Source organism: Schistocerca gregaria, chromosome 1, assembly GCF_023897955.1.
Source record: "Schistocerca gregaria isolate iqSchGreg1 chromosome 1, iqSchGreg1.2, whole genome shotgun sequence".
Taxonomy (NCBI): domain Eukaryota; kingdom Metazoa; phylum Arthropoda; class Insecta; order Orthoptera; family Acrididae; genus Schistocerca; species Schistocerca gregaria.
The window spans coordinates 366,372,537-367,525,969 of NC_064920.1; the positions used below are offsets into that span (position 1 = coordinate 366,372,537).

The 1,153,433-nt window shown below is 43.1% G+C and overlaps 2 protein-coding genes across 2 annotated transcripts; both read left to right on the top strand.

Moving 5' to 3' along the window:
• Positions 1 to 108,412: 108,412 nt before the first annotated feature.
• Positions 108,413 to 590,784, top strand: LOC126346894 (uncharacterized). Its single transcript, XM_050002226.1, has 3 exons — positions 108,413 to 109,889; positions 210,590 to 210,655; positions 590,450 to 590,784. Exons 1-3 carry the CDS (start codon positions 108,672 to 108,674, stop codon positions 590,468 to 590,470), a joined length of 1,305 nt encoding a protein of 434 aa, XP_049858183.1. The 5' UTR covers positions 108,413 to 108,671; the 3' UTR covers positions 590,471 to 590,784.
• On the top strand, positions 510,643 to 545,629 carry LOC126346910 (uncharacterized). The gene is made up of 2 exons (XM_050002227.1): positions 510,643 to 511,147; positions 538,712 to 545,629. Coding segments are annotated over exons 1-2 (549 nt in total). The 5' UTR covers positions 510,643 to 511,146; the 3' UTR covers positions 539,260 to 545,629.
• Positions 590,785 to 1,153,433: the final 562,649 nt, after the last annotated feature.

Sequence of the window (1,153,433 nt, forward strand, 5' to 3'; positions counted from 1 at the left end):
TTTAATTAGGTATGTTGAAAATATGTCTACAGCACATTTTGTACAGCTTATTTTTCAAGAATGGTATTTCAGAAACAAACTTCGTTACACAGGGATGTGTATGGCATGAAAACTTCTTTGAAAAAATTTTCCGTTTTTCAAAATTAATTAATGGTGGTGGTCTTTTACAAAATGTCACGTTATTAGAAAAGTGGACTTAACGGTTTCCAAGAAAATTAGCTACATATTAACTTTTATATAAACCATTTTTATATATCACAGTTTCGAAGATGTTCCCTCCAAACATAAATAACCAAATTACCTTTTGGGGTGTGTATTACTCTTTAAAAGTGACATTCTGTACAAACTAAAAAATATATATTGCATTATTTTTGCCACTTGTAAACACACGCCAAGTTTCCATAACATCGTTTATTGACTCTTCAGAATTCCTCTTGTTAGCTGGGAATGCGAGTATTGGCTACTAATTCACAGAAACGTTTGAATAAAATTAAAACCGCTGTTTAACAAAACCTATTAACTAAATAACGATCAGCTGGAAAATTCATAGTGCACAGATGAATACTTGCTGTAGGCGCTGAACAATAGATGTGTCCACACCACTATCGTATCTTTATGTAAGTCGTTATCATACAGAATACAAAATACAAAGCGCAGTCTATAGCCCATAAATATTCTTATTTTTTGTTGTTGTTATTATTGTAGTAAACTCTATTCTAGGAGAACTGATATTTTCCCAGATGTTCCTCAGTACCGCAAATGAGCTCTACGACATAGATATGATGACAATTTCTGCTAACACTGAGCAAAATGGTGACATTTACTTACATATTCTCCACAGATCGCAGCTGAACGTTTCACAGCATGAATATTTGTATGACTTTTCCAGCAGATATCCCGTTGTAAAATCAGCTTATGAAGGGGCATTTGTAGTTCCCAGCTACAGAAAAAGGAAAAAATTGAACGATTTGTCGCAAATACTCATGGCGTGTAATTGAGAATAGTTAAGTGACAGAAACGTTTTTGTTCTAACCCTGTAGTTCTAGACATTTCTCTGCAGCGTGAGTATATAGCATCGTAAGTTTTATCCTAGCCGCATAATTTATTATATTGTCAATGTGTAACTGATCTTGCATCATATTTCGAAGTTCATGCTTAGCTGTCGTCCTGTCTGTATTTTTCCTGTAACGTAAAGGGGCCGTGTGCGTATGCTGACTATATGAAAGATAGATACTACATTTTTGCGGAGGATTGAAAGTGGATGTGAGCTATGTTCTCTACGCCTGTTCAGCGTCATTTTACAGCTAGCTCTCCGACAACAAACGGTGTGGTATGTTCCTCTGTGTCGTAAAATTATTATTGGAAGTTAAACTACTTGCTATTGTTCAGAAATTACACCACCAGCCATTTCCTTGAGATAGGTACAGCTTCTTCTTTATGGTGCCATTGTACGAACTCGTAAAGTGGTCTCGGATAAAGAAACCAGTCTGACAAGCCGTCGCGCCTAACCTCACACCTCTTGTATCTCCGGGGCTGCTAAAGATACTACACCGACTGTTACAGCAGATGGCCAGATGCTTCTGAGCGTGACTTTGGCTCGGAGAACGGAAACACCCAAATGGATTCAGTTTCGGAACAGAATGGAGTTTAATTAGTAACTGAAGAGGCAGCTGAATAAAATTTCAATAGTAGGTAGAATGTTAGATTGAAAGTGAGAAGATATATCTCCCATGTTACACAACACGTACGTACGACTACATAATACTGGGAAAGAATGGAGAAACACATATATCAGCAGAATCAGGTAGTTTAACAAATCCGAGTCATTCATAATTTGAAGTTTCTTTAATTCGCAAGAAGCGTCAGACAGGATGGATGAGAATCAAAATTTCTTTTATTGCTTCGCACTTACGGCTGGGAGAGGGGTCTTCGCCAGTATTCTGAACATAAAAGCAACAGTCTCAAATTGTGAGGTGGCACTTTTTTCAGACCTTTCTCCTTACATTTTATCCTATTTGCATACGGAATTTGCTTACAAGACTCCCTTGCGTAACTTTTCGATTCAGTTCTGTTTGTCGACTTAACACATGTATTGCGTGTTGTTCGCATAAGTGGCTAGGTCGTAGCATGTAGCGAATACCAGAATGGGAAACCGCTCGTGGAAGGGGCTGTGAGAACCCTGCCCTGTTAGTAAACTTCGGTTGGAGTCCTTAGCTGCCCACTTGCCGTTTGTTGCTCTCTCTCTCTCTCTCTCTCTCTCTCTCTCTCTCTCTCTCTCTCTGTGTGTGTGTGTGTGTGTGTGTGTGTGTGTGTGTGTGTGTGTGTGTGTGTGTGTGTGTGTGTGTGTGTGTGTGAAAGGGGGGGGGGGCGGGCGCGCACTCGCGGTCTGTCAACGTGTTTCCTCAAGTAAAATATATGGCCACTCCTGTCCCTTTAGTTTTCCAAAATTTTGCCCTTTCCGTGGGAACACCGTGCAAAGCCCAACAAAGTTTCCAGAATTTCCGAGAAACAAGCCCGGATGTGCGAATGGAGCGACATTCGTATCACGTTTCCTTATACACGTATCTCATTGGCAGATATGTCTTTCACTTCATTGTGGGAGCTGGAAACGGACTTCCCGATTGCTAGTTGAAAGAGCGCTTAGGCCCTTTTTAGAATTCACTAGAAAAGATACTGTGGGGTGCCTTTCCGAGGGCTGAAGGAAGGATACAAAAAACTGAGACATTCGTGGTCATATTGGGATTCGGATGGATATTCTGATTCGCACTTCTTCTTTGTGAGACTACCCTCGGCTCCACGATTGTTCGTGTGTTTCTTGATTTGTGCAGTCTGCCAAATCTTCGAAGTTTCTCTTTCAGCTTAGGCGACGAGTAATCAAGAGTATGATGAGATCCGTAATTCGCAATCTCGTCACATTCGCTCAGTCCAGTAACAGTTAAGTGGTCAACCACCTCAATGACAGTCACGGTAAGATCGCATTTGCAGCGCGTGCATCCGACGGCGGGAATAGCAATGTATTGAGGAAAGAGTAGTTCATTCCTGTTTTCTAGTTTTTTAGTCCTCATAAACCCGCTTCACGCGCTGATGCGCAAGTTTTTCTGCATCTCATTCATGCTACAAAAGGACATTTCTCTAGTAACCCCTCAAATTAGTTTCGCTATCGAGTTAACTCATTGGAACTTACCCCTAGTGATATTTCTTTCTGATTCTTCTCATATTCATTGATCTGTTGTGCGCTCTATTCGAATTTACACCTCATTTGTGTAATTTGAAGGTTTTGCAATCGCGGTTGAAAGCATAATTCGTGTTCCTTATGTGTCTGGGCATCATCTCAACCGTAATTGTCCAGCATCATGCTGGAGGCGACCCTAACAGCCATTCACTTTCTTATCGTTCTATTTAGTTATGCAAATTTATTCTCAAATTGTTTTATAACATCGTTACTTGTGTCACGAGTAAATTTTACTCACTGTTTGAGTAAATAATACCTTACCAGATAAAACTCTCCCATTCAGCAACCAATTAAGTAAATTATTCAACTGAAACTCCCATGTCCTCTAACCATAATCAGTAGGCGAGACCCTCGACGATTTCAGGAACTTCTCAAATAAGGTTTTGCGATGTACGCGGCAGTTGATTTTTCAAATACCCCATTAGCATCATGGGGGTAATCTATCATTTTACATGATCTGAGGTGATTGATTCTGCAGCAGTCCAGTCTGCATACCCACGGAGCACTTCATTAACAAGGGGTCGTAAAGTTACATCATCGTATTTGCTGTCCTCTCTCTCATAGGCACGTCATTAGGTATTATATTTGCGTTGGGCATACAGTCGTTACACACAAGTTCCTTTATATGATTGAACTGTTGGATATCCTTCCTTTACAAGAAATCTAACTAAATTTCATGATGAAATTCGTAAGATTTCTATGCCATTAAGTTCGCAGGTAAGTAGACGCGTTGTGATACACTCATTCTGCGCCGCCTCCCTCTAAGCAAGACCTTTAGATTTAGTTTTGGGTATCAAGAGACCTCCGTTGTACTTTTCGACCAAGAAAAAGCGTTCGGCAGTATAAAATGGTGCAAAATGTGCGAAATTTTGAGAAACGTAGGAGTAAGCTACATGGAGAGATGGACGATGCAGAATATGTACAAGAACGAAAAGAGGCAATAAGAATTATAGACAAAGAACGAGATGCTCGGATTAAGAAGTGTGTAAGACAAGAGTACAATGTTTTGTTCGTAGTGTTCAATCTATATATCGATTATGGAAATAAGAGGGAGGGTCAGGAGTGGGAGTGAAAGTCAGTATTAATCGAAGAAAGCAGAAAACAATGAGGAGTAGAGAGATAACATTAGCGGTAAACTTAAAATCAAAGTTGGAAAAAAGTGAACGAATTCTGCTACCTTGGGAGAAAAATAACATGGGACAGACGAAGCAAAGACGACATGATAGGCTAAATAGCATCGGCAAAGAGGGCATTCAGGATTAAGAGAAGTCCACTAACACCACACGTAGGCCTAAATTTGAGGAAGGAAGTTCTGAGAGTGTACATTTGGAGTATTATCATAGACGGTGGGAGAAGAGTAAAAGAAGAAAATGGAAGCTTTTGAGTTGTTGTGACACGGATGGATGTTCAAAATAAGGTAGACTGATAAAATAGGGCACCAGGAGCTTCCCAGCAGGATCGGCGAAGAAAGGAACGAACATACGGAAAACACTGACAAGAAGGGAGTGGGATGATGGAATGTGTTTTACATCAAGAAATAACCTCGATGGTACTAGGAGTTGTAGAGGGTAAAAACTGTGGGGAGAGATACAGATTGGAATACATACAACAAATAATTTAGGTTATAGGTTGCAAGTGCCACTCTGAGACAAGGAATTGACACAGGAGAATAATTCGATGTGGGCCGCACCAAACCATTCAGACCACTGATGATGCAAATAAAAGTTAATAGAAATGCCAGCAATATATTCTAATTTAAAATTATTCAGTGAATGCCATGGCATAAAATATCTCCATATCTCCTATCACATGAGAACTGTTATAATCTGTGTTTAGGGAATAATTTACTCACTTCTATGTTCTGCATTACCACCACAAGAGTTCAGAAAAATTCTTCTTAGCGAAAATTACGTGAATATTCTTACTGATATGACAACCTTGAAGCTGATAAAGGAACAAGTGTGATGGTTGTTTCAGAGCTACTGTTCGATGTCAATCCTATTACCTCCACCTTTTTCCTGGTCCCAGGACGAAGATACGAGAGCTATCAGATTGGTAGAAGGGCTTTTCATTGTACGCCTGATAATTTTTTTGTGCATTTTACTCACTGCTCCAAGGGATAAAGCGATTTGTTTGAGATCTGGTTCATTATAGAGTCGCAGTTATTCTCAGCCAATTACTAGTCGAGCTGGCAGTGGGTCAAAAGGTAATTCCCAAATGGAAATATTGGGATGGGACTTCCAGTTCCAGAATTTGTTTACCAGGAGCAGCATCGGGGAACGTCGCTCAGAACCGTAGGGTGGAAACTATTTCCAATTTCATTCCATGATAACACACGAAAGCCTGGTGTATGTACATCTGTATTTGTTCGTGTGGTTACACGGTGAAGTCGACCATTTGTTCGACATGTACAGTGTGTGTATATACGGAGTGGTGCACTCAAGACAGCCCACCTGAGTAACACAGTCAGTCCCAGTGTTAGAAGAAAATTTTCCAGCAATAGCTGCTTGGCCTTCAGGGGAATTCATTATTTCGTAGATGGAAGGGTAGAGGAAATATGGTCACCTTTGTTAATTGAATTGGCGTGTTATGATATTTACCTTTTAATAATAGGTTTGTAAAGGCGTGCAGCGCATTAGGTTCTGTTAGGCTCCGATTTGTAGGAGCGTCCGGTACTCATGGAGTATCAGCGACAAGAAGCAGGTGCACTACGTGGCTGCTTTAATGTGCGGGTTACATCGAACGTAAAAAAAAAGAAAAGTTCCACTCATTGCAGGATCGGTGTGTTTATCTGTTGCGTGGAGACCATTAGTACTGATTTGCTATCGTAGCGTGTAAACAATGTCGTCATAAAGTTAGAATTTCCTCTGGATATTCTACGCAAAAGCTGAGAAAGTTGATACTGCTCTTATTTATGGCAAATATCGCCAAAATACGAGTATGACACCAGCAGAACGGTTGTATGCTGAGAGGTATACTGACCGTGCTACACGTTTGCGATTTTTCTTTGCAGATATATTAGTCATTTGAGGAAACAGGTAACGTCGATGATTAAAAGTTAAACGGCTCAAAATAACGATCTATGAGCGACGTGCAGTTTCCATCACAGCAGCTGTAACACACAACCCACACGATAGTACAAGACAGTTCAAACGCAGGGGTGGGAGCAGTAAACAAAGTGTTGTGCGAATACTAAATTCCAAGAAATTTCACCCATTTCACATATCACTTCATCAGAAGCTCCATGGCGATGACTTTGACGAACGGTAACATTCTCCGAATGGGCACTACGGAAACAGCAAAAGATGAAATTTTGGTGAATAAGATGCTGTTTAGAAATGAAGCATTATTTACAAACTATGGGCACGTTAGTATTCGCAATGTGCACTACGAGTCTTTTGAAACCAGACGGTGTCTGAGAGTAGTGGACAAACATAGACGTTTGGTCAATCAACGTGTGGTGCAGTGTTTTAAGTAATCGATTGACTGGTCCCTGGTTTATTGAAGGGAACGTAAATAGTGCGAGGTATTCTGATTTCTAAACAAACTTGCTGCCTCTATTGCTAGAAGACATCGCACTGAACGTGCAAAACATGTGATACCAACACGATGGATGTCATGCACATACTGCCATATTGCACAGAGAATTACGGAGATAATCAGCAACAGCTTTAAAGATGGCTGGACTGGTTGGTCCGGTAAAAAAGAAAAAAAAAAAAAAACTGCGCGTTCGCCAGACCCAACGCCACTGGGCTTTTACTAGAAGGGTAAATTGAAACAACTGCTTCACAGTGAAGTTCTAACCACTTGCGACGACCTGAAAGATCGTATTACACGAGAGTGTTCTGCTGTCAGCTCGGATGAAATCCGACGTGTAATATTGTCCACATCCAATCGTTCTACAGCGAATATGACTAATAATGGTCGCCATTTTGAACATAGGCTGTAACAACGTTACCTGGTGTCATTCCATTTCTTGAAGTACATTTCATACTAGTCTCATTATATGCCTCCGCAGATGCATTTGTGAAAGGTCAACGCCATGATCTGATGTAAGATACTTAATGTAAAACATCATGCACTGAACACGTTTTCAAACATATTATTAAAAGGTAAATAACATAACATGCCAATCCGTTTAGAATCACAAAGTTGAGTATCATGTCTCCTCTGTCCTTTCAACAACAGAAAAAATGAACACGACTCCATGGCCCCCTTCATGCAAAACAGCTTTTGTTTGAAAGATTTCTTCTATCACTAAGAGTGGCTGAATTATTCCGATGACCTGTCTTAGGTGTCTCACGTTGTATATATTTCAAATCCAAAACATTGCATGTTCGATATAAAAGATCAATAGAAATAATTTAATACTACCTGTGCAACTTGTTTAAATATTTTTCAGGTTGTTTTTATATTAAATAAATGAAGTGTTGATTTTCACTGTTAGTTTGTTTGCTGCAGTTTTGAATGACATACGAACTTAGTTATGTACTTCGTCACATCAGTGAAGAAACAAGTTAAAATGTAAGATCTGGCGACAAAAACGATTTTCACAGTTTTGAGGCTAATCAGATCACGGACATGCTACGCTTCCATTACCGCCGATACTCTGTGGGGGGAAGCTTTCTGCCCGAGTTTCGTGAATACGTTTAACTACATTTGCAGCGGTGTTTCGACGGACTTATCTTTCAACAGTTTCCCACTCTCAAAGTTACACTCGCTCACGATCTGGAGTATAACGGAATCTAATATCCGAAGCTATTCTAGAACTCTTGAAGAGCATTCGGAAAGTGAAGCCACGAGACCTCTCACAGCGTTAAGGATTTCCCCCGCACACATTTAGTGTTAAGTTGCCTGTAGTCGAAAGGAACGGGCTGTTCCGTAGTCGGGCAAGTACTTCACAAACTGTGGCAATTGCTTCGATGAAACTTCCCTCTCTGTTCATCCAGAGGAACCCGCTTCGTTCGATTGTCACCTCGTGCCACTTTTTACGCATACACAAGCGTCAGACTTAAGGAAAGTAAGAGAAAATATTGAATTAAACATTTTGTATTTCACGACATTTGATGGAATACATCTTCCACATTAACGTATGTTTTTGTGTGGGGTACGCCTTTAGCAAAGGCGGAGCCTAACCAAAAACATAGGTTGATGTTAAAGCAAACACAGACAAAGAGCTCCAACATCAAGATGAATACATCTTCCACAACTATAACACGATCGTAGATACTACATCTCGTGTACTGATGAAATTAATTTTTTAAGTCATACACAGATATGGCGTTTACTTCCTCCAAAGATTTTTATTTTACTTCTTCCTTGTATCTAAAACTTTTGTATTAAGTTTACGAACAAGGAAAAGTTACAGGAGGCCAGATTAGGTGAGTAGGGTGGATGCGAAACCAGCAATCCGTATGCATGCGACAGCATGCTTACCTAATAAGTTCCAAAACGCCGCGCATATAAACGGGAGTTTCGGTTCTCATACCTCGGTTTCTGTAGGCGATAAAAAGGAAGTAGCAGTTGTTTTGGATAGCCTGCGGGTTAGGAACCATTTGTAATTATGAATATTAGAGACTTCTTCCAGTTTAGGTAAATGGAGCAAATCGGTTGGTTCTTTTTGCATGTGATATGGACTAGGGTGTGCGTGGTGGGACTTACGGAGGCACTGTCAGTTCATTGGTGGTTCCCTGGAAAACACACAAGTAGGGTGCTTTTACTTCATTTTCGCCGTCTCCAGCGGACCAAAACCTAGCCAAGGATTCCAAGACGGATGTGCACAACAAATGGGTTAGATTTTTATGATAAATTCCTGGTCGTAAAATCATATCTACGCAGTTACCTAGAAGAGCCATCTTCCCGTTTTCAAAAATAGTAATTAGCTATCGAGAAACACCCAAAAACTTGTTTTTTGGATACCAAAACCCAGTCGCGGATCCCAAGAAGGCTATTTACAGCAAATGACTGCAATCTTTGTTGATGTATTCCTAAACCCCAGATCTCGAACAAACTTGAAAATTTTCTTGACATCTTTATCGTTTCTGAGATGGGTTAGCCTGCTTCTACATGTTAAATACACACGTAAAATCGGATGTGAGGTAGAAACGTAATTTATAAAGTTACGTAGCACTGTAAAGTGACGCGGTTGTCGTCTTTTGATTCCCATGATGTAGTAAAAAAGTTTTTCCACCTTAAATCGGGTCCGAGGTGTGAAATTAGTTTCGCTTTATTTGTTTCACATAAATATGCAAATTTTACTGGCAAGTCCATTTCATTCCGTATGAGTTACATGCCCTGCTGCAGCAGGGAAAAAAGGAACCAGCGGAAAAATTATCTTACCAGAGAATTAAAAACGGGAATATGTTATTGTTTATTTAAAAGACTGACTGAAAAATGGGGTGCTCGCTGCCTTATTCTATGTTCCTCAGCATTTTTAAATGTTTTTCCAAAAACATTGACAGGCTAAAATATACAGTAGACGCTCCAGGAAATAACGAAGTGTAAGTTACAGCTCTTTGAAATTAGACTATAACCGACAACCATATATTAGAACAAATCTGAATATATCTGCGATCTCCAGAAACTAAAGCACGTCCAAAACCACAAGTGTCTCATCATCTTTAAAACTTAAAAAAATAATAATTCACAGTGAATAAACATGGACACAATGAACCTCTGAATTAACAACTATTAACTGCTTCATGCGATTTCAACGAACGGTATCTCAGATGAGAGCATTGCATATAGCTATCATCCCTGAAAACTACGTATCTCTGTTTTATTGACTTACGACGCTTTTACATCTTCATTGTGAAAATATTTTCAGAACATCTTATTCTCCATATTTACATATCAGATGCATCCAACGTGAATACTTGATATTTTGTTATACTTGTTTTATTTAATGCATGGATTACTAGTTTGGCAGTAACTTTATTCAAACGTTGATTGCAAGTGGTATTAAGAAACTGTGCTAATGTAAAAGTGGTAAATCGCTTGTGATAGTGGATACCATCTTCATAAAAGAATGCTAAAGGAAATTTCTGACAAGCAGGCCTAAATAAGTGTTTGAGCTATATTTAAGAGTGCGTTGTCGTTTAATGTGAGCGCTCTTGTGCAAGAATGCTGTCTTCATTATTCATGAACGAGCTATTAATTTTATTTATTGTACATGGTCTGAATGTAACCGAATGGATGTAACATTTATTTTACTTAAATATTGTTATATTAGTTCGATGTGGGGAAAGTGATCAAGTGAGCCAGATCATGCCTGTAGACCTAGAGAACGATGTGGGGGATGCGAGCGAGGAAAAATTTGCTTAAAGGTTTAACATTCTGTGAAGTTTCTTGCAAGCCATTAAGTGGTCTTATTCTTACATACTGGGAGAACAAAGTCCGGGTATTTGCGCGCCTTCGTTCCCTGCGCCAAGAAACAAAGTTTGTGACTTGATCTTGTAGTACTGTGTTCAACTTCTGTTGTTGTTGTCTTCAGTCCTGAGACTGATTTGATGCAGCTCTCCATGCTACCCTATCCTGTACAAGCTTCATCTCCCAGTACCTACTGCAACCTACATCCTTCTGAATCTGCTTAGTGTATTCATCTCTTGGTCTCCCTCTACAATTTTTACCCTTCACGCTGCCCGCCAGTACTAAATTAGAGATTCCTTGATGCCTCAGAACATGTCGTACCAACCAGTCCCTTCTTCTGGTCAAGTTGTGCCATAAACTCCTCTTCTCCCCAATTCTATTCAATATCTCCTCATTAGTTATGTGATCTACCCATCTAATCTTCAGCATTCTTCTGTAGCACCACATTTCGAAAGCTTCTATCCTTTTCTTGTCCAAACTATTTATCGTCCATGTTTCGCTTCCATACATGGCTACACTCCATACAAATACTTTCAGAAACGTCTTCCTGACACTTAAATCTATACTCGATGTTAACAAATTTATCTTCTTCAGAAACGCTTTCCTAGCCAATGCCAGTCTACATTTTATATCCTCTGTACTTCAACCATCATCAGTTACTTTGCTCCACAAATAGCAAAACTCCTTTACTACTTAAAGCGTCTTATTTCCTAATCTAATTCCCTCAGCATCACCCGATTTAATTCGACTACATTCCATTATCCTCGTTTTGCTTTTGTTAATGTTCATCTTATATCCTCCTCTCAAGACACTGTCCATTCCGTTCAACTGCTCTTCCAAGTCCTTTGCTGTCTCTGACAGAATTACAATGTCATCGGTGACCCTCCAAGTTTTTATTTCTTCTCCCTGGGTTTTAATACCCACTCCGAATTTTTCTTTTGTTTCCTTTACTGCTTGTTCTATATACAGATTGAATAACATCGGGGACAGGCTACAGCCCTGTCTCACTCCCTTCCCAACCGCTGCTTTCCTTTCGTGCCCCCTCGACTCTTATAACTGCCATCTGGTTTACCCCTGCCATCTTCAGAATTTGAAAGAGAGTATTCCAGTCAACATTGTCGAAAGCTTTCTCTAAGTCTAGAAATACTAGAAACGTAGGTTTGTCTTTCCTTAATCTTTCTTCTAAGATAAGTCGTAGGGTGAGTATTGCCTCAGGTGTTCGAACATTTCTACGGAATCCAAACTGATCTTCGCCGAGGTCGGCTTCTACCAGTTTTTCCATTCACCTGTAAAGAGTTCGCGTTAGTATTTTGCAGCTGTGACTTTTTATTAAACTGATAGTTCAGTAATTGTCACATCTGTCAACACCTGCTTTCTTTGGGATTGGAATTACTATATTCTTCTTGAAGTCTGAGGGTATTTTGCCTGTTTCATACATCTTGCTCACCAGATGGTAGAGTTTTGTCAGAACTGGCTCTCCCAAGGCCGTCAGTAGTTGTAATGGAATGTTGTCTACTCCCGGGGCCTTGTTTCGACTCAGGTCTTTCAGTGCTCTGTCAAACTCTTCAAGCAGTATTGTATCTCCCATTTCATCTTCATCTACATCCTCTTCCATTTCCATAATATTGTCCTCAAGTACATCGCCCTTGTATAGACCCTCTATATACTCCTTCCACCTTTCTGCTTTCCCTTCTTTGCTTAGAACTGGGTTTCCATCTGAGCTCTTGATATTCATACAAGTGGCTCTCTTTTCTCCAAAGGTCTCTTTAATTTTCCTGTAGCCAGTATCTATCTTAACCCCAGTGAGATAAGTCTCTACATCCTTACATTTGTCCTCTAGCCATGCCTGCTTAGCCATTTTGCACTTCCTGTTGATCTCATTTTTGACACGTTTGTATTCCTTTTTGCCTGGTTCATTTATTGCGTTTTTACATTTTCCCCTTTCATCCATTAAATTCAATATTTCTTCTCCTACCCAAGGATTTCTACTAGCGCTTGTCTTTTTACCTACTTGATCCTCTGCCGCCTTCACTACTTCATCCTTCAGAGCTACCCATTCTTCTTCTACTGTATTTCTTTCCCCCATTCCTGCCAATTGTTCCCTTATGCTCTCTCTGAAACGCTGTACAACCTTTGGTTTAGTCAGTTTATCCAGGTCCCATCTCCTTAAATTCCCACCTTTTTGGAGTTTCTTCAGTTTTAATCTACAGTTCATAATTAACAATAGATAGTCCACATCTGATCTTGGAAATGTCTTACAATTTAAAATCTGGTTCCTAAAACTGTCTTACCATTATATAATCTATCTGAAACCTGTCAGTATCTCCAGGCTTCTTCCATGAATACAACTTTGTTTTATGATTCTTGAACCAAGTGGTAGCTATGATTAAGTTGTGCTCTGTGCAAAATTCTACCAGGCGGCTTCCTCTTTCATTTCTTCCCCCCCAATTCCATATTCTTCTACTATGTTTCCTTCTCTCCCTTTTCCTACTGTCGAATTCCAGTCACCCATGACTATTAAATTTTTGTCTCCCTTCACTACCTGAATAATTTCTTTTATCTCATCATACATTTCTTCAATTTCTTCGTTACCTGCAGAGCTAGTTAGCATATAAACCTGTACTACTGTAGTAGGCATGGGCTTCGTATCTATCTTGGCCACAATATTGCGTTCACTATGCTTTTTGTAGTAGCTTACCCGCATTCCTATTTTCTTATTCATTATTAAACCTACTCCTGCATTATCCCTATTTGATTTTGTATTCATAACCCTGTATTCACTTGACCAAAAGTCTTGTTCCTCCTGCCACCGAACTTCACTAATTCCCACTATATCTAACTTTAACCTATCCATTTCCCGTTTTAAATTTTCTAACCTGCCTGCCCGATTAAGGAATTTGACATTCCACACTCCGATCCGCAGAACGCTAGTTTTCTTTCTCCTGATAGCGACGTCCTCCTGAGTAGTCCCCGCCCGGAGATCCGAATGGGGGACTATTTTACCTCCGGAATATTTTACCCAAGAGGACGCCATCATCATCATCATTTAACCATACAGTAAAGCTGCATGTCCTCGGGAAAAATTACGGCTGTAGTTTCCCCTTGGTTTCAGCCGTTCGCAGTACCAGTAAAGCAAGGCCGTTTTGGTTAGTGTTACAAGGCCAGATCAGTCAATCATCCAGACTGTTGCCCCTGCAACTACTGAAGAGGCTGCTGCCCCTCTTTCGGAACCACACGTTTGTCTGACCTCTCAACAGATACCCCTCCGTTGTGGTTGCACCTACGGTACTTCTAACTTAAGAAAATAACTTTTAATGTGTAGATTATGACAGCATTTTAAATTTTTAAATTCGGTCGATATACATGTGAAATATTGAAAGTCAAATTTTTGTTACTCGAACAGTCCATGGGTGCACCACCGGTCCATAGTGTCGAACGAGCACAATATTTCGGCGATCAGACATGTCGCCATCGTCAGGTGCGCTGATGAACTGAGCTTCTGAGGGCGGGCCCTCCCCCTGCGAGGCGTTCTCTCCGCGGTCAGCGCCCGCGTGTCGATGTCGGTGAGACGCTGGCGTCGGCGTCTCTGGTGGCGTCGGTGTATCTGCGTCGTCCGCCTTGGTCGCCCGTTCGTTTTTTTCTGCTGAGCGTCTTTTTAATTAGACTCAGTGCTGGTTCCCATGCCATGCTTAGGTTGTACCCGCAATTTCGATTGATGAGTCCGTCCCTGGTACGAATTTCGATAGCCTCTCTGACGACGCTGTCGCAGTATTTAGATGTCTGTGCCGAGACCCTCGTATGTTGGTAGACTATTTCGTGGTTTTCGGACAAACAGTGCTCTGCCACCGCCAACTTGTTGAGGTACACAAGTCGAGTGTGACTCTGATGTTCTCGGCAAACGATCTTCGATGGTGCGCACTGTCTGTCCAATAATCTTCCCACACTGACACGGAATCTCGTATATGCCGGTCTTTCGCATACTGAGCTCGTCTTTGCCAATAATGCTCTTGTTTTATTGGGTGGGCAAAAGACAGTTCCTACTCGGTGTTGCCTCAATATTCGTCCTATTTTCCCCGATAGTGCGCCAGTATACTGCATATCGGCAGTGGCCATCTCTTCCTCCGTGGCTTCTTCCGTCTCCACACACTGTACTGTAGAGGTGGGGCGGAGAACGTGTCTGATCTGCCATTCCGAGTATCCGTTTTTCCGGAATACAGTTCTGAGGTGTTCCAGTTCATGGGGCAGACTTTCTGCGTCAGAGATGGTGCGCGCCCTGTACAAAAGTGTTTGTAGCAACCCATTTCTCTGCGAGGGGTGGTGGCAGCTATCCGCATGCAAATACAAGTCGGCGTGCGTTTTTTTTTCCTCTATACCTCGTAGCTCAGGGTGCCATCCGTTCTTATTTTGACCATGACGTCCAGGAATGGTAATCTTCCTTCTGCGTCGGTCTCCATAGTGAATTTTACTTTCGGATGTATGGGGTTCAGGTGTGTAAGGAAGTTTAGAAGCTTGTCCCTTCTATGGGGCCAGATAACGAACGAGTCATCCACATAATTGAGAAAACAAGCACGTTTCCAAATGTATGAGGCTAAAGCTTCCTGCTCGAAGTAATCCATATAGAAATTCGCGACCACAGGCGAGAGTGGGCTCCCAATTGCGACTCCTCCTGTTTGTTCATAGTATTCTCAATTAAAGAGAAAATACGTGGAGCAGCGCGAGATTAGCCGAGCGGTCTGAGGCGCTGCAGTCATGGACTGTGCGGCTGGTCCCGGCGGAGGTTCGAGTCCTCCCTCGGGCATGGGTGTGTGTGTTTGTCCTTAGGATAATTGAGGTTAAGTAGTGTGTAAGCTTAGGGACTGATGACCTTAGCAGTTAAGTCCCATAAGATTTCACAAACAGTTGAACAGTTGAAAATACGTGGAGGTCAGAACGTGCCTAAAAAGGTCGATCGTCTTCTCGTCAAATTTTTGTGCAATATGCTCAACTGACTCTCGAAGAGACACCCTGGTGAATAATGAAACGACGTCAAAACCCACCGGGATATCGGAGTCTTTCAGCTTGAAGTTGTGGAGACGTTTTACGAAATCCACAGAATTACGAACGTGATGAGGGCATTTACCCACATAAATTCTTAGTAATTCTGCCAGGTACTCGGCCAACAAACAAGTAGGTGCCGTAATGTTACTGACAATTGGGCGTAACGGCACCCCTTCTTTGTGGACTTAAGGGAGTCCATAAAGTCTTGGCGGTACAGGTCCTCTTGGTGACACCCTCTGGTAAATCCGCGTCCTTGAGAAGAGCCCTAGTGCTGTTATCAACTTTCTTTGTAGGGTCAGCGTTCATCTTTCTGTAAGATTCGTCATTTAGCAGGCTCTGCATCTTCTCAATGTATTCCTTATGGGAAAGAACAACCGTAGCATTGCCTTTGTCAGCCGGTAGAACAATAATTTCAGGGCTCTGTCCCAGATCTCAAATGGCTGCCCTCTCCCTGCTGATAGTATTCGACTTCATCGGTTTAGTTCTTGTCAGAGCACGGGGGTAATCCAGGTAACACCATCAATCCAGAATGTAATTTTCACTCTGCAGCGGAATGTGCGCTGATACGAAACTTCCTGGCAGATTAAAACTGTGTGCCGGACTGAGACCCGATCTCGGGACCTTTGCCTTCCGCGGGCAAGTGATCTACCATCTGAGCTACCCAAGTACGATTCACGACCTGTACTCACAGCTTTAATTCCGCCGGTACCTCGTCTCATACCTTCCAAACTTTTGGATGGTAGGAGACGAGGTCCCGAGTTAAAGCCTCAGTCCGTCGCACAGTTCTAATTTGCCTGGAACTTCCCCCCCTCCCCCCCCCCCCCCCCCAGGGGCTAAGCATTCATTTGCTGAGTACGGGCTTGGCGACTCGGGGGTCCTGAGCTGGGGACTGGTCAGCGCCGCCAGTCTCCTGTCACCGTAACCCGCGGACATGCTTCAGCGACCACCGCATGGCGCGGCGGTGGAATGCTGCGTGCTGCAGGGAATGGTAATCTTGGCTTGACCGCCTGGATTGCGAGGAAGGTAAACCTCTATAAAAAAAACCCTCAATCTTACGGTGTGCTGCGCGCCTATAAGGTGCATGGCTGTTAGGGTGGAACAGTCGCAAGCGGGCAACCTGTCTGAGCGGACCTTCAGTTCCCTAGCTGCTCGTGGGACCACAATGGACCCTTCGACCTCTACATTCCCCCTACCAGTGGATTGGGTGGGCCACTGGTAGGAAAACACACCCCATCGAAAAAGCGACTTCGTGCTGCGAGTCCTCCAGCGCCTGGTGTTACTAGAGATTTATCAGACTGTCGTAACAGAGCACATGCTGATAACCAGAATGTGTTTTTGATTGTCAAACGGAAGGAAGGTAGCTTTGAGAGAGTTTCTCCCTTTTACATCCACAAGGGTCTTGAGGGGAATTGCAGGAACACTGAGATCTGTGAAGCGACTACGCCGTAGGACTCTGTTAGTTGAAACTTCTAGTTCCCGTCAAGTCACTTCTCTTCGGAAAGCAACCTGTCTCGGAGAGTATTCTGTCGAGACCGAGCTCCACTCCACTTTCAACTACAGTAAGGGTGTTGTGACATGTTGGGACTTGGTGGATATCTCCAAGGACAAGTTGAAATCTGAGTGGGCTGACGAAGGTATTGTCGACGTGCAGCATATTATGAAACGAGTCGATGGGGACATAGTCAAATCCGACTCGTTCATTCTCACGTTCAATTGCCCGAGACTCCCAGAGCATGTTAAAGCGGGTTTCTTACGTTTGCCAGTATGACCATATTTCCCCAACCCAATGCGATATTTTAAATGTCAGCGCTTTGGGCATACTATGTTGGGATGCAATGGGGTAGCCACTTGTGGTAAATGTGGTCAGCCTCCCCATGAAGGAGCCGATTGTTCATCGCCTGTGAAGTGCGTGAATTGCTCTGGGAGTCACCCTGTCTGTAGCCGGGTCTGCCCCATCTATTTCGAGGAACGGAAGATACAAGAGATCAAAACATAAGCGCATCCCCTATGGTGAGCCCAAGAAGCTCTCTAAGGCCATGCAGCCTCCTGTGTTTACAACATCTTTCGCTTCTGCTCTGCAGAAACGGGTACAGTTGGCCACTGTTGCTACACAAACGGAGGTTGCTAGTGTCAGCACTAATACCTGCGTTTGCCAGTGCACTTGTGCTGCTGCGGTTGTTTTGCAACCTGTAGCTCTCCCCACAACGTCGGACAAGGCCGTAGTTGCTGACATTGGGATCCTTCCTGCCCCTCCCCATATGGCTCCTTCTGCCAAGGCTAGTAAAGCTCCAACTGTTGACAAGGTTCTGCATTCTAAGCCCCCCAAGACGAAGACGCCGAAGGTGAAGGTTTTGCCACCTGAGGAGACTAGTCAGAGTCAATCCAATGACGATGCCATCGTACTCTCTGGCATCTCCTTTGGGTCGCCATCGGAGCTGATGGACATTGATGTCGACTGGAGGCGATATTCTTGCCCCAGGAATAAATCTCAGGCCAGTACGGGCTCTCCTCCAAAGCACAGAGGCAGGGTGAAAATTCAGCCACCCTGATCACTGGCTCCCATATTAGAGTGGAACCTGAATGGGTTCAGGGCGCATGTGGCCGAATTACAACTCCTTGTACGAGAGCGTCCCTTGTGAGTATGTCTCCAAGATACACATTTTCGGGCCACTGATGCCCCTTCTTTACGGGGCTATACCGTGTATCGAAAAGATGATCTGATGGGGGAAAGGGCAATGGGTGGTGTTGCGGTTTTTGTCCGTGACATGCACCACTCATCTGAGCTCCCTCTCGTCACGGACTTGCAAGCAGTTGCAGTTGACCTTCTTGTGGGGCGGAAGCTCACAATCTGTTCCGTTCACTTACCACCTCAGGATGCAATAGACTCTGAGGCTTTCACAGACCCTATTAGCCAACTCCCCCGCCCATTTCTCCTTCCGGGGGACTTCATTGCTCATAATGTCTTATGGGGCTTTACAACTACTTGCCCCAGGGGTCGAATTCTTGAAAGCCTCATGGCATCCGAAGAACTGTGCATCCTCAACTTTGGTGCTCCCACTCATTTCTGTACTGCTTCTGGGTCAGCTATTGACCTTTCCTTTTGCTCTCCAGCACTCGCGGCTTCTGCTCTGTGGGAGGTTGCCGCTGACCTCCATTCTAGTGACCACTTCCCCCTTTGGATTCGCCTCCTGGATGAGAGTGTAGCATTACCAATGCCGCCCAGGTGGCACCTCTGCAGAGCTGACTGGACACTTTTCAGCCATTTAGCTGTTTTGGAACACCGTGCCAGCATCCGCGAATGGGTCGACCATGTTACAGCCGTGATCTCCCATGCTGCTGAATTGTCGATCCCACGGTCCTCAAGTCATCCCAAGAGGCGTCGTGTCCCTTGGTGGACCACTGAGTGCCGTTTAGCCATCCGAGCCCGCCGGGCAGCTCTGCGCCGCTTCAAGTGCCGTCCCTCAGCTGACAATCTTGCGGCCTTTCGGGTGGCAAGGGCCAAGGCGCTGCGAGTCTTTAAAGAGAGCAAACGAAAGTCATGGCAATCGTTCTTGAACTCTAACTCCCACTCCACTAGTTCCACGAAAGTATGGGAAGCCATCATGAGGATTTCCGGGAAACGCAGCCAACTACCTGTCACGGCATTGCTGCATCAGGGTTGTCTACTCACGGCGCCGAGAGACATTGCCCAGACACTGGCCATGCATTTTACGGAATCTACTGCCACTCTTAACTGTGATCCAGATTTCTGCCGCTACCGCACTGCCATCGAGAGGGATCACTTGGACTTCCGGTCTCCAAATTCTGAACCCTACAACTGCCCCTTCACACTGTGGGAACTGGATTCGGCGCTGTCTGTGGCTCATGATACTGCGCCAGGTGATGATCAAATCCTGTACAGCATGGTGCAGCACTTGTTGCTGCCATCCGAGGAAGTTCTCCTGAATTGTTTTAATATGATATGGTCATCCGGCACATTCCCTGACTCGTGGAGGGAGGCGATTTTGATTCCCCTCCTCAAACCGGGGAAGGAACGAATGCATCCCAGTAGTTATCGGAGTATTGCTTTGACGAGCTGTGTCGGGAAGACGTTGGAACGCATGGTCAACCGTCGCCTGGTTTGGCTGCTCGAGACCAGGCAGCTCCTCAGCCACTCTGTGTGGCTTTCGGAGATGTCGTTCAACTATAGACAACTTGACCCTGCTTGAGGCGGCCATCCAGCAGGCCTTCCTACGTAACCAGCATTGTCTAGGTGTATTCTTTGGCATTAATAAGGCGTACGACACTACTTGGCGCCGCCTTATCCTTAATCAGTGGGGCTTTTGTGTCCATCTCCCCATCTTCATTCGGTCCTTTCTTTCCCGCCGCCTATTTCGATATCTGGTTGGTAATGTGCTATCTGATTTGTACGTGCAAGAGGATGGTGTTCCTCAGGGAAGCGTTTTGTCACGCTCTTTGGCATCGCCATTAACAGTATCACGTCCACTATCCGGAGTCCGGCCCAGTGCTCCTTGTTTGTGGACGATTTTGCTATTTTCTGTTCTTCCTCCAGTCTTGTCACTGCTAGTCGGCAGCTACAGCTTACGATAAAGCGATTAGAGACCTGGACTGCGAAGACGGGTTTTACCTTTTCTGCAGACAAATGTGTGTGTGTTTATTTTAATCGTTCTCGACGTGTTTTTTTCTCCCCTGAAATGCGTCTGAGGGACACCATTCTTCCTTTCAGAGACACTGTGAGGTTCCTGGGCCTCACTTTTGATTCCAAGTTGTCGTGGTTGCCGCACCTTAAAGATCTCAAGGTGCGGGCCCTGAAGGCGCTGAATATTTTGAAGTGTCTGAGACATCGGTCCTGGGGAGCAGATCGGATGTTTCTGCTGCAGGTTTATAGGGCTTTCGTCCGGTCGCGTCTTGACTATGGATGCACCGCGTATGGGTCAGCGAGGCCTTCGTATCAGAAGATTCTTGACGCAGTACGCCATGAGGGTATCAGGCTGGCCACTGGTGCCTTCCGTATCAGTCCCATCCCCAGCCTGTGTGCTGAGGCAGGGGAACCGCCGCTCGCCATCCGGCAGAAACTCCTCATGGTGCGACGGGTGTGTCAATTCCTTGCCTGTCCTACCTCCCCTGCGTATCCTACTGTTGCCCGACCGCCTATGGAACGGCTCTTTTCCAGTCGTCCCAGGGCAACGAGACCATTTGGGATTCGTGCCAAGCATTTTCTCGAGTCCCTTGGTGTGGAGCGTTTTGCATCCCAACTCCAGGGTTTTACCCGCCTGCCTCCCTGGTTGCTCCAGAGGCCCAGCGTCATTTTAGACCTGTCAGAGTACCGGAGGAGCTGCACTCCTGCGTTTGTTTTTACCTCCTTATTCTACGATATTTGAAACCAGCATCCCGACCGTGTACCAGTATTTACGGATGGCTCTAAACAGGGGGACTCTGTTGGTTGTGCTGTTGTTTTCCCTGATCGAGTCGTGAAGTTACGGCTTCCTGCGGCGTTGACCATATTTGATGCCGAATTGTTTGCGATCTTGCGGGCATTGGAGTAGATGAGAATTATTCCCAGTCTTAAGTTTCTCATCTGTTCTGACTCCCTGAGTGCCCTTCAGACCATGCAACACCTGTACCCAGCGGATACGGTCGTTCAGAACATCCATGATGCCCTACTCCACCTGCAACGGCAGGGGAAGGAGTTTTCCTTCTGCTGGGTGCCGGGGCACGTGGGTATTAGGGGAAACGAACTGGCGGATGTGGCTGCCAAAGATGCATGTTCCCTCCCTCAAGTTGTTGAATGGGCCGTCCCCCTCCATGCTGTTACCTCCCTTTTGCGTTTTCGTGTTATGCGTCAATGGGAAGAGGAGTGGCTGGCAGTCGGTGAAAGTAAGCTGTCTGGTCAAGGCCACCACGCGGCCAAGGCGTACGTCCTACCAGTCATGCAGGCGGGATGAGATTCTCCTGACTCGCCTCCGCATGGGGCACAGTCCCTTAACGCATGGTTTTTTACTCCCTGCGGGAGGACCCCCCTCCCCCCCCCCCCCCCCCCCCCCCAACTGCAGTGCTTGTGGCGTCCAGATTACTGTCCGCCACATTTTACTTGACTGTCCTTTATTCTCTTACCAGAGGGCGGTGGTTTCCTTGCCACCGGATTTGCCCTCTATTTTGCAAGACGACGCAACGACTGTGGTTAAGGTCTTATGGTTTTGTGTCCTGCCCAATTTGTTACCTCGGATTTTAGGGAGAGGATTTTAATGTGCTGCTGAGTGACTGGCTCACCCAGGTTTTAGGTAAGAGGTCCGCCAGTCACGATTACCTACTTGTTTCACATCGATTTCTGTTCTCTTTTCCTTGTTTCCTTTTTTAGTGCGTTTCTTCTCCTCTTGTTTTGCCTCTGTATGTGAGGATTTGGAACTGCGTCAGGTCTGTGTCTTTTAGCCGTTCTCCTTGTTCGGTGTCCGCCTTCGTCCTTCCACCGCATTTGTTCCTGTTTCTATGCGTTTGGGCGCTGATGACCACGCTGTTTAGCGCCCGAAAACCTCAAACCACACACACACACACACACACACACACACACACACACACTGGAACTTCCACCATCAATCCAGTTCCAGGTCCCGGAATAAAAATGATTGGCTAGTTGTAGATGTAGTTTAAGTAGTTCCTGGGAGTTGTACTCAAGGCTGCGGCTGGTGAAGTGCACCTTGCTCCTGGAAGGCATAGGCAACCTGTAACCAGAATTGGATTCGGGGACAGGGGTTTAGCAGTGACGAGAGATTCAAAAACAAAGAAAAGATGTCAGCTCCTTATTACAGAAAAATTGTAAAAGATCGGAACGTATTGCGCAAGTGACTGGATAAAGAAAGGTTCAAAACTCTGATACAACTGCGATTTTGTTTGTAGCAACATGGCGACTACACCACAAGACAAGTCGTATTGTGCATTGGAATTCTCGCGAAGTTAATCCATAGTTAAAGTAAAACGTGCATTCCGTCGCCGATACAGCAAGAAGCCGCCTGTGCACAAGCATACTTATGACAGGCACACAGAATTCTTGGAAGTTGGGTCCTTGTGAAAAGTGAAGAGTTCTGGTCGGGCAAGGGCGTATGATGAAAATGTCAAGCTTATCCCAGCGGTGTCCACACGGAGTTCTTGGAAGCCCATAAGGCGGGCAGGCCAGGAACTTAGCCGAACAACGGTGTGGCGTGTTCTGAAACGACACCTGCACACGAAGCTCTACAATTTGCTGTTACTGCTGCAATTGCGACCCGGCGACCATAACAGACGGTAACTATGCATTTCCATTCTCTAGAATATGGCTGAGGACATTTCGTGAACGACTTGTGTTTTAGACGGAACGACGTTTCATCGTGCATGTAAAGTAACCGCCATAATGTACGAATTTGGGGATCACAAAGTGTTGGCGTCGACGCCGAACACGAAAGAGACTTACTGGATATGAATGTGTTTTGTGCATTTTCTTTTCACAAACTTTATGAACTTTTCTCTTTTGCGGAAGAAATTGTGACACGAATGTCATACCTGGACATACTGCAAAATTGGTTGTTTCCTCAACTTCGACGAAGATTCCAATGATTCCATTTCTATACATCACGACGTCCCGAGTCATTTCCTCCATGAGGTGCGGCATCCCGCAATGTTGGATCGGAAGACGTGGACAATACGATCATTTTCATTGCTTTTGGTCTCCCAGGTCACCAGACATCACACTTCGCCATTTTTTTTCTGTGGGGAGAGTGATGGCGTCACTAATCGAATTCGGTCACCAACTACAACTACCACTAACACTTCATGGCGAGTGCTGATAAGAGACAAGAGTGTCTTCCCGTTTTTAAGAAAGGCCGTAAGACAGATCCACACAATTACAGACCTATATCGTTGCGTCATTCTGCTGTAGAATTACGGAACATTTTTTATGCTCAAGAATTATGACTTTTTGGAAAATGAATATTTCTACTCTAAAAATCAATACTGATTCTGCAAACAGAGATCCTGCGAAACTCAGTTGGTTCTGTTCCTCCATGAGATCCACAGCGCAGTGAACAAAGGCGCTCAGGTTGATGCCGTGTTCCTTGCTTTCAGTATGGCATTTTACACCGTCCCGCATTGTCGTTTAACGAAAAAAGGAGCTTACGGAGTTTTGGAGCAAACCTGCGATTGGATTGAAGACTTTCTTGCAGACAGAACTCAACACGTCTCTCTTAACGGAAGTAAATTGACAGAGGTAAAGGTAATATCCGGAGTACCACAGGGAAGTGTGATAGGACCGTTACTGTTCACAATACATAAATGACCTAGTAGAAAGCGTTGGATGCTATTTTAGGCTATCTGCAGATGATGCAGTTGTCTATATTAAAGTAACATCGCCAGGAGATAGTAAGAATTTGCAGAACGACTTGCAGAGAATTGGTGATAGGATAAGGCTCTGGCAGTTGACCCTGAACGTAAATACATGTAACATATTGCGCATACATAGGAAAAGAAATCCACTACTGTACAGCTTCACTATTGATGACAGACAGCTGGAGAAAGCGTCTGCCGTAAAATATCTACGCGTAACTATCCAGAGCGATCTTAAGTGGAATGACCATATAAAACAGTGGGAAAAGCATACACCAGACTCGGATTCATCGGAAGAATCTTAAGGAAATATAACTCATCCACGAAAGAAGTGGCTTATAAGGAGTTTGTTCACCCGATTCTTGAGTATTTTTCATCAGTCTGGGATCCCTACCAGGTGGGACTGATAGAGGAGATCCATAGAACAGCGGCGCCTTTCGTCACAGGATCATTTGTCTGGCGAGACCGCGTTACGGAGATGCTAAACAAACTCCGCTGGCAGAGGCGTTGTGCGTCACGGAGAGGGTTACTATTGAAATTTCGGGATAGCACTTTTCAGGAGTAGTCGGACAACATATTACTTCCCTCCACATAGATATCGCATATTGACCACGAGAAGAAAATTCGAAAATACAGCGGCTTACCGACAAATCATTCTTCCCATGCACTATTCGCGAGTGGAACAGGATTGGAGTGATCAGATACTGGGCATCATTGCGGAGTATGATGTAGGCGTTGATCGTGAGGAGTGCCCCAGGGAAGTGTGATAGAATCGCTCTTATTCTTTCTGTACATAAATGATCTGACTGAAGGGGTGAGCATCAATCTACGGCTGTTCGCTGATGACGCTGCTGTGTACGGGAAGGTATCGTCGCTGGATGGCTGTAGGAGGGTACAAGATGACATACACAAAATTGCTAACCGGCGTGGTGTGTGGCAGCTTGCTCTAAATGCAGAAAAATTCGAGTTAATGCAGATGAGTGGGCAGAATAATCCAGTAATGTTCGAATACAGCATTAGTTGTGTGCTGCTTCACACAATGAGATCGATTAAATATCTAATTGTAACATTGCAAAGCTATATGAAATTCAACAAGCACGTAAGAATGGCAAGGGAAGGCGAATGGTCGACTACAGATTATTGTGAGACTCGGAGGAAAGTGTAGTTCACCTATAAAGAGACTGGGTATAAAACACTTCGGCGCCCCCTTGTTGAGTACTGCTAAAGTTTTTCAGATCCCCATCATGTCAGATTAAATGGAGACATTGTAGAAATTCAGAGGTGTGCTGCTAGATTTGTTAGGCACAGGTTCCATCAGCACACGAGCATTACGGATATGTTCCGTGAACTCAGTTGGGAATCCTTGGAGGGAATGAAACGTTCATTTTGCGAAGCGCTATTAAGATCTAGGGAACCAGCATTTGCAGAACGATTCAACTGCCGCCAAAGCACATTTAGCGTAAGGATCAAGAATATAAGAGAAATGAGGGCTTTTACGAAGGCGTGTAAACATTGTGTAGGTTACTTGCTACAGCTGTTTAATATTATAAGAAAAACATTTTTATAGCCACCAGCTGTACACTTTCAACTTCATTCTTTACCGTTTTCGATTTTTACAACCATCGTCTTTAGAAGAAAAGGAGAACATAAGTTGCATAAAAGCAGTATATTACTCATACAAAATTCATTATCATACCAAATACAACGATGCCTCGCAATGGTATGAGAAATACACATACCTTAGCCAATGTCAAAAATCACACACACAGGTTGCGTAAAGACTATTGACGTTAACCAGTTGGCCAAATTTAAATCATAGCAAGTTTTGAATTATTTAAAATCCTGGAAATTTAGATCACGTTTACGAAGAAATGCTGCTTGGAAATTCCAATACATAATGTCAGTTACTATAATTATTCCTCTCCTAAACGTACTGCACCTACAGTAACACGGAAACACAAAAATAATTAATATTTTACAACTATAGCGGAGGATAGCAATGAACACAAACGTAAAACACTCGACTTCTCGTTACGCAGCCAATAAAGTCACCTCAGTGGAGTACAAGAGCCCAAACGTACGTCGTTATGAAGCGGTATAAAGCACATATATGACTGAACCGCATCGTTCTACGTAAATGCCAGTACAGAGTTTCTTTTAGCTCCCGTTAACTTAGTGTTATACGCATTCCTTTTCCAGATAATTTGCTCGTAAGTCATAACGATACATACCGGGAAACATTCACTGTGTTTAGTAGTGACGATAAAGTTTTCGTAGAATAACTACCTTTTTATGAGACTATTAAGCTACCGTTTGCGTGCGATATGCAAGGTGTGTGGAATTCTCCACAATGTCTTCCGTAGAATAGTCCTCTGTGTTTACGTTGAGAGCTACAAAGGTCTGCTGCCTGTCTATATTGATTTAATCTCATTCCGTAGGAAATTTTTCGACCATATCTTCACTTAGATTTGGGCTCATTGCGAGTCCATTTCCTTGATGGCAGCCACAGTCTCTTTCGTGATATCGTTAGTGGCCTAAGTAGTATACAAGAAATGCCAATGTCGAACCTTTTAATATCCCTCTTTCAGATGTAGGTGAGATCTTACGTGTATGTTCACTTTCGATAACATCACCATTTTCTGATACTGTTCAATAATCTTTAATCATTGTTTACATGTAAATTCGAAAGAACAGTGCATAAACTATTTTAGCAATAATGCTCTAAATCTAATTCACTTCCGGAGCATCAGTACGACCAAGTTTCATCGATTTTTGTTCAGCTAATTCATTAAACGAATCAATCGTAGCTCGCCTGGGCACGACATAATATCCAGCTTATTTGAAATTTTACGAAAAAGCTCCATTCTTCAGTGGGCAGACCTGCGGCGCTGATGGTAAATTACCCAAGGGATAATCACCTTAATGCTTAGCTTCTATGTTCCAGTCTGTGCAGCTAACGGATATTACCTCGCCGTTGTTCATTTAGCCGCCGCTCTAATTTCGATCAGCTCATATCCGGGGATGGTTGCTCTGTAAGTCCTCTGGAGTGAACATGTTCATTACTTACTTTCCCCAACAGCAATCTCGTCTACTTTGCCTTAAGCATAAGCTTGCAACGAAAACGACGGTCTTAACCTGTTTCCATCACAACTCAACGTTCCGGCTTTACTTCCTTTTACTACTAAAGTTTTCACTGTACAACATTGATCCTTCAAGCGAAATGTAGCAGTGTTCATACAAGAAGAGAATGCCGTGCTTATTCAGTAAATCTACCTCTAAAACAACAAAAATTTTGACATAATCTAGCTTAATTGCACGGATAAAGAACAGCCAACCAGCTGCAAAAAAAAATAGTTTCAAATAACCTTGAAAACTGTTTTGACGGATCTAAACCAGTTTTCTTCAGAAAGACAGACGAACTGTACATAAGAAATTCACTGAGCAAGAGCTGTCTCCACATGACATGTGTTGCCAATGGTCTGTATGTCAACATGCAAAAATTAAGACCCATAGAATCAAGGACTTGTCACATTTGCAAAACAATCACTTAGAATAACAGACTATGTTAGTTGCTACATGCCAACTCTCATGCTACCCTGACCAGCTTGTGTAGCAGAAGCAGTATTTCGTAAGTCCTTCATGATAGAACTGATATGCAGAGCACTTTCAGGAAACTTTAACATACTCAAACAAAAAAGGAAAAAACGTGGGCGCTTTGTTGTCCCATCTCTCAGTATAAAACAAGGAAACAGTGGTTGTTTGTAATTTTAATGTGGAGTTATTGAAAAGCTCTGCCAGTGAACAATTATTGCAATCAATAACACTTTTGTCCAATTCAGTCAATATGAACTTTGCATCTAGAATATGCAAACGCTATGACATTGCTATTGATGTATCTGTAGACAAATCTAGGGGGGGAAAAGGTCGTATCATAAAAGCAATAGTAAATCGGCTATCTGATCATGATATGCAGCATTTTGTTTAAATGTTGAATTTGTCAGGATAAAAAAATCTATTAATTAAGAGTACAGGATGGCAATAAATTATTCAGAAATAGAATTTTAGGAGATTACTCAAAGACATTAACAGGTAGATGTTCAATATTTCTGACTGAAATCGAAAATACAAAGCATTCATTAATAAAGTTACTGCCTCTTCTGAAAAATTTTTTCCTATAAAGGGGGAACATGTACAGAAAAGCTAAAATATGCTGAAGTGCAGCTCCATTGCAAGAATGGGGATGAAGGGATACCGCAAACTATCGCCTACTTTCACTTTTTCTGGCTTTTTCGAAATGTTTATAATTCATTAGATAACACATTAGAGGCTACTGGCATTTTCTGTGACCTGTCAAAAGCGTTTGACTATGTTAATCACAGCATTCTCTTTAGTAAATTTGAACATTGTGGTGTCTCCGAACTAACAGTAAAGAAATGTCATTGCGAAATACCTGTGCAGTAAACAGTCAGTTTTTATCTGATTGGGAATTAATTACATGTGGTATTCCTCAGCGTCCCATCTTGGGTCCATCGCTTTTTCTTATGTACATTAATGACCTCTTGTCCATTACATTGGCAGATACTACGTTCGTTTTGTTTGCAGATGATACAAATATTGTAATAAGTATTAAGTCGTTTCTCAAAATAATGCCACCTTTTCCTCTATCCCTCTTATGCTCCTTGAGCACCGACTCCGTTCCCGAGTGAATATTCTACCGCGCACGTAATAAATTTCGCATTCTGTAACTTATTGACCTCCTATAGGAATTTTCCCTCTACCATAAAATAAGTTATTGTTTCTGTTAACACATTTTCTATGGATTTTTCCTCCTATTACATCTGTCGTTGACATCACATGACTTCTAATTATGATAACCATGACACCCCACATGGCCCGAAGAGGAGGAGGAGATTAGTGCTTAACGTCTCGTCGACAACATGGTTTTTAGGGACAGAGAATAAGCTCGATTAGGGAAGGATGAGGAAGAAAACAGATCGTGTCTTTTCAGAGGAACCATCCCGCCATTTTGTAGAATAGATCTGGGGAAATCATGGAAAACTTAAACTAGGATGGCCGGACGGGGGTTTGAACCGTCGTCCTTCCGAATGCGAGCCCAGTGTACTAACTGCTGCGCCACCTCGATCGGCCATGTCACGAAGAAATCATCTGTGAAACTGCTTTCTTCGTTGCGGTTTCGTATCAAAACCGCCGCCCTAAGTTTTCAGTATTGCCTCGAAATGGCAGGATTAACATAATTCCCTTGAATGGAATGACATGCTGTTTCTTTCCCGCTTCTACAAGCATTGTCAAGGTATGTAGTCGTGACTGCCGTTTCTTAACAACGCTGTGTTCAGCCACATCAGTTTACATGGAGGTACCTGCAATTTGCCTTAATTTCTGGAACTGGTTCAGCAATGCGGGAGTGAAGGTTTTCCAACTGAGTGATCCTTCGAGCTCCAGCATCGTAAACTATTCATGCGTACCAGACTCTACTGCATCCCTTGGGCAACTTCAACGTTGCCAAAATCGCCTCCCTCTCATCTCCCCTCGCCTCGCCTCCCTCTCATCTCCCCTCGCCTCGCCTCCCTCTCATCTCCCCTCGCCTCGCCTCCCTCTCATCTCCCCTCGCCTCGCCTCCCTCTCATCTCCCCTCGCCTCGCCTCCCTCTCATCTCCCCTCGCCTCGCCTCCCTCTCATCTCCCCTCGCCTCGCCTCCCTCTCATCTCCCCTCGCCTCGCCTCCCTCTCATCTCCCCTCGCCTCGCCTCCCTCTCCCTCTCCCCTCGCCTCGCCTCCCTCTCCCTCTCCCCTCGCCTCGCCTCCCTCTCCCTCTCCCCTCGCCTCGCCTCCCTCTCCCTCTCCCCTCGCCTCGCCTCCCTCTCCCTCTCCCCTCGCCTCGCCTCCCTCTCCCTCTCCCCTCGCCTCGCCTCGCTTCCCACCTTACCTTTCGAATTGCTAGCGCATCGAATCCTTCCGATTTTTTTTTCCGGAAGGCGTTCGGCAGAGGTAGTGGTAATCCTACAAGTTCTCCGGTTTGTCAGGTTGCTTGGACTGAGCAAGATCGATCAGACCTGAATCGTTAAGTTTACTATTACCTCTCAGAACTTAAGCAATATGGGGAGACATCAACCTTCCTTCATCTTATGAACATAAACCTGAAGGTCACTGAACTGCACTGTTATGGAACTTAGGTGCAATTATGACCTACAAATATAATTTATTGGTTTTGAGAGATTACGTAGTTCATGACCATATTATCATACGAACCTATACACACTGTTTGACGTAATACAGAGATATCTTCGCATTACTAAATCTTTACCAAATGGAAGTCATCGTACAACACTAAGATCATGTCGCAGTATCATTTTAGAAGAAATTAGTTTATTTTCCCTGCTTCTTTTATTTCTACTCTAGATAATCTAAGTGGTGTTTATTGCATTCTATAATAGTGTTATTGTAATCTTTTTAATACATTTTGGTTAGAGAACACCGCCTCTGTTTTTGCAAATTACGCTGCAGGAGATGCTGCAACCAACCACAAATTTTAGTTAGAAATGACTTTATTGTGCCCTTATTAGTTTCGGGTCGGGCAGCTAGTGTCGTTGACTTCTTTCCAAGTTTACATTTTTCCACATGGAAAGCCTCCTTTATATACTTTAACTAGCCGATAATAGCACACTTCGCTGGTGCTTTAGTTTCCTGTCAGCATTTTTGTAAATGTAATAATGGACAAAAATACTGCAGTGAAAGAGTTTCTCTTTTAGTTTTTTATTCGGAAAAAAATCTTACATTTAATCTTCCCATTAAGTTACATTCTTATATACTATATTTGCTGTTTCGTTGTGTGGCGCACACACACACACACACACACACACACACACATATATATATATATATATATATATATATATATATATATATATATATATATATATATATATACTGCTTGCCGACGTGTGAAAATGCAACGTGAAGCTCATTCAGTGAGAAACAGATCACCTGCGAATTAATGAGCAACAGTGAAATGTTCGGTCCTGAGCCTTGTTGAATGTCATACTACGAGCTAATTTCATAAGAAATTGTAATCTTTTAAAAGAAAGTGGCATATGATTTGAGGTCAAGGGGATTCTTGGTACGAACAGAGATTTTTCCTTTTTGTTTGCCAGTTAAAATTACTACTTCCGTAATGTTTGACAAACAGTCCTGCGCCATTACATAATTTTTGTGAGTTAATATTTCGTAATAGCCTTATCGGCGATCCAGCTTTCAGTTTTAATGCATGCAGAGATGTACCGGAGGGATTGAATGAGTTTAGAAATTCGGTTGGAAAGTTGACACTTCATTCTTGATCCGCTTTTGTATTTATATATTTTTACTGCGCCTGGAATCAATTAGTGTATTTGCTGATTTATTTGTCGCACTTCATTCCATGGTGTTAAAATTGTTCGCTCACACAACCAGCCTTTATTTAGGTAGTTCATGTCTATCGATGGATACACTTAATCAAAAAGTTCTTCCTCGGCTTCTAAAACACTGCATAATTGTTACGTTAAAATGAGGTTACGGATCAAGAGGGTAAGTACCATTTCCAATTTTCAATAAATGTTCGGCAGATGTGTGAGCTTTTGGATTTCCTGTCATCATTGTATGCATGTTTTCTTTCAAATATAACTTTTCAACCTTATCCCAGACTATTAATCTGTTTAAACTAGCGTTTATTTCATCTTCTGGGGTTTATTTTGCAGTTATCGATAATGTTTGCTGAAAGTCTCCTGATAATAGCAATAACATTTCCTCTCGTCAATTTGTTCTTTTTCAGAAGACCTTGTAATGTTGTAATGAGTGCTTTAAGACTTTCTAAGGGCCATTGTAAGCTCGACTCATAAAACTATTTTTCATCGCGTTACATTTAATGACAATTTCAAAACTGAGTGTGTCGTTTTACCACCCTCTATTAATGTCTGTCCGACAGAATACAGGGTCTCGAAAAGTTGCTTTTACGTTTGGGCATTTTGCTCCAATATATGTTCACACTCTTTATTATTACACACAGATGTTAATTATTCCTATTTTAAATGTTGAATAGGAACTGAATCACAGTTTCTGCAAGCACTTTCTTTTTCCTGCGATTATTATCAATAATATTGAGACGTGCTAGGCAGAGATTATACAATGCAGTTTGTGTTGGCAGCGTCAAGTCTCAGTTACGTTAGTATTACAGCTCTTGCCAACCACAACCACCCACTTCCACCCACAGCGAACAAAACACCATATTACTTCAGGCTACTCCCATGCATACACGCCATTAGTCTGCAATGAATAGTTTTGGAACACTTTTCATGAATAAACGAATGCAAAAGTTACAGAGAAGTCAACTATACATCTGACGACGGGCTCAGGCCCGACACTAGTAATGGTACAATAAAATAATTTTAAAATTCTTGTAGGATGTTGCAGAAGTTCCTAATTTGTAATGTAATGTAATTTGTTATAAGATATACTTAGAAAAATCAATTTTAATCATTAGAGTACCAGTTCTCTAACGTGATGCTGACTACATGATACCTACATGACGAGGTCACTGTACTGTATTCATTATCCCTCACGACGCTGGCACTTGTTGTTCGCGTTCTCTGCTTCATCCTTGACGTTGCTTGTTTTCCTTTCTTTGATTGTGGTGTCCAAACGAGAGTGTTGCGTCGGTTATCTCGTGTGTGCACTGTGTTACAGTCGTAGCTCTGTGTAACGGTGCATATCTGGACCTGAATTTCCCTAATCCTTACCTTCTGAATCACTGTTAATGATCGTAGTGCACCTAAAAACTGATGGCCATTGACGAGCGATATAACACATCATCGAACCATTCGGACTTGGGCTCTCGTAAGTGGCTCACGAAAATTGCGTGCATTGTTCATGCACTTCCGTACCCATATCACTTAATGGCCCTTGTATATTCAAATTTTCGCCGACGTTTGTGCCTAACAACGAAAACGTCGCGTGGTACGTCTGTTGAAATCCTCATATGTCGATTCTTGTAAACAGTAGACTCCAAACTGCTCAGCCTCCTCTTGTCCAAGTAAGTTTTGACTCATTGCTTCATCTTCGTCAACGCCTTTTATTCTAATTTAAGTTCAAATGGCTCTGAGCACTATGGGACTTAACTTCTGCGGTCATCAGTCCCCTAGAACTTAGAACTACTTAAACCTAACTAACCTAAGGACATCACACACATCCATGCCAAGGTATGATTCGAACCTGCGACCGTATCGGTCGCGCGGTTCCAGACTGTAGCGCCTGGAACCGCTCGGCCACTCCGGCCGGCATAGCCTCTCTCACATTGTTATTTGGTGCATGGTCCATTTGTACATGCCCCAAGTTCCTCTCCACAAGTCTATCTCTAGTGCCTGCAACTTGTTTCTCTGACTTTCTCAGAAACTGAAGCAAATATTACCTGCCTAATCCTCATTATTATTCTAAGGAACTGAGTTCAGGTATCACACGGTCCTCCTGCCCGGACTTACTTTATTATTGTCATCTTCGTTTTTCCTCTTGATGAGGTCATAACAACCAGATACTTAAGATTTAGTTCCCTTGTCTTACTGGCACCAACCTTCAAATCTCTATGGTACTGTTGCCAACCTTCAGATACTTGATTTTTTTTCATGCTTGCGATACTCTTTAACTTCCGAAGCTTTTGTAACAAGGAACTCTGGTGACACTGAATTTCCTGCCTTGATCGCGCTCTCACAGCCAGTATAGAAATGTTTAACTGCTTTGATGAAAATAGTTGGCACTCCTACTATTCTTCATAAAATGTCTAAAGATTGTGTTGTGTTACCGTACCATAGGCCTTCCGAAAATCCACAAAGACTAAATGGATTTCTACCCTCTGGCAAGTCTCTATTGCATTAGGCTCCATAATGTGAATACATCATCAATACATGAGCGCCCTGGTCTACAACAGTTCTATTTTTCAGATGATACGGCTTCCATTTATAATCTTTCTTTTACGATTCTCCTCTATAGCCCCATTAGTGATGGCATTGCACTTAGTTGCCAATAATTTCCACAATCCTCCTGTCCTTCTTCTTACAGGTTGAAGTAATAAATATTAAGATTTCTTCCATTTCTTTTGTACCTAATCAACTTCCAAACACACAAGACCAATATATCATACACAACCACAGTAGCTATCTTCATTAATTCTTTTTTGTTCCAACCAGATCCGGCGATTTTCCATTTTTCATAGCCTTTACAGCTTTACAAATTTCTTGCGAGGCTGTATAAATTCCTTTCCCTTCTCCGCGATAAGAGCTTGGTAATACGTCACCCACTCCTCCGAGCTTGTTAGAGTAATCCTACAACTGTCTTGGTTTTCAACTCTCATCGTCTTCCATGCTCTGTTTGCTCTAATACCACTTCCGTTTCCTGATATATCTTCTCCGACTTCCTGCCAAAACTATTTTTTAGCTTTAGTAATGGCCCTTTGTGTTTCTTTCCTTGTAGCTCCGTATGTTTTGCAGTCTAGATTCAAGCAGAGCGCTCAGCCACTTACTATAGGGCTCCTTTTCCGTCTTCATCAATTTATCTGTTTCCTGGTTGCCTCATGTACCATTGCTTTAACACACTTAGAGATTGTCTGCAATATCATCCTCGATGCGTGTTGCCTTGGCTGATGGCCTAAGTTGATAGACACACCCGCTAAGAAGGCTTCAAAGTTATTTCTCAGTACCCGCAGGAGCGTGCCTGTCATCGAGAAGAACCCAGTAGAACTTCTTCCCGGGCGATAGAATGTGTCCACGGGCGGTAGAACTTCTAGGCAACCGTTAGAGATTCTTCACCAGTGGACACTTACTTCTATTTCGACTTCGCGTATCAAGCTAAGTACACATCACACCATGTCCCTCTCAGATGCCAAAAACTGACCGGAGTGCCCACGAAAGACTGTCAACGCTAGCAACTGGAGTCACATTTTCACTGTCGATTTTGAGCCTGACACTAGAAGGCGTGTCGCCTGCTGTGGACCAGTAAACAAAAGCCTCCGTCATAACTACACATGTAGCAATGACAGACGCCACTGGTGCCGGGGCTCTGGTTAATCCATATGAACCTGCATCTGTTCATAGTCATTGTCATCTGGCTGGACATTGACGACTCTGACGCCGCCACTCCAACATCCAGTAATGTGTTAAAACAGGAACAACTGTGGGTGCCGCCCTTACAAAACGATCCTCTGGGAATCAAAATATTGCTTATCAATCCATGACCCTACACCACTGAGCTGTCATTGGCCCCCAAGAACGCACCAGTTACGGAGAGCGCCTAGATGATGCTGTCACACACATCAGTGCCTCTGCCGTGACTCACCTATGTGACGTGCAGCACAAGACTTCGACATGTAGGCACCACCGGGTGGTGACGGAGGATTTAAAAAAAAACACTGACCAGCCCCCAATGTCGCTGGTCGCATCTCACTCTTCAGTGGGATGTCAGGTGACACAATAGCCACCACAAGACGAGGGAGATGCACAGCAAAAGATCAATTCGGAATGACAAGAGGCCTACCATACCACGAGAATCTCCTTCAGCGCCGCTGGCGATACAGTAACGTCCAGGTGCCTCATCATCGCTACCAATATTATCCAGATGACGCAAACTCCATTACTTTGCCACCTCAAAGGGGAGCAACGTTGCGGCGTAACTAGTTCACCACTTCAATCACGAAGGAAACTCCTACAAGCCGCATCTCATCCAGGGAACGTACTTAGTTGACGCCTACGCTGTAAGCAGTCTCGAGAGCTGCCACCAACTTAACGCGCTCCACGTTACAGACCTTGAGATAGAGGGAGGCTGGTAAGACTGCAAGAGGAATCAAGTATTACTAAGGTGCGCATCTCATATCAGCATCTGCTTTGAATCTGATTAGCTGTTTCTGTCTGCAACCATGCTACGTTAGTATTACACATTTCGATTCCAACAGTGCTCTGTTCTTAACTGCAATATCGTGCTAGTGTGCTTCATTACCCATTCCGGCAAACTCTATGTTTGTATAATCGCAGTGAACTACAATAATGGGCCCAGTCAACTCTCAAAAGGATCTCAGCGTAGGGGTACGAAATGGTACGCCAACATAGTATCAGTCGTTGGTAAAGCTGGTGGTAGACTTCGGTTCATTGATAGGATATTGGTAAAATGCAATAAGTCCACACAACACATCCTGTAGCCCTTTCAAGAATATAGCTCAAGAGTGTGCGTCGCATACCCATTGGAACAAACAGGGTGTACTAAATTATATACAAAGAACTCTCACAGGTATGCTTGAGCCCTGCGAGAGCGTCTTTGAATCGATGAAAAAACAGAACTGGCAGACGCTTGAAGATAGATCATAGTTATCCCACGAAACCCGGATGACAGAGTTCAAAGAACAAGTATCAAACTACAAAAGCCTACAAGTATTGTTCAAGTAGAAACTGAGAAGGCAAGATTAATTATTTGGCACCCTGAGGAAGTTAAGCAGTCGTTTTGCGTTCCATACGCGAACGCAACTTGGAAAAGTCTTAATACATCGTGTAATCGCATTTACGTGAACACCAACTATGTTCCACGTGCAATAACCACTCGCAAATGTCAGGCGGCAGAACTGGTATTGGTGGGTATATAAAGCGTGTCGGGGGACGCGGAAAAAAAAAGCCCACCAAAAGGCGAATGTTTTATTTACAATATATTTTATTATTGAAGGCGTAGCCGCAAGGCTTGTACTTCTACCTTTTAGACTGGGCAACCCAAGATGCCCAAACAACTCCTGCAGCGGGCGGGAAAAGCGCAGACGTTGGCATAATGCGGTGACCGAGGGATTTATCTGATGTCCAAATTGACATAATTATTGGCTTTCTGGCCTAGGGGGAAGCACTTTCGAAACAGCTACATTTGTAAACTGTTGGCGTGTAGCCATGGACATAATATATCCTGTATGACAAAATAGCGCAATCCAAAATCGGCCCCGAAGCAACTGTGTTGTACCACGGCCTTAGATGGAGTGTGAACGTCGTCTGCGGAGATGCGTACGGGCGAATAGTAACTCTTAAGCAACTGACAGTCCAGATGAACCAAGGGTTTATCAACAGTGTCTCCTCAACGACCGTTCAGCGAACGTGACTGTGGACTTAAGCAACGGACGCCTGATCAAGGCATACAGGGTGAGTGCCGTTCATAGGCTCTGGAAGCTGCGCAAATATCACAGCTGGACGTCCACAGGCGGAATTTTGAGATAAGTCATGTCAGACAAATGGCAGTTCGCGTGCACGGCGCGAAACGTTCGAAACCAAACACGCTGCAACGACTATGGTCTGGACAAGGTTTACGTGGCACACTCTGGGTAATCTCGTCATTATGGAAGGCAAAATGAATCAACAAGAGTACGCATATATCCTTAGGACCACATCCACCTCTCTATGCAATCTGTTTGTCCTCGGCACGATGACATCTACCAGCAGGTGAGTGCAACTCGACACGCACGTCGCAGTATACAGGGTGTTACAAAAATGTATTGTTAAACATTCGGCAAACATTCCTCACACACAAATAAAGAAAAGATGTTATGTGGACATGTGTCCGGAAACGCTTAATTTCCATGTTAGAGCTCATTTTAGTTTCGTCAGTATGTACTGTAGTTACTCGATTCACCGTCAGTCGGCCGAATTGAAGGAAGGTAAAGTTGACTTCGGTGCTTGTGTTGACAAGCGACTCATTGCTCTACAGTACTAGCATCAAGCACATCAGTACGTAGCATCAACAGGTTAGTGTTCATCACGAACGTGGTTTTGCAGTCAGTGCAATGTTTACAAATGCGGAGTTGGCAGATGCCCATTTGATGTATGGATTAGCACGGGGCAATAGCCGTGGCGCGGTACGTTTGTATCGAGACAGATTTCCAGAACGAAGGTGTCGCGACAGGAAGACGTTCGAAGCAATTGATCGGCGTCTTAGGGGGCACGGAACATTCCAGCCTATGACTCGCGACTGGGGAAGACCTAGAACGACGAGGACACCTGCAATGGACGAGGCAATTCTTCGTGCAGTTGACGATAAGCCTAATGTCAGCGTCAGAGAAGTTGCTGCTGTACAAGGTAACGTTGATCACGTCACTGTATGGAGAGTGCTACGGGAGAACCAGTTGATTCCGTAGTGCAGGCACTATCAGGAGCTGATTGGCCTCCACGGGTACACTTCTGCGAATGGTTCATCCAACAATGCGTCATTTCAGTCCAACGTTCTCTTTACGGTTGAGGCTTCATTCCAACGTGATCAAATCGTAAATTTTCACAGTCAACATGTGTGGGATGACGAGAACCCACACGCAGTTGTGCAATTACGTCAGCAACACAGATTTTCTGTGAAAGTTTGGGCAGAAATTGTTGGTGATGTCTTGATTGGACCCCATGTTCTTCCACCTACGCTCAGTGGAGCACGTTATCATGATTTCATACCTGTGCTGCTAGAACATGTGCCTTTACAAGTACGACACAACGTGTGGTTCATGCACGATGAAGCTCCTGCACATTTCAGTCGAAGTGTTCGTACGCTTCTCAACTACAGATTCGGTGACCGATGGATTGGTAGAGGCGGACCAATTCCATGGCCTCCACGCTCTCCTGACCTCAACCCTCTTGACTTTCATTTATGGGGGCATTTGAAAGCACTTGTCTACGCAACCCCGGTACCAAATGTAGAGACGGCTGTGGTATAATACGCCACTCTCCAGGGCTGCATCAGCGCATCAGGGATTCCATGCGACGGAGGGTGGATGCATGTATCCTCGCTAACGGAGGGCATTTTGAACATTTCCTGTAACAAAGTGTTTGAAGTCACGCTGGTACGTTCTGTTGCTGTGTGTTTCCATTCCATGATCAATGTGATTTGAAGAGAAGTAATAAAATGAGCTCCAACATCGAAAGTAAGCATTTCCAGACACATGTCCACGTAACATATTTTCTTTCTTTGTGTGTGAGAGGAATGTTTCCTGAAAGTTTGGCCGTACCTTTTTGTAACACCCTGTATGTGCGTGGTGGTTCGAAGGACGCCAGAATGAGGTGACCGTACTCCCCTGGCCACCAATCCCCGCGAATTTACACCCAATCGAGAATTTGTGGGACCACCTCGATCGTGCTGATCGTGGCTTGGTCCCCGACCAAGAAAGATAGTACAGCTGAGCAAGGCACTGGAGTAGGCATGATTCCACTTGCCTGCCGGTGCCTTCCAGAACCTCTGTTGCACGTCTCGCAGCGTTCCGCGCAACAAAAGGTTGTTATTCAGGCTTTCGACAGGTGGTCAGATTAATGTGACTGGACATTGTATTTGTTCCAGTATGAAGTACCTTTTCCCATGCACTTAGCAGAAGGTTGCAGAGTATGTAGGCTTTGCGATTGTCAGGCAACATTCAGTCGTTTCTGTTTTTACTGCCATGTTCATATTTCTCTAGGCAATTCTAACTTATTTCTGTGTATCGGGTTTTGCCCTAATAAATTCAGGCTCATAACAGTACAAACATAGCATTTCTCGTGGCATTATGAAGTCCAGATCGCGATTGTCCAGCACCTCAGCTTTTCATTCTCTTCATTTGTACGTCTTTGTAATAAATAATACTGAAGTCTGATTTAAACTGCTAATACGCCATTGCTTTTTTCCCTGATGACATTAGATGAAATTAGTGCTCATTACGAATTTTGCTGTGTCATTCTCTATTTACGGCGTCGTCGAAACCAGTACGAGCAGCATGAGTAACGCACCACTCTTCCATACTGGCATCGCTTTATTACCTTCAAGTTGCCGCTCACTAGTTTTCTTCAGGCTAAACACAGTCGTTTCCAGTCCGCAGACACAGGAAAACTTTTGATGCTGCCGAAAATCGAACCTCTGATCTTCACGTGTCATTCGGGCACGGCTAGAGGTCACCTAGGGATAGAATAGTATCATTAAGATGAAGTCTTACTTAAAATGATTAATTTACAGTGTTCGTTTCAGACAATCAGTTTCATTCTCAGACATCCGTACATTTTTATTTTAGGTCTTTTATATTGTGTTTCCATCCAACGTGGTCTTGAGATTGCGAGACATACATACTCAAATAGTTACAACCAGGAATTAAGGTAGTTTTAGAAAGTAAATAGTCTGTCGCTGTAATCTGACTTGCTGTCGGGCACCATCAGGTTAAAAAACTTCCACGGCGGGTGGAAATAACTGGTATTTCATATCTAGTTGTCAACACAACAGGACCAAAGAAATTGTACAACCGAAAAATAAATTGGCTGGTTTAAACTCTTACCGCCCTTTCCATTACGGCCGGCCGGTGTGGCCGAGCGGTTCTAGGGCTTCAGTCTGGAACCGCGCGACCACTACGGTCGCAGGTTAGAATTCTGCCTCGGGCATGAATGTGTGTGATGTCCTTTGGTTAGTTAGGTTTAAGTAGTTCTAACTTCTAGGGGACTGACCTCAGTTGTTAAGTCCCATGGTGGTCAGAGCCAACCTTTCCATTACGTCATACCGCGCGGGACTAGCCGAGCGGTCTAATTCGCTGCAGACGGACTGTGCGGCTGGTCCCGGCGGAGGTTCGAGTCCTCCCTCGGGCATGGAGGTGTGCGTTTGTCCTTAGAATAATGTAGGTTAAGTAGTGTGTAGGAGTAGGAACTGATGACCTTAGCAGTTAATTCCCATAAGATAACACACACACACACACACACACACACACACACACACACACACACACACACATTACGTCACTTTCAGACCAAGTAGCAAGACAGAGTATAATTTTGAACTTCCGGAAACTCTTCAGTCCATATCGATCATTTTCTCTACTGCAAAGATGTGTGTAGCTTGTGTAATGCTAGGCATAATTCATTTTTCCTGAGTACATATCTAGTTTGCAAACTCGTTTCCTTCCTCAACAGTATATTACGAGAGGAACTATATTCAGTGTTGCATGGTGGCTCTGACTGACGACACTGCTGTCATATTCGTTACAGCTTCCAGTGGCTACTGTACATTATTTAAGGAAGGGAAATACGAAAATAGACATAAAGGGTTACCAAATGCAGGAAAGTATCAACGGTGTGTGTGTGTGTGTGTGTGTGTGTGTGTGTGTGTGTGTGTGTCGTCAGCATACGTTGTCCTACAGAGGTCATTTCGAAATTGATGTTCCGCATGGATTAAACTAAATCTTGGCTCAGAAACGAGCACTATTTTATTTCCGAAACACTTTCGAAACAACTTGCGGCAGGACGGCGCCTGTTTGGCTCGCCTCCTCGTTCGACGTTTCACAACAGCATCTCTGTGCGACAGCAGTGGTTGCAAAAGGCACTTGTGACCCACGCAGAATCGGTCGATACCACGCTGCTTGTTAGACGTGTCCTGTCACATTATGCACTGCGAACGTTTTGCGTCCGGATTGTCACACCATGTTCTCGCATAATCCAACATGTGATAGCCAAGCGTATCTAGAGGCGGTTTGCCTCATTTGTTCGACAATCGAGATGTACATTTACTAACAACGTAGATGTCGGGCATAGAATGGAGACAATGAAAGCTTGAGTACATTACAAAAAGGTTGCAGCATTTATAAACAGGGACGCCAGTTTAACTTAACATGAAATTCCAGATTGTTGTGCAACTTGCTTCGATTGATGAGCAGTCACGCTCTCAATATATGAAAATTTTTATTTTAAATAAGTGGTCTGGCGAAGAGTAATACAATAAAAAGCATTATATATTTTGAGTTGTTGATGCTCGGTTAGGTTCATGAGAGAGGATCTTCTGAGAGCTGTTGTGACGGCGGCGAGCTGTAGGTCGTACACAGCAATGGACATTTTCCGGACAAAAGGGCTTCTTCCCCGCGAGAGAGAGAAGGCGATGCAGCTTGAGAAAACCGTCTAACCGTCTTCTGAAGAAGGCACTATAAAATTAACAACTGCGAGTCATAAATCGAACATATGATGGCAAGCAGCTATTAAGTAGCTATTGATATGCCAAAAATGTACATCATTGTAGTTTAGCAGAGCTTACAGTGAGTTTCCTATAGTACGCGGTTCTGCATTAAACCATGTAATTACGTGACTCTTTTATTACAGAAGGACAGTATATAATTTTGACATTAGCATTACGAAGGTAAAACATTGCTTCACGAAACTAACATTTAAAAAAAAATTAGAATAAATGGCAAGATTTTCGGCATTTTGCGGAAATCTAATCTACCGGTATCTTCAGGTACAAACAGAGGCGTGCTCGCGTCATTTAGTAATTATCGTCTATTCGGAAAAAAACATTCTTTTTACTCTCTCGGTTGGAATAAACGCCCTTACAAAGGATATTGCCCAATGACACGTGGACCCTATTCTTGGAATGTATTTTTCTTCCGGTTAGCAACGGCGTTCTTCATGGAAGTATTTCGTGGAGGGAGGACTGGTGACCTCGTAGTTTGGTCTTGAATTACTATGCGTCCGCACTATCAACAATTTCTTCTGGGAAGAGACAGTACAGAGGTGTGCCGATTGTAGACGCTATTGTCGATGCAACACGCACCACACTACTAGCTCTTCTCTGACAGAGAAATGATAAGGATTGGATTGTGATAAACGTTCGATTTTGGACGAGCGTATGAAAAGTATTTCAGTTCTGGGTGTTCTTGGGACGGAGTTTTTGAGTGAATTGTTCAGCAATTTGTTTTCCTTCCGTCCTCAACCAGCCATGTGTACCGGCCACTGACATTCTCCATAGTCATAATGTAGCACAAGGGAGCATATTCATTTCTACCAGCAATGCTATATCAACAGTGCATGTGTAGACGTGTGTCGTCAGTGTCACTTCTGCACTAGTTTTCCTGTCGTGTGAACTTTCACGAACCGTTGCTTTGGCCTGGTATGATCTTTCTTTTAATGCTAGGCTCATTCTCTGTAGTGTGCTCTCTGTAAGTATTTGTAGGTACGCTGTACTCCTCTTAAGTAGTTGTTTAATGCACACGATACAGAACAAGGTGATGAAAACGTACTGACACAAAGAAGTCAAGCTGTATTGCAGTGCTACAGCTGTTAATAAACCAATGCGTTCGCAGAATTCGAGGGACAGGAATTACCAATCATCTTCTATGGCGTCGTTTCAGCGTTCTATACGTATATGGGAGGACAAGGGGAGTGTTAAGAGACGTAGGCTACAAGCATGAAGATATGTGCAGATAGGGGCATATGTGAGGGGGTTAAGTGGCAAAGAGCGCGATTGTTACCAAATTTCACTGTATGACGTCTTTCACATTATTACTGTTACCACACTCGTCTCTCGTGTTCACTGCACGTACTCTGCGGGCGACCTGTTGTCGTAGGTTCCAAAGCAAAATAGACAAAAATAGACGTCTTTTCTATTTGACAGAGTGAGGAGGTGTGTTAAACGCTGGGCGAATATCTAGAAGAAATGATGTTCAGCTATCCGTCGCAAATTGCCTTACCTTTCACATGGTTGACTAAATCGCTGACAAATGCCGCGTCGGTTCCAAGGCAGCGTTCTTTACTACTCTATTCCCTGAGTACCAGTATCGAGCGAACTAGGAAAGGAAAAGTAGCAGTGTAGGTCATGACCTACACTAGCATGTCGTTCTGTACGATGCAATTACTACCCGTGCCAAGTCAGAACGTGGTACTTGTTTCTGGAGCTGGTATCGGGTAAGTTACATTGGCCGAAATATATAGAGGCCTGCTGAAGGCAGTGGGGATGGGGCGAGGGTAGGATGAAATGGAATGCGAACATTAATTTTCTTGAGTAGCCGAGGCAAGTTTTACGTCCCCTGAAGCGCAGGTCGCTTCTTTTTTGTGAAAGTTTTGCTTTTGGATCGATGAATGCGCAAGGCGACGTCTCTCCTCGTCCCCTTGGTTGTAACCTGTACTGAACTTCCAGCCACGGCATCTAAAAAGGCGCAGACGGCCCACGGTGTCTTAGTTTTACAAACTGATGGAAAAACAATGGAATACCAGCCCACTGACGGATTTCGATAATAGCAGAAAACTGATAAGGATATTTTAAAACGAAAAATAAACTTACCTTGTCCATTCTGGACTGCGTTAAACGGGGGAGTAAATAGAGATTGATTAGGATAGAAACAGCAACCACTTGCCATTTGTGTATTTATTCTCTGTCAAACTAGCTTTCAAGCAAGAATAGGCTCTCCGCCAAATTGTAGCATTTACAGGAGCATCATATCACGAACCATATGCATAAGCGTCAAAGTTAAAGCGTTGACGTATGTATATGGAGTCTACTGAAATAAACTACATACCTAAACGACAAACACAAATGAAACCAACCTCCAGAACAGTATAATTGATTCCTAGAAAAATAAGCATGTCATATGGGCAGCAGAAATTCAGGAGAATGAACATCAGGAAGGTCATGATCCATGCGGTTGGTTGTGAAATAAATGATGATGAAAACATAATCTGAACTGTAAATGAATATCATACCTACTCTTTTTAGACCTACTTCAACGATAACGACAGTTGCATAAAACCATAAAACAATGAGAGTCTATTACATAATAGCAAAATTACCTTTGTTTTGGAATAAAAAAGATCAACTCCTTTGTCATTAGTAGGCATCCGAACATTAAGAGTGCAACACTAGGATAACAAAATTTTGCTTATTGTGCGTGAAAAGTAGATTAGGAAGAATACATGATTATCTCAAGTGACAACTGCAAAAAAAATCTGTGTAGTACTTTAAGTAATTTATTGCCCCAACAGATACAGTCAAAAACAAGGCAGACTACAATTAAAATCGTACTGGAACTTCATATTATACATAAAATCCATGTTCTATCCTTGAAAATACAGATTTACATTTATGCTCTGACCGTAGTGTTCTACACCAACTGTCAGCGTACACAAAACGATAAATAACAGTGCATTTAGTAAGAAACAGAAAAATGTCCTTCATATTAACTGAGCTGCCCCGAGTAGCAGAAACATGTGAACACGCATTTTTAAAGAAATATAAATTTTAGCATATCATATAAAGGGCTAGTTGAAGTTAGTTAATTTTGTACACTCTCCGATCGTCATAACCAGCAACGAATTCTTCATTAAATGTATGCGGAAACTTTCTGTTACGCAATGTTCAACCCGAAGTCCATGATTCCTTTCACGTGTCGTATGATCCGCAGTATTTTCAAGTGCATCTGTACTACTCAGACCTCAAGTTTTTCTTATCACTGTTTGATTATTTGAAAACCTTTTATTTCTGGTTTTGTTAATTTTTCTGTTTTATCAGTAATCGTTATCTGTAATTGTTATAATGATACTTTGTGTGTGTTTCATGAACAATATTCTTTTCTGATTATTTGCAAATCATGCAGTCCCTTGTCTAATTTTTGTGTACATTGTCCTCCGAAGTTTAAACATTTAACAGTAGGAACATGAAATTATAAACAGTAACAGTAATACAAAATTACTCTTGCATTTATTAATAGGCTCTAATTCTTTTCTCGAGAGCAACACCTTTGGTCACGATTTTCATACGGTTCTCTTATAATATTCTACTTACGGAGTAAATATTTCAAAATAATGAAAGTCATAACTTGATGTTTTCTCGGGGATATTTTTGATCAGTTTTAACTGAAAACTGTAGTTGAAAGGGTGATGAACTGAAATGATCGAAGATTCGACACAGATATGAGTAAATAAGACAAATTGTTGGTGAGATAGGATGCCGAAGTAATAGTGAAGTAGACAGCTTCCAACAAAGCTGGTGATGAAGTTTCTCCAGCCATGGAGCTTTCGCGTGTTTTCGATCGGATCCCCAGAGAAGCTACACTAGAACAGGTACGAGTGAATTGCAAATAGACTGACTTCGCCATTTCGTGGTAATAATGATTACTCGAATCTCATACAGTGTCTTTGGTGTGCTTTTCTCTGTGACTTACAAAGTAACATACTGAGAAAAAAGAAATTTATTTAGATAGGTAAACGTAAGAAAAGTTATCCTTTCTGCCGAGCTATGGACATAGTTTATTTAAATATGGTCAGAAGAGGTACAGCAAGTAATTAAAATTTTTGAAATGGAGCATTTTTTCCCTATCGGCTGCCTAATGCATTGTACAAATCAGTTTAAAAAAACGTTCTATCATTTTTAGGTAGGAAACTACAAAAGTTCAAAATTTTAGTGGTAGATGCAACATGATATACCTAATTGGCTGGATTCAGATACATGCTGTCGTGGCGGAATGTTCATTTAAGATATATATTCATTTACTGAATGCATAACGTAACGCGCATTCTAAATGAACTGCGGTCAAGATGCAAAGGTGCTGGCGTCACGGAGTGACAAGCTCTCTAGATGTGATGTTTGATGTCATGTTCGATTAGATTGTAGACCGTATTTTACAATGCTGTATTCAAGGCAATTCGGAATGCACGAAGAAAGATGAATCGTTTCACTACGGATTCTGACGTGGAATAAACGTGTAGACACGTCCAATGAGTACGTTGACATGTTTCTGATGCTCGGCGAGTGCAGACACTAAACCATGGCCTACGACGTGAGATGTCATCGTCTGCAGGACTGTGTGTCCAGCAAAATGTCACTCATTTGACCACCTCACTTAAATGAACATTCCGCCACCAGATCATTCCTGTGAAAATAGCCAGATATGTACAGCATCTTGGATCGATTCCTAAAACTTATAACGTTTCTTGCTTCATAACTAAAATTGGTAAATTTTTGAGTTGATATGTAAGTCGTTGGTTCAAATGTATCTGTTACGGTATAGAAGAAATCACGTGTCACTGGAAAAAATAGCTCGTTTCTGTAACTCTCGGAAAGTAACTAAATAAATAGAAACGCCCAACTGATCCCCCAGGACAGGACAGTTAGTATAAATTATGGAAAGGGGCCGAAATAAGGGCAGTCAGTTACACTCGAATATAAAACTTTATTATTTGATCAAACATAACAAGATGCCAAAAAATAAATTCTTAAAAAAGACACAGCTTTAATCCTTGAGACTTAATTATCGTCTGAAAGCCACTTTAATTTAAAAACCGCTGAAGGCCAATAACTTAAAACGCAAGCATAATCAGAAATTGAACAGGCAAGCCTTATCTTAAAACAGTTCTCTAGTTAGGCTGAAGTAAAGAAGTTAAATTCAAAACGGCCAAATGCCTAACACTTCAAACTCCATAACATTATTTTTAAAATACCAAAGGCCTTACGTGAAATAGTTCTTTAGTTTAGGCTGAAGGCCTTAAAAGCACAACAACTCAATTCAAAATCGTTCGAAGGCCCAAGACTTAAAAAATTCAACAACATTAAAATTTTGAAAATGCCAAAGGGGTTACTTGAAACAGTACCTTATACTAGGCTGAAGGCCTTAAGAGCGAAACAACTCTAATTAAAAAATCAGCTAGAAGCCATACAAGTACAAACAACAAGAACAAATTTTTAAAAAAATAGAGCAGTACAGCCAAGGGCGCTAAGATGTTCGAGGGTCGGCCTGGAATTCAAACTTTGACACTCGCTTAAGTGAGACAGGCATTCGGCACAACCACTTTCAATCCGCTGGGAACCCAACCGACAGCCAGTCAACAGACGAATGATCAAGATCAGGTCCGCACCACAGTTGCACCAAAACTCAAACGATGATAACAGGGGAGACTGGAACAACAACCAGTACGGATAACAGACAACATACAAGCCGTCAACTAGCAAATACAACTCGTCCACTCAGACGACCGACCAAACGGCCAACCTAGGTCGTTACCACTCAAACGTGTGTGTCGGAAATCGTAGGGCGAGTGATGGATATCCTGGCCTTCCTCGCTACTCCACGCCAACCGACCAATTCAGAGCCAGTACGCCGACAACCTTTAAATACTTGTCAGTCAAACCACATAAAACTACACACAGTTTCACGAACACGTGCATGAAGAACGCGACCAATGCTAAAGCAGTGACTGTGCAATCACGAGGACGAACCACGAGTTGAGACACACACCGGCGAGCAAATACACGTCGTCCGGTAAGACGACCAACCAAGACCGTTCCCAATCAAGCCATGTGTGCCGGAAATGGTCGGGCGAGTCATGGCTATCCGAACCTCATTGCCGCTCCAACCCGACCGAACTTACCGACTGCAAGGTCCGAACCCCATTGCTGGCGCTTTCCAACTCGTTTCATTGCCCAGTCCGAACTGAACTGCTGGCGCGTTCCAACTCATTGGGCGATACACGACGACCAGGAAGTATCAGCAGTCCAGCAAAGATAATACGGCAGGGCCTATATCGATAAGCGCTGCTGCTGCCGCTCACGGGCAGCCAAGGCAGCAACTCAGTGACACCAGTAATTGAAAATTAAAATAACGAGGTGGCAGTACGCTAAAAACAAGGTGTTACGTAAGAGATGGCACGAACACGAGCCACGCACGGCTCATAGACTACGTTCATAACTCTACAGAAAACGTGACGTTTATTTCGTTTACCTATCTAAATAAATGTTTCTGTCATTTGTTACTTTCGTAAATTATGCAGAAAAACACTATATGAAAAATCCAATGCTACTTAGGCTTCTACTTCACTTCAGATAGTTACTGTGGCTTCGGAAAACGCTGAAGACCACATTATCATGACCTTATTAACAATCGAGATCCAGATTGATATGTTCTACCGTTCGCACAAGATACATGCAGCTTGACTTTGGTCCTCTGCTCTTTCAAATATTTCCTTTGTAGGCGATCTCCTTTTTAGCACATGCAAAAACAATTGCAATGTAATTATATTCTCAGATAAAACATTTCCGCTATAAGAATCTACATGAACTTCAACGCAGCTGCTTCTGTGTGTGGCGCTGACTGTCTCATTCGTTTTCTCATCATCACCTGCGGTATCAGCAGGAAAGGAGCGCTATAATCGGAAGCTGTGCTTCACTAGCCAGTTAACCGGATCCGATAACAGCTAAACTGGCTGCCCTCCATTTGCGCCGGCTAGGCTCCGGTTGCTCTGCGACTCCCACTGTACTACCGTAGAATACGGAAGGTACACTACACTACATCGAGCTTCGTGTTACTCGACGATTAACCTGATTACCTAATCAGATGTACTTGGCAAATGGCTATAAAGGAGAATTACATCGAACTCCAACCTTAGGGCTGATTCTAAAAATAGCCATGAATCGTGTAAATAAATTTATTCCTTGGATTATTTCTGTTACGTATATAGAATAGTAACATATTAGCATGCTTCTCCACCGTGCAGTATTTTGTATTTGTATAGAAACATTACGTCAGTTGCCGAGCATGTCTGTTTTCCATTTTGTTCGAAGTTAGTTTCGCTTCTCTTCGTTGTAGTGTTTTCTTTTTTGCTATATATTGCGTGCACTTTCTGTTTCACTAAATTAAATGTTAGAGACTTCCACGTTAGCCACTGTCAGAAGTCTGCTTGTAGGATGACTTAATGGACCATACCCAGAGATGGGTCGTGGTCCAGTTGTAGAGCACGTGCCAGGAAACAAAAGGTCGCGCGATCGAATCCTAGTCTGTATTTAATCTAACCTCGACATCCGTATGACGTGAGGAGTCGCCAGAAACGACACGTGATTCGCATTCCACGTTAAACTGTAGATTCCGTAGTGACACGCAACTATAATAATAATAATAATAATAATAATAATAATAATAATAAGCCTTCGGTATGTTCTGCCAGTCGTAAAAGGCGACGAAAAGAACAAACAACTAATAGGGCTACCCCCCCCTTTTAGTGTGATTAGTTGGTTCAGGACAGAACTAATGAAGCCTCGGTCATGGTCGGGGACGACGCTTGGACCCTATGACCGTCCACAATGGTAACGACACTGCTGATCACACAGAAAATGATTTAAATCCAAACAGAGGTGTTTTGCAGGATATGCTTCCTGCAACCACTCTAGAAGGAAAACAGACCGAGGATGAGGTGGGCAGATGAAGTTAACTGACACCTCGTGATCTGTTATTACCAAGCAACAAACTTAGGAACCAACACAAAAAGACAAATCACATTTAATAAAACAATGACGATACCAATACTGTTGTATGGAAGCGAAAGATGGGTGAATAAAATGAAGAGTGACAGCAAAATAGAAGCACAAGGATGAAGTTCATGAGAATAGTGAAGAAACTTCATTAAAATTGAAAACGTTTTTAATGAAATGCTAGTATACCCATGTCCTTACCAATGCAAATAATATTTTACTGATCGTGCATATACAGTGCAGTAGGATGAGTACATACCAAAATTTATTGCCGAATTGTGGGCATACAGAGTGCAATATTAAGTACACAAAGATGCCACCTTCCGGAGCAATAATGGCTTCAAACAGGCTGGCCATCAAAGCGAACTGAAATTCGATGACACGTAGGGATGTCATTCCATGTTACTTCAACTCTGTGGCAGAGTTCGTCAGCCATAGTGTCTAGCGAGTGATATTGTGCCAGACTCCTGGCATCCGACAGTTCCGTGTTTACAATGAGTGACACACCTTAAGAACACCCTGACCAAGGCAACAGTTGAACACTCTCTGTATCGAAGGAGGTCAGGTTAGCACGGAAAACACGCGGTCTTGCGTTATCTTGTTGAAAGGTGAATTCACGGAGGCCTCTAAATTTAATGGCTGCTGTCGAAACTACCTGTTCCACAAGACAGCAGCATCTTGGTGTATACCTAATGGCACCCCACCCAACGACGCCACCTAACGATTAACAATGTCTAACGCATGTCTTAGTCTCCACACACGGATAAGTTTCTCGTGTACACAGATCCAGGACACACCCGAAGAGATAAAGCGATGTCATTTCTTTGTCCAGTGTAATGGTTGTGCTTACCACTACCGTCTGACCCCTCTCTGCTGCAGCGACAGTGGCCGTGTTGACAGTCACTGATGCTCCAGACACCATCACACTGTGTGTAAGGGTATATAACTTGCTGCAGACAAGTCCATTTCCTGACTCACGGTACGTAACGTGTCTGTGCGATCCTGCACGATCCTATGGTGCCACTTAAGTCCTGCATGATATGGAGAATGGCTCATCTGAATCCGACATTTCCATTTTAGCATGACAGTCGAGGGAACCCTAACAACGCGAGAAGCGATATGGCGAAGCGATTAACAATAGTCTCGACAGGCAACGAGCCTGCCGCTGTCGAAATACGATACGTGCTAGTAGACTTCTCTCCTCCGTACGCGGGTTTTAATAACATGATCTCACAAACAACTCACATTCAAATGCATTTTCTGATAGAGAAACTCTCTGCGTAATCTCTGCTTATGTACGAAATGTAGGTGGCGTTACTCCTACCTACTGCGTGTAGTTGCGCTAAAATGCTCATCACGTCATATCCAAGCATGTGGTACATATCATGCAGTATTCATTGTGGTGCAATTGTAAAGTCCAGCAGTCGGCAGTCTGTTAATGAGGAAACATCTGAATATAGATACAGACAGAAATATCATCTGAGTAAAATTATAGACGGAAGATGATATAAGAAAATCATTAATCACAACTCACAAAGAAGTTTTTTCGGCCGACTAGCAAAAAAATGTTGCTGTGACTGTGCATACCTGGACCACAATCGCAAGTATGACCTATCTACATTTGCTACACAGACACATGATAGAAGACTAGCGACTGAAGGGCGGAGAAACAAAAAGCCTAGAAGTACGAACAATTCACCCGTCGGTCCCCTATTTCACAAAATCTCATAGAAACTCACTGCCTAGGCACCGCGTCTTTTTAACAACCATACTCAAATTTAATCTTTGATATAAACATCATCACAGGCTGCACGTCGTAGAGATACCTTTCTGCTCTTCTGGAGAGGAAGGCAAGATAAGCTTTTCTCTTGCTGCCCTAGGGTACGTGGAAGTACTACAATCCTTTCATAAGAACTTGTGGACTTTGGTACTCGGTTTCAACCTGATTGACGGCTTTGGTAGCAACAGGGATGATAGACTTACTTGTGCGGTGTAAAGATTCATTACTGCCGCAGGTATCCTCCTCTAAGGCCAATATATTATTGGCGGAAGGGTTCCACAAGAGGCGAACTCACAACGATAATACGCTATTGGTCTGTAAATATGTATGTTACATCAAAAGCTGTGTGCCTGCCAATAAATACTTAAAGACTGATTTTCTATCAATACCTGCGATGGATACAAAATTCGTGAAGACGGAACAGACAGATTCCTACTCCCGGCACCGATGGATACTACTTCCTTCTTTAATGACATAACGTTAAACTAATTTGCTTGCATGAAATGATAATTAAATCGACATCCTAACTGCAAACAGGCGTTGATATACATCACTGGGGACATGTTGGAAAATGTGTTCCCCGACCGTTTCTCGAACCCGGGATCTCCTGCTTACGTAGCAGACGCTCTATCCATTTGAGCCACCGAGGGCACAGAGGATGGTGCGCCTGCAGAGACTTTTCCCTTGCACGATCCCCGTGAGACGCACATTCCTAACATGTCCACACCACTACATTCGTAGTGCGCCTAATAGATGTTTGCCCTGCCTTCATATATAATTTGCATGCATCTTTCCTGCCTTCCTTCCTAAATTTAGTTGCTCAGTTCCAGCTATATCTCGGCAGAAGAGAGGCGTTCTACCACTTCACAAGTCAGAACCAACCCATAAATACTAATCCCTGAAGACGCATGTGAGTACGTAGAATTCATCTTTAATCGCTGCGTTAAACTTCCTGCTTTTCACGTGGACTACTTCCGACGAACCACGTCGTTAAAAATGTCCGTATAAATGAAAAATTGTGCGACCTCTCCAACATTCCTGTTAATTTGTTGGCAATGTTATCCTCATGTATTTGTTGGTGGCATGTCCGCATTTAATAATTTGTAAAACTGGAAACTGCATAATATTCCGCTAACGTAATAAGAGCGTAAAATTCTGTAGAGATGCAGCAAATTCCGCTAGAACCGTAACACGATACGTTACAGCGGCTTCCTTTCCTTGTTACAACCTAGATAAAGAACAAGTTAGGAAGTCGTAAACTGTTCCAGTAGCTGTTTCTGTGCGTACAAAGTTTAATGCGGCCTTCGCACTAGTAACGAAACAGTGTTAAAACTTACTTATTACTTCCTTGATTACTCCGTTTCGTTTCTGATTTCCTTTGCTACTTCGTTTTCACCGATTGTCCCATTCCGTGGCAGGTGCTCGATATTTCATTGTAGATCCCATGTCGGTATTCCGTAATCGGCTGCTGAAACGAAATAAAGGCTCTGTTGGCAGTATTATTGAGCTCGTTTGAGGAGAGGGAGGTTTCTGCAAAGTAACAACAGTACGTGAAGTGAAGTATGTAGAGTCTTTCATATCGTGACGTACAATTTTCACGCGTCCCTAAACGCACATAACAAGTTCGTTCGCGCAGCTGGTGTCGAATAATTGTGGTTTTTGGTTTCCCAGGACAGTGGAAAAGTTAGGGAGAGAAGTGGTACTCTTGTTAAAACACCAGAGGAACAATATTAATATCTTCATCCGGCCACCTACATTTAGGTTTCACATGGTTTTCCTAAACCACTTCAACAGGCGTTGACTGCGTCTAAAAAGACTCTAACTTCTCTCCCTCCCTTGCAGAAACATAAGGGAACTGGATGACTTTTTACTACTGAACTTCAACTGGAAAGTTGCGGAGAATGGTTGGAGAATACACTGCTTGAATATCCATAACAAGACCATCAGAGATTGTTTGTTACATGTTTGATAGATCATCTTTTACCGAAATCATGAACGAGTCAGTTCACAGGATGTGTATACATGATTAGTGCTAACATTCATGAATATATTTTTCAGTCCTACATTTGAAGTCTGGCTTTTCTTCGCAGCCTACCAGTTTTTAAACAAAAGTTCGTCCATGGAATATGAGGGGTTTTCCCGGAGAAATGATTTTAGGTTACATTTAGAACGTGCTTTGCTACCTGTTAGACATTTTATGTTATTGGGGAAATGATCAAAAATATTTCTTGCTGCATATTGAAGTTCTTTATGACAAACTGACTGTTTTAATAATGGATAATGAAAGTCATTTATTTGTCGCTAGATGTAGAGATGTAAATCACTAATCTTCTTAAATTTTGTTGGATAATTTCTGACGAAATTCACTTACCATATACATGTAGAGCGAAGTTACAGTTAAGATGATTAATTCCTTAAAGAGGTAACTTCTTAACGACCGCGGATGAATACCGCACACTGTTCTTACTGTTTGCTTTTGCTTAAATAATGCTTTCCTTCCAAGTGATCAGGTAGCCCAGAAAATTCTTCGTGAAAATATCAAAAATATGTGAGGATGTTGACACGTTTGTTTCCAATTACACAAAGAGCAAAAGTAGCTGAATTGTCTGTGCAGCTCAGTAGTATTATTATCCCATTTAAAGTTTTCGTCATACATACACCCAAAAATCTGGAGCATTCTAGCCCGTTTAGTGACATCTCAGTCGTTGGTGTTACTGTACTGAAGTAAAGGAGGCACAGATAGAAAGGCACAAAGGTGGAGCGCACACTACATCGGGCAACCTTACCTGCACAATCCGTACTTGTGGAGAACTTCCGAAAGTGGTGGCAGATCAGACTCAACAATGGGTAACTGTGTTAATTTGATGAAAAGTTGTTACCGCCACGCCTTTCTACCTCTTCCCCTTCCCCCCAACTCACATTTCTAAATCAACACATAGAAAGTGCGTTAGCGATGCACACGACAAGCAAATGAACATCAAAAAACTGTGCTAAAAGCAAATCAGTAAAATTAATATAAAAACAATCTGCCATAGGTTTTCAAAAAGTAAAATTCGAAGTACGCAAAATGCAACAACGAAAACGACGAATGATGAAAGTGTAACAAACAACAACTTCCGCTGGCGACGAGGGAAAAATGCCGGCTTCAAAACATCTAGTAAAGTGTAATAAAGGCAGTAAGTAAATTGTACACAATGTTCAAAAGCAAAAAACTGTTTGTGATGCATAAGTATCAAAACGTGCTTACTAAACAACAGAAAAACGCGTCTCGTGTAACAAACTCATAAATTCCAGTAGGATTAAGACAGAAAAAAACTAATAGATTGTATAAACTTCATAATACATCTAAAATGTGGGCGGGATCTGGAGGCTCTTACCGCCTGAAAAGTCGCTCAGTTCTCATGGTCCGGCACTAAGCTTCTACGGTTAGTACCCTTCTCTTGTTTTTCTAAAGCTCAGTCGGTAAGACGCTTGCCCACACACGGCTAGCTGATTTCGTGTCGCGGTGCGATTAGCAGTTTTAATGTTCCAAAAATTTCGTAGCCGCGTATATGCCACTGGAGTTTGGAAGATTCTTTCCGAGAACAACTCAGAGTCGCAGAATAGCCTATATACTTTTTCCTAGGGGCCAGCAACAGCAACTGTAGTGTACGCTCATGCTGTTGGAGAGAGACACTGTCTGATTGTCAAGTGGTTCTGATGACTCAGTTGACGGGAGATGGCGATGAAAGGGGAAACGCTTTCTTAGAGTTGCGGTTCGTCGCTCATTTAAAACTTGTTGAAAAGTCTGAAACGTCCTCTTTGAAAAATTATACAAGACTGAGCTTAAAATGACACACAATATTTTTTAGCGCAACGCAATCTGACTTCCAAAAATCCCTACAAAACAATGGCCCTGACAAACATTAACCTATACGTTTCACAAATCACTTACCTCACAAAAATCTTGGTTACTCGAACTACTGCAATAGAGCGAGCGCCACTACTGCCAGCTAAATAAAAGATTCAAACTATGGAAGGCACTAGCTACTGATAGGGATAGTTAGTAAATGAAAGATTTTAATAGAGAACAAACAATGTATTTACCTTAATATCATCAAAAGTCATAATATATATAGCAGTTCATGACATCCAGGCTTACAAATTTCAAAACTCCATTTCTCTCGCCATATCCACCACTGCTGGCGGCTCACCTCCAACTGCGCAACGCTACGCGCTGTTAACATGCAGCTGCTCAACACTACAATGGCAGACAACAATGCAAACTAGCCACAGACTGCACACAGCACAGCCAGCTATTTTTCATACAGAGCGCTACGTGGCGTTATCAATATAAAAACCTAAACAGCCTACTTACAAGTCCTACTTGACAGTGGCTTCGAGAATATACATTACCTGTTTAAAAGTGTCCAGACACTCCTATGTGATGCGGAGTCGACCACTAGGTTCACGAGAGGCGGACCGCCAGTGTAGTAGGAGATGGGCAGTATTGTGTTTTCAGTCTGGAAACGCGCTACCGCTACGGTCGCAGGTTCGAATCCTGCCTCGGGCATGGATGACTGTGATGTTCTTAGGTTAGTTAGGTTTAAGTATTTCTAAGTCTAGGGGACTGATGACCTCAGATGTTAAGTCCCATAGTGCGCAGAGTCATTTGGACCAGTATTTTGTTATGAGCTAAGACACAGGTGCAGCAGAATGCGTCGGTCAAGAGACGCTCACTCTCCGTACGTAGACCAGTCATTAGATGTCACCCGAGTAACAAATCATCAGGCACATTTCAGCATTTCTAAACGATCCGAAGTCGATGGTGATGATGCGGTGTCATGTGGAAACGCGAAGGAAAAACTCCAACTAAACAAAGACAGGACAGACCTCATGTACTGACAGACAGGGTCCTCGAGCATTGCAGAGTGTGGTTGTACGAAATGGCGTGAAATCAGCGGAAGAAATCACTCGTAAGTTCCAAAGTACCACCAGCAGTGCACCTGGCACAATGAAAGCGCGTAGAGTGTTGAAAAAAATGGGGTGCAATGGTCGAGAAGCTGCTCGGAAGGCACACAGTTCTGTGGTCAGTGCCGAGCGACGTTTGAGGTGTTGTAAAGAGCGACACCACTGAAAAATGAATGACTGGAAAAAGTGTGATTTGGAGTGATGACTCATGATGTCTACTGAAACAATTCTATGGAAGTGTCAGACTAGTCCAATGTCTTGAGAACGTTACCTGCCACCATGTCTGTCGCGATGCAAGTTGGCAACTGTTACATTCCGAGAATCCAAATGTTTCGTCCTCGTTGCTAATGGTAAACGGCTGGTAGGTAGCTTAAATGGACCTGTCGCCGAAAGTAGTCCGGACAGGCAAGCAAAAGATCAACTGACACAACTGCTACACACTGTTGACAACGTGAGGCAGTTGTGGTTAGCTATAAGCAGATTCCCAAGACGGGCGAGCGTCTGTGTACACTGACTGTTTGCTGGTACAGCTAGCTATCAACAGTTAGCGTAACATTCAGCATTATAGCTCATTACAGAAATTACTGCAAACATTTTGAAGAAGATTACCCAGAAATCTAAACACCTGCATTATGAGAAGAAGATAAATACGTACAGAAATAAAATAAAAACAATATGGGATATAGTTAAGTCAGATACAGGTAGGACCAGAAGTGTGGAGGAACAAATAGCCCAAAAATAAATGAAACTCTGGTAACAAACGCATGTTAGGTTGCAAACCATTTAAACAAGTATTTTGTCTCTGTTGCTGATAGTATGGGGTTCTCAGGTTCAGTAAATAATACAATGTAATATCTGAGACCAGTGCTCACAAGCAATTGCAGTAAAATGGAATTGATACTTACTTCACCCAAAGAAATAGAATCCATCATAAAGTCCTTCAAATCAAAGCTGTCTAGTGGTTATGATAAAATATCAACAAAGTTAATAAGAGTGTTCACGTGAGCTTAGTAATATCTTAAGTTATTTGTGTAATCAATCACTTCTCACAGGAACATTCCCAGACTGGCTTAAATATGCTGAAGTTATACCTCTCCACAAGAAAGGGGACAAAGAAACGCCGTCAAATTACCGACCGATCTCACTTTTGCCAGTTTTTCAAAAATCTTTGAAAAGGTTATGTTAAAGTGTGTACTTAAACACCTTAGTGAAAAAAAACATACTGTCAGTCACAGTTTGGGTCTCTCAAGGGTTCTGATATTGAGAAAGCTATTTACACTTACAGCGAAAATGACCTTAATTCATTGGACAATAAAAAATTAGAGGCAACTGTCATATTCTGTGACCTGTCAGAAACGTTTGTCTGTGTGAATCACAGCATTCTTTTAAGTAAATTAAAAATTATGGCGTCACTGGTGGTGCTGCAAAGTGGTTTCGGTCATATCTTACTAACAGAAAACAAAGGGTGTCATTACGTAACACTTCAGCAGGAGGCAATCACACATCATCTGACTGGGACGAAATTACATTTGGTGTTCCCCCAAGGTTCCATACTAGGTCCACTACTGTTTCTTGTGTATATTAATGACCTGTCATCTGTTAAGTTACCAGATGCCAACTTTGTCTTATTTGCAGATGACACAAACATTGCAATAAGTAGTAAATCAAATATAAATTTAGAAACGGCAGGTAATAATTTTTACTGATATTACTGAGTGGTTCATAGCCAATTCACTGTCATTAAACTTTGAAAAGACCCACTATATGCAGTTCAGAACTTCCAAGAGATTTCCGTCTGGTGTGTGTATAAAATATGATGACATGGAAATAGAAGTTGAGAGTGTAAAATTCTTGGGATTACAACTTGATATTAAATTCAGTTCGGAGCAACATACTAACGAACTGCTAAAGCGACTAAACAAGCCTGTGTTTGCAATGCGAATGATGTCAGACATAAAGACATAAATATAAAAAAAACTGGCATATTGTGGTTATTTTCACTCCCTTATGTCATATGGTATCGTATTTTGGGGTAACTCCACAAATAGAGAAAACATTTTTAGAGTGCAGAAGCGTATAATAAGAGTAATCAGTAGTGTCAGTCCAAGAATATCTTGTCGAAACCTATTCAAAGAAGTGGGCATATTAAGCACAGCTTCTCAGTATATTTATTCCTCAATGAAATTTGTTGTAAATAATACATGTTTCTCCAGCTAACTGCTTAGTACACAGTATCAATATTAGGAATAAGAACAATATACATAAAGATTTAAGATCACTTTCTCTTGCCCAGAAAGGAGTCCAGTATTAAGCAACGCATATTTTCAATAAGTTACCAGCAACCATTAAGAGTTTAGCTTCCGACAAGGTACAATTTAAACATAATTCAACAGAAATTTTGGTGGTCAACTCCTACTATTCCATCCATGAGTTTATCAACAAGTGAAGTAGACAATTTTAATGAAAATTTACTATACTTTAATTTTTGACAATACTTGGTTGTAACAGCCAAGTAACTACCTAATGTGTGAGTGATGGATGTATGGAAAGCAGATGTAAGTCTTAAGTCTGTAAATAGTAGACGTTTAATTTTAAATCTTGTACATAATTTGACTGTTCTTCACTGAGGATCGCTGAAATGAATAATTTATTTTAATTTTTGACAATACTTGGTTATAATAGCCAAGAAACTAGCAAATGTCTGAATGACGGCTTTAATGAAAGCAGATGTAAGTATTAAACCTGTAAATATTAGAAGTTTAAATTTAATTCATGTACATAATTTTACTGTTTATTGACTGAGGATCTTTAAAATTAACTAAACTCAAGTTTTTCTAATTACATTTTTGTACTGTGTTTATCTGACACGCTCCACACCCAGGAGGATTCCCTCTTATGGGTATATGGAATGAATAATAATAAAAAAAACTTCCGACAAGCAACTGATCTCGAACAATAAGACTAGTGCCCAGGTGCTCGCTGCTTGTAACACCGTCCTGGCGTAGTTCATTGGTAGACGGGATGCAGATTCTTCATTGATCACGTCATCATGCAGGTGGCGATGTTCATAGCGCCGTTCGCAGCCACCCCGCTGGAATCTTCATTGAGGCGCTGTTTCTGCAATATCGAGAAGCTACGATACTTCAGTGTAACGGTGAAGTATGGTGGAGGTGGTTTTGATATAAGACTGTTCATCGTGGTTAGGTTCTGGTCCGTTTATTGCACTAAATAAAACTCTAAGTGCTGAAGGATGTGAAAGCATTTTACAGCGTTGTTCACTTCGTTCGGTAGAGAAATTGTTAGAGACAGTGATTGTATCAGCATAACACTACATGCTATCATAAAGCAACGTACTTGAGTTAATCCTCTGCGGGCAATGACATTCCTGAAATGGAGTGGCTTGCCTAGAGTTAGCACCTGAAACGAATGGAGCATATATGGGATGAATTAGGATTTCGACTTCCAACCACATTCCAGCGTCCAACATCACAACGTTCACTGATTTCGGCTGCTGAGGAAGAACAGGCTGCCATTCCTTCACAACCATTGAGAGAACTAATTTTAATTGCCCCAGCAGAGCTCCAGCCATAAAAAAAGACGAAGGGTGGGCATACGCATTATTAATGTCCACTAATAAGTGTACATATACTTTGGAGCAGATAGTGTATTTCACGACGCGACATCGTAGCCAAACGGGCGAAAGAAGAGGTCTCAGGCTGCGTAATACCTGTCGAATTCAGCTGCACGGAAGGCACACGCTTCTGTCATCACAATAACTCTCTTTACACGACTCTCTCGTAATAACAACCACCCTTGCTGCAGATAGCAGTTCTGTTTTCGTACACGCAGCGAAAGGAGTTGCCACTTATTATTGTTTCATCTAATCAGTGGTTGCCATATCATGTGTTATTGCACGATGACCATCCAGAAAGCAACTTCCCTTTTCATGTAGTTTGGCTCCAAGCACAGGTTCTATCACCAGCTTCGACGAAACTGTGGTCTGTTTATTGTTGTTAGGATGTTGACGCAATATGATATGAGGACTACGAAGTCACCTTTAACGGAGTAAGAGAGAGAAAGTCTCCTAGGATGTTTTACGTAGGTGATTTTGGAACGGAGAGGGGAAGCTGTGATTTACAGGAAGTAAATGAGAGTGCCAACACTTAAGAATTTAATTTAAAAACATTTTCTTTCTCCCAGTAGTTCAATCTCACTCGGAGAGAAATTTTACAGTGGCTGTATACCACTCTACAGCTCTGTATATTAGGCCTTTCTAGCCACTCCCAGTTACTGAGTTACACCTTCCGCTTTCAGAGATGAGTGCTCTGATTGCGATTCGTGTCAATTACTCAGTCAAACACTTCAACTGCAATTGGCACTAAGTGCGAGACAGCCCTTGTTCCGTTTTATATTCTGCCACACTGAAAATTCCAACTGTTATTCGTTACAGGTCACACAATCAGATACCTTATTCACCTATGAGAGTAGTGCAAATCAGAGCTTGCTCCTCTTCATATTCCGACAAACGAAAATACCAAATAGCATTCTTTACTACTAGAGACAAAATCTGTGGTGCTCAGACGCGCTTACTCCAGGCCGATGGAATTACATAATTTAAATTTTGATATAGTCGCGCGTTGTGAAACAAGCACCACTCTCGTTTCTCTATCGTATGTAGGAACAGTAGGCTTAGAAGTTAAGTACAACTTCTTCAAACAGCTGTTCTATTCATCTGTTGAAGCAGGCATCTTTCATCCATGCTAAGTGCTCTCCAAGGGCCATTTGGTTGCGCGTTGGAGCTCTCTAGGGTTACCTCCACATGTGTGTCGTTCATCATGTCAGGGAGATGTATACAGACCACCGCGCTGGTCTTAAGAGTAATCGCGCGGCGCGAGATTTTACGAGATAGTGTGATTTAAAGCTTGACGTCTTTATCGTGCATCTCAAGCGGATCGTTATTGGGGAGACCTGTGCCAGAAATATTCATCTGGAAGATTGCTGTGTTTGTGGAATTTGCGTGGGGAATAGTCTCCAGAGCTACCAGGGTGTTTGCGCCGTGCCTACGTCTGGTGGGCTGCCTCCCAAGTTACGGCATGCTTCGTAATGAATCACCTGGGCTCACACTGCTACCTCGTGGGAGATACTGAAGGGTGTGCGATAATGCGGGTGGTGGGGGTGGAGGTTGGAAAGGAAGCGGTGGAAGCTGCTGAAGGAACAGGCTTCTGGAAGATTTTGATGTGCTGTAATGTTACACCAACCCTAAAGGCAATAAATAAAGCTTGTCCCTTGCACAAGTAATGTTGGCTTTTCCGTGTGCTTGCAGGAAGAGTTTTTGTCCGGCACTTTTTATTGTGGTAAGTTAACTGTTTACCTTGCTTCATTCCGCCATTAATCAACACAAAGAATCGTATTCAGTTGAGAAGGACACATAAAAGTAGTTTATTGATGGATTTGGCAGAGAGAACATAATTGAGACTGTTAAAAGCAAAGGAATGCAAGCGACAAAAACACGATTCTAAGAAACGTAAAGTTTCTGTCTGCGTTCATTTGTTATGCTATCTACAGTAACCATCATTTGCAGTGGTTATTAATGAAGTTCATTAAATTCAGAATGTTGCTCTCAGTAATGCTTTTTGCCAATAATCTAGGTGGCATATACCACCCCTCTGCCTTCAAGCATGTTACTTAAATCCCTTCGACTTTCGTGAAGCCGGCCGCGGTGGTCTCGCGGTTCTAGGCGCGCAGTCCGGAACCGTGCGACTGCTACGGTCGCAGCTTCGAATCCTGCCTCGGGTATGGATGTGTGTGATGTCCTTAGGTTAGTAGTATTTTTGTATATTATTTATAAATTCTTGAAACTTTTTGTACGAAATTGTTATCAATAAGGCCTCCCACCCTCCCATCCGAGGAGTTAGTTGTTCTGTCCAACAAGAGGGGTGTGAATGAGGGAAATTCTGCGGTCTGGAAATTTTATCTGAAAACAAAAACCAAACTTCTTAAACTATAGGTTTTGCGCGCGGAGTCTTTGTTTCAAATTCCACCATTTTATTTTTTCAAATTTCAAACATGTATTTTCGTCGCATGTGTTGGGTTAGGTTTTTTGTAATAACTAATGAACAAATTAAAATAAATTCGCGGATTACTCCTTGTGGAATGCTTGGTGAATATTCAGCCAATTTCAGAAAGTTGTGTTTATTAGTGAGTCCGCAATCCATTCCATCACCTTCTAAATACACTATAGGTGAAGCTGTACTTCATGATGTACATCCAAAACTAAATAATTGTGTTCTTGGTTTGACCCCTGAATTGTCACAAAAGGCAATGACGGTCGCTACAGACAGAAGTTGTTGCACATTTATCAGCAAATCAGCACTACTAGCATTTTCACTGCTTGTTTGTTCAGCATCCAAGTTCTTAATTTATTCGCATTTTTCTATTCTTCTATCCTGATGTTTTGAATGCAAAAGGAGCCTCTAATCCGCCAAATTCCAGTGCATCAAATCACTTGATCATAGCAAAGCGACCAAAGACATGTATGTGAACAGCATCTGTCTGCATCCAAAGAGAGAACACATCCCATTAAGTAGCTCTTCAGATAGTTGCTAGGAAGCAGTTCAAATCATCCGATACACCTATCCCGTTGCCACCAAATAGCTTGGACCTTCCACTGCAGTATGTTGCACTCACCTCCAAATGTTGGGTTTTGTCACATTCACTGTTTCACAACCTGAGTGCTGTGGGCTAGGGTTAGATGCCAGGCCGGGTCGGAGATTTTGCGTTGACTTCGTCATTTTAGCATCGACGCACAAGCCGCCCAGTGTGGCGTCAGCTGAAGATTTGCAATTCGGCGGCCGAATTTCATCAGTTGTGGGCTCACGGGCAATGATGCCATACGATCATATCATTTCATTTCCAACCGCTTCAGTTTACATTGACAGAGAGAATGTAACTGACATTAGGCTGTAAAAACCCTGTCCATTGTATTAAACATACCACCTGTTTGTGGGCAGAGTGCCTCAAAATCAAATGGAATAATAGTTAGAGCGCATGTACGCTCGTGCACACTGTGCATAATTCATATAGAGAACACATTGATTCGTATCCCGCCTGGGAGGCGACGCGTGGGTAAGGAACAGGAATGGGAAAAGGTACTAATCTCTCGATCCTGCAAATACGGTTTAAGCACCTTTACTAAAGGATAAACGTATGCAAACATATTACATAACTTGCAAGGCGGTGCGAAGTGTCCTGGCTGTCTGTACCTAATGAAATGGGCAGAATCTGTAGCGGAACTCGTAGAGCTGCACAACACCAGCTAGAGGGCGCTGCCGCCGGTGTTTCATCGTAGTGCCAACTTTTGAAACTATGTGGCATCGTTACTATCGATACCACACACTTCTCTTTCACAGCGAGTCACTCAAAGCAATAATTCACCAAGCACCAAACCGGAGCTGAGAGGAAGAAAATGCCGAGACGAGCTCACATCGTGTGAACAAGCTGCTCGCATGTTCACGCGTAACTGCACGCGAAGCGGCCACACAATGACGCAAGCAGCGGACGCATCTTGTGTACTGCGTACCGGGGTGCCGGGAAACCTGGCATCCGTGCATAGGATGGCCTTTTTTCGCATACAGATTTTCGTAGGCGCTTTCCTCATACATTTTAGCAATGTGACTGTTGGCATACTAAACATGCCAGTGATGTCGCACGTACGGGGGCAAAAATGAGGGACAGTTTAGTGATGTGACTAGGTGTTTTGGCAATTTACAATTATTATGTTTAGTTGGCAGTTTTAAGTCTGACACTCTAAAAATAAGACAATTTTAATTACTTACTTCACATGGATGTATTTGTTATAAGGCACACATTCATTCTTCCAGTTGACCATATCCTTCTAATCAACAAATTCACGTGTTTTTAAAGAGAAGAGGGCAGCACAAGCTCTGTGCTGAAGACGATTTCTTTGTCACCTGCGTATCTTGTTCCGTGCTGTTAGTTTTGCGGCCGATGTTATCTCTTACTATTAATATATAGGGTAGGAGAGTACTGGTCCAAATTAATCCAAGAGAGGCGAATAAAGTAAGTTAGGAACATAAATATATGGATTAGGCTATGTTGGAAATGCGATCAGTCGCATTGTACTACATTTTTAAAACTTGTGTGCTTTCATTAGCTCTCTTTAGTGACTACAGGCTCATTCGCAGATGGTGGATCCACAGGCGATTCATATTTTGTACCAGTGCTGCTTATTGCCAGAATCGTGGAGCTGCTGAAAATAGTTGTTTCGTAGATCCTTCTGAATTAACCACTATTAAAGAACAGGTTAGCCCAAAATCAAGGAAAGGTTTGTGCACGATGTTTGCTTGTGAGCTGAGCTGATGTATCCAACGAATTTGTCTTGAGTAGCAGCTAAACTGCAGCTGCATAAAATCTGAGCCGGCCGCAGTGGCCGAGCGGTTCTAGGCGCTACAGTCTGGAATCGCGCGACCGCTACGGTCGCAGGTTCGAATCCTGCCTAGGGCATGGATGTGTGCGATGTCCTTAGGTTAGTTGGGTTTAAGTAGTTCTAAGTTCTAAAGGACTGATTACCTCAGAAGTTAAGTCCCATAGTGCTTAGAGCCATTTGAACCATAACATCTGAAATAATTATTCTGAATGTAATCGGTGATTAGAGGTCAGGTACATCAACAGCACTTCGCTTTGTAATTGCATCTGTATACGTACAGCAACATCATTTTCATTTTTGTTGAGAATTGTTTTTGAACATCTAATTACTACCGCTGATCTGGTTAGTATAAACGCTTTCTGTTGTTGTTCACATAAAGATTTGACGCAACTGATTCAACAAATTGTTATGAAACACGTCTTAGGCCTGCTACAACCTCGATTCCTTGATGATTACCCTGTTGACCCATCTATGGTGGCCGTGAAATAATAAACCCTCGATCAACCCTTCTTCGTCTCCAGAATAGAAAGCAATTAGCAACTGAGGAGCTTGTTGGGGTTAAGTCGGAGATGGTTTGAGGTAGGTGCTGTGTCACACTCCAGGCGGTTGTCGGGCAGTTACTGTATTCTTCAAATACTCTACCGCTATTGTGGCAGGGTTTTCTGTGCATTCGCGTCCCATAGAGGAAAAGAAATTAAAAACTAGAGTAAAAGCTTAAGAAAATAATCGAAGCGTGATATTAATGAACTGCCAGATTTAGTGACAACATATTCATGTATTTTTATGTTACAATTCTATTGAAAAATCCCCTCCATGGAATTTTACTAGTTTTGTATATGCAGAATAGCAGAAGGGGAGAAAAAGATAAAATTTATAGGTAATTTTGGGACGTGCAAGGTGTAAAATGTAGTGCACAGAGGAGTCAGTACTGGAAGCAACAAAGTCTATAACCCGGCAAGGAATCAAACAAAATATGCATAGGTGCCAGATACGGGTATATGATTTCTTGCTGCTTCACCTTTGTTCAGAAGTCATAGTGCGTAACTAGTGGTGGCACGCCAGTACCTTGGCAATACATCAATACGTGTTTCCATTGGTTAGAGATCTGAGAATATCTCTGGCAGGGCAATAGTTGAAGACACTTGGTATCAAAATAGCGCAATATGCAGTCTTGCGTTATCTTGCTGGAAGCTTACATCATGAAGTCCTCCAAGATACATCACAGCTACAGTATTATCCTTAACTTGGGAGGAACGTAACGTTTGGTGTCTAAATTGCCGTCTATGGGAACCATAGGTGGTCATGTTGTGTACCTAAGTGTCTGGCATATACTGACGCCAGACAATAGGCCCATATAACGATGCTAATGCAATCCGGTATAATTCGTTCTCCTTTGAGCTTCCACACACAGGTTCGTCTATCATGATACCACACACAGAACCGGAACTCTCTGAAAATGTGTCCATGACTGTCGCTGGTCTCAACACTGTCGGCATTTCTCTCTCTGCTGTCACGTCAGGGCAATCCGCAGTAAAAGTCCTCGGGCTGTCAGTCTGCGGCGCTTTATACATTATCGCACGGTCCGAATGTACACTGAGGTAACAGAAGTCATTGTATACCTTACAATATCGAGAAGGACCTATTTTTGTCCACGTAGTGCAGCAACTCGACGTGGCAGTCACTCAACAAGTCGTTGGAAGTCCCCTGCAGAAATACTGGTCCATGCTGCCTCTGTAGCCGTCCATCGTTGCGAAAGTGTTGTCGGTGCAACATGTTGTGCACGAACTGGCCCCTCGATTATGTCCCACAGACACTCGATGGGATTCAAGTCGTGCGATCTGAGTGGCCAGATCAATCGCTCGAATTGTCCAGAATGCTCTTCAGACCAATCGCGAACAACTGTGGCCTCGTGACATTGCGCAGTGTCATCCATAAAAATTTCATCGTTGCTTGGGAACATGAAGTCCATGAATGGGTGCAAATAGTCTCTGAGTAGGAAAACGTAAACATCTGCAGGCAGTGATAGGTTCAGTTGAACCAGAGAACCCAGTCCATACCACGTAAACACAACCGATAATATTATGGACTACCACAAGCCTGCATAGCGCCTTGTCAATAACTTGGGTCCATGGGTTCGTGGGATGTGAGCGCCACACTCGAACCTTGCTATCAGTCCTTACCAACTCAGATCGTGACTCATCTGACAAGACCACGGTTTTCCAGTCGTCCAGTGTCCAACCGACATGACCAAGAGCCCAGGAGAGGCACTGATTGCGATGTCGTGCTATTAGCAAATGCAGTCACGTCGATCGTTCGCTGCCATAGTCCTTAACGCCAAATTTCGCCGCATTCTGCTAGCGGGTACGTTAGTTGTACGTCCCACATGGATTTCTGCGGTTACTTTACGCATTGGTGCTTGTACTACTAGCACTGACAACGCCACGTAAATGCTGCTGCTCTCGGTCGTTAAGTGAAGACCGTCGGCCGTTGCGTTGTCTGCAGTGAGGGGTAACGCCTGGAATGTGGTATCTTCGGCACACTCTTGACACTGTGGATCTCGGAATGTTGAATTCCACATCGATTGCCGAAATGAAATGTCCTATGCGTGTAGCTCCAACTACCATTCCGCATTCAAAGTCTGTTAACTCCCGTCGTGCGACCATAACAATGTCCGAAACTTTTCCACGTGGATCACCTCAGTAAAAATGACAGCTCCGCCAATTCACTGCCCTTCTATACCATGTGTATGCGACTCTACAGCCATCTGTGTATGTGCATATCGCCATCCCTTGACTTATGTCACCTCAGTGTATGTGTATGTCGTATAGGGTTGATAGAAGAGATAGAGAAGATACAACGGAGAGCAGCGCGCTTCTTTACAGGATCATTTAGTAATCGCGAAAACGTTACGGAGATGATAGATAAACTGCAGTGGAAAACTGCAGGGGAGGCCCTCAGCAGCTCGGTAAGGTCTTTTGTTGAAGTTTCGAGAACATACCTTCACTGAGGAATCAAGCAGTATATTGCTCCCTCCTACACATATCTTGCGAGGAGACCATGAGGACAATATCAGAGAGATTAGAGAACAGAGGCATACCGACAATCTTTCTTTCCACGAACAATAGGAGAATGGAATAGGAGGAGAACCGGTAGAGGTACTGAAAGTACCCTCCGCCACACACCGTCAGGTGGCTTGCGGAGTATGGATGTAGATGCAGATTTGGGCAGCCATATCGTGATATTCCATGGGTCCCGTGGTTACTCTTAAAGTTCGCATTACTGCCAAGGATTATGAAGTCATTTTAACCGATCAGGTGCATCCCATAGTACAACATTTGTTATCTAATGGTGGTGCTGTGTTCCAAGAAAAGAGCTCCTGTTCACAGATCTCGTATCGGGAGCGAATGACGTCTCGACGGTTAATGACAACAAAACGCGAAAGTCACCGAAGAAAGGTGTCAGATCGGAGTAGCATTCAATCTGATAAATTTTAATTTCGAATAAGGGCACTTCAAGCTTTATCTGACCCAGCCTCGTCTATAATCGCATGACAACAGATAAAATGTACTATACTACATACATTATATTACAGTTACTATATGAGGGTGATCTTTCATTTTACAACTGCAACAAAAGAAAATGCCGACTTTGCACATAAATCTGGAGCGTTATAAAATGCTGCAGTGCGGTGTCCGCATTTCCCTAAGTGAATAAAGTTATGTCGGCATTCTGCCAACCAAATGCGTTGAAGGGCAGTCCTGTTTTGCGGGCTGAAAGACAGAATGCAGAAGCTGCGTATTAGAAAATCGCATTACGCCATATTTAGACATACGGAATGGTAATCCAAAGTCTTTGTGTGGAGTATTTTCGTAAAATCAGCTTTTATTCATAGTGTGATTCTGTTTAGCTGTCGTGAATGTGTGTTAAATGTTTCGTTCATCTTTTCCCTTTCCATTCACGAATTTTTCTTCTATCACATCTTTCTATAACAGAGCATAAAATCTTAATAACGCAGTGGATATCATGCTATTGACCTATAGTAACCGTATTATGTCTAATGCGGACTGATACTAACGAGCCGAGAACCTGACAACCTCTGCTTACATCAAATTCGCTCGTGGTAAGCTACGGTATCAAACTATTTTGAACATTTGGTAATTTACTCAAATAGTCAATTATGATAAAAACAATTGTTGAAGTATTTTGTCAGCCTGTTTTTATTGTGATGTCTGTCCATGATTTCGTTTTATTTTTTAGTAAAAAAATGTGTGTATTATGCAGCTCAGACTGAATCACATCTACACTCGATTCTACAATCTGTAGAAATTGGTTAGTGTAACCACCACTCCATTTGATGGCAAATGTTCATGGTATTAAAAATGACTAGTATTACTCATATCACTGAACTTAATGCGTTGTGGAGACAGTATTGTCAAGATTGCAGGATAAACCGTGCTTCAGCATCAAGTATTCCATCAAAATGAATAGTTCCGGAGGAAAATCAGTTACTATAATGTAACATTCGGGCTGTGTGCTGAACTTCAGCTGATTTAGTCTTGGTCTGCCGAAACGGAAAGGAAAGATAAAATTTAACGTCCTGGCGACGGCCAAGTCATCAGATTCATAACACAAGCTCGTGGTAGATATGGATGAAGCAGCGAATGAAGCATGGACTATTTTTAAGGAACCCTCCAGGTATTCATGTCAAGTAATGTCAGAATAAGTTACTCGCCTCCATAGTGTTCTCGAATGTGTGTTCTCGAATGTGTGTTCTCGAATGTGTGTTCTCGAATGTGTGTTCTCGAATGTGTGTTCTCGAATGTGTGTTCTCGAATGTGTGTTCTCGAATGTGTGTTCTCGAATGTGTGTTCTCGAATGTGTGTTCTCGAATGTGTGTTCTCGAATGTGTGTTCTCGAATGTGTGTTCTCGAATGTGTGTTCTCGAATGTGTGTTCTCGAATGTGTGTTCTCGAATGTGTGTTCTCGAATGTGTGTTCTCGAATGTGTGTTCTCGAATGTGTGTTCTCGAATGTGTGTTCTCGAATGTGTGTTCTCGAATGTGTGTTCTCGAATGTGTGTTCTCGAATGTGTGTTCTCGAATGTGTGTTCTCGAATGTGTGTTCTCGAATGTGTGTTCTCGAATGTGTGTTCTCGAATGTGTGTTCTCGAATGTGTGTTCTCGAATGTGTGTTCTCGAATGTGTGTTCTCGAATGTGTGTTCTCGAATGTGTGTTCTCGAATGTGTGTTCTCGAATGTGTGTTCTCGAATGTGTGTTCTCGAATGTGTGTTCTCGAATGTGTGTTCTCGAATGTGTGTTCTCGAATGTGTGTTCTCGAATGTGTGTTCTCGAATGTGTGTTCTCGAATGTGTGTTCTCGAATGTGTGTTCTCGAATGTGTGTTCTCGAATGTGTGTTCTCGAATGTGTGTTCTCGAATGTGTGTTCTCGAATGTGTGTTCTCGAATGTGTGTTCTCGAATGTGTGTTTTCATCATTAGGCACCCCTCTTCTTAGCAGCAGATCAGGTATGTTTGCACATAAGATAACCACCGGGAAGCAGTATGCTCCGAAGAATAGCTTACCACTTAGTTTCTAATTGCTTTACGGGGTGTGAACGTACATGGGAACCACTGTAAGGTAGATTGCATGCCACTTCCTTATAGTTAAAAGTGCAAGCGCCTTTGTTGCGTTGTAGACAGCAATTCAGTATTATTCCATTAGTCTTATTATTACTTTCCAAGCAAGAGTTACGGATACGTAATTGGGCTGACGAAAATAATAGTCAGTCATCTAATTTGGTAAAAGTGCATCCGTATTCTTGTGGATTCATGCTGCACAAGCACCTTACTCGCCTGACCTGGCTCTGTAGGACTTTTTCTTATTCCGCTGCATGAAAAAGAGGCATGAAAGGACACCGTTTTGACAACATTGAAAAAAATCAACAACAAGAAGAGGGAGGAGCTGTCAGCTATTTCTAAAGATGACTACAAAAAACGTTTCGAACAGTCGAACCACCGGTGGGACAAATGTATCTTCAACGATAACAGAATTTTTTAATACTTCCCACTAAATTACATATCCATGTAGTTGCTGGTGGAAGGTGACGGGTCTGGATTTTAGAGTCCTAAATGTGCCGATTGCGTCTAACCCAACGATTGTGGAGACCAAGGAAGAATGAAATTTGGTGCTGTGGTTTCAGAGGTACTTCCAGTTAACGGTGTAGCCTATTAAAAACAGCGTTACAGAAGCGCCATTATGCTCTACCTTTTGGAAGAAATACTCTAGATCGTACATTTCCTGTTTTATTCCCACGTAAACACCTTCCGCATTAGGAAACAGCATCGATGTAGTTTCAGTCGACTGTATTGCGTGTTTCCACTGGTGGGTGGTCCAGTATATGTACCCCATGTACTGATACAGCGTCTTCACATTCTCCTGTATGGTAGGGCCACTCTAGCTAGCATTAATCCTACCTATACGAAAGCGGTTACAAAAAACAAAAAACAAAACAAACAAAAGAAACCCACGGATAACAGCTGTGAGCAATGGACGCAGCTTGTGTACTACGCTTTCTGCCGCTAGCCGTGTAATGCGTAACTATTTGCCAGCTCAATGTCGCCTGTGTTGTCGATCTGGCTTGTTCTGTTCATACGCAGTGATTCTTTTTGCCAGCGCTGTTTTTTTTCGTTCCTTATTATGGCAAGTTTAAGTGAACAACGTGCAGCCGTGAATTTTTTTTCTCGGTAAGCTATTTTCAACACAATTTCAGCAGCATTTTTACAAAGACGACGCTATGGGAAAAACTCAAGTGAACGAGTGTTTTGCTTGATTTATGAATGGCGGCATGTCAATTGATGACAAACCTCGTTCTTCAGGTCCACCAATTGCCCGAATCGACGGAGATATTAAAAATTGGAAAATTCTTCTCACAGACCGTCGACAGACAATAGAGCAACTGTAAGACGTTAGTGGGTTAGCTTGGAGCTCGGTTCAGCGAATTTTAACGGAAGATTTGGGAATAAAAGGGTTGCTGCAAAGTTTGAACAACGGTTTTTGACTGACAATTAAAAGATGATAGAGATTTTCTGTCAAATGTCATTGCTCATCATCCGTCATGGTGCTGTGGCTATGACCCAGAAACAAGGCAACAGTCAAGCCAGTGGAAGACGTCATCGTCACCCCGTCCAAAAAAGAAAGTAAAGTCAAATCAGGTAGCAAAACAATGCTGATTTGCTTTTTTGATGCGTTATACCGTAGGCACGAACAGGCGAATTTTAGCTCTACGTCTGGCTGGACGTGAATAGAACGGGAGAAGGCGTCGTCGTCAGCCTAACGTCAACGCAACGTTGCTTAGCCCAGTACCGAACGGTGAAAGTGCGGTTCTGTGATACCATCTGTGAATAAAAAACTGTATAGTAACACAAGGAACCAGCTAACAATGATAAAGTTGATTAACGACAAACGCAAAATTCGTAATCAATGCTCTTCACGAAGTTGGAATTGTAAACTGCTGTGAACTGTAATCATAAAAAAGTGTCATCCAAGCATTTAAAATCATCAACATCTTTGCGCTACAGGAAAGACATACATTCAGAATGTCAAGGAAGCCAAACAATTTTTAGAAGGTAATACATAGCCTTTTTACGCTATCTGTTGTGGTTTTTTTCTTTCTAAGTACCAGATAAAGTCAGAAATAATCATGTTTCTAGAAACTTGACTTGTTCATTGTTAAAACAAGATTATTTAATGAACATTTTTTCATTTGTTTATGGATTTTTATATGCAAAATGCAGGATTTTTCTCGGACCGGGTATTGTCAAACTTAGCTAAACTTTCGCTTTCAGATATCTGGCCTATGAAGCGCAGGAACAGCACTCCTGGAAAGAAATATTGAAGTCGTCATGAGAGATTTGCAATGTCACAAGAAGTAAGGAAACAACAATGTGAAGACTACGAAAACACAGAAGCACGAAATTCACTACTATAATAATTTAACTCCCGATGTCAACAGACGACGCTACCGTCTTCCCACCAGTTTCAAACTCTAAATGTTTCCCCAGGAAATCGTGACGTTCACGTCTGCTCCCGTTCCGTAACTTGAAGTGTAAATCAACCACAAACATAAGCCAACGCCGTATCAGTAACAGTTCGTAACAGTTCTTTATGTTCTTGTGGTAACCATATATGTTTATTTAGCAACAGTGCTACCTGCTACTTCGATCCAGAACGTATGTACCCATAATGTTGTACTGCCTCCCTTCTGGCTCGTATTGGAATGGTTCTTTGGAAACTTACATGGTTGAGCTCAAACTTACCCACCAGAGTTCCTATTCCATCTCTAATCACCTTGACGTCGACGGGACACTGTATTATAATCTTCTTCTCTTTCTTTGTGTGTAGACGATAGTCTGCGACGAAACGGAGGTTATTCCTAAATGAAAAAAATATATTTTGCTGTTTTGGGGCAGTGTGTTAAGAGTATTTACCTAATGGTATTAAACGTTTGATTGTTCAGTTTCCATAAACTCTTTTATTGGGGACTAGCTTCGGTTATTTCTCATCAGTGTCCAGTCTGCTATCTCGTTGCTGTCGTGACTTACGTCTAGCAGTTAATTATTGACACAGCTAATGACTTGTACAATATTTAAGTACAGTAAGCCTTCCATGAGAATCTAAATAACTGAATTCATCTAATACGATTGAACTGCTACTATTTAGATTCATAAGGAACTGGAATACAAAACAAAATATTCTGCGTTTTGCTTAATAAAAGGCCATAGCAATAAGAGTTATCGTAAATTCCTCGCTATGTTAGCAAAAGCCTGGTGGATGAGGACTTTACAATAGCAGTAATTAAAAATTATGGTATAGCATTGTACCAGCCGACGAGTTCTCTAAACGCTTTGCGTAGCTGTGAATAAAAGTAAAAAAGTCTTTTCCTGGATGCGGTTTCATTTTAAGAAACATTGTCTCGAAACATTGTCTCGAAATTTGGTAGAAAATCCGAAGAAATTCTGGTCGTATGTAAAGTACACAAGCGGGAAGACGCAGTCAATACCTTCGCTGCGCAGTGCCGATGGTACTGTTATCGACGACTGTGCCGCTAAAGCGGAGTTATTGAACGCAGTTTTCCGAAATTCCTTCACCAGGGAAGACGAATGGAATATTCCAGAATTTGAAACACGAACATCTGCTAGCATGAGTTTCTTAGAAGTAGATACCTTAGGGGTTGCGAAGCAACTCAAATCGCATGATACGGGCAAGTCTCCAGGTCCAGATTGTATACCGATTAGGTTCCTTTCAGATTACGCTGATACTATAGCTCCCTACTTAGCACTCATATACAACCGCTCGCTCACCGATAGATCTGTACCTACAGATTGGAAAATTGCGCAGGTCGCACCAATGTTCAAGAAGGGTAGTAGGAGTAATCCATTTAACTACAGACCTATATCATTGACGTCGGTTTGCAGTAGGGTTTTGGAGCATATACTGTATTCAAACATTATGAATCACCTCGAAGGGAACGATCTATTGACACGTAATCAGCATGGCTTCAGAAAACATCGCTCTTGTGCAACGCAGCTAGCTCTTTATTCGCACGAAGTAATGGCCGCTATCGACAGGGGATCTCAAGTTGATTCCGTATTTCTAGATTTCCGGAAAGCTTTTGACACCGTTCCTCACAAGCGACTTCTAATCAAGCTGCGGAGCTATGGGGTATCGTCTCAGTTGTGCGACTGGATTCGTGATTTCCTGTCAGGAAGGTCGCAGTTCGTAGTAATAGACGGAAAATCATCGAGTAAAACTGAAGTGATATCAGGTGTTCGCCAGGGAAGCGTCCTGGGACCTCTACTGTTCCTGATCTATATAAATGACCTGGGTGACAATCTGAGCAGTTCTCTTAGGTTGTTCGCAGATGATGCTGTAATTTACCGTCTAGTAAGGTCATCCGAAGACCAGTATCAGCTGCAAATCGATTTAGAAAAGATTGCTGTATGGTGTGTCAGGTGGCAGTTGACGCTAAATAACGAAAAGTGTGAGATGATCCACATGAGTTCCAAAAGAAATCCGTTGGAATTCGATTACTCGATAAATAGTACAATTCTCAAGGCTGTCAATTCAACTAAGTACCTGGGTGTTAAAATTACGAACAACTTCAGTTGGAAGGACCACATAGATAATATTGTCGGGAAGGTGAGCCAAAGGTTACGTTTCATTGGCAGAACACTTAGAAGATGCAACAAGTCCACTAAAGAGACAGCTTACACTACACTCGTTCGTCCTCTGTTAGAATATTGCTGCGCGGTGTGGGATTGGCGGAGGACATCGAGAGGGTGCAAAGAAGGGCAGCTCGTTTTGTATTATCGCGTTATAGGGGAGAGAGTGTGGCAGATATGATACACGAGTTGGGATGGAAGTCATTACAGCATAGACGATTTTCGTCGCGGCGAGACCTGTTTACGAAATTTCAGTCACCAACTTTCTCTTCCGAATGCGAAAATATTTTGTTGAGCCCAACCTACATAGGTAGGAATGATCATCAAAATAAAATAAGAGAAATCAGAGCTCGAACAGAAAGGTTTAGGTGTTCGTTTTTCCCGCTCGCTGTTCGGGAGTGGAATAGTAGAGAGATAGTATGATTGTGGTTCGATGAACCCTCTGCCAAGCACTTAAATGTGAATTGCAGAGTAGTCATGTAGATGTAGAAGAATTTATAACAGGAGTTAAACTCGGTTGCGGCAAAAGTAGCAGACGGAGTTGCGAGAATATAATATTACTGACGCCAGTTGCAGGATGCTGCTTCTCGGTGCGTGTGAGATTATTCGAATTCCTGCCTTTACGATACAATTTATCATCCAGTGTGTAATATCTCTAAAAGTAGATTTTCCGTGACAAATATAAATACGCAATGTGGTAGGACGCTTTAAAACATGCTATTAAACAGTTTGTATCATATCCGGTGTCAGACATCGCTGTGAACACTGGAGATAAAGCGGAAAATTAACATTACAGTCCTGAGCAAGATCATAGTAACCGTGGATGATGCGCAGGTTAGTAGGGTGTTCGGAAATTGCCGTTACAGACGTCTAGGACTTTCAACGGAGAGTGAATACAAATACTTTGATTAGGAATCCATGTGTGGAAACGTATCGTTTCCGTTCTACAACGCTTTCAGTTCATATGTTTAACTCATCTATTTTTGGTTAAGGAACTGAATTAAGCGTGACGCAGTACAATTACTAGGTAACAAATCGAAAGGAGACATGACGAAGCATCCATTTATCACTTAAGCAAATTTATTTATATTAACGCTTCAACATCATGTGTTTACATTATTGAAGAACAAAAAGGACCCAGCATACTATACCTACAAACAGTACTGATGTATTACAACAGCAGCTCGATATCGCGACCGAAACATGTTGTGGTACACAATCTCTATCCCAATCGGTTGTAACGTAACAAATTATTAAGACTTGTCGCCTTGCATTGAAAAGGTAGCTTGACGTGAAATTGAGAGGCGAGGAAGTGTTGATTCTCACGCTCGCATAACTGACGCTGGCTACCGGGACGGACGAGCGGTGTACTTGACAAATGCTGCGTGCAATATGTTACACACACTCTCTATGAATCTGAAGAGGTACTACTAAATATTAATCGATCTTTTTCATACTTAGTATACCAAATTACATAGATAACAGAACCACACTGCTAAATTTCTAATCAACAACTTCAATACTTTTGGAGACATAATTTTTTGCCTAGTCACATTATAACCATCCTGATATTGTGGAACAGTGTTAGGGATTGTAATGTATTCATCTACAGTATCAACTGAAACCACAGCTAAAAGGAAAGGTTCATAAAATCTAATTTTCTGGATTTTTCTTTAGTTTCATTGCCACAGATTTCCGTCGTAATTAAAAGTACTTTGGATAATTAATATTTCGTCGTATTTTGGTTGCTTGAGTGTTTTGGAGAGACAGAGTGTGAATGGAGGACATAGGTAAAGTGATAATGTGATATTTTATTAAAACTGTGTAAATTTAAGCGTGAGAAAGTTGTTGTATAATGGGGGAATTAGTGACGTATGTCCAAGTGAGCTTGATTCTGTAAAAGGCAGCAGAAGGAGCATTGGATAATAGATTTATTAGTAATTTATTTTGTGGCAAGGTATCGTATTTTGTTTTCATTAAATTGTATTTAGTTTCGGAATTACGAAATTTCTAATCTAGATTACTTGGGGTAATCTGGTTGGCTGATAGTAGATGGTTGGTTGATATTGGATTAGGGAAGAATGGGGTAGGAAGTTGGCCGTGCCCTTTCAAAGGAATCATACCGCCATTTGCCTGAAGCGATTTAAGGAAATCACGAAAAACCTAAATCAGGATGGGAGGGTTTGAACCACCGTCCTCCCGAATAAGAATCCAGTGTGCTAATTATTGCACCATCTTGCTCGATCAGAATTTAGAAATACCGCTAGTACAGAAATACTTCAGATGCTCTGGCTGGCTGCTTAACATATTAACCATTAGGAATTTAGTTTCCTTCGAGTTTGAGTAGGACTTGGTGCCTCAGATCTGTGAGTCAATACAGTCACTCGGGAGCCGTCTTTTGGTAAACACCTATGTTAAATCGCGCTGATCAAATTTGTACCAAAATGAAGAAATCTGCGCGCTTGATCGGTTCTCGTGTAGTTGATGTAAAGCGACTACAGTGTTAAGTATTTTGAGGAAGTCAGAGGTATGTGAGAGAGTTATTTTAGGAGATTTCGCATGTGAACATTTCAAGTCGTACATAAACTCCGTGTGGTGTGTTTCGTGCAAATTACGAGACATTATGGGAAACACGTCTGTAGAAGAAGATTGCTGAACGACTGAATGCGTTAAATCGCAAATAGTCGTGGGTCAGTGACTATTTAGAACGTTCAAAATATCGAGTCGGACTAAATATCTGCTGGCTGCTTTTGGGTGTAAACTTTTTACAGAACAGGGACAGTAACATTCCTTAGTGTCGGCACAGAAAATACAGACTCCATAGCCGTTTTCTTTGTTTTAAATAGAATAAACAAATTAAAAGGGCATTTGACATTCTTTCAAACGAGTAATGCAAGAACCCTCAACACTTGATAGTTAAACTAATGTTCAGCAACTACCCACGGACTGGAGTTAGGTGGGACTGGAGTTAGGTGGGCTTTGCGTAGTAGCTACTTAGTCGCCTTTTTGTCAACGCTGCTTTTGTCGACTAAACCAGTATCTACCATCGCAGAGTGAAGGGGCAGACAGCCTGAAGCCTATCCAGGTAGGTGGACAGAGTGTTTAATGGATAGTGAATGCGCATCCCGCCCTGCCTCGCGGTGTCCCTTCAATTTCTAGCACAGCAGCTAGAACTCGTACCAGCTCTACAGGAGTCTCACTAAATTAAACTTCGCATGCGACCCACGAGTATCCATAGGAGTTAAATCTGGCGATGGCGGCGGCCACGAAGTTGCACCACCTCGACCCATCCATCTTTCTCCATATCATCTGTTGAGATGTTTCCGAACTGCACGTGAATAGGAAGGCGGTGTAGTATCATGTTGAAACTACATTTCCTGGCGGACATAGAATGGCAAAGCTTTCAAGAACGGATCCAGTACGTCTTGTAGGAAGATAAAGTGCGCAGAACCAATTAGCTTGATTGGAAGGCACATCAGAATTGAAACCGTCGCGGAACGGAAACGGTACGTTTCTGGACAGGGGTTTCCATTCAAAATGTGACTCCTCGGTAGAAGTTCTAGAAGTTCGTGATGGCAATTTCCGAGCACCCTGTGTATGGTACGAACATACTGAACCTGTATTGGGCGGATGACTAGGGTCAGTGTTGGTGTTACGTAGTTTTTGCCGTGTCATTTGGCATGCCCGTAAAGAAGAGCTAGGAAACAGATTGAAATAAGTTCTAGCACATACTCTACTACTCCCAAACATCACAAAGTGGTTAGTACTGGTTCGATGGAAGCATCACTGTAAACGATTTTACAGAACTGCGCTTCATAGTATACAACTCAGACGCATTTAATTTAACCTAGGGTTTTGAGGCACAGTAAAGTGACTTAGAAATTATGCTTAATAACGTCTCCTCTCCTAACAGAGCAAGTACTGGTGTAACAATTTGTCACCTCAGGGATTCGAACCGAATACCATCTCAGTACTATTAAGCATAGTTGTCTCTTCTAGTGACGCGGGAATGGACTGTTTCATACAGTCATATTTTTGTAGCAGATCAGAGGTTTAGGTAATAGAGGTTACTTTAATTAGGTTCGATTAACAACACTCTTTGAGTCAACATGTCCTACAATGTACAGTAAGATACAAAATTTGTTTCTTTGCGTTTCTGTCTCAGTTGCAACTGACAGTTGGGTTTAATGGACTATTTAGGAACATTTCAATTCATTATCGAACCATTACCTTAGCGTTTCTGAAATGGTTAATGAAGTAACATTCGTGCATTTTGAACTACTCACAACCGTTCAGTTTCGAATATTGTGTACAGCGGGCACTTTTCGAAATTGAACAGTTGTGAATAGCTCAAACATACAAACGTTATTTCATTAATCATTTCAGAACCCTTCAGGTAATGGTTCGATAATGAATTGAAACGTTCGAAAACATTATCGTTAGACGAAATTACCAGTTGCAAATGAGGAAGAAAAGTAAAAAAAATAATTTTTGACACTTGCTGATGATTGTGCCATCTAAATGTTGGAATTGCACGGATATAATGATCTCTGAAAGGGGGTATTGCCTGACGTGTGCCCATTTTGGTAGACAAGGAACTTTTCCCGTCTTTTTTCAAATTGAAAATTATTGTCGTAATTATTTGCCCTCGCAGCGTCATATTATGGGTTACAGTGTCAGAGATTAATAACTGTAGTTCGTTCGTTGTCATAGATTTAGTTCTGTAAACAATAGGTCTCGAAATTCTTTCTTTTTTTTGTTAGGTATTGTACAAAGCACTGCTAAAATTCTTAGCTAGAAATCATAGCACTTGGCCCGTTTTATGTGACTACAGTGTCGCTTGCCCATTGATGAGTGACAAGTATTCACAATCTTGCTATGATTGCCCGTCGTGATTCTGTGTGTATTGTCGAGCTTTTAAGATACCTGACGTTTGACTTCCCTTAATAAATTCAAATGCACAATTCGGTAGGAATCTTCAGGCTAGAATGATAACATCAGAATGAAGCTGCGACATAACAATTGCGGACGTAGAACTGTTATTTTCAAGGAAAACGACTAGGAACGTACCGCAAAAGAAAAGTGAGGGTATCTACGAAGATTTTTAACAAAACTAAATGAAAAATCTTTTTGTAGGTGCTAATAACCGGTTACAACTTGAACTACTTCGTCACCATAGATACTTCACTAGCAATGGAAAACAGTTAGGCGTCTATAGACGGCAGCTTAATTTAGTCCACATTGAGTACCACCGTCTACTTATGTTGTGAAGCGAATCAAATAATGCGATATTTCATCCTTGTGCTTCGGCGTTTTACTTCGGTATGACGGTTATGTCAAAACACTCGTCGACCGTAATAATCACAAACCAGCAGTATTGCTTCTACTGACGACAAAACGCTTTTCTATTTTTCTAGTACACTTTAAACTTACTCGGTCCGCTATATTGACTGTATGGTAAGTTCATAATTCGTCTACGTCGCATGGTAAAAAGAAGTAAAGCTATCTTCAACTCGAAGGTATATGTGAAGACGGTAATGTTTCATTAGGTATGGCCGCGTTGGAGGTTATATGCCGTTGCCTCCTTCCGACTTTTGAACTGATTAATTCAGGCACTTACGCGGAGAACTACAGTTTAACATGGGCTCCAAACCAAGGCTGGAACGCTGTTCCTCTCACATCATCAGACAGCGAAAGAAGTGATAAGTAACAGATAAACGTCCTAGTTGTTTCGAACTCGATATCTTTTTGTGGTAGTCTGACACACAACCTCTGATACTCCGACTCACCTTAGGTCACATGACAGTGCCAAAAGTCCTCCGGATAATACTGTACCTTTTCCAATCGCGATTTTGAAATTCCCTTCCGTGGACTTTTTCTTTCTCTGGTCAACAAACACGGTAGACATAACTCACTCGACTTCAGTATCTGCAGAACTACATATAGGACACTATACTCTTATAACCTTTCAAATGCGGTACCTGCCATTTTAGCAGTCTCACGAGTTCCTGAACATCTATCACAACGCCACGATTTTCATCGATCATTTCTAGAAAAGTGGCGATAGCTCCGATTATAGGTTAATTCCTCCCTTGTTCAATCTTAAGCAAGAGAATATTGTTTCTTTCTTAATTTCTTTATAGTTTTTTTATCACGACGTTACTTGTCCAAGCCATCTTTTGATAGCTGTCGTCAAATCACGTTGATGTGGGAAAAGCATATTTGTTGTATCAACTCTACAATTCCATGTTCATTGTCTGCTGGTTTCGATTGTTACAACATCTTAAAGGAAGAAAACATTGTACATCAATGGATCAACGATACATTCCATCATATAAAGAATGAACGTAAAATTGTACAGGTGAGGCACAAATATTTTTCCAAATTATTTAATAGCTGTAGACAGTAACTGACGGACGACTCTAAGTCGCGATTGTTGCGTCCGTTTGAACCATTGGAAAAAGGAAAAAAAAAAAACAAAACACAAAAATAAGTCTTTCATAGAAGTCCAGCAGTCTTAACTTTAGTTTTCATGCTATTTCACTAAATGGCAGTAGTTACTGTTTCTGGCGTACATCTTATTTACCGAAACAGCGCAGATGGTAAGTCTATCACAAGCCTAGAACCCTTCGGCTTTAAACTGTAAAAGAGCAGGCGTATGTTTTTAGTGCACTGTTTCTGGTGCAAAGACGAGGACTATATCAATAAATAGTTGCATCGCTGTACGACTGACTGAGACAGAAGAAGGAAATTACCGTGAGTTTATGTTACCATTATGATTTGTGTGTCTAAAAGTAAATGTCGTGACTGATCCATTAATTCACCATCACCCAGCCCAAACAGCTAAGTATAGAAGTTTGAAATTTGGAGAGGGTGGTGATCTTGTATTGCAGGCATTGTTTAAAAAAGGATTTTCGAAAGTCCACCACGAAGGGGAGGAATGAGGGATGAAAACTTTTTGAAAATACGTCGCTGTTACGGCAATTTTAAAGCTAGAACTACGGGATTTGGTATTTGGTTTCTCGGTTGGAAATAGAAAAATAAGTGTTCCAACAATTTCGGAAATTCAATCCCTAAGAGATTAAAGTAGTAGGTGAAAATTACTTCCAAAAACTCTAATTATTGAAGAACTTCTGAGGTATTTTTAAATCTAAAATTGAAACTTGGTGTTAGACTTCTCGATTAGAAATACAAAATATGTTTGGCAGTGTTTTTGGAAACTGAACCCCTAAGACGGTGAAATAGTGTATGAAAAGATGTACGGAAGTGTTTCATTATGAAAGTAGACTGACATTTTGGTCAGAAGTGCTTCAGAAAAGACCTAGCACCTATCTCTCACTTAGCGTGAAAAATTTAGAAGGCGTTGCAGTTGTGAACTCAATCAAAGAAAGCTATTTAACTATTAGTACGACCAATCGGCTCTATCAGAATTTTATGGAAAAAGAAGCGGATTTTTAACACATTAATTTTTTATTAGGTCTAACAGTCGTTCATAAAATAATTTTGCTGTGCTCACTAAGCAAACTAATCTTTACTGATGACAAAATATATACCACGTTTAAATGCAGTTCCACGTACTGAAATATCCGTTGAGATTTGAGAATTCAGCATCGGGTGTAACACTGGTGCTAATTACTATAGAATCACTTATCCAGTTCGTCTTTTTTTTAAACTTGCTATATTAAATTAATCCCCCTGGAATGCTTTAATTATGCAAAGACTGGCATACAAGTGTAGATTTACGCCTGAACAATGAGCGTAACATCATACAAATTCTATTACAGAAAAACAAAAAAAGTGGGCAAACCATACGTCTACGCTAACGATGCAGCGGCCGCTAAGCTAGTTTCAAGATGAAGTGGTTAAACGCTCCCAGTCTTCGAGTGACCGTCTCAAACGTATATTCTGACAGCGACACATTTGACCTTTGAGAACGTCTTTCTCAAACTTAGACATTTTTCTGTCTACAAGCCAACTAAATAAATACATGGCGGATTACTCACAAAAAATGTTGGACGTCACATGCTAACAGTAGTAATGCTAGATTTGGCTTACAAGCTATGTAGAACGATAAGACTTGATATTACAATTGTAGGAACAATTTTCGTGCGGAAATTGATGTGGTGAATGTGTGTACCAGATTCTGCATTAGCTATAGTGAACTGCCGATAGGAACGGTGAGTTCAGGCATTATACCTCGTGTGGCTACTTCGAGACCTATTGGTACGAAGAAATTCCCACCATTTTCAACTTTGACTTGTGACAGGACAGTTCAAATACAAAAATATACTTATGATTTTACGCTGGTTATTGACTTCTAAAATGATATCGGTTACACTATCTGCATTTCCGTATTACTTAATCTGGTCCCAAACAAAACTAACAAACTGAACTGTGAAATCAGTGGGAACTTTTTCGAGCTCCCTCGCACAGAGATTATCAACATTAAATTGCGTTTCTGAACTCGTAACACGATCTGTAAATGATCTACTACAATTATGAAAGATTACAGGAATGCTATATTTCCAAAAAAAAGTAATAACGCAGCACGACAACGTATAATTTGAAGCAGCGAAAACAAAAAATAATTAGAAAACCACTAATTTTAAAAATTACAGAGTCTGTGTAAAAAAATAGACAGAGGATAATGTTCAGCTCATATTAATAAGCGAAATGAAACAGCGTGCAACTGGAAATATCGGAATTTCGCTTCAGGCGTATTTTCACAGTATCATTTTATGACCTTTGATTTAAATAATTAATTCTGTACAGTTCATGAATTCGCAAATTAATACGTAATTTTTTACCAACAAGAGAAATAATAATCCACATTTAACGTTACATATTAGCACGAGTTACGCAATATGCCAGCATTCTGCTTTCAAGTATCATGCATCCACCGAGCCATGTGGAGTAGTCTGGAAACGAGTGAGCTGGCACTCTGGAACAGAGGAATTCAAATTTTGTGAGTTAGTTCATCAATGTCTGTGATGTCTGAACTTACGTACGCGATGCAGGTTCTTGTTAACATCTAAAACACGTTGCCACATACTTGCCATTTGGACTTGGTTATGCGAAGTAGTATTCTGGAAAGCCTTGAAGTAGGTCAGACAGGCGACAGATTCAACAGAGATTGATGTGCCTCAGTCCCGCGTGGAGAGTGTATCACGATACAGGTAAAAACCATCCCAGGATGGTATCCGCAACAGGATCGATGTTAAGGTTACCTAATGGACTACGTTCAGTCATCAACGCAAACAGAGCTTACCACTGCCTGGAATTAGAGTTTATCGAAAATTTATGCATCCTACTGTCAGGGAATTCGGTATGTGTACCGCATGTTGCAACTTAACGGATGCTGAGGAAAAACAGAGGAGCTCTCGTTTTAAACGCGCGCCCCTGTCAGCCGAAGGAGCGGAGGGTGTAACCATGGCTCCTAGACGACACGTAAACGGCAAGGCTCCAGAGAGACTGGACACGAAGCGGTTACGTCACATTCGCATGTACGGAACAAAAGTGTCATGGCGAAATTGCTGTGTGAACTAACATACAGGGTAATTACAATTAAATTTCAAACCGCTGTAGAAATGACACCACTGGTCAGAATGACGTCAAATTGCAACGGAATATTATCGGAGAAGGGGGAAAACTTATGGCAGAAGAAAAATAGTTACAAAATATAGCAATAGATGGCGCTGTCAGAATCATAATTTCATAGTGGTCGACTACAAATGACAAATGAATCCTTCAACAATGCCTGAGGTGTACGTTTAACGTTAAACGAACTGTACTACTCAGTGTGCATGTGTGTACAGGTGTGATACTATTAGTTACGTAAGCCGATCCACCACGGCAATGTCATATCACATCGGATGGGAAATATCGGTTTTTAATTGTCCTGAGGCCAATAACCGCATAAGGAGCATCAATCAAAATCAAATTGGATTATTAATTTCCATGTGACTGGAGGAAAACATGTTCAATATACTGTCCGCCGTTCTGCAGCAAGTCGAAATCGAGAAACAGCATTTTCCACAACTGATGCAATTGTTTCGCGGTAACGTTCAGAAAGTGCTGCACAATGTGTGTCTTCAATGCAGCAAAGTACGCAATCGGAACAGTGAACACAACGTCTTTCAGATATCCCGACAGCCAAAAGTAACACGAATTAAGATCAGGGGATAGGGACGGCCAGGTTGTAGGGAAATGGCGGCTGATAATTCTAGCATTTCCGAAATGGCGCTTCAGTAGCCGCATAACTGGATTTACAATGTGCGGAGACGCGCCATCTTGCATAACAACGATCCCCTACACACATCCAGGCTGTTGAAGAGCTGGAATGACGGGGTTGCGCAAAAGAAACTCATAGCGCTTCCCAGTGACGGTACAGGTAACAGGACCGGTAGCACCCGTCTCTTCCAAAAAATATGACCCTCTTAATTGATGCCGTAAACCCGCAACACACACTGTGTGACCTTTTCAGGTCGAAGTGGTACTGGTTGATTGCGTGTGGATTTTCCGTTGCCTATATCCGACAATTCTGTATGTTGATATATCGTGTCAGATTGAAGTGGGCTTCGTCTGTCCGCAAAATATTCCACGACCAGTCATTGTCCATTTCCATGCGAGCAAGAAATTCTAGAGCAAAGGTTGATTTTGCTGGAAGGTCAACAGGAAGCAACTCGTGCACATTGGTAATTTTGAATGGATAGCTAAGAAATATGTTTCGTAAGATTTTATGCACAGTGCTCACGGGTATGTCCAATGTTCGGGCAGTTCTCCGTGCTCTACACGTTTGCACACCACACCCCTCTTCTCGTGCACTGCTGTGGCCACTGCTTCCACTGAAGTCGATTCAATTTGTTCCCTCCGTCTACCAGGTTGCACACAAAAAGAACCCGTCTTTTAGAATTTCAGAGCCATTTTCTCCAGACACACGGCAATCATCGGACTAACGCCTTGTTTAAACCCTTCAGTGTTCGGAACTTCTGCAGAGCGACGTGCGCGCAGTCATCATTCTTGTAATACAGCTTTACAAGAAGAGCGCGATCCTGCATTGAGACAGTCATGGAGAACGTCGCATGTGCGAAAGGAGGAAAAAGCCGTGTATCCGGTTTGTTTATACAAACTACAATGGGTCGTGCTGATGACAAGTGTTTTCATTTACGTATTGTGACACATACAGCGCCATCAATTTTCACACAATTTTTTTCTTCTGCCATACGCTTTTCCCCTTTTCCGATAATATTCCGGAGCAATTTGACTCTATCCTGGCCAGTGGTGTTACTTCTACAGTATTTTGAAAGTTTAACTTCAGTTATAATCACTCTGCATTTCTACTTAAAAATCTTGGATATTTTGTATCACACGATTCACTAATGCTATGTAAAACCCAAAGCTGCCAAACTGGGCGCGGAGATGAGACACATAAGTCCATTGCCACTTACAATGTTTTATATGCCAAAAACTATGCAAGTTACAGCAATATTAACTGTCATATACGATAATTTTCGTAACAAACTAATTGTATGTGAACTTGATGTTCTAGGAACACAAACGATGTGGCAAGTGGAAGATAAACTAGCTTATAATATAATCTGTGAGGCCCATACTTCACTACACTAAGTAGTATCAGCGTTGCAATCAATTAACAATTTTGCACTTAAAGAAATGGAGCAAGAATACGCAATTCTCTGCAGTAAGATATGTACCAAATTCAGAACAATGTGGTCACATTTATTACCTCTATTCCTGTCTGTCACTTTAAGTATTCGGTGTTTTTGGGAGTGATACTGAATACATTTAAATCGGCCTTTAATGAAGGCTGTTGCCCTGTGAGTAGGTGCACGGGTTGAAGATTCTGAGGGCGTTAGGTGAAAGTGGAAGGTGGAAGGAGTATATAGAGGGTGTGTACATGGAAGATGTACTCGATGGCAATACTACGGAAATAGAAGAGGACGTAGAGCAGCTGAGGAGGGAGATGGGATACTACGTAAAGAATTTGACAAAGCACTGAAAGACCTAAATCGAAACAAGACCCCGGGAGTAGATAACAATCCGCTAGAGCTGCTGATAGCTTTGGGAGGCCCAGCCATGGCAAAACTCTTCCATCTGGTGAACAAGATGTAACAGGCGAAACACCTTCAGATTTCAAGAAGAAATAATAATCCCAATTCCAAGGAAAGCAGGTCCTGACAGGTGTGAAAATTACCGAACTATCAGTTTAACAAGTCACGGCTGCAAAATACTGACACAAGTCTTTTACAGAATAATGGGAAAACTGGGGAGTTCAGTTTGGGTTACGGAGAAATGCTGGAACACGCGGGGAGATACTGACCCTAGGACTTCCATAGAAGATAGGTTAAGGAACGGGGAAACCTACGTTTATAGCATTTGTATATAAAACTTTTGTCAATGCTGGCTGGAATACTCTCCTTCAAATTCTAAAGATTTGAGGGGTAAAATACAGGAAGAGAGAGGCCATTTACAGTTGTACACAAACCAGGTGGCAGTTATGAGTCGAGGGGCACGAAAGGGAAACAGTGTTTGAGAAGGGAATGTGAGAGTGGTGTAGCCTATCCCCAATGTTATTCAATCTGTGTATTGAGCAAGCAGTAAAGGAAACAAAAGAAAAATTGGAGTAGGAATCAAAGTCCAGGGAGAAGAAATAAAAACTTCGAGGTTTTCTGATGACATTGCAATTTTGTCAGAGAGCAAAGAACTTGAAAGAGCAGTTGAACGGAATGGACAGTATCTTGAAAGGAGGATGCAAGATCAACATAAAATGAGAATAATGGAATTTAGTCTTAAAAAATCAGGTGATGCTGAAGGAGTTGGATTAGGAAATGAGTTTTGCTATTTGGGCAGCAAAATAACGTACGGTGATCGAAGTAGAGAGCGTATGGCAAGGAAAGTTTCTAAAGAAGAGAAATTGATCAACATCGAGTATGGACTTAAATGTCAGGAAGCATTTTTTGGAAATAGGTATATGGAGTGTAGCTATGTATGGAAGTGAAACATAGACGATAAACAGTTTATCAAAGAAAAGCTCTTTCGAAATGTGGTGCTGCAGAAGAATGCTGGAGATTGGTTGAGTAGATCACGTAACTAATGGCGAGGTACTGGATAGAATTGGAGAGAAAAGGACTTGGTGGCACAACCCGTCTAAAAGAAGGGACCGGTTCGTAGGACACGTTCTGAGGCTTCAAGGGATCACCAATTTAGTACTAGGGGGAAAGGGGCGGGGGTGTAAAAATCGCAGAGGGAGACCAATAGATGAATATAGTAAGCAGATTGAGAGGGATGTAGGTTGCAGTAGTTTTTCAGAGATGAAGAGGATTGCACAGGGTAAAGTAGAATTTAGAGCTGCATCAAATCAGACTTTGGGCTAAAAACAACAACATCCTTCCTATTAAAAAGAGTCGGAAATAAAAGGCTGTGGTTGACTAGAAGCCTTCTACCACGAAAGTCTGTTCATTTATCAATTTTCTGATAGTCTTTCGAACTGATCATAAGCATTGTTGAAGTAGTAGATGTATATGAATTTACCTTCAGTGGTACTATGTGGGATCTTAATTTACGTTTCGGTGGTATCAGCAAGGTGGTGGTCTATTTCTCTTTGACGTGCATCAAAAGTGGAATTATTGTTACCAGTTAGTCTGGTGTGCGGTTCAAACCATATGCTGAACACCTACCCTGTTTCTCCAACACAACACATAAACAAAGTTTCGCAGATGAGTTTTTAAATTCATGATTTCATGAACGGTTTGTTTTATGACGACCTGAATGCTCGAGGCATTTCTTGACTGGTAACTAATTAGAGTTTCTATATTTCTAAACACACGTGCGATCTTTTCGGAAATGGCTCGGACGAAGGGTAGAGGGCAACCCTAGATTTTTTTTCTCCTTACTTTCCCTTCCCACTGTCATCTTCCCAACTGTTTCACTTCCATTGAGATATTGGCTGGTATACCTGTTGTAACAACTTCAGGTTGAAATCATCATACATGTTAACTTCCGTAAAACCGCCAATTCATCTCTAATATCCTCGTTATCTGCCGATAACTTTAGTAATAGATGGATTATAGTATGGAAATATGTTTCTTTTAGCACATTCAGCTGAAACAATTGGTTACGTACTAACAAATCAAGTGAGGTTCCTTTCAGATGGATACCGAACCTATGTTGAGATTCTCGGTTTATTATCTTGATGTCAAGAAATCTATTACATTTACTACTTTTTATTTCTTTAATAAAATAATTGTTTTACGTGGATTTTATACGACAGTGATAAGTGAAGAAGAGAAGTAAAATCTAAAGAGTATAGTGGTAATGGTCGTTAAACTGATTACTTTCGGAAAAATTGTACCTGTTTAATCTTGCTTAATTCAGTATGGGCGTCGAGCTAAAAATGTTCAGTGGCAAATATTGTTCACTAACAAACCCATTATTTGCACTCATTTTGCTCCGTAGATCATCCGCCGAATGACACTCCGTAAGTCAGCACGCTTGAAGAAGCTCTCACGAGAGTTTCAAGAACTAGCGACCCTATAAATATTTTGACTAACGCAATAATTAAAAAATAGATCTCTTCAACAATACATCAAATTTTCTTCTTCTGGGACCCACAGTTTCCTAACGAAACCTACTCAGCCGTTTCTGCTAATACTAACGCTATGCTAAAAGATAATGCAGATGATCATTCTACAAAGAGAAAGCGTCCCCAAAGACATCAATATTTTGTATTATGAACTCACAAAGGCGTAATTTTGTCACATCCTATAAACGTGAGAAACTACTTAGGTTCATCGTAAACCTAGCACTGGCATCGAGACGAGTGGCACCGTGCAGAGCCACAGTCTCATTATTATTCACCTCTACCGGTAGTACAATTTTAGAAAATATGTAAAACATTATTAGGAGTTAAAATATCAAAAGCTATGGAGATTGAATTGATCTGCATGTAACAAGCATTTCGAAAACGTCGGCCGTGTGAAACACACATTGTGCTCTTCACACACGACATCTCCAAGTGACCTGTGTCGCGGTAAATAAAGGATTTGTGCTTGTATACGTCCAAACCGAATTTGATTCTGACCAACAGATACGACTACTAAACAAAGTACGTTCGGAGGGGGTATGTCACTATGTTTGTGATCTGATTGAGCAGTTGTTACAAGGTAGGTGAAAAGTTTCCTTGCATGAATATTTCTTTACAGAAACAAAAGTAATCTGTTGTACTCCAGGGAAGTATACAACGACCATTAGTTTTTATAATCACGACTCACGTGATCATATTAGGAGCAGTTTGTCTTTCCAAGATAGTGTGTTGTTTTTATACTACAAAATTGTTGTGAGATTGTCAAGTCTTGGCAGAATATCACACTGACTCAAAGACATCTCGATGATGCGAGTTCGAAGTTGTGGATTTCACACCACCAAACACATCTCTACTGTTCGAAAATGTTACGCAGCAATGTGTTGCTTAGACACACATTTTTACTTGTTGTGAAAACGTGTGACACAACCACGCTTCCGAATTCTGCCTGTTCCATTGCCTAACACACAGGGAACGACGAATACAAAGGCACGGGTACGGAAGCAGAGACTGGGCCAAGACGAGGGATCAGTGAGTGTAAAGTGCGGAAACGAACCGCCACGCATAATGGGGTCGGCAGAGCCATTTGCCTATGCGCCGTAGTAGATCCGCGGTAATTGATGCATAATTTAGCAGGAGTAAGGGCTTAGGCGTTCGCGCTCTCCACTCTCGTCATGCCGCGAAAGTGTGGATTTTTGGATGTGAGTATACACCCTCTCATATTCGCCCTGGGGACTAGCGAAAAGAGGAAGGAAACCGTTTTCAGCGACATTCTTCGCTGCCGCGCGAGTAAATCTCCCAGAGAAAAACTTACATGTTGGTTATTGTTAATGATATTAGAGATGAGTTTACATGTGCCTACAACAAGCTAAATTCATGATGTCAGTAAAATAAGGGACAGTACGACAAATATACGAAGAACGCTGCAACAAAGGCTCTCTACCGACGTGACTTCTTTCAAAGTATAGCTAATGGGTGAACTTTAAAAATACTTGATTGGCCATCGCTAATTGATGATAGTCGAAAGGTCTGAGTATGTCTAACTTCTCTGTAATGTAACTGAGACCTTAAAGATCGGAATCACAGCATTAAATTTTATTATTGTAGGTGTTGTGATACACAAATAAATTTGCTAACATTGTTGAGAATTTTACATTAAATAGAACCTCGCAAACGGGCATTATTGTTTTTTGCACGCAGCCATGTGTTCTTAACTTTCTTAATTGTTACAACAACTAAAGCATGTGGTAAACTGTTAACATTGCTTGGTAACTAAAACACGTTTCATACCATTGGCAAGATGGTAATCTTTGATTTTAACTCGTCGGAGTAGTGCTGACACGCAAACCTCCTGCTGTCGGACACTAAGAAATGTATCAAACGTTGTATGTCGATCGAGTATCAACCAGAACTCCGATTTAGTTCGTACTACGTGCTGTTGTCGAGCAGAACGGGAGTAAACGTTAATTAAAAATAACAGAACTACCAGAAACATGAAAAGTTATCGTTTATGGCTTCCGTGAGTGAATTGGTACAGCGTTAGATCTGCGTTCACAGGGTATCGAGTTCAAACACCGTTAACGAAATTTTAACTGTTTTATACGTTAAACTTATCTGGGAGAACATTTTCCTGACACGCGAAAATACGTTTCGGAGTTCGTAGAAATTTTACTTTAGCAGTGTGCTTTCGCTTCGTTAGTTGAAACTAGCAAAAGTTGAAACGTCCCCTTTGAAAAATTATTACACGACTGTGCTTAAACTGACACACAATATTTTTAGCGCAAAGCAATCTGACTTCCAAAAATCCCTACGAAAGAATGGCCCTGACTAACATTAACCTATACGTTTACAAATCACTTACCTCACAAAAATCTTCGTTACTCGAGCTACTGCAATACAGCGAGCGCCACTACTGCCAGCTAAATAAAAGATCCAAACTACGGAAGGCACTAACTATTGATAGGTATAGTTAGCAAATGAAAGATTTTAATAGAGAACCAACAATGTATTTACCTTAGTAGTCATAATATATACATCACTTCATGATACCAATTCTTACAAATTTCAAAACTCCGCCATCTCTCTACCCACGTCCACCACTGCTGGCGGCTCACCTCCAACTGCGCAACGCTACGCGCCGCTAACAGCCAACTGCCCAACACTACAATGGCGAGTATTAAAACAATACCAAACCAGCCACAGACTGCACACGGCACAGCCAGTGATTTTTATACAGAGCGCTACGTGGCGGCGGCGTTACCAATAAAAAAAACCTAAACAGCCTACTTACAGAGTATAGAGTATATTTTTATAGATAGGTATGGTGTTCTGTCGGACATGTGTGTGAGAACACACACAACTCCTGATGTCGCATAGCAACTGTGGTATACTTACAACAACGGAAATAACTGAGGATGAAAGAAAGCGTGCAACATGACTACTGGACATGACTGTCAACTCCAAACAGGCCTTTTAAGTGTCACAACTACGGTGCGTTTTAAAAACTCACAGTAACGCTATTCCTTTACTCCGATAGTTCTGCTGTTACTTTTAATTAACGTTAAGCCCGTTCTGCTGGACGGCAGCGCATAGTAGGAACCAAATCGGAGTTTTGGTTGATTGTCTATCGACATAAAACTTTCGATACGTATCTTAGTGTCGAACATCCGGATGTTTTGGCGTCAGAAGCGCAGCAGAATGGGTAGTAATTAAGTCGTTCGGACACAGAGTTCGCTCTAATAGAGATGATTGCCAAATACGGCCTTGCTCTTCATTGTGAAGGTCTTCGAAGCACATAACATGTATATTTGTTGAGATGAGACATTAATGCCGATAAACGAAACGGGCTGTGATTAATAAATATTTCTAAATTGCGGTGACTCGTTACTGAGTGTTGCATTACCTAGTTCTAAATGTTAATAGTACGCATTTCACTTCTGTACTTCTAGTGTCTTTACATTCTAAGGGACGAAAGTTTTTAGTTTCACATAATACGAGATGAATTTTCTGTCAGTTTTGGACGTGAATTTAATGTGATGTGTGTCGAATGGAACTTGGTGTTTGAAAGAACCTTAAGTTCATTAAATAGAGAGCCCATAGTGAATTGCCAGTTCGAAACGTCCAAAGAACGTGTGACATTCATATATAACTCTGTGAGCTTCGTGTTTGACGGACACTGTCTGCAACGGTTGATTTCGTAGAAATCTAACTACATTTACATTCTAGACGATGAAGTTAGTTTTTTTGTTGACGTCTTTGATTATGTACAACCAATGAAGTGTCCGATTCTTTCTACATCACAAATCCATGCCTTTTTACCTTTTTATGCAGAGGTTCTTTCGTTGTTGCTGCTGTTCTGGAGAAAACTTACCTGGACACTTTCACTACACTGTGTGTGAAACAGAAATGGTCGAAAAAACGTGTTACGTAACAATTATTGTTGTAACACTTGCATTTACGACTCTATTCGTTATTTATAAATTGACGCCGCTATCACTTCTTCATTGAAGTTGTGCACAAAACAAAGAATCGCTAATTCTCCTTTCTATTCCTCCTGTTACATAACGAAGCGACAGTGTGCAATGATAAGACGCAAGCATCGCATTCCGCAGTACGGTGGTTTAAATTCCCATTTGGCCACCGAAATTGAGGTTTCCCGTAATTTTTCTCATATATCTCTTAAGGCCATTAAATACCAGGATATATTCCACAGAAAAGTCATAGCCGATTTCCTTTCCCATCCTTCCTTCTTTGAACTTGTAGAGCATCTCTAATGACCTCATGGTTGATGGCATAGAAACCCTACCTCCTTTTCTTCCTTCCTGCTCAAACGTCTCACTATATTACTTTCATAGATTCACAAAGATTGCCGTAATATTAGTTGTACCACGCACAGAGCGTATCAGGCTGCTCAATTTCGTCTCTGACGACTTAACCGTAAGGTGTCGGTGAATGTAATTCAGTGCGGTCTTGCACTCCTAAGTGGTAAATCTCAGTATTACCGTTACAGTGAGTAGTGGTGTCATTTCCGGCTTAGGTAATGTGGTGAAATGTCTTATTACACGATATTCTCCTATTCTGTATACCACCATTTTTAAATTCAACTTGTGTTGAATTTTGTTTCACAACTTGCATGTTTACAACACTGATGAAACTGGATTGTACTGGAAGGGCATACCCACTCGAACTTCAGCCTTTCGAGCTAAAGTGCATTCTAATTTTGTGTTACCCCTGGTTTTAACTCATCCGAGCTACATAGTGTATCGCACCAGAACTATATAGCATGGGCTCGCACAAAATTCTGTGGAGCTATCTCACCTCTGGGAGAATGGATTCAGCTTGACAGCTCCGCGGGAGAATCCCGGTGGAGCTGAGAAGATACGGAAAGAAGCCTGCAGCAGGATGAAGCTTTATGTGGGTCGCAGAGGTGCGCCCGAACAACTGATCTGGTGGCTCACTTCCCGTAAAGACAAGTACCTGGTTCTGAGACGTGATACGGAAGTCAGCTCTCGCTTGTTACGTTCAGTAACAAAGCGTATACTTCGCATAGTGGAATAAGTCTGACCTTACTTACCAGCAGTCTAAGTAGTGAGGTTGGTTGTAGAATAAAAAGCATCTGAAATACTTTGTCTCTGTCGTTTTCCTCACGCTTTATTCCACAGTACCCGTCACCGAAGGAAACAAGTCATGCTGCCGCTGAGGCTAGCTGCTATTGGAATGAAATACTTTATTCGTCACTGTTGTCCAGTTTCAACCACAGTGATAACGAACATGGTTGTAAAGTCAAATGTATACAACAAAAAATAAAGGATCAAGGTTATTAAAAGCAGGTACTTAAATGGAGACATGCTAATAGTTCGTCTTACTTGCAGTCAAAAATAGATTAGAAAATGCTGAGGCATGTCCAGATGCAATTTCAATCCTCTATATAACACTTCGCAGCTCAGTACGAAAGCGAGAAAACGACAGTTCGTAATCTTTGTGAACTGACAACAAACCGCACTGCCCAACGCTGCAAAAGTCTTCTCGGCTCACAAAAATACTTTTTCCTATATGCGTGTAGAACGAAATGAGGTGTCTTTACGTTGTCCTTAAGCGCGGGAATCGACCAAAACATTGCTTGTGTGTGAGAGGTCCACCAAAGCATCACCTTACATCGTTAAGCCTAAAAGAGATGTCGTGCTACAAGACATACGATACGCAGGGTTTTTCAAAAAGAATATACGTATTTCGAATGCGTATATTAAACTTTAAAACATACGAACATACGGAAAGAAGTCGGAGGGTGTCAAATCCGGTGACCGTGGAGCCCAGCGGACATGCGCTAAGTCGCCAGCTCCTCGGCGACCAATCGAACAGTGTGGTAGGCTTTCATTCAGATTTCACGCACTTGGCGAGTCCAGTGAGGTGGTGCCCCGTCTTGTTGAAAAAGTAAATTGTCTTCGTGCAGCCTCGGATACACCCCTTTTTTAAATATAAATTATAGAGTGCAGCAATCAGTCGTTCTTTTTTAGATTTTATAACGCAAATCCAAATTTCGGATAGAGATTAGCCATTAGCAATGCACGATTTTCTATACTCTATGCATGTAAATCCCCGCTGTTGGGACGTCAGTCAAATTTATTTGAATACTACTATATGAGTGCGTCCACTTTCCGAATGGAAAGTAACCTGAACCATTTTCGTAACATAGCGGGATACTGTCGTGTTTCCATCATCCATTTTCTTCAGGAACACGAGGGCGGCCACGACTCTTTCCTTCGCGTACACATATCTAGAACCTGTCGATACCATCTGCAAATGTTCCACCCATTCGGAGAATTAACTTGGTACCTCAACCTGAAACGTTTCTGCACTGTAAAAAAAACGGTTCAAATGGCTCTGAGCACTATGGGACTTAACATCTACGGTCATCAGTCCCCTAGAACTTAGAACTACTTAAACCTAACCTACCTAAGGACATCACACAACACCCAGTCATCACGAGGCAGAGAAAATCCCTGACCCCGCCAGGAATTGAAACCGGGATCCCGGGCGCGGGAAGCGAGAACGCTACCGCACGACCACGAGCTGCGGACTGTCTGCACTGTAATCACGGAATTGCACTTAGCAAACTCGAGAACAAACAATGATTCCTGCTGCAGAGTAGTCATTTTAAACATATGACGGTTACCAAGCCAATCCGAAGACAACTGACATCTAGCGGCTATTAATATAAACTAGACAATGTATTCGTTTCTCCAATAGCCGAGCCGAGGCGCAGCGATCGATAGTACGGACAAAATAATACTTTGTAATACATATATTCGTTTTGAAACACCCTGTATATCCAGCGAATATGGACAAGCTTCACAATATTGTAAAAGATTAGAAGTGGTTTTTAAACTAATAAAATTGGCATACGTTGTAATACAAAATTATAAAGAAACAAATATTTTAATACATGCATATGTTCATAAACATGATAAATTATTGCAACATACATTCGTCTTCAGTTGTAAAATATTACTGTAACTAACTATTAGGCCGCCTCTGATCGTATACTGGATCCGGTACGTACATGAACACTCGCATTCATCATTAAGATCAGTTCAGTAAAATTAGCCCAGTTGACAAGTTTCACATACAACAAAAGTATATAACATCATAGCTCAGGACCCACTATAAGTTACAAGATTTCTGTACGCATAAAATATTCTCAGCCTTCTTGTTGTTTCAAATGTGAATGAAACTTCCAGCTTATGTTTGGTCGGCGTATGTCATCATTATATCATACTTCCCGAGATTGTCAACGCTTCCGTTCGTTCGGCCACCAGTCCCAGTTCAACGCATGTCTCTGTATATTCTTAGCGTCGAAAGTTCATCCCCACTTGCCACAAAGACCATAGCCGCTATCTTGGTGGAAGTTGTCTCGCACATGCTAATTTCTGTTGCTTCTTTCATAACAAAAAATGGTTCAAATGGCTCTGAGCACTATGGGACTTAACATCTATGGTCATCAGTCCCCTAGAACTTAGAACTACTTAAACCTAACTAACCTAAGGACAACACACAACACCCAGCCATCACGAGGCAGAGAAAATCCCCGACCCCGCCGGGAAACGAACCGGGAACCCGGGCGCGGGAAGCGAGAACGCTACCGCACGACCACGAGATGCGGGCTTCTTTAATAACAGAATTCAGGAATGTAGAAAAGTGGGACAAGTTCTTAGTTTCATCAAACATTATTATTTGTTTGTTCGTTTTACTGTCCCCCGCAAGTACTGATTCCTCGAGTTTTAGGTTTTTTTAATGTTCAGAGGTCGGTAACGGTACGGTTGGACTGACAGACTTCATCGCAATCACAAGGATTCTAGAAAATCCAGGAACGCCGAGTCCTATGTTCACAATATGAATGACAGCGTTGATGCCTATATGTTGCATGGTGTTGTGATGATTATGCTGAGACCGAGACTGTCTTTAACCCCTCGCAGCATACCCTTCATCTAAAAACATGAAGATGATGGTGAGCCAGGTTAAGGACAGTCTCTGTCCCAATCATAACTATACCAGGCAACATATAGGCATCAACGCTGTCATTCATATTGTGAACGTAGGACTCAAACGCATTCGTTTTCTTCTAGTGTTATGGGACTCAACATCTAAGGTCATCAGTCCCCTAGAACTTAGAACTGCTTAAACCTAACTTAACCAAAGGACTTCACACATCCATGCCCGAGGCAGGATTCGAACTTGCGACCGTAGCAGCAGCAAGGTCCCGGACTGAAGCGCCCAGAACCGCTCGGCCACCAAGACTGGCCGTATGCTACAAATAACTGCCTTCGCGAAGAATACGGACACGAGCACTTTCGTCAGTCAGTGACCTGTCGCTTGTCAGTTGCTCTTGGCTTGTTTAGTGTAAAATGAATCCATGGTAAATAACGTGGACGACCAGCCTACATTTTTATGTTTCTTGACGTCTTTTGAAGCTTCTCCGTTTCGTATAAGAAATCACCGTTCGAGTAAGCGATGTGTTTCAGCTCCGCTTCTCATCCTTTTGGCTCCACCGTAAACACAACTGACTACAAAGCCTTGAAAAACAGACAAAGCGCTGTAGGCGTAGCAGTTCCTGTAGCTCTGTGAGAAATGACGAGCTCTATGACCACGGCCCATAAAGAAAATCGATTACTCTTTTGTCGTTGTAGCTGATCTCAAATTGCCTAAGATAAAAACTTTTATTGCATTTGAATACAGCGAGGTAGTGCAGTGATAAGACACTGGATCTGTAACTGGGAGGAATACGGTTCAAATGGAAGCCAGGACATCGAAATTTAACTTTTCCTTGATTTCCATAAATCGTTAAAGCTGAACACTGGGAAGGTTCCTCTCATTAGTCACGGACAGCTTTCTCCCCTTTCATTCCTCAGTGCGATCCTGGGCTCCGTCTTTAATGACCTCGTCGTCTACGGGACGTTAAACACTGATCATACTACCTTCCGTTTCGTATCAAAGCCTTCCTCAAATTTACAAATGCAGAGTAGTTTCCTTATTTTTCCTATTATAAACCAAAGTGCTGAAGTTGCTTTTCGAGTGCGTCTTCTCCTACTAAAAGCAAACTAGTCCTCTTCAAATTTCGTTTCCATTCTTCCGTAAAGAACTCAAGGTAACTTCAAAAATGAGTGTGAAATCTTACGGGTCTTAACTGTTACGGTCATCAGTCCCTAAGCTTACACACTACGTAACCTAAATTATCCTAAGGACAAACACACACACACCCATGCCCGAGGGAGGACTCGAACCTCCGCCGGGACCAGCCGCACAGAAGTTAACTTCTTTAATGTCTGTGGTACTAGACTGTTAGTGCGTGTGTAACTCCTTTAAACGGATGACCTGGAATACCGTGCCATCATTTTTATTTCAAGAGTATTCATAAAAGGTGGTTAATTTTGGTAAACAGTGTGCTGCTTCATTTTAGATAGTTAAGAAATGAACCGGATGAAATGCAATGTGAGACCTCACTTGAAGGTGATACGTTTGAACGCCGTCGCGAAACTAGAACTACAGGTGAAAACACTGAGGAAGGGTGCGATACGCACGATCGGCGATTGGAGGTGTATGAAATAAATCTCCATGTTCTCACAGTGCTCTGACTGATCTATTACCTTTCTGGATCAATATCAAAATCCCATCTGGAGTTCTTGCGGCTGCACAAGCGAAAGCTAACGACTCAGTAGTTGACCGTAATAACCAAGTCAGAAGGAAATTTCTGTAAATTTTACACGAATGAATATGTATGTGTCACGTGTTGAACAAAGGTAGATGCGAAATCTAATTTCTGAAGAATATTTGGACTGCTTCAGAAAAAAAATTGAACAGTTTTTTTTCCGTCGATCTGTTACTGTAGATGAGACGTTGATGATCCACAATTGTACGCCGGATTTTATACAGCAGTTGGAGCGCCGAATAGAAGCCTGGGCCTAGAGCAGATTTTCCAATTCCGTAGGATTTGCGCCGTTTCACTCGGGAACTCCGACTGGACTCCGGTTGGATGCTGGAATATGTAGATGGAGCTGACTGCCGTCTTTTTTTGTTCAGTATTTTGGAGACTTTTGATACAAATACCTACAGAAATCATCATATTTGTGTGTATTTCGGAGGAATTACAAATGCATAGTTGAAGAAACACGTTTAAAATCTACAACTACCGCCAGAAGCCTTAGGTGTCTTGTGGACGGTGTTTTTGATAATATCACTGTTTCATTTTTGAATGGTGCGTGGGTAGAACGATTATCGATAATCTTCCGTATGAGCTCTAATTTCGACGAAGTTTTCGTCGTGGTGACTTGGCGAGATGTATGTGGAAGGAAGTAATATGTTGCCCGACTCCCTTCCCGCGCTCTCAATATTTCAACACTTGACACTCAATGACACACAATGCCTTTCTTGTAACGTCTGACACTTCAGTTTGTTGAGCATTTCCGTAATGCGGTTAGTAAATGATCTCGGCACGATGTAAGGTAGCAGATTTTGCACCTTACATGATGCTAAATCAGTACTAAAACACCGAATAATAATTGATAATTGGCCCACTGGAAGGAGAGAATGGACACAGAAAAGGAAGTTGCGTGTGTCATGTCAAACTAACGGGATAGCCGCGGCCGGACCCCTTTGTCGGCTGGCACTTCAGACCACTAAACACGTTCGGAGAGGCTGGGCCATCACAACAAGAAGCGAGAAGGGCCTATATGTGAAAGAGAGAAAGTGGAAAATTTGCGGAAGAGAGCGTAGAGATACGTGTTAAAAGTTTGGTGGCAACAGTAACCGCGGGAAAATCCTGTGTCGTGGTTGAGTACAAACGCTCACGGATACATGGAAGTCTGTGTCGTGATTGGCTACCAACGCGCACGGATCCACGCGGCCAAGAACGGCCAGGTTTGCAAAATCTCTGAAGGACGACTCTGGGGTCAGCTGTGGAGGAGAGCAGTAGCGGTGTCTGGCTGCCCTGCTTGGAGAGCGTGGAGAAGTTACCGGCATTGAGTCCAGTGGTTACTCTCAAAGACTGAATAGTTTAGAGCATTCGACTCCACACACGTAGCATTATCTGTTCCCCTGAGGAGAGAAACAGATTTGTATAACTTGTGATGTTCATATGCAATCTGAAGTGTACCTTTGCTGCCGCGCACTTGAGTCGACCAACTACTCTTTGCATATGTGCAAGTAGCTTGAGTATTGACCAGTGACGGACTCCGTAATTGAACACTTACGTACAGGAGTTTACGGGCGCAAACCACGTCCAAGTTGGAGATTAAAGCCAAGCTCGCTGACAGGAAAGACGGCATCACGACGTTGGCTGGGCCCACCGTCGTAATCATCACGCAGAATTACTGTGATATTAGCAATCATCATCCAAAGTGTTGTTGTTGTTGTCATCAGTCCTGAGACTGGTTTGATGCAGCTCTCCATGCTACTCTATCCTGTGCAAGCTGCTTCATCTCCCAGTACCTACTGCAACCTACATCCTTCTGAATCTGCTTAGTGTACTCATCTCTCGGTCTCCCTCTACGATTTTTACCCTCCATGCTGCCCTCCAATGCTAAATTTGTGATCCCTTGATGCCTCAAAACATGTCCTACCAACCGATCCCTTCTTCTAGTCAAGTTGTGCCACAAACTTCTCTTCTCCCCAATCCTATTCAATACCTCTTCATTAGTTACGTGATCTATCCACCTTATCTTCAGTATTCTTCTGTAGCACCACATTTCGAAAGCTTCTATTCTCTTCTTGTCCAAACTAGTTATCGTCCATGTTTCACTTCCATACATGGCTACACTCCAAACAAATACTTTCAGAAACGAAAATAATTAAGCACCGATCAAGGTTTGAACTCAGTACCTTTCGTTTAGCAGCCATACTCTTTAACCATTACGCTAATGCAGCTGTAATTCTAAATGAGTTCGTATTCCGCTAGCTCTTTGACTGGCGCTCTCTGAGTCTGTGTCCGTTCAGGCAGAACTGCAATAGTCACTTGCGGGTTCAGTGACGACTTAAGTACTTAGGAAAAGAGAATACATTGTGCCAATGATAGGGTAGTTAGGTTAGCGATTGTATTGTATTGTCATGTTATGCTAGAAATATTGCTCATCCTGTTCTGAATAAATCTTAATTTGGTATCATATGCTAATCACCGCATTATTGAATTCGTAGCTAGCAATCACCATATTTTTGTTTAATAATTAGAGTGTAATGATAATTTCGATGCAAATGATACTGGGGGCATAACCGCGTGTTTAAACAGAGCCAACTTAAGTCAGATAGCAACTCAAGGTCGACTAAGACTACCAATAGATATTTTTCAATATATCGATAATTTTACAATAAACCCCCCGTACGTTGCAACGAAACGTGCCGCTGTTAGTTGCGTCTTCTCTTGTGTTACACTAATCCTAATTCGTAAGGATCCCCAACTGATGGGCAGTAGTAAAAAGTCGGTCGAACAAGTGTTTTATAAGCCACTTCTGTAACGTTCTTTAATGCTTGTCAGCTTGGCATCTCATTTTCCCCTCAGCTGGTTACGTGATCATTCCACTTAAAGTTGCTAAGGATGGCTATTTCTCGATGTTAGAGTAGTTAATGTTTCCAGTGATCTTTCATCAACAGCGTAATCTAACACTAATGGACCTACTCATCTATTTACGCGCAGTACGTTAAATTCATTTACGTTCAGGGACAACTGCCATTCTCTGCACCAATTTTCGGTCCACTGTAGACCTTTTTGCATTTTGCCGCAGTCCTCTAGCGTTTCAGCCTTCCTACAGGCATCATCTTCTACAAATAGCCTGACGGAGCTTCCGACATTCTGGATTAGATTGTTCATACATACTACAAACAGTAATATCTCTATAGCTCTCCGTTGGAATACTTCAGAAATAATGCTTACTTTCAGTTTTGTCTCCGCATTGAATTTATCTCGTATTGCTATCTTTTGAATGTATGGAATTGTACGGCCTAAATTCATAATACTGAAACAGGTTTCGTGTCCAGAATTGAAAGAAATGATAAAGGTCGATTGGGGATCTTAGTATTCTAAGTCCGGCACTTACCCACTAAGCCACTTAGCCACATTTATTTAAACAGAAATATGTTTTGTGATTATGAATCGAATGGTAAAACCGGAGAAAATTCTGTTCTGTGTGGCACATAAATTGTGCCACAACACACAACGTGAAAGTCTGTTCATTTTTGTGAAATGAGTGCGACGAGTTTTATATTTATTTATTGATAGTTGTTCAGAGGGCAGTACACGATATCTTCGCGTCTGGTGATCGTCTATGTTCTAGTCGTATGACCACGAGCTCAGTCAGCTCCGGATGGTTTGTGTGCTCCTCAAGTTTCTACAGTAGTATCAGAGATACGGATGGGGAAATTACGAGGAACTCGCCAGTTCTGCGAATTCGATAACCAACTCTAAATAGACCTTGCATCAAAGAAGACGTAGATAATTTTGTCTCCAGAAGCTGTATGGTCAATGTTCTACGCCATAGAAAAGGGATTCTTATTATTGACTGTTCTTTTCCTTTCCCTCGTTCGTATGAAGTACAAACTGTTTTCACAGGTATCTTTCGCCACTCGTTACCTAATGCAACCTGTTTCTCCTTTAACGATGTTGGAGGAATATGTGTGCGACCAGCTATTGCCCTGAAACGAACAACCCACGATTATTATTTTCAAAAAAATGGCTCTGAGCACTATGGGACTTAACATCTATGGTGAAAGACTGCGGTGTGACAGAGTTGAAGGTCATCCTTACATTGATCTAAACAGATGCAGTAAGATGCGTCAGGCAGATGTCATCTTAAAAGACTGTATTTTTCTTACAGAAGATCGCCTGCATCTGGGGACGCATCTCATCAGCTGAAAGCCCATGATATCTAGGCTGTAACTGCTGTTTAGAGAAGAATATTGGAACTGACCAGATACCATGATACTCCCACACACTCACTTTCATTTGACTGACAGAAGTTAATAAAATGACGCGAATGCTTCTCCGACCATCTGATGTACATATTCCGATGTAGTTTTAAGGAACAAGGTCAAGGATTACTCCTTCTTAATAAAACTCCATTCCCACCAACGTTGTGATCATCGGCGTCATTTGACATATCGGCAGTGAGATTTATTTTTGCTACAACCGCTTTCAGTGAATCGTCATCCTCATAAGTTAAAATAATCTTGATTAGAACTATCCGTTGAAGTACTATTAGAACGACTCCGGTTCATTGTGGTCACAGTGGACGGTGGTGCTCTGCATACGCCAACAGTCGTAAAACGCGTACTGCAGTATCAGTACTCTAAGTCATGAAGTAGTCGAGCAACTGCGAATTATGTTCTGCTTGATTCGATGGGGGGCTCAAGAGCTCTGTGTTGCTAAGCAACAGAAACGAAGCGTTTTTATGTTCATTTTAATGTGAAGTTGAAGGAATGGATGTGACACAATGATGTCTGTTTCCATTTTCTATGAATTCTCAAGCATTTTAACTCTTACGTTAACTGTGAAAAGATGAAAAGTTAATGATGGTTGTAGAAATAGGCAATCTTGAGGTGAGAAAATAAGTAATCGAACTGACTTTTGCTCACACTAAAAAGGCTGACTATACACCTACGTACACTTAAAATGTTCACAGACAGGCTCTATAGATTCTTATTGGATTTCGAAAATGGTTATTATTGTTCGCCTCCAACTGCAGCATTTTTTTCACTTATTACAATGCTAGTCTTATTTTATTACGTCTTTGCTCCCTGGTTGACGCATCCTGTCTTCCCTGTCAGTGGTCAACCCATTACCTACTTCGTCTCATTTTCCACCAACTTGACATGCTAAGTTTTTGTGTTGTAGATATGCTACTTTCGCCTGTATTTATAGGTCTTTAATTTGCAATCGTTTTCGATGTTGCGTTATTGCATCTTTAAGACCTCGAACACAGTAAACATTTACTCCGCCATGACTGTACAAAATACTACTCCAAACTGTGTGTGTAATTACTTTTACAACTGATCATACTTTAATGCCTTTAAACTACAACTTTCCCAGTTTTCATATGTAGATGTGACTAGCGAACAAAAACAATGACTATGGGTAGTGTTTATACTACAATAATCGAATATTTGTTATTATTGTACTAAAATCAGGCACCTGTGACATCGATGTATTAATACGTAAGAGCAGTGAAGTTTTGCAAATTGATTATATTACATAGGATTACTCAGTAGTGTGAAGGACCTTACAAGGGGCACTGTAGGCGTCTTCTGGTCAGTGACATAAAACAGTACAGACAGTGGGGTGCGTAACACGTCACCTACATTAAGTGGTACCTAAAAGTCTTATAAAACGGAAATGTAACACACTGCTAAGCTACTTACAGTGCTCAAGCGTATCAAAAAATGTTAGTATAGGGTAGTCATTATTTGTATTTTAATCAATTACGCATAGCTTTCTACGATGTTCCACACACTTTGCGTAATCAAGCTAACATGTGAACTAACTGGAATGGGTAATTCTGAACGTAATTATGAGACAAAACGCGAAATATGTTTTGGGGACGAAAAACTGACCAGTTCAGAGTAGTGGGGAGCAGCAACATTGGGAAAAATGGAATTAAATATTTTCATATAAAAATTTGATCAGGAAGTTGGAAAGAATTATTTTTAGCAAACGCAGCTAGGAAAACGAGAAAGAAATTGGGGGGACTCATTTTGAAACTTGTCACTGCTGAAGAATGTCAAATACGTAGCGGATAAATACAGATTCAAAAACACTATTCAAAAGACAATACTGTACAAAAGCTTCATTACGGGTAGAACGATTTGCTAAGTACTTGTTAGGCTATTCGGCTGATTGGACAAAATGTGGTAAAAACACAGTATGGAGCACGTGAGAACTGGTTGACGATTTTGGATGTATAGATAGTCAAGTAGGACAGAGAAGGAATTCGAATCTCTTTCAAGACAACGAAAAAGAGTTAAATTTAAGAGAAAACTTGAGTTCATGGATTTATGAAAATGGAGAAGCGTGGAAAGCATTGAAAACTTCATAAGATAATATCTATTGTGTCCTTTAGGTTTTTTCTATGCAGTTGTACCTTTAGATATTAGACCTTCTCCATCAAGGTTTCTGTTGCTGTTTAAGGACCTTCACCGTGATGTCAGCACGCCGGAAACATGTATCGCTGAATTTGTTTCATTTGTTTCTTTCTGTGCGTGTATGATACCACAATGAAGCAGCTTTGGCAGTGTGATGTCACAGCACAAAATAAATGAAGTAAATTCATGAATTGGCATCCCTGTCGTGTTCATATCGCAACGAAGGTTCATGTATTGCAATAGAAGCCTTTTTGATGCTGTAACCTGTGAAATGTGCACTGACATAGTAAAAACACTATAGAATATACGAAAGTCATTTTATTGTTAAGTTTTCCATTTATTTTATCCTTACGGTTTGCCAAGACTAGTCATTATGGCTGTCATTAAAAAACAGGTGCAACACGTTTTATTTTTTGTAGAGGTCAAGGTAGTTTCATATTGAGCAGGTGTTCAGTTAGAAAAGCATGATGAAGAGAACTGTTCGTGGCCCACTTTGAAGAAATTTTCAAAGCATTCGTCTGTAGTTTGTGGTGAAATAAATAAAAAAAATTAAATTTATTGATTTTTTGAAAAGAGAAAAAAATTATGGAACTTTAACGTTAGAATTTTTGAAAGGCTTTTTTACGGACTGTTATTGACCGGCATGAATGCAAACAAATTCAGTGCTGCGTGAAATTTGCCTGTAATATAATTTACAATTCCGATTAATTGCATTTTTTAATTGTACGTCATTGTGGATTTAATCAGTGTTCTCACCTTAGACGTAGAATTAGTCCTTCTGTCACAATATTAATTCATTAGTCGCCATCAATGTTCTTCTCTTTGTTGACCGTGTGTATCTTCTACCTCGGCATCGGTTTACTTCACGAAAACTGTGGAAACCAAGGAATACAATGCTACGTCGCTTTAAATAATTTTCGTAAAACAGATACTTCTCACTATTCTTTTATTCACAAGACAATAAGACTTCCTCTGCTCGTCGCAGAAACCATAAATACTAACAAGATGGCTGCCTTTCCGACACACAAAAAATTACCTCCATCCCCTACAAGATAACAATCGAAAGTGTATCTTAACTGCTTCTTGGAGTATGAAACAAAAGATAATCCAATATGAACATTACAGAGATTATGTTCTACATCCCTCTCAATTTAATCTTTGGCGCAGCCTTTAAGGTATTATATGTCTCTGCGTCGGAATGTGTCATTACTAGTTTTAGCGAAAGTAGAAGAAAATTAACATTACCATAAAGAGGCTCAAAACTCCCTTCTGCCGAATAACTAGAACAGTTAAGTGACGTATTATTAACTCGAGCATGGCTGTTTGTTGATCTCGGGCCGTTGCAGGCTCTGCTTTAAGACCTGCGTGAGATGGCGCAAGCAGAGTGACTCGGGCACAAGCTTCACGGCTGCCGGAGAGGGTCATCCGCGGCACTTTTCTCCGTTTATTTGTGGCGCGCGGCGGCCAGTACGTAGGCGTTCTAAATAACTCGGTAGGCGGCATCTGGCAGATGGGACAGATAATGAAAGCCACTCCGCGTGCCGATATGTAAAGCAGGGCGGGTCTGATCCTTATGATGTAACCAGTGCTGGCCTAGTGCTTTTCATCCTCCCGCTTTCACCCCATCATTTCGGCCCTGAATTAAGAGGAACGTTTGTCCCAATGAGGCTAATTTTAAAAGCGCCAGAACCAAGTGGGAGCCTAATCTCGAAGTGTGTCTCCTCTTTGCTCATCTGGCCGCGTCTTGGCAGCGTCGTCGCCCGAGGGAGGGGAAGACCGAACGAAGTGGGGAGGCCCTATAGGCACCGTGCCAGAGCCGGCGTTTAGCGGTCAGGAGCTGGCGGGAAAGCCCCTAGATTCAGCTCGTTTACTCTCTCTGTTTTCATAATGAGCGCGTTTGTCACGAAAACGCGAGTCACATTCGACGGTGTCGGGTTTTGGGGCGTCGTTTGCCGTGGTGATGAAGGACGGCGTTTTAACGGTCGTTGCTGCTCCGTCAGACGGTCCAGAGGGTCAGAAGGTGGTGGCCGGACCACGGCGCCCGATCTCGAGGAATACTGACGGTGAAGAAAGAGTCGCGCTTTCGGCGCCGAAGAGAGCACAAGGCGCGACACTCGAAACGTTGTTTATCGCCGGGGAGCCGGTATGGGACAGAAGTCTTGTGTGCCAGCCAAGTCGGTGGAGCCAGGCAGCCGGTGGCGGCGGCGGCGGCGGCGGCGGCGGCGGCAGTAGCGGCGGTGGGGCTGCTATAATTGAAATGTTTGTGTAGAGCGGCGCAGTGGAGGATCGACCGACCGACAGGACGCGTTGCACGTTGGCTTCGTCGCGGGGTAACGGCGGTAGCGCCTCTGGCGCACCCGGGGGCGCTAGGGGCAGGTTCCGAGTGACGGCTGTTCCGGAGGAACCGGGAGACGCCACTGTGCAGTCACCGGCTGGGAAGGCGGTTGCTGCCGGCTTCGCCCTGCTCAAGGGGGCTTCAGCCGTCATCCGTCCGGCACCTGCCGCCGATCTGACGGAATACGGAGCTCTCGGTAGTGCCGTCATGTCGGCCACCGCCGCTGCCACCGCTGTAAGCGTCGCTACGGCATCGAAGTTCTCAGAGCAGGTTACCGGCGAGGTTTCGACGAAAAGTGATTATCGGGGAGCCTGTGGCCCAGGTTGTACCCCGAACCGCGCTGGGTCCAGCGAATATTTTGAGGCCTGTCTGTGCGACGATAAGGTGCATCAGAAACGACATTATTTGACTGTGGAGGTGCTAGGAATGTCGACTGCAGTTGCTGGACGTATTCGTGGAAGCATTCTCGATACAGCGTCTGTTCAGGGTGGTGATCATGTACAGACAGGCACAAGCAGAAACATGGAAACGGCTTCACCACCTCTTTCTGGAATACATCTCAAGACAGTCGCCAACGAGATCGGCAGTAGTGAATATTTCGGTGACGCTAGAGGACAGGTTGCTAGTGGAAACACAGCAAGTGATATCGCGCTTCTGGGAAACACAGAACCTGCTCAAGTAAGCTGCGGGGCTGCGACGCCGGACGTGCCCTCGACAGCGCCAAATTGCTCCGATATCGTCCCTCTTCCGACGGCTACGTATTTCGACAGTGACGAAAACTTCAACACGATAAACAGCGACATTTCTTCTTTAGCGAGTGACATCTGGATTATGGAGGACGAATTGTGGAGTGGTCACGCATCAGGGGAAGACTCTCCGGCTCCGACGAAGGATTGTAGCGCTACGGACTACCGCGCGGAGAGCGAGGGCGCCGACAGCGAGGCTCCCGCAGAGAGGAGCCATCCCCGGTGGAGTGCGTCCGACGCGGGTTCGAGCGCGGTGAAGGACGGCAAGAGCCGCGGCTGGCAGAGACAGGCGAAAGACGCGGAGCCAGATCGATGCCGCGAGGACGGCGGCCCCGCCCGCAAGGTGTCGAGCGGGCACAGGGGCCGGCGCAGTGCCACCCCGGAGCTGGCGTTCGACCCCTGCAGCCTGCCCTCGGTGTCCGAGCTGGAGGAGGAGTGCGCCGCGCGGCCGCCGCTGCCCACCATCAGCGAAGACAGCGCGCCGCCGACTGGCGGCCAGCCGCGCCGCTCGGGCTGCCGCGACGATGCCGACAGCCTGGCGTCCGAGCCCGAGTGCTCGCCGAGCGCCAGCCGCAGCCACACACCTGTTCGCAGGAACCACAGCGACCCGCGCCGCGCGCTCAGCCGCGTCCTGCCGTTCTTCTCGGCCAGCCTCACCAGCAACGACGACGACTCGGAGGTACACGCCTCATTAAATCACCTCCCACAGTCGCGAGTTGCCGCTTACATAAGTCCTGTTCACTGCATCAGCTTTCTCCCCCCCTCCACTCCCCCTCTATCTCCTTCCGATCTGCCGGCCGGAGTGGCCGAGCGGTTGTAGGCGCTACAGTTTGGAACCGCGCGACCGCTGCTGTCGCAGGCTCGAATCTTGCCTCGGGCATGGATGTATGTGATGTCATTAGGTTAGTTAGGTTTCAGTAGTTCTAAGTTCTAGGGGACTGATGACCTCAGAAGTTAAGTCCTATAGTGCTCAGAGCCATTTGAACCATCTGAACCTTCCGCTCTCTCCTCAAGCCGTCCATCTCCTTTCTATGTAATACCTCTAAGTTTAGTAATAATTACATGGCATGTCCCATTTATTTAGACATCTCCTAATAAATTTTCGTTCAGAAGCAAAGTAAAGAAAAAAAAAACATTTCGAGCAAGTGATCGGTACTGAGCGGCAGGACATCAATCACATTGGTTGCATTTGAATAGAATTTGCCATAAAATGACCATCTGGAGAACGATCATATAGTGTACATAATACCGGGTGATCAAAAAGTCAGTATAAATTTGAAAACTTAATAAACCACGGAATAATGTAGATAGAGGGGTACAAATTGACACACATGCTTGGAATGACATGGGGTTTTATTAGAAGAAAAAAAAACCATATTGCCAGACGCGTAGAAAGATCTCTTGCGAGCGTCTTTTGGTGACGATCGTGTGCTCAGTCACCACTTTCGTCATGCTTGGACTCCCAGGTCCCCAGCCCTCACTCCGTGCGATTGTTGGCTTTGGGGTTACCTGAAGTCGCAAGTGCATCTTGATCGACCGACATCTCCAGGGATGCTGAAAGACAACATTCGACGCCAATGCCTCACCATAACTCCGGACATGCTTTACAGTGGTGTTCACAACATTATTCCTCGACTACACCTATTGTTGAGGAATGATGGTGGGCATATTGAGCATTTCCTGTAAAGAACATCATCTTTGCTTTGTCTTACTTTGTTATGCTAATTATTGCTATTCTGAGCAGATGAAGCGCCATCTGTCGGATATTTTTTGAACTTTTGTATTTTTTTGGTTGTAATAAAACCCCATGTCATTCTAAGCATGTGTTTCAATTTGTACCCCTCTATCTTTATTATTCCGTGATTTATTCAGTTTTCAAATTTTTACTGACTTCTTGATCACCCGCTATTATGCTTAACAATAACATTATCTTGGAAGTGTTCCATTTTCATGTGTTTGCGTAGAAAAACAGTAATATCAGAAATTGAGTCCGCCTTGATGCGAAACACCTTGTTATTCGTTTATTTCTTTATTATCCCAAACTAGTTCCCGCGACGAATATCACCATCATCTAAAACATGCAGAAAATGGCATGGTTCTACACAGTAAAACATTATTACATTTTTACAATTCGCTTTTGCAGTACAGCTTTCTATTGATGCTTTAATACTGCCTTATTTATTGTATGTTACAGCATGTTTGAGCAATTATTGGTGCAGTTTGCAACATATTTCCTCTGCTCTTTTTTTTTTCTGTAGCCGTCTTCTTTACTTACCTAACATCATGTCATCTCCAACCATGTGAGCGGCTGTTAGTAAACAAATGCTAAAAGATGAATTTCGTATGTCAGCAGCATATACTTGGGGTAGTGGTAGTTAACTGTTTCATCGCAAATTTTTGGAACAGAATTACCGATTTCGTCTATATGATAACCATAGTCAGAACCGACGACAGATATACAACAAAAAACATTACTTTGGTAAGAGATTAAAAGCAGAGAACAAAATGTGATGTGGACACGATGTACCCCTCATTCTGCTGCATAGCATGAAGTCAAACCGTGTAAAAATAGGATTCTAAATTGTCATGTATGTTTCAGCCTTGGCGGGTTCAAACTCTAGGGATTGAAGGATGAGAGGATACGGAACAAAAAATGTCTAATGACCTACGTCTGGGAATATATGGTATCCATGCTAGAGACCGTTTATTTAATCATACATTGTTACAGACACAGCGGTCTAATACGCGCTGTACCATGGAGCCCCAGCCACAGTTAAAGTATGCATGGTTTCTTACTAGACGGTGACACTGTTCCTCTCACGTCATGCCCTAGTGCTCTCTGCTGCCATAGTCATTGGTAATGTTGTGTCCCATTCACTTCTCCTGCTGACTCACTTTGTAGTGTATGTGATACAGCGTTGTACACAGTGGTTCCGTATTCGAATCAAGAGCTTTTTGACCTCGGTTTGCAATTATTTGCTGAATATATTTCAATCTCTGTCTTCCTCTTCAGTGTTTGCCCACTACAGCACCCTCTAGTACCATGCAAGTCATTCGCTCATGTCTTAACAAATATCCTATCATCCTTTTCCTTGTAAGTGTGTTTCACATACTCCTTTCCTCTCCGATTCTGCGCATAACTTCTTCATTCCGTTCCTTACCAGTCCACCTAATTTTCAACATTCATCAGTAGTACCACATCTACGCAGTCTTTCTCGCAGCCCATGTTTCACTGCCATACAGTGCTGTGCTCAAAACGTATATTCTCAGAAATTCCCTTCTCAAATTAAGTCGTGTTTGATACTAGTAGACTTCTCTTGGCCATCAATGCCCTTTGCCACTCTGCTTTTGATTTCTTTCTTGCTCCGTCCGTCATAGCTTATTTTGCTGCCTATGTAGCAGAATTCCTTTATTTCATGTACTTCCTGACCATCCCTCCTGATGTTAAGTTTCTCGCTGTTTTCATTTCTGCTGATTCTCATTACTTCCGCCTTTCTTCGGTTCACTCTCAATCCATATTCAGTACTCATTAGACTGCTCATTCCATTCAGCAAATAATGTAATTCTTCTTCACTTTCACTCAGGATAGCAATAACATCAGCGAATCGTATCATTGATACCCTTTCATCTTGAATTCTAATTCCATTCCTGAACCTTTATTTGTATCACCGTTTCTTCGATGTAAAGATTAAACAATTGGGGAGAAAGACTACATCCCTGTTTACACCCTTTTTAATCCGAGCACTTCGTTCTTGGTCGTTCACTCTTACTATTCCCTCTTGGCTCTCGTATTATTGTGAGTTAGCTGTCTCCCCCTATAGTTTACCCCTGTTTTTCTCCAGATTTGCAACATCTTGCATCATTTTACATTGTCGAACGGTTTATCCAGGTCGGTAAATAGTATGAACATGTCTTGATTTTTCTTCAGTTTGGTTTTCATTATCAACTGCAACATCAGAACTTCCTCTCTGATACCTTTCCTAAAGCCAAACTGATCGTTATCTAATATGTTCCCAATTTTCTTTTCCATTCTCCAGTGTATCATTTTTGTCAGTAACTTGGATGCATTAGCTGTTAAGGTATTTGTGCGATAATTCTCGCACTTGTCTCTTCGGAACTGTGTGGCAGATATTTTGCCAAAAATCAGATGGTATGTCACAAGACTCGTACATTCTGCACACCAAAGTGAATAGTCATTTTGTTGCCACTTCCTCCAATGATTTTAGTAATATCTACCCCTTCTGCCTTACTTGATCTTGAGTCCTGCAAAGCTCTCTTAAATTCTGATTCTAATACTGGATAACTTATCTCTTCTAAATCGACTCCTGTACCTTCTTGTATCACATCAGACAAGTTTTCCCCCTCATATAGGCCTTCACCGCACTTATTCCTTCTGTCCGCTCTCTCCTTTGCATTTAACAGTGGAATTCCCGTTGCACTCTTAATGGTACCGCCCCTGAATTCAATTTCACCGATGGTTCTTTTGACTTTCTTATCTACTGAGTCAGTCTTTCCGTCAATCCTTTCTTTTTCGACTTCTTCCCATGTTTCATGCAGCCACTTCGTCTTAGTCCCCCTGCACTCTCTTTATTTCCATCCTCGGCGACTTGTATTTCTGTATTTCTCAATTTCACTGAACATTTTTGTACTTCCTTCTTTCATCTATCAACTGAAGTTTTTCTTCCATTATCGATGGTTTCTTCGCAGTTACCTTCTTTGCACCGATGTTTTTCTATCCAACTTCCCTGATTGGCCTTTTTAGAGTTTTCCATTCCTCTTCAACGTTACTGCTTACTGATCTGTTCCTTATTGTTGTATCTATAGCTTTAGAGAACTTCAAGCATACTTGTGTATCCCACTTCATTGCGTATTGATTTTTCCTGACTAATGTCTTAAACTACAGCCTGCTCTTCATCACTATTACATTGTAGTCTGAATCGACGTCTGCTCCTGGTTACGCCTTACAATCCAGTACCTGATTTCGGAATCTTTGTCTGACCATGATGTAAACTAACTGAAATCTTCCCATATCACCTTGTTTTTTTTCCAAGTGCATTTCCTCCTTTTGTCATTTTTGAACAGAATATTTCTCTATCACTAGATGAAATTTATTACAGAACTCAATTAGTCTCTCTCCTATCTCATTCCTTGTCCCAAGCCCATATTCTCCTGTAACTTTTCCTTCTGCTTCTTCCCCTACAACTGCATTGCAGTCCTCCATGACATTTCTGTTTTCACCTCCCTTTACACGCTGCATTACCCTTTCAATATCCTCAAATACTTTCTTTCTGTCTTCACCTTCAGCTTGCGACGTCAGCATTTGTACCTGAACTGTTCACAGTAACACATTCTCTGCCCTACCTCCCTATACTTTACGAATGCTACTCCCGTTCTGCCATTTTCTGCTGCTGTTGCTATTACCCTATACTCATCTGACCAGAAATCTTGTCTTCTTTCCATTTCACTTCATTGACGTAGATTGAGCTTTTGCATTTCCCTTTCCAGATTTTCTAGTTTCCCTACCACGTTCAAGCTTCTGACACTCCATGTTGCGACTCTTCGAACGTTATCCTTTCGTTGGTTATTGGATCTTTCTCTCACGGTCACCTCCCCCTTGACAGTCCCCTCCCGGACATGCGACTGGGTTACTATTACGGAATCTCCTGGCAAAGGAGAGATCATCATGACACTTTCTCAATTACTGGCCACATGTGATGTGGATGAACGTTGTGTGTCGTTAATGCAATGGTTTGCATTGATTTCTGCGTCCTCATGCCGTTGATCATTCCTGATTCTTCCGCCTTTCTCACCCCAAGAACAAGGGAGTGCCCTGAACCTTTGTCGGCTCCTCTACCCTCTTTTTACTTTTTTTGCGTTTTGTTCGTTGCTGTTTGTCGTATTTGGTCGTTACGGACGTCACATGACATCCGTTGAAGTTCATTGTTGGTCCTTTCAATCAGTTTCTTTTTTAATTACAGAGACCAGCCAGCTCTCTCACCGAAGACGCTGAGCTACCGTGCCGGCTAGCCTTAACGCTTACAGCGTGTGCAGGGCTTACTAGCGACAGATGTTCCACATGGGAAGCAGTTTTGCTACTGCTTTCTTCAACAGGCAACCAGGGATCCGGGATTTGATCCAATTCACAGATGAGGCCATCTTTACGCGGGGTGGTAACGTCAACTTTCAAAACAGTCATCTATGGAACTGTATGCAAAACGCCCGTGGTTTGGTGACAGCGAATCATTAGCATTGGTATAGCTGGAATGTGTGGGCCGGGATAATAATTGACCGTATTTTGGGACCAGTCTTCCCCTCCACGTCGCCTAACAGGCCGGAACTATCGGAGTTTCTTGAGAGTGACGTTGCCTCCCCTGCTGGAAGAAGTGTCGGTGACTCGTAGGGTTACATGGTTGCTGCGTTTTGGTGTTTCAGTCCACTTCGCCATGGACGCATCTCAGTCGTATAACAGTTTCCACAACAAAAGTCTGTCTCGAAACCTGGCAGAAAATCTAATGAGATTCTGGTCATATGTGAAGTATGTTAGCGGCAAGAAACAATCAATGCCTTCTTTGCACGATAGCAATCGATATACTATCAAAGACAGTGCTGTCAGAGCAGAGTTACTAAACTCAGCCTTCCGAAATGCCTTCACAAAAGACGACGGAGTAAATATTCCAGAATTCGAATCGAGAACAGCTGCCAACATGACTAACGTAGAAATAAATATCATAGGAGTAGTAAAGCAACTTAAATCACTTAATAATATTCTGATGAATTAGATCCATATTTAACAATCATATACAACCGTTTACTCGTCAAAAGATGCGTACCCAAAGACTGGAAAATTGCACAGGTCACACCAATATTCAAGAAAGGTAATAGGAGTAATCCACTAAATTACAGGCCCATATCGGTAACATCAATATGCAGCAGGATCTGGAACATACATTGTGTTATAACATTATGAATTACCTCGAAGAAAACTGTCTGTCACACAGTCAACATGTGTTTGGAAAACATCCTCCCTGTGAAACACAACTAGCTCTTAATTCACATGAAGTGTTGAGTTCTATTGACAAGGGATTTCAGATCGATTCCATATTTCTGGATTTCCGGAAGGCTTTTGACACTGTACCACACAAGCGGCTCTTTGTGAAATTGCGTGCTTGTGGAATATCGTCTCAGTTATGTAAATGGATTTGTGATTTCCTGTCAGAGGGGTTACAGTTCGTAGTAACTGACGAAAGTCGTTGAGTAAAACAGAAGTGATTTCTAGCGTTCCCCAAGGTAGTGTTATAGGCCCTTCGCTGTTCCTTATCGTATATAAACGATTTGGGAGACAATCTGAGCAGCCGTCTTCGGCTGTTTGCAGATGGCGCTGTCGTTTATCGACTAATAAAATCATCAGAAGGTCAAACTGCAAAACGATTTGGAAAAGATATCTGAGTGGTGCGAAAAGTGACAGTTGACCCTAAATAACGAAAAGAGTGAGTTCATCCACATGAGTGCTAAAAGGAACAAGTTAAACTTCGGTTACATGATAAATCAGTCAAAGTAAAAGCCGTAAATTCAACTAAATACCTAGGTATTACAATTACGAACAACTTAAATTGGAAGGAACACATAGAAAATGTTCTGGGGAAGGCTAACCATAGACTGCGTTTTATTGGCAGGACACTTAGAAAATATAACAGATCTATTAAGGAGACTGCCTACACTACGCTTGTCCGTCCTGTTTTAGAATACTGCTGCGCGGTGTGGAATCCTTACCAGATAGGACTGACGGAGTACATCGAAAAAGTTCAAATAAAGACAGCATGTTTTGTATTATCGCGAAATATGGAGAGTGCCACAGAAATGCTAGAAGATTTGGGCTGGACATCATTAAATGAAAGGCGTTTTTCGTTGCGATGGAATCTTCTCACGAAATTCCAATCACCAACTTTCTCCTCCGAATGCGAAAATATTTTGTTGATACCGATCTACACAGGGAGGAACGATCACCACGACAAAATAAGAGAAATCATAACTCGTACGGGAAGATATAGGTGTTCATTCTTACCGCGCGCTATTCGAGATCGGAATAATAGAGAATTGTGAAGGTGGTTCGATGAACCCTCTGCCACACACTTAAATCTGATTCGCAGAGTATCCATGTAGATAGATAGATAGATAGATAGAGCGAGCCGACCGACAAGTCGCCGCTCATCAAACGCAAAAAATTCTAGTCGTCAATAACGCCGCTCACCTTCAGACGAGAAGCTGTGGTGTTACCACTGACCATATGGCTCTGAAATTCGAAAATGACGTTCACTTGTGAGACGGGAAATATGGCTGGAAGTCAGTAACTACGGCGGGCTCCCCACATTGCAGTCGTCGACTGTTTGTCACCTAACACCGTACAGATTTGCAGTGTCTAGTGGGCACAGCTGCCGATGTATCTGTCTACCCGTCTTCTCGACTGTGTAGCTGTAGCAGTGATGACTGTCGCCTCTAGGCTGCCATTGGTTCCACAATTAAGACATATGTTCGTGTGACACTCACGCTGAACTTAGCTCTCCATCGTGAGTTTGTGTGGCAATTCATTGTGGCAGACGTAGTATACTATATACTTGGAGCAGACTCCTTATCATTTTACGGCCTTCTGTCAGACATTCTCCACCGCCTCCTTCATACAACCACTAACTTAGCTAACCGTGCACGTGTGCGCTCTGCGCACAACACAGCCGTATTCTTGATCATAAGTGATTCTCCATACTAATAAGTCCTTAAACAGTTCCCGGAGATCACTATTTAAGTTACCTATGCCAGCAGCTATACAGCTGCCAACACTTAATTATTTTCTAACAACGCCATGAAAATCGATGACGTTGGTTACCACTCGAAAAACTGAAGATGACGAAACGAGAGTTTACTTTTGAGCTCGCCCAATGGATCTGTCGTTCATCTAACAGCGGCGGGATCGATTCTCCCCATGTAGTTCCAGACAAGACCAACGGCTGGCTCCCCATGTGGTGATTACCGGCAACTTGACACCAGAACAATACCCGGTACGTATACTGTTCTGCACTTTGAAGATTTCTCATCTAGTTTCCACAATAAACACGCTGTCTCCACAAATGACTTGTATGAGCTTGGTACAAAATAATCGTTCTCCTGGCAAACATACCTAAGACCACCGTCAGTGTTCCACCCGACCTGTTGTGAGATCAGAAGAATGCTTCTTGAATTATGCAGCGCTGCCCAGACTTCCAATGTTTTATGGCTGGAACGATATTGCAGTGTCTATGTTATTCCGAATTACGATCCACCGCATGACGGAGGGAACAGGCACTGCGGCGACTGCAGCGATAACCGAGAAATCATGGCTAGAGTCCCGGTCCGGAACATTTTCATTGTCGTTATTCCATTAAACAAATGATGGTCGTCCATATTCGCAACTGCGAATTCATTTCCAGTATTTTATGGACGAAGTCATGCGTGATCTCAGCTTCTGCTTTGTGTTGATGATGTTTTGATAATGTCCAGGTCCGATGCGAAACATCTACGACTTTGCTCGCGTCCATTCACATGGTTTACTCATCAACCCATCAAAGTGCGTGTCTGGAGTAGAAAAAATTAATTCCTAGCCCATATCAGTAACGCCGTTGCAGGAGAGAGCGAAAATCATAATTTCCCACACCCTTTGATAGTTCGTGACTTGTGAAGATTTCCCAGTCTTCGTAATTTTTATCGCCTCTTCATGTACAACCACATGCTGCTGGCTGCCCCACTAAATGACTTCTTACGATGTTCTGCAGAACCGAGTCAAAAATTTCACAGGACGAGTGAAGCAGACACTGCATTTAACAACGGGAAGGACTTGTGTCGCTGAGTCTGCACTTACAGCACACCCTGTTCCACAAATCTCTTTCACTTCAAAGGCTGATGCATCTGTAAGTGTAATAGGCACTGCACTTCAGCAACAAATAGACCAATACTGGCAGCTTTTTTTAGTTGGAAACCTTTAAATCCATCTTAGTCGTCGAATATGGGGTGTCTAGGAAATCTACTTTCTCTGATCGGTAGACAGCATTCAAACAAATCGTATTAATGAGTTTTATTACAAAATGAGCAATTAAAATACTTAAATTTGTGTTACACAGATGTGTTGCAAGCAAAGGGAGACGGACAAAATAAGAGTTCTCCTCAGTATAACAATTTCCAATTCCGTGTTTCATAGACATTGCAAGTAAGTTGATGCTTCTATTCAAGTTGCAAGTTTTGAAGCTGCTGTGCAACTTAACCGCGACCTGACAGGCGCGGCGCTTATATCCTCTTCACAAAGGGACCACTGCTGTCGCGTTGTCTTCCTGGAGATGGGTCTGTCAGCTTGCAATTGGCTGACGTCTTAACACAGCCCTCTCTGCTCTATGGTCCCTGACGGGCGTGCCGGCGCTTGATTTTAGCCCGTAACAGGAACTATCTCCAGTGCAGCAGTGCCGGTCTTTATGCGACAGTGAGCTATGTATGCAACATAAGCTTTCATAAGGAAATTCCGTCATACGCTTGAAGGTTGGCAGTTTACAATTGTCACGGATAACAAGCCGCTAATCTACGCACTTCGACAGAGACCAGACAAAGCTTAAGCTCATAAGTTGTAACACTTAGACTATAAAGCGCAATTCACGATACAGGTCGTCTACATCGGTGGGGATCTGAATACACCTGCAGACTGCCTTGTGGGGTGGCGACAGGAACGGCTAATCCGTGAATAACCATACCGAACCTGCGTTGATGCGAGACAGACACACAAGAAAAAGAAGCTGTCACTAAAACCATAAGCCATATTAAGTGCCATTTGTCTTCGTTAAATCGTTCTGGTGTGTCTTCACAGTAAAAATTACACGTTAAAACGTGCAGTAGCTACCCACATCAACGTAGAGCAAGATAATCGGCGCTGTTCGTCTACATTTTCCGCAATTCTGCTACACGCGCCTGCTACAAACAAACAAGATCGATCAGGTCGCCGGAGATCGTTCTTCTGATGCGTTTAATTTGACTTGTGGGCATCGTTGGACCTGTCTCCACCAGAAAGGTGTTTCATCAATACATGTAATAATTCAGTGGTTAGTATTCCTTGTATTTGTTCGTAGCAGTTTACATTGAGACAGCAGCTCGGGCTCTAGCGGTTATCGTTGCTAACCTTCGATCATGGAGCCCCGATTTTCATTCTACACAAACGATAATGCCATTCTTAACAGTTTAGAGGTGTATACGTTAACTGTGGGCGTAAGTGTCGCACTAGCTTCCCGGAAAGTAATGATTTACTGAAATAGATCAATGCTGACACAAGAACAGATACATTATATAACAAAGGAGTTACAACTATATACTGGAAGAACGACAGAGGTTCATAATCTAAATGAAGAATACATTTTTCCAAAAAAAAGTAACGCATGATAGTGCAATGAACATAACTCCCATTAAAGAAGATGTTGTTGTTGTTGTTGTTGTTGTTGTTGTTGTTGTTGTTGTGGTGGTCTCCAGTCCTGAGACTGGTTTGATGCAGCTCTCCATGCTACTCTATCCTGTGCAAGCTTCATCATCTCCCAGTACCTACTGCAACCTACATCCTTCTGAATCTGCTTAGTGTATTCATCTCTTGGTCTCCCTCTATGATTTTTACCCTCCACGCTGCCCTCCAGTACCAAATTGGTGATCCCTTGATGCCTCAGAACATGTCCTACCAACCGATCCCTTCTTCTGGTCACGTTGTGCCATAAACTCCTCTACTCCCCAATTCTAGTCAATACCTCCTCATTAGTTATGTGATCTACCCATTTAATCTTCAGCATTCTTCTGTAGCACCACATTTCGAAAGCTTCTATTCTCTTCTTGTCCAAACTATTTATCGTCCATGTTTCACTTCCATACATGGCTACACTGCATACAAATACTTTCAGAAAAGACTTCCGGAAAGTTAAATCTATGCTCGATGTTAATAAATTTCTCTTCTTCAGAAACGCTTTCCTTGCCATTGCCAGTCTACATTTTATATCCTCTCTACTTCGACCATCATTAGTTATTTTGCTCCCCAAATAACAAAACTCCTTTATTACTTTAAGTGTCTCATTTCCTAATCTAATTCGTTCAGCATCACCCGACTTAATTCGACTACATTCCATTATCCTCGTTTTGCTTTTGTTGATGTTCATCTTATATCCTCGTTTCAAGACACTGTCCATTCCATTCAACTGCTCTTCCAAGTCCTTAGCTGTCTCTGACAGAATTACAATGTCATCGGCGAACCTCAAAGTTTTTATTTCTTCTCCATGGAGTTTAATACCTACTCCGAATTTTTCTTTTGTTTCCTTTACTGCTTTCTCAATATACAGATTGAATAATATCGGGGAGGGGCTACAACCCCGTCTCACTCCCTTCCCAACCGCTGCTTCCCTTCCATGTCCCTCGACTCTTACAACTGCCATTTGGTTTCTGTACAAATTGTAAATAGCCTTTCGCCCCCTGTATTTTACCCCTGCCACCTTAAGAATTTGAAAGAGAGTATTCCAGTCAACATTGTCAAAAGCCTTCTCTAAGTCTACACATGCTAGAAACGTAGGTTTTCCCTTCCTTAATCTAGCTTCTAAGATAAGTCGTAAGGTCAGTATTGTCTCACGTGTTCCTGTATTTCTGCGGAATCCAAACTGATCTTCCCCGAGGTCGGCTTCTACTAATTTTTCCATTCGTCTGTAAAGAATTCGTGTTAGTATTTTGCAGCTGTGGTTTAATAAACTGATATTTCGGTAATTTTCACATCTGTCAACACCTGTTTTCTTTGGGATTGGAATTACTATATTCTTCTTGAAGTCTGAGGGTATTTTGCCTGTTTCATACATCTTGCTCACCAGATGGTAGAGTTTTGTCAGGACTAGCTCTCCCAAGGCCGTCAGTAGTTCTAATGGAATGTTGTCTACTCCGGGGGCCTTGTTTCGACTCAGGTCTTTCAGTGCTCTGTCAAACTCTTCACGCAGTATCGTATCTCCCATTTCATCTTCATCTGCATCCTCTTCCATTTAGCCGGTTTTTAATCAATCAACACTTGAATGGACGGCAAGAGTTCATGCTTCCAATAGATCACCAGTTATTTGAGAAAGAGAGCTCTGAGCGAAGATGAAATTCAGTAGTTCAGTAGGTTGTGTATTTGTGCGATTATAACAAATTTTACGCGTAAGTGAATTTCAACATCGGCACCCACTAAGTATTTTTCAGTAGTTTAACGCACTAAGGAAAACAACAGGCAAAAGTTATCAGTGAAATTCTCGCCTAATGAGCGTTGCAGCTCTGTGTTAGAATTTTAATTTTTAACACACCATAAAATAAGAGCACTTTTGGAGGTGGGTGTCATTTGATTGAAAAGAAATTCGTAATAAGACCTCTCTGTACGTATCTTGGAGGTACCAGAATCAATTTTAGGAAAAGTGAGCTGCAGAAACACAGGTTGTAGTATATAAATCTTGGAAAAAATGTCAAAACGCTCGTTGTAGAGTCACTGTTACAAAAATCTAAACTGTAATTCAGCGTGGAAGGGAAGGAACGCTTGGATAATCATCACAAAAGAATGCGGTTGATAATATGGTAAACGAATGGTTTTCAAATAAACCATAGTACGTTTATTTTCAAGAGAAAAAGTAGTGCTATCACAAAATCACAGGTTAACATATTCTATTTGATTTACAATAGCACCTCCGAGAAACTGTGTTATACGAGTAGTGGTTTTCTCGCAAAAAAAGTTGCAACTCTCAGCGAGAAGTTATCCATAACTCCGGCCTACAGACTTCGTTAAGTCAAGCACACCTCTTCCTTGATGGCAGCTTTGAACTACATTAAATTCTGGCATTTGTTAATATGGGTAATGTCATTCAAACACCGTCACAAGAAAGTCACAACTGGACAAACATTGTGATATTTCTGGACGCAGCACATCACCGAAGTAAGAAATGAAGCATCCAGGAGAAGTGTGCCTACCAACTGCTCAAAATAGTTCAAATGGCTCTGAGCACTATGGGACTCAACTTCTGAGGTCATCAGTCCCCTAGACTTAGAACCACTTAAACCTAACCAACCTAAGGACATCACACATATCCATGCCCGAGGCAGGGTTCGAACCTGCAAGCGTAGCAGCAGCGCGGTTACGGACTGAAGCGCCTAGAACCGTTCGGCCACAGCCTAATAATTGCCATTGGCGCATTTGTAGCTGGTGAATTTGAAAATAAACACTCCTCGTGTTTATTCGCCGTCTCCGCCATACTGGCAGAAATAAAGTGTTTAACGTGTGTATGTAAGTCGGAAAATCAGTCACTGTACCGCATTCCTCCTAAAAAATCAAACCCGTCAACACCACAGAGCCACACGTGAGAAGTCTTCAATGAACTGCGCAAAACTATATACGTGTTCAGGACCAATAGTCCTGTTTCTTAACAGATCTGTTTAAGAGAAAATGCGCCTCATTAATCATAAACACAGTTGCCTTGAGTCAACGTCAAAACTCATTTCGATACCCAATAGTGAAGTCTTATCGCTCTTACAAGTATCAACGTTTAATTTGCTGAACTACTAACATTTTATACAAGTGGAATTTTATATCCGAACATAAATTTTTTTCTGACGAACTCACGGCTAATCTGTTAAATGTGCATGTTGACGTACGGACCGTATAAGACTCCTGATAATTCACTCCCATACTTGGTATGTTTCCAGGTCTCCTCGTTCTTTTGGCAGACACAGGCAGCATCTTCTTTAGAATGTCACCTGTTCTTCTGAAAACTGTACCCCATCGCAGGATGGTACTGTGACCTCGAGATGTGTGATTAAAATGCCTACGAAATAGCTGCCGTTTTGCAACGACAGATGGCATGTAGGACAAAGGTGTCGTTTGCGACCACACAGTGCCCTCTTGAATACTGTTCCCTTGCTACAAAGACGGCGGGCAGACCAAAGGTGAATTATGTATGCTCTGACTCCCTCCCACCACTGACATCTATGTACCTCCGAATAGAAAATCGTCCTTTTCCCGTAGGTCACCCTGTTTTTGTATAACTGTATTCCTTAGCAGCGTGTTTGTCGAAGCATGATTTTGTGCCCCTACAGAAGTCAAAGTACCATATCTAAGTATTTCAAAACTTCATGTAGTTACAGACAATGACATCTCCCATGAGGCTACACAGGAACTGAATTTATTATTTATGGTACCTGTGCCCCGTTTTGTTGCCTTGGCCATCGCTGAAACCTAAATACTCTCCTGAATCAAAAATACAAATGGTGAATGCACTGAATCGCGATGCATAAGTACCAGACGAAACAATAAGTGGCGATCAGAAAGTTTCTATTTGAGGATGTTGCTGCATCTTACATGCAACTCGGCGCGACTTCTATGAGGGCACATAAAGGCTCACATGAAGGGAAGGGGTTAGGGCGGCCTCCTAGCGGAAACGTTTTGAACGTCCTTTATAATGAAAGAATTCGAGTAGAATTGATCATGTCCCAAAAGTTATGAACAATCTAATAGATCCTAATGAAATAAGAGTATTTTTACGACAATTAGTGGAATGATTGTTAGTATACGTAATTTGCAGTGGCATGAAAATTTCTTGATGCTGTATACGTAGATCTTAAACTGAATGCAGTTTACGAATGAGAGCGGTGTGAAGTTCACGGAGAACTGCAATAAATATTTCACAAAAAACTGAGTACAGAGCTATTAGGTGCTTCGGTTGTATCCGATCATTACTATAGGTTTACAGTGATTTTCTCAAAAATCGTAGTTTAACAGAAAATGTTTTATCGTCAGACTGGCCTCTCAAACGTTGTACGTATTAGTTTGTGAGTGAAATTAATACAATAATATTAATAAGAAGTCGAAAACAATATAGTTATTCGTTGGCTAGCTACTTTCCGTAAAATATCATAATGAAAAGTAATAATAAAAAGTTTAGCGTAAAAAGTTAGTTTCATGCGTATTGTCGTGCTTTTTTTCCCTTTAAACGTAGGGCACTCATTCTCCTTACGTTATAGAGCCCAAATTACACAACACTCAGTTTTTTGGTGATACGGAACCAAACTGTTGACAGGAAAGGAGGAGGGGTTACACAAAGAAAAAGACAAACTTGAGAAATGAGTGTCGTTCTAATCTGAACCGTCATTGTACCAATACACGGACTATCGTCACATCGTTGATAATCTCACTCCGAACGATCTTGTCAGTTCTTCGGAAGAACTATTCAGCGATCCACAGACTCACAGAATGACGTAGCTGAAATTCCAGTTAACTGCATCAGTTCTGCTCCTCAGTACTGCCCTGAAATATGCGCAGCATTTACTAAGCTGGAAACCACAGAGCACTCGTTAACCAAATGAAATAAAATATTTAAGGGTTCAATATTCTCACGGTCACTAGTAATTCCATCTCTGCCCACTGCACGGCGCTCTGAATAACTGCCTTTCACTTTGGTCTAGCAGTCTGATGCAAATTGTGTAAGACATGTCTATAGACACACTTTATTTTCTACTTGTCTACAACCAGAATCATAGTTCTGTGATGTAAACTAAATTTCTGTCGAATTACAAGAAAAACGATGAGGTACATAAAAAATAAGAATAGTTATTGTGCAGAATCAGACATAAAACATAAGCAGGCGTTTCGAACAACCTCTAAAGATTCACTACGTCGTGACGACATTGCATTATTTAATTTCAAAGCATTAGGGTGACTATTTGTCAGAATGGGATTTATCCCAGTTGATGTTGGCCAAAGACGCCTGTTACTAAAGCTCGTCATATTTAGGACCTGAACAAAATCTGTTTGCAGTTTTGGCATATATAGATACGGTTGGTGACCGTGGCTGTTATATAAAATGTTGATTGTGCACAGCGACCAACCAACAAATTGGTTTTAGGTTACTTTATTCGGAAAGTACCAACAAAATCTGTTGGTTCAGTGGATGTACAACACTACACAGATGAATTATAACGTCCACAATTCTTCTTCTGTTCATTCGTTTCCTGTGCACACTATAAATTATATGAACTAAATCTACCATTAAAACTACATTTACAGAAACCACAAGTGGAAATTTATTACTAACCTATCATGCTGTTCTAAACAGTGTATGTATGAACAATGAGGTTCATGTGATGGTGACTGATTTCTACTAAGGGAAACTTCAATTGACGAAAAGCTGTACACAGCGAGAACAGGGTATAACTGGACCGTATCATCAAAGTCTATGTATTCCCTAGAAACTTACTGGCTCTGTTACAGCTTCTTCCTTACTAAATCAGCTTCTTCATCTCCTCCTGTTTTGGTGCTGCTGTATCAGACATTACACCAAGTCTCAATGCGGTACTGACGGACGCTGTTTTCCGACCTTGGTGGTTTGCCCTGTTGTGCTCGTATTATCTGTCTCCGTAAGAGGAACTTTTCGCTGCACTTAGATTTATAAACCACCAATAAATGCCTTACGTTATCTCTCAGATAGCTCCGTATCGCAATAAAGTGTCATACTTGTTTTGATTTGCTTTATTGCTGCTGTTTTCCCCGGCACTGTTATACAGCGATGCGGTTAAAGATAACGTTGAGTATATCTTTACTTTCGGATTGACGTCTTTGATGATTCAATGTTTTAAGTTTAATTCATAACATTTGAGGAGGAACCCAATGAAGACATAAATACGGAACCGAATGAGACAGTGCAGTCGTTAAGACACAGACAACATTTTCGGGAGTATGTGATCTGCTGTATCCCGTCACTCTGATCCACGTTTATCGTGGTTTTCCTGAATAACCTTAAGGAAATACCGTGGTGATCCCTTCATCAGGGCTACGGCTGACTACATGTCATACATTCATAGAAGCAGGTTTACGTTTTATGTATGTATGTATGTATGTATGTATGTATGTATGCGTGCAGGTATGTATGTTTCGAACTAATGATTTTCGGACTAATTAATAAATAAATTCAGACCATCATCTTGATTTTCACCTCTATTGATACCTTCGTCGAAGGGACTTCAACTCGTCATCTTCCACTTTATTACATCTCCTTGATAAGAGGCCTGCAGCATTACTCACCAAGCCACTGCACAGTTTATGGTGTAGCATACTTCGTACCAATTTCAGCCCTCTTCTACTCCAGTATCGAGCTAGGGAAAATGTGTATACGACTCTGCAAATGTCTTAATCTGTTTTATCTTACCATTGTGACCCCTACTTGAGATTTAAGAATGTCGCAGATTCATCATGAAATACAGGTTCTCCAAATCTACCCAACAGGGTTCAGGACACCTACTTCAAACGATTGTTATGTACGTTCCCCTCCAATATTTATTACACTTTCATAAATGCTATACAGTCTTGCTATGATGCTAGCAGCGCATCTCTGAATTCGTTCCATGCCTGTTGTCATAAATGCCTGATAACAGCACCAAACGCTGGTGCAGTATTCCAGGAATGGTCACACTGGCGCCTTCTAGACTACTTCCTTTTTAACTACATTATCTGATCAAAAGTATGCGGACATCTGTTAGTGGACATTAATAAGACGGATGTTCCTCCTACGCCTGTATGATAGCTTGATCTCTGGTGTGGACGCTTGGAATAAAGCATCTGAATGTCCGTGGAGGAATGGCAGTCCGTTCTTCTTCAACAAAAGAAACCAGGGAAAGTACTGACGTTGGACGCTGGGATATGGAGCGTAGTCGACTTACTAAATCATCCCAAAACTCTTCCATTGATTGCAGTTTGGGACGCTTGGCAGGCCAATTCAGTCCATAAATGTTACTGTCTACAAGCTGTTGCCTCACACAAGCTGTTTCTGACAGGGTGCACTGCCATGCTGATACATTCCACCGTCATCACCGAATTGTTTATCTTCTGTACGCAGTACACAAGTCTGTAAAATTTATTTGTATCATTCCGCATTTAGCGTTCCATAAGCGCAATTAAGCGACCACACCCTAACCATGAAAAATATCTAAATACCGTGCTACACCTCCTCTATATCCCACTGTTGGCAACATACATGATGGCAGCTAACGTTCTCCACGCATTCGCCAAAGACAAACGCTCCCATCGCATTGCCATAGGTTGTAGCGTTTTTCATCACTCCAAACCAATTTCCCAGTCACCCAAAGTCCATTGTTCTCTCTCTTTACACCACCTCAAGTGTCGTTTAACACTGACTAGAGAAATGTGTGTCCTATGAGGATCGACCATTGTACTAGGCGTGTTTTTTTAAATAAGTACCATTTTGAAATTAAAAGAAGACGTGCTAAGATATCTCCATTTTATTTTTACATGAAAGCCTGTACCTTAATCTACGCACTGACGCCATTACAGTCTGATTCTTCCTTGTTTACGTTGTGTACCGAGTGTTAAAGATGCCTCCGATAATCGTGAGTCTCACCGACTGTGAAGTAAGGGTTGTTATAAGATTCCTTAGTATTAAAGGCCTAAAAGCGATCGATGTTCATCGTGGGATCTGTGCTGTTTACGGAGAAAACCTTATGAGTGATGGAATGGTAAGAAAGTGGGTGAGAGCATTTAAACATGGCCGCACAAATTTGCATGATGAACAACGGGGGGGGGGGGGGGCGGGGGGGGGGCGTCCTTCAGTCGTTAATAAAAGTTTGGTGCTGGAAGTGGACAATAAGCTGAGAGAAAACAGACGCTTTATGATTTCCTCTTTGCGGGGTGACTTTCCTAATGTTTCCCGTAGTGTTTTGTATGGCATTGTGACTGAGCACTTGAATTACCGAAAATTGTGCGCACGTTGGTTACAGAAAATGTTGACGGATGTGCACAAAACCAGACGTTTAGACAGTGCATTGACTTTCCTTGAGCTGTGCCACAACGACACTGATGATTTATTAAGCCAAATTGTTACTGGAGATGAAACATCGGTGGCCTACGTCACACCAAAATCAAAGCAACAGTCCATGGAAGTTAAGCAAGGGCATCGTTTTGCTGCAAGACAATGCCCGTCCGCTTGTGACGAATCAGACCAAAGATCTCATCACATCTTTTCGATGGGAAACTCTGGATCACCTTGCGTACAGCCCCGATCTTGCGCTCAGTGACTACTATCTGTTCCTGCACTTGAAGAAACAACTGGGCGGTCAGCGTCTTCAAGACGATGACGAACAGTGGTGATGCAGTGGTTGACAAGTCAGGCGGCAGACTTCTATGAGGAGGGTATTCAGAAACTAGTACAACGTTGTGACAAGTGCCTCAGTATTGACGGAAATTATGTAGAAAAGTAGATTAAGTTACAGGCTTTCATGTAAAAATAAAATTACTGAGATATCTTAGCACGTCTTTTTTTTTTAATTTTCAAAACGGTACTTACTTGAAAAACACGCCTCCTATCTCGTTCTTCTAACTCCATAGGACAATCACGGTGCTAGCAGGACTGCTGGTGGCACACTGGAACTCACGAGTGATTCCTTCCATTAATTTGATGCGATTTTTGACAACCACTCTCCACGATTCTCCATGGTCCCTTCCTGCATCACATGGGATAGGTCTGGTCTTCTTTTTTTTGTGGTTGTTCCTTCGCGTTTCCACTTCACAATTACATCATCACCAGGGTATCGATCTGGGCACAGCTTCAGGAAGGGTTGAAATGTGCCTGATGGATTTGTTACTCTGGTGGCATCCAGTGCCTAGTCCATATTCGAAGTCACTGCGCTCTTCTGAAAGATATTTTCTGTTGTTACTGCTTTTCCACTGATAACAGCGTACGTCGCGCCAACAGGTCCGCTTCTCGTGACATTTGTCGTAAATTCCGTCCGTATGTTCCTCACGTGAAGGTGTACAATGTTATTTCCTAGAATACCTTCAGTAACCCTGAGGTCTTCCATACGCCTTCCCTAATACTGATTGTTCGTAATAGTTCCATTTCATATCGCTTCGCGTTGCAATACTTCCACTATGAGATGTGCTCACGATGCTCTAAGGCTGGCGGGTGGTCGCAACAGTAAGAATTTCGCTCGCTGCTGCTGCGACTAAAGGAGGCAATGTATCGGGGATCCAAAACGGTATGTTCATCAGCTCTTAGGGAAATGACTTACGTGTTTGTGGAATGACGAAGATTACTGACTGCCCGCTGACTGCTCACAGCATCGCCGGACTAACAGTGAATGGTTGCTGTGGAAACTGAAGTACATATAGCTTTGACATGTGAAGTGAATGTCTGCAAAAACAGCATGTGAGATTCAACTGAAATACTTCAGAGAAAGAACACTCCCTCCAAATAAATCGGGATCCAGTGAACGGTTCGATGTTGGCTATGCAGTAAGAGCCAATTTGTGAGACAAGCTGAACCCCCTCTGGCCTGGATGCGTGCAGTGATTCGTTAAGAGTGCGTGTCAAAGAGCGCTTGTATCCTCTCCTGAGTCAAAGTAGCAAGTGAAACTTCTACGTTTTTACTTAAACTGCTGAAATAACTGAATCTTACTGAATGCTGCTGAGTGCAGCTAAACCTACTGAGAGAAACTGCTGCTACTGTCTCGTTACTTATTTATATCATTTCAGCACTGACCTACAAAATTTTCCCTGACAAATACAACTCACACTTATTCTATTGCTTTATTTCCCACAATATCCAAGCGCAACGCAGTCTGACTGCAAATAATTAACACAAAAGAATGGCTCTGAATCAGAAGAAATCATAACAATAACCCATACATTTCAAAAGTCACTTACCTCACAGAAAATCTTCATGACACGAACTACAGCAAATACAGCAAGCAGCAACCACAGCCAGCTAAATAAAAAGATTCGAACTACTGTAGGCTCTAATTACTAGTAGGCATGTGGTTAGCAAAGGAAAGGTGTTGTTGCAGAGCAATCAATGTATTTAGCAGATTATTCCTTAATCAAGTGACATTCAGTTCCAAAAATTACATAATCGTCAATAATTCCATTTCCAAAACATTATCAAATACGTCAATCATCATTTTAGAATCCATTTCCAACCAACTCTAAATCTCCATGGACACACGTCCAAACCGCCCGCTCGCACTAACACTGCCAACCTCCAACACTACCTATTAACTTCCAGCTACAGAGTCTCTTAGCGAGGGCGCAGAGCGCTGTCAATGATATTAATGCAGTCTATAGCGATAGCGCTGCCAACATAGAAACATTAAACAAGCTACTTACAACTACTCTTGCTCATCCTCGACGTGCTGGATATTGGCAATGGGACGGAGTTGGCGTTCGAGCTGGTCTCACACGTGTTTTGTCGAGTACAGTTCTGGGTAATCCTAGTGGCCACAAGGGTAACTTACACCCAGACATTCAGATATCAGACACTCAGACCAATACCAAACGTTGTATCTACATCTGCATATATACTCCGCTAGCCACCAAGCGTTGTGTGGCGGAGGGGACAATTCGCGCGAAAGTCAAATCTCCACCCTGTTACACTCGCGGATCGCGCGAGGGAGAAACGACTGTCTGAACGCATCAGTACGACCTCTTATTTCCCTTATCTTTGAATGGTGATCATTGCGCGATTTGGAAGTTGGTGGTAATAATACATGCTCTACACCCTCGGCGAAGATCGGATTTCGGAATTAAGTGAGAAGCTCCTTCCGCTTAGCGCACCGTCTATCTGCAAGTGTGTCCCACTTCAAACTTCCCATGAGATTTGTAACGCCCTCGCGATGGCTAAATGTGCAAGTCACGAATCTTGCCGCTCTTCTTTGGACTTTCTCAACTTTTGAGTCAGACCCAACTGGTAAGGGTCCCATAAAGACGAACAATAGTCTTCTACCAATAAACCGCAACCTAAAGTTGGCGTTTCCCGTTACTTGTGTATGTATACCGATAGAGTATCAACCAACATTACGATTTAGCTCGTACTATGCGCTATCATCCAGCAGAACTGGCGTAAATGTTACTGAACAGTAACACAAGATAGAAGCACAAGAAATGCTTAACTGTAATTAACTAATATGCATAGTTCCCGTGGGGAAGTTGGCAGAACAGTAGATCGTCGTACCAAAGGTTGTGTGTTCATATCACAATGATAATTTCTTTTTGTACTATATTCGTTCTAATGCTCCGACTGTTTATGTTTAACCAGTGAAACTACAAATGCACCAGCTACTTCATCACGAGACGTGTCTGTTCTGCCGCACATATCCGACAGAACACCACACCTGCCTGTAGAAATGTACTCTACACAGATTTTCTACTTTCAACTAACGAAGCGAAAGCAGCTGCCAAAAGAACACCGCTGCAAACTCCGAGAAGTCCTTTTACGTGTTAGAAAACTGTTCTCCCATATAACAGTTTCAGGCATAAATTGTTAAAACAAATTATCACTGAGGTCTGAACGCGGAACTGTTGGCACGACTACTTGACGCTCTGTCAGTTCACCCATGCGAGATCTACAGAACTATCACATTACTCCTTTCGTGGGCTGCCTACTTTTGGTGTTACTTTTAATTGCCGTTTACGCATGTTCTACTAGAAGACAGCACATAGCACGAACTACATCGGTGTTTTGGTTCATACTCCATTTACATACAACGACTTGAGTGTCTGACATCTGGACGTTTGCCTGCATCACGCCGACAGTTCATAGAGAAACGTGCCACGTGTGGACAAGCGCTGGCCTGTTCAAGAAAGGCACATGCATACTATCGCATGAGAGGTAACACATAACGACACAGGAAGCCTATGACATTCTGGCCAAGAGAAGTCTACTAGTATCAAACATAGACCTTATTTTGAGGAAGAAATTCCTGAGAATGTGCGTTTGGAGCACAGAATTGTATGGTTATGAAACATGAACTGTGGAAAAATTGGAACAGAAGAGAACCGAAGCATTTGAGATGTGATGCTACAGAAGAATATTGAAAATTAGGTAGATTGATACGGTAAGGAACGCGGAGATTCTGTGCAGAATCTGGAAGGAAAGGAATACGAGGGAAACACTGACCAGGAGAAGGGACAAGATGATACATCTGGTAAGACATCAGGGAATGACTTCCTTGGTACTAGATACAGCTGTGGAGGGCAAAAACTTTAAGGAAGAGAGAGACTGGAATACACTCAGAAAATAACAGACGACGTAAGTTACAAGTGCTACTCTGAGGTGAAGCTATTGGCACAAGAGAGGAATTCGTGGCAGGCCGCGTCAAACCTGTCAGAAGACTGATGACTGCAAAGAAAGTAACATTTACTGAAACAAAGGGGCAAAGATGTGGTGGTGGTGGTTGTATTTCTATTAATGGCTTTTCCTTATAATTATAATGGTTCTGTTGTTTGTTATTGTACCAGTAGTTTATGGTGTTACGACAGTAATAATAGCGGCAGGTATAATGATAGCTGTAAATTAGTAAAGATAATTTTAGGTAACGAAAACCAAAGTCTAACAGCGTAAAGGAAAACCGGATTGAGAGTGGACATGGATGCCATGGGGAAACGTAGGTAGCTATCTAAGTGTTAGTGATACTGGTAGCAAGAAAATGAAGACAAGGAAAACTGGTATTATAGTCAATGTAAACTTAATTTATCTTCAGAATAGACAAAAGCACAAGAAAACAAGTAGATTAACGTGGAAATTTACGCACATGTTATTCTGTATGTAACGGTCCATCTTTATAATAAACAATTGGACTATGATAAATAAATAAAGTCCGTTATTTGTTCTCGAATGATAGGCGGAGATATAAAAAGGCTACAGTATAGAAGAATACTGAAGATTAGATGAGTGGATCACATAACTAATGAGGAGGTACGGAATACTATTAGGGAGGAGTATGTGGCACAACTTCACTAGAAGAAGGGAACGGTTGGTAGGACATGTTCTGATGCATCAAGGAATCACCAATTTAGTATTGGAGGGCAGCGTGGAGGGTACAAATCGTAGAGGGAGACCAAGAGACGAATACACTAAGCAGATTCAGAGGGATGTAGGCTGCGGTGGGTACTGGGAGATGAAGAAGCTTGCACAGGATAGAGTAGCATGGAGAGCTGCATCAAACCAGTCTCAGGACTGAAGATAACAACAACACAGTGTGCTTGGTGCACAATACGGTGATCCTATCTTGTCGTGCTCAGTAGTAGTCCACCAAAACCTTGACAACGGATATGCCAGTGTTTACGTTCTCATGCAGCCAGACATCGAGCCATCGTCGGACCCGAATGCCGCGCAAATCTGGATATTGCATGATATCATCAGCTGGCAAACTGGTAACCCACAATTGGACCCCTCTGAAACGCTGTCATGTGCGATAAAGCTGTCTCACATGAGTCTCAGGATCTCCATGTCCTTCACCGTGACTACTCTACATCGCAAGCCGTTCACACTAATTCTACACTGAGGCGATAATAGTTATGGGCATAGCTACTAGTATCCTGTCGGATCTCCTTTTGCCCGGTGTAGTGAAGCAGCTAGACGTGCTATGATCTATGGAACCCCCCTGCAGAAATATTGAGCCATGTCGCCTCTATAGCACTCCATAATTTTGGAAATGTTGCGGGTGTAGAGTTTTATGTACGAACTGACATCTCGATTATGTCCTATAAATGTCCAGTGGGATTCATGTCGGGCGATCTGGATGGCAAAAACATTCACTCAAATTGTCGACAAAGCTCAACTCAGTCCCAAACAACTGTTGCTCGGTAACTTGGCGTATTGTTATCCACAGAAATTCCATTGGTATTTGGGAACATGAAGTCCATGAATGGCTGAAAATGGTCTCCAAGTAGCCGAACATAACCATTTCGAGTCAGTGATCGGTTCAGTTGGACCAAAGGACCCAGTCCATTCCATGTAAACACTGTCCACACAATGACGGGGCCATCACTGGTTTGTACAGTGCATTGTTGACAATTTTGGTCCATGGCTTTGTAGGGCCTGCACCAGACTCGCGTCCTGCCATGAGATCTTATCAACTGAAATCGGGAATCATTCGACCAGGTCACGGGTTTTTAGTAGTCTAAGGTCAAGACGATATGGTTACGAGCCCAGGAGATGGTCTGCAGGTGAAGTCGTGCTGTTAGCAAAGGCACTCGGTCGTCTACAGACACAGCCCATTAACACCGTATGTTGTCTCTCGGATACGTTTATGGTACGTCCGACATTGATTTCTGCGGTTATTTGACGCTGTGTTGCTTGTCTGTTAGCACTGACAACGCTACGCACACACCGCTGCTGTCAGTTGTCAAGTAAATGCCGTTGGCCACTGCGTTGTCCGTGATGAGAGGTAAATCCTTGAATGTGGTATTCTCGGCACACTATTGAAACTGTTGATTACGGGATGTTGAATTCCCTAAGGATTTCCGAAATGGAATATCCCTTGCGTATCGCTCCAGTTACCATTCCGCTTTCAGTATCGGTTATTTCCCTTCGTGCGGCCATAATCACGTTGTAAAGCTTTATACGTGAATTACCTGAGTACGAATGTTACCTCCACCAGTGCACTGCCTTTTTATAAGTTGTGTACATGATATTACTGCCATCTATATTTGTACGTATCACTATCCCATGACTTGTCACCTCAGTGTAAACTAGCGGGCATGGTAACAACACTAATGCACTCCGGTGACCGTTCTACCTGACGCATAGACTTGGGACACCAATCATTTACCCACCCGCCGATGGTGTGTACGTTGTGAGAACCTGCAAGCATCTGTGATTTTACCTTGATGTTCTGAACAGTACAGTTCCTGAATCGCATCGTCCCCACTACCTAATACAGATCAGTTAATTTGCGCGACTGAATTTAAAGAACGCAGTAAGTTTTGTGGACCCCGAGCACTGTGTCCTCAGTGGGTATCAATTAACTTTCTATTAATTCTGCCTTTGGGTATGAGTTTCGTTAACTACGAAACGAAAATCAAGGAGTATAAGATACTCGCGATTTATTCCGTAATTCGCATGCTCAATACTGAAAGAGTTAAACATTTATTATGAAGAGTTCTGAATCAGGTAGTACATATGTGGTCAATTTAATGACTATGAGTAACGGTCGGCAAAGGTTCTGAGGTGGATGGGACTAATATTTTGATTACGCAGACTTACCGTCACTGTTGTCCTATCTCGAACAACAAGGCGAGAGGATGACAAGAAGTGAAGACAAATGTATCCACCGGTTGAGTGTCTGAACCCAACTCCTTTCGACCTGGCGACTGTATCTCGTGCATCTAAAAGTTTTTTGATCAATCATTAATTTTACTGCCAACAGTAGGCAATAGTACATTTTTGTAATTTTTTCCATTCTCGCTCCAGCAGCTCTTTGAAACTATTCCCTCAGTCAACTGTGTTATCACCCCTCTCAAGCGAAGAAATAGGTCTCAGGATCTACGTCACATACCGTCTAGTAATCCAAAATTGTGCTTTTTCCTTTGCCGCGTTTTTGGCACCGTGCGAAAACAAAAACGAAAAAGACGTGCTACTTCCTTGGAGTTATCGTGGTAATGATAATGAATCAAATTCAACTGTGTCTTGGATACCCATTCTAAAGATGTTATCTGCGTTCAGAGCCTATGCTTTTAGCCCGGAGATACCGACAGCACATACCTAACGTCCCTGACGCCAGTGGGAAAGTTTTACTTCTTAACCTATGGGTGCGTGGTATAGTCTCCACGGTCACAGGCTCGAATCCTGCCTCGGGCATGGATGTGTGTGATGTCCTTAGGTTAGTTAAGTATAAGTAGTTCTAAGTTCTAGGGGACTGATGACCACAGATGTTAAGTCCCATAGTGCTCAGAGCCATTTTTATATTCGGCAAGGTAGACCCGGGGTACTGAGAGACGGACTGGAGGAGGGTTGTGTTTTAACATTACAGCTGCATTCTTATGTATTGTCCCGTGGCAATGGTGGTCCGTTGCCCTGCAGCTGCCTGGCGGCTACATGGCCGAATGTGACCCTGATCATATAACCCGGTTCTCCAGCTCTTCCCTGGTTGTTAGTTCATTGTCGGGCTTGAAAGGACACCACTTCGTCAGGCCCAACGGATGACATCTGGTGTGGCCAACGGTCACACTCCAGTGCACGATCTCCCCTGACAGGTTCCTGTCCACCTCTATACAGCTTTATTAGAATCTGCAAGACATCATCAGAATGTAAAAGCGGAATGACTTAGTACTGCCATTGTAATCTGTTATATTCTTCGTTTAAATTCTTATTACAACTATGGAGTTTAATTTTTGAGAACATGTTAATTCGACCCACCTATACGGATGTGAGTAGCTGGAATGGTTGGCAACCCCCTCATGTCCAAAGTTATACAGGCATCCGACCATGTTTTCTGGGCGCTTCCCCTTTGGTGTCAGATAGTGTAGGTCTCGGCGCATATCAATTGATACAGATCTGTCAAATGTATTCTTGTGACGAAATACTCTGACTGCATCTTAAAAGGCTATGATTCACGTTTGCCTTATTTTCCTACAGGTGCTCCTTCACAAACTTCGTGTGATCGCTAGCGACATAATACACTTACGAGCCAAAACATTATGGCCACCTGCTTAATGGGTTGTTTATTCATCTTTGGAACCAAATGTATCACTGAATCTGCTACCAGGGATCCGACAGTTTCTTGGTAGGTTTGTGGAGGTATGTGGCATTAGACGTCTACGCAAATGTCACGTAATTCGCGTAAATAACGGGCCGCTGATTTGTGTAAGCGATGATTGTGCTAGATAGCTACCCAGATGGGTTCCATAGCGTCTACATAAGACGAATTTGGCCGCCGAGCCATAAAATTAAGTTCATTATAATGCTCCTCAAACCACTGTACCGCGAGTGTGGCTCCGAGACACGGACAATTAAACTGCTGAAAGATGACATCGCTGTCGAAGACATCAAGCATACAGGGGTGCAGGTGTTTGACAGCTGTCTCCGTGTCTCCGTTTAATACAAGCGGAAGAGGATATCTTCCATTGCCTAATACTGCTCCCACCAGCCTGCGTCCATGGTGTGCTGCATGTTTCGAGCCGCCGTTCACCTCGATGACACAGTTTGTGGTGACTGTCGACTTAATGTGGCAAACATGTGACTCACCCGAAGAGCCGACTCGTTTCCATTGATCGATGGTCGAATCCCGCAATCGCTGATGACGATCTGTGTGGTTAACATGTGAACAGGTAGGGGTAGTCTGCTCCGGAGCTCCATGTGAGAGAATGTACTACGTACTGCGCTCTGGGTTACTGCTCTTTCTGCTACGATCTTAGTTCAGCTGGTGTTCCCACATTTTTCTAAACTTGCGTACACACAGTGTTTTCTTTTTGCTTGCAAATTTTAATAACCTTTGTAGAAACGTCCCCGAAAATAAAGCCGCAAGAAGACGACGCTAAGAGAAAGAAAATGACCGTAGAAATGAAACGTAAAATCACTGAAAAACACGACCGTGCTGTGAGCGTTGCTGATTTAGCACACACATTCAATCTGTCTGCATCAACTACTTGCACTATCCCCAAGAACAAGGACAAGATTAAGGAGATATATGCTTCATAGGTAATGACAACAGTATCTAAACACGTGTTTCTTATTCTGGATTATGTCGAAAGGTTGCTCCTTACATTACAAATTAAAAACAATTGCAAGGCGACACTATTAACGAGAACATCATTTGTGACAAGACGAGAATGATTTTCATCGCCAGGATCATCAGCGGCCGAAGAAGTATTTAAGGGAAGCCGTGGGCGTTTTGATAATTTTAAGACAAGGAACGACATCCATAGCGTTGTGAGGCCCAGCAAAGAAACCAGCTCCGACATAAAGGTAGCAGAAAACTTGGTCACCAAATTCAATCTGCTCGTAGATTCTGAAGGTAATTGTGACAAGACGGGTCTGTTCTGGAAAATGATGCCGAAGAAAAATGCCAATCGGAGGAAAATGCCAATGAAAGACCGTCTCACACTAATTTTCAAATCGCCGCTTGCACTACCACAGAATAGCAAACCGTTCCTTGTTTGCCATTCAGAAACTCCATGAGTCTTCAAGAAATGTAAAGTCCAGAAGAGCAGGTTATATGTGATGAGGAGGTCCAACAACAGGGAATGGGTGACACGTTATCGTTTTGTGATGGGTGAAGTGTTCAGTCCTTTGGTGAAAATATATTTGTTTGAGGTGAATCTACTACTCCATGTTTTGCTTGTTATGAACAACGCTCCTGCCCATTCTTCAGGCCTACAATATCACCACCTTGAAGACTTTAAATTCATCAAGATCCAATTTCTGCCTCCCAGTACCACTCCGTTACTGCAACCTATGAACCAGCAGACTAACATTCGGAAGCTCTGCAGTAAAGCATTCTCCAAGCATTGCTTTGAATCGACTGAAGCTACCAATCTCACTCTGAGTTTAGAAAATATCACTTCAACATCGTTACTTGCATCAAGATGCTCGAAAAGGCATGGAAAGGGTTTACCAAGAGGACTCTCACTTCTGCTTGGAAGAAGCTTTCGCCGGAGTGGGTTGTCGAATGTGACTCTGGAGCATGTAGTAGACGAGATTGGTACTAGAAGTGGACAACAAAGATATCGATGAGCTTGTCGAAGATCACAGCTAAGAAATGACTACCACACAGCTTACGGAGTTGCAGTCCATTTCGCAGTAGGAAGTTGTGGAGAGGAGTTGAGAGGAGGAGGCGACTGAGGCGGTAACAACATAGCAGCAATCTTCTGTCGCAATAAGAGAAATGTTGAAAGCGTGGGAATCGCATAGGTCGAACATTGAAAATAATCACCCCAATAAAACAGTGCGCGGTACGAAATTTATTAGACGATAATGCTGAGTCGCATTTTCACCAGGTGTTAAAGCGTCGGCAAAAACAAATAACTATACATAGCTTCCTAGTAAAAAGGAATTAGGTACCTATCGTGAATACTAAAGTACACGAAACTGTTACGTATAATTTTCTTTGAATAAACGACTTGAATAAGATAAAACATTTAGTACTTCACCTGCATGGAATGTATTGTCGTATCTTAAGTTAATTTATATGGGATAAATTGTTTCGCTTAACGAGTGTTCCGCATTACAAGTATGGTTCTGGAACGAATTAAGCTCGCCATGCGAAATTCCACCGTATTTTAAAAGATGCAGAAACAATCGAGTAAAGCAGCTGTAGCTGACCCAGTGGTTTGATACTGAAAGATATAGAATTTTTTAGTCAACGTTTCATCCCTGTATGAGAGAGACGTGTACATTGTTACAGCGTCGCTACACATAACATGACGCGAGAAACTTAAGAGGCAGTGCGCCGAAAGGATCATCCTGCCAGTGGAAATGCCATGATTTGATCATTTTCAAACACGTCCAATTGGATGTAGGGAATAAGTCCGTGTCTCTGCGGCAATGGTCGTGTTAACTTGATACCTTTGTAGCACATGGAGCATAATGTTCCCAAGAATCCCCTTTTTAAAGCGAAGACGTGGGTAGTGTTGTGGCAGCATAAAACAACTATCAGTACATCTAGTAGCCCCCTGGGGGCATATGCTTTTGACGCATCAAAATCGACATCGTCTCGCCGGTTGATCTAATTTCGTTTTCTCACGTATGTGTAGTACTCAAATCCTTTCTGTTATAGACAGTTTTATGCTTGTTTTAAAAAGTTATCGATTTTATATTGGAAGATAGGCTGAAAAAAGTGTCTACAGTTTCACATTGTCAGAAGAGTGGGAACCTGTAATTGGTTAATGTGGTGGTACAAAGTGAAAGAGATGTTTCTTCCGGTATATGTCATCTGAACCGCACGTAATTTAATAGAAAATGACAATCTTAGGGAACAGTCATTCTGCCTTTGTCTGTAGCCGCAAAATATTCATTGCTTAACCGAACTGGACACTTGGATAACAGAAAAGTAATAAAGAAATTAATTGATAGAATATTTTCAATTATCTACGAAGCAAATAATGAATTTCCTGTGTTACCAAAAGCGCCGTAGCACTTCCCTCTCAGGATACATGAGGAGTGGAACGAATTACGACAAGCTTCCGCAGGGGTGGCACTACCCAGGGATGCAGGGCTGGACTGGGCTGCGGCCGATCTCGTGGCTCATGGGGGCGTGGACGGCGGCGGGGGCGGTCAAGAATGAGCGCACGAATTGTCATTAAAGTAATAGTCTATTATAGTACTGAATTTGTGGCAGTACATGAGTTCTAAAAAAAGTACTTTATGTAAATTCAAAACATAATGAATACCCTTATAAATTATTGAACACTAGTGATAGATTAGCTAGTTAATCAAACTTAAAATCTGGTGGGTGTACCAGTGTAGTACTCCCACCTTGGGTACAGGTAGGCTTGGGTCGACTCCATGCCTCACTCTGCAGGCGAAGGCAGCTGTCCATGAACGTGGTATACTTAACTTTTCACTGATTGTAAGCTCATTATCTAATTTTCACGCGAAACTGTCTCATTCTTCAGGTGGAAAATACTAGTGGGAGAATCTTCTTATTCACACTAAACAGTAAACTGTATTTGTTGTCTGTTACAACGCTGGCATGGAACTGGCTGGTGGAAAACAAAATCAGAGTAGAGTAGTGTATACAAATATAAACTATTCTTTTTGCGTATAAGTCGTATCACGTCAGAGTGAACACTCGAGCTTTGTAAAATGTCGACATTGTTCTGCTGGGAACGGTGAGCGGCCTCTCGATCCTCGGATCCACGAGACTACAAGAAAAACATAGCGTCAGAAGCTTCTAGAGCAGAGGTGGGAGGCCTAAAAGATTGTCAGTCTTATATAGTATCTCATTAAATTTACGCTTTTGTTATTGCCCTCTGCAACGATGGCAGTTTGTACAGCACATATTTAGTGAATGCCTGCATCTATCTGTTTCTCTGTCTTTCTCAGGCAGAATACCTGTATTCTCAGAAGCTGACAAGTGTGCTTGAAGCTGTCTTGCTTGAGCACAGCACATGCGTTTGTCGTTTGTTAATTGTTATCGCGTTAGCGTCTTAAATCGCGTAGGTATCCCCCTGGCTCACATGATATGATCAGTTTCAAAATCTGCCGTCTCATCCAGTCCATTATGGCACTATTTACAAAGACTGCCAATACCTCACGTGAAATCAGGAATAGAAATATAAACTTACTATAGCGCCGTGCAGCATCAATACGCGGTGCCAAGCCAGAACCATTGTTTGCTTTTATCTGACCGACACTGCCACGGATTGCTGTTTCTGCATTTCTGAACTTGGTGCCAACACGTTGTAAGCATCGGCCACCCATAGTAGTACTAAAAGTAGTGGTAGCAGTAGCAGCAGCAGCCGAAAATATATTTGGAAATATATTACTAACTCACTGTATATGCGGTATCTGTCGTAGAGCAGTAACTCTGACATGATCAGAATGAACACAGAAAATTTTATACATTTAAGCTGGGTGAAAAAGTGCATGGTCAGAGTGAGAATTCTGACATATACCACCCGTTACATGTGAATAGTAATCTTGGGTAGCTGTAATTATATTCAGTGTTCTTCGTATAAAATCGCAGTATTTCTTGAAACCGAAATATTATTTTGTAGGTACAGATCTGTTTTATTTTCTTCCTGACGTTTTTCGCTCTATGTCGGTACACATATTTAGCAGCACTGTGTAATATTGTAATACGATAATTGGTGAATGAACAGAAAACGAAATAGAGTTTATGTAAGATTTACAGATTTACCGAGGTACATAGTTAAGTAATTATCCCGCGCTAAACTGATGTTTAAAATATGGTAGTACTTTACGAGCACATGATAGGTCCGCGAGTTTCCAACTTAATCATTGCTTAAGGCGAGGATTTTTGAGACAGTAACCAGATAGCAGCTGCTTACTGTTGTTGTACTACTGCAGTTTCAATTTTTGCGTGATGACCTCATTATAAAAGTCTTTGTATCTTGACATAATGAGATATAGATGATATTTCATGTCAACTTTGGTGCCTCTTGAAATGGTGTAAAACGAAATGGAAGTTGATGATCTGATACTTCAGAGCTCGAAAAAGAAATCCTAGCGTAGCGTTCCAAACGTCAGCCGCCATTAGTAGTGTAGTGAGAAGCGAGTCAAGGACAGGGGAAGCCATGAGGCTAGATTTCATTAAAATGCCTGTGTGTGTCTGGCGCGCCAAGCCTGTTGAGCCGTAACGCACCTGCTGAAGGTCGCACTCGCGTGTTTGGCACTGGTCGTTCTCGCCGAGTCAAGACTGCGGTCGCGAATCCTCTGCCTGCCAGAAGAATCATTGGCAGCTGCTTATCCTAACACCACCATCTCTCCCACGCTTCTCAGTACCTCTACCTGTCTCGTCCCTGCTTCAACCTCTAATTCCTCCTCTCCCACCCCTCTCCCTTACTCTACCTCTACACCTTCCATTCCTCTCTCAACTTTTACCTTCACCTTTTATCTGTCTGTCTCTCCCTCTCCCTCTCCCTCTCCCTCTCCCTCTCCCTCTCCCTCTCCCTCTCCCTCTCCCTCTCCCTCTCCCTCTCCCTCTCCCTCTCCCTCTCCCTCTCCCTCTCCCTCTCCCTCTCCCTCTCCCTCTCCCTCTCCCTCTCCCTCTCCCTCTCCCTCTCCCTCTCCCTCTCCCTCTCCCTCTCCCTCTCCCTCTCCCTCTCCCTCTCCCTCTCCCTCTCCCTCTCCCTCTCCCTCTCCCTCTCCCTCTCCCTCTCCCTCTCCCTCTCCCTCTCCCTCTCCCTCTCCCTCTCCCTCTCCCTCTCCCTCTCCCTCTCCCTCTCCCTCTCCCTCTCCCTCTCCCTCTCCCTCTCCCTCTCCCTCTCCCTCTCCCTCTCCCTCTCCCTCTCCCTCTCCCTCTCCCTCTCCCTCTGCCTCTGCCTCTGCCTCTGCCTCTGCCTCTGCCTCTGCCTCTGCCTCTGCCTCTGCCTCTGCCTCTGCCTCTGCCTCTGCCTCTGCCTCTGCCTCTGCCTCTGCCTCTGCCTCTGCCTCTGCCTCTGCCTCTGCCTCTGCCTCTGCCTCTGCCTCTGCCTCTGCCTCTGCCTCTGCCTCTGCCTCTGCCTCTGCCTCTGCCTCTGCCTCTGCCTCTGCCTCTGCCTCTGCCTCTGCCTCTGCCTCTGCCTCTGCCTCTGCCTCTGCCTCTGCCTCTGCCTCTGCCTCTGCCTCTGCCTCTGCCTCTGCCTCTCCCTTCACCTTTGCCTCTGCCTCTGCCTCTGCCTCTCCCTTCACCTTTGCCTCTGCCTCTGCCTCTGCCTCTCCCTTCACCTTTGCCTCTGCCTCTGCCTCTCCCTTCACCTTTGCCTCTGCCTCTGCCTCTCCCTTCACCTTTGCCTCTGCCTCTGCCTCTCCCTTCACCTTTGCCTCTGCCTCTGCCTCTCCCTTCACCTTTGCCTCTGCCTCTGCCTCTCCCTTCACCTCTGCCTCTGCCTCTGCCTCTCCCTTCACCTCTGCCTCTGCCTCTGCCTCTCCCTTCACCTTTGCCTCTGCCTCTGCCTCTCCCTTCACCTTTGCCTCTCCCTCTGCCTCTGCCTCTCCCTCTCCCTTCACCTTTGCCTCTCCCTCTGCCTCTGCCTCTCCCTCTCCCTTCACCTTTGCCTCTCCCTCTGCCTCTGCCTCTCCCTCTCCCTTCACCTTTGCCTCTCCCTCTGCCTCTGCCTCTCCCTCTCCCTTCACCTTTGCCTCTCCCTCTGCCTCTGCCTCTCCCTCTCCCTTCACCTTTGCCTCTCCCTCTGCCTCTGCCTCTCCCTCTCCCTTCACCTTTGCCTCTCCCTCTGCCTCTGCCTCTCCCTCTCCCTTCACCTTTGCCTCTCCCTCTGCCTCTGCCTCTCCCTCTCCCTTCACCTTTGCCTCTCCCTCTGCCTCTGCCTCTCCCTCTCCCTTCACCTTTCCCTTCACCTTTGCCTCTCCCTTCACCTTTGCCTCTCCCTCTGCCTCTCCCTTCACCTTTGCCTCTCCCTCTGCCTCTCCCTTCACCTTTGCCTCTCCCTCTGCCTCTCCCTTCACCTTTGCCTCTCCCTCTGCCTCTCCCTTCACCTTTGCCTCTCCCTCTGCCTCTCCCTTCACCTTTGCCTCTTCCATCGCTCTCACCTACTGTACCCCTCTTAGTGCTCTCTCAAGTTCTACCTTTACCTCTCCCATCCCTCCCTCCAACTCTCTCTTCTGTCTCATCTTTTACCTCTACATCTTCCGACACTCTCTCCTACTCTACAATATCTCTCCTACTACTCTACCTCTACCTCTTGCCCCGTCACCTCTCTTATTCTACCTGTACCTCTCTCATTATTCTTTTCTACTCTCTTTGCTCTCCTAGTCTTTGACCTGCTCGTGGGGCACAAAGGAACTTAAAAACTTTATACATAGTAGTCAGCGCTGCAAGGTGTTTCTGCGATTACTACAGAAAGATAAAACATTTACACCCTGTGGATTTACATATTTTTGTTGCTGGTACTGCCTTATGTGGGTAAAATTATTTTGAAACTAAATAAACTGGACAAAAACATTTTGAATCACCTGCATTTCTGTGAACATGGGTTGGGTTAGAATAAAGGGAACAGAAAAATATTTTCTTAAAAGATTAAACAGCTTTACTGTGAAATAAAAATATAACAATCAAATTAAATGCAGTCTGTTCAGAAAAAGACATTTGACCATCTGTGAAATCATAATTTACTGCTCAATAAAATTCAATTCCATGTTTCTTTGGCCATCGCATTGTTATGTCCTTCGATCATCCGTGGCATGCTGTCAACAATGTGGTCGATACTTCGCTGCTGAAGTTCTCCACCTGCTACATTTTGGCACATCTGAGGCCATTCAGTGTACGAAGGTAGTTCGTGCACTGTGCACTGTAGGTTTCAACTGGCTCAAGCAGCCAAATAATCCTCATAACTAATGAGAAGCATCCTAATCCGTATTTCAGACTAGCACGAACCATGAGTGAGCCATCTGCCTATGGAACCCCTGTGCTACAAACCTGAGGCTCCATTTGTACATGATGATCTGCTCCCTCGTTTACGACAATCCTCTGAGATTAGCGAAGTCCTGCATTCATCGGCTAAGAAAACTGTCTTCCCTTTCCCATTTTTTCAGGCACTGGGGTGCTTCTGGATTTTTCTTGTTCAAAGTGAACACATGGAGGCCACATGGGTTGTGTGGAGAAGGGGTGGGAAGACAAAGCGTTCTCAGTTGCTTTTAAAAAATGGCAGTCCGCAGTTCTACTACGTTCTCCGCAGAGTACCTGCGATCCGTAATCCGTTGGCAGCGTTCGTCAGCCGGAGCTGTCGATCACGGAGACGACTACGAAACAAATGTTGAATTATTTGTATTTTTAATAGTGGTTAATATTTGAAAAACTTGGTCGTGGCATTCGCAAATTCGGCGGTCAGTTTTCCGAGCAGACAACCCCCTTTGACGTAGAGTGACAGCTGCTTCTCCTGCTACCTCCACCTCTACCTCGACCACCCTTCTCATAACCACTGCCCGACGTACATGCACCTTCACGCACTGTATAAGCTTGAAACCGCCCTTTAAAGCATGTTGACAGACCGAGTAGAGAGACGGAGCGCTTTAAAGAAAGTCATCGAGAATACTGGTTCACGTTGAGCTCTGTACACAGGTGCTGTACGTTTCCGTTTGCTATGGTCGAAAGAATATTTGGAAAGAGATGTCCAATTGTAAAAAAAAAAAAAAAAAAAAAAAAAAAAAAAAAAAAAAAAAAAAAAACACATCGTATGCAAATTATGACAGCAGTGCTAAATCTTCTTGTATAGAGGTCTCTCATCTCCTTGTTTACGAGTTACCACAAGGCCAAGCTCTCCAGAATTCTATGTCTGACAAATAATGACGGCTGCAACGAGGCGTTCTATTGGATAAATTGATCTCTAGTAAAGACAGCGGCCACAGGGAATAAGCAGCTCCGTCCGTGGTTCAGAATCGATTACAGAATGCCAGGGATCTATCTTTCTTCCATCGTTATCGATCTGCCAGCAGTCTCCTAATCTTTACTTAATTACTACGTCAGATATTTTCAGTAATCTGCTTTGAGTATTCATGGGTAATTAAATGTCAATGACCTAGTTTTAGAGATAATCCCACTCAACTTTCTCAGATTTTTGCAATATCTGTGTACAGATTTATTAAGCGATCAAAGAAAGATACACTAGTTTCATGGTCAGTTGAAGCCTCTTAGGTGAACGGTGGAAAAATGCCAAAGCGAAATTACAAAAGTTTTAGCTGATTTTAAAATGTGTTTCAATGAAACTGTGGTAGGTCAGCATAACGTGAGAATATAGTTAAACGCTATATGCACTGTGCACAGTCGGCAAGTTAAATCATTTTTGATCACATGGCACTCAATTTTGTCAAATAATTGTGTCATGACATGATTTCTCCTAACTTTAAGTAAATTGATCTCTTCAGTTGGTTTACGGGTTTTTTTCAATAGTATTTTTTTCGAATTTATTTGTGAAATATTCATGTTTTATCACAATTATTTAAAGTTTGAGATACGTTGGTGAAAATGCTGTTAAAAATTATCTCGCGAGCGCCTTATCCATACTTTCATTAGTAAACGTGTGAAAGAATATTATTTTCTCTACAAAATTCTAAAATTTCCACGATTTTTTTTCTCTGACGGTCTACAATGTGCCGTAACGTTTCCCATGATTGTCACTATTTGGAGCATCATATTTCAACAAGATGTTGAAACACAGTAGTAAATGCCAGCACAAATTTAGTATATCTTGAATAGAAAATTAAACATGAGGTTTATTCCATAGTTTTTCATCTTTGAACCGCCCTACACAAGAAAAAGCAACTGACTGTAAAAAATGTAATCAAATAATTTCCTGGCTAGTTTTCAGTTTGTTGCATTCACTTTTTGCTGTCCACAGCAAGTAGAGAAAATGTCTAAAATTGTATTTTTTGTACTTTGTTTGCTTCAAGTTGTCATTTTCTGCCTCAGAACTCCCACAAAAGACTGCAAAACGGTGGAGACTACCACTCCATGCAGACCCAAGTTAACTACACTCCTCGAAATTGACACCGTGAATTCATTGTCCCAGGAAGGGGAAACTTTATTTACACATTCCTGGGATCAGATACATCACATGATCACACCGACAGAACCACAGGCACATAGACACAGGCAACAGAGCATGCACAATGTCGGCACTAGTACAGTGTATATCCACCTTTCGCAGCAATGCAGGCTGCTATTCTCCCATGGAGACGATCGTAGAGATGCCGGATGTAGTCCTGTGGAACGGCTTTCCATGCCATTTCCACCTGGCGCCTCAGTTGGACCAGCGTTCGTGCTGGACGTGCAGACCGCGTGAGACGACGCTTCATCCAGTCCCAAACATGCTCAATGAGGGACAGATCCGGAGATCTTGCTGGCCAGGGTAGTTGACTTACACCTTCTAGAGCACGTTGGGTGGCACGGGATACATGCGGACGTGCATTGTCCTGTTGGAACAGCAAGTTCCCTTGCCGGTCTAGGAATGGTAGAACGATGGGTTCGATGACGGTTTGGATGTACCGCGCACTATTCAGTGTCCCCTCGACGATCACCAGAGGTGTACGGCCAGTCTAGGAGATTGCTCCCCACACCATGATGCCAGGTGTTGGCCCTGTGTGCCTCGGTCGTATGCAGTCCTGATTGTGGCGCTCACCTGCACGTCGCTAAACACGCATACGACCATCATTGGCACCAAGGCAGAAGCGACTCTCATCGCTGAAGACGACACGACACGTCTCCATTCGTCCCTCCATTCACGCCTGTCGCGACACCACTGGAGGCGGGCTGCACGATGTTGGGGCGTGAGCGGAAGACGGCCTAACGGTGTGCGGGACCGTAGCCCAGCTTCATGGAGACGGTTGCGAATGGTCCTCGCCGATACCCCAGGAGCAACAGTGTCCCTAATTTGCTGGGAAGTGGCGGTGCGGTCCCCTACGGCACTGCGTAGGATCCTATGGTCTTGGCGTGCATCCGTGCGTCGCTGCGGTCCGGTCCCAGGTCGACGGGCACGTGCACCTTCCGCCGACCACTGGCGACAACATCGATGTACTGTGGAGACCTCACGCCCACGTGTTGAGCAATTCAGCGGTACGTCCACCCGGCCTCCCGCATGCCCACTATACGCCCTCGCTCAAAGTCCGTCAACTGCACATACGGTTCACGTCCACGCTGTCGCGGCATGCTACCAATGTTAAAGACTGCGATGGAGCTCCGTATGCCACGGCAAACTGGCTGACACTGACGGCGGCGGTGCTCAAATGCTGCGCAGCTAGCGCCATTCGACGGCCAACCCCGCGGTTCCTGGTGTGTCCGCTGTGCCTTGCGTGTGATCATTGCTTGTACAGCCCTCTCGCATTGTCCGGAGCAAGTATGGTGGGTCTGACACACCGGTGTCAATGTGTTCTTTTTTCCATTTCCAGGAGTGTATTCCTGGATGTCGTAGCAGATAACATACCTAGGGTATAGGCACCTTTTCTCACCTCTTCGTGTCTTGCTTTACCTGTGCATGTAATTCTTAACTCTTCAGCTGCACTTAGTTTCTTCTCCGTGTTTACTTCTCCTACATTTCCTTATTATTATCTCACACTTGAAGAGCTAGTCGGCACTTCTGATTGAAAGCGTCCAGAAATTCTTATGTAATACAGAATTGTCGAGTAGACGTCATGAGAGGTGAACCCGCCAATACAGAAGTAGGCGGGGAGTATTACGTTGTCAGTAGAAAAGTAATTACATCAGAGTAGGTAGCTCACGAGAGAGTTCAAGACATCGAAAGCTTATAGTAGTAATTGAATGTCGGATAACAAATCGATCAGGAACGTTTAGACCCTTCTAAACCTTCTCAAGTCTTCTCTTGACGACGAAATTATGAAATGGAAAAGCAAGAAACAACCGCACATAAACAAAGACCAAGCAGACCACCTATACTGTTGCGGAGTGTGCTTGGAAAAAAAAGAAAAAAAAAGAAAAAGGCATAAAACCAGCGTAGAGAATCGCCCGCGGCTTCCAAACCGCTACCAACGGTCCAGATAGCATAATGAATACGCAGAGGTACTTAAAAAAGAATGAGGCCAACAGCTCATTATAAGCCACACATTTCTGTAGTCATCGATAAGCGACGCTTGAGGTGGTGTACAGAGCGACACCACTGGACAGCCGATGAGTGGTAAAAGAATGATTTGAAGTCATGAATGAAGGTATGCCTGTGACAATGCTGTGGAAGTGTTCATAGTTGTCGGATGTGTGGATAACATCACGCGCCATCTCGTGTAGCACCAACAATGAAGTACGGAGGTGGCAGTGTTACGGTATGGCGGTGTTTTTCGTGGTTCTGGGTTTTGAGACCAACTCAAACAAGTTTCTAGCTACTGCACCGTGGGTATATCAAAGAGTCTCACATACTTGGTTGACGTCAGATTGATCAGTTCTCTGTCAGACCCTGAGATACTTATCGTTCTCGACTTCAATATATTTTTAAATGTAATTATTTTAGCATCCAGTTGTTGAGATCATAAATAAGAGCGTGAATGTAGCTGTTGGGGGATCTTCGAAACGTGTTATTTCGATTGATCGATCATAAAACGACATTGTAGGAACAGGAAATACGGCAAAAGCTATGTGCACATGTCTGGACACAACTAACGCTTCATAAAAATGTCTTTGTTGATTTGTTAGTCAATATATGACAACGAAATGCAGTTGCAACCGACAAAACTGCATGGAGCGTAGAAATAGGCAACCTTACGTCTAACGTAGTGAAATTTATCATGTTGGCCAGTAGCTCATTTCCATTTTGTCTTACTGCCTCTTTCTTTAGCCATTGTAATAAAACTGGTCACGTTCAGCTGCTTTCAATATCACACATGAATACAGCTCATATCAATAGATCCACCAGAAAACTCACTATAATATGCTCACCCCATGAAACAAGTTTAGTTTCCTAAATGCTTATCATCAGCTCCTCCGACTGTTGATTTCTCGAAGACCTAATATCTGTTCCCAGGATCGGTGAACCGTAGGTATATTAACGCCAGAAATAAGAGAGCAAGAAGTCTCATTTAACCAACTCAGTTCATAACCAAAACAGACTGGTAAGCTTGACCTTTTCCATGTCAAGATTACAGCCCACACAGCTACAATACAAAATATCTGAACACACAAAAACAGAAAAAGCCAACTATTATTAATCTCCAGTAATTCACAGGTCCGTGGTATAATTAACATCAAAGTGTAAGGCTTACGTATTGTAGAGGGTACTACTTTTGATAGTGGTCGCTGATTGCTACAATTCACAGCGTGAGTCATCAATCCACGTCACTTGTTTCCAGTCAGCCACTTTCCTGTGATGCCACTCTTTACACCAACAGAAGTGCCGCTTAGCACTGACAAGAAAAGGTCCCCAGCGATAGGATGGACTTTTTGAAACCATCTACATGGTGATGTAGGTAAAGTTCACAGGCATTACAACCTGAAACCATTCACCCTGGTGGGCCATCGTTTCGGAGTAACAGACCAAAAAATTTCGGAATTTTGTGTGATGCTCCACTGCTTAAAAAAATTAAATCGATGTTAATACATGGCGATCATTAAAAATCACATGCACAGAGATTCGTACTGGAAAATGAACGATGGGAATTAAAAATGAGATTAATTGAAATCGTTAATATGGTGATTAAAATGACGTAGTTCAAATGGTTCAGATGGCTCTGAGCACTATGGGACTCAACTGCTGTGGTCATCAGTCCCCTAGAAATTTCCCCTAGAACTTAGAACTACTTAAACCTAACTAACCTAAGGACATCACACACATCCATGCCCGAGGCAGGATACGAACCTGCGACTGTAGCAGTCGCACGGTTACGGACTGCGTGCCTAGAACCGCGAGACCACCGCGGCCGGCTAAAATGACATGACAAAGGAACAGAAATAACGAGATACCTTTAAGGCAGCTAACGGAATACAAATGATCATGAAAGTGAGATTCGACCCCACGACCTTACGATTTTAAAGCTGTAGAGCAGCGATTCCCAAACTTTTTAGCTATGTTGACGACCTACTTCGTGAAGAAGCTTAGAAGCCCATAACTAAAATATACAACTAAAACATACAAACATATATATATATATAGTATGTGTGTGTCAGTTACATATGTGGCATTTGGGTAGCACACGCTCAGTGTCATCATGTGCACAGGTGTCAGTAGGCCTAATTGGTAATACATTATTAGTAAAACTCAAAATCGAGTGATCAGTTTTAAAAAGAACTCTGTAAGATTTATGGCATTGTTTGTCCCCAACGAGAGAATGAACATCAGTATTACAACTCTTCACTTTTGGCCTGAAAGCACTATCTACATTAAGTCTACTCCTGTACTTTCTTTTTTTTTAAAAAAGAAAAAAAAATTGTTTGAAAGGTTTCCGTCACATAGGTAGGTTGTCGAAAAGCTCATCAAGTGTCTCAGTGGAAATTTGGCAGTGCTGAATACTTACGGAGGATGGGGTCAATGGTGGTGTTCTAAAAACGATTTTAGAGTCAGGTCACAGGATAGTTCAGTAAACTAGTCTTCTTCACTTGATGACATTTACATTTTCAAAGTAATATTCTTCAAAGGGATTTGTTATCCATTGGATTTAACCTCAGTTTTCGGGGAGTAGTACCTTACAGAAACATGAAAAGCTTTTGATACCGGTCTAGATGTCTCATTTATATGAATGAAGCATAAAATGTATAATCGCAGCATAAGACCAGTAACTAAAATAAATGATTTTCTGCTTGAAAAATAAAATATATTAGATAAAAGCACTGTTTAAAAGATGTAAGTGTTCACAGACTACTTAAAAATATTTATATAAAGCTTAGTAAAATATATAATTTTATACTACCTGAGGGCGGGGGCCAAAGATTCGAGGCGATCTCTTACCGTTGCAGCCGCTGTTTTATTAGTTTTGACTGCATTTATTTAAGACTAGGAATACGTTGAAGAAATCTTGTTCCATTTTTTGAGCCCATCGTTGAAATTTCATTATCATTGCTTCTACTTTTCATTGGTCAAAAAACTTACGAGCGTTCTTACCCTGTTAAGTTAAGAAAGTTGGGGAACCGAAAATATTCGGCTAGATGCGAACCGTGTCAACCAGTTTTCATGTCACACAGTCTTCATAGAAACTTGTAAGTCTTCTATCTTAATCTCCAACCATGAGAGAAATCCCACGTTAGTGGCAAAGTTCTAGAAATCTTGAGAATACCTTACCTCTCGTAGACACCGAACTTCGCAGTGAAGTAGGAGCTGCATGTGTTCTCTGCCCATTTTATAATGCACTTCACTAAGCAGTCTCGAGTTTATTGGCATTGCTTTAATAAAACTGACGAATTTTACTGCAGCATCAAGAATTTTTTTGACACATTCGTCCACACGTTTAACTGTAGGAGCCTCCCTAAGTCTGCTCGAATGTGTTCACTGAACGAAGGGAGACACTTACCAATTTCACGACTAGGCCAGCATGAATACCAGATATTGCATGTGCACCATCAGTTCTCAGTCTTGCCTAGTCTGACCACTACAGATCATTTTCTTTAACAAATTTGTCAACAGGTTGCAAAATCTGTTCGCCACTGATTTTTTGTGAGCAAATTCCGGAAAATCAACAGTTGTTCTTGAATATTGCGGTTCAACTGAAAACTACCAAAAGCTAATAAATTAGCCTGACGAGCAACGTCTGTACTCTCATCGAGCTGCAGCGAAAGTATTCACTTTGTGTAAAAGCAGAAATGACAGCTTCTTTGGCGTCTTCAGACATTTCATCAGTTCATAGTTGTATTTCATAGTGGTGTTTCATTGACTTTGTGTAAATTTTTAATCAGACAAAGCAATACGTATTATTTTTACTGCTGTGTAATAAGTTCTGCTACGATATGATCAAAATTCCTTCTTTCCACTTAAGAAATACATATCGTAGAAAACTCTGGTACTTAGTTTCTTCTGGTTTGAAACGTTTTCCGTGATAGATTTAGTCACAGAAAAATTTATTTCTTGATTTGAAATAAATTTAGAGACTTCCCTACATATTCAGGATGTTTAGCTGAGAGAAGTTTTTGAAGTTTAATAGTTTCATAGTTTCATACCGTTGTAGAGGGTTTAGAAACAAATCTCACACCTAGGCAAAAGCTCTTTCTCGGCACAAGACTACACAAATCAGAGTTTTTTAAAAAAATTGGATTGTATTTACGAAAATACGTTAGCCTTATTAACTATTTTGGTACTACGAGGACTCGACATTCCAACTACTTACAGGATCTAATGTGGAAGTTCCTTCATCACTCGGCTGCTTCGTCGTCGAACACCCCGCCTAAAACTAAGCACCCTTATTGACGTGAAGTAACAGTAACTAACAGCAGACAAATTCCCATGATAGAATGCAGAATCACTGTCTAAAGGTAGATTTACACACTTAAGTGACGCAATAGAGCCGTGACTGACACGTGATTTCACCGACGTGTTGTAGGAAAGAAAATGACAATGTTTGCACTCATCCGTGACGTGACCGTGACCGTCAGAGTGCAAACAGTACTCTCGCCGTCGCTGTTCCAACGAGTGACTCATTTTCTTCGGATTCATATTAACAGATATCTTCATTAGAAGTTCCCTTATATTCTCACAAAAGCTCTGAGTCATTATAAGACGGATTTTGACACACTGGGAAACTATAACGTTAGATCCCAGCTGCAGGATAAGTGCCACTCAGTTGTCAGAGATTTTTTTCTCCCTACATTGCTAATGATTTATCCGTCAGAGGTTGGCATTTTTAAGGAAATCAACAGAGAAAACAATATTTACAAATCACCACACGTTCTGTAATTGCAGTCATCCACACACTTGCCAGCCGCTTTTTGCGAGCGGCTCCAGACGCTTCAGTCCGGAACCGCGCTGCAGCTCCGGTCGCAGGTTCGAATCCTGCCTCGGGCATGGATGTGTGTGATGTCCTTAGGTTAGTCAGGTTTAAGTAGTTCCAAGTCTAGGGGACTGATGACCTCAGATGTCAAGTTCCACATTGCTTAGAGCCATTTGAACCACACACTTTCCTTTACGTCCCTGCATTTCCAAATAGGATTAAAACCGCGTGTGCACACAGAATACGTCAGCGTTAATGCTTCCTTTGTTGCAGTTCTGTATAAAGCTGTCGAAGAGAGTGAGCGACACACACAGGTATCTGATGTCACCTATGACAGTGCACATGTAATATACGTACTAAGTTTTCAGTACACTGTGCAATTTTACCTGTGCAAATTACAGGCGAGATTCAGTAACAGTCCTCTCTCTCTCTCTCTCCCTCCCTCCCCTGTGCGTGTGCGTGTGTCAAGTACACGAAGTCTGCCTGGTCTTGGTTTAGTTGTAGTTATTCCTTCGCCTTTCGACTTCACAATCATATCACCAACAATCGACTTGGGCAGCCTTAAGGGAGTTGAAATCTCTCTGAAGAATTTCTTGCTCAGGTGACATCCAACTAGTTAACTAGTTAAAAAGGGGTGGGGGAGGGTTCAGGTATTTGTTACACTGTTGTGGCAACGCTGTCCCACATGGGAATAGGAACTACAGATGGAAGTGTCCGCGGAGATAAGCAAGATAGAAAATAACAGTGAACTGTACTGAATTCTAGCAACGCTATAACTGGCTTGTCATAATGTCATACTCCCGCCATGTTGCCCCTATACGGGAAGAAAAATGTGATGAAGGCAGCCTGACGTTAGAGTGGGTCGTGAGACGATGGGTTGAGAGGTGGGTCGCTGCGCCTCCCACGGGGACGTGCTCAGTATCGATCCCAGCTGCCGGCTCCTGGCGCTCGGCTCACCTTTGAGCCGGCCGTTCTCCAGCGCTGGAGTCTATTTCGGTCGCTTTCCCCGGCGTCTTGGTGCGCCTATTTCTGCCATCCGGCGATGGCGTGCGCTCCGGCTGTCCTCTCGGGCTGCTTGCCGCTGCCGCGGGCGCTTGTGCAAGACGCCGCGCCGACGCCTACCGGGCGTTCATTGTCCGCGCCCACTCATCGGAACGCCGCCGTCATTTGCTCGCGCCTCATTTCGCGACGACCTCCGCGCCTCCGTGTTAGTTACATTGCGTGATGCATTGAGTGGAACAGGATGGAGATGGAGCACCACTGGAAGTCCCCTACGGCTGAACGACGACGAATTTGCAGAGAACCTTGCGCAGTCAGCATCAGTAAACCTCACTTCCGATGGTGATACCGATACTACACTACTAGCCACTAAAATTGCTACACCAATAAGAATTGCAGATGATAAACGGCTATTCATTGGACAAATATGTTATACTGGAACTAACATGTGATTCCATTTTCACGCAATTTGGATGCATAGATCCTGAGAAATCAGTACCCAGAACAACCACCTCTCGCCGTAATAACGTCCTCGATACGCGTGGGCATTGAGTCAAACAGAGCTTGGATGGCGTGTACAGGTACATTTGCCCAAGCAGCTTCAACACGATACCACAGTCCATCAAGAGTAGTGACTGGCGTATTGTGACGAGCCAGTTGCTCGGCCATCATTGACCAGACGTTCTCAATAGGTGAGAGATATGGAGAATGTGCTGGCCAAGGCAGCAGTGTAACATCTTCTGTATCCAGAAATGCCCGTATAGGACCTGCAACATGCGGTCGTGCATTATCCTGCTGAAATGTAGTGTTTCGCAGGGATCGAATGAAGGGTAGAACCACGGTTCGTAACGCATCTGAAATGTAACGTCCAGTGTTTAAAGTGCCATCAATGCGAACAAGAGGTGACCGAGACGTGTAACCAATGGCACCCCATACCATCACGTCGGATGATACCCCAGTATAGCGATGACAACTACACGCTTCCAATGTGCATTCACCGCGATGTCGCCAAACACGGATGCGACCATCATGATGCTGTAAACAGAACCTGGATTCATCCAAAAAAATAACGTTTTGCCATTCGTGCACCCACGTTCGTCGTTGAGTACACCATCGCAGGCGCTCCTGTCTGTGATGCAGCGTCAAGGGTAACTGCAGCCAAGGTCTCCGAGCTGATAGTCCATGCTGCTGCAAACGTTGTCGAACTGTTCGTACAGGTGGTTGTTGTCTTGCAAACGTCCCCATCTGTTGACGCAGGGATCGAGACATGGTTGCACGATCCGTTACAGCCATGCGGATAAGACGCCTGTCATCTCGACTGCTAGTGGCCGTTGGGATCCAGCACGGCGTTCCGTATTACCCTCCTGAACCCACCGATTCCATATTCTGCTAACAGTCATTGGATCTCGACCAACGCGAGCAGCAATGTCGCTATACGATAATCCGCAATGGCGACAGGCTACAATCCGACTTTGATAAAAGTCTGAAACGTGATGGTACGCATTTCTCCTCCATACACGAGGCATCACAACATCGTCTCACCAGGCAACGCTGGTCAACTGCTGTTTGTGTATGGGAAATCGGTTTGAAACTTTCCCCATGTCGGCACGTTGTAGGTGTCGCCACCGGCGCCAACCTTGTGTGAATGCTCTGAAAAGCCAATTGTTTGCATATCACAGCATCTTCTTCCTGTCGCTTAAATTTCGCGTCTGTAGCACGTCATCTTCGTGGTGTAGCAATTTTAATGGCCAGTAGTGTACATACATTGCTTCGTGCTATGTCCATTTGACTTCAAAAATGTCATGGTTTCATGTGGGTGGTAATCTTCATGTGACTCCTAAGGTGGTGGCGCCCACTTCACACCACGTGTCACTGCAGGTCTTAAGAGTGCCACCAGCCGTCTCCGTTGGGGAGCGAATAGAGGTTTCAGACGACCTTACTACTTTCTGACTTCGCGTTTAAATGCATGCAAGCTCTCAACAGCACACGGCAAATTTCAGTCATAAAGAGGATACCTTTTCATTGACACACTGATTTTCCGTGGACCCTGCACGGCGCCGAGCATTCGTGAAGTGTGGCGGACAAGGCGATTAGTTCGTTGCTAGAGCCGTACTCCACGTGAGCAGCGCACGTGCAACGGTTGCTACCCCCAACGGCAGTGGACAGCGCTACACATCGTTCCTCTAGGCTACAGTCTTTCCTCTAGGCTACAGTCTTTCCTCTAGGCTACAGTCTTTCCTCTAGGCTACAGTCTTTCCTCTAGGCTACAGTCTTTCCTCTAGGCTACAGTCTTTCCTCTAGGCTACAGTCTTTCCTCTAGGCTACAGTCTTTCCTCTAGGCTACAGTCTTTCCTCTAGGCTACAGTCTTTCCTCTAGGCTACAGTCTTTCCTCTAGGCTACAGTCTTTCCTCTAGGCTACAGTCTTTCCTCTAGGCTACAGTCTTTCCTCTAGGCTACAGTCTTTCCTCTAGGCTACAGTCTTTCCTCTAGGCTACAGTCTTTCCTCTAGGCTACAGTCTTTCCTCTAGGCTACAGTCTTTCCTCTAGGCTACAGTCTTTCCTCTAGGCTACAGTCTTTCCTCTAGGCTACAGTCTTTCCTCTAGGCTACAGTCTTTCCTCTAGGCTACAGTCTTTCCTCTAGGCTACAGTCTTTCCTCTAGGCTACAGTCTTTCCTCTAGGCTACAGTCTTTCCTCTAGGCTACAGCCTTTCCTCTAGGCTACAGCCTTTCCTCTAGGCTACAGCCTTTCCTCTAGGCTACAGCCTTTCCTCTAGGCTACAGCCTTTCCTCTAGGCTACAGCCTTTCCTCTAGGCTACAGCCTTTCCTCTAGGCTACAGCCTTTCCTCTAGGCTACAGCCTTTCCTCTAGGCTACAGCCTTTCCTCTAGGCTACAGCCTTTCCTCTAGGCTACAGCCTTTCCTCTAGGCTACAGCCTTTCCTCTAGGCTACAGCCTTTCCTCTAGGCTACAGCCTTTCCTCTAGGCTACAGCCTTTCCTCTTAGGCTACAGCCTTTCCTCTTAGGCTACAGCCTTTCCTCTTAGGCTACAGCCTTTCCTCTTAGGCTACAGCCTTTCCTCTTAGGCTACAGCCTTTCCTCTTAGGCTACAGCCTTTCCTCTTAGGCTACAGCCTTTCCTCTTAGGCTACAGCCTTTCCTCTTAGGCTACAGCCTTTCCTCTTAGGCTACAGCCTTTCCTCTTAGGCTACAGCCTTTCCTCTTAGGCTACAGCCTTTCCTCTTAGGCTACAGCCTTTCCTCTTAGGCTACAGCCTTTCCTCTTAGGCTACAGCCTTTCCTCTTAGGCTACAGCCTTTCCTCTTAGGCTACAGCCTTTCCTCTTAGGCTACAGCCTTTCCTCTTAGGCTACAGCCTTTCCTCTTAGGCTACAGCCTTTCCTCTTAGGCTACAGCCTTTCCTCTTAGGCTACAGCCTTTCCTCTTAGGCTACAGCCTTTCCTCTTAGGCTACAGCCTTTCCTCTCTTGCATTCTGCAATGTGGTATGGTAGTTCTCGCGGTGGTGGTAATACAAGACTACAATGAATCGGTTTACATTTAAGGAACTTGGAGAGATGCATCGCTGTCGTGGTGCTGCTAATTCCACTGCCCTTGCAGCGAAATGTATTTACACAGAAAGTTTCCTAGAGCGTGCCTTACTTTCTCTCGTATCGTTTGCTCCTGTGAGTCGTCGAATGTTAGAAACAGGGACGCTGTGGTTAAGTAAACACTGAAGGCAAAAAAAAAAAATGTATTGAGGGAAGGTAACGCAGTGGTCAGACATGCTGCGCTCTGAAATCGGACTTCATTAACTAAAGAAAACGTGGACCATTTGTTGGTAGTGATGCAATTCGAAAGCTCATACTCATTGTTTTGTGACAGTATGGTACTGGACTTCGCAAGAAACCAGCGGAGGCCGCGAGACTGGTAAAAAAATAATAAACGTTACCGCAGTGTAAACACGCAATTCAAAAAGCACTGCCTGCTAGACGCAAGACTCGAACCTCGAGGTCAACACACTGAAGTCGCGTACGTGGGCTCGGAGCCACACCAATTGTGAATACTTGATTTGAGTTGCAATGATCAGATACAGCAGACCTAAAGGATCAACCGCTGCATCTGCGGCAAGGTAAGTCATCTGGTGACGTCAGATGTTCAACATTCGCTATGCCCTTTTGGGATATTTCCCGACGTTTGTGATCTTGGCTGTCTTACATTAAGAACACCGGCCGGCTAGAAACTACACTAATGATACAAATAATGAGTCACATATATATTACATGAATGCACGGAATCGGCAGCTGTGATACGTATTATGTTAATTGAAGGTGGAGGGAGGGAGAGAGGGGAGAAAGGAAAGAAAAGCATCTACGTCATCCCATTTCACTCCACCCAATTCCTGTGGGAGGTTGATGGTTCCTACCCCATAGTGCTTCTTTCCAGGTAGTGACACGTGTGTCAGATTTCGTTGAAATTGGTCCCGTGGTATAGGGGATGTGGAACGTACATAGACACTGTTGTACAGGCCGGTTACAAATAAACTTTTTCTTCTTGACAGAGGTCCCAATAAGGAAACGAGTGATCGTAGGACAATGAAACTTCGTGGTTACGTTTGTAAGAACATGCCGAAGAGAAATAACGAATAAACAATTGAATTTAATTTTCACGTGAAAAGATAACATTTGTTAATTGCGTACCATATTTACGCTCCAGGCTTCAACGTTGCTCAGAGTGATGACCATCTGCATTCATGACAGCCTGGAATCGCACTAGAGATTGTTCTTCTGCTGCCCGAAACATGATGGATGATGGCTACCTCCCTCACTATGTTCATCTTCAACCTCCGATGTGTGTCACTGTCCCGTTGACAAACCCTGTCATTACGATAATCCGACAGCAAAAATTCACAAGTGCTCACCTCTGGCGAGATCCATAGCAACGCAGTTTGGAATGATCAGCCAATGATACGGTTTTCTCCAGACTTGATACGGTGTAACGGGATGACCTCATGAGCAATGCTCTATGCTCACGAAGATCAGTAGCCCTATCGCCGTTACTTATATAAAACAGATTTATGAGTGACGCCCTGCTAATCTTGCCCAGACCCATGTTGACAGTCTGCAACTGTAATGCACAGTAATTCTTGTTTTTCAACAGTACGTCGACTTACTAGTACCGGCGCCTAACGGCAAGTCATGGCACTAAACTGCAAATACTGTAGCGCACAGCCTGAACATCATTGGGTATCCAAACGGCAAATTGCTTTCACACTGCTCTGGCTGAAATAGCGAAAGCTTAATTATAACCATCCTGTATATACACACACCGACAAATTAGAAACAAGATACTGGTCTCGTCGTAACTAATTTCGTTATTATTATTGTGTTCGGCGTCAGATGATTACTCACCTGGTTGTTATGGTCGGGTATGTCGCTGATGATTTGAACTTGAGAAGTTCCTGCAACATTTAAACTCTATGCATCCTGTCATTAAACTCACAACGAGACCTCAGATAGCAGGCCAGAAGCTACCTTTGCTCAGTCCGTTACTTAAGAGAACAGCTGAAAGACCTCTAACCTAAAGGATATAGAGAGAATTCGGGCACATTCGCGTCCATCTGCACTTCTCGAGCCATCACCACCCGCCACAAAGAAATTCCATTCTAAAGACTCCAGTTCAATGAGCTCGAACACACTAATACAACGATAGTCCCTTCGAAGAAGTACACTTGCGGATAGTTTTCGGAAGAAATGAGCACTGAGATCAACGAATTGAGCGGGCGTTGTTGTCAAAAACAACGCCAGAGGAAGAGTTCGGGCCTAAGAAGGAAAAAAAGCGGAGAATAGGTATGTGACATTTGCCCTCCTCATCAATCAAAGCTGGAAATAGAACGTGAATTTAACGAAATAAGTTTGGGATTCGTAAAAAGAATAAAAAAATATTTATGAAGATAGTAACTGTTCTCGAAAGAACAGATACCATTGATGACATTGCAGCTTCCCTAGAATAAATGGTAATTAATTGAAACCCTCAGCTGCCGACAGGTGTTGCTATACCTCAATGGGGACAGCTGAAAATGTGTGCGCTGACCGGTACTCGAATCCGGGATCTCCTGCTTACATGGCAGACGCTCTGTCCATCTGAGCCACCGAGGACACAGAGGAATAGCGCGACTGCAGGGCTTATCCCTTGCACGCTTCCCGTGAGACCCAAATTCCCAACTGTCCACAATCTACATAAGTAATGTACCTAATAAATATTTGCCCATCGAGGTATAACACCACCACCTATCGCCAGTTGGGGGTTTCCATTAATTATAGTTCATTCTGAAGAAGCTGCACGGTCATCAATGATGTGTTCTTTCGAGAACAGTTACATATCTTCGTATATGTAGTTAAAGGCTACCCAGCCATTGACCTTCGTCAGTGCGAATGCGCACAGGTTGCCCACACTCTTACGGGAATCATCACCTTAGTGTGCGCGAGTTGTGAGTGGATGGGCAAATATCTATTATGTACATTATGTGTGTAGATTGTGGACAGTTGGCAATGTGGGTCTCACGGGAAGCGTGCAAGGGATAAGTCCCTGCAGTCACGCTATTCATCTGTGTCCTCGGTGGCTCAAATTGATTAGCTACCCTCTATAATAAAAAAGTGAGTGAACGGATCAACGAGCAACTTGAACGGGTGTCATCGGACGTCCGCTGCGAACAAATTCAACGAACAAGATAGAACATATTGAGATTAAAAAATGGATAGAGCGTCAGCCGTGTAAGCAGGAGATCTAGGGTTCGAGTCCCGGCTTAGGTACACATTTTCAGCTGTCCCCATCGAGGTATATCAACACCACCTGTCGGCAGCTGAGGGTTTGTATTAATTACCATTTCAATAAATAACAAGTGATGATCAAACATGTTGGCGGGCCCAGGGAGTAGAACTCAGCTAAAATATCTACACTAGACCAACGATATATCATAGTTGGTTGGAGTCGAAGCAGTGAGTATGGATAGTAGCACTTCCCGTAGCTTCTGAAGATGATGATTAGGTCGGCCAACGATATAACATGGAGTAAAGTGAAATAAACAGTTGGGCTGAACGAATCGCAAATACACCATTAACATGAATAATTTCACTGTTTCGTCCATGTTCCTGTATTCTCCGAATACCACATAACACCGGTGTACTTCTGCTTCCTAACTTAAACTGCTTCCGTATTTAATAATTTCTCCCAAAAATTCACTTTTTGTCATTTCTTTTTCCATTACGTTTCTCCCAAAATCATATTTTACTGGCTAAATAAATATTGATAACGTCTTGAGTTAAAGAAACTTAACAATCAGTTTGTTTTTACATTTTGTCAGCCTTTCTACACAGATATCTAAAGAAAGTCAGTTGCTTCTTCCGAATTGTTTTAGTTATATTTTCTATGTTATTGAACATGCCAACGTTACTACCACCTACATCTACATAACTACTCTGCAATTCACACTTAAACTATTTGACCAAAAGTGTTCGGACACACCTACGTAATGCACTAGTTGTCACGAACTCTACAGGAGGAGACAATGAGTATTGTTCTGTCAGTAGTCCAGCAGACCAAAATGACAGTGTATAGGATTTTAAAAACGTGAGGTACAATAATCAAGCAGCTTCTCCTAATCACACATTTTTGTAGCCAGTGCTAAGCTAAGCTCGAGATGGTGTAAAGACCGACGCCACTGGACTGTGGATGACAGAAAACAAGTGGTTTAGAGTAATCAATCACATTACACTCCGTGACAGCCGGGCAGGATGATTTGGGTTCGGCGCATGCCTGGAGAACGTTTTGCCATGGAGTGTAGCGCCAGCAGTGAAGTACGGAGGAGATAATGTAATGGATTCGTTGCTGGGGTATGGTTCCTTTATTGTGGTAAGAAAACTTCAAGTGCAGAAAGATGCACGCTCTTTTAAAACATTGTGTACCGCGTGCAGTAGAGGAGCAGTTATCAGACGATGAACGTTTACATCGGCATGACAGTACATTGTGTCATACAGCAGCATCTCTGAGGCAATGTCGTGTGAACAGTAATATTCCTGATTTGCAGTAGTCTGCTCAAAGTATCGACCCGTACACGATGCAGCACTGTTACGGAGGTGAGTTAAAACCTAGACTTCGCTCCAGATCCCAGCGTCCAACGTAACTACGTTCTCTGGTTTCGGCTCTTGAGGAAGAATTCCTCCGCAGACTCTGATACACCTCATTACAGATGTTTCCAGCAGACTTCAAGTCGTCATAAAGGCGAAAGGTGGACACACCCCTTATTAATATAAACTAATAGAGGTCTGGATACTTCTGAGCAGATAGTATAAGTGTTTACAAGTGAGTTCACAGCACGTATAGATTATTCCTTATCCGTTGTACTCTGGAGTACCAGGCAGGAAAACGAACACCAATTTTTGTTCCTGCGAGTTCTGATTTCTTCTGATTTATTCCGATGGTCATTTCACCCTATAAGATCAGAGTCAACATAATATTTTTGCATTCGGGGAGACAATTGGTGATAGAAATTTAGTGAAAAGATCTCGCTGAAACCAAAACCGTCTTCATTTTAATGATTGTCACCCCATCTCCTTTATCGTGTCTGTGACACTCTCTCCCCTGTTCTGTGGTAGTTTAAAACGCGGAGCACTTCTTTGAACTACTTCGATGTCTTCCGTCAGTCGAATCTGGAAAGGATCCTGTACCGCGCAGCAGTACATCAGACTAGCATGGAAAAGCGTGGTGTAGGCAGTATCCTAAGTAGATTCGGCGCGTCTTCCAAGTGTTCTGACAAGAAAAGCAGTCTTTGGTTCGGTTACCACAGATAATTTTCTGTGAAATGCTTCCAATTCAATTTGTTTGTAACCGTAATTCTTAGGAATTAAGTTGAATTTACAACCTTAAAATTCGTGTGATTTACCGTGTAACCGAAATTTAATAGGGTTTTTTCTAGCACTCATGTGGAAGACCGCACACTTTTTATTGGTTAGTGCCAATTGTCACTTTTCGTACCATGCAGATATCTTGCTTAAATAGTTTTATAATTCGTATTGATCTGACAAATTAATTAAACAGTAAACGGCAGCATTATCTGCAAACAGCACAGTGGTACTTCTCAGATTGTCTTGTGAATTATGCAATATATCAGGAAAAGCAGAGCGCCTGTAACAACACCCTGGGAGACGTCGCATATCACGTCAGTTTAACTGGATGACTTGGCATCAGTGACTACGAACTGTGAGCTTTCCGACAGGAAATTAGAAATCCAGTGGCACAAATAAGTCTGACTAGAAGCCTAATTTCTAAACATCCAGTACTGTTAATAGATTTAGCATGTCGCTTAACGTTTTTATTTCTGAAAATCCCAGTCTGTGCAGCTTCTAATTCAGTGTTAGATATTCATTCACATATGGCCATTCTGAATTCAGACCTTCATAATTACGCGTATTCTCGTCCAATCTTCTGTAGCCTTCAATCTACGACATATTTTTCTTAGCTACTGCATGTAATAATTTCACCCATATCCCTCCATGTCTTTATTTTCCTTATGTCACCTTTATTTGTTATATAAACGTTTGGAGAATGGTTTATATTTATCCTTAGTTCGATTTTTCCTGCAGATATCGTTGAAATTTTTGTCGAAATTTGCCTCAGAAAATAAATTTGCATCGCTGTAAAGGTTGATACAGGAAGTCAAAACATCTGAACATCGTACATACGCGAATACTTTCGTGTGTTTGCCCAAGCATGAATGCTGATATTCTATGATTTTAACTTTGTTACGGATCGTTACTATTACTATCAAAGACGAAGTTGTTGAGAATGCTAGACAGATGACAACTATACTCTACACCTGTACTAATTTTAAACGATTTGATATATCACAGTAAATTTTACTTTTCAAATTGTCTGTGAAAGACTACCACGTATTACGTTCGCCAATTTAGATTTAACTACGAATTCTATTACAACGTGCGCTGATGTTGTCTATGTACCGAGTGGAAGATATTACTAAAGTTTGTAAATGTTAGTACTGTGTGTTCGGCGTTCAGTGGCCTATGACTTCAGCTAACACTACACGAACCAAATTTGGTGTGAAATTAGTCTCTGTACTTAAACTAAACTTCATTTCCGTCAAAAAGAATCAGCTCATTTGTCACGGACAAGCGTTTGCTGCTCACTGATTGACAGACACATGCTGGCTGCTTGTGACAGAGAGTAATAGAACCAGCATGTGAGACGTGTACTGTGTCACGCTAAGTGTCAGGGAGATTAATGGCAGTCCCGAAGGAGGACCAAAGTGGGCACCGGCGCGTGGGTCCTCATTGAGTGAGAGGCGCGAGGCAGGTTCGTTGGAGCGACGAGCTTTAACTTAAACTGCTGGGCTGCCTCCTCCTAAAGAGAGCAACGCGTAATTTTACTTTTCTCAGGTTGTTTATAAGAAGACAGCAATTTTATCTATTTTTGTACTATAGATGCTTTCCGAATACTCGTATATAAATTTTAGAGTCCGGCAATCATTTGCAATCACAAAGCCCTCACGTTCATACTCGTTTCAGTGCATCATGAAACTTGGCACAGCGCGCTGCCAAAAAGTCGAACTTTTTGTGATCTAACTACCGGTATTTTGTCTTCGCATTTAATCGAGTCCCAATTAGTAAATATCCATATTCGCTACTTGCATGTCCAGGCTCAAAGTGCAACGCCTTTGTTGTCTCATGTGATTCTGAGGTTTGATTAGCAAATAAAAACTTCCCTAAATATCTGTTTAATCTTTGAATGATTTCATGATGCCTTCAGCTGCCATTCTCTTTATTTAGTTGTTACAAAGATTTCACAAATATAAAATCTAGCACAATACTCTAATGAAACAGTGGTGAAAACGATGAGAATGGAGTAAAACTGCTTTATGGTTGCGTGATATTTCGTATTACAGCCATATTTATTGATGAGTGTATCGATAATTATATATTCTCTGATTCCGCAATCGTTTGTCGTAGAACTGATAAACACATGCCTATGAAAATTAAATGTAATTGGGAACAATGACATATATAGGTTAATTAACAAATTTCTGCAAGCCGATTGTAATCGTTCTAGTGTAAGAACGTCGAAAATATCGACCTTACATATGAGAGTCCCGCAACAACTGCTCGAAAGTAAAGTGCTCCTAAAACAGCGAAAATCCTTTATTTTATGACAATTACATGTAATAATTGGATCAAGGACGTACATGACATAATATACCACTAAAGAATCGTTTTAAATTAAGTTATTGTGTGCTTCTTATATCTAGACAAGACGTGCTCCTATACTAAAAGCACAATTGAGTCTGATGTATCCATTCCCTCCGTTATACACAACATGAAAACGGCCTAAGGCCGAAATTGTACAATGTCTGAATGTCAGCTGAAGGCATTACGAAATCATTCAAAAAATTGATTGCAGCTGCAGACCCTGTTGCAATGAAAATTTTGTTCATTCATCATTTGCAACACCAACAAGGACTTCCGTCTGAATCGCTCCAATGTGACAATCAGTCCCGCCAACATATCATTACTCAAAACAAAAAAAAGTGCCAAACACACTTGATGCCTAGTGATCCACCACCTGTCATTCTCATTACTCAACTTATACTACACAGATACTCAGTTTTCTTCAGCTGAAGCAGCTGCCACGTGTTCCATAATTGTTACGGCTTTCCACAAGGTAAACTTCGAAAGTACAAAATGACTTCTAATTACAATTCTTTTATATAATTTCAAATTACGCTGAACGTCAATGTTGAGTAAGATTCGGTATGCCAAAATAAATACAGAAGTCGTTTCCAAATTGCCGGTTCTGCTCGCAAGCAAATCATACTTACCATGCGTCGATTGCACGGGACTGGCATAAGGATAGGAAAACAAAAATCATTCCGACAATGCCAAAATAAAAATTGAAAACAATGTTATGGATTGTAACAGATGATTACATTTGATCATGAGAACATATACCTGGAACCGGATTTTGTGAAGGCAAACATTTTGAAAATTTTCCAAGTTTTAATTACTTGCGATCATTTAATTTGGTCTTTTAAATGAACGTTGTTACCTGAAATGGCGTATTTTGACCTCGTACCTAGACTAAGGTACGTTAAGTTAGTTGCTTCAAAATCGTTTGTAAAGCAATTACAAAAAAATAAAATTGGTAGTGCTTTCAAAATCAAGGTTAGTGGGATTGTTTTTCTGCAAGTGACATATTGTTGAGAGTCTGCGGTCATTATCACTATTGTCAATATAATTGTCTTGAGTACTTTTTATAATTTTATTTTTTTAAGTATTTACACAACGCGCCACAGCCACAGACATTATTAGAATCTATCAGATACATAGAACGAATGATAAGTAACATATCTACCAAAAATACAATGATACATTGTACAGAACAAAAAGAAGACATACCGCATTTAAAATCTCTTTGCACTGTATCTCGTAAACTCACATGCACATTAAGCAATCAAAAGTAACTGTACACCTGGCTGAAAATGGCTTTAAAGTTCGTGGCGCCCCCATCGGTTATGCTGGAATTCCATATGGTGTTTGTTCACCCTTAGGCTTGATGACAGCTTCCACTCACGCAGGCATGCGTTCAATCAGGTGCGGGAAGGTTTGTCGAGGAATGGCGGCCCATTCTTAACGGAGTGCTGCACTGGGGAGAGGTATCGATGACGGTCGGTGAGGCCTGGAACGAAGTCGGCATTCCAATACATCCCAAAGGTGCTCTATAAGATTCAGGTCAGGACTACTACAGGTCAGTACATTACAGGGATGTTATTGTCGTGTAACTACTCCGTAACAGGCCGTCCATTATGAATAGGAGCTCGATCGTGTTCAAAGATGCAATCGCCATCCCCAAATTACTCTTCGACAATGGGAAGCAAGAAGGTGCTTAAAACATCAATTTAGGCCTGTACTGTGGTAGTGCCACGCAAAACATGGGGCGCAAGCCTCCTCCATGAAAAACACGGCCACACCATAACACTACCGCCTCCGAATTTTCTGTTGGCACTACACACTGCGACAGATGACGTTCACCGGGCATTCGCAGTACCCATATCCTGCCATCGGATCGCCACATTGTGTACCGTGATTTGTCGCTCCACACAACGTTTTACCACTGTTCAGTCGACCAATGTTAATGCTCCCTACACCAAGCGAGGCGGCATTGGGAGTTTACTGTCGTGATGTGTGGCTTATGAGCAGCCGCTCGACCATGAAATCCAAGTTTTCTCCCCTCCCGCCTAACTGTCATAGTACTTGCAGTGGATCCTGATTCAGTTTCGAATTCCTGTGTGACGGTCTGGATATATGCGTGCCTATTACACGTTACGATCCCCTTCAACTATCGGCGGTCTCCGTCAATCAACAGGCGAGGTCGGCATGTACGCTTTTGTGCTGTACGTGTCCCTTCACGTTTCCACTTCACTATCAAGTCGGGAACAGTAGACCTAGGGATATTTAGGAGTGTGGAAATCTCGTATACAGACGTGTGACACAAGTGACATCAATCACCTGACCACGTTCGAAGCCTGTGAGTTCCGCAGAGCGCCCCGTTCTGCCATCTCACGATGTCTAATGACTACTGAGGTTACTGATATGGAGTACCTCGCAGTAGGTGGCAGCACAATGCACCTAATTTTTTGGGGGTGTCCGGATACTTTTGATCACATAGTGTATACTTGTACCAAGAACAGTGATGTTTAGTGAAGCAGCCTATCTTAAATAACAATCTGTAGCCGTTAAGAGGCGTTAACTATAACTCAACTTGTCAACTAAAATTCTAATTAATGTCTTAAAACTAAACATACTGTCATTTAAAACTGTGATCTATAAAAAGAATTGAAACTTTCACTATAAAATTCAAAGTAACATCTACAAATTGAACATAAACATTACATAAAAAAATAGTGGCCTATAAAAATGCAATGGGCAGTTATGTTACGGTGATTAGTGGGATTAGTACATGGAAGCTACTCGCCACGAAATCTATTATGCTCATGTGAGTAAAATACGATTCTGACTTCCAACAAATATCAATGTCTTAAGCCAAACGCAAAAATTTGAATCACTCGTCGAGAGATAAGAGCGTGAATAAAAGCAATATGACTAGTATGAAAAGTGACCCATATTTTCAAGCAAATTAATGTTGCAGCTGAAAATGTGTACTGCATTACATGAAAAACACTCTATTATACGTAAATTAAAGTTACTAGGAACAGAGTCTGCCATCCGAAGCTTTCGATTAGATGTAGACCGACTGCAAGCAATAGATGAGGAACTGACAAAGGAGAATTTAACACTACATCAAAATTTTCACATAGAAAAAATTCCGAGGGCGACAAGGAAACATCGTGGGATACAGCATCTAACCGCATGTTTGTTTGCGTTTAGTCATATTTGCTTGAAAGGATAGTCGTCTACCAGCCTGTGCCTCAAATGCCCCCCATTGGCAAATAATATTCGTCCTGGTTACTATATACCAGCAGTTCAGCGATGTCACTTTTCTCTGTAAAGGTTTTCCCACTTTTGGTAGGTACTCTCAAGGGTAAGGCCTCAAACTCGACCAGCCGATTCGGTTCATCTTTCGCGGGTCGCTTGCGAAAAACGTAAATGAAAGATTCTAAGATACCTTGGCACAACAATCCCCCGTTTTTCAGAAAACTAATCCTGTAGTTCATCACGTGCAAAAGATTCAAAACGGATGCAATTGAGACATACACTATGATGAGTAACGTTGTGGTTTGGTTACTGATACCTTTCTTACATATGGACAGATGATAAGCGCCAAGACTCAAACAGCTCCTTGCCAAGCCTTAACTCGCTTGCGTACCTGGCTACAGAGGCGCGACATTTTGTTTGCACCAATACATAACGTATCAAATAGGTAACAAAGTAACAGCGAGAATACACTGGCAAGTACTCGCAAGATAGTCGTGAGCAATTCAGCACGGTGTTGCATGAATTACGTGATAAGCATCGGGACACAAATGTCGTTGTGTGGCCGTGCACTCTATTAGGTCACAGAGACAGCTGGCTTCGTAACCAAACCCTTCGATGAGCCTTGCAGAAAATTATATTTTCATTACAGCCTCTAATTTTTTGTTTACATTGCTTTGTCGTGAAACTGTTACTGACTTGTGCAGACTGGCCAAATTCAGCGGCAAAGAAATTGACACTCAAGTAGTTCTTCCAGTTGTTCATTACGGAAGAATCAAAATACGCTGTTAATACGGAAGCGGAAACGTAATAAGCTGATATTTCACTTCTTATTTGCTCTTCAGAAAGGCCTAAAATTTAAACACACGTGTAGGGCCAGAGACTGTAAGCTGGGTGTAGAATTAGCAGAGAGTGATTAAAGGCTTATTTTCAGCCTCCAACTAAATACCATTGTAGGATTAATTTTCTCTTTGTGCTTGTACGTACGGAAAGCTCATCTCCTAAGATATTTAAGTGTGCTTTGTATTACGGTGGTGTGTCAGCCATAATTCCATTAAACTAATCTCTCTGCGTAATGGCGTTTTCCTCATTCATGATTTACAGCAACATAATCTTTCTCAATAATCTAAAGCAAAGATTGGTAAACACTGAACCGTACTTGAGATTAGACGCAATGAGGGAACATACTTCAATTTTTTACATCATGTTCCAGGTTCATTCATATGGCATTCAGGTTAAATGGCAATTGGAGATACCTGATACGACTCGAGTCTATTAGCGGAGCCGCCTTTTACATTGCGTCAGATTAATATAACTGTAATTAGTTGCATCGCGGCTGGGAAACTAAAACAATACAGACAACATCGCTTTCATGTAGCCTTTATTCAATATTTGCCTTCAGTGCCACTTCATACCGGCGTTCGTACAGTCCATGTGGTCAGTGCAGAACTTACTACATTTAGCTCTTCCGGAGCTGCCGGCCGCGGTGGTCTCGCGGTTCTAGGCGCGCAGTCCGAAACCGCGAGACTGTTACGGTCGCAGGTTCGAATCCTGCCTCGTGCATGGATGTGTGTGATGTCCTTAGGTTAGTTAGGTTTAAGTAGTTCTAAGTTCTAGGGGACTGATGACCTCAGCTGTTAAGTCCCATAATACTCAGAGCCATTAGAACCATCTTCCGGAGCTGTGTTGTTTAGTCAGCCGCGTGTCTATAGCTACTTAGTTGTAGATGGGACGGGTTATAATGGTGCCTACACTGAGTAATGTGATGAAGAGAACGGAGGACTGAAAACACTAAGATCATATGCTGCAATATCATCTTACTGTAGAGTACTGTAGTATACTGTAACGTCCTGTACCGATAGGTCAGAATTTGCGTTCGTTTTCATAGAGTTTCAAGCAAACTTAGGCGCGGTGTTCATACTGTTCGTAAAAACAAAATCAGCTAGGATTCAAATTATTTTACGTGTTGCACAACACGTTTATTATAAAGTGATAAGGATAAATTGTATAAAATGCTTTGTTGGGAGAGGGCAAACTTAGTGAGAAGTTTCATCACAATTTTTCAGGCTACGTTTGGGGCTGGCTTCGATGCAGCAAGGTGACACGAGCGTTCTATAATTAAATGTATGATCCGACATCCCACGTGTGCATAAAACTTTATCGTCACGGGCGAACAGTTAATCCGCCATGGTGCCTGCGTTGCACAAGTTTCTTTACTTAGCCCGTGCTTCAGTTCTCATGATGGGTAGCTTGCCAAGCCGTTTCCCACTTCCATTTCATACTTTGCCTGAGCTTTGTGGTACTTTTGTGTACTGTAATTAGTAACTAATGAAACTTCGTATTACGTGATCTTGTTGCACTTACATGAAGATTCCCCATCTCCGTTTGTCGTATTAGTAATCAGTTGACGTGTTTTTTTTTCGTATTTGGTCATGAAATTTTCACTGATATTCCACATTACACATCGGCTTTTTTGTTGTTTCGGGTTTTCTTCTTTACACCGATTCATAAGCACACATCGACTGTTGCAGAAGGGCGAAATGACTTCATGTAATGACTTACGATTGAACTGACACTGAGTATAAATCAACAAGCTTTCAATTTATATAGCTTGTTATTTTTATATTAATTGCTTGCATAAATACAAATGAAAATAATTCGATCGTTATAGAACTTCAATAGCTGGATATAAATATATTTTTATTAAAACGAGGTCACACTGGCAGTTTTTACAATATTGTTTTCACTTAACATACCGTTTGGGTTTCTGCATAACAGAACTTGCTGAAAAAGAGCATATAGAGGAATTGCTGAATGAAAGTGTTTGAAACAGACCTTACTTCATGCAATCTGTTTCACGATTTGTTCTTCATTGGAAAGTGGAAAGTACAAACTTCATATAACATGTGCTACCGACACCTAACGGCAGGATAATGTCCCTCACTGATCCACAATGACTAAAAAAAAAAGGAATACATTTGAAAAGCTGAACCTTTATTCGTTATTTAACAAGTGATAATTTACTTTCAGAAATTCCAGCACAAACAAAATAACTTCATCTCAATCCAAGAAATAGTGACTATATTATTTGCTGTAGCAGAACTGCATCTTAACTTTATAAACAAAAAATAAATTATAAAATTGAAAGTAACCGTGGCTGTGCACACGTATAATTAGCTTTGTTACGATGAGTGATGGTGAGGAAACTACTGTACGTGCAATAACATCAGCTGCCATCACGTGTCTGCCTGCTCGGATAAGCATAGCTCGTGATGTGTGCCCCGCTCTCACCCCTCCCAAGCTGACCCAATTCATGATGCATCGGCAATGGCAGCATCGCTGCCCAGCACTGAGTTGTGGTCCGCCCCGATAGCTGAGTGGTCAGCGTGACGGATTGCTGTCCTACGGGTCAAGGTTCGATTCCAGGCTGGGTCGGGGATTTTCTCCGCTCAGGGACTGGGTGTTGTGCTGTCATCATCATCATTTCATCCCCATCCGGCGCGCAAGTCGCCCAGTGTGGCGTCGAATGTAATAAGATCTGCACGAAGGCAGCCGGACCTGCCCCGCTAGGGGCCTCCCGGTCAATGACGTTAAACGCTCATTTCCATTACTGCGTTGAGAGAGGCTTGGTCAGGAGTGTGCATCTGTACATTGTACTATTCAAATAGCTATACATCATGCTACAAATAATGTGGAAGTGTGGATTGAACACACTGAAGGTAATGTAAGCATTGTATTCCTTACTTCGAATGGTACCACACAGCACATGTCTACCAATGGAACCATTTTCACAGATATGATAAAAATAAAAAGTCAGAGTAAATATTTTCTAATTCACGTAATATTCTTCAAATCAATAATCATCGCATATTACACAATCTCAAAAGTAATCTGTGTTCTTCCTCAGTGTTGAAGCTACCTCCATACCAAATTCCAACGTAATAGGCGCAGTGAGCTAGCCGTGAAAAAGTATCATACAGTTACTTTCATCTTTGTAGTATTGATTTAGATAAAACTTTCAATTATATCTTTTTTCTGTAATCAGATATTGATTACATAAAGCTTGTACAATACTCAAAGCTATACTCAAGTTACCTGCGAAAACTCGTGACAAGTGGTCTGCTGGTTTTGGAGATTATCACAAACAGAGATATACAAGAGTTTTACAGATAGATTATTAGTGTAGATTATATTTCTCATACAGTGAGTGCTAAGCAACAAGTCACGAGAAGTTAATTTAGAACTCGAAATGCAACCTGTATTTTTCGAGTGGGCTTGTTTGTGTGTGGACTTTCGGAGAAAGTAAATTCAAATTAGCGCTTGCAGTTTAGTTTAGGTTATTTCAAGATCATGAATCCAGCGTGCGACCTCTACGATGACCTCAGGCGATACTAGCATCTAGACCGTCAGGAGAAACGTAGACACAATCGCCAAAAACCTTAGAATTAGGGCATTAGTCAAGACATTTTGAAAAATTATGGACTGAGCACTGTTCCTCAGTAAGCTAGGGATACAGCTGTGAAGTATTCATGCATTAAGGGAGAGGAGGTCGTTCCACTCACCTATCACGTCCGCTGGATGGGTGACTTGCGACGGGGCTTTCTAGGGGATCAAGAAGTTCTTAACATATTTCTGCTGCAACAAGGAAGTATGGTCATTGGATGATGATTAAGAAATGGTGAACGACGTGCACAATATTTATACTTGGTGTAATGAGTGTCAACGGTCTTTTAAGTGTGGACAAATGCAAGGCTACGCCTGTAACAAAGAAAGAAACCTATTTTACTAGCTCGGTAGCTAACATACTAAGTACGTCAGATCTTGAAAGTGTTAAATGTTGGTACTAAGAAGCGATATGAAGTAGGTCAAACACTTAGTATTAGGACCCCTTTGAGCCGGAGGTCGATAGTTCAGTCATCGATCACGTTCATTTGAAAGGAATCTGTTAACAATTACGACAGGAAAAACATCGGCTGTTAATGAATCACCATGTGAATTAGGAGGGCGACAGAAAATGCGTGTATTACACTTCATAAAATCGACAGTTTCGACGTTCAAGAATAGTTAAAAACAAACCATAAAATTGCACCATGAACACTGAACGGAAAATGGCGTGCCACAGTGATCATAAAGGTTCGCACATTCAAGATCTAAGACGAAGTCCTTGGTAGCTACAAACTGTGCTGGACGTTCAGCTAGGTATCCACTTTTACGGAACGCATGTAGAATGATACTGATGTAACGTAGTGAGAGAACTGATGGAATGTGATGGCATGCAACCGAATCCGAAACAGTCTGTAGCGGAGCTTATCGTGAAACTGGCTATCCTTTAAAGCTTAGTTGCAGATAGTGCGATAATACTTTTTGTAAACATGGAAAAACAAACATCCAAATGATGAATTTGACCAGTGGTTAGCCGAGCGGTCTAAGGTGCTGCAGTCATGGACTGTGCGGCTGATCCCGGCGGAGGTTAGTCCTCCCTCGGGCATGGGTGTGTGTGTTTGTCCTTAGGATAATTTAGGTTAAGTAGTGTGTAACCTCAGGGACTGAGACCTTAGCAGTTACGTTCCATAAGATTTCACACACTTTTGAACATCTTTTTGACCAGTGGCTCGTGGTGGTATAAAACGAAATGTCACGCACTTTTAAGGAGTAGTAGTTTGCTCTAAAGGAGTACAATTTTTATACGGATACCAGGAACCAAGCAAAATGGTTCAAATGGCTCTGAGCACTATGGGACTTAACATCTATGGTCATCAGTCCCCTAGAACTTAGAACTACTTAAACCTAACTAACCTAAGGACATCACACAACACCCAGCCATAACGAGGCAGAGAAAATCCCTGATTCCGCCGGGAATCGAACCCGGGAGAACCAAGCGAAAGCAAGTTACTTTGACTAGCTATTGTCCAATGGTTTTAGTTCTCTTACGCCCATTCTTCCGCTGTTGCTTGCTGTGGCGTAAGTATTCCCTTCAGTTCTTGAACGATCAAGCTCAAAAGAAAGAATCGTATGGCGAAGATCACCTCCAGCTTCTCGCAGCACAGTCAATAACTTGTCAGCCAATTTACCGTCCAGGTTAAGTAAGTGTAATTGTATACTATCGCGTTGAAGCACTGATGTTAGTCGATCTTGGCACAGTTCTCTTGATACCTATAATTTCTAGGATTCCTTTCATATGAATTTTCACTTCAAATCCAGATTGGTTGGAGTTGAGAACAAATTCCTTACTGATCTATGGGATTAGTTTGCTTTTCATCCACAACTTTCGGAACGATTATGCAGTTTGCCGTGCATTAAGTTGACGCGTTGTTTGAAATTCCGTTAGTTTACGTCGCGCAATTCTGTAGCACTGTTTGATGTTATGCAACCATCCACTGCTTCCCTTGAAATCATTGTAATCTATATCGCTTGCGATGTGATGCACAAAAGGTAGTAGGTCATTGTCTTGCGCATGCTGTAAATAGTACAGAGAATACTTCAAACGATCAAACGCCAGTTTTCGTATTAAGTACAGCTTGTCCTCCCTTGAATATCTGTAGTAGTAGTTCTTATACATTATACGGCCATTTTGCTACGGACTTATTCGAAGTGTGTTCATACACTCCTGGAAATTGAAATAAGAGCACCGTGAATTCATTGTCCCAGGAAGGGGAAACTTAATTGACACATTCCTGGGGTCAGATACATCACATGATCACACTGACAGAACCACAGGCACATAGACACAGGTAACAGAGCATGCACAATGTCGGCACTAGTACAGTGTATATCCACCTTTCGCAACAATGCAGGCTGCTATTCTCCCATGGAGACGATCGTAGAGATGCTGGATGTAGTCCTGTGGAACGGCTTGCCATGCCATTTCCACCTGGCGCCTCAGTTGGACCAGCGTTCGTGCTGGACGTGCAGACCGCGTGAGACGACGCTTCATCCTGTCCCAAACATGCTCAATGGGGGACAGATCCGGAGATCTTGCTGGCCATGGTAGTTGACTTACACCTTCTAGAGCACGTTGGGTGGCACGGGATACATGCGGACGTGCATTGTCCTGTTGGAACAGCATGTTCCCTTGCCGGTCTAGGAATGATAGAACGATGGGTTCGATGACGGTTTGGATGTACCGTGCACTATTCAGTGTCCCCTCGACGATCACCAGAGGTGTACGGCCAGTGTAGGAGATCGCTCCCCACACCATGATGCCGGGTGTTGTCCCTGTGTGCCTCGGTCGTATGCAGTCCTGATTGTGGTGCTCACCTGCACGGCGCCAAACACGCATACGACCATCATTGGCACCAAGGCAGAAGCGACTCTCATCGCTGAAGACGACACGTCTCCATTCGTCCCTCCATTCACGCCTGTCGCGAAACCACTGGAGGCGGGCTGCACGGTGTTGGGGCGTGAGCGGAAGACGGCCTAACGGTGTGCGGGACCGTAGCCCAGCTTCATGGAGACGGTTGCGAATGGTCCTCGCCGATACCCCCAGGAGCAACAGTGTCCCTAATTTGCTGGGAAGTGGCGGTGCGGTCCCCTACGGCACTGCGTAGGATCCTACGGTCTTGGCGTGCATCCGTGCGTCGCTGCGGTCCGGTCCCAGGTCGACGGGCACGTGCACCTTCCGCCGACCACTGGCGACAACATCGATGTACTGTGGAGACTTCATGCCCCACGTGTTGAGCAATTCGGCGTTACGTCCACCCTGCCTCCCGCATGCCCACTATACGCCCTCGCTCGAAGTCCGTCAACTGCACATACGGTTCACGTCCACGCTGTCGCGGCATGCTACCAGTGTTAAAGACTGCGATGGAGCTCCGTACGCCACGGCAAACTGGCTGACACTGACGGCGGCGGTGCACAAATGCTGCGCAGCTAGCGCCATTCGACGGCCAACACCGCGGTTCCTGGTGTGTCCGCAGTGCCGTGCGTGTGATCATTGCTTGTACAGCCCTCTCGCAGTGTCCGGAGCAAGTATGGTGGGTCTGACACACCGGTGTCAATGTGTTCTTTTTTCCATTTCCAGGGGTGTAGTTGTTTATTACTATGCTACGGATGACATTCCGTGTATGTAAAATATGTACAGTACCCACGCCTTGGACAACCATTGTCCGTCACTAGTTTTCACTCGAAAACGCATTTATGGCTGCTTGCCCTACGAGAATGATAAACTGCATGGCTCGACACCTATTTTAATATCACCTTCAACTGTTAAGCACGTAATGTCATTGTACTCATGTTTATCATCTTCACAGTCTATGTACTGTATTAACTTCTGTATTCACAACATAAATACTTACGCAACAGATAAAGCTATCTATGACAACGGTGTATCATGACAATCAGACCAGGCGGTGGGCGGGGGCGGGGGCCGGGGGGGGTGGGGGGGTGGGGGTGGGGGAGAGAGTATACGACACCACACATTCCATTAACACATCTTGTTGTAGATGCATGCAATGTTTGCTTTGTTTACCGTTGCCACTGCTCTGCTTTGTACCAACACCACTAGCACTGTAGCAAGCTACTCTTGGATTAAGCAGTTCAACCACGCACTGTAGTCTCATGCTGTGTTCACCATTGGGTACCTCCAGAACTGCCATCTGTTGCCACTAGCAGCCAATATTGTGATTGCATGGTAGACAGTATGTGGGCGCCCAATGCCGTAACCATCATAGGCCTTTTGCAGCATCAAAGTAAAGAGATTCCTTATCAGATTAATTTATGCATTTAACCTATAAAGATGAGGACGATTACATTTAAACCATCTGCGTATTTGGCATTACATTAATTATGATAAGCGTGTTATGAGTTACGTCCTATTATTATATTATAGAAAAAGGAGAAAAACGCAGTTTACATTCGCTCGTGAGGAGTATAACAATAGTGATATGCTGCTGGGAATTCGATTTAAACTGTGAGGGATTGCTAAGAGCAATGGACAAGAGAGTAGTAGTGAAAGAGGGAGATAAAGGGGCACGTGATGAAATGCAGTTAGGAAGTTAAGGGTGACTAATTGAGAAATGGGAAGAGAAAGATGACATAAAACGGGAGAAGTTTCTCTGTTGAGGGAAAACGTCGTGAGGGTGGCTAGAGAATGTGGTTCAGCTTTTTCTTAAAAGCGTCCAGCCGTCTCATTCTGAACAGACAGCAAGGTACGTTGTTCCAAAGGAAGATGGCAGTAGTTAGTGAATGGTGTTGTTTTATGGATGAACGCAGCAGTAGTATTACATAAGTGAGGCTTCGTGTTTTATTAATGACGAAGTAACAGGTACGTCACATGATCTAGCGCAAGGTACTGGGGGTGCTTGTACACCGAGGAGCCGATGAAATAATCATATCTTGTGGGCGTCGGGTAACTTCTTTGGTGTTTGGTACATAAAGCGGTCCGTTTTCTTGCCCTTAATCCTGTATCTTCATCTGGTTGGCATGTTAATCTGGATTTGGTAATGTTAGCTGTATGCGGGGGCGGGATGTCCTTCCTATCTACACTCCTGGAAATGGAAAAAAGAACACATTGACACCGGTGTGTCAGACCCACCATACTTGCACCGGAGACTGCGAGAGGGCTGTACAAGCAATGATCACACGCACGGCACAGCGGACACACCAGGAACCGCGGTGTTGGCCGTCGAATGGTGCTAGCTGCGCAGCATTTGTGCACCGCCGCCGTCAGTGTCAGCCAGTTTGCCGTGGCATACGGAGCTCCATCGCAGTCTTTAACACTGGTAGCACACCGCGACAGCGTGGACGTGAACCGTATGTGCAGTTGACGGACTTTGAGCAAGGGCGTATAGTGGGCATGCGGGAGGCCGGGTGGACGCACCGCCGAATTGCTCAACACGTGGGGCGTGAGGTCTCCACAGTACATCGATGTTGTCGCCAGTGGTCGGCGGAAGGTGCACGTGCCCGTCGACCTGGGACCGAACCGCAGCGACGCACGGATGTACGCCAAGACCGTAGGATCCTACGCAGTGCTGTAGGGGACCGCACAGCCACTTCCCAGCAAATTAGGGACACTGTTGCTCCTGGGGTATCGGCGAGGACCATTCGCAACCGTCTCCATGAATCTGGGCTACAGTCCCGCACACCGTTAGGCCGTCTTCCGCTCACGCCCCAACATCGTGCAGCCCGCCTCCAGTGGTGTCGCGACAGGCGTGAATGGAGGGACGAATGGAGACGTGTCGTCTTCAGCGATGAGAGTCGCTTCTGCCTTGGTGCCAATGATGGTCGTATGCGTGTTTGGCGCCGTGCAGGTGAGCGCCACAATCAGGACTGCATACGACCGAGGCACACAGGGCCAACACCTGGCATCATGGTGTGGGGAGCGATCTCCTACACTGGCCGTACACCTCTGGTGATCGTCGAGGGGACACTGAATAGTGCACGGTACATCCAAACCGTCATCGAACCCATCGTTCTACCATTCCTAGACCGGCAAGGGAACTTGCTGTTCCAACAGGACAATGCACGTCCGCATGTATCCCGTGCCACCCAACGTGCTCTAGAAGGTGTAAGTCAACTACCCTGGCCAGCAAGATCTCCGGATCTGTCCCCATTGAGCATGTTTGGCACTGGATGAACCGTCGCCTCACGCGGTCTGCACGTCCAGCACGAACGCTGGTCCAACTGAGGCGCCAGGTGGAAATGGCATGGCAAGCCGTTCCACAGGACTACATCCAGCATCTCTACGATCGTCTCCATGGGAGAATAGCAGCCTGCATTGTTGCGAAAGGTGGATATACACTGTACTAGTGCCGACATTGTGCATGCTCTGTTACCTGTGTCTATGTGCCTGTGGTTCTGTCAGTGTGATCATGTGATGTATCTGACCCCAGGAATGTGTCAATAAAGTTTCCCCTTCCTGGGACAATGAATTCACGGTGTTCTTATTTCAATTTCCAGGAGTGTACATCTACACCTACGCCGATACTCTGCAATCTGCCTTTCGGCACGTGGCTAAGTATATCCCGTACCACTACTAGTCATTTTCTTTCCCCTTCCACTCGCAAGTAGAACTAGGGAAAAACCACTGTCCTTATGAGCCTTAACTTCTTGTACCTTACTTTCGTGGTCCTTATGCGCAAAGTATGATGGAGGCAACAGAATCTTTCTGCAGTCAGCTTCAAATGCCGGTTCTCTAAATTTTCACAATAGTGTTCCTCGAAAAGAATGTCGCCTTCCCTCCAGGGATTCGCATCTGAGTTCCTGAAGAATCTTCGTAACACTTGAGTAACTGCCAGAAACAAATCCAGCAGCCCGGCTCTGATTTGATTCGATTTCTTCCTTTAATCCGACCTGGTGCGGATCGCATACGCTCCAGCAGTACTCAAGAAAAGGTGGCACTAGCGCCCGATATACGGTCTCCTTTACATATGAACCACACTTTCCTAGCATTTTCCCAATAAACTGAAATCGACCGTTCGCCTTCGCTACCTAAGTACTCATCTGTTCGTTTAATTCTTTATCGCTTTACAAAATTACACCCAAGTATTTAATCTGCGTGACTGTCAAGCAACACGCTATAAAATTTGTATTAAAATATTATGGATTTGTTTTTCCTACTCATCTGCATTAACGTACATTATTCTACATTTAGAGTAAGCCGTCATTTATCGTCCCAACTAGAAATTTGGTCAAAATCGTTTTGTATCCTCCACAGTCACTCAACGACGACAGGTGAGGGTAAGATCTAAATGCTGTGAGCGGAGCATTCGTGCGGATGGAGGACTAGCGAAGATGCATACGATTCGTCTGTAGAAAATAGTACAGTCAGATAGACATTTAGCATGACCTAAGCAGAACAGAAGGTTATTCATTTTGGAAAGTTAATAAAAGAAGCATCAGGACCATATGAGTAAAACCATGGAATCTATACCGCATAGGAGTGCACCAATGTTGGTTGTCCAAGGCATCATCAGCTTGTAGTACGGCACAGTTTGGAGAATTGATATCTTTTACCTGAGCAATTACACTGACGCAAATTGTACCCTGTCATGGTTTGGATCATGGTGAGAAGAAATGCAGAAGCAGCAATTTTTATGCGTACAGCATTAACGTGGATTAAGAGCTAATTTTCGCTTAATATGTAACAACCTGAAGGTTCCAAAATTGAGTTGACGGGTGTAGATGTGTAGCGCATTTAGTATAATAGAGGTTTATTGCGCGTGTTTACTACTGCCTTAATCAATACGTTCACTAGTAAGAGCCGCTAAAAAGCGGTCATAGCAATGTCTAATATTTAAGATTGCTTGATATTTTTCGTGAATGGCAACTCAGCAAAACTTATACAACTTCTGACATTAAACCGGACCTGAAGCTGGAGACACTATTATTTTCACCGGAAAGAGTACTCGGAAGTAAGAGATAACATAACACATTACAGAAGCTACTCCTAATTGCGGTTGAAGGAAAAAGCTGAAGGAAAAAGAATTACATTAGAAACGTTTTATTATAATGTTACAGAACTACGCCTGTTCCTTTGAAGGTCCTTTACCTCATATGTCTACGTAACGCCACAGACAGACTGCTGGAACGGAAGTCAGCCCTACCGATCGTATTCCCCAGTTCAAAACGGGGCGCAGCGACTTCGTGTGATACCTACTAGCTATTTCTCTGCAGATGACGATGATCGTGACGACAGTGACGACAGAGTGGCTTCAGGGGTGTCGAAGGTATTTAATAATCCGACATATTCAAATTCGCCTATTCCTAATTGTTTAATTTAAGAGAAAGGGAAGGAAGGCTGTCGTATTTTACATATCGTCTTCGATCGTTAAAGACTGAACGCAAGCTTGAAGAGGACAGTAAGAGGAGAGGATCTGGTCGTGTCATCTTCAAAGGAACCTCAGTAGACCACAGAAATGCTAGATCTGTATGGGCAGAGGACGACTTGATTTGCTCTTTCCAAATTGAAGTCAAGGGTCTTGATTACTGCAGTATCTCGCTCGCTCTGAAACAGTATATGTTACTAATTTACAATCATATCAGCTACTGATGCAGTCGTTGATCGGTATCTGTGATCAAGTGATACAGATCTGTGTTCGGCTGAGACGCGAAATGCTACGTTCGACTCACTAATAATAACAGGAAGAGCAGATGTGAAGGAGCAATATAGTTAGAAAACCTTTCGGTAAAAAAACTTCCTTCGATGCAATCTGTAGTAAGTGACTTAAAACGAGCTCTAGAACCCGGCTAGTCCGATAATAACGTTATGAAGATGTCGTGGACGTTGGACTAACAGGAGAGAAAACGCGCAGCAGGATAATAGGACAACGAGATACGTATTTTCTCAGACTTTCTTTAACGCAGAAGTATTCGATAAGAACGGGGAAAATTCAGTATCGACATCAAAATGACCCACCCCAAGGACGGCGGCAGTATGTTGTGACTATGTTTGGATTTCATTTTTCTGGACCTAGTGAAGTTCAGAGCTCTAAATTTGCGATGAAATTTTACTGTAGAGATTAACGTAACTACGTAACAAACCAGAACATGACCCTTTCACGGGCCATTGCCTTCCACCTGAACTGTCCACATTACGGTTCTCTTCAAACCTGCCATTTCTTATTTTGTCCTTCACGGCTTTTTTACAACAGGCTCACAACGATCACGGTTTTATTGCATATTAGAAGTAAAGAGTCGGCAGCAGGTTGGTAAGTGCAACGAGTTTTGCCTTAGAGACACGTCACGCTAGTTTCGATCTCCTGACACCATTGGTATGTCGTAGTGTTGTCTCTACAAAACGCCGGTAGTTGACGAATGACGTTGACGAGTAACCGTAGAATAACCGATCACAAGACAGGGACTAGGCTCAAGTGCACATTTCCTCTTGACAGTGACAGAGATGCGCCAGATAGGACCGGGATCCCATTACATTGATAATCTCTCAAGTACAATTACGTTCGTGTAAAGTTTATCAGACGACTATTTTTGATTTGTAATAAATCTTGTATTGGAGGCTGGCTGAAAGGATACTATCCTAAACGCGCAATAAAAGGAAAAAAAAAGAAACTGAATTTACGACATGCTCTTCCATCATAAAAGGTGGCAAAGCAGCTTGCGTAAGGCCAGAAACCATGCAGAAATCCGTGTGGCGGGTAGCCTACACTATCTGCGCCTATCCGTAGACGTACTGAGGGGGATGGCAGGGTCGGCCTTGCCACATTGGGCTGCGTTGGAGCAGCCTGGGGGTGCAACGTGAACGTCTAACGGTATGGGTCATTTATGTGCTTTGGCTGTTATTGAGGAGCAAAATGACTCAATTTCTGGTGAAAATTACGGCTGTACGGTCGTAGTACACGAAACACTTTCACTCCTGACATTACGTCTGGAGCTGTGTTGGACATCTTTAGACGTGCTCCTGGTTCCGCTTAGTTTTGCTGACTGGACGCCGGAGAGCGACACACATACTGTGAAATGGGGTGCGATAGAAGTTTATGCGTGATTGGCAGAGTGAGTGCTTGTCAAAGATAAAACTAAAGAACTATCTGCGGTCAAAGATAAAATTCATGTATTGCTTCTGCATAGCTACTGTCCTTTCATCTATAAGAATCATACATTCTTCTTTTGTGTTTTCTGTTAAACTGTGCACCTATAGACAATAGTCCGTTATTGTATACAAAATTGCTGTCCCGGAAAACTTTGCTTCGTGGTTTATTATCGGAAGATCATATTTTTCTGCAGCTCACTGTCCGCAGCTCGTGGTCGTGCGGTAGCGTTCTCACTTCCCACGCCCGGGTTCCCGGGTTCGATTCCCGGCAGGGTCAGGGATTTTCTCTGCCTCGTGATGACTGGGTGTTTTGTGATGTCCTTAGGTTAGTTAGGTTTAAGTAGTTCTAAGTTCTAGGGGACTGATGACCATAGATGTTAAGTCCCATAGTGCTCAGAGCCATTTGAGCCATTTACAGCTCACTTTTCCACTTTCCTTAGACAACGAAGACTATTGTGTTCTTTCAGACGTGTATTCAGACCTCGCTCCTTAGTTGCAATGTAGACTTTCTCACAGACACATCGTGTATTATGTGCGCCACACGTCGACAGAGAATGGCGTTATTTTTTACAGATCTGAGGACTTCACGTATTTCATTTGTTGATATAAAAACCGATATGATGTTAAATTTAAATAAACTCTTAGCAATGCGATCAGCCACTTTTTAATAAAAGGTAGAGAAACTCCGTTCTTTCATCGTTGTTCTTCATTTTTGTCTTCCGACCTATTTTTGCTTGATCAGTATATTCGATTTATGAATAGCCATTTTTCTGTAAAGCTTGCTTCAGGTGCGTTAAAGCGCTGTGAAGACGTTCTTATATGCAAACCCTTCTAGCTCTGACCAAAAGCCTTTCAATGAGACCTCACTTTTGCTGTGGATGATGACTGAAGCTGTTACGTAAGCATCTGTCCGTATGTGTGACTTCTTATGTTGATTAGCGCCTGGCTTGAGATTTGTAGTTGCGCGTGTTGTTCAGTTCTATTAAGTATGCAAGAGTACTTCGAGTAGACAACTGTTGTGTTCTCTAACATTACATTGGACTGTCTCATAACCAAAATACGCGAGAAGGATATCCCGTCGTCGTTGTCTATTTGCATAGTAAGCTGCGTTTTTGAATTTAAGGTATTTAGAAAACAAAAGAATCCTTATAAAGACTCAGCGGAACTAGCGGCACCTCTGAAGAACCAACACGCAGCTCTGGGTGGAACGGCAGGAATGAAAAAGTTTAATGAAACAACCATGCAACCAGGAAGGTTCGGCAGCGACTAAAACTCTTCATTGCATGTGCTCAAAACGACGTAAAATCCCATGATTTAGGCCAAGTCTGGCACTAGGTACGTACACATACGCTCCCATTTTCCTCAAACTGGCAATTTAAATTTTGAGACTACCTTGTATTGCAACAACACTTCAGATTCCACATCACACTATGACAATATACTGAACCGAAAATATTGAGAATGCAGCACAGAAAACTGCAACGGAACTATCGCACGTGTGTAAAACGTCCTAACATGTACGCATTAAATGCAACCTAGCAGCGAATTTGCTAGAAATACTTCGCGCGACATCGAACCAGCCACGAGAGAGGAGTTTTTGTTACTTCATCTATATTTTGGTCGGTGACGACTATTTACAGGAAGGAAGTAGTAGCTAAATGAATGAGTATTGTTTAATTAAACATTGTGCACATTTGAAAAGAACAAAATAGCGCGAAACACTTTGAGTGAATTGCAGCTTTATGAGCGAATAAATAAAATGGAAGTTACATATCTTAGACGCAGCTGAACAAAGGAGATTTCCAGTGCATTTCTGGTTGTCCGAGGGCGAACATTATTCCCAGTTGCAAACAAAACCGAATGAGTTTTCGTGTATATTACTCCTGTTAGGTGCACTGATATCAGTGAAACCTGCGGTGTAACTGACAGATTGGGAACACGCAATTCTTAAATTCTTCACAGTAAATTCCTACAGCAACTTGTCTAGATACTAAGTACAAATGGTATTTGCTGGAGGACTGTGACAAAGAAGAAACGATTGTCGTGGCACAATGGTAAAAGACTGAAATTGTACCCCGGAGGACGGCGTTTTAAATGTCTATTTGACCATGGTTCACCGTGATTTCCCTAAATAACCTAAAAGCAGAGGATGGAATTACTCCTTTCTGAAATCAATAGCTCATTTTCTTCTCCATCCTTTCCCAAATCGATCATGTACTGTCTCTCTCTATCACCTCATTTTCGAAGGCACACTAAATCTAGTCTTGTTCCTTGTGACGGACAATTCGAGGATCAACAATGTCCTAGAAATATTTCTTGTTCTTTGGCGAATTGAATATTCCATCGTTTTTCGGGAGTGTATCCGCAGTAGTATTAAATCCTGTTTCGACATTTAGACTAGAAACCTTTCAGCCATTCTCTAGATGAGTTGATTCCAAGGTCTCCACAAATTAGGTAGGGCGTAGTGCTGCTGACATGGATTTACCTAGAGGAGGGCCAGTTCTAAAATTCCCTGATGCAGTGACAGCTCTATTGATTATACTCAATACGTTGCAGTCAACGTTGCATCTTACATCTAGTGCTCCTCTAGAACATTACAACTGTTACTTGTATGCTGCGCTGCTCAACTATATAGACTGCCAGTTGCGGTCGAAGCGGTAACGTCCAATAACTGTAAGATGAGTATATACCAGTTTTCAGACTCATCCAACACACTTCCTGGACAGCTTAATAAAGGAAGTGATTAAGAGTTTCATGAGCAAGAACGGAAACTTTAGTTCAAGTAGCGCGTGGAATACAGAGCTCAGTTTTACTACATATCTTTGAAGGTGATATCAGTCCAATGTAGATAATGCATCGGGACACGATTTTCACAGCAGTAAAAGGGCGTAGCTTGTCCACTTCACACTTGGTTGGACTCCAGATGGCGCCTGCGCAAGAACACACATCTATATGTCGAGGAGATAAATGGGTAACGTCCACTCCAATGGAACTAAGGAAATCTGGAAATCAGTACCTTCGCGGAAAGAATCCTGGGAGTGTAGTGTACTGTCGGACGTGGTATCAGTGCTCAACCGCCAGCTACAAGTATCGACGCCATTCTCTCACCTTCGTCCGATTGCTTTTAAAATCATCTCTTTCGTTTGTTGATGGTGATGTTTGCCTGGTCGCTAAACATAGTTTCGGAAACTCAGTTATAAGTACACCATATGTCACTGTAATATTTTTGTTTTGCTGTTGTTGCAGTCGTCGTTTTTAAATAACCAGAATGAAAAACTCATCAGCTGGTTCTATCACTGTGAGTGGAAATTATGTAATGTGAAACTGACATCCGACTTCCAAAAATACATGTTTTCTCAGAGATATTGATACATATGCTGTGGTTCTGGAGTCCTCTGTACATAATTTGAATAGTTCTGCAAAACTTCGCAAAGAAAACAGTAGTACCCCAATTTTAATCTTGTAAAAAAACTACTTGTCTTTGAAAAAAAAAATGACGATCCTGAATAACTCCCTGACAGTTCCAAAAAAAAAACCTTAATTATATTTTTGAATGCTTGGTCTTTCGCAAGACATTACAATTCGGTAAACTGGGAGGAACACTGTCTTCGGAAGGCGTATTTCTCACTTCGTAGTTTTGTCACAGGGCAGCAGGCATTCTGTTATCGACCGATATGGCAATAACCTATTGTATTCTCGTGCTACGAAGTTTTCTTTCTTGGTGATCAATGCAGTCGTGGACGGTGCGGTTCAGAAATATCAGCTGCACTGCAGCGATGGCTGCACAAGAGCACCGACTGAACCAGCATAAACGTACTACTCAAACAAGCCCGAGTTGTACTGCAGTGTATTTCCCTTACACCCTTCTTAGTTAACGTGATATTTTTGTTTAATTATTCAATAATAGAATTACATGATATTCTTCTGTTTCATAAACATTCTGGAGCTATTGTGTGCTCATGATCGTCTTCCAAATTAGAAAATATGTTTTTGTTGTCTCCAGCAAATATTTTAAAATGTCACTGCGATTTATTACTACAGTATCTCCAAAGCACTTAAAATTTTTAGAGCTCTTCGCATTGAAACTTAAATGTATGTTACCTAGACTATTAAAAACGCTGCAAATCTACTTCTGCCACAGTCTTAATAAAAAGGCTAACTTAAATTACACAACGAGAAAAATCTAGCTCATGGTTAATCAGTTGGGGGTCGGAACCGTCCTACTACCAGAGGACAAAGTTTCTTGAGCTCGATTAAAATTTGAACTTACCATTTTCGGTAGAACTCTTTGGGTGCTATCCAGAACTGTGATCAGAACTCTAGTACGATTTTGTTTGTTTTATGCAGTTAAAATGTGTCCCTCGTTACAACAACACAGATAAATCATCGTCTTGCTGAAGTTTGTCGGATGTTGCTCCGAAAGGCGTTACCATTTGCCAAATCTGTGGTCACTTAAAGTATGTTCTGTAACTTATAAATTATCCGCGTTCTAAAATTTAAAGAAGAGGAAAGGAGCTCGATTGAATACTGAATCTATAGTTATGTCGCTGTTGCGTGTTCAGGGTTGCAAGGCGCAGTCAGTAGCATATTTTGTTTCCTAGAAAAACATAAATATTGATAGGTTCTGTTTCCTTCCCATTTCTTTCGCGGTTAATGTCATCACTAGGTTGTTGCTCAGTCGCATTTAAATGACAGTAATTGTACAAAGTTTTTAAATTAGTTACAGATCACGAAGAAATCTGTCCATAAGAACTTTCATGTAAGCGAAAATTACTGAATGTAGTTTGGACAAATCTTCCGCTGTGCATAACTTTTCCTAAGTCATTAAAGTGTGCAAGAATATGTTTGTTACATAAGTGTTATTCATGTATTATCTAAAATAATACTTTCATGCGTTATCATTGGCACTTCATCCTCAAGCAACTAATTTAGCTATTTAATTCGTATGGTAATTTCTGCATTACGCCACGTATCACTAACATGAATATGTTATTCACATACTCTTTACCAGTAGCGCTTCCATATTTTAATAATTCAAAATACATTACTGAAATATAGCATCATGACTCATTGGCCAACCTTTGGAACTCAATACAGCAACGATTTTGCATGGCACAGATTCTACATGTTCTTGGTAAGTTTCCAGAGGTATGCGGCAGCGGATGTATGCCAGAGGTCACGCAATTCCCGTAATTATGAGTCGGTGCTTTGTGGACGCGGAGATGGCTTGGGATAGCGTCCCAGATGTATTGCATCTGGTGGAGATCAGGCGAATTTGACGACCAAGACATAATCTTGAGTTCATTATCGTGCTTCTCAAACCACCGTAGCACGATCCTGACCTTGTTACACTGTCAGATGTACTGCTGGAAGATGCATCCGTCCATGCTTGATGTCTTCCCCGACGGTGAGGGCACGTGGTTGACAATAATTTTAACGTAGTCAACCCATACCATGGTGCGTTTAGTTACTGGGTTGGTGCAGAAGTTCGAATGAAAACAACAGAGTCACATAATAGAGAGTTTAGTCATCGACAATATATTCTTCTTCACTACTATCTGCAACGCTGGAGCAAGTTTTCGATTAACGACTGTAGAAATTAAGTGCTTTTGAAGCGAAGAACTCATCGAGCCCTGGTCGTAGAGCATTTTGATCCGGAAAGGAAGTTCCATGAAGGTTGTTCGGTAGAGAGCGGAAAAGATGACAATCTGAGGGCACAAGATCTACATCTACATCTACATGACTACTCTGCAATTCACATTTAAGTGCTTGGCAGAGGGTTCATCGAACCACAATCATACTATCTCTCTACTATTCCACTCCCGAACAGCGAGCGGGAAAAACGAACACCTAAAGCTTTCTGTTCGAGCTCTGATTTCTCTTATTTTATTTTGACGATCATTCATACCTATGTAGGTTGGGCTCAACAAAATATTTTCGCATTCGGAAGAGAAAGTTGGTGACTGAAATTTCGTAAAAAGGTCTCGCCGCGACGAAAAACGTCTATGCTGTAATGACTTCCATCCCAACTCGTGTATCATATCTGCCACACTCTGTCCCCTATAATGCGATAATACAAAACGAGCTGCCCTTTTTTGCACCCTTTCGATGTCCTCCGTCAATCCCACCTGGTAAGGATCCCACACCGCGCAGCAATATTCTAACAGAGGACGAACGAGTGTAGTGTAAGCTGTCTCTTTAGTGGACTTGTTGCATCTTCTAAGTGTCCTGCCAATGAAACGCAACCTTTGGCTCGCCTTCCCGACAGTGTTACCTATGTGGTCCTTCCAACTGAAGTTGTTCGTAATTTTAACACCCAGGTACTTAGTTGAATTGACAGCCTTGAGAATTGTACTATTTATCGAGTAATCGAATTCCAACGGATTTCTTTTGGAACTCATGTGGATCATCTCACACTTTTCGTTATTTAGCGTCAACTGCCACCTGACACACCCTACAGCAATCTTTTCTAAATCGCTTTGCAGCTGATACTGGTCTTCGGATGACCTTACTAGACGGTAAATTACAGCATCATCTGCGAACAGTCTAAGAGAACTGCTCAGATTGTCACCCAGGTCATTTATATATATCAGGAACAGTAGAGGTCCCAGGACGCTTCCCTGGGGAACACCTGATATCACTTCAGTTTTACTCGATGATTTGCCGCCTATTACTACTTCCTGACAGGAAATCACGAATCCAGTCGCAGAACGGAGACGATACCCCATAGGCCCGCAGATTGATTAGAATTCGCTTGTGAGGAACGGTGTCAAAAGCTTTCCGGAAATCTAGAAATACGGAATCAACTTGAGATCCCCTGTCGATAGCGGCCATTACTTCGTGCGAATAAAGAGCTAGCTGCGTTGCACAAGAGCGATGTTTTCTGAAGCCATGCTGATTACGTGACAATAGATCGTTCCCTTCGAGGTGATTCATAATGTTTGAATACAGTATATGCTCCAAAACCCTACTGCAAACCGACGTCAATGATGTAGGTCTGTAGTTAAATGGATTACTCCTACTACCCTTCTTGAACACTGGTGCGACCTGCGCAATTTTCCAATCTGTAGGTACAGATCTATCGGTGAGCGAGCGGTTGTATATGAGTGCTAAGTAGGGAGCTATAGTATCAGCGTAATCTGAAAGGAACCTAATCGGTATACAATCTGGACCTGAAGACTTTCCCGTATCAAGCGATTTGAGTTGCTTCGCAACCCCTAAGGTATCTACTTCTAAGAAACTCATGCTAGCAGATGTTCGTGTTTCAAATTCTGGAATATTCCATTCGTCTTCCCTGGTGAATCAGGCGAATATGGTGAGTGCGGCATGACTTCCCAAGGCATTTATTTTTTCCAGTATAGTAGAATGCAGGCGGGCGTTATCGTGGAGTAGCAACACTTCACGCAGTCTTCCTGGTCGTTGTTCTTGGATTCGGTCTGCAAGATGTCTCACTACTTCACAATGTCAGCGGTGATGGTGTCACTTTGGGGAATCAATTCGTTATACATCAAACGGTTGCTTTTCTACCAGATGCATAACACTGTCGTTTGTGGACGCGCCTAGGATTTCGTACAGGCAGTTGCTGCTTCGTTTGGGCCCAACCATTCTTTTCTTTCCCTTATGTTAGTATAAAGACACCATATCTTGTGACCGATGACCATACAGGATAGGACTGCATGCTTTTGTCGTTCTCGAGCCAACTGATGATGCAGAAACAAAGATACAAATATGGCCACCAGCTGATTTCGGCTTAGAGCATGCGGTACACATACACAAGAATTTTGAAACTTCCCCGTTGTATGTAAATGTCGCACAATGGCGGGATGACCACAGCTCGTCACATTTTCCAGTTCTCGAGTACAGTGACGTGGATCATTGTGGATTAATGCGTTCAGCCGATCTTCATCAGACCCCAAAGGTGTTCGTGAATGTGGAGATTAACATCCTTAAAACGATAGACTCATGTTCTAGCCGTGCTCTGCCCAGCGCCATTATCTCCATACACGGCACAGATGTTTCTGGCTGCCTCCGCTGCTGTCACACTTGCGTTAAACTCAAACACAAGAATATGGAGGTAATATGCCGGTTCCTTCCTGGGAACGCCTTTTTCTAGCGTTCACAGCTTCTCACTATCTCCGAATGACAAAATGACAATATGTAAACTCCTATAAAAACAGTGAACTACAAATTAAAAATGATATTCGATAAATAAACCCGTAACAACCGGAATACCAACATGTAAAACGAAAACGCTATTCACTTAAGCACCAAGCATAGGCCACGTGAAAGCCCAGATGAATGTCGTTCAGAGCATTACACTGCCCCACAGGTCTGTCTCCGTGGCGCGGTGCACTTTTCGAGGAGCTTGCGTGGACGACGGCGTATCCGACAACAGGATTTACCCAATGAGACAATGCGCTTCCACTTATCCATTGTTTGGGATGCACCCTGTGTCTCTTCAGGATAATTCCCTATTATTCTCCGCTCCGCTTATATTCCTTCCTTACCGCATCACATGGCTGCAACACCAACTGACGGCATCCTATCTCGCGTTGGGCAGTGGCGATAATGGCAGTTTGTGGTAAGTCCTATGGGACCAAACTGCTGAGATCATCGGTCCCTAGGCTTACACACTACTTAATGTAACTTAAACTAACTTACGATAAGGGCAACACACGCACCCATGCCCAAGGGAAGTCTCGAAGCTCCGACAGGGGGAGCCACGCGAACCGTGGCAAAGCACCCGAGACCGCACGGCTACACCGCGCGGCGGCGACAATGTTTCGCCTCAATAATGGATACGATAATTTAACTTAAGTCTTTCGTTTGCTTGCTTCACATAAATTTCATAAGCTACAAAATTAGGCCCTTATATAAATGTAGATCACTTACCTTACCGAGGTTGCCATACGAACCTAATAAGGGTTATTGTTTACTCTGTATCCTCTCAAATTATTTTTGCCTCGTGCTACATTTTTGTGAACTCTCCGGTTCCACTGATCTTCCTTGACTCTATCCTGCCGCCACAGGTTTGATCTACATTAATGTCTCCTTCGCCAAAGCTCTCCTATCCCTCTTGTTACCATCCCTTCCTTCCCTTCTCAGCACATGTCCCAGCCATTCAGTTTTACTGCTCCTTATTACTGCCGTCACATCAAGCTCATCCTACAGTCCAGAAGCTACTGCGTTCTCTCTTCCTCTGAAATATACTTACAAGGGGGCTAAATTTTTCTTTAGACTTCGTTTTCGGCTGTAATAATTTACTCTGAATATCTTTGCTCGGTATCCATGTCGTTAAGAACAGTCGCTCAGTTGGCTTGTAAATTCGAAGTTCCAATTTTTTCTATATAGTTTCATGGTGAATAATTGATTCATTACAAACACCCATCTCTCTGCAGACTTCTTGCGGTTCACCGTCTCCTCCCCCCTTACTATTCTAATTAACAATAAACTCCGTCCAAACGTCCTTGCGGGTCCATCGGTACCGAGCGACCGCCATGTCATCTTCTGCCAGTGGCGTCCTTGGATGCAGTATGGAAGGGCGTAGGGTCAGCACAGCACTTTCCCGGCTGTTGTTAGTACTTGTGATACGGAGCCGCTGCAACTCCGTCAAGTGGCTCCTCAACTGATGTTACGAGGCTGAGTGCACCCCTTTGCAGTCCCACGAAGCAACAATCCTCGACAGTGCCGGAAATCGAACTCGGGTTCACCGCACGGCAGTCAGCCGCTCTGACCACTCTGATATTGAGGCGGACCAAATTATCTGTGCTTCCTAGATATCTGAATGACACATTCGTTTTAAACATAATGGTTTGTATCTCCAACACTTTATCAGTTTCTTCTTTATCTTCTCTTGCTACTACCAAGCAGTCAGTTTTCTCTTCGTTGAGCTTCAGACCCACTCTTTATGTCCCCATATCAACATTCTAGGTGTCCTTTTCAGTTGGTCTTCATCCTCTTATAAGAGGAGAACAAGATCAAATAGCTTACAAGAGCAAATGCAAAGACTTAACAGTTTAACCTCACAGCTGTGCCTTTTCTAGTACCTTCTTTAATACCAGGTAAGAGAGGCTGAGGAAGATTAAGAGTCCTTTCATTATACCTGTCTCCACCGTAAAGAATTAATTCCCTGCGTTCAACCCACACTTTGCACTCAGCTTCCTCAGTGCATATTCCAGTTGGTCTATACACTTTCAAAGGCATTCCTGATTCTCCCAGTATTTTCTGTATGCTTTCCCTGTTCACACACATTCCGTATCAGCTGTTAGAGTGCAAATGTTTGGTCGGCCCTTGACAGAATTTTCTGAAATCCACTCTTGTGCTGTTGATGTTTTTCCTCCACATATTTTGTTAGTTCTATTGTCATTTCATTTGCTGCGGGAACTTTGTTCTTATTCATTTGGCGTATACGTAGCCTGTAACAGTATCCACCAATTCTAGTCGTACCCTCGTAGGATCCACTGTCCTCTGTAACTTTCTTTTTCTTCTTTTTGTGCGTGGACACTGAAAACGCCTTAAAATACTGCTTCCGTATTTTTCATTCTTCTAGTCACCAACTGATATTAACTGTTTTCTATCATATCAATTGTTGGTCTGTGACCAGTGTTGAATAAACTTCTACATCTACATGATTACTCTGCAATTCACATTTAAGTGCTTGGTAGAGGGTTCATCGAACCACAATCATACTATCTCTCTACCATTCCACTCCCGAAGAGCGCGCGGGAAGAACGAACACTTAAACCTTTCTGTTCGAGAAGTGATTTCTCTTATTTTATTTTGATGATCATTCCTACCTATGTAGGCTGGGCTCAACACAATATTTTCGCATTTGGAATAGAAAGTTGGTGACTGAATAGATCTCACCGCGACGAAAAACGTCTTTGCTTTAATAAATTCCATCCCAACTCGCGTATAATATCTGCCACACTCTCTCCCCCCTATTACGTGATAATACAAAACGAGCTGCCCTTTTTTGCACCCTTTCGATGTCCTCCGTCAATCCCACCTGGTAAGGAGGCCACACCGCGAAGCAATATTCTAACCGAGGACGAACGAGTGTAGTGTAAGCTGTCTCTTTAGTGGACTTGTTTCATCTTCTAAGTGTCCTGCCAATGAATCGCAACCTTTGGCTCGCCTTCCCCACAATATTATCTATGTGGTCTTTCCAACTGAAGTTGTTCGTAATTTTTACACCCAGGTACTTAGTTGAGTTGTATATCTATAGAATTCTCGAATATTCATCTCACTTTTGTCTTCCTAACACTTTCCTAGTTTCTTGTTGATTAAATGTCTCTCCTCCTGTTACATGCGTGATTTGCCTTGCTGCTTTGAAGTGTTCTTATTGCCCTGGGGTATTGGCTGTTTGACATCGTAAGTCTGTAATCCTTCTTCTTTATCGCTTATTTGAATTAGTCATTGAATCGTACTTTATTTTGTCTTTCCGTATTTTTAAGTTGGCCATGGATTCGTATTTCCTTTATCTCACTCCTTTTTCTACTAGTTCTTCCAGAATTTGGGCTCATTATTGTGAATTCAGCTGATTTTGGCGTTTCACTGTCTCATTTACCAGTAGATCAACATATGTTTTACCTGTGACCTTGTCAACCCTCGCAATCTTTTCTCTCGATGTTGTTTGCTGTAGTTTACTTGGAACAAAATTTTGATCACTTACCACTTCTCCTCTTTGTAGTGATTTTCCATCCTTGCTTAAAATTACGTATCATGAGTCTGCCAATAAATGGTCGATCTGCTGGGCATACTTCCTTCTTAGAGATTTTCGTGTTCCTAAATGAATATTTTTGTATTGGAACATTTTTCTAGTGATCTTAAACATTGCTGTAGACTCAGAGTCTTACCCATCGTCATGAGACTCTCCGTTAAAAACGATGATCTCTTGCTGACCTCTTGGCATGTCCTTATAGGTCTCCGTGCCGGCATCTCCTATTATCATCTTCATGTCATATCGTGCAATATACCTGTCTAACTATTATTTCGACATACAACTTAGTTAAGAGTAAGGTAGGGGGCCCAAATTTTGTCACTTCAGTGCGTTAAGACCTGCTTAAGTCCTGAAAGCTTACGGAAAAAGCTACAAATTGTTATGTATCTGCAAATTTGTGCTCCACCTGAAGGTCAGTAACAATTTGTTGTAACATTCTAAAGCCAGTATTTGACATAAAAGATAACATTCAAAAACAGTAATACAAAAAAGTGTTAGCAATTACCCCCTCGAACAAAACTCCTCTGCACTGTAATTGTTTTATATGCATTTTGTCTTTCCAACATTGCCAGACAGTTTCACTATTATGACTCAGTTGAATGTCATGAATGAAAAATCTTCCAAGTCTTTTTCAGCCTTGCAAAAATGTGTACCATACGAATTTGTATGTACGTCTTCGTAGATGAACAGCGTGTTTCGTGACAAAAAATTAAGCATTTCGTGCAATGAATCCATTTCTCTCCCGCTTGCGTTGTCATCAAAAATTAGTAATTTCTGTAAACAGTAAATCAAATCAGTGTTCAATAACAGTTTCAAGTTTCGTCGCCGGGACGAAAGTAGGAATGGCACGGGAGACGAAATTACGAACATCCTCTGATTTATTATATTGACCGCTACAGAGACGTTGGTCAAACCCTTCACTATAACGATTACACACCAGAAAATACAACACACGACTGAAATACAAGCCAATAGCTGAACGCAACTCAATGCTCACATTAGGAATTGCAAGCTGTTAATATGACTGCTACACTTACCCACCCCAGTATAAAAAACTGAATTCCTTTCTACACGCTAGCTACGCGTGCTCCACACAACGAACTGTCTCAACAATACAGTGGACAGAGGTCAATCATGTACATGCAGTTAGACTTTTGTTACCACCTGTGAAAACCGAAAGTTTCTAGGGAGGATGAAATTAGGAGCGTGGGCGATATTAGAGTCCCTTACCTTATTGAAGAACTCAGTCTTTTGCGAATTGTTGTCTGCTACAATCCTCGTTTCCCCATCTTGAACTGTTATATTAGAGAAGTCCGTGTATGTTCACATAACCCCCAGTAAAATTAAGTCCTGGTTTCCCAATGGTTTCGAGAGAAGCTACTGGCGTGCGTAGAAAATAACCTGCGTCTTACGAAACGCATAATACACGGACGTGTATAGAGTCGGAAAATAGTCGTGCCATGTGCAATGCTAGATCGGTCAAATCTATCAGATTGCCGCCCCAGGCACTAGCTAGTGCGCTATGAAGATTTACGGCCGCATAAATTGAACGGCAGGGGCCCCAATTGGCAGTTTGCGGTTCAGCGAACCAGGCCTCACGTGACGTCCGTCGGGGCATTTGCCCCCTTCCAAGTACTCATGTTCGCACTTACCTCATTCGCAACAACGTTTTGCACAGCTTACAGACCTTGTCACATAATCTCATAGTAGATCCTACACTATAATGCAAGCAAGGAGAAAAAGCAGTTTTGAAGGCAAGAAAAGTGAGCAGTTGGAGATAAGACACATTTATGTCACCCTGAGACTGACGATGAGGTGACTTCGCTGCTAATATTAGTTTGAAAATGGATGCTCAGCATTCGAAAGTGGTCGATAAACGAATTTCCATACGAACATTCGACTGAATGCTGCACTCATAGTTAGGGAATATTCTGTCGGTATTGGAGGAACGCAGACATTTTAAAAACTAATGCACGGTGTTAGTGATCCAAAAATTATTTATTTCGTATTTTGTAGTCAACCGAACTTCAGCTTTATAGGACATCGTCAGACGGCTTAAGATTAAACAGACACCCCATAACATCAGCGAGAGCTTCTAGCTGTATTCGGACGGTTATTTACAAAGATACCTAACATTCAGAGACTAAACATCTTATTTTGAACCTATGTGAATTGAAGAATTCAAATTTTGTGTTTCTTGTATAGCAGCATTATCCTTAACCATTACATATCTTTGGAAATAGGTGTCCGTACAGATAGAAGCTCTCGCTTATGACGAGTGGACTGTCTATTCAGTTTTAAGTTGTCTGGCAATGACCTAGCCAGTTCACAACAAAACATTAAACAAACTTAGTATGGAACATTAATATTCTGCATTAAAATTTTTAACAGTGCGTAAGGGATCAACGATCGCGATAGCATTTGTGATACAACACGAGAGCTTGTCGGATTAATGCATGTGAGGAACGTATTCGTGAAGGGCTATAATTGCTATAGCACTCAATTACTCTACAAACTTTAGTGGTTCCAGCTTGCAAAACAATACACAATCGTCAGGCCCGTTTATCACTTTTTTGTATAGTTCAGAATGGCTGTCGATTGTGGGGAATTCCTCGTCAAACGGTTCAAATGGCTCTGAGCACTATGGGACTTAACATCTGTGGTCATCAGTCCCCTAGAACTTAGAACTACTTAAACCTAAGTAACCTAAGGACATCACACACATCCATGCCCCAGGCAGGATTCGAACCTGCGACCGTAGCAGTCCCGCGGTTCCGGACTGAGCGCCTAGAAACGCTCGACCACCGCGGCCGGCTAATTCCTAGTCACAGGAATTTGCAGACGCTGTATGTAATACATAGTGGAACAGTATAACGGCAAAGGGACATTTGGAAATAATGGTCATCTGAAGTGAAAACCTCTGTAGACAGGATCTTTCAATAGGAGAGGATTCGCATTACAGTATTTGAGATGATGTTACTATACCATGTAGGGGAAGCACAATCAATAAGCTCCCGGTTACATATTCGAGAAGTGTGCTTTTCGAGTGATATTTCTTTGAAAGTACTACAGGATCGGAAGCTACGCTCCTAAAACAGAAGAGGGCCGCGGTGGCCGAGCGGTTCTTGGCGCTTTAGTCCGGAACCGCGCGACTGCTACGGTCGCAGGTTTGAATCCTGCCTCGGGCATGGATGTGTGTGATGTCATTAGGTTAGTTAGGTTTTAGTAGTACTAAGTTCTAAGGGACTGATTACCTCAGATGTCAAGTCCCATAGTGCTCAGAGCCATTTGAACCTATAACAAAATGCAAACATTGAAGACTCATGAGTTTGATCTTCATGTTCAGTTCTCCAGCCCAGTACTAGAATATTGAATTTTCTACAATTAGTATTCTTCCTGCATGTAGATTATATCGTCCACGAAGATGTTTACGTAAATAAAACGTAAAAATATATTCCGGCCGCTTATTGTTTATCTTAAAATAGTCAGCTTAATGTGAAATTTATTTTGTTGGTAGAGGACGCTAAAGATCTGACAAACCGAGTAACAGTGAACGACTTACCTTATATCAGGTGTATTGCAAGAAGTCTTTCACTTCGCTTCGGGAAAAAAAAGGAAATAGAACCTGGCTTGCGCATTATCAGAGTAGCAGCAACGAGGTAATTGGCTGATTGCAACCTCAAGTCGGTCCCTGAAACATGTTCTAACAGCTCTCTCAGTGAGAGGGTTTCCCGCGAAAGGCTAGGTTTCGAGTTAGGCTCCGGTTCCGGCACAATGTCTTTATCCTCTACGAAATTGCAAGAGAAAAATGGTTCTAGAGACTTAAGTCACTGTAGCTCCAGTCACTGCATGGTTTACGCATATTCATACATTATAATGAAAATTATGACTAGAAAACAGCTTCGTTACTGAGCATTACAGTCCACCTTCCTGGCGCTCTGCTACTCTGCTACCAACTTCGCTGCGGAACTTAACTTTGTGTGTACCGAGCGAAGTGTGTACCTGGAACGACAACGCCGTATTTCATATTTCGTGTTGCCGCGTGCCTAGTACAGTCATTTGTCATTAACAGTTTAAAAACGATCAATCTCTTCAATTTGTTTGAACAGCACAAAGAAATTTCTCTCAGTGTACCCAAGATAGCTTTCATTCATGTAATATTCCTAAATACCATCAAATTAGATTTTTGTTTGGGATCATCAGTTTACTGACTGGGTTGATGTTGTCCACCACGACCTTTTATTCTGCGACAACGTCTTCGTCTCAGAGTAGCACTTGCCAACAAGGTCCTCAGTTATTTTAGGGTTATATTTCAGTCTCTGTCTTACCTGAATCTCCTTCAGATAGCATCGGATTTATTCCTCAGTGTCTTAACTAACACATGGTTTGTCGGTTCATTTATTTAATCGTATGGCTAGGGCTGCTTCTGACCACTCTGTATATATTTACAGTCGGAGGGCATCTACGTTAAATGGTTTTTTCCAACTCGCTTATCGCTCTTCACAATCACATTGCTGTTTCCCTGACGGTTTCCTTCCATGCAGAAGTCGTGGCCTGATATTGGCTACTTGTAAATCTCCATTTTATTGAAAATTCCAGAAAAAATTTGCGTTATGTCCAAATCCGAAAGGTAATAGTCGTCTACACATAGCTACTGCAATATTCCAGACAGTTCTTTCTTTAGAAAATCCATTTTAACGCCAGCTTATTCCACTATATATGGTACAGCCACAGGATTTTCATATTTCTTCGTAATGGCTTCAAATGCGTCCTTGCTGCTTCTTTCCAGTATTTTTCTTGCTGTCAAGTGTCATTCCCATGTAATAGAAAAGGTAGCTTCGCGTTGACCCCATGTCTCACTGTGACAAGCTTGGAGAATCTCCTACATGCATAACAGTCAAATGATTCACCCATCTCCTCCTTCAAAATTACAGATCGCCCCTTCTCTAACTGATCTTCATAGCCCATTTGATCGCAGATTTTGACTATTGTAATGTTACTGCAAACGGCTCCGTTATATGTTTAAACAAATTTCAATTATTCTTGCTATGGAGCATAGCACTTACGTTGTCATTTGTTGCCAGTGTCAGTAACAAATTTGCCCAGGTTCTCCACTAATCATCACAAACCAAAGCGATCGTCGGTTGGTTTCGTTTTCTTCCCTAATAGCAGAGGGATGTTTAGCATTTTGGAAGAATCTGTGTTCCTACTTTCTGCTACAAGGAAGAGTGATCAATTGCAGCTCTCAGGTCTTCGTTTATACTCCAAAGGTCCCAGATGGCGGCACTTCTGGTCGTGTGAACTTCTGGACATGCCTACTAAATTTGGTTGAACCCGCAATCCACGGCTTCCCATTATGCAGTTTGTGTCTGTTTCTCGCGCGAAGATCGGAAGTGCTTCCATAGATTGAGGGGTCGTGGAAAGGGGAAGGATTCTTGACTGGCGTTCAGGAAAAGGTGCTTCGAAACCCCCAACTGACCCCATAGCCAAAACGAACCTGAAGTTTCCGCAAAACGCTTAAAGCGATTTCAGCGACAGTCGATTTAGAAATGACACGGACGATTTTCTTCTCACTCTTAAACCAATGAAATCTGGTGGGCTGACTCGTGCCTCGTTGCACTCTCTCAGGTAGTATTACGTCGTCTGAGTAAGACAAATTCTGTTAAGTCAGTTACATCTGATCCAACTCTGTAGAGAAACGATGGGCAGTTTCTGTAAAGTGGTCCCCGTTGGTCAATATAAAAAAGAAATGGTATTGAAATTGGTGGTGCATATAGATACCTTGTATTGCACTGTATTGCATTGCATTGCATTTTAACCGGGGACCTAGAAACAACAGAGAGGCTCCGTCCTCGCCGCAGCCGAAGTGGTCCACAACCCCACAACGACTACCGCAGTCCACTTCACCCTTCCGCCGGGCCACACCGAACCCAGGGTTATTGTGCGGTTCGGCCCACGGTGGACACCGCAGAGAACGTCTCACACCAGGCGAGTGTAACTCCTATGTTTGCGTGGTAGAGTAATGGTGGTGTAAGCGTACATGGAGAACTTGTTTGCGCAGCATTCGCCGACATAGTGTAACTGAGGCGGAATAAGGGGAACCAGCCCGCATTCGCCGAGGCAGATGGAAAACCGCCTAAAAGCCATCCACAGACTGGCCGTTTCACCGGACCTCGACACAAATCCGCCGGGTGGATTCGTGCGGGGGACCAGGCGCTCCTTCCCGCCCGGAAAGCCGTGCGTTAGACCGCACGGCCAACCGGGCGGGCATATAGATACCTTAGGACTTCGATTACAACAACTGTACCCATTTAGATTTATATGGTGACCTTTCGTCTTGACGTCTTCAGTCGTAGGTTGTTTAGCTATTTTTCTGAAATTTCATGAGAACGAGTAGTTGGCATCGTCGAAGTTTCACCCTCTATAACTTACGGTCGACTGTAATCGAAACTGTGGTCAGAGATTACATGTTCCCTCGTCGATATTGTCTACGAGTCTTGAGTGGCAGTTACTGATTCGGTTTACAGTTTGTTACTTGAGATAGAAATTCACGGCAGGGAAAGGAGGAGGGGGCAGGGAATTACGCTCAATTTCTGTTCAGACTTTCCTCTATATTGTCGTATTGTAGTAATGCCAGTGGTTTGCTGGAATAAATGTGGGTGGTAGCTGTTCACAAATGGCTCTGAGCACTATGCGACTTAACTTCTGAGGTCATCAGTCGCCTAGAACTTAGAACTAATTAAACCTATCTAACCTAAGGACATCACACACATCCATGCCCGAGGCAGGATTCGAACCTGCGACCGTAGCGGTCGCTCGGTTCCAGACTGTAGCGCCTAGAACCGCACGGCCAAGCTGTTCACAAAAGAGGCATTTGTGCATCGCTGAATTTTAGTATGACATCGGTATCATTCTGCACGTATTCAGCCTCGGATAATTTATTCATTGGTCCGACTTTGCAATGCTGGTTATGTTACGTGATTCTGTTCTCGATAGATAGTTTTGTACTCACAATGTACGCATTTCGAGAGTGTGGTATACTTCAAACGCTGTTGAGAGTGGATGCCCCATCTCCTTTGCCACTCCAAAACACTCTTCGATTTTCTTCCGTTTTTTACACCGTCTTTGTTCTGACCTTTCATTATATTCGATAAGTCGGGTCATGTTGTCAGCTACGTTCGGAGAGTCATCAGTATATAAAAACTATACATGTTGGGATCCTAGCTGAGAAGAAGTGGTTTCGCTGTCGGCTGCTGCTGGCGACGGCGGCTGCTTCACACACGCTAGGTATCCCTCAGCAATCCCATGGAGATTTCTAGCAAAAGGGTGGTTCCCAGTACTTCATCTTGTGGTGTGTCATTGTGTTTCGGAGGTGATGACACTGTCATCATTCTTATTCAAACAATTGTTCCTTAAAGCGCACTCCAGATCTTTCACCTTGCAGTGCTGAAACCACGGATCGCATATTCCATTCGCACATGCGACTATAGCTTCTAAATAAATTTTAGATACTTCTATGAATCACATTCTTTCCATGCTGCTTAAAGTATTCTGTACTTAACGTTCATTTTCATTTAACTGATGCAGCATCTTTCATGGCCCTCGTGAAGATTAGGATGATTGTGTAGATATGTAAGTGCCGTTCTGTTTGTAGCGGTATTGAATTTGTTCGAAGATTCCACGGTGATGTCTATACCCGTACGTGGCGCATTATTAAATGAGAAGCACGTGGTGCAGTTGTATGTTAGTTTAAGTCAATCCAGACCTCAACGTAGTTTATATCAATCATTCTCCATTAGACGGTACATAGGCTGCAACAATTCGTATCTGAGTATGTTAATTATGTAGGTAGCATAGCTAGTCTCGAATAACACTACATGCTTAGAAATACTCCTGCATAAACTGAAAATTCTTAAATGATATACGCAGCTGCAGTGCACGTATGAAAAGGGTTAATCATGTGTGTGATCAGCACTAACTCTTCACGTTTCATTATTGAATATGTCACAATCTACTACTGCAATAAAGCCTACAAATACTGACGTGGTACTGTTATATTCAAGTTTCTGCTCGCTAGGTACAATTCAGTCTTTGCCGTGCAACTGACGTTTCTGTCACAGATACCTAGATTATAATTCAGTGCAGGTGAAAAGTGGATGCAACATACTAGTATAAAAATGCTTCCTTCCGACTCTTCACAACATGCGAGCCCCCATTGCTACCAAAATTTCAAGCATTCACAGAAGCGCTACCACGTTCGTCATAGCGCGATTTTAATCGTGATGCCGCAATGTCCCGTTACGGACGCGGGAACCGATACACATTTCCTGATTCTAGTATGTGCTGGCGACAAAGCCCAGTTCTGGCGAAAATGCTTCAATTACTAAATTAGTAACTCCGGCGTGCTACTTTGATGTTCGAATACCACGTAAGGAGGGTTGAGCTGGCCGCTGTCCGGAACCGCGCGACTGCTACGGTCGCAGGTTCGAATCCTGCCTCGGGCATGGATTTGTGATGTCCTTAGGTTAGTTAGGTTTAAGTCGTTCTAAGTCTAGGGGACTGGTGACCTCAGATGCCAAGTCCCATAGTGCTCAGAGCCATTTTTGAAGGAGGGTTGACAATACGACTCACCTTGTTGCCCAAGTTTTACACATTTCCCGCTACCAATACGTCCAAGAAAGTAGTTGTTGGTTCCTCATCACCTCCATTGCGAAATGAATTCTGAATTCTCCATTAGAACGGCTAGAAGCAAGGTTGTCGTGCATGTGATACAGTTCTCTCTCAACATTGTATGATAACAAGCTCTCGAACGATAGTTGATCAGTAGCTTCTGAATAAAACCGCTTTGGTTTTCTAAAATATTTTTCACATATTGAATATTGATACCGTTGAAACAGAGCAACATAGCATACACATTCGACTACGAGATAAGATAATCTCAAGTTTTGAGTTTCTTTTGATACCCATCAGTTTGCACATTTTTATTACGTAAGTTACCAAAATGCCAATCAAGTTTTCGGTTTTAGTTACCTTTTCAAAATTACCTTAAGGTCGAAACTTCCTGGCAGATTAAAACTGTGTGCCCGACCGAGACTCGAACTCGGGACCTTTGCCTTTGCCAGTATCTCGTCTCCTACCTTCCAAACTTTACAGAAGCTCTCCTGCGAACCTTGCAGATCTAACACTCCTGAAAGGAAGGATACTGCGGAGACATGGCTTAGCCACAGCCTGGCGGATGTTTATTGTCTTCATTCTTACAACTGATTCGTTGCGACTCGATACAAATTCCCCTCCTGTGCGAACCTCATTTCGGAGCAGCACTTGGACCCAACGTCCTAGGTTATTTGATGAATATACTCGAGTCTCTGCCTGTTAATGTTTTCTACGGGTACCACTCCTCGTCTGTTCTGCGGAGAACTTTTGTTTTTACGTTACCAGTCCACCTAGCTTTTTTTCTTTCTTTCCCACAGTCCATGGTTTACTACTGTACGATACTGTGCTCTAGACGTACATTCTCAGAAACTTCTCCCTCAGATTAAGACTGATGGGTGACATTGGCAGACTTGTGTTGGCGAGGAATGCAGTCTTATCCTCTGCCAGTCTGATTTTTATGTCTTCCTTACTTCGTCTGTGCTCATTCCGTACGACAAAGCCTCCATTCCTTCCTCATTTACAGTGAAGACAGCAGTTTTATCAACAAGTCTTACCATTACATTCAACCTGAATGTAAGTTCCACAATTGAACTTTTCTTCTATTTCCGTCATCACTTCTTCGATGTAATGATTGAGGAGTAGAGGTGAAAGACTACATCCCTGTCTTGTTGCCTTTCCTAATCCGAGCACTAGGTTCTTAGTCTTCCGTTCTCATTTCCAGTCTTGGTTCTGTAAGTATTGTATATTACCCTCTTTCCTTACAGCTTACACCGATTTTCTTGGGAATTTCGAACATTTTGTGCCATTCACGAATAGAATACTTTTTCTAGGTGGACAAATCCTATGAACGTGTCTTTATTTTTCATAAGTCTTGCTTTGGAAATTTGTGGTAAGGTCTTATGGGACCGAACTGCTGAGGTCATCGGTCCCTAAGCTTACACACTACTTAACCCAACTTGAATTAACTTACGCTAAGGACGACACACATGCCCATGCACGAGGGAGGACTCGAACCTCCTACGGGAAAGCCGGGCGGACCGTGACAAGACGCCTGAGACCGCTCGGCTACCCCGCAAGGCTAAGTCTTGTTTTCATTTTACCTTTCCTCAAACGAAACTAGCTCACATCTAACAGACCCTCAATTTTCTTTCTCATTCTTCTCTGTATTAATCTTCTCAGAAACTAGAGTGCATGAGATTTTGAGCTGATAATGAGATAGTTTTGCTGCTTACCTGTGTGTGCTGTGCCTGGGATTGTCTTTCAGTTAAACGCCGTTTCGGCGAATGTGTGTTCGTAATGTACCACAGTGGTCTTGCCGAAGAAACGGGACCTACAGTTAACCGCGGGCTCTGAACCGCGGTCATTCCTGGGAAATATTAACGTCATTCCGATATGACAGGTTGAAGACAGACTGAAATATTCCGTGGTTCGACAGGGATTCGATGGCGCGACCTTTCGGTTAAAACTTATACTAATAATAAAACTTTAAAATCATTGAGTCTGTACAATATAAAAAATTTCCAAGAGGTGATTACGGTTGATGAAGAGAGTATTAGAGAAAACAAGAAAACTATTTTCAAAAATTTGTATCTCTGAACACAGTAATATCCAAAACTACTAAACGAGTTCTCGTGGGGCAACAGAAAGTCCTTATTGCTTCAAAATCGGATCACAAAAGAAAATTAATTTAAAATTTTAGATGTTGGTGAGCTTAGTTTTTTGGACAGCTCAGTAACACGATCCTCACGGCGTAGCACATCAAAGAACCATTAGATAAAGCTGTTTCATTTTTACCTCTGAGAGACAGGTATTTTCGGAAGTTTACCTGAGCAATAGAATTAATTGCCACAATCTTACCTTCACGAATCCAGACCGACAGTGAATTTTCTTGACTTGGATGATTACTGGCTTCGCTTTGTGTATTAAAAACTTAACGGAAGTACTTCGCTTGTTTCGATAGGTTTCGTTTATATTTGACTGCTTGGTTTTGTGATTTAGGTGCCTACTTCTCACTTGTTCACGAGTGAAGACGCCTAGAATATGATAGTCTTTCTAAATACACCACAATAGCTTTAAGATAAGACTAAGCGGTCTCAAGAATCCAATGAAGATCGTGAGACGAGACTTGCTGCTGCTCGAGAACATCCGGCTATAATTCTCTGTTCGGAAACTTCATTTTTAAAGCGACACGCAACGTAGTTCTGATCGAGAGCGACATGCATTACGTCGCTCCTCACTGCATCTTTTAAACAAGTCCTCAGTCCATAGATACTACTTAGTACTACCCGTGTGAAGCGTGGGCGGGTCGCTAGTGTATTGTGACATTGAGTTATGTAGTCATTATAACGTATTCTTCCTTGACGTGCGGATAATTACGTCACGAGCTGCGGCTGTCAGGAAGCTGCTTAAGCTAAGGGTTGACACTTTTTGGGAGTTAAAATATGTCCATTGTATGTGCCACATGTGTTACTTGTGTAGCTGTGGGTATATTCCTGTGAAAATTTTTATACTGACGTTGCACTGGTTTCGGTTATGTTAAATTTTCAGCCAATATCAGTGTTATCATCCGTTATATTTGGAAATATTAAGGAGCTTACACCGTTCGTCCAAAAAGTTCCGAAACTGCTTTCATTCCATCGCGTATAAGCGCCGTCAAAGCAATAACTTCGGTGGCACCTTGAACAGCTGTAAACAACGGACTTTTATTCAACCAGTCAGTAGCGAAGAAGCAGTGCTAAGCAGTGCACGTATTAGTATTTAAGGTTATTGTGTCTCGTATCTTAATGGAGCAAACAGATCTAAATCAAGTGTTACGTACACTCCCTAGAATATTTAAACAAGACACAAATGTGTGCGAAGTCTGTACCGCACACCGTGACTCCCGAAAAAAAAAAAAAGCAACAACGCATGGAAAATATCATTACGGGTGACGAAAATGGTGTTACCAAACCAACCTACCAGAAAATGACAAAGCGCGGAAATGCACGTGAATGGTCAACTCTTCGGCAACATAACCGACATTCAAACCAATGTGATGTACAAGTTGAACGACATCCCAAAGGAGGACTTTCCTCGCAGTCTCAAATAATGTACGAACGTCCTGTACGTTGAACTCAAGTGGTGATTATGGGACGGAGGGGAACTACATGAAATATTAAAGCCACCATTTTAACATTTATTTTTTTATTAACGAAGTCTCGCTGGCTGGGTACATACTACCTCGTGCCGTGGTCTTCCATTGTGATGTAGCAATAAACGTTCGTGGCTGGCGGATTACGGGTTCGTTTCCTGTCTCCTACAATTATTATTGTTTCAATATTTTTCACTTCTGGAGTGTTTTGGGTCGTAATTTCTGTGAAATATTGAAATTTGCTAGGACATTCTGTGTAAAATTTCTTTCATTCCATCGCTCCGGCTAACACCGTAACAACTGTAAGATTTGAGACAAAAATACAGATTGTGGAGACTGTGTGTTTACATCATGTTCTGTGTACGTATATGGTGGAACAAATTGTAACGAAGGAGACAGTTCCGTTAAGTGGCTACAGGATGGTCCATATGTTGGGTACCACCCATCTAGAACATAAGCATGTGGATAAACAGAAATTTAAAGTCAAATACCATCCGACTGGAGAGAGGGGGAAAACTTCTGACGCTATGTTACGAATATGTCGGCATCACTGGAAGTCTCGTCCTTGGAAGCAGCTCGTAATTTTCAGATAGAAAGGGGTCATACGACATAGTAAAGACACAGAGAACTGCACGAGGAACATAATTGCACATTTCATTTACTATTACACGTCTCCATGCATACTCGTTTTTATGCAGAACAAGGCAAATGCTGGTGATAACATCTAATGGCTACACGATGTGATCCACGCGTTATTGAGCACATTGTTATGTGCTGGTTAACCGCTTCACCCGTTAATCATGGGCTTTGAACACATGAGCTGGAATGCGAGTACAAGCATTAACAATCCGCTCGCTGAGTTGTGCATGGTTATGGATCACATCTGCGTACACAACTGCCTTCATCTGTCTCTAGAAACAGAACTGTATGGGGCCTAAACGTGGGGACCTCTACGAACTATGCCTCTCTTGACAACGTGGCTATCCAGGAATGTCCGGACCGTTAGCCCGTAATGGAGACGTGTGGTGGGGGTGGGGGAGCGGGAGGCAGGCACCATCGTGCTGATAATGTCTTGCCGACGGCAGCGCATCTCCGTCTAACTACTGAAGGTAAAGTCCCTTCAAGAACGATGGTCCGTAGAATTCGCCAGAAACTTCACTACTTCACTGTTTGCTGAAGGATGGTCAGTCAGGGTAGCGTTGGTAGAAAAAGAAGAAACATCAAATGAAAGGCAACCTTCTTTTCCTCGTGTAATTCCCTGTCTGTTTCATTGTTCACATGACCCTCAAACCATTTGACAATTACGAGCTGCATCTAAGGAGGCGGCTTCTGACGATGCCGCTATTTTGGTAACATAGTCTTAAAGGTTTTCCCCATCTCCCATTTCAAATTATTTGCCTTTATATTTCTACTTATTCACCTGTTAATAGTCTTAGCAGGCTGGCTGCTTACATCGAGACCACCCTGTGTAGGGGACTTTCTGAAATGCTGTATCATATAGACAGTTTCTGAGTGCGCCCTTGTATTTAACTGGCTTGCGCTGTTGTTTGTTGCAGGAGAGGGGATTACCAGTGCCGCACCCGACGATCCACGGGCCGAGTGCTTACATCCCGCCGGACGAGGTAAGAGCACAGACAATAAACGCCTACAGCACCCTGCTTAGGCTGCCCGCACAGCACGCCCTCGCTCCTGATCTCCGCCCGCTAGTACCAACGAAACAGCCACCACAGTAGTCCCTGTGGCATCAGTAACCGGCACAACATTTTACAAGCTCTCCTGAGGAGTATGACCGTCACTTGATATGCTTACCCCATGCGTAAAATCTGACTTCTGCACTGAAATACGGCATAATACACAGGCACACTTTATCCCAGTGTCACATGCTACGGGCCTCGTGTGGTCAGGGTCCTCACAGCCGTACTTGCCGACACTGTAGCGGAAAATTAAGTTTCTAATTTTTGAATTAAAAATGGTAACACTGTTGAGCCTTATGTGGGCTGAATGTGAAGTGGTTTTGAAGAACAAGAAGCAGCAGATATTGATTTAGAATTATGGATATTACCAAACATTTGAATAATACATTCGATCTATTCCGATTTTCTGAATACTGAAACTTCTCCTTGGCTGGTGTAGGCTGATAGACATTTTTATATAGATGAACTTCGTTTGTAATATGTAGTACATTACTGGCAAGTTATGGGCAGTGAGCAGTTTCAGATGCTTTCTGTTTTTAGCATCAAGCCGTTAAACAGTTATTTCCTGAATGAGATTTTCACTCTGCAGCGGAGTGTGCGCTGATATGAAACTTCCTGGCAGATTAAAACTGTGTGCCCGACCGAGACTCTAACTCGGGACCTTTGCCTTTCGCGGGCAAGTGCTCTACCAACTGAGCTACCGAAGCACGACTCACGTCCGGTACTGACAGCTTTACTTCTGCCAGTATCCGTCTCCTACCTTCCAAACTTTACAGAAGCTCTTCTGCGAACCTTCTGTAAAGTTTGGAAGGTAGGAGACGGATACTGGCAGAAGTAAAGCTGTGAGTACCGGACGTGAGTCGTGCTTCGGTAGCTCAGTTGGTAGAGCACTTGCCCGCGAAAGGCAAAGGTCCCGAGTTCGAGTCTCGGTCGGGCACACAGTTTTAATCTGCCAGGAAGTTTCAGTTATTTCCTACTCCGCTTCAGTATCAACAAGGTAATACAAGGTAAAAAGGTATTTTTTTAATTGTTGCACTTTGCAAATTAAAAGTAATATTACGTTTATAATAGTTACGTCGGTGAAATGTGTGTCGGTATATTTAACAACTATGTAGCGGTAATTACGAGCGCAGGCATATTCTCACAAACACATCGAAAATCTGTGTATGTCTTCTTGAACATCACATATTGCGTGCAGAAACGCACTGTGTGGCGTGTCATATAACTGAAACGCTGTTAAGTAGTAACTTACAAACTATTTTTTAAGGTATTTAATAACCCAATGTGTCCTTTCACTTCTACAGATATAAACACAATCGTTGGAAAAACAAGGCTAAAATAATAGGTTTATACTGTGTCATTCTACAGAGGGACGGTGTACACCAGCAGACGGGCTACAGTCTTCTTGCCACAGAATGTGCATGCAGTTGGTGCAGTGTCATTTTTCTTAGTAAAAACATTACATAATGTACATTAAAATAATTTACAATAACGACAGTAATGCAATATAATACATTCTAGATGGAGACGAAACATCAGTGAGAAATAATGAAATCACACCACTTAACAGCAATAAGAAAATATAATTCAACTTAGTTTCAAATAAAGTAGCACATAGTTTCGTAAGACAATCTTTTGCACACAATTCCATAACAACTTTGGCTAATTATCCCATGAGCTGGGGAATTGTGCGCAATCGCACCTTCGTGATATTTCCAGTTAAACTAAACTGTACTGCTTTTTTAAAATTTAAAAATATTATAGCCAAAGTAGATCGCCGGCCGTTGGTGGCCGAGCGGTTCTAGGCGCCTCAGTCTGGAACTGCGCGACCGCTACGGTCGCAGGTTCGACTCCTGCCTCGGGCATGGATGTGTGTGATGTCCTTAGGTTAGTTAGGTTTAATTAGTTCTAAGTTCTAGGGCCAGAGCTATTTTTTGAAGTAAAAGTAGAGAAATGAGAAGATCCTTCCATGAAGCTTGTCTTCAGCTACTTATTACGAACGTGTCAAAATAACAATTTCTGCTTGAGTGCACACTATCCCTCAGTCTCCCCTATGAAGTTCGTAATGTAAAACTGATAACACACATAACAAATACATCAAAAAGAAATGGGTGTAGAAAGCCATTTATATTACAATGCTGTTGGCACTGTGAGTTAGATGCGTGCAGGATGACAAAGCAGAATTATTGACTGATAACGTTGTTAGTCACTGCCGCTACATGTGAAAACAATTTCTTAAGAACATACTGCAATATATACGTATACTATACAACGTAAATATTCAGAATAAAAAAAACACTGACTTAAAATTGTAGCGCATACTGTCGCTCTATCACGTAAAGTGTGTCTTAGTATATATTGCTGTGTTTTAATAAAAACTGATCCCTATTTGCAAGTAGGTGCATGGTATCGAACGAAAATTAGTATCGAAAGAAACTTCGAGGTATCGATACATATCTTTTACAAAATGAATAGACCTGAATAAAATAGACTCTCTCTTTCGGCTCCACCCTCTCCATCTTTGTATGTAAAATTTATTTATGTACAGTCGTTTCTAGTCTAGTTTCGCATAGAACGAGACAAGCGTTAAATGAAGTATGCTTTTATTTTCATTACCTATTAGAATTTTTAAAAAATTTGTATCTTGAAATAAGAAATTACAGGACAGATTATCAGAAAATGAGCTGAGTAGTACTCAAAAGTAATTGAGTTACTAGGTAAAGTTCCCATTCTTCCTCCATACAGTCACTCAAAAACCGTATTTTATCCTGTCTCTTCGCTGATAATTTGTTACGTGACACTGATAACAAGCTGCCCGCCGTCCTGCCGTTGCAAATAAACATTGGGCTGACACTGATCTCTCTGAAATTGTCGGGTACATTTTGGATAGCCATTCTGTCTGTTTATGGCACATAGTCTGTTTTAATCAATAATACAAAAATAAGTAAGTTAGTCGTGTTGTGAAAATAAAGGATTGCACGTAAACCAACTGCCAAGCGTCGCAAATGTTTTAGTACACTCGCTGTGTCACTCGCACCCACACCGCTCATCTGATTGTTGCACTGGTGATATTCACACGTTCAGTTGTAGAAAAACTTGGAACTGAATCATGTTGCCAAAATTTTGGGTAAATGATAAATATGTAATGAATCAGTACTGGAATCATTCAGTACGATGCCTGCTATTAGGTAATGATACGAGTAATAACGTAGATTGAAAAGTATGGAGTAAGAGGTATCCATATTTTTGCTATCCCTGTCTACGAGAATGAAGATGGTATATTAATTTTTTTATGAATGGGAACGTTTTGCGGAATTTTTTGCTTCAGCAGTTGTTTTTTTATTGCCGAAACAGTAATTAGTACTAACAGTAAAAGAAACCTGATGGAAGGAATGACGCTTCTACACCGCAATGCCATTTACACCTTCGTGTCACCTTGATGTCTGCTGACGGTTGATGTGTCCAGCAGTCCGATATTAGCACTGCCACGTGAGTGATAATTTCACGGCCATCATTTACTTACATTTGTGTACCCCTTCAGTTCTTTTGTTCTTTTTCTGCTGTACGTGAAGCGTCTTTTGTACAGGCTCCCCCCCCCCCCCCCCCTCACCCCGTTGCGAACAGCGGTTCCAGAGGTCGGCTTTGAGGAAGGATGGAAGGTGTGCATTACGCTAAAAGGTTTTCATGGGCAACGATATCAATTTCGTGTGGGTCGAATGAGATACGAGAATCGTCTTGCTTTTCTGAGCATTATTTTGCAGACGCCTTGCCCGTGAGAATCTTCAGTATCAGCGATGAGGTACCGACATTACAGATACAGCTTCTGTGCACAGCTCTGTTGGCCGTTCTATACCACTAACAAAGAATTTTGTATCGGGCGTGAGATCCGTTTCATACCACGAAATGTTTCCAGCAGGCCATGAAAGAACTCGGTAACGGTCGTGAATTTCTTCTACGTCAAGCTGTCTCAGCGAACACGGCAGGATGTTGCAGGTCGGCTATTGTAAAAAGTCTGTGGCAGAAAAGAACTGACACCGGAAGGCAGAGAGGAGAAATTTTGTGCGAAAGTTTACCACTCTTACTCTTGCTGGCTGGATACGCAAGCCTCATGCAAATAAACGAGTTACTTGTCGTCTCCTGAGGCACTCAGGCGAAATTAATTCCTCGTAAAATCACGAAACAAGGCATGAAACTGTGCTCCATCACCACATCGTGAAAAACTGGTCGGTATCTTTTCATCAATTTCAAACTTAATGTAGAAATATCCTTTCAACGTCGATTGCCACTTTAACGGCCAGAACAGAACTATCGAAAGCAAATTTTATTTTGTGTACCCGTCTTTGGCCATTTCCATATCTGAATATGTTGAAATTCACACATTTGTATGTAAAATTTAACATTAAAATATGTTAATTATGATTGGAATGAATTTTTTTTTCATTGAAATTATTCCAGAAAATACATTTAAAAGTAACTCCCACTAAATTTCTCGAAGCCATTTAGACAGTAAGGAAGAACAATTAAAGCAGTACGAAAAGGGCTAAGTACACAGAGTAAGATTCGCAAACAGTTTAAAAAAATAGACCTCCGCAATTTTATGCGTTGTGGGGCATGCAATAGGCTTAAAAGAATCGTTTGTAGCCCTGGTCGTCGAACTTCATTGTTCAAGAGGCAGTACTGACAAAGTGGGGTGAAACTTTGGGCCTCATTAGTACCGACCATAAAGCAACGTACATAAATTAATGTTCTGAGTTCCCCAATAGACTACCAATAGTGAGGGCACGGAAATTGGAAGCTGGTCCCCAAGTACTGGTTATTAAAAGTTAGCACCATTCTGGAACACTTAGTGTGGACAGTTCTATGCTGCATGGATGTGTGTGATGTCCTTAGGTTAGTTAAGCTTAAGTAGTTCTAAGTTCTAGGGGACTGATGGCCCCAGATGTTAAGTCCCATAGTGCTTAGAGCCATTGGAACATGCAAACTGCTGATACCCTCAGCGACCCCAAAGTTACGACACTGTAATTGACTGACGAACCATTGCTGCTTTGTCTGTGCGAGTGGATGATTTATTGGTCAATGGCAGTAATTGTACTTCCATTTAAATGTAATACGCAATATGAGGTACGAATAAAAATGCTTACTAAATATTTTGAATATCTTTTTTTCCGCTAGTTGCGTCTGTGACAAGAACATTAATTTCGTTTCATATTCCTTGTTAGATATATGTACTGCATTTGAAGATGACTGTCTCTATAATGCGCAATCAGAAATACATGTTGCCTCCAACTAAAAATTCACATCATAGCAGCTGATCTCAAGCGCACCTGTGAGCTGTCAGTATTGGAAGGCGCGCAATAAAACATTCCCCCTCTCACATCCTCTAACCCTGTAGACACCGCTTTACCTACCCCTCTGACCCCGAGATAAGAGGCCAACTTCACTTAGCTCACGGTGGAATTCACCAACGTTATTGAAATTAAGCAGGTCTTAAAATGTTGCTGTCTCTTGCTGTGATAAATCTTGCTTTAAACTAGCGTGTGCTAGCTCACCGGCCGGCCGGGGTGGCCGAGCGGTTCTAGGCGCTAGAGTCTGGAACCTCGCGGCCGCTACGGTCGCAGGTTCGAATCCTGCCTCGGGCATGATTGTGATGTCCTTAGGTTAGTTAGGTTTAAGTAGTTCTAAGTTCTAGGGGACTGATGACCTCAGAAGTTAAGTCCCATAGTGCTCAGAGCCATTTGAACAATTTTGGCTGGCTCACCACAAACATATAAATTGGTCTGTATATTACGTATATCCGCAGTTCGACATTGTGGTTATAATGCTTTCACTTTGTCAGGAAGTCAGTCACCGGACTATTTATTAATAAGTATCTAGGACGTATTTCTTGCTTAGACGACATAAATTATCTGGTTCCGCGTATTAATGATTTTGTTTTCTATAGTATGATACTCATCAGAGTTATTGAACACGGACCCTTAGGCACTAGCGGTATCGTTAGTCATAACAAGAATTTTCCACGAAGTCAAAATTAATATTAAACGAACTGCTTTGACTATGAGCGGTTTCAGTATTCGTTGGTATTACACTTTTCCGGACAATATCACTTATAATGTTGTTGCTATCATAAATATTATTTATTCTCCCGTTTTCTTTGTAGCTTATTTCGTAGAAGTATGCAACGACCAGACAAATAACCATCGTTACCTTTTTCGTTGAAGTCAAAACTGTAATCACATCATTTTCTTTAAAATCCGTAATGTTAACTCTGTCATGCACGATACATATCTGAATTTCAAAGATGCAGAATGATATTCACTTTAATAAAATTCAACACGTAAAATACTTTCATCTTGTAACTAGTTCTGCTCAGCATAAACGTCATTTTCCTAACAATGAAAATTTAATCTCATTCAAGTATCAGCAAGCGTGGATAAATATCAAATGATCATAACAGAACAGGAACACACACAATTTCTTTACATAGTTACCTCTGATTTTACAATTACAAAAAATAATTCCGGCATTGGCTCTTACAAACAACGGCGGGTTCCTCTGTCGGTCGCTGCCGTAGGCTAACGTTGTCGCATTGACAGATTCGGCTGTATCTTGCTTCCAGTTAAGTAATAGCCCACAACAATATTATTGGACCTGCAAGAGAAGGGGCCGGCCGGTGTGGCGGAGCGGTTCTAGGCGCTTCAGTCCGGAACCGCGTGACCGCTACGTTGGCAGGTTCGAATCCTGCCTCGGGCATGGATGAGTGTGATGTCCTTAGGTTAGTTAGGTTTAAGTAGTTTAAAGTTCTAGGGGACTGATGACCTCAGATATTAAGTCCCATAGTACCCAGAGCCATTTGAACCATTACCCGTCCAATGTCGATGTTAACGGGCCCAGGCGAGGCACAGAGCTTTGTGCCGTGCAGTCATCGAAGCTACAGGAGTGGATGGCCCGGCATTGAAATCTGGAGCAGTTTGCGGAAAGATTGCACTTCTGTCACATTGAAAGAGTCTCTTCAGCCGTAGTTGACCCCGTTATTGCAGATCTTTTTCCGGCCGCAGCAATGTCGGAGATTCGATGTTTTACCGGATTCCTGATATTCACGGTACACTCGTGAAATGGTCGTATGGAAAAATCCCCACTTCATCGCTGCCTCGGAGATGCTGTGTCCCATCGCTCGTCCTCCGAGTATAACACCACGTTCAAACTCACTCAAATCTTGATAACCTGCCATCGTAGCAGCAGTAACCGATCTAACAACTGCATTAGACACTTTTACAGAGGCGTTGCCGACCGCAGCGCCGTATTCTCCCTGTTTACATGTCTCTGTATTTGAAAACGCATGCCTATACCAGTTTCTTTGGCGCTTCAGTGCAGTAATGCGCAGTACGGCTACGGAGTCAGCTTATTCTGAGTTCGGTACCAGATACTCTATGTTTCTGAGCGTCAATTGTAGGCCTCCTTCAGCCGGTATGGGTGCTAGGTGGTGATTCGCTTTTCTCTAATAAAACAATGTATGAAATTTTCTGTTATTTACGATAACATGTGATTATTCCAACGTTTCGCTATACTTATGCTGTAGGTCGAAACAAAAAAATATTGTATTTTGCTATATTTCCTTGTTAATTAGACCCAGGTATAAATCTCTCTTGCACACATCCGACTTCCTATTAACCGGGAAATCACAGCAAGACGTCATCTGCCCAATGTGCACTCTGTCAGCGCTACTACGTTAAACATTTGCGTTGTGGTATCACATTTTTTCTGCAAACATTGTTACCTTCAAGGGTTTTATGCTCTCACTGAAGACAGTCGTTTATAAATGGATGTTTTTGGAAATTGTAGCTAACATCTTAAGGCAATACCTATGACATCTCTCCATATGTAAATATTTTTCAAGTTGCTTCTTTGATAAAATTTGATTTATGTGAAAAATAATAATATCATTATGATACAAATTCTTATATGAAGGAAAATATTATTACTTCGATTCTGTATAAGGCTACCGTTTCATATTTGCTTCTATAGCATGATGTATTTTAACATCAAAAATTCTAGTGTTTAAAAAGATTTAGCAACACTTAAATTTGTATTAGATGTTAACGACTTCGTCATTTTCAGAGACTTTTTCGTTAGGGTGGATTTTGGATGCTTGCCTCGTAAGCGCTGATGAACATACGCTCTAATGGATACATGCACAAATTAATGTGTACCTTAAATATTTAAAAAGAAACTGAGGGGTCGGGCTTAACACCTCTGTTCCCGACTCGAGTTCAAGCCCAGCTTCACTTTCCCAGAGTTTTTAAAATTTTGAAATATAAATACCTCACAAAATAATTAATATGTGTGTGTGTGAAATCTAATGGGACTTGACTACTAAGGTCATCAGTCCCTAAGCTTACACACTACTTAACCTAAATTATACCAAGGACAAACACACACACCCATGCCCGAGGGAGGACTCGAACCTTCGCCGGGACCAGCCGCACAGTCCATGACTGCAGCACCTGAGACAGCTCGGCTAATCGCACGCGGCAATTAATATGTCTTGAAATTAAAAAGGATTAAAGAGAAGATGTGACTTTATAATTCAACGAAGAGTCCGAATAAAAGAAAGGAAATGAAGTGTATGTTACAAAAAAAGTAAGGTTAGGGCAAAGGTTTCCGTAAGCTGAGAGTTCATTAGATACGTAGCACGAACTAGCACTAAGTGTGACCAAGTTTTATTTATCTAGTTCCCATGGCCGCAAATGGTTTTTTTTAATGACATGTCACTAGTTAACGATTGTTTCAAGCTCAACTACTCTTGACGGCTTCATAAACAATTCTCCTCTTGCTGCACTTGGAAATTCCTTGAACGCCATTCCGAGCCATGTCGTGTCAAGTATATAAGAACTGCCACACGCTTCAAGCTGTTGTCACTGACTGTGATACGATCAACTCTCCGTAATTCGAAGTTCTAAGTAGCTAACAAATAATTCAAATAATTGGGTATTCGGTTTAAGAAAGTTTGTTTCACTGATAAAGGAACAACCAGGAAAAAGCCGAAACGGAAGTAAAAGTTAAACAGTACTGCAATTTGACACATTCGTATTTCTTTAGAGAGGGAAACGGAAAGTAAGAACTAGACTTCAAAGTAAAAAAAGTCAATTTTTTTTCCTTAGTGTCGCCTCATTCCAGTCAGAAGACTCATGAACGATTGACTTAGCCTGTTTCAATCGCGCAACCCCGGACAGGTACGTTTTTGTGTTCTAGACTGAGTAACAAGAAACCCCATGAAAGCGAGATCGCAAGTCCACCCTTCAGAAAGGCTCATTTGAAAGTGTTGTGTCAACAAGTATGACAGGAAATATATTAACTACTAATAAGTCACCATATGTATCACGGAGGGCGACACGAAAATGAGAGTCCGGGATGTTGCACAGATCAACTTTATATGGAATGTATGTCTTACACTTCACAAAATGGACTTCGTCGACTTTTATGAAATGTTCAGAACAAACCATTAACTTGCATCATGAACACCGAATGAAAAATGGCACGACACAGTGATCATAAAGTGTCGCACAATCAAGATCGAAGACGAACTCCTTGGAGCTCAAAACCGTGCAGGACGTTATCCTCTCTTAAAGATGCATGTAGAGTCATATCGGCGTAACTGTGTGATGAGAACTGATGGAATGTGATGGCGCGCAACCGCATTCGAAATGGTTTGTCGTGGAGTTTATCGAGAAACTGGCTATCCTTTAAGGTGTAGCTGCAGATAGTGCGATCATATGTTTTGTAGCACGGAAAAACAAACATCCAGTGGCTGAATTCGTTCAGTGGTTCCAGGTGGTATGAATTTCAGAAGGGATAGTTTCCTCTAAAGGAGTGTGATCTTTGTACGCAATCGGGAACCAAGCAAAAACAAATTATTTTGATCAGCTACTGGCCAAACGCAGTGCTCATACCATAGGTGTAGTTCCCATACGCCCATTTTTCCGCTGTTGCTTCGTGTGACGTAATTATTCCCTACAGTCCTTGCACGATCATGCACAAGAGAAAGAATCATACGGAGCAGAGCACCTCCAACTTTTCGCAGCACAATAAAGAGCTTTTAGACAATGTACCAACCCGATTAACAAATGTGCAAATGTGTGTGAAATCTTACTGGACTTAACTGCTAAGGTCATCAGTCCCTAAGCTTTCACTCTACTTAACCCTAAGGACGGACACACACACACACACACACACACACACGCACACACACACACACACCCGAGGGAAGACTCGAACCTCCGCCGGGACCAGCCGCACCTGATTAACAGACGGCATAATTGTGTATGAACGGGTTAAGGGATTGATGTCAGTTGTTCTTGATACAACTCTCTTCGTACTTCTTATTTCCAGGATGCCTTTTATAAGCATTCCCTCCCCACATCGTGATTGGTCGGAGCTGAAAAGAAATTCCTTTTTCGGACCGATTTCGCAGATCGCTGTGCATCAGCAAGTTGATGCTTTGTTTGAATTTTTTTATCTTACGTCTTCCAATACTGCCGCTCTGTTTGAAATCACACAACCATGCACTGCTTGCCTTAAAATCACTGTATTATACGTCGCGTGAAGTTTGATGTCCATGGCGTAGAAATTCACTATAATGCGCGTTCTATAAATTGTATCGAGCATCCTTGAAACGCGCAATCACCAGTCTTCGTAGCGAGAGCGCATTGTCCTCGCTTGAATATTCGTAGTTTTCCTTACGCACTATACTGTATTATTGCTGCGAACTTATTCGAAATATCTTCATAATTTTTTTTTCTATGCTGCGGATCATCTTCCATGTTCAGTACCCGCTCCTTGGACAAAGAGTGTCCTTTACTCCGTTTCACTGGAGACGCCATTTGTGGCTCCTGCCCCAAAAGGATGATGAAATACATGGCTGGATACCTGTTTCAATATCACTTTCACTTGTTAAGCACGTATCGACAGCATTGTACTCGTCGTGTACATTGTCGGCACAGTGAAGCGCATACTATGCCTCACATTTCATTGACTCATCTTGCACAAAACCTAATATTTCATTTGCCACTGCGAAATTCTTTGGATTCCTTTCTGATAAAATTACAACTTCAGCAACTGTTCTACATATAGCGCAATGTTACGAATGTTAATCGTTGCCATTCCTGTGATTTGTTCAATACCAGTAGCAATTTAGCACTGTCTTATTCTTCGACTAAGCAGTTCATCTAAGCTCCGTAGACTCATGCTGTGCTCACCATTGAATACGTCGAGTCCTGCCCCCTGTTAGCAACAAATACTGTGGTTTCGTGGTAGACAATGACCGGGGGGGGGGGGGGGGGGCGTCGATTGCCGAAACGTTACTGGTCTTTTGCGACTTCGCACTCCAGGGGGTCCTTGTAAGCATCTTTCAACATGCTTAAAGAGGCAGAGACTCCCCACCGATACGCTTTCTACCTCAGTAATGACGACATGTGGATGGTAGAATCGCGAAACTTTTCGCTATATCCTTTTCTTTTTCTCTGCACATTCCCTGATCTCTTTGACCTATTTCCTTTCTGCGAAAGTCAAGCCCTTCTACTTCTTTGGAGTCATTTTTGTTACTTATTTACGTTCAGCAGTAATGGTGTATTGTTACGCAAACAAAGCAGTGCCGTGAAGAGCTGAATGACGGAACCAATATCTACTGACGAAACAATTCGAATTGCCGAGTATTGCATAGTCACTGACTTCGAATAACAGTGTGCTCGCTGGCAGTCAGTGACGTCAATCGGTTCGACGTAATACGACTAGTCCGTCCGTGTAATGAGATAAATGTAGCGTGCGTGTATCAGTTTGTGTGGGAGTATTGTTCCTGCTTCTGTGTGACAGAGCGTAGGGCGCCACCTGCCGTGATGCACAAAGCTTTTAGAAAGGTTCTCCGCGAGCCGTTGGTAACTCAGCTGACGCTGCATTGTAATGCTCGCCGAGCATCTGATGGAGGCAGGTTGCGTGTCTGTCAGAGCGGGAAGGGGGTTGAAGTAGAACGGGCAAAAGGGGGGGGGGGCGGGGAGGGGACGAGAAGTAGTTACCACAGCGAGCGACGTGCGTGTCGGCCAGGAAACACAGCTCTTGCCGCGCTGAGGGCGGCCCCGGCTGTGGCGGAATGCTACTGCCGGAAACAGCGGCCGGCGAACCGTACGTGCTAAGCGCTCGTCAGCGGGCAATACGAACTGCGTGACCGCTATTGCTTCCTCCCCCACGGCACCTGCCGCTGGCGTGGGCGTCAGGGCATTACGGACGCTGGCCGAGATATGGAAAGTGCTCGTGACGCGGCCTAACAGCTGCCAACAACCCTAGCTCGTGGCCTGCCTTGCTTGCTTGCTTCATTCCAATTAAGCAACCTGTAGAATTCTGGCATGATTTTTATTACTCTCTATTATCTGCGCCGGCCGGTGTGTCCGAGCGTTTCTAGGCGCTACACTCTGGAACCTCGCGACCGCTACGGTCGCAGGTTCGAATCCTGCCTCGGGCATGGATGTGTGTGATATCCTTAGGTTAGTTACGTTTAAGTAGTTCTAAGTTCTAGGGGACTGATGACCTCAGAAGTAAAGTCCCGTAGTGCTCAGAGCCATTTGAGCCACTCTATTGTCTGCGTCAATGAGCACGCGAGATTACACGGATGACCGAAAATAAGGAAAATAGTAAATAAGCGTGCTTTCACGGGACGCTACTGTTTACTCTATTTCCAAAATATGATGCTTGTCCAATTTGAAAGCCCATTGCGCTATTAATGCTTTTGTCGCCTGAACGTACCTTCCTATTTACAAATTTACACTTCCAAACGTACTGTATTTAGTAATTACGTGCTTTTGGTCCCCTTTCGCGAAATAATTCTCCTGTTAAGAAACTTCAACATCGCAGCGTGTCAGCAATCGTTGGTTAATATATTAAAAAACTAAACCCGCCTCGATTGCGAAAAAAGCACCTAGTGTTATGTGTTAATATATTAACCAACGATTGATGACGCTCTGCGATGTTGAAGGTTCTTAAATTCGTACCAGCCGAGGTGTCAGATGCAGCAAGTAGATTGTTGTTCTGAAGAAGGTGCAGTTATCTTCGCCGAAACCTGGGTTAACACTTAACACTAGGTGCTTTTTTCGCAATCGAGGCGGGTTTTTAGTTTTTTAATATTCTCCTGTTATTTTCTGTTTCTGTTTTTCATTCACTTTTCCCCCTAAAGACTGTTTTATTTTCCGAGGAATCGAAACATCGGAGTAATCAAACGAATTTTGTTTTGCGTGAAGTTAAGACAACAAATAAAAAATTTAAGTTTTGGCCATGACACTGTAATTATCTCAGAGACGGCAAGTCCTTAGAAGAGTACTTAAACGAATAAATAAATCTTGAAGAGAATTTAAAAGATCATAATCCTGTCAGAGGAGACAGGGTATAAATATACCAAACGTTTAGCACAATACATGCTCACGAGGCCGCACAGTGATATTATGTGTGATTTACACGTGAAAGTGCGGTGCGTCCGCGCTGTTCCCCCCCCCCCCCCCCACCCAAATCCCATTCACCACTCCCCATCCCCTCCATCCGCCCTGCGTCTTGTAACTGAATTGTAATCAATTTGTTTAACTCTCGTCTCTAAACGCTGAGCATAGTGAAAGTCGTGAAAAGTTAGGATACCAACTAATTTTGTTCTATTTGTGCAATCGCAAAATTAGTCATTCAAAACAGGATTCGCAGTCGTTAACTGTTAGTTCCTGGGCACCACAAATGTCACAAAAATGCTTCACGATATCTTAGAATCCACATGATATCTCACAAATATGTTTACCGAAGCAGCTTCAACAATTAATTTCGTCTTCACGCGGAGTTGGACTTGACAAACTAGCCACCTTGAAAGCCGATCGTTGACTGCCTTGGATCAACACATCATCACATAAGTACGCCATCAGAGGCAATTTTTCAACAAAATATTCCGCCTTTATTTTATACAGGGATTACCTGTAGAGGGGAATAGAGGATCAGATACAACCAAGAGCTTGAGGAACTATACCAGCAGCCCAACATAGCAGGAACTGTCAAAGCCAAACGAATGCAGTGGGCCGGCCATGTGGCCCGGATTGAGGATCACAGATGGCCTCGGAAGCGCCTGGATTTCACACCTACAGGAAACAGACCGCCAGGGAGACCAAAGAAGCGTTGGAGGGATGGACTCCATGAAGATTTAAACCAAGTGTCAATAGATGTGGACGAATGGCGGATAGCAGCAATGGACAGAATACAGTGGAGGAGGAAAGTTGTAGATGCGTGCGGCCCACTGGGCCTGATCACGTAGTAGTAGTAGTAGTAGTAGTAGTAGTAGTAGTAGTAGTAGTAGTAGTATCTACTCGGAAACCGATCGCAGACTACATGTAAGCTGTCTTAGCACTTCGGCGTTTGCCCCGTCAGGGCGCAGTTGTAATTGATCCATCCTTTCCATCAAAAATCACTAACGGTAACCAAAAATTGTAATTGTCATTTCCAGATGAATTAAGTGTTACTATTATTATTATTATTATTATTATTATTATTATTATTATTATTAACGAGTTCTCAGTGGAAGTAACATTATCGCGGCTGCAGCTGTATAGTAATATGCAAAAGTAAATATAAACAATAAAAGATTCGCTACTTGGTAGCTGAATCCTTACTGCCTCTCTCTGTTCCAATACGATAAGACTCTTGCTCGCCCGGCCGCTCTCACGTTATTTGACCACCTAGCGCGTCGTTCGATGAATCTACCTTGTGAACCTACCTACTCGCTTGCCTCCCATGGCATAATCTTCCTATACTGTGGATTAAAATACAGCAATAAAATGTAATATACGTGGACAACGATGTGGCATAAACGCCACAAGTTGAATGTCAACAAATATGGTTGATTTAAATCAGGTGCCGGCCGCGGTGGTCTCGCGGTTCTAGGCGCGCAGTGCGGAACCGTGCGACTGCTACGGTCGCAGGTTCGAATCCTGCCTTGGGCATGGATGTGTGTGATGTCCTTAGGTTAGTTAGGTTTAAGTAGTTCTAAGTTCTAGGGGACTGATGACCACAGCAGTTGAGTCCCATAGTGCTCAGAGCCATTTGAACCATTTAAAACAGGCGATGATGAGAGAATTTGACCAGAAAATAAGACACTGAAAGTAATATATAACTTTCGACATTTGGGCGGCAATGTAAGTGACGAAGCCCAAGCAGACCGTACAGTGGTAAGAAAAGAGTTTTTGGAAAAGAGAAATTTGTTAACATGGAATAATATTTTGTGAAGGTATTTGTCTAGAGGGCAGCCTCATGCAGAAGTGAAGAAAGGACGATTATCAGTTCACACAACAGAAGAAAAGAAGCGTGCGAATTATGGTGCTACGGAACAATGCTGAAGACCACATTCGGGGATCGAATAATAGCGTCGTCTTTGCTCTGTTGCTCTACCGAACACACTTTGTTCGCTATATCCACGTCAATTAGCTGCGCAAACCGCAGTTCGACCCCTTGTGAATAGTTTCGTCACAGATGTCTTCGCAGCCAGAAATTTGTATTCTAAAATAAAATATTCCATCTATTTACAACAGAACAGGCCAACTTCAGACTTGGAGACTTGGTCTTCTATTTTTTACAAAGATCAACGAACCCAACACTTAGCCTACAGTTGGTGATTCAGAGCTGGATAATCGGGGTATTACAGTATTTGTGCAATTCTTAATGGTGATTTGAAATCTGTAAATGATTTTGTTCTGTTTCTTTCCCTCCTGCTATGCCGTTGATCAGAAATACTTTCATCGTTTTTCGTTATTTTTTCTTGCAGTGCCGTTTATTACCCGGAGCCCCGGGTTGATACTAAAATGAAACCATCCTTTGCAAAACGACTGTAGCACACATCGAAATATTTTCAAATTTGTTTACCTTCAATACGGGGAAATATTTCCCACTAGTATAACTGTCCTCCCTTTTCACATAGTAGATTATACCATAGATACTATTAATCTAAACGATTGACACATGCCGTAATGGCTGTAAGTGAACTTTTCACTTTTGATGGCATGTTGCCTGAAAGAGAGGTACGAAAACATTTAATTACTTCTTGAAAATACGCGTTATCGGCAGTATAATTATTAAGTCTGTGTAATTTGAAAGTAATCAATTTCTTCACGAGAAGGCAGACTTAATACACAAAGCATGAGGGAAAAATTTCAGATCTAAATAGAATACGACCAGCAGGGAAAATGCCTTAGTGTGCTATTGGTGTAGTGCGGCAAAGTTATCGTGCAACCACTTCATATATACACTCCTGGAAATTGAAATAAGAACACCGTGAATTCATTGTCCCAGGAAGGGCAAACTTTATTGACACATTCCTGGGGTCAGATACATCACATGATCACACTGACAGAACCACAGGCACATAGACACAGGCAACAGAGCATGCACAATGTCGGCACTAGTACAGTGTATATCCACCTTTCGCAGCAGTGCAGGCTGCTATTCTCCCATGGAGACGATCGTAGAGATGCTGGATGTAGTCCTGTGGAACGGCTTGCCATGCCATTTCCACCTGGCGCCTCAGTTGGACCAGCGTTCGTGCTGGACGTGCAGACCGCGTGAGACGACGCTTCATCCAGTCCCAAACATGCTCAATGGGGGACAGATCCGGAGATCTTGCTGGCCAGGGTAGTTGACTTCCACCTTCTAGAGCACGTTGGGTGGCACGGGATACATGCGGACGTGCTTTGTCCTGTTGGAACAGCAAGTTCCCTTGCCGGTCTAGGAATGGTAGAACGATGGGTTCGATGACGGTTTGGATGTACCGTGCACTATTCAGTGTCCCCTCGACGATCACCAGAGGTGTACGGCCAGTGTAGGAGATTGCTTCCCACACCATGATGCCGGGTGTTGGCCCTGTGTGCCTCGGTCGTATGCAGTCCTGATTGTGGCGCTCACCTGCACGGCGCCAAACACGCATACGACCATCATTGGCACCAAGGCAGAAGCGACTCTCATCGCTGAAGACGACACGTCTCCATTCGTCCCTCCATTCACGCCTGTCGCGACACCACTGGACGCGGGCTGCACGATGTTGGGGCGTGAGCGGAAGACGGCCTAACGGTGTGCGGGACCGTAGCCCAGCTTCATGGAGACGGTTGCGAATGGTCCTCGCCGATACCCCAGGAGCAACAGTGTCCCTAATTTGCTGGGAAGTGGCGGTGAGGTCCCCTACGGCACTGCGTAGGATCCTACGGTCTTGGCGTGCATCCGTGCGTCGCTGCGGTCCGGTCCCAGGTCGACGGGCACGTGCACCTTCCGCCGACCACTGGCGACAACGTCGATGTACTGTGGAGACCTCACGCCCCACGTGTTGAGCAATTCGGCGGTACGTCCACCCGGCCTCCTGCATGCCCACTATACGCCCTCGCTCAAAGTCCGTCAACTGCACATACGGTTCACGTCCACGCTGTCGCGGCATGCTACCAGTGTTAAAGACTGCGATGGAGCTCCGTATGCCACGGCAAACTGGCTGACACTGACGGCGGCGGTGCACAAATGCTGCGCAGCTAGCGCCATTCGACGGCCAACATCGCGGTTGCTGGTGTGTCCGCTGTGCCGTGCGTGTGATCATTGCTTGTACAGCCCTCTCGCAGTGTCCGGAGCAAGTATGGTGGGTCTGACACACCGGTGTCAATGTGTTCTTTTTTCCATTTCCAGGAGTGTAGTTAAGGCAAAGCAGCAATTTCGTAAAAAACACGAGGCTTAGATACATGTCTGTTCATCTGCGATATGGTGACTAAGAGATTATTGTAAGAAAGTGTATTAGTGTGTAGAGAGAGCTGAGCTGCAACGTGTCTCTCAAAATTGTGGACGACTCACATCATGACTTCCTTTCTGAAAAACTAGGTTCAATTATCGACAAACATGCTAAACATTTCCATCGGAACATCTCCGTGATGCAACTACGCTATGTAGTTCGATGGAATACAGAGACTTTCGTGTATTGTGCTAAAATCTTGTACATAACTACTCCATGTAGCTATAAATGCTGTAGTGAAAGTACTACCTTCATGTTGTTTGCCTTTATGCAGTGTTACATATATTCGAAATGATGAAGCCAGACATCGCAAGAACGATGGGTAATAGAGAGAAATAGTTTGTTATGAACCAGGATGCGTCACTTGTGTGACAAGGAAACATCACCAACTTGGCCTCATTTTCTTAGGAGAAAAAAGCACACTACCGAACTGTCAGACCCAACAATCGATCTCGTCTGAAAATTTGGAGCATAAGTGCGACAGTACTCAGTTACGTACGACCTTCTAAAAGTACAGCTTTTAAACTTTCGTGCGCACCGGTTGATTGTACCTCACTCCGTCCCGATGCAGACACCTAATACCCTAGCGCGAAGTACTGTGCAGTGGAGTAAGAGGTTTGTAACGTTGGTCACATACTTTGTTGATTGTGTCAAAGCGCGCGATTCCTAACCAATAACTGGTCCCAGTGATTTCTTTGAACATTGTTATGTTGCGATTCACAAGTGCAGTGTAGATAAGTGAAGGAAATTGCAACCTCCCCGCCGGCCGTGGTGGCCAAGCGATTCTAGGCGCTTCAGTCCGGAATCGCGCAACTGCTACGGTCGCAGGTTCGCATCCTGCCTCGGGTATGGATGTGTGTGATGTTCTTAGGTTAGTTAGGTTTAAGTAGTTCTAAGTTGTAGGGGACTGATGACCTCAGATGTTGAGTCGTATAGTGCTCAGAGCCATTTGAACCATTTGTAACCTCCCCACAGATAAATAATACAAACAATAACGTCCCAACAGTAAATAATATAATAACATTGACATTTAGTGTAACTTCCCAATAAATAAATTCCGTAACCTACCAATAATAAAATGTGACTTACCTCTCAATAAAAATGCGACTCACTTTGTAAGGTGTCAGGCAAATCCAACACATTCCATGAAAAGCCTGGCATGATAAGCAAATCCAGTAGTATGTCACATACCTCCGAATAAATCGTGACATTAAATTAACCAAAGTAATACGAGTAACGAGTGAGCAAATGGAATACCACAGACTAACACAAGAATGCCTAGATACATGTCATACCTTCCCACCGTGAGACAGACGCAGTTCCGAGGGGAGAAACGAGAACAGAAGCCGAGAGCAGAACCGTGTTAAGCTAGAAGGCCCTACCATAAGGGACGGACTGGACACCCACGTCGCCAGTTAACCACTAGGACAACGCCAGCTGCAAGTTTTAGCGTGAGACTTTTTCGCGTCTTTGTTACGTCAAGGACCATCCCCCAGCTCATGTTAAAAGCTAGAGCCCTCCAGAAACACAAAAAGAGCCACACCACCCGCAAGATTTAGCGTGAGACTTTTTCGCGTCTCTGTTACGTTGAAAACTTTAAAAACATTGCCCCACCACGAAAAGTATAACGTTTCTCATTGGGTAGACCAGAATTTTTGCAGGTGGAGCTTATGGTTAACATTGAGACCCTGATTGGTCAGATGAAAACACGGCGAGATAGTTTTTTTTAAAACCAAATTCGGTAAATTGTAGTAAGGAGAATTTAGGAGAGAGTTGCTTCCGAGACGCGAGCTGTATGGAGCTGCGCCGCCCGCCGCCCCCTGACGCTACCTAACCAACGACAAGGTAATGAACGCACGCGATGCCGCATAACAGCGCATATAGCTTCACTCAGAACTGCAGAAGTCTCATCTGTGACACCCGCTTTTTGCGTAATACTAGTGTCGATCGTCAATTAAACCTCATGGTGTTCACATTTGCTACTTGAAGTAAAAATCTGAAAGGCGATGATTTTTCTGTTATATGATTATTGAGAAGCCACATCAGCCACTGTAATTTACGACAAGTTAGATAAGTAATTAAAGATCACTGTAGACCATTTGATAGTTTTCTCTTTTGTGAAACTTAATTTAAACCTAGATTATAGATGTGATATGGCATAGGTCATCCTTCGATCGATTGTAGAACTTGGAAACCCATTCAGGGAATATTCGTTCACATTTTTGTTGAACGCAGTTGGTTTTTACCATCCTGTATTAAAACATCTCCTTTTATCAATAGTGCAATTTATAAACAATGTTTTGTGAGTAGAATAAAATTTCAAATGGTAAACGTAACTGCCTTTTCGACGTTCTTTTACCAGCTAACTAAAAATAGGAAAGCCTTGAACCCCTTGCACTAAATTTAGTTAGTATTAAGATTCTTTTACAGGGAGTGCAGTGGAGCTGACGCTGAGATCATTAAGTATTTGGTTATATCATCGCTAGTCTCACTGAACTCTACTGAATTCTACATGTCATGTATGGTCTGGCGTCTCCTTACCAGCAACAGGTCCCAGGTTCAAACTGGTCAATTCCCTAAAAGACACGCTCAGAGCGTCGTACGCAAAAGTGGTAGGGAGACACGATATAGAACTGAGAGACACCACGCAGAATGTTCGAACTTATAACATTTCAATAATTGACTGTGAATTTAAACTGGTACATTTTGGACGACAGCAGTGCTGCGTCATTGCCCTGAAAGATCATACTGAATAAATTAAAAATTCTTACCTCAATAACGCACATATATATCTATTCCTGTAAGAATTTTTTCTGGCACAGCTCAGTGCAATGCTGGGCGATAGGTTTGTCATGTATAAAAAGAAACAACTGATTTTTCTTTACAATGATCGTGATGACAATGGATTGGAGAAATTAATTAAATCTTCAAATTGAGATGAATGATTGTCAAAAGTTAATTTTTTTATAAGAAAGATTATTATTAAGAGATTTTTAAAACATTTACATGGGACTTGATATAACAACACTACATATGCGCGAGGCTGCTTTCACGTTATACTACTTTGCTCAGGCACCGCCATCTCTCCACACGACCGGCCCAGCCAACTCGATACACACGACAGCTAGCAACTACTACTCCTACTGCTACACAGTTCCTACTGCTGACAACACTGCCCTCTGGTCTGAGATTCTCTTATAGCTTACATATCGCAGGAAGCACGTGAGCAATCCATCGAAATTACATCTGCTCGAGTGCGCTAGCAACAAATTCCTTAGTCACGCTTACAAACTGAATGTGTCATTAAATAAGTAGCGTAGCGATTTTTAATTATCAACATCGCTGTTGGGCGTAATTCTATATGGATTTTTAAAGGTGACACTATTATTTGCAGCAAGTATTCATTTCTACAAAGTGGTTCGCATGATAAAATGGAAAGCAGAAAAATCATTAACTTTCTTTCATAATAATTCTTCAATCAGTCACGTTTATTCATTTTGATTTTAAGACATATATATGGCTGCAGTATATCAGCACGAGACTATTGGTAAAATGATATTGAATGTGTATGGGCATTAGGTTGACATTTTACGCATGAACATCACTTCCTGCTTTTCGCGTAGAATAACAGTTGCCCTCGAACGACATTTCAAAACACGTTGGGAGTCCACCTCCCCCCTTCTGCTCCCCCGCAATCAACATCCCGTAAATAGGAGGGCTCTTGGTGTCACTCAGTTGTACAGTGCTTGGCGCTCAGCGTTGGGCGATTGCAGGTGGGAGGAGCAGGTGACAAACTAACAGTGTGCGCAGAAGTGTAAAAGTTGTACTGTCAGAAAGTCTTAACTGCGTACTCTCAGAGTTACGGCCCAAATTTTCGCACGGGTTAAACTACTGTGGCTGATGCCTTGCTAATGTGCTTTTTTTTTCGTAAAATACAAGGTCGAGTTGATGATGTTTCTTTGTTAAAAAGAGTGTTGGACACGAATAAATCCATCGAATTTTGTTGTTTGTTTAAAAGTGTTGCCAGATGCTTATTTCAACTGAGTGCAAGAAGAGAGATAAAGTGAACACCCAGAGATACGACTTCAGCTCACAGATTTCGGTAAAATATATACAATTACTGGCTGAGTGCTCCACAGCAATTAGCGCAAAGAACATGAAAAACGTGAAGAAAAAAGTGCGTAACGCGTAAATGTGCTTATGCGTCGCAAGTTTACTTATAGTGCGACCTCCAGCATGTGAGCAGGTGAGAGGGAACGCAGGTGCCAGCCAAAAACTGAAGTAACAGTTCTACTGTAGATGCCTTAAAGTAAAAGGCGAAATGAACTTGGAACAAAGTAAAACGTTTCAGCAAGAAGGAGGCTTTTGTCTATAAAATGAAATATTGATGTATTGACACGAAATTCGTTTGAATGTATAACAGTCTAAAATACGAACTAAATTTTCAGCTTCTATTGCATATGAGCCTAATCAGTCTGATGTTGTATACTGCTAGATCAGTGCAACCGTTTGCAACACCGATTCCACTTGACTGCTCGATCAAGAAATTCTGTGCCAGAGGCTTAAGGTCGATGACATATATGTTTCCTTTCGCTACATTTTTCCCATCGTACTACTAAAGGAAGATACTGGACGCTCACGTAAAAAAATTTTCTACATTCACTATTTTTAATTTTCTTGACATTTTTATGTAAGAGCCGCTCGAACGCGCAAAAAAAGGTTAGCATTAGCATAGAGAGGTGGTTTTTGTTATCGTGAGAGACAACAGCGATCCAATGCTGCATAACTGAGAGTGACTGACATGGTGAATTTATTAACCGATGAATTTGCATAATACGACGAGACAAAGTTGCTTTTACATCTCGATAATTGAATACTGCTATGGAAATTGAATTGAAAATGCATTCGCGTGAAGGGGTAAAAAACAATTAATACGTGATGGAACATGCGATGACTGATAAACATATTTATTGAACAGCAAATGCGAGAGGGGCGTCAGTGAAAAGAAAAAAAACCGTCGTATTTGTCAGATGCTAAATTAGAGCGTGCTGGGATTCTTAATTGACACACGGCTCATGAGAAACAGAGTAGCAGCTCATCTTCAGTTTCTCTTTCTTCATTCGTACTTCCAGCTTACTCAGAACCTTATTTCATTTGATAAAAAATACTTTTCCAGAAAATTAGTCAGTTGTTATGGTAATAATGGTTCTAAACTACCGATAATTTTATCATGTTTTGAATGTGTCTAAGACTGACTTAAGAAGACTGTAAGTGATTATGGAAAATGTAAACCAAAGTCTACGAATTCAGGTGATTATTTCAGCCATCTCTCATGTACACATACGTATGAAAGCAAGAACAAAGATAAGAAGACTTAGCTCTCTCCAACTGTCTTAGACACTAACGGCCATAATCCATAACATTATCTAACCTTGTAGTGGCGCTCTATTAAATAGCTTATTAAAATTTTGCAGCCAATTGAAGTAACAAAAGACGTTAATTAAGGCAAACCCAAAATTTTTCCGCTTCCTTGACCGGGCCAGTATAAGATAGAGTATCAGGGAGGATCCGCTTTTGATAATAGGAGCATTAAATTTTAATTTCGTGCACGAAATATTCTAAGAGAAAGAAGTAAGATGAAAGTTTAACGTTCCGTCGACAGAGCAGTCATTGGAGACGGAGCATAAGATCGGGTTATAAAAGGACAGTGAATGGGTTCGGGCATTCCCTTTCCAAAGGAATTATCACGGCATTAGCCTGGAGATTTTTAGAGAAACCACAGAAAACATAAATCTAGATGGCCGTAAGGGGATTTGAACAGCAGTCCTCCCAAATGCGACTTGAGTATGCTAACTACTGCGTCACCTCTATCGGTAATAAATACTCTTTTAGGAGTGCTACACAAAAGCATTTATTATAGTTACTGTCTCACCATAGCACCAGATTTAGGCTATTGGAACGTTTGTTTGAATGTGAACAAATATTTTTGGTGTTACGGAATAGCCTGCCACGTTATGGAGGTGGTCGAAGCTAGTTAGCGTATCAATCTGTCAGTTTTTAGCACATAACCAGAGAGTTCTGCCCGATGCAAAGAGCTTTCAGCTACATCGTGACACAAGTTACGTGGGGGAGGGGGTTGGCGGGGGGGGGGGGGGGGGATTTTTTTTCATTATACCTAAGCCAGAAATTTATGTCGTTGTTCGTTAATTTTCTTCGTATTACAGAGTTTGGAGCAGTGTTCTAACGTTATGTTACTATGTTTACTTTTGTTCTTGCTATGTTTACTTGGTGTTTGGTTAGTACTTCTCTAGCGGTATCTGCTTCATAAATGTCGAGTGTACATTGCATTGCCCGACTGCGTTTATAATTTGATATCACCAATACTATGGAAGCAAAGGACAAGATGGAGTTAAACCCCTACTAATAGCCAACACACAACTCAGCTCTATAGAATCTAAACAGCGTTTGAGACAACAGACTAATTTCTGTAAGATGAGCAATAAAGAAGAGACAGTCGACTTATCAGCACGCTCACTTTCAGTCATTAGAATACAAAAAATAAGTTCAGCTTTTCATCCACATGATGGGGGTACATAAATAGTTACTGAGCTAATGAAAGCGTTGCATTGGACAACACGTATCTGGCTGTTTGGGTAGCAGACAGCGCTGCTAGGGCGCTGTGTGTCGCCGGCGGTCGCAGCGCCATCCAATTAATTAGGTACACAGCCGCCGCATTCGCGTTTCATTTTAATCCCAAGCCAGATTTATGACCCGACACGGATCTGATTTGCTTCCCTGTGTGCCTGCACCACTGTAGGAGCAGCACACTGATTTAGTCGGCAACGGGATAATTCTGTGGGATTCCGTCGTCATCCGATTAACGCTTAGCGTCATTTTGTCACCAGTTTTCGACACGAACAGGGATTTTCAATGTGAACGTCGATGAATGTGCTGCTACTGCTGTGTGTGTGTGTGTGTGTGTGTGTGTGTGTGTGTGTGTGTGTGTGTGTGTGTGTGTGTGTGTGTGTAAAGTGGGGCGGGCTTGAAGATCAATTTCCCTTTCATATCAACTTTTCCTCTTGTCGAATACACGCCATGTTGTTATTTCCTCCAGATCTTAATTCCTGATCGCTGGGTTCGAATTTCCGTCTGGGCATTCGGATTGAATTTCCCTGATTTCCTATAAAGTCGATGGAAGCGGATGTCAGGATGGTTTCTTTGGAAGCGATACTGCTGATATGCTGCTTGTAACGATACAATTAAACTTCCAGCCATAAAACTTTTTTCCGTAATAACATTGCACTGTAACAGTTGGCAACACTCCAGAACGTGACAAACGATCTGCTTGCTTCTGTCTCGGGTTCTTAAACCGACGTTTTTCTGATGGTTTTTTCTGATGTTTCACCAGCACGAGTGGCTAGCATTGTCTAAACTTCACCCACTTATATTCACCACTATTAATAGAGAGTCAAGCTTTGATAATGCAAGCCACACGTGCTGGCGAAATGTCAGAACAACTTTTAAACAAAAGTCGGCCGAAAGATCGGAGACAGAAGTCAACAGGCAGTTTCTCAACAAGTGGTCACGAAAGCCTCAACAATTTTGTACACAAGCACTCGTGTGCTCTCATAAGTAAAGAGGTGCGTCATAGAGCACACCTAACTATATGCATATGCTGTCGAGTGAGTGTAATGAGAACTAATGCTGTGAAGTGACGGTAACGTGCTGCCGCCCTATAGCTAAATTTGCTACTAATGATGCTGTAGGTTCATAAACAATGCTTGCGAAATACCCAATTTTCTGTACATTGATTTATTTTGTTAAAATGATGATGTTATTAAGAAAATACGTTTCTCAGTGTAAGGCGTAATAGCTTTAGTATCAAGGAATATTCTTTAGAGCCACCCCTGCTGATGTATTGGAACGGCCATATCCCGCCTTCTTCAGTAACTGTAGTTCAAAAACAGGGCAGTATAGGGCGCCGTAGTACAGAACGGCTGACGTAAAGACGTAATGTGCGTGTGAGCTAATTATTAATGAAAGCCTCGGAACACAACGGTAGGGTGCTACAGCTCTGTAAGAATAGCAGCTAACGAAATATTGTGTAATGGGATCTGATTTATTACTAAATATATGCCAGATACGTTTTGGAGTCGTGGGCTCTTCATAACGTCAAGATACATGTTACTAGCTATTAGCACAAAGGAAAAAAATGGCTCTGAGCACTATGGGACTTAACATCTATGGTCATCAGTCCCCTAGAACTTAGAACTACTTAATCCTAACTAACCTAAGGACAACACACAACACCCAGCACAAAGGAGCCACAAAAGTGTATTCTGCGAGGAGCATTTTATAGTAGCAATATCAACGGAGGCTTGGGAATAGCTCACCACACAACTTTATTTTTGTACGTGTTTTTATGTAATTAGGTCGTCATATAGGGAAGCCATGTTGGAGTTGTGAAAGCCATCCGCTATTCTGGTTTTCAAGTTACGAATTATTCGAGTTATTCTCAAACCAAACTCTCTTACTCTATTATTATTTGTATAGACAGGAAATAATCTTTTTTTATTATTCGAGATGGTATGTTAAACTAATTACATTTTGTAGTGATAAACGTTTGTAGAAACAGGAATATAAATATTTGCCAATTACTTACTTGAAGCTATTACGTAAATTATGAACCAGCTAAATGCTTTTATAAATGTTACGTGTTTCTGATGCTAAACTTAAGAAGACCATACCGCAAGGTAATGTGAAAGTTTTATTGCTCTTGTTAAAAGCACTGTAGTGGTCTGTACATCACGAAAATTCGCAGTTAGTGGGGTGTGTGACGAAATAATACTCACGTCATTCAAAGTTATTCTCAAGGGATACTCCAAACAAAGTTTAATTTCTTTTCAGATGTTAAGTAGTGATATGAATAATTTCAGATTTGGTATGAAACAAACATTCAAAACTGTACTGTTCCAAAATTATCCACCACAGTAAGCTAATCATATTCAACGTTTTTCAGGCTAGTTAATAAAATGTTTCTATGATCAGTATCTTTAAAGCGCCTTCCATTCAAAGTTTTGAAATAGAGAAAGAAGTAAAAATATGGAATAGGGGTAGTAATATGAAATATTATAGTTTCTCGCCTTGTAAGTGCTATAATCTGATGAGCTACGTGGAAGCTATGTTCAGCAACTCCATACGGCTTCGTAATACATTCATGTTACAGCTGGCAGACACTTTGAGTTAGTAAAGCTTTTTTAACGAATTCACTGGGAGGAATAATTGTAGCAGGTCGGTCGTTCTCTTTCTCATTCTTCTAATAATACATATATCATTAATAAATTTTCTAGACGGACGTTAAGTTAATATATTAATCTGAAAAATAGAATGTTTGTTGCCTATTTAAATTTAATTTTCGATTTTATTTTAGTTTCTGAATTTCAAGATGGCTGTAAAACTAATATGGAGTGCTGGTACTCCGTGTTTGTACCCTAGCATTCCATATTCGTACTATTCGTACCGTACTTTCACAACCTGTTTTACTTACAGATATTGCTTCTGAAGTGACTTCACTAGCTCTAAGGCAGTCGGATGAGTCTAGTACGCAAAAAGCAATTGAAATGCTACAGAAAAGATGGGCTTCTTGATAGTGCCTAAAACTTTCCAAGTACCTGAGACCACTCTACTGAGGCTAGTAAAATCAGATTTGCCAGGTGATTTAGCTGGTTGAATATGGCATGACAACGGAGAACTAAATCTTTTGGACTTATCTGAAAGGATCTCCAACGAAGGACATTTCAGTTTACAAAGCCAACGACATCCAGAATACATTTTTGGGTGAGTGGCCTGGGAGAGGGTTGTTGGGCCTGTTGTTGAAGCAGCGCAAAATGGATATATCGTTTCCAAGACGCAGAGCAACCTCATTCAATAGAGCCCTAGGTTTCTCAAGAGAAAGTGTGACAATATATAATAACTGAAAAACTATATTTCTTGAGTTTTTCTGTTGTATTATTACATTTTTCAGTCTTTTAATTTGACGAAGAATTTTTAGATTTTCCAGTGTTTGTTTTTGACTTTAAAAAACTCGAATAAAATGGACTATTCCATATTTGTACCCCAAAATCTGAAGAGTCAAAAATATGAATCTTTCTTAAGCTTAATTCAGATATGTTCCTAGGGTAATTATGTATTCGAAAATAGAGGAAACATTAAAATACATCCATAAGTATGAGATATGGAGATTTTGTTTACTTTATGTGAAAGACTGAGAAATTTCTGAACGAAAAACAAAATGGTGTTCCATATTTGTACTACTTCCCTACTTATTTGAGCGTGAGTGTGTGTAGGTATGCTCATTACACACTGAGGCACATAAAGTGTTTGTTGGTCAACCATTACCTACCACCACCGCCTCAAAGGCAGTTCGTGTAAAGATAATATGGTTTCCTCTACTTTCAACTTGCAGTGACTATTTATTTACGTATAATTAATCGTATGGTAGCGTGCAAGCTCTGCCTAATATAGAGAGCTATTAGTAGTTTTACTGGTGAACAGATACTGCGAGCGATAGTTCTTGTATCTATGAGTTAGATTGCCGAATACGATCATCAGAACCATTAACGTTCCTAATTAGAATATAAGTTTAACGAATGGGGACGTCGTATGCCGCATACCTGCACAGTCCTAAATCCTGCTGCATCTAATGACATCGTCACCCGACAATATGCCAAACTGCCATCTTCCTTCCTTCTGATGGTCGCAATCTGTTATTAATGGCGCACGCCTGAAAATTGCAATTACGCGGTCTGGCGTTCGGTTAATTCGGAACGCAGGTACTTCCCTATGAGCCTTCTGAAACCCTAGTGGATTCCAGTTTGCAGGTGGACCCGTTTGCTCGTCTGTCAAACCAATTTGACTCCGTGTCATGACTATGCATGACGGAATTTGGCAAATGTTTAGGCGGCCGACTAAAGACAAATAAGTACACCCACGCATCACTCATCGTGTGCGTGATGCTAGAAGCAGTACCTCTCGTGGTTCAGAAAGCGACTGGCAACGGGCTCTAAGTGGTACACTAGCAAAAAACACAAGTCGCACCATTTAGGTAGAGACCTGCAGTTCTTTACTAGCGAAGCGCCAGCACAAGAGTGATCTTCTCTTTCTGTCTGATTTCCTCTTGAGCTCGGTAACAGAAGCCCATTTACATCTTTGACTTCCTCCACTTTAGCACAAGCCAATCATGAGCTGGAGCGCGGCATTCGACGCTCGGAGAGCACCCCATGCTCTGCATACACCGATTTGACCAATCAGAGACTTTAAGTTAATTGGGAGAAAAGGAAAAAGGATTTAGCTTCGTGACCTCTTTCCCACGTGTTTACGCCGTGTCTTTTGCTAACAACATGACCATGATGGAACCACAACCCTCCATAAAAAGATTCTCTCTTCCATTGTGTCCATTTCGAAGTGGCCAAAGAACGGCCATAAACTCGCTAAAATCCTCGAGCTTTCACAAATATGTTTTGTAACAGTCTGGACGTCAGTGACATGTCCAACGGAAATTCGCAGAATGCTCACAGTTGTCTCGTCGGCTTCCTGGCTAACAAGAGCCCATCCTCTGCTTTACTGCCGGTCCATAATGGACTGGCCATTGCAGCGGAGACTTCTCCGCGCTAATCAGCCGACCGACCAGCGCCAATCAATGTGTCTGCACAATGAGACCGCGGAACTCCACCATCCGGAAAGGTTTCCACCCAGGGCCCGCAGAAACACTCGCTTCCCTAGGCCCACATTCGCCGTGCTTTTACTGCAGTCGTTTCAATCGGCACCCTTTTCATTTGAATGCAGGTAGAGTTTACTGCTATTCTTTCACTAGCACACAAGCAAGATTGTTAACTGCTGCTCACCATTTCATCATGATGTATGTAGTCAGACCGTAATAAAGATCAACTTCCCTAAGAACATGAAGTGGCACGACACCGAATCAGAAGTGAGAGTGCCCTGCAATCTCTCAACATATCGAAACAAAAAGTTAGTTTGGGCCAGTTGTAAGCTTGAGGTTAACGTCGGTGCTAGTAGCAGTTCCCTTGGTGTAGCTACTTTGCTCGCCTGTTCATTACTCAACAGCGTCGAGTCGAGTTGGTGATAAACCAAACGGGTTTTGCTTTCTCCGTTTCAGTACGTGAAATTCAAGTGTAACTTTGATTTAAGACTGAGGCACTTCACCTCATACAGCTCAAAGCATTCAACGACGCCATCGGCTGTTTCCAGATACTGGCTTGAGGTTCATCAAGAATATCCTTAAGCTGACAAAAGCAAGACTTCACTGAATTTGAACGCTCTTGTAATAGGACTACCTGGACGTTCCTTCTATGATATTTCAGAAAGACTTTGCAAGACCACAGCCACGGTACATAATTGTTCGTAGTAGTGGTCACGAGAATGTATGGTTCCAAGAAAGCATGGCTCCAGACGGCCATGTGGCACTACCAAGAGGGAAGACTGTCATGTTCAGCGCATTGCTCTGGTACATTGTACAGCAGCTGCAGTAACAATCCGAGCAGCAGTTGGCACCACAGTGACACAACGAACTGTTAGAAATCGGTTATTTGAAGAACAGCTCAGAGCTATATAGCGTGCATTCCACTGACCCCAATCCACCGCCATTTGCTACGTCAGTGGTGTCAAGAGCTGGCTTATTACAGGGCAGAGGGGAGATTTGTTACGTGTTCTCATGAAAGCAGGTCCTGCGTCGGTGCCAACGATGGCCGTGTGATGGGTAGGACGATGCCACTTAAGGATCTGCAACCAACCACTCAGCGTGCTACACACACTGTACCTCTTCCTAGGGTGCTATTTCGTATGGCAGCAGGAGCACTCTTGTGGTTACACCATGCTTCATGACTGCAATTTGGTACGTCAATCTGGTGATTAGACTTGTTATGCTGCCACTGATGAAGGGCATTTCACGGAGTGTTTTCCAAAAAGATAACGGTAGCGCACATACCGCTGTTGTAACCCAACATGTTCTACATAGTGTCACCGTGTTGCCTTGGCCTCATAGAGCATCAGATCGGCCTCCAGCCGACCACATCTGGGACATAATCAGACGACAACTCCAGCATCATCCACAAACAACAATAACCGTCCTCGTATTGACCGACCAAATGCAACGTGCATGGACTCCATCCCACAGACTGACGTACGGCACATCTACAACACAATATGTGCACGCTTGCATGCTTGCATTCAACATTCTGGCTGTCATTATGTACCAGCATACCGGTTATTAATGTACCAGCATTTTACATTTGAGAAGGCTTACCTCGTGCTGACATTAACCTGTGATCTTGCAATGTTAAGCACTGAAACATGTTACCTCGACAGTTGTGTTTCCAAAATTCCATTACTCTACATTAATTATTTTTCCGTCAGAGTATTTTAAATGCCAGACGAATATACAGGGTGGTCCATTGAACGTGACCAGGCCAAATATATCACGAAAAATACGTCAAACGAAAAAATTACAAAGAACAAGCTTGAAGGGGGAAACCAGATGACGCTATGATTTTCCTGCTACATGGTGCTGCCATAGGTCAAACGGATATCAACTGTGTTTTTTTTTAATAGGAATCCCCACTTTTTATTACATATTCGTGTTGTACGTAAGGAAATGTGAATGTTTTAGTTGAACCACTTTTTTCGCTTTATGATAGATGGCGCTGTAATAGTCACAAACGTATGGCTCACAATTTTAGACGAACAGTTGGTAACAGGTAGGTTTTTTAAACTAAAATGCAGAACGTCGGTAATTTTGAACATTTTATTTCGGTTGTTCCAATGTGGTACATGTACCTTTGTGGACTTACATTTCTGAGAGCGCATGCTGTTACAGTGTGATTACCCGTATATACCACATTAATGGCCGGCGCAGTGGCCATGCGGTTCTAGGCGATACAGTCTTGAACCGCGCGACCGCTACGGTCGCAGGTTCGAATCCTGCCTGGGGCATGGACGTGTGTGATGTCCTTGGGTCAGTTAGGTTTAAGTAGTTCTAAGTTCTAGGGGACTGATGATCAAAGATGTTACGTCCCATAGTGCTCAGAGCCATTTGGGCCATTTTTGAACCACATTAATGCAATAAATCCTCAAAATGATGTCCTTCAACCTCAATGCATTTGGCAATACGTGTAACGACATTCCTGTCAACAGCGAGTAGTTCGCCATCCATAATGTTCGCACATGCATTGACAATGCGCTGACGCATGTTGTCAGGCGTTGCAGTGGATCACGATAGCAAATATCCTACAACTTTCCCCACAGAAAGAAATCTGGGGACTTCAGATCCGGCGAACGTGCGGGCCATGGTATGGTGCTTCGACGACCAATCCACCTGTCATGGAATATGCTATTCAATACCGCTTCAACCGCACACGAGCTATGCGCCGGACATCCATCATGTTGGAAGTACATCGCCATTCTGCCATGCAGTGAAACATCTTGTAGTAACATCGGTAGAACATTACATAGGAAATCAGCATACATTACACCGTTTAGATTGCCATCGATAAAACGGGGGCCTGTTATCCTTCCTCCCATAAAGGCGCACCATACATTAACCCGCCAAGGTCGCTGATGTTCCACTTGTCGCATATTATGTCGGTTTACGTTACCGCTGTTGGTGAATGACGCTTTGTCGCTAAACAGAACGCGTGCAAAATATCTGTCATCGTCCCGTAATTTCTCTTGAGCCCAGTGGCAGGACTGTACACGACGTTAAAAGTCCTCGCCATGCAATTCCTGGTGCATAGAAATACGGGTGCAATCGATGTTGATGCAGCATTCTCAACACCGACGTTTTCGAGATTCCCGATTCTCGCGCAGTTTGTTTGCTACTGACGTGCGGATTAGCCGCGACAGCAGCTAAAACACCTACTTGGACTTCATCATTTGTTGCACGTCGTGGTTGACGTTTCACGTGGCTGAACACTCCCTGTTTCCTTAAATAACGTAACTATCCGGCGAACGGTCCGGACACTTGGATGATGTCGTCCAGGATACCGAGCAGCATGCATAGAACACGCCCGCTGGACATTTTGATCACAGAAGTCATACATCAACACGATATCGACCTTTTGCGCAATTGGTAAACGGTCCATTTTAACATGGGTAATGTATCACGAAGCAAATACCATCCGCACTGGCGGAATGTTACGTGATACCACGTACTTATACGTTTGTGACTATTACAGCGCCATCTATCACAAAGCGAAAAAAGTGATCGAACTAAAACACTCATGTTTCTTTACGTATTAGAAGAATATGTAATAAAAGTGGGGGTTCCTAGTTCTAAAAAACGCTGTTGATATCCGTTTGACCTATGGCAGCGCCATCTAGCGGGCCAACCATAACGTCATCTGGTTCCCTCCTTCAAGCTAGCCGAGTTTAATTCTTTGTAGTTTTTTAGTTTGATGCTTATTTCGGGAGATATTTGGCCCGGTCACTTTCAATTGACCACCCTGTATACTTCAAAAGAATTGAAGAAGAACGTTTACTTGTTATTCCGTCTAGCGTCAGGTATTATGTAGTACAAAAACTGTTAAACTGCATTTCTTACGTCTCAGGTATAGTTGAAAGCACATTCGCAGAACTATGGTCGCTGCTCGACGTACAGTAGCCCATACATTCCATGCGGTGTTCTACCTGAGCATCCCGTCTAATTTGGCGCCCACTCTGACGTGGGCAGTGAACGTTGATGAGATGGCTGCCGGGGTGGCCTCATCGACGTGATGCGGCCCCCGCACACGTGGAGTGGGTCATACACGGCGTCCTAGCCGATTACGGCCGGTGCAGGAGGTAGGCCGTCCAAAGCCGACCCCGCTGATTGCATTGCTGCCACGCGGAGAGCTTGCCCATACGCGTGTGTGTCGCACTGTCATCCTTCTGTCCCAGTACTAGCACGCCAGGTATTTGGTTCAAAGTTCTTCGACTGGACAACAGCTCATTACTTAAGCAGCTCGCGCTGCGTAGAGAATGAAAAGTACACAAAAAAATAAAAGGCCCCAATCCAGTAGAGCGACGTTAACACAGATAGCTGAGCACCCTGAAAGGAATATCAAATACAATATTGGCCATTAAAATTGCTACACCAAGAAGAAATGCAGATGATAAACGGGTATTCATTGGACAAATACAGTATATTGTACTAGAACTGACATACATTTTCACGCAATTTGGGTGCATGGATCCTGAGAAATCAGTACCCAGAACAACCACCTCTGGCCGTAATAACGGCCTTGATACGCCTGGGCATTGAGTGAAACCGAGATTGGATGGTGTGTACAGGTACAGCTGCCCATGCAGCTTCAACACGATACCACAGTTCATCAAGAGTAGTGACTGACATATTGTGACGAGCCAGTTGCTCGGCCACCATTGACCAGACGCTTTCAATTGGTGAGAGATCTGGAGAATGTGCTGGCCAGGGCAGCAGTCGAACATTTTCTGTATCCAGAAAGGCCCGTACAGGACCTGCAACATGCGGTCTTGCATTATCCTGTTGAAATGTAGGGTTTCGCAGGGATCGAATGAAGGGTAGAGCCACGGGTCGTAACACATCTGAAATGTAACGTCTACTGTTGAAAGTGCAGTCAATGCGACCAAAAGGTGACCGAAACGTGTAACCAATGGTACCCCATTCCATCATGCCGGGCGATACGCTAGTATGGCGATGACGAATATGCGCTTCCAATGTGCGTTCGCCACGATTGCGCCAAACACGGATGCGACCATCATTATGCTGTAAACAGAACCTGGATTGATCCGAAAACATGACGTTTTGCCATTGGTGTACCCAGGTTCGTCGTTGAGTAAACCATCGCAGACGCTCCTGTCTGTGATGCAGCATCAAGGGAAACTGCAGCCATGGTCTCCGAGCTGATAGTCCATACTGCTGCAAACGTCGTCGACCTGTTCGTGCAGATGGTTGTTGTCTTGCAAACGTCCCCATCTGTTGACTCAGGGATCGAGACGTGGCTGCACGATCCGTCACAGCCATGGGGATAAGATGCCTGTCATCTCGACCGTTAGTGATACGAGGCCGTTGGGATCTAGCTCGGGGTTCCGTTTTACCTTCCTGAACCCACCGATTCCGTATTCTGCTAACAGTCATTCGATCTCGACCAGCGCGAGCAGCTGTGTCGCAATAGGATAATCCGCAATCGCGATAGGCTACAATCCGACCTTTATCAAAGTCGGAAACGTGATCGTACGCGATTCTCCTCCTTACACGAGGCATCACAACAACGGTTCACCAGGCAACGCCGATCAACTTCTGTTTGTGTATGAGAAATCGGTTGGAAACTTTCCTCATGTCAGCACTTTGTAGGTGTTGCCACCGGCACCAACGTTGTGCGAATGCTCAGAAAAGCTAATCATTTGCATATCAGAGCATCTCCTTCATGTCAGTTAAATTTCGCGTATGTAGCACGTCATCTTCGTGGTGTAGCAATTTTAATGGCCAGTAGTGTATTTTTGCAATGTGGTGTTCCACAGCTGTATCTACTTAATGAGATAAATTTAAGCACACGATCAGCTGCTATTGGCTTTATTTAAATGTTCAACCAATTTCGGTTCATATGGACCTGTCACTGTTCAAAAATTTATAGGAATATGCTTTCTGGTGTGTTAAACATAGATGTCTTAACATTTACTTGCGTAGTCAAACATCAGTATTTGTATCAAATGTCACTAACACATTTTGTGTAGCTTGACAGATGTGTGCTCTCGCAGAGGCGGCGGCATGTACACGTCTTATAAGATCTGCCCAAGTTACTCCTATTCCATTCACATCGCAATCACTGCGAAAACTGCTCTCATGTTTTCAGTGGTTATTGAGCTAGTTGTAAGAGGATTTACACAATAAATATGCAAAACGATGACCTACAAAGAAGTGGTATATGTTCATCAATGCAGTTTGAAATTTTCTGTTATTACGATTCGAGCGTAAGAAGAGTAGCTTGGACAGGCCTTACAAGAAGTCTATACGTCGCCTTTTCAGCGAGAGTACAGACGTGTTCAGATGTCAAATGTGTGTTAGTGACATGCAATAAATATTGATGTTCACCTGTTTAAGCCACTAGTAATGCAAATATGTTTAAGACATAAGAAAGCAAAACGCTGTAACAGATGAGTTAATAAGTGCCAGAATATGATCAATTTAGACCGAAGATAGTAGCATGTTTCACTGACAGGATGCATTAATGACACTTTTAAGTAACTGAGTTGGCCTACACCAGATATAGAATTCATGGTTGGAATTGATATGCAGATCTCTCTGATTGGAATATACCGCTTACACATCATAGCCACGGCTTAAGCTTATAGTCGCTACTCAAGCGATGCCTGCATCACAATTTCAATGATCAGCCGAACAGAACTCTTATTGTTAGGTCCCAATGAAATCAGCCGTTGCTTATGATGCGAAAGAAATTCATGCTCCATAGGCTCATTGCACATTGTATTCTTCGAATTGTGATGACTCTTCATGGATTTCTCTCATACGACCTAGTACATCTACTCACATTCTACTGTGACAGGATCTCCTTGCAGAATGGCTTAAACGCCAGGCTGTCACGAGTATAAATTATGATGATACGCGTCGAGAAACTTTCCTCGGTAAATTCATTGCGATTTCAGGGAACTGGAGCTACTACACGACACGTTAAATACAGTCCTCAAATTCTCGTAACGTGTAATGTTCCGTCTCCGACAACCTGTCACGAACTGTAGACAGGCGTAATCTCCAATATGGACACGTTGACAGTATTAGCCAGTTCTGTCTGCCACGAATATAGATGTTTGCAAATATGTGCTCATTCAAGTCCTCGTACAGTATAAAAATTGACTTCTGACAGTATTCAAAAATGAACACTAACCTTTCTGTAACTGGTTAGCTAGAGGCGATAAATATATGGAGAAAATTCTTTTTTGTGCCAATAGCTGTACAAATTTGTTTATTCTTTACCGGTTTCGGTAATGGCCATCATCTTCCACAAGAGATATTTTTGACCAATTGATGTACATTGTTATCTCCTGGAAGACGGTAGCCAGTACCGAAACCGACAGAGAACAAATGGACCTGTACAGATGTTGGCACAATTCTGTTTTTCTAAAAATGTATACATTATGAAAAAAATAATAATGCCTATGTTTGAATTAAAACTATATGGAATGTTGGGAAACCTGAGACAGGGCAATCAATCAGGGCACAAAATACTCTTACCATCGACCTGAATGACTAGATTATGACTGATAATTCACAAGTCGCAAGTACTTTCAATAATCGCATTGTAAATTGGGTAGATGAAATAGAATCAAACAATTCAGTTAATGGGTCAAGGGAATCTATTAAAAATGTCATTTCACAAAACTTTAAAGAACCAGATATAGATCCAACATTCTTGACTGAACTTAACCGCTGTCATAAAAGTTCTTAAAAAATAAATAAAAATAAAATCATTTGGCTTTGACGGAATTTTAGACAGTATTCTGGAGAGTTGTTGCAACTTATTGATTCAAGTCCTTGGTGACACACCTAATGCATCACAAGCAGATACAATTTTTACAGATTTTCAAATGTGCTATTGTTAAACCTTTTCGAAAGAATCGTGATGGGGAATGTCTTAATACTTACCGCCAATATATTTATTCACATCATTTTCCAAAACATTTGAGAAAGTGATGTTCTCAAGAGTACACTTAAGTAAATACAATTTGTATAGTACATGAAAGTTTGGTTTGTAGAAGTGTTACTCGGTCGGGAATGGCATTTATACTCATGAAACATTAAAATATACAAATAAGAAAATGTCATATATTGGTATTATTCCGCGAAATGTATACGGCATTAAAAAACATTAAAGTCTATCAAATCGAATATTCAAAACGGTTCGTTTGAATCATACTTACCAAAAAGAATTAAAAAACGTGTGCTGAATACATTAAGGGAGAACAAAATATTTTTAAAATGACTGTGGATGAAATACAAACGTCTCCGAGGATTGAATTTTGGTTGCACTGCTAATATTTATACGGATCAATGAGCATCCACTTAATATGCATCGAGCGGAGGTAGTACTTTCTGCAGACTCAAAAACATCATAATTAATCCTGTTAGAGAGAAAGCAAGAGGACAAAAAGTTAATAACGCTCCTCAAAGGGCTATTAAGCAGGCTTTGAAAATGGGCTGCCCCTTGGTTTTGAGAAACATATTAAGTTTTGTATAACAAAATAAATGCATCACATAAAAAAAGTTAGTAAATTCGATACAATATTCCAAACGTATAGCGTACATATAGATGGAAAAATTAAGCTGGAAGAAACATATTACTGGGTTGATCATACAACAGAGTTTACGAACTTTTTATTTTGTCCATTAAGGATAAAAACAAACACCGCATCTGTTTTTGTCTATTACGATGTAGGAAATAATGATACCGCCCACAAGCTTTTTAGAAATGATTTTATTGTTCTGTTAACAGTTTTGGGCCTGAGCCCATCGTCAGGTTGTCTGTCTTGTCAGGTTTTCCATTTGTGTCCTAAAACATAATAAAGTTTTTGTGATTACGTAGTCTACAAAAGGTTTTGAAAGTTTTACAGCTCCCTATGTCGTAGTTACCTTCCTGAAAACCACTTATTTACATATTAAAAGACAGAAATCTGTTCCTCTTGTTCGATCCATGCTGATCTATGAGTGAAACTAAATACATAATGACGAATAAATTTGTTTACATCGGGTGCTGATTTGATGTGCTATATAACGTGATTTGTGTACAGATATGACATACTTCTACAGCTAATGAAAATATAATTCTCTGCAGTACAGATGATTTTAAAACTATGCATTCTATTGTTTGAGTTTTAAAGCTGCTAGTGATGGCTAGTAAAGAATGTTCTCTCTATCAATCGATTATTATTTTTATCGTTTCAGATTATAAGAATTGTGTGAACATTTGATTTCTTAATTCGAGTTAATCACTCAAGAAGCCGTCAGATTTATTGTGAATGAGGTTGCATATTTCTAATATAACAAATTCATTTGTACTCCTTTTTTCCAGAAAATGTAATATTTTTATGTTTCCTTTGATGATCGTCTCTGTTTTTCTGTGCTAGTCCAGTATATATTTAGTTCGTTGAGCTGTGCGTATCTATGTGCGTCGATACTCCTACCAGTTTGGCCAAAGTAAAATGTGGGGCACACACAATAATTTAATTTATAAATTCCAGAATTGTGGTGCACTTAATCCTTTAAATTTAAGGTTGTATAACTTTGTCTTTCATTTTACTGTTTTGTGGAAAAACTTAGATCTTTTTAAGCGTGGAATAAGTGAGCAATCTGATACGACACCTTGCCAACGAATGGTATGCGAATATATTTCACAGAGTTCTAGGAAGCTGTTTGTGCTGAAGTGCGGTGTGATGTACACGTGGAACGAAGGAAAATACAGTTCAACATCCCATCGACATCGAGGTCAATAGAGGCGAAGCGTAAGCTCGGATTGTGTAAAGGGTGGGGGAGGAAATCGACTGTGCCCTTGCAAGGGAACCATCCCGGCATTTGCCTGGAGCGATTTAGGGAAATCACAGAAAACCTAAATCCGGCTGGCCAGACTCGGGTTTGAACCTTGGTCCTCCCGAATGCGAGCCCAGTGTGATAACCACTGCGCCACTTCGCTCGGTGTGTATAAGCGTGGAGCTAACTTTGTTACTGTATTTGTTTTCAGTTCTATAGTTAAGTTTGATGGCGTCAGAGGTGTACCATTATTGTGGGTTTGTTCTTCTGACTGTTTTAGTGTTTGTATTTTATTTACATTGTTCAGTAGCATTTTTCCATTCCGTTTAGCATTGCCCTAAAATTGCCATTTGTATTGCTTGGGGTGATATGATGAGCTGCTGAATGTGACATAGGTTACAGAGTTTTTCCTGTTCGACACATTGCCCAAGTTCGAACTCAGATAACTTGGACATGATGCACTCAAATGTGCACATAGCACAGTTCTGACCACCACTGACACTTGCAACGCATTGAGGACACTGAGCAGATGATGTTCGTGGTCAAATACTACAGCATATTCCGTATGCATTTTCCGTAGAAATGTTGGAACACGTGAGGCAATACTGACCCTACGACTTAACTAAAAGAAAGATTAAGGAAAGGCAAACCTACGTTTCTAGCATTTGTAGACTTAGAGAAAACTTTTGACAATGTTGACTGGAATACTCTCTTTCAAATTCTAAAGGTGGCAGGGGTAAAATACAGGGAGCGAAAGGCTATGTACAATTTGTACAGAAACCAGATGGCAGTTACAAGAGTCGAGGGGCATGAAACGGAAGCAGTGGTTGGGAAGGGAGTGAGACAGGGTTGTAGCCTCTCCCCAATGTTATTCAATCTGTATATTGAGCAAGCAGTAAAGGAAACAAAAGAAAAATTCAAAGTAGGTATTAAAGTCCATGGAGAAGAAATAAAAACTTTGAGGTTCGCCGATGACATCGTAATTCTGTCAGAGACAGCAAAGGACTTGGAAGAGCAGTTGAATGGAATGGATAGTATCTTGAAAGGAGGATATAAGATGATCATCAACAAAAGCAAAACGAGGATAATGGAATGTAGTCGAATTAAGTCAGGTGATGCTGAGGGAATTAGATTAGGAAATGAGATACTTAAAGTAGTAAGGGAGTTTTGCTGTTTGGGGACCAAAATAACTGATGATGGTCGAAGTAGAGAGGATATAAAATATAGACTGAAGACCACAACAACAACAACATGCATATTTCTTGCTGTGTTTCCATATTTTTGTCGAAACCCTATATCTGGAAGTGATTGAGCGTCCACTACGCCAATTATAGTTGTACTATGCTGATCTACTGTCATTTGGGATGTTACATAATTCCTGGAAGAACAAGTTTTCTCGTCATTTATTCATTACAGTAGTCACACATTTACTAGATACCCCTAAATCTGCAGAACGTAATTCCATAACATCATGTAGAGCTCATAGGAAATCTCCGTCAGCAGAACACAATATTGGCAGTAAAGAAAAACGTGGTGACAATTTTTTGTGGTGGTGGTGGTGGTGGTGGTGGCGGCGGCGGCGGCGGCGGCGGCGGCGGCGGTCGTCGTCGTCGACTAGTTTGATGTTACTCTCAATGGTATTCTTTCCTGTGCAGAGAAACGGAAGTGTACTGGAAATGTAATTTAGAACATGATTTATAAATTAAATAAAATTTTATAACGTTGGAAAAATGTGATAAATTGCTTAAATCTTATTATACCCAAAATAATCCTTTTTATGAGAAAAGCTGACGTAATAAAAGAAAACGGATTGCATTTTTGAAATCAGCGCTGAAAAGTACATAAAGTCAGTTATCAAATTTCAAACAACTTTCAAAAACCTGTATTATTTGCAGTGCTGAAAAGCGCTATACTCCGTGTCAGTCCGATCGGAGGGTTTGGATTTGTCGAATGCCGGGAGAAAGTTACCTGTCGTCTTGTTTACCGTCAACAGTGGAGTATGGAGACGATGGTGTTACAGTATGGGAGCGTTCTCTGTGCTTAGTGTTTTGACCTCTTGCTTGTGCTTAAGAAAACGCTAAATAAGGAGGGATACGAACACATTTTACAGCATTGTGTAATGCGTATAGCAGAGGAACGGTCCGAAGACGATGATTGATTGCATCAGCATGACAGTTCACCCTTTCGTAAATCAGCATCTGTGAGGCAGTTGTTCGGTGAAACATACCCAAATGGAGTGATCTGCCCAGAGACCCGGCAAAAGCCGAACGGAACACTTTTCGGCTGAATTACCTCTTCGACTTCTCCAGGCCCAAGCATCCTACATTACTACCTTCCCTTTTTTCGGTTCTAGTGCAGGAATGCGCTGCCTTTCCTCCCCAAACATTCATACACGTCATTCAAGGTCTCTCTTCCGGAGTTCGACACCATACAGGAAAGGAAGCACTCACTTCGTATTATGTCCACTAATACCGGTTAGGATACTCCTCATCACACAATTTTACCCCACTCCCTTCCAGACTTCACTATTCCTTGATGCCTCCAATCCCTTCTTTTAGTTAAATTCTGCCGTACTTTTCTTCCCAATTAGGTTTCGTATCTCCTCATTAGTTATCCCATCTACCAATCTAATTTTCAGTAATATCACGTCTGGAATGCTTCTGTTCATTTCTTATTAGAACTGTTTATTGCTCGTGTTTCTCTTGCATACACTCTGTGTAAAAGCCTTCAGCAAAGACTTCCTAGCACTTAAATTCATATCAGATTTTAAATGATTTTATCTCGTGAGTTTTCCACAAACATGTTCCTTTCTGTCCCCTGTACGCGTTTTGAAACCTCGCCTACCTCGTCCATTGTCACTTAATTTGCAGCCCAAATAGCAAAACTCATACACTACTTCAATGTACCATTTGCTAATCTGATTCCCTCTGTGTCGTCTGATTTAATTCCACATTCTATAACTCCAATTTTACTTTTTTTGATGTTCATCTTGCAGCCTATTTTCAAGGCACTATACATTCAATTCAGTTCATCTAGCAGATGCTGTTAACTACAGAACCACAGCGACAAACCTAAACTTTTTTTTGTTCTTTCTGAACTTCAAAACCTTCAGGAAATTTCTTCCAACTTTCTTTGAGAGTTTACTCAATGTGCAGAGAGACTAACATGCGGTAGCATTTACTCTAATAATACCACTGGTGTGAATGTAAGAACACTGTGTCAGTTAAAGGAACACGACGGGCACTACATGTGCAAAACATAAGTAGTACACTGGGTCCAAAATTAAAGCAACAAACGGAAATTTTGGAAGGTTGCGTTTATTTTGCCTCAAAACATTATAGGCGGGTGTTAGTAAAGTAGAAACAATACAAAGAATAAAGAACGTAAACAACTGCAACATGCATAGCACAAGACAAAAATATTCTTCGTTTTTCCAACTATACGGATTTGCACATACATTCCGACAACTGGTTAACGTGCTCAGTATGGAGTGTGACCACCTCTGGCAGCAATACAGGCCTGCTGTGGACGATCCCACTCTTCGGTCGAGGTAATAGCGCCCATTCTTTCTGCAAAGCTGCTCGCAAGTCTCGGAGAGCGTTTGCCGGATGCTGGTGCTACGCAGCCCTTTTCCCTAGTGTATCCTAGACGTGGTCTTCGGGATTCAGATCGTGAGACCGAGCAGGCCACGCCAAGCGTCCAACAACTTCCGTTCCCAAGAAAATATCAGCCGCCTCTGCTCGGCGTCTGACGTCGAGCAGTATCGTCCATCACTACGAAATTTGGGCCCGCAGCACCTCGCCAGAACCGCACATGGGCTCCCAAGATCTCTTAATTATACCTGACAGCAGTTAAACATTGCTGATTCATCGGCACAAGTTCATGAAGAGGTGTTCGGGTGGTCAACACAATTCTTGCCCATATAATTAGTGATCACCCTAGATATCGGTCTCTTTCCACGATGTTTGGATACCGAAATCTTGCTCCACCTTTCCCACCCAGATGAATTTGCCGTGAATAACTGCCGAGACCAATTCGGGACTAATCTGTGAAAAGAACATCGGCTCACAGTTCGACCACGCCGGTGACATGTTGACGACTCTACTCGAGACGTTCCGTTCTGTGAATACGTGTCAGATGTATACGTACAGCTGTTCCCTGACAATAAAGCCTACTGCACATCGTTTGCCTCGATACAACACGTCCAGTAGATGCTGCGACATCAGATGCCAGTTGCCGAGCAGTACCAAGACAGCTACTCCGTTCCCTTACAGCCAAATAACGGTCCTCTCTCTCTGATACAACACGTGGTCGGCTCTGCCCTGCTCTTCGGTATGCAGTTTCGGTTTCTGTAACTGCTACCACGTCCGAGAAGCAACAGAACGATTCTCATTAAGCAATGGGGCCACATCGGTTTGCAACTAGCTGCTTCCATTCTTTCTGTGCCGTCCATCGCAGCGAGTCTGGTAGGTGTCTTCCCTGTGCCATACTGCACAGTCTGTGACTGTCTGCATAGTGATAATGGATGTGAGACTACCCGGAAAACGCAAACCCATTTGATAGGGGCCCTGACGTCATCGTTGGCGTGGCTATCCGTTGACCAGAATGCTATCTTACTTGCAAAACACGATTATGCGGACATCTGGGCTTCGGCCTCCCATTCTTGTGCCAGTTCCTGTTGGAGCTTCTGAAGTGTCCTAGGGATTTGAAGACGTGCAGTGATACGTCGACAGAGAGCATCCCAGACGCGCTCGATGGGATTTAGGTCTGGAGAACAGGCAGGCCACTCCATTCGCCTGATATCTTCTGTTGCAAGGTACTCCTCCACGATGGCAGCTCGGTGGGGCCGTGCATTCAGGAGGAAGGTGGGACCAACTGTACCCCTGAAAAGGCAGCCATAATGGTCCGAAATGACTTCCCGATACACCTGACCTGTTACAGTTCCTCTGTCAAAGACATGCAGGGGTGTACGTGCACCAATCATAATCCCACCCTACACCATCAAACCATGACCTCCATACAGGTCCCTTTCAAGGACATTAAGGGGTTGGTATCTGGTTCCTGGTTCACGCCAGATAAAAACCAGGCGAGAGTCACTGTTCAGACTATACCTGGACTCGTCAGTAAACATAACCTGGGACCACTGTTCCAATGACCACGTACTGTGTTCTTGACACCATGCTTTACGGGCTCTCTTGTGACCAGGGGTCATTGGAATGCACCTTGCAGGTCTCCGGGCGAATAAACCATGTCTGTTCGTCGTCTGCAGACTGTGTGTCTGGGGACAACTATTCCAGTGGCTGCGGGAAGGTCCCGAGGCGAGATACCGGTCTTCCTGTGGTGTTGTACACTGTGGACGTCCCGTAGTGTAGCGCCTGGACACATTTCCTGTCTGCTGGAATCGTTGCCATGATCTTCAGATCACACTTTGTGGCACACGGAGGACCTGTACTACAACCTGCTATGTTTCACCAGCCTCCAGTCGCCCTAGTATTCTACCCCTCATAACGTCATCAATATGTGTTCTTTGAGCCATTTTCAACACACAGTCACCATTAGCACGTCTGAAGACGTCTGCACACTTACTCGCTGCATCGTACTCTGACATGCAAACCTCTGCGTCTGTGGACTGCTACCGGCGCCACAGTGCGACGACCGCAGGTCCAGTGCACCGCATGGTCATATCTACAGGTGATTTAAACCCACAAGCCGCCCACCAGAGCGTAGCTTCACCATGTATCAGCATTATACTTAATTTATGAGCATGAGTGTAGACCAATGCGCAACAAGAGTGCCTCATTTTCAGACAGAGTGCATCTTCCTGGTTTTCTGCAGACACGATTCTGCTGCGGTGCGGATGGCAGGAGCATCCCAGCATGAGAGTGAAGTGGCGCCCCAACTGGAAACGTACTCCAAAGTTGAAGTACGCAGGACAGCACGATTCTTGTGGGCAAAAGTCTAAATTGCATGCAGATTCAGTGTGACATTGTAGAGGAATATGGACCAAATGCAATCTCTCTTCCAGCCGTTACGAAATGGTGCCAGTAAATTGTACAAGACCGCACAGACGTGGGTGACGCTGATAAGGGAGTCCAGATCCTGCACTATGCCATTTCCATCCTTTCGGAAACTGAAAGAACATGTGGGGAGGAAAGATTTTCCAGCGATGAGATCTTTTAGTCAGCAGTTCTCGAATGGCTTCGTGAACAAGAACCCCTTTACTATCGTTGAGGAATTGCACGATTGGTAGAAAGTTCGGGCTGTTGCTTGGAAAGAGGTGTTGACTATGTTGAAAAATAGTGTCTCTTTGAAGTGTAGTGCAGTATCCAATAGAGGTCACTAGGCCTGCCGTAAAAATGTTTAGCTAGCTTTTTGAAGCCCCTCCTATAGTATAATTATTGCCGGTATGTTCATGATCACCGGTTATGCTACAACATAACACCGAAGCGATTGCAAATAAAATAAGGCGTCTAAGTGCAATCCTGTCTGTGTCAAGTCTCTTGTCTTGAGTAAGTCACCGATCGGTATTACGGTGTGCTGTGAGGTGTTCGCTCCGTGGACTACATAATACCCGCAGCACCTCTTGGGAGTTGCCCTTAACAATCTGCTGCTGTGGGTCGAAGCACCTGATGAGTCTGCTCTCCATTAGACGGGCGCACGGCGCTCCGCCCTCAGACGTGAAGTGGCTCATTTATGAGCAACGATCCGTTGCGGGGAGATACAGCTGCGATTACTGTCTGCAGCCGCGCAGTCGGCCGGTAATCGCTGCCACTCGACGAGCCTCTTGTGCTTGAGCGCTCTGGCCTAATGCGGGACACGAGGGTGATTGCAGGCACCGTAACTGCAAATATCCCTCAGGTGTTGGAATAATGGCACTAAGTACCGCCAGTGTGGTAGTTACTTGTTCAGACTACTTGCTTGTATTGAGGGTATGCATTCGGGAGGACGACGGTTCAATCCCGTCTCCTGCCATCCCGATTTAGGTTTTCCGTGATTTCCCTAAAATCGTTTCAGGCAAATGCCGGGATGGTTCCTTTGAAAGGGCACGGCCGATTTCCTTCCCCATCCTTCCCTAACCCGAGCTTGCGCTCCGTCTCTAATGACCTCGTTGTCGACGGGACGCTAAACAACACTAACCTAACCTAACCTGTATTGAGGGTATGAATAAATACTGTGAGTGACACATGCCTTTCACACAGTCCTTTTTTGTGGATGAAGAGAATGATTCATCTGAGTAGGAAAAGGGGACGATTATTAGCCTTCGGAAGGGTTGTGGTAGCATTTATGAAAAACCACATGTTTTAAGGGTGAGGAGTGGGGGAATGTGCAGGGAGTGCGGGGGCATGGAGCAAGGGTGTGGGGGAGAGGATGAGCACTGCTGCTTTACACCGTATCAAACGGATAGCTCGGTGTCGCACGCGACTTCGACAAGGTGAAACATCGTGCTGGTTATCTGGATGACAGATATGGATGCGACTGTAAGACACCATACGTACTGCAGATGTTCTAGTACAGTAACTCAGATACCTGTTGGAAGGTTAAAGATATAATGGTGTTGAACACTTGTAACACTCGAAAAGGTCGCTTGGATCGTTGTTATGGTATGTATTAGTACACAGCAGCCACAATATAAGACTACGTAAAGTCCTCCTAGCCTAACAGAGCAGTATAGGCGAGTTGTGGTACCTGCTTGAAACTGGAAGAATTACATTGGATTTGAAGGTGCCTGTGGTATATGTCCCATAGACCCACACAGTATAAGAGTCGAGGGGCTTATTGGCACATAAAGAACCTTGAAAAATACAGTAGAGTGACTCAGTGCTTCGTATGATTCACACTATGCCTTTTCCGTAAAAGAAGCACTAACCACGCAGTGCAGTTTCATCAACTTTGCGACATACAGCAGGTACTATGGGAGAAACTGCTCTATGCGACTGATACCGTCTTTCACTTATAGTGAAAGTTCGCCACATACTGTTGGAAAAAGTTGACACTGATACGGCAACAGGCATCATGTCACCATTCTTCTCAAGGGTACTTGAAAGCTTCTACAAATATATTAAGGTTTAAAAGAAAAGACATAGTCTCTTCAGTCTCCCGCACAAAAAAGTGTTTGCCCTCTTTACGTATTACTTCTCGAAATGCTTGTGTAGCTGTGGGATTGCTTGTCGTTGAGAGCTCCAATATTAGGCGGGTGATAGAGCCCCTTAGGGATATGGCAGCTAAGGAGGAGAAAAAAGCCAATGTGCACTCCGTGTGTACACCGGGTGGAGTCATCCAAGATGTGGAAAGAATCCTTCCGGATGCCACGAAGGGTATAGGGTCCAGCCAACTGCAGGTGATGGCTTATGTCGGCACTAATGACGTGTGCCGCTATGGATCGGAAGAGATTCTCTCTGGTTTCCGGTGGCTAACTGAGTTGGTGAAGACTGCCAGTCTTGTTAGCCAAATGAATGCAGAAACTCACCATCTGCAGCATCGTCGACAGGACCGATTGCGGACCTTTGGCACAGAGCCGAGTGGAAGGTCTGAATCAGAGGCTCAGGCGGAACTGCGACCGTGTTGGCTGCAGATTCCTCGACCTGCGCCATACGGTGGTGGGGTTTCGAGTTCCGATGAATAGGTCAGGTGGCCACTACACACAGGACGCGGCTACGCTGATAGCAGGGGCTATGTGGCGTGACTGGGCGGTTTTTTAGGTTAGACAGTCTCGGGAAAGATCAAAAAGGGCTCCACTCTCAAAGGGTACACGGCAAAGAAACGACGAGAATCGACTAAGCAACAGTCGGTATTGTAGTCGTAAATTGTCATAGCTGTGTTGGAAAAGTGCCAGAGCTTCAAGCGTTGATAGAAAACACTGAAGCTGAAATCATTATAGGAATAGGAAACTGGCTAAAGCCGGAGATAAATTCTGCCGAAATTTTTACATAGGCGCAAACTGTGCTCAGAAAGGACAGATTACATAAAGCAGGTGGTGGTGTGTTTGTCTGTTAGTAGTGGTTAATCTTGTAGTGAAGTTGAAATAGATCGTTGCTGCGAGTTACTATGGGTAGAGGTTATACTCAACAACCGTACCAAAATAATAATTGGCTCCTTCTACCGAACCCCCGATTCAGATGATGTAATAGCTGAACGCTTAAAAGAAAACTTGAATCTCATTACAAGTATGTACGCCACTCATACAGTTACAATTGGTGGAAACGTCAATCTACCCTCGATTTGTTGGCGAAAATACATGCTCAAAGCCGGTGGCAGACAGAAACCATCTTCCGAAATTGTATTAAATGCTTTCTCTGAGAATTAATTTGAACAATTATTTCATGAGCCCACACGAATTGTAAATGATTGCGAAAACACAGTTGACCTCTTAGCCACAAATAATCCTGATCTATTAGAGAGCGCCATGACTGACACAGGGATTAATGAACACAAGGTCACTGTAGCGAGGCTCAAAACCATATCAACCAAAACCGCCATAAATGAACGCAAAATATATCAGTTTAAAACAGCAGATGAAAATTCGCTTGCTGCCTTCCTAAGAGTGAGTCTCCATTCCTTCCAAGCTAATTCTGTAAGTGTAGACAAGATATGGCCCAAATTCAAAGATACAGTATCGACAGCAATAGATACTCATACCGCATAAGTTAATAAGAGACGGGACTGATCCACTATGGTACACAAAACATGTCAGAACACTGTTGCAGAAGCAACGAAAAAAGCATGGCAAATTCAGAAGAACGCAAAATCCCCAAGACAGGTTGAGTTTGACGGAAGCTCAAAATTTAGTGCGGGCGTCAATGCGAGATGCTTTTAATAGTTTCCACAATGAAACATTGTCTCAAAATATGGTAGAAAACCCAAAGAGATTCTCGTCGTATGTAAAGTACACCAGTGGCAAAAAAAAACAGTAAATACCGTCACTGAGCGATAACGATGGAAATGTTACCGATGATGGTGCTACTAAAGCGGAGTTACTAAATACAGTTTTCCGTAATTCCTTCACGAAAGAAGACGAAGTAAATATTCCAGAATTGGAAACCAAACAGCTGTTAGCATGAGTGACATAAAAGTAGATAGGTGTTGTGATTCAGCTCGAATCACTTGAGAAAGAAAAGTCTTCCGGTCAGGATGGATACCAATCAGGATCCTTTCAAAGTATGCAGACACAATAGCACCTTCCTTAGCAATCATATACAACCGCTCACTTGACGAAAGGTCTGTTCCTAAAGACTGGAAAGTTAGCACAGGTCACATCGATATTCAAGAATTTAGGGAGCATATACTGACTGGAACTGGAACATTATGAATCACCTTGAAGAAAATGACTTATTGATACATAACGAACACGGATTCAGGAAACATCGCTAGCTTTGTATTCCCATGGAGTAATGAGTACTGTCGACAAGGGATCTCAGATCGATTCCATATTCCTAGATTTCCAGAAGGCTTTTGAGAGCGTTCCTCACAAGCGACTATTAATCGAATTGCGTGCATATGGTGTATCGTTTCAGTTGTGTGACTGGATTCGTGGTATCCTCTCATAGAGGTCACAGTTCGTAGTAATCGACGGTAAATCATCGAGCAGAACAGAAGTGATATCTGGCGTTCCGCAAGGTAGTGTCATAGGCCCTCTGCGGTTCCTGATTTACATAAATGATCTAGGTGAATCTGAGCAGCCCCCTTAGATTGTTTGCAGATGACGCTGTAATTTACTGTCTAGTAAATTCACCAGACGATCATTTCCAATTACAAAATGATCTAGAGAGAATTTCTGTATGGTGCGAAAAGTGGCAATCAGCACTAAACAAAAAAAAGTGCGAAGTCATCCGCATGGGTACTAAAAGAACTCCAATAAATTTTGGGTATATGATAAATCGCACAAATCTAAGGGCTGTCAATTCGACTAAATACCTAGTAATTGCAATTACGAGCGACTTAAAATGGAAAGACCACGTAGATAATATTGTGGTTAAGGCGAAACAAAGACTGGTCTTTGTTGGCAGAACATTGAGAAGTTGCGACACACACACTAAAGAGACAGCCTACATTACACTTGTCCGCCATCTGCTGGAATATTGCTGCGCAGTGTGGGATCCTTACCAGGTAGGACTGACAGAGAACGTCGAAAAAGTGCAAAGAAGGGCAGCTCGTTTCGTGTTACCGCGCAATAGGGGTGTGTGTGTGTGTGTGTGTGTCACTGATACGATACGCGAGTTGGGGTGGCCGTCACTGAGGCAAAGCCTGTCTTCTTTGCGGCAAGATCTGTTTACATAATTTCAATCGCCAACTTTCTCTTCCGAATGCGAAAATATTTTCGAGACATTCACCTACGTGAATGATCATCATAGTAAAATAATAGAAATCAGAGCTCGAACGGAAATATTTAAGTGTTCCTTTTTCCCACGCACCTTTCGAGAGTGGAATGGTGGAGAGGTAGTATGAAAATGATTCGATGAACCCTCTGCCAGGTACTTACACGTGAATTGCAGAGTAACCATCTACATGTAGATGTAGCCGGCCGCTATGGTCGAGCGGTTCTAGGCGCATCACTCCGGAACCACGCTGCTGCTACGGTCGCAGGTTGGAATCCTGCCACGGGCATGGATGTGTGTGATGTTCTTAGGTTAGTTAAGTTTAAATAGTTCTAAGTCCAAGGGACTGATGACCTCAGATGTTAAGACCCACAGTGCTTAGAGCCATTTTAACCATGCAGATGTAGATGTACTCGGAAGATACTTAAATTGTTTAACAACTCAGATGGCAGACACTGTTCATGTATTTATATCTTTCTCTGTGATTTAAACCTTAAATGGAGCTCAATTATCGTAATATAATGTAACTATTCCTAAATGAAAATGTGTAAATTGCCAGCATATGACTATATAATCGCTTTAAAGATGTATCTAGTATTTTAACCTCGTAATATATCGATACATTTTACGCAATAACCACTTGTCGCGACCAACCTTTGGCAAAACAAAAAGGAAAAAAACGCAAATGAAAGTGGTTATTAAAGTAATTATCGTGATAGTTGTAGGGATTGCCGTGATATGAGACAGACCCTTCGTGAAAGCTCCGGAAGGCTTCTAGTAAATAAAACTCCATCCCTAGCAGTGGCGTAACCATAGACGACCACCTAGGCGGTCAGAAGGGCACTAAGAAAACAGGAAAGAGAGGTAATGACAGTGGCACGTAAAGTGCCCTCCGCCACGCACCGTTGGGTGGCTTGCGGAGTATAAATGTAGATGAAACCACCCTGGAGTCTGGGTGGTACAAACTTCACGTTTATTACAAAATCCTCCCGAATTTCTACCGATGGTTGTCTGAAATTCTACTAAATGCGAGGATTAGCAAGGACGTTTGGAAATCCAGTGGTATCTTTATTTCCATTTCTGCGTTTCGAGTAGTATTAATTTGGCATTTTTACTGTTTATTTTCCTTGCATTCCATCTTTTTGATTTTTCTTCCTATTTCAGATTTTTTATTTTGAGTGACAACCTAACGTTACTGATAAATTAATAAAAATATTTTTTGTAACTTTCTACTTGAGTTAATCATTAGACGTCCGCCCCCGGTAGCTGAGTGGTCAGCGCGACAGAATGACAGTCCTAAGGGCCCGGGATCGATTCCCTGCTGGGTTGGAGATTTTCTCCGCTCAGGGACTGGGTATTGTATTGTCCTAATCACCCTCATTTCATCCCCATCAACGCGCAAGTCGCCGAAGTGGTGTCAGATTGAAAGACTTGGACTCAGCGAACGGTCTACCAGACGGGAGGCCATAGTCGCACGATATTTACGATCATAAGACGATGTAATTTCAGATTGTTAAATCTAAATCGTTGACTTCATAACTTTGTTAATAACTCAGCAACATATACTTACCTCGCACTGAGAAATTATAGCCGGCCGCTGTGCCCAAGCGGTTCTAGGCACTTCAGTCCGGAACCACGCGGCTGCTGCGGTCGCAGGTTCGAATCCTGCCTCGGACATGGATATGTGTGATGTCCTTAGATTAGTTAGGTTTAAGAAGTTCAAGGGGACTGATAACCTCAGATGTTAAGTCCCATAGTGCTCGGAGCCATTTGAACAATTATATAATGTATCTTAAATCTTCCAGGCCTCTTCCACTTTCACAACCGTCTCATATAATTTTTAGCATTCGAGTGTTAGCTGTGATTAAGTAACGCTCTGCCCAGACTTGTGTCAGGCAGCTTCCTTTTTCATTCCTTACCACCATTCCATGTTCACCCAATACTTTTCCTTGTCCTCCTTTTCAAACTGTCGAATTCAAGTCCCCCATGACTGTTAAATTTTCGTCTCCCTTCACTATCTGAATAATTTATTTTATCTCATCATACATTTCTTCAATCTCTTCGTCAACTGCGGAGCCAGTGGGTATAAAAAATTGTACTACTGTTGTAGGCCTGGGCTTCGTGTCTATCTTCGCTACAATAATGCGTTCACTATGCTGTTCGTAGTACCTTACCCGCGCTCCTATTTTTTATTCATTATTAAACCTACTCCTGCATTACCCCTATTTGATTTTGTATTTATAACCCCGTGTTCACCTGACCAGAAGTCTTGTTCCTCCTGCCACCGAACTTCACTAATTCGCACTATGTCTAACTCCAGCCCCTTCATTTCCCTTTCTAAATTTTCTAACCCACCTACCCGGTTAAGGGATCTGATAGTCCACTGCCTGATCCGTTGAACTCAAAGTTTGTTTCTCCTGTTAACGACGTCCTCCTTAGTAGTCCCCGCCCGGAGATCCGAATGGGTGACTGCTTTACCTCCAGAATATTTTACCCGAGAGGACATCATCATTTAACCACACAGTAAAGCTGCACGCCCTCTGGAAAAATTAGGCCTTTATTTTCCCCTTGCTTTCAGCCGTTCGCGGTACCAACACAGCAAGGCCCGTTTGGCTAATGTTACAAGGCCAGTTCAATCAATCATGCAGACTGTTGCCCGTGCAACTACTGAAAAGGGTGTTTCCCCTCTTCAGAAATCATACGTTTGTCTGGTCACTCAACAGATACCCCTCCGTTGTGGTTGACCTACGGTACGGCTATCCGTATCGCTGAATCGCTGAGGCACGCAAGCCTCTCCACCAACGGCAAGGTCCATGGTTCAGAGGGAGACGATCATTGATTGGGTACCTATTAAAAGTTTAAGATATGTGTCATATAATTCCTGGCAAATTTAGTTCCTGGGACGATACACGTGGTCAAAATAATGGTATCAGCCAGATAGAATATTACTCGTTCTTCGAAAAATTTCTGCCAACGCCCATTGATGTAAGCAGCGCTCACCTCTTTGCACCCCCTCCACTGCTCTTCCGCCCCTCCCGCCTCCCCTCTCACCACCAACAGTTTTGTGTAATTCTCACAACTGTGTGGTATGTTTTTGTATTATCACAGCATGGAAAACAATAAACTACAGCGACGTCGCTTGCAACAATAACGTGCTGTTTTTATTCTTTCATTGCCTACCGATGAAAAGTCGTTACACAGGAAAACAAAAGCAAAATATACTGAATAAATATTCGCTGCGTTGGATTGCTTAGAGTAACGGGAGTGGATCCAGGGATGGCGATAAACAAGACACGAGCGTCATCGTGCCAGGAAGAGACAGAGCTTACGGAACTGCAGTATAATTCACGCAGCATAATCCTAATCTCTACGTGATTTCATTCATATATCTCTGTCCCTTCCCATTTTAGTACCTTCCTCCTCCTCCTCCTCCTCCTCCTCCTTATTCTTCTTCTTCCTCCTGCTACTTCGACTTGCCCTTTTCTTTTGCCTTTCCTCATTTGTTTCTCCTGTTACAAAACCGCGCCCTCACGGAAAGGACACCCAGGGCAAGCATCCTGGTTCACTACTGCTTCCGAGACGGTGACGGCGGGGTTCCACCTGAGACGTGTACAGGTAGGGGGCAGGGCCCGTCCTTGAGCGGTAAATACCGGCGCCGGTCTATTTTGGCCGCGGCGCTGCCACTGCTGCTGGCGCGCGCCAGGAGCCAGCGGAAATTTCCCACCGCCGGATGATGCACTCAGTCAGCGCGAGATCAATAGCGAGCGAGCGCCGCCAGTTGCCACCGGAGACCGGACGGCCGCTCCTGCCACCTGTGCCGCTGCCGTGCCCCCACATGGCGCTCTCCAGATGTCTCGCGACTCCCCGTCTTACTGCCTGAGGTGCACTCAATACTTGCTGTCTTTCTGTTTACTAACCCGAGTTGCCGGTAGCGCATTCTGCTACGCTTCCGCTCCCACATCTCCCCTCTTTTCCATTGCTCACTGTTGATGCTGACCAGCCTTTCCTTTCTTTAAGCCACTTCATGTTTCAACTCGTAAACCGTCCCAAGCCTTTGTACCTTCTTGCACTGACATAGCCCAACTTCCTTGCACTTGATTAAAGGCATCCCCAATCGCTTGGTAAGGTTTCTGTGAGTATCCCCTCTGCTTCTTACCGCACCTGACTGCCACGTTTGTGTTGCTGAGTATGCCGCTAAATATACTACTGGCCATTAAAATTGCTACACCACGTAGATCACGGGCTACAGACGAGAAATTTAACCGACCGGAAGAAGATGCTGTGATATGTAATTGATTAACTTCTCAGAGCAGTCACACAAGGATGGCGCCGGTGGCGATACCTACAACGTGCTGACATGAGGAAAGTTCCTAACCGATTTCTAATACACAAACAGCAGTTGCCGGCGTTGCCTGGTGAAACGTTTATGTGGTGCCTCCTGTAAGGAGGAGAAATGCGTACCATCACATTTCCGACTTTGATATAGGTCGGATTGAAGCCTATCGCGACTGCGGTTTATCGTACAGCGACATTGCTGCCCGCGTTGGTCGAGATCCAATGACTGTTAGCAGAATATGGAGTCGGTGGGTTCAGGAGGGTAATACGGAACGCCGTGCTGGATCCCAACGGCCTCATATCACTAGCAGTCCGTGTTTGGCGACATCGCGGTGAACGCACATTGGAAGCGTGTATTCGTCATCGCCATAATGGCGTATCCCCCGGCGTGATGGTATAGAGTGCCATTGGTTACACGTCTCGGTTACCTCTTGTTCGCATTGATGGCACTTTGAACAGTGGACGTTACATTTCAGATGTGTTACTAAACGCGGCTCTACCTTTCATTCGATCCCTGCGAAACCCTACATTTCAGCAGGATAATGCACGACCGTATGTTGCAGGTCCTGTACGGGCCTTTCTGGATACAGAAAATGTTCGACTGCTGCCCTGGAGAGCACATTCTCCAGATCTCTCACCAATTGAAAACGTTTGGTCAATGGTGACCGAGCACTTGGCTCGTCATAATACGCCAGTCACTAATCTTGATGAACTGTGGTAACGTGTTGAAAATGCATGGGCAGCTGTACCTGTACAAGCCATCCAAGCTATGTTTGACTCAATGCCCAGGCGCATCAAGGCCGTTATTACAGCCAGCGGTGGTTGTTGTGGGTACTGATTTCCCAGGATCTATGCACCCAAATTGCACGAAAATGTAATCACATGTTAGTTCTAGTATAATGTATTTGTTCAATGAATACCCGTTTATCATCTGCATTTCTTCTTGGTGTAGCAATTTTAATGGCCAGAATTGTAGTTACACTGTGACTCCTTCATTGCTGCCAAGCTGTGTGCTATGGCAGTGGGATCCTTTCCAGGACTAAAGGAAGTTAGCGTACTGAGCTACCTTACGGGTTTGACTGCTCATAAAACTCGCGCCACACTTGCACTAAGGAAAACTAAGATACTGTCCACTGCTGACTCTCGGAAGAGGCTTTACTGTTTCCTGGTCTCTGGAACTTGGAATTTCTCTTGTTAAGGAGGTCCTCGCAAGTCTGTGAAGGCCCAGGGGATGTCTACCGGCCGGCCACCGTTCCATACTACTCCTCGTGGCGTCATGTGGATGCTCATGAAGAGGCATGTGGGCAGCACCCATTCTCATTGACATGTTACAGGCTTTCTAGACCGTTGAACCGCTACTACTCAGTCGTGTAGATCCTCAGTTGGCATCATTAGACTGAGTGCATACTGTATCAGTTCTCCTACCATGGAAAATCCCTGACAGTATCGGGAATCGAGCCCGGTTCCTCCACACGGCAGGCATTTTCTTGGGCCATACGCTCGACGTAATCAATCTCCACTTATACACTCGTTCAGAAATGAATTAGGCGTACCATACCAGTAACATGAAGAAACCTTCCATCCTGGTGGCGACGGCACCGCAACGCCATGAGACACAGAAACCACTGGGTAGCTGCTTGGTCCACCATTACTGATAGCACGGAAATGGTCGCTGCTGAGCTCAAGGTGCCCCAAATTCGCTCGATGAAATTCCAGCTTCGTACGCTCAATAGGACTCAAATTCAGTGATCTGAGGAACCACATATACAACATCACGTCCGTGGAGTGTTCTTTTAACTATTCTTACTCACCTGAGAAGCGACTAGATAATGCATTGTCTTCCTGGAGTTGCAGGTGGCTTCTTTCTGTATTGGTGTTGAGGAACAAATGAATGTATTAGGCTGGTGCGTAAGTTCGTAACGTTTTGTTTTGCATGTTGGTATTCTGGTTGCTATGAGTTAATTTATCGATAGTCATTTTTATTTGTAGTTCACTGTTAATATGCAAACTCAAATAGCATCATTTTGTTATTTGGAGACAGTGAGTGGAGCTGTGGATGCTAGAAAATGGAGTGCCAAATAGAGAAATCGAAACATCAAATCAGACACCTTTCAAACTTCTAAATTTTCAAAATTCATTTTGTTGAGCTACCAGTTTCGGTGATATTTTACACTATCTTCAGGCTCCTTGACCGACGTGTAGGAGGATTACCATCTCTGGTCCAGAAAGACAAAAGAATTGCAACTATTTTAGATATTTACTTATAACCTACCTATACCCTTCTGTATATCTGTAATCGACGGTGATTGCTGTGCACCTAATTTTCGGATAAGATATTAAATCCGAAAAATAAATCCAAGTATAGCCTACGACTGAGAAACACACTGCGCTAACAACGATCGGGAAAGAAAGTGTAATTAGAAAGCCGTATCACCACTCAGGAATTAGGCCTTAGGCCTGTTCTGCTGCTCACAAGGCAGTATTAAGAGCTATCTATGATCAAGGTATATGTGGTCAGTATTTTGCCAATCCCTATCACAAGAGCATGAGAATGTTGTGGTAGTTTGTTGAGGATGAGAACGTTCTCATCATGCTGAGTGCTCTAGCTACACTATCAGAAAACCCATATTTCTCGAAACCTGTAAGACCACACCAATATTGGTCCCCTTTCCTACGTCCAAGGAACCAGCTCCACATGTTTTGCGAATGTAACGAGGCGCATACAGGTCGTTGTGGGCGTCGGAAGGTTGGGATTAAGTGCTCACTGATTTGTGACGACTGCAAGGGGAACTCCCGCTCTAACTCACTCCAACCAGGTGAAATTGACTAACCAGGTGCTGACGTAGACATCTATGGGGTGACGAAAATTACAGAGTTTGAGTGGCCCATTGATGGGACGACGGACTTCCACAGATTTTGAGGAGGCGGGGGCCCGACGACAGTTAAACGTCGACGTCATTGAAATTTGTTTACCTACGTATTTTTTCTCCTTTTGTCTTCAGACCTTCCGTTTTTGTTGTTACGAAATATAATCATCAGTAATTTAATTTTTGTGTTTCTTTCCTGCCTCCGTCTTCGTTCCAGTTGAACGGCTTTCATCATGCTCTACGTGAAACAATTTTTATTATCTTTTTACATATTCAGTAATAATATATTATTGTGTTATTACACTCCTGGAAATTGAAATAGGAACACCGTGAATTCATTGTCCCAGGAAGGAGAAACTTAATTGACACATTCCTGGGGTCAGATACATCACATGATCACACTGACAGAACCACAGGCACATAGACACAGGCAACAGAGCATGCACAATGTCGGCACTAGTACAGTGTATATCCACCTTTCGCAACAATGCAGGCTGCTATTCTCCCATGGAGTCGATCGTAGGGATGCTGGATGTAGTCCTGTGGAACGGCTTGCCATGCCATTTCCACCTGGCGCTTCAGTTGGACCAGCGTTCATGCTGGACGTGCAGACCGCGTGAGACGACGCTTCATCCAGTCCCAAACATGCTCAATGGGGGACCTTCTAGAGCACGTTGGGTGGCACGGGATACATGCGGACGTGCATTGTCCTGTTGGAACAGCAAGTTCCCTTGCCGGTCTAGGAATGGTAGAACGATGGGTTCGATGACGGTTTGGATGTACTGTGCACTATTCAGTGTCCCCTCGACGATCACCAGAGGTGTACGGCCAGTGTAGGAGATCGCTCCCCACACCATGATGCCGGGTGTTGGCCCTGTGTGCCTCGGTCGTATGCAGTCCTGATTGTGGAGCTCACCTGCACGGCGCCAAACACGCATACGACCATCAATGGCACTAAGGCAGAAGCGACTCTCATCGCTGAAGACGACACGTCTCCATTCGTCCCTGCATTCACGCCTGTCGCGACACCACTGGAGGCGGGCTGCACGATGTTGGGGCGTGAGCGGAAGACGGCCTAACGGTGTGCGGGACCGTAGGCCAGCTTCATGGAGACGGTTGCGAATGGTCCTCGACGATACCCCAGGAGCAACAGTGTCCCTAATTTGCTGGAAAGTGGCGGTGCGGTCCCCTACGGCACTGCGTAGGATCCTACGGTCTTGGCGTGCATCCGTGCGTCGCTGCGGTCCGGTCCCAGGTCGACGGGCACGTGCACCTTCCGCCGACCACTGGCGACAACATCGATGTACTGTGGAGACCTCACGCCCCACGTGTTGAGCAATTCGGCGGTACGTCCACCCGGCCTCCCGCATGCCCACTATACGCCCTCGCTCAAAGTCCGTCAACTGCACATACGGTTCACGACCACGCTGTCGCGGCATGCTACCAGTGTTGAAGACTGCGATGGAGCTCCGTAATACCACGGCAAACTGGCTGACACTGACGGCGGCGGTGCACAAATGCTGCGCAGCTAGCGCCATTCGACGGCCAAGACCGCAGTTCCTGGTGTGTCCGCTGTGCCGTGCGTGTGAGCATTGCTTGTACAGCCCTCTCGCAGTGTCCGGAGCAAGTATGGTGGGTCTGACACACCGGTGTCAATGTGTTCTTTTTTCCATTTCCAGGAGTGTATAATGTCTAAGCATAAGGCTAGTACAATGGAGTGCAGTAGTACCATGTTCAATATAGCGTAAATAACACGTATTGAAGAGATGCAGTTTAAACAGTCTTCAGTGATGATGGGAAATGGTCCAACTTGAAGATGGATCTGTACGGAAACGGATGGTCCAAAAAATTCACTTTGGTCTCATTGACCACTGAATTTATTCCTCTATAACTTTAGCGTGGCTTACTTTATTGATAGATGGGTTAATTTGGGTATTACCAAAAAGGAGAGGTCCAGACGGATATTTTCACGAATAAGTAACATTTGCCCAACTTTAAACACCACTAGTGTGGGAACGGGTCGTTCAAAACAGTATTCGTCCGGTCTCATCGAATTTCATTGAATTCAGAATTTAATGCCCCACAATTTTATCGGGGGACGTTTTCGAGATATACGAGATAAAATTATGAAACAGCAAAAACTCCCCTTTTTCGGATATATCCCCCCACCACCACCACCACCACTACCACCACCACAACCACCACCTCCACCACCACCACCACCACCACCACCACCACCACTTAAGCACTGCACTGGCGCGGGCGATGACCTAGGATAGTCATACTGCACCACAAATGACGTCATTAAAACCATAAAACTTTTTGCAGCAATTATTCTGACTCCTTTCCTTTTTTGTTTTACGCTACTGGGCTAATGATGTGAATTATTGTGGGGTATAGTTACAAAGTGTTTTAAAGTATTGCATGAACTTCGATACGTCACTGTTGTTCAAGATTTGGATCGGTTTTCTGTGAGTAATTTTTCTTCTGCTTTGTCTAATACATTCGTAATAAACTGTGGGTTTCCTTTAGTAATAGCGGCATCTCACCTCATTTTTTGTCACTTACCTTTTTTTAGGTGCTACCTTAATAATGAAATAATTGTCATGATAATAGCCAGTTTCAATGTAGTCACACATCTATATGCACGCACAGTGATGGCATTATTACCGTCATTCACACGGATAGCGTTAGGTGTTAATGACCAATACATGCCTCCTTTCTTCTCGGCTCCCCTTTCTGCATTTTATAGCCACTTTTTCTCCAAAAAAAGCCGGAAGCGTAATGTTAAGACTGCAGAATAGTGAGTCAAAGAGAGAGAAAATATTTAAAATCCAGAGTTGATTCAGTAAATTACGTTTTGCTAAGTAAGACTTGGGTTATTCGCATTAATCATGCTGTTGACAAAGCAGACATTGTGCTTGATTTAGTAGCATTCCTCCGTGCAGCCTTGGCTATTTTTGGTATTGACAGATTGCGCAATATTTTGATTCAGCTTTAAAAGTGAAGTATTGCTGATAACAGGAACCAGTTTTGTAAATTAATGCAAATAATTTCGTTGCCTCGTTTTTACAGAGCTACACATAGGATAGCTAGACTTCATTACGTGAATTCCGTACCAATTTCTGTTTCCATCTCGGTAATTCTGACATTAAGCCCTGACTCTCATGACTTCACTATCGATGGAACGTTGCCTGTTAATATCGAGAAAGAGGATCCATTGTGGTCTGTAAGGCAAGCGACGATTCTAAAAATACCAAATAGTGAGCACGACAGTTTTAAATATCCTAAAGGCACCTTCCAGGTTTTTGTCGCACATATTTTTCTCCCTTTGCTAATGCACTACTCATTTCCGTAATTTTATTTCCGGTTGTCTGCTGCGCGATACTCATTCCACTTTAATCAACATGGTCTCATCCACCCTCCGTGTCATTCCATTGCGCCAACTTTCTCAATGTGCGTCCTCCAGGTCACTTCTTACGAAGGCTTCGTAATTGTCTCCTAGACTTCCAAATCAGCGACTGACATAAATTTGTGTCATTCTGTACGAAAAGTGTTCGAGAAGTTCTGGTTTGATGTGAGATTGTTGCGTTTACATTTTTTTGTATATACCTGTAAAAGATTATTGAGCGTATAACACATTTCAGAATGTCGTTGAATCCTGGCACTGCTCTGTTTGTACTTTAGGACTTAATTAGAGTTAGAGATTGGATACTACTTTATACGGTGAAGCTAGTTTCCCGTTGATTTCGTCGTTTGCCCGGGCTTAATTTACTCGCTTTGGTTTAGTAGAGAAACGAATAACGTGAGCATGTTTTTCTTAATGTAGACGCGAAACAAGAAATAACGACAGGATTAGTGGGAGGTATGTTTATTATTTCTCAGGTTAAATTAAAATGAGAAATAATGGCAACCACACAGGATTCTAATAGGTTCGCTTATTGTTCTGAGGGTTAAGGTGAAATAAGAAATAGTGGCACTGACTTCGGATTACATTTAAAATTTCTTGTCATGAATAAATCCAGTATATATGCAGTTTAGTATCGAGCATACCCGAGACTGGTTTGGTGCTACCATCAAAATGTTCGATTAAGTCAACGTAGAGAAAAACCTGTACTAAGAAAAGTGTGTTCGCTCATTGTTTAAATCCAATAGACTTAGCCGTGCAAGAGTCATAACGGATTCGTGTTAATTATTTAAAATTACACAGTCTTACAGGTCGTTCGTAACGACTCTCTGGCAGCTGCAAGTAGATAAGGTGATTCTAGCGTTTGTTTCGACGTTTGTGGACATCAATGTTGTGTCGTTCCATTTACGAACGACAAACCTAGCCCTCCCCTAACGTGATGAGATAAGAATATATAGTATGGATGGGTCATGTCGTGGTTACTCAACTGCCAAACTTAAATCGCAATGACGATGCAAGACTGCCCTTCGGTTGTGGAGCTTGGCTCGGATTAGGAGATGGATTAAGGTCGAATCCTCTAGTGACGCTATTTAGCTTTTTTGTGGTTTCTCAAGACTACGATTGCTAAATGCTGGGATGGTTCTGAAAGCGGCCGCTCCCTTCCAACGCTCTCGAAAGTGGTGACGTACTAGCTTTCTATAGTTCCTCGCTGTCAGTAATTCCTTCTTATTTAAACCGACTGGTAATAACTGCAATATCAGACCAATGGATTCAAGAATTCCCAAAAAATAACCACAAATCATGTCATTCTTAACGTAGAGAATCTTCAGACGTAAAAGTAACTTCTGGTGCATCCCAAGGAAGTGTTATAGTCCTGCTGCTGTTCCAGTACACGCTGATAAGCCAAAACATCATGACCGTTGCCCACCGATACGTTGGATACCATCTGGTGGCGTTGCGGGCACATGACGCGGCAACAAAAGTATGTAAGCGGAGCAGACACGGAAGTTGATCACCCTAGCAAAGACATGAGCTGCGAGTAGGGAAATCCATGAAGATCAGCTACTTTTACAATGGGCGGATTACTAGTATACACAGCCTGTACACGAGTATCTCGAAAAGTGCTAAGCTGATCGAATGTTCATCTGCTGCTGTCGTGAGCATCTTCGGAAAGAGGTTGGACAGTAAACCTACCACTAGTATTACATGGTTGGACGTCCACGAGTCTTCACAGAACGTGGGATTCGGAGACTTGTCTGCTCTGTAAACTAGGAGAGATAATGATCTGTATCATCTCTGCCGAAAGAGCAAAATGCTGGTGCACGTACAAGTCTTTCTGAGCACACCGTTCGACGTACATTGTTGAACATAGAGATCAGACGACATAGAGATCAGACGACCACTACCTGTTCGAATGGTAACCCAACGACATCAACAATTACGATTGCAGTGGGCACGGGACCATCGGGATTCAACCGCCGTTCAGCGGAAACATGTCTGCTCTTCAGGTAAATCACATTTTTGCCACACTAGATCAAATCCTATGGAACCCTTCTGGATCGCTATCGGGCGCATCACCGCGTTCGCTGATAAGCAGCCCGTTATTTAAGCGAACTACATGACCTGTGCGCAGACATCTAATGCCACATGTATCCATCAACCTACCAACAAACTTTCAGATCCCCGATATGAGACATCAGTGATGTATTTAGTTCCTGCCCGCATGTCGTGGTCGTGCGGTAGCGTTTTCGCTTCCCACGCCCGGGTTCCCGGGTTCGATTCCCGGCGGGGTCAGGGATTTTCTCTGCCTCGTGATGGCTGGGTTTGTGTGATGTCCTTATGTTAGTTAGGTTTAAGTAGTTCTAAGTTCTAGGGGACTGATGACCATAGATGTTAAGTCCCATAGTGCTCAGAGCCATGTATTTAGTTCCAAAGACGGACAAGAAAGCTTTCAAGCACGTGGTTATAAAGTTCCGGTTCATCAGAGTATGTAAATGACCTAGTGGCCAACGTTTTAAGCTCCATGAGGCTATTGGCGGATGGCTGTGTTGCATAAGATACAGAAAAGTTACATACTACAAAATTATAGCGAAATGCAAGAAGACCAACACAGGATCGACACTTGGGATGGGCATATGCTGCTTCCACTAAACACAAATGTAATGTTACAGGCAGAAATCCTCGTTGTTGGGTTGCTACACGTTCGCGAGCGGTCTGCTACCTGTGCATGCTATCGAGACTGCTCGCGATAAGCGGGAAATCCGGGTTCGAGCCCGACCCGGCGCACATTTTCATGTGTCGCTATTGGGTTGTACATCTACACATAATACAGCTGATGTCAAGGAATTCGTATTCAGCTAATTAATTTCAATTTAGGAATCCTTCTTATATGAGATAGTAAAATGACACAAAGTACCTGTAGCTGCTAATATAGGGTTGGAAAGCATACAGCCTTATGTCAACAGGATAGAGTACAAGAAATATTTAATGCATTGCAAATCGCATGTTGTATAAGCTGATAGCGTGTTTCTGTGACGTACTCTCCACGTTGTTGGGCGAAATACTCCGCGGTCTTCGTGCACTTTGCGACATTATACTATTCCAGCTCACCTTGCACGCCTTATGCATAGGAAGGGGATGCCTTGTTTCGTCTCCAGCTCATACACTTGATTCCTTCTTGTGGGATCATGTCTTGTGCAGAACTCCTGTCGAGACTGAAGAGGATCTCAACATCGCTACCTGTGATAAGGACCGATTCGTGAACATCATTCCACAGAGTCAACATACCATTTGGCACCATGACTCTTTCTCAGACATTAGTTGCCTCTTTGTTGGCTCTTGCTAAGACATTTAAAAATAAAACGACATGTAGCGTTCATGGCAATGAGTTGTGTGTTATTTTAAACTCATGTGCAAGAGAGAGAAACTAGTTAGTCGGATTCCATTGTTAAATATTAAAAGAACCTATTTCCCTTTAAAGTAGTTCCTGACATCTTTAAAAACATCTAAACAATTGACAGATAGCTACACTTGCTGTGTTATTCTAGCTTCAACAAAATGGGATTTCTGTTGAATTGAGTGGAAGGAATTAAAATAGAAAATGTACTTTTACATTTACGTTTACGAAGTGTTTTATTTTCTATTGTTGTTTCTAATCACCGAAGACAGTACGTTCTAATGCTATAGAAAGACGCAATATGACTGAAAATACTACAAATCGGTAACTACTAGTCATATAAAATTGAAATGAAAGTAACAAGAAAATTCGTTCATTAAATCAATGAAAATAGAAAGTAACTATAGTACTAGTCCCCATACATGGACTGCTATATGGGGTAAAAAAAAGTGTCAGGAAATTTACAAATTTATTATTGACACAAAAAGTAAAACAAATGTCATTAACATGGATCCGAATATCCTCCTTTAGGGAGGCATGAAGGGATTCTTTGTTCATGGGACAAAAGAGATACATTTGCCACACACATTTACACTTCAAATATTTGATCAAGTGAATATCTGCAACTGAGGAACGTATATGTGTGGAATAAAAATCCGCTTTAGTTGCCAGTAATTCCATTATTTGTTCAAATATTCGTTTCTAAGCGCCAAGTTTCATGTATAGGTGCCACCAAATAGTTATGGGGACAGAAATGTGTGACGGTCGGGTCAGAAAGTCACGGAGGATCACACCCACGTGAAACAAAAGCATTGGAGTGTAGGACTAGTAATCACACCGCCCGTGTAGACAGCATTATGACTTTTCGGGAAACAGAAATCTACTCTGTAGGAATCAGCATGGGTTTCGAAAAAGACGATCGTGTGAAACCCAGCTCGCGCTACTCGTCCACGAGATCAGAGGACCATAGACACGGGTTCCGAGGTAGATGCCGTGTTTCTTGACTTCCGCAAGGCGTTCGATACAGTTCCCCACAGTCGTTCAATGAACAAAGTAAGAGCATATGGACTATCAGACCAATTGTGTGATTGGATTGAAGAATTCCTAGATAACAGAACGCAGCATGACATTCTCAATGGAGAGAAGTCTTTCGAAGTAAGACGGATTTCAGGTGTGTCACAGGGGAATGTCGTAGAACCGTTGCTATTCACAATATACATAAATGACCTTGTGGATGACATCGGAAGTTCACTGAGGCCTTTTGCGGATGATGCTGTGGTATATCGAGAGGTTGTAACAATGGAAAATTGTGCTGAAATGCAGGAGGGTCTGCAGCGAATTGACGCATGGTGCAGGGAATGGAAATTGAATCTCAATGTAGACAAGTGTAATGTGTTGCGAATACATAGAAAGAAAGATCCCTTATCATTTCGCTACAATATAGCAGGTCAGAAACTGGAAGCAGTTAATTCTATAAATTATCTGGGAGTACGTATTAGGAGTGATTTAAAATGGAATGGTCATATAAAGTTGATCGTCTGTAAAGCAGATGCCAGACTGAGAATCATTGGAAGAATTCTAAGGAAATGCAGTCCGAAAACAAAGGAAGTAAGTTACAACACACTTGTTCGCCCACTGCTTGAATACTGCTCAGCAGTGTGGGATCCGTACCAGATAGGGTTGATAGAAGAGATAGAGGAGATCCAACGGAGAGCAGCGCGCTTCGTTACAGGATCATTTAGTAATCGCGAAAGCGTTACGGAGATGATAGATGAACTACAGTGGAAGACTATGCAGGAGAGACGCTCAGTAGCTCGGTACGGGCTTTTGTCGAAGTTTCGAGAATATACCTTCACCGAGGAGTCAAGCAGTATATTGCTCCCTCCCACGTGTATCTCGCGAAGAGACCATGAGGATAAAATCAGAGAGATTAGAGCCCACACAGAAGCATACCGACAATCGTTCTTTCCACGAACAATACGAGACTGGAATAGAAGGGAGAACCGATAGAGGTACTCAAGGTACCCTCCGCCACACACTGTCAGGTAGCTAGCGGAGTACGGATGTAGATGTAAATGTAGATGTGGATGACATATGCCACGACAAACTTCCTTGACATTGATATTGACTGTGTAAGCTAGAGGCAATCTAAGTTACATTCGCGCAGTGTTCCACGGATGTGATTCGTCACGATGGCGCTTTTGCTGCTGCTGTTGCAGCGGCTCTCACTTATTCTGTGCTCGACGAAAGCCTGAGCAGGCGTCGTGTTACGAAATCATTTGACAGCAGACAAATATCTCGCTTGATATGTTGCCACCACTGGGGTGACAAGTCAAGACGTGGCTCCAAGCTATGCGCAGTCTTCCTTGCCCATCAGAAGCTGTATGCTGTCTTGCGTGTCCCTGATAAACCATGAGTAGTAATACTTGGCGCCGATAGGTGACCTTTGCCGCTACGAGGGAGGAGTCGCGCACGATCAGTGTAACATTATTAGGGAACAAATGTAATAATGAACCCAGTTCCCACAAAATGTTCTCATGTTTCAGTACTAAGTAAATCGTAGTAGTTTGAGTCAGCTTCTCCTCTTATTCTAGAATTTTTTAATTTGAAATGAGCAGAGAGTGAAGGAAGCTCAGCTGTTTATAAGCTACGTTTCCAAGATGCTACTCCGGGCGGGTGTAAAATGAATGGCCCTGTTTGACTGCCCCCTGAAGCAGATCTTAGGATCTCTTATTGGTCATATTATCTCATCGTTTTTGCTCTTTAACATATAAATTACATATAGGCATGAATGGGTGATTACATTACATTTTTTTACTGTATATTAAAACCCCTTTATACAATTACAAATGTTTATATAGCAATGTGCAATGGACATAAAGTGATACAAACAGGTTTCCTAACTAATATGATTGCTCAATTCCCCAAATCTGCCCCTTTTTATTGCTACGCGAACTAATATAAATAACGCGAGACGACTGACATCACCTACGTACCAAACACTAGAAGACACTACTTTCAAAGATGATCTGCAGTGGTGTGCAGACTCAGTGGAAATGAAACTTACGTGATCACAGCTGTTAAGCTTTATAGCCGTAAAAGCCGAAGCAATTAACAATATCACCGTGTGTACTGTGTCCGGTGCGTCGCAGTGATGGTTCTCGTATACGTCTGCGACGACGGAAGAACACCAGCCACAAAATATTGAAAACAATTGATTCAAACACTAGGACGGCATAAAACGGTGCGCTGACTAGTATAATCTAATACTGTCTTCTCCTCTCTGTGTTCTTCAGACGAGAAACGCGAACTCCCAGCCACAAGGACGGAGTTCAGGCAATGTCTCAACGTATGGGCAGAAGTAGTGCTCTCAGTCACTGACCGCCGCGTACTCGACGACGACTCCCTACCCAGAGGCAAAGTCCAGAATCGTATGAGTTCACAACAGTACAGTACCTAACCGTTCTACCTATATAATCTTCTGAGAGCAAAGACAGAAAGTCCTTCTGTACCAACAAAAGCTGATACTGAGCTACGGTCAAACTTGGGCGCTCAAAACGGAAGACCTCTTCTTTCCACCGCTGGCTTCCCAGCAAAGCTCGGCTCCCCTCCCTCGTAACTCAGAAGCCGAATCATATTCTTGAAACATCGGAATATTCCCCTCCTCTACAGATTAATCCGAAGCCGACCAACCATATTTTAGTCTTCTGTCGTCGAGCGCGGAAAGGAAAAAATTATACAATGGTACGCTTCTCAGAGCAAAAATCCTCGGAAATAACCCAGCCTGCGATTTCCGAGGTAACGCATCCTCCACTACAACACCGTCCGACCGCCGCTGTGTTGCGCTTCCGCGCTCAGGTGCCCAGACCGTCTGTGAAACAGGACCAAAACACTTGTGCGGTCTTTTCCACCCAGGGCTTGAGCTACGCCTGCCATTTCATTTCCGCTGCTGTTCCAACATCTACTAGAACAGGCAATCATTCATGACGCAATTTTGATAATAAAGACACTTCGTAAACTTTCGTGTAATATGCGTTAACAATTATTTACAAGGTATAAGTGACTATGTAAGTCCTCTTTCAATATTCATATACACAATATACTACCTATCAAATGTTACCTAATGGTTGTTGTAAATTACGGCAGGGTATGTAGATAAGTACACGTAAGGTGCGAAATTATAGCCACCTTGATGTTATTGTTGTTGTTGTTGTTGTGGTGGTGGTGGTGGTGGTGGTGGTGGTGGTCTTTAGTCCTGAGACTGGTTTGATGCAGCTCTGCATGCTACTCTATCCTGTGCAAGCTTCTTCATCTCCCAGTACTTACTGCAACCTACATGCTTCTGAATCTGCTTAGTGTATTCATCTCTTGGTCTCCCTCTACGATTTTTACCCTCCACGCTGCCCTCCATTACTAAATTGGTGATCCCTTCATGCCTCAGAACATGTCCTACCAACAGACCCCTTCTTCTTATCAAGTTGTGCCACAAACTTCTCTTCACCCCTATTCTATTCAATACCTCCTCATTAGTTACGTGATCTACCCAACTAATCTTCAGCATTCTTCTGTAGCACCACATTTCGAAAGCTTCCATTCTCTTCTTGCCCAAACTACTTGTCGTCCATGTTTCACTTCCATACATGGCTACGCTCCATACAAATACTTTCAGAAACGATTTCCTGACACTTAAATCTATACTCAATGTTAACAAATTTCTCTTCTTCAGAAACGCTTTCCTTGCCATTGCCAGTCTACATTTTATATCCTCTCTACTTCGACCATCATCAGTTATTTTGCTCCCCAAATAGCAAAATTGGGTTTCCATCTGGGCTCTTGATATTCATGCTGCAAGGCTGTTTTGGTTAGTGTTACAAGGCCAGATCAGTCAGTCATCCAGACTGTTGCCCCCTGCAACTACTGAAAAGGCTGCTGCCCCTCTTCAGGAACCACACGTTTGTCGGGCCTCTCAACAGATACCCCTCCGTTTTGGTTGCACCTACGGTACGGCCATCTGTATCGATGAGGCACACAAGCTTCCCCACCAACGGCAAGGTCCATAGTTCATTGGGGGGGGGGGGGGGGGGACAGCCACCTTAAATAATAATTTCGGCTAGAGTGTAAATACAAATTTAAATTAATTCCTCACAGAGATGAACCCGCCAATAAGGACAGTTATCGCTGTAAGTCCTTGTTATCTTACGTATTGTCTTCTGTATGGCGTGTTCGTTTTTCCCAGTCCTCACCAACCATGCCTGTTCACCATTTATTCCGTGCTTCGACCAAGTGCACTATTGTCTGCGAAAACAGCAACAGTGGCACGGTTACATGTGTGCGAAATGAATTTTATGCAACAGCTGAAACACACACCATTGGGCCTAGAACTGTGCTTACTGCTGAATTGAAATACCGGTATCAGAAGATACCACGTGCTGGATTTAGATATGGAATTAAATGTGGATCTGGATACAAACTTGGAAAATCTGTATCCAAGCTGCTTGAATGTGAGTCCATAAGATGTCACTTTTTATTGCTGCGGAACCCGGGATGTATTGCTTACATAGTAGACACACTATACATCTGAGCCACCGAGAACGTTCAACATACTCTCAAGCAACCCTCTCGTTCACAACTTAAATTGCGAACGTTGACTTCGTTTGGTATTTGGAAAGATTTCTCATAGAGGTACGAAAGATTTGACTATTATTCACAGTTTGCGTTCTTTGCAGAAACACAATTAGCCAGAAGTTTGTGTTGTGCCCCGGACTCTGTCTGTAGTGAACTTGTAACTGTTTTTGCTCAAATTAAGGAACAGAAACACTGTTCCAATAATTACCGTCTGTTAGGTTAGAGCAAAACTAGTCAAAAACACACACAATGTGTGGTGTGTTTGTTTTTTGAAAGGGGGGCGGGGGGAGATGGCGGTTGGAAAGTGGACCAACACTTGCATATTGCTACACGGTAGGATATTTGCTTAGGAATTTATGGACAGAGTTGCGTTTGAAATTACAATGAAATGAATACCCTTCACTGCATACAGGCATTGACATAAGTCAACGGGGACAGTTGAAAATGTGTGCCCGAACTCTTACGAGAATCGGCAGTAGAGCCGCGAGTCATAAGCGTGATTGGCAGGGGCACTATGAATGTAGTGCGGGACAATAAGTTGCGAATGTGGGTCTCACGGGGAGCGTGCATGGGATAAGTCCCTGCAGTCGGACTATCCTTTTTGTCCTCGGTGACTCAGACGGATAGAGCGTCTGCCATGTAAGCAGGAGATCCCGTGTTCGAGTCCCGATCGGGGCACACATTTTCAACTGTCCACGGTGACTTATATCAACGCCTGTATGCAGCTACGGTTATTCATTCTAACTAGCTACATGGTCATCTATGTTTTATTTTCTTTCGAACATGTCCGAAAGAACAGATACCATCTTAATATAAAGAGAGTTGCGTTTAGCTCCAGCTAGGAGATCGTTCCAGGCAAGTAGGGACATAGTGTCCCTAAGAAGGAACAGTCAGCCAGTGTGATATTAGTGGAAAGCTCCGGATACGAAGTCAGAGGCAAAGTTACTTAACAATTGTTATTAAATTTTACCGATAGCAAACAATCACAAGAATATAAGGGATCACGCAACATTAAATTCCTAATGTCATTGCATACTGCAAATACAGCAAACTTTGTGCTGCAAAGCTATTGTCGTTTTGTATTGCCAACCGGAGTTTTCTGCAAACTCTACAATTAGAAAATTTTTATTTTGCAGCACGTTAAAGAGCCATCGGCCGCTATTCTAAGTCTCCATGTTAGAAGGACAATTATCAATGTTAGTATTGCCGCGAGAAACATTCTATGTTGGCATGTATTGTACTGTAAAGTATGGAAACATTAAAATGCAGCAAAACGTCAAACGAACAAATCTTAGTAACAGAAGCGCTCCGGGATCAGGCCAGCGAGTGCATCACCTCACAGACAAAGACAATTAGCACTCTTGGTTAGCTTTGAGGGATGAAGTAGTGAATGCAGCAGAGGATCAAGTAGGTAAAAAGACGAGGGCTAGTAGAAATCCTTGGGTAACATAAGAAATATTGAATTTAATTTATGAAAGGAGAAAATATAAAAATGCAGCAAATGAATCAGGCAAACAGGAATACAAACGTCTCAAAAATGAGATCGACAGGAAGTGCAAAATGGCTAAGCAGGGATGACTAGAGGACAAATGTAAGGATGTAGAGGCTTATCTCACTAGGGGCAAGATAGATAGTGCCTACAGGAAAATTAAAAAGACCTTTGGAGATAAGAGAATCACTTGTATGAACATCAACAGCTCAGATGGAAACCCAGTTCTAAGCAAAGAAGGGAAAGCAGAAAGGTGGAAGGAGTATATGGAGGGTCTATACAAGGGCGATGTACTTGAGGACAATGGAAGAGGATGTAGATGAAGATGAAATGGGAGATACGACACTGCGTTAAGAGTTTGACAGAGCACTGAAAGACCTGAGTCGAAACAAGGCCCCCGGAGTAGACAACATTCCATTGGAACTACTGACGGCCTTAGGAGAGCCAGTCCTGACAAAACTCTACCGTCTGGTGAGCAAGAGAGTATGAAACAGGCGAAATACCTCAGACTTCAAGAAGAATATAATAATTCCAATCCCAAAGAAAGCAGGTGCTGACAGATGTGAAAATTACCGAAATATCAGTTTAATAAGCCACAGCTGCAAAAAACTAACGCGAATTCTTCACAGACGAATGGAAAAACTAGTATATGCCGACCTCAGGGAAGATCAGTTTGGATTCCGTAGAAATACTAAGACACGTAAGGCAATACTGACCTTACGACTTACCTTAGAAGAAAGATTAAGGAAAGGCAAACCTACGTTTCTAGCATTTGTAGACTTACAGAAAGCTTTTGACAATGTTGACTGGAATACTCTTTTTCAAATTCTAAAGGTGGCAGGGGTAAAATATAGGGAGCGAAAGGCTATTTACAATTTGTACAGAAACCAGATGGCAGTCATAAGAGTCGAGGGGCATGAAAGGGAAGCAGCGGTTGGGAAAGGAGTGAGACTGGGTTGTAGCCTCTCCCCGATGTTATTCAATCTGTATATTGAGCAAGCAGTAAAGGAAACAAAAGAAAAATTCAGAGTAGGTATTAAAATCCATGGAGAAGAAATAAAAACTTTGAGGTTCACCGATGACAGCAAAGGACATGGAAGAGCAGTTGAACACAGTGGACAGTCTCTTGGAATGAGGGTATAAGATGAAGAGCAACAAAAGCTAAACGAGGATGATGGAATGTAGGCGAATAAAGTCGGGTGATGCTGAGGGAATTAGATTAGGAAATGAGACACTTAAGGTAGTAAAGGAGTTTTGCTATTTGGGGAGCAAAATAACTGATGATGGTCGAAGAAGAGAGGATATAAAATGTAGACTGGCAATGGACGATAAATAGTTTGGACAAGAAGAGAATAGAAGCTTTCGAAGTGTGGCGCTACAGAAGAATTCTGAAGATTAGATGGGTATATCACATAACTAATGAGGAAGTGTTGAATAGGATTGGGGAGAAGAGAAGTTTGTGGCACAACTTGACCAGAAGAAGGGATCGGTTCGTAGGACATGTTCTGAGGCATCAAGGGATCACCAATTTAGTATTGGAGTGCAGCGTGGAGGGTAAAAATCGTAGAGGGAGACCAAGAGATGAATACACGAAGCAGATTCAGAAGGATGTAGGTTGCAGTAGGAACTGGGAGATGAAGAAGCTTGCACAGGATAGAGTAGCATGGAGAGCTGCATGAAACCAGTCTCAGGACTGAAGACCACAACAATAACAACCTTAAGTACTAGAAATTAGTAGTAGTTTTAGGTAGAATTAGAACACTAACAACAGTCACGAAGCAGGGACTGCAGCGACAAAACCAACTTGGCCAGCCCAGTGCCAGGGGGCACGCTCACTGGGATTAGCTCGGTGAGCAGGCCGCAACACTAGGTTTATGTATGAACTGGCGCAACTGTACTCGCTGTGGAGTAGAATGGATTAGAATAGAATAAATTAATAAATAGATTAACCTTGCTCATAGACATGCCAGTTTTAGAAAATTATTGTAACAATGCTGCTGCTGCTTCATGTTGTATCATACATGACCCACTATTTTGTTAAGGTGGTGGGTTCTGTTGTATCATCATATTGTATTGTATTGTATTGTATTGCGTAACTAAAGAATTTTTCTTAAAAAAAGGAAAACGAGTAAGTGTCAGTGTGAAATACAAAAAGCTAGGACCTTTAAAGGTGTATAGACAAGGCATCTGAAGTAAGATGAGGTTTCCTTTTGTTTATTGTTGCCTTTGGTATCGAAACCATATAGCCATAAATTACCCATATTAACAGTATAAAGCAATTGGATAGGTAAGAAATCTACCCACCAAGTGGACGATTGTTGAGTAGGCTTCTTATCCATCCAATTACATTACAGTGCTATACCAATTAGTTGTTGTGATCATTGGGTGTGTTTCTCTACAATTATTCCTTTTCTTCATTCCTCTCTTCGATGGATATGAGATATTTATCAGGATTATACTGGGTGACACAAAGATAGCTTCACATTTCACATCGATAAAAAGAAAAACTAAACAAATGCTCTCCCTCCCCCTCCCCTCTCTCTCTCTCTCTCTCTCTCTCTCTCTCTCTCTCTCTCTCTGTGTGTGTGTGTGTGTGTGTGTGTGTGTGTGTGTGTGTGTGTGTGTGTGTGTGTGTGTGTATGCTAACTAATATCTGCGGGAACCGGTTTTATGTCATGTTCACTTACTTTTCGTTTCATTGTAATGCGACAGTCCATCGCTGGTTCCGCAGACTTCGATATTAATAGTGTGTTCATATTTTCGTATTGTTTCGTTCTCGAACACTGCTTGTATTCTGCTTCTCTGTTACGTTGCGGTTAGCTCTGCGCTCGCCATACGATCTGGCTGCCACAGATGATTCCATTTCAGAGTCTCATCGCCGGGCAGCCGCGTGTTAGCAGTATCGGATGACACACAGGCCAGCAGGCACTGTCGTAACCGGACACTGATTAGGACGGAGCGCTGCCGGCTCCGGTGCGCTAAATATTGACTCTGTGCGGAATTAGTGTGCGGCCCTTCAGCAAATACGCGCCGGAATTACCTAGCCGTGTCATCAGAAGTTACAGCGTCTGCGGCGGCGCCATGTGAGCTGCCGGCAGCAGTAGCCGTAATTACCGCCGTCTCTGAGCCGACACACCTTAGAGACAGTCACTGGCGACGTGCGCGCTCTCATTGCGTGTGTAATATCAGTTCCAGCTGCAGTGGCCATCCAGGTATATACACCACTTCGCACAGACCCAGTCTAACAGAAGCACAGTACTCTGCTGGTCAGATTATTATTGACAGTTGTAAGGTTCTCATGTGTGTTCTGGTACTGGAAATGGAAATGAGCGTTGGGCGTCGTTGGCCGGGAGACCCCTTACATAGCAAGTGCGGCCGCCGTGGTGTCGGTCTTATTACATTTGGCGCCACATTTGGCGACCTGCGCGCCGAATGGGGATAAAATGATGAGTAAGACAACACAACACCCCGGAGAAAATCCCCGACTCAGACGGGAGTCGAACCCTGGCCCCTTAGGACGGCAGTCGGTCACGCTGTCCTTTTTTTTGCGTTTTGTTCGTTGTTGATCGATGTGTTTGGTCGTTGCGGACGTCACATGACATCCGATCAAGTTCGTTTTGTTGATTCTTTCACTCAGTTTTTTATTACAGAGGCCAACCAGCTCTCTGACCGAACACGCTGAGCTGCCGTGCCAGCAAGTTTTTGTTCGTTATTGTTCGTTTCAATTGTTCGTGGCGGACGTCACCTGGCGCCCGTTGAAGTTCGTTATTGATCAATTAACTCAGTTTTTTTTATTACAGAGGGCAGCTAACCCTCTGACCGAACACGCTGAGCTACCGTGCCGGCAATTAAGCTGTCGGGGTTAACTTTTTTGGTACTGTAAATAATTCACTTAAATTTTCTGAGTCAAAGATGAATCAGCCGACTGCATGGGTACTGAATACGATCCTTGACTCAGTGTTTAGTTTTATATGTGGTTGACCTGCTAGTACGTTACTGTGCGCCTCCGGTAGCTGAGAAATTGTACTTGAAAGAATGGACATTGGTTAATGTAAAAAAAAAAGACTGTGTTGACAGTGATGTATTATAGTTACCTTAAGGATAATATTTAAGATTTTACAGTATATTTATATGTGTGCTTTTTCTACTTCAGAGAGCAGTGTTTTGATATTTATAAGCTAATATACAGAACTTACGTGACATTGAGATTGTGTGTCTAATAGTGTCAAAACACAAAACATTAAAGGTGCATTATTGGCTTACAGTAGAAATTTGGAAATAGACAGTTTTTATAGAAATGTCCTTATCGATTGGTTAAAACCATAAGATTCTATCTGATAAATGTAATATTCAATGACTGGAACATTGCCCTGTTCATTTTTGCACTGTGGTTTGTAAGTCCGTTTCGCAGTGAAAGACATTATATAGATCTGATCACTTCAGATACTTAAGAATCAATTAATGTCCAGAAAGTGTAGTTGGAAGGCTAGTCAACTTTATTATGTATCTCCTTTCCGCCATTCTCAAGTATTTCAGAAATTGTCTAACATGATTATTAAATTGTTTTATATTTAAAATTATCCCACCAAGTTTCTGATATCCATCATAAAGAACTAATTATGCTTCTGTAAAGATTGCAGCTCATGTAATTCAAAGTGAAGATTTTACTTCTTCAGGTTAAGTTTGAATGTCTAAAAAAAAATTTCTTCACGTTTAACTTAATTCCTTCTGGTAATTTAGTCAGTAACACAATCTTCTGTTGTCTTTCCTTAACGTCAGCGTAATTGAAATGATCAAACCGTTTTGTTTAAACAACTTCATGTGTGTATAACTTAGTATGTATTTGGAATGTGCAACATTGTTTTTTTAAAAACGTTTTTATAAAAAAAAGTGGTCAGCGCGACAGACTGTCAATCCTAAGGGCCCGGGATCGATTCCAGGCTGGGACGGAGATTTTATTGAGTGTGCCTTGCGCCTTATACCACACGAAGTTACAGACTGTTTCTGACAAGCAAGTCAATTTAGAGTTTTCGCGCTCCAATATTTTTCTGTACACCGGTTTGCTTTGGTTAATTGTATGTTGCGAACAAATGAGATTAATTATTATTATACTGGAACTGGCTTCTTATTAAATAAACAGTTTTGTTAGTGTAACTCGATAGAATGCACAACATACCCATCTCTGCTACAACTATCGCAAAAATGTTCTGAAATTATTTCTGTTATCAAAAATAATGAAGTAGAATGAAATTTTTCGCTCTACAGCGGAGTGTGCGCCGATATGAAAACTTCCTGGCAGATTAAAACTGTGTGCCAGACCGAGACTCTAACTCGGGACCTTTGCCTTTCGCGGGAAAGTGCTATACCAACTGAGCTACCCAAGCACGACTCACGCCCCGTCCTCACAGCTTGCCCGCGAAAGGCAAAGGCCCCGAGTTCGAGTCTCGGTCCGGCACACAGTTTTAATCAGACAAAGTTTCAAAAATAATGAAGTTACCGTACACAATGCTTAAAGAACTTCAAACCTTGCAATGGATTTTTCGTCAACGTTAATTATTAACCAGTGCCACAGCTAACACTAGAGCATGAGACTATCATTATTAAACAGAAAATTATTTTTCCATAACTTCTACCAGTCCAGATTTTTTTGTATAGCAAGGTTTCCTTTTGAAACGTGAAAGTATTTTTATCTTTATTATGCTTATCCATTACGCATATTTTAGAACCGTGACTGTATATTGAATGTAAATAAGTTACAAGAACTGCAACCAGTCGCTTTTTTGAATAATAATGCTTTCCGGTTCACGGAATAAAGCATTATTTTTCAAAAAAAGTGACTGGTTGCAGTTCTTATAACTTATTTACATATATTTTAACTTTGACGCTGTTAAAGTTTACAATATTAGCAGCCCGCGTCAGTTTGCGAAACACAACGTAATATCTGCTGCTTTGTACTCCTATTTCGAACTTCTGTAGGAATAATTTTAAATTCACTTTTTACCTGACCGCTTATTGCGTTACGATTGCCCTTATTATCAGATTTGAATACCCCGCGGCGGCGGCTCGCTCCGCCGTGTCGCAGATCTGCCACACGAACGCTGCTTAAAAAGCTGAAAATGTTTAAAATAAATGGGTAAAATACCAGGCAAGCTTTCTAATAATACCATACGAAATCTCATTAAATAACTGCATTTAAAACTCGAATAATAAAAAGTTAACTCACCTTTCTTTATAATCAGCGCCTAATGGCGTCCGGCTTACAATCTTGACAAGTGAAAGCTACCTACGCGTCAAACATAGCGTGAAGTGTTTCACAGAGCACTGAAAGACCTGAGTCGAAATAAGGCCCCCGGAGTAGACAACATTCCATTGGAACTACTGACGGCCTTGGGAGAGCCAGTCCTGACAAAACTCTACCTTCTGGTGAACTAGATGTATGAAACAGGCGAAATACCTTCAGACATCAAGAAGAATATAATAATTCCAATCCCAAAGAAATCAGGTGTTGACAGATGTGAAAATTACCGAGCTATCAGTTTAATAAGCCACAGCTGCAAAAAACTAACGCGAATTCTTCACAGACGAATGGAAAAACTAGTAGATGCCGACCTAGGGGAAGATCAGTATGGATTCCGTAGAAATACTGGGACACTTGAGGCAATACTGACCTTACGACTTATCTTAGAAGAAAGATTAAGGAAAGGCAAACCTACGTTTCTAGCATTTGTAGACTTACAGAAAGCTTTTGACAATGTTGACTGGAATACTCTCTTTGAAATTCTGAAGGTGGCAGGGGTAAAATACAGGGAGCGAAAGCCTATTTACAATTTGTACAGAAACCAGATAGCAGTTAGTAGAGTCAAGGGACATGAAAAGGAGGCAGTGGTTGGGAAGGGAGTGAGACTGGGTTGTAGTCTCTCCCCGATGTTATTCAATGTGTATATTGAGCAAGCAGTGAAGGAAACAAAAGAAAAATTCTGAGTAGGTATTAAAATCCATGGAGAAGAAATAAAAACTTTGAGGTTCACCGATGACAGCAGAGGACATGGAAGAGCAGTTGAACGCAGTGGACAGTCTCTTGGAAGGAGGGTATAAGATGAATAGCAACAAAAGCTAAACGAGGATAATGGAATGTAGTCGAATTAGGTCAGGTGATGCTGAGGGAATTAGATTAGGAAATGAGACACTTAAAGTAGTAAAGGAGTTTTGCTATTTGGGGAGCAAAATAACTGATGATGGTCGAAGTAGAGAGGATATAAAATGTAGACTGGCAATGGCAAGGAAAGTGTTTCTGAGGAAGAGAAATTTGTTAACATCGAGTATAGATTTAAGTGTCAGGAAGTCATTTCTGAAAGTATTTGTATGGAGTGTAGCCATGTATGGAAGTGAATAATGGACGATAAATAGTTTGGACAAGAAGAGAATAGAAACTTTCGAAATGTGGTGCTACAGAAGAATGCTGAATATTAGATGGGTAGATCACATAACTAATGAGGAAGTACTGAATAGGATTGGGGAGAAGAGACGTTTGTGGCACAACTTGACCAGAAGAAGGGATCGGTTGGTAGGGCATGTTCTGAGGCATCAAGGGATCACCAATTTCGTATTGGAGTGCAGCGTGGAGGGTAAAAATCGTAGAGGGAGACCAAGAAATGAATACACTAAGCAGATTCAGAAGGATGTAGGTTGCAGTAGGTACTGGGAGATGAAGATGCTTGCACAGGATAGAGTAGCATGGAGAGCTGCATCAAACCAATTTCAGGACTGAGGACCACAACAACAACAGTATTCATTGAGCTCACAATTATTTTCTTTGGCATTTAATTAGATTCATTTTCTTTATAACAAATTTTTTGTTTCGTGAAGTTCAAAGTTCTAATACACGACACTATTCACACGCACAACGCAGAGCCAACCAATAATCAGTTTTGCTCAGCAATTGAATACAATATCCTAAATACACGTTGCATTGAGAGTGAGTTTTTGAAATCAGTATATTCAATCTTCTCACATGCGGATAATTCTTTTATAGAATGCTTACACAAGGAGCAAATAAATGGATTCTCCCAGACATGAAACAAAGAATCACAATAGGGAAGAATCCTGGATTGAGTTATCAATAATCACCCAACTGGGAACTAATTTCATGTGTTGTCTCACAGTGGTCCATTTTATGGCACTTACTTGCTTCTCAGTATATCAATGATCTTTCATCAGTAACGTTATTGGCTACTAAGATTGTTTTAACTGCAGATAATACGAACATCGCAATAAATAATAAAACAAGCATGGTTCTAGAAAAATCGGCTTATGACATTTTCATGGACATCAATTAATGATTCCTAGCCAATTCTTTGTCACAAAACTTTGGAAAAACACGCCATACGCCGTTTAGAGCTCGTAAGAGATTTTGCACGAGCATGTACCTAAACTGTGACGACAAACAGGTAGAATAACTTCTTGTCCTTACAACTTGGGAAGAGATACCATTGGAAAGGGCATCATACCACAGTACTCCTGAAGCGCCACAACAAATATTTATTCGCAGTGTGGTTGTTGTCAAAGATCAAATAATAATAATAATAATAATAATAATAATAATAATAATAATAACGTATTTCACTTACTTTCATTCCATGTCGTCATACGGGACCAATCATGAACATATTTATTTGCAAATAAATACGTAACAATCTTGAGATCTGCAAGAATTTTTTTAACAGTACACGATAATGTAGTATCTGCAAAAACACAGTTATTCATTCACTTTTCCACCTTTAAACAAAACCACAAAATTTCAAAAGAAAACACACAAAAGTCTAATCTGAGTTTTGTACTCGTTTCATGTCTTATTTCTTCTTCTCTCGAGACCAGTATTTTGATAAATTTGAGAGCTGTAATTAGGTATAAGTTCATTTTTATTAACCCCAGCGGATTGTGGCCGCATATAGAAGACACTCGTATTTTCCGCGATGATGAAAACTGAGTGACACTCCTCTGGAAACATCTTCCTATGAATAGAGGTTTTAACTTCTTCACGATCATTTTCTGTATCCGCAGATATGAACAGGAAGTACATGAGTGTGATTTAGCGACAATAGTAATATTCAACAACTGCGAAATTTTCAGTATGATTCATCACACTATAGGCCGCGCGAGGTAGCTGCTCGGTCTGGGGCGTCTTGCCACGGTTCTCGCGTCGGAGCTTCGAGTCGTCTCTCGGGCATGGGTGTGTGTGCTGTCCTTAGTGAAAGTTAGTTAAAGTTAGATTGAGTAGTGTGTGAGCCTAGGAATTGATGACCTCAGCAGTTTGTTTCCATAGGAACTTGCCACAAATTTCCTCATACTATCCAAAAGTTCTCACTAAGTGATTCTCTCTACTTGATGGACGTTTCATCTTCTTCACTTGTATTTTCGGACGTTCTTTCTTCCATCGCCGTATCCACAACACAGTTATAGATTCCAAGTTCATACAGACTGGGATCAATTTTGTTCCTCGTGCCAAGCAGAAGACAACAGTGATGTTTCGTTTTAAATTCGCACTTGTGCTAGTCTTTATAAAGATCGTGTCTGTATTACTGTGATTAGTCATACCTCTCATACTTAAAACAGTTTTCAAAAACGTGCAGCCTTTCTGCATACGTAAACTTTTTATAACACTTCCTTCTGCAGCTGTCTCGAAATTGACCTTTCAAGCATACTCCTGAAACATGCACTTTCCTGGGTGAAACGTAGGGCCTTCGGCGTTTCCGTCTGATTCTGGAAACATTTCCTGCCCACTGTTTTGAACGCATTAATTTTTTCCTTGTTTAGGGTATTCTTGAAGGTGTTCATTCAATAAATTCGGATGTCATCTTCAGTCGCTCTTTCTAAGTTATCTTTTTGTATTTCGTTAGCATCGTCTGGCTTTTAGTTGCTTCAAACTGACATTCGCTCTTCTTTGTGGCTGTTTATCTGATTCATCATAAGACAATTATTGATTTTCCGAAATGGGAACAGAGATATCAGACGGCAAATCTGAATTAAGATTACCGTCACTGGCAAACAAAGAAGAAGGCAAAGGGGCTGATTCTGGTGGTTTTTCTCTGAGGATACGCAGAGAACCAATGTTACCTACATTAAACAGAATCACGTTTTAATGTATTGTCTATTTTGTGTTTAAAACATTCCTTGAAATTCCGATTAAGAAATGTTAGAAAAATTAAAAAGATAATGTCCTGTTTTTTACACTTAGTTGCTATAAAAACGTTGCAGTATGATTTCAGAACCATTGCGCTTCAGAAGGATATTGTAATACGTACCAGCATGAGACATTAAATTCCGTAGAAAAGTTCCGCCATTTTTCCTGTCTGGAATTCATAATTACCAAATTATCAGTATAGGAGACCTCTGAATTCATATAAACACAACTGATTTCTTCACTCTTCACTGCATAAACTGGACAGACCCGTAAAGAATGGGGAAAACAATGCCCATGAAACAGTGTTGACTATGTACGCTAGACAGTATTATTGGCGCACGGGCTGCAGAAATATTCCATCGTTGTACGATAGTGACGTATTAGAATTAGGTAAATCAAGATACCTACTTCTAGCATTATAGTTACTTCAGCATCGGCAGTTCGTATTACGGCATAATTGGGCAACTCAGAACACCTATTTGTAGCATACAAATGCTGCCTGGTTTAATACTTACCTATTTGGTAAAGTGCATATTGTGTCCCAACAATAAATCCTGAGAGATATCCAGTTGTAGCATTGAATAAAGCGCGTCAGTGGGAAACAGTCATGTAAATAACTCAGAAGAGCAAAACATAGTTATCCAACTGTTATGCAAAGGTGACGACATTTTCTCATTAATGGGATTTTATCACATTCAAGAAATCTTTCTTTCGAACCAATAGCTCAGTAACTTCACAAAGATTTGAATTCACTTATTTTAATCCAGCAAAGTGTCCATTATTTAGAAGCACACCTTTTCAGTAACTTGGCAGTAACTGTAATACGTTTGACTAGTAATGCATGGCAGTTTTAGAGTATCGAATAAGATTTAGGAAGGTAAGGAATGAGGAGGTTCTACGCAGAATCGGAGAGGAAAGGAATATGTGGAAAACACTGATAAGGAGAAGGGACAGGATGATAGGACATCTGCTAAGACATGAGGGAATGACTTCCATGATACTAGAGGGAGCTGTAGAGGGCAAAACTGTAGAGGAAGACAGAGATTGGAATACGTCAAGCAAATAATTGAGGACGTAGGTTGCAAGTGCTACTCTGAGATGAAGAGGTTAGCACAGGAAAGGAAATCGTGGCGGGCCGCATCAAACCAGTCAGTAGACAGATGACAAAAAAAAAGGATTTATTGGTGGCCAATCCCTTGCTCTCCAAGCTCTTGATACATGATGTATATTATCAATGGTATCAAATAATGTGAATATTTGGAAAACTCTCAATTATGTGTCATTTCAGTGCAGTAGTGTGATTAATATAAATAAGTGTGGGAAAATGAATTCATCGTTGTTGACGCGTGGCTGCAGTAGACTCAGAACTGCCATAGGCACCTCAGTGTTTCGTACCTTCACATCTTAACTAAAGTTTGTTATTGTCTTTATATGAAAATACTTTCTGACTTACTCGACAGCCATGAGAACCATTTTACTTTTCCTTCGTAAATATATGTTGTGTCTTCCTTTTTCATGACATGTTCTACTTCCTTGAGAATCTGTGGAACAAAAAGTACCACTAATCTAATCAGAATGCCAGCCCAGCGATGGGATTAGCTTTTCACCAAGTGTTTTTTAAAGACTTCAGCTAGCCGTATAAACCCCTCCAAAGGAATTACACATTTTTTGACAGGAAACTGTCTTTACACGGTTATTTATGTACAATGAACAAGATAAGGACATGGACATTCAACTGTAGTCTGGTAGGTACGCTCGAATATGAAAGGGGAATGAAAGGATGGCGAGACAGATGGGAAAAAAACAGTTGGTAAAATGTTCATTTTTCAGAAGTAATCGCCACAAATGTTAATACATTTACCCACTGTAAGACAAAACGGTCAGTGCCTTTTCCTCCGAGGCAAATCTGCAACCACCAATGTTATTCTTCAGAAATCCTAAAATGTGGGGCCGAGCGAGGTGGCGCAGTGGTTAGACACTGGACTCGCATTCTGGAGGATGACGGTTCAATCCCCCGTCCGGTCATCCTGATTTAGGTTTTCAGCGATTTCCCTAAATCACTCCAGGCAAATACCGGGATGGTTGGGATGGTTCCTCTGAAAGGGCACTGCCGACTTCCTTCCCCATCCTTCGCTAATCCGATGAGACCGATGTCGTCGCTGTCTGGTCTCCTTCCCCAAAAACAACCAACCAACCAACCAACCAACCTAAAATGTGGAAATCGTACGGGGGGGAGGGGGAGAGAAGGGAAGGGACTATACGAAGGATGTATGGAGCGTGGACAAGCCCAGCTGTTGCAGAGGTTATTTCGACTACACTGCAGAAGTTTCACTGGGAAGCCCTTACATATCCTCAGTGCAGTCCCGATATCTCCCCATGCGGACGAAGAGGTCCACGCCTGGGTAAAATCATGTTTCCGTAGCAAACCGCAAGTATTCTCCCATGACGACACTGACCGTCTTGTCTCACGCTGGGATAAATGTGTAAACAGTTACGAGGATTTCTTTTGAAATAATAAACAGTTTACTTAATTTTTTCCATCTGTTTCGTTTTCATTTGACTGCCCCCTTAGCGTATGTTTGAACCTGGCCAGTGTACTAAATTTCGGCAGGGATTGAACATAAAACCTGACAGCGGTGAAGAAAAGTGGAGCTGTTTGAACTTTAGTGAATAGTAGACGGGCTAAACCAGATTAATATCAGAATCCAAGAGGTTTCGAGCAAAAAACTGAAATAACTAGGAATCAACACAGTTCATTAGGAGTTACAAAGAATGCTGTCGATGAAGGTACATTGCTTAGAGTTAGGTCAATAGTAAGATAAAGACGTGACCTTTCCGACGATGCGAGAAATAAGGAGTCTGTGGGACATCTATGACAGAAGAACTACTGCTAGAAAATAATTTTTGCGACTAAAACTGAATGAGTGGGGTCAGCTGTCAAGCGCTGTGGTCTCCCCAGAAAGTCGATGGTGTTCGCTCGAGATGGGTCCGGTGGGGATGCGGTGTTGGATGCTGGCGCAGCGCCATTCTGACAGTCTTGAGCCGTCTGTGGGGTAGCGGGAAACTTTCTGGTGACTCGGAAGTCGTCTGACACTGAGAGAAAGCATTGACCTTTCTGAAAGCCTATCAGTTCAGTGAATAACGTAACACCAGAAGAAATAAATCATAAGTAGTCCTGTTTTAGCAATAAAGAGTGTAGTTAAATAATTTCATTTTCTTTCTCGTGAGCAGCGAAGTATGGTTTCGGAGTGTCAGGGCACCAGTTTCTATAGGAATACCAAATCTTATGTTCTACATAAAAGCCGGCCGCGGTGGTCTCGCGGTTCTAGGCGCGCAGTCCGGAACCGTGCGACTGCTACGGTCGCAGGTTCGAATCCTGCCTCTTGCATGGATGTGTGTGATGTCCTTAGGTTAGTTAGGTTTAAGTAGTTCTAGGGGACTGATGACCACAGCAGTTGAGTCCCATAGTGCTCAGAGCCATTTTTGTCTACATAAAAGGGCACATCTACTCAAAATCGCGTAAGATAATCCTGCTGTTTAGTTTCATTCAGTTAGGCACGGTATTATTAGGATATATTATTTTAGTATTGGGAAATGTATTCGGCAGTAAGTAATGTTTTTATCAGACACAATTGTGTTATGCAACCTGTATTTGGGAAAGAGAGTGGAAATACAGATATTTCTAAAAGTTACGGAAATTTAAACAGATGCCAACGATTCGAGAAAGCTACAGCAGCTGACTTGAAAATTGGAGTATTTAACCCAGTAGTGTCGAGCAAAAGTGCTGTATGTATACCAGCGACGCTGTAATCAATGTGCGACTGTGGTACACAGTAGGCAACTGAGTGTTTGTGAATGGAATGACCATTTCTGATAAAAGAACGTGAGACTGCTGGACTAGCAAACTTGCTAGAATGGAAACGCCATTGACGTGTTTTGTAATAATCTTCGTCTTCGCCACAACGTTGCAAAAAAAAAAAAAAAGTGTTGGCGTTATCGTTGTCTGTGTGAACCAAGCGATATTCGAAACATGTTATTTGGCGACGCGGGGTAATTGGGCCATGCGTGGTGAAACAAATATTTTGTTGTCTGTCCGAGATCAGCTTCTTACTATCCTATACTTACCACTACGCGTTCGTCGATTTGGCCTCATCGATTCTGTGTTTTCCTTTTAGCAGAGTTTCGGGTCCTGTCTCCTTTTGTCGGGTCGAGTCTCCAGCATCTCGACTGATACTGGTTTTCCATCTCGCTCGATGCAGCCCTCTACTTCTGTAAATGTGTCTACTGACATTTTGCCCAGACAAGTCTGTCCTGTTCTGTTTAACTTTCAAGCGAGTATTGATCCATGAATTTTTGGTTTTTTAATATTTTCCGCTCGTGTGTTTTGGTGTGTCCCATATTTTTTTCAGGAGCAGTTCTTCAGTTTCTGTGGGTCTGCCTTATGGTACGTTAAACATTCCCTTTCGGAGATAATTCGTTGTTGATTAAAGTATTGGTAATTGAAGAGAAGCTTGGTACAGTTTAATTTCGATAATATTCTTTACACTTCTGAACCGATCCAAGCAAGGAGCGCCAGTCTGGCTGTGACACCGAAACACCACTGATTTTAGCAATAAGCTAGCTGATTACACTCTTGATACAACCAGTGCAAGGGTGCTAGCTGATTTTGGTATTCAGAGAAATTGAGCTCTATTTTCAATTGATATGATATACTTCATACAGCGTGTATTTTTCAAACAGAAGTCTTCAGTAGCCGGTATGTTACGCCACAGAGGTTCTGAGTACTAGCAGTGTATTTTTTGGCTATCAATTGTCGTTGCCAGTTGGACGCTGCAAGAAGTTGGTTAGTGAATGAATCGGGTGCAGGTCTTGCTACTAAGTGGTCTGGAAAATGCTGTGATATGAGAGTTCTGAACTGTGACTTGCGGGGTACGTACGAAGAATTCGAAATGCACCGACAACGTTTCAGTGGTTATTTACGGATATTTTCTGAGTACTTCGACGTAAGTGTCCTGTCATTCCGGTGGCTCATTAAAGGGCATTAATTGCACTATGATTTATTCGGTTTATGGCCCCAATTAACTTTGTTTCTGTGAAAATACCTTCTCAAAACTGAAAAACGTTTAATATGCAATCAATGTAACAAGGAATACAAAACAGAGTGCAGACACAAATGGCTCAAATGGCTCTGAGCGCTATGGGATTTAACACCTGAGGTCATCAGAAGTTAGAACTTCTTAAACCTAAATAACCTAAGGACATCACACACATCATGCACTAGGCAGGATTCGAACCTGCGACAGTAGCAGTCGCGCGGTTCCGGACTGAAGCGCCTAGAACAGTTCGGCCACAGCGGCCGGAAGTGCAGATACAAAAGTATTCTGATGATTATCGATGCTGTGGGAACAGCTCTGCATATCGATATTGTGCGCTCATACATTTCGTTACGTAAACTCCTATATAACGTACATACTGGCCAACTCTTTATTGAAAACGTATCGATACTTAATCGTGTCACAGCTAACGTACACATTACACTGCCGGTATAGCAAACTGAAGGCAGAACCCAGCAATAATGATCGTAGGATTGAGAGTGAAGAGAAAATTTGACGTTACTGTTTCAAGCAGCAAGTACCTTGAGCCAGACCCGCCCGGTTGGCCGTGCGGTCTAACGCACGGCTTTCCGAGCGGGAAGGTGCGCCTGGTCCCCGGCACGAATCCGCCCAGTGGATTTGTGTCGAGGTCCGGTGACCGACCAGTCTGTGGATGGTTTTTAGGCGGTTTTCCATCTGCCTCGGCGAATGCTGCACAAACAAGTTCTCCACCCACGTGTACACCACCATTACTCTACCACGCAAACATAGCGTTACGGTCGTCTGGTGTGATACGTTTCCTGGGGGGTCCATCGGGGGCCAAACCAAACAATAACCCTGGGTTCGGTGTGGGGTGGCGGAGGGATGAAGTGGACTGCGGTAGTCGTCGTGGGGTTGTGGACCACTGTGGCTGCGGCGGGGACGGAACCTCTCCGTCGTTTCTAGGCCCCCGGTTAACATACAATACGCACAATGCAGTACCTTGAGCCAAAGGAACAACGTTGTTTCCAAAGACGCCACAGAACTTAAGGCGTCCGCAGTTGCTCTGCTATGCAGATACTTCTGGGGAAATGCAGATATTAACACAAAACTGTGTAACAACTCAAACGAAACGTAATTAGGTTTTAGCGAGCCATCAATGGTCAGAAGTTCCTTTTATCAAAAATGCTCAAAAAATATCCTCTAACAACCTCCGAAAGATGTTGGTGAAGCTCATATATGTAATATAGATGTCAGTGTTCATGTACACCCTTCCATATTGTAAGTACGTTTCACCCCGACCTCCTACTGTGTCTTGAACTGTACCTAAGAAAGAACTAATTGTACCTAATAAATAATGACCAGGTCTGAAACCCAAAGTTCTATGCGTTAATCCTTTTTGCAGTGTTGCTTTCAGTTGAGGTATATTCGCTATTTTGTACAAAGCGAAAGCAGCAGAAGGAGAGGAAGGGCGTTGGCAGGTATATAGCAGTGTGTGATGGATTACGCAACTGGAGGCTCTTGCCGGTGCTCACGCAGCCTGCCGCCTCCACGTGATGGATCGCTCTCCCGCTGTCCCTGTAGTTTCAGGCCACCTCGTGTGCTCAGGTGTGCTCCAGTCGTAATAATTGTCGCTGGCAAAAGCATAAATGTCGTATCTGTCCGAAATGGATCTGGGAAGAAAATTGCAGCAACATCAAGGCCGCACGAAAGAAACGTCAGATTGCCATGAAGTAATACTACAGACTTAAGTTTTTTTTTATTTTCGCTGCTGCTGCTCTTTGTAAAAACGCGCCATCTTTATACATAAAAGCCGGCCGCTGTCGCAGAGTGGTTCTAGGCGCTTCAGTCGGAAGCCGCGCTGCTGCTACGGTCGCAGGTTCGAATCCTCCCTCGGGTATGGATTTGTGTGATGTCCTTAGGTTCAAAATGGCTCTAAGCACTATGGGACTTAACATCTGAGGTCCTCAGTCCCCTAGAACTTAGAACTACTTAAGCCTAACTAACCTAAGGACATCACACACATCCATGCCCGAGGCAGGATTCGAACCTGCGACTGTAGCAGCAGATGTCCTTAGGTTTAGGTAGTTCTAAATCTAGGGGACTGATGATTTCAGATGTTGAGTCCCATAGCGCTTAGAGCCATTTGAACCATTTTATACATAAGACGGGTCCTTTCTAGCCATTGGGCTGGTCTCTTAGCCGACACACAGACCGATACGACCATACTCCGTGTGTCGTTGCCTGTGCCCCACCAACGTGGAGGTGGACCACTATGCCCTCTTTCTGAGTATTGATTTGCAGCCATAAATACTTACTGAAAAATGAATATACAAAGATTTGACAGAATAATAGAGTTTAAAATTAATTTTAAAGTTGAGAAATAACATAATGTTAATTAATGATTTAAGGTTTGTCTTAACATAAAGAGTGCACTACCAAAATTTTCGTTTAACTATTGCTTGCACTTACAGTTCATTTATCAAGAGTGCAGACTTCAAATTGAGAAAGACATATTTCGAGCTCATATTGATTTGTTACTTCGATTATGACCATTGAAATCTTACCAATGTACGATGTTGTGCGTATCAAACTTAACATTAACAGATACCATATGTATGGTTTGGGTATGCAAAACATTAGAATTTCAGCGTAAACATAGATCAGAAGCCGGCCGCGGTGGTCTCGCGGTTCTAGGCGCGCAGTTCGGTACCGTGCCACTGCTACGGTCGCAGGTTCGAATCCTGCCTCGGGCATGGATGTGTGTGGTGTCCTTAGGTTAGTTAGGTTTAAGTAGTTCTAAGTTCTAGGGGACTGATGACCACAGCTTTTGCGTCTGATAGTGCTCAGAGCCATTTGAGCCATAGATCAGAAGTAGAAGTAACGCCATCTATATTAAGCATATAAGGAAAGAAAAAGCGGCGGTTTTCTCGCTCAGAAAAGACTGAAACATCCCCTTAGAAAAATTATACATGACTGTGCTTAAACTGACACACTATTTTTTGCGCAAAGCAATCTGACTTTCAATAATCCCTATAAGAGAACGGCCCTGACTAAATTAACCTATACGTTTCACAAATCACTTACCTCACGAAAATCTTCGTTACTCGAACTACTGCAATACAGCGAGCGCCACTACTGCCAGCTAAATAAAAGATTCAAACTACGGAAGTCACTAACTACTGATAGGCACACTTACCGATTGAATTTTTAATAGAGAACAAACGATGTATTTACCTTAATAGTCATAATATATATCAGTTCATGACACCAATTCTTACAAATTTTAAAATTCCGCCATCTCTCTCCCCACGTCCACCACTGCTGGCGGCTCACCTCCAACTGCGCAACGCTACGCGCTGTTAACATCCAGCTGCCCAACACTACAATGGCGAGTATTACAACAATGCCAACCAGCCACTGACTGCACACAGCACAGCCAGTGATTTTTTTTCATACAGCGCGCTATGTGGCGTTACCAATAAAAAAACCTAAACAGCCTACTTACAAGTCGTCTGAATGCTGGTCGCGAAAAAAAAATTTGTTACTCCTCGTTTAAGGAGGAAGAACGTATATCAGCATTCTTCTGTATTCAACATCGGCAGGATGGACGCCTATCGAGAATGCGGTTCTCACTCAACGACATTGCTGCTTGCGTTGGTGCCCTCGATTACAACCACAGATCCCGTGGAAGCCAGGCTGGTGAATGTGCCCCACAGCATAGTGCTGCACCCACCGAGCTGTTTTATGCAGCTAATCGTCTGAGTGGCGACATATCGCGATTATCGACCAGGTGTATCAAGAAACGTGATTCAACCGACCGGGCGACACGATTCTGCTGGTCCACGCTTCAGCCTCGATGATCGCGTGCCCTTTTCAGTCGTAATTAATGGTGGATCAACGTGGGAACATGTAGGGGTCATCTACAGGTTGGCGCACGAAATGTGTGACCAATTGTTTCTATCAGAATTTTCGACGCACATTAGATATCCCGCTGGGATCTCTACAGCAGTACCAGCAGAGCTTGGAAAAACGAATGAGTTACGAAATGACGTGTAATTCACAATACTGCCGCTAGGAGACTAATAAGCATCAATGGGTGACAATGGAAGACTGGCGATACAGCAACGATCGGCAATTGTGTTACTTTTTCATGAAACGAAAAGCCTTGTTGTGACTCAGAGTTTTCGACAACAGTTTAACACACTATGGGTCCCTTGCAAGAAGATCGTCCACAGGTTGTACGATAAATTTGTACAGGAAGGAACAGTATTGGAAGCGAAGCGACCTCGGCCTAAGCCTATTTGTTCGCCGGAGAATATTGAAGCGCTACCAGTTGCTTTACAGAGAAGTCCCGGGAAATCGTGTAGAAAGGCAGCAGTGCAACTGGGAATATCCAGGCGCTCCGTTCAATGCATTCTTAAGTGACCTCCATATGTACCCATACAAGATGACCTGTGCACAGAAGCTCACTGAACAATACAAGCAGCGGAGACTACAGTTTGCTCAGTGGGTGGAGGATAGGGACGAAACTCTCAACAACGTTTGGTTTTCAGACGAGGCGCATTTTCATTTAGACGGTGTGGTTAACAAACAAAATGTCCGCTTTTGGGCCACTGAAAACCCACAAGTGCTTCATGAACGACAACATTATGCTCCGAGGATTACAGGGTGGGCAGCAATTTCCAGTCACGGACTTATTGGACCCTTTTTCTTTGAAGAAACTGTGAACAGCGAGCGTTATTTGAGCATGCTTCTCAATAGCTCCATTCCACAGCTACTTGCTACTTCCTTGGCCTTCAACACGCAGTGGTTCATGCAAGATGGAGCAAGGCCACATACTGCAAACACTATGTTCGAGTTTTTACACGAGCATTTTGACATGTGGATCGTTTCACTCAGGTTTACAGGTCGCTTCAATGACGGACAAAATTGGCCCCCCAATAGTCCAGACCTCAAACCATGTGACTTTTTTCTTTGGGGGTACCTAAAGGAAAAAAAATTTCCCGAAACGTACACGTGATTTAATGGAGCTCAGAAGACTTATTCAAGCTTGCAGTGAAATTACGGAAGACACGTGCCGTAGGGTAATCACTAACTTCAGTGTTCGTTTGAAAGAAGTTAGGACACGAAATGGTGGACATACTGAGGATCTGCTGAGTTACAACAAATCTCCATGGACGGCTCTTCATTGTAGTATATTTTCCCTTCAGATTGTATTGACAAAGTTTGTATTCAAAAACAAAATGGTAACAGATTTCGTGCGCCACCCTGTATGTGGAGCCTCAAGTTCAACAACGTATGCTGAACTGTGCGCTCAGAAACACTAGACTCCACTAGCGTTGTACCCCGTCGTCAGATCTGCCACACATCGCCACCTGTAGTGCTTTACGAAACGATCAGACCTCCAGGTAGCAAGCAAACAACTGACCAGCTTCGTCATTTCCACTCGTTCTCAGGTACCGGAACTTAACAATCTGCCCTTCGTTGATGAACTAGGCTATTCCCAGCCCGTCTCTTCGCCTTCTGACGTCACGTGCCCGCAACGCCTCCGCGACTCGGCATTCAGTATCTCTCTCGGTGGGCCGCGGTCACTATTACATTTTTTATCTTTTATTTTATCTCCTTACTTGCACACTCGTAAAGCTCCGGTTCTTTAAGGAATTGAACTCCTACGTATAAGACAGATTAAGACGTCTAATTCGTTTACAAATGAGTTAATGTGTTGAGTATTTGCCTTTAAGCACGTGAGCGAGAAAAAGCTTAGGAAAGGTTTGAAATTATGCGTAAAGTTCGTTTCGTTGGAAATAGCCAAGTCTTTATAAAACTCTAGATGAATATAAACACGGTAGTTTGCTCTCCATCCTATGAAAAAACCAGCTTTACACGCGTCTCAGTGTTCATCAGGTATCTCCTGAACGATACCTCGTACAATCCTACAACATTGCAGATACGTTCAGAGGCATATGTGGATACGGTCTGCAAAGTGTGCTGCGAATTTAAGAGTAAAGAAATAATAAATTAAAACATCATGTTAGATGTTGTAGTTTTAAAGCGTGTCGTTTTAAACAAGAGATAATGTTTTACGCATGTAAATCTTTGTCACGTCATATAACTTGATGTGTGTGTCTCACCATGATATAATTTGCGGATACATTTCAGTGGTCTATATGGATACGGTCCGCAAACTGCATTTTGAATAGCATTAATAGTAAAGAAGTGATATATTAAAAAATTACCCCGTTGCTGAAATTTGGCTACAAAAACAGCGGAAAAGTATAAAGAGAGAAACTTGTTCCTTTAGATATATTGTGCTCGGAGTCAGCGAGAAAAAGTTTGCTAATGCTTCGAAATTATATGTAAAGTTTGTTGGAAGTCGCTAAGTACTTCATTCTCAAATAAGTATCAATTAATTCCAGGTGTTACACTACTTCAAGATACATACTGTAATCTACCCTCCCACACATCACTATTAAAATTCTCTGTCTCTGCAAAAGTTTTGAAAGCTTCGTGATGCGCAACATATACAAAAGAAAAATTTTTTCCTTATCTTCATTTTCTCTTCTTGTTTTTGGCTGCAGTTATTTGGTCTAGATATACATTCCTGCGGCTGAAATTTTGATTTTGTCAGTTCTTGTTGAACTGAATAACTGATGGAATTCTTTCTGTTGCTATTAATATCTTTTTACTTTATCCCGTTGTTATACACTACACTGACTTCACAAAATCCATTTTCATAAAACCGCTAATTACATTGTTGTAGACAAAATTAAAAAAACACGTGCGCTTCCGTCAGAGGCATGCCCACTACTACGCACATTCTGCGATAATCACAATATTCCAAAGAGTTGACATACAGGTGCTTTCTTCACAAAGGAAGAATCATAACAAAGTTATAAAATTATTTTATAAATGAATCCAGAAATAAATTTAATAATTAACATTAGACTGAATTTTAAGTATGCCAGATATGTCGTAATTTCAACTATTTCTACAACAAGAATAATTTTAGCGGTATCGATTATAACAACTTAATTACTTTTTATACATTTTGGCCAAAAATGTAATACATCGTGTACAAAATCAGATGAAATTCTTCCAGTGAAACAGCCGAGAATGTTCACCTATACCACTGTGATGTCCGGAATTAAAAAAAAAGGGGAGTGGGAAATTTTTTGTTTTTTTGTTTTGTTGAAAGGAAAGAAAGAAAAAAAAGGGTGAATAAAGGTGAAGGGAAGTGGTTCTATTTTTACTGGAATGAACTTATTGATGGACATCACAAAAATTTATTTTACCTATATTTTTTTTTTTACTCATCGAAGAAGACAACACAACACATATAAAAGAAATCATCACACTAATATTATCCACAGAATGATCGTTTCACAAGACACTTTCTAGCTCGACTGACTCTTAAGACTGAACAAGACTCGACTGACTCTACTCTCTCTCTGGACCACAGCCTCTTCACGTCCCTCTGGACCAGATATTTCAACTGTGATTAGCACGCCGATTATTTAATTAATCGTACAGCCGCTGGGCGCGCGCTTGGCGCGTCATTTAAATGGGGTTAAACGCACACCGCGAGAGGCGTGGGCTAGCGGTGTCTTACAGGTATCGCCACACCACTTTCCGGGTTAATCCTGGTATCAGCAACTTCTATAAAAAAAAAAGGTTATATTAGGAAAGGGTGTCCCATTACAACACACAGTTTCTAACTACTACACCAACACTATTTGTTAAACTTTTGAGATAAGATTTTTCCCGTTTATGTGTAGATTAACATAGCATTTTAACTATTTAAATTCGGTCAGTAATTATGTGAAATACTGACACGGGTGGCCGAACGGTTCTAGGCGCTTCAGTTCGGAACCGCGTGACTGCTACTGTCGCAGGTTCGAATCCTGCCTGGGGTATGGATGTGTGTGGTGTCCTTACGTTAGTTAAGTTTAAGTAGTTCTAAGTTCTAAAGGGCTTGACGACCTCAGCTGTTATCCCATAGCGCCCAGAGCCATTTGAACCATTTGAAATACTGACAACAAAATTCATGTTGCCCTACTCTGTAAGAAATATCGGATTACGTGTTAGCGTTTCAGTAATAACGATTATTCTCAAGTGTAGTTACACATGGGCGCGACGGGTTCTTACGCAACTACACTACTGGACATTAAAATTGCTACACCAAGAAGAAATGCAGATGATAAACGGGTATTCACTGGACAAATATATTATACTAGAACTGACATGTGACCACATTTTCACGCAATTTGGGTGCATAGATCCTGAGAAATCAGTACCCAGAACAACCACCTCTGGCCGTAATAACGGCCTTGATACGCCTGGGCAGTGAGTCAAACAGAGCTTGGATGGCTTGTACAGGTACAGCTGCCCATGCAGCTTCAACACGATACCACAGTTCATCAAGAGTAGTGACTGGCGTATTGTGACAAGCCAGTTGCCCGGCCACCACTGACAAGACGTTTTCAATTGCTGTGAGATCTGGAGAAAGTGCTGGCCAGGGCAGCAGTCGAACATTTCCTGTATCCAGAAAGGCCCGTACAGGACCTGCAACATGCGGTCGTGCATTATCCTGCTGAAATGTAGGGTTTCGCAGGGATCAAATGAAGGGTAGGGCTACGGGTCGTAACACATCTCAAATGTAACGTCCACTGTTGAAAGTGCCGTCAATGCGAACAAGAGGTGACCGAGACGTGTAACCAATGGCACCCCATACCATCACGCCGGGTGATACGCCAGTATGGCGATGAGGAATACACGCTTCCAATGTGCGTTCACCGCGATGTCGCCAAACACGGATGCGACCATCATGATGCTGTAAACAGAACCTGGATTCATCCGAAAAAATGACGCTTTGCCATTTGTGTACCCAGGTTCGTCGTTGAGTACACCATCGCAGGCGCTCCTGTCCGTGATACTGCGTGAAGAGTAACCGCAGCCATGGTCTCCGAGCTGATAGTCCATGCTGCTGCAAACGTCGTCGTACTGTTCGTGCAGATGGTTGTTGTCCTATAAACGTCCCCATCTGTTGACTCAGGGATCGAGACGTGGCTGTACGATCCGTTAAGGCCATGCGGATAAGATGCCTGTCATCTCGTCTGCTAGTGATACGAGGCCGTTGGGATCCACCTCGGCGTTCCGTTTTACCCTCCTGAACCCACCGAATCCATATTTTGCTAACAGTCATTGGGTCTCGACCAACGCGAGCAGCAATGTCGCGATACGATAAACCGCAGTCGTGATAGGCTACAATCCGACCTTTATCAAAATCGGAAACGTGATGGTACGCATTTCTCCTCCTTACACGACGCAACACAACGACGTTTCACGAGGCAACGCCGGTCAACTGCTGTTTGTTTATGAGAAATAGGTTGGAAACTTTCCTCATGTCAGCACGTTGTATGTGTCGCCACCGGCTCCAGCCTTGTGTGAATGCTCCGAAAAGCTAATCATTTGCAAATCACAGCATCTTCTTCCTGTCGGTTAAATTTCGCGTCTGTAGCACGTCATATTCGTGGTGTAGCAATTTTAATGACCAGTAGTGTACATATACCTAAAGCCGCTTAACTTCAGCCGATGTGAGTTACGCTACAAAAAGCAGATACGCGGACGAGACTGTAAAATAAACGACAAAACGATTCATAAACATAAAAGCAGTAGCTGAAGTTCTCGCGACAAACATTTAAACGGTAATGAAAGTGGTCAATACGTCGTGGCTACGCGGTGTAGGTTTGGATGGTGGCGCACTGACAGCCCAGACGGGACGTGTTACGGACACGTCGCAGAGTAACTGGAGACGAGGCAGGAGGTGCATACGCGGCGGTGTTGCATTCCGCCAGCAGCGCGCGCGGGCTGGCGTGTCGTGAGGTGGCGCCGGCTATCTGTGTACGTGTGAGCCAGCAGGTGGCAGCTAGCGCGCCGCTCAACCGGACACAGCCGGATCGCAGCCTCTGGGAGCGGCGGGCCCTGCCCGCTGGCGCAGCGCTGAGGCAGCAACCGGTGCTGCAGGGGGCGCGGAATGCCTGTGCAGAGCACAGTGGGCGCCACGGCTACCGAACAGGCCCGTTAACTGCGAGCAGGTGTAACACCGACGGTGCTTACAAACAGTTTCTGATGTGGAGACTGGTCTCATGCCACTCTACAGGAATTGTCCAACAATGGCCATTAAAATTGCTACAACACGAAGAGGACGTGCTACAGACGCGAAATTTAACCGACAGGAAGAAGATGCTGTGATATGATATGCAAATGGTTAGCTTTTCAGTGCATTCACACATGGTTGGCGCTGGTGGCGACACCTACAACGTGCTGACATGAAGAAAGTTTCTAACCGATTTCTCATACACAAACGGGAGTTGACCGGCGTTGCCTGGTGAAACGTTGTTCTGATGACTCGTCTATGGCGGTGAAATGCGTATAATCACGTTTCCGACTTTGATAAAGGTCGGATTGTAGCCTATCGCGATTGCGGTTTATCGTATCGCGACATTGCTGCTCGCGTTGACGAGATCCAATGACTGTTAGCTGAATATGGAATCAGTGGCTTCAGGAGTCTAATACGGAAGGCCGTGATCGATTCGAACGGCCTCGTATCACCAGCAGTCGAGATGACAGGCATCTTATCCCCCATGGCTGTAACGAATCGTGGAGCCACGTTTGGATCCCTGAGTCAAAGGCTGGGGACGTTTGCAAGACAACAACCGTCTGCACGAACAGTTCGACGACGTTTGTAGCAGCATGGACTAGAAGTTCGGACACCGTGGCTGCGGTTACCCTTGACGCTGCGTCACAGACAGGAGCGCCTGTAATGGTATACTCAACGACGAACCTGGATGAACGAATGGCAAAACGTCATTTTTCGGATGAATCCGGGTTCTGTTTACAGCATCATGATGGTCGCCACCGTGTTTGGCGATATCACGGAGAACGCACATTGGAAGCGTGCATTCGTCATCGCCATACTGGCGAATCACCAGGCCTGATGGTATGGGGTGCCATTGGTTACACGTCTTGGTCACCTCTTGTTCGCATTGACGGCACTTTGAACAGTGGACGTTACATTTCAGATGTGTTATGGCCTGTGGCTCTACCCTTCATTCGATCCCTGCAAAACCCTACATTTCAACAGGATAATGCACGACCGCATGTTGCAGGTCCTGTTCGGGCCTTTCTGGATACAGAAAATGTTCGACTGCTGTCCTGGCCAGCACATTCTCCAGATCTCTCACCAACTGAAAACGTCTGGTCAATGGTGGCCGAGCAACTTGCTCGTCACAATACGCCGGTCATTACTCTTGATGAACTGTGGTATCGTGTTGAAGCTGCATGGGCAGCTCTAACTATACACGCCATCCAAGCTCTGTTTGACTCAATGCCCAGGCGTATCAAAGCCGTTACTACGGCCAGCTCTGGTTGTTCTGCGTGAAAATATAATCACATGTCAGTTCTAGTATAATATATTTGTCCGATGAATACCCGTTTATCATCTGGATTTCTCCTTGGTGTAGCAATTTTAATGGCCAGTAGTGTACAAACACCATTACCATTCCTAACACGGAGCATGTAACCGATGTCCTTAAAAACCAGCTTCCGGTCGTCTCGGAATGGGTAAATTTGAGTCCTCTGTGGTTTTTAAAAGAATACTACACCATTCTTCCGAATATTATACCATTCGTCCAGCATGTTAGGGTACCACTGAATAAGATGGATAGCGATCATCCACACTTCCCTTCAAAAAAGACCATAAGGGCTGCTTAATATTGACATCTGGTGACTGTGATGGCCAAGGAAAACGCGACAAAATCAGTGTTGGTCGATGCGAGCTGTATCAGTAGGGACCCTGTTGTCTTGGAACACGGCATCACCATTGGGGGGAAAATACTTGTAGCATGGTGGGGACCTGATCAACCAAACGTCCCACATCATCCTTGGTTGTAATGTGACCTTGCACAGTAACCAAGACGTCCGTCAAATACCGCGATATGTGTGCACAAATCATCACTGATGGCCACCATGTTTCAGTCTCGGGTCGTAAGCTCGGTACGAAGTTGTGATCAGTGTAAAATAAGACTCATCCGACTAAGTGAAAGTCTTCGATTGCTCAGCAGTCCAAGTTTTGTGGATTCGGCACTACGTTTTCCTGTTACGGGAATTTGCATTTGTCGTTTTGGAATTCCAACTCGCCCTTCAATTCTGCTTACGGAGTTCGTTTCGTGTCGTTTTGGTTACTGTAATGGCTCCCGAGTACCACATTGAGTCTTGCAGTGACGTTCCAGCTATCGTCCTCTCCAGCGAGCATCTGTCACGAACCCTCAACACACTCTCCACCCGGCGTGACTTGCAAGTGGATGATGTTTTCCGCTTACCTTGTATGTGGTATACAGCTTTTACGGCCGCTCTTGAAATGCAAAGACCCCAGCTCCGTTAGTAAGGGAAGCAGGTCCTCATATGAGCCCCAGCAATTTCTCCATGTTCAAATTATGTTTGCTCCGACATAATGCGTTCACAACTATACGGAACACTGTTCTTACCCCGGCTGAAATTTGCAACATCTTGCAGACATCGAGCAAGTTCGGTTGCGGCCAAATACAACAGCGCAAACTGGATGCTTGACTAGCATCTGGACCGGCAGGAGTGGCCGAGCGGTTCTAGGCGCTACAGACTGGAATCGCGCGACCGCTACGGTCGCAGGTTCGAATCCTGCCTCGGGCATGGATGTGTGTGATGTCCTTAGGTTTAAGTAGTTCTAAGTTCTAGGGGACTGATGACCTCAGCAATTTAGTCCCATAGTGCTCAGAGCCATTTGAACCATTTTGAACTAGCATCTGGATTTATGTTCAAGCATGCATTTCTCGCAGTGTTTCCATTTATTCGAGCCCCCTTTATCTTCTGCAAGTCTTTTCGTATCACCAAAGTAATGCATCATACACTTGCGTGAACCTGCTTGCCATGTTCAAGCTCCCCCGCGCCATCGCCCATTACCAGATCAGCTATTCGTTGATGCCTAAGAATGTCACGTCGACTAATACCTCCTTTTAATTAACTTGAGTCATAAATTTCTTTTTTCCGCAATTCTGTTAGGTCTCTCTTCATATTTTATTCGATCTCGAGCCCGCAGCTCGTGGTCTAGCACTCAGCACTCGTGTCTCTAGATCCTGCGATACCGGCTTCGATTCCTGGCCATCTCGGAAATTTTCTCTGCCTGGAGACGGGCTGTTCGTTCTTATCATTTTATCCCATCATAATAATGGACGCGTAAGTCGCCGGAGTAGCGTCAAATAGTAAGACCTGCACTAGGCAGTTGAACTATATTACTCGGGCTCTCCTTGTCCTTAATGCTATACGATCAGTACCCTTGTTTCGATTCTCTATAATTCTATGCTCCAGACAAACACGTTCACAAAATGTTTCCTAACACCGCATTTCAAAAGCATCTCTTCTCTTCCCTTCCCTTCTCAACTGATTGTTATCCATTTTTCACCTACGTACAAGGCACATCCCAGACAAATACCATCACATAGATTTACGTTAAATGTTAATGTAGTTCTCCTTCTCAGATAAGCTTGCCTTGTAGTCTCTAGTCTGCATTTTATCTCCGCTTCAGTTGTGCAACAATCAATCACTTCGCAGACCAAGTAGCAAAACTCAACAATTTCTTTTAGTGTCTTCTTTTTTGATTTTATTACATCAATTTCGTCTGATATAATTCGACTAAATTCCATTGTCATTGTTTCACTTTTTTGATGCAGACATAAACTTTGTCGGCCCACTAACCTTTCCGTTCAATTGATCTAACAAATCTTTCCCTGTCATCAATAGAATCACAGTGTCACTAGCAAACGTAAATATTTTTATTTTTCCTGTCTATCACTAATTATATTTTTCCAGCTTCTCCTTTGTTTTCATAACTCTGTAGTACATATTGAATAAAATGGAGGACAGGCTACAATCTGTCTCACTGCCGTGCCTGTTACTAAGTCCCTTGCACCTAAATCTGCATACATACTCCTCCAACTAATGTACAGTGCATGGCGGACTACCAGTCATTTCTTTTCCTGTTAACTCACAAATAGAGCGAGGGAAAAATGACTGCTTGCATCCGTCCGTACGAGCCCTAATGTTCCTTTTCTTCGTGGTCTTCATGCGAAATGTACGTCGGCGGAGTAGAATCTTTCTGCAGTCAGCTTCGAATGCCGCTTCTCTAAATTTTCTCAATAGTGTTAGGCGAAAAGAACGTCGCCTTCCCTCCACGAATTCCCATTTGAGTTCACGAAGGATCTCCATAATATTAGCATGTTGCTCGAACCTACCGGTAACAATAATTGCAAACCGTTTTCTGTGCAAGCTGTAGATAGCCTTATGATTTCTATTATATATCACTGATAACTATAGAAACATAAAAAGTATATTCCGTTTAACATTGTTCAACCCTTGCTTTTTTAATTTGTATTATAAATCATAATGTACACTGACTGCGTACATTTCTCTTAGACCCACTCATTCTTCGGTAAATAATGCATTTTAGTTTTTAGCAATCATGATTTATTAAAGGAATGGGTCTGTAATATTCTCATTAGAAAGCACGTGCCTTCTTCGGTATTGGAGTTACTGCATTCTTCTTGAGATGTGAGGGTATACCACCTCCAATAACAGTTTCGTGTGGCTCGACGTCCTGATGAAAGTCTTTCAATACATTGCGACTTCGGCGACTTGAATGACCCTAACTTATGACGGTAATCTTACGGGAAAAATGTACAGTTTAATGTGGAATTCGAACCACGTGCCTTTCCTGGTGGATCTTCACATGACAGAGAGGGAAGTCTAGGTAAAAGGCAGGCTGAAATATTCTGCAGTACAACCGGGAATCGTTCCCGAGACTTCGCTGTACCGCTAGGCCTTCAGGCCCGGCCGTCGCATGTGTCGTAAATGCATGGTGGAATAGTTTTGCAGTGGTTGGTTCTCACATGGTCATAAGGACCCATTGCTGACTGACTGCAAAAACAGTGCCAGTCGTAAAAAATATAGGATAGTGCCAACGCTACAACATACAATGGAACTAGATTTATTTAAGGTAGATGACAGTGTGACTTCATTGAAAGAATTGCGAAGAGTAACTATCAAACAAAACTTCTTTAATACGATTCTTGAATATTGATTGTTGGCTGGGCTCCTTGACAGGTAAAAGTTAAAGAAGACATTGATCAGATCCAAAGCGCGCCTAATCAGGGGGTGCGTTAGAACACGCAAGAGCGTCGCGGAAATGTACATGAAAATCCAGTGACAAGATACTCCGGAGAGGACGCATCCATCATCGAGAGATTTGTCAATGACATTAGGAGAAAACACTTTCCAAGACAAGTCAAGCAGCGTGTAATTCGTTCCCGCATAGGAAAAGCTAAGGCACATTTACGCGGATTTCTTGTAGGAATTTTTTAAATTTTTTGGTTAGATTTGTCACCTTTAAAACTACTTAGTGTGTGTACATATAACTCAGCATTGCATTTAGGAGTGCAAAACGCTATGTACAGGGTCACGTCGACTGTGAAAACGTGGGCTGGGTATGGATCACATTTAGGAATGTCGTAGAGCACAATAATGTGCTAGCAACGCACTATTAAACTCAGAAATACGTTTTGTTGATAGTAAACAAAATTTGTCTAACTTACAGCAATTAACATAGTAAAACACAACAATTTTACCAGCGATAAACAGAATTTTTGCCGAACCTCCACCAGACATCATAATGTGGCCCACACGGAAGTCTGATTGTTAATTAAAGACCTATTCCCCGTTATTATCGGAGTTGCAACTTGTGCACACAAAAAAGGGTTTGCTGTGGCACTGTCGTCTTGTGCCCATATTTTCCGAATAAGGTGCTGAACCTATTCATTACTGCTTGTATCGTATCAAGTAGTAAATTCGAAGACAGTTTTCATCGTCTTTCTCAGGTTTCTGCAGGTTTTAAGAGAAAGGAAAAAGTCCTGGATGGGACTTCCGTTGACGGGAGTGCTTGCTGACCGACGTTTTGGAAGGACTCGTTTGTGGGAGGAGATTGGGAGGGGGAAATGAGGTAAAGGATGATAAGAGGACATAACGAGAAGCGCAAATTAGGCGGACCTGAAGTGGATGCAGAAGACTGGAGAGCATGGAGATTTACCACGTGAAAACCTACTGTTAGGCCTATCGAGATTGTCCCTTTTTCTTCCTTTTATCAGTTTCTTGTTGTTATCAGTCCTTAACATCGTAGAATGAAACCTTTCTCCTTGAGATTCATTACATTAAAGTATTTTTTGGTAGTTTTCAACTTTTATTCTCCCGTGTCTTCATTTTTTAGTTTGTCTTTTCAAATGCTGTTGTCTTTATGTTTCCTTGACTGCGAAACCAATAAGGATGACAAGGCAAAATAGTGCATATACGTGCCCCATAGCTAAGTCTGAATTAGTTTCGAAACTACAGCAGCAATTTTCAGGCTTTCGAATTACGCAAATATACCTTGTAAAATAGGATCACCAGCTGTTCTAAAAGGTATGATCCGTACGAGCTTCGAAACTTAAGCAACAAAGTTTACTCACCTTACACAAAAACACACAAATGTTCGCGCAAAGAGATCCGCTTAACTGGTGCCGTGGAGTTCGTGAGATGACGGTACTAGCCCTTCATTGTCGGTAGCGCTCCAGCAGGAATGGTTCCCGAGAAAAGTGTTCTGCCTAAATGCGCCACGGTCTCCCCTAGATTTCGCGAAAGGATAATAAGGGTCATGCGGGGAAATAATGAAAAAATCGAGCACACACAGAGACTTATCGACAGCCGCTTTTCTCATACACAATTCGCGAGTGAAACTGAGAATGGGAGTAGCGACGGTGGACCACATACATCCTACACCAAGCACCGTATAATGAACTGCGGACATCAGATACAGATTTAGATGTAAGTTAAAACACAACACCTGCTTCCAGCTTGTCACAAAATGTGCTTTTCTTTGTTGTAAGAGCCCATAACTTTCTGATATTAATCCTTAATGTCTCTAGCACAGATTTGTAGAGATGTAGTATGAGGCACCTTGAAAATGGTACGGATTTAATTCTGTCTTGTATATCATAAAATAGATGTACAATAACATACTAACAGTGTAGACCAGAGTACAGAAGGAGGTTAATTGTTGCATAATATTAACACAGTCTAGTGAATACAGTCACGACACACTGCGATGCGAAGGCTATTATCGTTTGAAAGGTGGAGAGATACTCGCGCTCCAAGCGGTGAGAAAGCATTCAGTCACATGCTTCCTAAGGTTAATGTTCCTTTTTAATCATTTTATACGTAATTAACGGAATAGTTGTTACATTTTTGCCTTCCATATGGTAGTGAGTTACCAAGAGACATGAATTCCGTAATATACACGTAGAAACAGCCAAACCGTAGTGATTGTGACATAAGCTGCAACTCATTCATGAAGAAACGTTTTCGAATATCTCCATATTTGCAGCTTATACCGTTGAAAGAAAGAGAATGTAAACACATTTCATGCATGAGAAGCATACATTCGTGTGTTATCATTATCATAGGTACTCTCCTTGACAGTTAATAAATTTTTATGGAGTCCAACGTTTCGCCCTTTCTCACGCTTCACTCTACTTTATAATATGTGAATATTTTTGTAAATGTACTTAATTTTGCTTCAAAAGCGAGTTTGTTGAAGATTGTTACCGTTTATGGTTCAGATTTAGCAACAATTGTGGAAATGGTTCCTTGTGTTGGGGAACAGTTTTATTGCTTTTGGCGAATTATCATCACGTCTGAGTGGTTTTCCTTAAGCTACAGCCATGGGGGCTTATTTGATCCTTTAAATAATGTAGGTATTGCATTTTATAGAAGTTTCCTGCTCTCCACATTCAACGATTTGGCTGAAGGAGATACAAAGACATCTTTCTATGAAACGTCAGGTCTTCTGGTGTTTACTAGCAATTTTTTCTTATTAAAAGAAAAAGACATTATTCAATAAGTGTCAGTTCGTTACAAAATAATAGTAAATACACTGTCCTGTAATGCACCATTTCCTATCTCCCAGGGGCCTTAGAAACTAAGTAACCACAAATATTGTATAATTTTTTTTTTAGTTAATGTCGATTTTTATGGCACTATCCACACTTCTTATTGTAAAAACTAAGTTACAAATCAGTATAAACGTTAGTATTCGCACTCATCCAATATCGCATTCAGAAGTGTCGCTTGCTGGCTGCTTGGTGCGCTGCTATCGCTGAGGGTAACAAAATCGAGGGAGCGTCGCGACTGTTAATTTAGACTGTGGTATTAACATGAACAGGAAATATCATCTGTTCAAACGTATGATAATTTTACGAATAGGGTTATTTCAAGGCCTGGTCACTATCAAGTCAGTTGTCAAAATCAACGATATAACAAGACCCCGTAAACAAGAGCTTTGAAAATATGTGCTAGCAATTATGTCATCGCATCCCTACTGGACTATCATTGTGTACTTTAGTGGAATATTTCAGTAACAGGCAGAAATCTTAAATACATACTCGATGTTACATTTGTTATTGGACGAAACACCGCACGTATCACTCACAACGTTTATGACTTCGATTACTACATTTGATCTGATGAGTAAACTATATTCAGATTTATTTATTTCCCCTCTCGCTTGATAAGGCACTTTACAGTTCGAAGACACGTCGTCGTACGAAAACCGTGACCACTATAAACTTAATAAAAGTCACAGCGTCTTCACCATTCATACGTTTATTACTATGGTTACCTGTTTCGATTTTTTGAACGGATCGTCTTCAAATGGCCATCTTCATATCGGAACAGGTACTCAACATGCCTGGGTCTTTCAGTAGGTTTAACAGTGCTCGTATAATTATTCAAACAGTGGTCACAGTTTTCCAAAGACATAATCTCTTAAAATATGAAAAATCACAACTATTACTGGTATTTTTCGCATTTTGTTCTAGGAACGTTTTAAGTAAAACTGTCACAGCTTATTTGTGCTTCTTTTCACCTAGAGAGGTAGACAAAATGTTCTGAGTAAAATAATGCCTCTACTAAAAACAATAAATTTATACCATAAGTTAAATTAAATTTTAAGATATTCTTCATATCGCTTAGCTTCGTGACATCTGTTGTGTTGCGGTGTACCAAAGAAGACAGATCGAATTTGGACAGGACTTGCATGCGGTGCCTATACCGAGCGACTATTTGAGAATGGACGAAATGAATGTGTCATAATTTGATATTAAGGTAACAACGCATCACAGTCTTAATGTAATTACCCCAGCTTTTCGCCGTACTGAGATAAATATTTAATGGTGATGGCCTGATAAGTAAAATCAGTTTTTTAATGACACTTAGACGTAAGCTTATTTGTGTAAAGGACAGACAATAATCTCGAACTGCAGTCTACATCTACATGTACATTGTTACTCTGTAATTCACACTTAAGTGCCTGTGAGAGGGTTCATCGAACCATTTTCAAACTACTTCTCTACCATTCCAGTCTCGACTGGCGCATGGGGAAAAGGAACACCTAAATCTTTCCCTTCGAGCTCTGATTTCTCTTATTTTATTATGATGATCATTTCTCCCTACTTATGTGGGTGCCAACAAAATATTTTCGCATTCGGAAGAGAAAGTTGGATATTGAAATTTCGTAAATAGATCTCGCTCCAAAGAAAGCCTCCTTCGTTTCAGTGACTGCCACCCCAACTCGCGTAGAATATCAGTGACACTCTCACACCTATTGCGCGATAACACGAAACGAGCTGCCCTTCTTTACACTTTTTCGATGTTCTCTGTCACTCCTACCTGGTAAGGATCCCACACCGCGCAGCAATATTCCAGCAGAGGGCGGACAAGTAGTGTAACGTAGGCTGTCTCTTTTTTGGGTTTGTCACGTGTTCTAAGTGTTCTGCCAACAAAGCGCAGTCTTTGTTTCGCCTTCCCCACAATATTATCTATGTGCCCTTTCCATTTTAAGTTGCTCGTAATTGTAATTCCTAGGTATTTAGTCGAATTGACAGCCCATAGATTTGTGCGTTTATCGTATACTCAAAACTTACCGGATTTCTTTTAGAACCCATGTGGATGACCTGGCACTTCACTTTGTGTAGTACCAATTGCCACTTTTCGCACCATACAGAAATACATTTTAGATAATTTTGTAATTGGGATTGATCGTCTGATGATTTTACTAGACGGTAAATTCCAGCGTAATCTGCAAACAATCTAAGGGGGTTGCTCAGATTGTCACCTAGATCATTTATGTAAATCAGGAACAGCAGAGGGCCTATGACACTACCTTGCGGAACGCGTCTGTTCTACTGGATAATTTACCGTCTATCACTACGAACTCTGATCTCTCTGAGAGGAAATCACGAACCCAGTCACACAACTGAGACGATACTCCATATGCACGCAATTTGATTAATAGTCGTTTGTGAGGAACGGTATCAAAAGCCTTCTGGAAATCTACCTTATACACAAACAGTGTGACAGGATCGATTTCCAACATAAGCAGAATTCTGAAAGGAAAAGAACCAAAGGAAAATCAACTACATTGTCTTTGGAAACGGTAGGGTCTCTTGAGAGAAAGTAATACGTCGCATGCAAATATCAGAATGAATAGTTTCAGCTACATTATAAAAAGAAATTTTATAACGTAGTCAATAAATATCGAACTCACTGTCTATCAGAAGAGTAACTGTTTAGTCATATACGTCTTAAATCACAGTCTCTTGAAGTCATAAATACGCTTTCGGGAAATAAATTTATTAGACCCTTTTAGAAGTTTCCAATTCACTCAAGATTTATTGTTGCAGCAGTGCATACGGAATACATGAAATGATTACATTTACAGATCAGTAGCACAAGCGGTTCTGAGGTACGGGGTATCGATCTAGGTAGACCCACCCAAATTAGTAGGCGGTGTAGCCTATGTGGGTGGCAGTGCAGGCGCTGACTCTTGCATCCAGTCTATCGTACAGATAGTGAATGCCGTCCTGGGACACGCTATGCCATGCCTGTTCGACCTCTTCACGTAGTTCTGTAAGGGACTTTGCCTGACGAGTCGCACGAGTCAGCGCTCGTCCCATCGTATCCCACGTGTGCTCGATTGGAGAAAAGTCCGGAGATCATGGTGACGAGGGAAGTTGCTGCATGTCCTGCAGAGCCCGTTGAGTTTTAACGCGCAGTAAGTGCGAGCATTATCCTGTTGGAACAATACACCACCTTCCTGTTGCAGGGACGGCAAAAGAACGGGTGTAACAACATCCTACACATACCGAGCGCTGCTTAGCGTGCCCTCCAGAAACACTAAAAGTGAACGAGAATTGTAGCTTAAGGCCTGGGTGGGGTCAGTATGTCTCAGGCGAATGCACTCCATGGGATAGCAGTCGCGAAGTCTACATTGCACCGACAGATGACCATCACTGCAGAATCTGCTTTCATCGCTGAACACTATAGCACGCCATTCCATCTTCCAAGTGATCCTCTGATGGAACCAGTCGATGCTGTGGCGTGAACAGAAGACGGGCTAGAGGAGTGTGGTCCCACTGCTGATAACCAGATCAAAACACTTCGTGTTGACGCGTCTGGGCTCAGAAGCCCTTTTACCTGTGATGTGGTAACTGTACAATCTGTCACTGCTGCCCTTACAATACGACGATCCTGACGAACGTCTGTGCTGCGTGGACGTTCAGAACCTCGTTTACGGGTGAATGTTGACGTGACTACTGATACCAGCATTACTGCACAACTGACACAGCGCGTCCAACTTGAGTAGCAGTTTTCCGAAAGGACCATCCCCCTCATTGGAAAGCCACAATTTGACACCTGAGTTGAGTTGCCCGTAGGAAGCACGGTTACCTGCTTGCTGCACACGTATGTACTGCACTGAACCTTCTGGCTGTGAGGATTCCCTTTTAAGAGATAGACACAAATGCCGCTCTGGTAGCTAAGGCACTATGCTATCTGTTGGCGGACGACGTTGAAGCCATTATCAGTACATAGACTATCACCCAGGTGACATACACAATGTGGTCAAAAGTATCCGGACATCCCCAGAAACATTAGTTTTTCGTATTCGGTGCATTTTGCTGCGACCTACTGGCAGGAACTCCATATCCACTACCTCATTCGTCAGTAGATATCCTGAGAGAGCAGAATGTGGCGCTCCGAGGAACTCACGGACTTCGGACATGGTCTGGTGATTGGGTATTACTTGTGTTATACGTCTGCACGCCAGTTTTCCACTCTTCTAAACATCTCTACGTCCACTGTTTCGGATGTGATAGTGAAGTGAAAAGGTGAAAGGACACGTAGAGCACAAAAAAGTACAGGCCCACCTCGTCTGTTGACTGACAGAGACCGCCGACAGTAGAAGAGGGTCGTAATGTGTAATTGGCGGACGTCTATCCAGACTATCACACAAGAATTCCGAACTGCATCAGGATCCACTGCAAGTACTATGGTAGTTAGGCAGGAGTAGAGAAAACTTTGATTTCGTGGTCAAGCGGCTGCTCATAAGCCACACATCAAGCCGATAAATGTCTAACGACGCCTCGCTTGCTGTAAGGAGCGTAAACATTGGACAATGGAACAGTGGAGAAACGTTGTGTGGAGTGACGAATGACGGTACACAATGTAGCGATCCGATAGTAGGGTGTGGGTATGGCGAATGCGCGGTGAACATCATCTGTCAGCGCGCGTAGTGCCAACACTAAAATTCGGAGGCGGTGGTCTTATGGTGACGTCGTGTTTTCCATGGAGGGGACTTGCACCCCGTGGTGTTTTGCGTGGTACTCTCACGGCACAGGCCTATATTTATGTTTTAAGCACCGTCTCGCTTCCCACTGTTGAAAAGCAATTCGGGGATGGCGATTGCATCATTCAACACGATCGAGCACCTGTTCATAATGCGTGGCCTGTGGCGGAGTGGTTACACGACAATAACCTCCCTGTAATGGACTGGCCTGCACAGAGCCCTGACCTGTATCATATAGAACGCCTTTGGGATGTTGGGGCACGCCGACTTTTGTGCCAGGCCTCACTGACTGACATCCATACTTTTCCTCAGTGCAGCAGCCCTTGAAGAATGGGTTGCCATTCCCCAAGAAACCTTCCAGCACCTAATTGAACGTATGCCTACGAGAGTGGAAGCTATCAAGGCAAAGTGTGTGCCAACACCAAATTGAATTCCAGTAGGACAGATGGATGGCACAACAAACTCGTAAGTCATTTTGAGCCAGGTGTCCGGATACTTTTGACCACATAGTGTATGCTGTCATTGTGTCAAAATCTACGCCTTCTTTCGAGGTGAACTACTACTTTTCCAACATTGTATTTTATTGTAGGAAACACATATCGAATCAGTTTAGTAAACTTGTTAAAATTTGAACTTTGTCTAAGTTGTATTTCAATCTCTTTATGCTAACGTAGAAATTTTTATAACGTATAGAAAATGTATGACATTCAGAAGTAGTTAAATCAGTTATAACGATAGATATTTAGCATTTTGAATTACTTATTTATCAATTTGCGACAACAACACAGAAAATGAAATCCTGTCTACTGTGAGTATATTTTTTTGCACTTGACATCTTTGGTGAAAAATGTAGATACTGGGCGACCCAGTCATAATAATGTGGAGTTTGATGTACACCGGAAAGCTTATGAGATTTTCGGTTTCAGAAAGCAGCAATGCACTAAGTACCTTCATATGTAAAAAAAACTGTGTGCGTGTCACATTTGTAGATAACGTGACTAATTCGTATAATTTTTAGCAGACAAAGTAGCAATGACCTCAAGGCCACGTCCCAAAGTGATGCAGGGAATTGGCAGTGTTTGCCACGCTATATAAAAGATACCTCTTCCTGATGATAATGGTGTAAACATAAACATGCGTAATGGATTAAGTAGAACATCGTGACAGTCGCAGGATTATATGTCAAATTGTTGCATTTATACGTTACATCATATTTGTTGACACTGAGAAATACCTATCTGCAGTATTATAATCGTTCGTGACAATGGTTTCTTGCAATTGCGGCATAATGCATTTGATATTAGAAGTGGGTAAAATGTATAATGACCACGGTATTCTTGGCAGACGTGTTGCATCTTACGTCATCCATCTTGTTCGGCGTTTATGGGTTGTGCCCTATTTACACCCATTATTCACTTACGCCGCTAAAGTTGGTTTCGTAACACAGTACCAGACGTCACGAACCATTTAGCTGACCAGCAGCCTATGTACAGTATACCCAACTCTGAAGTTAGCGCCAAATCTAATAGTTAACGTTTAATTTCCTCCACGAAACGTTTATAGCAGTAACAGTAGTAGAATTCTAGCATACGTTTGCTGCAGACACGGTTCAGGAAAGTGTAGCTGCTTCTGCTTCTTCTGCTGCTCCACTGTTAAAATATTCCGTAATTCTAAATCTGCTGCTTCACCATGAAATTTCAACTTATATTCCCGTATATAATGACCTTGACGATGTTACGTTGACACTCTACCCTACCTCCTTTTTTCTACAATTGTTGTGCTGTAGAAAGCTTTAAGAAGCATTAAACTGTGAGAATCAAAAAGAAAAAAAATATTTTGAACGTATCTGACCCACCATTGTTCTGTTGATGAAACTATATTGTGTTGCTCTAATTTAGATAGACTTCAACAACAAACAGAAAATCTTAGCAGAGAAATTTGAACATGCGTATGAACAACATTAAAATCTCTACATATTACTAAATTAAAATCCCTCACCCCCTTTTTCTGTGTGTATGTGAAGGCTAATTTCAGGAACCATGACACGGATTTCGATACGGTATTCACTGATAGCCTGATCCACGAGTAAGGTTAGCGTACGTAATTTATTACGCTACGCCAGACAAGTCGTCCTGCTATAAATACTTAGTACTTTCCGAGCGAAGCCAAGGCAGTTCGCTAGTTGTACGTAGACAAGCTATACAATGAAAACAAAATTGTTTAAACTAGTGCTGAAATCATAGAACCAGTTGACGAGATCTTGAATTAAAAGCTGTTGAAGGAGAATAAAAGTCCCAAGATGGTATACATTATATTGAACAGAACTTTCCAAACCAACCTTCAGATGTGTGTATAAAATGTAAACCGCAATCAGTTTTTATTGATAGTTTCGACTTACAGCCCTGAAACATGAAAGTTTAATGCGGCAGCTATTCACAGACTGAGGACTGGGCAGCAGACAGTGTATAAATGTGTTGTGGATGTTACGATAAACACGAAAGCGGCCAAACGGATCAATGAATGGACTAGGCATAAGACGATAGCAGCTAAATTCAAATGGTTGTTGGTGGGACATGTAGCTGGGCGAATGGATGACAGATGGACCACGGTAGCTGTTACTGGATTACAAGGAATAAGAAAAGTCCGACATGATAACATAATGGACGGTGAATACGTGATCTTAGATAACTTGTAGGAGCGTCGTGGTTGCTGGAGGCCATAATGGATGGGGAATCCTGGCGAAGGATGCTATTCTGAAATGAATGTAAAATGGTTGGTTGTTGTTTTTTGATGGTGATGTTGTTGCCGAATTTGATGAAGCCGCGTACGAGTGTGGTGTCAGTTGGACGTAAAATTTAAATTTCGTTTTTTCTTTGAACAGTGCATACTTGGTTGGTACACCACTTCACCAGAATATCGTTGTCGATAGATATTTTGATCGGTTTTAAACTGTAAGATGCTAAAATTATCACGTCGTCTTAAGTGCTTCTTACGTTACTTGACAGCATTTCCCTTGACGAAAGACATAGACCTGCATCTATATGGATACTCTGCAAATCACATTTAAGTGCCTGGCTGAGGGTTCATCGAACCACCTTCACAATTCTCTATTATTCCAATCTCGTGTAGCGCGCGGTAAGAATGAACGCCTATATCTTTCCGTACGAGCTGTGATTTCCCTTATTTTATCGTGGTGATAGTTCCGACCTATGTAGGTCGGTGTCAACAAGATATTTTCGCATTCGGAGGAGAAAGTTGGCGATTGGAATTTCGTGAGAAGATTCCCTCACATCGAAAAACGCCTTTCTTTTAATGATGTCCAGCCCAAATCCTGTATCATTACTTTGACACTCTCTCCCATATTTCGCGATAATACAAAATGTGTTGCCTTTCTTTGAACTTTTTCGATGTACTCCGTCAGTCCTATCTGGTGAGGATCCCACACCGCGCAGCAATATTCTAAAAGAGGATGGACAAGCGTAGTGTAGGCAGTCTCCTTAGTAAGTCTTTTACATTCTGATATAAACGTCCGTTTCGTTATCGCCGCTGCATTTCGGTTGCATAATTATGATCTGCATCCACAGATATCGTAAAATCAAACATTCTTTTGTCTGCTGAGTACATCTCTTCACGTCTTCGGTTTGCATTGACCAGGATTAGCAGCACTTCCGCTCGCTTTTAGTAACACATAGGTTCTTGGAGCAGTTGGTATAAGAAATGTTGTTACTCTTAACATTTATCGTTGTTGTTGCTTAAAATATACACAAAGGCTGGAGTATCCCATTCGCTCACACAGTTGTTGAGTATCCAGCTGGATCCGTGTTATAACGCAAGGAAGGAGGAGAGGCACTGGCTGAGCCATGCCGCAATGACTACTTGCACGTAATTGTCAGCTGTGCCCCCCAGAGCGCGTCTAAGTTGAAAATTGCGTCCTTTATTTCCCAGTGACCTACATCACATTTCATTTCAGCCGACGGTGTGTTTAAAGCGTTAACTGTGGGGACTGGTTTCTCCTTTCAACTTTATCCAAGGCGAGATAGCGTTGTTCAGGCGCTTCGAGCGACGACATGTTCCGCTGCAACCGGTAACAGAGTTGTGGGAGTTCTCTTTATAGTGGATAACTGCTACTTATAACACGCACACGCACCAGTTAGCCCCAGAGACATCACGTTCATACCGTGTAACATCCCCTACAGCCTTCATACTGGTCTCAATTCGGTGAAGACGAGTCCGCAAGTTTTTTCTGGTATGTCAGATCCAGGTGAAGACACGAATAATTGGACCCTATACGGCTAGCAGATTATGGGGATGTTAACAGCTACCTTGCACTCTTTATTGGAAACAATGCCCGACTTTTTCTAAGTCATTACGAGCACGAGATTCTTCTGCCCATTCGAGTTTCGATTGGATACGTGATTGTTCGTCAAGCGAATAATGAAAGCATGCAGCCCTATTGTCATCTTGCAAGACGGGAGTTTAAACAGCATTTACGTCATGATAATGTAAAAGAAAGGGCAACAGTAACTTGAATGATTAGGCCCAAATCAAGGTGTGTAAGCGTCACATAACTGCAAACGGCCTGAATCACACCTTCCACACACCGCGGGTGAGAGCCTCCGTACGTCGTTGGTGCACTAGATTTGTCGGACTAAGTTATTCGTCGATAGTCAGACACTTCCTAGTTTCTGTTCCGTTTGCTACATTTAAGTCGTGCAGATTAATCTTCTCTACTAGTATGAACGCATTCGTCGGGCGATTGCACACTTTAAATTTACCCAGACAGTATCGAATGGTCTGGCAGGCTTCCATGACACGTCGTGGAAGCGCCTTTCGACCTGAAAGACCTAGAGAGAGAACATACGGACATGCCAGACAGTAACCTATAAATTCAGCTTTCACATTAATGTACTGCAGATGTCTTAGCCTTAATTATAACATACCGATTTTGAATCTCCCAGAAATATTGTTCCACTCTATGCCATTCACGAAACGAAACGAGGGCAACTCGCATATACTTAATTATCTCTCCAGATCCGTTAACGTATCCATTTTGGACGATCAATCAGTGCCAGTTCCTGTGGATTTTACGAAGAGCAAACTGAGATCCAGAGAAATGGTGGCTTGCAGACTACAGATGTAAATGTAGAGCCATTTTTGCGGAAATCATGTTGTATCGTCTACAGGAGATTATCGGTATCCAGTTGGACCGTAAGATATAGACATAGCACCAGGCTGCTGTAACTGAACTGACGTTGTTCAAAGTGCTGCAGTGTTGATTATATACATTGCAGGAGGCTACAAAATCTTAGGAAAGTTCATTAATCGGTGCGCTCGCAGAGTATGCTGAAAAGAATAATAGTTCCATTTTCTGTCACCAGGGGAAAACAGCGCAGCGGTGTGGGTGAAGGAAAAGGGCAGGAACTACCAACCACATGTAACGATGGTTCTGGAACCTGTATGATCACAAGTTCCAACATGTGTTAGATGTGGTGTCCCGACTCAGTAACATGCTGCATCTCTCCCTTAAGTCCTCAGTGATGGCTATAACAGCTAAATTGTAACGTAAAGGACAAGATTAGTTGCAAATACCACGTGGAACCCGATGTCACCTCTTAAGTGAAAATCACCCAGATTATTCAACGGAAATGTAAGTAAAATATGAAAAGAGTTTTAACGTTATAAATATTTGCCATCTAGGAAGTAGTTCGACAGTCACACAATTGCCAGTGCATTATTGCAATATTTTAGCTATGCTACCAACAGGAGAACACGTTTCCAAGCCAATGTGTTCCTTCATAGAGCTCAAACGGACCACAGACTACATTTCAAATATGCGGCTGCCGAGGGCCAGAAAACCGAAGGTACATCCCAAGAAGCGGATAAAGTGCCACTAGAAGCCTTCCTAAAAGACAATTTCCATTCCTTCCGAACTGACTATGCGAATGTAGACGAGATGTGGCTCAAATTCAAAGATATAGTAGCAACAGCAATTGAGATATTCATACCTCATAAATTGGTAAGAGATGGAACGCTGTTGCAGAGGCAACGGAAAAAGCATGCGAAGTTCAGAAGAACGCGAAATCCCGAAGATGGGCTAAAACTTACAGACGCGCGAAATTTGGCACGTACTTCGATGCGAGATGCCTTTAATAGGTTCCACAACGAAACATTGTCTCGAAATTTGGTAGAAAATCCGAAGAAATTCTGGTCGTATGTGAAGTACACAAGCGGAAAGACGCAGTCAATACCTTCGCTGCGCAGTGCCGATGGTACTGTTATCGACGACTGTACCGCTAAAGCGGAGTTATTGAACGCAGTTTTCCGAAATTCCTTCACCAGGGAAGACGAATGGAATATTCCAGAATTTGAAACACGAACATCTGCTAGCATGAGTTTCTTAGAAGTAGATACCTTAGGGGCTGCGAAGCAACTCAAATCGCTTGATACGGGCAAGTCTTCAGGTCCAGATTGTACACCGATTAGGTTCCTTTCAGATTACGCTGATACTATAGCTCCCTACTTAGCACTCATATACAACCGCTCGCTCACCGATAGATCTGCACCTACAGATTGGAAAATTGCGCAGGTCGCACCAGTGTTCAAGAAGGGTAGTAGGAGTAATCCATTTAACTACAGACCTATATCATTGACGTCGGTTTGCAGTAGGGTTTTGGAGCATATACTATTTTCAAACATTATGAATCACCTCGAAGGGAACGATCTATTGACACGTAATCAGCATGGCTTCAGAAAACATCGCTCTTGTGCAACGCAGCTAGCTCTTTATTCGCACGAAGTAATGGCCGCTATCGACAGGGGATCTCAAGTTGATTCCGTATTTCTAGATTTCCGGAAAGCTTTTGACACCGTTCCTCACAAGCGACTTCTAATCAAGCTGCGGAGCTATGGGGTATCGTCTCAGTTGTGCGGCTGGATTCGTGATTTCCTGTCAGGAAGGTCGCAGTTCGTAGTAATAGACGGCAAATCATCGAGTAAAACTGAAGTGATATCAGGTGTTCCCCAGGGAAGCGTCCTGGGACCTCTGCTGTTCCTGATCTATATAAATGACCTGGGTGACAATCTGAGCAGTTCTCTTAGACTGTTCGCAGATGATGCTGTAATTTACCGTCTAGTAAGGTCATCCGAAGACCAGTATCAGCTGCAAAGCGATTTAGAAAAGATTGCTGTATGGTGTGTCAGGTGGCAGTTGACGCTAAATAACGAAAAGTGTGAGATGATCCACATGAGTTCCAAAAGAAATCCGTTGGAATTCGATTACTCGATAAATAGTACAATTCTCAAGGCTGTCAATTCAACTAAGTACCTGGGTGTTAAAATTACGACAACTACAGTTGGAAGGACCACATAGATAATATTGTCGGGAAGGCGAGCCAAAGGTTGCGTTTCATTGGCAGGGCACTTAGAAGATGCAACAAGTCCACTAAAGAGACAGCTTACACTACACACCGCACAGCAGTACTCCAGAATAGGGCAAACAAGTATAGTGTAAGCAGTCTCTTTGGTAGACCTGTTGCACCTTCTAAGTGTTCTGCCAATGAATCGCAGTCTTTAGTTTGCTCTACAGACAATATTATCTATGTGATCGTTCCAGTTTAGGTTATTTGTAATTGTAATCCCTAAGTATTTAGTTGAATTTAGAACCCTCAGATTTGTGTGACTTACCGCGTAATCGAAATTTAGCTGATTTCTTGTAGTACTCATGTGAGGCACTTCACATTTTTCCTTATTCTGAGTCAACTGCCACTTTTCGCACCAAACAGATATCTCATCCAAACCATTTTGCAAGTCGGTTTGATCATGCAGACGGTAAATGACAGCATCATCTGCAAACAATCTAAGACGGCTACTCAGATTGTTTCCTGTGTCGCTAATATAGATCAGGAACAATAGAGGGCTTAGAACACTTCCTTGGAGGACGCCGGATATTCCTTCTGTTTTACTCGATGACTTTCCGTTTATTACTACGAACTGTGATCTTTCTGGCAGGAAATCACGAATCCAGTCGCACAACTGAGGTGATACTCCGTAGGCCCGCAGTTTGATTAGAAGACAAAATAACGTAAAGTTCCAAATCAAGAAAGGTTACTGTTCCAGGAAACCATACGCAATATCCGCAAAAGCCGGCTCAGAATGCTGTGATCGGTATAAATATGATTCGAACTTGAAAGGAGAAGTATTTTCCATCAGAACATGCAACAAGAAACACAGAAAGCTAACAATATCCAGAATAAGTCATCCTTAAGCAAAAGTAATATATAGCTGTAATGATAACAATAACACTAGTACTGATGCTTTTTAAGTAACAGCTAAAAGTGCCTATATTGAAGAGACTTTCAACTTGCGGTGCGGTAAAGACAAAGAGAACCTGATATAAAAGATTAACTAATCTCAGCGTGGTGCTGGTCTTCCATGCAGCGCCTCACAGTCGTAGGAATGTGTTTTTAGTGTAGTCGCTAATGATTTCGTGCGAAAGCCACAATATCATTATCGAGGTGTGGTGCGATGGCACAGATTGGGCAGGGGTTCTAGAATTAGCAGAGACTGTCCTCAAGCTCCTGATTCTTGAAACCAAAATGCCACTAATTTATTTGGTAAGTGGTCACTGTCATCCTGATTATAATGTATTTGTAGTTCAGAGAGCAGCGCCTATTAATTCAAATAACTAATGGTCATTATATTACATAACAGTGAAAGTGCAAGTCCTGTGAGCTGATTACTTAACTATGAGTAAACGAAGCATATAGAACCTGTGTGGTGACTGTCACTTCAGTTGCATAATGGATGGTGATTGAACCACAATGAACTCTGTTGTCATTATTACGGCTAAACCATTAATTTCGTCTTTACGTTTTTAGACCTTCTGGCTACAGTTGCAAGCTTTAATTTTCAGAGTGTAGTAGGCGCAACAGAAATGTTTTTCCTCAGCGGAAACCTCGTACACACACCTGTGAGTGTTGAATTGTTTTCATCCTGCGCGGTAGCTTCCACTTGTCAGGTGTCACTGTAGAAATATCAACAAATCACTGTGTCAGTGCGGACCAGCTTGTGCCCGCCAGAATTCACGAAATTTGTTACTTTTACTCCACTGTATAACTGAATATTATTATTGGCTTTTTGCATGGTAACTAGTGAATTATCACAGTGAATATTTCAAAATTAATTATTTAAGTCCGTAAAAAGCAGCCAAGTGTACAAAGTATATGTATTGAAAACTGGAATAAATATTTTTAAAAATCTTGCACCTAAAATCATGAAAACAAATCACCTATGAGCAGTAGAGAGTACAGAAAAATTTTCCTTCCTCCAGAAAAAAAAAAATCAAATCTCAAAGGATTATGGTGGTGGTGGTAGGTAGTGTTTAACGTCCCGTCGACAACGAGGTCATTAGAGACGGAGCGCAAGCTCTGGTTAGGGAAGGATGGGGAAGGAAATCGGCCGCGCCCTTTCAAAGGAACCATCCCGGCATTTGCCTGAAACGATTTAGGGAAATCACGGAAAACCTAAATCAGGATGGCCGGAGACGGGAATTGTCTGAAAGGGTTATGAAGTTAACATAATGGCATCATGAAGGGTTACCAGTAACGATATTGTATAAGATTGCTCAATGAGCTGACTGATCACATTCTAATCTCTGATTTCTGTTGCTTCGAATTAGAACGTTCAATACTCCTACATCATACATCTGTTAGCAAATTTCACACAAAGGTTAAATGGCTGAGTTCATCGCATAGGTCAGTTATCTCGACTATGAAATGTCATTAATGGCAGAACGATCTTTCTTCAAACAAAGAAACCGTTTTCCGGCGTGGATTGTCTTGCAGCATTTGCCTCATGCACTGCAAAAATGTTTCCAGCTACGTCCGCTGCCTTCCTCGCTCTGTTAAACCCAAAGTGAACAATATGAGGCAAATGTTACATGTTTTCCACTTTCAGCTATATATTGTAACACTTAAACAACGTTTATAAGATGCAGATATGCAAAATCCAATTCGTAAGTGCAAAATGATTACTATAACTTCAAACAAGAAAATGAGGATTCATAAATACTCCCATAGTAATTTACGCATGTTATGTAGCTTCACGCTGTTCACTTAGTTTATCCAAGTTATTTGGCATGGAAAATCGGAACTCATTAAGAAACAATTTTATGCTTACCAACGCGTGAGCAGAAACGTGCCGAAGATACTCTGAACTCACCTTGCCGGACGGCGGCCGGTGTCAAGTCGACTGTAGCGGGTGGCCGATAGCCTCTGTAGGGCGACGATACTCTCCAGCGTACACTGCTCTGATGTTGATGCAACAAAGATATCTTTCGGGGAATGTTTTGCTATTAGTAGTGGGCTATAAAGAGAAGGAACTTATCTTTGTTGTTCCATTAGACCAATATCTTCAGCAGACATCCTAAATGCCATAAAAATAAATAAATAAATGAGAGGACTCGAAATGGCGGCACTAAGTCTACACTGCACGACGTTTACCACTAGTCTGCGATCAGATACAGCACTGTTACGAAGTCAACACTTACTTCAGACACTTCCGCATCCTTCAGTTTTGCCAGGTCGTACAGATGGCCGGACGGACTTATAATTCTACCGGCCAATTTTTGTGCTGTCAAGAATAAGTTCTATCAGTCATTTCCTGCAAACATGAAGAGTTAGTGCCTCTGAGCCGCATCGTTGGTTGTGTCATTGTGTGGGGTTCGGGTTAGGAGACTGTTGGGAGGGAATGGTGTGGAAAATTCAAGGCTGGTCGCACAGATCCACTTGATGGTGTTCGAGGAATAAATTCATATACGACTGATAAACTTGTGCCATATGTTCACGGGATTCTGAGGACGAGTTATCAATTCCCAATTTCCCAACTTACTAAACAGTGTCACAGAGAGGTTTTGTTACTATAAGATTTGTGCACAGTTCTTACCAAAAATGTCCAATCGATGTTCACAGAACTGATAGAACGTTTTCGGCATTGACAGTCCTTCACCACTACCCTGAAGAGGAGAGGAATTTGCAAACAGAATCGTGAGTGGGCACGAGACATGTGTGCAACATGTGAACTCTGAAAATAAATAAAAGTCCATACAATGGGTGCACACTCATTGTCCCAAAAAGCCAAAAAAAAAATCAAACATACATTGTCAAACAACGAAATGATCGTTTCAGTTTTTTTCGGGACCGCAGAATAATTTTGAAAACAGATTTTGTGACAGGAATGTGTGTTAATTCCGTTATATCACAGATTTGTTGTAACGTGGCCAAAACGCATATAACAATGCCGACATGCTAGAGACGTGGAAGAAAAGGCCAAGAAAACGAAGGAGAAGAAACTGAGTTACTGTGAGACTGTTACGAAACTCTGACGGCCTGTCCCAAATAAGGAGCACAGGATTAATTTGAGCGGGAGGTATGTGGAGAGCTAATGTCAACTTGACGAACTTATGTGCAGTCTGTACTATCAATTTTTTTCCATTTTTAGTAGCAAGTCGGAGGTTAATTTATGAATAACTGTCGCGTAAAGAGGGAGTACAAAAATGTATCTTAGGTATGGTACAAATAGGAAACGCAAGTAAGCTAAGACGAAAAATCAGCATGAAAAATGTGAAAAAATCGAAAAAGAAATGGTTGTCGGAAGAATTGACTCAGTATATAGAAAAGTCAAAACAGCCTTCAGCCGGTGGTGAATTAAAAGCAAGGGCGGTGTCATTGAGAGTGCAATGGGAATTCCAGTGTTAAATGAAAGCTTCTATCAGGGTCTGTGATTGACTACGTGATGGAAGAAGAAACAGGAGTCGACGAAGAAGTACGGGATGCAGTATTAGAATCAGAAGTTAAGAGAGCTTTTGACGACTTAAGATTAAATAAAGCAGAAGGTATAGGCAACATTGTATCGGAATTTCAAAAACCATTGGGGAAGAGGGTACAAAACGATTACTCACGTTGGTGCGTATAATGTATAAGTCTGATTTCCGGAAAAACATACCCACACAATGTCCGAGATTGCAAGAGCCGACAAGTGCGAAAATTATCGGCAGAGTCAGCTTAACAGTTCATGAATCCACGTTGCTGAGAAGAATAATATACAGAACGAAGGGAAAGAAAATTAAGGATCTGTTACACAACGACGGCTTTGGCAAAGATAAAGGTACCAGAGAGTCAGTTATGACGTTGCTCTTGATAATGGAAGCAACACTAAAGAAAAATCAATGCACGTTCATAGGAACGTGGAACTGGAAAAAGCTTTTGACGGTGTAAAATGGTGCAAGGCATTCGAAATTCTGAGAAAAATAGGGGTGAGCTAAAGGTAAAAACGGGTAATATACAGCGTGTCCAAGAAACAAGAGGGGGTAGTAAGACTGGAAGACCAAGAACGAAGTGCTCGGATTAAAACCAGTGGAGGACGGGGATGTAGTTCTTTGGTCACTATTAAATACCTACATTAAAGAAACAATGACTGAAATAAAAGAATGGTTCAAGAGTGAGATTAAAATTCAGACTGAAAAGTTATCAATGATAAGATTCGCTAATGAAATTGCTATCCCGAGTAAAATTGAAGAATAAATACAGGACGTATTGAATATTTACTCAGTCAGTAGCAGAGATATGAAAGTAATGAAAAGTGCGAGAAATGAGAACATGGAAAAACATAACATGAGAATTGGGGATCTCAAAGTTAAGGAATTCTGCTAACTACGCTGCAGAATAACCCATGATGGACAGAGCAAGGAGGACGTAAATAGCAGACTAGCAAGGGAAAAGGACATTTCTGGCCAAGAGAAATTTGATAGTATCAAATAAAGATCTTAATTTGAGAGAACACATTTCTGAGAATAGATCTCTGGAGCGCAACTATTTTATTCAGCACTGTACTTGAACGAGTGCATCAAGCAAATTTAGCAACTTGCACTGCTTATTTTAATAGGCACTGTAGAATTTGTGGCTTATGACCACCGTAAACGTTACCTAAGCAGCGACGAAGTTTGCATAGTTCTTGCATTAATCACATTTCTATTAGTAACGGAGTCTTCGAAGGCTAGGGCCCGACCGATGATACTAGGAAACCCAAGTGATGGGTTTACGACGCAAAGAGAATGCAGTCGATTTGAAGTAGAACCTGCGAACCTAAGTGCCACCGTCTTCCTTGTTAACCCCGATAAACGCTGAAGACGCTGTTGCAAGAAGTGCTGGCCCAGTTTTGCCTGTCTGGTATCGATTTTGTATTGCCGGCTAATAGACTCATTGCCATCCGCGCTGCCAGTTTAACTGTACAGTGGGAATTACATTAGTGAGTCTTTTAACGTCATTAGGTCTTCCTCAGAAAATCTAGATCTTACCTTGACAGAGATAAAAACGTAATTGAATTCAGTAAAGTTCGTTTTCTGTTCCATAAACCACTCTTAATTACCACAGCTACGTGCGTTAAGCGTAGAAACTATCATGTGCTATGTTCGACGTATAGTATTCTCAATCACTGCACTCCTTCTTATCTTCAACTTTTCTACAACTCTCTCTGAGCAGCACAGCAGAAACACTCGTTCACAACAACTTAAAATCCTCCCTGTGCCATCAGTTTCTGTATCAGGCACCTGACACACAAACAATGCTTCTCAAAATGTCATAACTTTACTAACTTTAAAAGACATGTAATGGTCCACATTCTATCACAATAACTCTCTCTCTCTCTCTCTCTTCTCTCCTCTCTCCTCCCTCCCTCCCTCCCTCCCTCCCTCCCTCCCTCCCTCCCTCCCTCTCTCTCTCTCTCTCTCTCTCTCTCTCTCTCTCTCTCTCTCTCTCTCTCTCTCTCTCTCTCTCTCTCCCCCCCCCTCTCTCGCCCCTCTCGCCCCTCCTCTCCCCCATCTCCCTCCCCCCTCTGGAGTCATTACATCCACTGTTGTTGCTATGCAGCGTCGCACTCCACCTAAAGTTGTTCGAAACGGTGACAAGTAACGGACTATCTCCGAACAGACCCTCCCCCTCCTCCGTCCTAAAAAAAAAAAGTAATAAACCGTGAGATGAGGCGACCTTGGAAGTCAGTGGTGCCATGCACGAACCATTCGCCCCCTTACAACTGATCCATCGTCAAGACAGCAGCAGTGGGCCGTCCTGTTGAAAACTCTTCTTTGTATTCCCGTAATTCGGGAAAAAGTCAGATATCCAATAAATCTAGGTATGTGATAATGGTGAACGGTTTTTCGGTGGGAAGGGATGATCGTCAAATCTGTTCTCAGGAAACATAGCAAAAGACAAGAGTCTCTGGAGAGAGCTAGGTGCAATAAGGCGACGTATACAGTGAACTGCATCAACCGACCATATACAATAAAACGTGCACCACGCAAAACCTTTAGTTCAGATGCGTAACTTTAAATTTACATCAAGTTTCTAACTTCACTCATGTAAAAGTTACAGTCTTGGCAAATCAGATGAATCTTTTAAAACACCCTGTAATGTCTTTTGTGCAAAGATTGATTTTCTTTGCTTGAGAAGGTACGTCTAAACAGTATTTCGTCCACGAGTGAGGCATGCATTATCTAGCACTATACTGTACGTACAAAGACACATACAGTAAAGGAAAAACAGACACTACTACCTAACTAAAGCGTTTCTTCAAGGATCAATCACATAACTTCCACGATGACAGTCTTGTTGATTGGACTTGACTGGTGGACTCTTCCCCAATTTGGTCACTCATCTTTCAGAGGTTTCAGGCTTTCGTTGAAGCCATTCTCTACATCCTATCGATCTGAACATGACCGTTAGTTGAGCCAGGAAATCCCGCTGTTCCTGTAAACAAAGTCAGGTGTGACCACAAGGAGTGGACTCTAATGTTCCTTCTAACAAGCTGTTTTTACTGTACCCATGAATCGCCGTACGCTGAATATACAGAGCGATTTTTTCCATCGTGTACAAACTCTAGGGACTGATCGATAGGAGGATACGGAACAAAAAAGATCCAATCAACTTATGTCTGGAAATGGATGATTTCCGTGCTAGAGACCATTCATTCAGTCACACATTTTTACAGACTCTGCGGTCTAATAGGCGCTGTACCATGCAGCCAAAGTTACAGTACGTGTGGAAATTGGCTTCCATGTCCATCAACACATGCGTGCACGTGTCGTAACATGTTCCATCTCACACGTTCACATAGGCCAGGCAGCAACATGAATACGCTGCTCCAGTGTCTCCACATCTGGATTGGACTCTGCATAAACGATGCTCATTACATGGCCACATAACCAGAAATCGCACGGGTTGAGATCCGGTGAACGAGCAGGTTATGCAACTGGACCACCTCTTCCGATCAATCGACCAGTGAAGACACGACTGAGATGCGTCCATGGCGAAGTTGGTTGGAGGACCATCATGTAGCAGTCACATAACCCTTTGAACCATCAGTGGCACTTCTTCCAGCATGGGAAGCAAAGTCACCCGCAAGAAACGCCAATATTTCCGGCTCGTTAGGCGAAGTGGAACGAAGACTAGTCCCACAATACGGTCGCCAATTATCCCGGGCCACATATTTCGGCAGCAGCGATGCTGATGATTCGTTGTCACCAGGTCACGAGGGTTCTGCGTAGTGTCCCACCAGATGTTTGTTACGGAACTTGAAGATACCACTCAGTGTAAATGTGGCCTCGTCTGTGAATAGGGTGGAGGGCACAGATCCCGGAATCGTGGTTGCCTGGTGAAGAAATCAGTGAACAAATTGCTCCCGACGCGGAAAGTCCGTCGCTAGTAAGCCCTGCACACGCTGTAAGCGATAAGGGTAGTAACAATTGTCATGGAGAATGTTCCAGACGGTCGTCTGGCTTACCCTGTACTGGAGGATCAATTGCCTGGTACTGACACGGCGGTCACCTTCCACAGTATTAATCACATTTTCCTCAGAGTCTGACGTCCGAACATTTCGGGAACGTCTTTAATGATTTCCTGATTCCTAGAACGACTCTGTCTTACACAGTTGCGATACACTGTAGCAAACATTGAATTATGTGGTTCTTGTGGACAGGGATAGGTCTGATACAACTTTTCTGCCCACAGCCAGTTGCCATTTACCTTTTTGTAAGTTAACACCCTGTCGGCTAACTCTCATACGGAACCATTCTGCACAACGCTGTATCACATCCACCGCAAGGTGAGTCAGCAAGAGAAGTGAATGGGACACAGCAGTACCAATTACTATGGGAGGAGAAGATGCTAGGGCATGACGTACGAGGAACAGTACCACGCGTACTGTAACTGTGGCTGCACGATCCAGCGGGTATTAGACAGCAGTCCCTGTACAAAGTATGATTGAATAAATGGTCTCTAGCATGGAAACCATGCATATCCGGACAGACACACGTTCATTAGACCGTTTTTTGTTCCCTATCCTCTCATCGATCAATCTGTAGAGTTTGTACACGGTGGAAATAATCAGCCTGTAGAATGTCTCACAAAAAAGTGAAGGGGAGGCTATATGATGTTACTTCAGTCATCACAAAACCGAGTCAAATTTACAAAGAACTTGGCAGTGTGACTCCACTTTCCAGTGTGATACTGCTTCTGAAGGGTGTGATAAAGCCATTGTATCATCTCCGGAAGGAAGGTGACCCCCAACTCTTACAACTGTTTTTTGGCATCGTGGATACTGGCTCTGGGGTGGAATCGATGTCCAAGCTTCTTCTGCATATATTCAGTCGGGGACATATGTAAGATATCTGCTGGGCACTAGAATACTTCAGATCACACACACAATTCATAGAGATGCGTGCCATGTGTGATCGACCATTTTGGGGTTGGGTTGTTTGGGGAGACCATACAGCGAGGTCATCGGTCTCATCGGATTAGGGAAGGATGGGGAAGGAAGTCGGCCGTCCCCTTTCAAAGGAACCATCCCGGCATTTGCCTGGAGCGATTTAGGGAAATCACGGAAAACCTAAATCAGGATGGCCGGACGCGGGATTGAACCGTCGTCCTCCCGAATGCGAGTCCAGTGTGCTAGCCACTGCGCCACCTCACTCGAACGACCATTTTGCTGTTGGAAAACTGGCACCACAGTAATGTCGTATGGGAAGTAACACATTAGGACGTAGGATATCCGTGACATACCGTTGTAGCATCAGAGTACCCTCGTATCACTACCAGCTGTGACCTGAAGTCGTATTCCAAGGTTCCCCACACCATGACAACAACAGCAACACTACTGTGCCTCTCCAAACATTCAAAGTATGGAAGCTGTTCCCAGATTGCCGACCGATTCGTAAACAATGGCCATCTAATGTAGAGCAAAATCGCTATTCGTTGCTGAACACAATGTGAGACCATTCATCAGCAAAACATGCTTCCGGTAATGGATCCAATACAAACGTAACCTTTTGTATTGTGGTATTAACGCCAGACTATGCTTGGGACGGTCATTCCGTGGTACAGCTGCTGCTAATTTCCAAACAGTGGTACGGGATAACACAGAATGTTGCAGGGAGTCCAATATCTCTTCTCAGACGGTATTTGCAGATGTTAAATGATTAAGATGTTCTTGGCGCACAGTAGGGCGATCGCCCCTTGTAGTGGTCAGACATGTTTACTCCAAACCTTGACAAGTATGCTAGCCCTGTTGTTCCCATGCAAACAACTTCAGACAGTTGTCACATCAGAATGTACTACGAATCTGCATATTGTACCACTCGACCAAATTGGGTCCTACAGTACGGTCTCTCTAAACCTCTGCCTGGAGTTGATAACACTGTTTCACATGAGTACACACCATGTGTTTCCTTCACAATGTTCACTCAACATCTGACGTTGTTCCCTGCCCTTACATACCCTACGAGGTCAAGTAAAAACACTAAACAGTACATTCTGTTGGTACCTCGCACAAAGAAATGCAGCTCTAATCATTTACATACTCACTGATAAAATGTACGTGTACACATTGACATCCCACCATCTCTTCTGGATACGTCCCTTTTTGGCTAGGTAATTTAATTCTTGTCTTTCCAATCAGTTTTTGATATGCATCTACTAAGAAAACCCTCAAACAAGTACAAAAGCATAGGTAAAAATTTCCTGAATAGTTTAAATCTGTGGTTTATATCTGTGATACAGACCTGATAGTGTCTTTCGATACTGTTAAAAGATGTTTAGCGTGTTGAAATGAATTGGTTCAGGTTTACAGTAGAGTGTCTCCTTGTCAGCCTTTGTGCCAGTTACGTGGTAGAATTCCACTGACTACTGTTTTTGGCTCACCTCAGCTTGTCTTAAAGCCCACTACTCGAACTCTTCAGCTAAACTCTTGTGGGCTGCCGTCGGGCAGTCTGCAGGTGAAACTGTAGTGTGAGAACGTGCCCCACGGTGTTTAGAGCACCCTCAGTCCCACTCTGGATGATGAAAACTTGTGATGGCCCATTTGGATGTACTGTGCTGTAGGAAGTCATGTAGTCAGATGATGGTGGCTGTAACGGACAGGCAGGCCCTGGCACCTGGAAATGGCTGAAACAATGATCAGGAAAAAAGACACCAGATGACCCCCTGACAAAGCAGTGACGATGATGATAATGCAATAAGGACTGTCAGATAAATTGATGTTGGAAGACATTCGGTCTCCCCATTAACAATGTGATAGGCAGCATTCAATGCCAAGCCCTGTGAGTGGCAGGTCCTGGTTTCATGGATGTTGCCATTGTGGGGATGGCAAAGAGCATGTTCACAAGAAGTGCTGGAACTTCTTACAAATGGATGTCAGTGCACCGTAATAATCATTCAGTCAACTGCTATGGGGATGGATGCAGTCTATCCTAATGACTGACTCGGTTGAGAGCTGGAATACACAGGTATTTATAGCCACTGAGATAATGAATTGAGGCTCTGTTAGTTATGACCGAAAGTGACGCGCTTCTTTACCAGTCAGCAGTCCTCGTTCCACTGTGTTTACTTAACAATTCGTTACAGGCTCGTAACTGCATTGTCAGGTATCTGAAATGTGTTACTTCGTCTGATGGCATGGTTATTGCTTCTCATCACTAGAGCTAACGAAGACGTCTCCATCCTTCCCTCTTGGCTCACATTTTAGTGAGTGTGTAACTTGTGCTTGGCAATTTGTGATGATGTTGCAACATGCGCTCAAATATGTGGCTGACTTACAGTGCTGATAGTTTCTTTCTTCCGCATACATATGTCACCGCCTCTGTCTGGTGTCTCCCATGGCTGAGCTAGTGTGAAGTTATAAAATCCAATTTCATCCCCTGTTTTGCTCTGAGACCTAACAGTTCTATCCTTAATTTCATATTCTAAAGGTAACAGGGCTACTGGAAATATGTTTTCCAATTGTTATTCAAAAACACAATAAGTGAGTTACAGTATATGTAGGGTCCTGTGCTGTACGAGCAAATGGGCTACAACCGTAATATTTACTTAGTGTGTAACATGAAATGGCATTGTTGGAAGTACATGCATTTCTCTATCGCTTTTTAGCAGTCTAAAAACACAATATATTTAGGTAAAGATAAGAATAAAGATAGCAGTCAAGGTGAGTAATCAGTTTTCATGACCGAATGTCTTCCAACATCAATTTATCTGACAGTCCTTATTGCACATGTATCTTCTCTTATGACGTCAACCATTACTATAAACATACGTGTTGTACGCGAACAATAATTATAATGTACATTTACGTACACTTTCATAAAATTCAGTACCGAAAACGTAAGGAGGAATCTTAGACGTTCATATTGCGTTTTTTTGTGTGAGCTTGTAGTAATGACACACGCAAAACTGCAGTGGCTTACGAAACACGTTAACGCGCTTACTCGTCCTGTGTAAAACTCATTTGCACCAGATTCTTAGAACGATAACGCTGTTGTACATAGCCCATCATTTCATTGAAAAGAATAGTGATCATTAGGGAAGTGTGTAAAGAAAATGTTACGTAATGAAAATGCAGATTATATCTAAGTCGTTTAAACTTTCCGTAAAGTAAGATAGGAGCTCACGAACCACGTTGTGTCGTTATGCAGATATAATCTTCCACTATATCAGGAGAAAAGAGACGAGCGCAGACACACGCCGATAAAACTTCTTGCAAACATCGATCTTAATTTTTGCTATATTTTTTATATAGTACCTCTTATTTTATATTGTGTTGGACTTCAGTGTAATTATCAAAGAATAAGCTGTAATTTAACGCTTTTCAAATTATTTTTGAGAGTGGATGACATGAAGAGTCTTGGTAACTCCTACAAATGCACGTGAATTCACATGTCTAGTCAATAAGTCACATCAAAGGACTTGGCTCGGTGGTAAGGCACTGGACTAACATTCGGGAGGGCGGCCTTTGTGTGACTCAGTGTTACGCCGAATTTCTGTAATTCGCTGTTGTGGTTCTTACATGAAACGTTAATTGGAGGTAGTGACATGTTAGACTACTCTACTTGAATAACATACTTAAATTTTCGGAGTAAACTTTTCCTTAATGCATTATGTCTTTCCTATACCGACTATCATTTGAATTTGTGAAGTCTACTTAGAATGAAAAAGCGTACAGAAAAGATCGTGACGGTACGCACATCTCTGCCTTCCTTTCGATAAGCCAAATTGTTACACAGGGGGGTCCACTTACAGTGACCGGACCAAATACCTCACGAAATAAGCGTCAACGAAAAAACTACACAGAACGAAGCTCGTCTAGCTCTAAGGGGGAAACAAGATGGCGCTATGGTTGGCCCGCTAGATGGCGCTGCCATAGGTCAAAAGAATATCAACTGCATTTTTTAAAAATAGGAACCATCATTTTTATTACATATTCGTGTAGTACGTAAAGAAATATGAATGTTTTAGTTGGACCATTTTTTTCGGTTTGTGACAGATGGCGCTGTAATAGTCACAAACATATGGCTCAAAATTTTAGATGAACAGTTGGTAACAAGTAGGTTTTTTTTAAATTAAAACACAGAACGTAGGTACGTTTGAACATTTTATTTCGGTTGTTCCAATGTGATACATGTGCCTTCGTCAACTTACTATTTCTGAGAACGCATGCTGTTACAGCGTGTTACCTGTAAATACCACATTAATGGAATAAATGCTCAAAATAATGTTCCTCAACCTCAATGCATTTGGCAATACGTGTAAAGGCATTCCTCTCAACAGCGAGTAGTTCGCCTTCTGTAATGTTCGTACATGAATTGACAATGCGCTGACGAATGTTGTCGGGCGTTGTCGGTGGATCACGATAGCAATTATCCTTCAACTTTCTCCACAGAAAGTAATCCGGGGCGTCAGAACCGGTGAACCTGCGGGCCATGGTATGGTGCTTCGACGACCAATCCACCTGTCATGGAATATGCTATTCAATACTGCTTCAGCCGCACGCGAGCTATGTGCCGGACATCCATCATGTTGGAAGTACATCGCCATTCTGTCATGCAGTGAAACATCTTGTAGTAACATCGGTAGAACACTACGTAGGAAATCAGCATACATTGCACCATTTAGATTGCCATCGATAAAATGAGAGCCAATTATCCTTCCTCCCATAATCTACATCTACATCAACATGACTACTCTGCAATTCACATTTAAGTGCTTGGCAGAGGGTTCATCGAACCACAATCATACTATCTCTCTACTATTCCACTCCCGAACAGCGAGCGGGAAAAACGAACACCTAAACCTTTCTGTTCGAGCTCTGATTTCTCTTATTTTATTTTGATGATCATTCCTACCTATGTAGGTTGGGCTCAACAAAATATTTTCGCATTCGGAAGAGAAAGTTGGTGACTGAAATTTCGTAAAAAGGTCTCGCCGCGACGAAAAACGTCTATGCTCTAATGACTTCCATCCCAACTCGTGTATCATATCTGCCACACTCTCTCCCCTATAACGCGATAATACAAAACGAGCTGCCCTTCTTTGCACCCTTTCGATGTCCTCCATCAATCCCACCTGGTAAGGATCCCACACCGCGCAGCAATATTCTAACAGAGGACGAACGAGTGTAGTGTAAGCTGTCTCTTTAGTGGACTTGTTGCATCTTCTAAGTGTCCTGCCAATGAAACGCAACCTTTGGCTCACCTTCCCGACAATATTATCTATGTGGTCCTTCCAACTGAAGTTGTTCGTAATTTTAACACCCAGGTACTTAGTTGAATTGACAGCCTTGAGAATTGTACTATTTATCGAGTAATCGAATCCCAACGGATTTCTTTTGGAACTCATGTGGATCATCTCACACTTTTCGTTATTTAGCGTCAACTGCCACCTGACACACCATACAGCAATCTTCTCTAAATCGCTTTGCAGCTGATACTGGTCTTCGGATGACCTTACTAGACGGTAAATTACAGCATCATCTGCGAACAGTCTAAGAGAACTGCTCAGATTGTCACCCAGGTCATTTATATAGATCAGGAACAGTAGAGGTCCCAGGACGCTTCCCTGGGGAACACCTGATATCACTTCAGTTTTACTCGATGATTTGCCGTCTATTACTACGAACTGCGACCTTCCTGACAGGAAATCATGAATCCAGTCGCACAACTGAGACGATACCCCATAGCTCCGCAGCTTGATTAGAAGTCGCTTCTGAGGAACGGTGTCAAAAGCTTTCCGGAAATCTAGAAATACGGAATCAACTTGAGATCCCCTGTCGATAGCGGCCATTGCTTCGTGCGAATAAAGAGCTAGCTGCGTTGCACAAGAGCGATGTTTCCTGAAGCCATGCTGATTACGTGTCAATAGATCGTTCCCTTCGAGGTGATTCATAATGTTTGAATACAGTATATGCTCCAAAACCCTACTGCAAACCGACGTCAATGATATAGGTCTGTAGTTAAATGTATTACTCCTACTACCCTTCTTGAATACTGGTGCGACCTGCGCAATTTTCCAATCTGTAGGTACAGATCTATCGGTGAGCGAGCGGTTGTATATGAGTGCTAAGTAGGGAGCTATAGTATCAGCGTAATATGAAAGGAACCTAATCGGTATACAATCTGGACCTGAAGACTTGCCCGTATCAAGCGATTTGAGTTGTTTCGCAACCCCTAAGGTATCTACTTCTAAGAAACTCATGCTAGCAGATGTTCGTGTTTCAAATTCTGGAATATTCCATTCGTCTTCCCTGGTGAAGGAATTTCGGAAAACTGCGTTCAATAACTCCGCTTTAGCGGCACAGTCGTCGATAACAGTACCATCGGCACTGCGCAGCGAAGGTATTGACTGCGTCTTGCCGCTTGTGTACTTTACATACGACCAGAATTTCTTCGGATTTTCTACCAAATTTCGAGACAATGTTTCGTTGTGGAACTTATTAAAGGCATCTCGCATTGAAGTCCGTGCCAAATTTCGCGCGTCTGTAAATTTTAGCCCATCTTCAGGATTTCGCGTTCTTCTGAACATCGCATGCTTTTTCCGTTGCCATCTCTTACCAATTTATGAGGTATGAATATCTCAATTGCTGTTGCTACTATATCTTTGAATTTGAGCCACATCTCGTCTACATTCGCATAGTCAGTTCGGAAGGAATGGAAATTGTCTTTTAGGAAGGCTTCTAGTGGCACTTTATCCGCTTTTTTAAATAAAATTATTTTGCGTTTGTTTCTGATGGATTTGGAAGAAATGGTATTGAGCCTAGCTACAATGACCTTGTGATCACTAATCCCTGTATCAGTCATGATGCTCTCTATCAGCTCTGGATTGTTTGTGGCCAAGAGGTCAAGTGTGTTTTCGCAACCATTTACAATTCGCGTGGGTTCGTGGTCTAACTGCTCGAAATAATTTTCAGAGAATGCATTTAGGACAATCTCGGAAGACGTTTTCTGCCTACCACCGGTTTTGAACAAGTATTTTTGCCAACATACCGAGGGTAGGTTAAAGTCCCCACCAACTATAACCGTATGAGTGGGGTATTTATTTGTTACGAGACTCAAACTTTCTCTGAACTGTTCCGCAACTGTATCATCGGACTCTGATCATTTCTCCGTCTGTAGGTGCGTGCCAAAAAATCTTTTTATGTTCGGAGAAGAACGTCGGAGATTGACATTTCGTGAAAAGATCTCGCTAACGAAAAAGTCTTTGGTTTAATGATAACCACCACAACTCGCATATCAATATCTGTGGGATACTCTCCGCTATTCGCTGCAGTACAAAACGGGCTACTATTGTTCTAACTTCTTCGATGTCCTCCCTCAGTCCTAACTCGTAAGGATCCCATCCCATACCATACAGCAGTGTTCCAGCAGAGGACGAACGTACGTAGTACAGGCAGTGTTTCTAGTAGGCCTGTTGCAAGTTCTAAGTGTTCTGCCAATAATATGGCGTGTTTCATTTGGCTTCCCCGCAGCATTATCTGTGTGATCGTTCCAATTTAAATTCTTCGTGTTTGTAATTCCCAGGTATTAATCTGACGGACACTCTACAGATTGCTGTTATCTATCGTGTAACCGAAATGTAGCAGATTCCTTTTAGTATTCATATGGTGACTTCACATGTTTCATCTTGTCTAAATCATTTTGCAATTGGTTTTGAATTTCTGAAGCCTTTGCTAGACGGTAAATAACAGCATCATCTGGAAACACTATAGGAGAGCTGCTCTGATTGTCCCCTAAATCGTTCGTATAGATAGGAACAGCAGACGGCACTTTGTTGGAGTGCGCCAGATATCATTTCTATTTCAGTCGATGACTTGCCGTCAATTGCTACGTATTTCAACCTTTCTGACAGGGAATTACGAATCCAGTTGCACAACTGAGGCGATAATCCATAGGCATTCAATTTGATTAGAAGTCGCCTGTGTGGGGTGGTGTCAAAAGCATTCTAGGAATCTAGAACTGTGGAATTAAGTTCATGTAGCTTGTCGGTAGCACTCGTTAATTGGTGAGAACAAAGAGCTAGTTGTGTCTCACAAGTACGCTGTTTTCTGACTGCTTGCTGAATGTGTGTCTTTATCGTTAACTTTAAAGTAATTCATTGTGTTCGAACACACTATATGTTTCTTAAAAATTAAACAATGGAAACTCCATGTAGGAATATCAACATTGCTACATACCGTAAAGAAGTCCGGCACAATTAAAATACACGCTTTCGGCCAGAGCCTTCATGAGTAAAAGAGAGACAAAACACACACACACACACACACACACACACACACACACACACACACACACACACACACACACACACACACCAACTTCAGCATCTCGCATCGCGGGCCGGAATGGCATAGAAACGTATTCTGTATACTGGATTAATAAGCCATCACTATACTCCTTAATACTATTCACGCTTATGCTATTGCTTATCTGCTATTAGAAGCTTAATATTTACTTAATTGCAATGGCATTTTTCAGAGAAAATACGTATCTTCATCGGTAAATACTGACTGCTACTAACAGTATCACTCCTCACATAACTTTATAACAAACACCGCTACTTGCCATTTAGCTAAGAGAAACTGTAAGTCCATGAATCCAGATATTCAGATAATTTGTAGAAAGGCTGACTAATGCGGTATGTTTTCAGTTTTCTATTGAATTAATCGGGAATCCCAATTCCTTGTTTTATGTTAGATGGGAACTTTGCGAGTAGCTCATCACCAAAGTACATAACTCCCTCCTGGACCCTAGACAAGAAGGTTAAATCTACATGAAACTAATTCTTGTGTTTTGTATTGCGACCCTGTCCCACAGTTCAGTAGAAAGTGATGATTATTATCAGCAACAAGAATTACCAACGAGTAAATATTTTGGAAAGTGAGTGCAAGAACTCAAAAACTTAGTAGCATTATCTACTTAGCACAATATTCTTTCTGTTCGCTTCTTCTCAATAAACACTTTATTTGCTTTACGTGCACTCCTCCAGAAGTTACTTTCCTAACACAACAGGTCAACATGAAAAAAAAATGTTCCTAAAGCATGACGTGCTGAACTCAGTTTATTCACTAGTTTATCCATTTTAAATTGTTATACAGCTGGGTACCAACGAATTTTACGCTCTGAGCGTCATTCAATATACGACCATTAATGTTTATTTTTGGTGCTAAAAGGTCATTACCGCTTGTTTTAAATTGCATAGTATGAGTCTTCATATAAGACTTCAGATGTTAGATGTGAACCACTTGCATGGACACCAATGCGTCACGTAAGCTGTGTCCGTTGCGGATGAATTTGGTCCCTTGATTAGTACGCTTGTGTCGTCAGGAAACATAGTGGTTTTTGACCTCCCCTCTTATGACCTTCAAAGATCATTTATGAAGGTTTTGAGGTTATTTTCATGTTAGAGATATAATCTGTTAATGAGACTCTCCGCTTTTTGTTATGGAGATAAGATTCAGTGCATGGAAAATGGATTCCTAACATTCCGTTTCTACGCAAAATTTTGTGATCCACAAAAATCAAGCAAGGTCACGGAAAATGTCAGCAGGATAATTATTCTTTTTTAGCTCTGTTGGCACTTCATTTGTGAGGTCATCGATTGCTTACTGTGTGGAGATTCCTTTACGAACACTAAACTGTGAGGTTGAATGACTCAGTATTCATTTCTAGGCCACTTTTTCAAACAGTTCTGAAAACACTGGAAGGAATGATACAAGTTTGTAATTAGTGGTGGTTTGCTTATGTCCAGTTTTATAAGCAGGTGTTGTATTGTACTGTATTGGACGGCGGACCTAGCAACGACGGAGAGGTAGCTACAGAACTGTAAACAGCAACGTGTAAACTATGCTCTTCATACATGGAAGGGAGGAGAGCGTTTCTGAGGACACAATCATTTCGTTACGAAGGAAACTTCATTTCGTCTAAGAGCGGACCCAATGAAAATGCGTCGCATGTCTTCCGGCATTTACTCGAAGAATCTCGTTGCTGGAGAATAACTTTTTATTGCGTCGCTGGCCGTCTCCTAACTACAGCGTTTCGATGGAATTTAATAGAAGCTTGTCTCTGCTGCAGTCCTTTCTGTTATACTTGTAAACTACTTGTGCCGCCCTGGGTTCCATTGTTCCAGTTCACAGAGTGGTTTGGGTCATTAAGTAGCTCCTTGTGCGCTTCAGCTTCTTTAAACATTTTTATTCAGTTCCTTCGTGAAATAAAATGAAAAGTTTACTTTACTGTCGACAGGCGGATAACCAGAGGGACTTCCATAAGTCATGTTTGACAAGGAGTAAAGCTAGTGATAAGATGCAGGTTTCTTAAAGGAAAGATGTTTGAGTAATGGTATATCAAAATAATTTGTAAATCGAAGATAACAGTTGTTTCTTAAAGAGTGAAAATCAAAAGAACTGGGTTTTGTTCGACTACTGTTTGTCGTATTATGAAACCACCATCTGTGACTTACCATTTCTTTCACGTCTGGCAGTGTTCGTTAACGTGAAAAATGAGCTCTATCGAGTTTTGAATTTCACGTTAAACTGTATCTGGCTGGTTCATTTCAAAAGTCAGAGCAAGGTGAGAGCGTACCACCTCCAGCAGGATTATGCCGAGAAAATCACAGTGATGCTGAAATCAACCACCTTGTTGCTGGCAGCTTTCCTGCAACTTAGACCATCAACAGGTAACAGACCAGTGTCCACACAAGAAACTACTGTCGAAGAAAGCAAACCGTACAAAACTAAAGATATTATTCTGATTTGACCCATTAGAAATGGTTTGTAATACTGCCAGCTCAAAGAACATATGGTCATAGGCAGGAAATATAAAATAGTGTGTTCACCACTTACATAATATATTACGTACCGTACAATATGTAGCATCTTTTTGCCTACTATAGTGTGGTACAAATGTGTAGCAGAGACGTTGAGCATGTATGAATCGCACTGGCCGTTCTATGACAGATGGATTTCGATACGAAGATCACAATAGTCCCAACTACCTACGCGAAATTCACACCAACAAAGAATTGTTGTTGTGTTTTTTGCGTCGGAAATTACACCTTTGTATATATAACGCAGGATGATGGTAACTTAATGCCAATGTAAGTATACAATAGCATTTAGTTACAGGACACAGAATGAATAGGCCAAAACCGTAAACAGAACACATTGCTACAGCCCACATGATAAGGAAATATGTTAAGGCGAACTGAAAAGTAACTCATCCGAATTTTTATGTGAAAACTATTTAAGTTTTTAAAATAAAACTAACATTATTAGCATTCTACATCCCTATCCTTCACTTCTACATATTCATTTCCCAACGTAGTCACCATGACGACGAACACATTTCTCCAAACGAGGGACCAATTTGTTGATACCATCACTATAGACGTTCGACTTTTTGACGTAGTCAGAGCGTCTACTACTTAAATTTTTGAAACAGATGAAAATCATATGGGGCCAAGTCTGGATGGTATGGAGGACGGTCGATGAGAGTGAAACGAAGTCGTTGCATTGTTGAAAATGTTTCAGCGCCCGTTTGTGGGCTGGTATTGTTGTAATAAAGGAGAGGGTGCCTCATGTTTGGACGAACTGTTCGAATTCGAAACTCTATTATAATTGCTGTTTCTCATGTCCCGACGTAATTGCGTTACACAGTGCCATGTTACACACTACAATTCGACAATTCGGAGAATCCTAGCGGCGGAGGAAAAAAAGAAAAAAAAAAGAAGGAAAAAAGACGCACCACGTTGGAATTACCCAATGAGACGGAAATCGGTAGACGTGATTTACATGAACAGACAAACAAATGATTAAACTCTCAGAAAAAAATTGAATGATTTATTTACGCAAGAGGGCTTCACAAACTAAGCAGGTCAATAACGCGTTGGTCCACCTCTAGCCCTTCAGCAAGCAGTTACGTTAATCTGCTAGGCATTAATTGATAGCGTCGCTGGATGTTCTCCTGAGCGATATCGCACCACATTCTGACAAATTGATGCGTTAGATCATCAAAATCCTGAGCTGGGGGGAGGGCTGTGCTCATAATGCTCCACACGTTCTCAATTGGGGAGAGATCAAACGACCTTGCTGGCCAAGATAGGTTTTGGCAAACACGAAGACGAAGAGTAGAAACTCTAGCCATGTGGGGGCAGGCATTATCTTACTGAAATCTAAGCCCACGTTGGCTTGCAATGAAGGGCAACAAAGGGGGCGTCGATCTACCGCTGTTTTTAAGGATGCCGCGGATGTGAACCAAAGTGGTCCTGCTATGACGTTAAACGACACCCTAGCTGGTTGTCGGGCTGTACGGTGGACGACATTCAGCTTAGTATCCCATCGCTGCCTGGGGTGTCTCCAGGCATATCTTTGTTGGTCACCAATGTTCAGTTCTAAACGGGACTCGTCACTGAAGACAATTCTACTCAATGAGACTCCAGACTGAATGTGCCTGACGCTACTGCGCCGCCTATTAATAGTCCTTGTGGTCGTTGAAGCACCAGTTTCACGTCGGATTGATGGTAATGAATAATCGGTTGCATGGGGTGCCTCTCTGACAATTACTCGGTCTCCGACAATTGCTCAGTATTCCTGTTCTATCTTCTCACGAGGTGGACTGCTTCCTTCTTGTTGCTGTGTTCAGCTGTTGTTCACCCATCCCTGCCAACATCGTCGAATAGTGGCATCGCTCCTATTCAAAAGTCGAACTATCCGCCGATTATTCCAAATGGCTTCTTTGAGCCCAACTACCTGTCCTCTCTCAAATGCTGATATCTGTGTGTGTTGTCACGCGCATGCCTGCGAATCATAGTTGATGTCTAGCTGAGTAAACGGAATTATTGCCCTAGTATTGACATAGCCCCTGTTTCCTATCCTTCCCTGCTGCTTAGTGAAATTGTCCTGCAGCCTCACTCATTCATTCTTTGGCAGCCAACGTTAACAGATTTGCAGTTTCCTTCGCTAACTGAACGTATATTAATTTGGTATCATTTCGCCTATCTCCTTTGTGGTGCAGTTTTTCTTACACTCCTGGAAATCAAAAAAAAGAACACATTGACACCGGTGTGTCAGACCCACCATACTTGCTTGGGACAACGGGAGAGGGCTGTGCAAGCAATGATCACACGCACGGCACAGCGGACACACCAGGAACCGCGGTGTTGGCCGTCGAATGGCGCTAGCTGCGCAGCATTTGTGCACCGCCGCCGGCAGTGTCAGCCAGTTTGCCGTGGCATACGGAGCTCCATCGCAGTCTTTAACATTGGTAGCATGCCGCAACAGCGTGGACGTGAACCGTATGTGCAGTTGACGGACTTTGAGCGAGGGCGTATAGTGGGCATGCGGGAGGCCGGGTGGACGTACCGCCGAATTGCTCAACACGTGGGGCGTGAGGTCTCCACAGTACATCGATGTTGTCGCCAGTGGTCGGCGGAAGGTGCACGTGCCCGTCGACCTTGGACCGGACCGCAGCGACGCACGGATGCACACCAAGACCGTAGGATCCTACGCACTGCCGTAGGGGACCGCACCGCCACTTCCCAGCAAATTAGGGACACTGTTGCTCCTGGGGTATCGGCGAGGACCATTCGCAACCGTCTCCATGAAGCTGGGCTACGGTCCCGCACACCGTTAGGCCGTCTTCCGCTCACGCCCCAACATCGTGCAGCCCGCCTCCAGTGGTGTCGCGACAGGCGTGAATGGAGGGACGAATGGAGACGTGTCGTCTTCAGCGATGAGAGTCGCTTCTGCCTTGGTGCCAATGATGGTCGTATGCGTGTTTGGCGCCGTGCAGGTGAGCGCCACAATCAGGACTGCATACTACCGAGGCACACAGGGCCAACACCCGGCATCATGGTGTGGGGAGCGATCTCCTACACTGCCCGTACACCTCTGGCGATCGTCGAGGGGACACTGAATAGTGCACGGTACATCCAAACCGTCATCGAACCCATCGTTCTACCATTCCTAGACCGGCAAGGGAACTTGCTGTTCCAACAGGACTATGCACGTCCCCATGTATCCCGTGCCACTCAACATGCTCTAGAAGGTGTAAGTCAACTACCCTGGCCAGCAAGATCTGTCCCCCATTGAGCATGTTTGGGACTGGATGAAGCGTCGTCTCACGCGGTCTGCACGTCCAGCACGAACGCTGGTCCAATTGAGGCGCCAGGTGGAAATGGCATGGCAAGCCGTTCCACAGGACTACATCCAGCATCTCTACGATCGTCTCCATGGGAGAATAGCAGCCTGCATTGCTGCGAAAGGTGGGTCTACACTGTACTAGTGCCGACATTGTGCATGGTCTGTTGCCTGTGTCTATGTGCCTGTGGTTCTGTCAGTGTGATCATGTGATCTATCTGACCCCAGGAATATGTCAATAAAGTTTCCCCTTCCTGGGACAATGAATTCACGGTGTTCTTATTTCAATTTCCAGGAGTGTAGATTGTATGTAAGTAGTGGGATAAGGGGCGTCCAGGTACAATTTTGATATCAAATTGATATGCAAGTTAATTAAGTTGAGCAATAGTTCAACTCCCAGATCTGGATGACGTCATGTGTTTTTCCCTGCTGGCACATAAGCCCCCAGCCCGTCTGTAGCCCCCACTTGTCCTCCACATACCCTATTGCCAAGCATTTCGAATTTTAGTGGAAATTTAATTGTCCCAGGGATGTTCTGATGTCCCACCCCACCACCCACCTGGTATTTGGAGGGAAATCAAAAAATTAGATGCTCTTTCTGGGGCGTGAACCCCAGATGGAAAGTTCTCCAACACATGAAAACTGTTCAGCTGCAGGAGAGGAAGGTTAGGCTAGTGTACTCCATTTGTTTGGATTGGGAAATTGTGGTTAAGATTGGTCCTAATTACGTAATTAATCATTAAGATCGGTCCTAACTACACAACTATAGGCACACCTCCACACAAGGAGAACCTAAAATCACAATACAGCTGATGGAAAAAAAAATTTAAAATAACATTCGAAACTAGTGGCAGACATACTCACTCTATCTTTCACCTATAAACTGGCGGGGAAAAAAGGCAGAAGTGGAAGGTACTATCTTAATTTTTTTCTTTCAGGAATTGTGTTCAACAAAGTGAGATAAATGATGGCCACCCTGAGTGCAAGTTGTTTGCCTAAAATGTAGATGCACTGCACTACCTTCACGCCTCCAGCAGTACGACCTGGAACCGCATGCCATTCAGCAACGGAGGACACTTGTATTCACCATCAATGCACTTCTTATAACCGACTATCTGTTTAAAAAAAAACACACACAAAGACTACGATAATAAATATCGTGGTTCCACAAAAATAGGCATAGTCCATTTTATTTTACTTTTATGAGCAAAGTCGGTGTACTCCGAGAACCTTCCTTGTGTGTTAAAATTTAAATTTGCATGCACAAGGGCATTAAATTCATTTCAGATGTATGAAATATCGACTGCAATTACCATCTATACTGTCACTGACTACGTTTGAGGGCACTCCTTATCATTATTTTGTAAGATACAGGTAAGAAACGACTACACAATATTTGCATCCAAACTTAAACCAGTCATACCACTCCTCGGGTCTGAAACTCCTACAAGATTTTAGCACATCTCTCTCTTCCAGTATATCGAGAAATAAATACCGACTGCATGATGACATCGACACACACACACACACACACACACACACACACACACACACACACACACACAGAAGCTGGAGTGTCGACGTCACTTGCACAGATGTGTGTAAACGTTTTGTCATGTGCACTGGACGAAGATCATATCCCACATACTATCAATCACAAGAGAGAGTTCTTATGTCATTCTTCTATAAGCTGTTGAATACATTGTTTTTCAGCCGTAACACATCCAAGCACTGTATGAGTACATCGCCATACACAGTGCTCGAACATGACTTCGAGGTCTCTGACAGATGCTAAACCGACATTAACAAGTTTTGACCCAGTGGCTCTCACAGAATGCTAGACATTATATGTTGTACAATATACTGCTCCCTCAACACACACGATGATAGAAATAAAAGAGAGAGGTGATGTTTCTTATTGATAAAAATCTGGAAGAGTTTGAGGTGTTGTGGAGCATTTTCCACACAGGTAATTATGTCTCGGTGTTCTGTTTTGAACAGTTTTGTTTCCTCATTTTGCAGTCATGTGCATGATTGCTGCTCCAGTGTCAACCATCGCCAGAAGGTGAAAATAAAAATGTGGAGGGTATTACAACATACGGAAATACGACGAGTCTCCAACACATCCAAACAACTGACGGAACGTGATAACCACTACATTTAATCACGTGCTGCACAGTGACAAGTACTAGATGTCCAGTGTGCCGCCAAGGCTCTCTCCTTCACAAACAAGTGTTGTCAGTCAATCATTATGTTTTAATAAACAGCGTACAAGAGGATGGATGGGATGGGAAAGACACCATTGAAGTGAGATGAAGTACTCTAATAAGCCCTGCAATTGAGAGTGCAATCAAGTTTAGCAATTTTACCAGCTGTTCTGTAATTTTAACACCAGCCAATGACACAGCAGAATATTTCCCAGTTTCTGTGTCATCGTTAAGCCACCCCTCCGCTATTTTGTCAGCTGGAAAATGCGCATGGAGGGTTGGGGTGCAATTAATTGATCAATTTAATTTATTTGCGTATCAATTTGATATCAAAATTGCACCTGGAGCTCCTTTATCCCACTACTTATGTATACACGAAGAATAAAGAAGCAAAACGTTAATAGCATCTATTTTATTTAAAAATTTGAAGAGTTTGCAAATTACAAAGTTGGAGGCATTACTTTTCAGCACAACCTAGCAGTATAAAGCAAGTACAGGTATTTTAATCGAGAAGAGAGAATAGGATGTATAAACTGTGCTACCGATACTATTGGTATCCCATTACAAAGATCAGTTACCCCAAATTATAACTACCTTACCCAGAATATATTAACTCGATTCCCCTAAATATTTTATGGTCTAGTTGGTGGACGAATACAACACACACACAATTATAAACTTGATCATCTTCCTGCGAGAGCCTGGTTTGAATTAAATGCGATGGCCTGCAGTACCAACTGACATGAACTGGGTAGCGGATGCTTGTGACCATATGAAAGTTCCACTGCATACTCACAGGGACGCTTCTCACTCACTTTGTAACTTCAGGACGGTCCCTGTCGAACAGTGGGACATACTCAACATCAGCATGTTCGCCACTTTTGAAGAGTATGTCAAGGATGATGTACCAGGTAGCGCAACACAGCATCAAATGTATTTTTTTATTTTACTTTCATAAGGCTTATGAAATGTGTTGCTACAGAAGAATGCTGAAGATTAGATGGGTAGATCACATAACTAATGAGGAGGTATTGAATAGGATTGGGAAGAGGAGAAGTTTGTGGCACAACTTGACCAGAAGAAGGGATCGGTTGGTAGGACATGTTCTGAGGCATCAAGGGATCACCAATTTACTATTGGAGGGCAGTGTGGAGGGTAAAAATTATAGAGGGAGACCAAGAGATGAATATACTAAGCAGATTCAGAAGGATGTAGGTTGCAGTAGGTACTGGGAGATGAAGAAGCTTGCACAGGATAGAGAAGCATGGAGAGCTGCATCAAACCAGTCTCAGGAATGAAGACCACAACAACAACAACAACAACAAGGCTTATTCTTTCACTCTCTATTTTCCTAATCTCTAAGTATACTCAAGTTTGCATCTACGCCAGTACTGCAGAAGACTTACGTTATATCTTTTTTTTTTCCTCTGTAGATGAGTGGTCAGCGTGGCTGATTCCCATGCGGTCTTGGTGTGGGGGGGGGGGGGGGGGGTCGGGTTCTGTCCCCGATTGGGGACTTGAAGTAGGCGGCGGAGCAAGCTTAGATGAGACTCCCCGCCAACATAAACCTCAAAGCATTTAATTTGCGAACAACATTTTCACCAATTGGTTTTCGTACATCATTCGAAGAACATTCCTCCGATAACTTGATTCTTTCAATAGTCGTAGCAGAAGAAATGCTAATATGTCTGTATTTCAGTTCTGTCATGTCACAACCCGTATCATTGGAGCAAAATTTAAAGTTACGGAGAAGAAATAAAACTTTGAGGTTGCCGATAACATTGGATTTATGCCAGAAACTGCAGAGGCCTTGGAAGAGCTGTTGAACAGAATGGGTAATGTCTTGAAAGGGGGGTATAAGATGAACATCAACAAAAGCCAAACAAGGATAGGATAATTGAATGAGGTCGAATTAAATCAGGTAATGTTGAGGGAATTAGATTAGGAAATCAGACACTCAAAGTAATATGACTTTTAGTATTTGGGCAGAAAAAGAACTGACCATTTCTGAAATGGAGAGGATCTAAAACTTAGACTGTCAATACCAAGAAAAGGTTCTCTGAAGAAAAGAAATTTGTTGATACCGAATATAGCTTTAACGGCTAGGAAGCCTTTTCTGACGGTGTTTGTCTGGAGTATAGCCATGTATGGAAGTGAAACATAGATGATAAACAGCTTAGACAAAAAGAGAACAGAAAATTCCTGAAATGTGGAGGGGCAGAAGAGTACTGATGATTCATGTAGTACAACCTGACCAAAGGAAGGGATGGGCTGATAGGACACATTCTGAAACATAAAGGGATCAGCAATTTAATATCAGAGGCAACTGAGTGGGTTGAAAATTGTAGAGGGAGGTAATATGAAGAATACGGTAAGGAGATTCAGAAGAATGTGAGTTGCACTTGTTACTCAGATATTACAAGGTTTAAGCAGTATAGAGAATGGTAGAGAGCTGCATGAAACGAGTGTTCAAACTGAGGATAACAACAACAACATTGTCATTGCTGTTAATATCAAGAATGACTGAAGTATCGATATGTTCTTCCTACAGATTCAAGGAGAAGTAATGGCAGTTCAGTATAGAAAGACAAGCTACTAAATTGTTTTTATTTTTAGAGGTATTTGACAGAGGAAACATGTCTGCAAAATTTCATTATCGATATTCACTTGTGAAAACATCGGTAACAACATCCATAAGAGAATGATGTGATGAGCTCTAATTTTCGCTCAGACTTTTTATGCCAGGGAGGAATTGCAAATCTTAGATCAAGATTACCAGCAAGCTAACTGAGACAAGACAGTTTAAATTTAAAAGGGAACTATAGATAAAAAGACACCAAAATTAAGTACTTCTAATTCCTTTAGTTACGAATTTTTTAACTAACCTTCTACGTCAATATCGGAAAGAGAAATGTTGATGTGTAAAGACATCTATGAAGGCACTATGGACCTGCTGGCTGAAAAAATACTTGTAACTAACGATAAAATTACTCATCAAAACAAAAACTGTGACAAGATACATTTTGAAAAACTCGAAAACCATAGCTCATCAGATGAATAAACACTAGAGGGAGAAACAGGAGAAGTAGACAATCTTCCTAGGGTGTACAAAAGTAAAGTTGTTAACATCGCTGTCGTTCAGTACATGTGGTAACTACGAACATTAGAAAAATGATGTAGCATGTTAAAAAAGACGTAATATTTATCCCAGTGGGAAGAACAAATAAAAAAATGGGAAGTAATCAATGTGGCAAGTTAAATACAATGAATTCTTGTTAAGACTATGTAAAAATACAATCGATAGTGCATCATCAACTGTCTTCGCCAATTTTTAATGAAATAATCTGGTATACCTGGTACGTTTCCAGCCTTTCTGATTAAATTTTCGTGAATGTTAGTGGAGAATATATTCCAACCAAAAAAGAGTTGTTCGTGTACTCAATCGTCCTTAATAAATTGCGTAAGATGCCAAAATATTTCTTATTTTCAATGTGCTTACGATAATTACCATTCAGGAGATAGTATGTAAAATATGTCGTTGACAAAGATGATAACGTAAAAAAATTATACAGAGTGGTTTTTTCCACTGTGTGCAAACTATAGGGATTGACCTATGAGAGGATTCGGAGCAAAAAAGGTACCATGAACTTATGCCCGGAAATGGATGGTTTGGATGCTAGCGACCATTTATTCAATCATACTTTGTTACAGAGACTGTGATCTAATACGCGCTGTACCATGCATCGACAGTTAAATTACACATGATTTCGTCCTTGAGGGCGGTCCTGTTTCTCATACGTCATGATGTAGCGCCACCTCTTGCCACAGTCACTCGTAATGTGGTGTCCGATTCACTTCTCTTGCTGTCTCATCTTACGGTGTGTGAGATACAGAGTTTTACACTACGGTTCCGTATCCGAATCGAGAGCTGTTTACGTACGAAAAGGCAAATGACAACGGGCGGCGAGCGGCAAGATCGTATCAGGACACCTATCCCCGCTGACAACTACCGTAGTAATCAATGTTCGCAACAGTGTTTTGCCGTTTGTCTGAGACAGGGAAATCATGAAGGACGTACTCGAATTCAAGCTTCGAGGAAAATGTGATGTTAATCATTGTGGAAGACGACCGCCGTGGTACTACCAGGCAGTTGGCCCGCCAGACGACCGTTCAGAACATTCTCCAACAAAGTTGTTACTACCCTTACCGCTTACACCATGCGCAGGGTTTACTAGTGACAGACTTTCCACATCGGGAGCAGTTTTGTCACCAGGCAAACACGATTCTGGAATTTGTTTCATCCATCCTATTCACAGATGATGCCACCTTTGCACGGAGTGATATCTTCAGTTTTCATAACATTCATCTGTGGGATAATGATCAAAATCCCCATGGTATGGTGACAGCGATTCATCAGCAGCAGTGCAGCCAGAGTTTGTAGGCCTGGATAATTGTCGACCGTATTTTGGGACCAGTCTTACTTCCACGTCGCGTAACAGGCCGGAACTATCGGTGTTTCTCGCGGGTGACTTTGTCTACCCTGCTGGAAAAAGTGCCACTAATGAATCGAAGTGTTACGAGGTTGCTACATGATGGAGCTCCAACCCACTTCACCGTTAACGTCCGGACGCATCTCAGTCGTGTCTTCCTGGTCGCTGGATCGGACGAGGCGGTCCAGTTGCATGGCTTGCTGTATCACCGGATCTCAACCCGTGCGATTTCTGGATGCGGGGCCATCTCGAAAGTATCGTTATGCAGAGCCCATTCCAGATATAGACGCAATACATATTCGTGCTACCTTTAACAGTCTTCGGATGCAGCTTGGCCGATGTGAGCGTATGAGACAGAATATGCTACGGCGCATACACGCATGGGTTAAGGCACATGCAAACTTTTTTCAACACATACTGTAACTGTAGGTGCGTCTTACAGTGCGTATTAGACCGCAGTCTCTGTAACAATGTATACTTGAACAAATGGTGTCTAGCATGGAAACCACGCATTTCTGGACATTAGTTGAATAGATATTCCTTGTTCCGTATCGTATCATTGATCAATTCCCAGGGTTTGTACACGGTGGAAGAAATCAACTTGCATAAATAGAACACGACACGAAATATTGTTAGAGTGGTAAATTGAAGCTTTAACGTACCTTCATACAAAATCATTCGAAATTATTCAACATTTTAAAAACAAAATATTAATTGTAATTCACTTTCTTGTTAAATAGCTCCAACAGTCATTTCATAAATTAAATAACTCTTTATGGTGTAATTTATAATATTTATATCATTAGTTTTATTTAAAAGTTATTTGTGAAACTGTTAAAAAATAAAATAAAATTACCCGAAATTACGACCGAAACTGGCTCGTCCACGTGATAAGTGATTCCGCTATAGGTGTAGCCACTTCGGTGTGAAGGCAAAGAGTATAAATTAACCAGTATATGAGCTGCGTGGAAAACTTTAGAGCCTCTTTTTTTTAAAAAAAACTTCTGGGTTAGTGCGCTTTAGAAATTTTTTAGGTGGACATCCTTAACGTATAATGCTAACCTGCGAAGTATCATCCAGAACTGAGTTTCCGAGACAATAAGGTCACCTTGTGAGTTCAGTGCCATTATTATTTAGATAGTTTCGTCATACTTGTTACTAATTGTTAACAGTTTATAACTGTATGAGAGACAACTTAGTAATAAGTGCTATACACCGGTGATCTCAAGGGGATTCGATATTTATAGATTTCCAGAAGGCTTTTGATGCCGTTCATCACAAGCAGATACTAATTACATTGTGTGCCTATAGATTGTCGTCTCATTTGTGCTACTGTGTTTGTGATTTTCTTTCATTGATAGGAAGTCATCTAGTAAAACCGAAGTGATATCTGATGTTGCGAAGGAAAAGTTCTTGCTGTTTTTCATCTACGCAAACCATTGAGGAGACAATGTGAGGAGTCCTTCCACTTTCTTTACCTTCCAGTAAATTCATTAAAAGATCGAAACGAATCGCATAATGATTCAGACAAGATATCAGTATGGTGCGGAAAGTGACAGTTGACCCTAAACAAAAGTTATAGGTCTTACACATGACTCCTAAAAATGAAAAGAAGGAAGTCCGGTTAATTGCTCTTACATGATAAATCACACAAATTTAAAGATAGTCGATTTACCTAAATATCTAGGATTACAACTACAAACAATTTAGGCTGGAACCAACACACAGAAAATATTGGGGGAAGACGAACCAAAGAATGCATTTTATTGGCAAACTGATCAGTAGGCCTAACAGATCTACTGCAGAAATCACTTCTGCGCCTCTTAAGCAGTACTGCTGGGCAGCATAAGATTCTTATCAAATGGGATTGACGAAGGGCATCGGAATATTTCAAAGAAGGGCAGAAACGTGTTTTATATTATCGCGGAACAGCGGATAGTGTGTTACGGATATGATACATGATTTCGGATGGCAGTTTCTGGAATCAAAACGCTTCTCTTTGCGGCAAGATTTTTCCCAAAATTTAATTATCGTCTTTCTCCTCCAAACGTGAAGATCTTTCGTTGACTCCCACCTACCCAGGTAGAAATAACCGGGCGGATGTAGTCAGCCGCAGGAGACAACAGAATACATTTCATTTCAGAGTGAGGGATGGGTCACTTAAGGTACAATCATTAAGGAAAGCAGTGAAAGGCAGAGCTTGCGCTCCGAAAGAAGAGAGTGAGTGAATCTGTACATTGCAGATAATTCAACGGACTGCTACTGCATATATGATCACGTGTCAAACTTGAAAAAGGCAAACACCTCGTGTCTGTCTTCAGATAGTATCACACAGTCTTCAGATTATCACCGAATGAGGTAGTTAGCACACTGGACTCGCATTCGAGAGGACGACGGTTCAGTCCCGCGTCCGGCCATCCTGGTTTAGGTTTTCCGTGATTTCCCTAAATCGCTCCAGGCAAATGCCGGGATGGCTCCCTGCTCTCCCCCCCTCTCCCTGCTCTCCCCCCCTCTCCCTGCTCTCCCCCCTCTCCCTGCTCTCCCCCCCTCTGCCTGCTCTCCCCCCCCTCTGCCTGCTCTCCCCCCCCTCTGCCTGCTCTCCCCCCTCTGCCTGCTCTCCCCCCCTCTGCCTGCTCTCCCCCCCTCTGCCTGCTCTCCCCCCCTCTGCCTGCTCTCCCCCCCTCTGCCTGCTCTCCCCCCCTCTGCCTGCTCTCCCCCCTCTGCCTGCTCTCCCCCCTCTGCCTGCTCTCCCCCCTCTGCCTGCTCTCCCCCCTCTGCCTGCTCTCCCCCCTCTCCCCCCTCTGCCTGCTCTCCCCCCCTCTGCCTGCTCTCCCCCCCTCTGCCTGCTCTCCCCCCCTCTGCCTGCTCTCCCCCCCTCTGCCTGCTCTCCCCCCCTCTGCCTGCTCTCCCCCCCTCTGCCTGCTCTCCCCCCCTCTGCCTGCTCTCCCCCCCTCTGCCTGCTCTCCCCCCCTCTGCCTGCTCTCCCCCCCTCTGCCTGCTCTCCCCCCTCTGCCTGCTCTCCCCCCCTCTGCCTGCTCTCCCCCCCCTCTGCCTGCTCTCCCCCCCTCTGCCTGCTCTCCCCCCCTCTGCCTGCTCTCCCCCCCTCTGCCTGCTCTCCCCCCCTCTGCCTGCTCTCCCCCCCTCTGCCTGCTCTCCCCCCCTCTGCCTGCTCTCCCCCCCTCTGCCTGCTCTCCCCCCCTCTGCCTGCTCTCCCCCCCTCTGCCTGCTCTCCCCCCTCTGCCTGCTCTCCCCCCTCTGCCTGCTCTCCCCCCTCTGCCTGCTCTCCCCCCCTCTGCCTGCTCTCCCCCCCTCTGCCTGCTCTCCCCCCCTCTGCCTGCTCTCCCGCCCCTCTGCCTGCCCTCCCGCCCCTCTGCCTGCCCTCCCCGCCCTCTGCCCCGCTCCGCTCTCCCGCCCTCTGCCCCGCTCCGCTCTCCCGCCCTCTGCCCCGCTCCGCTCTCCCGCCCTCTGCCCCGCTCCGCTCTCCCGCCCTCTGCCCCGCTCCGCTCTCCCGCCCTCTGCCCCGCTCCGCTCTCCCGCCCAGCGCCCCGCTCCGCTCTCCCGCCCAGCGCCCCGCTCCGCTCTCCCGCCCAGCGCCCCGCTCCGCTCTCCCGCCCAGCGCCCCGCTCCGCTCTCCCGCCCAGCGCCCCGCCCCGCTCCGCTCTCCCGCCCAGCGCCCCGCCCCGCTCCGCTCTCCCGCCCAGCGCCCCGCCCCGCTCCGCTCTCCCGCCCAGCGCCCCGCCCCGCTCCGCTCTCCCGCCCAGCGCCCCGCCCCGCTCCGCTCTCCCGCCCAGCGCCCCGCCCCGCTCCGCTCTCCCGCCCAGCGCCCCGCCCCGCTCCGCTCTCCCGCCCAGCGCCCCGCCCCGCTCCGCTCTCCCGCCCAGCGCCCCGCCCCGCTCCGCTCTCCCGCCCAGCGCCCCGCCCCGCTCCGCTCTCCCGCCCAGCGCCCCGCCCCGCTCCGCTCTCCCGCCCAGCGCCCCGCCCCGCTCCGCTCTCCCGCCCAGCGCCCCGCCCCGCTCCGCTCTCCCGCCCAGCGCCCCGCCCCGCTCCGCTCTCCCGCCCAGCGCCCCGCCCCGCTCCGCTCTCCCGCCCAGCGCCCCGCCCCGCTCCGCTCTCCCGCCCAGCGCCCCGCCCCGCTCCGCTCTCCCGCCCAGCGCCCCGCCCCGCTCCGCTCTCCCGCCCAGCGCCCCGCCCCGCTCCGCTCTCCCGCCCAGCGCCCCGCCCCGCTCCGCTCTCCCGCCCAGCGCCCCGCCCCGCTCCGCTCTCCCGCCCAGCGCCCCGCCCCGCTCCGCTCTCCCGCCCAGCGCCCCGCCCCGCTCCGCTCTCCCGCCCAGCGCCCCGCCCCGCTCCGCTCTCCCGCCCAGCGCCCCGCCCCGCTCCGCTCTCCCGCCCAGCGCCCCGCCCCGCTCCGCTCTCCCGCCCAGCGCCCCGCCCCGCTCCGCTCTCCCGCCCAGCGCCCCGCCCCGCTCCGCTCTCCCGCCCAGCGCCCCGCCCCGCTCCGCTCTCCCGCCCAGCGCCCCGCCCCGCTCCGCTCTCCCGCCCAGCGCCCCGCCCCGCTCCGCTCTCCCGCCCAGCGCCCCGCCCCGCTCCGCTCTCCCGCCCAGCGCCCCGCCCCGCTCCGCTCTCCCGCCCAGCGCCCCGCCCCGCTCCGCTCTCCCGCCCAGCGCCCCGCCCCGCCCCGCTCCGCTCTCCCGCCCAGCGCCCCGCCCCGCCCCGCTCCGCTCTCCCGCCCAGCGCCCCGCCCCGCCCCGCTCCGCTCTCCCGCCCAGCGCCCCGCCCCGCCCCGCTCCGCTCTCCCGCCCAGCGCCCCGCCCCGCCCCGCTCCGCTCTCCCGCCCAGCGCCCCGCCCCGCCCCGCTCCGCTCTCCCGCCCAGCGCCCCGCCCCGCCCCGCTCCGCTCTCCCGCCCAGCGCCCCGCCCCGCCCCGCTCCGCTCTCCCGCCCAGCGCCCCGCCCCGCCCCGCTCCGCTCTCCCGCCCAGCGCCCCGCCCCGCCCCGCTCCGCTCTCCCGCCCAGCGCCCCGCCCCGCCCCGCTCCGCTCTCCCGCCCAGCGCCCCGCCCCGCCCCGCTCCGCTCTCCCGCCCAGCGCCCCGCCCCGCCCCGCTCCGCTCTCCCGCCCAGCGCCCCGCCCCGCCCCGCTCCGCTCTCCCGCCCAGCGCCCCGCCCCGCCCCGCTCCGCTCTCCCGCCCAGCGCCCCGCCCCGCCCCGCTCCGCTCTCCCGCCCAGCGCCCCGCCCCGCCCCGCTCCGCTCTCCCGCCCAGCGCCCCGCCCCGCCCCGCTCCGCTCTCCCGCCCAGCGCCCCGCCCCGCCCCGCTCCGCTCTCCCGCCCAGCGCCCCGCCCCGCCCCGCTCCGCTCTCCCGCCCAGCGCCCCGCCCCGCCCCGCTCCGCTCTCCCGCCCAGCGCCCCGCCCCGCCCCGCTCCGCTCTCCCGCCCAGCGCCCCGCCCCGCCCCGCTCCGCTCTCCCGCCCAGCGCCCCGCCCCGCCCCGCTCCGCTCTCCCGCCCAGCGCCCCGCCCCGCCCCGCTCCGCTCTCCCGCCCAGCGCCCCGCCCCGCCCCGCTCCGCTCTCCCGCCCAGCGCCCCGCCCCGCCCCGCTCCGCTCTCCCGCCCAGCGCCCCGCCCCGCCCTCCCGCCCAGCGCCCCGCCCCGCCCCGCTCCGCTCTCCCGCCCAGCGCCCCGCCCCGCCCCGCTCCGCTCTCCCGCCCAGCGCCCCGCCCCGCCCCGCTCCGCTCTCCCGCCCAGCGCCCCGCCCCGCTCCGCTCTCCCGCCCAGCGCCCCGCCCCGCTCCGCTCTCCCGCCCAGCGCCCCGCCCCGCTCCGCTCTCCCGCCCAGCGCCCCGCCCCGCTCCGCTCTCCCGCCCAGCGCCCCGCCCCGCTCCGCTCTGCCGCCCAGCGCCCCGCCCCGCTCCGCTCCGCCGCCCAGCGCCCCGCTCCGCTCCGCTCCGCCGCCCAGCGCCCCGCTCCGCTCCGCTCCGCCGCCCAGCGCCCCGCTCCGCTCCGCTCCGCCGCCCAGCGCCCCGCTCCGCTCCGCTCCGCCGCCCAGCGCCCCGCTCCGCTCCGCTCCGCCGCCCAGCGCCCCGCTCCGCTCCGCTCTGCCGCCCAGCGCCCCGCCCCGCTCCGCTCTGCCGCCCAGCGCCCCGCCCCGCCCCGCTCTGCCGCCCAGCGCCCCGCCCCGCCCCGCTCTGCCGCCCAGCGCCCCGCCCCGCCCCGCTCTCCCGCCCAGCTCCCCGCCCCGCCCCGCTCTCCCGCCCAGCTCCCCGCCCCGCCCCGCTCTCCCGCCCAGCTCCCCGCCCCGCCCCGCTCTCCCGCCCAGCGCCCCGCCCCGCCCCGCTCTCCCGCCCAGCGCCCCGCCCCGCCCCGCTCTCCCGCCCAGCGCCCCGCCCCGCCCCGCTCTCCCGCCCAGCGCCCCGCCCCGCCCCGCTCTCCCGCCCAGCGCCCCGCCCCGCCCCGCTCTCCCGCCCAGCGCCCCGCCCCGCCCCGCTCTCCCGCCCAGCGCCCCGCCCCGCCCCGCTCTCCCGCCCAGCGCCCCGCCCCGCCCCGCTCTCCCGCCCAGCGCCCCGTCCCGCCCCGCTCTCCCGCCCAGCGCCCCGCCCCGCCCCGCTCTCCCGCCCCGCCCCGCTCTCCCGCCCAGCGCCCCGCCCCGCCCCGCTCTCCCCGCCCAGCGCCCCGCCCCGCCCCGCTCTCCCGCCCAGCGCCCCGCCCCGCCCCGCTCTCCCGCCCAGCGCCCCGCCCCGCCCCGCTCTCCCGCCCAGCGCCCCGCCCTCCCGCCCAGCGCCCCGCCCTCCCGCCCAGCGCCCCGCTCTCCCGCCCAGCGCCCCGCCCTCCCGCCCAGCGCCCCGCCCTCCCGCCCAGCGCCCCGCTCTCCCGCCCAGCGCCCCGCTCTCCCGCCCAGCGCCCCGCCCTCCCGCCCAGCGCCCCGCCCTCCCGCCCAGCGCCCCGCCCTCCCGCCCAGCGCCCCGCCCTCCCGCCCAGCGCCCCGCCCTCCCGCCCAGCGCCCCGCTCTCCCGCCCAGCGCCCCGCCCTCCCGCCCAGCGCCCCGCCCTCCCGCCCAGCGCCCCGCCCTCCCGCCCAGCGCCCCGCCCTCCCGCCCAGCGCCCCGCCCTCCCGCCCAGCGCCCCGCCCTCCCGCCCAGCGCCCCGCTCTCCCCGCCCAGCGCCCCGCCCTCCCGCCCAGCGCCCCGCTCTCCCGCCCAGCGCCCCGCCCTCCCGCCCAGCGCCCCGCCCTCCCGCCCAGCGCCCCGCTCTCCCGCCCAGCGCCCCGCCCTCCCGCCCAGCGCCCCGCCCTCCCGCCCAGCGCCCCGCCCTCCCGCCCAGCGCCCCGCTCTCCCGCCCAGCGCCCCGCCCTCCCGCCCAGCGCCCCGCCCTCCCGCCCAGCGCCCCGCCCTCCCGCCCAGCGCCCCGCTCTCCCGCCCAGCGCCCCGCTCTCCCGCCCAGCGCCCCGCCCTCCCGCCCAGCGCCCCGCCCTCCCGCCCAGCGCCCCGCTCTCCCGCCCAGCGCCCCGCCCTCCCGCCCAGCGCCCCGCCCTCCCGCCCAGCGCCCCGCTCTCCCGCCCAGCGCCCCGCCCTCCCGCCCAGCGCCCCGCCCTCCCGCCCAGCGCCCCGCCCTCCCGCCCAGCGCCCCGCCCTCCCGCCCAGCGCCCCGCCCTCCCGCCCAGCGCCCCGCTCTCCCGCCCAGCGCCCCGCCCTCCCGCCCAGCGCCCCGCCCTCCCGCCCAGCGCCCCGCCCTCCCGCCCAGCGCCCCGCTCTCCCGCCCAGCGCCCCGCTCTCCCTCCCAGCGCCCCGCCCTCCCGCCCAGCGCCCCGCCCTCCCGCCCAGCGCCCCGCCCTCCCGCCCAGCGCCCCGCCCTCCCGCCCAGCGCCCCGCCCTCCCGCCCAGCGCCCCGCCCTCCCGCCCAGCGCCCCGCCCTCCCGCCCAGCGCCCCGCCCTCCCGCCCAGCGCCCCGCTCTCCCGCCCAGCGCCCCGCCCTCCCGCCCAGCGCCCCGCCCTCCCGCCCAGCGCCCCGCTCTCCCGCCCAGCGCCCCGCCCTCCCGCCCAGCGCCCCGCCCTCCCGCCCAGCGCCCCGCCCTCCCGCCCAGCGCCCCGCCCTCCCGCCCAGCGCCCCGCCCTCCCGCCCAGCGCCCCGCTCTCCCGCCCAGCGCCCCGCTCTCCCGCCCAGCGCCCCGCTCTCCCGCCCAGCGCCCCGCTCTCCCCGCCCAGCGCCCCGCTCTCCCCCCCAGCGCCCCGCTCTCCCCCCCAGCGCCCCGCTCTCGCCCCCAGCGCCCCGCTCTCGCCCCCACTGCCTCCACCCCCTCCCTCACCACCACCACCACCACCACAGTCTAACCCCTAGCCCACCTGTCTACCCCCCCCCCCCAATTCTTGTGTTTTTTCCGAATGGAATAGTAAAAACCTTTAAAATTCAGTATGACATTTACTAGTTGTGAGACATAAATGATCGACGTGATACAGCCATTGGAAAACGACCGCCGTTGCATAACATTCCGAGATGCTGCCAACTCCAGGTTACATTACACGCAGTTATGCTCTACTATTGCGTCTCTTAACTCTTCCTTGTCTCAATCCTGTAGCGGCTTTATAGGTATGATTTTGTTTTTTAATTGATGCTCATTTACTTGTGAAGATTGCTGCTGTTTACTAGTGCACTCTTTCCTCCCATTTTCAGCACTTAAAATACTTTTTCCTGTTTATTTGTAAATCTTTAAAGCAGAACACATTTCAGTTAATAACTCAAATTGGAGCTCCTTCCACTGTTATGATTGTGGCAAAGCCTTATACACTTCATCTACATCCCCATGATAAGCTCTGATTTGTAGACATTCAAATTGACCGCATCATTTACTTTGTAAGGTTCCATTTGCTAGCAGAAGTGGAAGTAGGGGGTGGGGGGTGGAAGCAGGCGAGGTGAACCATCACCACACTGTCCCTCGATAGTAGCAAAAGACCGAGAACATCTAAAAATAAGGACACCTATGCCATTGTCATTCCACTCAGTAAGTGTTCTGGAGTGTTCTCTTCAAAGAAAAACGATATCTGTTTGCACGTAAGGTTGTTACGCTGATTCGTTTCACATCTCATATTCCAGTCAGGCTGAGACCATATGTTCCACTTGGACTCTCTAGTTTCGTCGCGCGTTCCTTACAAACGATTTTGTTTTGACCGTCAAAGCCACTACGTGTTTCAATAACTAAAATATACGGTAATTTAAACAACGCACAGATAATGCTGAGAGGGAACATGCAAAATATTCTGTGCCATTTTTCACGGAAGTCAGTGATGAAGGAGCTATCGAAATTTTTTATAAGTCACGAATGATGACCTGGAAGTACGTAAAACTACTTCACGAGTAGTGATATCGAATTATGAAGACTTCATGAAACTGTTTTGTCTAACGAAGCACATTGTTGACAAAATGCTCTAAAATATTGTCTCGTGAACCAATCGGAAGAACGCTGTAACTCTGCAAGTACTTTCCCTCCAGGCTTGGCAAAACAACGCTGCTTGACGAATGAAGCAAGCGAATGCGCCATACCTCCGCTTCCCCAAGGGATTTGTGCATGCATCTGCAGATATCGGCACGATGCTGCTTTTTCCTGCACCAAGCTGTTCTCAAATGTAAAAACGTAGAAGACTAAATATACAGTAATGCAGCAACACTCAAAGCAAAGTGTGAACTACTTTTAAGGAAGTAACCGTTGTAAGATAAATCATTCCGTGTTTGTAATCTCTCATTTTGCGTGTACAACGTGAGTCGTAATTAAGTACACCAACACATGTAGTATTACTCTATATTAAGGAACACGGTAGTAAAATAATGACGGTAATAATAAATAAAGTACGGAATCACATGCAAACCCATAAAAAAATTGGACTTACATATTTGCGTTGTAAAACCGAACCGTCAGCTTGTGAAATCCTATTCTCATAACCAGGGTACGCCGTCTGTCAACAACGCAGTAGACTGGGGGAAAACGTTCCTCAATATGCTATTTTTATAGTATGTAGGCAAGAAGTTGTGGGATATGTTAATGTTGATTATTGCTGTATTAATTTTCTTCTAAGCATGATATTTTTAAAATGTCGGTTTTGTGGTTGGTTACTATCCGCCATCGATGTTTAACGTCGATGATGAAATGAAAATCACATCGACGTTTGGTAACGTAGCCAATGGGTTGTTGTCGCCGCTGTCAGTCTGAAGACTGGTTGTATGCCGCTCTCGATGCTACTATATGCTGAGCAAGCCTCACCATCACACAATAACTACTGGAGCTTACATTCTTCTGAATCTGCTTACTGTATTCATTTCAGAACTTGCAGAACTAGCACTCCTGAAAGAAAGGATACTGCGAAGGCATGGCTTAGCCACAGCCTGGGGGATGTTTTCAGAATGAGATTTTCACTCTGTAGCGAAGTGTGCGCTGATATGAAACTTCCTGGCAGATTAAAACTGTGTGGCCGACCGAGACTCGAACTCGGGACCTCAGAGGTAGAGCACTTGCCCGCCAAAGGCAAAGGTCCCGAGTTCGAGTCTCGGTCGGGCACACAGTTTTAATCTGCCAGGAAGTTTCATATCAGCGCACACTCCGCTGCAGAGTGAAAATCTGATTCTCAAAGTTTTGATTTCTTATCCCTGGGCTTCAATTTCTACCCCAAATTTTTATTTTGTTTCCTTTACTGCTTGCTCAGTGTACATATTGAATAACATCGGGGATAGGCTGCAAGCCTGTCTCACTCCTGTCTCAACCACTGCTTCCGTTTCTTGCTCCTCCTCTCTTAGGACTGCTGTCTGGTTTCTGTTCAAGTTTTAAATAGCCTTTCGCTCACTTTATTTTATCCATCACAAAACTAAATACGCCTATGGACGGATTAAGGCTGATTAGAAATAGAGTCCAATAATAGCTGTCTGAATTAAACGCGATTGTGGTTATGAATAAGAGACTGCTTCCGTGTCGGTAGCGGCCGGATAAAGTGCCGAGAGCGTTGTGCGAGAGATGCTGAGGTGTGTGTGGAGACAGGGGCGGCTTAGCAGTGCGAGTGGGCTAGCAGTGTTTTCCAGCCGTAGCGTAACGTAACGGATTCCTCCTTGTCGGGCCGCGGTAATGGGCTGCAAGGTCGGACCCATCAAGCGCGCTTTATTGGGGTAATTATTTGAGTGGCTGTCAGACGGCGTTAGGGGCCTGGCGGGGCGCGTGCAGCCGGCGCCGAGCCGCCGTAAACAGCACAGCAGCGCTGGCCGCCACCTGGTCGACGAACCCACCAGGAGCACTGCACTGCCCTGAGCACGCCAGCAAACTAGTACTAGTAGAGGGTGTACCGACCTAGGAGGAGGATCTGCGTCTCAGGCCATGGTGCATCTGTTTTGCGACGTAGATCCTTCGTAGGATACGCTATTTCTCCAGAGAGCAGACTGCATCCCTCAACTGATGTTCCGTAGGGCTTGCACAAAACCCATGTACAGTCATTTCGTTACTGGACTTAGTGTATTCGTGACCATCTCCTTTATAGGCACTCCGTCTTCAGGACAGAAGTGGCCCATCGGTACCATCCGACCGCCGTGTCATCCTCACAGATGAGGATGCGGATAGGAGGGGCGTGTGGTCAGCACACCGCTCTCCCGGTCGTTATGATGGTTTTCTTTGACCGGAGCCGCTACTGTTCGGTCGAGTAGCTCCTCATTTGGCATCACGAGGCTGAGTGCACCCCGAAAAATGGCAACAGCGCATGGCGGCTAGATGGTCACCCATCCAAGTGCCGGCCACGCCCGACAGCGCTTAACTTCGGGGATTTCACGGGAACCGATGTATCCACTGTGGCAAGGCAGTTGCCGACCGCCTCCTTCAATATGAGATTATTTGTGTACGTGTTTAACATAATCCGATTAATTATTTAATTGATTACTTCTAGCGTGCAACTGTCCCATTTACTATATTTGTTGTAATATTGTTCACTTCAGCCTTCAGTCATTTGCAAGTACACTGAGAAAAGAAAATCGATGTTAATATAGTGCATCAAAAATTATTTAAAAGTAAACAGTTACAAATCTGATCATGAAACATGCCAAGAGTACTACAGTTGTCAAAAATCAGCCGTAGCCCGTTATGCCACAATGAAAACTACGCGAAATGTGCCATCGCTGATTTTTTTTAAACAATTATATTGTCGAAAAATGTCCACTAAATCAATATTAATGGTTCAAATGGCTCTGAGCACTATGGGACTAAACTTCTGTGGTCATCAGTCCCCTAGAACTTAGAACTACTTACACCTAACTAACCTAAGGACATCACACACATCCATGCCCGCGGCAGGATTCGAACCTGCGACCGTAGCGGTCACGCGGTCACAGACTGAAGCGCCTAGAACCGCACGGCCACACCGGCCGGCCCATATTAATCTTAACAGATTTTATGACCTGGTTTGCCACTGTGTTCATTTGTAATACATTGTTTCTTAAGGCACAAAAATAGCGTAAGCCCAAAATCGTGCTGTAGTACAACAAATAAAACCAACTTCGGCGCTGCCTCGCTAAGCTGATAGATTTACAAGTTGAGTAACAGACTGAAGATAGCCAGAACGTGTGATAGATGCTGACTGGTAACAGATTTATCTTCTCCAGAACGTGTTATGCATCCTAGAAAACCACATTAGTGTCAAAAATTTTTTAAACAAAACGAAATGGTGACAACTATAGACAAAAAAGAAAGTAACTGTAAGATAAGCTTACTCACTCGTTACACCACATCCTCATATAGTCCTTTGAATCAAGTCAAAGAGCTCGTGGCCGCACGGGTTAGCCGTGCGGTCTTAGGCGTCTTGTCACGGGCATGGGCATGGGTGTGTGTGTTGTCCTTAGCGTAAGTTAATTTAAGTTAGATCAAGTAGTGCGTAAGCCTAGAGACCCATTACCTCGGAAGTTTGATCCCATAGTCCTTACCAGAAATTTCCAAACAGCTCGTGTTACATGACAATTTCAGCTTGAGAGCACAAATAATTGCAGACCATGATTTACGACTGCAGCAAATTAATACTTCAACTGTGAAGATTAAATCCCAAGTCTCCCATTAACATAAGGCCCCTGGTTGCCTAAATGTTGACATGTGTAAAGTGAAACTCAGTGATGGCATCTGGGTTATACGAGGGGCGGTCGGAAAGTTCGTAGCCCGAGATAGTTATCGTAATGTCTCGCACAAACGCCGACACCTACTTTTATGGCGACCTTTTGTGGGCATGCAAGTCAAATTTTGCGGTTCCAGCTGCGTTAGTTTTGCCGCTAGGATGCATTGTACACCGTAGTGTAAGCAAAATGATGAATAGCGAGAGAATCAAGAACCTTGCTGTGATTGAATATCTTCATTTGAAGGGCACGATGCCCAAGTAAATTACTGAGGACATGTGGAGTACACGCCGAGTACACGTAAGGACAGTGCTCCGTCTCTGCAACAGTGAAAACCTGGGTCTCCGATTTCAAACGTGGAGGAACGTGTGTGGAAGATACGTCAAGGAGCGGAAGGCCTGTCACTGTTGCCACTGATGAAACAATGACTGCAGGTCACGACAGGACGTTTCAGGATCGACGAACAACGTTACCGTACAATGGAACCACATTTGAACTCTCCAATGGGGGTACTCATGACATTGTTGTCAATATTTTGGGAATGCAGAAAGTTTCATCACGGTAGGCCCTGGAATACTTGGGTGCAGATCAGAGACAGGAGCATGTCCAATATTGTGAAGAAATCGTCTTCCAGTTTGAAGCGGATGAAGACTGCTTTCTTGCAAGATATATGACAATGAAGAAAACGTGGGTCCACCACTTTGATCCCGAGAGAAAACAACAGTCACAACAATGGAAACATCTTTCATCCCCTACCCCAAAAAAATTCCGGGTGCAAAAAGCAGCCGGTAAGGTGATGGCGTCGCTCTTCTGGGATGCAGACGGGGTAATTATGGTGGATTACTTGCGAAAGGGCGTAACTATCATTGCATCATACTATTGCACGCTCCTGCGCCCTTTGATGGAAGAGATAAAAAAAAAGGCGCAGAAAATTCGCGCACGGAGTTCTTTTGCATCAGGACAATGCACCGGAGCACAAAACCCCCGCAACACAGGAAAAACTGCATGACTGCTGGTTCGAATTGTTACGTCAGCTGCCGTATTCTCCAGATTTGTCTCCATGAAACTTATTTCTTTTCCCAAACCTAAAAAAAAAAGACCTCAAAGGACGACGATTTGATAGTGATGAGTGATGCTATGAACGCTTGATTGGACTCTGTATCAAAGACCTTTTATTTGAATAGTTTGCAAAAGTTATCTGAGCGTGCCCGCTGCCGGAACTTATATTGGAAAATAAATTGGTATTATATTTCTGTCATTTTTTATCTGTTAGGCTGCAAACTTTTCGAGGCCCCCTCGTAACAGTATGAATGTGATAAACAACAAAAGTCAGCATCTAGCGCTAAGAAGAGCTACATGCAGAAGCAGCTAAACGTCGGCGTGCAAGATATGCTCCTAGACTGCATTCAGTAGCTTACGAAAATTAAAACAGAAAAAGTATGTGGTATCTTGTGTAAGACCACTGTTACTCTAAAATCATTTATGTTTAATTTTATAATTGCGTTTACAAATCAAATCTGAATACACTCTGTTATTAAAAGTAGTAAATACCGTAAAGGGGGCGCAAACCTGGACTAATATTTCTTAAAACCTATTTGCTAAAATTGAGAAACTTCGCTCACCATTGAAGTTTATAAACAGTAGCTTATAAGAGAGTAACACTGCAACGACATTTCGCCTTTCTATTAAAGTAATTGAGTAAAGGAATGAAAGTAATAAATACCGTGAAAAATGGGGAAGGAGGGACCATGAACTAAAATTGTTACGTTAACTGTACGCAGGTATAAAATATGATATTGTGAGAGAAATTGCCATTTACATTTTATATTATGTCAACAATTTACTTGCGTCCGTAACTATGGTAATTAGTATCATAATGTTTATCCAATCTCAATGAGTATATCAAACACACAACCCTATATATGTTATGCTGTATTGTGATTATTTTCCTTTGTATCAGTCCTCCTGCAGACTATCGATTGTATTTGTGTCTCAATCAGTTGTGAATTAATGACCGATGTACACTGATGATATAGCATGTGTTGCAGTTAATTAAGTCAGCGTAAAACAGGTATATCTACACAGTCCTACAGCACGCGAGAGTAATCATGAAGTTCACTGTTAATTATATAATTTTTGCCCTACATCTTTCTAGGTAGTTCATAATTATTATTGTCGTTGTGACCTTCAGTCCTAATATTCAGATACAGCTGACCACACTACTTAGTCTTGTGCATGCCTCCGCATGTACACGTAGTTACTGCAGCCCACCTGCTTTTGAACCTGCTTACAGTTTTCATGCCTAGTTCTCTCTGTACACGTCCCACACTTCCCTCTATTACCAAATTGACAATCCCTTGATGTCTTAGAATGTCTCCTACCAACCAGTCCCTTCTTTTCGTCAAGGTACGCCCACGAATTTCTTTTCGCCCCATTTCTATTCAGAACCTTCTCGTTAGCCACACGATCCATCTGTTTGATCTTCACCATTCTTTTGCAGCACCACATACCAAAAACTTCTCCCTCTCCCACTCCCTCTCCCACTCCCACTCCCTCTCCCACTCCCACTCCCACTCTCTGAATTGCTTATCGGCCATGTTTCTCTTATATACAAGGGTACAGAAAAAGACTTCCTAACAGTTAAATTTATACTTGATCGTAACAAATTCCTCTTTTTCAAAAATGCTTCTCTTGGCAGCCAGTCTCTATTTTTATCTTCTCTACTTTGCCTGTCATCAGTTATTTTGCTGCCCAAATAACAAACAGAACTGCTACTTTCAGTGTCATATTTCATAATCTAATTTTCTCGCCATCGCCTAATTTACCACTGTTCGATTACTTCCCACTATCGGTGTTTTGATTTTGTTGACGTATATTTTATGATTTATTTTCAAGACATAACTGATTCTGTTCAGTTGTTCTCCCAAGCGCTTTGCAGCCTCTGATAGAATTACAGTGTCATCGGTAAACCTCGAAGCTTTTAATTCATCTCCCTGAACTTCGGTTCCCTTTTCAAATGTCTTCTTGGTTTCCCTTAGTACTTGTTCTATTTACGGATAGGACAACATCAGAGATGGCGTGCAACCCTGCGTCACTCACTCTCTTCTCAGCTAGTGGTTCCCTTTCATGTCTTCGACTCTTAAAACTGCAATCTATTTTCCGTAAAAGTTGTAAATGACACTTTCTGGCACATTTTCATTCTTGTAAATGACATCTCGCTCCTCGTGTAGACGATTAAAGTAATTAACGTTCCACACTCCGACCCATAGAATGACATTTAGGTTTTTACTGAAGAGGGCATTCTCCTTAGTAATCCCCGTCAGGAGATCCGAATTGGTGACTATTTTACCTTCAGGCTATTTTACCCAAGAGGGTGCCATCATCATTAAGCCGTATAATACAGCAGCATGCCCTCCGGGTAAAAATAATGGCTGTAGTTTGCTCTTGCTTTCAGCTGTTGGTAGTAGCAGCACTGCAAAACCGTGTTGGCTAATGTTACAAGACCATATCGGTTACTCATCCAAATTGTTGGTCCTGCAATTACTGAAAAGACTTCTGCCCATCTTCAGGTTCCACATGTCTGTCTGGTCTGTATATATACACCTCCCCGTTGTTGTTGCATCTTCAGTACGCCTATCTGTATCGTTGAGACACGCAAGCCACCCCACCTCGTTAAAGAAGAACAGCTCATACAGGCTTCGTATGATACAGTATCCCAACATTCATATACATTCTGGATGTTGCCGATTTTCCTTCCATCTCATTGTCGAACCTAGGTCCCTATTAGTACACTCTCAACTACAGGTGAGCCCGGGAAAAACAGTGCTTATCAGGTGTCTTCCTTTTTGTAATGTGTACACTGGATAGTTTCTTGGTACCCTGCTGCATCTTCACTCGCAATGAACAGCTCTGACCCATAGAACATTAATAGCTAGATTATAGCTGGTTAGTTCACTGTGCAACACTCGATACGTCGTGCCACGTCGCAATGGCCAACGTGGTTTTTTGTGATTCTCCAAGGTGAAACGAAATCAACTGGTGCGACCAGGACAACTGAAAGTCATAATATGCACAATAGTTTTATAAATAGAAGTCAAATGAACAGGAAAACAATTTAGCATCAGAGTGCAGTTGAGGTTTATTGTAGTCTTTATTTAAGCAGAATGGAAGTTATACTACTATTATAGTTTAAACACTTGTTTGTGAGCTGTTGTTAAATTAAAAATTACAATAGAAAAATTCAGACGAATTAGCTATACAGTCATGAATTAGATTTTCTGAAAAGCAATTTTTCTGAAAGTAAAAATGTTCATGTCTTGTCGCCAAGTTCCTGGGATGTACTAGGTGATCAAAAAGATAGTATAAATTTGAAAACTTAATAAACCACGGAATAATGTAGATAGAGAGGTAAAAATTGACACACATGCTTGGCATGACATGGGGTTTTATTAGAACAAAAAAATGAACAAAGTTCACAAAATGTCCGACAGATGGCGCTGGACAGCAAAACGTCAGTGACTGCGCATGACAATCGTGTATAAAAGGAGCTGTAATGAGAGAGAGAATCAGATGCGCCAGCAGTCGCAGCATGTTGACGTTACCTGAAAAGGCGCTTATAGTGAAGCTGTGTTATGCGAATGGGGAATGTGCCAGTTCAGCGTTACGGTCCTATCGCCATAGGAAGGGGATTCGAACGGGTAATGGTCCGTTGACAAATGCAGCTGTGGCGAGAATGATTTCGAAGCTCGAAGCCACGGGTTGTTTAGACGCTAGACCCCGTAGTGGCCGTCCGAGCACAAGGCATAATGCTGCTGAGACAGTTCAGGAAGAAATGTAGATTGTAGCGGGATCGTCTATGCACGGCGACGTCAGCGCTCGTGCAGTCGCACGTTGCACCGGCATTCCATACAGTACTGTTGGGTTGGCACTGAGGCGTACCCTCCGATACTATCGGTACAAAATCCATCGGCATCATGAACTGTTACCTGGCGATTTAGTGAAGCGGAGTGCATTTGCGGTGTGGGCGTTCCAAAAGAGGGCGGAAGATGACGATTGGTTGAGTAACGTCTTTTGGCCCGACGAAGCTCATTTCACGCTCCGAGGGTCTGTGAACGCCCACAACTGCAAAAGTTGGGCTACCGAAAATCCTATAACTGTCTCTACCGTTATCGGGCCTTTTTTCTTCGAGGAAATGCGTGATTCTGGTTTTGTAATGGCTACTGTGACGGGTGAGAGGTACGTCGATATGTTACAGAACCGCATGATCCCCAGCCTGGCTGATAAACACCTGCTGGAACGTACGATGTTTATGCAGGATGGCGCTCCACTCCATATTGCTAGACGCGTGAAAGATCTTTAGCGCGCGTCGTTTGGTGATGATCGTGTGCTCAGCCGCCACCTTCGTCATGCTTGGCCTCCCAGGTCCCCAGGCTTCATTCAGTCCGTGCGACCGACGTCTCTAGGGTTGCTGAAAGACAACATCCGACGCCAATGCCTCACCATAACTCCGGACATGCTTTACAGTGCTGTTCACATTGTTCCTCGACTACAGCTGTTGTTGAAGAATGATGGTGGGCATATTGAGCATGTACTGTAAAGAACATCATCTTTGCTTTGTCTTACTTTGTTATGCTAATTATTGCTGTTCTGATCAGATGAAGCGCCATGTGTCTGACATTTTTGAACTTTTGTATTTTTTGGTTCTAATAAAACGCCATACCATTCAAAGCATGTGTGTCAATTTGTACCTCTCTATCTACATTATTCCGTGATTTATTCAATTTTCAAATTTATACTGGTTTTTGATCACCCGGTATATAAAGAAGCAGTCAAATGAAAGCGAAACATGTGAAAAAATTAAGTAAACTGTTTTTGTTTGAAAACTAATTGTCATAACTATTAATGCATTTATCGTAACGTAGATAAAATGGTCGATGCCGTCAAGGGAAAATGTTTGCCTCTGCCTACGGAAATACAAATGTACACAGGTCTGCATTTCTTCGTCCGAAGCAAATCTATAGCCACGAATAGCTTTTTTTTCAGAGCTCAATAAATGTGGAAATCGCTTGGAGAGATATCTGGACCGAATGGAGGATGTGTAAGGGCTTCCCAGCAAAAGGTCTGTGGCTTAATAGGAACAACAGGTACACCAGCTCCGGGAAAGTCAGAACGACCTTTCTCATTGATTTCACGGACCCGTAGCTCAATAGCTTTTTAGAACATGGCACCAGAATCGACGCACAGCAGTACGAGGACAGTTTTTAAAAATTGGTCCGCGTTATCAAGTCCAAACGCCCGAGAATGTTGACACACGGTATCATTGTGCTTCAAGATAATGCCCACCCTCATGGAAACAAAGTTGTTTCTATTGTGCTGGAGAACTTCCTCTGGGAAGCCCTTACACGCCGTCCACACTGTCATGATCTCTGCCCATGCGATTTTCGTATTTCTGGCACCCCGAAGGAAGCCATTGGTGTCCGTCGATTTGCTTCGGACGAAGAGGTAGACGACTGAGTACAATCACGGTCCCTTAAGCAACTTCAAACGTTTTTCCATGGAGGCACTCACTGTCTTATTTCTCAGTAGGATAAATGTGTTAACAGTTATGTAGATTACTTTCGAAATGATAAAGTTTACTTAAGTACCTTTTTATACGCCTCGTTTTCATTTGACTGCCCCTCATAGAAATGTCAATTAAGACAGCAAATTTTCACGTACCCCTTGAATTTTTGCACTTCTCTAAAATGAAGGCATAAGTATGCCGTTTTCTCGGTTCCGCTCCATGGACTTGGTTCTTGCGCCAAAGCCTAATTAAAGAGAGTAGTAAACTATTGAAACCATGGCTAATGTTCGCGCATAGCGCTTTGCTACCATCACACTTAAGTTCGCAGGCACTGCCTGCGTTACTGGTCTTTACATCCGTCTCTTGTTGACTCCTTATCGAACTAGTGTCCTAGGCCACTGTGTGTGTGTGTGTGTGTGGGTTGGTTGGCTTGTCATAATGAGGTGTCCAGAGCGCGGGGACGTCCCTCGAATAGATTCCCGGGCTGTCTGCCGTCTTGTGCAGATAACACCCACGGCTTATGTTACGCGCTGAGCAAGTGCCACTTCTGCGTCTTAAGATCGACGAACCGCGATTATTCTAGGTGCCACAGAACGACAAATGGAAAGAAAAAGATACGCTACCTTTGTAGGCCAATTGCTTAATGACGCCCGCAGTTGCATGGCGTAACGTGAAATCCTACCCAAAAGGAGGAAGATCAACCATCTTCAAATAATGGAAATTCATAGAAATATGGCTGTTGGTTCAAACTTGGTGCTGAATATTTTGACACAGTTTCCTTACTCATCGCTTCTAACCGCAGATATTGCAAATAAACTCTTTAAACTACTTTTTAAATTGCCTCTCCTGCTTACATGCCCTATATTTTATTGTATTTTGCTTACTGTGATTTCAGTTGCCCTGCAGTTTTACTTTGTGTAATTTATTATAGATGTTTAACTTACCAGTTTAGCATCTGACTTTAGGCTCTCACTTGTTTAATGCATGATTACCTTCGTCACTGATGCCGCTGAGGTGTACCACCAAAGTTTGTCATTTCCTCAATTTAATTTTGTTGTCATTTGCCCTGTAGTTCACTAACTCAGTGTGTTATATATTTTATTGATGCCCAATAGCGTATACTTCATATTTTCATTTAAATAATATATCTCACCCTAGTCTCACATAAATCGAACATATATAATTGTAATCTTTGACATCTGCATGAGAGATATTATGACTGCAGTTAATTCGAAATCTGTCTTCCCACAAAAGCCAAAACATCACAAAGGCGTCTTTATACCGGTTATTTAAATAAGAAATATTGTAGAATATTACGTAAGTGTCGAGTTTTTCATTCACACCATACAGGATACGTACACTCTAATATAAAGAAAGAAGACGCACTACGAAGTAATTATACGAATAGGACAGAAATTGCCAAATGTGATGTACATGTACAAACAAAGAAATGACTACAGTTTCACCAAAATTGGGTGATTTATTCAAGAGAAAGAACTTTATAAATTGAGACAGTTAGTAAACCGTTGGCCACTATCCAATGCGGCTTGGCATTCAATGATAAGGTTGTTAGATGTCCTGCTGAGGGATATTGTGCCCAATTCTGTCCAACTCGCGCGACAGATGGTCGAAATCTCGAGGTTGGAGGGTCCTGTCCATAATGCTCCGCCAGCCAGTGTGGCCGAGCAGTTCTGGGCGCTTCAGTCTGGAACCGCGCGACCGCTGCGGTCGCAGGTTCGAATCCTGTCTCGGGCATGGATGTGTGTGATATCCTTAGGTTAGTTAGGTTTAAGTAGTTCTAAGTTCTAGAGGACTGATGACCTCAGATGTTAAGTCCTATAATGCTTAGAGCCATTTGAACCATAATGCTCCAATTGCTCTTTATTAGGGGAGATAAGGCGACTTGCTGGCCAAGGTATAGTCTGGTAGCATTAGAAGCTCTCGCCTTGTGCGTGCGGGCAGAATATCGTCTATGCTTTAAGGGCACCGCGGATAAAAACCAAAGACGTTTCGCTATGAAATAAAACAGCACCACAGACCGTCAGTCTTGTCGGGCCATGCAGCGGGGGACAGTAAGGCTGGCATCTCACCGCTGGCCGGGGCGTCTCCAGACACATCTTCGCACGCATCGGGGCTCAGTTCAGTCTTCATCACTGAAGACAACTGTATTCCAATTAATGGTATTCCAACACAAAACACTGCGTTTCTACATATCCTGTGACCAGGAAGCATAAACTACTGATCAATGGAGTTGCATCGTGTTCACTCCGTAGGACAACCGATGGCGAATATGGCGGCGACCTGGGGAGATGTCGCCTTCTTCAAACGTTTTGGAGACGCACAGGGCTTTTACCCGTTGTGTCTTGGTGCGCGGAACCGTCGGGTATAAAAATGTGTGTGAATTCCTGAGCGACCAAACTGCTGAGGTCATCGGTCCCTAGACTTACACACTACCTAAACTAACTTATGCTAAGAACACACACACACACACACACACACACACACACACACACACACACACACACTCTCTCCGCGCGACATTCGTAGGGCATATCACCTGGTGACAGCTGGTGTTGAATGAGGGATCTGTGATGGGAGGATGGTGCGTAACGAACATCCTGCATTCTCATATGGTGTCTCACCTGGAACAGTATCTTGATACCATTTTTCAGTAGCACAATTCTCGAAAACTCGTGGCATGCTTGTCTGTGATATGTCCGCCTGATGTTGAGGTACCGTGGTGGCCAGTCAGGTCCCCAAATCTTTGGTGATATGACATGCGTAGGGCGAGCTCGGACGCCAACTCCGTCCCGGTACTAGTGCCCTGAATATCAAGGAGCAGTTAGAACACATGCGGCAGAGCTTACATCACGACTGCATGCAACAGCCTTCACAATCGAATCAGTGCGTGCATCCGAGCGAGATGGGGTGCAACGTGGGAAGTGGACTCTGACTGCCAAGTTCTTCGTAAAAGTAACTTACAGTGTAATCACTTAAGTAACATCACGCACCTGTCCAACTCGTGAAGTTTCATTTCGTTTCCTCCTCCTTCTCCTCCTCATCCTCCTCTTCTTGGTGGTTCACTTTCTTTCCCACGCAGTACACTTCAGCACGCTCAGTTGCAAAGAGGTCTGTCAGCTGACAGGGTGCCGGCAGACGTTTGTCGGCCAGTAACTTAGATTTCCACCACACCATGACAAATGATTTGTTTTCGTGGTGAATCCGTTGCAGATTATTTGATCGATTGTTGCTAATTTTCCAGTAACGATTGCCAGCATGATCAAGCCAAAGGGAAAATTAATTTTAGTATAAACCTGTTAGTTCCTTTTATTAGAAGCAATACCTTCACTGTGTTTCGGATTATCTTCGTTACTCTTCGGTGTACGTTCTATGTGATATGTGATCGATAACTGATTTTAGCAGACCTTAAGAGAAGTATTAAATAAAATTTGCAAATTATATAAAAATGTAATAAAATTAAAATAGATCCTGAGGAAACTGTTAACAATTTATTCCCTTGTAACACGCAACCTATTTTAACATCGTTTTATATTTAACGATTTGACAGATTCTAGACTGAGATGAAGAGTAGACCAAGTAAGCGTTCATGTAGACCAAGGAGCATGGAAAGTTACAGACCTATTGACTGTGTATGCACTTCCATAGCAGAGCACAAACTTCGGGTACTTTGTTCGCCGTATGGTGTCTAAGACTTCGAAATATGGACATCTTTTTTTTAGCTTGCAAATGGAACGCTGTTTCAGTTTACTATGGATTTACCATACCATACCGATAACAACAACGATCTTTCCTGTCACCGACGTTTCGGTGTTCAAAGGAGATGACGGCCGTGGCAGTAAACTTCCTTCGTATTATTGCCTCAGTTTTGTTTCCGCTTGGTTAATTGTCATGTCTCTTACCCTCCGGTGTCCCACTGCCCTCAGAAATGGAAGTAGCCTTTATTTTTTATCCCATTGTAGATTTGAAAATGGACAATGTGTGATCGAAACCAGTAGTGATTGTAACCATGTTCCGTGATTATATCGAATATAAAAATAAGTGTGCAATAGAGGAGTCACTTCTCTGCAAGCAGAATATTGTTTACTTCCATAGTATTACGCTAAGACTTTCGCGGTACTCAATTATGGTGACAGCAACCTCTTCTAAACACTTAATACACTACTGGCCATTAAAATTGCTTGACCAAGAAGAAATGCAGATGATAAACGGGTATTCATTGGACTAATATGTTATACTAGAACTGGCATGTGATTACATTTTCACGCAATTTGGGTGCATAGATCCTGAGAAATCAGTACCCAGAACAACCACCTCTGGCCGTAATAACGGCCTTGATACGCCTGGGCAGTGAGTCAAACAGAGCTTGGATGGCGTGTACAGGTACAGCTGCCCATGCAGCTTCAACACGATACCACAGTTCATCAAGAGTAGTGACTGGCGTATTGTGACGAGCCAGTTGCTCGGCCACCATTGACCAGACGTTTTCAATTGGTGAGAGATCTGGAGAATGTGCTCGCCAGGATAGCAGTGGAACATTTTATGTATCCAGAAAGGCCCGTACAGGACCTGCAACATGAGGTCGTGCATTATCCTGCTGAAATGTAGGGTTTCGCAGGGATCGAATGAAGGGTACAGCCACGGGTCGCTACACATCTGAGATGTAACGTCCACTGTTCAAAGTGCCGTCAATGCGAACAAGAGGTGACTGAGACGTGTAACCAATGGCACCCCATACCATCACGCCGGGTGATACGCCAGTATGGTGAGGATGAATACACGCTTCCAATGTGTGTTCACCGCGATGTCGCCAAACACGGATGCGACCATCATGATCCTGTAAACAGAACCTGGATTCATCCGAAAAAATGACGTTTTGACATTCGTGCACCCAGGTTCGTCTTCAGTACACCACCGCAGGCGCTCCTGCCTGTGATGCAGCGCCAAGGGTAACTGCAGTCATGGTCTCCGAGCTGATAGTCCATGCTGCTGCAAACGTCGTCGAACTGTTCGTACAGATGGTGGTTTGTCTTGCAAACGTCCCCATCTGTTGACTCAGCGATGGAGACGTGGCTGCACGAACCGTTACAGTCATGCGGATAAGATGCCTGTCATCTCGACTGCTAGTGATAAGAGGCCGTTATGATCCAGCACGGCGTTCCGTATTACCCTCCTGAACCTACCGATTCCATATTCTGCTAACACTCATTGGATCTTGACCAACGCGAGCAGCAATGTTGCGATACGATAAACTGCAATCGCGATAGGCTACAATCCGACCTTTATCAAAGTCGGAAACGTGATGGTACGCTTTTCTCCTCTTTACACGAACCATTACAACAACGTTTCACCAGGAAACGCCGGTCAACTGCTGTTTGTGTATGGGAAATCGCTTAGAAACTTTCCTCATGACAGTACGTTGTAGGTGTCGCCACCGGCGCCAACCTTGTGTAAATGCTCTGCAAAGCTAATCATTTGCATATCACAGCATCTTCTTCCTGGCAATTAAATTTCGCGTCTGTAGCACGTCATCTTCGCGGTGTAGCAGTTTTAATGGCCAGTAGTGTAGATTAAAAGTGGGTGTGGGACCGTGGTCGAACCCGGAAGGTTTACCTTTCACGAGAAATTTCTCTACCGACTTACCTATTGAGGCAAGACTCACGACCCACACTGAGGAGGAGAACTTACGTGATGTTCGGAAGGTAGGAGAGAACTCACTGGTGGAAGCAACCTTACATAGCGCTTCGTGAGTCGTTCCTGGGCAGCTCAGTCAGTAGAGCAATTTCCCGCAAAAGACGAACTTCCGGGTTCGAGGCCCGGTCCGGCATACCATTTTAATCAGCCGTGAAGTTTCATATTAGCGGGCACTCCACTGCAGAGTGAAAATTCAATCTGGAGTACGTCCTTCCTCCACCCTGGGGATGACGTGAGGTCTGGTGAGTGGCTGTGTGGCACCAGACCTAGCTGCTAGGTCACGTGGGATAGGATGGAGGTCGGTTGTGTGGTGCGGGCAGGCGGCGATGGCGCGCTGCGACTCCGCAAATCCGTTCGCGTGCGCCGCGAGCTGTCCCCAGCGCAGAACGCGCGCGCCGATACCAATCTGCTGCTGGAAGCGGATCTGCGTTCGTGCTCACCACCACCTACCACCGACCCTCATTCAGATCGATAACGTGCACACGCTCGGAGGGCCGTTTTTGCCCTTAATTCTCTAAATCTATGCATAACGCATTGTCGGCGTCGTCGTCACCCTCAGTCCGAAGATGGGTTTCATGGAACTCTTCATGATGCTGTATCTTCTGCAAGGCGCTTCATCTCTGTGCCTCTGTAGCAACTTACAACCACTTGAATTTGTTGATTGTGCTCACACTTTTCCCCCTGTACAATTCTTACCCTCCACCGCCCCCTCCCCCCTCATTAGGGGAAATGATAGAATTTAGTCATTAATCATATGACTGTATTCTTAAAATCATGGAGTTTGCTAGAGTACTTTCACCCGTGTGTGAAATTTGGATGACTAATTTGTATAACTCCGTATATACAGTGTGGTCAGAAAGAGACTGAGAAGCAAGTAAGTGTATTGCAGGGTAGCTTGCGCTGACAAATAATTGTTTAGAAAAGAAAATCGATAAGTTGCGCCGTTCGGAGTTGGTCAAATGTGTGTGTGTGTGTGTGTGTGTGTGTGTGTGTGTGTGTGTGTGTGTGTGTGTGTTTTTCCACATCTCCTTCTAGACCACAAACACAGTGCTTCGAGCCATTTGAACCAAACTTGGCACACGAATCCATTGCCATCAGGCAACAATCGCTTTGAGGGCAAGAACCACTTACCTATCATAGTTCAGGAGATATGACGTTTTAAACAACGAGATGCATGAAAAGTTGCATCATTCATGAAGTTCTACTATATTTGTTCTCTACTTTTAAGACGCTCATCTACTCCAGTCAACTTACAGAAATACCTGATGCCTGGCAGCCCTTTTGACAGCTTTCAACTGTGAAGCGCTAAGGGCTGAAGACGAAAATAAAAGCCGTATGCAGAGCTGTGCAAAAACTTTGCAATGGAGACGTTTACAAAATCGCTTGTATAGACACGAGAAGCAGTGCACCCAGAATACAGGAACTGTGCAGCATTACCTCACACCGTGCCTACTACTAGAGAACTTATTGTAATGTTTCGTTTCTAATAGAAGATTGGCAAAATAATTGTCCGGGCAATGCCGGTTTTATCACCTAGTATCGGTACAAACTACAGAAACAAAGCATGAAGTAAAGTGTTTAATACGTTCAGTCAAAGCTTGAGAAATGCACTGTCAGCCTAAACACATGTCGAATGAATAGTTACATGGTCTTTCCCATACATTCCTAATGGCTTCAGTACGAGAAGGATACGCATCTGTACTTGCCCGTTCTCTCCTAACTCGTCCCTTACTAAAAAATATTTGTTGTTTTTAATCTGCATCCTTACCGTCAGTAAATAGTTCATTGTTATCAACAAGCTGGCCGAATCAGATGATGAAAATTGTCGATTCGTCTTAGAATTTGTACCATTATCCTTAGCAGTACCTATGTTCTTCTTCGCGATTTATTGTTGCTGTACGGTATTGACATTTTCTCTGACCTTCTGTTCCTCTGCTTTAAACTTCAACACTAGGCCATGGCGGTAAAAATTTTGGAGTGTCGAATTTCTGCTTTTGTGTTTCTACATGTGTTAGTATTTCCAATTGTTTACTTACAAACTACATAGTTGGCACTTCCTCTTAAACTTCACAGTAGAATAATTACAATTAACGCTGACAAAACATGCATCAATCCACTGCACTAATTCAACGGCGACTGATGGCCCTATCAGAGCGTCGAATGAACTGTATCAACAAGTAGTAACGAATAGCGCCCTTCAGGATCTTACAAATTACTAAATACAGAGATGCTTCATATTCTCCGTCCTCTAAACTCCCCACCCTCTCCTCTCAGTTTACTTTGTTAATTCCGTTGCTGTCTCGGGATGTATCCTATAAACTTACCTCGTCTTTTAGTCAACTTGTGCCCTAAAGCTCTCCTACAAAGATTAAATTCAGTAACTTTATTACTAAACGCAGTCTACCCACCAAATCTTCAGCACTGTCGGGCCGGGTCTAGAGGAAAAGTGCGTGCCTGGAAACAGTGAGGTTGCCGGACCGAATCCTGACCGGACTAAGAAAATGTTTAGTCTTCCTTTAGTCCAGTCTTCAGCTCTTAAGTGATCGGCGGAGACGACAGGTAAGACAAATGGTACAGATTCCACACTAAATTACAGGTAGCTGTGAACTGGGTTGGATTATGGACACGCTGATCGCTGAAGTGGCGTCCAATTGAAAGGCTGGCACTCGGCTGTTCAGCCGTACTTTTACATCACATTTCAAAAACTTCCGTTCTCCTCTTGTTTCTTCTGCTTATCGTCAATGTTTCATATGAGAATGCACTCATATAAATACTTTACGAAAAGCTTCGTAAACTTGAATTTATATTAGATGTTAATAACTTTTTTCCATTTGATTTCCAATCTGCATCTTGTGTACTGTTCTTTCTGCCCTCAATCGTCATTTATTGTTCCGCTGACATAGCAAAACTCACCTATTACTTCCAGTCTCTCATTTCATAATCAAATCCTCCCAGCAGCACCTGGCGTAATTCGCTTGCCGTTCATTACTCTATTTCAAGTTCTTTTATGTCCACCTTTTAATCTCTTTTTCCGGATACAATCAATTTCGTATAACTGTTTCTAAACTCTTCGTCGTTGCTGACAAAGTTACATCGTCATCGACAACCCTTAATGTCTTAATTTCTCTTCCCTGTGCTGTAGTACGTTTTCCCAAGTTTCCTTGATATCCTTTACTGCTTACTCAAAAAATAAAATGAATAATATTCAGGATATTTCTCGACGCTGTTTCACTCCTTTGTCAACTACTACTTCCGTCTCATGCCGTTCGACTATTTTTCAAACAGAACCTTCCTGTCAACATCGCCGAAAGATTTTTCTAAATCTACAAATTCTAGGTACGCCTATCTTCGAAGATAAGTAGCAGATTGCTTGTGCACCTTCCAAGTTGTGTAGTCGTCATTCCATGAAACTTTTTTGTTTCCAACATTTTGTCGAGAGCCACGTTTGATGTCTTCAGTAGTGCTTTCGGTTCAATTAAATCTTGGCGACTGGCGGATGGGACGTCGGAGAGCTATATACATATCATGAAAAGAGGTGTGACTCACAAAGGGAATCTTTGTCAAATATAAAACTCAACTACCGAACTAATGTCGATCAGAGAGAAAACTTACCTTTATATTCTGTTGAGCTGCTGTCTGTATGCCATTAAGTTTCATGGCTTGTTCTTTTCCGCTAACTCCATGTTAATAATATCGATGGCTAGTACTCATTGTAGATAAAATTTTGGTTTCGGAAAACTTCAGCTAATGGTTTCCTGAAACAGAGCGTGCTCTGCTAAGCTGACCTCACCAAACATATATGGAATCCTATGTCGACAGAAGAGTGTTTATCCTTCACTGATTTCAGGGTTTGACGTATCTTCTTCGTTGATTTACATACGGTCTGATATTATATTCTGTAAAATCTTACCGACCTGATCAGTTACGTTTTTAATAAAATGGAGAGGAACTTGTTTTTTTGTTTTGTATCCTTGTCCTTCGCCCTTTTGTTACATGACTGTCAACAGTTCGAGAGTTGTTCTATCTTTGACAAGGATTATCGTACCTCCTTTTCACGGTTATGTCGCTCTCCTAATTCCAACACAGCAGTTGGCAAAATTCAATGGAAATTGGAACATCTCCGAAGATGACCTATACAGCTCTAGACGAATCGACGACAGCAAAAAAGTTTTACAGGAAACGTCTATATAGCCCAGAAGATTCACCAGTGGTGGAAAAAAGTTTCATTGCATGATAAGTCGTAGGTTCAGTCAGTTTCTTGTGTTCCTCCATTTCACTAGAATCCAAATATATCTTCCCCAAGGTCGGCTACTAACACTTTTTCCATTCTCTTGTAAATAATTCGTGTCGGTAGTTGGCATCCATGACCTTTTAAACTGATTATTCTGTAAAACAGTCAGCACCTAGCTTCTTTGGAATCGGAATTGTGACATTAAAGTTTGAGGGTTTTCCACCTTTCTCAGATATCGCACGTATCAGGTGAAATTATTTTATAAAGATTCATAGTCCCAAAGATAATAATAGTTCTAAGAGAATGTTGTCTTCCTCAGGTGCTTTGCCGAAATGCAAGTAGGTCATTAAGTGTTGCGTTTAATTAACTCTTACCGCAATACCTCCCACCTCTTACTTATCCACTTCCTGTTTCCTTCCCAAAATATTTTCTTAAAGTTTATTTCCTTCGTAAAACCTGAGTATTTCTTCCGCCATCTCGGCTTCTCTTCTTTGCTTAGAAGTAGCTTACCAGACAGCAAAAACATAATAGCACAACCTGATCTTCATAATCAAAACTATACAAAAATTAAAAGAATCCTGAACTGAATACTTGGCGGTAAGAAAACCTAATGGTAACTAATTTAAAAAAGTTAAACAAATCTCGTGAGCATTCCACAGCGCGGAACGAAGAGACACAGAACCCTACGCCCAGCTGCCGGCAACCTTGGACTGTAATTTGTTGCCGGTGTCGGTATCAACGAGCTTTTATGCAGTGAGCACAGGTTGTGACCCTGATACGGAAGCCAATTCTCAATTGTCACTGTCATATTTTAGGCAAGAATGTTCTTGACACAGGAATAACAATCTCTCTCTCTGCCCATTGTACGATTGTATAGGGAGCAACATTTAATATACCTATACTACACGCTTCTGTCGTATTTTCGCGTCAGGTTACATTGATTTAACTTAACTTTGAAAGTCTGCACCTGAAGAAAGAAAGAGTACTGAATGGTTAATGCGAACAGTCAGTCAATCAAAATGGTTCAAATGGCTCTAAGCATTATGGGACTTACCATCTTAGGTCATAAGTGCTCTGAACGTAGAACTTCTTAAACCTACCTAACCTAAGGACGTCACACACATCCATGCCCGAGGCAGGATTCGAACCTGCGACCGTAGCGATCGCGCGGTTCCGGACTGAAGCGCCTAGAACCGCTCGGTCACAAAGACCGGCTCTCCAGAACCATATAGGTTCATTTTATTTATTAGAGAAGCTGAAGAAACGTAAGTCTTGAAAGAAATGATACACCTTTGGACTAATTGGCTGTTACTAGAGTATTCACTCATATTACTTATTTGAAGGAGACCTCCACGTTGCGAAACCCCTTTAGTATCTGCATTTCTACTGCCATCTACACCCATTGAAACCTGTTTACTGTGATCAAGTCCCCTCTATAGCCCCCTCCCCCCCCCCCCCCCCGCTTCGCAAACACTCTCCTCTTTAGTACCAAAATGAAGATTCCGGGAGGGGTCAGGCTGTCCCATCAGCCGATCACCTCTTTCAGTCAATGTCTGCCACAAATGTCTTTTCACCGCATTTCGATTCAGTATCTCCTCATAAGGCATCCGATATACCCACTTAATATTGAGGATTTTCTTTTACCAATGAATTTCAAAACCTTCTATTCTCTTCTCGCCTGCGCTGTTCAACTTCGACGTTTCGCTACCGTACAAGCTTAAGTACAAATACTGTCAGAAAAGACTTCCAAAGATTTAAATTTATATTCGATGTTATTAAATTTCTTTTTGTCACAGACGATTTCCTAGCTATTTGCAGTACGCCTTTTTTATCCTCTCCACGTCGACCATCACCACCTACTTTGGTGCTTATATGACAAAATTTCCTGCTATTTTAGTTGCATGTATCGTATTCTAATTCCCTCAGCATTTACAGGTTTAGTTCGACTATATTCCATTACTCTAGTTTTACTTTTGTTGATGTTAACCTCTTAATCTCCTTTGAAAGAACCATCCACTCTGTTTAACAACTCTTCGAAGTCCTTCGCTGTTTTGACAGTTTTATGACTTCGTAAGTGGATGTCAGACTTCCAATTTCTTCTTACCTTTATAAGTATTCCTAATTTTCCTCTACAGCCACTCCAAAGTACAATGTGAACAACATACAGGAGAGGGTGCAATCCTGTGTCACTCCCTCCTTAACTGATGTTTCACTTCGCTGGATTCCTGTAACTACAGTGTCGCTTCTCTGCCAATTGTACATAACTTTTTCCTTCCTGTATTATAATGCTGTTGCCTTCAAAATTTCGAAGGGTATATACATTCGACATAGGCAAAAACTGAGTCTACATCTACAAATGATATAAATTTAGGGTTACTCATCATCTAGGACAGTGTCAGTATTGCCTTGCATGTATCTGCATTTTTCTGGGCTTCTACAGGTCTTTCCATTCTTCTGTGAATAATTTGTGATATTACTTTCAACCGTACCTTAATAAACTGATGATCTAGTAGAGGGAATATTTTTGCCATGACTAGAACTAATTTAGAGGAAATGTCGTCTACTCCAGGGGCCCAGTTTCGACTTAAGTATTTCAGCATTATGTCACGTTCTTCTCACAGTATCATATCTCCCATCTCATCTTCATCTTCGTCGTCTCCCCTTCGCATAATATTGTGTTAACGTTCGTTTCCCTTGCGTAGTCCTTCCATATGTTTCTATATTCCCTTTCCCTGCCTCATTGCCTGTTTTAATTTTTTAAATTCTAATAGCTCGTGTTTCTATTAGGTCTTGTCGTGTTGCCTGTTTGAAGCCTTCACTATTTCATCTCTCAGGGCTACGTACTCGTCTTCTATTTTAGTTCTTTCCCCTATTATAATCTATCGTCGCCTAATACTCTGTTTGAAATTCTTAAAATCCTCTGGTCTCATGTCCTTAATTTATGAATTTTCTGCAGTTTATTCTATTTTAATCGGCAGTTCGTAATAAAAAAATTTTGAGGCGAGTCTAAATTTGCCCCTGGAAACGTATAGCAGTTTGAAATCCGGTTTGGAAAGCTGCGTCACCATTACGTAATCTGTCTGAAACCTTTGTGTGTCTATAGGCCTCTTCCACGTATATAACCTTCTTTCATCAGTCTTAAAACAAGTGTTAGCAATGAGGGGTTGCGATCAGTGCAAAATTCTACTAATGCTTCTCTTTGCATCAATTCCCCCGTCCCTGTTATCTTGCTATTTTTCCTTGCTTCTTCCAATTACCGGACTGGCCCGGGTCGCCATTAATTTTTCCTCTCAGTGAACTACCTGAATAATTTTCTTTCCCCGTCATATATTTCAATCTTTTCATTACTTGCTGGGCTAGTAGTTGCTGGGCTAGTAATTACGTAGACGTGCAGGGCTGCTGCTGTGAGAGGCGTTGGCTTTGTATGTATCCTGGCTATTACAATGCTGATCAAATTAGATTACTCACATTAGTATTTTCTATGAATTGTTAGACGTACAATAAGCAGATATCATTTGATTTTGTGTTATAATTTGGTACTCTCGTGCCGAAAAGTATTTTTAGTCACGCCACAGCAATTCACTAATTCCCACAGTCCTAGCTTGAGCCTATACGATTATCTCGCCTACCTACCCTCCTTAGAGTTAAAACATACCACGCTCCGTACCTTAGAACGTGAGTTACGTTTATTTCTGACGAAAAAATCCGCCTTATTATTCCCTGCGGGGAAACATAAAGGGAGACATTTACGAGGGTAATCCCAAAAGTAAGGTCTTCTATTTTTTTGTAAGTGCATTGACCTGTTTATTTCTAGAATGGTGTACTTCAGTTTACAGCTTGAAAAATGGTTCAAATGGCTCTGAGCACTACGCGACGTAACTTGTGAAGTCATCAGTCGCCTAGAACGTAGAACTAATTAAACGTAACTAACCTAAGGGCATCACACACATCCATGCCCGAGGCAGGATTCGAACCTGTGACCGTAGCGGTCGCTCGGTTCCAGACAAGCTTGAACATTTAGCTATTTTTCGACATAATCACCATTTCTGTTGATGCATTTCTGTAGACGCTGTGGCAGTTTCTTTAAGCCCGTGTCATAACAGATCGCCGCCATGCTGTTCAGAAAGTTATGAGCTGCTTCTTTCACCTCGTCGTCGGAGCTGAATCGCTGGGATCACAATTAACGCTGACAGGTACTGTGAGACTCTGAAAATACTCAAACGGGCAATTCAGAACCGGAGAAGAGGAATGTTGAGCAAGGGCATATACACTCTCCATGACAACGCTCGCCCACACATCGCTCGGCAAACCGTTGCTCTCTTGCACCAGTTTCAGTGGAACATAATAACCCACCCGCCCTATAGTCCTGACTTGGCGCCCAGTGACTATCATCTGTTCCCTAGGTTAAAAGAACATTTGGCCGGAAAGGGATTCAGCTCCGACGACGAGGTGAAAGAAGAGGTTCATAACTTTCTGAACGGCATGGCTGCGAGCTGGTATGGCATGGGCATACAAAAACTGCCACAGCGTCTACAAAAATGCATCGACAGAAATGGTGATTATGTCGAAAAATAGCTAAATGTTCAAGTTGTAAACCGATGTAAGCCATTGTAGAAATAAACAGGCCTATGTACTTATAAAAAAAGTAGGAGACCTTACTTTTGGGATTACCCTCGTATCTCCGGAAATTTTACTCTACAGGTTGCCTTCATCATTTAACTATATACCATATATACTGTATCCGCGTGCCCTCTGGAAACACGAGTGTATGGTTGAGGTGTTCAATACACCGTAACACTCCACCGCGATAAAGTCGGTGGTAGTGGTGGTGGTGGCGGTGTGTGTGTGTGTGTGTGTGTGTGTGTGTGTGTGGTAAATAGTGCAGCAACTGGTACGGGAAGTGAGTGAAAGCAAGTTTAGAGTGTAAACACAGTCATTTTTTCCTCGTTTCAAACCCGAATGGAATAGAGCAATGAATGGCTAATACTGCGACGAAGTATCGTGTTCTGCATACTTGCTTAAAAGTATATGTCTAAGCGGCAAACGTTGCCGATCGCTTGAGCGCAATGAAAGCTGCGAAGACCTCGAAAGGCCTAAACCACATCCGGTGTCCGCGGAGATGTAATTAGTCTGTCAGCGAAAGCCGAGAGGTATTCCTGGTGCAGCACAGCGCAGCGTTGTGTGTCACGTTATCAGGGCTGACGCTGCGTGACCAGGCGCGTGACGTCAGTCGGTAGCTGTGCGCCTATTGGCTGGTCGGAGCCCGGCCCTCGCTAGCGCCTTGCACGCCACGCGCACTTTGTCCGCTGGCAGGCTTATCTTGTCACGGTCGCCAAGCTGTCGCTACTTGTCTTCATGACGCAGCTGTTTCTCGGCGCACTAAGAACCTCTGCACCTTGCACCTTCTCTCTCTCAACACTTTCTTCCCTTAGTTATTTATAAACGCCTCTAAATGCAAAGTTACAGGTTCGCAGAGCCTCGCAAATGCCATTTACATCCAAAATATGACATTGGTATTCGTTCTTATTATTATTATCGTTACAATCGACGATTCCAGTTATTTGCTTTGAAGTTCACTACACGTTCCTCCCGGTTTTGTTAACAGACGTCCCAGTGAATTACATGATTTGATGATAAACAATATGAGCTTCCCCAAGAAGCATTTTACTAAAAGCTTAGACCTATGTACTTTGGCGTAAGTCAATTTACATAATTCTCAGCAAACTCTCGCTTAATAACGAAGCATCAAACCTAAGGGCCTAGAAACTGAGTAAGCAGAAATTACAAACAGCGGATACTTCACAGTGGACAACTTCATTGTATCACCACATGTAGAGGGAAAGTAGCCCATTCACTGGCTCACCGTACCACAGGAAACTCAGCAAGGCAAAGCAGAAAGGCGAAGACAAATAGTTCAAATGGTTCTGAGCCCTATGGGACTTAACTTCTCAGGTCGTCAGTCCCCTAGAACTTAGAACTACTTAAACCAAACTAAAATAAGGACATCACACACATCCATGCCCGAAGCAGGATTCGAACCTGCGACCGGAGCGGTGGCGCGGTTCCAGACTGTAGCGCCTAGAACCGCTCGGCCCCTACGGCCGGCAAAGCTGAAGACACCTTCCCCCTCTAAGATAAGAAGAAAAAAAAAAGACTGATTTCCCGAACGTAGGCGGAAACAACTGAAAGACACAGCTTTCCTAGTAATAACCTGCATACCTATGTTTATAGTAATATCGTTGGAGAAATACCGACAATGGTGAGTGCATACTTCGATTCTATAAGGAGCAGTCGAATGAAAACGGAACTCCGCCAAAATAGGAGCATAAAATGGTTACACTGAAAAGTAATCACCATAAGTGTCAGGATATTTATTACGTTGGGAGAGAAGGTGATCAATGTCTCTTTCACACAACGCGGTCGGCCGCTGACCGATTCACATCTGCACCCACTGTTAGGTTTCCTCGTCGCACTGAAACTGTCAAGACATCTTTGGTGATCTGAAGGAATACATATGTGGAGGTCGATTTCAGTCCGTCGAGGAATTGTAAGAATGGGTGTGGTTGTGGATCCGTCAGCAACCGACCGCTTTCCACGAAACGGAATTGATCCTCTAATTCCCCAGTAGGATAAATTTCTTAAAGCGTGTGGCGATTACTTTCGAAAGGAACCGTTCCATGGTGCCGTTGTGATCGGTATTAAGTTCTCTTGTGATTGGCCTTCATATCTTGCGCTAAATTATGACTTCGTCGGAGTCGTGTTTCTTGCTGTTATCTCTCTTAAACCATTTGAATAACAAATGTACCTCTCGAATTTCGGACAAATACTTCTCAAATGCAGTATTTTTCTGGAAAAAATTACATTAAAGCGATATACTAAGAACAGTTCTCAGAAGATAATCATATTCAAATTTTTGTACAATTTATTATAATAAAACAATTTACTGTTGCTATATTAAACGTTTTATTTATTTTATCGGTTTTATTATTAAAATCGTAGGCCTCTGTGTCACGTTATGCGTGGGGGTGACAGGAAGCTGTTTTTGCGGGGTGGATTGCATTATGCACACAAGACGATCGTTCAATAATCACACACCTGCTAAATCCAGTTACACCGTTGTAATTGAAGCCTATACTCGTTTCAGGCCTTCGTTGTCTACTTCAAGTCCCCCAAAAGTTCAACATAAGACATACATATGCCTTATAGTATCAACAGTCTACCGTAAACAGACTATTTCGGGTTCAGTCTAATAACAAAAACTGTCTGTAAGCCTCAATATTAGAGCGAATCAACCCAATTTATGGGAGCAAATCATATGTTGCCTAACTTCTTGGAATTTACGCTATCGGAATTTGAGAAGCGGACCGCTCTGCGAAGCACGCCGCCTCTCTTAAAGCAGCAATCTCTGGAGTTCGATGAGCATGTCTGCGACGCACTCGAACTTACTGAAAGAACCAGTGACGAAACTGCCAGTTCTTCTTTTCATTCGCTCTTTTAATCGTACGTAGTGAAGGTTCGAGAATGACCAGCAGTGCTCACCAATAGATGGAACAAGAGTTTTTAAGATACTTGTTTCGTTAGTGAAGTGAAAAGTCAAACGTTCTAAGAGCTATTTTTTACAAGTTAGTGCTGTTGTGTTCTCCGTACTCCGTTGGATGTTCCTGCACTTGATCCAGGTATCAAGTCATAGTGAGAGTGTTTCAAACTTGGGTTAGTGGATGGCGCATGCTCTAGGTACCAAGTAGTGCTGTCTTACGGAGTTCCTAGTGCCCTGCTTTAAGGTCTCCTCCATTTAGCCTGCTGTGGTTTGAAGAGCTAAGGTACATGTTTTCGGTGACTGAGCACAACGACAGAAATTTTGCAGTACAAAGAAACAAAGAAAGGTAACGAAGTCATCTCGCAAGACTTACACAGAATTGTTGAGTGAGCAAAAACTAAGATCTCATTCCATGTAATTTTAATGCATACAACCGACTTCTGTGATTTTAAAGATGCTGCTGAAACATCGTTGTCAACGGAGTCTTATAAAATCGCCAAATAAAGTATGGTCAAATCGCATATTCATCCATCTGAAATAGATATTAGAAATTCTTAACCTGAAACAGAAGAATGGAAATGCGTCATCTTATTCAAAAGATGTGGAAAATCCATTACTAATATGTGCCATGCAGTACTTCATCTGAAAAACCAGCCATGTTTATCAGTTGCAAAACAGGAAGAGTTGTCTACGATGTTGCCATTTTTTCAACAGATGCACAGGGAGTTTAGCAGCAAACTTAGCTCCATCTGATGCCAACAAAAGTAGGTACGAAACAGAGGTCAGTATTGAGAGACCTTTTCTTGAAATTAATTCTTTTCTTCTCTTTTGGTATATTTAAGAGGTACGGGACATATTTTTTGTTGACTACAGTTCTACTAGATGAATTATTACCTCAGTATTTCTGTGTGCTATCAGAAATAAAATCTATTGCCTCTGTTTTAATGCCACTTGGAACAAGAACTTTCATATGCGCACATAGAACCAGTTTCCTGGTATGGCAGTTGAATGTTCTCATAAATGACTTATTTTCTAATTAATCTCATTATTTTTTGCTGTGATGAGTTGGTCAGCACAGTACTGTGTTATCACAGTACCACTATGTACGAAGAGCATTGCACTTTTTTTGCTTCTCCTGGTAAATCTGTGATTTGGCAGTTAGAACATTTTCGGTTTCCTTTTACAATTAAGCCTAGTTTACACGTAGAGATTAAGTTGCGAAACTAAGTTTCAAGCAGTAATTCTAGCCACTGCATATGCACTGCCCGCAACAGCGAAAGTCGATTGTGAAATTACTAAGTTTCGGAGTAGTCGAACTTAAGCGAAACGAAACTGTCAATTTCCTGTGTTTTTTTAGATTTGGTGACGTTTCAGAAAATGCTACTTGGAGTGGAGAACTACCAGAATCGTTGGCTTTTGGGTAGTTACGGTATGTTTAGGTGTTCGTGAGACTACGATGATTGTAATTATAAGAACACGCTCCTGCGCGATTTTGCACTTTAAGAAGATGCTTTATTATACAAACACAGAAGGACTGGTGACGTAGAAGTTTCATACATGTATTCTGAAAGAGATAATAAGTTACTGAGAGGTGGCATGCTACTCACTCATTTTAATAACATTTTCAGTCAGAATAAAGTTCATATCTTAAAGCATGATCTCGGTGTTCCCCCAACATTACATTTGGTATGCGTGATTTGAGTATTTTGCGTAAGGAAATTGTGGGTAGAATGTTCTTACAACTGCATATGTGACCTGAAGAGAAGTTGTACCTAAGGAGCCATAGTGGTGATGAAGAACAGGGAGACAGATGGATTGGAGGCCATAAATTTTTAGTGCAGCGACCAGGTTGTGTGAGTTAATCTGGGAAGCAGAATTCAGTGGATTGTATCTGCAGAGGGACTTCTAGCCATAGCACTCATCGTCTGCTCAGAGTTGGACAGGAGGGTGCTTGTTCACAAAACATTTTACTTGGGCCAGGTGGCAGTCCATCACAAAGGTGGCCAATTGCTGGAAAGTGGGTGGAGGAAGCCATTTAAGAGAGACTGCTGTAATCTGAGCCTTTGTGCAAATGGTAAGAAGATCATAAAACTATATGCATTCTCATGTTAGAAGCTCGAATGATATGCACAGACCAGCTGGTGCATGTATTTGGTGCAGGCTAGACTGCAACTCCTCTGACGCCAGGTTCTTTTAGCAAGACGCAAAAAAAATATGCATATCATGGGCATGACTGACTGGAAAGCTTAACATCTTTTTTTCTGTAATTGAAAGTGATCAGCCCCAAAAATTAGATCTCTACATAAACAAAGGACTATGGTCCTTTCTAGATAGATGTTTTTTGCTAAAAACATGCCCACACTTACCGTGAGAACTACACCTAGCCCAAAATCTCCTTTCTCCAGACAAGAGAGATTTGGAGTCGCTGATTGGCTCCTCTCAGGATATGCAAAGTGGAGGCTTTCTCCCCTAGTGTGTGAATCATGGTGCTGTGTCTTGCTTCACTACCAGGCCAACAGAACATTCAAGAGGGGAGATTCAATTAGTAGAAGATAGTTCATTTGGTTTGTGCGATGTGGAGGCGGTTTAGTTTTTGCTAATTCGGCTCCTGCACCGAGGCGTGGAGGAAAGCGGTGGTGATGCTTTGTTCTTTTTTCGTCTTCAGGTCTTTCTCCCTGGTGGATGTAGCTTGCGGTCTGTAGCTTGCGTTCTGTAACTTGCGGTCTGTAACTCGTGGTGGGCTAAGAGCCAGTGGCAGTTTGCTGCTGTGCCGACAGTGGTCATATTGTGTGTCACGAGGGTGAACTTATTCGTCCTGAGTCTGCGACTAACCGTTGTCAATTCCAACAGACATCGATGTGCCTATGAGTGAAATTGACGTGGCCATACTAGCAAACGGGTGCACCTCACGTTGAAACCTACAAGGATTTCAGAGCTTTGATAGCAAAATTTCCAGCGTTATGATAATCACAACACCAGACCGCGTAAGTTATCAAATTTTCATGGATGCGTCAGAACGTTACAGCTGCCGCAGCACACCGCTCCTTGCCCACAGCCTGCTGTTTTCTGCTGCTGCCTGAATCAAGGTGAAAGGGTAAAGTACTACTGCACCGACGTAGGATTGTCGAATTGTCGAATGATATTCACAGCTCCCTGTTCTCTGGTGAACCATAGTTTGTAGTATACTTGGTTGTAGTTGATTCCATTTGAATAGATTTGGACCTCACAGAACGAGTTGCAAAAGGAATTAATTCAGGCGAAAATTTGTATAGCTTCCACTCCAATGTATGCTTTTCCTATGAAACACCATTCCTTACCTGATCAGCGCTCGTCATTTCTGTATGAGATCTATCAGCGAGTTGTTGTGACAAAACGATTTATAAAACTTGTCATTATTTTCTAAACTTAAATACGCCACTATTCTCAATCGTACCCCCTCAAATAGTCCGCTGTTTTTATTTTATCGCGGTGGTACATGTATACAGCAGCTATTTAAGGTTCGCACAGACATATATTTCTTATTAAAGCAGGTGACGGCTTACAACATCTAAGATTCATGAGGCTCTGTTTCTGCATTTGCAAGTTTCTGCAGGTAATATTATCTCATTACGAAGCCATCCTGAAGTGACCAACTTCAGTAAAAACACAAATGAGGAAGCTACCAGAAGTATACAATGCTGGGCTAGCGCTGGAAATAGAAAAATTATCATTCATGAAGAGAAAAAACTTGATATTCGAAAATAAGAGATAAGATATTTCTCCAGTTGGTGGAATTACAAGTACTCTGAGCAAATTTGGCAACTAAGAACTTGAAAATGCGTTATTGGTAATATTGGTACTGCGGCACTTTTTCTAAAATAACATATGTTCTTCTGTTTCATTTATGAAGATAGTGCTGCGCACATTAGCGTATTTTCTTTCCATACAGCATCTTGAATTCCGTTACGATCCTAGGATTATTGTGACATCGTTGTTAAGCGGTTATAGCGGCTTCTGGAGTGTTCCACAAAAATTTCGTCGCTGAGCATCCGAACTGACACCTTTTTTCATCTTGTTACGAAACCAAACACTTCCGTTCTTCTTTCTCTGCGCTGTCCTCAAGATGACAAACCCAAACTCCGTCAGTACCTATATCAATGTTAACTGCCACAACTTTCATTCCAGAGACGGTAATGCTGTTTTGGTACTCACAAAATTGAGACACTGAAGTTTCCACGTTTCTCGTATCAGTGTCTCCATGTAAACTAGGCTTTACATATTGAAACCGTGTGCCCGACCGAGACTCGAACTCGGGACCTTTGCCTTTCGCGGGCAAGTGCTCTGGTACTGGCAGAAGTAAAACTGTGAGTACCGGGCGTGAGTCGTGATTCGGTAGCTCAGATGGTAGAGCACTTGCCCGCGAAAGGCAAAGGTCCCGAGTTCGGTCGGGCACACAGTTTTAATCTGCCAGGAAGTTTCATATCAGCGCACACTCCGCTGCAGAGTGAAAATCTCATTCTAGGCTTTACAGTTCCTCAAGATTCTCCCTATGAATCTCAGCCTTGCATCTGTTTTTCCTGCAACTAACATTGCGTAGTCGGTTTCTGATGGTCAACTAAAGTATTTTCTCAAAAACACACAGTTTTAATCTGTAAAGCCTAGTTTACATGGAGACACTGATATGAGAAACGTGGAAACTTAAGTGTCACCTCCAAGAGTACTGACCGTTTCTTATGGGACTATATGCAATACAGAATCCACTATGTTGTCCACGATAGCGAGTTTCATCAGAGACGAGGATATCGTCATGAGTGACCAGGGAAGTGTGATAGGGCCGCTGTTATTTTCTGTATACATATGTGATCTGTCCTATAGGGTGAGTAGCAATGTGTAGTTGTTCACTGATGATGTGGTGTACGTGAAGGTGACTGTGGGAGGATACAACATGACTTAGACAAATTTTCTAGTTTGTGTGATTAATCACAGCTAGCTTTGAATGCAGAAAAATGTAAGTTAATGCGAGTGAGTAGGATAAACAAACACGTAATGCTTTAATACAGCATTGGTAGCGTTCTACTAAACAGTCACATCAATTAAATATCCAGGCGCAACGTCGCAAAGCAGTATGAAATCGAATGAGCATGTAAGGATTTGCAGTAGGGAAGGCGAACGTCGACTTCGATTTAATGCGGTAAGTTTAGGAAAGAGTGGTTCATGTGTAAAGAAGACGGCATAGAGGATGCGAGAGCGACCCGTTGTCAAGTAATGTTAGTGTTTAGTATCGTCACCGGGTCGGATTAAAGGAAGGTATCAAAGCAATTCAGAGGCGGGCCGCTAGATTCATAGCCGGTAGGTTCGAACTACACGCAAATATTAAGGAGATGCTTCACGAACTGCAAAGATTATCACCGGAGGTAAGGCGACGTTCGTTTGCAGGAGCTCTATTAAGAAAATTTACAGAACCAGAATTTGAGGGTAAGTAGAGAGCGGTTCTGATGCCTCCACCGTGCATTTCGCGTAAGGACTACGAAGATAACATTAGAGAGATGAGGGTACGAACGGAGTCATAAAGGCAGTCGTTACCCCCACCCCCCCACCCCCACCCCCCGCTCTATTTGCGAGTGGAACAGGAAAGGAGATGACTAGGCGTGGTACCCTCCGACACGTTTTTTTCCATTTCATTCGAAAAATGTTTATAAAATAATGGAAATTGCTCATTTCCTCATGTAAAACACATTTCTCCTTGCCAATCCGGATTTTCAGTGCATGAGAATGGTGAAGAAGGCACTTAGAACTAAATCTGGAGAACAAATTAGATGAGAGAACAGTTTGAAACTCAGCTCATGCTATTTCGACATTTCAAGAGACGCAGTGAGGCCGGCTAGAGTGGCCGAGCGGTTGTGGGCGCTACAGTCTGGAACCGCACGACCGCTACGGTCGCAAGTTCGAATCCTGCCTCGGGATTGGATGTGAGTGATGTCCGTAGGTTAGTTAGGTTTAAAAAGTTCTAAGTTCTAGGGGACTAATGACCTCAGAAGTTAGGTCCCATAGTGCTCAGAGCCACATGAACTATAGATGCAGTGAGAAGTTTGTACACTATTGGCGAAAGAGTAGCTTGTTGAGTGGCGATCTTGGTAACTCATATTCCTAACATTCCACAGGTGAATAATAATAATAATAACATTTCCATGTTATCTAATGGTATTATGCCCTGGATATTAAAAGAAAAAGAAGTGGTCATCATCTTGCCAGTTAATACAGAGAATTTTGCCCTATACAAACACCTTCGTCCGTTGTTTTGACTCTCATTTCAACTACTGAGCATAGTGATGCATCAAAGTGTCATCCACAGCATCGAAAATAAATCCTGTTATTGCGGTTAAAGATCGCCAAATGTGTTACTAAAATAACCCCACGTTGTTTCTGACCGGATTCGAGCAATCGCAGCATCCGTCTCGCACACAATTTTTCTGTTGGGAGTTTTTTATTTCAAGATATTGTGTACTCTTTCAATTGAGACGTCAACAATACAAAAGCAGATTATTTTTCATTGCTGGTTCAGAGTCGTCAAGAACTTCGTATGGTTCAGTTTCGATCCGTCCACCTGTCCAAATCTTCAGACCAAACTCGTTTGTACACATTTATTTCTCATTTTCCACAGCCGCTCTCGCAATCACATCATCATACACCTGTTAGCTTTTGATTGCCTGACACACATGATTCATGCTTGGTAACAACCTCTACAAGCATGACTGCTTGTAACAACCAGTCATGTTATTTCACGAAGTTCTCCACAATTTCAGAGAAATTTAAAACGCTTGCAAATCGACCAGTGTACATCAATGCACTTCAATAAAAATGTTGAAATGTGCATGAAAAATTATATCATAATGGGTGTAGTGATAAAACTGAATTTCGTAAGTTCTTAATTGCCTGAAGTATAGCTTAATTGTGTGACATTGAATTTTAGTTAAAGTTCGTAAGACATTACTAACTGCATTGTGGGGCCATTACCGCTAAGACAGCACCCAAACTGGGCAAAAATAGTCAGTCGCATGAACTGTTTCGTATCAAGCAGCATTTACAATTGCTGAGTTACTACAGCAAAACAGAGCGCAGACCTCACTCTCTAAGTTCCAGCATAGATTTAAATTGTTAGCATATCTAGCTAGATTTTTGTCTATATATAGCTCATAGTTTGCTCTGTGTTTATCATATCACTCATAGTGTAAGGGTCACATATAGGAAAGGTCTGCCCTCGAGCAAACATCTCTAGTCAGCTTGATTGCCTGTTCGCCACGCATCTCGTGTAGAAACCCATGGACGTCCAGTATAGGCCGTATTGGTGGTCATGTTAACCAAGCTCCGCTGAATAATGCGCAGTGGTTGCGTATGAAGAATCATCTCAGACATTAACTACTGAAAACAATAAAAATTACTACATATGTCAGAGAAGACGTCAGCGAACGGACCAGATGGCTTTTTAATTACCAACGAGTCGCAGTATTCATTAACAGCTGTAGACAGCTTATCGGAAAGTACCGTAATTTCTATGTGGAGAGATTTGCAATAAATTTTGTTTTTAGTTTCATAGAAGTGTTCTGCCCAGCGACCAGACAGCTTATCGGAAAGTACCGTAATTTCTATGTGGAGAGATTTGCAATAAATTTTGTTTTTAGTTTCATAGAAGTGTTCCGCCCAGCGACCAGATGGCCACAGCAACAGTAAAGGTGACTGATATATTGTCGTTTCTTTTTTGGTAGAGATATATTCCAGACCATTCTGTGTGAACAGACGAAAGAATATTGACTTTCTTTCATTCTGTTTTTTATGTCGCATTGCGAAAGCGCTGCCACGTTTTACGAATGACTGTCCACTGCTATAATCTTCATTACGAAAAAAATGTACCGCGGTGTTTCCGATAAACCGAGAAATCAGCTTAAAAGCTGTTTGCGTATAATCAGCGTTAGTGAACATCAATACAAAGCTTTCCACCTTTGGCTCTGTTGCTTTCATCCACAAAGTTTGTGTGTGTTGTCGTCCATCATAGAAAGAAGCGTTGTGCATCCAGAAAAAATAAACTAACATATTCTGACCTTTCGCTCCAGAAAAAATACTGCAGAGCTCTACATACTAAAACGCGAATATCGTAGCTTTTGTAAACCATGCAGCAGACTGCTATGAGATTGTCAAATAATATTTTTGGCACGTCCAGCGGTCTGACAACATTCATTGTTTAATGATGGATATCATGGCTTTACGCATGTGCGGTATGCTTACCTTTTCGTGGTCAACAGTTTGTAGACATCAGTTTCTGGAGTGTCTTGATGCTTCCTGTTCTGTCTCAAGCACATCATTTCAGACTAGCAATCGCACCAACCATCCTCATATTTTGTTACATATATCCCTGCATCTGTTTTCCCCACAGGTTTTAACCTATAGCTCAGTGGAAGTTACAACCTTATGGCTCAACGTGTGTCCTATCATCCTGTCACTCTTTTTCACATATTCATTTCCGCACCGAATCTGCAAAGAACGTCGTCATTTCTTGTCAATCTTCTTAATTTTCAGCATTTTCCTGTAGTATCGTATTTCTTGGCTTTCTACAGTAGACGGTTCACTTCCACGCGATGTGCTCCAACGCACAATCTCAGAAATTTCTTCCTCAAATTGAAACCAATGTTCGACAATAACAGACTTCTTTAAGCGAGGAATGTTCTATCTGCCTGTGTTAGTCTGCGTTTTATATTTCCCTTTTCATTCTACTTTACAGTAATTCAGAAATCGGCTACATTAATATCACTTGCAATTTTTTTCATTCACGGAAATTTAAAAACTTCATTTTTGGATCACGAGTAGATTAAGAACACATGGTTTTGGAGAAGTTTTGCTGGTTCTGTGAGTCTTCCTTTTCGTTGAAATAATTATTTTCATAGTATTCCTTAGACTTGCTGCTGCGCTTGATGCGAATCGTTCAGTCAATAAAATGTGGAGTTACGTCCCACTGGCAACGATGCAAACTGAAGTAGTAAAAGATATAATGCAATCCATCTTTACAAAATGGGTACATTTCGTTCAAGTATTTTGTTTATAAAGACAAAGGACTGTCTTTGTCATTGTGGGAGACAATGGACCGTCTCATAGGCGCGGTACGCCGCCTCACGAACTACTGGCGGAAATCCAGGACTCCTTTTGCAGTATTTTGTTCTTGACACAAACTACATGCCAAATGCATTTCTTGTTTCGCGTTAAATCTGCTCCTACAGTACACAGGTTTAAAGTAGGTGAAGAAATTCGGAAATTAGAAAAAGAAGCCACTGAAGTCGCAGGTCAAAACGAAGTTTGGCAAGTACGTAGTCGAGTATGGTTCCGCCAGCAGTTCCTTATATATTTCGGAAAATTTAGTCTTTGTGGTCCAAGTAAAAATAGCGTTTGTGTTTCGTCATTTCGCCGTTTTTTAAGAAAGGTAATATGCTATTTTAGTACTTCTAAATGAAAACACGTACCAAACGAAGTGTCTTACGATACTCGTCATCGCACCACTTTCTTCAGTAATAAATAGATTATAAAATCTTAGGAATCGACATGATCTGTCACAATCTATAGTGAGCAGTAGAATACAAATACCGTTCATTAATTTACGTATTTATTTATTTATTTGAGGTGAGCAGTTACGCCAACATTTTGTTTAAGATGTCGGTGTTTAATCTGTTGCAGCTAAAATGTTGGATGTTTCTGAAAAAAAAAGAAAAAACTACTTTTCGGTTTGCGAACAGCCGCTTTCCCCTGTGTTGTTACTCGGAAGACCAGGAAGTGATGTGTTGTTTACTGTGTCTGTGTTGCGCTGTGCTGCCCACACGAAGTTCGAGCAACCATGGACGTCGGTGCTGTGATAGTTCGATAAAGCGCTACGAGGTGGCACTAGCATACCGAATCCGCAGAAGCCCCCTTACCGACTCTCGAGTGCTTGGCGCTACCATCGCTACAGAAGCAAGGGGGAACACTTCAGTAGATAGCGAATGAAATAAGATGCATACGTTCAATGCCTAAACTGTAATTCATTCATGGACGCATTTGTTAAAGCAATTGATGTTAATGAAACTGAAATGCACTATTGGTAGCCTCGTCTTCAGCTACAGATATTGTAACTTTCATTTTACGTCATACACTTTGTCAGTCTCCTGCTTCTCGTATTTCGTATAGCACAAATATCTGCAGAGTTATGTCGTTAAATTACCAGTAACTCACAGGTCACAGTTCCGCTAATTGTCTCAGTTTTTACTGTATGGTCGAATATTTCTTGTCTGAAATCTTAAAACGAAATTGCTCAGTTGTTAAGGTACGTTTATGTGACGAATGGCAGGTAATTCGATGTGAAGATTAGAATATGGTCTATTCGTGCCCCTATCTTGCAAACAAGGGTGCTACCACTAAACTATACGTAACAGAACAGTTCTAAACTTGTCACCTTTCTGAGCCTTGTTTGCGTGAGGAAGAAGGGGCTGACGATCCTGTAGTTTGGTCCCTTTGTACACCAAACGAACCAACCAACCAACGATCCTTGTTATATTTCTCTCAGTATTTCTAGCGAACGAGAACGAATTTATGAAAACAAGGAAAAATACCGGTTTCCTCCGCTGTTTCCACTTCTGCCTCCTTATGTTACATAGTAAAATAATAAATTTTGTTCAGATGTTTACCAGTAATTTATTCTAAAGATTTTATTTTATTTTGTTTCAGGTACGTTTACACGTCTGACATGTCAACGGAAACACTCTTGAATTTCAGTAAGTATAAATTGTATTAAATAATACACGGCATGTATCTTCGGCATTGTTAACAGTGGTGTCTCTGTGTGGCTACTTTCTCGGGAAAAAGGTAGTGTCTGCAGGACTTTCTAAACACTTGTCTCACACGGGAAGATAAGCGATAACGGCAGACACTAGTACAAGGACGAAATGAAGAAAATAATAAAGTTTCAGTGATAACTGTCAAAGCCATAATATGTTATAAGGTAGAAAATCCAGTGAACAAAATGAACACGTCTTTAAAGTTATTAAATTATGAGTAAGTCATAGTTTACAGTTCTACTCATTGTCTCAGGTTTTATTGTATGGTTCAATATTTCTTCTCTGAAATCTTAAAACGAAATTGCTCAGTTGTTAAGGTACTTTTAACAGACGAATGGCCGCTAATTCGATGTGAAGCTTAGAATGTGGTCTATTCACACCCTTACCTTGCAAACAAGGGCGCTACCAGTAACTATACGATCAGGTCAGTTCTAAACTTGGTACATTTCTCAGCCTTGTTTGCACGAGGGAAAAGGAACTGATGACCCTGTTGTTTGGTTCCTTTATACACCAAACCAGGCAAATAACCTTTGTACATTTCTCTCAGTAATTAAGGAAACAGCTCGAGCAGTTATCGTCATAACAATGGATAATATACAGTCAGGTTCTGTGTAACATCTTTTATAACCCTCCAGACATAACATCGGTGGAAATTAATGTAACAGTATTTCCTCAATTCTTAGCACATCGAAGGTTCTCCGTGCAGCGATCGCAATAATTTGTCACATATAGCGAGATGCTGGCCATACTTCTAAACATGTTTCTATGGTAATTTTACGTTTTTTATGTAGGTGAGACACTTACTGAGTTTTAAAACACCTCATTGACTGATAATTATCGCGAATGTTTCACAGACGCTTAGTATTTTATGCATACATTTATATTTAGGCAACTGGTAAATTGTGGCGTCCATATTCTAAAAGTTGGTCACCGTATTGTCGGCATTATTTCCCCACTCCGGTGAACTATTTACCGTGTATAATACAAAATTTGTATGCTCCTTGATGACACTCGCTCGCTCGCTAATTCTGTAACGAATTTGGTTTTGCTACTGCCATTAAGCAAATAATTTCCTTTTCGTATTGCCATTGGTTAGGCGGTTATACATACGTAAGATGCGTATCTTCATTCGAATAACGATTCTATAATCCTTTCTTGTTACTAATTTTTGCGTCATATTCTCAATTTTTTGATCGACATCTACATTGGTATTTAACTAATCACTCAGCAATGCGTGGTCGAGAGTACATTAGTATTGATTTTCCACCTTTCTCTTCCGTTAACGATCAGTACTGAAGATAAAGCGATCAGTCTAAGCGATCAGTCTGTTTGCTTCTCTGACGCCTAAACTATTTCTCATTTTAGGTCGATTATTGGTACTACAGCCACATACAGACTGAAAGTGTCCTAACAACTTCTGTGAGTACAGATTATCGCAGTTTTGTAAGTGGACTTTGATGTAACACACGAATTTTATATTTATAGCTTGTACGATCAGTACACGTTTGCCTGATACATCCAACATTCTGGTGTTCCTACCGGTTATTAATGTACCAGAAATTCACAACGGCTTATCACTCGAATACAAAATTGGAGATTTGTGGTAAGGTCTTAAGGGACCAAACTACTGAGGTCATCGGTCACTAAGCTTACACACTACTTAATCTAACTTAAACTAACTTACGCTGAGGACAACACATATCCATGTCCGAGGGAAGACTCGAACCTCCGACGGGGGAAGCCGGGAGGACCGTGACAAGGCGCCTCAGACCTCGCGGCTACCCAGCGCGGCTCGAATATATTAACCTGCGACCTTGCAATATTAATCACTGAGGTAGGTTACCTAGGCAAATGTATTCCCATAATTTCATTCTCTCCATTAATCATTTTTTGATGGTACAATTTTATTCCGTCAGCGTAGATTTCTAGATTTGGCACCATCGAAGCAGCTTAGAGTGGCAGGAGTCGTGGGTGAGATGTGGGGCGGGGGGCTGGAGATTAGGGAGAGGGAAAGTTACGTCCAGCTGTATGGCATAAATCGATCGTGGTCGGACTGATCATTAATGAAATTCCTTAACCACATTTAAATGCAACAAAACTTAAAATTTCAGAAACGTATTTTGACTGTCGTGTTTACATCAATTTTGCTAGTCTGATTAAATACTTGTTTTCTGAGCATCAGCTGGTTTACACGAATCGTGCCTGTAAAATCAGCTGTTCGGATTAGTGTGTAAGGTAATGTGAGTTTATTAGTATTTTCACGATTTTCACTAAAGAGGGAATATCACCTTAAGGTGTCGATAAAGATGAACAGGAGTAGATTTTTGGGGGAAAAAAAAATTATAAGCTTCACGGACGCCATAGGTCACAAGCGTTATAGAAAAATGTTGACAGTGAATATACGTGTGGTATTCCAACATTTAGGAGACTAGGAAAGACTAGAAAATTCCCAAATGCGTAAACGTATATTTATGTTTCTGTGCACTCAGCGTACTTTTCGTTGCCAGCCATTGATTGCGTACTTGCACATTTTCCATTAAAAGAGGGAATGATGATAACGATTTCTAAATTACAAAGCTACGCAAGACGTAAGAATGTTGTCAAGCGTATGTATTTTTCTAATTCAGCAAATATGTCGACATTAAAGCATCATTTTTCATCTCATAAAAATGAAATGCGCTTTTTCCCCTTCAGTCAACACAGACGTTTCATCCTCATTAACCACGTTTTTAAAAGGCCACCAACAGCCTGACAACCTAATCATAAGTCAAACGCCGTAGAGTGTTTACAAGGGAGATAAAATCAGGCCGCACAACGGCCCCATTCCAGAATCGACATCAGAGTGTTCACAAGATGAGCCACAATCTGTCAGGAAATTGGTTTACAATCAAATGGTTCAAATGGCTCTGACCACTATGGGACTCAACTTCTGAACTTAGAACTACTTAAACGAAACTAACCTAAGGACATCATACACATCCATGCCCGGGGTAGGATTTGTACCTACGACCGTAGCGGTCTTGCGGTTCCAGACTGTAGCGCCTAGAACCGCTCGGCCACTCCGGCCGGCTTCAGAGCGATCGATGTTTCACTAAAAGCTAATTTTTAACGGAAATGTTGCTAAAGACTCTTACAACCAACCACTCCCGTCGTGCAGCTATGAAAGCACATATGTATCTTCGATCTAATATAATGAATCTGATGAAGCTCTGATGCAGTTTTCCACCTCTCCGCTTCCCGTAAGCATGTTAGTGATCAAATTGATATGGAAAAATGTGTGTGAATTCCTAAGGGATCAATTAACCACTAACACACAAAATACTTAAGGGCTGCATATAAAACTATTCCCTGACTTACCGCCTCCCACTACGGGAGACACTTTCGGAGTCTGTTGCCGTTTTATCTCCGGAGATGTCACCTGGAGTCGGAGACGAATCGTTAGGGAATAGTTTTGTACATAGACCACAGCCTTTTTAACTCGGTATATTGTAATTGAACTGATATAAGGTGATAGGTCCATAGAAAATAAAGAAAATCTATTTATTTAACTGACAGACGAGAAAAATGGTTGTATACTCCAAGAAAAAGTTCTAGAACCTCACTAAATTACGTACGTTATTCACAATGTTGTCTGGTAAGTGAATCCAATTAAGTATACCTTAGGTAAAAATTAAACACAGAATGCAGTATATATTATGATCAGTCACCACACGCCTGCTACTGTTTTCTTCATAATTGAGTAGGTAAATGAAGAAAGAACAGCTAGTGATATACATTCAGTTAAGAAGAAAAGTTAATTTTACAAATAGTTTTATAACAAACGGAAAAAATTTCAAGGAGTTTCATTTGCCACTGGCAGTTCATGAGTTTGCTCATGAGCTTTCCGTAATTCCCCGTCTCCGTTTTGGAACTGATATCCTTCCTCAGAGTAAATCACCATGCTTTTTGAGTACCCAAAATTAACAGTAATTATTGACGGTCTCACTGCGGCTGTTACAGACTGAGATGTCTGGCTTGAGCTTCAATCGGTGAAGCCCATAAGTCCATCAGTGCCATCGACATACTGACTGGCTGAGGATAGAACGACAAAATCCAAAATCTAGATGGACATGAAAGCCAAAGTAATACAATTATGTAAAAGGCAGGTTCCTCTTCAATCAATATTTCGTTAGTAGATCGCCTTCAGCGACTGTGTAAGTGAAAAAAAAGAAACTGATGCGTACAGTCACCACACACGTGAAATGAAAATGTAGCGATGTGGTGGTAGGCAGCGTTATAAGATGATTGTACACTGCAAACATTTAGGTACAAACATTCCACTTCGTAAAAGTGTGGTGGTGAGGTTTTATGGATGATAAAACCGTGGTTTAATATGTTATATCATGCACTACACGAGTAGCCACAAGTTAATTAAAATCGATAAACTAATATACTCCCTCGTCTCCCCTTCTCCCTCCTTCCCCCACCCACCACCGATTCGGTATTCGCTAAGATCTAACAAATACTATGAATTTTAAAAAAGAATGCTACCGTAGCTAGACATACATAGCTTTTCATCCAGAAGACACTTTTATCTGGGTACGTTACGACACAATTACACATTCATGAAATAGTGGGGGCCTCAGGTCAGAAATAGTAAGACATAATAAAACAGTTAAAAGTGTCAATAACATCAATGATTTGTTTTCTACTATGTCAAATAATTAGGAAGACAATGTCAAATACACAAACCCGTAAATATATTGACCCTTGATTCACACTTACGTAGTCATGGGTTATGATTTCTGAGACTGATAAGAAACAACGACCTCTGGAAAAAACACAAGATAACGAATAATGGATGTTATCCTATATATACATGCATTAATCATTTTGTAAAACAAATAGTTCATATTTAATCACAATGTAAACGTAAATAACAAAACTGTCATTCCTCTGTAGAATACTGTTTCCACACTTGATTTAAAATATGAAATTTTTGTTATTATGCGCTGAGAATCATATATACTCAATTATCCATAATTTCCATCACATAAACTGCAAAATTTCAGTTAACTTAAGCAATTCTCCCAGCTGGTCTTTTTCAGTACATAAAATCCTACCTGTTGGTAGATACGACGTTTCATACAGGAATTGATGAAAACTACCTCAGTTACACGCACAAAAACTGCAGAATAACTTATCAGCACTTAGACTGCAGTGCCTGTAATATTACGTTGACTTCAATTTTGGAAAAAAATTTGATGCCCGTATTATTTCGGGCACAGAATCATACTGAAGACTGCCACCCCATTAATAATACGGATATGGCAATCATGACTAAGACGTTCCGCTCAAAGCACTATGGGCATGACATAATTTCCAACATTGAAGGCAACGCAATATGACGGGCATAGCACTCAAGGTGCTAAAAAAATAAATAAAAGAAGATTTTAATTATTTCACTCGTTCCAGTTTGGTTTAGCCTCACATGCTATCGTTTTTATCACACTGAACGCATTTGTACGAATATTAAGTTCTAGATCTCATCATGGGCTGTTGAAGATTTCACGGGGCTTCAACACTTATTAACTGCGTGGCCCCTGTTCAGCAATTTGCGCTCATATTCCTTAAAACGTATTATTTTACTCGCACAAAACTTCTAATAAAATTTTGTTTCACTGATTTAACCACTAACGGTTGCTCTAAAGCTTGAGTTTTGAACAATCATCTGAGTAATGTGATCAACATCACGCGGGCAGTGAAACAAGCGAAACAATTTACATACAAGGAGAAATCATACAAACTAAGTAAATATTCAGGATCGTAAAATACATAGCCGTCCAATCACCGAAACTCGACAAGTGACCGTGATGTTCTCATTTTTGTTTTCACATAGTGATGGTAGCCACCCTTTCGTAAATTCATCTAACAAATTATCAGCAAGAAGAAATGACAGTTGCCCGCAACTGCAACAGCTGACTTTCGCAGAATGCCTCGAAATCGATTATAAATACTTTCAGCACACCTTAAGAAGTGGAACGTGTCGAATTATGAACTTAAAATTTTAGACCTCTGGATAGAGTAAAAATTCGCGACTCACTGCATAGCTCCTCGCCACACAGAACAACGTCACGATACATCCGTTGGGAAAGTCTAATATAGAGTTGATACGGGCCACAAATTGGGGAAACGCACTAACATAAGCGACTTTGACAAAGCATAGAATCATATGACCGCACACCAGGGAACGAACGTCTCGGAAACGACAAAGCTGGCGGCTATCCACGTGCTGCTGTCGTGAGAATCTGTCCGAACTCGTAGCAGAGAGATGAAACAGTCACTAAGCGCCAAGGTGTTGAACGTGCACGAGTCATCGCAGAACCTGGGGGTCGGAGGCTTGCCGGCTCTGTAACAGTACGTAACCCCACGACGAAAATTTTTTACTTACGCACAAAATTTGTAATAAAATTTTATTTCACTAATTTAGGTAATAACAGGTGCTATGTAGCTTGAGTTTTGAAACATCCGAGTAATGTGATCAACATCATGCAAGACAGCTGAAACCATATATGGCAAAACCATATCAAAATCGATAAATTCGATTAACATTCACTAATAACTTCTAAACATGAAAATAAATCCCAAAATCCTGGTAAGTTCCAAAAGTAATACTGGTCCAGATGGTACTGAATCCTCTCCGTCGTGTTAACGAGTCGTGACACTTTTCGGGCATAGTCCATCATCAGATGACATGTTAACAAATAGTAAATAGCGGTCGAATGGAAATGCTGTGTGGCATGGACCTCCCGTCGGTAGACCGTTCGCCTGTTGCAAGTCTTTCGAGTTGGCGCCAATTCGGCGACCTGCGGGTCGATGGGGATGAAATTATGATAAGGACAACACAATACAACACCCAGTCCCTGAGTGGAGAAAATCTCCGACCCAGCCGGGAATCGAACCCGGGTCGGTAGGTATGACGTTCCGTCGCGCTGGCCACTCAGCTACCAGGGCGGACGATATGTAAATAATATCATCATACAATAGAGCTTTGGCAAACAAAAGAGGATACATCAATCTCAAACGAAATTAATTACAAAGAATTTTGAAGAACGTATACACATACCATTTAATACCGTTATATGCATTAATAAGGACGATGAATAATATCTGTACACATGGGCTGTCGCATACAAACAGCAGACCCCATGTAATTTTATTAGCTAACTGTTTTTCTGAAGTAATGTTGCAAACCTGAAGACGACATGCAACACCATGTTTGTTTTATGAAATCTGCATGGTGTTTCAATGTTGACTTTCTTGCGCAACCGAGCTGATAAAAACGAAACAAGTACTTTAATTAATTTTATATCGAATATGTGGGCCCACAATGATGTATCACATCGAAACTGGTTCTGTATGACGTTGTTGTAAATTAAATGTTTTGTACTGATACTGTTTTTACAACTGACTTCCTTGCATATCAGTGCTTATGAGCTATTATTTTATATTAACATTTCGATTTTACGTGTCATACGTACGGATATCATTCAATGTCCTTGTCAACACGTACAACGATCTTAGGTAGTTCTTAAAAACTTTGTGCTATTAATTTCGTCTTTGATTTACGTAGCTTCATTTCTTTGGTATAACTATTTTCAGTGATGAATTTATTTGCAGTTCTCTTTATTATTTGTTGCCAAGTCATCTGGCTATGAACAAAACGCATCATGGGCACGCTAAAGGATTCACAGTACTATTTGGACCTATATTACTCATGCGAATTAGCTGCATTTTTAATTCAACTTACGTAGTTTACTGTTAATAGGGTCGCACAGTTCTACGAGGACTTAGTCAGATTTATAAAAAATGTTAATTTCAAAAAAATTTCGCATCACGTCTGATCTGACCGCATTTTCAAAAATGTTAACGAATTTTACCGGTTAGTTGCCCACATGCAGAAAAACTGATATCAGTTACGTTTAGTGCAGCACCTTACTAGTCAGACAACTTTCATAAATAGTTCAAATGGCTGTGAGCACTATAGGACTCAACATCTTAGGTCATAAGTCCCCTAGAACTTAGAACTACTTAAACCTAACTAACCTAAGGACATCACACACACCAATGCCCGAGGCAGGATTCGAACCTGCGACCGTAGCAGCCCCGCGGTTCCGGACTGCAGCGCCAGAATATAATTGTAAGACTTTATGTGTGTATTGTATATTAAACAGGGGACCAAGAAACGAGGGAGAGGCTTCGTCCCGCCGTAGCCCTTAATGGTCCACAACCCCACAGCAGTCAAACCAACCCACCGCCGCCCCACACCGAACCCAGAGTTACTGTGCGGTTCCGCCCCCAATGGACTCGGTCGGGAAACAGCTCGTTAGACTGCACGGCTAGCCCGGCAGGCAATATAAGACCTTACTCGAAACCGTAGCACTGAAGGATTTTTTAAATAAATTACACGAAAAGTAAGTGGGATCAAGTTTTAAAAAACGAGGAATCTTTGAACGATTTTAGCCACTGTTGGCATTACCAACATTATAGTCCTCATAAAAATCACTCTCCAGGTCACGACCAATTTATTCAGTTCAAAATGTTCCAGTGTGTCCGAAATCTTATGGGACTTAACTTCTAAGGTCATCAATCCGTAAGCTTACACACTACTTAACCTAAATTATCCTACGGACAAACACACACACCTATACCCGAGATAGGACTTGAACCTCCGCCGGGACCAGCCGCACAGTCCATGACTGCAGCGCCTAAGACCGCTCGGCTAATCCCGCGCGGCAATTTATTCAGTGTCTTCTTCTGGACAGCAAATATAATTAGTCGGAATCACACATGTGCTTGTAAAAATCTTGCAATAAAATTCACGTCAGCTATTCTTTTTGTGGATGTTGATTCTTCGTTAAAAAGAAAATCGCGCATTTCTAGTAATTGGCTACAGGCGAGTCATAAAAAATGTAATGTTCCTCGTCGTCATATGATCCGAAATCTGTGGCACGTACATAAGTTATATGTTATTGTTTAATCGTGAATCCATATGTGCGAAATATATTTTTATGTTATTGCAATTGTTTTACCCAGCAGTAGATTGCAGGCGTCAAACAGCCAGTTTTAGAGGTTTTTCATTTTATAAGTCTGAGTAAAAATATTCAATCTAACAGAATCTGGAGCATTAATCTACATCTACATCTACATGACTACTCTGCAATTCACATTTAAGTGCTTGACAGAGGGTTCATCGAACCACAATCATACTATCTCTCTACTATTCCACTCCCGAACAGCGAGCGGGAAAAACGAACACCTAAACCTTTCTGTTCGAGCTCTGATTTCTCTTATTTTATTTTGATGATCATTCCTACCTATGTAGGTTGGGATCAACAAAATATTTTCGCATTCGGAAGAGAAAGTTGGTGACTGAAATTTCGTAAAAAGGTCTCGCCGCGACGAAAAACGTCTATGCTGTAATGACTTCCATCCCAACTCATGTATCATATCTGCCACACTCTCTCCCCTATAACGCGATAATACAAAACGAGCTGCCCTTCTTTGCACCCTCTCGATGTCCTCCGTCAATCCCACCTGGTAAGGATCCCACACCGCGCAGCAATATTCTAACAGAGGACGAACGAGTGTAGTGTAAGCTGTCTCTTTAGTGGACTTGTTGCATCTTCTAAGTGTCCTGCCAATGAAACGCAACCTTTGGCTCGCCTTCCCGACAGTATTACCTGTGTGGTCCTTCCAACTGAAGTTGTTCGTAATTTTAACACCCAGGTACTTAGTTGAATTGACAGCCTTGAGAATTGTACTATTTATCGAGTAATCGAATTCCAACGGATTTCTTTTGGAACTCATGTGGATCATCTCACACTTTTCGTTATTTAGCGTCAACTGCCACCTGACACACCATACAGCAATCTTTTCTAAATCGCTTTGCAGCTGATACTGGTCTTCGGATGACCTTACTAGACGGTAAATTACAGCATCATCTGCGAACAACCTAAGAGAACTGCTCAGATTGTCACCCAGGTCATTTATATAGATCAGGAACAGTAGAGGTCCCAGGACGCTTCCCTGGGGAACACCTGATATCACTTCAGTTTTACTCGATGATTTGCCGTCTATTACTACGAACTGCGACCTTCCTGACAGGAAATCACGAATCCAGTCGCACAACTGAGACGATACCCCATAGCTCCGCAGCTTGATTAGAAGTCGCTTGTGAGGAACGGTGTCAAAAGCTTTCCGGAAATCTAGAAATACGGAATCAACTTGAAATCCCCTGTCGATAGCGGCCATTACTTCGTGCGAATAAAGAGCTAGCTGCGTTGCACAAGAGCGATGTTTTCTGAAGCCATGCTGATTACGTGTCAATAGATCGTTCCCTTCGAGGTGATTCATAATGTTTGAATACAGTATATGCTCCAAAACCCTACTGCAAACCGACGTCAATGATATAGGTCTGTAGTTAAATGGATTACTCCTACTACCCTTCTTGAACACTGGCGCGACCTGCGCAATTTTCCAATCTGTAGGTACAGATCTATCGGTGAGCGAGCGGTTGTATATGAGTGCTAAGTAGGGAGCTATAGTATCAGCGTAATCTGAAAGGAACCTAATCGGTATACAATCTGGACCTGAAGACTTGCCCGTATCAAGCGATTTGAGTTGCTTCGCAGCCCCTAAGGTATCTACTTCTAAGAAACTCATGCTAGCAGATGTTCGTGTTTCAAATTCTGGAATATTCCATTCGTCTTCCCTGGTGAAGGAATTTCGGAAAACTGCGTTCAATAACTCCGCTTTAGCGGCACAGTCGTCGATAACAGTACCATCGGCACTGCGCAGCGAAGGTATTGACTGCGTCTTGCCGCTTGTGTACTTTACATACGACCAGAATTTCTTCGGATTTTCTACCAAATTTCGAGACAATGTTTCGTTGTGGAACCTATTAAAGGCATCTCGCATCGAAGTACGTGCCAAATTTCGCGCGTCTGTAAATTTTAGCCCATCTTCAGGATTTCGCGTTCTTCTGAACATCGCATGCTTTTTCCGTTGCCTCTGCAACAGCGTTCGGACCTTTTTTGTGTACCACGGGGGATCCGTTCCATCTCTTACCAATTTATGAGGTATGAATATCTCAATTGCTGTTGCTACTATATCTTTGAATTTGAGCCACATCTCGTCTACATTCGCATAGTCAGTTCGGAAGGAACGGAAATTGTCTTTTAGGAAGGCTTCTAGTGGCACTTTATCCGCTTTTTTAAATAAAATTATTTTGCGTTTGTTTCTGATGGATTTGGAAGAAATGGTATTGAGCCTAGCTACAATGACCTTGTGATCACTAATCCCTGTATCAGTTCTTGTATTATCTGCATGCTCAGTTCATCCCCACTGTCAGAAGCGTGTCTGCCTAAATCTTTGAAAGCCGTTTGGAAGCGTGTAGAATTTTTCAGCGTTGTCAGTTATCTTTCTTTTCCTTTGCGATAGAATACTAGATCGTAATCGCACCCGGTCATAGCATGAAAAGCACGTAAGGATTTTGCTAGAAAAATCCTATTGTTTCGTACAGGCGCAAAATATCAGTGCAACGGCGGGAATCAAAAGTGCCAAATTCCATCCAAATGTTTGAACTTTCTACAAATCCCATATTCCCAAGTATTCTAATTAAAATATCAGGTTTGACTATTGAGTAGATGCTCTATGTTGTTACTACTTTGACCAGCATTATAAACAATTTGAGTCTCCCTCCTGGTGTTGGTGACAAATTAGGTCTTCACTGGTTGCTTGATTGGCAGTAACATATCCAGACCTGTACTCATAATACGCGTCGTGATTAATAAGGATACTTCTTTTCGCCATCATATGCACCCTGTCCTGTTGTGACTAGTTAGTAATTAAAAAAATTTACCAGAGCTTCTATCAGCTTAATGTTTTTAAATTCTTTAGTAAAATTAGGTCTAACTTGGCTGCATTCATGAGATGTGAATCAAGGGACAAGAGCGTAACAAGTAGATAGCGGTTCTCATGGTAGGATATTTAAAATCGTAGGATCGTTCTTCCCGTTTTTGGAAGAAAAGATGACAACGAAAATGTCTGAAAACACACATTTCCGTAATAAAGCGCCAGAATCTACGCACATTTTTTATATCAGATGTATTGTGACAATGCCATCTACTTATTTCTTGACGCGGCATGAACCGACGTCCATGGAGCTGCGACGTCTCTAGCCATTACAGCCCACATAGGCTGTTTCAGGGTCATCTACTCCAACGGCCTTACACGGGTTTGGTCGTAAAACGATGAGACATAGTTTCGGTCGTGGGCTCTCGTACTGTAAAGCAGGACAGGCGGCGATCTGTGGTAGATCCGATGAGAGTACAGTCCTCCAGCAGTGTAACTGTCTGACACATAAGGCCAGAATCGGACTACAGTGGTTTTATTGGAAGCACACTGAAACGTTATAGGCGAACATACTGTAAAGTTGCACTGTGCTTGAACTTTGAACTGCTGCTTAGACGTGTGTGACAACATGCGCAAAGGCACCATATCTGTTGGTACACAGATAGGAAATTCCGATCCCACGCGAGAAGTCGGTAATTACTGTGAGCGGCGTGGGGTTGCTATTCTGTCATTCTGCGCAACGGATTAATCTGAGATGTACCCTTTACCCTGTGGCTCCTGCAAGATGCAATTTCCACCATCACACTACTACAGAAGTCAGACAGACGCTCCTAACGTTCTAAAAAGAAATGCCTGAAAAACTTTCATCAATAAATATCTTCTGGAGTCGTCCGCTGTAAGGAAATGACACAAAAATTCACAAAATTTGTTGCGTAACTAGTGGGATACTTGGTTACTGGAGTAGTGCTGGTTAGTGTAAGAAAAACATGAAACTAAAGAAAATTATTATTTATTTTGTAAAAATTCTGAGGAATCACAATGGCACTTTTAGTTATGAATTGAACAAGTTACATCCTCGTTCGTTTTAGAGTATGACGTAACCTCTCAAGGATAGGATTCGCTAATGAAATTTCTATACGAAGTTAAGAGCCGTGCCTACTCAACTTGAATAATTATCCGTTAGAATGTTGCTAGGTACGATCGAGGCTGTCACGTGTGAAATGCAGTGAAGGGTATTGTTGTGTAGGAAATATGGGGCTCGCAATAGCTGTAGCGCACAAGACCGTAAGCTGCGCTGCTGACAAGTAAGATAAGTCTCGTTCTATCTGGATTGACCTTCGCCAATCAAACTCTCCCTACACCTTGACGGAGTCAAGGATTCCTATTCGCCCCTAGTCTAACTATTGGCGTGGTACACCGGCCAGACAACCAGTCCACCGCGATGCCACTCAAATATTCGCTTGTAGGCGTTTAACTATAACTCAGTCTGTTCACACCGCACAATAAGTGTGTCGGCAAATACAGTGAACAATGCTTAATCTCAAGAACTCAATATAAAGTTGCACTCCGATTCGCTCTCGACAGAGGTGCTCTCCCAGTGAAGTACTGAGGATACACTTGTTCCTCGCTCTTTGAATACACGTACGAGCGCGCTCGCTCCCGTTACATGTTCTCGCTCCAAGAGCGACAACGGAACGGCCCCTCTCCACGCCAGACGTGAAGGGGTATATCTTTTGGTCCCTTCCATTAGTTATTCAGCTCAAGGCGTCAGAAATATCGTCTGCCAATCAGCATTGCTCTTCTAAAACGGGAGAATGACGTTTCGTGTAAGGCGACCAATCTGGAAACCGGTCGTGTCGGCGTTTGGCGTTTGCTGTCTCCCTGTGGAAATCTCTGAAACTGCGTGCTATGTGTAAAGAAGGGGTAGGCTGGGCGCTCCCACACAATGTAGAGGAATTTGCTTTTAAGACGAACACGGGGTCGTTCCCCCTTTTCACTCAGGCCAACGCTGTCTGCTCTGCGGCGGTCACCGGCCGACATAGATAGGCTTAGTCGTCTTCTGAAGGGACCGGCCCCCTGGCGTGCGGTTCGCGTCTCCCAAACTAAAAGCTCCTGTGACAGCTGTGTCTGGAATGTATGTGTGTACGCCAGCCTCGAGTATTTCAACCACAGTGTGCTTACTAGTTACTTGCGTATCGTTTAAATGAATTGATACAACAGTGACTTTATCTTATGGAGTTCGGGTTCGAATGAAGCGACTTGATGTGCGGAATATGATTGTGAGGGCGGAATATGTAAGCAATGAAGGTCAGGAGACCACGACGTCTCAAATCACTCATACAAATTGTGAAACCTGCAACGAAAGTGTGTTGAGCACAAAGACAGTGATGAGTTTATTAGAAGAAGAGATGAGGAATACATGTTCGACCTGTTTACTAGTTTGTTTTGTTACAGGAACGCTATGAACGACGGAAATAAAATTTCGAACAGAAATAAATGAAGATGTCATTATCTCTGTCGACGCTGAGTACACTAGAAGTTGCAAAAGAAAGCTGAGAAAAAGTCAAGCAGTATCTCTCTCAAAAAAAATCATCCCGGCCTTCAAATGGTTCAAATGGCTCTGAGCACTATGGGACTTAACATCTGTGGTCATCAGTCCCCTAGAACTTAGAACTACTTAAACCTAACTAACCTAAGGACATCACACACATCCATGCCCGAGGCAGGATTCGAACCTGCGACCGTAGCAGTCCCGCGGTTGCGGACTGAGCGCCTGAACCGCTAGACCACCGCGGCCGGCTCCCGGCCTTCATATGAAGTTCCTTGCGCACGTCACGGAACACACAATTTACAGTGTCCAGGCGAGGACTCAAACCTTGATCCTCGTGGGTACGAACAGTATCAGCTCTCTTAGCAACGCGACATATCTCGCAGTACTGGATAAAGGAAATATGTCATCTTCGTCTGCACATCAAATAATGAGCCACAGGCACGTGTAGCACGTGTAGAGTGTGTGTGTGTGTGTGTGTGTGAGAGAGAGAGAGAGAGAGAGAGAGAGAGAGAGAGAGAGAGAGAGAGAGAGACGGAGGGGGGCGGGGGAGACGGTGAGATGGAGATGGCAATAGTGTAAGAGAGAGCAAGCTAGTGGAATACAAAGTTTTAAAACCTTTGTTGCAAAAACTATACCATATTTCTGAACAGAGGCGCACTAGTATAGAGCAGTAGTACACGCGAAATACAAAGTATGTCAGTTTCGTTCGTCGGCCTTCACAAGGCGCTAATTAGCACCATTCATTCTATTTTATGAAGAAGACTTGTCAATTTCAACAGAAACCTATCGTGAGTGAAATTACTGACGAGAAATTCAGAAGCATTTCGTGTAATTTATACAGAATTTTCATCGTGATGCAATGGAATAACAATCGGAGGTGATTTATCCACGCCGCGCGGGATTAGCCGAGCGGTCTAGAGCGCTGCAGCCATGGACTGTGCGGCTGGTTCCGGCAGAGGTTCGAGTCCTCCCTCGGGCAAGGTTGTGTGTGTTCGTCCTTAAGATAATTTAGGTTAAGTAGTGTGTAAGCTTAGGGTCTGATGACCTTAGCAGTTAAGTCCCATAAGATTTGACACACATTTGAACATTTTTTATTTATCCACGTAGAACATGCTGCGGCTTTCCGCTTTCATGCCCTGCACCGGTATACCGATTTGCAGATTTGTTGGGGGAAATTTAACCAGAACCAGTTACATAACGCTGTCGGAGAATATGTACGCAAGATTGTGCAGTTTATTTAAACAGTGCATGTAACAGACGACTGACATAAAATTGTGTGTATTTTCGAACGTTTTCGGAATTCATTCTATTTCACTAAACAACATGTTACGAACTACAAATTGGAATAAGAGTTATATTTATATTTTTTACTCCATTGTGGCCTACTGCGCACTGTTATGTTATTGTGCCACAATAAATATTGACGTTACGTGATAAGCTTTACACTGTTAACAAACTACGTTTAACAGTTATTACTTGATATGATTGTTGCAGATCGGTCAGTGAAACAGTCGAACAATCAGACTCTTTGTCAAATTTCTTTTACACCTCAGTTACTGGTCTGTTTCTAGCGCACTCAGGGTCGATGGAGCTAATGACACTTTCCTTTTTCTATTTCAAATTTTATTTCTGTCGTTCGTAGCGTTCTTGTAACAAATCTTAGTCATCTCTTCTTACTACAAAATCATGACGTTTCTTTATGGTCAGTATCCTTTCTTTGGATGTTCACATTTGTATGAATTAATAATTAATCATTAATAATTAATAAATTAATGACAGGTTTCTTGCGTAGGCTAAACGTTGAAGGATCAGAGTTTTCTTTGTATCTACTAACTGATATGTTGCTTTCGCATGTGTTGTCACACACATCTTAAGCAGCAATATCGTGCAATACATGTCAGATTTCTATGACTTCATCCATACCTATCACAAAGGCGGAACATGTCTCGTGCACCACCTCCGACATACAAAAAACTGTACCTTTCCTACGCGCCTTCATCTGCACCTAGGGCGGGGGAGACGTTATTATCTGCGTGAATGGAATCAAGAATGAATCCATCGAGGGGCTGCTGGAACGAGTGTGGTCTAGAAACACAAATACATGGAAGGTACACCCGTGCCCTGCATACGTACCTTCTATTACCGATTTCAGAAGTGATGAATTTCCGAGGATAGAACCTGGTCCTCATTTTATTTTCACTTGCTTTTTAAACTCTGAACTTCATGCCCTAAAATATGGAGTTACAGAGCATGACTGAAGTATTGTATAAGAAGGAAACAAATGTGTAGTAGTTTAATTTTAATAGTGGCACTTGGAATGTCCTATTTCGTTTAAATGAAAAGCTATAACATGTGCACACTCCGATAACTCTTCCAAGAATATGTATTGGATGTCGTAACAATAAATCTTCCTTGAAAGAAATTCTGCTGTAAAAATTGATTTCGCTGCTGTGAAGAGAATTTGAGCAAATGAGTTTCCTCCAACAGACGATTTTTGGGGTTAGACCAGGATTTGACCCTCTCCTCTCTCTCGGTTTCCAGGCAAGCGCTTTTCGGTTTCCAGGCAAGCGCTTCAGCACGTCTCTTTTATCGTTGTATCTCTCTGTTTCTCCGTTAACTTTCCTCAGCAGTTCTATACAGACGTCGCATGATGAAGATGGCAGCTCCCCTGACCGAACGTGCTGAGCTACCTTGCCGGCTACCAACAGACTTCAAAAGTGGGTGCCAGTGCTTCTCAGCCAGTGACTCTGGAAACGAAGTAATGATGTTTCACCTGCACTGCGTTTGAAAAAGAGTTTGTGGTGTGTGTTAATCGTGGAGGGGTGGTGCTGCATTTCACAGTCCAGTTTGCATGCGCCTACTGGCTTCTACAGTTTCACGATACCGTTTTATCCACCGTTCGCTGTGTGCTCAAGAATGCCGCCCTGTCCGTGACTATTATAGAAGGAATGCTAAGATGCCAGACATTATTCGCCGTGTTAGACCGTCAGTACAACACAATACTACTATAACGTGAGGGAATAGTGTCTAGAGTAACAGCTTCACTAAGATGCCCTCCTTCGGGCAAGGCGAGTCTCCAAGGAAGTTGAGCACCTGGTCTCTCTAAATGTACTTTGGGCCGTAGGCATTAAGTTTTCGAAATTAGTCAAGGTCGTCATATTTGACCGCATCACTCTCTACTTTCTACTGGAGAGCTGATGCAGAGTAGTAGAAACACACCTGCGATCTCCCTTTTTATATATTTCAGATAGAGAATTAAAAATATTTAATGAAACTGGAGATAAACTGTACTTCGTAAAATAATTATAAGGTAATATAATAATACAAGAGAGAATAATAATTTAATATGCGGTTATAAATAATCATGACGCATATTGCTTCGCATAGTCTTTCAATCAATCTCCATCAACTCATTGCACACAGATCTGTAAGGTGTCTTTTTCGGCGACTATTATACAAAATAAATGTCCATGTTCCGTTCGTCCTGCACTAGGCTATAGGAAAATTTAATTCTTATTATATAATTATTATTATTGCTGTTGTTTTTAATATTGTTGTGGTTCTTACTATAACAGTAAACACGGCGAATGAGATTACTATGCTGGATTCTTTTTTGTGTTTACTTTTCCTAGGAATATTATTTTTATTGTCTGGGTGGGCTAACAGCAAATTATTCTGTCAGTTTTATCATATTTGCCACTGCAAGTACATATTTTATGGAAAATTAAGTGCGTGTCATCGGAAGAGGGGGATGTTTTTCATATACTCCTGGTACTTGCGTTTAACGGCAAGAAATAAATGGAAAAAAAAGTTGTTGCAACTTAAAATGGAATAGGATCTCTGTCGTTTCACAGAGAAACTCTACAGGTCGACCATTCAGTTACAGTAACAATCAGGATAAATTCTCCTGTTAAGTGTTTATACAGCTTCTCTATTACCAATGACAGCGGGTTGTTTTTTAATCAGAAAAGCTTTTATGTCTTCTTGGAGCAAGTCAGGAATACAGAAAGGACCACTTTACCATAAAATTTGTAATGATAATCCCTCTTTTGCGCTTTCTCAAAGCAATGGCATATTCCACTTCATTCGCGTATTGGTGCACTGACCCTGGATGCAATTTTTCACCAGGACATTATATGCTGTCAAGTGTAAATTTTGATATGGTCACCCTTTTAGAGGGGGATCTGGAGCGTGTTTTAGTCGAATTAGTTGCCGATCTGACCGTATTCCTCAAAATTATTTGTGCAGCACGAAACTAAATTAAATCGGCAGTAGCATAGCGATTCGTAAGATTAAATCAACAGAAATTCTAAGTCGATCTTGAAAGCCTTTGGAGAATAAGCGAGAGTGTAACGTCCCCAACAATCCAACCTCCAGCTGAAACGGAGAGAAAGTTGGGATTCTATTTGACGTACTTCGAAAAAATACGTTTCTCGATACTGCAGTATTTAGCGTTAAAAGGATATATTAAATTTCCTCAAGTAAGATCCATTCACTTTGTAATCTTCCAAAAAGGAAACTTGATCGAGTACTGTGATCATATCTTCTTATTGTTCTCAGTGTACTCATTGTTAAGTTTCACCTCTGTCTAACTTCCCAGAATTATTTAAAATTTTCTCCGTTATGTGGATGTGACAACTGCATTAATGTCATTCGATTGTACAGACTAGTGTTTAAGATAACCTAAGAAGTATCTTATGACTTCGTTTAGGAAAAGGTCAAGATTCCATTGATTCTATCAGCTGGATGTAGTCCCTTAAAGAACGAGCAAAATTTATCCTGCTTGCAGTTCGAATTATACTTCCTGAAAATGGAAAGCTAGTTACCAATGTCGAGAAGCTACCCAGAAGTCTTAATTGTTGTGTTACTTGTGTGGATGGTAGGCAGAAAATTAAAAATTAAGGAAGGATGCGCACATACAAGAGCATCTTCAAGGGCACAACAACAAATGCGAGTACGAATAATATCTTCTCATGGCTGGCTTAAAACGTATCCAGTCACGCTACGTGAAATATTGTTTAATTAGATTTGTCTGCCGAGAGAGAGAGAGAGAGAGAGAGAGAGAGAGAGAGACGTAGGTAGGTATTCTGCCATCGTGCATTCCATTCAGACGACGTCTCCCATTCTCTGTGACGTCTTGTTTCCTCCAACTTCCGCTGAATTCTGTCTCTCTGGTTTCGCGTGCTGCTGAATAATCGCACGCACGTCAGAACGATTTGCTTCTCACCTCTACTGCCGTCATGGGCGTTTATGCTAGGTTATTCGCTATTCAGTCACTATGCAAAACAATTACAGCTCTGTGTTCCACAACACGAACGTCCTGTTAGTATCAACTGTACTCACTCTTTCTTTATGGTACTCAACCAAAATAACAGATGCAGAAACACATTCAGTAATGGCTCTTTATCGTCTGTATCATTTACTTACATGTTACCTTGGAGATTCCGATGTATAAATCGGCTTGTTTCTCACTCATCTGAATGTTCATAACGTCACATCACCTGAGTTATGCCTTGTACAATGACTTACATTCTAGGTTCATTCAGTGATGTATGTGGATACTAACTGCAAAATGTGTTGCTAATAGAGTCGTACCTGATGCTGAAGTTTTGTAGCATGATCAGCGATAACGTAGTAAGCGATAAACGTCTTTCCTTTGATTATTTTGTGTGTGTGTGTGGGGGGGGGGGGGGGGCGGAGGGGTCAGATTTTTCGAAATGTTTTGAAATTATGTATGAAGTAAAGTAGGTTATGAGTTGATAAGTGTTCTCATTCTCAGATCTGCGTAATTTACACGCGAGGACTGACGCTGCCACAAGACGTATGAAGAGTTCCTGACTTTGACACTTGACTTGCCGTTTGAAACCTTTAGTATTATATACTTCTCATAACAGCATTTTAAAATTTCAAATTCGCTCATTAATCATATTAAATACTGAAAATCACGTTTTTATTGCCCCTTGACACCGTTAGACAGGCAACCTGCAAATTAGGATTGGATGGCGGTTTAGCCTGGTAGCAGTACAGGTTGTCTCAGCAATACGTGACATGTTGTACGGAAATATTTTTCTGCGACTTGAGGCATACTCACCCGCTTTCCACCATTGGCCACAAGGATGCGTTTAGAGTGGCACCGATAACGGTGGCCAGAGACAGCGTAGTAACATCGGGCTACAAATTGGTCACAGTGAGTTCGATCTCAGTCGCCAGTTTTTGCCAGGATCAAGGAAGTTACAATCTATTCTGTGAAAAAGCTTTGAATCTATTCTAACGTCGTGAGTAATGTATACTCTTTCCTCAGTTCCTCCAATTACCAGGCAAGTAGTACTAGTAAATGAGATGAAGAGGGAGACGATCTATTACATACTCAATGTGATTCTTGGTGATACTGAAAATCTAGATATCAGAATAAGAACTGCGCAAGTTCACAACCATTCAGCAAAATAGACATACGTTAAATAACCTTCAGTGCCTGTCACTCAGCGTATGTGTGGAAGATAACTATTAATTGTGCTGTAAGATACTCTGAACACCTAAAGCACTGACAAATGGAAAAACATACATCACCAACTCATATAACAGACTTACCACCCTGACGGCATAAAAACACCAGTAAGCTGTAATAATAATTCGCAGACGGCTAGTGCCCACTTAGCAAAACCCAAAAACGACTGTAGAAAGCAAACTTATTCCGCCGTCCGTCGTCCCAGGTCTGCAAGTTCTTGTGGTAAGATTGGCAGCACTGCTGTTCTAAAGAGATGGACCATTTTCGGCCAATGTCGGTCGTCGTCGGAATGTTCGAATGTTGGTGCTACTGTGACCGCAGCCTAAGCAATTTCTGAATGAATGACGGTAAGGAAAGACGAGCGCAAAAGCAGTTTCTCAGCCTCAGTATGGTGACATGCTCCAGCTGTCAGCTGTTCTCGTACCAACTGCAGTAAAACGCCGGGGTGTCATTGCCGTTCTCCTCCTGTCTGTTTTTGGGTGACACTTCCGTGGATTTCCTGGTCCTTTGTCTAATTCACAATCTTTTGCTTTTTGCATTTTTGAACTTTTAATACTGCGTCCAAAGTGCAATACTAGTGCGAGCGATCTTTAGCGACAGTAATCACGTCGCTTTTCATGAAAATAGTCACGTAATGTGTGGAGATAGATGGCAGTGTTTCAGCACCAATTTTTAACTGTCCTTCCTGGGTAGTGTGCTGGCAGAGAAACTAGGCGGTATCGACATATTGACGCTTAATTCCCTAGGCCTGCTACGTCTTAATCTCTCCAATTTTGCCACGAAAATACACTTCTGATAACAGTATGTGGAGAGACCAAGGCAATGCCGAAATGAGCACTAGATATTACGAGAGGTGGACTCGCCACTATAAATGGAGGGTGGAGTATTGTCAGTAGAGAGGCAGTAACAGTAGAAGGGATTGGTTAGGAGAGCTCGATGACTTTGGAAGTCATCTAGTCATTGGATGTCGCCTGAGTAACAAATCCACCACGGACGTTTCAACCCATACAAAGTTGCCCAAGTCGACTGTGTGTGATGTGCTGAGACGGAAACGCGAAGGTACAACCACAGTTAAGCCAACAGCAGGCAGACCTCATTCACTGACGAAGGACCATCTATCTTTGAGGGGTATGATTGTAAAAGAACATAAAATCAGCGGAACGAATCACTCGTGATTTCCGATTGTGTTGTCGATCGGGGTAAGGGATCAAACAGTCATCGGTCTCATTGGATTAGGGAAGATGGGGAAGGAAGTCGGTTGTGCCCTGTCAAAGGAACCATCCCGGCATTTGCCTGAAGCGATTTAAGGAAATCACAGAAAACCTAAATGAGGATGGCCGGACGCGGGATTGAACCGTCGTCCTCCAGAATGTGGGCCCAGTGTGCTAGCCACTGCGCCACCTCGCTTGGTCGTGATTTCCGAAATGCTACCAGCAGTCAATTTGGCACAATGGATGTGAGTAGGCAGTTGCATGCTATGGTCGAGAAGCTCGTCTTAAGCCACACACTTCTGCAATTAATGCTAACAAGGTAACAAGAGAAGCTCCCCATCGTACCCTCCCCCCCCCCCCCCCTTTTCAGATTTAGTGGTAAGATGGCTCAGTGGAAACTGAACACAGATCAAGCATGAAAACCGGAAGAAAGTGTACAGGACCGTGAAGAAAAGGAAAGTAGAAACAGTGAACGGTCTAAGAACAACAAGCGCAATATAGAGCACCGACGGAGAGAAATAGCGCAGTGGTGAAGTGTTTATGGTGTTGGACGGCCACGCTGGCGAGCCGTTTGCGAGTCTCCCACGTGTTCTTTTTTTTCCCACGACGTTTGAATTGCCGGCTGGTCATTGAAATGTTGGTTCCCTTTCTGTAGTCTTGGCAGTTGTCATACTATACGCTGGTTACAGAGTATGTGTCATGTGGTAAGAATGCGTTACCGGCTCAAGTAAATGTGACGAATAATTCAGCTGGCGAGATATCATATAAACGTGTCACGCAACTGAAAACCACAAATAAAAGGGTGTGAACTATGTTACAATAAAGGAATTAAAGTGTCAAGACTTCCAAACCGGAACACAGCTTCAAAAACGTTAAAAATAGTTTCGACAGAGCACAGAGAAACTCCGTGATCGTGAAACTGTTGCGTTGTTAAATGACAAACTACTATGTTTTCATCATTTCCTTGGGAGTGTTCACATTCATACGAACACCTATATCGGGCAAGGAGGCATATCTCTCACTCACTTGTCGCACTAAGTAGGTGCATCGATAAGAGATTTGTATTATATGACACACGTACTGTCATTAATGCAATGTATGACACACCTGACGTGTTTTCCCGTAGAGAATTCGGTTGCCTTACCTCCTTGTCATCAAACGTTTGCGGTTTCCATTCAAAAGCCACTTCCTTTCCGCTTCTCATACATCAGTTAAGCAGAATCAACTGTCCTTATAGGTCCCTACCTTACACCTCGCTGTTGCAAACGAACGTTACACGACGACACAGATACAAATTTGAATATAGCCAAAAAATATTGGCACAAAGCAGATTTGGACACGGCTCACCCGTTTCGCAGTCCACCTCCGTAATAACTTCACCACGACACTATTTCTCTTCGCTCCTCCTCTGTGAGTATATTACACGTCTTGTTCTTGCAGCGCCCGTTGTTTCTATTTTGCTATTTTTTCACAGTCCTGTACACTCCTTCCTCTTTTCATGCTTGAGCTGTGTTCAGTTTTTGACGGGCTGTCTACTGGACACTAAATCTCAGTGGTAGCGGGGGGGGGGGGGGGGTGCGATAGGGAGTTTCCTTTGTAAGCAAGGCTTGAGGTTCTGTAAAGAGCGACGCCATTGAACAGTGCATGAGTGGAAAGGAGAGATTTGGAGTGTGAATGGCAATGAGTTGACGTTGAGACATGGGGACGGGTACCTTCAGACCGCGTTTTAAGCTCAGTACAGCCATGTAGAGAAACAATTTCTGCTCTCAATCCTATGGTCCTACTTTCGGTTTTCTGTTATCTCAATTTGAAACAATATACACACTTTTTAAAATTTTGTTCGACTTTTTCAGAGAAGGTCCTGTAGTACAGCATTAAGTTTTGGAAATACTAAGCGTCTGTTTAGTACAATCAGTTACCCTTCTTAGTGTCATATTCAGGTCCCGGTACGTCTGATGTCGAACATTTCAAGTATGACAGTAGTTTTCAATTTTTTTTAGCCTTCCTCAGTTACGTAATGTAATAATTTGAACTGTACTTACAGGTTGCGTGGACGATTTTCTACATATTACGCTCCTGTTGCATTTTTGCTGTTATTCCTCTTCTTATAAATGCCAATTTGCGGTTTTTTTCCCCACATTAGCACAGGCTCCCTACTACACTTCATAAAAGAAATGATAAGATAAAAATCGTCCCTCACACAACCAGAAAAAAAATCTCGCCTCCCCCTTCGCCTTCTGGACACACACACACACACACACACACATACACACACACACACCACAAAAAAAAAATGCATACACAAACAGATCACAGATACTTCAGTAATTACACTCGAAAGTTAGCAATAACATTCTGTCTTTGGCAGTAACATCTGACAGTCGGCAACACAAACCAAAACATTGCATCAAAACAACAGTTCCTAGTACTGTTAAATGTGGGGAAAAAAACCGCAAATTGGCATTTATAAGAAGAGGAATAACAGCAAAAATGCAACAGGAGCGTAATATGTAGAAAATCGTCCACGCAACCTGTAAGTACAGTTCAAAATATTACTACATAATAGCAAACACCAGCCTATAGGAACATTGACGAAAATGTAAATTAAATAGCAAAAATATGAAGATGCCTTGCAGAAAATAAAGGCGAAACGCGTATGTCACTAAAATTGTGTTCCATTCAATTGTGGCCGGCCGGGGTGGTCGAGCGATTCTAGGTGGTACAGTATGGAACCGCGCGACCGCTACGGTCGCAGGTTCGAATTCTGCCTCGGGCATGGATGTGTCTGATGTCCTTAGGTCAGTTAGGTTTAAGTAGTTCTAAGTTCTAGGGGACTGATGGCCACAGCAGTTAAGTCCCATAGTGCTCAGAGCCATTTCAACCATTTGAGGCATTGAGTTGTAATCACACAGTCCATATAGTAAAAATTATAAGGACGCCGTAATATGATTCTAGTACTGAGCTCATCGAAATCTCGATACGAAAGTTCTGGTTTGCATTTTTAGAAGTTTCCCTATATTATACTCACAGAATTTTAAGTTGTTTCCCTCCTGTTTTCACATATGAAGCGACCAAGCGCTCCGAGCCTATTGACGACGCTGTCGGCTGTATATTAGGTCCTAGCAAGAAATAAACGCAGAATATTTTATAAAAGCACCTACCAGCCACTAACGCGATAACATTTTGCTTTAACATTCTTTACTTTTTATTTCCTTAACGGTTTCCAATATTTTATTTATCACCAGATAGCTGCATTGTATTTATAGGACGAACTTATAACCATCTCTTGATACTTTCAATTTCATCCATTTCAAACTGCCAAATTTTCGATCAGGAAATGAAACTTGAGGATAAATTCAAGTTCGAATAGTATTATACACGAATAGCCCATGAAGTTACAGTGAATGTGTCCTTTTTTTGCAGGCTTGCACTTTTTCTATGCAACACGATTTACTGGATTGAATAAACATAATGGTATCACAACGTTGCATATTTCTTCGTCATAATCACGAATGCATAGAGCTAATGGGGTTCACCATTTGCACTTGTACATTGAACAAAGCGATGTTACATTACCATCTCGTGTCATGGATGTTCTGATAGCAAGTAAAGACGCCATAAAGCAAAGATACACGTTCATTACATACGCTTGAAAGAGATGGCAATAATATCGATATATTCTCAGCAGTAAAAAACGTATAATGCATCGAGCAGTAGACACTACTTAGACAAAGAATAATGAAAAATATTCGTGTTTCGCAAATGCATTGAGCAGCCCTTTGATGAGGTAGATGTTTGTCATGTTAATACCTTAAAATAAGATTTAAATTCAGGCGAGCACTTTCATAGGTTCCAGCTTTCGGCTACATTTTGTGTGTTTGATTTAAAATCGCAGTCCGCATCATTTTCTATGTCAACCCCCCCCCCCTCCTCCCCATTTCTGTCTTCATTGTTCTTAGAGTGGAAATAAGAGTTCAATATCCCCTTCACTGTATGTGCCCGCTACGGAGTATTACAGTATTCAGACCAACATTTGGGTAATGACTGATGTACTTCAGTTAACGAAAACACAATGTCCAAAATGTTGTAAATGCTCATGCTTCTTGTTTCTCCAGAGATACTGTGTCTCCTAAAATTCTCAGAGACTGCAAATCAAGGACTAGCCAGAGTACTATTTCCACGCAAAAGCTGATAGCCTCTGGCCGCTAGATGTTTGTTCCCAGTCAGAAGAATTTAAAAAACGCGATAAGAAAGTGTCTCGGCCTGCTGGGTTAAAAATAGTATGGGATTCGATCCGTATACAGGAAACTTAACATTCAAGGGTGTTACGATCAACAAATTCAACCGTATCCTAAACATTACTTTGTAATACGACATTGCTGAAAAACAGAATTCACAAAGCTGGTTTGAAAAAATCATTTTGAGTCTGAAATTCGTATTATTATTGTTCTTCTTGCACTCGCCATTAAACTGATGGAGGAACCTGAGAGGGGTAAATGAAGTCCGATAGATTGATAACAGCACCATTTTTAGAAGCACTGATAAAAAATTATTTGGTTTTTTGGTCAACAGTAAACGGTAACACCACAACACGTTCTTAAGAGGATAGAATACTCTTAAGATTATGGAAAGTTATATCGCACGAGAGATACTTCCTACAACGCTAAAACAGTATCTTAGAGATGTAATACGACGAATGATAGTTCTAAACGGTTTTCTACGGCAGGTGGGGCCTGAAACGTCACATGAAGAGCGTCGAGGCCCACGAGAAAGGCAGGCTGCAGTGCGTACGTCACAGGGGTAGGCCTGAACTCGCTCGTTCACTCACCTCAGCTGGCAAAATGCATTTCTAAATTTGTTAACTCGCAGCTGGGCATGTACGTACTAACGAGAATTGAATCTTCTCCTAGAATTTGCTATTATCAAGTATTACTGATTAACAGTGCTACAATAAAATTTAATTGAAGATCAGTAATCGATATAAATGGTATAACTTCTTGTTTATACCATTTAGTCTCTTTTGCTTAACAGTCCTTATTTCACACAAGAAATGGTGCCTTATGCAACTGATAATCATTTTGGAATTATTTTAATTTTATTGTACCCCAGAACAGCCGTAACAAATTATAAGTAGTGTAACGTATTACTATGTTTACGACGTTTCTCATCGAGCCGTATATGTAATCTAGCTTTTCTAGCTGCTTCCCTCACACACATCATGATAAAAATTCAGAAATTCAGGGTCGCCACCAGCACAAGCCCTTCCTAACAATTTAGAAAAAAAACGGAGCTGGAAAATTATTAGTTTAATGACTTTAATAATTTACTTACAAGTACGCATATTTCTTTAAGCAGTCAGTTAAATAGCACCCCATGTCGTGCATGAAGCAACTTGATTCATTCAGGATTGGAAATCGGAGTAAGAGCGTAAAATCGACACCACAGAATTTATCTTTCACGTAGATTATTTATTGTATCTAAGTATTTGGTTGCACATCCTAACTACACATAACTGGTGCCTGACCAGAAATATTTAAGTAAAAATTACGTGAGAATGTAACAGAGCACAAATTAACTACAGCAAGAAGAAATACAAAAAACGGGGGTCGGAGACAATGATAATTTGCATTCATACCACAAAAATAACTCAGTGAGATTCGCATTACGATTCTACGCATGCGCTATTCTGGACCGAGGTTTAACCATTCCACGAAGTTGTGCGATAATTATTCAACATACTAACTGCGTCTGATGCCTGCAAACGGCCGAACTAGAGCACGTGGTGCATTCTGATTCAAACTGTTGTGCTGCTTTGTAGAAAGCGCAAGAAAGAACAGATATTATTGCAGAAATTGTAGCTCATTAAACAAGCAAACGATTAGAATAAAGCCTATTGTGGTGCCGTGGTGGACCAGAAGGGTCATTGATTACCAAACACATGGCACAAAATCGACACACAAAGACCAAAGCAATTTCCATAAAATGTAAGATTAAAAATCATTAAAAAAATAACTCGCTCCACACGCTTCAGTTAAGCTGAAGTTCTTAAGTATTTCACCATATAAACATAATGAAGTCCTAACTCAACCTACTTCCATCACCTGAAAGGAGCTACGATCCGTACTCACCAAGCGTTCACCGAAGAGTGCCCCTTTCTCTTTTCAGATTACCTAGCTCGTAGCGGAAGCTACCAACCTCAAACACAAAAACAGCCCTCGACACAGCCTACGACTAAGATGGGTAAACCTCTCTGTTCAGGTATTGTAAACCTAAGTTGGTCATCCTGTGCTCTCCTTCGGACGAGAAGCAACATCGTCTACTCCCAGCAGACGATGACCAACTCAGCGTTTCCCACAAAACAAAACCGAAACTCCACATTAAAACACACATATAATATCAATATTCAGTAGTCGATTTGAGTGCTCAGTCTTTCTGGAAGAGTTAATGAATTGAGCTTAAATTAGGTAGTAAAATGAATAGGTTGTACTGAATTCGACAAGCGTCTTATGAAACGACTTCACAGAAACGTTTCAGTAGGCCTAAGGACTTCCGATCATTCTGTGACTAATAACAGTGAGACTCCATAATAGCAGATACCAGTAAAAGACGCAGTTCTCGTTTGTACGTACACACCTAGTTACAGGTGTAGCAGCGCATTTTGTCAGCTGAGCTGATCGAGCGAGCGAGCTGAGCGCTACCTTCGTGACGTACGCGCCGCTGCCCGCCTTTCTCGTGGGCCTCGAAGAGCGCAGTTGGTCATGCGTCCAGCTGACTTCATCAGGAAATAATCTCTTTACCACCAGCTCATAATCAACAACTGGTCAGCATAGGAAGCGAGCGCTCCATAACGAAGGTGGAAGAAGGTGTAGAACAGTGGTTCCCAACCTTTTTTGGACCATTACCCCTAAGTCCAGTTCAGATATTAGTTAGTACCTCCCTCTGTTCCCTCCTCCCCGTCATTAACATTAGCGTCTCATTAATCTTTAAATTGAAAAATAAGTTTTCTTGAATACTAAAAATTGACAACATGAAGAAAGATAACTGATACTTAATTTTTCAGATGATTTGTTAAACCATGAATTGATGAGTCATTGTGACAACGACCTTATTTATAGATATGAAACAATTCTCAGTGCATTTCGAGAGTTACCTACAACTTCTCGATAGAAAAAAAGCTTAACTATCCGTGTTAAGGGTAGACATTAGTTAAACGACATGCTTTCTTCGCACTATTCCTCTGCATATCGACACTTGCTTCACCCACACCCTGCAGTCCCCCATAAAATCAATCAATGTAAAATGTGTGCATAATAATTATTGTTCATAAATCACTTGACTCCTGGACTCCTCGTTTCTGAATTGCTAGAAATTTATCGACTTCAGGATGCCAATACTTTGTGCTTGAACACTATTAATAATAATAATAATAATAAGACAGGGTAGGCCCCATAAAGTGTAGCAGCCTTTACGTAGTTACATTTGTGTTGTGCTGTCAATTTCTTTCTTTATTGCTGCGAAGCGAGCAATTAAACAATTTCTGATCTATTGCGGGAACTGCATCAAACTCGCAGAAGGCGCTTCCAGAAGGTAATGAAGATGTGTCATAAATATGTCCTAATTGTACTGCCGTACATACATGATACGAAGTATGTACGTAATTGGTCGACTATGCAAGGAAGATGTTCATACATGCGTTGAAAAAAAAAATGTTGTTACTGGTAACTTACATATGAACGATATTACAGTCTTACTAAATAGTTATAATAGTAATGACCTTGTAAAAATAATTTGTCATGACCGAAACACAATCCAACCTTTTTGCGTTTACCCGTCAGAAAATTATGTTTTATTCCTTGACGGCGGAATTAGCTCAGTGTTTGGAAATACTATTCTATAGCAGATATTCTTATTACTTCCAGTTTTCATCTTTGATTAGACCATTCTGCCCTATCTATTGCTTATCATTACTGCGTCAAAGTAATAAAACTGCAGTATTTTTGAAGATGCGGTACTTTATGAATTACGTTTTTCAAAATTCAAAGCCTGTCCTTAAGTCTTCAGTCAGTTCCTAACTTTAAAATAAGAACTTAGTGTACTGAAATCTGTGGGGATGGTTTCCTTCTCGGCTTGGCAACTGGATCTGCAGCAACTGCAAAAGTACTAAAAATGCGTCCTGATTGTCATCTAACAATAAATCGTTGTTGTTGTTGTTGTTGTCTTCAGTCCTGAGACTGGTTTGATGCAGCTCTCCATGCTACTCTATCCTGTGCAAGCTGCTTCATCTCCCAGTACCTACTGCAACCTACATCCTTCTGAATCTGCTTAGTGTACTCATCTCTCGGTCTCCCTCTACGATTTTTACCCTCCACGCTGCCCTCCAATGCTAAATTTGTGATCCCTTGATGCCTCAGAACATGTCCTACCAACCGGTCCCTTCTTCTGGTCAAGTTGTGCCACAGACTTCTCTTCTCCCCAATCCTATTCAATACTTCCTCATTAGTTATGCGATCTACCCATCTAATCTTCAGCATTCTTCTGTAGCACCACATTTCGAAAGCTTCTATTCTCTTCTTGTCCAAACTAGTTATCGTCCATGTTTCACTTCCATACATGGCTACACTCCAAACAAATACTTTCAGAAACGACTTCCTGATACATAAATCTATATTCGATGTTAACAAATTTCTCTTCTTCAGAAACGCTTTCCTTGCCATTGCCAGTCTACATTTTATATCCTCTCTACTTCGACCATCATCAGTTATTTTACTTCCTAAATAGCAAAACTCCTTTACTACTTTAAGTGTCTCATTTCCTAATCTAATTCCCTCAGCATCACCCGATTTAATTTGACTACATTCCATTATCCTCGTTTTGCTTTTGTTAATGTTCATCTTATATCCTCCTTTCAAGACACTGTCCATTCCGTTCAACTGCTCTTCCAAGTCCTTTGCCGTCTCTGACAGAATTACAATGTCATCGGCGAACCTCAAAGTTTTTACTTCTTCTCCATGAATTTTAATACCTACTCCAAATTTTTCTTTTGTTTCCTTTACTGCTTGCTCAATATACAGATTGAATAACATCGGGGAGAGGCTACAACCCTGTCTCACTCCTTTCCCAACCACTGCTTCCCTTTCATGCCCCTCGACTCTTATTACTGCCATCTGGTTTCTGTACAAATTATAAATAGCCTTTCGCTCCCTGTATTTTACCCCTGCCACCTTTAGAATTTGAAAAAGAGTATTCCAGTCAACGTTGTCAAAAGCTTTCTCTAAGTCTACAAATGCTAGAAACGTAGGTTTGCCTTTTCTTAATCTTTCTTCTAAGATAAGTCGTAAGGTCAGTATTGCCTCACGTGTTCCAACATTTCGACGGAATCCAAACTGATCCTCCCCGAGGTCTGCATCTACCAGTTTTTCCATTCGTCTGTCAAGAATTTGCGTTAGTATTTTGCAGCCGTGGCTTATTAAACTGATAGTTCGGTAATTTTCACATCTGTCAGCACCTGCTTTCTTTGGGATTGGGATTATTATATTCTTCTTGAAGTCTGAGGGTATTTCGCCTGTCTCATACATCTTGCTCACCAGCTGGTAGAGTTTTGTCATGACTGGCTCTCCCAAGGCCGTCAGTAGTTCTAATGGAATTTTGTCTACTCCGGGGGCCTTGTTTCGACTCAGGTCTTTCAGTGCTCTGTCAAACTCTTCACGCAGTATCGTATCTCCCATTTCGTCTTCATCTACATCCTCTTCTATTTCCATAATATTGTCCTCAAGTACATCGCCCTTGTATAAACCTTCTATATACTCCTTCCACCTTTCTGCCTTCCCTTCTTTGCTTAGAACTGGGCTGCCATCTGAGCTCTTGATATTCATACACGTGGTTCTCTTCTCTCCAAAGGTCTCTTTAATTTTCCTGTAGGCAGTATCTATCTTACCCCTAGTGAGATAAGCTTCTACATCCTTACATTTGTCCTCTAGCCATCCCTGTTTAGCCATTTTGCACTTCCTGTCGATCTCATTTTTGAGACGTTTGTATTCCTTTTTGCCTGCTTCATTTACTGCATTTTTATATTTTCTCCTTTCATCAATTAAATTCAATATTTCTTCTGTTACCCAAGGATTTTTAGCAGCCCTCGTCTTTGTACCTACTTTATCCTCTGCTGCCTTCACTACTACATCCCTCAGAGCTACCCATTCTTCTTCTACTGTATTTCTTTCCCCTATTCCTGTCAATTGTTCCCTTATGCTCTCTCTGAAACTCTGTACAACCTCTGGTTCTTTCAGTTTATCCAGGTCCCATCTCCTTAATTTCCCACATTTTTGCAGTTTCTTCAGTTTTACTCTACAGGTCATAACCAATAGATTGTGGTCAGAGTCCACATCTGCCCCTGGAAATGTCTTACAACTTAAAACCTGGTTCCTAAATCTCTGTCTTACCATTATATAATCTATCTGATACCTTTTAGTATCTCCAGGGTTCTTCCACGTATACAACCTTCTTTCATGATTCTTAAACCAAGTGTTAGCTATTATTAAGTTGTGCTCTGTGCAAAATTCTACTAGGCGGCTTCCTCTTTCATTTCTTAGCCCCAATCCATATTCACCTACTATGTTTCCTTCTCTCCCTTTTCCTACACTCGAATTCCAGTCACCCATTACTATTAAATTTTCGTCTCCCTTCACTATCTGAATGATTTCTTTTATTTCATTGTACATTTCTTCAATTTCTTCATCATCTGCAGAGCTAGTTGGCATATAAACTTGTACTACTGTAGTAGGTGTGGGCTTCGTATCTATCTTGGCCACAATAATGCGTTCACTATGCTGTTTGTAGTAGCTTACCCGCATTCCTATTTTCCTATTCATTATTAAACCTACTCCTGCATTACCCCTATTTGATTTTGTGTTTATAACCCTGTAGTCACCTGTCCAGAAGTCTTGTTCCTCCTGCCACCGAACTTCACTAATTCCCACTATATCTAACTTTAACCTATCCATTTCCCTTTTTAAATTTTCTAACCTACCTGCCCGATTAAGGGATCTGACATTCCACGCTCCGATCCGTAGAACGCCAGTTTTCTTTCTCAAAAATCGTTAACATATAGCAAATGCGGCAATGGACGCTTGATGGAATTCTTTGGATCGCATTTTACAATTTCTCCTCGTGCACATGATGCTACGTTCCGCTATGAGTTACTTGAACTTTCAAGTGCAGCTTTCTTACTCTGTTTCTTAAAAGAGAATCAAAATAAATATGTGATTAATCATATGCTCAATGAAAAGTAACTTTTCTACTATCATATTATGGCTGGTTCAATCAAACACCTTCTTTATAACTTTCATGTGAATGTCATTGTGAGGGCACTGTTTCTTTCTTTTGATGGAATTTATTCTCTTACCTCTGTGAATAATCACGGCCTGGCTTGAAATGAACTGAACGTAGTAACTGAATCCTACTATTAATCCAACACAAAGCCCAAGGACGTAAAGTGTGCTTGCTTACTATTTGTTTGATAGGGAGGCGCTGAAACAGAGTTCTTGCAGAACAGTAAGAAATAACAAATTTAATGAATGTAATAGATTTAAAAATATGTTACTAAATGGTACTTTGGTACAGTTTGTTGTGTGATATTTGATGTGCTAATATAGTACCTAGTACTTCTATCTTGTGACTTTAACTGAATGTGATATTGCAGACACTACAGGTTAGTTAAAGTTCTTTGTAAATGGCGGGTTCTATGTCAGAAGGCAATCTTATGAGGACTGTACTGAGCTGACTGCAGGCATTAAACAGCCTTGTGTGATTGTGTGTCCACAACGTGTCGTGTTGTTGCGCCTGTCGGCGGAAGGAGTCCATGTCCGCCAGTAAAAGCGGAAACAAAATAGTCTACAGTTGACAGTGTTCCCAGTTGGTTCTCGACACTCTAGGCAGACGTGTACGACTTGCTGAAGAACGTGGTGGTGAAGCAGGAAGAGGTCCATGTTTGTGAACACCACCTGGAGGCTGCTGTGCGGATCTCAGAGACGCCAGGCGACTGGTTTGGCTCGTGTGGTGGCATTGGCCTCTCGTTTTTCTTGTGTACCTCCTGCTTGGTATACTATATGAAGTTCATAATGTGGTTCAATCTGGAAAATATATTTGAAAGACAGGCTGCATTTTACATGTCAGCAGGGTGCATAAAACGATCTATTTGCTAGGTTCATTCTATTAGGTTGGACTGAGGCTAAATGTGTCTGCTGAATTCTCACTTTAACAATACACAGAGGCATATTACTAAGTCCACCCTAATATACAGTGCTTGGTGAAACAGCAAATACTTGATAAGAGTTCGTTCTTCTCTGCGGGGGAGAATTTTTCTAATGACGTATTAGAAGACGTACGGGATCCTGTATCAGAATCAGAGTTTAAAACAGCTTTGGAAGACTTAAGATCAAATGTGGCAGAAGGGATAAATAACATTACATCGGAATTTCTAAAATCATTGGGGCAAATGGCTACAACATTGTTATTCATGTTGCTGGGTAAAATGTGTGAGACTGGCAGTAAACCATCAGACGTCCGAAGAAAATCGGCATCCACACAATTTCGAAGACAGCAAGAGCCGACGAGTGCGAGAATTATCACACCATTAGCTCAATAGCTGGTCTTAGGAAAGGTAAAGGCACTAGAGACGCAGATCTGAGGGTTGCGGATGATAATGGAAGGGACCAAAGAAAAATCAAGACACGTTCATCGGATTTGTCGACATGAAAAAAGCTTTCGACAGTGTAAATCGGACCGAGCGAGGTGGCGCAGTGGCTAGCACAGTGGACTCGCATTCGAGAGGACGACGGTTCAATCCCGCGTCCAGCATTCCTGATTTAGGTTTTCTGTGATTTCCCTAAATCTCTTCAGGCAAATGCCGGGATGGTTCCTTTGAAAGGACACGGCCGACTTTCTTCCCTATCCTTCCCTCATCCGATGAGTCAGACCTCGCTGTTTGCTCTCTTCCACCAACCAATGTAAAACGGTGCAAGATGTACGACACTCACAGAAAAATAGCGATAAGCTATAGGGGAAGACGAGTAATACGCATTATGTTCCAGAACTAAGAGGTAACAATAAGACTGGAAGACCAAGAACAAAGTTCTCGGATTAAAAGGAGTGTAAGACTGGGATGTAATCTTGCTCCGCTATCGTTCGGTCTATACATCGAAAAATCAGCGACAGGAAAACAAGAAAGGTTCAGAAGTGAGATCAAAAATCAAGGTGAGACGATATCAATGATACTGTTATCCTCACTGAAAGTGAAGAATAATTACGGTATCTGTTGAATGGAATGAACAGCCTAATTAGGGTAGAATGTGGACTGAGAGTAAATCTAAGAAAGACAGAAGTTGTGAGAAGTAGCGCACATGATCAGTGAGAAACTAAAAGTAATTCGTGATCACGAAGTAGATGAAGTCCAGGAATTCTGCTACCAAGGCAATAAAACAACCCTATGATGGTCCGAGCAAGGACGACACAAAAAGCAGACTAGCACTGGCAGAAAGGCCAATCCTGGCCAAGATAAGTCTACTGGCATTATACCTAGGCCTTATATCTGAGGAAGAATTTCTGAGAATGCCCGTTTGGAGCACAGCGTTGTATGGTAGTGAGACATGGACTGCGGGAAAACCGGAAAGAAGAGAATCGACACATTTGAGATGGGGCACTACAGAATAATCACGATCATTAGGGGGACAGACAAGGTAGGAGGTTCTCGTCAGAATCGTCGAGGAAAGAAATATATAGTAACCACTGCCAAGGAGGGGGGACAGGATGACAAGGCATTTGTTAAGAGATCAGGCAATAACTTTCATTGTAATAGATAGGGACGAAGAGGGTAAAAGCTGTAGAGGAAGACAGAGATTGGAATACATTAAGGGAGTAATTGAGGACGTAAAGATGCAAGTGCTACTCTGAGATGAAGAGATTGGGCAGGAGAAGAATTCGTGGCGGGCCGAATCAAAGCAGTCAGAAGACTGATGACTCAAAAACGGACGTTTATTCCATATCGTTCGTTCACATGGAACGTCTTGTCAATAGTAGTCAGCATAATAATAGAACAGCAACTTCAACCCGTCAGTAAACAGGAGGAAATTTAACACGATATTTATTTTAATTTTGTTTGCTCACTCAGTCATGTAAAATTCACCATTACGCAATAATCTGAAGTTCCTGAAATAAGATTGCACATCATGCTACACGGAATTTTTTAGCCTCCGAGAAGGAAATAAGAATTGTCTCCAAAAATCCCAAACGTTCCAGAAACATTTTTTTCATGAAATCTTACCCGTTCTCGAATTACTGAGCTTTCCTCGAAAATAAAAAAAAAAACTATTGGGAAATGAAAAGAGTACCGAGCAGTATGCACTCACACTGCCATAGCCGAATCACTATTCGTAAAGACCACTGCGCGGAAAACTCTCCCGCACACAGAACGCGCGATCGAAATGCTCTCATATTGGTAGAACGTACTATGGCCAAACTTCCCGCCGGCAGCACAGTAATTTCCATCCTTGTCAAATCCTCAATTCTGAATTTACTTATTTTCCCAAGTTTGTATTTTCCAAAACGGGGGTAAACTCAAAATATATCCATCTTTAGTAAGTCTCGCCGACAAGAATAAAGATGTTGTTCACAGAATATCTGAACTGTCTACTGAACAACAACCATTTCATGCCATGTACAAGTATGTGACACACTGCAGGATTACACAATATGATTCGTACGTCATATTCAGTGAGGTTACGAAAATCCTGGAATACCTCATACCATCGCGTCGGACCTTCTTTTGAGGCGTAGTGCAGCAACTCAACGTGGTATGGACTCAAAAAGCCGTTGAAAGTCCCCTGCAGAAATACTGAGCCATGCTGCCTGCCTCTTTAGCCGTCCATAATTGGAAGGTGTTGCCGGTGCTGGATTTTGTTCGGGAACTGACCTCTGGATTATGTACCACAAATGTTCGATGGTATTCATGTCGGCCGATCTAGGTGGCCAAATCGTTCACTAGAACTGTCCAGAAAGTTGAACGGAAGTGTTTAAACTCAGCAGAGTGTTCCTGGAGCCACTCTTTAGCAATCTAGACGTATCAGCGGTCTCATATCGCACCAACTGCACACGTTTCGTACTATTACCGAGCCGCCTCCATCTTGAACAGTACCCTGCTCACATGCAGGGTCTATGCATACATGCGGCTGTCTCTATACCAGTACACCTCCATCCGGTCGATACAATTTGAAACGAGACTCGTCCGACCAGGCAACATGTTTCCAGTCATCAACAGTCCAATATCGGTGTTCACAGCCCCGGGATAGACATGAAGCCTTGTATCTTGCAGCTATCAAGAGTACACGAGTAGGCCTCCTTCTCCGAAAGCCCATATCGATGATGTTTCGTTGAATGGTTCACACGCTGACACTTGCTGATGGCCCAGCATTGAAATCTGCAGCAATTTAGGGAAGGGTTGCACTTCTGTCACGCTGAACGATTCTCATTAGTCGTCATTAATCCCGTTCTTGCAGGATCTTTGGCCGGCGGCAGGATGTCGGAGATTTACCTGATTCCCGATATTGACGATACACACGTGAAGTGGTCGTACAGGAAAACCCCACTTCATCGCTACCTCGGAAATGCTGTGTCTCATCGCTCGTGCGCTGACTATAACACCACATTCACCCTCACTTTACTCTTGATAACGTTCCACTATAGCAGCAGTAACTGATCTAACAACCGTCCCAGACACTTGTCTTATATAGGTGTTGCCAACCGCAGCGCCGTATTCTGCCCGATCACACATATCTGTATTTGAATTCGCATGAGTATACCAGTATCTTTCGCGCTTCAGTGTATTTCGGAGGTTACATAATGTAAGAAATTGAGAAAGGGGGGAGACAGAAATAATGTGACAATGCCTCGCATTTACTGTGTCATTATAATATGTACAGGTAATCCGGAGAGAGTGCGAAAACAGCAATAGAGCCGGTGGCGCTCTGTCTCGCCCCAGTGCTCCCCCTCGCACAGCTTTGTCCTATGAGGCGGGGGCACGGAATGCCGGCAGCGGCCGCGGCCTCGGGAAGGGAACTATGCGACGGCGCGGCTCTCCATTTGCAGCGCTCCAGTGGTGCAGCTCCAGCCATAGCCGGGCCCGATTACACGACCGACTCCGTTCAACTGTGCCACTATGCGAGAACACACAGGCTCCAGCCCTACATCACAGCGGAGCAGTAACGCGTCTAATCACTCGGCGCTCCGAGAGAATTAGGTCCACTCCGACAAGCCAGAGCAGTGTGGGCAACGCACGCTCTGTAGCATGCCGGTCGCCTTGTCCCGTTTCGTATCCTATTTCGTACGCCCGTGGCTCTAAATTACTTTGCTTCTGACACTTGTATTACGATACCTACGCTACTCTTTTATGTTTTCTATTCTTCCCTGTCAAACAAATGATGAAAGAATTAGGGAAACATGAATTTGTGCGTTTGACATACTCCGCTGAGCAGTAATTGAAGACTGGGTATGCTACCAAATTATAACTTTACCTTTCACAAATTAAGTGCACAACAAATCTTCATTACATCCTCGATCGTTTGCATAAAACGAACTGAAATGTCCGGCAGGAAAACAAATGGAGAACACTCATTCATCCCAGGGCCTTGCGTGATTTTCACTGGTCTTTCAGAGTTTTAATAATGTGTGTACCCTACGTGAGTATTTATTACAACCTAACATCTACGTGGAATGCTCGGTATAAGTCAACGGATGTCAGCCTGCGGTGTTCATTCCCGTTCTTCAATGAGAGACCATAAAAGTTCATGGAAAGTCTGTGGTGAAACAGCACGACAACGAACACCTCCGTCAAGCATGTGAAACCTCCCCTTAGAAAAATGTATACATTACTGTGCTGGTAGACCCCTTAGGTTATTTGATTTTCAAACAGCTGAGCGAAACTGAACGTACTCTCTTTACTTATTCTGATAGTCCCTAAACTGACACACAATATTTTCAGCGCAACGCAGTCTGACTTTCAGTAATCCCTACAAAAGAATGGCCCTGACTAAAAATAACCTATACCATCCATGAATCACTTACCTCATAAAAATCTTCACTACTCGAACTACTGCAATACAGGGAGCGCCAATACTGCCAACTAAATAAAAGATTCTAACTACTGAAGGCACTAACTACTGATAGGCATATTTAGCAAATGAAAGATTTTAATAGAGAACAATGTATTTACCTTAATAATATTAAAAAGCCATCATATATATATATATAGCAGTTCATGATATACAGAATTAAAAATTTACTCTTTCTCATGGACACTCGTCCAGATCGTCCGCTCTCAAAACTCTGCCGTCTCTCTCCCCACATCGACCACTGCTGGCGGCTCACCTCCAACTGCGCAACGCTACGTGCTGTTCACGTCGAACTGCCCAACATTACAATAGCAAATATTCCAACAATGCAAACCAGCCACAGACTTCACACAGCACAGTCAGTGATTTTCATATAGAGCGCTACGTGGCGTTACCAACATGAAAACCTAAACACCCTACTTACACATGTTCCACACATGCTCGATAGGGTTTAGAACGGGACTCGCCGCTGGCCATTCCATTATTTCAATGTCCAGGTTTCGCAAGACATCCCTACCGACGCCCGCCACGTGGGCCCTGGCCTGAGAAAGAATTCAGGCCCATCACCATGGGCAGCAGCTAGCACATGCTCGAACACGATCTGTTCTGTGACCTGCTTAGCGGTAATGACCATATACAACGGCAGATCCCTGTGGTTGTCAACACTGAACCCTTCACATCATCACAGAACCTCCGAACTTCATCGATTTCCTGGACAGCATTCGACAGATACCACTCACAATTGGTCTCCGACAGAAACACGGCCATCCCCTTGCGTCGGGGGATATGTGGAGTCATCTGTAAATAACATGTTTCGCCAGTGACAGACTTGCTGGTTGACGTCGGAACGGCAGAACTGAAGGAGAGCTTCAAGATAGTTTCGTTACATGCGAGGCACTCGAACAGGATGCTTGGGTCGTACGGCCGCTTCTCGTTACTTGCTCATCATAGTCTAATTGTACATAGCGGCTTCAGTGGCCCCTCCGATGTCATCTTTCGGTGCTCTGGCAGTATCCGTACGACACCCCAACGCAGAGAAGGCCAGATACCGTTCTTCACGTGGGGTTGTAGTGCGTCGGTAACAAAGTCCAACTCGCCTTGTGTACTGACCTAGCTCCCTGTAGCGTGTTCACAACCGATGGATGACACATGCAGGTGCATTGGAATCTACTGTAACATGATCGAAATCCATTCCTTCTGTGTCAAAAAATGCGCTCTTGCAACTTGCACCCCTTTAAGATGTCGCATTGCGTGTGCTTGATGGAATACGGTGGCTACAAATGGCACCTATCATCTGTATACTACACAAAAAAACAACACTGGGGCACCAATACTCACTGCATTCTGCGGTATCACCTGGCACTGTAATGGGTAACACTGCCAATAGATGGTGAATGATTTTAATTGTTGCCTACATTGAAAGCGAAGATCTGAAGTAACGCAATAAGACTCCAAGTATCGCCCGTATAAAAATAGGTTTAGCACTACGAACAGTTACACACGTGTTCTAATTGTTTTGTACAGCGTCGTACAGGATTGTATGATTTCTAGACAAGAAAAGAAACAGATACTTTGCTCTCGTACTAAGTTCTTTTGCCATTGTACGAGGGTCGTTCCTAAAGTAATGATCCCTTTTTTGTGGTGACTTTGGATGTCCGCGTCTTAGGTCGTTGGTGTAGTGCTATTGCTTGAACCTTCCTCTTTCATTTTCATGTGGTTTCGTTATTCTGCGCTAGTTGGCGCTAGCAGAGGAGTGCTCCAAAATGGGATCTGATATGCATGTGCGTATAAAACAGCGATGTGTGATTCAATTCTTCACTGCTGAAGAAATTGCACCTATTGAAATCCATCGACGCTTGTTAAAGCTGTATGGAGACGATACAACTGACGTGAGCAATGTGAGGTGATTGGTACGCCATTTTCGGGGTGATGAAAAGGGCGTGCGTGCCAAACCGCGGCCCCGTCGACCTTGCATAGCTGTCATCCCTCGCAGTGAAGACCGTCTTGATCAACTCGTCCGTGCTGATCGGCGGATGACGACCAGAGAATTGTGTGCAAAGCTGAATGTCGGCTTTAATGACTCGGAAACAATGTTGGAACATCTTGCTTATCGCAAAGTCTGTGCGAGATGGGTCCTGCAGATGCTACAGAATAACAAAAAACTTACCGAATGGAAATTTGTCGGGATCTATCCGACCAATATAAAGGTAAAAGTGACAAATTTCTAAGTAGCATCGCCACAGGAGATAAGACGTAGTCCACCAGTACGAGCTGGAGTCGAAAAAGCAGTCCATGAAATGGTGACAAGCGAATTCTCCGTCAGAGAATAAATTAAAGATAGAGCTATCTGCAGGCAAATTGATGCACAGTCTTCTGGGATAATCTAGTTCAGATGGCTTTGAGCACTATGGGACTTAACATCTGAGGTCATCAGTCTCCTAGAACTTAGAACTACTTAAACCTAACTAACCTAAGGACATCACACACATCCATGCCCCAGGCAGGATTCGAACCTGCGACCGTAGCGGTCGCGCGGTTCCAGACTGAAGCTCCTAGAACCGCTCGGCCACACCGGCCGGCGGAACCAGGGTGTAGTTCTTTGGATGTCCTGGAGCCTATAGAAACTTTCGATTCAGCACGCTAAGAGACGACACTGACTAAACCGAAAGCCCGAATTTCCAGGGTAAGACCAGAAGACCAGTTTCCACATGCAATATGATAACGCCAGACCCTGTACCAGTTTTTCGACCACGCAACTCATTGCAAAATTCAGCTGGACTGTCTTACCACATTCAACGTACAATCCCGATTTAGCGCCTTCAGATTTCCATCTCTTAGGGCCTCTGAAAGATGGACTACGTGGCGAACATTCTCAAGACTCCGAAACTGTTGCCAAAGTTGTATGGAAATGGTTACCCTCAGCTGTTTTCGATTTTTTACAAGTGTGGAATTTAGGCTCTGGTTCATCGTTAGCAAAAGTGCATAATGAATGGTGTTGACTTAGTGGAAAAAATGTCTTACTAAAATATTGCTGATTGGAAACCCCGTTCGCAACGGTATATTCCTCCTGTACACGTACGTATCGTTTGGAGAACAGACGTACAAGAGGACGATGAATGTTGCTACCACAGAAGAAAAAATTGAAGTGATTCTCTATTTACGGAGAATGCAGGAGAAACGTTACTGTTTCCTTGTATAACTAGCGTTTTCCAGAGAAAGCTCGTTCTGTTACAAGGTTGTGAATGCCTTTATGTCTGACGGCAACATACAGCCCGGCAAAAAGAAACGAAACTAGAGTGTTAAAGGATAAGCTAATGAAATAGCTGTACTACCGAGAGTGCGCCACAACCCACGGATAAGCGTCCTTTAATTACACAGTGATTCCGGTATGTCCGTAAGTAGTATTATCACAATACTGCATCGTCGTAAGTATCATCCATATGATGTCACTGAATCAAGAACTTCATAGCTCAGAGTTCCATAACCTGGAAACGATTTATAAATGGGAACGTCAACAAATGTAAACGACCCACAAGTTCTCTGCCGAGGTATTTTTCGATGAGTCTACATTCCTAAACCATGGTAGCGTGCGTTAAGTGACGTGACATGCGTTACTTGAGTGTAGACAATCTCCACTGCTTCAGCAAGTTGACCACCAACATCCTCAGTCCGGTAACGCGTGGTATGGCGTCATGCAGAACAGACTCATTGGTCTGCGTTTTATCAACGGCACGTCGAATGGAGGCAGATATCGAACGTTTTTGGTCGCCAGCACATTACACAATTGAGCACGAGAGGTATTATACCCTGTTTACACTGGTCGGTGGATTGGCAGATGTGGCTCTATTAATTGGCACGCTAGGTCGCCGGACTTGACGTCACCATATTTCTTTCTGGGGTGATATTTAAAAGATAAGATGTTCAGGCAAGTGACAACAGGACGTGGTCGACTGCATCAGAAACGCTTGTGCTAACATTCCCGCTGATACGCTTTTGTCGTGTGTATGGTCATTTGAAAAGCGGATCTGTAAGTGTATTGAAGTTGGCGATAATACATTGGAACACTTACTCTAATTGAATAAGTAGAGTAGCATTCGCCTCGAGCCACGGTTACATTGGGACGTCGAGTACAACTTTGCGAATGGGGTTTCCAATTATAAGTTATGAAATATTGGCTTGTCATACCCTCGAAGCATGAAGATAGGGTCCCTCGCGCCATTGGATATTCGAGGGCCATTGAGTAGCAAGTCGCAAATTGCGATTGTATACCCATTTCCATTCTTCCGATTACAGTGCCATCTGTGGCGAAACGAAGAAAATGCTTCAGACAAAACATATGTAGATTTTTACCGTAGAATTGTAATCTGCAATAAAAAACGGGTTTCCCACTAAAGATTTCAATGTTGCTTCCGCCACCCGGGCGCTGGGTGGCGGGTTGAGCGTGGTATCGTTGGAGGACCCCCTTCGAGACAAATAAATTTGAATTATAACTTTTCTTGATTCTATGTTTAGTTTTAGAGAAATTTCAATGTCTTTCGCGCCGACATACCTGAATAAAACCTATCGGTTGTCAAGCTGCGTCAATTCGAATAAAATTCTCGAATGTTTGGTAGTCACCTCCGCTATCGTCGTCAGGAGTAGAATCACTGACTCCCCGGACTGGCACTGCTTCCCGCATAAAAAGCCACGATTGTTGCCGCTGGCACCAGGATGACGTGTGCGCAGATGTTGATAGGGCAGTTCATAGCAGCTCCGGAAGGGTGAGGCCGGGTGGCGCGAGGGAACGGCGCCACGTTTGAAACTGCCGCTTCTGCCTCCCTCCAAGCGTCAAGCATTCGCGTTGATTCCTTTCGAAATCCAAAGCGCCCCCACGTCCTACTTAGCGTGTACCGCTGGTCTCTGTTAAAATTGTTGCTGATCATTCTAATCTAAGCCTCCTCTTTTATAAAAGAATCCCAATATGTTGACGCACGAGCCAAGACTCTCGTGTTTTCAAGCAATATTTTGTGCCCGTTTTCCAGGCAGTGGTCAACTATTGCCGGCTTGTCAAGCTTCCTTTGCTTAATATGTCACTTGTGCTCGGTACAACGCTCTGCAAATCTGACGTATATAGATCCTGCCACATTCGCAAGGGACACCATACACGCTGAGTTCACGAAGAGCTGTCTCGTCTTTAACAGGGCGCAGCATATCTCGTGTCTTGGGGGCGGGCCGGAACACTGGTCTCAGTTTCTGTCTCTGCACAGCACACATCCTAACTTGCTGCTCGTTGCCCCACAGCGTTTCAGGAAAGCAGCCGGCTTGGTCTCTTTAGCCGATTCAAAAGGTGTCATTCTTCCGTGGCACCCGTAAGCGTTTGCAATGTCTCTTCTGCCACAACCATTCCCTGTGAATAAGTGTTTCAAATGCTGCAATTGAGACTGTACTTGATCGACATCAGGAATAACTTTTTCTCTTTGTATTAACGAGTTCAGGACCGCCTTCCTGCGTACGAGAAATATTCGCTCAGTAGCGCGGAAATACCCAGATCATGCAATATTAGTGGACGGCGACTTTAATATGTCGAGTACAGACCTGGATTCTTTGCATATTGTACCGACAGTTAGTCTTGTGAAGTGATTATTTACACATTTTACTAAGACTGTTTTGAGCAGCTAGTTCAATAAACCACAGGCAATGAAAATACATTAGACATTGTAGCTACAGACAGACATGACCTTATCGATAGTGTCAGGGGTTACAGATGATGATATCATTATGGCGAGGATGGTTGCTAAAGGTAACAAACCCATTAAGAAGGTTAGGAGACTATTTATACTAGTAAAGAGCAGATAGACAGTTGTTAGCATCCCCCTTAAACAACAATTGGACACCGTTCCGGTATCACGGACGTAGAGGAATTATGGGCAAAGGTTCAACTTAATGTAAATCGTTCTCTGCAGAAATATGTGCCAGTTAAGTGGATTAAAGATTGAAAAGACCCACCGTGGTATAATAAATAAATTCGGATAACGCGGAGGATACACAGATTGTTGCACTCTCGCTTCAAAAAAGAATGTGCAAATGTCGACAGGGAAAAGATAATGGAAATTCGTGGGTGCGCGAAGCATACAACTTTCACCGTCACACCTTACCGAAAGGTGTTGCCGAGAACACGAGAAAATTATGGTCACACGTAAAATCGTTTAGCAAGTCGAAAGCTTCTACCCGGTCACTTGTTGGTCAGTCTGGGGTGGCAAAAGACGAAAGCAAGAGAAAAGCCCAAGATTTAAATGTCACGTTAAGGAATTCGTTCACACAGGAAGAACAAACAAACAAACTTCCTCTAGGACAAAGAAATGTGCTTCCTTGGCGTACAGAACCAACTGACAGAACTGAAAAAAAGTACGTCGCCAGGTCCAGATGGTATCACAGTTCGGTTTTACCCTACGCTGTGGCACTGGCCCCTCACTTAGCTAACATCTATCGCGAATCTCTCGCCCACTGCAAATTCCCAACCAACTGGAAAAAGCGCAGGTTTTATTTAATCGTATGGCTAGGTCCCACGTCGGGTAGACCGTTCGCCGGGTACCGGTCTTTCAATTTGACGCCACTTCGGCGACCTGCAGTCGATGAGGATGATAGGATGATGATGAGGACAACACAACACCGAGTCCCTGGGCGGAGAAAATTACCCGACCCAGCCGGGAATCGAACTCGGGCCCATAGGATTGACAATCTGTCACGCTGACCATTCAGCTACCGGGGGCGGACAAAGCGCAAGTGACACCAGTACATAAGAAGGATAAAGGAACGGACCCGCAAAATTTCAGACCAATATCCTTAACAATAGTTTTCTGCAGAATTGTGGAACATATTCTCGTTTCTAATATAATAAATATCCTTGGAAACAGAAAAGCCTTTGTTGACAGATCAGCATGGATTTAAAAAGCATAGCTCGTGCGAATGTCAGCTTGCCCGTCTCTCAGGGGCGTTTGACTAGCGAGAGAGTATGATAGATAAAAAAAGAGGTTGAAAAAATAGACAACCAGTTGAAAATGAAGGTTTATTAGCCCCGATTTGGTACAGATCCCAAACATTCCAACAGAACTGAAGAATAGGTCGAGCCAGCGCCCTTTATGCGGTCACCTTTATGGATGGACCTCAATTTCCTAAAATTCTCCCAAAAAACCGATGTCGACCATTCGCCTTCCCTGCTACAGCCCACACATGCTCGTTCGATTTCATACTGCTTTGCAACGTTACGCCCAGATATTTAAACGACTTGGCGGGTTTGTTTCTCTTACCCAACCGCATTAAGTTACATTTTTCTACATTTGTAGGTAGATATCATTCATCACAGCAACTAGAAATTTAGTCTTAGTCACGTTGTATCCTTCTACAGTTACCCAACGCCGACACCTTCCCGTATACCACAGCATCATTAAAAAACAAGCGGAGATTGCTGCCCATCCTGTCCGCCAGATCATTTACATATATAGAGAACAGCAGCGGTCCTATCACGCGTCCCCTGGGGCTCTCCTGACGATACCCATGTTTCGGTTGAACACTCACAGTCGGATGTTAATAAGATTTCAAAGTGGTACAAGATCGGAAATGTAAAACTATGCGTTTCAGGAAACACAAAAACGTCGTATCGTATGACTACCATATCAACCAGCTGCAAGTGGGAACGATCAACATATGCGAGTACCTGGGTCCTAGGTACTGAAACAAAATGATCACATAGACGGGAACTGCCCCGAGGAAGCCTACATATAAAGTTCAAAGAACCACCTTTAAATGACCAATCTAGAAATATACTACGAACCTCTCCGTATCGTTCTCATAGCAATCGAGAGGAGAAGATATGGGGATTAATTACAGCGCTCACAGAGGTATTACTCTTCCCGCACTCCAAGCGTAATGGAACTGGAAGAAGCTCTGGTAAGTGGAAAATGTGCAGTATCCTTTGCCTTGCACATGACAGTGGCTTTTAGAGTGTAGATGTAGATGCAGATCTAGAATCAAGGGAATAATTATAGAGTTTTGAAATCTGTTTTTCTAGATGTGTTGCAGAAGAATCCGTTGGTCGCTATCCGTTAATTTCTTGGCAGTATTTTTAGTATCGTTGAGACATTAAATAGCTCAGTGTTATGATATAGGAATGAACATAATCGTTATAATTGTTTTCCATATATTACAAAAAACAGAATAACTTTACTACGTATCACAGTTCGAGCAGAATCAGAAAGATGAGTATTTGGCAATAAAACCCTATTTTTCGACATAATCTCCGTTAACTGCGACAGCCTTACGCCTTCTTAATGCGAGGGGCTATATGCCCACATGGTAGCACTCTACTGGTCGATGTCGGAGCTAATTTCTTGCTGAATCAGTAACGTCCTACCATCCACGTCCTGCTTCCTGCAGAATGCGTCTTTCATTGGGCCAAACAGTTGGAAGTCGGAAGGTGCGAGATTCGGGCTGCAAGGGCCGGCCGGAGTGGACGAGCTGTTCTAGAAGCTTCAGTCTGGAACCGCGCGACCGCTACGGTCGTGGGTTCGAATCCTGCCTCGGGCATGGATGTGTGTGATGTCATTAGGTTAGTTAGGTTTCAGTAGTTCGAAGTCTAGGGGACTGATGACCTGAGATGTTAAGTCCCATAGTGCTTAGGACCATTTGAACCATTTAAGCGCCACCACCTGTCGGACCTTCATGAAACTATAGGGATTGAAGCGGAAAATTCCACATTGTTCCACAACTAATTCCGCTCTTTTCAACCGAAATTGCCCGCGAAAAAAAGTGTTGGGTATTTATTGAACGCCATTGGTATGTGTTAGTCCGCTGTGGGGTGTGTAGTGTATCGCAGAGGATACTCGATACCGATAATACGCACTCGAAGTGCTGTTCCGTATTGCTTGTAAGCTGGAGCGCGGCCTTTGACTGGCTGCCGAGTTCTCTCTCGGACATGGTTTACGACCCTGTGTCCCACGGGTGGCCCTCAACGACGCAAGCATGCGGCATACTACTGGTTTCCCGGAATTACGCTGGCCGATTCCATACAAAACATTTGCCTTCATCAGCAACTTGATGGGAGTGGTACAACGGAAATCAACACAGGAAAAGCTTATTGCTTATTAACATCCAGTGTGTATTGGAAAAATGGTCGATAATATAACCTACACACAATGACAGTCAAATGTCCTTTCGTGTTAGATTGCTTTTCGTCATTATGAACATCATTTCCCGATAACTGTCCCGTTTTAAATAAACTTCTGGTGGAGTTAAGGGCAAATTACGTTTCTTCAGTTCTCGAAAGTAATATGAGTGTTCCTCCAAAATTCACTATTTCACTTCCAACTGTAAAGTTCTATTGCTCATAAGATCCTTAATAGTACGATGAAAGCTAATCCACTGTCTAATCCCGCTGAGTAAGTTTAGTGTTCTAGGCTGCTGGATATCGTACTTCCAAGAAGCAGACGTTGATCGTAAATTGGCGAATTTAGGCCACGGACGTCGATGCTTTATTAGAACGTTGGGCAAGTAACTACGAAATTCTCCAACTCCTGATGATATATTTTGCAAAATACGGAATAGCGACATAAACATTATGTTTTGTGACGTAGTTTGCTAGTAGAGAACTTGAAAAACATGTTCCGTGCTTCTGCGTGTATTCTCACAATATATTACATATAGATGAGGACGGATACAAGCTATACAGTAATATAAAGATGAACCTACAGAGCCTAACACTGATAAATAAGAACTGAATAAAGGAACCATAGATGAAGGCACAAAGATGCTGAAACATGATTTCGGGACTGACCTTTACCGGTATTTGTATAACAGACGGAACTGAAACCCCCGAAAATCCACGATTTTTTTTTAAATTTTGTAGTTCAACAGATTAATCAGAACTCCAGATTATTCACAGTTAACAATCAACTGTTTCTCTGTGTTTTTTAAAGTATTACAGAAATATTCTACGACAGCGTAGCTCAGGGACAGATGCCGTATCAGTAAGCAGTTAACAGACACAAAGCGAGTCCCCGTCGTGAAAGATTATAAGAATAATCTTGCGACGGATTTTTGAACATCCGAAACCTATAATGGTTAAAACGCAAAACCTTTTTCAAATAGTTCAAATGGCTCTGAGCACTATGGGACCCAACTGCAGTGGTCATCAATCCCCTGGAACTTAGAACTACTTAAACCTAACTAACCTAAGGACATCACACGCATCCATGCCCGAGGCAGGATTCGAACCTGCGACCGTAGCAGTCGCACGGTTCCGGACTGCGCGCCTAGAACCGCGAGACCACCGCGGCCGGCAAAACCTTTTTATATCAAGCTATTGGCTGATTGCTGTATTCGAGCTACAGTCATTATAAATCTACTACAGCCATGTTTCTCAAAATGTCTGTCTTAGACAAGATAGCGTTAACACATTATTGGGATACCAGAAGTAATAACAACTTGGTGTGTGAACAGCCGCCCGACGTATCACGGAGAGGACTGCAAGATTTTCAGTGGAATACAAATTAAAGTCAGAGGAAAAGTACAAAAAGACCTCGCAGTATTGCATATAGAATGTCTGTGAAACAAGATTATTCACCACAACTGCAACACCACCTTAGTTTTTACTGTCCTTCACAAGAAAGGGAACAGACAAACCATAAAAGCTATTATTAAAATAATAATTTTCTTAGCATCCTTTCCATAATGTACAAGATATACACTAAAAATGCTCTCAGCAGCCCTGGAGGAATTTTTCAGATCCTTAAACTGGGAAAGTGAAGGAATACGTGACAATCGAACACATCTGAATAACTGACGTTTCTTTGCGTTTAGTGCAGATAAACATCAACAAAGAATAGGAAGAACGCAATTTGAAAGTTAGCCTAAAAGTCAGTTGTACTGAAACTGAAACAATGCACAGTGTTCGGAGCTGTTGAAGACGACAAGACGGACAGAAAAGCTAACTTAGATCGGTAACCTTACCGCCAGACAATTGTGTGCGCGTCCAAGTATTTTATTAGCGCGTTTTATAATGATGACTAGTTGAATAAGGAACACAGCGCAACGGAAGATGTGGAAAATTTATTCAACATTAAACTTTGTCGCTCGTGGAAATGTCACCAGAAATTAAGTGTAACGCAAACCTGTATTCATGAGCATATGTTAGACGTAAATAAGTAACAACTACAAATAATTTTTCCTTGAAAGGATGAAATTACTTCTAAAAGTTTTCAAATTATTATGATGTTTTCCAGTCACCTTTGCAACGAATCTGCGATGTTTAATAAGAAATTGAGTGTTAAGGAAAGATAACAAAGCAATTAATCACAGTGTTAATGAATGAGATCGCTCAAGCTAGATATCGTAAGCTTGAGTACGTGCTTTTGGAGTTCGTGAGGCCTAACGCTCTTAGATTCGGTATTTTTAATTATATAAAGCCATACAAGAACAGCAAGCGGCGTGTTCGTTTCTGTATAGAACGCAAAATAATATCCGTTTGGTTCGTTGACTAGTGAAAGTTTTGTTCTGAATACCGTGTGTTCTATACTAACTCAAAAGTTCATATCGTTGTCCATAAAACGAAATTTCGAATCTCTTAGTTCGTACTAAATTAACTCTCACTTTTTAATATTTGAAGACTGGCTGTAGTCACCCTCCACCAGATGTGTCAACGTCAGTCTGATAATATTAAACCCATTACTTTCGGAATTTGGTGGAATAAGAAAAACATGGAACACATTTCTTAAATTTTAGATTGTTTTCATTGTGTATGAATAGGGTAAAACAGTGAATAAAAAAGGATCCAGTAAATGTGAGTGCACCAGAAGATAACCAGTAAAAGGAAAGATACTAATAAACAGCTGAAGTCGAATTCTTACACAACAAATTCATGTAGTCATCCCTACTTTCCCAAGCGCCACAGCTGAAAAACTTACACGAAACTTGACAGTCATTAGACTCCTCATACACCAAGGCCACGTTTATTTTTCTGCAGTTCATGATGGCCTCTACTCAACTTATTAGCTAAATTGAACGCTGCGACAACATTCTTTTTCATCAAAATAAGCAGAAATTTACATGAGACCGACAGGGACTTCATACCGCCGAATTAGCGTATGATGATACACATATTGCTATGATAACAGAAATAATCGTGATCTAGCCTTTGAGTAATCAATAGGACGCAGATGTCCATCCGTTACAATATGAGCCATTAACATCTACATATATACTCCGCTAGCCACCAAGCGGTGTGTGGCGGAGGGCACAATTTGCGCAAACGTCATATTTCCCCCCCCCCCCCCCCCCCTCCCCTCTCTGTTCCACTTGCTGATCGCGCGGGATAAACGACTGTTTGAACGCCTCAGTACGAGCTCTAATTTCCCTTATCTTTGAATGGTGATCATTGCGCGATTTGAAAGGTGGTGGTAATAATATATTATCTACATCCTCGGCGAAGATGGGATTTCGGAATTCAGTGAGCAGTCAGTTCCGTTTAGCGCGCCGTCTTTCTGCAAGTGTGTCCCACTTCAAACTTTCTGTGAGATTTGTAACACTCCCGCGGTGGCTATATGTACCAGTCACGTAACTTACCGCCCTTCTTTCGACCTTCTCAATCTCTTGAATCAGACCCAACTGGTAAGGGTCCCATACAGACGAACAATACTCTTAAGACTGGTCGAACTAACGTATTGTAAGTTATTTCCTTTGTTGAAGGACTGAATCGCTTCAGGATTCTACTTGAATAATCTGATCATTCCATTTGAGATCATTTAGAACAGTCACACCCAGATAATTGACGGATGTTACCGCTTCCAAAGACTGGGCATTTAGTTTGTATTCGTGCATTAATTGGGGATTTTCGTCTTAAGCGTCATGGAGTGGAGTTAGAGTAGGGTGACCAAATTATTTTCGGTGAAAACCGGGACACATTCACCCGGGTGACAATGGACACCTCAGTTCACATGTACCCAGGTTTCCTAATTTTAAATATTATTGTTTTGTTGATACATTTTGTTAACCCGATTATTATAACTAATAAGAGGATACAAAAGATTCATATAATCTAGATTATCTGTATAATTAATGACATTTAATAAACGTATACAGTAATAAAAAATGTATTACGATTTTACAAAATTTTACAGCCATTCAACTTCTAATCAATTAATATTAACATGAGCTTTAATATTACTGAGCACTTGCAGACGGAATTGACTGTCCTTGGAGAAAAGGGTATTTTTCACTGCCTTCAGTCTTCTTGATCATGTTTTTGTTATTCGAGACACAGGATGAAACTCGCCACAATCCATTTTGTAGTTGTACAGGATCTGCAGGATTGCTTCAAGAGAGTCCACCTTCATTCTGTTTCTTTCATCAGTCCACTGGATATTCATGAACGAAAATATTCTTTCCACATTGGCATTGTGGGCTAGGATTGCAAATAAATACCTTGCAATTATTACCAACTCAGAGTAATGCTGAAGACAGTCACAGCTTTTAAAAAAACTCACCCACTTCTCATCACATTCCAATGGTGTTTTTTTTTTCATCATTCCACTTGTGAAGACTTTCTTCAATAAAATTTGTCAGTATGCGGAACTGATCAAAGAGAATGGAATCATCGATTTCAATGTCTTTACTCTTAAAATAAGAAACTGTCTCTTCAACACTTTCCTATTTTGGCACTCTCTTCAGTAACATCCAATTAAACACCGGCGATGAGGGTAAATAAGAGGCGCTCCACTTGCTGAGATATTCTAAACAAGTGTCATAAAACTTCCTAACTTCTTCTCTAAAACTCCTTTCCGCTGCTTCTGATACTTCTGCTCTTTTAAGGACTGGTTTAACATTAAAAGAAATCAACTGCTGTTCTCTCGTCTTAGTAACAGTTTCCAGAGTATTTTTCCAAACATAATTTACCTCTATTACACTCATCTTGCTTCCCTCAATTTCCTATATCCCATGCTGCAAAGTTCTAAGCTGAATGTGAATGAACCATAACTAGGATTCACTTAAAGGGTTACTGAAAAACTGAACCAATATTTTGGGGGCTTCGTCTTCATTTAGAAAAAATCTTTTAACGGTTCAAACAGCCGGATTACTCTTTCAATTGCTGCAAACAGTGATAACCAGCGAGTTTTCGAGTGACACATTATATTCATATATTTAGTTCCCACATAATCAAAGAACTCCTTAAGCACCTCTGTTCTAACAGTATATATGTATAAGTGTGAGTATACCTTCATGACGATAGTTTCAACATCACAGCTTAAACTGTCAGCAGATGTCTGCATGCTATTGTGTAAAACATGTGCAGGGCACCCTGTGCCTTCAATGTTTTCATGAAATGTTGCCTTTAATTTGGTAAATACGATGCATTTGCCTTGTCTTTTTAGACCACCAAAGTTTGTGTTGGTGTCCTCTCCACAAAATGCCACACATTTATTTTTCTCAAGATCTAACATTTCGATAGTATTCATACAAAATCTTGAAATTTCGTCAGATGTTTCATTAGGTAGGGAACTCACCTTCAAAATTTTGGTCTGAATATCGAAAAACTGAACAACAAACGGAAATATTTTAGTGGCCTTATGATTGCTGACATCAGTGGATATCCGTAGTAAGAAGACTTTTTGAGGTATTGAAGGCTTTCCTTTACACTCTGGGGAGCAATAACTCCTTTCACTAAGGCTGATACTTTAGTTCTTGCTAAACTAAACTTTTTTTGCAATGGAGGAATCATCAAACATAATGCTGTTAAGCTTATTAGTACAGTCACTAGATCCAAAAGTTTGGTGATGTTTTACCGTGTGGTAGGCTGGTGTAAACTCTGCTGCTCGAACTTTCGTCTCTTCACTTGACTGATGTTTCACAAAATAATTTTGTAGAGTTTTATTGCAGCTCGGTGCACTGTATCTGTTAATGTGTTTCTTTGACCTGATGTGATCAACTATGTCGGAAAGTTCACCATGACTTATACTAATAAAACAGTTACATACAGAACACTCTGCTTCGTAACCAAAACTACCTTCCTTAATGAAATTCCATTCCTTGGAATAACAGTCACTGAACTTGCAGGCGCGTTTCGGCATTGCGTTTCACAGTACTGCAGCAATAATACCACTAATATGAGAAAAAACTATTGCAGTTTGTCAGATAAAACATCAACTACTACACTGTTCTGACAATGAGTGTGTAAGAGGCGCGACAATCGGACGGTTTCGTAGCTCTGTTACAATAATACAACTTACTACTTGTTGGCCAAAGTACCGCTCAAAGTAAATTATTGCCTGAGTGTATCAATACTGATACTGTGATTACTAGTATGGAGCAATGGAGGTTTTAGACAAATAAGCTAAAATATATTAATTTCCTGTGTTGTATTTCATTTAATATAGCGAAATCCCAAAAATTTGAGAAGGTTTCACGAAATGTTTTTAAAAACTGAATTCCGGGTCTTTTGAGCGTCCCGAAACAAATTTTCGGGACACCGGAACACAGGGAGAAAACCGGGACAATCCCGGTTTTTCGGGACGTTTGGTCACCTTAAGTTAGAGGGAGCCCGCCACGAATTTCTTCCCTGTGCCAACATCTTCATCTTAGATTAGCACTCACACGCAACGTCCTGAGTTACACATTGGACATGTTCCTATTTCTGTCTTCACGTACAGTTTCTGTCCTCTATAGCTCCATTACGTATCGGGTAATTTATTTCTTGAGGCCTGAACACAGGCCCTATCATGATGTCCCTTCTCCGACGTTTTCCAAATGCCCCTCGACAATGATGTGGAGAACCTCGCCATTCCTTACATTATCATTCCATTCAATTGCCATCATACATCTTTTGACGGATTAAATAACAGGCCAAGAAACGAGTGATACTGTTCATTCTTCGAGAAGGGCTTGCGCATTGTTCAGTAAAGGTGGTCGGACATAATGCAGGTAAAATAAGGCACGCGGAACCGCCTAAGAACGATCAGTACGTTAGACTTCAAAACATTTCTGATGCAGCTGTTAATTTTCAGTTTCCCTCAGTACACGGAAGTCGAGATTATTTATTTTGTTTATACATTCCTGCATTTAATCCTGTTGCCTAATTTATAACTTACATCATATTCACATCATTTCTTTGCCGTTGTTACATCTTGCGATATCGAAAGTTGTGTTCTTATTATTGTTACTGTTATGGTTACAGTTAAATAATCGTAAAAATATTTTTCATGTGTAGAGAATATAGGAGGGGCATTCAATAAGAGAGGCAACTTTTTTCCTGAAAACAGTTTGATTTTATTCAGGATTCCAATGCACACCTCATGATTTTGGCTACGAAACTGTATTGTTCAACATTATCGTCGTCCAATGTGGGAGGGCCTGTACACCCGCGCGGTACCACTCTACTAGTCTACGCCGGAGCCAATGTCTTGCTGCATCAATAATCTGCCCATCATCCACGTACTACTTCCCACGGAGTGCATTCTTCGTTGGGCCGAACAGCAGGACTCGGAAGGTGGAAGTCCCAGGTTGTAGGGTGGTTGCGGAAGAACAGGCCAATGAAATTTTGTGAGCTGTTCGCGGGCGTGCCGACTAGGATGAGGCCTTCATGGAGAAGGAGAAGTTCATTTGTATTTTTGTAGCGGCGAATACGGTGAAGCCATTACTTAAATTTTACAGTTGCGTAAGGGCCGGCGCACAGAGGATCGGACAGGTATGTTCGATCTTGTTGCGATGGCGACAGAACCTTCGCCCACTGACTCACCGTGCTTTTGTTCACTGCCAGGTGTCAGTAGACATCTTGCAAGCGCCAACGAAAATCTGCTATGCTCTGGTTTTCCGCTAATAGAAACTCAGTGACATATCTCTTGTTGTAACGCCCATCTGTTACAGATGTCATTTTGAAGGCTACATGTGGCTTCATGAAACGGTAGTGGCTGAAGCGAGAATATTCCACATTTTTGGAACAGAAACTGGCTGAGAAAAGAAATGTGTTGAGTTACTTACCGAACGCCTGTCATATATCAAAGTGTTGGTCAAAACCTAAGAAAATGCCATTTTAAAAAGGCAGATAAAATGTAACTTGAAGACGTATTTTAAGTATGCTTCTAAATAAGATGGTTACTAGCAGAGAGCAACATTTAGAGTGAATAACGACTACTTTTCCACTGGTGAGCCAAAACATTATGACCACCTGCTTAACAGTGTGCCGGTACGCCTGTGGAACGCAATACTGCAGCGACTCGGTGTAGTATGTATTTGACAAATCCTCCTTAGGTTTCTAGAGGTATGTGGTATTCGATGTTTACGCATGTTTATGGCCAGGACATCAAAGTGAGGTCGCTATCATGCTCCTCAGACCTCTGTAGGACGGTTCTGGCCTTGTGACACGGCCAGATATTCTGCTGGAAAATGTCAACGTCACTGGGGAAGACGTCAGGCATGAAGGGATGAAGGTGGTCCACGATAGTGTTCACTTAGATGACAGCTTCGTGGTGGCACCACAAGTCCTATGGCAGCTCATGTAAATGTCCCCAGTATCATAATGCTACCCCTCTGCCGCCCCCCCCCCCCTTCACCCCTCCACCAGCCAGCGTCCGGGTGATGAATAGTTTCCTCGTTTCCAAAGAGCTCATTCCAAGGCACTGGGCCATAAGATTCTACTCTTGTCAAAGTTACTTATGTTGGTGGATTTCCACGTTTTGGCCTGTAGCGGTGCTAAAAATGACATCAGAGGGCGTTACGTTCAACCTGTGCTATGTCCATCACCATATTTTTTCTGTTAGAAAAACTTCCGGACATAGGGAGCATTTACGATACTACATTATGTTTCAGGTATCATGTAAAGGTCATAGAAATCAAGTGCTGTGACAGTGGTACTTCCAAACATCGCAATGGCGTTTGCCCACGACAGTCCGTGCCAGCTGCCGGATAGTGATTTTCCTAATTCACAGTCGGTCACCATTGTTGGACAAATTGACATGCGACTCGTCAAACTCATCAGATTTTGGCGTTCATCCAAATGGTGAAGATAGGATGTGCAAATTTTTATTCAACATGTTTGTGCTTTGCTGGACAAGGGGAAGCTATTTGTCAATCCACGACGCAGACATGTCAGACCCTCGTCTAATTCAGGTCCACACGGTTTACAATGCTCTGGTGTCGAAACAAATGTATGTGTGAAGCTTTATGTTCCGTTTCGGTATGTCATGCGTTGCTATGGTCACGCTGTCCGACCCCGGTACCTGAGTGGTCAACGCGACGGAATGTCAATCCTAAGGGCCCGTGTTCGATTCCCGGCTGGGTCCGAGATTTTCTCCGCTCAGGGACTGGGTGTTGCATTGTCCTAATCATAATCATTTCATCCCCATCGATGCGCAAGTCGCCGAAGTGGCGTCAAATCGAAAGACTTGCAGCCGGCGAGCGGTGTACCCGACGGGAGGCCCTAGTCACACGACATGGTCACGCTACGGACTCTACCCACTGACTCCTAGCAAACACTGTTGTTGCAGTGTGCTCCATGGTAGCCAAACCACATAGAATGTTGAAACACTTTCTCAGATATAGATTGTTTTCAAAGTCAGCAGTTCAGAAACATTAAATGACCCCTAATAAGTCGCACTATCGCCAAATCAATGCCACCAAATACCCACTGACTCCCATTAATGCTGCCTCTCCCACTGTGCATCACACCTGTGTTAACGATATTTATGTGCCGTGCTGATACTTAACGTCGAAGAAGTGCTTTTGAAACTGAATAACAATTTCAACCTCGTCTAATGGCTACTCTGCTATAAAAGGGAGGATGGTACAGATTGTGTGTAGACATTTTCGCTCTCCAATCTTCATCGCTTTCGTTTATTGGTTTTTATCTAACTTTTTTTCATTTTTTGCCTTGGATTTATTTGTCTCTTTCCATTCTCGGAATTGCGACTTCCTCAATAGTTAATGTGTTTAATATTTTTATAAATTTCGCACAGATCAGTGAACTGGGTGAAGTGTAGATATAAAGCTGAAATAAATTCAGATCTGTACTCATCTACCGAAATGTTTCTTTAGTAGAGATGAACCAATGGTAATAGCGTGATCAGTCCTTCGTCGTACCTGAGAAGCAGATTAGCCTCACTAAAATAGGGAGTGGTTGTACCCTGACGATTAATGTGAAATCTGAACTACTACTGCAAGTGACATTTTTATGAAACAGAGACCATTACTAGGGTTACGCATCATACCACAAAAATCTTTGGAAAATCTAGACTGTAATCCTACATGTCTGTCTTATTAACCTAAACGAGTGAGCAGCGTATAAAACTAACCAATCATTCCAATTTTACCACAAGAAGTGACTCGAATTACCGAAAAAAACGAAGGTGAAACGGTGCTCATCGCGAATGTTGGCGTGAATACAGCAATGCTTTACTGTGCGGGGTTCTGTGATCTTGCCTACCTTCGACCTTTAAAAAGACTCACGGAGCCAGTTATAAAGAGATCTACAGTCCAACGTTGGATCCGAACAATTGTGCAGTTTTGCGTCTTTCACATTAACAAATCCTTGTACAGATGAAAATTCTCATATTTAAGTTATCATTTCTGTAATATCTCCTGGGAACAAAAACTTCTGGAATAATGTAATTCTAGCTTCGCCATACCGCAGTTACATGTGTCGTCGAAGGCTACGGCTATGCTATTAAAATCTCATGCTTGCTTTTAAAGATCAGGATGGTGTCTGCTTAGCAATTGTGCAAACACGGATTGATTACCTTTCGGTAATAACAGAAGCTTTATGGCTCGTCAGTAAATCGCACGTGTCACACGGAACATTGTTTATTGTGGTTGGAGTGTTCAGCTGCACTGATTTACGCCACCCGCGGACAGCTCCCCTTTAGTAAACAGCCTCTGTGCTGCTTGTTTCGGTAGGCACGGGTAAACATTGCTGACGTGTAGAACGGCACGTCCGTGCATTGGCACGTCCGTGCATTGGCACGGGGAGTGAAAGAGGTAGATTACCTTGCTTTTTGAGCACTGGCTCTGCAGACCCATAGCAGAAGTCCAAATCTTATCGATAAAGCAAACAACGTTAAGTGTGATAGACTCACATGTAAATAACGGTAAAATCTCCAACATGAAAGCATGTGGAAAAAGTATTGAGACGTAATTCCGCAACGTGCCACATACTGCACGGGCATCGTCGCTGGTGGGGAACAAAATTAGCTGTCCTAGAACGAGATGAGCATTTCCATTATAAATTAAAACTTAAATGCAGTGTTGCCCGCTGTAGTCAATATTTTCAGCCATTGCTTTAGGAGACTAATTAGATTAACAAAACCACCACTGCAAAAGAATGCGCTAAAGTGTCACTTCGGTTGCGTTGTTTCCGCCGTTTTTGAGGTACAGCCTCATAGTATTGCATGCTTAGGCAATTGAACAAGCTGGTCATGGACCATAGTGGCTCCCGAATGATATTTGCTGCTTGAAGAATATACGCTAGCCGATCAAAAGTTTCCAAAGACTCACATGTAGTACGAAACTGATCACTAGATGTTACTAGAGGCGGAAAATATTGTGTTGTTAGTAGCGAAGCAGTAACAGCAGAATGGATCGTTGAGGACCCTTCAACCATTGTAAAGCTGCCAAAATCGGCTGTTGGTGATGCGACTGTGAGTGGAAACGCGAAGGAACAACTAGGCTAAACCAAGACCAGACAGACCTTATGTACTGACGGACGTTAACCGTCGAACATTGAGGAGGGTTGTAAGAAATAGCACGAAATGAGCGGAAGGAATAACTCTCGAGTTCAAAGTGCTATCAGCAGTGCAGATAGAACGATGAATGTCCGTAGGGAGTTACAAGGAACCGTGTATAATGGTCGAGAATCTCCTCCTAAGCCACATATTTCAGTCGTCATTGCTAAGCGACGCTTAAGGTGGTGTAAGGAGCGCCGCCAATGGTCAGTGGATGACTATAAACGACTGATTTGGAGTGATCAAACACTCTCCACACTGTCGCATGCTGATGGAAGAGTTTGTGTTTTGCGAATGGTTGGAGAACGCAACTTGACATCATGTGTGGTGCCAACAACAAATTGCGCAGGAGGTTGCGTTAGGGTATAGAGGTGTTTCTCATGCTTGAGGTGTGGTCCGCTTATTACTCATAAGAAAACGCTAAGTTCGGAAGGATATGAACGAATTTTATAGCACTGCGTACTGAGTACAGTAGAGAAGCAGTTCGCAGTTGATGATTGTATCAGCGTAACAAATGTGCAAATGTGTGTGAAATCTTATGGGACTCAACTGCTAAGGTCATCAGTCCCTAAGCTTACACACTACTTAACCTAAATTACGCAAAGGACAAACACACACACACACACACACACACACACACACACACACACACACACACACACACACACATGCGCGTGCGCGCCCGAGGTAGGACTCTAACCTCCGCCGGTTCAGCACAACAATGCATCCTTTCTCAAAGCAGCGTTTGTGAAGCAATGATGTGTGGACATGAACGTTCCGGAAAGGTACTTGTCTAATCAGAGTACCCACCTAAACACAACGAAACACTTTTGGGATGATTTAAAATATCGACTTCTTACCAGACTCCAGCATCCAACTTACCGGATCTGGTGGCGGCTCCTCAGGAACAATAAGCTGCCCTTCCCTCACAGCCAGTCAGACACCCGATTGAAATTCTCCCAGGATAATTCAAGCCATCAAAAAGGTGGAGGGTGGACACACCCTTTATTAATGTCTATTAATAAGCGTCTCATATATACAGGGTGTTACAAAAAGGTACGGCCAAACTTTCAGGAAACATTCCTCACACACAAATAAAGAAAAGATGTTATGTGGACATGTGTCCGGAAACGCTTAATTTCCAGAATAGGGCGGACAAGCGTGGTGGTAAGCAGTCTCTTTAGTAGACCTGTTGCAAGTTCCAAGTGTTCTACCAATGAATCGCAGTCTTTGGTTTGCTCTACCCACAACAGTATCTATGTGATAGTTCCAGTTTAGGTTATTTGTAATTATAATCCCTAAGTATTTAGTTGAATTTACAGCCTTCAGATTTGTGTGAAATATCGAGTAATCGAAATTCAACGGATTTCTTTTAGTACTCATGTGAATAACTTCACACTTTTCTTTATTCAGTGTCCATTGCCACTTTTCGCACCATACAAGTACCTTATCTAAATCATTTTGCAATTCGTTTTGGTCATCTGATTACTTCTGTTTTACTCGATGACTTTCCGTCTGTTACCACGAACTGTGACCTTTCTGAAAGGAAATCTCGAATCTAGTCGCACAACTGAGTCGATATTCCAGAGGCACGTAGTTTGGTTAGAAGATGCTTGTGAGGAACGGTGTCGAAAGACATCCCATGTTGACAGCACTCCTTACTTCATGAGCATAAAGAGCTAGTTGGGTTTCACAAGAGCGATGTTTTCTGAATCCGTACTGATTGTGTGTCAATAAATCGTTTTCTTCGAGATAATTCATAATGTTCGAATACAGTATATGTTTCAAAACTCTAATGAAAATCGACGTTAGTGATAAGGGCCTGTAATTCAGCGGATTACTCCTACTTTCCTTTTTCCGTATTGCCGTGACTTGAGCAATTTTCCAGTCTTTAGGTACGGATCTTTCTGTGAGTGAGCGGGCGTATATAATTACTAAATATGGAGCTATTGTGTCAGCATAGTCTGAGAGGAACCTCACTGGTATATAATCTGGACCGGAGGCCTTGCCTTAATTGATTTAAGCTGCTTTGTTACACCGAGGATATCTACTTCTATATTTCTCATCTTGGCAGTTGTTCTTGACTGAAATTCAGGAATGTTTACTTCGTCTTCTTTGGTGAAGGAGTTTCGGAAAAAGGCGTTTAATAACTCTGCTTTAGTGACACTGTCATCAGTGACTTCACCGTTGTTATCGCGCAGTGAAGGTATTGATTGCGTCTTGCCACTGGTGTGCTTCATGTATGACCAGAATCTCTTTGGGTTATCTGCCATATTCCGAGACAGAGTTTCGTTGTGGAAAGTATTAAAAGCATCTCGCATTGAAGTACGTGCTATATTTCGAACTTCTGCAAAACTTTACCAGTCTTTGGGATTTTGCGTTCTTTTAAATTTGGCATGCTTTTTTCGCTGTTTCTGCAAACAGCGATCTGACCCGTTTTGTGTACCATGGGGGGTCAGTACGATTACTTACTAATTTATGTGGTATCTCTCTCTCAATTGCTGTCGATACTACCTCTTTGCAATAATTCCACAACTTTTCTATGCTTACAAGATCAGATCGGAAGAAGACTGATTCTTAAAAAGGCGTTAAGAGCATTCTTATCAGCTTATTTAAATATATATACTTTGCGTTTCTTTTTGATGGTTTTAGATGTTACGGTATTCAGCCTGACAGCAACTCCTTATGGTCGCTAATCCCTGTATTCGTAATGATACTCTCAATTTGTCAAGGATTATTTGTTACTAAGAGGTCAAGTATGCTTTCGCCACCATTTACGCTTCGAGAGGGCTCATGAACTGACATCAATTAAGAGATCTACTAAAGAGACTTCTCCGTCCTCTTTTAGAATACTGCTGCGAGGTGTGGGACCCTTACCATATAGGACTGACGGAGTACATCGAGAAAATTCGGAGAAGGGTAGCACGTTTTGTATTGTCGTGAAATAGGGGAGAGTGTGTCACTGAAATGATTCACGATTTGGGGTGGACATAATTAAAACAAAGGCGTTTTTCGTTGTGGCAGATTCTTCTCATGTAATTTCAATCACCAATTTTCTCCTCCGTATACGAAAATATTTTGTTGACGCCGACCTACATAGGGAGAAATGATCATCTTAATAAAATAAGGGAAATCAGAGTCCCACGGAGAGGTATAGGTGTTCGTTTTTTCCGCGCTCTCTGCGAGATTTAATAGAGAATTATTATGAAAGTTTATTCGATGAACCCTCTACCAGGCACTTAAATGAGATTTTTGAGAGTATCCTTGTAGATGTAGATACAGATGAGGTCTGCTGAGTCATCTTTAACGGAGTGAGGAGGAGAAAGTCTTCTAGGATGCTTAGGATAGGTGATTTTGCAACGGAGAGGGAAGTTGTGATTCTTAGAAATTAAGTAAGAGAGAAACAGCTAATGACGTAATTTAAGAACAATTTATTTTCCCAGTAGTGCAGTATTATTCGGATAGGTGTTTTACACTGGCTGTGTATGTTCGCACATCAATGACTACACCCTGCTACTCTGTATCTTAAGGCCTTTCCAACAACTCCCAGTTGCTCAATTCTACCTGCCGCTTTCAGAGATAGCGCGCTGCTTGGAACTCGTGCCAGAGTCGAAAATTTTAACTGCGGTAGGAGCGAAGTGCGAGTCAGCATGTGTTCCTCCTTTTATTCTGACAGAGAGAAAGTTTAACTGTTGCTTGTGGCGATCTCCGCAGTCAGATAAATTGTAGTAGGCAAATGCGAGGCAGCGCTTGCTCCTCCCCATATTCGGACACATGGAAAATATCCTCTATCATTCGTTACTGTTTGCACAGTTAGGTACTTTATTTACCTTGGACACAAGTGTGAGACAGTGTTGGCTCCTCTTCATATTCTGTCAGAAAGAGAGAAACTCTATGGTGCTCATTTTTCTTTAACAGTCAGAGAACTCAAAACAATAACTGTTGATGGTTACTAATCGGAAACCGTCATCCTCCCTAGAATGTGTACAGATTCTAGTAGATTCTTCTGAGCAGCATCAAAATGTCACACTTCAGACTTAGCTATAGTACTGCTGCCGATGAGTCGGCTATGGCACGGATTGCTTCTGAACCGTAACTCGGCTCTCTGTGCCTGCCGCTCATATACTGATAACACATTTCTGAGGTCTTGAATGGGTTTCTCTCGCTTTCTTCTGACTCTCCTCTGATTTCTGCAAACGTCAGATTTTCAGAGACAAGCGACCTCGCTGTCATTTCCGTTTTGGTCTCGGCTGTCTGGCCGCTGCTACCGGTGTTGCATTCTGGCCCGTTACGGACTGGCAGTGACCTGGCTCTGTGGGCGCTCCACTTTTGCCTGTGTGTGTTGTCGATGCTGTGGCCCGCTTTGCTTCCCGCCGTTACACGCGTCCGGCATCTCGTTACATCGCTGGAATTAGATAGCCGTGATTCTTATTACATCAGTAAAACTCGATAGTCGTGACATTATTTTGTAATGTAGTGGAGCAGTCACTACACTGACGCCTGCAGTAGGTCAGTATGTTTAGAGCTCAGATCACAGGAATGCCGCATCTACAGTAGCCGCTAAAAAGTGTTGCAGTGGGAAATATGACCAAATTGGAAAGCTGTTCTATAATACCGTTTATAGCGGGGAAAAAATCTCTGCTGTTGACACAGCTGTCCAAATTCGTTCTGTGCTTGGACCGTATGCTCTGAGACAGTTGTTGTCGTGTCTAAGTATGTACACGTTGATGTCAGAATTGGCCGTCTGTCTGTCTAGTCAACAACGAAGTGATAAAAAGATAAGGAAAAATTCGTAATAACCGGTGTTCCACCGTATCACAACTGTTGGACCGTTCTCGGCGGGTTTATCGGACTGTTCTGTATGATATCGTGGCTAAACTATTTAAACATGTAAGTTCGGTGTTAGTTGTGTGTCAAAACTCTCGTTTCCAAGAATCACAAAACTCAACGGATGACTACTTCTCTAATGTTTCGTTTTCGTTATATTGCGGAAACCAAAGGCCTACCGAACAGAACCGTAACCGGTGACGAGAAACGACTTTGCTGTGCTATGCCGTGAGAAAACAGAGGAGGAATGATTGTTAGCCAAACGACAAAAGTAAAGTTTTTGGACGCCGAAGGGATCTTTCTGGGGATTTTGATGCCTACAGTGAGACATTAGGTAACCTGACACGGTAGTGTGTTTTAGCACGGCATTGTTCGGCTATACTTTTCCTGATTATAAATGAGAAAGATGAAATTGTGGATCTTCCACATTGTAAATTTATTGATCGGTTTTCAGGTTACAAGACTATCGTCAGACCTTAATTATCGACGGCAAAGAGGGTAAAAAATGGTTGAACAACACTGAAAAAGAATTTAACCGTCAAGAGTTAGATGTAACTCGGAGTAAATGTAGTTTCTGACAGTCCATTTGTAACGTAATATAAACTGCTAAAAAGCAAAAGAATACAAACAGAACAGCCCAGAAAAACATTAACGCTAAACAAAGATAAAAAGACAGTTGTGCCTCTTACACGGCTATATTAAAGTTAAAATTAAATTAACATTCACCATAGAATAAAATACAAGACAACAGTAAAATTAAGAAGTAAACAGACAACCCCAATTCGTTCGTTTCATGATATGTACATCTTCGTCATAGTAAGAGAAGTTCGTTCTATTAATGATGTATAATTTAGGTTGTGTATTTCCTGTTACCATAGTGAATTGTCTACTCCGTATGAACCAACATGGATTCCATCCAGTTCGCTCTGTTCATCCTCGAGAAGCAGAGAGCAGCGGGCGCAGGCACCAGGTTAGATGGCGCGTTCCTTAACTTCCGGAAGGCGTTCAATACAGTTCCGTGCTGCCGCCTCTTAAAAAAAAAGAGCGTATGCGATACCAGATCAACAGTGTCATTCAACTGAATAGGGTCTAGCAAAAAGAAAAAAAAGAACCCGCATCACATCATCCTGAATAGAGAGAGGTATTCAGATGCAAAAGTAACTTCGTGTCCCAGGGTAGTGTTACAGGACCATTATTTTTCACAATGCATAGAGTGTCTCCGTAAGACCATGCAAAAATTTAACAGGACATAGATGATGTTCCACAGAGCAAGTTGAGGTAGTGAACCTGGAGTAGCTGCCAGCTTAAAGAGATAATAGAAATAAAGTCACATTACTATGTACTCTTCTATTTGCATTAGTTACAGTTAACTACAAATACCACCACTGACACAATGAACTTACATTTGTACTGTATCTTACAAAATGTACTGAAACTAATGGCCATCAAGCGCAAGAATTACATCAACGAACAAGATTCAGACGCACCCTGAGAAATATCACTGGCATGTTTCGAATTACATCACGGGCAGCATCAATTCTGGCAACTGATTCCGCCTCCGTATCCACTGAGGCCTCATACGCGTGACTTTAGATATCCGCATAGGAAATAATTACTGGGATCCATGTCAGGTAAACTCGCAGGCCACGGAACAGAATCTCCCCTTTCAATCCAGCGACCAGGAAATACATCATTGAGATGGTTGCGAACATCCTCACTGAAGTGAGGCGATGAGCCGTCATGTTTTATCCACATCCTCTCACGAACAGCGAAGAGTAAGTTTTCCAACAACTCAGGTAGGGCTCTTTGTGTGGTGTCACCGCCAGACACCACACTTGCTAGGTGGTAGCCTTTAAATCGGCCGCGGTCCGGTAGTGTACGTCGGACCCGCGTGTCGCCACTATCAGTGATTGCAGACCGAGCGCCGCCACACGGCAGGTCTAGAGAGACTTCCTACCACTCGCCCCAGTTGTACAGCCGACTTTGCTAGCGATGGTTCACTGACAAATTACGCTCTCATTTGCAGAGACGATAGTTAGCATAGCCTTCAGCTACGTTATTTGCTACGACCTAGCAAGGCGCCATGATCAGTTTCTATTGATATTGTAAATCATGTACCGTCAAGAGCGACGTTCGTCATTAATGGATTAAAGTTAAGTATTCCACCAGCTACGCCCTTTTTTCTCAATTCTAATTCCCTTGTCATGTTCCAGACCTCATGCCAGCCTGCGTGAGCTAAAACGCCTACCTTTCGGCCTCCTTTAGTAACCCTGTGTTGGCTCTCCGGCCAACCACAACACTCTGCACGAGCTCTTTTTATACTGCCAGGTGGAAGACCCAGATATTCACAGCAAAACCTACTTGACGGCATGATTCTACTGTAGCGTGAGGGTTTTCCTTATCCCACCTATGGCTATTCCTGCTGTTAGAAATACCATCAAGATCAAATGAGGCATCGTCAGTAAACAGTACGATTTGGAGGAAATCTGGTGGATCAGTCCATTGTTGGAGCAGCCACTGACACAATGCCACCCTTGGTGCAAAGTCAGTCACAAGCATTGCGTGGACTCGCTGAGGGTGATACGGGAGTAATTGTTGTTCGTGGAGTACTCGCCACACGGTAGTATGTGCAGCGTCCATTTCACGTGCAGTAAGACGAGTACCTGTAATAGGGTCCGCTGCAACACGTTCCAGCACCACCTATTCAAAATCAAGTGTTCGAGTGGTCCTCGTGTAGCTAGGTCCCTCATTTCTTCCTTCAAATGAACCATCGTTTCTTCTTTCAAATGAACCCATCTCCCGCATTCGTCTATAGAGAGAAATAAAAACTCGTCGTAACGGATGATGCCTGTTAGAAAATCGTTCCCTGTACAGCCTTTCAGCAGCCAGAGCAAATGCGACGTACTTCCACATACACAAGATACACATCTGTAAGTTCTGCCAATCTGTATCGCTGCTACTCCATAGTATTGTACTGTACGTCTCTGAATAGCACTGAGTAAAAAATGGGTCTGACGTTCATTCATAGCACGTTCTGTCATGGGACAATGTAAACACGGTACAACAGAGCCATCTTATGGGTAATAAAGTAACCAAAATCTGCATCATGACTTCATATTAATCAGGCTCGTCGTCCTATTTGCCTTACAGCACATAAAGGATGTACACGTAAATAAAAATCACAGTAAGTCGGTGGAGCATTCTCTATTTGCTGTTAAATTTTTGCATGATCTTACGGAAACACATGTATATACATGACCTAATGCATTGCGTCGGAAGTTCCACGAGGCCTTTCACGGATGATGTTGTATACAGACAAATAGCGACTCTAGAAAATTGTAGCGAATTGAAATCCTGCAGACGGTCGACGCTTAGTGCAAGCAGTGGCAATAGACACTCAACATAAACAGTTGTAACGTATTGTCCCTACATAGAAAGACCCTTTATTTTATGATTACACATTTGCACAACAATGACTAGAAGCAGTTACTTTCATAAAATATCTAAAAGTGTGCGGTGTGAAGTGGAACGACCACATAAAATTACTCGCAAGTAAAGCAGACAGCAGACTGAGAGTCATTCAAAGGATCTTCAGGAAATGTATTCCATCCACAAACGAGTTAGGTTACAAAAACCAAGTTCGACAGATTCTGGAATATTGCTTATCAGTCTGGAATCTGTAACAGGTGGACTGACAGGGGAAATAGAGAAGATCCAAAGGAGAGCAACGCGTTTCGCTACAGGTTCGTAGACTACGCACAAAATCGTCACATAGATGATTAACGAATTCCAGCGGCAGACGGTGCAAGAGAGGCGTTCTGCATCACGCCGTGGTTTACTGTTACAGTTCCGAGACCGTACATTGCTAGAAGAGACATCCAACATATTGCTTCCTACTACCTATATCTAGTTAATAAGCGATGAATGTAAAATTAAAAAGATTCGAGCCCACACGGAGGCTAACTTGCAATCGTTCTTCTCACGAACTATTTGTGACTGGAGCAGGAAGAGGGAGAAATGGAAGTGGTACATACAGTACCTGTCGCCACAAACCGCAAGGTGGCTTGTGGAGTATATATATGTGGGTGTAATAGATGTAGTTTACTCTGTTTCTGCATCACCTTCCACATGCAACATCTCTTCAAGCTATTCTTTAATTCGCTTGTCCTACAATAATTTTATTTCATTGTTAATTTTATTTAAATGATCATACAGGATGCTAGGCTGTTTTACGGAATTTACACAGCGGAACAAAATTAAAGGATCACTTTTCTAATCCGCTGAATTGTCTTCCATTCCGACGTATAAGTTTGAAATTTGGCTCAAAGGTGCCTACAACCTTCCTCTGTAACGATGCGAAAACATGGCGCCCAGTGGTATTAACCTCCGGCACGGCGGCGCTTCGGACATTAAAGTGTTAAAAGATGGGTTGGGTTGGGCTGTTTCGGGGAGGAGACCAGACAGCGAGGTCTTCGGTCTCATCGGATTAGGGAAGGACAGGGAAGGAAGTCGGCCGTGAGCTTTCAAAGGAACCATCCCGGCTTTTGCCTGGAGCGATTTAGGGAAATCACGGAAAACCTAAATCAGGACGGCCGGACGCGGGATTGAACCGTCGTCCTCCCGAATGCGAGTCCAGTATGCTAGCCACTGCGCCACCTCGCTCGGTTTGAAAGATGGGAGAAAAAGAAAAGGTGGGTTTATGATATCACATAGCAGAAAATTTTATCAAAATACTTTTATCAAAATACTGCCCAGTGTTAGCGAGGACGAGTTACACGATGCAAAAGACGTCACACCCGCTCTTACCCTCATTTCACCCCCTTCTTTCGTCGTCTCTGCGGTGGAGGACATAACCGTGACACCTAGCGTTGAAATCACGCTGTTTTAATAGAGGCGGCCATGGAAAAGATTTCACACACATCGGCGCTCAGAATCTAGATAAAATGTCTCAGGGCGTAAATGAAACCACCCCTTTCTTGAGACTTTGATTCTCTCACGTTTTGCGGGCTAAATCGACAGTTCGCAGCGCCATGACAACTGGACTACGTTCTTGACTGTGTCCAACGCTTCCACCAACTACTGGCCTTTTCAGCCCTCCTCTAAGGATATCGTGGGGTGCAACCCCATTAAACGTTATCTGATCCCTTTGGAGTGTAGAGGGACCGCAGCTTTTGCTCCAGTACTCTGGATGGAACTCTAGGGACAGTTCATACGCAATAGACGAAATCTGAACGTAATCCGAAGCAGGCAAGCGTTTGTAAGCTTTATCATACTTCCTTTTTCGCGGCCTCCTGAATGTATGCCGAAGTTTCTAACAGGTAAAAACACTTTTCTGCTTCGGATCATGTTCAGATTGTTCAAATGGCTCTAAGCACTATGGGACTTAACATCTGAGGTCATCAGTCCCCATAGACTTAGAAATACTTAACCTAACTAGCCTAAGGACATCACACACATCCATGCCCGAGGCAGGATTCGAACATGCGACCGTAGCAGCAGCGCGGTTCCGGACTGAAGCGGCTAGAACCTCTCGGCCACAGCAGCCGGTGAACCACTTTCAGATTTTGCATAATGGTTCTGGACGGTGCCTAGTGGCTCCGACCTAAATACCGGAGCAAAAACAGCAGTCGCTCTACGCTGCAAAAGGGGTTAGATAACGCTCATAGTGGTTGCAGCCCTTTGACATTCTTAGAGTGCGGTTGAAACGCGCTTGGTATGGGTGTTGAATGTTTTCAACAACGTCATCCTGTTGGTTATCGTACTGCGAACCGTCGTTTCAGACCTCGAAATGTGTGGTATTCACAGCCTCAGTGGAAGTAGTCCCACTGACACCCTTTAAGCTACCCCCTGAGGTCTTTCCATGTAGTTTCTGAGCGGCGCTGAGTCTGAAGCCTTTTCCTTGGCCAACTATAAGAGAACAGCGTGATTTCAACGTCGAGAGTCGTGTTTCTGACCTCCATAGCAGAGTCTTCAAAATTAGGGATGAAATGTGTGTAAGAGACGACGTCCGACATGTCCTCGGTGGCATTAGACAGTATTGTGGTAAAATATGGTGATAATGTGACATGATTAACCCACCTTACAGCTCACATGAACTTCATGTCTCGACATCTTTGTGTTTGAAGTGTCACCGAGATCCTAAATGACATGGCAGGGTTTCCACTATTACAGAGGAAGGCTGTAGGCACCCTTCCGCCAAATTTCAAACTTACATGTCACAATGGGGACAATTGAGGGGTTTCGAAAAAGTAACTCTTTGATTTTGTGGCACAATGTATTTCTCTTCCCACTTGAGTCTGATTGTTTGCTAATGTTATCCTTCCCCTCCCACTTCACTTTCGCCCGCACGCACGGTTCACACGCACGCGCGTGCGCCCCCCTCCCCCCCCCCCCCCCCTGCGCCCTCCCCCCCCACTCACACATTGTCTTCAATTACGTGAACAGTGACCTTAAAAAATGACATATATATTGTATTTGCACCTAACTCGGTGTGTGTAACATTTTTTTCAATGTTGTTCACCAAAATAGAAGCCTCTTCGATGATGATGATGATGATGATGATGATGATCAGTTAGTCTGATGATGGTCTTCATCCTGAAAACCGATTAACGAGATAAATTAATACTACAGAAGGTACACAATTTTTGTTTGGCATTTTCTTCGTTATGTTCTACAGAGTAGTTACGGAAGGATCAGTTAACACATTCTTCACAGAGAAGACACCAACCTTGGGTCAGTCCAAATGTGACACACACGAACATCCGTCCTACAGCTACGAACTGGTTCCACGATTTTCCCTTATTTGTGCTCTTAAAAAGTGGCTTGTCTATCATTGTTTCGACTCCAACGAAGAACTTCAATATGCTTTCATTGGTTGATAGGTTGGCTGCAATCTCAAGTTCACAGTTTTGTGCAGAGGGAACATGTCGACTGGTTAAGACAGATGGTAAATGTTGACAGCTGAATGGTGATTAACTAAAGAAATAAGAAATAGTTGCAGTTTAAAATATACTAATAAATTTACTTAAACTCCCCCCCCCCCCCTTAGCTCTCATGTCACTCCTACAACAACATTACTCACCAGGTATTCGAGCATGGCAATCGAAATCACTTTCAGTACCACAAATTTTTATGCCAAGTCTGACTAAGCAGCAACTATAAACAACCTACCTCCTAACATAATCAATAAAATACACTCCTGGAAATTGAAATAAGAACACCGTGAATTCATTGTCCCAGGAAGGGGAAACTTTATTGACACATTCCTGGGGTCAGATACATCACATGATCACACTGACAGAACCACAGGCACATAGACACAGGCAACAGAGCATGCACAATGTCGGCACTAGTACAGTGTATATCCACCTTTCGCAGCATTGCAGGCTGCTATTCTCCCATGGAGACGATCGTAGAGATGCTAGATGTAGTCCTGTGGAACGGCTTGCCATGCCATTTCCACCTGGCGCCTCAGTTGGACCAGCGTTCGTGCTGGACGTGCAGACCGCGTGAGATGACGCTTCATCCTGTCCCAAACATGCTCAATGGGGGACAGATCCGGAGATCTTGCTGGCCATGGTAGTTGACTTACACCTTCTAGAGCACGTTGGGTGGCACGGGATACATGCGGACGTGCATTGTCCTGTTGGAACAGCATGTTTCCTTGCCGGTCTAGGAATGGTAGAACGATGGGTTCCATGACGGTTTGGATGTACCGTGCACTATTCAGTGTCCCCTCGACGATCACCAGAGGTGTACGGCCAGTGTAGGAGATCGCTCCCCACACCATGATGCCGGGTGTTGGCCCTGTGTGCCTCGGTCGTATGCAGTCCTGATTGTGGCGCTCACCTGCACGGCGCCAAACACGCATACGACCATCATTGGCACCAAGGCAGAAGCGACTCTCATCGCTGAAGACGACACGTCTCCATTCGTCCCTCCATTCACGCCTGTCGCGACACCACTGGAGGCGGGCTGCACGATGTTGGGGCGTGAGCGGAAGACGGCCTAACGGTGTGCGGGACCTTAGCCCAGCTTCATGGAGACGGTTGCGAATGGTCCTCGCCGATACCCCAGGAGCAACAGTGTCCCTAATTTGCTGGGAAGTGGCGGTGCGGTCCCCTACGGCACTACGTAGGATCCTACGGTCTTGGCGTGCATCCGTGCGTCGCCGCGGTCCGGTCCCAGGTCGACGGGCACGTGCACCTTCCGCCGACCACTGGCGACAACATCGATGTACTGTGGAGACCTCACGCCCCACGTGTTGAGCAATTCGGCGGTACGTCCACCCGGCCTCCCGCATGCTCACTATACGCCCTCGCTCAAAGTCCGTCAACTGCACATACGGTTCACGTCCACGCTGTCGCGGCATGCTACCAGTGTTAAAGACTGCGATGGAGCTCCGTAGGCCACGGCAAACTGGCTGACACTGACGGTGGCGGTGCACAAATGCTGCGCAGCTAGCGCCATTCGACGGCCAAAACCGCGGTTCCTGGTGTGTCCGCTGTGCCGTGCGTGTGATCATTGCTTGTACAGCCCTCTCGCAGTGTCCGGAGCAAGTATGGTGGGTCTGACACACCGGTGTCAATGTGTTCTTTTTTCCATTTCCACGAGTGTACTACAAGATCTCTTCTGGTAACAGTATCCAAGCCTTCACTTCAAACTGAGCTTCCGTACTGCACTAAATGCTGCCTTTTTACGCAACCTCTTTATAACAGGTTACCCCCTTTCGCTTCCTTTTCATATTCTATATTCTATCCTTTTCTTTCCGGAAAATTTATTTTTTCATTAATTTTTTAATTAAAAGAAGAAGCGCTAGCGCACTATGATATATATCCTTATTTATTTCACCAAGTGGCTAGGCGTATCACGTGAAATGTAAGGCCCGTAGTCATGTGCGAGTTTCTTTCCCTTTCACAGGAAACGTACGTTTATGTCTGTAAACAGAGTAACAAGGTACTGGGTCGTGCACATGGCGATACAGTCGGATGTGCGAAGGACTTGCCTTTTGTAATATGGAAGAGATGCAGAATTGAAAAACTCCCACACCTACAACGACGTAGCTATGCAAACGGTCGGCGTAGAGAAAATTTGCAAATGGATTCACGCACGTATTTCGTCAGTACATCCATAACTACGAATTTTAGCCCATACTAATATACTATAAACACTTCTATCGTTGCCGAGAGCAGGTCATATGTATCTTTTAATGATCATGATCACAGTTTCCGAGATGGATTTTTCAGAGGAACTGAATGCAGTATCCTTCATGGACTCCTTTCGTTTCCGTCGTATTCTACCAGTGAACTGAAGTCTGTGACCTGCTTTAACTATGACAGACTGTGAGCCTATTGCACAGTTCCATTCCGTATTCCTGCGTACTGTTACACCCAGGGATTTGTATGAGTTGACCAATTCCGGAGATAAATTATTGGTACTGTACTCTCAGGATACTATACATTTTCGTTTTCTGAAATGCACAGTTTAACGTTTCTGAACACTTAAAGCAAGTTGCCAGATTTGTCATACTTTGACACGACATGACTTAATTGTGAACCTGGAGGCTATAAAAATTGTTGCTGAGGTATGTGCCTGCCTCACGTCTGACAAACATAGAAGAGACGGTTATCTGCGATTCTTTGCACTCCAAATTCGGCCCTTTACCCACAGCAGGTCTCCCCACATACAGTAAAACACACACACACACACACACACACACACACACACACACACACACACACACACACACAAATTCAAAACTGCTCACTAGAACCACAACACTAGATTATGACGACCTAAAAGCACGCAGCGACAGTGGGCACCATTATATACATTAACATACACAGCAAACACAGAGGAAGTGAAATGTTGGGGACAAACGTGTTCCAAAACGTTGGAAATAGGGCACTCCAGAGCTTAATTAGTATCTGCATAAAACAAACATGTATTACAGGCCAGTGAGGATGCTTCATGAATAAAAAAGAAGCTAAAAGCATACGGTACAAAAGAGCTTTGCTTGTAGTTGCAGAGACGAACCATTTTTCCAAGACCAACACTGTGTTTGAAAGTAGTACACCTACTCGCATTACACATTAAAGCTTTTGGTGAAACGTTACCGTTCAGCATTTGTCTGAAATATTTGAACGATAGTATAATCGGATTTGTAGCGCAAGGGGTCGCGTTTCTCACAAGTTATGCTCTAGCGCTGTTTGCCAGCGGAAGTGAATATATCTCCCGCCCGATATCAGCCCGAGATAACACGTGGTCGATACGCTTATTTGAATGGTCAATCGAAGTCCGATGCTTGCCAAAGGACGCCAAGGTATCGCCGGATCGGAACCAAGTAATATCTGCAATGCGCACTAACTACATTTCTATGTCAATGTAAACTTCGATGCAAATTCAGACACAGCATATCAATTCTCCATTTTTCAAATTAAATAGATAAATGATCATTCTAAATCATTTTCCTTTGTGTAGTATTTATGTCTCGTCTTCTATGTGTTGAACAGATTAAAAGTATAACATCGTAGATATTATGTGTTAAGCAGTTACTTAATTCAAATGGCTCTAAGCACTATGGGACTTAACATCTGAGATCATCAGTTCCCTCGACTTAGAACGACTTAAACCTAACTAACCTAAGGACATCACAGACACCCATGCCCAAAACAGGATTCGAACCTGCGACCGTAGCAACCGCGTGGTTCCGGACTGAAGCACCTAGAACCGCTCGGCCACTGCGGCCGGCGGTTATTTAATTTCTTAAGTTTGTAAACAGGCAGGATGTTAACCCAACAGGGTTAGTTTGCAATGAAACCGATAATTATCTCCGTACTTACGTCGCCACTGTTCGTGAATCCTTATCGAGCGAGGTGGCGCAGTGGTTGACACAATGGACTCACATTCGGGAGGACGACGGTTCAAACCCGCTTCTGGCCATGGTGATTTAGATTTTCCGTGATTTCCCTAAATCGCTTCAGGCAAATGCTGGGCAGACTCTTGGACAGGGTACAGCCGACATCCTTCCCCACTCTTCCCTAACCCGAAGGTACCGATGACCTCGCTGTTGGGTCCCCTCCCCCAAACAACCAACCAATGAACCCAGGACTGAGCGCTTTTGGTAGAAGGATAGGCTGATCCGCAGCTTAATATTGATTTCATTTCGCAGTTTACTTCAACTCGTCTATGTGCGAGAATCGACAAGTCGAAGTACATCCTTCCTTTTTCTATGTTTTTATACATTTTACACATTTATTTCATGTAGTAAACGGAGGTTAACAATACTGACGACAGTGCACGGCAGGTTGGAACTGTGTCGAACCTGGATTCGGCCCCTGAGAGTGGACTACTCACACACACACACACACACACACACACACACACACACACACACACACACACACGCCCGAGGGAGGACTCGAACCTCCGACGGGAGGGGCCGCAGAGTTCGTGACGTGGCGCCCTGAACCGCGCGGCCACTCAACGCTCCACGATTTTTGTTTAATAGAGTATTAGTAGCTCCATACTTTTACAGCAGTAGCACGAGAGTCGATTATGATCGACGGAAAAGAGAGTTAACAAAATAAAAAAAAATGTTGTCTTAATCGACAATAACGGTCCTGAATGTCGTTATTGTTCTAGTTAAAGAGATCCTTAAACTAAAGACAAAATTGATCTGGTAGAGCTACATGCGCATGATGTCCATAAATAAAGATCCTGTTGCAAAACGCTGTCGAGAGAATACCACTGCTCGGAATGATGTCAAAATTGAACAGCCTGTTATTGACGCAGGGCGAAACATCACGGGGTACAAAGACCAACGAAAATATGACAAATAGATGGTGCTGTAAGCGTCAGAATATACACATCACCAAACACTCGGCACACGGTTGTTCTTCTGTTTGCATTAGAGATGTTCAACGTGACCCTTCCGGCGTGAAGAAGCGTGTTATTGCCAAAGCTCTTTTACAGGAACGGTGACTGTGCGTCAGTAGCCGTGTAGGAGTTCCGGACACTCAAGGGTATGAAAAAGGGCATTGGTCCGATGTCTGCTAAGGGTCTGGAGAAAATGATTACGAAATTGGAAAAGATAGGTTCGTTTGAAGTGCAGTGTGGCAGAGGGAGGAAAGCAATTTATCCGACGCCTGCAAAGAAGTGGCCACAGCACAGCAGGAGGATCGAGTACGGTGTGCAGACATTAAGTGCTCGCGGAATTGCCCGAACTTTGGGCATGCCTGCGAGTAAAACAAGTAAAATTCTACAATATGAGTTACATTGCTATCCATACAAAATCACCCATGTTCAGGAGTTGTTTCCTGCTGATCTTCCAACAAGGAAAACGCTCGCTGTGGAATTTCGTGCTCGCAAGCAAGTGGACAATGAATGGTCTTGGAACATTCTGTGGACAGATGATGGCCATTTCAATCATCAAGGACATGTAAATACGCAGAATTTCAGAATATGGGCAACAGAAAAATCTGCACGCGTGTCCACCAGTATCATTTGATTCTGGAAAGGTGACTGTATGGTGTGCGTTGATATCTGTTTTCATAAAGCCGTTTGTTTTCAAGGAGATGAGTCCCCCGGTTCTTCTCACCTGTACCATCAGTGGTAAACGCTAGGAGCTTCTTTTGCGGACCAACGTCATTCCAACCCTTCAACGACGTGGAGAGATAGGTAGGACTATTTTTATGGAAGATAGCACGTATCCGCACATTTCACAGCCAGTGAAACGGCTGCTGCAGAGCCATTTCGGTAATGCTAGAATTATCAGCCGACATTCCCTACAGCCTATCCGTCCAGAACACCTGATCTTAATATGTGGGACTGCTGACTGCGGGGTTATCTGAAAAATGTTGTGTTCAGTACTCCAATTACGAAAGTAGCTGAATTGAAGGCACGCATTGCATAGCGCATTATGAACGTGAACCCCGAGACATTCCGATCTCTTCCGGAACAAGCTCGTTCTCGATTTCATATTGTGGCAGAAAACGGTGGGTGGGCAATGTATTGAAAATGTCTTGCGCCAGTCTCAAGATAGTTTGAGACTGATGTCATTTAACATCAGGACAATTAAGAACGGTGTTTCCCAATCGATGTGGTACGATCTTGCCTTGGTAAACGGACTTAAATAACTAACAGTGCCACAACTGTTAACTGCTGAACTTTTGCAGCAAATGGTTCAAATGGCTCTGAGCACTATGGGACTCAACTGCTGTGGTCATTAGTCCCCTAGAACTTAGAACTACTTAAACCTAACTAACCTAAGGACATCACACACATCCATGCCCGAGGCAGGATTCGAACCTGCGACCGTAGCAGTCGCACGGTTCCGACTTGTGCAGCCACACACATTGAACAGTGGAATTTCGTAATGTGCTCCTCAAGCCATGGTCTGGTATTGCAATTCAGCTGTCATTTGTAGTCAACCCCACTTATGTTTAGACGCTTACGGGGTCATCTATTGGTGTAATTTTCGCTTTTTCCGATGGATTTTCCACCTGTGTTAATAACAAGTTCGACGTCATTCTCTTTCTGCGCCGCTTTAAAACTGGAACGTTAATTACGAACACCTTGCGTAATGATGAAATAGCTCTGCGATGCAAAGATGTCAGCTATTCACTTCGGTTCAGCCACAACATACACTCCTGGAAATGGAAAAAAGAACACATTGACACCGGTGTGTCAGACCCACCATACTTGCTCCGGACACTGCGAGAGGACTGTACAAGCAATGATCACACGCACGGCACAGCGGACACACCAGGAACCGCGGTGTTGGCCGTCGAATGGCGCTAGCTGCGCAGCATTTGTGCACCGCCGCCGTCAGTGTCAGCCAGTTTGCCGTGGCATACGGAGCTCCATCGCAGTCTTTAACACTGGTAGCATGCCGCGACAGCGTGGACGTGAACCGTATGTGCAGTTGACGGACTTTGAGCGAGGGCGTATAGTGGGCATGCGGGAGGCCGAGTGGACGTACCCCCGAATTGCTCAACACGTGGGGCGTGAGGTCTCCACAGTACATCGATGTTGTCGCCAGTGGTCGGCGGAAGGTGCACGTGCCCGTCGACCTGGGACCGGACCGCAGCGACGCACGGATGCACGCCAAGACCGTAGGATCCTACGCAGTGCCGTAGGGGACCGCACCGCCACTTCCCAGCAAATTAGGGACACTGTTGCTCCTAGAGTATCGGCGAGGACCATTCGCAACCGTCTCCATGAAGCTGGGCTACGGTCCTGCACACCGTTAGGCCGTCTTCCGCTCACACCCCAACATCGTGCAGCCCGCCTCCAGTGGTGTCGCGACAGGCGTGAATGGAGGGACGAATGGAGACGTGTCGTATGCGTGTTTGGCGCCGTGCAGGTGAGCGCCACAATCAGGACTGCATACGACCGAGGCACACAGGGCCAACACCCGGCATCATGGTGTGGGGAGCGATCTCCTACACTGGCCGTATACCTCTGGTGATCGTCGAGGGGACACTGAATAGTGCACGGTACATCCAAACCGTCATCGAACCCATCGTTCTACCATTCCTAGACCGGCAAGGGAACTTGCTGTTCCAACATGACAATGCACGTCCGCATGTATCCCGTGCCACCCAACGTGCTCTAGAAGGTGTAAGTCAACTACCCTGGCCAGCAAGAACTCCGGATCTGTCCCCCATTGAGCATGTTTGGGACTGGACGAAGCGTCGTCTCACGCGGTCTGCATGTCCAGCACGAACGCTGGTCCAACTGTGGCGCCAGGTGGAAATGGCATGGCAAGTCGTTCCACAGGACTACATCCAGCATCTCTACGATCGTCTCCATGGGATAATAGCAGCCTGCATTGCTGCGAAAGGTGGATATACACTGTACTAGTTCCGACATTGTGCATGCTCTGTTGCCTGTGTCTATGTGCCTGTGGTTCTGTCAGTGCGATCATATGATGTATCTGACCCCAGGAATGTGTCAATAAAGTTTCCCCTTCCTGGGACAATGAATTCACGGTGTTCTTATTTCAATTTCCAGGAGTGTATTATAAACGTATAGCACGAGGAAATGCTTTAAAAGGGAATGTCAGCAATGGAAGCTATAAACAGTAAAAGCACACTTAATAAATTTTGTTGAGGTTCCATCATTCTTTTTTTTCGGTTGCCATTTTTCATTTCTGGATTAATTTTGGAGAAATAACAGTCTCCGACTTGAAATTTAGTTTCGCTTTCAACTGATGACACTAGAAAAGAAGAAATAAATTCGATAATGTGGACGTAATTTGTGTATTGACATTATTTTTAGCGACTGTGTCTCTGAACACAGTTTCTTCTAGTAAAACCAGGAGCCGCCGTGCTCACTGAAATGGCATTTGTCACATCACACCATCCACTCCGTCACGTGTTTGTTTCTGTAGGATGGTTATTGCTTTGCGTGGCGAAGCGCCCAATTGAGTAAATGTGTTCTGTTATCGGTGTTGCACGGTATTCTAAAATTTTCTACTAGAAAGCTCAGCTGTTTTCATTTACATTTGCATCTTTCTACATTGTGAGAACCGATACGAAAGGTATCGTAACATTACATCAGAGGGAGCTGCTAAGTAATATACACTTCTTTTTTGGGAAAGGTGGTTTAGTCAGGGAAAGATGAATTAAAACTTACGTCGACATTGAGATAATTATCGCTAAAGCACTGTCTGAGTTCGACAAAGATGGCGCTAGGAGTCATCTGTAGCCGAACTCCGTGGTGTCGGAGGAGGAAAATGTAGCTCACTGAATTGGTGGGGCCCTGTAGCATTCGCAACACGAGTGAGATCATTTGTAGTATTCCAGTGACATAGCAATAAACTTCAATATTACGTTAACTGTGTTTTCTCCGCTTTATGCTACACTCGTCTCAATGAATATCACAAATGGCTATCAATTAACATTAGAGACGGCAACGCTGCTTAAAAGGTAACAGCACTGGGAGATTAACAGTGCAACTTCCTGGCCAATCAAAACTGTGTAATGGGCTGGGAAAACCACGTGTCAACTCAGTCAGATAGACGCAGTATTGATTGATTTCCAAAAGGCGTTTGATTCAGTAGCACACCTACATATACTATATAGTACGGTCGTATGGGGTATCAAGCGAAATTTGTAACGGCATTGAGAATCCTTCGGTAGGTAGGAGGGCCTGTTATCTGGGGTGGAGAGTCGTCGACAGATGTAGAAATAAGTTCAAGTGTGTCCTATGGAAGTGAGTTGAGCCCCTCTCTGTTCCTGTTGTATATTAACGACCATGCACTGTATATCTGTAGAAGCTTCCTACTTTTCGCAGGAATGTAATTACCTACAGTGAAGAATTGTACGAAAAATGCTGCATAAACATTCCATCGGATCTCAATAAAATTTCAAACTGGTGCGGAGATTGGCAATTTGCTTAAAATGCTCAGAAATGTAAAACTGCGCACTTCGCAATACTTAAAAACGTAGTATCCGGTGATTATAATATCAGCAAACCACAACTGGAATCGGCCACCTCATATCAATAAACGCATAGGTGTAAAAATTGGTGTGGATATGGAAAGGAACGATCACACAGGTCGATTCGTAGGTAAAACAGGAGGCAGACCACGTTTCATTGGTAGAATACTGGGTAAATGCAGTCAGTGTCGAAATGAGCTTGCATACAAAGGAGACCGCTTACAAAATACTCGTGCCACCCTGCCTAGAAGTGTCGGGGACCCGTCCTAGACATGACCAACACCATTTTATGGTCACAGTTCTGAGTGACTGACGGCAGAGACTCACGGAGAGAGTGAAGAAACTGAATTGGCAAACGTCTTGCAGGTGGACGGAAAGTGCCACGAAGCATCGCCCTTAAAAAAATCTTAAGAACGAGCTTTAAATGATGAATATAAAAATGTAAAAGAACCTCGTACGTATAGCTACCGAAAAGATTAGACTAATTGTACCGAGGCATTTAAACAGTCATTCTTCCCGCGCTCCATACGTTATTGGAACTACAACGAGCTCTATCAACTTGTACAACATGAAGTGGCCGAGTACGAATGCAGATGTCGACGTATACTCGAACCGAGGATCTTTCAAGGACGAGTGCTGTACTACGATCTATCCAAGCGCGACTCATGACTTTCCCTCACAGCTTTACTTCTGTCTGCACCTCATCTCCTGCCTTCCAGAATTCATAGACGTGTACTTTCTAGCACTCCTGGAAGAATTCATTTCGCAGAGAAATTGTAAGAGTCCCGGTCGGGACACAATTTTGATCAACTGGATGATTTCAGATCAGCGCACATTCCGTTGCAGAGTGAAAATTTATTCTGAAAACTATCCTATGGACTGTGGCTAAGCCATTTCTCTAAAATGTCCTTTATGTCAGGAATTCATGCAAGGCATTCAAAACAATGGTTCAAATGGCTCTAAGCACTATGGGGCTTAACATCTGAGGTCATCAGTCCTCACCGCGCGACTGCTTCGGTCGTAGGTTCGAATCCTGCGTCGGGCATAGATGTGTGCGATGTCCTTAGGTTAGTTAGGTTTAAGTAGGTCTAAGTTCTAGGGGACTGATGACCACAGATGTTAAGTCCCATAGTGCTCAGAGCCATTTGATTCATCAGTCCCCTAGACTTACAGCTACTTAAACCTAACTAACTTAAGGACACTACACACATCCATGCCCGAGACAGGATTCGAACCTGCGACCGTAGCATCAGCGCGGTTCCTGACTGAAGAGCCCAGAACCACTCGGACACAGCGGCCGGCCGCAAGGGATTCAGGAGAACTTCTGTGAAGTTTGGAAAGTAGAAGAGGCTGTATTAGTTGAAGTAGAGCTGCGAGGAAGGGTCGTGAGCTGTGCTTGGTGTTCCTCTAATTTATATTTAAAAGCAGTTCGAACACTATATCACAGAGAAAATGTTCGGCACGAAAAAATTAACATTATTTTATGTTGTTTAAATGTTCAAATGTGTGTGAATTCCTAGGGGACAAAACTGCTTAGGTCATTGGCCCCTAGACTTACACACTACTTAAACTAACTTACATTAAGGACAACACACGCGTCACGCTCGAGGGAGGAGTTTCATTTCGCCGCTTGTACATCGTTGTAATTCATTGTATTTCAGCAGAAGAAGGATTTTAGTTAAAGAAGAAAACTTCACAGGTAAAGCACTTCCCCGTAAAACTTTCGAGTCGCAATTCGTCACATCTAATCTGCCAGGAAGTTTCAGGCCAGTGAGTACTTCGCTGCAACGTGAAAATTCGTTCTGGAAATGTTAACATTCCTCTAAATTGTTGAGAAGAACGACAAAATAAATGTACATGAATAACATTACGTTTTTCTCTTGCGCTTTTGAACGGTTGTTGGTTTAGGACAATAGATCATTAAACTCTTGCAGCAGCTGACTTGACTTACGACTGTACGCGCATTTCAACTGTTCGGAAGCAGGTTTCTCTGGCGCTTGCCTTGTTTGGACGATACCTCCCAGGTCAATCTATCATACACGGTAATACATTACTACAATTGCTGAACTACTCTAATGTGTCCTCGTGATATGCCATCTATTTCTAGATTTATTAGGAGTACGTGAAGAAACTACATATATAAGACCCTCATGTGAAGTTCCACAGAACGTGTCTCGGGAACTAATGAACATCACGATTGCGTTACAACATAAGTAGCTAAGAGACACACTGGTAGCTACTTTCGTTAGTGGTTTTACGAGACAGGGATTTATAGCTGCACTTGTAATCTTTATCACCTAACGTCGTAAAGGAACACGTGCGATAAGCGTGGGAAGGCTTGGGAAACTACGCTGAGGCAGATTTGTTGACGCTCGCGGTGTCTGCATTGTCTGCAATAACGTGCCGCAGGTATGCGTCACCGTTCTCCTTGCCCGATCGTCTTACCCATCTCCCGAACCCTTAGTACCCGTGCGTGGAAAAATTTTAACAAATAGTTCTTGATATGCCAACGCGTACCTGATGCAAACATTACATACTGAGAAAAAAGCAGCTTTGTACGCTAACAGTTTTTCTCTTCAGCATAAATAATATTCATACTCGTCCGGATAGCCGCACACGTTAGCGCACACCCTTCGGGGTTTGGGGGAGGCGGGCAGGCCCCAAATCGAATCCGCTAAGCGGATTGACGATGATGGCAGTGTGCCGGCCAGCTTTGTTGTAGTTTTTAGACGGATTCCCATGCCCGACTAGGTGAAAGTCGCTCTGGTATTCACGTCCCGCCTCAGTTCGGTTAGCAAACATTTAGATAACTTCCCAAACTTTCAGATGGGTTAACATTAGACGTAGACAGATGGGGAAGGGGTGGCGACAGGAAGGGCATCTGTATACCATATACCACTAACGTCACCAAATCCACAAATTTAGCAAGGGTATCTAGAGAAGATAATGGATAAAGGTTAGGAAAAACAAGAAACAGACAGTAAATAATGTTAACCATTATTAAAGATAAGACATAGTTTCACTAGTCAAGTGTTCTTAGGCAGTCGTTGTGTATCAACAGCAGTGGTAGAGATTTATACGGAGACTTCTCTAGTTAAAGTGGCATGTGTTATGTTATCTGTATTCTGTGGTAATTAGTATCAGATCGTTGTTAGGATAGCGGGGAGAACATCTACTCGCAAGCGACTGAAACGGAAAGTGTTACACCATTAAGCTTCACTTCGTTTGAAGTAGTTCATCACATGACTGGTATTAAATGATTAAACTTCAATTACATTCGGATTTGATGTCTGTGGTCAACATCATTATGAGATGAGACCCTCATGAGCACGAATATTCTCAGATATTCGTCCTACTGTGGAAGCAAACAGCTTAGGAAAGTCACATTGAAGAATTACTTGCCATGACAAACACATCCTGTGCCAGTTCATGCAGGCTGCTGGATGGAGACTAGTATGAGAATATACGTCTGCTCATCGCATCCCACGCATTCTCTATGTGGGCATACATTCTCTGGAGACCAGACCGGCCAGGCAAGGATCGTACACTCCTCGAGACGTTCGTGGTGCGAACTGCAGTGTGTGTTCTTGCATTATTCTGCTAGAATATCCGTTAACGTTAAGACAGCAGGATTTACCATTCTTGCCACATAGTGGTGAGCATTCAGCCTGCATTCAACAACTGCCACATCAGGCTTGTTGTCACATCCAGTAAATTATCACAGCATGGTTCCAGGAGTTTGAGGGGTATGGGTCTCGAGAATTGCTGCTCCCAGTGACCTTTCACCGTGTCGTCTGGGCACTAGTTAGCGCCGTTCTGTCCACCAGAAGCTAAATAGAGTCTCACCATTGAACACCACCACATGCCGTTCAGTAACCCAGTTGACTCTTGTTCTACGCCATGCATGTCTCTATTGTTTCTGGTATAGTATCTGTGCTAAGCAAAGCATGACAGCTCGAGATACCAACCCAGGTTTCACTGATCCGTTCCTGACGGTTCGTGTTGACACTCTGCCTGTAACCTCTTCCGGATTTCGACTGTTGGCGTCTGTCTACTCGTCATAGCCAGTCGGACAGTCGTACGACGACCTCGGGGTGTACTTCCTCTGGAACCATCTGCGCTACTCTTCTTGCCGCACTGTTCTGAGTCCACCTCGCCACCACTCGTTCTGCAGTCATTGCACCGTAACAGACTGTCCATGTGATCTGTTGCTATTGTCCTTCCGAGTCCGTCATGTCAGTGATTCTCGAAGTCCTCTGGGCATGTTGTGTTGCGATCTCTACCTTACATTTTCGGACATTACAAGACAGGTCCAACAAGTATCATGTACTCACACCACTCTCCATCTGTAGGAATGGCTTTTTTTATGCGCTAAAAATAACATCACATAATGACGAATTTTGATCAGCATATTCTACAGGAATAGTAACAATGGGTTATCAGTTTGGTAACGTTGTATACGGTGCAACATTTTTCCATTTCCATCAGCATTTATCGAATCACACGCATGCTTTTCCAAGCACTGTAAAGCGAGGGGAAGAAAGGTTTTTGTATTGTACTGTGAATTACGGTTTCATCCCGTTCCAGTCACGGATTGATTGTACCAAGAATAACGACTTACACAACAATATTCGAGTTATTAGCATAGTTCTACCTTAACACTTTCTTTAGGGTCAACGTAGGAGTGATGGCTGAAGAGGTTTTGTAGTTCCTGCCCTGAAAATCCATTCTTACAATTTTCCAAGTAGATATTTGCGAGATATCAATTATCTATATTTTATGAAGATGTGACTGGATCTTCGCACAGTTTTTATAGGTTTCTCTTCGTTCAAGACAACCGTATTATTTGAAAATATTTAGGTTAATAACGAAAATTTTCCGCTAAATCTTTTGCTTTACCCGAGGCATATCGAAATTTACTTGCCGCTGTTTAACTCTTAGACTAGGATACAGTGATGAAATCGACTTATTATGATGATCCAAATCCAATCCTAAAATTGGCTAACTATCCCATATGAGCCGGCCGTTGTGGCCGAGCGCTTCAGTCTGGCACCGCGCGACCGCTGCGGTCGCAAGTCCGAATCCTGCCTCGGGCATGGATGTGTGTGTGATGTCCTTAGGTTAGTTAGGTTTAAGTAGTTCTAAGTTCTAGGGGACTGATGACCTCAGAAGTTAAGTCCCATAGTGCTCAGAGCCATTTGAGCTATATCTCATATGAAGGTACTTTTTACAAGAACATTTCAGTGGTACACCCTGTATTGTTTTTTAAAAGTCTGTAAACTCCAAATCTACGTGTTTTGGTACTTGTATGATAGGTTTACAGCACAACCGGAGTTTCGTAACAATGATATTCTCTGACTCCATTTGGTCGCTATGAAAATGTTTTCTTCCAAGTGACTGATTCGTCAGAGACACTTCACATGATGAAGTTTCAGAGTTCGATACAATAAATTCTGTCCGAAAAAATATCTTTCCACTCAATTGTGTCTCACTATTTAGAGGCACAAAACGCGTGGGTGTTTTGAGCAAAGAAATTACTTATATTCAGTAGTTTGTAGGACTGCAGCTGCGGCTATGAATTGACAACCTCGTAACATGGAATACCATGAACTAATACATCATATTCTCAGGGACTATGCCTGATGGGCCCTCCTCAGAGAAATAATGCAAACATTATAGAACTGGCTAAGGGCCGATTATGAAAGTGCGTCTGTCTAGGTAGAAATCTAGCTAAGAAGTGAACGAGGCACACTCCAGTTCCGTCGAGTTGCACGGCCCTCTAGAGTGCGCTATGCTCGGTAGACGACGGGCTGCCAGCCTTGTGTTGACGCGGCCTTGTAGTAGTATCTGTGGCAATGATACTACACACTTACAAGAGCGCTGCAAGCCACAGACAAAGAATTCGACAAATATTGCGCCAAGAGTAAAGTAGTTACACTTGTGTCAAAAATAATGTTATCAACATTGGGTAAACTATTTCGGAAGACCCTCGTTTCAAGGAGACGATTCCGTATTTCCTTCACAGTGACACAAAAGTATTCTTCCTGCTCCATCTAAATGATGTGAGGTTTCAAGCGACCACATCTTGAACTGAGGACAAGGGTGGCTCGAAAGTCAGTACGGTAATCGCTGAAATAATCTGAGTTGTCTCAGTGCACCACTGGTGAATTTTTATAAATACAACACAGAAGTTTCAAAAATGGTGTTCCTGAGAGAATCTGAGAAATATCATTTGTGATACTTCTGTGTCGTATTTATAAAAATTAAGAAATTTTTTTCTGTCTTAGCATTATCTCTGCGCTTAGCATCGGAGGGAGAGGAACAATTATTGATTTACTCAGGATGAAATATGTTGTTTGGTTCAGTTGCACCACGTTATAAGCGGGGTGTAGATCCGAATAGCTGAAGAATGAAAAGGGTGACGTTATGGGGCCTCCTACCGCATAGGATCACTCACGTGGACAGACGATTTGGAAAATCAGGTGAGGATTAAATAGCTTACTTTAAAATAATTATTTAAATAAGAATCAGTTTTTAGTATACTGTGTTTTTAAATTCCACTGCTGACCACATACAGATTTTTGACAACATACAGACAGACCTGAAAATGTGTGATGATTAGTTTTTAAGAGCTATGAAAGTAACTGAATGATTTAAAACGAATATCTGGATCACATGCAGTAGGTAATAGTAATGTGAACTAATCATGCATCAGTTATACACGGTGTAGCGGGACTGTTAGTTCTTTAATCTCTGCGTGTTAATGTAGTTTACTACACAGAGTTCTTGCGTCTTCGTCAGTGTCTACAGTAGTGTCGTAGCGCTTGTCGATAGTCACTTGTTTATCTGTGTTGTGTAGTTTTCCACAGTCTTTGGTAGTGATAGGGATTGTGATTGCTGTGTGCGAATGCGAACTGAGTTAGTGACACTTTTGCTCTGAGCTCCAGGCTTGTTGGCTTCGTTAGACTGCTTGAGACTGCAGTGAGTGGGCACAACTGTTGTGAACCGGCCTTGGGGATCCAATAGATGTCCAATATGACCCACGGTTCCGCCGGTCGGCGCGCACCGGTAGCCAGCCCAATTATTACTAGCATTGAGGTTGACCACTCACTCATGGTCAAGTCGGAGGTCACCTCGTGGTGTGGCACTGCCAAAGATTTCCCAGGGGGGAAAACGTAAGGCCTTCCTGGTTAATCTGACAAAGAGGTTCTAGGTGCTATGGCTGCCAAGGAGGGGAAGCAAGCCAATGTGCGCTGCATGTGCATACCGGGTGGAGTCATTCCGGATATGGAAGGATTCATTCCGGACGCAAGGGTGCAGCTAACTGCAGTTGGTGGCTCATGTCGGTACCAATGACATGTATCAGTTTGAATCGGAACAGCGGCTATCAGAAGTGGTAAAGGCTGCCAGTCTTGGTTGCAAAAAGAAAAAGAGCACATTTGCAGCGTAGTCCACCCGACCGGTTGCGGACCTTTGGTACAGAGTCTGTATCAGAGGCTCAGACGGTTCTGCGACCGTGTAGGCCGCAAATTCTTCGATTTTCGCCATATTACACGCAGGAGGCGGCTACACAGGTAGCGGGGGCTGTGTGACTTTGTCAGTGCGGTTATTTAGGGCAGGCTGAAGTGGTCGTGCGGTTCTAGGCGCTGCAGTCTGGAACCGCGAGACCGCTACGGTCGCAGGTTCGAATCCTGCCTCGGGCATGGATGTGTGTGATGTCCTTAGATTAGTTAGGTTTAACTAGTTCTAAGTTCTAGAAGACTAATGACCTCAGAAGTTGAGTCCCATAGTGCTCAGAGCCATTTGAACCATTTTTAGTTACTTAGGTTAGAGGATCTCGGGGAATCACAGAAAAGGCTTCAGTCTCAAAGTATGCGGGCAAACACAGGAAGAACGTAGATCTTGGAACCATCAGTATAATAATTACGAATTGTCGTAGGTGTGTTGTGAAAGTATCAGAGCTACAAACCCTAATAGAAATTACTGATGCTCAAATCGTTAAGGCACTGGAAGCTGGGTAAAGCCGGAAAATAAGTTCGTCCGAAATTCTTATGAAGGACATAACGGTGTTCAAAAAGGGTAGGCTAAATACAGCTTTACTGCTGTTAGAATAAGTTTATCTTGTAGCGAAATGTGAAATAGATAGTTCCTAGTGTTAGTGTGGGTAGGGGTTATTCTTGGTAACTTGAGTCTAATTCCAAACACTGCAAATGTAGACCAGATAAGGCTTGAATTCAAAGAAATAATGCAGACAGCAGTTGAGAGATTTATACCAAATAAATTAACAAAAGTCGGAGTTGATCTCCAGTGGTAAACAAAATTTAAACGAACGCAGAATCAGTAAGACGGGCGATCATTTACAGATGGTCGAAATTTAGAGCGGCCTTCAATGCGAGATGGTTGTAATAGTTTCCACAAAGAAACTTGGTCTTGAAACTTGACAGAAAATCCAAAGAGGTTCTGGTCGTAGGTGAAGTATGCTAGCGGTAAGACACAACCATTGCCTTCCCTGAGCGATAGTAATCCAAATACTATAGACGACAATGCAGGTAAGAGAGAGAAATTCCTTCGCCAAAGCAGAAGATGGAAATATTCCAGAATACGAATCCAGAACAGCTGCCAACACGAGTTAACTTAGGAGCTGATATCCTTGGAGTAGTGAAGCAACTTAAATCACTTAATAAAAGCAAGTCTTCCAGTCCAGACTGTATACAAGGTCGGTCAAAGATCATAGTAATTGACGGAAAGTCATCGAGTAAAACAGATGTGATTTCTGGCGTTCCACAGGAGAGTGTTATGGGCTCTCTGTTGTTGCTTATCTATATAAACGATTTAGGAGACAAACTGAGTAGCTGTCTTAGGCTGTTTGCAGATGATGCTGTCGTTTATCGCCTATTAAATCCATCAGAACACCAAAATCAGTTCCATAACGATTTAGGTAGGATACCTCTATGGTGCGAAAATTGGCAACTGACCTTAAATAATGAAAAGTGTGAAGTCATCCAGATGAGTGCTAAAAAAAAATCATTAAACTTCGTTTACACGATAAATCAATCAAATCTAAAAGAAGTAAATTCAACAAAATACCTGGGAATTACAGATTGGAAAGTACAGAAAATATTGTGGGGAAGGCGAATCAAAGACTGCGTTTTTTGGCAAAACACTTAGAAGATCCAACAGATCTGCTAAAGAGACAGTGTACGCTACATCTGTCCGTCCTCTTTTTAGAATACTGCAGATACGATTAACGGAATACATCTCGAAGGTTCAAAGACAATAGCACGTTTTGTATTGTCGAGAAATAGTGAGTGTGTGTCACAGATACGATACAGAATTTGGGTTTGACATCATTAAAACGTTGGAGTTTGTCGTTGCGGCGCGATTTCCTCACAAAATTTCTATTATCAACTTTCTCCACCGAATGCGAAAATAGTTTTTTGACACCAACCTACATAAGGGCAAACGGTCATCATACTGAAATAAGGGAAATCAGAGCTTGCACGGAAAGGTACAAGTGTTCGTTCGCTTGGAATAAGATAATTATTGTGAAGTGCCGGGCACTTCATTGTGGGTCCGAAAAGCACAATAAACTTGGGTTTTGGGGTTTTTCTCAGCTGTTTGGAAATCAAATAACGTAAGAGTTCTTCCAGCACTGTCATTCTTTACATACAAAGGGGAAGTTTCACATTGCACGCGAGCACTGAAATGTATTTTGACAGCTGCCGCTGTTCCTTTCAATATTCTACTTTCTTGCCTGATGAGGCACGTTTCGCTTGACGGCCACGCAGATGTGTTGGGAATAGTACTGTTGGTACTATGATAAGTTCCGATACGATACGCAAGACGATCGCGGAGGTACGTCCTAAACAGGTAAGTGGCACTTTTTTTTCTTTTTCAGAGTCGGTTTTCTTCATTCATACGAGAACGACGAAAGTTTGGGACAGCCTGCATCAATTAATCTACATTTCATGATGGGAGAGCCTTCATTGAGATGGGTAGTGTCACGAAGGGCATTTTGAAATAACTGAATGCCTATCTGTCGAAGAGGAACGAAAGTACGTTCTCAAGATGACTGCCAAGCAGTGCTATGGGTTTCCTGCTAAATAAACAGCGAATGGTAGTCACAGGGAGTTGCTCGCGGTCCTGGTTTGTAAAAATAAAATAATGAAAGACGCTTCCTAGCGAAGGTCATCACTTCGTATTTACCGAAAATTTCTTTCCATATAGCTAAATTTCCAAGTTATGGAAAGGCTCCCGCACTGGAAGACTATGTGGAAACAATGAGAATACAAAATGGTAAATTTTCTCAAGTGAGACTACTGCTGCGTATGCTGTTGTTCTTGTACACAAGCGTCTTCTTGTTTTCTGATCTTAGTTTCTCTGCCGGCCGTGATGGCCGAGCGGTTCTAGCCGCTTTAGTCCGGAACCGAGCGACTGCTACGGTTGCAGGTCCGAATCCTGCCTCGGGCATGGATGTGTGTGATGTCCTTAGGTTAGTTAGGTTTAAGTAGTTCTAAGTTCTACGGGACTGATGACCGCAGATGTTAAGTCCCATAGTGCTCAAGTGCTCAGAGCCATTTGAACCATTTAGTTTCTTTATTTTTTTTCGGGTAACTCTTTTTTTTTCCAAATGATCGAGAAAACAATTGCAACAGCGGCTTTACTTTCCTGTCGTCGATCAAGAATTTCAGTTTTGGACCTTGGTACGTGTGGGAGCAAAACGTGACAGTTTTGAAAACGTACATGGTATCGTGAAATTTGGAACGATAGCGTAGTGGCTGCCTTGGTGGCCGTGAAAGACATGGATGCTGTCTGAGATCCGGACTGCCTCCAGTTGCAGCTTGGCAGAAATTTTCATAGTCGACTATACGTCGCCAAATAGCAGGAAACGTCAGGCGTAGTCGTTACTGGCACTTTCGACTGCGTTAATGATCAAAATTTAATTCACCGTCATGAATATGAGCAAAAAATTGTCCTGCGGGTTGTGGCTAAACACAGCTAGACTCCCTATTTTTTGCGGTGTCAGAAATCGCGCGCACGTTAGTTAACAGATCTCCCATTACCCTATTACGAACTTTTTCGACGGTTACCTGTTTGGTAACTGTCTGGCTGGAGCGCGCTACGAATTTTTCAACTTACGCGGAAGATAACTGGTTTTAAATGCCAGTGTGTGTGTGTGGGGGGGGGGGGGGGGGGTCACATGAGTTTAATCCATGTCGCCTTGGATCTGTAAAACTGTGAATCACTCAAATTAAAATTTTCGATTGCTTCACGAAAATCGATCTCCTCAATTTTCTTATTCGCTCATTTTACTAACCACTTCGGATAGCTGTCAGTTAACATTAGTACGACGTGTTCATTCGAAAGGTTGCAGAAAAGTGTGCCTAATATTCAAGTTTACCAGAAAAATTGCTGACTATTTCGTAGAAATTTACACGACGTATCAACTCTCCACCTACGTAAAATGTATCAGAAATACCTCAACCGCATGTAGCAACGAATTACTGCTCCCTAAATAAGAAGGAAGCCCACATACTTCGTTGCTGAGTTCCGTAATTCAAGACAAAATCGTGCAACTGAAATTTCAAGGTAGTGATGTTACCGACAGAAGCCAGTCATTACATCGTCTATAACTATGGAGACATCTTTGCATTTGATACGTGTGTGCAGACCATCTTGGTCTATTTTGAGGGAATTTCACGTTTCTAGTTACAGTAGTTGTAGTAGTAGTAGTAGTAGTAGTAAGTTACTTTAATAAATGTTCCGTTCAATTATCACAGTGTATAGATTTTGTAAGCAGACAGACGTGATCGTTTATCTACGACCGCACGACCGTAATGGCCTCCAGGCTGTACGTCTGTTACCTAACACGTTTAAAGGGAGAAGACTGCCGTACCCTCCATCATTTTTTGCAGATCTATGACTTTTCCATACTCCCAAACGTAGCCTTCGGATTAATTGTTGTCTGTGGGTTCATCCATAAGAGGCATTTTAATTGCAGAGACCCTTCATCAGTGATTCATGGAATCCTGTAGAACCATTCTATAACGTATGGGGGCTTTGGAAAGGTATGGCGATTGGAAGCATGTGTAGAAGTGATTCGGCGAACGTTTGTCAAGGTCCGCTGAGCCGGCTAGCTTGTGGATGGTTTTTAGGCGGTTTTCCATCTGCCTCGGCGAATGCGGGCTGGTTCCCCTCCTGCCTCAGTTACATTATGTTGGCGATTGCTGCGCAAACAAGCTCTCAAACATAGGGGTTACACTCGTCTGGTGTGATACGTTCCCTTGGGGAGGGGGGGGGGGGGGGGGGGAGCGGTGGTCCACTGTGGGCCGTACCGCAGAATAACACTTGGTTCGGTGGGGGGCGGCGGAGGGGTGAAGTGCACTGGGGTAGTCGTGGGGTTCTGGACCACTGCGACTGCGGCGGGGACGGAGCCTCCCCTGTTAACATACAGCATTCACGTATTGATTCAACGTGCTTGTAACAAATCTAACATGAGGCCTCTAAATTGGCTCCTTTCGGGCTGCAGAGAATTCCATATACTCTAGGAGTGCTCAAATATTGGCCAGAGAAGTGTCTTTACACGACCTTTCCCTTCCGTACTACCCACTTTAAGTGCTTGTTCCACTTAGCATCACTTAGCAACTATATGCCTGGCTATTTAATTGATGTGAATGTGTGAAGCAGCACACCTATAATATTATATTTGAACATGACAGGATTGTTCTTCCCATTTATCTGCATTACCTTCCATTTTTCGACATATAGAGCAAGCTGCCAATCATCACAACGAATATAAATACTGTCAAGACATCCTGTATCCGTTTGCAGTCACCAAATATCGATACTTCCCTGTACACTTCCCTCTCTTCTGCCCTCCATCCATGTTACACAATATATCGTGCAAGAAAAAGATATGCTGTTTTGCACTATTGATACTTACTAAATCCGTCCTCCCAAGGAACTCTATTATATTCGAACTTACAATATGCTCAGAGTTCTGTAACTATGTGAAGGAAGATACTACAATAGATTGATTTCTATGCAGACATCAACAGATGGTGGTGGTTTGTGTTTAACGTCCCGTCCACAACGAGGTCATTAGAGACGGAGCACAAGCTCGGGTTAGGGAAGGATTGGGAAGGAAATCGGCCGTGCCCTTTCAAAGGATCCATCTCGACATTTACCTGAAACGATTTATGGAAATCACGGAAAACCTAAATCGGGATGGCCGGAGACGGGATTGAATCGTCGTCCTCCCGAATGCGAGTCCAGTGTGCTAACCACTGAGACATCAACAGAGCTCTATCCGGTAATCACGTGCAGGGTAGTTAAGCTGTTGCTACCCATGGGTTTTGTGCAACCCACGACTTCAAAAACCATACCCGAGATATACATATTCCCTCACTCGCTATGCACAAACTATTAGTCTTACAGAAAAAATGAACAGGACCTGTTTTTAGAAAATTTAATTTAGTACAATTCTGTGCTACTGTAGGTTTTCGCTTTGAAGGTTATTGTTGTACGTTTTTCTTCATAATTCAGGAGCTACGGCCTCTAGCGAATTGTATCTCAGTACAAAATTTAACTGCATTATACAGGGTGAGTCAGGAGCAAAGATACATGCATTGAGGGACGATAGCATTAGTGGTTCTGAATTTAAAAAAAAACTCCAATGGGCAAATGCAATGTTCCGAATGGTTTCCGAGATAGAACACACGTAATATCACTCTTGTACGATTTCTTGTATCACTCGAAACCAGCACCCTCCAGCGAAAACATATCGCAGTAGAAAATTACGTTCACTTTCCTACAAAAAAAAAAGACCCATTCATGTTTCTCTAGGACTTACAGTTTGCCCAAAGACAGGGCGAGGCTACTGAAAACGTGGCGCGACGCGCATGCGTTGTAGCTTAGCCCAATTTGAAGTAATTTTCCGACCTGATCGAACACAGGCGTTCTCTATCAAACCGTTCGTCTCAGCTTCCTACACTACCGTCGTACGTTGTGAACAATAACGATGTTGGAGTAACACAGAAAGTAAGTAACAAAGTATTATTACATATGTCTATCTCGAAAACCATTCACTGTTCCCATATGAAGTTGTTTGTTCAGAATAATTATACTGTCACCACTCACACCCAGTACCTTAACTCCTGGCTCACCCTGCATTTGTTACAAAAATGTCCTGTTCAATTTTCTGTAGGATTAATAGTTTGAGTGTAGTGAGCGACAGAATATGAAAACATCTCGTGTGGTTTTTGAAGGCATTGTGGCTTGCTTAAAACCTATAGGTAGCCTGTATAATACTTGTGAAACAAAATGGAAAAACATATGTTAGGGACATACCGAATGCATGTGTATGTACATGAAGTCTGACAATCCAGAGCTGAATGCAAAAGTCGTGCGGGGTGGCATAGACAGTAAACTCGCATCCGGGAGTATGAGGTTTCCAAATCCCTTCCGATCGTCCACATAAAGGCGTTCCGCATATTTCTAAAGCAATTAATGCAAACATTAAGATAATATCGGTCGATTTCCTGCCTATTCGCGTATGTGCTTCGTTTCTTATGTACTCAACGTCGACCGGGCGTTCACACGCTCCACTGGACGTTGCAACTACTAGCTGACTACACGATGATTTCTTTCTGTAATGCAACACTAGGACGTGTCTGCAGGGAAGATTCGTTTCCTTGAGGGCAGTGTGTCTCCCACATCCAGTATGAAAATTAACGTCGTTTTTCTCTTCTGGGTGTAACTGCCTTTGTGATATTGCAGTGTCAATCTATGTGCTGCTGACTAACATCCGCAAACACGTAATACAAGTACCAGGAAAGATAATAGAACCGCTGAATGTACAAGAAAATTTGCATTCTGCTAACATTTACATACTTTTAAAATTCGATGTCACGTTACTGCATAAACGCAGCTTAAAAAAACAACACTCGTAGGATTGTCTCTCCCACCCCCTCCCCACCCCATTTCTTCCCTTCAGGAGTTACTGCAGCGAGAATAATTACGGTACAGTAAATGGTTTTTTTTTATTTATTTTTTTTTTACGTGTTCGTATGCCATAACATCGATTCGAATGTTGTAAATAGGTGAACGGAACCAGCCTGCAAATTTTGTTATACTCACTGTTCCCATATGTTTCTAGGTCATTGTACTATTATACCTCTGCAGATGCTTGACAATAGCATGTAATCCGAAGTTGCAATGGAACAATAAAAAGTCACATCTAATATCGGAAAATGACGTCATTTAAAGAAATTTTAGAGGCTGTGGACACGCATTAGAATGACTCATTATGGACGTGCAAATTAATATTTTGCCTTATTGCAGAGCAACGAGAACTTTTTTTCGTGCCCTTGGATGACCGAGAACTTTGCCTTTCCAGCTCTTAATCCAGAACTGTAGCTCAGAGGGGGCCATGCATAGTTAAAATCATCCCCCTTGTAGGCCACGAGGGCTGTTTTGATTCCGTCGTGTATCACGCAATGGTAATTATATTGCCTGCGGAAAGCATTACGGATGCGGAGGTAGTGCACCACTGGAATCGATCGAAACTTCATCGGAGCAAAGCCAGCGAGACCAGTTAAAATACTCCCGTGTGGTATCGGTTGCATCCGCTTGCAAATGCACGGAATGTAAATTCTGACAGTGATCAACTAAATTTGCATTTTTTCCTCTTCAGTAGTTTGATAGACGGATTGCTTTAGATTATGACCCCGTCACGCGAGAACTGCCAAACGCACTCTGCAAATGGTATAAATGTAAATGGTCTCACTCCAGAATAAAAACAAAAATCGTAGAGCGATTACTAATAGTGTGAAGTCGATGGGTATCTCAGCGTTTTATTGTGTTCTTTGTCATTATATTAGCTCATCTGTAGTTGGTTTCACAGTCGAGTATCGAAAGAGGCTAACATTTTCGTTGGTGGAACAGCGTAGCGTAACCTGTAAGTCACCGAAGTTTCCATTACAAACCTTCATGACTGAAAATTAATGACACTAAAAATTGCATTTTTTTCTCGTTGCAACAGAGAAAACCATAAGAGCAGAAATACCACTGCGATAAGAGCAAAGATGCCAGTAAGGAATAATAAGAAGCAAGCTGATATCTCTGTAGGTTCGAATCCTACCTCGGGCATGGATGTGTGTGATGTCCTTAGGTTAGTTAGGTTTAAGTAGTTCAAAGTTCTAGGGGACTAACGACCTCAGTTAAGTCCCATAGTGCTCAGAGCCATTTGAACCATTTTAAAGTGTTACAGAATAAACTTAATCCCCCTACTGGGTGTTTAAATTCTAAAAATCTTTGGAATTTTAAATAATATAGGGTTTCGGTTACCACCCTAGCATCGGCGGAGATATTATCCACTCCTTGGTGATGGTTATTTGGAGTTTCACATTCCAACATGCGATCGCTTCATTCGATCCATGGTAAATTAATAGACAAGCTTAACAAAATTTAAAGCAATACTTCGTCCCAGATCTATTGTGACAACGGCAGAGGCAGAGTATTTAAACTAAATAATGGCTTACCTCAAGGATCTGTTCTGGCTCCCCATCTGTTCAGTGTGTACACACACGACGTACAGAATCATGTCCAGGAATATTAATTTATGCTGATAACAATTGTTTGGTGGCCCAGAGCACCAACATTTGTTACGCTTAAATCACATTATTCACTTTTATGGATGGCTTGGATGTATACGTCAAGAAATGGTGCCTCTCTGTCTAAATCCTCAAAAAACCGTTTTATCTGTATTTCACCAACGCAACAGACAAGCAAATTACAAACCCAAAAACCAAATTCGTAGGCCAAGCCTTCTTAGACTCCAGTACATCAAAATTCCTAGGAATAATACTGGAGAGAACGACAACATTTTCAGGTAGCATCTTTCGAATGTAGCTAAGGCTTCAGCCAAATCGAGAAATAAAATTTTTCAAAAACTTGCTGGTACCTCACGGGAATCTAACGCGCATGTTTCAGGAGCCACAGCCTCAGCCCTTAAATTTTATTGCTGGATACTGCTTTTCGACTTAAATCAATAACGCTCACACGAAGGAGATAGACATGCGAGTCAGTAAGACAGTGCGAACAATTACGTTGGTATGTATTGGAAGTACGAACACCCTGTGGCTTCCTATTCTCGGCAGTATCCCACCTCCAGTTCTAAGAAGATTAGATACTCTCCTAATGGTCTGGAACAATATTTAGAAAGACTCCTCAGCTAGCCATTCATCGACGTATTGCATACGCAGAACCACAACGCTTGAAATCAAGACAACCGTCACGGAGAACAACGACCAGCCTTCTTGAGTCCTTTTACAGGGTGCAACATTCATGGAAAATCCAGTGGAAGCAGTCATCTGTGCTCAACGAACATGTAGTTGAGAACCCTTTGAAACGTCCCCTTAGAAAAATAATACATGACTGTGCTTAAACTGACACACAGTATTTTTTAGCGCCACGCAATCTGACTTTCAATAATCCCTACAAAAGAATGGCCCTGACTAACATTAACCTATACCTTTCACAAATCACTTACCTCACAAAAATCTTGGTTACTCGAACTACTGCAATACAGCGAGCGCCACTACTGCCAGCTAAATAAAAGATTCAACTACGGAAGGCACTAACTACTGATAGGCATAGTTAGCGAATGAAAGATTTTAATAGAGAACAAACAATGTATTTACCTTAATAGTCATAATATATATAGCAGTTCATGACATCCAGTCTTACAAATTTCAAAACTCCGCCATCTCTCTCCCCACATCCACCACTGCTGGCGGCTCACCTCCAACTGCGCAACGCTACGCGCTGTTAACAGCCTACAGCACAACACTGCAATGGCAGACAACAATGCAAACTAGCCACAGACTGCACACAGCACAGCCAGTGATTTTCATATAGAGCGCTATGTGGCGTTACCCATATAAAAACCTAAACAGCCTACTACACCTTCTATGCGAATACAGTTATTAGATCTTTCCAGATGTCAGCGGAGAATTCGAACCGGACAAGGCAGATGTGGCTATCTAACGCACAAGTGAGAAGAGTCTAGTTCTGCCAATTCTGACCGTGGTGTCTCCTTACAGTCAGTCCAGCATATCGTTACTGACTGTCCCATTCGAGTGTACAAACGAACAACGGAGTTTCACCACGAATCGGTAGAAACGATTGAATGGTTCAGAGAATTAGATGTGTGAGTGTACACTCACGTCTAGAAATGTTGTATACACTTAATTGTTTTCATCATAAGGTAAGCAAAACCTTCCTAGTTTCAGATGCCGTAGGAGTACCCGTTGTCGAATAAACACATCAATGTAGGTCATTTTACCAAGCACTGTACTGCTGTCATTTGATGACATTACACGACCATATTTACCAACAGCCATAGTTATTCATTAGAGCGTAGGGGGGAGGTTAGAATATTGGCGCCCAAGGCACATCTTTTACACTTTATCAACAATTTGCGAGATAAAAAATTATAACAGCTGATTTAAGGCTACTCCTCGTGCAGCCAACTAGACTAACGGCTTTAAAGTATTAAATTTGTGATACTCAGAAAGTAGGCCAAGAAATCTTACTCAACAGCATTCTGCAAGTAGAACTTCCATCGTAACAGCGTTGCAGCTACGTCAAGGCTGGTTTCCCAGTCTTAATTCATTGTATTATCATTATTTCATCTCAGCAAAATTAGTGACTTTTTAAACAGCAATTTCGATACTTCAATCTATGTATTAGTGATTTCCTGGCTGACTAGAAAACTGTCACAGAAACGTAACGTTTGTATTTCTTAGCGTTACTGTATTTCTGGATCGTGGTTGGTAGTTTATAGTAGTTTCATTTTGCATACTAAAACGCAGCAGCTCTTTCTTTCCAGTTTTAATCACTTGCAAAGTATATAATTTTCTAAACGGAATATTGGCGAATGCTATTTTTCCCACCCGCCCACGCATCTTGATAAATTAGCTGTTCGTTGACTCGTAAGGTACCACCTCCACAAAGTTCATTGACTCGGTATGCTTACAGACATGCTCATCAGACGTCACTGCACCCCATCGATTGCTCCCCGCTGAGGAGAAACCATAAACGCAGGTATTGGAATTCTGACCACACTAAAAGGCCGTGTTGTCCATTGACTTGTCAGCTATGACTAGAGCAGTAAAAGCGTCCTGGCTGTATGTTAACACGGAGTATCGATTTTTTGCTTTACTGAAGTGATGCACAATCTCTACCTTCCGTATCTAGGAGTGTATATTTTCGTGTATGACAGGATAATTGTTGTATAAGGAGTAATACAAGTAACAGTATTAGTGTCATTATAGTTAGCGGTACTTGCTAATTTCGTAATAATGCATACGAGTTACCGATGGGCAATATAAAAACGAAAACCATAAATTAGTACTGAAACTGTTGTCTAATAGCAAGCCATCCAGTTCAACAAATAATAGCAGGCAACTTACTATGAGTTCAATAACTAATATTCAAGACAAATGTTCCTGCGTGGTATGCGTCATTTATACGACACATAATTAAATTCACGTACAGCTGCATACTTGCAGGTAAATAATTGACAGTGGAGGAACTCTCTTTGATCAAAGTCTCGACAAGAAAAGAGAGTTATATTTTGTTTTCTTAAATTCCAGGCTGGTCCCGGCGGAGGTTAGAGTCCTCCCTCGGGCATGGGTGTGTTTGTCCTTAGGATAATTTAGGTTAAGTAGTGTGTAAGCTTAGGGACTGATGACCTTAGTAGTTAAGTCCCATAAGATTTCGCACCCATTTTCTTAAATTTCAAATTTACGATAGTGTCGTGGAATTTGCAGAGTGATGCTGACAGTGTACGAGTCTGAATTTTTACCTTTTGGCGGATAGCCTTAGCTGATAGAGCTTCAACTGAGAAAATGATATTTCCAGACGCCATTCCAACTCTGTTTCCCTTTCAAATATTTCGGTCGTTTCCGTGTGTATTATATCTGTCACAGAGTTGCGTAAAACGCTACGGTTGCTAGCATAAGTAGAAGTTAACCAAGATATTTTGTCCCTATATTATTGTTTTCGTGTTACTATTGGGCTTAAATTGCCATGGGCAGCTGGTAATTACATCAGAGACTAACCTTAACGAATTTCAAATTTTTGTGTGAGATTTCTGTCAATAAATTTACAGCAATTATTATTTTTTGTCCAAATAATACTTTTCCCCTTCAATAAAGTTATCTCAAAATATTAAAGATGTGAATGGTCGATATTTTCAAACTTGGCAGTGATCGAAGTGATTGAAGTAAATAATAATACATAATAGACGCCACAACGTAGATAATCCATATTCTAATAAGTATTTAGCCCAAAGTACATGAAAAGGTGTCTGTACTATTTAGCAGTTACTATTATAATATGAGACAATATTCCGTTTTGACAGTGCAAAACGTAACAGCAAATTTTTTCTTCTACGGATCACATGTAGATCGTTTGTGGAAGACCACTTTCCACAAAAATATAGTATTTAATTCAAGTTCGCGATGTCGATCATGTATGATGATTAATGAGCGCTGATGCCAGAAGAAATGTTTATTGCCAGCATTTTGTCGGTGATGTGAATGACATTATGTAGTTCGCAGTGATTAGACTCCACAAGAGAGCCGTGGGTTCAACTGCAAACCAATCTCATATCTGTTGACGGTGTTCGATCTGCCAGATAGTGGCGTTAAATTCGGTACCTCACTCTCTGTGCGTTAGCACCAGGTTTTATCCTACTGATGGTTTCTTTCATTACTCACACTTAGCGACGGAAACGAGCGGAAATGCACAGTTTAAGAAAACCGCCATCGCTAAGACTTCTTGGGGTCCGTTAGTCAATAATAACGTTTAACATTTTTTTTATAAAAATGTCAGGTATACGCGTCTGTGTTTATGCTCATCTTAAGTAGCATCAAAATTGTTGAGCATGTTCTCATTTCAAGTCTATCAGCAAAAAAACCATCTTCATAGGAGCCAGGATGTATTCAGAAAAAAAACCTGTTAGCTGTAGTCTCATACTTTTGGCAGAGCGACGCAGTCATATGGTAATAACTGAAGTAATATCCAAACAAATTTTTAAAAAAGTATGAATCTATTGCAAAGACAAGTAACTAGATTTTAAAATTATGCAGTCTTTGTCGACCTGCTTCCTTTTCTCAAAAGTGCGAACAGTGAAAGCGCCTCCTTGCCGCGAAAAATCTTACGAAGCAGAGCAATTGCACCAAAGTGGACGAACAAAATATTAATCGGGGACCCGCATCGACTCTCCACAAATTCATGACTATGCAAAAGTTTCGGTAAGGCTTACTGGCCTCGTTGTAACCAAATTGGACACATTCACCCCTAAAAATTCGCATACGTAGCGTTAACCTGGAATAAATTGGTTCCTTGTACTCATGGCCACTCCTCTACCAATCCCCCCTCCTCTTTAACTATTTGATGACCTCAGGCCCAGAAGACTCATCGGCAACAGCGACGTTACGGTCGGCGTTGCTATATCACCGTAAGTTAACGTGTGTCACTGCTTGCAGTATATACATTGAGACAGTTTGATGATGACTACTGGCTGATCGAAAAAGGTATCTGCTTTTTGAAATAAGAACTAGTCTGACATAATTTCCATTGACATTATGTTGCTGTAGTAATGATCTTCAGTCCTGAGACTGGTTTGATGCAGCTCTCCATGCTACTCTATCCTGTGCAAGCTTCTTCATCTCCCAGTACTTACTGCAACCTACATCCTTCTGAATATGCATAGTGTCTTCATCTCTCGGCCTCCCTCTACGATTTTTGCCCTCTAATGCTAAATTTGTGATACCTTGATGCCTCAGAACATGTGCTACCAACCGATCCCTTCTTTCTGTCAAGTTGTGCCACATACTCCTCTGCTCCCCAGTTCTATTCAATACTTCATCATTAGTTATGTGATATACCCATCTAATCATCAGCATTCTTCTGTAGCACCACATTTCGAAAGCTTCTACCCTCTTCTTGTCCGAATTATTTATCGTCCATGTTTCACTTCTACACTCCATACAAATATGTTCAGAAACTACTTCCTGACACTTAACTCGATGTTAACAAATTTGTCTTCTTCAGAAACGCTTTCCTTGCCATTGCCAGTATACATTTTATATCCTCTCTACTTCGACCATCATCAGTTGTTTTGCTCCCCAAATAGCAAAACTCCTTTACTGCTTTAATCGTCTCATTTCCTAATGTAATTCCCGCAGCATCACCCGACTTAATTCGACTACATTCCATTATCCTCGTTTTGCTTTTGCTGATGTTCATCTTATATCCTCCTTTCAAGACACTGTCCATTCCGTTCAACTGCTCTTCCAAGTCCTTTGCTGTCTCTGACAGAAATACAATGTCATCGGCGAACCTCAAAGTTTTTATTTCTTCTCCATGGGTTTTAATACCTACTCCGAATTTTTCTTTTGTTTCCTTTACTGCTTGCTCAATATACAGATTGAATAACATCGGGCATAGGCTACAACCCTGTCTCACTCCCTTCCCAACGGCTGCTTCCCTTTCATACCCCTCGACTGTTATAACTGCCATCTGCTTTCTGTACAAATCATAAATAGCCTTTCGCTCCCTGTATTTTACCCCTGCCACCTTTAGAATTTGAAAGAGATTATTCCAGTCAACATTGTCAAAAGCTTTCTCTAAGTCTACAAATGCTAAAAACGGGGGTTTGCCTTTCCTTTATCTTTCTTCTAAGATATTTTATAAACTTTAGTAACTATGATTACCGATGACGTTTCGTACGACGTGTGTGTGTTTGTGTGTGTGTGTGTGTGTGTGTGTGTGTGTATATAGCAGCCGTGGTTGTGTGGAGGGCTTGTAGCGAGGGTGGTGTGGCTAACGGGCCAGACCCAGGTCACCTACTTCCCGCTTGCGCCCGCCGCGTCTTCTGGGGGCCCTCGCCCTTGCGCTACGTCACGTGGCGTCCCCCCACCGCCGCTGCCCTAGGTCTTCCCCCACTCCCGGCTGCGGCCCTCTTTTCTGCCTTCACTGGAGCGGGAACTTCTTATTAAGCAACTGCACCGCTCCGCTACTTGACCGGGCGTCGCATCACGGAATGAACTCTGTCATTGGCCGCCGCACGTCACCTCGTCCGTTTCCTGCCCACGCTAATCATCGCACTAGGGACCGTCTAGTTGGCGCCAAGTGCGGTACTACGAAAGCTCGGGACCACCGTGAGACGCAACGGCAACTTTACCACCGAGGACCGGAGAGCGCACCGGCAGCGATGTGACTGACGTCAAGCTGCAGTGACGACACAGCACGGCGCAGCCTGTAATCAGGAGGTCGGCAGCGATAAAAGCCCGCCCGCCCTCCCACACCGACTGCGGGCTCAGCTCGGCGCTTGTTTGGTCGCCCGCTGCCAGCAGAAAGTCTGAAGTGCAAAGACTGCGGCGGCGGCACGGCGTGTCAGCAGTTGCGAGCGCCGATAGCGCCGTATCATACCCACCGTGGAACGCTAGGCGTCCGCTGGCCGCGAGCGCTGGATTAAAAGTAAGTGCATTATCGTCGGCGAGAATCTTATCTCTCCGAACTTTAAATCGTAGATGTACACAAGTTAAGACGGTTGCTTGGATTGTTGAATTACTTGCTACTCTCCGGTTTTGTTGTGGCATTGTTGCGCAATTCTTGTATAGAAGGGTCTATCGTACACAGGCACATTGTAGCTTGAAGTCATCTCCGGCAAATGTGTTAGCTTTACTGGACTCAACAAAGAAATCACAGGACTTTCTTTTTTTCTTTTTAAGCTAGCGTCGTTTCAATGCAGAACGTTTATTGTGACTTCAACATAGGTAAGCAAGCAGTTGTCATACGAACCCAGTTTCTCGGAATATGTACATACGTACAAACTTAAGGTTTCTTTTATTGCTTTAATTTCCGCGTGTTTCATTTAACTAGGAAGTGTATCTTGTTAGGTAAATACTTAAACAAAACTCACACCTTTTGATTTTAGAAACTGTTACACTGTACACCATATCGGCTATGGCGAATTGCACGGAAAATTAAATTTCACAAGCCGCTCTCTCCCACTCCTTTAGCCAAAATTAACGAACTTAAATCACAGGAAACCACAGGCGTAGCACTTTGAATAAAACAATCCGTAATAAAGCATCGCGCTGGTTAGTCAAACTGTCAATTTGATGATCGATGGTTTTACTTCAATAAAATTTTTAAAAAAGTTACGTTAATGAAATTGTCTCATTTGCCTAAAAATTTAAAACCTTTGTTTATGTAATTAGTCAATTCTTTTGTTTACATAACTGAAAAGAAATAATTCTCGTGGTCGGGTTTTACGGTCTTGTAGAATTTTTTAAAGGACATCATGTCTGCTGTTGACTATAGGAATCACTTACTTCACATTTGCAATTTCGGCCTTCGGGCCATTATCAAGTGGTACTGCAAAAACAAAAATATATAAAAATGAAGCACAATGTGTATATACAGAGATGCACAAATTTGTCATGTAGACAGTATTATGTCCGTACAATTCTGTACATAAACTTTCTGCTTCTTGTTTATATTTTAGCTGTTGCAATATCACTTGATGATAGCCCCAAGGCCGAAATTCCAACTGTGAAATAAATAATTTCTGGAGTCAGCGACCCGTATGACATGCTTCATAAAAAGAGAGAATTTGTAAATCGAACACGCTAAAAAATAATACAGATACAAAGTTCTTCGGATTAGATAGGGATCCACGCTTGCATGGTAAACTTAATTAAACAGGGAGGTTTAAGATTATATGATTATAAGTAACGGAATTATGAAAAATACAGGAAAAATGTAGAGAGATCTAATGCATAACACTTCAGCTACGTAATATGACAAAATCCAAGCAGCCTCTGAAATTGTGTATCGTAATCATAATGCAGCTGATTTCAAACAGATTAATATTAAAGTATGTAAATATGGGTGTTCATTATTCGTTTTCTACGTATATTATTTGTAAATCTTTCATTCAATATAGTTTCATTTTAGTATATAAGAAAGATATTTTTAGTTGTATTTTTAGTCTATAGATCAGACAGTAGTAATGAAGATTACGGGAAATTTCGTACGTGTAATGTAAGTACAGTGTGAGCTGTAACTTACGGCAGAATAATGCCGTCACTTGTTTCAAACTCGACTATAGCGTTTCTGCAAATATGCTTTTTTAAACATTAATGCTAATGACCCGATACCTATTACTTACAAGCACCTTTAGAATTGTTTCCTAATTAAAGCCAATGAGTTAATGTCTCTTGCACACAGCGCCTTTGGGAGTGATAACTGTTTCCTAACCGCATGTTTACGATGGAAGTTCTGCAATGTGTCTGCTGCCACATATCGCCCAATTTTTCAGTTAAGTCTGACGCAGTCAGCTTATTTGTCAATTTTATCTTCATAAATATGAAAGATTGCAGGGTTACACCAAAGACACTTTTTCTCAAAAACCACTATATTTCCGTGTATCTCACCCTCATGAAAAACTCGTTTCTCAACATAAACTCAATTGCAAACAGTGTTTTCGTTATTTGTTTTACCAAAAGTTCCCATCTGAAACCGCTCCACTTTAATGTTTCTTACTACAAGATTATGAAATGGCTGCATCAAGTTACAAATAATGGTTTAACATAGCCGCTGTCTTCTGCCTCTCGCCGTGCCGCCATTGACATATCGGAAAAATTCAATAGTCTTTGTCACCAGCAGATACATCTACAGAGTTTGAAACAAGTGCATGGCATTACTCTTTACCAATATTTTCTTAAGTCTGCTGTCGTATTTTTCTTAATAATGAGTACCCGTTTCGTTCAAATTTCGAACATTTTCAACCCTATTCAAACAAATGAAAAATATGCTGAATTTCAAGCTAGGTAAATTAAACTCAAACCCACATACGGTAACTATAAAACGGTAAGATACCAACTGTAGTTCTATGTGCTGTGTACAGCTCCCATGTCATTGTTGTAGATAATGAACGTCTACTTACAGAACTCCACTGTGTGATGTATGGCAGCGAAACTAGATAGATGTGCTGATTCGTCAATTTGAAATTAATTTACGCCGGAAAAAAGAAGTTACAGTTTTGATCACCAGTGAAACTCTAGGTCTGTGACTGCAGGGAAAGCGTATGTAAATGTTTACATATGTAATGGATTAGGAATTGGACATGAGCAAAAAAGGGCAAACAAATGAGAAAGGCATTATGATGATTTCATTATTACCCGTCGCTTACACAATTTGTTCAATACGGATACCGGAGAGGTCAACGAGATTCTGCATCCATAATACGACGTGGTCAACAGATGCTCGCAGCAGTTCCAGTGGAATCTGAGCAACGTGTAAGTGTATCCTGACCTTCAGTTCATGTAGAGACCGTATTTGTCCGTGGCAAAGATGTTCTTTTAGATATCCCCACAGCCAAAAAGTGATTTTGCAGGTCATGCATGTGGATAACAAAGGGAGGTAATACATTTATGGAAGGTTACATTAAGCAGAGATTTCACTGGGCGATCCACACGAGATGTTGCCCCCAGTGGTTTCCGCACAGTTGCGCTCTTGCGAAGCGGAAATTCCTTGCTGTACAAGGAGGCCTCGATAGCGTGCAGAACTGAGGATACGCCTGTCAGGCCCATTGTTTCGTATTCACCTGTAGTGCGAAATGTGCTTCGTCACACCACAGAATATTATCCGGCCTCGTGTCATTAACTTCGATTCGTGCCAGAAACCGAAGAGCAAATTCAGAATGTTGCTGCGGGTTATGAGGTTTGCGACGCTGCACCGTCTGTGCCTTGTATGGGTACCAGTGTAAAAAGAGACCGCAAAACTTTCTGTACTGTTTACCATGAGATGAACAATTCTTGCAACACTGCTCGAGCAGTTGCACTACACGGGACACGTGCTGCATGGTCAGTTACATCAACAGCAACTTAAGCAATAATTTCCTCCGCGAGACGACGCCATCCTCTTCCAGGTGTCACACCAAGTTCACTCGTGTTCCATCATCATCATCTTTAAACCATTTAATAACATAGAGACTCTCGTCAGACCTTCCACTCGCAGATATTTTTTCACTGCAGCCCTTTAGCTGCTGCTACTAACGTAAAATAATTTCAATAACAGGGCACGCCTCTCTTCTCGATAGCCACACTGTTGATTCAAGTTATGGCTTTTCAGATGTCAGCGCGGAAGTCGCATGGTCATCCAAATATTTCACGTCAAATTTGCACCTGGTGTCGACAATGGGGACTAATTTGTTTCTAGAGTAAATCTGTTCAGCATTAACGCGTTGGCGTATCTTCAAAGTTTCGCTGCCGTAATATATCTGCAGCCCATTCTGGGTCTCCGTGAGTTGCTGCATTTCAGTAATAACCAAACGGTCCAATAGAACGCCGGCCGCGGTGGTCTAGGCGAGCAGTCCGGAACCGTGCGACTGCTACGGTCGCAGGTTCGAATCCTGCCTCGGGCATGGATGTGTGTGATGTCTTTAGGTTAGTTAGGTTTAAGTAGTTCTAAGTTCTAGGGGACTAATGACCACAGCAGTTGAGTCCCATAGTGCTCAGAGCCATTTGAACCATTTTCCAATACATAGTCAGTAATTATGAAAGGGTGTGTTCAAGAATGTTGGAAGGTGCCGTCCTCTGTATATACTAAATCAGAATGATAAAACCATTGCGTTAAGTCGTTTATCATCGTGATGTCCCACAATGAAATGGCGACACCTCGTAACATACTCGGCCACACGCGTTTGTGATTCTTGACTTCGTAATATAGCAGATAAGTGACTTACGGGAGCTGCGCACAACACACACAATTCACGGGTTTCTGTAAATGCAGTTGCTCTCGTACACATATTTATATTCGTCATAAGCATGTTTGAGATATGCAATGTGAGATAAAACTGAGGATATCTATCATTTGTTTTAAGAGGCCCGAAGCCATCCGAAATTTGAACGAAACCAGTACATATTTATAACAACAAATGTGACAGTAGAGTGCAATAAAATGTTTCAATATTAATCGGTTGTCGCGGATGTATCTCAGCTTGAAATAATGTCCAATTAATTATTATTTTCAGTTAACCAGTAATACGGAACTGTTTCAGTTGCTGCATTTCAATTACAAACAAGGAATTACCCGTAGTTATTACTTGTGCTTTGATGTTCTGTTCGTCAGATGTGGTAACGTTCGGTGAGCAGGTGAGCTGACCGCGTGCTTGGGGTGAGGTGTGCAGCCAGCATTTCCGTGCACTTGCTGCCGCATCTCTCTGTGCTATTCAGGGTTAATGAGGAAGTGCTCAAGTGGCCATCTCATTCCGGATACAGCGCCGGTATTCAACTGTGAAATTGCCTGGCCACCGCGGTGTGTGTGCGTTTGATGCAGGAACACGTGCAGCCGCCAGCGGTTCTGGTCTCTGCGCTTGCAGAAGTTTCTGGCAAACACTGTGCAGCTATGCCCGCCGGCCGAAGTCCACAGACCGACGCAACACTTTTGCTCTTACCCTCAGAGTAATAGACACATAAAACTGGTGAAATAAAACGCTGTACGAATTCTACGTTCTGTGTTGAAAGGGACAAGTATGGGAGTGTCAAGAATTATTACACGTCACCGCCCTCGTAATGTGGTCATTCGATTGTCGATTTGAATGTAACACTGCCGGAACTGCAATCCGTTTTCCAGTACTTAGTTATCGTATTATCGCAGTAGTGGCTGGCGTGCTGGGATTATTTTTGGCTGTGCCACTTACCGAGACCAATCGCAAGCTGATAGATTTCGGCCTTCCGCGAAATCAGTGCGCGCGACCGCAAATATTAATTCTATCCTATTCTCTAGACGAGTCGGTGATGAAAGGGAGCATTCCTACTCAGGATGGAGAAACGATCCAGTGTCTCTTTCACACAGGACGCATTTGCGACGTTCTTTATTCTCACACATGTTACTTCTTGTTTGCTAAGCAGTTTGTTTTTGTTACTATTTGGAAAATTACTATGTAATTATTCATTGCGGAAAATTTGTATCTATAGTTTAGAATCTGCTACACGTGCTGCTGCACCAAAAAATTTCGGTTAGGTGGTCTAATTTGTAAGTTTCCGCTCAGTGTCACTCTCAGAAAGTCTTCATTCTTACTACTGGCAGATACGTTCAGGGCGATTTTGGCAGAATATGTGGCACAAATGATTAATAATACAAAATATGCTACACAGAAAATAACGGAATGTGTACGTAACTTCTGCTTCATCTTCACTAAAGTGTTGACTTTTTGGCGAAGCTGCATACAGGGCGTTTCAAAAGTGATGGCCAATATTCATGGATGTAACAAAAACGCATACTTTAAGACCTATGAGACACTCTTGATCTTAAATATTGTGAAATAAATCTTTTCAACTGCAAGCTGTTTGCTTTCCATATTTTGGGAAGTGTTAGTATGGACCAAAACAAGAAAAAAAAGTCCAATAAACATGTACTCTAAAATTCGTACCTTCAAAGTTAGAGCACTTGTTCATTAGAAGAGCTGTGTTTCAAAGTACCGAAGATGAACAGGTGCGCCTAGCTGTTAAGGTATGCATTTTAGAGCACATTTTACTGGTCATTTTTTGTGTTTTGTACCATACTACCACTTCCCAAAATACGGAAAGCAAAGAGCTTGCAGTAGAAGAGATTTGTTTCACAGTATCAAAGATCTGGAACTACTTGTAGCTCTTAAGATATGCGTTTTAGAGCCCACGTTTACTTGACTTCGTTTCGAATGATCATTCCTGTTATATCCCTGAATATTGACCATCACTTCAGACACCCTGTATACCGCGCAACAATTAAAGTGTTTCCCCAGTTTCTAGTAAACCCTCTTAAAACTGGTTTTATATTGTCTTCCTTTTCTTCTTCTCATGTGCGAATCCTCTCATCACTAAATACACATGTAACGTCTTCGATCATCTGTTTGACATATTCTAGTCTTTTTCCTCTAAAAATGTTCGTCCTCTAATGTTGGAACGCCTTAGCAGATGCCTCATTAAACAGTTTCATGTTCTAGTACGCGCTGTCCGTGTACTGCTTCTCTCGCTTATTTTTCCTAATGCTTTCGATTTTTTGCTACTCATCTGTTCATCTAATGCAGGTTGTAAAAGGTTCAGTGACTGGACTATTATCAACGCGGACAAAAGGCTCCAAGAAGCGACACACTGTGTTAAGCTGGAGCAGATCTTTCCCCTGTGGGCATTCGAAGATGGTGTGCATAGATCCTTTGATAGCACTGACAGTACAGTGGAACAATAATCATAATTATTTCTCACAATATACGAGGAAATTTAACACAGAAGCATGCGATGTTGGTTCAAGAACAAAGATCAGCTACCGCGAGGAGAAAATGTGTTCATAATTGCTTTGAACACTTCAGGACGTAAAGAAGAAAAAAACAGAGAAACCTTGACACTGCACCATGTTTGTATTAATCATCAAAATATGAAACAACAACCAACACTGAACAAGTGCATCAAATGTTGTCATGAAATGGCAGACGGCCTCTGAGACTCTCGTCACTTAAAATAATCAGCAAGGACAATGTAAACGACGTCATTCACAACGATACGACCGAGGAGGAGAGCTGGCTCTTATTGACTAACCAACTTAAGGCAGTTTGGATGAACCTTGACAGAGATTTTATTTACGCTTGTGACTAAGAGCAAACTTTTCTGCTAAACAACACAACGGGGAACCAGATCTGAAGTAGGACAGACAACCCTGACGGTCTCAGAGCGTACCATGTGCTTTACATTTAGAAGAACATGAAAACAATCGCAGCAGCAATGCTGTGATTTAATTCAAAAGATGCCTTTGCTCAGAACTTCCGTCATCTTCGTAAATATTTCCAAAAGTAAACTGGGGCCAACTCAACATTCTTTGAACATATATAAAAATATCATGTGCGTATCTTCTGTTTCTTATGTTTTATGAGATAACTCACTGACCTTTAACGACGAGCATTATGTTAAAGTCCCTCTGTGGCACCATATCTGAAATGGTTCTTACAGAGTGACAATTATTGAACTACATGAAAAGAAAACGTAAATTAGTTATAAACTGTGGCGTGCACACATTTTATTCGACACGTAAACCCCACTGCAGATATTTAGATTTAGATTATGGTGTGTTCGATATGCTCGTCATCGTTGACGATGATTGGGCGCAGACGAATAGCGACATTGTGCATAACCCGCTGGAGTGTCGGAACATTGATGTTATTAATGACCACCTGAATGGCTGTTTTCAGCTCAGCAATAGTTTAGGGGTTATTGCTGTGCACATTGTCTTTAATATAGTTCTGCAAAAAGGAGTCGCATGTTTTCAGATCCAGAAAATATGGCGACCAAAGGAGGCGCGTGCTAATGGCCTCTGGGTAACCCAGAGTCAGAATGCGATCCCCAAGAGTGCTCCTCCAGGATATCAAACACACTCCTGCTTCGATGGAGTCAAACCTCGTCTTGCATGAACCACATTTAGTCGAAATCAGGAACCGCGCTGCTGCTACGGTCTCAGGATCGAATCTTGCCTCGGGTATGGATGCGTGTGATGTCCTTAAGTTAGTTAGGTTTAAGTAGTTCTAAGTCTAGGGGACTGATGACCTCAGAAGTTAAGTCCCATAGTGCTCAGAGCCAGCCATTTGAACCATTTTCGAAATCAGGGTCACTTTGGATAATGGGATGAAATCATCCACTAAAACCTTCGTGTACCGTTCGGTAGCCTCCGTGTCATCAAGGAATATCGCGCCGTTTATTCCATTACTGGATATTGCAGACCACACAGTCACCCGTTGAGGGCGAAGAGACTTCTCGACCACGAAACGTGGATCCCCCAAATGCGGCAGTTTTGTAACTGACGTACGAATCCAAATGAAAGAGGACTTCGTTGCTAAAGCGTACTAATTCACTTCATGCCCCGCGGCCAGTAGTGCAGCTTGAACGTCCTAACGCAAACCCTTCAGAAGTTACGACGATTTTATTTCATATAGCTCAGTAATTGTCACCCAGTATATTAGTTCTGTCTGATTTACCAAGAGCCAAGCTTCACTTCCATACGATATTAACATACTCTTTCTGGAAATTCTTTCTAAGTCATATTTGACTATTTGATAGCACTGGAACTCTTCTTGTATGAAATTATTTTCGACTACATTAATCTTATTCTGAAGACTCATTACATTTCTCCATCCTAGATATCGGAAATGATGTTATTCTTCTACTGTCGATGTTATTGAAGTCGTTGTTCTTCATCACTTTCTTCTTAGTTCTGTTTATCCGTAGTAAGTAAATTTAGAACTGTAAAAAGTTTGTTAAATGTTAGAGAAACATGTATTTTAGAATTCCTGTTCCTAAATGAACTATCCACCTTTGACTTTTTCAGGCTTAGGAACCTCGGAATGCGGTAATCGTGATTTCAATTCGAGCAGCAGTAAGTGCTTTTACGTTTGCCCACCGTTGTGCAATGTGGCACCGTGGACTCTCGTATTATTTTTGTCAGTAGTTCTTCCTTTCTTGTGTACATTGGTGGATACTGTAAACAGGGAAATAAGGAAAATATTTCGTTACGGGTTTTCAGGAAAGCTATTTTTCGAAGCAAATGAACTGACCAGCAGTAAAACTTCATAGCTATTTGAAGTTGTTAAAGTATTTCCAAACGTCCGTCATGTGCTGCGTCCGCTGGCTGATCGTCGCAGAAGTCTTTCACAAACAACGCCGGTAATGCTTATGGCCGACTGTATACATATTTTACGTCACTAGAAGCTGCTTCGCGAACATCACAGCACGAAGTTATTTACACAGCACCGGGTGCACTCCAATCTTATGCAAAAGTCATACCTATCTGCAGTATTGGGGGTGACTGCATTCTAGTTATTCTCGGTGATTCAGAAAACATCACGGTATTTCTTAAAATAACATTCTATGTGCAACAGACGAAAGTGAGTCGTAGGATGTGGACGCGTATGGTATCATTGCGCTCGTCTGATCAGTCTCGTTTACATTACACACCGTCCAGTCACATTAATGTGACCACATGTTAAAAGCATAAATAATAAAGCTTTGTATCACAGACCGCTGCGAGATGTACAAGAAGTGTGTCACTGAGCTCCTGGAACGTACCGACAGGGATGTGGACCACTGCTGACTCCAGTCCCGTGGCCAGCGGGGCTAGGTTCCTCGGTTGAGGATCCATGCCACGAGTAGCCCGATCGAAACGGTCCTATAGATTGTCGATTGGATTTAATCGGCGGAGTTCGGTCGACAGGGGGGGGGGGGGGGTGCGATAAACGCATCCTGGTGCTGTTCCAACTGAATATGTGGGCTGCGAGCTGTGTGGCACGTCGCATTGTCCTGCTGGTATATGCCATCGTGCCGAGGAAAAATTAACTGCATGTAATGGTGGGCGTGGTGTCCAAGGATAGATGCGTACATGTGTCGATCCACTGTCTCTTCTAAAATGACATCACCCAGGGAAGTCCACGAAAACATTTCGCAGACAGACTGTAACGATCCCTCCTCTGTCCTTGACCCTTCGGACGACGAACTATTTTGAACAATTACTTCATGAGTCCACTCGAAGCGTAAATGTTTGCGAAAGCATACTTGACCTTTTAGCAAAAAGTAATCCTGGACAAATAGTGAGTATTGTGACGAATACAGAGATTGGCGACTACAAGGCAGTTGCTGCTAGGCTGAATACCGTAACACCTACACCCATCAAAAAGAAACGCTAAGTATATCTATTTAAAAAAGCTGATAAAAATGCTCTTAACGCCTTTTCAAGAGACAGTCTTCACTCCTTCCGATCTGATCGTGTATGTGTACAAAAGCTGTGGAATGTCTTCAAGGAGATAGTATCGATGGCAATTGAGAGATATATACCACATAATAAATGATGTTACTGATCCCCCATGGTATACAAAACTGGTCACATCGTTGTTGCAGAAGCAACGAAAAAAGCATGCCAAATTTAAAAGAACGCAAAATCCCCAAGATTGGCGCGTACTTCTAGGCGAGATGCTTTTAATAATTCACACAACGAAACTTTGTCTCGGAATATGACAGAAAACCCAAAGAGATTCTGGTCATATATAAAGCACGCCAGTGGCAAGACGCAGTCAATATCTTCACTGCGCGATAACAACGGTGAAGTTCCTGATGACAGTACCATTAAAGCAGAGTTATTAAACACGGTTTTCCGAAACTCCTTCACCAAATAAGACGAAGGAAATATTCTTGAATTCTATGACGACGGGTCCTGCAAGGAATGTTAAGAAGGGTAGGAAGATAAATTTGCTCAGCAAGGGTGACAGGATACAAATATCAGAATATCTCAGCAGTCACCATCAAATATTCAGTGATGAGGACGAAGATGTGGAGAACAATTAGGCACCGTCATGATGCCATAGACAAGTATGTTCCGAGTAAGGATCCACCATGGTTTAATAGTCGTGTTAGAAGAGCACTACGTAAACAAAAAGCACTTCATCTCAGATTCAACAGAAGTAAAAACCCAGCTCACAAACAAAAGCAGAACGAAGCGATAATGAGCGTAAGGAGAGCAATGAGAGAAGCGTTCAATGATTTTGAAACTAAGACATTGTCAACCGATCTGAGTAAAAACCCTGATATTTTGGTCGTATGTAAAAATCAGTAAGTGGGTCAAAAACATCTATTCATTCTCTCAGCGACAACACCGGCACCGAAACGGAAAATAACAGAGACTAAGCCGAAATACTGAATTCGGTCTTCCGAAGTTGTTTCATCACGGAAGATCGTAACACTGTCCATACTTCAAATCGTCGAGCGAATGTCGAAATGGCAGATATTGAGATAACCGATCGTGGAATTGAAAAGCGGCTACAGTCGCTTAGTAGTGGAAAGGCGTCAAGACCAGTTTATATACCTATGAGATTCTATAAAGATTATGCGAAAGAACTTGCTCCCCTTCTAGCAGTAATTTATCGTAGGTCGCTTAAGCAACGAATGGTACATGACGAATGCAAAAAGCGCAGGTCATTCCCGTCTTTAAGAAAGGCCGTAAGACAGATCCACACAACTATACATAAATTTATATCGTTGACATCAATCTATTGTAGTATTATGGAACATGTTTTATGCTCAAGAATTACGATGCTTTTGGAAATGAACATCTCCTCTATAAAAATCAACATGGATTCTGCAAACAGAAATCCTGCGAACTCAGCTCATCCTGTTCCTCCATGAGATCCACAGCGCAGTGGACAACAGCACTGAGGTTGATGCCGTGTTCTTTGAATTCAGTAAGGCATTTGACACTGTGCCGCGTTGCCGTTTAATGAAAAAAATACGACCTAAACGAGTGTCGAAGCAGACTTGCGATTGTGTTCAAGACTTTCTTGCAGACAGAACAAAGTCGACAGGTGTAAAGGTGATATCCGGAGTACCACAGGGAAGTGTGATAGGATCGTTCCTTATAAGTGATCTAGTAGAAAGCGTACGATGCTCTTTAAGGCTATTTACAGATGAAGCCGTTGTCTGTATCAAAGCAGCAATGCCAGAAGATAGTAAGAATTTGCAGAACGACCTGCAGAGAATTCTTGAATGGTGAAGGTTCTGGCAGTTGACCCTGAACGCAAATAAATGTAACATATTCCGCATACATAGGAAAAGAAATCCACTACTGTACTGCTACACTATTGATGAAAAACAGCTGGAGACCGCGTCTGCCGTAAAATATCTAGGCGTAACTATCCAGATCGACCTTAAGTGACATGACCATATAAAACAGACAGTGGGAAAAGCAGACACCAGACTAAGATTCCTCGCGAAGAATCTTAAGGAAATGTAACTCATCCACGAAAGAAGTGGCTTATAAGTCGCTTGTTCACCTGATTCTTGAATATTGTTCATATATCTGGGATCCATATCAGGTAGGACTGGTAGAGGACATACAGAAGATCCAGCGAACAGCGGGATCGTTTAGCTGGCGAGAGTGCATTACGAAGATAAACAAACTCCACTGGCAGACGTTACAAGGGAGGTGCTGCGCATCACGGAGCGATTTACTATTGAAATTTCGAGACAGCGCTTTTCAGGTGTCGGACAACATATTACTTCCTCCAACATACATCTCGCGTATTGACCACGAGGAGAAAATTCGAGAAATTAGGCCAATACAGAGGCATACCGACATTATTCCCATGAAATATTCGCGAGTGGAACAGGGTTGGAGGGAATCAGATAGTGGTACCGAATGTACCCAACGTCACACACCATTAGGTGGCTTGCGGAGTATGATGTAGAGGTAGAATTACAGCCTTCGTGTGGATCAACAGCTGTCAGCATGCAAGCGCGAACCAGGCGCCTGCTGCGGAGGCCCATATGCAGCAACTTCCGCTGACAGGTTGTGGATGAGTCACTGTTGGTAGTTCCTTAGTTCATTTGGGCTGTCAGTTGCTCAACAGTTGCAGTCTATTCGCCCAAACACATCTCGGCATCGGTCGTTCATCTCTGTCATCTATGGCGTGTTGTGCACTGCAGCTGCTTGGGCCATGTTTTGGATAGCGCCATTTTGCCATTCACGGTTTACTTCAACCTCGGCGGCACGTGAACAGTTTACACACTTACCTGCTTCGGAAAGGCTACCAAGGTGGCCCGAAAGCCAATGATCATGACCTTTAGGACGTCCGCGTCCCCAGCATTTTAATATCTTTATGAATATCTATGGAGATGCGACAAAGGTTAGCATCCTAATCTCCATTCTGCAAATGTTGGTAAAGTACATGGCTGGGAACCTATTTAATTGTGCCATACATTAATCTGTCATCTCATTAATTTCGCTAATAGAATATGTGCAGTACGACAAATTACAGGATTTTGTGTCAGCTTTTTTTTAAAACTAAACGTCTACTTGCGAAGCGATGCTTACACACAACCGATGTTCCCAGTTAGTTTAACCGTATACAGATCTCATACCCTCGAACACAGTTCTATTATGTGCGCCAATAGTGTTTCGTATTCAAAATTTCTTTAAGATAAACTGTTGGCTTCAAATCGTTCTGAGCACCATGGGACTTAACTGCTGAAGTCATCAGCCCCCTAGAACTTAGAACTACGTAAACCTAACTAACCTAAGGACATCACACAGATCCATGCCCGAGGCAGGAATTGAACCTGCTACGTAGCGGTCGCGCGGTTCAAGACTGTAGCGCCTAGAACCGCTCGGCCAACGTGGCCGGCGATCAACTTTAGCTGCAAGTAAATGAATGAATGACCCACGTGCAGAGTGGTGACACCGTACTTTTAGCCGAGAATAGAGGTTTTTAAATCTATATCCGACTGTACATATTTAGGTTTAGTATGGTCTTCCTAGACAGCTTCGAAAGTTCGCAACCGAATTCCTACCCCATTCTTCCCCAGTCCGAGCTTGAGCACAATCTTTATCGACCTCACCAGTGACAATGGGACGTTACACACTACGTTTCCCTGCATTTTTTAGGGATTGAACCTCTGTTCATAGCATTTTCATGATCACATAGCTAAGAGCGATCCCAAAATGTAACATTAATTCAAAAGCTTGAGTAGGCCACCTATATAAATCGTTGTAATTGCGATATTCATAACATGAATGTAATTAGTGATACTTGAAAATAAGTTACTGCCTTCTTTCCATCCAACAACTTTTTGGTTTAATTCTCTACGCTGACGGTTTATTTTTTTGTTGTAACCACCGTGACATGCAACAAGTCCACTAAAGAGACAGCTTACACTACACTCGTTCGTCCTCTGTTAGAATATTGCTGCGCGGTGTGGGATCCTTACCAGGTGGGATTGACGGAGGACATCGAAAGGGTGCAAAAAAGGGCAGCTCGTTTTGTATTATCACGTTATAGGGGAGAGAGTGTGGCAGATATGATACACGAGTTGGGATGGAAGTCATTACAGCATAGACGTTTTTCGTCGCGGCGAGACCTTTTTACGAAATTTCAGTCACCAACTTTCTCTTCCGAATGCGAAAATATTTTGTTGAGCCCAACCTACATAGGTAGGAATGATCATCAAAATAAAATAAGAGAAATCAGAGCTCGAACAGAAAGGTTTAGGTGTTCGTTTTTCCCGCTCGCTGTTCGGGAGTGGAATAGTAGAGAGATAGTATGATTGTGGTTCGATGAACCCTCTGCCAAGCACTTAAATGTGAATTGCAGAGTAGTCATGTAGATGTAGATGTAGATGTCACTAGCGCTATAAACCTTCACTGGCCGTACTTTGATTGGCAAAAGGATGGGCCCAGTCTGGTGGCTAGGTATTAGCTGTTGCTATACGCACATAGGCCCCTAAACATCACCGTCCGACAGTGGGATCACTTACTACAAAGTATGGAAGGCAATACAGAGAAGTACTATATACAAATCGTGAAATTTGCGCCACCGCTTCTTGCACAGCCAGCTGAAGTATCGGTTAAGTGAGATGAGGCAGTTCTCATGTAAACACTATAACAGTTGTTCATTGGGAATTATGTTAAATATGGTAATGTTGTTAAATGGCACATTTACGACGAAGGCATAATACATGTCAGGAGATTCTTAAAGTATGACTTGTGCCAAAGCAAGTCGTCCGCATTATTACCTTAAGGCGACATTGTATGTCTTATGCCGCCAATGTTAAATTATCTAATTTTGTGACCCATTATCATGGAAACTTTTTTACACACAAATTATAATTTTCCATAATTATTGAAAGCACCTTTCTAGAGACGCCGAACTAGAATTATTACTAAAATTGTATTGTCAGGCATGTAATCTTTTTTTTTTCAAAACATTCAATTTTTTGACAGAATTTTGTAAATAAGTGATTATAACAACAAAACAACTCAGGATATTTTAACTATTCTAGTTCCATATGTGTTGAATCTCACACTTGGCATGTTGTGAAAATTTCATGTCTCCACCAACAGTACTTTTTTTTTAAAAACTGGTCATTTATTGCAAAAAACGTAGTTCAGAGATATTGAGGTTTAAAACTGTTTTATTACAAATTCTTATAGAGACTTACATTTCTGCGTCTTTTGTGCACTAGAATTGCCCTAGCTCTTAGTCTGTGTCTTCTTCAGTGTCACAACAGCCCAATGCTTGCCTCCTCCTTTTCTTTCTTGCTTGCTTCTTTTGTCATTTGCTAAGCAGCTAACTCTGCTTCACGTACACGAAGCGCATCTAGTTCCCTCAGTCCTTTAGCTGTGTTCTGTCCAAATCTTACCCCTAACTTCTCCAGAACCTTAAGTCTTTCATAGTTCCCACCATTAAAAGTTATTACAGCATCAGACACTGTTAACTTTAGAATCATAAGGCCAACAAATACATTTTCTTAGGCACACGGCAACACACATTACTGAAGGGCTCATTGACGTTCTGCGTCTTCCCATGCAAACACTTCTTCAGTAGCTCAGGATTTGCCAAATATTTGTAAATGGGTTTGATTGCCTCCATTACTGCCAAAGGAAGAGAATGCGTATGTGTAAATTAATGCAGGGTACCAGAAAATTCAGCTTGCCTACATTCACACCAAGTGTTTGCTGGAGGTGGCTTTTCATCGGTTGACATTAGATGAAAGGAAGTGCTCTACACACCTCTTTTCATCTTCTCTACATTGTCAAAGTTATCTCTAACGGCCTCCCACAATATCCCTTTAATTCATCAATTACTTTGCCCGTTAGTCTTCCAGGACATTTTATTGTCTTGCCATCAGACAGTTTTGTGTTACCCAACTTGGTTTTTAGGTTACGCAAACGTGTTGCTGTCCATTTGTTGACATATCCTACACACTCAAGCGCCGGCCGGTGTGGCCGTGCGGTTCTAGGCGCTTCAGTCTGGAACTGCGTGACGGCTACGGTCGCAGGTTCGAATCCTGCCTCGGACATGGATTTGCGTGGTGTCCTTAGGTTAGTTAGGTTTAAGTAGTTCTAAGTTCTAGGGGACTGATGGCCACAGATGTTAAGTCCCATAGTGCTCAGAGCCATTTGAACCACACTCAAGTTTTTGGATAGGAACATCCTGTGGCTTACTGTTCTGTACTGCAATGAAAGCCTTGCTGACTCCATCACCTAAGTAATTCACATATCTGACACCTCTCTCATTCTGCAATAAAAGTTAGCTTACTACAAAAATAGCCGATAATCACACTACCTTTAACGAAAACTATCAGAAACAAAGGACTGCTTTGTTTATTCGTAATGGCAACTTCTGAGACGTAGCAGTAGGCACAAAACAAAGCAATTCAGCTCCTTCTAGACTGTGCAGCCCCCAAGATATGACTGCTCAGCTGTGGCAGTGTATGCGTAGCCTCGAAATTTGGCACTCACACGTCAACATTCAAAATATTATTTGAAGGTCTCACCGTCGTCTGATTTTAATGTACTATACACCGAAATGTTCAGGAAAGTTCAAAGTGCCGGGTGATCAAAAAATCAGTATAAATTTGAAATCTTAATAAACCTCAGAATAATGTAGATAGAGGGGCAAAAATTGACACACATGCTTGGAATGACATGGGATTTTATTAGAACAAAAAAAAAAAAAAAAAAAAAAACACCATATTGCTCGACGCGTGAAAGACCTCTTGCGTGCGTCGTTTGGTGGTGATCGTGTTCTCAGCCGCCACTTTCGTGATGCTTGGCCTCCCAGGTCACCAGACCTCTGTCCGTGCGATTCTTAGCTTTGGGTTACCTGAAGTCGCAAGTGTATCGTGATCGACCGACATCTCTACGGATACTGGAAGACAACATCCGACGCCATTGCCTGACCATAACTCCGCACATGCTTCACAGTGCTATTTACAACATTATTCCTCGACTACAGTTATTGTTGAGGAATAATGGTAGACATATTGACCATTCCCTGTAAAGAACATCATCTTTGCTTTGCCTTACTTTGTTATGCTAATTATTGCTATTCTGATCAGATGAAGCGCCATTTTTTGGTTCTAATAAAACCCCATGTCATTCCAAGCATGTGTGTCAATTTTCAATCTCTATTTTCATTATTCCTTGATTTTATTCAATTTTCAAATTTATACTGACTTTTTGATCTTACGGTACATTATGGGGCAGAAAACAGAAAATGTCAAATTTCAACGAATTCCACGTACAATGTCTCCTCTATGTCGAAATTTCAACAGTGGAAATAATTTCTACAATAAATTGCAGCTGTTATGCATTTTAAAAAGTTTTGCACAATTGTGAACTCCGACAATGGGAGGTTCATTTAAGTACTTTTCCGTCCTCCCTGTCAAACTCCAAAGACGAAAAGTTCTTCCTCCGTAAACAGCTGATTTTGCTGTATCCGGGGTCGAGCCCGATGACGTCATAATGACTTACTGGCCTCGACCAAGAAATCGAATGCAGTTGTACAATATGAAGAATGAAGTACACGGAAAGCTGACCTGTTTCACATGTAAGGTAGAGGGGCGTATGTATCGACGTTGACCTGACAGTGTCCGCAGCAATCGTAATGCAGGAGAGGAGGATGGCATGGAGGACAGTGACGCGTATTGACTATTCGTCAGCTGCGGAGGTTGCGGCACAGTGGGCATCTTGCCAGCTGTGGTCAGTATCTGCAGGGCTGCCCGGCCCCGCCTCTCGGCTCTCGTTTGTGTTCTGTCTTCTGCCGACCAACGGGAGTTCTGGCCTACATCTACATCTACATGATTACTCTGCAATTCACATTTAAGTGCTTGGCAGAGGGTTCATCGATCCACAATCATACTATCTCTCTACCACTCCACTCCCGAACAGCGAGCGGGAAAAACGAACACCTAAACCTTTCTGTTCGAGCTCTGATTTCTCTTATCTTATTTTGATGATCATTCCTACCTATGTAGGTTGGGCTCAACAAAATATCTTCGCATTCGGAAGAGAAAGTTGGTGACTGAAATTTCGTAAATAGATCTCGCCGCGACGAAAAACGTCTTTGCTTTAATGACTTCCATCCCAATTCGCGTATCATATCTGCCACACTCTCTCCCCTATTACGTGAAATACAAAACGAACTGCCCTTTTTTTGCACCCTTTCGATGTCCTCCGTCAATCCCACCTGGTAAGGATCCCACACCGCGCAGCAATATTCTAACAGAGGACGAACGAGTGTAGTGTAAGCTGTCTCTTTAGTGGACTTGTTGCATCTTCTAAGTGTCCTGCCAATGAAACGCAACCTTTGGCTCGCCTTCCCGACAATATTATCTATGTGGTCCTTCCAACTCAAGTTGTTCGTAATTTTAACACCCAGGTACTTAGTTGAATTGACAGCCTTGAGAATTGTACTATTTATCGAGTAATCAAATTCCAACGGATTTCTTTTGGAACTCATGTGGATCACCACACACTTTTCGTTATTTAGCGTCAACTGCCACCTGCCACACCATACACGCAGAAGACGACGATCGCATGCTCGGCAGACTTCACAAGCCATGCTAGGGACCGTGGATGGCATCAAATGCAGCAATCTTTTCTAAATCGCTTTGCAACTGATACTGGTCTTCGTATGACCTTGCTAGACGGTAAATTACAGCATCATCTGCGAACAACCCAAGAGAACTGCTCAGATTGCTACCCAGGTCATTTATATAGATCAGGAACAGCAGAGGCCCCAGGACGCTTCCCTGGGGAACACCTGATATCACTTCAGTTTTACTCGATGATTTGCCGCCTATTACTACTTCCTGACAGGAAGTCACGAATCCAGTCGCAGAACGGAGACGATACCCCATAGGCCCGCAGATTGATTAGAATTCGCTTGTGAGGAACGGTGTCAAAAGCTTTCCGGAAATCTAGAAATACGGAATCAACTTGAGATCCGCTGTCGATAGCGGCCATTACTTCGTGCGTTGCACAAGAACGATGTTTTCTGAAACCATGCTGATTACGTATCAATAGATCGTTCCCTTCGAGGTGATTCATAATGTTTGAATACAGTATATGCTCCAAAACCCTACTGCAAACAGATGTCAATGATACAGGTCTGTAGTTTGATGGATTACTCCTACTACCCTTCTTAAACACTGGTGCGACCTGCGCAATTTTCCAATCTGCAGGTACAGATCTATCGGTGAGCGAGCGGTTCTATATGATTGCTAAGTAGGGAGCTGTTGTATCAGCGTCATCTGAAAGGAACCTAATCGGTATACAATCTGGTTCAGGTTTCTTCGTTTTCCGTATCCGGATGCACCAAATATATCTTCCCTTCCCAGTAATTAGCAACGTAGGTTGCTTTGTCATTGACTTTCAAAATAGCGTCTTTAGTGCATGTTATAGACATATCTGGGCAAATCAATAGGTGATCCAAGTCCTGTATTGCTCCGCATTGACACCTATCGCTATCACTGTAGCCCCATTTAAATAAATTTGATTTGCATCCAGTTACTCCAGTGCGCAGCCTTCTTAATGACCTCAAAGTTGTAAAAGGTGCATGATATCCTGCAGATCCTTCCTCAAGTAGTTCCATTGTGGAGTGTGGCACCATTTCTTCCCAAAGAGATATATGCCTTGCGATGGGCTTGGTGGCGAGCTCTTCAGTAGTTTCATTGAAACTCCTGCGGGATTTCAGCGGCACACGTTGTTTTCGGTGCATATGCATCGGGTGTATAGGATCATTCTTTTGTTTCGATCTCGGCGGCTACTTGTCTGTGGATAGTGGGTGGTGCTGTGCATATGATGGGATAAACTTTCTCTTTGGGAGTTGGTTCGAGGCATCCTGTGGCAATACGTACAGTTTCGTTTACGGCGTTGTCAACTTGCTTAGTGTGAGCAATCCTCTAAACTAGCGCCGCGTATTGCGCTGCTGAGATACTCAGCGCCAGACCCGTGGTGCGCAAAACGTGTGGTTGGGCTCCCCACGATGAACCTGTTAGCTTCCGCAGTATGTTGTTCCTGGCATAGACTTTCTTTTTAGTGTTGTGACAGTGCTGCTTAAAGGTCAGCGCTCTGTACAATGTTACTCCCAGATATTTTGGGCTGTTTGTATGATTCAGCTCTTCCCCTTGCCATATGACTCGGTGTTTCCGTTTGGCTTGTTTGTTCCTAAGAAGGAAGACGGATACTTAAGATTTACTAGGGTTTGGTTCAGTTGTAACAAGGCGACGCAACAGTTCACTACGGAGTCGAAGTACAAGGAAGGAAGGAAGGAAGAAAGGAAGGAAGGAGTTGGTAACATCAGTGACACTATAGATCGAGCACTGCACGCATTGTACGGTAGGAACCCGGCGTTTGACATGGCTGATCTAGGGTAATGAGGAGACTCGAAACTCTGTCCTCTAGTATGCAAGTCCAGTGTTATAGCCACTGTCACCTCCCAGTCATACCATGTTTTTCGTCTCAATTATAAGAATACATCAGTTTTTGCAACAGACAGAACGGGAAGAAAAAAGATTACAAGAGCTTAAGGAAAGTAAAACCATGTCTAAGGTAGAATGAGATTTTCACTCTGCAGTGGAGTGTGCGCCGATACGAAACTTCCTAGCAGATCAAAAGTCGACCGAGACTCGAACTCGGGACCTTTGCCTTTCCTGGGCAAGTGTTCTTCCATCTGAGCTACCCAAGCACGACTTACGCCCCGTCCTCATAGCTTTACTTCTGTCAGTACCTCGTCTCCTACCTTCCAAACTTTCCAGAAGCTCTCCTGCGAAACTCGCAGAACAAACACTCCTGAAAGAAAGGATATTGCGCAGACATGGCTTAGCCACAGCTTCGGGGATGTTTCCAGAATGAGATTTTCACTCTGCAGCGGAGTGTGCACTGATATGAAACTTCCTGCGTGATAGTTCTGCAAGTTCCGCAGGAGAGCTACTGAAAAATTTGGAAGGTAGGAGACGAGGTACTGGAAGAAGTAAAGCCGTGAGGACGGGGCGTGAGTCGTGCCTGGGTAGCTCAGATGGTAGAGCACTTGTCCGCGAAAGGCAAAGGTCCCGAGTTCGAGTCTCCGTCCGGCAAACAGTTTTAATCTGCCCAGAAGTTTCATGTGTAAGGTACGTTTTATGTGTAAATGATTACTTATATGTGGGCTGAAAAAGTGATGGAGCTACAAGAAGACGTAAGGTGAAACGATGGAGTTCCTTTTGGAAGTTAAGTCTGAGCGACGGAACTGTCCTTCCGCTTTCGTTTGAACTTACGAATGACAAAACCTGCGTCTAAAGCACTACATTATACTATGTTGTCGCCTCTATATGTAGCATTTATAGTCCGATAAACGATGTACTTCGTCAGCGTTACCACAATTCTGATAAAAATTTGCTTATACTAAATTTCTATTAATGACTAGGAAAACAGGCACTGATGTACAAACAAAACGATGAAAATGATTCAAACGGGATGTTAGTCAAAACTTAGAAAGGAACGACGGAGGCTGTAAATAAATTCTATCGATGTGTAGGCACAGAAACAAATGCAAATGAAACGCGGTTGTCAGGAAAGTGAAAAAATGAAACTGTTGGAAACTTGATACCACACAAACAGTCAAAAGTTTGATAATTGGGACGAAGTCAATAATGAACTAAATGTTACATAATGTCTTACAGCCGTGATACCATATGTGGTAACACACGCAAACTAACATGTTTGATAACAGCGGGAGAAGTTGAGCTGGTGAAGGATTTCAGACTAAGGGTGGAACCCTGAGGTTACATTTTGTTGGACCTCTGGTGAACCACGTACACTCCAACGAAGTGCCTTCTGTAGAATAAAAATAACTAATGATCCATATCAAGGCACTAAAGCAAATGATCACCATAAATGAAATGAACCCTCGTGACACAGTGAAACTGAACACTTTACGCTTTTTCGTTTTACCCACCCTCGAAGTTACTGTTCAGCGGTTTCTGTCACGGCGAACGGAGGAATGCTGTACATACCGTGAATGTAGCTACCCAGCCACAAGAATTTCCACGGAGTAGCCTTCGAAGTTTTCCACTGTAAACGACGAGACATCTACGTGCCTCTTTAGTCTCTTATCTTCAAATCAATTACAGAGAACGCTTGTGTTATCTCCCTGCGTTAGGCTGACATCACTGTTGTCCAAACACATGTGCACAAAGATCTAAATTTTAGCTCGTCATTCTTTATTCCTACGGTGAATCCACTACACCTGGGTTTTTCTCAAGTGTCCTTATAATTGAGATTTTCATATGACAATCTGATATCTTTCGCTGTGATTTGTGTTACCTTTAATGATGTACGTCGTTTGTCGGATCGTGTATGCTACGCACAGAGGCAACAGTACAATGGAATGTAGCTCACGTTACACGTTAGCCGCACACTTTGTTATGTGTTAGCTCAAAGCAAAATGAAAGGACAGTGCGGTCACTGAAATGTAATACCTTTCGAAATTTACTCAGTTGTCTCAGCTTATGTCTTCCAGTACGCCCACCACTTTTCCACCAACGTATAAATAATCCTACAAATATTTAAAATGCTAACTATACAAAGAGGTGCGAAGCATTTTGTCCTCCCTTACGTTTTTGAACCTCATATCCGACGAAAAGGTTGGCAGCTTGTTGGTGGCGATTCCACATTACTTCGTTGCTTGTAGCAATATATTCTTCTTTTTATATACGGTTTGTGTAATGAATTGCTCTTGCGCCACAGGAAATGCCATTGAAAGTTTGATAGCAGATAACAGACGTGTCACGGGCTTCGTATCCTCATTCAATGTGCGTATTACTATCTGGAGTGCCCTATGCTCACGTGTGACAGCATCCACAGGTTTGAAATTTTGCTGATGGCACCGACATACCGAGAAAAGTGCACATTACATTCAGAAGCGCTGGAGATAATGCAGGAATCCGGCACTGACTACTTCGGCAAGCCATTGTTGGTAGTCGTTGTCCACCGATTCCTCCAATCTGTCGTGAATAGCCAGGTGTGTACTCTAACACATAGGTGACTGGGAGGGAATGCTGTAGTGTTCATCTTTTTATGAATGGAATGAAAGGAAGGGAGCGAGTGAATAGTTAGTACGAGTACATAGTCGCATTGTCCTGAATAGCACAAACGAGTCACCGAATTTAACGACTCAACCAGTCGGCGAGCCGTCCTAAACAGCACGACACGCTCAGATCTCCTATGGAGAGATTACTGATTTAACCCAGAAGACTGATCGGGAAATTTACGTCGGCACTACTTCCAACAGCGTAAGCTGGTCACATAATAGTGATGAACATACGTGTAATACACTAGCTGAAGTTGAAAAGACCACCTCGATTTGTTCATGAAGGTGGACCTATTGTACCCTCTGTCGATCAGAAATATGTTCCACTTCTGCTTTTAGTAACCAAATTATTCTTGTGAATCCTTCTTAAACCTCCTTGGATGAGCGACGTCGGAGACACTTTCGTCAGCTATTTTCGTCATAGAGTATACTCCGCAACAGAATCTGAGCATCTTTAATATAACGTAGGCTTTCACAGCCGGTATCTATTTTTGTTAAAACTTCAGGTTCGAGAGATCGTGGTCGATGTATCAAACTACTCACTCACGTTCCCATCTGACGGATAAATCTTCAGTAAATTGACAACTGCATCGGTATCTCAAGGGGACCTCTAACTTGTAGAGCTGTACAGCATACGGAACTTTGGTCCATAAGACGTACAAGAAAGCAACACAAACAGATCTCGATACCTCCACAGGAGTCTTAACAATCCAAGGCAAAAAAGAAGTATTATTACAACCTTGGTGACAGAGATGCTAAAATATGCCCGGCACTTTAATTACAAGAGGAATCAATTATTTACGGTCGATTTTTAAGAAATGGTCACTTCATTAAGTAGGAAGAGCGAGCACAACGTTTGTGATACACCATTGATGAGGAACAACGACCGCCAACAGGGAATGTTTCCTTCCCTTATATTATCGATGTTCCTGATGGAACCGAAAAAGTTTTGTCCAGACGTGAGATTCCAACAATTTTTGAACCAAGCAGTAAAATAAAAGAATACCCGAATGTGTAAAACATGTACATCATCCAATAGCGACAGGTAGCCTATATACAATTCCATTCAGTTTTAGAGACATATACATTGGAACCACGAAATAAATAATTAACACCAGCGTTGCAGAACGTAAAAGAACCCTCGCTTCCCTCAAACTTATAAACCGACCGTAGAGGAACATGATTTATCAAAGGGGAGGCAATGAAATGAAATTTAGCAAAACCAGCGCTTTAGCCAACAGAACACTTGATAATAAGTGTTGGACAGAATGACAAAAGATATTTGGAAACACCATAATAATTTCAACAGAAAACGGAGGCAGTTAAATATAATAAAATATGGATGACGATTTCGCTCCATCGACAGTAACGGACGATTACTTTTAATCGAGACAGACATAATCACGCATTCGACATCCCATAACGAATGGTGGTGTCCTCTATACAGTTTTATAAATTTGAAGTCATACTTGAGTTTTAGATGGAAATGCCGATTTATCTCCTAAGATGTTTCCCGCAAATGGGAACCAAACGTCAGAGACAGCTAGAAGACTAGCGAATTGCAGAAAGACTTGCAGAGGGTCGATTATTGTGCAGCGACTGGCAGGTGACACAGAAAGAAGATAAATTTAACATACAGCGCAGAAACGGGGGAGAGGTCAATTACTATTCGATTACGCTGTTGATTAAAAAGCACTGGAAACAGCAATACCTGTAAAATAACTAAGGGCAACGGTCCGAATCGCTTTAAGGTGTGATGGCCACATAAGACGAATTGTAACCAGATCAGGCTGATATTTGATGGAAGCAGCTTGCGGAAGTGTAATTCATTACGAAAGTGTTGCCTTACAGAACACTTATTCAGCCTATTGCTCAGTGTTGTTCATCAGAATGGGACGCTTCCCAGTTAGGACTCATTGTAGAGATAGAGGAGATCCAGCTAAGAGTGGAATGTTCCGTCTCGTGAATGTTTAGCAAGCGCGTTAGGTCATTACAGACATGCTCAACAAACTCCACTGGCAGTCCCGAGACTTGGTGTATCACGAAGAAGGTTATATTGAAATTCCGGGAGTGTGCTTCAGAAGAAGAGTGGGGCAACATATTACTATCTCCCACATATGTGTCGCGAAATGAGACATTAGAGAAATTCGCGAATGGAACAGAGAGATGGCAAAATTAGTGCTAGTGGAGCTACCGTACGTCACACACCGCAAAGTGGATTTCGGAGTTTTTATGTAGATGTAGATCAATAGTTGTGTACAGGACGGTCACAAAACAGCCTCAAAAAGTTGTAAGGGTTCTGCGTAGAAGTAATTATTAAGAAAACAGTTCTATACTTTGCGCCGTTTCCGAGTTATTTAGCATTGAAGGTAGCCAATCAGGTCAACTCGCGAGCTCACACACACAAACACACACACACACACACACACACACACACACATACATTAAGCCCCTTGCAAGTGCTAAAAGGTGGTAATGCACAGATATCCGTTGGCCCGTGAATTAAAAGTTGTTTTCAGTCCGGAGCCGCGCTGCTGCTACGGTCGCGGGTTGGAATCCTGCCTCGGGCATGGTTCAAATGGCTCTGAGCACTATGGGACTTAATATCTGAGGTCATCAATCCCCTAGAACTTAGAACTACTTAAACCTAATGAACCTAAGGACATCACACACGTCCATGCCCGAGGCAGGATTCGAACCTGCGACCGTAGCGGTCGCTCGGCTCCAGACTGTAGCGCCTAGAACCGCTTGGCCACACTGGCCGGCCCTCCGGCATGGATGTGTGTGATGTCCTTAGGTTCATTAGGTTTAAGTAGTTCTACGTCTAGGAGCCTGATGACCTCATATGTTGAGTCCCATAGTGCTCAGAGCCATTTGAACCATTTTTTGAACCACTTCTGGAAATACTCGTTACCAGTCGAAATCTCCCTTTTCCGGTAGTAATAAATTTAATCTAGATGAGCAATCCAAATGAAGACGTCGTTTGGTGATGCCTCCTCTTGCGACGACCTGATTGGCTAGCTTAAATGATGATAAATTCTGAAACGGCGGTACGATCGAAGATTCTTTTTAAACAATTAGTTCTCAGCACAACCTCCCCTGAAAGAATCTTAAAAGTTAGGGCCAGTGCCGGACGCTCAGCCCTTAACTTTAACTGAAACTAGTGTCTATTTTACATTTCATGCGGATTGTCAGTTCAGAAGGGTAGGACGTTAAACGGGCCGACTTGGAGCAGGAGAGGCACCACAGGAAATTTTAATTTCCACTGTCTATACTTTTACAAGTAAATTCATAAAACTTTGTCAGCATGACCAGGAAGGATTCAGGATTCACATTCGTAGCAGCGGAAGTTCAAAAACACAACAAAATATTTTTTTTACATGTGAAATTTCATCATTTTTTCACTTACTAACGGCTGCATTTGTTGCTATAGGTTCACTTTTCTTCATAAGTAAGAGAGACTGTTCGATGAATTTTGCACAGCATACAAACCATACTTACAGGTGTCTGAAACTCTAGAATCTATTTAATCTATGAAAGAATGAATGAGCTGTTACATTTTAAATTTTATGTTTGGAAAAAAATCAAATTTTGTAATTAATTATCTCAATTTTTACCACAGTTTTTAATCGTTTTGGAAAATTCTAGAGTTTCATACACCTGTAAGTATGGTTTGTATGCTGTGCAAAATTCATCAAAGAATGTACCTATAGCAACAAATGTATCCAACAGTAAGTGAAAAAAATGAAATTTCATATCTAAAAAACTTTATTTTGTTATGTTTTTTTCACTTCCACTGCGATGAGTGTGAATCCTGAATCCTTCCTGGTCAAGCTGACAAAGTTTTATGAATTTATTTGTATAAGTATAGACACTGGAAATTAAAATGTCCTGTGATGCCTCTTCTGCTCCAAGTCGGCCCGTTTGACGTCCTATCCCCCCTTAAATGGGTCGTCCTCTACACTGTGCGATATGTGGAAGGAACTGGGTTGCTCGTACGCGTCCCCGAACACTACAGGTGCAAGTACATGCAAGCACAGAGAGAAAGCAGCAGCAAGGCCGCTGGCGGGTGGGCAGGTTCCCAGACAAACAGTGACTGGCCGCTCGGTCCGCAGTGCCTTCCGCGGCGCTGACGGAGCGGCGGTCGCGAGCCGTGGCGCGCGGACCACGTGACCCGGCGTCGAACAGCGACGACGACGAGGGGGGCGACCGCGGCAGTGGCCAGCTGCCCGCCATGGACCCCAAGTGGAAGCTGGACCGGCGCGCCTCGGGGCACCTCTTCTGGCGGCGGGACTCGGCCGCCTTCCCGGACAACGCGTCGCGCGTCAAGTTCCGCTACGACGTGCAGGTGGTGGAGTACGAGGACGCCGCAGCCGCCGACGGCCAGGCGGCTCTCCTGCCGGCCGACGAAGCGGAGGAGGGCGACGTGACGGCCAGCGACTCGGAGGAGAGCTCCTCCTCGTCCTCCGGGGCCGAGGGCCCCACGCTGGACCGCAGCGAGCAGCGGGCGCTGCGGAGGCGGCGGCGCGCCAAAGCCGGCTCCCGGCGCCGCCTCAGCGACACCTCCACCGCCGCCGCCGCCTCCTCCTCCGTGCTCGTCTGCTTCCTCTGCGTCGCCGTCATCGTCATCACCATGTCCTACCAGTGGCTGCTCGTCGAGTGACACCTCTCATTCCCGGCGGTAATAGTGGACGTGCCGTGTCACTCTCAGTGACATTGTGACTCCTCTCTGACGACTCTGAAAGTAATGTTCCAGTAAACCAGAATCCAACTCTCTCTTCCTCCCTCTTCGTCTGTCTGTAACGAATCTCGCCTGCTGTCCCATGACAATTGTGCAGTGCTACTGTAGGTGCAATACACATTGAATGGGCGAGTTTAAATGAAAGTTAGCCGTAAACCTTAATTATCCTTCGGAAGAAACGTTTTTGATTCCCTTTTTCATTTTAAGACTGTGCACGAGATACTTACATTGTGACTTAAACAGGGCGGATTCTTGTGTCTTTTGGGACGCTGTGCCTTCATAGTCGGATATTCTGTCGGTAGAATTAAGTTTTAAAGTCTTCTTTTAAGTGATAGTGCGTGACATAGAGGAAGAAAAAGGCGTTTTACCTGTGATTAGGAAATCCTCTTCTAAATGTACAGTGTGAAATGGTATTCGAAGACAGCCGCGAGGTTGTGTGTGTGTGTGTGTGTGTGTGTGTGTGTGTGTGTGTGTGTGTGTGTGTGTGTATTGTCCTTAGCGTAAGTAAGATTAAGCTGTGTGTAAGTCTAGGGATCGATGACCTCAGCAGTTTGGTCCCATAGGAACTTAACCAAAATTTCCAAAATTTTCTATTCGAAAACAGTAAGGATTTCCATTTACGCAGTGCGTTTCAGTGAAAGAAAAATAAATTGATACCGAATTTGCCACTCCAGTTCCGAAACTTGTCTAGATAACAACTGAAGGATACTATTTTGTTTCTTGCTGTTGGGGGCTTCCGACAATCAAAAATAATGCAGACTTATTACTTATTTCGAGACCTGATGCTAAAAACCAGCCCTGTTCACTTCCTGTCTCTCTGACTATCGCTATCGAGAATTTATAATGAATTCCAGTTACATGATACATGAGAATTTGCGATTGGCATTTGTGACCAAGCGTCTTACGACCGTGGCAGATATACCAGTACTTGGTTTTACCGTACGACCTTCTAATTACAAATTATGGTGTGCAGGCACAAAAGTAGTTTAATTCTCTACGCTTCCTATGCTGCAGCAAAAAGATGTGGCAGTTTCAGAAACCTAGTTCGACTATCTAATAACTTTCTGACGAGTATGAAATCAACTAGCTCACTGGTTATAAAACTTAATGGTTGACAGGCATCTAAACATTTGGCTGTAGCATACTTTTTTCGTATGTCGCAAAGGAATGAATGTATTTCAAACATCAGAAAGCGGTAAACAAGCGAACATTAAACGAACACTGCGTATGTCAACCCTGTACCAAACACTCTCGTTTCCAGAAAATGCTAATTTCGACCTCATTCACAAATAATTTTCCTATTTCGAGCACCTAATTATTCAGCATTTGATTATTAATTTATGCTTCAACTTAATGTAAAGATCACTCAGCTGTAAATGCTTCGTTGTCCTCTTCTTGTAAGAAGTTCCATATGCAGTATTGTATAATGTGTGAGGTCATGTACTTTCATGTTCCATCGTTAACATGTGAAGGAAAGCGGGACGTATACTACGTATTTGGGGAGGCGGGGTTCTGTGTTGTATGTAACTGATACTACAGTTCTCCTGCAAATAATTTCCTGACCCTCCATTAAGAATTTCATGGGAGAACCTCAAATGTTTTCGACGGTTTGCAGATCGCTGGTAAAATGCGCATGAATAGGGTAGCAATGAAACGCCGAAGAGGCACGAAATGCTGATGAGTGTTTGTGTTCAACACGAACACCTTTATCGAAACCTCCAAAACAATGTTGTCTTTGGTTAGAATGGATGCAAATTCGTATTGGGTAACTCTCATCCTATTCGCGTGCGTATGTCTGCGATTTTACTTTGTTTGTGGACGAGCAAGTGAATAACTGTCAGCAAGCAGTCAAGGACTAGCAATTTTTGTCTCGTGTACTTCAGTGTGCCACGGGCATATAGTTTGTCACGATAGTCATTTCGTCAAATTATATGTAGCAGTCATTCAAGGAATAGTTTCGATTTATATTATGCCATCCAGAGTTGGGTTTCCCTTGGTTCCGCAAACTGATGAAATTTCTTTTATAAAGATACGGACTATATGCATCCGTCCTTCATGGTTCGCACGTAGTGACCACGTCTTTCACTGATGCTAACGCTGATCTTCCTTCCCTCTGTTTCGTATTTGCCAGCAATGGTGCTCAAATTCCAGTCTGATGAGCCTCGTTATGGTCACCCATGTTTTCAGCAAATCACCTCATACGAGAATGATGGATTTCCTCTCCTATCCATTCCCAGCAGTGCCATTGTTCCACGCTGTGTGAGTGATCTAAACGCCTAGTGTTAAGGTCCAAACATTTTTCATTACCTCTAGGTAAATGGGATATTCATGGTTTGAGATCTTATGATTGAACATTGCTGCTTCTGCCGTTTCCCTTCCTTTGCTGTCTACCAGGTTTTCAGTTTTAGGTACATATTGTTTTTTACATCGCTTTCATACCAGCAGTTACTATGGCTCTTCAATACATTTGCGAGACCGTCTTGCTTAATCAGGCTGCCGCGCAGGTTACATAAAAGCGACAGCTGCATTGTTCCGTAACAGCCTGGTGAAGACCGATTGTTCTCACCGAGCTCTCTCCCACGGCCATTACCATAGGTCGGTCTCGGCAGTGTACAGCCATCAAGATAATGGCGGCCATATACTGATAACGCTCGCCACTTAATCATTGGCTGTCAAGTGCCCGATAAAAAAAGTTCCGAGAAGTTTGAATATACTTCCTGCACCTTGTCCGATAGTTTCCGTTTAATTTGTTAGCATTTTAGCCGTTATGGTGTGTAGCTCCATCTCTTGCTTTTTCATTATTTTCTTTTCAACTCCCCCTACGCCCAACATTTTCGATAATCATGCATATTCTAATATTTGCTTACCATTGCGATTTTTCTCTCTCTGTTACCTCTTCCAGCGCCAGACTATTCCCGGATGCCGGGAATAGTTGACCTGTATTTTTCACTGACATTTTTCATCACCAGTTCTCTTTAGTGCTTGTGCATGCCATATACCTTCTGGCTACTTGGGTTTCGACATAATTGCGTATAACACGTTTCGTATGGTTCTAGTCACTTTTATGTATAGTCTTCTCGCGTAGCACATTTCATTTCACTTCAGTTCAATTCTTTGCTTCAGACTTAAAATCTTGGGAACATCTTCCTGAATTCTCCTTGTATGTTTGATATCAGTTCAACCTGTGACAATCTGTTTCTGATAAATTCCTATCCTCAGCCATTCTGCGTAGTTTTGCTTCGAAAATAGGCTAACTCTACAACTTCTTCTATATTGTCCCCTAGAGTTTTGATGTTATTCATATCTATTTTCGATTTTGGTATTCTCTATCATCTTCTTCATTTTTCACTTAGCCTTAGCCCACCTAATCGGCACAAGACCGGGTATCATTATCTTCATCTGGAGTCTGTCGAATTCCGTCTAAGGAGAATTGGTTTGGAGATTACCTTAAAGCGAGCTTTGATATTATCATTGAGGGAGACTCTTCATAACCAGATCAATACAAGCATCCCTAATGAAGTTCTTAATCTATTACTTTATATATTACATCTCATCCATGTATACTTAGGTGTTGGTACTAAACTTTCATGCTACATAGAACTTCAGAGATGGTATGCTGTTTATTTCACCGACGCAGTTACCTGTGGAGTAACATCGAGATCTACAGATCTGTCTCGTTATGTTAGTGACCACAACTGTTTCACTTCCCTAGGTCTTAGTGATAAAGCTCCCTCAAATGTGACTTCTTCGCTGGGCAGGCGGTGTCTAATGAAATCGACGGCACTGTGGGTAAGTTTGGTTTGAATAATACTGGTTGGCATTCCGACACTTTACAGGCCATTCCACTGTAGAAAAATCTTATCTCGAGCCAAACCGGTAGCCTCTTCACCTAGAAAGCTTTCTGTCTTCAGTAGTATATAGTCAGCCACCCAAAAAATGAGCCACAGACATGTTCGAAATTCTTTTGTCGATTTAGCAGACGTTGCTAATCCAGTCATGAATACTACGAAAACTTTCCAGATTTTGATGAGACAACTACACCTGTAATATTTTGATGTGTGATCGTTTCACAAAGCTTACAGTTCAATGAAACTCTACAAAAGCAAATTGAAACGCTCTACGAACAGTGATAACGCTTCTACTACTACCGTGATAATTGCTTTTTTCGTGTTCTATGTTGTGAAGCATCCCTGTAAAGTTGATTTTTATTTTGTTAATGGATCATCACTTCCCGATATAAAAATGTCATGTTTAGGTTTTAAAAGAAACCACACTACATATATACCACTAATAATTTGTTACTACGTACTATTTTTCGAATTTTTTGGCCGACATCACCAGATAACAAATCTTTACTTACAGTTTGACGCTATGGCAAAAATATGGCGCAGTTATTGTGATATCGGGATGACTAGTTCCGCGTGGCTGTCGTCATATTTTTTGGTAGGTAGTAACAAAATATTGACAACTAATCTAATGTAACCAACTACGGATTACTGTAAGTTAACGGATGTGTATTAATTTGGTTGCTGTTTAATTGTCTTTTTGATATAGACTTCAACCTTCGCATTAATTGTTCTAGAGAAACTGCCATGTTGCGTAAAACAGCACTCACTACTCGCGTTCAAATATCTCGCTTCCTTGTTCAAAATTAAGAAATTCGTCTTACTGAATTTATCTTTTATCCTAAATGTACAAGCTAAACATGTTGCATCCCATTCCTACTAGGTATCCTCTCACGTCTGCAACGAAAATACCTGTTTGATAATCTACTCATGTTTGCAAGTACCTAGTACGTCAGTTCACTGCAATTTCTTTATCATTTCGTGTTATGCTTTTTTTCTGTTGTAATACAATCTGAAATTTTCTGTGATGGTAATAACGAGAAGCACCAACAGCATTTTGAATGTAGTACAAGCGTTCTACAAGAAGATACATGACCCATTTTAATAAACGGAGTTCTGTGGACTTAACTCTTAATATCGAGCTGGAGTGTCCCGATACTGATCATATGGATAAAAAATAATAGTCTTAAACGTGACCGTAGAAGTCTTGTCAGGAGATAGAGCTTCTGTGTGGAAATTTTATGCACTGCAAATGCTGATCACATTTCTTTCCAAGCATTTGAAAGAAAAAAAAGCGCATCGAAAATGATTGATCGACTATGTCCGCAGCAACGAAAATATATATTACGCAACCATGAGTCATGATTGCTAATAACATAATCATTTCCGTACTATTGATAATCTGTAACATTTTAGCACTACGTAAATTGCGCTTTCTTTCCTATACTGAATTCTAAATGGCGTACAGCATTTTGTTCATACTGGCTTGGAGACAGATGTAAAGTAACTCGACGGTAGCTAGACTGAGATGACTGCAGTGCATAGTAGCCTCCGAATACACTAGAAATAAACGCAGCAAATAGCCTGCGTTGATAAACCGAAAATTAAAGTGTGCTTAACAGCACGTTATGTAAATGCCTTAGTATTTCCTGCAATTGTGTGTTGCTGGTACTGTGTCGTATCCTAAAGCTTGAATATTGGTGTCGTTTTGGGTAAGTAATAAAACTATGCCGATTTGTCGCGTAAAGCCCTCGCTGGTGATAAGACTTAAGTTACCGATCAATTAACTGTGAAGACAATGGACGCAGTGTCTTGGAAATGTACAAGTTCGCAGGTGTCACAGGATTCCTCGATGAACTGACTGTTCATAATAATGTATCGTCGTAGATTCTATCGCTGATAGCTGGTTTCCAAGTACAGTGAGCGTTGTTTTGTCAGAGTTACAAAACAATAGTTCCTATGATACAGGGTTGACAAACAGCAGCTGTTAAACGGTAACGTAATAGCAGCTACAGCACGAAATGTTTTCGTCTTGATGTCTTCTCCGCCTACTTTGTTAAGTCATGTACGTAGTCTTGGAATATTAAGCAAGTCTCCTACGCTTATGACTCTTTGTTGAAATAGGTTGTATTCTGAAATAACTTCTTTCACGTTTATTTTTCTTCATTAGCGTCCGTGAGGTATAAACATTTAATCACTCTCACAATAAGCGTCACTGATCAGGGTGACTTGTAAAATCATGCTAGTAAGGCGCAATTCCTTTAAGACATGATGTAATTAAAATACAATCTCTCATGTCTGTGCGTCGTCCTTTTTCATTTCATCCTTTTAGTTGAATTGTGTAAATATCATTCGTTTGGATGAAAGTTGTAATTAATCGTATTTAACCGTAATATTACGGCCTGTATTGTTTAATGTGAAGTCTAATAAAGATAATTTGTAATATATTACATATTTTTGCTATGATGATGTCAGTACTCCAGATTCCTTGCTCCAAACATAACTCGCACAATAAAATAAATAAGGTGAGGCCTTCACATCTTTGCAGTAAGTGTTCAAATTTATTAATACTTGATTTAGAAGCTGAATCACAATTTATTGAGCGCTTGGGTTTTTACGAAATGTTGGCGTGGTAAAGCCCCGATGACCAAGGAAGCAGCAATGAACTTAGGCTTCTAACGCTGTGTGTAAGTAAACTTTGAATTTATCCCCGAAATAGACATTAAATACCATTGTAACTCACTGCCTTTACACACTTCGTCAATAAAATTAAATGCTGGATCTATTATGATCGTGAAAGAATGTTACATAATCATGGAAATAGCGCTTCGTAAAGGTGCAGGTAAGTTGATTCACGATGTATTCATGTCTGATAGATATTTTCATTGAGTATCCGAACGATAAGCAAAATGCTGAAATATATTTCAGAGCGTTTAAATCGTCATTTTCTCTTACAGACTTACGTGGTGAGAAGTATTGCTTCCTTCTCCTTAAAGCTATCTACAGTAATACAAATTTTGTAGTAGAACGCTTGCCTTAATAGATTTACATTACGCTTAATTTTTTGTCATTGGATTTTCTTGCGGTAATTATATTTCACACAAATAACTGCAGTCAGATGCTCGTCTATTGGAATCTCTCTCTCTCTCTCTCTCTCTCTCTCTCTCTCTCTCTCTCTCTCTCTCTCTCTCTCTATCTATCTATCTATCTATCTGGTTTGCCTGTTGTCCTTAACTTCCATTCCTTATACAATAGAGCAGTGTTAATTAAAGTTCAGTGTGGTTTATTGATTAAGTCCCATAGTGCTCAGAGCCATTATGTGGTTTATTGACAGTGTGCATTTGATAAAATAATCTCAGTGTTTTGTGTGTTCTATTCCGAGAATAAGTATTATATTTTTTCTGATAAACAGTGATTAATCCGGTTCCAGACTTCACAAATGGTGTTCAAAATGACTCCTTGCCTCACTGAGGAACGAAAATGGGGTATTGGTACTGCGCTAGGTTACTATATCCTGACAGTGATAAGAGACCTCAACTCCGCCATCTGTGTCGCGCACAGGAAAGCACGTAGACGCTGACACATCTCGTGATCTCTGGACTAGAGTGTAGGGTTTCTTGCCGATCTGTCCACAGGCACGTTTATATTCGTAGCGCGTGCGCGCCGCATTTCGTCATGGGTGTCGCTGCACGCGTTGCCACAGGCGAGTGACTCTGTGTCAAGGCGAAAGGCACGGGCGATGCGGGAGTCGAATATCAACCGTGTGGCGGCAGGCAGTGCCCTCGCTTTCTGTGTCACTGCCTCCACGTGACCTGCGCGTATTTCATGCTTTGACAGACGGTGCAGTTATCCGGCGAGCTGTGGAGGTAAATGGTAAGTTGTTTGACGTTTAGGGCTAAATGATGGGCAGTAATTCAGTACCTGACAAAGATCGTCATCTGCGTAGTGAATTACAGTGTCCTCGAATACCAGGCTCCACATAAACAGCACAGTGGAATAGAACAAGGGAGAGGGGCTGGGACTATCAGTTTTCACGCTATCGATTTAACACAAGATCTTAAAAAATGAATTCAGATCCAGAGTATCTGAAGAGAGAATTCGTATGTTTGGTATTTTCTGTGTTCTGTCGGGACAAGAAAATTTGTGCTAGCAAGTGACTCGAACTTGCGTTTTCTTAACCATTAGGCTGCCAGAGCGGACTTCAACGCCTGTAGCCACTGGCTTGGAGGCGTTCCCGGTGAGCACAAGTTTAAGGACACTGATTTGAGGAATTCTGTCTCGGGATGATAGGTATGCAACTGTTCATTACTGAGGAAACTGGAGTTTGGTTGTCTCTTTCAGGTGCAACAGTAGACAAATAAACTAATTTATCAATGAGAATACTTGTTGCCTACAGTTTGACTTTCCGTACAGAAGCTGTTCGGATATTTTGGCACCGTGTTGTATGACTGGTCACAGTTAATAGCACGGTGTGCGGTTTAAGAATGAGCGTGTGAGCCCGAAATCGGTAACAAATGCATCAAAAATTTTATATTCATGCAATTGAGACGGACAAAATAAAAAAAAATATAAAATTTCCTAAGGTTAAGGGGATTGCTCGTAGTATGCACGAAATCAGCTACGAGTCCATGTCTGACACAAATCTTCTTACATATCGCCTAAATACAAGCCTATTTCAAGTCAATGATGGTTCTTGGGAAGTCTAAGTGCAATTATGTTTATATTCCATGGATCGGAAGAAAGCACACTGAGTTGGACTCCTCTCATTCATTCATATTCTGTTTCATAGGCTGAAAAAGTCAGACCTACGGTTATAGTATTGTACAATTAGAAAAACTTTTTGACAATGTTGATGAGTATACATGCTCGGAAATCCTGATCAGCTGCAACTTGTACATAAGACAGACTGCCGTTGCAAGAGTCCAACGGAACTATTAGTAGAGAAGCGAGGGGGACAGAGCTGTAGCCTCTCCACTCTTGTTCAGTCGGTACATTGAGCAAACAGCAAAGGAAACCACAGAGAATTGTATTTCAGGGCCGCATGGGATTAGCCGAGCGGTCTTAGGCGCTGCAGTCATGGACTGTGCGGCTGATCCCGGTGGAGGTTCGAGTCCTCCCTCGGGCATTATCCTTAGGATAATTTTGGTTAAGTAGTGTGTAAGCTTAGGGACTGATGGCGTTAGCAGTTAAGTCCCATAAGATTTCACACATTTTTTGAATTTGAGGGAGAAGAAATAAAAACTTTGAGGTTCGCCGGTGACATTGCTTTTGTCACAAACGGCGAAAGACTTGCAAGAGCAGTTGCATGGAATGGATAGTGTCCTGAAAACAGATCTACAAAACTAAATAAGGAGTATGAAACGTAGTCGAATTATATCAGGCGACGGGCAAATTAGGTTAGTAAATGAACCACTAAAAGTTTTAGAAAACCTTTACTATTTGTGGGACGGAAAGCCGAAAGGGACCGTGTGTTGAAAATGTTGGATTTTGAGTTGTTGTAATTTTTAAGTTTAGCGTTAAATTCTGAACAAATTGAAAAAATTCTGCCTCTACATTTTAGTGAGTTATGGCAGGTTGAATATTTGCGATGGAAAAAGAGGTGTTTCGAGAAATGCGTTTTAAAGTTTCACTTTACTGCCATGATTTAGTTGAACATATTTAAGCAACAGATTCTGCATTTATATTACCCTTCAAACGTCGTTTGTCAAATTTTGCGCCGGCTTCTTGACCGATCGGTTCTAGGCGCTTCAGTTCAGAACCACACGGCTGCTACGGTCGCAGGTTCGAATCCTGCCTCGGGCATGGATGTGTATGATGTCCTTAGCTTAGTTAGGTTTAAGTAGTTCTAAGTCTAGGGGCTCATTACCTCAGAGTTAAATCCCATAGTGTTTAGAGTCATTTGGACCATTTTTCAAAAGGTGCAGAGCTTTTTTTAAGTTAACATTGCATATTATGTGATTAACCCCTTCAATTCTATAGCACCCTGCAGTGTACATAGATTTAAAAGAAAGTAAACTGGCCACAAATTGGGAGAAATTAGTGAAGCCTGTGTTGCTTTCTTTTGGGAAAGTATGTGTATTTTTTAATCTGTTTTACGACCAGTTGCAAACTGGCAACATCTGTAGACATTTGTAGCTGTAATATAAAAAGGGACCATTCGGCTTGATTGTCGCTAATGTAATTAAAATTTTTATAAAAATTACTGAGAGCACCTTAATATGCCTCCAAAATTTAGAAAATGTCATTTTTGAAGCATAGCATATACAGGTGCGGTGTTTTCAAAATGGGGCACCTATCAGGCCTATGTTATTTCCCCATAATGTCATGAGTTTAGTTTTCAGAAGACTGATATCGATTACTTTTAATGATATTATTGATTCCTGTTGGATTCAAACATTGAAATCGGTACGAACGTGTACAGAATGATGATGATTGGTTTGTGGGGCGCTTAACCGCGCGATCATCAGCGCCCATACGAAGTCCGTTTTCACACAGTCCAGTTCTTCACACAGTCCAGTTCTTCACACAGTCCAATCCTTCACACAGTCCAATCGAGCCACTGTCATGGATGATGATGATGATGCTGCTATTGACGACAACACAAACACACAGTCCCCGGGCAGAGAAAATCCCCAACCCCCATCGCGGAATGGAGCCCGAGACCCCGTGATCCAGAGCCAGCTACGCTAGCCACTAGACCACGCGCTGCGAACTGTGCAAAATGAAGTGAATTATAGTAATATACAAAAAACGAAAATGTGTGTTACTGAAATTATCGAGAAATTTTTCTTGTACTGAAAAGTTCACGTCTGCAACAAGAGGTCTATCTTCGCTTCACGTCTCACACTTAGATAGCATGGCAACTGACGCTGGCCGATGTAGTGATCAAACAAAATGCATACTGGCAAAAGAAAGTAAATCGTTTCTGAAAGACAAAGATTTGTAATAGTGTATACAAATTTCAAATAAAAGAAGTGTATGACTAATAGACGAAATCTTGAGACCTCAAGGAATCATCAATTTAGTAATGGAGGAAAATTCCGCGTGGGGAGGAGGATTGTAGATTGTAGAGGCATAGCAAGCCTTCAGTATAGTAAACAGGTAAAAGTAGACGTAGATAGTGGTAGTTACCAGAGATGAAGAAGCATGTACAGGATAGACTAGCCTGGAGTGCTACATCAAACCAGTCTTCTCACTGGAGACCACAACAAAAACGACAAGAAGTTTGTAATTGCTCCTTGAAACAGTTCAATTTTCAAAATTCAGTTGTCCCTCATTAGTTGCAGTGTAATGTATCGTAGTGTGACCAAAGGTAGTACATGCTTTGCTGGGTAATGGTGCATTTCGGAAATATGTATACAGAACAACACGTTTGTACTCCGCCCGTGTCTCAGTATCACGAAGAGTTAATTTTTGTACCCGTTCTCCAATTTTCACCCACTTCGAGTATACAAGTAGCTTAATCCATTTCCTTTAAGGTAAAACAAAGCGTAGTGCTATCTTCATAAAACTGAGCTACGGAGCTGTCTCTCTCTCTCTCTCTCTCTCTCTCTCTCTCTCTCTCTCTCTCTCTCTCTCTCTCTCTCCCCTCTCCCCCTGCCGACAGTACAGGGAATCAGTGAATACTGTTGTTACTGTTCTCTCGAGCGAACTGTTATCGCAAATTCCACACCTCTGTAGCTTCCTTACTCCGTTGGAAGATGATTGCACTCACCTGTTCTGCGTTTTCATCTCATGTTTCATTCAGAGAGTACATAATTTCTCGGATGTATTCCTACGATTTGCTCGTAAGGAAGGTGTAATGTAGAGTGACCGCTTGTCTGCTTCATTTATTACCTTCGAGAAGCAACGAAGCAAATTAATGGCAGTATCTGAGGATGACTGAGAACAGATACGAATGTAAAGGTTAGTAGACCATACAGCCGATCTGGCCGAAACACAGAATTTGCTTTAACGTCAATAAAGCTGAAACAGTGGTGATGGTGGACTGAAAGAACAGCAGCGCCTTCCTCAGCGTGAGAACTGAGTTACAGTAAGTGAAACAGCATTATCCTGAAAATAAAAGTACACAGGATAGCAGACGAAATGGAGTTTCATACGTAGATTACCGCAAGTGGAAATGACTTTCTTCAACAACAGAATTGCACTTGTGCCAAATTTTGAAATGCAGTTGAGGAGGATGTACTATACTGTAAAGGCCTGGAATAAAACACTGTATAGTGGACAGTGAAATACCCGAAAAAGAAGAAATCTCGAGCATTTCAAATACCGCTACGTAGAGATGAAAATATTAGCAGTCGACAGAAAGAAATGACAGACGATATCGTGGCTGATGACACAAGAAAATTCTCACGTAGTTACTTCCCATCTCACGCATCACTGAAAGTCACTCTGCCGTTTCTAGGTTGATAAAATGGTATCTTTACTAATTGAAGTGCAACAGGGACTAGAAGCACAGTACTCACGATCGCGGTTTCTTGTGATTTTTTCGGGAACGAGTTATTTTCCCGTCCCCTTCTAATCCGAACCAGCGCTCTGTCTCTAATGGCTGTTACATCGAGGGGGCGTGTAACTGTGTCACCCTTTTCGGTATTTCTGCTGTTATGAACACTGAATTAATTATGTTCTGTTTGTTTTATCCTACCTCAAAAGTTTTCTCGTGATTCGTTTAAATGACACAGATAATTCTAAAAAGACTTGAAAAACTCAGTACTTAATCTTTGATGACTGATGCCCAGAATGACAGTAACAAAGAAAACTGCTTAAAATGATTGTAATACTGCAGCTACTTAGAAAATGATTGTTATCTTGTTAAATATGAAATGGATAAGAGATATCACAGAAGTTCTTCAACTATTCAATCCAAGCAGCTTTGTCAACCCTGTCTCATATCACTGTCAACAACAGTACAAATGTTTTATCGCCTGTTAACAAAGTCATAAATCAGCTTGTTTACTAACGTAAAAATAAAAAAGAACAGAAACTAAATGTAGGCACACCATCTGACCCTACTCGTAATTTGGTAGAAACTTACATCATGTAAATTTTCTGTAACACAAGAGCCTAAAACTGCGACATATCACTGTAGCAGACTAAGCTAGAGAATACATACATACATACATACATAAAAAACTAAGAAAATAATCCCATTGTTACTTTCTTGTAGCCGGCCGGAGTGGCCGTGCGGTTCTAGGCGCTACAGTCTGGAGCCGAGCGACCGCTATGGTCGCAGATTCGAATTCTGTCTCGGGCCTGGATGTGTTTGGTGTCCTTAGGTTAGTTCGGTTTAATTAGTGCTAAGTTATAGGGGACCGATGACCTCAGAAGTTAAGTCGCATTGTGCTCACAAGGGAACCTCCCCATCGCACCCACCTCAGATTTAGTTATAAGTTGGCATAGTGGATAAACCTTGAAAAACTGAACACAGATCAATTGAGAAAACAGGAAGAAGTTGTGTGGAACTATGAAAAAAATAAGCAAAATATACAAACTGAGTAGTCCATGCGTAAGATAGGCAACATCAAGGAAAGTGTGAGGTCAGGACCGCCGTGGTCCCGTGGTTAGCGTGAGCAGCTGCGGAGCGAGAGGTCTTTCGTTCAAGTCTTCCCTCGTGTGAAACATTTATTTTGTTTATTTTCGCAAAATTATGATCTGTCCGTTCGTTCATTGACGTCTCTGTTCACTGTAATAAGTGTAGTGTCTCTGTTTTGTGACGGCACCGCAAAACCGTGCGATTAGTAGACGAAAGGACGTGCCTCTCCAATGGGAACCGAAAACATTTGATAGCAAGATCATAGGTCAACCGATTCCTCCACAGGAAAACACGTCTGATATATTCTATACGACACTGGTGACGGCATGTGCGTCACATGACAGGAATTTGTTGTCGACCCACCTAACTTCAACACTTAGCGAATGGGTAAAAATATTCTTCTACCTTGCCCGATTTAGGTTTTCTTGTGAATGTGAAAATCACTCCCAAAGTCATGAAAACATAAAAGTTTGTCACATAAAATGCAACAAATGAATGCAACAGTTTCACAGCCGCGCAGTTTTCCCTGTGCTCTGTCAAAATATATGTTTTTAACATTTCCAAATTTTTCCGTGAACAGAGACGTCAATGAAATTACAGACAGATCATAACTTTGCGAAAATAAAGAAAGAAAACTTCTCGCTCGAGGGAAGGCTTGAACCAAAGACCTCTCGCTTCGCAGCTACTCACGCTAACCACAGGACCACGGCGCTCCTGAGCTCACATTGTCCCTGATGTTGCATATGTTGTGCATGGACTTCTCAGTTTGTATATTTTGCTCATTTTTTCATAATTCCACACAACTTCTTCCTGTTTTCCCGATTGATCTGTGTTCAGTTTTTCAAGGCCTATCCACTTTGCCAACTTATATCTATATCTGAGGGGGGTACAATGAGGAGGTTCCCTTGTCAGAGCCATTTGAACCATTTGAATTTTTTTGTTGCGGTGTTACGCCCCGCCACACCGAAAGCATCGCACACAAACTCGTTACATACAGCGGCGCTGAACTCCGCAGAATGAAGCAGACTATTCGAAGTCGCGCAACGATGTTTTAGGGTGCGTCAGTAACAGTCGAAAACGTTAAACGCCGTCCAAACAGACCCGCGCACGAATGAACTACGTACAGACACTGAGCGGAACTACTTTGTTGTTGCGCATCGCGGCGCAGAGGGCGCCGTTTGATGTTCACATCGGCTACACCGCACCGCATCGCGCTGCGCCGAACGTCCTTCCTTGGTTTTCTACGACACCGTGCAGTGTGGCGGGGCCGATTTGGACGCGGCTATCTATAATTATTCCTAAAGGAAGCTAATACTCGTAACTCTTAAGAGAAAAATGATACGCTGAATGTATGAAAACAAAACAAAAATTGTTCAGGTGCCAACTAAAGGAATACTAGTCATATTTGCGCGAACCAAAGTAGGAGCCAGTCCGGATAATGGTTCTGGTTCATCAAAGATGACATATGCTAGCGTTTTGAGCGAAAGAAATTTAACGCACTATCAGAGCTGAGAACTACCGATACTGAACCAACAATTTGACAGGATATGTTTTTCACAGCCACACAAACCCTATGAAAAATAATTACCATTGCCATAGTACTTTCAAGAAACAAAGTGGCAATAAGTAATACCTACAGAAAAACTAAGACACCGTCTTGTTAGACAAGTATTTAGATAATGTATCATATGCAGAAAACGAAGAAAGGTGATGTCATGCACAGGTGGGAAACGAAATGTGAAATCAATGTGCGGTTAAAAAAATGTATTGGTCACTGATGAAAGGCTGCTACTGAAATAATTGTGGCTGTAATGTGACCAGAGTACAAACGCTGCAGTGAGGGTGCAAGACCGCGTAACACCTGAATTTGATTTTGTCAATGAGTTTTTCTTTTTTTTTCCCGGACATCGTACTACATTGGGTGAGGATAGTAATAATAATAATAATAATAATAATAATAATAATAATAATAATATTATAATAATAATAATACCACCATGATGTAGCCGTCGAACAGATTTCGTATTTTTTACTGAAATTCAGTGAGTCTTTACTGTGGACCTCTAGGGTGTTGGATGGCATTTCTAAGACGTTTCCCGAGAGGTTGGTCGGGAGGGGTTCGCTGTGTGTTAATAGTACTAACACATACTCGTTGGCCTGGTTCAGGACAACAAATGCTTAATAGATGCACACACGAACTAACGTCTCAGACGAGTATTCATTGCTGAAAGGGTGGTGCTCATTTTACTAATGAATGAATACCAGTATTGTGTTGACTATCGGCTGGGACCATCGGTAATCGTTTACTGGAAGCTGGACTACCAGCCGGTCACATGGCTTCCCGCCTCCACAAAGTATAGAGCAAGAACAGAAGTTCATAAGCAAGGCAGAATCTTTCAGTTATTTTGGGCTATACATACTGATGAAAATTTAAATGGACAGAAAAATACATGTTAGGGCTTTCTAAACAAATAGTCAAGTCACTTTAGCACTTAACGTTACTGTAAGCTTTCGCAAGAGACAGAACAGTAGTATTTTCATTCGGTTATTTCGTATGGAATTTAGCTGTGGAGTAAGCCGTCTTTAAGAAAGTAAGTTTTAAATGCACCAAAGCGTGTCATAAGTGTAACACGTGGCGCTAACACTGGTCGCGTTGTTGAAAACTTTTAAAGAGTTAGGTGTTACCACTTGAGCTTCTAGTTCATATTTTCTCTCTTGAAATTTGTAGTAAATAATCGATTAGAGTTCGGAAAGATGCCCTCCATAATTACAGCACCAGAAACAAACCATTGATCTTTATTAAAACTGACTTCACATTGCAGAGATGTGAATAATGCTGCTACCAAAAGTTTCAAGCACATAACTTGTTATATTCATGCCTGACAAATGCCAAAGCTAAATGTGGAACAAAGTCGACATAGTACCTTCTGAAAAATTTCTCAATAGAATTTTTATATAGACACTTTCAGGTTATTTATTGCAGGAATTGCTCTAAATAACTTGTGTTATTAGGCTAAATTTTGACAAACTAAACCACTTCTGTACCGCCAGCTGTGTATCCAAAGAGCCATCAAAACACACCAGGAGAAGCTGAAGAAGCACAATCAGGATGCAGAAATATTTACACACCAATTAAGTTAATATCCTGCAGACTAATTCGCTTCAAGTCAAGACAGGATTTCATGCGTAGTGACCTATCGACTATGTAACTAACTAGTGCTCTGGTGTTTGAACAATGCACAATACGATTGTACCACCATCGAATCCGCAGCTCGCGGGCTAGTGGCTAGCGTTGCTGCCTCTGGATCACGGGGTCCCGCGTTCGATTCCTGTCCTGTTTGGAGATTTTCTCTGCCCGACGACTTGGTGTTTGTGTTGTCCTCATCATTTCATCATCATCATCATTCGTGACAGTGGCTCGATTGGCTGTGAAAACAAAATTGGACTGTGTATAAATTGGGACTCTGTATGGACGCTGATGACCACGCAGTTGAGCGCCCCACAAACTAATCATCATCATTATCATCATACCACCATCGAGTCCATTCCGGTGTTATTCTTACAACATCAAGATGTGCTCTTACAGCAGGACAAGGCCAGCACGCGGACATCCCACATTATCCAAAGTGGTCTCTACATCTACATCTACATCCATACTCCGCAAGCCACCTGACGGTGTGTGGCAGAGGGTACCTTGAGTATCTCTATCGGTTCTCCCTTCTATTGTAGTGTCGTATTGTTCGTGGAAAGAAGGATTGTCGGTATGCCTCTGTGTGGTCTCTATTTTCTCTGATTTTATCCTCACGGTGTCTTCGCGAGATATACGTAGGAGGGAGAAACATACTACTTGACTCTTCGGGGAAGGTATGTTCTCGAAACTTCAACAAAAGACCGTACCGAGCTACTGAGGGTCTCTCCTGCAGAGTCTTCCACTGGAGTTTCTCTATCATCTCCGTAAGGCTTTCGCGATTACTAAATGACCCTGTTCAAAAATGGCTCTGAGCACTATGGAACTTAACATCTATGGTCATCAGTCCCCTAGAACTTAGAACTACTTAAACCTAACTAACCTAAGGACATCACACAACACCCATCCATCACGAGGCAGAGAAAATCCCTGACCCCGCCGGGAATCGAACCCGAGAACCCGGGCGTGGGAAGCGAGAACGCTACCGCACGACCACGAGATGCGGGCTATGATCCTGTAACGAAGCGCGCTGCTCTCCGTTGTATCTTCCCTATCTCTTCTATCAAACCTATCTGGTACGGATCCCACACTGCTGAGCAGTATTCAAGCAGTGGGCGAACAAGCGTACTGTAACCTACCTCCTTTGTTTTCGGATTGAATTTCCTTAGGATTCTTCCAATGAATCTCAGTCTGGCATGTGCTTTACCGACGATCAGCTTTATATGACCATTCCATTTTAGATCACTCCTAATGCGTACTCCCAGATAGTTCATGGAATTAACTGCTTCCAATTGCTGACCTGCTATAATGTAGCTAAATGATAAGGGGTCTTTCTTCCTGTGTATTCGCAGCACATTACACTTGCCTACATTGCGATTGAATTGCCATTCCCTGCATCATGCGTCAATTCGCTCCAGATCCTCCTGCATTTCAGTACAATTTTCCATTGTTACAACCTCTCGATATACCACAGCATCATCTGCAAAAAGTCTCAGTGAATTTCCGATGTCATCCACAAGGTCATTTATGTGTATTGTGAATAGCAACGGTCCTACGATACTCCCCTCGGCACACCTGAAATCACTCTTACTTCGGAAGACTTCACTCCATTGAGAATGACATGCTGCATTCTGTTATCTAGGAACTCTTCAGTCCAATCACACAGTTGATCCGATAGTCCACATGCTCTTACTTTGTTCATTAAACGACTGTGGGGAACTGTATCGAACGCCTTGCGGAAGTCAAGGAGCACGGCATCTACCTGGGAACCCGTGTCTATGGCCGTCTGAGTCTCGTGGACGAATAGCGCGAGCTGGGTTTCACACGACCGCCTTTTTCTAAACCCATGCTGATGCCGACAGAGTAGATTTCTAGTCTCCAGAAAAGTCATTATACTCGAACATAATACGTGTTCCAAAATTCTACACCTGATCGACGTTAGAGATATAGGTCTATAGTTCTGCACATCTGTTCAACGTCCCTTTTTGAAAACTGGGATGACCTGTGCTCTTTTCCAATCCTTTGGAACGCTACGCTCTTCTAGAGACCTACGGTACACCGCTGCAAGAAGGGGGGCAAGTTCCCTCGCGTACTCTGTGTAAAATCGAACTGGTATCCCATCAGGTCCAGCGGCCTTTCCTCTATTGAGCGATTTTAGTTGTTTCTCTATCGGTCTGTCGTCTATTTCGATATCTACCATTTTGTCATGTGTGCGACAATCTAGAGAAGGAACTACAGTGCAGTCTTCCTCTGTGAAACAGCTTTGGAAAGAGACATTTATATTACACTGAACTCTCATAACCAACAAGATGACCACACCTACCCTATAACTGAACATGCGCGTGACACAATGGTACGGCGTCTTATACGTTACCGACAACATTCCCCGAAAAAACAGGACAGAACGTGAACGTAGCGTGGAATATGATGCATGATATCTCGATGATCGTCTTTATGAATGACGTCACTGTAATTGGAAGAGGCTATGCAAGGAAGTGAAGTTGTTATCGAAGACGTAAGGTCCAGACTCGTATTGTCTCCTGCAGTGTATAATCTGCACAATACCTGTATCAACAATTGCTAGTGAGAGACCACTGTTTCAGGGTGTAGAATTTTCGTATTCTGTTATTTTATTTGAGTATGTCGGTAAGCAGAAGGCAGGAACTGCACACAAACATCAGTTAGTTTCGGCACATGAGTTGCATTGGGAAATGAATGAAAGTGAAAGCCTTGGAAAAAAGTTATACAAAATGCAACTTCGAATGACGATTCCGAAATGCTAATGTAATTCGTTGGCTACCCACAAAGACCAAACAGCCTAAGAGAAGTAGTGGCAAAGGCCCCAAGACTTAAGAGATGAAAGAATTTTTATGTATACTCTAGAAACGATGCACATATTTCACATAGCTTCATTTATGCTGCATCAGTCGCATGGAAGACCCACCTTTAGTAAACAGTAGGTCTGCGAATTGTAGTTAATTTGGCGAACGCACAATGTGAATCGGGAGGCTGCTTAGTATAAAACACTCTGATAGCCGAAAGTGATTTTATTCAGTAATAATCAGTCGATTTCAGAAGCCAGTGGGCTAAGCTTAATCACCAAGCAGCCACACTTACGCTAGGCAAGTTTCTTGCTGCGTCGCGTCATCCCCCCTTCCCCGTCACCTTTTTCCTCTTTAAGCAATGCGCAGTTACGCTCTCAAATAATATTCCGGGAATTACAGAACCTATTCCCGTGACGGACGTCCTTGTTTTCGTTTCTCCTCAGTTTTCACAACACTCCGTCTACGACTAAGGCCTGGTTCATATTAGATTAGTAATTTAACCCAGAGTAGAGGGATTCAACATCTCCAATAAGACAGGAAACAGCAGTTGGTCGATTGTGCGGTCAGACTTTGTCAACTTTGTGGTGGAGTATCAACTGGTGTGGAGCGTCCAGTGATAGGTGATATTCGAAGCGAGCGTGAATCAGGCAGTATAGTTTGAAGAAAGTCTTATCTAGGAAAAGATAGAGGAAATACAAAGTTGGTAACAGAGTGAGTTGCTGTAGGAGATTTGGACGGAGCCTCTAAAATACAAAAAGAAAAACTGTTTTTCATTTTCTATTCAACCTTTTCCGCTAGAAATTTCAATTTTTCCTGTCGGCCTACACAATTTATTGATGGCGGATGGCGGTTCCCTCGTCGGTTCTAATTATTTTACTGGTGGCTTTTCTCATTCGAAGCTCTCTGAACAACGTAAGAACAACGAATCTGACCGTCACAACAACAAACTAATTTGCCCATCCACGAGTAAGAGAGCAGACTGACCAGAGCGACCAGATGCCGTACAGAAGATACCGTCGCCGTTCTAAACAGACAGTGTACAAGACCATCGAGAACATTGAGTTGGCTACAGCATCTGGAGACAAGAAGAATCGTATACCAGTCAAGTCTGTCGGTGCCCAAGCCTTGCTGGACGGACCATCTGCTTTCTGTGGGTGCCGATTTAATTTTAGTTTAGATATTAATGATTCGTTTGGTCATGGTAACGGATGGTTTACTGTAGCCATGTTAATTGCCTCTACTGACCTGGAAGCGTTTATGCACATCGAGTGTGGCGTTGCTGATAGTTCGGCCGGGGGGTACATAATCGACAGTCTACTACCAACATTAAGGGATCGGGTGCCGCAAAGCATTTTAATAATATGCTCGACTATACAATTTTGTGCAAATACGATTTGTTGCTAGATCATTTACACTGCCCTTGCCCCCTTATGTTTAATTCCCTTTATCTGTCGTTTTGTACGGCACCGTCCATTACAATAAATGCCTTACTCCGTGATGATGTGATGGTCTTAGAAACTCTGTTCCGAACAAATGATTATAATGCAGTGAAAACAAGAGATTATTCGATACGTTTAGCGTAGGAGCCAAATAATGTGATTTATCCCATGCTGCCTTTGAGCAGCCGTAACAAACGATCTGTTGTGACGTATTGGGACCGAGTGATGGATGGTGTCGCAAGACACGTTAAGAAATTCTGGGTGACCTTTCATACTCGTTTTACCATGCCTCCAACGAAGTCCTCGATCACTGCCCGAAAATGGGAGCTGGAACTTGTCTCTCCGGACTGTCGTCGAGACTGTTGTAAGAGCGTTCGACTGGCTGCACTTACAAAGGTCGCCGCCAAATGGAAGCAGGTCACAGACCTGTCGTATCATCTTACTCCAATCTGTACCAAGGTAAAAGGATTCCAGGCTGTGATGTAACAAAATAAAAGTAGTGATGTTATTCAATTGAAAAGTTGGAGTTTGAGATTTCGCTTACTGTTTTGTCAATCACAATTGGCGTAAGAATCATGGATTGACCATTATCATAATATATTGCATTACTAAATTTGAATAGTTTTTACTTGCAGTTTCGCGTGGCTTGAAGCACTCACAGCTAGCATGCTATTGATTAAGAAATTGCATTATCGTCTTTCTAATTACTTCATGATCGTAGGTACGATCATACCCGATCGTGAAGTTATTGTTATGACAAAACATTTTCCTAAGGGACCAGAAAGTTCTTAAGGGCGCAAAAACTGTAACATCACACAAAAGGGAAATTAAATATTAAAGCTGGTGCAAGATTACGATAAAACAGTTTTCTTTTTATCGATGTAACAAGCACATTGTACTGCTGATGTTGGTGTCTGTAAACTTAGCAAAATGCATAATTAAAATGAAAATAATGCTGAGGAGATGATAGGAACGAGCACTGCTAAATGATTCAGTTATTTATTATAACTAAAACATATATCGTACCTTAAGCTTAGTACTACATTGACGGTAGGTTTTTATGTCCGTTTCATGTCCATTGAGCACCCTTTTATACAGCCATTGTTCTCTTCAGTCGCTCCTGCGTCGTCACGATAAGTTATAACAGTTCTTCTTTTTACACTTCACTCAAACTTAGACATAACACGTTTTCATACATTTAGTAAAAATTAGATCAGACTGCCACAAAGCTGCGTCCGTCTTACTTAAGAAAAACAGTACAAGTGTTTAGCGCTCAAGGCTTCATTTGTTCTCCAGCGAACAAAATAGTGAAGGATCACATATCTATCCGTATTTTTCTGTTTATATTGCCACCCAAAGACGACGAATTACATTATTTAGGAAATTCCACTGTCGCTATGCGACACCTTATTATACATTAATCATTCTTTAGAAACAAGTATTTGCCTTCTGGCTGAAAGTATTAACTATTTGCTGTTTAAATGAAGTCAAAAATAGTAAATATCACAAGACACACGAGAATTCTGCCAGGTAATCGTATTACTTTTGTCAATGGTATTGTGAACATCCTACAAATATTCATAACTTTTGGTGTCTCAGTGGCCGAAAGTCTTACACCGACATTGAATGACAGCTAGAAACATGATTTACCTCCAGCATACATGTGTACAGTTGTCAAATGACATACAGGGAAGTAACAGTGTAAATGACAGTAAGATTTGACAGTACATAGGTCGTTTTGCAGTTCTTGTTACTGATTTTTTGGCTTTAGAGGGAACTTAATAGATGAAGTTTCAATAAAAGAGCCAGGTTTGAAAATATACCGTTTGGATAGACAATGATTCTGAAGTCAGGATCACTTTCGATTGTCCCGCTTCACGGTACACACACAAACTGAAGAGAGGGCACCGTCGTCAGTTTATGTTGTAATTATGATATAACATAGCACTACAGCAACGGCTACGAGAAAGTGATACGTTACCCATCACGAGAGAGCTGCCTGAAGTGCTCCACGGATACGTGGCACTCTCGACTTTCAAGAGGACGTCCTTCATCGCCTATAGGAGAACCGAATGACAAATACTCCAAACACTTTATTGTCATGGTCTGCTTTAGAGCACACACATCATGGCTCATTGTTTCCGCTGTGAGCGTGCCGTGAAGCCGGAGCACTATTTTGCATCCAAACGGTACATTTTGGAATATCAGTTTCGTGTCAGACTTCATCTGCTAAGTCCCCTCTGCAACTCCTAGAAACCTGTAATAGGAAGTGTGAACCGCCCTACATCAGAAGTGTATAGGCTACCACAAATGTTAAAAATCAAATCTCTGAAACAAATTATAGGACCACAGAATGAAGGAAGATCCCTAACGACATGGAATGATAATTTTTATTGAAGGAGGAACATACAGTTCAATAACTGTCATCCTATATTTCCATTAGCTTATATGCACTGATTCATATTTTTTGAAATTTGGTCCTCTGTCTATGTGATGGCCTTTTGTGACAGGCGTTTCAAGTGCAATCTTTGCTCCTGTAATACTAACACACTCAAGAACGCACACTGATTGTGAAAACGTATTCTTCCTCCTGTTATGGGACGTCGCACTATCATAAAATAAGGTTGGAAACTATGATGGCCACTTTAAAGATGCGGAAAATTGTAAATAAATAAAACAGTTTTCTGTTGCCACTTCCTCACAAGTAGGTAATACTGAACTGAGATATTATTTTTGTCGTAGTTAGTGTCAGGGTTGTTGACTATGTTGGTAAATTTGGTTCGTAAGCTATTGGCAATAAACTTTTTTGAGAGATTGCAAGAAGGAAGAGTGCAAAAGAAGTTTTGTCAATACCACCGAGTGGTAGAAGGAACTTTGTTGGAGACCGAAACAGGCGAATCTGTTACCCCTATCAACGAAATGGTTGGTTAGTTTAAAAATGTGTGTGTGTGTAGGGGGGGGGGGAGGGAGGTACCAAATGGTAGCTCATCGGTCGTCAAGAAAATGAGGATATCGCTTGGTAGACAGGCGATCTTTTTCTCCCACGTAAGTCCATGACAAAATACCAGAAGCGAGCCGCGACAGTGGTAAAGTTCAACAGTTCAGCAATGTCTCATTTCGCACAATGAGGTTTCAGAGGAGGTGCACGGGGAAAGATGGATGGGAGGGAGGGGTTGGAGAAGGGCGGGAGGAGGAGAGGGAGAGAGTCAAAGAGAACTGTGCAAGAAAAGGGCATGCGTGGACGAAGGGGTACACTGAAATACCGAAAACTTGCTCCCTAAAGCTTCAGAAACGGATAGGAGGAACAATTGGTATCAGATCTGGCCACCAACAGGCCCGAACATTTGATTAGCATTGAACAGAAGACCAGTGATCGGAAGGCCTTTACAACATTACAAGATACAGGTTTAAATAGGGTTACGAGGGAAGGAAGCTATTTGTCCTTAGTAAGAGCGACAGAAACAGATTCCAGATTACCTGAGCGCCCATCATAAAATTTCGTCTCCAGCTTCGACTCCGTGGAGCACAAATGGACAGGTTTAGAGTACTGAACAATGCGCTTTAAACTTTAGCAAAAGGCTGGTTGTGGTTTCACAGTTGCTACGAATGTAAAGACAGCGTAGCCGAAGCCTCACAGACAAGAAAAAACTAAACGAAGCGTAAGGAGAACCATGAGTGGAATGTTCAGCGAATTCTGCCTACCGACTTGACAGGAAATTCTAAGAAGCTTTGGTCTTAGGTAGAATGAGTAAACGAATCTAGGCATAATGGCGCTGAAACAGAGGAAGACATAGAAAAGGCCGAAATGCTAAACGTGTTTATCCAGAACTCTTTCACAAATGATAATTCCATTGCAGTTGCTCCTCTAAATTGTCACTCGAACGGCAAAATGACAGATATGGAAATAAACGAGCAACTAATATTGCACTGGACCTGATGTGATACCACTTCGATTCTATGTGGAGTATGCGAAAGAACTTTGTCGTCTTCCAGCAATAGTGTACCGTAGGTCTGTGGAAGAGCGAACTGTTCCTGATGAGTGGAGAAAAGCACAGATCATACCGTCTTCAAGAAGGGTCGTCGAACAGACCCACAAAACTGTACGTCTCTATTTCTGACGTCGGTCTGTTGGCGAATATTGGAAATGGGTTATGCTCGCGTATTTACACATCAGTACTGCTAAGCACAATTATATAAGAAATAATACCTGTAAAATCCACAAATCACCGCAATTTCATGACCTGAGTTTTCTTGGAGTCAGTAAACATACACGAGGGTTATGAACCCAATGCTCCTACATGGGAAATCGGCGAACAGACACAGTACGGACCACCCATTTGGCAGTAGTGATGTGTTCGGTGTCGAGACTGCTGAAATGCCTCTATATTGCGGTATGTTGTTGTTGTATACGGTGGAAGCGACGAGACGAAGTGGTTACCACACTAAACTCGCGTTAGAGAGGGCGAGGATGTAAATCTCTGTCCTACTATTCAGACGTACATTTTCTGTGGTTTCTGTGAATCGCCTCTGTCAAGTGTCTGAGTGACTGCTTGAAGAGAACATGGGCCGTATCCTTCTCATATCCTTGCTGACGTCGTTGTCGACGGGATATTAAGCCCTGTTCGTCCTCTACATCCGCTTAAACACAGTGAAAATCTTTGGTGTCTGGACTGGCATTACCAGTGCATTTTGGAAGCATATTGCATCAAAGTAGCTGAGAAAAAGAAAAGCCACCAATAGTCGAATAAGTAGTCGAAATATGGTTTAATCTCCTTAAATACAAATGTGTAAGTACCACTGTGCTTTGCTAGGGTGAAAATACATTTTCAAATATAACTATGAAACCTTCCTCACTAAGTGATTGTCATGGAAATTTGCATTTTAATAAAGCGGGTACGCTGTTATGATGTTTTTGAAGATCTGAAATCAACTCTTCAGAATATAAACGTGCCGTCATCGCAGACGAAGATCTTCTCGTACTAAGAAAAAAATGTGAGAAATGTGGCTGTAAGTAGATCGTGCGTTGACCGAACGTGAGAACTGGATTGCTGTCGTGTCTGATGGTGAGAAAATACTCGCCGCGATTGAAAATGTTGTCTGTCTCCTCTTAGGTTCATTTTTATAGCGATGAAAGTTTACGTGAGAAATACAACTTGATAACAGAAGCTACTTCCCTACGGCATCTTACCGCAAACGTACACACAGTAAAAATGTACTTCTGTATTAGTTTTACATTTCATTTGAATGTATTCCCGTACTGACTCTTACTGAGTTAAGTTACATCCAAAGGGTAGGCAATAACTGAAAGACATCAGACTGATCTAACTGGAATTAACTTTTTGTTTTGCACCTCTGAAGTTTCGACGCCGTTTTCTGCTAAGAAAATCTACGTAGTTTTATGTGTGAGGGATAAATTTGAGCCGCGTGGGATTAGCCGGATGGTCTAGGGCGCTGCAGTCATGGACTGTGCGGCTGGTCCCGGCGGAGGTTCGAGTCCTCCCTCGGGCATGGGTGTGTGTGTTTGTCCTTAGGATAATTTAGGTTAAATAGTCTGTAAGCTTAGGGACTGATGACCTTAGCAGTTAAGTCCCATAAGATTTCACACACATTTGAACATTTTTGATAAATTTGATCGAGTATTGGAAAGGGTGGATGATATAATTTTTAGGTTCTGGAATTGAAAACACCGTTGTGAATATCACATTTTTACTCCGCAACAGAGTGTGTGCTGATAACAGTTTGTCACTGAAAATTTACTCTGGAAAATATTCTCTCTTTATTCTCACCCTTACCAATTTTGAAGGTAATTTTATGCAGACACTATCCATTTGTTTGGTTAGAATGTAACTGACTGACATGAATATCACTGGTATGGTGGCCATCTTTCTTTGTAGATGTAAAATGGTAATATCTGTGGTTTTCCATTATATTTAACCATGAACAGGTAATGTAAATACAGAACATATTTATAGACGCTTAGGCTTCTCTAAGTGCTAATATTCAGTAAAATGTCTTGGTGCGTGCAGTCCGGTGTCATCATCTACTTCTGTAACTGATGTTACGCTTACGAAGTACCTGAGCAAACATGGAGAGCCACAAAGACGTCGATTCTGGTAAATCTTCCAGCACTGAATCGATGCGGCCTGAAGCAAGCCGGTCTTGAAATAGAAGCGCAAGGTCAGTTGGATATTTAAAGGTCCAGTTAGGGAAGAAATAGTATCGGCGCACCTTACACGGAAACCCAAATTATTTATACACATTTTGCCTCCGTCGACAATAATGGGGCCCGCATCTCGTGGTCGTGCGGTAGCGTTCTCGCTTCCCACGCCCGGGTTCCCGGGTTCGATTCCCTACGGGGTCAGGGATTTTCTCTGCCTCGTGATGGCTGGGTGTTGTGTGATGTCCTTAGGTTAGTTAGGTTTAAGTAGTTCTAAGTTCTAGGGGACTGATGACCATAGATGTTAAGTCCCATAGTGCTCAGAGCCATTTGAACCATTTTTGACAATAATGGAAATAATTGCTTAAAATTTCAGTACATACAATACGAAAACATATCATTTGAAGGCGAAAGGATGGATAAGGCTTCTATATCATGTAGAAAGTGAACTTATTGGAGACAGCCCACGAGATCATTTCGACACTGACGTTGGGAAACATTCGGCCGTGATCTTAATCAAGACAACGTCCTGGTAGAATCGAAAAGTGATTTCGGCAGACTACGAAATATTTAGCTCAGGAAGATACTTTTTATTAATATTCCGTGGGAAATTTTTTATCTTTTAACTACTGTTCAGCGCGTTTCGTATCTACAGTTCCATTTTCAAGGACCGTATAAATATAATGAACGTTACATTTGCTTCAGCTGTTAGGCTGTTTTACATCGTTAGGCGCAAATTGAAGCGCACGTAAAACATACTCGGTCTACAGGCTGCTGGGGAAAAAAGTATTTAATATTTTCAGAGATTGTGGTAGGGACTAAAACGAGAAAATGTCCAGTAACAGGAGCGCTAAATTGGATACCTTAAGATCTATGAGCACTTGTTCATCTTGTGTAGTGTGAAACACGTCTTCTACTGAAAAATTGTTCATAGATTTTTGAGGTATACATTTTATAGCCCATGTTTACGGGACAAAAATTGGTTCAAATGGCTCTGAGCACTATGGTACTTAACTTCTGAGGTCATCAGTCCCCTAGAACTTAGAACTACTTAAACCTAACTAACCTAAGGACATCATACACATCCATGCACGAGGCAGCATTCGAACCTGCGACCGTAGCGGTCACGCGGTTCCAGACTGTAGCGCCTAGAACCGCTCGGCCACTTCGGCCGGCTTGTTTACGGGACATTTTTACTTGTTTCTACCACCATGTCCCAAAATACGGAATACTTTTTCTTAACATGCAGAACACAGCCCCTGAAAATGGAGTTCTAGCTCTGAACCCATTGATCCGTTATTAGGAAATAAAAAGATTATCACTGAAGAGAGAATAATATTAACAAAGTATATATCTCTAATGGACTACTTAAGACTCGGTATTTGTTAATAACGGAGTAGTAAGTCAATAATGGCTCACTAGTATGAGAGGAAATTTCTGTCTTAAACATTGCATTAGCTGTTCAGGTAAACGTTAAAGTTGTTAAAGGGCATGTAAATGGTATAAATGAAACAAGCGGAAATTATTTATACGCCTTCGCTTAAACAGTGCACAGTGCTGCCATGAAACTGGTTCAAAGTGAATTTCCACACACACATCAACAGCTACATCCAGTAATTTACTAACGTTTAATACAAAAATTCGCTTGGCAGCTCGGAATATTTACACTGCCTAAAAACCGGAAATTCCAGAAACACTTATCTTTGACATAGCGTAGGAGTTTTCCCTAACGTCTTAACCGAATCGTTATTGGTACGATTTGTTGTAATATAATGGCCGGTCGGTGTGGCCGTGCTGTTCTAGGCGCTACAGTCTGGAAACGAGTGACCGCTACGGTCGCAGGTTCGAATCCTGCCTCGGGCATGGATGTGTGTGATGTCCTTAGGTTAGTTAGGTTTAATTAGTTCTAAGTTCTAGGCGACTGATGACCTCAGAAGTTAAGTCGCATAGTGCTCAGAGCCATTTGAACCATTTTTTGTAATATAATGACGCAAAAAGTCATATTGGCACTTAAAGAATTTTCTTATCCAATTGTTTTCGCGTTATAACTCGCGTGTTATTAGTGTAAGCCGTTGTAAGGCAACGCCCTTTAGAAGATTCGTGAAAATGTTTCATTCTTGTTAGAATTTATAATTAAATGACAGTAACAGTATTTCGAAGATTAAAGGGATTAGAACACTGCACGATGTTACAAGAAGTACACTTTCAGCACAGCGTAATTGGTCGAGGCACCATGTTCAAGGGTTAATCAGTCGAGGGTTCGCATCCTGTTTTATACAGTTCATTTTTTTTCGCCTTCGCGTCTGCTACAGGGTTGTAGAACATACCTATGTAATGTATAGAAATAATTTTCGTAATACCTGAAGCTACATAAATATAAGTGCGCTCTGTGTGAGAAGCGACGTTCTTCGATTTGCTGGAGTCTTATAAGCTGACATCCTTCCTAAGTGGACATGTACCTTCCATTTTCGTATTATTAAATGCTCATGGACATTAAAGTTTTTATTTATACATACCACAGCAGAACAACATGACTAGCTTATACGGTTAACAAAGGAAACACGTTTTAATAGCGGTAACATAGGAATTCTGCGCTAGCCCATTTTTGTGAATGTACTGTATAATGTATGGTTTGCGAACCAAAAAGGTCGACAACTGCCGCTGGAGAGTACTGATAGCTTAGTATCACGTTAACCAGCTCCACGTCAACGTCCCTTGTGCCGATTGCCTTAGGGCCTTCTCACGTGGGTGGATTTGCGGCATTACCGCCTGCAGACAACTTTCCAGTTAAAGAAGCTCATCCACAGGCTTTGTTCATACCTGCAGCCAACAACAAATAGAACACACATCTTGATGTCAGCCGGCGGAACCGGCAAACAGCAAGAATCTAAATGAGGCAAGACAGAAAGGCAAATGTCGTTCACTTCGAAAAAACAACAAACAATGCTGACTTCCCAGTGTACGCAATAAAGACTGACACAGAAATTCACTATTTCACACCATCGCTTACTCATAGTGTGCAGTCCAATATTCAATATTGCAATGCTTCAAGAAATACTGATGATGATAATGTGCACATCTATTTTATATTGGGTAAATTATGACTCTGTGAAAGTTGCTGGGGTTTTAGCCAACGCAAGTATTAAATCAGTTGCCTTACACATGTAAATTTCTGTTTTTAGGTTGAATACTTTTCGTATTATGTGTCTCTTTAAATTGAAATTTTTGGTAATTTTGTTTATGGAATGTGCCAAGCACTCATATAAACAAATTATTGTTACTGTATTAAAACATTTCGGCCATCAACTGTTACTACTACTAGTTGTTACCTGAGGCTACACTCTTAGAACAATTGTTCTGTGGTGATGAGTGATGGTTGGTAAGCTGGCCTCAGTGTCTGCATTCTCGAGTAAGCATAGGCTTTGACTCTCCCCTCCCCTTCCGCCTCTTCTTCCTCTTCCTCCCTTCCCCCTCCAATTGCCACAGTGCACGACGACGTGACACAGGCTAACCGGAATGTGTGGAGCGGCTGGGATACGAGTGCGCATCTGTGCATCGTGGTACTGAAGTAGCTGTATATTATACAACATGTACGTATGGTACGCAACACATTTAATCATTTTTAGCGTATTTTCTGTTTGTAAGTGTCAACTTCGACAAATTTAATAATTTTTAACATTATTTCCGTTAGTAAACGCCTTGGCAGGTCCATCGTCACCGACCGACAGCCGTGCCATCCTTTTCCACTGGCGTCATTTGAACCGGTATAAAGAGGCGTGGTGTCAGCTCAACGCAATTCCAGGTTGTGATCCGGAAACGCTACTACACGTACATTTTGCTCCTTCATAGGCATCACGAGGCAGAGTATACCTTGTTCCCGTGCTCCCATTAAAGAAAAACCCATGACAGTACCGGTAATCGAACTCGGGTCCTCCCCATGGCAGTCAGACCACTCACCTATTTGGAGATGGACATGGTTTATGTTACTGATGAAAAGATGTTCCATTCCTTAATTCGCCCACCCAGGGGCTGATTTTTTTTAGATGCATTCTAACGTAGTCTATGTTCTTCTCTGGGCTAAAACAACCTTCGTGTCGAATTCCATCGGAATCGGTTCAGCAATTCAGTCATGAAAATGTAACGAAGAGAGTTACTTCCGCATTTATAATACTCAAGCACGTTATTTTTAAAATCAGAAGCATGTTAAAAGTGAGCGTGACAGCAACCTGGATACGCTCCTGGTGCGAGGCTGACGTGACGGGAGCCGCTCCTGTGGCTGCAGCAGCAGCAGCTGGTGTGCCGTGACGGCGGCTGGTTTGGCTGGCGGTACTCCATCCTCTTCCGGCTGGCCGCAGCGCCGCAGCATACTTTCAAGCGCCGGCCGGCCCTGACCTTCCGGACACCGCCGAGTTTCACTTTATGCCAGCCGACCACACATGTCGGTCGCTCAGGACAACGCCTTTGTCGTGGGGAACGAGGCTGAGTCCGAGCAGTAAGCGCGCGCGCGCGCGCGTGTGTGCGCGCGCGCGTGTGTGTGTGTGTGTGTGTGTGTGTGTGTGTGTGTGTGTGTGTGTGTGTGTGTGTGTGTGTGTGTGTGTGGGTGGGTGGAGAGAAAGGAACACGTGTGTACTGAACAAAGATTTTGCGATTACTGAAAACAACTCACTGTCAAAACAGTTATCTATACAATAACACTCAAATAAACACGCCTGATTACCAACAGCTATCCGTCGTAAAACAAAGGGCTTTAAAAATGGACACAAAGAAACAATGGTAAACAAACTAAACAGAAAATAAAGAGACAAACCACACCAACAAATACGACCTGCACTACCACACAAAAGGCATACACTGACACGCCATAGTAAATTCATGCAATAAATAGGTAAAATTTTCAAGAAACAAGGCATAAACATTGCATACAAAACATACAGCGCTATAAAACAGCAAGTCCCAAAAATGAAATAAAATCACACATGGTCGATCGTTTCTAGGCGCTTTAGTTCGGAACCGCGCGTCCGCTACGGTAGCAAGCTCGAATCTTGCCTCGGGCATGGATGTGTATGATGTCCTTAGGTTAGTTATGTTTACGTAGTTCTAAGTTCTAGGGGACTGATGACCACAGCAGTTAAGTCTCATACTGCTTAGAGCCATTTGAACAATTTGAAAACCACATAGATACCAACAATGTGGTATGTCTCAGCTCCGTTTCCGCGATATGCATTGGAATGACTGGTAGGACATTTGACGCAAAACATAAAGAGCACTGAAATATGGTACGCAGCATTCAACATTTGAAAATCATCTAAAACAGGAATTCCGCAGACCAAGAATTATTGAAAAAGATATGAGCATCATTAGAATTAGCAAAAGACAGTACCCTCCTCCATTTCCAAGAAAATTTCCACATGCACAAAGCATTAACAGAAATTAAGCAGTTGCTCGAAGACAAAATAAATATTGAAAACATGACACTTCATAAAATAATAGAAAAAATTCGCATGAAAAAGGAAACAGCCTTTTCCATTCTTCACCATCACCATCTCCTATCCAACCCCCCCCCCCCCCCCCCCCCCCCCCACACACACACCATCAGCCCCACTTTCCATTTCACTTCTTGGTCCTCACCTTTTCCTCCAATTCACTCTCCATCACACTAGTATGCAGTTATGTCCACTCATGTTTGCTTCTCCCTCCTCCACCTACACACAAAAAAAACACTCCATCATTATTGCTTCGTTACTGTTACACAGTATATAAGTACACAGCAAAATAATTAAATAGAATAACACACAAATAATGGTTGGTGGGTTGATTTGTGGGAAGGTGACCAGACACTTACGTCATCGGTCACATCGGACTGGAGAAGGAAGGGGAAGGAAGTTGCCAGTGCCCTTTGAAAGGAACAATCCCGGCATTTGCTTCAAGCGATTTAGGGAAATTACGGAAAACCTAAATCAGGATGGCCGGACGCGTGATTGAACCGTCGTCCTCCCGAATGCGAGTCAGTGACCTAATCACTGCGCCACCGTGCTTGGTCTCACAAATAATTAACCACCAAAATGTATAGGTCAAATCAAATTAGTGGCAATATAGGCAACACTAAAAAATACAGTACACATTCAAAAGTATGAAAACAAACAATAAATTGTGGTGTGCGATATAGTGTGCTGCGTAAAACGTAAAAAAAAAATCCAGAAAAAATGCATAATTCTGCACAGCGGCGAAACATTAGACTACCAACTACCTTACGTAGAAGGAAACAAAAGACGGGCTAAAAGACGGCGTTTCCTGATGTAGGTGAGAAATCAAGCTGAAATTACTGTAAATCAAAACCAACAAACTGTTTACGAACTGTTCTTCGATCTTAAAACCAAGTCAAATTGGAATAATATCTTTAATTACAGATCACTAATGATGCTTCACCTCAATGAAGCGAAACGCGTCTGGTGAGAAAAATACGCATTTTCTTGCAGTTGTAACGACGGAACGAAAATACTCTCAGAAATAAACAGTCGTTCTAGAAACTCAACACGTAAAAAACGAATGTTCACAGAGAAGAGTTAGCATAGTTTGCAGACAGACACTTAACGCGGTTTTCACTTCTTCCCTTACCATAAACAACAGTATGACGGCATGTGTACCATCCGTCAAAAGAAAGTAATAATTGCAAAATACAAGTTCGTGGCCTCTATTTGTTGACACAGAAGAAGAGAATGAATTCTGTTTAGTTCATGAGGTCCTTGGCAGCACGTTAGCCAAAGTCGCTTGGTTATCGAGCAAGTCACTTACTAACATTTAGACAACTAATGTGGAAATTTGAGTGCAGACACCTGTTTATACATATTACACTGCAAGACTCTCAACTACTGCGCGAAAATACTATAAACGTTGTGTCACCAGGAAACTTTGTAACCAGTATCTGAAGATCTGAGGTTTATCACTTCAGCTTTTTAGTTCTGTCGGAAACAGCTGAAAATAAAACTTGCACAACAGTGCAAACCATTCTTTACATTAGTTACGCCCCAATACATCTCATTGTTACTGGCATTAACTGAATTTCACACTTGAACACCTTGGGCTGCTGTCACTAACACTAAAACTAAATTGTATAAAAACATTGTAACACAGCGTTACAAAGACGTTCATGTTCAAATGTTAAGAGATATTCGAACACCATAAAATATATTACCTCATAGATTCTTTGTCTGATTACTGTCCCACCGGAAGCACAGAAAAATGCTTCCAAAAATGATATATTAAAATGAAAGTGACATACAGGCTGAAAATAACGGGCCATGTTGGAAAAAAGCAGTAAATTGTGGTCTTAATCATACAGAAAAAGTACTTCAGTTCAGGGTATATGCCAGAAAGAAATAGCCAGTCAGTTTTTTTACAAAAGCCGCGTAACTGCCAAAAAGAAAGATAAGTCTGGTGAAATAAAAACATACACAAGATTTTGTGGCGATAAAAAAAAAGCTGACTTTGTTCCTGACGTGAGTGATAGTTCGGTGTTTATGACGAGAGGAATATGCCCTAGCATGTAGAATAAATGTCTGTGACTTCGGTAACACTCCGGTGGTTGTTAATGGATGAAAATGTTTCATTAACAAATCAATTTGTATCACACTCACTTTTGAAATAAACATCAACGTCGACGGGACGTTGAACCTTTGTTTTGTCTCTCCTTCGTTCCTTCCTTCCTGTAGCATTCAAAACGGGTGTGTTCTGTATACGAAGTCATTTGCTTCTCATGAATTGTTTGATTCGTAAAAACGAAAGTACCTATGCGGGTCAAATAACACTACTCGTAAGCTCCTGATACGATGAACTGCTTCATGTAACTACCGGGAAGACGCTTAGATTCGCCGTAGAGCTCGGTTCGTGATATTTGAATTTCATCTTTGAATACTCAATAGTGGATCCCTTTCGAGTGTGCTGAACTCAAGAGACGTTGTAAATGCATGTTTTATGTGTTAAGTATCATGTATAACTTCACATTAAGAGGATCGTCTTACTGCTGCTGGAATTACCTCGTCGGCAGTGGAATACCCATAAGCCTTTCTTCGGAGGTAATTAAGGTAATTTCATTGCAGCCTAGACGAAGAGACTTCAAAATTGCCAAGAAAAGACCACAGCCTTGGCATGTTTAAGGGGCATAAACGTCGATCTCAGCACTGGAGAACGTTGTAATGCCCTATGATTTTTACGTAGTGTTCCTGAAACTCATATAGCAGACAGCCGCTTCCAGCGGTATATGTGAAACTGTTAATCACCAGCATGTGGTGGTGTCGAAAAAACATGTATTGTGATCAGACTAATTCGTACTAAATTGAGAGTTAGTATTTTGTACGCCGACCCCTTCAATTGTATCATATGTTTAACATGGTAGTTATTCTGCAAAGCACTGAATGAATTGTGATCTTCTACACAACTGGGAAAAATATGCCAGTGAAATGTACAGGGTGATTATAATTAAAGTTAAACTTTCAAACCGCTGTAGAAATATAACCACTGGTTAGAATGACTTCAAACTGCAACGGAATATTATTGGAGCGGAGTGAAAACGTATGGTAGAAGAAAAATAGATGGCTCTGTAAGCATCATCATGTAATAGTGGTCAATTAAAGATAACAAATGAATAACACAACAATGCCTAAGGTGTACGTTTGACGTTAAACAAACTGTACCACTCAGTGTGCATAGGTGTACAGGTGTGATACTGTTAGTTTCGTAAGAACATCGACCATGGCAACGTCATATCACATCGGATGGGAAAAACTCGGTTTTTAATTGTCTTATTGACAAAAACCCCATAAAAACCATCAATCAAAATGAAATCGGATTATTAATTTCCATGTGACTAGCGCAAAACATGTTCAGTATGCTGTCCACCGTTTTCTGCAACAAATTGAAATCTAGAAGCATCATGTTCCACAACCGATCGAAGCACTTCTGGGGTCACGTTCAGAATGTGTTGCGCAATGGGTGTCTTCATTGCTGCTAAGTCTGCAATCGGAACACTGAGCACACCACCTTTCCGATATCCCCCCAGTCACACGGACTAATGTCAGGTGATCGGGACGGCCAGGATGTAGGGAAATGGCGGCTGATAATTCTATCATTTTCGTAATCCCGCTTCAGCAACTGCTTAACTGGATTTGAAATGTGCGGAGGTTCTCCATCTCGCATAAAAATGATCCCATCCACACGTCCACGTTGTTGGAGAGTTGCAATGATGTAGTTGCGCAAAAGACACTCATAGCGCTTACCAGTGACGGTAGAGGTAACAGGACCGGAAGCACCTGTCTCTTCGAAGAAATATGGCGCTATAATAAATGATGCCGTAAACCCGCACCACACAGTGACCTTTTCAGGCTGAAGTGGTACTGGTTGATATGCGGTGAGATTTTCCGTTGCCTATATGAGCGCCTATATTGACAATTCTGTGTATTGACATATCCTGTCAGATGGAAGTGGGCTTCGTCTGTTCACAATATCTTCCACGGCCAATCATTGTCCACTTCCATAGGAACAAGAAATTCTAAAGCAAAGGTTTCGCTTGCTGGCAGGTCAACAGGAAGCAATTCGTGCACATGGCTAATTTTGAATGGATAGCAAAGGATGACGTTTCGTACTTTCTTACGCACAGTGCTCACCTGTATGTTCAATGTTCGACAATTCTCCGTGCACTACACTTTCGCACACAATTACTCATCTCCTCCTGCATTGCTGTGGCCACTGCTTCCACCGACGTCGAATCAATTCGTTTCCTCCCTCTACGAGGTTGCACACCAAAAGAACCCGTCTTTTAGAATTTCCGAAGCATTTTTTCCAGACCCACGGCAGTCATCGTAGCAACACCTTTTTCCAAACCCTTCAGTGTCCGCAACTTCTGCAGAGCGTCGTGTGTACAGGCATCATTCTTGTAATACAATTTTACAAGCAGAGCGCGGCTATCCTGCATTGAGACAGTCACGGTGAACGTCACAGACGCGAAAGGAGGAAAATCCGTGTACCCGACGTGTTTATACCAACTTCAGTGGGTCGTGAGCTCGACCAGTATTGTCATTTACGTATTTTAACACATACAGCGCCATCTATTTATCAACTTTCACACAATTTTTTTTCTTCTCTCGTACGTTTTCCCTCTTCTCCGTATTCCGTTGCAATTTGACGTCTTTCTGACCAGTGATGTTACTTCTACAGCGTTTTGAAAGTTTAATTTTAATTGCAATCGCCCTGTAAGTGCATAGTTACACCTTTTTTGTTGTTCTTGTGATCTATTATCCGGATACTGGTTTTATGCAGGTCTCCTAGCTAGGCTATCGGTTGCAAGCCTCTTCATTTCTACAGAACTTCCGCAACTTACATCCGTTGGATCCCACTTACCTTTGTCTCCCTCTATAATTTTTAAGCTCCCTCAATTTCAGATTGCCATTTCCTTGATGTAATGACAGGTAATGGAACTAGAAAAATGTATGATATACTAACAGTTGTTATTTCAACATGCGATAACCACAAAAGGGCAAGAAAGCAAATTAAGATCTGTTATAGTTCGCAGGTTACCGACATAGGTCAGAAACTGTAATACCACGATTTCATAAACTTCCAAATTACTGGTTCTGTCATGAAGGATTACGATGTTGGAAAAACAGTAAAAAATAAACTACCAATGACTGACGTAGGTCAGGAGAAAATCATTATCTGAAAAGAATGTAGGGCAGTTAGATTTGTTGGTTACGGAGGGAACACTGAAGATGAAATACTGTGAAATGTTAGTTGAACGAAAATACGAGAAAGAAGTAACTGATTCTGAGTTTTAGCTCCTTGCCCCCACACTCTGTGATGGTTAGCCTGTTGCTCTGTGTAGAGGTCCCTCAAGCTTTATGAGCGCCACTGTCTCTTTGACCAAATCAATTGCTTGGCCCATAGCAATGCGTTTAATCATGCGCTATCATGTATTGTTCTTCATAATCACTCGATGAAGGTAGTTACACACAAGCAACGTGTTTATGTAGAGTAAAAATAGTAACAAAAGTCAAATATAGAACCAGTTTAGACTCCGCTCGGATGTATGTTTTCAGCAAAGAGATATATTCACAACACAAATAGACTATTGAAATGGCGGCAAAGAGTGGCCTTACATGGATCCAGGCGGTAAAATTTAGGACAATTTTTGCTTTAAAATCAACGAAACTAGAACACGAAAAAACATAAGTGCGCCAGCACAGTTACAGCTCATTCTCTCACGTGGCCGTACGGCGAAGTCAGTTCTGATACATTATTTCCCACAATATCAAAGAATTGCGAGGAAGGAAAAAGAGAAAACGAGAGACGATCTTGTCGAATGTGAGATACGTGGTTGATGATTTCATCTGGCCGTCTTCTCAAGAACTCTCATCGATCCGTCGGCGAAGGGTTCTTTTCTTCTTACGTCTCGGAATCAACTAGTGGATACACTAAATGAGTCCAAGAACGAGGTAATTTGTCACGAAACTGTGTCACTGCATGTCCGAACTTGTTACGGAATGCTGCAGCATAGCAATTACAAGAGGGGGGCCATATTGCGTGTCGAAAGACAATCCGAGGCGCTTCCACTTCAGACAGGCGGACATACTGAGAGTGAGGTAATATTTCTAAGTTCTGTATCGACCGAAAACAGAGGAGTACCGCAAGCCGTTCTGTTATTGTGACCAACTCAGCAGAATTGCACCAAGAAGAGAAAAAAATGTTTATTTTTTCAGTTAACAGATTGATAAGAAACGGCAGAGAATGTTAGCTGCAGCCCCCACCACCCCTCGTTTCTCCCTGTCAAAAAAATTTCTCTAACACACGTATCCATGGGTCTCTATATAGCAGTATAGATGGGCAGCAGTTGCTATGGTAGTAACTGCTCATCTATACTACTATGGAAAGACGAGTTACAGTTTCTCGAAAAAATCTTGACAGACTTAATTTAAATTTATATATGATATTTTATAAAGATGTTCAGACCGACAAAGGCTGTATATTTTTTAAATGTATCTGGTATGTATGTAATACTTAAAGGGGAAAAATTATTAGTAAAAATCTGGAAAAATTCTTGACCATTTTAATTCAGATTGTTACACGATACTCCGATAACATTAAGATCGATATAGGCGGCATTTTTTTTTAACAACGGCGTAGAGATTTTCTGTTCATACTGACTGTGATAAAAGGAAATGCTGTACTGTGAAAATGTGCGGTTTCGTTTGCTTTCTCGTAGTCAGTTTTAACCTGTAAACCATGTCCATTAAACCGAAGACAAATTTTCTTACACATGTATTTTTTCCCCTTTATGTATAATTCTAAACTAACGGTGTGCTGTTTTCTTTTCTTCGTCGTAGTTTTAAGAGGAAACTGATATCTTGTGTTTAAGGCTTATCGACTTATGATTAGAATACTCCTACGGAATACGTATATACAATTCCCATACATATTTCGCAGTTGCGAAACATTGCCGGATTCGCTACACATCTTACTAAAAGTCCGATTCTCCCGCTTCGATAGTGATGTTGCGGAACATGATCTATTTTTATTCAGTTCACATCGAAACTCCATGTTAAAAGGATAATGACGTAAAATTATGTTTACGACATGATACATGCGTTTCACTGCTTTTATTTTGGGTTTTAGAATATTATTAAAAAATGGCTCTGAGCACTATGGGACCCAACTGCTGTGGTCATCAGTCCCCTAGAACTTAGAACTACTTAAACCTAACTAACCTAAGGACATCACACACATCCATGCCCGAGGCAGGATTCGAACCTGCGACCGTAGCAGTCGCACGGTTCCGGACTGTGCGCCTAGAATATTATACATGTAACTACATTTTCAGCCTTTCTCTGACTGTGGTTTTGCGATTGTACTGTGAAAGAGCTTATACTTTCGGCCTAAGAGGAATGTAACATGATTGACTGCTTAGGGGGTAGTAACGGTTTCTTTCACTACGTCTTCTTTTCCTCAGCCCTGAGAGTACAGATCATCTTGGTTATAGAATAAAGAGCTTGCGGCTTATTGGCTGTGGTTGGGGGACATTCCGTTACCTCCAATATTACAATTTTTTCAATGGAATAAGTCTATCACATTTGTTTAATAAGAAGAAAACACGCAAGCGAATGTTAGTTTGAAGTGTATCAACTTTTAAAATTTTATATTTCTTCATAGTTAGAGAGCCACAGATTATGAAGTACTGAATCGACGATCATCATAGCGACAATGTAGTGAAGAGCGCGTATTACAGCCTAGAGTTACGGAATCATGTGAGGCAGCGTTGTGTTAAGGCACTCTCTGGACAGTGTGGTGAGGGAGTTGAACGAACATGCATACATAATAAAACTAAGCTTGGAAATATCTGAAGACTAATATACTTCACAAAGGTAAGAAGTGGGTTAAAATAAAACGAAGAAATGCTGTATGTTCGAATGAAGAGGTACAAGAAGAGCTTCGCCGTGTTAGATGTGCTCCGGAGATCACCAACAGTTAGTATCGTTAATAACTCCTAAACTCTGTACCTTCAAATTGAATAAAATCCAAAACAAAGATATTAAAATTCTAGCGGAATTTTAGGTTTCTAAGTTAATATCTGCAACAAATAGTACCATTTGTTTCTCTGGTGCCAGCGTACAGCATTCTGTGAGGGTCCTAATCTTCCCTAATAGTCTAAACTCATGTTCGCTAAGGGCCGGTACCTTGTAGGAATGGAAACTGAGGTGGTTGTGTGGGCATTGACTGCATGTACAAGTAGTGTGATGACTTTGAAATGTTGAGGAGCCTTCCCGATGATTCTCAACAAACGTTCTCTCAGGCGTGAAACGTAGAGACCAACCTTTAGCTAATATGTTGAACAGTGACCAAGGGCTATGAACAAACTGATCAAATCCTAAACTATGAAACAGATATACCCACGTATGTATAATTCACATCGGCAGAATGCATAAATTCATCCAACAGGAATGACAGGCCTACTTAATGCAGATTGGTTCTGAGCACTTCGGCTGACGGTGGAGGAATCTTCGAATAACATAGTGAAGACCCGATAGATCTAAGTACTTTGTTAAAAACGCTGAAGGTTTTTTGGAGATTTTGTTAGTGTCTTGAATCTGTGAATGTCACAAACATAGAGAGGCGCTTCCCGAGCGCAGGCCGAAAGGGGAACAAGTCATTTCATTACTAGATGAGATTTTCACTCTGCAACGGAGTGTGCGCTGATATGAAACTTCCTGGCAGATTAAAACTGTGTGCCCGACCGAGACTCGAACTCGGGACCTTTGCCTTTACATTTCATTACTTATACCTTTATAATCGAATACCATAAAAAGAAGCTTTTTTTTCTTCTTTAACTCTTCAAACCCACCTTTTCGACAATACTCCATTACCATTCGCGTGTACGAAGAATTGCATTTGTGTTTCGGTGTGAGGCGTAGAAATAACTATCCATCGCATCACAGAATCTAAAATCGGATTCAGACAGAGTGAGTCTCTTAGATAGACATTTTTTCTGCTTTACTATATTATGGAAGTAGGCTGACAAAGTTGTTTTGCAGCTGCATTCTGGCGTCTTACGTAAGACGTTAGTATGTCATAATAGCGATTACGAGAGCTGTCGCGGGCAGGAAATTTGCTACTTCCGGTACGTTGCCTGTTTGACACACTTCTTTCCTCTTCGCTGTTGAGCCTTGTGAAAAGACTGAACGGGACCCTGTTTGCTGTTGGGGTTACTGGGATTCCGATAACATATCACGAGTTATCTGATTATATCTTCGGATTTTTATCTACGAAATTCACCAGTCCTCGAAGTGAAAATGTAGGCATGCCAGTTTCATCTCGCCGTAACATAACAGCTAAGCGCGGATATTCGGCACATGTTAGGCCAACTCAATTTCACTTGACTAAATATCCACAATTTTATTTTTTAAATTTTGCTCATCAAATAGGAGCAGCGTGGCTGTTAAAGAACGTCTTTGCATCCGAATACAGCAGCAGTTTGGGAATGGGGTAGAGGAATTTCCAGTCGGAAATAATTGCGAGAAGACCTCCAATTCAAGCATTCTGATGACTGAGGCACCAAGGGAAACCTCCCGAAAATTTCAGTAGAGAATAAGACAGGAAAAGGGAGAGACAGTGAATTACGAGAAAGAAAATCTAAATTAAAAATATTCAGTGATTTTGCACAATCTGCAGAGTCCCTCACAACTGCTCCCAATTGAGATACCCTCTGACCCACCGCCAGCCTTTTGAAATATTCGACTGAACAGCACGTGCTTCTAGAACAGTCTCCCTGCTCGCAGTGAATGAAATAAATAAAAAATTAAAAAAAAATTATTTAATCATTTGAAACTGAGTTAAGATACGGAATCAATTTTTAGCTGAAATTCCCAGACTGAGGGGCTATGGTCGGTAAATAAAACAATGCCCTGACGTTTCGTCTCTGACTGCAGGAGACAGCTTTCGTGGTAAAACAACAATCTTAGGAGATGCAATAATCTCGTATAAACAAATAATTTGATCGCAGTGTGTATTATAATGAACGAATTATGTAAGCAGCTGATGAAATGGCTTGCCGATTTACAGGTTTTCGCAAATTTACAGATTTTCGCAGCGTCTAGCATACCCAATGTTTGTTCTTTATTGTTGTGCTGGCATCCAAATTTCGTTTCGTGAGTCGCTAGGCTTCTCCACAATGTCATATTTTTAAATCAGTTATATAAATACTGTAGACGACCAGTGGGACCACTAAGTGCGTTCCTCGCTGCATTCTGCATTGTGCTTTGACAGGTGTATCATGGCGGAGTTCATGTGGCCACGTACTTCAACTAAAACCTGCAACAACGCTGAGGATCGTCTCGTGATACGTTCGTTTACAGTCTGGAGCTAGTCGGAATGTGATGAGTTTGATATTAGCGATTCTGTGCATTAGACTGAATTCTTCAGAGCAAATACACTCCTGGAAATTGAAATAAGAACACCGTGAATTCATTGTCGCAGGAAGGGGAAACTTTATTGACACATTCCTGGGGTCAGATACATCACATGATCACACTGACAGAACCACAGGCACATAGACACAGGCAACAGAGCATGCACAATGTCGGCACTAGTACAGTGTATATCCACCTTTCGCAGCAATGCAGGCTGCTATTCTCCCATGGAGACGATCGTAGAGATGCCGGATGTAGTCCTGTGGAACGGCTTGCCATGCCATTTCCACCTGGCGCCTCAGTTGGACCAGCGTTCGTGCTGGATGTGCACACTGCGTGAGACGACGCTTCATCCAGTCCCAAACATGCTCAATGGGGGACAGATCCGGAGATCTTGCTGGCCAGGGTAGTTGACTTACACCTTCTAGAGCACGTTGGGTGGCACGGGATACATGCGGACGTGCATTGTCCTGTTGGAACAGCAAGTTCCCATGCCGGTCTAGGAATGGTAGAACGATGGGTTCGATGACGGTTTGGATGTACCGTCTACTATTCAGTGTCCTCTCGACGATCACCAGAGGTCGACGGCCAGTGTAGGAGATCGCTCCCCACACCATGATGCCGGGTGTTGGCCCTGTGTGCCTCGGTCGTATGCAGTCCTGATTGTGGCGCTCACCTGCACGGCGCCAAACACGCATACGACCATCATTGGCACCAAGGCAGAAGCGACTCTCATCGCTGAAGACGACACGTCTCCATTTGTCCCTCCATTCACGCCTGTCCTGACACCACTGGAGGCGGGCTGCACAATGTTGGGGGCGTGAGCGGAAGAAGGCCTAACGGTGTGCGGGACCGTAGCCCAACTTCATGGAGACGGTTGCGAATGGTCCTCGCCGATACCCCAGGAGCAACAGTGTCCCTAATTTGCTGGGAAGTGGCGGTGCGGTCCCCTACAGCACTGCGTAAGATCCTACGGTCTTGGCGTGCATCCGTGCGTCGCTGCTGTCCGGTCCCAGGCCGACGGGCACGTGCACCTTCCGCCGACCACTGGCGACAACATCGATGTACTGTGGAGACCTCACGCCCCACATGTTGAGCAATTCGGCGGTACGTCCACCCGGCCTCCCGCATGCCCACTATACGCCCTCGCTCAAAGTCCGTCAACTGCAAATACGGTTCACGTCCACGCTGTCGCGGCATGCTACCAGTGTTAAAGACTGCGATGGAGCTCCGTATGCCACGGCAAACTGGCTGACACTGACGGCGGCGGTGCACAAATGCTGCGCAACTAGCGCCATTCGACGGCCAACACCGCGGTTCCTGGTGTGTCCGCTGTGCCGTGAGTGTGATCATTGCTTGTACAGCCGTCTCGCAGTGTCCGGAGCAAGTATGGTGGGTCTGACACACCGGTGTCAATGTGTTCTTTTTTCCATTTCCAGGAGTGTATTTGTCAGTTAGTGCCGTAACAACTATGCTTTCGATACGAACGTTTATCAGCTGTGACCCAGTGATCGGTACCTTCGTCGCTGCACCTCAAAGTTAGCAGTAAGAAACATCTCAGAGTGTGCAAGTGGCACAAGGCCTGCGGTTTTGATAAGCAGTATTTTCAAGAACTGGAGAGGGATGTCCCCAGCGTCGTACGGAAATTGCAGGCGGACACATTGGTCCTGGTTCCGAAAGCCGACATCAACGCGGTGAGCTAGCCACATGCGCGTCCAGTACCGCTGTCGAATGACACCGTCACAAGAGAATGGATCAGCTATCCGTTCGCAACGTTCCTTTGGCCTCACCCCTGAGTTCCGACGCGTTATTTGATAGAAATCGGGTGTTGTTAACGTCTCATCAGTGTAGATGATGATGATGAACAAGCAGAGATGCACATATGGCCACCCTCAGATTTTTGTGATTTTGGCTCATAGCATGTGGTACCCACACAGCACACCGCTGAACCTGCCCCAATGCGTGCAAATGTCGATCGATGGTGGGATGATTACAGCTCATCACGATTGCCGGTTCTCAAGTACACTGACGTGGATCATTGTGGATTACTCCATTTAAACGATCTTCACTAAACCCCGGATGTTTTCCTGAACATGGACGTCACTAATGTTAGACCGATCCCTCTTAAAACGAGAAAACCATTTCCTTATTCCCATGCACGGCGCAAATATGTCTGGCTGCCTCCGCTGCTGTCACCGCTCTGTTGAACTCAAACAGAAGAACATGTCGGAAATGTTCAGATTTTTCCGTATGGCACCCCATTTTCTAGCGTCCATAGCTCCACTCACTATCTTCCAATGACTAAATGACAATATAAAAACTCAAACTGCAATAAAGAAACTATAAATAAAAAATGGCAATCGACAGATGAACCCATAGCAACCGAAATAACAATATGCAAAACAAAACTGCTATGAACGTATGCACGTGCAGTTTCAAAACTGTGCTATATACTGACAGGCCATAGTGTTGACTAAGACTAGAAGAAAATGGTCCTTTAGATCTGTGTCCGGTACCAGTACTAGTAGAGACATGTGTCGGGCAGAAGAAACGATTGCCTGCTTGATAAACGACGAATACGGATGGCAGCGAACTTGCTTTTAAACTTCGTACATAGAGAAGTTATATATAAAATTGTTTTCGTCGCAGGTTCGAATCCTGCCTCGGGCATGGATGTGTGTGATGTCTTTAGGTTAGTTAGGTTTAAGTAGTTCTAAGTTCTAGGCGACTGATGACCTCAGAAGGTAAGCCCCATAGTGCTCAGAGCCATTTTTTGTATGTTTTCACGGCTGTGGACTGCAATGAAATCGATTGAACAGTAAGACTAACAAATTTTCTTTACTTGGCTGCATACGACACCACATATTTTTCGAACGTCAAGAATGCTGTAAGAATGCACAGCCTCGTAGCGGTAACATCGGACAAAATGTTCTCGGGCTGCAAACCACGTCAGGTGATAGGAATAACACAAGCTTTCGACCAAGTACTCCTCGGCCATTGTCAAGTGGAATGACTGATGATGGGCTGCTGGTACGCTATTATATAATCTAGATGCGGTTATGATGTCATTGGTGCTTACAGCATCGCCATATGTGAGGACACACTGACTCTGCGTTCGCACGAACGCTAGATCCCATGCCTCCCTGACCTGTAAGCCGGTGTCTCTATTAAGGGCGTCGTCTGTAATTTTTATTTGAATGGCTTCGTTATTTACACTATCCCAGTGCGATCCGCGACAGAGCTTTCGTCAAATTTCATCCTGTGACTGTTTTCTAGAACATGCTCAGCTAAAGCAGATTTTTAAGGTTAGTGTAGTAGATGAAACCTCTCAACCTCTTTCCTTCGTTTTTACACACTGCGCACTGTAAATCTATAGTACGACTGCCTCCACTTGCTAGCTATTTCGTAGTTTTTGTCTCCCTCCACTACCTCGCAAGAGGCACTTTAGCTGAGAAGATCTAAAAAACAGTTACCGGTTAGAATTTAACAAAACCTTTCTCACGGCTCGCCGTAACGGCTTCTGGGAGAATGTAATTAGAGAAACGATCAAAATAAAAATTCCTGACATCTGACTTAATAGAGACTCTGGCCTACAGCTCAGAGCAGCGCGTGGGCTTCAACGATCACGAAACTGAAGCAGTTGGATCGAACGCGGATAATACATGCCGATTCCGTGAGCACCAGTGACTTCACAGCTGACATACATAGTATCTTAGGAGGTACCAGAAGGTCATCAACAGTCATTCCACTTTGCAATGGCTTTGGGGTACTTGGTCAGCAGCTCAGGCTATTTTAACCACTTCACACTTCTGGACGCCCGAGAACATTTTGTTGTTAGGACTTCTGGGTACTACTACAGTTGTTTATTTATCGTCATCTCTTGTTTGCTGTTACATAGTGATGTTAATCTCACCGATGGCATAGTTTGCTATTTAATGTTTCGCTGGCATTGGATGTTTCCATCCATCTTCTGAATGAATGGTGCTGATCTAATTCACATTGTACTCCTGGTAGATTTGCACATCAGCCTAAGCCTACAGCACAAGCGTGACAACCCTGCGATGTGGTCAACCCCCAGCAGTGAGCAGTAGGATGGACGAAGGGCGAGTAAGGTTTATCGGTCTGTTTGTAACTAAACACTTTTCTCTGTCTGAGTGAATTTTCTTAAAACTGCCAGCCAAAACTTCTCGAAAATGATAATTAAACAAAGTAATACCTGCCTTAAACTCCTGTACTGTGCAAAACTCTTAATATACGAAATTATACCAAGGACTTATTATGATTTGCTCAACACTGTCTACAAACCGAAGCTATGTTTCTACACCGTTCTATAAAATCTGTTTCCCTAAAAATGCGATAATACCCTGAATATAACCTGACTTCTGAAATAAATGCATAGCTCAATGTAAAGACAAATTTCTAGCCCTAAACTGTATTTTCAGTTCCGTCGTGTCTTGACAAACATTGTTGCAGATTTCTAGAAAGCAGCGCACAGCATACGGCAGCAAAGCAACATTAAAAACTACGGGTGGAAATTCGAACCATAAAGTGCAATGTGCGAATGTACACAATAAACTGAATGAAGGATGGGAATTTTAACTGGTAAGAAATACCTAACGCGAAATTCAAATGAAACTCTGTATTCAAATGTAGTGCTTTAGAAACTGACTGAAGGTTCACAACAGCATATACGTAACATGACTAAGAAATATCTTTAAGCAAGGGGAATCTCATCTTCCTATCAGAATAATCCATGTAACAGTCCTACTAGATCAGCTTCGTCACTACCATCTCAATAACACAAAAAAGCGCTACACGCTTGCATGCTTGCCTCAATCTCTCAACATTCCAGAAAAACTCACAAATACATCCTTAGCTTCTCTCTAGATAATTGCACCAAAATATTCTTACTCCATTTCCATTAATCTCATAACACTTGTAAAGAAAATTTGCTGAACATTCTTCAAAATACTTCCGCTACTCAACACTGCTAACTTGGAATTCGTTTAACTTTGCTAGCACTCTCGAGCAAAGGCGGTGTAGCAACCGAAAGACATTGTAGCAGCAGTCAAAGATTACTTATTTACATGGTTTTTCTCTGTGTGAGTTCTACTTATTAATATTTACGTGAGAAACAAAGTTTACAGGGGGCCCAAAATAATATGCATATACAACATGTCTACGATGAGTTCATTGAGATGCAGCACTCGCTCGGATTACGGAAGGAAACAGGCTGTGTCTTCCTCAAATTAACCACAAAAAAAACATTACTCTGGGTAGCTGGGCTAGGATTTCAACTGCCATCCTCCCGAATGCGACTCCATTGTGTCAGCATCGATCGTTTGCACTGAAGACGTAGTAGTACTCACGTATCCCTGTTTTGTACTCGTTTTTCACGGAGCAATTTAACGCTTGTAAAGTCGGGTCGTATTGGACAGGTTCCAAGTTTATGTCCTTGTCCGACAAACCCACTTCACTTTTTCCATGTTTCTACTTAGGCACTTAACTTGAATTGCTTTTTCAACCAAATTAATGTCGACTTCAGTCCCTGTCCTCAAGAATCAGTGTTCCATCTCCTCGTCGGGCGGACGATAAATACTCAACTGTCTCATCTCTTTAGGGGATCGCCCGAATGGTATGAATAGGAATTAAGGGTTCAAACTTTGTTTACATAAATAAAAAAGCAGATAAGGTAATCATCACAGATGTTTAATTATTTTATGCTACGCCGAGTATTTTCTGTGATGGTTACATATGACATATCAAAAATGTACTGAATACAGGGATTCGAAAGTCAGGGGAACGGGTTCGAATCTCGTACAAGAACACCTGGTCTATGGGTTCTACGCAGTGACTTGTTGACCAATCTGGTGTGGCAGTTGTAGATAACAAAACGAAAGCCGAGGTTTTAAATTTCGTGTAGAAGAAATGGTTCACAAAGGAGAACCGTACAAACGTACCGTCGTTTCACAATGCCCCGGTAGCTGGCTGATGCCGGCGCTGTAGCTCAGAGTGTTCGGTCAGAGGGCCGACTGTCCTCTGTAATAAAAAAAAAACTGAGTAAAAGAATCGACTATCAACTTGAAAAGATGTCACGTGACGCCCGCCCAGACCAAAGGAACCTAACAATACCAAACAAAAAAAAGCGGACGGGCTGTGTTCAAAACCTCTCGTCCCTCTTTTAAAATATGTAGAAAAAATTGTAAAAAAGTGGTCAGCTCGACAGAGTGTCAATCCTAAGGGCCCGGGTTCGATTCCCGGTTGGGTCGGAGATTTTCTCCGCACAGGGACCGGGTGTTCCGTCATCATTTCATCCCCATCGACGTGCAAGTCGCCGAAGTTGCGACAAATCGAAAGACTTGCACCCGGTGAACGGTCTACTCGACGGTAGGCCCTTGTCACACGACATTCACATTTTACTATGGAATAAAGTCCCTCATGGACGACATAGTAATAAGCGTACCTGATGTTGCGAAACAAGCGAAAGAGTTGAAAACAAATAAGTCCCCAGGTTGGGCATTGGCCCCTTACCTACCTTGCATTTATCTCGAGTTTCTCGCCCATTACAAAGTCCCAACCTACTGGAAAGAAGTGCAGGTGACTCCTGTATATAAGAAGGGCAAAAGACCAGACCTGGAAAATTACAGATCAATATCCCTAACATCAGTTTGCTGCAAAATCGTTCAACATATTCTCAGTTAGAATATAATGAATTTTCTTGACTGGGAAAGCCTTATGTCCACGAGTCAAAATGGATTTAGAATGTATCGGTCGTGCGACACTCAGCTTGCCGTTTTCTCACATGATATACTGCGAACTATGGATGAAGGGCAACAGGCAGATACCATTTTTCTATATTTGCGGAAAGCATTTGGCACGGTGCCCCATTACAGATTCTTAACGAAGGTACGAGCATATGGCATAGGTTCCTCGATATGTGAGTGGCTCGATGACTAGTTAAGTAATGGAACCCAGTATGTTTTCCTCTACCGCGAGTGTCCATCAGAGACAAGGCTATCGTCAAGAGTGCCCCAGGCAAGTTGATAGGACCGTTGTTGTTCTCTATGTACATAAATGATTGGACGGACAGGGTGGGCAGCAGTCAGTTGTTGTTTGCTGATGATGCTGTGGCGTACGGTAAGAAGTTGAGTGACTTGAGTAAGATGATACAAGATGACTTCGACAAAATTTGTAGTTGGTATGATGAACGACAGCTAGCTCTGTATGTTGGAATACAGCATTAGCAGTGTCTTGCTTGACACAGTTAAGTCATTTAAATGTCTGGGCCTAACATTACAAGGCAATATGAAATGGAACGAGCGTATGACGATTGTGGTAGGGAAGGCGAATGGTCAACTTCAGTTTATTGGGAGAACTGTGGCACTGTGTGTTTCATCTGTATGGAAGACCGTATGTAGGACGCTAGAGTGACCTATTCTTGAGTACTGCTCCAGTATTTGTGATCTGTACGAGATTAGACTAAAGGAGGACATAGGAGCAATTCAGAGGCAGGCTGCTAGATTTATCTCCGGAAGGTTTGATAAACATGCAAGGGTTACGGAGATGCTTCGGAAACTGAAATGGGAATCCCTGGAGAGAAGGCGACGTTTTTTTTCGAGGAAAACTATTGAGGAAATTTAGAGAACTGGCGTTTGAAGTTGACTGCAAAAACATTCTAATGCGACCAACACACATTTCGTATGAATAAGAGTATACGATATGAGAAATTATTGCTCATTCGGAGGCATACACAGAGTAGTTTTTCCGTCACTCTGTTTACGAGTGGAACAATAAATCAAACGACTGGTAGTGGTACAGCGTACACTCCGCCACACATCGCAAAGTGGCTTGCGTAGTCCGTATGTAGATGTAGATATAATTTCTCAGATACAGCCACAAACATGATTCCGCGAAATTGAACATTACGCTTTGAACGAGAATGAAATGGCCGATTTGTTGTTGTACATTCCTTTATCGATTAGAAAATACCGTAAAACAATATTTGTTGTTGGCATGAGTTGAAGTTCTGTGGTCACATTCTTCCACATGTGCAAAGACTTTTAGCACTTAAAACACATTCCAGTATATCTTGTTAATTTTAATCACTAGAGAATGTTACGTTTGCAGGTAAAAACTTTGTTTTTTCAACCTTTTCAAATTTGTGTTTATTTTTGTTCCAGGTAAGCTGCCATGGACGATGAACAGCTGCGCCAGCCTGCACTGATCAAAAGCCTCAGTAAACTCCAGGACATCTATTAACAGTAAGCTGTTGGCGATATATGAGGACAAACCGATGGAAGTAATGTGTTTCGATAGCCTTGAGATTTTGACATGGTGGAGCAACAAGAGTCAACCATCTTGAGGCAGACCATTACCTACTATGTGTAATGAAAAATTCCATCAGCGGTAAACGACTCCTATAAACAACATCGTCCATGATTCAAGAAGTCTGAATGTGCCTTCAGAAAAAAGTAACAAGAGCTACGCACTACAAACATCTCGTTGCTTCGCTATATATATATAAAAAAAAAAAAAAAAAAAAAAAACCTGCATGCTGTGCATACGACAGCTCAGAAGACCGGCCATCTCTGATGATCAGTGACTCCACAACACTCACACTCTCGACCTAGCACCTTCGGTCATTTATCTTCTAAAAAACTGAAGGCATTGGAAACAGTTTCGAGCTCATAGCATATGTGAAGAAGTTGTGTAATGCTGAATGTCGATAGCGCCAGGAGTGTTACTTTTTATTTCTTTATTTAAACGTCACGTTCCGTAGGACCAAATTGAGGAGCAAATCTCGAAGGTCATGGAATGTGTCAGTACATGAAGTTAAAACATAAAAGTAATAACAGATAAAAATAAAATGTTAATGAACCCAAAAAAGTCAAGCCATACGTTTAAGTAAACGCAATCAACAATATAACATAGGAATAGGCTTAAGTTTTCAAGGAACTCCTCAACAGAATAGGAGTGACCCATGAGGAAACTCTTCAGTTTCGATTTGAAAACGCTTGAATTACTCCTAAGATTTTTGAACTCTTGTAGTAGCTTTGGATGCGGCAGTATACTGCACACCTTTCTGCACAAGAGTTAAGGAAGTCAGATCCAAATGCAAGTTGGATTTCTGCCGAGTATTAACTGAGTGAAAGGTGCTTATTTTTGGGAATAAGCTCACATTTTTAACGAGAAACGACAGTAAAGAAAGCCAATGTCAAAATACCTGAAAAAGTGAACAGAGGTTCGCGAACTTACACCATTTATTGCCCGAACCGCCGGTTTCTGAGCCAAGCCAAAAATACACTCTTAGACAGAAGAGAATGAAAACGAGCAAGGTAGACTAATTTTCGTGTCGAACGATCATTTACTTCAGATACCGTTCGAATAGTAAAAATGGCCGCAGTAAGTATTTGAACAAGATCCTGAATGTGAGCTTTCCACAACAGTATATTATCTATCCCAACATCTAGAAATTTGAACTGTTCAGTTTCACCAGTCATATGCCAATTCCGTGAAATTAAAACGTCGTTGTTTTTTTTTTTTAATTGAGTATTTCTGTGATTTAGCGTTAGTTTATTTTCTACAAGACATGAACTTATGTCGTGAACTGCACTATTTGAAACAGAACCAATGTTGCACTCAACATCCTTTACTACCATGCTAGAGTCATCAGCAAACAGAAATATTTTAGAGTTACCCGTAATACTAGAGAACATATCATTTATATACCGGTAAATAAGGAGCAGAAGGGGCCAACCACTAATCCCTGGGGCACCCCCCATTTGACCGTACTCCACTCAGACCCCACATCACATCCATTCTCAACATTGTGAATCATGACCTTTTGCTGTATCTTGCTAAACTAAGAAGTAACCCAATTATGAGCTACTCCTAGAATTCCGTAATGGTCCAACTTCTGAAGCAATATTTTGTGATCAACACAGACGTCTTAGTTTAATCAAAAAATATGCCTAGCGTTCTAAACACTTTGTTTAACCCATCCAGTACCTCACAGAAAAAAAGATAATATATCATTGTCAGTTATTATACAACTTTTAAAGCCGAACTCTACATTTGATAGCAAATCGTGTGATATAAAATGATCAATTATCCTAACATACACAACCTTTTCAATAACTTTAGCAAACACTGATGGCATAGAATTAGATCTAAAAATATCTGTATTTTCCCTTTTTCCCTTTTTGTAAAACGGCTTTACTACTGAGTACTTCAATCGTTCAGGAAACTGATAATTCCTAAAGGAAAAATTACAAATATGGCTAAATACAGGGCTAACATGTGCAGCACAGTACTTTAATACTCTGCTAGGCATTCCATCATAACCATGAGAGTCCTTAGTCTTACGAGGTTTAATTTTAATTACTGACTCAATCGCCCCCCCCCCCCCTCCCCCTCCTCTGCATCACAGAGGAATATTTCAGACATTAATTTCGGAAAGGCATTGGTCAAGAGAGTTATGTGATTCCCTTTAGAAACTAAATTTTTATTTAATTCTTCATCAATGCTCAGAAAATGATTATTAAATACTGTACATATATGTGATTTATCAGTAACAGCAATATTTTTACCACAAACAGCCTTTATATCATCGACCTTGTGCTGCTGACCAGACACTTCCTTCACAACTGACCTCATGGTTTTAATTTTATCCTGTTAATTAGCTGTTCTATTTGCATACCACATACTATTTGCCTTCCTAATAACATTTTTAAGCACTTTACAGTACTGTTCGTAATGGGCTACTGTAGCTTGATTGTGACTGTTTCTAACATTTTGATACAATTCTCGCTTTGTTCTACATTATATCCTTAACCCATTAGTCAGCCACCCAGGCTGCCTTTTACTGCTAGTACCCCGTTTAGAACGTGCCAATGGAAAGCAACTCTCAAAGAGCATCAGAAATGTGTGAAGAAACGCATTATTATATTTGTCATGTATGTTATTGATATTATAAACATCTTGCCACTCTTGTTCCTTGACGAGTTTTTCATAACACACTAATGCAGTTGGATTAGTTTTCCTACATAGTTTGCAATTTTATTTGGTATTTATTTGAATACAAAATCCTTTTAGTCTTAAAATTTGTGCAACATAGTCTGAAAGTCCATTCACCCTTTTACTAACAGAATGCCCATCAAATAGTGAAGAATGAATAACAATATCGTCTATGGCTGTGCTACTGTTCTACTGCACTCTAGTTGTAAAAAACATAGTCTGCGTCAGATCATATGAGTTTAGAAGATCTTCCAGCATCCTTTTTCTTGTACAAACATGTACAAAATTGATATTGAAGTCACCACATATTACTAAATTATGGTACTTCCTATAAAGTGAACCAAGAACTCTCTCTAGTTTGAGCAGGAATGCTCTGAAGTCAGAGTTAGGGGACTTATAAACAAAACAGATAGAAGTTTAGTTTCACTAAATTCAACTTCCCCTGCACAACATTCAAATATCTGTTCAGTGTAATGCCGTGATACGTTTATGGACTCAAATGGAATACTGTTTTTTACGTACATGGCCACTCCCACACCCCGCAAGGAACTACTTGAAAAGCAGCGAGCTGATCTGTATTTTGGTAAAGGAAACCTCTGAACTGTCAAATTATTTAAGCGATGCTCCGATGTACCAATAATTTCAGAGTCAGCATCTGTGAGCAGTTTAGTAACTTTATCTCTAATACCTCTTCTATTTTGAAGACATGTGCTAATTCCTTCTCTACTTGGAAACATGGCATCCTCTGAAAGTGATTCTTTAGTTAGAGGGACTTCCTTTAAGCAGGCATACCTATCAGCTGACTTCAATCTCAAAAAGGTACAGATCTAACACCAACTACTATAGGAAGTTTTCCGTGAGTGATCCCACCACCACCACCACCACCACCACCACCACCCACTAACTGTCACCTATAAGCTTTGTCAGCCCCCCTCTTCCCATACATAATGAGGTGCAGACCATGCCTAGTGAAACCCAACCTACTGACAGGCTAAACTGGCACCACTGCAATATGACCCATGCCCTCTGCCATCAATACCTTCTCCAACCCCATGTTAACACACCTAGATTGGAGAAGTCTGGTGATGGGACATCGGTAGCATCAGAAGTTAGGTAATTCATGAAAACAGGAAACAAAACTGGGAAAGAGGAAACTATGAAGGACCTAAAGGGCAGAAATTAACAAAGAAGGACGACGATCAAGAAAGACATGAAAGAGTGGAATAAATGCATTCATGGAGAAGGGTTAACTGTGAGGGACGAAGTAATCGCAGCTGTTCACAAAAAAAGGATGGATATCCCTCATATTGTCTACGCCATGAGGTAAATAGAGATTAGATTAGGTAAGTAAGTAAAAAGAAAATAGCTATTGGACTAACCGGAATACACTTCTGTTCGAAGAGGCAGAAAAGTAAGAATTTGCCATTGCTTCTGCTTGTTCTCGTAGTTAGTTGAAGTTAGAGTAATGTAGTTTACATGAAGCCATGTTGCGCCTTGGTTCAGTCTGCAGACATTATTGGGTGCAGCAAGCCAGAGAGTCCCATCCAAACACTTTGATTACGAAATTCTACTGCTACGCAGTGACGGTCGAATGCCAGAATGAGTTTTAACTAATACCATAATAGTTGTCATTCGGTATCCTACGCTCGTCCAACTCTGTTAGTGCTTTGAGTTATAATGCTATGACTTCACACAAAAATAATGATGTTCTCGATTTTAGTTAGTTTCAAATGAATATTGTTGTGCATGAGCGAAGTTTGACTGATTTATAGTGCTGTCTGTAGTTGGCTGTTCTAATAATTGCATAAAATATCCAAGTTTTTAGCACAAAAACTGCAATGTTTCTTCTTTCACTTACCAACTGAAAGTAAACCGACCGTGTATTACGAGGATGTTCAATGAAAAATGTAATTTATAGTATACTACCTACCACATTACGGCAGGTAACAAAGTAGACATTATGGTAATTTAAAATAGCTGATTCTTTCTGAGCTAGACAAAGACTTGTGAGCCCTGGCACATTCAGAATTCCTTATCGACCTTAGAACGTAGTAGACGTTCCATGAAATGCTTGCCGTAATGAAGAGTGGGAATAACCAAATCTTAATCGGAAGAAGACACCGATAACTTAGATAACTGATCAAGCGTCAATTCAGTCACACATGGAATTAAAGGTGCCGTCAGCAGTTATAAATTCACAACTGTTGCAGTAACATTCTACAGTGGAGTTACAAATAAGGTCTCTATTTCTGTCCAGGAGGCACATAAATGAACTACGTAACAGCGTAACAAACAGATTTTGCCAGAGTGGTGAAATTGTCTCCGAAAAATAATGGCGGCGTTAAAATTATTGCAGTGTCAAGACCACTAAAGATAAAAATCACTTCCAATAGTTATGAACTGCAAAAACTGTCAATGTTTTGCTGGTCTCTCCATATTAACCGACATAACACGGTTTTACGGAGCTGTAGATGGGACAAAAAAGATTTTGTTTCCGTTTGTCTTACTGATGCTACGGGATTTTATTTTGCTCTGTGCTGTTTTCCACTGGTCAAGCACGGTTTTACGCCTGTTTTATTCATTCCTTCTATGTTAAAATGCAGAAGAGGGGGTTTGCAGCAGAAAGATATAAGACGTACTGCGAGTTGTGACTTGGGGTGCAGCGATTGTTTGTGGTGACAGCCAGGCATTTTCTTTCTCCCCGAGGGAAAGCTAAAGAAAGACCAGGACGGCGATCCCGGCACAGGGGGGCGCAATAAATGCAAATGCACTGTTGAAATTTAAATTCGCAGAGCTGGCATACATGTCACGTCATCCACCGAATATCATGGGAAGAGGCTCCGCCAGGACGGCAATCGATTCCTGCATCCCATTATTTGGCATCGCCAGCTTTTTCCGCGTCCGCTCACCGGTCGCTCTCGGCTGTGCTATCGATCGCATGGTTCAGGCGTTATTCGACTGTTTCGCCGCTTCGGAATAGCTGGAATCTGACGCCCTGCATTGGCGAGACAAGGAGTGTTCCAGGAAGTAACTCAACCAGGCAACACTCACTCACCGGCAGCTCGTACAGAACAGGGCAGCAGTCGTTTGCCACCTTTATTGACGTCAAAGCGGTATAATTTCTTTAGTCAGAGATAGTGAGTCTCATAGACGCTCACTTATTTATAATAGCGAGGTACTAAGAGAAATATACTGCTTTTCAGCATAATTAATACTCTTAAAATTGCAACAACTCTGAACAAGACACACTAAGGAATGGCTTGGTACTCCTAGCAGACGCTCACCATGGTTAGCACAATCGTAAAAATTGGGATCTACGCATTCATACTACGGCTCAAAACTTGTCGTGCTTCCATTGGAACAATTGTGAGTGGAATGAGGTAGCTGGAAGTAACACTATTTGAACAGAGATGGAGCAGAAACTTAACTGTTGTTGTTGTTGTGGTCTTCAGTCCTGAAACTGGTTTGATGCAGCTATCCATGCTAATCTATCCTGTGCAAGCTGCTTCTTCTCCCAGTACCTACTGCAACCTACATCCTTCTGAATCCGCTTAGTGTATTCATCTCTTGGTCTCCCTCTACGATTTTTACCCTCCACGCTGCCCTCCAATGCTAAATTTGTGATCCCTTGATGCCTCAAAACATGTTCTACCAACCGATCCCTTCTTCTAGTCAAGTTGTGCCACAACCTTCTCTTCTCCCCAATCCTATTCAATACCTCCTCATTAGTTACGTGATCTATCCACCTTATCTTCAGCATTCTTCTGTTGCACCACATTTCGAAAGCTTCTATTCTCTTCTTGTCAAAACTATTTATCGTCCATGTTTCACTTCCATACATGGCTACACTCCATACAAATACTTTCAGAAACGACTCCCTGACACTTAAATCTATACTCGATGTTCACAAATTTCTCTTCTTCAGAAACGCTTTCCTTGCCATTGCCAGTCTACATTTTATATCCTCTCTACTTCGACCATCATCAGTTATTTTGCTCCCCAAATAGCAAAACTCCTTTACTACTTTGTCTCATTTCCTAATCTAATTCCCTCAGCATCACCCGACTTAATTCGACTACATTCCATTATCCTCGTTTTGCTTTTGTTGATGTTCATCTTATATCCTCCTTTCAAGACACTGTCCATTCCATTCAATTCTTCCAAGGCCTTTGCTGTTTCTGACAGAATTACAATGTCATCGGCGAACCTCAAAGTTTTTATTTCTTCTCCCTGGATTTTAATACCTACTCCGAATTTTTCTTTTGTTTCCTTTACTGCTTGCTCATTATACAGATTGAATAACATCGGGGAGAGGCTGCAACCCTGCCTCACTCCCTTCCCAGCCACTGCTTCCCTTCCATGCCCCTCGACTCTTATAACTGCCATCTGGTTTCTGTACAAATTGTAAATAGCCTTTCGCTCCCTGTATTTTACCCAAGCCACCTTTAGAATTTGAAAGAGAGTATTCCAGTCAACATCGTCAAAAGCTTTCTGTAAGTCTACGAATGCTAGAAACGTAGGTTTGCCTTTCCTTAATCTTTCTTCTAAGATAAGTCGTAAGGTCAGTATTGCCTCACGTGTTCCAACATTTCTACGTAATCCAAACTGATCTTCCACGAGGTCGGCTTCGGAGCTCTTGATATTCATACAGGTGGCTCTCTTTTCTCCAAAGGTCTCTTAAATTTTCCTGTAGGCTGTATCTATCTTACCCCTAGTGAGATAAGCCTCTACATCCTTACATTTGTCCTGTAGCCATCCCTGCTTAGCCATTTTGCACTTCCTGTCGATCTCTTTTTTGAGACGTTTGTATTCCTTTTTGGCTGCTTCATTTACTGCATTTTTATATTTTCTCCTTCCATCAATTAAATTCAATATTTCTTCTGTTGCCCAAGGATTTCTACTAGCCCTCGTCTTTTTATCTACTTGATTCTCTGCTGCCTTCACTACTACATCCCTCAGAGCTACCCATTCGTCTTCTACTGTATTTCTTTCCCCCATTCCTGTCAATTGTTCCCTTATGCTCTCCCTGAAACTGTACAACCTCTGGTTCTTCCAGTTTATCCAGGTCCCATCTCCTTAATTTCTCACATTTTTGCAATTTCTTCAGCTTTAATCTACAGTCCTTAACCAATAGATTGTGGTCAGAGTCCGCATCTGCCCCTGGGAATGTCCTACAATTTAAAACCTGGTTCCTAAATCTCTTTAATTTGGTATGCGGTGCGAAACACACAATTATTTTAACAGTCTTACACGAGATTTAGAATTGACAATAATCATTGGTTATTGCCGTTGATTTTTTTTTTCCTTTCCAAACTAATCTAACTCAATACTATACACCGCTTATCTTAACCGAGATATCTGATTAGCAGTTTAATTAGACCATTTTCGCGCGACCATGCGAATCATTTCAAATTCTCGCTGCCGGCCCGTATAATGATTCACTACAACTACTCGGCAAGAACTCTGCATGATTCGGATATCGGACAGCGGTATACTGGTGTCAGTATATCGGAATCAGTTGCACATAATTTTAATCGATATTTGTCCAGCTGATGTATCGGTAACATCGATATTTTGTGGCGATACAAACAGATAACTTACGTGTCAACATCAAAACTCCCCCCACGACGGTGAGTGTCGAAGGGTGTTTCCTGTATCATTAACTGATCTCCCCTTCCCTGGTCCATTCGCGAATGGCTGGTGGGAAGAACGGCTTTCTGTAAGCATCTATATTAACTCCAGTTTATCGGATTTTCTCGTTGTGAGCATTCCGCGGAGGTGTACGTGGGGGGGGGGGGGGGGGGGGAGGGAGTAATATGGTTTCCCATTCTTCCCGGAAAGTATTACCGTATTACCTAAACGTCTCCGTGACTCAAAACGCCTCCATGTAACTCAAGCATCTCTTACAGCTGTCCGACACTAAAGTTTGTTGAGCATCTCTTCAGGGCCCTCGCACCGACTGATCAATTCCGTCACAAAACGCGTCGCGCCGGCCGGTGTGGCCGTGCGGTTAAAGGCGCTTCAGTCTGGAACCGCGCGACCGCTACGGTCGTAGGTTCGAATCCTGCCTCGGGCATGGATGTGTGTGATGTCCTTAGGTTAGTTAGGTTTAATTAGTTCTAAGTTCTAGGCGACTGATGACCTCAGTAGTTAAGTCGCATAGTGCTCAGAGCCATTTGATAACGCATCGCCCATTATTGGGTTCTCTCTATCTTTTTTAATAGTTCTACCTCGTAAGGATCCCAGATTGATAAACAGTAGTCGAAAAACGGTGGAACAAGCGCCTTACAAGTCACTTCCTTAGTGGATGAATCACGTTTCCTTAAGACACTTCCTATGACTCTGTCTGACACCTGCTTTTCCTGCGATTTGTTTTATGTAGTCGTTACACTTACATTCGCTTTGGACAGTTAATTCTATGTATTTCAGCAATTCGTCATCAATAGCGTAGTTGTGCGGTAGTGGATTTGTTTTCCAATGTACGCGCATTTATTGGCATTCACGGTCAACTCCTCGTCCCTGCACCATTCATAAATCCTCTGTCGGACATGCCACAAATCGTTACTGTCTTTTGGCATTGGTGTCTTCTTATAGACAATACCGTTATGGAGATTACGACGTATTCTACTAGATAATTTATTTATGTTGCGTATAGTAACGGTCCTGTATACTTTCTTGGGGTACTCCGGAAATTACTTTTACTTCTATTAATTTTTTTCTGTTACGACCAACGTGTTGAGCTCTACCTGCAAGGAAGTTTTGGATCCAGTCACAAATGTGGTCCGACGTTCAGTAAGGTGAAATTTTATTTTTTTCCTAAACTACAGTGCGGGTTAATGTGAAATGCCTTCCTGACGTCCAGAAACAAGAAATCAACCTGAGCACCGATGTCTACAGCCTGTGGATCTGTTGTACGGACAGTGCGAACTGTCTTTGCAAAATCTCTGCGGAATACACGTTAATTTTAACATAAGAGTTTTCGTTCTCCAGAAACGCCATAATATGTGAGAATGAAACACTCTCCATAATTCTGCAACAGATTGACTTCAACGATCTAGGTCCATAACTGTGTGCATCTGCCCCACGACCATCCTTTAAAAAGGGAAAGACTTGCTCATTTTTCCAGTTTCTACGTACCCTTCGTTGCCGCAGCTACCTATGACAAACTGCTGCTACAAGGGGAACAAGCCTAATCTCCGTAGAATCTTTGAGGAATCTCATCTGGTCCTGGTTCCTTTCCACTACAAAGTGATTGGAGTCGTTTTACCGCTCCGCGAACAGTTATCTCAATATCTGCCATTTCGAAGTTCGTACAAGGACTGAAATGAGGGATTGTATTACGATTTTCCGCGGTGAAACAGTTTCTGAAGACCGAATTCAGTTTTCGGCTTTCTCTCAGCCATCTTTCGTTTCTGTGTCATTATGGTAACTAATTGACTGAATAGATGTTATGGAATCGCTTATTGATTTTACGTAAGATGAAAACGTCTTAAGGTTTTTAGTCAGGTTGGTTGACCAAATATTACTTTCATTGTCTTTGAAAGCGTCTCTCATGGCTCTCGCCCATTTTCGCTTCGTACAGCTCCTGTTTGTTATCTGCGTTTCAACTTACTTTGAGTCTGTGGTGAAGCTCTATTTGTTTACGTAGTAGTTTTTGAAACTTCTCTATTCGTGTTCCACATCTTCGTCCCCCAACTGCATATTTAATGCTGACTATCGACATAATCTGCAGTTTGAATCCTGTTGCTCTTGCTAACCAAAAATATTTTCCTATCTTTCTCGAAATTCTTTGTTACGCCCGTAGCCACAGAGAGTATCAGAGTCTTTAGATCGCTAATACTCACCTCTATGTTAACTGTTTCCAGATGTTAAGATCTGTTTGTTGCTAGAAGGTATAACATGTACGCTGGCCGGGGTGCCCGAGCGGTTCTAGGCGTTACTGTCTGGAACCGCGCGACGCTACGGTCGCAGGTTCGAATCCTGCCTCGGGCATGGATGTGTGTGATGGCCTTAGGTTAGTTAGGTTTAAGTAGTTCTAAGTTCTAGGGGACTGATGACCTCAGAAATTAAGTCCCACAGTGCTCAGAGCCACTTGAACCATAACATGTTCGTTCACCAGCTGATTCTCTGTCTGTCTGCTAACAGTAATTTTCGGACAAGACATACAGTACAATGTCGCGCGAATCCCTGTCTCTGGCACCATTTTTGATAGCATGGCTCTCCCACTCTATACCTGGCAAGCTGTAGTAAAAAAATGGTTCAAATGGCTCTAAGCACTATGAGACTTAACTTCTGAGGTCATCAGCCCCCTAGCACTTAGAACTACTTAAACCTAACTAACCTAAGTACATCACAAATATCCATGGCCGAGGCAGAATTAGAACCTGCGACCGCAGCACTGTAGTGACCCCCCCTGTTACAACAGTATGATAAGGAATCTTTGTCACTATATTCTACAAAGTGTCTCCGAAGCACTCTACCAGTACAGCTCCCGACACACATGGTCTATAAAAGCTTCCGATTCACATTTTTCGTGCAACTTTGATGCACAACTTCGTCCAGATTAATTCACATTCTGAATTTGTGATAACTTCGCTACATATTACCGAATTGTTTTCTGCAGTAAATACGGTGTAACACCGTCATCTTTGTCGACTAGCCTATCCTTAAGATAAATATTCGAATCTGACTTCAGGATTTCGTCGCTATTCACTTCCGGCTTCAGCCAACTTTGTGTTTCTAATACTATCTGGGTATTATAACTTTCAATAAGCAATACTAATTATGGAACCTTACCATGGGCGCTCCTACAGTTTACTGACATCATACTAAACTGTCCAGTTTCCGATGTGCGGGTACGAGCACTCTTTGAGAACAATGCTGTTAATGTATCATCATCAGTAGCATCAGCATCATCATAACTCGTAGTAGAGAAAACACAAGTCTACTTTCTTTTTGATACTGAAATATTTACAGAGTAAGAAGGGTACCTACAGTTTTTTAGATGCAAGTTCTTAGAGAAATTTGGGATGTTTTCGTTGAGTATTTTTGTTACTTTCTCTCATTTCAAACTAAGGTTGGTAGAAATGTTTGAAAGTTAACTCTCGAAGCGTTTTAATTTTCTATTGTTTATTGATCACTGTGTGATTTTTTAATGTGAAAAGAAGTAAAAGAGGAAAATCTACTCAAAAATGACGTGCATATCATCTGGTAACACAAAAACTTAAAAGCTCTTTTAAAGTCTCAAAATCCAAAAGCTTTTGACGAGGGACAGTCAGCTACGGTCTCGTCAGTGAAAACTGCTACACTGTTGACATGGAAAGTATTCGTCTCAGTTCCACTTCAGATACAGCAGTTGCATCGACTTGGTCAGCTGCGTATTCAAATTGTACAGAAGAAGGTATCGTCACTGCTTTGAAAAGACATGAAAAATAATGTGTAATTGAATTTCGTTTTCTTACTTTTTTATTAATTCATAAATAAGGAAGAGATGAAAAGGAAAGTGGCGAACAGTTAGCTGACGGTCAGTTTGGCTTTAAGAAAGGTAAAGACACCAGGGAGACAGTTATGCAATTGCCCTTGATAGTGGAGAAAGACAGTAGAAAAATGAAGATACGCTCATAGGATTTATCGATCTAGAAAAATAGTTCGACACAGTGGAATGGCGCGAGATCGTCGAAATTGTCATAAAAATAGAAGTAAGCTACAAGGAAAGACGGGTGATATACAAAATGTACAAGAACCAAGAGGGAACAATAAGGCTGGAAGACTAAGATCGAAGGGCCCGCTTTAAGAAAGGATGTAAGATAGGGATGCAGCCATTAACCCCTACTATTCAGCACTGAAGAAGCAGCGTCGAAAAAAAAAGAAACGTTAATGCGTGGCACTAAAATTTATGGTGAAAGTATATCAATAATAAGATTCACTAATGACGTTGCTGCTCTCGGTGAAACTGAAAAAAGTATTACAGGATCTGTTGAATGGAATGGACAGACTAAAAGGTAGAGGTTATGGATTAAGAGTAAATAAGGCAAAGGCAGAAGTAACGAGAAGTAGGAGAAACGAGAATAACGAGAAACTTAACATCAGAACTGGGGATCACGAAGTAGACGAAATTATGGAATTCTGTTACCTTGGAAGCAAAATAACCTAAGACGGACGAAGCGAGGAGAACATAAAAAGCAGAGGAGCACAGACAGAGAGGGCATCATAGCCAAGAAAAATTTTTCTGGCGTCAAACATACGCCTTAATTTGAGGAATACATTTCTGAAAATGTACCTTTGTAGTACAGCATTGTATGGTAATGAATCGTGGCTAGTGGGAAAACCTGAAGAGAGGAGGATCGAAGCGTTAGCGACGTGGTCTACAGAAAAATGTTGAAAATTCGGTCGACTGTAAGGAATGGGGTGCTTTACCGCAGAATAGGCGAGGCAATGAATATGTGGAAAATATTAGCAAGAAGAAGGGGCATGATGGTAGGAGATGTGTTCAGACATTAAGAAATCATGTCCATGGTACTAGAGGTGACTGCAGAGGGATGCAGCTGTGAGGGAAGACAGACTGGAATACATCCAGCAAGTAATTGAAGACGTAGGGTGCAAGAACTGCTCTGAAATGAAGAGGTTGGCGAAGGACATAATTTCGTGGCGATCAAACATACGGAATACTGATGACTCAGAAACCACTCTTCACAATTTTAAATAACATGTTCAATGACAATCTATAATATTATTTCCAAATCTAAATTTTTGGCGTCCATATGTCGAAATATTAATATTTTTAATTCGATTAATCATCCACATAAATATTTCGAAAAGCGATTATCGGTTATGTTTCAATATTACCTCTATTGTTCTTGGATACTCTGCTCCAGGGCACTGCATTTAAACTTTTCAGAACGGTTGTGTATCAGATTCTGTCTGTCTCTGTATGGTTTCCTGTTTTCACGTATTATCTCGTATCTGATTCTTGGAGCTGTTTTTCTGCTTAGTCGCGTTCTACGATTTGCAGCCATAGGTTAGTGTCTGGGTATAAGAAGATCTGTAGGAGCGTTGCCCCTTTCGATATCGTTCCACTTGTTGAAGAAGAATGAAGAAAAGAATGAAGAGAAAGCTTGCTGCCCCAAACTTTTTCCTAATTTCTTCTTCCATCTACATGCCTGCATCGACGGTAGAGCGTCACTACTTAGATATACACACCTTTTCTAAAGAGAATTCTTAGAACGGTGAAAATATGTAAACGAATAGATAAAATATGAAATAAAGATATTTGAAATGAGTTGATAATTTGTCATATGATAAACGAAGTGGATAACAACAAGCAGAAATAGAATGAACATTTACAAAGAATAGACTAGAGCAGGGATTCCCAACCTTTTCAGCTGGTGGATCCCTTCTTCAGTCGAAAAATCCATGGCGGACTCCTCGTCAGTCAAGAGCACAGTAACTTTAAATTTCAGAGTGAAGCCCATGGGAACTGAGAACTTCTTAATGCACGTGCCATGTCCCCAATTTGTCTAGCATGCAAGAAAAAATATCATTAACACATGGCTTTATGAAATTTTCTGCAATGGTGTGAGCTTTGCCTGTTTTTGCCACTCCATAACAAACCAAGAAAGAAGCTTTTAATGAATTTTTATTAATTGTTTTTGCATGAGTTTTCATGCAATGCTGAGAAGCAACTAGTTCAGCACTCTTCCTTTTGAAATAATCAATGTCTTAAGCCTAGAAATCCGGATCAGTACCTTCAAAATGACGGTGCAATTTAACTGGAACCATTGAACTGCTCGGAAGGACTCGCGCACAAATTACACACTGAGCTTTACCCTTCTTTGTCTCCATCAAGCCCATTTGTAAATAGCTTTCGTTGTAATTCCGCTTGTTGGTTACTCCACTTCCACAGGATATTGCAACCAATGGAGTACTAGCAGCGTTTCCACATAATAAATCCGACAAAGCTAGCTCCGCGCATGAGTAAAAGGTTTCAGCGCATCTAGCGCCGTGAGCCGGCGCACAAACGACCCCCGTATTGTTGCGAAACAGTCCATCAGAGAAGCCGCATTCTCCGGCACTAAACTGTGTATTCGTTCTCACTTAGGAACCGCAAAGGCTGCTTGGGAATACGACCTGAAGTAAAAGTACACACGTTTTTCACACGAAAAAAATGATGAATTTAATGTTCACATTTTTATTCCATAATTTTACTTATTAATTTACACGATTTGGTGAAATGTGGCCACAGACCCCCTAGAAAGAGCCCGGGGACCCCCTAAGGGGTCCGCGGACCACACGCTGGGAAGCCCTGGACTAGAGAGACTACCACGCCAGATAAAGAGCTTTTTAAGAGAAAAGAGATCGTACCAGACCAGTAAAAAGACGGGCTAACCTAACAGGCCACACGAAAAAGTGTAGAAGAAGAGGAGGAGGAGGAGGAGGAGGAGGAGGAGACGACTTAATTAGTTTTTGTATTGATTCGCCGGAGATGTAGCTGTTGCTGTAAACACGGTGGTGGTTTTGATTTCACTCTGGTGCCGTGTAATATGAGGCGCCCTCTGTTTGGATATTAGCTGCCAGGCAGCCCTACACGGCGGCGGTGGCGGCGGCTGTGCGATCTACCCACCTTGGTAACCCACAGCGGCCGCCCGCGCGTCGGCTTCGGTTGCACGGGAAAGGGCAAGACAGGGAGGACGCGAAAGCCGACCAGCCTCGCCGGGCCCCACTGGGTCGCGGTCTCACTTTACCTCCCGAATATGGATGAGGGCCACCATTGTATTTCTGTGTGTGTGTGTGTGTGTGTGTGTGTGTGTGTGTGTGTGTGTGTACACGCACTGCTTCTCCTACAGAATGGAGAGCCTGGCCACACTGACGTATTCACAGTACCGATCGCTGTTTGCGTTGTCACTTTCTATAAGGGGCAGCCAAATGGAAATGAGACAGATGGAAAAAAAGTAAACCATATTATTTCAAAAAGCAATAGGCGTAACTATTAATACATGTGGCCACTGTGGGACAAGAAAGTGAATGCATTCACAGCAAAATATCTGCGGTTGCCTACGGAATGTAACGGCTACGAACGTCTTTCTTCAGGGCTCCAAAAACATGGATATCGCCTGGGAAGAGATTAGGGCCGTATGGCGGATGTGTAAGGGCTTCCCAGTGAAACTTCTGCAGAGTAGTCGAAACAATATCTCCGGGAAAGTTATGATGACCATTTTCTTTCATTACAAGGGCCAGCTGATCATTGAATTTCTGGAACATGGACACCTCGCAAGAACTGAAGCGCTCCATCAAGTCCATACGCCCAGGAATGTTGACTGACGGCATTATTGTGTTTCAGGATAATTCCCTCCCACATGCTGCCAAGGTTGTTTCGACCACGCTGCAGAACTTTCGCTGGGAAGCCCTTTCACATCTCCCACTCAATCCGACCGCTACCCGTCAGATTTTCTTATTTTTGGAGCTATGAAGAAAGACTTTTGTGACCGTCGGTTGGCTCCGGACGAAGAAGTGCATGTCTGGATACAATTCGTGGTTGCGTAGACAACCGCGAACATTATTCCATGAAGGCATTGACCGTCTTGTATCAGAGTGGGGCGGTCATATTCATATTTAGAGTGATTACTTTTCAAATAATAAACAGTTTCAACTGTCTCCTTTTCATTTGATTGCCCCTTGTAATCACTTGTTTCCACCTAGAATTGAATGTCTATCGTATCCAAGTAAACAGAACCATACGCGCGACACACACACACACACACACACACACACACACACACACACACACATTGGTCCATTGATCGTGACAGGGCCAAATATCTCACGAAATAAGCGTGAAACGAAAAAACTACAAAGAACACAACTTGTCTAGCTTGAAGGGGAAACCAGATGGCGCTATGGTTGGCCCGCTATATGGCGCTGCATACAATGTTGCCAGATCAGTTGATTCCACAGTCTAAAACTCAAGTCCTAAACACATCAGTCGATAATGCGAACGTTGATTTGACAATTCAGTGGCTTTTCATGGTAATACTGGACGAGGAATGCTCGGGCCTTTCTTTGACCAATATTCAACTCTGGTATACCTATAGTTCGAAGTGCGCTCCGAACGACGATAATTCATGGAATTTCATATGTAGAAGAGAAATGTCAGAGATAAATTAAGCGATACACGACTATGAACCGGATTTAGAAGCTTGCAGTTTTCAACACAGCTTTCACTCCCTGAACCAGCCACGCACGCAGACGCCTATCAAACAGTAGAATTGATTATATATCATCACTGCATATAATTTTAAGACGCGTTGCACTTTTTACAGCAGGTCTACTGAAAACTGCACACTAATACTGATGAGCGTAAGGCGTTCTCAAACTTTTGTGGTAAATCAATGGCGCAAAATGTCGTTCAATTCAAAAATTATTCTTTTTAATTATAGCGTGAAGAATTTGAATCGTCACTTTTTGTCTGGCAGAATAAAAAAGGAGCCTGCTGCAAACTACCTTAACTTGTTTCTGTGGTGTCACCCCCAGACAACACACTTGCTTGGTGGTAGCCTTTAAATCGGCCGCTGTCCATTAGTATACGTCGGACCCGCGTGTCGCCACTATCAGTGATTGCAGACCGAGAGCCGCCACACGGCAGGTCTAGAGAGACTCCCTAGCACTCGTCCCAGTTGTACAGCCGACTTGGTAGCGATGGTTCACTGACTACTGACGCTCTCATTTGCAGACACGACGGTTTAGCATAGCCTTCAGATACGTCATTTGCTACGACCTAGCAAGGCGCCATATTCAGTTACTGCGACTAATAACTTCAAGACTGTATTTTGAACAAATAATATTGTGAATCATGTACCGTCAAGAGCGACGTTCATCATTAATGGATTAAAGTTACGTATCAAACTAATTCCGTCCGCTTTCTGAATTCCAATTCCTTGTCATGTTCCAGACGTCACGCCAGTATAGTTCTTCCCTCCTCACGCCAGAATGCGTGAGCTAAAACGCGTGCATTTCGGCCTCCATTCGTAACACGGTGTTGGCTCTTCAGTTTCTACAGAAATCCGTCAGATAAATACATTGACCGTGACGATCTTCGTCGTAGATTAGGTTAAAAATAGCCGTCTGGGTGCACACACTTAAGTCCTCGGTTTTCTTGCTGTTCTACGACACGATAAGCCTCTACTTCAGAGCAACATACGAATGCACTTCCGATGCGTGCGTGATTCCTGTGCTGTCAGCTAGCATTCGAAACTGGAGCCTGGGCACTTCAACAATGTAGCTAAAACGCATCCTCGTTGGTGCTGTTGCCGTGCGACAGTCCATCCGAAACGACCCAGATCGTGGGTGCAGCTGGACTCCGCCCTGCTGAAGTTTCCGAAATCTTTGGACACGCTTCGCCATTGTCAGATGGTAAGTAAAGTGTCAAGTCATTTACCGAAGACTGTGTTTATCACTATATTCAGTAATTGTTGTAGTGGCAAAAACTTTTAACATCTGCGCGGTTCAAGTGTTACGAAGCCCTGCCCAGTCTATAAATTAGTTTTGTAAATTTGTGCCGGCAAGCGCGATACACGTCATAAATGAAGTCGCGTTTAATGTTGCAATTAAACTTCCACCTGATTGGTGTTACACTGCCCACGCTATTTTTTTGGAGGTTTTCTTTTAGACTAACACTGGGTTAGGTTTTCATTTGCACCACAGATAATAATATCCACACAACTGGTACGTTAACGTATGTCAAAGAGATTATACATAACACGCACAGGTACTTCGTTGTTGCAGCGACTGGAAAAGCGCTCACAAAACTTCAAGAATGCCAAATAACTGTGAACATTACGTGATTTGTGCAACTTATTAAAAAAATATGATGATCACAGCTTTTGTGTCAAGTAAGTGTTCCCTTTGAAGTTACACCTTTCAAACATGCAACAATGACGTACGTAATTACTACTTCTTATTATTGATTCGGTTCATTATCTCAGTGTAAATTCGAAGCTGTCGGAATTACGCGACCAATACTCCAGACTTTCAGTATCTACTGTTCCGTATTGGCTGTAGGAGAGGAGACAGTACGCTTGCGTAAATGTAAGAAGCTGGCAACAGCGCCTATTTCAAAGTAATACGAAGAGAGTTTATTGTTCAGTCATTCACAGCCGTAAGCAATTTATGCGAGTTGACATCTGGAATTCATCAAACATCCTCCATGTAACGTACTGCTTTCCTGCTTTCTTGCTTGGTTATAAGACCTCACAGGTATGTAATATTTAATAGGAGATGTGAAACAGAGACATCTGCTCCCATCTCAAAAATATAGTCTTCCAAACATCATTTCGCTTCTAATATGATGATTGGTTGCATTTACTGACGAGGTGATTTGCCCACCCTCGCTATTTATTTGTTGCTTGAAAGCATTTGAGTCAGTAATATGTCTTCCTGAAGCTAGTCAATAAATGGTACAATATATCTTCAAAACTGATAATGCCATGACAGGGCAAGAGGTAGGAGGGGATAAAGTGGGATCAGTTTTCTTTCCATGGTGCTTTATTTCCGTCGTTCGATGCATCACTGTACCCGAATGGGAAAATAACTTAGTCAGTGTCTCGGCCGACCCCTCATCTCGACCACTTCTGTACAGCTGAACTACCAGTATGTCCTGAATAATACTGGTGCCTTTGAATGACAAAATGAGATAAAGATGTGTTTGTCTGTGCGTAGCACTTCCAGCACTGAGCTCAAGGTAAGAAAATTAATTTGTATCTGTACGGCAGGTATACACTTAGCATATTTTCGGTTTATGTTTCTTTCCTTGGATTAATTACTGACTGGTGCAAGTTCTAACAATACCACCACTTTCAAAGTAGGTTAGAAATCAGATTAATAATGCTGCTCACGCAGCATATGTCCACTTTATAACAAAGTTATTGACTGTAGATGGTATCGTCATAATTGAAATAATGAAGTCACTGTAAAAAAGTCATTTATTTTGACACTTATCTTAATGGATTCCCACGTAGATATCGTCGAAGTTGCTATGGCTCATCTTGTTGAATCTAGAGTGGATCCACTTTGACTGCTAGAATGTCCAGATCTGTATTTTAGCAATATTTGAAGACCTAACTAATGCGTTTTTCAGGAAATTCTTGATGATCAAACAATCCCAGATCAGAACAATGCTATAGTAGAAATAATTTTTGACTTGGTGTTCACGATCCACATTTTTATTACACTTCTTGTAAATTCACATATACATCTTCTTAATTGTCACATCATCAAGAAAACAGTTTTGTATCAATCTTCATATATTTAATTTCCACTTTAACCAAACACAAGACTTGACTGTTCTTTTACAAAGCGAAATAACAACTCAATTTCTGCAAAGTGAAACAAAGACTGCTCTGTGCGCATTCGCGCCAAAACGGTTACAAGTAAGTCAAAGATTATGACACTCTCACAGAAATGAATACACACAAGAACCATGTCACTGTAATATATCGATACATCGGAGTACCTATACATTAATAAAACAAAATGCGAATATTGTCACAAAAATACCCCTATTACTTCGCAGAAAAGTAATAAGATGTTACTGGTATCGAGAACTGGAGTTGGAGTGCCGTAATGGTCACGTAAATAAGGAACCATTAAAAAGTATTTGGACTTTCTCGATTTTTACCACCGGTCATCATATCTGAAAACTTTTGACCACCTCTTACGTACACGATACACTACCCAGCTCTGTCTCCGAAGACTAAGGGATTCTGGAAAATCGAACTGCTATTGCTGGTGTGCCACTCTCAAGGCATAGGACAAGCAAACACTGGAAATTAGTTGTCATTCCCATGTTGTTACTTTAATTAAGAAAACAACATATAACCTCTATCAAAAATTGTATCTCCATTATTCGTATTTTTTCTAATACAACCGATATAAGTTCTGACAGAGGTTTTTGTCAACTACATGACAGTTCTTTACTGTCGACGCTATTGATGTATTAACTTATGGTTCTGGACATAAGAACTGTAATACCATAAAAAATGCAGAGGAGAAAGTAGCCACAAATGACCAACGCTGCTGTAAGTAAACACTCTTGACAGACACGACCAAATCACGCCAACAAATCGGAGTGTGCGGGAACTCCACGTGACGGCATCGAATGAAGGAGCTGTTCCACGTGGTTCTGGTATACTGGCTGTCAGGCAATCTAATAGCTCAGCTCAGTGTTTGCTCACTGATGTCGAGATGCAGAGGATGTACTGCTGAGCGAACATAAATAATTCATGTCCAGTCGGCGACGCGCCTGACAAACGAGTATTCCAAACAAGGATCACGTCTTACTCCTTCGCAAAGTTGACGTGTTCATTCCTAGTTTCATGTGATCGGGGGCTCTTTCCGTGGAATGGGTTTCTTCGAGTGGCCAGAAGTAGTACTATGCCCTTGGTTTTATAGTAGTTTCAGGTGTCAGATACCGTTAAGTGCATTAGCGTCTCGGTCATCGATGATAACTTATGATATTTTACACATTTACCCCTTTGTTCCTCTAGGGCAGCGATTGGAAATGCATTAAGGAGCATGGCTCTAAACTGATGATACCTTAGGCTACAATGCGAACATAAATACGGTCCATGCTAAACGGGTCACCATCACGTCGTGGGTGCCGTATCTATGTCCTGAGACCTGCAGCCCAAAAGAGGTGCGCCCGGAATCATATGGGCCTTGCTTCTGCCATTTTACAAGAAATATCAGTCGTGTTGCCAGCGTCAACTCACTTCCTGTGGTGCTGATATCTAGAGCTTCCTCGCTGTCCCTGTGAATCTGTGATTGGAGTTCTTATTGATGTCACTTGGACAGACATTTGGATTAAGAATACACGGATGCTTGCGGACTTACCTGGCCGCGAACTATCAGGATTCTTGTGTGTGTGTGTGTGTGTGTGTGTGTGTGTGTGTGTGTGTGTATAACAACTTTCGACGACCTGGCATGGACTAGTTTTGTGAAATGTAAAGTGATAACTGTGTATCTGTGCACTCATGGACAAGTTGTAGGCAGTGTACAAGAAGATTTAAAAATCTCACACAAGGCACTGAAAATCTCTGAAATAAACGGAATCGTAGTGTGCAGTAAGGGAGAGTCACGACGCTTGGTTAACGAACGTCCTGATTTCTGATAAAGCTAATACTCTCACAAGTCCTGGAGTAGTAGCAGTACGGTGTGTGCGACAGACCGTGTCGGAGTTGATACATACGCGTCCTCCAGTTTGTGTAAGCGAAGTCGGCCTCAAGCCGCGGCGAATGTGGACACGACTACACTGTCAACACTCCAAAGTAAACGCGACGTCAGCAAGGCAGCAATGATACCAGAGTCCAACTACAGGATCACTACGCCCTCAGTTCTCCTTTAATGTTAATTATTTAGTGCTCTTTCTATATAATGCAATAATAGTCATAATTACGTGCTATAATACATTTTTATAAAAATACTTCGTAGTATAACTTCATATACTTATATAATAGAAGAAATAATGATCGTGCTGTAATTATACGGTGTTTCATTATTATTAACAAAAATTGACATGGACTACTGTATACGATAACAGAAGAAAAAACGTTACAGGCAAAGTGAGCCGTTAAACAAGCAGTTTGTGGGATAACTGCTAAAGTATGGTAACAGCCGCCACTTATTCGAATGGGAAGTACTGTCCTAGTTACTATATTTGAAAGCAAACGTTGAGATTAAGTCACCATTTAATTGGGTTCAAATTTCGCACATGGCCCCTTGGCTGGGGAATGTGGTGCATGCATAACGATCATAGGCATATATGCTGCTTTGGCTTCAAAGATCACCTGACCTAAGTTCTCTGGATTTTTATGCCTGGCGTCACATAAAAAATGAAGTGTACTACACTCCCATTGATGATGTTGTTGTTGTCTTCTGTCCGAAGACCGCTTTAATGCAGCTCAGAGAATGTGTCATCACATGATCCGTTCTTTTAGTCAAGGTAGACCAAAAATTTCTTTTCTTTCTAATTCTGTTCGGTTCTTCCTTACTCGTTACACGATCTACCCATCTAATCTTCAGCAGTCTTCTATAGTACCACATTTCAAAAGCTTCTAATGTCTGCTTGCCTGACATGCTTATTTTCCACTTTTCCCTTCAGTACAAGACTACAGTCCAGATAAATACCTCCAGAAAAGACTTCCTAAGAGAGCATCGTCTGATTTAATTCAATAATACTCTGTTATCCTCGCTTTGCTTTTGTTGATGTTTATCTTATATTATCCTTTCAAGCCACTATCCATCCCGTTCAAGAGCTCTTCCAAGTCCTTTCCTGTGTCTGACAGAATTGCAATGTCATCGGCGAACCTCAAAGTTTTTATTTCTTCTCCATGGATTTTAAAACCTACTCCGAATTTTTCTTTTGTTTCCTTTAATGCTTGCTCAGTATACAGATTGAATAACATCGGGGAGAGTCTACAACCCTGTCTCACTCCCTTCCCAACCACTGTCTCCCTTTCATGCCGCTCGACTCTTATAACTGCCATCTGGTTTCTGTTCAAGTTGTAAATAGCTTTTCGCTCCCTATATTTTACCCCTGCCGCCTTCAGAATGTGAAAGAGAGTATTCCAGTCAACATTGTCAAAAGCTTTCTCTAAGTCTACAAATGCTAGAAACGTAGGTTCGCCTTTACGCGTACCTACCTTCTAAGTCGTAGTGTACTATATAGCATGTTCCTAGATTTCTTCCGAATCCTAACTCATCTTTCCCAAGATCGACTTCTACCAGTTTTTCCATTCTTCTTAAATAATTAGTGTCAATATTTTGTAACCATGACTTAATCACACCTTTCAGCTCCTGCTTTCTTTGGAATTGGAAGCATTACGTTCTTCTTGAAGTCTGAAGGCATTTCTTCTGTCTCACATATGCTTTCCTGTCTCTTGTATCCTGCACACGAGGAGTAATAGATTTTTCCTGTCTGGCTCTTCCAAGTATACCAGTAGTTTTGAGCGAATGTCGTCTAACCAGGAGCGTTCTTTTTGCAGTATCATATCTCTGATATCATCATCATCATCATCATCAACAACTTCCTCTTGCCTTTCTGTAATATTTCGTTCAAGTACATAATCCTCGTGTAGCCCCTCTATCTATTCCTTCCGAATTTCGGCTTTCCTTCTTTGCTTAGTACTGGTTTTTCATCTGAGTTCTTGCTATTCGTACAGCTGCTTCTGTTTTCTCCAAATGCCTCTCCAATTTTATTGTAGCTTTTCCCTAGTTCTACATGCTTCTATAGACTTGACTTTGTCCTCCAGTAACTCCTGCTTGGACTTTTTTCACTACCTGCCAACCTCATTTTTTAGACGTTTGTATTCCCTTTCGCATTTTATTATATTTTATTATATTTTTATTTTTTATTTTATTATATTTTTTTCTACTCTGCAGGCTTCCGTTTCTTTTTTGTGGTTTTAGGGCGCACAACTATTTCGTTCCATTGTTTGTTGCCTAATGCTCCATTCGAAACTCTTCCGTCGATACCGTTGGAGATCTGTAGCAGCCAATTGTACGGTCTTGTCAGGATTTGCGAGACAGTGCGGGGTTATTTGAAAGAATTCGTAGAACACTGCTGAGAAGAGCGCAGTATTGCATACAAATGCGTGATCGACACGAGGAACACCTGCTTTAACACCCTGACTAATATTGTCGTGTGACAAGAGCCTCCCGTCTTTCGATTTGACGCCACTTCGGCGACTTGCGCGTCGATGTGGATGAAATGATGATGATGATGACAACGACAACATAACACCCAGTCCTTGAGCGGAGAAAAATCTCCGATCCGGCCGGGAATCGAACCCGGGCCCTTAGGATTGACAGTCTGTCGCACTCAGCTACCGGGGGCGGACAAAACGCTGACTGCCATAGTGGTGGATGTTCCACTGCGAGGCCAGGGCAGACCGCGGTATCGGGCATGAGAAGCTCTGCTGGTCTCGTGGCAGTCAACGTGTTAAGTATTAGTCTACAGTATATGAGGGCTGACTGAAAAGTAATGCCTCCACCTTCATAAACAGTTGGCAGCATTGGTTTGCGGCAGGTAGTGGCTTGTTCCGTAGCCTCTTCTCTACAGCTCCAGTTGGCGGGAAGCCTTAGCATTGAATGGATGTGTTGTTACTGTGTAAAGTATGTAACTCGGCGCAGACGGTCGGTCAATATGATTTAAGCAGCGTGCAGTCACCGAATTCTTGACGGGTGTCACTTCACCCTAAAGGAGATTCATCAGAAATTGAAAGCAGTTTATGCTGATCTTGTTAATGTCAGTACTGTGCCTTATTGGACGAGTAAGTTTAGAGATGTTGAGGAGGGAACATCTGACCTGCGTGACAAACAGAGAGCTGTGACAGCGACCACCGAGTTTCACAAGCAAAATGTTGACAGATTGATTCAGCACGATCGTTCACTCACAGAAATTGCAAGCTTACTCGCCCAACGACGCTAGTACTCACATCAGTACAATCACCACAGCCTGCATTCAATCTCTGATGAATCTCCTTTGGGGCGACATCTTCTGCTGTTAAGAATTCAATGAATGCTCGTTGGTTAAATCGTATTGACCGACCCTCTGCACAGGGTTCCATGCTTTACACTGTTACAACACAACCGTTCAATGCTAAGGCTTCCCGCCTACTTGAACTGTAGAGAAGAGGCTACAGAACACGTCAGTACCTGCCGCATACCAATGTTGCCAACTGTTGAAGAGTTACGAAGATGGAGGCATTACTTTTCAGTCAACCCTCGTAGTATCCTTTTTAAGACAGGCTAGGAGGACTAAACCGAAAAGCTTACATTTCAAATGCTTTTGTACGATCTAGGGCACTATTTCATAGTTTTTTTTTTTCAGTGTCAGATTTAGGTTTTAACTCCGATACACCACGCATGATGTTGTACCATATGTTAATGCATCTTCATCCTCACAGAAGGCATACAATGACTTCATGAATAATTGATAAAAAAAAATATTATTTGGGTGCCGAACATCAATCGGTAGAAATTGAGCCCTTGTAGGATCACTTCGTTGCCCGTCTGCCTGCCTACCTGTCCGCCCGTTCGACTTTTCAAAACCATTTTTCTCAAGAACAGGTAGATGTGCGAAATTGAAATACATGTCACATATTAGTCTCTACGGTCCCATGGCGATTTAAAGAAGTGAAGCTTCTAGGTCAAAGCAGTCAAAAGATACGGGCATTATATATCACATATTTTGATACGATCGCACTCGGTCATCAAAACCTGAAGAGAATCATGAAATTTGGCAAGAAGCAACGTTTAACACTACAACTAAAGAGAAAACTACCAAAATGCTTAATTTAAGCGCTGGCACTTCGAACCGACCGCACGCAACAGACTGTACTTCCGCTTGTGCGTCCATGAAAGTGTGCCGAATGCACACTCTCACATCCGTTACCAGCTCAGCTAACGTTAGCCCAGTTTTTCGATGCACAGTTCAGGAGGCGTGTCCATATTCGGCACCACGTAGGCACTTCTGTGATAAAGCGGATAGGAGTACGGACTTGAGCTGATGCAACAAACTGAATTATTAAAAGTATATTCAGATTGTCGCTTCGCTTCTTCTGTGCCCCTTTTATGACGAACAGACATAAAGTTTCAATTACAAACTCAACTAAAGTTATAAACTTTTTTATTGTTTTGCGGGTGCAGGTCTGCACTCTTGGCACACCTTAATCTCCCTGTGCCACAGTGCTGTATCTCGCCGCTAGATAAACAAAACAAAATGTCGCAGCCCCTCACCACTTTGATTTCATTCCGAAACTTTATTTTCCTTTACCGGCACTAGAGGTATCACTGTTATCGTTCGAAATGTCCTGAACGGTAAATTAAGACATGCACTGGAACGACGGCTTAGCTAAAATCCAGGGTAAAAAATAGTAAACTCTTTTAAAGGATTCCAATTCACTCAGTATTTATTGTTGCAACAGTGAATATGGAGTATAAGAAATGATCATGTTTACAAACCAATAGCGCAAGCAGTTCTTAGGTAGCAGGTTCGATCCATGCTGAATCGCCCATATTAGTACAGAGTTTAGCCTCACAGGCGGTAGTGCAGGCACTGACGCTGTCGTACAGCTGGCAAATGCTGTCCTACTCGACCTGTCCACGTAGCTCTTTGAAGAGTTCGATTCCCGGCGGGATCAGGAATTTTCACCTGCCTCGAGATGAATAGGTGTTTGTGTTGTCCTCATAATTTCGTCATCATTCCAGAAAGTGGCGAGACTGGACTGAGAAAAGTTTAGGAATTTGTACGGGCGCTGATAACCGCGCAGTTAAGCGCCCCACAAACCAGTAATCATCACCACCATCATCATCTAACTTGGATTAGGAAGCATGAGTCCGTGGCATAGTCCTCTCCTTGCTTCATACGTTTGCACCACACGGAGAGTTCTGGCTGTGAGCATTTCCTGTTAAAGGGTAGACACTGATAGTGCTCTGGTAGCTATGCAGTTACACTATGCGTTGGCGGACGACGTTGTAACCGTTATCATCACATCTACGATTCCACAGGGAGCATATGTCGTCATCGGATGAAAATCTACGTCGTTTCACCAGAAGTACTAATTTTTTCCAAGGAATATACATTGAGATCGAGATGCAGAGTATCATAGTTCAAACAACTTTTAAATTCATTTCAAATTCTCCTCTGTGGACTAATTTTCAGTCAAATATAAACAAAATATAATGGTTCAGAATATATGACGTGACAGTGAAATATATAAAAATTACTGTCTGACTTGGATATTCGTTAACTAGTTCTTCCTGGGAACACTTCAGTTGCAGATGGTATGTTTGTTAATACTGTTACATTGCTGACACTTCGCAAAAGGTCATTAAATGCGCAATGCGTATTTGTAACTCTTTTGATGAGCATTCTGCGTTTCGCTGTTGGCTGCAGATGACGGTGGAAAGACATGAAGATGAAATTGATTAGAAGTTTTATAGAAAAAGTGCCTCTTTCTGCACTTCGTAATTTGATTACTGATATAAATGCATTTTAGATAAGGTCATATTTTCTAGCCGGTATTACGTGACAGCCAAAGGCATTACTTTCATGATTGGGCTCAGAACCACAAAGCGTTTCTAGGGAATCGCGTTAGTGAAGATTGTATATCGTTGCTAGCACTAACAAGCGTTATTTCGTTTGAAAGCAGCATAAACGTAAAAGTATTAACTGTTGTGTCTAGGAATCCTGCATTCTCGGTTCGCTAGACAAACAATCAAACAACTTTAGTATAACAAGACAAGTACAAATACTTAACTTCGATGATATATCTTCCATTTTAGCAGATGACACGCGCTCAGTCTACAGTATATGAGAGTTTATTAGTGTCAGTGAGATGACGTCGGTCGTTTGAAGCTCTTTTTGGGAAAACAAACCCCCTTTCTATATTTTTTTAAGTCTTCCTTCTGTTTTTTAGTTTCCTCACTTTTTGAGTTTCGCCCCCATTGGTGCTGATTTCCATTTTTTTTAACCTAAGCCACAGAGTGGGCGCTAATGACCGTAGCAGTTTTGAGCCTTAAAACTATAACAACAACAATAACATCTTCAGAATAGACCAACAGAAGTCTGTCGTACGCAGAGATTCTAATGAAAAGGCTACGGTGTGTGGGCTAATGAAATGGCTAACGTTGAAGCTGCTATCGAAGTGTGTCGTCCCCAGTCGGGCGCGGTGCTTACGTTGTCCTCTTCACCTAGGGGCCGCAGCTGTCGCGTTGTCGTCCTGGAGGGAGGCCAGTCAGCGTCGATTGGCTGACTTCTTCTCACAGCCGTCTCTTCGCTGTCGTTCCCGACTGGTGTGCCGGCGCTGACTTTACACCGTAACTCGAACATGGTGCAGCTTGGCATCATTTCCAAACTGGTCGTTTCTTCAGAGCTGTAGATTTTGTTTCATTGGTGAAAACAAAATACTAAGACCGCATAAGAGACAAACTTCATACATTCTAACAGTCTAAAGTTTTCATTCTGAATCTAATAGGTAATTTCGAACACGACTCACATAAAATATTCTAATGTTTACATTCTCCGCTTCCTCGATTAATCTCGACGTTCAATCCGCAAAATGAAATGGGAAATAACTGTTTAATATTTAGTGTTGTGTTTGATGCGAGTAGTTAAGTTAATATTTCAGGCCTTCCTTTTTCAGAATATTTTGCCTCAGTGAGGAGTCTTGAGGAGCGACAATAGCATGTGCCAGCGCACTGTCTCTCCGTTACGAAATCAGACAACTATTTTTCGCAACGGAAGGTACATTGTTCGTCGTCCCCGTGACCACGCGGCGTGATGTCATAGCGCTCAGAGACAATAACGAAATGTAAATTTCGTTCGACTTCATACTCACTACAACTTCGCGTTAGAAAGTAAATCACTACCTATATCAGCTGACGACGTCGTCATCGTCGTCATTTCATCAGTGTTGCAATGCCACATGTTGTTCGTCACACGAGCGCGAATTTCCACGAAATGCCCGTAAGCAAGGCAAGCAAATGTTACAATGTTGGGACGCTAGGTGTTCTGGCACGCCCGCTGTTCCTTCTAGTGCCGTTACGAAGTAAAACTGAAATCAGATAACATTTTGACAGATTATTCATCAAAATTATGTTGGAGGAATTCAGTATATCTATACAACTTGCTACCTTTGTGTTTTCCTTCTTGGCGCAAGTCTGCGAGTGGCACTGAATCCTTTAAATGGTTCCACATCATAGAGACACAGTTTCATGTTCTTGTTATGTCCATCCAAAGATGTATATTTGTTGTGTATGTTGTACAGTATGGAGTACATATTTACTTTCTCTTGAGATAACGTTACCTCGTGAAAGGATATGATAATGGTATAGTTTCAAATGAAAGGTCCCCACAAACATTTGATTAGATGCTAACAGAGACTCACTGTACTATACAGTAATATCCGTGCAAACGTTCCTCTTATTACTAAGGAAGCTTCGCAAAATTTGCTGTAGTAAATGTTAGAACATTGGCCTTCGTTAAAATAACACTGATCTTGTAAACAGCGAATGTTGTAAATATAAGAGTCTCATCATCAGTACAGCGATGTATGGACACACACGTTCACGCGCTCAGTAGAGAAACGCGTCACATAGCGCTATACATGAGAGGTTTTGCACTCCGACTAGGAAATGCCGGAAACAAAAACGGTCACGGCAGCACTTCAGTCACTCCTGCTTCTGAACCCTTCGTCAATGAATGTCAAAGATTGTGTAAAGACAAAAGAACCACGTTTTCATCGTATAAAGCCGTGTCATTGCTGCCTGACGTGGATTGCAGCATCCAACTCAGATGGATTCTGTTTTCTCCATCGCTGCTATTAGACTTTCAGTAACTCGTAACTGTTCAACCAATTTCCATTACAAAACCCGTACACAAATACCATATCGGCGTACTCAGATTTTGTTAAAACGTGTTGTATTGCTTAACTACATAGCAGAGTTGAACAACAAGTCGCAGTCATAAACACGATTATCTAAAATCAATCGCATTTATACAACTTGAATTTTAAACAAAAATTATTGTTTCCTGTGGTTCAGCTTCTGAGATGTAGTCGTGATGGCTTTGTAGGGTTGTAAAGTACAAGGTATGATGCCCGTCACTAGGAACTGATGAAACAAATAACAACTCTTCTATTAACATCAGAATATTTGTCTGTTGCATTTCGGGTCTCACGCCTTAAGCTCTCACAAAAAAAGAAACTGTGCTCTTTTTCAACGTCCCATTTGGCTATCAAGTGTCAACGTTGACGAGAAAGCAAGGGAACTACTAATGCAGAATATTTCCTTTTTTACATTAGATTAGAGAATAATTGCTGAATATGAATGAAAATCGTTTTTTGTTTTGAGGGCAGTTCGATTATCTGCTTGCCTTTACAAAGTACGACACATACTAAGCAAAGTTTTGACAAAGTCTGTCTGCAGAACCGCTAACAGTAACCTAACTCAACTTTGTTTTACTGTAATGAAAAACGTTTAATAGGGGACTCGTACAACAGAATAGGAGTTATTGACATCGTTCCGAAATTGAACAGAGATTCAAATTCGTCCAGAAAACGGAATCTTAACATCTTCAGCTACTAGACAAATTTACACTATGTGATCAAAAGTATCGGGAGCCCCCCCAAAAAACATAGTTTTTCATATTAGGTGCATTGTACTGCCACCTACTGCCAGGTACTCCATATCAGCGACATCAGAAGTCATTAGACATCGTGAGAGAGCAGAATGGGGTGCTCCGCGGAACTCACGGACTTGGAACGTGGTCAGGTGATTGGGTGTCAATTCTCTGATACGGCGCGCGGGATTAGCCGAGCGGTCTTAGGCGTTGCAGTCATGAACTGTGCGACTGGTACCGGCGGAGGTTAGAGTCCTCCCTTGGGCATGGGTGTGTGTTTGTCCTTAGGGTAATTTAGATTAAGTAGTGTGTAAGCTTAGGGACTGATGACCTTAGCGGTTAAGTCCCATAAGATTTTACACACATTTGAACTTTTTTTTCTGTCATACGTCTGTGTGCGAGATTTCCACACTCCTAAACATCCCTTGGCCCACTGTTTCTGATGTGATCGTGAAGTGGAAACGTGAAGGAAGGCACATGTACAGCACAAAAGCGTACAGGCCGATCTCGTCTGTTGACTGACACAGACCGCCGACAGTTGAAGAAGGTCGTAATGTATGATAGGCAGACATCTATCCAGAGCATTACACTGGAATTCCAAACTGCATCAGATGCACTGCAAGTACTATGACAGTTAGGCGGGGGGTGATAAAAATTGGATTTCATAATCGAGCGGCTGCTCGTAAGCCACACATCACGCCGGTAAATGCCAAACGATGCCTCGCTTGTTGTAAGGAACGTAAACATTGGACGACTGAACAGTGGAAAATCTTTGTGTGGAATGACGAATCACGGTACACAATGTGGTGATCCGACGGCAAGTGTGGCTATGGTGAATGCCCGGTGAACATCATCAGCCAGCGTATGCAGGGCTAACAGTAAAATTCGGAGGCGGTGCTGTTATGGTGTGGCCGTGTTTTTCATGGAGGAGGCTTGCTCCTCTTGTTGTTTTGCGTGGCACAATCACAGCACAGCACCTTCTTGCTTCCCACTGTTGAAGAGCAATTCGGGGATGGCGATTGCATCTTTCGACACGATCGAAATCGAAATCTTCTGGGACTTAACTGCTAAGGTCATCAGTCCCTAAGCTTACACACTACTTACCCTAAATTATCCTAAGGACGAACACACGCACACCCATGCCCGAGGGAGGACTCGAACCTCCACCGGGACCAGCCGCGCAGTCGACACGTCGAACACCTGATCATAATGCACGGCGTGTGGCGGAGTGGTTACTCGACTATAGCATCCCTGTAATGGACTGGCCTGCACAGAGTCCTGACCTGAATCCTAGAGAACACCTTTGGGATGTTTTGGAACGCCATCTTCGTGCCAGGCCTTACCGACTGACATCGGTACCTCTCCTTAGTACCGAACTCCGTGAAGAATGGGCTGCCATTCCCCTAGAAACCTTCCAGCGCCTGATTGAACGTATGCCTGCGAGAGTGAAAACTGTCATCAAGGCTAGGGGTGGGCCAACAGCATATTGAATTCCAGCGTTGCCGATGGTGTGCGCCACGAAGCTGTAAGTCATTTTCAGCCATGTGTCCGGATACTTTTAATCACATATTGTATGTCAATAGTATGTAAGGCACTTGTCTTTTGAAGGGTAGTTACAGTACTAAAGTAGTTAAATAAGCATGATGTAATTGGAGGTTCTACGTCCTTCACTGAAAGTACAAAATGGTGCGTTGGTTAATACAGTGAACAAGCTTTTGGGAGTACCTGGTTTAAAAAATCACTATCCAGACATCTTGACTGACGTTATCTGTGTTTTCCCTAAACGCTGAATTCCGTGATCGTTCCTTTGATAGGAGTACGGCCGATTTCACAAGCTACCAAAAGAGTAAAATGATATCACGTGATAGTCTTTTGCTCCCTGGTCCGCAGAGACAGCGAACAACTTCTCGAACAGCAAGGAATAAGACTGCCGAGTTTAAAAACTTATCAGCGAAGGGAACAGGGGGAGACTACGGACCAGCAACAGATTGAAAGCTACAGCTGAACCACTTACATTGTTGATGATACACAGAAATGCGAGGCAGTCTTGTTAAAAAAAAGTCCACAAATTTGGCCTACATGACGATCCAAGACAAAAGTACATGAAAAGACACAGAAACGTCGAGAAGTAATAACTGGTCCAATCCATAGGGAGAGTACTGATCAGGAAACCAGAGACAAATCTCCTGCCGCGCGGGGTAGCCGCACGGTCGCAGGCGCCTTGTCACGGTCCGCGCGGCGCCCCCTGTCAGAGGGTCGAGTCCTCCCTCGGGCATGAGTGTGTGTGTTGTCACTATCGTAAGTTAGTGTAAGTTAGATTAAGCAGTGCGTGAGCTTAGGGACCGATGACCTCAGCAGTTTCGTCCCATAAGACCTTACCACAAATTTCCAAAAAATCTCCGGAATTTACAGTAACAAGAGAGCGTAAGGAGCCATGAGTAGACACGGGACGCAAACATGAATTTAAGGGCGGCGTGACAAAGCTTACCGTTCTAACTGTGATGAATGTTACTTGCTCGTGGCGCTGATAGTCTGTCAGCATTTTAACCAAAGTCGGATTTGCTATTAGAATTCTACTGCGAAAGCCTTGGCAAAACAGAACATTATAACGCGTGGCTGCTTCTAAGCTGATGGAAAGAAACAGATTCATCGCGAAAGTGGCAGGAACTACTGCGCACTGCTACCATTTTATCATGTACTATTACACACACCCACTCCCAGAAGCGTACAAAGAAAAGCTTTTCAGATATAGGAAGATCATTTGCTGAAAACAATAAATATCGTTCCCAGGCACAACAAAAAAATTAACACTAACTGTATGGTAGTACAAGCAAACGACACGATTAAAATTGTTCATTTAGGAATTCTCAGAATTTCGCTGAAAAATTTTGATGAACAATAGCTCTCATACACAGGATCACTGTTGTCAAGAAATACATTTAAAATCTAAGTTCATGCGTTATTAGTGTTTACAGTATGATGCCTGCAACGAACTGGGACTGAGAGGGCGTCTTACAGTAGTTTCGTTGCCTCATACGCCGTACAACTTCTTGCTTCACTTGACAGAAAAATGTTCCTGTAGCCATCTTGACTGGGTGTCGAAATAATGGTTTTGCTGCAGCTTTCTGCCGAGGATTTGTTCGGCCCGTCCAGTGCGCAAGTTGGCTGCTCTGGCGCCAGCTCTCTGACCGCAGGAGGGATCGTTGTCCATTTCCGCCGCCGTTGTGATGGTTTCAATTTATAACCAAGAGCCATTGCAACTTCTGCAGATTCACTCTATCCTGTGTATTTTATGAATTAAGTGGTTGGTGATAATTAATACTACCCCACCATTCACTAGTCTTCTATGTAGACAAGCTTCGGTGGCGTCCGTCAGCTTGGGAAAATTACGTGTTGGGAACATTACAGTCAATATATAAAGAAAGAGATTACAATCATCGACTTTTAGTAACTGGGTGTATAGCCTCGTGTTTCCTACCATTGAGCTCGTAATTGCATAAGCAGTCCGAATATGTCATATGAAATGTGCTTACAATTTTCTCTCTCTCTCTCTCTCTCTCTCTCTCTCTCTCTCTGTAATGGTACTGGATCGAACAGCTGCCACGACTCCATCAGGTGCTCTAAGCGTCTCCGAAAAGTCTTTGTGTTACAAACTTAAAGTATTTTAATTGGAATCCACTTTTGGCGTCTTGCAAGGCCCTCATCCAGCCGAGTTGTCCAACTGGCAAAGAGGATCGATAGTTTAAAATGGGATACGAACCGTTTGTCGCTCCAGGCGACTCTTCACATCGTGATTACAGGCAAATGAAAATTTTTGTGGTCGAGCCGCTATCCGACCCCATGACTTCTCGATTTTCACTCAGGTTCAGATGGCTCTAAGCACTATGGGACTTAACATCTGAGGTCATCAGTCCCCTAAACTTTGAACTACTTAAACCTAACTCACATTAGGACATCACACACATCCATGCCCGACGCAGGATTCGAACCTGCGACCGTAGCAGCTTCGTGGTTCCGGACTGAAACACCTAGAACCGCTCGGCCACAACGGCCGGCTTTCACGCAGGCACTTTACTGCTAGGCCACCAGGCCAAAACAAAAATGATAGATAGATGAACTTGTAAGAACTGGAGAACGAACGCGCGAAATGAAACTTCATCAGTGTAACCAATAAAAATTGGACGTACATTATATACCAGCTCCACGTATTGAACTGATGAGCCATTCAGTACTGATCATCCACCGTATCACCCTTTGCCCGTGGCGTCTTTCGGATTTGATATGCAGCGTCATGGAATCAGCAGCTCACTCTCTAACCGCTGTCAGTTTCCCTTACAATGTACATGTCGTTTGTAATGCTTTATTCTGCTTAATCTATATGACCATTTAGTAAAATATTGATTTTTCCTGGAGAAGCAGCCAGTATAATGTGGGAATCACAATGAAGCCAACGGAAGAGGGAAACTTTTACTGTACCATGTACTCTTATATCCTACCATGTAATTAAACGTTGACTGTTTACATACCTCTGTGACTGATTTAAAGAGACAGCCCTCGCTGGAGCGATACTTCTGCACAGTAAAATAGTTGCACATTTCGTCCTGAAAGAATCGTTCGAGGATTTTGAATGGGTTTTTGCAAGGAATTACGAGTCTTCCTGAGGATTTCGTGAAGGTGAGGTTTCTGAGGATCAACATTTCATTCTCTCTGGAATATAGTATATCCAATCACACGAAAATTCTCTGTATATGCTCGATGTCCAATGTGAGCCCGACCTCATATGGATGTCTCGCACTTGAGCAATGTGTGTTGCATTTGCGAACTGAAAATATTTTCTAAAATTCTAATAAAAATACATTTTAGTGATAAGAGACTGATTCTATGGAGCATTTCTGCTCCCTCTGTTGTACGTCGCTGCGACATTTGGTTTTCTCCAGTAACTGTGAACATTTCTCCACTCAAGGTAACTACGACAGATATGGATAAGAGTGGAATTATTTTTTTTAACTGTATGTAGAACTGAGCAGTCATTCGGTCATTCTCTGGGTCATTATGAGTGCTAACGATTCCAGATGGACGGCCGGAGTGGCCGTGCGGTTCTAGGCGCTACAGTCTTGAACCGAGCGACCGCTTTGGTCGCAGGTTCGAATCCTGCCTCGGGCATTGATGTGTGTGATGTCCTTAGGTTAGTTAGCTTTAATTAGTTCTAAGTTCTAGGCGAATGATGAACTCAGAAGTTAAGTCGCATGGTGCTCATAGGAATTTGATTCCAGATGCTTTCCAGCAGCACAGACATTGATTACAGCATAATTCACCTTTGCAAAGATGTAAAAATTTAAAATTGGTGTTTTTGTATGTTTTTCTTTGTGAATTATGGTTTGAACACAGAATTCAACACAACGATCTCCTCCTTCTCATTGCTTTTTTTCGTTCCGAATCGTCAACGTGCATCTGAATTTAAATATTTTCTTCCACTCAGAGTTTTCCGTGACACAAAAATTTGTTACTGCTGCCGTACGATTTAGGAATCTGGTTTCCATGCAACATAACCTTTTCTTGCTCATGACGTCTTCAGTTTGAACTCAAAATATTTTCGAGAAGTCTTCTAGAAAAGCAAGTGCCTGTCTGCTGTTCGATCCGTTAACTATTGTTTAGTAAGCACTGTTTCGTAAGAAATTATCTGATCTTGCTTGTATGCCTACTAATAATATCTATTGTCTTCAAATATTCGGCTCAGTGTAAATGTTGCCATCCTAGTTTCAAAAACGCACAGAAGGTACATTGTGTATCAGATTGTTAACACGTGTTTGTAATCAGTAAAATGACTGCAATCTTATCTTCCGTTAAATAAGACGTTCCTAACAAAACTACTTAATAATGACTTCCGTAAGTTTTTCAGCTTTCTAATCAGTAGCCAAAAACATTACGTGCTCGTACCTCCGTGTATGACGCCCCTGTGTGACCTTCATCTGCTCGTCTGTGGCTCTAGTCTGTGTTTGTGTGCGAAGGGGATAGACGCACTTCGTTTAGTTTATCTTCTGGAGGCTGTGAGTCATAGCTTCGGCTCGCAAGAGCTCTGTAGTCTCACGTCACGTCCGAGAAAGCTCGTCATTCCCACAGCTTTAACCTTCCGAGGACCTCCTGTTTACTTCCCCCGAAGTCACCTTGTGCAGATGTACTCAGAGATAAGCACACATGGCGTCCATACAACGAGAGATAGCCCGGGCCTGTGGAGCAGCGCCAGCGCTTCACATGTTCGTAGTACCACGGTTTCGTCAATTTAGGGCGCTACTGCATGCACCTAAACATGTTAATATTTCAGTTGTCTAGCTTTTCGTTCGAAACCTACATTCATTTCCATCTTCTTACTCTCGCTCTAGAGCTGCCCCCCCCCCCCCCTCACCCCGCCCTCGCCACCTACCCTGGCACTTTACATTACGAACTTAACTATGCCTTGATGCCTCAGGACGTGTCCTATCGTCTGGTCTCCTCTTTTAATCAACTCGTGTCATTAATTTCATACTTCTCCATTCGATTCAGCACCTCGTCATTGGTCATTCGAAGTACTCTCTGATCGTCATTATACTCTATATCACCACATTCCGAAATCTTCTACATTCATCTTATCTAAACTGCTCATCATTCACGTTTCACTTCTTTAACAGGCTAAACTCCAGACAAATACCTTCCGAAAGTATTTTGTAACACTTAGTTTAGATTAGATTTTAAGAAATTTATCGTTATCAGTAATACTATTCTTGCTGGTGCCAGTCTTCATTTAATATCTTCTCTACTACGGCCATCATAACGTATTTTGTAGCCCAAATAACAAAACTCGTCTGCTACTGTTGTTGTCGTATTTCCTACTTTAATTCTCTCAGCATCTACTGATGTCACACGATTACGTTCTATTGCCCATGTTCTACTTCTGCTGATGTCCATCTTAAATCCAATACAGGATACTATTCGTTCCGTTCAACTATTCATCCCAGTCCTTTGTCGGCTCTAACATGATATAGAGTTTTTATATCCTCTCCGTCAACTTTAATTCCCTCTGCAAATTTTTGTCTCCTATACTGCTTGTTCAATGTATAATGTTATTAACATCGCAGAGTGGCTATAGCCCTGTCTCACTCTCTTTTCAACTACTGCTTTCCTTTCATACCTTTCGACTCTCATAACTCCAGTCTGGTTTCTGTATAAGTTTTGGATCACTTTTTGTTCCCTATATTTTATCCCTGCTACCTCTGATTTGGAAAAGTTACATTTATATCAGAAACAAACAAACAAACGCTACGTACCGGGAAAAGAACTGATATCGCAGATAAAAGAAAGCCACATTGCACTGTTAGCTATTTGCAGAATAATTTTTCGCGACTAATGAAAATTTGTCCTAAACGAGGGCTTCATGCAAGATTTCCTGCTTTACGCAAGCATTCTTTTTGTAGCTGTCGGGTCATGACGCATCCACACCTCTCACAAACCTTCATTGCCACTGGTATTTAATTCTTTGTTCGTAAGTAATAGCGGAAAACCCCAGTAACAATGCTACTATGAGACAGGCATAGAGGCGTGTGTAGCTAGACTATTGGTTAAGGAAACTGCTCGCGAAGGAAAAGAAATAAAAATATTTTGGCAACTGCAGGGAATAAATCATATTGCATTTAGGAGCGTTACTTCACTAATTTAATTTCTTGACAGTGAAATTAACTCTGTTGGAACGAACTGTTTACTCCCTTCACTCACTATAGAACCTTTCCTTCAAGAAATGCGAGTTGTGACTTACATATATCTGTTGCGTATAGGTGAATGTGATGATGACGTGTGGAGTCAAGCTTGTTAATGTTGATTTTTGATAATGATGTGACAGTGGAGGAGTGGGTGAAACATGTGACAACACATAACGTAAACCTATCGAATAACAGGAAGGGGACCGCATCCCTTACATCTACATCTACATTTATACTCCGCAAGCCACCCAACGGTGTGTGGCGGAGGGCACTTTACGTGCCACTGTCATTACCTCCCATTCCTGTTCCAGTCGCGTATGGTTCGCGGGAAGAACGACTGTCTGAAAGCCTCCGTTCGCGCTCTAATCTCTCTAATTTTACATTCGTGATCTCCTCGGGAGGTATAAGTATGGGGAAGCAATATATTCGAGACCTCATCCAGGAACGCACCCTCTCGAAACCTGGCGAGCAAGCTACACCGCAATGCAAAGTGCCTCTCTTGCAGAGTCTGCCACTTGAGTTTGTTAAACATCTCCGTAACGCTATCACGGTTACCAAATAACCCGGTGACGAAACGCGCCGCTCTTCTTTGGATCTTCTTTATCTCCTCCGTCAACTCGATCTGGTACGGATCCCACACTGATGAGCAATACTCAAGTATAGGTCGAACGAGTGTTTTTTAAGCCACCTCCTTTGTTGATGGACTACATTTTCTAAGGACTCTCCCAATGAATCTCAACCTGGTACCCGCCTTACCAACAATTAATTTTGTATGATTATTCCACTTCAAATCGTTCCGCACGCATACTCCCAGATATTTTACAGAAGTAACTGCTACCAGTGTTTGTTCCGCTATCATATAATCATACAATAAAGGATCCTTCTTTCTATGTATTCGCAATACATTACATTTGTCCATGTTAAGGGTCAGTTGCCACTCCCTGTACCAGGTGACTATCCGCTGCAGATGTTCCTGCATTTCGCTACAATTTTCTAATGCTGCAACTTCTCTGTATACTACAGCATCATCCGCGAAAAGTCGCATGGAACTTCCGACACAATCTACTAGGTCATTTATATATATTGTGAAAAGCAATGGTCCCATAACACTCCCCTGTGGCACGCCAGAGGTTACTTTGTCTGTAGACGTCTCTCCATTGAGAACAACATGCTGTGTTCTGTTTGCTAAAAACTCTTCAATCCAGCCACACAGCTGGTCTGATATTCCGTAGGCTCTTACTGTGTTTATCAGGCGACAGTGCGGAACTGTATCGAACGTCTTCCGGAAGTCAAGAAAAATAGCATCTACCTGGGAGCCTGTATCTAATATTTTCTGGGTCTCATGAACAAATAAAGCGAGTTGGGTCTCACACGATCGCTGTTTCCGGAATCCAAGTGAATTCCTACAGAGTAGATTCTGGGTTTCCAAAAACGACATGATACTCGAGCAAAAAACATGTTCTAAAATTCTTCAACAGATCGACGTCAGAGATATAGGTCTATAGTTTTGCGCATCTACTCGACGACCCTTCTTGAAGACTGGGACTACCTGTGCTCTTTTCCAATCATTTGGAACCTTCCATTCCTCTAGAGACTTGCGGTACACGGCTGTTAGAAGGGGGGCAAGTTCTTTCGCGTACTCTGTGTACAATCGAATTGGTATCCCTTCGGGTCCAGTGGACTTTCCTCTGTTGAGTGATTTCAGTTGCTTTTCTATTTCCTGGACACTTATTTCGATGTCAGCCATTTTTTCGTTTGTGCGAGGATTTAGAGAAGGAACTGCAGTGCGGTCTTCCTCTGTGAAACAGCTTTGGAAAGAGGTGTTTAGTATTTCAGCTTGACGCGTGTCATCCTCTGTTTCAAAGCCATCATCATCCCGGAGTGTCTGGATATGCTGTTTCGAGCCACTTACTGATTTAACCTAAGACCAGAACTTCCTAGGATTTTCTGTCAAGTCGGTACATAGAATTTTACTTTCGAATTCACTGAACGCTTCACGCATAGCCCTCCTTACGCTAACTTTGACATCGTTTAGGTTCTGTTTGTCTGAGAGGTTTTGGCTGCGTTTAAACTTGGAGTGAAGCTCTCTTTGCTTTCGCAGTAGTTTCCTAACTTTGTTGTTGAACTACGGTGGGTTTCTCCCGTCCCTCATAGTTTTACTCGGAACGTACCTGTCTAAAACACATTTTACGATAGCCTTGAACTTTTTCCATAAACACTCAACATTGTCAGTGTCGGAACAGAAATTTTCGTTTTGATCTGTTAGGTAGTCTGAAATCTTCCTTCTATTACTCTTGCTAAACAGATAAACCTTCCTCCCTGTTTTTATATTCCTATTAACTTCCATATTCGGGGATGCTGCAAAGGCCTTATGATCACTGATTCCCTGTTCTGCACATACAGAGTTGAAAAGTTCGGGTCTGTTTGTTATAAGTAGGTCCAAGATGTTATCTCCACGAGTCGGTTCTCTGTTTAATTGCTCGAGGTAATTTTCGGATAGTGCACTCAGTATAATGTCACTCGATGCTCTGTCCCTACCACCCGTCTTAAATATCTGAGTGTCCCAGTCTATATCTGGAAAATTGAAATCTCCACCTAACACTATAACACGCTGAGAAAATTTATGTGAAATGTATTTCAAATTTTCTCTCAGTTGTTCTGCCACTAATGCTGCTGAGAAAGGAGGTCGGTAAAAGGAGCCAATTATTAACCTATCTCGGTTGTTGAGTGTAACCTCCACCCATAATAATTCACAGGAACTATCCACTTCTACTTAACGTCTGCATTCAACAGACAGAGCCTACCAACAATGCCACATGTCCTAACTATACGAAATATGTAACCTACAATTTAAACACAGGCTCTATTCTTTCGAAGTCAGTTTCTTACTATCAACAGCCAGTTTTCTTTCCCTATACATCAGCAGTTGATGATAAAAAAAAATGTGCTATTTAAAGCTTACATAAGACTGCTTCCCATCCCTACAACTTTTTCTATGATTAATGAAGACTACATCTACTGCTAAGACCATCTACATGGTGTTTGTTTCAACTTGTGACAACTAACTGTCTCGAAAACGACGCATTACAGGAAAAAAGTTTGTGTCAGTGAATGGAAGATCAGTCTGTGTCACAGCTGGCCTCCTCCTAACCATGAGTTCCACGTGGGCGGACTCAACTTTGTATTTTCAAATGGTAGCACCCCATTTTTATTGCATATTCGGATTCTACGCCAAAAAATACGTACAAATATCAAGTGTGCCTGTTTTTGCAATTAAGAACTGATGCAGTTGATGGTTAATTTGAATTACGATGCAAATGCAAACCTTTGTGTTCTAGCGGTTGATATTAATGTTCAAACGTTAGTTGAGAGTTGCAGATGCGATTGTACGGCCCAAATAGTAAGGCTCGACATTGACATTTCTAGAAAATAAGGTACTTGTATGGTAGCGTAGTTTTATGTTCCCTTTGGGGTTGATCGTGGTGAGTCCCCAATCCATCGGAACGCTAGATTTTGGTGGCAGTCCTCAAATCGCACCCTCAGGGTACTGATTTCGATCTGTGTTTCCATCCAACCGCTGTAACCTCGAGCAGGCCATTACGCGGCTAACGACGGAATACAAACCATGTATATTGTAATAAGATAAAATGTCCATTAAGGTGGACCTGCCATGGAGGCATACATGTCGTGTGAACACTAGCACGGTCGCCCCATCGCTCAGCCTCCACCATGCGGCACATCCCACTGGAGCGCTGGGGATTTCGTAAGCACGAACACCGAACGTCTCAGTGCCACTCCTCTATGAAGCCTGTTGAGGCACAATTGGAGCAATGGATGCTGTATCTGTCGCAGAAAAGATTGAAATGGTATTAATTTACGGCAAGCCTGCAAGCAGCATCCCAAGGGGAGTCACAAAAATGAAGCAACCCAGTCGTGGGGGGCAAGCGGACTCACCGGTATCAAATATCCCGGTGGGTACACAAAATCATTACCTCTACGTTGTCTTTCCTGGATCACGATGAACATGATATCTAACCAGAAATTGATACGGATAACCATTTTCTACTGTACAATCAAATTTGCAACCCTAAAGTAAATTTTGAATATGAATATCACCCATTATAACACAAATGAAATGTAGAACCAGATGCACCGGTTCTTAGTTGCTAAAAAAGGCGCACTTGATTTTTGTTAATTACAGTGCTGTCTACCATCAATGAAAAAGAATGGTTTGAGTAAACCACACATTTTGGCGTAGAATCCGAATCAACCATGAAAATGGGGGGGGGGGGGGGGGGTTCACATTTGAAAATATAAAGTGGACCCGCCCATCCAAGAGGGGTGGTTAGGAGGTGGTCAGTTGTGGAACAGACAGATGTCCCCCTTCATTAATATAAATTTTCCGGCTACAATTTTTTTTTTCGTACGTTGCGTTGTTTTCAAGATAGTTGTCTCAAGTTGAAACAAACAGCCTGTATATCCATCTACCACTACTATATACCTGCAAATTTTCGTCGTACTATCTGTCAGTAACGTGTCCTAATTCTACTGTAACAGATAATGAACAGTAATGAGATGAGTTTTTTTGCCTGCTAAAATTAACAGCGGACTACACCGCTCCCCGGTCCGTATGTACACCGTACTATTTCGTAAAGCAGTAAAGCGTGCGTTGTGGTCGACTCTGCCTCTTCCATTGTCTGTTGGCTCCCTGGTTTGCAAGGGACGACTCTGTGTTCGAAAAGTTCGCCGTTGCTGCTCTTACGGAGCGCAGCCACACGCCAAACCACACCATCGTGGTCCTAGTTCATTGGCTGGTGTCGTGTCTTAGCGTGAGTGTTCCTTTGGGGTTGGGCGATACAAAAAAGAACGTTCAAATGTGTGTGAAATCTTATGGGACTTAACTGCTAAGGTCATCAGTCCCTAAGCTTACACACTACTGAACCTAAATTATCTTAAAGACAGACAGACCGACACACACACACACACACACACACACACACACACACACACACACACACACACACACGCCCATGCCCGAGGGAGGACTCGAACCTCCGCCGGGACCAGCCGCACAATCCATGACTGCAGCGCCTTGGGCGATACAGTTCAGGGAGAAAGGGAAATAGTCGTTTGGTCTAAGTGAGAGTGAGTTCTGGCCTGACTATCATGTTAAAATTCCCTTATTGCAAGAGGTAAGGATTAGAATTACTGCTGAAAGAGAAACAAGCCTTCTGACTTTGTTCAGGGAACACCCTCGACCTTGTACAAATTTGCTCTAAATGAGTTGTATCCACGAAAGACCAAGTCTTTACACAGAGATACTGTCCATACTAACTGCATCTGCACTGCAACGTTACGCATTTGTAGGTAAGCGATTTGGCCTCCTGGAGGCGGTACACCTGGACTCTAGAGGGCGCAGGGCTCATAGCGCGCCGCGACTGGTCTAGGCGGCCGGAAGCCCACGAGCCCAGGTACGAAGACGAGCAGCGTCGCCGGAAAAAAGTAAACCCCAAAACTGCTTGAATGGCCTTTGTGCAAGAGGTGGCCCAAAAATGGCAGAATGTCAAACAAGCTGAAAGATGGCTTCTTACTCCTCTTTGAGAATCTGTAATAGTTTAAAACCAACGACTATAGCAAATCGGAATTTGCAATGTCTTTAGAGCTACAGAAGTTGATATTTCACATTGACTGAACATTTTCAGACCGAACCTCTGAGTTAACGACTTTTTAAACGCTTCATGCGATTTCGACACACAATATCTCAGATGATACCATTGCTTTATAGCTATCGTCTCTGAAAGCCACATATCTGCTTATATTTTATTTCTTGGTTTATTACTTTTTTTATATCTATTCATTGTGCATATACACTGAAGCGCCAAAGAAACCGGTGCAGGCATGCGCATTTAAATACTGAGGTATGTAAACAGGCAGAATACGTCGCTGCGGTCGGAACTTCTATACAAGACAAGTTGAAACGTCCCCTTAGAAAAATTATACAAGACTGTGCTTAAACTGACACACAATATTTTTAGGGCAACGCAATCTGACTTTCAAAACTCCCTACAAAAGGATGGCCCTGACTAACATTAACCTATACGTTTCACATATCACTTACCTCACAAAAATCTTGGTTACTCGAACTACTGCAATACAGCGAGCGCCACTACTGCCAGCTAAATAAAAGATTCAAACTACGGAAGGCACTAACTACTGATAGGCATAGTTAGCAAATGAAAGATTTTAATACAGAACAAACAATGTATTTACCTTAATAGTCATAATATATATATATCAGTTCGTGACACCAATTCTTACAAATTTCAAAACTCCGCCATCTCTCTCCCCACGTCCACCACTGCTGGCGGCTCACCTCCAACTGCGCAACGCTACGCGCTGTTAGCATCCAGCTGCCGCTGCCCGACACTACAATGGCGAGTATTACAACAATGCCAACCAGCCACAGACTGCACACGGCACAGCCAGTGATTTTCATACAGAGCGCTACGTAGCGGCGGCGTTACCAATAAAAAAATACTAAACAGCCTACTTACAAAGTGTCTGGCGCATTTGTTAGGTCGGTTACTACTGCTACAATGGCAGATTATCAAGACTTAAGTTAGTTTCAACGTGGTGTTAAAGTCGGCACACGAGCGATGGGACACAGCATCTCCGAGGTAGGGATTTTCCCGTACGACCATTTCACGGGTGTACCGTGAATATCAGGAATCCGGTAAAACAACAAATCTCCAACATCACTGCGGCCGGAGAAAGATCCTGCAAGAACAGAACCACCGACAACTAAAGAGAATCGTTCAACGTGACAGAAGTGCAACCCTTCCGCAAATTGCTGCATCCTTCAATGCTGATCCATCAACAAGTGTCAGCGTGCGAACCATTCGTCGATATGGGCTTTAGGAGTCGAAGGCCCACTCGTGTACCCTTGATGATTGCACGACACAAAGCTTTCCGCCGTCATTGAACTGTTAATGACTGAAAATACGTTCCCTGATCGAACGAGTCTCGTTTCAAATTGTATACAGCGGATGGACGAGTACGGATATGGAGACAACCTCATGAATCCATGAACGTAGCATGTCAGCAGGGTACTGTTTAAGCTGGTGGAGGCTCCGTTACGGTGTGGGGCGTGTGCAGTAGGAGGGACATGGGACCGCTGATACGTCTAAATACGACTCTGACACGCCATACGTACGTAAACATCTAGCCTGATCACCTCCATCCCATCATGTCCATAGTGCTTCCCGACGGACTTCGGAAATTCCAGCAGGACAGTTCGGCACCCCACACGTCGAGAATTGCTACACAGTGGCTCCAGAAACACTCTTCTGAGATTAAACACTTCCTCTGACCACCAAACTACCCAGGTTGAACATTATTAAGCATATCTGGGATGCCGTGAAACGTGCTGTTCAGAAGGGATCTCCACCCCCTCACAGTCTTACGGATTTGTGGATAGCCCTGCGCGATTCGTGGTGTCACTTTCCTCCAGCACTACTTCAGACATTAGTCCTGTCCATGCCACATCGTGTTGAGGCACTTCTGCGTGGTGGAGGGGGCCCTTCACGATAGTAGGTGTATCAGTTTCTTTGGCTCTTCACTGTATTTGTCAGAATATGTTATTCTCCAGAATTACACGACAAATGAATACCTCACATTTTGTCGTACTTGAGCATATATTTAATGAACAGTTTACTATTTTGCCAGTAACTTCATTCAAATATTAATTACAACTGATGATGCAAAATCATAGTAATTTAAGAAGTGATCAGTCACATGTATTAGCTGACACCACATTTGTGGAAGAACTGCCAGAAGACGCTTCTGACTAGCAGGCCTAAATAATTGTTTAAACAATATTTAACGAAAGTGTGTTCTCATTTATCGTTAGCATACATGCACGAGAGGACTGGCTTATTTACTTATGGGCGAACCTATGATTGTATTTATTGTGAACGGTCTGAATGTGACCAAATGTTCATAATATTTCTTTATTTAAATATCTTTCTAATATATCAACATAGTCCGGGAAGGTGTCACGTTGAATCAGACTGTGTCTGCAGAGCTTACGAACGATGCTTTAATGGTGGGGACAGCCTTGAACCAATAGGAAAAGCAGACGGTAGCTGAACACAACAGGAGTCAAGTGAAGACTGGGACTTTCCTGCGTGATGATCTAAAGAGAGCAGTTCTCTGGCACTTTCACGTTTGTTCTTGAAGACAAACCTGCCAGTCCATAGTGCTTTATTCGGTCAAGTGGCTGACAGATTCTGTGTGATGAACGGCCGCTACCATACTTTAACTTCTGAAGGAACATCACATTTCTAAATGTTTTAATGTGGTCCAGAGTAGGAATAATTTTTTCCGCTTGTGGAACTGAGGACAGACAGAGTACGAATTACTGTGCATCTTGTGTGTTAATTTGTGAATCATCAAGCAGAACTATGAATAATTTTGAGCTGGTAAATATTTCGCGTATTGTGATTGCGAAATGGACTGAGTATTCGTGTATCATTGATGATTATTTAGTTTGGATATCTTACTACAATTTTCGTAACTCTCTCAAAGTAAATTTACTGCATTTGGTGAAGGTATTTTCTATTTTAAATGAATGTGGTAGGAGCCCTTCTCGTTTATTTTAGACGTCCAATCTTGAATAAATATTATTTTCTATCGTTTATATCAGTTACAGACGTTCGAATAGAACCCATATTATTATTAATTTAACTTTTATTTAGTATTTCTGTATATGTTATTTACTCGCAGTTCTAGGCAATGCATAGACTATTTGACTGCAGGATCACAACAATAGGTTATTATTTGCAGCGTTTTTGCTGCAGGGCGTGAAGATAGGTATGGGCAGCTCGACCTTATGACTGGATCAAAAGGCTCTGAGCACTATGGGACTTAAAATCCAAGGTTATCAGTCCACTAGAACTTACAACTACTTAAACCTAACTAACCTAAGGACATCACATATATCCATGCCCGAGGCAGGATTCAAACCTGCGACCGTAGCAGCAGCGCGGTTCCAGACTGAAGCGCCTAGAAAAGCTCGGCCACAGCGGCCGGCTCGACCTTATGACTACACAGAGCTATTCTTTTTAAACAGAGCCGTGCGTAGCCGAAGTGCGTTAAGGACTAGTAACCTCAGGTAAACTTTAGACTGATTTGCTCGTACATTCAAACTTCTCGAAACGTGAATGCTGTTTAGAAGAGCAGTACACAAACAGTAACCACAGGTCGCAGCACCCACGACACAAGATGCAGAAGTTCTCAGCTACGCAGCTAGAATTCCGGACTACCGCAGATAACTGTTCAGCTCTGCTCGGCTAATAACTTAGACTGTTTCTGCCACTACTGCTCTCTGTCCATTTCCTTTAGGACCAGCCCGCTATCCTCTACTGCTGTCTGCTTTAAGTGCCGTGACTCTGTCTTCGGAGCGTCTTCGTCCGAGTTTTAATCAATTTCACCTTCGCTCCTGTTATTCACTGAGTTGGCATAATGTGGAAGGGTCCCTGCCATCTCATTGTCTCAATTATGCACTGTTTTTCAGAAACTGACTGGAGGGAGCGAGGTATCTGTTCTAAAAAGCACGCCGTGCACTTTGTATAGGCCCTTCATGAGTTGTATGTGCCCCTTGCAGACACTATCTCCCTTAAGCCCCTCTTACTTTCGTTCTGAAATGATGTTTGTGGCTTACAGTATTAATTGTTAAGGGGGGTAGGACGTCAGACGGGCCGACTTGGAGCAGGAGAGGCATCACAGGACATTTTAATTTCCAGTGCCTATACTTTTACAAATAAATTCATAAAACTTTGTCAGCATCACCAGGAAGGATTCAGGATTCACACTCATTGCAGTGGAAGTTCGAGATATAAAAAAATAATTTTTTTACGTGTGAAATTTCACTTACTAATGGCTGCATTTGTTGCTATAGATACACTTTAATTCATAAGTCAGAGAGATTCTTCGATGAATTTTGCACAACATACATACCATACTTACAGGTGTATGAAACTCTAGAATTTATTTAATTTATGAAAAACGGATGATCTGTTGTATTTTAAACTTCATGTTTAGAAAAAACACAAATTTTGTAGTTAATTACCTCAATTTTTACCACAGTTTTTAATAGATTTGGAAAATTCTAGAATTTCGTACACTTTTAAGTATGGTTTATATACTGTGCAAAATTCATCGAATCATCTCTTTTACTTATGAAGTAAAGTATACCTATAGCAAAAACTGCTGCCATTAGTAAGTGAAAAAAAGATGATGAAATTTCACATGTAAAAAAAAATTACTTCGTTATGTTTTAGAACTTCCACTGCCATGAGTGTGAATTTTGAATCCTTCCTGGTCATGATGACAGTTTTATGAATTTATTTGTAAAAGTATAGGCAGTGGAAATTAAAATGTCCTGTGGTGCCTCTCGTGCTTCAAGTCGGCCCGTTTGACGTCCTACCCCCCTCTAGTGGGGTTTAGTGTCCCTCTGGCTCCACCGGCTGAAAAGATTCCTTCTACGTGACTTGAAGCGTCTGACATTTTATGTAAGCCTATTGTGCTCTGGTACTCAAGACTGACTACCAGCCTGCCTTATAACTCTTTCATTATTGTGCTCGGGTGGCTTTCCCTTATTACTAACTCTTAAAACATAGCTGACATTTGCGTGGATAATAGACAGTGGCGACGCATGGTCCACGGCTCCACTTGTAGTGTGGTGCCGTCGTTATGATCACCGTCCGTGCAGTGTTAGCTGTTCTTCTGCCGCAACTGTTGCCTCCGTTTACTCTAGATCTTCCCTCGCAGCCACCCATAGTGAAAATGCATTACTGCAAAAAGTTTTGAAAGCTAATCCGAGACGATTGTGCAAGGTATCGCGATCAGAAGCTTTGCGCAACCATCTCTCTTCCCCATGCTGGCCAACTACCGGTGATCAGAATTACTTCAACCATCCGGATTCAAACCGGCATCCTCAGAGCTGAGCGTCACCACACTATTGTGCGTTTGCGACCTATTATATACGGGCGTCTAATATCTCTCATAAAATTCTAAGACAGTGTCCGGAGTTTAACCTTTGCTTTGGAGCAGCATTCTATTTTCTGATGACTCGATGATAAAGCGTCGGAATACAAATACACATGTTCTCGTTTAGAAACCATAGATTTGTGTCAGGTAATTGAAGTAGCTTCCACATCTGGAGATTCTTTATGTATGCATGATTCAATTTCGTCGTTGAATTGGCATTGGTGGAAGAATTGGCTGGGTGATACGATTTTAGTAGGAGGTAGGAAAAGGAAAGCGGAGAGAGATAAGAGTTTTAGGTTCCGTCAACAACGCCTTCACTCGAGACGAAGCACGTGATGGGATATAACTGGCATGATGTATGAAATCCCACATACCGCTATCAGAGGAACGATCCCGGCATTCAACATTTAGGGACACCATAGACGACATAAATCAGGATGGCTCAGCAGGGATTTTAAACCTGTACTCGCAAAAGCATGTTCCCTGCATTAATCGATGAAGCGTCTTGCGTAGGGCGTCCAGTTACGTCATGCTTATTAAACTGCTTGAGTGTTGCAACTAGCCATAAATACGACAAGCGCCTTACATGCTGTTGACATCACTTCACTGCGTGTAGAAGCTGAAGATCTTCGTAAGAATCAGTTTTCTGAACGCTGTTCAACTTCCGACTATGTAAACAGCCCCTGTTGCGTTGTATGATTACCTCGACTAAATGTTTTCCATTAAAATTGAACAACACTGCATTAGGCTACTGTTTGTGATTCTGCGAACAGTCTTCTGGACAACTTCGCACAGTATGTAACGTGTGTTGGAAAAACGAGCAGTGAATTGGAACTGCGCTCGAAACATATAAACGATGTTTCACTCAAATCTAGTAGTTTTTCTCTACTCCGATGCATAGCAGGAGATTATCCTGCATTCAGTAGTTTTTTTTTCCTTCTGATCAACGCTGACACGTGGTAACTGGTACATCGGAAAAACAGATTCTCTTTTCTTGGAGTTTAAGGCTTGAGCTTAGAAATACGACGGTCAAATACTCTGATGCTAACGCAAGACATCTCATTTGTTCTGTAACTTTATGCCTTAATGATGGGCGTGTAAATAACTTGATCTAGTGCAGGAAAAGCTGAAGACTTTCCTCCTCGGAGGACGTACCTGAATTAAAGTCACGTAGAAAAGAACAAACAGCAGCACCATTTGATAACTTCTTGAAGAGAACCGAATGAATCTTATTGACGATGAAAATGAGGTTTAAAATATCTGTGGTAGCTGCACCATCACTAAATACTGAAGGAATCGAGCTGTCATCGATGAACATGCTGCACATCCAAATGCGAACCTAAGCATTGTGGTTCAGTATCTTGTATTGTACGATATTGTGCTAAACTTGGCATTTGTGTAGTGAGTACTGGCTGGTTGCAAAAGAACTTCACAGGTTTGCACTAGGATGACTTAGTGATGTGGTACTTCCAGGAGTTAATAGGTTGTATCCAAAAACTAGATATCTTTCCAGAACGATGAGCGACAGGCAGTGGTTGTAGGCACCTTAGTACACGTCTGGGCCAAGTGAAGTCTTTGTGATATGAGCACTGCGAATGTAAAAAGTTACGGAAGACAAGCGATGTTAACTCTAGCTGCCTAACAAGTGACGTAAGTTCGCGTGAAACTTTAGCTCTGTAGGTGGGAGGCTCTTCCACAGCAATCAAGCAATTGAAACTACCACTTTCTTTTGCACAAACCATTAAAATTATTCCTGAACCGAGATGGAAAAATACGGGGATGTTCCTCCTTTTAGTTGGAGACGTAACGTCAGTCATAAGTAGATAACAATAAGTCTTGAGAATTGAGTCCCGCGAATCAGTTACAATGAATTATTTGAACTGAATGTAGAAAGATAATTTAACTTTGTAGACAACGCACTTATCGAAAAGTAAAATTTACATCAAGTAGACTTCTCGTTTAACAGCTCTGACATCATTTATGTCACTGTGTCTCTCCAACACATGCGTGTATCACGAACACTCTCTCTCATTCCCTTTACTCCAAGGTGGTGACCTTTCTGCAGAAGTGAATCTTCTTTTAATTTTCATTTACTATGACAAATAGTCATATGAAAACGAGGCAGATGGAAAAAAGTAAGTTAACTGTTTGTAACTTCAAAAGTTGTCGCCATAACTGTAAATACATTTATTCCAATGTGAGAAAGGGCGGTGCCTTCATGGAAAAATATTTGCGGTTGTCCATGGAAACATGACCGTACACAGGTGTGTAACTCTTCTTCCGAAACAGTTACGAATGTCTTTCTTCAGGGCTCTTAAGAATATGCGGAGAGGTCGGTATTGTATAGAGGAGGTGCAAGGGCTTCCCAGCGAAACTTGCGCACCTTGGCAAAACGTGAGGCATTTTCCTGTGAAATGCAGACTGATTTTTCTTCTTTGTTTCTGCAACTGTGCCAGTATTGTGCCTGTAAAATATTTAATTGCAATCTTTTGTGAAGATCATTATGTGGTTTCTCTCTGTTTAGAACATCAAACAGTTGAAAGTCCATTTGCAAGATCATTCCTTGTATAGCGTATTTTATGAAATGTTCGGCAGTGTGCGGTTTTTATTCGTTCTTAGCCAGTTGCCGTTTATTTACCTTCTCTGGCACTGTTACTTCCACTTCTGTGTATGTGCGTAGACTCAAGATTTAAATCTACCAGATTATGTGGCATCAAGTGATAGGCGATCACTACAAAGTGAATATTAAACAGGAAACATCGGTCAAAATAGAGGCTCCTGTAAAATGAAAATGTGTGTTTAGATAACGATTTTTTTCCTTCTTTTAGATTTCAGAAATACAGGTAAACGATCTAAATGTATTGTTTTGTAACAAGCGACACAGGTTTCAATTACAAACTTCTGTCCAGAAACACTCAAACATTATTAAAATTGTGGCCTGCACGGTAATCTAATAAAACGTCCGTGGACAACTTTGTGTTCCTTCATCCTGTCACCGATTTGGTGAATTTCAAATTCGAGCTAATGTAGCTATCGAGGGCAAGATATTCCATGATCCAGTGGTAGCGTTAACTGTGCCAACAACTCACTAGCAGTGTTACGCTGCACGACCTCGGTGGTGACAACTGCAAACACGCAAACAGGATAGCGTGTGGCGCTGTTGCATGCGACTCTCTCGCATGTACGATGCTTCAGCCCAGGCACACACACATACAGACAGACAGACGTACTTCTTATACTATCTGCAGGCTACAGGCTCCCACTTGTTTTGTTGTGAGCTCTCCATCCCCGCCCCACCCCTGTGTGTGTGTGTGTGTGTGTGTGTGTGTGTGTGTGTGTCTTATCCGTTGTTATGAATGTCTGATCTGTGTACTACGTTCAGAGCAAGCAGACTTCTCAATTTCTGACAACTGTTTGTCTAATCACTTGCCTCTTGGATTGGGGAATAAATGTTTGCTGACGTCAAGTTCGCAACTTTTATGTTTGAAACTTGTCGGAGACTTTGTTCTGTTATTCTAGAATACGAAATTTCTTGACTGTTAGCAACCCAGTTTTTGAGATTTGACAGGTGGTTGACTTTCGCCAGCAAATGAGGCGATGTGTGATACGTTATTGGTTCGTACGTAAGGTGAGATTAAAAAGCTACTACCGTTAGACAAAGTTAATACTATTTATTTATGAATTTCATCTCCTCCAAAATAGCCGCCGTTGGAATACATTCTAAAATTCAGCTACTGTTCAGTGTTCTATACGATTTTAAAATCGTCCACTGTTGTTCTTCATAGAACCTCTACCAGTTTTTAGTCATCAGTGAAATCTGCGTGTGACTGCATAACTACTCTACTGCCGCCACTGTGCAACTCGGTTACGGACCGTGAAGGCAAGAAAAAGAATCTCTCTTATGGAGGCATACAAATGGCTCAAATTGCTCTGAGCACTATGGGACTTCACATCTGAGGTCATCAGTCCCCTGGAGCTTAGAACTACTTAAACCTAACTAAACTAAGGACAGCACACACATCCATGCCCGAGGCAGGATTCGAACCTGCGACCGTAGCGGTCGCGCAGTTCCAGACTGTAGCGCCAAGAACCGCTCGGCCACTCCGGCTGGCCGCTGCTAAGCGGAAGTGTTGTAAAACTTGAACTGTCATCTTTCAGTAGTTTCCCAGTCATAAATAGTACATACTCGTAATAATGTCTTGAACTACTGCCGTGTTCGCTAAGCTCACACTGTCATTGTTTTGTAGCATATAATAGCAAGGGATGTGATGTGAACTAATGAAACAGCCCTACGGCTGGAAATTAATTAAACTGTGTTAACAGTTTACTAGTACAGAGCGTAGAGTAATCATATAGAAACAAATCTGAAATACAGTGGCTGTGCTAAAACAAACCTGACCTAACATACCGTGTACAATACGCTCCGTACAACGTATTGTAAGCAAATTGTTAAACTGACAGTTTGCCTATATGTGCGATTCCTATGAGTTCGTCCCAGAGTTCCTGTAAAGCTTCTGTAAATGTAGGGGTAACTGACGTAATTAAAACATTGCATGTATTCGTCGTAAAACAATTCAAATTCCTTTTCTTACATAACAGGTTATAGCTGCGTGGGCCGGTCTGGGCTCTACCTGGGAACTCTGCCTTTGCAGGAAGCACATTGCCAATAGGTCATCAGAGCACTTAACGTAGACAGACACGAAATGTCAGCTTGTCTCAAGCATCGAAACCTTCAACCTGCCACACACAGTGGAGGAAGCGTATACTTCAAGAGAGCGGAAAGAGAATTCACTCCCTTCTTTTATTCCGAAAACATGTGACACGTTTGGAAGTAGCCACTTCACTCTCCATTTAGCTGACAGTGCCACTGTATTATAAGAAGCTAGAGCTTTTCACATCTAACAATGCATGACACTATTTCACGATACTTGAGAACAGGTGCAAAAATTTTACTCTTATTTCGAAGGAGCTGTGTAATGGCACATGTTAACGCTCGCTGAGGAACAAGCATCGATACTTGATTTATTTAATAATACGCTGATGAGCGATGGGTTCACACCATGTTTAAATTAATACCACGGAAAAATAATGTATAATTCGTTTTCTGTGTTTGCTGGTACATATACCGCCAGAGTGAAACACTCAGAAGAGGAGAAGGAAACGATATGAAACTTCAAAGGTTGACAGGATATGACACATTGTCTCATTAATTCGAGCGTCCAGTCAAATTTGCAAAGAACTTAGCAGTATAAGCCATTTTCCAGTATGACGTTGAATCCCTTCAGGCGTGAATTCAAGCACTGAAACAGTTCAGAAAGGTGTCATAAAGCCACTGCATCCTCTCATGATGGAATCTAGCCCACTAGTATTGTAACTGGTTCTTGATATCTGGGATACTGGCACTAGGACGGAGTTGTCCTCACAGCTGGCCGCAAGTACTTCAGCATCACGCAGACAGTTCATAGAAACATATACCGTGCATAGGCGAGCAGTGTCCTGTTGAAAAATGGCACTACGATACGGTCGCGGGATATACCGGAGCGCCGTCAGAGTTCCCTCAATTACTACCAGCCGTAGCGTCATGTGGACTCAGATTTGGGAGGACGACGGTTCAAACCCGCGTCCGACCATCCTGATTTAGGTTTTCCGTGATTTTCCTAAATCGCTTCAGGTAAATGCCGGGAAAGCCATTGGAAAGAGAACTGAAACTCTTCCCCATCCTTCCCTAATCTGATGGGACTGATGACCTCGCTGTTTGGTCCCCTCCCCCAAATCAACCAACCAGCCAACCGTAACATCAAGTCATACACAATGGTCCCCCACACCATGACGCCGGGTGTAATACCGCTAGGCCTCTCCAAAACACGAAGAGTGGGTCCTCTCCCCTGGTCAACGCCATACTCGACGACAATGGTCATCCGTAAAGTGAGGAATCGCGAATCATCGCTGAACACAATGCGGCGCCATTCGTCATCAAGCTACGAGAGTGTTCCCTGGTCGCACCACTACTCCAAACGCCACCGCTTATGCCATGGTGTTAACGGCAGCCTGCAAATAGAACATTAATTCCCTAGCCCGGCCGTTGCTAGTCTCCCACCAATTGTGAGGATGACACACTGTTGCGGGTAGACCATTACTTGGAGGCGCAAGTGTGAGGGGGTTACGATGTGTTGGGTGCACAGTATGGCCGTCTTTCTTTGTGGTGGTCGGACTTGCTCGGCTGGAACCTTTACGACGAATACGTATACCGTCACATTCCCATGAGGCTCAACATCACACTGTCACAACCGAATGCCCCACAAATATGGATACTGGACTAATCAACCAGACGGAAAAGAGAGAGAGAGAGAGAGAGAGGAAGCCATTTTGGAACTGTCAGCTGCTTATAACGTCGTCTCGCCCGAATAAGTGGCATGTCTGTGCCCTTCACAGTGACCACTCAGCATCTGATGCTGTTGATGTATCCAGCAACAACTGATAACAGCACTAAAAATGAACAACACTAATGAACTCTGGTGGCCGTTCTACCTGTCACAGAGGACTGAAACTCTAATCATTTACGTAACAGCCGATGGCGTATACATGTTCGAAGCTATACTGACGTCCGAGCGCGTTTTCTGGGAGCTTCATTCTTTTCTCAGTCAGTGTATAGGCAGTCCTGGTATGCCCAAGGCCTGAAAGCCCAACGCCACCAGTACCGAAGCGCTTGTGTTACTCTTGGTTCAAATGGCTCTGAGCACTAAGGAACTTAACATCTATGGTCATCAGTCCCCTAGAACTTAGAACCACTTAAACCTCACTAACCGAAGGACATCACACAACACCCAGTCATAACGAGGCACAGAAAGTCCCTCACCCCGCCGGGAATCGAACCCGGGAACGCGGACGCGGGAAGCGAGAATGCTACCGCACGACCAGTATCAGTTGCAAAGCGATTTAGAAAAGATTGCTGTATGGTGTGTCATGTGGCAGTTGACGCTAAATAACGAAAAGTGTGAGATGATCCACATGAGTTCCAAAAGAAATCCGTTGGAATTCGATTACTCGATAAATAGTACAATTCTCAAGGCTGTCAATTCAACTAAGTACCTGGGTGTTAAAATTACGAACAACTTGAGTTGGAAGGACCACATAGATAATATTGTCGGGAAGGCGAGCCAAAGGTTGCGTTTCATTGGCAGGACACTTAGAAGATGCAACAAGTCCACTAAAGAGACAGCTTACACTACACTCGTTCGTCCTCTGTTAGAATATTGGTGCGCGGTGTGGGATCCTTACCAGGTGGGATTGACGGAGGACATCGAAAGGGTGCAAAAAAGGGCAGCTCGTTTTGTATTATCAAGTTATAGGGGATAGAGTGTGGCAGATATGATACGAGTTGGGATGGAAGTCATTACAGCATAGACGTTTTTCGTCGCGGCGAGACCTTTTTACGAGATTTCAGTCACCAACTTTCTCTTCCGAATGCGAAAATATTTTGTTGAGCCCAACCTACATAGGTAGGAATGATCATCAAAATAAAATAAGAGAAATCAGAGCTCGAACAGAAAGGTTTAGGTGTTCGTTTTTCCCGCTCGCTGTTCGGGAGTGGAATAGTAGAGAGATAGTATGATTGTGGTTCGATGAACCCTCTGCCAAGAACTTAAATGTGAATTGCAGAGTAGTCATGTAGATCTAGATGTAGACCACGAGCTGCGGACGTGTTACTCTTACCACTGCAGCTACGTTAATATCAACCATCACCCACTAAAAGTTCAGTCCATCTCCAACAAATGGCATATTAATATTAAAAACGATAATAGGTTTTTAACTAATGTAATCGTATAATTCCATAGAAAATCCCTACGACACCGATAGATTACCAGAAAATGAAAGTTCCTTCTTTGAGTAGCCTCCTGAACATGTAAGGACAACACAAATATTTGAGCGTTGACTGAAAGCGTTTTTTGAAACATGATATGTTTACCCCGTTAAAATCTGATTCGGAGGATGAATATGTCTGCGCAACAGGTCATGAAGCATTACTGTAGAAACTTCTTGTTGGAAGGACAATAAATTGATAGATTGCAAAGGTAATTACTTATGAAAGACCCTAGACGTTTTCTGACGTTGTTGAAAATCTCTTTGAAAGACGTTTCTCTTCAGGAATTCACACTGTCGTTTGTCAGTAAGATCTCACACCGCGTAAGACGTAAGCACATACAGATGCAGAAGTGAAATGAAAATATTACCAGTTGTTGTTTTGAGTAACAAACCGAACAGCTCACCAATAAGTTCACAAAAAAATTCTGTAGTGGTACTCGAATTCCCAGTGGTTGGAATGCACAAAGTGGAGTCCGGTGTGTTTACCACAACTACGGCCAATCTCCCGCAGTCCGGCTGCCAATCGTCGATAACACAGTGTAAATCTGTCCAAGACTCGACGACTGCAGTTGTTCCACAGCTCCTTCGTTATTTTTCTTTGGCTCAGTTTCGACGCCGGTGCAACAGACATCGATAGAGTAAACTACAGCATATTTCGATTGCTCTGAGTTCTGTGGAAATCCAAGAGACCTTTCCGCCTGCCCTGTGCACTATTTAGCAAGATACGTTGACTGCTGAATGTTCAGTTAAATATCTTACACAATCACTTAGATGCATGTTACCGTATAAAGCTACTCCGTAAGACAAATAGAAAGATGCACCACGAATAAATTATCCCAAGGGGATGGAAATTTGTAGACGTAATGTACATGTACAGAAAAACAAATAACAGTTTCATTGGGTGATTTATTCAAGAGAGATACACAGATCGAGAGAGTCAAAAATGCATTGGTGCACGTCTGGTCCTTACTCAAGCAGTTAGTCGGCTTCGTATTAACACTGATTTAGAGCGTTGCCTGATGTCTTCCTAACAAATACCGTGCCAAATCCTACCAAATTTACCCGTTAGAGCGTCAAATCACGTGATGGTTAGAGGGCCCTGTCCATAATGCTCCAAACATTCTCAACTTGGGATAGATCCGGCAACTTTGCTGGCCAAGGAAGAATTTGGCAAGCCCGAAGGCAGGCAGTAGAAACTCTCGCCGTGTGCGGGCGGACATTATCTTGCTGAAATGTAAGCACAGGATGGCTTGCCATGAAGGTGAACTAAAAGGAGCGTAGAATGTCGCCGATGTACCGCTGTGTGTAATCGTGCCGAGAATGGCAACCAAAGGGGGTCGTCTTATGAAAAGAGATGGCTGCTCCTGGCTGAGGGTCCCTATGGGGGGTGACAGTCAGATTGGTATCATACCGCGCTGTCCAGGGCACCTCCAGATCCGCTGTCCAGGGTTGGGTTCGGTTGTTCGGGGGAGGAGGCCAAACAGCGAGGTCACCGGTCTCATCGGATTATGGAAGGATGGGGAAGGAAGTCGGCCGGCATTTGCCAGGAGCGATGTAGGGAAATCACGGAAAACCTAAATCAGGATGACCGGACTCGGGATTGAACCGTCGTTCTCCTGAATGCGAATCCAGTGTGCTGATCGCTGCACCACCTCCCTCGATCTGCTGTCCAGGGCGCCTCCAGATGCGTTATCGCACTGGAATCTTATTGACTGGCGTGAAATTGTCTTCAGTGATTAGCCTTGCTGTGAACTGAGCCCCGACGACCTTCGAATACGTGTCTGGAGAAGACCTGGCTGGCAGTCTGTTCCGTAGGAGCGTGGTTTGAAATCCCTTGTGATTAATCTGATATAAGTTTTGTGTCGTTTCGCTGAAGCATCATTTCAGAGTCCAATATGCTTGCTTCAAAGCCTGGGCCGGTATCATGTGTCGTTCTTGCCCATCTCAATTCGAATTGATGTTGAACTCTTAGCTCCATTCCTTTTACCGTTTGTTTATAATGTTGTGCACAAAATTCATGTGCCTACTTCTCACTGTCAAACAACGCTGATCGATTACTAATTAGTTAATAGGACATTTGAGTCTGGTGAACTTTCGCTAGAGTCGACCAGCGTGGTCTAAGCTGCGCTACCTAATAATTAGGTTGCAGCCTCATTTCCGTTGCGCAAGCAATTAACCGTCGAGATAAGCCAATCACGGGTAGACGGCAGTGCAGTTAAGTTGATAGTCCACTACCTGTTGGGCGCCTAAGCAGAACGTTGGTTCTGCACAATGTTGTGTGACTGCTCACTCCAAGAAATTTTTCAGAGACGTACCACACGAAGTCAAAGAATCAAAATTCTGTCTTGGAGTATTTGCTCCGTGTAGGAAAGCGTTGCTACGTCACATTATCTTCCCTCTTGCGATGATTTTGTTAGGTTTTCACTTGCTGTATTTTCCAATGTATCCATCGTTATCCACGACGCTCACACTAAAAGAATGCGACATTTATTTTCCAAAGTTAAATCTGTGACTCCTATTTGCATTCCGCAAATTTTAGCGGAACCAGTTAGTCTCCTTGTGCAATTTATTTCTTTTATTGTTCCGAGCAATTTTAGTGATCACCAACAAGTATTACTTGCAGAACAACTGCTCTTGATTCTTTGGAATAATGTGAAATAGAAACTGTCACTGCAATTACACCTGCACACGTTTCGTCCAACTGAATGATACATCTAGCAGGCAAGTGGAAAATGATTTTAACCATAGAAGATGAGTTGTGGTGTTCGAATGGTCGACAGAGGGAAGGAGACTGTGAGCTTCTGTATGGCTTAAGCGAATGGACTTCCTTCCCGTCTAACAGCAGTTTGTTGTAGGTTGCTGGAGCAACGTAGGATTCCTAGTTGTTGAAACAAGACGCAGGACTTTGTTTTCGAGATTGGCTCTTCGAGCAAATAGACGTACTAATGCAGTATAATGTAGTATAATTTTGTCACACTTGTATGCTCATTTATTACGGCCTTTTTTGGAGAAGTAAAACTTTCTTTGTAGGCACAGCATGTATTTCGTAAATAGTGATCTTGTGATTACTCTTTCTCTCTTCTCGTTCATGAGATCAGGAAGCCAATAGATAACGGCGCCCATGTCAGTAGCGTAAGAAGCGAAAAACCAATTGTGGATCAGTTATCAACATCTCGGACGATGTTTTGAACGTGACAAACGTTGTCGAACACTCGGTTCTGCGACTGCTCACACATATTCGAAAAACCTGCGAAAATGTTGTAGAAGTCTCAAGCCACTCCAGCAGATGACATCTTTAGCCTCCCAATCGCCGTGGATAATTGCTGCGCTTACCACTATGTCCCCGAGACAAAGGAGGAAAGAGAGCAGTGGAAACATGAGGATTCATCACAGCCGACGAAGGCGCAGACCCTGCCATTATCGGGAAGGGTGATGCAAATTGGTTTTTTGGAGCTGCCATTGTGTTTAAGGAGCAAATCGAAACATGAGAATACTACTTAAATCCGACGAGGTTATGTGAGACTGTCGAGAAAGCGTTGTAGGAAGCAGTCCAATGGGCATTTTAGCTCAACGACAAAGCCTCATCTCCTTTTTGCACGTGATAGAGTCATAAACACTGCTTCTTTGGGCTATCAAATTTTGAAATGACCTCCGTATTCTCCTGGCAAGACAACTAGTAACTTAGTTCACTTTCCTTGAGTTTCAACCCTTCTCTAACAATTTGAACGTGACCCAAAGCAGTTAAGCATTCTTATGCTTTCACAGAGCTGCTATTTTGAGTCTCCAGTGGCATCATCAAGGGGAGATGGGACATTGACAGATGCTTGAACGAAACGGCAAGGGGTCTTTCTAAGGTCTCCCGGTTTGACAAAACTCTCGGTGGCACCCACTGGCCTTTATCGTGAATTTTAAAAACGTATCTATAGAAAGACAAACGTTGACGAGCGACACTGTAGTGGCCAAAGAGCAGCAGCACCTATCTGCAGTCACCTTGTACTCACATCACGGGTTGTGTCGGCAGAGGTACATTTTCAAAATTTTGCCCAACTGGTGAGTCTTAAAGGGACCCTTTACCGTAATATTCATTCAGGCGTCAATGTCACATTCCCACCCCTATGATCACTCCACCCAACACGAAATAGGAACGCTGATAAAGAATAAGCGTCCTTAGCAGCTTTGGATCACGTTCAGACTTCGCGTAACGGTTTCAGACGGCCCCTTGTCCGCCAACACCGTCAGGTGGCTTGCGGAGTATGGATGTAGATGTAGATATTGTCCTCATAGCCAGAGGTTCATGTGAGCAGAGATGAAACTCAGAGGGAGACAGTTTCGGGCTGTATTGTGGGCAATCAAACATTTCCAGTTGAAAACGACGCGGGAGCATCTTCATTGCCCCTGCAGAATGCGGCTGAGAATTGGCTTGAAGAAGAAACCACACGACAGTTATGTAATATTGGCTGCATAGCTTCAGACGAAATTTCTCATCAGGCCCTCGTACTTGGCGGGAGACGCTATTGCTCTAGGTATCTTCACATGTTCCCTGTGTGCTCAGAAGTAAAAATAATGAAGTAACGCAATCAATGGGCATACTAGAGATACTTCCCCATACACCTCTGCAAAACGTCATCGATTTTCACTGTGGTTTCCATTTCGCGACCGATCGTTCCTTACTTTCCAAATAGCCCTCTTAATAAGAGAGGGTGTGACGACATTCCGAACGTGTGACAAGGACACGGTGGCACTGGGCAGAATTGTGATGAATTTTTGTGCCAATATGATTTAATGAACCCACCTGACACATCAAATGAATTTTTTGGTGTGGCTGTTTTTCGCATGTGTCGACATCTCGCTGTTTGAAGCATCGCCCGACGGTGATAACACACAGGGTCACTCTTGTGCGCCATTACAGAGGAAGTCTGTACGCATCTTTGAACCAAATTTCAAATTTAAGCACCGCAGTGGGTGGGAATAAGGCGGTTTCGAAGAATGTAGTTCAAAATAGTTGTAGCATTTGAATTATATTAGACGACGCCGGCAAGCATTTAAAAGTGGTGTTAGCCTAGTTGTAATATCGTTTAAGGAAAGTGGTATTTCGTATGTGAGCTAAAATCTCGCCGAACAGCTGATACCAGTAGTAAGAGCTGCGCGCAATATTGTTCTCGTGAGCATCAGCGATCTATTATCTCCGTTATTCTCTGCCGTTATCCTGGCATAATATCAGATATTCTCACGATACCGTACTGGCAGTGAACACGAAGATCTTCTGTGGTACACAAGAGACGTTTTCTTTTATGCCTGAAATAGAATATAATCAGCGAGGATGCTACATCACCTTGTTCAAGGACGTAGTTTCACGAACACACAAACTTGAGATCACAGGCCAAACTGTGAATACGGGACAGTGTAATAAAATTAAAATTTGCTTTAAAGCTCTGATAACGTGTCATTTAAGAATGACAAGGTTTTCGCCATTGGGCGGAATTAATGTAACCGTTGCACGCGAAATCATATTTCTTGCTGAGAGACAGACCGACATTGATGTATTTAACACCGTTTCGGATCGCGATAGAAATGGAAATGTAGGTTGCTGTTACCTGGAATTATTTAGGTTGCACTCATTTCTTCAACTAAGTTTCACATTTATAGGGCGCGACAGTTAGAAAACTAAAGAATGTAATTTATTTTATCCCTTCATTATCTTTTAATCTTTCCGTGCGCCTCAGTTTTTACTGAGGCAGAAAATGTTAATGAGATGCATCTATTTGTTTTACACATTTTTGTAAACAAAATGTATGCAACATGTAGATGTCGCAGTTTCCTAGTGTCAGTACAATTTCACCAAACTTAGTGCACTTGCAAAACAAGTGACATCTTATTATGAAGTTTTTTGTAGACCATAGTGACAATCAGTGAGTTTACTGAAACTCTTAAAAATTTCCATGTTAGTAAATTTTTAGAACAAATTAGACCACCTCCGAGTTGCAGACATTGTGAAGCAGTATCTTGTTAATACCATATTTAAATGTATCACAACTGGAAGTTGAGAATACGATGGTTCGAAAGCCCGTCCACATCATGTTCACTAGAGCTTAGCTCTAAGCTGGAGACTTTAGATTGGAGATTTAACTCAGGATAATTAGCCGGAGGTTCGACCCTTCTGGTATTCCTAACTTCATTTTCAGTGTCATAAGGGACGTACATGACTTGATAAGTAAAACAGTTGATGCGAAAGTCCTAGACATTAAGCGCCCATCCCAAGTACTGTAGCACGTGAATCATTCTCTTAATAGAATCTACCGTTTCTACGGAAGCCTTTCGTCATGATAGAGCAATGAAACTGCTGGCTGGTGAAGATAGCACATACGGCCTCCTAATGTGAATGTCATCTGGCGACTGACTTCAGTTTTCTGGATTTTATTGGAATATCCAGAAAAGAAGCCAGTGAAGGGATGATGCAACGCGTCGACATTGGTAGTGCTGCGTACTATTCTATAGAAGACACGATGGGCGTAGAAGTACTCCCACTGACATACATATAATGTTGTTGTTGTTTTTGTTGTTGTTGTGGTCTCCAGTCCTGAGACTGGTTTGATGCAGCTCTCCATGCTACTCTATCCTGTACAAGCTTCATCATCTCCCAGTACCTACTGCAGCCTACATCCTTCTGAATCTGCTTAGTGTATTCATCTCTTGGTCTCCCTCTACGATTTTTACCCTCCACGCTGCCCTCCAGTACTAAATTGGTGATCCCTTGATGCCTCAGAACATGTCCTACCAAGTTGTGCCACAAACTCCTCTTCTCCCCAATTCTATTCAATACCTCCTCATTAGTTATGTGATCTACCCATCTAATCTTCAGCATTCTTCTGTACCACCACATTTCGAAAGCTTCTATTCTCTTCTTGTCCAAACTATTTATTGTTCATGTTTCACTTCCATACATGGCTACACTCCATACAAATACTTTCAGAAACGACTTCCTGACACTTAAATCTATACTCGATTTTAACAAATTTCTCTTCTTCAGAAACGCTTTCCTTGCCATTGCCAGTATACATTTTATATCCTCTCTACTTCGACCATCATCAGTTATTTTGCTCCCCAAATAGCAAAACTCCTTTACTACTTAAAGCGTCTTATTTCCTAATCTAATTCCCTCAGCATCACCCGACTTAATTCGACTACATTCCATTGTCCTCGTTTCGCTTTTGTTGATGGTCATCTTATATCCTCTTTGCAAAACACTGTCCATTCCGTTCAACTGCTCTTCCAAGTCCTTTCCTGTCTCTGACAGAATTACAATGTCATCGGCGAACCTCAACTTTTTTATTTCTTCTCCATGGATTTTAATACCTACTCCGAATTTTTCTTTTGTTTCCTTTACTGCTGCGTGAACGGCTGCTTCCCTTTCATGCCCCTCGACTGTCATAACTGCCATCTGGTTTCTGTACAAATTGTAAATAGCTTTTCGCTTCCTGTATTTTACACCTGCCACCTTTAGAATTTGAAAGAGAGTATTCCAGTCAAAATAAAATGTAAATAATTTATTAGAGACCCTTCGCCAGCCAGAGTGGCCGAGCGGTTAAAGGCGCTACAGTCTGGAACCGCGCGACCGCTACGGTCGCACGTTTTAATCCTGCCTCGGGCATGGATGTGTGTGATGTCCTTAGGTTAGTTAGGTTTAAGTAGTTCTAAGTTCTAGGGGACTGATGACCACGGCAGTTAAGTCCCATAGTGCTCAGAGCCATTTGAACCATTTTTAAAGACGCTTCAGGCGAAATTTCTCGTATCCTATGCGAATAAATAGCTCCATTGGATCATTTCACTCATGCGGTATCGACAGCATTTTCGTCGACCGCATCTGAACGCTTTTCCATCGCTTACTTTTTGTTCGTGGGTGGTGGGGTGTCGCAACGCATACACGCTGCCAGAGGATGTTAAATCGACATGACCTGACTGCCCACGACTCTGATTGACCAGCGCATCTTTTTAAGCAGGTGCAAATCAGAACGCTGCCCCCAGATTCAGTGTATCCGCAAACTTAGCAGCGTTAGTACGGAAGGCTCCAGTGAGGTCAATACATCGATGTAGCACGACTCTACTTAACATTGAGAATGTTCAAATGCATGTGAAATCTTATGGGACTTAACTGCTAAGGTCATCAGTCCCTAAGCTTACACACTACTTAACCTAAATTATCCTAAGCACAAACACACACACCCATTCCCGAGGGAGAACTCGAACCTCCGGCGGGACCAGCCGCACAGTGCATGACTGCAGCGCCTTAGTACTTAACATTACTTCGTATCAGTGACTTGTCTGTCAACATCAAAACTCTTTGGTTTTGTCAAGAACATTAATCTCATTGTGTATAACACAGGACCACAGAACAACTTACATCTATACAAAGTTGTGTATATCTCAGTTATTAAGTGCACTTAGTGCAATTAAACTTATAAATGTATCTTTTTGTAGATGTCTGATTGCCTTTTCAACCACCGGTACTACCTGCCCATTACATTCCTTCATGCTTATGCATGAACTCTTCCTCCCTCTCCAATAACTTTGTTCACAAAACAAAGGTGGTTGCTTTCTAGAGAGGCTCCCATTATCGTTGCAGAGAAGCTCTTCCACTGTCCTAGTATGTGTAATCTTCTGTGCCGGTATTTACACCGTTGGATGGCGTAATCGGACACTAATACTTGAGGCCGTGTAGTTTACTCTGGCACTCTATATATGCTACAGGTTTTTGTGGTGTTCCTGTGAATTACATCATTTTGGCTAAGTGAATATTCTAATGAACTATTGTAAGTGGTGGATGATCAACAAAAAGGTAAGGTTGCTGCTTAGAAACACCTGTTTCATTCTTGGGATGTAAGGTCTGTGGAAACAATATGAAACAAGCTTCATCTGACCAAATGACATTCTTCCATAGCTCAATAGTTCAAATTTTATGGTTCGGCACCATGTTACCGTATCAGAGACATCAACGTCACTGGTGAGTGGTTCTGATATTCGACTTCGCCCAGCAATTCCCTGCCCCCCACAGCCCCCTTTCTGTTATTTTGTGCTGACAGAGGGTTCGCGAGCGCGACAATCAATTCTGCAGCGAATTTTGCAGCCGTCTTCTTCTTATTTTTCGTCACAATTCTCTTCACTGACCGTCCGTCACTATTACTCAACACACTTTCGCCCGCGCAGTGACTTAGCGGACGATGTTTTCCCGCTTTCCCCGTGGCTCTTGAAACACCGAACACTTTGGCTACCTTGGTTACGGAAGCAGCCGCCATACGGGAATCAACAATTTTTACACTTTCTAATTCACTTAGCTCCCACATAATGCCTTCACAACCACACAGAACACTGTGCTGACCACAGCTGACATTTGGAACGTATTGAGGGCACTGCTCACGTGCCGTTCGTAGCCATAAACAACAGCGCAACTTGCAGCTTTGAATGGCATCTGCATTTCTGTTCAAACATGCATATATAGCGGTGAATTCATATTTTTGTCCAATCTCTGTATTTTACGCTAAGCTCTTGGAGCACGGAGTATTGTGAGTGTGTGAATATTGTACGTGACCACATGTAGGAAGTAGCAAATTCTGCACTCTTTAGCGGGGTGACGATAGGCTGGAGCTCTAGGGTGAAGAGGTCGGAGGCGCCCTGAGAGAAAGTAGGAGCATTAGAAGGAAGGAAAATAGGTTTAACGTTCCGTCAACTCCTAGATAATGCCAGAAAATATGCAAGTTGCATTAGTGTTCCCGCCGGCCTGTGTGACCGAGCGGTTCTAGGCGCTACAGTCTGGAACCGCGCGATCGCTACGCTCGATTCCAGCCTCGGGCATGGATGTGTGTGGTGTCCTTAGGTTAGGTAGGTTGAAGTAGTTCTAAGTTCTTGGGGACTGATGACCTCAGATGTTAAGTCCCATAGTGCTCAGAGCCATTTTTTTAGTGTTCCACTGCGGCCCTTAAGCCACAACTATAAGGGACCAGTGAGGGGAAAAGTGTTAATGTAGGAGGTACACTTAGTCGCAAGCAAGAAAGAGTGATCCATACACACATACTAACATCACTGTTTTCACCACAATGACGCTCAGGCTTCAGCCAGCATATTGACTTAATAACTGAAACTAATAATCTTCATAATCCACGTAAACTCTTAGTTTCTGATTTGACTATGTTTTGCAATTTAATACTGTCCTTTCTATGTAGTTTGGCAGTTTGTTTCGTATCCCACCAAATAACTTCATTAAGGTTTGTTTCATAGATTTTTAGTTTCGTTTTTCTACTTCAGTCACTGTGCAAATGCCGTATGCGAATGTTAAAATAGACATGAATCGTTACCGACACTATTATTTCGGTATTAGTTTGAACTTGCAAAACGATGGCAGAAATCAGTAACACATACGTTGCAACAGGTGGAGCGAACACAAAAGCTAGGTACGAGTAACGAACTCGCTGGAAATAGCATTCTCATCGTCAAGCTTCTCTTAGTTCAATAGTACTGAGCGCAGTCTCTGTCACCAGAGTGGACAGGGTACTCGTAATGTTAGAGACAAGAGCAATACTTGTTTCCTCGAGAGACAGAACACCCCCATTCGAGCGATAACAGTATGTGACTGCACGTAAGAACTACGCTCAAAATGCAGTTCATGCACTTCCTCGCAATATAAAGGATTTCCCATTTATTCTGTTCACGCCAAATAGCTTTCTGTCCAGAATCAAGATAAAAGATGTATCTCACATCACTGTCAAATGGAATCAAAGAACTGAATGGTTTTATAGTGCTAACTACTATCAATCTAAATTATTTCTAATCGATCCTGCCTCTACTTGGCTTTCGTTTATTTTTTGTCTTACAAAATATTTAGCCAGTCGCTGTGGCCGAGAGGTTCTAGGCATTTCAGTCCGGAGCTGCGCTGCTGCCACAGTCGCAGGTTCGAATCCTGCGTCGGGCATGGATGTGTGTGATGTCCTTAGGTTAGTTAGGTTTAAGTAGTTCTAAGTCTAGGGGACTAATGGCCTCAGATGTTAAGTCCCATAGTGCATAGAGCCATTACAACATATTTAACTGAAAAAAGATCATATGTCTGCATCCACATCTATATCCGAACTTTGCAAACAACTTAATCGGGCCTCTTTCCGTTCCATTCGCGTATTGAATGCGGGAAAAATGATTACTTAAACGTTTTAGCCAGTCTGATCGTTTCCTCGCGATTGCTACGGGAACAATCCGCAGGGCTTTGTAAAGTATTCCTAGATTCGCGACTTAAAAAAGGTTCTTCAAACGCCGTAAACAGGCGTTGTCAGGATAGTTAGCATTGATCTTCAAGCATTTGCCAGTTCAGTTTCTTCTGCATGTCCATGGCCTTGTCCCATGGGTCAGACAAACGTGTGACCGTTCGTGCCGCCTTTCTTTGTACACGTCCGGTATCCGCTGTTACTCCTATTTCGTACGTATCTAATACACCTCAGCAATATTCTATAGTGAATCGTACGAGGGTTTTGTAGGCCTTACCTTTTGTACACTGTTTGCTTTCCCTAGTAAGTAAGTCCGCCACCTGCTTTACCTACGACTGACCCTGTGTGTTTGTTCCTTTTCATAGGTCTACAAACTGTTTCAACCAGGAATTTGTGTGTTAGTTGTTACAACGTTGAAATGTAACTTGTTTTTTGCTTTTGAAGAAAAATCAAGCATGAAGTTTGCGTGATTTATTGCATCCTTCGGTGTAACTCCATATAGTTATTAAGTTTCCCACTGGGTGGCAGATAATATTGCGCCATTGCTGAGAACCACATAGTGTCAGAATTATTTACTTTCTGCAAAGCTAACATAAAAAAGTGATATAAAAAGATAAGCAACATACGTGTTATGCTATACCTCTATATGTACATCTATGTTCCGCAGGACTGTGGCGCAGAGGCCGAGCGATTCTAGGCGCTTCTGTCTGGAACCGCGCGACCGCTACGGTCGCAGGTTCGAATCCTGCCTCGGGCATGGATGTCTTTGATGTCCTTAGGTTACTTAACTTTAAGTAGTTCTGACCTCAGAAGTTAAGTCCCACATTGCTCAGAGCCATTTGAACCATTCGACTTGTTGCGAAGAGTATGACTGGTGTATATTTCCTACTTCCCCGTTCCATTCGCGACTGGTGCGTCAGTAGTACAACTTTAGACATATCTCCGTATGCTGCTCTAATTTCTGTGATATTCTGGTTAATCGCGTGGCATATGTGTGCGACAAAAGTACGTTCCTGACTCTTCTTGGAACTACGCACTCTGAATTTAGACAGTACACCTTTCAATTCACAACGACTGTCTTGTACCAACTGACAGTGGAGTTTGTTGAGCATCTCCGCAACGCTCTCGCGAATATCAAACGTTCTGCTCTTCGTTTGACCTTTTCTGTGACTCCTATTAATCCAACCTGAAACAGGCCGCAGACTGGTAAGCTGTACTGAAGGATCTGTCTTACAGATGATTTGTTAGCCACATACTTCGTGTTAGAATTAAATTTCTTTAAGATATTTCCAGGGAATCGCAGTCCGTTAACTGATTTCCCTATGCCTAGTTTCATGTGATAATTTCTTTATAGGTTACTCCAGGAGGTCACTCCTAGGCATTTTACCATATTACCGTACGCAGCGAGTTTTCACCAAGAGCGAACTCGAACAGTGTTGGATCTTCGCTATTTCATTTTCTTCATGATCACGACGGAGCAACCAGAATGTCTCAATTTCTACCTCACGTACGCAAGACTACCCTCGACGTCCCTTACGCCCACCGCCGTAGGCGACAGTCACTAAAAACGAAATACGATATTGCAGTGCCTTTGTTCCTCTAATTACGATGCAAAGTTCCTTTGGACATGCATGCATGTCCAAAGGTAAGGCGACCGCTCACGATAAGCATATAATCCGGGTTCGAGTCCCACTCCGGCACGGATTTTCATTGTCGTCATTGCATTCTACAGTTGATGGTAACCCTTATTCGCAACTGCGAATTCAGTTGATGGAAAAACGAGAGAGTTATTCTTAAATAGCCCACTTTGTGGGCGGGAATAGGGATTAGTATCAATCATCGTTATGTAGAACGAACTATCCCAGCGGTTGTCCGAACTGACAATTGATTTAGGGAAAAGTAAAAGATTTGATACGAGGCTCACTCCAAAGTAAATGCACACTATTTTATTTTAAATCCATCTTTTATTCTACATGTTTGAAAGTTGTACAGTGTATAGATACATCCCTTAGGAACAATATTTTCATTTCTCCACATAATTTCCATCCCTCTCATCTCCATTGCGCCATCTTGGAATCAGCGCCTGTAAACTCGTACGGTAAAATTATGGACCAACCTGTTGGAGCCACTGTTTGGGAGCGTGCTCAGTGGAGTCATCATCTTCAAACTCTTTCCACGAAGACAATCTTTTAGTTTCCCAAAGAGATGATAGTCACATGAAGGAAGGTCAGGACTGTAAGGCGGGTGTTTCAGTGTTGTCCATCCGAGTTTTGTGATCGCTACCATGGTTTCTTGACTGGCATATGGCCGTGCATTGTCGTGCAACAGCAAAACATCCTGCTTTTGCCGATGTGCTCGAACACGACTCAGTCGAGCTTGAGATTTCTTCAGTGTCGTCACATATGCATCAGAATTTATGATGGTTCCACTTGGCATGATGTCCACAAGCAACAGTCCTTCGGAATCGAAAAACACTGTAGCCATAACTTTTCCAGCAGAAGGTTTGGTTTTGAAATTTTTTATCCTTGGGTGAATTTGCATTATGCCACTCTATTGATTGCCTCTTCGTCTCTGGTGAAAAATGATGAAGCCATGTTTCATCACCTGTCACAATTCTACCAAGAAATTCATCTCGACTATTCTCATAATGTTCCAAATAGTTCGCTGCATACCGTTTCTCTTGTTCCTTTGTGAGCCACTGTCAACATCCTGGAACCCCCCCTGGCACAAACCTTTTATAACGCCAACACTTTCAGTATTCTGCAAACATTTCCTTCCCCTATCCCAACGTAGCGTGACAATTCGTTCACTTATGATGCGTCTGTCAGCAGTCACCAATTCGTTAACTCTCTCCACATTGTCTGGAGTGTACGAGACCAGCCCCTGCGAGGACAGTCCTCAATGTTGCCGTGCCCGCTCTCATTAAAGTAACCTGCATGCCCACCGACTAACTGTACTGCGATCGACAGCAGCATCTCCAGAAATCTTCTTCAACCTCTTGTGGATGTTTACCACTGTCTCGTTTTCACAGCACAGGAATTCTATGACAGCACATTGCTTCTGACGAACGTCGAGTATAGCAGCCCTCTTGAAGACATTCTGTGACGGCGCCACTCACGGGAACAGGTGGAACTAAGTTTGAAAACAAGTGGGAAGGATGTATCTACACACTAAAACTTTCTCACAAGGAGAATGAAAACTGTATTTTTACAAAAATAGTGTGCATTTCTTTTGGAGTGACCCTCGTACTTGGATATTTGTGTTGCTCTTCTCCCCAACACGAGACAAGAATTCCGTCAGCCACAGACGCCAAGTTCTGTAGATGTGTAGACCTTGATACGTTCTGACTTTACTCTGTGATGAGGTGAAAAGTAAACTGTGCCTTTAAATGTAAGCCCCACTTTTAAACACGAAATAAAGTATGCATGTATATTCATAATCCCAAGTAATACTCCTACGGTGGTGCTCCACCGTGGATGCAAATGCACCCCCTTTATTCTTTTCGTCCAATTAGGTCGCCGGAGCGTGAGCTCACGCGAGAATGAGACCTGGTCGCCGGAATAATTAATCGGCGGCCATTCGCTTTAAGGGCGACCCCGGGAGTAAGTAATAACGGTTTTAATATTCATAGCGAGTAAAATCCGCGCGCCTCGGCGTGCCGGAGCGTGTTGCCATGTAAATGGTCCGGCGGATTTATGGGCCGTAAGTCGGCAGAGCCGGCCAGTGCGCAGTTTATCACGGGGGGCGCCTCCGCGGCCACGCGGCACAATGCCGCCAACGGGGTACACGCTGTCTGGGGCACACGCCAGCTGTGGACGGCCCTCCGTCTCTCCAACACCTGACGTAATATCTACCACCGTAAATTCAGAGGCACTGTCGCAGGATTCTGTTATTACCCTTCTAGGAACGCCGATGTGTATCTGCTCTAGAAACAGTCATGCTTCAGACTGTAACAAGCACACTGGACAAAAAATTTGTCACCCTAGGGAACAAGAGAGTGTATTGTGTAACATCGTCTTTAGTCATGATAATGGATTCAGGAGGGCGAGAAATAGTTTCTTCAGGTATATCAAATGTTGTTGTTGTTGTTTTGGTCTTCAGTCCTGAGACTGGTTTGATGCAGCTCTCCATGTTACTATATCCTGTGCAAGCTTCTTCACCTCCCAGTACTTACTGCAACCTACATCCTTCTGAATCTGCTTAGTGTATACATCTCTTGGTCTCCCTCTACAGATTTTTACCCTCCACGCTGCCCTCCAATACTAAATTGGTGATCCCTTGATGCCTCAGAACATGTCCTACCAACCGGTCCCTTCTTCTTGTCAAGTTGTGCCACAAATTTCTCTTATCCCCAATTCTATTCAATACCTCCTCATTAGTTATTTGATCTACCCATCTAATCTTCAGCATTCTTCTGTAGCACCACATTTCGGAAGCTTCTATTCTCTTCTTGTCTAAACTATTTATCGTCCATGTTTCATTTCCATACGTGGCTACACTCCATACCAATACTTTCAGAAACGACTTCCTGACGCTTCTATACTCGATGTTAACAAATTTCTCTTCTTCAGAAACGCTTTCCTTGCCATTGCCAGTCTACATTTTATATCCTCTCTACTTCGACCATCATCAGCTATTTTGCTCCCCAAATAGCAAAACTCCTTTACTACTTTAAGTGTCTCATTTCCTAATCTAATTCCCTCACAATCACCCGAGTGAATTCGACTACATTCCATTATCCTCGTTTTGCTTTTGTTGGTGTTCATCTTACATCCTCCTTTCAAGACACTGTCCATTCCGTTCAACTGCTCTTCCAAGTCCTTTGCTGTCTTTGACAGAATTACAATGTCATCGGCGAACCTCAAGTTTTTATTTCTTCTCCATGGATTTTAATACCTACTCCGAATTTTTCTTTTTTTTTCCTTTACTGCTTGCTCAGTATACAGATTGAATAGCATTGGGGAGAGGCTACAACCCTGTCTCACTCCCTTCCCAACCACTGCTTCCCTTTCATGCCCCTCGACTCTTATGACTGCCATCTGCTTTCTGTACAAATTGTAAATAGTCTTTCGCTCCCTGTATTTTATCCCTGCCAGCTTCAGAATTTGAAAGAGAGTATTCCAGTCAACATTGTCAAAAGCTTTCTCTAAGCCTACAAATGCTAGAAACGTAGGTTTGCCTTTCCTTAATCTATTTTCTAAGATAAGTCGTAGGGTCAGTATTGCCTCACGTGTTCCAACATTTCTACGGAATCCAAACTGATCTTCACCGAGGGAAGTTTCTCACTGATATTTACATCCCATAAGGCTACCACATTGCATAGGTTTAGAAGTAGTCCCAGACATTTTCTGCGAATTTAAGGTGGGACAATTTAGCCGGCCACTCGAGATGCACATCTTCCGGTGTGTTCCTGAAACCACGAACATACGTGTGCAGCCCTCTGAACATGGTTGTTGTCATCTTTGAAGAGAGGAGTGTAAACAGCATACTCGACCTGAAGAAGTAGAAGAGGAAAGGCGCAGCTTTGTCTCCAAGATTGAGTGTCGGAGTAAACATCGTGGAGGATGTTCATGGTATGAGTGGTCCGAGTTATGGTACCAAAAAAAATGTTCAAAACAGCACAAAACTGCTGTACGTCGGGCCTGAACTACACCCTCCACATACACTGTAAGGGGAGGGGGGGGGGGAAGGAATCATCCGAATGGGACAGAACTCAGTTGATGTGATACACATGTGCAGACAAACAAACGATAACAATTTCAGAAAACATTGGATGATTCATTCAAGAGAAACAGATTCACAAATTGAGCAGGTCAATAAAGCGTTGGTCCACCTCCTGCCCTTATGCAAGCAGTTATTCGTTTGTCCTTGACTGAGAGTGTTTTTGGATGTCCTCCTGGGGGACATCGGGCCATAGTCTGTCCAACTGCGCCGTAAGACTGTCAGAATCCCGAGCCGAGTGGAGGACCTGGCCGATACTGCTCCAAACGTTCTCCACTGGGGATAGATCTAGCTTGCTTTCTGGCCAACATAGTATTTGGCAAGCACGGAAACAAACAGTACGAATTCTCGCCGTGTACGTCCGGACATGATCTTGCTGAAATCTAAGCCTGGGATGGCTTGCTGACAGGGGCAACATAACGGGGCAGGCTATCGTCGCCGTATCGCTGTGCTGTGAAGGAGCCGCGGATGACAACAAAAGGGGTCCTGCTATGAAATGAAATGAAACGGCATTCCATACCGTGACTCGTGTTTGTTGGGCAGTATGGCGGGCGATAGTCTTTGTGTATCCCACCGTGGTCTGGGATGTTCTAATGTGTGTGAAATCGTATGGGACTTAACTGTTAAGTTCATCAGTCCCTAAGCTTACACACTATTTAACCTATATTATCCTAAGAACAATCACACACACCCATGCCCGAGGGAGGACTCGAACCTCCGCCGGGACCAACCTCACAGTCCATGACTGCAGCGCCTGAGACAGCTCGGCTAATCCCACGCGGCGTCTAGGATGTCTCCAGGCATGTCTTCCCTGGCCGTCGGTCCTCAATTCAAAGCGCTAATCATCACTGAAAACAGTTCTGCTCCAGTCGGTAATATTCTAGGCGAAAGACGTGTTTGGAGACGCGGTGTGTTACCAGCCTGACCAAGACTAATGCTGTGAGCTGCCATTTTCTTTCATAGCAGGACATCTTTGGTTGTCATCCGCGACACCCGTACTGCATGGTACGTCGGTGACACACTATGCCACGTTTTATTGCTCCTCGTTGCAAGTCATCCTGGTTTTACATTTCGGCAAGATAATGCCGGACCGCACACGGCGAGAGATGGTTCTTCTTGTCTTCGTGCTTGCAAACCTTACCTTGGCCAGCAAGACTGTCGGACCTTTCCCCAAATGAGAACGTTTGGAGCTTTATGGGCAGGACGCTACATTCATCTCGACATTTTCACCATCTAACGCTCCAAATGGACAGACGTTGGCACAATATCCGTTAGAAGGCCATTCAACAACGATATCAATCAATATCGTGTCGAATAATTGTTTGTGCGAGGACCAGAGGCGGGCCAACGTGTTACTGACTTGCTCAATCTGTGAAGCTGCTTCTCTTGAATAAATCATCCATTTTTTTCTGAAACGTACTCATTTTTTTGTCTGTACATGCACATCACATATACCGATTTCCGTCTCATTCGGATAATTCGCCGGCCGCTGTGGCCGAACGGTTCTAGGCGCTTCAGTCCGGAACGGCGCTGCTGCTACGGTCGCAGGTTCGAATCCTGCCTCGGATGTGGATGTGTGTGATGTCCGTAGGTTAGTTAGGTTTAAGTAGTTCCAAGTGTAGGGGACTGATGGCATCAGAAGCTGAGTCCCATAGTGCTTAGAGCCATTTTTGTTCGGATATTTCCTTGGTGGTGCGTCTTTATTTGCTTTCCTGGAGGGCATTACGAATTAAGTTCCTCATTGACCCGCCGGTGCACTCGACGCCTTGCATCACTTGAAGAGAGGTGAAATCGTTACTCATTGGATCAACTACACCGCTCCCATTAGCTACTTTCCATTTTATGTGTTGGTAGGCCCACTGAAGGTGTGCAATTGTATGTGTGGCTGAACAGTGACCTTTGGCGAGATATCTAAGCGGAATGACTACTGTGTGCATTCCTATTCGGAGTGTTCATTTGAAAACTAGTTGTTACAGACCTGCGATCACTGCGAGTAAGATGTCACGTCCGGTTCATTCACGGTTGGTCATGGTGCACGTGCTACACTATAGGTCTCTTCTACCGTTCTGTCACGTCTCTTCTTCGACCATTTTACATTTCAAGGCTCATACCATAGAACTGCTGGCAGAAACAAATCGCTTTATTGCCATGAATTAAGTCAGCGGCAGCGTTTCTTGTAGACGGCTAGTATCTACCACTTTTACGTCATCTACACCACTCTAAAGTGATCAATATATACTTATCTTCCCATCACTTTTAAACTTCCAAAACTTCAGTCGTTAAAATCAACTGTTGTACTCTAATTACGATCCAGGCGGCAAACCATTCGCAATTAAACAAAGGGGATACAAACTGGCACTGCGAGTATGTCAGCAGAAAAGAAAACTGTGCTGTTACAAAGCTGTCGTCCGCCACATTCTCGTAAGTGAACTATTTATTCCTGGAGGTGGAAGATGGAAAGAGATACCGGGAAAAAATTGTACTGCACTTGGGTTTGGCTTATAAATTCTTGAAGGATGAGTAGAAACTGTCCATTTGAAGGTGAATTTGGGAAATTAACTGCGATGGTAGTACATGTGCAGAGAGAGAGCCAAAGGGATGGGAGAAATCGAAGAGCAGTTGATAGGATAGTTAAACGATCATCTCCTAACTGAGGAAGAGAATTAATTTTAATGTTTTGGTAACTAAAAAACGAAGTTCATGTTATAAAACATGTTGCAGAAATATCTGTAAAAGACAGAGATGTCATTTAATTAATTGTTACTATTTTTATGTTTCCGCAAGCCTTATCGTGAAAGCAAAGGATGTACAAAATGCTTACCTGCTAGTGATTTTGTGAAAGATGTCCTAGAAGAAGAGGAGCAAAGGAAAAAGAAATAGCTGTAGAAATGCTGCAATACCTGCAAATATTCTGACAGTGAAAGGAAAATCAATTAAAAGAGACTGACAGTCAGCAAGACAGCAACAAGGAAGTTTATAAGAGAATTATTGTGCAGTTTCAGGAATTCATCCAGTGACAACGTATGGAGTGGATAGTAAACTTGCTGTGCTTTGTGCTTGTACTGTTTGCACTGTTTCGGTCAAGTTGTGTCAGAACCCTCCATTATACGTACGAATGAAAGTTTGCTGACTATTGTGGAGGCGTAACCTCCACAAAGCTCTGGAGCCACTCTGGAAGCAACGGATATGCTGATCAGCCAAAACATTATGACCACCTGCTTAGTAGCATGTTGCTCCGCCTTTGGAACGCGACGCACAACGGTTTGAGTGGCCCGGATTCGACGAGTCCTTGCTAGGTTTTCGTGTTATTTTGTGCGGCATGTCAACTTACAGTCTCGCAGTTCGCATAAATTACAGGACAGTGGTTTATGGGCGCTGACCTGCAGCCCGATAGCGTCCCAGATGCTTTCCATTCGGTTCACATCAGACTACTTTGGTAGCCAAGACATCAACGTGAGTTGCCCCTGCTATGCCCCTCAAAGCGAGGTAGCACGATTCTGGCCTTGTAAAACGAGCAGTTACCCTGCTAGAAGACACCATCGCTGCCAGGGAAGACATCAAGCGTGAAGGGCTGCAGGTTGTATGCAGTAACTTACAGGGTGAGGCAAAGGTCTGAATACACTCCGATAAAAGTCGAACCGGGGCGAGAAATCATAATGGCGTCTGGATCCGGGAGTTTGTAGTTGGGGGAGAGCGGGGCATGGCAAGTTGCAGGTGCTATGGAAACAGCGGTGACAAGTTTGAAATTCGCCATCTCGAATTTGGGTTACGTGTTTCAAATGGGAAAGGAGGGGGGGGGGGGGGGGGTTATGTGGCACATCATTTCAAACTGCTTCTCTCTCAGAAAAACACTGTCGAATCTGTTTTAAGACGGCTTTATTCGTGTAGGAGTTACGTCCTGTTAAAGTTTAGGAGATATCGTCAAGAGTCGGCATTACAAGATACGCCCAATATGACCTCCATTGCGCTGAACACACAATAGGAGTGTTTTTTTGCCAGTCCTCCTGCAAAAGTCGCAGGATCTGCGGATCAAGAGGGGCACATGCCTCCTCTAAACGCCAGCAAAGATGAGTTACATTGTTGATTTTTACCTCATATTCAGCTGAATTCAAATGTCCCCGCAGATAAAAGTCAAGAGATGTGAGATCAGGGGTCCACAGTGGCCCTTAGACAGGACCCATGCTACCTATCCTGTGACATCCACACTGTTCGTCCAGAAACTGTGCGACTTCACAGTGGAGAGATGGACCGTCTCGTTGGAAGACGGTGGGGAAATGACCCTGCGGATTCAACAGCATTGGTAGCAAATAATCAAATGAATCAAATGGCTCTGAGCACTATGGAACTTCACGTCTGAGGTCATCAGTCCCCTAGAACTTAGAACTACTTAAACCTAACTAACCTAAGGACATCACACACATCCATGCCCGAGGCAGGATTCGAACCTGCGACCGTAGCAGCAGCGCGGTTCTGGACTGAAGCGCCTAGAACCACTCGCCCACAGGGGCCTGCTAGTAAATAATCACTGAACAAGTTAAGATACCTCATCACATTCAAAGTTCTGTCAATAAGAGGGGTTTGCATCTGACCAGTAACGATGATTCTGTTTGTTCACTTCTCCTTTCACATTAAAAATTAGTTTCATCTCTGAACAACATTTGTCGTATGAAGGTTTTATTTCTGTGCCCATGATCCAGGGCTCGTTCTTGAAAGTGCATCTGTCAGTCAGGGTCATCCTCCGAGAGACTGTTGTACCTGCAACTTGTACGGCTGCCATTGGTGCATGTGCAACACACACAGGATTGAACGCTAAGTGTAACCGTATGTTGATAACCGGCGCTTACTGCGATGTCCACTTTTCACAAACGATGCCACAACTGCTGTTGCAGTCTTTTCGTTGGTCGTTGGCCGCTGTTCCGCGACGACCAATGCGTGGCTTGTCCACAAGTTGCACGGAATTTGTCCAGTAACTTGAATACTGTCGTATGTGAAATGTCACTTCGCTCACGATGCCGGACATTGAAGTTTGCAGCAATCACTCATTAACACTATCTCAATGCGTTTTCATGGTCTGTAACTGCCATTGTGGATCACCTGCAACAATAAACAGCACTGATCACCTCCTTGCAATTTTACTTGAACAGGTCATAACTCCTACAAAAATAACGATCCCTTAAAAAACGTTGCACATGTGAATTCCTCAGAAAGAGTTGTTTCAAAATGATGTGCCACATGACCCCCTTCCCATTTGAAACACGTAACTCAAATCCAAGATGGCGGATTTCAAGAAGTTCGCGGCTGTCGAAATAGCTCCGGCAAGTTTCCCACCCACCCACAGACACTTAATACCAGGCGTCATTATGATTCCTCACACTGTTAGACTTTTGCAGGGGTGTATCCATACCTTTGCCTCACCCTGCTGAAGTACTCCACAGTTGTCTCATGCCTTAGATTACTATCGCACGTGCTGTAGGAAACCATAGGATAACACTGTCATCTGCAATCTGCTTTTGCGCCGCAGTGCATGTTTGGAGCAGCCGTTCCCCTGGCTGACGGCGTAGCCGGAGACCACCATCAACACGTAACATTTCTTCCATTAATGATCGAAGCAGACGAAATGAATTAAAATTTGTGCTGCGCCCGGGACTCGAACCCGGGTCTTCTTGCGTGCTAGCAGAAATGATAACCACTACACCGCCGCAGTACGATGGTCAACATTGCTGCACGAACTACCTAAGCTGAGTGTCCTCCCCAACACAAATTTCAATTCATTTTCCCGGCCGCAGCACAAATTTTAATTCATTTCCTCTGCTTCGATCATTACCATAGATAATAAAAACAGATTTAAATGTATCAGGGAAACATTTAATTAAAACTTCCTCCATTTTTTGGATTGCTGGTCGTCGTGTCGTCCTCGCTTCTCCGGGCTGTCCAGATGACTTCCCGTGTAACAAGAAGCGTGATTCATCTGACAGGGCGACACTTTTCCATTAATCCACGGACCAATATCGATGATTGTTTGCCTACTGCGACGGTAATTGACGATGTCGTTGGTGTAATATGAGACCAGTTAAGGATCGTCTGCTACGTAGCCCCATGGTCAGTAGTGCGCGATGATGGGAAGGCTCCGAAACGCTTGGGCGTGTACTAGCTTACCGCTTAGGAGTTGCTCGTTTTCAGGCGACTTTGTCAGATTCGTTTATGTCAATGGATTTTTCCCATTTTCGACCCACACCGTCGCTGGAATTATTCACCATCCGTTTTACATACACTACTGGCGATTAAAATTGCCACACCAAGAAGAAATGCAGATGATAACCGGTTTTCATTGAACAAATATATTATACTAGAACTGACAAGTGATTACATTTTCATGCAGTTTGGGTGCATAGATCCTAAGAAATCAGTACCCAGAACAACCACCTCTTGCCGTAATAACGGCCTTGATAAGCCTGGGCATTGAGTCAAACAGAGATTGGATGGCGTGTACAGGTACAGTTGCCCGTGCAGCGTCAACACGATACCACCGTTCATCAAGAGTAGTGACTGGCGTATTGTGACGAGCCAGTTGCTCGGCCACCATTGACCAGATGTTTTCAATTGGTGAGAGATCTGGAAAATACGCTGGCCAGGGCAGCAGTCGAACATTTTCTGTATACACAAAGGCCCCTACAGGACCTGCAAAATATGGTCGTGGACTATCCTGTTGAAATATAGGGTTTCGTAGGGATCGAATGAAGGGTAGCGCCACATCTGAAATGTAACGTCCACTGTTCAAAGTGCCGTCAATGCGGTGACCGAGATGTGTAGCCAATGGCACCCAATACCTTCACGCCGGGTGATACGCCAGTATGGCGATGACGAATACACGCTTCCAATGTGCGTTCACCGCGATGTCACCAAACACTGATGCGATCATGATGATGCTGTAAACAGAATCTGGATTCATCCGAAAACATGACGTTTTGCCATTCGTGCACCCAGGTTCGTCGTTGAGTACACCAGCGCAGGCGCTCCTGTCTGTAATGTAGCGTCATGGGTAACCGCAGCCATGGTCTCCGAGCTGATAGTCCATGCTGCTGCAAACGACGTCGAACTGGTCGTGCAGATGGTTGTTGTCTTGGAAACGACCCCATCTGCTGACTCAGGGATCCAGACGTGGCTGCACGATCCGTTACAGCCATGCGGATAAGATGCCTGTCATCTCGACTGCTAGTAATATGAGGCCGTTGGGATCCAGCACGGCGTTCCGTATTACCCTCCTGAACCCACCGATTCCATATTCTGCTAACAGTCATTGGATGTCGACCAACGCGAGCAGCAATGTCGCGATACGATAAACCGTAATCGCGATTGGCTACAATCCGACCTTTATCAAAGTCGGAAACGCAATGGTACGCATTTCTCCTTACACGAGACATCACAACAACGTTTCACCAGGCAATGACGGTCAACTACTGTTTGTGTATGAGATATCGGTTGGAAACTTTCATCGTGTCAACACGTTGTAGGTGTCACCACCGGCGCCAACCTTGTGTGAATGCTCTGAAAAGCTAATCATTTGCATATCACAGCATCTTCTTCCTGTCGGTTAAATTTCGAGTCTGTAGCACGTCATCTTCCTGGTGTAGCAATTTTAATGGCCAGTAGTGTATTTCCCATAAAACGTACCGTGTCCGAAACGACAACAGGCAGCTTTCGATTTCACGGCGGTCAATACTCGTAACTTTTTTCGCTCATCAGGATACATAGCCTGCGTTCTCGCAGTAGTGCTTCGATGTTTTATGTATACGTCATAAACCTGAGTTTGACGTGAACATTCCGTGCAAGTACGAGCTTTCTCTCCTGCACGTAAAGCTATGTATTCTTTTCATGTAGCACCATATGCATCCACACCACATTCTATTAGCCTTTGTATAAATTAGTACCAAAAGACACTGGAATTTTTTAAGGCAGCACTACTAACAATTGTCCACTCAGTATTAAATATTTTGTTTTTGCCTTTCCAATTTTTTTGTTGTTGTGCCATGTGTTAGTTTATATTGCGTTTTTGGGAGTATTGTGATTTGGTGTGTGCGTAATTAACGTCTCTTCTAATCAGTACCAGTGTCTTGTGTTTATCACTCTGAGATACGAACAGATGGTATTTCCCAAACCGTATCCGCAAGTGTAGCCAGCTTCGCGCAACAATGCGAACGTCTCTGCAGTATCCCACAGACAATATGTGACAGTGCTTAGTTGTGGTCGTTACACCCGACAGTCCCTAGGTGATACGATGATGCGTAAATGATTTCATAAAAAAGTAAATAATTTTCTTGAAAAAAAATTGTTCTACATAGTCTCACTGAGCTCCTAGGGTGTGAGAATCAATTTTATTCAGGCTCTCTTAAAGGGAATTTCTATCCGTGCGTAGTACTAGTTTACAGCTGACAAATATTTACTGTAATAAAGATCAACAAATAAATAATGTTTTATCTGCTTGGGTTTCTGTTATGAGGAGACGATAGGTACTTCATCACTGATGCGATGTATTGTGGTGCTTGCGCTCTGAGGAGGCGACGAAGCAGACACATAATGTATGGTAGCCACGTAAATTGTGTTGCAGCACACAGCCTAATTGTGCATATGAAGCACTAAAATGGTCATGTAGATGGACGTTGCAGATATAGCGGGCACAAACATTCATGGTGAGTTCTAACTGCCAAGTGTTTTAACTACTCGTGGCTTGTTGAATTACAACATAATATTGGAGGTTCGAAAGGAGTGATTAGATATTTTGTGGGCAAAGAGGTCTTACTGCACATGACGGCAATATTTTCTGGCCAGCTGAGATGCTTTTCCAAAGTTACACCCAAGTTCTGCGATACTGTACTGAAATACCTTCGAACTGAATAGGTAGCAATTGTTGGTGGAATTCTGAAACTATTAATTTATGATGGGATACTAAAATTGTTTTTGACCTTTTTGCATTCGGTGTAAGTCCCAGGTTTTGCGTCCATGTTACCACTGAAGACAAATCATCATTCACCTGGACGATCGCAGTATAGATATTTTCAGGTCTAGTCTTTGGATGGAGATTGAAATCATCCGCACAGAAATGATATTTGCAACAGGACAAAACCGACGAGATTTTATTGACACAAATGGAAATAAAAGTGGAGCCAGGGCTGACCCCCTGCGGCACTTGTGAGAGAACAAGTTTCCAGGACGACGTTTAAACCACAAACGACATTCTACTGTACGTTTTTCGAGTAGTGTTCCAACCACCTCAACGCATATCTGAAAAATTGTGCTGTTGTATTTTTCTGAGCAGTGTGTGAAAGTAGAAAGTATGAAGAGACGTCGTTCTGCGACCGTCACTTTGATTAACGTGGATGGCCAAACCAGTAGGTTGGACTGCGTGTACATGGATTCTTTAATTCGTGAGCATCATAATCCTCTAATTGTTTGGACTCTGAACACACCACTCACGCATCTCCATGGCTTCCTTCCGGCTGATACCTCTCTCCTTCTTTCAGAATATCGTAGATGCTGATTAGCTCTCTTGCAAGAAAAGATATCGCGGAGAATGGCTTAGGCAGAGGCTAGTATCTGCTTGTAGAATAAAGCTTTCACGCTACAGCGATTCGGTTTCCTGTCCGGCACGTAGTTTTAATATGTCAGGAAGATTCGAAACAGCATACATTCTTGGAATACGATAAGTGATTGTGTTGAACATGTTCGTTACAGTAAAATACAAAGTGCTCTGCAGTAGCAGGAAAAACAAAGCCAATCTGTGAATATCATTCTTAGGATGGGTGTAAAAGCCGAAGTCCATCACCTTCCTTAGAAGAGCTAAACCGCTTCGTAGTGTCTCATGGTGTGAAGAAGAGTGTAGTGTTGGTCGTAGCCCTGTCATTTTCGGACGGTAAAGTCAACGGCCCACGTAATGCTGTTCAAGAAGAGTAGACTCTCTGCCACCTCCTTTCCGCCCTCTCATTGCCTTCTTTGATTTCATTCCAATCCTAACGTCGAACAGGACACGTCATAAGCACCATACACATGAGTATGATAAACAGTTGTCATTTCATGGTAGTTTGGCGCATGGCAAGTCGGAGAATGACTTCAACAGGTCCTTGCCTAGGAGAGGAATGCTTGATTCCTGCATCCTGCAATCCAATGACTCCGTCCGAGTTTCGAATTCGACTTTTTTCTTCTTCTCCATACAGGCTGTTAGAAGTGGTACGAAATCCGGAAGCATCCAGGTTGGCATCTATTTTTCCGATGGAAATTTCGTCGGTAGCATCGTCATTTACTGTCCTATTCCTTTCATTATCAACAAGAAACACTTCGTTACAGATTCAACAGCATTAAAAAATAATAGTTAAAAATCAAAGTATTTGCCTGAATACCAAAGTGCTTTGTCAGACGGACGGCGGCAACCTTCAAATTTCCAAATCTCCTCAATACTGCTGACATCAGTTGGCAGCTTAACTAGAATACAATCGATTATAAAATGCAGAGACTCGCAAAAGTAATCTTTGACGCGGACAGCAGGTACACGCAACGTGATGAGCTAGTCATTGTCTTTATTCTCTTTCCTTCGTAAACAGATAGTCAAAAACGCCCTATGTGTTCATATTTTTGTCTCGAACGTATCGTCCGGGAAAGAAAATAGAAATATCGCCTCTTTTCGGTTGCGACCAAGGTCTTAAAGAGGCTTTCCTTGACTGTGAGGCAAATTTAGGAACTGGAAACCGGTTCCCTACAGTCATCTTATCCAGTATTTGGCGTCAAAATGCTGAACCCTACAAACGTTCGGATCCCCAGCAGCCCGCTCTCCCCTTCACTGTAGGGAACGAATCTGACAAGACAGCGAATGAGAATTTAAAAAAAACGTATAAAAAGTAACTTTAACTGTCGAAATATTTCCCCTAATAATTTATTCTTCAGTAATGTCTTGTTTACTTGGACAGGACATGGCGATATGTTTTTGAATATGTCTTGAGGAGAATAAAAATGTGGCGTGCTGTCTGAAAAAGTCGTGCTACTCTTCATACCTTTGTATTGAACGATGTTAAAAGAAAGACATTCCTGCTCGTTGATGTTCCCCTGGTAGCTAAACAATTCTTGATCTATATTTTATTTTCCTTTTGGACAAAAAGTTACTTGGAATGGTTGAATAGCATTAATGACGGATTTATATTTGAAAGAAATTCTCACGCACGTGTTCAGCACGACTTCACCCTTCAATACCACAACTGTTGCGGACTTCGGGTTCAGCAACTAGTGATTTCACTTCACTTTGGAACCTCAGTCAGAGATCTTGGACAGTTACTCTATCGTGTATTTTCATGCGCTTAAGCTGTATTGTAAGGTACGGGTTAATCACATGTGTGTTTCACGATGCTGGAATTTTCGCAGTCACATCTTGGTTCATACTCAGAAGAGGTTGTAAAATAATTTTATAAACCCCTTCATAACTTCATGTATCTCGGAAAGATATGAATAACAAAGTAAGAATTTTGGTGTATATATACAGTAATCATTCCGACAATCCATTCCTGGGCGGATCATTACAGAAAGGGAAAAATCGTTTTTGAAAAAAAAAATTCAAATGTTTTGTGAAGTGATTTATCTAAAATTAAGAATTAAATTGATTAGAGCCATATAAGACGCAGCTTGGAATGACGATTGAGATCATGTGTAGTAAATGAGGTGCATCAAACATTTCTTTAACCTGTTTTATTCCTGAATTTTCGACTAATGATTTCACATAAAATGTTTGCCTCTGCTTTTCAGTTTTTTTTTATTTTCAATTTTTGTTCAGAAATCGTAAAATAATTTTAAATATCGATCCGTGTCCTATTATTATTAAGAGCATTTAGAGCAACAGAAAGCAGAGAATTTTCAATCTATGCTGTTATTTGATATTTATTTTATTTTTTAATAATGAAAAAAATAATTCCATAATTTTCACCCTATAACTCTACAGAATGCATAGGCTTTGAAGAGATGAATTTTTTGACGCTTCATTCACGTTGCTATCAGTAGCTGTTCGTGAAGTATTTGAATTTTGCCTCACATAACCATTTAATTTTACCTAAATTTTCTGATTACTTTAAAGCAAGTAAATTATTTTTTAAGAAACTAAAGCTCTCGGTGCTCAATTTGATACCCTATTTGTCCATTTCCCACTCTTCATTTCAGTGTGAAAATTCGGACAAAAATCCGTTGTGTGATTTTTAGGGAGAATTGTCTCCGCTCCGTTCAAACTTTCGAACAAAAATAATAGTAATAAGTCATCATCTGCATGTAGAGCATAACAAGATGATTGGAAATATGCAGTTGTACAAATTCTCTCCTTAAAGTGCAGGCTGAAACAAAGCGATTTACGCAAATTAACATCAGTGTATATTCTACATGAATTAACATAGAAAACTGGGTTCAAATTTAATTTACGCATAGGACTACAAAGTATTTATTTTCAGAGGATCCAATCGATTTTACAAGGTTTCTTTTGTATTTTACATTATGATTAAAGATTGACGAAACTGCTGCTATTGTTTTATCACCATCATGAACGGCTATTTGCAGCAAAATCTTGTATGGTTTGAAACAAAAACGTCCACGCAAACCACACTAGAAGTGGCTAATTCTCGGACCGCATGGCGAGTAGACTTCCTTGGACTACGTGATGACGATGATGGTGATGGTGATGATGATGATGATGATTATCATGATCGTGATTGCTTTGTGGGGCTCTCAACTTCGCGGTGATCAGCGAATGTACAAAGCCACAATTTTTACACAGTCCAGTTTTTTCTAGAGGTCAGTCGAGCCATTGTCACAGATGATGATGATGATGATGATGATGATGATGATGATGATGATGATGATAAGGAGGAGGAGGAGGAGGAGGACAACACAAACACCAAGTCCCAGGGCAGAGAAAATCCGGAACCTTGCCGGGAATCGAATCCGGGACCCCGTGATCTAGAGGTAGCAACGCTAGCCACTAGACCACGAGCTGCGGACATGGACTACGTGAGAAACTCGATTGAATACGCTGTACGTCACAAACGAGCACACGAGGACTACCTTACGTTACAGTTTGCATGTTGATGTTACTCTTACTATCGTCGAATGCGTTGCGCTCCGAAGTCACGATGAAAACCAGCCCTCAGATTCCTGATTGAATTATACTTGTTCCAACGTAGAACGTAAAATGCTTTTGGTTGCTGTGTTGCCACCATGTCGCCACGAACGAACGAACGAACGAGCTAGCAGCACCATGCAACAACAAAGGGGTCAGTTTACAACTGGCGCCAAGACAGACTTTTAGTTTACATGCGAAATTAAAAATTCGCTCTAAGTTTAGACCTTCATTCGTGTGAACAATATTGTCTTGTGAAATTGGATGAGTATTTTTGAAACATACTGCACATTGAATTACCATTAAACTATTTCACTGAGTGGCTGCTAAGCCAGCAGAAATCTGAGGCTTTATGAATTGTTAGTGCCAGTAATCAGCAATCAGCTTAGACTACACAGGAGTTATCGAGACGACCACCATAACAATTCTGTAATCTCTGTCGCCAGAGAATGGGCCAAAATGGAGACGCGCGAGGATGTAGCACGTTTCTGGCTCGAAACGGCTGTGGTGTCGGCGTAAAGCGAACTTGGACCGCCACGTAATATTCTCTCTTCCCTTCTCCCAGCGCTCTGTTCGCAGACGCCTGCGTGTAATCGCTGGGTCCTAACGCAAAGGCTGGTGCGTTGGTGTGGGGTGGAACTACTTGCCCTGTTTAGAAGGAGATGAAGTTGCCAAGCGGCGGCTAATCTCACTGACGCTGGCCTCGCCGAACTTCGCAACCACCGCCTTCGTAGGAGAGGCTGTGGTGTGCAGCCCGGATACAGAGAGCCTTACCACTAGTTCTGACACGGTGTAACTCGAACCTCACCTTACTCTGCAGACACCCGACGGCCATGGAAGTCAAGTAACGCTAAGAACGAACTTCTTGCTAACTGTTCCCAAAGCTGAGTCGCGCGAAACTGAGTGCATTCGTGTACGCCGTTGATGTCAATTGCAAAACTTTTTGGCAAAGCAACAGTTTTCACTCCCTTCTACCCACAGTTGACTATGTCGTCAACGTGTCTTTGCACCATGGCGTGTACGAACATAAGCGATGAACTTCTACAAAAATATTTTGAACAAGAAGTTTCTGTAAGCAGACTAAACAGCTGGGAGTTCCTCCAGTTGCAATGCTTTCACAACAAAATACCTTCCAATTCTAAAGAACGACCAGCAATTCCTGGTAGATGTCTTAAGAGGTTGCACCCTAATGTTTAAGAGCAATAACAGAAGCAGGGAAAACAAGCAAACGCTTAGTACTCAGAAAAAATGGAAGTTTTTGCATCATACCTTTTGGATTGGGCTCTACTGGAGTTGATTAACAACATCAGGTCAAGATGGATTCGGTTAATTTTTGTTGGCTATTTTATTTGATGCATTTGAAATCTGACAAGATTAGTAACAATTTTGGGGGATGTTACTTTGTCAGACACAATAGCAATATACTGATAATTTTTACTTATGGACCCTCAGATTGCAACTGAATGAAACACAATTTTCGTGCCATACACGTTTCGCCTTTATTTTCTGTATGGCACCTTCAGTGTCCTGGAATATGTACATATTTTTGCTATTTTGTTTACATTTTATTCAATTTACCTATAAGTTATAAACAGTTTTGCTATTACGTAGAAATATTTTGACCTGTACTTACAGGTTGCGTGGACAATTTTCTACATATTACGCTCCTGTTGTATTTTTGGTGTTGTTCCTCTTCTTATAAATGCCAATTTGCGGTTTTTCTCCCACATTTCACAGCACTAGGAACTGAACATTTGTTCTGATGCAATGTTTTGGTTTGTGTTGCCGACTGTCAGATGTTATTGCCAACTTTCGGGTGTAATTATTGAAGTATCTGTGACATGTTTGAGTATGCATACGCCAAAACACACACACACACACAAATGCATGCACAAACAGATCACAGACACTTCAATAATTACACTCGAAAGCTGACAATAACATTGCATCTTTGGCAATAACGTCTGACAGTCGGAAACACAAACCAAAACATTGCATCAAAACAAGTGTTCACTTCCTAGTGATGTGAAATGTGGAAAAATAGCCTCAAATTGGCATTTATAAGAAGAGAAACAACACCAAAAATGCAACAGGAGTGTAATATGCAGAAAATCGTCCATGCAACCTGTAAGTACAGTTCAAAATATTTCTGTGTAATAGCAGAAACCAATCATCAGAACTGTTTATAACCTACAGGTACATTGACCAAAATGTAAATTAAATAGCAAAGATATGTACGTATTCCAGGCCACTGAAGATGCCTTACAGAAAATAAAGAAGAAACACGTATGACGCGAAAATTGTTTCATTCAGTTGTAGTCAGGCGGTCCACAAAGCAAAAATTATCAGTATACCGTAATATTACACGCAAATGTGGAAGACAAGGCTACAAAAGTTCAAGATTTGAACACTATAATAGTTTTTCAGTAATGCCATGGATGGATGTTGCCTTCCACCCCGTTCATTCCTTCCAATTCTGTTACATTCGAGCTACCATTTCCTCTCATGAAGTTGCGAGGTGCAGTTCAGATTTCGTGAGAATTGAGATGTTATATTAGTTGGCGGTTAATATTCCTGTAGACAGTCTGCCACTTGGAATTATTCAGAATCTATTTGCTTTTTAATTTTTGACTGATTACATTATTTCGTTACGTACTGAATCAGCAGCTTTAGAAATGCCCATCTTGAAGGAAAAAATTGTTTTGTGTGTTTGTTTTGTTTGTTTGTTTTTTTCTTTTTTCTTTTAATATTCTTTTCCACGCTGAATAAGTCGCGGTTTCAATACTAAATTCTGAAGTGGAATTTCGTGACCTAATAATCAATCCAGAGCAAGTGATTTAAGCGTTTATAAGGTGACTGGTAGTCTAATGGAGTACTTCAAAAGCTCGAGTCAATCATCAACACATCTCCAAAAAACGACGATAGTCACGGCATTACATACAGGCAACATTTCCATCTAAGGCCGCTGTTACATGAAAATTTTGGGACAAGGTTCTGAAGGGACGTAAGGGCTTCTGGAAGATGGCCAAGGTTGAAGCAATACACTATACACGCAGTTTCATTTGCTCTCTCACACGCCACACAGCTATGAAAGCAGTGAGTTCCAGATGCTGACACAGTGGAGCATATGTGTAGTAGTATAACCCGCCTTTTATCACAAAATTGCGCAGTGATCGCCTATGAATATAGGATAGAATCATAAACCCTGTAATTCATAACATCGTAAAAGTGTTCATATAATTCACTATAACGATTGTTTATTTGCTCTTCATTTACATGTCCATTGACGGGGCCTGGCTGGCAGCGTTTATTCTAGCGCTCTTCAGTTTTCTGTAGCAAGACAAAAATAAATGTACTGGCAAGAGTCACGTACTTGCGAATAAATGTGTCTATAAATAATAGTTGCGTTCCATTAGTTCAATCAACTATTGCAAGATAGCACCACACGTATTAATAAGAAAACTAGATGCAGATGTAAGTAGTACAGGTCACATGGTGTCTGTAGCACTGTGCAGTTCATTGCTTGAGAAACATGTTGTTCTCCCAAGAGCAACGAATTTTCATTGTATGCACTTGTAGACGCATTTCGTGGGAAATATTCAAATGTCGCAGTGCCTAACAGTTCGATAAAAACGACATTATTTACCAGTCTCCGGGAATACAGATAAATTAGAGGCAAAAAGAGGACCAGGAGACCAGCCATTATGACGGATACCGGACTGAGTGACATGAGATATGTGATGCAGCGTTCTCCTTCAAAAAGTTGCAGGATAATACCGTCCAGTCACAGAATCCGCTTAATAGTGTTAAAAAGTGATGCTGAAGTTAAAATTTCGTGCATAGCTTGTTTGTAGTGTGCACAAATCGAGGGCGCCGGATTAACGTACTGCACGTGGATTCGTTTAATTTATTTACATCCATCGTGTCACAGAACTGGAGCGCGTTTCCTTCATTGGTAAGTGTTACAAATAGGGGATTGCAGCTAGACTGGCATAGGATGAATTGGAGGGTTCACTTTGATGGAAGAAGTATGAGTGGCTCTGAGTGATAGAAAGGGTAAGTCTCGGGAATGTATTCGTGCTGTAGGATACGGAGCCTATATAATTTACGCTTTAAAATAATATGGAATGTATGGAAATAAAGAGAAGTTGCGAAATGTTGATACAGATGTAACATACTATGGTTCTTGACGAAATGGTTGCGATAGAGTGTTGAGATAAGAGTTATCGGGAAATGTAGGACAGGCCAAGGTATTCTAAAGTGCTTTATGAAGTGTGCGAAATTCTCACTAGACTGTTACAGAAGATTGCTCCAGCGTTTGGAGTCAGTGTCTGTATACATACGTCTAGTACGAGAGTTGCCCAGAATGTAATGCACCGATTTTCTTTCTTCAATAATTCTTTATTGAACATAATAAGAATTACACAGACTAAAGAATGGTGTATAATCTACACACCCTATTTTTTCACGTAATCTTCATCCCGTTCTTTTGTCTTCCTCCAGTTCGAAACGAGGGCGTTTGTGCCCTGTCGGTGTCAATCCTTGTCCTGGTGGCGGAGACAGTGCTTCACTGTGTGAATCACGTGCCCATCGTCCTCAAAATGTCTTCCAATTGTCGAGTCTTAATGCGTCTGTCCTCGCGAATGGCAACATCAGCTCGCTACAGCATGTCACGTGTGATAACAGTGGATGGTCTCCCCGAGTGCTGCAAATCGTGGAGCTCCGTCGAACCGCCTTCTGAAGACATCACCCTCCGTGCCCAGCGACTAACTCTACTTCTGTCGACAGCAAATGCTCCATAGACTTGGCACAAGCGTTCGTGAATATTACCCACAGTTTCTTTCTCTGCAGTGAGAAATCCTATGACGGCACGTTGCTTGTAAAGTATGTCACCTACAGACACTGATTTGAATTTGTCCTGCAGCTACGGTATCTGTCAGGAGTGACGGAAAATTGGCGCGCTCACTCAGGAGACTTCAAATAATACATACGTAACGTTTCGCATTCTGAGAATTGTTTTCGGCTCAGAAAACAAATATGGTGCATTACTTTCTGGGAAACTTTCGTAATTCAAGAGGTGGGATCACAGTTTCCTGACAGGGCTCTGCAGCCCACATGCTCTGAAGGAACTTCTATGGTGTCGCCAGAATAAAGGCGAGGTCGTTTAATCAAATACTTGGTGAATAAATTTAGAGAACCCTTTTGTGAGCTACAATGAGCAACATACCTTCTTGTGTGCCGGGATGGATGGCTGGCTCTGATCACTATGGGACTCAACATCTGAGGTCATCAGTCCCCTAGTACTTAAACCTAACTAACCTAAAGACATCACACACATCCATGCCCGAGGCAAAATTCGAACCTGCGACCGTAGCAGCGCGGTTCCAAACTGAAGCGCCGAGAACAGTTCTGCCACACCGGCCGAATGTGTGCCGGGATCATTAGAAGATTAACGCATGTGCGGAAGGATCACGATTACTGCTTTGTACGAGAAAAGGGGGAGAAGAACTGGTGTCCAATACTGGTACGTTGTACTGTCAGCCCTGCTGTCCAATGGCTGTTGGGAATGGAGACACTAACACCGTAATGAAATTTTTCCAGTTGCTTTATTTTCATAGAAAGAATTATATACACTGATACATATTCGCTTACTTTTCAAGAAAAATGTAGCTTTTAATATGTTAAACGCACCACTAATAGCCGGCCGCTGTGGCCGAGCGGTTCTAGGCGCTTCAGTCTGGAACCGCGCGACCGCTACGGTCGCAGGTGCGAATCCTGCCTCGGGCATAGAGGTGTGTTATATCCTTAGGTTGGTTAGGTTTAATTAGTTCTAGGGCACTGATGACCTCAGATGTTAAGTCCCATAGTGCTGGGAGCCATTTTTGCACCACTAATTAACCATCCACTGTGAAAACAGTGAGCTGAATATTTTAAGTATTCTAGTTTTGTATACCATAAGGAAGTTTTTCCAAACGATTCGTGGATTGTAGTGCATGTCAAGATGACTGATAAATTGATTTCATCACTGTCGAACTACACATGTGTGTCGACATAACCCGATATTCTGAGGCTAGCTGCTAATATTCGTTCCTGGGGACTCGTCGCAGCAGTTTCGCTTGTGAGAATAAACATCATTTAAATCACGTTGTATTTATGCTAATGACCTGTAAGGGCGCCGACGCCCACGCTCTTGGGCGCTCTAGATTCATCATCATTGTCGTTGTCGTCATCATCACTCAACAGTGACACACAGATCAGTAACATCTGCAGTGTAAACCGCATTCGTGCAATTGGAAAAAGAGTTACCTCTGCCGGTTGGTACTCTGTAGCTAAAATGACCTTCAGATCGGCCGCAGATCCCTCTGTAGTAATTCCACAACTGTGAAATGTTTTTTCCTTCATGGTAACAGCACTTCTGAGAGTTATTTGTTTTGCAAGTGTATCACATCATGCGGCAGCACATTTACATGGTTGGATGTACAGCTCTTGGCGCTGTCATTTCCCGAAACACGTGCCACGCCACCTAATCTGCTGTGGAGCTAATGCGTAAACATCTACGTCCATATGGCCGGCAGCGTTCTTTGTGAAGCCAGCTTCTGTTTGTAAACATTCCCGGTCTTCGGCCTCACGTACCTTGGCACGAGTATTGTTTGTGGCGGCGTACAAATAGAACCAATGTAGTGGTGGACACTGACCGCTGTCTCATGAAGGCAGATGTATCAGAAATACACTGTGTTGACCTCTGTAGCACGGAAGAAGACTAGGGATGAGGGGAAGCCACCAGGCTTCAATAAAAATATCTAACGTAACTGCGAAAGCAGGTTGAAACGAAGTTTAATCCTAGCTGAGACACACATGGAGATCGAAGTCAAAGCAAGAATGAGAACAGCTAGATGAGACTCGTTTTGAACTGTTCTGTGATCTTGTCATCACCGAAACGGAACGTGATAAATTCAAAGTTGACGTCCTAAATTCTGATTTCGACCTTCGGATTGGCCCGAAAACAGCTGACATAAATCCCGGGACTGTAAATTAGTTAAAGTCGCTCGACAGAGCTACGATCACTACATCTAATGGTGGGATACTTGTTATAATGTGTGTCGAACATGTGGAAGAATTAGTCCAACCTGCAGCCCTAACTGATCCGAGGTCACAAGAACAACCAAGCGTGCTACGTGTGTGGAAAGCGGCGCAAATCGTTTGAATATACGGGATGTTTCACAGCAATTTCTATGACAGGCTTGTCGTTAAAGAAAGTACCAAGCAGATCAAGTTTCGATAACAAACGTGTGTATGGAATTTTCTGGATATCGAGGAGCACCTCTGTGTTATCTACACAGTGGCTTGGATCGAATGAAATCTATCTCATTCCCTTCTTTATTAATTTTAAAAGCGCTCGCGATGGTGCTTTGTTTCTTGAATTCCAGCAAACCTTCGGCACAGTCTGACTCTGTCGCTTAGTAAACACAATACGAGCGCACGGAATAACTCACTGGTTATTTGACTGGTTAGAACACTTTCTATAAAACAGAGCTCAATACATACAGTGAAGGATTTCACAGTCGGATGCTTCAGCTGTTGGTGAGTCCTCCGGCTTTGTGGCCGTGATCCATGACACTTCTCTGTTCCCAACTTTTCGTCCAGAGCAGTGGAGGACGCGCTCCTGGTTCCGTTGAGTGACGAGTGGGAAGTCGGAGAGCGACTTAAATATTGTTGAAAAAAGGCGGCGTGTAAACCTCGACGTCCGACCTGTCAGTCGGTGAGACTCAGCGGAACAAGGAGCACCTCTGAAGGTGTACAGTGCCTCTCTGGACGAAACGTTAGGAAAACACAGAAAACTTACCAGTATCTAACAACTCAGTGCTTTTCTCTTAATGAAGAGGCATCAGCAGCAGCAAAATCAGTGGTGTAAGTATTTTATTGTAGTGTGGTAGAGCCTGTGCTGGTAAGGAAATACACTGACGAACCGACACGTTATGACGAATTGATTGATAGCGTGTTGGTCCGCCGTTGAAACGCTGTATAGCAACGATTGTAGCTATCATGAATTCAACAACTCCTTCGTACATTTTACGAAAGTCTGTGTCACCAAATGTCCACACATATGTCCGGTAAGTAACATATTACAGGTCGATGGCTTGTGGGTGCGGAGACAGCGCCCCATAGCGTGCCAGATGTGTTCGACAAGGTTCAATCAGGCGAATTTGGTGGCCAAGATTTGAACGTCAGTTCACTGTGATGCTTAACAAACCATTGCAACACGATTCGGGACATGATGCTTGAAGGGAAGCGGGTGTACTGCAATGATGTTCATACTGTCCCTAACTCTCATAATGCCTTCGATTACTACCAAGGTCCCACGTAAGACCATGCCAATGATCCCCATACCATTAAATGACTGCGTCCATGACACAGTACATGCGCCGAGCAGCTATTCACCTGATAGACGACGCATCCGGACACGATCATCAGCCCGACGTAACAAGAAACGTGATTCATCCGTATAGCTGACACGTTTACACTGATCCACGGTCCAACCTCGATGATCCCATATCCACTGCACTTGTATGTGACAATGTCGTTGCGTTAACATGACAACACGTAGGGGTTCATCTGCTGTGTAGCCCCATGTCCAACACTGTTCGTTGAACGGAGCACTCCGAAACACTTGTGCCTGTCTTCAGATCTGACACAGATCACCGCCGATCCTGCTTTATATGGCGGGCAAGCCTCCGAGCTCCACGTTCTGTGACAAGGCACTGACACCCAGCCTCTTGTGTTACTCCTGTTTTCACCGTCATTCAAGCCTTTTCCATAGATGCTCACGACAGTAATACGCAAACAGCCGATCAGTTTCGCCTTACAGGAACGCTTGTTTCACGGCGCCAGGTCATAACAATCTGCTCTTTATCATAGCCGATTATTTTAGTGGATTTCCCGATTTCTTGCCTGCATCCTCATAAGAAAGAGCCCAATTCTTCTCTGCTCCGCTGATACAATGATCATAATTCTTTCGATAATCAGTCTGTATGAACGACGGGTCACCCTGGTCTAGGGGTAGCATCTTTGATTATTAATCAAAAAATTTTATGTCCCAGATACGATCCCAGACACTACTTGAAATTTGAAGTACAATCACCAACAAGTGTGGATGAAAACTTCTGTTATAGAGTGGCATTCATTCAGCCGGTGGATTTGTCAAAAACGACACAGGGGCCTTGGGGGTGGGGAAACTACCCATAAAGACGGATATATCATCAATTATGTACAGCATGACGGCGTGAGAACACTGCCTGTGAGGGCAGCTCACCTGCACTGAAGACACCTGATGTGTACCTGCGGAAACTGTGACTTCAAGTGAAAAGTGTCATGATGATCTCTCCATTGCAAAAAACATGGGAGAGAAAATAGGTGGGGTTCGCACCAAAAAGGTCGGAAGAATGATGACCAAAGAAAAAACGTCGGTAATACTGTGAGGCTGCAACAAGCGAGGCGGCACCGTATTGCAGTCGTCGGTCTCGTTTTCGGGAGGACGGTGGTTCAAAATTATTTTCACAACTTTAAGTTTGCGTCCTTACACCAAAACAAGGAGAAAACTTAGGTGATTGAACTGATCAGCACACAAACTCATAATGAATGCTCTAAATGTCCTTCTCTTGCTTCTAAACATGCCTCGAGTCGTGGACTGTCGCAACCTTTCAAGTACTTCCTGATGATTTTGACTGGTTTCGCCTGCTTCTGTGATAAGTCGATGAAGAGTTTCTGCATACAGGTCACCTGCTAAATAGATCAGTTGGTGCGTCCAGAGATAATAATCCAAAGGATTGATGTCGAGTGAACCTGCAGGCCATGTAACTGGTCCTCTCTTACCTATCTAATCGTGACGGTGCATCTTGAACACTAAGACTGAAATGTGCTGGAGCTACATCCTGTATAAACCAAATTTTTCTTCTTATTTGCTGGGATACATCTTTTAGTCAAATGGCTCTGAGCACTATGGGACTTAACTGCTGAGGTAATCAGTCCACTAGAACTTAGGACTACTTAAACCTAACTATCCTAAGGCCATCACACACATCCATGCCCGAGGCAGGATTAGAACTTGCGACCGTAGCGGTCACGCGGTTCCAGACTTTAGCGCCTAGAACCGCTCGGCCACTCAGGCCGGCATCTTTTAGTCAGTCTTGAAGGGTATTTTGAATAAATTGCCTGTAGACAGCACCATTTAGACGCACTGGGACGACGAATGATCCTCACCCAGACAGTCACCTACAATTCCAGCCCACACATTAATCTTAACCTGCCGCTGATGCCTGGCCTGAACTGTAGCATAATTACTGCAATTAGCCCATATGTGTTGGTTGCAAAAATCTGTTACTCCGTCTCTTCGAAACGTTGCTTGGACTGTAAAAGACAAACAACATATTGGCAGTTAGTGCAACAAATCATTGGCAAAAGTTTTCTCGTGGTGGGTATCAGTAGAAATAAGGCCCTGCACACGCTGTAGATCATTGTTGTTGTTGTTGTTGTCTTCAGTCCTGAGACTGGTTTGATGCAGCTCTCCATGCTACTCTATCCTGCGCAAGCTGCTTCATCTCCCAGTACCTACTGCAACCTACATCCTTCTGAATCTGCTTAGTGTACTCATCTCTCGGTCTCCCTCTACGATTTTTACCCTCCACGCTGCCCTCCAATGCTAAATTTGTGATCCCTTGATGCCTCAAAACATGTCCTACCAACCGATCCCTTCTTCTAGTCAAGTTGTGCCACAAACTTCTCTTCTCCCCAATCCTATTCAATACCTCCTCATTAGTTAAGTGATCTATCCACCTTATCTTCAGTATTCTTCTGTAGCACCACATTTCGAAAGCTTCTATTCTCTTCTTGTCCAAACTAGTTATCGTCCATGTTTCACTTCCATACATGGCTACACTCCAAACACATACTTTCAGAAACGACTTCCTGATACATAAATCTATATTCGATGTTAACAAATTTCTGTTCTTCAGAAACGCTTTCCTTGCCATTGCCAGTCTACATTTTATATCCTCTCTACTTCGACCATCATCAGTTATTTTACTTCCTAAATAGCAAAACTCCTTTACTACTTTAAGTGTCTGATTTCCTAATCTAATTCCCTCAGCATCACCCGATTTAATTTGACTACATTCCATTATCCTCGTTTTGCTTTTGTTAATGTTCATCTTATATCCTCCTTTCAAGACACTGTCCATTCCGTTCAACTGCTCTTCCAAGTCCTTTGCCGTCTCTGACAGAATTACAATGTCATCGGCGAACCTCAAAGTTTTTACTTCGTCTCCATGAATTTTAATACCTACTCCAAATTTTTCTTTTGTTTCCTTTACTGCTTGCTCAATATACAGATTGAATAACATCGGGGAGAGGCTACAACCCTGTCTCACTCCTTTCCCAACCACTGCTTCCCTTTCATGCCCCTCGACTCTTATTACTGCCATCTGGTTTCTGTACAAATTATAAATAGCCTTTCGCTCCCTGTATTTTACCCCTGCCACCTTTAGAATTTGAAAAAGAGTATTCCAGTCAACATTGTCAAAAGCTTTCTCGAAGTCTACAAATGCTAGAAACGTAGGTTTGCCTTTTCTTAATCTTTCTTCTAAGATAAGTCGTAAGGTCAGTATTGCCTCACGTGTTCCAACATTTCGACGGAATCCAAACTGATCCTCCCCGAGGTCTGCATCTACCAGTTTTTCCATTCGTCTGTAAAGAATTCGCGTTAGTATTTTGCAGCCGTGGCTTATTAAACTGATAGTTCGGTAATTTTCACATCTGTCAGCACCTGCTGTCTTTGGGATTGGAATTATTATATTCTTCTTGAAGTCTGAGGGTATTTCGCCTGTCTCATACATCTTGCTCACCAGCTGGTAGAGTCTTGTCATGACTGGCTCTCCCAAGGCCGTCAGTAGTTCTAATGGAATGTTGTCTACTCCGGGGGCCTTGTTTCGACTCAGGTCTTTCAGTGCTCTGTCAAACTCTTCACGCAGTATCGTATCTCCCATTTCGTCTTCATCTACATCCTCTTCTATTTCCATAATATTGTCCTCAAGTACATCGCCCTTGTATAAACCTTCTATGTACTCTTTCCACCTCTCTGCCTTCCCTTCTTTGCTTAGAACTGGGCTGCCATCTGAGCTCTTGATATTCATACACGTGGTTCTCTTCTCTCCAAAGGTCTCTTTAATTTTCCTGTAGGCAGTATCTATCTTACCCCTAGTGAGATAAGCTTCTACATCCTTACATTTGTCCTCTAGCCATCCCTGTTTAGCCATTTTGCACTTCCTGTCGATCTCATTTTTGAGACGTTTGTATTCCTTTTTGCCTGCTTCATTTACTGCATTTTTATATTTTCTCCTTTCATCAATTAAATTCAATATTTCTTCTGTTACCCAAGGATTTCTAGCAGCCCTCGTCTTTGTACCTACTTTATCCTCTGCTGCCTTCACTACTACATCCCTCAGAGCTACCCATTCTTCTTCTACTGTATTTCTTTCCCCTATTCCTGTCAATTGTTCCCTTATGCTCTCTCTGAAACTCTGTACAACCTCTGGTTCTTTCAGTTTATCCAGGTCCCATCTCCTTAATTTCTCACATTTTTGCAGTTTCTTCAGTTTTAATCTACAGGTCATAACCAATAGATTGTGGTCAGAGTCCACATCTGCCCCTGGAAATGTCTTACAACTTAAAACCTGGTTCCTAAATCTCTGTCTTACCACCTTTTAGTATCTCCAGGGTTCTTCCACGTATACAACCTTCTTTCATGATTCTTAAACCAAGTGTTAGCTATGATTAAGTTGTGCTCTGTGCAAAATTCTACTAGGCGGCTTCCTCTTTCATTTCTTAGCCCCAATCCATATTCACCTACTATGTTTCCTTCTCTCCCTTTTCCTACACTCGAATTCCAGTCACCCATTACTATTAAATTTTCGTCTCCCTTCACTATCTGAATAATTTCTTTTATTTCATCGTACATTTCTTCAATTTCTTCATCATCTGCAGAGCTAGTTGGCATATAAACTTGTACTACTGTAGTAGGTGTGGGCTTCGTATCTATCTTGGCCACAATAATGCGTTCACTATGCTGTTTGTAGTAGCTTACCCGCATTCCTATTTTCCTATTCATTATTAAACCTACTCCTGCATTACCCCTATTTGATTTTGTGTTTATAACCCTGTAGTCACCTGACCAGAAGTCTTGTTCCTCCTGCCACCGAACTTCACTAATTCCCACTATATCTAACTTTAACCTATCCATTTCCCTTTTTAAATTTTCTAACCTACCTGCCCGATTAAGGGATCTGACATTCCACGCTCCGATCCGTAGAACGCCAGTTTTCTTTCTCCTGATAACGACATCCTCCTGAGTAGTCCCCGCCCGGAGATCCGAATGGGGGACTATTTTACCTCCGGAGTATTTTACCCAAGAGGATGCCATCATCATTTAATCATACAGTAAAGCTGCATGTCCTCGGGAAAAATTACGGCTGTAGTTTCCCCTTGCTTTCAGCCGTTCGCAGTACCAGCACAGCAAGGCCGTTTTGGTTAATGTTGCAAGGCCAGATCAGTCAATCATCCAGACTGTTGCCCCTGCAACTACTGAAAAGGCTGCTGCCCCTCTTCAGGAACCACACGTTTGTCTGGCCTCTCAACAGATACCTCTCCGTTGTGGTTGCACCTACGGTACGGCCATCTGTATCGCTGAGGCACGCAAGCCTCCCCACCAACGGCAAGGTCCATGGTTCATGGGGGGAGGCTGTAGATCATACGGATACGAATTTTTAGGTGTACCACATGCCAGGACCACCTGTCCTGGGCTGACACCTGGCTCTTCTGCGGCAGCCCACACAGCATGCTCTTTCTGGTTAGAAGTACGAGCAACAAGATTTCTTCCTTGGTCAATAGTCTGCTGCGCTCCTAATCCTGTCTCGGCATCACGACTGTACACAGCACCAAAGGTTGGATGACTCGGCTGTCTACTGACTTGAAACGCCGTTTGATGTAGCTGTGCAGCCTCGATTCCATTACATAAAAATCATGTCTGCCTGCACCCGAAATGAGAATCCTGGCATTGTTTAACAGAGCACTTGCAGTTAATACACTAACAATGGCACTTTGAAGACAGACGAAAGACGAGTGTAAAGAAAGTCTCCCTGACAACTCAATGCCTTCTAGGGTATATTGAATTAAACTGGTGCATAGAGAAGTGAAGTCGCTGGGTTGTATCCGGAAAGTCTTAGAACGTCAACTTTCATCAGTAACTGTAAAAGGAAGGATTCTTCGGACATATGTTTATACGAGCTTTTCTTCTTGACCTGGTCTAAGGAACTGGTCCCCGAAATTTGTAAAATTATTGGTGAAATACTGTGTGTGTATGAGCTTCGTTCATGGATGTGGCTGCATGCTGGCCATTTACAGGTTACTACATACCACATGGGTTTAAAATTTAATAATAATGAATACAGTAGCCTTTAAAATTACTCATGTAACTTCGGATAAACTTAAATTTAATTTGTCTTTTTTTTACCTAGACGTGCCACCAGTTTTTAATTAAAAATGCGGCCATGGAATAGCAGTTGTCCACAATTTGTTTTGGGGTATATTTAAAATCCGCTTTGTTGTCAGACATTTTATGTTACTGGAATTGATTAAGAATATTTGTGGTTTATATAGTGAATTTCTTTGTGAGTCTCTGATGGTTTTAATAATCGAGTAATGAGTGCCATTTTGTCTACTGCTGCTGTAGTCTTGCACATCACTTCTGTTATAAGACTTTGGTGGGTCATTTATGACAAATTTCGGCAGTGAATATACATATTGTAAAGAAGCCATCAAAATGTTGAAGTCCTTGAAAATGCATCTGCAAGCACATTTTGGGTGATCATCACATATTATTCGGGTTGCTCGATTTGGGATAGCCGAAACTGTCCTCCTAAGTGATGACTAGCCACAGGCGATTACATCTTAAGAGGTTAATGAGTAGAAATATCCGCAGTACAGTCAAAATGTTGATTTGTTTGTTTCCAAAACTACGATCATGCAAACAGGAAATGCTGCTGGACGAAGGATAAGAGGAAGTAATTCGGTAAGTGTAGTGCTATATTTCTCGTTCACGACGATCAGTGCTGTCTCCACCAGAATTTGGTGAATCACTTCTACGAGCATACAGTGTGTTTCAAAACCATTCACACACTTAAGAAAAACTATATCTTCCATATGTTTGAAGTAGAAAGTTGGGCCAAACTTCAAGTTACGCGTAGCTTTTACTTTCAAAAAGAATCATCTGATTTTATAAGGTTCCATGTTTCGCAAGCGACATTAGGGTGATTTTTGCAATTGCGTTTTGGATGAAAGTTTTGCTTTACTTTTTACAGCTGCGCATTATGCTCTTCACCTGACACACTACGAACATGCAGACGATAATAGAACTTACACAATACTTTTGCGAAAGGAAGTGCGGAACTACTGTATTCGCTGTGCTGCTATGTGGCGTCGCATGCAAAGCTGTTGAAAGGAGAGGCACATAGGTGGAGTCTTTCACGATTCTCCACCACAAACAGAGGCAGTGGTACAACGACAGAATTATAACTCCCCCTCCCCTCCTCCTCCTCTCTCTCCCTGTACACCCAGATCATCTGAGACAGCTGACTGTTAAGAAATGCTTTTACATACAGAAGCCACTGTGGTAGCGCTCGTCGTCTTGGAAAATGAAATTTTCTACTTTTTCTCGCAATCACGGTTAAAAGACAGATCTTCAACATATCCAACGTGATTTCTGGCACTGAGTGAGCGACCGAGGTAGCTGCACCAGAGACTCCTACTGGCAGCAGCATGAACCGTGAAGCCGACACCAAAGTATAGATAAATTTCACCTCAATACTTTCCTGGTGATTTGGCGAGATAAGGGGAAGTGACATATAGGTTGACTCAGGTGAAGAGAAACTGAAACGAACCTGAAATTTACACATATCTCTGTGGTAGCCTCACCGAACTTTGAAAATTTCACACACACAGGACCAAAAAACAGAAGATAATTTTTCAAATAAAAATCTTAAAATATTTTTAAAAAGTTTAAAATATTTCTCCAACACCATACAGATCACTGACCAGGTACACATAGTTCCGAAAATTTGTACTTGTGAATGTTTTATAGCTATGACAATACTTGTAAAATTTTAAATGAAAAACTTGGGGCGCATGCAGTAGCTACTAGATAAGAGCGTAGAGTGTAATGGCAGTGCAGTGAATTTGTAAGTGTCTTTGGTAACTGTTCATGCATAAATTATCTGTTGCTTGCGCCCACGTTTTTCGTTTTAAATTCTATGGGTACTATCATTGCTACTAAAAATTCGCAAATGCAAATTTTCATTATTATCTATAGGAGGTCAGGAATCTGTATGGGACTAAAAGAAATTATTTTATGAAAATCAGTCGTTTCAAAAACATGTTAAATTAGTAAGCTTTTTTATTTAAATATTGTTATGCATTGAACCATACGTTTTGTAACTGAGATCGACAAATTTACAGGAAATGAACCCATTTCCCATGATAAAACGTTGGTACGCAACATCTGGTCCGCAGCGCAATGTGGATTATGGGTGAAAAATGCATATGATGTACAGGTTACCTTGCTTACTTTGGTGAATCTGCTGTTGCCGGTAGTGAAGGTCTTTTATTGCGTTCGCTTAGCAGGGAGATTCAGCTTGTTAAAAGTTCGTTGCGCAGTACACGACCCCTGAGGGGAGACGCCGCTACACGAAGTTTGCGCGTTAGTGCAGATAAAGCGGCAACGGCGTGCGAGTTGGCCTCTCGCGTCGCTGTAAATACGGCCGCTGTCTGGTGTACACACACACGTTAAATACGAATCGCGTCTGCGGATTAAAACTTCCTGCACCGAGCAGCTCAAACTTCAGCGGCGGCTCGCACGGAAAGTGAGGGAAGAACTTCGCTGTCGCGCTTAAGGCAACAAAAAACAGCGGCAATTATGTACGTCGGGTAATTCGTGTCGTGCGCAGAATATCGTTCTTTCTCATTTGGTTGCGATTCTTGAGAAAACTTGGCTGGCTGCATCGCTACTTTGGCTCCGTGATTGCAGCTGTTAATGCGAAGCTCCCGCGTGAGTGTTACTTACCGCTGGCAAAGAGTAGAGACTGCCGCTCATCCGTTTCTGCTGGTGAAGAAAGCTATCCTTTCGCCTTTTCTCTATTCTCCTTCCTCCTTCACGATCTTTGCGCTCAGCATTTGTTCAACAAGGCACCCGACCTTATTTAATGACCGAAAAGGATTAACTGTCCAAACGCTCAGTGATGTACTCTAAAATTCCGTGTCGGGTTACGTTAATTTGAAATGGGGTAATTAGTCATAGATCTGCAGGTGGCAATTTCAAACCCATAATGAGTAGTCTTCGTCTGATTAGGATATAATACATCTCCCACTCCTGAAAATCGTGACCATGTCTACGACTACATCTATACTCTGCAAGTCACCTTACGGTGTGTGGCAGAGGGTGTAACTAGCAGCATTATCACGTTCGCTCTTGTGTATTCCATTCGCAATGGTAAGTGGGAAAAATGACTGTTTATACACTTCCGTGTGAGCCCTATTTCTCCAATTATTTGGTCGTGCTCATAAATTAAGGATAATGCTGAAACAACGTTCTGGTGGGCGGTTTGCTGGTTTAAATCACCTCGGGGTATGACCATGCTATGAATCTGACCTGCGGTTGTCGCACGGTGGCGCTGGCAGCAGTCCAAATAGGCAGAGTACGGTGTAGCAGCGAGTAAGTATACAGACGTTTTCACACATGCTAATGGTGACTACGTGTTGAAAATGGCTCAAAGAACACACATCGATAACGTTATGAGTGGTAGAATATTAGGGCGACTGGAGGCTGGTCAAAGACAGCAGGTCGTAACACGGGCCCTCCATGTGCCACAAAGTGTGATCTCAAGATCATGGCAACGACTCTAGCAGACAGGAAATGTGTCCAGGCTCTACAGTACGGGACGTTCACAGTATACAACATTACAAGAAGACCGATATCTCGCCATCACTGCCCTCAGACAGCCACAGAGTACTGCAGGTAGCCTTGGTCGGGACCTTACTGCAGCCACTGGAACAGTTTTCGCCAGACACACAGTATACAGATGACTGAACAGACATGGTGCATTCCACTGACCCCTGGTCACAGGAGAACACGTGAAGCCTGGTGTCAAGAACACAGTACACGGTCATTGGAACAGTGGTCCCAGGTTATGTACACAGACGAGTCCAGGTATAGTCTTAAAAGTGATTCTCGCTGGGATTTCATCTGGAGTGAACCAGGAACCAGATACCAACCCCTCAATGTTCATGAAAAGGACCTGTATGGAGATCATGGTTTGATGGTGTAGAGTGGGATTATGATTGGTGCACGTACACCTCTGCATGTCTTTGACACAGTAACTGTAACAGGTCAGGTGTATCGGGACGTCATTTTGCACCAGTATGTCCGCCTTTTCAGCGGTGCAGTGGGTCCCAACTTCCTCCTGATAGATGATAACGCACGGCCCCACCGAGCTGCCATCGTGGAAGAGTACCTTGAAACAGAAGATATCAGGTGAATGGAGTGGCCTGCCTGTTCTCCAGACCTAAACCCCATGGAGCACGTCTGGGATGCTCTCGGTCGACGTATCGGTGCACGTCTTCAAACCCCTAGGACACTTCAGGAGCTCCGGCAGGCACTGGTGTAAGAATTGGAGGCTATACCCCAGCACCTGCTCGAACACATGATCCAGAGTATGTCAACCCGTTGTGTAGCCTGTGTACGTGTGCATGGTAATCATATCCCATATTAATGTCGGGGTATATGCGCAGGAAACAGTGGCGTTTTGTAGCACATGTGTTTCGGGACGGTTTTCTCAACTTATCGCCAATACCGTGGACATACACATCTGAATCGTGTGTGTTCCCTATGTGCCTATGCTATTGGCACAAGTTTTGTGTAGTGCCACGTTGTGTGGCACCACATTCTGGAATTATCTTTAATTTATGTGCATGAGTGAAATATCTATACACTCTTATGTAATGCGGATTTGACCAGTAGATGTCACGAGAAGCGGACCAGCCAGTATAAAGAGAGGAGGGGACAACTGTGTTGTCAGTACAGATGCAGTAGTGAGACGGTCAGGAGAGAATCAGTGTTCGAACTCGGACAAGTCATTTGACATTATTGTCGATATGACTGTAAAGTAGAAAAACGGTCCAACAACCACACCTGAACAGACCACGCAGACCTCGTGTATTGACAGACAGCAACCGTAGAACACTGCTTGGTTGGGAAAAATCACCTGACATATGCTGAAGGAATCACTCGTGAGTTTCAGTGTGGTAGTAGCAATGCAGCTTCGGAACTAATAAGAACGAGCTATAGTGGTCGAACAGCTCCCCATAAGGCACATATTCTGTAGTCAGCGCTAAGCGACGTCTGAGATGCTATAAAGATCGAGTGGACGTCTGGAAACGGGTGACTTTTAATAATGAATCGCGTCATATCGTGTGGCAGTCCGATGGAAGGATTTGGGTTGGGCGAATCCCTGGAAAACTTTGCCTGGCACCATCTGAAGTGCCAACAGCGAAGTGCAGAGCAGTTGGTGTTAATGTACGGCCGTGTTTATCGTGGTTATGGTGTGGTCCCGTTATTTTGCTTAAGAAACGCTAAATACCAAACAATATGAACACTTTTTACAGCATTTTGGACTGAGTACAGTAAGTCAAATCCGTATCAGCGTGACAATCCACCCAGTCTTAAAGCAGTATCCGCGAGGTAACGATTTGTGTGTAATAACTTCCTGAAGTGAGCTGGCTTGTCCAGGGTCCCGAATTCGACCAATTCAAACACTTTTGGTATGATTTAGAACGTCGATTTCGCTCCTTTTCCAGCGCCAACATCCATAGCTTCTCTGGTTTCGGCTGTTAAGGATTAATGGGGTGACACTTCTCCGCAGATATCCACACTTGTGCTAACAACCTCAGGAATTGGATGCATGGGAAAGGACGTTCAATGTCATTTGCAGTGCCCATGATCTGACGTGCGCAAACAAACCATGTCAGTGACTGCTACTTTTATATGGTTCCTCCTATCAAGAAAGGAATATCTAAGAAGAAGAAGAAGGAGAAGAAGAAGAAGAAGAAGAAGAAGAAGAAGAAGAAGTGGAAGTGGACAGTGACCAGTGACCTATCCTAACATTCCATATGCCATACGTTCAGTTCTACATGGGGAAGAATTGCCAATACCTGAACCACCGACGGAGTACAAGATTACTTCTAATGGGGATTTCTGAATGTCCTGAACGATGTACATCACAAGATCTAAAGAGTCTTCCAAATATATTATCAACTGATGAATCACAAAAATTGTCTCTCAATCAGTTAAGTGATCTCATTAGAGATTTGGAGCTCTCTAAAGCTAAGGCTGAGATTTCAGCATCAACATTGCAGCAGCGTAATTTTCTGGAAAGCAATGTAAATGTTTCATTCTGACCCGGAAGAGTGCAACAATTCACTCCTTTTTTTTAACATGCAAGATAGTCTTGTGCCATGTATAGACGTAAATGGTCTAACGAAGTCTCTCAGAATTAATCACAGCTCTGATGAGTTGAGAGTTTATTGATTCGTCAAAGTTGGGCTTAAAAGCAGTGCTTTTACATATTGGTAATAAGCTTCCTTCTGTTCCAGTTGGACATACTGTACATTTGAAAGAGTCATACCAAAACATGAAAATTCTGCTATAATCCATCATGATTTGCGGTGACCTGAAAGTGCTTGCACTGCCATTAAGTGTACAGTTAGAGAATACTAAATATTTCTGCTTTCTCTGTGAAGGGAATAGCCGAGCTTGTGCATCTCATTATTGTAAACATGAATGGCCCCACCAGAAAACCTCTTGAACGAAGTATAAAGAACTTTAAGAGTGAACCTCTACTAGACACTAAAAAGTTTCTGGTCCCATCCTTGCTCATCAAGTTGGGTCTCATGAAAAACTTCGTTAAGGGAATAAACAAAGATGGTGGCATGTTTAAGTACTTACGGGAAAAATTCCCTTACTTGAGTGATGCCTTGAGTGTAGGCCTACAGATTCAAGAGCTTTTTTGGAGACCATACTTTTGATGTAATTATACAAGGTGATGAGAAGCATGCATGGGAATGTTTTAAGACAGTATGTTTACAATTCTTGGGGAATAAACGAGCAATAAATTACAAGGAGATTGTAGATAACATGTTGTCATCTTATGAAAAACCTTGTTGCAACATATCACTGAAAATGCGTTTCTTACATAGTCATCCTGATTTATTCCCCGAAGATTGTGGTGCAGTAAGTGATAAACATGTGAAACGTCCCCTTAGAAAAATTATACATGACTGTGCTTAAACTGACACACAATAGTTTTTAGCGCAACGCAATCTGACTTTCAATAATCCCTACAAGAGAATGGCCCTGACTAACATTAACCTATATGTTTCACAAATCACTTACCTCACAAAAATCTTCGTTACACGAACTACTGCAATACAGCGAGTGCCACTACTGCCAGCTAACTAAAAGATTCAAACTACGGAAGTCACTAACTACTGATAGGCACAGTTAGCAAATGAAAGATTTTAATAGAGAACAAACAATGTATTTACCTTTATAGTCATCATATATATATCAGTTCATGACGCCAATTCTTACAAATTTCAAAACTCCGCACAGAACAGCCAGTGATTTTCATACAAAGCGCTATGTGGCGTTACCAATAAGAAAACCTAAACAGCCTACTTACACATGGGAAGTGATTTCATCATGATATTGCTACATTTGAGAAGAGGTATGCCGGAAAGTGGAGACTTATTGTTTTAACAGATTACTGCTGGACTGTCATAAGGGATGTTCCCGAGTATGTGTATAAATGTCAAACCAAGTGAAAACGGTCATCTTCTGAATTTATCTTTGAAAAAAATATGTAATTTATATACTGTACATATGGACATTCAACATTTGTAATCCTTTATATACATTTGTGACCAGTTAATTTATATATTTTATTTTGTGCTTCACATAGTTCTGGTACATAGATGACTTACAAAATATTGTCATTCATGTAGTATTATCTTCATTTTTTCTTAATATTTTACTTTTGTACTTTCAGAATGACACTGACATTTATCAATGCATAACACATAACATAATTCAAGTAACTATTCACATAAAATTTGTTATGCTGAATCTCGGAACATAAAAGTATATTTAGCTAGTGACTAAATTATACAAAATTGTAGATTGCTTTTTTTAAAAATCTAGAGCTAAATATGTAGGATTTTGTATCATTTTATACTGAAATAAATATAACTTACTCAAAATCATGCAATTTACACACTTTCACTTAAAATTTGTTGTTCAGTGTAGTGTATCTCTGAGAGGATGTAATGTATTACAGGATTCTGCTTCGAACATATGCTGTCAGAATTTCAACACTAATCTTCGCCGTGATACCCAACACGTCTTGCGAAGTTTATTGAGCACCTCCGTAATGTTATAGCGCCGACTAAATGGACCTCTGGCGAAACTTGTCGCTTTTTTTTTAGTGACGTCTCTATCGCTTCTTTTAATCTTGTATTGTATTGTAGTGAACTGAAGACCTAGAAACGACGGAGAGGCTTCGTCCCCGCCGTAGCCTCAGTGGTACACAACCCCATAACAGCCTACAGAAATCCACTCACCCTTCCTCCGCCCCACACCCAACCCAGGGCTACTGTGCGCTTCAGTCCCCGATGCCCCCCTCCCCCCCCCCCCCCCCCCCCCCCCCCGGGAACATCTGAGACCAGACGAGTGTAACCACTATGTTTGCGTGGTAGAGTAATGGTGGTGTACGCGTATGTGGAGACAGTGTTTGTGCAGCAATCGCAGACATAGTGTAACTCAGGCGGAATAAGGGGAACCAGCCCGCATTCGCCGAGGCAGATGGAAAACCGCCTTAAAAACCATCCACAGGCTCGCCGGCACACCGGACCTCGACACTAATCCGCCGGGCGGATTCATGCCGGGGACCAGGCGCTCCTTCCCATTCCCAAAAGCCGTGCGTTAGACCGAACGGCTAACCGGGCGGACTTATAATAATCTTAGTTCCTAAGGGTCTCACAGTGATCGATTGCCTTTAGACAAAAGCATCGTCTGCAAAAGCCTCACAGAGCTTCCGACATTGTCTGCTACACATTTATACTGTACACAGTAATCGTCCTGTAGCACTACCTTCGGATACTCGGGATCTCATTTTTGTGTCTTTCGATTTCGATTATTTAAGATTAACGTTTGAATTCAGTCTGTTAGAAAGTTGTGAAGCAAGTCGAAAACGTGATCCGATAGTGGGCAAGCTCGTATTCTACTCAATAAATCGCAGCATGGAACTGTATCGAATATCTTTCGTAATTCGAAGAACCCGCTGTCAAAAAGATCGCCTTTCTCTATGGCGCTCTGGGTTTTATGGACGAACATAGCGAGCTGTGTAACGAAATATATGTTTTCGTAATCCACGTTAGTTTTTACGTAGATTTTTGTTCTTCAAAAACTTCATAATACCTGAACATAAAATGTTTCATAATCCTACTACAGATTAACGTCGGCGATATACGAGGTGCATTCAAGTTCTAAGGCCTCCGATTTTTTTTCTAATTAACTACTCACCCGAAATGATGAAACTGGCGTTACTTCTCGACGTAATCGCCCTGCAAACATACACATTTTTCAAAACGCTGACGCCATGTTTCCAGTCTGTTTTGACCACTGGAAAATCGCTGAGGCAATAAAAGCACGGCTGGTGAATGTGCGGCCACAGAGAGTGTCTTTCATTGTTGGAAAAAGCCAAAAGTCACTAGGAGCCTGGTCAGGTGAGTAGGGAGCATGAGGAATCATTTCAGAGTTGTTATCACGAAGAAACTGTTACGTAACGTTAGCTCGATGTGCGGGTGCGTTGTCTTGGTGAAACAGCACACGCGCAGCCCTTCCCGGACGTTTTTGTTGCAGTGCAGGAAGGAATTTGTTCTTCAAAACATTTTCGTAGGATGCACCTGTTACCGTAGTGCCCTTTGGAACGCAATGGGTAAGGATTACGCCCTCGCTGTCCCAGAACATGGACACCATCATTTTTTCAGCACTGGCGGTTACCCGAAATTTTTTTGGTGGCGGTGAATCTGTGTGCTTCCATTGAGCTGACTGGCGCTTTGTTTCTGGATTGAAAAATTGCATCCACGTCTCATCCATTGTCACAACCGACGAAAAGAAAGTCCCATTCATGCTGTCGTTGATCGTCAACATTACTTGGCAACATGCCACACGGGCAGCCATGTGGTCGTCCGTCAGCATTCGTGGCACCTACCTGGATGACACTTTTCGCATTTTCAGATCGTCATGCAGGATTGTGTGCACAGAACCCACAGACATGCCAACTCTGGAGGTGATCTGTTCAACAGTCATTCGGCGATCCCCCAAAACAATTCTCTCCACTTTCTCGATCATGTCGTCAGACCGGCTTGTGCGAGCCCGAGGTTGTTTCGGTTTGTTGTCACACGATGTTCTGCCTTCATTAAACAGTCGCACTATCGTCACATCCATTACTCCATCACCACATGTCTCCTTCAACTGTCGATGAATTTCAATTGGTTTCACACCACGCAAATTCAGACAACGAATGATTGAACGCTGTTCAAGTAAGGAAAACGTCGCCATTTTAAGTATTTAAAACAGTTCTCATTCTCGCCGCTGGCGTGAAAATTCCATCTGCCGTACGGTGCTGCCATCTCTGGGACGTATTGACAATGAAGGCGTCCTCATTTTAAAACAACGCGCATGTTTCTATCTCTTTCCAGTCCGGAGAAAGAAAATCGGAGGCCTTAGAACTTGAATGCACCTCGTATGACTGTAAGTCTGTGAGTCAATTGGACTACCCCTCCTGAAAACGAAAATAACCTGTGCTTCTGTCCAGTTGCCTGGTAGCCTACGATAAACTGCGACTAGAAACAGAGGAAGTTGTTACCCATAATTTCTGTAAAATTTCAAAGATCCGATCCGTTGTAATGTGTGATGGACAAGGTCATGCTCGACCTGATAGTCATATCAGAAGCGCTGATGTCCGCAGTGCATTGTTCGGGGAAAGGATAATAATATTATCAAATTCGCATTCGTGTTTGATGTGTCTAAAAAACCGTACGATAACAGACTTTTGGTGTACGAAATAGTTCAGGAGATTGTCCGGTTATGAGCCAAGACGAAATTTGTTACGACTGTATGAATAAAGGGCACTGCCATCCTTATTTCGACGAACTGGCAGATGAAATTGGTGGAGCTGCTACAACAAGCGGGTGTCCGAAAACCGTGCGATTGCATATTCCGACCTCTGTCCTCTCAACCCAAAATTCTTCAAAGAACATCATAGACCAAATAATGGAAAATGCCTTCACTAATTAGTGGCAGACATTACAGACAAATACATTCGGCAGTGTCTACAGAACACTGGTTCACAAATATGAGTGTCTCAGGAAGATTATACATGATAATTACTGTGATGAAAATCAACCTTTACGCTTAGCACTAGCGCAGAATCGTTAAAAGATACAGACCCAAATGTCATTACGAAGACGTAAACTTTTTTTTTAGTGCCTACTGAAAGAAACGAAGATAGGTAACCTCATGCAGAAACTGTGCGGTTGTTTAGTGTGACGGTCCAGAGTCTCTTAACGATTGCCACTCAATTAATGATGGAAGATTAAAGAATTTTCACACTAATTATACGATTTATTAACGATGGGTGTTCAACAGAACACCGGACAAACCTCATATCAGACTCTCGGTGGAGCACAGTTTGAGAGAAAAGCGTACAGGTTTCAACGGATGCAATACCGGACCCGTGAAAATGAGAATTCAAGACAACAGAATATGGAACGAAACTACTTATAATGTATCTACGACTGTCATCTGAAGCATCTCAATGTATGTAAAGTGTACAATGTTTCACTTATGTTGAAACATTATAATCGTTGATTTGAATGTTGCCGGATGCTGAGAGATTCAAAAACAAAGGACCAAATAAATACATATATAAAAAGATTCTTGTTGTAGGAGACGTAAATGTCTAAATTACTCTACCAAATAAATCTCTGTGAAGTTGAAGAAGTTGCTTGGATATCGTTTTTGACCCTAGGCACCTAACTAATTGTTAAGTTATGGAGCCAATCCCAGCATGTCATTGCTTCAAGAAATTGTCGCAGTTTAAGTCCTATCAACGCGAGAATTGTTGCCTTTTTGTTGGTAAGCACGCAGTAGAAACAGGGCGTAACAGGTGAGTATGTCATACGTAGTGAAAAAGTGCATGTTAGGAAGCACATTTTGCATAGAAGCATAATAACGTGGAAACTAAAAAAATTGCAGTGAAGTGCTGGGGCAAAATAGCAGCTATCCTGCAAGAGACAGACAACTACACGAACATCAACATCTGATTTTAGTTCTCTCTTAGATGCGTAGTAGAGGTACATTTAAAGTTTTATTTCATTAGGTTTTGAAAATTATATCTTGAAGATGCCCTCCGTTCTGCTAAATGCATTTGGAGAGTCAAAATCGGAAGTTTCGGTCCACTTTGTCCAGCGTGTCTGGTTGTGTTGGCAGTAGCAGCACGAATGTTGTTTCGCAGCTCACCCAGGGTCCGTGGACAATTGGTCTACTCCAAGGCTTTAAGACAGCTCCATAAAAAAAGTCGTGTGGGACTAAATCCAGCGGGGGTGGTGGTCACTGAAGATAGCCCTCAGAGATACGACGGTTGGAGTAGTGTTCGCGCAAGAGTGTTACTGACGTTCGTGCCGTGCTCGCAGTATCAAATGAAATTGTGCCTCGTCACTAAAGAACATAAGGGTATGATGAGGCAGGTTTTTGATCAGGGCTTCACAGGGGTTTTTTCATGAAACACAATCGCGTGGGTTAAATACGTAAGTGCACCACAGCCAGCTTACGTGGATGAAATTTTAAGTCTTCGTGAAGAATTCGTCTCACTCTGTGATCATAAATTGGACGAGTAGCTGCATGTTTGCGAACAGATCGCTATAGAGAATTCCAAATCGCCAGCCTTGCTTTTTCGTCGTTTTCTTCTGTCCTGGTGGTTCCTGAAGGTTTTGGTTTCTTTTTCTGACACTTCCGTATCCATAAATGTGTCCACCTATATAACAATCGATTTCCGATCAGGAAAACGACCTAAAGGCGCAATATTAAACGGTTCCCTTAATGTACGCTGGGCTGCAAAGACCGAGCAGCCAATGGAAAAGTCGTCGTTACTGGTTACTCGCTCTGCTCTCCCGTCCACTGCTACTAAAATAACCTTAGAAAAAAGTTAGCTTCCATCCTTTAGAATGCGCTCAACCCCATATGACTACCGGCCGCCATGTGGCGCAAGGTTCAAGTAAGGAAGTTCCCGCACCACACCCTTTACTTCACATTGTTCAACATGAGAATTAATCTGCAAACAGTGCTAATACTTTCGTGTACTGCTTCGCATCTAAAACTGGAATAGCCATGGGATAAGTAAGAGAATGGGCGCATGCATTAGTCTTTTTCCAGACTGCAGTGACGGAACGGTGCGGTCAGCAGGGCCTTCAAAGAAGAGTAGGGTTACACGCGAGGCCACGGTTCGTGGCTGAGTCGGCCGGATAGCTGGAGCAACAGAGCGACACTTGATGAGTCTGCGCTGAGAACCGCAAGGCTGTTCTGCAAGGCTCCTGCCGAGATGACAGAAACGCGACCTGCGACCACGGGCAATCCACCTGCCTGCGCAAGGCTGCTCCTTCTATCTACACGTCTTACGAACTCATATCCGACGTTCAGACGGCTCAGCTTCGTATCGCAAGTATGTCTTCATTTTTCTGGCCCATGACAAGGAAAAAAATGTGCGTTTGGATCGGGATTCTTTCCCTGTGTGTTGTTTTTCTGTTACTCTGGTTTCAACCTTTTTCGACACATACCTAAATTCTCCAGAGGTCAGTGCACTTATGTTGACGAGAGATGCTTGATAGAACATTATGCGAGATACATGTACAGGTTGAAGCATCTAATATTTTCATCTCACCTGCAGCTGAGGATCACTTAGATAACGATTAATTTTGCTTTAGGAAAACTAAATGTACAAGAAAGGCAGTTATGACGTTGCGTATAACAGTGCCGGCAAGACTTACGAAAAACCGAGGGAAGTTCATAGCATTTGTCGACCTAGAAAAAGCATTCGATAATTTAAAATGGTGCAGGCTGTATGAAACACTCAAAAAAATAGATGTAAGTTCTGATGAAAGACTGATAATGTACAACATGTACAAGATCCAAGAGGGAGAAACAAGACTGGAAGACCAACAACGAAGTGCACGGATTAGAACGGGTGTAGTCTTTCACCCCTTCTGTTCAGTTCCTACACCGAACGAGCAACGACGGCAAAAAAGGGCAGTCTCAGTAGCAGCATTAAAATTCATGAGGAAATTACATCAATGATAAGATTCGCTGATGACGTTACTGTCTTCAGTGAAATGGAGGAAGCATTACTTAACATACCGAACGGAATGAATAGTCTAATGAGAAGTAATGAGGAGTGGCAACAATCACATCAGCGATAAATATCAAAATTGAGTATATCCAATTAGTGGAAATGATGGAATTCTGCTACCTTGGGACCAAAATAAATAACAATAGAACAGGAAAATAGGCCACGACAGACCAAAAGAAAGCTACTGTTACCAGACATCAAACATAGGCCGTACTTGGAGGGAAAAAAATCTGTGAATGTACATTTGGATCACAGTAGTCTATTATGAAGTGTGGGAAAACTGAATCGAAGCGTCCGAGATGTGGTGCTGTAGAAGCAAGTAGTAAATTGGTTAGAGTGATAAGATAGAATATGAGGCGTTTCTCCGCTTAACCGGATAAAAAAGGAAAACATATGAAAAAAATTGATAAGAAGAAGGTACAAGATGTTAAGACATGTGTCAAGATGTAAAGAAATGGTACTCCAGGAATCTGTGTGAAAGAACGGGTCCAACAACATCCTGCAAGTAGTATACGCGAAGGCAGAGAATGGAAAACACACAACAAATAACGAACGATGTCCGGTGAAAGTGCTACTCTTGTGAGATGAAGGGCTTGGTGCAACAGAGAAAATTTGTGTGGGCGACGTCAAATCAGTCAGTACAGGCTACTGATGAATTGTTAAATATACACTGTAAGTAGGCTGTTTAGGTGTTTATGTTGGTAACGCCGCGTAGCGGTCCGTATGAAAATCACTGACTGTGCTGTGTGCAGTCTGTGGCTGGCTGGCGTTGTTGGAATATTCGCCTGTGTAGTATTGGGCAGTTGGACGGGAACAGCGCGTAGCGTTGCGTAGTTGGAGGTGATCCGCCAGCAGTGGCGGATGTGGGGAGAGAGATGGCGGAGTTTTGAGAGGTTGGCTATAAGAGGACGACCTGTACCTGTGTCCGCCAGAAAAAGTAAATTTGTAAAGATGGATGTCATGAACTGATAGATATGTATATGATGACTTTTGAACATTATTAAGGTAAATAAATTGTTTGTTCTCTATGAAAAATCTTTAATTTGTTAACTATGACTATCAGTAGGTAGTGCCTTCAGTAGTTAGTGCCTTCAGTAGTTAGAATCTTTTATTTAGCTGGCAGTATTGGCGCTCGCTGTGTTGCAGTAGTTCGAGTAACGAAGATTTTTGTGAGGTAAGTGGTTCATGGAAGATGTAGGTTATTGTTAGTCAGGGCCATTCTTTTGTGGGGATTATTGAAAGTCAGATGGCGTTGAGCTAAAAAATATTGTGTCAGTTTAATGATGATCAGAATAAGTAAAGAGAGAACTGTCTGAGTACGTTGAGTTTTGCTCAGCTGTTTGAAAATCAAATAACTTAGTTTACCAGCACAGTCATTCTTAATTTTCCTAAGGGGAACACTAACGGAAAAAAGTACACAGTTTCACAGAGCTCCAGTTCACTCAAGATTTGTTGTTGCAACAGTGCATATGGAGTACATGAAATGATGACATTCACAGATCAGCGGCACAAGCGATGCTCAGGTACCATGTATCGAACCATGCTGAAATTCGCGTATTAGCATGTGATGCAGCATCCACAGGCCGACAATTCAGGCGCTGACTGTGGTGCCCAGTGAATCTTACAGTCTCGTGGAATATGTTGTGCCACACCTGCTCGACCTGTTGACGCAGTTCTGTAAAAGTTTTTGGCTAACGAGTCACTTCTCATCCCATCATATCCCACGTATGTTCGACTGGAGACAAGTCCGGAGATCGTGCTGGCCGGCGAAGCTGCTGCACATCTTGCGTAGCACTGTGAGTTTCACGAGCAACATTTGGGCGAGTGTTATCCTGCTGGAACAGTACATCACCTTCTTGTTGCAAGAACGGCAAAAGAACGGGTCTAACAACATTCTGCAAGTAACGAGCGCTGGTTTGCCTCCCCTCCAGAAACACCAAAGATGAACGAATGTAGTAGCTTACTGCACCCCAGACTAACGCCCGAGCTGGGGCCAGTATGGTTTGCACCAATGCAGTCTACGACACAGCGAACACCAGGTCTGCGTCGTATGTGCAAACGACCATAACTTGCGTGCAGGCAGGATCTGCTTTTGTCGCTGAATACCACGGTGCGCCATTCCACCTTCCAAGTGATCCTCTGACGGCGCCAGTCCGGCCGCGCACGTCTATGCTGCGGCTAGATGTGTGCGTCACTGTAGTGCCACTGCTAACAACCGGTCCGCATCAGTTCGTGTCAGGGCTCGCAAGCCCTCGTGTCTGTGCTGTGGTAGCTGTACAATCGGCCACTGCTGCCCTTACAATAGGACAAAAACGACGATCCTAGCGGGCGTCTGTGCTGCGTGGAAATCCAGAACCTCCTCTACCGGTGTGAGAATGTTCACGTGACCACTGATACCAGCACTGTTGCACAGCTGACACAGCACGTCTAACTGGCGAGGCAATTCTCCGAAAGGACCACCTGCCACTTTGAAGGACACAATTTGACACCTTTCAAACTCACTTAGTTGACTATAGGACGCACGAATGCGTCTCCATGGGGCGGTTGCGTGCTCGTTTCACACGTCTGAACCACATTGAGCCATCTGGCTGTGAGCATTCCCTATTAAAAGATAGACACAAATGGCGCTATGGCAGCTATGCTACTACGCTATCTGTTGGCGGACGGCGTTTAAACTACACTCCTGGAAATTGAAATAAGAACACTGTGAATTCATTGTCCCAGGAAGGGGACTCTTTATTGACACATTCCTGGTGTCAGATACATCACATGATCACACTGACAGAACCACAGGCACATAGACACAGGCAACAGAGCATGCACAATGTCGGCACTAGTACAGTGTATATCCACCTTTAGCAGCAATGCAGGCTGCTATTCTCCCATGGAGACGATCGTACAGATGCTGGATGTAGTCCTGTGGAACGGCTTGCCATGCCATTTCCACCTGGCGCCTCAGTTGGACCAGCGTTCGTGCTGGACGTGCAGACCGCGTGAGACGACGCTTCATCCAGTCCCAAACTTGCTCAATCGGGGACAGATCCGGAGATCTTGCTGGCCAGGGTAGTTGACTTACACCTTCTAGAGCACGTTGGGTGGCACGGGATACATGCGGACGTGCATTGTCCTGTTGGAACAGCAAGTTCCCTTGCCGGTCTAGGAATGGTAGAACGATGGGTTCGATGACGGTTTGGATGTACCGTGCACTATTCAGTGTCCCCTCGACAATCACCAGAGGTGTACGGCCAGTGTAGGAGATCGCTCCCCACACCATGATGCCGGGTGTTGGCCCTGTGTGCCTCGGTCGTATGCAGTCCTGATTGTGGCGCTCACCTGCACGGCGCCAAACACGCATACGACCATCATTGGCACCAAGGCAGAAGCGACTCTCATCGCTGAAGACGAAACGTCTCCATTCGTCCCTCCATTCACGCCTGTCGCGACACCACTGGAGGCGGACTGCACGATGTTGGGGCGTGAGCGGAAGACGGCCTAACGGTGTGCGGGACCGTAGACCAGCTTCATGGAGACGGTTGCGAATGGTCCTCGCCGACACCCCAGGAGCAACAGTGTCCCTAATTTGCTGGGAAGTGGCGGTGCGGTCCTCTACGGCACTGCGTAGGATCCTACGGTCTTGGCGTGCATCCGTGCGTTGGTGCGGTCCGGTCCCAGGTCGACGGGCACGTGCACCTTCCGCCGACCACTGGCGACAACATCGATGTACTGTGGAGACCTCACGCCCCACGTGTTGAGCAATTCGGCGGTACGTCCACCCGGCCTCCCGCATGCCCACTATACGCCCTCGCTCAAAGTCCGTCAACTGCACATACGGTTCACGTCCACGCTGTCGCGGCATGCTACCAGTGTTAAAGACTGCGATGGAGCTCCGTATGCCACGGCAAACTGGCTGACACTGACGGCGGCGGTGCACAAATGCTGCGCAGCTAGCGCCATTCGACGGCCAACACCGCGGTTCCTGGTGTGTCCGCTGTGCCGTGCGTGTGATCATTGTTTGTACAGCCCTATCGCAGTGTCCGGAGCAAGTATGGTGGGTCTGACACACCGGTGTCAATGTGTTCTTTTTTCCATTTCCAGGAGTGTATTATGCAGCTACTATCCCCCAGGTGGCATATGTCGTCATTATATCAACGTCGACGGCGTCTTTCTTTTTTTTTCGGCAGTGTATTTACGTTACCGAATACTGAAAAATCGACAAAATGCGGGGACTAATTGCGACACGAGGGTCACTCCAAAAGAAATGCACACTATTTATGTAAAAATACAGTTTTCATTCTGCATGCGTGAAAGTTTGTGTGAGTAGATACATCCTTCCCGCTTGTTTTCAAACTTAGTTCAACCTGTTCCCGTTAGTGGCGCCGTCACAGCATGTCTTCAAAATAGCTGCTACACTTGACGTTTGTCAGAAGCAACGTGCTGTGGAAAGGAGACAATGGGAAACATCCACAAGAGGTTGAAAAAGGTGTACGGAGACGCTGCTGTCGATCGCAGTACAGTTAGTCGGTAGGCAAGCAGGTTACGTGATGAAAGCGGGCCCGGCAACATTGAGGATTGTCCTCGCAGCGGCGGGCTTCGTACTGCACACATTCCAGACAATGTGCAGAGAGTTAACAAATTGGTGACTGCTGACAGACGCATCACAGTGAACTAATTGTCACGCTACGTTGGGATATGGGAAGGCAGAGTTTGCAGAACACTGAAAGTATTGGCGTTAAAAAAGGTGTGTTGCAGGTGGGTTCCCAGGGTGTTGACAGTAGTTCACAAGGAAACAAGAAAAACTGTATGCAGCTAACTTTTGGAACTGTACGAGAATGGTGGAGAGAATTTCTTGGAAGAATTGTGACAGGTGATGAAACATGGCTCCATCATTTTTCACCAGAGACGTAGAGGCAATCAAAGGAGTGGCATCATGCAAATTCACCCAAGGAAAAAAAAATTTGAAACCACACCTTCTGCTGGAAATGTTATGGCTACGGTATTTTTCGATTCCGAAGGACTCTTGCTTGTGGACATCATTCCAAGTGGAACCACCATAAATTCTGATGCATATGTGACGACACTGAAGAAACTTCAAGCTCGACTGAGTCCTGTTTGACCACATTGGCAAAAGCAGGATGTTTTGCTGTTGCACGACAGTGCACGCCCACATGTCAGTCAAAAAAATCATGGAGGCGATCATAAAACTCAGATGGACAACACTGAAACACCCGTCTTACAGCCCTTACCGGGCTCCATGTGACTATAATCTCTTTGGGAAACTGAAAGACTATCTTCGTGGAACAAGGTTTGAAGATGATGGCTTCCTTGTGCACGCTGCCAAACAGTGGCTCCAACAGGTTGGTCCAGAATTTTACCGTGCGGGTATACAGGCGCTGGTTCCAAGATGGCGCAAGGCAGTTGAGAGGGATGGAAATTATGTGTACAAATGAAAATATTGTTTCTAAAGGATGTATCTACACACTCTACAACTTTCAAACATGTAGAATAAAAGATCTATTTTTTTAAATAGTGCTCATTTCTTTTGGAGTAATCCTCGTACTTTTTCGCCAGAGTAGCAGGGCTGCATGACACAAAATCAGTGAATTATTCTGTAGGTTCTGCAAGAGATCACAAGGTAAAAATACGTGATACAAGGAGATTTTTTATGCCGTTCAAATGTTGCACCGCCAGGAAGTTTTCTCTACTCACCTTTCAGAGTAGCCTAAATATCACGTGCTGCTCCTCACCAAGCTAGTTCGTTGGAGCGTGGTGTACACTATCTCTGGTCAGACTTTACAAACAATCACATCACTTAATTTGCCTCACAAAGATTTTTATAATGGCGCAAACAATATACAAAAGTTACATTTAAAACAACATAATAACTACGTTTAAAAAACGATTTAGTGTCATTCTCTCTATAAGCATTCTGGATTAGTCTCTATCTCAGTGATCGTAGAAGCAGCGAAAATACGTTGACATTTGTTTCATGACTCCCTAGTCACTATTCTTCTAGGTGAAAGAGAAAGCAAATGTCTTGTCATTGATAGGTTTTGCATATGTTTTTCGTGAACATTTGATGTTTTCCCCTTGAAGCGACTGCGCTTCTCACCCTTCCTTTCCAAACTCGCTTTACAAAGTGATAATCAACCTTCCTTTCACTTCTGCCACTGCAACTTTACTCTCCGATGCACGTTCAGCCTCCAGCGTACTGTCAATTACAGAATTCTTCAAATTCCTCACACTTCATTTTTTTTCAAAAAGGTATTTCAACACAACCAATACAAAAAAACACACTGTCGGAGAGAATAAATAACAACATTTTAGGGAATTAAGTCCTGTTTAATTTAAGCACTGAATGATGTTTCATACTTTTGAAGTGGTGTACAAAAACCGGAAGTCTTTGTTACAATTTTGAAGTGGGAAAGTGGAATTCAGAATAAGCAACTCGCACAAAATAAAGGACTAAATTTTTAGAACTTCTCATAAAGTTCCCACACATAGCTCTTTCTGGACCTATGGAGCACTTAAGAAGAAAACAATCTGCCTTTGACCGCCATGGTACTGCCACTAGAACCACCCGACTTCGCACCTCGAACGGAATTAGTGCAGTTGCTTCTTCATTACAGTACTAAAAACATTGCGTTCCACACGCACGTACTAGTCGCGGATAAGGCCTTCTTTGCGTGTGCCGATTACGTCACATTCGGAATAGCTACAGCTATTGTTACGGGAACACACACGTGAATGCTATTGCATCTAGCCAAAAAAAGACGTCATTGAACATATATCTAGATCTACATTTACACTCCGCAAGCCACCCAACGGTGTGTGGCGGAGGGCACTTTACGTGCCACTGTCATTACCTCCCTTTCCTGTTCCATTCACGTATGGTTCGCGGGAAGAACGATTGCCGGAAAGCATCCGTGCGCGCTCGAATCTCTCTAATTTTACCTTCGTGATCTCCTCGGGAGCTGTAAGTAGGGGGAAGCAATATATGCAATACCTCATCCAGAAACGCACCCTCTCGAAACCTTGACAGCAAGCTACACCGCGGTACAGAGCGCCTCTCTAGCAGAGTGTGCCACTTGAGTCTGCTAAACATCTCAGTAACACTAACACGCTTACCAAATAACCCTGTGACGAAACGCGGCGCTCTTCTTTGGATCTTCTCTATCACCTCTGTCAACCCGACCTGGTACGGATCCCACATTGATGAGCAATACTCAAGTATAGGTCGAACGAGTGTTTTGTAAGACACCTCCTTTGTGGATGGACTACATTTTCTAAGGACTCTCCCAATGAATCTCAACCTGGCACCCGCCTTACCAACAAATAATTTTATATGATCATTCCACTTCAAATCGCTCCGTACGCATACTACCAGATATTTTACAGAAGTAACTGCTACCAGTGTTTGTTCCGCTATCATATAATCATACAATAAAGGATCCTTCTTTCTATGTATTCGCAATACATTACATTTGTCTATGTTAAGGGTCAGTTGCCACTCCCTGCACCAAGTGCCTATCCGCTGCAGATCTTCCTGCATTTCGCTGCAATTCTCTAATGCTGCAGCTTCTCTATATACTACAGCATCATCCGCGAAAAGCCGCATGGAACTTCCGACACTGTCAACTAAGTCATTTATACATATTGTGAAAAGCAATGGTCCCTTAATACTCCCCTGTGGCACGCCAGAGGTTACTTTAACGTCTGTAGACGTCTCTCCATTGAGAAGAACATGCTGTGTTCTGTTTGTTAAAAAACTCTTCAATCCAGCCACACAGCTGGTCTGATATTCCGAAGCGCTTACTTTATCAGGCGACATTGCGGAACTGTATCGAACGCATTCCGGAAGTCAAAGAAAGTGGCATCTATCTGGGAGCCTGTATCTAATGTTTTCTGGGTCTCATGAACAAATAAAGCGAGTTGGGTCACACACGATCGCTGTTTCCGGTATCCATGTTGATTCCTACAGAGTAGAGTCTGTGTTTTCAGAAATGACATGATACGCGAGCAAAAAACATGTTCTAAAATTCTACAACAGATCGATGTCGAAGATTAGTCCTGTAGTTTTGCACATCTCCTCGACGACCCTTCTTGAAGACTAGGACTACATGTGCTCTTTTCCAATCATTTGGAACCTTCCGTTCCTCTAGAGAGTTACGGTACACGGCGGGGCAAGTTCTTTCTCGTACACTGTGTAGAATCGAATTGGTATCCCGTCAGGTCCAGTGGACTTTACTCTGTTGAGTGACTTCAGTTGCTTTTCTATTCCTTGGACACTTATTTCGATGTCAGCCATTTTTTCGTTTGTGCGTTTTTGTTGCTAATCGCCCTCAGCGACCAATACTTCCGTCGACAGGCCTAACATAAGCAGTTTGCCGAGTCTACTGGCCACACATAAGGTAGGTTGAAGCGTGATGGTACCCCAGACCATTCTAATGTCAAAGCGCGAGCACAGGTCACAGTCGATGCTCCGGAATACACAGTTTTTCGAACGATACCTGTTTCTTGGCCAACAGGTTCGCATTATTTAAGTCCCATTGTTTTTTATATACTTTGAAAGCCTGTACAGACTATTATTATCCTTAAGCCAAACAGTGATGCATTTCACGATGTACGATAGTACTGTGGCAAGTAGGCAGTTCGTCGGTCTTAACTAGGAAGGTATTAAAAGTGTAACGAGGCTCAGGGCAGAAATGTTGAGCGCCTGTTGCAGTTTTGATCATGCGTTCTGTACATATGTATACAGTGACCGATTATTTATTCTCAGAACGTTAGTCATCTGCTGAGCTCAACCAACAGGTAGTTACTGCTGCCTGGATATACTATTGTTCCTCAAAATTCATCGGAAAGGTTCCGAAACATCATGTCGATATTAGCAGAACGGCTGCAGTTTACGTGGGAGGAGGTGTCTTATATCAAGATTTCTTCTCATTCCATTAGTGTCAGGACAATAAGAATATATCCCTGTACCACCTGTTATTAGTTGCTTTTTACCTTCGTGCACCATACGACGGCGTCCTGCATAATATGCGCATGCTAAACTTTCACAGCCCATTTTCACTTAATAACACGGTTGCTGGCAGCGTAACAAATCGGAAAGTACGGTTGGAATGTTTTTGTGCATTGTCTCGGCATCTCGGATCTGGTTCCATCGCACCACTAATTATTTGTTATTGTTAAGAACGGAATGTGAAAGGACTATTACGGTCAGCAGTCGTGACGTGGTCGCATCTTAGTGCAGACCCTGTGTTATAGTGCGAGAAAGATAGAACTTCGTAGTAGAATTTACGTCGTACATGAACTGTTTCAAAGTGTCAACTAACTATTGTCATGTTAAAAGTTTTGAATCGTCTCTGGGTAGCTTAGATAGCAAAGGCTTGACGGTGAAATGCAAACTCCACTGCTCGCATTGCTACCAGATATATTGTTTTCGCTTGTCACGTAAGTTAACATCTGCTTCTTGTCCGTTGGAGTACTGAGGTTTCCTGACAGCTGCTGTACGGTACATATCCTGCAGAGTGCCAAAATGCAAGAGTGGCAACCTTAAATGCACCAGGAATTTGATTGTAAAAACATCGTATTCAGAAACACATACAGCCGGTCTTGCTGATTCGAACCTCGGTAAATCAAATTGTTGGATAATTCGTTGTATTTTCCCGGTCCCTTGCAAAAATCACAATTAATCCAAGAAGTCGTACGTGTTTTGGTACACGTAGTAAATCGAAGCGATTGTTACGACAGATCGCCCGAAAACACTCCATAATTCTAAGTCAGCGGCTATCTGACACCCGGTAATTCGAAGAAATAGTTTCTGTAGTATTTCCGTCATTTAACTGTTTACGTCAATCATTTGTTTACTCAACAATGTACCATACATAACAGTAAGTAAATAAGTTGTAAAAACTGTTTCGCAGAAGTAGGGTAGGGTGCCCTATTTTCGGATAGCTAAGGAAATCTGAGGATGTGGTTGGTTAAAAATCAGCTGAATGCTCCCATAAATGACTGACGTATGTAACACGTAATAGATTTTGGGTATGCATAACCTTTAATGGCGAAAGTTGACAGATTGCAATTCATAATGTATGTCAAAGAAACTTGTGCGTTTTGGAGAGGGCACTAATAGGGTGGGTAATTTCAGAGAGTGTGATTCCTGATTACGGATATGGTTATTTCATAAAGAAAATAAACAATTGCGTATCTCTGGAAATAATGTTTCATCACAATAAATACAAAAGTAATGTACAGATATTGCGATTTGATTACAATTATGTTGTGCGTCTTCTAGCCACGTTTCTCAGTCCAGCACAGTTTATTTACCCAACACAAAAATCCTAGACACTTCATCGAGTCTTCTCCAGATTTATCTTCCCGATATGGGACAAACATTATAGGCATTCCTCTTTGCGCCGTATTCATCCTTGTCGAGACAATTTGAACAGAACTTTCGGAATCCTCAGCAAATGATAACTCACAAACCGATTTACTTTGTCGCCTACTCCTTTTAGTCGCCTTTGTGTTCTTTTGGCTGGCGTTTTAGGTGCTTTTATATTTCCGCTTTTTGACGATTCTCCTAGTTCTTACAAAAATCGCCCTCTTGCATTTTAGCTTGTCTTGAGCTGAAGGCTGAGGACTTTCCGCAGCAAGCTCTTTCTGGTACGGTCAGGATGTTAACACTGGTGGCTTTCCCCTCCATCTTCCACTTATTGAAGACTGAGTTGAGATTAGTGTTAAGCGCATTTGAAATGGTTAAACAGTGGTGCAGGATAATTATCTACATCTTCGAAGCAGTCACCTTCGTCTGTTTCTTCTCCTGCATTGGTTTCCTGTGCGAGGAAGTCTGCATCTTCAACAACATTTGGATTGAATGCAATTATTCTACATTTCTAGAAAGCATTTATAGCTTTTAGCATGTTCGCGGCCCGCACATAGGCTTTTCCAAATATTTCCTCGACTTTAGCCATAGTCACAGCTCGAAATGGTTGGTTGTCAAGCCGAGTTCAGATCCTTGTGAGTAAACCCTTTTGAATTGCCCCATGAAGGTGAAAAATGGTTCAAATGGGTCTGAGCACTATGGGACTTAAGTACTGAGGTCATGAGTCCCCTAGAACGTAGAACTACTGAAACCTAAGTAACCTAAGAACATCACACACACACACACATACATGCTCGAGGCAGGATTCGAACCTGCGACCGTAGCAGCAGCGCTATTCCAGACTGTAGCGCCTAGAACCGCTCGGCCATCCCGGCCGGTCCATGAAGGTGAGGTTTAGTGGCTTAGATTATGGGTACTATGGGGTACGATAAGTGGTTGCCCCTACAGCATTCGTACAGGTTACAATTATAATCGAGGGGCCGCTCTATGCCGAAGACAATCCAGCAATTTGCTTGTCACCTCTCAGGCTAATTACTTCAGACCGACGTCCCTGAGCTACACATATGTCAATTTGATCCTCATTTTCTTTGGTGAAACCCTTTACTCTGGTTATTGAAATAGACTCAAGTTTTCTAAAACTTTGCACTGGATGCCTTTTTTTTTTAAAAAAAAAAAAGCCCCTCAACCATTTTTTGCCAGCACTGTGCTTGCCTGGACCAAAAGGATGTTTAAGATTATTTCGGACAGCTAGTTCATATGCTGAAGTTCGATTGTCTCTCTTAAGTAGCCCATTATATCTCTTACCCATTACCTGACAATATTTGGAAAGGTTGTTCGCAAGACCACCCCCTAAAGTACATTTTCTGCTTCTCCTAGAGCCTAGTTTCTCTTCAGAGTTTCCTCCCTTTACGTAATCTAAAAGTGTAGATTTTGCCATCTGAAACACCTTGGACGACTTTAAGAATCCCCTTTCTTTGTTTATAATGGCTATCACTGCCTTGCTCATATTATTCTGTGCCCATAACTTTCTTTTTCTCAGTCATTGAGTAAAAAGAAATAAAAAGCGAACTCTATGAAGGGGTCCATTTGTCGGATGGTCAAAATCCTAGCGATATCCGAAATTAGGCCCTTGTACCACGTGACACCATGGTTGAAGTACCGAATATGTAATTAATTATTGTATTTAAAAGCTACTCACAAGTTTTAACTTTTATGTCTAAGGTAGGCCGCGCGGGATTAGCCGAGCGGTCTCGGGCGCTGCAGTCATGGACTGTGCTGCCGGTCCGGCGGAGGTTCGAGTCCTCCCTCGGGCATGGGTGTGTGTGTTTGTCCTTAGGATGATTTAGGTTAAGTAGTGTGTAAGCTTAGGGACTCATGACCTTAGCAGTTAAGTCCCATAAGATTCACACACCTTTGAACATTTTGTCTAAAGTAAGGTGTGATGATCATGTCTGACAAAGAACAGTTATATCAAGTGGTGTGCTGTGCGCGTATCTGATTACGTATATCTGTATATTTACCTGTATCTGTGTGTTCATCTGACCCTGTTTTAAACAATCCGTCTGCTAGGAAGAAAGCAATACCGGTGAACCCAAACTAATTAAAAACTGTGCGCGATAATGACAAATTAGAGGTAAGCACATTCAAAACTACTCGATCTTATTACGGCCCAGTAAATCTGAATAAGTATAAAAGTGGTCCCTGTGCGAAAATCCATAAACTGTGTGATATAAATTTCTTACCTCGTGTTGGTGTCCCAGCACCACTAAACTACTTCAGATGCAAAGGCCAAAATGCATGATATTTGACTGAGACACATTTAGAATTTGTTTAATGAAAATGACTTGGATTTGGGAGAAGGAACATGATTGAGGAGAATGTAATATCTTACTTGAAAATCTTACTGTATTGTGAAACTGAATTGCGATTGTTATGCCATAACATAAAATTAAAATTACGCAAATTATCTTTACAAAAAAATACAATAAATAACTTGGGCTCACACACAAAGCTGGTCTCATTCAAATTTATTCTACAGCAAAATTACATACATATATGATCATTGATTACCTTATTGTAGATTGTTGTAACAATATGTATAAATAAAAGTTTTCTGGTTGTGGTACCGTGTCACAATGTATTAAACTACTGCTGCTGGAGAAAACCCAACGTTTCGGCCACGGTTGCAGCGGTCTTCTTCTGAGTCTACTGCATGGGCAGGAAACACCCAACACCAGTAGACTCAGAAGAAGGCCGCTGCAACCGTGGCCGAAACGTTCGTTCTTCTCCAGCAACAGTAGTTTTATACATTAGGGTCCGGTACCATACCCAGAAAACTTTAATGTCGACTGACTCTGGCCATGGAAATATGTAGAAAGATTCTTCATCAAAATTTCATAATAACATTTGTAGCACTTTCTTAAATAATTTTACTTCAAATCTTATTTCTTCCGTAAATAATTAATATCCAACACTGAAATTATTACACTGAATATTTAATACTAAGCGACTGCCCACTCTGAAGCATCGCAACAGACACTGCCAGCATCTGCAGCGCTACTCCTGCTACTCCAGAGCAACCACACTACAACTACGTGACCTGACATAGGATGTTTGCTACACATACTCTCTCACCAATAGCTGCAACGCAGCGTTCTTCGCATGAACATCTTTGTCATCGATATGTCGCTTATGCTCTTGGATAATACACTACTGGCCATTAAAATTGCGACACCACGAAGATTACGTGCTACAGACGCGAAATATACACAGCAGGAAGAAGATGCTGTTATATGCAAATGATTAGCTTTTCAGAACATTCACTCAAGGTTGGCGCCGGTGGCGACACCTACAACGTGCTGACATGAGGAAAGTTTCCAACCGATTTCTCATACTCAAACAGCAGTTGACCGGCGTTGCCTGGTGAAACGTTTTTGTGATGCCTCGTGTAAGGAGGAGAAATACGTACCATAACGTTTCCGACTTTGATAAAGGTCGGATTGTAGCCTATCGCGATTGCGGTTTATTATATCGCGACGTTGCTGCTCGCAGTGGTCGAGATCCGATGACTGTTTTGTTCGCATTGACGGCACTTTGAACAGTGGACGTCACATTTCAGATGTGTTACTACCCGTGGCTCTACCCTTTATTCGATCCCAGCGAAACCCTAAATTTCAGCAGGACAATGCACGACTGCATGTTGCATGTCCTGTAGGGGCCTTTCTGGATACAGAAAACGTTGGACTGCTGCCCTGGCCAGCACATTCTCCAGATCTCTCACCAACTGAAAACGTCTGGTCAATTGTGGCCGAGCAACTGGCTCGTCACAATACGCCAGTCAGTACTCTTGATGAGCTGTGGTATCGTGTAGAAGCGGCATGGGCAGCTGTACCTGTACACGCCATCCAAGCTCTGTTTGACTCAATGCCCAGGCGTATCAAGGCCGTTATTACGGCCAGAGGTTGTTGTTCTGGGTACTGATTTCTCACGATCTATGCACCCAAATTGCGTGAAGATGTAATCACATGTCAGTTCTAGTTGAATATATTTGTTCAATGAATACCCGTTTATCGTCTGCATTTCTTCGTGGTGTAGCAATTTAATGGCCAGTAGTGTAAGTTAGAATTTACAATTTCCATTATTTGTGACTGCACACATCAAAATTTTTTGCTGCACTTCGGTTCCGAGAGTTCTGGAACCTGTACAGAAAATTGGAATATAGTTCAACATAATCATCATTTACGCCATTTTTTACTGCTCATGAAAACCGCACATTCCATGTTGTATCACCATGCCCAGAGACATTCAGAGGTGGTGGTCGAGATTGCTGTACACACCGGTACCTCTAATACCCAGTAACACGCTCTCTTGCATTGATGCATGCCTGTATTCGTCGTGGCATACTATACACAAGTTTATCAAGGCACTGTTGGTCCACATGTACCCACTCATCAAAAGCGATACGGCGTAGATCCCTCAGAGGGGTTGGTGGGTCACGTCGTCCACAAACAGCCCTTTTCAATCCATCCCAGGCATTGTCGATAGGATTCATGTCTGGAGAACATGATGGCTGGCCACTCTAGTCCAGCGATGTCGTTATCCTGAAGGAAGTCATTCATAAGATGTGCTCCATGGGGGCGTGAATTGTCGTCCATGAAGACGAATGCCTCGTCAATATGCTGCCGACATGGTTGCACTATCGGACGGCATTCACGTATCGTACAGCGGCGTACGTTGGCCCCGCATAATGCCACCCCAAACCAGCGGGGAACCTCCACCTTACTGCACTCGCTGGACAGAGTGTCTAAGGCGTTCAGCCTGGCCGGGTTGCCTGATTGAAATCATATGCGACACTCATCGGTGAAGAGAACGTGATGCCAATCCTGAGCGGTCCGTTTGACATGTTGTTGGGCGCATCTGTACCGCGCTGCATGGTGCTGTGGTTGCAACGACGGACTTCGCCACGGGCGTCGGGAGTGAAGTTGCGCTTCATCCAACCTATTGCACACAGTTTGAGTCGTAGCACGACGTCCTGTGGCTGCACGGAAAGCGTTATTCAACATGGTGGCGTTGCTGTCAGGGTTCCTCCGAGACATAACCCTTAGGTAGCGGCCATTCAGTGCAGTAGAAGCCCTTGGGCAGTCTGAGCGTGGCATGTCATCAACAGTTCCCGTCTCTCTGTAGCTCCACCATGTCCGAACAACATCGCTTTGGTACTCTCCGAGCGGCATGGACACTTCCCTTGTTGAGAGCCCTTCTTGGCACAAAGTAACAGTGCGGACGCGATCGAACTGCGGTATTGACCGTCTAGGCATGGTTAAACTACAGACGACAAGAATTGTGTGCCTCCTTTCTGGTGGAATGACTGGAACTGATCGGCTGTCGAACCCCCTCCGTCTAATAGGCGCTGCTGTGTGGTTGTTTACATCTTTGGGCTGATTTAGTGATATCTGTGAACAATCAAAGGGACTGTGCCTGTGATACAATATCCACAGTCAATGTCTAGCTTCAGGAGTTCTGGGAACCTGGGTCATGCAAAACTTTTTTGATGTGTATATTTCAAGTTTCATTAAACACAATGTCATTAATAAATAACACTAAAATATCAAATTACTTATCATGATGCTTACGTCGCGTCTATAAAACATTATATTTAAATCTAAGAGATTAATAATTAAAAAATGAAACAAGTTGCTAGAATGGAATGCGACTGATGAGCTTGGCGGTTAGTAGGGCACCAACAAGGAATCAAAGTTAGTTAGTCGATATTCGCATCGACAGCAGCGTCCAGGACCAAATATCCACCTATACGGACCTATGCCACTATCCGCAAACAGGGCACTTTTCCCTGAAAGTGTTCCACTCTCAAAAACGTTCAGGATTCCGGCATCCAGGCTGTTGACAACCCTGCAGCACAATTAACCGTATGCTGAAAATGTGACTGCAGAGGAAGGGAACCCGGCAAGCTGAGATTCCGCGCTTTGAAGAACGTTTACTGAAGTGGCTTACAGTGCGTCATTGTAGGCTACAAAACGTTCCTGCCGGAGGTTACATGCTTAGAGAAAAGGCAAATTCATTTGCCGTTAGTCTGGACAGTGAAGGCTTCGCCACTAACAAGGGTGGCTCTAATTTTAGAAAAACATAAAATCTTTTTTAAGACGATTCCTGGTGAAAGTGCGAACACTGATAACACTTTATTTGGCATTGAAGCCTGGAGAGAACTTCTTCAATAATGTAGAAACGGGAAATTTTTTTCGACTGTCTTTCCGACCGAACACTTACTTTTATAGGAAAAAAATCGTAGGGGAAAACGTAGCAACGAAAGAATAACGCAGTTGCTTGCATTGTACGTTAACGGCTCTCAGAAACTAAAAATCTTTTAATCGCGGAAACTGCCTACACTAGACGTTCAAAAGTACAAAATGACTCCCTGTTTTTTAGTGCGTCGGCAAAAACACGCGTATGACAACAATATGATTTAGTGAATGACTGTTGAGCCTAGGCAAAGACATGCAAAAATAGAAACTAAAAATTCTGCTATTTTTATACAGTAGCTCAGTTCGCAATAACCGACCGCCTTTAGATAATGCGCAACTTCATGTATGCTCTGCGAACACCTGTTCGAAATTACAACCGCTTGACCAGGGAATAATTCAAAATTTTAAACCTTTTTATCGCAAATAAGTTAAGAGCACAATATTGCATGGTACTGAAACATGAATTGTGGGAAAACCGTAGCAGAAGAGACTCAAAGCATTTGAAATGTAGTGCTTCAGACGAATGTTGAAAATTAGGTGGACTGATAAGGTAAGAACGAGGATATTCTCCGCAGAATCTGCGAGGAACGGAACGTATGGAAAACGCTGACAAGGGGAAGGGACATCATTGAATAACTTCCTTGGTACTACAGGGAGCTGTGTAGGATAAAAACTGTGGAGGAAGACGGAGATTGGAATACATCTAGCATGTAATAGACGTACGTTGCAAGTGCTTCACTGAGACGAAAAGGTTGCCACAGGAGAGAAATTCGTGGCGGACCGCATCAGTCCAGTCAGAGGACTTACGACTAAAAAAAGTGCGATAATTTTACTAGTGGTGAGTGGCCCATAAAAACTTTTAGGCAGCGATGACCATAGATGACGAAGTATGGAATGTTGTTAGCCTGCAGATGCTTTCCAACCGCTTCAAGCAAAAAGCTGATTTATTAAGGAACCACACAATCAAATGGAAAGCGGAGAACTGGACTAGGGTTCCTACGATACCTGTGGTCATCTATTTTATTTAATAAATGATGTCACATTTGATTATTTCATTTATTTGTCGATCTTCCGGAAGTCTCAGGTGCCCTGACAACCACTGAAATTTTGGCTGTTCCGGGTTATATGAAGACAAAGCAGAAATAGATGCACAATCGGCTATATCTCTTATTCTAAACGAGGCAAACACGACATTAGGACCGTTTCGCATGAACGTCCTAGGAACTGAGGTGGACGACGATTATCTTCGGCTTTGGGCACAAAAGAAAGAACATGATCAAGCATACTGGAGATCACTTTAAAAGGTCATCGGTTTCTTTAAAAACAAAATCAAAGTTTTCTTATGTATTTTTTGAAAATGTTTGCACTTTCCGTAGTTTGTAAAATTGAAAAAAAAGATAAACTTCATTTTGATTTGAGTTCTATTTCTTACTTTCTGCGTACTTGTGCATAGAAACACAAATGTTATTGGAACGTAACTTTTTTCCTTTATTTTCGTAGGGAACACCTTTACTTAGAGTTCTCCTTGATTCCACCATAAGTACTCAACCTTTCCTTAAATCGAACTCTCAGCTGTTCGATCATTTTTTGTTCCCCTTGTGTTTTGAATAATCGAGAATAGACTGTACATCAAACACACAAAAGTTACTTATTACAAACGTAATCATGTCACCACTTTTAATTTGTAAGCTTCGGGCAACCTCACAGCATACTAAAATACATAAAGTAAAAAAGAAATAAGAAAATAATGAAACAGTGTGTTACCGCTTCCCCGGGAACATACTATCGAAAGAAATACAAAGATAAATAAATTAATAACGCCAGAAGGTGCGTTCTCAGGTTCTCTCTGTATTCTTTCACTGCTATCGTTGGTCAAATTCAAACTGAAGTGAGTACAATCTCTTTTCTTCTTTTTTTAATGAAATGTAGTACTATTTCATGCTGAAAGATTCACAGACAAATAAACATTCGTTACTTTTACGTTTTCAGCACACATGCCTCTCGTAGACTAAAGGAAAATTAGTATTTCCTTTTTCCTGCTCGTTTAATACTATATCTTTTCATAAACTTTACGAAAAAGATTCGGTCTTTTTTTTTTAAAAAAAAAGGCTAACTTTCTCAGTCGTAATCACAGACTCTACTCTAGTTTCGTCATAAACGTTTTCTTTCATTTAAAGTATTGAAAAGGAAAAACAATAAAGGTCGATGTTTATCTTCGATTACCTTTAACTTCAGTATAAACTGAAAACAGATATTGTACCTGTGGGGTTTACCAAGCTGGAACTGCGCGGATCCATATAATTACGTCCACCACGGATAAACTTGAAAATCTTCTCACTGTTTCTAAACAATCCAACAGCTCATATTATTACACAGCCAACTAATTTAATAGCTCTTCATTATAAATACCCCCATATACTACGAGTATCTCGCATATTTAACATTATGCTAACCCTAGCTGGTCTTAGAACAATAAATTGAGAGCGAGTTAAAATTCGTTGTGACGATCTCAGGATGAAATTATCACAGATAATTTTTTCCATGTAGTTACAACGCGTGAGGTTCATTTCAATATAATTACCTTCAGTTACCTTTCGTCCCACAATAAATCATTTTCTTACATTAATTCAGTTGTATATTTTTATCGTTATGCTTGTTTGAACGAACGAGTTTGAGTTAAAATTTTGTTAAGGGCGGAAATGTTTGTCATCTAATGACCATACGCAGAAGTAACGTGGCTTCGCGGAACTGTTTCAGAGTACCATATATCCATCGTGTCGCCCATGTATGATTCCGCGTCACAGAACAAAAACAAAAGAAAATAGTGTTCTATGCCGTGTCGCCTTAAATACTTTTCTGTGCTTGAAGGAGAAAGTGCGTTTAGAACGCCTAGCTGTACTGTTACATATATCTGTGGTAATAATAAAACTGTAAAACCATTTCATTAAAAGCGGATGACAAAGAAGAAAGATATCGTAATTCAAAGGTTCAAGTAAAATTTTCCTATCGGCTTGGCAATTGTGATGTTTGAGCATCACGTCACAGTACACTAAATAACCAACAGATGATTCTGTTAATTTCGTGCTACACCAAAGAATCAATAGATGGTGCTGTTATTTTTTTTTTTTACGCAGTGACAGATTTGTTTTTGAAAGTTAACGACGGAGACAGCATTAAGCAGTGCAATCTTATCTTTACGAATACAAGCCAAGAGCGAATTTACTTGACTGGGGTGTACGGATTTACTGATTTCGCGTTGTGTAGGAAAAACTTAATCACGTTGATTTGCTTCTGTCGACAGGTTTTATTTGTTTTCATTGCCAGGTAAAACTAATTTATACGAAGTTTGCTTTCTGATTTGAGTGCCTACTCATTACATCTTAATTTAGTTTTGTTTACGAGTAACAGTGCCCAGAAATTGGTCGAATCTTTATGAATACACCAGAACAGCTAAAAGACTGAGGACTATGCAGTCTCAAGAATCCAATGAAGATCCTAAGGCGAGACTTGCTGGAGCTCTAGAACATTAGGCTTTAACTTACTTTTTGGAAAATCCTCGCGAAACTGTGATCGAGAGCATCACGCATTAACTCGCTCCTCAAAAACCTACACTCACAGAGGCCTAAGTTACTTTTCTCCAATGTAAAATCATAGAAGCGGAAATTCTGATAGGAAGTTGGGCAGGAGAGCGAGTTTTTGTCGCTCACTTGCTCCAAACAGCTATAGGGAGGCCAAAATAAGAGGCCCCATGTCTTACAAACAACATACAAACGATTCACTCATTTATTGTAAATACGAAATACAGTGTAGTAAATTATTGTTAAGAAAAACAACGTACTAAACATTCATTACGTCAATAGTTCACAGGAGGTGCTGAAAATGTACAACGTAAACTTCCATACACATCTCACCAAGCCTCAATATGTTTCTGAAATCTTCTCGAGTTCGTTTCGTGTGATTTCCGCTACAGCAATGGGAATGTTTCTTTCCAGCTCTTCAGTTGGATGCAGCTTCTTACCATAGACATAATCCCTTAAATATCACAGGTAGGCAGATCGGGTCGTCTTGGCGGTCCAAACCTGCGGAAACTGTACGTTATTCTCTCAAAGCTTCATGGACGTATCACATTGAAAACCATTAAATATGCGCCGTAGCGCCGTCTTGTTGGAAAAACGCCCACTCTCGGCCTTCCTCCTTAAGTTGCACTGTGAATGGTTCTAACAATTCCATTATATACACTTGACAATTCACGGTGTTATTAAAGAAAATGACCCCTACAATACGCTGGACTGAAACTGCGCACCAACCACCTTCTTTCAAAATAATGCAGTAGCACCTCACAGCGTTGCCTTTTACTGTCTGTTGACAAATAGCGTGTGTTTTGAGAGTTTACGTTCCCGCTAAGACGAAACTATGCGTCGTCTGAGATGAAGTAAGGATTTGGATCCAGATAACCATCAGCGACATGCGTGAGTGAACGGGGTGCCGCAAGGTTCGGTCTTGGGTCCTCTGATGTTCTTAATATATATTAATGACTTGCCATTCTATATTCACGAAGATGCAAAGCTGGTACTTTTTGCTGATGATACAAGTGTAGCTATCACACCCAACAGGCAAGAATTAACTGGTGAAATTGTAAACGATGTTTTTCAGAAAATCATTGTTCTCTGCAAATGGGCTCTGATTAAACTTTGACAAAACATATATATACAGTTCCACACAGTAAATGTAATGACATCATTAATAAATAAAGACTTAGATCAGAAAGCGGTAGCTAAGGTAGAATATTCAAAATTTCTAAGTGTATGCATTGATGAGGGGTTGAACTGGAAAAAACACACTGAATATCTGCTGAAACGTTTGAGTTCAGTTACTTACGCTATTAGGGTCATTGCAAATTTTGGCGTTATACGTCTCAGTAAATTAGGTTACCACCCCTATTTTCGTTCTTTGCTTTCGTATGGCATCATTGAGTGAAGGAGTGTTCATTGCACAATAAAGTGTAATCAGAACAATTGCTGGGGCTCATCCAAGAGCATCCTGCAGACACTTATTTAAAGAGCTAGGGATCTTCACTGTAGCCTCACAATATATATATATTCACTTACGAAATTTGTTATTAACAAACCGAACGAATTAAAAAGTAATAGCAGTGTACATGGCTACAACACTAGGAGAAAGGATGATCTTCTGTACTCAAGGTTAAATATAACTTTGGCTCAGAAGGGGGTAAATTATGCTGCCAGAAAAGTCTTTGGTCACTAACCTAATAGCATCAAAAGTGACAGATAGCCATAAAGCATTTAAAAGGAATTTAAAAGATTTCTGAATGCCAACTCCTTCTACTCACTAGATGAATTTTTGGAAATAGTAAGTGGGTAATTTCCCAACCTCCACAAAAAAACTAAAATAAATTAAAAATTATTGAGTGTCATGTAATATTTTGTCTAATGTAATATCTTGTATAGACACCTTTTATTAACTTGACGCGTTCCACATCATTACGAAGTGTCGTATTCATGATCTATGGAACAAGTACTAATCTAATCATTCTCAGTAGTTTGTGCTTGTGCGTAATCTGGAGGTTTTAATGCTTGCTCCACATGTACTTTGGGTGCTCGCATATGCAATAGCTTCAACATATTCTGGGATACCGTTCGTTTAGTGTTTAGCGGGGAGGGTAGACGTCTTGTTGATTTCCGTGGACTTCTTACCACAGCCTCCTGAACACGTTCGATATTTTCCGGAGAACAAGTTTCCTTTACACGGTTGCGTTTGCAGACCTTTGGCTCTAAATATACTGATTAGTTTCTGCACAACTTTTTTTTTTTTTTTTTTTTTTTTTTTACGAGGAGCATCTGTCTCTGAATATCTTACTGTGAATCGTATATTTAAAGTTTTAAACAATTTACAGCCAAAAAAAGTTTCAAGAATGAACACTGTTGTTCGACTGACAAATGCATTCTCCAAAACTATATTAACAAGAAGCTACAAACTGACTACGGACAGCGCAGCGCTGACCACTAAAGCGGCGCAAGACATCACGTGACCTCGTTAGACCCTAGCGTTAAGGAATGACAACGCTCAGATAGCTTCGCATATTACATTCAGTGTAACACGAGCCATCTTCTCATCTTGGCCACCCCGTATAATTAAATACCCACGCAACGATGAGTTTGTCAGCTAGTTTACAGTATTATTCCTCAGTTCACAAGAATTTCTTTCACAGGTTATTATCAGACTGAAAAAAAGTCACTGTCAGAACTGACACTTTTCCGTACAAACCTTAAGCGTGGGAACGGTCCTTGGAGTACTTTACTGCACAAAGTCTTGGTTTAGTTCACTCCGTGTTGAGAATAGTAATGGATGAACCGCTCTTTCAAGACGGGGAAAAGAAGAGAGGAAATCTACTGCTCGAGCTCCCCCGATACAACTGGAACAAAGAGCGTGATCTCGGCCCGTGCGCTTGGAAGCAGACGGCCCCGATATCCGCCTCCATAGAACAGAACTCGGCGCTGCCCTTCCCTGCTGAAGCAGGCCGCTTTGTTCCCCTTGATTAAACCTCCGACGTAGGCGAGCAATTAATCATTTGCTAAATTGCCTCTCCAAGAAGCCGCGCGCTCGTCCTCACGTTAATTTCACTTAAACGAAATGAAAGCTGTTTTTGTTTTCCTAATACTCTCCGCGGCTTTCTCTTCCAGCGGTCCCCTAGCGTTCCCTTTCAGCGGCTTTCCTCAACCTTTACACGGAATTAAATCTCTGATAAAGGCGCCGCCCTGGTTAATACTCTGGATTTGTGTTAGGGAGGAACGTGGTTCAAAGAAATGTCTGACTTCGTCCATTTCGGTTTCTGACATCTACATAAAGCTCGTGGGCAGATTGTGGGAAGGTTCCACCTTTAAGGCCGTGTGTCAGTCTTGTGTCTCACTCTTATTCAAATGAACAGCTGCTCTATTTCTGATTACAATAAACACCAATTAGAATTATGTTAATACCTTCAGCTGCTAACGGGCGTTGATATACAGGGTGTTACAAGAAGGTACGGCCAAACTTTCAGGAAACATTCCTCACACACAAAGAAAGAAAATAAGTTATGTGAACACGTGTCCGGAAACGCTTACTTTCCATGTTAGAGCTCATTTTATTACTTCTGTTCAAATCACATTAATCATGGAATGGAAACACACAGCAACAGAACGTACCACCGTGACTTCAAACACTTTGTTACAGGAAATGTTCAAAATGTCCTCCGTTAGCGAGGATACATGTATCCACCCTCCGTCGCGTGGCATCCCTGATGCGCTGATACAGCCCTGGAGAATGACGTATTGTATCACAGCCGTCCACAGTACGAGCACCAAGAGTCTCTACATTTAGTACTGGGGTTGCGTAGACGAGAGCTTTAAAATGCCCCCATAAATGAAAGTCAAGAGGGTTGAGGTCAGGAGTGCGTGGAGGCATGGAATTGGTCGGCATCTACCAATCTATCGGTCACCGAATCTGTTGTTGAGAAGCGTACGAACACTTCGATTGAAATGTGCAGGAGAGCATCGTGCGTGAACCACATGTTGTGTCTTACTTGTAAAGGCACATGTTCTAGCAGCACAGGGAAAGTATCCCGTATGGAATCATGGTAACGTGCTCCATTGAGCGTAGGCGGAAGAACGTGGGGCCCAATCAAGACATCACCAACAATGCCTGCCCAAACGTTCACAGAAAATCTGTGTTGATGACGTGATTGCACAATTGCAACATTACCTTCCTTCAATTGGGCCAACTGGCGGTGAATTGAGGAAGTACAGTACATACTGACGAAACTAAAATGAGCTCTAACATGGAAATTAAGCGTTTCCGGACACATGTCCACATAACATCTTTTCTTTATTTGTGTGTGAGGAATGTTTCCTGAAAGTTTGGCCGTACCTTTTTGTAACACCCTGTATATCAACGGGGACGGGTGAAAATGTGTTCTCCGACCGGGACTCCAACCCGGGATCTCCTGCCTACATGGCAGACGGTCTGTCCATCTGAGCCTCTGAGGGCACAGAGGATAGCGCGACCGCAGAGACTATCTCGTACACGCCTCCCACGAGACCCACATTCTCACCTTGTATGTCCTCATTCCACATTCGTAGTGTCCCACCTCAACACACTCATTACTCCTGGAAAAAATTCTTAGCAAGACCCGTAAGAGTTCGGGGAATATGTGTGCATCCGCACAGAAGAAGCAGTTCATGGCCAGTGTTGCTAGAACTACACTACTGGCCATTAAAATTGCTACACCAAGAAGAAATGCAGGTGATAAACGGGTATTCATTGGACAAATATATTATACTAGAACCGACATGTGGTTACATTTTCACGCATAATGGGTGCATAGATCGTGAGAAATCAGTACCCAGAACAACCACCTCCGGCCGTAATAACGGCCTTGATACGCCTGGGCACTGAGTCAAACAGAGCTTGGATGGCGTGTAGAGATACAGCTGCCCATTCAGCTTCAACACGATACCACAGTTCATCAAGAGTAGTGACTAGCGTATTGTGACGAGCCAGTTGCTCGGCCACCATTGACCAGACGTTTTAAATTGGTGAGAGATCTGGAGAATGTGCTAGCCAAGGCAGCAGTCAAACATTTTCTGTATCCAGAAAGACCCGTACAGGACCTGCAACATGCGGTCGTGCATTATCCTGCTGAAATGTAGGGTTTCGCAGGCATCGAATGAAGGGTAGAGCCACGGGTCGTAACACATCTGAAATGTAACGTCCACTGTTCAAAGTGCCATCAATGCGAACAAGAGGTGACCGAGACGTGTAACCAATGGCACTCCATACCATCACGCCGGGTGATACGCCATTATGGCGATGACGAATACACGCTTCCAATGTGCGTTCACCGCGATGTCGCCAAACACGGACTGCTAGTGATATGAGGCCGTTGGGATCCAGCACGGCGTTCCGTATTACGTCCCGAACCCACCGATTCCATATTCTGCCAACAGTCATTGGATCGCGACCAACGCGAGCAGCAATGTCGCGATAGGATAAACCGCAATCGCGATAGGCTACAATCCGACCTTTATCAAAGTCGGAAACGTGATGGTACGTATTTCTCCTCCTTACACGAGGCATCACAACAATGTTTCACCAGGCAACGCCGGTCATTTGCTATTTTTGTATGAGAAATCGGTTGGAAACTTTACTCGTGTCAGCACGCTGTAGGTGTCGCCACCGGCGCCAACCTTGTGTGAATGCTCTGAAAAGCCAATCATTTGCATATCACAGCATCTTCTTCCTGTCGGTTAAATCTTCGTGGTGTAGCAATTTTAATGGCCAGTAGTGTAATTACTAAACAGAAACTACTCGTTTTTATATCCCTTTTGTGGACCTCGTGAAATTGTTTTGTTGGTGATTGTTTGCTGTGTGTTACTTTCGGTTGCTCTGTGTATTAATTTAGTGTGAAATATTTGCGTCGGATTTTTTCAGGCCACATATTTTAATTTTTTGTTTAGTTCAACTCTGAAACGCGCAACTTCTTGAACTGTACTTGGTTCGACTCATTTGATATTGCAAATACAAAGAGTAGCATATTACGTACTGTTGTTTCGTGAACAGGCTGGTGATTCAAGTTTGTTGTGATGATACTCCCAGTGGATGGAGGTCGATAAAAGACAGCCGATACAGGATACTAGTTTCTACATTACGACTGCTGATCTAATTATGACATTTGACATTTCTGTGTATAGTTAGAAGGAGTGGCCGGGCTGTCGTCTGATTAGAGGAACCTCACTTTTACGCTAGTGCTGTAGCCCTAGCTGAATCTACACTCCACAAGATATATAGCAGTGCTTAAGGATTAGATCTGCTTTAACTTTTTACGTTCTACCGACCTCATAATTTAACGTAATGCCCTATGCAAAGTACAGCTTTTGATTTACTCGGTAGTCTTCGTGAAGTTGCGTATTGTACAGATAAAATGTTCCGTCAGAATAGCCTAATTAGGTACTAATGAAGAAATTATCTACAATGCTTCAGTGAAACAGTAATTGCGTTCCGTGATTGATTTATCGGTTTTAGATAGATATCGGTGGTGTGAGAAGGCATGGCATTTAATAAAGGGTTGTACATTAGTAGTTACATAGCCCTAGAGCTCTTAAGGTCACATTAAGATGGAAAGTAAATTATTCAGATAGTTACAAATCTGCCGGCCACGGTGGTCTCGCGGTTCTAGGCGTGCCGTCCGGAACCGCGCGACTGCTACGGTCGCAGTTTCGAATCCTGCCTCGAGCATGGATGTGTGTGATGTCCTTAGGTTAGTTAGGTTTAAGTAGTTCTAAATTCTAGGGGACTGATGACCACAGCTGTAAGTCCCATAGTGCTCAGAGCCAGAGTTACAAATCAGGCTTAAAAAGTGTCGGAAACTGCGGCGGTCGTTCTGTTACTTCGTTCGCAGCCGTACAACATCCAGCGCCATCTAGTAGCGCTGCGTTGTACCCGCAACTGAGACTACCGCCGCTAGAGGTCCCGCCAACACTGTCTCCATGGTATGTTGCCGGAGCTGAGCGCGAATATCAAAAACGCTGTTACTGTAGTTTCTCCCTAGTTATTTGTTTACCACTTGCACTCTATATGTACAGAATGAATTCTACATTTATGGCTCTAGTAATAAAACCCACTTTGTGCTTCCAGAAAGAGAGCTGATTCCTTCTGGGAAATACTTCACATTTAGGTTCGTGTTAAATGTTTGATGAGTTCGAGTTTCTTCTTTCCTGCACTGCCTCGTCGCTCACCTACAGATGGTCACCAACAGTCGAACCCTGGCCCACAAAACGCTGGAAACCAAGAAATACAATAAATCTTATCAAATTAGGAAGTGAACCTTTCTATAACTGACCCGAGTGGTCTAATGAAGGCCATAAAAAATGCAAATCAAATAAGGAAAGGATCTTTGTATCACTGACTGAATCGTTAACGGCCTCCGTCATTACTTTATTTTTTGCACTAATTAAGGAGTCTATTTCCTATAACACTTTTTTTTGTAACTGTAGTCTCTACTCCCTCAAAAATATATATAATCTGCGGATATTATTTGAATTTAATGCTAAAGAATATGTTCTTAGTAGGAAACTAGATGTGAATTACGTAATCACGTAGATCAGTGGATTCGTCATGGGAACACGATAATTTCATTTCAGCAGATACAGTTCAGTGTTCTGACGTGTGATGTTACATTCTTTTATTTTTTATTTGACGATCATATGACCATCTTACATATTATACAATTACCACTTTTGTTCACAGCATATATTTTCATCACGCGACCTCACTCCTATGCCTCCTCCCTCCCCCTACTCCCATCTCCACCTCACTACACACACACTCACTCTTCACAGTTGCTCTGACAGGAAACATTAACATGAGTGATTAAGCATTGGTACTTAACATAAAGGACAGCGTAGTCATTTAGTTCCTTATCACCTATTTCTGATCATCTCGGACTGTTAATTGTCCAATCTGACACCGTTGGAGTTTCAATATCAAATTCAGCAGCGACGACAATTATCCTACATCCATTCTGTGAAGTGCATTTCACATTTTGTCGGTGGACATTGCGCCCTTATTTCTCTATGATTTCAGTTTACAGTCGCAACAAAGGAGGGCGTTGCAGTACTGTAAGGCACAACGACAAGTTGATAACTGACACTGTACCGTTATCCGTGTATGGTGGCTGGCTGAATTTAAATTTAACATTTCTTATCGTCGGTTGTTGCCAAATAGCGTCTAGTTAAGGTTCTAAAATAAATTATTAACAAAAAAGATCCGAATGAATCGGAGACGCAGATTAATGCGTGGCGGATGAACGAGGGTCCCCGGTAATTATTGTGGATACCATAGCAGCTTCTATCCATTCGTGAAAATTCAGTTGGTACTTTTAAATTGGAAGCTCTCGTGTTGTCTCGTGGAAACGTCAAGTTCATCCTGCATAATAACAATAACGGGTCCCAGAATGAGTTTTCACTTTGCAGCGGAGTGACACAGATGTGAAATTTCGTTGTAAATTATAACTGCATGTCCAACCGGGACTCGAACCTGTGACCTTTGCCTTTCAGGGGCAAGTGCTCTACCGACTGAGCTATCCAGGCACGAATCAAAACCCACACGCTCAGCTTTATTTTTTCCAGTACCTCATCTCTGTCTTCTACACTTCAGGTAAAAACTTTAACGTAAGTTATACCTCTCAGTTAGTAGATTATAACAGCAGTTTAAACTTCTAAATTTGGTCAATAATTACAACAAATATAGAAAATAAGATGTTTGTTGCCCCTAGAAACGATTAGCTAGGCAATATGAAACTGGCCTCCGTGCACCGGTTCAGCCTGTTCAGCTGCTACGCCAGAGTGAATTCATGTGGTGTGTCATGTGGAGCTGCAGTTCTTTTAATTTTTGTGAATGCCACCCAAATGTGGATTGACAACAGTGCATAAACATGTCCGATGTAATTTGTTACTGTAAGTGTCTTTTGTTAGTTGTTTAACAAATAAACTTAGCGCTATAAAGATATGTTTTTATTTACCAACATTAACATGGCACATAGTTAGGAAAACATGATGGTGCAAATGAGATTTAGTACCAGAAAACTAGAACTGGCTGTAGCCATTAAAACATTACGTAGATGAAATCCACACGTTGGATTTGTGATTTGATGGAATGGGAGATCCGTCTTTACTTTTATCGAATACAAGTATAGCTAACATCACAGGGACGAAACAAAGTAGTGTTTCAAAGTACTGTTTGTCAACAAAATCGTCGATACCGTCGATATTATAAAGAGCTTTTGTCGCATAGGGTCAAAATATTGTTGCAGCGGCTGTTAGTTATTCTCGCAGGCTCGCTACGTTGTACTGTGTAAGTCATTCCACTATGAACCTCAACGTATCTGGAGGAAGGGATCTATTTTCTATTTTTCATCCGTCAGTCTGAGCATAGCGGGGGATATATTCATACCACGCCCCCCCCCCCCCCCCCCCAACAAAAAAATGTTAATTAAGAGCGTTTATATTTTTACATATATTAATTTCTAATATTTTTAGATAACTTTCAGAGTACACTGTATCGTGGGAGTTAAAGACATTTGACAGTATCAAGAAATTCCAAAGAAAACTACAAGCTTCGTTCAGCACCGAACAATTTTCAGTTGTGTTCTTGAACGTTAGCATACGTGGATTTTTATTGTTCCTGCCCGTCCCCAAACGTTCCAGCCAGTACAAGGCATCCAATCACAGGTCGACCTTACCCAGTATGCTGCCAACAATAAATCTGACGCGAGAGAAACCCACAAACCACAAGAATTGAAGGGAAGTGGCCGTAATGAGGAAGATGCTCCACTAAGAACAAAAAATCAGACTAAGATTGACCACCCCGTACGTAGGTGACAGATGTAAGGTCACTGACTGACGATTCGATAGGCGGTACTCCTTGTTGAGAGTAAAAGTTGTTGAACGTGAAATAGTTTTGTTCTTCGATGTGCATTAGCGTGACCGATACATCCTGTACGTTTTCGGCGTATGAGTTTCCTTGTAGCTGATATATTCATCAGTCATGCAGAAAATCATATCTTTGACAAAACTATAAAACCGAATCAGTACAAAGTAAAATATTGGTACTGATATGTAGACGATGTAATTTGCCTAATAAATGAACCAGACACTCCTTTAAAAGTACATCACGATGACAGAAACACTATCCACCCAGAAATACAGTTCACCATTGAGACAAAAGCGAATGAAAGACTTAATCCCTTACATCTCACCATACACAAAAGAACCAAGACACCTGAGTTCCGAATATGCAAGAATCTCACAACCGCCAGCACAATTATTCACGACGAATCCAGTCGCCCTATATCACACAGACAATACGTTCAGATACTTGTTCTACAGACCAAACAGACCATGTGTGAACAAACATGACTACGTAGAAGAAATAATGCAAATTATACAGGAGAACGGCTATGACGCAAACATAGTTGTTAAATGAACAAAAAATATAGGAACAGATAACGTATATGTCCTAACTGTATACTGTATGTAAACTAATATAAAAGAAGTTTGGTAACTAATAATCACTTCTTTGCAAATCTAAATAATTTTGGGCGAAAAATTTACGATGCACAACGGGTTAACAAGTAACAACAATTTTTCAGGAAGAAAATAACCATAAATTTCGCTGCTGGAAGCACATAAAATTCTGAAGCATGATTGGGTTAACAACTAAACCGTAGACAAGGGCCTTGGATAATACGCAATTCCGCTCCAGGTTTTCTAAGGACGTATTTATTTGAATTGCAGTTTTCTTGGTTGTTAAGCTGATGGGTTGTACTGATTAATGGCCGGCTGGAGTGGCCGAGCGGTTCATTCTCGAACCGCGCAACCGCTACGGTCGCAGGTTCGAATCCTGCCTCGGGCATGGATGTGTGTGATGTCCTTAGGTTCGTTAGGCTTAAGTAGTTCTAAGTTTTAGGGGACTGATGACCTCAGATGTTGAGTCCCATAGTGCTCAGAGCCATTTGAACCGTTTGAACTGATCAATGACGGAAATAGACGACAGACAGGGGAAATAAAAATTCATCTCCAAAAATAATTAATGTAGAGTAATGACATTTAGGGAACACATTTGTCTAGATAACGTATTTAAGTGATTAACATTCCAAAATCAGAAGTTAATGTAAGCGCAAGACCAGGCATTGCAAATGTCACATGATGGTATATTAATAACCGGTATAAACGCCAGAATATTAAATGACAGCATCCAGATTTGCACGTATTGTATTATACGATTGCCGGATGCCAGTGTGTGGGTTGGATTTCCATGCATGTTGCACTTGGTCGGTCAATATAGCGACGGTTAATGTTGTTTGTGGGTGACACTGTAGTTGGCATTCGATGATGTCCCATATGTGCTCTATTGGAGATAGATCTGCTGATCGAGCAGACCAAGATAACAAGCCAACACGCTGTAGAGCATTTTGGGTTACAATAGCGGTTTGTGGGCGAGCGTTATCCTGTTGGAAAACACCTGCTGGAACGGTGCTCATGAATGAATGGCAGCACAACAGGTCGAACCACAAAACTGACGTAGGAATTTTCAATCAGAGTGCATGGGATAACCACGAGAATGCTCCTGCTGTCATACGAAGTCCCACCCAAGACCAAATTCCAGGTGTCTAGTGTCTAGGACGCAGACAGGTTGGTTGCAGTCCTACTTCTGACCAACACGCGACCGGCACTGGAACCGAGGCAGAACCACCTTTCATCAGAAAACACAACAGACCTCCACCCAGGTCTCCTATAAGCTCTCGCTTGACGCCACTGAAGTCGCAAACGCCGGTCGTTTGGGGTCAGTGGAGTGCACGCTACAGGGCGTGTGGCTCGAAACTTCCCTCGAAGTAACCGATTTATAGCAGTTAGTTATTTCACTGTGGTGCCAGCTGCTCCACATACTGCTGCTGCAGATGCAGTTCGATGCACCACAGCCATACGCCGAACACAATGGACTTCCCTCTCGGTAGTGCCACGTGGCCGTCCGGTGCTCGGTCTCCTTGCCACCGTACCTTCTCGTGACCACCGCTACCAGCAGTCATGTACAGTGGCTACATTCCTGCCAAGTCTTTACGCGGTATCCTGAAGGAACATACAGCTTCTAGGTGCCCTATTACAAAAATGGTTCAAATGGCTCTGAGAACTATGGGACTTAACATCTGTGGTCATCAGTCCCCTAGAACTTAGAACTATTTAAACCCAACGAACCTAAGGACATCACACATCCATGCCCGAGGCAGGATTCGAACCTGCGACCGTAGCGGTCACGCGGTTCCAGACTGAAGCGCCTACAACCGCACGGCCACACAGGCCGGCAGCTCCATTACACGACCTCGTTCAAGCTCAGTGAGGTGCCGATAATAGCGTAATGGCGCGTTCTTGAGTAACAGCATCTGACCACGTCCAATCTCAGATATAACTAACGCTGGCGACGTTTATAGCGTGTATTTGAAACAAACCTGACTTTCATCATGCTCATAATGGCGGTATTAACACCACACTTAAGCGACTGTAGCTCAAAACAGGAAAGGCCGCTGGACCTGATGGCATACCAGTTCGATTTTACACAGATTACGAAGGAACTTGCCCCCTTCTTGCAGCTGTGTACCGTAGATCTCTAGAAGAGCGTAGCGTTCCAAAATATTGTAAAAGGGCGCAGGTCATCCCCATTTTCAAGAAGGGACGTCGAACAGATGTGCAGAACTATAGACCTGTATCTCTAACGTCTATCAGTTGTAGAATTTTGGAACACGTATTATGTTCGAGTATAATGACTTTTCTGGAGACTAGAAATCTACTCTGTAGGAATCAGCATGAGTTTCGAAAAAGACGGTCGTGTGAAACCCAGCTTGCGCTATTCGTCCACGAGACTCAGAAGGCTATAGACACGGGTTCTCAGGTAGATGTCGTGTTTCTTGACTTCTGCAAGGCATTCGATACAGTTCCCCACAGTCGTTCAATGAACAAAGTAAGAGCATGTGGACTATCGGATCAATTGTGTGATTGGACTGAAGAGTTCCTAGATAACAGAACGCAGCATGTCATTCTCAATGGAGAGAAGTCTTCCGAAGTAAGAGTGATTTCAGGTGTGCCGCAGGGGAGTGTCGTAGGACCGTTGCTATTCACAATATACATAAATGACCTGGTGGATGACATCGGAAGTTCACTGAGGCTTTTTGCAGATGATGCTGTGGTGTATCGAGAGGTTGTAACAATGGAAAATTGTAGTGAAATGCAGGAGGATCTGCAGCGAATTGACGCATGGTCAAGGGAACGGCAATTGAATCTCAATGTAGACAAGTGTAATGTGCTGCGAATACCTAGTAAAATAGATCCCTTATCATTTACAAAACAGCAGGTCAGCAACTGGAAGCAGTTAATTCCATAAATTATCTGGGAGTACGCATTATGAGTGATTTAAAATGGAATGATCATATAAAGTTAATCATCGGTCAAGCAGATGCCAGACTGAGATTCATTGGAAGAATCCTAAGGGAATGCAATCCGAAAACAAAGGAAGTACGTTACAGTACACTTGTTCGCCCACTGTTTGAAATTTGCTGATCAGTGTGGGATCCGTACCAGATAGGGTCGATAGAAGAGACAGAGAAGATCCAACGGAGAGCAGCGCTCTTTGTTACAGGATCATTTAGTAATCGCGAAAGCGTTACGGAGACGATAGATAAACTCCGGTGTAAGACTCTGCAGGAGAGACGCTCAGTAGCTCGGTATGGGCTTTTGTTGAAGTTTCGAGAATATACCTACATCGAGGAGTCAAGCAGAATATTGCTCCCTCCTACGTATATCTCGCGAAGAGACCATGAGGATAAAACCAGAGAGATTAGAGCCCACACATAGGCATACCGACAGTATTTCTTTCTACGAACATACGAGACTGGAATAGGAGGGAGAACCGATAGAGGTACTCAGGGTACCCTCCGCCACACAGCGTCAGGTGGCTTGCGGAGTACGGATGTAGATGTAGAAATTTGATAAGACATCATCTTTCAGATGTAGAAACACGCCAACCAACTTTTGTCTATGTTGTACGACTTCTTCTTAGTGTAACGATTGTTTTCCGTTAGTATCTAAAATGTTGTAATGGAATAATAAGTTACTGTAGTTATTTTTCAACTATGAGGCATGTGTAGATAATCAAAAATGAGGATGATGGCGAATTATATTTAAGAAGGGTCGTTAACAAATGCCCCCAGAACCGAATGCTAGACCTCCACTTGGAGCTTTCAGTGTTGTTCGTGTCGCACGTGTAGGGTATTCGCATCAGTCCCTTCTGCAAACCGAGGTTGACACCTCCCGGTGACCCGGAAGAGAGCGCGCCGACCGGCGTCTGCTATTGAGAGACGGCTTCGCGGCCACGTACAGGTACGGTACGGTACGTGAGCGCACGGCCTATTCACGGAGGCGTCGCCTGCCTCCCCGTGCAGAAGCAGCCGCCAGACAAAGCCTTCCGCACAAGGGACGTGCAGGGGTCACCGACCTCTGCCGGAGCCTGCCTTCCGCCTCAATGCGCTGCAGTCACACGGCGACCCGAGGAATCCCGTGGACCGGCGTCTCCACGTGCTGGGAAACATAAAAGATACACTCCACGACCTCCGGAATAACTTGCCGTTTGTTACATAGTGAGACGACGAATATGAAGACAGTTATTTTATGATCGGGGACGCATCACTGTCTGTCTATCAACACCTGTGTTCATATTTCTAGGAGACAGGGCAAGTTGCTTCGCGTCCTGCATTTACAGTTTCAAGGGTGGACAAAAATATGGGAACACCATAACAGAATACATTATAAAAAACTTAATAAGATGCAGTTGATCGTTTGGCATTAAAATAGCTTCCAGCCGTCTCGGAATAGATAAATATAGTTTCCGTATGGTTTTCAAGGGAATCTCAAACAGTTCCTTCTGCAAAATAGTGACAATCTCAGGTGATGATGAGGGAGATGGATAGCGATCTCACAGCCTTATCTCGAAAGTTGACCACAAAGTCTCAATCATATTCAGATCTAGTGACTCTGGTGGACAGGCGAGATGAGACAACTCATCCTCGTGCTCACAAAACCAATCGTGGGCAATACGCGTTGCGTGAACAGGGTCCAGAATGGCCCTGAGCACTATGGGACTAAACTTCTGAGGCCATCAGTCCCCTAGAACTGAGAACTAGTTGAACCTAACTAACCAAAGGACATCACACACATCCACGCAGCGGCAGATCTTTTATTGCTCAAAACAAATTTTGCTAGTGATGTGCAACAATGTATTATATGTAAAACTGTAAAATGAACAACCTGATTTTTAAAATATCAGACAGCAGGTGCTCTTCCTCGAAAGTTCTGTGTGTCCTCTGTCACTCGTACTTGGTAAGCATCGCAAACGCGGAGGAGTACTTGAGAAGAGGACGGACTGGGATAGCGTAGGCACTTGCATCTTCCCAGTGTTAAGTCAATAAAATGCTGTCTTTAGTTAGACTTCCACACAACGTTGTCTATTTGTTCCACTGTAAGTTGTTTGCATTTGTAATCCCAGATATTTCACTGAGATATAACGCGTAACCGCAATTTAAACTCAAACCTTCCATTTTTTGTGGACAACTGCCAATTTTTCTTATGACAGTAAATGACGTATCATTTGCAAAAAAATCTAAGAAGCCAGCTCAGACTGTCTCCTAAATCGTTTCACTTTTCTTCCACTCATAATTTTCTATTAGTTACAACGAATTGTGAAAAAACACGACTCTAGCGCCACAACCGAGCCAATATTCCACAGGCACGCAGTCTGATTAGAAATCGCTTGTGAGGAGCTGCGTCAAAAACCTTCTGGAAGCCTGCAATATAGAATCAACTCAATATCCCATTCGATAGCACTCAGAATATGATCATGTTCGACAATGTTCCCGGGTGCATTACGTGTTCCCACCCTCTAAACATTCATGGTGGTGTCTGTTTGTTCTACATCGTGTCTCCCTACCACTTTCGCGCAACGACGCTCTGAGCGTGTTTTTTTAGGGAATTAACTAGTTTGAACCTGGGACCTGTTGCTGGTAAGGAGACGCCAGACCACACATGACATGTAGAGTTCAGAATAGTTCAGTGAGACTAGCGATGATATAACCAACTGCGTTCAACAAAAATGTGAACGAATATTCCCTAAATGGGTTTCCAAGTTCTACAATCGATCGAAGGATGACCTATGCCATATCACATCTATAATCTAGGTTTAATTTAAGTTTCACAAAAGAGAAAACTATCAAAATGGTCTACAGTGACCCTCAATTATCTTTAATTACTTATTTAACTTGTAGTAAATTACAGTGGCTGATGTGGCTTCTCAATAACTATATAAAAGAAAACTAATCGCGTTTCAGATCTTTTCTTCAAGTGGCAAATGTGAACACCATGAGTTTTAATTAACGATCGACACTAGTATTAAGCAAAAAGGGGGTGTAACAGGTGAGACTTCTGCAGTTCTGAGTGAAGTCTTATGCGCTCAAAAATCCGGCATCGCGTGCGTTCATTACCTTGTCGGTGTTTAGGCAGCGTCAGGGCGACAGCGGCCGCCGCACCAGCCATCCAGCTCGCCGTCTCGGAACCAACTCTCTCCTAACTTCGCCTTACTACAATTTACCGAAGTAGATTTAAAAAGCTATCTGGCTGTGTTTTCATCTGACCAATCAGGGTCTCAATGTTAACCTTAAGCTCCGCCTACAAAAATTCTGTCTATCCAATGAGAAACGTTATACTTTTCGTGGTGGGGCAATGTTTTTAAAGTTTGCAACGTAACAGAGACGCTAAAAAGTCTCACGCTAAAACCTGCAGCTGGTGTGGTCCTTTTTGCGTTATCGTGAGATCTATACTGTTCTTCTGGAGGGCTCTATCTTTTAACATGGGCTGGAGGATTGTCCTAATGTAACAGAGACGCTAAAAAGTCTCACGCTAAAACCTGCAGCTGGTGTGGTCCTTTTAGCGTTATCGTAAGATCTATACTGCTTTTCTGGAGGGCTCTAGCTTTTAACATGGGCTTGGGGTTGTCCTTGACGTACCTGAGACGCGAAACAGTCTCACGCTAAAACGTGCGGCTTGTGTAGTTGTACAGGTAGGCTCGCGGCGTGGGTGCCCAGCCCCTCCCTTAAGGTAGGGCCTTCTAGCTTAACACGGTTCTGCTCTCGGCTTCTGCCCTCGTTTCTCCCCTCGGAACTGCGTCTGCCTCACGGTGGGAAGGTACGACATGCATTTAGGCATTCTTGTGTTAGTCTGTGGTATTCCATTTGCTCACTCGTTACTCGTATTACTTTGGTTAATTTAATGTAACGATTTATTCGGAGCTATGTGACATACTACTGGATTTGCTTATTAAGTCAGGGTTTTCATGGAAGGTGTTGGATTTACCTGACACCTTACAACCCCTCGTCAAATGAGGGTACATAATCGTTTTGGTGGTTCAGGTGTTATAGTGTGAGGAGCCATAATGTTGCATGAATGTACTGTCCTCCAAGTCTTAGAACACGATATAGTCATTGGTAAGTGTTAGTATGACACTGTACTCCTTCCCCTTGTACATCTCTCCACGGAAGAATTCGGTTCTGGCTGCGTTTATAAGGATGACAATCCGTGACCGAACAGCGCATGCACGACGAATGGACTGGCCTGCTCGTTCGCCCGCCTTAAACACCATCGAACAAGTGTGGGATGCGTTGGGGAGACATATTACAGAACGTTCACGCGCCCTAACGATGACCATCTACCAGCTGTCAGCCACACTGGTGTAGTGGAAGGCCCTACCACAAGAATTGCTTACCAGTCTTGCGGTCAACATGCGAGACTTTGCTGAATATGCACTTCCATCCGAGACGCTCACACACCCTACTAAGAACCACGTCTTGCCTTTTGTAATGGCCTGCAGACCATCACAAATCGACCTGACTTCAGTGCAATTACCATTTTCGGATAAAAGTGTCATTTCTGTGCACCTCATTGCCTATTTCTTTCGAGTATCTACTGTACTACACTGTAGCAGTTATTTCTATGTATGGTCCACGTTTCGTCGGCTATGTTGCTGGACAATGACACATTATGCGAAAGTTACTCTCGTTCGTTTCTGTACAAATTGAAAATAGCCTTTCACTGCCCTGTGTTTTACTCCTGCCATCTTCTGAATTGGAAAGCGAGTATTCCAGTCAACATTTTTATCTAACTCTACAAGTAAATTTTGCGTGTTGTTCAAATATCTATTTCACTGAAGGCCATAGAGGTTTCATCTCATGACAAAATATTCAGTAATCCGAAGAGTATCGAATTCAACCAACTTTTCCTTTAATTTTCCGTGAGTGTAAAAAAAAAAAAAAAAACAATGCCAAAGAAATGCGTTCTTCCTTTTTAAATACCCTCATTCTGCTTTAGACGCCCTGACGAGCTACGTTATTGGATTCGCTCCTTAGTTACTATAATACAAAGTCCGCCCGGCTAGCCGTGCGGTCTAACGCACTGCTTCCCGAGCGGGAATTCGTGCCGGTCCCAGGCACGAATTCGCCGGCGGATTAGTGTCGAGGACCGGTGTGCCGGCCACTCTGTAGGTGGTTTTAGAGGCGGTTTTCCATCTGCTTCGGTGAATGCGGGTGGGCTGGTTCCCTTTATTCCGTCTCAGTTACACTATGCCGGCGATTGCTGCGCAAACACTGTTTCCACATATTAATTGCTCTAACACGCAAACATTGGGGCTACAATCGTGTGGAATGAGACGTTTCCGGATTTGGGGGAGGGGGAGGTCCACTCTGGGGGCCAACCGCAAAATAAACCTGGGTTCGGTGTGGGGCGGTGGAGGGGTGAGAGGGCGGCCGTAGCCTGTTGTGAATTTGTGTACCACTGGGGGCTACGGCGGGACGAAGCATCTCCGTCGTTTCTAGGTCTCCGGTTCAATACATACGTACATACATACATACATACATACTACAGTACATAAAACTTTTTCACTTTTTATTTAACATGAATTCCTATTTCAGTTCCAGAACGGTGAGAAGTACGCGTTACGATTAAGTACTTTTTATGATGTCAGTAATGCAGTTCACCACTAAGTACTTTTCACTTCATCCGTGATTGATTTCTCTATGCAGCCTACCCATTTTCTCCCCCTTTCACCCACTTCCTCTCACTCTTTCTTTCCCACCCCACCTTCTCTCTCTCTCTCTCTCTCTCTCTCTCTCTCTCTCCCTCTCTCTCTCTCCCCCTCCCTCCCTCCCCCCTCTCTCTCTCCCCCCCCTCCCTCCCCCCTCTCTCTCTCCCCCCCCTCCCTCCCTCCCCCCTCTCTCCCCCTCCCCCCTCTCTCCCCCTCTGCCCCCCCTGTGTGGGTGCGTGCGTGCGTGTGTGTGTGTGTGTGTGTGTGTGTGTGTGTGTGTGTGTGTGTGAGAGAGAGAGAGAGAGGAGGAGGGTAATACTTAAATAAGCTCACTGAATATTAGTCGCAAGCTCGTTCCATGCTTCCGAATTTGGGAATTGTGATAACAGAAGTTGCGTTCCCTTTGCATACAAATGTCATTTTTTTACTGTCATATCGTAGAGTAGGACCAGTCTCTGTTACATAAAATTTCTTCGTGATCCCTAATTTACATTTGAAGCAAAGGAACAAAGAAAAATTTTATACTCGGATAAGAAACATGAGTAATTGAAACATATACTCTGAAGTATACGAAAATAAGTCTGTGCGACTTTCGTTGATTCTGCAGCTTGACCAGTGAGTCGCGATGAATCCACCAGACAGCAGAATGTAAGCAACGACTGCCGAGATTGTGTCTATTACGTTGTACTGCAATACCGTATCTGTGCCGTGAGCCTGAACAGCTTAGCTAGGTGCACAGCACTGCGCAACTGTTCGTAGTCAGCGTTTAGCTGTCAGCGTGGGAACTGGTGCCTCCGTGGCCGCCGCGACTCAGCTCGCTGCGTTGCTGGAAAAGGCACATACCTTACCTGTCGGCAGCTCGTCTCCAGGGCATGCCGTAGAACTTCTAGATAAGTATTTTTTTTGGAAATATGTGGTTAGCTTCTGTGGGACCAAACTGCTGAGGTCATCAGTCCCTAGACTTACTCACTACTTATTCTAACTCAAAGTAACTTACGCCAAGGAAAACACACACACCCATGCCCGAGGGAGGACCCCAACCTCCGACGGGGGCGAGTCGCGCGAACTGTGAAAAGGCGCCCTATTTTTCTAAGACCATCGTTGCAAGACACTTTTCAAAACGACCTATCAAGAGCGATTATTGCAGTCCTGCAATCGTTACTGCCGATGGCGGCAATGTGGGACATGCTACATAATTGTCTTGGCAAGGTCCTTGTGGAAACAGCAAATAACTTTGTATATAGCGCATCCGCAGCTTCTGACGTTCGTAATGAACGAAAAAACATACACTACCGGTTTCGTAGCTTACAGCCGAATCTTCTGGTGCAACCTACACACTCAAAAACTGAAATAGAATTATAAAATTTATTGGAAATTTGTGCTATTAAGTAAAAATTACTTGAAGACTTGCACTCGCAAAAATTATTACATTACTTATGTGAACCCATCGTTCTTTGTCAAGGTATTGCCATTTAGAGGATGTTGTCAACACTAGAACACCAGACGAACGAGCGCTACTTGGGAAGGTGGTCCGTGTAATATCCTCTACTATTGTTACCGGGTGGGTCTTACTGATGTACTGGCCATTCTTTGTATGTCCATGTATATATAAGAAAGCTAAAAACGATTTCGAAGATGTAGACCAAACGCAGTTAACGGTACAAATATTGCTAGGCCGTAGGTACGAAGTAGAATACACTAGGCAGGCCGCTTTCTCACATCTGAAACCAGACACGGAAGGCGCAGCTTGCCACGAGCAGGCGCATCAGCCTCTTGACAGGCAGTACATACCTGGCCAGGCTGTGTTCCCTGTTGGCCGGCGACGGCAAAAGTGCAAAGGAGGGAAATATCTCTCGGCATTTGCTGCTAGGCTCTGGCCCTGTCTCAGTCTCTTACGACGTTAAATCCTGGTATCGCATCCTGCTGATCCTCTGGAAACATGAACATAAATCTAGAGTTATTTGGACCATTTATTTCAGATGCATACATTCGCCTGACCTTCTGTAAACACTAGCAGAACCATTTGAAACGAATTACGAAATGCAAATTAACTCATACCTCACCTCTTCTTTTACTGTAAAACAAAGGTCTGACACACCTTTTGTGGATGACCTTTTGTAATAAAATGTAATTGGCTCATGCGTAAAACACAATCGATACGTGAAATGGGAAACGGGGTACGGTTCACGTACTATTTGTTTCACTTTCAGGAAAGAGCTGATACGGGACATAATCAAAGGGTAACGAGCGTTTCCTTATATTAAGTGCTGATAGCTCAGAGGAAAGTTGTGTGAATGCGCCGCCACCTATTAAGTCTTTGCAAAGCAACAGCAGTCGTTTTGCCTGCGGTTGAAATGAGACTGCACTGGGTTCAAAAATCGTAACTGCCGCCACTTGCAGATGGTGTTCTTTATTGAAGGTCTGTGAGCGGAAGCATTTTCAGTTGTTCAAATTCATCAGGAGTTGAGTCTGTTTCATGAGCGTGCAGTGATGAGTAATGGAAAGTTTAGATAATGCTGCCGCGACTTTAAAAGTGCATGATCAAGAACGGACTGGCAGACCAAGTACCCCTAGCGGTGAAATCGTTCACTAATGAACCAGAAACTGGATCTCGGCGACGATTGGCACTCTGGCTGATGAGTTTTCTCATCTTTTGGCACCCCCCCCCCCCCCCCTTTTCCTACCCCCTGGTTACACCGGGGCCGCGGAGAAGTTAGAATATCACAGATTGTGTGCTAGGAGGATACTAAAAATGCTTACCGTACAGCGCAAAAATCAAAGGATCTCGAGCAGACGAGCGTGTTTGGACTTTGAGATGACTCCTCCTACAATCCTGACCTCGCGCTCAACACTTGGCCTCCCATCACCTAAATAATGGATTGGTTGACAGCGTTGTGAGGACGTTGTAACTCGTGTGACAGCCGTGTCAACATGTTCAGTTCTCAGGCGGAAACCTTCTGTGTAGAGGGATCGAAGAAGTTTGTGCAACGTTACGAAAAGTGAAATACGTGTGTAGGGAAGTACATGTGCAATGAAAGTCTTTTCCAACGAATATGTATAGAGTTAGAAGAAGGTCCAAGATTTGGCTTACTTTCCGAAGTTATGAAATGTGATATTGGGTAACACGAAGGTCACACTTGTGCTCTGTTTGTCGCGGCAGTGTGAGTAGGCGGAATGTTCACACAGTTCACAGGTCTGGCGCGTCTTAAGCATATCGAGTGTAGTTTTCTCTCCTATGCAGAGCTACTTACCCGTTGATAACACGAATTTCACGGTGATTCGTCCTATGATGGCGAATAGAAGTAACGAAGAAAAGGGCAATATCGCGCTGTGAAAAAACTACCAGTTTTCAAGGCAAAAAGCTACGAAGTTAAATTACTACTATTCACAAAACCTATGGGCAAATTTATACCGGCGTCGTCATGCATTTCAAGCCCATGTTATTGGGGTTTTTGTGTCACAAAGGAGAAATGAAAAGAGAGTAATGATTACATATTCGGGAGGAGAGCAATTCTGGGATTTTGAAACCTAGTGGTCTAAACGCTACAAAATAGTGTTTTTCACAATGTGCTCTTACGGTAGAAAATCCAAAATTTGTTTGCAAAAGATCGTGTGCAGGCAGTTTACTTGCCATATCGATCTTCCTGGAGTTAATGAAACAAAGATATTCATTCCTGATCTCACCACTACTCAAGTATTATGTGAGGCAGCGAATGATCTTCCACTAACACAGACTTGTAGTGAACCTGTTCCAATAAACAGAACTAAACTACAAGAAAATACCTCAGGACTATCTGTCCTCTTTGACTGTCAATCTGAAGACTGGTGGGCAACAATTCTTTTGCTGACAGCAATATTCTCTTCCTTCTTCACCACCACTCCTCCTCCTCCTCCTCCTCCTCCTCCTCCTTCTCCTTCTCCTTCTTTTTCTTCACTCTTCTCTGCTCTTTGTTAGTCTCTTCGTTTGCTGACACGAGCGTGCTCCTGCATCACGTCTGATCTGTCTCGAGATTGTCGGCCCACGTCGTATTCTTCCTCTCTCGTCTTAAACCAGTCCTTCCGTAACATTAACTAGTAAACTGGTGTGTTTGTAAGGCTGACCGATTAAGTTATCTCTTCTGTTCCCGTCTCTTTATTTCTGAGCTTTGTTGCAGACGAAATTTTTCTCGTCCTGCTATATATCTGTAAGAATCGAACAATTTTACGCCAGTACCTGCTACTGACCGAAAAAAAAGGACGAAATGGAGATGACAGGCATGCGGACCACTGTAATTATTCCTGTTGTTTAGTTTCGATTATATGCTGCGTAAGTAAAAACGTGAACACCACTCACGGATGCAGCCTTTGTCCTGTTCCGATTGGCCAGTTGCTGCCTACAAGGCAGTACGAGGAGCGAGTTATGACCGTCGGACCTGTGATGAGCATGTCACCAACCCCTCCAGCCGTTATTGCTAGTAGATGAATCTTGATTATGACGATGCTTCTTTCATATCTTTTTCTTCGTCATTTTTCGTAAGCAGTTCTGTGAGGCTGCCATTCGGCGCACCTTCAAGTTCATCGTCGAAAACTTCACTCAGTTTTCTGCGGTTTCGTACCTTAGTCGGTAAAAACGGAACCGTTATAGAACCACTTTCTTGTCAGTCTGTCTGTCCGACTGTTAAAATACTCGTTTCTCAGGAATTAGCAGACGTAAGAAGTTGAAATTTGTCACGTGCTAACGTCTATGATCCCTTGGCGGTATAATAAACGGTGGGTCGTAAGTCAACGCAATCATAAGGTTCAAATGGCTCTGAGCACTATGGGACCCAACTGCTGTGGTCATCAGTCCCCTAGAACTTAGAACTACTTAAACCTAACTAACCTACGGACATCGCACACATCCATGCCCGAGGCAGGATTCGAACCTGCGACCGTAGCAGTCGCACGGTTCCGGACTGCGCGCCTAGAACCGCGAGACCACCGCCGCCGGTGCAATCATAAGGTATGGTCTTTTATGTCACATATCTGTGTATTCGCAAACTCGTTGATCGAAATCTGAAGGGTAATTCCCTGTGACATAGAATCTTGAAATTTGACGAGGAGCAAGGTTTCCCAGTACAAGAAACGAAAAAAATCGGAAAATTGATGATCTGTCATCAGATCACATGAAAAAAAAACATTTATTTCGTCATTTGTTACCCGAAGCCTAATTCGAAATTAAAGCTGACTGGGTCGCAGTGGTAAAAGTCACACATGAGGCAAGGAATGGCTTTATTGCTTGTACGACCCGTTCCGGAATTCATCCATCAGATATACAAGAGCGTTTACTTTACGTGGGTATGCCATTTGACATAAACTTGAAACCTCATATTTGCGTTCAGTAACCGCTCGTGGATATCTGATAATGCATAAATTCCGAAACGTGTCATACCAGCTGTAAAGTCATTCCTTGTCTCATGCTTAGCGTTTACCATTGCGCTTCAGTCCGGAACCGCGCTGCTGTCACGGTCGCAAGTTCGAATCCGGCCTCGAGCATGGATGTGTGTGATGTCCTTAGGTTAGTCAGGTTTAAGTAGTTCTAAGTCTAAGGGACTGAAGTCCTCAGATGTTAAGTCCCATAGTGCTCCGAGCCATTTGAACCATTTTTTACCATTGCGAACGAGTCAGCCCGAATGCAAAACTACTGATCATTACAATAATGGTCGCCGGTCTCCTGCATGACTTTGTCATATGTACGAGGGTGGCTCGAAAAGTTCTCCGAATCACCACGAGAGGTCAGCGCTAGCGCAACGAGTCGTTCACGTGATCTTCACTGGACTGTTGCCTGTAAGCACGTGCCACACTGCTCTTGGAAAAGAGCTGTGGCGGTGACGTGCTCTGTTGTCCTCGCGCAGTGATTTGCGAAGATAGAAAAAATCGAAATTCGAGCAGTGAGTGAGTACTTCGTAAAGAAAGGTATGAAAGCAAAGGACATTCATGTCGATTTCCAGAATACACTTGTGGACTGTGCTCCTTCGTATTCATTGTTGCCAAGTGGACAAATGAATTTAAATCGGTCGGGAGAGCTTAGATGATGATCCTCGCAGCGATCAGCCAATATGTGTCACTGCTCCAGAAATCGTTGCAAAAGTGCACGAAATGGTCATGGAGGACCGCCAATTGAAAGTGCCTGGAATTGCTCACTCTTGAGCTTGCCAGATGTCATCGGAAATTGTATATCGCATTTGGACGGAAGAATTAAAAATGAAAAAACTATCTGCAAAATGGGTGCCGCGACTCTTGACGAGAGCCTGCACCCATGTGCCGTCGCCATGGCAAAATTGCACGAAGTAAAGTAGGAATTGTTACCACATTTCCCACAACTGAAAATTTTTCTTGGTGGACGAAGATTCAGTTCAAACGAAGAACTGATAGCCGAAGTTGACAACTATTTTGCAGGGCTGGAGGAACTCGTTTTCGAGATAGAATCAATGACTGGAACATCAATGGACCAAGTGCATTAATCTACAAGGAGGCTACATTGAAAAATAAAAAAAGTTTCAGCGATATAAGTATTTTTTTTTTTCTATTCCGTTCCGAGAACTTTCCAAACCACCCTCGAACCTCATTGAATTGAAATATTCTCGACAATCTTGGTATCCCTTGGACCGATATTCTGCCAGTATCAATGTCGATAACAGACAAAAATGATAAAAATTCTTGACTCCCGTAGTGAATGAACTGTCTGTATACATAACAAAATTTGTACGGAACCCTCAGCGTGTGAGTCCATGTCGCACATTGCCAATTTTTGTTATACTACAGATGGTGACCAGTTCCCTGATTCAACACTTTGAACTACCGTGCCGGCGAGCCATTCGGCTAAAGAGGCGGTACATGATTAACAATTTGAATATATATAACATAAACGAATAATGTAAACCTTCAACGTGCATTGTATCACCTGCAGAAGCAGCTCTAGTGACCTTGTTGGAACTGCGTTGCTGTTTACCTTCAGTGACTAACTTACGGTGCAGCAGTATACGTTTTTCTACGTGCTTTACAACTAAAAATTCCACAATATCTAACTCTTGTGATTTACATTGGATGTTTCACGTATCCTGAAGATTATCTGCCTATGTTAGCCTTTTCCCAAGTTATTAATTCCGTGTAATACTATTAAGAACAAAAGTGCACTTATGTATAGAGGAGCCATACTATCCTGGGACATCTATGATGTTTATATATTCCTTGCAGTAGGTGTTAACTTTTTTTTGCCGCTCTGACTGTTATCAAATGGTTCAAATGGCTCTGAGCACTATGGGACTTAATTGCTGTGGTCATCAGTCCCCTAGAACTTAGAACTACTTAAACCTAACTAACCTAAGGACATCACACACATCCATGCCCGAGGCAGGATTAGAACCTGCGACCGTAGCGGTCGCGCGGTTCCAGACTGTTGCGCCTAGAACCGCTCGGCCACCACGGCCGGCTCTGACTGTTATCCAGTGACACTATTTTAAATGGAAGAATCTGATTGTCCGCACTGACTTCCGGACTAAAGATACATACAGATATTGCTCCAGTTAGACATTTGTGTCGTGAGGGGATAAACTGTTGTTTACAATAACGATAGTTGCAACAGTTTGCTTGAAAGTCTGCAGCGACATAACAAAAGGTGCTTTGTCACGAAAAGTTTCCTAACTCTCGGGTTTGGCCATTGAAGAGTTTCGTGTAACTCTGGATGACTTCGCGGGAAAGCAGACAGAGTTACGAGTACATCAAGTAATTAATCATAGTGACGTGGCAAAAAATTAATAGTAACCTTAAGATTTTTGCAGATGATGCAGTACTGCCCGAAAAATCTGCACAAATTTCAATCAGTTCTTCACAGAATTTCAAAGTGGTGCAAAGGATTGACAAATTACATGAAATGTTTAATGTAAACATATCCAAATATAAGATCGTGTACTAGAATCATACAGACAAGGAACAAAGGTTTTTTTGACTTTTATTCCGCTTCAGAAATATTCCAGAATCTTCCTTTTGTGTACTGGAAGAGTAAATGTGGGTGCTAATGAATCATATATCGTGAGATAATAAATATATAACAGTCATGTCAATAACTCACTTTTAATAGCTCCCTCTAGCATTCAACCACATAATTGGGGACTTCACAATACGCTTAACGTATTATCCTATGACTGCAGAATCAATGAACCACAGCTGGAATCACTCAACTCGTAGCTACACGTGGGTGTAACAGTTCATATGAACGATCACATGGACTCAGATGTAGCTAAGGCAGATGGCATTGGCAGGATCCTGGGAAAAAGCTGTGAGTCTGCAAAGGTCCTTGCGAACCAACTTACAGTACAGCTCAAGTGAATGACATTAGTACCGAATGGGACTAACAGCGGATATTGCACGTTTAATTAGAAAGACAGCCGAATGGTCACAGATTTATTTGACCCACGAGACAGTCAATGAAATGCTGAAACGTGTAATGGTAGACACTTGAAGGTAAGTGCCAACTATTCCGCAAAAGCCTATTTAGGTTTGCTAATCACTGAAATATAGCACATGTCCTGTCAAAAAGTTTAATTTCGTTTCCTCTTCTCCTTGTTCGTGTTTCACGTTTTTTGTCAGACAGTCCATTATATGAGGCACAAAATTATCTTCCAGAAACCCAGATGCGTAGTGTACCTGTTCCATTAAACAGAAAGAAACTGTGAGGGTTCAAGATAAACATTAAGGGAGGGATCTAGAAATGTACTACACACCACGTCGTGGGGACCGCAAAGACAAGACTGTTGTGTCACAGAGAGTACAGCGTTCCAAGCGCGGATGGAAATGAAAGAAACAATAACACCTGGTACTGTAGGAAGTACCGTCTGCCATTCACCTCACAATGCTTTGCAAGAGTACGGATTACACATAGATATTTCTGTACATTAAGAAATAATTTATTTCGGAGAACCATGTAGGACGCTCTTCTCGTGAAGCACAACTAAACGCTGGCACTGATTATTTAACGAAACGCGTCCTCGATTCTTTCCGGGAGGAACACAGCTGTTGGTCAGCTGTGCGTTGACAGCGCGGGTTAACCTGCTGGCGTCCATTGCACTCTACTAGAAGTTCATGGCGTAGTGGCTAGGTGGCACTAGCCACGGCACAGCTCACTGCACAGGCACGTCACGGCGGTGGCGTCGTTCCACAGACTGATACGCGATGGCGCTGCCTGTACGGGCTCGCCAACTTGTTTACACGTTCAAAGCGTGACCATGGGTGATGTCATCGGGTGGCGATAAAATGATGAGGCCGGCGTGGGACGTTCCAAGAAACGCTGTTGAAATTCTCAGAAGTGGAATCCCACAAGCTTGCCAGCCGGTGAAGAAGACGCCCTGCGAGACTCATTTCGCGTGTTTGAACACGAAACTTTTACTTTCTTTATCAGCAGGTGCAGCTAGCATTTCTGGCCGTTCACTTCCCTGTTTCTATGTTTTATTTGGTAGGGATAGATGACAAAAAAAATCGTTTATTGGTCTGTACAACGTCCAGGTAAGTAACATAACAAAGTAACAGCCTGTCCTACTTTGAGAACTGTTACACACACTTCTCAAGAGCAAGTCCTAGAATCAGAATACGATAAAATTGTGTCAAAATTGTGCTCACCCTATGGAAGGTAAGACTTGCATTTAATTCTTATGAAGTTGACCACTTCACAGTGAAGAAATTCGCCTACAGAAAATTGTAGGGTGGTTGCAAATGATACCATCAGATTTCACTTATATAAAGCCCTTTAGTTCGTACTAATAACCAAGCAAAAGAGTATACTTCAAAGTTTTTTCCTGTGTCATATGAGGTTTTATTGTGACTAGTCAAACGGCATCATGATAGCAGTTAGCGAAATGGCGACTGATTAACGGGAAACATTTCGTGTGTTGCAATATGAGAAGATTTAAGGCCGTCACAACCGTACGTTCCGAACACAGTAGAGTTTTGTATACGAAACAGTGGTGTGTGTCAGAAGGCGTTGCTTCGTAGCCGAAAGAACTCTACACGTCGTGCAAGTCGGGAACTGGGCTTAACGTAGCCAACTGCTTGGAAGATTCTGCGCAATCGATCACATCAGAAACTATATCGCATGCAGCTGCTGCAACTGTTTCGGCCAAGAGACCGCACCATGAGACTCGAATTTTCAGAGCTTTTCCGCCAAGCAACAGATGATGACGAATTCGCCACCCTCTCCTCCACCCGCAATCACCGACTCGGTTTCGGTGATGACGCTAAGTTCCGCATCAGTGGTCGACTGAATAGTTACAATGTTCGTTAGTGGAGCAAGCTAAATCTCATTATTGAATTGGGGACTGAAAGAGATGCCCAAAGGATGAATGTCGTTTGTGATGTTTCAAGTAGCCAGGTGAACGGACATTGCTTTTTTTCCTGGGTAAACTGGTAAACTCATCTTGCACGACTGATTGTTTCCTAAAGTGACAGCAGATAACCGGTACTTTATAGTCCAACAAGACGATGGTCCACCTCTTTGTCATAGAGTTGTGTGTCGCGACCTGAACGGGGAACCTCCAAATCAGCGGATTGGGTGCTGCTCTTAGGATGATTTGGCTCTCTTCTGGGGATTCCCAAGGTCTCCTAACTTACAGTTTGCGATTTTTTTTTCTTTGTGGTTTCGTGGAAATCAATGTCTGCGTACTACCTTTGCCAACAGAATAGAAAACAATGAGTGCCGTGTTGTTCTGTTTTCAGGTTGAAGGCTGTTGTGATGCAGCTGTTTTCGCTACTCTATACTATGAAAACCGGATTCCGAGCCGAGCTGTCGGAGATGGTAGCAGTCATGTATGCGCGAGATGTGTTTGCTTGTGTGAATGAATAAATATATGTGTGTGTATCTGTGTCGAAACTAAAGCAGTTATCAACACGAAGGTTTCTTTGAATAAAATGCTTCAGTAGGAATAGTCCTAGGAAGGCGATATATCATTGTTTCTCTTCTGTCTCTGGCGTTGATGAGCGTTAGATTCTGAAATCTCTGACAGAACACTACTTAGATTGTAGAGTGAAGGGGAGAAATCAGTCTTGAGGTTGTTAAATGAGTCATCTCAAGTACAAAGACTTTAGGGAGAGCGCCGAAGTCCTCTATAAGGATTTGAAGATAGTGATTAGAGACTTACTCCTCGAGAATAATGGTGCGTTCTCTTCACAACTCTGACGCTTAGCTCAGTTTTCTGACAGCAGGGCTGAACGTGAGTGGAATGCCACATACGCTTCCTTCTCTATCCTTATTCTCTGATCTAATGCTTGCTTCCTAAAGAGCTGCTGTATGAGTTCCGGAAAAGTCCGTAGAAAATAACTACGGTTTTACACATGAATGGAACCAGTAGAGGATAGCGGATGTGATATTTATTACAGTAGCAAAGGCATTCAAGCCAGGATTATTATTACTCGCGACGTCATGACTTGGCAAGGTAAATAACTTCTATGTATTTGGAAGTCACTGTAAGTTAAGCTCGCTTCTTGCACGACACGGAGCCTGGCTTTTATGAAGTGACGCAAGCTCGCCGTCTCGACAGAATAATCTCCAGTGCGGAAGATGTATCGACGGTCTCACCTGTCTTCAAACTCATGCCCCAGAAATGCTGTGTGTTTACTGGAGTATGCCGTTTCTCTAGGGTCTGGCACACACAATTTTCAAAACTTGTTTGGAGGGTCTCTTGTTACACCTAACTTCCCGAGACACATCTGCGCGAACATTATATCCTGCTTTTTCGTGCAAAAACTGGATTGATTTTCACTTTATCTGATAAAAAGATGCGGTAATCTTTACGCTACTTCGTTAGCAGGAACAGGACTGTGGAAAAAAAGATGGCGTTAATTATTTTCACCACTTAGAAGTGGTCAAAACATTACTGCTGTTTGTCATAGTTGAACTTCTTCCATATTTTGATGAAGTACTACAGGACTGTCGCTTTGGAAAAGGTTGTGACTGAAACAGCGATTACTTTCCTTCCTTTTTTGCCGAGGAACAGTCATTAGTTTTACGGCCGTCTGTGAGCTATAAACATTTTCAGATTCAAAAATAAAGACGTGGATGCGTTCTCATACTGCTTAATGTAACGTATAGACACAAAGCCTTCTACCGATGGAACTGCCGGCCGCGGTGGCCGTGCGGTTCTGGCGCTGCAGTCCGGAACCGCGGGGCTGCTACGGTCGCAGGTTCGAATCCTGCCTCGGGCATGGGTGTGTGTGATGTCCTTAGGTTAGTTAGGTTTAAGTAGTTCTAAGTTCTAGGGGACTTATGACCTAAGATGTTGAGTCCCATAGTGCTCAGAGCCATTTGAACCGATGGAACTACAATGTTGTTAACATGATAGTGTTCAAATGTGTGTTAATTCTTAAGGGACCGAACTGGTGAGGTCATCTGTCCCTAGACCTACACATTACTTGAACTAACTTATAATAAGAACAACACACACATACACACATACACATACACATTCCCGAGGGAGGATTCTAACCTTCGGCGCGAGCAGCCGCGCAATCCGTGACATTGTGCCTCAAACCGCGCAACCACTCCGCGCGTCAAAGGTTTAAAGGGTGTTAAGTATTATACCGACGTCCCCTGCACACCTTATCTAGACCATATATTTAATTTCTTCTTTTTCTGTAACCCCAAAACGAGAGCCCTTATAGTTAAAATGGTTGTGCGCGTCTACCAGAACCAATCACGTATCGTGACTCTGTTAATGACTCCATGAGAACGTCACAGTGTTGCCGCACCATTGCAGATGACTGTTTCCTTGCTGCTATTAACTCTTTTAACAGTAAGTGCAGTCATCATCGTGAGCGCTAACAGATGACAAGAAACATCCTCTCCGACCCTTCAGTCGAGCAGAGCCGGTTTACTGCAGACGACCAGCTGCTTTTGATGACGGCTGTCGAGTACAGTTCTCCGAATTTAGCCGCTCGCCTGTGGCGTATGTTTGCGTTAGGTACCAGTTATGAGCGCACGAGGCGTGGTGCAGCGTCTCGTATGACGCCACAAAGGTGTGACGGGTTGAGTAATGCGCTGATTGTTGAGCAACTGAGTTCCCGACGTCGCGGGGTAACCATCCGCTCCCGCCGCGTAACGAGTTTCGAGGGCACAGTAGGCAGCCCGCTGCGAGGTCCCCGCGTTTTATAGGCTTCCGCCAGCTCGTTATTGAATTGTGGGAAGTGCTCCCCTTCACTCACTCACACACACACACACACACACACACACACACACACACACACACACACACACGTACTCGCTAATGGAAAATTTCATTATAGTTTTGCCTTCCTGTGATTATTGTATGGTGTTTCAGAAAGGTTCACCCGAATTCACGACAACGAATATTCGACGTGAATAAAAATAGAATAATGGGGTCAGTTGAACGCATTGGTGCAATAACCAGATAATTCACGTTTACATAATTTCGAGTAAAACACGAAAAACTTTCCACAGGTTACAAAAAAAAAAATTAGTCGGTCGTGGCTTCCCGTAGCCTTCATTTAGGCCGCCAATACACCTTCATAGCTTATTAATTAAACAAAGATTTATTGTGATATTTAATGGATTGTAAAAGAAATTGGACTTCTTTCTCTTGCACCAAACAACTTCGGTTTTGAATATGATGTCAAATTAGTAAACCAACTACTAAAGAAACAAGAACTATACCACTGTGTTAGTGAATATTATGAGCAGTTTGATAAGTGCAAAGAAATTGATGGCGATAACCCTATAAAAGTCATAGCTGTCGAGTGTTAATAAGATCATTTTGCTTTCCTTTTCAACTAACCTGAAGCTCCGGTCGCAGGGTAAAAAAGATGTCACTTGAGACATGAAATGAGTGATTTACTTTCTTGAAAGATCTTTTGGACGTTTGTGTGTGCTGTGATTTTCATTTTGGACTTGTAGTTGATCTTACATATCAGCAAATGTTCCGCGTTTTTGTCAAGTAAGTTATTAACGAAACCATCCAGACAGTTAATCATTTAACTTGATTCTCTCCTGTCAAAAATTTCGTTTCGCAGGTAGAACTAACTGTTATTACGGCTGGAAATAGTTTATAAGTTGCTATATCACAGTGTAATGGATATATTACATCAATACAATAAAATAAATTAATGTCTATTTGTTTACGCGTAACATCGTGTACACAGGAATGTCACTCCATTGCCATCTAACCCTTTCACATGCCAGACTGTGACTTCTGTACGGAGTAATGACAAGGCAAATCGTGGACATCTCTGGGGGTGTTGACCGAAATAGCCTGCGTTAAGTCAATTCTGTATGTTATTCCAAATTGATTCCATGCACGCAGGCCGCGGTGGCCGAGCGGTTCTAGGCGCTTCAGTCTGGAACCTCGCGACTGCTACGGTCGCAGGTTTGAATCCTGCCTCGGGCGTGGATGTGTGTGATGTCCTTAGGTTACTCAGGTATAACTAGTTCTAAGTATAGCGGACTGATGACCTCAGATGTTAAGTCCCATAGTGCTCAGAGCCATTTTTTGATCCCATGCACAGGCCTCATTCTTGCATTATGGAATTGAGCAACTATGCAGTGGTAGTAAAATCTCATTTTCAGCCAAAAGTAAACACATCTGGTTTAATGTACGAATGGAGAAAAAAGCTTTATTCGCTAAACGTTTTAGAAGATGCAGTTCAGTTATGACTGTGCACAATCATTTGAGGGAGTGGTCGGGGTCCGGGCGAAGGGTTACGCCACTGCACCACCTGTAGCTGAAAGCATTCGGCGAGACTACCAGGAGTATCAAGACACTGGTTGTTCATGTAAAGAGAAATCCACAAAAAAAAAGTGTGCTTACGGCATTTTTGGCCGGGAATCCCCTTCTGGGGAGTTCGTCCGCATGGTATAACTCTCTCTATCTGACGCCATTTCGACGACTTCGACGTGCGCGTCCACACAGTCCCGAGCGGAGAAAATCCCCGACCCGACCCGGAAAAGAACCAGGGGCACCTTGATCAAGAGTCATCAACGCTAACAAGACCTCAAGTTGCTGACGGAAATTCATAGATCAGACCCATATGTACGTATTCAAGTGTTTGGCGCGTAGTCCACAGAGGTCTACTCGCCATGTTGGCAGAGACTAAGCCATTCCTAAGCGGGCGTAAAATATAGGGTGTGAAATGTTATTTTCATCTTGTACAGAAACCCGACGGCAGGTGGAAGAGTTGAGTGGCATGAAAGAGAAGCAGTCGTTGAGAGGGAAGGGAGAGAGCATTGTAGGCTATCGCCGATGTTCAAATGTGTGTGAATTCCTAAGGGACCAAACTACTTAGGTCATCGGTCCCTAGCCTTATGCACTACTTAAACTAACTTACGCTAAGAACAACTCTCTCTCTCTCTCTCTCTCTCTCTCTCTCTCTCTCTCTCACACACACACGCACACGCACTACTTAAACTAACTTACGCTAAGAACAACTCTCTCTCTCTCTCTCTCTCTCTCTCTCTCTCACACACACACACACACACACACACACACACACCCGAAGTAAGACTCGAACCTCCGGCGGGAGAGCCATCTTCGATGTTACTCAATCTGTACATTGATTCAGCAAGGAGTAAAGGAAACCAAAGAAACACTTGGCGTAGGAATTAAAGTGCAGGGGAAAGAAACGAAAACATAGAGGTTTGTCGATGACATTTTCATTCTCTCAGAGACAGCAAGGACTTGGAACAGCAACTGAACAGAATGGATATTGTATTGAAAGGAGCACATAAGATGAACAGTAACAAAAGCAAAACAAGGGTAATGGAATGTAGTATTTTTAAATAAATTGATGTGGAGAAAATTAGTTTAGGAAACAAGACACTTAGGGTAGTAGATGACTTTTGCTACCTGAGCAGCAAAAAACTGATAATGGCCGAAATAGAAGTATAGACTGGCCAAAGCAAGAAAAGCAATTGTGAAGAAGAGAAATTTATTAACATCGAATATAGATTAAGTGTTAGGGAGTCTCTTCTAAAAGTGTTTGTTTAGATTGTACCCATACATGAAAGTGAAACATGGACGACAAAAAGCTAAGACAGGAAGAGAAAAGAAGCTGTTGAAATGTGGTGCTACAGAAAAATGTGAAGGTAAAGCATAGGATAGGGGAGACAAGAAATTTGTGGCACAATTTGACCAAAACAAGGGATCGGTTGATAGAACACATTCTGAGGCAGCAAGGGGCCAGTAGTTTAGTATTGGAAGGAAGTTTGAGCGTTAAAAATCGTAGAGAGAGACGAAGGAATGAAACAGTGAGCAGATTCAAAGAGATGCATGTTGCAGTAGTTATTCGGAAATAAGGGGTTCCCACAGGATAGAGTAGCATGGAGAGCGGCATAAAACCATCCTCGGACTGAAGACGACGGCAACAGCAGCAACAACATCAGCCACAACAACAAAAACAACAACGAGTTTCGCTGTGACGTTTGTGTTTCAAACAATGGGAATGTTGTTGCTACAATCATGACGGTGATCAACAACAAGGAGTAGAATTTCCTGAAATCATCTAGGGTGTGCAATAGGGAGACGATGATTTTCTTTCACATTGAGTGGTGAGTGGTGAGGCTACGTACCATTTAAGTGGAAAAATGGATAGGTCACAACGTAACAATACTGGAAACGCAGAAGTCACATATAAGAGATGAACAAGAGAGAGACACACTAAATCGTCATGTGTTTCCCGCTGTTTCTCTAGAAAAGATTTAGTCCCCGCTATTTTTTGAGCAAAAAGTGGTTAGAGGAACCTCATACCTGAGTATGTTAGAGACCTGGCTCTTACCACAGTTGCAGGAACACGCCGAAAATTTTATTTTACAATAGGACGGAACACTACCGCCTTGACACCCTCCGCGTGTTTGAGCATGTCTTCTGAATGAACTACCTCAACCGTGGCTGTAAGGGGCGTATGACTTTGGCATTGCATCGTTGGCCCCTATAGTTGCCTGATCTCATGGTATGCGAGGTTTTTTGTGTGGGAACTGTGAAACACTAAGCCTGTGTGCTCCTATTTCCAAAAACTTTGCATGAACGGTTACACCCGTAGTACAAGCGATGCAGTACTCCCGAACATGCTCGCAGAAGTATGGAGCCATTTTGAGTATCGCCTGAACGTTTGTGGTTCATCTGATTGAGGGCACATAGAGCTTTCGTGAAAACCAAATATAAGACTTCGATCCTAAATATAATTGTAAAATTTAGGGTTAGGTTGTATGTAGATGCATGCCAAAGATATATGCTTGCAAAACCTGATTGCCTCGGTACTGAATGACGAGCAGTATTAAAGAATTGATGGAACGAGGGTTTTCAAGCTGTATTCGCAATACATTTTGCTGACGATGTCCGCGTATACCATGGAATGTGCCTGAAAATTTATGTCATTGTACGACACCTAATTTAGGATATACGCGGTCCTGAACATTGAGACGACTGGAAAACTAACTTTAGTTCAAAATGAAGCACAAATTACCCAGACAACATTCATATTAATCAGACGTTTGAAGCTCTTTTGTACAAGGGAGTTAGATTCTACACTACTGCCCATTAAAATTGCTACACCAACAATAAATGCAGATGATAAACGGGTATTCATTGGACAAATATATTATACTAGAACTGACATGTGATTACATTTTCAAGCAATTTGGGTGCATAGATCCTGAAAAATCAGTACCCAGAACAACCACCTCTGACCATAATAAAGGCCTTCATACGCCGGGGCATTGAGTCAAACATAGCACGGACAGCGTGTACAGGTAGAGCTGCCCATGCAGCTTCAATACGTCACCACAGTTCATCAAGAGTAGTGACTGGCATATTGTGACGAGCTAGTTGCTCGACCACCATTGACCAGACGTCTACAGTTGGTGAGAGATCTGGAGAATGTGTTGGCCAAGACAGCAGTCGAACAATTTCTGTATCCAGAAAAGCCCGTACAGGACCTGCAACATGCAGCCGTGCATTATCCTGTTGGAATGTAGGGTTTCGCAGGGATCGAATGAAGGGTAGAGCCACGGGTCGTAGCACATCTGAAATGTAACGTTCACTGTTCAAAGTGCTGTCAATGCGAACAAGAGGTGACCGAGACGTGTAACCAATGGCACCCCATACCATCACGCCGGGTGATACGCGGGTATGGCGATGACGAATAAACGCTTCCAATGTGCGTTCACCGCGATGTCTCCAAACACGGATGTGACCATCATGATGCTGTAAACAGAACCTGGATTCATCCGAAAAAATGATGTATTGCCGTTTGTGCACCCAGGTTCGTCGTTGAGTACACCATCGCAGGCGCTCCTGTCTGTGATGCAGCGTCAAGGGTAAGCGCAGCCATGGTCTCCGAGCTGATAGTCCATGCTGCTGCAAACGTCGTCGAACTATTCGTGCAGATGGTTGTTCTCTTGCAAACGTTCCCATCTGTTGACTCAGGGATCGAAACGTGGCTGCACGATCCGTTACAGCCATGCGGAGAAGATGCCTGTCATGTTGACTGCTAGTGATACGAGGCCGTTGAGATCTAGCACGGCGTTCCATTTTACCCTTTTGAACCCACCGATTCCATATTCTGCTAACAGTCATTGGATCTCGACCAACGCGAGCAGCAATGTCGCGATACGATAAACCGCAATCGCGATAGGCTAGAATCCGACCTTTATCAAAGTCGGAAACGTGGTGGTACGCATTTCTCCTCCTCACACGAGGTATCACAACAACGTTTTACCAGGGTATGCCGGTCAACTGCTTTTTGTGTATGAGAAATCGATTGGAAACTTTCCTATAGTCAGTACGCTGTAGGTGTCGCCACCGGCGCCAACCTTGTGTGAATGCTCTGAAAAGCTAATCATTTGCATATCACAGCATCTGCTTCCTGTCGGTTAAATTTCGAGTCTGTATCAGGTCATCTTCGTGGTGTAGCAATTGTAATGGCCAGCAGTGTATAAGGAACGGGGGAGGGGCTACTGGTAAATCTTTGTGATATGAATCCGTTTGTGTATACGTGTCAAACGTTTGCAGTCGATAATAAGTGTTGCACTTCGCATGTACGCAGTTGCTGGCGTACAGCCACCAGCTTGGCGTGGTGTGGTGCACTCGGTGATGCTAGCGGTACTTCATCTAAGTAGAGCTGCCGGTGCATGTCCACGTTCGTGGGTTGGCTGGTCTGTAGCCGTTGGTCGGGCTCGCAGCCGCACGGACCTCTAGGCGCAGTTGGGCGCTCGGCAGTGGGTTGCTGGAGCCGGCGTCCAGATAATTTCGCCTCAGCAGCGAATGAAAGTGGACGGGCTGTCTGCGCGCATTGGAGCAGAACGGCGCGCGCTCGTTTCCCAGAAGGAGCTGCCGGTAACTCAGCTGCCATACGTCACAGGTACGGTTGCATTTGCCGCCGGCACTGGTTTCCCGTACGGGCTAATGAGGCACCGTCGCTTATTACTGCCACTGCTATCAGTTCTCTGACCGAATCATCGTCCGCACACTGTCCGACGAAAACCCCGAGCGACTCTTATACGGTATTGAAGCGCTAGCAGGATGCACTTACAGCGACTTACACTGTGTGATCAAAAGTGGGCGGACACCTGACTTGAAAATGACTTGGTGGCGCCCTCCATCAGTAATGCTGGATTGCGGTATGGTGTTGGCCCACCCTTAGCCTTGATGACAGCTTCCACTCTCGCAGGCATACGTTCAGTCAGGTGCTGGAAAGTTTCTTGGGGAATGGCAGCCCATTCTTCACAGTGCTGCACTGAGGAGAGGTATCGATGTCGGTCGGTGAGGCCTGGTACGAAGTCGGCGTTCCAAAACATCCCGAAGGTGTTCTTTAGGATTCAGGTCAGGAGTCTGTGGAGGCCAGTCCCTTACAGAGATGTTACTGTCGTGTAATCACTCCGCCACAGGTCGTGCATTATGAACAGGTGCTCGATCGTGTTGAGGTGCATTCGCCATCCCCAAATTGATTTTCAACAGTGGGAAGCAAGGAGGTGCTTAAAACATCAATGTGGGCCTATGCTGTGATAGTACCACGCGAAACAAGAGCAGTTGCAAGCCTCCTCCATGAAAAACACCACCACACCATAACACCACTGCCTCTGAATTTTAATGTTGGCACTACACACGCTGGCAGTTGACGTTCACCGGGCATTCGCCATCCCACACCCTGCTATCGGATCGTCACATTGTGTACCGTGATTCGTCACTCTACGTAATGTTTTTCCACTGTTCGGTCGTCCAATGTTTACGCTCCTTACACCAAGCGAGTCGTCGTTTGGCATTTACTGGCGTGATGTGTGGCTAATGAGCAGCCGCTCGACCATGAAATCCAAGTTTTCTCTCCTCCCGCCTAACTGTCCTAGTACTTGCAGTGGATCCTGATACAGACTGGAATTCCTGTGTGATGTTCTGGATAGACATTACAATGTTTAGGAGTGTGGAAATCTCACGTGCAGACATGTGACACACGTGACACCCAATCGCCTGACGACGTTCGAAGTCCGTCAGTTCCGCGGAGCGCCCAATTCTGATCCCTTATGATGTCTAATGACTAGTGAGGCCGCTGATATGGAGTACCTGGCATAGGTGGCAGCACAATGTATCTAATATGAAATCGTATGTTTTTAGTGGTGTCCGGATACTTTTGATCACATAGTGTACATCAGTGAGAGCCTTCAAATGTTGATTATTTCCATACCGAAGTATGCAATAAGCTTAATAACAGTTTGACTTCTGTGGCATGCGATGTTCGTAGCGTTGGAATTTTAATTACAAATAGTGTATACTTCTCTGCCGGGTCTAGTTAGCGTGTTACGAAATTTATTTACAACAAAAAATTGAGCTAAATATTAATTGAACAATACGGAAATTTTGGAAATTTGTGGTAAGGTCTTATGGGACCAAACTGCTGAGATCATCGGTCTCTAAGCCTACACACTACTTAATCTAACTTAAACCAGCGTAAGGACAACACACAACCATGCCCGAGGGATGACTCGAACATCCGACGTGGGGAGCCGCATGGACCGTGACAAGTCGCCTCGAACCACGCGGCTATCCCGCGCGGCGAACGATAGCGCAAGAAGGTGTTGACGTGCTGCAATCATTGTGTAAAACAGTGTGGGAAATAGGGGAGTGCGAAGAAGTCGAAGTCTCTCTTCTTCGCCTTACAAAAGAAAGGGTCAATCAGAAATTGCTCCAGTCACCAAGCTGTTGCTCTCATATTCCACGGGAACAAAATTTTGCTCTACGTCTTTAACTAGCGTTTAAAGCCTTACCTGTCCACTCATCCACAGGACAAGCAGGTTTTGTCGGAGGGAAATGAATTCTCGAATAAATCTTATACATACACCACATATAAAAAACGTCCAAAGTTCCGCGTTACTGTTTCCATTTGATTTCTTGAGTACATGAAAGTCTTTGATTATGTTGTCTGGGAAAAGTTGTGGCAAATGCTTGCAGAGGACGGTGCCGCATCACTTTTAATAGCTTGGATAAAAAGCTTGTATCTGTGACGACAAAAATGATGGCACGTCTAATTTCTTCTATGTATGTTAAGGTGTCAGGCAGAGTTCTGTCCTATCCCTCTCTAAAACCCTGTACAGAGGACGACACATCCCGCGCCACTAATGGTGCAGTGAGATGGTACAACTTCCTGTTCCAAGTGATGGCATGCCATCTGATAGCTGCGTTCGTACTAACAATGATTGCTGATGGCGCAACGTTATTTTAGAAAATGGGTAATAAACTGAGAGTGGCAGCTGCTGCTTATGCAGTTATTACTGCAGTAATATCTCGGCGACCCCGACGAAGAAATTTACGTAGGCATAATAGAAGATGGTGGAGCAGACCTCGGATTTTAATACGTGACGACGGCGGTGGAGAACTGCACAGTGAATTTATTACACGATGATCTGAGGTTGGAGGACAGGGAATCATACAAAAATTTTCTGACAATGAGATAGGCGAAATTCTTGACATTTCTTTGTTTAGTAGGATCAAGAATAACGAAGCAAAATACTGTTATGCGATAATCTATCTCGACTTCAAAGAAGTAAATAGATACGCTTACATAAGTCTAGTATTACTAGGCTGCTGTACGTATAGCGCGTACTTCTAAGCTGTAAATAATTCCATATTTTTCATTAGGTTTGTTCGCACACTGAGGTTTCTAGCTACTGGACAAAGCTACTGAAGCCTAATGTTTTCATTCAGAAACCTGTAACCACCATATCCTCAATTATTCATGAAAATTGTGACGAAATTTGCCAGTACTTGAATAATTCATACATGAAGGTACGTTGATTTTGTTAAATTTCTTGAGAACATGGCCAAAATAAGTTCCTGCAATAACACATTTAAATAAGCTGTAAGTACAATAAGGGAACCATTTTTGTTTGGATGTGTTACTTTCAACATAAAAAGCATGTTTCAGGATGGAAGTGTATTCTGAGTGCCTCCGCCACAACTTTCTTATGCAGTTTCCCTTTATTATACTAAAATCATTATAGACAGCAACGAATTCTTTAGAGGCATTCTTGACAAGTTTCGAAAATATTTTGAGACAAGGACGTATCTCTGATCCAACCTTCAGCTATGCCTATGTCCATGCGTTATCACATATTTTTATAGTTTGGCAATTATATTCAAAATGTAGGCCTACATTTTAAAAGTTTATGTAAAGAACTGGACGTTAAAATTTATAAGCCAAAACTGTTTCTCACCTACCTGAGGAATTTTCAGACAAAATCAGTGCACTTCATATATAATCACTGTCAGATGTTACGGGAAAATGTATCTGATAGATACTGATTCCAGACTTTAAAATCATACTTATTTTTCAGTACATGTGTGTGAAAGTCACATCGTCATATTGACACCAGATTTTCAGTCTTTCAGATGCCATCAACAGAAAGTGAATGGAAATATGTAACAAAACAGTTCCAAGACATGTTGAACTTTTGAAAATGTCTTGATGTTTTAGATGGAAGCATGTGGAATTCCGTCCAATAAGATGTACGGGATGATACTACCACAATTAGAAAGGAAGTAACAGCAATGTTTTACTGGCACTTGTTGATGCACAGTATAAATTTACATGTGTGGATGTAGGTTGTAATGAAAGGGTTAGTGACGGAGGTGTGTTCAAGAACATTCTTCTCTGTGAAGTTCTTATTAGTGCTGAAAATTTAATGAACGTTCCTTCACCAGAGATATTACCAGGAACCAAACTCCAGTGCTTTTTATAGTTGCAGCTGATGATGTTTTTCCCGTATCAGAGCATATAATGAAGCCATGTAAGCGAAATTTCATGCAGAAAAAGAGAAAATACTTAATTACCTTTTGAGTAGGGCAAGAACAACTTCCGTAAATGCTTTTGGGTTACTGAGCAATAGGTTCAGAATTCTCCTTAAGAAAATGGAGCTACGTGTTGGAACTGTAAAGAAAACCAGAGTGCCTATTTGTGTACTGCATGATATTTTACTGGACACATGTGGAAAATAATGTTGGACAACTCGAAAAGGAGGAGGAAACAAATCAGTGTGTTATCATTCCACGAGAATGGTAGCAAAATAGTCTGAGGGGTATATGAAAATTATGAAAACACAACTCGGTTATAGAAGCTACGAAAGTGTTGGCCGCTCTTCAGGAATATTTCTACACTACTTGATATGTTCAGTCGCAATGGGAATAAGTGAGAAAAACGTCAGTACTAATACAGTGCCAAATCTTGAAAATAAGTAATGTAAAATAACACTAGACAGATATCATTGTATGCATGAGAGTACATGATACTAATAAATTAGGTTAGTTGGTATTGCTAATAAATTTTGTAATTTGAATTTGTTATAATTACAACCCAAATTTAAGATACAGCACTGTATTCAATTAGAATTTTATAGATATTAAGGAATTAAATTTTCATGAAAATAAACAAATAAACAGTCGTGTTACTCATTATTGACTTGGTCTTCCCCTTGTACAGTACAAAGTATGTTAAATACCTCTCTATTATCTTTCATAACCAGACCTTTATCCTTTATTTGCTGTAGAGAAGCAGTTACATATGAACCAAATGCTTCAACAACAGTTTGAGCAGTTTTTCGTTTATTTATCAGTATAATGGCATCTCTTTTTTTAAAAAAAGCGTTTTCTTCTTCATTGTAAGCACTTTTCCTTTTTTCCCCTTCATCATACCACTTTCACTTGGAGTGCTGTATGATGATGATGATTATGATGATGATGCTGTTTGAAATGGACGGCGCAACTTCACATTCCTCTATAATTAAGAAATCCTCACTAACGTCATTGGAAGACTTCGGGGTTCACTGACAAGACAGGCATCCTGAAAAATAATTTCCGCAGCTCGTGGTCGTGCGGTAGCGTTCTCGCTTCCCGCGCCCGGGTTCCCGGGTTCGATTCTCGGCGGGGTCAGGGATTTTCTCTGACTCTTGAAGACTGGGTGTTGTGTGACTTCCTTAGGTCAGTTAGGTTTAAGTAGTTCTAAGTTCTAGGGGACCATAGATGTTAAGTCCCATAGTGCTCAGAGCCATTTTTGAAAAATAATGATAATTGTACACAGCTGCAGTGTGTACTTCATACTTTTTGTGATCGGATATTCATGGCCCATGCGAGACACTGTGCAAGGTCATGGGTCACGAACTCAGCTTCACATTGGATTTAATTTAAAGGTACAAAGGGAAAAAATTACGATACTTGTTGGGTTCGAACCCATATTTCTCGAATTATTAATTACACACACCAGACAAATGAGCTATTAGTACACATTACTATTTGTTAGTATAATGTATTTCGAAAGTTTTCCAGGACTAACCAGTTACCATTTTCGCATTTTTCACGTACTATACTAACTGTAGAGGAAACTGAAAGGTAAAGAATAACTTACTATGACGTTAGTGTTTTTAGTGCAGTCCACGCTTTCTTGTGCGAATTATGCGCTGCAAGTTCCTTTCCTTACCTGAACGTTGTCTTGCAAAAACATAAATTTCTTAAAATACCCCACCGTGAGTTCATACACATCAGCAGATCTCATACCACTCTTTGTCGAAGCTTTTATTTTATTTAGTTCCGACACAAACGTCGTGCGTGAACTTTTCGCTATAATTTCAGCGTGAGACGAAAACCTAACCTTCTTCAATAAGCCAACTATTTTGTCGAGTGAGTATTTCTTGGTGTGTTTGTTACGATATGTGAGTGATTCTGTGTCATAAAGACGTGCTTCGTGTCTGTAGGCCTCAATAATAATTTCTATAGCTTCCTTAAACCATTCCATTATCACTCAATGCACTGCCAATAAAAAAAAAAAAAAAAACAGATGTATGCACTCAAATGTCGACCATATGGCGCGTGATATACTCGTAGTTTCAATCGGTTGCATGTCATTTACTGTCAATGCGATAGCACGCCACCAGATAACACACAGGGTAACTGTTCACACGAGGCAATTTACTCGCTACTCCAGTCATGGCGCAAGAAATGTCTCCATCTTCACAGGGCTTAACTGCTACACAGCTATGCTGAACATTTCATTAGGAAATTTGGTGGCGTAGGAGAAAGAACTGTCAACGGCCTCCGATTTGCGAATTTTGCCAGCAGCGAAGATAACTTGCTGAGCTCCTAAGTTAGCCAATGGTATGGATTAGACATACACCTCAGCGAGTCCAAAACCATGATAAGAGATTGAAGAGCACAGGTCGAACTCACAACTCGATTGAAGGAAGTCCTTCAATGTTTCATTTATCTCGGATCAACCATCTGTGACACAGGATGCTGTGAAAATAAAGTATGAAGGCGGATCACGCTAGGTCCAGTCACTGTAAAACAGCTCACCAAGACCTAAAGAACTGAGTGATAGCGAACGGCACAACGGTCCAGCTCTTTGAGACACTGATGTTTTTCGTCTTACTTTGCAGCTGTGTAACATGGACCTTCAAGGCCAGAGATCAGCAGCGCCCTGACGCATTTCAGCTTTGATGTTGGTGCAGGATGCCGCACATAAAATGGGTCGAAAAAAAAAAACTAATGCGTCCATCATTGAGCAATTTAATATATCGAGGAGCTCAGCAATGGGAACGAAGCTCAGCAATAGGTACAAAGACTTGTGATGGTAGTGAAGGAAACAAATCTTGTTGTGGTTAAGTTTATTTACCTCGTTATCCAGCCGGACCTAGTTTAGATCATTTCATACGCAAGGCGAAAAGCTGAGAGTAGAGACTCACATAGTTTGTGTGGTTGCTAGCATCCCAGCGAAAACCAAAATGCATATCCTGCACTCATAAAGATGACGAGGACACATATATATATATATATATATATATAATATATATAATTTCACAGATCGGTAAGCCAGTGGTTCGCATTTATAGAAAGCGGTTACCTAACGCATCGGCGAGATTAACTTTGGGTGTCACAGCAAAAATACACATCTGAAGTGCTTCCGCTTTTAGCGTCGCCGCATGCACACTCGCATAGAAATGGGCGCTAATGGGCGAACTGCGCGCGCACTCCATCACGTGTTGTCTTCAGACAACGTGACTGCGTTGCTAGCATCTCATTTTTTGTTCCACGCAGAGCGGCACTGAATATTCATTCTATTTTTTATGTCGCGCAGTATTCGGGCGCTTTACTCGTGAGAGAACCCGTTAAGAGTTCAAAGTCCACAGACAGCCGTTGTTTAATACTATTGCGGCCTCTCGTTTCTTGTAGCAAGCTCCAGTACTCCGCCACACACTCTCCGGCCTAGAGGAGAGTGGAAACTAGGTGCATAACTGGGTGTCTGCAAAGAAGGTTAAAATGAAAGAAAGCTGACATGCAAAAAGTTTTTTGATATCAGATCCATTATCTTAGATTTACACTTCAGGGCCAGTGACTTTCTAGAACTCTTCAAAGATTTTAAGAGAACATGCTAGTCCACCAGTCGATTCACCCAAATTCAGACCTTAGAAACAAAGGGTCCAATAGCGAATCAAGAGCGAAAAGGCAAGAAATCTCGATCGGCACTAGCTTGGTGGTCGAATTCATAGACGATATCACAAAAAATTTAATAATCAGGAGAGGCTTTACACGAAGGTATGGACTGTTGTCGCTTTTGTTTTTGAATTGTGCTCAGAAGCGGCATTTCTTAAAATTGTTCCACGAAACGTACGTGCCTCTGTCCGTAACAATTCAGGAAATACACCCCCTTCTAAAAAAGGAAGCATCTACGAAATTAAAATAAACAATATAATAACAGTCCTCCCACTTACTAATTTGGATAGACGGCACGAATGCGACACCGACAGTGATTAAGATGTGTATTTATCAGAGACCAGGGGGCAATATTGCAGATGGCAAACTCAACAATGAGGGACCGCCTGCACCAGGTGTGATTGGCAGGCTATGCAAGCCGCCACCATCGTCCGTCTCAGACTGCATCCTCATCCACAGCAGACCGTATCACTCAGGCATCTGCCATCAGGAGGTGATGCTTCAATTTGCTTAGTTAAGCTACGTAAAATGAACTTAATTTAACGCTTCAAGGCCAGCAAATAAATATATCTACTGCTCTTGCTTTTTGAGAAAAAAATAGAATTTCCGACAATTTATATGCATTTCAGTGCGTTCGATTAATTCCCAACGAGAAAGGGTTGCTATAGAGAAGAAGTTGAAATAGGAGAGACCTTTATTGAGAAAGTTATTCGGTCCTAAAAGATTTGTGTGAAGCTACTAATCTGTTTTTACCTAATGAATGTGGATTAAAAACCCATCACCAGAAGAATACACAACTTTTATGGAATTGACGCTTACTTCATTGCTGGAGGAAAGGTACAAATAAATATCGTTAGCGGAATTCTGATGCGGTTTAAAAGATCACTATCTCCGTAGCAAAAGTCCGTGTCGATACTTTTACCATTTGCAAATGTATATACATAGAGTAGCGACAATAAGTATTCTGTCAAACACATTTTCATAAAAAAAAACCAAATTATTCAATGGGAAATCTTAATAACTGTTAAGTCACTTGTTTAACACCGCTAATTGTGCTAACATCACAAAACAACGAATATTGTGTCCCATAACTGGCCCCTGTATTTTGACAAAGTCTTGTTACAGCTTAAAAGACTTGTGGAACTGGAATCAATGTACGTAGCCATTAATACGTGGTCGCATAACCGTACACCTTATTTACTCCCGCACAGCGTGATGGCATGGAATCAACGAGGGCACCCCAAAGATGCAGGGGAATTTTCTGCCACTCTTTAACCACAGATGGCAATAATCGGTCTCGGCTCGATAATTTTCGTCACAGCCTTCGATCGTGTTCCTCCCACAGGTGTTGAGTCGGATTGAAATACGAGCTTTGGCTAGGCCATTTCAGCATCCTTACTCGTATTCTTCTCAAAAAGTCTGTGAAGTGACTAGAGGTATGCGTAGAGTCATTGTCATGCTAAAATTCCCAGTTTCATCCCATTTTATCTTTGGCATGGCGCAACAAGTGCGTTTTCAAGATTGTAAAATATCACTGGCCGGGGTGGCCGAGCGGCTCTAAGAGGCTTCAGTCTGGAACCGCGCGATCGCTACGGTCGCAGGTTCGATTCCTGCCCCGGGCATGGATGCGTGTGATGTCCTTAGGTTAGTTAGGTTTAAGTAGTTCTCAGTTCTAGGGGACTGATGACCTCAGAAGTTAAGTCCCATAGTGCTCAGAGCCATTTGAACCATTTTTTTGCAAAATATCTGAAACGATCCATAATGCCTTCAGTAGGCACCGGAGCGCCTACACGTGAACGGGAGAAGCATCCCCACACTCCGAAGTTCCAACCACCGTGCTTAACATTGTTTCTTGCGTTGGCTGGTCTTCGAAACTATCGAATTCCATCGAAAGAAAACAAACTTACATTCATCGCTCCAGAGCACACACGTCGACTGTCCTTCGGCGCTCTGGAAAACCCAAGTCGGGCTTGCCTACTCTTTGCTGATATTGATGGCTTTTTGCTAGGTCCCCGACCATGAAGATTAGATTCTCTGAGGATCCGTTTTATGGTACTGTTAGATATTTCCATGTCGTGGAATTCACATAGCTCTTTATTTATGTCTTCTGATCGTCCATTGACATCCTCCTCATGAGATTCTCCGTTCGGAGTGTGATTTTGCTGGACCTACCTTTGTTTACTATCTATGACTCTTGTGAATCGTTCCCTCCTATTCCAAACACAATTTGTCAGAACAAACCAAAATCCCGAGCAACATCTACGTGAGACTTTTGTAGCGTGCCGCTGCACAGTGAACCAAGACGGGCTCGTTAGGCAAGGAAGCGCACATCTCACACCCTGGCGGCGAAAATGTGTTTGTCAAAATACTGGTGGTCGCTATTGCACTTGCGAAACAGGGCCAGCTTATTCATCGACAAAAAAGAATACCACTATGGTCTTGACGCGGAACCTGCCACGAGAATTCACATTCGTCCATACAGCCTAACATTAAATAAATCAGCGAAAATAAGACCCAGCACAACTCAACTCAACTCACCTCATCTCATCTTATCGCAATTTTAGTTAATCTTTGCATTAATTTTGAAATTTGTTTTTGAAGCAAATACAAATTTTTGTTGGAAATAAAACATTCACAGAACATTATATTAAAACCTTGGTATATAAACACATCAGCGAGTTCATTGAGAAAAGTGAACAGCAAAACGGATTCCACTTACCGAACCGATAAAGAAACGATGCTGTAATGGGAACCACTAATGGCGTGGAGAACTGAGTCATTGTTGAGGATAAATTCGGAAGCACAAATATGAATCTATCACGCATTTTCAGCAGATCGCGTTATTTCTTCGGACTGCATTGGTACAACCACTAAACAAATCGACTGGAGCAAGGTCTACAGAAATAATCGTAAAAACGGAGCTCCAAATAAGAAAGTCATCGAAAACACGGAGCTTAAAATGAGAATGCAGCATGCACTAAATGAGCTTAAACCGAAGCAGTGTTAAAATCACGTGGGCAATACATTTCGCATATCTGGGTGAATAGGTAGCATTCAACATTACAGAGAAGGAAATCATCGCCTCAAGCACTAAGAAAGCGGAAATGGATTACCAACTAACCACTGACACAATCGAACGACCAGAGGCTTTGTATGAAGCATAAAATCTCAGAACGTGCAACTATCGCCTCGTTGACAAACCAGAGAGCAAATAAGAGTGTTGGGATTGTTCGGAAACAATGGTGAAAATAGATTTGCACAGTCGTGAACTATACGCAAACACTGACAACGTAACGCACGTGTTCAACAAGAGAGTAGTTGCTTTTCTGAAATGTGCCCGATTCAGTCCAGGGTGAGTGACTCATCAGATTTCCTCCTTAGTTTCTGGGTAAGATAACTAATGAAACATAGGACACCGAATAGAGAGTAAATGAGATACAAATAAAATATGAAGACACCTCCAATAGGATCATCTGGTTAGGAAGAAACTGTAAGAACACAAGAGTTTGCCACAGAGTGGAATGAAGAGTAAAAAGATCAAAACCAAAATCTGGTTGGAGAAGGGTAACACGTAATTTGAGTCTCAGTTGGAGAAACGAATAGGGAATCAATAAAGGAACTAGATTAGAGTTTTGGTAGGATAACATTTGTTTACCTTTTCCTATCAAAACATACTTTAATGCTCTATAATCTCTAGTAAGTTGGTATTCTCGTATAACATTCTTATCTTTCGCAGCCATACTCCTCTAATGAAATTAACAGATCAGCCTCTTTTGTGAATGAAAAATTGCAGCTCCCACCGCGATTTGTGTTAATTACAAACGTCAGTGTTGCAAACTATAATTGCGACTGTTGTTCAATAGTTCTGTCTCTCTTTACGTGGGCAGTGTTTACAATGCATTTTATTCTCTGTTGGTTGGATTTAACTCGTCAACTAACCTTTTACACTTAAGCATGCTTTTATCACCACGACACTTCACTTAGCTCTTTCTTTTTTGGAAAGTGACGCGCATAGCATCCAGACAGCTAAGTGCAATGTGCACAGATGATGGCTCCTTAATTTTAGTTTTTCCTAGATGGAATTGTCAAACGCACGGCTAACGTACTGACACCTTTCTTATCACGTTCAATGGTCTTACCAAAGAGTAGTGACATAGTGTCTCTACAGCTCGAGTACAAGATTCATCCGGCAACACTTCGTGAGACGAGAAGCTGCAGCGGTCCTCCGCTCTTTAAAAACATGTAATTAAATTATTCAGATCAACAGAAAACTTGTGGGATTGAAAGTATGGTGTATAACAAATATCCTCATGTGAAAGAATTTAATACAAAATAGCTCGTTTACCATGTTTTAATAGGCCGATTTAACATGATTATTGTAAATTGATAGAACAACTAGCCTGATAGTCCACATCTACATGGACACTCTGCGAATTACATTTAAGTGCCTGGTAGAGGGTTCATCGAATCACCTTCACAATTTTCTGTTATTCCAATCTGGTATAATGCGCAGAAAGGGATAACACCTATATCTTTCTGTACGAGCTTTGATTTCCTTTATTTTATCGTGGTGATCGTTATTCCCTGTGTAGGGCGGTGTCAACAAAATATTCTCGCATTCGGAGAAGAAAGTTGATAATAAGAATTTCGTGAGAAGATTCCGTCGCAACGAAAAACGCCTTTCTTTTAATGATGTCCAGCCCAAATCCTGTATCATTTCAGTGACACTCTCTCCAATATTTCGCGATAATACAAAACTTGGTGACCTTCTTTGAACTTTTTCGATGTACTCCGTCAGTCTTATCTGGTAAGGATCCCATACAGCTTAGCAGTATTCTAAAACATGGCGGACAAGTGTAGTGTAGACAGTCTCCTTAGTAAAATGGTTCAAATGGCTCTGAGCACTATGCGACTTAACTTCTGAGGTCACCAGTCGCCTAGAACTTTGAACTAATTAATCCTAACTAACCTAAGGACATGACACACATCCATGCCTGAGGCAGGATTCGAATCTGCGACCGTAGCGGCCGCTCGCTTCCAGACTGTAGCGCCTAGAACCGCACGGCCACTCCGGCCGGCTCTCCTTAGTAGATCTGTTACATTTTCTAAGTGTCCTGCCAATAAAACGCAGTCTTTGGTTAGCCTTCCCCCCAAGTTTTCAATGTGTTCCTTCCAATTTAAGTTGTTCGTATTTGTAATACCTAGGTATGTAGTTGAATTTAAAGTCTTTAGATTTGACTGATTTATCGTGTAATCGAAGTTTAACGAATTCCTTTTAGTACTCATGTGGATGACCTCACACTTTTCGTTATTTAGGGTCAATTTTCGCAGCATTCAGATATCTTTTATAAATCGTTTTGCAATTTGTTTTGATCTTCTGAAGATTTTATTAGTCGATAAACGACAGCGTCATGTGCAAACAACGTAAGAGACTGCTCAGATTGTCTCCCAAATCGTTTATATAGATAAGGAACAGCAAAGGTCCTGTAACACTGTCTTGGGGAATGCCAAAAATCACTTATGTTTTACTCGATTCCTTTCCGTCATTTACTACGTACTGTGACCTCTCTGACAGGAAGTCACAGATCCAGTCACATAACTGAGACGATATTCCATAAGCACGCAATTTCACTACAATCCGGTTGTGCGGTACATTATCAAAAGCCTTCTGGAAATCCAGAAATACGGAATCGATCTGAAATCCTTTGTCAATAGCACTCAGCGCTTCAGGCATAAGTGCACAAGTGCACAATCAATTGCTCATTTATTTGAGTCGATAGAAACTTTGCAGTCAAGTATGGAATTGCTGCTTCTGACGTTTTGATGCTATAAAAAGGATACCATGTCGGGCTGCAAGGTGCTGGAGTACAGTTTATCGACAGAATGGCGCCAGGGACACATCACCCTGGACTCACCTGCTGCTTCTTGCACCGTATGACTGCGTCTTGCCAACTGTAGGAGGTGCTTGCCTGCTGGTTTGTGTAAGGTTACGATTGCTTCAGGTCACTTTCACTTGCCGGAGCTCAGAAGGTCATGTCAGGGGTGAGGCGGGTTAATGATGGTGTAGTGCGTGAGGACAGGGAACTCCTTCGACACGCCTCAGATTCTTCATGCCCACAAGCACGCTCTGTGGCAACTGCGGCGTAGCAGTCAGCTGAATCAGTGACGAAGTCTCTGTACAGATTGTGATACCACAACCTCTTTTGGGATCCTCTATCCTATTCCAAACTTCATCTTCACTCTCACGGAGAGGGCATATATGTAATATTAGTAATTTACACCAATTTAAACAGCTGCTTCGACTTTGTCCTTTCTCGTTATCTGGATTCGAATACACCGAAGATTTTTCGTGCAGCGAGTTAGTAATTACACTACTTTAAGCTAATATTTTGACGTTGTTTATGTAGGACCTCACCAGTACATGGAATGAAGGAAACATGTTGGATTAACAACTAATGTGCCATCACAATTGCCGGCCGGACTTGCCGAGCGGTTCTAGGCGCTACTGTCTGGCACCACGCGACCGCTACGGTCGCAGGTTCGAATCCTGCCTCGGACATGGGTGATGTCCTTAGGTTAGTTATGTGTAAGTAATTCTAAGTTACAGGGTACTGATGACCTCAGCAGTTAAGTCACATACTGCTCAGAGCCATTTTTTTGAACCATCACAATTTGCACACAATGCAAACTACAGGCACATGGTAGGAATAAAATTTCTGTTGTGATTATGGAATAATTAACGATTCAATTTTCGATGCTTCTAGTCATCAAGAGACAGCTATTTTTATGCTTCGTATCCCTAATAGAAATATGACACGATGATTTTTCAGTGAGGGTCAACGATGGTCATATTCTAATTGATGTTAGTTAATAGAACTGTAATTACGAACGTATAGTGAATGTAAAATTTTACTTCTACAAAATTTAATTAATTGAATCCAGGCGTTTCATTCAATAAAACTAATCGCTCTGTTCACCTGTAAGTGATAGGATAATCCTCCTTTTACTTAATAAAATAATACATTCAAATTAACGAAATACATTGTTGCAGTGATAAAAAATGCAATTTAAAGTCTTAATTGAATTAGATCCTTTCCTGTTTTTGTATGAAATTATCAGTCTTATTCCATGTAATTTGGAACGATGTGAGTGAAGACTTTAATTGTTACATATGCAAATTTAGTCGTAGGGCGCCATGATATTGGGCCGTTACAGAGAAAAATTTTAGGCACCATTGAGGGAAATTGCAAACTTCTCCGCCGCAGTGGGAGACAATTACGGAGTTGGAAAAAAGTCACCCTTTAATTGTGTTGGCCAGTGCAGAAATCCGCCAGCGTCCCGTCCTCCGAAGAATTTACTGAGTCGCTTTTGGGCTGTCTCGGTCGCCGCTGTTGGGTGTTCGTCTTGAGCTACGCTAACATGTAAGCAGCTTCTCCACATGAGGGAAAGCAGTCTCTTGATTGCGTTTTTTTATTTCATACTGCGCTCTCTCAGTTCCCGTTAGGCCCTTCTTAAGTTATTCTGTGGGTGACTATTCGGTGCGGTGTGTGGACCCATGCATACCACCTGGGCCTTCGGCCAGTCGATTTGCTTGGTGGCTGTAGCAGTGCTTTGTCTCTAATGATCATGTCAGCGACAGGCCTTCAAAGCATAAGTCCCTTTCCCGTTTTCTCTCCTAATGTATAATGAGTGACTAGTTCTGGAAACCTCCGTTTCAGTTCCATTCAAGCGACAACCGAAAGCTCACGAAGGGAGTAGGTTGCCTGGTTGAACAGACATACTGTCGAATATGGAAACATGACATAACTCTACCAAACTGATAATCCAGTAATACAGTATTTTCATGCCTGGCCTGGAATTCCGTTCTTATGGAAGCTTATACTTAGCACCCTCAGTAATCACTATAGAAACAAAATCTTCCTCCAGTTTATGAATGTTGTAAGTGATGGCTGTTGGGTGTGTGTCTGACACACTGGAGCTTTTCAGGTGGAGATCATGTCACAGCATGCCCAGAGGGTAGGCGGTGCAACTTGCTGCCGTTTTTTGGAATTCGAAGGTCCAATCGTTGACTTGAGTGACAGGGGGCATCACGCTCATAGATCGCACAGACACAGTTGGTTGTAGTGCAGTAGCTGCAGAACGTGTGGTGACGGCGTGGACTCAGGACAACAGAATGGCAAGAAGAGTTCTCACGGGAAGAGCTCAGCGCTGTTTCATTGGCTCTGACGAATAGACGGATCGCAACGGCTGAAATCCGATCAGAGATTAGAGAGATATTGTGAACACGGAGAGAACAGATTACAGAAACCTGAATTGACATCTCGAGTTTTTGTGCATCTTTTACTATTGACACCATACCACATGCAACAGAGACTTGTATGGTATAGGGCCTATATGCAGAGACAGTCAGGGTAGTGAGTGGGATTCTAAGATATTCAGCGTCGGTCCTCACTTCTGTTTGTGGTACTCAAATCGACGTTAGCGTGCTTGTAGAGATGTGGTGAACATTTACGTGGTGTAAGATTCCGACACCCCCCCCCCCCCCTGCAGCTGAGTGATCCGCACTGCAGAATGCCATTCGATGAGCCTAGGGTCGATCCCCGGCCGAGTCGGAGATTTTCTCCGTTCGGGGACCGGTTGTTGTGTTGTCCGCATCATTATTTCATCACCATAGACGGGCAAGTCGCCGAAGTGGCGTCAAATAAAAAGATTTGCATCAGGTGGTCGAAGTCCCTGAAATGGGACTACCACCTAAAAAACTCCACCTTTACATTTCATTTATTGTTGTGGGAAACTATCGGATATAACAGGGTTGGTGTGGTAAGGGAGCCTGATTACTTGCCAGTATGTGGCAGGAATGGTAAACCCTATTATACCCTTCATGAGCAGGTTACCAAATGGCATACTCCAGCAGAACAATGCAAGACCTCATACAGGAAGATCTCACCACAAACACCTTGGCTCTGAGTGGATCATTGATTACCCTGCCTGGTTCCCTGATTGGCAACCACAGAGCGTGTCCAGGACACAGACATATGTTTTCATATAATCCTCCGAAGAGCAATTTCCATGAATCGACATAACATGTGTGTGATGCATGTCTAGAATTCTCTTTCAAGCCGCAACGAATACAAGAGTGTATTCCTGCTCGTGGGGGTCATACTTCATATTGATTTTGTTGACGGACATCGAGTTCTGCACGAAACGAAAGTGTAATCATTTAAGTCCTATTAAGGAATGAACGTTTCCGAAAAAGTTGATATATCGTTATGGAGCTTCATGGTTCAACAATTTCCATTTCCAGAAGTTTAATAAGGCACACATAACTAAAATGAAATGCCTGATTCTTTCATATTTTCAGGAATCAAGCTACTCATTGTTTCTTCAAAATTTTGAAATATGCAAAGTGTTATCACAATATGCAATCAATGTACTGAATTAATGCTTTCCTGACATTAAAAGAAATACCAACGAAGTATTTCTAGAGAAGCTCGACCTGTCCGAGCAACTAACAATGCCAGTATGTCACCTCTTCAGATGCATTTCACTTTTTTATATATCTTTCACTTGTGTCATATCGTTAAATTAATTTGTGTGTATCAGTTTTGATACTAAGTATAATAAAGTCTATGACGGTGGAACAATGTTACACTAGACAAGTTCTAGTAACAGTTACACACGCGATAAAGAACCATACTTCATAACAGGTCAGATCAAGGTAAAGTCACGCCATGTGCGCTACGACCTCTCCCCAAGACGGGATTGTCCTACGTGATCTCAAAACTCCTTACGTGACGGTAAAATAAGTGCTGGTGCCTTATGACATAAGAATAATTAAAACAAAGAAAATCATTTCAAGTGACTGCAATCACCAAAAGGGCAAAAATAGGTCATTATAAGCAAATGAGAAACTAACTCGATGAAATTGAAAGCAGTAAAAGAAAAATTACATAACGCTAGATCAAATTTCTTAGACAAATAATGTTCATCCAATAACGAGCCACGTCTGTAGCTTTTCCGCTTTCAGTCTAGCTTTTTTTTTCAGGGAGATCGTAGTGTACTGTGTGAACAGGAGGATATAGAGAGGTAGTCTGTACTTCTTCCCAGTCACAGAGGATTGAGCCTGCAGACAAACCCTTTATTCCGAGAGCATCATGGGATATACTAACACATATAGCCAGTTTTGGATACCTCCATTTGACTGATGATGTTGTTTCCTGGGTAGTAAGTGTAGCTTAAGAAAGGTCGTCAGCAAATTGGCAAATTTCTTGCGTATTATGCAGTGGAGCAGGGAATAGTTCACATGGTTATTATTTCTAGCCAGCGTTAAACTGCCTGATTTTAAAGGGGCTACGAATACAGCGTAACACATAATTTCTAAATAGTGCAACTACAACTCATTTTCTGATCAGCAGCTTGTACAACTATCGCCAATGCTTCTCTCTACAGGGTGATCCATTGATCGTGACCGGGCCAAATATCTCACGAAATAAGCGTCAAACGAAAAAACTGCAAAGAACGAAACTTGTCTAGCTTGAAGGGGGAAACCAGATGGCGCTATGGTTGGCCCGCTAGATTGTGCTACCATATGTTAAACGGACATCAACTACGTTTTTTTAAAAATAGGAACCCCCATTTTTATTACATATTCGTGTAGTACGTAAAGAAATATGAATGTTTTAGTTGGACCACTTTTCTCGCTTTGTGATAGATAGCACTGTAATAGTCACAATCATAAGACTCACAATTTTGACGACTGTTGGTAACAGGTAGGTTTTTTAAATTAAAATACAGAACGTAGGTACGTTTGAACATTTTATTTCGGTGGTTCCAATGTGATAAATGTACCTTTGTAAACTTACAATTCCGGAAAATGCATTCTGTTACATCGTGATTACCTATATATATACCACATTAATGCAATAAATGCTCAAAATTATGTCCGTCAACCTCAATGCATTTGGCAATACAGGTGACGACATTTCTCTGAACAGCGAGTAGTTCGCCTTCCGTAATGTTCGCATATGCATTGACAATGCGCTGACGCATGTTGTCAGACGTTGTCGGTGGATCACGATAACAAATATCCTTCAACTTCCCCACAGAAAGAAATCCGGGGACGTCAGACTCGGTGAACGTGCAGGCCATGGTATGGTGCTTCGACGACCAATCCACCTGTCATGAAATATGCTATTCAATACCGCTTCAACCGCACGCGAGCTATGTGCCGGACATCCATCATGTTGGAAGTACATCGCCATTCTGTCATGCAGTGAAACATCTTGTAGTAACATCGGTAGAACATTATGTAGGAAATCAGCATACATTGCACCATCTAGATTGCCATCGATAAAATGGGAGCCAATTATCTTTTTCCCATTATGCCGCACCGTACATTCACCCGCCAAGGTCGCTGATGTTCCACTTGTCGCAGCCATCGTGGATTTTCCGTTGCTCAGTTGTGCATTTTAAGCCAGTTTACGTTACCGCTCTTGGTGAATGACGCTTCGTCGCTAAATAAAACGTGTGCAAAAAAACTGTCATCGTCCAGTAATTTCTCTTGTGCCCAGTGGCAGAACTGTATACGACGTTCAAAGTCGTCGCCATGCAATTCCTGGTGATTTGAAACATGGTACGGGTGCAATCGATGTTGATGTCGTATTCTCAGTACCGACGTTTTTGAGATTCCCGATTCTCGCGCAATTTGTCTGCTACTAATGTGCGAATTAGCCGCGACAGCAGCTAATACACCTACTTGGGCATCATCATTTGTTGCAGCTAGTGGTTGACGTTTCACATGTGGTTGAACACTTTCTGTTTTCTTAAATAACGTAACAATCCGGCAAACGGTCCGGGCACTTGGATGATGTCGTGCAGGATACCGAGCAACATACATAGTACACGCCCGTTGGGCATTATGATCACAATAGCCGTACATCAACACGATATCGACATTTTCCGCAATTGGTAAACGGTCCATTTTAACACGGGTAATTATCACGAAGTAAATACCGTCCGCACTGCCGGAATGTTACCCGATACCACGTACTTACACGTTTGTGTTTATTACAGCGCCCTCTATCACAAAGCGAGAAAAGTGGTCCAACTAAAACATTCATATGTCTTTACGTACTACACGAATATGTAATAAAAAATTGGGGTTCCTATTTTAAAAAACGCAGTTGATATCCGTTTGAGCTATGGTAGCGTCATCTAGCGGGCCAACCATAGCGTCATCTGGTTTCCCCCTTCAAGCTAGACGAGATTCGTTCTTTGTAGTTTTTTCGTTTGATGCTTATTTCGTGAGAAATTTGGCACGGTCACTATCAATGGAACACCCTGTATATATAGAATAATGTTTCCACCTATTCTGTAATTCGTTGAAAGTTGTATTTCCTTGTGTGGTGTAATAATCGCTGAAACTTGGTCAGTTCTCGCAATGAGATTTCTTCGAGTTCTGAATACGAGTCCTGAGATACACGATGAATGAACATTTACAGGGAGATCAAAATATATTCTGTGTAACCGCTAAAGCAAGAGATGGTATAAAACGTTAGAGTGGTTATTTAAGCCGTTCGCAGAATCGCGACAAAACAAAAGAGAGGTAAGAGTCTTTCCTTTCTAAAGGCTCTAGTGCTTCCGGGAAGTGGTGCTCAGTGGCAGACTGAACCATTTGCCAATATATGCCAGTGTCTCTGTCCCTATAATATACATTTCTACTACACTCCGATTTCAAGCTATACATACTGAAACTGGTCGATGAGGAACGATTTTCACTGACAGCTAATACCTTTAATTCTTTTGTGTCGCGATTCATAGTGGCTGCAACATCAAAATGGTGTCTATTCTTCTGGACATAAGCAAAAGAACAGAGAACACGCATACAGAAAAAGGATGGAATCACTGCGCACCTTGTCGGGGAAATACAGCGGGTAAGTCAAAATCCTATAGTCTAAAAGAAGCAGCGTCGTGGCAGCGTCCCGTACAGAATGGGTTGGAGAGTTTCCATGCTGTATTTTGTGTGCCATTTTCACGTCACAGTGCTTCGTTGCACAGCTTCCCAGCGAAGATTCGTCTTCACAACGTCCCGTAACCTCGTCAGGAGATCTCGGTAGCGTCCCAACAGTGACGGCATGGCGCTCAAGAGCATTACTTGCTAGCACACACCTTGACGGTCGCAGAAAACGTTTAGCATCACCTCGCCCGATGATGAATCCACTTTTTCCACTGCCCTCTTTGCTCCTTCGTCTCGGGGTCACACATGGTGGTTTGGAGACTTAACTCATTTACATTGGCCTGACACAGCTGCAGTATTTCCGCGGCTTCCACGGTGCGGCGCGTTTTTTGAGTGGGTATGGGCACTCGCGGAGCCCAACGGGCAGTGACGTTTCACGTGCTGAAAACGTCGTGCAGGGTGCTGAGTGCTGATCCAGAACTCATTATCCCTTTTCGGGGTTCCGCACTTCAGTCGGTAAAAACGGATCACTTACAGGATCACTTTTGCGTCTGTCTGTCTGTCTGTCTGTCTATCTATCTATCTATCTATCTGTTCATCCAACATTTCGTAATTCCTTTCTCAGGAGTGAGTAGTCGCACGAAGTTGAAATATCTGCCATACATTAATATCTATGATCTCTCGGCGATGCAAAAAAAAATGAAGCTTCTAAGTCAATGCAATCAAAAGATACGGCCATTTAGGCCACATATTTTGATTGTTACAAATTCAATCATGAAAACCTACAAGGTACGAGGGTTAGTGAAATGAAAACCTTAAATATTTTTTAAAATATTATTTATTGTGCAGAAGTGGTACAAAGGTGTATCACTTTTCAACATAATCTCCGCCACGCTCAATCCCAAGTCCTCCAGCGCTTACAAAGTGCATAAATTCCTTTAGAAAAATTTTTTTTGGTAGTCCGCGCAACCACTCATGCACCGCGTGGCGTACCTCTTCATCAGAACGGAACTTCTTTCCTCCCATTGCGTCTTTGAGTGGTCCAAACTTGTGGAAATCACTTGGGGCAAGGTCTGGAGAGCATGGTGGATGAGGAAGACACTCAGAATGCAGGTCTGTGATTGTTGCAACTGTTGTTCGGCCATTGTGGACCCCTGCAATGTCATGTTGTTAAAGGACACCTCCTGACAGCAATCCACACGCTGGTGACAGTGGTCCCTCTCGGCACGCAGTGCTTCAAAATGACGCCTTTTTCGTCCCAAAAAAGTGTCAGCATAACCTTCCCTGCTGATGGTTCTGTTCGAAACTTCTTTGGTTTTGGTCATGAGGAATGGCGTCATTCGTTGCTCGCTCTCTTCGTTTCCGGTTGATGGAAGTGAACCCAGGTTTCGTCCCCAGTAACGATTCTTGCAAGGAAGTCATTACCTTCTAGTTCAAAGCGCCGAAGTAGTTCTTCACAAGCATCAACACGTCGGTCTGTCATTTCAGGAGTCGGCCGCCTTGACACCCATCTTGCAGACATTTTGTGAAACTGGAGCACATCATGTAGAATGTGGTGTGCTGACCCATGACTAAACAAGATTCAATGTCATTGAGTGTCACTCGGCGGTTTTCCTTCACTATGGCTTCAACTGCTGCAATGCTCTATGGAGTCACAGCTCATTGTGCCTCACCTGGACGAGGAGCATCTTCCACTGAAGTGTCACCATTTGCGAACTTCCTACTCCATTCGTAGACTTGCTGCTGTGACAAACATGCATCATCGTACTGAACCTTCATTCGTCAATTAATTTCAATAGGTTTCACACCTCCACAACGAAAAAACGGAATAACAGAACGCTGTTCTTCTCTGGTGCAAGTTGCACGCAAATGGGGCAGCCATCTTTATACTGATGCTGCGACGGTATGTGTGCATCTGCACTGTGCTGCCACCTACAGGGCATTCTGCAGGCCGTTTGTAGCACGCTTACCAACATACTGGATAACGGCGCGAAATTTCGATTTGTTATTACAAATTTAGGGTTTTCATTCGACTCAACCTCGTACTTCTGGTTGACCTAGAATGACGATATTTGGCAAGAAGTAAGTTTTCTCAACACAACTGAAGGAAAAAATCTGAAAATGCTTAATTTGTGATTATATCACACGAACATTTTTTGTTATTTGACTGTCGGTCCGTCCTATTAAGCCCTTTTTTGCCTCAGAAACCGGTAGACGTATCAGGCTGAAATTTTTCCCACATTGAGGTCTATGGTATCTGGGCAATGTAAAAAATTGAAGCTCCTAAAACTATGCAATGTTACATATTCTGATACTCGCAAACACACTCATTAAAGCCTGTATGGTACTTTCCTTAACGTAGGATGAAATTTCGAAACAAGGAAGGACTCATAGTGCAAGTAAAGGGGAAAAAATAAGGCAACTGTTAATTTGTAGTTGCATGACTCGGAAAAAATATTCTTTTATTATTTGTTACCCGACTTCAAACTTGAAATTAAAACATTCTCGAAAGCCTTTGAATCCCTGGGACCGTTAGCTTACCATTATCATTGTCGAAGGAAGGAAGATTGAATTCAACGTCCCTTTGACATCGAGGTCATTAGGGACAGCCCATCCTCATTTGTCTCGAGGGATTTAGGGGACCCATGGAAAACCTAAATCTGCATGGCTGGACGCGGTTTTGAACGGTCATTCTTCTGAATGCGAGTCCAGTCTGCTAACCACTGCGGCATCTTCCCCGGTCAGTGTGCATATCGTTCCAAAATCGTCGAGATCCTCGATTCCCAGAACGGAAGAGCTGTCTACGTCCATAATTAAGTGCGTGCGGAACCCAAACTGTGCGAGTCGTCCTCGCTTCTGGCCAGCTTCTTTCCTGTCACCTCGTTTGTGGTACGCCGGCCACCAGGACTTCCACTTCCACTTTCAATATCCGGTTCTTCACAGAGAGATGGTCTGCCACTTCGTCGTCATTCACACTAGACTGACAACAGCAGAAGAATCTGCGCTGTCTAACAGCCGCGTTGTTGGCGTACGCTTCCGCCATCTCAGCGTGGACTGTTGCAGCGGCGTTCTTCTTCAAACGCTGAAAACGAAGCGCATGATTATCCACTGTACTCAATGGGCTGCGCCATATTGCTTTGACTCCTCTGTGGAGTGTTCCAGTGACTGTGTACCAGGACTGCAAATGAACAAAAGAATAATTAAATAACTTAATTTTTCGAGGTAGTAGTTAAAGCTTTATAACTAACCGCCGAATGCTCCTCATTCACTGTTGCAATCTCTTACTTGTTAGCTATTTATTTGATAGTTGGTGTTATGTTAAGATTATTTAATTATAAGATATTTGCTTTGAGCACATTGCAAATTAAGCTGAATTGAAAGCACAAACTCATCTCGGGATAAATGTATTTATATTTGTACCGAGACATTGTCAGCAAGTGCAAATTCCCAAGCCAAATAACAAACAAACCGTGTAGGGAAGAAATAAAAACTTTGAGGTTTGAGGCTTTGCAGTTCGCCGATGACATTGTAATTCTGTCAGAGACAGCAAAGGACGTGGAAGAGTAGTTGAACGGAATGGACAGTGTCTTGAAAGGAGGATATAAAGTGAACATCAACAAAAGCAAAACGAGGGTAATGGAATGTAGTCGAATTAAGTCGGGTGATGCTGAGGGAATTAGATTAGGAAATGAGGCACTTAAAGTAGTAAAAGAGTTTACTATTTGGGGAGCAAAATAACTGATGATGGTCGGAGTAGAGAGGATATAAAGTGTAGACTGGCAATGGCAAGGAAAGCGTTTCTGAAGAAGAGAAATTTGTTAACATCGAGTGTAGATGTAAGTGTCAGGAAGTCGTTTCTGAAAGTATTTGTATAGAGTGTAGCCATGTATGTAAGTGAAACATGGACGATAAATAGTTTGGACAAGAAGATAATAGAAGCATTCCAAATGTGGTGCTACAGAAGAATGCTGAAGATTAGATGGGTGGATCACATAACTACTGAAGAGGTATTGAATAGAACTAGGGAGGAATTTGTGGCACAACTTGACTAGAAGAAGGGATCGGTTGGCAGGACATGTTCTGAGGCATCAAGGGATCACCAATTTAGCATTGGAGGGCAGCGTGGAAGGTAAAAATCGTAGAGGGAGACAAGAGATGCTTAGGACGGGTGGTAGGGACAGAGCATCGAGTGACATTATACTGAGTGCACTATCCGAAAATTACCTCGAGCAATTAAACAGAGAACCGACTCGTGGAGATAACATCTTGGACATACTCATAACAAGCAGACCCGAACTTTTCGACTCTGTAAGTGCAGAACAGGGAACCAGTGATCATAAGGCCGTTGCAGCATCCCTGAATATGGAAGTTAATAGGAATATAAAGAAAGGGAGGAAGGTTTATCTGTTTAGCAAGAGTAATAGAACGCAGATTTCAGATTACCTAACAGATCAAAACGAAAATTCCTGTTCCGACACTGACAATGTTGAGTGTTTATGGAAAAAGTTTAAGACAGTTGTAAAATGCGTTTTAGACAGGTACGTGCCGAGTAAAACTGTGAGAGACGGGAAAAACCCACCGTGGTTCAACAACAAAGTTAGGAAACTACTGCGGAAGCAAAGAGACCTTCACTCCACGTTTAAACGCAGCCAAAACCTCTCAGACAAACAGAACCTAAACGATGTCAAAGTTAGCGTAAGGAGGGCTATGCGTGAAGCGTTCAGTGAATTCGAAAGCAAAATTCTATGTACCGGCTTGACAGAAAATCCTAGGAAGTTCTGGTCTTCCGTTGAATCAGTAAGTGGCTCGAAACAGCATATCCAGATACTCCGGGATGATGATGGTTTTGAAACAGAGGATGACACGCGTAAAGCTGAAATACTAAACACCTCTTTCCAAAGCTGTTTCACAGAGGAAGACCGCACTGCAGTTCCTTCTCTAAATCCTCGCACAAATGAAAAAAATGGCTGACATCGAAATAAGTGTCCAAGGAATAGAAAAGCAACTGAAATCACTCAACAGAGGAAAGTCCACTGGGCCCGAAGGGATACCAATTCGATTCTACACAGAGTACGCGAAAGAACTTGCCCCCCTTCTAACAGCCGTGTACCGCAAGTCTCTAGAGGAACGGAAGGTTCCAAATGATTGGAAAAGAGCACAGGTAGTCCCAGTCTTCAAAAATGGTCGTCGATCAGATGCGCAAAGCTATAGACCTCTATCTCTGACGTCGATTTGTTGTAGAATTTTAGAACATGTTTTTTGCTCGAGTATCATGTCGTTTTTGGAAACCCAGAATCTACTCTGTAGGAATCAACATGGACTCCGGAAACAGCGATCGTGTGAGACCCAACTAGCTTTATTTGTTCATGAGACCCAGAAATTATTAGATACAGGCTCTCAGGTAGATGTTATGTTCCTAGACTTCCGGAAGGCGTTCGATACAGTTCAGCACTGTCGCCTGATAAACAAAGTAAGAGCCTACGGAATATCAGGCCAGCTGTGTGGCTGGATTGAAGAGTTTTTAGCAAACAGAACACAGCATGCTGTTATCAATGGAGATACGTCTACAGACAAAGTAACCTCTGGCGTGCCACAGGGGATTGTTATGGGACCATTGCTTTTCACAATATATATAAATGACCTAGTAGATACTGTCGGAAGTTCCATGCGGCTTTTCGCGGATGATGCTGTAGTATACAGAGAAGTTGCAGCATTAGAAAATTGTAGCGAAATGCAGGAACATTTGCAGCGGATAGTCACCTGGTACAGGGAGTGGCAACTGACCCTTAACACAGACAAGTGTTATGTATTGCGAATACATAGAAAGAAGGATCCTTTATTGTATGATTATATGATAGCGGAAAAAACACTGGTAGCAGTTACTTCTGTAAAATATCTGGGAGTATGCGTGCGGAACGATTTGAAGTGGAATGATCATATAAAATTAATTGTTGGTAAGACGGGTACCAGGCTGAGATTCACTGGGAGAGTCCTTAGAAAATGTAGTCCATCAACAAAGGAGGTGGCTTACAAAACACTCGTTCGGCCTATACTTGAGTATTGCTCATCGGTGTGGGATCCGTACCAGATAGGGTTGACGTAGGAGATGGAGAAGATCCAAAGAAGAGCGGCGCGTTTCGTCACAGGGTTATTTGGTAACCGTGATAGCGTTACGGAGATGTTTAGCAAACTCAGGTGGCAGACTCTGCAAGAGAGGCGCTGTGCATCGAGGTGTAGCTTGCTCGCCAGGTTTCGAGAGGGTGCGTTTCTGGGTGAGGTATCGAATATACTGCTTCCCCCTACTTATACCTCCCGTGGAGATCACGAATGTAAAATTAGAGAGATTCGAGCGCGCACGGAGGCTTTCAGACAGTCGTTCTTCCCGCGAACCATACGCGACTGGAACAGAAAAGGGAGGTAATGACAGTTGCACGTAAAGTGCCCTCCGCCACACACCGTTGGGTGGCTTGCGGAGTATGAATGTAGATGTAGATGTAGAGATGATTACACTAAGCAGATTCAGAAGGATGTAGGTTGCAGTAAATCCTGGGAGATGAAGAAGCTTGCACAGGATAGCGTAGCATGGAGAGCTCCATCAAACCAGTGTCAGGACTGCAGACAACAACAACAACAAAAACAGGGGAATTTTGGACAGAACTGGATTGCACTGATTTGTAGACTGAAGATTACCGCAACATACTGTACTAACACGTAGCTATGTCTCTGAATTGAAGAAAAGGCGCGGCAGCCATTTTTAGTTGATTTGGACTGCGACCTGAAGTGATCGGTTGTCGTTAACGTTACCTGTTGTGTTCTTATAACGCTTGGTGACTTTTAACACGAGATAAGCAGTTAATTATTTATCGTATGCCCTTAAATCAGATGTACTCTTTAAGTGAATGCCATTCACTGTACGGTAGTAATATAATACGTTTAATTCCATCAGCTATTATGTCCTATAGTAGTTGTTAACGTGTAACTTAAGGGGTAGTGTTGCGTTCTGCGCAGCCATTTCTCATGCAAGTAGATTTCAAACTATTTTTAGTAGCTTTTCCACATGGTGTGAACGTACATTAGAGAGACTGATAGACATCAGTGGGATACTAAATCAGTGGAAATGGCTGTTCCAACTGTTGTATTCTCTGAAATGAGACTTAAAAGCATCTAAAAGTTAAACGTACCCAAATCAACATTGGGAAAACACGTTCGTAGAGCTCATAATATCCCAATTATAGAGTTGACTAATCAAATGCGAAATTTAAAAACATGTTTATGGAAGAACAAAAACGCAGTGGAGAGCAGGCTCATTAGTGCAACGATGAAACATATCATTGTCAGATCATTAGCTCATCAATCAGCGGAAATAAGTAGCTTATCACTCATATTTGACGAAGTATGTTGTCTAGCTGAGCGGGGATGGGCTATAGGTTTTATTGCTAGGTATCCTACAGTATCTATTCGCAAACCATAAAGTACATCTTGTGCACGAGGGAGAGGATTCAGTACAATATCAGTGACGTACCATGAACTTTCTTATTTATTTACGTGTCAAGTTCCGTAGTACCAAATTGAGGAGTAAATCTCCAAGGTCATGGAACGTGTCGGTACATTAAATTAGAACATAAAAGTAATAACAGATAGAAATAAATGTTTATGAAACCGAAAAAAGTCAGTCCATATGTTTAAGTAAACGCAATCAACAATACAATAAGAATCAGCTTAATGTTTCAAGGAACTTCTCGACAGAATAGAAGGAGTGGCCCATGAGGAAACTCTTCAGTTTCGATTTGAGAGCCCGCGGATTACTGCTAAGATTTTTGAATTCGAGTGATAGCTTACTGAATGTGGATGCAGCAGTATACTGCACACCTTGTTACACAAGAGTTAAGGAAGTCTGATCCTAATGCAGGTTTGTTTTTTGCGGAGTATGAACAGAGTGAAAGCTCTTATTCTTGGGAATAAGCTAATATTGTTAACAAGAAATTACAGAAAGCAGTATTTATGTATTGAGAGGCCAATGTCAAAAGATCCAGACTCGTGAACAGGGGTCTACAAGAGGTTCGTGAACTCACACCACTTATTGCCCGAACCGCCAGTTTCTGAGCCAAAAATATCCTTTTAGAATGGGAAGTGTTACCCCAAAACATAACACCATACAACATAAGCGAATGAAAGTAAGCAAAGTAGATTAATATTCGTGTCGAACGATCACTCTTTTCTGATACCTTTCGAATAGTAAAAATGGCAGTATTAAGTCTTTGAACAAGATCCTGAACGTGGGCCTTCCACAACAGCTTCCTATCTATCCGAACACCTAGAAATTTGAACTGTTCAGTTTCACTAATCATATGCCCATTCTGTGAAATTAAAACGTCAGGCTTTGTTGAATTGTGTATTAGAAACTGTAAAAACTGAGCATTACTCTGATTTAGCGTTAGATTATTTTCTACAAGCCATGAACTTAAGTCATGTATTGCACTATTTGAAACCGAGCCAGTGTTGCACACAGCATCCTTAACTACCAAGCTAGTGTCATCAGCAAACAGAAATATTTTAGAGTTACCCGTAGTACTAGAGCAAGTAAGTTTGTATTAAGCATTAAAAATAATTGTACGTTTTTCAGAATGACATTAAAGTATTTTATTATTATTATTATTATTATTATTATTATTAAAGATTCTTTGAAGATACCAGATTTATGCTAAGCATAAATCGTTCATGGCACTATTTCATGTTTTAGTTTTAAGATTCCTAATAATTTCAACGTTTATGCGATAATTTCACAAAAAATTGCGTTATCCCATTCTGCTCCGTGGGTGGGCCACAACGGGAAGTATACAATCATTTCTTTCAAAAAATGTAAAAAATATGACATACAGTTTTCTTGTGTTCCTTCATCCAACCTAGCATGAAGTGTCCCATTCCGCCCCAAGATGCCCTAGCGTTCAACCGATTTACTGTGGAAACATGCAGACGTCGACCTACCGGAGACAGACAAATGTAAAGAGAAAGAAAACTGTGAACATCGTAACAGACTGTTAGCCTAACCTTTGAATAAAAGAAAAAAAAAGACAATTGAAACTATGTGAAACGAATTTGTTTCAAATTTTACCGTAAGCAAAAAATACGTTTTGTGTGGTTATACCTTATGTGCTTTAAATCTAATATCTACGATATTGTTACTTCTTGGAGATTACACAACTGAAATTTTATTTGGTGTCGTAGAGAAGTAGGTGGTTGGTTTGGTAATCTACAAGTACTCTAGCTTCATACAGTTATAGGCAATAACCCAAAATACCAAATGGCGGCCTGTTAATAACTAGACTATTGGTTTCAATGATAGCCATTATATGTCGTTTTTTGTTTTTGGTGGCTCCAGCTATCGTCTGAACATTGTCGCTGGTCACAACGAAAGGCAGTTTCGACTCACTAATGCATACTGTTCGTGCGTGCTGCTAGTTATTTTGATACAGCTGGGAGTTCGTTGAGATGGGCCCGATAGCAACGAAACTACAGAGTCTACACATCTACCGTTGATCCTGAGCCCAAACTCTTGAAATGTTTGCACCAATGTCTGAAGGATTTTTCCCAGAGCCTTAAGTATGAAAATTAAAAAAAAACTATCAAAATGAAAAAAATGAATCAGCTAATTTCATCATCACTATTTAAAGAAACTCATTTTCTCCACCGTTATCCAACTGCAGTGCTTCATCGGTTAACCTTTCGAATGGAAGAAATACATTAGCTATAAATCTGGACATGAGAAAAAATAGGCCGCCTTATTCGTAGTCTGAATTGAGGTTATTATTACATTGCCACATTAGGCTGAGAGTGACTGTTTTTCCAGTGTATTTTCGAATTCTTAAACGTCTTTCAGTTATAGCTTTTATGAACATCGGTGATACGGAAGGACGTAATTCCTTGCAGCGGAAATTATCTCCGGAAACGCAACAGATGGAACACATCTCTCTCTAGACGCCGTTTCTTGTCTCTCAATGTTTCAGATAACACAGAAGTAATCAGCGTTTCCATAAGTTCCTTGTAGCTCCAAAGCGTGTTCCCACCTTAGAAACGCGGCTTACTTTCACTTCCATCGAACGCTGAGAGCCGGATAACGTTTTGCCATAAATGTGCCAAGGCGCGGGCTTGATAGTTTCACCCCCGATTAACAGTGGAGATACATCGTCGCGCCTTTTGACACGCTGACCTTTGCAGCGGAGACCGCCTCTGCGGCGAGCTGCGAGAAACCAGTCTCATTTGATATATAGATTTGTATCGGGCGTACACTGCTAGAATGAAAACGCTGTCGGCCTGCTAATCTTTCAACGGGCGTTGTCTCCTTTCCGTGGCGCTCACGAGCTAAACTGCTGTTCGTGAAAATTTCAACATCCAGTGGGAATGGTCTGAATGACTCCTACATCGGAGGATGTGTAGACCTAGCGAACTATAATGTTTAAGACTGCAGAGATATGCAGTGTACGTAGGCCCAGACACCCACTTTTTGTGTGACCGGACAAGTCACAATTAAGCAACGCTCTGTCGGCGCATAGCCGTCAAACGAAGTGGAAACGTGCGAGTGCCACAAAGCTACTACTGCGTCAGATGACGAATTGTCGGCATGGGGATGGTATCGAATAGGGCATATTGATTCGTCTGCGGGAAACCTGTTTATCGTGCCGCGACATAGCATCTCGTGCAAAGCACGCTGCTGCGACCCTGTGTAGCCGGTTTATGTGTTTTGTGTTGCCAGTGCTATGCAGCGCGATAGACTGCATTAATATCACTGACAGCGCTGTGTGGCCTCTGTAAGATACTCTGTGGCTGGTCGGACTCACAGTTAGAAGCGAATAGCCAGCAGTGATGTATTAGTTGGATATGGACTGTAAAATGGTAATGGAAGTATGGCCGATTGTATAAATTTTGGAACTGGATGTCACATGATTAATGTAAAATCTGCTAAATATATTATTCGCTCTGCAACAAAATCTTTCCTTTCATAACCACATGCCTATTAGTGGTTAGAGCGTACAGTAGTTAGAATCTCTTTATTTAGCAGGCTGTATGCTTGCTACATTTGCTGTGTTCGTGTCATGAAGATTTTCTGAGGGGTAAGTGACTAATGTAATGTATGGGTTATTGTTAGGATTTCTTCTTTTAATTCAGGGCCTTTCTTTTGTGTTAATCAATAGTCAGATAGCGTTATCCTTGTATACTGGAGGTCAAAAATGAACAGAATAAGTTTGAGCTGTATTTGTCAGGGAAAATTCTGTAGGTCAGTGTTGAAATGATAGAGACAAGCAGAGTGACAGTACGTTCAGTTTCACACAGCAGTTTCAGAAATAAAGAAATTTCAACTGAAACGTGTGTGGAACTTGTGGAGAGCTGAGCGTCGTATACAGAGACGAGTTGTTGTATGATCATAGTGTGATTACAGCTTTCTTGTCCGCATGGCCGTAACTTACAGAACATCTTCGTACACAGTGTTGGCTCAACGTTGAAGATCTGCAACGGTTGTGGACATGCCTACATCGACGGTTCCACACTTCCTGTCGAGCGCTGTGTTGGTGGCACGTAGGACATTGGCACGGCTTCCATTGACCAGAAAGCACCAACACCTCCGGCGCCGTCACTACCATGCTAAGTGGCAGAATGTAGTGGTTTCAGACGAGCTCCGCTTCAACTGCTCCTTAAGTATTGGCCGCGTATGTGTTAGTCGCAGCCGTGGTGAACGCAGTCGGTCAGACTGCAATGTTAAGCGGCATAGCGGTGAAGTCTGATGGTTTGGAGCAGCGTTGGCTATAATACGCGATCTTGCGCTCCCTGCGTGTTGAGCACAACAGTAATCGATACACCAGAGAGGTTTGATAGCTCCAAGTACCACCTCTACTGCAGACAGCTCCTCATGCCATATTTCAATAGGACAACGCCCATCCGCAGGTGTGCGAGGAATGTGCAAGCTTTCCTCGAAAAATGATGGGTGCCACTGCTTACCTGATCTGCACGTTCGCGTGACATGTCAACCATCGAACATGCTTCGGATATAGACGGTTGGCAACTTCCTCGTTCTAGTGTTGCTACAACCATTGCCAATACCTTGTGACCGCACAGGCAAATCGCGTGGCAGTTTGTTCTCCGGGAGAATATTCGGACCCTCTTTGATTTCATGCTAATACGTTTAGAGTTCAACATGAATTTCTTTTTCGGTACAGTGCGATGGAAGTGTACTCAAATGCGAAGTCGGCAGATGTCAGTTTTTGTCAGGAGGGGAGAGATTTCTAGAATAACAGTGCCCCGGTAAGAGTGCGTTTGAAGGAATTATTCGCCACCTCAAGGAGCACGGGACTTTTAAGCCTACTACTTGCGACTTGGAGAGGCCTAGAAGGACCAGAACATCTCAACTGGAAGAGGGACTTCGTGTGGTTGGCGACAACCCTAATGTCAGCGTAAGACAGTTAACTGCAACGAGTAATGTTGCCATCATAGGTGCTTCATGAGAATCTGCTGCATCTGTGTCATATACAGTGGTGCAGGTACTACTAGCAGCTGACTTTTCTGCACGGGCACGCTTCTGTGAATGGTGCATTCAAAACTGTATCAACCCTCACTTTGGCGCAAATATGCTGTACACGAATGTGGCTTCACTTCAAGGTAGATGATCAATGTGTTGAAGAGTGGTAGAAATTTAGTTTTAACATGGAAATATATCGTTTCCAGACCCATGTCCATCTAACATATTTTCTTCCTCTACGTGTTTAGTTCCTGAAAGTTTGGCCATACCTTTTTGTTACACTCTGTATAATGGATGCATGCTTTCCAGAATTAAATATGGAATATTGTCAGCAATAAAACTTCCAGAAGTAGAAGGAACGGAAGTAATTCAGTTTCATAGGAAACATTCACTTCCTCTAAAACTGAAGAAACTATAGAAATTAATTTGTGTTGTTCTGGGTAGATGATCAATAAATAAATTAATAATAATCCATTACTTATTGTAGCGGCAGCTGGCTTCTAAGAGTACAAGACAAACGCTCATTTTAAATTGTAGAAGGAAGCGAAGAGATTTCACGAGGTTGTGTCAAGAATGTGGAGTCTGGTAGTCTGCTGGATTCATTCTGTCTCAATGTGCTTAAAGTCTTGGTTCGATTCTCACTTCAGGTGGCTCTAAATTTAGGTCTATATCACTAACCTACAATTCACATCCAGGCGCTTCAGTCCGGAACCACGTGACTGCTACGGTCGCAGGTTCCAATCCTGCCTCGGGCATGAATGTGTGTGATGTCCGTAGGTTAGATAGGTTTAAGTAGTTCTACGTTCTAGGCGACTGATGACCTCAGAAGTTGAGTCCCATAGTGCTCAGAGCCACGTGAACCATTTTTTCACATCCAGGTGCTTCGCAGAGAACGCGTATAAGCAGTTGCACCCTATTTCTCGATCGTTCCACGTACGAATAACACGTGGGAGAAATGAACAGACGTATCTTTTTGCGAGAACTCTTATTTCTCTTACGTTATTACGATGGTCATTTCTCCCTATGTAGGTGGTTTCAACAAAATACTTTCGGATTTGGAGGAGAAAGATGGTTAGCGATATTTTGTGAAAAGATCGCGTCGCAACGAAAAACACCTTCGTTTTAATGACTGCCATCCCCAATTCTTGTATCATGTACGTGACACACTGTCCCGTATTTCGCGATAACACGGAACGAGCTGCTCTCGTTCGAACTTCTTCGATGTCCAGCGTCAATCCTATCGGGTAAGGATGCCATATCGCGCAGCAGTACTCCAGAAGAGAACGGACAACCTAGTATAGCCGGTTCTAAGTGTTCTGCCAATAGAACGCTGTCTTTGGGTTCGCTTACCCCATAACATTTTCTGTGTGATGATTCTGTGGTCCAGTGCAAGACTACATCTCCAAATGTCTGCACGTCGATCTTCAATCAGTGTCTGGTTTGTTGAAGTGTCATTTATCACTTTCTTACCGTCTGACAGCGTTTGATAATGTAAAAAATGCCGAGCTACATCGTGGCTGGAAATCGCCGTTAAATTGTAGGTCCTTCTGCAACTTGTTGAGTACGTCACTTCGGAGGAAGTAAGAGTGATTGCATGTGCGCCGCAGAGGAGTGTCGTAGGACCGTTGCTATTCACAACATACATAAATGACCTTGTGAATGACATCGGAAGTTCACTGAGGCTTTTTGCGGACAATGCTTTGGTATATCGAGAGGTTGTAACAATGGAAAATTGTACTGGCATGCAGCTGGATCTGCAGCGAATTGACGCATGGTACAGGGAATGGCAATTGAATCTCAATGTAGACAAATGTGATATGCTGCGAATACATAGAAAGATAGATCCCTCATCATTTAGCTACAATATAGCAGGTCAGCAACTGGAAGCAGTTAATTCGAAAATTATCTGGGGGTAGGCATTACGAGTGATTTAAAATGGAATGATCATATAAAGTTGATCGTCGGTAAAGCAGATGCCAGACTGAGATTCATTGGAAGAATCCTAAGGAAATGCAATCCGAAAACAAAGGAAGTAGGTTACAGTACGCTTATTCGCCCACTGCTCGAATACTGCTCAGTAGTGTGGGACCCATACGAGATAGGGTTGATAAAAGAGATAGAGATGATCCAACGGAGAGCAGCGCGCTTCGTTACAGCATCATTTAGTAATCGCGAAAGCGTTACGGAGATGATAGATAAACTCCAGTGGAATACTTTGCAGGAGAGACGCTCAGTAGCTCGGTACGGGCTTTTGTTGAAGTTTCGAGAACATACCTTCACCGAGGAGTCGAGCATAAAATTGCTCCCTCCTACGTATGTCTCGCGAAGAGACCATAAGGGTAAAATCAGAGAGATTAGAGCCCACACAGAGGCATACCGACAATCCTTTCCACGAACAATACGAGACTGGAATAGAAGGGAGAACCGATAGAGGTACTCAAGGTACCCTCCGCCACACACCGTCAGGAGGCTTGCGGAGTATAGATGTAGATGAAGCGAAGGGCATTTCACCTCCAATAGGACAGCGTCTAGTAAAGCACTGTAGCATTCAAACCTATCTTCAGACTGGTGACAGATTTACATTTTTAAGCAACCCATGTGCACGCTGTGGTTGAATGCAGAGGTCAGACTTGTAGTAAAAATCAAGAATGCTAACTTACGAATTTTGAAACAACAGGAAATACAACAGTACAAAGAAAAGATATATGACGACGAAATTTGTGATACACTATCATTCTTCAGAGAATGTATCTTGTGTGGTCGAAGAAGACAGAAAAAAGTGCAAAGTTGTATATAATGTATAACTTACCGAAGATACATAATACGTCTAGAAGCTTCATCACTTCTGACAGTGCCATGGAATTACCCTTATACATAAAGGCAACAGAATAGGGCTCTGAACGTACTGCCTGAAATATGCAAACAGGTAAATATGAACGGCTGTAGCTTTCGCACAAATTGGAAATCCGACTGCTTAATGAAGGTGCGGTTCTGAATTCCGTTCCTGCGGCGTTCTCTGTAGTTGCGAGCTAAATCTCATTTTCGTGGAAAAAAGGGAATAGTGAAAGATTTATGATTTCATTCTACCGAGGTCAGAGAGGGGGAAATGGCTCGCTACCAGCCAGCGGAGATTAATTCGCGCCTAATACAAGGGGAATTTATTCATTAGGGAAATACAAGAAGGAATTAAGCGTTGGAAGTGGATTAAACTTTTCTGAGGCAGAGAAATGTTGCTACAATACTAGCTTGTCGTACTGTGACAGCTTCGAAGATCCAGCTATCCTTTCTAAATGACCAAGCATCGAGAAACTAGGGTGTCTGTGACAGAGGAACAAGGTGCCCGCCTGCAGGTTTCTCGGAACGATCTAAGAAAACGGCATGTGTTTGCTGAAGAACGTGAATCTCTGTCTTCGAGTGCTGCGTATCATTCAGTGTGTGTTCCGCATACCGCTTTGCTTTCCCTGTCGTGGCCGCCTGTCAGGCTGTCCCAACAGGGGAACACGAGGTTCTGTCGGCTGCTTTTCGTTCCCGAGACGAGGTAGCAGCTCTAAAGAAGGCCGCCTTCATTTCCCTTTATTGTTATTTTATAACCTCCCACTACTCTTAATAGCAGCAGTAAACGGGAGCCGGCACAATATGCTGCCCTTCAGTCGTACTGCTACAGAATATATGAGTGTAAACATTCTTAAAACTATTCCAAATAATGATGTCTGTATAATCTTCTGCCTGCGGCATCTGTTGTAAGAGTAATGTGTTGATTAAATCGTCTCACACTGAATGAGCAAACAAATTTTTGTGAGGAGACTTTATTTAGGCTAGTGAAACAACTAAAGAGTAAGTAGTTATTTAGGCTAATGAAATAACTAAACAGTAAGAACTTCATTCGATTTGAAGTAGAGGGAAATCTGAATACGCTTCACTCGATACAAATGCGAATTCCGTCCCCTACTGGCATTGTTGTGTAGGTTGTTAAAAGTGTCGGTAGGGCGAGTACTTGAGGAGAAATTTTGTGTCATGAATGACTCGAACTGAACTACAGGTTCTTTAGGGGAGCCATTGTATGTCGAAAGTTACTGCAAGTGAACGGAGGAAGTGTGAGCACTTTTTGAGTCACGGTGTATTGTAAACTGAGAAATATTAATTTAGTTCACAACAGCAGCACGTCACTATACAGGTTTCGGCCAATTGTGGCTGTCATCTGTGTAAATGTTCCTAGACACCTGCAGGCGGTCATCTTGTTCCTCTTTCACATAAGCCCGAGTTTCTCGATGCTTGGTCATTCAGAAAGGATAGATGAACTTAAACGACCCTTTCCACAGAAGTCACGAAACAGTGAGAGAAGCTTTGAGGGAAAATTTTTGAAATATTAGCAGATTCACACAGTAAACCCGACGAACCGAGCAGGAACACATACGTGTGGTGTCTTTAAGCAAGTTGGAGGCGACGTGTAGCGTTGGGTATGGGCGGAGATAAAACTTCGATCTTAGATACAACAGTGCACTCTATACAGAAAAATTGGAAAATATTCAAATGAAGCTCAGCAGCTACTTTGTAAAATGCCAGAGGAACTACCAACGTGCGGTCGATGTGTAACCAAAATACCTTCAAAGATGAAAACTTTTTAAAAGTTTTTAAAAATGTTTTTATATATATGTAAAACGTCCCCTTGGAAAAATTCAACAAGACTGTGCTTAAACTGACACGAAGTATTTTTAGCGCAACGCAATCTGACTTTCAATAATCCCTACAGAAGAATGGTCCTGACTAACATTAACCTATACCTTTCACAAATCACTTACCTCACCAAACATCTTCGTTACTCGAACTACTGCAATACAGCGAGCACCACTACTGCCAGCTAAATAAAAGATTCAAACTACTGAAGGCACTAACTACTGATAGGCAGAGTTAGCGAATGAAAGATTTTAATAGAGAACAAAGAATGTATTTACCTTAATAGTCACAATATATATATCAGTTCATGACACCAATTCTTACAAATTACAAAACTCCGCCATCTCTCTCCCCACGTCCACCACTGCTGGCGGCTCACCTCCAACTGCGCAACGCTCCGCGCAGCTAACAGCAACTGCCCAACGCTACAATGGCGGGTATTACAACAATGCCAACCAGCCACAGACTGCACACAGCACAGCCAGTGATTTTTCATACAGAGCGCTATGTGGCGTTACCAATAAAAAAACCTAAACAGGCTACTTACATATGTTACCTGCTTGTGGCGTACCAACTTCAGTGTGTATAAAAGTTAATTCCTTGGTATCTCCCTGATATTTCTGTATAAACTCTTGTCAGATTTTGTATTTTTTTTCTTTCAATTTGTGGACCGAGTCATGACCACGCCTCCTGGATATGGGAATGAAATGATCTTTGATAGAAAAATATTTTTTGTACTTATTTTAAAGTATTGTGATTTGCTTTCCATTTACTACCTGAAAGCAATCTACACTACCTGATCAAAAGTATCTGGACACACCTATGTAATGAGAAAATGACCTCTATATGTAACGAGAGGAGAGGCGAAGGCGCCTGAGTAAAAGCATTGTATTGCCAGTACAGTAGCAATAACAGCAGAATGGATCGGTCAGAACAGCACTCATCCTCTCGCCTGAGGTTCGAGTCCTCCCTCGGCCATGGGTGTGTGTGTGTGTGTGTGTGTGTGTGTGTGTGTGTGTGTGTGTGTGTGTGTGTGTGTTTGTCCTTAGCGTAAGTTAAAGTAGGTGTAAGTCTAGGAACCGATGACCTTAGCAGTTTCGTCCCTTGGGAATCCACACGCATTTGAACAACATTTGAGAAAACTCAGTTATCTCGAACTTGGACTACTCATTGGATGCCACGTGAGTGACAGATCCATCATGGACATTTCAACTCACCTAAGGCTGTCCAATTCGACTGTTGGTGCTGTGATTCTGAAGTGAAAACGTGAGGTAACAGTCGCAACTGAACAACGAACACGCAGACCTTAAGCCGTCGGCACACGGACCGTGCATCCGAACGTTGAGCGTTGAGCGTTGAGCGTTGAGCGTGCCGAGTTTCTGACGTCATATCGTGGAACAGCACGTTCGCGAGTCTTGCCGAATGTGCAGAGCAACATCTGGCATGTCAGATATTCTGAGCGTGCGTCTGAGCTTTGACCAATGAGATGGCACAACGCCACCTACGTCACTTACACGCCATCTCCCTTCAGTACAAAGTTGTGAGGCGCCATATTGGCATTCATTTCAAGCCTATCTGTATATATGCCGTTTCTGAGCACCAGCAAATTGAGAATCACTCGAAAACCCGTTGTTGATTGTGTGATTTGTTCCAATAAAATAATAAGAAACATGATATTCGTGGCAAAAGAATTGTTGTAACTTTCGTATTATGAGAGTAGGCTACTTGAAGGCAGCGACACTCTGAAGATCCACCCAAAACGCATTGTTCTTGGTACAACTTGTTATAATTAAATTTCAATTAGTAATATATTTACGATTAAGGTTTTCAGCAAAGCGTAACGTACAGTGTTTAGTGGCAAGCTGTGTGTTGTTGGTGTAGCGTAATAAGTAGCGTCACTGTTCCGTCTGGAGTTGATTACTGGGGCGGTGGTTCGCGTTTTGCCACTTCCAAATTTTTTTCCTAACATTCTCGCTTTTATTAGGTTTTGATACTTTATTATTAGTTTAATGTAAGTACATACTACAATATTTGATGATATGTAAATATAAGTTCACCTTTTTTTGAGGGGTGACATTGTTCGATTGGCTTAATCTACAGGACAGTTTGCTCTACTTGTATAAAGATATTTTGCCCCCTTTTTCTTTTACGCTTCGTAATTCACATGTGCAAAGATTCTGCTACTGGGTAGGAACAGTGATCAAGTAAGACTGACCTTTGGGTTTTACTGAAATGTGAGAATGATTAAGTAATGTTTATCTTATGTGGAGAAGTATTCCAAATTTGTACCGCACTGTTTGTAATGGAACGTTTATAAGCCTGTGTCCTTATTGAGTGGACATGGCACTTTCTTTTCGTAGGCGATGGAGGAAATGTGCGTTTTAAAATACCTAACGTGGGAAATTTACGCGCGCCTGTTGAGTAAACAGTGTGATTTACGAACTAGAAACATCCCTCAACTGCCGCTGGAGTGCGTTGCGATCGAGTATACCACGTTGGGGCCCACATACCGTACACACAAGTCGCATCGTTCCTGAGCGTTCAGCAACACGTTTAACTTGGCACGCTCAACGTAAACGTTCGACAGCACGGTCCGTGTGCCGACGGCTTTACGTACTGACGGTCAGGGACGTTCATGAATTGCAAAGAACAGTTGCATTGAATGAGCGAAAGAAGTCATTCGTAAGTCCAAAAGCGCTGCCAGAAGACCATCTAGCACGATGTGCTCAGGCAGTTCATAAGAATGGGATATGGTGGTCTAGCAGCTTCTTGTAAGCCAGACGTTTCTGTAATCAATGCTAAGCTACGTTTCAGATGAAACTTCCTGGCAGAGACTCTAACTCGGGACCTTTGCCTTTCGCGGGCAAGTGCTCTACCAATCTGCCAGGAAGTTTCATATCAGCGCACATTCCGCTGCAGAGTGAAAATCTCATTCTACATTTCAGATGGTTTAAAGAGCGACACCACTTAACAGTGAATGACTGGAAACGAGTGATTCGGGGTGAGGAATCACGCTGTACGACTTCGCTCCACAACCCAGCGTCCCACCTTCTCTGGTTTCGTGTCTTGAGGGAGAACGGGCTCCCATTCCTACGCAGACATTCAGACACATCATTGAAAGTGTCCCCAGCAGGGTTCAAGCTGCCTTAAAGGCGATGGATGAACACACTACGAATTGATGTTCACTAATAGGTGTCCTGATACCTTTTGATCAGATAGTGTACATGAAGCGGGGCGGGCACAAGGTTGCTGGCCGCGGCTTCACCGGAAGCTTCTTAAGCAACGCTCCCTGCGTCCAGATGACGGCGGCAGCGCGGTGTATCGCGTGTACTGCGTGCCGTGTAAGGGACCGCAGCAGCAGCAGCTTCCAGTAGTGCGTGACGTGGCAGCTCTAGCGAGGCGCGGCGCCGCTAGTTTTGTACTTGTTGTTGCGGGAGAGTGATGGCGGTTGTTGTGTTGTTGCAGCTGCCGGCGCTGGGCACGTTCAACGAACAGGTAGGTGAAAGCGGAGCCGCGGGCTGCGCCTGCAGCTGGACCGGCCACAGACTGCCCTGACTGATCACCGCAGCGCCGACTCCACGTGCTCCTCCGCTCCGCTCCGCTCCACTCTGCTCCTCAGCTGCTAATTAGCCACTTAGTCACACGTCTCACAGCAGATCTGAACGATTTTTTTTATCCAAACGATGTGGAACGAGACAGTTTACAGGATACGTGTACGTGATTAGGCTCAGTGGATGCCTGCATGTCGGGCATTAATAACTTTCTAACTGCCACGCTTCCTTAATTTAACACAATGAACACTTAATTTTACAGTCCTCTTCCTCTTAAAACTAGTTTCTTTTTAATCTTTAAGTCTACCATTTTTTTAAAAAAAAGTATTGTCTATGGTAGGAGTAGTTATCCAGAAGAAATGATTTTAGGTTGATCAGATGAAACTCTATGGTTCGAGAGACCTTTTAAACGCTCAAACATCTGTGATGTATACAGTGTGGTCAACTGACAGTGACCGGGCCAAATATCTCACGAAATAAGCATCAAATGAAAAAAGTACCAAGAACGAAACTAGTCTAGCTTGAAGGGCGAAACCAGATGGCGGTATGGTTGGCCCGCTAGATGGCGCTGCCATAGGTTAAACGGATATCAACTGCGTTTTTTTCAAATAGGAAACCCCATTTTTATTACATATTCTTCTAAGACGTAAAGAAACATGAGTGTTTTAGTTCGATCACTTTTTTCGCTTTGTGATAGGTGGCGCTGTAATAGTCACAAACATATAAGTACGTCGTATCACGTAACATTCCTCCAGTGCGGACGGTATTTGCTTCGTGATACATTACCCGCGTTAAAATGGACCGTTTACCAATTGCGGAAAAGGTCGATATCGTGTTGATGTATGGCTATTGTGATCAAAATGCCCAATGGGCGTGTGCTATGTATGCTGTTCGGTATCCTGGACGACGTCATCCAAGTGTCCGGACCGTTAGCCGGATAGTTACGTTATTTAAGGAAACAGGAAGTGTTCAGCCACATGTGAAACGTCAATCACGAACTGCAACAAATGATGACGCCCATGTAGGTGTTTCAGCTGCTGTCGCGGTTAATTTGCTCATCAGTAGCAGACAAATTGCGCGAGAATCGGGAATCTCCATAACGTCGGTGTTCAGAATGGTACATCAACATCGATTGCACCCGTACCATATTTCTATGCACTAGGAATTGCACGGCGACGACTTTGAACGTCATGTTCAGTTCTGCCACTGGACACAAGAGAAATTACGGGACGGAGACAGGTTTCTTCCACGCGCTCTATTTAGCGACGAAGCGTCATTCACAATCAGCGGTAACATAAACAGGCGTAATATCCATTATTGGCAACAGAAATTCCACGATGGGTGCGTCAAGTGGAACATTAGCGACCTTAGCGAGTTAATGTATGGTGCGGCATTGTGGGCCCCATTTTATCGATGGCAGTCTAAATGGTGCAATGTATGCTGATTTCCTACGTAATGTTCTACCGATGTTACTACAAGATGTTTCACTGCATGACTGAATGGCAATGTACTTCCAACATGATCGATATCCGGCACATAGCTCGCGTGTGGTTGAAGCGGTATTGAATAGCATATTTCATGACAGGTGGATTGGTCGTCGAAGCACCATACCATGGCCCGCGCGTTCACCGGTTCAGACGCCGCCGGATTTCTTTCTGTGGGGAAAGTTCAGGGATATATGCTATCGTGATCCAACGACAACGCCTGACATCATCGGTCAGCGCACTGTCAATGCATGTGCAAACATTACGGAAGGCGAACTACTAGCTGTTGAGAGGAATGTCGTCACATGTATTGGCAAATGCATTGATGTTGACGGACATCATTTAAAGCAATTATTGCATTAATGTGTTATTTGCAGGTAATCACGCTGTAATAGCATGCGTTCTCAGAAATGATAAGTTCGCAAAGGTACATTGCAACAACCGAAATAAAATGTTCAAACTTACCTACGTTCTGTATTTTAATTTAAAAAACCCACCTGTTACCAACTGTTCGTCTAAAATTGTGAGCCATATCTTTGTGACTATTACAGCGCCATCTATCACAAAGCGAAAGAAGTAGTCCAATTAAAACATTCATATTTCTTTACGTACTACACCAACATGTAATAAAAATGGGGGTTCCTATTTAAAAAACGCATTTGATAACCGTTTGACCTATGGTAGCGCCATCTAGGGGGCCAACCATGGCGCCATCTGGTTTCCCCCTTCAAGCTAGACAAGTTCCGTTCTTTGCAGTTTTTTCGTTTGACGCTTATTTCGTGAGATACTTGGCCCGGTCACGATCAATGGACCACCCTGTATAGATAGACAGGAGTGCCGAATGAAAATTTGTACGAACGTCGGGATTTAAGCCCAGGTCTGCTGCTCACTCTGCCACGCTGGCACAGTGGCTTCGCACAACTGCGCGGACTATTCTAGACCGCCTCTCTCCTCAGTCTAAATTCCGGTTCACGCTTCAACCGTCTTAGTATTCCCCCTAAATTCGAACTGTATTGGAGTGGCACATTATCATCGAACGAAACGAGGGATCCTGCCAGAAACCAAGACGTGGATGCTTTAATCAAATGAGCTACATAGTTCTAGAGTAGGAGATCCGGGCTGGAATCTCGGCCTTGGTACAGATTTTCATTCGTCGCTTCAGTCTGCTGATACACAACTTAGATTTTAGGTTAGATTTAAAACGTACTGCAGTGCCTGACAAGTATTAAGTTGCAGGGAAAATGATCAAAAATTTCTGTAGATGCCTACTAAACTCCTTTCTGAGGCACTGACTGCTTTAATAATGAGTAATAAAGGTAATTTCAACTTCTCGTGTTGTACGAATTGACAACGCTATTCTTCTAAAATGATGAATTTTATTAGGGATTATAAATAGAGATTTATTCAGACTTCTTAATACAGGCTTCCGGGATTAGAATAGGGATGGGATTTACTAGATAAAATTTTGGTAAGGAATCCTTGTTCGAAAATGTAGCGTTCGCGTGTAAAGTGAGTTTGAAGATGAGACCACTTGCACGTCTCCCGTTTCACACTACGCACAGAAACTGAGAAGGGGGTTCCTGTCTTCAGTCGCTGTTGTAATTATGACATCACATAGCAGTTTCGTCTCGATAAATCAAGGGCTGCGACCAATTGGTACGCTCCCAGCTAGCAGAGTTGACTGTGGTGCTGCATGGACGCTCCTCCCTCTCGATTTTGAAGAGGAAGTCCTTCGTCATGTAGGAGAGAGCCCGACGACGAGTACTCGTAACAGTGGCCATGCCATGTGCTACTAGAGTACACGGGTCAGAGTTCATTGTCTCCGCTGTATGCCTACCGTGAAACGGTATCAGTTTTATGCAATATTTTCCAAGGATTCAGGAATTACTACAATCAATCGCCGTTTTTCTTCAATTGTTATTTATTCGTGAGCGGTTTCGAATCGCCTGGCGATTCATCAGATGATACAATTTAGTTTGGCGTACTGTGGCGGTCGTAGGTCGTACGTCTGTGGCAAATACAGAGACGAAAAAGTGAGCACTGTATGTGGGAAGAATATTGAGATTATAAGATTAATTTGATGGTATTACTCACTGTTTTTCTTCTTGTTGTAAGCACTGCTCTGGAAAACATACTGTATGCTTTGCAGTATCGTTAAATATAAAATGAAACAGGCACTTTTCCACCGATAGCGACTCCCACACACTTTACATACTTGTTTATATTTTGTGAAGAATGTGCGAGTCGCCGCGTGATCACGCCACAGGAGGGCGGAAGAGAGGATGGCTGAAAAAACTGAGAGTACCAGAAACGAACTAGGGGTACGCTTTGCTGCTTTAGGTCACGTTAAAATTTTGTCGAACCTAGTGGTTCAAACCTGTGGACAAGAGCGTACGATCGCGTTCAATGGGGATGCAGCGCCTCATTTTGCTCAGAGGGGTTGAAGCGACCGGGGGTGCCAACAGATTGTCAGTAGCACCTGCTTGTTTCCCATCGCATTGAGAATTGTCGTTTTCGACCGCGAAGTGTGTTGGAATCAACGCCCCAAGGAAGTGGGTGGTTTCATAGACGCCCTTGACGCCCCTGAGGCCATTTCGTGCCGATTCTTAGGGGCGGGGTGCTTTAAATGTTTTCCTCGGCCACCCGTAAGAAACGGTGTTACCGCTCTGATCTCCATCGCTAAGACTTCGGAAGAAGGGGTGTTACATGGGTACGAGGGGCTGTGACCACCTTCTCATCGTGCGACGCGTCCACGGTGGCTTTGGGCGGAATTGTGACGAAATTTTGTGCCAATGTGACATCATTAACCTACCTTGCAGCTCACATGAACTTCTGATGACTGGCCTTGCTGTCTGAAACGTCGTTGAGCCTGGGGGTTGTACGGCCGCCTTGCTGCAGTTATTACATTCGGCGCCACATTGGGTGAGCTGCGTGAGAATGAAATGATGATGAAGACAACACAACACCCAGTCCCTGAGCGGTGAAAATCCCCGACCCCGCCGGGAATCGAACCCGAGCCCCATAGGACGGCAGTCCGTCACACTGACCTTTCAGCTATCAGGGCGGACACGGGGATGATATGACACGGCGCCATGCCTTTGCACCTGTACAGAGCAAGATTTTAGGTAATTTAGAGCCAAATTTCAAACTTAGGTGTTGCAATGGGAGTAAGTTTCGCAATGTATTTCTGGTTTTAGGGGCTGAAGAACGTTTAAGATGAGATTTTGCTTCTGTCTTTTTCGTAAAGCGACTACACAACACACAAACCCTGGTGATGCGGCTGCAGTCATCGGCATGATGACTACTGAGATGCTACTTGAAGGAAGAGTGGTGGGCAACGTTTTGAAAAGCTGAGATAAATATCCAGGAGGGGAAGACTGAGCTGACTTTTCAGCTCTGCATATGAACGTCCAATAACGCCATAGAATGACAGAGCAGTCTGTCCGCATCGCGTAGCATCTTTTCTCTGATACTGGGAAGAAGTGATAGTAGTGCTGTTGACATCGTTTGTTGACGAAAGAGACAGATGCCATCTTCCAGCAACAGATTGGAAAAGCCTCCATTACGTACAGTGCGCAGGTTATTTGTCCTCCATGTGTCAGACTACTCAGCATTTTGACTGTCATACCCAAACAAACTGTTTCGATCAATAAGTTACTGTTGCTGTTTGATCTGTACCTTTTACGGACAGAGAATGCACATATACCCCCAAGAAATTACCTTATCAGCCATTTGTTATGAAATCAATGGTTAATAAGTTTGTCCTCTGTTTACAGCGTCTTTTTATTATCGCAGTGTGTCGGTGGCTGAGATCTGGCTCTTTTTACAATGTTGGCGCGAGTTCGCGTGTGGGCCCTAACCTCTTTTCTCATTAGTAGAGGTGCTGAGCCATGTTGAGGTGGTGAAATTGCGTTTGTTCCCCCACTGAGTCTTGGCACTGGTGTAATGAGTTTCTAGGATCTCTGCCAAGAGCAATTAAGAAACTGCACAAGCGAAAGAAACGAACACCTGTCGCCAAACGTGAGCAGTGCGCTAAAGAGGTGACCGTGATTTATGTATCCGCTGATGCTGTTGATCCTTTGGCCTCTGTACTGCGAACATGTTGTCGCGAAGAGTTTGTGACTAAACTTAAGTGGGCCCCTACACAAACAGGATACACCCGTTCTCAATCAAATAAAAGTAAGAGAAGAGAATAAAAAAACACTGCTTTTTCTATGTTCTACCGTTGAAGGTCGAAATACACAGTAGAAAATTTTACAGTTTTCATCAACTTATCTTTGCTTGGTCGGTGACATAAATCTGTGTAAATCCCACGACACTCAGCAGTCCGTATCACTAATGTAGTGAGAGTTGCGGTACTAGAAGTACGCTGACAAAAACAAATCACTACACCAAAATACAATTGATGTAGAGTAACGAAATTACGGAAGTAGATTTGACTAGGTAACATACTTCAATGATTAACTTTGCGAGATCACAGGTTAATTTAAGCGCGAGATAAGCAATTGTAAATATGAAATTTTGCTACATTAAAAACCGGTGTAACTGCCGGAACGTTGACTGCAAGCATGCAAACGTGCACGCATTGTGTTGTACAGGTGCCGGTTGTCAGTCTGTGAGATGAAGTTCCATGCCTGTTGCACTGATCAGTCAATACAGGATGGTGCTGGAGTTGTCGTCCTACGATATCCCATATGCACTCGATTGGAGACAGATCTGGTGATCGAGCAGACCAAGGCGAGTCAACACTTTGTAGGGCATGCTGGGTTTGAACAGCAGTATGTGAGCGAGCCTTATCCTGTTTAAAAACACCCTCTGGAATTCGGTTCACCGATGACAGCACAACAGAACGACCAGACTGACGTACAAATATGCAGTCAGGATGCGTGGGATAAGCACGGGAGTGCTCTTGAAACCATACGAAATTGCACCCCAGACTATAACTCAAAGTGTAGGTCCATTCCGTCTAGCACTAAGCCAGGTTGGTTGCAGGCCCTCAACTGCCCAACTTCTGACCAACAAACGGCCATTACATGCACTGGGTCAGAACCAGCTTTCATCAGGGAACACAGCAGATCTCCATCGTGCCCTCCAATGAGCTCTCGCTTGACCACTGGAGTCTCAAATGGAAGTGGTTTGATGTCAGTGGAATGCACGTTGTAGGGCGTATGTTTCGGAGGGGTCCTTCAAGTAACCGTTCTGTGAGAGTTCGCTGTGTCACTGTGATGCCAACTGCTGCTGATATCGCTGCTGCAGGTGCAGTACGATGCGCCAGAGCGATCTGCCGAATGCAATGATCATCCCTCTCGATAGTACCATGTGGCCGTTCGAAGCCAGGTCTTCTTGCCACCGTACATAATCGTTACCACCACTGCCAGGAGACGTATACAGTGGATACATTCCTGCTAAGTCTTTCTGCAATGTACCACATCAAACATACAGCTTCTCGTTGCCTTATTACACGACGTCGTTATACTGAGTGAGGTGTTGATCAAGGCCTCTTTGTCACCTTACAGGCAATCTTGAGTAACATCAGCGCACCATGTCCAATCTCAAAGATAATCAGCGCTGACGACCATTACAGAGTGTATTTAAACCGAACATGATTTGCAGCCTGATTTGCTACTAGCGCCAATACGCGTAATCTTTCATATGTAGAAGCATGCCTACCAACTTCTTATGTCTCACAATTCCTTCTTGGTTGAAACTTCCTGGCAGATTAAAACTGTGTGCCCGACCGAGACTCGAACTCGGGAACTTTGCCTTTTGCGGGCAAGTGCTCTACCATCTGAGCTACCGAAGCACGACTCACGCCCGGTACTCACAGCTTTTCTTCTGCCAGTACCTCGTCTCCTACCTTCCAAACTTTACAGAAACTCTCCTGCGAAACTTGCAGAACTAGCACTCCTGAAAGAAAGGATATTGCGGAGACATGGCTTAGCCACATCCTGGGGGATGTTTCCAGAATGAGATTTTCACTCTGCAGCGGAGTGTGCGCTCCTTGGTTTCCGGATTTTTTTTTCGTCGTGTAGATCACTGTAGCTTGCTTTAGATCCAGTGCAAACCCTCACTGCAGCGAACCACCCATCATCTTGCCAACTCCGTGGAAAGATACGATGTCCTATTGAAAAAGATGGTTTCATCGTTTTTCACTATCCTCGGGCCCTTCAGCTAAAGGCTAGTCATAATAATAATCATATATATTGCCTTTTCCAGGATTCAAGACATTATAACTAAAAGTCTAAGAAGCCAACCTTACCTAGGGCATTGGACCGTTAGTGATCGTTCCATCAGACCTGAAGGACAGCTGAGAATACAGAATAAGCAGCCCCGGACCAAGGCAAAATAAAACCAAATCCAATTTGCGTCTGTCTTGTAGCAAGCGGCAAAGTGGTCGGCGACTGTTCAGCAGCGGTGCGACTGAAATTTATATTCTGGAACCAACCCTTCCAGTCTTAACACTCTGAGTTCAGTCAGTGAGTCTACTCAACCCGACCTGATTCCAGGTACAGTCATCTTGGAGCATTTTGGTGATCACGAGATGACCCCAGGTGGTTAATCCACGGCCAGTATTACTGTCGCAACTGGTGTTTTGGGTTCTGGGGCGGCCAGGTTAAAAAGCCGGGTGACTGAGCAGAGGAAGTAGGAGTTCTCTGGCCAACTTAGAACCAAAATAAATACATTTTTAACAGCACATAACATACTAACACTTTTGCAACCAGGTAAACTTCTTTAGTTGAGAGATACGTTAAAAGAACAGAAGATTCAAATTGTAGCACTTCAAGAAACACGAATTATGGGGGTAAAAACAAAGAATAATAGACTAACGACACTTTTCCTTAAATGCGCAAGTAAAGCATACACTTTCATTAATGCCCATGTGCCAGTCAATGAGGATAACCGTAAAAAACCTGAAGAAGTTAATGAGGCTTGAGAAACGTTAGAAAGCATCATCTCGAAAATTCCCTCAAACCATGTTAAAATTTTTATGGATGATTTTAATGCTCACTTAAGTAAAGAGAAGAATGTAAGAAAACGGTGGGTGGATTTCCTGCACCTAAATGGACAACTCAGAATCGCCAAAGACTTGTTGAAACGTGCAAAAATTTTAACCTTAAAATCATGTCAACACATTTTAAAAGGTACCCTTCTAAACAAAAGAAAATAGGCGGGCACCCAATACATTTTTCGTGGAATTTCAAATCGATCATGCAGAAATATCGTACCCATACTACAAAGAAATTTCAAATTTCTAAGTTAGGAAAGGGGCTATTGTTGATTCTGGCCATTATTTAAAGCGAATAAAAGTGAAACTTCAATCTCAAACTCTTCAAAACAAAAAATGTTATCCCAAAATTGGACACTACTAAAATAACCCCAACTCTAACAAGCAAACTTGACGAAAAACAATCCTAAAGTTGGCAAAGCCTAAAAAAAGGTTCATCACATTAGCACAAAATTTAATTCCGCTTTGAAAGAAAAAAAAAAAAAAACCTTGGTGAAATGTGGATCGTGAAACAGGAGTTAAGTCTAGACATGAGACATTCAAAAATTGGAATAGTAACAAAGCTGAAAATACGTACAACACCTTTCTAACTGTAAGAAGAAACATCTAAATTAATCTGACAGATTAAAAGAAACTACGAAATCGCCCAACTCCTAGAAATCGGAAAAGACTTCAAAAAGAACAATATAAGAAACGTTTATAAAACATTCAAAACAAAACTAACCGGTTACCATCCCCAAAGTCTTTACTTCAAAAATGAAAGCGGCAATTTGGCTCTTAACAACCAGGAAAATTGAAAGGTGTGTGCTAATTATTTTGGAAAACTATTGAACAGTCCAGAACCAGAGAATTAATTCCAACCACAGCAAACATAACACCAACCCTAACTCTAAAGAACCTGATGAAATCGAAATAATTAAGCATAATTAAAAGACGTAAAAGCAATAAAGCATCCGGAGAAGACAGTATGACAGAAGAACTACAAAAACAGTTGGCCCTAACACTATACGAGAGATCATTCTTCTAATAGGACATACCTGACAAATTGAGAAAATACCTGAGAACTGGAAAACTGCCCTAATTCGTCCTTTGCATGAAAAAGCGACAGAACCGATGTTAATAATTACCGAGGAATCTCTCTTCTCCCGGTCGCATACAAAATTTTATTTCCATGGTTACGTGATCGAGCCCAAGAACAATTAGAACCTGAAATTGGTGAATACCAAGCAGGCCTTAGACAAAACAGATCATGTCCAGAACAAGCTCTTAATTTAAAACTAATCCTTAGGCACAAAAGGATTTCTGGTAACAGCATTGTGTGTGTACATGTGTGGATTTTAAAAAGGCCTACGACTCAGCTGATCGTGAATCTCGTTTTCAAATTTTTAAGGAGCAAGGCCTAATACATAAAACTCTGACACTGATTAAGGAAACGGTAACTGACACTAGCTCTAAAGTTAAATTCATGAGAGAAATTTCTGAACCACTTGATGTAAATACTGGTGTTAGACAGGGGAATGGACTCTCGCCATTACTGCTTAACTGTGTTTTGGAAAAGGTGATTACAGAATGGTGAGAGCAAAAGTTGAGTCAAAATATAGATCAATCAATCAATCAAGTTAAGTAGAAGTAATGTTAGAGTAGATTGCCTCGCCTTTGTAGATGATCCGGCATTTTTAACTAGGGACACTACCACATCTCAAAAACAAATTGAAATTCTTAAAGAAGTTGCGGAAGAAGTAGGACTACAAACATCATTCGAAAGAACTGAATGTACGACATGCAACAAACAAGCATCAAAGTTTTTGAACACCGAACATGGAAAAATTAAGAATGTTAGTCATTTTAAATACTTCGGGAGAAGAATAAGGTCTGGAAAAAGCAGCGAACGAAGATCGTTCTCAAAAAAGGGCAATATCTTTCAGATTAAAACAAAATATTCATAATAAAATATCACTTCCTAAATTCAGTAAATTAGACATACCAGCACTGCAATCAAACCTGAATGTCTTTATGGAGCAGAAGCTTTAATTTTAAGTGGAAAGAGGGATATTGAAGAAATTCAGAAGAAAGAAAAAATGAAGGAAAGAAAGATTATTAGGAAAATGATAGGCCTAAAAATTACTGCTGGAGAAACTTATAGGCCGAGAAGTGATAAGGAAATAGAAGAATACACAGACATACATGGTGACATGAGAAAACGAAGACTTACATTTTATGGGCACATTAAAAGAATAGCACCCAGCAGGTAGCCAAAACAAACAGAACTCTACGAAAACAGAAGTACGGCGAAAACGGAGCCGCTTAAACGGGTCACTGCGGCTAAGGAGGATCTTAATGTACCGGTATAACTCAGGCAGACGTTGCAATAGAAAAACATTCATACAAAAGATATTTGATTGGAAAGCTGAACAGAGGGAAGTTAGAAAACGGGCTGGAACACATTCGTCTGATGAAAGAAAGAGACTTCATTCTGAAAGGATTAAACAAATTTGGACAGAAAGGAAGGTCAACCATCAAAAGCGACATTGATGGATTGTACCTCGCGTGGTCCTATTGGGCCCATGAATAATAACTAAAATCGGTTTTCACTCCTGCGGTAGACATTCTGTCAGCAAATGAGGAGTTCGTTTCCGGACTCAAATGTCTCCATATCAGACAAGTAACCACTACGTAGTTCCAAAACATTGTTTACATGTTTTTCCTTCATATTAATTTTTTTTCATTTTTTGTGGCCTTTTGCCTGATGAAAACGATATTGAGAAATTTGTGTTACTTCCAAAATTACGTATTTCCTATCTCTGTTCGTTTCAAAACTGCCGCATTTCTGCGCCTCTAATAGAAACTCTTGAGAACGATCCGTGTTATCTCAAAGTCAGTCTCTTTCAGAGGATATTCTGATTGATTTGCAATGTGTGAACCAACAAAATTAAATGAGCCAAAAAACTGTCATCTCTCGCAGCCGATATTGAGCGGGTGTGCGAGAGAAGTCTATGTATGAGTCATTACCAATGTTTGAATCATTTACACGATCTGACTATTTGTTCTATCGAGGAAAAGGCAGAAGACCTGGAAGGGGGGAGGGGGGGAGAGGGGGGAGGAGGAGACGAAGTAAAACATTACGGATTGGGAGGGTATGTGACGTTATTTCAGTAATTACAAATCGAATCAAATTTATAAATAACTTGGCAGTATGAGCCCACGAATCAGAGTGGCGTTGTACCCATTCTAAACTGGACGTTTGCACTATTTCGGATGGGAATGGGCTCATAAAGCTGCTTTACCCTCTCCTGGGGCAACTGTCGTAACTGGTCCTTGATGTCTTGTATACTGGCACTGGGACACAGTTGATGTCAGAGCTGGTCACAGATGTTCTGTCAGGGAACAGATTTGAGTATCTTGACGGTCATGGTAGTACCTCAATATCATCACAGTGACGCAACTGACTGTCACAAATCGGTTACTTGAAGGACCACTCCGAACCAGACGCTCCATAACTTGCATTCCACTGATCCCAAACCACGTCCATTTGCGACTCCAATGGTGTCAAGCGGAAGCTCATTGTAGAGCAGGACGGAGCTCTACTATGTTTCCTGATGAAAGCCGGTTCTGCCCCAGTGCAGGTGATGGCCGTGTGTTGGTCAGAAGTTGGGCAGTTGAGGGCCTGCAACCAACCTGGCTTACTGCTAGACAGAATGGACCGACACCTGGAGTTATGGTCTGGGGTGCAACTTCGTATGATCGCAAGAGCACTCCCGTGTTTATCCCACGCAGCCTAACTGCCTATTTGTACGTGAGTCTGGTGATTCGATCTACTGTGCTGTCATCGGTGAACAGCACTCCAGGGTTTTTTTTCCAACAGGGTGAGCCTCGATCACATACTGCTGTTGAAACCCAGCATGCCCTAGAAAGTGTCGACTTGTTGCGTTGGTCTGCTCGATTACCAGATCTGTCTCCAATCGAGTACATATGGGACATCGTGGGACGACAACTCCAGCATCATCCACGACCAGCATTAACCATCCTGTATGTGACCGAGCATTTTCCTGTTGAAAAATTTACTACTACAATGTGACACTAGGTTAACACCCGAGGACAATTAAGAAATCGCGGAGCATTTTCTGGCAACCCCCGCCACTGGTCGGACACCAACAGCAAAAGGACTATGGAATTCCCATCCAGCGTGTAGACTGCCGTTAAGATGACAACCCAAACGGATACATTTGAATTGATGCCGTCAGTGTTCCCTCAGTCACGACCAACCGTGACCTGAAACTATGCACGATGGCTCTCCAAACCACGCCTCCCACAAACATCGGAAGAATGGTCACTACCATACTCCGTAATGATGGTCATTCAGGGTAATGCAGAACCCTGAAACAGTGCAAGGCTGTGCATCAAAGCTTCCCGGTCACGGCATCACTTCAGATGTACCCGTTGGGGTTGTCGTCTTAATGGCAGTCTACATGCTGGATGGTAATTCCCTAGTCCATCTGCTGTTGGTCTCCGACCAGTGGTGGGGGCTGCCAGAGAATGTTCCGCGATCTTTTTATTGTTTCTCAGATGGCAAGCCCATGTGTTAAGGGATACTACGTGCTTGGTGCATAGTACAGTGACCCTTCCTTGTGGTGTTTAGACATGGTTGACGGCAACCGCGTTCCATGCAGTCCAACATCGGCCACCGTCACGTCCGAATGCCCCACAAAACTGGATTCTGCGCGATTCTACCAGGCCGACAAAGAAGTTCCCTTCAAACCTGTCTCTTTCGAGTGCACGGTATGACTATTTCCTTCACGCTGGTCACTCAACGAGGCCTACGAGAGAGACAGGCCGCGGCGCCAACATCACGAAGGTAGTCCTGCGCTCGCTCGCTCAGCTCAGCTGTCAAACTACATTTCTACACCTGTTAACTCGTAACTGGCTGTGTACGTACAAACGAGAATTGCATCTTGTGCTGGATTCCGCTGTTATGGAGTCTAACTGTTATTAGTCCTACAATTATGGGAAGCCCATAGCATTACTTCTAACTTGTTACGGCTGTACTGGCGTACAATAAAATTAAAATCTTTCAAAAATGATTATCAGTTACATAAGGCACCACTTCGTGTATGATATGAGGGGTATTAAGCAGAAGAGACTAAACGCTGTAAACAAGCCATTATACCATTTATATCGTGTACTGATCTTTTAAATTTTGTTGTAGTACTGTTAATCAGTAAGACTTCATAATAGCATTTATAAGTAGAAGATGCAATTATCGTTAATGCGTATACGCCCAGCTGCGATTTAACGGGTTTAGGAACACATTTTGTGTGCTGAGCTGAGCGAGTGAGCGAGTTCAGGCCTGCCTCCGTGAGGTACTCTCCGCGCCCCCCTCTCTCGTGGGCTTCGTCACTCAACATCTGACGCCGTTCACGTCACTTACTATCGTACATGGTCTGGTAAAAACCCTGAACAAGAGCAATGCGAGCGCTATACTTGTCACAGAGAATCACAGCTCTAATCGTTTACAGACCAGCGGATAGTGTAAAAGCATAAAATACACTCCTGGAAATTGAAATAAGAACACCGTGAATTCATTGTCCCAGGAAGGGGAAACTTTATTGACACATTCCTGGGGTCAGATACATCACATGATCACACTGACAGAACCACAGGCACATAGACACAGGCAACAGAGCATGCACAATGTCGGCACTAGTATAGTGTATATCCACCTTTCGAGCAATGCAGGCTGCTATTCTCCAATGGAGACGATCGTAGACATGCTGGATGTAGTCCTGTGGAACGGCTTGCCATGCCATTTCCACCTGGCGCCTCAGCTGGACCAGCGTTCGTGCTGGACGTGCAGACCGCGTGAGACGACGCTTCATCCAGTCCCAAACATGCTCAATGGGGGACAGATCCGGAGATCTTGCTGGCCAGGGTAGTTGACGTACACCTTCTAGAGCACGTTGGGTGGCACGGGATACATGCGGACGTGCATTGTCCTGTTCCGTTGCCGGTCTAGGAATGGTAGAACGATGGGTTCGATGACGGTTGGATGTACCGTGCACTATTCAGTGTCCCCTCGGCGATCACCAGAGGTGTACGGCCAGTGTAGGAGTGCGGGACCGTAGCCCAGCTTCATGGAGACGGTTGCGAATAGTCCTCGCCGATACCCCAGGAGCAACAGTGTCCCTAATTTGCTGGGAAGTGGCGGTGCGGTCCCCTACGGCACTGCGTAGGATCCTACGGTCTTGGCGTGCATCCGTGCGTCGCTGCGGTCCGGTCCCAGGTCGACGGGCACATGCACCTTCCGCCGACCACTGGCGACAACATCGATGTACTGTGGAGACCTCATGCCCCACGTGTTGAGCAATTCGGCGGTACGTCCACCCGGCCTACCGCATGCCCACTATACGCCCTCGCTCAAAGTCCGTCAACTGCACATACGGTTCACGTCCACGCTGTCGCGGCATGCTACCAGTGTTAAAGACTGCGATGGAGCTCCGTATGCCACGGCAAACTGGCTGACACTGACGGCGGCGGTGCACAAATGCTGCGCAGCTAGCGCCATTCGACGGCCAACACCGCGGTTCCTGGTGTGTCCGCTGTGCCGTGCGTGTGATCATTGCTTGTACAGCCCTCTCGCAGTGTCCGGAGCAAGTATGGTGGGTCTGACACACCGGTGTCAATGTGTTCTTTTTTCCATTTCCAGGAGTTCAACTTCATTGACATCGGAACGTGTCTTCTGGGCGCTTCACTTTTTTTTTCAGGCAGTGTACATTTTGGCAACGGATAATGCAGGTTATCACATCATAAAACCACTTGTAGTACTATTACAGTAGATTCAATCGGTTTATTAGTCCCTTGTTCCAAAATTTAAGCACAACCCCCTTCCTAACTTGTATGGGCATCGTTGGATTTTCTTCCACACACGGGAAAACGATACTATTTGTAGATTATGCATAAGGTCTAATTACTGTGTTGAATGTTTACGTTTATTTATTTTCATAATTTAGAGAACATACTCATCATATGAATTCCTTAAAAACATCTCGTTCATTCCAAGATCGTCTTTGTAACGGCAGTCATTCTCTCTGCAATTAAACAAGGCTAATGGTTAGGGAATCGAGTTATCGAATCCTTGGGGAAACACACTGAGTAATGACCAGTTGGTATCTCAAATAGAATTCTGCAGCTAACACAGTCGTGTCACAATGTAAAATTAACGTAAAACAAAATAAATGGAGCATTGCTTCGAAATGGCTCACTACTGCACACTTGCGAAAAGTAGCTTAACTTAATCCTGTCCTGGCCACGAGGACGCCTCAGTGAATAGCATCCCATGACAATTTCGACGGAAAGGGTAGCTTGCTGGAGTTCATAACTGAGAAATTCGTTAACCATCTGTCCCAGCTCACTAGAGGTGAAACTGCGCACACTAAGTGAAATATTGCAAGATAGAGTCTGTAATTGCAATACTGAATCGTCAGGGCATATAAATCTGGGGGAGTTCAGCAAAACATGGGACGACTGCGATGATGATAGGATTTTAAGTAAATTAGCGTTAACTGATGGATGTTATGGTAAGTAGTTTCATAATGAAGTGCTTTCTTTTTTTAAGTTCAAATGAATGCTTTTCCTAGGAAACTAAGAACTATTAACCCTTTCTATGAAGTTTACCACTCTTCTGCTATATTTTCAATCTAATTTAAGTATTTTTCCTCAATTCTGTAATCTAAATCGTGCTTGATTTGTTATAAATAGTATTTGATTTTTTACATTGATCAGATAGTACTTTACTAATAGACATTAGGTCATAGGCTGTCCGTGACTGTAACTTCTTGGTGAGGGATATAGTTTTTAGTAATACCCCATCTGCACCTGACCAGGCAGCATTGTTGTTAGCAAACATTAAGACCGGTGAAAATAGATGTCTTTAATTACAATGAACAGAAAAATGCAGTGATTTTGCTGCAATGTGACTTAATTCGAAAACTCACTGGGCATTATCAACCACTTACTAAAAATAAGGATTTTTGTCTCCGTGTTGTTGTTGTCATCTTCAGTCTGAAAAGTGGTTCGGTACAGGTCTCCACGCTACTCTTCCTATGCAAGCCTCTTGATCTCCGATTAACTCCTCCAATCAACATCCATTTGAACGTGCTTACTGCACTCGCCTCTTGGGTTCCCTCTGCAACTTTTACCCCCACACTTCGCTCCATTAATAAATCGACGGCTGCTTGACGTCTCAAAACGTGTTCTGTCAACCGATCCCTTGTTTTGGTGACCTTACACGACAAATTTCTTTTGTCCCCAGTTCTGCTCAGTATCTCCTCATTTGTTTAATCGCTCTATCCATCTAACCTTCAGCATGATTCTGTAGCACATTACTTCAAAACCTTTTATCCGTTTTTTGTCTAAATTCTGTAAGTCCACGATCCACTTCCGTACAAGGTTACAATGCACATAAATGCCTTCAGAAAAGACTTCCTAACACTTAAATATAGGTGCGATGTTAACAAATTTCTCTTCTTTATAATGTTTTCCTTGCCATTGCTAGTCTATATTTTATGTCCTTTTCACTTCAACCATCAGCAGTTTTTTTACTGGCCAAATAGCAAAATTCATCTGCTACGTTTAGTGTCCCATTTTTTAATCTGTTTTCCTCAGCATACGTTATGTTCGCTATGTTTTGGTTTTGTTCACGTTCAGCTTATACTCTCGTTTCATTCAACTGCTCTTCCAAGAGCGTTTCTGTCTCTGACGTAATTACAATGAAACCGACAAACCTCAAAGTTTTGTTCCTTCTCCCTGAATTTCAGTTTCTTCTCCAAATGTTTCTTTAGTTTCCTTTACTGCTTGCTCAGTGTACAGATAATGTACGTCAGGCATAGGCTACAATTCTCTCACTCCCTTCTCACCCACTGCTTCCCTTTCATGCCCTTCGACTCTTACAGCTGCTATCTGGTCTTCCTACACGTTGTAAATAGCCTTTCGCTCCCTGTATTTTAGCCGTGATACCTTCAGGATTTCAAAGAGTATATTCCAGACAACACTGGCAACATTCAACTCAGATTTGCCCTATTACAGGCTATCTTCTGAATTAGGTCGTAGGGTTAGTATTGTCTCTCGTATTCAAATATTTCTCTGGAACCTAAACTGATCTTCCCCGGAGTCATCGTCACCAGTTTCTCCGTTCTCCTGTAAATAATTGTTGTTAGCGTTTTGTAGCAATTACTTACTAAATTAATACTTCGTTAAAATCTACACTTTTCAGCATCTGATTCCTTTGGAATTATTCAATTCTTCTTGAAGTGTGAAGATACTTCGCCTGTTTCACATACCTCGTCAGTATATGATACACCGAAGTGGAGACATATGCCAACAATAGCCTTCAGGAAAGAAAATTAAATAGATTATTTAAAATTTTTGTTTCCGAAATTTTTCATTTCTTGGGGGAAAATCACTTTGGAAACATGCTCTTCAATTTGTCGTGCAAGTCCGTAAACACCTGTCACTTCGGGCACTGTCAATTTCCCTCCACATTCTTCGTTATTTCGAATATGAACTCCGTCACTAATTTGTTGAGATACTTCCGTTGCCAGCAAGATCTCCAAATCTGTCTCCGGTAGAACATATGGGGGGGGGGGGGGGGAGGGGGGCAATTCTGACATAAACTGTGCCGAAGTGCTAGTATCCAGGATATCAAGAATCGGTTACGACAATTTTGGGCCATCTTGCCTCAGGAGATAATAGAACGCTTTCCAACCGAATCCGGGCATACATCCAGGCTATACCGTGTGCTACGTCATACTAATGATTAGGCTCATATTGAAAAGTTCTTTGTAAATTTGACTCGACTTGTAATCACTGAAATGACATCACGTACCTTCTCAACCCGTGAAGATTGATTCATTTCCCTATCTATTTATGGGTGACCAGGACGTTTTTCACCTTCAGTCTATAGGAACCGCAGGGACAGTGAAGACAAAATTGGTCTAGCAACAGTTCGTTCAAAGACGTTTAAGTAATAGTTCTTCCCCGGCCTCATTTGTGAATGAACAGGAAGAAAACTTAATATGAGGTACAATAAAAATGCTCTTTCGTCACGCATTGCACTATTATTTTCAGATTGTTGATGTAGAAATATCTACAGATACAGTATTACTAAGGCGCTTAGACAACTCACCCCTCCTTTAGCCCTTAGGGTTGATTTTGATGTGAAAGGTGTCCTTCCTTCAAGCAGCCCCTCCGTTATCTTTGCAAGAGGTATGAGTAAATGCTAGCCTAGTTTTCTGAGGTGTCACCATTTACTAGTTTCCGAGATTCCCTCGTGACCACGACGATAACCGTGATTCATTTTGCTTGAATCATCAAACGGAATTTCATTAACTAGTGTCGGAAGTGTGTATGGAAGAGGGCTTAGCCGAACAATGCACGGATGCCTTTGCGTAGTAACGGAAAGAATATAGCGGTGATGAGAGTTGCGTGAACAATGATCTAACAGAAAAGCAGCCTGCCTCAGGCGTTGCAGGCGGAGCTGAGGAGCACAATCTTGGGAAACAGGGGCGCCGGAGGTTAACGGTTTCGCCGCAGGCCGGTACGTCTCCCAAATATCAAGGACGGGGCGTATTTGAGGACACTAGCAGAACCTTTCGCGTCTCTGCTTATCTCGTCGAGTTCGCTTTGTTCTTGCTGTATTTCTGGTAAAGCTTCATGGTAAAGCTTCATGGCCATAAAAAGAAAAAAAGTAGCTGCTATTGACGATAGTGTATCTAGTTCCTTCCGTATTCTTGTTCTTAGTAGTGTACAAAAAGTTATCAGCTTAATTTTATGAAAGTCTGACGTGTCAGTCGAAGGAAAACGTGCGTGTTCGTGAGAGCGCGCACATGATCTTGGTCAGTTTTGTACTTGCATTGCCGAGTTGTCTGAGAGAGATATTATGTGCATTGTTCGCCCCCGGTAGCTGAATGGTCAGCGCGACAGAATGTCAATCGTAAGGGCTCGGGGGGGGGGGGGGGTGAGTGTTTAACGTCCCGTCGACAACGAGGTCATTAGAGACGGAGCGCAAGCTCGGGTTAGGGAAGGATTGGGAAGGAAATCGGCCGTGCCCTTTCAAAGGAATAAGGGCTCGGGTTCGATTCCCGGCTGGGTGGGAGATTTTCTCCCCTCAGGGACTGGCTGTTGTGTTGTCCTTTCCATCATTTCATCCCCATCAACGCGCAAGTCGCCGAAGTGGCGTCAAATCGAAAGACTTGCACGCGGCGAACGGTCTACCCGATAGGAGGCCCTAGTCACACGACATTTACATTTTATTATGTATATTCATTAAAATTGTCTAGGAAATGACAAGAAATTGAAAATATTACAAAATTGACCAAGTTACAAAACTAAATGGAAGTGACCAACAGCAACTAGTGTTGTTATTTTGTACACATTGGATTGTATTCAGTTTGTTTTTAATAAAGATAAAATCCTGATAAACATTTAAGAAGAGTTGAGAATAGATTTAATGATGGAAGAATGTCGTCATCTGAACCATGATGAAATGTTTAAGGCGATTGGCATAATTGAAATCGGTGAAATACAAGCTTATGCTGCAAGGGCTCTACATACGGAAAGAGATGTAATTTCAACACTGTGGAATCGTTATAAACAATTTGGAAGTCCAGTAGACTGGCTAAACTCAGGACAATACAAGAAGCGATTCCAGAAGTCTGTGAAGGGGGGAGGGGGGGCTTATGGGGAGGGGTTTGGGAAAACGGAATATCGCTTAACAAAAGGAGAATTGGGGTCCTCCACCGAAAAACTGGTAAAATTTGGTTTTGCTGAAAGTAGTTTTTGTTAATTGTTTGGGAGTTCAAGGTAAAAATGTATGTTAATAAATAATAAGACGCCCATTTTAAGTTAAATGATATTTATTGGTTTAGATAGTAAGCTATTTGCCGCTCTTATTCTTTTGTTAAAATGTGTTTGAAATACATTGAAACCTATATGGGTAAATAATTATAAAGAAATGATTGAATCTGTTGGAATAATATATTCCCTGATTTCTGAATTCATTTTATCCAGTGTAATATGATACCCTATTGGGGGGAGGGGGCTATAGCTCCCATAGCCCCCGCCCCCCTTGCCACCGCCCCTGGACAATAGACTACCAGTACCCTTGTCAGTAATCAGAACATACCACTGTGTATTCTTCGAATCAGTACTCAGTACTCAGTTTTGCAGCAAGTACATGGACGAACTGGCTAACCCTCGCCACCAACACAACGAGAGTAAGGCGGGGACAGAGAAGTGTCCTCCTTAGACTATCGAGAGCTTTCGGCACCACATCATCGAAACACTATGCGCTGTATTCGGAATCTATCCAATTGATATGACCTTCAGATATCGGCCTGTACAGTGTGGTTAAAGATGCGTAGACTAGACCGAGTTAGCCAAATAATTGGTGTATGCTTTAACAATAAGCGTCAGCGTAAGCTTTGGCTTATGGAAATCAGGGAGAATGAGTGGGTCAAAAGTGATAAGGGACGGAGAGGCCACACATTATTTCCGGACGTATCGGGAAGGTTATTAATGAAAAGCGGTGACCATAGCCGCTGTGTGGTTTACTTCTCAACAGAACACGCACTAAGTCTCACGCATCTAAATCGTGTGATTCTGATACAGACCAGCTATACGATGCGCTACGAAACGGAGCAGAATGGACATAATTAAATACACTAACAGACAAGATTTCAAATGCAACACGCGAAGAATACCGACGCACACGACCGTACAGAAGACAAGATAGTATGCAGCAGGATAACACGCTTCTTAGGGTGAATAACGACACGGAAGACGACACAGAGAGCAAGAAGGCAGGCAGTGCAGACTACAGCAAATATAGAAACCAGCCCGTTACTTAAGACATTAATTCAACTGTAGGCATATTTAGTAATGATATGTTTTCCTAATGATTGACTCTTGGTAGTGTATATTAGGCTAAGGTAGTTAGTAAAGAGCCGGTGCACTGTCGCAAATTGCCAAAGGCAGCAGGCATTATAGACCTACAAATATGTATGTAGATACAACAGTTACGATCGAGGAATATGCTATAAGGACCACCTTACTTACTAACATACAAGATTACTGGGGGTCAGTGGCTCGAAGCACGCACAGAGGTGTTCACCCTCAGACATCTAGGTGGCGGGACTAACATCTAACCGTGTGGTTTGAGGCTCCATGTCACGGACTGCGCTGCCCCTCCCGCCGGAGGTTCGTGTCCTCCCTCGGACATGGTGTGTGTGTGTGTGTGTGTGTGTGTGTGTGTGTGTGTGTGTGTGTGTGTCGTTTTTAGCGTAAGTTAGTCTAAGTAGTGTGTAAGACCAGGGATCGATGACCTCAGCCGTTTGGTCCCTTAGGAATTCACACACACCATTTTGACCACCATCTATGCCTCTTTCCTGTCTTTCTATTTGTTTCTTCTTAAATTCAACTAATTTTTTATATTTCTATTTCCAATTCGTGTATTAGATTTCGATAAAGTGTAACGCTGCTAAACAAAACCAAAAAGACAAAAATGAGCAAAAAAGCACGCCTCCACGTGGCATGACACTGACAACGGTGTGATGGGATGTGGGAGCCGGATGGAACTAGTAAGTCAGATCAACTTGGGTCCCACACACCGTTCGTTGCAGCAATTAATGACCCGCCGTAAGCAATCAGATGATCGGAGGGTAAAAATAAGGAGATAGTGAAAAAAGTGAAAGTCGAGAAAAAGGCTAACCACTGTTAAAGAACTGTTAATAAAGATCTTCAGTTGTTAGTTAATTTAGAGATCTTCTTTTAAGTATCTTGTAGAGCAGTAGGTAATAGTAGATCGGAAAAATGTCCAGAAGGAAGACACCAAGGGATACTACAGCAGGACAAGATACATTTACAGGGTGTTTCAGAAATGACCGGTATATTTGAAACGGCAATAAAAACTAAACGAGCAGCGATAGAAATACACCGTTTGTTGCAATATGCTTGGGACAACAGTACATTTTCAGGCGGACAAACTTTCGAAATTACAGTAGTTACAGTTTTCAACAACAGATGGCGCTGCAAGTGATGTGAAAGATATAGAAGACAACGCAGTCTGTGGGTGCGCCATTCTGTACGTCGTCTTTCTGCTGTAAGCGTATGCTTTTCACAACGTGCAAGTGTGCTGTGGACAACATGGTTTATTCCTTAGAACAGAGGATTTTTCTGGTGTTGGAATTCCACAGCCTAGAACACAGTGTTGTTGCAACAAGACGAAGTTTTCAACGGAGGTTTAATGTAACCAAAGGACCGAAAAGCGATTCAATAAAGGATCTGTTTGAAAAATTTCAACGGACTGGGAACGTGACGGATGAACGTGATGGAAAGGTAGGGCGACCGCGTACGGCAACCACAGAGGGCAACGCGCAGCTAGTGCAGCAGGTGATCCAACAGCGGCCTCAGGTTTCCGTTCACCGTGTTGCAGCTGCGGTCCAAATGATGCCAACGTTTACGTATCGTCTCATGCGCCAGAGTTTACACCTCTATCCATACAAAATTCAAAGGCGGCAACCCCTCAGCGCCGCTACCATTGCTGCACGAGAGACATACGCTAACGATATAGTGCACAGGATTGATGACGGCGATATGCATGTGGGCAGCATTTGGTTTACTGACGAAGCTTATTTTTACCTCGACGGCTTCATCAATTAACAGAACTGGCGCATATGGGGAACCGAAAAGCCCCATGTTGCAGTCCCATCGTCCCTGCATCCTCAAAAAGTACTGGTCTGGGCCGCCATTACTTCCAAAGGAATCATTGGCCCATTTTTCAGATCCGAAACGATTACTGCATCACGCTATCTGGACATTCTTCGTGAATTTGTTTCGGTACAAACTGCCTTAGACGACACTGCGAACACCTCGTGGTTTATGCAAGATGGTGCCCGGCCACATCGCACGGCCGACGTCTTTAATTTCCTGAATGAATATTTCGATGATCGTGTGATTGCTTTGGGCTATCCGAAACATACAGGAGGCGGCGTGGATTGGCCTCCCTATTCGCCAGGCATGAACCCCTGTGACTTCTTTCTGTGGGGACACTTGAAAGACCAGGTGTACCGCCAGAATCCAGAAACAATTGAACAACTGAAGCAGTACATCTCATCTGCATGTGAAGCCATTCCGCCAGACACGTTGTCAAAGGTTTCGGGTAATTTCATTCAGAGACTACGCCATATTATTGCTACGCATGGTGGATATGTGGAAAATATCGTACTATAGAGTTCCCAGACCGCAGCGCCATCTGTTGTTGACAATTGTAACTACTGTAATTTCGAAAGTTTGTCTGCCTGAAAATGTACTGTTGTCCCAAGCATATTGCAACAAACTGTGTATTTCTATCCCTGCTCGTTTACTTTGTATTGCCGTTTCAAATATACCGGTCATTTTTGAAACACCCTATATGTAGCTTACAGCTCTGACAGAAAGAACTTCAACTGGCAGACCTTTAGAAGTGTGTTGGAAAATCTACTTAACGAAATTGTTTCAATCCAAACTATCAGAAACAGACCGCCTGAAAGAGGCCTTCATGCCGGTCGGCCTCATAGTTTCCCAACTTTCCTTCACGGAAATTGTGCACGTCGTGTTTTGGATAGTGGGTCAGTGGGAACAAATCCTCTTTAGACATGAATCCCTCATCGGTTTGCTCCAAAATTCAAGAAGAGCACTCATAAGGGAGCGACGAGGAGACACACAAAGGCTTAGGAACGTGCCGAAGATCCACATATTCACGGCAGTTCAGTCATGGTCTGGGAGCAATAATGACCAATATAAAAACAGACTCGTTTTTATAAGAGTAACACAGCGAGCAAATCTTTATACTCAGAACATTTTGCAATCACTGGCGCTTCTGAGCGCTGAAAAGTATAGACCAGAATTTCTCTATGCGCATGATAATGTCAGAGCACATGTCGGAGTGCTGCCTGGATGGTTTTAAAGCCACAACTGCTACAGTGGCGTGCTCAGTCTCCTGATCTCAACCCCATAGAGCATATTTGGGAAAATCTCCAAAGAAAAGTTCCGAAGGATGTTGACATCATCTAGCGTCTGAATCAGCTCTATGCTCGGCTTACCCTTCACTGGCAGAAAACTCGTCAAAGTGAAATCTCCCATCTCATTTCGTCAATGTCAGGGTGGTGCCGTGGTGAACGTAATTCAAGAAGAACGTGCTACTCCTTACTGGTGCCAAAAAATACTTAAAGTTGAGTGATAAGGATTTATGAACGTCACAATTCTAGTACTGTTTCCTTACAATTCTCATGCTGTGTTATTTATTCTGAAAAAAAGACTGAATATTATTTCAAAGTTATGTAACGAAATGGTTGAATATCATTGAAAAGTCATGTAATGATACTCTCTTATATTAGTTTCATGTATATCATTCATATGCCACGCGGGGTAGCAGCATGGTCTAGGGGGCCTTGCTATGGTTGGCGCGCCTTGCTACGGTTCGCGCGGCTTTCCCCGTCAGAGGTTCGAGTCCACCCTCGGTCACTGGTGTGTATGTTGTCCCTAGCGTTAGTTAGTTAAAGTTAGATCAAACAGTGTAAGCGTAGGGACCGATGACCTCAGCAGTTTGGTCCCGCAGAAAGTTACAAAAAATTCCAAAAAAGTCATTCACATGTAGCAAACAGACCGTCTATAATTTTTCGTTAACAGAAAAAAAAAAATAGCCCGCATCTCGTGGTCGTGCGGTAGCGTTCTCGCTTCCCGCGCCCGGGTTCCCGGGTTCGACTCCCGGCGGGGTCAGGGATTTTCTCTGCCTCGTGATGGCTGGGTGTTGTGTGTTGTCCTCAGGTTAGTTAGGTTTAAGTGGTTCTAAGTTCAAGGGGACTGATCACCATAGATGGTAAGTCCCATAGTTCTCAGAGCCATTTGAACCATTTGAACAGAAAAAATAGAATATTCCTTAAACAATTTTGATGTGTTTGCTTTCAAATACCCCACATCCAAACTGATACCCAACAAAAGCTGTGTATTAAAAGTAAAAATTAGGAAGTGCGCAACGGCTTAATGGTATGGGACATACATGTTGAAGGAATGGTACTTAGGCGCCAGCAAGACATGTATAGTGAGTCCGACGTCAACCGTCAGATCTTCATTGGCTAATCATGATGATTCGCTGAGTGATTTGAAAATGAAGCCACTTCATCTCTAGTGGCTTGTTACAGTGGAGTTTGTTCGGTTTGTGGCTCCGACTTACAATTCTCACTATGTTGCATACAGACTGCGTGTCCAACCAGTACAGTCATGTGTAATGCGGTATATGATGTGTTCGTAAAGAAACTTTCCCAGAGACTAGTGATACTCGCTTTTGACAACAGATTTTATGATTGTCTCAAGTCTTCACGGCAGTATGAGATCTGTTTAGTGTCCAGTCCTGTGGCGGGCTTATTTTAAGTCAATGTTGTTGTATGTAAGCGAATAATGCGTTATTCTTTACGTCGTAAGTTATAATTAAGGGCTGATTTATGTATGACGGTGTCTTACCGATGTCGGAGTGTAGAGACTGTAGGAAAGAAGCAAGAACGCTTTCATTTGTGTTGCCAGCAGTGACTACCATAAAGTGTCGGAAACATGTCTTTAGGAATATCATACATACATGGATTGGACAAAAATATGGGAACATCGCGAGAAATAGTTGCTAGAACATGAATGTAGATGCATGGATACATGGTTTCGCGGTGATATGAATTAATAAAATTTTCTCGGGCTTCCTGCCGCGTCAGGTGGTTAAAATCGCACCTGACGAGGCTGGAAACCCGAGAAAATTTCATAAATGCTGATGCTAGCAAAGCCTGCAGGTTGCGCTGTCGTATTTGACCAAGAATGCAATCTGTGCAATGTTCCCAATACGTTGCATGTGTCAGTCGTAGTCAGAACGTTGCAGGTAATTGTAGGGTAAGCTGCAATTCCATAACTACTCATCAACGATGCAAATATCCGAAGTGGAAGACGTTGTGTCAAAGCTATAAAACCTGTTCTGTAGAGCAATGGAGGAAGTCGATTGATCGGATGAATATTGTTTCACATTGTTCGCAACCTCTCGCCAAGTTCATGTCACAAGGATGAAATATGGCAGCCATATTGTGGTATTTCATAGGTTATCCTGCAAGACTGCATTGCTGTCATGAATTATGTGACCATTCCTGCTGATGAGAACCCTCTCATGGCCAGTGTTTGTTCTTCAAGGGTAATGCTGTGTTCCAAGACAAGACCCCTGTTCACAAAGATCGCATCTTCTTTCGCTTACGCCATAGTCCCGCAGCGATCACAGGGTCGGCGTGGTTACAACGGACTGGCAATGTTATTTTTAGGGATGGCCGGATGCCCATCCTGCCGCCACCCCGTACCCCCCTGGACGGAATCAGTGTACCCCAGCAGTCTGCATCTACTGCGAATCGTGAAATAGTGCGGACGTGTTTCAAAACTCTGCGACGCGTGTAACTGAGGTGGAACGTGGGGACCAGCCCGGTATTCACCTAGCGGGATGTGGATAACCGCCTAAAAACCACATCCAGGCTGGCCGGCACACCGGCCCTCGTCGTCAATCCGCCGGACGGATTCGATCCGGGGCCGGCACGCCTACCCGAGTCCAGGAAGCGGCGCGTTAGCGCTCTCGGCTACCCTGGCGGGTCCTCATAAAGATCGTATCGTCCAGGACTGATTTTGTGAGCACGAGTGTGAACTGTCGCATATACTCCGGCCACTAGAGTCACCAGAGCTCAATATTATTGAGCGTCTGCGGTCTTAATGGGGAAAAGGATGCGTGATCGCTATCCACTTTCTTCACAATCACCTGAACTTGTCTCTTGAAAGCCATATATGAACTTTCTTTTACCATTCCGTGACGACTGGAAGCTGTTTGGAAGGACATCTACACCATGTTGGGCATGGCAGGGTGTTGTGTTTTTGGTTTTTCCATATTTTTCTACAACCTCTGTACTTCGTATTACACACATTTGCGCTTCTGCATTGGTATTGTCATCTAAATACAGTCACAGAGGTAGCGTAGGTGCATAACAGAACAAGTTGCTTAACGAGGCATTTTGAAGCGCCAGTTTTGATATTAAGAAGCTCTGCATTTGACACGCTTCTGCAAGTTATCTGGTAGAGCTGAGAGTCACATATGAATGAAGATACAACAGCAATACTGGTCCAACATAAAAAGTAAAGAAATGCAAATAATAGCAAGGGAACAGTCCAAGAAAAAAGGGTCCAAAAATTTGTTTTAGACGAAAGGATACACAAGCTGCGAACGGCTTATGTTATAAATAAGAATATCTACAGTAGAAACCCATTATCTAAGGAAAAGTCTTAAAATTAAGCACTATGACGCAGCGGTGTAACCGGAATTTCCATGTATCAGCGAGTGCTTAGTGCTGGATTACAGCTTTACAAAGCTAGAAGAGGAATTATAAGAAGAATATTAATTCTACTGAAAACGGCGTTTTGGAAATGAAGTGGTAATGAAATTTATCAGAACTCAGAAAATACATCCGAAACGATGAACGGTGGGACTGATAATCCTTGGACATATTCACAGAATTTTTGGAAAGAGACTAAAGAAAAGGATCTTCGAACGTCTATGGGGAAAGAAGGCAACAGCAACCTCGTTCAACAGGCGAGAAAGACTTAGAAAGAGATAACATAAGAGAATAAATAATGAAAATTGTAATTTTTAGGAGGCAGTTTCCAAAATGGAAGCTTTCAAAGGGAGGTGGTAAAAGAAAATACGCACAAAGTAGTCCGAAGAAAGGAAAAAGAAACATAGTGAAACGGTGGAGGAATACCGCAAGAGAGAGAGAGGAAATAACGAAAGAGGAATTGAAATTGGAACGTGGTTCTTAGGAAGTCCTCCACTGAAACTAGTCGGTGACGAAATTTCTTAGTAAGACACTCAAACTGCGGGAGCTGAAGCCTGAAGTGAGGACAGCAGTGTTGAGGTTCTGTGGTGTTTACGCCCGCATAATCAGAAATGCGTAGAGCGAGCAGACGATTGGTTGATGCTGTCATGCGGTCTGTAACTTGGCAACAAGTTGTTTTGACCCTCCCTGTCTTTAGAGGGGGCTGCAGTCATGGACTGAGCTGCTGGTCCCGGCGGAAGTTCGAGTCCTCCCTCGGGCATGGGTGTGTGTGTTTGTCCTTACGATAATTTAGGTTAAGTAGTGTGTGAGCTTAGGGACTGATGACCTTAGCAGTTAAGTCCCATAAGATTTCACACACATTTGAACATTTTATCTTTAGAGCAATCGGACAGTTACTCGCAGTGCGATGAACGGAGGGCTTCCTCATAACTGCTACATACTGTGTAGTTTGTGATGCTTAAGAAGTTAGCCTGCAACATTTTACTGGTAACAGAAGGCTTAGTGCAATGGTCAAACAACGATTTGTATCTTGAAGGGTACGTTACCTTTGTTTTCCTGGTTTGGAAGAATGTGTGAATCTTCTTTGTTGATATGTCTTCCTTCATAATCTCTAGATGTCCATAAACATAGTGTAACACAACTTGCTCTTTTTTTATGTTGTCATACTTAGTTTTTAAAACTCTTGGTGAGTTACTTTCGTTTGTCACATACTATGTCTTTTCAAAAGATATTCGTAAATTTGTCTTTTCAGCTGTCTCCTTCAGAAGTTATTAATTACTGTTATTATTACACGATAATCAATCTTCTGACTGACTTTTGAGCTCCGTCACGAATTTTTCCCCTGTGCTAACCTCTTCAGCACCGAGTGGAACTCGCATCCAACGTCCACAATTATTTGTTGAATATACTCCAATCTCTGTCTTCTCTTGCAGTTTTTACACTTTTCAGTTCCCACCAGTACCATGTAAATTATTCCCTGGTGCCTTAACACATGTATTATCAACCTGTCCTAACTTTTTGTCTTTTTTTTCCATATATTACCTTCTTTTCATATTCCGCGGAAAGCCACGATCTTTCTTGTAAGTCCATCTAATTTTCAACACCCTACTGTAGCACCATATCTGAATTGCTTTTATTCTCTTCTTCTGCGATTTTCCCACAACCCATGATTCACTTCCATACAACACTGTTCTCCGAACGTACAGTTTCAGAAATTTCTTCCACAAATTAAGGCCGATTTTGACACCACTTGACGTTTTTCGCCAGGAGTCCCCGTTTCCATGTGCCATCCTTCTTATACACTCTCTATCCTTCGTCCTTCACGTGTTATTTTGCTTCCAATGTAACAGAATTTCTTGAGTTCGACTACTTCATATCTTCAATTTTGATGTTAAGTTTCTTGAAAATCTCACTTCTGTTATTTCTCATTACTTTTATCTTTCTTCGATTCACTCTCAGTCCATAATGTGTACCCATTAGACTTTACATTCCATTCAACAGGTCCTATGATTCTTCCCCACTTTTTTTGAAGATAGCAACGCCAAAAGCAAATAGTATCGTTGATACTTTTTCACAATGAATTTTAATCTCACTCCTGAACCTACATCTTACTTCCTTCACTGCTTCTTAGACATGCAGATTGAACGACATCCCTGTCACAGCTAAGCACTTCCTATTTTTTCCTCTTGATTCTTGTACATCCCATTTATTACCCGCCTGTCCCTGTAATTTACATTTACGTTTTAAGAATTCCGAACATTTTGCACAATTTAACGTTGCCTAACTCTTTTTCTAGATTGATTAATCTTATGCACGGGTATTGGTTTCATTATCAAGCACAACGATAGAAATGCCTTTCCGTAATACTAGTGACTTAAAAACATGATTCGTCCGTATCTGAGGCATGTCGAGGAATACAGACGTAGGAAATGCTTGGATGGTTTCGACTCTACGCTCGGATAAAACAACGGAGATATTCGCGTAAGATATAGCGAATTGTCCTTCACGAGTAACTAATCCAAGAGATCAACGGAGGGCAGAATGCAACACACCCTCTGAAAACGTTGGAAACAGCAGTTTTTAGTATAGACTCCCCATTTTCTTCGGGAAGATGGTTTCTATGCACGGAGCGTACTAAGAGTGTCTCGGTTAACAACACGCACCGTAGTTCTCGATGATGATGGTAGGACGGAGAATATATAATTATGGTCAATTGAATTTGTTCTACAAGTAATGTCGTTTGATAGTCAGATATGAGAACCAGCCCATCTTCTACAAAACTGGCGAGACTTCACAAGAACTATAAGCTGTGTTGTAAAAATTCCAGCGTCCTGATCTTATGGGTGAGTATCAACTTCTGTGGAATGCTGAACATTTTGTTGGATGCTCGAAACTTAAGAATTGATTCCCTGTCTTTTGTTGCACTGAATGCTGTTGCTTTTGGCGAGTCATTCAAATCTACGGAAGGTAGTACTTTTCTCCGTAGAGTTCAGATGGTGAACGACATGTTGGAATCTGAAGGGTATCATGCTAATGCTATGATCAACATGCTTTCCGGATATGAATCCTATCGACCATGTCCGTGATTCGTTTGAATGACGTAACTGAGCTGAGATGCGCCCTCCCACGACTTTTCAGATCTGGATGTAGCTCTTTTTGAGAAAAACAGAATGTCGCTCAACGAATCGATACGCCACAGGTGGAAATTAGTGCCAAAATTGGTATGTCAATTTTGTACAGTCCAATGTAACTCTCGTAAATCTCAAGAGATTCACAAAGGAATTTTCTATTATTCAGTGTGTTAGAGAATGCAGTTCTAAAAATTTTGCTTATAACAGAGGATGAAATTCAAAAAAATTTGCAGTATGTAACCCATAGCCAGAAAGGTGAAATAAAGTTGCTGTAGGAGTTTGCACTTCATACCAATTCAGTAGGCTAAATGGAATACCAGAGTACTGTAGACTGGAAATATTTTATTGATTGTAGAGTACAGTCTAATTTTAAACCGAATCTGTGGCTACATTACCGAAAAGTAAATGTTCAATGTGATGACCATCAATTTCGTTACATAATGTTAAACAACAAACCATGTTTCGTCTGAGTTTCTGTGCTGCCTTCTGATGGTATCAAACTTCATAAAGATGCGCACAAAATTTACGTACTGTTCCTGCTGGTCCTGAGTACACAAGGGACTTTCAATAACCCCAGAGGAAAAAGTCAAGAGGGGTGAGGTCAGAGGAGCGCAGAAGTGAAGGTATAGGGTGCCCCCTTCCAGTTGGGCCCTGCCTGAAGTTGTCAGCTAGGGCGTGGTCGGACGGTTTAAATGCGCTGGAACTGTCGTGCCGACACCAAAAGCTAGAGCGCAATCGCAGGAGTTCAGGCAAGGCAGTTGCTAGAAAACTCAAATGCTATGTCTCATTTTAAGGCTCTGGTAAGATGCGTGTCCCAGTAAGGTGTCTCCCGAGAATATCAGCCAATATGTTCACTGAGAATCTCGCCCGTAAATTTCTCATACAGATAGCGCGTGGATTTCCAACAGTCCAGTGGTGGCTGTAGGATCCTGATTTTACATTTCTGTTTGCAAGTTCCTTACATCAGAATGTTCCGAATTTCATACTCTACCATCCCAAATTCTTAAAACGTTGTTCTGTTGACACCTTGTATTATGAAATGTTCACCTCTTTATTAATATGGCAACTGAAAGTACCTTCAAGGGTCTCTCGTTGATTCTAAATATCTCGCGATGTTTTCAGTTATCCTTATTATGAGCTTAAGTTGCTGTAGAGACCATTCCAGTTATAAGATAGGAATAAATTTTTCATTACATACCCAAACCTCGCAAAGATCGAGTAGACGATTTTCTGTCTGATTTTCAGGAACTGCGGAAGACTCATTGGTTTCTCCTGTACAGCTTCCATACCGCTATGTTAGACGATGTCCTTCCTCACAATGGGCAAGACTACAAGGACAAATTTCTTAACACGTTGTTAATAAGACTACCATTTCTTAAACTGCACTCGTTCATTACTGTAATATTATAGCAATTATTATTGTTGTTATGTTATGTACAATAGATACTCTAATGTAGAGGCGCTAAAGACATCTAGCCCTATGTAAGAGAGAGCCTGAAGGTCCTTGTCTTGTCAGGTGAGATAAGCGTATAAATAAATAGAAAAGTAAGTAAACATGCCCACGTTAATATCGAAACCTGGTAATACATGCAATTATTTGACATTCAGACCTCTTGGAACGATCATTACTTTTCGTTAACAATGGGGTTGTCGTCTATTGACTTCATGTCATCTCCACGGACATGTAAAGAAAAATTTTTGCGGATGCTTCATAGAGTGGCAGATTAAGCGTGGTAGACCAGTTGTTACGTCACGTTACTCATATTCATGGCTGTCCGGAATCCCAATGTAGATTTTCCATGGTTTCTGAAAAAACGAAGACTGACGTGCTCCAGCTAATGGCATCCCACAGTCTTCCTGTATCATCTGTAACGAAGTGAGTTGGTGCCGCCTCCCAGATAAGCTCAGTACCGACAAATGTTACGGTTCCGTGCCTCAGTCGGTGAAAACGGAACCCTGAACACTCTGTCCGACAGTCAAAGCCCCTTTTTGTCAAGAACGGATTGACATATCAAATTGAAATTTGTGTCACATACTAATATTTATGGTCTCATTAGTGAAAAAAAGGAGCATCTACGTCTTCGCAATCAAAAAATACGGTCATTTATGTCACATATTTTGATACTCGAAAACTCACACTTCAAAACCTTTAGGGTATTTCCGGTTGGCCAACCATCATGAAATTTGGAAGAAGGAAGATTTCACAGAACAAGTAAAGCAAAATTCCGAAAATTGTGAATTTGTAATTACATTACAAGAAAAAAAACTTACGTGTCTGTCTGTCTGTCTGTCCGTCCGTTCATCTATTAAGATCCCGTTTGCTCAAAAACGGATAGACGTATAAAGTTGGAATTTATGTCACACGCTGACATTTAGTCCCTTATTGGTATAACAAAAGTAACCTCCTAAGTCAATGCAATCAAAAGATAATGCCATTTATTTACTTATTTTGATACTCGCAAACTTCCCGTTCATCTGGAATCATGAAATTTCATAAGAAGCAGAGTTTCACAGTGCAAGTAAAGTAAAAATTTAATAATATCACACGAAAAATTTTTTGTTACTAGTTATCCGACTTGCTATGAAAAGTATCCGGACACTCCCAAAAATATACGTTTTTCATATTGGGTGCACTCTACTGCCACCTACTGCCAGGTATTCCATGTCAGCGACCTCAGTAGTCATTACACATCGCGAGAGAGCAGAATGGGGCGCTCCAAGGAGCTCACGGACTTTGAACGTGGCCATGTGTTCCACTCCTAAACATCCCTAGGTCCACTGTTTCCGATGTGATAATGAAGTGGAAACGTGAAGGGACACGTACGGCACAAAAGCGTACAGGCCGACCTCGTCTGTTGACTGTCAGAGACCACCGACAGTTGAATAGGGTCGTAATCTGTAATAGGCAGACATCTATCCAGACCATCCCACAGGAATTCCAAATTGCACCAGGATCCACTGCAAGTACTATGACAGTTGGGCGTGAGGTGAGAAAACTTGGATTTCATGATCGAGTCGGTGCTCTCAAGCCACTCATCACGCCGAAATATGCCAGACGACGCCTCGCTTGGTGTAAGGAGCGTAAACATTGGACGATTGACCAGTGGAGAAACGTTGTGTGGAATGACGAATCACGGTACACACTGGGGCGATACGATGGCAGGATGTGGGTATGAAGAATGCCCGATAAACGCCATTGCCGGGGTGTGTAATGCCAACAGTAATATTCGGAGGCGGTGGTGTTTTGATGTGGTGTTTTTCATGGAGGAAGCTTGAACCCCTTGTTTTACTCCTGGCACTATCACAGCACAGGCCTGCGTTGATGTTTTAAGCACCTTCTTGCTTCCCTCTGTGAAGAGCAATTCGGGGATTTCAACCCGATCGAGCACCTGTTCATTATGCACGGAATGTGGCGGAGTGGTTACACGACAATAACATTACTGTTAATGGATTGACCTGCACAGAGTCCTGACATTAATCCAATAGCACACCTTTGGGACGTTTTGGAACGCCGACTTCGTGCCGGACCTCACCGTCCGACATCGATACCTCTCCTCAGTGCAGCGCTCCCTGAAGATTGGGCTGTCATTCCCTAAGAAAGCTTCCAGCACCTGACTGAGAGTGAAAGCCGTCATCAAGGCTAAGGGTGGACCAGCATTACCAATGGAGGGCGCCACGAACTTGTAAGTCATTTTCAGACAGGTGTCCGGATACTTTTGATCACATAATGTGAAACATTCCCGGGACCGATGTCCGCCAGTACCAATGGCAATAACAGATTCTAGATTCCCAGGCTGAATGAAATGCCTCTGCACATAATTAAGGTTGTACGCAACCCTCAGAGGGAAAGTGCTACTGGGACCAGATCCATTTTTTAATAGCTTAAGGTGCATACCCTACGATATCTGCTTGCAGACACAAAAAAGCACCTCCTGTTTCACCTCTGCAGTTTCTATCACCCCTGGAGTCTTCTTTGAAGGTGGGAACTTTTCACCTGTTCTGATGGGCTCTTCTAAGTTTTGCCCTGACTTGCACGCCTTCCTTGCACACCCCTCATCCAATCACAGTGTTTTCTATCCGGTGAGAGACAGCGCGAGAAGAAAGGCCCTGCGGCGTCTGCCAGGCACGTGGCGTCAGCTGGTAGTGAGTCGGCAGCGGCGCCGGCCTGGTGATCCAGGACAATCCATCACCGCTGCCACTCGCCGCCCCCGCCGCCTCCGCTCTCCCTTTGGGGCCGCTCCCCTCCCCTCACCGAACCGACCTCCCGATTTTTCAGCGCCGATCGTCGAGCGTGACACGCCGCTCTCTTGTTGTGCCCAACTTGGCTTGCGGCTTCCGATCAATCTGCGGAAGAACCTCCTGTCTCGTTAAATCCTCCTGGCCAAAGTATGTCCTTCGATTCGTCTTCCTATTCACATCTCTCGTGTAGCACAACTTTCACTAATGCGCATGTGTATTTCTATCATCTACAGCTGCAAAGATTTAGTCCTAATTATGAAATGAATTTTAAAATCGGTGTATTACTATCAAAACATTGCAAGGTAATATTGTAAGAAGGCTGTTTAGGTTTTTATGTTGGTAACGCCACGTAGTGTTCTGTATGAAAATCACTGACTGTGCTGTGTGCAGTCTGTGGCCGGTTTGACTCATTGTTGGAATATTCGCTTGTGTAGTGTTGGGTAATTGGATGTGAACAGCGCGTAGCGTTGCGCAGTTGGAGACGAGCCGACAGCAGTGTTGGCTGTGGGGAGGGAGAGGGCAGAATTTTAAGAGCGGACGATCTGGACGTGTGTCCGCCAGAGAGAGTAAATTTGTAAGACTGGATGTCATGATATATATATATATATATATATATATATATATATATATATATATATATATATATATATATATATATATGACTTTTGAACGCTATTAAGGTAAATACATTGTTTATTCTCTATCAAAATTTTTCATTTGCTAACTATGCCTATCAGTAGTTAGTGCCTTCAGTAGTTTGAATCTTTTATTTAGCTGGCAGTATTGGCGCTCGATGTATTGCGGTAGTTCCAGTAACGAAGATTTTTGTGAGGTAAGTGATTCATGAAAGGTATAGGTTATTGTTAGTCAGGGCCATTCTTTTTTAGGGATTATTGAAAGTCAGATTGCGTTGCGCTAAAGAAAAAATTTGTGTCAGTTTAGTGTTGATCAGAATAAGTAAAGAGAGAAATGCCTGAGTTCGTTCAGTTTTATTCGGCAGTCTCAAGCATCAAATAACGTAGTTTACCAGCACAGTAATTCATAATTTTTTGAGTGGACGTTTCAATATTTTTTGAAATGTCTTTTAATTCAACGTATGCAGTTATTTTCTCCACGCACGAAAAAGTACGACGCAAAAAAATTAATGTATCATTCCTTAGGATAGGTAGAAGTTAATAATTCTAAAAGAATAATACTATATAAATTGTTTGATCAAAAGTATCCAAACACACTTACGTAGAGCAGAACTGAGCACTAGATGCCAGGATAGGCAGACTCAGTATAAAAGGAAACTTCGTGACATTATAAAAGCAGCTGGGGAGTACTGTGTTGGCCGGCCACTGTGGTCGAGCGGTTCTACGCGCTACAGTCTGGAACCGCGTGACCACTACGGTCGCAGGTTCGAATCCAGCCTCGGGCATGGATGTGTGTGATGTCCTTAGGTTAGTTAGGTTTAAGTAGTTCTAAGTCCAGGGGACTGACGACCTCAGAAGTTAAGTCCCTCAGTCCTCAGAGCCGTTTGAACCATTTTTGAACCAGGTCTCCATCAGAAGTAGCGGATGGATGCCTTTCTTGAAGATTATGACTGAACTGGTTGAGATGAGATGGCAGAGATTTTACATAAGCATGTACAATGTGAAGCTTGCTATGTTCAGACGCCAACTTTTTGAGGGAATCACTGCTGGACCCTAGCGACCGTGGGTCAGTGCTGGCGAGGGAATACGATGGAAGGGTTTGAACTTAGTGAATGTCTGGAGAACATTGCCTGTCATCATTTGTCAGACCAACAGTGAAGTATAGAAGAAGTGATGTTACTGCATCTAGGTGTTTTTCGTGGTTACAGTGTGGTGTGTATATTGTGCTGAAGAGAAGGCTAATTGCAGAAGGACATGAAGAGCTTTTACAGTATTGTGTACTGCGTGCAGTAGTGGGACACTTTGGAGACGGTGATTGTTTTTATTAGTATGAGTAGGTACTCTGTCATAAAGCAACATTTGTGGGGGAATCATTTGAGGACAGCAACATCCCTGGAATGGACTGCACTGCTGAGAGAGCCGATCCAGTGGATCATGTTTAGGATGAGTTAGAATGTTGACTTTGTTCCAGACACCAGCGCTCAACATCACTAACTTTTCTTTTTTCGGCTGCCATGCCTTCATAGACACCCAGCCATCTCATTGAAACTGTTATGTTAACGTCCACTGATTGATGTCCGGATACTTTAGGTCATAGAGTGTAGGCGCTAGAAGACGCATGAAACGTTGGCAATAACTTCCTCTGTGAGCGTAGCTGGGGCATCGCCCACTCCTTGAAAGATAAAGGAAAAAAAAAGATACACTGATGTGCCAGAAGTCATGGAGTATGTTGTGGACATACACAGATGACGGTATCATCGTGTTAACAAGGTACAAAAGGGCAATGGATTGGCAGAGATGTCATTTGTACTCAACTGATTCATGTAAAAATGCTTGTGAGGTGAATGTGGCCGCACAAAGTGAATTAATAAACTTTGAACATGGAATGGTAATTGGAGCTAGACACATGAGACATACATTTTTGAAAATCGTTAGGGAATTGAGTGTTCCGAGAGCCACAGTGTCAAGAGTGTGCTGAAAATACCAAACTTCGGTGTTACCTCTCAACAAGGGCAACGCAGTGGCCGACAGTTTGCACTTAACGACCGGGAGCAGCGGCGTTTGCGCAGAGTTGCCAGTGACAACGCACAAGCAACACTGCGTGAAATAACTGCAGAAATCAAAATGGGACATACAGCTAACCTATCCCTTAGGACAGTGCGGCGAAATTTGGCATTAATGGACTGTGGCAGCAGACGACCGACGCGATTGCCTTTGCTAACAGCACGATATCACCTGCAACGCTTTCCCTGGGCTCCTCATGAAATCGGTTAGATCCTAGACGACTGGAAAACCGTGGCCTGGTCAGGCGATTCTCGATTTCAGTTGGCGTGAGGGGATCGTAGGGTTCGGCCGTGGCGCAGAATGGACTCAAGTTGTCAACAAGGTACTGTGCTGGTGGTGCTCCATAATGATGTGGATTGTGTTAACGTGGAATAGACTGGGTCTCTGATCCAACTGAACCGATCATTGAATGGACATGTTTTTTGTTCGGCTACCGGGAAACCATTTGCACTCATTCAGCGACGCAATTTTTATGAATGTCAGTGCGCCACATTTGTTCACGATTAGGTTAAAGAAAATTCCGGATAGCTCGAGTCAATGACTAGGCCACCCAGATCGCCAGACTTCAATGCCATCGAGCGTTTGTGAGACATAATTGAGAGGTCAGCGTGGCTCAATATGTCTGCAGAGGATATTTGACGGTTTGTTGAGTCCATGTCACGTCGAGTTGCTGCTCTACTTCGGGCAAAAGGACGCCCGACAGGATATTAGGAGGTATCCCATGACTTTCACCACCTCATGTGTAAAATGCACTGAAAAAGAATGATAGGATCGATGAGGATGATCTCAGTAACGGTATGATTACACTAAATGATAATACTGAAACCGTACTCGGTAGTGAACGCCCAGGATTAATTGTAAATTTATGTCAGTCCGGACTCGTACGCAGATTTGCCGTATATCATCATCAATCTCCGTAACTATTGGCCTACCTCAGCCCATATCCAGATCTGAATCCAACTTTCATTCTCACTGAAGAGATTTCCGAACACTTCTACTAAAACATTTTCCACGAAATATGTGCTAATAGTGTCACAGGGGGGACGGATGCGGTGGACGACACTGGCGTATCCTGCCACGGCGACAAGGGGTATATAAGAAATGCTTCACTGTAGTACTTTCAGGTGATTTCTTCGTTCCTGCTCAGTGATCATCCGTCAGTGATATCAGTTTTACATAGCTTATTACTCTTATTATGGCACAATGTTGTGAGTCCGAGGTGCTCTGAATTCGTACTGAGTACTGATCTGACTTGTCGACAGCTTGTTCGTAATGACAGTCGGTTTCAAACCCAACATGGTCTGCTGCTGTCAGTTACCGCAGTTCCGTCTCAACTTGTTTCCCAGCTAACATCCTAATGACGAGCATGCCAGCCATGGACAGTACCGTCTTCCAAGAAGACAACAACGTGGTTGCACGCATTTGTTCCTGTTTTGGCGAACACTCAGGCATCCTGTCGTACCTACTCGCAAAACCACCCTATCTTAATCCAACAGAAAATTGGTGTGACTATTCGGAACGTGGGTAAAACATAGCAGTCAATATCCCCGTAGTTCGGTAGTTCTACGTAATCTAATCATCAGTGTCTGGCTTCAGCTGGATATGACATACCTGGAGAAACGTGTGGGCTCGCTTCCTCACTGTGTTACACGGTATTAGCGGGATGTCTCCTTGCAAAGACAAATTTATTTGGCAGAAGTGTTGATTATTAAAATTTAGTGTTTCATTGTCATTAAGGTGTTGAAGGACAGGAGTACAACCTATCACTGCCTTCAATGAATCCCTAAACGATAATGGTAAGTCTGAGATTGTAATTTTGTACCTTTTAAACGTCAATTTGCGTCCTTAAATACTGTGTCTCTACTCATTATCGAAACGACGATGTTTTGACAAAAACAGCAACGTCAGATCCAGATTGAAGAATTTTGCAACATCTGCGATATTCGCCAATTTCATGCCGAATCTTCTGAAGCAAAATGTTGGTGCAGACTTAAAAAACAAAAAAATGCGACAGCTAATAACACGGGCGCACGAAAAGACTTTCTTTTTCAGTTATCGTCAAGATTCTCCACGTTTGTCAGAAATGCACGACAAACAAAAGCCACTCTGGTTGAATCCTCTGAAACGTCTTGAGAAGTAAGCTGCAAAATTGCATTTTGCGCGTGCAAAGTTCATGAAAATACTTCCAGCAATGAATAAAGTGAGTCTGGAACTGCGATTAATTGTGTCGTTGACAGCCCACTACAGTCGTCAGGGTATCGCAATATTCTACATAGTCCTATCAATGATGTCCATTCAGTAAGTCGTAATGATACGAAGAATGATTCTGATCTTGAGGAACCATTTGTAATGTTGTAGCACCGCTCATTGAGAAGAGATAATTAAAATGCTCTGCAGTATAAGTGAGATTAATTGGCCTATGGAATGAGGCACATACTGATAGGATCTGGAGTAAATTAATTAAGCGAGATGAACTAATACCACAACGTCATCCGCTTTTCAACTGCGTCTACATAAGTCCTGCATCCCATGACGAACACGAAACTTCTCAGACCGAATTATTTATAGCATCAAAGAACCGCGAACGATAAACTAATGGCTCGATGGCAAAGCAACTTGGCAGCTGTATCTCTGGAAAACGAACACACCTCTCCAAAACACTCAGTGGATGGAGGGCTGCGTCTATACGCCTGTGATGTCTCTTCGGTTTAAACCAGTTTGAAAGTATTGCTGCAGCAGGGTTACGAAATGTTAATTGACAACCAACTTCATTTTATTCTTACAGTGCCATCAGAAATTATGAGTAATATGGCATCCTTTCGGTTATGTATGTTGCATTTATGCTTCCTGATCGGAATATCTGCATGTCACTTCATTTATAAGAGAACATGTGGAGAGTATTTAATTCGCCTTGTGAAAAGCCCCGACCTAATTTGGACTTTGCTGTAACAATCACGTCTTTCCAGTGCATATCCTACAAAATACAGCAACGATATTTAATGAATTACAAAATACATTCCTATTCTTCAGTTTTCTGCAACAGGTTTTACAATATACTTAATAAATTTTCTATACACATTGTGATCATAAACAATATAAATAAAAATACGTGGTAACTGAAAAACAAAGCATACAGAATGGAACAGTGACAGACAAATAGTGAGACACAACAAGCACTTGTAGAAATGAAAAACAAAAGTAAGTAATCTTTACGTACGTCTGACAGATGAAATTTATTGTTCATTTCCTTTTTTTATGAAGTTTTTATCGCATTTGTTTGGATATTCATGTCGATATAACGTGTAGTTTAGAAAAATCTTTTAAGTAATTAGGAAGTTATCGACGGGAAATTTTAGCTGTGTTCAGGAATTAAGAAGTAAAAAGAGCTTTTGAAAAGATGAAAGATTTGTTGGTAACAAAAAGAATTTCAACAGAAAGAGATTCGTAAATCGCTTTTTAGGCAAATTGTCACCAGAAGTGACAAAGTTTTTAAAAAGTCACAGTGTAAAAAATGACAAAGCATTAATAAGAGGTTGGTGGGAACGTAGTAATTTCTGTTTGTCAATCTACCCTTAATGTTCTCACGCAGCGAGGATTGTTTCATTTATTATCTTTTATTATTCGCATTATGGAATTCATGGTTTTACGCAATGTTTTATGCATTTTAGTACCTCCACATTGGTTATTCCATCAACCCACCGAATCTGCACGGTTCTTCCACAGTACCACATTTCAATGCATCCTCTTCTTGTCTGAACTGCTTGTCCTCCACGTTTCACTTCAATACAAGGTTACAATTCAGACAAAAACCTTCGTAAAAGACTTCCTGGCACCTAAATTTATGGTCCATATTATCAAATTTCACTTTCTTTTGTAGAAATGTTTCAGCCATCATTTTAGATCGTCTCTATTCAAGCCATTATCAGTTGTTTGGCTGTCCCGGTAGAAAGAGACATGTACTGCTGACAATGTCTCATTTTCTAGCTTAATTCACTCAGTATTGACCAATTTGAATTCGACTGCACTCAATTCCCCTATCTTCTACTTTTGTTAATGTTGATCTTACAATCTCTTGTCCAGTCTCTGTCCATTTCGTTGAGTTTCTGATCCAAGTCCTTCACCATCTCTGACAGAATTACCATGTCGTCGGTAATTATCAAGCCAGAATGAGATATTCACTCTGCAGTGGAGTGTGCGCTGATATGAAACTTCCTGGCAGATTAAAACTGTGTGCCCGACCGAGACTCGAACTCGGGACCTTTGCCTTTCGCGGGCAAGTGCTCTACCATCTTTTTTTTTTTTTTAATCTCAATTTGTTCTAAGTTGCTCTTTGTATTTCTTCTTCCGATGACACCCGTTCAGGTTCTTTGTTGATCCGTTCACTCAGTTTTTTTATTACAGAGGGTAACTAACCCTCTGACCGAACACGCTGAGCTACCGTGCCGGCGCTACCGAAGCACGACTCACGCCCGGTTCTCACAGCTTTCTTCTGCTTTAGTTTTGCAAGTTTCGCAGGAAAGCTTCTGTAAAGTTTGAAAGGTAGGAGACGAGATAGTGGCAGAAGTAAAGCTGTGAGGACCGGGCGTGAGTCTTGCTTCGGTAGCTCAGATGGTAGAGCACTTGCCCGCGAAAGGCAAAGGTCCCAAGTTCGAGTCTCGGTCGGGCCCACAGTTTTAATCTGCCAGGAAGTTTCGGTAATTATCAAGTTCTTATTTCTCCTTTAAGTTAAATGTCCTTTCAAAATTTCCCTTGGTTCTCTTACTGTTTGCTCAATGTAGAGACTGAATAACGTCAGGCATAGACTGCAATCCACTCTCGCTCCATTCTCAGCTACTGCTTCCCATTTGTGTCCTTTGGGTCCATTGTGTGTTTTAGAAGTGCAGTTTGGTTTCTGTACAAGTTGCAGACTCTCATTCTGTATTTTATCTCTGATATCTTTAGGATTTAAAAGAGCATGTTCCAGTCATCACTGTCAAAAGGTTTTTCCAATTCTACAAATCCTTTAAGCGAATGTTGGTCTTTCTTCAGACAGTCCTCTAAGATAAAGTCCCTAATGCATCGCATGTGCTGTACTGCCATATTCGTACATTGATCACCGAGAACCTTTTGACCACCGAACTGCCATCGATATAAACCCGTCAAGGCGGTAGCAGCGGCACCTGGAGAGGAATGACTGCTAGCAAGACACATGCATATAGTATTAGTGAGCGTGCTGTCCGTGTGTAGAATGGGGAAGGCGGAAGACAGAGTGTGATGGCCCAGAGGCTCTGCACGAGCATTTCGGGAACTGCACCACTTGCCGCGTGCTCGAGGAGTGTTGTGAGGAGTGTCTTCAACGCATGGCGAAACAAAGGTGAGACCGCTTACAGGCGTTGGGGGGTTGTACGGCCACCCCTCATTACAGATGTCGGACATCAGAGACCAGGCTGGTAAAACAGGACATGCGGCGAACTGCGCCCGAACTAATATCAGACTTTAATTCTGGGCACAGTATAAGTGTGTGTCACACACACTGTACTGAACACTCCTAACGATGGGCCTCCGCAGCCGACCACCCATGCAGGCGCCAGTATTTGCTCGACGTGGGCAGCTACGACGAAATGGTCCCGTTACTATCGGCGCTGGACGTTGGCGAATTGGCAGAACGTTGCGTGGTCTCGTGAATAACGATACTTTCATCACGCCGATGGATGGGTGCGAATCCGTCGTATTCCACGTGAACAGATCTGTGACACCTGCACTGTTCGACGGAGACTATCTGACGGCTCCGTTATGATCTGATGAATATTTTCGTGGGCATCCATGGCTGCAGCGGAGCTCGTGCAAGGCACCACGATGGCCAAGGAGTATCGTACAGTGGTTACAGACCACGTACACCCCTTCATGACGATCATATTTCCCGACGGCAGTGGTATTTTCCAGAAAGATAATGCGTCATGTCACGAGGCCAGGAGTGTGACGGATTGGTTCGAGGAACACAGTGGCGAGTTACAGTTGATGTGCTGCCCTCCCCCCCCCCCCCCCGCCCCTCCCCTATTCGCCAGATCTGAACCCGATCGAAACACGTGTGAGATGTGATAGAACGTGGCATCAGAGCCCATTGCCCCCTACCCCTGAATTTACGGTAACTACGTGACTTGTGTGTGCAGATGTGATGACAACTCCCTCCAGTGACCCACCAACGCTTCATTGCTTCCATACAACGACGCGTCACAACCGTTGCCGTGCCAATGGTGGACATACCTGCTGTTAGGTAGGTGGTCATTATGTTCGGACTGATCAGTCTATCTCCAGAACCCAAAGTCATCTTTTCAAAAATAAGCCTCTACCAGATTTTCGACTCTCCTGTAAATAACCCACATCAGTATTTTCTTCTTATTTTTAGTGTGCTTTTGTCCCGCATAGGTGTAGGATCGGTATGGTCGTTAACGGATCCGGCATGGTTCTACATCTACATCTACATTATATACTCCGCTAGCCACCAAGTGGTGTGTGGCAGAGGGTACAATTCGCGCCAAAGTCATATTTCTCCTCCTCTGTTCCAGTCGCGAATCGCGTGAGGCAAAAACGACTGTCTGAACGCCTCAGTACGAGCTCTAATTTCCATTATCTTTGAATGGTGGTCATTGCGTGATTTGCAAGTTGGTGGTAATAATATATGCTCTACATCCTCGGCGAAGATCGGATTTCGGAATTTAGTGAGCAGCCCCTTCCGTTTAGCGCGTCATCTATTTGCAAGTGTGTCCCACTTCTAACTTTTTATGAGATTTGTAATGCTCCCGCGATGGCTAAATGTACCAGTCACGAGTGGTTAATACACGGCGTGGGCGGAGGCCTTCCTAGCGCCACCGGTTATTCCCTCACTTCACCCCGCGACGGAATGCGTGCACCCCAACTACCTGCGTGTTGTGGTATTAATGCGAAAGTGAACGAAAGTTTTCTAAATTTTTGTGAATTGTGTAAGCCAGGTGTGACTTGGGTCCACCCCGGCACTGGCCTAGTGTGATGTGGGCAATGGCCTAAAAATCATACGTAGGAAGCTTTTCCCATCGACCCTCGTCGTTAATCCGCCGAGTAGCTCTGATCCGGAGCTGGCGTACCTTCCCGTCCCGGGAGCAGATCTCTAACACGCACGGTTCTCCGGGGTGGGTAATTCATATTACTATTTTGCAAGCACTCAATAGGATAGAATAGGGAATAGGATGGATGCTTCGGTAAACGAAGAAATCGCTTGTGAGGGAAACTCTTGGATAAATTTAGAATTTTTATATTTTTTATTGCACTGTAGATCAGTTACTTCAAGCATTAGATCAGCACGAGTTGAGTACTGATAGCTTTTTCATTGTCTCATTCTGTTGCTCTACGACTCCTGATTTGATTCCGAAGATGACCGGCGCTCCGTTTGTAGACACACAAACTAATAAATTTCATGCTAAAACTACATTTACTACACTTTCTTCTACGCTGCTAATAATATCACACTCGTGAAGAAAATGCAACAAAGATTGCAGAAAGATTTAGCAAACTGGCTCCGAACGTCGTCTCCACAAGACCTGTGTGGGACGCCAAGGTTGTCTTGCTTTACAACACCACCATACAAAGCTGTTCTACCTGGAGTGGACATAAATGTTGAGCAGTAGCTACCAGGTTTTATTTTATTAAATCACCGTCCGTGAAAGAGCGCAGGGTCTTCCCTGAAAGTGGCGCAGGTTTGTAGCTCTTAACAGTGGCACACTAGCTTGAATTTTCTTCCTCTTCATCAGACAGCTCCCTTTAAAGTTATAAAATCCCTTGTACGCGCTCAGCTCCTCCACATATTCAGTTTTCGTACTTGACAGGGTGAGACACGTAGTGCCATTGTCAATTGAATTTCCTGAACGTATCCAGTATGTTACGGTGCGCTGGAATAGTCTCTTTCAAATTCTGAAGGTGGCAGGGGTAAAATACAGGGAGCGAAAGGCTATTTACAATTTGTACAGAAAACAGATGGCGATCATAAGAGTAGAGGGGCATGAAAGGGAAGCAGAGGTTGGGAAGGGAGAGAGAAATGGTTGTAGCCTCTACCCGATGTTATTCAATGTGTAAATTGAGCACACAGTAAAGGAAACAAAAGAAAAGTTCGGAGTAGGATTTAAAACCCATGGAGAAGAAATAAAAACTTTGAGGTTCGCCGATGACATTGTAATTCTGTCAGAGACAGCAAAGGCCCTGGATGAGCAGTTGAACGGAATGGATAGTGTCTTGAAAGGAGGATATAAGATGAACATCAACAAAAGCAAAACGAGGATAATGGAATGTAGTCGAATTAAGTCAGGTGATGCTGAGGGAATTAGATTAGGAAATGAGACACTTAAAGTAGTAAAGGAGTTTTGCTATTTGGGGAGCAAAATAACTGATGATGGTCGAAGTAGAGAGGATATAAAATGTAGACTGGCAATGGCAAGGAAAGCGTTTCTGAAGAAGAGAAATTTGTTAACATCGAGTATAGATTTAAGTGTGAGGAAGTCATTTCTGAAAGTATTTGTATGGAGTGTAGCCATGTATGGAAGTGAAACATGGACGATAACTAGTTTGGACAAGAAGAGAATAGAAGCTTTCGAAATGTGGTGCTACAGAAGAATGCTGAAGATTAGATGGGTAAATCACATAACTAATGAGGAGGTATTGAATAGGATTGGGGAGAAGAGAAGTTTGTGGCACAACTTGACAAGAAGAAGGGATCGGTTGGTAGGACATGTTCTGAGACGTCAAGGGATCACCAGTTTAGTATTTGAGGGTAACGTGGAGGGTAAAAATCGTAGAGGGAGACCAAGATATGAATACAGTAAGCAGATTCAGTAGGATGTAGGTTGCAGTAGGTTCTGGGAGATGAAGAAGCTTGCACAGGATAGAATAGGATGGAGAGCAGCATCAAACCAGTCTCTGGATTGAAGAACACAACAACAACGGTACGCTAAACATCGTCTTTTTTGTAAGAGTGTAAGCTTCCTCGCACTGCGGGTTGCAGTGTTGGCGTGTTGCACAATGCCGATTCTCCATTGTTGCTACTAGACGGCACCGCTTCCAAACCTGAAACTCCCCTGCTTCACAACTGACGCTTCTCCTGGCTGTCCCGACCATAATGTGTGCGATCATTTCTTTCACTGCCTGTCACGGTGAAACTGCTCTGGTGGCGAGAGAGAGCGTGAGCAGGCGCTGGTGCTCACACTCAACATCCGAGAGTTGTTAAGCCCTGTGCTATACTGACAGTTCGGTGATATTCACACCTGTCAGAGCCTGCCTTCATTGGAACCGAAATGTCTTCTATCTTGCACATCAGGTGCAATAGTTTCACCATAGCTGGCTCTTCCAAAGATTTATGGTAATGTCTTCGACTCGAGGAACCTTGTTTCGACTTAGGTCATTAAGTGATCAGTCAAATTCATTTCGCATTATCAATTCACCCGTTTCATCTGCGTCAGGTTCGTTCTTCTACGATCAGTAGCCCGGGGAACAGTTACGCGTAACAGGGCAGCTCGGTATGCCGTTGCTCGTCAGCGGCGGGGAGCCCTCATTACCCTTGCCGGCGAGCATTAGCGGTCGGCACACGGGCAGCGGCTGCGGCAGTGGGCGGGGCTCCCCGGACTGCCGCCTCGCCCAAGTGTGCCAGCGCGCCAGTTGCATAAGGCGGGTCGCTGACCGCCGCCGCCGCCGCCGCCGCCGCTGCCATCCCGCCGTTTCTCCTGCGATACGTGACTTCATTCCCGCCGCGCACGCACTTCGCGCCTCCTCCAGCTTTCTACTGCCACTACCTGCCCGCGGACGACGCTTTTCGCTCGCTTCTCGCGCTACAAAGAGCGGCGTTCAGTGCAGGAGGGCACTCGACTCTCTCTCTGTCACACATTCGTTCCGGTGATCCAATGTTATCTTCCTCGACGGAACCTCAAATTTATCTACAAAAGACATTTTCATCTAACAAAAAGGAGAACGCCACGTTAGGTAGCTCTGACAGTGACCATAAGAATTCACATCGTTACCATACACAGTGTTACGAAAAGGTACGGCCAAACTTTCAGGAAACATTCCTCACACACAAAGAAAGAAAATATGTTATGTGGACATGTGTCCGGAAACACTTAATTTCCATGTTAGAGCTCATTTTATTACTTCTCTTCAAATCACATTAATCATGGAGTGGAAACACACAGCAACAGAACATAACAGCGTGACTTCAAACACTTTGTTACAGGAAATGTTCAAAATGTCCTCCGTTAGCGAGGATACATGCATCCACCCTCCGTCGCATGGCATCCCTGATGCGCTGATGCAGCCGTGGAGAATGGCGTATTGTATCACACCCGTCCACAATACGAGCGCGAAGAGTCTCTACATTTGGTACCGGCTTTCAAATACCGCCATAAATCATAGTCAAGAGGGTTGAGGTCAGGAGAGCGTGGAGGTCATGGAATTGCTCCGCCTCTACCAATCCATCGGTCACCGAATCTGTTGCTGAGAAGCGTACGAACACTTCGACTGAAATGTGCAGGTGCTCCATCGTGTATGAACCACATGTTGTGTCGTACTTGTAAAGGCACATGTTCTAGCAGTACAGGTAGAGTGTCCCGTATCAAACCATGATAACGTGCTCCATTGAGCGTAGGTGGGAGAACATGGGGCCCAATCAAGACATCACCAACAATGCCTGCCCAAACGTCCACAGAAAATTTGTGTTGATGACGTGATTGCACAATTGCGTGCGGATTCTCGCCAGCCCACACATGTTGTTTGTGAAAATTTACAATTTGATTACGTTGGAATGAAACTAAAATGAGCTCTAACATGGAAATTAAGCGTTTCCGGACACATGTCCACATAACATCTTTTCTTTATTTATGTGTGAGGAAATTTTCCTGAAAGTTGGGCCGTACATTTTTGTAACACCCTGTATACACTACTGGCCATTAAAACTGCTACACCGAGAAGAAATGCAGATGATAAACGGGTATTCATTGGACAAATTTATTATACTAGAAGTGAAATCTGATTACATTTTCACGCAATTTGGGTGCATAGATCCTGAGAAATGACTACCCAGAACAACCACCTCTGGCCGTAACAACGGCCTTAATACGCCTGTGCATTGAGTCCAACAGAGCTTGGATGGCGTGTACAGGAACAACTGCCCATGCAGCTCCCCCACGATATCACAGTTCATAAGAGTAGTGACTGGCGTATTGTGACGAGCCAGTTGCTCGGTCACCATTGACCAGACGTTTTCAATTGGTGAGAGATCTCTAGAATGTGCTGGCCAGGACAGCAGTCGAACGTTTTCTGTAACCAGAAAGGCCCGTACAGGACCTAGCGACATGTGATCGTGCTTTATCCTGCTGAAATGTAGGGTTTCGCAGGGATCGAATGAAGGATAGAGCCACGGGTCGTAACACATCTCAAATGTAACGTCCACTGTTCAAGGTGCCGTCAATGCGAACAAGAGGTGACCGAGACGTGTAACCAACGTCACCCATTCTGTCACGCCAGGTGATACACCAGTATAGCGATGACGAATACACGCTTCCAATGTGCGTTCACCGCGATGTCGCCAAACACAGATACGACCATCATGATGCTGTAAACAGAACCTGGATTCATCCGAAAAAATGACGTTTAGCCATTCGTGCACCCACGTTCGTCGTTGAGTAGCCGCTCCCGTCTGTGATGCAGCGTCAAGGGTAACCGCAGCCATGGTGTGCGAGATGACAGTCCATGCTGCTGCAAACGTCGTCGAACTGTTCGTGCAGATGGTTGTTGTCTTGCATACGTCCCCATCTGTTGACTCAGGGATCGAGACGTGGCTGCACGATCCGTTACAGCCATGCGGAGAAAATGCCTGTCATCTCGACTGTTAATGATACGAAGCCGTTGGGATCCTGCACGGCTTTCCGTATTACCCCCCTGAACCCACCGATTCCATATTGTGCCAACAGTCATTGGATCTCGACCAACGCGAGCACCAATGTCGCTATACGACCTTTATCAAAGTCGGAATCGTGATGGTACACATTTCTTCTCCTTACACGAGGCATCACAACAACGTTTCACGAGGTAACGCCGTCAGCTCTGTTTGTGTTTGAGAAATCGGTTGGAAACTTTCCTACAACAGTGTAACACACGATGGGTCTCTTGCAAGAGACCATCCACAGGTTGTAAGATAAATTTCTGCAGGAAGGAACAGTATTGGAAGCGAAGCGACCTCGGCTTAAGACTGTTTGTTCGTCGGAGAATACGGAAGCGGTACGAGTTGCTGTACAGAGAAGTGCCGGGAAATCGTGTAGAAAGGCAGCAGTGCAACTGGGAATATCCAGGCGCTCCGTTCAACGCATTCTTAAAAGTGACCTCCGTATGTACCCATGCAAGATGACCTGTGCACAGAAGCTCACTGAAGAACACAAGCAGCGGAGACCACAGTTTGCTCAGTGGGTGGAGGATAGGGAAGAAACTCTCAACAACGTTTGGTTTTCAGACGAGGCGCATTTTCATTTAGACGGTGTGGTTAACAAACAAAATGTACGTTTTTGGGCCACTGAAAACCCACAAGTGCTTCATGAACGACAACATTATGCTCTGAGAATTACAGCGTGGGCAGCAACTTATTGGACCCTTTTTCTTTGAAGAAACTGTGAACAGCGAGCGTTATTTGAGCATGCTTCGCAATAGCTTTATTCCACAGCTTCTTGCTAGTGCCTTGCCCTTCAACACGCAGTGGTTCATGCAAGATGGAGCAAGGCCACATACTGCAAACACTGTGTTGGAGTTTTTACACGAGCATTTCGACATGCGGATCATTTCACTCAGGTTTCCAGGTCGCTTCAATGACGGACAAAATTGGCCCCCCAATAGTCCAGACCTCAAACCATGTGACTTTTTTCTTTGGGTGTACCTAAAAGAAAAAAAATTCCGAAACGTCCACGTGATTTAATTGAGCTCAGAAGACTTATTCTTCAAGCTTCCATTGAAATTACGGAAGACACGTGCCGTAGGGTAATCACTAACTTCAGTGTTCGTTTGAAGGAAGTTAGGAAACCCAAATAGTGGACATATTGAGCACATGCTGAGTTATAACAAATCTCCATGGACGGCTCTTCATTGTAGTATATGTTCTTTTCAGAATGTATTGACAATAAAGTTTATATTCAGAAACAAAATGGTAACACATTTCGTGCGCCACCCTGTATGTTCCATAGCCACGGTGTCCCTGTCTTTCCCTCACACCGCCACAGCATCCTTCGCTCTTTCTATACCACAACCGTTGTGTATTGTCGTTTGCCACTGCCACTTTCTTCTTCTCTCTCGGTATAAAAGAGTCGAATCCGTTCGCATGACACAAGTTGTGGAAAATTTCTTAAATCGGCTGAGGGCTGAGGGAGGTTGGATGAAGCATCTGGTACCGCAAAGACTTTTAAATAAACATGAACATATTCGCATTTTTTGTACTCCGATAGTAGCATTTTTCCGCTGGTTCCCTTCTTTTCCTTGCTGCAGCAGCGGTTGTCACTCGTATGAAAACAAATAATTGATCAGTAAAAAATGCACAAAAACTATGCATGTGCTTCAGAACTGACAAATTTGGTTGATAAAGGAGACACTTCACAGCTATTCCTCCATCTTAGGTCACTTTATAAAACACGTTTTCGCCTCACACTGGCTTTTACGTGCTTATTTTACGTGTATAAGTAGCTGTCGCATACACACCGATTATATCCACCATCACTGAGGATAAGTCGCCACATCGATCATGACAAGGAATAAAGTTTAATTTATTTTGTCACTGATTCTGCAGCATTCTCACACCATTCAAAAAAAAAAAAAAACTTAGTCTCCTCCAGAAGACCCTTATACCACGCGATACCACCACTAGCACTGATAATAGTCGCTATTTGGCGAGGAAACCACTTCGTGCAGGTACTATAATACTCCCTTCATTAAAGCCACAGTTAGCTTCATCACCAGTCCAAGCAAAAAATTAGTTACTGACAGGAGATATCATGCTAATATCGTTTAACAGAGCCTCCGGTCTTTATAATGGCCTCAGTTTGGTGTGAACTAAGACCACAAGTTTCTTCAGGTATGCCATATCCAGCTGGAGCCATGAACTGACGATAGATCCCGTAGAGGGAGAGTGGTGATTGTTGCGTTTCACACGCTCTTCCAAGTGGTCCCAGACATTTTCTATCGTATTAAGATACGGTGATTAGCAGACCAATCATGGTGCGACAAAGTGTCAGAGACTTTGTCGAACTAGAAACGTATGCGTGCTGCCTTGTGAACACACCTGTTGTCGTCTTCAAAGGCATAAGTGTCGACAGCATACTCACCCTAAAGAGTTGGAAGCAAGGGCAACACATGATCAACGAGAATGTTGAAGTAAACAACCTGGTTCATGTTCACAGTAACCTGAAAGAGAAGGCCTAGGTAATAGTATGAAAAACACCCACAAAGCGTCACAGAACACCCTGCAGTTTAAATTACACTCTCCATGCATAGCTAGCTAAACGCTTCGTTGGGACGTCACTGCCTGCAAGGCTCTGCATCATTTCAAAAGAGGCAAAATCTTTAGTCAAATGGTTCAAATTGCTCTGAGCACGATGGGACTTAGCATCTGAGGTCATCAGTCGCCTAGAACTTAGAACTAATTAATCCTAACTAACCTAAGGACATCACACATATCCATGCCCTAGGCAGGATTCGAACCTATGACCGTAGCGGTCGCTCGGTTCCAGACTGTAGCGCCTAGAACCGCACGGCCAGTCTGGCCGGCAATCTTTAGTCACTGCGCAATACGCCTCCAGTCAGCTTCTGTTCAGTTTGTGTGTTGTGTGACCCATTTGAGACGTGCAGCTTCATGTGCAGCTGTAATCGTATTTTGCGAGGTATCCGACTCCGAATATCCGCAGCATGCACTCCCCTTCGCTCAGAAATTGGATGAGTTGTATCTGTATGTCAAAATGCCAAGTTTCGTCGTGGTGCATATAACTTGCTGAGTAATTCAATGCGAATGAAGGAGAAAGGTAAGTAAGGGCATACTACATCCATTAGTACCATTCCTAGTAAATCACTCGTTTTCAAACCAGACATCACGTTAAGTACAGACACACAGTAGGTAACTCTGACAGTAAAAATAATGAATCATCACCAGTTAATAAAAATTAGGGATTTAGGTTAGCCAGCTTCAGCAGAGAGAACAAGGAATTACAAATCCCTGTGTGTGTCCCTCAGGGTCGATATTGGAGTAACTATTTTTCTCTTTATGTGAGTGATATACGTGTAGAAATTTTGATGGGTTACTCACATCGAAAGAAATAAGAAGTTTTATGTATACAAATGTCCAGGATTGTCTGGTTTGCTGGTTAATATAAAGGGGATTAAAGGATCGCTGTACTATTCAGTTTCGCAATAGCATATTGGTCTTATTCTTGGGGTTGATGACTAAACTAGTGTTCTGTTCGTGCTGACGGCAAATGACGTGTTGGACCAACTGCGTTATACGAGAACTCCCGACACAGATCATGGCAATTATGTTTAGCTTGTTGTGTGCGCTCAGTTCTTGCGATGTTGCCGTGCAGAGAAACGGGCACGTAGGACTTAGTGACTTACATGTTTCGCGAGGAGGCGAGAATGAATTACAAATATTGTGACGCTGATGGTAATGTGCATAGGGCAGCATAGCCGTAAGCTATTAGAGAGCCTTCCGCGAAGGGCAACAGCAGAATCACAAAACATTCACTACTGTTTACAGAGAATGTGCAAAGAATACCGTGATCCGTGTTCCGAAACACACCGCTCTGATGGAGCGTATTCTGCAGCAAGTTGCAGACAACCCAGATTGTAGTACAATATGTCTGTCTCTGGAGGTTACTGCGAGGCAAAGTATTGTATATAGCACATTTAATGGACAGTATCTACACCGTTATCACTACTGAAGCGTCAAAGACCTCCTCCCTAACGGTTAGCCGCAACGTGTGACCTTTTTGTCTAGTATTCACAAACTAAGCTGCTGCTCCAATGTTTCTCTTCTGCGTGCTCTTTGAGGATGAAGCCACCATGGTTCAAATGGCTCTAAGCACTATGGGTCTTAACATCTGAGGTCATCAATCGTCCAGATTTAGAACTACTTAAACCTAACTAACCTGTGCACATCACACACATCCATGGCTGAGGTAGGATTCGAACCTGCGACCATAGGAGGAGCGCGGTTCCACACTGCAGCGCCTATAACCGCTTGTCCACAGCGGCCAAGCAACCTTCGATGGAGATGGTACTTCAAAACTTTCAGAACCAATATCTCTGGGCATCCGAGAATCCACGACGTGTTATCCAAACTAGATATCATCAGCAGCCATGAATTAATTGTGTGGGCCGATATTAGGGTCTGTAATATAGCACTAAACGTTTTATCACATCATCTTAAGGGTAATGAATAACCTTAATAGACTCTCCTCCAGCTCTTCTGAACGATATGGCTATGAATACGCTAGTTATCAAACGGCTTATTCAAGGTAGTGCTCAAGCTGATTTCCGCTGCAACCTTCAATGTACACTAACTGACGTCTACCACCACAGGTGAGCAATTTGGGGTAGATCAGTTCTGTAATATTTGTCGCCATCAGTAGGTTTCTTTCTATGAGGAGAATGAAAATACTTAATGTATACCAGTTTCACCGATAGTAATGACATGGTCCGGACCCATCATGTATGAAAACGGAACTATCCACAAATTGCATGGGGTTTTTAAATTGTGCTACGTGTTCAAGGTTTCACTACAGCAAGAAGAAGACGTGTAGAATATTTGTTGGAGTTCCCTTTCCTCCCCTATCCTTCATTGTAGTACAGGATCGGCTTATTCGGGATTTGGAATTTTGTATTTTGCTAGTTGACTTCGTGTCCACCTCCGCAGCTGCGTACTCAGAGTAAATGGCTGCCATGCGGAAGAATCGGGTTTCGATTCCTAGAACTGCCCAGGATTAACACGTGGTACACTCAGCCACGTGATGTCAATTGAGGAACTACTCGACACAATAGTAGAGGATCCACTGTCTGGAAAGTCTGGAAAATGGCAGGGAGGTCAGTGTCGCTTCATATTGTCTCCGCATAACGCCGTAAGGCAGAGGATGACCCAACGGTCTGATGACATCTCTTGCGACTTCAAAATTTGTACGAGGAGGTCGTTATTTAAATTTGTGGTTGGATGCTCTTTCTGTTGTCACAGCCGTCAAGGTAAACTGAGGAAGGGTAGCTATTTATGTATCGTATTTTATTAAGCAGAATTTGGGGAATGGTTCAGCATTTGCCTAAACGAGAGTGGGCAACCGCCTTAAGACCACACTCAGGCTAGCCCGTGTATCAGCCCACACTCGTTAATTCCCCTCTCGGATTCGATCCGTGTTTGGCTCAGCTCCTACTCACGCAAGATAGCGTGCTGCGTGTTATGCTACACGAGCAGATCGTTTGTTATAGTCCTCTAATCGTTTAAATATGTTTACCAACGACACTACTAATTTGCATACTCAATCTAAAATCTGTATCTTCTGTTGCGACACTGTTCTACATGTACCTTGTAAATCAGAAGTTTGCGAATAGTTGTTCAAAAAAAATTGTTTACCGAACTTACCTGTCTTCAGGTTTGGACAGAGACTCACCAAGTATTCAGTCTGCCCTGTCCATCAAGGGTGACTTACAAATTCGTAAATTTTCATGATATCGAAACAAGATTTTCCATGTATACAGCTACGTATACATGTATACTCTACAAGCCCCTTACGATGTGTGGGGTCGGGAGGGGGGCAGGTAAGGGGGGGGGGGGGTACTTTCCTTCCAGTGTCACTTATAACTTTTCCACTTCCAGTCGCGAATGTTTCACGGGAAAAGCGATTGCTGGTAAACCTTTGTATGAGTTCGAACCTCACTAATTTTATCTTGAAGGCCTTTTGCGAGACAGAACCTATGTAGGACGAAGAGATATATTGGTTGCCTGTTCTAAAAATGTAGACGCTCTGAGCTTTAATAGTAAAGTGCACAATGGGATAGAACATCTCTTTCTGGAGAATCCGCACTGGATGTGGTCTAGCATTTCCGAGATGATTTCGCAAATTCTAAATGAAGCTGTAACGAAACGCGCTGCTCATCTTTCGATCTTCTCTATTTTCTCTATCAGTCCTACCTGTCACAGATGCTAGACTAACGAGTAATACTGAACCCGTGGTCGAATGATGGGCTTGTAAGTTCCCTGTTTTCTGGGTGGAGTGAGTTTCCTGAGGAGTCTTCCAATGAATCTGTCTGGCATGTGCCTCGCCTACGATTAGTTTCATATTGTCGGTCCTCTTCAGGTGATCTTGCGTATCACTACAGTTTCCTAGCGATGCGACTTCTCTGTATACAACAGCATCAGGTTTCATTCACACAAAGACCTTCGGTACGTTGCTGCTGGAAAAGGGACAAATTCTTTGGCACACTCTATACAGAGTCGTATTGGTATCCCATCAGGTTCAGTGACCTTTCCTCTATTGAGTCTTCCGTTTTGACGTTCGTGTAACGAATGAAGTTGGTAATTACAGTGCGATCTTGCTCAGTGAAATAGGTTCGGAAATAGACGTTTATTATTTCTGCGTTCTCTTCGCGATCCTCCGTTTCGATGCCTTCATGGTCTCTGTGTGCCTGGCAGTGGCTGCGACCAGTTTACTGATTTAACTTAAGACCAAAATTTCTACGCATTAGCTGTCAAGTCGGTAGACATAATTTTACTTTCTCATTCGATGACAGATTTACGCAAGGCTTTGCTTACGCTAAATTTAACTTCGTTCAGTTTTTGTTTGTCTGTGAGAGAATGGCTCTGTTTAAATATGCTTTTAGGCTGCTATTACTTTGGTAGCAGTTCTCTAACACGGATATCCAACCGCAGTGAGCCTTTCCCATGCCACACAACTTTTCTTGGGACATACCTGTGCCGGCCGCTGTGCTCGAGCGGTTCTAGGTGCTTCAGTCCGGAACCACGCTGCTGCTAAGGTCGCAGGTTCGAATCCTGCCTCGGGCATGGATGTGTGTGATGTCCTTAGGTTAAGTTAGGTTTAAGTAGTTCTAAGTTCTAGGGGACTGATGACCTCCGATGTTAAGTCCCACAGTGCTTAAGCCATTTGAACCATTTGACATACCCGTCCAAAGCGTAATGGACAGTACTCTTGAACTTCATTCATTTATGCTCAGTATTGTCAGTGTTGGAGATGAAAATATTCATGTTGACCGCTCAGGTCATCTAAAATATGTTTCTTGCTTCTCTTGATAAGGAGAAATGTCTTCCTACTCCTCTTTACATTACTGTTTATAACCGTATTTAGTCATACTGTTGCGGCCGTACGATCACTAATTCTCGTTCCTAAGGTGAGTTCAGAAGTTCAGGTTCGTTTGCACCAGATGATCTAAGATGTTACCTTCACAAGTCGGTTCCCTGATTAAATGCTGGAGGTAATTTTCTGGCAAGATATTTTGAACAATTTCACACAATTCCCAGACCGTACTGCCCTCTCTAAACACCCATGATTCCCAGTGTACATCTGATAACTTGAAGTCTGCATCTACTATTCTTATAATGTGACCTGAAACTTCATGAGTGTTCTTCATGAGGTAGAATGCAAAGGGACAACATTTTGTTTTATGTCCAATGCTCTTACCCTATTTAGAGGTACGAAATGAATAAGAGCAAAGAAAAGAAAGAGGGAAACATGTGCGACAAAAGAGTAGCAAATTACATTTAAGTTACATTCCACACAGCTGCTGTGTATCATAATATCAGTCTCGTATTACCGGTCACGAGACTGTTTCGATACTAGATGAAGTGAAACACATTCATTCGCACAAAACGAACCTTACGTAAATGAACGCCACAATTTGTATCAGACTCTAGGAGACATCTATGTAAATACGAAATACTGGTGATGACGCCTTTATCAGCGTAACGGAAGATAGAAAACTGTAAAAAAATATTAGCATTTCTTGTCTAACTACGGTTAATAACACCCATTCTTGTTTCCTGCCACAGTTCCGTGTTACACTAAGTACTTTATGGGTTTCCTCATGTTACAACAGTTGTCAACATGTCCATACGTCAGACAGAAATGATGTTGATGTCTCGACACGTACGTTTATGTACTTCCGTGTGCATACTACTTTTACATTTCACCTGGATAGCTCTCTTGCTGGGAAAGACTATTTCTTATTCAGTCAGCATCTTGACATACCGTGGAAATAGTGTAGTTGAAGTGTGTTAACGGAGCGGTTCAATTACACGTGTTGTGGCCTGGTTTACTACTTCGCTTAGTATGACTTTCTCATAATCACCATGCAAACTCTATTATTAGGCGACCTTCCTATACTTTCGCCACCTATCCTTCTCTACGTTTAGTACTCTTCATAAGGCGGACTACACGCTACTAAAATAATTCTGGTTCCGAAGGGAGGAGCTGCGTCTCCTGCTACAGCTGGTAATTTTGCCCGTGGGAGACGCTGTTTAGTACACAGTAAAAAGTGCTTGGGCGCTGAACCGCCGTTACATTTCATCCAGCAAAGCAGTGGCCAAACAGTCAAAGCAGTATTACCGTCATTTCGAAAGCGGTGTACATCACTCTGCCACATATAATGCTAACAAGTTTTGTGTGTACTGGAAGTCACGTTGATCGATGGGCATACTGACATATCCAGCTAGTGTGTGTCTGTCTGTTAATGGGTATTGGCTGAAACTACATTGAGATCTGTCATATTTATCAGCTTACATGGGTCGACCAAAACTCGATCCCTGAAAGTGAACCCCGTTAACGGGCTGGTTTCGGATGTTTGTTTCCAGCCCCTAGTGGTTCTCTTATTCACTTACTAATGATGTTATTCGTGTTCCTGGAGTGTAGTTCAAGATTCTGTCAAAGGAAATTGCTTACAATAGAAAAAAATGTAATCTGACGAAGAATACAGATGTTATCCAACTGAGGGATTAGTTAATGTGTAATCAAATCTTACATAATTTGTTGATCAGCTACACGGTCCGACATTTAAAGCGTGTCGGTGGAACGTGGAAAATAGTGCAGTAGTTGTCGCAATTCGGAAACCGAGTGATGTATGTGATCTTCAAAAGGGCATTACCATTGCCTTTCGCGTCAAGATTAGAAGCATTTTCGAAACGGTTGATTCTGTAAACTGTTGCCGTGCGGCCGCGGTTGAAGTATACTGTGCGTGGCGCTATGCAAAATCTGCGCGAGGCAACTATGGTGCGTCACAGGCCATAGACGAAGAGGTGAACCATGGCTGCGAAGATGTGTCGGATCGAACAGACGCGCAACAATTGAGCAACTGACTGCATATATGGTAGGCCAAGGGGCTACCAACAGAGTCTCATCAACGACCGTTTAGCTAACGATTTTACGAATAGACCTCTGCAGGAGGTGTCTGGTTCATGCACCCATGCTCGCTACTGTTCATCGGCGACGAACGCAACAGGACGTCCACTGTGTGGTCACAAGCGGATTTTCAGACGAATCGCGTCCGTCTCTATCGGACAGACGGCAGTTGGCGTATGCGTCAAACCTTGGGGACCACGTCGACCCCCGCATCCAGTTCGCTTTTCCCTACCACGACAATGCAACTTGTCACACAGCACGCAGTGTACGTGCATGGCTCGAGGAGAACCTGGATTGATTCATCGTACTCTCCTGGCCAGCAGACTCTCCGGACTTAAATCCAGTCGAGAATCTGTGGGACTACTTCCATCCGATGCACGCCCTATGGATCCTCATCAGGCGAGAATCCTAGCGCACTGGCGCCGCCATGGCTGCACATCCCTGTCGGTACTTTCCAGAACCTCAGACTCTTCCTGCATATCTCGCAGGGGTTCGCGCGGCAAAAGGTGGTTATTCAACTTTTTGTCAGGTGGTCACATTAATGTGACTGTACGGCATATAAATATGGTCTCTTAGTGACAGCCATTGAAGAAAAGATCCTTCAGGACAGACCTCTGAGACTGAAGGGAAAAAAGAAGAAAAAAAAAACATGTACTGGGGAAATGAAAGTGGAGAAGTGGAAGGTGGCAAGAATATCTGGGAGAGAAATCACGTGAGATCACAGTTCTGCAGTGAAACGCTGTGTCATAATCGTCGTCAATGGCCATTAGCGGACAAAGGCCTGTAAGGTGTCAGGCAAATCCAACACCTTCCATGAAAACCGTGACATGATAAGCAAATCCAGTAGTATGTCACATAGCTCCGAATAAATCGTGACATTACATTAACCAAAGTAATACGAGTAACGAGTGAGCGAATGGAATACCACAGACTAACACAAGAATGCCTAAATGCATGTCGTACCTTCCCACCGTGAGAGAGACGCAGTTCCGAGTGGAGAAACGAGAACAGAAGCCGAGAGCAGAACCGTGCTATAAGGCCCTACAATAAGGGACGGACTGGACACCCACGTCACCAGCTAACCATTAGGACGACACCACCCGCACGTTTTAGCGTGAGACTTTTTCGCGTCTCTGTTACGTTAGGACCACCCCCCAGCCCATGTTAAAAGATAGAGCCCTCCAGAAGAACAGTATAGATCTTACGATAACGCTAAAAGGACCACACCAGCTGCAAGTTTTAGCGTGAGACTTTTTCGCGTCTCTGTTACGTTGCAAACTTTAAAAACATTGCCCCACCACGAAAAGTATAACGTTTCTCATTGGATAGACAGAATTTTTGTAGGCGGGGCTTAAAGTTAACATTGAGACCCTGATTGGTCAGATGAAAACACAGCCAGATTGTTTTCTAAACCAACTTCGGTAAATGGTAGTATGTAGAAGTTAGGAGAAGAGTTGCTTCCGAGTCGGGGAGGTGAGCGGAGCTGTGCTGCCCGCCGCCGCCCTGACGCTGCCTAAACACCTACAAGGTAATGAGCGCACGCGATGCCGCATAACAACGCATAAAGCTTCACTCAGAACTGCAGAAGTCTCATCTGTTACACCTCCTTTTTGCGTAATACTAGCGTCGATCGTCAATTAAAGCTCATGGTGTTCACATTTGCAACTTGAAGTAAAAATCTGAAACGCGATGATGTTTCTGCTATATAGTTATTGAGAAGCCACATCAGCAACTATAATTTACGACAAGTTAGATAAGTTATTAAAGATAACTGAGGGTCACTGTCGACCATTTTGATAGTTTTCCTCTTTTGTGAAACTTAATTTAAACCTAGAGTATAGATGTGATATGGCATAGGTCATCCTTCGATCCATTGTAGAACTTGGATACCCATTCAGGGAATATTCGTTCACATTCTTGTTGAACGCAGTTGGTTTTTTACCATCCTTCCTTTTATCAATAGTGCAATTTTTAAACGATGTTTTGTGAGTAGAGTAAAATTTCCAATGGTAAACTAAACTGCTTTTTCGACGTTATTTTACCAGCTAACTAAAAATAGGAAAGCCTTGAACCCCTTCCACTAAATTTAGTTAGTATTAAGATTGTTTTACAGGGAGTGCTCTGGAGCTGACGCTGAGATCATTAAGTATTTGGTTATATCATCGCTACTCTCACTGAACTCTTCTGAATTCTACATGTCATGTGTGATCTGACATCTCATTACCAGCAACAGGTCCCAGATCCAAACTAGTCTATTCCCTAAAAAACACGCTCAGGACGTCGTAGCGCGAAAGTGATAGACACGATATAGAACAGACAGACACCACCATGAATGTTTCTGCGACCTACCCACCCCCATCTTCCATTCGGTCGTCGTACCACAACCAGACACTCATAGATTTTCTTCATACATACAGAATTAGAAGCTGAATGTCGGGACATCCATTTCCTATAGCAGTACGACACAGTTCTAAAAAAGTAGCCCAAATAAATAACTTTGAGTTAGAGCATTTTCGAACACTTATAAAGTGCGTAGCTAAGAAATCTTGTATTCCTAAAGTCACTGATTCGAATCTCACTACCACTACACGCGGAATGGATAAAGTGAACCTTGCCCAGAAAATATTTCGTGCTCCTTAAGATAGATATCCTAACTTAGATTGTGTGTGAGTGAGTGTGTGTGTGATAATATGCTGGGTTGCCTATCGTAAGGTGCTTGAAATACACTCCTGGAAATTGAAATAAGAACACCGTGAATTCATTGTCCCAGGAAGGGGAAACTTTATTGACACATTCCTGGGGTCAGATACATCACATGATCACACTGACAGAACCACAGGCACATGGACACAGGCAACAGAGCATGCACAATGTCGCCACTAGTACAGTGTATATCCACCTTTCGCAGCAATGCAGGCTGCTATTCTCCCATGGAGACGATCGTAGAGATGCTGTATGTAGTCCTGTGGAACGGCTTGCCATGCCATTTCCACCTGGCGCCTCAGTTGGACCAGCGTTCGTGCTGGACGTGCAGACCGCGTGAGACGACGCTTCATCCAGTCCCAAACATGCTCAATGAGGGACAGATCCGGAGATCTTGCTGGCCAGGGTAGCTGACTTACACCTTCTAGAGCACGTTGGGTGGCACGGGATACATGCGGACGTGCATTGTCCTGTTGGAACAGCAAGTTCCCTTGCCGTTCTAGGAATGGTAGAACGATGGGTTCGATGACGGTTTGGATGTACCGTGCACTATTCAGTGTCCCCTCGACGATCACCAGAGGTGTACGGCCAGTGTAGGAGATCGCTCCCCACACCATGATGCCGGGTGTTGGCCCTGTGTGCCTCGGTCGTATGCAGTCCTGATTGTGGCGCTCACCTGCACGGCGCCAAACACGCATACGACCATCATTGGCACCAAGGCAGAAGCGACTCTCATCGCTGAAGACGACACGTCTCCATTCGTCCCTCCATTCACGCCTGTCGCGACACCACTGGAGGCGGGCTGCACGATGTTTGGGCGTGAGAGGAAGACGGTCTAACGGTGTGCGGGACCGTAGCCCAGCTTCATGGAGACGGTTGCGAATGGTCCTCGCCGATACCCCGGGAGCAACAGTGTCCCTCATTTGCTGGGAAGTGGCGGTGCGGTCCCCTACGGCACTGCGTAGGATCCTACGGTCTTGGCGTGCATCCGTGCGTCGCTGCGGTCCGGTCCCAGGTCGCCGGGCACGTGCACCTTCCGCCGACCACTGGCGACAACATCGATGTACTGTGGAGACCTCACGCCCCACGTGTTGAGCAATTCGGCGGTATGTCCACCCGGCCTCCCGCATGCCCGCTATACGCCCTCGCCCAAAGTCCGTCAAATGCACATACGGTTCACGTCCACGCTGTCGCGGCATGCTACCAGTGTTAAAGACTGCGATGGAGCTCGGTATGCCACGGCAAACTGGCTGACACTGACGGCGGCGGTGCACAAATGCTGTGCAGCTAGCGCCATTCGACGGCCAACACCGCGGTTCCTGGCGTGTCCGCTGTGCCGTGCGTGTGATCATTGCTTGTACAGCCCTCTCGCAGTGTCCGGAGCAAGTATGGTGGGTCTGACACACCGGTGTCAATGTGTTCTTTTTTCCATTTCCAGGAGTGTATTTTATAGGACAGTTTTATTGTACCCACTCTGTGCCCACTGACAAAGTATATAATCATATTTTAATGAAAATAAGTTAATTTTTAATTACTAACTGTATGAAAAATAAAATTGTTAACCATCAACTAAAATCCGATTAAAATGGGAAATATGAAACAGAAAATAAGGTACTTTTAGAATACTGTTATGTTTCAAGGGACTTAACAATACTGTCGATATGTATATTTTTTCATTTTATATTAAGTCATTGCGCATGTCAGCTTCAAATTTTAATTTGTTTTCATATGAGCACCAATTGAAAATAAAAATGTTATTTTTTCTACGGTTTGGAATTCAATGATCGTTAATTAACATTTTTAGTTGATAGACCTGAAATAAAATAAAAAAAATTTGCTTTGTCTAGAATCGAACCAGCGATTTCACGTTCACCAGACTTCACTACTGATTTAGCTACCGGCAGTCATGTTAGTAATCGCGCTATGTTTTCTACTTAACCGTGCTGGGAAACACATTAATCTTCAAAGACAACTTTCCAAGTTTTCTGAAAGTTTTTTGTACTACATCTGCTAGTTGACATCCGGGCATTTACCTACAAGTCGTGCAAGAAAACCAAAGAGGGCAGAGTAGCCCAAAAGGTCCCCATGTCGCTATTTTACTACTTTGTGGAGAGCAACAAAGAAATTCGTTGGTTCATTTATCAATCATTCTCGTGCCTCAATTATATTTCTTTTAAATATCCATAAATGTGTCTTTCACTTGGGGCCTTGCTCTGTTTGTATCTTTTCCCGTCTCTTATAATAACTTCCAACATCTACCTCCCTATTGCTCGCTGTACTACACACAATTTTGTACGGTTTCGCTGTTTCAGATCCATGTCCCATTGCCGTAAGTCAAAACTGATGTTACACACTAACGGTATACTAGCCTTTTCAGACACATCGGTATCTCAGTTACGAAACTCTTAGGCCGTTTAGGCTTTTCTTTTTATTTCCTTCGTCGTCCATTCAGTCATTACCTTCAAATAACCTAAATACCAACTATCATCAACTGGTAATTCTGATGTTGCGACTTACTTTAAAGACAGGCTAAAAAAAAAGTAAAACTTTGTTTATAGTGTCTGCAGGTTTAGAGAACGTTTTTCACAATCTTGGTTGGAATACATTCTTTGCAATTCTGAAGGTATCAGGGATAAAGTACTTCGAACGTAACGTTACTTAGAACTTGCACAGAAACCAGTCTGCAGTTAGAAAGGTCGAGGGATATTAAGAGGAAGCAGTATTTGAGAATGGAATAAGACAGGATTGTATCTCATCCCTCATGTTATTCTTCCTGTACATTGAGCGAGCAGTAAATGGTACAAAGAAAACAATAGGAAAGGGAATTAAAGTTCGCCGGCCGCTGTGGCAGAGCGCTTCAGACCGTAACCGCGCTGCTGCTACGGTCGCAGGTTCGAATCCTGCCACGGGCATGGATGTGTGTGATGTCCTTAGGTTAGTTAAGTTTAAGTAGTTCTCAGTCTAGGGGACTGATGACCTCAGATGTTAAGTTCCATAGTGCTTAGGACCATTTGAACCATTTTCGAATTAAAGTTCAGGGAGAAGAAATAAAAACTTTTTGGTTGCCAAAGATATTGTAATTCTTTCAGAGGTGGAAAAAGACTTGGAATAACAGCTGAACGGAATGGATAGTGTCTTGAAAAGAGGTTATAAGATGAACATAAACAAAAGCGAAACAAGTAATGCTTAAGGAATCAGTTTAGGAACGAGACACTCAAAGTAGTAGACGAGGTATGAAGACAAGGGATCTGATGGTAACGAACGTAGAATTACAGGTTAGGAAGTGTATTCTGGCGGTATTCGTCTGGAGTGTAGTCTTGTATGGAAGTTAAGCGAGAAACAGTTCAGACAAGAAGAGGATAGCAGCTTTTGGAATGCAATTATACAGAAGATTGTTAAACGTTAGGTGGGTAAATCGAATAACTAATGAGGTACTGAATACGGATGAGGAAAAATAAATTTTTGGCACAATTTTACGGAAGAAAGGAATTAGTTGATGGGACACATCCTGAGAAATTATGAAATCGTCATCTCGATAGGGAAGAGAATTATGGGAGGTAAAAACTGTATACAGAGAACAAGGGGTGAATACAGTGATCAGGGTCAAATGTACGTAGCTCTCAGAAGTTACATACGTATAAAGGGACTTGGGCAGGGTAGTCCGCTGTGGGGAGCTGCATGAATGCTGTCTTCGGACCGAAGACCAGAAAAACAACTGTTCACATATAAATTCTTCGACACACTTACACAAGTTCAATCAACGCTTTGTTTCTCCAGGTCTGATCATACATTGTAAATTCCCCACTATATTTGTTTCCGTTTGAAATTCAGCCCAACTTACAGAAACTAATATGAACTGAACTGTAACTGATCTGAAAGGAATTGACTTTGCATAAAATGCGCAACGGAAGTAAAACAGTTATCTGGCCCTAATTCTAATTTCCACTTACCTCGCTTCTTGACAACATTTTTGCAGTTTTATAGAAAGCGCAACAGAAAACAATAAGCAGTCACAGGCTAAGCTAGATTTTTTTGTTTCTAAATACATGCTCAAACTGTTGCATGTGGTACTACATTATGATAAACAGTGGGGTGGGAATATTAACTACTCCTATGAAATGGTACTGAAAGACTACGATTTTAGAGTGAAATGTGTATTCAAAAAGACAGAGTGAAACTTCACACGTGAACTTCACACATAACGTGCGCCTGAGCAATACTGTACTTACCAAGGTAAACAATAATTTAAAAAGAGTACAAAGTTCACAGAGAATTTCTATAAAAATCAAGCAGCTAAATCAGTTAATATGCAAATACATAACTCAGTAAAGTGAGGTGGTCTTCTACTCAACTCTGAGAAAATTAACTAGCTGACAAGAATCATTCCTAGCTGCGCAGTGCTGCATTCTTACCTCAAACTAATCCTCTTCAAGAACAAGCACATTATTCAAAATTGATATTCCTTTCACGTTTCATTGTCTACGTGATATTCATCCTCGCTGTCCTCCCTTCAGATATAATCACAAGTTCACACAGCGCTACTAAATACGTCCATCACCTACCACACTTCAACTAAGAATGTATCAGAATGTGCAGAGGCTAAGAATGTGCCATTAAAACGCCAAACATTACTTAACAGTAACGTAACTTGCTTTCTTCTCTGACATGCATATCGACAATGCACACAGTTCAAATTGGCATGACCACCTTAAAACAAATTTTGTTGCAACTGGGTAAAAACCTTTTCAGAATGTGAGAGTTCAAGACGAAGTGGTAACTACGACTACTATACACCAGGTGTAGAAGTATGAGATTGGAATTGTAGAACCCGTGAGACCGCGTCTGCAGCGCCATCTGCTTTCTGCATCGGCTGACGACGAAGTCAGCACACAGTAACCCATGTTCCATACATTGCTATCTGTTTCAAACACGTAAACATGTCGAGTTTTGTGCCTAAGAACTATGATTTGGCGGGCAGAATTGATTTTCTGTTGTCATTTGAAGAAAACTGCTGCAGAATCACATCGAATGCTAGTCGAAGCTTTTGATGATCATGCTCTTGGGAAAACACGGGGTTTCGGTGTGTCGAGTGGTTCAAAAAATTCAAAAGTGGTGATTTTGACGTGAGAATCGACGAGCGCGGGAAGCCACCGAAAACTATAGAAGACGACGAATTACAGGCTTATTGGATCAAGATGATACTTGGACTCACCATGAACTCTCGGAACAATTGAATCTGACGCATAAAGCCGTTTCTCTTCGGTTGAAAGCTATGAGAAAGATGCAGAAAATGAGAAAATGTTTTCCACACGAACTGACTGTAAGACAGCAAGCAAATCGAAAGACCACTTGTGAAATGCTGCTAGCCAGATACGAAAGAAAATTGGCTCTCCATCGAATAATGACAGGTGATGAAAAATGGATATTTTTTTTAGAATACTAAACGTCGTAAATCACGGGTGAATCCAGGCAAACTATTGACATCTACTGCAAGACAAATCGCTTTGGGAAGAAGACAGCCGCGCGGGGTAGCAGCGCAGTCTATGGCGCCTTGTCACGGTTCGCGCTGCTTTCCTCGTCGGAGGTTCGAGTCCTCCCTTAGGCATGGGTGTGTGTCGTCCGTAGCGTTAAGTTAGATTAAGTGGTGTGTAAGCCTAGGGACTGATGACCTCAGCAGTTTGGTTCCATAGGAACTTACCACAAACGTCCAAAAAGAAGACAATGTTCTGTGTTAGATGTGATCAGAAGGGTGTTACATATTACGAGCTGCTAAAGCCTGGTGATTTCGTTAGCATTGATCGCTGCCAACAGCAAGTGATCTGTTTATATCGTGCATTACGTGAAAAACGACCGGAATATTGAAAAAGGCAATATAAAGTCATATTGCTGCATGACAACAGCAAAACATGTAAGGGAAACGATCGAGGCTTTCAGTATACTAGGGCTTATTCTCCAGACTTGGCTCCGTCCGATTATCATCTGTTTGCATCACTGGGACACGCTTTCGCTGAACAACTCATCAATTCGTATGAACATGTACGAAGGGCCGCTGACTGGTTCGCTTCAAAAGTAGAACCGCCTTTTTTTTTTGATGGTGCATTCATAGCCTGCCGAGGGGCAGGTCTTGCCATGGGGGAAACCTCGTCAGAGAGGTCCACCGTATGAGCATCTAAGGAAGTGATTCCAGTGGTGGTTTCACGTTGCCGTCCACTGATGTTGATGAATTGATAACGAGGACAACACAACACCCAGTCCCTGAGCGGAGAAAATCTTCGACCCAGCCAGGTATCGAACCCAGGCCCCTTCGCGTGACAGACCGCCACGTTGACGACTTTTTTTTTCTTTTTACATTTTGTTCGCTTTAGTTCGTTGCATCTGCTCGGGGCGGACGTCGGAAGACATCCATTTAAGTTCGTTGTTGACCTCTTAAATCAGTTTCTTTATTCCAGAGGGCACGTTACCCTCTGACCGAACACGCTGAGCTACCATGCCGGCAATCCACTCTGCTATGGGGGCGGATAATGTATAAATAGCAGTGGAAATTATTTTGAATAAAGTATCGTTTATCCGTTTCAAACAACAGATGTGTAATTATTGCAAACAAATTTCGGTTTCGTACTTCTACACCTGGTAGTTTCGTTCACGACTTTCAAATCGGTAAATATGCTATGTCACTCCCAAAGTAAGCTCATTCGTCTACTTGAAGAAAGAGCAATGTTTATCTATGTGTGTATATTGACAAATTAAAAATGGTTCAAATGGTTCTGAGTTCTATGGGACTTAACATGTGAGGTCATCTGTCCCCTAGAACTTAGAACTACTTAACCATGACTAACCTAAGGACATCACACACATACATGCCGGAGGCAGGAATCGAACCTGCGACATTAGCGGTCGCGCGGTGCCGGACTGAAGCGCCTAGAACCGCTCGGCCACCGCGACCGGCGACAAATGAACAATTGGCCTAACAGTTGAAACTTGTGGTCTTCGCATGTCTTTTAGGCTGGCTGAATAGCTACGCTGCAGAATGACTAATTAAAACAAAGTAAATAAATAAATAAATAAATAAAAAGGAAAAGCACACCTGTCGAATAATAACCATCTCTCTGTACGTAATCACACACACCAGCTACGAACCGTCGATAACCCTGGATCAATCACCACTACCAACAGCAGAAATAGTAGCAACAACAACACCGTCATATTAGTTTCCCGGTAGATGTCATATGAATCACATGGCAACATCTAAACTTCAAACTTCCCTCTTTCATAACGTGGTAAGAGAATGAATTTGTGTTTAGCGTTGATGGAAATAAAGTGTTACGAAGTCTGCAACAATTTGTAATTACTCTATAGATTGCGCTGATCGCAATTAGATTACGACCAAAAATAGAGTGCTGTATTACCAACTGGTAGCCATTCTCGCGGAGGTGTTCCAAAATTCCGGGGCCTGTTCATAGTAAAATAAATAAAGGAGGACGTCGTCGGTCGCGTCGCGTTTCTGAGACACATGCTATGTGTGCGTAACGTCTTCTTATAGGTGGTCGGGAATATAGGCGCCAGAAATAGATCCCCAGAAATACTCAGAGGGCAGCGACAGGGCAGGATGTTGCAACGGGACGTGGCCTGGTTGCCGCACACAGGTGGGCAGCGATTCGCGTTCGATGCTTCGATGCTTCGCTGCGCTGCGCTGCACTGTGCTTTGACTGTCCGCAGGTGTAGCCAGCGCCAGGAATACTGAAGGCGTGCTGTGTCCTGCAAGGCGATTACCGCGAGGCACTCTCAGAAGAAGAGGCGTCACCAGAGATGGCTGGCGAGTCTCTCTTGACTATTCCGTAGTCTTCCCCGAGTATGTGCTCAAGATGTATCGTATATAATGCATAGCTGCATGCAGTCTTGAGGGCGCTGGTGCAGATTGAACGTATCCGTGTTCAGAAATTCCTCAACTGCTCTGGGTCCCTAACTACAAGGGAATTCAGGGAAATGAAACAGCAGATCTGGCAGCTAACGTAGCGTATCTTCTAAAGCAGGTGGCTGAATGCACTGTCCACCTATGTACTATTCATAGTCTGTTCGCAAAGAGATGGACGAGGTCCATCTACATCTACATGGATCCTCTGCAAATCACATTTAAGTGGCTGGCAGAGGGTTCATCGAACCACCTTCACAATTCTCTATTATCCCAATCTCGTATAGCGCGCGGAAAGAAATAACACCTGTTTATTTCCGTAGCAGTTCTGATTTCCCTCATTTTATCGTCGTGATCGTTCCTCCCTATGTAGGTCGGTGTCAACAAAATACGCTACCGGCCATTAAAACTGCTACACAACGAAGGTGACGTGCTACAGACGCGAAATTTAACCGACAGGAAGAAGATGCTCTTATATGCAAATGATTAGCTTGTCAGAGCATTCACACAAGGTTGGCGCCAGTGGCGACACCTACAACGTCCTGACATGAGGAAAGTTTCCAACCGATTTCTCATACACAAACAGCAGTCGATCGGCGTTGCCAGGTGAAACGTTGTAGCGAAGCCTCGTGTGAGGAGGAGAAATGTGCACAATCACGTTTCCCACTTTGATACAGGTCGAACTGTAGCCTATCGCGATTGCGGTTTATGGTATCGCGACATTGCCATTCAAGTTGGTCGAGATCCAATGACTGTTAACGGAATAAGGAATCGGTGGGTTCAGGTGGGTAATACGGAACGCCGTGCTGGATCCCAGCGGCCTCGTATTACTAGCGGTCGAGATGATAGGCATCTTATCCGCATGGCTGTAACTGAACGAGCAGCCACGCCTCGATCCCTGAGTCAACAGATGGGGAAGTTTGCAAGACAAAAACACCTGCACGCACAGTTCGACGACGTTTGCAGCAGCATGGACTGTCAGCTCGGACACCATGGCTGCGGTTACCCTTGACGCTACATCAGAGACAGGAGCGCCTGCGATGGTGTACTCAATTACGAACCTGGGTGCACGAATGGCAAAACGTCATTTGTTCGGATGAATCCAGGTTCTGTTTACAGCATCATGATGGTCGCATCCGTGTTTGGCTACATCGCGGTGAACGCATAATGGAAGCGTGTATTCGTCATTGCCATACTGGCGTTTCACCCGGCGTGATGGCATGGGGTGCCATTGGTTACACGTCTCGGTCACCACTTTGAACAGTGGACGTTACATTTGAGATGTGTTACGACCCGTGGCTATACCCTTCATACGATCCCTCCGAAACCCTACATTTCAGCAGGATAATGCATGTTTCAGGTCCAGTACGGGCCTTTCTAGGTACAGAAAATGTTCGACTGCTGCCCTGGCCAGAACATTCTCCAGCTCTCTCACCAATTGAAAACGTCTGGTCAATGGTGGCTCGAGTAACTGGCTCGTCACAATACGCTAGTCACTACTCCTGATGAATTGTGGTATCGTGTTGGAGCTGCATGGCAGTTGTACCTGTACATGCCATCCAAGCTCTGTTTGACTCAATGCCCAGGAGTATCAAGGCCTTTATTACGGCCAGAGGTGGTTCTTCTGAGTACTGTCTCGGGATCTATGAACCCAAATTGCGTGAAAATGTAATTGTAGTATAATGTAGTATAAAATAATGTAATTCTAGTATAATATATTTGTCCAATGAATACCCGTTTATAATCTGCATTTCTCCTTGGTGTGTAATTTTAATGGCCAGTAGTGTACTTTCTCATACAGAGGAGAAACTTGGTGATTGGAATTCCGTGAGAAGATTCCGTCGCAACGCCTTTCTTTTAATGATGTCCAGCCAAAATCCTGTATCATTTCAGTGATACTCTCTCCCAAAATTCACGATAATACAAACCGTGCTCCCTTCTTTGAATTTTTTCGATGTACTCCGTCAGTCCTGTGTGGTAAGGATCCAACACCGCGCAGCAGGACGTACAAGTGTAGCGTAGACATTCGCCTTAGTAGATCTGTTACATTTTGTAAGTGTCCTGCCAATAAAACGTGGTCTTTGGTTAGCCTTCCCCACAACATTTTCTATGTATTCCTTCCGATTTAAGTTGTTCGTAATTGTAATTCCTAGGTATTTAGTTGAATTTATGACCTTTAGATGTGGCTGATTTATCGTGTAACCGAAGTTTAACGAATTTCTTTTAGCACGCGTGTGGATGAGCTTGCACTTTCCGTTATTTAGGGTCAACTGCCAATTCTCGCATCATTCAAATATTTCTTCTAAATTGTTTTGCAATTTGTTTTGATCTTCAAGACTTTATTAGTCGATAAACGATAGCGTCATTTGCAAACAAACTAAGACTGCTGCTCAGATTGTCTCGCAAATCTTTTATATAGATAAGGAAAAGCAAGGGCCTATAAAACTACCTTGGGGAATGCCAGCAATCACTCCTGTTTTTCTCGATCACTTTCCATCAGTTACTACGAAGTGTGACCTCTGACTGGAAACAACAAATCCAGTCACATAACTGAGACGATATTCCATAGGCACGCAATTTCACTACAAGCCGCTTGCGTGGTGCAGTGTCAAAAACCCTCTGGAAATCTAGAAACACGGCATCAATCTGCAACCCATTGTCAGTAGCACTCAACACTTTATGTGAGTAAAGAGCTAGTTGTGTTTCACAGGAACGATGTTTTCTAAACCCATGTTGATTGTCAATAGACCGTTGGCCTGGAGATAATTCATAATGTTCGAACACAATATATGTTCTAATATCCTGCTGCATATCGACGTTAACGACATGTGCCTATAATTTAGTGGATTACTCCTACTACCTTTCTTGTATATTGGTGTGACCTGGGCAACTTTCCAGCCTTTGGGTACGGATCTTTCGTCGAGCGAACGGTTGTATATGATTTTTAAGTATGGAGCTAATGCGTCAGAATACTCCGAAAGGGACCGAATTGGTATACAGTGTGGACCAGAAGACTTGGTTTTATTAAGTGATTTAAGTTGCTTCACTACTCCGAGGATATTTACTTTTACGCTACTCATGTTGGCAGCTGTTCTCGATTTGAATTCTGGAATATTAACTTCGTTTTCTTTTCTACATCTACATGACTACTCTGCAATTCACATTTAATTGCTTGGCAGAGGGTTCATCGAACCACAATTATACTATCTCTCTACCATTCCAGTCCCTAACAGCGCGCGGGAAAAACGAACACCTAAACCTTTCTGTTCGAGCTCTGATTTCTCTTATTTTATTTTGATGATCATTCCTACCTATGTAGGTTGGGCTCAACAAAATATTTTCGCATTCGGAAGAGAAAGTTGGTGACTGAAATTTCGTAAAAAGGTCTCGCCGCGACGAAAAACGTCTATGCTGTAATGACTTCCATCCCAACTCGTGTATCATATCTGCCACACTCTCTCCCCTATAACGTGATAATACAAAACGAGCTGCCCTTTTTTGCACCCTTTCGATGTCCTCCGTCAATCACACCTGGTAAGGATCCCACACCGCGCACCAATATTCTAACAGAGGACGAACGAGTGTAGTGTAAGCTGTCTCTTTAGTGGACTTGTTGCATCTTGTAAGTGTCCTGCCAATGAAACGCAACCTTTGGCTCGCCTTCCCGACAATATTATCTATGTGGTCTTTCCAACTGAAGTTGAACGTAATTTTAACACCCAGGTACTTAGTTGAATTGATAGCCTTGAGAATTGTACTATTTACCGAGTAATCTAATTCCAACTGATTTCTTTTGGAACTCATGTGGATCACCTCACACGTTTCGTTATTTAGCGTCAACTGCCACCTGCCACACCTTACAGAAATCTTTTCTAAATCGCTTTGCAAGTGATACTGGTCTTCGGATGGCCTTACAAGACGGTAAATTATAGCATCATCTGCGAACAACCTAAGAGAACTACTCAGATTGTCACCCAGGTCATTTATATAGATCAGGAACAGCAGAGGTCCCAGGACGCTTCCCTGGGAAACACGTGATATCACTTCAGTTTTACTTGATGATTTGCTGTCTATTACTACGAACTGCGACCTTAATGACAGGAAATCACGAATCCAGTCGCACAACTGAGACGATACCCCGTAGGCTCGCAGCTTGATTAGAAGTCGCTTGTGAGGAACGGTGTCAAAAGCTTTCCGGAAATCTAGAAATACGGAATCAACTTGAGATCCCTTGTCGATAGCGGCCATTACTTCGTGCCAATAAAGAGCTAACTGTGTTGCACAGTAACGATGTTTTCTGAAACCATGCTGATTACTTATCAATAGATCGTTCCCTTGGAGGTGATTAATAATGTTTGAATACAGTATATGCTCCAAAACCCTACTGCAAACCGACGTCAGTGATATAGGTCTCCTACTACCCTTCTTAAACACTAGTTCGACTTGCGCAATTTTCCAATCTGTAGGTACAGATCTATCGGTGAGCGAGCGGTTGTATATGATTGCTAAGTAGGGTGCTATTGTATCAGCGTAATCTGAAAGGAACCTAATCGGTATACAATCTAGACCTGAAGACTTTCCCGTATCAAGCGATTTGAGTTGCTTCGCAACCCCTAAGGTATCTACTTCTAAGAAACTCATGCTAGCAGCTGTTCGTGTTTCAAATTCTGGAATATTCCATTCGTCTTTCCTGGTGAAAGAATTTCGGAAAACTGCGTTCAATAACTCCGGTTTAGCGGCACAGTCGTCGGTAACAGTACCATCGGCACTGCGCAGCGAAGGTATTGACTGCGTCTTGCCGCTTGTGTACTTTACATACGACCAGAATTTCTTCGGATTTTCTTCCAAATTTCGAGACAATGTTTCGTTGTGGAACCTATTAAAGGCATCTCGCATTGAAGTCCGTGCCAAATTTCGCGCGTCTGTAAATTTTAGCCATCTTCGGAATTTCGCGTTCTTCTGAATTTCACATGCTTTTTCCGTTGCCTCTGCAACAGCGTTCGGACCTGTTTTGTGTACTAAAGTTGTGCGCTAAAGTTACTGTAGATTGCGGCGCTATACGAAGCCTTAAAATGGCATCTGTAACGGAGGTGCGTTCCGAGCAGAGAGCTGTAACTCGTTTCTTTTGGCGGAACACCAGAGCCTCGCAGAATAGTTGCCGAATGTCTACGGAGACATGACAGCCGGCCGTGGTGGTCTCGGGGTTCTAGGCGCGCAGTCGGGAACCGTGCGACTGCTACGGTCGCAGGTTCGAATCCTGCCTTGGGCATGGATGTGTGTGATGTCCTTAGGTTAGTTAGGTTTAAGTAGTTCTAAGTTCTAGGGGACTGATGACCACAGCTGTTATGTCCCATAGTGCTCAGAGCCATTTTAGCCTGTAGGCAGTATCTATCTTACCCCTAGTGAGATAAGCATCTACATCATTACATTTGCCCCCTAGCCATCCCTGCTTAGCCATTTTGCACTTCCTGTCGATCTCATTTATGAGACGTTTGTATTCCTTTTTGCCTGCTTCATTTACTGCATTTTTATATTTTCTCCTTTCATCAATTAAATTCAATATTTCTTCTGTTACCCAAGGATTTCTACTAGCCCTCGTCTTTTTACCTACTTGATCCTCTGCTGCCTTCACTACTTCAGTCCCCCAAAGCTACCCATTCTTCTTCTCCTCCTGTATTTCTTTCCCCCATTCCTGTCAGTTGTTCCCTTATGCTCTCCCTGAAATTCTGTACAACCTCTGGTTCTTTCAGTTTATCCAGGTCCCATCTCCTTAAATTCCCACCTTTTTGCAGTTTCTTCAGTTTTAATCTACAGGTCATAACCAAAAGATTGTGGTCAGAGTCCACATCTGCCCCTAGAAACGTCTTACAATTTAAAACCTTGTTCCTAAATCTCTGTCTTACCATTATATAATCTATCTGATACCTTTTAGTACCTCCAGGGTTCTTCCACGTATGCAACCTTCTTTTATGATTCTTGAACCAAGTGTTAGCTATGATTAAGTTGTGCTCTGTGAAAAATTCTACCAGGCGACTTCCTCTTACATTTCTTAGCCCCAATCCACAGACACCTACTACGTTTCCTTCTCTCCCTTTTCCTACACTCGAATTCCAGTCACCCATAACTATTAAATTTTCGTCTCCCTTTACTATCTGAATAATTTCTTTTATTTCATCTTAAATTTCTTCAATTTCTTCGTTATCTGCAGAGCTAGTTGGCATATAAACTTGTACTACTGTAGTAGGTGTGGGCTTCGTATCTACCTTGGCCACAATAATGCGTTCACTATGCTGTTTGTAGTAGCTTACCCGCATTCTTGTTTTCCTATTCATTATTAAACCTACTCCTGCATTACCCCTATTTGGTTTTGTGTTTATAACCCTGTAGTCACCTGACCAGAAGTCTTGTTCCTCCTGCCACCGAACTTCACTAATTCCCACTATATCTAACTTTAATCTATCCATTTCCCTTTTTAAATTTTCTAACCTACCTGTCCGATTAAGGGACCTGACATTCCACGCTCCGTAGAACGCCAGTTTTCTTTCTCCTGATAACGACATCTTCTTGAGTAGTCCCCGCCCGGAGGTCCGAATGGGGGACTATTTTACCTCCGGAATATTTTACCCAAGAGGACGCCATCATCATTTAATCATACAGTAAAGCTGCATGCTCTCGGGAAAAATTACGGCCGTACTTTCCCCTTGCTTTCAGCCTTTCGCAGTACCAACACAGCAAGGCCGCTTGGGTTATTGTTACAAGGCCAGATCAGTCAAGCATCCAGACTGTTGCCCCTGCAACTACTGAAAAGGCTGCTGCCCCTCTTCAGGAACCACACGTTTGTTTGGCCTCTCAGCAGATACCCTCCGTTGTGGTTGTACCTACGGTACGGCTATCTGTATCGCTGAGGCACGCAAGCCTCCCCACTAACGGCAAGGTCCATGGTTATATGCGCTAAAGATGACTACGTAGTAGTCAAAATCTGCAGGTAGATCTGCTGTAATTAAACGACGGATTTAGCGATCGACTACTGTTCTTTTCTCCATTGCCTGCATTCAACGATCACTGTGCACAACGGCATCATATAGTTTCCAATATAATTAAACCTTTGAATGCTGTTAGACAAAACATGAACCCACGGTCGAGGGGGAAACTTCATTGCCGCGCGGGATTAGCCGAGCGGTCTAAGATGCTGCAGTCATGGGCTGTGCGGCTGGTCCCGGCGGAGGTTCGAGTCCTCCCTAGGGCAAGGTTTTGTGTGTGTTTGTCCTTAGGGTAATTTAGGTTAAGTAGTGTGTAAGCTTAGGAACTGATGACCATAGCAGTTAAGTCTCATAAGATTTCACACAAATTTGAAATTTTTTTTTTGAAATTTCATCCAAATATGTGTGGGCGCTAAAGAAAACAACTGTGTTCGCTCGCATCAGAGCCGTATTTCCATAAGATTGAGCTTCAGCCGCAAGATCAGTAGGACATTTTAGCACTGACCTCGTCCATAAAGTGATGTGAAGACCTAACATTCCTTTAGTCTCTGAGTTTCTTCTTTTCCGCTACAGCGAGCTCGTGAATCTGCCGCATTGTCGTGCTTGAAAGCGCAGTCTCGGCGCTCGTCGAATGTATACGTGTGCCTTAATGTCGCCCCCGCGTCGTTCCTCAGCTTGTTGAAAGGAGGCTGTCGGGCCGTCAGCTGTGTATGGCTAGTTCGCTGTGCGTTCCCCTGATCTGGCTCGTGCCGAAGGGATTTTCCGGAGCCAATCCATCGGCGCCGCAGTCAGCTGAGGCACTGTGTGGGGCGCCGTCCCGCCCGCGGCCCTGCCTTCCCTTTTGCTCTGTCACGCGCTGCCCACCTGGACGTACAGTGAATTAGCCTCGCAGCGCCGAGGAGTCGCGCCCTTTCGCTTTCTGCTCGTGTCGTACACACTCGTTCCACGACTGCATGGTGCTGCGGAAAGGCATGAAATGCATCATTCATGAGGCAACGCACGAGTATTTTAGCTTTCTCGTAGGCACTAGTGCTAAGCTGTCAGTGATAAAACGCAATCAGGTGGCAGTTCACTGCATTCGCAATATACACCACAATATACCACAACAAAGGTCAAAATTTAATAATGATTGTGGTGTTGCTCACGCTGCTAAATACTGCATTTTCGGGCAACAACAAAGTTATTACGTGGCTGGTGTCATTAGAGCACAGTTAATAAAAGTTATTTCATATAATAATGAATAAACTATACACTCATCTTTTCGTGTTTCCCACGCTGGTCTCGTCGTAAAATCATGGCTCAATCGTCAAAAATCTAGGTGGTGGTGATTCCAAGCTCAGATGCAAAGACGCCTAGGTTTTATTCTGCTATATTCAAAAGTTTTATAGATGTATTTCACAAACCATTCTTGAAGATCACACCTTTCAAGGTTAGCACAATGGTGATGTAAAAAAATAATCAGCACTCCGAATTTAAGTTACACTTCCTGTTTATTGCTTTTATTGCAATATCACGTAACACACAAAACATCACTTCACAGTACAAAACATACTTAAAAACATCTTCCTCACTGTTAAAGTTCACATTTTATAAGCTGACGACAATAGGCATCTTTCCAACATGACGTCCAAGACTTGACCTTTTTCAAGTTCCGACTCTCTAACTTAACTGCTTGCGCGCCCAAAAATCAAGAGTTACAAGTACGTCAAAGTTCATAGTGACAAAAGAAAGAATACACATAAGAATAATATCATTGCAATATAAACATATCGATGCCCAAAGTACCTCTACATTAATGAAATCAAATCTGAATTTTGTCTCAGAAATGTGTTAACTATTGTACAGAAACACAGTAGAATATTGCTAGTATCGAGAGGTTCAGTTGAGTTGCCATAATGGTTACGTAATTCAAGTACCATTACAACATACACTGTGCAAACAACCATATGATGCATGGCGCAGTGTACCTTACATCATTATTAGTCATTCCATTTCTTGTTCCACTCTCAAATGAATCGAGGGAAAAAAATGTTGTCTGTATACTTCCGCACGAGTCCTAAGATCTCTTCGACTTCTCTTCGCGATACTTTGCCAGTGCTCGTTGGCGGCAGCAGAATCATTCTGCAATCAGCGGCAAGTCCTGGTTCTCTAAACTTTCTCTGTAGTGTTTCTCGAAAAGAACGGCTTCTTACCTCCAGGAATTCTCATTTGAGTGATACTTGCATGTTGGTCAGAACCTGCCAGCAACAAATCGAGCAACATTCCTACGAACTGCCTCTATCCATTCCTTTAGTCCAATCTCTTGGAGATCCCAAGCCCTCAAAACATGCAATAAATCGAAGTTAACCATTCAACCTTCGGTAATACCGATCCATTTCATATCGCATTGAACATACTTCCTCTGTTATTTGCTGGATATATTCCAATCTGTGTCTTACTCTACAGTTTTTGCTTTCTATAGCTCCCTCTAGCAAAATTGAAGTTATTGTCTGGTGCATTAACAGACCCTGGCCCTCTTGTCATAGTTTTCCATGTAATCCTTTTCTCAGCGATTCTGCGGGGAATTTTCAAAATTGCTCTGGCGCACCACAACTCAAATGCTTCGATTCTCTTCCTTTCTGGTTTTCACGCAGGCCATGTTTCACTACCATGCAATGCTGTGCCCCCAAACGGTCATGGTCAGAAATTTCTTCCTCAAATTTTATATTTGATACTGGTAGACTTCTCTTGGCCAGGAATGCTAACTTCATCTACTTCGTGATCACCAGTCCTGATGATCAGTTTCTCGCGGTTCTCATTTCCTGCTGCTTGTCAATACTTGCGCCTTTCTTCGATCTACTCTTAGCCCATATTCCGTACTCATTAGACTGTTCATTCCATTCAACAGATCCTGTAGTTGTTCTTCATTTCCACTGCGGATAGCAATGTTATCACGGAATTTTATCATTGATAGCCTTTCACCATGAATTTTAATTTCACACATTAGCCTTCCTTTTATTTCTGCCTTTGCTTCTTCATTGTATAGATTGGATTGTAGGGCCGGAAGACTACATTCCTGTCTTACACCCTTTTTAATTCGATCACTTCGTTCTTGGTCTTCCACTCTCATTGTTCGCTCTTGGATGTTGTACATATTTATATCACCCGTTTATCCCTGCATCTTACCCCTATTTTACTAAGAATTTCGAACATCTTGCACCATTTGACACTATGGCACACATTTTACAAGTCGACAAATTCTATGAACGTATGTAGATTTTTATTTATTCTTGCCTAGATTATCAACCACTATGTCAGAACTGGCTCTGCGGTGCATTTACCTTTTCTAAAGCTGAACTGATTGTCATCTAACACATCTTTAATTTTCTTTTCCATTCTTCTGTATATTATTCTTGTCGGAAACTCGGATGCATGAGCTGTTAAGCTGATGGTACGATAATTCTTGCACTTGTCAGCTCATGTATTCTTCAGAATTGTGTGAATGATGTTTTCCGAAAGCAAGATGGCATATCGCCAGACCTATGCACTCTACATACCAAGGTAAGTAGTGATCATGTTGCAGAAGCAACGAAAAAAGCATGGCAAATTTAAAAGAACACAAAATCGCCAAGATTGGCAAAGTTTTACAGAAGTTCGAAATATAGCGCGTACTTCAACGCGAGATGCTTTTAGTAATTTCCACAACGAAATTCTGTCTCGAAATCTGGAAGACAACACAAACGATTCTGCTCATTCATAAAGCACACCAGCGGCAAGACGCAATCAATACCTTCACTGCGCGATAACAACGCTGAAGTTACCGATGACAGTGCCACTAAAGCAGAGTTATTAAACACCGTTTTCCGAAACTCTTTCACCAATGAAAACGAAGTAAATATTCCTGAATTCCAATCATGAACAACTGCCAAGATGAGTAACATAGAAGTAGATATCATTGGTGTAACAAAGCAGCTTAAATCACTTAATAAAGGCAAGGCCTCTGGTCCAGATTGTATACCAGTCAGATTCCTCTCAGAGTATACAAATAAAATAGCTCCTTATTTAGCAATTATATACAACCACTCGCTCACAGAAAGATCCTACCTTTAGACTGGAAAATTGCTCAAGTCACACAAATACCCAAAAAGGGAAGTAGGAGTAATCCGCTGAATTACAGGCCTATTCACTAACGTCCATTGGCAGTAGGGTTTTGGAACATAAACTATATTCGAACATTATGAAGTACCTCGAAGAAAACGATTTATTGACGTATAGTGAGCACGGATTCAGAAAATATCCTTCTTGTGAAAAACAACTAGCTCTTTATAGTCATAAGTAATAAGTGCTATCGACACGGGATGTCAAACTGATTCCATATTTTTAGATTTCCAGAAGGCTTTCGGCACCGTTCCTCACAAGCATCTTCTAACCAAACTGCGTGCCTACGGAGTATCGCTTCAGTGGTGCGACTGGATTCGTGATTTCCTGTCAGAAAGGTCACAGTTCGTATTAATAGACGGATCGTCATCGAGTAAATCAGAAGAAATATCCGGCGTTCCCCGAGGAAGTGTTACAGGCCCTCCATTGTTCCTGATCTATAATAACGACATAGGAGACAATCTGAGTAGCGGTCGTAGATTGTTAGCAGATGGTGCTGTCATTTACCGTCTTGTAAGGTCATCAGATGGTCAAAACGACTTACAAAATGATTTAGATAAGATATCTATATGGCGCAAAAAGTGACAATTGACCCCGAAAAAAGAATGTGTGAAGTTATTCACGTGAGTACTAAGAGAGATCCGCTAAATTTCGATTACGCGATGAGTCACACAAATCTGAAGACTGTACATTCAGCTAAATACTTAAGGATTACAATTACAAATAACCTAAACTGGAACGATCACATACATAACGTTGCGGGTAGAGCAAACCAAAGACTGCGGTTCATTGGCAGAACACTTAGAAGATGCAACAGGTCTACTAAAGAGACTGCTTACACCACACTTGTCCGCCCTATTCTGGAGTATTGCCGTGTGCTGTGGGATCCGCATCAGGTAGGGCTAACGGATGACATCGAAAAAGTGCAAAGAAGGTCAGCTCGTTTTGTATTATCGCGAAATAGGGGAGACAGTGTCACAGACATGATACGTGAATTGGAGTGGCAATCATTGAAACAAAGGCGATTTTCGTTGCGACGGGATCTTCTCATGAAATTTCAGTCACCAGTTTACTCCTCCGATTGCGAAAACATTCTGTTGGCACCCACCTACATAGGAAGAAATTATCATCACGATAAAATAAGAGAAATCAGGGCTCGCACAGAAAAATTTAAGTACTCGTTTTTCCCGCGTCCTGTTAGAGAGTGGAACGGTAGAGAGACAGCATGGCTCTGAGTACTATGGGACTCAACTGCTGTGGTCATTAGTCCCCTAGAACTTAGAACTACTTAAACCTAACTAACCTAAGGACATCACACACATCCATGCCCGAGGCAGGATTCGAACCTGCGACCGTAGCAGTCGCACGGTTCCGGATTGCGCGCCTAGAACCGCGAGACCACCGCGGCCGGCTGAGACAGCATGAAGATGGTTTATTGGACCCTCTGGCAGGCACTTCATTGTGAATAGCAGAGTAATCACGTAAATGCAGATGTTACCTATTCCCCCAAAGATGTTAGAAATTCCGATGGAATGTTATCTATCATTTCTGCTTATTCGATCCTACGTCTTCCAAAGCTCACTTAAATTCTGATTCTAATACTGGATCCCCTGCCTCTTCCCTATCGACTCCTGTTGCTCCGCTCATCACGTCATCTGACAAGTCTTCCCCCTCATAGAGGCCTACAGTGTACTCTTTACACAAATCTGCTCACTGTTGTGTATTGCACAGTGGAATTACCATTGCACTCTTAATATTACCACCCTAGCTTTTAATTTCACATAAGGTTGTTCTGAGTTTTGAGTATGCATAGTCAGTCCCTCCGACACTCATTTCTTTTTCTATTCCTTCGTATTTCTCCTGCAGCCGCTTCGTAAATTGCATTTCTGTATTCTTCAATTTCCCTGAACGTTTTTCTTATTTTCTTTATTCGTCGATCAACTGTAGTATTTCTTCGATTACCCATGGTTTCTTCGCCGTTGCTTTCTTTGTACATTTATATTTCTTCTCTACTTCTGCCATTTCCCGTTTTAGAGATGTCCATTCCTCTTCAACTAAACTGCCTACTGGGCTTTTTTTACTGCAGTATCTATAGCCTCAAAGAAGTTAAAGCGTAACTCTTCATTCCTTTGACTTTCGTATCCCACTTCCTTGCACAGTGATTCTACCTTACTGATCTCAATAATACTGTTTTCCAACACTGCAGTGTTGTTTTTCCTACTGATCGGCATTAACTTACATTTCTGTCCATTTAGAGCAAGCTGTCATTCTTCACATCAAATAGTAATTCTGTGTGAGTCATCTTGTGTCTTCCTACAATCACTCTTGGTCGCCAACTTCCTCTACACTACAGCGTTACCAAATAATAGTCGCAGGTTACTGTTCACGCTTTCTACGAGATCGTTTAGCTTGTTATTTTTATGCGCGAGACTGAGAGTAAGGCATTTCAGATCTTTCCACAAGAGAAACATATAAGGTAGTCCCCACGAATCGAAACCATATCCGCCCTGGCAGTAGCCGCTGCATGCAATGCCAACCGCTTCTCCGCGGTTTCGATCTGGAAGGAGAGGAAAGGTGTAGTATGTACACTACTGGCCATTAAAATTGCTACACCACGAAGATGACTTGCTACAGACGCGAAATTTAACCGGCAGGAAGAAGGTGCTGTGATATGCAAAAGATTAGTTTTTCAGAGCATTCACGGAAGGTTGGCGCCGGTGGCGACACCTAAAACGTGCTGACATGAAGAACGTTTCCAACCGATTTCTATACACAAACGGCAGTTGACCGGCGTTTCCTGGTGAAACGTTGTTGTGATGCCTCGTGTAAGAAGGAGAAATGCGTACCGTCACGTTTCCGACTTTGATGAAGATCGGATTGTAGCCTATCGCGATTGCGGTTTATCGTATCGCGACATTGCTACTCGCGTTGGTCGAGATCCAATGACTGTTAGCAGAACATGGAATCGGTGGGTTCAGGAGGGTAATACGAAACGCCGTGCTGGATCCCAACGCCCTCGTATCACTAGCAGTCGAGATAACAGGCACCTTCTCCGCGTGGCTGTAACGGATCGAGTCTCGAATCAACAGATGGGGGCGTTTGCAAGACGACAACCATCTACACGAACAGTTCGACGACGTTTGCAGCAGCATAGACTATCAGCTCGGACACCATAGCTAAGGTTACCCTTGACGCAGCATCACAGGCAGGAGGGCCTGCAATGGTGTACTCGACGACGAACCTGGTTGCACGAGTTGCGAAACTTCATTCTTTCGGATGAATCCAGGTTCTGTTTACAATATCATGATGGTCACATCCATGTTTGGCGACATCACGGTGAACGCACATTGGAAGCGTGTATTCGTCATCGCCATGCTGGCGTATCACCCGGCGTGATGGCATGGGGTGGCATTGGTTACACGTCTTGGACACCTCTTGTTCGCATTGACGGCACTTTGAACAGTCACATGTCAGTTCTAGTATAATATATTTGTGCAATGAATACCCGTTTATCATCTGCATTTCTTCTTGGTGTAGCAATGTTAATGGCCAGTAGTGTAATATTTGTCCGACTCCTCCTGAAAAGTGCTGTCTCTAAATTTCAATAGGAAATCTCTCCGTGATGTACAACGCCTCTCTTGTAACGTCTGCCAGTGGAGTGTTTTTATCATCTCCGTAACGCTATCTCGCCAGCTAAACTATCCTGTGTCGAATCGCGCCGCTCTTCGTCGGATCTTCTCTATGTCCTCTATCACTCCTACACACTACTTAATCTAACTTAAGCTAAGGACAACACACACACACACACACACACACACACACACACACACACCCATGCCCAAGGGAGGACTCGTACCTCCGATGGCGGAACCGTGGCAAGGCGCCCTCAGACTGCGCGTCGAACCCGCGCGGCTGGTCCTACCTGATAGGGATCCAAGATACATGAACAATACTCAACAATCTCTCTGTTCCCTTCTTGGACAGTGAACTGGTGTTGCGATTTGTCGGACTTGGCTACTATGTCTCACTTCAGTTGGGTTTACTGACCTAAGTGTTCGCCTAAAACAGTTATCGGGTCAGTTATACACTGACCGAAAATAATCGAAACACCAAGAATGAGCTGAGTGATATAAAAGGAAGTTGGTACTCGTGTTTGTACATCTGAAAGATGTTGTCGGTTGAAATTTCACAGCAGTCTCATTAGAGTAGCACCACTAGCGCCGCTGTGGGGCTGCAGATCGGTTTTGCTTTAAATCCACGCTTTAACCATCGTCAACGTTAGTACCTCTCAGATTGGACATGATGAGTTGATGTTAGTCAAGAATACTTATAAGGCGACAAAGACGCTTTTATCAACAACTAAGTGAGTTTGAAGGAGGCCGTGCATTAGGGCTACAAGAAACTAGATGTTCCTTCTGCTACACTGCACAAAGACTTGGCGAGAATGTAGTCGCTGTACATGATTGTTGGCAGCGGAGGTCACGGTAATGTACGGTCGAAAGAAGCTCGGGCTCCGGACGGCCACGTGGCACTATCAAGAGGAAAGACCATTTCGTTCGTTGTTTGGCTCTGCATCAGCAGTAATTTGAGCAGCAGGTGGCACCACAGTGAAACCATAAACTGTTACAAATCGTTTATTTCGAGGACAGCTCTGAGCCAGACGTCATTAGCGTGTAATCCACCACCATTTGCGATTTCAGTGACGTCAAGCGAGAACTCATTGGACGGAAGGGTGGAGGTTCTGGTTCTGCCGCGGTGCCTGTGATAGCCGTGTGTTGATTAGGAGAAGGCCAGTTGAGGGCCTGCAATCAACCAGTCTGGGTGTTGAACACAATGGACCTAAATCTGGAGTTACGGCCAGGGGTGCGATTTCGTATGACAACAGAAGCAATGTAATGGTTATCCGATGCACCCCGATAATAAAATTGTACGTCAGTCTGGTTATTCAACCTGTTGTGCCACCATTCATGAACAGCCTTCCTGCAGGTGTCTTTCAACAGGATAATGTTCCCACATGTCACTTTCGTATCCTAACATGCTCTAAGACTGTCGAGGCGTTGCCTTAGTCCGTTTGATCACCAGATCTGTCTCCAATCGACATCTGGGACATCATCCACAAACGGCATTAACCGCCCCTGTATTGACCGACCAAGTGCAACAGGCCTGGAACTCCATCTCAGCAACTGACATGCAGCACCTGTACTACACAATTCATGCAAGTCTGCATGCTTACATTCAACATTCGGGCAGTTACACAAGTTATTAGTGTACCTGCATTTCTCATATGCAATAGCGTGTCTCGCAGTTACATTAACCTGTGATCTTGCAAGGTTAATCACTTAAATATGTTACCTAGCCAAATGTAGTCACGAAATTTAGTCAGTGTACATTAATTATTTTTTGGTGCTACGACTTTTTTTCATCATTGCATACTGGCTACGGTGTGTACGGCTCTATTGACAACACCATTCTCTAGTTCAAATACTCAGCAACTTTTGTACGACTGCTTTAGTTATTCCACTGTAAGATGGCAAGGACTATGCCCCTTACATGAAGTCATTAAAGATGACCTAACTCACGCTGAGCAAACAGTAGGGCTGAACAAAAATGACTTACAGGGCACAATGCATCTTGTAGAGGGTATAGTATGGACGTACTGGAATAATTAATGTCGGGTGATGGTTTTACAGTAATTCACACGATATGAAAACTTTGTGGAAACGTGTCGATTTACCGGAGGCTAGGTTATCCCAGGGAAGTATTCAGAGTTGACCGTGGCTGGCTGGGGAGCGACGAAGGGAAGCGATAATAGACAGGTTAGGGTGGCTCAAGCTCTGAGAAAGCGGTAACGGGGTGTGGCCTCCAGCTGCCTTAAGATGAGTGACAGTGAGTGGGTGGTTGACCCCATGCTGGTGTACTGGGAAGCAGACGGAGAACATCCAGAATGATATTTTCACTCTTCAGCGGAGTGTGCGCTGATATGAAACTTCCTGGCAGATTAATACTGTGTGCCCGACCGAGACTCGAACTCATGACCTTTGCCTTTCGCGGGCAAGTGCTCTACCATATGAGCTACCGAAGCACGACTCACACCCGGTGCTTACAGCTTTACTTCTGCCAGCATCTCGTCTCCTACCTCCCAAACTATACAGAAGTTCTCCTGCGAAACTTGCAGAACTAGCACTCCTGAAAGAAAGGATACTGCGGAGACATGGCTTAGCCACAGCCTGGGGGACGTTTACAGAAGGAGATTTTCACTCTGCAGCGGAGTGTGCGCTGATATGAAACTTCCTGGCAGGTCGGGATTTAAAATAAATTTGTGCTAATCAACTGCATCTGTTTTCAGTCAAGTAGTTGAAATCCCAAGTCACTTACTTAATTAATTTTATGTTCAACATTTGTATCTGGTGTTCAATAGATGAATATAACATCAATGTGCACCCCTTTTTAATTAAAAGTGATCAATTCTGAATTAATGTCAACACTGTCAGCGCAGTTCAATCAGCAGTCACACGGCCTTATTACTTTCTTTGCGTTATCCCATATTGCTGCAGTTTTGCACGCTCTGTTGATCTGTTAGTCAATTAACTGGGGTGAACACACACCAAAACCAGATAAGTGACGGATGGGGTGTTACACCATAAGTTCCAAGAGTAATAAAGGAACGTGACTCTGAAAATACATAGCTTACAGTTTTAAAAACGCGGTTAAGAATGTCCTTGGTTGCGATGAATTCTTGCTCGTCGCTAGCATGTTTTGTGCACAGCTTGCCATTCGGCCTACATGAAATAGCAGGTAAATTATGTTTATATAATACGGCCACGAACGTAGAAAACTCAGTATGACATCAGGTAAAGAAGACATTAAAAGACAGCGTGCAATGCAGTCAGTTTATGCTGCAGCCTGGAAACGTTGGCAGGAGCAGTGCAGGAGCAGTTCCTCTTGGGATGCGGAGCGACGACTGATCCGTGCACGTTGTGCACAATGCGGTCAGTCGCACTCCCCAAGGGCAGTGCGCATGCGCTGGTAGTAGTCACTGGACACGGCCCGCAGGCGTGATCCGCATAGGCCGTGTCCCTCTCCATTAGCTGCCAGTGGACAAAACAGGCGCGACTTACTCACTTACCAGGGCCCTCTGTGCCGATTGGCTGGTTCAAATGGCTCGGAGCACTGTGGGACTTAACATCTGAGGTCATCAGTCCCCTAGAACTTAGAACTACTTAAACCTAACTAATTTAAGGACGTCACACACATCCATGCCCGAGGCACGATTCGAACCTGCGACCGTAGCGAATGCGCGGTTCCAGACTGAAGCGCCTAGAACCGTTCGGCCACACCGGCCGGCCTGTGCGGATTACCAGTCGTGTCAGCACGCCGGCACCCTAAATAATTGTCACCATACTTCATGACATACACTACTGGCCATTAAAATTGCTACACCACGAAGATGACGTGCTAAAGACGCGAAATTTAACCGACAGGAAGAAGATGCTGTGATACGCAAATGATTAGCTTTTCAGAGCATTCACACAAGCTTGGCGCCGGTGGCGACACCTACAACATTCTGACACGAGGAAAGTTTCCAACCGGTTTCTCATACACAAACAGCAGTTGACCGGCGTTGCCTGGTGAAACTTGTGATGCCTCGTGTAAGGAGGAGAAATGCGTATCATCACGTTTCCGACTTTGGTAAAGGTCGGATTGTAGCCTATCGCGATTGCGGTTTATCGTACAGCGACATTGCTGCCCACGTTGGTCGAGATGCAATGACTGTTAGCAGAATATGGAATAGGTGGGTTTAGGAGGGTAATACGGAACGTCGTGCTGGATCCCAACGGCCTCGTATTACTAGCAGTCGAGATGGCAGGCATCTTATCCGCATGGCTGTAACGGATCGTGCAGACACGTCTCGATCCCTGAGTCAACAGATGTGGGCGTAAAAAATGTCCAAGCATTTGTATGCATCCAAAATAATATTTTGCTTTACCACAAACTGCATTTCCAACTGTAGCCACATAGGCAATAACGAATAATGATACAAAGTTTTTCTTCCCGCCCGTTCCCATTCCTACATCTCTCTCTCTCTCTATCTTTCTCTCTCTCTCTCTCTCTCTCTCTCTCTCTCTCTCTCTCTCTCTGTCTGTCTCTCTCTGTCTCTCTCGGCAAACTTCAAAGTAGGAATTTGAAATAATCTCTAAAATGAGAATAGAAATATTTTTCCGGAAAGTTTCCGAGAACGTAATTATAGTGCACTTGTGTTTGAGCCATATGAGAGATCAACCAAACATTTTGCATAGATAGTAGTTCCGTTTCGTTATTTTGCTTTATCCCTTAATTTCGAAATTCGTGACATAGAAACAAATGCATATAAGGCTTGTTTCCAGTCCTGAGACTGGTTTGGTGCAGCTCTCCATGCTACTCTATCCTGTGCAAGCTTCTTCATCTCCCAGTACCTACTGCAACCTACGTCCTTTTGAATCTGCTTAGTGTATTCATCTCTTGGTCTCCCTCCACGATTTTTATCCTCCACGCTGCCCTCCAGTACCAAATTGGTGATCCCTTGATGCCTGAGAATATGTCCTACCAACCGATCTCTTCTTCTAGTCATGGTGGTCGAAAAGTCCTGAAACACCCTGATAAAATCAAAATGGACACACACACACACACACACACACACACACACACACACACACCAGTTTCTTTTAACTCATTCCACTCCCTCACGGGCTTCTCGTTGGAACACACCAACCCAGGCGGCACAGTTTGGTGAGATTCTGGACTTGCATGCGGGAGAACGATATTTCAAATCCCCGTCCGGTCATACAGAAGTGCGTTCTCCGTGGTTTCCCTAATCGCTTAAGGTAAATTCTAGGATTGTTTCTTTTGAAAGGACAAGCCATTATACTCTTTAATACAATCTTCTTCGCCGGCCGTTGTGACCGAGTGGTTCTAGGCGCTTCAGTACGGAACCGCGCTGCTGCTACGGTCGCAGGTTCTAATCTTGCCTCGGGCATGGATGTGTGTGATGTCCTTAGGTTAGTTAGGTTTAAGTAGTTCTAAGTTCTAGGGAACTGATGACCTCAGATGTTAAGTCCCACAGTGATCAGAGCCATTTGAACCATTTGAACTGATCAGATTATCAAGCCAGTTCTTCTCCGAATTGTCCGTTTCTTCAATGGTAAATTGCGAAAGTCACAGAGAGTGTGTGATCGTTGTCGAAGTCCAAAAACAGCTCGTTTCAAGCGGACTCATAAACGTTTGATTGGGTTCATATCCAATGAACAGTCAGGTCATTCCATTCTAGTCATCGTAGTATGCTGAAGGAACATGTTCACGAGAGCAGTGCAATGATCACGCGAGTTATCATCCATTATTGTAGAATCTCTTTCCTGTACAATAAAAGAATGAGAGAGCTCTCAACAACCACTAGAGGTGCATGTAATGCTACCTCAGAACATCGCTTCTTCGCCACCTTGTTGCGCATGTGGGAAACACTGTTGAAGACGTTCGATAGGACCAGGTTGCCTCCATATATGCCGTTTGCGATTATCAAGATACAAATGGTTCCGAGTTTCGCCCATGAACAATTTCCGACCTACATACTGGGCTTTCCATTCTGCATTACTTCTTACCCATATGTAAAAGAGACCATGGTGTCGGCCGCTGGTGGACGAGCGTTTCTAGGCGCTTTAGTCTGGAACCGCGCGACCGCTACGGTCGCAGATTCGAATCCTGCCTCGGGCATGGATGTGTGTGATGTCCGTAGGTTAGTTAGGTTCAAGTAGTTCTAGGTTCTAGGTAACTGATGACCTCAGAAGTTAAGTCCCATAGTTCTCAGAGCCATTCGAACTATTTCGTTGTTCTGTACGACGCGGTGCTCGGCACGGTCGTCGGGAATTGAGATTCGCATCATGCAATCGTCTCCTAATAGTTTCATGGGATACAAGACGTCTTGTAGTCCCTCTGAACGCCTAAGTCATTTCTGGAGCTGCGGCGGCGGCGGGTCAAATTTCGTACCGAATGTCACTGTCTTTCGTCGTACTGATCACTAAAAATGTTCCAGGTAGTACGGTGGCGGATCACCAGCCCGTTTCTCTGCATACGTATGTACTGCGGTGATGACGTAAAAGGTGCGTTTAAGAAATGCAAAACGCCGTCTATACTTATGTTGAAAAGAAAGTCCGCGTAAACTCTGGTAGCAAGCTATCCTGTAAATTCATATAATACTTTTCGGGTGGAAAGTGGTTGCTTCGTTCTCTCAGTAAAATGTCAACATTCTGAAACAAGTCTTTTATTCCATTTCAGTTAAAAAAAATACCTACCCACATGTAATTAGCGAACAACATCACTGTCCTGAGTTCACAGTTCATGCAACGCAGCCAGAAATGTACTTCAGTCCAACCCGAAGAAATAAGCGATTTCACAGTTGATACTCCGCTACTATATCTGAGTTTCACATTCAGTCCTTTTCAGTGGATTTCTATTAAAGAAATTGATCGCCAAATATTCCATATACGGATACGAAACATGCCACGCCGAATTTTACAAAGGCCGAAAGTTCACACGCGTTTATCTTTCCAACAGAACAATTCTAGAACTTCCAAACTTCACATAACAGTCCGTAAAAGCAACTGCTTTACGGCAACACAATCTGGACGCTAAATTCCGACAACTTCTTCATTTTATATATTATGAAGACTGTAACGCTCAACATGACCTGCACGCCCAATAGCTGACTAGCGACTGACTTGGATGCTGCTTTTACCACAGTATATCTATCTAGTAGTGTGCGGGAACTGCTAAACCCTAATTGGTTGATCAAAATGACCAGCCAATCAGAACAAATGTTGGAGATCATTCTCGCGCCAATACTGTCCTACACCAGTCACTATTCCCAGTTGCAATCACGTCATTTCAACATTCAAATACATATATAAGATTTAACAAAACCAAACGAAAAGAAAATTAATCTTGGACTAAATTTTTGATTATGATTTCGCTGTCAACTGTTATTCTGGCTGCCTTCTTACAAAACAAGTACTCTTAGACATGTCATCAGAAAAGTGGGCACGAACATCTTTCCCATACTATGATTACGTAATGTAGTACAATGTACAATTCACTCTCCCTCATTCATTCCACAACTCCAAAACAAATAGATATTAATTATATAATAATCTTTTCTGTATTTTATATTACGAAAATGAAAAGTAGTAATCTTTTGGTATAAAAATCCAAATAAATTGACTGACATTTTGTGAACTCCAGTAATGATTTCAAATGATACTAAAAGACAAACTATTATTATTCCTGAGTTTTAATCATAGTGTTGGAAATATGTTTGTGACCACTTTGCTGATGACATGTCTAAGGGTAATTTTTTTTTTTTTTGAAAGGAGGCAGTCAGAATAACAGTTGAAAGTAAAATCCATTAGCCTAGTTTTGCTTTTGTTGATGTTCATCCTATATCCACCTTTCAAGACACTGTCCATTCCGTTCGACTGCTCTTCCAAGTCCTTTGCTGTCTCTGACAGAATTACAATGTCATCGGCGAACCTCAAAGTTTTTATTTCTTCACCATGGATTTGAATACCTACTCCGAATTTTTCTTTTGTTTCCTTTACTGCTTGCACAATATACAGATTGAATAACATCAGGGAGAGGCTACAACCCTGTCTCACGCCCTTCCAAACCACTGCTTACCTTTCATATCCCTCGACTCTTATAACTGCCATCTGGTTTCTGTGCAAATTGTAGATAGCCTTCCGCTCCCTGTATTTTACCCCTGCCACCTTTAGAATTTGAAAGAGAGTATTCCAGTCAACATTGTCAAAAGCTTTCTCTAAGTCTACAAATGCTAGAAAGGTAGGTTTGCCTTTTCTTAACCCTAGGACGCCCAAGCCCTTTTTCTAACTTGGATGCCTAAGGGGGGGGGGGGGGGGGTGGTTCGGCGAGCCTACAGGTATTAAATAAGTTTACTGACGAAAAATTATAACTTTCAAAATGGTTTATGTATCTTAACTAAGGCATCGGTTTATAAATGTTGTTAATTGTTATAAATATTGGATTGAGTGAATAAAAAATTGACATATTACAATACAAAATACAGATGTGTTCATATACAATAGACTACCTCGAATCCTCAACTTCAAGGAAGAGACACACTTCACGATTTTTTCTGAATGTGTGTTACACACATGTGTATGACACTGTCCACAATACTGTTTTAGTTTACTTAGATTGTTGTACTTCTGCTTCTTTGTATTAGCTTCTCTTACATAAATATGGCACCGACCTTTCCCTGCAGGAGGCTGACTTGCTTCTGTTGTCAATTCTTTGATTTTCTTTTGCAGAATAGTCTCCTTTGATTGAACAATTTGGTTATATAACCCTCTTGCATTGGCACTTCGTTCTTCTACCTGCAATTTCACTAGTTCCATCTCACCTTGCAGAAGATAAAGTTTCCTTTTGTTGTGTTTCTTTTCATTTAATCTTGTATGTTGCTGGATATTAATATGGTGGTTGCATTGATAGCACAAATGTCGATGAGGGAGTAAAAAACAGATGGAGGCCATCTCTCTGTTCCCCTCTTGCAGGTGTACATACGCCTCATTTGATCAGTGGTATCAATTCCACCTTTAGTGGAATTATAATATGCATTTATCTCGGTTTTATTCTTCTCTCCTCCAACAGTGCCTTTATCTTGGTGCATTGTTGACAACATCTGTAAGTTTTTACTTGGTTTCGTTTTTGCTATGTAGGACACCAAAGTTACTGGAGGCCTACCTGTTGAAGGATCTGTGAACAAGAACATTGATGAATATAGCTCTCGATTTGATGTGTTCTTCATTATGTCTGGAATACGCTTCCTGTTTGACTGGAGAGTTGCTACTGTAATAACTTTGTAGTCTTGGTATAACTCTTCCTCCAAATCCACCGATGTGTAGTATTGATCTGTAGTAATATTTCGACCAGTATTTTTCACAGGGCTACCAGACGTCTCACGACAGCTGCTGAACCCCGTTCTTCTTTCGACAAATTCTGAACATTACCTGCATAGCGTTCCATATTGAAGACGTATCTGTCAACTGCATCGGACATCATGCATATAAGGATGCCATACGTGCCCGGTTTATCCTTCATAAATACTTTGAAGGGGCAGCGCCCTCTAAACAAGCTGAGCATCTCATCAATGGTGAGGTGGACCCCTGGTTTATACAGTAGTGGAAACCTATCATTCAGTTTGTTGAAAACGTCACGGATTGCTGTGAACTTGTCTGCTTCTCTTCTTAGCTGGCGGGTACTTTTGTCATCAAACCTTAAGATTGCAATAAGTTCCTTGAAACGTTCTCTTGCCATAATACCCTTGTAAACTGGCCGACCCATTAGATCTGACCAAAGATCGTGTACACTGACATAATTGTCCTTATTTGCCCCCATAAGTATCAGGATTCCTATAAAGGCATACAATTCTTTCTCATTAGTCAAAGTAACATTTCGCCTAATTGCCTCTTCATATAAATCTTTGACTATAACATCCACGATGTCAGGCGCAAGAAGTAACTTCAAGTCTTCTGCTGGTGAATGGCAAACACCAGCTGGAGTTACTCCTAGCTGCTCTCTGACTATATTAACAACAGACCTCCGAGGAATTCTAGGCTGTGTGGTTACGTACCATCTTCCAGACTTTGTCACAATAACATCCTGATGGTCACTGCCTGAAGCTAGACTATCTTCATCTTCTCTAACATCCACATCACTTTCCCGATCTGAATCATACTCCATAACATCATCCTCATATTCACTTTCACTCTCAGAGTCAGAATCTTCATCTGAAATTTCTTTCAGAACTCTTTCTAAAGACGAGTCACGTATTCTTTTAGTCATTTCTAAGTCTGGGTGTGAACAGTAGGGAACTGCACTAACTCTCTGCAAGTTTACAAGATAAATAACAGCTGACTGACATCAACAACCACTTCATCTGAAAGTAAACCGATTGCTGTGAATATCAAGAATACCTACCAACAAAAAACTAACTTTCATGGTTGTAGAGATGAGAAATACGAAATCCTACTAAGGGAAATTTTCTATGACATGGAAGCCTAAGGAGGGGGGGGGGGGTTGTTGGCCCCATAATAAGTTTATTTATTTTTTCTTTCAAAGCAGGAATTTCCTATAAAATATATTGACACTAACGTTTCATAAAATAGCCAACAAACAATAACTCAAAGGGAATATGTAGCATAAAAGTTACTTGGGCAAAAGCAGGGGACATAAAGAATTGTGGGTTCAACGAACCCCTCCCTTAGACGTCCTAGGGTTAATCTAGCTTCTAAGGTAAGCCGTAGGTTTCTCAAAAAAGTTTGTAAAGGCTTGTGGGAAATAACCTGCGTGCAGTTGCTTGTATTATTGCAAGTGATCTTCGTGACTGTTGGACTGATGCAGCGTGCTGACGGCACACAGGTCGGCCAAAGCCGCAGCGCTGGCCGCTGGGTGAGCTGGAGGTGTCTGCGAGCGGGCAGGCTGACTAAACGCCGGCGCTGGTGCCGGGTCGCGCTGACCTCGCCGTGCCGGAAGACTCGCGGCTGGAGCCAGCCAGCGCCGCGGGTTCGCAACAGGTGGCGGGGATCCCGGCCAAGGCCATTAAAGCGCCGGCCGATGCTATCACCTGCACACAAACCGCCGCTGCGCCCACTTCCCACCAACTCCTTCCTTTATTTCTCTCCCCCTCCCTCCCAACAGGCCTCACGATTTACTGCGCCCATTTTCCTCTTGTTTCCGACGTACCTTACAAGCTCCTGCCGCCGAGGAGTCAGAGCAGAGACCGGGCGCTGGACCCGATGTTTCTTACTCGTTTCGTCCCTACAAGCTAGAGAGACGTGATGTTCAGTAGTTACGTACCATATTCCACATCTACATCCATACTCCGCAAGCCACCTGACGGTGTGTGGCGGAAGGTACCTTGAGTATCTATATCGATTTTCCCTTCTAGTCCAGTCTCGTACTGTTCGTGGAAAGAAGGATTGTCGATATGCCTCTGTGTGCGCTCTAATGTCTCTGATTTTATCCTCGTGGTCTCTTCGCGAGATATACGTAGGAAGGAGCAATATACTGCTTGACTCCTCGGTGAAGGTATGTTCTCGAAACTTCAACAAAAGCCTGTACCGAGCTACTGAGCGTCTCTCCTGCAGAGTCTTCCACTGGAGTTTGTCTATCATCTCCGTAAAGCTTTCGCGATTGCTAAATGATCCTGTAACGAAGCGCGCTGCTCTCCGTTGGATCTTCTCTATCTCTTCTATCAACCCTATCTGGTACGGATCCCACACTGCTGAGCAGTAGTCAAGCAATGGGTGAACAAGCGTACTGTAACCTACTTCCTTTGTTCTCGGATTCCATTTCCTTAGGATTCTTCCAATGAATCTCAGTCTGGCATCTGCTTTACCGACGATCAACTATATACGATCATTCCACTTTAAATCACTCCTAATGCGTACTCCCAGATAATTTATGGAATTAACTGCTTCCAGTTGCTGACCTGCTATTTTGTAGCTAAATGATAAGGGAACTATCTTTCTATGTATTCGCAGCACATTACACTTGTCTACACTGAGATTCAATTGCCATTCCCCGCACCATGCGTCAATTCGCTGCAGATCCTCCTGCATTTCAGTACAATTTTCCAGTGTTACAACCTGACGATATACCAAAGCATCATCCGCAAAAAGCCTCATTGAAATTCCGATGTCATCCAAAAGGTCATTTATGTATATAGTGAATAGCAACGGTCCTACGACACTCCCCTTAGGCACACCTGAAATCATTCTTACTTCGGAAGACTTCTCTCCATTGAGAATGACATGCTGCTTTCCGTTATCTAGAAACTCTTCAATCCAATCACACAATTGGTCTGATAGTTCATATGCTCTTACTTTGTTCATTAAACGATCCTAAGGATTCGGTCCCCAGTCAGTGTTGTGAGTTTCCTCTGTCACTTACCACTTCTGGCAACTTTGTCAAATTGCTGAGTTACGCTGTGCTCGGACTCCACGTCAAACCGTAGGTTCCCGTACAGTCAGTCAGTGACCTACCTTCCTTACTGAAGATTCAAGTAGCGTTACGCAGGCACTTCCGTTGCAGACTCAAGAGTCCAGAGAGAGCGCCCATTTGGCGCCCACGGGTGGGCCAGGTGCGTCGGAGGCAGTTGTCTAGACACTCATTACGCAGCTACGTTCTTGAACCAGCTGCTGTCGTGGAATTATCTGCCACCCTTGACGAATTCCCTCCATCTTCTGTGGTATTCGTGAGGCTTCCCTCAGTTTTCAAAGTCAGTATTCACTGCGTTCATGTCGGGCTTGACGCAGTCTTTCAAGCGCATTGCATGTCTACCAGGAGGTCTTTCTACATGTGCTGTCTTACTAAACAGTGATCCCGGCGGAGGTTCGTGTCCTCCCTCGGGCATGGGAGTGTGTGTTTGTCCTTTGGATAATTTAGGTTAAGTAGCGTGTAAGCTTGGTGACTGTTGAAAACAAAATTGTTCAAATAGCCTTGAGCACTATGGGACTTATCTTCTGAGGTCATCAGTCCCCTAGAACTTAGAACTACTTAAACCTAACTAATCTAAGGACATCACGCACATCCATGCCCGAGGCAGGATTCAAACCTGCGACCGTAGCGGTCACGCGATTCCAGATTGAAGCGCCTAGAACCGCACGGCCACACTGGCCGGCCGGGCTAATGACCTTAGCAATTAAGTCCCATAAGATTTCACACACATTTGAACATTTTTGAACTAAACAATGTGCGTCGGAGAAGACGGGAGTGGTGTATACAGTGCGGATGTCCTAGCTACCGCGCGTGACGTTGCTTCAGAGTGGCGGTAACAATCGGTAGCTTCGCAGTATTCAGAACCATCTCTTTTGTCACTTCTTCCCGCCATGTTTAGTCTAGAATGTTTCATAAGCAACACAGATGAAAGGTGATGAGCTTATTGATTAGCGTATTATGACCAGATATCAGCACCGTATAGGAGGGTGCTGAGCTCGCTTGTTTGATCGACGAGCTGCGTAAATAAGTTCAGAGGTCGGAGGAGGGCAACAGCATATCATTTCCAGTAGGACCGTGCCTTGTAACGCACTGTGATGTTAATCCAATCTTCAGGTACATGACAGCTTTACTTGTCTTCATGTGCATGGCAGTCCACCTCGCGCTTCTTCCTTTGTGAACGGTTGTCTTGAAAACCATATATAGCTACTGCACATAGTACATAATTGCCTTCATCCTACCTGGGAACTATCACAAAAAGCTGGTTGTGGGAAAGAGACAAAATATAAAAGTGAACTCGTAACCACGGTGAGACTTAACGTTATTCACAGACATAAAGCACACACAATGCAGTATTAAGGAATGAAAACAAAACTTTAAAATCTAGTCGACGAAGCTGTCATTTGAAAACGAGAGGAAGATTGTATTAAGGAGTATAATCGTTTGTCCCTTCAAAAGAAACAATCGTAGAATTTATCTTAAGCGATTAGGGAAACCACGGGGAACGCAATTCTATATGTCCTGACGGGGATTTGAAATATCTTTCTCCCACATGCGAGTCCAGAATCTCACCACTGTGCCGCCTGGCTTGGTGTGTTCCAACGAGAAGCCTGTGAGAGAGTGGAATGAGTTAAAAGAAACTGGAGTATCGTTTCAAAATTCAGAGGTTCACACCTTCATGCAGTAAGTCACAATGATTACACTACATGGTCAAAATTATCCGGACACCTATCAGTAGTCAAGAATAAGTGTGTCCACCTTTTGCTTTTATGACATATTGAACTCTGCTTGGGACCTTTTTAATGAGGTGCCTGAATCTCTGTGGGATAAAGACAGCCGATACCACAGAAATTACTTATAGTGGACGCTGATGTCACGAATGAAGTCGACAGTCTAACTTATTCCCAAGGCCGGCTGGGTTCAGGTCTGGGTTCTGAGGTGTCCAGTCCATCGCAGGGACGTTTTTGCCCACAAATCGTTGTCTGACAGTTGTTCTTTCATGACAGGATGCACTGTCATGCTGATTCAATGAATCATCGTCAACGAGGTATCGTCCTGCAGTACGCAGTACGTTGTGTTATACAATGTGTTCATATCCTTCTGTATTTAGCGTTTCCTTAAGTGCAGTGAGGATAACACACCATTCACACGAAAAACACCCCCTTATCGTAATACCACATCCTCTGAACGACACTTTTGGCGCTACAACTGTTGCCGGTACCGTTCTCCAGACATTCATCAGACCGAAACTTTCCATTGGATTGACACAGGATATAACCTGATTAATCACTCACATTCATTCGTTTCCAGTCATCCACTGTTCACCTCAAGTCCAGATTGAAATGTGTTACTTACAAGGAGCTTCTTGAACATCGTACCCCCTTCTTTTTTAACTCTTTACGCACTGTCATTGTTCTAGCTTTGAAATGCACGAGTGATTCCTTTCGATTATTTCATGCTATTTTTTTAGTTTCCCCCTCGGTAATGTTCGCGACCCCCGCCGACAGTACATGAGATCTACTTGGTTTTGGTTCGGTTATGATTGTTCCTTCGAGTCTCCACTTCAAAATCAATCACCAACAGTTGACTTGTACAGGTTTAGATGGGTTGAAATGTTCGTGATGGATTAGTTACTCAGGTTTAAATGGTTCAAATGGTTCTGAGCTCTATGGGACTTAACATCTGTGGTCATCAGTCCCCTAGAACTTAGAACTACTTAAACCTAACTAACCTAAGGACATCACACACATCCATGCCTAAGGCAGGATTCAAACCTGCGACCGTAGCGGTCGCGCGGTTCCAGACTGAAGCGTCTAGAACCGCTCGACCACAGCGGCCGTCTTGTTACTCAGGTGACGTCCAGTGACTAGTCTACTCTCGAAATCACAGAACTCATCTGAACGACTCATTCCTGCTGTTTATGGTTTTGTAGTAACATATACATCTACATTTCATCAAAATATAAGATGTATAAGAGAGAAAGATAGTGAACTGCTTATAGATATTGTCCCTGACATTATTGGTTTATCGGAGCACCATTTAAATAAATTGACAGGTAGGTAACAGATAGGTAACAAACCTAGCAGCACGCCTCTAAATTGGTTCGATATCTTATTTTAATCCGTCCTGGCGGGGATCCCAAACACTCGATCACTACTCAAGAATGGGTCGCACCAGCGTTCCATACGACTTCCCGTTTATTAATCAGCTACGCTTTCCCAGAATTCGCCGATTGAAACGAAGTCGAGCATTTGCGTTCCCTACTACCAACTTGACATGTTCATTATTCCATTTCATAAAGCTTCGCAACGTCATGCCTAGATATTTAAAGGATGTGACTGTCTAAAGCAACACCCTGCTAATACGGTATTCTAACGTTACAGAATTGTTTTTCCTACTCATCCGCATTAACCTACATACCTCTACATTTACAGCAAGCTGCCATTCATCACACCAACTGGAAATTCTTTGTAAGTAATCTTGTGTACTCCTTCCCGTACACTACAGCCGTCCGCGGTGGCCGTGCGGTTCTAGGCGCTTCAATCCGGAACCGCGCTGCTGCTACGGTCGCAGGTTCGAATCCTGCCTCGGGCATGGATGTGTGTGATGTCCTTAGGTTAGATAGGTTTAAGTAGTTCTAGGTCTAGGGGACTGATGAATTCAGATGTCAAGTCCCACAGTGCTCAGAGCCATTTGAAACATTTAGTACACCACACTGTCGTCGTCAAACAGCTGTAAATCGTTGTTCACCCTTACCGTCAGATAATTTTTATATAAAGAGAAGAAGACCAGTGGTCTCACACTTCCCTGGGGCAGTCTGACGATACCCTTGTCTCTGCTGAACACTCGCCGTCGAGGACAACGTCCTGGGTTCTATTACTTAAAAAGTTTTTGAATCAGTCACGTATCAGGAAACCCAGACAGTACGCTCGGACTGCCGTTAACCGTCTGCAGTGGGGCACCGCATCAAACTCTTTCCGGAAATTGAAGAACAAGGAATCTACGCGTTACCTTCCATCCTTGGTTTTAGGATGTCAAGTGAAAAAAGGGCAAGCTAATTTTTGCACGAGCGACGCTTTCTACATCCGTGTTGATTTGTGGGTAGAATCTTTTCTGTCTCACATTTATTATATTCGAACTCAGAATATATTCAAGAGTCCGGAAGGAAATCAATATTAGTCTGCAACAACTTGCAGGCCACTGCACCCTGCATCCTCGATAGCCGTATGCAGGGGCTCGTCCACATCTCGGATGCAGCCCGGACGCTCTTTCCCCAAGGGGCTCCATAACGCGCCTGGCACTGGAGCTCCCGGAATCTCGTAAACGCCTCTCCCAGTGCGCCTGTTGGATCTGTCCACTCACAGGGTACACGGCCGAGGCCAGGCAACCAGCCTCCACATTGACTCTTCGCCTCGAGCTACGCCCCCTGTGACCCCGCGCCACTTACTCTGTAGTGAGCGCAGATACCCCGCGTCGGATACGCTGCAAGGTGGCTCGACAGCGGGGTCTGTGAGCGAAACAAGCGACACGTGAGGTGTCCCATGCGGCGCGCCAGTTTCTCCGCTGCCGCCACACCCCGTGGCATCTCCTAGCCATAAGAGTCTTCAGCTGCTCGCGAAATGCGTCTTATGGTTAATTCTGCATTGCGTAGGTCTGTCTGGATACATTTGATCAGATGGTGTACATCACCCTCATTCTTCCAAAACCCAGACAACAACTGTAGGAAAAAACACCCCTGCGTTTTGTAACACTTTTCTTCACGTAATTGGCCTTAATTGTCCCAGTCAGCTTACAAAAACACGAAGTATTAATACCTCTCAAAAAGTAACTCGGAATATCAACCTGAAAACCACCCAAAAGGAAAAACAGTTCTTCAAACCTACATACCCACCAACATAAGGACTGAATCCCTTGGCCATTATCCACTTATTCCAGACTTCCATCCATTCTTTCCTGAACTAGGTAAACGTTGCGTTGATCTCCGCTCCTCCCAAGTTCCACCATTCCCTTTAACTTGTTGGACGAAATACGCTTTATGTATCTGACAGTCTTCTCCCACTCACATCCCACAGCCCCTAATGTAGTTACCACACTTCTTCAAGCATTTCATATACCTTCGCCTGTCTTACATATCCCATAACTTTGCATGACAGCATTAAATTTTAGCCCCTATCCTTGAACAAATTTACGTCCTGCCGCACCTATATCAGCATATCCCACCTTTCGTCGATCTCCAGTCCTTCCGCATCCTTGTCCATGGACTTTTCAAATGGTTCAAATGCCTCTAAGCAGTATGGGACTTAACATCTGAGCTCATCAGTCCCCTAGTCATACACATCCATGCCCGAGGCGGGATTCGAACCTGTGACCGTAGCAGTAGAGCGGTTCCGGACTGAGACGCCTAGAACCGCTCGACCAAAACGGCAGGCCATGGACTTTTTTCTAGACTATGAATTCATCTCTGAGTCTACCCATCCTATCAGTTGTAACCTACCTTACCTTCCCTTCGCAGATGAAGGCTCCAACTTACCTTCCTCATGCCTAACTGGACTTCTTCTCACCTTCTGACACACAAGTCCCCCTTATTAGATACTTACCCAACACATATCTCACATCTTTTAAATACTTCGGCTTTTCAGTACTATCCCTACCTAAGTCACTTTCCGACATTTACCAGGAGCCATCAGCAAAACTATTCTCATCGATTGTCGAACAACGCACACCATGATCATGTTTCATAATATAAACGTTTATATGTCTCTGGAAATTCTCTTTTTCAATGGCTGAAGAGTGGCTGCCGCGCCACTACCTGCCAGCACCCTATATAGGACATGCAACTTGATTTAATTGGAGTGTTTCGAGCACAGCATACATAAATAACAACCTATTGCAATTACAAACACAAAATTTACACTTAGTCTCAGTAATCTGGGAAGACCTCCGAAAGCATAGCATTCTAGTTCTTTTTTGCCGTTTATGTGGTTTTTGCTAGGATACTGAACCAAAGTTTCATATCTAATACAAGACATTGTAGCGTTGTCAGGAGCTAATGTAAGTAACGTGCTTTCCGATAGAGTAGTAGTACACAACACACGAATGAATTAGAACCTTTGAGATATAAATTACTATACTTCATTGTTTGTAATACACTTCAGCAGCACAATTTATTGGTGATTTGGAAATTTGTGCCTGACCGGGACTGCAAACAGAATTCCCCGCTTTACGCTTGCGGTCGCCTTAACTACATCGGCTATATGCGCACACCTGCTGGATAAACCTAAACGTCCAAATGTCACCGCTTGTCAACATCCCGCATTCGCACAGTTGCTGTGATTCCCGCGCGGGGAGAGAAGTATTTATTACTGTCGTGGCCTGTCTAGGCATGTAACACTATTTTGCAATCTGTGTTTCACGGTGGCGACCTACAGGAGTGGATGTTAGGTGGTTTAAAGAGCGGCGGCATTGCACAGTCGATGACTGCAATTGAGTGATTCGCCGTGACGAATCACGCTATACTCTGTGACAAACCGATGGAAGTGTTTGTGACTGGCGAATACCTGGAGACCGGTACCTGCCATCTTGTGTGTGTGTGTGTGTGTGTGTGTGTGTGTGTGTGTGTGTGTGTGTGTGTTACCAACAGTGAAGTTGGTTTTCATCGTGGTAAGAGTGTAGCACCTATATGTGCTTCAGCAAACGCTAAATATGGGAAGACATGAACACATTTTACAGCGTTGTGTACTCAGTAAAGTCGACTAATAGTTCGGGCACGATAACAGTTGCCAACATGAAAATGCGCCCAGTCATAAAGCAGTATCTCAGAGGCAACGGTTTATGAACAATAAATTCCTGTAATGGGCTGCCCCGACGTGGACCCAATGGAACACCTTTTAGATGAGTTGGAATATCGACTTTGCTCCAGACTGCAACGCCCACCTGCCATTCCCCTACGGATATTGTCACATTACTGAAATGTGACAATTCAAGAAGCCATCATCGAGAAGGGTTGAGGCAGCCATTATTAATGTCCACTAGCAGGTGTCCAGATACTTTTGATGAGATCTTGTACATTTATCCTCTGCAGACATTTATACATGCACATCGCAGAACACCAGTACCTGGTTGTGACTATAAACAAGAGTGATAATATTATATTATTATAAAAATTCAATTCATATACCAGAAGTACACATTTTCCCCACACACCAAAGGTGAAATTTAATCGCTTCCCAAGTACACTGGAAAAAAGTGGTATGAAATGATTAAATAAACTGAAGAGGAGATGACCAACGCGATATAATACAGACAAATCAAAATGTTACAGTGTGCCATGTGTTACACTATACGCCACCTCCCACTACAGAAGATTAAAGGAGGTAGATTGTGCTTTGTCCATCGCAACTTTCACAGTGATTGCTATCCCCTCATCCACGCTGAAGGCCAGGCGGCGCACGAAAATGTGGGTGGACTGTCGGTCGTGCCTTTGTTGGTGTCAGGTAGAGCTCAAGGCTACAGACACCTGTAAATGCTGTGTTGCTTACAACGAACACAGTGCGGGTGCAAATCGTTACGCCGCCACTCTTTCTCTTTGTTGCCTGAAACGAATGTTTTTCCTGGCGCTTCACAGCAGTAGGTGTCCTGAGATGCAAGCTGGAGATAACTACCTACCTGTATCGTTAGGCGTCCACCGCCCGAGAGATAGAATGTCTTTGTATAATTGACCAGTAACGTGTAGAAAATCATTCTAGCAGTGGATTTTACTCTGTCGGTTATCGAGTGCAGTAGCAGCAGTAGTAGAATCTGCCGTCGATATCTTTTTAAATTTATAGATTGATTTTCTGTGTGTTCCTCACTGAAGCACAAGGCCGAGGATGTGGCTTTGTGTGCTCGTCTATTTTACGGCATAATTAGATCTCTGGTATCATTCCAAGTATCGAAGACCATACTTTCATGATGATGATGATGATGAATTACCCACTTCGTAAGCTGTCTTCCATCTCGCACAGGAATACAGCAGTTGAGTAATCTCTTGACAGTTATAGGAATCTGGTAGGAGGAACATTAGAACGCTTTCCTGACTTTTGCACAGCTACTGCCACCTAGGCACCAGTTATTTACATTCCTTTTTTTTACTCGTAAAGAAAGTACCTTTCCCAGCAGGGCTTTCATTCCGAAGTTATTTAAGAGGCCACGAAAGGCTCCAAATGCTCGCCGATTCTCAGATTTAGCAGACGACCTCTCTGCTTGCAACGAACTGTTCTTCATTAGCTGCCACTTTGCCCCACTAGTGGATCGGTAAATTCTGGACGTGATGACATTACATACTTCATGAGTTGGTAGATACTGTTGCACCTGAGAGAATACCTGCACGATCATCAACGGGCGAGGTGCGAAAGCCTACCGAAGCAAATGGCTTGGTAATCTCTTCAATCGGTTTCTCATCTCTGCCAGCCCAGATTTGGTTCAGTTTCAGGCTTGCTTCTTCCTAACTCCCTACATCTACATGCGGAAACGATTATATTTATCTACATCTACATGACTACTCTGCAATTCACATTTAAGTGCTTGGCAGAGGGTTCATCGAACCACAATCATACTATCTCTCTACTATTCCACTCCCGAACAGCGAGCGGGAAAAACGAACACCTAAACCTTTCTGTTCGATCTCTGATTTCTCTTATTTTATTTTGATGATCATTCCTACCTATGTAGGTTGGGCTCAACAAAATATTTTCGCATTCGGAAGAGAAAGTTGGTGACTGAAATTTCGTAAAAAGGTCTCGCCGCGACGAAAAACGTCTATGCTGTAATGACTTCCATCCCAACTCGTGTATCATATCTGCCACACTCTCTCCCCTATAACGCGATAATACAAAACGAGCTGCCCTTCTTTGCACCCTCTCGATGTCCTCCGTCAATCCGACCTGGTAAGGATCCCACAACGCGCAGCAATATTCTAACAGAGGACGAACGAGTGTAGTGTAAGCTGTCTCTTTAGTGGACTTGTTGCATCTTCTAAGTGTCCTGCCAATGAAACGCAACCTTTGGCTCGCCTTCCCGACAATATTATCTATGTGGTCCTTCCAACTGAAGTTGTTTGTAATTTTAACACCCAGGTACTTAGTTGAATTGACAGCCTTGAGAATTGTACTATTTACCGAGTAATCTAATTCCAACTGATTTCTTTTGGAACTCATGTGGATCACCTCACACTTTTCGTTATTTAGCGTCAACTGCCACCTGACACACCATACAGCAATCTTTTCTAAATCGCTTTGCAGCTGATACTGGTCTTCGGATGACCTTACTAGACGGTAAATTACAGCATCATCTGCGAACAACCTAAGAGAACTGCTCAGATTGTCACCCAGGTCATTTATATAGATCAGGAACAGTAGAGGTCCCAGGACGCTTCCCTGGGGAACACCTGATATCACTTCAGTTTTACTCGATGATTTGCCGTCTATTACTACGAACTGCGACCTTCCTGACAGGAAATCACGAATCCAGTCGCACAACTGAGACGATACCCCATAGCTCCGCAGCTTGATTAGAAGTCGCTTGTGAGGAACGGTGTCAAAAGCTTTCCGGAAATCTAGAAATACGGAATCAACTTGAGATCCCCTGTCGATAGCGGCCATTACTTCTTGCGAATAAAGAGCTAGCTGCGTTGCACAAGAGCGATGTTTTCTGAAGCCATGCTGATTACGTGTCAATAGATCGTTCCCTTCGCGGTGATTCATAATGTTTGAATACAGTATATGCTCCAAAACCCTACTGCAAACCGACGTCAATGATATAGGTCTGTAGTTAAATGGATTACTCCTACTACCCTTCTTGAACACTGGTGCGACCTGCGCAATTTTCCAATCTGTAGGTACAGATCTATCGGTGAGCGAGCGGTTGTATATGAGTGCTAAGTAGGGAGCTATAGTATCAGCGTAATCTGAAAGGAACCTAATCGGTATACAATCTGGACCTGAAGACTTGCCCGTATCAAGCGATTTGAGTTGCTTCGCAACCCCTAAGGTATCTACTTCTAAGAAACTCATGCTAGCAGATGTTCGTGTTTCAAATTCTGGAATATTCCATTCGTCTTCCCTGGTGAAGGAATTTCGGAAAACTGCGTTCAATAACTCCGCTTTAGCGGCGCAGTCGTCGATAACAGTACCATCGGCACTGCGCAGCGAAGGTATTGACTGCGTCTTGCCGCTTGTGTACTTTACATACGACCAGAATTTCTTCGGATTTTCTACCAAATTTCGAGACAATGTTTCGTTGTGGAACCTATTAAAGGCATCTCGCATCGAAGTACGTGCCAAATTTCGCGCGTCTGTAAATTTTAGCCCATCTTCAGGATTTCTTCATCACGACAGTTGGTACGTTCCACTTCATCTTTCCCCTCAGTTATGTTCTTACCTAATAATCAAAAGGTAGAATATTAAGAAACCAATTATATGCATATGTGCCATCATTTGACTTCTGTTTTTCTTATTACTGATTAGAATGTAGGTATTTTTGCTGTCCTTTCCATGCGACTAAGTTCATAGATTTGTTATATAACTCCACCTTGCAATGATAAGTGTTGTTAATGGTAACTGGCGCTGTATCTTATTGTTTATACTAGTAGTACTGCCTTCTCATGCTGCCCCATGTGGCCAAAGTCTCAGACACCTCAGTGGGTACTCCTTGTGATGAAGCCAAGCTGAGCATCGGACAGAATGTATATGTAGATACGACGTAGACCGAACACACGCGTTTCTGTTCACAGAATCAGTGAACCCACGAAAATTAGTGTGTTCCAACAAGGCGTGGTTTTGGAGCATCCTAATTTGGTTACTCCGTGAAAGAGATTGGACATGCGGCGTATGTGACCTGATCGTTTGTTACTGATGCTATTGTAAAGGGAAAAGCGCTAAAATGAGACATCGTATTGGATGGTTCCAGAAATTAACTGATACTGAGACGGATAAGGTACCTGAGTTCTTCAATGAATAGCGTTTACCACTGTTCACTTGGCTGCACGTTCCTGAAACGTGTCACTCATCGAAAATATCTGTCACATGGCCGGGATGACAACTTTGTTTCCAAAGTCCTTCACCAGTCACTGTTGGTTTTTTGTAGAGTCTTTAATTAAGTTAGTGGAGAGAGATTGCATGAAGTATGTCTCTCATGGACGGATCTCATATACAGTTTTGTAGTACTAATGGTTTGTGTGTTTCCATGTAAAAATCTCTGCTATAACGTTGATTTTTGTCACAGGCCTTCTTCGTGGTGTTGCAATTTTCACAAATGTAAGCGAATTCACATGACCGGCATCTTGTTAGTGCGTAACGGAGTATGCTTTCTCCGTTGCATTTCCAAGAGAAATATTGCAGAGACGACCAAACTTGCATGACTAATCTCTTTAATTATTTTTTCTTACGCTTCTCACGCGAGTTATACGATTAGTGGAATGGAATAGTGTTACAGTCCTTCTCCAGCCTTGTTTCTCTAAATATGGCCAACAAACGTAAAAAAGTCTCTCTTACTTTCAGCAACTCCATTGCGTAATTCCTGAGAATATCTGTGGCACTATTCTGCTGAGTCAGTCACATGGCTACATATCTAGTAGCATTGATCAGAATTACTTGGTTTCGGCTCTGAGACCAAGCCAATAAGAATCTATATCCCTTCAGGCAGACCTCGAGACTGGTTGACGCAAAAGCTATTTTCACCATCTTCTTTGTTGATGCACTACACTGTTCCACGAGTCTTCTCATTTGTACTGCATTTGAACCATCGCTTCATATCACTTGCTACCGTTATATTAACACAATTAGTCTCCGTGACTACGATATTGCGGTGCCAGTGTTGTCAACAAGAGTGATGCAGTGTTCCTTTGGACACGCTTGCATGTAAGGAGGCACAGGTACTGCGGCGACTACAGCCCTTATGGAATGTATTCACAGTTGCGAGTACAAACAACCGTTAGCTGAAGAAGGTGTAAATTGGCTATAATTTCGCACCTTACAATCACTCATCCACATACTTCGCCATGATCTACAACCACATTAGGTATTATTTGATAGGTAGTGCATCGTGTATATGAATATTTAAAGGAGACCGACATTATCACGTACGCCTTGTAAATAATTATTAACGTTTATTGTATGAAAGGTGATGGAGTGTCTTTATTACCACACTAGTAGAGCTTGTAGCGACAGTGGAAATGAAACTGCAGACGGAACTCAAGCACTGGGTGGAAGGCCCACACAGGTGTGTTTGGTCCTGCTTAAACGCAGGAAATAGCAAGACGGAAATCGTAGCACCTAAGCGCGGGAGCACAATAGAGTCACGACCGGCTGGTTTTTTAGCCGGACGGGAAGGATTATACTTCGGAAACTACGAAAATCTTGGACGCAGCTGAGAGGAACGAGAAAGCGTCACCTCGGAAACCACACAGGCTGGGATACTTCCAAGGATTTTTACTCAGACGCGTACCATTGTACGAGTATAGATTTTTCCTCGCAAACTTTCCGCGCTGGACGACAAAAGACTAAAATATGGTTTGTCGGCGTTCGGAAGATTCTGTAGAGAGGGAGAATATTCCGTGGTTTCGGGAAGCCAGCACTGGTGACACTTGGTCTTCCGTTGTGAGCGCCCATGTGACGGTCGCTCGATATCTGCTTTGTTGGTACAGACGGGCACCTTTGTTGGTACAGACAGGCTTGCTGTCTTTGTTCTCAGGAGAGTTTATAGTTACGACCGTTGGACACTGTACTGTTGCGAACCTATACAATTCTGGATTTCACCTCTGAGTTGGGAGTCGTCGTTGAGTACGCAGCGTTCAATAATTGAGAGCGCTTCCTCTGCCTATGCTTACGTTGAGACGTTATCTGAACGCCGTCCTTGTTGCTGGGAGTTCGCCTTTCTCGTCTTTAGAGCACAGAGAGGATAAGACAGTATTAGAGTATATTAGTCCGAGGACCGACTTCTGCCGTCCTAGTGTCTGAAAGAGTTTATTTGTGGCTGGAGTTCTTCCATCGCCGTAGACGAGTACGAGAACTATCACTTCGACACACTGGACGCAGTACATACGGTGATATTGCAGATTGCTTGGGCTTATTAGGACTTTAAAAGCTAAACAGCTGTGATCCCGTTAGTTTATTTCCACTGAGCTTCCAAACCGCCGTAGATCATCTTTGAAAGTAGGGTTTTCTATTGTTTGGTATGTAGATGATGTCAGTCATATCGCGTTATTGACATTAGTCCACGAAATTCGTGCGGTAGCGTTCTCGCTACCCACGCCCGGGTTCCCGGGTTCGATTCCCGGCGGGGTCAGGGATTTTCTCTGCCTCGTGATGGTTGGGTGTTGTGTGATGTCCTTAGGTTAGTTAGGTTTAAGTAGTTCTAAGTTCTAGGGGACTGATGACCACAGCAGTTAAGTCCCATAGTGCTCAGAGCCATTTGAACCATTTTTTTTAGACCGCGAAATCATTATAAGGGACAGAGTGGGGCACTTGATCAGTAATTTACTTATACAATGTAAACTTCGTAATATAAATGTTTTTTTAATCTACAATAAAGATATAAACAGGAACAACGTTTATCATTTAGTAGGGTTAGTGCCTTCTTCATTCATTTATGTTTAGATTGTAATTTATAGAATTAAGAGATCCTAAGACCCGCTTCAGGGGATAGTCAGATAGGGTCAGATCTTTATTTAAGCGTTTATTATTTTCCGCTGCGCACATTCATTTTACACCCGCCTGGAGTAGCATCTTGGAAAGGGAATGACAGCAGTGAAAATTTGCGCCGGACAACGCATGCGTTTCCGAAGGAACATTGCGTCGTTTTCCTTAACAACACAGGTTCTGCAATATCGCATTTATCCGCAGCGACTTTCAATTAAGATGTCCTCCCCAATAAGGGACCACCATGGTGTGTGATAACGTAAGGTTGCGACGCAGGAACGACGATGTGCCTGTTTGGCTCTCGCTGTGAGTAGTGCACGGGTAGCCAAAGGTTTTAAGGCGATTGCTCGCGTAAAGTGGGAAATCTCCGTTCGAGTCTCGGTCCAGCACAAATTTTCACTGTCGTCATTCCCTTATGTAGTTGATGCTCGTTCGTATTCCCAGCTGTGAATGCATTTCATGCACTTCATAACATCTGTAGTCACCGCATTACCTGCGCCTTCGGACATTTCATGAAGTCACTGTCACTTGACACCAGCAGCAAACTACTAATATATTACCATAAAGGGTAGAAGAGTTTTTCTTTCGGTGACGTTGGACTTGATCTCTCTCTCTTTTTATTCTACATTTATCGCAAATATTAATTTTTCTCCTCCACAACAGAGCCTCATAATATAGAGAGTTTTTCCATTACCTGTTATGCGTGTCAAGCACTTTACTCAAAAACCCACGCCAGTTTTTCAAGATTCGAGGAGGGCTATCCCTTTACTAATCACATGAAGACATGCAACAGAACCGAAAATAAAACACCTAAGTTTTTGTATAAAAGGCGGCCGCTGTGACCGAGCGGTTCTAGGCTCTTCAGTCTGGAACCGCGCCACCAATACGGTCCCAGGTTCGAATCCTGCCTCGGGCATGGGTGCGTGTGATGTCCTTAGGTTAGTTAGGTTTAAGTCGTTGTAAGTTCTAGGAGACTGATGACCTCAGATGTTAAGTCCCATAGCGCTCAGAGCCATTTGTTGTATAAAAAGCTAAAGACCTATTACTAATTTTGAAGGGAACGATCACAACGCCCTCCTTTGCTTAGGCTAACGTGATACCTGATCGGTTAACCGAATTTGCTTAGCCATGTCATAGGTGACCAAAAGGTCACGGGTTAGAGTAGCCTGGATGTGGGAATTAATTTCCATGGCCTCCGCTTTTTGATGCCCTCTAGAGGCTTTTGTGGTACGGGCTGCAGAGGTCCGACAGTGTGTCAAGGTCTAGTGCGGTTTATTAGAAGCCGCAAGGTTCAAGACGGAACGACTGAGAGAGAGAGAGAGAGAGAGAGAGAGAGAGAGAGAGAGAGAGATAGATAGAGAGAGAGAGTTAAGCTGACGTTCAGAGTAGATGAAGGGTATTCAGCATCGAAATTAACTCAAAACCGAATATACAGGAATGATTATGACTGTACTGTGGAGTAAAAAACAACAGCACAAATCGAGCGAAAAAACATTTAATTGTGGCTTTCATTTCTCTCTGTGAATACCACCCAGTTCAGTGCAGTGTGTCGTGGATCTACTGTCAGAAATATCAAACTGTGACGTAAATACCCATCGCTGACGAAGTACAAAGGAGAACAGAGTGTGAATTCGTTGCCATTATCTGTCAAGAAAATCTGCTGTCATGTTTTAAGATTGAGTTCTTATGTGAGGTGAGAATTAATTTAAGTTTTATGCCCTCTGGTACAAATCACAACTCAAGCTTTATTTTAAGCTAGGCGTATTAATAAAAGTCGCTACGTGTCTTGAGTCTCAGCCTATCTTTAAGCCATCATTTAGAAAAAATGTTGCCTAAATATGCAATGCTTAACATAGGCCCGTTGTTTTTTGAAGCTGACAACGAACTTCACTGTGAAACGATTTTGAGAAATATTAAGAAAACATGCAAAATTCGTTATCTTCACATCATAAAAACGGATGTTAGTTAGAAATGTACATCTTCAAGAACTCCATGAGTACCTGATATCACCATGCAACAAATTCTTCTTCTTCTTCTTCTCCTTCGCCTTCTTCTTTCCCGGTGATACAGTCCGTGAAGGACCCAGGCTTTGTCGATCACCTGTCTGCGCTATTCGTCTCTCGACTTCTCCAGTCTTTCCCAGTTCGCACTCCTCATCTTCTCAGATAAGTCTCTATACCGCAATCTTGGTCTCCCGTCTGAGCGGCAACCATCTAGCTTTACACCTACTTTGGTACTCGCTGTTCTTCTATTCTTCGCCCATGTCCTAATCACTGGTATCTTTACATCTACTTCTATTTGTCGATTCTTACAGAGTTCATACATTCTGCGTAGGTCACAATTCTCCAAACACCGTTATCGCATACTACCCCATATAATATCCGCAGTAATTCGCGTTCCTATGTATCAAAGACATTTCTGACTTGTGTTATTGTCCACGTTTGAGAACTGTACATAAAAAAAGTTTTACTATCGTTTTATAAACTGTCATCTGCATTGGCCTTGAGATGTTGAAGGATCGCATCAGATTAAGGAAACTGTTATAGCGAGTGTTACCTGAAGCTGTTCTTGCCTTTTCCTCTGTTGGTACCATGCTATCTTCTGTAGCCATTCCTCCCAAATACTTATCCGCAGCTGGTGGTCTCTCCGTCGCGTTCTCGCTTCCCGAGCACGGAGTCCCGGGTTCGATTCCCGGGGGGTCAGGGATTTCCACCTGCCTCGAGATGACTGGGTGTTTGTGATGGAAATGGCGAGATTGGACTGAGTAAAGGTTGGGAATTTGTACGGGATCTGATACCCGTGCAGCTGAGCGCTCCACAAACCAAAACATCATCATAATCATCCCAAATACTTTAATTGATTGTTCTTTGAAACCTTTCGTACTGTTCGTCGTTTATCCACCTTGTTTTGTTTCTATAATGTTGATTGCACATTTCTTTCAGTTTTTTCTCCCTCACGACAAAGCCAAATGCGGCCTCTTCGTGTTCCAAAACTGTGTAGCTTTCCAGCAGGAATTTTCTTTTTCTCCCAGGCATAGCTATATCGCCCACAAATGCCTTGTTTTGAGTCGTCCTGTTGTAAATAGTACCTTGTCCTTTCCTTGGCCGCTTTCGCATGACAGCCTCCAGAGATAAGTTAAATAGCGTGGGTGCTCATAAAGTTCGTGACCGTTATACTGAACGCGTAGCATTTTTCTGTTGTTGATCTAAGGGCGAAAATCTGAACTGTTGAACCTGTTTCCTTCCTGAACCCGCACTCATATTCTTCAACCGTGGCTTCAGCGTATGGTCGTAATTTCTTGTCCAGTATCCTAGCAAGGATTTTGCAGGCAACGTTCATCAGTGCTGTTCCTCTGTTGTTATTGCCAGTTGTCCTGTCACCCTTCTTATGTATTAATATAGTAACGGATGTGTTCCAGTTCTATGGCATTTTTTTCACTTCTCCTTATTTTCCGAACTAGTCGATGCGTTTATTTTTCTAAATAACTCTCCTTAACAGCCACAGTTATTTCTTTCAATGCTAGTCCCTCTCCATCATCATAGCTAACAGCTTGTTCTACATGTTCATGCTGTTCACAGTCCTGTATTTCCCCAGATTTCCGGGCTTCTTTAAAATATTCTCCTCCTCCTCCTCCTCCTCCTCCTGCAACCATTGTTTCAACTCCGATCATATTTCCTTCTTTATGCCCGCATTCGTTCTCCGAGGCTGCCATCCGTGTTTTAACTATATCGTTTACTGAAATGTTCGTCTAGTGTCCTTTTCATGTCTATATTCCTCAATGTATTTCATTCTATCTTTTTCAAATTCGCTATTTTACCTTCTGCGAGTAGTTTTTACTTTACGTCTCATTTGTTCAAAATTTAGTCTGGCGGCCAGTGTTTCACGCTGGAGCATCTTCTTCCTTATTCTGTTGTGTACCTTAATGGCCTTCTGTAAGTCATCATCATACTAATTTGTCCAACTCAGTTCTCCAGTTCCAGCTCTGACTACATCGTCTGTCGTATTGTTCTTTCGAATAGTCACCACTGCACTTTGTTCTAGCCCTTTCATCCATTTCTTATGAGAATTGTGCTCTTTCAGTGGTGACGATTGGGTCCACATTACATTTCCTACTTCTTTTAACAATGCTGTAGATTGTTGCTGATATCCCTCACCTATACTTGGCTGTCACCGTATAGTAGTCCGAATCAACATGTCTCTTGTCACCTTAGCATCGCTAAAGTCTGACAGTGAAACACGCATTATTTCATTAAGTATGTGAACTGTGAACTATACGGTAGATTGTATCTCCATCCGGAGATTCCTATGTCTCTTTGTGGATACTATTTTGTGGAAATATAGGGCCGCCTACACTGAGGTTTTTGCTTACGCCAAAGTCAGCCAGCCACAGCCCGTTGCCCCTGCACTCTTCATTTAGACTGCGCTCTTTACTCGGTCTAATCACGATTCCCCCTCCGGCTTGACATTCACGACGCGTAGAATCGCTTTCAGATAATTTTCCGCTTCACTGTCATATGTGCCTCCAGGCTGTTCACAGAAGAGGTATTTAGCCTCATCATGCGCTTCCTCTATCGGATAACTGGCCATATTGAAGTACTTGATTTTTTTTCTCGGTGGAGCACATCCTACGGTTTTTCGCCTCAAAACTCAATAACGCTGACTTGGATGCGCTGTGAACTAGGGGACCGGTTCCAAGACTGGCTGTACCACACTGCTGAAAGACAATGTTTAGTCGCCATGATCTATTGAGCAGGTTGACTTCCCCCCTACTTTCCTGAAACGGTGTTATTCGTGTTCTGTACTTTTTCACTCAGTCCTTCAAGTTCCTGAATGACACTGTTCTGTTAAGACTTAGTGCATTCCAAGTATTCATTCTTAAATCAGCTCGTGTCAGGTGTCGTAGAGGTTGTTCGGTTTCACATATGCTCTACAATCTCGTGTCTAAATACGTCTTGCGTGGCCGGGAAGTCACCCCCGCGAACTATTACATATGGTTGTACATATTCGAAACTGCGTATACATATCGTGTATTTCATAATGGCTTTAGTCGCTGCAGTGCCAGTTCTTTCGGGACATGCGTGCTCCCCTAAAGAACCTTTCTTTGTTCTTTTGAATGACACAGGCTCTACAACATCGTAGAAACCTGTTTGGGTCTTACCACGCCAGACTAATGGTTGCGTACATTCGCAATTGCGAATACACTTCAAGTTTGCCAAGCGCGTTTTGTGATACCATAATACGGCACTTGTTTTACAAGCCGCGATATGTTCGCGAACAGAACAGTAGTCCAGAAAGTGTAACTACTGTACGGCAGTTTGTTTTGAACAGTAACGCTGTTAACAAGGTGACTCTAGTATAAAAACGGTTCTAACCGCTATGGGACATAACATCTGAGGTTATCAGTCCCCTAGACTTAGAACTACCTAAAGCTAACTAACCTAAGGACATCACACACATACATGTCCGAGGCAGGATTCGAACCTGCGACCATAGGAGCAGCGCGTTTCCGGACTGAAGCGCCTAGAATAGCTCGGCCACAGCGGCCGGCTGACTTTAGTATATATATATATATATATATATATATATATATATATATATATATTGTGTGTGTGTGTGTGTGCGCAACGATGGCGGCGCTGATTTTGTGTTTACCTTTTGTCGACGCCACTGCCGCTTCATTATATTAGGAGATAAACAGGTAGCGATGCCTCGTCATATTTAAACCGCATAATTTTCACATGTATGTCTGTAATATTGTTCATTGTGGCCTACTTTGTTGCTTTAAGATGAAGACAATTCTATAGTTGTATTTGTGTTTTCTCATGTTCTGCTGCAGATCCGAAATTGGTCATTGCTGACCGAAACTTGTAGTCTGAGGACCTAACAACTTCGTGATCATAGACGGAAATTAAGAATTTATACCATTATATGAGGCGGGCTCTTTCCCAGTTCTAGTAGGTAAGAAGATTTTCCTTAGACAAGAAAAACTACTTCCTTCCGTAATGACACCCGTTTCCATATAACGACACGAGTCGCGTTTCTTTTCAGCATTTGCACATAATGTAGATTTTCCACACAACACAACCCACCATTTTCCTACGTGAACTGAGACGTATCACACATTCACCAGAAAATAAGTTCCTTGAATGAGACAGGGAATTTGGAAATTGCGCCAGCAAACCATGGCAGGCTATAACTCGCTATACCATGTCATTATAATGTAATTAATTTCAAACATCAATTAAAATCATTCGCTTCTGAAATTTTTTTGATATCGTAATGAGATGTTGATCGCGGAGCAAGAAGATTACAGCTGTTTCATGAATGGATTTTATTGGAAAGAGAACCAATAGAGGTACTCAGGGTACCCTCTGCCACACACCGTCAGGTGGCTTGCGGAGTATGGATGTAGATGTAGACGTAGGTTCAATCCCGCGTCCGGCCATCCTGATTTAGTTTTCCGTGATTTCCCTAAATCACTCCAGGCCAATGCCGGGATGGTTCCCGTGAAAGGGCACGGCTGACTTCCTTCCCCGTCCTTCTCTAATCCGATGAGACCGATGACCTCGCTGTCTGGTCTCCTTCCCAAAACAACTGAACCCAACCCATATCGAACTTGGTCCGAGTACGCGGAAGATATTCTTAAATAACGCGTCGATATTCAAGGTTGTAATTAAAGTTCCTGTTTTCCGAAACGTGATATCGACTTACGAAATTAGCACAATGAAAAAGTTTCTACCGACTTCGCCGAGAGCCCGCCCATCATAAATTACGAAGAAATGAAAGGCGGCAGGTAGCCCGGAGCGACAGCAGCCTTGGAGCAAAGAGGAGAAGGGGGCGTAATTCAGCAGATAGGCGGGCCTCGGGCCTCGGGCCTCGGGCCTCGGGCCGCGTGATAGGCAGCGGGCACGGCCGAGCCCTGGCGGGGTCGCCGACCTCGCCCCCACCACACCCCACCCACAACCTGTTGCCAGGTGGCGCGAATCTAGGCCAGCACTCGCGTGCCGGCTGCCAGCTGCCTGCCCCGGCCCACCGCCACTGACTCATCGCGAAAACTCATCGCGCGCCGCACACAGGCGAGGACGTGAGCTGCCTACACCACCGGGGCGCTCTGCGCTGCGGTGCGGCAGCCACCTACACCCCGTGTCACTCCCGGCTGCGTCCCCTTCCATGCCGTCTTGTCCCACTTCTCTAGCGATCGTCTCGGCACTCTGCTTCGAGACACGTCATTAAGTTCCACCGCAGACACTGCTCGTCAGGTTGTCACTGAAAGCAGTGCGTAATACAACGAGCGTTAAATAAGTAATGCGGAATTCGTTGTGGGACATCGTGGTATACGCGTAATTGAATAATATGTTGTATGTACGCGGACCAAGTTTATTATTGCAGAGAAATGCAGGAAGATCTGCAGCGGATAGGCACGTGGTGCAGGGAGTGGCAACTGACCCTTAACCAGTGTGCGATTTGCAGGGAGAGGGGAGATGGGAGGGATTTCTCCCCCCCCCCCCCCCTCTGCATCAATCCATCCCCTCCTCTGGTTTTAGTTTATGCATCCCAACCTGGAATGTTTATTTCCCACGCACTGGAGTAAAACCTTACATATAATTTAAATCTGTGGAGCCGAACACTGAAAGTTTTCAATAAGTCTTACTATTAATATTATTAATATATTAATATGTTTCAGTTTTCTACACCTTTTCACAAATGTGCCTCTATTTTTTGGATTCCCCTCGTATACCTGTATATAGATGGTTTTGTAAATAAGTTTTACCTATAATGTACTTTTAAAGATATAACAAGGGATGGCTTTTCTGACAGTGCATACGCGTGAATAGTGAGTTTCGGCATTAACGTCTATTTATAAATAGCTGTTTAACCATGCGTAACGCCACGGTCCAAGCTAGTAACATATATAATTCTACTAACCCCCTAAGACATCCCCCACACTGGTAAAAGCACAAATCGCACCCTGCCCTTAACAGAGACAAATGTAATACTGGGTGATCAAAAATTCAATATAAATTTGAAAACTGAATAAATCACTGGATAATGTAGATAGAGAGGTACAAATTGACACACATGCTTGCAATGACAAGGGGTTTTATTGGAACAAAATAAAAAAAAACACAAAAGTTCAAAAAATGTCCGACAGATAGCGCTTCATCTAATCAGAATATCAATAATTAGCATAACAAAGTAAGACAAAGCAAAGATGATGTTCTTTACACGAAATGCTCCACCATCATTCCTCAACACTAACTGTAGTCGAGGAATAATGTTCTGAACAGCACTGTAAAACATGTCCGGAGTTATGGTGAGGCATTGGCGTCGGATGTTGTCTTTCAGCATCCCTAGAGATGTCGGTCGATCACGATACACTTGCGACTTCAGGTAACCCGAAAGCCAATAATCGCACGGACTGAGGTCTGGGGACCTGGGAGGTCGAGCATGACGAAAGTGGCGGCTGAGCACACGATCATCACCAAACGACGCACGTCTGTCGGACATTTTGTGATTTTTTTAAATAGTAAAATCCCATGTCATTCTAAGCATGTGTGTCAATTTTTACCTCTCTATCTACATTATTTCGTGGTTCATTAAGTTTTCAAATTTATACTGACTTTTTGATCACCCAGTATATTGCGAATACATAGAAAGAAGGATCCATTATTGGATGATTATATGATAGCGGAACAAACACTGGTAGTAGTATCGGAGAGAATGCGTGCGGAACGATGTGAAGTGGAATAATCATATAAAATTAATTGTTGGTAAGGCGGGTGCCAGGTTGAGATTCATTGGGAGAGTAAAATGTAGTCCATCAACAAAGGAGGTGGCTTAAAAACACTCGTTCGACCTATGCCTGAGTATTGCTCATGAGTGTGGGATCCGTACCAGGTCGGGTTGACAGAGGAGATAGAGAAGATCCAAAGAAGAGCGGCGCGTTTCGTCACAGGGTTATTTGGTAACCGTGATAGCGTTACGGAGATGTTTAGCAAACTCAAGTGGCAGACTGCAAGAGAGGCGCTCTGCATCGCGGTGTAGCTTACTGTCCAGGTTTCGAGAGGGTGCGTTTGTGGATGAGGTATCGAATATATTGCTTCCCCCTACTTATACCTCCCGAGGAGATCACGAATGTAAAATTAGAGATATTCGAGCGCGCACGGAGGCCTTCCGGCAGTCGTTCTTCCCGCGAACCATACGCGGCTGGAACCGGAAATGGAGGTAATGACAGTGGCACGTAAAGTGCCCTCCGCCACCCACCGTTGGGTGGCTTGCGGAGTATAAAAGTAGATGTAGATACTCGCGCTTCAGTCCCTATATTTTCATGAAGTTCCGACAGGTGGCGTCACCATACGGGGCTTTCAAAATGGTCTGTGTTACGAACGTTCGATCCAAGCAGAGAGCTGCCACTGATTTTCTTATGGCGGAAAACGAGGGTATCGTAGATATTCATAGGCGCTATCAGAAAGTCTACGGAGACCTGACAGTGGATAAAAGCGTGGCGAGTCGTTGGACGAGGCTCTGCCATTATCGCAACAAGGTCGTGCAAACCTCTCCGACCTCTCGCGTGACTTCACACAAATAAAAGGAGCCGCCCCTTGCTTTCCTTCCTGTATACACCCTACTCTGTGACAATACTCCTCTCCTCCTTTTATGTTGGTTGGTCCTCTGGCGACATCTAGAAACTGATTAATGTTACTTCATGTTTGCAAACGATCCAACTTCTATTGAAATTTCTTGGCAGATTAAACCTTTGTTCCTGATCGGGACTCAAACCTGGAACCGCGGACAAGTATTCTGCCGACTGAGCCATCCAGGTATGACTGACAGCCTACCCATTCTAATCCGTAAGACTCGCTGGTTTCATCTTCCAGGAAGTTTCATATCAGTGCACACTGCCGACTTTTGTGGCCGAGCGGTACTAGGCGCTTCAGTCCGAAACCGCGCTGCTGCAACGGTCGCACGTTCGAATCCTGCCTCGGGCATGGATGTGTGTGATGTCCTTAGGTTAGTTAGGTTTAAGTAGTTCTAAGTTCTAGGGAACTGATGACCTCAGATGTTAAGTCCCATAGTGCTCAAGGCTATTTGAACAATTTTTTCAGCGCACACTCCGCCGCAGAGTAAAAATTCTTTACTAAAATGTAGACTTTCACGGCCGGAAATATCATGTCCATTATAATTATCCTGGCTGTTATGCCGTGGTCGGTTGATGAATTTTGTCTCAATTCCCAACGTTTCGTCTTCGACTGCGGGAGACATCTTCAAGGGGGTCCGTAGTTCGATAGAAGGTCCAACACACCCACTGGCTCGCTCTGACTGCCGCTAAATTCCGTCTCCGCGAGCTCCCGCGCTGCGGTGTGACGTCACGTGTTTTGAAAACGTCAGTGCAATTGGCCGCTGTCCGTCGCCGTCGCCATCACCCAGTAGTGGACGGGTGGTACACATCTTCTTTAACACCGGCATCCATATACCGTTTAATTTCACGCCCTCCTCCTTTCGGTTGACATTATTTGGGTGTTTAGCGATTTCGATTGCCTCCCTGTATAGCCACACTTAGCGGCAGTCAGTAGCAAGCCAGTGGGTGTGTTGGACCTTCTATCGAACTACGGACCCCCTTGAAGATGTCTCCCGCAGTCGGAGACGAAACGTTGGGAAGTGAGACAAAATTCATCAACCGACCACGGCATAACAGCCCGGATAATTATAATGGACATGAAAAATTCATTCTAAAATTGTTCTTGAGAGTAAAACATGAGAGCACTGTCTAAAGAAGAACCGGGCATAAGAAATGTATAGAAATATGAAAACAGCTTTAAACTGGAGAAAAGATTAACACTCCGTCCATGCCACGTATTTATGAGTTGGTAGTTAACACACAAATGTGGATGATGCTTGACACTTTCCGAGCCCTTGCGCAAGTTAGAGAACAGTTCACCATTGAAAGTAAGAGATGTCCCACTATCAGCAGGTACACGAAATTTTACCACAATATGACACACTTACCGTGGGAAAAATGTGCCTAACAGAGGCGAGATCTTTCGTCCACACGCTGCAGGTCGGAAATATTACTAGCTCCTTCTGCAGTGACACCTCCTTGCCCCACTTCCGTAGCCAGAGAAGTGTGTCGTGGATTATCTACTGTACTGGATACATACAGTGGATAAGTGGAGCCACGCGCAGAGAATAGGAGACAATAAGCAGTTTCACTGCGTGATGAAGTCTAATCTGCTCTATTCTGCTCAAGATAGCAGGTATCTGCGCATCATAAGCATAAATTCCAGCGCGACCACTAAGGTCGTAGTTTGGAATTCTGCCTCGGGCATGGATATGTGTGATGTCCTTAGGTTAGTTAGGTTTAAGTTGTTCTAAGTTCTAGGGGACTGATGACCTCAGAAATTAAGTCCCATAGTGCTCAGAGCCATTTGAACCATAAATTCCATTTTATTTGTCTCCAATCCATGAAACAGTTCCCCAAGCAACGAAGAGGTCCTTCAAACCTGTTTCAGTGTTATCAGTTCCAAACTAGCAGATTTCAGAATGCGTGAAACCTAGTAACTACCGCAGCATTCGGTGCTAGATGCTGGTTATGGGGAAGAAAGTGTTATTAATTAATCTCTGTGTGCTCTTCATCTCCGTAAAAACTTTGAACCAAACCAGGAAGTAGGTCCACTAATGAAATGATCAAATTATAACCATATTTATCGATGACACGTTAAGAATGTCATATTCAGGAATTTATTGACTAGCATTTATTTTAGGAAAGCGATTAACAATTTTTGTTTCGATAAAGGAACTGATGTTGCAACTTTACATTCATGTTCACAAACAGGTCGATTTCTGTTCTTCACCAGCTGAAGAGTAAATGGATAAATCTTTAATAATTAAAGACCATCAACTAATGGAAAAATAATTTGTTATTTTGTATATTAAGATGTTAATGAAACTGTAAAATCATTGCCTGTAAATGTTTAATCTGTATTTCCTTTATATGTGATTCTTTCCAATATTAGAAACCAATGAAAGGTACAATAGTCACATAGAAAACTTTCGTAATTTGATCTGAAATAATGAAGTAAGCAAACGCACACTGTTCTTCATGATGCGGAAGATACGTTCAAGAGAAACATGGATGGTTTTGAAATTTGGCTGTTTCTCCACTGAACATACAGATCTGCTCCGTGTACGTAACACAGTAGTGGAATGAACAACACTGAAAGGATACACAATAGTACAAAGAATATCTATTCCAATAAGGGTTACAGGGGTTTGGCGAAACATCCAGTTGGACAATAACCAGGAATTACGTTTCTCAACGATATCCACAATATTTTTTATAAGGAATTGGACAATATGAAGTAGTTTGGCCAAAGTAATTTTATTAAAGTTCAAGAAAGCTTCGTTTTAATTTAAACAAACCATAACACGTAGCAATTACGTATAATGATCACATCGACAGTGGTAATACGGTGTGACTGGGAAAAAAATATGTTGCTAACAATTAACTAAAAATGGACACACAAAAAGAGTAGCGAATTAGAAAGGCAGAATGAAACGGAGGGAAAATAAAAGGAAAAATCAGGAAGAAAGGTGCACACAATTTGGTCGGAGAGAAATAAGTTTTTTCAAAAGTATATCTCTACGTTTTCAGTCAAAGTGGCAGCAGTAATTAAAAACAGTGATATGTATTTATCGCAGGCCATTAAAAGTGGCATTAATGCTTCTGAAAGCACTGACTTTTTTATGGTTGTTTTGTGTAGTGGTATCTCAAAGTGCTAAAACGGCACAACTAGAAGCGTAGACTTTTCAGCCAGCTCGTCAAATTTGTGCACCTTTCTCCCCTTCCTTCCTCCTCCTCCACCACCTTTTCCTCCTCCTCCTCCTCCTCCTCCTCCTCCTATTTTCTCCACTTTCTCACCTTTTTCTTTCTTCTTGCACTCTGAAGCTCCCACAAATCCTAGGCGCCCCCCCCCCCCCCTCCATCACGCACTACAAACGTGAGCGCGTGCGCGCCACACACACACACACACACACACAAAGTGCGAGCACACGTGACCAAGACTCGTGCTTTCCTCCATTCCTGCTTTATCGTGTGTCTCGCCAGACGCTATCTTGTTTGGTCTGGTCCGTAGGCCCATTGTTACAGCACAGCCTTAGAGGCTGCCACCGATCCGGATGTGCTTAACCGAGATAACCTCCCTGAAGATGGGCCGAGGACCTTTGTCCAGATATTACTGGTTACATTCTATTGTTTGAGGCCGCGAGAACGAGATAGCGCTGTAGACGGACGAGTGACGTGTCAGCGACGTACAGGGCAGGTGTGAGTACGGAATGTCAACCTGAGAGGTGAAGGACCGTAGGTTCTGTAACAGCTCGTTAAGACAATCTGTTAATATAGCATGAATAAACGTTGATTAATCAAAAGAAAAAATACAACATTCCCGATATTTACAAATAGTGAATCTTTCGCTTCATACGAACGGTACACTGTACGTATCCGTTTGTGTCGAAGTGTGACTCGTAAGTTAGCAAGTGAACTTCTCTTCCAGTCGGAGGGCACTCATCACTTTGAAAAAGTTAGAATGTCCTCAGTACTTCGTTAAGTGATGAAGCTAAGAAAGGAAGAAAGAATCAAAGGTGACTGGGCGTTGCACCCACAATTGTGTTACCCTGAAATGTATTGAGGGTATTTGTGAAAACCTAAAGCATGATAGCCTGTTGGGAAACCGTGACAAAATCCTTCAGTATGTAAGTGAACTGCTGCAAGCACAGCGCTTTTTTGCCTCTGTTTTTCTTTCATTCCCTTTAATGAAAGGGCTCTTAGCAAAAATTCCTTGCTCTTCTGCTTTGTTGTTCACGTATTTTACGTGATGTTGTTTATACTTGTTACATTGGAGCGATAATACAGAAATAAGATACTGAATACATGGTTGACCAGAGTAGCCCTACTGTTGCGTTGATAATGAACTACTGTATAATGGGGTGGTAATATATTACTTTTGATGATACGTACTGTTAGTGGTGACAGAGTCGGTGGCACTACAACGAAAATGATATTCCAAGTGGCGAAGGGCTGCTGCTTGAATTGAGTGTGCAGGAAGTTCATCTGATGAGAAATGTATGGACACTGGCTATAATTATTAGCACCATAGAATTATTGTAGTATCTGACTCAAGTTGTGCGTCTCAGAAAGGGTTTCAACACAGTGGAATAAACTCAGGAGCCAAGACGCTATGACCACCCACTTAATACTCGAAATACCAAGGGCAAGGGCTGGAGGAGGGTACTTCGTGCCCATCTTTTGGAAAAATTAAGCCTGGTATTTCATATTTCAAAATTTTGAAAAAAATTGTTGTTTTTAATAATTTATTCTCCGATTCTGTAACTATTTAAATTTTTCAGTAAAACTAAATTTTTGTGGTGGTCGTAATGTATCCATCCATTTGGTGTAAACATTACGAAAAATGCGTTGTTGTTGCTAGCGTTGAGCCAAAACATGTTTTCAGGTTCTGTGCCCTAACTGTATATAAGTACCTATTTGGAAAGTATGTGAAAGTTTCTTTTATATATTTATTGAAACAATGTGTTTGCAATGTGTAAAACTTAGTTTTCTATGTTGTTGTTGTGGTCTTCAATCCTGACACTGGTTTGATGCAGCTCTCCATGCTACTCTATCCTGTGCAAGCTTCTTCATCTACCAGTACCTACTCCAGCTTACATCCTTCTGATCTGCTTAGTGTATTTATCTCTTGGTCTCCCTCTACGATTTTTACCCTCCAAGCTGCCCTTCAATACTAAATTGGTGATCCCTTGATGCCTCAGAATGTGTCCTACCAACTGATTCCTCCATCTAGTCAAGTTGTGCCACAAACTCATCACCAATTCTATTCAATACCTCCTCATCTACCCATCAAATCTTAAACATTCTTCTGTAGCACCACATCTCGGAAGCTTCTATTCTCTTTTTGTCTAATCTATTTGTTGTCCACATTTCACTCCCATACATGGCCACACTCCATACAAATACTTTCAGTATCGACTTCCTGACACTTAAATCTATACTCGATGTTAACAATTTCGACCATCATCAGTTATCTTGCTCCCCAAATAGCAAAACTCCTTTACTACTATAAGTGTTTCATTTCCTGATCTAATTCCCTCAGCATCACCTGACTTAATACGACTGGATTCCATTATCCTCGTTTTGTTTTTGTTGATGTGCATCTTATATCCTCCTTTCAAGGCGCTGTTCATTCCGTTCAACTGCTCTTCCAGGTCCTTTGCTGTCTCTGACAAAATTACAATGTCATCGGTGAACCTCAAAGTTTTTATTTCTTCTCCATGGATTTTAATACCTACTCCGAATTTTTCTTTTGTTTCCTTTACTGCTTCCACAATATACAGATTGAATAACATCGGGGAGAGGCTACAACCCTGTCTCACTCCCTTCCCAACCACTGCTTCCTTCTCATGCCCCTCGACTCTTATAACTGCCATCTGGTTTCTGTACAAAACGTAAATAGCCTTTCGCCCCCTGTATTTAACCCCTGCCACATTCAGAATTTACCGAGCGAGGTGGCGCAGTGGTAGCTCACTGGACTCGCATTCGGGAGGATGACGGTTCAATCCCGCGTCCGGCCATCCTGATTTAGGTTTTCCGTGATTTCCCTAAATCTCTCCAGGCAAATGCCGGGATGGTTCCTTCAAAAGGGCACGGCCGACTTCCTTCCCCGTCCTTCAGTAATCCGCTGAGACCGATGACCTCGCAGTTTGGTCTCTTCCCCCAAACAACCAACCAACCAACATTCAGAATTTGAAAGAGAGTATTCCAGTCAACATTATCAAAAGCTTTCTCTAAGTCTACAAATGCTAGAAACGTAGGTTTGCCTTTCCTTAATCTAGCTTTTAAGATAAGTTGTAGAGTCAGTATTGCCTCACGTGTTCCAGTATTTCTACGGAATCCAAACTGATCTTACCCGATGTCTGCTTCTACTAGTTTTTCCATTCGTCTGTAAAGAATTGGCGTCAGTATTTTGCATCCGGGACTTATTAGAACGATAGTTAGGTAATTTTCACATCTGTCAACACCTGCTTTCTTTGGGATTGGAATTATTATATCTTTCTTGAAGTATGAGGGTATCTCGCCTGTCTCATACACCTTGCTCTCCAGATGGTAGAGTTTTGTCAGGATTGGCTCTCTCAAGGCCGTCAATAGTTTCAATGGGATGTTGTCTACTCCCGGGGCCTTGTTTCGACTCAGATCTTTCAGTGCTCTGTCAAACTCTTCACGTCGTATCTTAAAGTGGTCCCCGCCCGGAGATCCGAATGGGGGACTATTTTACCTCCGGACTATTTTACCTCCGGACTATTTTACCTCCGGACTATTTTACCTCCGGAATATTTTACCCAAAAGGACGCCATCATCATTTAACCATACAGTAAAGCTATGAAATATGTAAATGTCAGTGCAGGGCAACAGAACCATTTAAAAATTTTGAACGGAAAAATGTGAAACTCACGCTATATGGTGCGGAATCTAGACTAGCAGGTACATCAAACCGATCGTCTGCGGAAAAGCAATCTGTTTTCAATGAAATTTACGTATGACTGCAAAACAAATGACTTATTATGAATTCGTGATTTTGCGGCGATATGAATTATTAAAATTTTCTCGGGCTTCCAGCCGCGCCAGGTGTCAAAAATCCCACAAGCTTTCCAGTGTCATTGTCAAGTGGTAAGACACTGTCAGTCTTACCACTTCAGAATGACTGAGGAAAGCTCGGTCGAAGCTCGTGGGATTTTAGACACCTGATGCGGCTGGAAGCCCTAGAAAAATTTATTAAAATGACTCAGATTAAAATGTTGTCCTTGAATTCTATAAAGCTTTATCTTTAATCCAGCAATCACTGTATGAGAACTATTATTGTTATTACACAGCAGATGAACATAGAAATTAACGTATCTAACTTTTTGATAAAAAAACATTCTTGAAAATTTTCTAGCTTGCACTTTACTGAATCTACTGGTATTAAACCTCTGAACTGTTCCATAATTTTCACAAATATACTCTGAAAATGACTATACCTTACAGTGAACATGAACTTCAATGGCAATTAAATTTATTAGCCTACCTGAGAGCACGGAAGGCTCGTCTGCTCTGAAACCTTTTACTATTAGAAATAGTGAGGGGACTGTCAGAAACCAAATTTCATTTTCCATACTTGCAATATGCAACGCTAGACGATAACCTACCAGTTTTCATACAATGTTTCTCACTCCAGAACTTGCATTGTGCAGTGCGAGTGTGCAAACGGAATCATGAAAGTAAAAGCGAAAATGGAAAACTAAGCATAACGACTGGCAAATGGGAACAAGGTTCAAATGGCTCTGAGCAGTATGGGACTTAACTGCTGAGGTCATCAGTCCTCTAGAACTTAGAACTACTTGAACCTATCTAACCTAAGGACATCACACGAATCCATGCCCGAGGCAGGATTCGAACCTGCGACCGTAGCGGTCGCGCGGTTCCAGACTTTAACGCCTAGAATCGCTCGGCCACCCTGGCCGGCTGAGAACAAGGACTCAAAATTTATCTATCCTTCATTAAACAAGGACAACAATACACTTTTTCACAAAGTTATCACAGTTACACAAATTAGCAAAAATATTTGCTAATAACTCTCCTGTGTACAGTTGGCTTTCTTGGCACTTGTTTCAACTATAAGACAAAACCTTATGTCGCATTATAAAATTCCTGCAGCAAACTTCAATCATACGGAACGTTGTAGCAGTAAGAAACTACACAGTTACAAATGTAAAGTAAACTGGATTATCTTAAAAGTAGGCTTTCGTCATTCGTCCATTACTATAATCTCATACCCTCAATGTCTTTCCTTAAAACATATTATTATAAAAATCCTTTAAAAAATAATGCTGCCTCCACTACATAGCGGGCCAGCTTCCATCGTTTTCAAATCAAGTACATTGCCAGACTGCCCAACACTGACATTACTCTCCGCCTTACTCTGATCAACATCTTTGGTCCCAAACACAATTTTACAATAAATATGATTATATAGATGCTACAGAGGTTTACTTCATTTATCATATTCACAACTTCATTTCAATTTATAGCTATAACTTCCTGATAATCATCTTGGAAAATAGGACAGCCCTGTTTCATATGTTGTTAACAAATGTTAAACGCATTTGTGAATTTATTTATTTGTGAGCACAAGAAGCCCCCCTCCCCGCTAATGGTAGTATGCGTTAAGGAAAATGTGTCAGTATTGCTAGAGTTAAGTTTGTTGGCCCACTGTCGCAACACAATACGCCATCGATTCTGTACGACATGGATTCGACAAGTTCTTCGTAAGATTATGAACGTATGTCGCCTCAGATGTCTGCTAACAACTCGCGTCAGTTCCCTTAAATTATGGGCCCGTTGATTGTGGGCGAATAGTTGGCGACAGGTAACGCCTCAGATGGTTTCACTGGTTTAAAACCAGAGACAATTGGTGCCGAAACATTAATGTAAGCCGGCCGCTGTGGCCGAGCAGTTCTAGGAGCTTCACTCGGGAACCACGCGGCTGCTACGGTCGCAGGTTAGAATTCTGCCTCGGGCTTGGATGTGTGTGATGTCCTTACGTTAGTTAGGTTTAAGTAGTTCTAAGTCTAGGGGACTGATGACCTCAGGTGCTAAGTTCCATAGTGCTTAGAGCCACTTGAACCATTGATGTAAGTTTGCTGTCACGCTCCTCAAACCACTGTAGCTCGGTCCTGGCTGGCCTTGGTACACGGACAGTTATCTTACTGGAAGATATCATCGATGGCGGGGAAGACGACAAACATGGAAGGATGCAGGTGGTCCACAGTAATGTTCGCAGAGTCCATAGCTGTCGTGGTGTCTTAAATTACTATCATGGGTCCCATGAAAGCCCAAATGAATGTCCCCTCCCCTTAGCCTTTTAAGCAGGGTACTGTCCACCGGCTTTCGTCCGGAGCGCGCTGCAAGTTTCGAGCAGCTGTTCTCCTGGATTACGGCATATCCGGACATGACTATCGATCTGGACTACAAAAAACAGTTGTTCGTCCGATTGATTCACACGTTTCCACTGGTCAAAGGTCCAGTCTCGATGATTCCGCGTCTATTGCGATCGTAATAGACGAATCCGTAGGCTCAACTTGTGAAAAACGGTGTGCTCCGAAACATTTCTGCCTGCACCAGCATTGTACTCTGTCATCAGATTTGGCACATGTCGCCGCATATCCTGCTTTCCAGTGCTGGCATCCGACCATTGCACCCTGTGATGGCGAGGCGTGGGCGTCCAACGCCTCGTAGCCTGCTGGTGTTTTCGCCATCCATCAACCACTTTCCATACCTACTCACGACAGCTGCACGCGCCGACCAACTTCGCCGTTTCAGAGATGTTCGTTTGCAACTAACGGGACGTAACAACTACCCATAAAAATTTGACCGTATCGTCGACGGATTGCTTTCACCTCTGCTGCGTTTATGTATAATACTTCCTTCGGCGGGTCACGCCCCCGAGCCTCTACCAATCGACATTCAGTCTCGCTCTGGCAGTGGTCATAATGTTCTGAACACGCGATCTAGTGTGGGAGAGAATAACTGTTTCTGACCGTATACGAGAGACCATACACAGGGTGGTTATAAACAGTCTGAAAAGCTTGTAAGGGTGTTTCAGGGTATGTTGTGCTGGGAAATAATTAATAAGAAAAAACTCGATACGTTACCTCGTATCCGAGTTAATTAGCATTGAAATTAGCCAATCAGGCGGTTGCGCGCGCAGATTGAAGGGGCTTGGCAGAGACGGTGTCGGCAGGTATGTTCATGGTTTTGTTTCCTGAAACCGACCAAGAGAGCGATACAAAAATTGGACATCTGGGGCGGGAAAGGGGGGTGAGAAGAACAGTAAGAATCTAACCCGAGCCAAAGCCTGAGCAGTATAGTGCTCTGTCATCTACGTTATGAGAGCAGCTGACGTTAATTCTATCTGGCGGGCCGCTTGAATTTGCGCAGTCAACAGCATGATACGTTAACTTCAGTGCTAATTAATTTGGAAACAGAGGAGGTAAACAATTTTTTCGTAACAATTATTTCTCTGTAGAACCTACCCTGAAGCAATGCAATAAAATTTATTACCACAGCCAATGGCTACAGTCCAGTTCTTATTGACCACATCTTGCACAGGAAACAAAAACGGAAAATTACGCTCTTCCTCTATGCTCCGCCTGCTTCCCCATCGACTGCCTGCAAGAAATGGTGTACACTACCATCTCTAGGTGAGGTATCACAAATTATAGCCAGCGCATTGAAAATCGGCAAGTATAGGCTTTCCTACTGTTACGAACACGACATCCCAGTGTATTTTTAATAGCAAAGATAAGATCCACCCAATCCCATGACCACATTTGAAGTCCGTGAGTTCCGTGGAGCATCCCATTCTACTCTCCCACGTTGTCTAATGACTACTGAGGTAGCTGATATGGAGTACCTGGCAATAGGTGGCAGCACAATGCAACTAATATGAGACACGTAAGTTTTTGGGGGTGTACGGATACTTCACATAATGTACGTTGTTCACACTGTGGCTTTCTCTGATTTTGCGATCAGCCTCTACACTCGAATTGATAATAGGAATGTATCTGATTTGTTTATATTTTTTAATCACTTTAATTCAATTCTCGTAGTTCTTCCTCTTTAAGTGTAGCTTGCAGTTCACATTAAAAATGTGAAGACGGTTAAATATTCAGCCTAAACTAGTACTCACTGAATATTACACAAGTGAGATCTGAACTATTAAAGCAGTTTGTCTATAAAAAACTTTCAGCTTCATTAAATATAAATATGATGCGTGAATAAATGAAAGGAAGTTCCGGCAGGGTTTGCTGCATAATGCTGTTGTACGTAGGATAGCTGAAATGCTAGAAAATTCTAGCGAAATGCACGAAGACGTACAGAGAATCATCGTTTGGTGCAGAATCAGGCTCTGACAAATTTCGGTTTGGTATTTCACAAATACGTACTTATCGTGTGTAGCGTATCTCTGCCGAAAGTGTCCATAACTGTAGTACGTCATGTGATATCCTCGAATGGTCATGCTGCGTGCACAATGGTTATCATACAGTGTTTAAGGTGTGTGCATGGATTACGATAAATGTCTATTAGTGCTGGACTAACGCCCTTTCAAGGTCAGCATTAGTCTGTAGCTACTGTGTTAGGAGTGCAGTCCCTTATCTCGGAACGTTCCATGTCTGTTCAGTCGGGATGCAGTCTAGACAAGCGGGGTCACAACCCTGTGTGACCCACACAAAACTTCACACGAGAAATGGGACGTTTACTTCAATAAGAGCACCACTAATATCACCTTCCATCGCTTGTTTAAACACTTATTCGGAACACTGTACCAGCTACTGCGTTCTCTGCAGAGTGTTTTATACGGTCGACGTACCGGTCCAGTATGTATGGCGTATGGTGTGTGTGTGTGTGTTTGTGTGTGTGTGTTTGTGTGTGTGTGTGTGTGTGTGTGTGTGTGTGAGAGAGAGAGAGAGAGAGAGAGAGAGAGAGAGAGAGAGAGAGAGAGAGAGAGAGAGAGATAAGCGTCCTAAGTGGAGCACAATAAATCAGACCCATCCGATCGGAGGGTTAGGTACTGAACTCGAGATTTTCTAAATTCCGAACGCGACCGTGTAACCAAAATAAGAGTACACGATGCGTTTATATTCCGGTCGGCAGTTTGACTTTGCGTTATAGTCATTAAACGGCTGCACCTTAGACCTTACAGCAAATGATCTGTCCGCCCTTGTCCATCTGTTCCCGCACTTCATCACAGACTTCCAAGTAGACAAGACATTAAATGCCATATTTTTCGTGTGGTGGAACCGAGTACACATAGCTTGTCTTACGGCGTTGCAGTAATGCACAATGCACTAAGGTGACAAAGGTCGTAGGATATCTCCTAATACAGTTTTGGATCTCCTTTTCCCCAGCGTGGTATAGCAACTCTACGTGGCACTGACTCAAGAAGTCCACTACAGAAATACTGAGCCATACTGACTCTACAGCAGTTCATAATTGCGGAAGTATTGCCGGTGCAGGATTTTTATCACCAACTGACCTCTAGTTATTGTCCCATAAATGTTCGATGTGATTCATGTCGGGTGATCTGGATGACCAGATCTTTCACCCGAACTGTCCAGAATGTTCACCATACAAATCGCGTACAATTATGACCAGGTGACGTGGTGCATTGTCATCCATAACAAATTAACAAATCCATCGGTGTTTGGGGGCATGAAGTTTGGAAATGGCTGCATATGGTCTCCAAGTAGCCGCACATAATCATTTCGAGTCAATGGTTCAGCTGAACCAGAGGACTCAGTCCCTTCCATGTAAACCAAAAGCTTGCACAGTGCCTTGTTGGCTTCGTGGGGTCTGCGCCGCACTCGAACCGTTACCAACAGCTCTTACCAACTGAAATCATCATCTGACCAGGCTACGGTTATTCTGTCGCTTAGGGTCCAACCAATAAGGCACGAGCCCAGGGGACGCCGCGTTGGTCGTCTACTACCATGGCCCATAAACGCCAGATTTCAACGCACTGCCCCGACGAATACGTTCGTCCCACATAGATTTTTACGGTTATTTCACGCATTGTTGCTTGTCTGTTAGCACTGAAATCTACACCATCGCCGCTGCTCTTAGTCGCGAAGGCCGTCCGCTACTGTGTTGTCCATGGTAAGAGGTAATGCATGGAATTTGGTTTTCTCCGCAACCTCTTGACACTGTGGGTCTCGGAATATTGAATTCCACAACGATGTCCTGAATGGAATGTCGCATACGTCTAGCTCGAAGTGCCATTCCGCATTACTCTGTTAATTCCCGACATTCAGCTATAATCACTTCGGAAACATTTTCACCGGAGTACAAATGACAGCAGAGAAATGCACTGTCCTGCTACACTTTGTGTACGTGGCAGTGGCGCCGTCTGTGTATGTGCATATCGCTGTCCCATGACTTGTCTCCTCAGTGTACGTCAGTCGCGGTAGGCGTATGCAAACGATTATATAGGGCTAGATCTAAACGTATATGACTGGGTGTTTGTGTTGTTGTCATTATTTCGTCATTATTCATGACAGTGGCGATATTGGACTGAGCAGAGGTTGGAATTTGTACGGGCGCTCATAACCGTGCAGTTGGGCGCCCCACAAACCAAACATCATCATCATCATCATCATCATCATCATCATCTAAAAGCATGATGTACGGTTGTAACTGTGAAAACCTTCAAAGTTCCCAGAGTGGTTTGAAGCGTACAGCTTACATGGTACGTAATGCTGAGGTGTCCAGATGATAAAGGGACTACGTCACTCCTTGTAAAGCTGCGTAGGACTAATCTCTGAACCTTTCACACATACATCTGTAAAATGAACTAAACAAAACGAATGTTGCTGGAAATGCGTTGGTCCGCTTCGGTAGCCGAGTGGTCAACGCGACCAATCCTCATGCACAGGACCCTGGTTTGACTCGCGGTCCTGCCAGGGGTTTTTCCTTGGTGGGAGGACTGGTGCAGGATTTTCTCGGCCTCTTGGTGCCAAGCTGATTCAGAAGTAGCGTCTCTGAGGTCGGAACGTCGATAATGACTGACAGTGCTGTCCACGCGCCCCTCCATACCGCATCCGATGATGAATTACCGAGGATGACACGGCGGTCGGTTGACTATCGCGTGATCTTCAGGGCCTGGTTGAGCAGTTTCCTTCTAGAATCACATTGGTAAGACAAGCAGTAAAAAAATTAAAGGACTTTGTTACATTTATGAAACACAGTAAATACCGGTGATATTTTGAGAAGATGAGATGAACTCTGAAGGAGGTCAGGACGTGGAGGATTTAGTCGTGGTATACCGACTTCTGCTTTCTTCAGAGGCTGTCAGCAGCATTTATTTTTCCCATTCCTATGTTTCCCCCCATGTGACTACTGTGGAGGTAGAGATGGCTGGAGAGAGGAAGAACTTCTCATACTTACAGCATTTTAAATGAAAGCATTGAAGAGGAAATAGTGTCTCAAGTAATGTGGCCGATCCACTAGTAATTGTTTCCTACAATCTATAAATGTATCACCTAATACAGGTGTTCACAGAAACAGATAAAACACACTATTTGTTCGACCTTGTCATGTAGAATGAAAACGATAAACATGAATTCAAAATACGCAGAAATACTGCAACCACTGGTACAGTTATCCAAACAATTTAATCTGCCTGTACTCTCAGTAACATATTTCCGGACTGCGGCTATTTGCTCGTTTCTGCTGTAGTGGAGCGGTCTTTACCTAATCCCCCTAAATAGGTAGTTGTCTGGGCATACGAGCCCGGCTCAAGGTCGAGTGAACTACCCATGAAGGCCTATGTTTACAAGTATCCACTGCAGAGAAACTTGGAAAAATTGACTCAGGCAGTAGCGCCTTACACGAGCGGTATTTGTGGGAGCAGGAAACTGCCAATAAAATGCCTACATTTTCCTGGAGAGATATGGTGCTCGCGCAGCGCTCCTAGAGCGCAGAAGTCATGTGTACTTTGGAGCGGAAACGGTGTTTGCGTTACATTTATTAGAAGGGGGGAGAAGGTGGTCCATAGCGATCAGCCGAGTTATTTCGGACAGTACGGATATTTGTGTGAACGAGAAAGTTTGTTCCTGTAAGCGGACGTCGTTTTCGGGTTTACTCATGCTGGTTGTCGAGCCCACCGTTGACGTTTACGCTCAAGAGGCAGCGACCTTAAATTGGGTTGCGGAGCCAAGTAGCTAGCCGGACAGTGTTCTATAGTGAACGAGAAAGACTTAAGGCTTAAATGAACAAATAAATTCCATTCGTCTTAGTGCGAATTTGACTTTAAACTGTATTCCTGTTTTGTTATTGCAGGGATTGTCGGCGAAGCTGCATACACATGGGAAATTAGTAAAGTGTCTGGTGAATGTACCGTGTTCAAAGAATAGAGGTGTGTATCCACTTAACATTATGCCTCCCCACACCATAACACCTGGACCACCAAAACGATCGTGTTCCTTGTAGTTTTACGAGTTCCCAGCTGTCAGCAAAATCACTGCTCTGACTGAATTTGCTCTCATCCGATAAGACCACGCGATACGACTCCTCTTTGATCTAATTCCCGTGCATATGACGTCATCGCAAACGTTGCCGCCGATTTGTGGATTTCACCGGAGCACAACGTTCTGGTTGCTGAGCAGAACATCACCCTCATGCAGCCGTAGCACCACTGTGGATAGTGAGATTCCGATTTGTGTAGACTTGTTGCGTGTGGTTGCAATTGAACCCGCAGTTTGACGTGGATCCCTTAATACCTGTTGCACAATGCGGTCATCTGCTGTAGCAGCTGACAGTGGCCGACAACCTTCTCCCCTTCGGGCAGCAGCGACTGTGGTTCGGAACGCTGCCCACCCTGCTGAGAACAATGACAAACTCCTGGGCTGCATTCGTCACAGTGTGTCCTTCTAGTTTTCCGATGATTCTTCCCCTTGTGAAATCGTCCAGATGTTCTCTCTGAACCATGTTCTAACGAAGAACACAGCACACTGCACCGTGACTGCAGTGTGACACACACACACACACACACACACACACACACACACACACACACTGCCTCCTGTTGTGGAGCCCTTTTTGGTGCTGTAGTGACTCTAACCCATCGCCATATGACATCCAGCTTCATGTGGACGTGTGGGAGACATCTGGCAACATGATACCGCACTTTCATTCATTTCCACATTGTAGTTACTTTATCAAATCTCGTTCGTAAGTTTGGCAGAGCAGTGTAGTTCGCTTCCAGCTGTCTGAGTGGCACAACAGAAGCGCTCATTGCTCAAGACAGCTGGTGTGCGGCGGGGGGGCTACTTAGAGGGGCAGCCGGGGTCCGCGTGTTCCCCGAGACAAAGGCACCGCGCGGCCGGTAGCCGGTGGCCGAAAGGTCACTGCCCGCTGTCCGCTGTACACGGCCCGCTGTGCCACGCTGGCTGCAGCCAAATTGGCCACAGGGCAACGCTGCCGCTCTGTATTGATAGGACAGAAAAGTAATACTGGCACGGCTCATGCCTCTCACCATTTCTCGTTTCCCAACTCCCGTATTCAAATGGCTCTAATCACTATGGGCCTTAACATCTGAGGCCATCAGTCCCCTAGACGTACTACTACTTAAACCTAACTAACCTAAAGACATCACACACACCCACTCCCGAAGCAGGATTCGAACCTGCGACCGTAGCAGCAACGCGGTGCCGAACTGAATCCCGCTAGAACCGCTCGGTCACAGCGGCCGGCAACTCCCGTATTGCCGTGCTCTAGGGCCTAGGCGTACGTCTTCGTTTCCTACTCACTGAAGTATGTGGTGGTAAGTGCGTATGGACCAAACTGCTGAGGTCATCGGCCCCTAGGCTTACACACTACTTAAGCTAACTTAAACTAACTTACGCGTAGGACAACACACACACACACACACACACACACACACACACACACACCTATGCCGAATCGAGGATTCGAACCTCCCCGACGGGGAGAGCCGCGCAAACCGTGGCAAGGCGCCTTAGACCGTGTCGGTGAAAGTATTTCTCCTTTCTTTTCTTCCGTGTACATTCGTTTACCTTCTCAAGGCGAACGTCTGACCCAAACATCCACTGCACAACAGACAGGACATGTGGCTGCAGTATTATGCAAAGACTGTCATTTACTGTACTTCCGTGGGACCAGTGGTAGTAATCGAAGACACCATGCTAACTTTGCATTAAGTGAACATTAGTTTGACCATCCGCAGCCCTTCAAGACTGATGTCTTCCCCAACAACGGTGGTGTGTTCTAACGGGTAAGGCAGAGTCGTGCTACAGTGTAAAGGTTTTTTTTTTAATTTCCGCCACCAGTCACAAACTTCGTAAACTATTGTATTACTTACTTATCTAGTGACATGTTTCGAGGTAAACCTCATCTTCGGGCTAAATGGCATTATAAAAACAACTTTAAAATAAGGCCATACAGATGTTACAAAGTCTTTTCGTGAATGCTGAGGAAGAAGAGAAAACTTAGTAAGGGATGATGTCACTTTGGAAGCTGTACTGATATTTGCACGAAAATGTTTTGTAACAGTCACTCACTTTTTTCTTCTGGCGTGGCAGTCTCGTAGTGATGCGCTGGGGTGCTTCCATTTCCGTGCCTCTCCTGGTCACTGTTCACAAATTGTGACTAACATAGCAGTAACTTGAAAACACGATCACAAACAGTTCTGTAGCGCAGTGCACAAGATGGCGGTCGAAATACAGCTGGTTTCGATTTGATTATCGATTTGTCGATCTATGTGGTGTCAGATGTTTACCTGTCTTCTGCACGTCTAGTTATTGTATTACAGATGCAGGTTGACGAAATACATTACAGATTGAGCACCTGTTACAATGTTTTTCAAAACATCATGATATAAACTATTTTACTTTACGTATTCCTAAGCTAGTGCTGGGGCTAGAGTCAAACGACTGTCATGTTATGTATCTTTTATTCTAGGAGTACTGTAATGAAATTTAAAAAGAAATGTGAGTTTTTGAAGTATGTCATTTCATTCAGGACCTCGTTATTCCTCATGTGGCCATGGATGAATATTTCCACTTCTTCAAAGATGTACATTTTCCAACTGTTTTCTCAGTTACGTACTACTTTGAGATCGTTGTCTGTTGTAACACTGTGCCAAGTCTGAAACAGTTAATGCGTTCTTTAAAGCGGGTTTTAAAATTTCTTCCCGTTTGGCAATGTAACATTTGTTGCAATGAGTGCATGTAATTTTATAAATTCCTGCTTTGTTAAGTTTCTCTGTGGGATGTGAGATGTCATGTATCAGTTTCTTTTTTGAATTGTTATTGGTGGCAAAAGTGATCCTGATGTCGATTTTTTAAACAGCATGGCTATTTTATCTATCAAGATGGCTTCAAATTCATGCTTCAGTGGTTCTAGGAACATGACACTGAATTCACGTCGATCCCTTGGCCTGCAAATTCGCCCTGATCTGAACCGGACGGACCACATCTGTGACGTTATTGGTTGCCCACAAACCACCGGGCTGTAATTTACGGCTATTGCGTAACCTGTCCATAGACATGTGATGCCACATACCTAGCAAGAACTTGTCGAAAACATGCCACTCAGAATCGCAGCTGTATTGTGTTCCAAAGGTGAACCAGCACGCTGTTAAGCAGTTGATAGTAATGTTCTGGCTCATCGCCATTCGTCAATCGGATCTATGTTTCCCATAATTTCCCAGTATCACATCAAGTTAATGCTGTGATGGTTCGTTCAAGGTTGTATCCTTTCCTCACCATAGTGCGTCCGATATAACGCCCCGTCATTAATAGGGACGCAGAGTGCAAACAATGAACTGCTCTGCTTCCTAAACTCTGCAGAAACATGTGAGCAGCGTCTGAGGCTTCGGCCTCTTAACGAAGTGTTAACTTGTTAAGGAAATCCTGCAGCGACTATCCGACGTCGTTTGCGTGAGAGATGATTTACTACTTCTGTTTTTCTGACATGGCCCACGCTCTTCATGTGACTGAAGTACACAGAGGTTACGAAAGCCATACGACAGAGATATACACATATATAGATGGCGGCAGTACACCGTGCACAATATATAAAGGGCAGTGCATTGGCTGCTCTGTCATTTGAACTCAGGAGACTCGTGTAAAAATGTTTTCCGCGCGATTATTTCTGCACGCCGGGACTGAAGACGTTGACGCAGAATGGTACTTCGAGCTAGACGCATCGGATATTCTATTCTGGAAATCAATATTCCGAGATGCACAGTGTCTAGAGTGTGCCAAGAATACCAAATTTCAGACATTACTTCTCACCACGGACAACGCAGTGGCAACGGTCTTCACTTAACGACCGAGAACAGAGGCGTTTGAGTAGAGTTGTCAGTGCTAACAGGCAAGCAACACAGAATGAAATAACCGTAGAAATGTACATGAGAGGTACGGCGAATGTATCCATTAGCACAGTGCAACGACGGACGCGAGTGCCTTTGCTAAAAGCACGACATCGCCTGCAGCTCCTCTCCTGCGTTCACGACCGTATCGGTTGGACTACTGGGAAAACGTGTCCTTGTCAGGTGAGTCCAGATTTCATTTAGTAAGAGCAGATGGTAGGGTTCGAGTGTGGCGCAGACCACTTGAAGCCATGGACCCAAGTTGTCAATAAGGCACTGTGCAAGTTGATGGCGGTTTCATAATGTTGTGGCTGTGTTTACATGGAATGGACTTGGTCCTGCTGTCCGACGGAACCTATAGTTGACGAGAAATGGTATATGGAGACCATTGACATCCATTCATGGACTTCATGTTCCCAAATAACGGTCGAATTTTTCTGGAAGACCCCGCGCCCTGTCAGAACATTCTGGCCAATATGAGCGAATGACGAGGCCACCCATATCGCCCGTTATGAATCCCGTCGAACATTTATGGGACACAATCTAGAGGTCAGTTGGCGTAAAAATCCTGCACCGACAACGGTCTCACAATTGTGGACAGCTACAGAGACACCAAGACACAATATTTCTGCAGGGGATTTCCAATGACTAGCTGAGTCCACGCCACGTCGTGTCGCTGCATTACGCTAGGCAAAAGCAGGTCCGACTCGATATTAATAGGTATAATGCCCCAGCGGGGTCTGCAATGATTAAAAAACCTCATAGTTACAATGTGATGGTATTACGAAAGATCTTGTAGAGAATAAGGCCCGTGCCAGATCTCCAGGAACGATAGACGACAGCAAAAGGTAAGAAATGGAGAAAAGACAACATATTGTGGAACTCTATATGCGATCGGATGTTGGCGAAACAGACGGACCCCCTGACATCTACATTCTAGCGTGTGGGCAAGATAGTTGATGCAGCTGTCCCTATTGCACATCCGCACCTTGTGTCGGCGGCAGGTGCCATTAAGTTCAGCTGCACCTGTTTTCCGCAAAAGCTGCTTGAGCTGCACCTGTGGAGAAACCTACAACACACATTCTACCATCGTAGCGTTCATTCAGTGGTAATCTTCGTTTGGTGCATCTTTGCTTCACGTTAGCGGGACAGGTAGCTGCATGATCTTAAGCTCACATATCGTATCCGAACAGTGGGGCATTTCTGTTGTTAGTCTCAACGGAATTCCTTGCTAGTTACTACTCGTAGTGTTCTAAATTTTGAATTTAAAAATGCAGTCCATGAGACGAGCTCATTGTGATTTTAAACATGATTGTAGGATAAATTCAAAGAAAGTTACACTTCAATTAATTAGATTATAAAATTAATAACAATAGACCCAATGATCATATCACATGAAACTTACGGTGAAAACCTGGTGACGTCAATGAACACAACACCGATAGCTATGCATGTACGTAAAGAAGAGACGAGCGTATTAAAAGTTTATATGCAAATGTGCCTATATTATAACCCCCCCCCCCTCCCACACACACACACACACACACACACACACACACACACACACACACACACACACACACACACACACAGTTACACTTAGTGTGAAGACAGCATGAGTTTCCCAGAGCCTTGTTTAATGTTTCCAGTGGATGACTACCCAAAATTACTAAATCATATACTATGATTGCTAAGTTACGTGAATGGGTACTAATAGAAATTACATAAAACCGCCATGGAGGCGTGAATTGTAATGAATAAAACATGATAAATAAAGATAGACGAACTAAAGGTCAGGGTGATAGTCGTCTTAAGCTCGGTCTTATCTGTTAATAATTTTGCGTAATTTTCAGTCATATCGTAAAACTGGCTATAAGTGTTTTTTTTGTGAGTTTTGTTGATAGCCAATTTGATATTGGGTTGTTTTTCTCAGGGAAATCTCCCAGAATGACCGTTATAATTTCAAACAGTATTACGTTGTGTTAAATGTATGTGCCTAATAAAGGGACAACAACAACAACAACAACAACAACAACTACTACTACTACTACTACTACTACTCTTAAAGAGTAGTGTTTGCTTTTTTAGGATGACAGAGTGAGACAAATCACAATACATTGTTTCGACTGTTTTTTCTTCCTGGTTAATTGAAATCAAACCAATATGTATGTACGATTAGCTTTTGATATTAATGGTACTCATTATTTAAGGATCTAACATGGATTCAGTGATGTTTGACGTCATGAAAAGTGTTTATGGGTGAGCTGCACGACGTGTGTGGTCTTCTGCTGTCGGTGATCATCGTTGTGCAGTCGTTCGTTGTTGTTGAGTCGGTTGACAAGACTGTGCGGCCTATCAGCCACTTGATTTGCGTAGATTAACTTCTCGTTGGGCAAGCAATAAGTTCCTGAGCGCGAGTTGCACACTTTAATGCCTCCTGGGACTTGGGCTAGTGCCATGTTTTCGTTCGACAATTTTGCACGACTGTACCAACTATAACTGTGTTTACGTAGTTTGTGAGAGTTATGGACTATAATTATACGATGTGGTTGATACTTGCATTCAAATGTTAGATGTTTTGGCAGTGTTTAGTTAGAATAACGAACTTACGTTAACGTCGCGGTTGATAATGGGAAAGCGTACCTTGGAACTTTCAGTGTTAGCTGTTCATTAGCGTGAATTAATGTGCAATTAAATGAAATTTTCCCGCAGATGTTTCTGTATTCGATGCTCTGCTTGTATTACATTAATTATTACTTAATTCTTTTTATAATCTTAATCCGCAGTTTATATGAGTCACATGCGTGACCAGTATTCAATAAACATTTATATGGTTTGAACTGCAATCGTCTGGTTTTGTCAAAATCGTTAATCCTATGAGATTTATACAGTCATTTAACTTACTTCTATATCATTCGCTAACATGTTTACTTACAAAAAAGGATTTAAGAATTACCTCTGAAATAAGTGTGTGTGCTCAGTAGGTGCCAATGAGACCGTCGATAAGACCACCGGTGCACTTCTATGTTGCTACAGTGAGTTGTCGGTAGCGAAGTTGGAGCATTATAACGCAGCAATGTAAGTTGTCAGAGAAGTAGAAGGTAGTGACAGAAAAGCAATAAGAGAAGCTGAAATATGGAAATACTATGTTACAACAATAACTTAACAATTTTTGTTGACTTTAGGCCCTCTCCAATTATACCTGTTATACTGAAGAGCTTTTAGAGAGTCATAAATTACTTACTTTGATATTTTTGGCTGTGAAATATTCCGCCGGCCGGAGTGGCCAAGCGGTTCTATGCACTTCAGTCTGGAACCGCGCGACCGCTAGTTCCAATCCTGCCTCGGATATGGATGTGTGTGATGTCCTTAGGTTAGTTAGGTTTAAGTAGTTCTAAGCCCTAGGGGACTGACGACCTCAGAATTAAGTCCCATAGTGCTCAGAGGCGTATGAACCATTTTTTTAAGTATTCCCTTTTTTATGAAAAATGTAATCAGAAGGAACAAATTAAATTCTTATTGCGCTGCTGCGATCACCAAATTTTATTTCATTCCGATGCACTCAACGAAAAGCCCGTATCGATTTTGTCAACAGGAATATTTGTTTTGTTTTCTGGTTCTAGAAAGGCAACGAAAAGATTTGAATTTACTGTAGAACGTGACTTCTTAACCACAACTGTAAGGTGACGTGATGGGTCTGCACTTCAACCGTCTTTGACGGTCTGTAATCAATTTCTCAGTATAAGCTGCCATGGGACTGGGACGCGGCGACAGAAGAGTCCGTATTTGGCGATATTGAACGTGCTTGGCCGGCTCTGGGGTCCCGTCGCCACGCAGTTAAGGTCACGTAATCGGATTAAGGCGCCATCAGGTCTCTTTCTCCACGTTTCGGCCATTTTCTCTGCTAGCACGAAATTTCAGATCACGATTTTAATATTACTGCGCCATCCGTCGGCGACGGCCACGGTATCTGTTCGTGAAACTACTCCTTCCGGCAACCGTTACGGTCTCTCTCTTTCTCTCTCTCTCTCTCTCTGTCTGCCCCTCCGCTCTTTGGGTCTCTTTGTCTCCTTCCTCTTCTCCTCGTCATATCTGTCGCATGTTCTCCTTTTTCTCTTGTCGTTCGGTATTCCTGCACCCCTCCCATACCCCCTCAATGCCCCCCCCCCCCTCTCTCTCTCTGCGACCTCCTACGTAACCTCTCACCGACCAACTTTGGCGCTGGTCGTACGGTCGTGAAGTGATGCGGATCTACGGTGACAGTCAAAGTCCCCTCGTGGCCTCTCTTCTCCGCTCCAGCGCCGCCTTCCCGGTCGCAGGTTCGAATCCTGCCTCGGACATGGATGTGTGTGATGTCCTTCGGTTAGTTAGGTTTACGTAGTTCTAAGTTCTAGGGGACTGATAACCACAGCAGTTAAGTCTAATAGTGCTCAGAGCCATTTGAACCATTTTTTCACTTTGTCTTTGGTCTTACTATGTCCTCAACGCTTTAAACACTGATCTTAAATGGCAAACAACAACTTTGATAGATATTGGGTTCGCTAGGGCCCTGAAATGGCAGAATTTCGTAAGACGCATGTTGTAATACCAAAAGCACGAAATACGAAAATCTTTTAACCAGCAATAACTCGTTTTACCTCATTTTAAAGTAACAAATCTTACCAAAAACGACACATTTTCGCTAGATTTTGAAAGTGCTGGTGCCCTTAAAAACGTAAATAACACCTGTGGTTCAAATGCCTCTGAGCACTATGGGACTTAACGTCTGAGGTCATCAGTCCCCTAGAACTTGAAACCACTTAAACCTAACGAACATAAGGACCTCACACACATCCATGCCCAAGGCAGGATTCGAGTCTACGACCGTAGCGGTCGCGCGGTTCCAGACTGTAGCACCTAGTACCGCTCGGCCATTCCGGCCGGCCAAATAACATATATAATAACTTAATAACTTAATAATAATACAAAACCATCAAATACGGTCTTCAACGCTGAACGTCGTAATCCAGTATGGCATCTCCTACATTCCGCATGTGACGTAAATGTAGTTCAGCATCTCATTGGCCACGTTCCTTCCCACGGAGCAAAAATCTGGTCTGTCATATTTTTGCCTTTCACGCTTGAAGAGCTCCGAAATGTGAAATACCACGTTCCGACGCCATAAAATTCGATTAGCTCCTCGTCCACATTCACTTTCACGTCCCGTATAGTGTGAGGACCAGAAACCGACAAACAAAACGGCTCGCTGTCGTCAGTTCCTGGTCTTTACTGCTGTGTTTGGAATTAACTTGGACCTCTCTGAGGTTGTTAAGCTTAAGGACTACCTTCCCCATAAATTAGGTCTTCATAGCCAATGAAAACTGTGCTGCGGGTAGGAAGCTGAAAACAGGGCTCTGCATTATAAAGCATTGTACCATTTCAGTCGCAGGGGGAAGAAAATGCATATTGAAGCTTAAAAGTCAGTTTAGCAGATGAGATGACCTAAGAGCGCCTGCAGAAGGAATAAATCAGTATTCGCATTCTGACCCGTCACACGCTATCACCAGTTGAAACGTCCCCTTAGAAAAATTATGAACTACTGTGCTGGTAGACCTCTTACGTTATTTGATTTACAAACAGCTGAGCAAAACTCAACGTACTTAAACAGTTTTCTCTTTACTTAGTCTGATCATCACTAAACTAACACACAATATTTTTAGCCCAACGCAATCTGACTGTCAATAATTTTTATTTTATTTATTTTATGCATTTATTTTACCTGGCAAGATTAGGGCCTTCAGGCCCTCTCTTACACCTAACCAGGCATACTCAGATTGAACGAGTTACAGTTTATACAGAACATTAAGGACATATAACGTATTATGCAGTATTGATGTTAAAGAAAAAAAAATAGAGATTATATCAGTCGTACAATGATAACTATAACAATAAAAAATAAGTATAACAATCAAGAATAATAATGATAATAATAATAATAATAATAATAATAGTAATGACTATGTACATGGAAGTAAACATACTTTTGTGAATGTCAGTTAGATGGGAATTTTCTCGTTATGTTCTTGCAGCTTGTGAGTTATTCTCATCGAGCAGAGACATAAGACGATAGAATGGGGTAAAAGAGATATATAAGAGGTAGATAGCTTAGAGGAAGAGAAATAGAATGGTAAAATTCGAAACTGTGATGGAGAGGAGAAAGAAAGAGATGAGAGAGGCAAAACAATGGTGGCTATACCGTCCCTAATATGTAAGTTTTGACATAGCTTTTTATTACGGCGGGAGGATCCACCGTTTTGTGATGCTTGTGGTGTGCACATCTCTGTCTGGCACATTTTAATAGACTGCATTTTATACCGTGATGCACGGGCAGAAGCACAAGTTGCTGGGGATCTGCCTTCTGTTTTAGCTAATGATGAGACGTGTGTGTCTAGGGTTTTTAAGTTTTGTGATGTATCTGGACTCTGGCCTAAAATTTTAGGCTGGAGGTTTTAGTGTATTGCAGAGTGGCTGACTCCTCCCCTTTTTTCGTTGCGGTCAGCCAGCCACTTCCATCTGCTACATTGTTTTAGCTTCCTCTATCATTTTTTTCCTGTGTTGTCCATGTTTTACTGCTGACGCTCTGCTTCATCCCACGCTTTGGTGTGGGTGAGCACATGTTTTTCGACGATTGTTACCCATGTTTTCTGTTTCGTTTTATATTCCTGTTCTGGGATTTTTCTTGACACCCGTCTCACTACGTTACTGAACGGGCGCTGAAGACCTTGCTGTCGTGCGCCCAAAACCCCTCTACAACAACTACTACAATATGTAAGTTTTGAGTTCCCTCTTGAATGTTGAGTAGTTCTGGATAAGACGTAGATCACAGGGGCTGAGATGGAGAATGACACGGAGAAAGATTTTGTGTTATGCAAAGGTACAGCCAAGATGCTAGACGTATCCGAACTGGTATTGCGGTTGTGGAGTGATGATAGGTGTTTAATGTGAGAAGATAAGTATTGGGGGCACCAGTGGCTAAGAAATCGATGAAGTAAGCACATCGTGTGGAGATCGCGTGCCTTATGTGGGCGTATCCAACCTAGCTGGGAGTATGAAGGACTGAAATGATCATACAACCGAATATTGCACACGTATCTAACGCAAGCATTCATCACTAGCTCGAGGCATCTAGAATTTTCACTATTTGTGCCGTATTGAACTACATCACAGTAGTAAAGATTAGGCAAGACTAGTGTTTGGACTAATTTTTGTTTAACATGGGTTGGAAATATTTTTCTAAATTTTTGAATTGCATGAAGGGAGGAGAGCGATTTCCGGCAAGCTGTGACTGTTTGTTCTTCCCAGTTCAGGTGTTCATCCAAGATTATTCCAAGGTCTTTTACTGTTTTTTGGTATGGTAGTTGGGTACCATTGAGGAGTATTTGAGGGACTGTTTCGCGAAAGTACCGGCTGATTAACTTTGGATGAGATATAAGTATGACCTGGGATTTCTTGGGGTTTAGTTTCAGACCTAGGTTCTGTGCCCATCGAGAAACAGAGCAAAGATCTGCGTTCATACTCGCTACTGCGTCAGCAATGTTTTTGGGGCTTGCACTTATGTACAGTTGGATGTCGTCGTGCAAAAGAATGTTCAAAAGTCATCGTTTATATGTATCTATCAATTCATGACATCCATCTTTACAAATTTCCTTTTTCCGGCGGACGCGCGTCCAGATCGTCCGCTTATAGTAACCTCTAAAAACTCTGGCATTTCTCTCTCCACGTCCACCACTGCTGCCGGCTTACCTTCAACTGCCCAACACTACGCGCTGTTCACATCCAGCTGCACGACACTACTCAAGTGAATATTCCAACAATGAGTCCAACCAGCCACAGACTGCTCACAGCACAGTCAGTGATTTTCATATAGAGCGCTACGTGGCATATCAACATGAAAACCTAAACAGCCTGCTCACACAGTATCGTCATAGTCATCACTGCTTAGTCTGTTTCATCAGATTTTGGCAGCTTATTATACACAAACTTTTACTTATTTTAGAATCACAGTGCTGTCCGGATCTAAGTTGAACTAACCAAATTTAGTGCCTGGATTATTACCAACTCTGCCACTTTTATTTTTTTGCGATTTCACCTCGTCTTTCTATCCGCAAAAGCATAATTCAAATCACCACTGGACCACACATTTTACATTATACAGTTTGCCTAGAACCGATGAGACAAATGCTGAAAATGTTGTGTTATTCGTACAGCATGCACCTGTTTTTTGGCAACGAGTACCTAGTGCAAATTACGACAATCTCGTTTTACTTTTACTGGGAAAGCTTCTCCAGTGCCGGTTTGTGTTGCTAATGCTATACATGGATGTTGATCGGGTGTATTAATGCACATAACCGTGCACAAAGGCAGAAGCAACTGATTGATGTAAATAGAACAAAAGTTGGCAATGTTATAGTAGCACCAGAATGAAATACAATAATACAACCGGACAAACCATTAAAAATCAGGTGCAGAATCTGTTGTATCATTATACATCTCACAGCAGAAGGGCAATGTAAAGACGACACTATAGCATTACTAGCAATGAAGCATTCAACAAAACAGACACAGACAAAACATAAAAGTAAAAAACTGTTAGTTTTTGTTGTATTCATTGCGGAGCAAAAGTACACAGGTGTGCAAAAGTTAAGGAAGAAAGAAACGTTTTCATGATATGTCACTGCCGAGTAACATAGCTCGATGAAAGTTGGAGTCGGGCAAAGAACTGCTACAATATAGTACAGAAGGTAACTGAAAGAAGTAGGGAATGAGATGAACATAAATGACACTTTTATTCAAAGACAATAATTACTTGTACGTCTTTGCAATTTTTGATGCTGCCATGCGTGTTACAAAAGGCATTATTCGCTTCTTAATACGATGTGCCATACCCACGGACGGGGGCGCATACTGTGCAACCTGCTCTACGAGGTTAATAACGAGTCCTTGTGGTAGGGCGTCCCATTCCTCCACCAACGCTACTGAAAACCACTGGATGGTCGTTGGTGAATGTGGACGTGCTGCCATTCGTCTCCACAACCTATTCCACACGTGCTCATTGGGATTTAAGCAAGGGTAACGGGTAGGCCACTCCATTCGCCGAATATACTACCGTTGCAAAAGCAATTCCAGCAACGCTTTTCGATATAGTCACACGTTGTCATCCGTATAAAAGAATGCACCCTGAAAAAGTGAACACGATGCAGGAGTCCCATGTCACAATACCGTAGACAGGTTAGTGTACCGTGTACAAACGTTTCGGCGCTCGGGCAACATTACGGCTCCCCACCCAATGATACATGGATTATGACAACGGTAATGTTCAACAATGTTCCTGGGTATATTGTGTGTACCCACCTCTCGCGATGTGGGTATACGTACGTCTGGAATTACTGCTCAGACTAAATATACAGCCGGTCGAAGTGGCCGAGCGGTTCTAGGCGCTACAGTCTGGAACCACGCGGCAGCTGCGGTCGCAGGTTCGAATCCTGCCTCGGGCATAGATGTGTGTGATGTCCTTAGGTTAGTTAGGTTTAAGTAGTTCTAAGTTCTAGGGGACTGATGACCTCAGAAGTTAAGTCCCATAGTGCTCAGAGCCATTTGAACTAAATCTATTCTTTTCTAAAGGAGTACGTGATACTATTCCTCGTTGGTTCAGTCCCTACGCCCTTGACACCATCTCAAATAGTGTGGCCGATGTGCGGGTGTTAACGGACCACCAATTACTGCTCGTCGGCCAAAGAGACAACCCCCATGCAGCTGCCGTGCCACATTGGAGTAGCTGTCAGCTGCTGCTGCTGCTACTGCTGCTGCAGTTGATCAAAGTTGACCGTCTCCTCTTGTTCGCCACCGGTGGTTCGGAAGGTTCCCCATACACGTGAATCAGAGCTGGGAGCAATAACAGACTTTCGTGTTACACTTGTCCCACTTCATCCCAGTTTCCCGTTGATTCTTTGGCCTGTGGAATGTGTAAATTTTGTCCCCAGGCCATGATGTAACAAACTAACACAGTGTAGCGTAACTACTCAGTGACTGACACACAACAAACTGCCACTTCATGTTCCTTCAACTGCCTTGGGTTTTGGGGCCACCTCCATTTGGCACTATACCCACACTGCCTCACGCCATGTGGCGTCTGGTTTTGTGAGCAGGGCTGGAAGACCTCTGTCAACATGTTCTCCCACTTTAATTCATTTCAACCTAGTAGCTCATGTGTTATATTATTTTATCTATCTCGTTCTTAAGTTTGACAGGGTATTTCATATGCTGGACGTGGCACTCCGTCCTTCGCCTTTCGCAAGTAACGGTCCGACTAGCTAGGCTGTCATGATCGGACTCCAAGCAATAGTCTGCAAGTACATTTTTCATGCAAGTTTGCTATTTGAGTGATTCAATCAGTGTAAACCCCTCACCGTGACTACTGGTTTACTTTAATCAACTCGCTCTATGTAACATCACTACCTTGAAGGAACATTTAGGAGTTGATGCAGTGGCAATGGAGCGATCGAAGAAATATAATCTACATTTCTAATTTTATTTTCCATCATCTTTCGTGGTCCAGTGAAGTTGGAAAACGTAGATGACCAACCGAAATTTGATTCTGGGTATGATCGTCTGAGATCTCCTTTTATTTATTCATTTGCTATTGATACATGACATACCAGGATTGCCTGAGAACTGTCAGAGAAAACGCGGCAGCAGCTGTTTATTCGGTTCGACTGGCCTGCTGCAAAGGAGGCGCTTTCAGACTTTGTGGATGAGGCGCACCTGCCGGCTTTCTATAAATTTGCCTTGTCACTGTTGACAGATACCTGCAGTGGCGCTTATCCTAATGGTCGTAACGCAACTTTGCACAAAACGACTCTCGTTCAACAGAGGTGAATTAAGCCATTGCCTATGCAGTCAGATAAATCATCTTACTTCCATTAAATAGAGTTGTCGTATGGCTAGCTTACGAGAGTAAAAAATACAGGGTGTTCACAATGAGACTCCAACATTTGAAGTCATAAAATCTGAGAGGAAACACAATTCGTTGACGAACAAATATAGGGAAATCATACAGCAGCAAGTTTTCATACGCAGATGGACGGTTCAGTACACCTGAACATGGGCGCCACGGGTAGCCCGAAGAATATTAAGTCTATAATCGATTTCGTTCCGTGTGTTGCGGAGCATCTGTTCTGTGACCTAGTTGATGACAATTCTTATGCGCTGTTTCAAGTCTTGCAGGTCCTTTACTGGTGTAGCGTATACCCGGTCTTTCACATAACCCCACAAGAAAAAATCGAGGGGGGTTATGTCGGGCGAACTTGGCGGCCAAGGCATTAGACCTGCACGGCCAATCCATCGTCGCGGGAATGAGTCATTTAAAAATTTTCGTACTTCAAGGCTCCAATGGGGTGGTGCACCGTCCTGTTGAAACATCACATTTGGCTGCAGGTCGGTTTTCTGTGGCACGGCAAATTGTTCCCACATGCCCAGGTAGATGGCTCCACCCACAATCATCTCCTGAAAGAAAAACGGCCCAACAATGCGATTTATCATCAGACCACACCACACATTAACTTTCGGACTGTCGCGCGTGTGTTCCCTAGGTGCATGGGGATTTTCGGAGACCCATATGCGCACATTGCGACGATTGACAGCCCCTGACACGTCACAGGTTGCCTCGTCCGTAAACATCACGCATGATAAAAATGTCTCGTCCTCGACAATGCGATCTAATATGACACATGCAAATTCTTCTCGCTTTGGTCGATCATCAGGCTTGATTCCTTGCACAACCTGCACTTTATATGCGTACAAACGTAATCGCTGATGAAGCACTTTGTGCACTGTTGAACGTTTCACACGAAGTTCTCGTGCTGCCTGTTGCACTGACTTCTGTGGACTTTGGTGGCATGACCGCCTTGTTGAGTTGCTCTGTCTGTCCCTTCAGGATACACAGATCCACCATCTGAAATGAGAAAGATATAGTATATTAAAATGTTGGAGTCTCATTGTGGACACCCTGTATATTGTGTGTTGAGATTACCTGCAAAGTTTGTATTTATAGTATTTTATCATTATGAGCTACGCAAAATGGCAAAATTTGCTCTGAGTACTATGGGACTTAACATCTGAGGTCATCAATCCCTAGAACTTAGAACTACTTAAACCTAACTAACCTAAGGACCTCACACATATCCATGCCCGAAGCAGGATTCGAACCTGCGACCGTAGCGGTCGCTCGGTTTCAGACTGAACCGCGTAGAACCTCTCGGCCACACCGGCCGGCTATGAGCTTCGCATATAACATGTTGGTCCTGCGTGTTTTTTCTGTTTTGCTTGTTTTTTTCGTGATAATTTCTTAGTTGTACTGATCTCCAAATCTGTGGGAACGGTAGAGTTATCGGGCAACTTTATAGCGACCCTATACTCCTTCTCCGTGTGCGTCTTCTAAGGGGCCGGTAGCTGTGGCCGAGTGGTTCTGGGTGCTTCAGTCCGGAACCGCGCTGCTGCTACGGTCGCAGGGTCGAATCCTGCCTTGGGCATGGATGTGTGTGATGTCCTTAGGTTAGTTAGATTTAAGTAGTTATAAGTTCTGGGGGACTGCACCTCAAATGTTAAGTCCCATAGTGCTTAGAGCCATTTGAATCTTCTCAGGGGTGTATTCGGGTCTGACTTAATTGTTATAGATGAGAATGTACCACCACATCGAAGAACTCTGGTAAAGGAGCTCTTGGCATGAGAGGATATTCGGGAAATGGACCGGCATGCCCACTCACCAGTGGGAAGCACTAGGGAGGTGTACTGCAGGACATCCCCATGGATCAACGACCATCCACTAGCTGTCAGCCGCGCTGGTGGAGTAATGGACCTTGGTGCCACTAGAACTCCCTACAAACCTCGTGGCTACCACAGGAGCAGCTGTGATCAATCCGATTGAGAACCATGTCCCTTTGTTTGTAACGTCTAGTATGAAGTGAAGTGACGTGACCTACGTCAGTTTTTCACGTTTGACATGGATAAACTAAATCCCAGGTGGATAGTGAAAATCAAGTTTACCGAAATGGACATTAAACTTCAATTCTCATACTTCAGAGTGCAATTACAGACCACAGAAACAGTTCACAATTAAGTCTCTGTCTCTGAAGTAGATGAGACACGTAAGCCCAATGGACTGTCAGCCACCGATAGCTGAACGACATTTACTAAATTCAAAGTGCTGGTTCTCGACGAACTGGTTGGCTCCAATTACACAAACACAGCATCGTGCCATAGGTTTTCTCCAGGCCTAGTTTGAGGATAACTGATAGTGGCTCCTTGTAGCAGCAGACGCGAAAATCTCGGGCATATAGTTCAGCATCTTACAATAGATCGCAGGAGAATTCCAGCAGAGCTTCTGATTGAGGAACCTCGGCCGCAGTTGCCTAAATCCCAGAAATCTCGTCCGTGGAGAACTGACAAGGCGTAGCCTCGCGCCATCCCACATACTCGTACCGTGTAGGTGTCGGGATACGGCGAGATCTGTTTTCGAGCGTGTAATCGTGTTTAAGCGCTCAGCACTGAGTGTGTTCTCTGAGAACGTCGTCGCTGTCGCTTGTCGCCTGCGTAGGCCGTGTTCGCGATTGTAGCCCCTGTAAGTTGTGGTATAGGCCACCCGTGGTGTAGCGCTGATATGCTGGAGGGCTATCTGCACCGATGTAACATCCATCCCACCCCCTTCCCCCCCCCCTCCCCCCTTTAGGAGGGTGGTGTGTCACGTTGCGGTGTTCCAGAAAGTGTCCTGGGGAAGCAGAGCAACCGGAGAAGCTGCCGTTAATGTTCATAAAATTGTGCATTGGGTCCATCAGCAGGGTGGTGACCACAGCTCCTGAGGCCTGCGGGCCCTGCGGCTGAGGCAGGTCAATGCTGGTAATGCTATAGTTTCGTCTTTACAACGCTCTGCGTTCATGGTCAATGCTCCTAGGCATCGAACGGCCATCTCTGGAACTGAAAATTGTGGTGTGGGGCCTATCTGGGTAGCAGATGCCCAGCAAGAGCACACGTAGCCTAATTGACAAGCTTTCAGCCAGCAGGTGCCATCAGGCAGTTGACTTTGATCACCAGTCTGCTCAACAGGTGTGTGATGCGAGCCAGTACCGACTATTGACGACGCCCAGAAAAACGATTCCCCAGTCTACATTCAGAATGGTGTAGCTGCAGTGGCACAACGCTGGGAGGAGCAACGCAGGAGAGTCTTAGGATGAATGATAAACAATTGTGATCGATGCTGACGACCATCCAGTGGAGAGGAGTTGTAGTGGACAATAAATAAACTTTGTGCTGTATCTAGATCATGTTATCAGTGCAAGTTCACCTGCTAGGTTTTAAAAGTGCACAAACTATACGAAGACATTCCGTTAGAAGCAGGGTGGAAAGTTGTCATATGTACCCAAGTTATGCTGTTATCGGCACGAAAGCTGTGAAATGGTCCTGACGTAAAGTGAGGCCGTTATCCACCACATCGGTTTCTGGAACATTACAATTGAGGAGATGCAAGACATGGCTTGGGTGGTTTGTGTTGTTGATCTGAATGCATCTGTGAAACGTATGGAAAACTGCTACCGGTATCTGTGACTATAAACCAAGAGTAGCCCTGGAAAGGCCTTGTGAAATCCAGATTCATTGTGAGACCAAGAAGACTGCGCATCAAACCAAGGAAGATATCAACGGGCTGGTGCTGCCCGAGTGATTTGACGTGTCATGCATGAGCAACCATGGGTTCTATATCTTTGTCAATACCACTCCTGAAAGAATGTTGGTGGGCCAACAATTCAGTAAGGACTACATCCCAACGACCATCCTGACGTAATGTCAAGACTGGGCGTTTTAGTGCTTGCAGAATGAGCACTCTGGTGCGGGCGTTATCTCCTTGTAGCAAGAGGATGCCATTGAGAGGGGATAACCCATGTCCGTGGTACCAATAGGCCTAAATGTCCTAATGTTTGAGAGTCTTGCGACCCACTGGTCTCACCATGACATCTCAAAGGGCCAGGTCCTTCAGTGACCAGTGGGCGACGACTGCGGCATCAGCCGGTAAGATGGCTGCCGCTGCCTTGGCTCTTGCGTCATTCTAAGGGTATGGATCAAACTCAGGGTCTTGTGCCACCAGGAGACGGGATAGGATGTATGGTTTGGCATGTTGCATTGTGGACCGACAACTGTTGTTAAAGTGATGTCCTGAGAGGAACAGTTTCTATCTCTGCAGCCATCCGGCGTTTCTGGTCGGAATATCACCACAGGCATTTAACTGGGTGGGAATGGCACGCAATCGTGAAAAAGTGACAGTAAACGCTGTGTTTTCGATTTAGCTGTGATTTCGCTGTGCCTGCATTAACATGTTGGAAACAAATGCAATCGGTTAGTTAGCTATGTCGCCTTTGTGAGAAAGAAGCCATAGTCGGATGCTCCTGCCGCCTCTATCATGGCCCTGGAAGGGTTGTGTGCCGTGGGTCACGTTGGGCAGAGAGGATCCTGTTTGAGGTCTTGAAAAGCCTTGTCGTAAGAAGAGGACCATTGCCACTTAACATTCGTTTGAAGGAACTGATGTAGTAGTTCAGCGATAGTTGTCGCATGAGGAATGAATTTTCTGTAATAGTTCATTTGACCCAATACAGTTTTTTGGCGTCTCGAGGAGCCAGTAGGTTTCATGTATCCTTAATAACGTGCGGAGTTGGTCATGTCCCTTATGTGCGGCATGAAGAAACAGCGTTTTCTCTTTTGAAACTTCCCTTGTAGATTAAAACTGTGTGCCGGACCGAGATTCCAACTCGGGTCCTTTGCCTTTCATGGGCAAGTGCTCTACCATCTGAGCTACCCAAGCACGACTCACGCCCCGTCCTCGTTAGGAGACGTGGTACTGACGTAAGTAAAGCGTGGTTGGGTAGCTCAGATGGTAGAGCATTTGCCCGCGAGAGGCAAAGGTCCTGAGTTCGAGTCTCGATCCGGCACACAGTTTTAATCTGCCAGGAAAGTTTCATAACAGCGCACACTCGGCTGCAGAGTGAAAATCTCATTCTGGATGCATTTTCTCTAATTAGTCCGTTGAAACACGCTGGACAGTAAGTCCAAATTCGTTGCTGTTCCTGTGTATCTTTGCCAGTGACATAATAACGTATAAATAATTTGCTGTCCCCGGAATGTGCTGGATGAGGCACTCCAAATAGCGTTGGAATATGTCTGGTGCTTGGGCGATGCCGAAGGGCAGGCGATTATGTGGGTGACTATGATCCTTTTACAAGCTTCGTCCACGGGAAACTGAAACTAAGTGAATCACCGTGTATAGGCCGTACCCAGTTGTCGCAATAACAGCAAACTCTTAATTTTCCCTCCTGTGCCGGCCTCGGTATACCACGAGTCACAGTATTTTCTCAACTACATGTGTGGTATTTTTATATTCACATGAAGCCCTTTGCTTATATGGGTCTCAAGTATCTACCTCCTATGTGGGTTGCTAGTTATTAAGCTGCGTGGAACGCAGCATGAACGAAAACAATGAAATACACCGAACTTATTGCGTAGCATCTCTTATAGCCTACGCAAACAAAAAATAGCTTAATGATTTCAAATGAAGACATTAGTGCAATATTTAAAAGCAAAATGAAAACAGTTGTTAAATATCTTTGTTTAGATATATTAGATGACAATACAGTGGAACTTGGTTTATCTTTCAGCTAGCATGATCTCCGACTCATCCAGATCTTTTATTACTTTCTAGTAAATTAGCTGTGCACGACTTGTTAATCCAGAAGCGATAGAGGTAACATGCGATTATGACAATCATTAAATTTAAATTCATCTAACATGTATACACGGATACAAGTGCCAGTTCACAAGTTGAGTTGTACCGTACTATATTGCCCCGAATATGTTGGGAGTGGAAAACGGCATCAAAATATAAATAAGGTGGCAAATTCCAAGCAAAAAGTTCTATTCACTAAGTCGCAAATTTGTGAGGTCTCTGACGCAGTTCGCGCACTGAATAAAGAAACATAACGATTAGTCAGCGTTCTTTGAAGACTTTGTACATCCTCCAGGATGCTCAGACATAGCTGTCAATGACGTAAATGGCGGCGTACTTTCTGATGACGAAATTATCGCAGTTTTTTTTTCGTTTGCCGGCAATGACTAGAGTGTTTGTGGATCAGCTGTTAGCGTTTCTGGCTCTAGATCCTGGCTTCCTCGGTTCGATTCCCAGCCTGGTCGGAGAGTTTCTCCACTCGGGGACTGGGTGTTTGTGTCGTCATCATCATCATCGTCTCCTGATCATCGGCTCTCAGGTCGCTGATTTGTTGTCTAAAGGAACGACTTTGTCTGAATACACTGTGACTCATCCAGAGACAACATAATAATTATTCGGTGCACCAAACGGAAAACACTTCGACAGAAATAACTTTGGCGAACCATCTGTGCGATTTCGCTGCACATATATGAATTACGAATCTGGCTCGAAAGAAAGTCATCTAGGTATATGGTGTGCCCGACCGGCTAGCCGTGCAGTCTAACGCACTGCTTCCCAAGCGGGAAGGCGTGCCGGTCGCCGGTACGAATGCGTCCGGAGGATTAGTGTCGAGGTCCGGTGTGCCGGCCAGCCTGTGGATGGTCTTTCAGGCCGTTACTATCTGCCTCGGCGAATGCGGGCTGGTTCCCTTTATTCCGCCTCAGTTACAATTTGTCGGCGATTGCTGCGCAAACACTTCCTCCACATACTAATTGCTCTAACACGTAAACATTGGGGTTACACTCTTCTGGTGTGAGACGTTCCAAGGCGGTCCACTGGGGACCAAACCGCACAATAATCCTGCGTTCGTTGTGGGGCGGCGGTGGGGTGAATGGACTGCTGTAACCTGTTGTGCGGTTATATACCACTGAGGGCTATGGCGGGGACGAAGCCTCTCCGTCGTTTCTAGGTCCCCAGTTCAATACATACATCCATAGGTATGTGGTATTGATCGAATGATTTCACAAGAGATGTATCCTATTCATGAGAGTATGGACACAATGTATCGATACCTTGATTTATCGATACTTACCTTTGATAAAAAGATTCGACTAGATACTCTCTACGGTGCCAGTGTTTCCACATCAATTTTGAAATCTATCTAAAGTAGAGAGAGTCGATTTTCACAAGTTTTAAACAGGAAGAAGGCGTTAAATCAAGCATTGTTTTCATTCTCAGTACTGTTTACAATATTTTTTTAAAATTTGGAACTATGAATATCAAATTCCAAAACAGGTTACCAGAAAAAGAGCTGAATAGTAGTCAAATCTACACAAATTTAATTTTACCTAAATATCGAATTCTCCCTCAATGTAGTCGTTCAGAAACAACATTTTACCTATTTGTTTCGCTAATAATCTGTCAGGCGACTTTGACCTGGCATTGAAAATAAACGTTCAGGGGGCATTGAGGGCGCTGGAGTTATCAGGTTCTCCTCGGTTATCTAATGCAACTGGGGGAGTAAAATTTTAATGGCTGCCCTTTGCTCACAGTAGCCCACGTAGTGAAACAGGTAATGCCAGATATAGGCTTACTCCATTGTTTTGATCATAAAAATGTAATAAGTCATTACCAGGATCATTCGTAAGGTTCTTGCAATCAAGTCCCGATGTCAGTAAAAATATGAACTGAAAAAATCATGTAGAAATTGTCGGTTGTCATTGTTGTAGTCTTCAGTCCTAAGACTGGTGCGACGCAGCTCGCCACGCTACTCTATCCACTGCAAGCCTCTTCGTCTCTGAGTAATTACTGCAACCTAGATCCTTCTGACTCCGCTTACTGTATTCATCTCTTGTCCTCCTCCTACGGTTTTTACTCCACAGGTTTCTCTCCAGTTCTAAATTGGTGATTCCTTGATGCCTCAGAATGTGCTCTACCAACAGATTTCTTCTTCTAGTCAGGTTGTGCCACAGATTCCTCTTCTGTCTAATTCTGCTGAGGGCTTCCACGTTAACCCGTCTAATCTTTAGCATTCTTCGCCGGCCGCGGTGATCTAGCGGTTCTAGGCGCTCAATCAGGAACCGCGCGACTGCTGCGGTCGCAGGTTCGAATCCTGCCTCGGGCATGGATGTGTGTGATGTCCTTAGGTTAGTTAGGTTTAAGTAGTTCTAAGTTCTAGGGGACTTATGACCACAGATGTTGAGTCCCATAGTGCTCAGAGCCATTAGAACCATTTTTTTAGCTTTTTTCTGTAGCACCACATTTCAAAGGCTTCTCTTCTCTTCTTGTCTATACGACAAGGGTTGGAACTTGAATACTGGCTAAGGGCTCAGGTATGTTTTCGCTGCCACTTACACTTCCAATAGGCTCCTAAACTAATTATAGAGAATAATTTTCTGAGAATGCATTCAGAACGATTTTATGCATACCACCGACTTAGAACATGCATTTTCGCCAATATATCGAGGGTAGATTGAGGTCACCATCAACTATTAACTGTATGAAGGGGGTAACTGTTTGAAATGATTCTCAAGTTTTCTTTGAATTGTTCAGCAACTGCATCATCTGAGCCTAGGAGTCAGTAACAGTAACCAATTATTAATTCATTATAGGAGGGTTGGAACTTAAATAGTGGCAACTAGTTATTCACAACTGATACAAAAGAGTTACATGTTTGCACCTGTTACTGTCCTTCAAAGTAGTCACCAGCGTTGCGTAGAACCCGTTGCCAGTGCTGTGGAAGGCCTAGTATACCATTAGCAGAGCCTGTTCTGTTGATCGTGCGAATGGAGCGATGTACTGCCTGTAGAATCTCTGGAACAGTTCTGAACGAATGCCACGAAGTGGATCCTTCATCTTCGGAATCAAATTAAAATCACAAGGACTTAAGCCCGAGGCGTATGGTGGATGGCACAGTACTTCCCAGTCCCATCGACCCAACAGAGCAGCCATAGATTGCGCTGTAAGCGCCCGCCCATTGTGCAAAATGATGGTTGGATTGCGCAGTGTCGCCGCTTCTTTCGCAAAGCTGGTCGCAGGTGATGCTCCAAAAACGAACAGTAGTACTGTGCATCGACGGTCTGCACTGGAGGAACGTAATGCGTTAGGATAACACCATCACAGTCGTACACGAGGATCACCATAGCTTTCACCATACTGGGGCTCTGACGCAGTTTCCACTTTCGCGGCGACCCCTAATAACGCCATTCGTTGGACTGGCGTTTCAGTTGTGCGACCAGCTTTGCGAAAGAAGCGGCGACACTGTCTGCGCAACCCACCCATCATTTTGCACGACAGTGCGCGAGCGCATACAGCACAAGCTGTGGCTGCTCTGTTCGGTCGATGGGACTGGAAAGTACTGTTCCGTACACCATACTCCTCGGGCTTAAGCCGTTGTGACTTTGATTTAATTCCGAAGATAAAGGAACCACTTCGTGGCATTCGCTTCAGAACTGTTCCAGAGATTCTACAGGCAGTAGATCGCTCCATTCGCACGATCAACAGAACAGGCTCTGCTAACGGTATACTAGGCCTTCCACAGCACTGGCAACGGGTTCTACGCAACGCTGGTGACTACTTTGAAGGACAGTAACAGGTGCAAACATGTAACTCTTTTGTATCGGTTGCGAATAAATAGTTGCCACTATTTATGTTCCAACCCTCGTATTTAATATCTATGTATCATTTTATATCCTCTCTACTCTGACCGTCATCAGCTTTTTGTTTCACAAATAGCAAAGGTCATCTACAACCGTACGTGTCTCGTTTCCTAATCTGGTTCCCTCTGAATCACCTGATTTAATTCGACAACATTCCATTATCCTCGTCTTGCATTGTCGAAATCAAGACGAAATTAGTCGACACCAATAAGTATCAATAGTTACTCTCTGACCCTAATTCCCTAATTGCTTACTGAGTACTTCTGCGTATAAAATACTGTTTTTTTTCCTCTGTCCGTTCACACTATGTGAAAATAATGGGCAATTCGTCCGCTTGCGTGAAAATAAGTGTAGCATACGTGTTTATAACATGTAACCAATGTCACTGTTTTTGTCAATTTTTCCAGATTTTCGATAATTGGGTTTATAGTTCTACCTAAGGCGGATAAAGTAGGTTCCACTGTAACTGTATTTAGTGTTGTGAGGAACCGTAACTCAGAAGTGCTTGACGTTTCAGCTGTTCGTAGTGGGATATACAGGGTGGTCCATTGATAGTGATCGGGCCAAATATCTCACGAAATAAGCAACAGACGAAAAAACTACAAAGAACGAAACTCGTCTAACGTAAGAAGGAAACCAGATGGCGATACGGTTGGCCCGCTAGGTGGCGCTGCCATAGGTCAAACGCATATCAAGTTAGTCCTTTAAAATAGGAACCCCCATTTTTTATCACATATTCGTGTAGTACGTAAAGAAATATAAATGTTTTAGCTGGATCACTTTTTTTCGCTTTTTGATAGATGGCGCTGTAATAGCCACAAACGTATAAGTACGTGATATCACGTAACATTCCGCCAGTGCGGACGGTATTTGCTTCTTGATACATTACCCGTGTTAAAATGGTCCGTTTACCAATTGCGGGAAAGGTCGATCTCGTGTTGATGTATGGCTATTGCCATAAAAATGCCCAACGGGCGTGTCCTATCTATGCTACTCGGAATCCTGGACGGCATCATCCAAGTGTCCGGACCGTTCGCCGGATAGTTGCGTTATTTAAGGAAACAGGAAGTATACAGCCACATGTGAAACGTCAACCACGACCTGTAAGAATTGATGATGGCCAAGTAGCTGATGATTCCCAAGAAGGGTATGTCAGTAGCAGACAAATTGCGCTAGAATCGGGAATCACAAAAACTTCGGCGTTGAGAATGCTACATCAACACCGATTGCACTCGTACCATATTTCTATGCACCAGGAAATGCATGGCGACGACTTTGAACGTCGTGTACAGTTCTGTCACTGGGCACAGAGAAATTACGGGGCAATGACAGATTTTTTCCACGCGTTCTGTTAGCGACGAAGCGTCATTCACCAACAGCGGTAACGTAAATCGGCATAATGTGCTCTATTGGCCAACGGAAAATCCACGATGGCTGCGACAAGTGGAACATCAGCGACCTTGGCGGGTTAATGTATGGTGCGGCATTAGGGGAAGAAGGATAATTGGCCCCCATTTTATCGATGGCAATCTAAATGATGCAATGTATGCTGATTTCCTACGTAATGTTCTACCGATGTTACTACAAGATGTTTCACTGCATGACAGAATGGCGATGTACTTCCAAGATGATGGATGTCCGGCACATAGCTCGCGTGTGTTTAAAGCAGTATTGAATAGCATATTTCATGACAGGTGGATTGGTCGTCGAAGCACCATACCATGGCCCGCACGTTCACCGGATCTGACGTCCTCGGATTTCTTTCTGTGGGGAAAGTTAAAGGATATTTGGTATCGTGATCCACCGACAACGCCTGACAACATGCGTCATTACGGAAGGCGAACTACTCGCTGTTGAGAGGAATGTCGTTACACGTATTGCCAAATGCACTGAGGCTGACGGAGATCATTTTGAGCATTTATTGCATTAATGTGGTATCAAGCTGTAACAGTATGCGTTCTCAGAAATAAGTTCACAAAGGTACATGTATCACAATCGAACAACCGAAATAAAATGTTCAATCGTACCTACTTTCTGTATTTTAATTTTAAAAACCTACCTGTTACCAACTGTTCCTCTAAAATGGTGAGCCATATATTCAAAAATGGTTCAAATGGCTTTGAGCACTATGGGATTTAACATCGGAGGCCATCAGTCCCCTAGAACTTAGAAATACTTAAACCTAACTAAGGACATCAGACACATCCATGCCCGAGGCAGGATTCGAACCTGCGACCGTAGCGGTCACGCGGCTCCAGACTGAAGCGCCTAGAACCGCTCGGCCACACCGGCCGGCGAGCCATATGTCTGTAACTGTTACGGTGCCATCTATCACAAAGCGAGAAAAGTGGTCCAACTAAAACTTTCATATTTGTTTATGTACTTCACGAATATGTAATAAAAAAAAGGCGGTTCCTATTTTAAAAAAAAGCAGTTGATATCCGTTTGACGTAAGGGAGTGCCATCTAGCGGGGCAACCATAGCGCTATCTGGTTTCCCCCTTCAAGCTAGAAGAGTTTCGTTCTTTGTAGTTTTTTGTTTGATGCTTATTTCGTGAGGTATTTGTCCCAGTCACTAACAATGGACCACCCTGTGTAGCTGTCAAGTGGTGCACGTAGTGCAGAAAGTGATGGGAGCCACGCGTCAGAAGCATGCACCGGGATATCGGTTTCCCCGGCGAGCCGCCGCCCATATCGCGGTTGCGCAACGTCTGGCGCACGGTCCCAATTTCGCCAGCGAGCGCCTCGAGAGATGGCGGTCCTCGGCTGGTGTGCGGTGTCGGAGCCAGCAGAAGCGGCAGTAGCAGCAGCATCGGCAGCGGCCAGGAAGGCACGGCGACCACCGGTAGCGCAAGCTCTGCCAGGCCTTGGAGGGCAGCTCGCCATCTGGGCTGCGGTCTCAGGTCTCGTAAACAGCGATAGCCGGCTGACGCAACACAATAGGCCAGTTGCAGGAGGCCGTGTTTTGGCTGCGCCGGGGTCAGCCTAGGGAAGACTAGGGTATCCAGCCGTCAGCCCCGCTTGCGCAAACAATCTGTCTCCCTGGCGGTGACTAGCAGTCTCCCCCCCCTCCCCCCTCCCACTTGCCCACTCTTCATCTAAACTGTTGTTTTCGTCTTTGATCTGAGGACTTACTTCAGGCCGCCTTTCACGCTATCGTGTCCCGCGCAAACCTCTTCATCTCTACAAAACTACTGCAACATACATCCATTTGAACCTGTTTCCTGTATTCATGCCTAGTTCTGTCTCTACTGTTCTTATTCCCCGCACTTCGCTCTACTACAGATTCCTTCCATCCTCTTTTTCTTGCCTCAGGATGTATGCTTTCAACAAATCCCTTCTTTCAGGCTAGTTACGGCCGCTGTGGCCGAGCGGTTCTAGGCGCTACAATCTGGAACCGCGCGACCGCTACGGTCGCTGGTTCGAATCCTGCCTCGGGCTTGGATGTGTGTCATGTCCTTAGATTAGTTAGGATTAAGTAGTTCTAAGTTCTAGGGAACTGATGACCTCAGCAGTTAATTCCCATAGTGCTCAGAACCATTTTTTTAGGCTAGTTACACATCATATTTCCGCTTTCCCCACTTGGATCAGTCTCTCGTCATTAGTTAGTCGATCGGCCCATCTAATTTTCAACATTCTTCTGTAGCATTTCAAAATCATCCATTCACTTCATGTCTAAACTGCTTATCGTCCACTTTCACATCCGTACACGGATACACTCCAGACAAATACCTAGGCCACGCTGGATTAGCCGAGCGGCCTGAGGTGCTGCAGTCATGGACTGCGCGGCTAGTTCTGGCGGAGGTTTGAGTCCTCTCTCGGGCATGGGTGTGTATGTTTGTCCTTAGGATAATTTAGGTTAATTAGTGTGTAAGCTTAGGGGCTGATGACCCTAGCAGTTAAGTCCAATAAGATTTCACACACACACACACACACACACACACACACACACACACACACACACACACACACACACGCGTACATTCAGAAAGAACCTTCAGTTCCTGTTTTTCAGAAATGCCTTTATCGCCATTTGCCATTGTAATTTCTCTGCCCTCTCTATTTCGACCATCTACAGTTATTTGCTGGTTAAATATCAAAACTGAACTGCTACATTTACTTTCTTATATTCTAACGTAATTCCATCAGTATTGCCTAATTGAAATCGTCTGTACTTCATTAACATAGTTATACTTCGATTGATGTTCCTCTTAGGCCGGCCGCGGTGGCCGTGCTGTTCTAGGCGCTGCAGTCCGGAACCGCGGAACTGCTACGGCCGCAGGTTCGAATCCTGCCTCGGGCATGGATGTGTGTGATGTCCTTAAGTTAGTCAGGTTTAAGTAGTTCTAAGTCCAGGGGAGTGATGACCTAAGATGTTAAGTCCCATAGTGCTCAGAGCCATTTTTTGTCCCTGACGGAATTACTGAGTCACTGACAAACGTAAATAGTTTTCCTCTGCTCCCTATAAATTTTAACTATCTCTCAAAATGTTTCATTGATTTCCTCAATATGAGGATTAAATAACTTCAGGGGTAGGCTGCTACCTACTGTTTCCTCTGCATGTTCTCCGACTCTTATAACTGTGCCATGTTTTCTGTACATGTTGTGAATAACCTTTTGCTCCTTGGATATTATCTCTGAATCTCTCAGAATTTCAAAGAGTATAGTCCAGTCAACAATGTCAATCGTTTCTTCTACATCGTTAAGTGCTAAAAACGGAGATTTGCTTTTCTTCAGTCTACCTTCGAAGGTAGGTCGTAGAGTCAGTATAATCTCTGCATAAAACTTCCTGGCAGATTAAAACTGTGTGCCCGACCGAGACTCGAACTCGGGACCTTTGCCTTTCGCGGGCAAGTGCTCTACCAACTGAGCTACCGAAGCACGACTCACGCCCGGTACTCACAGCTCTACTTCTGCCAGTACCTCGTCTCCTACCTTCCAAACTTTACAGAAGCTCTCCTGCGAAACATGCAGAACTAGCACTCCTGAAAGAAAGGATATGGCGGAGACATGGCTTAGCCACAGCCTGGGGGATGTTTCCAGAATGAGATTTTCACTCTGCAGCGGAGTGTGCGCTGATATGAAACTTCCTGGCAGATTAAAACTGTGTGCCCGACAGAGACTCGAACTCGGGACCTATGCCTTTCGCGGTCAGGTGCTCTACCAACTGAGCTACCGAAGCACGACTCACGCCCGGTACTCACAGCTTTACTTCTGCTGTGGCTAAGCCATGTCTCCGCAATATCCTTTCTTTCAGGAGTGCTAGTTCTGCATGTTTCGCAGGAGAGCTTCTGTAAAGTTTGGAAGGTAGGAGACGAGGTACTGGCAGAAGTAAAGCTGTGAGTACCGGGCGTGAGTCGTGCTTCGGTAGCTCACTTGGTAGAGCACTTACACGCGAAAGGCATAGGTCCCGAGTTCGAGTCTCGGTCGGTCACACAGTTTTAATCTGCCAGGAAGTTTCATATCAGCGCACACTCCGCTGCAGAGTGAAAATCTCATTCTAATCTCTGCATTCCTATATTTCTACCGAACTCAAAATGATCTTCCTCGGCATCCTAATCTACCATTTTTCCTTTCTACTGTCAATAATTCGTGTCAGTATTTTGCAGCTATGCTCTCCACTGAAAATTCGGTAGTATTCAAATTTGTCGGTACCCTCCTTCTTTGGGACTAAAATTATTACGTTCTGCCTGATGACTGAGGATATTACGATTCTCTCATACGTTTTGCACGCCATGGGGTATAATTTTGTAATGACTGGCTTTCCCGAATAAACTGCTCTGAGAATATGCAGCGCTTTTGTACTTGAGAACGGGTTCCGGTCTAGTTTCCAGATATGAAGAGCGCTTAAACTGGTCTACATACAACAACACTTACACACATACTTGTCAAACCACCGTGAAGTGCTTGACAGAGAGTACTTAGCATGGTATAACTTGTTACGATTTCTTCCTGTTCCAGTTACGCGAAGAATGATTTCTTAAATTCCTATGTGGACACTATAATTAGTCTGAACTTGCTCCAATTCTCCTACGGGATCAATATGTAAGGAGGTTGATATATACTTCCCGATTCTTCACTTAATATTCGTTCTTGATAGTCTGTAAGTCGTCTTTCACTGAACAATAACCGTCTGTATTCAAGAGTCTGCCAATTCAGGTTTTCAACATTTCCGTGGCGTGAGTCAAACAAACCAGTGACCAATTGTGCAGCTCTTCGTTGTTTAGGTTCAACATCCTCCGTTAATACGTAATGAACCAAGTATTACGAGAATTTCTAAAGATAACGGAAATTTATAATACCACTTTCTTTCTCAGTAATACTGTAAGTAAATTTTAGCCACAAATTATGTGATTCATGTTTACCAAATCTTTACGTTATACATTGGTGCATTTGATAAAATTTATCATTTTTCCTATGTAGTACACAAGATAGTGACAATTTTGCACATTACTGTTTATTGATCTTGACAGATTCTACTTCGCATGAGTTAACAAAATGGTCAAGTATGTCAGATACTTGACAACAGATCAGTTATATTATTGTTCACGAAAATAATTTATTAATTAAGTATAAAGTTGTTGTTAGACACCAGAAACATACCTAATGTTACATAAATACAATGATATGGTAGAATAACTAAAATATTCATTGTATAAAGCACGTGGCACGTTTCGGTACCTTAAAATTTATTTAATGCAACTGTGCTACGAAATTTATCTTTACATATATTTTTTAACTTGTATGTGTAAAGTTTTCTTTTTGCGTTGATGGATGTGACTTTGTGAATTGACATTAAGATGAAAAACATCTCTTCACTGTCCAAGGAAGTGTGGTTTTGAAGCGGTGGAATAGTAACAAGAATCAAATATGTGAATGAATAAGTAAATAGTCTGGTTGAAGAAACGCTTCTTTATTATGAATCGTCAAAATTTGGACCTATTCATCACTTCTATACACTGAAAAACTGAGCCTCGATTGTGGTACCATTATACAGATCAGTACAACAGCATTCTTTTATATGAGCTTTATTATGAACTGTTCGTTACGTCCACCTTTCCGATAATTCTAGAAATGTGCTGTAGAAGCAGTGTGTGTTGCTAGAAAAATACTTTTTTATTTTCAGTACAAAACTGTTTATTACATAAACAAACAAATGGAAAAGGGGACATTATAAATGCTAAGCAGTATGGGTCCCACAGAGTTGAACAATCATGCAAGATGGGTGCACAAGTGATTTGTAAGCACTTTCCTTTGTTGGTTGACTGCTTTTTCTCAGTATCCGGCCAATTGACCGAAATCTGCTGTCTGCCTTGCCTATGACTCAATCTATGTACCTTTCCATTTCACATCAACACAAATTGTTAATTCCAATTAGTTTTCTTAATTATGACTTACATAAGTAAGTGCACTTTTCCGCGTGTACAGTTTACGTCTCCTACCGTTTGAAACAATTTTTCAAACTTCGCACCTCTATGGAATTTTATCAGTATGTGAGAGGATACACTTGGAGCTTTTTCCAAATAGTACTTCCTTATAGATAAATAAATCACCTGTAAAAGTGTGCGGTTAAAGTTTAAATTGTTTGCCAGGTAATTAATATGCGACCTAAAAACGAACGATTCCAGCACATTTCTCGGAGCACGCTTGAAATTATTTCTATATCTGTCGATGAGACTCAATCCAAGGTAATACGCTGCATTCGTCCAACCTCTAAACCCTTAATCGAATCGCATATTTTGTTGGATACCGCAGGTAATAAGGCATTCATCTTATTTAGGATCCTAGTGCAGCCATCATCACAAATTATAAGTGAAGCTTCGTTTCACGCAACTTGAGACTCTTTAAAATTGTATTTTTATTTGATTTGTGCTCTTTCATCAAGACTTGCCCTCTAGAACTTCTGTTGCAGGTCGTCACACACACACAAGTAACACTACCTTACAATCCATTATGGTTCTAATTATAATCAATATATTATCTGTAGTAAAACAAAATGTATAACATAGGAAAATAAGTGAAATGAAATGCCATGAAATAGAATTCGTCCACCGTCAACTGAAGTACTGTCAGCCGGAGCTATTTTACACGACGCGTGTTACTTTACACGCTTATGACTAACTCCTATAGCGCGCCACACGTGGCTGGTTTTGGAACTTCTGAGTAAAATGGCTACTTGGATAAGACATAGTGAACTGTATGCCTACTAGAAAAGAAATCGTGACTGTATTGTTCATACACCATCGTGCTGGATGTTGAATGCATTGTCTGGACCTGGTTGGGAAGGAGTGCCTGGTCCCCGGCACGAATCCGCCCGGCAGATTTGTATCGAGGTCCGGTGAGCCGGGCAGTCTGTGGATGGTTTTTAGACGGTTTTGCATCTTCCTCGGCGAATGCGGGCTGGTTCCCCTTATTGCGCCTCAGCTACACTACGTCGGCGATTGCCGCGCAAACCATTTCTCCAAGTACGCATACACCACCTTTACTCTACCACGCAAACATAGGAGCTACACTCGTCTGGTGTGAGACGTTCCCTAGTGGGGGGACACCTGGTGTTGAACCGCACAATAACCCTGAAAGAGTGGTTCGGTGTGGGGCGGCGAAGGGGTGAAGTGGACTGCAGCAGTCGTCATGGGGTTGTGGACCACTGAGGCTGCGGCGGGGACGGAGCCTCTCCGTCGTTTCTAGGCCCCGGTTAACGTACAACAGTACAATGCCTAGGTGCGATGACGATTATGGTAATTAATGAAAAATTTTATATCTCACTGGTTCCTGTTTTCAAGTTTTTTTCCTTACAGCTTTAGTACACACACACACACACACACACACACACACACACACACACAAAATATGTCTAGGTCTTGCAGTTTCGCTTTAGTTACATTCTGAGATGATGCGTTTCCTTGAAGTGGTGTAAATGCATTTCTATCCGTTTTCAGATACATTCAAACAAATTCTTTATTCTATCATTGTAGAAGCCATTGAAGGTGCTTAATATGAGTACGTCAAACAGAATTGAGTAATTTAAAAAGAACAGTTTCCAATTTCAAGAGGCAACGGACCATTAAAAGAAATCCACTCAAGTGATAGAAAAGCGAATAGCACTCGTATAATTATCAGGCGAGATGAGTCTTCCTTACTGCAGCAAGCCGCACTCCCAATACGGCAGCATGTCTGTGTTCTGAATACAAAACGAAATTTAGGTGAGTTAGTCATTGCGAGTCATTCCTAATTTAGATTTTCCTTGTCTCTTAAACAAGAACAGACTGATTTCGAGGGTATCCTACATCAAAACAAGACTGATGCGTTCCCCGTTTCCTCTCACACTCAGTAAGCGCTTTGCCGATTGACAGGACGTTAAATGCTCCTCTTCCTAAATTCAGGATGAGGTCAATATTCAGTAATCATAACTCGTAAGATTTATATGACTATTCCAAACTCGTAATTCTGTAATGGAACAACTTTTCTCATAGTTTAACTGTCTAAGAGGCAGACCAGTGCCTGCAACAATCACCATTTTTACGTTTATTGTGCTACCGCAAGTTTGTAGAGAAAATATACACGGCAGCATTATACTATTATTTGAAAAAGTTACGAACAAAAGTCGCAAAAGCTGAGATTTTGCAACAGAAATGTAATGTATTTTATAAGGAAGGTTCCCCACAGGACGTAAATAATCTAAGAAAGTAAGTTTTATTCAACAACGTGAGGTACTGATTGCAGACCTACCAGTTACAGTCATGCTGATCATCATCAGCAAAATAATCATAGTTATGGTAGCCAATATTGCGTCGTTACGTCTGTGTTGTCAGCAAAAAAATTAAATTATTAGCAGATATCATGCACCACTTTTGTCAAAATGGTAAAGTATATATACACTTACGAAAAATGTCAATGTACTGTAAATTTTCTTATTCATTGCTGTTAGTTGGCGTCTGCTCTGCACACTCATGTGTATGGCTATGGCACTGAGCACTATGCGACTTAACTTCTGAGGTCATCAGTCGCCTAGAACTTAGAACTAATTCAACCTAACTAACCTAAGGACATCACACACATTCATGCCCGAGGCAGGATTCGAACCTGCAACCGTAGCGGTCGCTCGGTTCCAGACTGTAGCGCCTAGAACCGCATGGCCACACCGGCTGGCACACTCATGTGTACTTCATGTAACAACAACGAATACGGAAATAAACAAGACACAAATATCATTCGAATGTATAAAAATACTGTTATCCATTTGATGACAGTGTCGCCGGATTGCTGCTTATAATTTTACACAAAGACCGTAACGACGATATATAGGCTGCAATAACACTTCGTACCTTTGCTGAAGACAATCGCAAATATTAGAACTGGCAGTAAATAAAAATTAATTTATTCGCGACTCGTAGTGTTGCATAAAAATTACTTCCTACTTACAAATGTTAAATACTTCACGACGCTTGCTTCCCTGTTGCCGCAGTTTTAAGCATTCGGATCGCCTTTCGTATCGTGGGAAGGAACGGAAAGAGATGCAGAACCTGACAGCGCCGAGTAATTGGCTTCTGTATGCCTGGTATATCTCCTGACGCAGCCGTGTTTACACGGCCAGTGCGGTGCTGCTCACAGATAGTGTTATCACCGTACGCCACGCCACAGCAAGTCAGAAGCCCTTACTGTCTCGCCGGCAGCAAGTATCCAGCTGTGTCACAGGCTGGAGATTACGTTCTCTTCTTCTGACCTACTGATTCATTACTTAACATGCTCGTCAAAATATGTCCTAACTATATTATACGACAGTAATAGCTCCCAAGGTGCAGTCTCTTGTAAGTGATGGAACGTCTTTGCAGTGGCCGTATGGAAACGTTTTCCACAGTTCGTCCCATCGTCACTATAGTTATTACTACTTTATACACTGTTTTCTCTTTCTTGCATGAATATTCAGCGTTCCATGCAAAAAAATCCTTTTTTTACAGTTTTTTTTTATACCTTGGGTGTCTGATTAATAACACTCAAGAATTATGCAGGCTGTAATGGATGTCAGTGCAGATATTTTTAAATGTGTGGTGCTTTTATGTGTACAAATATCAGTGTGTTGGTTGCCTTCCTCTGACTGGAACAGTCTTCCCACAAACACATCATATAATTTATTACCTGATGTTTTGTGCGTAATTCGTAACTGCGCCACTAAGTAGATTGCGCCTGCCAGTATAGATCAACGGTTTTGCGTCAGTGCCTCATACATCACCATCTCGTCTACTGCTCAGGGCAAAATTAGCACTAATAGCTTGCTATTGCTACATGTACTTGGAGGTACTAACCAACCTAAAAACATACTACATCTAACAGCTATCATTATTAATCTGCAAATGACGTAACTGCTGATGTAATGTTTGTTCAGTCATCAATAAAAATATCAGCACTTGTACTGTTACTCTCTGTATATCTATTTACTGTATAACTCAAACTTAAGATTATTCATCCTCATTCCGTTTTCCATATCCGTTTGTTAAAACATTAAGATATTCCGAGACATTTTTAAAACTATTTTATACATTTGTAATTTTTTTAACAGTTCAGTTAGCCTGCTATTTTGCAATGAATGTTTATGTTAAAACCTCGAATTTTCTCCAAGAACCATTGTTCTCTCTTCTCCTACATACGCTTACAGCTATAATCTTGCAGAACATAACAGCATTGTGCTACTGGAGTTAAAAATTTCTGGGTTACTAGGCCGCATAATATTTCTACTAAAATTATCGACGCTTCAACCCCTCTGCTGGGATCTTCATCAGGATCTTCTGGTGTCCACTACTGCTAGAAATTGTCAGAGACGAGTGTCGCGTCGTCTTGTAAAGGGGAGTTTTCTCGCGTTCGTGCTGGAGAATTGATTGTATTGGTTAAAATTCATATGGCTACCATTGGTGGGCCATGGTAATAGGCTAATATCCCCGCTCTGATGCAGAAGAAGGGGGCGTTGTTGGCTAATTTCCTGTAGATACCATTGGCAGCCCATCGTCATTGGATAGAAAGCCACTATTCCACACTTCCGCTGGAGAGGGGATATTGGTTGAAATTCGTGCTACTGCTATTGGTTGGTCGATTCGAAAAGGACAGAGCAATAGAGGGGGAATGTTTACCCAAAATATTATTGTCCGCCGAGGTAACTTGCAGCGTGTTGCTTATGTCGATCGCATTGCGGCCGCGTACTCACTTCCTTGATGGCGGGGACCCACGATGCCGGAAGCCTGTAGCCGTCCACTCTATTGAAATTATATGCATTCTTGGAAATTTCAACCGCTTTTCGGACCTTTCTTCTATAAATGTTTATTCCTTAGCCAGTACACGTACATTATTAAAATCTATTACAGAGCCACAGTTCTCATGATGTTCCGCTTCTGCCGATTTTGCACTTTGTTATAGCCGCAAGTGCCGTTCGTATCCCTTAATGCGTTCTTTAACAGTTCTTCCCGTTTTGCCTGTATACATTTTGTCGCAGCCGCATGTCACTTCATAGACGCCTGCGTTGTGGAGGCAATTAGGTGCATCCGTTATCCGTCGGAAAAAAAACTTTTCTTGTGTTTTGGCTAAAGAAAAATGTCTGAATACCATTTTTTTTAGAACGCACTGCAAGTCACCTCGGCAGACAATAATATTCGATTGAACATCCCGCTTTTCTTGCTCTGTCCGTTTCGAATCCAGCCAATCATGACGACCAACCAATGGCAGTGGCAGGAATTCCAACCAATAACCCTTCTCCAGTGTAAGTGTGGAATAGTGCCTTTCTATCCAATGACGATGGGCCGCCAATGGTATCTCCAGGAGATTAGCCAAGAACGGCCCCCTTCTTCTGCATCAGAGCGGGAGTATTAGCCTATGGCTATTGCCCATCAATGGTAGCCGTATGAACTATAACCAATACTATCAATTCTCCAGCACGAACGCGAGAAAACTCCCCCTTACAAGAGAATGCGACACTCGTGTCTGACAGTGTTCTAGCAGAGGTGGACACCAGAAGATTCTCAGGAAGATAATGTTAGTAGAATTTTAGTAGAAATATGACGCGACCTAATAATCCAGAAGATTTTAACTTCAGTGACAACGGCCGCGAAAGGTTGCAGAATTACATAGCATTGTGTTAGTCCGTGCCTTCACTTAGTGTTGAACCTGAAGTTTTGGTAGATATATGTGAGAGTGACGACACCGTTATATTCATCATTGCTCGCAACTTCAGAACTATCGGCCCTGGTGCTCTGCTGGTGGCCGGCGCGGTGGTTCAGGGTCTTCGGTCAGGGGATTCTCAACCGTCTGCACTGGAAAAAAGTGAGTGAAGCTCAGATCGCTGGAATTTAAAAAAGGTCATGCGACATCCCCAAAGAATCACCGACGACAAAACAAAGTAAAGCGCCTGCCTACAAACCGAGAGGTCGCGGGATCAAAGCTTACTCGGACCACAGAAATTTTCACCCATCTATTGAGCCACAGACAGTTATTGATATCATATTATGTGGTGTCTGCTCTTTCGGACACGTCCGGGAGAACAGATACCGTTTTGACCCAGTAGCAGTAATGATTTAATTAAGACATAAAGGAATTATAGACAGAAATCTGCCTAGTAAGCAGGGGACCCGGGTTCGAATCCCGGTGCGGCACAAATTTTCCCATTTTTCCCATTGATTTAAATCAGTGCCCACTCGTACCGAATGTCTGTAATTCCTTTGTGCCTTAGTTATTGGTATTGCTTCAGAACTTGCGTTATTTTAAGGGTGGACTGATGTTTTTTTTTTTTTTTTAGTGGTAATCACATGTTGGTGTGTTGATACTCTGTAGAAATCGCTATGTGTGAGTTTTTATTTTAGTCTATCCTCGTTCAATTTTTGAAACTCAAAAGCCATTTTTTTGATTGAGTCTATATTTATTAAAGTTCCAGACACGGTTTTCCTTGTACAGTAAGATGTGTTTCGTGTATTTAATCTGGAATAATTTTGATTTATTTTTATATGCTTTACGCACAGATTATAAAGAAGCTCACGTCGTAATTTTTGAACTGATAAATTACTGTTAACGCTAATTTGTTTGTCAGCTTTAAATGTGCGTTATACCTCAACTGATCATGTATTAAAGTTCACTTGTCTTACAAAATATCGACACATTTTCACGTGAAAGTGCGGACTCGAATCTGCGACAAGATGAGAAGTAATGCAGTTTTAGAACAGACAAACAAAGAAATGTTAGAAATATTTTATTGACGTAAATATTAGGGCGTGGACTGTTTCCTAATCGAGTACATATGTTCAGGAAACAATGCCAATGTGTTAAAATTTAAATATTTATTTAATTCGCGAAACTTCTCCAGCCACTAGTACTCCTCAAGTAGTAGCTCAATAAATCCTCTATCAAGGAAAGATGTACACTATCAAATCAAAAGTATCTGGACACCCCTATCTAATGCGGAATTGGCCACCAGATGTCCAAGAGGCGCACCGGTCAGTATTAAAGGAGGCGGGAAGTATTGTGTTGTCAGTAGAGAGGCAGTACCAGCAGAATAGATCAGTCAGGAAAGCAGATGCATCAGGGACATTTCAGTCCTCCTAAAAGCTGCGCAAGTCGTCTGTTGGTGACGAGATTGCAAAGTCGAAACGCGAATGGACAGTCACAGCTAAATCAAGACCAGACATAACTCATGCACGGATGGAAAGGATGACAGTAAAAAACCGCTTGAAATCACTTCTGAGCTGGAAGTGCTACCGGCAATCCAGATAGCAAAATGACTGTGCGTAGAGGGCAGCTACTCATGTCGCTTACTGGTGCACTCATTGCTAAGTGTTTCTTGAGGTAGTGCGGAGTACGGCACCACTGGACTGTGGAAGACTGCAAACGACTGATGTGGAGTGATGAATCGCATTGTTCTCTGTGGCAATCCAATGGCTGGGTTTGGGTTTGGCGATTGTGAGTAGCACCACCAGGGAAGTAAGGTGGAGGTGGTATTACGGTAAAAAATGGTTCAAATGGCTCTGAGCGCTATGGGACTTAACATCTGTGGTCATCAGTCCCCTAGAACTTAGAACTACTTAAACCTAAGTAACCTAAGGACATCACACACATGCATGCCCGAGGCAGGATTAGAACCTGCGACCGTAGCAGTCGCGCGGTTCCGGGCTGCGCTCCTAGAACCGCTACACCACCGCGGAGTGTTACGGTATAGGGGTGTTTATCGTGGTAGGGTTGTGGTCTCCTTATTGCATTTCACAAAAATAAATAAATAAACAAATTCTGACGGATGTGATGATGATGTTTGTGGTTTTTGGGACGCTCAACTGCGCGGTCATCAGCGCCCGTACACATTCCGAATCTGCACACAGTCTAATCTAGCTACTTGTATGAATGATGATGGAATGATGACGACAACACAAAGACCCAGTCCCCGGGCAGGGAAAAACCCCATCCCTGCCGGGAATCGAACCTGGGATCCCGTGATTCAGAGGTATCAACGATTGCCACTAGACCACGAGCTGCGGGCTTCCGACGGATGTGAACACATTTCACAGCATTGTATGCAGTTGCGCCCTATAGTAAAGCAGTATGTGTGAGGCAATGACTCTTGGACAGTAATATTCCTGAGATCGGTTGGCCTTCGCGGTGTTCCGAACTGAACCTACCGGAAGTTTTGCGATGAGTTAGAAAGTCGACTTCGCTCAGGTCCAACTTCACTTACTAATTTGTCTTCAGAAATTCTTGCAATCCATATGTGGCATACAACAAACCAGTGCTTAACAGTATTGGTTAAAAACAGTCTTAGTTGCAATTTTAGTTTTTTATTTTTCAACGACGCGTTTTGCCTTATTTAGGCATCTTCAGGTTATCTTAATTTGGTCTTTCTTAGAAGAATCCTCCAGAATGAGATTTGCACTCTGCAGTGGAGTGTGAGCTGTAATGAAACTTCATGGCAGATTAAAACTGTGTGCCAGACCGAGACTCTAACTCGGGACCTTAAGTTCCCGAGTTCGAGTCTCGGTCCGGCACACAGTTTCAATCTGCCAGGAAGTTTCAAGAATCCTCTAGTCAGTATAGCCAAAGGGCGTCGTCGAATATAACAGGCCAACATCGCCTTCGTTAAACTCAGTAAAAACTTTTCTAGATGGGCGTGAGTAAACGCGTTATGCAGATCTTGGCGTCACTCGGGTCTATCTAGAAATTTTTTTTACTGAGTTTAACGAACGCGATGTTGACGTGATATATTCGACGATGCCCTTTGGCCACACTTACTAAAGGATTCTTCTACGAAATACCAAATTATGATAACCTGAAGATACTTACATAAGACGAAAGGCATCGTTGAAAAATAAAAAAAAAACTATAATTGCAACCAAGACTGTTTTTAACCAATATTCTTTGTCTTCGTCTGTTGAGCAAAAATGGGTTGCCATTCAAATATCTCATTGAAAGTGTCCTCACCAGAGCTTAAGCCGTCATGAAGGCGAAGGATGGATACACCCCGTGGGAATGTCCACTAGCAGGTGTCCCGGTACTTTTGATCAGATAGTTTATACTTAATAAGGTAATAAAGGATAAACATTGAAACAAAACAGCTTTCTGCCTGAAGTCTGTTCAGTGCACCTTCATATTTAAGGGTATCATATTTGCGCATTTTTATTGCCTAAATAGCTCGACTGTTCAATAATAATGAATTACGGTCAGTTGCGTTACTAATAATAATCAGTATGAAACATCATCCCTGATATCAATCAAACTTAAAGAGTAAGGCTTTTAAAAGACCACTCCAAAAAGACGTTGCACGTAGTACAGTGACTTTAAGGGGAAAAAAAGGGAAACCACGCGTTCCAAAAACAGCTACACTAGTTTACACTAGACGTCGTCAATAAATATGCTGTAGCGTGTCCTAAACACAGCATACAGCTTCAAAAATGATGGCTGTATCCAGTTACAGAATGCACTTCCAGCAACTGATCTAAGGACAGCATGAAGTGTGTAGTAGGTACAAAGTTATGCGAACAAAACGAGAAATTTAAAAACAAATATTAAACTATGTAACAGAATACAATACATAAAGTATTCATTAATTTCACCCAAATGGCCGCACATTTGTTATTCAGTAGCACAAACATACACTTAATATGTTCTAGTATTTAAATCAGAAGAATAAGAATGTTATTCCGTATATTGTAAGCCAGTCCTTAGTGGTTGAGAATTATAAAACATGATTATATGTTTTAAAGATTTTTTAAGTCTGTCAGAACAGTGGCAGAACTTGTTTGTATTTTATAAAGAAATATTAAAGTAATACGCAACACTCTACATTGACTTAAGCACACTATTGCATTGAATAGCAAGTAAGTCAGTATAGCAAGCAACATAGTTGATGTAAAGTGTTCTATTGTGTATGTTGCGCAGGCAGGAGCGGCTGAGACATCTTCGCTTTATACTAACCTCTTTGACCCCCGAAACAGTTAAAGGTACAGCCAATGTTCGTATAGCATCCATCTTGTGTTAATGGCGCATTGCTATTGCTGGGATCAAGGTGCTAACGTTCGTGAAAGACAATTTAAAATAGTGAGAAGTGAAAATTGTGTAAAAGACTGCACGCAACACGCCACGAAGTGAGGATTTGAAACTCTTCCAACACAGCAGCCTCGGAGAAACATCTAGTAAGTCCGCGTAAAAACATCGCCTCATTGTGTGTATACATGAGTGCATCTTACTCGCTGAATGAAATCCCTATGCGATTTTCACTACCGTGTAGGGCACATTTTCTATGACTCTCACTCTGATATTCGCAGTAGTGGAGTAGCCCAGATGCTTATTTTATATCACTAGCATTTTGTGAGTACTAACTTAAAGAGATTCGGACGCATGGTGATGAGCACCACGAATAAATAAATGTGAATAATAATACATTAATATTGTAAATGGTTCCGAAAAAAAATATGTTGAAAATTAATCGAGCTGTTATTTAACCTCTGCTGTCGTGTTAAGCCTTTAAGACGTAATATATATCCCTCTCCGCGCTCGCGCGGCGCCCGCCAGTGGGGGGGGGGGGGAGGGGGGGGGGGAGAGAGAGAGAGAGAGAGAGAGAGAGAGAGAGAGAGAGAGAGAGAGAGAGAGAGAGAGAGAGGGGGGGGGGGGGGAGAGCGCAAGAGCAAGCAGGGAGGTTGTAATAAAACATTGTGGCCTCGAATGCTGTTGTCTCATACAGTTATCGCACGATCGTGATTGCTGTCGAAGTTATGTGTAACACTAGAAGCTGTTTTCATATTATGGCTCAAGGTCTGTGTACGGAAGCAGAGTGCGGAAATTTCTGGCAATGCGCTTTCCCTGACGTCTTTCCGTTGTTGACGACGCAAGATCGAAAGTTGTAAAAGCGATTTCGGGAGTACGCAAAGGGAGGTTACTATATATACTATGATACAGCGCATAACGATGAAGGCTCCGTGATGCTATTGTCGTACACTGCTATGGGCTACAGGCAGGTTTTATTTCCATACAGCCATCTATATGTTGTAGAAACCTTTCTATAATATTGGGGAGTAAGGTTCATTTAGAAATTTTTTAATTCTTTGTAAAATTTGTATATTACTTTGACGAAGAAGAGCTGCTATACTGTTTGGTAGTAGTTGGTGGTATCTGATTAACTATTGTGTGAAATAAATTTGCTGTTTTGCGGAAAAAACATGATAGATATATCCTACTGTTACTCCATCACATTCACAGAAAGGATTATATCTCATACGAATTAAGGAACTCGTAGACTTTCTGTTTTTGCCGTAATTGCGTGGAAACAAGGATTCAAGGGAATGTTTGACTGGATTTGTCCATAGTATATCCTTTACTGCGTGTCAATGATTGATATTTGTCTTTCCACTACCTCTTTAATCTTCCTCATATTGTAGTCTTCAGGTCTGATGACGGTAATAACACATTTAAAAACGTAGTGCTTTGAGCCGTTGTCTTCGCTCCGTCATAAATTAATTCATTATTTTTTAGTGTTGGCGAGTTTCCTAGTCCACGTAAATTTTACCTCCGTTACCAGTGGGTCAGTTTCATTGAGAAGGAAAAATGTCTGCATATCTTCGAGCATGCTTTTACAATACGTTAAAATCAAATTTTTACTGTTATGAAGTTCTGCATATAATATACGGCTAGAATTACAGCTGAGCCTTTTCATAAAAATTAGAAGTCACATTCAGAACTGAAATCAATTCCTTGTATCCTGTGCTTCGATACGGGAAAGTGCAACCCACTCTGCTGTTACGTGTGGTTTTGGAACCCTCAGTATAATCTCGAAATACCGAGGGATATCGTGAGAAGTGTAGATTTTTACAAACTGCTGTACTCCAGCGAATCATTTTGTTGGAAAGCAGAAAACGTCGGCTGATTAATTAATTTCGTTATACTGCTAATCGTAACTATGACATCTTGCAATTCTTCGGCGATTAGATAAAATTTCTTTTAAATGTGTGAAGCATATACACAATTATTGCTTGTGCGTGTTGTTTATTATCTGTCCATGCATTTCTTCAAAAGTCACTCACTCGGGTTTCAGTATTAGGAGGTGCTAAATACGTGGAAAATCTATTCAGGTGGAATATGTCTGTCACTAATTTCCATCGCAAGGCGTTGGGTATTTCCACAACTTTCACTAAAAATGCAATTTTTGGCATGGAACCCACTGTTCCGAGGCTAGTCTTCACGCAGCTCAACTGGATTTTTTCTAGTTTCGAAAATAATTTCTTGTTGCCTCCCTGGCACAACATGCTGCCATACGAAATATGATCCACATCCCACGCTGCTCTAGTAACCGAGAACATCACTTTGATACGAGGCTGTATCTTCTCTATGAAATATGCAGTATGTCCCACCATGAGAGACGTCTGCCCATTATCGTTCCTAGAAATTTAGTTTGATTCTTCACTGCCAAAGCTAATAATTTATTGTCATGTATTTTAGTCCCTGTAGAATATTTCACCTACCAAATATAACAACAATCATCCGGAAAATTGAAAGCTGGTTCCCCTGTCCGCCCTGTAAACATCGAACATTAGAGAACTTAATATTGATGATTGTAGAATGACAACTGTGGCTCACCTTGGCCTACAGTTTTATTTTTAGGCGAAAAAGGACAATCCTTACAACGAAAAGATTTCTTTTTTTTTTTTAGAAACAAAGTTTTAGGGCGGTCCAGTGTCTCTCATTCTCGACCATAATAAGTGACTATCATAAGCGCCTTTAGTAGCCACAAACGAGAGTATAGATTACTTACTGTCTTTGTTAAAATTATCATTGTATATCGTAAATGCGTTTTCAAATTATCTAATGCGCATGGATGTTTTCGAAAACCATTCTGATAATATTCCAGTAAATTGTAAATTTAAAATGTTTATTTCATGAAATGATGTGATACTTCCTCTGTAACATGGAAACGTACCAAAGATGCTGAGGAAGGGCTATTTCTCTTGCCGTAGTGTTTCTTAAACGTTCTGGATCCCACAAATTTTTTATTTGATATTTTGTTCATGGGTATTGTGTAACCAGATGCTTCATTTATCGGTTCTATAAACGCTACATGACCCCCCTCTACGATGAGGCGTATTCTTAATACCGAAATTAGGCGCCGAGTCCATGTTTGCATTGTTCATTGCACTTACTTTATTCTCAATTAACAACTGATACCTACTTCATTGTCTGAATTACCTGTTATTTCTAAGCTAGTTTCTATTGGGTGATGATCTGATCCCTCCGAGTCTCTCCCAACTGTCCATTGAGCTAAAGTAACCAATTCTGGAGAACGTACGATTACGTGCACCGATTTCTGTCTTCTGCACGAAGAAGATACTATTATAGGTTTTCCGTCATTAAGCCCCACTAATCCATAGTTCTCAATTACACTCCCAGTTGTCTCCAATAGCGGCTGTAGCTTCACAGCCCCAAAAAACATTAAGTGCATCTGAGTCGCCATATAACAGATAAGACTGCTGCATCTGTGTAAAAATATTTCTGTTCTTATGCGAATGAACTGTAACTACAACAACAACGCCGCTGTTCTGCTGGTGGTAACAGTATAGGCACATTCCGTTACAAATATCCCAGTGGATAAGAATCGCCACTGGCCCTTGCTGCCACCCACCCTGTCTTCCCTTCTAACATCTTACTCAGGAAACACTACACATAATGTAAGCTTAAATCTTCTTTCTGAGAGTGTAGCAAAATTTACTTCATTACGATGTAATTATTGTAGCTAACTTTGTTAATTGGATACTGCTGACTTTGCATTCCACTGTAAAATTTAAAAGCATCATCCAGCTTTGTAAGGTATTTGATAGTTCTCCTGTTTCATAGTAATAAACAATAATCGCCTTCAGCCACAAATACCGATTTTATTGAAATGTACGATGTATTTCGAGCTTTGGTGACTCATTTTCATAAATCACGATTTGTGGCTGAAGGCGATTGTTCTTTATTATTATGAAACTAATATCGTCATAGAAGAAACACTGCAAACAATGGATAAAATTAACTTTTCCTGTTTTCTTGATCTTGTATATTTTCACCTCCCTTTGCTTTTATTTATTCCATTGTAGCCAATATTACTCAGAGGGCACAATCAATTGATCTACGGTCTTCTATATTTCGAGTCTTAGCGACGTTTACCCTAGAAGTGAAGGTGTATACTGTTTGAAGTTATTGATTGCTGGATGTAGCTAACGCAACGGCAAGGGAATTCCTGTATCACTAAAGCGACGCGTGCGTGGTGTACACAGACGAGTCGTAGTGTAGTGACGGTGCTGGTGGTACCTATTGGATACCCTGAAGCAAACGACAAGGCCTAGACAAGCCGGATCCTCGCTCCAATGTTATGACAGCTGAGCTGATTGCCGTTTTGGAAACCCTGCTACTTGCACAGACAACCACAGCAGACACAACATCTCGGATACTATGTGGGCCCTACAACTGATTGGAAAGCATCATAATAGTTGTACCAGTCCCATAATTGTAGGAATTATTGACGCTGTGTATCGGGAACACAGGAACTACCGCAACATCATGATGATACGGAAGAAAGGCCACTCTGGGATACATGGAAACGAACAAATGTGTGTCCTAACAAAGCAACCATCTCCACGTGGAGCTATAAAAATTTGATAAACTCATCTCGTAGATATGATACCCGAACTCAAAAAGGGGTAGTCATCGGACTTGCAAGGGGAATGGTCAACGGCATCTAACATTAATGCAACCACTGCGCACTTATTCATCCCACGATTCCTACCAAGAGTTCCGTCATGAAATAAGACAAAAACATCGAGCAGCTTCACGACAGCTATTGCACAGCTGAAATTTAGTAACTGGAAGTTCAACAAACACTTCTACCGTCTCAAAAAATGGTTCAAATGGTTTTGAGCACTATTGGACTGAACCTCTGAGGTCATCAGTCACCTATAACATAGAACTGCTTCAACCTGACTAACCTAAGGACATCACACACATCCATGCCCGAGACAGGATTCGAACCTGCGACCGTAGCGATCGCGCGGTTCCAGAGTGTAGCGTCTACAACCGCTCGGCTACTTCGGCCGGCCTCTACCGTCTCACCTTAAGCATCATCCCTCTATGTCTTTGCCGAGAGGAAGAAGATCCAAACTATGTATTCCTACAACTCGGGACACGTATTACATAAACGTCTTTGTAAGTAATTTTCGGACTCACTGTCATCAGTTCCCACGCAGCCTCCAAACCTTGTTATCATCCAACGACATAGCGACGTATGAAATACTGTAAGACTTCAACAGTGCCAGCGTCGCGATATAGCTACCTGAACTGCTAATCTAATGCAACTTCGTAATAAGTGTGCCAGTGGCAGACAAAAGCACAATTAAGTGACTGTATTCCCATGTTTTCTCAGGAGGATATGGAACGCTCTGCCTGTAAATGTATTTCACCCTTTACCTAATATATGTACCAGTAATTAAAGAAAGCAGGTTGATTTTATTCAGAATTCCAATACTCCATATTATTCCCCACTCCCTTGGCTACAAGACGCTATTTTTCGACATAATCTCCGTTCAATGCGACGACCTTATGCCCCCTTACTCGATGCCCACGTGGTACCCTCTACTGGCCGAAGTCGGAATCAATGTTTCGCTGCATCAGTAACCTACGCATCATCTACGTACCGCTTACCTAGGAGTGCGTTCTCCATTGGGCCAAAGAGTTGAAAGTCGGGAAGTTCGAAATTCTGGCTGTAGGGCGGATGACGAAAAAAAGGCAAATGATGTTTGATGAGCTGTTCCCGAGTGTGCAGAATTGTGCGAGGTCTTTCTTTATCATAGAGGAGAAGTTCGTCTGCATTTTTGTGGCGGCGAACACGCTGAAATCCTCAATTTCCTGAGGGCTAGACCGCTCTGCTAGTCGGGCGGGCCGTTTTTGGATACTGTTCTCTTGTTCTGTCTAGATCGTACTTACAGGTCTCTACAAACATTCAATGCCCTATCCGTACCTTTTGAAACAATTCTTACAGGACATACAGAAGAATATTTATTGCTAATTTAGATACATAGTCATTAGCACAGATTGATCTGGCAATATCGCAATTGTGTAACAAGAGCGATTAATCATTTCTTTTTGTGTTACCAGTAACATATTATGGTCTAATACCTCTGTATACCCTGCGTTACCTTTTAGTCTTGTTTACTCGTTACGGTATATTGTAGATGTAAAATTTGTTTCATGCTGGAATCTGTCCGTTGTTAAGTCTATGTAACTTCATACCAGAGAATGACTTAAACTAATACATGCTCCGAATGTTCGAAACATATTTCAGTTTAACATTTTAAGTGTTAAGATGACGTCATGCGCACATTCAGAAAAGAGGTATTCCCTTGGAAGGTATGTAAGGTGAGCGACATGCACTGCAGATGCTGGTGTTGATCCGCTGCGGAATGTTCATGTTTGTTATCCTGTTATGCCGCTGAGTGCAGTAGGTTGTCCTCGGTCGTGGCTGTTGGCTTACATTCACTTCCTGGATCTCTACAGTGGAAGTAGATCTTTCACGTCATTCGTTAGGCGCTACATCACAACCGCACTGTTCCAAATATTATGATTATTCTGTCCTAGTAAATGGCATATTGTACTGTCATAGTTATACGAATTTAACATATTCGTTCATTCGTTATAAGATATGTTGTTGTAGATGGTTACTTCTTGTACTTGTTTCTGTCTGTGCCAAAATCATTGTCTTGGAAGTAAATTACTACAATGGTGGAAGGTGGGCATGTGTATGATGCTGCTTGTCCGGCCATTGTTTTGTTTGCCACTGTGGTCGTAGCGTAGACTTTCGAAACATTAAGTTACAGGAGGTACGTACAATTGTGCAGCATACATAACTCCATGAGTATATTCAGATACCGGTAAATGTGATGCGTCAAACATTAGCAAATAAATTTGATGTTTTCAGATCATTTTTACTCTATTCTGTGTAAGTCGCTTCGAAAGTCTCCATACATTTGTAACTTTATATTCACCAACAATTTCGTCCAATATCTCCTCATCTATCGAGATTTCAATATACCTAATTACACTGTTGATGACAAAGCATCGGAAACAGTAGCTGCCATAAAATACCAAAGAGTAACCATCAGACTCGACTTAAGATAGACTGAGCACATGCACACATTCTGGCAAAAGCAGATGCCACGTTGAGAGCCACTGAAAAACACAATTCGTCCATGAAAGAACTGACTTCACCACTTTGGTTCTTGAGTATTGCTCATCAGTCTGGGACACTTGCCAGGTTGTAGAGAGCGACAAGATCCAACGAAGAACGGTTCATTTCGTCACGGGAACGTTTACTCGGTGCGAGGGCATTTCGAATATTCTAAACGAACATCAGTGGTTGTGCTACAAGGGATGAGTTGGGCATGATGAGGAGATTTACTACTGAAATTCCGAGAGTATGCGTTCCAAGAGGAGATCGGCAATACAACGCACTCTCTCCCAAATATCAGGGTCAACTGGTGAAGTTCTTTCTATAGACTAAATCATCCAACATTTCTAAAATTGTAATCATTTATTAAGAAAGCAGGTGTTGACAGATGTGAAAATTACGGAACTATCAGTTTAATAAGTCACGGCTGCAAAATACTAAAGCGAATTCTTTACAGACGAATGGAAAAACTAGTAGGAGCTGACCTCGGGGAAGATCAGTTCGAATTCCGTAGAAATGTTGGAACACATGAGGCAATACTGACCTTACAACTTACGTTAAAAGCTAGATTAAGGAAAGGCAAACCTACGTTTCTAGTATTTGTAGACTTAGAGAAAGCTTTTGACAATGTTGACTGGAATACTCTCTCTCAAATTCTGAAGGTGGCAGGGGTGAAATACAGGGAGCTTAAGGCTATTTACAATTTGTACAGAAACCAGATGGCAGCTATAAGAGTCGAGGGGCATGAAAGGGAAGCAGTGGTTGGGAAGGGAGTGAGACAGGGCTGCAGCCTTTCCTCGATGCTATTCAATCTGTATATTGAGCAAGCAGTAAAGGAAACAAAAGAATAATTCGAAGTAGCTATTAAAATTCATAGAGAAGAAATAAAAACTTTGAGGTTCGCCGATGACATTGTAATTCAGTCAGCAAAGGTCTTCGAAGAGTAGCTTAACGGAATGGACAGTGTCTTGAAAGGAGAATATAAGATTAACATCAACAAAAGCAAAACGAGGATAATGGAATGTAGTCAAATTAAGTCGGGCGATGCTGAGGGAAATAGATTAGGAAATAAGACACTTAAAGTAGTAGAGGAGTTTTGCTGTTTGGGGAGCAAAATAACTGATGATGGTCGGAGTAGAGAGGATATAAAATGTAGACTGGCAATGGCAAGGAAAGCGTTTCTGAAGAAGAGAAATTTGTTAAAATCGAGTATAGATTTAAGTGTTAGGAAGTCGTTTCTGAAAGTATTTGTATGGAGTGTAGCCTGTATGGAAGTGGAACATGGACGATAAATAGTTTGGAGAAGAAGAGAATAGAAGCTTTCGAAATGTGGTGCTGCAGAATAATGCTGAATATTAGATGGGGGCCGGCCGCGGTGGTCTCGCGGTTCTAGGCGTTCAGTCCGGAGCCGCGTGACTGCTACGGTGACAGGTTCGAATCCTGCCTCGGGCATGGATGTGTGTGATGTCCTTAGGTTAGTTAGGTTTAAGTAGTTCTAAGTTCTAGGGGACTGATAACCACAGATGTTAAGTCCCATAGTGCTCAGAGCCATTTGAACCATTTTTATTAGATGGGTAGATCACATAAGTAATGAGGAGGTGTTGAATAGGATTGGGGAGAAGAGAAGATTGTGGCACAACTTGACTAGAAGAAGGGATCAGTTGGTAGGACATGTTCTGAGGCATCAATAGATCACGAATTAGCATTGGAGGGCAGCGTCGAGGGTAAAAATCGTAGAGGGAGAGCAAGAGATGAATACACTAAGCAGATTCAGAAGGATGTAGGTTGCAGTCGGTACTGGGAGATGAAGCAGCTTGCACAGGATAGGGTAGCATGGAGAGCCGCAGCAAACCAGTCTCAGGACTGAAGACCACAACAACAACAGCGTGTAAGCCTAGGGACTGATGACCTAAGCAGCTAAGTCCCATAAGATTTCACACACATTTGAACATTTTTTTAGAGAAATAGTTTTTTTGATTGTGTTATTTTTGCGTGGGTTAAGGCATTCAGTCGTGCATAAGTGTCCTCCCCGTAATTCTGATTAATCGTCTTTGTGCATTAAATATTTTTGTATCGTTTGTCTCGTAAGATGATAATTTTTCGATCTGTTAGGTTGTAGAAATTTCCTAAAGAGTAGCTCGCAGTTTTTATTGAGGCTGCAGTGTGGTTATTCCAACTCTGTCCGCCCCACAGCTCTTTTTAATGAAAGATTTTCAGTTTATTTTAGTTTCTTCCTCGGAAGATAAGTTGATGGCGCTGTGTTAATTGAGCCATTTAATTTCATCCAATCAGTGGGCTCTCACTTTTCGGCAGATTCAATTAAAAACATTCTTTGCTTGAGCTCTCTTCCAGTTAATCTTCAAAGCTATAAAAATTCTAACCGAGTGTGTCTCCTTAAATCATAGCTGAAGTTTTCTCCTTTCCTCCCTTTCTCTCTCTCTCTCTCTCTCTCTCTCTCTCTCTCTCTCTCTCTCTCTCTCTCTCTCTCTCTCTCTCTGGGTGTTGTAACATACAACATTCTTCCAATCTTTATTTCATAAATGAATCATATTTAAAGTTCAGCTTCTATAAATGTTTCGAACACATACCCGAACGCCAGGACGGGATGACAGTAGCCCGACTGGACACCAACCGAACTTGTTCGAAATTACACACCAGTAACTCCCAAATAACAGTTTAAAGAAAATGTGGATTTTCCGCGGGTCACGTGGACCACAATACATGGGGTACTGCCGCATCCAGTGCCATGCTATGAGTGTCTTACACAATCATGACGGTAGTGATGCTCGCGTTTCTCCAGCTTGCTAAGTCGTCCTTGGATAGAAGCTCACACAAGAAAAACAAACAAATCAAACAAACATGACTTTTAGCATAAACCAGTAACTCCCACCCCCTATTTTTAATCAGTGGATTTTTCATGCACGAAATAGCTGCATTAAAAAAAAGAATTATCGTTTTTATCACATCTCATTGTTGATGACGACGTATCTCCTAAACGCTGTAGTGTACAACGATGTAATTTTGCAGGTAAATTCCGTGGTATCTGTGGATACTGTCCCCAAGTACGTTGTGTATACACGTAGTAGTAAAGAAGCAAAGAACTAAAACGTCATGTCTGATGATGAAATTTTACTGTATGAGCAGCGAAAATTTAGTAAGCAATAACCTTCTGTCCTTTCCATGACCTTGTGGCGCTATCAGTGAGAAAAAGAATCGCAAAGGAAACACAAGTTTGTTGATAGTCCCTAAGTGTTCTCATTCTCAGGCACTTGATGAACACAGTCTGGAGAATTTGCACACCAGTGCCTCAATCCAGGAACACAGTTTGTAACTGTAACAACTGTTTTATTGTATTAAACCTTTAACATCCGACTACATCAGTTAGTGAGTGTACCATAACAGCACTCTAAATTTGCCCAGTAATTGTATGAAATACTAAAAATCAAATTTTTTACTGCTTGAAGCCTACATAGGCAACCCGCAACTGTCTCTTGGTGGCCGTTTTAGCCATTTAGTGTTAATAAAGATAACGTCAACGTTAATCCGTGCTGCCGTTCATTGTCGGACGTGAAGAAACACTTCTCAGTAACTTTGGCACTTGACACCTGCCAGCTACTTGCCCCAAACTAAAATAAATTTTGGTGTGTTTCAGTACAAGCCGATAGTTGTGTTTCAGGGATAACTGAAAGTACCATGCTAATAGATAGCGGTTCGGCGCATGAGTGGGCGAGAACCTTCCTGAGTGTCAGCGTTACTATTGTTGTACTGAAGCGGGAAAGGCACAAAAATCAGGTGTAGAGAGCCTTCATGGACGACTCTGTAGAATAATTCATGGGAAATGTTGGACAGCCATGAAGCAGGCCGCGTAGAACAACCTTTCGAGACCCAATCTTGAGTACTGTTCGAGTATTGGCAACGTCTGGTTAAAACAAAAAAGTTTGAATAAACTCAGAGGTGTGCTATTGGGTTTGCGACCAGACGATTCTATGTCTGCGAAAATATTACATAGACTTTGACTAACTTTAAACGCAAAATATGTTTAAAAGTTAAACTAATTCCTTCCTTCGACGTCTTGTTATTCATATTTAGACAACCAGCATTAGAGATATACTGTGAAACTATGGTACTGTAGTGCACGTCGCGGTAGGAGCATATGAATAAGAGAAGAAGTATTAAGGCTAATACAGACAGAAAAAGAATATCATTTTCAGTTACGTAAGCTCGAAACTTCTTAATCTGAAATTTGTTAATCTTTAGTAACGTGAAGTCTCTTGTATGTGTAACCTAACAATGTGAACTTTCTTCTTGAAACCCTTCATTTCAAATTTGATTTAGCAATAATTGTATGTCGTTGAACTAAAGGTTAAGATTCCACTAAAAAAGAGAATAGATGCTGTTAAAATGTAGCGATACAAAAAAATGCAGGAGATCAGATGCGTGGATCTGATAACTGTCAAAAGGTACTGAACCGAATAGGAAAGACGTAAAATTTATGGCACAGCCTGACAACAGGAGGGGTAGGTTGATGGGACATATCCTACACCACCAATGAACTGTTGATAGGAGTGGTGATCATTGCAAGTTACGCTGCCGAAAATTCGTTCTACAGCTGCCAATGAGTCCGGCTGCATGGCCGAGAGATTTTAGGCCAAAGTTAATTGATAACTGAGGTAAGTGTGTGGATAAAAAGCTGTCAAGACAAACCTGGTCTTTGCTAGAACAAATGCATGTAGTGTGTAGGTGTATTAACTAGGCAGATATGAAAAGACATCCTGTAGATAGAGTAGCATGGAGACCTTCCCCGAACCAGACTTCGAAATTTCGACAACAGCAAAAACAATTACTACTACTATTACTACTACTACTACCACTACCACTATTATTACTACTCCGGCGAAAGTAATGTCACTTTGTCAGCTCCTCTGTGGTGAGCGGGACAGGAAAAGAAATGAAGACAGTAGTGATATACTATCAAGCATACAGTGTCCAGTGACTTGAAGAGTGTTCATAAGTGGACGAACTTTTTAAACTTACATACACTTCTGATGACTATCACTCCGGTGAGCAGTCCGTGAACAGATATTGTAATACCACGCTCCCGATGAACTTGATACTGGCAGTGGGTCGGTACAATGATGGAAGGGCTCTATGTAGATGGGCGAAAGGAAAGGCCACGGAGATTGCAAAAACATAAAAACTGCGGTTTATACACGTATACTAGTATTTGGTAGCTTAGGATGATCAAATAGTCAGGAAGCCATAATGTGTGGTCATCAACTATTTAAACGACTCTTTCTGCTTCTAATCATTAAGAAATTAATGAACTTTTAATTCGTTTGGATCTCCGATTGAGAAGGCAATCGCGTTTTGTTATTGTTGACATGTATCTGTCCCCACGCAGGCACGCGCGCGCGTGCGTATACACACACACACACACACACACACACACACACACACACACACACACACACACACACACCATCTATCTGGAAATATTGTGTTGGAAGTAAAGACAGCTTTGTAATCATTGCGACGTACTGTTACATTCTTCGGTCCTCACTCTGAATCAAATGTTGTGAAAGAGGGTTGATACATGTTCCGCCCAGTGCGTTTATTCTCATGAGTTTCCAATACAATTAAGATTATCTGTGTCGCTGTTAAATATCAACTAGCAGAAATGTCGCGTTTAAATAGCAGCAAAATTCAGTTCCACTCATTGTATGCGAAATTTATCCTGTCATCAGAGACACATAAGTGTCCCATTAAGAGACCAGTTTGTCGAGGAGGAAGGTTAATGTCAGCGCGACAAGTTGTCGCTAGCTGTACGAAAGAAAAATTTTTCGAGGTTTGTATGACATTTACACAATAAGGCGCTGTGATAAATGTTCTTGTTTACAATAGCTGTGTTTCAAAACGCGCGGAATAAATTATGAATGTGTGCCAAGAGAAACTTTCTGTCACGGCAAAACTCCCGCACGTTACTGCCTACATATCTGCAGTCGTACATCACTGTAAATGTCATTTGTCTTCCACATTCACAACGTGGAAAACAAATGCCCCTAATCTCTAACACAGTCTCCCACGGCGACATCACTTGATGATAAAAACTGTCGCGTTTGTTGTCTCGTCAAAGGATGTAACATTTTTGTGTCCAGTATCTGCTGTGAGATCAAGCATTTTCCTAAGCGCAAATTTTTAAGACAGTTAAGTAAACATATTTCTTAATCCCTTGTTCCATATTGTTGAAGAATAAGAAGACCTAGAATATTCCACTCATTTTGTTTTTGTTGAAGAGTATCCGGCATACCGAGAAATCGCATACCAAATACTGACTAATGTCGGCGCTATGAAGTCGATAAACTTTTTAAAAACTTTTATTTTATTCCCAAAAGATTCCTGCAGGATACGAATAATCATTCAAAGTTCACTCGCGGCTGTAACACTGAAACATTAAGAAGAAAGGTCACAAATTAACGCCTGTACTGGTTACTGGCCGACACGTAGACGAGACAAGTCACACTGTACGTCAAAAAGTAAATTACGACTTATAACAGAGGACTCATCTACTGCCGTATTTTCAGAAGAATATCATTACAGAGAGTCGTTTAAGAATCTATTTTCCGAAATTCCACCCCTAAGGGAGTGAAATAGGGGATGAAAGGCTTTTTGAAAGTGTGTCAACATAGAGGTAATTTTGAAACTAGAACTTTGAAAACTAATATTTGGTTTCTCGATCAGAAATAAAAACACACGTTTCAGAATTTTAGGATATTCAGCCACTAAGGGGGCAAAAAGTGTATGAAAGTTTGTGTGAAAATAATTCCTTATTGAAGAAACTACAAATTTATTTTTAAAGGTGCATCTAGAAAAATTGGTATTCTATTTCTCGGTTACAAATAAAAAAATACGTTTTTCACTGTTTTCGGAAATCCAACGCCTAAGAGGGCGAAATTTGAGTTAAAAATTTTTAATAAAATATATATTCATATCAAAAATATTTAAAGCTAAATCTATGAGAACTGGTATTTCACTTTCCGGTTAGATATAAAAAATGTGTATTAAGGGATGAAAGTTTCTATGGAAATACCTCCACAAGAACACAAAAGGCATGATGAACGAAAATCTCGGACTCCAGCTACTTGAAACTCTTTTTGGTCAGAAGTAAATTCCGAAAATATCATGCTTCTATGGCCTTAATTAGCGTGAAAAGTTCAGAAGGCCTTGCAGTTTGCGAACAACATAAAAATTCGATTAAAGAAAAACAAACAAAAAACGAAAAATATGTGCAGGCCACACAGTGTGCGCTAGCGAAGCAGCGGGCGGTATGTTAGTAAGCATGTAATTAGATATTAACAAGATTTGCATAGGGACATAATAATGTATGGTATGCCCCAAATTGAAACTGTAACTAACCAATGATCTCGTAGGAAACACAAAGAGTAGTGGACTAGACATCGTGAGACGTGGTGTTAAAAGTGCGAGGCGTTGACATGAAGTTAAAAAGAGATAACAAGATTTGCACAAATTAGAAAGAGCTGTAGAACTAAATTACTCTAGCTGAAAAACAAATGGCTTAAAAAAAAGGGCAGGAGAGGAATGGTGAAAAGTTGGACTCCATAATCCAACATAAGCTTTCCCGTTCTTGGCAGGAAAGCTAAGTTTCACAATGTATCTAGCATGATTTGAACATAAATGTTATACGATATCTATTTACTTTTAAGAAGAAAAAAATTGTTACCAGACGATGATATCAGGTCGAGACAATAGGTTTCGGAAATAAAACAAGAGTAATCGACATTTTCAACAGGTCAGTATGTTTCCGCTTGGCACACATTCTGGTAAAGATTTAGATAGTTAATGTTTATCAGTTAGCTGTTTTCTGCAATAGCGAGATGTCGTATTAAATATCGCCGCAATGTGGAGTCCGGTCGTGACGCAAACGAAAGAGATGCAGTTCCTTGAAAAGAATGCAGGAGCAAATAAAATGCACGAGTCAGTGTCCCCAGACAAATATCTGATGAAGAATCCCCCGGCAAACACCGCTACGTGAAAAGGAAATCGCCTATTGATCATTGGCACATGGTTTTTGAGCATTTGAGAACAAACTCACTAGCGAGACCTGAGTTTCTCCTGGCGTATACAACTTTCAAATAACTTCCGGGAATTCAGCCAGGTAACACTTTCAGCGGCCGCACTGAACACTAGTGCCACCAAAGGTAACGAAAGTCAGAGCTATCGATAGTGAGACTATGAATTCGCAGGTGAGGCAGCATTGACTCTGTCCCTCTGTTTTTTGACAAGGGAGAGAGCCGGATTCCAAACAGATTTTAAACAAAAACCTGAAACCCTGTTAACGAGGGAATTTCGGCGGTCGTCGAAAGTGTTACCTGGCTGTATTCCCGGTAGTTACTTGAAACTCACAAGTGTTTCCACATGGAATTCAGCTAACTGAATATATAGTTCACGATTTGTGTAGAGCATGAACCGCATAGATAGCCGCGCGTCCGGAGTTGCTGCTTTCCCGAGAGGAGAGCAACGCTCCCGGATCGAATCCGCCCGACGTATTAAGGGGGGTAGGACGTCAAACGGGCCGACTTGGAGCAGGAGAGGCACCACAGGACATTTTAATTTCCACTGTCTATGATTTTACAAATAAATTCATAAAACTTCTTCAGCATGATCAGGAAGGATTCAAGATTCATACACATAGCAGTGGAAGCTCAAAAACGTAACAAAACACTTTTTTTTGCATGTCAAATTTCATCAGTTTTTCACTTACTATTGGCTGCATTTGTTGCTATAGGTACACTTTTCTTCCTAAGTAAGAGAGATTCTTCGATGACTTGCACAGCATACAAACCATAGTTACAGGTGTATGAAACTCTAAAAGTTATTTAATTTATGTGAAAATGAATGAACTGTTACATTTTAAACTTCATGTTTAGAAAAACTCAAGTTTTATAGTTAATTACCTCAATTTTTTCCACAGTTTTTTAATTGATTTGGAAAATTCTCGAGTTTCATACACCTGAAACTACTGTTTGTATGCTATGAAAAAGTCATCGAAGAATCTCTCTAACTTAGGAAGAAAAGTGTACCTATAGCAACAAATGCAGCCAGTAATAAGTGAAAAAATGATGAAATTTCACATGTAAAAAAAAAGGTATTTTGCTACGTTTTTGAATTTCCACAGCGATGAGTGTGAGTCCTCAATCATTCCTGGTCATGGTGACAAAGTTTTATGAATTTATTTGTAAAATTATAGACAGTAGAAATTAAAATGTCTTGTGGTGACTCTCCTGCTCCAAGTCGGCCCGTTTGACGTCCTACCCCCGTTAACGACTAGGGCCGTCGTGCTGGCGCGCCTGGATTCCCACATCCCAGTAAGTGAATTCCGGGCTGGTACCCAAGCCACATCTCAGTTACGCGATTCGCAAACATTTAGAGAACTTTCCACCTGCTTCACCAAAAAAACACCACACGAAGACGGTTTTGGGTTCATGTATTCCATCCTAGAGGGCACGGGGTGGCTGCAGGAAAGCCTATCGACCACAGCATAAAATAATCATGCCAAATTCGCTGATAACCACACCGACCCTGCGCTGGTGCGGGAAAAAGGCGAAAGCATAATAAAATCTGTAGAAAATATTCGTAATTATGGAGGAAACTGATTGTTTTATAAATTCTAAATTCAGAAAAATTTGGGCGTAATTAGTAAACCGCTCTATCAATTCAGACCTGTTATAAATAATTCAGGTACGCATATTCTAAGTCGTTTTCTACAGCTGCCCTATATATTAAACTCTTTTAAGTATTCTCCAAGATGTTTAGGTAGTTCTCTCACTGTTGTACCACTAACTGATGAACATAATGTAACTAAGTTGTCTGTCATCTGGTGCTCTATGATGCTACTATGGAGGCATAGAGCGAACCATTTCCTAAAGCCCACTCTCTAAATAGCCTCAGTCTATTCCAGACTCGCCATAGTCACATAAACATCGCTATTCTTTGGAACAAAATTTGAATCGCTCCATATGAACTGGCGGCGGTACCGTGATTCATCTGGTGGCAGAGCGGCACTAGGCGTAGGTGAAGTCGGCCTCGCGCCTGTGGGAGCCTTTGCCAAAATGTTGTTCAAATTGTTAAAATTTTAGCTCTTTAGTTATCCGTATTCACTTCCGGACGAGTGTAGTGGTATTTATCTAGGGTCGTATGGCAACGTTGCGAAAGTTAAACCCCTAATACGCGATGTACCTAGCGTTTTCACCTATGTAGCAGCGCCCCAAACGTACATGTATGGAACTACAGACTGCTTCAGTTAGATCTACTAGTATTACGCGATACACGCGAGATATACCTGTCGCCAATTCGCGCATGAGCACGAGACGTCAGTTGCGTACAAAATTCAGTATGCCAGACACTCACATGTACAAAACTTCTGGCTACGTTTTTTTCATTACACAGTGAAAAATTTGGTCTTTGTTTACTGTAAATATGTTAAAACTTATATTTTGATACATTTATCGTAGTTGTGCTATTTATTTCATAACTGTAAGGTAAGTCAGTATCTAAATGCATTTCTTGGCACATTTATTTGTCTGTAAAACGCTATTTATTTTGCTGAATTTTAATAAGTATTCTGTAAATAATTACTATATTTCAATATTTTTTATTCTGCCAGCAAACATGACACGATGATCGCGCATCTTGCTCCCTCTATACTGCAACTCTGAGTACTTCAACTACTGTACTTACCAACCTACTTAAATATTTTTTAGATCGTCGTGTCTGGTGGACACTAAGTTGACAGAGATATACGGAGGAAATGGGAATCCAGTGCATCGAAGAGAAGAAGCTTAAGTGAGCCGATTGTATTCACCCAAGCTAGAGTTAAAGTGTGATGAAATTTCTTAAAAAAACATTCTTCAGGCGTAACTGCTCCATAAGCCTCGTGGATCTCTTTAGTTTTTGAAACAGAACTAGCGTCAGTATCGAATGAATCTGTTACCCTTTGTGATACTGATACAACGTCAGAGCTATATGAAACTGCTGTGATCCAAGATTCTGAGTTGAATAAAAGAGATAAAAAGTGAAAAGATTACTGACTCAGAAAATCAGGAGCAAACTGTTCACATAAGAGAGACTTTTATTGAATTAGATACGGTGAAATGGGAACCAGAAGAATGGAAGTTGGCCGTAATATGCCCGATATACAAGACGGGAAGCAAAATGAAATCTACAAATACATCTACATCCATACTCCGCAAGCCATCTGGCGGAGGGTACCTTGAGTACCTCTGTCGGTTCTCCCTTCTATTCCAGTCTGGTATTGTTCGTTGAAACCTCTCGCCGGAGGTTCGAGTCCTCCCTCGAGCATAGATGTATCTGTTGTTCTTAGCATAAGTTAAAGTTCGTTTAAGTAGTGCGAAAGTCTAGACAATGATGAGCTCAGCAGTTTGTCCCTTAGTAATTCACACACATTTGAACATTTTACTCACCATGCGCGCCAAACAATCCATGACCAATAGCACACACACACACACACACACACACACACACACACACACACACACACACACACACACACTCTTTTCTATTCCTTCACTTGCCTTGTGCTGCGGGGCCATCCCTATTTCGCTCTGTGGTGACGCTGGCCTCACGTTATGTGACTTGCACCACTGGGAGACCTGTGGCAAAATGCTGCCGCACTTTAATTCATTACCAGCGAATAGTTACTATGTTACGTTAATTTATGTAGCTTGTTTTCAAGATGCGCAGAGCAGTGTATTAAAATGAATAATAATATCCGTGCATGGGAGTGCGCACGTCTACGTGTACTTTCCAAGGCCTTTCCTCATGATTAAACAAATCTATAGTAGAGTCATTATGTAATACACTAAACAAAACGAGAATTAATTGAAAAAAGGGCTAAAAGTTGTTCCTTTTACATGTTATTGGCTGACCACTAATACAAGTAGGGAAAGAGACAGCCACTGCGGGAACAAGTAAATATTGGGTAACTATTCTGTGCACGGATGTTAAAAGGGCTTATCTAAAAACTTGAGTCTCAGTTAAAAAAAATATATTGAAAGAGTAATGGACATGCGTTCAAAATTGAAACCTGATTAACATAATCGTGGGTGACAGTCTTAAAATAATGTACCCAATAATTTGGGCATGCGGTCAAATCAGAGAGCGGAACGTTGTCCTCGACTAAAAGAGCGCAGGCTGTCAACGTCGTATATCAGAGGTGAAACCACCGCATCGAGGTGTCACAGCAAGGCCTGCTTGCCCTTGACGGCGGCGTCAGATTCCCAGCGATAACACATGGCGGCGGCGGCGGCGGCGGCGGCGGCGGCAGTCCTGCGACCCCGTTGGCGCTCGCCCAACGAGGCTACGATAAATGGAAGCCCTCTCTCCGGTTCATTTTCCGCACAAAGGGGCAGTGATGCAACCTGCAATGCGAGAATCCATTCGTGTGCCATCACTCACGTGTCTCCCTGCCCTCTCTACTTTCTGCACGGAGCTCTGTGCATTCCTCGGGGAAGTCCAGGGATGCCGCCAAATGGAGTGTCGCCAAAAAGTGGTATTTGGTTTGCACCCAATACGTTAGTCACCTAAGTTCAGCGGATGAAGGGGAATCCTTACCTCTGATTAATGTTGTTGTCACGACCTAACAATTCTCAAAAATGGTTCAAATGGCTCTCAGCACTATGGGAATTAACGTCTGAGTTCATCAGTCACCTAGAACTTAGAACTACTTAAACCTAACTAACCTAAGGGCGTCACGCACATCCATGCCCGAGGCAGGATTCGAACCTGCGGCCGTACCGGTCGCTTGGTTCCTGACTGTAGCGCCTAGAATCTCTCGGCCACCCCGGCCGGCCTAACCACTCTCTACTCCAATACTGGGTAGACCATCTATTTCCCGGCAGCATAATATAACTTGAATCTATCGAACCTCCCCTAGTTGTAAGAGGCGTGCGTCAGTCAAAGAGATCAAGAAAAGCAACATCATTTCCGATATTCCCATACAACAGAACACAGTAGAGAGAAAAAGCCTATAGTGCTGTTTCCTATTACGCTTCGAAGCCAAAACATTATGACCAGTGTCTACCACTAGACCGAATGTCGCCTGATGGCGTCGCAGGCAGGTGACTCGGTACAGAACTATACAAGTGGAACAGAGACGGACTGGAAATTACTGTAGCGATGATACGGACTGCAAATGGGGAAATGCAGTGACAGAAGGCAAGTTGTAATGGTTCAGCGCGTGACAACGAGAACCTCAGAAACGGAGAAGTTGGTCAAGTATTTGGCGGGTATTCGCTTGCCACCTAGGAACCGATAAAGCTGGTCGGGTATTCGCGTGCTACTGTCGTCAGAGAGTATGGAAAGTGGTTGAAGGACGGTGAAATCACCAAGGTGACGCGGTGCTGGATATCCACCCGTCATCCCAGAACATGAAGGTCGGAGGATATACCGCTCTACAAAAGCAGAGTAAGCTGCGATCTGCGATAATCTGACGATACAGTCAGTGCTGCTGGACACATGTTTCGGAGCACATCGTTCAGCGCACATTATTGACCATGGGGCTCTTACGTGGACGATCGCTGTGTATCCTCATGTTGACTCCGAGGCTGAATGGTGTATCAGTGGAAACGAGTAGCCTGGCCAGATAAAATTTACTTCTTGTTACTGGAGACCGATGGTCGCTTCCAGAAACGCCGTCAACCAGGCGATGGCTGTACCGCGCTTTGAGACACAGACAAGTGGGGGCAGTGTTATCCTGTGGATGACATTCCCTGGGCTTCCATGGGACCTTTGGTGGTAATCAGAGGCACCACGTCAGCTGTGGACTACGTGAACATTGTTGCGGACGATTTGCATCCCATCAAGCTTGCTGTCATCCTCGACTGATGAAGTGCCACAATTCCAGACCCGTGTTACAGAGGCTTGAAGAGCATGATGGTCAACTGAAGCTGATGTGTTACCCATGAAGTGTAACTAATCTTAACCCGGTGGAACACACTTCAAACAACCGGCGTGATCTCTGAGGCCTTAAACCACCGGGCCGTCATTTACAGGAACTGCATGACCTTTGCATAGATGTCTGGGGCCATATTCCTTCGTAAAACACGAACAACAGCTGTTGTGTTGCGTTCCAAAGGTTGACAAATATACTGTTAAGCTGATAATGATGATGTTTTGGCACATCAGTGTAGATCAAGCACTAGACTGATTTGAGCCGAGTAGGAGGTGGGAGGCGCTTTGGGGCAAATCTAGATTGAGGACCCACAGCTTTGATTGGTCTCACTAGTAAGACGGGGGTGGGTGGTGGTGGTGGTGGTGGTGGTGGTGGTGGTGGTGGTGGTGGTGGTGGTGGTGGTGGTGGTGGTGGTGAGGGGGGGTTGGGGGGGGTTCAACTTCATGAAAGACTTTTAGCTGGTTTTCAACTAGATAATGGCAAGGATGGACAGGTGCAGAAAGATGATGCTGGTGCTTGTTCTACATGATGATCCTCTTTATGGCATTAGACAACGGACATGCATCATAAACCTATTGGTGTGCGACAAATAAAGGCTGAAAAGGACCTAACAAATTTGTGCAGTGTAGCAAGTACTACACTGAATTGGCTGAAGAAAATTAACTTCGTAGTGCCGAATCAACGGATCTTTCTTTTTGTCGTTACTAATATCTTGTCACAGATATCAATTTTTTTAATAAGAAAAAGATAACAGCACCAAATCTTATTTTAAGCGCTACGAAGATCAGTTATTAACCGGAAAGTAAATGTAAAAAATAAACGCTTCGCTCTGGCACATAATATTTATCCGAAGACTTCGTCTTCATAGAGCCAAAGGTAGTGAAACAGTCCACCAAATCTTGTCGATTTCATGCAAACTAAAACAGCTAGTCACAACTAAAAATTTTGGCGTTTAGTTTGCAGAAAAAAATCGCAGTTATTAGTGTGAGAGTTGACTGAACTATTCAGATGTGCCCATCGGACAGTTTTAAAATAAAATGTGGAGAAAATCTTGTGTAGCCCCCTTTAATCCACGAAGGACATATTTACAATACTATAAACATCACTTCTGAAAGTAGAGTGAAGACGACGATGGATCGATAAGGTCTTCTAACCGCCATTTGCTATTGATGTGTGTTTCTTAAATTACTGAGGTAACTGAATTCCTTTACAATTAGAGACTGTTTTGTTGGTTTCCTGGGTGATCATTTGAAGGCAGCGTTCTGCACCATGTTCTACGGTATACGGCACTAAGTTCCGCCGTGTGGACTCGGGATTTTCCCAGACGTTGGTGACCCGCACTTGACTGAGCATTCGTGTTTTAGTAGGTGTGCAAAGAACCACACATTTTCAGATATGTTTGCAGCAGATATCTATGCACTTAATGAAACACTAAAGTGTCACATCCTTTTGCGGCGAAAATCTTCAGATTCCGTTGTATTTTATGTTGTACTCTTTTCGAATAATATTTCAAACACTGACAGCTCTTGCCCTTGTATTGTAAGATTTCATAGTTTCTCAAGCAACGGCCTTTGCTCCATGCATTTTTACATCGCCAAGACGGTGGGAATGATTCTTTAGTTAAAACGAAGTAGATTATTCACTCCATTTCTATCAAGCGTGTCTTTAATTTCATGTATTTAAGAGATTACCATATTGGTGTCATGAGATACGCGCTTTTTAAAAATTATCTTGTTGTCAGGACTCTGTGTGTTTGCTCTTCGAATTTTCTAGTGGAATAAGATCCACCGAATAGCTACAGCTTTCTCTGTGAATTTTATTTGTGGTCCGGCTTCGGAAACATGTTTTCCCATTATCAGTGTAGGATAAATCTGTCTTTATGCATTTCCGCGTGCTGGATGCTTGGACTGCTTCAGCAGCTGCATAATCCATTTTGTACGGAGAGAAGATTCACCAAACAGTTACAATTTGTCTTTGAACTTTATATGTAAATAACATTAAAAATGTAGCCCTTCGGTGATCTTCTTCCCCTACAAAGCGGATTACACAGTCGCAAATCCAGTTCAGGCATCCAGCACGTGCAAATATAGCAAAATAAATTCAGGTTGGATTACGAGATTTTAAACCAACTGATAAATGTATTGAAAGCCTAGTATTGTAGAATGCGAGCTAGAGGTGACCAGGTTACTACTGGTCCCCGTGGTCCCATGTAGACCACGAGTAGACTGCCCTATGTCCCAGTTGTCTTCCTAAACAGGGAACTGTTAAAGGTTCGAGTTTTATTTCGGTAATTCCTTCTCCTCCAGACGGTCAGTGACAGTCTGGACAGCCTTGTTTCTTTCGTCGAATGTTGTCAGTTCGGTGGCACGAAAACTTGTCGTAGTCTACAGGAACACAGCAGCCTATAGATATTATGTGCTGGTCCAACAGACTGCCCACAGCTCCTGGTCAAGTGGCTAGCGTTGCTGCCTCTGGATCACTGGGTCTCTGTTTAGATTCCCAGGTGGATTGGGGACTTTATCAGCCATGGGACTTGGTGTTTGTGTTGTCCTTGTCATTTCATCATCATCATCCATGACAGTGGCGAGACTGGACTGGATGTGTAAAAATTGGACTGTGTAAAAATTGGACTGTGTAAAAATTGGACTGTGTAAAAATTGGACTGTGTAAAAATTGGACTGTGTAAAAATTGGACTGTGTAAAAATTGGACTGTGTAAAAATTGGACTGTGTAAAAATTGGACTGTGTAAAAATTGGACTGTGTAAAAATTGGACTGTGTAAAAATTGGACTGTGTAAAAATTGGACTGTGTAAAAATTGGGACTTTTGTACGGGCGCTGATGACTGGGCAGTTGAGCGTCCCGCAAACCAATGATCATCATCATCATCATCATCATGATCCAACAGACTGCCGGATATCTGACCGCTTGCAACAGTACACACAACATATTTGCTGGGGGAGGGGCCGTAAACTCCCAGCAGTTATTCAAATGGCTGCAACAACAAGACTAAAATGTCCATATCCACATCCGCTATTCTGCGCAAAAAAATATACCATGCTAATGTATTTCTGTGATGCATAAAATCACTGAAACTTACTGACGTTTGTTTGGTGAGCTCATCATAACTTTTTGTCTAGGTCAAAAGAGAACACAAGTATCTTGAAAACAGCAAAAGCTGTTTGAAATGGAGAAGGCGACAGCGTCATTCAGCTTTACCGTCGCAAAACAATGGGACAACTCTACATGTCGCCGATGGATAGATGATACAGGCTCAGATTTTTTATTCTATTTTCTTTGCAATGGTCCATAGTCATGGACCATTACACCAAGTAACACTTTCCAACCATCGTGTTCCACTTACTCAGTCTCGTCATTTCGAAGATGCTGTCCTGTCAGTAAAACTGACATTATAATGAAACCCTCATCTTTATTCCTTCCTTACATGTTTCGGCATTTCACCACTGTCAAAGGAACTCCTTCGACATTGGCAGAATGCAGAAATACGGAAGGAAGAAATAAAATAAATATTTTGTGGTCAAGGCGAAAGTTTCCTTATAAGCGCAGAACGTGACCACCATGTCTCCCAATTTACCTGCAACAGACATTCAAAAGTGATAGTGCTGATTTAAAAATGTATTCCAGTTTTTAAACATGTTTAAGCAGCACTTAGTGTCACAAAATCCATGGGAACTAAAAGGAGTCGATGAAGTCAATGAGATGACGTAGCTTTAGCATACAGGATCTTCGGACAACCAGGCTTCCACCCTCGTTCGCCAGCAGACTGCGCTTCCAACGAAGCAGAACAACCGGATCCGGACGAGGAGTATTACGTCGTTGGGAGCAGCTCCTCTGGGTAGCGGGCGCCACGCGGTTCCACGTAGCCAGAGGCAGCAGCAGCGGGAGCGCCGATAACCGATCTATTTCTGCCCGCCTTCTCGCCTCGTCTGGCCGGCTTGCGCAAACCGCGGCAGGCAGGGTTCACGGCTGGGTCCCCGTATCTGCCGCCGAATGCCTGCCAGTCATCAACCTCTGCCCACGCGCACTCTCTCCTCAGCCGCCCGTCAACTGCTGTTTCTAAAGAAACCTCGACTTCACTTTCAGGTGCCAGCCTTGTCCGGGTACCTTACGGACGGCGATAACTATAAGAATCTGCAAAAAGTTAGAAATACTAGTGCAGTAACGAGTTTGTTAAAAAGGTTTCGAGGATCGTTGTTTTAAGACATAATCAAGTTCCTTTAAGACGTAATCAAGGTCCTTCCACTACATCTACAGGGTGATAATGATTAAAGTTAAACTTTCAAACCGCTGTAGAAATAGCACCTCTTTTCAGAATGACGTCAGATTGCAACGAAATATTACCATAGAAGGGGGAAAGCGTGTGGTAGAAGAAAAATAAATAGTTACAAAATATAGCAATAGATGGCGCTTTAACCGGCCGGGATGACCGAGCGGTTCTAGGCGCTACATCTGGAACCGCGCGACCACGACGGTCGCAGGTTCGAATCCTGCTTCGGGCATGGATGTGTGTGATGTCCTTAGGTTAGTTATGTTTAAGTAGTTCTCAGTTCTAGGGGACTTTGACTTCAGCAGTTAAGTCCCATAGTGCTCAGAGCCCATAGATAGCGCTTCAAGCATCATGATTTTACATTGGTCGACCACAAATGACAAATGAATCACACAACAATGCCTAAGGTGTATGTTTGACGTTAAACAAACCGTGCTACTCAGTGTGCATGGTGTACAGGTGTGATACTGTTATTTACGTAAGCCGATCCATCACGGTAAGGTCACATTACATCGGTTGGGAAAAATCGGTTTTTAATTGTCCTGAGATCAAAAACCGCATAAAAAGCATCAATCACATCAGTTTATAATTGTGCTGAGAGCGAAAAAGCATAAAAAGCATTAATCAATATCAAATCGGATTACTAATTTCCATGTGACTGGCGCAAAACATGTTCAGTATGCTGTCCACCGTTTCCTGCAACAAGTTGAAATCGAGAAACAGCATGCTCTACAACTGATCGAAGTGTTTCCGGTGTCACGTTCAGAATGTGTTGCGCAATGCCTGCCTTCAATGCAGCTAAGTTTGCAGTCAGAACCCTGAACACAACATATTTCAGATAGCCCCACAGCCAGAAGTCACACGGATTAAGATCAGGTGATCGGGACGGCCAGGCTATAGGGAAATGGCGGCTGATAATTCCAATACTTCCGAAATAGCGCTTCAGCAGCCGCTTAACTGGATCTGCTATGTGCGGAAGTGCGCCATCTTGCACAAAAATGATCCCATCCACACATCCACGCTATTCGGGAGCTGGAATGACGTGGTTGCACAGAGGACACGCATAGCGCTTACCCTTCGAAAAAAATTTTAAAAAAAATGCTCCTATGATAAATGATGACGTAAACCCGCACCACACAGTGTCCTTTTCAGGTTGAAGTGGTACTGGTTGATTTGGGTGTGGGTTTTCCGTCGCCCATATTCCACAGTTATGTGTATTGATATATCCTGTCAGATGGGAGTGGGCTTCGTTTGTCCACAAGATCTTCCACGACCAGTCATTGTCCACTTCCATGCGAGCAAGAAATTTTAAAATAAAGGTTTCTGTTGCTTGCAGGTTAACAGGAAGCAACTCGTGCACATGGCTAATTTTGAATGGATAGCTAAGAAATGTTTCGTAGGATTTTACGCACAGTGTTCACGGGTATGTACAACGTTCGGGCAATTCTCCGTGCACTACACGTTTGCACACCACCACTCGTCTTCTCCCGCTCTGCTGTGGCCACTGCTTCCATTGACGTCGACTCAATTCGTTTCCTCCCTCTACCACGTTGCACACCAAAAGAACCTGTCTTTTCGAATATCCAAATCATTTTCTCCATACCCACGCCAGTCATCGCACCAGTGCCTTTTTTCAAACCCTCCAGTGTCCGGAACGTTCGCAGAGCGACGTGTGCACAGTCATCATTCTTCTAATACAGCTTTACAAGCAGAGTGCGATGCTGCATTGAGAAAGTCACGGCGAACGTCGCAGACGCGAAAGGAGGAAAAGCCGTGTACCCGGCGTGTTTATACCAACTTCATTGGGTCGTGTGCATGACCGGGGTTTTCATTTACGTATTCTGACACATACAACGCCATCTATTGGTCAATTTTCATACTTTTTCCATCTGTCATATATTTTACCCATTCTCCGATAGTATCCGTTGCAATTTGACGTCATTCTGACCAGTGGTGTTAATTCTACAGCGTTTTGGAAATTTAATTATAATCATCCTGTACATCTACATCTAGATGAACAATCTGGATTTCATATTTACATGTTTGACAGAGGTTTCGTATAACCACATTCAGATTAGTGCTTTACCGTCCCATTCTCGAATACCATTTGGGAAAAATGAACACTTGAACATTTCGTGCGTACTCAGATGTCTAGAAACAGTAAAAAACATGGAGTGTGCTGAGGAGATTATTGATACTAACCACAGATCCGTATATCCCAGCGTTTCTACTGATCATGTAGCTAATACTCATCTTAGGAATGGTAAACCAGACTACCGCATTCAGATATCTTTAACTAAAATATGCTAATCTCCTAAAGAGTGACTGAGCGATCTTTCTCAACAATTTAATCTAGAAGGACGGGGGAGGACAATGTCAGGTGCTCAAGTTGTAAAACTGCTGTCTTAGACGATATGAGAGTCCAATAAACAAAACATTTTGGTCCATAAAGTCACAATCGGCTGCTGTGCTTCTCAAATAACTGTCAGTAACTGACGGAGCCCAACTTTTCGCAGGAAGTCTCGTGTAGTCGCGATTGTGAAGCAAGCTGACGACCCAAGATGTTACAGACCAATCTCTCTTCATTCCACACTCGAACAGCGCGGGAGAAATGCACGCTTAAATCTTACTGTGCGAGCTCTGATTTCTCTTCCTTTGTTATGATGATCATTCCTCGCTATGTAGCCGAGCACTAATAAAATAGTTTCACACTCTGAGCAGAAAGAGTGAAGACCTTGCGTCTTTCTTTTGATGATTGTCACCCTAATTTACGTATTACACCCGTAGGGCTCTCTCTCCTATTTCGCGATAGTACGTAACGAGCTTCTCTTCTTTGAACTTTTTCGATGCCCTTCGTCGATCCTATCTAATGTAGAGCACACACATCGTGCAACAATGCTCCAAAAGAGGGCGTTCAATAGAAGTGTAGGCAGTCTATTTAGTGGACCTGTAGCATTTTCTATGTGATCCGGCAATAAAGCATAGTCTTCTGTTTGTTTTATCTTCAACATTACCTATGCGATCATTCCAACTTAAATGATACGTAATTGTAATTCCTTGGTATTTAGTTGAATTTTCAGCCTTTAGATTCGTGTGATTTATTGTGTAACCGAAGTTTAACAGATTCCTTTTAGCACTCATGTGGATGACCTCACACTTTTTATTATTTAGGATCAATTGCCAATTTTTGCACCTACACCTATCTTACCTAAATCGTTTTGCAATTGGTTTTTATCTCCTGATGACTTTACGGCACGATAAACTACAGCATCATGTTAAAACAACAAAAGACGGCTGCTCGGATTGTCTCTTAAATCGTTTATATATAGATAAGGAACAACAGAGTTCCTGTAACACTACCTTGTGGAACGCCAGAAATTACTTCTGTTTCACTTGATGGCTTTCATTCATCTACTACGAGCTGTGACTTTCCCGATAGGAAATCAAGAATTCAGTCACACAACTGAGTCGATAGTCCACAGGCATGTAATTTGATGAAAAGTCGTTTGTGAGGTTCGATGTCAAAAACCTTCTGGAAATCTAAAAATATGGAATCCATTTGACATCCTCTGTCAATAGTACACATTACTTCGTGACAATAAAGAGCTAGTTGTGTTTCAAAAGAACAATATTTTCTGAATCTGTGTTGGCTGTTCGTCAACATATCGTTTTTTTCGAGATACCTTATTATGCTCGAACACAGTATTTTTTCCAAAATCCTACTGCAAATCTACGTTAGCCATATGGGTCTGTAATTCATCAGAATAGTCCTATTTCCTTTCTTGGGTAGTGGCGTGATTTGTGCAACTTTCCAGTCCTTAGGTACAGTTCTTTTCATATAATTGCTAAATATATTGTATATTGCTATATATTGTATATTGCTATTGTATCAGCATACTCTGAGAGGAAACTGAACAGAAGCTTCGCCTTTACGACGCGATTTAAGCTGCCTTGTTACACCGAGGATATCCGTTTCTAAGTTACTCATGTTGGCAGTTGTTCTTAGTTAGAGTTCTGGGATATTTAATTCGTCGTCTTTGCAGAAGGAATTGCGGAAAACCGTATTTAGTAACTGTGCCTTAGTGGTGCTGTCTTCAGTGACATGAGCATTGTTATCGAACAGTGAAGGCATTGATCATGTCTTTCCACTGGTGTACTTTGCGTACCACCAAATCTCTCTGGGTTTTCTGACAGATTTAGACACGGAGTTTCGTTGTGGAAAGTATTAAAAGCATGTCGCATTGAAGTTCGCGCTACGTTTCAGGAATCTGTAAAACTTAGTTAATGTTAAGGGACTTGCGAACATATAAATTTGACATACTCTTTTCGTTGCTTCTGCAACAGTGTTCAGACCTTTTTTGTGTGCCATGGAGGATCAGTACCATTAATTTGGTAGATTTGTCTCTATAAATGTCGATACTGTTTCTCTGAACTTAAATCACGTCTTGTCTACGCTTACATATTCAGATTGGAAGGTGTGGAGACAGTCTCTTAGGAAAGCCTCAAGCGAATTTTATGTGCTATTTTAAGTAGACCTATTTTGTGTTTATTTTTGGTAGATTTGTATCTTGCGGTATTCATTCTCGCCACAACCACCTTGTGATGAAGAACACATGTATCCATTATGATGGTCCCTATTTCCTCAGGACTATTTATTGCTAAAGGGTCAGGTATGTTTTTGCAACCATTTACACCTCCAGTAGGCTCCTAAACTAATTACTGGAAATAACTTTCTGAGAACGCATTCAGAACGATTTCGGACATCATTTTATGCATAGCACCGACTTTGAACATGCATTTTCGCCAACATATCGAGGGTAGGTCGACGTCACCATCAACTATTAACTGTATGGGGGGGGGGGGGGGGGGGGTTGGTATCTATTTAAAATGAGACACAAGTTTTCTTTGAACTGTTCAGCAACTGCATCATCTAAGCCGAGTGGTCAGTAACACGAACCAGTTATTAATGCATTATGCGAGGGTTGGAACTTAAATAGTGGCAACTATTTGTTCACAACCAATACAAAAGAGTTACATGTTTGCACCTGCTACTGTCCTTCAAAGTAATCACCAGCGTCGTGTAGAACCCGTGCCAGCTATGTGGAAGACTTAGTATACCGTTAGCGGAACCCGTTCTGTTGATGGTGCGAATGGAGCGGTCTACTGCCTGTCGAGTCTCTGGAACAGTTCTGAAGCGAATGCCACGTAGTGCTTCCTTAATATTCGGAATCAGATCAAAGTTACAAGGACTTACGTCCGGGGAGTATGGTGGATGGTACAGTACTTCCCAGTTGACCGCTCCATTTGCACTATCAACAGAACAGGCTCTGCTAACGGTATACTACGCCTTCCACATCGCTGGCAACGGGTTATACACAACGCTGGTGCAAACATGTAACTCCTTTGTATCGGTTGTGGGTAAATATTTGCCACTATTTAAGTTCCGACTTGTGTATATATATGAGATATAAACTTCACCCATAATAACACACAGAAACAATCTACTTCAGTTTCATTACAAGCTCAGAAGCAGGTGTTATTGCCAATTACTGGGCTTAGTTTGTCATCTTTGTCGTTCTTTTGTTTAACGTTCTTTTAATGTGCGAGTATGCTGCTGTAGACTATGATCAATAACAGATAATCTTAAGTTTATATATACACTGAAGACCCAAAGAAACAGGTACACCTGCCTAACGTCATGTAGGGCGCCTGAGAACACACATAAGTGCCGCAATACGACGTGGCATAGAGTACACTGATGTCTGAAGTAGTGCTGGAGGGAACTGACACCAACAATCCCTTAGGGTTGTCTATAAATCCGTAAGAGTACGAGGAGCTGGAGATCTCTTCTGAATAGCACAAGGCATCCAAGATATGCTCAATAATGTTCACGTCTGGGAAGTCTGGTGGCCAGCGGATGTGTTTAAACTCAGAAGAGTTTTCCCGGAGCCACTCTGTAGCAGTTCTGGACGTTTGGGGTGTCACAGTGTCCTGGTGGAATTCGCCAAAACCGTTTGAATGCACGATGGACGTCAATAGATGCAGGTAATCAGACAGGATGCTTAAGTACCTGTTAGAGTCGTATCTAGACGTATCAGGGGTCCCAGATCACTCCACTGCGCACGCCCCAAACTATTACAGGGTCTCCACCAGCTTGAACAGCCCCTGCTGGCATGCAGAGTCCATGGATTCATGAGGTTGTCTGCATACCCGTGAACGTCCATCCACTCGACAGAATTTGAAACCAGACGTGGCCGATCAGGCAACATGTTTCCAGACGTCAACAGTCCAATGTCGGTATTGACGGGCCCAGGCGAGGCGTAATGCTTTGTGTCGTGCAGTCATCAAGAGCACACGAGTAGGCCTTCGGCTCAGAAAGCCTATATCTGTGATGTTCGTTGAATGGTTCGCAAGCTTACATTAGTAGCTGGCACAGCATCAAAATCTGCAGCAATTTACGGAACGGTTGCACTTGTCACGTTGAACTATTCTCTGCACTCGCCGTTGGTCCCGTTCTTGTAGGATGTTTTTCCGGCCTCAGCGATGTGGGAGATTTTACGTGTCACCGGACTCGTGATAGTCACGGCACACTTGCAATATGGTCGTATGCGAAAATCGCCACTTCATCGCTAACTCGGAGATGTTGTGTCCCATCGCTTTTGCACCGACTGTAACAGCACGTTAAAACTTATTTAAATCTTTATAACCTGCCATTGCAGGCTCATAATCGATCTAACTACTTCGTCAGACACGAGTTGCCTTAAATAGGCGTTGCCGACGGCAGCGCCACATTCTGCCCGTTTTACATGTATTTGAAATACGCATGCCTACGTGTGTGTGTGTGTGTGTGTGTGTGTGTGTGTGTGTGTGTGTGTGTTAGTGTGTTGTATGCTGAAGTTCCATGCTTTGACACAAGATTTTCGCATTTGGAGGAGGAAGCTGCTGGTTATTGAAATTTTGCTTTAATGTTTGCCTGCTCGACTCACGTATTATATCCGTGAAACTCAGTCCCTGATTCCGCTTTAATACCGTACGAAATGATCGACTTGTAATTTTTTCGATGTCGCATGCCAATTCGGGAGAGAAAATTGGCGACTTAAATTACGTGATAAGATTCCGCCGCATCGAGAAACGCCTTTTTTATAATGATGTCCACCTCAAATCCTGTATCTTGTCCGTGACAATCTTTCCCTTATTTTTCGTTATTACGAAACGTGCTGCTCTTCTTTCAACTTTGCCAATGCACTTTGCGCACCATATCTTCTCCGAATCGTTACACAATTCCTATCTTCTGATGAGTTTACTAGTTGGTAAGTGACACGCTCATCTGCAAACAATCCAAGAGGGCTGCTTAGATTGTCCTGTAAATGTTTTACATAGAATAGGAACAGCACAGGGTCTACAACACTTCCCTGGGGAATCGCATTTTACTGTATGACTTTTCGTCAATTACTATGAACGGTGACAGTTCTGGCAGAAAATCACGATTCATTTAGGACAAATGAAATTCAGTTAGAAGCCTCTTGTGAGCTGCCTTCAAGAAATTTAGAAATATAAAATCAACTTGATATGGCCTGTCGATAGTACTCATTACTTCGTGTGAATTAAGAGATAATTGTGTTTCACAACAACGACCTTTTCTGAATGTGTGCTGGTACTCCACAAGTTCCTACAACATCGTTACAGATCAGATTGTAGAAACCATGGTCTACCCAGTGGCACAATCTCTGGACAGGTGTTCCCCGTATTCCTCTAGTTTCACTTCCACACTCTCCTTATCGTGGTCCCCTGACCCCAATACCTATATCTGCTCTAATATCTATTTCTCCTGTCAGTTATAACTCTTTCCTCTCACGTCGACTCCATCGAACAAGAACCCACTACATGATAACCGTCTAGGGTACCCACATTCCAATTCTTCGTCGTGCGTAGCTATGGCGAGGAACAGCTTCATTATTTTCTAAGACACATGAGTCTCCATGCGTACATAAAACTTATTACGGCGGTAGAAAAGGGTTAACAGCTACTTTTTCTATACAGGGTGCTCCACTGATCGTGACCAGGTCAAATATCTCACGAAATAAGCATCAAACGAAAAAACTACAACGAACGAAACTTGCCTAGCTTGAAGGGGGAAACCAGATGGCGCTATGGTTGGCCCACTAGATTTCGCTGCCATAGGTCAAACGGATATCAACTGCGTTTTTTTTTCTTAAATAGGAACCTCCATTTTTTATTACATATTCGTTTAGTATGTAAGGAAACATCAATGTTTTAGCTGGACCACTTTTTTCGCTTTGTGATAGATGGCGCTGTAATAGCCAGAAACATACGCCTCACAATTTTAAACAAACAGTTGGTGACAGGTAGGTTTTTTAAATTAAAATACAGAACGTAGGTACATTTGAACATTGTATTTCGGTTGTTCCAATGTGAACATGTACCTTTGTGAACTTATCATTTCTGAGAACGCATGCTGTTACAGCGTGATTACCTGTAAATACCACATTAATGCAATAAATGCTCAAAATGATATCCGTTAACCTCAGTGCATTTGGCAATACATGTAACGACATTCCTCTTCGCCTTCCGTAATGTTCGCACATGCATGACAATGCGCTGACGCATGTTGTCAGACGTTGTCTGTGGATCACGATAGCAAATATCCTTCAACTTTCCCCACAGAAAGAATTCCGGGGACGTCAGATGCGGTGAACGTGCGGGCCGTAGTATGGTGCTTCGACGACCAATCCACCTGTCATGAAATATGCCATTCAATAACGCTTCAACCGCACGCGAGCTTATGTGCCGGACATCCATCATGCTGGAAGTACATCGCCATTCTGTCATGCAGTGAAACATCTTGTACTAACATCGGCAGAACATTACGTAGGAAATCAGCATACATTGAGCCATTTAAATTGTCATCGATAAAATGGGGGCCAATTATCCTTCCTCCCACATTAACTCGCCAAGGTCGCTGATGTTCGATTTGTCGCAACCATCGTGGATTTTCCGTTGGCCAATAGTGCATGTTATGCCGGTTTACGTTACCGCTCTTGGTGAATGACACTCCGTCGCTAAATAGAACGCTTGGAAAAAATCTGTCTCCGTCCCGCAATTTCTCTTGGGCCCAGTGGCAGAACGGTACACGACGTTCAAAGTCGTCGCCATGCGATTCCTGTGCATAGAAATATGGTACAAGTGCAATCGATGTTGGATGTTGATGTAGCATTCTCAACACCGACGTTTTTGAGATTCCCGATTCTGGTGCAATTTGTCTGCTACTAATGAGCAAATTAACCGCGACAACAGCTAAAACACTAACTTGGACATCATTTGTTGCAGGCCGTGGTTGACGTTTCACATGTGGTTGAACACTTCCTGTTTCCTTAAATAACGTAACTATCCGGCGAACGATCCGGACACTTGGATGTCATCCAGGATAACGAGCAGCATACATAGCACACTCCCGTTGCCCATTTTGATCACAATAGCCATACATCAACACGATATCGATCTTTTCCACAATTGGTAAACGGTTCATTTTAACACGGGTAATGTACCACGAAGGAAAAAAACGTTCGCAGTGGCGGAATGTTACGTGATACCACGTACTTATACGTTTGTGACTATTACAGCGCCATCTTATCACAACGCGAAAAAAGTTGTCCAACTAAAACATTCATTTTTTTAAGTACTACACGGATATGTAATAAAAAATTAGGGCTCCTGTTTAAAAAAAAACGCAGTTGATATCCGTTTGACCTATGGCAGCGCCATCTATCGGGCCACCCATAGCGCTATCTGGTTTCCTGTTTCAAGCTGTACGAGTTTCGTTCTTTAATGGTTTTTCGTTTGATGCTTATTTCGTGAGATATTTGTCCCGGTCACTATCAATGGACCACCCTGTATATGCTGGTTACAAGGAACGGTTAGAATCTGAAGCACAGCGTGTACAGAAAACCAACACTCACGCAGACCAAGATCAGCACAAACTGTCAATGTTGACCTGAGATAGAAAAGAGGAATAATTAATACACTCGCAACCTCGCGAAAGGAGTGCGAGAGGACTCAGCGCACCTGTTACATAATAAATATCTCAGAATCAAAGTCTCGGTGAAGCGACACATCGTAAAAAGAAATGTGTACGACGTTTTTGCCACGTGTACTCACGCTGACGGAGAGAATGTGATGTATATTATGAAGAGACCGCATAAAGACTATTTTTAATCGCACAAAGTAGATGAAAGAGTCTCTCAGCTCGGCAAAGCACGAATGGAATCAATCAGCAATCTGGGGAATATACTGCACATCGCGCACAAGAGAAAATTAGCCGCCACGAAAGTTCTCGCCGCAGTGAAAGGCTACGACGCACGCTTGTTCATGGTAGCAATAAAAATTAACAAAGAGGACAATAGTTTCAGCAAGAAAGCCTCAAAGTAAACGGTTCCGTGATCCCTGTGCTGTGGCGAACGACCGTTGCAGGAAGCAAGGCGAAAACCACAGCGGTAATGACGAGAGACAATGCCGGCGACGTTGGCGCAATAAGTACATACATTATCTCCGGCTGCCCGCTCGACTGCTGTCCACCACTAGCAGTTGAGGTTGGACCAATGACAATGCACGCCGTCGTCCTGGCGAGGAGTCACAAACTTTTAAGCAAACGTCGGTGAAGATCCCCGTACAGAAGCCATCAGGTAGTACGCCAACCAGTGGCCAGGAAAAACTCAACAGTTTTGTAACTTGAAACACAGCCGCGCGTTTCCTAAACTGCTGGCCAACGAAAATACAACACCCTGAAGGAAGCATCCAAATCAGGCGTAATTTGCAGCATGCGTTGCGGCGCCGAGATACGCACATGATTAGCGTTTCAGCTTAGGCCACAACACGGGCGGCAGTAGGGCTACCTGCAGTTGCTATATAAATGGGGAACAGCCGGTCGTGTGAATATGCTGGAGGCGTTCTTTCGTGAGGTTGCTTTGCGTAGGCAGGTTCAGTTTACCTCGTAGAAGACAGCGAGCGTCTTTAGAGCACGTTTCGGACTTCGACCGAGGAAGAATAGTTGCCTATAAGGGTTTCGAATTATCCTTTAGAGAAATCGGTGATCGTGTCGGAAGGAACCAAACAACTGTGATGCTGATCTGTAATTGCGGGATGCAGAAGGAAACGACGGACCGACGGGACTGACCGCAGACACCTCGTTGCATTACTACACGTTATGACTGGCATATTGAGCGCATGACAGTGATGGGTCTCTGCCACGTCACGAGACATATCAAAAGAAATTCGGTCTGTTGCGCAGCAAACAAGTGGACTGTCCCCAAGGTGTCCGTAGTTGCGTTTACCAATTACTGAACGCCACAGCCGAATGGAACGACATTGGTTTCACCAAGGAATCCTGATTCTGCTTGCACCACTACGATGGTCGGATTGGAGCCTGGAGACACCGTGGTGAGATACTGTCTGTGTCTTATACATCGCCTTACTGATCCTGCACCAGATATGATTTGGTGGTGGTGGTGGTGGTGGTGGTTAGTGTTTAACGTCCCGTCGACAACGAGGTCATTAAAGACGGAGCGCAAGCTCGGGTTAGGGAAGGATTTGGAAGGAAATCGGCCGTGCCCTTTCAAAGGAACCATCCCGGCATTTGCCTGAAGCGATTTAGGGAAATCAAGGAAAATTTAAATCAGGAAGGCCGGAGACGGGGTTGAACCGTCGTCCTGCCGAATGCGAGTCCAGTGTGCTAACCACTGCGCCACCTCGCTCGGGGATATGATTTGGGGTGGTACTGGATTCCACTCCAACACCCCCGTAGTATGCATTGCCAGAACACTGACCAGACAGCATTACTTCCCTGAATCGTTGGAGTCTGCTGTCTTACCATACCTACGGAGCTTGCCGATGACCGCATTACAGCATGATAAAGCGCGACCACACGTGGCACGCAATGTTCAAGACTTCTTCGTTGCACATCGGACTGGACTGTTGCCTTGGCCTTGCCGTTCTACCAATCGCTCGCCCATCTAAACCGTCTGGTCGATGACTGCAGAACGGCTGGCGCGGGATACACCACCCACTGCTACACCAAATCATCTTTGGCAATATGTGGAAGCATCATGGACTACTATATCCCAAAAATACACCCAGAGCCTGTTTGAGTCAATGCCGAGGCGTGTAGCAGCGGTTATAGCCAGCAATGGCGGCAACACCCAGTAGTGATTTCATCAGCTTCCTCACTTCCCATGGGGCTGTCCTTTCATTCATGTGATCTTTGTACAACGTGTTGTCCCCCAAATTAATTTGGCTGTGATATCTCTGCTTCTTATTGCTGCTGCGTTTTGGCTGGCCTGCAGTGTAGTTACTAATCTTTGTTTTTTGGTGCAATCGGTCCTTTTGTGTGTATGTTTGCCGTAATATTCTGTTTCGTAGCGAATAAGTAAGCACGATACAGAAAGCAGCAGTAGTATAAATTGAATATCACTAAGATTATCTTTCCTGAATTTCGGTTTTTTTACTTTATTAATAGTGATTAGAGGAGAAGTGTAGTGTAGTGCATTCATCAGCCGATAGAACATAGGAACTACAGTAGCGCTATAGTTATAGTATGGTAGTACCTAAATACACAACAACAAGAATTTTTCAAAAGCATTGTGACGCTGTGAAACAACTATCACTTATATGATAAAAGGTGAGTGCATTAGTTCAGTGCTAGGAACACTAGTTGGAATCCATTACAGAACGTAAGATTCTGCAGTCGCAGTTAATAGCTGGTTACTTCGTCATTTAAAATAAATTCTTTTACAAAGTTATTTTTACACTGTTACTATATGGACACAGACATGGCAACTAGATTCGTACCAGCAAACGTTATACGGAACACACTATAACCGCTTGTAACCAACCACCTACGTTGATAGAACATTGTATTTGGTAAATGCAAATCGTTCGGAGCACACTCAAATGATATCACAAGAGGCCGACAAAGAAACAAGTTAATTTTAGCCACGAAATTAAACACTTGAATTGCTAAAGCAATATTACTATTTGTATATTCTCCACATTATACTAAGCGCTCACAAAACCCAACATAAGCTTGATTCAGTTTAATGTTTGTATTGTTCTATATAAGAATGAAAAGAGATGGTTGTACATTCCACAAAAGTACTTGGCTGTGATTCTGCACATATCCATTTCGTAATACCACAGTTTGGAGAACATTGAGAAATAACTGGCATACTGAGAGCTAAACCATTTGCCTTTTCATTGTTTTAGCAGCACCTCCAATCTTTCTTTGTAGGCGATTGCATTCTCCGATTTAAGCAGTTACTAGAACATGCTGTTGCATTCTTGATATTTGCCTGCAACAGTGTCTTATAACATACATTTCTTTCTTCTCGCCAATGCTCAGTCAACAATTAAGTATCTCTAACATACAACATATAGCCAACTTTTCCAAAGTGCAACTGTCTCGTATCAGACGTTAACACGAATTTTACAATACATTCATTCATTTGATACTATACACTCTCCTGTGTATCTTATAACAGTTTTATTATTGAAATGTGGCTGACCACAGCTTCAAATTTTAACGGCAATGGATTTTCAGTGTTAACCCAGAATAAAAGTAGTTAAAAAAGCCACTAACAGCGGGCAATTGTGTGTAGTCTCTGTTACGTTTAGGAAATATATACCGAAATGTATAAAAATGTCTTTGTATCGAAATGGCAAAAAATGAAAGGAAAATAAGGAAAATACACTGAAATGTATAAAAATGTCTTGATATTGAAATGGAAAAAAGCGAAAAAAACATCTATAAGCAACTACTGTAATCACCGTGTCATTTAAAGCTTCTAAAGTTGCCATTGCAATATCTAAGATATCTATTTCCGCTCTCTCGACGCCAGGAGCTGTCTTGTTTCCCGTACTATGCTTCTCTGGGTGTTCTACGGGCGTTTCCAAACTCTTACCTCTATCCTTTTTTAATGATATTGCTCGCCTTAATAACACATCCGTCTCATAACTCAGTCGTCCTTTATCGATAATGAAATCCATAAAAAGATAGCCATTCGATGTAACCCAGTAACGTATTTCTCGACAATAGCCAATCATTCTCTGCGTCAGGATGAGTACGAAGTTATTATTTCATACTTGATTGAAGTATTTATCTCTCAGTGACCACAAACCTCATCCTTATTTACGTACTCTTGTTACCGCGTCCACAGTTAATAAAAATTATCAATCTGTGGTCAGTTACCCTAAATCCAACAAGAAATGTAGTCAATAGTCAAGGAAGGGAAAAACTCCATGTGTGTCCAAGTGGACGCTAAATTATAAACGTCTTCAGTTTCGTGAAGTTCCTACTTATAAAGATTGTAATAAAAACGTTTTCATACTCAAACCAATCTTGCCACACTTATTGAAACTATGTGTACAATTTTGTACTTTTTTCATCACATTTTTGGTGTACCAAACTATATAATGCAGAATAAAACAAAGCTCATATGTCCAGATGAAGCGTGGTGAAAGGAATGTAATTATAATATGTACGTATAGTCTAAGACGTAGATTACAGCGTCGTGAAAACATGTTATTCCCGAAACTGTGAAGCAAACAAAATAAATAAGACTCGCGCGTGAAAAGTCTCTCTTGGAACGGGAATTTATAACGTATTCCACGATGCCTGATTACAGATGCATAAAATTTAATAAAGAATGTAAGAAAGGCGTGAAACATCACTAACCGGTGGAGCATCTTTTACCTGTGCCACAGTCCGATATTTACGAGCCCTGTCTCGCATTTAATTCTGTCCCGACATGGTGCTGTTAGTTCTCTTGGATGCCAACAGAAACCGCTAGGATTAAGGAGGACCTAAAGTCCTCAATAAAGGAAGTAGCGCCGGCCCTTGGGGCTGAGCGGTTCTAGGCGCTTCAGTCCGGAACTGCGCTGCTGCTACGGTCGTAGGTTCGAATCCTGCCTCGAGCATGGATGTGTATCATGTCCTTAAGTTAGTTAGGTTTAAGTAGTTCTGCGACTAGTGGACTGATGACCTCAGATGTTAAGTCCCATAGTGCTTATCGCCATTTGAATTTGAAAGGAAGTAGCGGAAACCTGTTGTGTGTGGATTGCCGACAACTGAGCGTTGCCATTGGTAGCTGAACGCCACGTGGTACAAGGCAGCCGTTTTGGCCCCAAGTGGGATAATTGAACTAATTAGCTATTAACTTAGTGCACAGGGTGTTTTGGGAGATAAGGTCAGTAGTTTAAACAGTGACTGTATAAGTAATTCTGAACAAAATATGCTATATGAACACAGGTCCGCAAATGCTTCGTTAGAGAGATATGGGTACTGAAAGGAACTTTAATTCTGCAAAATTTGTGCGCACAACGTGAACGTATACGCAAAGCTACTGGACCTTAACGTGGTTTTCTTGCAAACAATGCACGGGTAACGCTATGCAACCTACCACGTGTTATGGCCATGTGACGTACGTACTACATAGTACAATCACACGTTGTTTGCGTAGTTGTGCCGTGTAAGCCGCATTGTGTTGTGTACTGGCGAAAGATCGGTTAGCTGTTCAAATGGTTCATATGGCTCTGAGCACTACAGGACTTAACATCCATGGTCATCAGTCTCCTAGAACTTAGAACTACTTAAAGCTAACTAACCTAAGGACATCACACAACACCCAGTCATCACTAGGCAGAGAAAATCCCTGACCCCGCCGGGAATCGAACCCGGGAAGCCGGGGGCGAGCTGCGGACATCGGTTAGCTGTGTAGTCTACTGTGTTAACTGTGTTTGTACAAGCGCTTCTAAAAATGCGACACGTCTACAGTAATGAGTAATACGCAGATCTGGTGTACGTTTACGGCTTTTGCGACGGTAGTTCTACCGCTGCAAGAGAAGAACACCACAGGCGATTTCCGACTCGACGATTATCTGATCGCAGGGTGTTTACAAAAGTGTTTATCACTTTGCGTGAAACATGCTCTCTTCCAGGTACACGCTTTTCGTCCGACATTGCACGTCAATAAACTTTGCAAGAACAGGAAGATATTATGGCAAGTGTTGAGGGAAGTCCCAGTACGAGCATACGAAGAATGTCCCTGTATGTGAATGTCCCACAGACACGTGAATGGGAAACGTTACATGCGGGAAACCTCTATCCATTTCACATACAGCGTGTCCAGGATCTCCACATTGGCCACAATGCCCAACGACTTCAATTCTGCCACTGGGTAATTGAGAATAATCATTTTCTTCCATACATACTATTCACTGACGAAGCCCAGTTTTCACGACATGGAATAAACAACACACCAGATAATCCTAGATGGTCACGGGAAAATAGACATACTTCAGTGGATAGCAATGTTCAAGTTCTCTTTGCCATAAATGTTTGGTGCGGCATGATCGGTAACCTTTTGATAGGTCCATTTATGATCAATCAGCGATTGACGAGAGAGAGGTATCTGCATTTTTTTTTTTTTTTTTTTGGAAAATTGACTTGTGGAACTATTGGAAGACGTTCCTTCAGCCAAGCGAACTTGAATGTACTTTCAACATGACGGTGACGCTCCCCATGTTACCTCAGTGTGAGGGACCATCTCAACCGCACCTACCCTAATCGCTGGATTGGCCGAAGCGGGGCAGTTAACTGGCCTCCAAGATCACTTGACCTTACACCTTTAGATTCCTGTTCGTGGTGTTGGATGGCATGAGAGGTGCCCAAAGTGATGATAATTACACGAGATGAACGGCTTCGTCGCATCATGGACTCTGCTGAACTGATTAGGAACCAACCCCATGCAGTTCAACAAGCAACACAACACGTTATCGCTAGAGCGCCAAAATGCATTGACGTTCATGGTGTGATATTCGAACCTGGTCTGTGAATTGTACAACATCTGTACGATAAGTATTAAAGCCGTTTGTAAAATACGTGGTACGTCTTTTTCAACTGAATACATGTGACATGTATGTTCTAATGCATTATCTACTAATGCAAAGTAAATAAACATATAAAAAGTGTAACATAACTGTACTTCTCTGTAACATTGTTTTCAAGAAAATTACGTTACGGTCTAGTTGTATGGCCTGTACGTTCATGTTGTGCAGAGCAGTTTTGCAGAATTAAAGTTCCTTTGAACACCCATACCTTCCCAACGAAGCATTTGCGGACCTAAGTCCATGTAACATTTTTTGTTCAGCATTACTTACACTACCACTATGAAAGATACTGACCTTTCCTCCGCAAACAACCTGTATAGGACTGTGTGGTGGAACAAACACTCATTTTTTATTAAATCACGAGGCTAATAACACGTCTCAAATTCCCTCTTGTGAGGACTGTAGCAGCGTTGTACAGTAAAGTGCTATTAGAGGACAGAGGCTGGCAGATGGTTTCTTCGTATTCCGCAGTGCGAAAGGATTGCGGAAAGATGCAGTGTATGGTTGCATCAGACTGAAAGGAGTGATATGTTACCCTATGAGTCTGCTAGACTATGTGAAATAAAGAAACATTTCTCTCATTGTAGATTACTTGGCAATGAATGTATGTATTCCATATTTAGTTCTTGTATTCCGTTACCACCGGTAGCGTAATTGTTAACGTGACGGATTAATACAATGTTCGCAAGATCGACACTCAATTTAAGTACTTTCTTTTCTTTCTCCTTCCTGCACTGTTCGTTTAAACTGTCATCTTAAGCTTAACGTATTCATAATAAAATTATGTAAGAGCTTTAAATTCCGTGTCATATTACATTTTTATATCTATTTTCATTTATTAGTTTTATTTCACATCTGGTCAGTTCGAGAAGAATCACGAGTATGGTGTTATAAAATTACATTTCCTGCCTAATGTAACACATATTCTGAAGAACCTGAGAAACCGTATAACAATTTACGACCGTTATTCTTCTCAAAAAAGTCGTTGACGACAATAATTTCCCACTTCCGATTGTCTTCAGTGGGCCTGTTGTAAAGCCGTATGCTTTCAGCAAAACGAAGAAAAGAATATTCGTTGGAACGTACGAGAAAATGTAATTGTACCAGGGCATTACTAAATGGTTCAAATGGCTCCAAGCACTATAGGACTTAATATCTGAGGTCATCAGTCCACTAGAACTTAGAACTACTTAAACCTAACTAACCTGAGACATCACGCACATCCATGCCTGAGGCAGGACTCGAACCTGCGACCGTAGTAGCAGCAGCGCGGTTCCTGACTGAAGCGTCTAGAATCACTCGACCACAGCGGCCGGCTAACCGCACAGTAACCCTGGGTTGGGTGTGGGGCGGCGGTGGGGTGAGTGGGCTGCTGTATGGGTTGTGAACCACTGGGGGCTACGGAGGGGACGAAGCCTCTCTGTCGTTTCTAGGTCCCCAGTTCAATACATACATACATACATACATAGGTACGAGGATTGGAACTTAAAAAGTGGCAACTATTTATTCACAACAGATATACTATGCACTTTTAAAGCATAAGGTTTCAGCAGCTGATAAGTATGCAGTTAAACAACAGATACCGGTGCTTTAAGGTTCTGCTGTGTCAGCTATGTATTTTATATTTGCTGGTGATTTAAATTATTCACCTGAAGGAATAGAAAAAACTGCCATGTGTAAAGTTGTTGAGGGCAAAAGCGATGATTCATTGCAATTCCCCACGAGTGTTCCTACACTGTTCGAAAATTTGAAAAAGAAGCACCTACAAAACTGTAGTAGTTCTGACAACAATTATAGCAATTAACAATCAGAATTAACTTTGAATGAAAAAGGTTTCCGTTGTGTTGTATTACGCAGGCTTTCACAAGATGTTCTAGGAAAACTTTTCGGCATGATTCGAATAAATAATCCCAGTTCCAGATTCCTTCAGTTTCAAGACAATTCTGCGGCTTATTGCTGTGTCACAGTATTTTCATCTCAATCGCCATGAAAGTTACTTTCGACGATTCACAAAGCAACAGCGATGCTGCCGTGGCTGTAACTTGTCAGTTATCTAGCTGGAAGAAGTGGAAAACAAGTTAAACAGAAATATATATTACGTGGTGTGCACAACGTTTAGTAGGCCAACAGCCTGAATGAGAAAAAGTTCGTAGATCAACCAAAATCAAATTACACGACCGACGACGGCTCAGAATATGCATCGGAAGCAATTTTAAACGTTATTCAACTGGCAGAAAAAATGTTCCGTGTCAGTGAAAAACAAATTTTGGAATCGGGTTATCGCTTAAAGTACTGGAGAAACACGTGGGGAGAGCAGTCAAGGAGTTCTCTCATACTATTCCATCTTGTGACACACTACGTATATTTTTGACAGAAGAGTGTATATGCCTTTGAGGAAATACATTCGCCAGGCAGAGGGGGACGCCGCTGCAAAATGTAGCAGTAAAAGCGTATGCATGAGAAATGTGGTAAGACTGTTTTCAGAATCGACACTAGGCTGATTTTTGTGCAAATAGAGCTATGCTCTGCAGTACAAACAGAAGCGTAAAAGACGTTAACCTATAAAGAGAAGTTTGCGTTTGTATTTAAATATGGCCTGCAGTTCACAAATATCTTTTTCACACAAACTGAGTGGTCATCATGTATAACGCTATTACTTCTGTGGTCAGTAATACGGGTATTAGATGCAAGTGCGAAGAGCTATTACCTCTGTAGTGACGAAAATAAAATACCATGATTTCATTACGTACTTTAGAAATTCGTCATTTTATTTTCTTTATATTTCCAGTTGACACCAGAAAATAGAAGCTGTAATTCATTGTTTACTTTACGCAGTAGGGTATCACTTGCACACATACTCCCGTTTACATCCTCATAAATGAGAGTTTAACAGTTGTGTCCATAGCGATGCTGTAGCTGCTTGGGTCCAAAATGGCGGCCGCCGACAAGTTGGTGGTACTTCCATTATTCAGGGCATTACAAGGACCTGGAAAAACACTCCGCATACGAATAACATTTTTATGTCTGTTGCAAGTTAATGGGAGGTTCTGTAGATGGAACATTAGGGAGACAACGAAAGAGGGAAAATTGTAAGTAGTTTTCTGTGCTAGAATTTTAAGGGACCACTGTTGTTGAAATTCTCTCTTGAGAACTGCAAAAGCTATAGTTAAGACTGCCCATCCAATATTATGCATGTATGCCAACTCAACATACAATTTAATACGTTTATTGCATGTAACTTGCCCTCTTGGATGTATTTTTGCCTTTATTTAACCTCTAAGCTGTATTCATGCAATGATCGATCTTATTTTTCGTGAGCGCATGCATTTAGCAGTTACTCGTACATTTCTGATATAGTAAATGCAGTTTCTAATGTTAGTTAAATGTTCTGTTCACTTAAAGTATTCGAAATTTACCAGTTTAAGCTGTAATTATAGTTTACCACATACATAATAAAAATTCCGTAGTTTGAAACTGAGTTTATTTGTTTATAGCAAACATGTTTCGCGTATAAATAATTTTTTACTGGTCTATAAATCAAAAAATTATGCAATTATATATTTCTTTACATGAGATTTGTAGTGATTCCTCGGTTGCTTATTTAAATCTACCATTATAGATGTACAACTGTGTGATTGTATTTTTTACTTATATTTATTTTTGTCCTATTTAATCATCCATTTGATGTTCTATAAGTGCTGGAAGCGCATAATATAGTTCTCTTCCAATAAAAATACGTTATAGCACACTGCACATGCTATAGAGCTGACTGAGGGATCATGGGAGCTGCAGAAGGGGAGAATAGAGTGGGGCGGTGCACTGTATATAAAATAATAAAACATAATGTGTGTGTGTGTGTGTGTGTGTGTGTGTGTGTGTGTGTGTGTGTGTGTCAGTGCGCTTTTGGTCATTGAGAATATTTTAAATTTTATTTATGGCCTTCTGTATGAAATATTCTTCTTACACAATGAGCATTTCCTTTCTTTTGTTATTATGACATACGACTGCATTGTCTGTTTTTGTTCCAGTGTGGTGGTAATTTTCTTTCATTAGGTATTCTGCTTACGTGGAGTGGGTATATTCACACTTCAATGACGTTATATTTCCTGGCACCTGATCAAATTTCTTTCAGTCGTTTCAATATAAATTATAATTAGAGTTGCAGCTATTACATGTTAATTCATATATTCCTGAACTGTTGTGTTTATTTTTTTTTCTTATTTCACAGATTTTAGCTTCCCCTGTGTGGCGCTGTTTGTCATGAAGGATGTATTAATTTTAAGTTTTTTGAATATGTTACTTTTTTTTGCCTGTGAGTTGGTTATGGTATATCATACTGTGTCTTTGTGTGTTCAGTGCATGTACCTAGACCTTACATTTCTAATCGCGTTTACGTAAGATAAACCCTTTTATATCAGGGGGTGGGCGGCTCCATACCATATTAATTGTATCATTGCCGCATCACGTTTCCAAGTTTGTTATGCCTCGGAAAATCAACTGTCAAAAGTGGCCTTATCTTTTCTCGCTGCATTTCAAGGTTTCTCTGTATGTAACGCATGGTCTGAAGTTGCTGGCCGTAAAAAAAATAAATTAAAAAACATTCCTTGAACCTGCTTTCTGTTTTTGTAGAGAACAAGTATACTTGCTGATATGGTATCAAGCAATGTTTTGGAAACATTGCACTCATTAAGACCAGTCTAACAAATGTTTTAGTTTTGCCCTGGATATTATGGGTAATTAATTAAATGACCTCTGATTTCGCTTGAAAGTACGCGATTGGTAGGACAAGATGAGAGAGGGAGAGAGAGAGAAAACAAATGCAACCCACGTGCTGCGCTGTCAGTTAACGCAGAGGTCCTATCACACATGAGGCCACCCCTTTCACGAGTCAGTTCCGTCTAAGGCTGCTACTAACCGCGGAAAAGTAGGGGCACTACATGTAACTATGGCCCCCATAGTTCCCAGAGGCTTCACGAACATGACAACGTTTGAACAACTGGTCACTCGTTATCCGGGAACAGTCAGCTGAGGAAGTATTAGCTTATGAGGGAATTTTTCTACTTGAACTTCTACTGAAAAAATAAAAAACTTGGGTTAAGAAAATGCGAAAGTATTTTGTGTATGTTGCTGGGCTGACATGAAGTGTATATTACGCACCGTTTAACGATTTAAGTGCAGACAACATTAAATTTTTCAGTTTTCCTCGACTGTCAAAAATGTCATTTACGAGTTCCTTGACTATATAAAAAAAGAGAGGAGAAGAATCGATACAGAACCAAAGTGTTTTTCTCTAGAAAAAAAATTGTTACCAAAATGAATTATTCATTCCATAGTCGTTATGTTGCTTTTCATTATGTATCTTATGAAAAGGTCTGTAATCTTGAAAAAGTATTAATAATGACTAGTAACAACAATTACTAGAAATGTACGGTACATGTGTACTTATTAACAAAAAGTACACGATAACATGTTAAAACACAGCATATTATTTGCTTTTTGCATATTTATTGAAGCAATGACCGCTGTCATAACGCACTGCCACAAGTATAGCGTTTGTTATATTGCAGAAGAAAAGCTGTTGAATCATGAGGCTGAGAACACATGCTAGGGTGACGTACTGAATGTGCGTGCTCCGCCATCGGGCGAGTAGTAGCCTGTGGCTAATTTGCTGCATTTACTGCGTGCTCTGTCACCGTTTTCGGCCACTCCTTGCTGGCGGGCTTGTGGCCGGACCCCGCAGCTATGCAGCAGCTGAGTGACGCCACGAGCTGCAATGGGCTCACGGATTCCATACGATACATTGCTCTGGAAACTCTAGTGACGCTGCTGGTTCACCTTGGCTAATTGCAACGTAAAGAGCGGGAGCTGTCGTGCTCTTCCTGTAACGCCTTCGCTGTCTATCACGCTATTAAAAAAAACACCAGGGCTTCTTAAAATGACAAACCGAGCGAAGTGGCGCAGTGGTTATCACACTTGAGTTCCATTCAGGACGACGAAGATTCGTATACGCTTTCGGCCATCCACATTTATGTTTTCGGTTATCTCCCTAAATCGCTCAAAGCAAAAGCTGGGAAGTTCCTCCACAAGGGCACCGCAAATTTCCTTGTCAATCCCTGAAAGATTCTGAGCTTGTCCTCCGTCTCTAGTGGCAGCGTTGTCGATGGGACGTTAAGCACTTATCTTTCTTCCTTCCTTTATTTATTTATTTATTTATTTATTTATTTATTTATTTGTTTTTTTAAGAGAGCATATCTGCGACTGTTGATGGCGACCCATCTTCTAGTGATGGAATTAGAATAGTTGTCTCGCACCAAGGTGCTACTTCTGATGCAATTAGCGCACGGTTTGCCCTTCTGTATTCTCCATGAACTGGAGAAACTCGGTATTAAAACACAAGCAGTTGGCGGTGTATTCTCACTAGTCACATATTTGACTTATATTTCGTTCGGGTGTGTTATCGGAAATACTCGAAATAACTAGATCTATGCTGTCGTTACGTGTGAGATAAACGTCAGTGTCTCCCACTATAGTCAACAGTCAATGATAGTATGTGACCTCTACAGAACCGGCTCCACCTTTCTCTCATCCACGCGCGCCTCAACTTCCCACTTCACACACACACACACACACACACACACACACACACACACACACACACACACACAAAACCACAGAATTCTGAATTCTGGGACGACAGAGTAACGGAGACGATCAGCACTAGAATTTAGGCAACACGGAGGAAGGCCATAAAACACGGGATCTGCTGCTCAGTTTGCTTGCGTATCACAAGGAAGCCTAACGTTTCGACGTAAGAAACTCCTCGGGGGGCGATAAGCAACGGGTCGACCACGGGAGAGATTAACTGGTATAAATGTGTTGCGGGCAGCCTGGCGTGAGGGGAAATAGGTATGATTCTAGCGTACGTAAGACAAGGACATGTTGGTGCCGACGGATGTTGCTTTCGTGACTAATACTGTACCAAAACCGCTACAGAAAATCCAGTTCCAAAATTGATTCAAGTATGATCCAAAAATGTGATAAAAGACATTAGCCGAAGTCAATCTCAAGCTTGTGAATAGTTGCTGAGGCTACATATCTGTTTGACAGTCATCCTGTGTATCTGAAACTTAGGTCGGAGTCCATACAGCGAATAACACAGATCTGCGGTCTATATCAGTGATCAGAAACAGAGGGAGCGCAAGTCTAATGTTGAAGGTTGCCTACATTAGAACTCAAAGGACATACATGTGCAACCATTCATGCGTGAATAATACACATATAAGTTTACATAAACATAAACAGAACACTGTTCAGTGCCAGCACAATAGTCATTAGATTGGTATATATACTACTGGCCATTAAAATTGCTACACAACGAAGAAATGCAGGTGATAAACGGGTATTCATTGGACAAATATATTATACTAGAACCGACATGTGAATACATTTCCACGCAATTTGGGTGCATAGATCCTGAGAAATCAGTACCAAGAACAACCACCTCTGGCCGTAAGAACGGCCTTGATGCGCCTGGGCATTGAGTCAAACAGATTGGATGTCGTGTACAGGTACAGCTGCCCACGCAGCTTCAACACGATACCACAGTTCATCAAGAGTAGTGACTGGCGTGTTGTGGCGAGCCAGTTGCTCGGTCACCATTGACCAGACGTTTTCAATTGGTTTAGAAATCTGAAGAATGTGCTGAAGGTTTATGGTGATTCTGGGGGTATGCCCTATGGATATCGCGTTACATCTACATGTGCATCATCATTGGTACTCTGCGACCACTAACTGATTTCCCGCTCCTCCATTCCCTGTTCCATTCTCGAATGGCGGACGGAAAGAATGATTGCCAGAAAGCAACTTTATTTTATTTTATTTGTTCATTTATTGATTTTTTTTGAGACTCCAGTCTTGTGACTGGTTTCATGCGATCCGCTATGTTCTGTATCCAGAAAGGCCCCTACAGAACCTGCCACATGCGGTCGTGCATTATCCTGCTGAAATGTAGGGTTTCGCAGGGATCGAATGAAGGATAGAGCCACAGGTCGTAACGCATCTGAAATGTAACGTCCACTGTTCAAAGTGCAGTCAATGCGAACAAGAGGTGACCCAGACGTGTAACCTATGGCACCCCATACCATCACGCCAGGTGATACGCCAGTCTGGCGATGACGAATGCACGCTTCCAATGTGCGTTCACCACGATGTCGCCAAACACGGATGCGACCATCATAATGCTGTAAACAGAACCCCGATTCATCCGAAAAAAATAACGGTTTGCCATTCGTGCACCCAGGTTCGTCGTTGAGTACACCACCGCAGGCGTTCCTGTCTGTGATGCAGCGTCAAGGGTAACCACAGCCATGGTCTCCAAGCTGATAGTCCATGCTGCTGCAAACGAGGTCGAACTGTTCATGGAGATGGTTGTTGTCTTGCAAACGTCCCCAGTCCCCATTTGTTGACTCAGGGATCGAGATGTGGCTGCACGATCCCTTACAGCCGTGCGGATAAGATGCCTGTCATCTAGCTTGCTAGTGATACGAGGCTGTTGGGATCCAGCACGGCGTTCTGTATTACCTCCTGAACCCACCGATTCCATATTCTGCTAAGTCATTGGATCTCGACGAATGCGAGCAGCAATGTCGCGATACGATAAACCGCAATCACGATAGGCTAGAATCCGACCTTTATCAAAGTCGGAAACGTGATGGTACGCACTTCTCTTCCTTACACGAGGCATAACAACGACGTTTCACCAGGTAACGCCGGTAAACTGCTGTTTGTGTAAGAGAAATCGGTTGGAAACTTTTCTCATGTCAGCACGTTGTAGGTGTCGCCACCGGCGCTAACCTTGTGTGAATGCTCTGAAAAGCTGATCATTTGCGTATCACAACATCTTCTTCCTGTCGGTTAAATTTTGCGTCTGTAGCAAGTCATTTTCATGGTGTAGCAATTTTAATGGCCAGTAGTGTAGTAAGCGTCAAGCACAGTGGTTTCAGATGTAGTGACAATGCCGCGTATCCTTGGTTATACCGGCGAACTCGTGGACACGTTTTCTTACCTACGCTAGTGTGGTCGACTTGTACCGGACAACCGACTCAAGTGACGGGTTTTTCGTGAAATGGGCAGTGGCGGACACAGGTGAGTCGAGTCTACTAGAGTACGGAGAGCGCGAGTTCAGAGATGTAGTCACAAGAGGAATACCGCACTGCAGCTCCATCTCTAAATCCTCGTACGATCGAAAAAATGGCTGACATCGAAGTAAGTGTCCAAGCAACTGAAATCACTCAGCAGAGGAAAGTCCACTGGACCTGACGGGATACCAATTCTATTCTACACAGAGTACGCGAGAGATCTTGCCCCCCTTCTAACAGCCGTGTACCGCAAGTCTCTGGAGGAACGGAAGGTTCCAAATGATTGGAAAAGAGCACAGGTAGTTGCAGTTTTCAAGAAGAGTCGTCGAGCAGATGCGCGAAACTACAGGCCTGTATCTCTGACATCGTTCTGTTGTAGAATTTAAGAACATGTTTTTTGCTCGCATATCATGTCATTTCTGGAAACCCATAATCTACTCCGCAGGAATCAACATGGATTCCGGAAACAGCGATCGTGTGAGACCCAACTCGCTTTATTTGTTCATGAGACCCAGAAAATATTACATACAGGCTCCCAGGTAGATGCCATTTTCCTTTACTTCCGGAAGGCGTTCGATACAGTTCCGCACTGTCGCTTGATAAACAAAGTAAGAGCCTACGGAATATCAGACCATCTGTGTAGCTGGATTGAAGAGTTTTTAGCAAACAGAACACAGCATGTTGTTCTCAATGGGGAGACGTCTACAGACGTTAAAGTATCCTCTGGCGTGCCACAGGGAAGTGTTATGGGACCATTGCTTTTCACAATATATGTAAATGACCTAGTAGATAGTGTCGGAAGTTCCATGCGGCTTTTCGCGGATGATGCTGTATTATACAGAGAAGCTGCGGCATTAGAGAATTGCAGCGAAATGCAGGAAGATCTGCAGCGGGTAGACGCTTGGTGCAGGGAGTGGCAACTGACCCTTAACATAGACAAATGTAATATGTTGCGGATACATAGAAAGAACGATTATTTATTGTATGATTATATGTTAGCCGAACAAACAGTGGTAGCAGCTACTTCTGTAAAATATCTGATAGTATGCGTACGGAACGATTTGAAGTGAAATGATCATATATAATTAATTGCTGGTAAGGCGGGTACCAGGTTGAGATTCATTGGGAGAGTCCTTAGAAAATGTAGTCCATCAACAAAGGAGGTGGCTTGCAAAACACTCGTTCGACCTATACTTGAGTATTGCTCATCAGTGTGGGATCCTTACCAGGTCGGGTTGACAGAGAAGATAGAGAAGATCCAAAGAAGAGCGGCGAGTTTCGTCACAGGGTTATTTGGTAACCGTGATAGCGTTACGGAGATGTTTAGCAAACTCAAGTGGCAGACTCTGCAAGAGAGGCGCTCTGCATCGCGGTGTAGCTTGTTGTCTAGGTTTCGAGAGAGTGCGTTTCTGGATGAGGTATCGAATATATTGCTTCCCGCTACTTATACCTTTTCACCAGTGAAAACTTAGAGACAATAGGGGGCTCACGGAGGCTTTCCGGCAGTCGTTCTTCCCGCGAGCCATACGCGACTGGAACAGGAAAGGGAGGGAATGACAGTGGCACGTAAAGTGCCCTCCGTCATACACCGTTGGGTGGCTTGCGGAGTATAAATGTAGATGTAGATGTAGATGACCGGTAGGCGAATTTACAGCGATTATGTTGAACACTTTTCTGATCTTTATTCTGGACACCTGACGGGAACAGGTAACTTGTAGGAACATCGTCTAAAATAAATAAAATAAACTTCGCTGCTCACCAGAAAATCTGGAGATCGTAGTTTCGCCGAAACATCTCGTGGACCTCACTGCTTTGCTACTACCCCTCTCCCATTTTCTGCCTGTTAATAAGACGAGTGAAATGCGCGCTCGCGGGGGAACGTATGCCGGCAGCTGAAGGTCAGGCCTCGTTACGCGGCTTGCCCCGGCGGCCTTAAGAAGCCCGCAGAAGGGACAGGCAGGCTGCGTGGCGATAAGACGGCGCAGAGCAGCTGCACGCCGATATGTGGGTCATCAGGGCGCAAGGCTGCGTGTGCACGCGAACGCCTGTATGCACGTCGCCGCCCGCAGCTCGGTCGTAGCGCTTCCGTTGCACACAGCTGCACACGGCGACACCCAACGGACGCGGGCTCACAAGCGCGAGAGACGCCGCCGTGAATACGTAACCCTGTTCTGATGACGTTCTCTGCCGGATCTGCACTGAAACCTAAGCAGACTTTTTTATGTATGTATGTCCGAAAGAACAGACACCGGAGATACACAGGATAATTTTTCCCACCGTGTACAAACTCTAGGGATTCATCAATGAGATGATTTACTTACTTTTCACTTTACATGTGGCAAGGGCCTTACAGACAATACGCCTGCTCTATGAGCCTCTTCCACTTCTGCCTGTCCAACGCGCTGATTGTCCAGTTGCTGCTGCTGTTCATCCTAGCTGTGTCCTCCCGAATGTTATCGCGCCATCTTATTCTGGGTCTTCCTCTTCCTCTCGTTCCATCTATTGTTCTGTTTAATGCCATTCTAGGTAGTCTATTCTGTGTCACTCTTGCTATATGGCCTGCCCAATTCAACCTTCTCCTCTTGAGCACTTCGACGATGTTACGGCGTTTGTACAGCCCTCTTAATTCTTCATTTCTTCTTACTCTCCATTCCATGTTATTTTCGTCGTATACAGGTCCAATAAGTTTCCTTCGTACTTTCCTTTCGAATGGAAACGTCCCCTTAGAAAAAATTATGAATGACTGAGCTGATAAACCTCTTACACTATTTGATTTTTCAAACAGCTGAGCAGAACTGAACGTACTCAGACATTTCGCTCCTTACCTAGTCTGATCAACACTAAACTGATACACAATATGTTTAGCGCAACGCAATCTGACTTTCAACAATCTCTACAAACGAATGACTAACAATAACCTATACTTTTCATGAATCACGTATCTCACAAAAATCTTCGTTACTCGAACTACTGCAATACAGAGACCGCCAATACTGCCAGATGAATAAAAGATTCAAACTACTGAAGGCACTAACTACTGATAGGCATGGTCAGCAAATGAAATATTTTGATAGAGAACAAACAATGTATTTACCTTAATAGTATTCAAAAGTCATAATATATATCAGTTCATGACATCCAGTTTTACAAATTTACTCTTTCTGGCGGACACACGTCCAGATCGTCCGCTCTTAAAATTCTTCTATCTTTCTCCCACATCCAGCACTGCTGGCGGCTCACCTCTAACTGCGCAACGGTACGCGCTGGTAACATCAATCCAACTGCCCGACACTACAATAGCAAATCCCAACAATGTAAACCAGCCACAGACTGCATACAGCACAGCCAGTGATGTTCATACAGAGCGCTAGGTGACGTTAGCAACATAAAAACCTAAACAGCCTACTTACAGAATGTTAAAGTTTTTCTTCATCTTTCTTTTTAAATATTGTTTCTCATCCATATAACATCACAGGTATAATGGTCGATTGATATAAGTGGATTTTGAAGTTACTGCTAAGTGATCTTTTTCTTAGAATTTTGATGAAACTAAAAAGTGTCTTTCCTTCGCCTGGGTTCCCGGGTTCGATTCCCGGCGGGGTCAAGGATTTTCTCTGCCTCGTGATGACTGGGTGTTGTGTGCTGTCCTTAGGTTAGTTAGGTTTAAGTAGTTCTAAATTCTAGGGGACTAATGACCATAGATGTTAAGTCCCATAGTGCTCAGAGCCATTTGAACCATTAAAAAGTATCTTGTTTGCTGTTGATAAACGGGCATGTATTTCTATATCTGTTCTGTTGTTATTACTAAAGAGACTTCCTAGGTACTTGAAGTGGTCAACAGTCTTGAAATTGAATCCATCTACAGTCAAAGGTGAATCTTTTTTGGTTTTCTTACTTATGGGCAGGTATTCTGTCTTTTCTTCATTAACATGTAATCCTGTTTTCTCGTAGTAATTTTCCATCATTCTGATTAATTCTCTTTCGGAAGTACTTAATAGTGCTACATCATCTGCATAGGCAAGTGTTGTGTGCTGTAGCTGGATCCCTTGAGGACTGCTTTTAGAAAATTCTCTATCGATCTTCTATAGGACAAGGTTAAATAAAATAGGTGAAATGATATCCCCATGGCATGATAGGCAACAAAAAATGTCTAATGAACTTACGTCCGGAAATGCATGGTTTCCATGTCAGAGACCATTATTCAGTCACACATTGTTACAGAGATTGCGGCCTAATTTGCGCTGCATCACGCAGACACAATTACAGTATGTGTTCAGAATGGTTTCGACATGCCTCAGCATATGCGTGTACGCACCGTAGCATGTTCTGTCTCACACGTTCACATCGCCCAGGCTGCCTCCAAACAGTGTCAAAGACAGCACGAATACGATGCTCCAGTGTCTCCACATCTGGAATGCGCTCTGCATACACGATACTTTTGAGATGGCCCCATAACCAGAAGTCTCACGGGTTGAAATCCTGTTAACGTACAGGCCATGCAACTAGGCGACCTCGTCCGATCCACTGCCCAGGGAAGACACGACTCAGAGGCGTCCAGAAGTTAACGGTGAAGTGGGCTGAAACACCATAATATAGCAGCCTTGTAACCCTTTGAATCATCAGTGGCTCTTCTCCCACTGACGACGACGAGGTCCCATACTCCGAGGAGCGTAGGGGACGATGCGGAAGACTCGCAGGTCCTAGCAGAGGTAGTTTGCCGTTGCCTTCCTCCGACCGTAATGGGGATGGTTTGGTTTGGTTGTTTGGGGAAGGAGACAAGACAGTTAGGTCATCGGTCTCATCGGATTAAGGAAGGACGGGGAAGGAAGTCGGCCGTGCCCTTTGAAAGGAACCATCCCGGCATTTGCCTGGAGCGATTTAGGGAAATCACGGGAAACCTAAATCAGGATGGCCGGACGTGGGATTGAACCATAGACCTCCCGAATGCGTAATGGGGATGGATGATGATAAAGAAGACGACACAACACCACCCAGTCATCTCGAGGCAGAAAAAATCCCTAACCCCCCCCCCCCCCCCCCCGGAAATCGAACCCGGGACCCCGTGCGCGGGAAGTCAGAACTCTACCACAAGACCACAAGCTGCGGACCTTCTTCCACTAGGGGAGACAAAGTCACCCGCAAGAAACTCCGATAGTTCCGTCCTGTTAGGCGACGTGGAAGGAAAACTGGTCCCAAATACTGTCGCCAATTATTGCAGGACCACACATTCCGGCTGCACCAATGCTGATGATTCGCTGTCCCACAGATGATTATTATGAAAGCTGAAGATACAACTCAGCGTAAAGGTGGCCTCATCTGTGAATAGAATGGATGACATAAATCCCTGAATAGTAGTTTCCTAGTGAATAAATCACTAACAGTACTGCTCCCGATGTGGTAAGTCTGTCGCTAGTAAGCCCTGCACACTCTGTAAGCGATAAGGGTAGTAACAATTGTCATGGATAATGTTCCACACTGTCGTCTGGCTTACCCTGTACTGGAGGACCAACTGTCTGCTACTGACACGACGGTCGCCTTCAACAGCGTTAATCAAGTTTTCCTCCAAGTCTGGTGTCCGAACATTTCGGGTACGTCCTTAATGATTTCCTGCTTCCTGAAACGACCCTGTATCAGACAAACGGCGAAACACTGCTGCAAACTTTGAATGCCGTGTTTGTTGTTGTCGGCGGAGATGGGTCTCCTGATACAATCTTCCTGGCCACCGCCCGTTGACATTTGCCTTTCCGTAAGTAAACTCCATATCGGCAAGCTCTCGTATCACGACCACTACGAGGTGAGTCAGCAAGAGAAGTGAATCGGACACAACATAACCAATTTCTATGGCATGGGAGGGCGCTAAGGCATGAGGTATGAGGAACAGTACCACCCTCTAGGGGGAAACCATGCATACTAAACCTGTGACTTAATGGTACTGCGCGTATCAGACCGCAGCATATGTTCAAAGAAAGACTGAATAAATAGTCTGTAGCATGGAAACCATGCATTTCCGCACATTAGACTTTTTTGTTCCGTATCTTCTTATAAATCAGTCCCAATAGTTTGTACACGGTGGAAAAAGTCATCCTTTATAAATATGTACATATATGCGTCTTGACGGCGAAGTGGCATCTTCTGAGCGGTTTATTCATTCGTCCGAACACTTGTGGGACTCAGCTGAATATGTACGAGCAAATAGAGGGTAATGGGCGGCGTCCACTACAGCTGTAGTGTGCGCCATGTGGAACATTGCGATGGACGGGAGGCGTGCTCTGGTAGCCAATGCGGTTTAGGCCACTGTTCTAGAGAAGCGGAGCGGCCGGGTTCTAGTCCCGTTCTGGCACATGCTTCCATGAGTGTCCGTTGCATTCAAGGCGAAGTGCACATACAGCTGAGATCTGAAATTTTCCATTTAATTACGCAGATCCGTCATATATTTTTTTTTTAAAAAAAAAGAAAAACTGGCTGCATAGTGCCAATAACGCTACCATAGTTTCATTCCACCTATAAGATTGCACGGAATTTCTCCTGCATTCCTGGAGAGCCTAGCACTTCCAGAAGGAAAGATATTGCGTAACATGGGTAGCACAACCTGGGGGATTGTTTCCAGAGTCAATTCTCATTCTGCAGCGAGCGGAGAGTGCGTTGATATGAAACTTCCAGGCAGGCTGTGGCTAAGCAGAGTCTGCGCAATATTCTTTCTTCCAGAAGTGCTAGAGCCGCAAGGTATGCAGGAAAACTTCTGCGTAGTTATGAAGGTAGGACACTGGCTACTGTCGGAACTAAGGTTACGAAGACGTACTGTGAGTCGCGCTTGGCTATCTCCGTCGGCAGAACACCGTGAAAGGCAAAGGTTCCAGGTTCGGACTCCCGTAAGGCACACAGTTTTACACCGCCAGGAAATCTCAAATCGAGACACGGTCCGCTGTAGATCATTCCGGGGCATTTAAAGTACCCTGATGCTGATCGAAAAAGGGGTGGGGCTCTCATAGTGTTCATACCATCTTCCTGCCCCGGTTCTCAGAAAAATTAGTAGAAGCTGTTTGTAATGTATCAGTTTCCAAATTTCACAGCTAACTCGACGGTACATTAGCGTGCAAACTGAGGGCCTCGAAACTGCCAAGAAATTCCAGAACTTACAAACTGAACATTTCCTAGTGTGAGGACAGAGAGCCTGCCAACGTGGATGAGCCTGCGACATCAGTGGTCACATTAAAGCCAGGTAAAAGTGAACACTCACCGCCTGAAAACACCTATTGTCAACAACAAGCCCAATACTATTGGTGAGTTCAGTCGTGGAATCGAAAAACCACAGGAGGTTAAGTAACGAAAGACTGCAGGTGGAATACTCTTAACTAAGAGAGATCATAAACAGAAACGCTAACTTACCGAACGTAGAAATTACTGAAAGAAATATCTTCTCCTCATTTACACACTCGTAGACCCTTAGTTTCCTGACCAGTGTTCACAGTCGCAGTGCTAGTGAACTACTGACACATGTGAGTGCACTCTGCCACATTATGTTGAGTAAATTATGACGTTTTAAAGTTATGAGTGTTTGTTGGTATTGCACACTGAGGAGGCAAAGAAACTGGTACACCCGCCTAATATCGCGCAGGGCCCCTGCGAGCACGCAGAATTCCGCAACACGACGTTGCATAAACTCGACTAATGTCTGAAGTAGTACTGAACGCAATTGACACTGTGAATCCTGCAGGGTTGCCAATCCGTGAGAGTACGAGAGGGGAGAGATCTCTTCTGAACAGCACATTGCAAAGCATCCCAGATAAGCTCCATAATCTTCATAACTGGGGAGTATGGTGACCAGCGGAAGTGTTTAAACTCAGAAGAGTGTTCTTGGAGCCAGTGTAGCAATTCTGGACGTATGGGGTGTCGCACTATCCTGATGGAACTGCCAAAGTCTGTCGCAATCCAGAGTGGAGGTGAATGGATGCAGGTGATCTGGCTGGATGCTGACGTACATTTCACCTGTCAGCGTCGTACCTAGATGTATCAGGGGTCCCATATCACTCCACCTGCACACGGCCTGCACCATTACAGCACTTCAATCAGCTTGAATAGTCTCCTGCCGACATGCAGGGTCCATAGATTCAAAGGGTGTCTCCATACCTGTGCACGTCGATCCGCTCGACACAATTTAAAACGAGACTCGTCCGACCAGGCAACATGTTTCCAGTCAGCAACAGTCCAATGCCGGTGTTGACGGGCCCAGGTGAAGCGTAAAGCTCAGTGTCGTGCAGTCCTGAAGGATGCACCAGTGAGTCCATATCATGATGATTCGCTGAATAGTTTGCACCCGGAACTTGCTGATGGACCAGCATTGAAATCTGCAGCAATTTGCATTTCTGTCACGTTGAACGATTCTCCTCAGTCGTCTTTGATCCCGTTCTTGTAGGATCTTTTTCCGGCCGCAGCGATGTCTGAGATTTTATGTTTTACGGGGTTCGTGACATTCACGATGCACACGTGAAATGGTCGTACGGGAAAATCCCCACTTCATCGCTACCTCGGAGATGCTGTGCCCTGTCGCTCACGCGCCGACTCTCACTTAAATCTCGGTAACATGCCATTGTAGCAGCAGTAACCGATCTAACAACTGCGCTATACACTTGTTGTCTTATATAGGCGTTGTCGACCGAAACGCCATACTGTGCTCGCCTACGTATCTCTCTATTTGAATAATCATGCCTGTACCAATTTGTCTGGCGCTTCATTGCAGTTCTTAAATTAACTGCGTGACTCAAATGATTATAAAATTTTCGGACGTATGGCTTTCAAAGAATATGTTTTTCTGAAATGGAATCCCTTTAATGTTATGCAATATCAGTGTACTATTTACCGGTATCAACAAACAGCTTGTTCCATTAAATAGCACCAAGAACACAGCTGCGTTATCGTCCCGACCCGACGAAGAACACATGACCATCGACAGTGTTTTGAGACATTACAGAGTCGCTTACAATTTAATCAGGACATTGACGAAAAGTCGGGTGCTCACGAATTTTCCTGCCCCGCCTCCCCTTGCGGGCCAGATCTGACCAACGAAAGTTCCTTCACTGGCCACCTTCGAATGGAGCGACACGGTACAGACATCCAATAGCGACCTCGCTTATTGCGCGATAATGCATGGCACTCATGAATCAAAACGTTACGACGGCAAACACAATAGTGTGACGGTCAGTCTTGGTCCCGCATAGACCTGTGACTTTCGTAATAGACTTTCTGAGAGTGTGCCTGTGCGAAACTGGAAATAAATGTAATCACTAAAGTCGCAAATTACAAGGGAAATTGCGGTGAGCTCTAATGTGGTACTCCATAACGTCCAGACGAAACAGATGTTTGGCGAATTAGGGAGTCAATACAGCAACTGGAGTTCACTCTCATGTTCTTTAAGCAGATGCAGCGCGATTCAGGACTTTTTACGAACACATTTGTCCGGCGAGCGTTCCTGTGTTGGTGGACCTGGTGTCTGTCATACAGAACTTCAGGCGGTCAGTAGTAAGTTTGGAAAGGACCACTCACTCTGTGGTGCCTGCTGTTACCACTATAGCTCCGACAATAACGAATGTCGTTAGAAGCATTTCCTATCAACTTCAAATGGAGAAAGCGTATAGTTGTAGTTTGATCTCTGTGACCAGTCTACGAGATGAGTTCATAACACAACAGCAGTTTTTGTTTGTGGGAAATAATTTCATTTATTTGTCTACATCATTGTTATCCCTTCATACACTGACTGACTTCTGCAATAAATTTCGATTAGTAATAGCGAATGCTTTGTTCAAGAATCGCAAGAGGAGGGAATATACTTGGGAAAGGCCAGGAGATACGGGAAGATTTCAGTTTTATTTCATCACTGTCAGAGATGGCTGATGCGGAAACAGGCCATCGTTAAAGTATTATTTTTGGGCAAAAAACCACGAAGTGTGAACCGATGCGTTATTGTTTGGCAACAAATCAGTTTGCTTTTTCGGACTGCTTCACGCAAACGACGTTGAAGATTACTTTTCTTCAATCGACAGTTCGACCTTGCGGCAGGAACTCACGGTGCACTGTGCTGTCAAAGTAGTACACAGTGTGCTTCACATTTGACTCTACTTGGGTAGCTGTTTTCGATCTTGACGATTCAGAATCCTTCCGCTGGAACGACTGAGCCGTAGTTTCGATGTCATATCTGTAAGCAGATGACAGAAACAAAATGACTGCCAGCAATATGTTGCAGTGAGACACATCTTTTTAGTTAGATTCCACACTACAACTTTGTTGTCTACAATAACGAATCACCCTCTATGTTTGCGATGTTTTTTTTTCTTCATATTTCTCCGTTTCAGTTTACTACTCGCTTCCAGTTGCTTTAATGGACTAATGAAGGGCTAAAGATAAGGTTCTGCTTACAGTTATACACTATTAATAGTCCTTATTCATTTAGATAAGAGGCGTTCGCTAGAGATATCTGGAAGAAACTCCTCAATATGTTGTAAGGTACACATTTAGATGTTAAATTTAGAACAACATTATGAAACATATTGAAAAACGAAAGGGTGAAGATAGAGATGAATGGGACGTTGTTTAAAGGTAAAATCAAAAAAGTGGTACGACAAAGTTGTTCTTTATCACTTTTTTTTATTCCTTTATTCAAGAAAGCTATGAAGATATTCAAAGAAAAGATATCTATTGTTAAGGTGAATAGAATTCCCAGTTACCGTAGACGGCGTAAGAATGACTTTGTTCTAATAGCTAATAGCACAAAACATTTTAAAAATAAACTATTAATTAGCTGCAATTCTGAAGAATTTCGAGTAATTATTAACTATAAAATATATAGCAGGAAGCAAATGAAAAATGGAAAGAAGAGCAGACATTAAATCGAAGAAAATATAATAGAGAATGTTGAAAAATGTACTTTATCTTTAATCAACGGAAGACCGCATACGCTGCATGAAAATCGGAATAAGTATTGCAACAGCAAATCGAGCTATCAGTTAAAGAAGACAATTCTTAGTAAACAAGTAGTGTAATGTTAGAAACAAAAATCAGTTTGTCAACTCTTTCATCTGGAGTGTGTTCCAGTATTGCTGTGAAAGTTGAGCACTGTAATCAACATACAGAAAACGCTTAGGAGGGACGTAAATGTGATTTTGGAAAAGTTGAACAAGGACCAGCTCAATAGAAAGAGACTCAAAGGAAGACGTTTTGAAAGGAATGAATGACTGAGGAAACGTTATACGAACTGTACGAAAAGGAAAGCTAAGCTTTATGGACATTTTCATTACAGTCTTTACTGCACGTCATCAAATAAAATACTAGAATATTAAAAGAACTGGCTTTTTAGTTGGGTAGCAACGAATTACATCATGACATTAATTGTTTTGACGGAGGATGAGTATTTCAGTACATTTTGTTACTATCGGTATAATAAAACGACCCTGGAAAACCACTGGTAGGTCGGCGAGCACAGGGAAGAGATGTACGGGAGACTGTCAGTAGACGCTGCAGCTCGTCGGCAGCTCACAATCCACTGTGACTGTACAAAAGATTGTGATGTCGTTTTTTCCGCGATTAGCAGCAAGGAGTCATTTGAGCACACGTAATCCGCAGCTCGTGGTCTCGCAGTAGCGTTCTAACTTCCCGAGCACAGGGTCCCGGGTTCGACTCCGGGCGGCGTCAGGGATTTTCACCTGCCTCGTTGTTGTGTCGTCATCATCATCATCATCATCATCTCCATCCATCCATCCATCCATCCATCCATCCATCCATCCATCCATCCAATACGGTCGGAGGACGGCAGCGGCAAACCATCTCCGCTAGGACCTTGCCTAGAACGACGGTGCGGGTCTCCCGCATCGTCCCCCGCGCTCTGTCAAGGAGTAAGGGACTTCATCATCATCATCATCATCAGAGCAGTTCCAATAAAATAGACAGGCGCCACAGAAGCGTAGATTTTTGGGCATATTTAAACACAAGATGTTGTTAACGAATAAGCACAGCAGGCAAAAATTGATCAACTCTAAGAGACACCGCTCTAACACCGTGTAACACCGCCTCTAACTTCGATAATGGCCTCAGTTTGCGAGGAATAGTGTACACTTGTTTCTTCTGGTATTCCATATCCAGCTGAAGCCACTCACTGGTGATCAGATCTCGAAGAACTGCCTAATTGAAGCGATGTTGACTGCTACATTCCACTCGAGGTTCCAAGTAGTCCCTGACGATCATGCTTACAGCAACCAGAATTACACGTAAACCACCCCTAAAACATGGCACAACTATCTCGTGCCGCCGGCCGGAGTGGCCGAGCGGTTCTAGGCGCTACAGTCTGGAACCGCGCTACCGCTACCGTCGCAGGTTCGAATCCTGCCTCGGGCTTTTGATATAAGGCTTTTTGTTGGCAATGCCCTAAAATTAAGGCCAGTCTCGTAAGCTTTATAAATTTGTTGGGGAGAATACTTTCCCTCTCTCATCATTTTTTTCAAACTGAACCAAGTATGCCTTCACTGCATCACGGTCAGAAGAAAGCTTGTCTCCAGTAATTGTTAGTTGACGGCTTCCATGACGTTTTTTTAATCTGTCCAACCACTCGTACTCGCACTAAAAGACTCTCACCATTCATTAACTTGTTCAGATAACAGCCTTCTCCTGAACTAATGCTCCACTCAAAGGAGTTCCTCTTTCTCTTTCCTGCGTTAACCAAAGGAAAAAAGCTTCGTCCATTTTATTGTACCGAGACTGTTTCAAAGTCTGCCGAATTTCGTGTGTTTCTCCCGAAGACGTTGCACAGGACTATTGAAGCTTCACTCAGTTCTTCTCCCAATCACAAAAGTTTGCTTTACCAACGCCTATTTCCGTTGCCAGTTTAGATACATTCTGCCACTGTCTATCCGCTTCAAGGCATTCAGCCGGCCGCTGTGACCTAGCGGTTCTAGGCGCTTCAGTCTGGAGCCGCGCGACCGCTACGGTCACAGGTCCGAATCCTGCCTCGGGCATGGATGTGTGTGATGTCCTTAAGTTAGTTAGGTTTAAGTAATTCTACGTTATAGGGGACTGATGACCTCAGAAGTCAAGTCCCATAGTGCTCAGAGCCAGAGCCATCTCGTGCCTGAACTAACCTCCCCTCACATTGCGGGTTAAATGGTTTGTTGGGCCATTGGAGCGCTGGTCGCCTTGCATCGTCTGCACCGCGACTCTTGGGACTTCACTACGCGTCTCTTTGACGGCAGCTGTCCCTTTTATGTGTTGTGTGGCTGACTGAAGATGTGTAGACTTCTATGCCGTTGTGACAGGTTCGTTGATTGACTTGGGGGAGGGACCAAACAGCGAGGTCATCGGTCCTATAGGATTGGAGAAGGATGGGGAAGCAAGTCGGACGTGCCCTTTAAAAGGAACGATTGTGGCATTTGCCTGGAGTGATTTAGAGAAATCATGGAAAACCTGGATCAGGATGGCTGAACGCGGGTTTGAACAGTCGTCCTCCCGAATGCCGTTGTGAACGACCTCTTGCGAGATATCTGACTCCAAATGTCTACGGCATGATCAGTTCGCAATGTTGGCTTGGAAACTGGTTGAGAAGGATCTACTTTCACTGAGAGCGGCACTATCTAGTGTCGCTGACAAGTCGTTATAAACGCGCCTCTGGTCCTCGTCGGTTAGGATCGTTAACGACCATTGTTCTTCCGCTGTGTTAAATGGCTGAGAGTGGTAAACCATTCCTTGGAGACACAATCGACAGTCCACGCTGATACATTTACATATCATGTAACGTAACTCACATTGTGGTCAACGGGACGGTAGCTCATTTGTGTCATTCTGTCATGTCCCTCCGTCACTGGCGCGCAAACACCAGCTGCCAGTACTTCACTTCCAGCAGCGGAGGGTGATTTCCCCCCCCCCCCTTTTTCCCCAGTATTGTGGGACGGTAGCTCATTTGTGTCATTCTGTCATGTCCCTACGTCACTGGCGCGCAAACACCAGCTGCCAGCACTTCACTTCCAGCAGCGGAGGGTGATCCCCCCCCCCCTTTTTCCCCAGTATTGTGGGACGGTAGCTCATTTGTGTCATTCTGTCATGTCCCTACGTCACTGGCGCGCAAACACCAGCTGCCAGCACTTCACTTCCAGCAGCGGAGGGTGATCCCCCCCCCCCTTTTTCCCCAGTATTGTGGGACGGTAGCTCATTTGTGTCATTCTGTCACGTCCCTACGTCACTGGCGCGCAAACACCAGCTGCCAGCACTTCACTTCCAGCAGCGGAGGGTGATCCCCCCCCCCCCCCTTTTTCCCCAGTATTGTGGGACGGTAGCTCATTTGTGTCATTCTGTCATGTCCCTACGTCACTGGCGCGCAAACACCAGCTGCCAGCACTTCACTTCCAGCAGCGGAGGGTGATCCCCCCCCCCCCCCCTTTTTCCCCAGTATTGTGGGACGGTAGCTCATTTGTGTCATTCTGTCATGTCCCTACGTCACTGGCGCGCAAACACCAGCTGCCAGCACTTCACTTCCAGCAGCGGAGGGTGATTCCCCCCCCCCCCCCTTTTTCCCCAGTATTGTGGGACGGTAGCTCATTTGTGTCATTCTGTCATGTCCCTACGTCACTGGCGCGCAAACACCAGCTGCCAGCACTTCACTTCCAGCAGCGGAGGGTGATCCCCCCCCCCCCTTTTTCCCCAGTATTGTGGGACGGTAGCTCATTTGTGTCATTCTGTCATGTCCCTACGTCACTGGCGCGCAAACACCAGCTGCCAGCACTTCACTTCCAGCAGCGGAGGGTGATCCCCCCCCCCCCCCTTTTTCCCCAGTATTGTGGGACGGTAGCTCATTTGTGTCATTCTGTCATGTCCCTACGTCACTGGCGCGCAAACACCAGCTGCCAGCACTTCACTTCCAGCAGCGGAGGGTGATTCCCCCCCCCCCCCTTTTTCCCCAGTATTGTGGGACGGTAGCTCATTTGTGTCATTCTGTCATGTCCCTACGTCACTGGCGCGCAAACACCAGCTGCCAGCACTTCACTTCCAGCAGCGGAGGGTGATCCCCCCCCCCCCTTTTTCCCCAGTATTGTGGGACGGTAGCTCATTTGTGTCATTCTGTCATGTCCCTACGTCACTGGCGCGCAAACACCAGCTGCCAGCACTTCACTTCCAGCAGCGGAGGGTGATCCCCCCCCCCCCTTTTTCCCCAGTATTGTGGGACGGTAGCTCATTTGTGTCATTCTGTCATGTCCCTACGTCACTGGCGCGCAAACACCAGCTGCCAGCACTTCACTTCCAGCAGCGGAGGGTGATCCCCCCCCCCCCCCCTTTTTCCCCAGTATTGTGGGACGGTAGCTCATTTGTGTCATTCTGTCATGTCCCTACGTCACTGGCGCGCAAACACCAGCTGCCAGCACTTCACTTCCAGCAGCGGAGGGTGATTCCCCCCCCCCCCCTTTTTCCCCAGTATTGTGGGACGGTAGCTCATTTGTGTCATTCTGTCATGTCCCTACGTCACTGGCGCGCAAACACCAGCTGCCAGCACTTCACTTCCAGCAGCGGAGGGTGATCCCCCCCCCCCCCTTTTTCCCCAGTATTGTGGGACGGTAGCTCATTTGTGTCATTCTGTCATGTCCCTACGTCACTGGCGCGCAAACACCAGCTGCCAGCACTTCACTTCCAGCAGCGGAGGGTGATCCCCCCCCCCCCTTTTTCCCCAGTATTGTGGGACGGTAGCTCATTTGTGTCATTCTGTCATGTCCCTACGTCACTGGCGCGCAAACACCAGCTGCCAGCACTTCACTTCCAGCAGCGGAGGGTGATTCCCCCCCCCCCCCTTTTTCCCCAGTATTGTGGGACGGTAGCTCATTTGTGTCATTCTGTCATGTCCCTACGTCACTGGCGCGCAAACACCAGCTGCCAGCACTTCACTTCCAGCAGCGGAGGGTGATCCCCCCCCCCCTTTTTCCCCAGTATTGTGGGACGGTAGCTCATTTGTGTCATTCTGTCATGTCCCTACGTCACTGGCGCGCAAACACCAGCTGCCAGCACTTCACTTCCAGCAGCGGAGGGTGATCCCCCCCCCCCCCCTTTTTCCCCAGTATTGTGGGACGGTAGCTCATTTGTGTCATTCTGTCATGTCCCTACGTCACTGGCGCGCAAACACCAGCTGCCAGCACTTCACTTCCAGCAGCGGAGGGTGATTCCCCCCCCCCCCTTTTTCCCCAGTATTGTGGGACGGTAGCTCATTTGTGTCATTCTGTCATGTCCCTACGTCACTGGCGCGCAAACACCAGCTGCCAGCACTTCACTTCCAGCAGCGGAGGGTGATCCCCCCCCCCCCCTTTTTCCCCAGTATTGTGGGACGGTAGCTCATTTGTGTCATTCTGTCATGTCCCTACGTCACTGGCGCGCAAACACCAGCTGCCAGCACTTCACTTCCAGCAGCGGAGGGTGATTCCCCCCCCCCCTTTTTCCCCAGTATTGTGGGACGGTAGCTCATTTGTGTCATTCTGTCATGTCCCTACGTCACTGGCGCGCAAACACCAGCTGCCAGCACTTCACTTCCAGCAGCGGAGGGTGATCCCCCCCCCCCCCTTTTTCCCCAGTATTGTGGGACGGTAGCTCATTTGTGTCATTCTGTCATGTCCCTACGTCACTGGCGCGCAAACACCAGCTGCCAGCACTTCACTTCCAGCAGCGGAGGGTGATTCCCCCCCCCCCCCCTTTTTCCCCAGTATTGTGGGACGGTAGCTCATTTGTGTCATTCTGTCATGTCCCTACGTCACTGGCGCGCAAACACCAGCTGCCAGCACTTCACTTCCAGCAGCGGAGGGTGATCCCCCCCCCCCCCCTTTTTCCCCAGTATTGTGGGACGGTAGCTCATTTGTGTCATTCTGTCATGTCCCTACGTCACTGGCGCGCAAACACCAGCTGCCAGCACTTCACTTCCAGCAGCGGAGGGTGATTCCCCCCCCCCCCCTTTTTCCCCAGTATTGTGGGACGGTAGCTCATTTGTGTCATTCTGTCATGTCCCTACGTCACTGGCGCGCAAACACCAGCTGCCAGCACTTCACTTCCAGCAGCGGAGGGTGATTCCCCCCCCCCCCCCCTTTTTCCCCAGTATTGTGGGACGGTAGCTCATTTGTGTCATTCTGTCATGTCCCTACGTCACTGGCGCGCAAACACCAGCTGCCAGCACTTCACTTCCAGCAGCGGAGGGTGATCCCCCCCCCCCTTTTTCCCCAGTATTGTGGGACGGTAGCTCATTTGTGTCATTCTGTCATGTCCCTACGTCACTGGCGCGCAAACACCAGCTGCCAGCACTTCACTTCCAGCAGCGGAGGGTGATCCCCCCCCCCCCCCTTTTTCCCCAGTATTGTGGGACGGTAGCTCATTTGTGTCATTCTGTCATGTCCCTACGTCACTGGCGCGCAAACACCAGCTGCCAGCACTTCACTTCCAGCAGCGGAGGGTGATTCCCCCCCCCCCCCTTTTTCCCCAGTATTGTGGGACGGTAGCTCATTTGTGTCATTCTGTCATGTCCCTACGTCACTGGCGCGCAAACACCAGCTGCCAGCACTTCACTTCCAGCAGCGGAGGGTGATCCCCCCCCCCCCTTTTTCCCCAGTATTGTGGGACGGTAGCTCATTTGTGTCATTCTGTCATGTCCCTACGTCACTGGCGCGCAAACACCAGCTGCCAGCACTTCACTTCCAGCAGCGGAGGGTGATTCCCCCCCCCCCCCTTTTTCCCCAGTATTGTGGGACGGTAGCTCATTTGTGTCATTCTGTCATGTCCCTACGTCACTGGCGCGCAAACACCAGCTGCCAGCACTTCACTTCCAGCAGCGGAGGGTGATCCCCCCCCCCCCCCCTTTTTCCCCAGTATTGTGGGACGGTAGCTCATTTGTGTCATTCTGTCATGTCCCTACGTCACTGGCGCGCAAACACCAGCTGCCAGCACTTCACTTCCAGCAGCGGAGGGTGATCCCCCCCCCCCCCTTTTTCCCCAGTATTGTGGGACGGTAGCTCATTTGTGTCATTCTGTCATGTCCCTACGTCACTGGCGCGCAAACACCAGCTGCCAGCACTTCACTTCCAGCAGCGGAGGGTGATCCCCCCCCCCCCCTTTTTCCCCAGTATTGTGGGACGGTAGCTCATTTGTGTCATTCTGTCATGTCCCTACGTCACTGGCGCGCAAACACCAGCTGCCAGCACTTCACTTCCAGCATCGAAGGGTGATCCCACCCCCCGGCCCCCCTTTCCACAGTATTGTTTCTGCGCCACAGCGACCAGTGTGCGCTTTTAAGGGGGTAACTATTACACTGTCCGGTGTTGTTATATTGGAACACTGAGAAACCGAACCACGAGGAGTCTAAGAAATAAAATGGATTTATTAGAGATAAAAAAAACATCGGCATTACCAATAAATGATATCACTATACAATAGAGAACAGTGGTCGTAGTGACAATGCATAGCTTTTAAAACTTGGTAATTATTGATGCACAAATAAAATGCGCCTGTCTAAGACTTTTAAGTTGTATGTCCCTCATTATCTTTTAATTAGACAGTCAAAGCTTATTATTATTCATTATATTTAGTTGGTTTCATTCTACATTCATTTGAACTATATTTATTACGTAATATTGCGCAGTATTGTCCGCGCTGCGCAGACAGTCTAGCTATATCTTCCGCGCAAAATGATTCAAATGGCTCTATGGACTTGACTTTTGAGGTCATCAGTCCCCTAGAACTTAGAACTACTTAAACCTAACTAACCTAAGGACAGCACACACATCCATTCCCGAGGCAGGATTCGAACCTGCGCCCGTAGCGGTCTCGCGGTTCCGTGCTGTATCGCCTAGAATCGAAATGGCATAGTCCAAAACATTAATAGCTTGGGTCCCTGTGGTAACTTGGTATGGAATTTTCAAAATATTTGAATAAAATGTGATAGCATTTTTTATTACGCATTACTTGACGATAAGTAGGAAATTTAGTAATAAACATGTTGATCGTTATAAATGAACGTAGTACCATAATGCAACTTTTGCCATTGTCTAACCTGACAACAAGATTCTCATGTAGTAATTGAATTAAACTTGTTTATCTACTGCGACCGTTAGGAGCGAAAAACGGAAAAGGGGAGCTTATAGACTCTCTACTAAGTTGAATAACTAACCAAAACTGTTTTGGACCGAGAGACGTGTATCCATATTTTGTTACACTACTAGTAGCCCCACTGACTCTGGACTAATCATGCTGTTACGGACTCCACATTGTTACCTAAGGGTGTAACGTTGGAATGAGTAAAAAGTCTATGAAGACAATTTGTAGCTGTGTGGACGAAGCCTTGAGGAATGCAGGTGCATGTTTGTTGCAGTGTAACCATTAAAAAGCCACTTCCGGGCGCATGCGTGAGAACCGCCCTGTGGTTTCCTGGCGCCAAGGTGATCCGCCCTCATCCGAGCGGGAGCTTCTGGCCCGGCGGCTGGCATGTCCAGTCTCCAGCCCCAAGGCCGCCGTGTCGGGCAGGCTTGTAAACAAACCGATGTCCGCACGCTGCTCACAGTCCGGTTCCGCTTCCCAGCTACTGCCTCCGTGTTTCCTTTCTGTGCATGCGGCAGGCGTTACTGCATTCTTACCCTGAGAAACACGTTTCAGAACACGAGAACCGATGTCCTTCTTTAGCTATTCACTTTTGCAGTATTTTTTTTTCCCATAATGCTGAACATTCTGAATACGTCAGTGTGGTTTACATCTACTTTTAACGAACATTTCCTCAGCCCGACCTCCCCCTTCCCCCAACCCAACTTTTCACTTTGTCCACGCAGTGGGCGAGGTATGATAGCAGTAAGTCACAAGCCTGCTTTATTTAGCAGGTGCGGCAATTGAGGTCAACGAAGGATTGACTTGCAGCCTCTCTCCCTCCCTTCTCCTTTTAAACCCGTTCCGTCGTATTTCTATCTCAGTCTCTTTGATATACAGTTTCTATTGTTACAAGATTACAGATGTGGTTGTAATTTGTAGGTCCTTCAACGTTTCTAGGTTCCAATGTTTCAGCTGCCTTTTCTTCATAGTTTTCAATGCCAGCTGGCATTTCGTAAGGACTAGGGCATGGTCGCTATCAACGTCTAAACATCTGAGTAGTTGTTATCGTTTTAACTTCATTGCTTCAAATGGCTCTGAGCGCTATGAGCCTTAACTTCTGAGGTCATCAGTCCCCTAGAACTTAGAACTACTTATACCTAACTAACCTAAGGACATCATATACATCCATGCCCGTGGCAGGATTCGACCCTACGACCGTAACGAACGCGCGGTTTCACACTGTAGCCTCATGAAGCGCTCGGCCGGCTAACTTCATTGCTAAATATTTGTTTTACCAAAACATGTTCCAGTACCTTATTTGTTCCCCGGACATATTCATTAAGAATTCAAATGGTTCAAATGTCTCTGAGCACTATGGGACTCAACTGCTGTGGTCATCAGTCCCCTAGAACTTAGAACTACTTAAACCTAACTAACCTAAGGACACCACACACATCCATGCCCGAGGCAGGATTCGAACCTGCGACCGTAGCAGTCTCACGGTTCCGGACTGCGCGCCTAGAACCGCGAGACCACCGCGGCCGGCCCATTAAGAATTCCTTCTAAAGGGAATTCATGAATATTCGCTATCAGCAGAAAAATTTTGGAAATTTGTGGTAAGGTATTTTGGGACCAAACTGCTGAGGTCATCGGTCCCTAACCGTACACACTACTTAATCTAACTTACGCTACGGACAACACACATACCCATGCCCGAGGGAGGCCTCCATCCCACGAAGAGGGGAGCCGCGCGAACCAAGGTTAAGGTGCCGCAGACCGCTCGGCCATCAGCACTGAAACAGGTCTATTGAGAGTCTGTTATTTGCAAGTCTGGAATTTGTACATATTGTGGCTCTCTCAAACGTTAAGCGACAGTGATGAATTGCTTATTATTTGCGCGAAGTCTTTAGTCAGAGTAGCTGTGTCGCTTGAAGATGTGCTTGTTTTTGTCATCGCTGCTCGGCAGCGAGGAGTGCGGGAGTTCTGTCGTTAGGGAAGTAGTGAGAGAGACGCTGAACAGAGTACTTGGGGCAATCTAGACGTAAAGTTAAGTGCATCTGTGTTTAAGTAAAAAGATTTGTGTTTGGACGTTGTGAAACGCAGGAGAAAGGTTCGTTTAGTGAATCAGAATTAAATGCGATGTAATGAGATTAGAGAAACGTGTGAAGAGGAATGAAGGCAATATTTTTTTTATTCAGTTACATTGCCGTCGCGCGTTGTTCTGAAAGCATTGTTGAATTAGACATCCATATCAGGACACTTTAAATTTTTAATTAAATTTTGTGTATTTTTTACAGTAAGGTATCTTTAATGCTAATCATTTATTTGTCTACCAATTGTGAGAGTAAGAGAGTGATCTCAACGTTACCGTTTATCAATGTTAATGATTGTTGCAATATGAATTTCGTGCAATTAAAAATATATCAGATAGTTTAAAAACCGTTGATTAAAGGAATATTTCATTTACGAGCAATGTTCACATCCTTGATCCAAGTAATTTTTATTTAAAGGAGTGTCTTACTGAATGATGGGTGTAAAATAATGTTGCTTGTAAATTGGAAAATTTGTGGTAAGATCGTATGGGACCAAACAACTGAGGCCATCGGTCGCTAGGCTTACACACTACTTAATCTAGCGTAAACTAAATTACGCCAAGGACAACACACACACACACACACACACACACACACACACACACACACACACACACACACACACACACACACACACACTGGCCCGAGGGACTCGAACCGTCGACGGGGGATGCCGTCCTGGCTGCGACAAGGCGCCTAAGACCGTGCAGCTACCCCGCTCGGCTTTACTTGCTGTCTAGAGCGTTACACTAAGCTCCCATCAACTGTAGTTAGGAATTTGCACCTGGCGCACAGAGAGCAGCAAGAACCGAATTTGCAAGCAATTACATTACGATGTAGGATATTTTCATTTTAAGATCAGTTTACTGTGAAAATCATCAGCTCATAGAGACCATTTCTTGAACAGCATTATCAGGCGGATCATTAACGCACAGGAACCACTTTTTTTAGTTAAATAGATTAATAGTAAAGTTTAGGATTTAATCAGTTTGTACATTTTTAGAGAGATTATAAAACAGTGCCAAATTCGTATCGTTTTCTCGCGGGCAGATATATTTGATTTCTCCCACATTTGGAAATGCACAGTCACTCAAGACTAAATAACTGTAAAGTCACAACCCACCAACCAAGCCACTACGAGTTCAAAATCAAATCAAACGAAATAAATTTTAAAAGGGAACGTACATCACTGAATTCTGTTTATTTCATTTCACGAAATCAAACTCACACATTATTTTCTGTCTCCTGTCCTCACGTACGATTGCATTCCAGCTCCCATTATGATTAATACGATATCATAGCAACAGGGAAGTCTCATATAACAATGACGAAAAATATAACTGAATTTTCAACAATCAATACTGAGAAACTGTTACACAATCTAGGAACACTGACGTCAACCACCAGAGATTATTTTTCAAATGTGAGACAGATTTGGGGAGAAAACGAGAAAACAATATTATAGTGGGCTAAAGACGCCACTCAACTAAGTACTTTGGCAATGAAGTTCGCTTCCCGAATTCCGTGCCATGGGCACGGAAATGCTTTATCTCAATGTTACAAGCTATTTTCTACAACGATTCGTATTACAGGTATCATGGGGAAAAAACACTCACTCTGAAATATGCTCTTGGTTACGTCTGACGTAACCTCTTATCTGGCCCATAATGGTGGTTACAAGCCAGCCGCTGTGGCCGTGCGGTTCTATGCACCTCAGTCTGGAACCGCGTGACCGCTACGGTCGCAGGTTCGAATCCTGCCTCGGGCATGGATGTGTGATTTCCTTAGGTTTGTTAGGTTTAAGTAGTTCTAAGTTCTAGGGGACTGATGACCTAAGATGTTAAGTCCCATAGTGCTCAGAGCCATTTGAACCATTTTGAATTTGGTGTTTACAAGTAATAAAATGTTTCAAATGGCTCTGAGCACTATGGGACTTAACATCTTAGGTCATCAGTCCCCTAGAACTTAGAACTAGTTAAACCTAACTAACCTAAGGACATCACACACATCCATGCCCGAGTCAGGATTCGAACCTGTGACCGTAGCAGTCCCGCGGTTCCGGACTGAAGCGCCTAGAACCGCATGGCCACCACGGCCGGCTTTACAAGTAATATACCAAGGATGTACACAGCATAGTAAATTTCTAAACGTACTCAGTAGTACATCACGAGAAATCGTCGTCTTAATTGTAACTCATGCCCTTTACTGCCTTTTCTACCTCCATACAAATACTGTTCTGACTAAATTGCCTTTCAGCATCTTCAGCTGTATGGCTGGAAACACTTTCCATCTCTTCCATCAGGAAGACTTCCTGAAGTTACCAACATTTGGAATTGAGTTTTCAGATGTTTATGTTAACTTGGCACTAGATTTAGAGGGAAAGAATGGTTTGTAAATAACATCCTGGCTGGGGAACCGTGAAATACTTTCGGCAGTGCTTAGCTATATAATTCAACTGCCTCTCCATGGCAGTATGGGTAGACGCTTCGGTGATAACTAAAATGTTTTAGTAATGATATTCGTAGAACATTGCAAGTGTAAATTTACCAAGGTGTTCTTCGCGTTAATGGCTTGTAGTACGGATCTGCTGTATTAAACTTTCGGCACATTTATGTTTTTAACTCTCTTACCGGATTGCCTTCTTGGTACCACACTCGCCATTTAGCTAAGAGATTGAAGTCATGTGCACCACCTGTCTGTGAATTGTGTAAACTTTCTTCTGTGTGTGATCATATTTCAGTTGTTGGAGATCATATTTCCTGACGCTGAGATTGTGGACCAACCAAGCATTTGCGTACACGGGCGCGGAAACCACATAAGACCACACTCACGCTGCCCAGTGCACCATTCGCGCTCGGTAATCATCCACGCGTATACAGTTCTTGTTTTGGCTCACATATCAGCCTTGCAGGCTGGCAGGTTGTAAATACACCACTACAATAAATGTCTAGCAAGTAGTAACTACTTGAGGGGCCAGTGTAATTAATCTTTCATTCGACCTTACTCTAACTGGTTTTACGTGCACACTAGAATTCATTTTGCACCGTAGCTTTGCTGGTAAAGGTGTAACTCATGTCACTGGGCTAGATGAGTATTCGCTAAATATTTCATCCTGTTAGTGGCCAATGCCCTGTGTTCATTCACATTTATGGCTGATTGCTATTCATCTACAAGAAATTTTGCTTTAGTCGCTCTCGATTTACTAAGGAATTTGTTACTTTCTCTCGGTGTTGTGGATACCGCTCCTTGAAAGGCGTTACAGACCAGATAAAATATACCAGTGAGTGGTCAAGTGTTTTTGTTTGTGTCTGCGGCGAGCCAAATAGGGACAGTTTTGCGCTGCGCAAGCACGCGGTCACGGACAACCGCACATTAGGCCAGCGCATTAAATACTCTGTGCAAAGGCATTTCGAATGCTCGCTCGTAATGCAGCGGCTGCCGGGAATTAGTGGGACGCAGTGGTGTGCTTTGCCGCCGTTACTCGTGCCGTAACAGTGCCAATGTGACGGCAGGCAGGCAGCCGGGCACTTCTTGCGGCGGCTGTCAGTCGCCGCGTGCCGGGCGCGTAATTGCGTGGAAAGAGTTACCGTGGCCGCTGGCGAAAGTGGTGGATCGCCGGCAAGCACTCGCTCAGTCTTACCCTCCGCTTCGTTTCAGCTCCGGAACGCAAAGTCTGAGGCAGACTTGCAGTCGAGAAGCCTGGGCCATCGCATCCTAAACACCTGATACACTACTTGTTTAGATGAAGTCGTTAGATTTTGCGGTCCACTATAAATTGGCAACCTTCTCCACCACCCTAATGCCTTTACTAACAGGCATGGAAGGTTCTCAGTTGTAAAACATAGTGGCGTATCATCTGCTTGTTATTTGTAGACGTGTTTGTTCGTAAATTACGCGCATAATGGTTTTAAATTGATGTTGTTGTTGTGGTCTTCAGTCCTGAGACTGGTTTGATGCAGCTCTCCATGCTACTCTATCCTGTGCAAGCTTCTTCATCTCCCAGTACCTACCGCAGCCTACATCCTTCTGAATCTGCTTTTGTGTATTCATCTCTTGGTCTCTCTCTACAATTCCTACCCTCCCCGCAGCCCTCCAGTACTAAATTCGTGATCCCTTGATGCCTCAGAATATGTCCTACCAACTGATCCCTTCTTCTAGTCAAGTTGTGCCACAAACTTCTCTTCTCCCCAATTCTGTTCAATACCTCCTCATTAGTTATGTGATCTACCCATCTAATCTTCAGCATTCTTCTGTAGCACCACATTTCGAAAGCTTCTATTCTCTTATTGTCCAAACTATTTATCGTCCACATTTCACTTCCACATATGGCTACACTCCATACAAATACTTTCAGAAACGACTTCCTGACACTTAAATCAATACTTAATTTTAACAAATTTCTCTTCTTCAGAAACGCTTTACTTGCCGTTGCCAGTCTACATTTTAAATCCTGTCTACTTCTACCATCATCAGTTATTTTGTTCCCCAAATACCAAAACTCCTTTACTAGTTTAAGTGTCTCATTTCCTAATGTAATTCCCTCAGCATCACCCGACTTAATTCGACTACATTTCATTATCCTCGTTTTGCTCATCTCATACCCTCCTTTCAAGACACTGTCCATTTCGTTCAACTGCTCTTCCAAGTCTTTTGCTGTCTCTGACAGAATTACAATGTCATCGGTGAACCTCAATGTTTTTATTTCTCTCCATGGATTTTAATACCTACTCCGTACTTTTCTTTTGTTTCCTTTACTGCTACTCAATATATAGATTGAATAGCATCGGGGACAGGCTACAACCCTGCCTCACTCCCTTCCCAACCACTGCTTCCCTTTCATGTCCCTCGACTCTTACAACTGCCATCTGCTTTCTGTACAAATTGTAAATAGCCTTTCGCTCCCTGTATTTTACCCCTGCCACCTTTAGAATTTGAAAGAGAATATTCCAGTCAACATTGTCAAAAGCTTTCTCTAAGTCTACAAATGCTAGAAACGTAGATTTGCTTTCTCTTAATCTATTCCCTGAGATAAGTGGTAGGGTCAGTATTGCCTCACGTGTTCCAATATGTCTACGGAATCCAAACTGATCTTCCCCGAGGTCGGCTTCTATCAGTTTGTAATTCGTCTGTAAATAATTCACGTTAGTATTTAGTAGCTGTGACTTATTAAAGTGATAGTTCGGTAATTTTCACATCTGCCAACATATGCTTTCCTTGAGATTGGAATTATTATATTCTTCTTGAAGTGTATGTGAACTGATATGATATTTAATTTATACATTGATAGCATTAAAGAACATAATCGCGTAAGTTGTTACTTTCAAAGTACCCGTATGAGCTTGGAATAAAGATCATGGCAACTGATACACAGCCTGACCTTAAGTTTGATCTAATGGCTCTTGATACGCAATCTAATATTGAAAGGCTAAACATTCTCGCAGTGCAATCTGGCTTCAAAGTAAATTAAACACTCAGAAACGCTGCCTAACTGTAAAGTTAAGTGGGAGCCTGTGATTGACTGTGCAACAGTAGCAAGCAATTAACTTAACGCAATGCGCAATCACAGGTGAATCTAATGAAAATGCATAGAACGAACTGTAGTTGAAATCAGGTCATTAGTAAATGCTAGTCTCAGTCTGGATTCTAAACTGGAATAAGTGAGGCTTATTGAGCACTGTTCGTCCAATGAAATTCTCTACACCATAATTGCTGCTGGTTCGGTCTCGCCATATTATCTGTTTACATGCTGAAGCGTGAGATGGCTGATGTGAAGTCATCGTCTCTGAAGACTGGGTTGCGGCACGGCGGTAGACAGCTATAGCAGGTGTCGCGGAGCGGCGCTTCTCCGACGAGGTCAGCGGCAATAGTCTTGCTCGGAAGCAAGAAGAAATCTTTCTGAAATATGAGATTTACTTTTTCGGTTCTGTTTGGGGGCGGGGGTGTAAGTCGCCTCACAAATTAGGTGGGGTGGGACTTCAGTTACAAACTTCAGTCTATTGTGGCTAACGACTACTTTTTCAGTGGGGCACAAATGTCCTCTCGAGTCCCACTTCGTCGTCTCCAGCCAGTGGTGGGATTCGCCTTAAGTTCTAACATTATCTTACGGACACCAAAACTGGATTCCACAACACTACCGCTACCCCAGGTGTATTTTGCTGACATACTAATTTTACCTTTTAGTATTTGTTTACTAACAGCCGCTCACACAGTTGCAGATTATATGATGTACGACAAGAAAAAACGGTAACAGAAAAAGCACAGAAAATACGCCTTAAACAGCGAGAATAATTCTTGAAAACATGCCATAACATACAATAAATAAGGTAGTATGAAAGTATCCATAGTAAACTATATTTCAGAAAACGAACAGTAAAAACGTAACAATTTGTTACTGTGTTTGTAAAACTATGCTATTTTCTGCATGTTTTAGATTGTTTTTAAAAGAGTGATGATCGTGATATCTGTCGCCGAAACTAGTTTGGGAAAAGTAAATAAGTGAACAAAAAAACAAGGCGTTTTGCATCAAGGCGGACTCAATTTCTGGTATTGTTGCCCATGCATCAGCATGGCTTTAGAAAGCATCGCTCCTGCGAAACGCAACTCGCCCTTTTTTCACACGATATCTTGCGAACCATGGATGAAGGGTATCAGACGGATGCCATATTCCATGACTTCCGGAAAACGTTCGACTCGGTGCCCCACTGCAGACTCCTAACCAAGGTACGAGCATATGGGATTGGTTCCCAGATACGTGAGTGGCTCGAAGACTTCTTAAGTGATAGAACCCAGTTCGTTGTCCTCGATGGTGAATGTTAATGGGAGGTGTGGGTATCGTCTGGAGTGTCCCAGGGAAGTGTGGTAGGTCCGCTGTTGTTTTCTATCTATATAAATGATCTTTTGAATAGGGTGGATAGCAATGTGCGGCTGTTTGCTGATGATGCTGTGGTGTACGGGAAGGTGTCGTCGTTGAGTGACTGTAGGAGGATACAAGATGTCTTGGACAGGATTTGTGATTGGTGTTTTGGCAGATAACTCTAAATATAGATAAATGTAAATTAATGCAGATCAATAGGAAAAAGAATCCCGTAATGTTTGAATACTCCATTAGTAATGTAGCGCTTGATACAGTCACGTCGATTAAATATTTGGACGTATCATTGCAGAGCGATTAGAAGTGGGACAAGCATGTAATGGCAGTTGTGGGGAAGGCGGATAGTCGTCTTCGATTCATTGGTAGAATTTTGGGAAGATGTGGTTCATCTGTGAAGGAGACCGTTTATAAAACACTAATACGACCTATTCTTGAGTACTGCTCGAGCGTTTGGGATCCCTATCACGTTGGATTGAGGGAGGACATTCAGAGGCGGGCTGCTAGATTTGTTACTGGTAGGTTTGATCATCACGCGAGTCTTATGGAAATGCTTCAGGAACTCGGGTGGGAGTCTCTAGAGGAAAGGAGGCGTTCTTTTCGTAAATCGCTACTGAGGAAATTTAGAGATCCAGCATTTGAGGCTGACTGCAGTACTATTTTACTGCCGCCAACTTACATTTCGCGAAAGACCACAAAGATAAGATAAGAGAGATAAGGGCTCGCACAGAGACATATAGGCAGTCATTTTTCGCTCGTTCTGTTTGAGTGGAACAGAGAGAAAAAGTGGTAGTTGTGGTACGAGGTACCCTCCGCCATGCACCGTATGGTGGATTGCGGAGAATGGATGTAGATGTAGACTAGTTGTGAACGCAATACCCAGCAGCTTGTAAATAGTGTAAAGGTACGAGGGTTAAACAAAAATGTGACCTTATTACTTCACCGCATACAGTTAATAGGTACTGTTATCTGCACTACGGTATAGGTCGTACGATGGTCATGCCGGAGTATGAGGAAGCGAGGGCTGGAGAGTGCGTCCAGCAGTTCAGCGACCCGTGCACCGGCTGCGACGCTGCGCCGCTGTTTGCCAGGCGCGTCGCGTCCCGCTAAATATTTTCCGCTGCACTGTGGGTCGCGAGATCCGGTTTCCCGGGGACCAGGCACTCCCCCCCCCTCCCCCCCTACACCTATTAAAGGCTTCGCCATGAATCGTGTGGTGGCAGCACTGTGGGCGTGTCTCCTTTTTTTTCCCTCTACGTACGTAAGAGTAGTTGCCCGTCGTGAGCGATCGTCTCTGCCGAAACGTACCAAAACTTTGATACCATCTCGTCTGAGCTGGAAGTAGAGAATCACACAAATTTCGGTTGCAGCAATATCCTCGTAAGTTTACCTAGGGCATACCGAAGCAAGTTGACGTTAAATCAGTAAACGAATCTCTCCAGGCCTATTGTGACCATGATAGCAGCGAAACGGTGGATGACAGAAGAAGATCGCATTGTAGTTCCTATTTTAATTCGCGGCATGAACGTCAAAATGAGATACGTAATAAGTGACTATGGGATAGAAAAGCAACAGAAATCGCTCACCACAGGGAAGAACACTGGACCTGACAGGATGCCGATGCGATTCTGCGTAGCGTATGGGAAAAAGCTAACTCCCTCTCCAGCATCAGTGTACCGTTGATCGCTGGAGGACCGAAGCGCTCCTAAAGATTCGGAAAAAGTGCAGATCGTTCCAGTTCTCATGAAGAGTCGTCAAACAGACGCACGAACGTGTACTTCTATACCTCTGACGTCGGGCTGTTGGATAATTTTGGAACATGTTTTATACTTGCGTGTTCTAGCAATTCCGGATACCGAATATCTCTTCTGTAGGAAGCAGCACGCGTTCCGAAAAGGATCACGTGAAACCTATTTCTTTATGTTCGTCCACGAGACCCAGAAAGCAGTATAGACCGGCGTGCAATTGATGCCGTATTCCTTGACTGCCGCCTGATGAACGAAAAGCTAGCGTTGGGAATATGAGACCAGCTGAGTGACTAGATTGAAAAATTTCTAGCGAACTGAACAAAGCATGACATTCTCAGCGGAGAGGGGTTATCTGACGTAAAGGTAGCATCGGCCATACCACAAAGGAGTATTGCAGGAGCAATACTTTCCGTGATATGTGTAAGCAGCGCGGGATTAGACGAGCGGTCCCAGGCGCTGCAGTCATGGACTATGCGGCTGGTCCCTGCGGAAGTTCGAGTCCTCCCTCGGGCATGGCTGTGTGTGTTTGTCATTAGGATAATTTAGGTTAAGTAGTGTGTAAGCTTAGTGACTGATTACCGTAGCAGCAGTTAAGTCCCGTTAGATTTCACACGCATTTGAACATTTTGATACGTATAAACAGCTTGGTGGATAACGCCGGAAATTTGATGAAGCTTTCATTGGATGACGCTATTGTATGCAGACAAGTCGCAACGCTGAGAATTGTAGCGGCATGCAGAGTATCGGCGCTTGGTCCATTGATTGCCAGCTGACGGTCAACATTTTCAAATGTAACATATTGTGCATAAATAGGCGAAAATAACTGGAAATAGTCACAACCATGAAATAGCTAGGAGCATGCGGACGGAGTGATTTAAAGGGAACGTCCACATGAAACTAACTGCAGGTAAAGCCAGGCAGATTCGTTGGAATAATTCACAAGAGATGTAGACCACCCATAAAGGAAGTAGCTGACAAATCCCTATTTCGATCAATACTTCAATATTGCTCGGAATTATGCTGAGTTAAAAGGAGGTAACAGTGTACAGACGTAATAGTGCTTGATCAGTAAGGGAGAGGGGTGAGTCAGCTTGCTCCAATCAACTCGGCACAGTTGAATATGTTAAGTTTGGCAACGCACCACACGTGCTCTAGAGTGTGACAAGACGGTTTCTGAGAAAATGAAAGAGGTGGCCAGAGGCCCATGTAGTGGACGAAAAACAAGCCAAAGAAACAACCCGAATGACAAACCGAGAATAATCAGAAGTGTGGAAGTCAAGAATCGTCAACAGCGTACAAAGCCACAGCAGCAAGCCGCGTGAAAAACAAAGGGCAACCGAATAACTGAGTGGGAAATGAACTTGGCGCTCAGAATGCTTTGGAAACGTCAGCGCAAGTCGACGAGAAAAGTGGTCGCACTTTCCTCATAGCTTACACTACTGGAGGGTCTTGTCAGATGACGTCAGCCAAGTCGGTACGACCAGCTTTGCGGACGGGAATCCAAAGAACTCAGGACGGCCAACGCTGCATTCATCACGCTCTCGATGTCCGAAACCAGTCAGGATACTAAATCAAGAGTCTTTAATTTTCGAGGAAAGATTAACAAGAATCATACACGAATAAATAGCAGACTGTGAAACGCAATTTATCTAACGTAGTCATATGTAGCAAAGAATAAACAAATATCTTAGCAGTTATTCAAGAAGGACTTGGGCTTTATGTCTTGAAAATTATACAACTTCAATCATTGTCCACGACAGTTACGTAACGTACACTGAAATTGTGCTGTGCGAGTTCTTAGTGCCTCACCTTGTGAAGTGTTAGTTGCATCCGTTTGAAGATGACAGCCACAAATATGGAGTTAAACTGAGTAATTAGTCTTTTCACCCTACTTTTTAACTGGCCCCGGTCTCCATCACATCACTGTATTAGTGGCGGAAACTAATATTATATCCTTCATGTGCCGCTAAATTTTCTGTAGGAGTGGGCCTAGTCATGGAAGTAAACCTCATGAGAGATCTAATTAGCCTACGCAGAGCAGATGCATCTTACATGGCACTCAGGACCTGTATTGTGGTTGACGGAATCACAGCTTGAGTTTATCATTGTCACTGATGGAGCCAAACTGCGCAGCTATGTGCATCGTTACTGCAATCGTGAGAAATAGGGGAATACATAAAAGCTATGTGCACCCTTTGAGTGCGAGGTTACAAGTTCAGTCTTCAGCAAGGCTCATTTCAAAGTTGTTTTGTTAACAATAATGACAGGAAACATGTTATCTGATAATGAATCACCATGCGCATCAGGAGGGCGACAGAAAACGATTGTCTGGGAGGTGCAGAGATCAACCTTCTATGTGGTGTGCGTATTACACTTCACAAAATGGACACTGTCGACGTGTAAGAAATGTTCGAAACAAAACTCTTAACTTGCACCACGAACACCGAATGAAAAATGCCACTACACAGTGGTCACAAAGGTTAGCACCGTCAAGATCGAAGGCCAACTCTACGCAAGCTACAAACCGTACAGGACGTTCAACTAGGTATCCACTTTTAAAGAATGCATATAGAATAACATTGGTCTAACGGGGTGATGAGAACTGAGGGAACGAATATCAAACAGTCTTATCGTGAAACTGGCTATACTTTACGGCGTAGCTCCACATAGTGCGATACCACGTTTTATAGACACGGAAAAACAAACGTCCACAGGCTCAATTTGCCCAGTGATTCCGGGTGGCTTTCAGGTGCGATAATTTGCTCTAATCCAATAAAATTTTAATACACAGGCAGTGAAACGAGCTAAAATAAGTTGTCATGACCAGTTATTGGCCAAAATCAGTGCTCATACCGTAGCTGTAGTTCTCTTTTCCAACTCCTGCTTGCCGTGACGTAAATATTCCCTACTACCCTTGCAAGATCTCGTACATGAGAAAGAATCGTAGGGGACAGAGCGTCTCCAGCTTCTCGCAGCACAGTAAGTTACTTTCCAGCCAGTTTACCATCCAGTTTAACAGTCGACATAATTGATAGTAGCTGATCTTGATACAGCTCGCTGGGTAGTCTAATTTCTAGGATTTCTTTCATATGCATTTCCTCTTCAAATGCCGATTGGTTGCAGTTGAAAACAAATTCCTTACTGAACGATCGTATAAATTTTTTTATCTCATCTAAAAATTGTTGGGCTGATTCCGCAGTTCTCTATGCATCGTCAAGTTGATACTTTGAAATTTCGTTACGTTACGCGTTTCAACTCTGTAAGCAATGTTGGAAGTTACGCAGCCATCCAGTGTTTGCCTTGAAACTACTGTAATCTGCGTCTCGCGGAATTTAATATTCATAGCTTAATAGCTATCACACACATCCTGTAAATTGTATCGAGTATCACTGTAACACGTAAACATCAGTTTTTGTAACAAGTTCGCCTTGTCCTCCCTTAAATATCGGTAGTTTTTCTTATGCACAACACGATCATATTGCTGGAAATCTATTCATAATGTTTTTCCTTCTTTTTTTTTGTACTATGCTGTGGATGATCTTCCATGTGCGTAACTATGCTTAGTACCCGCACCTTGGACAACAGCCGATACGGTCTCAGGTTCGAGTCCTGCCTCGGGCATGGATGAGTGTGATGTCCTTAGGTTAGGTAGGTTTAAGTAGTTCTAGGCTCTAGGGGACTGATGACCTCAGCAGTTAAGTCCCATAGTGCTCATTGCCATTTGAACCTCGGACAATAATTGTCCATTACTACGAGACGGGATTTGTGGCTTCCTGTCGCACAGGCATGATGAACTACATGGCTCGGCATCTGTTTCAATATCACTTCCACTTGTTGAGCGCTTACCATCATCATTGTCCTCCTCATGTACATTGTCAACTCAGTCAAGTGTACACGACACCACATATTTCATTGACTCACGTTGCAGAATCGCTAATATTTCATATCCCACTACTTTCTCACTGTGCGATGTTCCCTGAGTTCCTTTCTGACGAAATGTCAAGTTCGACAACTGTTGTTATAGATATATGCAATGTTTGCTTCGTTTATTGCTGCCATTGCTCTTCTTTGTACGAACACCACTACCGCTGTAGCACTGCTGTGAGTCACTAGCGGAGTAAGCAGTTCGACTAAGCACCGTAGCCTCATACTGTGTTCACCATTGGGTACCACAAGTATCGCCCTCTGTTGCCATTAGCAGCCAATATTGTGGTCGCGTGGTAGACAATATGCGGGGCGTCGAACGCCGTAAACACCATTGGCTTTTTTGCGACCTCGTAATCAAGGGAATCCTTGTTAGTGACACTCGTCCTCTGTTTTGTATTAACTGTCCCAGGATGTCAGTTCAGGTGAAACTGAGAGACATAGTAGTATTAATAGAATGTACGCTGATGAACCAAAATATTAGGACCACCTACTTAAAAGTGTGTTGGTCCACTTGCGAAACTCAACTGAGCAGCGGTTCTGCGTGCCGTGGGTTCGACAAGTACTTCATACGTTTCCAGAGACCTGTGGTACCAGATGCCTCAGCACAGGTCACACATTTCTTTTAGTTTTCGGGTGGCTGGTTAGTGGGAGTCCTATAGCGTCCCAGTTAGGTTTCGTCGGATTCAGAAAAGCCGAATTTGATGGCCAAGGGCTCATCTTCGAACCACTGCAGCACAATTCAGGCCTTGTGACACGCACATTTATCCAGCTGGAGGATGCTATCGCTAGTGGGGAAGACATAAAGCATAAAAGATTGGAGGTGGTCCCTAATAACGTTCACACGGTCACAGTTTTTATAGTACCTTCGATTACTGCCGCAGGTCCTATGGAAGCCCAGATGAATGTCCTCCATAACATAAAACTTCTCCCACCGAGCGGCGTCCGTGGCGCAGTGCATGTTTCGAGTAGCCTTTCGCTTAGATAATGGCGTATCTGAAGTCGACCATCGACTTGGTATGACAGCAAACGCGTCATCCGACCAGGCGACACAATTCCATTGAACCGTTGTCCAATCTCGATGATCCCATGCCCACTGTAATCATAACTGTCGATGTTGTTGGGTCACCAAAGGAACATCTAGAGGTCCTCTGTTGCGGAACACTTTGTTCAACAATGTGTGCTGAACGGTGTGCTTCAAAACACCTGGGCTTGCGCCAGCACCGAACTGTGTTGTCAGATCTGCTACAGATCGACGCCTATCCTGGTTTAGAGAGCGGGCAAGCCTCAGATCAATACGTTTTGAGATGAGACATGGACGTCCAACTTCTCATCTCCTGCTGTTGGTTTCAGCATTCTTCAACCACTTTCCAGACTCCCACGACAGAAGTGCGCGAACAGCCGACCAGATTCGCTGTTTCCGAGGTGCTCTCTCCCAGGCACTGAGCCATAACAATATGACTTTTGTCAAAGTCACTTAAGTCGGCGGATTTCCGCCTTTCCGCCACTTACCACAGCCAGAATGATTACCATTCGTCTCTGCTCCGCTCATATACACTGTGATCAAAAGCATCCAGACACCTGACTGAAAATGAATTAAAAGTTTGTGGCGCCTTCCATTGGCAATGCTGGAATTCAGTATGGTGTTGGCCCACCCTTAGCCTTGATGACAGCATCCACTCTCTCAGGCATACGTTCAAACGGGGACTGGAAGGTTTCTTGCGGAATGGCAGCCCATTCTTCACGGAGTGCGGCACTGAGGAGACGTATTGATGTCCGTCGGTGAGGCCTGGCACGATGTCGGCGTTCCACAACACCCCAAAGGTGTTCTATAGGGTTCAGGTCAGGACTCTGTCCAGGCCAGTCAATTACAGGGATGTTATTGTCGTGTAAGCTCTCCGCCACAGGCCGTGCATTATGAACAGGTGCTCGATCGTGTTGAAAAGTGCAATCGCCATCCCCGAATTGCTCTTCAACAGTGGGAACCAAGAAAATCCTTAAAACATCAATTTATGCTTCTCCTGTGATAATGCCACGCAAAACAACAAGGGCTGCAAGCCCCTCCATGAAAAACACGACCACACCATAACACCATCCCCTCCGAATTTTACTGTTGGCACTACACACACTCGCAGTTGACGTTCACCAGGCATTCGCCGTACCCACACCCTGGCGTCGGATAGCCACATTGTGTACCGTGATTCTTCACCCCACTCAACGTTTTTTCCACTGTTCAATCATCCAAGGTTAATGCTTCTTACACCAAGCGAGGTGTCGTTTGTCATTTACCGACGTGATGCATGGCTTATAAGCAGCCGCTTGACCATGAAATCCAAGTTTTCTGACCTCCCACCTAACTGTCATAGTACTTGCAGTGGATCCTGATGCAGTTTGGAATTCCTGTGTTATGGTCTAGATAGATGTCTGCCCATTACACTTTACGACCCACTTCATCTGTCGGCGGTCTCTGTCAGCCAAAAGACGAGGTCGGCCTGTACGCTTTAGTGTTGTACGTGCCCCTTCACGGTTCCACTTCACTGTCACATCGGAAACAATGGATCAAGGGATGTTACGAGTGTGGAAATATAGCGTAGAGACGTATTACACCGGTGACACCCAGACACCTGACCACGTTCGACGTCTGTGGGTTCCGCGGAGCGCCCCATTTTGCTCTCTCACGATGTCTGATGACAGCTGAAGTCGCTGATATGGAGTACCTGGCAGTAGGTGGCAACACAATGCACTTAATATGAAAAAGTATGTTTTTAGGGGTGTCCGGATACTTTTGACCATATAGTGTACTTCCCTTACCGCTTCAGGTGCCCTAGACGCCACCAGGCAGCATACAGTCTCGCGTCAGTGGTCATAATGTTTTGGCTCATCGGTGCATAGTCGCCTGATGACCTCAGATGTAGTGGGGCGCACGACAGGTCTAACAACGGTTCACTAGACCGACGAACTGTCCAGAATTTGTTGTTCATTATCTCCTAGTGGTACGAATTCGAGGCTTAATCTCTGACCTTTTGTAAGAAGTGCAGTGATAACAGAACCACTGAAAGTATAAAATTTTGACGTTTAAATTTGTTTTTTTGAACTAATTCTCCATTCGCCATTTCGATACTCTCCAGCTTATTGTGTCTCTCTCCTGTTTCAGGTAAGCACAGGCCAGTTCTGCCAGCTTCTCATTCGATCAACAGAGGTAAGATAGGTTTCCGTGCGGTTTTACGCTCTAGCTTCTATGTCTAAATGGGATTAAATTCATACAAATTGCACCAGACAAAAAGTACTCCAGAGGTCAGAGATTGAGTTCAGCGTTAACTTTTACTTATACCCTAACCTGCTGAGCAGTGTTGCAAAATCAAAATTTACATAGGTTTACAAGCAATCACTGGCACCTATGCAGGCGTGCAGAGAGAATATTCTTGCCCTCTTGACAGGGGCTACAGAGGCATTTAACAGCAAAAATGGTTTTTTTCGGAGTCATTTGTCCCATTGAAGGAGAGTTTTTAGTCCAAGTTGTTATTCCTTATTCGTCGAGTCCCTCTTTACTGATATGTACTACTTCCACACAGCAATTTCACTGTTGGTGTATGTCAAGTTCTGTCGCGACGGCCATGATTGCAGCATTTTGCAAATAATGAAATTAAGGGAAATCTCTCGTAGGGAAAAGCGTTATTACACTACTGGACATTAAAATTGCTACACCAAGAAGAAATTCATATATTCATATGATAAACGGGTAATCATTGGACAAATATGTTATACTTGAACTGACATGTGATTACATATTCACGCAATTTGGGGGCATAGATCCTGAGAAATCAGTACCCAGAACAACCACCTCTGGCTGTAATAACAGCCTTGATACGCCTGGACATTGAGTCAGAGCTTGGATAGCATGTACAGGTACAGCTGCCCATGCAGCTTCAACACGATACTACATGTCATGAAGAGTAGTGAATGGTGTATGGTGATGACTAGACGTTTTCAATTTGTGAGAGATCTGGAGAATGTGCTGCCAGGATAGCACCGAACATTTTCCGTATCCAGAAAGCTCCGTACAGGACCTTCAACATGCGGTCGTGCATTATCCTGCTGAAAAGTAGGATTTCACAGGGATCGAATGAAGGATAGAGCCACGGGTCGTAACACATCTGAAATGTAGCGTCCACTGTTCAGAGTGCCATCAATGTGAACAAGAGGTGACCGAGACGTGTAACCAATGGCACCCCACACGATCACGCCGGGTGATGGCGATGACGAATACACGCTTCCAATGTGCGTTTACCGCGATGTCGCCTAACACGGATGCGACTGTCATGATGCTGTAAACAGAATCTGGATTCATCCCAAAAAATGACGTTTTGTTATTCGTGCAGCCAGGTTCGTCGTTGAGTACACCATCGCAGGCGCTCCTGTCTGTGATGCAGCGTCAAGGGTAACCATAGCCATGGTCTCCAAGCTGATAGTCCATGCTGCTGCAAACGAACTGTTCGTGGAGATGGTTGTTGTCTTGCAAACGTCCCCGTCTGTTCACTCAGGGATCGAGACGTGGCTGCACCATCCGTTGCAGCCATGCGGATAAGATGCCTGTCATCTCGACTGCTAGTGACTCGAGGCCGTTGGGATCCACCACGGCGTTCCGTATTAGCCTCCTGAAGTCACCGATTCCATATTCTGCTAACAGTCATTGTATCTCGACCAACGCGAGTAGCAGAGTCGCGATACGATAACCCGCAATCGCGATAGGCTACAATCAGACCTTTATCAAAGTCGGAAACGTTATGGTACGCATTTCTCCTCGTTACGCGAAGCATCACAACAACGTTTCACAAGGCAACGCCGGTGAACTACTGTTTTGTGTATGAGAAATCGGTTGGCAACTTTCCTCATGTTAGCACGTTGAAGGTGTCGCCACCGGCGCCTATTGTTGTGTGAATGCTCTGAAAAGCTAATCATTTGCATATCACAGCATCTTCTTCCTGTCGATTAAATTTCGGGTCTGTAGCACGTCATCTTCGTGGTAAAGCAATTTTAATGACCAGTAGTGTATTTGGCACGATTATGTACCCTACTTCCTTATTGCGCTACTATGTCAGTAGGGGTAATTCTCATACCAAGATCACATATCAGTATTTTGTTTAATTTCTAGGTTACCAATATTTCTTGTTTTAAAATAATAATTTTGGGTTTATGAAGTCGGTAAATGGTTTCTAGTAACAAATAAAACAGAAAACACGAATGAAATATCTTTCCTCATATGTAAACGGCATTCGCCACAGCTTACGTCAACTGCTCTTTCAACGGAGGCGTCTTTCGAAATCGATCCAAGTCTTGATGTCCCACATTATTGGATATCCATCGAAATTTGACGCTGGTAGATATGCACTGACCTGTGATGTTTACTAATCCTACAATGGGTTGATCTGGCAGCTCCAGGTCTCATCTCATTTGATGACGTATTGGATAGGCGTCTCACTGAAATCTCTACACGTTTGAAATCTCCATCAGTATTTGTCCGCGATGCCTTGAGCTCGTAAATCAGAATGTAACGGTACTCCGTATCGTGATTCGACGCCAACTGGGGCGTGTCTGTTATCTAACAACTTTTGTGTTTATACAGGCACCAATTGAAACATTGGGACGGTTATGTCGGCTGAGAAACGTACACATAAATCGTTCAAAAATGGTTCAAATGTCTCTGAGCACTATGGGACTTAACTTTTGAGGTCATCAGTCCCATAGAACTTAGTACTACATAAACCTAACTAACCTAATGACATCACATACATCCATGCCCGAGTTAGGAGTCGAACTTGCGACCGAAGCGGTCTCGCGGTTCCCGACTATAGCGCCTAGAACCGCTCGACCACTCCGGCCCGCACATTAATCGTTTCGAGTGGGTTTGTTCCGCTTTGGGTTCAAGGGTATCGACTGCGCTCGTCGTAGAGTTCGGGCTTATTTATCAAGTGTGGCACGGCACGGGGGGGATAGGAATTACAAAATGGTTAGAATTAAAATTTAAGAGTTTGAATACTCGACTAAAACCAAGGGGTTAGTTAGCTACGTGCGCTACAGGTTTCTTTGCACGAAGGATATTAATGACGTAAAAACGAATTAGTTTACTTAGTGTAAATGTAAATGGTATTTAAATGAGGCTGCATATAAACCATTTACAAATGAGTTCACATAACAGAAAACAATATTTAGATTAGTAACACAAGTATGTACGTAACACTTTTTCAGACTATATGCTAGTAGTTTCTAAATAAACAAACTTTTGTGGACTAGGAGTAGTTATCTAGAAGGAAATTTTTCAGCTTACATTCAAATTAAGTTTTGCTATCTTCATCATTGCTTTCTAATATCGCTGGAAAAGTAATCAAAGATTTTCGTAGAAACATATTTAACTGCGAAGTCAATTCACTGAAACTGATGGTCATTTTTCTTCTCTTATTGCAAGTATAGATGTCAGTATTCCTTTTGAATTATTAACGTCCCGTTCCGACAGTCGGATTACTATCGACAGTGATACATGCCCTCATAATGAGACACATCGGAAAGGTATGGCATATAATCTAGGACATCATTGTGAAGTTAGTGATCAGCCACCTTTCCTCACCACTTCTCCTCCCCTTGCTGGCCAAATACTGGAGGTGAAACATTCGTCCACCACCGGGCTTCGAACCGGCTACCCGGAATCGACGCCTCCATACAGACTACATACATGGACGGTACTACGGAATTCTCACTCTTACAATATCTTTTTCCATTTTATTAATTTTGTGACCCAATTTTCTTCCGGAATTTCCAAGCTCAAAAATGGTTTAAATGTCTCTAAGCACTGTGGGACTTAACATCTAAGGTCATCAGTCCCCTAGACTTACAACTACGTAAACCTATCTAACCTAAGTACATACACTCACCCGTGCGCGAGGCAGGATTCGAACCTGCGACCGTAGCAGCAGCGCGGTTCCTGACTGTAGCACTTAGAACCGCTCGGCCACAGCGGCTGGCTTTCCAAGCTCAATTCTAAGATTGTTTGAGGCTTTTTAGTCTTTTTTTTTAGCTAGTAAGTCATACGAGAACCAAATTTTGAAATTACTTCAGGTGTTCCACAGGTTTTGCTCAGTAGTTAAACACACACACACACACGCACACACACACACACACACACACGACCATTCTGGTTTAGACATTCCATGGCTTCGTATGACGCAAATTTGACAAGTCTGTGATGATTTATGTCCAATTCTTGTCCTGCTTAGCTAATGTTCCGTGGATAACGAAGGCGCCATCTACATAAGGTCTAACCCAGCACAGAAAGAATTGTCGAAATCATGATACGTTAGTTGAATGAAGATCGACGTAAAGCGGTCTCATGAAATCAACGGAGTAGCAGGTTAATTTTATTTTCCCGCCTTTCATTTGTACAGGCTGAAAATTAAAAAAACTGAAAAACTGCAGGAAGGATTCTTGACTGGGAATGGAGAAAAACAGATCCTATGAGTATGTGTCCGGAAATACAGCGTGCGCGTGCAACGACAACAAATCGTCCCGGAACACTGCACAGAGTTGCGTAGCATCCACGTCACAGCAGATGTTCAAAGTGACTTCCATGGGGTACAATGTCATGCAGGACACTCACAATCGTACTTGCGCTTATATGATGTTGGTGGGCACTTGCCTGGAGCATGTATTACGGTTCGTCTCAATATCGTGTAGAACCCTGTCCTCCAAATCTGATGTACTCACAGTCCGCCGCCTTCTTGCACGTTCGTCTGTCTGAAAGGGCCTATGATTACAAAACACCCAAAAAGGGCTTGAAATATTGTGTGTTATGGTTAGTATCTGTGAGGGTACAGCAGAGACCCGCTAATCCGAACCCCGGTAATCCGAACGTTCGGTTAATCCGGACATGAAAAACGTTTGTCTAAGTATGGAAAACTGTGCGGTAAACTGCTGTACATGCACACTATTTTAATTTACACAGTACAGTAAACATGTATTAGAAAATTTGGCAAGAAAACATTAGGTTTAAACAATGCATAACAATGAAAGAAAAGCTTTCAAACTTACTAAAATACAGCGGATATTTTAGCCCTATTTCTTAGATGGCAAAAAATCAGTCATTGGTTTCTGGTGTAATGAAGACAGTCTGTTATATGAGGCATAGCTACACCACCGTCTCATAAGCATCAAATCAGCAGATGTAGCAGTGGGCTGTCCAAATAACGTTGCGCCAGGTCAAGGACTTCTGCTGCGTCACTGTGTGGCACCAGCTCTCCTTTGTCGCTCTGAGGCTCATTGTCACTTCCGTCACAGCAATCCACTTCTTCCTGGTCCTGAGTCACAGCAGCAACTAAATCAGCGTCAGTAAGGTTCTCCACATATGCCCCATTCGCTGCCATCCACTCATCTACGTCTTCTTCACTATCTTCTTCACATCCAGGGATTGTCTGTATAATTTGTACTAGATTTTCCTCTTCATTTTCAACTAAATTGTCCTGAAATTCAAGAGATGTCCAGTTTTCTCCACGATTTTCTCAGAGTATTTTCTGAAATATTCTGACGTGCCTCAGCGGCCCAATAAACAACATCCTTTGCATTGGTCTTTTTTATTTTGTCCACTAAAGGGATGCTATCATCTTGGACCTGCATTCTTAAACATTGTTTTCTGTAAATCAGATTCAATGTTTGGCTGTAGAATTGGTGTCACATTCGGAGGCAAAAACTTCGCCACAATTTCTCCACACATAATTCCTCCATGTTGGGATGAGATGGCGCGTTATCAATCAAAAGGATTGCACGGGGAGACAAATGATTTTCCTTAGAAAACCGTCGAACAGAGGGAACAAATTGGCCATGAAACCATTCTTTGAACAGCTTACCATCCAACCATGCTTTTTTCTTCTTGCGATAATATGCGGGCAGTGATTTGATGTTGCAGTTTTTAAAAGCTCTCTGGGCCTAGCAGATTTGCCGATCATCATTAAAGGCAGCTTGTGAATACCAGCAGCGTTGCTGTACGCTAATAAAGTCACGCGATCTTTGCAAATTTTAAAACCAGGAGCATGGCTTTTTGTTGGCAATGCCCTAAAATTAAGGCCAGTCTCGTCAGCGTTATAAATTTGTTGGGGAGAATAGTTTCCCTCTCTTATCATTTTTTTCAAACTCACACAAGTATTCCTTCACTGCATCACGGTCAGAAGAAAGCTTGTCTCCAGTAATTGTTAGTTGACGGATTCCATGACGTTTTTTTAATCTGTCCAACCACTCGTACTCGCACTACAAGACTCTCACCATTCATTAACTTGTTCAGGTAACAGCCTTCTCCTGAACTAATGCTCCACTCAAAGGATTTCCTCTTTCTCTTCCCTGCGTTACCCAAAGCAAAAAAACTTCATCCACTTTATTCTACTGAGACTGTTTCAAAGTCTGCCTAATTTCGTATGTTTTTCCCGAAGACGTTGCACAGTACTGTTGAAGCTTCACTCAGTTCTTCTCCCAATCACAAAAGTTTGCTTTACCAACGCCTATTTCCGTTGCCAGTTTAGATACATTCTGCCACTGTCTATCCGCTTCAAGGCATTCAGCCGGCCGCTGTGACCTAGTGGTTCTAGGCGCTTCAGTCTGGAGCAGCGCGACCGCTACGGTCACAGGACCGAATCCTGCCTCGGGCATGGATGTGTGTGATGTCCTTAAGTTAGTTAGGTTTAAGTAATTCTACGTTCTAGGGGACTGATGACCTCAGAAGTCAAGTCCCATAGTGCTTAGAACCATTTGAACCATTTTTTCAAAGCATACAGTTTTTGTTTGAGAGTTAACATTGTATGTTTCTGTTTACTCATAACGAAAATACGTGCACCATCACACCTGAATGAATACAACTGTTACGCGTGCCAGTGATCGATAACTAACATAACCAGGCGCTTTGCGAGCCAACTGGCAGTGCACTGAGCTCAGACACTACAAACATCTCAACAACACATAACAAGTGCAGGGAGTGAGAGTGAGTCATTGTTCCCACAGTTGTTCCCATTTGGTACCATGGTGTACGTACTTACATGCTTGGTATACTTCAGTCTAGAAACCCGCCACCGTAATTCCGGCTAATCCGAACAAATCGGTAATCCGAACAAGGTCCGTTACCAATTAGTTCGGATTAACGGGACTGTACTGTACTTGATTTGGTATAGTCGCGCTTGCCTCTTGACCGTTTCAATCTGCTTGGCTGTACACCATATCGACTTGTTCTCGACGTGAATACCGGACCATTCTGCCGCTTACATTACGCTACGTCACTCAACAGCTTGCAGCACGTTAGGAACACACGACACGTGGTCAGACAGTGGCGGCGATGCATTTCCGGATAGATGTTGACAGAACTTTTTTTCCTCCATGTCCGGTCAGCAATCCGTCCCTACCGTTTGTCGGGTTTATTAACACTATGCCGTCCGGCGGCACCACAGTGGTGTCGTACGCGAAATAGCGGTCAACTGTCTGCATACTGTCGCGCAGTGGCCGGCGAAAGCACTTTAGTATCGTTTGCATTCTGTTGGTGTTTTGTTTAGGTAACAATAAGTTACACACGCCAACAAGTTTTGTTTTGTTTTTATCAGTACTTGTGTCCTTTCATCATGGCGGACGAAAGAGACAATAGGATTACTTACGATGAATGCGCGGACGTCTTGTCTGACGTTCCGGACGACTTGGCCGACTGGGAACAAGACATTGGATATCAAAAAAATGAAAGTGAAGCAGAATCGTAGGAAGAGAGCCAAATATGGTGAACACTACGGTTGCCAACTGATTCGCCTGAATCAGACGAAGAAGACAGTCTGCCGGCCGCGGTGGTCTCGCGGTTCTAGGCGCGCAGTCCGGAACCGTGCGACTGCTACGGTCGCAGGTTCGAATCCTGCCTCGGGCATTGATGTGTGTGATGTCCTTAGGTTAGTTAGGTTTAAGTAGTTCTAAGCTGTAGGGGACTAATGACCACAGCAGTTGAGTCCCGTAGTGCTCAGAGCTATTTGAACTTTTTTTTTTTTTTGAGAAGACAGTGCACAGTGGTCAGACTTTGATTTACCGAGGACCAACAATAAATGTGAAGGATCCTCGGGTCCAAACATATTTCCCAAAGATACACAGAGCGTCGAGGATATCGTAGAATTATATATGGGGAACTGTCTATTTGAATATATTAGCAACGAAACCAACAAGTAATACATTCAAAATTGCAATAGAAGGAAACTGGATTAAAAGAATGCCAAATTTGTCGACGTTACTGGTGCCGAATTTAGAAAATGGTTTAGGCTTGCTATCCTTATAGGAATGGTAAAAAAAGCAAAGCTCGATGATTACTGGTCAACGAATCCGTTGATAGAGACACCGATATTTCGCAAAATGATGTCCCTCAACCAACTCAGATAAATATTATAATTTTTAAATTTTTCCGACAGCAACAATAAACCGGACTATACCAACCGACTGGTCAAAGTGCAATTCGTAATTGATTATTTTTCCAAAAAGTTTAAAGAAACGGTTAATCCAAGTCAAAACATCTCAACTGATGAAGGAATGATACCGTGGCGTGGACGGTTAAATTTTAAAGTTTACAATCCGTCGAAAATTACGAAATACGGCATACTCAATTGGATGCTGTGTGATTCGAGTACATTTCCTCATTCAAGATATATTCCGGCGCTGGACAGCCTTCAGCAAAAACAGTGATGGAACTATTGACACTTTCTGACGGAAAGTGGCATCAGCTCTGTTGTTATAACAGTGTAGAACTTGCAGGGAAGTTACTTGAAAAGAAAATTCGTGTTTGTGGAACTATACGGCAAAATAGAGGATTTCCAGAAAATTAAAGCGCGCTAAAGTCAATCTGTTTGAAGCTTGTCATCCACGGAAAGGTGACAAGCCAAGTAATCCGAATTAGCGCTGCTGGCGCCAGGCGAATAAATTTGTACGAGGCGTGCGGACGGCAAAATCTTAAATGTTCATCATGCATATATATAACACACAGCGAAAGAACGCACATTGAGTAAAGAGCTCTACAAAGTACGTGTGCCTTCGAATCTCAGGTGTTCTTACAATTCCGTACTGTAAGCATCTTACTGCCGGAATTCAGCTCAAAATTAGATGAATAAAAAAGTAAAAAGACTGTAGAAGACTTTGACAAGCGGATTTATTCAAAATTGTAAAGAGATTGTTTTGCTATGGATCTATATATGGCACACCAGCGGCACTCAACGACTAATCTGCAATCTGACTAAATAAGAGCTGAATTCATACACTGCAAAATGTAGCATTATATCGTCGGTTACTTCCCCTATCGTTCGTAAAAGCCGCTGGACGTATCTTCAATAACTTTCTCCTTTGGCCTTGGTAATACGTATGCTGTTCAAATATCACCCGTGGTCTCACCGCGATGAAAACGGATTTTTCAGTAAATTATTTCGTTCTCCTTTGATAACTTCTTTTTCCTTGCCACGCTCTCGGCTCGGCGTTCCCCCAGGGATTCAATATTTGGTCTCGCTGTGTAAGCATGCTGTGTAAACGGTAGTGAGCTAGTTTGTTTGCGCCCGCTTACTTCTGAAACTGTAACTCCCAACAATTTTGTTTGTTTGTTTTCCTTCCGGCGCGCTGTTTGGGGACTTTTATGATCTTCAGAATAATAAAGAGAGAGAGAAAAAAGATAATAAAAATAAACTACGGGAAAAGCTTCTATTCTTGGGCTTCATACGTGTTTTGAAGAGCTGCGGTATCTCATTAAGCAAGCAGAGATGTCAGATTTTTTGCAATGTACGTCCATTACATATTGCATTTATAACACACTTTTATGGTACGTAATTAAATGTTCTCGTGTGATACCAGTTAACTTAACAAAATACCTACCTACGCACACTGAGATGACCAAAGTCATGGGTTACCTTCTAATATCATGTCGGAACTTCTTTTGCAACTTAGTGCAGCTTCTTGGAGTGCCATGGACTCAACAAGGCGTTGGGAGCCTCTGCAGATCTACATCTACATTTACATCTACATATACATCCATACTCCGCAAGTCACCTGACGGTCTGTGGCGCAGGGTACTTTGAGTACCTATGTCGGTTCTCCCTCCTATTCCAGTCTCGTATTGTTCGTGGAAAGAAAGATTGTCGGTATGCATCTGTGTGAGCTCTAATCTCTCATGGTCTCTTCGAGAGATATACGTAGGAGGGAGCAATATCCTGGTCGACTCTTCGGTGAAGGTATGTTCTCGAAACTTCAACAAAGCCCGTAACGAGCTACTGAGCGTCTCTCCTGCAGAGTCTTCCACTGGAGTTTATCTATCATCTCCGTAACGCTTTCGCGGTTACTAAATGATCCTTTAACGAAGCGCGCTGTTCTCCGTTGGATCCTGTCTCTCTCATCTATCAATCCTATCTGGTACGGATCCCACACTGATGAGCAATATTCAAGCAATGGTCGAACAAGCGTAGTGTAACCTACTTCCTTTGTTTTCGGATTGCATTTCCTTAGGATTCTTCCAGTGAATCTCAGTCTGGCATCTGCTTTACCGACGATCAACTTTATATGATCATTCCATTTTAAATCACTCCTAATGCCTATTCCCAATAATTTATGGAATTAACTGCTTCCAGTTGCTGACCTGCTATTTTGTAGCTAAATGATAAAGGATCTTTCTTTCTATGTATTCGGAACACATTACACTTGTCTACATTGAGATTCAATTGCCATTCCCTGCACCATGCGTCAATTCGTTGCAGATCCTCCTTCATTTCAGTACAATTTTCCATTGTTACGACCTCTCGATACACTACAGCATCATCCGCAAAAAGCCTCAGTGAACTTCCGATGTTGTCCACATGTACTGAGTCCGCTGCCTCTATAGTCGTCCATAATTGAGAAAGTGTTGCCGGTGTACGATTTTGTTGGCGAACTGACCTCTCGATTGTGTCCATAAATGATCAATGAGATTTATTCGGGCCATCTGGGTGGCGAAATGATTTCTTCGAACTGTGCGGAATGTTCTTCAAGCCAATCGCGAGCAACTGTGGCCTAGTGACATGGCGCATAATAGTCCAATAAGATTTACATCGTTGTTTGAGAACACGAATTCTGTGAATGGCTGCGAATGGTCTTCAGGTAGCCGAACTTAAACATTTTCAGTCAGTGATAGGTTCAGTTGGACCAGAGGACCGTGTCCATTCCATGGAAACACAGTCCATACCATTATAGAGCCACCAGCTTGCACACTGCCCTGTTGACAACTTGGGGATCTGCGCCGCCCTCGAACCCTACCATCAGCTCTTACCACCTGAAATGTGGACTCATCTGACCAGACCAGAGTTTTTCCAATCGTCTAGGGTCCCACCAATATTGCCAAGAACCCAGGCCAGGAAAGCGCTACAGGCGATGTCTTGCAGTTAACAAAGGCACCCGTATAGGTCGTCTGCTGCCATTGCCCATTAACACCAAATTTCGCCGCCCTGTCCTAACGTTCGTCGTACGTCCCATATTGATTTCCGAGGTTATTTCACGCAGTGTTGCTTGTGTGTTATCCCTGACAAATCCACGCAAACGCCGCTGCTCTCGGCCGTAAAGTGAAGCGTGACGGCCACGGCATTCTTCGTGGTGAGTGGGAATGCATAAAATTTGGTATCCTCGGCTCACACTCGACACTGAGGGTCTCACAGTATTGAACTCCCTAACGACTTCCGAAACGGAATGTCCTCTGCATCTAGCTCCACTACCATTTCGGGTTCAAAATCTGTTGATTGCCGTCACGCGGCTATAATCACATTCGCACCCTCTTCATATCAATCAACTGAGTACGGTCCGCCTGCTTAGCTGGGTGCCGGCACGGTAACTCAGCGTCTTCGGTGAGAGGGTTTAGCTACCCTCTGTAATAAAAAAAAAAAAAAATGAGTGAACGGATTAACGAACACCTGCGAGTGTCACCGAACGTCCGCCACCAACAAGTTCAACGAACAATACAGAACAAAACGAGATCTAAAAAAAAATGGTAACGTGCTCGCCTCCCATGCAAGTGGGCCCGGGTTCGATTCCCGGCTGGGTTGAAGATTTTCTCCGCTCACGGACTGGGTGTTGTGTTGTCCTTATCATCATTGTATCATAATCACCGGTGCCCAAGTCGCTCCACGTGGCGTCTAATGAAATAAGACTTCCACTTGGCGGCCGAACGTCCACGGATAGGGGCCTCCCGGCCAACTATGCCATACGCTCCTTCCATTTACTGGAGTGCAGATAACAGCTACCCTTTTATACCTCGTGTATGAGATACTACCGCCATCCGTATATGTGCATATCGCTATCCCATTACATCTCAGTGCACTTTTATGTCGCTGTGACGTTTACTTTGGACGGAGACAGTTGTGTTTGGCCACGTAATCCAAAAGGCACAGATAAAAAAAATTGTATTTAAACAATTATTTACAATGATAGGATGTAGCGTAATGAAGCGAGCAAGACTCGTTCCTGACAATTGCAACTAGTTAGTGGAAGCCATTATGTGTGCTTTTTATTTAAGCTATGTTTTTATTTTGCGATGGTTAACAAAGCGTAAAGAACAGAGAACTACAAACTTTAAGGTGTAATTCATAATAAACACCATGTCTGAGTGACCATGTTTACAGCGACACGGGGCAACGAATTGCGTAAAGCGATTTCTAAAAGAAACAAGATGTCTGATAAAGAAATCGCAGATTTTTAGAGATTCACTTTGGCTCTATCATATCTCTTGTTCATTTCCCACCGTACGTCGGACGTAGAACATCTACAACTGTACTTCCATACCACTGTTTAGTGGATGTCAAGGGATGCATCCCATTGCAGTAGTTACTAAAAATTCTTCCCGTTCCATTCTCTTACGGAGCGCGGAACGAATAATTGTTAACCTGCAAGTAGTGTAATCTCGTCTATGTTACACCTTCGGGAGCGACACTGTGGGGGTTGCAGTATATTCCTAGATTCTTGATTTGCAACTTGTTCTCGCAACTTTGTTAGTACGATTTCACCGGATGTCTTATATTTTCAGCATCTCCGTGACGCTGTTCCAAGGATCAAAAAATCTGACTATTTGTGTTGCCCGCCCTTGTTTGTAAACATTCAGTATCTCTTGGTGGTACTATCTGGAACGGTTCCCACACATATGAGCAGTATTTTAGTATGTCTTGCACGAGTGTTTGGTAATCAATCTCCTTTGCAGAGTAATAGAATTTTCCTAGTATTCAACCAATAAAACGAAATCAGCCATTTTTTCACCTACGGCTGAGCATGTGTGATAGTTCCATTTCATGTCTCCACAAACTGTAGCACTCAGGTGTTTGTGTGAGTTGACTCATGCCAGTTGTCACTGACTGATATTGTAGACATAGGGTACTAAACTTTTTCGGTTTGTGAAGTGTACAATTTTATATTTTTGATCATTTGAAGGGCTTATTTCAATAGCGGTACAATTCCATTTTTGTTCATTCTGAGATACAGAGTCCTAAAGTTAAATGAGCGCTGAAAAACCTGCAGTTGAGATACCAAAAATATTCCAGTATATATACTTCAATATTTCTGGTATCTCAACTGCAGATTTTTCAGCGCTAATTTAACTTTAGGACTCTGTATCGCTGATGACCAAAAATGGACTTGTACCAATATTGAAATAAGCCCTTCATTTGAAGCATGTTTCCAATCTTTTCACCACTTTGAAATTTTATCAATACCGGACTGAATATTCATGTAGAGACGAGGGTAATCCCAAAAGTAAGGTCTCCTATTTTTTTTGTAAGTACATAGACCTGTTTATTTCTACAATGGTTTACATCAGTTTACAGCTTGAACATTTAGCTATTTTTCGACGTAATCAACATTTCTGTCGATGAATTTTTATAGACGCTGTGGCAGTTTATGTATGCCAATGTCATACCATTTCGCCACCATGCTGTTCAGAAAGTTATGATCCTCTTCTTTCGCCTCGTCATCGGAGCTAAATCGCTTTCTGGCCAAATGTTCTTTTAACCTAGAGAACAGATGATAGTCACTGGGCGCCAAGTCAGGACTATAGGGTGGATGGGTGATTATGATCCACTGAAACTGTTGCGTTAAAGCAACGGTTTGCCGAGCGATGTGTGGGAGAGCGTTGTCATGGATATTGTGTACGCCCTTGCTCAACATTCCTCTTCTCCGTTTGAGTTTTTTCAGAGTCTCACATTACCTGTCAGCGTTAATTGTGGTCCCAGCGTTTCAGCTCCGATGACGAGGTGAAAGAAGAGGTTCATAACTTTCTGAACAGCATGGCGGCGAGCTGGTATAACATGGGCACACAAAAACTGCCACAACGTCTACAAAAATGCACCGACAGAAATGGTGATTATGTCGAAAAATAGCTAAATGTTCAAGCTGTAAACTGATGTAAACCATTGTTGAAATAATCAGGTGTATGTTCTTCTAAAAAGTAGGAGACCTTACTTTTGGGATTACGCTCGTATTTTCAGACAGTTACAGAGGGGTAGCGGAGACATCAGTGCGTGAAGTCAGGGTAGCTGTTCGGCCACCGTGGCGGATTGCCGGCGAACAGGCGCGGTTCTTTCCAAACATGACGTGGTCTCCCGCTAGTTGCTGGAGTGTCGTCGCTCCCACTCCGAATTCTACAATCACCCTTGATGACCCATCCACGATATATCTGGTGTATGTAGTCGTGTGGTCTGTTGATCTCGTCCCTATCTCTGGTAGGGTTCGGCACCTGAAGGCGCCTGAATGCTGAAGATGAACATGGACCACAACAAGCCCTGTTACTGGCTTCTGGCAGCACCCTGCGATATGGTGTCGCCGGAAGATAGTCAATTCCTCCATCAGTAGAAAGTACGTGGTGAGCATAAATTTCATGACGTGAAGGCCATTATCTCAAGTACATCTTCGGCTAGTTCTTAGCCCGTGCTGGACTTCTAGGTCATCGATTCACTATAGTATCGTAATTATGGAATCGAGTGCTGTTACTGTGAATTCCATTCGTGCCCATGATGAACTCACGACGACAGCTGGAGCATTTAAAGAGAGCCAGCGTGGGGCTACGACACAAGGCTCCATTCGTTATACCCGACTATGTCCTCCTTATCCTGCTATATTCACTTAACAGGTTGTTAACTGCTGTTTCAGTTCCTCTCTTGTAAGTAGGCTGTTTAGGTTTTTTTTATTTGTAACACCACCTCTGTATGAAAATCACTGGCTGTGCTGTGTGCAGTCAGTGGCTGGTTGGCATTGTTGTAATACTCGCCATTGTAGTGTTGGGCAGATGGATGTGAACAGCGCGTAGCGTTGAGCAGTTGGAGGTGAGCCGCCAGTAGTGGTGGATGTGGGGAGAGAGATGGCGGAGTTTTGAAATTTGTAGGACTGGATGTCATGAATTGCTATATATATTATGACTATTAAGGTAAATACAGTGTTTGTTCTCTATTAAAATCTTTCATTTGCTAACTATACCTATCAGTAGTTAGTGCCTTCCGTAGTTTGAATCTTTTATTTAGCTGGCAGTAGTGGCGCTCGCTGTATAGCAGTAGTTAGAGTAACGAAGATTTTTGTGAGGTAAGTGATTTGTCAAAGGTATAGGGCCATTCTTTTGTAGGGATTATTGAAAGTCAGATTGCGTTGCGCAAAAAAATATTGTGTGCCAGTTTAAGCACAGTACTGTACAATTTTTCTAACGGGACGTTTCACTCTATGTGCTCTTGTGAAAGAGGTAGTAGGGTTCCTTGCAACATGTCTTACGAGCTAACGAACGTGCTTGTCTCGCTTCCTTTGGTTTTTTGTCGCTGTCTCATTTCTGTTGAATACACATATCCACTCGGCAGGCAGTGTCGCCGAGTGTCGACGTCCTGACCTACTTGTGACATACTGGATCGCTTCCTGTTTTGGGCTCTGTCTTTTTCGTGGCTTGATTTTGCCTGTGGCAATAGTTTTAATAATGTTTTACATTTTTATATGTTACTATACTTCGCTGTAACACATCACTTCAATATAGACAACTACATTATTGGTGAAAAGTCTGAGACTATATAATCGATATTTACTGGGATGTCACTGAACCACTTAATGAACAGCAAGTGTCCCAGCACACTTTCAAGTACAACTGAATTTACTTGTACGTTTGTCAACGACCCCCCCCCCCACCCCCACCCCCATCCCAGATTAGTTTCTGTGTCCTCCCAGCCTAGAAAACTTAACTCAGAAAATTCGCTTGAGACCTCATATGATCTCATTTTCAGTAAAAAGCGTTGTTATGGTACTGAGTCAAATGGCCTACCGGAAGCCAAGAAACACGGAATCTACCTGACTGCCTTTACCACGGCTTTCAGGATTTTATGTGAGAAATGTGCAAGTCTGAATTCCCATGGTCGATGTTATCGGAATTGATTGTGGTTGACATAGAAAAAACTATTCTGTTTGAGCTGAGAATGTGTTCCATGACTTTGTAGCAGGGAGACGTCGGGAATAGCTGACAATACTATCGTGAAACACTACTGCTACCCGTCTTGTAGGCGGCTGCGACTTGTGCTTTTGGGAACGTTTTTTTTTTTTTTTTGTTCGAAGGATCTACGGTATACCGTAGTTAAAAAGAGAGGCTAACATCCACGAATTGTTATAGCGTTTGAGAGTGATTCCACCGGACTCAGAAGTTTTGTTCAGTTTTTGAGATTTCAGCGCTTCCTCAGTTTCATTGACACTAAAACATATTTCACTCGTTTTTACAGTGGTGCGAGAATTAATAGGGGTAATATTTGATACTCATGCCGCGCGGAGTGGCCGTGCGGTTTGAGGCGCTATGTCACGGATTGCGCGCCCCTTCCCGCCGGAGGTTCAAGTCCTTTCGCGGGCATGGCTGTGTGTATTGTTCTTAGCGTAAGTTACTTTAAGTAGTGTGTACGTTAGGGACCGATGACCTCAGCAGTTTGGCCCCTTAGAAATTCACGCACATTTTAACATTTTCTGATACTCATTTTACTAAGGTTTCAAGCTCCTATTGATGTTTTTCCGTGTTTACGTTTTAAAAACTGGGTTGCCTTGAAAATCAACCTTTTGCAAACACAATTAAGTATTTTATTTTTATATTTACCCAGATGTGTTTTTGACAGCTATGTGCCCAGTTTTTATTTCATTAATTGTGTTTGCATAAGGCTGATTTTCAGAACAACCCAATTTGTAATGTCTGATATTAACTGATGAGTACATAGTGAGGTAGACCTGCTGGAAACAAAGACGCTAGGCACTAAGTGACTTTCGGGTAATAAAGGGAGTGTGGGTTGTGCGCGCTTTCTCATTTGTTCCGGACAGCTTATGGCCAGTTATCACTGAAAAGCCGTGAGCCAGCGATTGCTCATTATCGCAAGGACATAACATGTAAGTGGCGACGCGATAACACGGGGTCGCTTCAATATTAGCCTCTACTTGCACTATATGAGCTCATTTGGCGATCGCTGAGAGTCGGGACTGAGTGGAATATAGCTGAGCATTGGTCATGATGACCGGTCATTCTGGACATCGTCACGAGTAATTCTGTTAGTAAATGGCCCTCCTTCGGCCCACAGGACAGCTGCATTCGTGGTGGTGTTCCCGTATTTTGTAACTACTCGCTACGTGGTAAGAGGCAGGCAGTGCCGTATATCCAAACAGAAGAACGTTTCCCTACTTCCAATGATTTATAGGCAATAGAGTAATTGAACAGTACTGGATTTTTTCGCCTATTTTGAGCAGCCCGTCACATTTATTTACGCTGATGGACGACTGACGCTCCTTGCCCCAGCTCTGCAACTCGAACTGCCATTCGCTACTGTTTTTTGGCGCTGCAACTTACCTACAGACCTAGTGCGCGAAGGCTCTCAGGGAGCTTCTATTGTTACCCTCCACACCATTTACACTCTCGTACGGAATAGGAACGACCGTATTACACACTCTTGGGATACCGTAGCAGCAACTTTTCTATCTCTCGATTTCATTCCTCTAAAAACGTGTTGAGTTCCGTCACCTAGAAAATCCTGAAGCTAGTAACAAACGAAGTCCAATAGTTAGTAAAGTCTTCTCATTAGGTGGAAGGGTATGTGTAAAGAAATTGGTCATAACGTTTCAAAGAAATCCTTTACCTTACGAGTTTAGAGGTAATCACATAAGAGTCGAGCTTTTAAACAAATCAAAATCATTCAAGTGACTCTAAGCACTGTGAATCTTACCATCAGAGGTCATGAGTCCCCTAGACTTCGAACTACTTAAACCTAACTAAGCCAAAGACATCACACACATCCATGCCCGAGGAACCTGCGACCGTAGCAGCAGCACGGTTCTGGACTGGAGCGCCTAGAACCGCTCGGCCACAAGGACCGACTAGCTTTTAAACACACCATCATATTGCTCAGATTTTATCCACCGAGGAACTGAAGCATTTTTTCCCACTTACGTCGGGCGATGTGCTGATTCGGTGGCATTAGAAAGCTCTTGGGAAGGAGAATATAATATGCTTGTTAAAGTAAGTGTAGGACCATTTTTGAAAATGAGGTATGTGTGCAAAATATGATGACGACGAGCGATGCATAATTTTCATCCATTTAGACTAAAGCTGCATAGCATTCAACTAGATATTCCACTATCCCCATGGTGTTGTCTTTAATCTCATGTTTAATTTAGGGGGCAACATTTAACTGCAAAAATTAACAAGTCTTTTAAAAAAGTGGAAAACAAATGTGCACTCGACAACGAACGTAGCGCTGCATGGTACGCTGCTGACGGATATCTTTTGCTCAGGTGAAACGGTTAATACAGTACTAAGTACCACATTTGACAGTCTCTCTTCACTTCTGCGATGGAGAAACGTCTAAGAATGATGAACAGCCGTGTCCTGAGCGCGCTATAACAAGCGCAGTTTGTGGAATCGCACCGCTGTTCTTCCAAGCGCGCACACAGTATGGCTGGGCCGTGTATCCCTTTCTCTCTCCACAAGAGTAACCGAATAACGTGAAAAATGCGTAACAACTTTAAAATAGAAATTATTAACCACGCAAGTGTGTACTCTCTCTTTTTGGTGCTACTGTTGTGGTTTAGCCTCAGTTGCTGACAACGTCTCTTTATCGTCGGTGACGCGTTGTTGCTTCTTCCTTTGTCGAAAACTGGATTTAGTTTCAAATTTTCATGTCGCACGTTACGTTCAGTTAACGAACCGGCGGTAACAGTACAGAAGCCAAGAGCTTCTGCTTATCGCTGCCAGTTTCACGACTCCAGTTCTCCATATACTATTATTCCAATACCTTAGTCCATATTTCTGAGCATAATTCCTAAATACTTTTGCAGGCTAAATAATAATTTGTTCCTTATCCAGCAATTTCAGTTTCATAGATACGTCAAATTAACAACACAGTGAAGAAATACTTTCAGCATTTTCAGTTACATTGACACCCGCTTCTAACGATATTACCTTGAATGGATGTGTACCTTTCTAGTGCAGTAAGCTCCAATTTGAAACATCCTGAAATGTGTAAGCTATTTAAAATACCGGAACTAAAACATGCCTTGCCTTTCGTCGGCAATGCCTTCATTAACATATCCCAACAGGTCTAGTGACAGTTCTCGGGGCTTCAGTTCCGCCAATAACACATCCGAAACCTCGTAAAAGGTCACCTACATATCTTGCTGACTATCTTACCTGTAAGGTGCATACAATTTGTATAAAAACATGTGTCAGGAACTTCTTGGATTTATTCTTGACATCACAACATTACAAAAACACGTGAACGTGGGCCTGAATATCCTTTGTTAGGGAGGTATAAGAGGATTTATTATTGACGACACAGATATGTTACATTTACCAAACACATTTACATTTACACAAATTCTCGAAGTGACCAGCTACTTTCATGCATCCGCTGAGTTTGCGTTCCATATTTTGCCGTACTTGCGCTTCGTGTTTTGTCATATCCATTTTGGATTGGATATACTCCGTCAGAACATCGACACTGGGTCCGGGAGTTGAATAGACTAAGGGTTTTAAATGTTCTCAATGGAAAAAAATCGAATTCTGTCTATCAGGCAGACCAAGCAAAGGATCCCCGTGGAACAAGCCAGCTGTTCGGAATCTAGGCGCCGCTGAACTATTCGTACAAAGCGATGTGGAACACATTTGTTGTGTTAATCTACAGATACATCATCAAGTACATGAAAAAACTCATTTCCGATGGAACTGTAGTCCAGTAACAAGTTACAAAAAGATGTAGATGCCAATGATACGATTACGAATGATTCCACCCGACACGTTGAGATGGAACGCGTGTTAGTTTCTGTCTTGTTGCACTTGATCAGAATATTCGTACCCTAGATATGGTAACTGAAGTTCTCACGTGAAAAGCCAGCCTCACCAATGAGTAAGGCAAATGCCAAGGGCTGCAGAAACAAGACTCCACCGTAACATGCCATGACAGAAAGTTATTCTTGGGTGAAAGTCAGCCTCATTAGATACATGCACCCGTTGCAGTTGATACGGCTACAGAATATTTTCATGCATAACGTTCCAGATGGCCCTCCGATTAATGCTCTGCCTTCTAGCAATTCTTCTTGTAGTAATTGATGGAGTTTATCCACAGTACGAAGAACCCGTTTTCCAAGCTCAACGTTGGTACAACGAGTGGTCTCCCACCATTTGCAACTCCCTTCTCAGATGAGCCCCCCCCCCCCTCTCTCTCTCTCTCTCTCTCCCTCTCTCTCTCTCTCCCTCTCTCTCTCCCTCCCTCTCTCTCTCTCCCTCTCCCTCTCCCTCTCCCTCTCCCTCTCCCTCTCCCTCTCCCTCTCCCTCTCCCTCTCCCTCTCCCTCTCCCTCTCCCTCTCCCTCTCCCTCTCCCTCTCCCTCATATATATATATAATCTGTCACTCTTTTGCAAGTGTTAGTGAAGACGCTAAGTACAAGGAAATTAATTTAAAACAGAACAAATAAAACAAAGCAAACACCACGACAAACTATAAAAAAGTGAGAATAAATACATATTTGAGATAAATTATACAACCAGGAGTCACCAAGCGGTGCTACTGTCATTCTTCTCTAACGAAAAATTTTCGGGCCAATGTTCATTTGAATTTTTCCTAATGCTTTGAAGCCAAGAATAAATCTCTGAAGTTTCCGACATGTTTTAAACACCTTGTACACACAACTAACAGTTTTCAACGGAAGATCTTGTTTCAGAGAAGACTCAGATACAACTCAATTACATTTTACGACAAATCCTAGTTACATCACGTAATAATGATTCTCGATTCTCTTTGTCATGGCTTACTGAGCATTAAAGAAATAGTTTTCCATAGACCGCTTTCAACCGCAACCAACAGCAAACTTCTTTGTCGTTTAGAGATACAATACTTGCCTTTCCCAAACAAGAAACCGGTGAATGAAGTATTAAGCATCGTCGTTACATGTTATGGTATACAAAAAACCACAGAGTTCCTGCTTATCATTCATTAGCAGCTATGCATTGCAGTGGAACATTTCGGGTCGAAACTCAAATATTCCAATATGCGAAAACTTCCTGTTTCGTTAGCTCGGAGCAGTTGGTGAGCGTCTATGAGTCCGCTTTAGTTGTACACCCTATTTATTAACAGGAGATAGGTAGTACTTGAAGGGGATGCCCTGTATAGTATACACAGAAAGACGAGACCGCATAGCCAAAAGAGACTGCTGCCCGGTTGCTACCAACATATCAGCTGGCGCCAAAGGAGGACAGCGGCAGCAGGAAGAATATATCGGGACGAGTGCCTGTGGCACCGGCGAACGTAAACAAAGCGTCAGGAAGCGACCTGCCGCCTGGTTTGCATCTCCAGGCTGGAGGCGAGAGGCCGCAATCGCCTCGCGTTCCTGTTGGCGGACGTGGCTTGTTTATCCCGTGTCACCGATAAGTGTTTGGGGAAAGTTGTCTTCGTCGTCGTCGCTACTTCGAAAAATCCCTTCTGGACAGATTTAGCTACATACAAACGTACGTTCACTCCACGGTACGCCATCGTTCGAAATCAGTACAGTCTCTTTGTGTTAGACCACAGCACCCTCTGACTACCGCCCCCATCTGTCCTCTTAATGCACTATCAAAGGCCTTAGAACATATAGTCCATGACCAGCTCTCCAATTACCTAACTACTAACAACTACTAGACGAATACCAATCAGGTTTCCTTAAACATCGAAGCACAACGTCCGCACTGATAAAGGTGACAGATGACCTGAAACTTGTCATGGACAGACAAGAAGCGACTATCATTTGCTTCTTAGATTTCAGCAAAGCATTTGATACTGTCGACTTCGACATCTTGCTAGCCAAACCTATCGGTCTGGCCGTGAAGTTCTAGGCGCTACAGTCTGGAACCGCAGGACCGCTACGGTCTCAGGTTCGAATCCTGTCTCGGGCATGGGTGTGTGTGATGTCCTTAGGTTACTTAGGTTTAAAGTAGTTCTAAGTTCTAGGGGACTGATGACCTCAGAAGTTAAGTCCCATAGTGCTCAGAGCCATTTTTGAAACTTAGCGGTCTAAATTTCTCACCAAGTGCTCATACAAGACGTCTCGCCAGCAACGCGTCCTGTCCGGGAATATAAAATCACAATGGCGGCAGGTAGTGTCAGGCGTTCCCCACGGCTCAGTACTAGGTCCTGTACTCTTCTCTCTGTATGTCAATGATGTGTCATCGGTTCTGACCAATTGCAAATATCATATGTATGCTGATGACCTTCAGTTGTATCTAAGTGCAAAACCAAGCAATCCTAAGAAAGCTATTGAAAATTTCAGTACTGACCTAGATGCACTATCAAAATGAGCACAGGACATAGGACTAAAACTAAACCCATGTAAAACCCAAGCAGTACGTGGTCACTCTAAGCTCATTAGCCCAAAACATGTGGAATCCGTACCGTCTCTTATCCTGAATGGAACAAATATTAACTTCTCTCCCTCAGCAAAGAGTTTGGGAGTAATAATAGATGAAAATCTAAACTGGACAGGGCACGTAACTGCAGTGTGCAAAAAAGCATCAGCATACCTTCATGTCCTACAAAAATATAAAAAACTCTTTCCTTTCGATCCGAAAAAGAAATTAGTACAAACGCTTATACTCCCAATCATTGATTACAGCGATATTATCCTACAAGGCCTCTCTCAGGAAAATTCGCGATGTCTGGAACTGGTCATGAATGCCTGCGTCCGATATATGTGTGACGTTCGACTTTTGGATCACATTTCACCAGCATATGCTAAATTGTCCTGGCTGCGTGCAAACAAAAGCAGAAATTCCCAAACACTCTGTCTCATCTACTGCCTTATAAATGTACACTGTCCCTCATATCTCTCCTCGTCCTTAACGCTTATGTCGGAACAACATGACAGAAACACACGTTCAACTGCATGGCTCAGTCACCTTCTCCAAGTCCTTTACAGTAGTGGGAACCAGACTCTGGAATAACCTCCCTCGTTATGTTAGAGAACTTAAAAACATGTCCGGCTTCAAAAAACTGTTAATGACGTATCTACTTAAGCAACAGTAATGCCTTCCTCTGTACATGAATACACTTCACCTCATTACTTCCCTCTTTCGCCCTCCTTAAATCTCCCTTCCCCAAAATTCGCTATAGTAGTAAACATCTACTTTACACACCAAGATATTAATGTAGATCTGCACAAATCTTCATTGCTATTGCCAATTTTTCTCATGTTTATCAGTATTATTTGATTTCTTTCACTGTTATTATTATTGCTTTTATCATAATTTGTATGAATAGCATCTGTTGTAAAAATACTGCCAACATTTGCTTTATTAGGTCTTAGTCATTACTCTTCATTCATATTGTCACTAGAGTAATCTCATTTTCTTATTTAAACTATTGTCATGACGTAACTCTGATGTGTGAAATGCTGCATGTGTGGAACACACTGGATGTAAGTGAGGACCTGATTGCCCTAACCTGATCAGGTTAAATAAATAAAATAAAATAAATATATTGTTAGAAGTGTACAGGTTTGAGTACGGTAATCAAAACATACAGTGTGAAAACGCCTATAGGTCCTAACAATGACTTTCTGTCAAATGAAGTACTGCTTAGGATACTAGCAGTGAAAGGTACGGATTTACAGAGTTAATCTTTCACTTTTGAGCGAAGTATGCACTTTTTAGTAATCTCATAGCCGATGGTAACTTGTCGGAACGTCATTCGAACCAGGGATCCTTCCTTTGGCGGTCAGCGCTCTTCCCAACAGACATATTCAGGCTGGAATGAAGATTATCCCTCACCGCATAAACTCTGCTGCAGGGTGAACGATCAGCTTCTGTGATGTGTACTGTTTACTTCCCTCTCTCTCTATTGCACAAACAGCCCCCACCCCCCCCCCCCCCCCCCACTTTACATTTCCCTCTACATACTCCTTTCTTTCCTTTCTCTCACTGCCTAGTTCTCCTCGACCTGCCCTTCAGTCTACTACTTCCGTTTCTCTCAGTATTGCTTTCACCTCTGTGCTTATTCTTCCCCTCTTTGGTTAATGTGCTCTCCCATCTGGACATGTGGACCTCCCTCTTTGAATACCGAATCCACTATTATTGTTCCAATCTGCTTATTACTTCGCCCCTTGCCACCAAACTACTTTTCACCTGTTCACCTTCTCTCTCTCTCTCTCTCTCTCTCTCTCTTATGTTCTCTGCCTGTTAATTACTCCTCCATCCCACCTTCCTCTACGTCTCTCTTTCACGCGAACAAATGTTGACCAACTCTGGCTCAAGGAAATAGGTGGAACAGTAGTTAACCTATCAAATTCTGCAGGTATCGGATGCAAAGCTCAATTATTCATCGCTGTTTAACTTTTGTGTGCTGCCGTTGAATCACTTAAAATGAATTTTTTCATGTCTCGCTATGCAACGTAAAACTATGGAAATTTTCAGCATTCAGTTAGGTGGATTTGGAGCTGCATGTCCGTTATTCCACTGACGATCCGTTTAGGGGGAAGTGACTACATGTCATTTCATGAGTGTGACGCCACATATTGACGCTCCAAGATAAATGTGGATGATAAAACAAGATCGTTTCGATTTCTGCTTGACGAGAACTGTGAATAACGACACCATATCCGAACCTTTAAGTGCAATTACAATTTATTTTGTGTCGTTATTATCAGTTTGGTCAATGGCAAATACTTCTTCGATGGTGTTCTTGGGACGCTGTTTTATAATCTCCTGGTCGGAAGATGCGCAGCAGATCTTCGTGGAAAACGGCGAAAGTCTGTTTAATCATGTCCGTGGGTGTCCCTTTGTTTTCGTCTGTTAATTACGCTGAATCAAAAATCTTAATTATTCATTATAGATTATGATCTTCTTGCATCTTTTTTCAGGTGGTGGTTTCCCATTCCATAAATATCCATCCAGTCAGAGTATCTCTGTTTCTTGACCTTAATTTAGTAATGAAGGCTGACGTCAACTTGCGCTGAAGGCGTAGGCGGGCAGAAGAAAACTAATCAAAACTTTAATTTTGTTCGAGTCTTCATGGTATGGACTGCACAGAATTAATTATAGCCCCTCCAGTAATACAGTGCAAAGCAGAAACTTGGCGCTCTTGATTGCACTCTCTGCTAAGCAGTGAATGGTCTTCAGTGACTACAGTCCTGTCTCGTACCTTAAATTCAAACAATCAAGTTATCAGCAACGTTTACTTAATACGTGTACATTCATAGACTGTCATGATCAAAACTAATAAGCCATTAAGACGACAGGTTATTTTCATCATGGGTACAATGTCAACATACTTGTGACGTGAGCAGTTTTTCTACATGATATTGAGAACATTTTTAATGCAGAGTGAGGATGGTCAAATAGTATAGAAACTTTCGTGATTTTATGCTTAATTTCTTGCTGTTAATTAGCAATCCATCTTCTTGCAAATAAACGGTGCTCTATTGGTAAGAAAAGCCCGTAACTAACATTCACTGACACCATTACTGAATTAAAATCAACACTATGAATCAGTCACTACCAAGTTGCGAAACGGGTTCGGGCTGTGTAACTGTCCTGCAACTCGTAGACCCACACAGTGACAAACTTAGCCCATTGCTGGGAGAGAGCGTTTAGATATGTGGCTAATTCTGTCACTAAATCGCAGAATTGTGGCCATGAGAAAGATTAGACGAGTGTAATGTAATATAGCGAGTATTGGGGAATATCATGCAGAGGGTATGTAAAATCAGTAACAATAATTTAGAGCCGGCCGCTGTGGCTGAGTGGAATCGCGCTGCTGTGACGGTAGCAGATTCGAATCCTGCCTCGGACATGGATGTGTGTGATGTCCTTAGGTTAGTTAGGTTTAAGTAGTTCTACGTTTAGGGGACTGATGACATCAGATGTTAAGTCCTATAGTGCTTAGAGCCATTTGAGCCAATAATTTCGATTAAATCTACATTGACTCGAAAACAAGCAAAACAAGGAGAAATTTGATCATGAAATAAGCAGACACATGGATAAATACTAAAAGCACACAATGCATGACTACGTTTCTTCCAAAGTGAAATCCTCGCCAACTCTTACAATAATTACGTTTAAAAAATTCGTTGGAAAAACAAGAATGTATATAACACAACACAAACAAAGAATGTGTGTCAGAACAGGTGACGAATTACCGATTAGTACCTAGTACGCAAAGGCAACTAATCGAAATTCTGCGACCATAATACTCTCGCAATGTAGCTTAAATTTCGACTGAAAAGTGTTTCCTGTTTCAGAAATATCCACCCAGTCAGAGTCTCTCTGTTTCACCAAAGACTGTTCAGTAGCATAATAACTGGTTATTACTATTACAGTATGCACAGGCAAGACAACTTTCAGAGGTTTTTAGTACGGAGTGCTTTTAGAAAAGGACTGTTTAGCGTCTGGAGTGACAGTGCCATCTTAAATTATCATTTCGATGCTTTTGTGCTGAACTGTAATTAGAAGAAGAAAATCAAAATACAGCCTGTTCAAGTGAAAGTGATCCTTTATGTAATAGCGAAGAGTTTGATTTGTAAGGGAGGCTAGCACTCGTAGAGAAAGGAAGTGGATACGGTTGCAGCTCTAAAAGAAGCTGTCGTCTCGCTTTTCGGCTCTCTGTAAAATAGCCACACTCAAAAAAAGCCTCATACTTCCCTTATTGCACAAACATCCTTTCGGATGGTTATTTTATGGCCAAACTTCCCAGAAGCTGAAAAGGTTACCACCGAAGATATCATGGTTACAATGCTGTTTCGATTCTCTTCAGAGTACTACAGTGTTGCACATGCTCTTCATTTAGTTTGGTGTAATTGTAATGCCATTGATACGAGACTTGGTATCATTGTCTTAGCCTACATCTTCACAAGCTTTGCGCCCGCTGCTAATGTCGCGTAGACTGCACAGCCTACAGAGATTTTTTAGTTTTTATTTAATCGAATTTTTATGTTTGCAGATTGCAGTCCCTTCTAAGTTTTTCAGGCTAATTAAGTCCTTACAAGCATGACCTTTTCCGAATGTACTTCAGACCAAAAAGCGACTCTCGTAGCTGGAATCCAAAGGTTGTGTTAATCATATCTTTTAAGTTATTGTGGAGATATCTCCGTAGCACCTTCCATCCCCTAACCAATATTTCTTTATATCTAACCGAGAAGTAAAATACCAATTATCATAAATTTAGGTTTAATAATTTTCCAAAGGCGACGAAATATTTTCTTAAAAATGTTCATCCCCTATTGCACTCCTCTAGGGATTGATTTTCCAAAAACAGTGATACAAGTATTTTTTATTTCTAGCCGAGAACTCAAATAACAATTGTCATAGATGTTGCCTTTAAAATTCTTTAGCAACTCTATAGTATTTTTTTATTTTCAAAAGCACTTTCATCCACTATTTCCAAAAATGCTGAAACACGTATTTTTTATGACTTATAAACCAAATACCAGTTTTCGTAGTCCTAGCTTCAAAATTCCCTTAACAGCGACATACATTCAAAAAGACTTTCATCTCCTATTTCATCCCTTAGGAGTGGAGTTTCGGACAATCCCTTCTGAAACCATGCCTACAGTATGAGATCCATGACCTCTCCAAACTTCAAGTTTCTTTCCTTAGCGATTTCCGCTGGGCGATTATGAGTCAGTCAGTTAGCTAGTCAGGACATTGCCATTTATATACAGAGATATTAAGACGGTTGTAAGGTAGCAGCTCGATTCTTGGATATGAAGAGCGATAGTATGAAATACTACATTCTAGCTGGAACATGCGTATGTTAAAACAATTTTGAGTTTAGGATCGCATTGTTCCTGTGCTAAATCTCGTAATACAGTAGTTCGAGCACACTCTACCAACAAAGTAGAATAGACCACGTGTGTGCTTGTTAACCTAGGGTAGGTAACCCCGTAATCTACCTTAAGCTAGTTGCACTTCGCTGTCACTACCAACAATAGAACATGTTCGCACATTTTACCAGTAACAGTAATTTTTATCTGAAAATAAATAGTGTTGGGGAACAAACGCCACTATTCAAATGTAGTGTTGAACAGTCCCAAATAGAAACCGAAACTGCTAAAACTGAAATATTAATAAGCATCTTCATATTACAATCAAACTAGTCAAGTAAATATACTTTGAACAGAAATCAGTACAGTGCAGTGCAGTGCATCGTGACAGTTACTGCTGTTAGTAGTAAAAGAGTGTTAATTTTAGTTATGCTGTGGCTATGCAAATCAGCGCGATTCCAAGCAGTTAATGAAAAGCAGTTAATTAAAGTTACTGTTTGTAGTTGCAAATCTGTGATACACTGAAAGCACTACAATAACTTGTTACTGATTGTCTTCAGACGAAAGTGTCAAACCTGATGGTTCAGTAGCAAAGCACGTTCCTGGAAATCGGAAGGTTGCGGTATCGAGTCCAGGTCGGACCACGGGATGTTTCAGTAAGCCTTTAACGTAGCCTTCGCCTCTTCGCCATGTGCGGCACATGGTTCAAATGCCACGTTAAGCTGTAGGTCCTCTTCTACCGGTGGCGTTTTACGGTAGGTTAGCGATACTCAAGTCGCCGACTTGCCGTCCACTTGAAAGACTGGAGCCACACGAAATTATTATTGTTATATGACAGTGAACAACTGGCAGCGAATGGTGAACAGGCATAAATAATGTGCTTTTCACTGAAAGAATGTACTCCTGAAAAAAAATTATTTGCAGAAATTCATTCTAAAGAAATGAATGCATACACCTACAGTTTCGACGGAAGTCCAGATGATGGTAATTTAATTTGGCGCCTCCACGAAGCGAGACTCTTTGTGAATAACTATTTCATTTCCGTTCATCGTTCATTATTTACACACACACACACACACACACACACACACACACACACACACACACACACACACAAAATATTTGCAGTCCTCGCTTTAGACCAAGGTTTAGTAACGTTTCGCATGGTTACCAGGTGAATGTGGTTAACTAGAAATTTACCTCTAAAATTCCCCTCCCAAATAATCCCAATTGGGACTCTTCCTAACCAACCGTCAGCCTACTCCTTTATCTGGTTAAAATGACGAAACGTCAAAGATATCCCGATGAGGTCTTATCGGTAGGGAGTGAAAAACGTCAAAAAGTATCCACGAAATCTTTTTGGTCTTAAAGAGTGTTAATATTTTAATGTGTAAGAGATATCGATGTATGAAATGTGACTAAATTTCTATTTAATCTTCAATGGGAATCATGGGCAGGTTTCATTTTTGGAGCAGTCGCCACTAACAAACCGTATCACAAATTATCTACTGCAACGCAAATTAGTCTATATGATAACCTTCTCATACTATTAAATTTTTTGTAATGTCTATTTTGTATAAGCATTCATTGTTTCTTTAGACAAGCAGAAGTGACAGAGAATTAGTGATCGGCATAAAATTGAACCAAACGAGCGAATTTTGCCAAATTGCTTTAGTTTTAAGTTATGGTATTCCAAGAGTCCCACACAAAAGCATAATTATTTATGTACAAGCGTTTCAGTTTTAAAAACACAGCGAAACTTTTGTAGAGAATGAAACAGTAGAACAATGGGCATGCACAAATTTACTGCGTTAAGAACATACAATGTTGTTGAATATGTACCTTTATCAAGCTCTAGAGGAAACCAAAGAGAAATTGGGAAAGGCATTTAAAGTTCAAAGGGAACAGTGAAAACTTCTAGGTTTGCAGATGACACTGTAATTCTATGAGAGATGGGAAAGGACTTGGAAGACCGGATGGATGTAATGGGTAATGCCTTGAAATAAAATGAGTATCAACAAAGGCAAAATGTAGTTGAATTAAATCGGAATGTGCTGGGGAAACTATATTTTGAAACGAGAAACTACAATCATTAGATTAGTTTTGTTATGTGGGAAGCTTAATAACTGACGATGGATGAAGTTCACAGTACAAGAAAAGCGTTTTTGGTAGGTTGAAATTTGCTAACGTCGAATATAAATTTAAATGTTACAAAGTCTCTTTTGAAACCCGCCGGGGTAGCAGAGAGTGTTGAAGCGTCGCTTCTGTGACGCGCTTCTACCCTAGATCGAATCCGCCCGTCTGATTGAAAACGAGGCTCTCTGTGATTGCCAGCGTTTATTTGGTTTTTAGACGGTTTTCAGCAACACACTAGGTGAATACCGGGCTGGTACTCAAGTTCCGCCTCAGTTACACGATTCGCAGACATCAGAAAATTTTTGCTTATTTTCACATGAATAACACTACACACGGACAGTTGGGGTGCACATCTCCCGTCCCAGGGGCGTAACGTACTGGTGGCAGGAAAGGTATCCGGTAACCCAAAAAACTAACATGCCACATCCGTTGCCGACCCTGCTCCGATACGGGACAAAGGCACAGGAGGATGATGATGATGAAGAAGAACAAGGAAGTATTTTCTGAAGGTATTTATCTGGATGTAGCCTTGCAGGGAAGTGACACCTTTTTGAGAAACATTTCACACACGAGTAGAATACAAGGTTTCGACGTTTGGAGCTACTAAAGATTTCTGAGGGTTAGATGGGTAAACCCAGTAATCAATGAGGAGTTACTAAATCGAATTGGGTAGAAAGAAAATTTGTGGCACAGCTTGACCAAAATAACGAATAGGTTGATAGCACATACCCTGAGGCATCAAAGACGCGTCAGTTTTGTAATGGAAGGAAGAATGGGAGGTGCCAATTGTAGGCACTCACCAACACATGACTACAGTAAGAAGGTTTAAAAAGATAAATGTTGCAATAGATACTCACAGTTGAAGAATCTTCTCGGAATAGGCCGGTATAGAAAGCGGCATTGGACAGCAGAGTAGAGCTACATTAATAACGCAAGACATAACATAACGTGATAGTCCCGTAGCTTACAGCTGATAAAAACCGATTTTGCCTAAGTTGTGAATGAGCGAAGGAGCTATTTTATTTGTGACTTAGTTGTTCAACGAAGAAATACGCATATCGAATGAAACATCAAACTGTCGCACAATTTTCTCTACGTCACATGTCATCTACAGTTAATGAGGGACTCACTGTATAGCACGAATGTATTTTCTACTATTTGAGAAAAGTCGGATGCTGACCGCCACGAATTCTTCTCCTGTGCCAACGTCTCCAACTCAGATAGCTATTTCTTGTATGTATTCCAATCTATATCTTCCCTTATGGTTTTTAAGCTCTGCAGCTGCTTCTAATACCTTGGAGCTTATTCTCTGCTGCCTTCACACATGTCCTATCATCCAGCCGTTCTTCTTGTCAGTGTTTATCTTAACTTCATTTCTTCACTAATTCTGCCTCATTCCCTCTCTTATCAGTACACCCAATTTTCAACATCATTCTGTAGCATCACATCACAAACACTTCGATTCTCTTCTGTTTCAGTCTTTTCACAGTCATTGATTCACAACCTTACAAAGATCGAAACGCACGTTCTCAGAAATTTCTTTCTCGAATTACGGCCCATGTTTGATACCAGCGGACTTCTCTTAGCCAGGAACGCCATTTTGCCCTTGCTGGTCACCTTTTTATGCTCTCCTTGCTTAGGCCATCATGAGTTACTTTGCTGCCTAGTTAGCAGAATTCCTTAACTTCACAATCGTTGTTTCCAGTTTTGATAAGTTTCTCGCTGTTCTCATTTCCACTACTTCTCGTTACTTTTGTCTTTTATGGTTTACTCTCAAATCATATTCTGTGCTGATTAGACTGCTACCTCCACTCGTCAGGTACCGTAATTCTTCTTCACTTTCACTGACGATAGCAATGTTGTTAGCGAATCTTATCATTGACATTCTTTCGCCCTGAATTTTTATCCCACTATTGAATCTTTGCTTTATTTCCACCATTTCTTGTTTAGTGTGTAGATTGAACAGTAGGGATGAACCACTGCATCCCTGTTTTACACCCTTTTTAATCCGAGCACTTCGTTATTGTCAATTTTGGTTCTTGTGCATATTATATATTATCCGTCTTTTCCTACAGATTACTCCCATTTTTCTCAGAATTTCGAACAACCTGTAACATTTTACGTTGTCGAACGAATTTTATGCAAAGAAACGAGCAGAAAACCACCATATACATTTTTGATGCAATTTTAGATTTTAAGGCGAGGTGCCCGAGTGTGAAATGAAGTCTACTACTGGTCATAAATCGCACTGTACGCCTCTGTAACGATATGGGGAAAGCTTTGGACCTGGTCTCTTTCTGCGTGAGGTGCTTAGCAAACTCCGCAGACTTTCTCAAGCTGTCCCCCAACTTTCGCGACTCTGCCTATATTACCTACGACCTGCTCCTCGATTTTACTGCAATGCCATATACAGTACAATCCAGAGCCATGGAAGCCATGTAGTCTTTCTCCAGTATATGACATTTTATTGTTAGAATATTCAACGTACATACAGATACAGTAAAGGTAGTCAAATTTTCTATTCCCAGACCATCAAATTCTTTGATTTGCACTCGATGGGCTGCAAAGTATATGCAAAAAAAAAGGCAATGCTCGAAGCATTTCAACCCTACTTTAGCACAATATTGTTGAAGGACATGTTACGAAACCCAAAGAACTTCTGGTCATAAGTTAAGCTGTCAGTAGCACTAAAGTTAGTGTGCAGAACCTGATGGACGAGTCAGGAACTGAAAGTAAGGCTAGCAAAGGAAAAACCAAAATGCTTAATTCAGTTTTCAAACGTAGCTTCACAAAAGAAATTTGAGGACTATTGCCCCAGTTTAAGTCCCGCACAATTGCAAAGATGAATGACATAGATACTAGGGTCAGTAGCTTGAGAAACAGCTGAAGTCGTTCACACTTAACAAAGCTGCAGGGCTTCATGGAATCCCGGTTAGATTCTAAACCGAGTTTGGGATAGACTTGGCACCTCTTTTGCCCATAGTATGCTGTAGATACCTCGCATAGAAAACCGTGTCCCGTGGCTGGAAGAAAACACAGGTCACACCTATATAAAAGAAGGGTAACAGAAGTGATCTACGAAACTACCGTCTCATATCAGTAATATCTATTTGTTGTAGATTCTTAGAAAATATTCTGCGCTCAAACCATGAAGACGTATCTCGAACACAATGACCTCGTACGTGCCCGAAAACATCGGGCATGTGAAACCCAGTTCACGCTTTTCTCACATGACATCCGGGAAGCAATGCATGAAGGCAGTTAGATAGATGTAGTGTTTCTCGGTTCCCTTAAACCATTTGACTCGGTAGAACACCTACGCGTATTATCGAAGCTACGATTAGGTAGGGTATGAAGCGAAATTTGTGACTGGATTGCGGCTGTCTTGTTAGGAAGGACGTAGCATGTTATTATGGATGCAGAGTCATCGATATATGTAGAAGTAACTTTAGGTGCGCCACATGGAAGGGTAATAATATTGTATATCAATAACGTTACAGTAAATATTAAAAGTAACTTCAGAATTTTTGCGGATGCACAAATATTTATTCGAATCTTGATAAGATTTTACAGTGATGCAAAAGTGCTAACTTGCTTTCAATGTTTAGAAATGTAAAACTGTATACTTCTCAATATAAACAATTTGCAATTCCGACGGGCTACTGATATTAACATCTGGCTGTGACAATTTGTAGGGACACAAAATGGGACGATCACACAGTACCAATCGTAGGTTCAGTGTTGTAATACTGGGGAAATGGCATCAGTCTACGAATGGGACTTGTGCGACCCATCCTAGAATATTGCTCAAGTATGTGGGACCCATACCAAATACAACTAAGAGGGGACATTGAACAGATACACAAAAGAGCTGGAGGAATGTTCCAGGTTTGTTTGATACGAGGGAGAGAGTCACAAAGATGTTGAAAAAACTGAACTGACAGACACTTGAAAAGAGATGGAAAGTATCCAACGAAAACAACCTAGAAATTTTCTAGAAGTAACTGAAAAAGATGACACTAGGAATATACGGCAATCCCCTACATGTCGCCTCTGTAACGATCGTGATATTAAAATTAGATTAATTATAGCATGCGCAGAGGCGTTTAAATAGTCGTTCTTCTCGCAATCCATACGTGAATGGACTGGGAAAAAGTCTCAATAACTAGTAGAGTTGGAAGTACTCTCTGCCATGCATTTCACAGTGGTTTTCAGAGTATGGATTCAAATGTTACACGTCATCTGCAACAACAGTCATGCGTAAATTCTGAACTGTGTACGATAACGAGCTAATCTTACAAAGAAAAAACGAAAAATTCAATAATAAGCAGTCTGGAAGGATGAAAAATAGAGTGCGTATAATTGTATGTCTTTTGAAATCTGAAAACGATAGCTTGACAGGAGCGTAATCGAAGTTCACATAACAGATCATTTCAGCAACTCCCTAAAATACGCAAAAAAAGTTTTACGTTGTCTCTAGTGACGCTTAATAATAATGTCTTTAAATGACGAAGGATATGAAGAGAGTTGATGCGGGAATGGTTGTTGTTATTGTGGTCTTCAGTCCTGAGACTGGTTTGATGCAGCTCTCCATGCTACTCTATCCTGTACAAGCTCCTTCATCTCCCAGCACCTACTGCAGCCTATATCCTTCTGAATCTGCTTAGTGTATCCATCTCTTGGTCTCCCTCTATGATTTTTACCCTCCACGCTTCTTCTACTCAAGCTCTGCCACAAACTTCTCTTCTCCCCGATCCTATTCAATACCTCTTCATTAGTTACGTGATCTACCCACTTGGAACATTCTTTTGTAGCACCACATTTAGAAAGCTTCTATTCTCTTCCTGTTTAAACTATTTATCGTCCATATTTCACTTCCATACATGGCTACACTGCATACAAATACTTTCAGAAACGACTTCCTGACACTTAAATCTATACTCGATGTTAACAAATTTCTCTTCTTCAGAAACGCTTTCCTTGCCATTGCCAGTCTACATTTTTTATCCTCTCTACTTCGACCATCATCAGTTATTTTGCTCCCCAAATAGCAAATACCAAAAGTCCTTTACTACTTGAAGTGTCTCATTTCCTAATCTAATTCCCTCAGCATCACCCGATTTAATTCGAATACATTCCATTATCCTCGTTTTGATTTTGTTGATGTTCATTGTATATCCTCTTTTCAAGACACTGTCCATTCCGTTCAACTGCTCTTCCAAGTCCTTTGCCGTCTCTGACAGAATTACAATGTCATCGGCGAACCTCAAAATTTTTATTTCTTCTTCCTGGATTTTAATACTACTCCGAAATTTTCTTTTGTTTCCTTTACTGCTTGCTCAATATACAGATTGAATAACATCGGGGAGAGGCAACAACCCTGTCTCACTCCCTTCTCAACCACTGCTTCCCTTTGATGTCCCACGACTCTTACAACTGCCATCTGGTTTCTGTACAAATTGTAAATAGCCTTTCGCTCCCTGTATTTTACCCCTGCCATCTCTAGAATTTGAAAGAGAATATTCCAGTCAACATTGTCTAAAGCTTTCTCTAATCCTACAAATGCTAGAAACGTAGGTTTGCCTTTCCTTACGTCGTAGGGTCAGTACTGCGTCACGTGTTCCAACATTTTTACGGAATCCAAACTGATCTTCCCCGAGATCGCCTTCTACAATTTTTTCCATTCGTCTGTAAAGAATTCGCGGTAGTGACTTATTAAACTGATAGTTCGGTTATTTTCACATCTGTCAACACCTGCTTTCTTTGGGATTGGAATTATTATATTCTTCTTGAAGTCTGAGGGTATTTTGCCTGTCTCATACATATTGCTCACCAGATGGTAGGGTTTTGTCAGGAATGGCTCTCCCAAGGCCGTCAGTAGTTCTAATGGAATATTGTCTAATCCCGGGGCCTTGTTTCGACTCAGGTCTTTCAGTGTTCTGTCAAACTCATCACGCAGTATCGTATCTCCCATTTCGTCTTCATCTACATCCTCTTCCATTTCCATAATATTGTCCTGAAGTATATCGCTCTTGTATACAGGGTGTTGCAAAAAGGTACGGCCAAACTTGCAGGAAACATTCCTCGCACACCAAGAAAGAAAATATGTTATGTGGACATGTGTCCGGAAACGCTTACTTTCCATGTTAGAGCTCATTTTATTACTTCTCTTTAAATCACATTAACCATGGAATGGAAACACACAGCAACAGAACGTACTAGCGTGACTTCAAACACTTTGTTACAGGAAATGTTCAAAATGTTCCCCGTTAGCGAGGATACATGCATCCACCCTCCGTCGCGTGGAATCCCTGATGCGCTGATGCAGCCCTGGAGAATGGCGTATTGTATCACAGCCGTCCACAATACGAGCACGAAGAGTCTGTACATTTGGTACCGGGGTTGCGTAGACAAGAGTTTTCAAATGCCTCCATAAATAAAAGTCAAGAGGGTTGAGGTGAGGAGAGCGTGGAGGCCATGGAATTGGTCCGCCTCTACCAATCCATCGGTCACCGAATCTGTTTTTGAGAATCATACGAACCACTTCGACTGAAATGTGCAGGAGCTCCATCGTGCATGAGCCACATGTTGTGTTGTACTTGTAAAGGGACATGTTCTAGCAGCACAGGTAATCCCGTATGAAATCATGATAACGTACAGTACATACTGACGAAACTAAAATGAGCTCTAACATGGAAATTAAGCGTTTCCGGACACATGTCCACATAACATCTTTTCTTTATTTGTGTGTGAGGAATGTTTCGTGAAATTTTGGCCGTACCTTTTTGTAGCACCCTGTAGACCCTCTATATACTCCTTCCACCTTTCTGCTTTCCGTTCTTTGCTTAGAACTGTGTTTCCATCTGAGCTCTTGATATTCATACAAGTGGCTCTCTTTTCTCCAAAGATCTCTTTAACTTTCCTGTAGGCAGTATCTATCTTACCGCTAGTGAGATAAGCCTCTACATTCTTACATTTGTCCTCTAGCCATGCCTGCTTAGCCATTTTGCACTTCCTGTCGATCTAATGTTTGAGACGTTTGTATTCCTTTTTGCCTGCTTCATTTACTGCATTTTTGTATTTTCTCCTTTCAGCAATCAAATTCAATATTTCTTCTGTTACCCAAGGATTTCTACTAGCCCAGGTCCCACCTCCTTAAATTCCCATCTTTTTGCAGTTTCTTCAGTTTTAATCTACAGTTCATAGATTGTGGTCAAAGTCCACATCTGCCCCTCGAAATGTCTTAAAATTTAAAACCTGGTTCCTAAATCTTTATATTACCATTATATAAAACTATCTGATTCCTTCTAGTATCTCCAGGATTCTTCCATTTATACAACCTTCTTTCATGATTCTTAAACCAAGTGTTACTTATGACTAAGTTATGCTCTGTGCAAAAATCTACCAGACGGCTTCCGCTTTCATTTCTTACACCCAATCCATATTCACCTACTATGTTTCCTTCTCTCCCTTTTCCTACTCTCGAATTCCAGTCACCTATGACTATTAAATTTTCGTCTCCTTTCACTACCTGAATAATTTCTTTTATTTCATCATACATTTCATCAATTTCTTCGTCATCTGCTGAGCTAGTTGGCATATAAACTTGTACTACTGTATTAGGCATGGGCTTCGTGTCTATCTTGGCCACTATAATACGTTCACTATGCTGTTTGTAGTAGCTTACCCGCACTCCTATTTTTTTATTCATTATTAAACCTACTCCTGCATTACCCCTATTTGATTTTGTGTTTATAACCCTGTATTCACCTGACCAAAAGTCTTGTTCCTCCTGCCACCAAACTTCACTAATTCCCACTGTATCTGACTTTAACCTATCCATTTCCCTTTTTAAATTTTCTAACATACCTGCTCGATTAAGTGATCTGACATTCCATGCTCCGACCCGTAGAATGCCAGTTTTCTTTCTCCTGATAACGACGTCTTCTTGAGTAGTCCCCGCCCGGAGATCCGAATGGGGGACTATTTTACCTCGGGAATATTTTACCCAAGAGGACGCCATCATCATTTAACCAAACTGTAAAGCTGCATGCCCTCTTGAAAAATTATGGCTGTAGTTTCCCCTTGCTTCCAGCCGGAATGGTTAATGTGCCAGATTTCCACCTTCATTAACTGTTTTCTCGCTGAAACATCTACGACAATATCTTACAGTCTCTCGCCCACTTCAGGTCGCTCAGACGCGCAGCTTAGCTTTCAGTTAGTAATAATAGTCCTATCGTTATCTTCTTGTGGTAGCACCGGCATCTTGTTTTCACTTCTTACTAGAAGAAAGTGCCACAACATACTGTGTTACATAGGCCTACATAACATATCTCGTGTCGGTTATTGCTTCGGCTGTGGATATCGAATGTGAATAAACCCTGATTTTTATGTAGCTATTTGCAGTCTCTTCGCTGCCACGCAAGCGCCTATCGGAACTCTTATAATTATTGATGATACAAGTAGCAGCTTTGTGGCTGACAGGCTCTTGTAGTCTTCGTAGAGACGGTACTATATGTATAGCATCGTAAGTTGCCAGTGGGCTGAAAAGTTTGACACTGTGTAAATGCGTTATATTTCTCTTATATCTAGAATTGAGTTCTAGCAAAACCTATTATGTGCCTCAGACTCAAAGAGAAGTGCGGAAAGTTTGTTCTCAATCATTATGAATGGCGCAATGGACGCTATGAACAGTGTTTTGGGCGGCCAGAGTGGCCGAGTGGTTCTAGGCGCTTCAGTCAGGAACCGCGCGACCACTACCGTCGCAGGTTCGAATCCTGCCTCGGGCATGGATGTGTGTGATGTCCTTAGGTTAGTTAGGTTTAAGTAGTTCTAAGTTCTAGGGGACTGATGACCTCAGATGACGAGTCCCATAGTGCTCAGAGCCAACAGTGTTTTGAGACAGCCAGCAGACTCTTTCATAAAGAGAAGCCTTGTTTTTCTCAGAAGTGGTGCCTTGTTTGTTTTAGAGGAAGCAGAAATGTTAGCGTAAGAAGTGGAGGTTGTCAGTACGTTTGTTCCCTAAAAGGTGATTTGTTTATTTTAAAAGAGAGATGGCGTTATCCCGAAGGAGAAGTCGTGGTGTTCTAGCAGAGGAGCTTTATCTGTTCTAGACGGAGAAGAGAAGCTTGGTTTGTAAAAATTGTAGGGAGAGAGAATTTGTGTTAGACAAGGACGACTGTTGGTTTCAGAAGACGAGTGTTGCTTATTTTTAGGAGAGAAGTCGTCTTTGTTATAAAAGAGAAGTGTTACTGCTTGGGAAGAGGAATCTCACTTGCTCTACAAGAGAAGTTTCATCTGCATCGGAAGAGGAGGCCTCTTTGTTTTGCAAGACCTGACATGTTTGAGTTTTAAAAAGTTGTCTTGTTTGATGTTTAGAAGTGAAAGTGTAGTTGTTATGTTACGTTCCATAGGAGAATTACATATTACGCCTTAACAGAACATTGAAAAGTGAGACGAGAGAGAGAGAGAGGGGGAGGGTGGTTCGAAATCCTGTAAAAAAACCGAAAAGAAGAAGATAAAGCTCAGTAAATACTTGACTATTAATCTAATGGTCTGAGGTTCACTGTTCACTCCCACATTAGTGGAGGTACGAAGTTCGCGGTGTACTGCATAAATCAGTTCTAAGGTTACGTTAGTATCCCAGTCAGTTATATTTTATATGGGTCCCGCCTGTGTGACATATCTCAAGTGGCACACACGATTGCTTTGAAAGAAGTCTCCAACTTGGAAGTGGTTAATTTTTCATTTTGGGTCCTTCATTTCTGCGAAGGCTCCACTGTCTAATCTAAGACTCTCTACTTTATATAGCACCTCTTATTACTAGTGATGTGCTGGACTGTTTAACTGGAGACAAGTGAAGTCTCTCACGACTGTTGTCCTCCTTGAGGAACGAAAAAAAGCATAACGTTTCAAATCAAATGAATCACTTAGATCTTTACGACAAATAATGGTCTGGTGGCTGCGAGAAGTTTCGTGGAACCATTTAATGTGTGACGCACGTGTCTGAAAAATTGTGAAACTGTTTCAGCACATTGTTAGGAAATCCATGCTTAATATTACTTTGACGATGGCCCACAGGGCTTTGTACAGAATGCAAAGACTGCAGAGACATCATTCGTGCTTGACGTATAAACTGTCTTTCTTATATCATCATCAACGTGAGCCAATCAGCAGTACATGTGCAAGACCCAGCCATTGTCTCACAAAAGGCAGATATTTTCCGCATCCAAAAAATATTATCCTCTACCAGGCGCATTTCGTACTTAAAGGCTTGAGATGATAAACTTAAAAAATATATATTTGTCAGTAACGTTTAACAGAATTGAAGTTATCAGCAGGAAGCATTTAGAATATTACCAACAAGGTTTTACGCAATAACAATCAAAGTTTATTGAAGTGTTGATATCAAATGATGTTTTTCAAATAGGTGGTAGCTAGTCTTAGGGCTGCACCTTGAAACGCCGTTTAGCCCGTTGTAGCAGTAGCTTCCGGGCGTGGCTTCTACAGAGTACATCTCTCATGGTCTTCCAGGAGGCTCAACGAGCCGAGCCTCAGAGAGCTGTACCAACGTCCACATGACCTTAACTGCTTACAACAAGGGGGATCACTCTCCAATACATGTCTCCGTCTCCCACTGTTAGGCTTTGATACGTCATTAAGCGACGTTGAATATTAATGTTTTGATATTACACTACTGGCGATTAAAATTGCTACACCAAGAAGAAATGAAGATAATAAACGGGTATTCATTGGACAAATATATTATACTAGAACTGACATGTGATTACATTTTCACACAATTTTGGTGCATAGATCCTGAGAAATCAGTGCCCAGAATAATCACCTCTGGCCGTAATAACGGCCTTGATACGCCTGGGCATTGAGTCAAACAGAGCTTGGATGGCGTGTACAGGTACAGCTGCCCATGCAGCTTCAACATGATATCACAGTTCATCAAGAGTAGTGACTGGCGTATTGTGACGAGCCAGTTGCTCGGTCACCATTGACCAGATGTTTTCAGTTGGTGAGAGATCTGGAGAATGTGCTGGCCAGGGCAACAGTCGAACATTTTCTGTATTCAGAAAGGCCCGTACATGACCTGCAACATGCGGTCGTGCATTATCCTGCTGACATGTAGGGTTTCGCAGGGATCGAATGAATTGTAGTGCCACGGGTCGTAACACATCTGAAATGTAACGTCCACTGTTCAAAGTGATGTCAATGCGAACAAGAGGTGACCGAGACGTGTAACCAATGGCACCCCATACCATCACACCGGGTGATACGCCAGTATGGCGATGATGAATACACGCTTCCAATGTGCGTTCACCGCGATGTCGCCAAACACGGATGCGACCATCATGATGCTGTAAACAGAACCTGGATTCATCAGAAAATATGACGTTTTGCCTTTCGTGCACCCAGATTCGTCGTTGGGTACACTATCGCAGTCGCTCCTGTATGTAATGCAGCGTCGAGGCTAACCGCAGCCTTGGTGTCCGAGCTGATAGCCCATGCTGCTGCAAAAGTCGTCGAACTGTTCGTGCAGGTGGTTGTTGTCCTGGAAACGTCCCCATCTGTTGACTCAGGGATCGAGAAGTGGCTGCACGATCCGCTACAGCCATGCGGATAAGATCCCTGTCGTCTCCACTGCTAGTGATAGGAGGCCGTTGGGATGCAGAACGGTGTTCCGTATTACCCTCCTGATTCCATATTCTGCTAACAGTCATTGGACCTCGACCAACGCGAGCATCAATGTCGTGATATGATAAACCGCAATCGCGATAGGCTACAATCCGACCATTATCAAAGTCGTAAACATGATGGTACGCATTTCTAATTCTTGCGCGAGGCATCACAACAATGTATCACCAGGCAACGCCGGTCAGTTGCTGTTTGTGTATGAGAAATCGGATGGAAACTTTCCTCATGTCAGCACGTTGTAGGTGTCGCCACCGGCGCCAACCTTGAGTGAATGCTCTGAAAAGCTAATCATTTTCTTATCACATTATGTTCTTCCTGTCGGTTAAATTTCGGGTCTGTAGCACGTCATCTTCGTGGTGTAGCAATTTTAATGACCAGTAGTGTATTAAAGATTCTTTTCTGTTTCTGGTGCTGGCAGTTCTAAGGATTGTAGTAGAGGCATACGAATTCCGTAAATATCTCGCTATAGAATCCTGAGTGCTGCACTGTAATTGGCACCACCTGGCGAGAGTTAGATGAAATATGAGGGCGAAACATAGGTCGTGGCTTCCAACTGATAATAATTTCCTCGCTTGTTAAAGGCGTTTCCATGAGGAATTGCATTATTTCATTATTTAACACATACATTACTGCGTCTAACTGGGGCGCTTTTTGACGGTTTCCGCACCATGTTCCACAGCTGTATCTGCATAAAAAGTTATTTTTTACACTATAATTGAAGTCAACAAAAATCGTTAGGTCCATTGGACATTCGAAATTTTTTTTTCAGATCGGTAACAGGTTCGCTAGATTCTGTGCTGTAGGAACCACGGGCCACGACAACCCTTCACAGGAAGAGCTTCGCTGCTGCAAGATTTGCTATGGTGATTGTTTTACATAAGAATATACAATATCCTACTAACTCAAGTGTCATTTACACTGAAGGACTGTTAGCGTTTTGGGGAGTGCTGTTTTATAGACTGAAGTTTAAGGCATGTTTCTGCGTCTAACGTTCCGTCTGCCATTGCTCAAACGCTATGAAGACGGAATTTATTGACAGGACACATTCTGAGATATCAAAAAATCGCTAGTTTGGTAATGGAGTTAAGTGACAACAAAGGACTGCAGGGTGAGACCAAGGATTGACAACAGTAGGCAAGTTAAAGTGGATGTAGATTGCAGTAGTTCTGCTGAGGTGAAAACGCTCGCGAAGGGTGCTTTAGCAAGGAGAGGTGCTTCGGACTGAAGAGCACCATGATAACACAGTGACAAAGTAATACTTTTTGGCACTGCTGTCCATTAAAGTAAACACGACGACGTGGTGACCGCCATGCCATTACCGTCAGTGATCTATCGACAGAATTTGCTGAGGCTGTATAGAAGAAACCATTCTAGAATTCCCCTAAATTCCTAAAGCACGAACGATCGGATGTGGATGCCACTAATTCCGATATCGATTCTAACACCTACCGCACTCGCTACTGAAAATACAAACAAAATAGTTGTACACCATTGGTAGCTGGGAAAGCCCGAATGGTTTATTAGCCGTCTAGTGGGAAAGGGTTCTGTTGCTCCACTCACAATGTTCCCTTTCCACGCTAAGTATGAGTGTTGTGTTTCTTTATGTGAATCTGTTTACTTAGCTGACTGTAACATGTGTGTATGTAGCGTGGTACTATGTTCGTATTGTATAATGGAGCTGGTGCATAGGCTGCTCTCAAACAGTACCAAAGAACCTCCCGATTTGAGGTCGCGATCCAGCGCGCGCGTCGCTTGAATATTGTCGTATGCCCTTGTTCCAGTAGACGCAGCGGAGAGGTTTGGAATCTAACCCGCAACGTTGGAATCAGAAACTTTTCGTCAACACAATGCTTTCCTTCCAAATGTTGCCCGTTAAAGTTTCTAACCTCACCAGGATTCGAACCGGATACCTCCGAGTCAAGCGCTACTGCACAGGCAAGCGATAACTACCCTCTATACGTTAGCAAGTGCAGAGTATTTGTGTTACATAACACACTGTTACCAACAGAGAGAAGCAGTTTCAAAACTATTGCTTGATTATACAACACTACCTGGCGATACTCGACGGTGCCTGGTTACTGTCTTATGCCGGGGCTATATTTGATAGAAAAGAAAGAATGAAGATAAAGGTTTAACGTCACATCGACACTCTGGTAGTTAAAGACGATATTAGATAGGAAAGGATTCCAACTTTCTATTGTGATAAAATAAACTTATTGTATTTACATACTACATTTTTAATTAGGGTAGCGCATAATAACACGTTTTAGTAACGTTAGCTGAGTTTAAAGTTAACTATGAAGAGTGATTATTTAGGACTGTAACTTTACTCGAGTGAAAAATCACAATTTTTGTAATTTATGTACCAAGCGTTCCACGTTTATCTATAACATGTCGCTGTCAACCTCAGCTCCTGGAGACAAAACGTCGTCAGGAATGTCACCACTTTGCCAACTGAAACCATAAGCTGTGGATTCGACGCCTATGTCGTTTGCTTACTATTACTTTTACATGTCATACCTGCACCTCACACATGAGCATGATGTCTTACACTGATATTTTTTTAGGGTATAAGCCCCATCCGTAAGGTTGATATCACTGTCTTCCTCTAGCGTTTTTCAGGTAGTTGAGTCATATGTAAAAGAAGAGATCGGTTGATGGGACACAACCTGAGGCTTCAACAAATAATGTAATTGGTAGTGGAATGATGTGAGGGATACGGGTGAAAGTCGTAAAGGGACACCAAGGTTTGACTACAGAATTAGGCTGAAGTGGACGTACGTTCAATATTCAGGGTTATTCGTAAGTACCTCCGTGGTTTAAGAAGCCGACCGTGTAAAAACTACGAGACTTCCAGAAAACAGACACGTGTCAATGAATGGAAAATCTCTGTAAAATTTCAGCTAACATCATAAGCAGTCAATGTGGATACGATTTGTGACGCGGCCGACGTCAATACGAGGGTAGAGTTAATTGAAATCGCTGGGAAGGCGCCCATGGATGTACAGCGACAGTAGATCGCTCTGTATCTGTTCATCTGGTTGCCTATCTGCAGGCGCGATCCAAGTGGATGTGACCAAACGCAGCGGCTTATTTGTGCATGTCGTGGTTGTGCGCTCTGCAACTTCACAATGGCGTGTTTGCGCTTCGGAACTTGGGTAGACGCTTCATCCATTGATACATGCCATTTTCTGTATGTTTTGTGGTTTTCATATAGTCTTCTTTTGAAAGCCTCTATATGCTTGGATGAAAAGGCTTTCACTGGTAGACTATAGTAGACAGGTGCATCAAAAATAGAAAGGGAGGAAGATCAAGGTTTAACGTCCCCTCGATGACGATTTCATTAGAGACGGATCACGAGCTAGTGTTGGAGAAAGATGTGGTAGAAACAAGACCTTTGCCTTTCAGCGAAAGTATCCCGGCATTTGTCGTAATTGATTTACAGAAATCACGGAAGATATAACTGTAGATAGCGGACGGGGATTCGAACTGCCACACTTCGAAACTTGAGTTTTCGAAGTGAAGGGCACAGCAATAACAATATTTTGTCACATTCCTACCAAGTATTGTTTAAACTGCTCAAGGCGTTCCAGAGATAACTTACATCTCATCATTTCCACTCATGCTCCCACCTCTACCTATATGAGTGGTTGCCCGTTTTCTTTTACCTCAGATCGTAAGACGTATTGCGGCTGACACTACTGCAGGATTTTCAGAGCTACGCTGAGACACAGAAACATACATCCGTTCTTGTATCTATAGACAGAATATTATTTCGTTACCACCAATGCGAAATGGAAACTTACGTGTAACAACTTCGGGCCTGCAATTAATGTTTTATTCGGTACCTGCCAAATATGTAGTTCAGTACTCGTACGTGGCACATTGAATGTTAGTTCACATCAGCTCTAAATCAGATTTAAAAGCGTCAACATTTTAATACAGTGTCACTGGAGTACCATATCCTACAGAGTATACCATACCCGATAAAAAAGAAAAACTCTGCTCGCTCGCCTGAGTGGCCGTGCGGTTCTAGGCGCTGCAGTCTGGAACCGCGAGACCGCTACGGTCGCAGGTTCGAATCCTGCCTCGGGCATGGATGTGTGTGACTTCTTTAGGTTAGTTAGGTTTAAGTAGTTCTGAGTTCTATGGGATTGATAACCTCAGTAGTTGAGTCCCATAGTGCTCAGAGCCATTTGAACTGTTTGATCGTGCCGACTCGCATACAGTGATTCCTGTCAGACCACCCAAGTTAAGCACCGTGGGGCGTGGCCATTACTTGGATGAGTGACCGCCCAAGTACGGCTGCGCTGTTGACATTGTCCTCCTTTGCTTTACGGTAGAGGAGACAGTGGGGGTGGTGGCGTTAAGTCTCTGATCACTATTCCTTGCGCCAAATATCCTGGATTCTCGGCAATATCTCGTGAAGTGAGGACATGCAACACTGCTGATTGTGTTCCGTTCGTGGGAATGTTAGCCTCATTAGTGCTCTTCGAAAGGAGTAGGCTGCGTGGCGGTACCTGGTTTCAAACTCTGCCTCCTCTCCAACACAAACAAGACACTTCAATGCTCACACAGCCATCACAGTCATCTACACGTAACGATGCACTTACGTACACAGCTCGCATATTTCCCGAAGGAAAGGTGCCTACGGGCGCATAGGATTGGAATTACTCGGCTGAACCTGCCGTTCGGGGTCTCCCAGCCATTCGTGCCGTACAACTTTACTTGTGTAGTCAAGGGTCTACAGCTTGCCTGTCCCGTAGTACTAGAAACTGCAGAACGTGCTTTCGGATCGGCGCGCTACGCTGGCTCGTCTGGAAGAGAGATGGCAGCTCGGCGACTGGTTGAGAGTCGCGGCAGGTACGCCGGCAGCCGCGAAAGGCAGGCGGGCACGCAGGCCAGTACTTGCAGCGCTGCCGGAAGGGGACGCCCGCGGGCCGTGTCCGACAGAACAGCCGGCCCGGCCCAGCCGCGAGAGAAAGCCGGAGAGCCAGCCGCGGGTCAAGGCGACCGCACCGCACCGCACCGGAGGATCCCTGCGTCTTGCGTCAGCCCGACACTACGCGGAGCCACGCCGCACCGCGTCCTGGGATATTAAACCCACGTCTCAGCCACTCATCGCTGCCTCGGCGCTGCAGCTCGCTCACTTGCGCGTCTCTCATTCTGCCGTGTAGTGCACAAAGTAACGACTCAATTCCGTGCTGTACCTAATCGGCATTTTCGTGACACGTGTCCGGTTCTACACTGGTATCTATAACTGAAGGACAAAAGTAACTTCTGCATGAAATGTCACTGCCGAGTAACACAGGTCCATGGAACTTGTGCCGTACATAGATAGAACTACTACAGTATACACTGAAGAGCCAAAGAAACTGGTACATCTGCCTAATATCGTGTAGGGCTCCTACGAGTACGCATAAGTGCGGCAACATGACGTGGTATGGACTTCACTAGTTCTGGAGGGAAGTGACGCCTTGAATCCTGCAGGGCTCTCCATAAATCCGTAAGAGTACGAGGGGGGGGGGGGGGGGGGGGGGGAGAGATCTCTTCTGAACAGCACGTTGCAATGCATCCCAGATATACTCAATAATGTTCATGTCTGGGGTGTTTGGTCACCAGCGGAAGTGTTTAAACGCAGAAGTGACTTGCTGGAGCCATTCTGTAACAAATCTGGAAGTGCGGGGCGTCGCGTTGCCCTACTGGAATTCCCCACGTCCATCGGAATGCACAATGGACATGCATGGATGCAGGTAATCAGACAGGATGCGTGTCACCTGACATAGTCCTGTCTAGACCTATCAAGGTCCCATATTACTCCAACTGCACCCCCCCCCCCCTCCACCGCCATTACAGAGCTTCCACAAGTTTGAACAGTCCCTTGCTTACATGCAGAGTCCATGGATACATGAGGTTGTCTCCATACCCGTACACGTCCATCCGCTCTATACAATGTGAAACGAGACTCGTCCGATCAGGTGAGGTGTAAAGCCTTGTGTCGTTCAGTCATCAAAGGCTCCGAAAACACATATCGACGATGATTCGTTGAATGGTTTGCACGCTGACACTTGTTCATGGTCCAGCGTTGTAATTGTAGAGGATCGACACTTGGGTAGTTACATTTTTCTATTTAAAGTCCAACGGAATTTACTCAGGCCTATAAATACTGATGTTTTATAGTTGTTTATGTATCAAACATTATTTACCTACAATCCGTCTGTAGACGGAAACGAGGAAATGTGTGTGAAATCTTATGGAACTTAACTGCTAAGGTCATCAGTCCCTAAGCTCACACACTACTTAATCTGAGGACAAACGCACACACCCATGCCCGGGGGAGGACTCGAACCTCCGCCGGGGCCAGCCGCACAGTCCATGACTGCAGCGCCTTAGACCGCCCGGCTAATCCCGTGAGGCTAGACGGAAAGGGAGCAACAGAAAACGACATAATCAGCGGATCATTACTATCCACGTTCCGTGTATCGACACTTTCTGTAGTGGGTGGCAATTGATCATCAACATCCGTAAATGTAACACATTGCGAATGCACAGACAGAAAGACCCGTTAATTTATGATTACATAAGTGTAGAACGGCAGTCACTGGAGGCAGTTACATCCGTAAACTAGCTACTAGTATGAGATTTGAAATGCAAAGACGACAATAAATTTATCGCTGGTAATGCAGATGCCAGGCTGAGATTCACTGGTAGAATCCTCAGGAAATGCAATCCACCAACAAAGGAAGTAGCTGACTAAGCATCCGTTCGCCCAGTAGTTGAATATTGCTCGTCAGAATGAGATCTGTACCATATAACATTGATAGGGCAAACAGAGAAGATCGGAAAAGGTCGGCACGTTTCTTTATAATTTCATTTACTGGGCGCGAGCATCACGCAGGTGCTGAGGCAACTCCAGTAGCAGACGCTGCAGGCATTCTGCATCACGGCGTGCGTCACTATTAAAATTCCGAGATCGTATGTTCCTGGAAGAGTCAACCAATATATTGCTTCCTTCTATGTATATCTTGCAAAAATACCTTGAAGATAAAATACGAGACATTTGAGGCCATGCGGAGGCTTAGCAGGAGTCCTTCGCGACTGGAACTGGAAAAGGGGGAAGTCGCAGTGGTACACAGTGGCTTGAGCAATATGCGAGGGTAATCCCAAAAGTAAGTATGTTTTTTATAAATAAGTAGACCTGTTTATTTCTACAATGGTTTACATCAGTTTACAGCTTGAACATTTAGCTACACTCCTGGAAATGGAAAAAAGAACACATTGACACCGGTGTCTCAGACCCACCAAAGTTGCTCCGGACACTGCGAGAGGGCTGTACAAGCAATGATCACACTCACGGCACAGCGGACACACCAGGAACCGCGGTGTTGGCTGTCGAATGGCGCTAGCTGCGCAGCATTTGTGCACCACCGCCGTCAGTGTCAGCCAGTTTGCCGTGGCATACGGAGCTCCATCGCAGTCTTTAACACTGGTAGCATGCCGCGACAGCGTGGACGTGAACCGTATGTGCAGTTGACGGACTTTGAGCGAGGGCGTATAGTGGGCATGCGGGAGGCCGGGTGGACGTACCGCCGAATTGCTCAACACGTGGGGCATGAGGTCTCCACAGTACATCGATGTTGTCACCAGTGGTCGGCGGAATATGCACGTGCCCGTCGACCTGGGACCGGACCGCAGCGACGCACGGATGCACGCCAAGACCGTAGGATCCTACGCAGTGCCGTAGGGGACCGCACCGCCACTTCCCAGCAAATTAGGGACACTGTTGCTCCTGGGGTATCGGCGAGGACCATTCGCAACCGCCTCCATGAAGCTGGGCTACGGTCCCGCACACCGTTAGGCCGTCTTCCGCTCACGCCCCAACACCGTGCAGCCCGCCTCCAGTGGTGTCGCGACAGGCGTGAATGGAGGGACGAATGGAGACGTGTCGTCTTCAGCGATGAGAGTCGCTTCTGCCTTGGTGCCAATGATGGTCGTATGCGTGTTTGGCGCCGTGCAGGTGAGCGCCACAATCAGGACTGCATACGACCGAGGCACACAGGGCCAACACCCGGCATCATGGTGTGGGGAGCGATCTCCTACACTGGCCGTGCACCGCTGGTGATCGTCGAGGGGACACTGAATAGTGCACGGTACATCCAAACCGTCATCGAACCCATCGTTCTACCATTCCTAGACCGGCAAGGGAACTTGCTGTTCCAACAGGACAATGCACTTCCGCATGAATCCTGTGCCACCCAACGTGCTGTAGAAGGTGTAAGTCAACTACCCTGGCCAGCAAGATCTCCGGATCTGTCCCCCCTTGAGCATGTTTGGGACTGGATGAAGCGTCGTCTCACGCGGTCTGCACGTCCAGCACGAACGCTGGTCCAACTGAGTCGCCAGGTGGAAATGGCATGGCAAGCCGTTCCACAGGACTACATCCAGCATCTCTACGATCGTCTCCATGGGAGAATAACAGCCTGCATTGCTGCGAAAGGTGGATATACACTGTACTAGTGCCGACATTGTGCATGCTCTGTTGCCTGAGTCTATGTGCCTGTGGTTCTGTCAGTGTGATCATGTGATGTATCTGACCCCATGAATGTGTCAATAAAGTTTCCCCTTCCTGGGACAATGAATTCACGGTGTTCTTATTTCAATTTCCAGGAGTGTATTTTTCGACACAATCACCATTTCTGTCGATGCAGTTTTGTAGACACTATGGAAGCTTTTGTGTGCCAATGTCATACCTGCTCGCCGCCATGCTGTTCAGAAAGTTATGAACTTCTTCTTTCACCTCGTCGTCGGAGCTGAATCGCTTTCCGGTTAGATGTTGTTTTAACCTAGGGAACAGGTGACAGTAATTGGGCGCCAGGTCAGGACTATAGGGTGGGTGGGTGATTATGTTCCACTGAAACTGTTGCAGGAGAACAACGGTTTGCCGAGCGATGTGTGGGCGAGAGTTTTCATGTAGAATGTGTGCGCCCATGTTCAACATTTTTCTTCTCCGGTTCAGATTGCCCGTTTGAGTTCTTTCAGAGTTTTGAGTTTTTTCAGAGTATCACAGTATCTGTGGTCCCAGCGATTCAGCTCCGACGACGAGCTGAAAGAAGACCTTCATAACTTTCTGAACAGCATGGAGGCGAGCTGGTATGACATGGGCATACAAAAACTCCCACAGCGTCTACAAAAGTGCATTGACAGAAATGGTGATTATGTCGAAAAATGGCTAAATGTTCAAGCTGTAAACTGATGTAAACCACTGTAGAAGTAAACAGGTCTATGTACTTATAAAAAATAGGAGACCTTACTTTTGGGATTACCCTGGTAGATGTAGATGCAGTTGTCCTGTTCGGAGCCTGTTCCTTATGTTTGGCAATATGCTATATACACACCTTTCATAAAATGGAGGGGAAATGCAGGAGTATGTCTAATAATAAGAAAACAGATATGTTCAAATGGCTCTAAGAACTATGGGACTTAACATCTGAGGTCATCAGTCCCCTAGAACTTAGAACTACGTAAACCTAACCAACCGAAGGACATCACACACATCCATGCCCGAGGCAGGATTCGAACCTGCAACCGTAGCGGTCGCGCGGTTCCAGACTATAGCGCCTAGAACCGCTCGGCCACTCAGGCCGGCTATAGAAGGAGTTGTTGAGAAGAAATCAATTTAGGTTGGATTTAAAATTTGCTCTACTATCCGTCCGACGTCTTGTGTTACGGGACATATAATCAACCATTTGATTGTTAATGCATATTAAAATTCTTTCTGAGCCACTGACGACAACAGCAGTATTTTTTTCTTTTTTGCGGAACATAAATTCCTCGTAAACTGGCGGGTCAGCCGCCATGTGGGCCTCGGGTCTGCCCACAAGACTGACTTGTAAACTGTGCTATATTTCTCGGCTGTCTAAGCACACGTCACCCAATCGCGACTCCAGTGCTTCCGCCGTATGACAAGCGTGCGGACGCGGTCTCTCCGCTTCCGACAGGGAGGCCAAACGCGGTGCGGTCTTGGGCTAAATATAGACCCGACACTCGATCGCTAGGAGCTGCGCCGCCGGTGATCGGACACAGTATCGGGCAGTGTTCAGTCGCACGCCGACTGCTGTTAGTAAACAAAAGCGTTGCGTGATAAGCTAGCGCTGTTTGTAAGTGGGTGGGGGGTGTGGGGTCGCTCGGGGCCCTTGAACCGCGCCGCTCGTCTGGACGCCTCCGCCCGCGGCTGTCGCAACCGCAGGCCAGGGCATCTCACGTTCCGCATTAGCATAACGCGGCGCTGCGTGGCCTCGCCATTTGCAGCCGCCACCTGGCTCGTTTCCATGGTAACGGACGCCTATCCCGGTGGCGATCTCGTGACACAACCAACTGCCATAAGGACGGCTCCAAGTGGTGCAAGCTCCGTCACTCATTCGAAAGAAAAGAAAGTCATATGCCAGTGTTCGTTGGGCGATCACGGGGGATAAGTTTTGCCACGTAATCAGGCAGTTTTTTCTTCCTCCTCATGCAGCTATCACTTTTTTTGTGATGTGTGAGAGTTACATGTCCGTTGAGTGCAGGTATTTCAGCGCGGATCTAGAATTTGTGTGCGGAAGGGTGACAGTTTCTTACAGTGTTTCGCCGAGCGGGATTAGCCGAGCGGTCTGAGGGCGCTGCATTCATGAACTGTGCGTCTAGTCCCGGGGGAGGTTCGAGTCCTCCCTCGGGCATGGGTGTGTGTGTTTGTCCTTAGGATAATTTAAGTAGTGTGTAAGCTTAGGGACTGGTGACCTTAGCCGTGAAGTCCCACAAGATTTCACACACATTAGAACATTTTACAGTCTTTCCCTCCCCTCTCCCCTCCCCCTCCCGACCCACCAGTCAACACTAAATTCAGCTTGTTGTCAGCTCTACATTTAATGAGCCACTTACGTCTATGATGCTAACGTCTTGCCACAGTCATAACACCGGTTCCTGTCAGATTATCAAAGTTAAGCACTGTTATGCTTGGCTAGCACTTCAGTGGGTGAGCGTCTGGGCCTGCTGTGCGCTGTTGGTGAGCAGGATGTACTCGTACCTTGTGAGATAAATCGAGGAGCTACCTGACTGAGAAGTAGCGACTCTGGGTATGAAACCTGACAACAATCAGAAGAGCGTGTGCTGACCACATGTCCCTACACATCCGCATTCAGTGACGCTAACTTTAAAAAAAGGCGTAACTTGGCTTCTAAGACGATTTGTGGTCAAAAGGGGGATGTTGATGCCGTAGTTTGTCCAGTGTGAAAAACTGAATGAAAATGTTACGTATCGACGGAATTTTTTTGTACCCGTCTTTCGTTTGAAACGTTACAATAAAAAGATAAATATCTGGTAAACGGCCGGGAGAGAGATGTGTTGATCCCATGAGCCTCACGCAATTTTCTGAGGCTAATACGTCGTTCGGTCAGTTCCGATTGGCCCTTCTGTAGCCAGAGCTGCGGAGAAGTTTGACATCTAGTTTTTTTCTTAGACCCTAGTTTTTTTTCCGTAGGTTCCTTGAACTTCGAGCCATAGACGATTGTAGCACGTTGTCGATGTCATCTAAGTAACGAATCCATCAAGGACATCTTAACCCTTCTAAATCTACCCCAGTGGACTGCTGGTGATAGGACTTTGAAGTACAAACGCGAAGCAACTACCACAGCTAAACCGCGATAAGGCTGTCCTCATGTTCCTCCCTCCGGAGGTTCGAGACCCCCCCCAGTTATGGGTGTGTGTGCTGTTCTTAGATTAAGTTAGTTTAAGCAGTGAGTAAATCTCATTACCGATGACCTCAGCAGTTTGGACCCTTAAGAATTCACACTTTAGAACAGTTTTTGGTCCTCATGTGCTGACGGAAAAGGACTGTGGAGCACTGTGGATGGTGGTTGCAAAAAATCGCGTGAAATCAGCAAAAGGAATCACTCGTGAGTTTCCAAGTGCTGCCAGCAGTCCAGCTAGCACAATGATCGTTCGTAGGAAGTAAAAAGAAAAATGCGGTGCAGTGCTCGAGCAACTCCTAATACGCGATATGGTTGTATAGTCAATGGTAAGCGACTCTTGAAGTGGTATAATTAGCGACGGAAAACTATAAATGCGGAATGATATGAACATATTTTACAGCGTTTTGTTCTGCGCACTGTACAGCTAAACACTTAACATCTCGGAGACGATGGTTGGCTGTATGAAAATGCACCTTGTCATACAGCAGCATTTGCGAGCCAATGGTTAGATGACGTCAACATTATTCAAATGGACTGTCCGGCCTAGAGTCCCGTCCTGAATTCAAGGTAAGGCGTTTGGTATGTATTAGAACGTCTTTTTCTCTCCAGCCCCCGCATCCGACATCACTACCTTCATGATGTTGGCTCTTCAGGAAGAAAGGGCTGGCATTTCTTGGTAAAATTTGTGGTAAGCTTCTATGGAACGAAACTGCCGAGGTCATCGGTCTCTAGGCTTAAACGCTACTTAATCCAACTAACAGTAACTTAAGCGAGGGACAACACACACACACACACACACACACACACACACACACACACACACACACACACACACACACCCACACACACACACACACACACCCACACCCATGCCCGAGGGAGGACTCGAACCTCCGACAGGTGGAGCCGCGCGAACCATGACAAGGTGCCCTAGACCCCGCGATCATTTCTAAAGAGACGTTCATACACCTCACTGAAAGTATCACCGGTAGAGTTCAAACAGTCCTACAGGCTAAGGGATGACAAACCCCATATTAATGTCCACTCATGGTTGCCTGGATATTTATCAGACAGTTATTTCACTGAGTTCTCAGTTTCTTAGACATTAAGTGCCAGCAATGTAAATAAATAATAATTATTATTATTATTTAATGTGAATAGTCAATCTGACGACCACGTTCAAAGTTTCACTTCCATACGTGGCTACAGTCCATACGAATACTTTCAGAAACTACTTCCTGACACTTAAATCTATACTCGATGTGAACAAATTTCCCCTTCTTCAGAGACGCTTTGCTTACCATCGCCAGTCTACATTTTGTATCCTCTCTACTTCGACCATCATCAGTTATTTTGCTCACCAAATAGCAAAACTCCTTTACTACTTGAAGTGTCTCATTTCCTAATCTAATTCCCTCAGCATCACCCAAGTTAACTCGACTATATTCCATTATTCTCGTTTTGCTTTTGTTGATGTTCATCTTATACCCCCCCTTTCAAGACACTGTCCATTCCGTTCAACTGCTCTTCTGCTCTGACAGAATTACAGTATCATCGGCGAACTTTAAAGTTTTCATTTCTTCTCCATGGATTTTAATACCTACTCCGGATTTTTCTTTTGTTTCCTTTACTGCTTGTGTTCAGTATACAGATTGAATAACACCGGGGATAGGGTACAACCCTGTCTCACTCCCTTCCCAACCTCTGCTTTCCTTTCATGTCCCTCGACTCTTATAGCTGCTCAAATGGTTCAAATGGCTCTGAGCACTATGGGACTCAACATCGTAGGTCATAAGTCCCCTAGAACTTAGAACTACTTAAACCTAACTAACCTAAGGACATCACACACACCCATGCCCGAGGCAGGATTCGAACCTGCGACCGTAGCAGCCTCGCGGCTCCGGACTGCAGCGCCAGAACCGCACGGCCACCGCGGCCGGCTCTTATAGCTGCCATCTGGTTTCTGTACAAATTGGAAATAGCCTTTCGCTCCTTGTATTTTACCCCTGCCACCTTTAGAATTTGAAAGACAGTATTCCAGTCAACGTTGTCAAACGTTTTCTGTAAGTCTACAAATGCTAGAAACGTAGGTTTGCCTGTTCTTAATCTAGCTTCTAATATTAGCCGTAGGGTCAGTATTGCCTCACGTGTTCCAACATTTCTACAGAATCCAAACTGATCTTCCCCGAGGTCAGCTTCTACCAGTTTTTCCATTCGTCTGTAAAGAATTCGTGTTAGTATTTTTCAGCCGTGACTTATTAAACTGATAGTTCGGTAATTTTCACATCTGGCAACACCTGCTATCTTTGGGATTGGGATTACTATACTCTTCTTGAAGTCTGAGGGTATTTCGCCTGTCTCATACATTTTACTCACCAGATGGTAGAGATTTGTCAGGACTGGCTCTCCCATGGCTGTCAGTAGTTCTAATGGAATGTTGTCAACTCCCAGGGCCTTGTTTCGACTTAGGTCTTTCAGTGCTCTGTCAAACTCTTCACACAGTATCATATCTCCCATTTCATCTTCATGCACATCCTCTTCCATATCCATAATATTGCCCTCAAGTACATCGCCCTTGTATAGACCCTCTATATACTCCTCCCACCTTTGTGCTTTCCCTTCTTTGCTTAGTGCTGGGTTTCCATCTGAGCTATTGATATTCATACAAGTGTGCTTCTCTTTTCTCCAAAGGTCTCTTTAATTTTCCTGCAGGCAGTATCTATGTTACCTCTAGTGAGATAAGCCTTTACATCCTTACATTTGTCCTCTAGCCATCCCAGCTTAGCCATTTTGCACTTCCTGTCGATCTCGTTTTTGAGACGTTTGTATTCCTTTTTGCCTGCTTCATTTACTGCATTTTTGTATTTTCTCCTTTCATCAATTAAATTCAATATTTCTTCTGTCACCCAAGTATTTCTACTAGCCCTCGTCTTTTTACCTACTTGATCCTCTGCTGCCTTCACTACTTCATCCCTTAAAGCTACCCATTCTTCTTCTACTGTGTTTCTTTCCCCCATTCTTGTCAATTATTTCCTTATGCTCTCCCTGAAACTCTGTACAACCTCTGATTTAGTCTGTTTATCTCCTTAAATTCCCACCTTTTTGCAGTTTCGTCAGTTTTAATTTACAGTTTATAACCAATAGATCGTGGTCAGAGTCCACATCCGCCCCTGGAAATGTCTTTCAATTTAAAACTTGGTTCCTAAATCTTTGTTTTACCATTATATAATCTATCTGAAACCTGTCAGTATCTCCAGGTTTCTTCCATGTATACAACCTTCTTTTATGATTCTTGAACCAAGTGTTAGCTATGATTAAGTTATGCTCTGTGCAAAATTCTACCAGGCGTCTTCCTCTTTCATTTCTTACCCACAATCCGTATTCACCTACTACATTTATTTCTCTCCTTTTCCTACTATCGAATTCCAGTCACCCATGACTATTAAGTTTTCGTCTCCCTTCACTACCTGAATAATTTCTTTTATCTCATCATACATTTCTTCAACTTCTTCGTAATTTGCAGCCGAGTGGTCTAAGGCGCTTGCAGTCATGGACTGTTCGGCTAGTCCCGGCGGAGGTTCGAGTCCTCCCTCGGGCATGCGTGTGTGTGATTGTCCTTAGGATAATTTAGGTTAAGTACTTTGTAAGCTTAGGGACTGATGACCTTAGCAGTAAAGTCCCATAAGATTTTACACATATCTGAACGTTTTTCGTCATCTGGAGAGATAGTTGGCATATAAACTTGTACTACTGTAGTAGGTGTAGGCTTCGTGTCTATCTTGGCCACAATAAGGCGTTCACTATGCTGTTCGTAGTAGTTTACCGGCACTCCTATTTTTTATTCATTATTAAACCTACTCCCGCATTACCCCTATTTGATTTTGTATTTATAACCCTCTATTCACTTGACCAGAAGTCTTGTTCCTCCTGCCACCGAATTTCGCTAATTCCCACTGTATCTGACTTTAACCTATCCATTTCCCTTTTTAAATTTTCTGACCTACCTACCCGATTAAGGGATCTGACATTCCACGCTCCGATCCGTAGAACGGATTGCTTCAGTAAATATAACACATCAACGGAAGTCAGTAGACAGGGTAGAGCATGCTAAGTTTTTGGGTGTACATACAGATGAGAATCTTAATTGGAAAATTCATATTTTGGATCTTCTAAAGCGACTAGGTTCAGCAACTTTTGCAATCAGAATAATCGCCAATTTTGAGGATATAGAAATTAGAAAGCTAACATACTTTGCATACTTTCACTTTCTGATGTCATATGGAATAATATATTGGGGTAATTAACATTTAGACCAAAAGTATTCACTGCTCAAAAGAAAGTAGTTAGAATAATGTGTGGTGTTCATAGTCGCACATCTTGTAGGCACCTTTTAAATGATAGGGAATTCTTACAACCTCCTCACAGTACCTTTACTCCCTAATGAAACTTGTTCTCAAGAACATGGACCACTTTAATAAAAACAGTGACATTCACAATTATAATACCAGAAAAAAGAAAGACTTACACTATCCTTTGCTCATCTTTGGCACAGAAAGGGGTAAAATATGCCGCTATGAACATTTTCGACAGATTATCAGATGAAATAAAATGTCTGACAGACAGCAGAAATAGCTTCAAAAATAAATTGAAATCACATCTCCTTCACAACTCCTTCTACACCATAGATGAATTCTTAAATATGAATAAATAAATCTACAGATAAGTATATGCATTTTGTGCCATTTAAGATATATATATATATTAGCATACCATACAATTGATCAATGGCACACGCAACCAACTAACTAACTATATGCAACCTTTCCTCTACTGCAGATTTTACTAAAGCATTTTCTTGGACCATCTCTCTCAAATATTTTTTTCCCCTCTCTATTTGGCCAAATCTATTTACAGGACTTTTGGAGCATGCTTACCGTTTTTTACAAATTTTATTTGTTCTACGGAAATTGTTAAGCCAGTTCTTCTCGTTATTTCTTACAGATTTATTTGCGTTATAGCAGATGCCACGTTTTCGGAAAGTGTAGCACAATCATCTGCAAATCCAAGACCTAATATCCTTAGGCGATATGTTGAGTTCAATAGGTTTTTCGTTCCATATTCTCCCTGTTTTCTCTAATACACGATTAAAAATAAATAGGGATAGGTCGTCATCTTGTCGTACATCAGCTTTTATTTTGAAAGGCTGTGAAATTTCGCCCATCAATTTTACATTACAGACTGCATCTGTAAGTTAATTTTGCCAGTTTAGACTTAAGCCAAATTCTCGAATTATTTTATGCATAGTTTCTCTGGCAACGGAAATCCAAAAACTACAATGTCTTTTCAATTAAATAATCTGTGGCGAATTACTGACTTAAAAATTAAATATTTGTTCTGAGCATGACCATCCTTTCCTAAAATCACTCTGATATTCACATAAATGACTGTCTATTGTTACTTCTATTCCGCTTAATAAAATATTGCAAAATACTTCATACGCTACTGGCAGCGAAGAGATTCCTCTGTAGTTGTTCGCAAACTTTTTATTACTTTTTTGTGGGTTGGATGTATCAGGGCAACTTTCCATTGCTCTGGAATTTTTTCTGTTCTTCAGAATTATTATTACTAGCGGATTCTCCCATTAAATGGAAGACCTGAAACAGTAACTCAATCAATTTTTGTTTAGGTTTTTCTTGTCGTTCCAAGAGCCTTTCATTCTTTTTCAGAAGGCTTGTTTACAATCTTCCAACAACGTTCGTCTATACTGTTTTTGTTTTGGTTGCTCTGATGCAACTTTCAATTTGTCTACAGTGGGGCTGAAGGTATCTCTTTCTAAAATATCAGATGATTTATGTTCGCGTTTGTGAGGTCATTTGCTATTTCGGTCAGCCTAGGTGTTCAGTTCTTACGAGATGTTACATAGTCGATTAGCATTTTCATCAGTCACATTCCTGGTAGACTGTTGAGACGACGGAATAATTTCATTCACCTTCTCTTAATATCAGTTTCGATGTTTGAAAACTTTTCTGTTCTTTTGACTGATTGTAGCCAGGTCCAAACTTGGGTATGTCAAACTAGGAAAATTTTCCTAATTTGTCTTATTTTCTGATTTCTTCGTGTTTTCTATTAAGTATCAGTGGTTCACTTGCGTAGAGGACTTTCGGTTTCATGACTGTGTTGCAGTGCCGAATTTTTGTCTGTCTTGACATCGAATTTTTGTTGTAGAGGTTCTGGGCTAACTCTAATGCTTTCCTTTTTAACTTTTTGGAGACGATTTTGCTGTGAGATTTTTTCAAAATCAGTTGGTTCGACGAATTCTCCGATCCATTTAAAGTATAAGATTTTGTTCTTTTTACCATATTTTGTTTTCAGGCTCTCGATTTCTGTCGTTTAATATAAGAATTCAGTTATCTTGAAGACAAGACATGTGTAGTACGTTAAAGTGGTTCAAGTGGCTCTGAATACTATGCGACTTAACTTCTGAGGTCATCAGTCCCCTAGAAGTTAGAACTACTTAAACCTAACGAACCTAAGGACATCACACACATCCATCCCCGAGGCAGGATTCGAACCTGCAACCGTAGCGGCCGCTCGGCTCCAGACTGTAGCGCCTAGAATCGCACGGCCACTCCGGCCGGCTGTAGTACGTTAAAAGTCGTGGTGATGGTAAGCAGTTGCAAGTGATGAAGAGTGGCGTGAGGGGGGGGGGGGGGGGGGAGGAAGACGAGAAGTTGGGAAGTTACAGCCAGTAAAAGGTGAGAACGTTCCAAACCCCCCCCCCCCCCCCCATCCCCCTGCCCCACCCACTTTACGTCAGAACCCAATCGTAAGTCCGCGTCCGTCATGGGCACAGTGGAGCGGAGCAGTGGACTTGGATTAATCTACAAACTTGAACCTAGTGACGTTAAGATAACACTTGCCGAAAGAATATCTGCTCCGAACTCTCAGGATTAGGTGTATATATGCTAAAGGGGAAGAGGGCAGAATGAAATCAGCACTGTGGAGTTGTGAATGCTAAAATCGCATATACAGAATGACCTCACTTTATGGGTAGCCGCCTAACACACAGTGACCTTAGAAACGAGTTCCCAGGGAGGAGAACAGTGGGTCACGTCGGCAGTTGGCTTTTCCCCGGCTGCTGGTGGAGAAGCCGGGCCAGAGGCGCCTCTGCCGCGGGCGGCGGGCGTCGCCACCCTGGCAGGGCACGAGGTCAGTGGGAAGCGGGCTGCGTGCTGGGACAGAGGCGTGCCTGCCCAGGCGGGTTTCGCCAGCTCAGGCTTAGCTTTATCGGAATTGTCACTGCGGGCTCCCCGTACTGTTACTCGGTGCAGGAGCTGCTGAAAATCTTTCACCACTCGGGTTGTCCCAAACGTATTTGACAGTTTAGATTTGAGGGCAGACGTACGTGGTCAGTTATGTCGCGAGTTATAATAAAATGGAGCATTTAAAAATTGGGCTTAATCACATGGGTGGCCGAAGTGGCCGAGCGGTTCTAGGTGCTTCAGCCTGGAACCGCGCGACCTCTACGGTCGCAGGTTTGAATCCTGCTGGGGCATGGATGTGTGTGATGTCCTTAGGTTAGTTAGGTTTAAGTACTTCTAAGTTCTAGGGGACTGATGACCTCAGATGTAAAGTCCCATAGTGCTCAGAGCCACTGAAACCTTCCCGTCTCCTCTATACCTCTTTTTGTTACTGATAACCTTCCCTTTTACAGTACCCTATGTAACCTTCCCTCTAGGATTTCTATCTCTTGCTTAATAATAACAACAAATGAAATCTTCCCTTTGAACTTTATTCTCTTTCTCAATCATCGCATACAACTTTAAGTGCTGCTTTTTAAAAGTGATTTTTGGATTATTTCCACGAAACATATAATGTGTCGTCGTCGTGGCCCTCAGTCGTTATGTGCAATAACCCAAACCTCTTCCTTACCTTTTTTACTGTTACTGGATCGCCATCTGACCGCTACAGCGAACTGCGACGTGAATATACTTACTCTGGTTTACTATACTCTATTAACTGCTGGTATGCTGTCATAATAAGTGGATGTATTTATTACCAAAGCTGACGTTATTCTTTAATTAATTTGACTGAAGTTACGTAATTCATAGTTAAACTTTTCTTGACAACAATAAAATTTTTGCAAAGTTGATGGTTTTGCGATGCAGTAATGCAACATTGCTGGCAAAAATTAATTGTATTCTGAAAACGCTTCAAATATTTACTGTTGGTAATGAAATGAATTTACAAACGTTCAAATGGGACTTACTTTTTACAATAATCTTACAACTAGCAGTGCGCAATAATACCTTCAGTAGTCTTGAGTTTCGGAAAGAAAATAATTCAATAATATTAGTTCCTCGTATTATAAGAGTTATCTGATGTCTTTGTACATCTGTTTATCTGTTTATAATCTCTTGTAAATCATAGCTGGTGGCTGGCAGGCACACCGCTCCTCTCAACCTCTCGCTTCAGACCTGCTACCGACTCGCTTCACTTCTCGGTTACTACTGACTTCCTACGAACGCTGAAGTGCGGTACCTCCTGCGAACAATGCTTCTGCCAACAATGCTTTCTGGTGCAGTCAATCCCTGCTACCATTACAAAATGTATCAATGCGCGGTCTTTCCCGCTCTTTTCTTAAAATGTATCCATACGCGGTCTCTCTCACCCTTTTTAAAATTATGTCAATTTGCGGTCTCTCTTGTAAACAATACTTCGTGCAGACATTCCCTACTACCACATTTATATTTCCAACATCACCCAATTAATAAAGTATAAACATCTTTCATAAATTGTGGTTTGAAAATAGACAAAAAATGGCTCTGAGCACTATGGGACTCAACTGCTTTGGTCATTAGTCCCCTAGAACTTAGAACTACTTTCACCTAACCAACCTGAGGACATCACACACATCCATGCCCGGGGCTGGATTCGAACCTGCGACCGTAACAGTCACACGGTTCCGGACTGCGCGCCTAGAACCGCGAGACCACCGCGGCCGGCTGAAAATAGACAACAGAAATACACATGTCTTACACCATTTGAACCATTTAATCACCGGAATTGTCAGATGCAGAGTTAAATACTTCATTTACGGTCCGAGGATGGTCAGATTGTGACCAAAATATGTTAAAATTCAGCTATCGTATGATGCAGTACCCTGCCTTTATCACCGCTTCCGAAATGAACTGTCACGCTGCTGCGCAGTGTGCGCTGGCTTAAAACTTGATTGCATATTAAAACTGTGCATTGGATTCGGATTTGAAACTGGAATTTTTGCCTTTCGCGCACAACGACTGTACTGTCTTGTATTCATTGCTCTATCTGGCTGTTTCTTCGTCAGTTTCCGCTTCAGTTGTGTGCGACTGTCACGTGACACCTCGTAAGTACCACTCCGTCTTCAGGCCACGAGTGGCCTACCGGGACCATCTAACCGCCGTGTCGTCCTCAGCTGAGGATGCGGGTAGGAGGGGCGTGTGGTCAGCTCACCGCTCTCCCGGTCGGTATGATGGTTTTCTTTGACCGGAGCCACTACTATTCGGTCGTGTAGCTCCTCAGTTGGCATCACGAGGATGCGTGCACCCCGAAAAATGGCAACAGTGCATGGCGGCCTGGATGGTCACCAATCCAAGTGCCGACCACGCCCAACAGCGCTTAACTTCGTTGATCTCACAGGAACCGCTGTATCCAGTGCGGCAAGGCCGTTGCCACTCGTAAATATCATCGACACAAGGTTTTTTTTTTATCGTATAGGGTGGCCAGTCCCACGACCGACTATGATGAGCTATAGTTGCCGTATAAGATACCCAAACAGTACTCACGACCCCCGACCTCACACCTCTGCTTCCATATTTCCGACAGTACCTCATCTCCTATTTTGAGAGAGTTTCAAATCGGTGAACACTCCGCTGCACAATAAAAATGCATTATAGGAATAATGCCCTAGGCTGTGGCCAAGACAAATGTGTAAAATATATTTTTTTCCAGGAGTGCTACTCCAGCATGCCATGCGGAAAACCTTAATCATAGCGTTTAATGTCCCCTTGGCAACAAGGGTTTTGGTGGCGGAGTACCAGCTCGGATTGTTTAAGGATGAGATAGGAAATCGGCCATCCTCTTTCAAAGGAATCATCCTGGGATTTGGGTAGAGCTACTCTACTTGCCATTAAAATTGCTACACCACGAAGATCACGTGCTACAGACGCGAAATTTAACCGACAAGAAGAAGATGCTGTGATATGCAAATGATCAGCATTTCAGAGCATTCACACAAGGTTGGCGCCTGTGGCGACACCTACAACGTGCTGACATGAGGAAACTTTCCATCCGATTTCTCATACACAAACAGCAGTTAACCGGCGTTTCCTGGTGAAACGTTGTTGTGATGCCTCATGTAAGAAGGAGAAATGCGTACCATCAAGTTTCCGACTTTGATAAAGGTCGGATTGTAGCCTATCACAATTGTTGTTTATCGTATCGCGACATTGGTGCTCGCGTTGGTCGAGATCCAATGACTGATGGCGGAATATGGAATCGGTGGGTTCAGGAGGGTAATACGGAACGCCATTCTGGATCCCAATGGCCTCGTATCACTAGCAGTCGAGATGACAGGGATCTTATCCGCATGGCTGTAACGGATCGTGCAGCCACTTCTCTATCCCTCAGTCAACAGATGGGGACGTTTGCAAGACAACAACCATCTGCACGAACAGTTCGACGACGTTTGCATCAGCATGGACTATCAGCTCGGAGACCATGGCTGCGGTTACCCTTGACGCAGCATCACAGACAGGAGCGCCTGCGATGGTGTACTCAACGACGAACCTGGGTGCACGAATGGCAAAACGTCATTTTTCGGATGAATCCAGGTCCTGTTTACAGCATCATGATGGTCGCATCCGTGTTTGGCGATATCGCGGTGAACGCACATTGGAAGCGTGTGTTCGTCATCGCCATACTGGTGTATCACCCGGCGTGATGGTATGAGGTCCCATTGGTTACACGTCTCCGTCATGTCTTGTTCACACTGGCTGCACTTTAAACGGTGGGAGTTACATTTCAGATGTGTTACGACTCGTGGCTCTACGCTTCATTCGATCCCTGCGAAACCCTACATTTCAGCAGGAAAATGCACGACCGCATGTTGCAGGTCATGTACGGGCCTTTCTGGATACATAAATGTTTCACTGCTGCCCTGGCCAGCATATTCTCCAGATCTCTCACCAATTGAAAACGTCTGGTCAATGGTAGCAACTGGCTCGTCACAATACGCTAGTCACTGCTCTTGATGAACTGTGGTATCGTGTTGAATCTGCATGGGCAGCTTTACCTGCACACGCCATCCAAGCCCAATGTCCAGGCGTATTAATGCCGTTATTATGGCCAGGGGTGACTGTTCTGTGTACTCATTTCTCAGGATCTATGCGCCCAAATTGCGTGAGAAGGTAATCACATGTCAGTTCTAGTACAGTATATTTGTCCAATGAATACCCGTTTACCATCTGCATTTCTTTTTGGTGTAGCAATTTTAATGGCCATTAGTGTATTTAGGGGAATCGCTGAAAATCTAAATCTGGATGATAGGACACGGATTTAAACCGTCTTCCTCGGCAATGCAAGTCCAACAGGTAAAGAACAGCGCCATCTCACTGCCGGAAATAATGACAAAAAAACTAAGATACAAAATATAATCCCAACAGAGAAGGAAGATGCAAAACACACACACACACACACACACACACACACACACACACACACACGGCTCGCCGCTCTTTGGCGGGTTCGTGCTTGATTGCCTCAGAGCCCCACCTTTTGTATCATAATTTCCTTTCCTCACTGCATCCTCGTGCTGTTCTTTTTCTCCTCCCTTGGGGAATATGTGTGAGTTGTTTTTGGGAATGTGTTCTGCATTTCCAGTAGCCGATATCAGAACAGTCTGTCCACTGCTGTTCGTTCCTTTTTTTTTGTTTGTTTGTTCCCCTTCTCCTATTGATCCTCCTCTTTGGCGCCCCTGAAGGCCGTCTGACACGTAGCAGGTGACTGGGTAACGCGTAATTCCCATCCCTGGGACGACAGGTAGGACTCACACGTACCCGGTGGTACAGGCCAGGCCCAGGAGGGGTGATTGCCTGAGCTGCTTCCTTCGTAAATTGCCGAGCGCTCCCTCTGACAGATGTTCCGGAGGTGTGACGTGAGGTATGGCTATAGTACAGTAGGACATGTTTTTATAAAACGGATCTGAATATGGCCATTATTCACCGAAACCGGTAGTCTGATGGCAAAAAAATTTGTAACCATAGACGTAAAGAAAATTTAAATTCCTTCCCTGTAGTTATCGCCACATTTCTGTCTCCAGCTGTGTTTCCAAGGTGATGGGCCATTTTATTCGTGCCCGCAGTATGAATTTCGAGCGCTCCATTCTGCAGGTGATAATCTTGTCACTGTGTAGCCTTTGTGATGAATGGTTTTCTGCCGTATTACCAGGCTGTGGCCGTGTTTATCGATTTGGGATAAGCTTGCGACATTTGCTGGAGGACTGGTATCCTCTGTACTCTCCACACGTGGCGATTCTGTGGCCGAATGCCCCGTTTTCTTTAGGAGTTTTTAAATGACCGAGTTTTCAAGCTCCGTGTGGGTTCTACCTTGTCGACACCTTTATCCAGGAAAACGATGTGCCTCAGAGTTCCGTCCTGAGCATCGTTCCCTTTGCTATCACCATTAACCCTATTATGGTCTGTTTTCCGCCAGCCATCTCCTGCTCCCTTTTCATTGACGATTTTACAAACTACTGCTGTTCTCTGCAGTCTTGTCTCGTTGAGCAGCGTCTTCAGCATTGTGTCGATCGTCTTTACTCATGTAACATCGACAATGGCTTTCGTTTTTCCACTGTGTCCATTCGAAACTACGAATGTTTCGTTTATGCATCCGCACGTCCGTCCCTATTACACCGTCTCAGTACTATACACCATAGCGGCATATAGACCCGGTGAGAGTCTATATGTAGAAGCTGCAGAACTATCTCTGTCATATCGCCGTGATTTTCTCCTCAGCAGATATGCATTCCGTTTGTCTTCCATGCGAGACCACCTATCCTATACTTCTTCTTTTGATCGCCAGTATGTGGCGCATCCCACTTCTCTGTTACGTCGTGGCGTTCAATACCGGCTGTTGCTCCAGCAACTCAACTGCACACTACCTGCGACTTCCCCATTGGGTGTGATCCTTCAGCACCTTGGCTTCGTGCGGCTGCCCGCATTCTCCCTGTCCTTCATTTCCTTCATAAGGACACTACTCCAGTCTTGCTCTATCGCTGTAAGTTTCTCGATACTCGCACAGAACTTCACGGTAGTGCCTTTGTGTTCACTGATGGATCTCAGACTGACCGTGGTGTCGGGTGTGCCTTGGTCATTGGCACCGACGGTTTTCGGTATCGACTTCCGCAACCCTGCTCAGTATTTACAGCAGAGCTCTTCGCCGTGTATCAGTCCACGCAGTACATCCGGCGAAACAGACTTTTAAATTGCGTTATCTGCTCCGACATCCTCATTGCCCTTCAGAGCCTCAGTGTGCTGCACACCGTCCATCCCTTAGTGCAGCGGGTTCAAGAAAGCTGTCACTTGCCCAGTCTTGATGGAACCAACGTGATATTTATGTGATTCCTGATAACGTGGGTCTGACGGGAAACGAAGCCGCTGACCCTGTTGCCAAGGCTGCAGTCCTCGTGCCTCGGCCCGCTAGTTCTTCCATTGCCTTCGATGATCTCTGTGTTGCCATCTGTCAGCAGGTGGTGTAACTTTGGCATCACCACTGCTCCTCTTTCATGGGAACAAACGCCGGGGAATAAACCTCCTCTCATCCTCTCGACGTGTGGCGGTCATTTTAACTAGTTTGCGTATTGCGCCCTGTCTTTCTAGCCATCGCCATACATTTAAGTTGTGCTTCCCCACCACTTGGTGCTTATTGTCCTCAACCTTTGACGCTTTACCATTCCCTGGCGGAATGACCTTCTGTTTAACTACTTACATTCTCATTTATGTTTGCCGTCTTAGTTATCATGTTAGCGAACGACACGCGGGCTTTCGACGGCGTTTTACTTTTTATCCTTCGTAGCAATATGGCGAAGGACATCTAATCTTCAGTTCAGGACCTCCGTCTCTCTCCGGCTTATTTTATGGACTTTTCTCCACGTCCCTGTTCTTAGCTGTCTTTCCTTCCGTCGAATGGGCCTAACGTGTAGTCGTTTTTAACTCCTTTTTATCTTCATGGTCTAGGGTTCTGACATGGACGCATTTGACTCTAATTGTTTTTGCACCCTAAAAACAGAAAAAAGCAAACACACACACACACACACACACACACACACACACACACACACACACGAGACCATCCTAAACACCACAGAGGACCGTAACACAGACAATGACAACACGCAACACGTATCGAACAACAGAACAAGAATACCCCCACAAAACAAAAGGGCACTTCTTCTCTTATGACAATAACAATAATAGTAATAATAAAATAGTCCACATAACAGGCAAAACTTCAACATCGGCTAGAAATGGGATACAGAATAGACAATACGACACACAAAAAACACATTTCACTCGGCATACGTAGGACAGATAAGCAGAAATTGTAAAAACATCTAGTCTAAACGCCTCAGTCTTAGAAAATAATAGTTTATACTTGACACACTTTCTGAAAACGTAACAGCTGACAATCACCACCCACCTAAAGTATATACAGACTTTAAACTATGAAAAATTTCAGCCACAGCCTCTGCTACGAACATAAAAACAGCTGAGCGTCAACCGGAACATAACTGTACACACTGTGGCCTACGAAGTTCAAAGTTTAAATTCCCGAGTGTGGTTCACTAAAATCTTTTATCGGGTTTCCACGCTTACATCTATAAAAGACAAGAGCGCGAATGACGGCAGGAGACACGAAAATAACCGTACGTAAATGCAATATTTTCACGCAACAAAACTACGTTGACAGACAAGCTGATTCATTAGCTTATCCAGCTACATCACACTAAAATTATATCATTGCTGATTACGTAGTAATGTAATGGACATCCTACAGAAATAACTTCCTGGAGAATAAAGTGATAATCACAATAGACAAAAAATGTTTTAGGTCTAATTTTCGTTTTAGTAATTATTACTAAAATCTAGTTTGCATTTTCCAGAACCGAATAAAAATACCCACTGATGTCACAAAGTGTTTGCGTAACAGTCGGATCCGTATTCCTATACATATATAGAATGATTGTGCTACGAAATTTATCTATGGGGTAATAGTAGTTTACCAGTAATAAATCCTTTACGCTCCTCTTAATCTGTATATTCTTAGTAAGTAAACTTCCATACTTTCCGACAACCTACTGAAAATATGTATTCTTGAATAATGGAAACCTTCCTGGGTCAAAATGAGTGATTAACTGTAAGTCTTACTGAAATTTGTGGCCTATGATAAACTGACAGAAAAAATCTCAGCACCAAGTAGTAGTTTTGCGACACAAATGACAATTGGTTATTCGTATTTATACAGCTGAAAGATGAAGTCTGTTCAAAATTTGCGCCTGTTGCATAAGAATGGCGCTAGTAACATCACCATGAAGATGCAAATCAGGACCGCGCGACTGCTACGGTCGCAGGTTCGAATTCTGCCTCGGGCATGGATGTGTGTGATGTCCTTAGGTTAGTTAGGCTTAAGTAGTTCTAAGTTCTAGGGGACTGATGACCACAGATGTTGAGTCCCATGGTGCTCAGAGCCACTTGAACCATTTTTTTTGCAAATCAGGTTTGGTCAGATACACATTGTAACGGTCGTGACCGTTATTTTACCTTTGAGATTGGACGTGGTTGATGTTTGGTCTGTGGAGTGCTCAACCGCGCGGTCATCAGCGCCCATACGAAGTCCCAATTTTTAAACAGTCCAATTTTTTCTCAATCCAGTCTAGCCAATGTCACGAATGATTATATGATGACAACACAAACACCCAGTCCGTGGGCAGAGAAAATCCCCAACCCTCGCGGGAATCGAACCCGGGACCGCGTGACCCCGAGGCAGCAACGCTAGCCACTACGCTACATGCTGCGGACACTGGACGTGGTGAGGTGATGTTAGTCAAGGATGTCTTTAATGCTACGAAGACGTTATTATCGACACCCTACTGAGCTTGAACGAGATCATGTAATAGGGCTAGGTGAAGCTGGGTGTTCCTTCTGCGATACTGCGGAAAGACTTGGCGGGAACGTAGCCACTGTACATGATTGCTGGCAGCGGTGGCAATAAAAATGTACGGTCGCAAGTAGACTGGGCTCTGGATGACCACGTGGTTCCACCGAGAGTGAAGACTATCGTGCCCGGCAAATGGCTCTGGCGCATTGTACTGCATCTGCAGCAATAATCTGAGCGGCAGTTTGCACCATAGTGACACAACGAAATGTTACAAATAGGTTACTTATGGACAGCTCTGAGCCGGACGCCCTGTTGCGCGCATTCCACTAACCAGGCCATCACCATTTGCGACTTCAGTGGTATCAAGCGCGAGCTCAATGGAGGACTGGGTAGAGGCCTGTTATGTACTCTCATGAAAACTGGATCTGCCTCGGTGCCAGCGGTGGCCGTCTGTCGCTTAAAAGGAGGCCAGTTGAGGGCCTGCAACCAACCTGGCTGCGTGCTATAAGCACTGAACCTACACCTGGTGCTATGGTCAGGGATGCGATTTCGAATGAAAAAGGAGCCCTCTCGTCGTTATCCCAACTGACTGCTAATTTGTACGTCAATCTGATGATTCGACATGTTGTGCTGCCGTTCATGAACAGCTGGGGGGGGTGTTTTCCAGCAGGATAACGCTCAGCCGCGTACCGCTGTCGTAACATGTTCTGCAGTGTGTCGGCATGTTGCCTTGGCTGCTCTAAGGCCAGATCTGTCACCAATCATCGAACGACAACTTCAACGTTGTCTAGAAACAGCATTAACCGTCCCTGTTCTGAAAAACCAAGTGTAACAGGCATTGAGCCGTATCGCCAAACTAACAGCTGGCACCTGCACAACAACACAACGCATGTACGTTTGCATGCTTCAACGTTCTGGCGTTTAAACCGGTTGTTAATAGATATAAATAAATAATTGTGGTGTGACTAGGGCCTTCCGTCGGGTAGACCGTTCGCCGCGTGCAAGTCTTTCGAGTTACCACTTCGGCGACTTGCACGTCGATGGGAATGAAATGATGACGATTAGGACAACGAACACCCAGTCTCTGAGCGGAGAAAATCTCTGACCCAGCCGGGAATCGAACCTGGGCGCCTTTTTTAACGTTTATAAACTATTATTTACAAAATAACAATTTTCGTTTTACAAATACAGTTTTCGTTTTACTTGATCTGATGAGATAGTCCTTTCTGTGCTTTTATTTTTCTGTTATTGTCCAGGTAATTATTTCATTTGGCGGTTTCTTTTCCGAGTGGCTGTCAGACTGAGTTCGTTAGTAGTTCCTTAACCTGTTTATTATTTCAATTTAGCGTTTTCTGAGTTCTGATACACTACATTTGTACATGTGGCAGAAGGTATTTGGAAGAAACCATTGATTGCAAGATCTAGTTATTTACACAGAATAATTGGTAGATGAAAGGTATTTTAAGGAGTTTTTTACTTATTACTAGTTGGGTTATTAATATTTGTTTTATATATTTTGAGTTGTGGATGTTTTCTATGCATTTTTAATTAATGTTGTATTTTAACTAGTTTCTTATTAAATCTAATGTTGGAAACCAAAAATGGGAGACATTTTACGTTGCGCCTTAAAAACCAGACCGTAATGGAATATACACTAGACATGCAGTCAACTTGACAGAAATATCAACGAATGTATCAACTGTCAGACGTTATTTGGTGAGCAAATTGGTATCCACAGGAAAACACTCATGAATAACTGTCTTCACATAGAAGCAAAGAAAGCAAACCATGAAATAGTAAGTTAGAATTGACATTCTGTCGCAGTAATCACTCATCTAACGGGGCGGACACCGATTGTTAATGTACCAGAATGAGTCTGTTTATCCTGTGTGTGTTTCAAATGGCTCTGGGCACTATGGGACATAACATCTATGGTCATCAGTCCCCTGGAACTTAGAACTACTATAACCTAACTCACCTAAGGACAGCACACAACACTCAGTCATCACGAGGCAGAGAAAATCCCTGACCCCGCCGGGAATCGAACCCGGGAACTCTGGCGTGGGAAGCGAGAACGCTACCGCACGACCACGAGCTGCGGACCCCTATGTGTGTGTGTGGATACTTCCTTGTGGTATGCGTTCACAGCAGAATCTATTCGACACCAAACATTTGTTTGTCTCGCATTAAAAAAGAAAGTCCTTAACAGCGTGTTCACTGTTGCTTTCGCTGCCCCACAACTGAATTTCGCCCGGGAACAGGTGCTTTCTCCGCGCTTAGTTGCGGGAGCGTGGCTTGCAAGTGTCGGCGCTCTCGCCTGATCCGCTGTGTAGGTGCGGCGAAGTTGTTTCCTCCCGGCCGCCTGACAGAGACAGGCCAGGCGGTATGGATGGTCGTTTTGTTGCCGGCAGCGCCCGGGGCTCGGATGTGCCGACCTGATTCGATTATAATTGCCCCGCTGGCCGGCCGACCGGTTCCCAGGAGGGAAGAACGGAGGAGCGTGGCTGCCGCCCACGGCCGCGGGGCGCTAGCTAGCCCGGAACTCTAGCCAGCCACGCTCCAGAGCCGCGTGTCACAGGGAATCGATACACCGCACGGGTGGGAGAAACCGATACCGGTAATTTAGTCCGAATAATCGGTATAGAGGGTCTATACAAGGGCGAAGTACTTCAGGACAATATTATGGAAATGGAATAGGATGTAGATGAAATGGGAGATACGATATTGCGTGAAGAGTCTGACAGAGCACTGAAAGGCCTGAGTCCAAACAAGGCCCCGGGAGTAGACAACATTCCATTAGAGCTATTGACGGCCTCGGGAGAGCAAGTCCTGACAAAACTCTACCATCTGGTGAGCAAGATGTATGAGACAGGCGAAATACCCTCAGACTTCAAGAAGAATATAATAATTCCAGTCCCAAAGAAAGCACCGAACTACCAGTTTAATAACTCTCAGCTGCAAAATACTAACGCGAATTCCTTGCAGACGAATGGAAAAACTAGTAGAAGCCGACCTCGGGGAAGATCAGTTTGGATTTCGTAGAAATGTTAAAACACGTGAGGCAACACTGACCTTACGACTTGTCTTAGAAGAAAGATTAAGGAAAGGCAAACCTACGTTTCTAGCATTTATAGACCCTCCACACCCCCCACCACCACCATGCCACCGCTCTAATACAACGTTTGTTTATACTTTACTATGGCTCACACAGAAAAATTTAACTGCTCGTTTTTCCCGCGCGCCTTTCGAGAGTGGAACGGTAGTGAGACAACTTGAAGATGGTTCACTGAACCCTCTGCCAGGCACTTAATTGTGAATAACAGAGTAATCACATAGAGGTCGATGTAGAGGGAAATGTCGGCACTTCAGCATCAGAGGAGCTACAAGGTTCTCAAATTTTAATAATAAACCAGTGGCTTATCCTCTGAAGTAATGGTTTCCATACCTGTATTTCTCACTGATATCATACACAGAATATTCTTTAGTGTCAGTGTTGTTACCCAGTAGTTCACACATTTTAACTCCGAGCTTTCTTGTCATTCCCTATGTTTTGTTTGTACTCTCGTCTCTCTTTTTTTCTCCTCCGAGATTTCGTTAAAAGATTAATATAGTACCAGTAATTTAATTCTTATAATACACACCTTCAACAGTCTTTAACTGTTAGCTAGAAATATGTGTGTACACATCTTAAAGATGTGTGATTTATTATAGCAGAGGGTCTCGTAATCTTAACCTGACAAGAACAAACGAGAGATTAAACAATATAACAAATAACAGGAGTTACAGACTAACAAATTTCAGACTGACGTAGACATTAAAATAAATTATGGCGCTGCGCAGTGTCAACAGCTCTATGTTGAATGAAAGTACGAGCGTAGATCGACAGAACGGCACTGTTGTGGTGTCCCCTGCAGCGAGAGAATCATCAGATCTCTCGCCGTCATTTCGCATTGACGGAATCCAAACGTTCACCTTCGCTCATTGTTGGTAAGTCTACACTATTTGATCAAGATATCTGGGCACCCGTATGAAATGCGAAATTGATCACTAGATCCCTAAAGAGGTGGACTCGCCAGAATAAGAGGAGGCGGGGATTATTGTGTTGTAGTAAAAAAGTAACAGCAGCAGAATGGGTCAGTAAGTGCACTTACTGACTTCGAACATGACTAGTCGTTGGATATCACCTGAGTAGCATATAAATCAGGGACATTTCAAACCTTCCAAAGCAGCCCAAGGCAACTATTGGGGATGTATTTGTGAGCTGGAAGCGTGAAGGAACACGAAACCACAGCGTAACCAAGACCAGTGCAGCCGGCCGGGTTGGCCGAGCGGTTTTAGGCGCTACAGTCTGGAACCGCGAGACCGCTACAGTCGCAGGTTCGTATCCTGCCTCGGGCGTGGATGTGTGTGATGTCCTTAGGTTAGCTAGGCTTAAGTAGTTCAAAGTCTAGGGACTGATGACCTCAGATGTTAAGTCCCATAGTGCTCAGAGCTATTTGAACAATTGGAACCAAGACCAGTGCTGACAAACAGGGGCCGTCGAGGATTGGTGAGGGCAGTTACAAAAACTGACATGAAATCAGGAACGATTCGCTCATGAGATGCCAAGCGCTGCCACTAGTCCAGTTAGCAATAACTGTGCGTAGGGTGTTGAAAGAAATGAGTGGTGTACAGAGGTATTGCTGCTCCTCTTAAGCCACGCTTTCCTGCAGTCAGTGCCAAGCTACGCTTGTGATGGTGTTGTAAACAATGGCTCTACTGGACAGTGGCTATTGGAGTGATGTATTATGCTATACCTTTTGGAAAACTGATGAAAGCATTTGCGTTTGGCGAATGCCTCGAGAACGTGTCATAAAGTATAGTACCAACAGTCGTGTACATAGGAGGTGGTGTTACAGTAAAGGGGCGGTTTTAGTGGTTCGGGTGTAGTCCCCTTATTGCCCTTAAGATAATCATACAAACAGAAGCGTGCGAACACATTTTACAGCATAGGAGAGGGACATTTCGGGGACGACGATTGTATAAGCATGACAGTGCATCCTGTTATGAGCAGCATCTGTGATTCGATGGTTTGTGGGCAGTAACATTGCTACAATGGACTGGCCTGCCCAGAGTCCCGATATGAACTCAATGGACTTCTCCCCCGACCCCAGTGTCCAACGTCACTGCCTTCTCTGGTTTGGTGCTCTTCAGGAACAATGGGCTGCCATTCCTCCAGAGACTTTCAGACGCCTCACTGAAAGAGTCACCAGCAGAGTTCAAGCTGTAACTAAGGCGAAGGGTAGTCACACCTCATATTAATGTCTGCTAATTGGAGTCTAGATGCTTCTAATCAGATAGTGTACTCCCAATTTTTTTGATGTCCGCTCCACCCTACTCCCAGACTACTGGGATATTTGGCTGAAAAGAAGAAAGTTTGTTCTAAACAGCCCGCCCAACTCTCAGGAGTAGGGAATGGAAGATCTGGAAAAAAAGAAAGAAAACTGAGACAGTGTTGCCCGTCTTCAGTACGAGTGCTAGCGCGCAAATCATTTGTGCCGACGTTACACTGTCAGATAATTTAAATGGCGTTTTTGCGCTTCTCACGAAGATGTCGTGCTGCCTCTTAAATCCCCGCTAAGCTGTGTTATTTGCTTAGTTCTACGGGATTGGAAAACAAACTCGTTTACGATTACCCACACCAGCTTTTCATTAAATCTTCAGTCTTCCGTCTCAGGATTAAATTATTATACCTCTTACTAAAAAGCAGAAAAGGAGATTTTATAAATGACACACATATAGTAAAGGGCGATATATTGGTAATATATTTACATTTACAACCTTTCTTCATTCCCTAGTGCGAAAGAATTTCATCGAGTTATAATGTAATAGTAACAGAGTCAACTACAAATAGAAATGTAACAATTTTGTTACAGCCAAAGCGAAATTTTAAATGATGATGAAGTACCAGAGACACTGGTAGGTATTGTCGTGATATGGGTAGGTAATTTCGAGGTAGTTGTAAGCTGATTAGTAATACGCATCCAGTTCAACTATATCTGGAACGATATGCCAAGAGGCAACAAACCGAAATGGCGCATTGTTCTTCCAGCATGTGTGATTGCACATCAGTTAAAAAAGAAATATCTCGAAAAAAACACTCTAAGGTAAAAAAAAGAAACGACGCATCATGAAGAAATTATCAGAATGGGTAGAAGTCGGTAGTTGTGATGTACGTGTACATACACACAAATGATACAATTTCAGAAAAATCGGATGACTTATTCAACAGGAAGAGCTTGACAAAATGTGCAAGTCAATAACGCGTTGATCCACTTCCGCCCTAATGCAATTGGTATTCGGCTTGGCATTGATGGACAGAGTTGTTGGATGACCTCCAGTGGGATGTCGTGCCAGATTCAGTCCACTTGTTGGATCGTCCAAGTCCCGAGCTGGTTGGATGGCCTTGCCTATAATACTCCAAACACCAAACGATCTCATTTGGGGAGAGATTCGGCGACCTTGCTGATCAAGGTAGGGTTTGGTAAGCACGAAGTAAAGCAGTAGGGAAACTCTCGTCGTGTGCGGTCGGGTATTATCTTGCTGAAATGTAAGCCCAAGATGGATTACCATAAAGGGCAACGAAACATAGCATGGAATATTGTCGACGTACCTCTGTGCTGTAAGGATGCTGCGGATGACAACCAAAATGATCCTGCTATGAAAAAACTGGCACGACAGACAATCACTCGTAGCTGTCGGACAGAATGCCAGTTGTCAGTGAAACTGGTGTTCCACTGCTGTCCAGGGCGTCTCGCTGGTCATAGAGACCTGGAATCTCATTGACTGAAGTAGAATTGTTTTCAGTGATGATTCATGCTTCGAACTGAGCCCCGATGGCCAGCGAATATAAGCTCCAGAAAGAGTTGGGATATCAGCTTGACTATCGCCCGACATTGCATGAAACTACAAACGGAAGAAAAACCCTCAATAAAATTCAATAGGGTAGGAATGACAGCAAGTTCCGTACGAATGACGAGCGTACACTGCTTGCAAAGGAGTTTGACAAAGAGGGAAAACACACACACAGTCCTATGCACTATTTTACTGCCAGACAAAGACGTATTTCACGACGCACGCCTCATTAGTTCTTTTACATGCTTTCTGTATTGTTAAATATGTTTTCCTTTGACACAGTAACCTCTAATCAGTGATAACTCAAGTATGAACAGTGCACAGTACAGAGTTTTAGCGAACCATAGTGCGAGCCTTACGGAGAATATTTTTGTTACTCTGTTGGTTGCATACATAGCTGATCTCATAGATGGGACAATGAATTCACGGTGTTCTTATTTCAATTTCCAGGAGTGTATGTCTGATATTGCTGAACAACTTTCGCACTTATAAATTGTAACAGGAAACTCTCGCCTTTGATAATGATGATTAACGTTTTATTGAGTACAAAGTAACAATAATTATACGTATATTTTTGTGTTTGTGCATTTAAATTGTTACGCGACCTAATTCTTTTGTTGTTGTTGTTGTTTCTGCTGCTGCTGCTGCTGCTGCTGCTGCAGCAGCGATCTCCAGTCCGCAGACTGGTTTTTTGCAGCTCTCCATACTACTGTATCCTGTATAAGCTTCTTCATCTCCGAATAACTACCGCAATCTATAGCCTTCTTCATATGCTTATGTATTCATCTCTTTGTCTCCCTCTACGACTTTTAGCCCCCATATTCCCCTCCATTACTACGTTAGTTATCCCGTGATGTCTCAGAATGTGTCCTGTCAATCAATCCCTTCTTCTAGTCGGGTTGTGCCACAAATTACTTTTCTTCACATTTCTAAGCAGTATCCTCTCATTAATCGTATGATCGGCCGTCTAGTCTTCTTGTGTAGCGCGGCGTTTCAAGAGCTTGTACTCCTTTTTTGTGTAAATTGTTTACCCTCCACGTTTCACTTCCATACACGGCTACACATCATAGAAATACTTTCAGAAAAGACTTCCTAACACTTAAATACGTATTCGATATTAATAAACTTCTCTCCTTCACAAATGCTTTTCTTGCAATTGCCAGTTTACATTTTATATCCTCTCTACTTCGGCTATTATCAGTTACTTTACTGCCCAAATAGCACAACTCATCTCTTACTTTAGTATCTCGTTTTGTAATTTACGTCCCTTATTTAATTCGACAACAGTAAATTGTGCTTGTTTGGTTCTGCCGGCCGGAGTGGCCAAGCGGTTCTAGGCGCTACAGTGTCGAACCGCGAGACCGCTACGGTCGCAGGTTCGAATCCTGCCTCGGGAATAGATGTGTGTGATGTCCTTAGGTTAGTTAGGTTTAAGTAATTCTAAGTCTAGGGGATTGATGACCTCAGACGTTAAGTCCCATAGTGCTCAGTCTTTTTTTTTTTTTTTTTTTTAATTCCAAATTTTTCTTCCATTTCCTTTACTGCTTGCTCAACGTACAGACTGAATAACGTCTGGGCTACACTACAACCCTGTCTCACTCCCTTCTCAACCACTGTTTCCTGTCATATCCCTTGGCACTTACGATTGCCGATTGTTTTCTATAAAAGTTGTTAATAGCCTTTTATCTCTGTATTTTAGGTTTTCTACCTTCGGAGTATCAAAGACAGCATTCCAGTCAACACTGTCAGAAGATTTCTCTAAGTTTACAAATGCTATAAATGCGGGTTTGCCTTTCATTAACATATCCTTTAAGATAAGTGTAGGGTCAGTGTGCCCACATTTCTCCGGAATCCAAACTGAACTTCCTCGAGATAGGCTACTAAATTTTTTTTTCAATTATTCGGCAAAGAATTCGTGTTAGTGTTTACCAAAGATGAATTATTAAACTTCGGTAATTTTCACACCTGTCAGCACCTGCTTTCTTTGGAACTGGAATTACTACATTCTTCTTGAAGTCTGGGGGTATTTCACATGTCTTATACACTGATGCGCCAGAGAAACTGGTATAATCACGCGTTTTAAAATACAGAGATATGTAAACTGGCAGAATATGGCGCTGCGGTCGGCAATGCCTATGTAAGACAACAAGCGTCTGTCGCAGTTCTTGGCTTTGTTACTGCTGCTACAACGGCTGGTTATCAAGATTTAAATGAGTTTGAACGTGGTGTTAAGAGTCGACACACGAGCAATGGGGCACAGTATCTCCGAGGTTGTGACGAAGTGGGGATTTTCCCATAAGACCATTTCGCAAGTGTACCGTGAATACCACGAATCCGGTGAAACATCAAACCTTCGACATCGCTGGGGCCAGAGAAAGATCCTGCAAAAACGAGACCAATGATGACTGCACGTCCAGCAAGAACGCTGGTCCAACTGAGGCGCCAGGTGGAAATGGCATGGCAAGCCGTTCCACAGGACTACATCCAGCATCTCTACGATCGTCTCCATGGGAGAATAGCAGCCTGCATTGCTGCTAAAGGTGGATATACACTGTACTAGTGCCGACATTGTGCATGCTCTGTTGCCTGTGTCTATGTGCCTGTGGTTCTGTCAGTGTGATCATGTGATGTATCTGACCCCAGGAATGTGTCAATAAAGTTTCCCCTTCCTGGGACAATGAATTCACGGTGTTCTTATTTCAATTTCCAGGAGTGTATTTTCTGTACATATAAATAATCTGGCGGACAGGTTGAGGAGCAGTCTGTCGTTGTTATCTGAAGGCGCTGTGGTGTACGGGAAGGTGTCGAAGGCGTGTAACTGTAGGATGAGTCAAGATGACTTACACGAGATTTAAAGTTGGTCTGGTGAATAGCAGCTAGCTCTAGACTTACACAATTGTTACTTAATTACGAGGAGTAAATAAAACAAAGCCGTAACGTTCGGATACAGCATTAGTAATGTCGTGTTTGACACTGTCACGTAGCTTAAATATCTGATCGTTAACACTGCCAAATGGAATGTACTTTTGAAGATTGTGGTAGTGAAGGCGAATGGTTAATTTCAATGTATTTGGAGAATTTTGGGAAAATGTGGTTCATATGCTAAGAAGACCGCATGTAGGACGCTAAGGCGACCTATTATTGAGTATTTCTCGAGTGTTTCGGATCCGTAGCAGGTCGGATTAAAGGAATACTCCGAAGCAATAGAGAAGCGGACTGTTAGATTTGTTACTTCCATTTGAAGCCGACTGCAGAACCATCTCATTGCCGCCAACATATTTTTTTCGTGAGGACCAGGAAGGTAACGAGGAAATAGGGCTGAGATGGAGACACATAGAGAACCGTTTTTTTCTCGCTCTAACTGCTACTGCAACAG

Coding starts and splice junctions, on each gene's coding strand:
- LOC126346894 (XM_050002226.1), top strand. CDS start 108,672: ATGTCGGCCACCGCCGCTGCCACCGCTGTAAGCGTCGCTACGGCATCG. Junction 109,890..210,589: donor GCAACGACGACGACTCGGAG/GTACACGCCTCA, acceptor TGTTTGTTGCAG/GAGAGGGGATTACCAGTGCC. Junction 210,656..590,449: donor CTTACATCCCGCCGGACGAG/GTAAGAGCACAG, acceptor TTTTTGTTCCAG/GTAAGCTGCCATGGACGATG.